Source organism: Hyla sarda, chromosome 1, assembly GCF_029499605.1.
Source record: "Hyla sarda isolate aHylSar1 chromosome 1, aHylSar1.hap1, whole genome shotgun sequence".
Taxonomy (NCBI): Eukaryota; Metazoa; Chordata; class Amphibia; order Anura; family Hylidae; genus Hyla; species Hyla sarda.
In genome coordinates, this window is record NC_079189.1 from 131830693 (window position 1) to 132984125 (window position 1153433).

General features: G+C 42.0%; 1 protein-coding gene, 1 long non-coding RNA gene and 1 pseudogene across 3 annotated transcripts; 1 reads left to right on the forward strand and 2 right to left on the reverse strand.

Moving 5' to 3' along the window:
* The first annotated feature begins 5057 nt into the window (after positions 1–5057).
* On the forward strand, positions 5058–877266 carry FSTL5 (follistatin like 5). Of its 2 annotated transcripts, none has more exons than XM_056561517.1 (15): positions 5058–5482; positions 100675–100803; positions 207485–207518; positions 367446–367694; positions 488129–488325; positions 523247–523367; positions 582129–582295; positions 655247–655367; positions 691696–691857; positions 714312–714446; positions 791618–791736; positions 808116–808265; positions 830541–830648; positions 855219–855343; positions 873904–877266. In XM_056561517.1, exons 2-15 carry the CDS (start codon positions 100681–100683, stop codon positions 874604–874606), a joined length of 2514 nt encoding a protein of 837 aa, XP_056417492.1. In that variant the 5' UTR covers positions 5058–5482; positions 100675–100680; the 3' UTR covers positions 874607–877266. The 2 variants fall into 2 exon arrangements, with proteins under 2 accessions (XP_056417492.1, XP_056417501.1); XM_056561526.1 differs by lacking the exon at positions 5058–5482 and adding an exon at positions 35379–35501.
* Positions 759288–774078, reverse strand: LOC130358372 (uncharacterized). Its single transcript, XR_008889494.1, has 4 exons — positions 773915–774078; positions 762465–762616; positions 761677–761818; positions 759288–759380 (listed from the first exon to the last, which is right to left on the reverse strand). It is a non-coding gene; the product is annotated as an uncharacterized LOC130358372 (long non-coding RNA).
* A 19799-nt stretch (positions 877267–897065) lies between the features above and the next one.
* On the reverse strand, positions 897066–897225 carry LOC130343084 (U2 spliceosomal RNA; annotated as a pseudogene).
* Positions 897226–1153433: the final 256208 nt, after the last annotated feature.

The window sequence follows — 1153433 nt, forward strand, 5'->3', positions numbered from 1 at the left end:
CCCTTTAAAGACTTACAGCAGGTGGGTGTGTTGGACTGATGTCATTGAGCCTGCCTACACTGTGATAGCAGAGCAAAAGGTCAGAAAAGGCCTTTACCCTGAGCAGCATCATTCTTTGAGGTAATCAGTTTAAGTATTATTTTTTTTTTTTATGTGGGAACACTTATTGTGTGCAGGAGCATGAAGGAGGTTCTACTGTGTGTGTGGGGCACTTGCTGTATTTGGGAGTACTGAGGGGCCAATAACTGTATGTGGCGGCACTATGGGTGCATTTAATTTTCGTGCTGACAATAAGAGGGCACATTTTTTTAAGTGGGACACTTTAGAGGCACTTCATTTGTGTGTGGACACTACAAAGACACTTACTGTATGTGGAGGAGCTAAAGGGTACTTGCTCTATGTTGGAGAACTAAAAGGGCACTTACGGAGTGAAGGGGCATTATCTGAGTGCTTACTGTGTGTAGGGGGTTTAAAGGAAAGCTGTCAGCCGGTTCACCCACTCTAAACCCAATACACTGGGTTATAGTGTGAGTGTACAGGAGTCCAAAGAGGGGTCACTTATTTAAATATGTCCAGTAGATCATGAGATATGTCTCCCAGAATATCCTCTGCTAAATTCAGTGAATTGTGTACAAGAAACTGGGCTTCATAGGCTCAATTTACATATTCATTGTCTGTGACTTGTGCTAACTGTGTATTGGGACACAAAAGGGGCACTTACTATGTAAGGAGACACTATATGGGTATTTACAAGGTACAAGTGTATTTACTGAGTGTAGGGGCACTAAGGGGGCCAGTTACTGTGTGTAAGGGCTGCACATGAGGACTTACAGTATATGGCCACTTAAGGGACATTTACTGCTTGTGGAGGGCACTAAGGAGGGGGACCTTTTGTATGTGAGGACATTGAAAAGGCACTCACTGTGTGCAGGGGCACTAAGAGAACACTGTTACCATGCTGAAGCATAACATCACTGTGGTGATGCTATTACAGTGTTATTATTTGGGGGCCCCAAAAAGGCACTATTGTTGGGTGAGGCACTATTAACATCTTGGACACTATTTTATAGATAGAAACTGTAGTTAAAAGGGAAATGGGGCCGGTATAGGATAATACTGTTAAAGGGACATCAGAATGAGAGGAAAGTAGATGAGGATACTGCTGGAGAAGAAGATTGCTAAACACATTAACATGAAAAACCGCAGAGACAAGCTTTGTCTGTAAAGAGTCATTATGGAGGGCTGGAGAAGAAAAGGTAAAGTAAACAACTCTGCTGGGGGAAAATGTCCCCTGTGAGTCAGTAGGTGAATCTGCACTGTAATCACCTATACAGAACACCTGTGTTTGTCTGGTATCTACAGACAATATCACTGTTTGGTAGTAACATTAGTTTGCATCTATTTTTATTTTATTTAGTAACAGTATGGTGGTAATGTGTTATTATTGTGTAAGACAACTATTGTATTTTGTATTGCCATCATGTGAAGTACTTGATAGGGCAACTATTGTATTCTGTATTGGCATTGGGGGTGATTTATCAAACAGTTTGAGAGAAAAAGTGGAGAGATTTTCTCACAGCAACCAATCACAGCTCAGCTTTCACTTTACCTCAGCTCGTTAGCTGAGCTATGATTGGTTGCTGTGGGGAAATCACTCCACATTTTCTCTCACACAGTTTGTTAAATCTCCCCCATTATGTGTAGTACTGGGCTAGACAACTTTTTTATTCTGTATTGGTATTATGTAACATAGTAACATAGTTCATAAGGTTGAAAAAAGACCAAAGTCCATCAAGTTCAACCATTATCCCTAATGAGTCCCTATTGAATTGATCCAGAGGAAGGCAAAAAACCATCATACTAAAGGTAAAAATTCCTTCCCGACTCCAATATGTCAGTCAGAATAAATCCCTGGATCAACGTTCTGTTACTATAAATCTAAAATCCATAACCAGTAATGTTCTTACTCTCCAAAAATGCATCCAGACCCCTTTTGAACTCTTTCACAGAGTTCCCCATGACCACCTCCTCCGGCAGATAATTCCACAATCTCACTGCTCTTAGAGTAAATAACCCCCGTCTTTGCTGGTGTAGAAACCTTCTTTCCTCTAAACGTAGAGGATGCCCCCTTGTTATAGATACAGTCCTGGGTATAAATAGATCATGGGAGAGATCTCTGTACTGTCCCCTGATATATTTATACATAGTTATTAGGTCTCCCCTAAGCCTTCTTTTTTCTAAACTAAATAACCCTAATTCTGATAATCTTTCTGGGTACTGTAGTCCTCCCATTCCCCGTATTACTCTGGTTGCCCGTCTTTGAACCCTCTCCAGCTCCACTATATATTTCTTGTACACTGCTGTCCAGTACTGTACACAGTATTCCATATGTGGTCCAACTAGTGATTTGTACAGCGGTAGAATTAAGACTCCCAAGTCCTTTTCCATGTCAGTTGTCCCAAGCGTTCTCCCATTTAATAAATTATCCCAGCCTGGGTTTTTCCTCCCCATGTGCATAACCTTACATTTATCAGTGTTGATCCTCATCTGCCACTTCCCAGCCCAAACCTCCAACCTATCCAGATCCAATTGTAACAGTGCACTGTCCTCTATAGTGTTTACTGCTTTACAGAGTTTAGTATCATCTGCATAGATTGCTACTTTACTATTCAACCCCTCTACAAGGTCATTAATGAATATATTAAATAGAGCAGGACCCAAGACGGACCCCTGTGGTACCCCACTAGTAACAGTCACCCAATCAGAATAAGTACAATTAATAACCACACTCTGTTTCCTATCACTGAGCCAGTTACTTACCCACTTACACACATTCTCCCCCAGCCCCATCCTTCTCATTTTATGCATCAACCTTTTATGTGGAACTGTATCAAATGCTTTGGAAAAATCCAGATATACGACATCCAGTGATTCACCCTGGTCCAGTCTGGAGCTCACCTACTCATAAAAGCTGATCAGGTTAGTCTGACAGGACCGATCCCTCATAAAGCCATGCTGATATGGGGTCATGCATTTATTTTTATTAAGATACTCCAGAATTGCATCCCTTAGAAAACCCTCAAACAATTTACATACAACGGAGGTCAAACTAACAGGTCTATAATTCCCGGGGTACCACATTTGCCATGTGCCAGTCCTGGGGAACAGTCCCTGTTACTATAGAGTCTCTGAATATTAAAAATAGGGGTCTGTCTATCTATCACATTACTTAATTCCTTTAGAACACGGGGGTGAATGCCGTCTGGACCTGGTGATTTGTCTCTTTTGATTTTTTGTAGGCGGCACTGTACTTCTTCCTGGGTTAGACAGACGATCTGTACTGGGGAGTTTACCTTATCTCGCTGTATTTCATCTGGCATTTCATTTTCCTCGGTGAACACAGTGGCAGTACTTGGTAAGAGAACTATTGTATTCTGTATTAGCATCATGTGTAGTACTGGGCAAGACAACTGTTTTATTCTGTATTGGCATTATGTGTAGTACTGGGTAAGTCAACTGTAGTATTTTGTATTGGAATAATGTGTAGTACTGGGTAAGACAACTGTTGTATTCTGTATTGGCATAATGTGTAGTACTGGTTAAGACAACTGTTGTATTCAGTATTGGCATAATGTGTAGTACTGGGTAAGACAACTGTTGTATTCTGTATTGGCATAATGTGTAGTACTGGGTAAGACAACTGTAGTATTCTGTATTGGCATCACATGTAGTAATGGGTAAGACAACTGTTGTATTCTGTATTGGCCTAATGTGTAGTACTGGGTAAGACAACTGTAGTATTCTGTATTGGCATCACATGTAGAATTGGGTAAGACAACTGTTGTATTCTGTATTGGCATCACGTGTAGTACTGGGTAAGACAACTGTTGTATTCTGTATTGGCATAATGTGTAGTACTGGGTAAGACAACTGTAGTATTCTGTATTGGCATTACATGTAGTATTGGGTAAGACAACTATTGTATTCTGTATTGGCATCATGTGTAGTAATGGGTAAGACAACTGTTGTATTCTGTATTGGCATAATGTGTAGTACTGGGTAAGACACTTGTTGTATTCTGTATTGGCATAATGTGTAGTAATGGGTAAGACAACTGTTGTATTCTGTATTGGCATAATGTGTAGTAATGGGTAAGACAACTGTTGTATTCTGTATTGGCATCATGTGTAGTAATGGGTAAGACAACTGTTGTATTCTGTATTGGCATCATGTGTAGTAATGGGTAAGACAACTGTTGTATTCTGTATTGGCATAATGTGTAGTACTGGGTAAGACAACTGTTGTATTCTGTATTGGCATAATGTGTAGTACTGGGTAAGACAACTGTTGTATTCTGTATTGGCATAATGTGTAGTATTGGGTAAGACACCTGTTGTATTCTGTATTGGCATAATGTGTAGTAATGGGTAAGACAACTGTTGTATTCTGTATTGGCATAATGTGTAGTAATGGGTAAGACAACTGTTGTATTCTGTATTGGCTTCATGTGTAGTAATGGGTAAGACAACTGTTGTATTCTGTATTGGCATAATGTGTAGTAATGGGTACAACAACTGTTGTATTCTGTATTGGCATAATGTGTAGTAATGGGTAAGACAACTGTTGTATTCTGTATTGGCATAATGTGTAGTACTGGGTCAGACAACTGTTGTATTCTGTATTGGCATCACGTGTAGTCATGGGTAAGACAACTGTTGTATTCTGTATTGGCATAATGTGTAGTACTGGGTCAGACAACTATTGTATTCTGTATTGGCATCACGTGTAGTCATGGGTAAGACAACTGTTGTATTCTGTATTGGCATAATGTGCAGCACTGGGTAAGACAACTGTTGTATTCTGTATTGGCATCACGTGTAGTCATGGGTAAGAACATTTTTGTATTCTGTATTGGCATAATGTGTAGTACTGGCTAAGCAACTGTTGTAGTCAGTATTGGCATCTTCTGAGGAGTAGAAATAGGACTGTGTAAGGCAACAGTTGCATTACTGCTTTGAAGGAGAGAACAGGCTTAGAGAGAGTGTGAGAGGAGCTTAGTCACCAAAAGCAGGAGCTGTGACAATCTCCAGCTCCCCCCTCATTTGTCATTGTCGCCCAGTGCTGGGAACTCACACCAGCATGTAGAGGAGTGAAGGGAGCAGATGGACTGACGTGAGCACTGGGGCGGGGAGCAGGCGTGCCGTAGCTTCACTTGTGCTGTGCTGGCTCTGTCCACTTATGTGCTGGTGCTGAACTCTGGCCCCTCGCCTGCTGCATCTCCTGCCCTGTACCCGGCCACTGCTGTCCCTCATCCATCGCCTTCTGACCACTGGGGATCTAACTCTCTCACTGCTCTGGATATCGCTGTTTGCACTTGCTGGAGCTTTCTTCCTGGTACAGAAGTCTTGGGATTTTTTTTTTGTCTCTGTTTGTGGATTAATTGGAATTACTCTGAAGATCCAGGAGAGTCCTCCCAGAGCAGGTAACCTCTCCTGGTCTTGTGTCCCTCCATTACCTGTGCACTGAGCTCTGCTCCCATAGACATCTAGGAATGATTGACATGCTGGGATGGGAGTAGTAGTTCATTGCATGTGGGTTCATTGTGGGCTCTGGGTTCAAGGAGCCTCACACTTCTTCATCCCAGACAGCTCTGTGCTGTTCACCTTCAAACTTTCTAGAAGTGAAAAGTTTCAGCTGAAATAGAACATCTCCTACAGAATGAATATGGTTTAGATGAGTGTTTCCCAACCAGGGTGCCTCCAGCTGTTGCAAAACTACAATTCCCAGCATGCCCGGACAGCCAACGGCTGTCCGAGCATGCTGGGAGTTGTAGTTTTGTAGCAGCTGGAGGCACCCTGGCTGGAAAACCTACAACTCCCAGCATGCCCACACAGCCGTTGGCTGTGTGGGCATGCTGGGAATTGTAGTTTTGCAACAGCTGGAGGCACCCTGGTTGGAAAACACTGGCTTAGAAACAGGAAGCTATGCATGTGAATGAGGCTTTAAAAGAAAACCTTCAGATGCAGCAGAGCTGAGGGATGCTTCTCTTTGGAGTTGCATTTTTCAGCATTTTGATCTAAGTAAAGAAAGGTTGACCTGCGAACCCATGAAAATAAAAGAGAGAGCAGATATTGTTATCACTGCATTGTATGAAAGGAAAAATCCAGATCTGCTACATCTATAATTCCATCTAACTACAATCCGGTTTGCATTAGCAGATAGAAAAGCTGGCTGAATGGAGTAGCAGGGACACATAGAAATGCTTTCTAAGTAACAGAATGGCTAAGAATATCACTTTAATAACTCTTCATACTGTTCCCTTGACCTTTCAAGTTGATGGTAAGGAGCATACAAGTCCATATGCGAAGCACAAATAATGACATATTAATCTTGTTTATACCCTTATGTCATTAGGCAGTGTTTCCCAACCAGGTTGCCTCCAGATGTCGCAAAACTACAACTCTCAGCATGCCCGGACAGCCTTTGGCCTTTGTTACAGTGCATCTTTTTTTTTATTATTATTATTTTTTTTATTTATTTTTTTAGTTCACACTTGTATAAAAACACCAAACAGTGTGCCATCTACTTGCCTGGCAATGAAGGATTATTAACTAAAGAAAAGAGGATCATTTTATTTATCAGAAACAGCGCCACTTTTGTCTGTTAACCCCAAAGGGTAGTGAAGCTTACCTCCATCCAAGTAAACAAGGAAGAACTGCAATACCAATTACAACCCATAGAAAGGAGTGGAGCTGTTTCTAAAAAAAAAATACTCTAATCCTACATAACACCTTTATCAATTAGTAATGCAGCTTGGGTGAAGTTGCTAAAATGAGGCGTTATGACATCATATGTGATTCTATATCTCTACATATGCTCCATCGTGTTCAGTTTGCAGAGCTCCTGTTTATCTACATATATTGGCGTTACAAAGGGATCAGTTCCCAATAGATGGCAGATCAAGGTAGTCACATGTTTAAAAACATAAATGATGGTCTCAGATGTCATGATTCCCAGATGACACTTCTATATGGCAGGAGCCTGGGATGGCTAAAGGGCTGTTCAATGGAATATGTGATAAATCCTACAAGGGAATGGTTGATCGTATGCACTGTACGCTGTCAAATACCAGTTCTATACCGGTGCGATCTGTATCACCCTGATGGAGTGAAGAGTTTGCAAGTAACTGTTGTATAACCGATCTGTAAGCATTCGGCTTGGGTGGAAGGTTGGCACAAATCGCATCGATCTAGCAGAATAGCATGCAACAGACATGACAAACTCATTTGTAAAGTGAATTACCAGTGACTGCTGCCAATGAAAATCTCAGCTCAATTCCTTGCTGTATCGGCTATATTTATATATATATATATATATATATATATATATATATATATATATATATATGTGTAATTATTGTAACAATGGGTATACTACCACACCTACTATTATTCTCAGGTAGACAGAGCACGTTGCAGGTGCTAGTTATAGTGCATTACACACACACACATAAATAAATATATATATATATATATATATATATATATATATGTAAATATATATATGTGTGTGTGTGTGTGTGTGTGTGTGTGTAATTATTGTAACTATAGGTACACCACACCTACTATTATTTTCAGGTAGACAGAGCACGTTGCAGGTGCTAGTTATAGTGCATTACACACACACATACAGCTGTTGTCGTGTTTCCTATATAGTTGCAGTCAATTGCAGTTGACAAAGCGCTTCTACTAATAATGAATGAATAGATTTGCCAGGATTGGCAGGATTATTGTACTGAGCCAAGTGAATGTCACACAGGAATGACAGCTAGTCTGTATTTCCGTGAGAGTTCTCTTTTATTTTACAGCCTCCCCGCGCACAATGCACCTGCCTTCTGTTCTCTATTAAATCACGTTCTATTGTGTTCCATGTTACAAGTCCCTTGTTCAGTCTTGTACCGTTCTTTGCTTTTTCACATACTTAATATGGATGTATGGTAACGGGTGCAAGGTGCTGTTTCTCTAAGGCATAGACCCCGGTCACGTGTCATTATATATTAAACTTAGGCTCTACTTTTTATATGTGCGTCGTCCGGCAGCGTTTTTTCACTGGCACTGTAGAAAAGGCGTCAGGGGGAAACTGATTGTAGAACGGATCCAATTCCTTTAAATAGGACAGTTCACATTCATCTGGTGTCTCAAGTTGAACGCCGGTTAGTGGAACGCGCCGCATTGGCGCCTGATATGCTCAATTAATGAGCGCTGGATCCAAAACAACTGGTGCCAACCGATGGACTTTTAACAGTTGTGGCAAGTTTAAAGGGGTTCTCCGGTGGAAAACCTTTTTTTTTTTTTTTTAAATCAATTGGTGCCCGAAAGTTAAACAGATTTGTAAATTACTTCTATTAAAAAATACTTATCCTTCCAGTACTTTTTAGCAGCTGTATGCTACAAAGGAATTTTTGTGCTTTTTGAATTTCTTTTTCGTCTTGTCCACAGTGCTTTTTGCTGACGTCTGATGCCCGTATCAGGAACTGTCCAGAGCAGGAGAAAATCTTCATAGCAAAACTATGCTACTCTGGACAGTTCCTGACACGGACAGAGGTGACAGCAGAGAGCACTGTGGACAAGACAAAAAAGAAATTCAAAAAGCAAAGAATTTCATCTGTACCATACAGCTGCTAATAAGTACTGGAAGGATAAAGATTTTTTAATAGAAATAATTTACAAATCTTTAGCCACTAGAAAGGGAGAGAGCACACCGTGCAGCTAAACATGCAGATATACGATACCGCTGGTGTATACTGGCAGCCTCCGGACCTGATAAATAACAACGCAGCACCTGTGGGGTGCACACACTAGATAAAGCATCAAACAATACAATTAAAAGAGGTAGCGTGCACTCACCGCGGGTAAGCAGCTGCAGGCCCGAGGTCCGGGATCACCACGACATAGACGGAGACGGTAAGGGGCGCTCAGAGGCTACGCCGGCTGTTTCGGACGTAGGAACGTCCTTCTTCTGGCCTGTCTATGTCGTGGTGATCCCGGACCTCGGGCCTGCAGCTGTTTACCCGCGGTGAGTGCACGCTACCTCTTTTAATTGTATAATTTACAAATCTGTTTAACTTTCTGGCACCAGCTCATTAAAAAAAAAAAAGTTTTCCACCTGAGTACCCCTTTAAACTGGGTTCATTGAGCCGGATGCGGGATATATGTGAACCCAGGTATGGAAGACGTGACACAGTGTCATTGGGTTGGACTTGATAGTTCACAGTTTAAATATATCAGTTCTGAAGTACATAGCGAGAAGAGATCAAGTCTAGGCAAACCTAAATACCAGTGTTTGCCAACCAGTATGCCTCAAGCTGTTGCAAAACTTCAACTCCCAGCATGTCCGGACAGCCCTCGGCTGTCCGGGCATGCTGGGAGTTGTAGTTTTGCAACAGCTGGGGGGCACACTGTCTTGGAAACACTGCCTTATACAGTACAGTATGTGCTGTTCTTCTTCATAGAATTAAGCGGTTAATATCACTGCTAATAGAATTCCCTGTTCGCATGCAAGACAAATAAAAAGGCAGATGGCTAGAAGAAGAGATCAGATGCTAGAATAAATGTGCTGAGAGGAGAGGTCACACCACATGGGGCAAAAGTCAAGGGAAGGAACCATGAAAGATGCATTGAAACCTGTGGATATGAATCCGCTCCTCTACTTCCCTCTCATTCCTACTACAGCTTATTACTTTGGTTGTACTGATAGTACCACAATGGGCACTATTATTGTGATAAAAAGAGAATATATAAAGACAATGTAAGGTGGAACACTCTGCTGTAAGAGATACAGTCATGGCCGTAAATGTTGGCACCCTTGACATTTTTATAGAAAATGAAGTATTTCTCACAGAAAAGGATTACATTAACACATGTTTTGCTATAGACATGTTTATTACCTTTGTGTGTATTGGAACTAAAGCAAAAAGAATGGAGGAAAAAAATCAAAAAGGACATAACGTCACACCAAACTCCAAAAATGGGCTGGACAAAATTATTGGCACCCTTTCAAAATTGTGGAAAAACAAGATTGTTTCAAGCATGTGATGCTCCTTTAAACTCACCTGGGGCAAGTAAAAGTTGTGGGCAATATAAAAATCACACCTGAAAGCAGATAAAAAGGAGAGAAGTGCACTAAGTCTTTGCATTTGCATTGTGTGTGCCACACTAAACATGGACAACAAAAAGATCTGTCTGAGGACTTCAGAACCAAAATTGTGGAAAAATATCAACAATCTAAAGGTTACAAGTCCATCTCCAGAAATCTAGATTTGCCTTTGTCCACAGTGCGCAATATTATCAAGAAGTTTGCAACCCATGGCACTGTAGCTAATCTCATGAAGTGCGAAAAAATAAGGTAACAGTCCTCAAGTGATCTAATGAGAGGGGGGGGAGAGGAGGAGGGAAATAGGGAGAGGAAGAAATCAGATAATAGAGGTGAACAAAAAAGAGAGATTAGACCATAGAGTAAAAAATATATTAATTTAATGAAGAAATTAGATAAATACAAAAATGGTAGATGTGGGCTGGAGGGGGTAACTCAGGGCCCTTGCGATACCCCTCCAAAAATGAAAAATAAAATATAATACATTAATAAATAGAATAAATTCAATATAAATAAAATAAAGAAATAAATTAAATGGGCAAAACATATACAAAAAATAAAACGTCAATTCTGAATCCCAAGATGGTGGATTTTTGTCCACCTCTATTATCTGATTCCTTCCTCTCCCTATTTCCCTTCTCCCCTCCCTCCTCATACCACCTGCCCCCCCCTCACTAGATCACATGAGGACTGTTACCTTATTTTTTCACACTTCATGTTTTTAGCCAAGCACCTTGGGTATTAAGTGCTATACAGTTAAAAGAGTAGTCTAGTGGTGAAAAACCTATCCCCTATCCTGAGGATAGGGGACGAGTTTCAGTTTGCGGGGGGTCTGACCGCTGAGGCCTCCTGCGATCTCCTGTATGGGGCACCAACAGCCCACGGGAAGGGGGCGCATTGACCACCGCACGAAGCTGCGGCTGACACGCCCCCTCAATACAACTCTATGGCAGAGCCGGAGCGCTGCCTTCGGCAATCTCCGACTCTGCCATAGAGTTGTATTGAAGGGGCGTGTCGGCCGCTGCTTCGTGCGGTGGTCAACACGCGCTATCTGGCCAGCGAGCCGGGGCCCCATACAGAGAGATCGTGGGGGACCCCAGTGGTCGGACTCCCCGCAATCTCAAACGTATCCCCTATCCTTAGGATAGGGGATAAGTTTTTTACCACTAGACTACCCCTTTAACCTTGGTAATCTAATTTTCTACTTAGTCGAGCTGCCCAATCCCCCTATAACACTACTGTAGCTAATCCCAGGGCGTGGACGGAAGAGAAAAATTGATGAAAGGTGTCAACACAGGATAGTCCGGATGGTGGATAAGCAGCCCCAAACAAATTCCAAAGATATTCAATGTGTCCTGCAGGCTCAGGGAGCATCAGTGTCAACGCGTACTATCCGTCAACATTTAAATGAAATGAAACGCTATGGCAGGAGACCCAGGAGGACCCCACTACTGACACAGATACAAAAAGAAAAGCAAGACTACATTTTGCCAAAATGAACTTGATTAGCCAAAATCCTTCTGGGAAAACATCTTGTGAACAAATGAGACCAAGATAGAGCTTTTTGGTAAAGCACATCAGTCTACTGTTTAGCGAAAACAGAATGAGGCCTACGAAGAAAAGAACACAGTACCTACAGGGAAATATGGTGGAGGTTCAATGATGATTTGTGGTTGTTTTGCTGCCTCTGGCACTGGGTGCCTTGAATGTGTGCAAGGCATCATGAAATCTGAGGATTACCAATGGATTTTGGGTCACACTGCACAGCCCAGTGTCAGGAAGCTGGGTTTGTGTCTGAGATCTTGAGTCTTCCAGCAGGATAATGACCCCAAACATACATCAAAAAGCACCCAGAAATGGATGGCAACAAAGCGCTGGATAATTCTGAAGTGTCCAGCAATGAGTCCAGATCTAAATCCCATTGAACCCCTGTGGAGAGATCTTAAAATTGCTGTTGGGAAAAGGCGCCCTTCCAATAAGATAAGCCAGGAGCAGTTTGCAAAGGAAGAGTGGTCCAACATTCCGGCTGAGAGGTGTAAGAAGCTTGATGGTTATAGGAAGCAACTGATTTCAGTTATTTTTTTCCAAAGAGTGTGCAACCAAATATTAAGTTAAGGATGCCAAAAATTTTGTCCAGCCCATTTTTGGAGTTTGGTGTGACATTATGTCCAATTTGCTTTTTTTCCTCCCTTTTTTTGTTTAGTTACAATACATACAAAGGGAATAAACATGTGTATAGCAAAACATGTGTTACTGCAATCCTTTTCTGTGAGAAATACTTAATTTTCTAGAAAAATTTCAGGGGTGGCAACATTTATGGCCATGACTCCGGGAGAAAAAAAAAATCAACTAATTTGAGTGCTGTTGCGCTTACTACCAGTTCCTCAGCTTACAACCACTTAGCTTAGAGTCTGGTATAATGCAGTGGCCCCATTTCCTGCACATAGAGCACTGTCTCTAGAAGTTTTTCTTGTACAGGCATCAGGGCTGCAGAAGTTTTTTTTTTTTTTTTTTTTCAAATCTCTTTTATTAGAGTTTTAACAATTAGAATAACAAACATGAGCGCATAGAGTGAATTATACAGTGCAAAACAAGAAAAGCATTAATAGACAAGTTGGGCTAAGCTCCACGCTGGCCACAAATATGTAACAGTCCCTGAGGAGGAATTAGGCATCTATTATAACGCTATAGGAAGGATTGGTGCTTTACACTTACATATGCTGAAAGAATAAAAAGCAGGGGGGAGAGGAGGAGAAAAAAGGTGGGGGGAGGGGAGGGAAAGAAGGGAAGGGGTGGCGGAGTGGAAAGGGTGCAGCAGTGGGGGAGGGGGAGACATAACACTGGGAGGGGCACATCCAAAGTAATGCATGCAGGGCAGATGGACTCCACTATTTACCTACCAGGCATGCAAAACATGCAAAAAAGATCTACATATACGGGGAACAAATGATTGTACTGTGATAATGTGCCCTATATCAGTGGCTACATGTAGTTACTATATGCAATGCCACTTTACTAGTAGAATAAGCCTCAATAATAGACTCCAAAATTGATTATGAAATAAACAAAGAAATGGAGCTACTAAACTTATTGTGAATAATAATGAATCTTTATTAAGCATAAAGTTAAAAATACATGATTAAATCATGAGGAATTCGACACAGACAGGCGGCACACCTGGGACATATATATATATATCAGGGCAAAAATAAAGTGCAGAACATGCTAGCACTGAGAGGGATGGTGTTTGTGACTGCTGGATGAATAGAACTACTACAAGCTCAAGTCTTATCAAAGAGACACAAAGCAGATGTAAAAGTGCAAGTGCAATATAACAGTAAGTTTAAGGTGAAGACTTTACAACAATGAACAATAATCAAGATGGATACATACCACAGTGCAATAGAAGTATTATAGGTCCCAGGATGCCACCACCCCTACACGTGTTTTGGTCTGCTGACCTTCGTCCGGCTCCGTTCCGTTATTTATTTACATACCAGGCAAAAACCATATAGCATGGCAATTCACAGATCAGTGCAGAAACAACATAGCTCCAATACAATGGGCAAGTGCAGGCATAAACGAAAAAATTACGTGGAAGGCCAAGAATCTAACTCAACCATACGGAAGGGGTTTTAGGGTTATACAAATACCATACTTCCATACCTACATTAGGGCGAGGGAAGGGGCAGAGTCAAGAAGGGCCAGAGGAGGGTGTTTGTGGGTTGGCTACAAAATAGGCTGAGCAAAATGTTTTCCAAGGTGCCCAGATTGTTAGGAAAGTGGTCTTATTCCTCAGCTTCCAATTTGCCACTTCCTCCATCCTACATATATGATCTACTTTGGCTACCCACGAAGTGAGCGTTGGCTGGGATTAAAAGCTTGGCCGCTGTCAGAAAAGAAGGTCACCTTTTTTGGGTCAGAAGCAAGGATTTGGTGCCCAGAGCAATATGAGAGGTGCAGAGAGAGGATTTTTTCGACACCTTTAACCTTTTGATTACATAGCCCTATTTTGGCCTTAATGATGTGGCAGTTTTTCAAATTTTTTTACCTCCTCACCTTTTAAAGTTTAGAACTCTTTCCATTTACCATCTACAGGGCATATTGGCCTTGTTTTATCTCAGACCAATTGTATTTTGCAATGGCATCACTCATTGTACCACACAATCTACAGAAAGGCCAAAAAATAATTATATATATACATATACATATATATATATATATATATATATATATATATAGTAAATTTGAGTAGCCGGATTTGCTTTGGACTTGATAAAGGGAGGAATCCCGAAAGCTTGTCTCTACAAAATGCTGTTAGTCCAATAAAAAAGGTATGACAAGATACTGCAACATTTTATGATTTGCATCTATATATATATATTTGTAGGGCGAAATTGAAAAAAAAAAAAAACACTCTACGAATACCCTGCAGTGGTTCCAATCAGGGCAATCTTGACACACCCATAAACAGTCGCCCCCCAAACCCACCGCCACCAACATTTTTGCCCTTTAAATCATGGGATCAACATAAATCATGTGATTAATACCGGGCATCGGCACAATCATCACTGACTAGCTTATAACAGCCATTTCCCACTATCTCTGAAGTGAGTACATCTCCCGCACTATTTCAGCAACTTTTCAACCTGTTGCGCCAAAATGTGCAACTTGTTTTTTATAATTTTGATGACCACAGCTTTTGTAAAAGGGCTTTGTGACAAATCGCACATGATAAATTCATGACCACTGTAAATGGTTAACCAGACTATGGCGTAGCTACACAATTTAAAAAAAAAGCTGCTAAAGCAAAAGTCGCAATAAAAAGGTCCCTAGGACAAATCGTGTGACAAATCAACACCACAAAAACAGGATGAACCCAATGAAAAATTCTACATATTTCTCTTTTTTTTTTAGAGCCATTTTACCATTTTAGAGCCAGGGGTCCCAGTACAAGTAATGGTAAGGAGGTGTCCAGGGGTCAAGTCCTGGGGGAAAAAAAGTGTGGGAACTCACCCAAGATTTCAACTCAAGGGCTGGTCCTGCTAATGGGAATGGTATTCCTGCTCTGGAAAAAGTGCTGGAACTCAGTTCCCATGTATTCCTGCAGGATTTGAGCCCTGGTGGTGTCCCATTTTTTTTCAACTAGTAGAAAGTTAGTTTTGTAGCTCTGACACATGGTTCCATAGTTTTTCCATTGTTATGTTTCTGGTTACACACCAAGTTCTAACTGATGGAAATAAACAGAATTAATATGTTCACTTCACGAGTCAATATAAATTAACTACATGAACATTTAAAATAGGTCAGATAGAAAACATTGAGGTACAGCAGAATTTCTTTATGTGCATCATAGTTGAGTAACTCGGCATTCCCCTAGGTGCCATTTGCCATTTCTCTGTACACTAATGGCAGGAAACATTATGAATTGGCTTCTGTTAGAACATTGACCCGTTGCAGCCAAGGGCAAAAACAAATAATTTTTTCAATAAATAACAAAGCCATGAGATGAAACAAGCAACATTAAAAGCAGAGCAGATAATTTTTATTGTCGCAAAGTGTGGACAAAAATGTGCACTCAACACTTTAAAGGGGTATTCCAATGTCTGGTAAAAAAAAAAAAAAAAAATGCTGTAGAATCTGTCTGCCCCAGTTTTGAATCCACCGAACATTCATGTTTTGTGCATCTGAAATCCACTTTCCTCCCATGTCAGAAACACTTATTCCTGATTGAGCAGTTGATCAGTACTACAATTCCCAGAATGTATTGCTTTCCCTCCCAAAGCAATGCTGCCAGTTCCAACGCTAACTGCTCCCCTCCCAAAGCAATGCTGCCAGTTTCCTGCCCAGAGCAGCTACTGAACATTGCTGTATAGAGCAGAACAATCTGTAGCATGTGCTGTATTTATTTGCTGTCTGCTCCTCTGCCTTTGGCAATGTTTAACACAGACAGCATGCTGCAGACAATTCTCATTCTTTCCTAAATACCCCAATAAAGATATATACAGACGATGGGGATGTGGGCTCAAGGAACTGGTCAGAGGTGATGACATCACAGGGGACTAGAGACAAGATCCAGCCAAAACTCTTTAGATAGCAAAGCATGATACATTGTCTCGGGAGAAAGTGAGAAGCCAAGAATATGCTGGGACAATACACTAAAAATAAAAAGGCTGCTGTACAGATGGTCCCCGGTGACTGCTGTTAAGCACCTCTTGTTTTCTTTCCCATCACAAAGGAAAAGACACTTAGCCAGTCACCGGCCGTAGCAGTAATACACCACAATCAGACATTGGCTGAACAGCAATTTCCTGCATGTTGAAGTAGAAAGCAGGAAAGAATCCAAGAACTTGAACTTGTCCAAGAACTGGGACATACACCTGTCAGACATTTATTACATATTCTGTGGATATACCAAAAATGTCTGAGATGGGAATACCCCATAAATTTCACAAGTTGCTGTTATCTTCAGGTGAGAAATTACTATACCAAAACATCAAAAAAACAAAAACAAAAAAAACACTAGCATAAAATCTTGTGCTCAACCTCCATTTATAGTGGTCCCTCAACATACGATGGTAATCCGTTCCAAATAGACCATCGTTTGTTGAAACCGTCGTATGTTGAGGGATCCGTGCAATGTAAAGTATAGGACAGTGGTCTACAACCTGCGGACCTCCAGATGTTGCAAAACTACAACACCCAGCATGCCAACGGCTGTCCGGGCATGCTGGGAGTTGTAGTTTTGCAACATCTGGAGGTCCGCAGGTTGAAGACCACTGGTATTGGAGGTTATACTCACGTGTCCCCGCTGCTACGGACCATCATCGTTCGTCACCACTGCCCTGGATGTCGCCGTCCATCGCTGTTGCCGCGTCCCTGGAGTGTCCCCGACACTCCGGCAAGGCTTCTGCTTCCCCGGCATCCTCGCTCTCCATCGCCGCCATCACGTCGCTACGCACGCTGCTTCTATTGGATGACTGGACGGCGTGTGCAGCGGCGTGATGACAACGATGAAGAGCGCCGACGATGCAGGAATCCCGAGGAGGACACACCGGAGCCCTGAGGACTGGTAAGTGATCGTCAGCGGATCAAACAGGTCACCGTAAACGGCTATCCGGTGGCAGCTGAAGCAGGCTGTGCTGCCGGATAGCCGTTTACGTGATGGCCCCGACATACAAAAGCATCGTATGTTGATGCTGCCTTCAACATGCGATGGCCTCTGAGAGGCCATCGTATGTTGAAATGATTGTATGTCAGGGCCATCGTAGGTCGGGGGGGTCACTGTACTTGAAAAGTAGAAGCTTTCCAGGGTTGGGACTCCTGTGATCTTGAAAACTAAAGTAACATCAGGCAAGGCAAAAATCTCTATAAAACCATATGCATTTACTTTATAAAATAATATTAACTGTGATATGTGAAACAAGCTTGCTTCTATCTATATATATATTGTTGGACTTTAGCCAAAGGCAATGACGTTTGGCTTCAGGCATCAGCAGTGGACTGAATGACACTGAGTGGGGAACGGTTACTCTATTATTAGCTGTAGTTTAGTGACACTACTTAAATCAATTTCAATTGCCTCTTTTATTCCTCATAGGTGCTTCTATGACCCCTTTCTTTGTGGTGCAAAAGATAGAAAGGATCAACTTTGTATGATGGACAGTGTCTGTTCCATGATGGGAGCAGTAGTAGGAGAGATCGCTCCTGCCGGGGAAGCTGGCGGCATTGCGCCGCAATCCCTGGCCGGCTCTATGTAAAATCCTGAGCATCACAGTATAATTTTAAAAACCTTGCCAAGAGCCGTGAATGGGGACTCGGTACCGGCCATTCTGTGCTTTTTGAATGTGTAGTGCAGAGTATCATATATACATCGCTACGGAACAGTGCAGCGCGGCATGCCGCCCGCTTCCCTGGTTAATAATTTATGATCACAAGCGAGTCTCAGAATTGAGACCCGATGCAATTAAGTCCTCAGCCCCTGTACTTCCACCCCCAACATGGAACACACTCTGTTCCATGATGGGAGTAGTAGTACAAGCAGTAATGTAGTCTTCCCAGCTGCCCGCAGACATCTGGAGCAGTGGAAACTACTACTCCTACTTCCATGAAGGGAGTAGTAGTAGACCAGCAGCACTGCAGGAGTCCCAGGTGGCTGCCGAGTAAAGTGTAAAAAAAAAAAGTACAGAACCGTTCACAGAACTGTGGTAGACTACAGTTTTGTACACGTATAAAAACTTACCCAACCAGATACCCATCTGGTTGTATAAGTTTTTGTAAGGTAGGTTAATGCATACGTTTTTCTATATGATTGCATGCGGTTTTCAAACTAAAAACGTATACTGCAACTGTATAGCAAAATTGAGGTGTGAATGCACCCTAAATAGGGAATCACTGTAATTGCATTGACCAGCAGAATAATGTTAACATGTAAGTTTTACCAATTCTATCCCACGTGTGTTTTTTACATATTACATTTTATGACATTACACAGCACAACTCATATTGCAAAACAAAAAAGCCCTGACATTTCTCTGCCGATGAAAAAATGGAAAAAGGAAAAAAAAAATTGGTTGTGTTAAGGGGTTAGTCATCTCACGTCCCTTTGTCTTTGCATTATTTTTATTTAGGAGTAAGTAATTGCAAACTAACTTTGTAAGTCTTATTTTACTGTGCTTTGCACTTTCGTGACTTTGCTGAAAATGTCAATGTCAAAGACTTCTTTAAAACCAAAGAGAAAAAAAAAATTGAATGTAAAAAATTAGGCATTGTTTTCCTTTAATATTTGTAGTGGAACACAATATTTTTTTATTTGTCAGTGTGTGTTATGTATTAGACAATAGCTCTTGTTCGGCTTCTGAATGTATTTCCTCTAGGCCATTATTGTAACACTAATATCTTGTGAAAGATATGCTTTGTTTTCTTACTTTCATATTTTGTGCTGAAATATTTTTATGACAACAAAAATAATTATTAGAATGTATCTTTAGATTTATTTTATGTATTTGAGTTATTGGGAGTTATTGCATTATTTATTCTTGTAACATTTCTAAAGGCATCAACCTTTGTTTTATTTTTTTATTTTTTTTGTAGAAAGTAAGCCTGCCTTGATACTGTGTCACCACTGACAGACTTATAGGGCTATTTCACACTGTTGGTATAAGTTATGCTGGATAAAATGAAATGAACATCTGATAAATGTTTTCAATCTCCAAAAAAGCAACAAAAAATGAAAAATGGATGCTAGCTTGATGTTACAACAGTCTGGAGGAATGAGCTGAGCCAATGTTCATGCGATTTCCATGAACTTAAAGGGGTACTCCGGTGAAAAACGTAATCCTTCCAGTATTTATCAGCTGCTCTATACTACAGAGGTAAGTCTTTTCTTTTTGGATTTCGTTTCTGTCTGACCACAGTGATCTCTGCTGACGCCTCTGTCCATGTCAGGAACTGTCCAGAGCAGGATAGGTTTGCTATGGGGATTTGCTCCTACTCTGGACACTTCCTGACATGGATAGAGGTGTCAACAGAGAGCACTCTGGTCAGACTGGAAAGAAATTCAAAAATAAAAGAACTTCCTCTGTAGTATACAGCAGCTGATGAATACTGGAAGGATTAAGATTTTTAAATAGAAGTAAGTTATAAATCTGTTTAATTTTCTGGCACCAGTTGATAGGATTTTCTTTTTCCCACCAGAGTACCCCTTTAACATGAGTTGCAGGATCATTTATGATGTTGTTGCAAAACTATACTGTGCATTGCTTAGGGGTGTATGCAATCCGATTGTTGGATATAAAAATAGTGATGTAAACCCAGCCTTACAGTTATGCATCCGATGTTGTCAAAAAGGAAATCGGATGCATAACCACAGAGAAATATTTAAGGGCCGCTTCCATTGGTGCCCATAGATGGTTATGTATTCTGCTCTGTATTTTGTTCAAGAAATTTTAGTGACAGAAGCTCCATTGCTGATTCTCCATAGTGTAATCTGTGCAGCAGAACCCCATTGACAGCAACGGGACTTTACTCCATCAGAATAGAAACAAATTTTTGAGAAAACAAACATGTTTCAGCATCTGGTTCTAATCAGTAAAAACACATTGGAGTTTATTTATCAATAATGGTCTTGGCTAGTAGATTTTTGTGGTTTGTCTAGTAGTGTTTTTTTTTTTTTGGCGGTGCTGCTCCAGATTTATCATATTGTCACAGTGACCATGATACATTTCGCGCAGATCTGCACCTAGATCATTTTATACCGCCGCTTTCAGATCACGTCTATCCTGTTTCTAAAGCTAGGATTCCATTTGTTGTTTTTTTTCCTGTGGCAGAAAAAACGCCAGTGCAATTTTTCATTTGAGTGGAAAATGCATTTTTGTCCCCGGGTGTTTTTTTTTAAATGTGTTGGGTACCAAGAAAAAAAAAAAAAGATGAAGTAGGGATGATAATTTTTTTTTTTTTAAACAAAATGTAAAATTTTAAAGTGTGTGTGTGTTTTACTTTTTTTCTCAATTTTTTTTTTAAAACTTTTTTAGGTAGTACTACTACTCCCAGCATGGAACAGACTGTTCCATGATGGGAGTAGTAGTACCTGTACTAATAGACATATCGCCCAGGGTGTCAAGAGTGCGATTGTCCTATTTATTGCAGAGATACAGAGCGGCTATATACAGCGCTCGCATCTCTGCTCTCTACTCTGGCCAGTGATGTGCATAGAACATCACTCATTCATATTTTCTGCCCAGAGTGGGGATTGGCTGGATGGTTGCAGCCAATCACCGCTCTCAGAGGGAAATATGAATGAGTGATGTTCTATTCATATCACTGGCCAGAGTATAGTGCAGAGATGCGGAGCGCAGGAGAAAGCCGCTCTGCATCTCTGCAATAGATAGGACTATCGCATCGGGTGTCAGGAGTGACACCCGCTGTGATCTGTCCTTAACTGCAGGTACTACTGCTTCCAACATGGAGCACACTCTGCTCCATGCTGGGAGCTGTAGTACCTGTATTAATAGACAGATTTCAGCGAGTAACTTCTGACACCTGTTGCAGTCTGTCCATTAATGCAGGTACTACAGCTCCCAGCATTGAGCAGAGTGTGCTCCATGTTGAAAGCAGTAGTACCTGCAATTAAGGAAAGATCACAGCGGATGTCACTCCTGACACCCGCTGTGATCCTACTGTATAATGTATAGATGCGGCCGGCTGCTCTTCTATGGTCCCCTGAACTGACGTATATATTTACACCTATTCATATTTCCTGCAGAGAGTTATGATTGGCTGGAACCATCTGGCCAATCACAGCTCTCTGTGGGAAATATGAATAGATGTATATATACGGCAGTGCAGGGGACCATAGGAGATCGGCCGGCCGCCTCTATAAATTACACAGAAGGATCGCAACGGACCCGTGGAGATCTGTCAATTAGTACAGGTACTACTACTCCTATCATGGAACAGTGAGTTCCATGATGGGAGTAGTAGTACTACCTAAAGAATGTAAAAAATAAATGTGAAAAACATACACACTACATCTTTATTATTGTCGACTACATTTCTAGTGCCCTGCCCGCACACAAAAATTGATCCCTGTTTAAAAATGTATACACATTTCATTATAAAAAAGATACATTTGTTAAATACAATTTTTTCCATCACTACTGTATCTTTTTTATAATTTTTTAATGGTACCCTACAAAATTTTATTAAAAAGGTATCTCCATCACCTCTTTGGATCGCTAAAGTCCACAAAAGAATAAAAACTGCCTGCAAAAATGCCAAAGTTAAAACCCACATGGCGGTTTTCCCCCCAAAAAACAAGTGGAATACTTGACTTACCATTCCTTTTTTGTACCTTAAAAAATATATCTGATTATATTTATACTATATTTACCCAACTGCTTTACTTATCCTTTGCACTTTTTTTTATTCTTAAACTTTTTATTTACTTAAACATTCTTATTATCTACCTTTCTCTCTCTCTCTCTCTCTCTCTCTCTCTCTCTCTCTCTCTCTCTCTCTCTCTCTCTCTCTCTCTCTTTTTCTCTTCCTCTCTTTCACTTTGGCTGATTTTCTTTATTCTTGGCAAACAGACAGGAGTGGTAATTTTTTTTTAGACCTGGTCGGGAGGTGGTCTAGAATTGATGAATTTTTGCGCCACTTTTGGAAACATTTCCGCATAAATTTGTGACCACTGCATCCGCCATTTTAAAAAATGATCTAGCAACACCAAAAGGTCAAAATCACAGATTTTAAAAATTGTAAAAATAAACGCAAAAATAACCCGCAATTTGCGCAAAATTTGCAAAAGTACTCCAAAAAAAGCAATAGAACACAATGATAGTGGAGCACAGTTTAGGTTTCATGAGTTGGGAGCTTTTTCTAGTCATCTGACTGGAGAGGAGGAGCAGGAGCAGCCAGACGAGCTAGAGGGTTATGAGGAAGGCGAGACAGAGGACCCAGACACACCGTGGCAATATTCAGTGCAGATGGAGGCAGGGAGTCCCTCCTAGTCACTTGCACAAATGGCATGATGCATGCTCACTTGCTTGCGTAGTGACCGCTGAATTGTCACCATTCGGCAGCGCGATGTCTTCTGGCTCTCTACCTTATTGGAACCTTGCTATCGGCACAAAATGGGGGCCTTTTTTTACACCCACTGAGAGGGAGGACAAACCGACCTACTGCAGAGACATCCTATGTAGTCAGTTGGCCGATGCCTATCTGCACCATATTCCATCCTCTCGCAGGTCTGACTCGGGGGGCCCTCTACACTCATCTTCCACTGCCATCGCTGCTGGGGAGGGGTGGGGTGGCAGGAGCAGTACCAGCTCCATCGGCAGCAGCTTGAGTCTACAGTCGCTGATGAGTAGCTTTCTTCACCTGCATAGTGAAGCAACTCATCAGCAGCAGGTAGACATGGAGTAGGACCTGAACCAGCAGGTGGTGGCATAACTTGACATGACCTTGCCAACACACCTTGAAGATCAGCTGGACTTCTGGGCAGCCAAACTTGATTTGTGGCCGCAACTAGCAGAGTTTTCCCTGGAAATGCTGTCCTACCCGGCCAGTAGTGTGCCATCAGAGTGGGTGTTTAGTGCATCGGGGGCCATAGTAACCCAAAGGAGAAATTGTCTGTCCACAAAAAATGTGGAGAGACTGACCTTTGTGAAGATGAATCAGGCATAGATCAGCCAGGATTTCCACCCACCAATGCTTGATGCATCAGAGTAGATGGACCATTGTGCCACACCAACACTTCACAAATATGGATAGTGCAAAACATATTTAAGGTGCTGCTCCCCAGTTACAGATATTCTTCCGCATCAGACCACAAGTAAGTATTGAGGATATGTATTAGCTAAAACTTAACATTTCTTAGGATAAAATATATGGACACCAACATTTTTTTTAAATCAAACAAAAGGAAAGGTGTGCAAAAAACACCATGTGCCACCTACAAGGTGGAAGGGAACAACATATGGTCCATTGTAACCCACAGGGTAAACACTTCCCCTGTAAGGCCCTACTCTCACATTATTAATTCCCTTCTTGGCAAGTGTTACTTGCCCTGAAAAGGGCGGCCCCACACAGGAACCTCTCCCTATTTGCACCTACAAACACTGTCATTACCTAGGAATATTTGGGTTTATTGAGGTCCGACTCTAAATATGGCACCTTGTTTCGGGAACCCCCTCTCTTTGTTCATACTAAGGGGAAGATGATTGGTGATAGACTGGTCAGAGGAGACATAGCTGTCAAAAAGAAGAATGAACAGAGGTTCTTGGCTAGTGTCAAAAAAAGAACATTTGCATGCCTTTCATGCATGCAATACAACGGGATAATAAAAGAGGAAAATATCCATCACCCCAATTATGGTCACAAATTTCCAGTGAAAGGCTATTTTAGGTGCACTAGTAAAAATGTCATATACCTACTGAACTTCCCCTGCAGGATGGTGTACATAGGGCAGACAAGCATAATGGTGACAATTAGAATTTCAGAACATAAAAGTGCCATACGCACAAAGTGCCAAAGCCCTAGATACAAAATTCTGTCCAGTGCAAGAAAACAAGTTTGGGTAAACTTCTGTAGCTAGGCTAGCTAAAATGGCAGGTGATTGAATAAGTAATGCAAGGTGGGAACAGGGAGTGTAATAAGAAGCTGTTCCTACAAAGGGAGGTATTCTGGAGTACTGAATTTGAGACATTTCAACCGTCAGGATTAAATGAATTGTGTAGTTTTAGAGCATTTTTGTTATACAAGTGAAATTTGTGAATATTTATGTGGCTTTAAAATCTGAAAACTTGTATTTGGAATGTGTCTAATTTAGTTATTCAATGAAGGTGTGTCAAGACATACAAAGGAAGATCGGTGTGAGGGATCTAGTACACATGAGTAAGGGGGTGGAACCCGAAACATCGCTCGTCAGATCCTGACTCTTTCTGATGCTTAAGGTGCTTCGCCTCTGTGAAAAATGTTTTAAGTCGTTTGTATCCTGCGCATTTTTTTTTTTAAATCTTCAACAAAAATAAAGAAGACCAGATGCTGTGAACTTCAGAGAAATGGGAGTTCCATTCTTACGTGTTTGCCAAACTTACCCCTGCTATGGCAGAATTGTTATGTGCCCTAGGATTGTGCATTGTTTGCTTGAAGATTACGGGTTTCTCCCTTTGTAGGGAAAGTTCAACCATGTAGTTTTTAATGGTAGTGCCGCAGTTTGTAACTGTTTTGCAATATTTATTAAAACTGTTTGGGTTGCTTCCATTGTAAAGGTAGTTCTGCCACAATTAATTATGGTATAGCACTTGTCTTGAAACATCCAGTTCTCCATTTGGTCAAAAAAAAAATCTACATGTCCACTTAGACCGATTAAAACTCCTCCAGCCATACAAGATTTTCTTGCTGCAACTCCATCCTGATGCTTGCCCTGTTTCAAGTTGTATATTTCACTTTAAAATGCAGCTAGACTTATTGCATATAACAAGCATGGGTCCAAAAGACAAAGTCCAGTATCAATCTCTTTAATAAAATGTCCCTGCATGTAGCTCCACAGGATTGTTGCTCCCCTTATAACCTCCAGAGCTAGCCATAGCACTTGTCATGCTGCCATAACCTCATATTCCCCTCACAGAAATAGGAGCAGGGTCTCCAACAACTTAATCCCCATTTGTCACAGCTCAGCAGACCTAACTCCCCCCTCTTCAGCAATGTGTTCTACGGGAAGCACAGCCAACTCTGCCCTCGCACCGATCCAGCTGGCTGCCTTGCACTATGTGGATGCCTCTGCTATTCCCTGATGACATGTGGGCTTCTTGTAGCGTGGCAGGCAATAACCTTCCACGTTCAGTGCAATACAGTGTAGTTCCAGCCTTTACTGCTGCGGCCGGAACCACTCCTGAGCGGAGGGGGGAGACGGAGTGGGCAGCCAGGCCCCAGTGGCACAGGGGGCAATGAGCACCTCCAGACATCTTATGCACCTGGCCCCCAACACCCCCTGGGTTCCATCCAGGCATCACACTGATCCTATCTCCACTCGGCTGCCTACATCAACCATCGAGGGCATGCCTCCCAGCAAGCATGGTGGTTGGGACCAGGGGACGGACCCTTCAGAAGCCGAGCCGGAGGTGCAGAAGCAAGAGGTACGGGAGGGGAGTCGGAGGACGGCACAGGGCGTGGCTCCCTGATGTGCGGCTACTTCAAACCGCACCGGCGTCCCGGTCCGTTATTCGCACCATTTAGCTTTTGTATTTATTTATTAAAGCCTCTCATTTAGAACATATAATGGATTAGTTTTGTAAAGAATATTAGTTGCTAAATTTTTCTGTGTTTTTAAGCTTTACTTTTTAATTTTCCTCCTTCTGTGGTCTATTTAAATACAATACTGGGCTCAATGGAGGAATTCAACATACCATCTGAACCCACTCTTTATATTATTATCCATAATATTAACTATTAGGTAACACATATTTATAAATCCGCAAAAACTCAAGACATAACCACATTATTTTTGACAAAACATTTTCAGTGTTGAATTTAAAATAGTACATGTCAGAGTAATCTTTGATCTAAAGAAGAAAGGTTAGTGCAGTCATTGATCTAATGTCAAGTAATACAATACACATTTTCTGGCAGGTGCAGACATCTGCTCTATGTAAATTGATAGCCCATAATAAATTGGAATTTCAGAACAGAGTACATTGTATAAGGATAATCTGCATCAGCTCAGTATGTTAAGAACCTTTAGCAGTGGGGATCACCAGACTCTCTATAAAGTGAATGAGCCTCTTCTTCCAGGACACTATAAAAGTGATTAATCTCCTGTTAATTACATTGATGGGACAAAATCCTAATAAAAACATAATCCTGGTGCGAGTAGCTGAAGATATATGCAAAGAGGTAACCAGTAAACACAGGCTGAGCCGATCAATGCTGCATAGTATAGTTAAAATGCTGGAGTGTTGAACAACAGTACAAGTTATTGCAAGTTATATATGTTATTAAAATAAACTAAGAAATATATATATATAGGAATTAATTTTAAAACAAACTCTGATAAAATATAATAATCAAGTGATGTGAGGTGTTAGATAAATACCACCAATTGGAATAACAGTGTGGGGTGCACAGAGCCAAGGGATCCTCAGATTAGAAGAACAGTGTGTGGTGATCTGTTTTGTACTCCAAGTGAATTTGGATGCCACATACCAAGCCCATGGCATTGAGTGTTTACTAAAACCATCAGAAGGCATTCAGGTGACATTGGGATATGAGCCACATGTTCATCTACAGGTTTTCCATTGATCTCATATGTCTTTCACAGTGCAGAGCAAAACATCAGTCCCAGATTTGTCTCAGACTCAATGAAAGGAGACCATGGGGGCAATACAATGAGAATGCCTCCATAAAGGAACATCATACTACCCCCTACACCTAGGATTATGGTGTGTGAGTGTGTTTGTGGTGGTATGGGTGGGGGGAGTGGGGGGGGGGGATAATGTATGGTAGCCGAACCTCTCTAGTCTTCATTCCAGGAACACTGACAGCTTGTGTTACATTTATTTGGTTGTGAAACTAGTGGTACTACAATTTCTCCAAAGTGTCACAGGAGGCGTTTTTGACAACATCAGACTGCATGTGGTTCGTGCTACTGTGAGCAGGCTTTGTGGCCCAAATGTTCTACCATGGCCTATAGTGTCTCCTGCAGAATTGTCTCCCATCGAACACATCTTGGATGTCATTGGTTGGCAATTGATTTTCATGCCAAAGTGCATTTATTATAGCAGATCATTCCACAGACAGCCATTAATAACCTCCGTGATAGTGTGCAAGGCATGTAAGTGCATGTACAGTATTTCTGCATGTGGCTTTCATACATGATGCAGACTAAATCGAGATGTTAAGATTACCTTATTTTTTTCTGTTTTTTTCTTTTCTTTTTTTGTTCATCATTAACATTTTGTTAATCATTTTTGTTCATCACTAAAATGTCTATTAATGCTGTAATTTCCATAATAGCAGAACTTTTTCTTCTTGGTACTGCAATTATAATGTTGATAAGTAGTAACTTTGGGTGTCATTTGTTGCTTGTGTCCTCCTAGGAAACTGTTTTTATTTTCAAGGGCCTGTTTTGAAGGCTCTGTCTGCACATGTGGCCCATCCCCAAACTGGAGATGTAGATTGTGTAATTTTGGAAAGAGCAATGTCTGCTTTATGTATGCAGTGGGTATTGCTCCCTTTGTGAGTTAGAACATTTCACTGATGGAGCTGGAAAGACAAGAGAAAAATCAGTTCCCTGCATATTTACTGCAGACAGCAAATAGTTTTAAGCAGCTTTATAACAGCTTTTGCTTTCTATTTTATAGCTAGATTATAGCTGGCTGTTACATGCATCCAAGGCATTACACTTCATTTTTTAGGCATGTTGGATGTATACATTTGGAGAACACTGCAATGCATTCTCTGTAGGTCCACATGCACCCTACACATGCCAAAAGATTATCCTTTTGACAAATGCTGAACTGTTATACAATGGCATACCTTCTTTGGAAAAGTCTGATCTGCCAGAGTGCACAGAAAAAAAATGTACACAGCAAAGTATGTTTCCAACAATGAGTGTCAATGACTGGTATACAGAGCCATATGTTAGATACATATGTTGAAGCATATATCATAGGAATACTCCCGCCATTTACCTGCAATGTGGGTGAAACATGAAGTGTGAACTGAGCCTTCACCCTTGTATACTTTATTTAATTTAGTTTGATACATTAACAAGATACATCCGTTTAGATATGTATACCACATAGTATGTTTTTTTTTCACAATGGGTGACAATGGCTGGAATACAGAGCCGAGCCATATACAGAACCATGTATACTTTATTGTATACTTATATTAAACTGTATTGGATACTATATTTATTTAATTTTGTTTGAAAAAAATAACTATTAGTTTAGATATGTATACCACATAGAATGTTTTTTCACAGTGGGTGTCAATGGATGGTATACAGAGCCATATACAGAACCATGTATACTTTATTGTTTACTTATATTAAACTGTATTGGATACTATATTTATTTAATTTTGTTTGAAAAAAATAACTATTAGTTTAGATATGTATACCACATAGTATGTTTTTTCACAGTGGGTGTCAATGGATGGTATACAGAGCCATATACAGAACCATGTATACTTTATTGTATGATAATGTGTATACTTTATTGTATACTGTATTTTATACTTTATTTCATTTTGTTTGATAAATTAACTGTTTTTTTTAGATATCATTTAAAATGTGAATGCCGTGCTTTCACCGCAGTAAGGGCATTTACAGGTAGAGCTTAATAAGAGAGATGGAATATTTACACAGGCCTCTTTTTTTTTTTTTTTTTTTTACTGAACCTAGTCTATAATATGGCCTACAGGTCTTTAGTTCCTTACAGCCCCCTCTTTCCTCTTAAAGGTGTCATCCAGGAGTATTAAAAAAAGACTGCTTTCTTATAAATACAATAGCACACCTGTCCTCAGATTGTGAGCGATATAACAACCTTGTACTAATCTGTATATATATATATATATATATATATATATATATATATATATATATAAACTCAACGTGTGTGTGTGTATGTATGCATGTATGTATGTTCCAGCATCATGTCCAAACGGCTAAAGATCTTAACGTGAAACTTGCCCCACATGTCACTAATATGTCAACAACAAACATAGGATAGGTAATTTGACCCTTACTCACCCCCATTTGCCAGGGTCAGGGTTTTTGTTTAAAGTCCCATACAACCCTATGGGAAATATATGTTACTGCATAACTTCCAAACAGCTGGAGATATTTCGATAATACTTGGTCACATGTTACTTATATGTCCACTTAAAATATAGGATAGTTAATTTAACCCATAACTACCCCCATTTGGGAGGGTCAGGGTTTTTGTTTAAAGTCCCATGCAAATCAATTGGAAATGTATGTTCCCACATAACTTCCATACGGCTGGAGATATTTCAATAATACACTTGTACACATATTACTTATATGTCAAATTAATTATTTAAATTAACCCCTATCTACCCCCTTACATAAAAGATGTTTTTTTTTCAAGTCCCATGCAAGTATATGGGACTTCCAGTACCTTACTCCACAAGCTCTGCTCTGCATCTCCTGGTGAATGTGTCAATCCGACTTGCAAACCACACCCCATCTCACAAAGACATGCCCACATTTTAAGCCCCACACCTTTTATTATTTACCCTTTTTTGTGCATCGGTCTGGCTTGCAAATCACGCCCAGTCCCACAAAGCCATGTCCTCTTCTATCTTCAGCTTACAATATCTTCATCACAAATCAGTACCACCTGAGGACAGGATATGAGGATGGGACATAAGGACTGGATATGAGGTCGGGACATGAGGTCGGGATATGAGGTCGGGATATGAGGACGGGATATGAGGATGGAATATAAGGACGGTATATGAGGTTGGGATGTGAGGTCGACATAGGAGGACAGGAAATGAGGTCGAGACAGGAGGTCGGGATATGAGGACGGGATATGAGGATGGGATAGGAGATCGAGATATGAGTTTGGGATATGAGGACAGGATATGAGGTCAAGATAGGAGGTCAGGATATGAGGACGGGATGGGAGGTCGGGATAGGAGGTCGAGATATGAGGTCGAGATATGAGGACGGGATATGAGGACAGGATATGAGGTTGAGATAGGAGGACGGGATAGAAGGTCGGGATATGAGGACGGGATATGAGGTTGAGATAGGAGGTCGGGATGTAATGACGGGATAGGAGGATGGGATATGAGGTCGAGATATGAGGATGGGATAGGAGGTCAGGATATGAGGTTGAGATATGATGACGAGATATGAGGACGGGATATGAGGTTGAGATATGAGGACAGGATATGGCGTTGGGATATGACAACAATATATGAGGATGGGATATGAAGTCAAAAGCTTACTCCTTTTTTGATTTTCCTCCTCAACAAGGACAAGGAAGGAAAAAACGGGCAATGCCGGGTTCTCAGCTAGTAATCAATAAAATGTAGCTGCAATGCAATACCACACACCAACTGAGTATAGGAGTTACATTGTATTTGAAAGAAATCAGCTATTTATTTATTTTTATTCCAGTATAAACCCTTAACAGGGGCATTTCAGGTTCACAGAATGTATGATTTGTTTCTTAAGACAGAGTAGAAATAAAAAACAAGTCATACTTTCGTACACCAGTCCCTCTACAGCTCCAGTTTTAGCTCCATCCAGTCCCACTCTGATCACTACTTGTTCCTGATTCTGAGACGGGTGTTCTAGCAGAACCTGCCAGCTTAGCCAATCACTGACTTGGGTGGTTCTCTGTTGCGAACAGTGATTGGCTAAACGGGTAGGTCTTGCTGAAATGCTGAGCTTGTAAGTAGGAACAAGCAGTGACCACCAGGGGACCAAAGAGCACTGGAATGGAAGCTGTGGGGGACCAAGGTAGGTCTGACCTTTTTTACTTTTACACTGTTAAAATTTTTATGACCCCAGAATACATCTTTTAACTAGTGCTCAATGTCCTCCACAATAATGCCGCATCGTTCAAGACTGTTATACTTGGTAATAAATGTTTTCCCCGTGAAAGTTCATCCACTTTTGAGGGGTAACATAATTAGAAATGTGGACCTATGTGCTATATCATTGATAAGCCTGCTCTTTACTATAATTACTATATATGTAATAGTTGAAGCAAATGGGTGTACATGTGTGCATCAGATGGTAAACAGATGGGTAGATGTTATCTAGGTCACAAGAGGGAGGAGATGGGCATTAGACATTAGCTTTGCTGTAGCATCCTTTCAAGAGCAAGGTTAGAAGATTAGTCATTTAAATCAGAGACATAACTAATAGGCATGTTACATTCTGTTGTGCCATGTGTATAGTTTTTTATACTAACATTTATAAATACTGGTATATGAGTGGATGGTCAGGTGTCTTCTAGCTATGAGCTGCACTCACTGTTCCAATTAACGATATGTAAGTTAAAAGCACTAAGACTGGGTTCACATCCCTTTTTTATGTTAACTGGGATAAAATAAAATAAAAGTCTTTATAGTTATTGTTTTGGAAATGCATTATGTAAACCCAGCCTTATGAATACCATAATATATAATAAATTGTTACATGACCAAATACTATGTTATGTGATCAAAAAGTATCTGATCCATTGTATAACCCTGAATCTCTGTGTTTCCTTCTTCCACAGCACACATATAAACTAAGAACATCAGAATATACATAGTGTAAAAAATAGAACAGCAATATTGTATATTTGTAACACAGAATAGTTTTATTTCTTTAAGCAAATACAATTGTTAAATAATTGAAACCTAAGTAAAGGCATGAAATGCTTTTTGAATTACGACTGCATTTTCCAATACACATGTGACATAAAAAGTGACCCTGTACAGATGCCCTGTGATGTGGTGTCAGTGTTTTGCATCACTTCTGAATAACTGCACAATGGTTTAATGTCACACATACTGGTAGGGATTCTTACATAAGGGGCTTATTACAGATCCTGTGGAATACAAGCTCCTCCAACAATACCATTTTGTTATCTCCTGTCATACATTGCATGATTATCTAGCTGTATAAGCTTAATCATTTTAACATCAGGGGGCAGATGACCGCATAGTCTCCTTAAAGGAGAACTACGGGATTGAAAAATGTATCCCCTATCCTAAGGATAGGGGCTAAGTTTCAGATCGCTGGGGGTCTGACCGCTGGGGCCCCCCTGCGATCTCCCGTACGGGGCCCCGGCTCTCTGGTTAGAGAGGGCGTGATTACCACCCCACGAAGCAGCGGCCGACACGCCCCCTCCATACACTGCTATGAGAGAGCCGGAAATTGCCGAAGGCAGCGCTTCGGCTCTCCCATAGCTGTAAATGGAGGATGAGTGTCAGAGAGCCACGGCCCCGTACAGTAGATCATGGGGGGCCCCAGCGGTTGGACCCCCCGCGATCTGAAACTTATCCCCTATCCTTAGGATAGGGGATAACATTTTCAATCCCGTAGTTCTCCTTTAAGAAGTCTGGCCTGCTTTTTTATTTCTTGGATATAGATCTGGGTCCTTGGAGTAAATTGAATGGGCTTACCAATGTAGGCAAGATTCACTGCTATTACAAACTGTGGGATTTACACATCATTTCTTTCACTGTAGTTCTGTTGTATTCCAGGGTCTCAGAAGAACTGGAACTGGAATATTATACTTTTATAATATTTTCTTGAGTTCTTGAAGAAACTTTACTACAATGGTAATGTTCTAAACCTGTAAAATGCCATTAAAGGTTTATACAACCATTGCAAGGTACAATATAGGGAGTTTTTTAGAATCAGTAAAAGATTGATTTTAGGTTATATGAAGCATTAAAGGGGAACTCGAGTGGAAAAAATGTTTCTTTAACTCCTTAAGGACCAATACAAATACCTGTACGCCCCTGAAAGACCAGGCCTGTTTTTTCAAATCGGGGATTCCAAAGCGTATTTTGGTCACTTTTTATACCATTAAAAAAATGAATAAAAAGTGATCAAAAAGTCCGAACAAAACAAAAATCATACCGATGAAAACTTCAGATCACGGCGCAAATAATGAGTCCTCATACCGCCCTGTACATGGAAAAATAAAAAAGTTATAGGGGTCAGAATATGACATTTTTAAACATATAAATTTTCCTGCATGTAGTTATGATTTTTTCCAGAAGTGCGACAAAATCAAACCTATATAAGTAGGGTATCATTTTAACTGTATGGACCTACAGAATATTGATAAGGTGTAATTTTTACCGAAATATGCACTGCGTAGAAACGGAAGCCCCCAAAAGTTACAAAATGGCGTTTTTTTTTTTATTTTGTCGCACAATGATTTTTTTTCCGTTTCGCCATGCATTTTTGGGTAAAATGACTAATGTCACTGCAAAGTAGAATTGGCGACGCAAAAAAAAAGCCATCATATGGATTTTTAGATGGAAAATTGAAAGGGTTATGATTTTTAAAAGGTAAGGAGGAAAAAACGAAAGTGCAAAAATGGAAAAACCCTGAGTCCTTAAGGGGTTAAACAGGTGGGGTCTTAGAATACCCTCAACTTTTTCCCATGCTGATTTCAAAACATCAGGTGGATAACCACATTGGAGAAGTCGAGCTTCCAACTCTGAGGCTTGTTTTGTGAAAATTTCCTGATTATTATTTATTCTTTTCAAGCAGATAAGTTGGCTGGTTGGGATGCTATTCTTCGTGTGGGTGGGATGGGACGAGGCATAATGGAGTATAGAGTTCCTGGATTTAGGTTTTCTGAACCCAGATGTGACAATGACATTATTGATAATTTCAATCCTTACATCCAGGAGCTCTAAAGTGTAATTTCCAAACACTGAAGTGAATGTCATATTCATTGTGTTGATGTCGTTAAGATATCTGATGAAGGCTGTAAATTGCTCCTCTGTCCCATCCCACACCACAAAGATGTCATCCATAAACCATAAAAAAGTTTTTATGTACTGTACATATGGATTCAAGTATGTAAAAAACGTAATTAAAATGGCTAAAAAGTTTTTAGTCAATGCATACGAAATGGGTTTGCCCATTGCTGTGGAAGGCGTTGCCTGATCTATTTATCATTGTATTGGAAGTAGTTATTGGAAAGTATGAAGGAGACAGATTCGGTGACAAATTGTATGAAATCGTACAATTTGTTGGAGCTTGCAAAGAACTCCTTTACAAAACTCTCCATGTCAATAGAGTCCAAATGTAGCCTTCTTGCCACTCAAAAATTGTCAAGTGATGAGATAAGATCTCCTGTATCTCGAACATAGGAGGGGATATGGGGTAGTAATGGGGAAACGAGCCAGGCCACGTAACTGGAGAGGAATTCCGTTGGGGAACCTATGACCGCCACAATGGCGCAGCCAGGTGGTGGACTGACCGATTTGTGAATTTTGGGTACTAGGCTTAGATGGAGATTTAGGTAACAGTCGCTCTGCGTTTTTTTCTCATATAACCTTTTTTTCCGTATATTTTCATAATAGAGATCTAAGGCTATCTATGATTTTATTTTTTATCTGACAAAGGCTGTAAATTGCTCCACTGTCCCTTCCCACACCAAGAAGATGTCATCCACAAACCGTAAAAAAGGTTGCAGCAGGGAGAGCTAATGTGGGGTATTTTTCACATCATGTGAGTCGCAAAATGAGGCCTGAGTAATTAGCACTAGACTCTTGCTACAGGCATATGAGGATAACAATAGAACACCCTGCGGTCTAAGAGTGTATAAATCACCTTCACGCAATTTTTATCAAACTATGGAATGAACAACACTCTTTAAACCTGCAACAATTAGTGTTTTCTTAGAATAGAAGCGAATATGAATTAGTGACCGCTTAATTATGTAAAATGAAATGTGAACTTAGAACCAGGATATTTCGGAAACTGCACATAAAGCATTTATGTCATCCTTGTATAAAAAACTTTCATATTTACAGTTCACTATGAAGGACATTAAACGTGATACATTTCTTAGAGACAAAAGCGATTTTGAACAACATCAAGAGTTTACATGGCATAAAATTTGCACGAGTAAGCATCAATTCAGAAAGAAACTAGTATATAAAAGGAACAATCAACAGCAGAAAAAGAAGTTTCTAAAGAAATCTGATTATTTAACCACAGAGTTAGAGCCCAGCTTGTCCGACGAAGCCTCAGGTCCAGAATCAACATTGAGAGGGGTTAATCCGGCCGGGAACCCTTTAGGTGGAGAACTCACCATGGCTGGAGGTGGAGAAGGAGAAAGCAGGTAGAGATCAGTTAAGAGAAAGACTGTAACATGAAGGCAGTAACAATGCCCAACATAGTAGTGCATTTAACAGATGTTGCTCTTAGTAATGAGTGCTTAGCGGTCCTAAATAAGGAGTTGAATATTGGCTTATGTGAACCTTTTGATTGCTGCACATTCGAAGAAGACATGTATAAGGCTATCTGCAAATTATCACTTAAAAAATATTTTACCACACTTAAAACAAATAAAGATTTCACGTTGATGCAACAAAAAGAGGGGGAAACCCAGTTAGAATCTGTCCGTTGGGGTTTAAAGAAGTGGCTGAATTTAATGAAGTGGAAGAAGATAGTATTAGAACACTGTCCACACTAGCGGCAGACAGTACACTTTCCCTTTTCATGGTGGTAATCCTTCTAGGTTTAATCTCCCCATATCCCCAGGAAGCTTTATTGACCTGTTTTGCAGAGCTGTCTGCAATGAGGTAAAGGCCTTAATATATCCCCATCCTATTTGGAATATTTCAGTTAAAGAAAAAGAAGCCTTGAAATGGCTCGCTGAGAGAGAGAGGACATAATAGTATCCAATGCAGATAAAGGGGGCTCAATTGTAGTATGGAGTAAAACTGACTATGAAAACAAAGCAATGAACCAATTAGGGAATGTCCTTGTGTATGAAAAATTAAAACAGGGCCCCACTAGTAAAATCATAGAAAGCCTTAGATCTCTATTACGAAAATATACGGAAAAAAGGTTATAACAGAAAAAACAGCAGAGCAACTGTTACCTAAATCTCCACCTAAGCCTAAGTGGTACATAGTACCCAAAATTCACAATCCAGTCAGTCCACCACCTGGCCGCACCATTGTGGCGGTCATAGGTATCCCAACGGAATTCCTCTCCAGTTACGTGGACTGGCTGGTTTCCCCATTACTACCACATATCCCCTCCTATGTTCGTGATACAGGATATCTTATCTCATAACTTGACAATTTTGAGTGGCAAGAAGGCTACATTTGGCCTCTATTGACGTGGAGAGTTTGTACACCTGCATCCCTCATGATGCGGGTGTACAGTCTCTCCAGGAGTTGCTTGCAAGCGCCAAATAAATATTATTATTTCATACAATTTGTCACCAAATCTGTCTCCTTCATACTTTCCAATAACTGCAATGGACACACCAATTTCATGCGCATTCGCTAACATTTTTGTAGCCATTTTTTTGCATAATTACGCTTTTACATCATTGAATCCTCTCAGGGGATGAGGGTGTGATCCCCCCTTGAGGTCATGAAAAATGATTGGTGTGCCTGCTCATGCAGCCTTATCCATGAGTCATCTCTTGTCCATGACTTATGGACAAGTCTGATGCTTCTGCAGGACTGGTTGGTGTTCCTGTAGGCATGGGGACCCCTAGTGGTGGGATTTTCAGGGGCCATTTTCTTTATTAAATATTCAAAAACATTTAAACAACCATATTACAAAAGATCTTTAATTTTTATCAGTAACAACATATAAAAAGTTTTTGCATCTGAAAGTACCCATATAAGAGAACTGAGTCTTCAAAGGAGACTGTCATATATTAATTTTGTATTTGAAATGGAGTTTTCTAAGTACACTAGTAACGCTATATTTTGAGTATGATTTTCCTTTTTCCCTCTATTGTTGTTTTCTTTTTTGTTGGTACTAGTGACAGCTGAGCCTAAAAATGTAACATTGTATAAGAAATAGAACAGTATATAATTTGATCTTTAATAATGTCTGGCTATGGCCACATCAACACAAATGCATACTCTGTACTATAACTGTAGTACAGTGGGTTCACTGTGTATAGGTTGTCATTATTATAAGAAATAACAAGTGTATCTAGTGCTCAAGATCTGAATACATGGCAAATATTTTATTAAGATATTAAAAGAGTATATTTGTCAACATTACACAATGCTTCCCCCAGCAGGGCCCTTGCTGGTAGGAGGCAATCTATATATATAAAACTCAACGTGTGTGTGTGGGTTTGTGTATGTATGTTCCACAAAAACTTCCAAATGGCTAAAGATATTAAAATGAAACTTGGCACACATGTTACTTATATGTCAGCAACAAACATAGGATAGGTGATTTAACCCTTACTCACCCCCCATTTGCCAGGGGATGGTGTATGTTTAAAAACCCATACAAGTCTATGGAAAATATATGTTACTGCATAACTTCGAAACGTCTGGAGATATTTCGATAATACTTGGTCACATGTTACTGATATGTCCACTTAAAATATAGGATAGTTAATTTAACCGTTAACTACCCACATTTGTGAGGGTCAGGGTATTTGTTTAAAGTCCCATGCAAATCAATGGGAAATGTATGTTCTCACATAACTTCTGTATGGCTGGAGATATTTCAATACCTGGTACACATATTACAGGTCAGGATATGAGGACGGGATGGGAGGTCGAGATAGGAGGTCAAGATAGGAGGTCAAGATAGTAGGATGGGTTGGTGGGGATAGGAGGACGGGATATGAGGACGGGATATGAGGACGGGATATGAGGACGGGAAAGGAGGTGGAGATAGGAGGTCGAGATAGGAGGTCGGGATAGGAGGTTGAGATAGGAGGTCGGGATAGGAGGCTGGGATAGGAGGTCGAGATAGGAGGAAGGGATAGGAGGTTGAGATAGGAGGTCGGGATAGGAGGTCGGCATAGGTGGTGGAGATAGGAGGACGGGATAGGGGGTTGAGATAGGAGGACGGGATAGGAGGTCGAGATAGGAGGACGGGGTAGGAGGACGGGATAGTAGGTTGAGATAAGAGGATGGGATAGAAGGACGGGATAGGAGGTCGGGATATGAGGACGGGATAGGAGGTGGAGATAGGAGGTGGAGATAGAAGGTCGGGATAGGAGGTCGAGATGGGAGGTCGGGATAGGAGGTCGGCATAGGAGGTGGAGATAGGAGGACGGGATAGGGGGTCGAGATAGGAGGACGGGATAGGAGGTCGAGATAGGAGGTCAAGATAGGAGGTCATGAAAGGAGGACGGGATAGGAGATCGGGATAGGAGGTCGGGGTATGAGGTCGAGATAGGAGCACGGGATAGGAGGACGGGATAGGAGGTCGGGATAGGAGATTGGCATAGGAGGATGGGATAGGAGGTCGGGATAGGAAGTCGGGATATGAGGACGGGATATGAGGACGGGATGTGAGGATGGGATATAAGGTCGAGATATGATGACGGGATATGAGGACGGGATAGGAGGATGGGATATAAGGTCGAGATATGATGACGGGATAGGAGGTCGGAATGTGAGGACAGGATATGGGGTTGGGATATGACAACAATATATGAGGATGGGATATGAAGTCAAAAGCTTCCTCCTTTGTTTATTTTCCTCCGCAAAAAGGATTAGGAAGGAAAAACCGGGCAACGCTGGTTACTCAGTCAATATATACAAATGGATACGATAAGATAAATGGTGTAAAATGCTGAATAATAAAAATGCTGAATGTAAAAAATAGTGAACTGGCTTAAATGTCCATCCCAATATTGCCATGTAATCAGATCTTGAGCACTAGTTACATTTGTTATTTCTATTTATTATTTTATAGACACATGCGGTTGGAGTTTTACTAGTTGCCGGGTCTACACACTGTTGTTTTAGTATAAGAGAGCCATCCCATTCTATTTTTCCTTTCTGTCAATATTATTACATTATATGTGAAGCAAGAATAATTGCATGTAATTATATAGATGTTATAATCAGGTATAACTAATTTCATTACCGCCATTAATATAACATTATCCTGGCATGCACTAAGGGTACTTTCACTCATGCCTAATGACACTATCTTTTTGCCACACATTGCCACACAGCCAGTTTCAGCTCATGGTTTACTGCAAATTTTTGCAGCTTGCAATGGATTTTATGGCTGCAAGTTTTCTACAGTTAAAGTGTGGCAAAAACTCACAGCTATTTGTTGTTTCTTAACCTAATTTATAAGTTACATTTTTTATTGTTAGTCCACTAAGGTAGGGTTAACATTGCACAGACTGTGCTTAGAATGTTCACTTTGCAGAACGTGGGTTGAAGTTAACAGCTTAGTTTTATTTCAATTGATTGAGACCAGGGTCCAGCTGAGCAGTCTGCTAAGGTCTAGTGTACAGCAGAATATTACATTTCTAAATATATTATGGCTATTAGGTAGACTTTAACTTGTTCTTTTCCTAAGGAAAATATACTATATGAGCTGCTGTTCTTCCCACCATTAGGAAACCATGGAGTCAGCTGTACAATAATGAAAATTATTACATCTATTGTGGCATCATTATATTTAAAATACATTAAAAAGGAAATGTTATACTACTAAGGGGAATTCTCTTAAATTAGTAGAAGTGGGTTAGGTGCTAATAACAGCAGTGTATTTTAGGACTGGTCTGGGTAGCAGATTTACGGTTGACATTTTGGTGGGTTATATTGTAGTTGATAACTCTGGATCATTCCTCATGCTCACCGAATTGCCTGTATAAAATGTTTAATGGTGCATTATGATTTCAATATATGTTCCTATAGGCATTTTATGGTGCCTGCTTATGATTGATTCTTTGAAAAACCTAGGTATCCTTGCTATTAAATTAAATTGAGATGACCTATAGATGTATATTAGTAAAATAGTCAGCATTTCTGTGACACAACAAACATATGTGACCATGCATAATCCTTCAAGTTGATGCCCACCTTAAACCACCTTGTTATCTTTAGGTCCCACATTGGGAGCTAATTAACATTTTAGGGAGAGCATAGACAATTACTTCATACTGTTCATAAATTAAAAACAATAGCTCCCAATCACAAAGCAGAATGGGGGAATAGCACAAGAGCATTGTCCAGAAGATTGTGCAGCCCTGTAGGACAGATGAAGTAAGTATGTAGTCTTTTGTTGTTTTATTGCACAGGAAGTCATAGGGTTAAAGGGGTATTCCAATCCTAAGACATCTTATCCACTATCCAAAGCATAGGGGATAGGATGTCTGCCGCTGAGGACCCCCACTCTCTGGCATGCAGCACCCACCTCTGGGAGCTGCACACAGTGCTGCAGCCTCGGAGTCAGCCTGGTCACGACTACAGGCCCGGAGTATCGTGATGTCACGACTCCACCGCCGTGTGACATTACGCCCCCGAAAGGCAAGTCTATGGGAGGGGGCATGACGTGACAGAGGTGGGTGCTGTATGCTAGATAGCGGGGGTCCCCAGCGGCAGGACACCCCCCCCCCCCCGATCAGACTTCTTATCCCCCATCCTTTGGATAGGGGATAAGATGCCTTATGGCCGGAGTACCCCTTTAACTCTGTGGTCTTTCAGGAAAACATATTTAATCCCTGTTTGTTCTGTAGTTCACTGCACAGGTCCCACAGCAGAGGTCTGGATGTGACCACCACTCACTTTCCTCAACTTGACTAAACTGACTTGTTCCTTCCCATCTAGACAGACCTGGGGTAGCAGGGCAGGAGGCCCTGATTGGACAAAGTGATCATGAGGTTCTCTGTGCATTCTCCTGCACAGACAAGACTAACTCTTTAATGGAAATAACAAATTACCAATACACTAAATGAGTACAACATTATGACACAGACAATATGTAAACCCAAACAGTGGGCCAGAGCAGACACAGAAAAGTGACATCTACCTTACAGGTGTGTTCTGCACCGGGACACCCCATAATGCTCTCAGTATTGTTTAATCTTTGGTTAGGTATAGCGTACTGTTTTTTTTTTTTACCATGTGTCATGTGTTATTAGTAAGGACATTATTATATATTATGGCGGTACACTAATGAGGGCCATACTCTGCCGAAACAAGTCACCTTTGGAAAAAGTCTTCATAGCCATCTGTGTCTGATGGAGAAGAAAAGGTAAAGAATAACACCTGTAAGTCACTAAATAAATCTGCACTGTAACCACTTATATGTTCCACAGAACCTGTGTAGTACCTTTATCTACCTCTCTATGGAGGAAATATTGGTTACAAAATTCTTTGCAGTAGATACAGCATACGTGGTTATGGTGTGGAAGGATTATTTTATCCTTGTACGGTGCAGTGAGTGACTGTATTTTGCAAACATATGCTGCTATATACAGTATATATAAGTTATTTGGGGCAGAGATGACATATCTTTGGGTAGAGATTACAAGTTATATGAGCGGGTATATCCAGGCTTGAGTTTTAAAAGTTGTTTTATAGCAACATTGTCCTCAGAACATGATTTAGGATTGTTAAGAGACCTCTGATAAAGCTGAAGGGACATTTACTTCCACAGTCTCCAAGTTCTTGGACATGTTGCATAGTATAACATTAACCATGAATAAGAAAACTGTCTAAACCATCACTGCTCACTGAGACATCTTAATGACATGCCACATCAAGTGCCTTGTAGTTACTTGCATAGGTGGTGGTGGTGGGAGGTGGAATTTTGGGGGTGGTTATACCATTTTCTACCTCATGAGGTGACACCAACCCTAGTAACTGTTAGTGAACCAGAACATAGGTTTCTATCCTAGGTGCATATTTTGATTAAAAAAAAAACAATTTTTATTGTTAAAACATAAGTAGTCAAGGAAGCAAGGCAATTTTTTTAGACTCTATGAGATTTGATTATACATGTGCATCAATGAATGGGTCATTAAAAAAAAGCTACTCAGCCAAGTTATGGTTTTCGAGCAGCTACTGTGGAACAGCTTCATCATAATCTCGTGTTTGTATTAAGCTGAGGTTATCTGGGTTTTAGGGGATATGCCACCTTTTGTTTAAAATTGTGCTTCTATTGATATTGAATTTTATTTGAATTTAGATATGTTATTACTTTATCTTACTATTATGCCAAAGCATAGTATTAAGTCTTGGTGATGGAAAAAAGATTAGACGTTTCTATGTAATAGGACAAGGCATTCCAAAGATAATGCAATCAGTATCTCGTGTGTCATCATGTTACAAAGAAAGACAGGTCTCAGATGTAAATTTGCTTATTAATTCTCTATGGGTTTCACTATTCTCTACAGCTTTGCTTTGTTTTCTGGAAACAGTGCTTGTTTTTGTCACCATTATGATCTGACAATAGCCAGTTTGTTTACTGTTCCTGAATTTCTCAAGGTTCTAATAAAATAGAAGCTCATATGTTATGAATAAAAACACATCCAAATTCACTACAATGGATTTCACTTCAGTATGTTTTAGTTGCTAATAAAATAACAAATCTTAATGATCAGTACCTTGATGCTGTTCATTGCACTTTAAGTCATTACTGTCATTGTTAACAAAACGTTGACATGCCACACAGACATGTCAACACTTTTCTTGGTTAGAGTCTGTGTACTAAGACCCCCACCGAGCATTAGCTATAATCCCAGTAAAGTGCATGATCATTACCGGAGACAGGCTCCATTATAATAGACTGGGATCATCAAAAAGTATGTTAGATATACTGGTGCTAAGTTACTTGTGCACTCTAACAGAGGTGGAAAACCCTCTATTCTAGTGTATGCTGCTATAGGACTAGTTGTTCCCCTATAAACCACTCATAAATAAACAATGACAAAAACGTTATATATAGCCAATAGCACAAAATGAGGGAGAGGGAGTGTATGGACAGTGGTATGGAGAGCAATCAAGCCAATCAAGCTTAGAATTCATACATTTGGATGGTCACTGGTATGTGTAAAAAGTAGCTATCCTCAATGAGGATACTGTTCCCAAATGGGGAAAATAGTACCTGATATTAATGTGTCATCAGATAAAAAGAAATGGGATCCAATGTTGTTACTGCCATTCTAAGTCCTCTGTTCAGACAATTCACTTTATGTGAGTGAAAGCCCCGTCAGGGGGCATCTCGACCAAGCAGTGCTGTTAAAAGTTGCTATCCGGTTGGTTACATCACTGTGGAAGCCTACGAGGGTCAAAATTACCCTGACATGTTTCAGAAATAAATGGTTTCCTTCATCAGGGAGATAGAAGTTCAATTCAGGTTCAAATTTAGGGAAGGAAAAATTGCTAATGGGGCCTAATTTTGACATTTCCACTTAGAGGTGTAATCACTTTTGCAAAAGTTTAGTCATTAGTGACTGTGCGTTGAGTTATTCTAAGGGGACATCAACATAAAACACTGTTATACTGGCTGTGCATTCACTACTTTACATTGATGCAGAATGTCATTTCTTCAACACGATAGACTGAGTACCAAGTCAGGGGGAGAAGCATGCGCCTGTGTGTTTCCCCCTTCAATTTCTATATATCAGAGAGGGTCTCAGCACTAAGTCCCGACCAATCTAAACTTTGAAGAATTGTTCCACCAAATAATGTATTAAACACTGGTGATGTGAAAAACCAGGACACGTTTAATTCCAGCAGTGAAGGGCAGTGAACTGGGATCATCATCACTTCTAAAGATAAGACAGCATTGATGCCTATTACTAAAGTGAGCCATGCTTTCAAGCTTCCAAAGAACTAAGGGAATGCAGCTTGCTTTAGACTTCCTGGCCTAGTTTTCCTGCTTAAAACTATTTAGTTCATATACACCTAACAGCATTTTACTTTTATTTTATATATACGGTCATAAGAAAAATAAAGTACACCCCATAAGTACGCAGTGTGCGGCCTATAGTTTGAGCACTGACAGGCTGACAACCCCCCCCCCTTCAAACTCTGTAGCTATGCTGGCAGCACCTATTGTCTTTTTTTTTTTAAACAACCTCTGGATATGACACTGATCATGTGCACTCAATTTCTTTGGTTGACTATTGCGAGGCCTGTTCTGAGTAGTACCTGTCCTGTGGAACAGCTGTATGGTATTACCCACCATGCTTAAGCTAAGTTTCAGGGTCTTGGAAATCTTCCTATGGTCATGGCGATCTTTATGTACAGCAACAATTCTTTTATTTTTTTTCAGATTTAGAGTTTTTTCAGAGTTCTTTGCCTAGAGGCGCCATGTTGAACTTTCAGTGACCTGCACTAAAGAGTGTGAGAGCAATAATTTAAAAAAAATCTGCTCCCCATTCACACCTGAGATCTTGTAACACTAACAAGTTACAAGGGTATGGTAATGGCTAGGTGGGCCTAATTTGGACATTTCCACTGGTGAACTCACTTTTGAGTGTCACGAACCGGCAGGACGGGTAGTGGATCCTCTGGACCAGAGAGGCGATGGCGTGGATTGTACTGGAGGACCAGTTCTAAGCAGTTACTGGTCTTCATTAGAGCCCGCCGCAAAGTGGGATGGATTTGCTGCAGCGGTAACTACCAGGTCGTATCCCCCAGTAACAACTCGACCTCTCTGGCAGCTGATATGGCGTGGTACACAGGGAGTAGGCAGGAGCGTAGTCGGACGTAGCAGAGGTCAGGGCAGGCAGCAAAGGTTCGAGGGTGAGTAGTGGGTAGCAACGGGTTCGGCAACAGGCGAGGCAAGATAACACTGTAGGGAAAGCTTTCTCAAGGGCACAAATATCCGGCAAGGGCAGGAAGGGGCAGGTAACATTTATTAGGAAGTGTCCAGAGGTCAGGGACCAGCACACCAATCATAGGTGCGCTGGCCCTTTAAATTTACAGAAGGCAGCGCGCGCGCCCTAGAGAGCGGGGCCGCGCGCGCCGGGAGACAGGGACAAACGGTGCAGGGAGTGGGGAGCCAGGTAGGACGGACAGGGACTCGGCGCGTGAGCAGGGTCCAGCCACCCGGCAGCCGCGTCCCTGACACAAGGGAACCGTGCCCCCGGTCAGCGCGTCTGACCGGGAGGCGCCGGGATCCCGAACAGGGAGGCCGGGGAAGCGGGCGCTCTGGTCCGGGGGAGGGGACCGGAGCGCACGCTGTGACAATACCCCCCCCTTAGGTCTCCCCCTCTTCTTGGTGCCCATAAAACTGAGGATGAGACTGCAGTCCAAGCTGTTCTCCTAAGGCTCCCAAGACCTCTCCTCAGGACCGCAGCCCTCCCAATCAACCAGAAAAAATCTTCTCCCCCGAGAGATCCTGGTCGCCAAGATCTCCTTGACGGAAAAAATATCGGAGGTACCGATAACAGGGGTGGGAGAAACAAGTTTGGGAGATAAACAGTTAAAGACAGCAGGTTTAAGAAGGGAGACATGGAAGGAGTTATGGATTCGGAGGGAGGGGGGAAGATGAGGCTGGTAAGAGACCTGATTGATCCGACTCTTGATTTTATAGGGTCCCAAGTAACGAGGGCCCAACTTGTAACTTGGGACCCTAAATCGAATGTATTTAGAGGAGAGTGAAAACTTGTCACCTGGGCGGAATACCGGAGGAGCTCTGCGTCTCTTTTCAGCTTGGAATTTCATACGAGCGGAAGCCTTGAGGAGAGCAGCATGAGTTTCACGCCAGATGGTGGAAAAGTCCAGTACAAGACAGCAGGTACAGAAGAAGGAGTGGAATACTGCAGAGGTGGAAGAGGATGACGGCCAAAAACTACAAAGAAAGGGGACTTGTTAGAAGCAGAGAATTGTTTGTAATTGTAGGAGAATTCCGCCTAGGGAAGTAGATCCACCCAATTGTCATGGCAAGAGGACACAAAGTGGTACAAATAGTCGCCCAAAATTTGGTTGACCCGTTCTACCTGGCCATTGGACTGAGGGTGGTATGAAGAAGAAAAGTCCAATTAGATCCCGAGCTGACCACAAAGAGCCTTCCAGAATTTGGAGACAAATTGTACCCCACGATCCGAGACAATATGTTTGGGTAGGCCATGGAGATGGAAGATATGTTGAAAAAATTGTTTGGCTAACATGGGTGCTAAGGGTAGACCCGGCAGAGGTACAAAGTGAGCCATTTTGGAGAAGGGATCTACCACGACCCAAATAATGGACATGCCATGGGAGGAGGGAAGATCAGTAACAAAGTCCATAGCGATGTGAGACCAGAGAACTTCAGGAACAGGTAGAGGCAAGAGGAGACCCGCTGGTTTCTGGCGAGGTGATTTATCCAGGGCACAAATCGTACAGACCTGGACGAAGTCCGAGACATCTTTCTCCAGAGAAGGCCACTAGTTCCTTTGGGAGATTCGTTGGAGAGATTTTTGTACCCCGGGATGACCGGCAAAAAGGGAAGGATGGCCCCACTTGAGAATTTGCAGCCGCTGACGTGGAGGTACATAAAATTTGCCCGGAGGGAGAAGGCGCAGGTCCACCGGAGCGACGGCAATAAGGCGTTCTGATGGGATGATATATTGGGGGATAACTTGTCGCCCACCACATCCGAAGAGCAAGACAGAGCATCTGCCCTAATGTTCTTACAAGCAGGACGGAAATGAATTTCAAAATTAAAACGGGTGAAGAACAAAGACCAACGAGCCTGATGGGGATTTAGTCTCTGGGCAGACTGGAGATAAGCCAGATTCTTGTGGTCCGTGAAGATGTTCACAGGATGTGTGGCGCCCTCGAGTAAATGTCTCCATTCCTCCAGTGCCAACTTAATGGCCAGCAGTTCTCTGTCTCCAATGGAGTAATTTCACTCCGCGGGAGAGAATGTTTTAGAAAAGAAGCCACAAGTCACTGTCTTGCCCCGGAAGACTTTTGGGTGAGGACAGCCCACCAAGGAGGCATCCACTTCGAGAGAGAAGGACTTGGTGGAATCTGGCCCAGAAAGAACGGGTGCTGTGGCAAAGGCAGCTTTCAACGACTGGAAGGCCTTTTCAACTTGGGAAGGCCAGGATTTGGGGTTAGCTCCTTTTCTAGTTAGAGCCACGATAGGGGCCACCAGAGTGGAATAATGAGGGATAAATTGCCTGTAGTAATTAGCAAAGCCCAGGAATCTTTGCATGGCTCGGAGACCAGAGGGGCGTGGCCAATCCAGAACCGCGGAAATCTTGGCTGGATCCATTTGAAGTCCTTGGGCTGAGATAATGTATCCCAGGAAAGGCAGGGAGGACCGTTCAAAAATAATTTTTTCAAGTTTGGCGTATAAGCGATTTCTCCTAAGGCGAGTGAGAACTTGTCGCACTTGGACCCGATGTTGGTCCAAATTGGGGGAAAAGATGAGGATGTCATCCAAGTATACGACCACGCAGGTATAAAGCAAGTCCCTGAAGATGTCGTTGACAAATTCCTGGAAGACGGCAGGTGCATTACAAAGGCAGAAGGGCATCACCAGATACTCAAAGTGCCCGTCCCTTGTGTTAAAGGCGGTCTTCCACTCATCTCCCTCACGGATGCGGATCAAATTATAGGCCCCTCGAAGGTCCAATTTGGTGAAGATCTTAGCCCCTCGGAGATGGTCAAATAGCTCAGAGATTAGGGGCAGAGGGTAGCGGTTCTTCATGGTAATTTTATTTAGTCCTCTGTAGTAAATGCAGGGACGGAGAGAACCGTCCTTATGGCCACGAAAAAGAAGCTGGCTCCAGAAGGGGAAGAAGACTTTCTTATGAACCCCCTCTGCAAGTTCTCACTAATATAGTCGGACATGGCAAGAGTCTCAGGAGGTGAGAGAGGATAAATTCTGCCCCAAAGTGGAGTCGAACCGGGCATCAGGTCGATCGGACAGTCATAGGGTCTGTGAGGAGGAAGGACCTCAGCTTGTTTCTTGCAAAAGACATCCGCAAAAGAATGGTATGGCTTGGGCAGACCTCCCAGGGGTCCAGTTTGCCCGGACTAGGCTTGAGACAATGGTCAAAACAGGAGGAACCCCAACGCAGGATCTCACCGGTGGTCCAATTCAGGACAGGACAATGACGTTGAAGCCACGGCATACCCAGGAGGAGTTCTGAGGAGCAGAAAGGAAGGACAAAGAACTGTAAAGTCTCTGTATGAAATATTCCAATGTCCATCTGCAGAGGCTGGGTATGGAACTGCACAGTGGTAGAGAGCCTCTCACCGTTAACTGTAGAGATGAGGAACAGCTTGGGTAGACGGATTACTGGAATGCGGTACTTGTCAACCAAGGAGGCATGAATGAAGTTGCCAGCTGAACCGGAATCCAAGAAAGCTGTAGCGGAGAAAGAAGACTTGAAAGAGATGAACAACTGCACGGGTATGGTGAGACGTGGAGAGGATGAATTCACACCTAGCAACACCTCTCCCACGTTTACTAGGTGCGAGCGTTTCCCGAACGCGGAGGACGAAGAGGACAATCTTTAAGGAAGTGCTCGGTACTGGCACAGTACAGACACAGGTTCTCGTCTCTGCGGTGGCTTCGTTCTTGCGGAGTCAGGCGTGACCAATCCACCTGCATGGCTTCCACGGCGGGAGGCCTAGTAGCGGGTTGAGGTGGACGCACAAAAACGGGAGCCAGACGAGGGTAGCGTCTAGGACGAGCTTTTTCCTTTTCAAGGAGGAGTTCCTCTTGTCTCTCGGCGAAACGTTTGTCTATCCTAGTGGCCGGCAAGATGAGGTCACTAAGGGAGGAAGGTAGGTCACGGGCAGCCAGAACGTCATTTATCTCCCTGTTGAGACCCTTCTTGAAGTTGGCACAAAGGGCTTCATTGTTCCAGTTGAGTACAGAGGCCAGGGTGTGGAACTGAATGGCATAGTCACCCACGGAAGAACCTCCTTGGGTCAAGTTAAATAAGGCAGTCTCTGCAGAGGTAACCCGGGCGGGCTCCTCAAACACATTTCGGAACTCTTGGCAGAAGTTCTGGACGGAAGAGGTGGTGGACTGCGTGGTCCCATAGTGGAGTAGCCCAGGCCAGGGCCTTCCCGGACAACAAACTGAGAAGAAAGGCTACCTTGGCTCGCTCAGAAGGAAACTGGTCGGACAGCAGCTCGAGGTGAAGAGAGCACTGCGACAGGAACCCACGGCACTGCTTCGGATCTCCGTCATATTTATCAGGCAGGGACAAACGGATCCTGGAACCGGTGGCAACTACAGGCGGAGGTGTAGCGGCAGGTGCAGACGGAGAAGCTGGCTGTTGCTGAGAAGGCAGGAGCTGCTGCATCATAGCAGTCAACTGGGCCAGCTGTTGACCCTGCTGGGCCACAATGGAGGTGAGGTCTGCTAGGCTTGGAAGGGGAACATCAGCGGGATCCATGGCCGGATCTTACTGTCCCGAACCGGCAGGATGGGTAGTGGAACCTCTGGACCAGAGAGGTGATGGCGCGGGTTGTACTGGAGGACCGGTTCTAAGCAGTTACTGGTCTTCACCAGAGCCCGCCGCAAAGCGGGATGGATTTGCTGCGGCGGTAACAACCAGGTCGTATCCCCCAGTAACAACTCGACCTCTCTGGCAGCTGATATGGCGTGGTACACAGGGAGTAGGCAGGAGCGTAGTTGGACGTAGCAGAGGTCAGGGCAGGCAGCAAAGGTTCGAGGGCGAGTAGTGGGTAGCAACGGGTTCGGCAATAGGCGAGGCAATATAACACTGTAAGGAATGCTTTCTCAGAGGCATAAGGGCACAAAGATCCGGCAAGGGCAGGAAGGGACAGGTAACATTTATTAGGAAGTGGCCAGAGGTCAGGGACCAGCAAACCAATCAAAGGTGCGCTGGCCCTTTAAATTTACAGAAGGCGGCGCGCGCCCTAGAGAGCGGGGCCGCACGCGCCGGGAGACAGGGACAGACGTCGCAGGGAGCGGGGAGCCAGGTAGGACAGACACGGACGCGGCACGTGAGCAGGGACCAGCCGCCACGGCAGCCGCGTCCCTGACACAAGGGAACCCGTGCCCCAGATCAGCGCATCTGACCGGGAGGCGCCGGGATCCCGAACAGGGTGGCCGGGGAAGCAGGCGCTCTGGTCCGGGGGAGGGGACCGGAGAGCACGTTGTGACATTGAGGCCAATGCTTAGACATTAATGTCTGCGTTATTGAGTTATTTTGAGAGAAAACAACATTAAACACTGTCATACAGACTTGACACTCACTACTTTACATTGTTGCAAAGATTAATTTCTTCAGTGTTGTCACATGAAAAGATATAATAAAATATACACACAAAAATGAGGGATATGCCCATTTATGTGAGGGCTAAAATCCTGCAGGAACTCATGGGAACGGATTTCCTGCACTTTTTCCACAGCAGGAACCCAGTTCCCATTAGCAGGAGTCCTGCAGGACCAGCCCTTAAAGGGTCACTCCGCCCCTAGACATCTTATCCCCTATCCAAAGGATAGTGGATAAGATGACTGATCATGGGGATCCCTCTGCTGGGGACCCTCACGATCTCGGCTGCAGCACCCCAGACATTTTATTTAATATGCCAGCAGCATGATGAGACCACATAGCGGTACAGTGACACGGCCTGGAGGTGGAGGCAGCATGAGGAGACCATAAAGTGGCTAAATGACACAGCCTGGAGTTGGCAGCAGCAACAGCAGACCATGTAGTGGCTGAATGACACAGCCTGGAGGTGGCAGAAGCATGAGGAGACCATATAGTGGCTGATTGACACAGCCTGGAGTTGGTGGCAGCATGAAGAGACCATATAGTTTCTGAATGACTACCTGGAGTGGGCGGCAGCATGAGGAGACCATATAGTGGCTGAATGACACAGTTTGGAGGTGGCTGCAGCATGAGGAGACCATATAGTGGCTGAATAACACAGCCTGGAGTTGGGAGAAGCATGAGGAGACCATATAGTGGCTGAATGACACAGCCTAGAGTTGGCGGCAGCATGAGGAGACAATATAGTGGCTTAATGACACAGCATGGAGGTGACCAAGGAGGAGACGATGGAGCCAGGTGTGTAACGAACAGATTTAATCCAATGCGACGCGCTTCACAGCGCTTGCGCGGTTTCCGATGCCTGATGAAACCGCGCAAGCGCGGTGAAACGCGTCACATTGGATTAAATCTGTTCGTTACACACTTGGCTCCATCGTCTGCTCCTTGTTCAGCGCCAGAATTCCTATCCTCCTCGAAGTTTGCCATACATCTCCTTACTGTTTTTAGGAAGGCTGCAGACCAGGATCATCTTATCAAACGCATACCCTGGTTGTGTGGGAGTGCACACAACCTGGCAGGGTGAGCCTTTACCTTTTCCCTCCCCTCCCACACACCTGTGATCCCGTTGATTCTCCACAAGGGAGCGCCTGTTTTTCTTTGTTTTACAGCATGGAGGTGGCAGCAGCATAAGGAGAACATATAGTGGCTGAATTACAATGCCCAGAGGTGGCAACAGCCTGACAAGACCATGCAGCCTCACAATTGAAAAGATTTAAGATATGTTTTTACATTTAAATTGAAGATTTTATATCGATGAACCTCAAAAGTTTTATTTGATGTGCCAGCAGCATGAGGAGACCTCATGGCGGTACAGTGACAGAGCCTGGAGGTGGCAGAAGCATGAGGAGAACATATAGTGGATAAATGACACAGTCTGTAGTTAGCGGCAGCATGAGGAGACCATATAGTGGCTGAATGACACAGGCTGAAGTTGGTGGCAACATGAGAAGACCGTATAGTGGCTGAATGACACAGCCTAGAGTTGGCGGCAGATTGAGGAGACCATCTAGTGCCTGAATGAAACAGCATAGAGGTGGCGGCAGTATGAGGAAACCATATAGTACCTGAATGATACAGCAAGGAGGTGGCGGCAGCATGAGGAGACCATATAGTGGCTGAATGACACAGCGTGGAGGTGAAGGCAGCATGAGGAGACCATATAGTGCCTCAATGATACAGCGTGGAGATGGCAGCAGCATGAGGAGACCATTCAGTGGCTGAATGACAAAGCGTGGAGCTGGTGGCAGCATGAGGAGACCATATAGTGGCTGAATGACCCAGCCTGGAGGAAGAAACAGCCTAACGAGACCAAAGGGCCTCACAATTGAAAAGATTATGTAAGCACCAGCAGGGTTAACAGGTGCTGACAAGGTGTTGTTTGCTAGGTTGCCGGGTTACGCCCTGTTGTCTGAGTGGCTAGCTACTGATTGACCACATGTGCATCTCTCTATATTACCAGGCATCAGTCTCTGGGAAGATGCCTGTGAAAGCGGTCATTATCCGAGTAGCTAGCAATCCCTTATTTTCTTGTATACCCAGCAACTTGACTTTTTCACAGGCCCAAACTACCTGCATCTGCTATGATGGAAGTAATGACTGCTTTAGTAGAGCAAATGCAGGGATTAACCCTTTCAGTACAATCTCTTGCTGAGAGGGTTCAGGCTCAGGAGACAGCTAATGGTCAGTCAGTGGTCTGTCCTCCAGCTGTTTCAAGTGACCCTAAAATTAATAATTAAGAGGAGTACTGTGCGAATTTTCGGAAGTGGTGCACAGCTTCGGGTTGGAATGATCCAGCCCTTAGGTGTCAGTTTAGACTAGGATTATCTGATGCTATTAAGGATTAGAACAAGCCATGACATAGCTATACTACTTGACAGACGTATGAAAGAAAGAGATCGAGAGCAGACTTTTAATTCTGTTCCTCACTCTCCTTCCTCCATGTTTTCTTCTTCTCCTGTCTCTCATGTCTCTTCCGAGGAACCCATGCAGATAGGGAAATTTTCCCCCCAGCAGAGAAAATCCTTTCGGAAGAAAGACTGGTGGAGAGAAGGGGCTTCAGGTCCAGAATTGCGCCAAACGCCAATAGCCGGGAGACGTCAGCGCCTAAATGACAATCAGGGAGGTCATTTAGGCGCACAGGTACCTTCGAAATTATCTTCAAAAATTTTGTTACCAGTGCAAATATGTTTTCAAAAAAGAAAAATATTTGGTAAAGCTTTTGTTGATTCTGGCTCCGCTGCTAATTTTGTGGATCTAAGATATATTAAGTCTCTAAATTTACCTTTGAAAAGGTTGGAGAACCCGATTCTCATTTCTGGAGTGGATAATTCACTCTTGTCAGGAGGTTGTGTCAGTTTTTCTACTCCCGAAGTGGGATTATTGGTCGGTTCTATGCATTTTGAAAAAATCACCTTTTTTGTTCTTAAAAATTTGTCTGTAAATGTGATTTTGGGTTTACCCTGGTTAAGAAATCATAACCGTGTTTTTGATTGGACCTCAGGGGAACTTATCAAGTGGGGACCTGAGTGTTCTAACAAATGCATTACCGTCTCTCTTACTACTCTCGGTGTGGGTAAGAGTATTCTACCCGAATTTATTTCAGATTTTTGTGAGGTTTTTTCTGAGGAGGTCTCCTCTGCTTTGCCCCTACACCGAGATTTGGACTGTGCTATTGAACTTTTACCTGATGCCAAATATCCTAAGGGGAGTATTTATTTATTTATTTATTTATATAGCGCCTACAGATTCCGCAGCGCTTACAATTATGGGGTACAAACAAAGACAAGTTTCAGACATAAAATTACACAATAACTATTCAAACAAGAGGTGTGGGGATATATTGAGGATATGTTGGGAATATGTTGGGGATATGTTGGGGATATGTTGAGGATATGTTGGGGATATGTTGGGGATATGTTGAGGATATGTTGGGCATATGTTGGGGATATGTTGAGGATATGTTGAGGATATGTTGAGGCCAATTAGAGACTGTTATAGGCCTGTCTGAAGAGATGTGTTTTTAGGCCACGTTTGAAACTATGGATGTTGTTGTTGAGTGTGAGGGATAGCATTCCAGAGAATCGGTGCAGCACGAGTGAAGTCTTGGAGACGGGAGTGAGAAGTTTGGATTATAGAAGATGTTAGTGTGAGATCATTACCAGATCGGAGAGAACGTGTAGGATGGTAGACAGAGGTGAGAGAGGAGATGTAGGGAGGTGCAGCATTGTGGAGAGCTTTGTGTGTGAGACTGAGGATTTTGTACTGTATTCTGGACTGAATTGGTAACCAGTGTAGTGACTGGCACAGGGAGGAGGCGTCGGTGTAGTGGCTGGAGAGGAAGATGAGTCTGGCTGCGGCATTAAGGATGGACTGGAGAGGAGAGAGTTTGGAGAAAGGAAGGCCTATTAGTAAAGAGTTACAGTAGTCAAGGCGGGAGTGAATCAAAGCAATAATGAAAGTTTTAGCAGTTTCAGTAGTGAGAAACGGGCGGATTCTTGAAATGTTTTTGAGATGCAGGTGACAAGAATGTGAAAGAGACTGAATATGGGGAGTGAAAGACAGATCAGAGTCAAGTATAACTCCAAGACAGCGAGCCTGCTGCCTGGGAGTTATGGTAGTACCACATACCGAGATGGAAATGTCAGGGTTAGGTACAGTATCAGTTGATGGAGAAAAGACAAGAAGTTCTGTTTTAGAAAGATTTAGTTTCAGATATAAAGAGGACATGATGTCTGAGACAGCAGAGAGACAGTCACTGGTATTCTGTAGGAGTGCAGGGGTGATGTTGGTGGAGGAGGTATATAGTTGGGTGTCATCAGCGTAGAGGTGGTACTGGAAACCAAATCTACTGATTGTTTTTCCAATGGGGGATGTGTAGAGTGAAAAGAGTAGAGGACCCAGGACCGATCCCTGGGGAACCCCCGACAGCAAGGGGAAAAGGAGAAGAAGTAGAGCCAGAAAACGAGATGCTAAAGAAGCGGCCAGAGAGATAGGAGGAAAACCAGGCGAGAGCAGAGTCCTTGAGACCAATGGACGAAGACTACTGAGGAGGAGTTGGTGATCCACAGTGTCAAAAGCCGCATACAGGTCCAAGAGAATCAGTAAAGAGAAATTGCCATTTGATTTGGCCGTCAGAAGATCATTAGTGACTTTGGTTAGGGCCGTTTCTGTGGAGTGAAGGGAGCGGAAACCAGACTGTAAGGGGTCAAGGAGAGAGGTCTCTGAGAGATAACGGATAAGGCAGGAGTAGACCAAGCGTCCCAGGAGTTTGGAGATAAAGGGGAGATTTGAGACGGGTCGATAGTTGGCTGCACAGGGCGGGTCCAGAGATGGTTTCTTCAATAGTGGGGTTATGATAGAGTGTTTGAAGGAGGAGGGAAAGACCCCAGAAGAGAGGGAGAGGTTAAAGATTTTAGTTAGGTGACAGCTGATAGCAGGAGAGAGAGACTGGATGAGGTGTGAAGGCATGGGGTCACTAGAGCAGGTAGTGGGGCGGGCGGAGGAGAGGAGCCTGGAAACCTCATCCTCCATTATAGGCTCAAAAACTGAGAGTGATGAAGAGGAGTCGTGGCTGGGAATTGGATCAGAACTTTTAGGGGACTGGGAGAGGATTTCATCACGAATGTCATCGATTTTAGTTTTGAAGTATTTGGCCAGGTCTTCAGCACAGAGATCAGTGGTTGGGGTCTGTACTCTAGGCCGAAGGAGAGAGTTGAACGTGTCAAAAAGGCGTTTTGGGTTGTTAGACAGAGAGGAGATGAGGGAGGTAAAATATGTTTGTTTGGCGAGATGAAGAGCGGAGTAATAGGATTTAAGCATGAATTTATAGTGCAGATAGTTTGAAGAGGTCTTAGTTTTCCTCCACAGACGTTCAGCACACCTAGAGCATCGCCTGAGAAAGTGGGTTGTTAGGGTTGTTATAATTTGTCTAGTCCCGAAAGGGAAGCTATGAAGGATTATATTCAGTCAAGTTTGCAAAAAGGTCATATTCGTCCATTTGTTTCTCCTATGGGAGCAGGCTTCTTCTTTGCAGCCAAAAAAGATGGAGGACTCAGACCTTGTATTGATTATCGAGGTCTGAACAAGATCACAGTCAAAAATCAATACCCATTACCTCTGATTCCAGACTTGTTCAATCAATTGCAGGGGGCGTGTTGGTTTACTAAACTCGACCTTTAAGGGGCTTATAATTTGATCAGAATGAAAGAGGGTGATGAAAGGAAAACTGCTTTCAATACCCCTGAGGGTCATTTTGAGTATCTGGTAATGCCCTTTGGTTTCAGTAATGCACCGGCTGTGTTTCAAAATTTGGTCAACGATATCTTTCGTGAATTTATGGGTAAATTTCTCGTAGTGTATCTTGATGATATTCTAATTTTTTTCTCGAGATTGGTCGGCTCATGTTAATCATGTGCATTCTGTTCTGCAGGTATTACGCCAAAACAAGTTGTTTGTTAAACAAGAGAAATGTGTTTTTGGTGTTAAGGAGGTTACATTTTTGGGGTACATCTTAGCTCCAGGACATTTTAAAATGGATCCTGAGAAGGTTAAGGCTGTATCTGACTGGGTGCGACCTACGTCATTAAAAGCACTACAGAGGTTTCTGGGTTTTGATAATTATTATAGGAAATTTATAAAGAATTTTTCTATTGTCGCAAAGCCCTTTGACTCGTAAAGGGGCAGATCTGGTTAACTGGTCTCAGGAAGCAGAAGCTGCTTTTGAACATCTTAAGGGATGTTTCATTTCTGCCCCAATTGTATTTCAACCAGATCAGACTAAACCCTATATAGTTGAGGTAGATGCTTCTGAAGTAGGCGCCGGAGCAGTTTTGACAAATTTGCGTCCTTGCGCTTTCTTTTCTCGAAAATTTTCCACATCAGAACAGAATTATGATGTCGGAAACCGAGAACTTTTGGATATCAAATGGGCTTTCGAGGAGTGGAGACATTTCCTTGAGGGGGCAGTTCATCAGGTCACAGTGATTACTGACCATAAAAATTTAACTTTTCTGGAATCTGCCAAACGTCTCAATCCACGTCAAGCCCGGTGGGCCTTGTTCTTTACTCGGTTCGACTTTGTTATTACTTTTCGACCGGGTACTAAGAACGTCAAGGCCGATTCCTTGTCTCGAAGTTTCAGCGCTTCCCAGCCTATAGACTCTAATCCTGAGACTATTCTTCCAGAAGGTGTGGTTATCTCTGCAGTATCTGCAGATTTAACATCTGAAATTTTGAGTAATCAAGGTTTGGTTCCTCCAGAGACTCCTAGAGGCAAAATCGTTGTACCTAGTCAGTTTCGCCTCCGTATAATTGAAGAATCTCATTGTTCTCCGTTAGCAGGTCATCCTGGTATCCATGCTACAAGGAGATTGCTTCAAAGGAAATTTTGGTGGTCAATGTGAAAGGGATGTGAAAGCTTTTGTTGCTTCTTGTGATGTGTGTGTCCGAGCTAGGACTCCTCGGATTCGTCCTGCAGGGGAGCTGTGTCCATTATCTATTCCTATGAGACCCTGGGCTCATATTTCTATGGATTTTATGACAGATCTGCCACCATCTGAGGGAAAAACTGTTTTATGGGTAGTGGTGGATAGGTTTAGCAAACAGTGTCATCTTATTCCTTTAAAAAATCTTCCTTCAGCTAAGATTCTTGCTGACTTATTTATAAGGCATGTTCTTAGGTACCATGGATTACCAGAAAATATTGTATCAGATCGAGGAGTACAATTTGTTTCTAAATTTGGGCAAGCATTTTGTAAACAATTAGGTGTTCAGTTATCTTTTCCCTCCGCTTTTCATCCGCAATCTAACGGTCAAACTGAAAGGTTGAATCAAAGTGTGGAACAATACTTGAGATGTTATGTGGCAGACAGGCAGAATGAATGGGTGTCCTTTCTGTCTCTAGCTGAGTTTGCCTTGAATAATCAAGAACATTCTTCTACCGGTATGTCACCATTGTTTTGTGTTTATGGATTTAATCCACGGTTTTCTTCCTGTACCTATACTGATAGTGATAACCCTGAGGTCAACACCACAGTTTGGGCTCAGGTTCAGAAGAACCTGGAAAACGCCCAAGTACTACAAAAGAAATCGGCCGACAAGAGGCGTACTTGCGGCATAAAATTTGGTGATAAAGTGTGGTAATCTACGAAAAATCTTCGTCTCAAGGTTCCGTCTAAGAAACTGGCATCTAAGTTCATTGGACCTTATGAGGTAATTTAAGTTATTAATCCTGTGAGTTACAGATTAAAATTACCATCTTCTTTTAAGATTCATAATGTGTTCCATTGCTCCTTGTTAAAACGTTATGTTCTTACTCAGTCTCCAGTGCCGAGTCCGCCTCCTCCGGTTGAGGTTGACAGAGAGCTTGAGTATGAGGTCGCTAGAATATTGGATAGCAGAAGGGTGCAGAATTCTGTCAAGTACTTAGTTCATTGGAAAGGTTATGGTGCGGAGGAGAGATCGTGGGTTCTGGCCTCTTCTGTCCATGCGGCCACTTTAATAAATTCCACGATTCTCACCCAGACAAACCTAGACCCAGTTTTAAGGGTCCGGTATCCCCTCTTAAAAGGGGGGGGGGGTACTGTCAGCACCAGCAGGGTTAACAGGTGCTGACAAGGTGTTGTTTGCTAGGTTGTCGGGTTACGCCCTGCTGTCTGAGTGGCTAGCTACTGATTGACCACATGTGCATCTCCCTATATTACCAGGCATCAGTCTCTGGGAAGATGCCTGTGAAAGCGGTCATTACCTGAGTAGCTAGCAATCCCTTATTTTCTTGTATACCCGGCAACTTGACTTTTGGCTTCTTATCTGACTTCTCTTTGGTTATAGCGATTCGGCACCTCTTCCCACTCCTGGCTTGACTCGGTTTGACTGACATCGACTTTATGTGTGTATGTTTAGTTTGTCTTTGTTAGTTGCTTGTTTCCCTGTTGCTCCTGACAACTGACAGGATTGTATTTTATCGTGTTGACATTCTATTCCCCTCACTTATTTAGGAAGGGATTGTCGTCCAGTTACCGGCCTATCATTTAGGATAGGCGGACAAGTAGGCAGGGATATGGGCGCGGGTGAGCTTAGCGAGCACTCCTTCCCTGCCCATACGTGACAGATTAAGGATATGTTTTAAACTTTAAATTGGAAATTTCAAATAAATGAACCTAAGGAGTTTTATTTAATGTGCCAGCAGCATGAGGAGACCATATGGCGGTACAGTGACACAACCTAGAGGTGGCGGAAGCATGAGGAGACCATATAGTGGATAAATGACAGCCTGTAGTTAGCAGCAGCATGAGGATACCATATAGTAGGTGAATGACACAGCCTGGGGTTGGCGGCAGCATGAGGAGACCATATAACTACAGAATGAGATCCTGGAGCTGGCATTAGCATGAAGAGAAGATATGTTGGCACTATGAGACAGTCTGGAGGTGGCATCAGAAGCATCAAGAGTCCTGAAAGTGACCCGATAAAATAGTGGGGCAGTGGGTGGCAATACCAGTCCCCGGTGAAGAAGGTGGGTGAAAAAAGGAGAACTTGACATCAGATGTGTGGCATCAGGTGGGTGGCAGGATCAGAATAGTAGCTTGGCAGGTTGGCAGAAGAAAATGGTATCTTATGTAAAAGTGTTAGTGTGCACAAGGAAGTATTGAGGATATGCATTACGTAAAACTTTACATTTAATAATATTCTTAGGAAAAAATATATGGATCCAAATTTTTTTTTTAAATCAAACAAAAGCAAAGGTGTGCAAAAAACACTATGTGCCACCTAAACTACCTAACTACCTAAGTATTGATGTGATGCAAAGACCTCTAAAAGGTGAAAGGGAACAATGTATGGCCCATTGTAACTGGTGGGGGTAAAAACTTGCTGTGTAAGATCCTACTCTCGCATTATTAATTCCCTTCTTGGCAAGTGTTACTCGCCCTAAAAAGTGAAGACCCACACAGGGACCTCTCTCTATTTCCACCTAAAAATCCAGTGAAATGGCAGTGTTTGTTGTGAAAATAGGAAGGTTCCTGTGTGGGGCCACCCTTTTTAGGGCAAGTAACACTTGCCAAGAAGGGAATTAATAATGCGAGAGTAGGGTCTTACAGGGGAAGTGTTTACCCCCACCGGTTACAATGGACCATACATTGTTCCCTTCAACCTTTTAGAGGTCTTTGCATCGCATCAGTACTTGGTGATGTAGGTGGCACGTGGTGTTTTTTGCACACCTTTCCTTTTGTTTGATTAAAAAAAAAAGTTGGGTACATATATTTTATCCTAAGAAAAGTTACGTTTTAGCTAATGCATATCCTCAATACCTACTTGGTCAGATGTGCAGGAATGTCTGTAACTGGGGAGCAGCATCTTAAACATGTTTAGCACTATCCATATTTACGAAGTGTTGGTGTGGCACCATGGTCAATCTACTCTGATGCATTGGTGGGTGGAAATCCTGGCTGATCCATGCCTGATTCATCTTCACAACGATCAGTTCCTGCTCCAGGTCTGCTTGCTGCTGATGAGTTGCTTCACCATGCGGGTGAAGAAAGGTACTCATCAGTGACTGTAGACTCAGGGTGCTGCTAATGGAGCTGGTACTGCTCCTGCCACCCCACCCCTCCCCAGCAGCCATGGCAGTGGAAGGTGAGCACGGAGGGCCCCCTGAGTCAAACATGTGAGAGGATGGACGATAGCACCGATAGGCATCGGCCAACTGGGGCCTGTCTCTGCAGTAGGTCAGTGTGTCCTTCCTCTTAGTCGGTGTAAAAAAGGCCCCATTTTGTGCTGGTAGCAAGGGTCCAATAAGGTGGAGAGCCAGAAGTCGTCCCACGGCCTAATGGTTACATTTCGGCGGTCACTACGCAAGCAAGTGAGCATGCATCGTGCCATTTGTGCAAGTGGCTTGGAGGTACTCCCTGCCTCCATCTTCACTGCATATTGCCACGGTGTGTCTGGGTCCTCTGTCCCGCCTTCCTCATAACCCTCTAGCTCTCCGAGCTGCTCCTCCTCTCCTTTCAGATGACTAGAAAAAGCACCCATCTCACAAAACCTAAACTGTGCTCCACTGTCCCCTCCCCCTCCTCCTCCTCCAGTTCAGCCCCCACAGGGCTCATGTGGCCGTGAGATGTAAGCTCTACATCTCCAGTGCCCTGGCCAGCAATTGTTTCCAAAACATGTTGTAGTAGATGAAGCAGTGGAATGAAGTTGTTCATCCCATAATCCTGGCGACTAACTAATAATGTGGCTTCCTCAAAGAGCTTGAGCAAACGGCAGGTGTCACGTATGAGCTGCCACTGGTTGACATTGAAGTTACACAGGGGAGTTCCCCTATCCGCTTGGATCATCAAGAAATCGGTGATGGCTTTTCTCTGTTCGTATAGTCAGTCCAACATATGAAGGGTGGAATTCCAATGTGTGCAAACATCGCAAATTAGACTATGTTGGGGGATACTGTTCTGAGGCTGCAGCTCAAGGAGGGTGTGCTTTGCGGTGTACGAGTGGCTGAAGTGCATGCAGTTTCCTTTCCTTTGTTAGGATGTCTTGCAGATGGGGGGAACACTTCAGGAAACTCTTGACAAACAGATTGAACATGTCTTCCATGCAGGGCGCATGTCTCAGGCTTCGTTGTCACAACATAGAAAAGATATTTTTCCCGTTGTCAGTCACCAAGGTTCCCGTTAACAGTTTTCGTGGAGTAAGCCATAATTCGATTTCTAGATGAATGACTTTTAGCAGTTCCTCCCCTGTGAGACTTCGTTTGCTGAGGCAAACCATGTGAAGAACAGCGTGACACTGCCGTGCCCTGCACACATGGTATGCTGGGCGGGCACTGAGACTTGAGGACACGGTGAAGGATGAAGAGTCACACAATGTCACAGGACCAACGGCCTGAGAGTGTGGAGGCAGAAGCGGCGTGATCTGTCCAAGTTGCTGTTGTGGCTGTGCAGGAACCACATTCACCCAGTGGGTCGTAAAGGACATGTATTGTCCATGATAATTACAACTCCACACATCACCGCTGCCGGGCACTTTGGTACACACCGATAGGCTCAAGGACTGGCCCACCCTCTGTTCCACAAAATTGTGCAGGGCTGGTACGGCCTTCTTTGGAAAGAAATGATGAATGGGCGTATACTGTTATCTCTTGGACATGGCTTCGCTGATGAATTGCTGGCAGAATGATTGACTCAAAGTAGGTGGAGCAGCAGCATGTGGAGCGACAGAAGATATGTTTGACACACAGCTCCCTTCGGCTAAGGTTGTGGAGCTTAGGCTGACTGAAACAGGGAGTGGTGTTCCACTGGGTGATGCAGCAGGCCGGACCACCACATTGGAGCCACTGTTCTCCCGGGCCACTTTATGGTGACACTACATATGTTGATGCAGGGCCGTTGTGTGAACATTGGGAACATGGCCAATCTTCACATTCTGCCGACACATCTTGCATGTGGCCAGGTTAACATATCCTCCAGATGCATGTTGAAAAACTGCCACACCGCCGAATAGCTGATTTTCCCACCAACAGTCCATACTGATTGACTGCTACTGCCGCCGACTCCAGGAACCCTTGTTCCACTACCTCCCGGGAAGGTAGGCTGCCACAAAGCAGGTGGTCTACCCCGGGCACGTTTGGCTCCAGACTTTCCACTTTTGCCACCATGCTGACTGCCAACCACGCTACCAGCTGCTGCCTCACGGGCAATCTGCAACTCTCTTCTCCTGATGATGATGAAGCCCCTTCTGCACCCAGCTCCCAAGTGCGATCGGCTTCATCATCATCATCAAGTTGTGTCTGCATGTCACCGATGTCCTCCTCAGATTCCGCAACAGTGTTTGCTTCAGGACCCTGAATGCTCGCAACACCACCTCCCACGCCACTCTCCTTACTTGCCCACCTAGCGGAGGAAGCTGTGGATGTCTCCACCACTTCTTGGCTGGGCAGTAGCTGCTGACTGTCCTCTAGCAGATCCTCCTCACAAAATAGTGGAGCTGAACCCACAGCATAAGATACTTCTGTGGAGACGGAACAGCATAGGACAGAGGCAATGGGAGGACAGGGACTGCTCCCGGGCAATGCCAACTGAGGTTTGTTTCTAAGGAACCCACTGACTCTTCATTCGGGGTATTAGATGTCACATGTGAGGAAGTGGATGACTGTGTTAACCAATCGATGACGGCAGATGGGTTCCTGGTCGAGACACGACCGCTAACTGGTACCGAGAGCTCAGGCCTCTTGCTGCGACTCCTGCTGCCACTCACCCCTAGTCTGCTGTGACCTCTGCCTGATGAATTTAGGCCTCTGCCACTCCTCTGTGCACGTCCTGGCACTTCTCTGCCTGACATACTTAGTGCATATATGAGGGAAGTATAATACACTCAGCTATGCTTAAAGGGGTATTCCGTGTAAAAACATTTTATCCCCTATCCAAAGGATAGGGAATAAGATGTCTGATTGTGGGGGGCCCGCTGCTGAGACCGCCCGCGATCTCCCTGCAGCACCCGCATTCTATGCGGGTGCTGAATCACCTGTTTCGGAAACCTCCGGGTTTCGGGGACTGGGGACATGTCGTCACGCCACGCCCCCCTCCATTCATGTCTATGGGAGAGGGCGTGACGTCACGTCACATCCCCAGTCCCGGAAACCCAGAGGTTTCCAAAACTGGTGATTCAGCACCCGCATAGAATGCGGGTGCTGCAGGGAGATCACGGGGGGTCTCAGCAGCGGGCCCCCCATGATCAAACATCTTATCCCCTATCCTTTGGATAGGGGATAAAATGTTTTTGCCTGGAATACCCCTTTAAAACAGTATTTGTCTACAACACCAGCAGGTGTGTACTTTTGCCTGACATTTCACGGTATCTAGGCCCTTAAGACTTTAACTGGAACAAAATGGTACACCACTTAGATGTACGTATGTGGTATGCACTTATGAGAGGAGGACAATGCACTCCAGTACGCTTAAAACAGTATTTGTCTGCAACACCAGCAGGTGTGTACTTTTGGCTTGCCTTTCACAGTATCTAGGCCTTTAAGACTTTAACAAGAACAAAATAGTACACCACTTATATGTACATATGTGGTATGCACTCATGAGGGGACGACGATGCACTCCACTACGCTTAAAACAGTATTTGTCTACAAAACCAGCAGGTGTGTACTATTGGCTGACCTTTCACAGTATCTAGGCCCTTAAGACTTTAACAGGAACAAAATGGTACACCACATAGATATACGCACATGTTACACTTAATAGTTAACAATATGCTGTTAGTGCTCTGCTCACCCTAACTGGCTGGCTACTATTAGATTTTCAGTTGTATACACCAGTGCTGGAACACACAGTCGCTGTGTACGACATCTAAAATTGCACTTTCTCTCTCAATCTCACTCCCTTCCCTATCAGTGCTTCTAGGCTGGATTTGGACTTGAGGTGAATCGCTGCTGTAAAAAAGCTTTTCTGTGCAACACACACTGCTCTCTGTCCCTCTCTGCAATAGAACGCTGATGTGACTGGGAGGTGAATCACTGCTGTGAAAATACTTTTCTGTGTAACACACACTGCTGTCTGTCCCTCTTTCTCTGCAATAAAAGTCTGAAGTGACTGGCCGCAAGATGGATCCCGATTATATAGGGCTGTGACATCACAGGGGTGGCTGGCTGCTGATAGGCTGCATGCTGCATGTGATTCTGGGTCATCCCGCCAATCCTTGTTCCCACCTTCCCAGGATTCCTTGCCCCATGTTCTTACAAGTGAATCCACCATTTTAGATGCCCTGGAGCCTGGACCGCACTAAATGGAGTTTAAGGAAGCGATTTGTGCAATTGAATCGCTCTGATATTCGCATTTGTTGCAAATCAAATTTTTCCATAAAGTCGTAACAAATTCTGGTTCGTTAGATTCGATTCGCTCATTCTGAATGGCAACCTTTCACTTTTTGTACTACTTTACTAAGAGCAAAGGGGATTCTGTTAAAGAGAGCTGTCATTTTGCCAGTAGTTTTCTGCAGGAATCATTTTTAAGCCCTTATTTAAAATTTCTGACTGAACAGATGCCAAGTAATAAGCCCTGGGCTGCAGCTAGATATTTTGAGCAATAAACTCTACTATAGAGAAGAAAACAACAACAACTGTGTAGCAAGTTAAAATAAAAGACAGTGATTATATTTTATTAATTTACTTATTTAATGTGACATGACTTTATCATTTTTTATGCTACTGAAAAATGCTGATGTGTCTAGTGGGATTTTTAACTGAAACATTTAATGTATTTTTGTGTTCTAAAGAACAATATTATCGCCAGAAACATTCTGCTATCAACATACAAAGTTACTTTATGTTGCAGAACTATATCTAAAACTAAAATATAAGTCAAAGATGAAATAATTCACAACATTTTCATTTACTGCAGTTATTATTACATTATTTCTATAGTGCCTACACCATTTTGTAGGGCCGGTCATTTAATGTGCTCCCACTAGTTTGTCTCTGGGGGTTTGCAATCTAATTTGCCTATGTAATGCAGACACACATTTTCTTAAGAAACAAATGAACATACATTTGTTTTCTCTGAGTGGCTTTTCCACCTCAATCTTATGAGTAATAACCTTTGCTGGAGATGAGGCATAGAGATGGGTTCGTTATCACACGTATGGTTATGTTGCTGTAAAATAAAGCCTTTCTGAGAGGAGGGTTTGAAAACTATTGAATTGATTATGAAAGTGGAAATTTCCTTTTCAGCACCGCTCCTTCTCCTGCTCTGGGCCCCTAATACCACATTCTCCTTAAAAAAGGGGGACCTACCCACCTTGCTCCCGACAGCCACCACGCTTTTAATTCCTGCAAACTGGTGCCAAAAGACTCCTCCCACACTAAGTTCATGGTTTGCAAAGGTTGGCTATATATGTAGGATGGAGGAATTGGTGCGTTAGGAGTTGAGGAGACACGCAACCTTCCAGAAAGTGTGGGCTCCATGGCAATCACATCGCTCCTCACTTTACAATCCCACTCATTCCACTCCTGGGGATGCTTAGACCACCTAGCTTACCATGCTTTCTTAAAACAAATTATTGGGTGGTTTATATTTCTATGCTCTCCCCCACATACTTAATTGTTTGATAACTGGCCTATGGGCCTCCCACAGCATTCTTTATTATGTAGCATTTTATTACACGTAAATTCCTCTGCACTGTATGCATGTACTAATATTTTCTTCTATGCTGCCTGGATTGTAAATAGTTGAGTTTACCCCTTTTGTGTCCACTCCCCCCCCCCCTCTGTTTCTAATCCCTTCTCCTCATATCTTTTCCCCATCTAACCTAATTTTACCTTAAACTTCTTCTCCCTTATTTTATTTTTTACTACCACCTTCGGAACAAATCTGGCCTCAATGCATCGTAATTGTGTGTAATCTTACATGCTTTCGATTTATACTTTGACATGTTGGGCCTGCGTGCCCTTAATACACTTAAGGTGCTTAATCCATAACATTGTGATATATGCCCTTTTGTCATATTTTCCTGTGCCTGTTTTCTCTGTTAAGAAAATTGGAAAATTTTATTTAAAAAAAACATAAATTTGTTTTTCAAAATTTGAGAGAAAACCCTTAACTTTAGGATAACCACAGTATGCTCTTTTTTTCTTAATCTTTTTATACTCACATTTATTGTTGCAGTCAGTGTACCAATATGTGATAATAAACTTGCCAGAGCTGTTCTAGACATTTAGTGTATTAAAGGCACATTTGATATATATAGGACCAAAAAATTATTTATTGTTGGAATGTTATTATTGGTAAACTGATTTATTTTGTTAGTTTTTACACTATTTTGGCACACAGCTATCCTTGCACCAGTTTTTCCCATGTCATGCGCCAGAATTTTTAGTAGACCAGACAAACCCTTCAGTTTGCATTTTGAAAATTACAAGGTGGATGTGTCAAAGATTTGGAGCCACAGGCTATGAAATTTATTCAATAAAATCCAAGTTTTCACCTGGAAAAAATGGTTGAAACAGCTTTCTAGCTGTTGGGCTTTCTTTGTTTAAAAGATTTACAATTGTTTATCTGTCGATATATGCTTCTGTTTAACCATTATTAAATGTTATTTTTAGTTTTATTTAATTTTTTTATAATACCATTCAAAATACTATTATTTTACAATACTTAAACACTTATGTTTAATTTAAAAGTCAAAATATCCATTTGTATGGCATTTTGTTAAAGTCATCTGCAATGGTAACAAGGCTTATAGTGCAGACTACATAAAGGGAAGATCCTAGCTAATATTAGAAACTACTGATAGGATGGACTTGAGTAATGAGGGAAACTACATAGGGGACCCTGCTAATGAAGAAAATCATGTACTAGGTGGGCATGTGTAATATGGATACTCCCTACAAGGGGGGTCTGGCTAAAGATTGCATTGAAAACTTAACATGTAAGGACAGCCTTAAAGAGTACCTGTCACTAAACTAAAATTTTAATACATAGTTTTTTTTTTAATGTAATTATAAGAGACTTTGCTATTTACTTGCTGTTAAAATTCCCAACCTTTACATGTTATTTATGTGATTGGAAACATGGCTACTATGTGGCTCTTTTCTGTTCCCTGCTGCAAGGCAAACAGTTAGTTTGGTCTCCTCCCGACCTGGCCGGAGACCAAACTCAGGAGGTGCATGCAAGCATGGCATGGCACAGCTCTCACAGGCTTCAATGACATTGCGCCTGCTGGGGAAAGCCCACTTTCTCCTGCCAGGAGCTCACACAATGTGAGCAAGGGGAAAGTATAAACACCAAAAACACAGACCATAGTGAAGCAAATGAATGCTGAATAATATTAGATCTTTATTAGTATACAAAACATATATAAAAATCACATAAAACAGAAAGGGGGTGGGTACAAAGAGTGTACAGGCAAAAAATTAAAAGAAAATTGTCAGTAAACTCCCCCCGGGGGACGCTGATTAATATGTTGCCTACCATGCCTGAATATGTCCCGCCGTTCACATTTATCTTTATTATTCTTGATATGCAAATGATATAACTGGCAAGGGCAGGGTTACAAGGCTCCATCTGTCACTGTGACATCAGCGCCGCTCATCCGCAACACCACCCGGCTAATTAATATTCATCCCCTCCCTCTTTCTTAACTTCTCCTCCCCCCCTCTGTACAGAACTCCACTGCTCCAAAGAAGATAGTGGGCGAACGGCGTGATGGATCTGGGCATGGTAGGCTGCATATTGATCAGTGTCCCCCACACTATCAGCCAGTACCTCTGGTTAGTGCGGGGGGAATTTAGGGACAGTTTTTCTTTATGAGGTAAAGATAGTCATATTTTATACATGATGATGCAGATGCATACCTGGGAATGTGTCAATGTAAGTATATAACTGGTCTACAGATGGCAACTAATGGCTTGATAAGGCCATATGCAGGGTATCTATACAAGTTTTTGCCAAAGAACTGTAGAGCAATGGCTCATATATATCCTTATTGAAAGTACAAATCACAAGCATCACATAAAGAAAAAACTGGGTATCACAGTAATCAATTACAACATTGTGATGTACATAGCAGCTACATGACCATGCACCCTATAAGGAACACATCTCACCTCTATCCCCAAATGCGTTTTCGTTAGATTGCTTTGTCAGGGGGAGGTAAAGGTATGATACAGAGCTTTTTAAAGCTCAGAATTTTTTTTTATGGCAGGAGGGGTGTTAGGAGGATTTAGGGAATATAATCTGAGTTAGTTTTATGACAGGTACTCTTTAAGTAAGCCATAAACATTAGACAAAAGATCTCCAAACCCAATGACTTTGGCGAGACTTGTTACCCCTATTTTTTGTAAAAGGGGCTCAAAAATTTTTCCTTACAGGAGATGTCAGCAGATAGAAGGATTGGGCATGTCAGATTTCTGCCCAATCCTTTTTTCTTAATGAGTTAAAACACCACCAGAAGCGTTTGACAGTCGAGGTGGGGGCCGCATCTGCAAAATATACCAGGGGTAGGCCTGCTGGAACGATCAAGTCAGGAACAATTGTTCTTTACCTTCTGAAGGGTAAGAAAATCAAACACAGTGCTGGATCTTCAAGCATTAAAGGGGTACTCCGGTGGAAAAACTATTTTTTTTTTCTTTTTTAAATCAACTGGTGGCAGGAAGTTAAACATATTTGTAAATTACTTCTATTAAAAAATCTTAATCCTTCCAGTACTTATTAGCTGCTGAATGCTACAGAGGAAATTTCTTTCTTTTTGGAACACTGATGACAGCACGAGCACAGTGCTCTCTTCTGACATCTCTGTCCATTTTAGCAACCGTGCATAGCAGATGTATGCTAAGGGCAGCATGGTGGCTTAGTGGTTAGCACTGCTGCCTTGTAGTGCTGGGGCCTTGGGTTCAAATCCCACTAAGGACAACAATAAATAAAGACTTATTATTATAATAACATCAGCAGAGAGGAGTGTGTTCGTGATGCCATCAGAGAGCATTCCAAAAAGAAAAGAATTTCCTCTGTAGTATTCAGCAGCTAATAAATACAGGAAGGATTAAGATTTTTTAATAGAAGTAATTTACAAATATGTTTAACTTTCTGGCACCAGTTGATTTAAAAAAGAAAAAAAAATGTTTTTCCACCGGAGTACCCCTTTAAGCAAGCTGTGGCCAGGGAGAAAATGTAGGAACCATTAAGGAAGATTTATCAAAACCTGTCTAAAGGAAAAGTTGACCAGTTGTCCATAGCAACCAATCAGAGGCTTCTTTTATTTTTGAAAAGGCCTCTGAGAAATAAAAAAAAGCAATTTGTTTGGTTGCTATAGGCAACTAGTCAACTTTTCATCTGGACAGGTTTTGAGAAATCTCCCCCTTTGGCTTTAGGTAAAAACATTGAGCAGCTTTACAAAGTGATCAACATCTTACTGCTGTTGATGCTGCACTGAATTTGTTATCTGTCTAGTAGCCAGGCCCCATCCACAGCCGGTAGAGTCTCGTTGTCACCATGATGTCATCTAGTGTTCCTCCTCATCCATCCCTTCAGTTATCCTTCACCCTTTCTCCAGCAGATACACTTAGGCCAGACTCCATGGACTTCTGTCAGCAAATTGGACCACTGCTAAAAAGTTTGGTAGGTGGCATCACCCTTAAGATTGTTCACCAAAAAAAAAAAAAAAACTCACATTTGTTAAAATGAATCAGGCATACTATGGTAAGGATTTTAAAACCTATTTACTTGGTGCCACTGACTAGACATGCCATTGCTGCTTTTTAATGACTAGTCCTTACATCACCTCTGCAGTTGGCATGCTACTATGACCTCCACTCGCCTACTCCTGTTGCTATTCTACCAGGCCTACACAACCCCAGATCAACCAGATGCTCCCCAAAAAGGAACAATGTTTGGTTCAGTGGTACAGTGTGTTTCTAAACAAGCTGTTAATTACAACAGGTAATTGTTACATTAATTTTGCTTTCAAAACAGCTCAAATATGCTTGAAATAACTAATATATCAACGAGAAAAAACAACAGGAGGTGCGCCCCTAGTGAGGACCGTTTAAATCAAATGAAAGAGATAACGCAAAGATGGGTTCTTACCCCTAGGTGTTGCGCTCAGAGCACAACACCTACAGTAGCGTCTATATGCAGGAAATCGAGGGAAACCGCTGCCACAAGGAACTACCCGGTGTGACGTCCGTCAGTCTGGTGGATAGCAATGGAGATAAATATGTGAGCAAGTTCCTCTCAAGAAGGCGCTGGTACCCGGAGATGAAAATAAACTCCTTTATTAGCAACGCGTTTCGATCCTGAACCGGGATCTTCCTCAGGTATATGCCTGATGAAGATCCCGGTTCGGGATCGAAACACGTTGCTAATAAAGGAGTTTATTTTCATCTCCGGGTACCAGCGCCTTCTTGAGAGGAACTTGTTCACATATTTATCTCCAAATATGCTTGAATGCACTCCTAGTTGTCATAACTGTGTTACAGTGTTATACAAAGATTATAGGGCAATTGTTTAAGTTTTGGTTCATTTCAAATGAATTCAGTTAAGCATAATTTTTGGGGAAATTCGGGGAACCGCAAGACGGAACAATACATTATTATTTTGAATAGTTTGCTCATCTTTACTGACACAAAACCCTCTATGAACCTCTATTGTACCACTAATATAAACAAAATGGCATGCTTAACTTTGCAATCAATGTATGTTACAAAAGTCACAGAGCACCATTTTTTACCCTAGCTCTTCTTTACCTATTTGTGTGCCACTACAAAAAACTATCTTGCTTAAATATACAATTAGTGATGAGCGGCAGGGGTCATATTCGAATTCGCAATATTTTACCAATATATGGTCGAATATTCGTCCTATGTTCGTGAAATTTGCATATTCGCTATGTTCATTCCTTTTTTTTCCATGCAAATTTTTTTTAATGCGCATGCATAATTATATCTTTCACCTAAAAGAAGGGAGGGATCAGTGTCATCAGGAAGTGCCGATATTGGTGAATATTTTCATATTGGCATATACAAAATATTCGCGCTCCACACCGACTCACACAGTAAATAATATTGGAGCCTTCTTTGGACCACAAGCTGGAAGCAGGGAGGGATGATCACTTTTTTTTTTTTACACAGTACACATCATTTTTGTGATGTGTACTGTGAAGAACTAAAAAACATTTATTTAACATTTACGAATATATATAGCTATATTCCAAATATTCGCGAAATCATGAAGTGCCCATATTCGCTGTAAAATTTTGCATTTCGAATATTCACGTTCAACACTATATGTATATATATATACAATTATACAATATGTTTGTAAAACTCATAAAAAAAAGTTTTGTTTCCGTTTGCACCTATTTGTGTATGGATATAAAACTGGCATGCTTCAATGTGTGCTTTAATAACTGTGCGCAAAAGTTATACAAAACCATGGTTTTCATTGCTTTTTCCCTTGAGTGAACCACAAACAATAAACTGCAGCTGCTTTGAGTACACTTCTTTGGAATATTGTAGTAGTGGAGAGCTCCTACTACTATCTAGGCTGTTTAGTACATACTGCACACACACTGCCCCTCACACAGATCTGTGCCTTATGGCTCATCTCCCTGAAATGGCCATTTCAGCTGCTTGTATAGACATTTCGGATGCCTTTGACCTACCACTATACTGCCTCCTGATTGGCTGGGATCAGTATGAGATCAAGTGAGAACCAGTGATAACTTAAAGTGGTACTCCGCCCCTAGACATCTTATCCCCTATCCAAAGAATAGGGGATAAGATGTGTGATCGAGGAGTCCTGCCGCTGGGAACCCAAACGATTTCTCCTCCAGCACCCCCTGTCATCTGCTGCATGGAGTGAAGTTCACTCAGATGTCTGATGACGGGCGATACATGGCCGGAGTATCATGACGTAACGAGGGGGGGGGGGACCTTGACATTGCGATATCTGGCTCCTGTATCGCCCGTCATCAGGCACGGAGCAAACTTCACTCTATGTAGCAGATGACAGGGGGTGTTGCAGGAGAGATCGCAGGGGTTCCCAGTGGCGGGACCCCCTCGATCAGACATCTTATCCCCTATCCTTTGGCTAGAGGATAAGATGTCTAGGGGCAGAGTACCCCTTTAAGGTTATGTGATTCTTCATCCTACTGGCAAGGTATTCTGGCCTATTCTGAGGTCATGTGTTGCTCTTTTCTTCTTTTTTCACATTGTAGCATTTTGTAAGGTTTGGCTGAAGTGAACCGCCCAAAATTTGCATTTGCGATCTAAAACTTAACTTTTTCTTAAGTTTGGGCTTCACTTGGATTTGTCATGTTTGGTTTGCTAAACTATAATTACTATTATTCAGCCCTAATTTAAAAGTTTTCACAAAATATTAAGTATAGCTTATTGTAAAAGTTGCTGCTCTCCCTTACTTGCCTAGTTTCCAAACAGGGCAGCCTATTATTTCGATTTCACAGAATACTGTAGTGCATGATGGGATATTTGTTTCAAAATACTTCAGAGACCTGTGTGATCTCAATGCTTAGCAGCTCCTATGAATTGAAACGTTAATTCTTCATGCACCTCATGCCGACTCCTGCAATTAGTACCCACAAAAATACTTCTCTATCAGTATTTCAAAGAAATTACAGACAATGTTACAGAAAAGATCGACTTGGCAATTCAGTAGAGTACAAATGTTAAGAACAAGAATATTACACTACAATGAGGCTTCTTTTCTGAAGGTGTGAAATCACAGAGCTGGTATATCTCAAATATTTCCTGGTTTTCTCTTATGTTAATTGCATTTTATGTGCTTTATATTCCCTATTAAAGGGTTATTCCAGTGGAAAACTTTCTTTTTTAATGAACTGGTGCCAGAAAGTTAAACAGATTTGTAAATTATTTCTATTTAAAAATCTTAATCCTTCCAGTACTTCTAAGCAGCTGTATGCTACAGAAGAAATTATTTTCTTTTTTAATTTATTTTTTGTCTTGTCCACAGTGCTCTCTGCTGACACTTCTGTCTGTGTCAGGAACTGTCCAGAGCAGCATAGGTTTGCTATGGGGATTTTCTCCTGCTCTGGACAGTTCCTGATACGGGCATCAGGTGTCAGAAGAGAGCACTGTGGACAAGACAAAAAATAAATTCAAATCTGTTGATTGAAATTCTGGGTCCAGTTGAAAAAAAAAATTTTTTAACCGGAGTACCCCTTCAAATATATTCCAGACAGATTAAGCATAAATGACCATGATTAATACTAATGTTACTAACTTTAACTAACTACTAACAATAACTTTTTTCAATTATAATGCTGTTTTTTAACCCCTAGAGGACACAGGGCGTACAGTTACGCCCTGGGAGCCTGGGACTTAGCGCACCAGGACATACATGTATGTCCTGCCTCCCGCTGCTGCTATGACACAGGTGCACTCGCATCATAAACCGTGGGTCTCAGATGCTATCAGCAGTCCAGGACATGCTGTTAATGGTGGACATCAGCCATCATGTAGATGTCTGCCATTAACCCCTCAGATGCCTTGATCAATATTGATCACAGCATCTGCGGCAATGCGGTTCAAATGGCTGATCTGATTGCCTTTGTCAGGCCCGCTTGGATCAGATCAGCTAATGTGGCAGACGCAGGTCTCCTTACCTGCCTTCTGCCGTCATCATGGGGTCAAACCAGAGTAGATAACACTGATCAGTGCTATGCATATGCATAGCACTGATCAGTATTAGCAATCTAATGATGGCAATAAACAGTCCCCCGTAGGGACTAAAAAGTGTAATAATTTTTTTTTTAAGGTTTTAATAAAAGTGAATAAGACTGTCTTTTCCCATTTTACAAAAAAAAAAAAAAAAAGAGTAAAAAAATGTAAATAAATCAACTTAGTATCGACACATACAGAAATGTCAGATCTATTAAAATATTATGTTAATGATACTATATGGTAAATGGTAAAAAATAAAAAAAAATACCAAAGTCCAAAAATATAGACTTTTATCACATCATACATCAGAAATAAAATAATAAAAAGCGATCAAAATGAGCCATCAAAACAAAAGATGGTACCAATGAAGTATCCAAATAAAAAGCATATTTTTAGTAGAAGATTATAAATATACATTTCCACATTTTCTTCTTCTTCACATGCGTTTAGAATAATGAACCAAATGAGACAGAGGAAACCACTTGTTGATTATTCTTTATCAAATAGCCTTTTAGGAAATATTTACCTAATGGACCATAGACTATCATAAAGATCTTTCATTTGAACTAAAAATGAGCCGTAATCTGCTGTATTGCTGCACATAAGAAAGTTCCCAATGTAACAAAGGTTTTTCCAAAACAGGCAACCCCATAAATATATTTAAATAAAAAAAATAAAATAAAAATGTAATCATATGACACATAAACTGTTCATCCATGAAGTTTCAAATGGAAATAATTGCAGCACTTTTATGACTTTAAATGAAAAAAAAAAAATTACTGCAATATGTATGGTGTAGGCAACAAACTTTATGCGTCAATATTGCCACTGTGTAAGGGTACGTTCACATGAGCGGACCCACAGCGTATTTTAGGCTGCAGTTCCACTACTGAAGGACTGCTGCATGGTGGCTTTACATGTGCCTGCAGACTCACAGCAATGAGCGAGTTGCTGCGCATGCGCGGTGTACTCGCACACATCACGGCTGCTCTCCCTGCTCCATGAGCTAGGCCGAGAGCTGTCGCGATGTGCGAGTATACTGCGCATGCGTGCTGCGACTTGTACATGTAGTGTGTTTGCTCGTAGCGGCGTATTGCCACTCTGAGCAGGCGCATGTAAAGCCACCATGCAGGGGTCCTTCAGCAACTAATCTGCAGTGTAAAATACACTGTGGGTCCACTTGTGTGAACATACCCATAGGCTGGGTTCACATATATTAGGCATCATGCATTATTTTTCTCTGGCAGTCACCAAAGGGAAACTGATGCTAGAACTGATCCCATTCATTTTAATGGGACAGTTCACAATCATCCCGCATCTCAATTATGATGCTGTATGTTGGACACACTGAGGGCATCAGATAGGAAAACACAGCTTGCTGTGTTCCCCTGTCCACAGTACAGAAACAATGGATGCCGGATGCCATACAACTGATGATAATTTGTCATCAGTTGTGGCATCAGTTGCGTCGAGATCTAGGCTGAGTTCATCTATGCTGGATGCTGGACATATGTTAACCCAGCCTAATGTAGAAGGGTAAGAAGGGGACAATAAAGGGCAAATAAGCACCAAGGGGGCACTGAACAGAAGTGCACAAAAGGAGAAGTGAGTGTCAATTGGACTGAAAAGAAAACTGAACAGAAGAACAATAAAGGATCAGTAATTGGCAAATGGGCACAGTGTTCAGTACCTTGTCAATGCCAATTTTCCATTTAATGCCTTTGTATGCCCTGTTCACACCACATTCTTGAACACGTTAATAGCTCCCATTAATTACATAGAGGCTTTGTTACATTTGACATTAACCCCAAAAGGACACAGCCCATTTTGGCTTGAGAACACAGCCAATTTTATTTTTGCATTTTTTTGAATTTTCTGTTTGTCATAACTCTTTTATATTTCCATCCACAGACCCATATGAGGGCTTTTTCTGTGCACCCAATTGTTCTTTGTAATGACATCATTTATTTTACCATAAAATGTACGGCACATTTTTTTTTTTTATTTGTGTGGGGAAATTAAAAAGAAATCCACAATTTTTGCAAATTCTGGAGAGTTTCGTGCTTTTTTATTTTCAAATTACATGTTTTTTTGTTCTGTGGGATAATATGATTAAAATTATACCCATGATTACATACTTTTCTAATATTGTACTGCTTTTAGAAAAGCTCAAACCTCTTTTTTTTTTTTTTTTTTTACAAAATAAGTATATTTAAAATTGCCTTATTTTGACCACTTTTCAAAATTTTCTGTATATGGGCTGTATGAGGGCTCATTTTTCGCGTCATGATCTGTAGTTTTTTCTTTTTGTACCACTTTTGCATATATGGGACTTTTAATCACTTCTGATGTAATGTAATGTGATATGACCAGAAAGCCGTAATTCACCATATGGGTTCTTTAACCCCTTAAGGACAGAGCCATTTTTCCCCTTAATGACCAAGCGCTTTTTTTTAAATTTGACATGTGTCTCATGTGTCTAAAGTAACAACTTTAGAATGCTTTTTTTCTGAGCAGAGCGATTCTGTGATTGTTTTTTTCGTGACATATTGTACTATATATAAGAGGTGCATTTTTGTTGACACATGAAGCATTTTTTATAAAAAAAAACTTTCTGGCATTTTTTTCCCATTATTTCTTTTATGGTGTTCACTGTGTGGTAAAAGTGATGTTATATTAATTCTGTGAGACGGTACAATTATGGCGATACCCATTTTACATAGCTTTTTATGTGCTCTTTACTAAATACTAAATATATATTTATCTTTTTTTTTACACCTTTTGGGGGCAAAATGGGAAAAATGGGCAGTTTAAATTTTTATTGGCTTAATCAAATTTTTTTTACTTTTTTTTTTTTTACATGTTTTTATGTCCCCATAGGGGACTGTTTATAGTAATCATTACATTGCAAATATTGTTTACTGCTATGCATAGGTATAATCTGCGATATTCTTCTCTGGTCTGCTAGAAGGCAGACCAGAGAAGAAGACCCAGTGGGAGCGGCTGGAGGCAGGTGAGGGGACCTCCGTCCGTTTATCTTGGCTCATACCCGCTTGTTGTGACAGAGGTGATCAGCCCCGTTGCCGCAGATGCCATGATAGCAGCCAGCTCCTGTGCTTCCCTTCATAGACAGGATGTAAATGTATGTCCTGGTGTGATAAATCTTAGGAAACCAGGGCATACATTACATTGTCGTTAAGGGGTTTATGGTGACAGAGCTTGCAGCAATATTCTTCCTGCTAAAACACGGGACACTGTGACAAATTCTGATGGACCCCATTATTAGCCAATCAGTTTATTGCCCTAGACCACAGGGATGTTGGCATTAACACCTCCACTGGGATGGACTTCCAAGGATGCTGGCATTAATCTCTTTACTGTACTTTACTATCAGCAAAACAGACATGAACTCCTTTACTGCTACAGAACATCAGGGACACATACCTTAACTCTTCATTGCTCTAGACAACCAGTGATACAGAAAGTAACCTGTTTGCTACCTTATACTACAAGAGATGCTGGTATGAACCCAATAATTGCTCTAGACCACCAGGGACACAGACAAAAAGCGTAACTGCACTAGACATTGATGGTGTTTAATACTGTTTGTCTGAATGCTATGTGCTTTATTGTTCGTTATTCAGGAGTCTGATAATTAAGCGATCTGATGTTCATGTTCTGCTCTACTATTATAAGAGCAGCCTATCGTCTGTGGGAACAAAAGACAGGGCATGTTAAATCCATCATGCTTGATCCTTCCTGTTGAGGGAGAGTCAGAAAGCCATCACATAAAATAGGACAGTTAGAGTTAGACTTTGATTGACTAGGAAGACATGTAAAGGGCTGTTTTGGTGCATTTGGGAAAGCTAGCTACAGTATTTGTAGATACATTTACTACAACGAGGGAGTTTGGTGGAACCAAGTAATAGCTAATCAAAATTGAAGTAAGTTTGTTTACCATGTGCCATGTGTTTTATTTTACTTTTCATGTCTGTCAGCATGTGGAGTGAGTTACAGCCCCATAATTCTCCAAGTATTGATTGATAAAGGTTTGAGGAGACATGGAGCCACATGGTTGTCAAGCAGAGAGGCAAAACCATAATGTGTCTTTTTCAGACTAGTGCAATTTTTGGACATTATCGTGTCATCTCAGGAGGATAGCTTCATGCAAATCTAAGACCATATTGTTAAAGTCTATTAGTTAGATATGTGTGAATGTTTGGAGATGCAGATTCAGTGACATTATAAATACATAGGAAAATAAATCCATGCTGGGATGATAAGTAATACTGAGATTTATGATAAAGCAGGAAAAAATAAATGCCTCAAACTGTTCTTCAGGCTGTTATAGCGTACAACAAAAAATTGTTCATTCAGTGTAATGTGTTCAGAAATTCCTTGCCATCTGCATGGCTTGTTGTGCAGGTACCCACTACAGATAGAACTTCTACCCTGAATATCTCTTATGAGATTCTGTAGTGTGAGCCCTTAGACAACTTGATAAATCTCCCATATCTCTTCGTAATTCTACAACATGCACAGATTGTCTGGCCAGTATTACAATTTATACCTAATTATGATGCTTTTATAACCACTACATTTGCTGCAGAGCTAAATTTGGTTGTTGTGGCTAGGTTTACATATATGAGCTGGAGAAAATGTGCCGGAGGGAAACTGATGCTAGAACTGATCCCATTCATTAATATGGGACAGTTCACATTCATCCGCAGTCTCATATTGGATGCTGGATGGTTGGACTCACCAGACTAGGACAGGGGAATGCGTTATGCTGCATTCCCCCCATCTGGTGTTCAGAAAAAATGCTACACAACTGACAACTGATGCAGGTTGTCAACAGTTGTGGCATTAGTTGCATTGAGATTTAGTCTGAGATTAGGTATGCCAGTCACCAGACATTTGTAATCCTAGCCTAAGAGTACATTCTCACATGCATATTCGGGTTTTCGGCAGCAGAATTTCTACTTGAGGATCAGTTGCAGACACATTAAAGTCAATGGGTAGCAATTGGAAATTGCCCTGCAGATAACCCTCAGTGGATTATGTACGTGCGAATGTATCCGAAAGATGAATTTGATCAACTATCCGAAAAATGAATTTGATCAACTTCATAAGTGGTTGACTCCAAAGCTTTAGCTCTGGAGATTTGCTCCATATACACACACACTCGAGGGAGAGTGTCCATAGCAACCAATCTTCAATCTTTGCTTCCTTCATAAAAAAATATATAAATAAATAAGTGCCCTGAAAAATGGAAGAAGCAATCTAATTGGTTGCTATGGGAAAACTGGTCAGCTTTTCCTCTGCTCAGCTTACCCCTAGAGCATGACAAAATTTGCCTGCCTATTGCCGATTATACATATATTACTCACATGTATTCACAGTACATACACATTCATTAGCAATAAATACCATTTGCATAAACACATTAAACATATATACATTCATACATGTTGGCCCATATTTACCTGTCTGCCTGAAACCAAAACTGTTTGGTTTTGCCCACAGCAACAAATCACAGCTCAGCTTTCATATCTTAACCCCTTAAGGACTCAGCGCATTTTGGCCTTAAAGGGTAGCTCCCACCATCCTATTTTTTTTTTTGCTAGCCCGTTACGGCACTAGCCCGTTCACTCCTTAACCCCAACCCCCCCCCCGCCCCCTCATTACACTTGCAGTTACTGCAGAGTCCGGCAGCGGGCGTGCAGGGACAGCGGCGGCAATGAGGCGGCGGCGATGTGCTGGAGGAGTGGCCTCCCAGCCGGTGGCCGGGGAGCCAGCTCGCTCCCGCCTGTCTGATTGACAGGCAGGGAGCGAGTGCAGCCTAACTGAAAAAGGACTGATTGCCACTCCAAAATCAGTCCTTTTTCAGTAGCCGGTTTTTAAATGTAAATTAAACCTTTTTAATGACAAAAAAAATAAAATAAAAGTATATTAGAGATATGTTGTAGTACATAAGTACTACAACATATCAAAAAATAAAGTTGGTGACAGTGCCCATTTAAGGACTAATTTTAACATTTTTGTTTTTTCCTCCTCGCCTTCTAAAAATTATAACTCTTTTATATTTTCATCGCCAGACTAGTATGAGGGCTTGTTTTTTGCGCGACCAGTTGTCCTTTGTAATGACGTCACTCATTATATCATAAAATGTATGGCGCAACCAAAAAACACTATTTTTGTGGGGAAATTAAAAAGAAAAATGCAATTTTGCTAATTTTGGAAGGTTTTGTTTTCACTTGGTAAAATTTACGGTAAAAATTATGTGTGTTCTTTATTCTGAGGGTCAATACAATTAAAATGATACCCATTATTACATACTTTTATATTATTGTTGTGCTTAAAAAAAATCACAAACTTTTTAACCAAATTAGTACGTTTATAATCCCTTTATTTTGATGACCTATAACTTTTACATTTTTCTGTATAAGTGCTGGTATGAGGGCTCATTTTTTGCGCCATGATTTGTACTTTTTTTATACCACATTTGCATATAAAAAACTTTTAATAAATTTTTTATAATTTTTTTTAAATAAAATGTATTAAAAAAGTAGCAATTTTGGACTTTTTCTTTTTTTACGTTCACGGCGTTCACCGTACGAGATCATTAACATTTTATTTTAATAGTTTGGACATTTACGTACGTGGCAATACCAAATATGTCTATTAAATTAATTTTTTACGCTTTTTGGGGGTAAAATAGGAAAAAACGGACGTTTTACTTTTTTATTGGGGGAGGGGATTTTTCACTTTTTTATTACTTTTAATTTTACGTTTTTTACATTTTTTTTTTTACACTTCAATAGTCCCCATAGGGGACTATTCATAGCAATACCATGATTGCTAATACTCATCTGTTCTATGTATAGGACATAGAACAGATCAGTGTTATCGGTTATCTTCTGCTCTGGTCTGCTCGATCTCAGACCAGAGGGAGCTGGACAGAGGCAGGTGAAGGGACCGGCGTTCTCAATGATCAGATCACTGCAGCAGCGCTGCGGGCGATCAGATCATTCATTGAAATCGCTTACTGCCGCAGATGCCGGGATCTGTATTGATCCCGGCATCTGAGGGGTTAATGGCGGACGCCCGTGAGATCGGCAGCCGGGATCAGCCGGCATTGCTCCGGTTATTTACAGGACATAAATGTATGTCCTGGAGCGTTAAGTACCACCGCACCAGGACGTACATTTACGTCCTGCGTCCTTAAGGGGTTAAAAAGCTCTGGTAAAATAAAAGCTGAATTGTGATTGGCTGTTATGGGGAAAACCAGACAGCAGATTGATAAATCTGAGATATTGTTGCATCCCAGCATTGGAGATGGTGCTTTAGTGAATAGAGGAGTAAACGTCTGCGCAGTCTCCCTCTCCCTCTATCTTACATCTGTTATAAGTTGTTGCATAGTTTAAACTGGTAATCCCCCGATACATCTTATCCCCTACCCAAAGGACCCCCTGGGGACCCCTACAGCACCCCAGACATCCGGTGCATGGAGCAAAGTTCGCTCCGTTCTGGATGACTGGCGATGTGGGGCGGAGGCTCTTGACGTCACAGTCATGGCCATGCCCCCTCATTGCAAGTCTATAGGAGGGGGAGTGGCGGCTGTCATGCCCCCTCCCATAGACTTGCATTGAGGGGGCATGGCCGTGATGTCACAAGCGGGGTGTGACCGTGATGTCACGATTCTCTGGTGCCCACAATTACCCAGGTTAGCCCGGGATCCCAATTATAACTAAACACAAATACCTCGTAGGCTAAAAAGCCCAAGGTACAAAATCCCTATTATTACTGACTACCTAAAACTTAATCTTTAATGTATTAAGGTAAAAATAAACCAAGGATTGTGACTTTTAAAAACGCGTGTCACTGTATAATACACTTTTTAATGGATCTACATAAATGTACTGCGGGGACCGGTCAGGTACCACCTATTATGGCTCATTATTGTATGCCAAATTCATAGTATCAGGTATATAGTGAACACACTGTTAAAATCATTACAGAGCTGCTTCCCTCTACATGTTTTGGTAAGGAAACACCATCATCAGGAGGATACAATGAGGCTTGTACTTTTTGATCAAAATGTATAACAACCTGTTAGTTTTTTAATTATGCTGAGAAGCAAGTAGATAAAAATACAAATGGTGGATATGTGGCTATGTTTCTCTTTGTGTTGTGCATTTGTAGTCTCTCCATTCTTCCATGGCCAGCACTCCACTCCACCCATTCGGCCCAAGCGTTTTTAATTAGCAGGAGACTGCATAAGGGTTTTCTCCTTCCATTCTCCCAGCCCTCTGGTAGGGAGCACATGGTAAGTGTTCACACTGGTGTGGTTCTCTGTGGTGGCCATTGTTTCTGTCATGCTTTGTCTGTGGGGTGGTGTGGCCCAAAGCCAGGGGCTTGGTCGGGCAGCAGTGGGGTTGCCTAGCCACTGGGTTGTTCCCACTGTGGGCATGGTGTCTCGGAGGTGACGGTTGACACACGCGTGACGCCAGTGTTAGGTAAGGGACCCAATCTGACTAGGTGGCCTTGACATGGCAAGTGGGCTTGTACTTTTTGATCAAAATGTATACTAACAACCTGTTAGTTTTTTAATTATGCTGAGAAGCAAATAGATCAAAATACAAATGGTGGATGTGCGGCTATGTTTCTCTTTGTGTTGTACCCTATATAGGATATAGTGACACATTTTAAAAGTCACAATCATCGGTTTATTTTTACCTTAATACATTAAAGGTTAAGTTTTAGGTAGTCAATAATTATAGGGACTTTTTACCTCAGGCCTTTTAGCCTATGAGGTAATTGTGTCTAATGATTCTCTGGTGCTGCACCAGATGCTCTAAACAAACGTTGGGTGCAGCAGGGAGATCATGGGGGTCCCCAGCGACGGGAACCCCACAATCAGACATCTGATCCCCTATCCTTTGGAAAGGGGATAAGATGTCTAGGGGTACCCCTTTAAGTTACAGCAGCTGAAAAATTCTAGCTGCTTTAACTTAAAGGGGTACTCCGCCCCTAGACATCTTATCCCTTATCCAAAGGATAGGGGATAAGATGTCAGATCGCCGCGGTCCCGCTGCTGGGGAGCCCCGGGATCCCCGCTGCGGCACTGCGCTATCATTACAGCACAGAGCGAGTTCGCTCTGTGCGTAATGACGGGTGATACAGGGGACGGAGCAGCATGACATCATGGCTCCGCCCCTCGTTACATCACGGCCCGTCCCCTTAATGCAAGTCTATGGGAGGGGGCGTGACGACCGCCACGCCCTCTCCCATAGACTTGTATTGAAAGGGGGGGCTGTGACATAACGATGCTCCGGCCCCTGTTTTGCCCATCATTACGTGCAGTGCGAACTCGCTCTGTCCTGTAATGATAGCGCAGTGCCGCAGCGGGGATCCCGGGGCTCCCCAGCAGCGGGGCCGCGGCGATCTGACATTTTATCCCCTATGCTTTGGATAGGGGATAAGATGTCTAGGGGCGGAGTACCCCTTTAAAGTTACATAAACAGGAAAGGAAGGGGAAGGCAGTATCTCCAACAATTCATGTCCATCCTCATCCCCTTTACCCTCCTTCCTAAGCCCCTCGCCACAGCTTTGCCCCAAAGTTAAGAAAATTTAGTAGTAATAATTGCAGATATAATCTTAGTATTATAAATAGTTTTTAAACGAGTCTAACAAGCATTCTTCATTGGTATTACATTGAGCCACATGCAGTGCACCACTCCATTATTCTCTCAAATTTTAGTTCTATACTTTCTTATAGTGTTGGGATGACTATACAGAGGTGGTTGGAAATAGAATTAGATCCTAAGGGTTGGGGTGATGAATGACTCAATTTAAAGCTAACTCTTATGGCATGAGCCATTGACCTTATAACCTTGTTATACTTGCAAGATGTTTTAGTAGACAGATGAAGTGAAAGTAGGAAGTGAGTGTAGTAGGAGTATTAATTCTGAAGGTACTTAAAATCTTGTGAGTAAACAATACATTATAAGATAGAATACCCGTGCTTATATATCTAAGAAATAGCTTATAAATAAAATCATACAAGGCTCCAAAATATACTATGCTTTTGCCTACATCAGGCTTATATATCTGTATGCCAGGACATATAAATATGTAAACTATACAGAATCTTAACATTCATTTTCTAAAGTGTTTAATCTTTGTTTTTTAAGGTTTTCTTCTAAGTTTGCAATAAAATCACAAAGTAAAACTTATTATTCATGGTGATATTAGGAAGTTATGTGCATGTAGATGAATGCACTCCATAAACTTTTATTTCTTAGAGGTGTTATTTATCCAGGAATCTGCTTGGGTTAGTTTTTCATTCATAAACATGAATATTTATGCAATTTTTATATAAAATTAATGTTTGATGCAAAAGTGCATGGAAATGGCCTTAGGAATTAAAGGAATTCTGTCAGCATTATACCATTCTCAGATTTGCAGATATGGGCTAATAGCTCAAAGCGAGATAAAACAAATTATAACTTTCTTTTAGCTGATGGCTGTTTGCAATGTTATAAAATTGTGTTTTTCTTTCAAGCACTGGGCTGGGCTGCAACATGCTCTTCCCACCTCCACCCCTCATACTTGGTCTATACTGAGCCTTGTACATTAATCATGTAGGGCAGGAAGGGGTGGAGGAGGAAGCATACATGCTTCAGTTCGACAACACCTCCTTGACACTTGAGCTCTGAGCGTCATATAGAGCTGACAGGGTGTTTTTTTTATGAACTATGGGGGAGATTTATCAAAACCTGTCCAGAGGAAAAGTTGTAAGTCACCCATAGCAACCAATCAGATCGCTTCTTTCATTTTTGACAAGGCCTCTGCAAAATGAAAGAATTAACCTGATTGATTGCTGTGGGCAACTCAGCAACTTTTCTTTTGGTCAGGTTTTGATAAATCTCCCCCTATGTCGTAGTTTATCTATGTACGTAGTGTCTTTTTTCAGACGGTATAATATAATAGATTTTAAGTTTCAGTTGGATGACTTTATAAACCAGTTTCAACATTTCTTCTTATCTTATTTATAAAAAATGATTAATAAAGTAAGCTCAAAAAGCTATTTTTTAATAGGATTTGTCTAAGATGGACTTAGTTTTCATTGTCCCTGGTAAATCACAGCTGAAAGAAAAAAAATCTGAGAATTAAGGTCAATACCATTAGCTAATGCTAAAGTGTTTACTGATGGAATTACTACTTATTTCCTGCTGATGGTAGGCACAGAGAAAACGGGAATGAACACAACAATTTCTTAAGAATACAGAACATGATAACATTGGTAATCCATGACAAATGAGCACAGCATTTGTGATATAATAGGTCACGTACACTGACCAGTGACTTAGAGGTCACACTAAATATTATTCACAGAGAGGTGTAACATTTGATAATTCAAGCTTTACATAAACTTTGTGAGTTATTTACCATAAATATCTTATATACCCCAGCCTGAAGAAGAGCCTTTATAACAAATGTAAGATTTCCTAGTAAACGGCAAATGTAATGGTGGTCTAGAAACTTCTATCAATTTCTCTGATTTTTAGAATTACTTATTACTTAATGTTTAGAAACTTAAAAAAATAGAAAACTAAAAGTAGTTTATGAAAAGAAAGCATTTCATAAATTTTTCCTTTCTCTTTTGATATTGCTTATGCTAGATGCACTTATTGCTTTTAACACAACCGAAGTAGACAGGTGTATATGTGTAATAAAAATGTTGTGCGTAACCCTTTTTTGAGTGTTCTCAAAGGATAGGGGATAAGATGTTTTTGCCCGGAACACCCCTTTAATAAATAAATTAAACAAGATATTGTGATATTGTGATATTGTGATTGTGTATTGCTATAACTTGTAACAACTTGCAGCAGTTTTTTTTTTTTTTTTTTTATACTGAAGGCCAGTAAGAGCATCTAACAGGAAAGAAAAGAACATCAAGAAAAGTACATTTTTGAATATCAAAGTTAGGGAGGCTATAGGCTTGAGAAGGACAGCTCATAGTGCCAGTGTCTCTAGGGTCTCTGGAGCTGGGCCTCTTTACTCTGGTCCTTTTTGTTGCTAGTCCTATGCAGGGGTCAAGTCCTGGTAAAAAAAAAGTGTAGGAACTCTTCCACATAAGGGCTGGTCCTGCAGGACACCTGCTAATGGGAACAGTGTTCCTGTTGTAGAAAAAGTGCAGGAACTCTGTACCCACATGTTCTTGCAGGACTTGAGCCCTGGTCCTATGTCTTTCTCCCAGGAGCAGGTAGTAACTGAATCATGGTAGAGCAATGAGATAGAAACAACACAACCACTTTTCTTTTCAGTATTGCAGTTTCCATCCATGGGGTGCGAAACAGGAAAACGCTTTACCCCCCAACCCACTGATTGATTTATAACTAGGCAAGGAGATGCTTTGGATGAAAAACCTTAACAGGAATAAGTGTCAACCCTAAGCTGGCTTTCCCCTTACATCCTTCCCTTCAATCCCCTGGTTGGACTTGATGGACGTATGTCTTTTTTCAACCATACTAACTATGTAACTATGTAACTATGTAAAGAGGATTCTTAGCAGGAACTGACATCATTCTAAGTTGTCCTTAGCTATCCTCCTCTGACAATCCCCAGAGATAGGCTGTTGGAGCATGCTGTAAGACATTCTCTCTGAAGGAGAGGCTGAACTAAATCTTTTCTTCCTCTCAGTAGAAAGAGGACCAGAGCAAGCTTCAGTGTGTATGAATTAACTCGAGATAAGCGAGCGGAGCCCAGCGAACCAGGTCTTGCTCAAAACTTTGAAGTAAAAGTGGCTCACTGAACATCAGAACTTTGCCAGGCTTGGCTTGTGCGAGTCAGTCAACTGCACTATGATAGGAGAAGGTATAAGGGATAGTGATGAGTGGCATTGCCCATATTCGAATCCGCGATATTTTGCGAATATATAGACCAATATTCGTCCTATATTCTCAAATTTCACGTATTTGTTATATACGCATATGTGAATATTCGCATATTCGTGTATTCGAGGAAGAAAACAGTGAGGGGGTGGGCAAATTTACTATTGGTTGCTAGGGATGTTGTTAATAACCTTTGACAAGTGTATTTGCATCATTCTAATTGGCCCACAAGTGAAAAGAAGGAATATGCAAATATTCACATATGCAAATACGCGCATATACGAATATTCACATATGCGAATATTCACATATGCGCATATGCTGAAAAAAGTGAATATTCACATTTTTGAATATATAGTGACTATATTCACAATATTTGCGAATTTGCAATATTCGCGATAAAAATTAAAAATGCGAATATTCGCGCCCAACACTAATAAGGGACACATGGGGATTTGGCACCTGAATGTATAATAGGATTAGGAAGAAACACTGAGATGATGTCAGGATACCCCAGAATACCTTGCAGCTAGTAGAAAGATCATATGACCCAAGATTAGCCAATCATTGCTTGCATCATGTGACATACAGCTCTCAGGCCAATTAGGTGACAGCATTAAGATGGGTTTAAGAGACTGATAAAACCCTATGCACTACTGTCACGATTCGGCTAGCTGGATGTGGATCCTCTGTGTCAGCGAGGGATTGGCGTGGACCGTGTCGGTGGACCGGTTCTAAGATGCTACTGGTATTCACCAGAGCCCGCCGCAAAGCGGGATGGTCTTGCTGCGGCGGTAGCAACCGGTCGTATCCACCGACAACGGCTCAACCTCGCTGACTGCTGAGAAGGCGTAGGACAGAAGGACTAGGCAGAGGCAAGGTCAGACGTAGCAGAAGGTCGGGGCAGGCGGCAAGGTTCGTAGCCAAATGGAATAGCAGAAGGTCTGGAACACAGGCTTTGGACAACACTAAACGCTTTCACTGGCACAAGGCAACAAGATCCGGCAGGGAAGTGCAGGGGAAGTGAGGTAATATAGCCAGGGAGCAGGTGGAAGCTAATTAGGCTGATTGGGCCAGGCACCAATCATTGGTGCACTGGCCCTTTAAATCTTAGAGAGCTGGCGCGCGCGCGCCCTAAGGAGCGGAGCCGCGCGTGCCAGGACATGACAGCCGAGGGCCGGGACAGGTGAGTGACTTGGGATGCGATTCGCGAGCGGGCGCGTCCCGCTATGCGAATCGCATCCCCGCCGGCAGTGTCAGTGCAGCGCTCCCGGTCAGCGGGTCTGACCGGGGCGCTGCAGAGAGAGAAATGCCGTGAGCGCTCCGGGGAGGAGCAGGGACCCGGAGCGCTCGGCGTAACAACTACATTATGACCGCCATCTTGGAGAAAAAGATGAGCAGAGAGCAAACAGTGCATAGAGGAAATCACTGCAGAACTACTGATGCCAGAAAGCCTTCATAGCAATACCTGCTAAAATACAATTACAACATTTGAATTTATGGTTGGTGCATATGCTCCCAATTTAAAGATGGCATTTTGTGTAAGGTTTTATATAATGAAGGAAGGGTGGTAGGTCAGTCTGAAACGACTTAAAGGGGTACTCCGGTGATAACCTTTTTTCTTTTAAATCAACTGGTGGCAGAAAGTTAAACATATTTGTAAATTACTTCTATAAAAAAAATCTTAATCCTTCCTGTACTTAATAACTGCTGAATACTACAGAGGAAATTCTTTTCTTTTTGGAATGCTCTCTGATGACATCACAAGCACAGTTCTCTCTGCTGACGTTATTATAATAATAATAATGCTTTATTTATTGTTGTCCCTAGAAGAATTTGAACCCAAGTCCCCAGCACTGCAAGGCAGCAGTGCTAACCACTGAGCCACCATGCTGTCCTTAGCTTACATCTTCTATGCATCTTCTATGCATCTTCTATGCATCTGCTATGCATGGTTGCTAAAATGGACAGAGATGTCAGCAGAGAGCACTGTGCTCGTGATGTCATCAGTGTTCCAAAAAGAAAGGAATTTCCTCTGTAGCATTCAGCAGCTAATAAGTACTGGAAGGATTAAGATTTTTTAATAGAAGTAATTTACAACTATGCAACATCAAAAGAGAAATGAAGATAGACGGACGACTCACCCTGGTAGCAAAATTATCTTCTTTATTCAGAGCTTGCAGCTTAAAATAACAGCAGGTTCAGGGGGGTCTGTCAGCAGGAACGCAGGGCTGTGGAGTGCAATGACCGTATCGCTTCGGACTGAAGCTTCTTCCGGCCTCCAACAGGCGTTCCACGTCCTGCTGTGATTTAAAACCAGGTATGTGGGGAAGGGGGGAGGGGCCTTCACCTAGACAAAAAATCACCTACGTGCTAACATAATGTTAAAAACATTCTTAGCAAATTTACAAAAATGGGCTAAATTCTGCCCTATCGTTGAGTCCCGCTGGTCCCAGGGCTCCGGTTCTTAGTATCCAGCGTGTTTCCATTTGTATAAGAATATTTTCTCTATCTCCTCCTTCTTTCGGGGGAGGAATGCGCTGGATACCAAAGAACTTAAGAGTTCTGGGATCATTATCATGCTCTTCTCTCATATGTTTCATTAATTTTGGAACTCCTTTCCCTGATTTTAATGAATAAATGTGTTCTCTGTATCTGGTAGACAATTGTCTTTTCGTTTTCCCGATGTAGAATTGGGCACAGGGACACATTAATCCGTACACTACATGTGTACTTTTACATGTTATGACTTCTCTGATAGTGATGTCCCTTCCTCCTAGGTTTACAAAATGCACTTTCATATTCTAAGAACAATGTGAACATTGACCACAGGCGTAATTGCCTGGGGGGAGAGAATTAGTCAGCCAATCTTTTCTTTCTTTCTGTGCGGTTCCCTTGCGTTTTTTTTTTTTTTAATGTTATCACTAATCGTGCTATTTTTTCTGAATGTTATTAAAGGTCTATTTTTGGCTACTATTTTCAGATCTTCATCTTGTTCTAATGTTTTCCAATTGTTATGTATAGCTTTAGTTATTATATTGTTTGTATGTGTATTGGCAAATGAGAAAGTAAATCTTTTATCTTCTGTATCATTCATATTAGATATTTTTTGTCTGTTGACTAATAGATCATCTCTTTTCTTTTTATTTGCTTTCTCATATGCTTGCTGTATGAGTTTTTCAGGATATCCTCTTTTTCTCAGCCTGTCTTTTAATTCTTCTGCCTGTATTTCATATTTATGTTCGTGTGTATTAATTCGTTTTAACCTAATAAATTGGCTGTACGGCAGACCCTTTTTTACATGGTGAGGGTGGTAGCTTTTAAAATGGAGTAGAGTGTTTCTTGCTATTTTCTTTCTAAAGCCTTTCACTGATATCATGTTGCTTTCAATATTTATTTCTGTGTCTAAGAATTCTAAGCTTTTATTACCATATACTGCCGTGAAAAACATATTGCAGGAATTGACATCATTTAGATATTGCACGAATTCGTGAAACTTTTCTTCTGTGTTACTCCACACTATTATGATATCGCCTACGTAACGCTTAAAAAAGCGCACGTATGGCAGGTAGGGATTGCTATCAGAAAAAATATATTGGTCTTCAAATGCAGCTAGAAAAAGGGTTGCAAATGTACAGGAAACCGCGGTCCCCATCGCGGTACCAGTACATTGTTGGTACCACTGGGAATCGTATTTAAACGTGTTGTTTGTTAATACGAAATGAAGGGCTTCACATACAAAATTTATAAAATGGTTGGTTTTACCTGTTTTTGTAAGAAAGTATCGGATAGCCTGTATACCTGTATCCAACGGGATACGGGTATACAGGCTCTCTATGTTGATACTTCCTAATGTGTCATTTGGTAGAATGTGAAAGGATTGTATGGAGGTTATCAGATGAGTGGTATCTTTTAAATATGTCCTAGTGCTAGTCAGCATGGGGCGCAATAACCAGTCGAGATATTGGGACAAATATGCAGTACTGGACCCTATGCCAGCTATGATGGGGCGGCCTGGGGGCTGGCACAGTGTTTTATGCACTTTTGGTATAATGTACCACTTGGCTGGTTTAGGGGCAATTGGGAGCAATTTTTCAGCAGTTTTTTTGCTTAAAATATTTTTGTCTACTTGAACTCTAAGAAATGTTTTCAGTGCACTAATGATTTTCAATGTGGGGTCCCCTTTTAGTTTAGCATATGTGGTGGTGTTATTTAGCTGTTTAAGAGCTTCTTTGTTATAATCTTCAGTGTACATAACTACTATTGAGCCGCCTTTATCGGCTCTCGTAATAGTTATGTCATCCCTAGATGCAATTTTTTCTATTGCTATTTTTTCTTCTGAAGAAATATTAATTTCTGCTTTTGGATATATAATGCTTTTAACTTCTTGTGTTACGACTTTTCTAAAAAGCTCGAGGGGACTCCCTGGACTGATGGGAGGGGGAAAAGATGATGGGTTGATGAATTTTGTAAACCTAGGAGGAAGGGACATCACTGTCAGAGAAGTCATAACATGTAAAAGTACACATGTAGTGTACGGTTTAATGTGTCCCTGTGCCCGATTCTACATCAGGAAAACGAAAAGGCAATTGTCTACCAGATACAGAGAACACATTTATTCATTAAAATCAGGGAAAGGAGTTCCAAAATTAATGAAACATATGAGAGAAGAGCATGATAATGATCCCAGAGCTCTTAAGTTCTTTGGTATCCAGCGCATTCCTCCCCCGAAAGAAGGAGGAGATAGAGAAAATATTCTTATACAAATGGAAACACGCTGGATACTAAGAACCGGAGCCCTGGGACCAGTGGGACTCAACGATAGGGCAGAATTTAGCCCATTTTTGTAAATTCGCTAAGAATGTTTTTAACATTATGTTAGCACGTAGGTGATTTTTTGTCTAGGTGAAGGCCCCTTCCCCACATACCTGGTTTTAAATCACAGCAGGACGTGGAACACCTGTTGGAGGCCGGAAGAAGCTTCAGTCCGAAGCGATACGGTCATTGCACTCCACAGCCCTGCGTTCCTGCTGACAGACCCCCCTGAACCTGCTGTTATTTTAAGCTGCAAGCTCTGAATAAAGAAGATAATTTTGCTACCAGGGTGAATCGTCCGTCTATCTTCATTTCTCTTTTGATGTTGCATGAAAGACTTTGCTCTTTACCAGACGTAGACGCTCCCCATAGCATCCAGTGCAGCAGGTTACATATCCCGGATAGTCCGGACAGGACAACCTGACTTACAGCCGAGTAGACAGTGCCTGGTGCTCCTCTCTTTAGTACAATTCTAATCTTGCATACCTATAGCACATTGTGGCACGTCAAATATCTCGCACAGCAATCAAGTCATATCTAACCATGCAAATGGACACTGTCCCGGATGAAGACCCGGAATTTGATATGGGGCGCAGGAACGCAGGAGCCTACTTCACGTCTTGCAACGTGCAAAGCGATTTACAATTGATCAGCACAAAATCCCTGGAACATAAAATCATGACTCTATCTGATAAAGAAATCCATATATTTTGGACTATCAACTCCTTACAAGCTTATATAGACAGTGGTCGTTCCCCCAGAGGTTTACGCATTTACAAACAACCCTCACAGTTCCAAGATAATAAAGATTTCGTTGCTGCATGGGAACAGGCACATATTCAACATTCTCTTAAGCTAACACAACTCATTCTGGAGCAGAACCATTTGGAATACCAACAAGTAAAAACCGCACTAGAAGACGCCAAGTGTGAATACGCAACTAGAGTAACTGCAGAACAACAGAATAACTTTCAAAAAAACATTAAAAGAAAACTCTCATTACAAGCCGAAGTCAAAACAAGAAAGCGGGATACATTCCTACGAGATAAGGATGACTTTCAGCATAATAAAGTCTTTAACTGGAAAAAAACAAAAATACAAACCTACTACAATAAAAAACAAAAACCCAAAGCAGGAAACAATCAAGTAAAGAAAAAATCTGACTTTTGGACTTCGAATTCAGATTCTGCACCAGAAGAACAAATAGCAGAAACAAGCAGCAATTTAAGATTGGAAACAAAAGTCCCTTTAGGAAAACCACAAGAAGACATAAAAGGAGAAGGAGGCAGAGAAAACGCACAAGCCCCGAAGAAAAGGGTGGTTACATGGCGCAAGACATAGAAGAGGAGGACAATGTAGTGAACTTAACATCAGAGACACTAGATGTCATCACTATAAGAGCCTTATTTAAAGGCCTGAATTTTGGCATTTCGGAAAACTTCCGAGAGGAAGATTTTGAAATCGATATACAGAAGGGCATTTGAAAAATTAATCTGCACAAGTTTTTCAGCAACAAACCTAATAAAAATATCACAGAAGCACTAGAGGGAGAAAAACAGTGTTGCATAGGTCCTTTGGGATTTATTCCCAACCCACAACTTACCACACAAGACATAGCAAACATACAAATCTTGAGTAATTTAGAATGTGAACAGGCACCTGTAGACAGTTTATCTAATTTAATTTTTACAGGAGGCAACCCATCATCTTTTTCCCCTCCCATCAGTCCAGGGAGTCCCCTCGAGCTTTTTAGAAAAGCTGTAACACAAGAAGTTAAAAGCATTATATATCCCAAAGCAGAAATTAATATTTCTTCAGAAGAAAAAATAGCAATAGAAAAAAATGCATCTAGGGATAACATAACTATTACGAGAGCCGATAAAGGCGGCTCAATAGTAGTTATGTACACTGAAGATTATAACAAAGAAGCTCTTAAACAGCTAAATAACACCACCACATATGCTAAACTAAAAGGGGACCCCACATTGAAAATCATTAGTGCACTGAAAACATTTCTTAGAGTTCAAGTAGACAAAAATATTTTAAGCAAAAAAACAGCAGAAAAATTGCTCCCAATTGCCCCTAAACCAGCCAAGTGGTACATTATACCAAAAGTCCATAAAACACTGTGCCAGCCCCCAGGACCCCATCATAGCGGGCATAGGGTCCAGTACTGCATATTTGTCCCAATATATCGACTGGTTATTGCGCCCCATGCTGACTAGCACTAGGACATATTTAAAAGATACCACTCATCTGATAACCTCCATACAATCCTTTCACATTCTACCAAATGACACATTAGGAAGTATCGACGTAGAGAGCCTGTATACCCGTATCCCGTTGGATACGGGTATACAGGCTATCCGAAACTTCCTTACAAAAGCAGGTAAAACCAACCATTTTATAAATTTTGTATGTGAAGCCCTTCATTTCGTATTAACAAACAACACGTTTAAATATGATTCCCAGTGGTACCAACAATGTACTGGTACCGCGATGGGGACCGCGGTTTCCTGTACATTTGCAACCCTTTTTCTAGCTGCATTTGAAGACCAATATATTTTTTCTGATAGCAATCCCTACCTGCCATACGTGCGCTTTTTTAAGCGTTACGTAGACGATATCATAATAGTGTGGAGTAACACAGAAGAAAAGTTTCACAAATTCGTGCAATATCTAAATGATGTCAATTCCTGCAATATGTTTTTCAAGGCAGTATATGGTAATAAAAGCTTAGAATTCTTAGACACAGAAATAAATATTGAAAGCAACATGATATCAGTGACAGGCTTTAGAAAGAAAATAGCAAGAAACACTCAACTCCATTTTAAAAGCTCCCACCCTCACCATGTAAAAAAGGGTCTGCCGTACAGCCAATTTATTAGGTTAGAACGAATTAATACACACGAACATAAATATGAAATACAGGCAGAAGAATTAAAAGACAGGCTGAGAAAAAGAGGATATCCTGAAAAACTCATACAGCCAGCATATGAGAAAGCAAATAAAAAGAAAAGGGATGATCTATTAGTCAACAGACAAAAAATATCTAATATGAATGATACAGAAGATAAAAGATTTACTTTCTCATTTGCCAATACACCTATAAACAATATAATAGCTAAAGCTATACATAACAATTGGAAAATATTAGAACAAGATGAATATCTGAAAATAGTAGCCAAAAATAGACCTTTAATAACATTCAGAAAAAATAGCACGATTAGTGATAACATTAAAAAAATAAAAAAACGCAAGGAAACCGCACAGAAAGACAGAAAAGATTGGCTGACTAATTCCCTCCCCCCAGGCAATTATGCCTGTGGTCAATGTTCACATTGTTCTCAGAATATGAAAGTGAATTTTGTAAACCTAGGAGGAAGGGACATCACTGTCAGAGAAGTCATAACATTTAAAAGTACACATGTAGTATACGGATTAATGTGTCCCTGTGCCCGATTCTACATCGGGAAAACGAAAAGACAATTGTCTACCAGATACAGAGAACACATTTATTCATTAAAATCAGGGAAAGGAGTTCCAAAATTAATGAAACATATGAGAGAAGAGCATGATAATGATCCCAGAGCTCTTAAGTTCTTTGGTATCCAGCGCATTCCTCCCCCGAAAGAAGGAGGAGATAGAGAAAATATTCTTATACAAATGGAAACACGCTGGATACTAAGAACCGGAGCCCTGGGACCAGCGGGACTCAACGATAGGGCAGAATTTAGCCCATTTTTGTAAATTTGCTAAGAATGTTTTTAACATTATGTTAGCACGTAGGTGATTTTTTGTCTAGGTGAAGGCCCCTCCCCCTGTCTAGGTGAAGGACGTGGAACACCTGTTGGAGGCCGGAAGAAGCTTCAGTCCGAAGCGATACGGTCGTTGCACTCCACAGCCCTGCGTTCCTGCTGACAGACCCCCCTGAACCTGCTGTTATTTTAAGCTGCAAGCTCTGAATAAAGAAGATAATTTTGCTACCAGGGTGAGTCGTCCGTCTATCTTCATTTCTCTTTTGATGTTGCATGAAAGACTTTGCTCTTTACCAGACGTAGATGCTCCCCATAGCATCCAGTGCAGCAGGTTAGATATCCCGGATAGTCCGGACAGGACAACCTGACTTACAGCCGAGTAGACAGTGCCTGGTGCTCCTCTCTTTATTACAATTCTAATTTACAACTATGTTTAACTTTCTGCCACCATTTGATTTAAAAGAAAAAAAGATTTTCACCGGAGTACCTCTTTAAGTGCCTTCATTTTTTTTTTTATGCAGGAGTCTCCTTTTAGATTGTTTTCTATGATTTTAAACTGAATACTATGCTATATCTTCTCTACTTTTCTATGCCTATTTTGGTGGTGTCCCCCCACCAGTTTGCACTTCAGCTGTCACAGGTTAGCTGAACAGAGATTTCTATTTATAAAATAGCATAAATATCATGGGAACCTCTGTCATAAGGCATCTACCAGACAACACCCAACCACAGACCCTGCAGAAATCCCAGTGGGATACTGCAATATATGCTCTGATAAAATGAAATGCTCCATTTCTGAGGTTTTCCCTATTGATCCTGTGCCTCACTTCTCCCTATGTTCTATGTACTGTTTTACAATTAGAGTCAGCTCTACCATTAGAGGCCTCACACTGGCAAGAGACTCACAGCTGCCTACCCCCCCCCCCCCTCTGATAAAGTAACATGAGTGACAAAGCATACAATGTACAGATCACAACTCAACTCCCGTACTTTATCACCGTTGCCGCTTTTCCTCGATGTCATCTCCCCGATGAGATGTCATCAAAGAGTGCGGCCTGCATTTGAAGCCCTCAGCTCATACCGAGTGCTGCACCAAAGAGAGCAACACAGGCACCAGACTGCCGATGAGAGGGCCCAAACAGCAAAGCAGAAATAAGAGATGGCAGGTAAGTAAAAGGGAGATGAATAACAGTGGGGAAAGAAAAATGGTCTAACTGGGGGAGTTACAACAAAATAATTAAATTAAGGGAGTTAGGAGAGGTCTGTTAGGGGGACAGAAGGGCAGGTATTAGGTGTCTGACCGCTGGGACCCACCACGATCTCCTGAGCTCTCTCCAGGAATGGAGCGTGTCGACCCCCACAAGAAGTGGCAGCTGACACAACCCCTCCATGCATCTCTATGGGAGAGCCCTTTTATGGTCCTGGTGTGGAGGTATTACTTTGTTTCTATACCCCGACCCTTGTAGAAAATCCTGTCTGTGCCTCTAGTGAGCAGCACTGCATGCATCACTATTCACTTACATTCGGGGTTGCAGGCGCACAATACTTTGCCTTGCTCCAGGTGCAGCCAACCCACACTATGTCGTGACATCTCGTCAGTGAGGGCCTCGAGTTTGAGTTTTGCCTAAGGCCTCACTAAGTCTAGAGCCACCTCTGTTTACAGTACAAACATATTTTCAGGGCTGGACCTCCCCACCTTACTACCAGTGTTTTGATGCAGTAATGGCCACAAAAGGCCCAATTGAAGGCAACCACATGGGCTCTTACAAAAGGTTTTTATAGGTTGACTCAAAAGTCATGTATAGGTATAAAGTGAGTACCCAAAATCATTTCCTCTGGTGATTCCAGGGCAAAGTAGTCTGACATTGACACCTGTATGCAGTTTGCTATCTCTTCTGATATTACATTTAAAAAGTAAAAAAAAAAAAGTAAAAAAATTAAATTAAAAAAAAAAAAAATAAAATATATATATATATATATATATATATATATATTGGCAGATATGCTTTACTAAAAGATTATTTGTTTGGCTACTTTATTATATGATTTGCTTGTGTTTTTTGGTACTCTTATGTAATATCTATAACACCCTATGTTATGGTAGGGTATTACAATGGTTTTAATAACAGGATAAAAACACTGGATTATTGGCATTGTTTTTTCCAGAAATCACAGTGAAACTGAACCATCTATACCTTGTTTCCTTCAACAGTAAAGTTAATGTTTAAAGTAGAAAAATACATGGCACATGATTCCTTTTATTTCTCATAAAATATTGCCATTCTAGTCATCAAAACATCTTTTGTACCAACTCTAAATATACCACCATTCTAATGTACCTATCTATCAGGTTTCTGTAAATTGTAGGTACATGCCTGTAGGGTTCTATGCTTATACTTCCGTAATGGACTCTTAGATAGAATCATCTATCAAATAATGTGTGAAGTGGTCATAGAAAATGAATTGCATTCAGTTTCTTCTGGTATTACAAGAATCAAAGTGGAAGAAGCCTACTGTAGATGAAAAAAGCCATTACTTCATAGTAGTCAATGTGATATTGTATTTTGTGCTAATAGCACACTAGAAAAACGTTAACCTGTAGATGTTTTGTAGTGGTTTCACTATACTGCCAGATATTTTTATGTATAGAATTATTTATATAATTGATTGTCATGTGTCATTGGGAATCAAAATTTTTATTATTTTAAATAAGGTTTAACCAAATAGTTTTTGAGATCTCAGATTCAGAAATAGTTCCATAAAAATACCTCTTATTTGGTCCTCATACGATCAACACAATGCAGTGATATAAAGTGTTTTATGTTTTACCATAATGAAATCCTCCTCCTATTTTCTGGTCCCCGCTGTAGACCTGTTCTTCCTTATTCCACAAACATTTCACTCCCTCCAAGACCAGGCTTGGTCCAAGGATTTCTGCCACCCTAGGCGAAAGCTAATTTTGTTGCCCCTTGACCTGCTCATTGTCATGTGATCTCCTTACTACTGGGGTGACACACTATAACAAACCTCCTCCTCATGTAATCACCTTTTTATTGGGGTGGCAGGGTTTTGCTGGAAAGGTGGATATTTCAGATGCTGGCTAACTTTATTGCTCTGGGCAGAACAGTGCCCCCATCAAGAGTACGCTCTAGGCGGCTGCCTATTTTGCCTATAGGCACAGCCGGCTCTGCCCAAGACAACAATGGGGCAGAAAGATGTGGTAGGGGAGGGGGGCAGGGGAGATATTTTATTGACTTTCACTGTTTTACTGAAAAGGGAGGCATAAACAGCAATAATATATTTTCACTTTATGTTTTAAAGAGAAGTTATCTGGTTGAACATGTGATCTACCAGCAGCTTTATTCAAAACATTCAGTATAACTTAATTTTTCTTTATTTACCCCCTTAAGGACTGGGCCAATTTTCGTTTTAGCATGTTTGTTTTTTCCTTCTCGTCCTTTAATAGCCATAACGCTATAGTTTTTCAGCTACACACCTATATGAGGGATTGTTTATTGTGGGACCAAGTGTACTTTGTAAAAACAACTTCCTTCATTCCAAAACAAAAATATTATTATTTGTGAGATGAAATTGAAATCATGGATATGGTGTTTGCCCCAGTCAGGAGCCTGCTCCATAAACCCCTAGCGACATCATGATGGATTAGATCCCCCATGGGTCACAAAGGGGTTTAATCTCTGTTAATTCTGGTTTTAGGAGTGCAGTGGATAGTCCTAATCAGAAATTGACAAATTTATATGTATACTTGCTCAAAAAATGAAGTCTGTCAATCATTGGGTGGAACCACCAACTAGATTTCAAAGCATCGAAAGGACACGGCTCATCTTGCTCTGTAACAGAATGACTTGACATTTTCTATGTACAGGTGAAACTCGAAAAATTTGAATATTGTGCAAAGTTCATTTATTTCAGTAATGCAACTTAAAAGGCGAAACTAATATATGTGAGAGACTCAATACATGCAAAGCAAGATAGTTCAAGACGTGATTTGTCATAATTGTGATAATTATGGCTTACAGCTCATGAAAACCCCAAAGCCCCCCCCCCCCCAATTGCTATGATTTGGGGAGTCATCTGCTGGTGTTGGTCCACTGTGCTTCATTAAGTCCAGGGTCAACGCATCTGTCTACCAGGAGATTTTGGAGCACGTCATGCTTCCTTTCTTTCTAAGTTGCATTAATAAAATACAATGGATTTTTGCACGATATTCTAATTTTTCAAATTTCACCAGTATAGACCTAAAATTTTGTTGTACCTGTTGTTTAGTTAAAAAATTGTAAAAATAACATAAAGATAAGCATTTGGCTTTCTTTTGAAGTATACATCCAAGGATGGTCCTGGTTACATGATATCTGCTTGAAATTTGTGGCAATTTCAGTCAAAGTCAAAGACTTGTCCAAAGACTATCGAGGTCTGGAGATCGATTTGCCAAAAGTACCATAGACTTGCACAGGTCTTCTGGAAAATACATCTCTAGATCGTGATAGTCTCAGGCAAGTCTCACACAGAAATTTTAAACATAATCCTGCCATCAGGACTATGATTGGATGTACACTTTAACCATTTATGTTTACACAGCTTATGTTCAGACCATGGCTATATGTATACTTCAATATTGATTATTGCCTTGATGGTGGTTTAATACTATGTACTTACTTTTTGCCACACTGTATTGTGTATTAGAGTGTTTTTAAAGGATTCCTGCCATTTGTCCTTTGTATGGCTCTCTTTTTTAAGGATTATGCTTTTATTTTAATATGTTGATAAGATAAAGCTGTATTTTTTTTATCACTGTATTATATGTTCCAGTACACTTTTTATCTGTATGGGTGCTATACCTGTCTATTCATAATAATAATAATTAATACAATTTTTCAACATCAAACTATTTTGCATTATTTGATGAAACATTCAATATGTATTTTTATCCCAATGTAAATTTTGACTATGCTAGCTAAGGGTGGGTGGGCGCAGTTTGTGTCCTGGCATTTTCAATTCTGTACTCTTGTTGGTTGCATATGAAGTACTCCCTTTAGGTTACTTTTCTTTGTATATGTCTGTTAGCTTTATTGTTAATTGCTCTTTTTATGTCTTATTAGAACAAGATGTCGAGCTGGCACACAACTATCTTTTGCTTGGGATTTTTTATCCTGCTAGTTCAAGGAAGAGCAGTAAAGGAGGAGTATGGAAATAAGTCCTTTCCACCATACATACGACTGAGGCACAAGGTGGGACATACATTTCTTTATGTATTATTTGTTTATTTGGTTTGTTCAATGATATGATATAATATGATTCTGAATATTAATGAAAGCCTCCAGAGAGATTCAATGTTTTCCTCTGAACATGCCATGACCTTGATCTACAGTTTGACTTGATAAATCTTACTTACATTGATGCAGTACAGGATATAGATATAAAATGTAATTTGGATGTATTCAGCTCAAAGAGAATTGTTTAAAATTTCTATAAGCTGGGTTCACATGTTGTGGCTGCTGGGCAGTGGTATGCTGTGCAGTCCCATACCGGCTGGCATTAGATAAATGGGAATATTCCTTTCAGTTACATTGATATTTGCCCTCAATCCATAATCTTTTTCAATTGCATTGATATTTGCCCTCAAGCCATAATCTTTTTAATTTATATTTGCCTTCAATTCATAATCTTTGAATGGGTATTCCAGATTAATTTGATTTTGTAAAACAGAAAAAAAAAAAAAAATCTATACTTATCTCTCTGCTCCTACACCACTGTTACGGTGTCATTCTTCTCTGCCTTACCTTAAGCTTTTGTCAGCACAAGGACCTGCTTGTTAAGCCAATCATTAGCTAAGGTGGAGCACTGCAGGAGCCACTGATTGGCTGAGTAGGCAGGTGCTTATGCTGACACTGACACAAGGCAGTGTAGCCCAGTTTGAACTGACACCATGACAGTGTCCCTGGTGCAAGGGAGGTAAGTATATGTTTTCTTCCATTTTACTGAACCCTAAGCCAGAATCTTTAATAAAAAAATTCCTCTGAAATACCCCTTTAAAGCTATGTATATAGCTTTGTGCAAGATCATTGCTTTACCTGATTTTCTCTATACTATCAGAAGTTAGGCAGTGCTTTCACTAAAGAGGATTATGTCAGTCTTGCTAGGTCTCCATTACAGCCTTAACAATGGTGGGTTCTGCTTTAGCAAATTGCCTCTCACATGGAGACAAAGCAGTAAAGCTTTCTTCCTTTTGCAAATCTTTTCTCTACATGGGGGCAAGAAGAGGGGAAAACAAATGAAAGCCTCCAGGGAAACATTTTTTTTTTATTATCTCTACTTTTTGGATTGTAATGTGAAACAGAACAAGTTCAAGGAGGAGGATGTCATGTTTTTTTCTTCTTCTTTACCTTATAGACTCCTTTAAAGTGGTGCCAGAGGCAAACTTCACTACCTTTCTGTGTATTGTAGAAGATAACTAAGCATAATGATGACAGTTTTTTTTAATTATATAATAAACCATAGAATTTCGAAAAGCATTGTAAACTGTAATACATTAGTATTGTATATACAAGCCCAAGAAACCTTTACAAAAAAGTGTATTTTTGTTTAACAAAGAAGAAAATATTTTATAAAGCAATAAATGGGTCACCGTAATATAAAGTTCTTAATTCTTTATTTATCTTGATGCCATCCAGTATGTGAAAAAAGCTCTAAAATAGCTCTAAAGGGAAGAGAAAAAAAAAACTAAATTGGAATGCATGCTTTTATGTCAGGCAGGGTAGCATGCTGAGCCATAAAATAGTTGCTTGATTACGCAGCATGGTTTTATTTTTATTTTTTTTATTATGTGTTGTGCTTTGAGGAGCTTTAATATATAAAAGTGGTCTCTCAGATAACAGCATCTCTATCAGTAGCTCAGCATACCATATGGCATTCAGTACAAATATCATAACACATTCTGACATAATGCATCAAAGCTGGGCTGCAGTTCTGCAGTGACAAAGCTAACAGAAATGATAAAAATAAAAAATAAATAAAAACATGACAATAAACATGAGCTGTACGATATATTCAAATGTTGCATCTAGACATGTTGTCACCGATGTTCATCATCATGACGATTCTAAAATACTTTTACAATTATTATTTCCTTGATCGAGAGTAGCATTTCTGCAAAGATAAACCTGGAATAACAGTTTTTATATATTTTTTTAAAATATGTCCATGTGTACACATTATAAAACTGATATATTACCACCAGATATACAGTATGCATTTACATATAGCCTGCAACAACCAGATAGGATTATCAGATGCATTATTTCATTGTATGGGTACCACAGGTATTAGTTGTTGTGGGCACACTAAACATGTCCTGAACAGTAGATTATGTCTATTGTATAAACTATGGAATATTTCATGATGCAATATTCTAACTATATAGTCTTATAGCAGTCCATTTTAGGTTACAGGAGAACAGCTAGGTTCCGTGCAGTTAGTATGTGTCAGTTGGTATTTTTGTAAATTTTCTATTGTAGTCATCATGCGTGGCTCAATAAAAACCATGAAAATGGTAACTAAATCAGTAACACAATTATGCTTCAATGTTGACTAACTTTTCAACAAACTGTACATACAGTACACTCCACACTAAAGAAATTACACTTTGCCACAATGTAAAGTAGTGAGTGCACAGCCTGTATAACCGTGTTTAATGTTACTGTCTCCTTCAAATAACACTACCCAATGTGGAGATTTCTACTTAGGGGTGTACTTACTTGTGTTGCCAAGGTAAAGACATTCATTTTGAGCGGACACAACATTAGACAATGTTCTACAGGCACTCACTACTTTACATTGGAGCAGAGTATCATTTCTTCAGTGTTATCACAGGAAAAGATGTAATAGAATATTTACAAAAAAGTGAAGCATGTACTCACTTATGTGAGATACTGTACATCTACTGTACACTGTACTTTTACGAGCAAAATGTCTCATCATTTACTTTACAGGTAATGAGGTTTACTGCAAAATGTCCATCTTCACAGACAAGAGGGACTGTTGGCTCACTAATGGATCATGTTACATACTGCCTATAGTAGTCTAATAAGAGGGGGAGTGGGAGGACTTACACGAAGAATGAGACAGAATTAAAGGGAAGCTGCTGAAATGTTCAGTATTATATCTTACCCTAGCCCTTAATTTATGGCTTAGATGTCTCAGTATTGCTCTATAATACCTTTCATAAGGAGGGTATACAGTTTTATAAAACTTAACCTTTACGGTCTATTCACACGTAGTATTCTGCACAGAGTTGATGAGCAGATTTGATGCACAGGATTTTCTGCTGCAGATTTTAAAGTAAACTGAATGACTGAACAGTAGTGTTGCTCGCGAATATTCACAATGCAAATTTTATTCGCGAATATCGCATATTCGCGAATTCGCGAATATTCGCGAATATAGCGCTATATATTCGTAATTACGTTTTATTTTTTTTTATTTTTTTTTTCACAGTACACATCACAGTGATCATCCCTCTTTGCTTCCAGCTTGTGTGGTGTAAAGAAGGCTCTAATACTACTGTGTGAGACTGGTGTGCGAATTTTCGCGCATGCGAAAATTTGCATATGCACATTTTCGCATATGTGAATTTTCGCGTATGCAAATTTTCGCATATGTTAATTTCCGCATATGTTAATTTTATATGCGAAAATAAAACGGGAATATTACGAATATGCGAATATTCGCGAATATATGACGAATATTCGTCCATATATTCGCGAATATTCGCGAATTCGAATATGGCCTATGCCACTCAACACTACTGAACAGAGCTTGAAATCTCGCGCATCAAATCTGCGCAGAATACTGTACGTGTGAATAGACCCTTAATCAGTATTAATCTAAAATTAATTACCCACATAACACAAAATAAAGGTATAGAAAGCCATAATTAATTCTGTTTCCAAACAAACAAAGCATATAGACCCAACCAAAATAGCATAACACTGGTGACAAAAACCAACACCAATTAATTGGAAAAAGGATGGATCTCACCAGCCTGATCCAATGAAGGTGTTCTGGTGTGCACATAGTCACCTTGTAACAACAAGATATATTCCCTCTGGTTAAGGGTCCAAATTGGACAATCGAGAAGTAGAAGGGAGAAGTGCAATCTTACCCTACTATGTCCTAACACACGCACTTAATGTATAGTATGCGCACCACTGTACCCCTCTGATAAAAGGATGCCACTGCAACATTTCCAGACACATTTACTTATTATCCATCCCTATCCCCTAAGGAATCTTTAAAACAGGGGAAACACATTGAGAAAGTGACAAGGTACTATAGTGAGGCTGTAGCAGTAGATCTGGGGGAGGGAGGGGGGGTGGGTCTTTTTTCAATTGAATACTCTGATATGCCCTGAGTGACCGGGGGTAGTATCTATTGAACAATCCTGCCCAACTGATGGTCATGTAATGTTCTCCTAACATTCACCAAGCCTAGACTGAGGCCACATGCTGTATAAGGTGAGCCAGCTGTTAGCATTTAGAAGTAGACACTAAAAAGTATTGTAAGATGGCTTGACAGGGCCAGGGTTCTTATGATAATAATGTTATTGAGTGGTAATTATTGGTGCCTTGCTGGATTGGGATCCTGGGTTTGTCTCCAACTAATGGCAACATCTACATGAAGTTTGTCTGTTTTCACTGTGTGTGGGTAGGTTTCCATTTGGCTTTTCTCACCCGATCTGAACACAAGCCAATCGACTAATTGTATTTTTATGAAACTGTATAAGATACACTTAGGGAAATTAGGAAGTGTGCCCTAGTAGGAACAGTACCTGATATAAGTGATATAACTAAAAGAGAAAAAACAAAACGCCTTAGAACGCAGATGTCTTTTTTGAGTCAAGAGAAAAACTGTAAGATGTATGATATTCAGCTTACCTGTTCTGTATTTATGGTAGATGCAAAGGGTCGCTTCAGAATATGTTGGTGCTATATAAGCAACACAGTGGCTCTGGATTACCATTGTAAACCCGACGGGTTTTGTCGGGTAGTCTGCCAAAATGTCGCATTGCGCTTCAAAAATGTGTTTGCACCAGATATTGCCCCAACAATTCAAAAACCCAACCAATTCTCCATTTTACTTGGGAAACCCGAAAAAGGGCGTCACTGCTGGAGAAAGGGGGCATAAAAATCCCAACATGATTACTAATGTTTCCACATATAATGTGGTGGAATTGAGCTCTGAAAAACCCCACAGTTCAGAGCAGTTGTAAAAATAAAGCAAAACCTAGGGAAACATTAGTAAGTACCGGGGGAAAAATATCTCTTGGGAAACAAAACCCACAAAGAAAACTACACCCCACTCTTAGTAAATCAGGGCTATTCTTGCTAAATAATATATTTATGTGTGGCCATTTTAATACATTATTTTAATTTGGATACATTTCAGGATATTTACAGAAAGTTATTCATTATTAATGGGGTATTCTGGCCAAAAACATCTTATCTTTGGACAGGGGATAAGATGATCGTTGTTGGGACCCTTGTGATCTCTATGCTCCTGTGCGTGGCTGCATCTCCAGTCTCGGAAACCTCTTTGTTTCCTCCCCTGCCATAGACATGGGCCATTCATGTCTATGACAGGGGCGGATCGAGAGTCTAGTCTCGGGAGGGGCACTATCAGAGTATTGTGCGGTGGTCCCGGGACAGGAGGAGCGGTGGTCGGAGCACCGAAGATGATGTGCCGCTGGTAACTTACCATGTGCGCATCCTACTCCTAGCTGCTCCGCTCTGCTCTGTTTTCATGGGTGCACGGATGCACCCCCCCCCTTGGATCCACCACTGGTCTATGGTTGTCCCCATAAACATGAATGGAGGGAGCATGGCGTGACATCATGAGGGGGCATGGCATGAGCTCATGTCTCCAGTCCCGGAAACAAAGAGGTTTTCGAGACTGGAGATGCAGCCCTGCATAGAATGGGGGTGCTGCACAGAAATCACTGGGGGTCCCAGCAGCAGGTAGCATTTTGCCAGCTAGGCTTCCGTGTTTTGGTATATTTTCCTATTCTCTACAATAGAGAGGAAATAACAGTACTACAAGTGTTATTAGTTGGTGCTGTAGAAAATGATGCCTATTTGTGGCACAGGATGACAGACAATTCAATTTAACAGTGTTACTGTCAGGCCTGGGGCAAGGATTTCTGCCACCCTAGGCGAAAGCTAATTTTGCTGCCCCTTGACCTCGCTCATTGGCCTTACTACCGGGGTTACACATTGTAACAACCTCCTCCTCATGTGATCTCCTTACTACTGGGGTGACACACTGTAACAAACCTCCTCCTCATGTAATCTTCTTACTACTGGGGTGACACACTGTAACAAACCTCCTCCTAATATAATATCCTTACTGCTGGGGTTGCACACTATAACAAACCTCCTCCTCATGTAATTGCCTTACTATTGGGGTGGCAGGGTTTTGCTGGAAAGGCGGGTGCTTTAGATGCTAGCTAACTTTATTGTTCTGGGCAGAGCGGCACCACCATCAAGCTCTAGGTGACTGCCTATAGGCAAAGGCTGCCCTGGTCACTGTCTGATATAAAAGCTTACTATTAAAATAGCCTCATAGGTAAGTTCCTAAAAGTAGAATACATTTTTCTGTTGAGTAATTTTGCAATCTGAAAATCAGCAACATTGTTCCATCTGTAGACTAGGTATGTGCCTCTGTCTATGAGGAGAGTAAACGAGAGTTATGGTGTGTCCACGTTTATCATGACACGGACTCAAGGTATGTTTATATCAAATATCATTTTTGTGATTGGTTCTAATTATTGGTACTAAAAAGATCCCTACATTTCCATATGGGAGCTTATGTCAAATGAAAAGAGCTCAAAGGATAAAGCTTATTAGATTTTCCAGAAGTGTGAAATCATAAATCATCCTTGCAAAAAAAAAAAAAAAAAGGAAAGGTACAGGAAATATTTATTTTAATATACAATGAATAAGTATGCCACTGCATGCCTAAAGCTCTAACTTAGCAACAATCTTCCAATATAATGTACACTGCTCAAAAAAATAAATAAAGGAAACACTAAGATAACACATCCTAGATCTGAATGAATGAACTAATCGTATGAAATACTTTCATCTTTACATCGTTGAATGTGCTGACAACAAAATCACACAAAAATTATCAATGGAAATCAAATTTATCAACCCATGGAGATCTGGATATGGAGTCACACTCAAAATCAAAGTGGAAAACCACACTACAGGCTGATCCAACTTTGATGTAATGTCCTTAAAACAAGTCACAATGAGGCTCCTCTAGTGTGTGTGACCTCCACATGCCCGTATGACCTCTCTACAACGCCTGGACATGTTCCTGATGAGGTGGCGGATGGTCTCCTGAGGGATGTCCTCCCAGACCTGGACTAAAGCATCCAGCTAGTCGGAGCGAGACATGATGTCCCAGATGTGCTCAATAGGACTCAGGTCTGGGGAACGGGCGTGCCAGTCCATAGCATCAATGCCTTCCTCTTGCAGAGACTGCTGACACACTCCAGCCACATGAGGTCTAGAATTGTCTTGCATTAGGAGGAACCCAGGGCCAACTGCACCAGCATATGGTCTCACAAGGGGTCTGAGGAGCTCATCTCGGTACCTAATGGCAGTCAGGCTACCTATGGCAAGCACATGGAGGGCTATGCGGCCCCCAAAAGAAATGCCACCCAAAACCATTACTGAACCACCATCAAACCGGTCATGCTGGAGGATGTTGCAGGCAGCAGAACGTTCTCCACGGTGTCTCCAGACTCTGTCATGTCTGTCATGTGCTCAGTGTGAACCTGCTTTTATCTGTGAAGAGCACAGGGCGCCAGTGGTGAATTTGTCAATCTTGGTGTTCTCTGGCCAATGCCAAACGTCCTGCACGGTGTTGGGCTGCAAGCACAACCCCCACCTGTGGACGTCGAGCCCTCATACCACCCTCATGGAGTCTGTTTCTGATCGTTTGAGTGGACACATGCACATTTGTGGCCTGCTGCAGGTCATTTTGCATTTCTCCTCCTTGCACAAAGGTGGAGGTAGCGGTCCTGCTGCTGGGTTGTTGCCCTCCTACAGCCTCCTCCATGTCTCCTGATGTACTGGCCTTTCTCCTGGTAGCGCCTCCATGCTCTAGACACTATGCTGACAGACACAGCAAACCTTCTTGCCACAGCTCGCATTGATGTGCCATCCTGGATGAGCTGCACTACCTGAGCCACTTGTGTGGGTTGTAGACTTTGCCTCATGCTACCACTAGAAAGAAAGCACCACCAGCATTCATTTGTGACCAAAACATCAGCCAGGAAGCATAGGAACTGAGAAGTGGTCTGTGGTCACCACCTGCAGAACCACTCCTTTATTGGGGATGAATTGCTAATTGCCTATAATTTCAACCTGTTGTCTGTTTCATATGCACAACAGCATGTGAAATTGATTGTCAATCAGTGTTGCTTCCTGAGTGGACAGTGCGATTTCACAGAAGTGTGATTGACTTGGAGTTACATTGTATTGTGTAAGTGTTCCCTTAATTTATTTATTTTGAGCAGTATTTTTAGAGCACATATTGTATAGTTTTTTTTTTTTTTTTTTGTGTTTTTTAATAGAGCACATTCTGTGTCACTCAATGGCTATCATAGGAATTACTGTTCATTTAAGGAACACTTGCACTGTAACCAAAGGTAATCTCTTATGGAACTAAGCAGCATAAAGATTAGTGTTACTTTTTTTAAATGGTTTCAAGGTACAAGTAGCAATTACCATGTACTTTGAACAGTAGTAGCTGTTGAAGGATATTCTAGCCTGTGGTGTCATTTGTATTTGACGTTCTTTGCTAAAATCATAACTTTGGTTTAATAGGAAGCATGCATGAGTGGCTTAATGGGAAGCTTGCGCCTTCATATCATCAACAACAAAAAAAAAACAGTATGACAACAAAGCCAGTCATTTATGATGTATGATGGATAGATATTTATGATGTATGATGGATATGCTAATGACCTATAACCTTTTAATCCTATTAGGGAGTCATACATACATAATGAACCAGTTTAAGATGCAACAAATTCAAAACACTTAATTTTAGTATGTTACTGTATAAGGTTTGCAAAACAAAAAAGACAGTAGGAAATATCTGTATATTACCATGTCTTGAAGATGATGTTAGGACAATATCTTTTTTGGTCTATTAATAGTTTTTACTAAATTCTCTCATGTTGTTGACACAGTAATACTGGTTAGTAGATATAAGGTCTTCTGTCTTCATTTTTTTTTAGATCTACTTGATAGTTAAAATGAGTTTAGATAGTCAATGAATATTTGCAAGGTGATGCACATGACATTCATTTACAACCATCTAAGGAGAAATATATAGTTCTGCTCAAAAGTTTGGATATCCTTGAAAAATATATGATTTATGTATCGTGCATTTATTATGTATTATGCATAAAAAAAGAAAAGAAAAAAAAAAGAAACATGAGTGAGCAGGAAAAACACATTTATTTTACTTCTTATGGGATTCATATTCAACTGTAGGCTACAACAGAATGACAATATTATAAAAACAAAGTCTTTGTAAAGATAGAAACCGTAAAGCTCTACTTTGGTCTTCTCACTCCAAATTATAGTGTGTTACTGTTAGAGCTGTGAGCTGTTTCAAGGTGTTGGGCATATTATAACCTGGCTTTTTGTGGCATTGGTGCAGTTAAGGCATTTTTCTGGCAACTTGACTTTTTTGTTTATGCATTGTCATATTATGATCCTTGTAACAAACACACCTTTTTTTTCCAGAGCCGCCTGTATTTCTCTTGAGGTTACCTGTGGGTTTTTCTTTGTATCCCGAACAATTATTTTGCCAGATTGTGGCCAAAACCTTTTTTGGTCTACTTGACTTTGACTTCTTAAGTGATTGAACAATACTGACTGGCATTTTCAAGACTTTGGATGTCTTTTTATATTGTTTTACATCTTCATAAAGTTCCATTACTGTGTTAGGCTAAAATTCCACTGAAGTTTTTGAGCCAAAGCTAGAAGTATATTCAAAAGGAATAGGACATATAAAGGAAGGACTCACACTTCTCCTCCCTTATGGATCCACTTCTGACTTTGGCTCAAAAACTGCAGTGGCAGGTTTCCAAAAACTGCCAGAAAAACTTAGCCTTACACAGGTCTTTTGACAGTTCTGTTCTGCTCCCCATGACTCAGTAACTACAATGCTCAACGTGTCAAGAGCTAACAAACTTATTTACAATTTATAAACAGACACTAATTGCAAATTAAAAAGGCACAGAAATGGGGCAATTGACCTCTAATTGCCATTTTACCCTTTGTGTCACCTTGTGTGTCTGTTAGGCTGGGTTCACATATGTCCGTAATCGGTCATAGGTGAAATCAGCCTAGATCTCAACACAACTGGTGCCAAAACTGATAACAAGTTGTCATCAGTTGGATGACATCCATCTTCCATTGTTTCTGCACAAGCTGCATTCCTGTGTCCGGTGCCCTCTGGTGTGTCCAACCATCTGGCATCAACATTGAGACACTGGATGATTGTGAAATGTCCCATTCAAATGAAGGGGATCAGTTCTAGCCTCGGTTTCCTTCCGGTGCACACTGGAGGGAAACTATGCCAGACACTGTATGTAAACATTTCATCATGACCATTTTGGCTATTTCTGTTATCATAATGGTTGATCAGTCATATCTTCTTAATTAATGCCTAAATTTCATATTTTTTTTTGGAGTCTGTATCAATCTTGGATGTATTGTGTTGTGAGTATCATAAACATAGGAAACTGCTGATTGGCTAAAGAGTAGGTGACAAAGAGAGAAATTCCACTTGGTAACCATTTGCAAGGTATAAGTGCACTGAGGGAATTCCTCAGAATGACATGTAAATTAGGACCAGTTACTCTCTATTGCCAGATACAAAGTCTGGCACATGCCACTACTATTGGTTGCCACAAGAATAAATAGTTTATATTACAGATTGTTTATTGTGTACACAAACTTTAAACAATTTAAACTAAATTCCCTGATGAACTCTCATAAAGGACATATAATAGAGAAATACGTTGGAAAAAGTTAAGGGTCATTACTTCTACTGAATAGGCTGAAAGGTATATTGAAAGACACCTCTAGTTTTAGAATGACTGGCTGAGTTATTAACCATTTCAACAAGACTGGAAATATATCTGCTATCACTGGAAAATTTAAGAAATTGAATTTAAAATCTGAGAATCTAAAATCTCTGCTGTTATTTCCTCCCTACCTCTGTATTACATGGTATCATAGTTGGTCAGGAAATGGCGGAATACCTTCCCCTCTTATTGTTTAATTTATGCTAGCAGGCTCCAACCTCTTCACTAAGTTCATGCATCCTACATCCAATTGCTTTTAATAACTAGAGATGAGCAAATCGAAATTGACGAACCCGAATTTGTTACGAATTTCATGAAAAATTTGATTCACAATGAATACGAATATCGCCGCGATTCTATCGTGTGAATCGTTTCATTAAACTCCATTTTACAGCGTTCCAGGCTATTGATGACCTAAGATGGCGGATCGACATGTGAGTACATGGGGCAGGGGATTATGGGAGGGCGGGAAACAGCGGCGGGAATGAAGGTAGGCGGGCTGACCTTGAACCACATGTGAGATGCAGCCTATCAGTGTTCACTGACCCCTGTGATGTCACAGCCCCAATATAATCAGCAGCCATCTTGCCTCTCTTCATTTAATCTATGCACTCAGATGGAGAGGACGGGAATGCGTGAGTGTGAATAGCTCATACCACAACGTTACACTGCAACTGCTAGTCACATCAGCATTAGGGAAAGGCAGGAGTGCAGAGTGCTGTGCTGTTACACTGAGAAGTATCATTGATAGCTAAACCTCCTATTCACGTTATTGAGCATTGCAGCAGAGAGGGGCAGATAGCTGTCAGCTGCCTCATACAGATCTCCAAGCTGCCCGAACTTTCTGAAGCATCTCATCTCCTCATTTTTCAGCCCAATTGAGTTTAATTTTATTTGCTCCACAAATCTTCTGCTGCTCAGAATTGTGTGACAGAGTGCAATTTAGGGTTTAATCCCTGGATTTTCTTTTTGTGGTGCTGCACTGTTGGGTCCTGCTGCTGTTCAGAAATAAGTCATATTAGTGTGGACTTTAGTGCCTTTTTACAATTTTTCTCCTGTTACTCTGTCTCTCTGCTAAATTCAGTGTTATACCACACGTTATACACCTGCCGGTGTATTAAAGAAAAAAAAAGTTTTTCCTGCGTACAAATACACTTAACAGTGGCCTTATGATTGCAAAGGGCCTACACACAAGCAAATAGCGTACCATATACTACCTTTTTTTCTGTCTCTGTGCTAAATTCAGTGTTATACTACACGTTATACACCTGCCGGTGTATTAAAGAAAAAAAAAAGTTTTTCCTGCGTACAAATACACTTAACAGTGGCCTTATGATTGCAAAGGGCCTACACACAAGCAAATAGCGTACCATATACTACCTATTTTTCTGTCTCTGGGCTAAATTCAGTGTTATACCACACGTTATACACCTGCCGGTGTATGAAAGAAAAAAAAAAAGTTATTCCTGCGTACAAATACGCTTAACAGTGCCCTTATCATTGCAAAGGGCCTACATACAAGCAAATAGCGTACCATATACCCCCTTTTTTTCTGTCTCTGTGCTAAATTCAGTGTTATACCACATGTTATACACCTGCCTGTGTATTAAAGAAAAAAAAAAGTTTTTCCTGCGTACAAATACGCTTAATAGTGGCCTTATCATTGCAAAGGGCCTACATACAAGCAAATAGCGTACCATATACTACCTATTTTTCTGTCTCTGTGCTAAATTCAGTGTTATACCACACGTTATACACCTGCCGGTGTATGAAAGAAAAAAAAAAGTTATTCCTGCGTACAAATACGCTTAACAGTGGCCTTATCATTGCAAAGGGTCTACATACAAGCAAATAGCATACCATATACTACCTTTTTTTCTGTCTCTGTGCTAAATTCAGTGTTATACCACACGTTATACACCTGCCGGTGTATGAAAGAAAAAAAAAAGATTTTCCTGCGTACAAATACGCTTAACAGTGCCCTTATCATTGCAAAGGGCCTACATACAAGCAAATAGCGTGCCTAATCTGGGGGACATCTATGCTGCCTAATCTGGGGGACATCTATGCTGCCTAAACTGGGTGACATCTATACTGCCTAATCTGGGGGACAACTATGCTCCTTATCTGGGGGACAACTATGCTCCTAATCTGGGGGACAACTAAACTCCTAATCTGGTGGACATCTATGCTGCCTAATCTGGGGGACAAGTATGCTCCTAATCTGGGGGACATCTATGCTGCCTACTCTGGGGGACAAGTATGCTCCTAATCTGGTGGACATCTATGCTGCCTAATCTGGGTGACATCTATGCTGCCTAATCTGGGGGACAACTATGCTCCTAATCTGGGGGACATCTATGCTGCCTTATCTGGGGGACATCTATGCTGCCTAATCTGGGGGACATCTATGCTACCTAATCTGGATGACATCTATGCTGCCTAATCTGGAGGACAACTATGCACTTTATCTGGGGGACAACTATGCTCCAAATCTGGGGGACAACTAACCTCCTAATCTGGTGGACATCTATGCTGCCTAATCTCGGGGACAAGTATGCTCCTAATATGGGGGACATCTATGCTGCCTACTCTGGGGGACAAGTATGCTGCCTAATCTGGGGGACAAGTATGCTCCTAATCTGGGGGACATCTATGCTGCCTACTCTGGGGGACAAGTATGCTCCTAATCTGGGGGACATCTATGCTGCCTAATCTGGGGGACAACTATGCTCCTTCTCTGGGGGACAACTATGCTCCTAATCTGGGGGACAACTAAGATCCTAATCTGGTGGACATTTATGCTGCCTAATCTGGGGGACAAGTATGCTCCTAATCTGGGGGACATCTATGCTGCCTACTCTGGGGGACAAGTATGCTCCTAATCTGGGGGACATCTATGCTGCCTAATCTGGGGGACAAGTATGCTCCTAATCTGGGGGACATCTATGCTGCCTACTCTGGGGGACAAGTATGCTCCTAATCTGGGGGACATCTATGCTGCTTAATCTGGGGGACAACTATGCTCCTTATCTGGGGGACAACTATGCTCCTAATCTGGGGGACATGTATGCTGCCTAATCTGGGTGAAATCTATGCTGCCTAATCTGGGGGACAACTATGCTCCTAATATGGGGAAAACTGATGCTTCTGGCCTTGGGCCTATAATTTTTTGAAGTTTAGCAGTAGTTAAATACATGCTAAATGCAAATGTAAACATTGATCTTTAAATGTAAGGGGTTATGAAAACCTCTTGGGTACTGCAAATGCATGATCCAGACTCATTCTGTGTCTTTCAGGAACTACTTGCCTCCCTGGTGCCTCTGGCCTTGAGCCTTACATTTTTGGATGTTTAGCAGCAGCTAAATACATGCTTAATGCAAATTTCAACAATGATCGTTAAATTCTCGACGCTCTGCCAAGGCCTTCTCCTACCCCGCCTGGGCTGATCCGAGGACCTCACTAAAAAACTCACTAACTAATCCAATCGCTTATAGTGACGGGCGGTGTGTATAAAGGGCAGGGACTTAATCAATGCCAGCTTATAATCCTCACTTACTGGTAATTCCTCGTTTTAAGGTTAAATAATTGCCATCCCAGATCCCTATCACGAACTGGTTTCAGCGTGAAACACGCACCTGTCCTTGAAAGATAGAGACACGCTAATCCATTCAGTGGAGCGCGGCTGCGGCCCCGGAAATCTGAGGGCATAACACACCTGGTATTGCTCGATCTCGCAATTGATCGTGCAAAGGTAGGGGGTTATTAAAGCCTCTTGGGTACTGCTGAGGCCTACTCCTGACTGCTCCTGGTGTAATGTATGGAGTAATTAAACACTCTTGGGTAGTGTTTTTTTTTTTTTTATTTACTGATAATTTTATCGGTAATAAAATAGAATTTTCCAGAATGCTAATCGTTACACAACGGAACTCTTGTTGCGTGTGATTTTTTAATGAAAATAATAAAATAAAATACTGACAGGGATTAACTCTGCTTCATTATTTTGGGCGAAAAAAGTCCTTTGGAGATCTGATCTTTTGGAGACAGATGCGCTTACACACATATTGAATTTGTTTTTGTAAAAAAAAATGTCAAACATTGTGTTGCTTATTATTTTTGAGAAGAATGGATTTGGGTGGTCCACCGTCCTGCATTATAGAGTCTTGCGAACTGTTGGATATGCGCTTGTTCTTACACAAAGGTATTTCTTTAAGGTGGGTTCCTGATGCCGCAGAGGTGTGGCCTGGGTCTCTCTAAATTTCTAATTTTTGGATAGCGGGTGCTGCCTATGAGAAATCTTTGTCAAAAATTTCATATATTGTGTTGTTTTTTGGGGGGGATTGTGAAGCCCTGGTGTGTAGTGTAATAGTGCATCAGCCAACTCCATGCTGTGCCATTCAGCCACTAAATGGTCTCCTCTTGCTGCCAACATGTCCACGCTGTGTCATTCAGCCACTATATAGTGTCCTCATGCTGCCAACACCTCCACGCTGTGCCATTCAGCCACTATATGGTGTCCTCATGCTGCCAACACCTCCACGCTGTGCCATTCAGCCACTATATGGTGTCCTCATGCTGCCAACACCTCCACGCTGTGCCATTCAGCCACTATATGGTGTCCTCATGCTGCCAACACCTCCACGCTATGTCATTCAGTCACTATATGGTCTCCTGACACTGATGCCACCACCAGGCTCTGTCATTGTGCTGCTGTGCAGCAGTGATTCTAAGAGCAATGCCGGTAATCTGCATGCTATTCTGAATAACAGTATTATTTCACTACCCCAGCACACTCCATATGCGTTTTAGGACACAGCAAAGTGTTCTATACCCCTATAGAGGCTGTATGTAGGCTAGAAATAGCCTTTTTTAACCCCTTGGGGACGGAGCCCATTATGACCCTAAGGACGGGAGCATTTTTTGCAAATCTGACCACTGTCACTTTAAGCATTAATAACTCTGGAATGCTTTTACTTATAAATTTGATTCCGAGATTGTTTTTTCGTGACATATTCTACTTTATGTTAGTGGTAAATTTTCGGCGATACTTGCATCCTTTCTAGGTGAAAAATGCAAAAATTTCATGAAAAATTTGAAAATTTAGCATTTTTCTAACTTTGAAGCTCTCTACTTATAAGGGATATGGATATTCCAAATAAATTATGTATTGATTCACATATACAATATATTTACTTTATGTTTGCATCATAAAATTGACGAGTTTTTACTTTTGGAAGACATCAGGGGGATTCAAAGTTCAGCAGCAATTTTCCAATTTTTCGCAAAATTTTCAAAATCGGAATTTTTCAGGGACCAGTTCAGGTTTGAAGTGGATTTGAAGGGTCTTCTGGTTAGAAATACCTGATAAATGACCCCATTATAAAAACTGCACCCCTCAAAGTATTCAAAATGACAATCAGTAAGTGTGTTAACCCTTTAGGTGTTTCACAGGAATAGCAGCAAAGTGAAGGAGAAAATTCAAAATCTTCATTTTTTACACTGGCATGTTCTTGTAGACCCAGTTTTTGAATTTTTACAAGGGGTAAAAGGAAAAAAATTCTCTCAAAATTTGTAACCCAATTTCTCTCGAGTAAGAAAATACCTCATATGTGTATGTCAAGTGTTCGGCGGGTGCAGTAGAGGGCTCAGAAGCGAAGGAGCAACAATGGGATTTAGGAGAGTGAGTTTTTCTGAAATGGTTTTTGGGGGGCATGTCCCATTTAGGAAGCCCCTATGGTGCCAGGACAGCAAAAAAAGCCACATCGCACACTATTATGGAAACGACACCCCTCAAGGAACGTAACAAGGGGTACGGTGAGCCTTAACACCCCACAGGTGTTTGACAACTTTTTGTTAAAGTCGGATGTGTAAATGAAAAAAAAATATTTTTCCACTAAAATGCTGGTTTTTCCCCAAATTTTACTTTTTTACAAAGGGTAATAGGAGAAAATGCCCCCCAAAATTTGTAACCCCATTTCTTCTGAGTATGGAAATACCCCATATGTGGACGTCAAGTGCACTGCGAGCGAACTACAATGCTCAGAAGAGAAGGAGCACCATTGAGCTTTTAGAGAGATAATTTGTTTGGAATGGAAGTCGGGGGCCATGTGCATTTACAAAGCCCCCCGTGGTGCCAGAACAGTGGACCCCCCACATGTGACCCCATTTTGGAAGCTACACCCCTCACGGAATGTAATAAGGGGTGCAGTGAGCATTTACACCCCACTGGCGTTTGACAGATCTTTGGAACAGTGGGCTGTGCAAACAAAAAAATTAAATTTTTCATTTTCACAGACCACTGTTCCAAAAATCTGTCAGACACCTGTGGGGCGTAAATGCTCACTGTACCCCTTATTACATTCCATGAGGGGTGTAGTTTCCAAAATGGGGTCACATGTGGGTATTTATTATTTTGCATTTATGTCAGAACCGCTGTAAAATCAGCCACCCCTGTGCAAATCACCAATTTCGGCCTCAAATGTACATGGTGCGCTCTCACTCCTGAGCCTTGTTATGCGCCCGCAGAGCATTTTACGCCCACATATGAGGTATTTCCGTACTCAGGAGAAATTGCGTTACAAATTTTGGGGGTCTTTTTTTCCTTTTACCTCTTGTGAAAATAAAAAGTAAAGGGCAACACCAGCATGTTAGTGTAAAATTTTTTTTTTTTACACTAACAGGCTGGTGTAGACCCCAACTTTTCCTTTTCATAAGGGGTAAAAGGAGAAAAAGCCCCCAAAATTTGTAGTGCAATTTCTCCCGAGTACGGAAATACCCCATATGTGGCCCTAAACTGTTTCCTTGAAATACGACAGGGCTCCAAAGTGAGAGAGCACCATGCGCATTTGAGGACTAAATTAGGGATTGCACAGGGGTGGACATAGGGGTATTCTACGCCAGTGATTACCAAATAGGGGGCCTCCAGCTGTTGCTAAACTCCCAGCATGCCTGGACAATCAGTTGCTGTCCGGAAATGCTGGGAGTTGTTGTTTTGCAACAGCTGGAGGCTCCGTTTTGGAAACACTGCTGTACAATACGTTTTTTATTTTTATTGGGGGGGACAGTGTAAGGGGGTGTATATGTAGTGTTTTACCCTTTATTAGGTGGTAGTGTAGTGTAGTGTAGTGTTTTTAGGGTACATTCACACTGGCAGGTTACGGTGAATTTCCCGCTAGGAATTTGCGCTGCGGCGAAAAATTTGCCGCAGCTCATACTTGAAGCAGGAAACTTGCTGTAAACCCGCCCGTGTGAATGTACCCTGTACGTTCACATGGGGGGGGGGCAAACCTCCAGCTGTTTCAAAACTACAACTCCCAGCATGCACGGTCTGTCAGTACATGCTGGGAGTTGTAGTTTTGCAACAGCTGGAGGCACACTGGTTGGAAAACCTTCAGTTAGGTTCTGTTACCTAACTCAGTATTTTCCAACCAGTGAGCCTCCAGCTGTTGCAAAACTACAACTCCCAGCATGCATGGTCTGTCAGTACATGCTGGGAGTTGTAGTTTTGAAACAGCTGGAGGCACACTGGTTGGAAAACCTTCAGTTAGGTACTGTTACCTAACTCAGTATTTTCCAACCAGTGTGCCTCCAGCTGTTGCAAAACTACAATTCCCAGCATGTCTGATCAGAGAAGGGCATGCTGGGAGATGTAGTTATGCAACAGCTGGAGGTACGCAACTACAACTCCCAGCATGCCGAGACAGCTGTTTGCTGTGTGGGCATGCTGGAATTTGTAGTTTTGCAACATCTGGAGTGCTACAATTTAGAGACCACTGAACAGTGATCTCCAAACTGTGGACCTCCAGATGTTGCAAAACTACAACTCCCAGCATGCCCAGACAGCAAACAGCTGTGTGGGCATGCTGGGAGTTGTAGTTTTGCAAGATCTAGAGGGCAGTATAGAGATCACTGTGCAGTGGTCTCTAAACTGCAGACCTCCAGCTGTTGCAAAACTACAAATTCCAGCATGCCCACACAGCAAACAGCTGTCTGGGCATGCTGGGAGTTGTAGTTTTGCAACATCTGGAGGGCTACAGTCTAGAGACCACTATAGTGGTCTCAGACTGTAGCCCTCTAGATGTTGCTATGCAACTACTCACCGGCTTCCGTCGCATCCGGGAGCCGTCCTCTTCTGCCGCACGCTCCGCCGCGGCCGCCGATCCCCGTCGCTCCGCTGCCTCCGGAGGGGTAAGTGGACTCCGGCGCCGCTCCTCTTCGTTTTCCCCGTTCTGCCCCGCCTATTGTGGGAGGGCAGGAAGGGGAAAACGAAAGTAAACCCCTCCGCCCCAGATCTGCTATTGGTGGTTGCGTCTAGACCACCAATAGCAGAGATAGGAGGGGTGGCACCCATGCCACCTCACTCCTATCGCTTTAGGGGGATCATGGGTGTCTTAGACACCCGCGATCCCCCTTCTATTCCGGGTCAGCGGGTCACCATAGACCCGTAATGACCCGGAATCGGCGCAAATCACAAGTGTGAATTCACTTGCGTTTTGCGCCGATCGCCGACATGGGGGGGTCTAATGACCCCCCTGGGCATTTGCACGGGGTGCCTGTTGATAGATATCAGCAGTCACCCCGGCCCGGTCCCCGCACGGCGCGCAGCGGGGGCCAAAATTCCCACGGGCGTATGGATACGCCCTACGTCCTTAAGTACCAGGACGCAAGGGCGTATGCATACGCCCTTCGTCCCCAACAGGTTAATATTGATTCGCCGCGAACAAATCGGAACAAACTTTTCAGGAAAATTCGGCGAATAGGCCGAATTGAATTTTTGAAAAGTTCGCTCATCTCTATTAATAACATTTATATCTTTTCATGTGATAGCTCTGATGACACTCTGCTACAATGTAAAGTAGTGAATTTACAGCCTGTACAACAGTGTTTAATGTTGTGTCCCCTCAAAATAACTTAACACACATTATTTAATGTCTTAATGTCTTGGCAACAAAAGTGAGTGCACCCCTAAAGTTGAATTGTCCAAATTGGACCAAAGTGACCATATTTTGTGTTGCCAACATTATTTTCCAACACTACCTTAGACCTCTTGGGCATGGAGTTCACCAAAGCTTTACAGGTTCCTCTTCTACTCCTCCCTGATGGAGCTTGTAGGTGTTAGATGCCTTACGTTCCCCCTAATTTCTGTTTTAGGATGCCCCACAGATTCTCCATAGGATTTAGGGCTGTCGATATGCATGGTAAATTAATCAACTACACTTCCTTAGCAGGCAGTGGTTGTCTTGGAGTTGTATTTGGGGTTGTTATCATTAGAGATGAGCAGATTGAATCTGACGAATCCGAATTTGTTGCGAATTTCAGGAAAAATTTGATTAGTAACGAATGCGAATATCGGTGCGATTGGATCACGCGAATTGCTTCATAAAACTACATTTAGTGTGGTCGAGGCTCCATGGGCCGGGCATCTAAAATGGTGGATCCACATGTGAGGACATGGGACAAGGAATCCTGGGAAGGCGGGAACAAGGGTGGGCGGGATGACCCTGAATCAAATGCAGCATGCAGCCTATCAACAGCCAACCACATCTATATGTTATCACAGCCCTATATAATCGGCAGCCATCTTGCGGCCACTCACATCAGCATTCTATTGCAGAGAGAGAAAGAGAGGGACAGAGAGCAGAGTGTTGCACAGAAAATCTTTTTCACAGCAGCGATTCACCTCAAGCCCAAATCCAGCCTAGAAGCACTGATAAGTAGTGTTGCTCGCGAATATTCGCAATTCGAATATTATTCGCGAATATCGCATATTCGCGAATTCGCGAATTTCGCGAATATAGCGCTATATATTCGTAATTACGAATATTTTTTTTTTTTTTTTTTTTTTTTTCTTCACAGTACACATCACAGTGATCACCCCTCTCTGCTTCCAGCTTGTGTGGTGTAAAGAAGGCTGTAATACTACTGTGTGAGACTGGCGTGCGAAAATTCGCATATACGAAAATTCGCATATGCTAATTTTCGCATATGCGAATTTCCACACATGCTAATTTTCGCATGCGCGTATTTTCGCATACGCGAAAATAAAACGAGAATATAACGAATATGCGAATATTCGCGAATATATGACGAATATTCGTCCATATATTCGCGAATATTCGCGAATTCGAATATGGCCTATGCCGCTCAACACTACTGATAAGTAAGGGAGAGAGATTAAGAGAGAAAGTGCAATTGCGGGTGTATTATAGCAGCAATTCCCCTCAAGCCCCAATCCAGCTTAGAAGCACTGATAGGAAAGAGAGAGAGATTGAGAGAGAAAGTGCAAATGTGGGTGTATTACAGCAGTGATTCACCTCAAGCCCAAATCCAGCCTAGAAGCACTGATAGGGAAGGGAGTGAGATTGAGAGAGAAAATGTAATTTTGGGTGTAGAGCACAGTGACTGTGTGCTGTAGCTCTGGTGTGTACAACAACTGAAAAGCTCATAGTAGCCAGATAGTTAGGGTGAGCAGAGCACTAAGACCATCTTGTCCTCTATTAACTGTAACCTGTGTGTACATCTAAGTGGTGTACTATTTTGTTCCTGTTGTCTTAATGGCCTAGATACTGTGAAAGGCCAAGCGAAAGTACACACCTGCTGATGTTGTAGACAAATACTGTTTTAAGCGTACTTGAGCGCATTGTAATCCCCTCATAAGTGCATACCACATACATACATCTAAGTGGTGTACCACTTTGTTCCTGTTAAAGTCTTAAGGGCATAGATACTGTGAAAGGACAGCCAAAATTACACACCTGCTGGTGTTGTAGATAAATACTGTTTTAAGCATAGTCGAGCACATTGTACTCCCCTCATAAATGCATACCACATACGTACATCTAAGTAGTGTACCATTTTGTTCCTGTTAAAGTCTTAAGGGCCTAGATACTGTAAAAGGCCAGCCAAAAGTACACACTGCTGCTGTTGTAGACAAGTACTGTTTTAACCGTAGTGGAGCGTCTTGTACTCCCCTCATATACACACTAAGTATCTCAGGCAGAGAAGTGCCAGGACATGCACAGAGGAGTGACAAATGCCTAAATTCATCAGGCAGACATCACAGCAGACTAGGGTCAAGTGGCAGCAGGAGTCACAGTGAGATGCCTGAGCTCCTGGTATCAGCTAGCAGTCGTTTTTCGACCAGTAACCCATCTGCCATCATTGATTGATTCACTCGGTCAGTCACTTAATCGCAAGTGACATCTGACACTCCCAGTCAACAGTTGGTGGGTTCCTTAGACACAACCCTCAGTTTGCATGGACCTGGAGCAGTCCCTGTCCTGCCATTGCCTCTGTCCTATGCTGTTCCCTCCCCCACAGAAGTATCTTATGCTGTGGGTTCAGCTCCACAATTAGTGAGGACGATCTACTAGAGGACAGTCAGCAGCTACTGCCCAGCCAAGAAGTGGAGGAGACATCCACTGCTTCCACCATTAGGCGGGCAAGTAGTGATGAGGAGAGTGGTGTGGTAGGTGGTGTTTCAAGCGTTCAGGCTCCTGAAGCAGACACTGTTGAGGAACCTGAGGAGAACATCAGTGACGTGCAGACACAATTCAATGATGATGAAGCCGATCGCACTTGGGAGCTTGGTGCGAAGGGGCTTTATCTTTATCAGGAGAAGAGGGTTGCAGGTTGCCCATGAGGCAGCAGCTGAGCCAGCAAGGTAGTAGCATGGTTAGCAGTCAGCATGGTGGCAGAAGTGGAAAGTCTGGAGCAAAATGTGCCCGGGGTAGACCACCTGCTTCGCGGCAGCCTACCTTCCCGGGAGGTAGGGGAACTGAGGTTCCTGGAGTTGGCGGCAGTAGAAGTCAATCAGTGCAGACTGTTGATGGGAAGATCAGTTACTCGTAATTGTGGCAATTTTTCATCAAGCACCAGGAGGAGGTTAACATGGGCACATGCAAGATGTGTTGGCATAAGGTGAAGCGTGGTCAGGGTCCCAATGTTGACACCATGGCCCAGCATCAACCAGCGTCACCATAAAGCGGCCTGGGAGAACCATGGCTCCAATGTGGTTTCCAGCCTGCTGCATCACCCAGTGGCACACCGCTCCCTGTTTCAGCCAGCCAAGGCTCAACCACTAGAGATGAGCGAACTTACAGTAAATTCGATTCATCACGAACTTCTCGGCTCGGCAGTTGATGACTTTTTCTGCATAAATTAGTTCAGCTTTCCGGTGCTCCGGTGGGCTGGAAAAGGTGGATACAGTCCTAGGAGACTCTTTCCTAGGAATGTATCCACCTTTTCCAGCCCACCGGAGCACCTGAAGGCTGAACTAATTTACGCAGGAAAAGTCATCAACTGCCGAGCCGAGAAGTTCGTGACAAATCAAATTTACTGTAAGTTCGCTCATCTCTATCAACCACCTTAGCCGAAGGGAGCTGTGTGTCATATCCATCTTCTGTCGTCCAGATGCTCCTGCTTTGAGTCAGACATTCTGTCAGCAATCCATCGGCGAAGCCATGTCTAAGAGAAAACAGTATATGCCCACTCATCCAAAGGTGCATAAGCTGAATGTGCTCCTGTCCAAGTTGCTGGTCCTGCAGTCCCTCCCTTTTCAAGTTGTGGACTCTGGACCTTTCAAAGACTTGATGGCTTGTGCCGAGCCGAGGTGGAGAGTCCCAAGCTGTCCTTTCTTTGCGAAGACGGCAGTACCTGGCCAATTTTGTGGGACAGAAGGTAGGCCAGTCCTTAAGCCAGTCAGTGTGTACCAAAGTGCACGACAACGCTGATCTGTCGAGCTGTAACTATGGTCAGGGACAATACATGTCCTTTACAGCCCACCTGGTGAATGTGGTTCCTGTGCAACCACAACAGCAACTTGGACATCATGCCGCAACCGCCTCCACGCTCTCAAGCTATTGGTCCTGTGACAGTGTGCGACTCCGCGTCCTCATCCTCCACTGTGTCCTAAGCTTCCATTGCACAGACAAATCTCAGTGCACCTCCAGCATACCATGTATGCAGGGCACGGCAATGTCTGTTCTTCACATGGCTTGCCTTGGCGAACGGAGTCAAACAGGGGAGGAACTGCTAAAAATCATTCATCAAGAAATCGAATCATGGCTTACCATGGTGACCGACAACAGGAAGAACATCTTGTCTGCGCTGCGACAAGATAGCCTTAGATATGTGCCCTGCATGTCACACGTGTTCAAATTGGTTGTCAAGCGGTTCCTGAAGTGTTCCCCCTTTTGCAAGACATCCTAACAATGTGAAGGAAACTTTGCATGCACTTCAGCCACTCTTACATTGCAAAGCACAACCTTCTTGAGCTGCAGCATCAGAACAGTATCCCCCAACATAGTCAGATTTATAACGCTGCCACACGTTGAAATTCAACCCTCCATATGTTGGACCAACTGTACGAACAGAGAAAAGCCATCACCGATTTCTTGATGATCCAAGCGGATATGGGCACTCCTCTGTGTAACTTCAGTATGAACCAGTGGCAGCTCAAACGGGACACCTGCCCCTTGCTCAGACCCTTTGAGGGTCAGTTGCCAGGATTACGGAATAAACAACATCATTCCACTACATCATTTACTACAACACGTGTTGGAAAGATGGCTGGTCAGTGCACTGGAGACATGGCGCCTACATCTCATGGCCACATGAGCCCTGTGGGGGCTGAACTGGAGGAAAAGGAGGAGGAGAGGGAGGGTCACAGGGGAGCACAGTTTAGGTTTCACAAGATGGGCGGTTTTTCTATTCATCTGACGAGAGGAGGAGCAGGAAGAGCTAGAGGAGCTAAAGGGTTATGAGGAAGGCGAGACAGAGAACCCAGACACACCGTGGCAGTATGCAGTGGAGATGGAGGCAGGGGGTTCCCCTGAGTCACTTGCACAAATGGCACAATGCACACTTGATTTCGTTGTGACCGCCAAACTGACTTCTGGCTCTCCACCTTATTGGACCCTCGCTATCGGCACAAAATGGGAGCCTTTTTTACACCCACTGAGAGGGAGCACAAACTGACCTACTACAGAGACATCCAGATGGCCTATCTGCGCCATCCTCTCACAGGTCTGACTCGGGAGGCCCTCTGCGCTCACCTTCCACTGCCATGGCTGCTGATGAGGGGTGGGGTGGCAGGAGCATTACCAACTCCATCAGCAGCAGCCTGAGTCTACAGTAGCTGATGAGTAGCTTTCTTCACCCGCATAGTGAAGAAACTCATCAGCAGCAGGTAGACCTGGAACATGGCCTGAACCAGAAGGTGGTGGCATACCTTGACAAGACCATGCCAACACACCTTAAAGATCCACTGGACTTCTGGGCAGCCAATCTTGATTTGTGGCCGTAACTGGCAGAGTTTTCCCTGGAAAAGCTGTCCTGCCTGGCCTGTACTGTGCCATCAGAGCCGTTGTTTAGTGCGGCGGAGGCCATTGTAACCCCCACGAAAAATGTGTAGAGACTGACCTTTGGGTGGATGAATCAAGCATGATTCAGTAAGGATTTCCACCCACCAATGCCTGATGCATCAGAGTAGATTGACCATGGTGCCACACTAACACTTCACAAATATGAATAGTGCAAAACATATTTAAGGTGCTGCTCCCCAGTTAAAGATATTCTTCCCCATCAGACCACAAGTAAATGTTGAGGATATGCATTAGCTAAAACATAACTTTTCTTAGGCTAAAAAATATGCACCCCAAATTTTTTTGAAATAAAAAAAAGGAAAGGTCTGCAAAAAACACCATGTGCCACCTCCACCACCAAGTATTGATGTGATGCAAATACCTCTAAAAGGTTGAAGGAAACAATGCATGGTCCATTGTAACCGGTAGGGGTAAAAACTTCCCCTGTAAGGCCCAACTCTCCATTATTTATTCCCTTCTTTGCAAGGGTTATTCGCCCTAAAAAGGGCGGCCCCACACCGGAACCTCTCCCTATTTCCACCTACAAACACTGCCATTTTCCAGGGTTTTTAGGTGGAAATAGGGAGAGTTTCCCTTTTTAGGGTGAGTAAAACTTGCCAAAAAGGGAATTAATAGGTTGAGAGTAGGGCCTTACAGGAGAATTTTTTACCCCCACCTGCTACAATGGACAATGGACAATGCATTGTTCCCTTCCACCTTTTCAAGCAAAGTGTTACTTGTCTTAAAAAGGGCGGCCCCACACAGGAACCTTTCCCTATTTCCACCTAATGGTTTAGGGGAATTATGCTGCCTATCTAATGCTGCCTATCTAATGTGGGGGAACTATGTTGCCTACCTAATGTGGGGGAACTATGCTGCCATGCTGCTTATATAATGTGGGGGAACTGTGCTGCCTACCTAATGTGGGGGAACTATGCTGCCATGCTGCCTATCTTATGTGGGGGAACTATGCTTCCATGCTGCCTATCTAATGTGGGGGAACTATGCTGCCTACCTAATGTGGGGGAACGATGCTGTTTATCTAATATGAGGGAACTATGCTGTTATCTAATGTGGGGGAACTTTGCTGCCTATCTAATGTGGGGGAAATATGCTGCCATGCTGCCTATCTAATGTGGGGAAATAGGGAGAGTTTCCCTTTTTAGGGCGAGTAAAACTTGCCAAGAAGGGAATTAATAGGTTGAGAGTAGGGCCTTACAGGGGAATTTTTTACCCCCACCTGCTACAATGGACAATGCATTGTTCCCTTCCACCTTTTCAAGGAAAGTGTTACTTGTCTTAAAAAGGGCGGCCCCACACAGGAACCTCTCCCTATTTCCACCTAAAAACGGCAGTGAAATGGCAGTGTTTGCTAGTGGAAATAGGGAGAGGTTCCTGTGTGGGGCCGCCCTTTTTAGGGCAAGTAACACTTGCCAAGAAGGGAATTAATAATGCAAAATTAAGGCCTTACAGGGGAAGTTTTTACCCCCACCTGTTACAATGAACCATGCATTGTTCCCTTTCACCTTTTAGAGGTCTTTGCATCACAACAATACTTGGTGGTGTAGGTGGCACGTGGTGTTTTTTGCACACCTTTCATTTTGTTTGATTTCAAAAAATTTTTGGGTACATATATTTTATCATAAGAATATTATTAAAAGTTAAGTTTCATGTAACGCATATCCTCAATACTAACTTGTGCACACTAAGACTTTTACAAAAGAGACCGTTTTCTTCTGCCTACCTGCCTCAGCTGCTGTTCTGATTCTGCCACCTACCTGATGCCACACATCTCATGCCCAGTTCTAATTTTTTCACCCACCTTTGTCACCGGGTACTGGTATTGCCATCCACTGCCGCACTATTTCACTGGGTCACTTTCAGGACTCCTGATGCTGCTGATGCCATCTCCAGGCGGTCTCATTCTACCGCCATATGTTCTCCTCATGCTGATGACACGTCCAGGCTGTCTCATTCTGCCACCATATGTTCTCCTCATGCTGATGCCAGCTCCAGGCTGTCTAATACTGCCACCATATGCTCTCCTTATGCTGCTGTCACCACTCTGTCACCGGGTCACTTTCAGGACTCCTGATGCTGCTGCTGACACCTCCAGGCTGTTTCATGCAACCACTATTTTGTCTCCGTATGCTTCTGCCAACTCCAGTCTGTGTCATTCAGCCTATATATGGTCTCTTCATGCTGCGGCCAACTCCAGGCTCTGTCATTCAGCCACTATATGGTCTCCTCATGTTGCCGCCAACTCCAGGCTGTGTCATTCAGCCACTATATGGTCTGCTCTTGCTGCCTACACCTTATTGCTCTGTCATTCAATCACTATATGGTTTCCTAATGCTGCCGCCAACTCCACACTGTGTCATTCAGCCACTATATGGTCTCCTCATACTGATGTCACCTCTGCTCTGATATAGCACTGTGGCCACTTTAAGACAGTGACAATGCATTGTTCCCTTCCACCTTTTCAAGTAAAGTGTTACTTGTCTTAAAAACGGTGGCCCCACACAGGAACCTCTCCCTATTTCCACCTAAAAACCCTGGGAAATGGCAGTGTTTGCTAGCGGAAATAGGGAGAGGTTCCTGTGTGGGGCTGCCCTTTTTAGGGCAAGTAACACTTGCCAAGAAGGGAATCAATAATGCAAAATGAAGGCCTTACAGGGGAAGTTTTTACCCCTGCATTGTTCCCTTTCACCTTTTAGAGGTCTTTGCATAACAACAATATTTGGTGGTGTAGGTGGCACATGGTGTACACTCAATGTCAAATTCTTTAATAGCCAAAATAAGAGCCACCATGTTGTTTCTGTTTTTCCCTCCCTAAATCCTATTTCTCTCTTTGATTCAACACCTGCTATTATACATTCACATCCATAGTTATCATCACAATCCGTGAGGATCTCTATTTTAAACTACAGTCACAGCATTCATTCCATTAATATTGTTGCTCTAAGTAAACCCACTTTGCCATCTCTAAATACATCTTAACAGTACACCTGTTGAAGCTCTAGTTCCTCCTTTAATGTGGAAGCAATTCTCCCCAACAGTGGCAAAACAAGATAAATCTGATCTACCAGTTTAAAGAGCTGGTGAGTTGGGCTGATAGAACACACAATAAATATGTTTAAATATGGTCACCATGGAAAGCTTTAAGACAGAGCACTTCCCTCCTCCAGATACTGATTGGTTTATTTTGGCCCCACTTTTTCAGTCTCCACCTCCTGTTGAGTTACTTCAATTTCATGATTGTTAACAAGGTTACTTTTCTAGACATTTAACCCCTTACCAAGCAGGACATAAATGTACATCCTGGTACTTAACACATCAGGACATACATTTACGTCCTGTACATGACCACGAACATCGGAGCGATACTCGGGTGATGTTAGCGTGGATCGCATTGATGTCCACCATTAATACCTCAGATGCGCTGATCAATACAGATCACGGCATCTGCAGGAGTGCGGTCACTAAAATTGATGATCGGATCACCTGCAGCACTGCCGCAGGGATCCGATAATCCATAATGGTGGATGGATGTCCCCTCACCTGCCTCGTCCATCTCCCAGCGTCTCCTTCTGTGGTCTGAGATCGAGCAGACCAGAGCAGAAGATCGCCGATAATACTGATCAGTGCTATGCCCTCTGCATAGCACTGAACTGCATTAGCAATCAATTCATTGCTATAAATAGTCCCCTATAGGGACTATTAAAGTGTAAAAATAAAAGTAAAAAAAAGTAAAAAATAAAAGTAAAAAAAATTGAAAAATCCCCTCCCCCAATAAAAATTTTAATTGTCCCTTTTCCCCCATTTCCCCCCCCCCCAAAAAAAAAGTGTAAAAAATATTTTTTTAATAAACATATTTGGTATCGCCACGTGCATAAATAGAACTATTAAAATATAATGTTGATGATCCCATACGGGCTGTTTTTTTTATAACATTTTATTTCCCCAAAAAATGTATTAAAAAAATTATTAAATTTTATATATGCAAATGTGGTATCAATAAAAAGTACAGATCACAGGGCAAAAAATTAGCCCTCATACCATCGTTTATATGGAAAAATAAAATTATAGGTCAGCAAAATAGAGGGATTTTAAACTCACTATTTTTTTTTTTAATCTAACGATTTTTTTTAAAAGCGGTACAATAATAGAAAAGTATGTAATCATGGGTATCATTTTAATCGTATTGACCCATAGAATATCTATTTTACCGTAAAGTGTACAGTATGAAAGCGAAACCTTCCAAAATGTGCAAAATTTTTGTTTTCTTATCAATTTCCCCAAACAAATAGTATTTTTTTGGTTGTGCATTACATTTTATGGTCAAATTTGTGATGTCATTACTAAGGACAACTGGCCGTGCAAAAAACAAGCCCTCATATTAGTCTGTGGATGAAAATATAAAAGAGTTATGATTTTTAGAAGGCGAGGAAGAAAGGCGAGGCCCAAATGGGCTGAGTCCTTAACCTCTTAAGGACCCATGACATATGCGTACGTCATGAGTCCCGGTCCTGCGATATAACGCGGGGTCACACGGTGACCCCGCATCATATCGCGGCGGGCCCGGCGTCATAGTGAAGCCGGGACCCGCCTCTAATAGTGCACGGCACTATTAACCCTTTAGCCGCGCGCTCAAAGCTGAGCCGCACGGCTAAAAATCTTATTTTAGGTGAAAAGTCAGCACAACAGAAGCCTTCCTTTTCCAATTATACAAAATGTTAAGTTGTCATTTTCTACTTTTCATTGCCCTCTTTATATAATGACCATGATGATGTCATATGCTAGTTGCTATGATGATACAGTTATAACATTTCAATAGTAAAAAGATAATTGATTAAATAAAGGAGACATGTCCTTCCACTCTCTTTATAAGTGAATTTGCTGATGGTTTCCAGATATTAACTAGATATTTGGCACTGTAAAGAGTGAGCATTACCATAACTAAAATGAATAAAGCTAAAATACTGAAGATGTTGCATTTCCACATAACCACACCGAAAAAGGTAGAGGTAATTTTAAAAGACTGAGAGTGAGTCAACTGCCCCTTGCTCTGTAATGTGTCATACAAAGTAATCACATAGCCAATATGGTGTTTCAGAGCAAAAGATTTTACTAACACTTTGAACCTCTTCATAAATGAACTCGTAAAGTCTTGAAAGCAAAGATTTTAAATATTTTTATCTTTTACCATTACCACTGAATTTATTAATGTCTTGCGTATTGCTTTTTATCCTCTGGGAAAAGAGTAATCTGAGATTTTATGCGTGACGTTTTTCAGTATAAATACTTTAAAATTGCATGTCTACTTTAAAATTGTTATTAATGAAATGAAAAAGCTTTAACATTTCCATTTCGGCTATATTAGTACACTATTCATGACTACTTATTTGCTGATTTTTTTTTCTAAGGCTAGGATTCCATTTGTTTATTTTTTCCTGTGTTTTTTTTTCACAGAAAAAAACAAAAACACCAGAAAAATCGCCAGTGCAATTTCCTGCACCCGAAGTTTTTTCTGGTGTTTTTGTATTTGAGTGGAAATTGCATTTTTGGCCCCTTTGGCGTATTTTGGCCCCTTTGGCATATGGGTACCAAAAAAAGAAATTAATAAATAAAAAAGGATGCAGTGGTTATGGGAAAAAATGTATTTTACAAAATACTACTCCCAGCATGGGACTGACTGTTCCATGATGGGAGTAGTAGTACCTGTGCTACTAGACAGATCTCCCTGGGTGTCACTCCTGACACCCGATTTTTATCATCCATAATATAGCAGAGATGCGGAGCGGCTCTATACAGCACTCGTATCTCTGCTCTGTACTCCATATAGAAATATAAATATGAATAATAATTCACATCACTCATTCATATTTTCCACCCAGAGTGGTGATTGGCCAGATGGTGGCAGCCAATCCTCGCTCTCAGAGGGAAATATGAATGAGTGATGTTCTATTCATATCACTGGCCGGCCGGAGTATAGTGCAGAGATGCGGAGCGCAGGAGAAAGCCGCTCCGCAACTCTGCGATTGATAGGATGATCGCATTGGGTGTCAGGATTGACACCTGCCGCTATCTGTCCTTAACTGCAGGTACTACTACTCCCAACATCAAGCACACTCTGCTCCATGCTGGGAGATGTAGTACCTGCATTAATAGACAGATCGCAGCGAGTGTAACTTCTGACACCTGTTGCGTTCTGTCTAATAATGCAGGTACTACAGCTCCCAGCATTAAGCAGAGTGTGCTCTGTGTTGGGAGCAGTAGTACCTGCAGTTGAGGAAAGATCACATCGGATGTCTCCCACAGATCTGGCCAATCACAGCTCTCTGCGGGAAATATGAATAGGCATATATATATATATATATATATATATATATATATGGCAGTGCAGGGGAGGGCAGTGCATAGAAGAGCAGCTGGCCACATCCATATATTTTACAGAAGGATCGCAACAGACCCAGGGTGATCTGTCAATTAGTACAGGTACAGGTGTGTTCCATGCTGGGAGTAATAGTACTACCTAAAAAATGAAAAAAATTAAGAATAGTAAGTGAAAAACACACACACACACACACACTACATTTTTATTATTGTTGGCTACATTTTTAGTGCCCTGCCCACACACATAAATGTATCTCTGTTTAAAAATTAATAAATACGTAGTTATAATAAAGATACATTACGTTAAATACAATTTTTTCCATCACTACTGTAGCTTTTTTTTTTTCGTACCCTACAAAATGTTATTAGAAAAGGTAGCGCCATCACTTTTTTGGATTGTTAAAGTCCAAAAAAATTTATAAAAACCGCTACAAAAACGCCAAAGTTAAAACCCATAAGGCATTTTTCTTGGCAATTTTTTAGACTTCTATGGGAGAAAAACGCCACAATTTCAGGGGAAAAAAAGGCCATAGGCTCAACATGCTGTGATTTTGCAAAACTGCCAAGGAGCTGAAAAAGAGTGAAAAAACGCTGAAAGGATGAAGAAAACGCCAAACTGAAAAACGCTAAATGGAAAAAGAGTTTTGCTGCAGAATTGGCATTTTTCTTGGGGTTCCCCCCCCCCCCCCCAAAAAAAAAAAATGTTGGTGACCCTTTTTAGATGTGCATACCACCAATAGCACTTATCCAGTATCCAGTATCAGCATTATAAATGTGTGCTGCTACCATCTGTGTTTTTTTCATCACCCCCACGTCATTCCCTTCTTCCTTCCTTCAACCTGGGCCACTTCATCACCCCCTTTGCCACTTAATTTGTCCCCTTGGAAAAACATTTGTTATGCTAAATAATATATTGGAAATTAACAAAACATATATTCAAATAATAACCTAAAAGGGAGGAGTAGATAACCCCAGTAGAAACACAAATCTTAAACCACTCCATTGAGTTACCTTAGACTTGATTCTCACAAACACAGTATTTTAGTAAGTATGTTGGTCCATATTTTTAGCTAAGTACCAGAAAAAAAATGATAATGGGAAGATTTTTAGCTTTTTCTATTTATTGCCGTTTATGCTTGCTAGCTTAATCTGCTGTTGAAATCCCTGCTGCCTAAAGAGTACCTGTCACCAAATAAACTTTTAACTCAGGCTATGTTTCCTAACTACTCCTAACACCCCTCCCACCCTAAAATAATTTTTAGAGTTTTAAAAAGCTCTGTATCTTACCTTTATTCTTGCTCACATAGTGCAATTTCACAGCAGGAGAAATTGGACGTTTGCAAGCAGTCATTACATCACTGAAGCCTGCTGGGGGACAACTCCTGCCCCCACATCTTTGCAGCGCTGTAATGAATAGAAGACCTCAGGCTCTGTGCAGCTTTCATTAAGGCTCTGTGTAGCTTTCAGTCTGTGCCGCTTTCAGTCAGGCTCTGTGCAGCATTCAGTGAGGCTTGGCAGTTTTCAGTCTGTGCAGCTCTCAATTAAGCTTAGTGCAGCGAGAAGCACTTCCTGAGTTTGGTCTCCTGGCCAGGAGACCAAACTCACTGTATTAATTGCAGCAGGGACCAGAACAGCGCCACCTAGCGGTCGATTTTTCTATTACATTTTAAACATATTTATGTTGATAATTTTAAAAGCAAGTAAATGGGAAAGTGTCTGCTAATTACACAAAGAAAATCTATATTAAAAGCTTTATTTGGTGACAGGTTCTCTTTAAGAATTAGCAGAGATTTTACACTGCTGGAACATTTTTTGACCAGCACGGTCTTGATAAATGCCCCGCCCTCTATGTGTAAACATACATCTTGATACCATCCTCAGTTGGATGGAACTGTGGAAATAATTTTAAACAATACATGCAGAAGAGGATAAGTATGGCACTAGAAACATAAAAGAATGACACCAGGGTATGGAGATATCCACTGAGCATACCCATTTCAACAGGCTATAAAACAATGTCAATTTTGCTTCCTATATCTATTTATATAAATTATATCCACTGACCCTAAAGGAACCAAAAGGCTTTCCAAGAACTGGTAAAAAGGAGATAGAGGGAAGGAGGCAAGTTGCGAAGGCACATTTTACCATGGATAGTATGAACCCTGAAATATCAGGTTTCTTTTATAGAGCTCTGGTGGGGAAAGTCAATAAGGGAAACATTTCACTTCATAACCATACTTTAAACATGACATCTTGCCAATAGTTGTAGAAATGTTGGTATCATTTATATGTGACACTTGTAGGTCCATTTTAACCCCTTAACGATGCAGGACGTAAATGTACATCCTGGTGGGGTGGTACTTAATGCACCAGGATGTACATTTACGTCCTGTACATGACCGCAAGCACCTCCCCGGTATGGCCAGGGACTTGCAATCATGCTTATGTCCACCATTAACCCCTCAGATGCCATGATCAATACATAATGGTGAATGGAGGTCCCCTCAACTGCCTCCCTCCATCTCCTGGGGTCTTGTGCTCTGGTCAGAGATTGAGCAGACCAGAGCAGAAGATCACCGATAACTCTGATCAGTGCTATGCCCTATGCATAGCACTGAACAGTATTAGCAATTAAGTGATTGCTATAAATAGTCTCCTATGGGGACAAAAAGTGTAAAAAAAAGTGAAAAAAGTAAAAAAAAAATATCAAAACCTCATATCCCCGTTTATATGGAAAAATGAAAAAGTTATAGGTGGTCAAAACAGAGGGATATTAAACATATTAATTTGGTTTAAAAGTTTGAGATTTTTTTAAAGCGGTACAATAATGGAAAAGTATGTAATCATGAGTATCATTTTAATTGTATTGACCCTCAAAATAAAGAAAACATGTAGTTTTTACCGTAAATTGTATTTCGTGAAAATGGTTGCACCATACATTTTATGGTAAAATGAGTGGTCATTACAAAGGGCAACTGGTCATGCAAAGAACAAGCCCTCATACTCATATGTGGATACAAATTTAAAAGAGTTATGAATTTTTAGAAGGCACGGAGGAAAAAATGAAAAATAAAATTGGAGTCCTTAAAGGGGTACTTCTGTGGGAAACTTTTTTTTTTAAATCAACTGGTGCCAGAAAGTTAAACAGATTTGTAAATTACTTCTATTAAACAATATTAATCTTTCCAGTGCTTTTTAGGGTCTGCATACTACAGAGGAAATGGTTTTATTTTTGGAACACAGAGCTCTCTGCTGACATCATGACCACAGTGCTCTCTGCTGACATCTCTGTCCATTTTAGGAACTGTCCAGAGCAGCATATGTTTGCTATGGGGATTTTCTCCTACTCTGGACAGTTCCTAAAATGAACATAGATGTCAGCAGAGAGCACTGTGGTCATGATGTCAGCAGAGAGCTTTGTGTTCCAAAAAGAAAACAATTTCCTCTGTAGTATTCAGCAGCTAATAAGTACTGGAAAGATTAAGATTTTTTAATAGAAGTAATTTACAAATCTGTTTAACTTTCTGGCACCAGTTAATTTAAATAAAAGTTTTCCACGGGAGTACCCCTTTAAGGCCAAAATGGGCTGAGTCCTTAAGGGGTTAAGGAGGTGGTCTTTAAGCATCAAAACTCTTTTAAGACCAAAGAAATTATGTACTTCTTCCTTGGTAACATTGTTGATTTTTGTCAATAATTCATTTTTCTTGTTAGTTTTTAGAAAATGAAAGTCTTTTTACATCAAAGAATTTTTTAGAGCCTAGTATTTGTCTGGTAAAGAATGGCTGATAAAGTTGCTGAAAAATGTATGTGAAATGTATTTGTGAGTACTGTATTTATCGGGGTATACCACGCACCGGCCTATAACACGCAGCCTCATTTTACCAAGGATATTTGGGTAAAAAAAGTTTTTTACCCAAATATCCATGGTAAAATGAGGGTGCGTGTGTGCGTGTGTATACCCCGATACACCCCCAGGAAAGGCAGGGGGAGAGAGGCCGTCGCTGCCCGCTTAACTCCCCCTGCCTTTCCTGGGGTCTAGAGCCCTGCTGCCGGCCCTTCTCTCCCCCTGGTTATCGGCGCCGCTGCCCGTTCTGTCCCCCTGACTATCTGTGCCGGCGCCCCATTGCCGGCGCCGATAGCCAGGGGGAGAGAAGCGGCGCCGACAGCCAGGGGGAGAGAAGGGGCAGCGGCACCCATTGCCGGCGCCGCTGCCCCGTTGCCTCCCCCCATCCCCGGTGGCATAATTACCTGGGTCGGGTCCGCGCTGCTGCAGGCCTCCGGTGTGCGTCCCCTTCGCCGTTGCTATGCACGGCGCGGCGCATGACGTCATGCGCCGCGCCGTGCAGCGCATAGCAACGATGCAGGGGACGCACGCCAGAGGCCTGCAGCAGCGCGGACCCGACCCCGGCATCAGGTAATTATGCCACCGGGGATGGGGGGAGGCAACGGGGCAGCGGCGCCGGCAATGGGTGCCGCTGCCCCTTCTCTCCCCCTGGCTGTCGGCGCCGCTTCTCTCCCCCTGGCTATCGGCGCCGGCAATGGGGCGCCGGCACCGATAGTCAGGGGGACAGAACGGGCAGCGGCGCCGATAACCAGGGGGAGAGAAGGGCCGGCAGCAGGGCTATAGACCCCAGGAAAGGCAGGGGGAGAAAAGCGGACAGCGACGGCCTCTCTCCCCCTGCCTTTCCTGGGGGTGTATCGGCGTATAACACGCACATAGACTTTAGGCTAAAAATATTAGCCTAAAGAGTGTTTGTTATACGCCGATAAATACGGTAATTTATTTGCATTGTTTCAATTTCTGTTTGTATTTTAACTACATTTAGTTTCTAGAAACATTAACAAAGAAGTCATTTACAATTGGGGTTTGGTATTTGTGAGTAGGGTACTGAAATATGTGACACAAACATTTGTGAGACAAAAGACTTTTGTAACTGAAAAACATTTCATGCATTTAGTGGTTATTCAGATGTATAACATGGATTAACAAATTGCAAGGGACTTTCTACATAAAAGAAAAAAGTTTATTAGCATGTAAGGCTTTTTACTACAGTATATGAAGGACAGCATTTGGAAATGTGTTGTGCGTGTTTAAAAAGGATTTGTCAGGTCCTGATCTGAGGGCAGCATAGGATAAAGAGCTTAGAATATCTGGCTTTCTATATTTGATTCAGTATTTTCATGTAAAAAAAAAAGTATTTAAATGATGCCAAGACTCAAAGAGAATGCTATGAGTCCTATCCCCCCACCCACACACAGTGTTTGTATAAAGGGAACATTTTAAAGCTACCAGGCTTTCTCTGTGAGTTCTCTATGAGCTGTCAGAATTTCTCCGAGCTTTGCCAGCATTTAAACAGCTTTTCTGAAAAAATACTGAATCAAATTATCGAAAATTATAGAAACATGAGAACATTATGTAAATTTTTGATTATACTAATTTAACAAAACAATCATTTAATGGGTATTGTCCTATGAAGACATCCCTTGCTCATATGGACTCTGGGGAGTTTGAATCTTGTGAGTGCATGGTAGCATGAATACATGGTAGCAGAAAGTTAACTTTTTTTTAAAGTAGTATAGTAACAGACAAACTTGTAAGGAGGGCTATTGTTTTAATCGCATTGACCCACAGAATAAAGATAACTTGACAGTTTTATAATAAAGTGTACTGGTTGACCTCGTTAAGATGCAGGGTGTACCTGTACGCCCTGCACCCGCTCCCCTGCTATGGCACGGGGTGACGGGCTGACCTCGCCTCATAGCCGGGTGGTCCCGCTTCTATCGACATCTGGGACCCATGTCTAATGCTGGACATTACTAATTGCGGTGATGCCCAGCATTAACCCCTTAGACGCAGTGATCAAAGTTGATCGCCATGTCCAAAAGTAAAAAAAAAAAAAAAGCATTCCTGGCAACTCAGTCGGGCTGATCAGGATCACCACGGTGAAACCCCGATGTCCCAATCAGCTTACAGGATGACGGGAGGGCCTTACCTGCCTCCTCGCCATCCAATCTTCTCTGCGATGTTCCAGCCTGGCTCAGCATTGTACAGTGTATTCACTCAGAAGATTGTATATAATAGTTCCCTATGAGGACTATAAAATAGTGTAAAAAAAAAGTAGATTTTTTTTTAAATAAATGACAATTAACCCCTTAAGTTTAAATCACCCCCTTTTCCCAAATTCCATATAAAAAAATGTGTAAACATATTAAAAATAAACACATGAGGTATCGCCATGTGTGTAAATGTCCAACCTATAAAAGTAAAACATTAATTAAACTGCACGGTCAATGGCGTATACGTAAAAAAAATTCCAAAGTTCTAAATTGCGTAACTTGTGTACCCTAAAAAAATGAATAAAAAGCCATCAAAAAGTCCCATCAAAGCAAAATTGGTACCAATTAAAACTACAGACCATGGCGCAAAAGATGAGCCCTCATATAGCCCCATATGCTGGAAAATTTATAGGGGTCAGAAGATGACAATTTTAAACATACACATTTTGGTGCATGTTGTTATAATTTTTTTTAAGTCACCCTGGCCATGAGGTCTCTATCCCTCTGTCCTCCGGCGGGCCTGGGATTCGCATCACGGGATGCGCCCGCATGCAAATCTTGGGCCGTCACTCACCTCCTCCTTCTTCTGTCTCCTCCATGTTCTCACACCGCTGGTGCGTGCGTCCCCACCTCCTAGGGTACACCATAGCTTTGAGATTTACAGGGCCAATGCGCCCTTTATTAGTATTTGCCCCTGTCCCTTCTCTATAAGCATGTGCACTTCCATCTACCTCTTGCCGGATCTTTGTGTGCCCAGTGCCATAGTGAAAGTGTTTATTGTGTCTTGCCTTACCATGTTCCTGACCTACTTGCTCCATGACCTGACCTTGCTCCTGTGCCGCCTGCCTACTGACCTCTTACTATGTCCCTGTTCTCGCTGCTGTGCTGCCTGCCCTGACATTCTGCTATCCTGACTATGAGTTGCCATATCCCTCCTGTACCACGTTTTCTCCTCAGCAGCCTGTGTGGACAAGTCATGTCGGGGTAGTGATCTGGGTGCCGCCTGCCGCAGCAAGTCCATCCTGCTTTGCGGTGGGCTCTGGTGAACACCAGCAGCACCTTAGACTCTACTCCCTGACATGGCCCAAGCCACCATTCACACAGGCTCAGCAGAGGAAAAAAACTAAACTGCAAAAACAGAAAAGCCCTGAGTCCTGAAAGGGTTAAAGACTAAATCCCCCCTCCCCCCATCACTTATTTACGTGGCTGTAAAAATGAGACAGTATTTTTTTTTACATATTGTGTGCACAGAAAAAACACTTTCCCATAAACTTACATAGGCCATATTAATGTTAAAAACGTAGATATGATCTTCTGGCAGTATTTTTACAAATGAAATATGCCTGAAAAAACACTGTGAACCTAACCTAAAGATGAAGTAGTAAAGCAATGTTTTTTAAATAACATGTAGTAATACTTGAAACTTAGGCAACAGCCTTTGTGAGCTAATGACATACTGTATATAGGAATCATTTGGGTATGGTTCCAATCTCAGCCAATCATGAAAAATGCTTCATATCTGGCACATGGGCAAATTAACTAATCAAAATCTAAACAAAAAAGGTATACACAAAAAATGTGTGTTATTTTCCAGCTTAATAAAACATATTACAAGAAAATAAGCTTTAGTTTCTGTCATTAATACTGTAATCTATGAGAACAACAAGACACACATATTGAAAAGTTGTGATGTATCCCTGTGAATCTTACAGTTTCCCCAGTAATAAAACATTTGTATGCTTACTAGAGAGGCAACGGATGTGGGATGTCTGCTGTACATCACAAGTTCTTAGAATATTTAGCTACATGAGACTGAATTCAATTTGCCGGTAACCTTCTGCTATCAAATATATAGGGTCTCACTGAAGAGAAATGTTTGTTGCTTTGTACCCTTGTATTTTGTAATGCTTGAGGCAGATTATTGATGCTATAAAATATCTAACTGTGAATTACATTGCCTCAGGGAGCTTATGCCTCAAGGTTGTTAGGTGATCATAAAATTACTTTCTTTTAATTTTGCTACAAATAGGGTAATATCCTCCAATTTAATTTTCTGTAATGGCTACATAAAACAAGTCTGTCTTTTTTTTAATCAGAAAGTCTGGCCTTCTTAGCTATTGAAAATTGTTATATATCCCAGCTTTATATAGTTATCTGGTCATTTGAAGACACATTTGAATAATTCTGCCATAATTTGAATACTGAGTTTATTGTACTGTAAAATTGTTTTGAATCCCAACTGACTTAGCTTTAACAGAATACAATCAAATGCTAATAGAGTACTGCAATAATTTTAGATCTGAGGAATACATATGTACTATCTGTCTACCTATCTACCTATCTATTTATCTATCTACCTACCTACCTACCTACCTATGATCTCATACTTATCATACATTACTTATCATTTTATCCACAAAGAATTCCAAGGAAGTAATTGAATAATCATAGACAGCCACAATTGTGAAGGTTAATGATACTTCAGCTATAAATTAAATGAGTTAAGAATCATAAGGACACTGAAGATTACAAATGGACATATGTGTAAAGAACAATTACCAGTACTAAAATATAGTTTTCCCATCTTGACATTTATGGCATATATCCACAATAAATGCCATAAATGTCTGTTAGATGTGTCTGTTTATATTTGACCGCTGAGCATATTTTTAGAAGTCTTATTCTTAAGTCAATTATTACAGTCTTTTTTCTATTGGACCTAAGGAAGGCACAAGGTCCTGCTGAAATGCATTGTCTTATTGTTCTACATAAATAAAACTGTTTGTCCTGCCCATTGTTTGTGACCGTTTATCTATCAGCCAATCAGCAGCGCCACCAAGACCCTTTTATTTCCTCCATTTTGAATATTGTCCAGATTGTAAGAGAGAAGATTCTCTGGTTAGAATAAAAAAGTTTTGCAGAATTTTTTTTTTTTTCAACTTTAAGCATCATGTCTGCAGAGAAAAGACACTGTTCATCACTTGCCCAATAACCATTTTACAGTAAAATATGGAACAAACATCTAATTCAAAATGCTCTGGAACTTTAAAGTCTGTGATGAAAGTTCACCTTCCAAAAAGACAATGCACTCCATGCCAAGACAGCACATAATAGCTACATGACAACTTTGTAAATGTTCTTGAGAAGCCCAACCAGAGCCCTGACTTGAACCCAATCGAAGATGTTTGGGGAGACCTGTAAAGCGCTTCTACCAACATTTCACATCCAGCCTAACATAGCTTGAGAATTGAATAGAAACTCCCCAAATCAAGATGTGCAAACCTTGTGGCATCATACCCAAGAAGACTGGAGGCTCTAATGGTGTTTTAATTATGGACTGAATACTTATGCCAATTAAATATTTTATTGGCATGAAACTTATCCCCTATCCTTAGGATAGGGGATACGGTTTTCACCATTGGATGTCTCCTTTAATGAAGATATGAGATTGTAACATAATAGGGGTAGGCAGTCTGAGGGTATTTCAAGGGGTATACAGACTTATTGTTTTGCTAATGTTCTCTTTAAGGGTTAATAGGTGTACTTTCCTGCTACAATGTAAAAGACACTACTCTGACACATCTGATCATTGTAGCCAACACTTTAAGACCATTGGGTTTAACCCCTTAAGGACCAAGCGTTTTTCTGTTTTTGCACTTTCGTATTTTCCTCCTTACATTTGAAAAATCTTAACACTTTCAATTTTGCACCTAAAAATTCATAAGAGGGCTTATTTTTTGCACCACCAATTCTACTTTGTTATGACATCAGACATTTTACCCAAAAATCTACAGTGAAACGGGAAAAAAAATCATTGTGCGTCAAAATCGAAGAACGAACTACATGCAGGAAAATGTATACGTTTAAAATTGTCCTCTTCTGACCCCTATAACTTTTTATTTATTTTGCGTATGGGGTGGTAAGAGGGCTAATTTTTGCAACGTGATCTGAAGTTTTAATTGTTACCATTTTTGTTTCGATCTGACTTTTTGATCACTTTTTATTAATTTTTTTATGGTATAAAAAGTGACCAAAAATACGCTATTTTGGACTTTGGAATTTTTTGGCGCATACGACATTGACTATGCGGTTTAATTAACAATATATTTTTTAGTTCAGACATTTATACCACAAATGTTTATTTTTATTATGTTTATATATTTTTTATATGGAATTTGGGAAAAGGGGGGGGATTTAAACTTCTACTTAGGAAGGGGTTAATGTGTGTGTGTATTTAAATGTTTTTTTTTTTGTTTTTTTTTTACACTTTTAGTCCCCTTAGAGCACTTTTAGGAGGAATCATTTGATTTCTCATACAGATCAATCCACCCCACTGGACCACCAGGGATGGGAGAAAGGCACCTTTAGACGCTGCTGTCAGCTTTGACAGCAACGATCTAAAGGGTTGATTAACACCGGCCCCCAGCTACAGGAATCAGCCGCCATACCACCTTAACGGCACATGGACGAGTATACACGTCCATGGTCGTTAAGGTGTTAAAAGATAAAATGGATTTGAGTTTTTTCATCTTATATCATTTGGTGTGTATTGTGGTTTACAATTGATACTGATATTTTTGTGTTTTTGCATACCATGCAATTGTTTTACAATTGGTATTGCTTTAATAAGGTATCTGTCACTAAATGTCTACCTTTAACCCCTTAAGGACTCAGCCCATTTGGGCCTTAAAGGGGTACTCCGCCCCTAGACATCTTATCCCCTATCCAAAGGATAGGGGATAAGATATCAGATCGCCGTGGTCCCGCTGCTGGGGACCCCCGGGATCGCCGCTGCGGCCCTGCGCTATCATTGCTGCACAGAGCGAGTTCACTCTGTGCGTAATGACGGGCGATACAGGGGACGGAGCAGTGTGACGTCATGGTTCTGCCCCTCGTGACATCACGGCCCGCCCCCTTAATGCAAGTCTATGGCAGGGGCGTAATGACTGCCACGCCCCCTCCCATAGACTCGTATTGAGGAGGTGGGCCGTCACGAGGGGCGGAGCCGTGATGTAACAATGCTCCGGCCCCTGTATTGCCCGTCATTACGTGCAGAGTGAACTTGCTCTGTGTAGTAATGACAGTGGGGTGCCGCAGCGGCGATTTGGGGGTCACCAGCAGCGGGACCACGGCGATCTGACATCTTATGCCCTATCCTTTGGATAGGGGATAAGATGTCTAGGGGCGGAGTACCCCTTTAAGGACTCAGAAAATTTTATTTTAACGTTTTCGTTTTTTCCTCCTCGCCTTCAAAAAATCATAACTCTTTTATATTTTCATCCACAGACTAATATGAGGGCTTGTTTTTTGTGTGACCAGTTGTCCGTTGTAATGCCATCACTCACTTTACCATAAAATGTATGGCGCAACCAAAAAAAAATACTATTTGTGTGGGGAAATTAAAAAGAAAACCACAATTTAGCAAATTTTCGAAGGTTACATTTTTACGCAGTACAATTTACATAAAAAATGACGTGTTCGTTATTCTTTGGGTCAATACAATTAAAATGAAACCCATGATAACATACTTTTCTATTACTGTTGCACTTAAAAAAATCGCAAACTTTTTTTTACCAAATTAGTACATTTAAAATCCCCCTAATTTGAAGACCTATAACTTTTTCATTTTTCCATACAAGCAGCGATATGAGGGCTCATTTTTTGTGCCATGATCTGTACTTTTTATAAAAAAGCAGCTATTTTAGCCTCTTTTTTTTTTTAACGTTCACGCCGTTCACTGTACGATATCATTAACATTTTATTTTAATACTTCAGATATTTATGCACTCGGCAATACCAAATATGTATATAAAATAGTTTTTTTTACACTTTTTGTCATTTTTTTTATTATTCACTTATTCACTTTTATTAAAAACATTTTTTAGTCCTGACAGGGGAATATTTATTGCAATCTTTGAATCTTTTTGATCAGTGCTGAGCATAGGTATAGCACTGATCAGTATTATCAGCTACTTCTCTGGTCTGTTAGAATGCAGACCAGAGAAGAACACTGTATCAGATGGCTAGGCAAAGGTAAAAGAAGCTTTGGTTCCTAAAACCCCCGTAATCACACAGCGGGTACTTCCCAACTCCCCACCCCTGAGCCCCGCTGATACTTCAGATGCTGTGGCTGGCATTGATCACAACATCTGAATGGTTAATGGCGGGCATCAGCAGGATCACTGTTGTCTGCCATTATGAGTGAATCCCTGGCTGATAGCAGCTAGAGCTTACATGCTATTAAATACCACAGTTCTAGTTTATTGCAAAAATATCTCCCTTGTGTCATATTGACACCCATAAGGGAGTGCAGAAAAAATCCTGTCATCAACAGGGGAACTCAATAATATTATTAAACACCATAGAAAAAAAGAGTTCAAACAGCACCTATATAAAAAGTATATACATCTTTAATAAACACATATTCAATTAAAACATGTATCATGCAGCAATGAAGAAGTAACAAGGATGGGTATCTAATACAACAAAAGGGGCAATAGGTTGCTCAGAAAAATATATTATTGTAACCGCTCATGGTCCAACGAAAAAATTTATAACATGAATAAACATGCAGAATCTCAAGTACAACAAAGGTATTTCCTTTATAATATACATACATTGAATATGAGCTTATGTCAGTATAGTATATCTATGGGGATAACCATTAGTTATTCCCACCCAGAGCTCAAAGTATATTTAACCATAAAGTACAAATGCATCACATATATAAGATAGGCATTGGGTAAATGCAGACATAGTCCATACGGAAGAAAATGAGCGATCACATCAGCATACTGAAATAACCTTACCCATGTGGGAGAGCAGCCACCGCCCCGACCCCTACGATCGTTTCAGTTTCCCTTTCTCAAGAGGCACTCTATGCTATGCACTCCATGCTATGTAGCAAGCGTTGCTCCTGCACTCTCTTCATAGCCGCACCCTAATTGTATGGCACTGTGTGCGAAGTTACTTGCTGCAGCGCCACATAGTGCATGTCCTTAAAGGGATACTCCATTAGAAACATCTTATCCCCTATCCAAAATATAGGGGATAAGATGTATGATCGCGGGGATCCTGCCGCTGGGGACCCCCACTATCTCTGGGCCGGCAGCAACGGCATCTGGAAAGCGGAAGCTTATATCTTGTGACATAGCCTTCATGTCTCCTCCCATAGATGTAAATGGAGGGGGCATGCCTCACCAGTCATCGGCATGGAGCAGAGTTCGCTTCATGCACCAAATTACAGGGGTTCTGGGCCAGAGATCTAACATCTTATCCCCCTATTCTTTGGATAGGGGATAAGATGTTTCCAGCTGAGTACACCTTTAAGGGGTTAAAGGTACTACATAGAGCATATTTATCCCTATTAAAATTAAACAAGACTTATGAATTTGTAGGGCTATGGAATTTAGGGGGCAGTAGTGCATAAGTTGTAAAAGTATAGATTGTTAATATTGATGATTTATTATTTTCTATGTGTAAGAAGATGTGATTTATAACTCTTATTTTTTCTTTTTTCTTTTACACACGTTTTTGCAGTAATACCTGGCAGCGGCCAGGGTTTGATTAGCACAGAGTTGAAAAATAATGATTTATGCTTGGTAGATTTATAGATAAAGTTAATCTTATTATGTGTAGTGAAAGAACTGAGACCATTAGACAGGATAAAAGGAAACAATTTAAAAAGATTCGTAGTCCTTGGTTTATTTTTTTAGACAGCTCTTCATTGACAAGCATAATTCAAATTCAAAGTCATTTTGTTTTTTATTTATAGAACGTAAAAGGGTCTTTTTGTACAAGAGCCTTGATTTGTTATTGCATTTGTTTTGTTCTATTTATTTTTTGCTTGAGTTTATATGTGTGATATGAAATGTGGTACTTATTTGGAGAAGTTGTAGTGTATTTATAAATCAATACATTTTAAAATGATACTGATATATTTTCTACCAAAAAATTTAAATTGTGTTTAAATTTGAACAAAAGAAACCAAATACAGTGATGTAGCAGTGGCAAGATGTGCCATTTTACTTTGAAAGTGATATTTAGATTACAGGATAGGACACTAAACTGAATCATGGTCCTGAGTAAAGGAAATCTTAACAACTATTTTACCTATTTTTGACAGGGAAGAGTTATCTAATTTAGGCTCTTGGCAATTCATATACGGAATTAGATCAAACTGGGCTAAATTTGTTCTGTAAGTTTTTTATTGGGGAAAAAAATGGCATAAGCATTTTTATTGTGATAGTAGATGCTTGTAAAAACATCACCACCCTTATAAATTTTAATATAATATATATATACAGTGACTCCCCGACCTACGATGGCCCCGACATACGATCATTTCATCATACGATGACCTCTCAGAGGCCATCGCATGTTGAAGGCAGCATCAACATATGATGCTTTTGTATGTTGGGGCCATCGCATAAACGGCTATCCGGCAGCACAGACTGCTTCAGCTGCCACCGGATAGCCGTTTACGGTGCCCCGTGTGGTCCGCTGACAATCACTTACCTGTCCTCGGGGCTTCGGCGCGTCCTCTTCGGGATCCCCTCCATCGTCATCATCACGCCGCAGCGCACACCGTCCTGTCATCCAATAGGAGCGGCATGCGTAGCGATGTGATGGCGGCGCCGGAGAGCGAGGAAACCGGGGAAGCAGAGGCCTTGCCGGAGTGTCGGTGACACCCCAGGGATGCGGTGACAGCGATGGAGGACGACATCCAGGGCAGTGGTGATGAGCGGTGACGTTCCGTAGCAGCGGGGACACGTGAGTATAACCTCCAATACCAGTGGTCTTCAACCTGCGGACCTCCAGATGTTACAAAACTACAACTCCCAGCATGCCCGGAAAGCCGTTTGCTGTCTGGGCATGCTAGGTGTTGTAGTTTTGCAACATCTGGAGGTCCGCAGGTTGTAGACCACTGTCCTATACTTTACATTGCACGGATCCCTCAACATACGATGGTTTCAACAAACGATGGTCCATTTGGAACGGATTACCATCGTATGTTGAGGGACCACTGTATATTTATCTTAAAATATTTTCAAATTATACTGAACTTGAATAGGCAGACAACCACTACTTAAATAAAGACAAAGTCTTGTGAGCACTATAATATATTCAGTTAGCTTTTGTAATTGTTATTTCTAGAACATTTTATTGTTTGTGTTGCTGACAGTAATAATAAAGGCATTATACACATCAGGCACCTCTTTCGAAAGCCTTGGATTTCATTTCTGACTAATATTAAAGCTTGACTTTATTTCTTTTAAGCAGGTGATTGTGGTTTATTTTCTTCCTCAGGGCCTCTACTATATCTTTATAGCTTCCAATAGTATGTCATTGACAAATATCCAACAAACAGTAGCTAGATTCATCTGAAAGTGTCTGAAACTATGTGGTTTATTTTCTTCTTAAATCTCCCTCTTACCTTAAAGCAAACTCTGTATCATCCTCAAATATCTGTTAACGCTCTCAGTGGGGAGATTTACCAAAGGTTGATATTGCTGTTGACAAGTATTTGTGACATTAAAGTGGATTTAAATCAAAGATTGCATTTTCAAGTGTGATCTTTCCTTAATGCCGCATCCTTCACTTTTGGCAAGGTTGTAGAGTCTTGTTAAAAAATATTGACAAACTCGCCACTAGGTACTGAAATGAATGCTAAGTGGCTAATTACATATTCATTGTCACTACATTTATCTTAAAGATCATTAAATGGTATTTTAATGAGAAAATCTGAACTCATTAGACGGCATTTTCTGGGTATTTATCACTTGAAGGGCAATGGCGCACATTTTGTTTTTCGGACTAAATTGAATAGCAGTACAAGGACAATATTATCTTGACCCTTAAATATGTGAAATTTTTTTAGTATAACCTTTACTCGAGGGATGCTGCTTAGTCACTTTTATCAGACATAATCACGTGAGACTAAATTGGATCTATAAAATCTATTTTCCATGCTGTGATTTTTTTTTTTTTATTGAATCTTTTTCACATGTAAATATGGAAATAAAATCTATTGAAATAGTTTGGAAAAAAAATTATTTGTGAATAAAAACTGCTGTTCACTTTACCATGTTGAAACTGCAGTGCCCCGCCATGTTCTCAGACAGTATTCTGGTCCCATTTTTACCCACAAAAAAGAAAAAAAAATTGTAGCCATTTTTTGCTTAAAACATGGTTATTTTTTCTGAAATACTGGCTGTTATACACTGCTCAAAAAAATAAAGGGAACACTTAAACAATACAATGTAACTCCAAGTCAATCACACTTCTGTGAAATCACACTGTCCAGTCAGGAAGCAACACTGACTGACAATCAATTTCACATGCTTTTGTGCAGATGGAACAGACAACAGGTGGAAATTATAGGCAATTAGCAAGACACCCCCAATAAAGGAGTGGTTCTGCACGTGGTGACCACAGACCACTTCTCAGTTCATGTGCTTCCTGGCTGATGTTTTGGTCACTTTTGAATGCTGGTGGTGCATTCAGTCTAGTGGTAGCATGAGACAGAGTCTACAACCCACACTAGTGGCTCAGGTAGTGCAGCTCATCCAGGATGACACATCAATGCGAGCTGTGGCAAGAAGGTTTGCTGTGTCTGTCAGTGTAGTGTCCAGAGCATGGAGGCGCTACCAGGAGAAAGGCCAATACATCAGGAGACGTGGAGGAGGCCGTAGGGGGGCAACAACCCAGCAGCAGGACAGCTACCTCCCCCTTTAGGCAAGGAGGAGCAGGAGGAGCACTGCCAGAGCCCTGCAAAATTACCTCCAGCACGCCACAAATGTGCATGTGTCCACTCAAATGGTCAGAGAAAGTCTCAATGAGGGTGGTATGAAGGCCCGACATCCACAGCTGACAGCCCAACACCATGCAGAGCATTTTGCATTTGCCAGAGAACTCCGAGGTTGGCAAATTCACCACTGGCGCCCTGTGCTCTCCACAGATGAAAGCAGGTCCACACTGAGCATATGTGACAGACGTGACAGAGTCTGGAGATGCTGTGGAGAATGTTCTGCTGCCTGCAACATCTTCCAGCATGACCAGTTTGGCGGTGGATCAGTATTGGTGTAGGGTGGCATTTCCTTGAGGGGCTGCACAGCCCTCCATGTGCTTGACAGAGGTAGCCTGACTGCCATTAGGTACAAAGATGAGATCCTCAGACCCCTTATGAGACCATATGCTGATGCGGTTGGCCCTGGGTTCCTCCTAATGCAAGACAATGCTAGACCTCATGTGGCTGGAGTTTGTCAGGAAGGCATTGATGCTACTGACTGGCCCGCCTGTTCTCCAAACCTGAATCTGATTGAGCACATCTGGGACATCATGTCTAGCTCCATCCACAAACGTCACGTTGCACCACAGACTGTCCAGGAGTTGGTGGATGCTTTAGTCCAGGTCTGGGAGGACATCCCTCAGGAGACCATCTGCTACCTCATCAGGAGCATGCCCAGGTGTTGTAGGGAGGTCATACGGGCACGTGGAGGCCACACACACTACTGAGCCTCATTTTGACTTGTTTTAAGGACATTACATCAAAGTTGGATCAGCTTGTAGTGTGGTTTTCCACTTTGCTTTTGAGTGTGACTCCATATCCAGACCTCAATGGGTTGATAAATTTGATTTCCATTGATAATTTATGTGTGACTTTGTTGTCAGCACATTCAACTATGTAAAGATGAAAGTATTTCATACGATTAGTTCATTCATTCATTCAGATCTAGGATCTTAGTGTTCTCTTTATTTTTTTGAGCAGTGTATATTACAATGGACGTATAATACAAAGTGATCCCAACAGTTTTTTCTCAAGTATTTCACCCAAATTTAGTTGCATGTTTTGTGCGCCTTAATTTGCAAACAAGAAAAAAAAAAATCCGACCAATTCTCCATTTTACACAGAAACCCTGAAAAAGGTGTATAGCCAAAAAAGACATTTTCAAAAAAAAACAACATAGTTAGCACATTTTCCCACATGAAATGTGGTGGATTTAAGTTGTGGAAAACCTGACAGCTCAGAGCAGTTGTAAAAAGAGCAAAATTTATGAAAAAGTCCAAACCATAGGGACCCATTTGTAAATACTGTGGAAAAACCCACAAAGAAAACTACACTCCACTCTTAGTAAATTAGGACCAATGTGTGTATTACCAGTGTTTTATTTTTCATTTAGTTTCATTGAACTCATTGGTAATAATTGGTAAAATGGCTGTTTTGATAAAAATAAAAAAAGATTAGGAAAAATTATGTGTAAACAGACTCTGGCTTAAGTTCAAGTGCAAACAATCAGATGCAGTGGTCACAAAATCATTGAGGCAGTACGCATTGAGGCAGTAATTGCTGCAAAAGGGGCCAAACCAAGTACTGAGTATGGATGCATGCTTATACTTTTCGGAGGTCCGATATTGTGCTATGTACAATCCGTGTTTTCTTGATTGCATGTAATATTCAAATTTTCCGATATTTGGTTTTTTTATGAGCTGTGAACTATAATCATCACAGTTTTGACAAATCCCGGCTTAAACTATCTTGCTTTGCATGTAATGAGTCTCTCTCATATATTAGTTTCACCTTCTAAGTTGCATTTCTGAAATAAATTAACTTTTGCACAATATTCAAATTTTTCAAGTATCCCCTGTATAGATGCCTGTATATACTGGATGCCTCACAATTAATAAGCGCTGCTCAGTAGTGCAGAGTTAACTCTTTCCTTGCTGGGCTGGCTCATAGTGCACAGCCCAGCAAGGGGTTACAGTAATGCAGCGATGTACACACATCGCTGTTTTACTGTTTATGATGTATATCTACTGCTCAACATCAGCTATGCAGGCAAAGCTCAGCGCCGCTAAGAGTAGGGACTCTCTTTAGTATAGTGATGGGAGTCCTGTCTCCTGTATTATAGTGCTTTACTATACTACTTACCTTCTTAAACTCAATGGGCTGTGTGCCTTGCATCCAACCAACGGAGTGGTACTCTGAAGGCAGTGAAAAACTGCTACAGGGTACAAAATCAGCTGTTTCCACACACCAGCAAAAAAGAAAAGGTACAGTCCTCAAATACTCTCCAGCTGGGATATATAGTGGTTAAGAGGAGGGGGAGGAGCCAGAGAGACAAGAAAGAGTGAAATAAGATAGTTCTAGAGTGAAATAAGATTAGATTGAGATTAAAAATTGAGTGTCTTTATTAAGATATACATATTATAAAACAAATGAATGTCTGCTGTGTTTAAGCCCCCTATATGGACAAAAAAAAGTTGTAAAAAGTTTTAGTAAATGTGAATAAGCCCCTCCCCTAATTAAAGTTTTAATTACCCCCATTTTCCATTTTTAAAATAAAATAATGTAATCCAAAATAAATATAAACATATGTGGTATCACCACGTGCGTAAAAGTCTGAACTGTTGAAATAAAGATCATTTAAACTGCACAGTTGATGGTGTACACGTAAAAAAATATCAAAGTCACTTCATATACCATACATTTTTTTTATAAAAAGCGATCAAAAAGTCCCATCAAAACGAAAATGGTACTGATAAAAACTAAAGACCATGGCACTAAAAATAAGCCCCTATGAATAAAAAGTTATAGGGGTCAGAAAATTACAATTTAAAATTTTGGTGCATGTAGTTATAATTTTTTTAAAGTTGTAAAATAAAATAAGACCTACATAAATTGGGTATTCTTGTAATCGTATGGACCTACAGAATAAAAAGTGCTCTGCGTAGAAACAGAAGCCCTCAAATTGTGCTGCCAATTGTTTTATAAAATAAGTAATTTAATTACAAAGTACAATTGGTGACGCAGAAAACAAGCCCTTATATGGATCTGTAGGTGCAAAATTAAAAGTGTTATGATTTTTAGAAGAGGAGGAGGAAATTATTTAAGTGCAAAAAAGACATTTCACCTGGTCCTTAAAGGGGTACTCTACCCCTAGACAGCTTATACTCTATACAAAAGAGAGGGCATAAGATGTCTGAGCGCAGGGGTCCTGCTGGTGACCCCCACGATCTCCACAGACATCCGGTGCATGGAGCAAACTATGCTCCATGCCGGATGACTGGCGATGCGGGGAGGAGGTTCATGACATCACACCCCCTCCCATAGACTTGCATTGAGGGGGCGTGGCCGTGATGTTACGAGCCTCCGGTACTGAACCCGACGCTCTAAACAAACACCAGGTGCAGCACGGAGATTGCGGGGGTCCCAGTGGCAGGTCCCCCGCAATCAGTCATTTTATCCCCTGTCCTTTGGATAGGAGATAAGATGTCTAGGGGCGGAGTACCCTTCAGGGGTTTAAATAATAATAGTAATAATATATGTTACAACTTAGATGCTGCCATATAGTCTCTATGGTGAGTGATATGCCCTCTTATTGTATTAGAAAATGAATCATATAGTCTCTATGGTGAGTGCTATGCCCTCCTGTTGTATTAGAAAAGGAATCAAAAATCTGAAATATTTTACAGTTCAAGTGGTTTCCAAAGCTGTTCCTGTTGAAAAATGCATGCACTTTTGTGCCTACAATGTAACTTAACCTCTCCAGGACGCAGGGCATATACATACACCATGCATCCTGAGTCCTTAAGGACATAGGGTGTATGGGTACGCCCGTGGGAATTCCGGTCCCCGCCGCTAGCCCATCGGGGAACGGACCGGGATGCCTGCTGAAATCATTCGGCCCCCCATTTCGGCCATCACCGGAAATCGCCGGTCAATTCAGATCGGCGATTTTCGATGATTCTAAGTCATGCGGGTCTCTGGTGACCTGGTGACTGGGAAAATAAGGGGGATCGGGGGTGTCCAAGACCCCCCCATTCCCCTGAAGGGATAGGAGTGAGGTGGCAGGGGTGCCACCCCTCCTATCCCTGCTATGGGTCGGTCAGAAGCGGCTAACTAATAGCAGATCAGGGCGGAGGGGTTAAATTTTGGTTCCCCCGTTCTGTCCACCGACGGTAATCCAGGCAGAAGGGGGGAACTGTAGCGTGACCGGCAGCGGTGTAGGTCCCTTACGGCGGCAATGACGTATGGCTCCCTGGTGCAGCTCCTCGTACAGACTACGGAAGGCGGTGAGTAGTTGCCTAGCAACATCTGGAGGGCTACAATTTGGAGACAGTGGTCTCTAAACTGTAGCCCTCCAGATGTTGCAAAACTACAACTCCCAGCATGCCCAGACAGCCGTTTGGGCATGCTGGTATTTGTAGTTTTGCAAGATTTAGAGGGGAACAGTTTGAAGACAACTGTGCAATGGTCTCTAAACTGTGGCCCACTAGATCTTGCAAAACTACAACTCCCAGCATGCCCACACAGCAGTTTGCTATCTGGGAATTCTGGGATTTGTAGTTTTGCTAAATCTGGAGGGCCACAGTTTGGAGATCACTGTGCGCTGGTTTCTAAACCGTGGCCCTCTAAATCTTGCAAAACTTCAACTCCCAGCATGCACGAACAGCAAACGGCTGTCTCGACATGCTGGGAGTTGTAGTTGTGTACCTCCAGCTGTTGCATAACTTCATCTTCCAGCATGCCCTTTGGCAATCAGTACAGGGAGTTGTAGTTTTGCAACAGCTGGAGGCACACTGGTTGGAACATACTGAGTCAGGTAACAGAACCTAACTGAAGGTTTTCCAACCAGTGTGCCTCCAGCTGTTGCAAAACTGCAACTCCCAGAGGTTTGTCCCCCATGTGAATGTACAGGGTACATTCACACAGGCGGGTTTACAGTGAGCTTCCTGCTTCATGTTTGAGCTGTGACATGTTTCTGCCGCGGCGCAAACTCCTAGCGGGAAACTCACCGTAAGCCTGTGTGAATCTACTCTGAAAACACTACACTACACCAACAGATAGTAAAGGGTAAAATACTACATGTACACCCCCTTACACTGTCCCCCCCCCAATAAAAAAAAAAAATTATCATGTGGCAGTGTTTCCAAAACGGAGCCTCCAGCTGTTGAAAAACAACAACTCCCAGCATTTCCAGACAGCCACTGACTGTCCAGGCATGTTGGGAGTTTAGCAACAGCTGGAGGCACCCTTTTTGGGAATCACTGGCATAGACTACCCCTATTTCCACCCCTATGCAATACCTAATTTAGTCCTCAAATGCACAGGGCGCTCTCTTAGTTCGGAGCCCTGTCGTATTTCAAGGAAAGAGTTTAGGGCCACGTATGGGGTATTGCCGTACTCGGGAGCAATTGTGTTACAAAGGAAAAGTTGGGGTCTACACCAGCCTGCTAGTGTAAAAAAAGTACTAAAATTTACACTAACATGCTGGTGTTGCCCAATACTTTTTATTTTCACAAGAGGTAAAAGGAAAAAAAGACCCCCAAAATTTGGAAACACTCCATGTGTGGACGTAAAATGCCCACTGACGCAAAACAAGGCTCAGGAGTGAGAGTGCACTATGTACATTTGAGGCCTAAATTGGTGATTTGCACAGAAGTGGCTGATTTTACAGCGGTTCCGACATAAACGCAAAAAAATAAATACCCACATGTGACCCCATTTTGGAAACTACATGGAATATGCAAAAAAAGAAAAACACAAATGGACACCTTTCTTGTCTATGTATCATCTTATATAATCATGATCCTACAATATAATGGTCACTCCCTCAATTATAACACCAAAAAAGAAAGAGAACTGGAGTGTATATACCATATAAAATCAAAATGCCTTTATTAGTACAATTAATATAAAATATACTGCATATGGAAGAGATGAACAATAATACAAATCCTGGACTGCTGCCGAGGTACAATATTGTCATATGTCATGTGGTCTGACGCACTGATACCATAAATTAAATAATATACAAAAATGATCACAATAAATCACAAATAACAGCACTAGACTAAAAAGTCATAAATATACATGTAGCAGAGAAAATGCTAATCTAGTACTGATGTCAGAGACTCTAAAGTGCAACCTGCATACCCAGGCCTGTTGCTACAGGACAGGCAAACCAAGCAATTGTTGGGGCCCTGAGCTGGCCCGGGGCCCTGAGCAGAGTCGGTGCTTTCCTGTCCTGCAGTGACGTGGCAATTCCCCCATCACTATTAAGGACATCCCTGTGTCCCGAAAGATGTTTTTGGGACACAGGGATGCCCCCGTTAACTCTCTGCGGCCCCGCGTTAAGTTTAAAAATGCAGAGGCCGCCGGGAGATAGCGCACGCCGGGACGTCACTGACGTCCCATGCGTGCCCCCATAGCAACGCAGGCGCAGAAGACCAGAGCATTGAGGAGGAGGAGTAAGACGCGCGCTGGCCAGCTTGGTAAGTGACCAGCGGGACGTCATCTTCGGTGTTCCGATCACCGCTTCTCCGGTCCCAGGAACTAATGCTATGGCCGGACCGGAGGAGCGGTGGTTGGAGCACTGAAGGGGGGCAGTACACAGACATATAGCCTCCAGCCATACACTGTATAGGGCTGGAGGCTGTTTGTCTGTGGGGAACACTGCCAGCCTAATGTGGGGGAACACTGCCAGCCTAATGGGGGGGAACACTGCCAGCCTAATGTGGGGGAAACACTGTCTACCTAATGTAGGGGAAACACTGCCTACCTAATTTGGGGAAAACACTGCATACCTAATGTGGGGAAAACACTGCTTACCTAATGTGGGGAAAACACTGCTGCACCTAATGTGGGGGGAACACTGCTGCACCTAATGTGAGGGGAACACTGCTGCACCTAATGTGGGGGGAACACTGCTGCACCTAATGTGGGGGGGACTCTCCTGCACCTAATGTGGGGGCCTCGTATCGACGTTCACTTACGTCGCGTTCCCAGAATTTAAGGGCCGGCATTACTATGTCTTGACGATGGCCCTAGAGCGTGACGTGCGTGAACATCAAGGGGGGGCATCCATGTTTATTTTGCTTGGGGCCCCCAAATTCCTTTAATTGGCCCTGTGCATACCACTAATAAGTAATGAGTCCTGCTGCCTCAAGCCTGTCTGAAATGTGCAAAAAAGCAATATGTAAACAAAATAGAAAAGGTGTCTATTGCCTTGAAGTGTATCAATGGCAAAAATGCCTAATGTTTACCCATTTTCAGTCAGCGTACCAAGGCTTCCCAACGCTGTTTCGTACCTCTCTTTCTCAAGGGGCCGCTGTCTACTCTTTGTTATTAAAGGGGTATTCCTGGCAAAAACTCTTATTACTTCAAACTCAACTTTATTACTTCTATTAAAAAATCTTAATCCTTCCAATAGTTATTAGCTTCTGAAGTTGAGTTGCTGTTTTCTGTCTAACTGCTTTCTGATTACTCACGTCCCGGAAGCTGTCCAGCTCCTATGGGGATATTTTCCCATCATGCAAGGGATATTCTCCCATCATGCACAGCTCCCGGGACGTGACATCATCATTAAGCAGTTAGACAGAAAACTAAAACTTCAGAAGCTAATAACTATTGGAAGGATTAAGATTTTTTAATAGAAGTAATTTACAAATCTTTTGAACTTTCCAGATCCAGTTGATATATAAAAAAAGTTTTTGCCCGGAATACCCCTTTAAGGTGGAGTTTTTATATCCGGTAACCTGGAAATTGCTGTCACGGGATTGCTGTCACGGGATTGGCACAGGTGCGGAGTCGAGTTCCACTCTACACTGCCCCACTGCCTTTTATCACCTGTACATGATAACTTTGCAAATTGGTGGTTTGGTATGGGGCTATGCATTATGCTTAGTATATTGATTTATAATATATCCATCATTGTACTTTTTTTGCATGATAATTCTTTTTTCCTTATGATATTCGTTTGCTAAGGGTTCTGCTGCGGACAAGATTCTCTTTCTACTAATTCTTCAACATATTTACCTAAGTCTGTGATTGCGACTAGTGCGCATGCGCGGAGTCTTCTTTCTTGTGGTCCTGCCCTAGCCACCGATCGCCTGGATGGTGCATGCTCGGTTGTCAGCCCGAGCCTGTGCTCTCCGGAGCGTGCAACAGAAGTAGGGCAGTGTGGAATGGAACTCGACTCCTCGCCTGCGCCAATAGGGTCATGATCCCATGAAAGCAATTACCGGGTTACCGGATATAAAAACTCCTTAATAGCAAAGAGTAGACGGTACGAAACAGCGTTGGGGAGCTGAGGTATGCTGAGTGAATATGGGTAAACATTAGGCACTTTTACCATTAATACACCTCACGGCACTAGACACCTTTTCTATTTTGTTTACATGTTGCTTTTTTGCACATTAGAGACAAGCTTGAGGCAGCAGGACTCATTGCTTATTAGTGGTATGGAGATTGCACTTTAGAGTCTCTGACATCGGTACTATATTAGCCTTTTCTCTGCTACATGTATATTTATGACTTTTTAGTCTAGTGCTGTTATTTGTGATTTATTGTAATAATTTTTGTATATTATTTCATTTATGGTATCTGTGCGTCAGGCCACATGACATATGACAATATTGTACCTCGGCAGCAGTCCAGGATTTGCATTATTGTTCTTCTCTTCCATATGCAGTGTATTTTATATTAATTGTACTAATAAAGACATTTTGATTTTATCTGGTATATACACTCAAGTTCTCTTTCTCTTTTAGTGTTATACCCCTCATGGAATGTAACAAGGGGTATAGTGAACCTTAACACCCCACATGTGTTTGACAAATTTTCGTTAAAGTTAGATGGTAAAATGAAAAAAAATATTTTTTTTTACTAAAATGCTGGTGTTACCCTAAATTTTTCATTTTCACAAGGGAGAATAGGAAAAAAGCCCCCCAAAATTTGTAACCTCATTTCTTCTGAGTAAGAACATACCCCATATGTGGATGTAAAGTGCTCTGCGGGTGCACTACAATGCTCAGAAGAGAAGGAGCACCATTGGGCTTTTGAAGAGAAAATGTGTCCGGAATTGAAGGCCACATTTGTTTACAAAGCCCCCATAGTGCCAGAACAATGGACCCCACATGTGACCCCATTTTGGAAACCATACCCCTCACGTAATGTAATAAGGGGTGCATTGAGCATTTATGCCCCACAGGTGTCTGACAGATTTTTGGAGCAGTGGTCCATGAAAATTAAAAATTTAATTTTTCATTTGCACAGTCACCTGTTCCAAAGATCTATCAAATGCCAGTGGGGTGTAAATGCTCACTTTACATCCACATATGGGGTATTTCCATACTCAGAAGAAATGGGGTTACAAATTTTGGGGGGGAATGTAAAAAATGTAAAATTTGGGGAAAAACCTGCATTTTAGTGAAAATGTTTTTTTTTCATTTACACATCCAACGTTAATGAAAAGTCATCAAACACTTGTAGGGTGTTAAGGCTCACTGTACCACTTCTTATGTTCCTTGAGGGGTGTAGTTTCCAAAATAGTATGTCATGTGTTTTTTTTTTTTTTTTTTTGCTTTTCTGGCACCATAGGGGCTTCCCACATGTGACATGCCCCCCAAAAACCATTTCAGCTAAATTTGCTTTCCAAAAGCCAAATGTGACTCCTTCTCTTCTGAGCATTGTAGTTCACCCGCAGTGCACTTGATGTCCACACATGGGGTATTTCCATACTCAGAAGATATGGGGTTACAAGTTTTGGTGGACATTTTATCCTATTACCCCTTGTAAAAATGTTACATTTGGGGAAAAAAATGCATTTTTGTGAAAAAATTATAAAACTTGATTTACACATCCAACTTTAACACTTTACATACACATATGAGATATTTCCTTACTCAAGAAAAATTGGGTTACAAACTTTAGGGTGAATTCTCTCATTTTACCCCTTGTAAAAATTCAAAAACTGGGTCTACAAGAACATGCGAGTGTAAAAAATGAAGATTTTGAATTTTCTCCTTCACTTTGCTGCTATTCCTGTGAAACACCTAAAGGGTTAACACACTTTCTGAATATCATTTTGAATACTTTGAGAGGTGCAGATTTTGTCATGCGGTCATTTATGGGGTATTTCTAATATGAAGGCCCCTCAAATCCACTTCAAAACTGAACTGGTCCCTTAAAAAATTCAGATTTTGAAAATTTTGTTAAAAATTGGAAAATTGCTGCTGAACTTTGAAGCCCTCTGATGTCTTCCAAAAGTAAAAACATGTCAACTTTATGATGCCAACATAAAGTAGACATATTTTACATATGAATCAATATATAATTTATGTGGGATGTCCATTTTCCTTACAAGCAGAGAGTTTTAAAGTTAAAAAAAATCAAAATTTTCAAATTTTTCATAAAATTTTGGAATTTTTCACCAATAAATGATGCAAGTATCGACGAAAATTTACCACTAACATAAAGCAGAATATGTCACGAAAAAAAATCTCAGAATCAGAATAAAAAGTAAAAGCATCCTAGAGTTATTGCTTTTAGTGACTGTGGTCAGATGTGCAAAAAAGGACTGCGTCCTTAAGGTGAAAATGACTGTTTCCTTGAGGGGTTAAAGGATGAAGCAGAGCAGCTGGTTGATTCAATGTATCTGAATGTCTCCTTAGTGAGCACTGTGTGCTCTAACCATGTGCTGTGGAAAAAATCCAACTGCTGTGCAGTGATAGATACACAAGTTGAGCTTTGTTCCTCCTGGAAAAGAGGAATGATGCAAGTACAAATGCAAGATGCGATGTCAGGGAATCGTGAAGATATCCGTGTCTATTGGAGAGTGCACTCTGATCAGGAAAAAAGGAACTCAGTTTGAATTGTAGCCAGGAGTTGAGAGCGTAGATGATAGGATGGTATTGTTCTCTTTACAAATTGTACCCCATCTTGATGTCACTACTTGGGGGGATAAGGGCGATGATAAGAGCGTGCTCTCCTATATATGCAGATATCTTCACAATACCCTGACACCGCTCGCTGTCACACACTCACTGTAAGAGAGGGTTTGCCCTAGTGACAGCTGCCTTAAAAAGGCTGGAAGGGCTGCAGAAATCAGGAAGGACTGCATCAGACTTAGATCGGGTGAGCGGGACACAGTCCCCCTGTTCTTTCCATAGGACACTGAGACCCACACCGGGCATAGCCCTTTAACTTCTGCACAACATTCACCTAGTACTTCCATTATTCCTTTTTTCCAGGAGGAGCAGAGCTCATCTCGTGTATCTATTAATGCACAGCAGTTGCATTTTATTTCCCCACAGGACATGGTTAGCGCACACAGTGCTCACTAAGGCCATGTTCACATGACAGAATGTCCGCATCGAGAATCTCTGTGCAAATATTCCGGACACTTCAGGGCTCTGGCATAATCTGCCAGCGCTAGGACTGGACAGGAATGTGCCGTCTCATAGACTGCTATGCATTCCGTGTGGACTCTGCACAAAGAATGAACGTGTTTATTCTGTGTGCAGACACAGAAAATGGAATTTCTGCCATGGAAAAATCTGGCATGGAAATTCCAATATGTGCACAGAGCAGCAGAATCGCATTGAATTCATGGGATGCTGCTGCAGCAGACTCTCTGTGCCGGACTTCAATTTGGAATTCAGCACTGAAATTCTGCTATGTGAATATGGCCTAAGGAGACATTCAACTACATTGAAGCAACCAGCTGCTCTGCTTCATTAATAAGGCTAGGTTTCCACATAGGTTTTTTCTGGTGTTTTTGGAAAACTGTTACTGCAATTTTTGAGCCAAAGTCAAGGCCTAACTATCTAATCTTATTTCACTCTAGAACTGTCTTATCCTATTTCACTATATCTTCTCTTTCTGCCTCTTATTTATGACTTATCATAAAACCTTTGACTTATGAGAAATTAAGATTGGTCGGGGTTCAGGTGCTGAGACAGGATCAGAGGCTCTCTGTTCCCATACAGCTCTAGTAGGTTGTGCTCAGTTGTCCTCATGGAAGGAGGGGAGTATGGATTACAATTCTTACTATGAGCTCTGTGGCTCTTCATCTTCATCAGATGTAATCTCCATCACCACAAACAGATTGACAAACCTGGGTCTTTCCAAATGTATTTTCTGATCTTAAAGGGGTTCTCCGCCCCTAGACATCTTATCCCATAGACTTGCATTGAGTGGACGGGGCGTGATGTCACCCGGGGGCAGAGTCGTGAAGTCACGATCTCCTGTCACCGTGGTCGTGAGGCATTAGGATGAGAGCCCTCAGCGCTGCCAGAAACCGCAACAGGTGGGTGCTGCCGCCGAGATCCCGGGGGTCCCCAGCGGCGGGACCCCCGCGATCTGACATCTTATTCCCTATCCTTTCGATAGGGGATAAGATGTCTAGGGGCGGAGCTTTAAGCAAATGGGTACAATTTATTTCCCTTTACCTCCTTTTTTTTAGCTTCCTTTTGATAAATATTTTTAACAATACCAGGAGTGGGTCTAAAACACACACACACACAAAAAAAAAACCTTTAGATTATAGTTTTTCTCTGTGTCAGTTCCACTTATGGTTTTGATAAAAATACGGAAAAAATATGGGAACATAGTCTTAAGTAGTTAATTTTATATGTAAGCTATATGTAAGTTTTCTTCTGGCCATAGACAAGAACGATCAACAAGTAAATGTTATGCCAGTACTCTTGTGTAATACATATTCCTATTGTACTATCTGTTTATAGAACTCTGATAAACTGAAATAGTTTAAAGGCAAAGGGGAAGATTTATCAAAACCTGTCCAGAGGAAAAGTTGCTGAGTTGCCCATAGCAACCAATCAGATCGCTTCTTTCATTTTTTAGAGGCCTTTTAAAATATGAAAGAAGCAATCCAGTTGCTATGGGCAACTCAGAAACTTTTCCTCTGGACAGATTTTGATAAATCTCCCCAATAGTTAAAAGAAGAGTCATTCTTTATATCCTAAACAAGTATCTTATCAAAGGAGAATACATACTCAACACCAAAAAATAAAATCCGAGGCTGTCCAAGTGTACACAACTTACTGGCAACTGGTGCCAAAAAGATAACCAGATTTGTAAATTACTTCTATTAAAAAATATCAATCCTTCCTGTACTTATCAGCTGCTTTATGCTCAACAGGAAGTTCTTTTCTTTTTGAATTTCCTTTCTGTTTGACCACAGTGCTCTCTGCTGACATCTCTGTCCATATTAGCAACTGTCCACAGTAGGAGCAAATTTCCAAAGGAACCTATCCGGACAGTTCCTAAAAGGGACAGAGGTGTCAGCAGAGAGCACTGTGGTCAGACAGAAAGGAAATTCAAAAAGAAAAGAACTTCCTGTGGTACATAAAGCAGCTGATAAGTACTGGAAGGATTTAGATTTTTTAACAGAAATAATTTGCAAATCTGTTTAACTTTCTGGCACAAGTTGATTTAAAAAAAAATATTTTCCAGGGGAGTACCCCTTTAAGGAGAACCCTTTTAACCCCTTAAGGACCAAGCCCATTTTGACCTTAAGGATCAGGCTGTTTATTTTTGTGTTTTTAGATTTTTCCCCTTCGCCTACTAAAATTCATAACTCTTTTATATTTCCATCTACAGACCCATGTAAGGGCTTGTTTTTGCGTGACCAATTGTACTTTGTAGTGACCCCTCTCATTTTACCATAAAATGTATGGCACACCCACAAAATTATTTTTTAGGGAGGAAATTTAAATGAAAACTACAATACTTCGGTAAAAATAACTTTTTTTTTAATTCTGTGGGTCAATATGATTAAAAAGATTCCCATGGCTAGATACTTTTCTATTATACCATTTAAAAAAAATCTCGAACTTTTTGTACAAAATCAGAATGTTTAAAATTGCTCTATTTTGACCACCTAAAACTTTTTCATTTTTCCGTATATGGTACTTTTTTTTATCAATACCACATTTGCATATATGACATTTTTAAATCTCTTTTTATAAAAAATTTTGGGAATAAAATGTGACAAAAAATCTGCAATTTTGGATCTTTTTTATTTGTTACGTTTACACAGTTCACCGTACAGGATCATTAACATTGTATTTTGATAGTTCGGACATTTACACACACAGCGATACCAAATATGTTTATCAATACCGAACACAACATGGCGGAGGCCGAGGTACACAGCAAGCCACTGGAAGAAAAAGGGACCAGCTTCCAGATCTTCACAAAAGGTAAGAAAAAACATATATACAAAATCACAACCCACATTAAAAAAAAACATATTTATAGACACATAACACACAAACATGATAACAAAAAACAGTATAAACAAGGGAGAACCCCTTTAAAATAAACAGAATGGGCTGCACGTTTCGGAGGTTTGACAACCTTCTTCAGGTCCATAAACATCTTTGGTATTTTTCATGCACACTAAATAAGTTATTTTGTAAATGAAAATCAGAAGATGTAATGTGTCACCTTCACTATATTGCCAGCAGTAAGATGTGTGTGCATGAAAAATGCTAAAGATGTTAATGGACCTGAAGAAAGTTGTCATACCTCCGAAATATGTAGCCCATCCTGTTTATTTTTAATAATTCTTTCATCGTAATGTGGTGTCGGTGAGAAGACTTATCTTTTTATATGAAAAAGATGTTCACTTAACGTTCTATATAAAGTTCATAGGAAGACCTTGTAAATATGTTTAAATGCTTTCATTGTACAGTATAATAAAACAAAAGATTTGTCAAAATATATTTGCATCACCAGGGGACATGTCAGTGCTAATTCTTTTGCTGAAGGTTAATTCTTTCTTGAAAAATGGTATCTCTGCCCTTGCTGGTATTTTTCCTTTGTATAGATTGGTCAAAGGCTCCTGTACATTATTTTTTAATTTTTTTAATTTTTTTTGACTTTTATTGTAATGTTTCAGAAAGACTACATCCATAACACATTCTTTTGATGGTGATATGTAGGTCTCTTTGAAACGTTATCCTTAAGCTGTTGGAATATTGCAGTTTTGTCAATAACGCCATACCAACAAAGAGTGAAGTTCACAGGTGTTACAGAAAATAATGACTACATTTGTGCACTATGATTACGCACTTATGATAAAATGATAAGCCTGAACAGGGATTCTAAAGATCACATGTCTGCTCTTTATATCTGTGTCAGGTGTAGTGTTGACATGTAGACCTTGCAGTCATTTGAGTCAAAATACAGCAGTATCTACTTCCTACCTGGCTTGAATAATGGCAGTCTGTGTGTTTATTTGAAGATGTCTGTATATTCTAACATCAGAATCTAAAAATTAAAGATTGAGTGACCATAAATTGTCTTAAAATCAGTGCAGGAAGCAAATATGTATTTTTTTTTCGGGGGGAGGGGGGGGTTTGGGCATGACTACAACTCCCCTTTACTTCTGGAGTTTTCAAATTGTCATGGCTTTTAACAAAATTGTGCAAAGAACACATTAAAAATTGAAAGCAATTATACTCACCCGTCTGCTCACTCCTAGGTTAAAGGCATCTCCACTGTGAAGTGGAAGCACCATTGTCTTCCCTGTACACTGAGCATGTGACATTTTAGGCCTCTGTAGTCACATTTATCATCGTTGCTTTGGTAAGCGAGTTCTGTAGGCATTTTTTTCTTGCTTTTGGTTTTGCTTTAGTGTGACATATTTATTATACTATCATGGTGTGCTAAAAAATATGGCTTACATAAGCAAAAACTAATAAATCGCTTTTGAATACCATTTTTTTTGCACACATAAGCAAAAACCAATAAATGACTTCAGAACACAAATTTGGAGCTTTGAAAAAAATGTGTGGTTTAACCCCTTAATGACGCAGGACGAATATTTACGTCCTGCGCCAGCTCCCGCCATATGAAGCGGGATTGCGCCGCGATCCCGCATCATATCGCGTCGGTCCCGGCGCTCATCAACGGCCGGGACCCGCGGCTAACACCGATCGCGGCAATGTGTGGTATAAACCCTTTAGAAGCGGCGGTCAAAGCTGACCGCTGCTTCTAAAGTGAAAGTGAAAGTGACCCAGCTGTTCGGGACCGCCGCTTCGGAACTGAATTTTTCGTCCTTCCAAACTGCACCTCTGAAGTCCTCCTCGGTCTGCCATGGCTCCAGCATCATTCTCCCACCCTTGACTGGACCACCGGGGAGATCAAGAATTGGGGCCCTGCTTGCCGCAAGAAATACGTCTAACGTCTGCTCCCAGTCCTGTCTGTCGGGCCTCAGTGTCTCCTCCTGTTCCTGGTCTCCCCAAGGCCTATCAGGACTGTGCAGTGCCTCCTCATAGCCCCCATCCTGGTGACACTCTGCCCCGTGACAAGCTTCACCCTCTGCCCCCCTCCCCATTCCCACTTCTTCCGGATTACCGGCCGCTGATGTAGCTACCCAGGACTTTTTTTGTTCCGGAAGGAAACTCAAGAGACGCCCCCTATGTTCTCTTCTCAGTTAAAGGGACAAGGAGTCAAAGAGAGGGGGAGACCTAAGGGGGGGGGGGGGGTACTGTTACACCGAGCGCTCCGGGTCCCTGCTCCTCCCCGGAGCGCTCGCGGCGTTCTCCCTTCTGCAGCGCCCCGGTCAGACCCGCTGACCGGGAGCGCTGCACTGACATTCGCGATGGGGATGCGATTCGCATAGCGGGACGCGCCCGCTCGCGAATCGCATCCCAATCCACTTACCCGTCCCGGTCCCCGGCTGTCATGTTCTGGCGCGCGCGGCTCTGCTCTCTAGGGCGCGCGCGCGCCAGCGCTCTAAGATTTAAAGGACCAGTGCACCAGTGATTGGTGCCTGGCCCAATCAGTCTAATTAGCTTCCACCTGCTCCCTGTGTATATTACCTCACTTCCCCTGCACTTCCTTGCCGGATCTTGTTGCCTTGTGCCAGAGAAAGCGTTAGTGTTGTCCAAAGCCTATGTTCCAGATCTTCTGCTATCCACATTGACTACGAATCTTGCCGCCTGCCCCGTCCTTCTGCTACGTCTGACCTTGCCTCTGTCTAGTCCTTCTGTCCCACGTCTTCTCAGCAGTCAGCGAGGTTGAGCCGTTGCCAGTGGATACGACCTGGTTGCTACCGCCGCAGCAAGACCATCCCGCTTTGCGGCGGGCTCTGGTGAAAACCAGTAGCAACCCTAGAACCGGTCCACTGACACGGTCCACGCCAATCCCTCGCTGACACAGTGGATCCACATCCAGCTAGCCGAATCATAACAGTATACATTTTCCTGCATGTAGTTATGATTTTTTCCAGAAGTGCGACAAAATCAAACCTATATAAGTAGGGTATCATTTTAACCATATGGACCTATAGAATAATGATAAGGGGAAATTTTTACCAAAATATGCACTGCGTAGAAACGGAAGCCCCCAAAAGTTACAAAATGGCGTTTTTTCTTCGATTTTGTCGCACAATTATTATTTTTTCTGTTTCGCCGTGCATTTTTGGGTAAAATGACTAATGTCACTGCAAAGTAGAATTGGCGACGCAAAAAATAAGCCATAATATGGATTTTTAGGTGGAAAATTGAAAAGGTTATGATTTTTAAAAGGTAAGGAGGAAAAAACGAAAGTGCAAAAACGGAAAAACCCTCCTTAAGGGGTTAATGTTAATAAAATGGTTAATGAGGACTTTGGGAGAGTGTTTTTTGGAATAATTTTTTTTTTTGAAATGTGTTGTTTTTTTATTTACTTGACAGGCTTAGCAGTGGAAGCTGTATTATAGACAGAGTCCATTACTAAGCTGAGGCTTAGCGCTAACCCCCAATTATTACCCAGGTACCCACCGCCACAGGGGTGCCGGGAGGAGCCTTTACCAACAGGCCTGGAACATCAAATATGGCGCTCCTGGGCCTAGGTGGTAACAGGCTGGTGTTATTCAGGCTGGGAAGGGCCAGTAACAATGGTCCTCGCCCACCCTGGTAACATCAGGCTGTTGCTGCTTGGTTGGTATTTGGCTAAAAATAAAAATAGGGGGAATCTTCTCTTTTTTTTGCATAAATAATTAATTATTTAAAAAAAACCATAGGGTCCCCGGTATTTTTTTTTCCAGCCAAATACCAACCAAGCAGCAACAGCCTTACGTTACCAGGGTGGGCGAGGACCATTGTTACTGGCTCTTCCCAGCCTAAATAACGCCAGCTCTTCCCGGAACCCCTGTTGCGGTGGGTACCAGGGTAATAATTGGAGGTTAGCGCTAGCTGTGTTGGGGTCTAACACTAAGCCCAGGCTTAGTAATGGATTCCGTCTATTAGATAGCTTCCACTACTTAGCCTGTCAAGTAAATAAAATAAAAAAAACACAACATGTTTCAAAAAAAATTATTCCAAAAACACTCCCCCACAAGCCCTCATTAACCATTTTATTAACACTAAACAAATTTTAAAAAACACTGGTCATCGAAGCAGTCCACCGAATCCGAAGTAGTCCACAGGATACACGGATCTGAAATGATAAAAAAAGAAAAAGAAAAATAGACTTATACATTTATTGTCACCCGTCCACGCATGACTACAACTCCCAGCATGTCCTTACAGTAAGGATATGCTGGGAGTTGTAGGGGGGGGGGTAACAATCTCCCACACCCCATTACTAGAACTCCCAGCATATCCTTACTGTAAGGGCATGCTGGGAGTTTTAGGGGGCGGATGAAAAGCCTGACAAGCCTGTCACCTGCCGCACAACTACAACTCCCAGCATGCCCTTACAGTAAGGATATGCTGGGAGTTGTAGTCATGTGGTGAGGGAGATTGTTACTCCCCCCTACAACTCCCAGCAGGGGGGGGGGAGTAATTACACTAAACTCCGCGGTGCTGTAGTAATGAGTCTGGGCTGACTTAATACTGCAGCCGCCCGGGACTCCCGCAGCCGGGCAGGGAGATGTGCAGAAGCCATTCCTGCCATCTCTCGGCGTGTACCGCAGTGCTGAGGGATGACAGGGATGGCACCGACACATCTCTCTGCCCGGCTGTGGGAGTCCCGGGCGGCTGCAGAGTTACATCAGCCCGGGCTCCTTACCAGTCGCTGCAGAGATGATAGTTGATGGAGCCCGGGTGGCTGAAGTGAGGCTAGCCCGGGCTACTTACCAAGGCGCCGCAGGATATATGAGAAGCCCTAATGTAATTTTATCCCTAATGTAATATCAAATTTCCCGTGATTGGTTGCTCGGTCCTAGCCAATCACAGGACCCAGCGGGAAATATGAAATTACATTAGGGGAAATAGAAACTCTGCGGCGCCGAGGTATGTTAAAAGGAGCCCGGGCTGAAATCACTCTGCAGCCGCCTGGGTTCCTCCGATTCTATCCCCGCTACCCTAATATAATGATAGGGATGGGGACACTGCATTACATAACCCCCACCCCCCTTGTCTTCCACCTGCCCGCGCCACACATTGTCCGCCCGCTACAATACTACAACTCCCAGCATGCCCATACGGTGAGGGCATGCTGGGAGTTGTAGTCTTGCAACAGGTAGCAGACAGATGGGAGATGTGCGGTGCAGGAGACAAGGGGGGATGTCATTATGTTAGGGTAGCAGGGTTAGAATCAGACAGAGCCCGGGCGGCTGCAGAGTGATGTACAGTTGTAATATAAAATTTGCTCTCAAAAGCCGTCTTGTACGCCAGCTCTGGGCTGGCTTACATTTATGCAGTTTTTGAGGGCTTGCAACTTTTTTCTGCGCAGTTGCGACTGTCGCAGTTAATAAATACCAGACTACCCGTAGTCCATTTTAAAGTTTTTACTACGTAGTTACGCTTTGGAAAACTTGCTTTTCTCGCTTTCCAGTCAAAATGTTGCACGAAAAATTTGTGCGCCATTTTTAGTTAAAAAAATGTAAGTAAATCGCTTGATAAATGTCTGTCATGGACTTTCATGTGACTACTTAGGCCCATGATTGACTGCAGTGTCTCATGCAGAGTATATGGGGACATTATCAGTGTATTTCTGTCAGGAACTCCACAGTGGTGATGGCACTAATTTTGGAATGAGTGGAAGGGCAAGTTTATATTTTTTCTACCCATTTGTCCTCCCTCTTCCTGCCCGAATGGACAGAAAACTCCTTCAACTTACAAATAATTCTTCTTTACCTAGAGTAAAAACAGCAGCCAATGTTGCATAAGCATCATTAACTCTTTTGAACGTTTCCGCATCTGAATGCCAGAGCTTCCCAGAGAATTTATTTTTATTTTTTATGAGGTCTAATCTTTACAGCAGCTTTTGCATTAGAATGGTTTTAAAAGCATTTAATTTCATACTTCACATGGAAACATCAAAGATAAATAACAATTCTTACCTAGAAACATTTTAATTGGCTCAAGGCTCCCCTAGGTTAGCATCATTTTGAAGAGCAACTGTACTTTGTCTTATGTAGTTATGCTATATCTGTTATGGCAACATTATACTTATGTTATTACGTTTGGAACTGGTTTATTATTATTATTTTTTTGTAGTCCAAAAATATGTTTTCGTTTAACCCCTAAAGTGCATACAAAGTACATGTACATCTCTGTGCCATAGTACATAGCGCACAATGATGTATATGTATGCTGTGATCAGAACAAGCCAGCTGCTGGTATCAGCAGCTGAGACCTCATGGATAATAGTGGACCACAATGAGCATGCTGATGTCCTCCATTAACCTTTAAGAAGCTGTGATCAATACTAATCACAGCATCTAAATTATCTGCAATGCTTGGGGGACTCAATGTACCCCAATCAGCATGATTATGGGGGTCTAATAAGTAAAGATCCATGTTGCTCTACCGGGATCTATCTGTATGGTCTGCCTTCTGGCAGACTAAACAAAGGAATCACAGATAATATTAAAGGAAAACTGTCAGATATTTTCTCCCGCACTGTCCACACTACTGGTGGATAGTGCAGGAGACGCTGATTAAAACGAGCCCTATTTTACCCGGATCTGCCCGGCAGTTCGCCCGCAATTGTAGTTTTAATCTATTTGTATATCTTGCTGTAACTGGCACGGGCGGGGCTTCTGCAGGTTAACTGGCACTGACGTCAGCACCGCTTATGAATATTCATCCCCCCTCCCTCCAGTTAGGAGCGGCGAAGAGAGGGAGAACTGGAGGGAGGGGGGATGATTATTCATAAGTGGAGCTGATGTCAGTGCCAGTTAACCTGCAGAAGCCCTGCCCATGCCAGTTACAGCAAGATATATATGTAGATTAAAACTACAATTGCGGGCAAATGGCCGGGGCGGAATCCGGGCAAGGTAGGGCTCGTTTTAATCAGCGTCTCCAGCACTATCCACCAGTAGTGTGGATAGTGAGGGAGAAAATATCTGACAGTTTTCCTTTAATCAGTGCTATGCCAATGCATAGCACTAAACAGTAATATAAATCATTAGATTGCTATTGCCATTAGACAGCCCTTCCCCAATAAAAATTGAGTTAACTATTTTTTTTTCATTTTAGTCATAAAAAAGATAATTAAACAAACATATTTGGAATCGACATGTGTATGAATGTTCAAACTATTAAACTACAATGTTAATGATCCTGTATGAGGAATGATGTAAATGTAAAAAAAAAAAAAAAAAAAAAACACCAAAATCCCATATTGGTTAATTTTTTGTCTTAAATACAGTGACTGTCACATCCCTTCTGAGAAGTCTATTTAGAAAGCTACTAGTCATTCTGGATTGAATGAACCCTTCGAGTGGGTGAGAAACACTGTGTTGGTGAAAAAATCCTAAAAAACAAACACACAAAAAACACATAGGTGAATTGGCCATGGTTCTTTTATCCGTTTGGGGCAAAATTCTGATGTAATCTCATGACAGGTTTTGACAGCTCTAAAACATGCCCATGAACTGTGTACCGATCTGCCAGTATGTAAATACATAATTAAGGTTTCTGTAATTTTTTTCTTTTAGTTTCGAAAATCACCATAGTGTTATTAAAAGTATAGGTTTAATTTTAGAAAAAAATATATTAATAATAATAATATAGCTTGAACAGAGCTTCCCTCCCCCACCATAACATAACCAGTTTTCTTGGACACTTTCTTTTTTAGAGAAGATATCTTAGAAATAGAAATGTCTTAGAGTTATTTTAATTGTCACCCAATGTATTCTTGTGGTACACAAGTTCAAAAGAAAGAAGAAAACAAAGTGACTTACCTCTAAGGTAAAGTTAATAAACAGAAAACATAGAAAGAGAAAATGGAATTGAAAATCTAAGGAAGAGCAAGGAACTGTTCATTTCTAATCTAAAAGTAGTTCCAGAATGTAATTAAGTAAAGTACAATAGAAAAAACATAGATTTCTAAGGACAGCATGAGAAATATAATTGGTACAACAATATAACAAAAACAGAACAAATTATTCTAGCTCTATATAAAATAGGAACCAGGAATGAAGCAACAATTACTATAATAAGGCAGGTGGAATGAATAATTTTTTTCTATTGTCTTTTTTCTTTTATTTGTTTTTTTATTTTTTGTATTCACAGTGTTTTGGGAGGTTGTCTGGTAATTAGAAAAACTATAAGGTTGAACATAGTCTCCAGAACATTATTTTATCTAATAACAATGTGGAAAAAATTTTTAATTAATCAATGGATTAAACTTAAAGGTGTTTTCTGAGACTTTAGTATGAATGGTCCATATTGATAGGCCAACAATATCATGGGGTGGGAGGGTGTGATCAGCTTATTGTAGGGGCTGCAGTTTATTGTAGGGGTTGTGGGCCACAGCTAGGTACAGATTCACACATTCTGTAATGGTTGTGCATAATATTGGGGCTCTTTGCAGCTCAGTGCCTTTTAAACTAATAGGATTGAGCTACCAAGTACCAAGCCCATTCACTGCAAAATGTTTACCAATCTCAGATCCATACATTTTGTTGTGCCTGTGCCTGATACTGCAGCTCCCTGTGGTTCATGACATGTAGATGAATTGGACTGAGCTTCAGTACCAGGCCTAGCCACTACAAAACATATAAGGCTGTTCCTGACAAACAATAAGAAGACATCAGCACTTGTCTGAGTGCTACAGTCTCATCAATTTTCCAAGTTTCATTGGATGCCATATTTTTGAGCTATGGTTCTTTAGAAGCATTTTTAAATGGGTTATCTAGCATTAACAAAGCTTATTTCCTCAAAAGTCTGTACCACATTGGTTTGCAGGTCATGTGTAGTTTTGAAGCTCTGTTCTATTGAAGTTAATGAAGCCAAGTTGTAATACCATATGTAACTAAAAAACAGGAGTGGTGGTTTGTTTGGGGAAAAAAAAAAAGTTTTTTCTATTATTGCATAAGCTTTTTAAGGATACAAAGAAAGAGAATGGTGCGCACCTCGTGCAGGTAAACCAAGGTATAATAGTGTATAAAAATAGATAGGTGGGCCAGCAGGATGGTCCCTTACCTTTAGGTGTTATGCTTAGAGCATAACACCTACAGTAGCTTTGGGATTTAGAGAAGGATCGCAGCATCCAGGTTCCTCTGGGCTCTGAGTAGCGGAGTCCAGTACATCAATGGAAGGGCAGAGCCGGTAATCCGGTCACGGAAAAGTTGGAACATCTGAAGGAGCGCAGACCTCTTCCAACTACTGACACCAACTGCGCATGCTCAGTTGGTGTCAGTAGTTGGAAGAGGTCTGCACTCCTTCAGATGTTCCAACTTTTCCGTGATCGGATTATCCGCTCTGCCCTTCCATTAGCTTTTTAAGGGGATACTCTCATGGAACAACATATAGAGAGACTCTGAGTACTTTAAAGGGGTACTCCCATGGAAAACATAAAGTTAAACAGATTTGTAAATTACTTCTATTAAAAAAATCTTAATCATTCCAGTACTTTTTAGGGACTGTATACTACAGAGGAAATGCTTTTCTTTTTAGATTTCTCGTATGTCATGACCACAGTGCTCTCTGCTGACCTCTGCTGTCCATTTTAGGAACTGTCAAGAGCAGGCGAAAATCCCCATAGCAAACATATGCTGCACTGGACAGTTCCTAAAATGGACAGCAGAGGTCAGCAGAGAGCACTGTGGTCGTGACAGAAGAGAAATCCAAAAAGAAAAGCATTTCCTCTGTAGTATACAGCCCCTAAAAAGTACTGGAATGATTAAGAATTTTTTAATAGAAATACAGTATTTATCGGGGTATAACACGCACCGGCCTATAACACGCACCCTCATTTTTCCAAGGAAATTTTGGTAAAAAAGTTATTTTTACCAAAATATCCCTGGAAAATGAGGGTGCGTGTGTGCGCAGGTGTACCTCGATAAACTGTTTCTGGTGGCTTCTGCAGTTCAATGATTTAATGAAAGCACTTTAAATCATTGATGTGCAGTGGCTTCTGTGGGGCCAGAGTGCCGCTGCTCTATTTCCTCCCTGTCCCCGGTTTTATAGTTAAATATCCCGCCGCCACCACGGCACAATTCCCTCCCCGTCCTCGGTTTTATAGTTAAATATCCCACCGCCACGGCACAATTCCCACCCCATCCCCATTTTATAGTTAAAAGAGGCATGGACTCAAGGGACAGGGACATAATACTACCCCTTTATAAAGCATTGGTACGGCCTCACCTGGAATATGCTGTTCAGTTTTGGTCGCCTGTACATAAAAGGGACACTGTGGAGCTGGAAAGGGTGCAGAGACGCGCGACTAAACTAATATGGGGCATGGAACATCTTAGCTATGAGGAGCGATTAAAGGAGTTACAATTGTTTAGTCTTGAGAAGAGACGTTTAAGGGGGGATATGATAAACGTATATAAGTATATTAATGGCCCATACAAAAAATATGGAGAAAAACTGTTCCAGGTTAAACCCCCCCAAAGGACGAGGGGGCACTCCCTCCTTCTGGAGAAGAAAAAGTTTAGTCTCAAGGGGCGACACGCCTTCTTTACCATGAGAACTGTGAACTTATGGAACAGTCTACCTCAGGAACTGGTCACAGCAGGAAAAATTAACAGCTTTAAAACAGGATTAGATACATTCCTGGAACAAAATAACATTAATGCTTATGAAGAAATATAAAATCCCATCCTTTCCCCAATATCGCGCCACACCCCTACCCTTTAATTCCCTGGTTGAACTTGATGGACATATGTCTTTTTTCGACCGTACTAACTATGTAACTATGTAACTATATATCCCGCCGCCGCCACTGCCCAATTCCCTCAACGTCCCCGGTTTTATAGTTACATGTGCCCTGGGGACTGCGGTCCTTCATTCTCCGGCGGTCTCCTGATCTGTCACTGTGCGCCACGCACTGACTGACGAGTGAAGTCGTGTTGAGGACATCACTCGTCATTACGCAGCGCACAGAGACAGATCAGGAGACCGCCAGAGCATGAAAGACCGCAGTCCCCAGGGCACATGTAACTATAAAACCGGGGACGGTGAGGGAATAGGGCAGTGGCGGCGGCGGGATATTTAACTACAAAATGGGGACGAGGAGGGAATTGGGCAATGGCGGCGGCGGGATATTTAACTATAAAACCGTGGACGGGGAGGGAATTGGGCTCTGTGCACCGGGAACAAGCAGGGCTCTGTGCATTGAGGCTCTGTGACATGCTATGGGCTCACACATGAAGATTATTGGCAATCCTGGAGCCTGCACAGAGCCATCACTTCCTGTGTTTGGACTCCTCATATAGACACAAATGCAATAGCTGCAGAGACAGCATTTTTTCACCCAAAATATCCACATTTTCTAACCAAAGTATATTACAAATATACATATAATGGTATTATCTACATTATATAAAACATTTTGGTTGATGACAGGTACACTTTAAGTCCTGTTGGGGGATAAGGGAGATCTCTTTCTTAGTGAACCAGCTGATAACAGCTAGGTCTAGCTTCCCTTTAGGTCCTAGTTGCTTATAAAAGATGAACTGAGATGAGAAGTCAGTGGAAGTAATGACAGTGGGAGCTCTTGGCAGTCAATGCCTTTCTGACTGGAGGAGTAAGTGAATATTTAGTGGGCATAAAGCACAGCCTAGTTGGTCCAGTAGTAAAAAAATAATAATAATAATAAATAAAGACTATTGTACGGTACCTTTGTGAAGACGATTTCGAGGATAAAGCTCTTGAGAGCAGCATCTTGGAGAAAGAGAGACTGTCACTTGCTATATGGTTACGATAAAAACAAGCAATCTCCAGGTAGCAGAGCGGGATCAATGGAAGCGCTGAGACCAGATAAGAAGTTAAAAGGATTTATTTCCCATAATGCAACGCGTTTCACGGTCACCCGCTTCCTCAGGCCTGAGGAAGCGGGTGACCATGAAACGCGTTGCATTATGGGAAATAAATCATTTTAACTTCTTATCTGGTCTCAGCGCTTCCATTGATCCCGCTCTGCTACCTGGAGATTGCTTGTTTTTATTGTGATTCTATTTCAGCGGGTCGAAGCTGCAGAGACCCTTTGATGATACGCCCTGTTCCATTGTTGTACTTGGTTGGAGTACAACTTCATGTGGTAAGCGCAATTCACACTTAGCGTTACCAACTCACCTTTGGTGTTACACTACGGAGCGCATCCGTTTGTGCTTTTTTTTATTTCAGTTTGCTATATGGTTGGACATGTGATATACATGTCCAGCCATGTGAAGTAACACAGTTCTTGGAGAAACACCTGTGAAGAGAACAGTGACTTAAAACAGGTTACATGCAGTTGTAAAATGCTATACTTTAGTTAACGATTTATTACAAAACCGTACAGCAGTAACATTAAGGTTCTGTACCTCATCTATAATTTCTACCCATCAAGATTAGTGTGTATGTGAAGAGGTTTAGGGGAAGGTGATCTATTTGGACTATTTTGGTCAGCAAATCAAAGAATGTTTCAAGAGAAATACCTTATGTTACAACAGGACAAGACACAGCTTAGGCTTTTCTACCACGTGTTACTATAACAGCTCAAATTTTTTTTCTGCTACTAATAGTCCATATTTTGAAGACAATTTTATATACATATTTTTTTAAATCTACTTTAATTGTCATTGGAGCAATTAACCTATTGCTATTAGGTATGTGATAGGGCTAGATATGTTCCGTCTTTGAATCACCATTCCAGTGGCCACTTATAGGACCTATGGAGTCAGCAAAACTGCCACTACATTTATTCTATACACATCTCTCATTATTATTATTATTATTAATAAAAATATTACTATAATTTTTTACAATTGAGAGCTGTGTATAACTATTCAGAAAAGACAAATTGGTAACATTTGCTTCTATCATCTCTCCTGGGTCCCCAACAGTCTCTGACAGCTGAGAATATGATATTTTATTGCCCAGTTGCTCTGGGAACCACCTTAAATCTACACTGTAAATATACAATGGCATAGGTTGCTTTTGAAAATGGAATTTATTTACAAAACAAACGAGTTGTGAAGGGAAAGGCAATATACTATAAAAGGTGTACGATTCTGGTGGTACCTAAGCTGCTTATTTATGATTAATTTAGTCATTGGAATTATTAATAGCTCATATGTTATGACTTCATGAAATACAGAGATCAAAACACTTTATGTGTGTCTATTCTGTACAATACCTTAGAGATGTCACAACAATAAAATGTCATATGGGTTTCATACACAGAGCATGTAAAAAAAAAAAAGACTCAATATAAACTAAGGACCCCCAGCTACTTTATTAGAGGCCCTAGTAATACTCTATACAAAATGGTGCTGAAATACAGCCGTGTTCACAAGTCTGAGAAGGTTAGAACTGTTTTAAGCTTTCATTTAGTTAATGGTAATGGCTAAATATAAAACAAAAGCAAAATATGTATTAATGTAGAAATATCTAGCTATCTATCATTATATATAAACGTGAAGATTTATCAATACCAAGCTGGTCGAGTATGCTGAAACTTAAAAGTCTTTTAAGAAGTCTAGAAAAAGGAATATATAATATAATGTTTTACTTTAAATACAGTCAGTTTTAGTTGGCAAGCTCTGTCATACTTATAAATTGTACTTGCTGTGACCAGCTCAGGATCACATCCCATCCAGTGGCAGCAAGATATGGGGCCCACTGCTTCCACCTGCCCACAGCCGCCCTCTCCTTTGCCTGCCCATAATCCCAGACAATGAAACATCCTGCAGGCATAGGTGCTGCTGGTACAGACGTGCATACCGTTCGCAGGCACATCTGTAACTAAACTGCCCTGCCATCAGGTGGAGCCTCGGCCACCGATAGCAATGGAGCTGCTTGCTCTGGCTGCTCCCTAAGACCCCCCCTTCCTACCCTGCAGGGGGCTTAACTCTGGCCACCCAGGACCCAAGTGCAGTGAGTTGGGGAAGGGACACTGCTGCTTTAAGAGCAGCAGACGTCCTTGCGCAGGCACGCCTGCCCCGGCTGCTCTGTTCCGAGGAGGAGAAGAACCTGGAGCGACTCTCACCTCTACAGCCTGCTGACCAAGCCTCCTCCACAAGGTACGAGAAAGAGGAAGGAAGGGAGGGGGAGGCAAAAAGTGTAAAGGAGGATGACTAACGGGGGAGGGGGAGTCAGAATAGTGTAAAGGAGCATGACTGAAGATGGGTGCAAAGGAAAAGGGGGCTGAAGGCGCAGAAAAGGGTTAAGGAGCATGACTGAAGGGGGGTGCGGAAGAGAAGGGGGCTGGGGGGGGGTCAGAAAAGTGTGAAGGAGCATGACTGAAGGGGAGGTCAGAAAAGTGTGAAGAAGCATGACCAAAGGGGGGTGAGAAGGAGAAGGGGGTTGGGGGGGCAGAAAAGTGTTAAGGAGGATTACTGGGAAGGCAGAGGAGTCTGATGGGACCTGGGATCTGAATGAGGAGAGGAAAGATGGGTCTGAAAGAGAACTAAAGCATCTGGGGGCACTTAGGTCTCATTCACCATGGGGACATTCTGTTGGCAGAAATATGCTTGCAGCAGAATCTCATTGTTTTCAATAGGATTCTGCTGCTCTGTGTATAGTGCGGAATCGCTGCAGCGGAATGGACATCTGCCCAAAGAAGGAACATTGTTCATTCTTTGAGCTGATTTCCACCGAACTGCTTTGCCATCTATTAGACGGCGCACATTTGTGCGGTTTTACCACCATTGACTTTGGCGGCATCTGCTGTAAGCGGACATTCAGCTGGCTCAATGTCTGCAGTGTGGATGAACCTTTAGAGGTCTGAAAGAGGGCAGGGGTAAGATTTTGCCAAACAGAAGAAACTGTGTGTGGCAAGGTTATATTCAGTGGGTACAGTATCTGGCATGGTTATAATGGTTATTGTCTTTATACTGAGTATCAGGAAACAGTGATGTTCAGGCATCAGACTCTACAGAGAGAAGATGCAGCTCCAAGAAGTTTTGGTGTCTGGACAAAATTAAGAAGAAAAGAAAAGGAACAACAACAGAGAAGACGTCTCATGTCAGTCTTTACATCATTGTGCATTCTGCCCGACTATCCTATCAGAGCTGGAGTCACTTGTAAATTCTAAAGGGTTATGATGAGTGAAACTGTCCCCCAATCTGTGGCTCTCCACCTGTTATAAAACTACAAGTCCCATCATGCCTGAAGCTCTGCAGACATGATGGGAGTTCTAGCTTTGCAACAACTAGAGAGGCATTTCAACCTAGGGGATTTTAGACTATGCAGCCCATTTTACTTTGGTGGGCGTCCGACTGCTGGGACCCCCACAAAAAAAAAAAAAAAAAAATAGGCTGCCTTGTCTAATATGCCTGAGCCTATTTTTGGTCCCAGTCCGGCCCTGGTGACGCCCCACCAGAGAGGAGCGTGGCTCAATCTAGTCCTCTTCATCTCTGTCTGCACTCTGCACGCGCGACTTCTGCCATCCAGCCTGGCACTTTTTAAGCAACAAAGGGTAAGTGGTGCCAGCCAACCAAAGTCAAAGGATGAAGGTTTAAGATGCAGGAAGGTTTTATTTTGGGCCAGCTGCAGGGCAATGTATCAGGGCATGTTGGGCATGGTAGTTAGTAACTGCAACTCCCAGCATTCCTTGATTCAGCCTATGGCTCTGCAGCTGAACCAAAACTATGACTCCCAGCATGTTGTACTATATAAAAGTATAGTGTAGGTTATGGTGCCACATGCTGGGAGTTGCAGTTTTGGGTCAGCTGCAGAGCCATAGGCTATGTCAAGGAATGCTGGGTGTTGCAGTTACTAACTACAACACCCAGCATGCCCTGATACAGACTATAGCTTCCAATACCACTTTAACCTCCACAGAGGATAATAGGCGCTGCCAGTAAGGTGATCTATAAGTGGTGATACATTTTATTAAAACATTCTACTCGTTGCAAAACCAGATCTGTTTCTTCTTCAAGGCATGACAAAAATCACTTAATGCTAAGAATAAATACCCGCAATTCCATTCACATGACCGGAAGTGACATCAACAATTCACACATTTTACAAAATATAACAAAAAGGATATAAAAAAGACATTCAAAAACATTGGGAATATAATTATAATATTAGATCAAACAGTAGTCCTTTCTATAACCTCATTAAGCGCTTCTGAGGTTATAGAACAGACTACTGTTTGATCTTATATTGTACATATATTCCCAATGTTTTTGGATGTCTCTTTTATATCCTTTTTTATATATTTTGTAAAATGTGTGAATTGTTGATGTCACTTCCGGTCATGTGATTGGAATTGTGGGTATTTATTCTGAGCATTAACTGATTTTTGTCATGCCTGAAGAAGAAACCGGTCCGGTTTCGCAACGCGTAGCATGTTTTACTAAAATAAGTTTTATTATCACTTCTGGATCACCTTACTGGCAGCGCCTATTATCCTCCGTGGAGGTTTGAGTGGTATTGGAATCTATTATTCATGCTTGGGAGCGTGAGGAGGAATGTGCAGCAGCCTTAAATGACTAAGTGCATATACCTGTTGTGCCGGTATTTGCACAACCGTTTTAGGTGAGTTGATCCTTCGCTCACATATTTTTCGCTGAAAGTGTCACACTAGGGAGCAATTTTGTCTTTTGTATTTTACTGATACAGCCTATGACTCTGCAGCTGACCCTATCCAAAATTACAACTCCCAGCATTTTGCACCATAACCTATACTGTGCTACTACAAAGTGCAACATGCTGGGAGTTGGGGTTTTGGTTTGGGTTAGCTGCAGAGCCATAGGCTCTATCAGGGCATGCTGGGATTTATAGCTAGTGAAAAAATAGTTAATAAAATATTTTAAAATAAGTTAATAGATGTGAATAAGCCCATTTCCTCATATAAGTTTATATAACACCCTTTTTAACATTTTTAAATAAAAATAATGTAAACAAAAATAAACATTAGTATCGCTGCATGTGGAAATGTCCAAACTATTAAAATATAATGTTAACTAAACTGTGCAGTGAATGACGTAAATGTAAAAAAATACCAAAGTCCAGAATTGCTGATTTTTGGTCACTTGTATATGAGAAAAAAAATAAAAAGCGATCAAAAAGTTCCATCAAAACAAAACTTATACCAATAAAAACTACAGATCATAGTGCAAAATATGAGCCTTACTGAAAAATCTAAAAGTTATAGGGGGTCAGGATAGGGCAATCTTTAAGGAGAATGTCCAGTGCTAAATAAATGTCTGATCACGGGGGGGGGGGGGGGGGGTCCGACTGCTGGAAGCCCCCCATGATCTCCCGTACGGGGCCCCGACTTGGCCAGGCTGAGCTGCTGTGTGAGATGTTTCGCACACAGCAGGTCAGCTGGTACAAACATACAAAAACACAATTTTTTTTTTTTTTAAAGTAGTATAATTATAGTATATAAACATGGGTATCATTTCAATCATATTAACCCATGGAATAAGTAAAACAAGGCAGTTGTACCATAAAATGAACTGCGTAAAAATTACACCCCCTAAAAGTTGCAAAATTGCAGTCTTCTTTTTAATTTCCCCACACAAATAAAAAAAATTTTGATTGAGCCATACACTTTTTGATAAAATGAAAGGTGTCATTACAAAGTACTATTGGTCAGGCAAAAAAAAACAAGCCCTCAAATGGGTATGTGAATAAACTTTTTTTTTGCCTCTTAGAACATGAGGAGGAAAAAACCCAAATGCAAAAATGAAATTGGCTGTGTCCTTAAGTCCAAAATGGGCTGTGTCCTTAAAGGGGTATTCCAGGAATTTTTTTTTTATTTGACTATGCCTCAGGGGCTGTAAAGTTAGTGTATTTCTTAATATAGTGTCTGTACCTGTGTGTGATGGTGGTCTCACAATTCTTCAGTGATTTTTACCCCAATGTTAATATTTAACAGCATACAAAATTATTGTTGTCTCAGATGTTTCCCAGGTTGCAATGCGGCCGAGACCTGACTCACTAGTCAGCTGATGACAGGTAGCCTGTCTGCTTCAATGGGTGGAGCAATTGCTTGGTGGGAGAGAGATCAATCTGCAAATAATGCAACAGCTGTAGCCACCCTGATTGAAAACCACAGGTCTTTTGAATGGATGCAGCTAATTTATGTTTCAATGGGTGGTGTGGCTGATGTGTGGGAGGGAGGAAAATGGAATTATGGGATTTGTAGTAAAAAAAAAAGAAAACTGAAACAGGAAATACCAGTTTTCAAAAAGCTAGCCATAGTATTATGGTAATCTCACAGCATAGCTATTTAGGCCCAAGACAACTGCCAGGTGCATACTAAAATCACCTTATTGTGGATAACCCCTTTAAGGGGTTAAATGTAAGTTTATTTTTCTATATTTTCTTACTTGTATTGTACTTGTATCTTACTTGTACTGTAAATTGTCATCTTGAAGAGGCAACATGTATTTCTGCCAACCACTTTGATGTTAAAAATAAAGAAAAATACAAAAAAAGAACTGGGATTTTACCATATAGTAGTTAACAATCATATCATATTCACAAAAGTTCAGATCACAGCACCAAAACAGGAGACTCAGGTTCTTAAATAGGACTGCTGTTTATTTAGCTCCCCATAGTGCAACGTTTCAGTAGAGAACTGCCTTTATCTAGCATAAATTATAAAGGGACATACTTCTAGGTAACAGTGCAATCATATTTGTTAACAAACAGGTGTATACAATAATTATTAACAAGTGGACACCACCCTAGTGGTATCTCATTAGTCTTATCTAGAGATGGGTGAATTTTTTTACATTCGATTTGGCCGATTCGCCAAATTTTCCTAAAAAAATTTGGTATAATCTGAATATATTTGCAGCGAATCGCTATTAAAAACGTCTACAAAAAGCTTTTACACTTACTGCCCCCTATTAGCTTTAACCAGGAAAAAAAAACATAGAACTGCTGCATGCGTATATTGTTTTTTTTTACAGTAAAACACCCCAGTACGTTTGCAGCAGAAAAAAACGTACTCTCTCTCTCTCTCTGAACTGTCCCTGCCTGCACTATGGTTGCTTGCAATCTTTGTATGGGGAGTGCTTCCTGTGATGATCTCAATTGGCAGACTATGAATCGACTTCTAAATTCTCCCTGCTTACCTGCCTTCAGTGATGCGGGCTTGAGGTCAATAGATTTCCCCTGTGCTGATCTGTATTGTCAGTAACGCTGATTAGTGAACACTCAGTGTCTGCTCTCTCTCTAGCTAGAACGAATATGGGCTTGAGGTTAATGGATTCACCGCTGTAAAGATCTGTGTTGTCAGTAACAGTGATTAGTGCGCACAAGCAGTCTCTGCTCTCTCAGCAAAACGGGAAATGCCCATCTTTGGCAATGGCTGCTGAATATATAGGGCTGTGACATCACAGGGCTGGTTGGCTGCTGATGAGAGGCTGCATGATAGGCTGCATGTGATTAAGGGTGATCCCGCTTACCTGCCTTCCCGTCTTCCCAGCTTTCCTTTCCCCATGTCCTCACACATTTATTTGCCATTTTAGGCCCTGGCCCGCACAAAATGTAGTAAATAAACGATTTGTTACCACGAAGCACAAGGAAATTTGGATTCATTCAGAATCAACATTTTCTTGAAATTAGGAACAACTTCAACTTTATTAGCTTTGATTCACCCATTTCTAGTCTTTACAATAACTATGGCAATCTATGTATACATTCATAATCAGTGTAATCAGTAATCAGTGATAGCTATCACGCCCCCTCCCGTCGGCTTGCATTGAGGGGCGGAGCGTGATGTCACACGGGGGCGGAGGCATGACTTCACATGCCGCCGGCCCTGTAGTCGCCCCTAATCAGACCCAGAGCGAACACGCTCCGGGGACTGATTACAAACGGGGTGCCGCATGCATGATCGCGGGCATCCCCAGCTGCGGGACTCCCGCGATCAGGCATCTTATCCTCTATCCTTTGGATAGGGGATAAGATGTCTAAGCACTGGAGAACCCCTTTAATAAAAAAAAAAACATTTTGCAAATTTTTTTTTTCACGCAGTGCACTTCATAGTAAAACTTTGTTATTCATGATCTACTCTTCGGGTCTACAACCATAGGAGAACCCATGATGGCGGCAGGAGACCTCTGTCTGCCATCTTGGCTAATCTGATCCCCGCGATCTTGCTGCAGATGCCGTGATCAAAATCTGAGGTGTAAATGGCAGACATCAGCACGATCACTGATGTCTGCCATTACCAGCGGGTCCTTTTCTGCCGAAAGAAGCCACAACTTGTTTGTATTGATGGCATATCCACTGGATTGGCCGTAAATTTGTGATCACTGGTGGTCTGAAACCCAGAAGGACAATGATTAGCTGTTTCCATGAGCCAAGGCACCTGCATGTACAAAAGAGTCTTAAAATGGTACTCCAGCCCTACAAATGTTATGCCCTATCCTTTGGATAAAGGATAAGATGTCTAAGGGCGGGGGTCTGATCCTCACAATCAAACATCTTATCCCCTATCTTTTGGGGGGCAGAGCACCCCTGCATATGTTGGTACCTCAGTTTTGGGAAACAGCTTATTGTCAGTGAACAGCCTATTTAAGAAGTTACTTATAGAACAGCTAATGCTATGATTCCCCTGTAGATATAGTGGGGGGGACACTTAAATGGCACTTATTGTCTTTTCTGCAATTGAGAAAGGGGGAACTTACCCCAGAAACGCGTTTTGCATGTCCATATCTCATTTTATTTAACAATGAATGGGATTTTATCTATAAGACTGAACCTTCATTCCGATCTCCACAAGGCAGCGCCACTGCATACAATCTTTTTTTTTTTGCACCAATCTCAAGTCTTCTGCCGGTCTCATACCGAGTACCCGGCTGGATCCTGCAGGCTGCAGCCCGAGATCATCTGACCCCACACGGAGGGGTGATATGCACGTATCAAGCCATACCCCAGGTGAGTACCACTAATATTGGGGTTGTGAATCAGGATTATCCCACTGAATTACGCGAGGCGCTATCCTCTCCTTTTTCTTCTTCTCCTCTTTATATTAAATTGGCACTGTCAGATACAAAAAGTTTTGATAAGTTGTAAAACATGCAAAACCAATAGGTTTTGCAATTGCTTTCATTAGAAAATTTTCAGTATTTCATACTAAAAAATACAGTCAAACAACTGCCCCCCCCCCCCCGCCTGCTTGGACACATACTAGTCCTGCTGTGTCCATGCGTCATTACCTATGTCATGGACACACTTCCTTGATTGACAGCTGTGAGTGCAGGGCTCACAGCTGGAGGAAAAATCCTCCCACTGTCAGCTTGTGTCCCGCTACTGTCAGTGAGTACAATCTGGGAGTTGTAGTTTTGCTAATGATAGGGGAGATGTAAGCAGACAGCATACTGAGGGAGGGGGCGGAGACCTGCACAGTGAGGCCATGCCCCCTCCCTTTGAGAGGAATTCAGACTAGTGAACTGAATTAAAAGTGTAATAAAAAAAAAAAATAAAGGTGCTGAGTGATATATTTAAAAAAAAAAAAATTGTTGGATCTGACGGGTACGCTTTAACATCAAGGTTTTACTTATAGTGTAACATTCTAGACCAACAGTTAATGTTTGACTTTCCATCCTTATACTCTTAGAATCAAACAATGCTTTTAGCAAAAACCAATCAAGCATGAATCACAAGAATAATAAAAAAAAGTTTGCTAGGTTCACTTTGACTGGTTATTTTTGTTTTGATTTGAATAACATGTTTTGAACAAGTATATAACCTTGTCATTTTCTATATGCAGCACAAACCAACAAGAGTTATTTTTGATAGTCAGAAATGTAAACATCATGTATTGTACATCAGGTGTTTTCCTACCTTAGAGTTCATACCTTATATTTCATGTTATTGATCTATAATAATTCAAAAAGAATTCAGTATAATAATGAATAATACATATTTATGTGGTCTTGAATGACTGCATCTTCTTTCTGTTATACAGCCTTTGTGTGACTTTGAGACAGGGGAAGTATTTACTCATCGAGATCTACATAATTCTTTTTACCACGAGGGCAGTGTATAAATAATACAAAGTTAATTAAAATCAGTACTCCATATCTTCCATGATCGCCATTAATATACCTGAGCATAAATCATAGTGCATGAGATATAATCTAAATGAGTTGTAAAATGCACAAAGGCAGAACAAGCAGCTTTTGACTTTCATATAATAAAGCATTTCATTTTGCATGGAAAATACTTTTTTAGATGTATAATTTAACTTTTAACCATGTATAATTTTGTGTTAATACAAAGTGAGCAATAACTATTATTAATGCTGTACTGCATTGTATTCCAGCACTAGACATCCTCAAATTAGTGTAAACGGATATCATATGTCCCTATTAAATAAACTAGGACCATAATATTGAACATTCAGTGGGCAATAAGTGGACATCTGGATAAACATATTTTATTACACCCCAATAGTTATCATTTGCATTCATGAAAGACCCCTCCTCCAAATAGTAGTCTTTTCATGTACAGTGCATGTATTTAATCTGCACAAGTAGCAATTAACATAGTTATAAACACAAAACTCAACAACTTTTTCCTCCAAGCAGCAACCTTCTCATGTACCGTATATACTCGAGTATAAGCCGACCCGAATATAAGCCGAGGCCCCTAATTTCACCCCAAAAACCCAGGAAAAGTTATTGACTTGACTATAAGCCTAGGGTGGTAAATACATCATCCCCCCTGTCATCATCCAGACCCCTGTCATTAACACCCTCATCATCCCCCTTTCATCATCCACCCTTCATCATCCCCGCCTGTCATCATCCCCCCTTCATCATTACCCTGTCATCATCCCCCCTTCATCATTACCCTGTCATCCTGCCCCCTTTATCACCCCCCCTTCATCATCATCCCCCTGTCATCATCCCCCTGTCAACATCCCCCTGTCATCATCCCACACCCCCCTTCATCATCAGCCCCTGTGCATGATCCCACACCCCACCCCCCTTCATCATCACCGCCTGTCATCATTACCCTGTCATCATCCCACACCACCCCCTTCATCATCACCGCTTGTCAATGTCTGATTTAACAGTGGTCTTCAACCTGCGGACCTCCAGATGTTTCAAAACTACAACTCCCAGCAAGCCCGGACAGCCATCGGCTGTCCGGGCATGCTGAGAGTTATAATTTTGAAACATCTGGAGGTCCGCAGGTTGAAAACCACTGCCCTTGCCTTCGTCATCATCCAGACCCCCTCCCCCCTTTAGTTTTGTACTCACCTCCACTCGGCGGGATGTTAGGGTGAGCTGGTCCAGGCCATCTGTGCTGCAGGGACCGTCCGGTGGGGAGGGATAGTCGTTCCGGGCTGTCCATCTTCACCGGGGGGGCCTCTTCTCCGCACTTCGTGGCCGGCCCCGGAATGATGACGTTGCCTTGACGACGACGCACAGGGTCTGGATAATGACGAAGGCCCGGGCAGTGGTCTTCAACCTGCGGACCTCCAGATGTTTCAAAACTACAACTCTCAGCATGCCCAGACAGCCGATGGCTGTCCGGGCTTGCTGGGAGTTGTAGTTTTGAAACATCTGGAGGTCCGCTGGTTGAAGACCACTGAGGGCGGAGAGTTCATTGAGTATAAGCCGAGGGGGGTGTTTTCAGCACGAAAAATTGTGCTGAAAAACTCGGCTTATACTCGAGTACATACGGTACATGTATCTGCTCAAGCATCAGTGAAAAAACACAAAGGCTTTCCCACCAAGGCTAATCGCTTTTGGACGATCACAGGGCCCTTGCTGAGAGGAAGTATTTTGCCCTGTGCCTAATGCCTATCAGTCGTGCCATGTATGTGGCATGTATGCTAGAGATACAGGTACGTTTTTTCTTGGTAATTATCTTTACTGTGGGAATTCTGCAGCAGCCTTGAAAGGCTCTCATGGCACCAGAGGCCACAGCACCCTGGCTAGGAATCACTTCTCTAAAGTGTAATGTGGCTTCCTGACAGAGGTTGAGTATGTGGATTTCAACCACCTGACCCTTTTGTTCTCACAGAGATAAGCTACAACCAGAGTTGTCTGGTAGGGGCTTCCCCCCCCCCCTCCTCCTTATTGAGAACATATGAATATGTAGCTGTGGTAAATGTTCATGTGTATGGGGAGATTTGGAGAAGAATATAGGAATACACCCAATTAATTAATGTGGAGAGTAATATCAACCATCAATTTATTTAAACATTATACAGGACCATTTTCTTGTGAGAGGACAGAAACATTGATGTTATGTGAGCCAATAAATCCTTTTTTCTTCACCACATTGGGAGTGCTGTGCCATTGTGTTTGCTTATACTAAATGGACGCTGGGATGCTGACACCATACGTGGATAACCATAAGTAGTGCTGCAAGATCTTTTGTGAAATACATTGTATATATATATATATATATATATATATATATATATATATATGCTATCACATTGCTTTTTCAAGTTTGGTAATTCATCTGGTTAAAATGAGCATTTATCTAGCCCAAATCCACACACCATGTAATCTGTCTGATGTCTATGAACTACAGAAACATTGGGTTGCGGGTCAGAAGTCATTGTCTGTTTGTTATCTTGCATTTTAATTAACTAATCTTGATAAAGGGAGTAATTTCTCTTGATTTTATATACAGTACTAGTAGCTAACAGAACATGTAACAATGTGATAATTTTCCTTTAAACCCTGTTGTGATACTTTCTTTATGAAAACAGTCAGAAAGGACCCTGATGCCTTCTGAGTTCACAGTTAAACGTATACATTTCCTGCCATTAAAACACTCTAAAAACCTTTTAAAGGACAGATTAATTATTGGTTTTGTGACAGGTGTTTTACCGTAATGGTTCCTAACGGTCACTGAAAACATGTGCATATTTTTGCCCTAGAGAGAAAATACCTGAAAAAATGTGCTATTTTCTAAAGCATTATGTTATGGATAAATGGCAGTGTTCAAACTAAACATGAAAATTAGGTACAGGGGGAATGGGCTGCCTTGTAGAGATAGTGCAAAGACAAAGCTGTTACTTCAGACAAAATTATCCAGTCACTACCTGGTCAATGTTGGTAAAGCCTAGAATACAAAGCAAGTTATGTTGTAAGTTGGGGAATGAATATGCCCCAGCATTATAGAGAACAGTATTAAAACATTAAAAAACATTAAAGGGGGGAGTTGGATTTAAAATGTTAAAATTATTTGAATAATTTCACTACCAGTCTTTAGTATTCCATGCCACCCCATTCAATCTTACCTTCTTCACTCACAGAGCTCTGGTTCCTGCTATGGACGGCTTAGAATTTGGTAACATTAAATGCCTGCTTATCCAATAAGTGGCTGCAGCATTGTTCATCTTGGCTACTGATTGGCTGGTAATGCATGTGACATCATATCCCCAAAACTGGAAGCATCGAACAATGCTGAGAGAAGCTCCATTATATTGGTGCCGATGCAGATGCGAGGAAGGTGGGAGTGTTTGTTTTTTTCGCCTCCTCCCTCACTTGTTTTTAAAAAGACGATAATCAACAGAATGCCCCTTAAAGGGGTACTCCACCCCTAGACATCTTATCCCCTATCCAAAGGATAGGGGAAAAGATGTCTGATCGCGGGGGTCCCGCCGCTGAGGACCCCCGCAATATAGAAAGCGGCATCCCCCTGCTTCTGCTCCGGAAGCGCTGGAGGGTCTGGGTCCCGACCACCGGAATGGAAGTCCGTAATGTCACGACTCTGCTCCCGTGTGACGTCACGCCTCGTCCCCTCCCCTCAATGCAAGTCTATGGGAGGGGGCGTGATGGCCATCACGCCCCCTCCCATAGACTTGCATTGAGAGGATGGGGCGTGACATTACACGGGGGCAGAGTCATGACATCACGGACTTCCGTTCCGGTGGTCGGGATCCAGACCCTCCAGCGCTTCCGGAGCAGAAACAGGTGGGTGCCGCATGCTATATTGTGTACCTTTAAAGGTAGTGTCAAACATGCTGTATTTTGCTGCTGCATATTTCCCTATCCATTAAAACCAGCTGCCAAAAATATGTAGCAAAATGCAGCATGTGCGACCCTATTTTTAATGTTATTATGCTATAAGAAATCATCTAAACCTCTTTTAAATCATCAATGACCAACTCCTGATGTATTCTATTTCACATGTTCATAACAAGTAAAGAAGTTTTGTTACCTTTGAAGATTAAACCGTATTCTTTCCAGTATCTCCCTGTCTTTGGATAAGGTTTTACATGGAACAGATTTTCACTATATTTTTTTGTACTGCTCATTTCTGTACAAGTTAATCATGTTCCCCCCTTCAAATCCCTATTTTCAAGACTAAATAGATTATTTTAATCTTTCCCATAACTAAGATCCCACAATGCATTATCTCTTCTTTATACATTTTCTATTATTAGGGACATGCTTTTTATTAACTATTGGAAAAATTAAACTACATATCCAGATGAGACTGCTTTAATTATTTGTAAAGTGATATTGTTAATGTTATGCTCCTGTCCTGTAAGACTATTTTTAATCAGATATTTTTTATACATTTTTTAACATTTACATACACAAAAACACAATCCCCATTTCCCATCCTCCATCCCACCCCGGCTCCCCAACAACACCCCCACCCCACAACAGAACAGTCCCAAGTGCATCAAAAGTCCAAGTCAAAATGTACCGTCCTACAAAGTGATCAGAAGTTCGACAGAAAAAAGTCAGAAGTATCACCCAAACAAAATGGTCTAAGGAGATTATATTATATATAAAGGTGTAAGGATATTTTATATATACATATATATATATATATATATATATATATATATATATATATATTAGCATCAAGTCAAAGAGTTAGGGCAGAAGTACCCACAGCATGTAAAGCAACAACAGCCAATATGGAAAGCATTAGACACAAAGAAAGAGATACAGACATGGAAAAGAAACAGGAAAGATGTTTGTGAAACTGGAGATATCCCCGTCAGGCCCCAAACAATACAGGGGAAAGGAGAAGCCTCTTTTCATACATGCATATGTCCTACTGGTCTTAGAAGTAGCTGCTTGACATTCCATACTGTTATAAAGCCTATGAAGGAGATTCATCAAAACTTGAGCAGAGGAAAAGTAGACCAGTTGCCTATAGCAACCAATCACATTGAAAACGACACTGAAAGATGAAAATAATCCATCTGATTGGTTGCTCTGGACAACTGGTCAACTTTTCCTCAACACAGGTTTTGATGAATCTCCCCCTATGATCTCATGTGGCTTTATCAATATTTCCAACTAGGATATGTGGTGTATGCAGATTATTAGGACCCAGATAAGTATTGTTGCAGAAATACTTTTCGAACCTCCTTTTCCAAGGAGGAGCCATCACATTCAAGGTGCTCAAGATAGTATAAGAGTGAATCGATTCAGTAAAAATTACACTGAGCAGCTTGGAGGTAATGGGTGATTTGTCTGCATCTAAGCTTACATTCTTACTACATTAGCCAGGATGGGTGCTCTCCAGCCAGTCTAGTAAAAGTTTACTGCCACTTACTGTACTGTATGAATCCAGAACAAGTCTAAACCAATCCTAAGAGCTATGTTCACTGAATCAGACCCAAAATTTCTCTTGAGAAAATCCCTAATTTATGCATATCTTTCATGGTAAATCCCACATTATTAGTAAAAAGTTAAATAATGATAAATTAGTTGAATTATTCAATAAGTTGAGTTACATGTTCTAAACTACATGTCCTTCATGTACGTTTTTTGATGCATTATCCATGGAAATAATGTTGCATATTGTGTTCACTTGATTTTTTAGGCATTTGTTAAAGGTGTACTCCAGGGAAGTACATAAAAATATATAAAGCTCCAAAGCCACCACACTTGAATATGTTTCCTGTAAACCTGTAAACCATCCTGCCTGATATGCATGGCTCCTGTAGCCCCATTTGTCTTGTATACCTTCTTGATGATCTTTGCCATCCTTTCCGTCCCGTGCCTACATCTCGCAGTAATCATTTCAGCTCTATTCTGCCAGCCATCTCCCTCTCTGTGAAAATCCTCCACCCTGCTGCTCTGAACAGCAAATAGAGGTTCACTGTCTGATTGGCTGAGGCTGCACAAACCTTCTAGTTCTCAGTACTTAAGAGGGCATGATTTATCAATCCAGGGCAGAAACCACATGGTCTGTGTCGCTCAGGAGGCTGGAGGCTTCTTTCAGAGAGGGATTTGGACAGAGACATAGTGGATGGCTTGGTGATGTCATTCCCTGCATGTAAATGACAACCAAAGAGGCAGCATATCACTACAATGCTTTGGAATAATAAGTATTCCAAAGCTTAAAAAAAAGTTTTAAAAATATATATTTAAAAAACAGTGTTAAAAAAAATAAAAGTATAAAAAAGAGTAAAAAAAAATAAAAGAAAAAATATATAAAAAAGAAATAAAATAAATAATTATAATAAAAATTAAAATACACAATGGGTAGGATCACACGGTGCACATCCACAGCACAATACATGCTGCAGATGCCCAACTGGCAATCACAATAGTGAGCTCCCTGCTGCGGCTGGGTAGCTCTGTGTGTCCACTCATAGCGGTGGATTTCCCACTGGCAGTCACAAGCGGACACACTGAGCTACCCAGCCGCAGCAGTGTGCTCACTCTTGTGACATCCGCGGTGTGAAATATGCTGCGGATGCGCTCTGTGTGACCCTACCCTTATTATTATTTTTTTTTATAAAGGCCCAATTCATACTGCATTTCTGCAGTATGTTAGAGGTATCCGTCAGCATCACGTCAAAAAGTGATGCCGATGTATACTGTAGCAGCCCCATTCATTTCCAAATGAGACTGCTACAGAATACACTGGCATTCATTTTCTGACATGACGCCAGTGGACACCTCTAACATACTGCAGAAATGCAGTATGAATTGGAACAACCCCCACACCCCCACCCCAACAAAATAAACAAATCAGTTTTTTCATGATTTTTTTCTTTCTTTATAATGCCCAATGATGGATATATTCACCCTGAGCGGGTACTTATTAACACAACATGACAAATATATCCATCAGGAACTTCAACTGTCACAGACAGCCGCGCATCACTGCTAGTCGACCAAGGAGCGATCAGAATGGTCCCTGGTCCATCTAATACATATTTCTTTCTATAGCAAAAATCTTGTGGCCCACATGGGGTAACTTGTAGGGGTGCGGAATTGTTCTGCCAGATCCGATCCTTTGCAGGCATGGAGTGGGGTCTATAATTCATATAATGATGTCCTGAAAACCAAAGGGAGCTCCTCTCCTTTTGGGTCCTACCAGGCAGTCATGCAACCAAATATGGCCTAAGTGGCGGTACTGCGGATGAGTTGGGGTACTGGGATGAGCAGCATAATAAAATATGGGGTGTATTTCCTGCATATCAGAAGCTATGTACCAAAATGATGTCCCTCAAATAAAGCATTTGTGAAAAAAAGCAAATTTTTTATTTTTTCCACTGACTTTGAAATAATTCCAGCCACACAATACTCACTACTACCCTAGGTAAATACTTTAGGGGGTTTAGTTTAAACAATTGCATCACTTCTAGGGGTACGGTATTGTTCTGACAGCTAAAATGGTTTGCAAGATGAAGTGCAACCTATAATTTGTATAATGATATCCTGTAAGCGAAATTGCACTTCTCTCCTTTTGGGTCCCACCATGCGGCCATGCAACCAAATATGGCCTAAGCAGGGGTACTCCCTAACATGAGACAAGCAATGCAATAAAATTTGGAGTGCATTCCATTCATTTCAGAAGCTATTTAAAAAAAATATGTATCCCACAAATGATGCATAAAAGTGAATTTAAATATTTTAAACTGACTTGATGCCTAATACCATCAACATAAAAAGGCCTAAAAGAACACACGTCTATCCCAAGTGAAAAAAATATGTCCCACAAATGATGCATTTGTGAAAAAAAAGCAAATTGAACAATTTTAACACTGACTTTGTAATGACAACCGCCAAAAAACTATGGTGTTAAAATACTCACTATCCTTCCTAGTGAATACCTTGTGGTGTCTAGTTTTTAAAATGGGGTCATTTGGGGGGGGGGGGGGGGGGTTGTTCCTATGTTCTACCACCTCTAAATCTCTGCAAACCTTGCATAGTACATAAAAAAAAATTAGATGTACTTCAAGTAAGATTGCAAGTTAAATTGTTAGGCTTCTAACTCACTTAAAATGTTCATTTAAAAAAATAAATGCTATTAAAATAAAATATCCATCTGAAAGTATAAGTTTCATAAGCTATTTGCTCAGTAAGTATAAATATATGCAACCTATTAGTGTTAAAATAGCAAAACATCTTTTTTTTTATTTCATGATTTTATGCATTGTAAAAAAAATAAACTACAAATGATATCAGCTTACTTTTACTATGTACATGAAGTACAACTTGTGACAAAAAAAATGGCAGAATTATTATGATTGGCAAAATGTTACAAGAGTTATTCTCTAATAAAGTCATGCATTCCTGATTTAAAAAAACAGGCCTGGTCTTTAACCCCTTAAGGATCACGGGTTTTTGTGTTTTTGCACTTTCGTTTTTTCCTCATCACCATCTAAAAATAATAACGCTTTCAATTTTGCACCTAGAGACTCAAATGAGAGCTTATTTTTTGTGCCACCAATTGTACTTTGTAATGACATCAATCATTTCACCACAAAATTTACAGCGAAGACACAAAAAAATATTTGTTGGTCAAAAATTGGAAAAAAAAACACCATTTTGTAGTTTTGGGGGCTTCCGATTCTACGCAGTGTACTTTTCGGTAAAGATGACACCATATATTTATTCTGTAGGTCCATACGGTTACAATGATTCCCAATTTATATAGTGTTTTCTTTATTTTACTACTTAAACATTTTTTTTAACTACATGCACCAAAACTAGTATGTTTAAAATTGTGATCTTCTGACATAACTTTATTTTTCCGTATACGGGTTGGTATGAGGGCTAATTTTTTGTGCCATGATCTGAAGTTTTCATTGGTACCATGATTGCTTTGATCTGAATTTTTGATAATCTTTCATACATTTTTTTATGGGAAAAGGGGGGTGATTCCAACTTTAATTTATTCACTTTAAAGTTTAAACTTTTTTTTTAGCCCCATAGGGCACTATTACTTACCATCTTTTGATTGCATACTCTGTTCAATGCTATGCAATAGCATAGCATTAATCAGTGTAATCTGCGCTCGATTGCTCAAGCCTGGATCTCAGGCTTGATGCAATCAAATGCCGATCGGAAAGTGTGGAGCACAGTAAGGCACCTACCACTGTCCTCCCAGCTGTTCAGGACACCACAATTTCACCGTGGTGGTCCCGAACAGCTCCGCTGAGCTAACCAGCAGTGTATTCTCCCATTTTAGATGCCAAGGTCTAAAGGGTTAATACCGGACCTCAGCCCGATCAGCAATATCTGGTATTAGCCACGGGTCCTGGTTGCTTACAGCAACCGGGACCCAGCAGATATGAAGCTCACTCAACTTCTGAGCACGCTTAACATTACGGGAGCCGGCCATGGACGTAAATATACATCTGTGGTCGTTAAGGGGCGTACAGACTTAATTGTCTTGGCCCTTAAGGGGTTAAAACAAACTTAAGTGGAAAAAAAACCTTACTTTTTAATGTGGCAGCTGATATTCACTTACTATGACATATTATGTTTTAACTAACTGAGCATTTGTGTAAAAATAATTACAAATAACCAATATTTAAAAGATATGGCTCAAAATGAAAGCTTACCACAGAACCCTGTTATTTTAGTTCAGTTAAGCCGCAGCAAAGAGCAATGTTACCATAAGACACATGCTAAAATGTGTCTGAATTATGGTATGCCAAAATGGCCTAAATCATACATAGCACATGCATTACAACATTACAAACCAACAATGTTCTTGCTTGTTGTTTGGCTTTTTAAATTAGTCTTTCTTCCTAAAAATAAAAACACAAAATTCTTTTGAGCTATAGATTTTTATGAATTGTTGGTATTACAAAACACAATGATATTTGTTCAATTTCATAATGTTAAGTTTCAAATAGAAATCAACTAAATGGAAAATCAAAGGTTTACCAGTGCTTGATAGGGTATGAGCTTCCCAAGGACAAATGCTTTCATTGTAAATCAGGGTCAACCAATACAAGCAATATTGTAACGGAAGATACAAGATAAGTTAATCTTCCTAAGAAAACATGCCAAAAGCAATAAAGAGTACTTTGATTTATACTAGCAATTTTGTTATAATTTATAGAAAAGACAAAATTAGAACTTGCTTGTGTCAGCTATTCCCAGCCTCTGTGCTAATAGGGCCAGATGGACTCAAATCTTGCTAGGCTGCTTAAATCCCTTAGGATCTATTTAAAACCTGCCGCACACAAGTCTTATTGTAAAAGAATCAGGTTCCCATGCTACAAAATAAGCATTTTTGGCTTATGAAAGCCATTGATGGCCAGCAGTGTAAAATCATTTTACTGTACTTGACAGCATTATTACTTTATGATCACTGCTAGTACTGAAAGACCATTTAAAAAGTCTGGTTCTTCTGCTTTGGTTGAACTTCAACAAAAAGTTTAAAAAACTTCGGTCCTCGCCATACTTTACATAATATTACTTTTATAGATTCCTACACAGCAAGTGTAACTGCAATGGGTTTCCCAGGCAGATGCAGAAAGTTTTTGGGTTATTGTGTGCCAAAATCGGTGCACCTTCTGCTTATGCTTTGGAAACCCTGTGGCAGTTAACAGACACAATGCTGGAGAGGAAAGTTAGGTATAGTTTTTAAGTGTTTTTTTTTATAATATTTTTTTTTTACTTTATTTTTCTTCTACATAAGGATCTGACTACTTTACATTGAGAACCCAAGCTGAAGAAACAAGATTTTTTCCCCTCTTTTTTACTTATTAACCCCTTGACAACAATGGAAGTAAATGTATGTCCTGATGCACTGGTACATCACACACCAGGACATACATTTATGTCCTGTACATGACCCGAGCACCAGAGTGATGCTCACGTAATCCAGGCAGGTCCCGGTTGCTGTCAGAAACCGGGGACCTGAGAGTAATGGCGGACATCAGGGATCGTGCTGAATTCTGCCATTAACTCCTCCAATTCTGTGATCAATACAGATCACGGCATCTGCCACAGTGTGGCGATTTTAACGGCTGATCTGATCGCCATTGCCGGAGGACCCCCAAGATAGCAGCCGAAGGTCCCATCACCTGTCTCTGCCGCTCTCCCAGCATCTTCTGCTTTGATCTGCCTTCCAGCAGACCAGAGCAGAAGATCGCTGATAATACTGATCAGTGCTATGCCTATGCATAGAACTGAAGAGTATTGGCAATCTAATGATTGCTATAGATTGTCCTCTATGGGAACATAGAGAGTTAAAAAAAATTTGGAAGAATCCCCTCCAAATAAAAATTTCAACCACCCCTTTTCCCTGTTTTACCCATAGAAAATAATAATTATTAAACTTATTTGGTATCGCTGCGTGCGTAAATGTTCGACCTATCAAAATAGCATGTTAATTATCCCATATGGTAAACAGCATTATTGTAAAAAAAAAAGTCCATTATTGCAGCTTTTTGGTCACATCACATCCCCCCCCCCCAAAAAAAAAGTCACATACGCAAAAGTGATACAAAAAAATAAATAAATTACTGGCCATGGAGTAAAAAAAAAAAAACGATCCCTCATACATCCCCGTATACAAACATTTTTAAAAGTTAAAAGTGGTAAAAAATATAAAGATTTTAAACATACTTATTTAGCAAAAAAAAAAAAAAAAGTTTGAGATTTTTTAAAAGCAGTACAATAATAGAAAAGGATGTAACCATGGGTATCATTTTAATCGTATTGACCTACAGAATAATGAAAACATATAATTTTGACCGTAAAGTTTATAGTGTGAAAACAAAACCCTCCAAGATTTGCTAAATTGCGTTTTTGTTTAAATTTCCTCATACAAATAATATATTTTGGGGTTTGCTGTACATTTTATGATAAAATTTGTGATGCTATTACAAAGTGCAATTGGTTGTGGAAAAAACAAGCCTTCTTATAGGTTTGTGGATGGAAAAATAAAAAGTTGTGGATTTTAGAAGGTGAGGAGGAAAAAATTAATTAGCAAAAATGAAATTGGCCTGTCCTTAAAGGGGTATTCCACTGGAAAACATTTTTTTTTAATCAACTTGTGCCACAAAGTTAAACAGATTTGTAAATTACTTCTATTAAAAAATCTTAATCCTTTCAGTCCATTTAGTCCATTTAGGAACTGTCCAGAGCAGGATAGATTTTCTATGGGGATTTGCTCCTACTCTGGACAGTTTCTAAAATGGACAGAGATGTCAGCAGAGAGCACTGTGGTCAGACAGAAAGGAAATTCAAAAAGAAAAGAAATTCCTCTGGAACCAGTAGTGGCCAGTAAAATGGCTTCCACTATTTAACCAAAAATATCTTTTAGGGCATCAAGAATGCCTGAAACACACTACTTTTGTCCTGTTTCCTGATTTTATGCATCTTGCACTTTATTGAATAAATACAGAATTTGTTTTAAAGAGCAACTCTTTCTGCGCTGGACAATCTATTTATTATTTTAAGCCAAAAGTACCATATTTATCGGGGTATACCACGCACCGGCCTATAACACGCACCCTCATTTTACCAAGGATATTTGGGTAAAAAAAGTTTTTTACCCAAATATCCATGATAAAATGAGGGTGCGTGTGTGCGCGTGTATACCCCGATATACCCCCAGGAAAGGCAGGGGGAGAGATGCCGTCGCTGCCCGCTTCTCTCCCCCTGCCTTTCCTGGGGTCTAGAGCGCTGCTGTCGGCCTTTTTCACCCCCGATAGCCAGGGAGAGAGAAGCGACGCCGACAGCCAGGGGGAGAGAAGGGGCAGCGGCACCCATTGCCGGCGGCGCTGCCCCGTTGCCTCCCCCCATCCCCGGTGGCATAATTACCTGAGTCGGGTCCGCGCTGCTCCAGGCCTCCGTCGTGCGTCCCCAGCGTCGTTGCTATGCACGGCGCGCCGCGCCGTTCAGCGCATAGCAATTAATCATATAAGCCTTTTATGGCCAAGTCTGTACCATTTCTTCTTGATGGTACCCAGACCCATCTTTTTTAATTTTAACAGGGAGGATACGTGACTTTATTTGAACTCAATACAGGTTCACTGGGTTCTTTTGCTCAACAGTGATAACTGCTTTAACAAAAAAAAAAGAATGAAAGATAGTGTTCAAAATTGTAGAGTTTAGGAAAGCCAGAAGAAATTGACATACTACACATGCTGATTGATGATATGCTGTTGTTCCCAAATGGTTTTCTTGTGGGCAGTCATGTCTTACATTTGGTAAAAGGACCTAATATATGAAGTAGCTGTTATATAGATTTATCAAGCATTATAAAAAATCTTAGAACAAATTGTATGTTAAATAATTATATATTACCTGTGAAAAGTTGAGAACCTCTTACACTATTATTAGATAGTAGAAAAGCAGACACACAAACAATATATCAGTTAAGAAAAAACAGAACTATTTTAAAAGAGAATTGAGACTGTTTTCCCTGTGGTGGGAGTTACTTGTTTGTAGATGAACAAGAAATTCCCTCCAGGGTCACCAGCTGGCAGATAAGAGATGAAACACAAGGTGCAGGGATTACAAAGCAGCCAATAACAAATATCAATTCCCTGTTACAAAGGAAGTTGTGCGGTTAATGTATGTCAAATAATTCTCAAATAAGTCAATTTTGTTATAAATCTTAGTAAGCACCAACATTTCGTGTTTTGAGGCTTGTTTTAATGTCCAAAACATGACTGGATGCAAAGAAAGATAACATTTTGGGAAGAAATATTTGCTGTTAACTGCTTCCCCAGCACTTATCAAGCTAATAGACTTGGTTATCATCATATGATCACTATGATTAACCATGTCAATGCTGATCATGCAGCTGACAAAAAGAGCGTTTTTCCTTGTCATTTCCCATCATTGTGGTTTCCAGCTCTAATGGTTTTATATGTACTAGAGAAACCCATGCACTCAAACTGGCGTCAACATTGACATGAAGTTATATATTTATTAGTATACATCAAAATGGAGCTGGTAGTTAGTGTAATACAGAATCCATGATACTAATATTAACTATGTTGAACATTTTAGATAAAAAGAAACAGAAATAGGGGATATAAATACTAAATCTAAAAATTGGGCAAGGTAGGCATTAAGGGGTAAACTTAAAAAATATATATATAAAAAACAACAACATATAAGACCAAGTGAAAAACTCTGCTCACGTGTGCACTTTTTTTTTTTCTTACTTATTCCTGCTTCTGGCGACATTTTGTTTGGCCACTAAATTCCTGCTTAGCCAACCAATGGCTGAGACAGGTCAACTCTGTTACCAGTGATTGCCTCAGCAGGTATTTCTTACCTGAACAAAACATCATAAGAAGTATGTTTATTTAGAAACTCAACCAATAGGACATAGATATTTTAAAATATAACTTTTACTTGATTCTTGTAAAAAAAAAAAAAAAAAAACAACATCAACAATGAAGTGTATAATAAATTATCAAGTGAATAAAACATAGACATACATATCCTCAGCAGTTCTCTGAATCCGATATTTCTTGTAAGATGAGAACTTGATATCAGCCTGTTGGCTTGTTGTAGGGAGGGAAAAATGGTACAGGTGAGTGCCCTAAAGAATTATCCTAGATAAACGTGCCCTAACTAATATAAGTGTGGATATGGGAAGGGTATAAGCAAACCACAGTCAAATGAACATCAAAGTTGTAATGACATGTATAAATTTCTCATACTTAATCCTACACGTTTCTCCCATCTCATATAAATGGGTTCATCAAGGTTGAAGGAAAAATTAGGAACAAGAAACAGATAATATTTTACAATGTGCTGAAGAAAAGATAGTAGAAAATGATAGAAAGATAACTAATATAGTTGTTAACGGTCACCGTCACAGTGTCAAGTCAGTCTCCAATAGTCCTGGAACAATAAGTATGGTGGGGGAGTCTATTGTTCATATACAGATGAGTGTAAGAAATACGTAATATAATATTGGCAATATGAAGTACAACCCAGTCAAGGCTCAAATGCTTTATTATACGATGGTTAACACATATATATCAAGGTTGATGAATATATCACAATGATGACAACCTTTTATAATGGAAGCCAAATGGCTATGAGCTGTTCAATCAAGGTTGAAGATGGTTCTGGAGCTACTGTATAGATAACTACCCCACCAATAGGAGTCTTCAAAAAATCAATGGATGTACACATTGCCATATGACAAAATTTGGACCATGATGAAGTAAAGTTGCCTCTAAGAGGCCCCGGATAGCAGGAGAAACTAAAAGAGATGTGTGCCAGTGCAATCTGATAGGAATTGCAGCCCTCCTTAGAAAACCGGGTGATATAGCAGATGAATACCCGGTCATGGATATGGGCAAATGCTGACATTGCAGGTCAGGAGCCGGTCACCACTAGCATCTACCTAAAACTATAGATGTATTGCTAGTATCCTGGTATTTTACCAGCTATCACCACAGTTCAGTACCCCTGTAATTTGTAATAGTTTTTTCCCAGTAGATTTGAACCACTCTCCCAGAATTCCTCTATACTGTGTTTTTGCCCTCAGTTTTCATACAGCCATACTATAGTACATGCAGGAGTGTATCTGTTACATTGGCTTTTTACTTTCTATAATTGGCTCTCCAGCTGTGAGTTTTCTAGATAGAATAAAGTTTGTCTTCTGAATAGCATTTGAGCAGTATGATCTAGAAAACAAATTGCATTCTATCCAGAGCAAAGAGTTATCATAGCAAGTAAAAGTCCTGTGTAACACATACGCTGGCAAATAACAGCACATATAGATAAGTGTAGCTATGCAAGAAGCAGTCTGGACACAATAAAGCAAGAAGTGAAATACATGAATTCATAGATATACTGTAGCTTGAAGGTAAGATACTGAGATGATTCACTGACTATTTTAGAAGACAGAAGCAGCCTGTAATAAGCATTGCTCCACCCCTGCTTCCTGAAGACAATCTTTGTATCTCTTTGGAAAAAAAACTAAGCCAAAAATTAGGCATTGACCAGCAAATTCAGTGGAAGTGAGACCATTAGTGCCTAAAATTTAAAGGGCTACTCCAACTGGTGGCAGAAATTTAAAAAGATTTATTTGAAAATATTAATCCTTCCAGTACTTTTCTTTTTAAAAACTTGAAGTTATTTTCTGTCTGACCACAGTGCTCTCTACTGACACCTCTGTTCATGTCAAGAACGGTCCAGAGCAGGAACAAATCCCCATTGCAAACCTATACTGCTCTGGCCAGTTCCTGACATAGACTGAGGTGTCAGCAGAGAGCACTGTGGCTAGACAGAAAATAAATTAAAATAGAAAACAACTTCCTCTGTAGTATAGAGCAGCCAATAGGTACTGGAAAAAGTAAAATGTTTAAATAGAAGTAATTTACAAATCTGTTTAACTTTCTGTCTCCAGTTGATAAAAAAAAAAAAAAAATGTTTTACACTGGAGTACCGCATTAAGACATATTTTTAAGGAGTTGAAAATACTTCTGTTATCTATAGTTTTATTATTATTAGTTTTATTATTGTTATTATTATTTATTTTTTTTAACTATGAACCTGTAATAATGGCATGACAAGGAAGCATTTTCAACCACTGGAGTCTAAATATAAAAGCTTGACATTTAATGACATCCAGCTAAGTTGTAGAAAAGCGTATTAGAGAATTGCATAACATTTTATTATACAATGAATATGCTTTATTTGCTGTCAACAGTAAAGCCATCAAAATTCTGCTTTCTAAAATAATACCAAGTTTGATAATCTCTTCAGCTAGTATTTTGTATTACCTTGAAAAAAAAGAGAAAAAAAAAGCTGAATTGCTGGTAAATCTGCCCTAGGGACAAATACTATAGTTAAATGAAAATACATTATTAGACAAAACAATATATTAATATCTCTATATTCTGTCAGTAAACCACACTCAAAGCATTTGTTAAAAAAAAAAAAACATATTTAAACTTGTATTTTTGTTTACATCAGAGACATCCGAAAGAAAATAAACAGATGATTTACTGTGACAATTCCCTTTAAAATCCCAGACACTGTTATCACACAGGAACTTAATCTTCTTTGTTCATAGCTAAATTTATCCAAAGCATCAACTATAATCTGTCCTCATAAACTTGACCTGACTTTACAGTTATTTGTTGAGTAATTTTTTCATCTGGTCATCGAACAGATTATATATTTCCTTTGAAATAAAGAATAACAGAGATTATACTGATGAATAAAAATGCTAAATTCTTTCAAAAGCTAACACTATAATTATCCTGAAGACGTTTCATCAAGTAATTAATTTGGGTGACACTCTCATTTTAGCTGATGTTCAGGTGGAACTGAAGAAGGAATCTGATAATCACATTTCTAAGGTGGCATAATGGCAGAGCACTGGAATAATAGAAAGCGTTGTATTTGGAACACATATTTATTCATATAAGAAACTTCCAGGTAGCTCCATATGTGAATCCAACACATTATCAACATCAATTAGAATAAAAAATAGCTTTTAATTGAGATATACTAAAATTAATATATAAACACAGTACGCATATAGAGCACAAAACATAAGGAGGGTAGAGGTAACAGGTGAAACCCTAATAAATTCCCTACCTAAATAGATTCCTAACAACTAAGTGAAGGACAAGGGTTAGGGGGGCAATTACAATATGTACAATTGGTACAAAAATATATCAACCTCTCTGGCCAACGCGTTTCTCTCCCAGGTTGAGGGGAGTTCATCAGGGATGAGAGGATAATATTCACAATTCAATTAGTGCACAACAAATGCAAAATCATATACAAAAGATGTAAAAACCAATAATGACAATAAATAGATGATAATACATAGGTCCGGGTCCGTCAGTAATAAGTACCTGTCATATATGTGAGTCTGTTAGTGTCTGGTCAAATACATACACATACATTATCATAGCAGAAGGATGGCATTTAGAATATTACTATGCAATGTTAGTAAAGTAATAATAGATTGACTCCAGAGAGAGAAGATGATGTTCTGTTCAAGATACACGCAGATACACTGTGAACAAAAAATGTAATGACAAGTCTGTCAGTATTGGGGTGGCACTACATTAAAGGGGTCTTTTATTTATAAAATATGATACTAACAAAGGACTTACCCCCTATGTAGGATGATGGTATTCAATTAAGACCACCAACAGAACACTCTGTTCCTGATATTAATTTCAATTTAACAGACTCCTATGAAATAAATATAATATAATTCACTAACCCCCTCTGGTATTCAAGAAAAACCAAATATATGGTAAAAGGTTATATCATAAAAATGCGTTCCACCCGGGTAAATGCTTCCGGTTGGGAACTTTGTAGGTGGATACGGGTGGAACGCAATAAGCGCTCCACTCGCGTGTCACCTCCGATACCTTACTGCCGGCAGGGGAGATAGTACGTAATGCCGGAAGCGGAAATACAAGTGGAACGCAATATGCGCTCCACTCGCTGTAAGGCGCAAGCGAAAATTCAGGTGGAACGCATGCATGCGTTCCACCTGCGGACACAGATAGCAAATGCCATTCAGAAGAGGGAAAGAGGAAGGGGCATAGGTGAACTCTGGTGGTACATGGGTCAATATCCCACCCTAGTGTACCAAAAAATAATAGTGAGCATAAATTGATGATAGAAAAAACTATTATACATTTTTTTAAATACAGAAGTACTCGGTACTTAGAAAGGCTGACTTGCCAGACCTATAAATTTAAATGATAATTACATAATTAGAGTGACATGACCATGATATACAGACAGTAATGTTGAAAACTTAAATCAAGTTTGGTACCATAAACTTATATAAAAGAAGCAAAAGATAGAGATTCATTTAAACCTGTAGGAGCAGTGGTGCAAAGTCTGTAAGTCCATCTAGCTTCCTTCTGTAATAGAAGTTTGTCCAAAGTACCACCTCTCAAATCTGGCTTGTGGACCTCAATCATTTGAAAAGAGATGTTCAGTGGTGAATCTGCATGATAACGGAGCATGTGGTTAGCGAGTGTTTTGTCCCTTTTATTTTTTATATCTCCCACATGCTCCAAAATGCGTCTTCTCAATTCTCTGAACGTTTTGCCTACGTATCCTTTTAAACATGGACATGTGGCCAGATAAATGACATTATATGTCTTGCAATTAGCATAATCTCTATTTGTGAATTCATAATTGTCCACATATCTCTTAAATTTTTTTGAGACATTTATGAACTTGCAGGCCTTACATGTACCACATTTATATGTGCCAACTAGTTTCGTGTCTAACCAGGTCCCTGGTTGTTTTGGTGGTACATAGTGACTGTGTACGAGCATATCGCCTATATTCTTGGCTCTCCTGTATGTAATAACCGCCTTTTCTTCTATTATTGATCCAATTATGGGGTCAGATTTAAGTATTGGCCAAAAATTCGAAATCATGTCTGATAGATCTTTTGCAAAAGATTTATCAGACATCATTTCGAATTTTTGGCCAATACTTAAATCTGATATATAGAAAACATTTTTGCCTTTTTTTTTTGTTTATGAGGAAGTGTTCCATTCTTTTGTAAAATGAAAATGGTAGAAAATAGGCTCTTTTATTATAGTTTGTAAACTGGTCTGAAGAAGAACAATATATGTAAGAGTCTGGGTTTACACACCTTAAAATTAAAAGCAAAATATGAACCCAACTTTAGACATTTTTGTATCAGTTGGTACTGCATATTATACCATGATGCATTTTGTGTGTAAGAATGTGCTTGCTTTAGTTACAAACATTAAGTTTTAGGGATTCTTTTCGACAATTTTTTCAGTTTATCACAAGGTTGCTAAATATTATTATATACTAGGTAAATTATTAATTAGGACATTTACTTTCTTCAGATGATCTACTTTAAAAAAAAACAAAAAAACATTCAGACTCTAATTTACTTATGCAAACCTGACTGCTTTTCTCAGGCTGTGCAGAAAAATGTGGTGCAGTGTGCTACAATTTGGCGTATTGTGCCACAAATTGTGTCTGCGCCAGAAAATATAGCCCACTATACTATACTGAACCCCCCCCCCCTCCCTGAAAACCAAAGAGGAGCAAAGTAGGAGAGGAAGAAAGGTTGCCACTGAACAGGCTTTGAAGTAGGGACTGGAATTGGTAACCAAATAGGGGTCTAATTTATGAGCAGTAGGGCCTACTGCTATATGGTGGCTGTAAGGGGTGGGGCCTACTGCTATTAATGGGCTATATGGGGGCTTCCTGCTATATGGGGCCAACTGTTACATGGGGCCAACTGTTACATGGGGGCCTACTGTTATATGGGCAGTACTACATATGAATAAATGCTACTATCTAAATGTATTTCTTAATTGTTAAGCAAGTTTAATCGACCCATGGGACACAGCATTGAATGTTGCATAGTTCATAGAATAAGTAGACAGTATATAACAAAGGGATTGTGGAGCATCTAAAATCTGATGGATTGAAAAATGAGAAACAAAATGGGTTTACTTTAGGAAAATCATGTCAAACTAGCCTAATTGATGTTCCTGATGTTCTTGGAGGGATACGCCAAATGACAAATGACTAGAAGAATGTTCAGAACTCTGGCAACTGACATTTAATGTGGATAAGTGCAAAATAATGCATATTGGGCGCAAAAACCCGAATAGAATAGAGTATAGAATATTTAATTAAGTCCTAACTTTAGTATCTGAGGAAAGGAATTTAGGGGGTCATTATTTCTTAAGACTCAAAGGTAGGCAGAAAATGGCATAGAGCAGAAGGAAATGCGAACATAATGCTTGGGGTGTATAGGGAAAGCTCTTAGCAATAGAAAGATGGAAGTGCTCCTGCCCGCTGTACAGAGCACTGGTGAGACCTCACTTGGAGTATTGTGCATAGTACTGGGGGTACTGTAACTCAGAAGGATATAAATACATTGGAGATAGTTTAGAGAAGAGCTTCTAAGCTGGTTAATGGATTGCAGAATAAAACTTAACAGGAAAGGTCAAAGGACCTTAACATGTAAAGCTTTGAAAAAAGATGAGACAGAGGGGATATGATAGAAACTTTTAAATAATAAACACTGTAAAGACGGAGAGTTTATTTAAAAGGAAAAAAAACTACCTCAAGAGGACATAGTTTTAACTTAGAGGGGCAGAAGTGGTGGCTGAAAATACAGTGAAGGAGTTTAGACATGCATGGGATAGGCATAAGGCGCTCTCTCTTATATAACAAAGAGCCAGGAACTAGTCATAGTATTTAGAATATTGGGCAGACTAGATGCGCCAAATGGTTCTTATTTGCTGACACATTCTATGTTTCTATGGATATAGCAAACATAAAATAACAGAATGCTCATTATACCCCATTGGCCCCAAAAATACTGCAGTAAATATAAAGGTATGTTTACTCATGGCAGATTTTTTGTAGAGATGAATAGAAACTTCTTAAGTATGCATATAAATATACCCTCACACTGTGCATTCATTTTTTCCAGAATATTCATTTAACTGTTTTACTTTTTGATAAATTCATTTATTATTCTAGATGTATGACCATCATATAACATGTTATTGATCATAAACCATATGGTAATGATAAACTGCACATTACATTTTGTCACATGTCTAATTCTTATCTGTATTTTTATTTACAGCAAGACAGAAATCATGAAGTCACAAGGAATAAAGGTAAGTTTCTTATACTTTAAAATCTTCTTTGCTAGGTGTGTAAGTGTAAACATAGGAAGACAAATCTGCCAATTTAGGAACATAAACTAGTTCACATGTCTGTCTTTGCAATGGAAACAATTTTGCATTGTACTTCACAGTTTTGAATGTTGGTTAAGTAACTGAGCTTTAGGCATTGTGCCCAGAAAACACTCAATTCAATTCAGTTCCACAGTAGGAAAACTGGTCTTTTATTACTATTGACATACGTGCAATAAAGAGAAACAACTGTTATAAATGACTACAATTTGTTTAAAAATATACCTTGAAGACACATGTAACTTGTCTTGATCTTAACCCATATGTTTTTTTTGCTTGATAGCGCTATGTTAGGGTATTGGTACCAATTTGAAATACTTTCTGATGGTTTTCTTTTGCATTTTTGGAAGATCAATTAAGAAAAAACATAAATGATATATATATATATATATATATATATATATATATATATATATATATATATATATGTGTGTGTGTGTGTGTGTGTGTGTGTGTGTGTGTAATGTCCCAGTACAGGATATACTCCTGTACAGTACTTAGGCCCTGTCAGGTTGAGTCCTTCTTTGTCCTAGGGCCTCTCCTGCAGTGTCTCCCCCAGTATTGAAGCTAGTGTTACTGTGTATTGTTAGTATATTGTTATGTACTATGTGTATAAAGTACAAAGGGCCTTTGGAGATATCACATGTTCTGTTCACATGATGTGTTATGTTACCCAGAGAGCACCAGTTGACCACCTAACCTGCAGCTTGACCTACGTGCTTCTTGCTCAGCCCCCCTTTATAAGAGTGGGAGACATTATAATCTCTCTCTTACACCATCACTCCTCCTGAGGAACAGCAAAGCACAGACATCACAGACCCTGTGTCCAGTTCACCTGGAGGCCATAAAGCCTGCACACCAGCCACATTATCAGTAAGTCAACTCATCTATGTCTGCTGTCTCAGAGTGGCTGTTTTGAAGTCTGACCCAAAAGTACTGCAGGTCCCAGCAAGCTGCAAGGCGATTTCCGTGTTACTGGTCAACTTTCTGGGATTCTAGCCTAGCTGTAAAGACTTTAACAACTGTCTAACCTCAGTAATGCTACCCTTAACCCTTACCGGGTCTTGGACTATTATTGCCCTGCCTAACCTTGGGATAGCGGTGCTAACGTTCAGGTGGTTACAGGAAAAACCACCCCCACTCGTCACGAACATTAGGGGTTAATAACACCTTGCCCCTGGACTATACCATCTGCCCCATCCATCTCCACCCTTCACACCCCATGGTCACACCACAATTTTGGCATCACCATATATATATATATATATATATATATATATATATATATATATATATATAGTTTGGTTTGTTATGTTTGGTTTGTTTTATGTTTTCTATCCAAAAAGAGAAAATATATTATGTAATTTTATATAATTTTCTGGAGGACCAGGCTATTTTTTATTTTTGCACTTTTATTTTTACCTCCTCACCTTTTAAAAATCATAATGCTTTCAATTTTCCACCTACAGACCCATATGAGGCCATGTTTTTTTGCGCTACCAACATTACTATGTAATGACATCAATCATTTCACCACAAAATCACACTGACCTAAAGTATCAAGATTACATGTTAGTTTGACTGTACAGTGAATTACATATAAAAGAAAACTCCACAAATCAACAAAATAGCCTTTTTTTTTCAATTTCACGGCAGAAATATATATATTTTTTTACCATTATGGAGCATATGTTATGGAAAAATGTACGAACACATTACAAAGTATGATTGGCCTAAAAAAAAAATAAGCCCTTATATGGGTGTGTAGATGAAAAAATAAAAGAGTTATGGCTATTAAAGGGTGAGGAGGAAAAAATGAAAGTGCAACAAAAAAAAATTGGCCTGGTCCTTAAGGGGATAAAAAAAAAATCTGGCAAAAAATAAACTGGCCTGGCACTCATTGTGGAGTGCATGCTGCACACGGCACGTGCTCCATTCATTTCAATGGGAGCATCGAAAAGACCTAAGTGTAGCACTCGGCATCATCGGCGCTCTCACTGAAATGAATGGAGGGTGTGCCGCCTACTAGTAGAGGCCACGCTCTCCTCTCTCCTCAAGAGTGTCGGGGTCCCATCTCACAGATCGTGAGGAGTCCAGCCGCTTGGAATAGGGGATAAGTTTACTTTATACCGCTTCTCCTTTATAGTATTATATATATATATATATATATATATATATATATATATATATATGTAATCATTACATAAATGCAATAAGTGTGTGTAGTTTATGTGAGGGACCTAAATATATATATGCAAGTAAGATGTGCACTTTTTCCACCAGTACTTTGAAAATCCACCTTTGTATCTATCCTTCAGACCCATTGGAAAAAAGTATTTTGAAATATTTGCTCTTTACAATGAGAGGACTGACAAACAAAAATTGTTTTGAATGGAATTGATCTGCAAGATGTAGGTCTTTCAAGATGCATTTTTATAGTATGTTGTATTTCAAGATCTAAAATATACCACATAAAACATACTTTGCTGTTGCAAAACTCTACTGTCCACAAAACTTTTAATGCCTAAATGAAGATGAAGCATAATAGATCTGCAAACCTGAGCTCCACTCCATGCCAAGTTTTTTCTAAACCTTATGTACATTGTTATTATATTATATAATGTTTGGCTTGTTTCAGACATACCTTATTCAGAGACTTTTTGAAATTAGGTCAACTTTTGTCTTGGTTAGTGTTTATACATTGCATCTGTCTTGATGGTTGCCACACAAGAGCTTTAACAAATTCACCAACATGTAGTTATAAAAGTTAACGGTATAAAAAAAATGAATGACTGGACAAAGGGAGCTCTGTTCTCCTTATAGAACAGAGGAAATCCATAGTATGAGATTACATTGATATGCAGACACTCCGTCACTAAGTTTATGCACTGTTTGTCTTTCTGTCTCACTCAATGATTGTTAATAGAGACAAGCGAATTTTTTAAATTAGCCGATTAGCCAAATTTTCAGAAAAAATTTGGCTCGGTCAAAATTTATACACGGCAAATCTCTATTAAAATGGCTATTTCTGGCCTACAGAGAGTTTTAGTAGGGGTGTAGAACATTTTGCCTTGCTATAACATGCATAGGGTGTGTGCTGGGTTAGTGAAATAATAGTTATTCAGTATGACAGATTAGAGGCGTCGCTATTTGAATCACTGTCGCAGAGAAGCACAATGACAGAGCCTGGAGGTGGCAACAGTAAGAGGAGACCATATAGTGGCTGAATGACACAGCATGGAGGTGGCGTCAGCATGAGGAGACCATATAGTGCCTGAATGACACAGCGTGGAGGTGGTGGCAGCCTGAGGAGACCATATAGTGGCTGAATGACACAACGTGGAGATGGCAGCAACATGAGGAGACCATATAGTGCCTGAATGAAACAGCGTGGAGGTGGCTGCAGCATGAGGAGACAATATAGTTTTATTGTTTTATATATTTTTTTAACATTTAAATTGAAGATTTCAAATAGCAGAACCTAAAAAGTTTTAGTTAATGTCCCAGCAGCATGAGGAGGCCACATGGCGGTACAGTGACACAGCTTGGAGGTGGCGGAAACATGAGGATACCATATAGTGGCTAAATGACAAAGCCTGGAGTTGGCGGCAGCATGAGGAGACCATAAAGTGGCCGAATGACACAGCCTGGAGTTGGCGGCAGCATGTGGAGACCATATAGTGGATGAATGACAAAGCCTGGAGTTGGCGGCAGCAAGAGGAGACCATATAGTGGCTGAATGACCCAGCCTGGAGGTGGCAACTGCCTGACAAGACCATAGGGCCTAAAAATTTTAAAGATTAAAGAAATTTTTTTACATTTAAATTGAAGATGAACCTAAAAAGTTTTAGTTAATGTGCCAGCAGCATGAGGAGACCACATGGCGGTACAGTGACACAGCCTGGAGGTGGCGGAAACATGAGGGTACCATAGAGTGGCTGAATGACAATGCCCGGAGTTGGTGGCAGCATGAGGAGACCATAAAGTGACTGAATGACACAGCCTGGAGTTGGCGGCAGCGTAAGGAGACCATATAGAGGCTGAATGACACAGCCTTTAGTTGGGGGCAGCAAGAGGAGATCATATAGTGGCTGAATGAAACAGCCTGGAGTTGCGGCAGCCATAGGAGACCAGATAGTGACTGCATGACACAGCCTGGAGTTGGCGGCAGCATAACGAGACCAAATAGTGGTTGAATGACACAGCATGGAGTTGATGGCAGCATTTGGAGACCATATAGTGGCTGAATGACACAGCCTGGAGTTGATGGCAGCATGAGGAGACCATGTAGTGGCTGCTTGACACAGCCTGGAATTGGCGGCAGCATGAGTAGACCATATAATGGATGAATGACAAAGCCTGGAGTTGGTGGCAGCATGAGGAGACTATATAGTGGATAAATGACACAGCCTGCAGTTGGCGGCAGCATGTGGAGATCATATAGTGGCTGAATTACCCAGCCTGGAGGTGGCAAAAGCCTGACAAGACCATAGGGCCTAAAAATTTAAAGATTAAAGATATTTTTTAACATTTAAATTGAAGATTTCAAATAGATGAACCTAAAAAGTTTTAGTTAATGTGCCAGCAGCATGAGGAGACCACATGGCATTACAGTGACACAGCCTGGAGGTGGCGGAAACATGAGGATACCATATGGTGGCTGAATGACAAAGCCCGGAGTTGGCGGCAGCATGAGGAGACCATAAAGTGACTGAATGACACAGCCTGGAGTTGGCGGCAGCGTAAGGAGACCATATAGTGGCTGAATGACATAGCCTGGAGTTGGCGGCAGCAAGAGGAGACCATGTAGTGCTTTAATGACACAGCCTGGAGTTGATGGCAGCATGAGGAGACCATGTAGTGGCTGCTTGACACAGCCTGGAGTTGGCGGCAGCATGAGGAGACCATATAGTGGCTGAATGACACAGCCTGCAGTTAGCGGCAGCATGTGGAGACCATATAGTGGCTGAATTACCCAGCCTGGAGGTGGCAACAGCCTGACAAGACCATAGGGCCTAAAAATGTAAAAGATTAAAGATATTTTTTAACATTTAAATTGAAGATTTCAAATAAATGAACCTAAAAAGTTTTAGTTAATTGCCAGCAGCATGAGGAGACCACATGGCATTACAGTGACACAGCCTGGAGGTGGCGGAAACATGAGGATACCATATAGTGGCTGAATGACAAAGCCCAGAGTTGGCGTCAGCATGAGGAGACCATAAAGTAACTGAATGACACAGCCTGGAGTTGGCGGCAGTGTAAGGAGACCATATAGTGGCTGAATGACACAGCCTGGAGTTGGCGGCAGCAAGAGGAGATCATATAGTGGCTGAATGACACAGCCTGGAGTTGGCAGCAGCATGAGGAGACCATATAGTGGCTGAATAACACAGCCTGGAGTTGATGGCAGCATGAGGAAACCATGTAGTGGCTGCTTGACACAGCCTGGAGTTGGCAGCAGCATCAGGAGACCATATAGTGGATGAATGACAAAGCCTGGAGTTGGCGGCAGCATGAGGACACTACATAGTGTCTGAATGACACAGCCTGGAGTTAATGGTGGCATGAGGAGACCATTTAGTGGCTGAATGAAACAGCCTGGAGTTGATGGCAGCATGAGGAGACCATATAGTGGCGGTTTGACACAGACTGGAGTTGGCGGCAGCATGAGGAGACCATCTAGTGGCTGAATGACACAGCCTGGATGAGGCAGAAGCATGAGGAGAACATATGGTGGCAGAATGAGACAGCCTGGACCTGGCATCAGCATGAGGAGAACATATGGGGGCAGTATGAGACAGCCTGGAGCTGGCAGCAGCATGAGGAGAACATATGGTGGCAGAATGAAACAGCCTAGTGGTGGCATCAGCATGAGGAGAACATATGGTGGCAGTATGAGACAGCCTGGAGCTGGCAGCAGCATGAGGAGAACATATGGTGAGAGAATGAGACAGCCTGGAGCTGGCAATAGCAGGAGGAGAACATATGTTGGCAGAATGGGACAGCCTGGAGGTGGCATCAGCAGCATCACAAGTCCTGAAAGTGACCTGGTGACATAGTGGGGCGGTGGGTGGCAATACCAGTACCCGGTGACAAAGGCAGGTGAAAAAAGGAAAACTTGGCATCCGATGTGGGGCAACAGGCGGGGGGGCAGGTTCAGAATAGTATCTGAGGCAGGTAGGCAAAATAAAACGGTCTCTTATGTAAAAGCGTTAGTGTGAAGTACATTTTGAGGATATGCATTACGTAAAACTTAACTTTTAATAATATTCTTAGTATAAAATATATGTACCCAACTATTTTTTGGAAATCAAACAAAAGGAAAGGTTTGCAAAAACCTCATGTGCCACCTACACCACCAAGTATTGATGTGATGCAAAGACCTCTAAAAGGTGGAAGGGAATAACATAAGGTAAAAACTTCCACCGTCTTATTAATTCTCATTATTAATTCTCTTCTTGGCAAGTGTTACGCGCCCTAAAAATTGCATCCCCACACAGGAACCTCTCCCTATTTCCACCTAAAAACTCTGTGAAATGGCAGTGTTTGTAGGTGGAATTAGGGAGAGATTCCTGTGTTGGGCCGTCCTTTTTAGGGTGATTAACACTTGCCAAGAAGGGAATTAATAATGCAAGAGTAGGGTCTCACAGGGGAAGTTTTTACCCTCACTGGTTACAATGGACCATACTTTGTTCCCTTCCACCTTTTAGAGGTCTTTGCAGTTTTAGTTTGAGTCCAATTAAGTTAAGTTTTAGCTAATGCATGTCCTCAATACTTACTTGTGGTCTGATGCGGATGAATGTCTGTAACTGGGGAGCAGCATCTTAAATATGTTTTGCACTATCCATATTTGTGAAGTGTTGGTGTGACACAATGGTCAATCTACTTGGTGGGTGGAAATCATGGCTGACCCATGCCTGATTCATCTTCACAAAGGTCAGTCTCTCCACTTTTTTTGTGGACAGACAAGTTCTCATTGGTGTACTATGGCCCCCGCCACACTAAACACCTGCTCTGATGGCACACTACTGGCTGGGCAGGACAGCTTTTTTAGGGCAAACTCTGCTAGTTGCAGCCACAAATCAAGTTTGGCTGCCCAGAAGTCCAGCGGATCCTCAAGGTGTGTTGGCATGGTCATGTCAAGGTATGCCCTCACCTGCAGGTTCAGGTCCTGCTCCAGGTCTACCTGCTGCTGATGAGTTGCTTCGCTATGCGGGTGAAGAAAGCTACTCATCAGCGACTGTAAACTCAGGCTGCTGCTGATAGATTTGGTACTGCTCCTACCACCCCACCCCTCCCCAACAGCCCTGGCAGTGATAGGTGAGCACAGAGGGCCCCCCGAGTCAGACCTGCGAGAGGATGGGCGATGAAGCAGATACGTAGGATGTCTCTTTAGTTGGACAGTTTGTCCTCCATCTCAGTGAGTGTAAAAAAGGCTGCCATTTTGTACTGGTCCAATAAGGTGGAGAGCTAGAGCCTGCTACCGAATGCGGACAATTCGGCGGTCACTACGCAAGCAATTGAGCATGGATTGTGCCATTTGGGAAAGTGACTCGGAGTGACTCCCTTCCTCCATCTCCACTGCATACTGCCATGGTGTGTCTGGGTCCTTTGTCTCGCCTTCCTCATAACCCTCTAGCTTCTCTGGCTGCAACTACTCCTTCTCTCCTGTCAGATGACTTGAAAAACAGCCCATTTAGCGAAACCTAAACTGTGCCCCAATGTGCTCCTCTCCTTCCTCCTCCAGTTCAGCCTCCACAGGGCTCACGTGGCTGTATGATATAGGCGCCACATCTCCATTGCCCTGACCAGAAATCGTTTCAAACACTCGTCGTAGTAAATGAAGCAGTGGAATGACGTTGTTCATCCCGTAATCCTGGTGACTGACTAATAATGTGGCTTCCTCAAAGGGCCTGAGCAAACGGCAGGTGTCACATATGAGCTGCCGCTGGTGACATTTACATTACACAGGGGAGTCCCCGTATCCGTTTGGATCATCAAGAAATCGGTGATGGCTTTTCTCTGTTCGTATATAGTCAGTCCAACAAATGGAGGGTGGAATTCCAATGTGTGGAAACGCTGCAAATAATGTTGAGGGATACTGTTCTGAAGCTGCAGCTCAAGGAGGTTGTGCTTTGCGGTGTACAAGTGGCTGAAATGCATGCAAAGTTTCCTTCCCATTGTTTGGATTTCTTGCTTCAGGCTTCCTTGTCGCAGCGCAGACAATATGTTCTTCCTGTTGTCGGTCACCATGGTTCCCATTTTCAGTATTCATGGAGCAAGCCATGTTTCGAATTCTTGATGAATGACTTTTAGCAGTTCCTCTCCTGTGTGATTCCGTTTGCCAAGGCAAAATATGTGAAAAACAAGGGGACACCACCGTGCCCTGAGAACATGGTATGCTGGAGGGGCACTGGGACTTGTACATGCAGTGGAGGCTGAGGAGACGGTGGAGGATGAGTCACAAACTGTCAAAGGACCAAAGGCCTGAGAGCGTGGAGGCGGAAGTAGGTAGACTTGTCCAAGTTGGTGTTGTGGTTGTGCAGGAACCACATTCACCCAGTGGGCCATAAAGGACATTTATTGTCCCTGACCATAGTTACAGCTCCAGACATTGGCACTGCTGTACACTTTGGTACAAACCGACAAGCTCAAGGACTGTTCCAGCTTCTGTTCCGTAAAATTTTGCAGGGCTGGTACTGCCTTCTTCGCAAAGAAATGACGGCTTAGGACTCTCTACCTCGGCTCAGCACAAGCCATCAGTTCTCAAAAAGGTGCAGAGTCCACCACTTAAAAAGGGAGGGGCTTCAGCACCAGCAACTTGGACAGGAGCACATTCAGCTTCTGCACCGTTGGATGTGTGGGCACATACTGTTGTCTCTTGGACATAGCTTTGCCAATGGATTGCTGGCAGAATGACTGACTCAAAGTTGGAGGAGCAGGAGCATCTGGAGCGACAGAAGAGGGGTATGACACACAGCTCCCTCCAGCTGAGGTTGTGGAGCCTTGGCTGGCTGAAACAGGAAGCAGCATGCCAATGTGTGATGCAGCAGGCTGGACCATCACATCGGTGCCATGGTTCTCCTAGGCCGCTTTATGGGGATGTTGCATATGTTGATGCAGAGCCGTGGTGCCAACATTGGGACCCTGGCCACCCTTCATCTTCTGCTGACACATCTTGCATGTTTGGCTACAGACGTTCCGCTTCTGCTACCATGCTGACTGCCAACCATGCCACCACCTTGCTGGCTCAGCTGCTCCCTCACGGGCAACCTGCAACCCTCTTCTCCTGATGACGATGAATCCTCTTCTGCACCCGGCTCCCAAATGTGATTGGCTTCATCATCATCGAGTTGTGTCCGCACGTCACTGATGTCCTCCTCATGTTCCTCAACAGTATCTGCTTCAGGAGCCTTAACGCTCGCAACACCACCTCACACGCCACTGATTCGTCACAAACTTCTCGGCTCGGCAGTTGATGACTTTTCCTGCATAAATTAGTTCAGCTTTCAGGGGCTCCGGTGGGCTAGAAAAGGTGGATACAGTCCTAGGAGACTCTTTCCTAGGAATGTATACACCTTTTCCAGCCCACTGGAGCACCTGAAGGCTGAACTAATTTACGCAGGATAAGTCATCAACTGCCGAGCCGAGAAGTTCGAGACAAATCGAATTTACTGTAAGTTCGCTCATCTCTATCTATAACACATGTGGAGCCGCCATCTTCGATGCCCTGGAGCCTGGACTGCTCTTAATGGAGTTTAATGAAGCGATTTGTGCGATCGAATCGTGGCAATATTCGCATTCGTTGCGAAGCAAATTTTTCCTGAAATTCGTAACAAATTTGGATTCGTCAGATTCGATTCGCTCATTCCTATTTTTATGTAAAACAAGTCTCTTGAGTGTTTTGATAGCATGTTGAGTAGAGAAGAGTAAGACAACAAACATGATCTTGCTAAGAACTTTGGGTAACATCGGCTCGCTGAACTTCCGAACATTAACAGTCTGAACTTCTGAACATTGCCAGGCAGGTTGCCATCCGTGTCACCTGTCATGCTGTGTACAGTTGGTGCACCACAAATCCCAGCCAGCAGTGAACAAGCCCATGTAAGATATCACACTACAAGCAGAACAAAGCATTTATCAGTGGGCTGACCTCAGACAGTGACCTCCTGTCACCTGCGGGACTGTGTCCAGTTGGTGCACTTCAAATCCCAGCCAATAGGGAACAAACTCATAAAAGCTATCACATTACAATGAGGGAACACATCATAGCTATCTAAGGACAAGTCATGTGTATTTTCTGGGTTTAATCAAACATATAGTATTTCTGCAAAGAAAGACTATATGTAGAGTCAGCTCACCACTTGTAAAGTCCAGTATAGACACATCGGGAACATGTGCAGGGAAGCACGAAGCAGTGTGATCGAGCCGTTTCTCGGAGAGGAGATTCCAAACAAAAAAATATTGTGTTCCAGCTCCCCTAAAAAAGTAAACTTTAATCTATCTCTTTAAAATCCATTTTGCCAAAACAAACTCATGGATTTTAAAAAGGTAGATTCAAGTTTACTTTTTTAGGGGAGCTGGAACACAATATTTTTTATGTAGTATTTCTACCTGGGTTGAAAGTTAAGGTGAAATAGCCATCCAAGGAAAAGTTATGTGTATTTTCTAAGTTTAATCGAACATACATTATTTCTATTTGGCTTTAAAACTACTACACATTTAAAAGTGTTGAAAGTGAATGTGGTATAGCCGTCTATGGACAGGTTACATTTATTTTCTGGAATTAATCGAACATGCAGTATTTGTACCTGGGTTTAACATAATTATGCATTTCAAAGTATTGCGAAATAATGCAGCATAGACAGCATAACAAGTTATGTGTATTTTCCTGGTTTAATAAAATATACAGTATTTTTACCTGGGTATAACATAACTGTACAATAAAAATATTGAGGGTAAATGTTGACTAGCAGTTTCTCCGCTACTTGGTGAGTGCCAAATCACTCAAAATCTCTTAAAGAAATGGTTGGTAGAGAAAGAGGTATAGGAAAGAGCACCACTGCCATGTCTTCTGCTTAAGTTGGAGGCTCTGGCCAAGCATAGCACTAATGTAACTGATAGTGGTAGGCATGTAAGGGTTATTGTAAGGCATCATGGTGGATATGCTGTGGAGTAGCAAAGAATAGACCTCTTTCTTTAAGAGAAAATGACAACTAGAACACCCACACTAAACCCAATATACTGGATTATAGTGCAGTGAATAGCTTTAAAAGGAAGGATTTATTGGTGAAGTATATCCTGAGTTCTGGCCATTTATATTTCTGTAGCTATTTTGCAGCTTTGTGCAATGTAGGCAGGAAGCCGACTCAATGGGCTTCCCTGCTCCCACCGTATTGACTCCACAGCCTGTCTCTATCATGAATATGCATATTTGTTTATTTACCTGCTGATGGGGGTGAGTACAGGCACCACTGCCCTTTGGCTGTAGCGAGACAGTGGCTCAATGAGCAGAGCATTCAGCCCCATTGGCAGGCTCTCATGTCCTAGTGACGTGAAAGGGGAGAGGGCAAGTAGGCAGGTTGGGCAATGAATGTTAAAGAGGCATGGGAGCTTGCTAAGCCTGCTCCCCGACTCCATTGCGGTAAATATTTTTAGTGATGCTTACTGTTACCAGTCTTTTACAGCAACATGAGCTCAAGACACTCTGGAGGAGATTTATCAAAACCTGTGAAGAGGAAAAGTTGACCAGTTGCCCATAGCAACTAATCAGATACTAAATAAAGGTATCTAAAGAATATAAAAAGCATTCTGGATGGTTGCTATGGGCAGCTGAATCACTCTTTCTCTACACAGGTTTTGTTAAATCTTGTCCTCTATCACAGTACACACTGTGTTTGTCTATTTGTCTCACCCAATTCTTGTTTAATCACCCAGTTTTGATGAATCAATCCTCATTAAGAGCATCTGGTGCTTACTCAAAGCATTCCCCTAAAAACTACAGGTCAGCCAACCCTCCCTGTACATGATAAATCCAGTGCAACTATAAATAACCATAGGAGAAAACATATGCACATTAAAATTGATTATTGCATTAAACTATTGACTGTTATTAAAATTCATTATTAATAGTCTCAATTATATACATGTAAATATAAAACCATTATATGCTGTGCTATGCTACCCACTATATACAACACATGTATAACTAACAAGAAAGTATGCTGCACTGCATATTATGACAATACATACTATACTGGTAAAAAAAAAAAAATATACAGCATAATTTGCTTAAAGTAAACCAATGTAATGTGTTAGTCACAATTAGGGATGAGCAAATCGAATCTGACAAATCCAAATTTGTTATGAATTTCAGGAAAAAATTGAATCACAACAAATGCAAATATCAACGCTTCATTGAACTCCATTTAGTGTGGTCCAGGGCATCTAAAATGGCAGATCCACATGTGAGGACATGGGGCAAGGAATCCTGGGAAGGTGGGAACAAGGATAGGAGGAGTGACCCTGAATCAAATGCAGCATGCAGCCTATCAGCAGCCAGTCACCCATGTGATGTCACAGCCCTATATAATCGGCATCCATATTGCGGCCAGTCACTTCAGCCTTTCATTGCAGAGAGATAGATAGGATAGACAGAGCTGTGCGTTGGCCAGAAAAGTTTTTTTACAACAGTGATTCACCTCCTAGTCACATCAGCATTCTGTTGCACAGAAAAGCATTCTTACTGCAGCTTTCTATTACAGAGATGAACAGAGAGCAGTGTGCTGCACAGAACAGCAGCAATTCAGCTCAAGCACACATCCTGCCTAGAAGCACTGATAGGGAAGGGAGTGAGATTAAGAGAGAAATTAGAGTGGAATTTTGGGTGTAGTACACAGCGACTGTGTGCTGCAGAACTGGTGTGTACTGCTGTAATGTACTATTTTGTTCCTGTTTAAGTCTCAAGGGCCTAGATACTGTGAAAGGCCAGGCAAAAGTAATCACCGGCTGGTGTAGTACACAAATACTTTTTTAAGCATACTGGAGTGCATTGTCCTCCCCTCATAAGTGCAAACCACATATGTACTTATAAGTGGTGTACTATTTTGTTCATGTTAAAGTCTCAAGGGCCTAGATACTGTGAAAGTCCAGGCAAAAGTACACACCGGCTGGTGTTGTACATAAATACTTTTTTAAGCATACTGTAGTACATTGTCCTCCCCTCATAAGTGCATACCACATATGTACACCTAAGTGTTGTACCATTTTGTTCCTGTTAAGGTATTAAGGGCCTAGTTTCTGTGAAAGGCCAGCCAAAAGTACACACCTGCCCAAAAGTACACACCTGCTGGTGTTATAGGCAAATAATGTTTAAAGCGTACTGGAGTGCATTGAATTCCCCTCATAAGTGCATACCACATACGTACATCTAAGTGTTGTACCATTTTGTTCCTGTTAAAGTCTTAAGGGCCTAGTTACTGTTAAAGGCCAGCCAAAGTACACACCTGCTGTTGTTCTAGACAAATACTGTTTTAAAGGGGTTCTCCAGTGCTTAGACATCTTATCCCCTATCCAAAGGATAGGGGATAAGATGCCTGATCGTGGGGGTCCCGCCGCTGGGGACCCCTGTGATCTTGCACGCGGCTGTCACACCCCCTCCCATAGGCGTGCATTGAGGGGCGGAGTGTGACGTCACACGGAGGCAGAGGCGTGACGTCACATGCCGTCGGCCCTGTGGTCGCCGGTAATCACAAACGGGGTGCCGCGTGCAAGATCACGGGGGTCCCCAGCGGCGACCAGGCATCTTATCCCCTATCCTTTGGATAGGGGATAAGATGTCTAAGCACCGGAGAACCCCTTTAAGCATAGTGGAGCGTCTTGTACTCCCCTCATATACACACTAAGTATGTCAGGCAGAGAAGTGCCAGGATGTGCACAGAGGAGTGGCAGAGGCCTAAATTCATCAGGCGCAGGCAGAGGTCATAGCAGACTAGGGGCGAGTGGCAGCAGGAGTCGCAGCGAGAGGCCTGAGCTCCTGGTATCAGCTAGCGGTCGTGTCTCGACCAGCAACCCATCTACTGTCATTGACTGGCTAACTCAGTCATCCGCTTCATCATAAGTGACATCTGACACCCCCAGTCAACAGTCGGTGGGTTCCTCAGAATCAACGATCAGTTGGCATGGCCAGGAGCAGTCCCTGAAACACACACTGTTGAGGAACCTGAGGAGGACATCAGTGACGTGCTGACACAACTCGATGAGGATGAAGCCGATTGCACTTGGGAGCCAGGTGGAGAAGGGGCACGGTTGTCCGTGAGGCAGCAGTTGAGCCAGCAAGGTGGTTGCATGGTTGTCAGTCAGCATGGTGACAGCAGTGGGAAGTCTGGAGCCAAACGTGTCAATTGTAGACCACCGGCTTTGCGGCAGCCTACCTGCACTGGAGTCGGCGGCAGTAGCAATCAGTCAGTGTGGACTGTTAGGGGGAAAATCAGTTACTCTACAGTGTGGCAGTTTTTCATGAAGTATCCGGAGGATGTTAACATGGCCACAATAAAAAAATATATCTTTAATCTTTTAAATTGTGAGGTTCTTTTGTCTGGTCAGGCTGCCGCCACCTCCAGGCTGTGTCATTCTGTCACCATATGGTCTAAATTGCTGCTGCCACCTCCAGGCTTGGTCATTCTGCCACATTTTGGTCTCCTCATGCTTCTGCCACCTCCAGGCTGTGTCATTTTGTGGCCATGTGGTCTCCTCATGCAGCTGGGACATTACCTAAACATTTTAATGCAGCACTAGATGCCATAAATCTTCAATTACAATTTGTAAATCCATACTTTAATCTTAGGAAATGTGAGGCCCTATGGTCTCATCATGCTGCTGGGGCATTACCTAAAAAATGTTATGGTACCACTAGCTACCATAAATCTTCAATTAAAATTTGAAAATGTATCTTTTATTCTTAGGAGTTGTGAGGCCGTATGGTCTCATCATGCTGCTGGGACATTACCTAAAAAAAATTATGGTTGCACTAGCTACCATAAATCTTCAATAAAAATTAGAAAATTTATTTTTTAATCTTAGGAATTGTTGGGCCCTATGGTCTCATCATGCTTCTGGGACATTATCTAAAAATATTTCACGGTAGCACTGGCTACCATGAATCTAAAATTAAAATTTGAAATTTTATCTTTTAATCTTAGGAATTGTGAGGCTCTCCATGCTGTGTCATTGTGCCATTATATGGTCTCCATATCTGGTTGGCACCTTCGATTAAACTTTTAAAATGTTCATGTATCTAAAATCTTCAATTAACATTTTACAAAATATCTTTAATCTTTTCTATTGTAAGGTCTTGTCGTGCTGCTGCCACCTCTAGGCTCTGTCATTGTGCCGCCATTTGACTCCTTGTTAGATTGGGTTTTGTGGTCATAGAGCATTAGTTCAAAGTAAACACTGGGACATTAAACGTGGGAATCTAATATAAATCTTAAATCTTTAAAAAAAATCGATGTAATCTTTTCAAGACTGAGGTCCTATGGTTGTCGACATCATATATGTCCTGTGGAATTACCACAAGAATCCAATGAAACAGGTTGGAGCGACAACAATGAACCATAACTGATTAAATGAAGCATTCACACTTTCACAATCAGGGGACACTGAGAGGCAGGGGCTGGAACAGGTGGTATCTTGCCTGGTGGAGGACCGCCAGCTCGATACTCACCAGAATGGGTGCTCAAAAAATGTAAATAAATTCAAATTAAATGAAATAAAAGTTACATAAAAATGTATTTATTCTCCTCAATTTTGACACCATATGGTCTCCTTGCTGCCACATCCAGACGCTCTGCGGCAGTGATTCTAATAGCGAATAACAGTATTATTTCACTAACACAACACATTCCACATGTGTGTTAGGACAAGGCAAAGTGTTCTACACCCCTATTGAGGCTATATGGTCTCCTCATGCTTCCGCCAACCCCAGGCTGTGTAATTCAGCCACTATGTGGTCTCTTCATGCTGCCGCCACCTCCACGCTGTGTCATTCAGCCACTATATGTTCTCATCATGCTTCCGCCAACTCCAGGCTGTGTCATTCAGCCATTATGTGGTCTCTTCATGCTGCCATCAACTCCAGACTGTGTCATTCAGCCACTATATGGTCTCCTCATACTGATGCCACCTTCAGGCTCTGTCATTGTACCACTTTGCGACAGTGATTCTAATAGCGACGCTTCTGATCTGCATGTCATACTGAATAACAGTATTATTTCACTATCCCAGCACACACCCTATGCTTGTTACAGCAAGGCAAAGTGTTCTACACCCCTATTGAGGCTCTCTGTAGGCCAGAATTAACCGTTTTTAATAGCGATTTGCAGCAAATAAATTTGAACCAAACAAAATTGTCTCATATCTAGTCACAATAAAGGTTCAAATCCTATTACTGCTCTCAACTTAAAGTGAGAATCGAGAAAAAGAAATGACTATCAACTTTGAATTAGGGACATTTAATGTGGCCATAGACCATGAGTTTAATGTGGTTAATAATAATTTGAGGGCACCCTTCTGTACTCCCTGATGGTGATAAAAACAAAGGGGACAGGGAATCAAATAGAATTACAGGTTCAGCTCTCAAGAAGCTTAGAAACAATACTCATTAAATGATACATAAAGGGACAATAGTAGTAGTTTTGATACTGGCTTACATTAAAAATTATAATATCATCTAGGATGATAGTGTAATTTATCAGAATGTAAAATTGGACCCTACTAAAGAGTATCAGAAAAAACTTGATTAACTCTTTATACTCTTATCTAAAGGGGTTGTACGAGAGTCATGAGTAGTAAATTATTAAGTATTTCTGGGATTTTATAGGTTGTCAAAGATCCACAAAGACATTTTCCCTTCTGCACTACCGACCTCCAAACCTTGGTTAAAGTCACTCCTATTTGTTTAAGGGAAAACAAAACAATTGTTGGGCATATTTGAACAATTGAAATAGAGGTGGGATTTACAAGCATTAAAAAGCTCTAAGGCAGAATTTATGGAATTTGTGAAATATCTCTACACTCATCTGCAATGAGGTTGTTCTCCCCTTGCTTATCTGTGCAAAAAGAAATACTACAGAAAGAGAAGTGATCTGACACACAAGTTTATTTTAAGAGACTGCTATGTAAATGAAGCCTTTTAAGTGTTCTAGTAGCATGTTATGATATTGTGATTAACTGGTTTCATGAGAAATTAGTGTCCCTAACTAAATGAAAGTGAAGTAAACCTCTGTAGTTTCTCAATTATCCTTTGTGTGAACCTATTCAGTTTTACCATAAAAGTCTAGTTCACCAATGGCAACCAGTGGCAACTGAATTTGCAAAATGGCAATTATGTAGTAAAATGCAGTATATCCATTTTTATTGCTACTATCTATTTATGGTCTTTCCAAAGTTAGTATAACTAACTTTGGAAATACCTTAAATAGATGAATATAAGGAGCAAAGGAGTATCTCCAAGTTGACTAAATATTGGTAGCGAGAAAACACTTACCGGTAATACCTTTTGTTGTACATTTATTTCCTCCCAGAGTGTAAGCTCTTGTGAGCAAGGCCTTCATTTCTCTTGCTTGACTTGGTTTGTAGTGTTTTACTATATAATGTCTGTTTATATTTGTGTCCTCTTAATTTGAAAGCCCAACTGAACTTGGTGCTTTATTAATAAATAAATAAATAAATAATAATAATTATTATTATTATTATTGCTGCATAAAAATTGGTAAACTAGCAACAGAATGTATTCAATTTGAATAGCATCAATAAAAGATGTTCATTTTGTCAAACATCCTATTTCAACAACACAACAAGAAACAGCAGTAATTTTTACAGATTACAGAATAACAAAAAAAAAAAAAAGAAAAAAAACTATTATCAAACCTTCGTCTGATGCCTTAACTTCTGTTTTGCTTATATGTGGCCAGTTTTATGCTTTGGGTGGAAATCCTCTTTAAGCTTTCTCAAGCAAAGATACTGTGAAACGCATTATTAACATAGTGAGCGGTACAATGTGCTTTCCACAAATAGCTAATTACAAGCATTATTCCTTCTTTGGTTTTAGGCTAATACATTTAGAGTATTATTTAGTCTGTGATTGGTAATTTAGAAAAAGAGAATTCATTATTCACATGTTGCACCAGGCAGCTATGCTGACAGCATGCAAAAAATGTTATTTTGTAAGAAAAAAAAGATGGTCTTGAGGAGGGAACAGATGCATTCCATTGTAACAAAGAGGTCATTCAGAGCTTTACAAGAGCTTTAGTGAAACAAATCAAACTTTCTGGCAGACTTAACAGTATGCCTTAACTAAGAGTGTAAGGATGCAAATGTACCCTTAAGGTGTGAAACTTTTTTTTAGCTGCCTGTTTAATATTGTTTACGTTTTACAATTACATATTTTTCTATTCTTTTATATTTGATGTGTACTCTTATAGTTGTAAATACACATGTGGTCTTCAAAACACAAAAATATAAACCCCAGAACAAAACAGCACCATTGGGCAAGATAATAAACAGGGCGTCCTGCTGCTGAACCCTCCAGCAATTTGATGTATTCAGTATTGAGCCCAGCAGAAAGTGTTCAATTGCTTCTAAAAGGAACACTATAGGCTAAACTGATAAACTGTGTTATGCCAAGTACTGAGCTGGAGGGCACAGTGCATGGCATACGGATATAGAGAACAATAAACAGTGAATCTCTTTTTCCATGCACCACTCTGTTTAGATTGAGGCTTCCAACAGTGCGTTGGTTATACTCGAATTTCTCTAAAGTTGAAAAGGTGTGTGTATATAATTATATGGGATAGATGTCTGATGAAGAACTAGACTTCTACAAAGTATGTACATTGGTTTGATTCCTGGGATACCCAGGAAAGATCTAATTGTATGATAGCACCTAAAACACCCCCATTCCCTTTTGGCAGGATTGGTATTGTATTCGATTCTCACATTGTTGACACCTCAATCTCCCCTTCTGATTTCTGTCTTTAACCTCCTCCCTCGGCCTCTTGCAGCTTACTAACTCATCTATGCACAAGGATTCATATTACTGGACCTTATGTTCTCTAGACTCTGTCTGTCTCGAATTTCACAAGCTCTTCTTCACAGCACTCTAAACACAACCTTCTCTATTAAAAACTTCCAGCCTCTCCTCGACATTCCAACCTCATTTACTTACATAAATATATGTGCCATAAATACCTAACAACTCATCAACTCATAGGCACTTTACAGTCTTCATTGTCCCTAATCTCTTCTGTCTCTTGTCCCACTCTGGTAGCCAAACATTACCCCAACACCCTCAAGACTACCCTGGAGGAAGCAGCATCCCTTACAAAATGAACCTCTGGACACAGATAACACAAAGCCTGTCACACACAAATAACTCACTTTCATCAGCGGTGCTCTCGGTGTGCTCAAGATGCAAACTAACATGTCAGAAAGGTTTCTCCATGATAAAGGAATGATCAGTACCTATTAATCTGACCTTCACTTTGAAAAAAAAAATGTTTCCCTACCTCCCAGTCCCCTAGTAGTACTGATCCCACACTCACTCTGTTTTGAGCCAGTAACTGAAGAAGTCTCCAAAATCCTCTCTTCCTCTCTCCCCACTACCTGCATTAGTGACCATATCCCCTCACACCTTGTCCAGTCTCCCTCCCCTGCTGTCATGAGTCAGTAAAATAAAATGTGTAACCTCTGCCTTTCCTATGGTACATTTCCCTCCTCCTTCAAATATTCTGTCATAACCCAATTACTAATAAAATCTTCTCTGAACCTGTCCTGTGCAGCCAACTATTGACCCGTCTCTAATCTCCCCTTTATCTCCAAACTCCTGAAGCCTTGGCCTATACCAGCCTCGTCCATTATCTAACTGGGACCTCACTCATTGACCTGTTACAGTCTGGATACTGCATTCTAAACTTCATAGAAACTATCCAAACAAAAGTATATTATAATCTCTTGACTCTTAAATCTATAGGCAATTTCTCTGTCATGATTCTTTTGGATATATTTACTGCATTTGATACTGTAGATGACCAACTCCCCCTTAGTAGTATCCATTCCCTTGATTTTAAGGACCCTGCTCTCTCATGGTTTTCTTCTTACCTTATCCCTATATCTGAAGCTAAATCTTTCTAAAACCGAACATGTGGTGTTTCCTCCATTAACTAACCTACCTAGACTAGATACCTCCATCTCAGTGCATGGTTGTACCGTAACCCCAGCAGGTCCACTGTCTTGGAGTTATGCTAGATGCAGATCTATCTTTTGTTCACTATATTCAGTCCCCTTCATGGTCTTGTCACCTGCACCTCAAAAAAAAACATATCCAGAAACTGACCTTTTTTTTTTTTTTTACCATTGAAACAGCAAAAACTCTTGTTCTTTACTCAGAAAACTGTTATGCATTTCTGCTATAGGCGAGGTAAAAACAGAATTAATATAATCACCTAATTCAGTTTCTAAATTGGTGATAATATTCCTGCTGCCACTATTCAGAGTTAGCAAAGGAAGCAAATAAGCTTCTTGTCCCATTGAACTGTGTTTGAATATAACATCTGTCTATGTGGAGGATTTCCTGGGGCCCGTTTTCTTTTAAATAATAGCACACTAAGGAACTCATTGTTTCAATGTCTTCAATAACCTTTTCCTACTACAGAATATTTTTAGATTTTTTTTTATATATGTTCCTACATACTATATAATTAACACAACTTTGTGGCAGACAGAATGTATTTTACTCATCAGATATAAATAAATCAAAGATAGAATTAAATTACTTCATGAAGTTTTAATTGAAAACAGTAAATAAAGGTAGTGTGTGCCACATCTTAGAGCAGTGTTACTGAGGAAACTACTTAACAAGCTGAGCAATGTTAGCAATGTCAAGTATAGTTTGATTACAACCGTGGATGTTACATAGACTGTGCAAAGTATGTATCAAGAATAGCAACAAAAGATGTGAGCAAAAATATGAAACCTAGAACTAAGAATATGCTCATAACTAATGATACATTTCTTTTGGGAAAACCACTTTAAACCATATACAGTGGTTCCCCGACATACGATGGCCCTGACATACAATCATTTCAACATACGATGGCCTCTCTCCTCCTAGATAATTTTGTGGTATGGTATTATGTAGGTATTGTGGACCAGGTCTGAAAGGGATGATATGTAGCTTATTCCGCTACAAACCTGACATTGGTGGTTTTTAATGTTTTTAACCCCTTAATTACCAAGCCCATTTTCACCTTAAGGACCAGGCCAATTTTATTTTTGCGTTTTCGTTTTTTCCTCCTCGCCTTCTAAAATCCATAACTCTTTTATATTTTCATCTACAGACCCATATAAGGGCTTGTTTTTTGCGTGACCAATTTTACTTTGTAATGAAACCTCTCATTTTACCATAAAATGTACGGCGAACCAAAAAAAAACAATTTTTAGGGAGAAAATTTTAATGAAAACCAAAATTTTGCACATTTTGGAGGGGTTCGTTTTCACACTGTACAATTTACGGTAGAAATAATGTGTTCTTTATTCTGTGGGTCAATACAATTAAAATGATACCCATGGCTAGATACTTTTATATTTTTGTACCGCTTAAAAAAAACCTAAAACTTTTGGTGCAAAATCAGTAATCTAAAATTGCCCTAATTTGACCACCTATAACTTTTAAATTTTTCTGTATATAGGGCAGTATGAGGGCTCATTTTTTGCGCTGTCATCTGTACTTTTTTTAAATACCACATTTGCATATATAAAACTTTTAGATAATTTTTTATAATTTTTTTAATAAAATGCGACAAAAAAGCAGCATTTTTGAATATTTTTTTATTTTTTACGTTTACGCCATTCACCGTACGGGATCATTAACATTATATTTTGATAGTTCAGACATTTACACATGCGGCGATGCCAAATATGTTTATTAAAAAATAAAATGTTACGCTTTTTGGGGATAAAATGGGAAAACGGACAATTTCATTTTTATTGGGGGAGGGGATTTTTCACTTTTTTTACTTTTTATTTTTACATTTTTCAACTTTTTTTTTTTACACTTTTTATGTCCCCATAGGGGACTATCTATAGCAATCCTTTGATTGCTAATACTGTGCAGTGCTATGCATAGGACACAGCACTGCTCAGTATTATCGGTGATCTTCTGGTCTGGTCTGCTCGATCTCAGACCAGAGCAGAAGACCCCTGGAGACGGCTGGAGCCAGGTGAGGGGACCTCTGGCCGCCATTACAGATAATCGGATCACTGCGATCGCGGATGTCGGCCATTACGGGTGGGTCCCTGGCTGCTGCTAGCAGCCGGAACCTGCCGTGTATGATGCCGTGTATGATGCTTGCGGTCATAAAAAAGGCCGTAAATGTACGTCCTGGTGGGGGAAGTCCCGCCAAACCAGGACGTATATTTACGTCCGCGGTCGTTAAGGGGTTAACAGTGTTTAACCTTTGTGATATTATATAATAAAAATTACATTTTCTAAATAGTGGCTTTGCACGTATTATTTCTTACAGTTTTCTTGTTTTGGTTATGTTAATTTTTTTGCAAGGTTGCTGTCCTCTGCCAATTGTATTTCAGGTGTGGTGCCCAAACATTTTGATTTAGTTGAGCATTGGTTAGTACTGGTGTCTACAAAAGAAAAATTAGTTTGCATTTTGCCATTATCATTGTCTATATAGTGATCAACCCAAGGAAATAAAGCAGCTGTTGTTCTTTAATCTGCACATTCCTAGCTGCTTCTTGGTAGATATTGAATAGCAGTAACAATTATAAAAAGTGTAACATTGACAATATCTTGTTTTTATCCTTTTTACAATTATTATTAGGACACAATATTCTATTCTATATACAAATTGCTGATTAGCGTAACTATTTTGTCTCAGTAAAGAGCTTTTTTATGTGAATCCACAACATTAGTTTGGTTGTATTGAATGCTAGATGAATCCTTTTAACAGTAGCTACAGGGCTGGAATTGTAATAAGTCTACGCATAAAATCGTTTTTGCATGTTCATCTCCACCCCCCTTTTACCAGCAAGCATTTCAAGGCTGTATACATGCGGCTAAGTGGAAAGCATGTTGATGTGCAGTAACTCATGCATACAGGATCGAATGTAAAGAGGGCTGCACACAGAGCAGAGAATCAGTACTTTGCAGCTCTCAAACCTACTGAAAATGATTATAATTCATAAAGAACACAAGACAAGCAGCACTCTACATGTTTATATACATAGCAACTAGAACATCTCCAGTGATGGTACTGCAGGCTGTGAATTTAATCCATCACCAGAGTTGATACTTTGCGGTTGATTATGACAACCATTGTGCATATAACAGTAAGCAAACATGTTAAATTTCAGATTATTTATAAAAGTCATACTTAAATGGTTCTCAAAGTGACTTTCTAGAATAAATAGTTGTGCGTACATGAGGAATAATGAGCAGATCAACCTTGCACATTTGTTTCGAAAGGATTTGGCCTCACACTTAGACCGGGTTCACATGTCTGCACGGAAAATCTCTGTGCGGACCGTCTGTAGACTGCGGGCGCTGGCATGGCATGCTAGGACTGCATGGGAATGTGCCGTTTCATAGACGGCAATGCATTCTGTGCAGAATCTGCAGAAAGAATTGACATGTTCATGGACAGGAGAAATGGTATTTCCTCACCAGAAACATCTGTGGTATAGTAATTCCAAGCAAATTAGACATGTACATACGCTCTATACACTCTGCCACTCAAGATTAGTGAACACCTTGTAAAGTAAACACTATAGGAGTACAGATACTGTATATACTGAGGGATAGTAGCTAACCACAGGGAATACAATAATGGTCTCCCATGAAATCCAAATACTCCAAATAGACTAGATAGGTAACCCTGTAAAACTTAAGCTTTGCAGGGTTCTCTATCTAGTCTATTTGGAGTATTATACACAATCACTATCAATATGTACAACTTTTTTGTTTGTCTGTGCAGTGCACTAGTGCACGCCAGTTGGTCAGTGTATATATGCAACTTTAAGCTATGTGGAGCACCCTTTTATTTAGCCCGGCGCAGCTGCCTGCACCCAGTGTCCTGGTCGGAGGGGCCATTGTGCAATACTGTGTAACTGTTGTAAAAGTAGCACATTAAAAATCAATGTGTAAACTGTGCACCTAGGAAATTACATCCATAACATGCCAACAAAACTTCCACTGGATTCTCTGGCATAGAAAACCATGAAAGCAGTTAAAGGCCTATCATAAATGCAGTGCACACTGTGGGCCACGACATTGCCGATATATAGACCGATATGGACCTTGATAAATAATCCTAAAATATATCTACAGAGTTTACCCACTAGGAACAAACTAGTAAAGACTCTTTGGTGAAGCATTTCAGGACTGCTTTTCTTTACATAAGGTTAAAGGCATAAATTATCTTAACACCTAATGTTCCTCACATAAGTCTTGCTACCCTACAGCTGCAAAGGGGTATCTCCCTCCTCACATGAGTTGTTGCGCTACTTTTTACAAGAGACTGTGCTAACAAAAGTTTTTGAAGCCTATTGGGTTATTTTTTTTAACCTTTATCTGGCTGTGTCATTGCATAGCTAACATCAGGGGCACCCTACTACCAACCACCAGGCACGCTATCTATGGTGTGGCCCAAGAGACAGAGAATACTATCACCATCAGTGCACCTCCTGTCACCAACCATAGAAAGACTACTAGGACCATGGCTCCTACTTTTTGCAACTGTCACAACCCCATTGGTGACTGCAAGACCTTCAACTCCCAGCTGGCCCCAAAGTCACCACACATACACACACAATCACAGGTTTCACGCATCTGTATATGAAGGTACAGTTATACCAGTTCTCCCTAGTCCATGGTGCAAGAGAGGGTACAAAATAGAATATTCAAAACTGAATCTGTCTTTTATTTTTTTTTTATGAGTCACATTTTCAAAATAATTTGTCTAGTGTACGCCACATGCGCCAATTGTTTTTAAAGGGGGAGTGTCCTACGAAAAGAGATATGCAGGGGGAAACCTATAAAGTAATGCAGAGTAAGAGTAGACTGTAGTACACTGTTAAAAATCTGCCACAATATATATCACCCTTTACTACCTTACTATATCCCCGATTCTAGCTAAAAGAGGCACTTGAGAAGTGGAAGCTCCATTACAAATTTTGCAAGAACGCCCAGCAATTTCGGGTCAGTTCCAACTGAATCAGTCTAGCAAATAGGGCTTGATGCTGATTTTCATTTCCAGTGCAAGCCCTGAAATTCATGCTAATTTGTTTCACTTGCTTATTAACAAGAATGTAGAAAAAAAAAAAAACGCTTTTACTTAGAATCTGCTTACATTTTGAATATACTTTGAAGTATACAAAATAGAACTTGTGCAGCTGGATCCAGCAGAGTCCTGCAGACATAATTGTACACTGTTACTACGACTGTCATTTATTGGAAGATAGCAAGGTAGATATGTGGGTGTGAGTGTAAGACTTGGAGATGTTAAGTTAAAGATGTTAAACTTCTGTGTAGGTTATTTTCAGCCATTTATTCAACATTAGGATGTTGATATTTTGGGGGTTTCTTTGGATGTTTTTTTTTTTTTTTCTATAAATCAAAGAAACATTTGTTTTTGTATAAATGATAGAAGTGGTGCTGAATTTTAAATACCCTTGATAATAGGAATAACAATGATGGTTCTAAGCTACTGTTAAGATAAATAAAAAAGCATGTTCTAACCTGTAATCCAAAATATAATAGGAGCTTTTAACTGATGGTACTAAACAGCTAATAGAAACAGGCCACATGAGAATTCACATCATAAAGAAAAAGACTTCAGGCTGTCAGTCGATGAATTTAAATCACATATATTTTATTATAACACCATTAAAGTGCAGAGTGTGACACATAGATATTGTAGCCAACAATGACCATTTCACCTGAGAACCCACATTGTCAAGAACCATAATGGGATAATGGGACCCGCAGAATATGCTTTTGTTCAGTATTCAGAAACCTCTACTTAATGACATATATAGACCAATAAGGGCGCTGGTACTCAACTTATTCTATAGCTCTTGCACAGTGCTAGCAGTTCACTGTAATATATAAAGATAAGACCAGTGCACAATGTGATCATCATTTTTCCATGTTTTATACAGTACTAAAGAAAGAGATCTTACTGCAACATTATAATAATACTATGTGACTATCTTCCCATGGACTTTAGCTTTTAAAAGTACTGGATTATTTACTTGTATAAAATGATATAAGGAGTCTGGGCTACAGTGCATGAACAAATACTCCACCGTCATACTGTCCTAAGACTGAACATGTTTTATGATCAGGAGCAACCTTGTAGCCTGTATTTCATTATGCATTTTGCTGTACCTTTCACTGTCGGAAGACTAATGTTTCTGTCACATGAGTTTTTAATCTTGCTGTCTATGGAAATCAGATGTTCACTCTATGATGACCCTTAATAACTACCCAAGAACTCCCAATGCTGCTGTATAGCACAAAGTACATTGCTCCAGCAATTCTCACAGTCAGACAACTAATTGCCTTATACCATTTCATACTAGCCGAGCTCCTGGAAGCGATAACAGGAACTATTTTTCACAACTTCACAGATACTTCTTGATAACAGGAAATGTTCTCTATCAACTAGATAGAATCATGCTCTTTGATTCCCATGAGAAATATAATTTATTAGCGAATCAGGGATTTCTGAGAGATTAGAAGTAGTTTTACCATGCAGTCACTAGTGACATATGGGGGCATTTATCATTGTCTTTAGAGCTGTTTTTGTGTGTAGATTTGTCTCTATTTAGGTGCAGCGCTGCGCCTCAGGCAATTTTTTGTGCCTTTTCGATTTACACCTTTTTTTTTTAGAAAGAGCATACAGGCCAGATGTTAAGGGTTAGTCTTGTGCAGTGGTAATGAATTTATCAACTGCGACTTTCGCAAAAAAGTTGCAAATCCCTCCCAATAAGGCGCAATTCTACACCAGCCCTGAACTAGTGTAGCTTTTTCGTGTATGTGAAGAGTTAAATTTCCGAAAATGTGTATCCTCCACAAAATTTATCACATGCCCTGCGACCGATTAATAAATTTCGGTCATGCAAAAAAAACACACACAAAAAAAAAGAACTATAAAATGAACTAAATCACACACATCTTAGTAAATGCCCCCCCCCCCTTGTTCTCAGCATTTTTGTAAAATGGACCTGTTGAATAAACTATAAGAGTAAGCAACAGTGTTAGGTTAGTCATAATATAATATATTATGTGTTTAATTGCACAAACATTTAAGAGTATTGAAGTTCAGCTCATGCAGGAGTCTTTATCAAGCACACTAAAACAAGTACACAGGTGAGTATATATAGCTAAAAGAGTTCTCTACCAATCACATGTTAGAACCACCCCTATCAACATCACATTAATGACAAGTGTCCTCACAAGTTATTAAAGGAGTACTCCAGTACTTCAAAACAAATCCCCTGGAAAACATACATAAACATTATATGATATTCTTTACAGCGCTCCCAAAATACCTTATTATGTGTCCTGACCTCCCTTAGAACTATACAATCAGTTCTTTAAACCTACAGAATGACCATCTACAACTGTGCTTGCGCCAGCATCCTCTGGGGAGTGCAGAACATGTGTCCAGCCTTAAATCTCACAAGCGTTGCCATTACCTAAAGGCCGCCGTCAAATGAAATCAACCTCAGCCTTTAAAGGGGTATTCTAGTGTAAAACCATGTTTTTTTAAATCAACTGGTGCCAGAAAGTTAAACAGATTTGTAAATGACTTCTATTTAAAAATCTTAATCCTTCCAGTATTTATCAGTTGCTGTATAATACAGAGGACATTCCTTTTTTTTTTTTTTTTCTCTTCTGTCTAACCACAGTGCTCTCTGCTGAAACCTCTATTCATGTCAGGAACTCTCCAGAGTAGGAGTTAATCCAGATAGTAAACCTCTCCTGCTCCGGACAGTTCCTGACATGAACAAAGGTGTCAGCAGAGAGCACTGTGGACAGACAAAACAGAAATTCAAAAATATAATAATTTCCTCTGTAGTATACAGAAGCTAATAAGTACTGGAAGGATTAAGATATTTAAATAGAAGTAATTTACAAATCTGTTTAACTTTCTGGCACCAGTTGATTTAAAAAAAAAAAATTCCACCGGAGTTCCCCTTTAAGCCAGTCTGTCAGTCTGTTCAGGAGATTGGGGTAAGAAAAAACTTCTTTTTTGATTTTTTACACAAAACATCCTGTCTGATAGTCTTTTAGAGAAGTGGCTATGCTTATCTGATAAGTAAAATCTGAATGTAATAGTGCAGTGGCAAGGTAATAAATGGGTATTCTCAACTAACGTGGGAGCATGCTCAATTCTTGTGGAGGCTGCAGTTATGTCTATCTTTTGAGCTGGAGGTAATCTTTAGTCCTAGTGGGCCAATCGCTACAATGGGAAATGGATAATCTTTAGACATGTGAATGTACCGGTATTTTATCTAGATTTTGGAAACATATCTAATTGAGACCAATATATGGAGGGTGGAATTTGACCACTAACTCATAGACTACCAGTAGGTAGCCCAAAAATACCCTTTCTTCCCATATATCAAAGAAGTGTGAAATTAAAAGTGCAATCTTTATCATGTTAGGTTCGCACTTAACAGTAGTGTTTTAAAATATGGAGCACCCTATCGTCCTACTTGTATATATATATATATATATATATATATGTATATATATATATATATATATATAGATAGATAGATAGATAGATAGATTGACCATCCGGTCTAATGGAATGAATACACGCTGACGCGAAGACGAGGTGCCTGCAGAACACCAGCATTCATCGCTATGTAGGACAAGGGAACTCAAAATTAAAAACTTAACATGGCCCCCCTCGACATGTTTCACTGCCTCAGCAGCGTTATCAAGAGGTAAGTGGTGCCCGCTTACCTCTTGATAACGCTGCTGAGGCAGTGAAACATGTCGAGGGGGGCCATGTTAAGTTTTTAATTTTGAGTTCCCTTGTCCTACATAGCGATGAATGCTGGTGTTCTGCAGGCACCTCGTCTTCGCTTCAGCGTGTATTCATTCCATTAGACCGGATGGTCAATCTATCTATATATATATATATATATATATATATATATATATATATATATATATACAAGTAGGACGATAGGGTGCTCCATATTTTAAAACACTACTGTTAAGTGCGAACCTAACATAATAAAGATTGCACTTTTAATTTCACACTTCTTTGATACATGGGAAGAAAGGGTATTTTTGGGCTACCTACTGGTAGTCTATGAGTTATTTATCTAGATTTTGGGTGCTGCTTAACAGCTCAATTTGTAATAATCCTGAAAGTAAAAGACTGGACCTGGTTGACGGTGAAGGGGGTGATCATATGGGGTCCTTAAAGGGGTACTTCGCAGCAAACATCTTATCCCCTATCCAAAGGACTCCGTGCCGGCAGTGGTGGCCTCAGGAACAAGGAAGCTTGCAGCTTACACGTTCGTGATATCACGCCCCTCCATTCATGTCAATGGGAGGAGGCGTGACTGCTATGACGTAGCCATCACGCCTCCTCCCATAGAAGTGAATGGAGGGGGCGTGGCATCTGCATCATCAGTCATCAGGCACAGAGCGGAGTTAGCTCCATGCGCCGAATGACGGGGTGCCGTGTCGGGGGTCACAGGGGTCCCCAGCAGCAGAACACCTGCGATCTAACATCTTTTCCCCTATCCTTTAGATAGGGGTTAAGATGTTTGCAGCGGAGTACCCCTTTAAGAGTGGGGTTCAGATAAGCAAAACTATCTCCTAGCTATGTTTAACCCCTTAAGGACCAGGCCATTTTACACCTTAGGACCAGAGCGTTTTTTGAACATCTGACCACTGTCACTTTAAGCATTAATAACTCTAAGACGCTTTTACCTATCATTCTGATTCCAAGATTGTTTTTTCGTGACATATTCTACTTTATGTTATTGGTAAAATTTTGTCGATACTTGCATCGTTTCTTAGTGAAAAATTCCAAAATTTGCTGAAAAAATTGAAAATTTTGCATTTTTCTAACTTTGAAGCTCTCTGCTTGTAAGGAAAATGGATATTCCAAATAAAAAAAAAATTATTCACAAATACAATATGTCTACTTTATGTTTGCATCATAAAATTGACGTGTTTTTACTTTTGGAAGACACTAGAGGGCTTCAAAGTTAAGCAGCAATTTTCCAATTTTTCACAAAATTTTCAAACTCACTATTTTTCAGGGACCAGTTCAGGTTTGAAGTGGATTTGCAGGGTCTTCATATTAGAAATACCCCACAAATGACCCCATTATAAAAACTGCACCCCCAAAGTATTCAAAATGACATTCAGTCAGCGTTTTAACCCTTTAGGTGTTTCACAGGAATAGCAGCAAAGTGAAGGAGAAAATTCACAATCTTCATTTTTTACACTCGCATGTTCTTGTAGACCCAATTTTTACATTTTTACAAGGGGTAAAAGGAGAAAATTTATACTTATATTTGTAGCCCAATTTCTCTCGAGTAAGCACATACCTCATATGTCCATGAAAAGTGTTCGGCGGGCGCAGTAGAGGGCTCAGAAGCGAAGGAGCGACAAGGGGATTTTGGAGAGTATGTTTTTCTGAAATGGTTTTTGGGGGGCATGTTGCATTTAGGAAGCCCCTATGGTACCAGAACAGCAAAAAATCCCCCACATGGCATACCATTTTGGAAACTAGACCCCTTGGGGAACGTCACAAGGGGTAAAGTGAACCTTAATACCCCACAGGTGTTTCACGACTTTTGCATATGTAAAAAAATATATATATTTTTTCACTAAAATGTGTGTTTCCCCCCAAATTTCACATTTTTGCAAGGGTTAATAGCAGAAAATACCCCCCAAAATTTGTAACCCCATCTCTTCTGAGTATGAAGGTACCCCATAAGTGGACCTGAAGAGCACTACGGGCGAACTACAATGCTCAGAAGAGAAGGAGTCATATTTGGCTTTTGGAGAGCAAATTTTGGTCGGGGGGCATGTCGCATTTAGGAAGCCCCTATGGTGCCACAACAGCAAAAAACCCTCACATGGCATACCATTTTGGAAACTAGACCCCTTGAGGAACGTAACAAGGAATAAAGTGAGCCTTAATACCCCACAGGGGTTTTACGACTTTTGCATATGTAAAAAAAATATATATATTTTTTCACTAAAATGTGTGTTTCCCCCCAAATTTCACATTTTTGCAAGGGTTAATAGCAGAAAATACCCCCCAAAATTTGTAACCCCATCTCTTCTGAGTATGAAGGTACGCCATAAGTGGACCTGAAGTGCACTACGGGCAAACTACAATGCTCAGAAGAGAAGGAGTCATATTTGGCTTTTGGAGAGCAAATTTTGCTCGGGGGGCATGTCGCATTTAGGAAGCCCCTATGGTGCCAGGACCGCAAAATAACCCCCACATGACATACCATTTTGGAAACTAGACCCTTGAGGAACGTAACAAGGGGTACAGTGAGCATTTACCCCCCACTGGTGTCTGTCAGAACTTTGGAACAGTGGGCTGTACAAATTTTTTTTATTTGCACAGCCCATTGTTCCAAAGATCTGTCAGACACCAGTGGGGTGTAAATTCTCACTGCACCCCTCATTACATTCCGTGAGGGGTGTAGTTTCCGAAATGGGTTCACATGTGTTTTTTTTTTTTTTTGCGTTTGTCAAAACCGCTGTAACAATCAGCCACCCCTGTGCAAATCACCTCAAATGTACATGGTGCACTCTCTCTTCTGGGCCTTGTTGTGCGCCCCCAGAGAACTTTGCGCCCACGTATGGGGTATCTCCGTAGTCAGGAGAAATTGCATTACAAATTTTGGGGGGAGTTTTTCCCTTTTACCTCTTGTCAAAATGAAAAGTATAGGGCAACACCAGCGTGTTAGTGTAAAAAATTTATTTTTTTACACTAACATGCTGTTGTAGACCCCAATTTCACCTTTTCATAAGGGGTTAAAGGAGAAAAAGCCCCCCAAAATTTGTAACACAATTTCTCCCGAGTACGGCGATACCCCATATGTCGCCCTAAACTGTTGCCTTGAAATACGACAGGGCTCCGAAGTGAGAGCGCCATGCGCATTTGAGGCCTAAATTAGGGATTTGCATAGGGGTGGACATAGGGGTATTCTACGCCAGTGATTCCCAAACAGGGTGCCTCCAGCTATTGCAAAACTCCCAGCATGCTTGGACAGTCAACGGCTGTCCGGCAATACTGGAAGTTGTTGTTTTGCAACAGCTGGAGGCTCCATTTTGGAAACAGTGGCATACCGGACGTTTTTCATTTTTATTGGGGAGGGGAGGGGGGCTGTGTAGGGGTATGTGTATATGTAGTGTTTTTTACTTTTTATTTTATTTTGTGTTAGTGTAGTGTTTTTAGGGTACAGTCACATGGGCGGGGGGTTACAGCGAGTTCCCGCTGCGAGTTTGAGCTGCCGCTCAAAATTTGCTGCATCGCAAACTTGCAGCCTGATACTCACTGTAAGCCCCCTGCCCATGTGAATGTACCCTGTACATTCACAGGGGGGGACCTCCAGCTGTTACAAAACTACAACTCCCAGCATGCACAGTTTATCAGTGCATGCTGGTAGTTATAGTTTTGCAACAGCTGGAGGCACACGGTTGGGAAACACTGAGTTAGGAAACAGACAATGTTTCCCAACCAGTGTGCCTCCTGTTGTTGCAAAACCACAACTCCCAGCATTCTCAGGCATGCTGGGAGTAGCAGTTCGGCAACACCTTTAGAGCCAGATGTTGCCGAACTACAACTCCCAGCATGCTGGGAGTTGTAGTTTTGCAACATCTGGAGGACTAGTTTGCAGACCACTAATACAGTGGTTCCCAATCTGTGCCATTCCAGATGTTGCAAAACTACAACTCCCAGTATGCCAAAACTGTCCAGGCATGCTGGGAGTTGTAGTTCTGCAACATCTGAAGGGCCAGATGTTACAGAACTACAACTCCCAGCATGCCTGGACAGTAAGGGCATGCTGAGGATGTGTAGTTTTGCAACATCTGAGCAACATCTGAGTAGTTTTGCAACATCTGAGCAACATCTGAGCATTTGAGGCCTAAATTAGGGATTTGCATAGGGGTGGACATAGGGGTATTCTACGCCAGTGATTCCCAAACAGGGTGCCTCCAGCTGTTGCAAAACTCCCAGCATGCTTGGACAGTCAACGGCTGTCCGGCAATACTGGAAGTTGTTGTTTTGCAACAGCTGGAGGCTCCATTTTGGAAACAGTGGCATACCGGACGTTTTTCATTTTTATTGGGGAGGGGAGGGGGGCTGTGTAAGAGTATGTGTATATGTAGTGTTTTTTACTTTTTATTTTATTTTGTGTTAGTGTAGTGTTTTTAGGGTACAGTCACATGGGCGGGGGGTTACAGCGAGTTCCCGCTGCGAGTTTGAGCTGCCGCGCAAAATTTGCTGCATCGCAAACTTGCAGCCTGATACTCACTGTAAGCCCCCTGCCCATGTGAATGTACCCTGTACATTCACAGGGGGGGGGGACCTCCAGCTGTTACAAAACTACAACTCCCAGCATGCACAGTTTATCAGTGCATGCTGGTAGTTATAGTTTTGCAACAGCTGGAGGCACACGGTTGGGAAACACTGAGTTAGGAAACAGACAATGTTTCCCAACCAGTGTGCCTCCTGTTGTTGCAAAACCACAACTCCCAGCATGCTCAGGCATGCTGGGAGTAGTAGTTCGGCAACACCTTTAGAGCCAGATGTTGCCGAACTACTGGGAGTTGTAGTTTTGCAACATCTGGAGGACTAGTTTGCAGACCACTAATACAGTGGTTCCCAATCTGTGCCATTCCAGATGTTGCAAAACTACAACTCCCAGTATGCCAAAACTGTCCAGGCATGCTGGGAGTTGTAGTTCTGCAACATCTGAAGGGCCAGATGTTACAGAACTACAACTCCCAGCATGCCTGGACAGTAAGGGCATGCTGAGGATGTGTAGTTTTGCAACATCTGGAAGGGCACAGTGGTCTCCAAACTGTGGACCTCCAGATGTTGCAAAACTGCAATTCCCAGCATGCCCAGACGCCAAGGGCTGTCTGGGCATGCTGGGAGTTGTAGTATACACGGTCCCATTACAGCAATGCATGTCGCTTTACGGCGACGTGCATTGCTGTAAAGGGCCCGACCGCGGCTGAAGATCAACTCACCTGTCGCCGCTGCCGCAGTCTGGATCCGGGTCTTCAGGGACGAGGTAAGTACCGGGGCTGGTCCCCAGCACTCCCCCGTCGCCCGCTGCGTCCTCTGGTCTTCCTCCCGTCCTCTCCGGACTTCCAGGGGCCGGGCAGGATGGGAGGAAGGAACCGCCCCCCCTCCTGCGATTGGTCGGTTAGTAAACCGACGGATCGCAGGGGATCGGAGGAGGTGGCAGGCTTGCCACCTCGCTCCGATACTCCAGCATGGTCCTGGCTGTCTGTGACAGCCGGGATCATGCGAAATTACCGGGCGGTCGGGTCCCAGAGACCCGATCAGCCCGGTATCGCCGCAGATCGCAAGGGCGATTTCATACATGGCCCCCCTCGGCGTTTGCCCTGGATGCCTGCTGAAAGATTTCAGCAGGCATCCAGTTCCGATCTCTGCCCGGGGCGCGGCAGAGACCGGAGAAACACCAGGACGTTCTCTAACGTCCTTGGGCATTAAAGCCCAGGTAGTGAGGACGTTAGAGAACGTCCTATGTCCTTAACAGGTTAAATAATAATTGAAAATAGCAACAATTAGGCATGATCTGGCAGTAAACAGTAGTTGCCCAACAGCAGATAGAAACTGACATACAGATTTGTTCCTGAGTGAAGTAACACATTCCAAGAATCACTAAAGTGCAGTTATTTTTCCCAAATTTACCATTTTTACATAGGGTAATGGGAGAAAATTCCCCACAAAATGTTTAACCCCATCTCTTCTGATTATGGAAATAACCCATGTTAGGACATAAAATGCTCTGCGGGCGAACTACAATGCTCAGAAGGGAAGGAGTCACATTTGGCTTTTGGAAAGCAAATTTTGCTGAAATGGTTTTTGGGGGGCATGTCACATTTAGGAAGCCCCTATGGTGCAAGAACAGCAAAAACAAAAAACACATGGCCTACTATTTTGGAAACTACACCCCTAAAGGAACGTAGCAAAGGGTACAGTGAATCTTAACACCCCACAGCTGTTTGAACACTTTTTGTTAAAGTCGAATGTGTAAATGAAAAAAAGAAATGTATCCCTATAATGCTGTATTTTTCCCAAATTTTACATTTTTACAAGGGATAATAGGCGAAAATGCTCCCTAATACTATGGAAATACCCCATGTGTGGACGTCAAGTGCTCTGCTGGCGCACTACAATGTTCAGAAGAGAAGGACTGCCATTGGGCTTTTGGAGACAGAATTTGTTTGGAATGGAAGTCAGGGGCCATGTGCCCCCCCCACCCCCTGGTGCCAGAACAGTGAACCCCCCACATGTGACCCCATTCTAGAAACTACACACCTCACAGAATTTAATAAGGGGTGCAGTGAGCATTTACACCCCACTGGGGTTTGACAGATCTTTGGAACTGTGCGCTGTGCAAATAAAAAAATTACATTTTTCATTTTCATGGACCACTGATCCAAAAATTTGTCAGACACCTGTGGTTTAAATAATTTTTATTGAATTTTTTGGGAGAAATTTACAACAAAGGAAAGATTGGCCAAAGAAAACAACGTGGCCAATGAACAATACAAAAACTTCACATAAGTAGTTTAAAGTATTTTATAGTCATACCTATAACTCTGCAGCAAAGAATAGGATTTTTCATGACTAGATCTCGTCACAGGAAGACTCACCGGAAATATGTGCAAAGTGTGACAACCAGTAATCATAAGTAGTAATAGGTAGTTAGAGTAGCACCATTTAATAATATAGGATGAACATAATTTAATGGAATGGATCCAAGAACAGCATGAAATCTGGTCCGGTCCCTGCCCGGCGCGCGGCGGGGACCGAAATTCCCATGGGCGTACAGGTACGCCCTTGGTCCTTAGGTACCAGAGAGCAAAGTCATACCTGTACGCCCTTGGTCCTTAAGGGGTTAAGGACCCAGGGTTTTTCCGTTTTTGCATTTTTGCTTTTTCCTCCTTACCTTTAAAAAATCATAACTTTCAATTTTGCACCTAAAAATTCATATGATGGTTTATTTTTTGCGCCACCAATTCTACTTTGTAATGATGTCAGTCATTTTACCCAAAAATATACGGTGAAATGGATAAAAAATCATTGTGAGACAAAATAGAAGAAAAAAACAACACTATTTTGTAACTTTTGGGGGCTTCCGTCTCTACACAGTATATTTTTCGGTAAAAATGATTCCTCTTTATTCAGTAGGTCCATATGATTAAAATGATACCCTACTTATATAGGTTTGATTTTGTTGTACTTCTGGGAAAAAATCATAACTACATGCAGGAAAATGTATAGGTTTAAAAAAGTCATATTCTGACCCCTATAACTTTTTTATTTTTCCGCGTATGGGGCGGTATGAGGGCGGTATTCTCATAGGAAACCATTGATCAATGATTCTGCCGCTTTACTACTCATGCCTGGATTTCAGGCACTGAGCAATCATTTGGCAATAGGACACCAGGAGGCAAGGTAAAGGACCTTCCTGCTGTCTTACAGCTGTTCGGGATGCCGCAATTTTGCCGTGGACATCCCGAACAGACCCCTGAGCAAAACAGCAACAATTTACTTTCACTTTAGACGCAGCATTCAACTTTGAACACTGCATCTAAAGGGTTAATAGGAGGTGGTAGGCAGGTAAATGCATGGCAGGATGTTACTGATCTGACTATTTTCACTTTATTACTAATATTGGTATCTATCTATCCATACTCTGTTTACATATTTAATTGTCTTATAGCCATATTGTATTGAGACCCTGTACCAGTTAAACTGTTGTCACCATTTTTATGAGGACAGTTTCCCTGTACTCCATGCTTCCTTGCCTGTTATATCTCCTCCACTTAGCTACAGTTGTTCTTGTGGTGCCTTGTTTTTATTTCCTTCTGATTTTTAAATATATGTTAAATAAAATATAACCTTTTACACTAATGGTTCTTTTCTTGTTAGTGTATATAGGATTAATAGCACACAGCACCACGATTGTTACACTGAGCGCTCCGGGTCCCCGCTCCTCCCCGGAGCGCTCGCTTCACTCTCGCTACTGCAGCGCTCCGGTCAGATCCTCTGACCCGGTGCGCTGCGATACCGTCTCCAGCCGGGATGCGATTCGCGATGCGGGTGGCGCCCGCTCGCGATGCGCACCCCGGCTTCCGTACCTGACTCGCTCTCTGTCTGTCCTGTCCCGGCGCGTGCGGCCCCGCTCCCTAGGGCGCGCGCGCGCCGGGTCTCTGCGATTTAAAGGGCCACTGCGCCGCTGATTGGCGCAGTGGTTCTAATTAGTGTGTTCACCTGTGCACTCCCTATTTATACTTCACTTCCCCTGCACTCCCTCGCCGGATCTTGTTGCCATTGTGCCAGTGAAAGCGTTTCCTTGTGTGTTCCTAGCCTGTGTTCCAGACCTCCTGCCGTTGCCCCTGACTACGATCCTTGCTGCCTGCCCCGACCTTCTGCTACGTCCGACCTTGCTTCTGCCTACTCCCTTGTACCGCGCCTATCTTCAGCAGTCAGAGAGGTTGAGCCGTTGCTAGTGGATACGACCTGGTCACTACCGCCGCAGCAAGACCATCCCGCTTTGCGGCGGGCTCTGGTGAAAACCAGTAGTGACTTAGAACCGATCCACTAGCACGGTCCACGCCAATCCCTCTCTGGCACAGAGGATCCACCTCCTGCCAGCCGGCATCGTGACAGTAGATCCGGCCATGGATCCCGCTGAAGTTCCTCTGCCAGTTGTCGCCGACCTCACCACGGTGGTCGCCCAGCAGTCACAACAGATAGCGCAACAAGGCCACCAGCTGTCTCAACTGACCGTGATGCTACAGCAGCTACTACCTCAGCTTCAGCAATCATCTCCTCCGCCAGCTCCTGCACCTCCTCCGCAGCGAGTGGCCGCTTCAGGCCTACGACTATCCTTGCCGGATAAATTTGATGGGGACTCTAAATTTTGCCGTGGCTTTATTTCTCAATGTTCCCTGCACTTGGAGATGATGTCGGACCAGTTTCCTACTGAAAGGTCTAAGGTGGCTTTCGTAGTCAGCCTTCTGTCTGGAAAAGCTCTGTCATGGGCTACACCGCTCTGGGACCGCAATGACCCCGTCACTGCCTCTGTACACTCCTTCTTCTCGGAAATTCGAAGTGTCTTTGAGGAACCTGCCCGAACCTCTTCTGCTGAGACTGCCCTGTTGAACCTGGTCCAGGGTAATTCTTCCGTTGGCAAGTACGCCGTACAATTCCGTACTCTTGCTTCAGAACTATCCTGGAATAATGAGGCCCTCTGCGCGACCTTTAAAAAAGGCCTATCCAGCAACATTAAAGATGTTCTGGCCGCACGAGAAATCCCTGCTAACCTACATGAACTCATTCATCTAGCCACTCGCATTGACATGCGTTTTTCCAAAAGGCGTCAGGAGCTCCGCCAGGATATGGACTTTGTTCGCACGAGGCGTTTTTTCTCCCCGGCTCCTCTCTCCTCTGGTCCCCTGCAATCCGTTCCTGTGCCTCCCGCCGTGGAGGCTATGCAGGTCGACCGGTCTCGCCTGACACCTCAAGAGAGGACACGACGCCGCATGGAGAATCTCTGCCTGTACTGTGCCGGTACCGAACACTTCCTGAAGGATTGTCCTATCCGTCCTCCCCGCCTGGAAAGACGTACGCTGACCCCGCACAAAGGTGAGACAGTCCTTGATGTCAACTCTGCTTCTCCACGCCTTACTGTGCCTGTGCGGGTATCTGCCTCTACCTTCTCCTTCTCTACTATGGCCTTCTTGGATTCCGGATCTGCAGGAAATTTTATTTTGGCCTCTCTCATCAACAGGTTCAACATCCCGGTGACCAGTCTCGCCAGACCTCTTTACATCAATTGTGTTAACAATGAAAGATTGGACTGTACCATACGTTTCCGCACGGAGCCCCTCCTAATGTGCATCGGACCTCATCATGAGAAAATTGAGTTTTTGGTCCTCCCCAATTGCACTTCCGAAATTCTCCTTGGATTACCCTGGCTTCAACACCACTCCCCAACCTTGGATTGGTCCACTGGGGAGATCAAGAGTTGGGGTCCCTCTTGTTCCAAGGACTGCCTTAAACCGGTTCCCAGTACTTCTTGCCGTGACCCTGTGGTTCCCCCTGTAACCGGTCTCCCTAAGGCCTATATGGACTTTGCGGATGTTTTTTGCAAAAAACAAGCTGAGACTTTACCTCCTCACAGGCCTTATGACTGTCCTATTGACCTTCTCCCGGGCACTACTCCACCCCGGGGCAGAATTTATCCTCTCTCTGTCCCAGAGACTCTTGCTATGTCTGAGTATATCCAGGAAAATTTAAAAAAGGGCTTTATCCGCAAATCCTCCTCTCCTGCCGGAGCCGGATTTTTCTTTGTGTCCAAAAAAGATGGCTCCCTACGTCCTTGCATTGACTACCGCGGTCTTAATAAAATCACTGTAAAAAAACGCTACCCCCTACCTCTCATCTCTGAACTCTTTGATCGCCTCCAAGGTGCCCACATCTTTACCAAACTGGACTTAAGAGGTGCCTATAATCTCATCCGCATCAGAGAGGGGGATGAATGGAAAACGGCATTTAACACTAGAGATGGACACTTTGAGTATCTGGTCATGCCCTTTGGCCTGTGCAACGCCCCTGCCGTCTTCCAAGACTTTGTTAATGAAATTTTTCGTGATCTCTTATATTCCTGTGTTGTTGTATATCTGGACGATATCTTGATTTTTTCTGCCAACCTAGAAGAACACCGCCAGCATGTCCGCATGGTTCTTCAGAGACTTCGTGACAATCAACTTTATGCCAAAATGGAGAAATGTCTGTTTGAATGTCAATCTCTTCCTTTCCTAGGATACTTGGTCTCTGGCCAGGGACTACAAATGGATCCAGACAAACTCTCGGCCGTCTTAGATTGGCCACGCCCCTCCGGACTCCGTGCTATCCAACGTTTTTTGGGGTTCGCCAATTATTACAGACAATTTATACCACATTTTTCCACCATTGTGGCTCCTATCGTGGCTTTAACCAAAAAGAATGCCAATCCTAAGTCATGGCCTCCTCAAGCGGAAGACGCCTTTAAACAGCTCAAGTCTGCCTTTTCTTCGGCTCCCGTGCTCTCCAGACCTGACCCATCTAAACCCTTCCTATTGGAGGTTGATGCCTCCTCTGTAGGAGCTGGAGCGGTCCTTCTACAAAAAAATTCTTCCGGGCATGCTGTTACTTGTGGTTTTTTTTCTAGGACCTTCTCTCCAGCTGAGAGGAACTACTCCATCGGGGACCGAGAGCTTCTAGCCATTAAATTAGCACTTGAGGAATGGAGGCATCTGTTGGAGGGATCAAGATTTCCAGTTATTATTTACACCGATCACAAGAACCTCTCCTATCTCCAGTCTGCCCAACGGCTGAATCCTCGCCAGGCCAGGTGGTCTCTGTTCTTTGCCCGATTTAATTTTGAAATTCACTTTCGGCCTGCCGATAAGAACATTAGGGCCGATGCTCTCTCTCGTTCCTCGGATGCCTCGGAAGTAGAACTCTCTCCGCAACACATCATTCCTCCTGACTGCCTGATCTCCACTTCTCCAGCCTCCATCAGGCAAACTCCTCCAGGGAAGACCTTCGTTTCTCCACGCCAACGCCTCGGAATCCTCAAATGGGGTCACTCCTCCCATCTCGCAGGTCATGCGGGTATCAAGAAATCCGTGCAACTCATCTCTCGTTTCTATTGGTGGCCGACTCTGGAGACGGATGTTGTGGATTTTGTGCGAGCCTGCACTGTCTGTGCCCGGGATAAGACTCCTCGCCAGAAGCCCGCTGGCCTTCTTCATCCTTTGCCTGTCCCCGAGCAGCCTTGGTCTCTGATTGGTATGGACTTTATTACAGACTTACCCCCATCCCGTGGCAACACTGTTGTTTGGGTGGTCGTTGATCGATTCTCCAAGATTGCACATTTCATCCCTCTTCCTGGTCTTCCTTCAGCGCCTCAGTTGGCAAAAAATTTTTTGTACACATTTTTCGTCTTCACGGGTTGCCCACGCAGATCGTCTCGGATAGAGGCGTCCAATTCGTGTCAAAATTCTGGAGGGCTCTCTGTAAACAACTCAAGATTAAATTAAACTTTTCCTCTGCATATCATCCTCAATCCAATGGGCAAGTGGAAAGAATTAACCAGGTCCTGGGTGATTATTTACGCCATTTTGTTTCCTCCCGCCAGGATGACTGGGCAGATCTTCTACCATTGGCCGAATTCTCGTATAACTTCAGAGTCTCTGAATCTTCCTCCAAATCTCCATTTTTCGTGGTGTACGGCCGTCACCCTCTTCCCCCCCTCCCTACTCCCTTGCCCTCTGGTTTGCCCGCTGTGGATGAAATATCTCGTGATCTTTCCACCATATGGAAAGAGACCCAAAATTCTCTGTTACAGGCTTCATCACGCATGAAGAAGTTTGCTGATAGGAAAAGAAGAGCTCCCCCCATTTTTTCTCCTGGAGACAAGGTATGGCTCTCCGCTAAATATGTCCGCTTCCGTGTCCCTAGCTACAAATTGGGACCACGCTATCTTGGTCCTTTCAAAATTTTGTGCCAGATTAATCCTGTCTCTTACAAACTTCTTCTTCCTCCTTCTCTTCGTATTCCTAATGCCTTTCACGTTTCTCTTCTTAAACCACTCATCATCAACCGTTTCTCTCCCAAACTTGTTTCTCCCACTCCTGTTTCCGGCTCCTCGGACATCTTCTCCGTAAAAGAGATACTAGCCTCCAAGAAGGTCAGAGGGAAAACCTTTTTTCTGTTCGATTGGGAGGGTTGTGGTCCTGAAGAGAGATCCTGGGAACCTGAGGACAATATCCTAGACAAAAGTCTGCTCCTCAGGTTCTCAGGCTCTAAGAAGAGGGGGAGACCCAAGGGGGGGGGGTACTGTTACACCGAGCGCTCCGGGTCCCCGCTCCTCCCCGGAGCGCTCGCTTCACTCTCGCTACTGCAGCGCTCTAGTCAGATCCTCTGACCCGGTGCGCTGCGATACCGTCTCCAGCCGGGATGCGATTCGCGATGCGGGTGGCGCCCGCTCGCGATGCGCACCCCGGCTTCCGTACCTGACTCGCTCTCCGTCTGTCCTGTCCCGGCGCGCGCGGCCCCGCTCCCTAGGGCGCGCGCGCGCCGGGTCTCTGCGATTTAAAGGGCCACTGCGCCGCTGATTGGCGCAGTGGTTCTAATTAGTGTGTTCACCTGTGCACTCCCTATTTATACTTCACTTCCCCTGCACTCCCTCGCCGGATCTTGTTGCCATTGTGCCAGTGAAAGCGTTTCCTTGTGTGTTCCTAGCCTGTGTTCCAGACCTCCTGCCGTTGCCCCTGACTACGATCCTTGCTGCCTGCCCCGACCTTCTGCTACGTCCGACCTTGCTTCTGCCTACTCCCTTGTACCGCGCCTATCTTCAGCAGTCAGAGAGGTTGAGCCGTTGCTAGTGGATACGACCTGGTCACTACCGCCGCAGCAAGACCATCCCGCTTTGCGGCGGGCTCTGGTGAAAACCAGTAGTGACTTAGAACCGGTCCACTAGCACGGTCCACGCCAATCCCTCTCTGGCACAGAGGATCCACCTCCTGCCAGCCGGCATCGTGACAACGATCAGTGCGGCGCACTATTAGCCACGGGTCCCGGCTGTTGCTTGAGGCCGGCACGCCGTGGCTCTGCGTTATAGAACGGAAGCGGACTCAGGACGTACATTTACATCATTAGTCCTTATAGGTTAATCCTTCCTGTACTTATTAGCTGCTGAATACTACAAAGGAAATTGTTTTCTTTTTGGAACACCATGCTTTCTGCTGACATTACGAGCACAGTGCTCTCTGAGGACATCTCTGTCTATTTTAGGAACTGTCCAGAGCAGCATATGTTTGCTATGTGGATTTTCTCCTACTCTGGACAGTTCTTAAAATGGACAGAGATGTCAGAAGAGAGCACTGTGCTTGTGATGTCAGCAGAGAGCTCTGTGTTCCAAAATGAAAATAATTTCCTCTGTAGTATTCAGCAGCTAAGAAGTACTAGAAGGATTACATTTTTTGAATAGAAGTAATTTACAAATCTATTTAACTTCTTGGCACCAGTTGATTTAAAAGAAATTTTCCTGCATGTAGTTATGATTTTTTCCAGAAGTTCGACAAAATCAAACCTATATAAGTAGGGTATCATTTTAACCGTATGGACCTACAGAATAATGATAAGGTGTAATTTTTACCGAAATATGCACTGCGTAGAAACGGAAGCCCCCAAAAGTTACAAAATGGCGTTTTTTTTCGATTTTGTCGCACAATTATTTTTTTTCCGTTTTGCCGTGCATTTTTGGGTAAAATAACTAATGTCACTGCAAAGTAGAATTGGCGACACAAAAAATAAGCCATAATATGGATTTTTAGGTGGAAAATTGAAAGGTTTATGATTTTTAAAAGGTAAGGAGGAAAAAACGAAAGTGCAAAAACGGAAAAACCCTGAGTCCTTAAGGGGTTAACCACTTAGGGACCACAGGCGCACAGTTACGCCCTGACACCCTGGTACTTAATGACCAAGGGCATACCTGTATGCCCGTGGGAATTCCACATATGGGGTACTCATAAGAACTCAGAAGAAATGGGGTTAGAAATTTTAGGAGGCTTTTTCTCCTATTACACCTTGTGAAAATGAAAAATGTAGGGTAACACTAGCATTTTAATGAAAAAAAATCACATTTTTCATGTTTAAAGTTAGTGGAAATTTGTCAAACACCTGTGGGGTGTTAAGACTCACTGTACCCCTTGTTACGTTCCATGAGGGGTGTAGTTTCCAAATAGTATGCCATGTGGTTTTGTTTTTTCGCTGTTCTGGCACCATAGGGGCTTCCTACATGCGACATGCCCCCCAGAAACCATTTCAGCAAAATTTTCTTTCCAAAAGCCAGATGTGACTCCTTCTCTTCAGAGCATTGTAGTGTGCCAGCACATGGGGTATTTCCATACTCAGTAGAGAGGGGGTTACAAATTTTGGGGGCATTTTCGCCTATAACCCCTTGTAAAAATGTAAAATTTGAGGAAAAACCATAATTTTTGTGAAAAAAAAATTCATTTACACATCCAACATTAACAAAAACCCATCAAACACCTGTGGGGTGTTAAGGCTCACTGGACCCCTTGTTACATTCCTTGAGGGGTGTAGTTTCCAAAATAGTTTGCCATGCTGTTTTTTTTTTTTTTTTTGCTGTTTTGGCACCATAGGAGCTTCCTAAATGTTACATGCCCCCCAAAAACCATTTCAGAAAAACTAACTCTCCAACTTCCTTTCTCAGGCCCTCTATTACAACCACAGAGCACTTTACGTTCACATATGAGGTATTTCCATACTTGAGTGAAATTGGGTTACACATTTTGTGGGGCTTTTTCTCCTTTTACCCCTAACAAACTTTTTGAATGTCATTTTGTATATTTTGAGGGGTGCAGTTTTCATAATGGGGTAATTCATGGGGTATTTCTAATATAAAGGCCCCTCAAATCCACTTCAAAACTAAACTGGTCCCTGAAATCTTGGAATTTTTTACCAAGAAATTATGCAAGTATTGATGAGAGTATTTAATGCTTAAAGTGACAGTGGTCAGATGTGCAAAAAATGCTCTGGTCCTTAAGGAGAAAATGGGCTTGATCCTTAAGGAGTTAAAGGGATACTCCACCCCTAGACAACTTCTCCCCTATCCAAAGGATAGGGAATAAGATGTTTGATCGGGGGGGTCCCTCCACTGGGGACCCCCACGATCTCTCTGATGCAAGCAGCCAAGATTGCAGGGGTCCCCAGTGGCGGGACCCCCGCAATCAGACATCTTTTCCCTTATCCTTTGGATAGGGGATAAGATGTGTAGGAGCAGAGTACCCCTTTGAACCCTAAAAACCACAGTCAATAGTGACCACAGAATCTAAGCACTAGATTTTAGGTGGCAGTTCCCCTTTCTCCTCCAATTGTGGGCTGCTGAGCAGGTGAAATGGCAAATAGGGACCTAGTGAAAACAGGGTTAACTAATACAGTGCTGGGATTGCAGGACACTCCATTTTGAGTCAGTGTCACCAAATTCATTGAACAGCTCAAGCCTTTTATTTTTTTCCAAGGTAACATGTGCTTAAAATTTGTGTTAGATGATCAGTCTAAAAGTTTCAAAACAAATCCCTGCCCAATTTTTGGATTGCCAACTTTTTCAACTTTTAGGGGACCTCAACTTTGTGTTTTTTGCCACATTTTTGGGATAGGCACACATGCAAATACATTTTCCTCTTAACTTTTTTGCAAAGAATTCCATGATCAACTAAAATTCTAAAACTTCTGTCAAGCATGAAATGCAAAGTATTGATTGCTAGATTGTTAATTACAATATATGTCACATAGAATATTGATCCATTTAATTTTACGCTTACCTTAACATCTGGATGGGAAATGATTTTTTGCTTACAAATCAATTTTAGACATGCAATTCTTGATTGCTCCAGGACTTTGTCAGCTTTTCTGATTAAATTAGCAATCCCCTGTTTATATGTCAATTTTTTTCTATTTAAATGGGATATACTTAATGTATAAGACAGTTGATTAATTTTTGATATCCAATGCAATACTGGGAATATTATTAGTAAGTAAAAATGTGGAGGCAGAAAAAAAAAAAAGAATTGCATCTACTGTGGAATCTCCCCAATTCCTGTTTTACTTAACTTCATGAAGTATTCTGCATCAGTGACAATCCTGGAAACTCTGTAGCAGGCCATTTTGAAGGGCAAGTATAATGGATGCCATAGTGTTGTATAATATGATTTCAACCTTGTGATTCTAGAAATTTATATATATATATATATATATATATATATATATATATATATATATATATCGGACTCAAATACTTAGTATGCCAGTGCTTACATTTAACCTTAGGTTTTTCCAGTACTCATTGCCATTTTTTGCATCACACTTACTGAATATTTGGTTTTTATAATGATAGTGAGAACTGATTAAAATCATTTTATGATGCTGCTAAAAAAAACAACATAAATTGCTTAATAATTTAGGCTGTCTAGAGGTCAATATAATTAAAGTGCATTGTTGCTAGTCATTCTATTAATGACAATACTCTGAATTGGTGCATGAATGACTAGGTTATTTAAATAGTACCGTTAAAATAAAAAAAAATAAAAAATTGTCTATCAAGTTTAAAAAATAAGGGAGAAGATGGATGAATAAAAGCCGTCATGCCTCATCCCATATACTTACATTGAGAGGGCAAAGCGTGATGTCACGAGGGGCGGAGCATGATAACATGAGGGGGCTCGCCAACGTTCTGAACTGAACATTCCAAACGCTGGGTAGTGGAGTACTTAAAGAGTGTTTAGTCAGGTAGGACTCTGTGGGTGGCAGTCCATCTGCAAAGTGTTGTTCTTTATCTTTTTATATTCCTTTTACCATTTATTTTCAAATATACATTATTTTTTCCAGGAATTAAAATAATTAACTACTTTCTGACTAAAACATAGTGATGATCATTTCTAAAACAAAAAAATACATAATAGTTAAGAACTGGAGAATTTAGGAGTGTGTGTTATTCAGTTTGACATGCAGATTAGAGGTGTCACTATTACAATAAGTGTCACAGAGCCTGGAGGTGGCATCAATATGAGGAGACCATATAGCGAATGACACAGCGTGGAGGTGGCGGCAGCATGAGGAGACCATATAGTTCCTGAATAACACAGCATGGAGGTGCGGCAGTATTAGGAGACCATATAGTGGCTTAATGACACAGCCTGGAGGTGGCGGAAGCATGAGTAGACAATATAGTGGCTCAATGACACAGCCTAGAGGTGTAGGGAAGCATGAGGAGACCATAATCTGGCAGAATGACACAGCCTGGAGTTGGTTGCAGCAAGAGGAGACCATATAGTGGCTGAACGACACAGCCTGGAGTTGGCTTCAGCAAGAAGAGACCATATAGTAGCTGAATGACACAGCATGGAGGTAGCGGCAGCATGAGGAAACCATATAGTGGCTGAATGACCCAGCCTGGAGGTGGCAACAGCCTGACGAGACCATAGGGCCTCACAATTGAAAAGATTAAAGATTTTTTTTAACATTTAAATTGAAGATTTCAAATAGATGAACCTAAAAAGTTTTATTTAATGTGCAAGCAGCATGTGGAGACCACATGGCGGAAGGGGTGACACAGCCTGGAGTTGGCATCAGCATGAGAAGAACATATGGTGGCTGAATGAGACAGCCTGGAGGTGGCATCAGCATGAGGAGAACATTTGGTGGCAGTATGAGAAAGCCTGGAGCTGACATCAACATGAGGAGAACATATGGTGTCAGAATGAGACAACCTGGAGCTGGCAACAGCATGAGGAGAACATATGGTGACAGAATGAGACCGCCTGGAGCTGACATCAGCAGCATCAGGAGTCCTGAAAGTGACCCGGTGACAGAGTGGGGTGGTGGGTGGCAATACCAGTACCCGGTGACTAAGGTGGGTGAATAAGGAACACTTGGCATCAATTGTGTGGCATCAAGCTGGTGGCAGGATCAGGTAGGCAGAAGAAATCGGTCTCTTGTAAAAGTGTTAGTGTGCAAGTATTGAGGATATGCATTACATAAAACTTAACTTTGAATAATATTCTTAAGATAAAATATATGTACCCCAAATTTTTCTTTTTATTTAACAAAAGGAAAGGTGTGCAAAAAACATCATGTGCCACCTACACCACCAAGTAATGATTTGATGCAAAGACCTCTAAAAGGTGGAAGGGTACATTGTAACCGGTGGGGGTAAAAACTTCCCCTATAAGGCCCTACTGTCGCACTTTTAAATTCCCTTCATGGACACTGTTACTCACCCTAAAAAGGGGCAGCCACGCACAGGGAACTCTCTCTATTTCCACCTAAAAACACTGCCATTTCCCAGGGTTTTTAGGTGGAAATATGGAGAGGTGCCTTTGAGGGGCTGTCCTTTATTAAGACGAGTAACACTTTCTTTGAAAAGGTGGAAGGCAACAACGTATTGTCCATTGTAGCAGGTAGGGGTAAAAACTTCCCCTGTAAGGCCCTACTCTTGCCCTAATAATTTCCTTCCTGCCAAGTGTTACTTGCCCTAAAAAGGGCGGCCCCACTCCGGTAACTCTCCCTATTTCCACTTAAAAACCCAGGGAAATGGTAGTGTTTATAGGTGTAAATAGGGAGAAGTTCCTGTGTGAGGCTGCCCTTTTTTAGGACGAGTAACATTTGCCAAGAAGGGAATTAATAATGCGAGAGTAGGACCTTACAGGAGAAGATTTTACCCCCACTGGTTACAATGGACCATACGTTGTTCCCTTCCACCTTTTAGAGGTCTTTGCATCACATCAATACTTGATGGTGTAGGTGCACATGGTGATTTTTGCACACCTTTCCTTTTCTTAGATATAGAAAAAAATTGGGGTCCATATATTCTATCCTAAGAAAAGTAAAGTTTTAGCTAATGCATATCCTCAATACTTACTAGTGATCTGATGCGGACCCCACCCCTCCCCAGCAGCCATGGCAGTGGAAGGTGAGTGCAGAGCGACCCTGAGTAAGACATGTGAGAGGATAATCAATGGCGCAGATAGGCATCGGCCAACTGACTACGTAGGATGTCTCTGTAGTAGGTCAGTTTGTCCTCCTTCTCAGTGGGTATAAAAAGACCCCCATTTTGTGCCGGTAGCGAGGGTCAAATAAGGTGGAGAGCCAGAAGTCATCTCGCTGTCGAATGGGGACAATTCAGCAGTCAGTACGCAAGCAAGTGAGCATGCATTGTGCCATTTGTGGAAGTGACTCGGAGGGACTCCCTGCCTCCATCTCAACTGCATACTGCCACGGTGTGTCTGGGTCCTCTGTCTAGATTTCCTCATCACCCGCTACCTCCTCTGGCCAGAAACTCCTGTTCCACTACCTCCCGGTAAGGTAGGCTGCCGTGAAGCAGGTGGTCTACCCCGGGCACGTTTGGCTTCAGACTTCCCACTTCTGTTGCCACGCTGACTGCCAGCCATACTACCACCTTGCTTGCTCAGCAGCTGCCTCCTGGGCAATCTGCAACCCTCTTCTCCTGATGATGATGAAGCCCCTTCTGTACCCAGCTCCCAAGTGCGATCGGCTTGATCATCTTCGAGTTGTGTCTGAATATCACTGATGTCCTCCTCAGGTTCCTGAACAGTGTCTGCTTCAGGAGCCTGAATGCTCGCAACACCACCTCCCATGCCACTCTCCTCATCTCTACTTGCTTGTCTAGTGGAGGAAGTGGCGGATTTCTACTCCTCTTCTTGGCTGGGCAGTAGCTGCTGACCGTCCTCTAGTAGATCGTCCTCACTAAATAGTGCAGCTGAAACCACAGCATACAATACTTCTGTGGGGGAGGGCACAGCATAGGGCAGAGGCAATGGGAGGACAGGGACAGCTCCAGGGCCATGCCAACTGAGGGTTGTGTCTGAGGAACACACCGACTGTTTACTGGGGGTGTCAGATGTCACTTGTGATGAAGTGGATGATTGTGTTAACCAATCCATGATGGCAGATGGGTTGCTGGTCGAGACACAACCGCTAGCTGATTCTGGGAGCTCAGGCCTCTCGCTGTCACTCCTGCTGCCACTTGCCCCTAGTCTGCTGAGACCTCTGCCTGCGCCTGATGAATTTAGGCCTCCGGAACTCCTCTGTGCACGTCCTGGCACTTCTCTGCCTGACATACTTAGTGCGTATATGCGGGGAGGACAATACGCTCCACTATGCTTAAAACAGTATTCGTCTACAACAAGAGCAAGTGTGTACTTTTGGCCGGCCTTTCACAGTAAGTAGGGCCTTAAGACTTTAACAGGAACAAAATGTTACACCACCTATGTAAGCACAGGCTACACTGGCTGGCTGCTATTAACTTTTCAGTTGTTGTACACACCAGTGCTGCAGCATACAGTCGTGTGTACTACTGTAATGTCCGTTTATTTGTTTTTGTATTTTTCTGTTTAGGTGAGTATTCACACACTATGATGTTCAGAGCAGTTTGCTATTCTTCCTAAATAGGGAATGGTTAATGCTCTGAACGAATGAGAACTCGGGTGTGTCTATTTTAAGCCAGACTTCTCCAGCATTCAGTGCTGATTATTCAGTGCAATACTAAGATGTCTGTTAGTTCACTGCCACTATGTCTGTTTGTGCAATATTCTGACTATGTCTGCTTGAGCATTTACCTTGTATTTTTCTTGTCATTTTATCTGGGTTTTTAGCCATGGTTATATAGCATGCTCCTTGTATTTTAGACTTTGTTACATTAGAAGGTTTTAGGATTGTTTGTTCATTCTGCTTTGTCTGTGTTCACACTGAGTTTGTCTTGCTAGTGTTATCCGTGCTCTGTATTTTATAATTCCTTTTTTGTGTCCTGGAGTCTATTAAGACTCATCCAGTTCTAGTCTTGTATCTTGAGAAATATCCTGTCTAGTATCCTGACCAGTGTTCCTCTCTACGTTGTAGAGTTTGGTGTTCTTGTATCAGTTTTTATGAAGTTCTGTGTTTTATATTTCTTTTTCCTACTGGGTCAGAATCCTGACCACACTGTGGAGTGTGCCCGCTGGACAGTAGCCTAATTGGTTTATATTTTTAATGGCTACTCCTTTTGTGGAGTGAGGTGTCCAGTTTGTTTGCTCTGTGTCCCAGTGTGAACAGTGTCCTATGTTTCCTTATGAGTTTGCCTGTTTATATTCTGACCTGTTAGAGTTTGTATCCTGTTTGGTATATCTGGTTGTCTAGTAGTTTTCCATTTCTGTTCTGGCTTGTGACCGACCATGTATATTATGTGTTTTTACGCCACTGCACTTTAGCGCAAGCAGGAACCAGCTCCAAATTGTCGATTCGCTAACTAGGCAGGGAGAGTGTTTTTAGGGTCAGTTTAGGGCTCACTCTCCATGTCCCCCAGTCGGACATGACAACTACACCCAACATTTCAGTCTCTCTCTCAATCTCTCTCCCTTCTCTATCAGTGCTTCTAGGCTGGATTTGGGCTTGAGGTGAATCGCTGCTGTAAAAATGCTTTTCTGTGACACACACTGCTCTCCGCCCCTCTCTCTCTCTGCAATAGAATGCTGATGTGACTGGCCGCAAGATGGCTGCCGATTATGTAGGGCTGTGACATCACAGGAGTGGCTGACTGCTGAGAGGCGGCATGCTGCATTTGATTCAGGGTAATCCCACATACCTGTATTCCTGCCTTCCCAGCGTTCCTTTCCCCATGTTGTGACATGTGGAGCCACCATCTTAGATGCCCTGGAGACTGGACCGCACTAAATGGAGTTTAATGAAGCAATTCGTGCGATCGAATCATGGCGATATTCAGACTCGTTGCAAAGCAAATTTTTCCTGAAATTCTTAACAAATTCGGATTCGTCAGATTCGATTCGCTCATCCCTAAGAAGAACCCACCAGAATCCATACCCAACTCAATATACTACTAGAGGTAGAGAAAGGGGGTAGACAGATCAAACTAAAATATTTTGGACAAAGTAAATTCTCTCTCTAGATCAAGAAGAAAATTAAATTTCTTAATAAACAGGCAAATACACTCCTCAAAAACATAAAGAGAATACTAAGATAACACCATCCTAGATCTGAATGAATGAACTAATTGTATGAAATACTTTCATCTTTACATAGTTGAATGTGCTGTCAACAAAATCACACAAAAATTATCAATAGAAATCAAATTTATCAACCCATGGAGGTCTGGATATGGAGTCACACTCAAAACCAAAATGGAAAACCACACTACCGGCTGATCCAACTTTGATATCCAGTCCTTAAAACAAGTCAAAATGAGGCTCAGTAGTGTGTGTGGCCTCCACGTGCCTGTATGACCTCTCTACAATGCCTGGGCATGCTCCTGATGAGGTGGTGGATGGTCTCCTGAGGGATGTCCTCCCAGATCTGGAAAGAAGAGTCCGCCAACTCTTGGACAGTCTGTGGTGCAACGTGGTGTTGGTGGATGGAGCAAGACATGATGTCCCAGATGTGCTCAATCGATTTCAGGTCTGGGGAACGGGCGGGCCAGTCCATAGCATCAATGCCTTCCTCTTGCAGGAACTGCTGACACACTCCAGCCACATGAGGTCTAGCATTATCTTGCATTTGAGGGTCTGAGGATCTCATCTCAGTACCTAATGACAGTCAGGCTACTTCTGGCAAGCACATGGAGGGCTGTGCAGCCCCCAAAGAAACGCCACCCCACACCATTACTAACCCACCGCCAAACTGGTCATGCTGGAGGATGTTGCAGGCAGCAGAATGTTCTCCATGTCGTCTCCAGACTATGTCATGTCTCAGTGATAACCTGCTTTCATCTTTGAAGAGCACAGGGCGCCTATGGTGAATTTGCCAATCTTGGTATACAGTGGTCTCCAAACTGTAGACCTCCAGATGTTGCAAATCTACAATTCCCAGCATGCCCAAACTGTCAGGCATGCTGGGCGTTGCAGTTCTGCAACATCTGGCCCTTCAGATGTTGCCGAACTACAATTCCCAGAATGCCTGGACAGTCTTGGCATGCTTGAAATTTTAGTTTTTCAACATCTGGAGGTCCACAGTTTGGAGACCACTGCATAGTGGTCTCCAAATGTTTCTCCTTCAGAAGTTGCATAACTACAACTCGCAGCATGTACTTCATCTGTCAGTGCATGCTGGGAGTTGTAGTTTTGCAACAGCTGTAGGCATACTTGTTGGGAAACACTGAGTTAGAGTCTGTTTCCTAACTCAAAGTTACCCAACCAGTGTACCTCCAGCTGTTGTAAAACTACAACTCCCAGCATGCACTGACAGACCGTGCATGCTGGGAATTGTAATTTTGCCACAGCTGGAGGCACACTGGTGGGAAGGCACTGAATTAGTCTGTTACCTAATTCAGTTTTTCCCACCAGTGTGCCTCCAGCTGTGGCAAAACTACAACTCCCAGCAAAAAAGACAACATTTTACAATTCAGCAGCAGCAGCAGCGCCAAAACAGCTGAAAGATGAACAATGAGGAGACTGTAGTAATACTATCTAGTTCAGAGACAATGCAAACGTACACTAGACAGTCTAAATGCCCCCAATTTACCACATCGGTTCAGGTTTATAGTTTACATTATCTGACTGAAGTTTAGACCAATAAAATACCTATTTTAGGGCAAACAAAACAGAAATGACTATTGTGCAGTACATTTTTTTAAATGACATTATTTTCAAATTCGGTGCCTTAATGCCAGAACAGGACACTGTTCTCCCCACTTCCCCGCATACCTAACTATACAGTAGAAGACCCTGTGCTTCTGAATACCATTGTACTGGATTTCTTGCTGGAGACAGGTGAAGTGGAGACAGAACAGGAAGCGTTATCTCTTATGGCATATTCTTGGCAAAAGCTGGGAGAACAATGCCCTGTTCTGGCATTTAAGAGAGAAATATAAAATGCAGTTCCATTTTTCACGAGGATGTCCCCTGTTGGTGAAAGTCATGCCCCTTTTCTGAAATGTCACATCCTCTTGGCCGGCAGGGAACCTTCTCCTTTTAATCTTAGTGGACAATGTGTCACAGTTAAAGCCAGTATTTTAGTGCAGCAACGATAGTAAATGTGAGCCAATGAGATGGATGAATGATGTTTTTATAATTAGTTTTTATAAAGTTTTTAGAAATCAGTTTTTATTAAGTATTTATAATTAGTTTTTATTTCCAGAGTACATGGAAGGAACTATTATCAAGGGAATTCATGCATTTTAAGTAAACTTTATTTCCGTTTATATAAGACTTCATGTTTGTGTAGCATTATGAGGCTTTGATTACATAACATTACATCCATCGTGTAATAGAACCTAGCAAATAGTGACAGGTATTACTGACTACTAATGGGTTTATCAGGTTTTCATATTTAATGTAGAGGAAAGTAAAGCATGGAAGGCTAGACAAGATGCCCAAAATGGGCACTTGAGCTGACTCTGCAGACAGAACTTTAGATTTTTCATACTGTACCATAATTTCTGTTTATGGCTTCCATTTATACTGTACTATAATGAAATGGCATGTGCTAGACCCAATGATTTTTATTGTGATCCATAACTTCATACTAGGTTAAAACATGTGAAACACAGGTTAAAATAATGAAGGATTGAATCCTAGGCTGCTCAGATCTGATAATTTTCTCATTAGTGACACAGTTCATTTGTACTCATATTAAACACGTTAATTATCTCTGACAGGGAACACAAGCTTACCTTTTAACAAGGGTATTTTCCACAAAAGCAAAATGAAAACAACTAAATGTACATGAATAAAGACATTGTAAGGTTTTTATTCCTAAAACTAATTTGCCAACCTGTAGAATCATAATCATATTACCAAATTGTTTAATAAGGTGTTTTCATGGAGATTTATAATTACCTCTCACTTCTCGGAGATATTAAAGAATGACATAATTCATGTAAAAAATACATAATATTCTCCTAGTGAATAGTATTCTTTCTTTTACTTCTTATACTGGGCCAGCAAGGAATACAATGGTCCCTCAACTTATGATGGTAATCCGTTCCAAACGGACCATCGTTTGTTGAAACCCTTGTATGTTGAAGGATCCGTGCAATGTAAAGTACAGGACAGTGGTCTACAACCTGCAGACCTCCAGATGTTGCAAAACCAACGGCTGTCCGGGCATGCTGGGTGTTGTAGTTTTGCAACATCTGGAGGTCGGCAAGTTGTAGACCACTGTTAGAGGAAGTTGGTTGTACTCACCTGTCCCCGCCGCTCCGGACCGTCACCGCTCGCCACCGCTGCCTGGGATGTCGCTGTCCATCGCTGCTGCCGGGTCCCCGAGGTGTCCGCGACGTTCCAGCAAGGCCTCTGCTTCCCCGGCATCCATGCTCTCCGTCGCCGCAATCACGTCGCTACGCACGAGGCTCCTATTGGATGATGGGACGGCGTGCGCAGCGACGTGATGACGTCGATGGAGAGCACCGACGATGCAGAGGATCCCGAAGAGAATGCGCCGGAGCCTCGAGGACAGGTGAGTGACGGGGCACCATAAACGGCTATCCGGCGGCAGCTGAAGCAGTCAGCGTTGCCGGATAGCCGTTTATGTGATGGCCCCGACATAAAAAAGCATCGTATGTTGATACTGCCTTCAACATGCGATGGCCTCTGAAAGGCCATCGCATGTTGAAATTATCGTATATCGGGGCCATCGTAGGTCGAGGGGTCACTGTACATTCCTGTTATGGCTTCAGTTCTCATTGTTGCACATTCTGACAGTTCATATTGACTTCTAATGGATTTATCAGGGTACCAGTATTTCACGCAAAAACAGCTTCACTTTTTAGTTTTTGAACTTTGGTTCTTGTTTGAGATTTTTTTTGAGATTGCAAAAATGAACAAATAAAGAAAAAAAAACATAAAGACAATGGCTTCTGCTATGTTTATCATTTACTTGTAGTAAAGGGATAAATTGTAGATATGGGTGACTTTAATATGCCTGAAAAAAAAAATAAATGAAGATAAATTTATATCCGAAAATCTCTTTGTTACAAAACAAATTGCACATGTCAAGTTTGAGGAGGCAAGTTAAGGAGATAGGTATCAGAAGGAGGATATCTTTGTGTAGAATCTTCCACAGTGTGAACTTAAAGGGGTATTCCAGGCAAAAACTTTTTTTTATATATCAACTGGCTCCGGAAAGTTAAACAGATTTGTAAATTACTTCTATTAAAAAATCTTAATCCTTTCAATAGTTATTAGCTTCTGAAGTTGAGTTGCTGTTTTCTGTCTAACTGCTTTCTGATGACTCACATCCCGGGAGCTGTCCAGCTCCTATGGGGATATTTTCCCATCATGCAAGGGATATTCTCCCATCATGCACAGCTCCCGGGACGTGACATCATCATTGAGCAGTTAGACAGAAAACTTCAGAAGTTAATAACTATTGGAAGGATTAAGATTTTTTAATAGAAGTAATTTACAAATCTGTTTAACTTTCCGGAGCCAGTTGATATATAAAAAATAGTTTTTGCCTGGAATACCCCTTTAATAAATGGTGATTCAGCTTTGAAATAGAATACAGGTTGTAAATTAATAATAGTACAAAAAAGTTAGGCAATAGCTTTACAACAATTGTCTACTATTTAATGCACAACAGACTAGTTATAAGTGTAAACTGTAAAATGGTGTCCAAAAGTGAACATGCTTTCAGTGCATACTTCCAAGGTTTTCTTCTGTTCTTTACAGAAATACGTCTACTAGACCTGATTGATATTGGCAGGGCTGTAGCATCAGTCCACATTGTTCTTTTAAGTGAACAAGAATCATGTCCTAGAAATCCAATGTATTCCCTGGAAATTCTAAGGTGAAAAGCTCTTAATAGAAGGCTGTCTGCTTTCCTTACCAAGAATTGGATTTGACTTACATTGTTTAACAGTGAAAGATAAGCTTAATACTTGGAAATGGCATTTGTTAATTTAGTTCATTGAGTTTTGGAGGTAAGAGGAAACATATTACAGCTAAATGTCTCCCATAATGATTAAACCATAATATGATTTATGAAGCTATTTATGACAAAGCGGCTATCGGAAGAAAAGGATTACACACAACCATAAGGGTAGTTCTACCAATGTTAGCTTTCCATTACTTCTTCTGAATAGATTTAAGAAACTGCAGAATTTGTTTACTTTTCAATGATTTATGGACAGGGCTTTCAAAAGAATATATTACAATGCACAGTAAAAAATATCTTATAAAACAGGATGTTTATGTAAGAGGTGATATGCTATGTGCTACGTGAAGCATCCTCATGATGCAGAATAGTTCTGCTATAAGGGCTATAGAATTGAGGGAACAATATATCATTCTATCTGTCTCTTTATAAAGACTGTGTAATACTTGGAGGAGGAAAATGAATTTTGATCATTCTTTTATACAGTATGTAATTTTTTCATATACTGATGTTTCTGGCTCTGAGACAAGTTGTTCGTAGTGGGTTCCACTTCTGGACAGCGCTACAAAAAAGATTGAAAACTGATGTCTAGTTCAACACTGGACAACTGCATAATAGTTCTGTACACTGAACTCTTCCTGAGCCAAACATTTTGATTTCAGCAATAGGGGTAGGTATAGGAGTTCCCACTGGGCCTCTGTTTTCTGAGCATGAGCTGGTCGGAAAATTGCAGTAAGAGGACAAGCCATTCAAACTACAGAAACATTTAAAGGAAATATGTCACCAGTGTTACCTGCACTAACCTGTCGGTACCAACAGATGGTGCAGGTGACACTACTGACACCAGGGAGTCGGGGGCTCAATCTAGTCACTAAGTGACAATGGGTGCATGCACAAGCGAAAGAAAGCAACAATAGTCAGTGTAGCTATTTTTCAGTGTGCTGCTATTTTTCAGTTTTGCTTTTTTCTACTAGACTAATGACAATGGTACTCACTTTGTTCCGTTCCGTGGCTGGGATCTCCAGTAATCTTGGCCGTTAGCACCAGCTCCGGGCACCCAACTTGAGGCACGGCGGAGCTTAGTGACGTCACCGCTGCTGCTCCCTGCTGGGTCCCGCTGCTAGAGAACAGCAGAGTTGATGTCACTAAGCTCCGCCATGGAATGGGACAAGGTGAGTACCGTTGTCATCAGTGTCACTTGCACTATCTGTCGGTTAGCGCAGGTAACAAAGGTTGACAGATTTCCTTTAAGGACATTCATTCTCCTGCTCTGAACTGTTCCTGAAATGGAGAGAGGCGGCAACAGAAAGAACCATGTCAGACTGGAAAGAAGTACAAAACTTCCCTTCAGGGGCAGAGAGCAGCTTATAAGTACTGACTTTCTTTTCATTTTTATATAAGTAATTTACAAATCTTTATAATAATTTTTTGCCACCAGTTGAGTTTTTTTTCTTTTTTGAGGTCCTCTTCAATAACCAAACTCAAAATCAGTACTGTGATTTACAGCTGATGTTGTTTAATAGTTAATTTTTTTCTTTATTTAATTATTTTTTTAAATTTATTTATTTACTTATATATTTATTGAAAGCTGCTCTGGTCCTTATTCTTTGTATTGATACATAATATGGCACTTGTAAAAGGATTTGAAGCCCAGCGCTGTAGTTTAACCCCGTAAGGACCAAGCCCATCAGTGCACCTTAAGGACCAGAGTATTTTTTGCATATCTGACCACTGTCAATTTAAGCATTAACAACTCTGGGATGTTTTTACTTATAATTTTGATTCTGATATTATTTTTTCATGACATATTCTACTTTAACATAGTGGTAATTTTTTGTCGATACTTGGATCATTTCTTGGTGAAAATTTTGAAAATGTTGCATTTTTCTAACTTTGAAGCTCTCTGCTTGTAAGGAAAATAGACATACCAAATAAATTATATATTGGTTCACATATACAATATGTCTACTTTATGTTGACATGTTTTTACTTTTGGAAGACATTAGACGGCTTCAAAATTCAGCAGCAATTATCCAATTTTTCACAACATTTTCAAAATCAGAATTTTTCAGGGACCAGTTCAGTTTTGAAGTGGATTTGAGGGGCCTTCATGTTAGAAATACCCCATAATTGAGCCATTATAAAAACTGCACCCCTCAAAGTATACAAAATGTAACCCTTTAGCAGCAAAGTGAAGGAGAAAATTCAAAATTTCAATTTTTACACTAACATGTTCTTTTTGAATTTTTACAAGGAGTAAAAGGAGAAATTCCCCCAAAATGTGTAACCCAATTTCTCTTGAGTAAGGAAATACCTCATATGTGAACATAAAGTGTTCTGCGGGCGCAGGAGAGGGCTCAGAAGGGAAGGATTGACAATAGGATTTTGGAGAGTGAATTTTGCTGAAATGGTTTTTGGGGGGCATGTCACATTTAGGAAAACCCTATGGTGCCATAACAGCAAAAAACAAAAACAAAACACATGATGTACTATTTTGGAAACTACATCCCTTATGGCACATAACAGGGGGTACAGTGAGCCTTTACACCCCACGGGTGTTTGACGACTTTTCGGTAAAGTCGGATGTATAAATTTTTTTCCCCACTAAAATGCAGTTTTTCCCCCCAAATTTACCATTGTTATAAAGGGTAATAAGAGAAATTGCCCCCCATAAGTTGTAACTCCATTTCTTCTGTGTATGGAAATACCCCATGTGTGGATGTAAAGTGCTCTGCGGGTGCACTACAATGCTCAGAAGAGAAGGAGCCACATTTGGCTTTTTGAAAGGAAATTTTGCTGAAATGGTTTTTGGGGGGCATGTCACATTTAGGAAGCCCCTAAGGTTCCATAACAGCAAAAAAAAAAAAAAAAGGCATACTATTTTGGAAACTACACCCCTCAAGGCATGTAACAAGGGGTATAGTGAGCCTCAATACCCCACAGGTGTTTGACGACTTCATTAAAGTCGGATGTGTAAATGAAAATAATTTTTTCCCCTAAAATGCTTTCCCAACCCCCCCCCCCCAAATTTACAATTTTTACAAGAGGTAATAGGAGAAAATGCCCCACAAAATTTGTAACTCCATTTCTTCTGAGTGTGGAAATATCCCATATTTTGATGTAAAGTGCTCTGTGGGCGAACTACAATGCTCAGAAGAGAAGGAGCGCCATTGGGACAGGGGCGGAGCGGATGCTGTTAGGGACACCCCCACAGCAGGAGTCCTGTTATAACAGCTACCCTGCATTGCACCCAGCCCCACATATTACGTTCCCAAAATGTCTAAAATAACAGTATATTTCTATAGCAGTATATATATATATATATATATATATATATATATTGCTACAGAAATATATTGTTATTTAAGACATCTTGGGAAAGTAATATGTGGGGTGTATGTAATGCAGGGCAGCTCTTATAACCCTAGGGGTAGATGTTATTGACCCCTTCATGAAACATTTATATATATATATATATATATATATATATATATATATATATAACCAACAGATGACTTTGCCTTTTCTTCTCCATCCAGCCCAGAACACCATGAATGGGTGTATTCATGTATTCAAATCCGCAGTGCATCTGATGTGTGTGAATACACCAATGTCTTCTAGCCACCCCCTGGTTTTGGCAAAATTTTGTGGCTGAGCTGCACTGTGCACCCTAGGCATGTGGGGCTTAGCAACACAGAGGGTGGTTTGGCTTTTTGTGAAAGGGACGTGGTCATCTCTGTGCACCAAATTTAGGGGAAATCTACTCTAGCTCTAACATGGAAAAGATTTATGAGGCCGCTGAAGGTTAAACAGATTTGTAAATTACTTCTATTAAAAAATCTTAACCCTTCCAGTACTTATCAGTTGCTGTATGTTCCAGAGGAAGTTCTTTTTTTTATTTCCTTTCTGTCGGATCACAGTGCTCTCTGCTTACACCACTGTCCATTTAAGGAACTGTCCAGAGCAGGATAGGTTTGCTATGGGTATTTGCTCCTACTCTAAACAGTTCCTGACATGGACAGAGGTGTCAGCAGAGAACCCTGTGGTCAGACAGAAAGGAAATTCAAAAACTAAAGAACTTCCTCTGGAACATATAGCAGCTGATAACTACTGGAAGTGTTAAGATCCAGTTGATTTAAAGATTTTTTTTCCAGTGGAGTAGCCCTTTAAATGCAGTGTGTGTGAAACATCGGTCTTAGTATATTCCCCCCATAAAGTTCATGTATGTTTTCTGCCATAAAGAAAAACATAGGAAATAGGTGCTGAATCATAATAATATAGCATGCAAGCCTGAAAACAGACATATGTCAATCTAGTGCAGACTGTTATCCTGTAGTGTAGATCCAAAGGAAAACAAGCAAACAACAGGTAGGTAGAAGCTAAGTTTCCTCCATCTTAGGGAAGAAAATCCTGATTTCAAATAAGAAAATCAGAATAAATCCCTAGATCAACATCCCATCTCCATTTATCTAGTACCTGTATTCTAACTAGTAACTATATGTAATTATATCTAGTAACTGTGTGTAACTATATATAAACAGTGTATATATATATATGTGTATATATATATATATATATATATATATCATTATTATATAACTAGCTGAGTACCCGACGTTGCCCAGTTTTTCCTTCCTAATCCTTGTTGGGGTGGAAAATAAACAAAGGATGAAGCTGTTGACCTCATATCCCGTCATCATATATTGTTGTCCCAACCCCATATCCCATCCTCATATCTCAACCTCATATCCCGTTCTCATATCCCGACCTCATATCCCGTCCTCATATCTCAACCTCATATCCTGACCTCCTATTCCGTCCTCATATTGCAACCTCATATCCTGCCCTCCTATCCCATCCTCATATCCCGTCCTCCTATCTCAACCTCATATCTTGTCCTCATATTCTATACTCATATCCCAACCTCATATCTCAACCTACTATCCTGACCTCATATCCTCACCTCCTATCCCATCCTCCTATCTCGACCTCATATCCCATCCTCATATCCTGACCTCATACCCCATCCTCATATCTTGACCTCCTATCCTGACCTCCTATCCCAATCTCCTATCCCGTCTTCATATTCCGTCCTCAGATCTCAACCTCATATCCCATCCTCATATCCTGTCCTCATATCCCAACTTCCTATCTCGACCTCCTTTCCAGTCTTCCTATCTGGACCTCATATCCTGTCCTCACATCCCGTCTTCACATCCCGTCCTCAAATCCCGACCTTATGTTCCATCCTCATATCCTGTCCTCAGGTGGGACTGATTTGTGATGAAGATATTGTAAGCTGATAATAGAAGGGGATGTGGCTTTGTGGGACTGGGCGTGATTTGCAAGCCAGACCGATGCACAAAAACGGTAGATAATAAAAGGGGTGGGGCTTGACATGTGGGCATGTCTTTGTGAGATGGGGTGTGGCTTGCAAGCCGGATTGACACATTCACCAGGAGATGCAGAGCGGAGCTTGGAGTAAGGTTCTGGAAGTCCCATATGCTTGCATGGCACTTGAAACAAAAACCCATCTGTTATATAAGGGTGTAGGTAAGGGTTAATTTAACTTAATCATATATTTTTATTTGACATATGAGTGATATGTTTACCAGGTATTATTGAACTATCTCCAGCCGTACAGAAGTTATGTGGGAACATACATTTCCCATTGATTTGCATGGGACTTTAAACAAAAACCCTGACCCTCACAAATGGGGGTAGTTAAGGGTTAAATAAACTATCCTATATTTTAAGTGAACATATAAGTAACATGTGTGCCAAGTTTCATGTTACTATCTTTAGCCGTTTGGACGTGATGCTGGAACATACACACATATATACACACACACACATTGAGTTTTATATATATACTAGCTGAGTACCCATCATTGCCCTGTTTTTCCTTCCTAATCCTTGTTGGGGAGAAAAATAAACAAAGGACTTTTGACTTCATATCCCGTCCTTATATGTTGTTGTCATATCCCAACCCCATATCCCGTCCTCATATCCCATCCTCATATCCCGTCCTCATATCCCATCCTCATATCCCAACCACCTATCCTGTCCTCCTATCCCGTCCTCCCATCCCGTCCTCCTATTTCGACCTCCTATCTTGACCTCCTATCTTGACCTCCGACCTCGACCTCCTATCCCGTCCTCCTATCCCGTCCTCCTATCTCGACCTCCTATCTCGACCTTCTATCCTGACCTCCTTTCCCATCCTCCTATCTTGACCTCCTATCTCAACCTCCTATCCCGACCTCTTATATCCCATCCTCCTATCCCGACCTCCTATCTCAACCTCCTATCCTGACGTCCTATCCTGACCTCCTATCCCGACCTCCTATCCTGACCTCCTATCCGTCCTCATATCTCGTCCTCCTATCTCGACCTCCTATCCCGACCTCCTATTCTGACCTCCTATCCTGACCTCATATCCTGACCCATAATATGTGCACCAGGTATTGAAATATCTCCAGCTGCACAGAAGTTATGTGGGAACATACATTTCCCATTGATTTGCATGGGTCTTTAAACAAAAAACCCCAGCCCTCACAAATGGGGGTAGTTAAGGGTTAAATAAACTATCCCATATTTTAAGTGGACATATAAGTGACATGTGACCAGGTATTATCGAAATATCTCCAGCCGTTTGGAAGTTATGCAGTAACATATATTTCCCATAGACTTGAATGGGACTTTAAACAAAAACCCCAACCCTGGCAAATGGGGAGAGTAAGGGTTAAATCACCTATCCTATGTTTGTTGTTGACATATAAGTAACGTGTGTGCCAAGTTTCATGGTTATATCTTTAGCCAGTTGGACGTGATGCTGGAACATACACACATACATACATACATACATACATACACATTGAGTTTTATATATACATATATATATATATATATATATAGAGAGAGAGAGAGAGAGAGAGAGAGAGAGAGAGAGAGAGAGAGAGAGAGAGAGAGAGAGAGAGAGAGAGAGAGAGAGAGAGATTTATTATATAGTTATTTTACTAACTAACCTTTACTGTAACACTGATCAAGATAATGAACTGATAACATTTTTTGCTGGGGAAGAGATGTACACTTTGTTGTGATTCTCCCTGTGAATGTTTGAAGCTGCTACATTCACACACATTAAAATGCATAGAAGCGCATATACATCTATATATACACATATAAGTATACATAAACACATATGAAGTAACCATATACATTCATATACATAGACCCGATACAGTATATATAATTACACATCTATATCTTACATTTTACACGTTGTTCCTGAACAGTGACGGTATTGGGCTGTTTGGTCGATATTCAACCCATGTAATAAAGCTCTAATAGAATGGTGTTGGGGGAGCAGAGAGATCAGCTGCAGGAGAGCAGAGATATGTTTATATATAAAACTACAGCAACTGTCATGTAATTAATACAATTAACTTCTAATCTTGAATTAGATTGTAAATTCTCTTATTGTTGCAATGTGTAAATTAGTTTATAATGAATTGAAAACAAGCAGCTCTGTGCAAGTGATTCACATACTGTGTATGTGTAAAATGAGTTGGGGGCATTTCTAATTCAACAATGCACAGTGTTTTATTCAATAAACAGAAATATTAGTCTGTTCTTGAAAGCTAATTAATTTCCATGGCAACCTTTATCCTTCTGATGCATTTAACATTAATGTGAAGCATAATTATTAAATTGTTCTGATGTTTTATTTCTTTTGAAAAACAAGGTTACAAAGTAATTTCCTTGTATTGTAAACAAAAAAAAAGCCATGTGTGGGTTGTACTTGACCCACTAGAAACACTTAAAGGGGTACTCCGCCCCTAGACATCTTATTCCCTATCCAAAGGTTAGGGATAAGATGTCAGATCACAGGGGTCCCGCCACTGGGGACCCGTGCGATCTCCCTGCTGCACCCAACGTTTGTTTAGAGCATTGGGTACAGCCCTGGAGGCTCTTGACGTCACAACCGTGCCACGCTCATGACGTCATGGCCACGCCCCTCCATGCAAGTCTATGGGACAGGGTGTGACAGCTGTCATGCCCCCTCCCATAGACTTGCATGGTCGTGTCGTCACGAGCGAGGCATGGCCGTGATGTCACAAGCTTCCTCCCTGCATCACCAGTCATCCAGCATGGATCTAATTTTGCTTCGTGCATCGGGTGTCTGGGGGTGCTGCAGCAGAGATCGCAGGGGTCCCCAGCGGCGGGACCCCCACGATCAGACATCTTATTGCCTAGCCTTTGGATAGAAGATAAGATATCTAGAGTACCCCTTTAACGGATGACTCTTGAAATTAATCTTTTCTCTGGGTCTACTTCAGCATCATGTTATGGAGTTGTATTGGTAGCAGATAGAGCTGGCAAAATACATTTTGAACAGATCACCATATTTCTCACTTAATATTTTTTGAAATTTTCATAAACCAACACCATTGTTATGTCTTGCAACAATTAGGTTAGAGGTGTCTTGTTTGACCCATTGGCAAGGAAAACTTTCTGTAGGCCATCATTTTGGACAAGGGACTGGATTGCTTTTTATTTATATTTTAGGTGTTGCCTTGGCTTTCCATGCCTTTTGTACCTCCCTCCTTTCTTACCTTTCTTCATGTCTTCAATACTTTGTCTGTGTGTCATTTCACGTTATTACACATATCTTAATTTCTGAGTTGTATGAATTAGATAACTTAGTTTCTGACCAACATCTGGTGAAAATTTCCTGTCAATTGCACAATTAGAAATATACTTAACCTCTTAAGAACCATGGACGTGTATACACGTCCAATGGCCCTAAACCGGGTATGAGGCGGGCTCTTGACTCGAGCCAGCTTCATACTGGCCGGTAAAGTAAACCAATATAAACCTGCATCGGCAAATTTCAGCTATTTACAACACAGACACTGGGTGAAATTTACTAAGCTTAAAGGGGTACTACCGTGGAAACCTTTTTTTTTTTTTTTTTTAAATCAACTGGTGCCAGAATGTTAAACAGATTTGAAAATCATATAACACGCTTAACATGCTTCGTCAGGCCAGACGAAGCATGTTAAGCATGTGAAACGGTCCCCTTGCCAGACAGCTGCACCCCTTGTACGTCTTTTCTCTCCCCATGTATGTGAGTATTAATAAAGAAGAAATTGCCTGAAAACCAGCTCCAGTGAGTCGCCGACTTCTTTCTTTTTCATTGCCATATGACCATTGCTATACGTCAAGTCAGAGCACCACTAAGGTTTCATGGAAGCAGGTCACCTAGCTATCCCTTAATCCGCTAGAGTCCCATACATACTTCACAGACTGAGCAGTGCCGATCTTACCTGTTTTCTTTACCTGTTTAGATTTGTAAATCACTTCTATTAAAAAATCTTAATCCTTCCAGTACTTTTTAGGGGCTGTATACTAAAGAGAAATACAAAAAAGAAATGCATTTCCTGTGATGTCCTGACCACAGTGCCCTCTGCTGACCTCTGCTGTCCATTTTAGGAACTGGAGAAAATCCCCATAGCAAACATATGCTTCTCTGGACAGTTCCTAAAATGGACAGCAGAGGTCAGCAGAGAGCACTGTGGTCATGACATCAGAGGAAATGCATTTATTTTTGGATTTCTCTTTAGTATACAGCCCCTAAAAAGTACTGGAAGGATTAAGATTTTTTTATGGAAGTGATTTACAAATCTGGCATCAGTGTATTTAAAAAAAAAAAAAAGTTTTCCACGGTAGTACCCCTTTAATGGGCCAAAATTCAAGTTCAGTTTGTTCCAAAAAGTGATGTACTTTACTTGCCTTGCCCCAGATGTATGTGTTATAAACTTTATGCACCTCACAAGGCAGTTTCAAAAACTTTTGTCTTATGATAACTTTCAGAACCTATTACGTATAAAAGTGCAGCACAATTTGCAGGTAGGATCTTATAGAGCAGGATGAGCTGAAAAGATTGATATAAAGTTTTATGGGAAATGTTCCAGTATAGTTTATCATTTATTCATGTTCATTCTGGGGTAAATAGTTATGTATTTGCCTATCATCTGATCACTGTTTGGTGCATATTCTTTTCTTGTAATAGAGTCCTTACAGTACTGTTAAACATACCGATAATTTGCCAAATTATATATATATATATATATATATATATATATATATATATATATATATAACATAACAAGAGCTGCAAGCAATGATTTGTACAATGTTCACATAGTACAAAGCAGATCTACATCATCTACTTCTTACCATTGTTCAGCATCAGCATGGTCAATCTAGCAGCTAAAAATAGCTGCACTGGAAAAAGTCAATGGGTGGGCATGTGAACTTAAAGAAAGCCGTGCATATGTCTTTGAGAGGGAAAACATAATAACTATATTAATAGAAATAGAAGAGACAGCACTAGAATTTCATTTGTTTATTTTCTCATTAGGATTTCTTATATCTAACCAGTTGATTACACGATGGGGATGATGGTAACGAGCTCTCACTGGAGATTGATTACCAATTAATTATTGCAGCTTGATGTTTCTTTCACATGAATAGCTTGATGTGATTACAACCTTTCCTCTAAACATTGTTCTGTATTTCTAAAGCTTTGCCAGAAAAAAGAATGTAATTTTCCCAGTAAAAAAAAAAAAAGAAAAACGTGTAAATCTAAGAATTTTAGACTACTTGAGAACTTAAAGTAATTTTTTTTTATGTAATCATCTTCTAAAAATAATACTCATAAAAAATAGATACAGGAATAGATATAGAAGCATGCTGCAAGCACAATGTAGCCCCACAGTGTTGAAGCAACATGAAAGCTGAGAAGTCCAATATGAATGCTGTCTGCATTGTAGAATGTAGGTACCCATGGAGAAGGATGCAGTACTTGAATAAATCCTGGCACTCAGGGTTCTTGATGCACATTTTTAAGTTTAATTGAAGCATATCACAGCACATACTTAAAGGGGTACTCCGCCCTTAGCATCTTATCCGTTATCCAAAGGATAGGGGATGAAATGTCAGATCGCGGGGGTCCCGCCGCTGGGGACCCCCAGGATCTCTGCTGCAGCGCCCTGCTATCATTACTGCACAGAGCAAACTCGCCCCCTCTCATAGACTTGTCTTGCGGGGGTGGGCCATGACATCACGAGGGGCGAAGCCATGATGTCATGATGCTCCGGCCCTGTATCGCCGGTCATTACACACACAGCGAGTTTGCTCTATGCAGTAATGATAGCGGGGCGCTGCAGCTGCGGGACCCCACGCGATCTGACATCTTATCCCCTATCCTTTGGATAGGAGATAAGATGCTAGGGGCGGAATACCCCTTTAACGCAACACGTGTTACAGCGCAATGGCCTTTTTCAGCTGCAGTTTAAAAAGGCCATTGTGCCGGAACCTGTGCTGTGTTTAGTATGTGCTGGGATATGCTACAGTTAAATGTAAAAACTTGCATAAAAACATTGAGTGCCCGGATTTGTTAAACTTTAAGGCTGTGTCCACATTACTTTTCTGTCCTAATTTCAGAGTATGCGCATACAGTTTATTGATACTTAGTCTTCTCTTTCTACTCACCTCACAATAGATAAGCAAATAAACTTTGCTGTACAAACATATGTAATGTACCTGGAATTATCTATTAAGCCAAAGTCAAACATCCAATCTCCGAAGACCAGTCAGTCTATCCCATGTAAATACAGCTGACCTACGTCAAAATGTAATAGAACTGATATTCTATTAAACTCAAGAAGCCAAGACAGAATATCAACTGTGCTGTCCTCCTATAAATAAATTATATCACAAACTGACCTTTTTCATATGCCACATTCATTTTTAAGCCATTGAAACAATTTAAAGGTTAACAGAATCATGCATGCTAATAAGATATAGAGCAGACATATTGGGTATTAATGTCAATTCTCTGTCTCCTCATTGAATTCTATATTCCCATCGCATATTGTTAAACCAATCTGTTGGTTTTTCTAATTTATATTTCCTTTTTTTTTTGGTTTTTTTTTTGTTAGAAAAGTCAATATTTGCATTGAGTTGAATATTCATACATTGAAGTCTTAATTTTTTCTTAGACTTGCCTTTTGTTCTCTTCTGTGTTTGATAGTTGTTTTTACTTTTAATTATTTTATATAAATGTTCATTTATTGCCATTATGCCAATTTGCCTAATGCAAGATAATCCCATTTGGCAGGCAGTCATTGTGCAATACATTGTGTTATTAGGATGTATCTCCTCCAGAGTAACTCCATCAGAGAAACAAAGTCAGTCTAGATACTCTCTTGCTACCTTCTAGGCTCTGTTCACATCACCATCATTGTTCTAAGTTCCTTTGGGTTTTTATACCTATTTTGATATATTAACAACTAAGCATTCATCTCAAATTGAAAATTGAAAACCATAAACTTGATGTCCGTGAAGTGTCAGACTATATCTGAAATCTGAACCTAGTCCTAGCCACTTTTATACAACAGTATTTCAGTCAATATTTTGCAACAGTAATTGTAAGCCAAAACTAGTGGTGGGTCCAAAACATAGAAGAGATAGAAATCTTTCCATCACAGATTTTTTCTATATATGTTTTGGGGAAGGGGGATTTTGGAGAAGAGGAGACCGATTTGTAAAGAGTTACAGTAGTCAATACAAGAATGTATCTGAGCAATGAATGATACTGTATGAGTAGAAATAAGTGGAATCATACTGTTAATAGCTAAAGTTCTTGTCCCATTGAAAATGTGCAAACTAGAATTGAATCACATTCATGTGTAAATGTCCATTAGCTAGAGATATTCTTTGTTATCCTGGATGCTTCTTAATACATTTCTACTGAAAACACTTTATGCCATTAAAGACACATTACTTATAGCTACTGCATTCACTAGGTTCATATCAACACTAAATGGTCTATTTGGTACAATACCTTATGTACCTAACATTACAATTCATTCTGTTAACCTTGTATTAATCTACTATTAACTATGGAAGAGTTGACATTTAGAGCAGTTTTTTTTTTTTTTGTATATATATATACATATATATCATTAAAATTTTTCGTTTTTGCACTTTCATTTTTTTCCTCCTCGTCTTCTAAAAATCATAACACATTCAATTTTGCACCTGCAGACATAATAACTTCAAACAAAATCTGCAGCAAAACCCCAAAAAATTATTTGTGGGGTGAAATGAAGAAAAAAATGCTATTTTGCAACTTTTTAGGGCTTCCGTAACTTTTTTATTTTTCCATGTATTGGACCTGTATGAGGGCTCATTTTTTGCACCGTGGTCTGTAGTTTTTATCGTTATCATTTTTGTTTTGATGAGACTTTTTGATTGCTTTTCATTAATATTTGTATGGTATATGAAGTGAACAAAAATGCACAATTTTGGACTTTGGTAATTTTTTACGTGTACGCCAACGACTGTGCGGTTTAGCCAACCTTATATTTTAGTAGTTTGTACACTTACGCATGTGGCAGTATCACATATGATTTTTTTTTATTCCATTATTTTATTAAAAAAATAGGAAAAGGGGGGTGATTCAAACTTTTATTAGGTGTGCTTATTCACATTTATTCACTTATTTTTTTTTTTTTACCACTCTTTACTTTTTTTTTTTTTTTGTAGCCCCCTTGATTGCATACACTGATCAATGCTATGCCATAGCATAGCATTGATCAGTGTTATCAGTGCTCTGCTGCTTCAGCCTCCTGAGCAGGCATGGAGCAGTAGATCATCGATCGGACGATGAAGAGGCAGGTGAGGACCCTCCGATCTTCCAGTAAGCTGATTGGGACATCGCAATTCTGTCTACATGAGTGATGATGCATGCACAGTACTCTGCGCATCTCAGCTCATTACATTTGCAGGAGCTCTCACACCTGGAGTTCAGCAGATGTGTACAGCATCTGTGAAGTGTGCAGCAATGCCGCTTCTCACTAAATATAGCAAATATTCACTGAGGAACTTCAGAACTCTTTTTTATATAAAAAGTGGATGTTTATTGTGTTCTTCATGGAAAATGGAAGACATTACATAGATACATAAATCATAGTAAATGTTGACTGTCCTTAGTGTCAGTCATTGAAAGTAGTAAAGTTAAATGAACATCTGTAGTCTTGCCTCACCATCTTGGGTTTTCCCCAACTTCATTCATCCTGTTGGGATTTCTCTTGTAAAGGACCTTGTTATTTCTTCCAAAATGGTGGATCTAGCTTCTAAGAGGGCGATCTTGTTTTCTCCTTTCAAGATGACAGGCTCAGTATCAGCTCCATTCTCTTTTCCTAATGTCCTCATGTTTGAACCTATATATTATAGTCATGGGTGTGTCTATCATATATGAGGGTGTGTCTTTTATAATTGAGGGTGTGTCCATTATCTTTGAGTATTTATACATATATGGATCATTACAAGTACACTCCTCCTTCCTTGTGGGCTGGCCCAGTGTACATTAGATTATGGGTGTATCCTGATTGGTTTCTTCTTCGTGCACATATGATTTGCTCTGTAACAAATATCCCCCACACTCCATGTGTACAAAAATAGTGTTGAACTGTGTCAGTAGTTCTAAATATATATCCACCAATGTAACTGGTACATTGTATAAGCCTTATACACTCAAATCTTTTGATATTGTGCATATTTTATAATATTTTACAGAATAGTGCTCTCATGCCCTCTCTGACAAATGTTAAGTGAGCAAAATTATCCATACAGTCCATACAGTATTGTATACAAATTTGCCACTAAGTATACAGGAACTGTGAGTATGGACTTTGACAAGCGTTTCTACTCTATATAGTTGCTGTAGTACATGAAAAGAGTAGGATACCACCAATTCACTTTGGCAGTGGCCATATTAGTAGATTAGTGGTATTGAAGGGGAAACAGAGGGACTGTCAATCTCGGACCTACTCATATAGTGAAGTTCAACCATGATGTGCTTGGGAAAACCACCCCTTGTACCCTTTAAAACTGCGTCTGCTTTCTAAGAATGTTGATGTATAATAGTTGAACACTACAGCCAAGTAAGGAGTCATCAACTTTTGGTCCTGCCAAGCACTTCAGGCTTACTACCCACAGATTCTAAACAGGTTGGCATAATGCAATGATGTCATGCGTGATGGGGATTGGGAATATTACTATGAGAAGGGCATTGTGGGCACTGTTACTGTGTACAGAAATAAAGACGGGTACTGCTACTGTGAAAAGGGCATTAATCAAGCATGTTTACTGTGTATGACACAACAAAGGACTGTATTATTATTTAGACAAGGAGGTATCCTCTATGTTTAAATGGTTGTACCATCATCACAGGCAAGGATTATCTACTGTAAGAGGAGTGAGACTATGAAACTCTCTGCCACATGATTTTGTTGTGTCTGACTCAAAAAATATATCTAGGGGCCTAGATGTCTTTTTCTGAAAACACAGCAATTCATTGCAAAACCATGTCCAGTTTTTCAACACGAGTTTTGTTGCGTGGTTATCAACCACACTTCATCCGAAACACGTGATTATAGCCTAAAAGAAAAAAAAAAAGAAAATACTCCATTCTTCATTCACATTTACTGTTTGCATCTGTGTAAGAATCAAAATAGCTTGCAAGGTTTTCAGATCACTTGGTGGTAACATATATAATAGAAAAACAGTGGCAGAGAGACTATCAGGAAAAGTGCTTTCAGCTGTAAAAATACACACACCCTGTGAGCATGAAAAGTTGATAATTATGTTATTCAGCACATTTGACAAGAGGTCATTAAAAATGTTCCACATGGCTGAAGCGTATCTTTGAGGTAGCATACAGGACCAGAATTGATAGGTTTGTTCTTAACTATAGTCAGTTGACAGGCTTTTATTAAAAATATGCTTCATACGTTTCATCCTAAGCTAACTGAAAGCCTAACAAAGATATATATATATATATATATATATATATATATATATATATATATATATATATATATATATATATATACATATATATGTGTGTGTGTGTGCTTTTTTTTTTTTTTCTTTCAAAAAGCTCAGTTTTTCTTTGCAACATTTACAGTTGTTACCAGTGTATTTTGGATAATGTGCACGTCTTGTTGTTTATAATTTATAAAAAGTAATTTTACCTTTATTAATATTTTCTTAAGAAGGTGTTGAATGAGTGTAAACATATGTGGACCCGCTGTGCTACCTAAATGGTTTGACTTAGGACCATTTGTTTTGAATATAGAGAGCCTTGACACCCTTTAGGTTTTTACCCTTAACCTGCTCCAAATTACAGAAGCTGACCTTCTGTTGCTAGACGGTATTAGGTTGTTACCCAAAGTAGTGGTCCCGTTATGGGCCAGACAACCCTGGTGCCACGAAGCATAGAGACATTGGAGACACAGGCCCTTATTTATTAAAAGTGGAGTGTAGGTTTCTTTGTGGGTTTTAATTCTCTACAATTTATTTTCCACGGTCAGGGTTAAACTCCCTAAAATAAACAAACCTTAGTGATAAGAAGACAGGAGCAGCCATGGAAGGATCATGACCTGGGCCCTGAATGAATTCATCTCACAGCCCCCTTGCCAGGATTGTAATGCACTACAAGAGACTTTCCCCATGAACAAAGAAAAGATGAGACAAGATGACTGTTATGCTGTACATTACTTGCTTGTACATCCTTCTGCCCAGTGCTTCCTCAGCAGCATGTATGTCGGCTCTCAGTGTTCACAGACAAGAGGGAGGAGATTAGCCTCTCTCCCTTGCTCTGCCCTGCAGTTCCCTCCACAGCTCTTAAAGTGGCAGCTGTGGCCATGGATCCTGTATATTCAGGGCAGGCAGAGGGACAGCTGGCCCGTTGTGCCCCTGAGAAGAAAAGGGAGGGAAATGTGAGATGTGCCTGCATGTGGCACATTAGTAGCCCTCGTCCGACACTGCAGTCACTTCTCCTAATAGGGCAGCAGCTGATTGGACACAGCAAACCTGTCTGTGTGGTGGTCAGGGCCAGAGCAAGGCCGCCACCAACGCAGGACCTAAGGAGGTGGCCTAAATGGCTTATGGAAGAGTCGCCTATGGCCACCATGACATTGTCTTAAGTGTACACAACTGTGTGCTTCCGGTGTTCAACAATATGTTGCTTAAAGAGGACCTATGGCCTCCCCAAACATGTTGAGTTGTTTACATCATGTGATAGCTTGTGGTGGCTTGAGTGTAATGCTGTTTATAGTTCATTGATATATTGTTGTTTTTTCATCCTGTCTATCAGGAAATCACACAGAGAGGCGATACAATACAAGAATATGTGTGTAGAGGAGCCTGAGGAGCAGTAATTTACATAAGGGGACATGTGCTGTATTCTGTGCTGTTTGTGTGAGGCTTAGGGTATGTTTACATGGTGGAATGTCCGAACAGACATTTGCCAGAATATTCTGCACGGATGTTCCGCTGTGCGGTTTACAGGGTGGAATTTCCGCAGTAGATGTTTCTGCCACGGAAATCCAGCATCTGCAAAATAATAGACTTGTCAGTTTTCTTTCGCACCCTACCGCCCGCTGGATTATTCAAATGTGCGTAATGTCCACAAGTTTTTTCAGTGCGGACATTCCACACATATTACAACATGTGAACATGGCCTTAGGCAACTTGCAAGTGAACTGCGGTAGATATATATGAAGGCTCCACCCACTAGCTCAGTGTACAGCACACACCTGAGCTGGCATAGATTTCCTCTACCGTTGTAAGCCTGCTACAGTGCTAAACTATGCCCCCCCTCTCCCCCTCCACAGTTAACCCCCACCTATTTATCGTTTCGGTGGAGTTCATTAAAAATGCACAGAATTTTGAGCAAGCCACATGGTTTGTGCTAAGTTATTTTACTTATCTTCATCAGACACAGAGTTTAATACATAATATATTTCCCCCAAAGTCTTGTGGAAATGCCCAGAGTAAAATATGTAGATGAATATCCATGGCAGCTCTCAAGAAAATGTATATGTAACATATAGTTACAAACCGGAATTGTTTCTTTCCAGCTACATATGACTCAATCGTGCATGTGATGGTGTATTGCTGGGTATGCAAATTAAGCCTCACCAATACATAATGCAGGAGCCACAGTGCGGATTTAGTGCTGCATTATCGTTAGGCTATGTTCACACACCAGAATTTCTGCATGGATTTCTGCATGGAAATCCGCAAGAAAATTATCCATGAATTTATAGCTGATACACTTCAATGGGATTGCACTGTCCCATTCACACAGCACAATTTCTGCTGCAGGAATTCAATTAAAGTGAGTGTGAAATTCATTTATGAGGAATTTACTGCAAAATTTTCATGCAGAATTCAGTGCAGAAATTCTGGCGTGTGAACATGGCCTTAAAGTTTACCTGCACCTGAATGTTGCTGTGCAGTACAACTCAGTTGAGATGAACGTCCACTGGACCCCCAGTGATCATAAAGAGCTCAAATATCCTAGCAATAGGCCATTGTTTTACCAGATGGGAATAACCATTCTGATCATTGATTACATTACATGTAAACAACAGGAAAATATTAGGCATATCCAATGGACCTGACATCCAGTTTCTTCTCCGTCCTAAATAGGTATTAACACTAAATTTTGGCTATTTTGTGATAATTCCTTATGTTTTCTTTGACAGGGATGGTTCTAGTGAAGAAGGCTGGGCAAAACAAAGCAAGATCAATGGCAGAAAAAAAAAATACCAATGTCCAGAATTGATGATTTTGATCACTTTATGTTCCAGGAAAAAAATGAATAAAAAAGCAATTAAAAAAGTCTAATGAAAACAAATATGATACAAACAAAAACTACAGATCATGATACAAATGAACTCCATATAGAGAAAAAAATGGGATGGGCCGGAATAGGGCAATTCTAAACAATAAACAAAAAAAAGTAAAAAAAATAAAAGTAGTAAAATATAAAATCTACATAAATTTAAAGGGGTATTCCAGGATTTTTTTTTACTATGCTACATGCGAAACGCGTTGGCGGTGTGGTGTGGAGCTGGGGTGAGTCCTGTTTTCACTGTATGTGTCTGCTGCTACATCTCTCTCACAAAATGGTTTCTCTTACTTGCACTAATGTACTCCATTCTGCCTCTCTAGCCTCAGTCCTCTGTATATGTTTAACTATGGGAGCTGTTTTAGCCTTAAAATAATATGCTGTTTGCATTGTGGCACTTTAGACTTTATACATTTAACCCTTTGCTGGTATTTACCTCTTACTACTTTTGTATACTGTGGCACTTTATATTTTATACATTTAACCCCTTTGCTGGTATTTACCTCTTATTATTTATGTATACACCATACATGCACAGTGGTGATCTATTCTTGTAGCATTACACTTTATTCAGGCATACAGTTCACTATGTGACCAGGACCTTCACCCCAGTATACCGTTTTTTTCCATTATATTGTCCCTTTGTGTGATTCCTTATATGTACTTTTTAATGTTACTTTTCATATCAATAAACAATTCATATTTTAATCTTTTTAAATTGTTTATTGTTTGGAGGTTTTTTCTTGTGCCCTGTGCACATACTGTAGGTGTTATATTTAGTCATTTCTGATAAACCTCCACTTCTATATCTTTTGTGCTGGAGCCTACATTGGGGAAAGGGATTTTATAGGTTCATTATATGCTACAGGGGCTGTAAAGTTAGTGTAGTTCATAATACAGTGTCTGTACCTGTGTGCGATGGTTTTTATATTTATTTTTAACAGCATGCAAAATGATTGTTGTCTCTGATTTTTCCCAGCTGGCAATGCGGGCGAGACCTGACTCACTAGTTAGCTGATGACAGGGAGACTGTCTGCTTCAATGGGTAGAGGGATCGCTCGGTGGGAGAGAGATCAATCTGCAACAGCTGTAGGCATCCTGATTGAAGACCACAGGTCTTTTGTTTCAATGGGTGGGGTGGCTGATGTGTGGGAGGGAGGAAAATGGAATTATGGGATTTGTAATAAAAAAAAGAAATGTCAAACAGGAAATGCAAGTTCACAAAAAGCTAGCCACAGTTTTATGGTAATCTCACAACATAGCCATTTAGCCCCAAGACAAGTGCAGATCCTTCCTAAGCATGTCCATTACTGCCTGCCAGGTACATACTAAAATTAACTTATGGTGGATAACCCCTTTAATGATCAGGCCAATTTCAATTTTTCCCTTTTTGTCTTTTTTCTCCTTAGCTTTTAAGTGACATAACTCTTTTTTTTTTTTTTTTTTTCATCCACAAAGCCATTTGAGGGATTGTTTCACCATAAAACCATTAAAAAAAAACATTATATATATATATATATATATATATATATATATATATATACACACACATAAATACATTAAAGGGGTTATCCACCATAAGGGGATTTTAGTACGTACTTTGCAGACATTAATGGACATGCTTAGGAAAGATCTGCGCTTGTCTTGGGGCTAAATGGCTATGTCGTGAGATTATCATAATACTGTGGCTAGCTTTTTGTGAACTTGGATTTCCTGTCTGACTTTTCTTTTTTTGACTACAAATCCCACAATTCCATTTTCCTCCCTCCCACACATCAGCCACCCCACCCATTGAAACAAAAGACCTGTGGTTTTCAATCAGGGTGCCTACAGCTGTTGCAGATTGATCTCTCTCCCACCAAGCGATCCCTCCACCCATTGAAGCAGACAGGCTCCCTGTCATCAGCTGCCTAGTGAGTCAGGTCTCGGCCGCATTGCAAGCTGGGAAAAATCAGAGACAACAGTCATTTTGTATGCTGTTAAAAATTAATAGTGGGGTGAAAATCACAGAAGCATTGTGAGAAAACTGTCACACACCGGTACAGACACTATATTATGAACTATATTAGCTTTGTACCAGAGTCAAATAAAAAAAAATCCTGGAATACTCCTTTAACCCCTTAAGGACTCAGCCCATTTTGGCCTTAAGGACTCAGACAATTTAATTTTTACGTTTTCATTTTTTCCTCCTCGCCTTCTAAAAATCATAACTCTTTTATATTTTCATCCACAGACTAGTATGAGGGCTTGTTTTTTGCGCGACCAGTTGTCCTTTGTAATGACATCACTCATTATATCATAAAATGTATGGCGCAAACAAAAAACACTATTTTTGTGGGGAAATTAAAACGAAAAACGCAATTTTGCAAATTTTGGAAGGTTTTGTTTTCACGCCGTACAATTTCTGGTAAAAATGACGTGTGTTCTTTATTCTGAGGGTCAATACGATTAAAATAGTACATTTATGATCCCTTTATTTTGATGACCTCTAACTTTTTTATTTTTCCGTATAAGTGGCGGTATGGGGGCTCATTTTTTGCGCCATGATCTGTACTTTTTTTTGATACCACATTTGTACCGTATATACTCGAGTATAGGCCGAGTTTTTCAGCACGATTTTTCGTGCTGAAAACACCCCCCTCGGCTTATACTCGAGTGAACTCCCCCACCCGCAGTGGTCTTCAACCTGCGGACCTCCAGAGGTTTCAAAACTACAACTCCCAGCAAGCCCGGGCAGCCATCGGCTGTCCGGGCTTGCTGGGAGTTGTAGTTTTGAAACCTCCGGAGGTCCTCAGGTTGAAGACCACTGCGGCCTTCAACATCATCCAGCCCCCTCTCACCCCCTTTAGTTCTGAGTACTCACCTCCGCTCGGCGCTGGTCCGGTCCTGCAGGGCTGTCCGGTGAGGAGGTGGTCCGGTGGGATACTGGTTCCGGGCTGCTATCTTCACCGGGGAGGCCTCTTCTAAGCGCTTCGGGCCCGGCCTCAGAATAGTCACGTTGCCGTGACAACGACGCAGAGGTGCGTTCATTGCCAACGTAATTCTGCGTCATTGCCAAGGCAACGGCTCTATTCCGGGCCGGAAGCGCGGAGAAGAGGCGCCCCCGGTGAAGATAGCAGCCCGGACCACCTCCCCACCGGACCACCTCCTCTCCGGACAGCCCTGCAGGACCGGACCAGCGCCGAGCGGAGGTGAGTACTCAGAACTAAAGGGGGTGAGAGGGGGGCTGGATGATGTTGAAGGCCGCAGTGGTCTTCAACCTGCGGACCTCCGGAGGTTTCAAAACTACAACTCCCAGCAAGCCCGGACAGCCGATGGCTGCCCGGGCTTGCTGGGAGTTGTAGTTTTGAAACCTCTGGAGGTCCGCAGGTTGAAGACCACTGAGGGCGAATGATGAGAAGAGGATGATGAAGGGGGGGGTGTGGGGATGATGAAGGGGGGGGGGTGTGGGATGATAAGGGGATGATGAAGGGGGGATGTGTGGGATGATAAGGGGATGATGAAGGGGGGATGTGCGGGATGATAAGGGGATGATGAAGGGGGGATGTGTGGGATGATAAGGGGATGATGAAGGGGGGATGTGTGGGATGATAAGGGGATGATGAAGGGGGGATGTGTGGGATGATAAGGGGATGATGAAGGGGGGATGTGTGTGATGATGACAAGGGGATGATGATGAGGATGTTAATGACGGGTCTGGATGATGACAGGGGGGGGATGAGGTATTTCCCACCCTAGGCTTATACTCGAGTCAATAACTTTTCCTGGGATTTTGGGTTGAAATTAGGGGTCTCGGCTTATACTCGGGTCGGCTTATTCTCGAGTATATACGGTATATAAAAAACTTTTAATATATTTTTAATAATTTTTTTTTTAATAAAATGTATTAAAAAAGTAGGAATTTTGGACTTTTTTAAATTTTTTTTCGTTCACGCCTTTCACCGTACAGGATCATTAACATTTTATTTTAATAGTTTGGACATTTACGCACGCGGCGATACCAAATATGTCTATAAAAAAAGTTTTTTACGCTTTTTGGGGGTAAAATAGGAAAAAACGGACGTTTTACTTTTTTATTGGGGGAGGGGATTTTTCACTTTTTTTTTACTTTTACTTTTACATTTTTTTAAAATTTTTTTTACACTTGAATAGTCCCCATAGGGGACTATTCATAGCAATACCATGATTGCTAATACTGATCTGTTATATGTATAGGACATAGAACAGATCAGTATTATCGGTCATCTCCTGCTCTGGTCTGCTCGATCACAGACCAGAGCAGGAGACGCCGGGAGCCGGACGGAGGAAGGAGAGGGGACCTCCGTGCGGCGTTATGAATGATCGGATCCCCGCAGCAGCGCTGCGGGCGATCCGATCGTTCATTTAAATCGCGAACCGCCGCAGATGCCGGGATCTCTATTGATCCCGGCACCTGAGGGGTTAATGGCGGACGACCGCGAGATCGCGGGCGTCGGCCATTGCCGGCGGGTCCCTGGCTGCGATCAGCAGCCGGGATCAGCCGTGCATGACACGGGCATCGCTCCGATGCCCGCGGTTATGCTTAGGACGTAAATGTACGTCCTGGTGCGTTAAGTACCACCTCACCAGGACGTACATTTACGTTCTGCGTCCTTAAGGGGTTAAGGCCAACAAAGACTGCATAATTAAAAGGTTAATTAAACTTTTCTTAAATACTGCTGAAGAATTTGTTTCACAGAGCATAACACTAAGCAACAAAGATTTTGTGGGTTATTCATGCTTTGCTGTCAACACTTTATATAGAATATAAAATGGATAAATATCTATCTCAGACCCCAGAACATTGCTGATTAAATCTGTTTTATTGGGACCTCTTTTATGATCTCTAGAATAAAAAGCATCATATCCTTCAAGCTCCTATCATTGACTGTAATGATAGACACAGAGGTCTTTAAAGGGGTACTCCGGTGGAAAACATTTTTTTTTTTACTCAACTGATGTCAGAAAATTGAGCAGATTTGTAAATTACTTCTATTTAAAAATCTTAATCCTTTCAGTACTTATCAGCTGCTGTAGGCTCCACAGGGAGTTCTTTTCTTTTTGAATTTCTTTTCTGTCTGATCACAGTACCCTCTGCTTCTATGTCCATGTCAGGAACTGTCCAGAGCAGGATTGGTTTGCTATGGGGATTTGCTCCTGCTTTGGACAGTTACAGACAGAGGCGTCTGCAGAAAGCACTATAGTCTAGACAGAAAATAAATTTAAAAAGAAAAGAACTTCCTCTGTAGTATACAGCAGCTGATAAGTACTGGAAGGATTAAGATTTTTTTTATAGAAGTAATTTACAAATCTGTATTACTTTCTCGCACCAGTGTATTTTCAAAAAATTGTTTTCTAGCAGAGTACCCCTTTAATACCACTAATAAAATCTTCACATATCTTTGTGTATTCCTGCAAAAAAATTAAAATATTTTAGGCTGGAGTCACATATGAATTTTTTCTGCAGTTCTGGTGCTGATTGCTAAAGCAATGTTTGTGGATTTAAATGGATTGACAATTATAAAAGCAGATCTTTTTCTGTCCTTGAGATGAACAATTTTTTTTATCAACTGGTGCCAGAAAGTTAAACAGATTTATAAATTACTTCTGTTTAAAAATCTTAACCCTTCCAGTACTTATCAGCTGCTGTATGTTCCAGAGGAAGCTCTTTTCTTTTTGAATGTCCTTTCTGTCTGACCACAGTGCTCTCTGCTGACACCTCTGTCCATTTTAGAAACTGTCCAGAGTAGGAGCAAATCCCTATAGCAAACCTATCCTGCTCTGAACAGTTCCTGACATGGACAGCGGTGTCAGCAGAGAGCACTGTGGTCAGACAGAAAGGAAATTCAAAAGGAACTTCCTGTGGAGCATACAGCAGCTGATAAGTACTGGAAGGATTAAGATTGTTAAATAGAAGTAATTTACAAATCTAATTTACAAATACCTTTCTGGCACCAGTTGATTAAAAAAAATATGTTTTCCAAGGGACTACCCCCCCCCCCCCCCCCCCTTAAGGCACTGTGTTATGGAGATAATCATCTACAGACGACATGCCTCAGATATACAAAAGAACAGTAGGGACCAAATTCATACAAAAGTAACAAAAACATTTCATCATGCATATCTATGCTGAATTATTTTTATATCTTTAACCCCTTAAGGACTCAGCCCATTTTGGCCTTAAGGACTCAGACAATTTAATTTTTACGTTTTCATTTTTTCCTCCTCGCCTTCTAAAAATCATAACTCTTTTATATTTTCATCCATAGACTAGTATGAGGGCTTGTTTTTTGCGCGACCAGTTGTCCTTTGTAATGACATCACTCATTATATCATAAAATGTATGGCGCAACCAAAAAACACTATTTTTGTGGGGAAATTAAAACGAAAAACGCAATTTTGCAAATTTTGGAAGGTTTTGTTTTCACGCCGTACAATTTCTGGTAAAAATGACGTGTGTTCTTTATTCTGAGGGTCAATACGATTAAAATGATACCCATTATTATATACTTTTATATTATTGTTGCGCTTAAAAAAAATCACAAACTTTTTAACCAAATTAGTACGTTTATAATCCCTTTATTTTGATGACCTATAACTTTTTTATTTTTCCGTATAAGCGGCGGTATGGGGGCTCATTTTTTGCGCCATGATCTGTACTTTTTTTTGATACCACATTTGTATATAAAAAACTTTTAATACTTTTTTAATAATTTTTTTTTTAATAAAATGTATTTAAAAAGTAGGAATTTTGGACTTTTTAAATTTTTTTTCGTTCACGCCGTTCACCGTACGGGATCATTAACATTTTATTTTAATTGTTCGGACATTTACGCACGCGGCGATACCAAATATGTCTATAAAAAATGTTTTTTACGCTTTTTGGGGGTAAAATAGGAAAAAACGGACGTTTTACTTTTTTATTGGGGGAGGGGATTTTTCACTTTTTTTTTACTTTTACTTTTACATTTTTTTACATTTTTTTTTACACTTGAATAGTCCCCATAGGGGACTATTCATAGCAATACCATGATTGCTAATACTGATCTGTTCTATGTATAGGACATAGAACAGATCAGTATTATCGGTCATCTCCTGCTCTGGTCTGCTCGATCACAGACCAGAGCAGTAGACGCCGGGAGCCGCACGGAGGAAGGTGAGGGGACCTCCGTGCGGCGTTATGAATGATCGGATCCCCGCAGCAGCGCTGCGGGCGATCCGATCGTTCATTTTAATCGCGAACTGCCGCAGATGCCGGGATCTGTATTGATCCCGGCACCTGAGGGGTTAATGGCGGACGCCCGCGAGATCGCGGGCGTCGGCCATTGCCGGCGGGTCCCTGGCTGCGATCAGCAGCCGGGATCAGCCGCGCATGACACGGGCATCGCTCCGATGCCCGCGGTTATGCTTAGGACGTAAATGTACGTCCTGGTGCGTTAAGTACCACCTCACCAGGACGTACATTTACGTCCTGCGTCCTTAAGGGGTTAAATATGAAAGACATTCAGCATAAATATGCATGGTGATGTGATTAAATAGTGAATAAAGTTTTAAACCTATCTTCATATGTGTATTTTTTTTATTTTTTATTATTGGATCAAATACACCTCTGACCTAGAAATGACACTTTTTGATGAATATGGGGATGCTGATGTCTTGGTAAGAAAGAGTGCTATAAGGAAGCAGAGAGGTTTACTGACATATGTCTCAACACTCATCAATCAGTCACAGCTCAAGGACAAAGCCTTTTTAAGAGCATGTTTACTACTGATATACATAGAGACAATATTGTCATTATGGTGCCAGGACAAGCCATGTTAAACGATGGCTATATGTTCATCTGTTGTCTTCCATGTAACCCTTACTTGGAACACACTTCTTCAAAATATTCTTGCACCATATGGCATGACTTATTAGGTAGTAGCTATACAAATTGGTAGTAACATATGCGGATACTGTCTGCCAAGTTACTCTTGTTCAAAACATACTGTTAAGAGCACAGTTGTTGCTAATATATGTACAGAGATAATAATATCAATATAGTTGCTATACAAGCTGTGTGAAGTGATGGTCATATGTGCAGATACTGTCTGCCATGCAACTCTTACTTGAAGTATACCACTTAAAATTAGCAGATAATGTGTGTACAAAAGGGTAAAATGATCTGATAGATATATATGCAACTACCTAGGTACTAGAGCCTATCGGTGAGAAGATGTATGTAATATGTCTAAGTAGTACTATTAGAATTATCTGTACTGCAACCAGGAGTTCTCACTCCTAGCTCCAATGCAAAGAGTGGCATGCAGTGCACTGTCCCCATCAAAGAAATAATTTATAGGAAAAAGTGATAGTTCTGTGGATCAATGGTTGCAGCTGCTGTTAGCCATGCAACTCTTACTCAAAAACATTGGCCCAGATTTATCAATCTGTATGAGAGAAAAAGTGGAGGGATTTTCCAACAGCAGCCAATCACAGCTCATCTAAAGAGCTCTGGTAAAGTGAAAGCTGAGCTGTGATTGGTTGCTGTGGGAAAATCACTCCACTTTTTCTTTTATACAGATTGAGAAATCTGGGCCATTGCTTCTAGGAAGCGTGTTCAGTCGAGCGAAGCGTACATTGGGGTCTGGGTATGGCTTGTATACATGATACCTTCTTGGGCTTTATGTGTATATTCTTTTCATGGTCTGTGTTTGGTCATTATGCCAGATATTTTTTCTTACAGACTAATTGTTGAGTAATTTTGGTTGCACTGCACAGAGTGGGTTTATGACAGACTTTGGTGCTGGCACTTATTGTTGGAGGCAAAGGCATTGTGATTTACCTGTCCCTACCTTAGTTTAAGGAACTGGAATTTTAGGAAACTGACCTCTTGGCCCCCACACATAGAACACATACCCCTTATATGTAGTGGTACCCTTAGGACAGGTCATGATCTGACATACATCAAAATCCCAAGTGGCTATGGGAGAGGAGGTATTTACTCAGAACACATAGGGTGAGGACTGTACTATGGCTACCAGCTGTAACCCCAGTAACCACACAAATGACATTATTTATTGTTCTGGAACCAGGCTACTGGAACTTCTTGTTATGAGATGCATAGATCCAGGTGTGCTTCCCTTCTAATTTGACTGAGGTAGGCGTGGTTAACAGAACCTGGTACGGACCATCATATCTGGGTTCAAGAGTGTTCCTGATGTTTTTCTTTGTCAAGACCCAGTTGCCAGGCTTGTGGGCATGTGAGCCTTCGATGAGATCAGGATCTGGAAGGGAAACAAAGAATCAACCATGTATGCTAGACAGTTGTCTGTTAATTTCAGCAACATATGACCCATGAGACTTTCTGTGGATCCTATTGTTGATTTCCATTCAAGCAGACAGCAGTCTGTTCCTTTCCTACCCCTCCCACTTCTATCTATCCCACTGCTGCCTTCTTTGCTGCTTGATCGGCCAGTGCATTTCCTCTCACCTCAGTGGTGTTTGTTCTGGTATGTGCCTTGACCGTGATCATCGTCACCTGTTTTGGCAGTGGAACTGCAGACATTAATTCCGCTACCACTTGCGTGCATCCTGCACCATTTTTTTTCAAGCTTATGTCAAAGCCCGTAATTCAACCTCTTGGGCAGACTGATCTGGCTGTAACTGTTCCATGTGCACCACTTGGTGCTTAGACGTTACTGCAAAGCCAGAATGTTACCTGTCCTTGTCATCAACAAACCAGGAGCCATGCACGAACAGTGGGCTGGGTTTTCCAAGGGTGTATCTTGAATGGTAGGAGGTGGTCTGACTTCAGTGTCCATCAATGTGAGGAAACCATGTGGTTCCCCACCATAAAAGGATTCTGTGGAAGTCCAGAAGTCTTGTTCTTGAAGTACTTCTTCTGCAGTGAAATCAATTTTGTTTTCTCCCTCCTCCTGCTCATACTCCCCCCTTGGGAGAGGAAGAGTGCAGCTGGGTTAAGGACATGACAGCGTTGAATTTTTATGTTGTCTGGTAGCAGTAGGCTGTACCGGAGCCGTAGGTGATGGCAGCAGTGAGGTGGTTGAGTCTGCTGGAGAATGACTGAGATATCATGAGGACTAAACAACAAAACCCCAAAAGAAGGTACTAGGGTCAATCTACTAACAACAATTTTAGGGGAACCCCCCTAGGGGAACCCTTAAGCTAAGTACCCCCCAATTTAAAATGTACCTTTTATTAATCCATTTAAAATGTAAACTGTGATATACATAATTGTGTGATTCTACAAGTTGGTGTAATGACACCACCACTAACTTTAAAAACACAGTTGCCACCAGGCTCCTTGACTCCTGTGCTTGTCTTTTATAATTTTTATAAGCTCTTGAATACTACAGAGTGAGCATTGATTGATAGCTCAATCTTCTACCTATTGGGAGCCGGTGGCTACTGCTTATTAAAATCACCAGTTATTAGCCAGCCCTTCCAACGTTTCACGGGCACCCCAGCTTCGTCAGGAAAGTCTGGTGGCTAATGGCCAGCGGGCGTCTCATGCTGCCTTTTATATCATCGCGTCTGACGTTGAATGTGCCGGCCGCGGCATGTCATCCAATCAAAGGCCGGCTTCGGAGAGTTGTGCGTTTCATTATGATAGTCATTCATCCAATCACGATCTTAGTTGCTGGTCATGTGAGTAAACATGCTAGACGTCACTAAAGGGTGCCCGCATATGATTGGGTATAGTTATGACCCTAAGGTGAGGTCCGTAGCGCATGTGCCAATCTCGCGCATGTCCGTGAACTTATATATATCTTGTGGTCTTTTGCATCTTATGCGCAGGCGCCGATTCCCGCGCATGTCATTGCACTTAGAGAATATCCTTTGCCGTATATTACTGACTGCGCATGTCAGTGGACTTAGACGTACTGGCAACCTGTGTCCTCCAAGTCAACTGTTAGACTGGCTCCATCCTAGGTAAGTATCCTTTAGCTAGATAAAATTTATATTCAGTCTTGTGAAAGGGGGCACATAAGTATGTATATACATATGCCACTATTATGATGGAATACTTATTATCAAAGAAGTCAGTGATCTATAAGGGAGGGGGTGGTAACGCTGAGGTTGACTGTAATTAATTAATGCACTGTCTGGAACAGATGGTTATTGTTTATTGTTATTGTTGTTCTTCTTTTTTGGGAGATATCTCTATCCATTGGTATTATATACGGATAGGCTATTTAGGGGCAGATTGAGTGATGTTAGCTGTAGGTTTACTCATACCTGCCAATTATGCTATAGTTTATGACACTCATTGTATGCATTTTATATTAGATGTCTCCAGTGTCATATTTATATATAATTTATTTTAGTTCCTACAATATTGATGCCTTAACATTACTCCCAATGGAGTAGGTATTACTGTGTATTTCTACCCCAATCAGTTGTGTAGTTAATACAAATCATTGCGTATTACTTGTAGTAGAAAGGATATTGATATATCACTGTCCCCATCAGTGGTATAAACAATAAACTGCCTATTATGTCATCTCCGCTTACTTCCCCTAAGTAATCTATCTTGGATGGATCGTGCCGGTTTTAATATCAATTGATTTGCCATGACGTCCACATCATGTAGTCGGAAGAATATATCTAATTAAGCTCTTTAAGTATATATTGTTATTGATGTGTGTTTATGTGTGCACTTGTTGTTGTCAGAAAGGTAGATATAAAAGAAACGCCCTATCGGGTGGTGTAATTATTTTATTTATAGATCCTGATATTTATTCTAGAAACGCGTAATATGAAAATCCCTCATTCAACCCATGATGGTGCCTGCAATTAAGTCGGTAGATCCATCTTGCTTCCTCTCTCAACAGGATTCCATCAATGTCTCCTTTCCTTGGTCCCAATTTCATCTGGCGAATACCCCAAAAGGTAAGTTCTTTTAGATTGTTTTGATGTTTGTCTCTCATATGTCTCGCTACAGGTGTGTCTGTAAACGTTCTTATAGTACTCACATGTTTCCAATACGACGCCATAGTTCCTGAGTAGTTTTGCCTACGTAGATGAGTGAACATGTGCATTGAATCGCATAGATGACATTTCTTCTGGAACAATTGATGAAATCATAAATAATGTAATTTTTCCCATTTTGAGGGTCACTGAAACTTTTAGTCTTACGTGTGTATTGACACATGGTACAATTACCACAGGGACCATGTGTCAATACACACGTAAGACTAAAAGTTTCAGTGACCCTCAAAATGGGAAAAATTACATTAATTATGATTTCATCAATTGTTCCAGCAGAAATGTCATCTATGCGATTCCATGCACATGTTCACTCATCTACGTAGGCAAAACTACTCAGGAACTACGGCGTCGTATTGGTAAACATGTGAGTACTATAAGAACATTTACGGACACACCTGTAGCCAGACATATGAGAGACAAACATCAAAACAATCTAAAAGAACTTACCTTTTGGGGTATTCGCCAGATGAAATTGGAACCAAGGAAAGGAGACATTGATGGAATCCTGTTGAGAGAGGAAGCAAGATGGATCTACCGACTTAATTGCAGGCACCCTCATGGGTTAAATGAGGGATTTTCATATTACGCGTTTCTAGAATAAATATCAGGATCTATAAATAAAATAATTACACCACCCGATAGGGTGTTTCTTTTATATCTGCCTTTCTGACAACAACAAGTGCACACATAAACACACATCAATAACAATATATACTTAAAGAGCTTAATTAGATATATTCTTCCGACTACATGACATGGACGTCATGGCAAACCAATTGATACTAAGACCGGCATGATCCATCCAAGATAGATTACTTAGGGGAAGTAAGCGGAGATGACATAATAGGCAGTTTATTGGTTATACCACTGATGGGGACAGTGATGTATCAATATCCTTTCTACTACAAGTAATATGCAATGACTAGTATTAACTACACAACTGATTGGGGTAGAAATACACAGTAATACCTACTCCATTGAGAGTAATGTTAAGGCATCAATATTGTAGGAACTAAAATAAATTATATATAAATATGACACTGGAGACATCTAATATAAAATGCATACAATGAGTGTCAAAAACGATAGGATAATTGGCAGGTATGAGTAAACCTACAGCTAACATCACTCAATCTGCCCCTAAATAGCCTATCCGTATATAATACCAATGGATAGAGATATCTCCCAAAAAAGAAGAACAACAATAACAATAAACAATAACCATCTGTTCCAGACAGTGCATTAATGAATTACAGTCAACCTCAGCGTTACCACCCCCTCCCTTATATATCACTGAATTCTTTGATAATAAGTATTCCATCATAATAGTGGCATATGTATATACATACTTATGTGCCCCCTTTCACAAGACTGAATATAAATTTTATCTAGCTAAAGGATACTTACCTAGGATGGAGCCAGTCTAACAGTTGACTTGGAGGACACAGGTTTCCAGTACGTCTAAGTCCACTGACATACACAGTCAGTAATATACGGCAAAGGATATTCTCTAAGTGCAATGACATGCGCGGGAATCGGCGCCTGTGCATAAGATGCAAAAGACCACAAGATATATATAAGTTCACGGACATGCGCGAGATTGGCGCATGCGCTACGGACCTCACCTTGGGGTCATAACTATACCCAATCATATGCGGGCACCCTTTAGTGACGTCGAGCATGTTTACTCACATGACCAGCAACTAAGATCGGGATTGGATGAATGACTATCATAATGTAAAGCACAACTCTCCGAAGCCGGCCTGTTATTGGATGACATGTCGCGGCCGGCACATTCAACGTCAGACGCGATGATATAAAAGGCAGCATGAGACGCCCGCTGGCCATTAGCCACCAGACTTTCCTGACAAAGCTGGGGTGCCAGTGAAACGTTGGAAGGGCTGGCTAATAACTGGTGATTTTAATAAGCAGTAGCCACCGTCTCCCAATAGGTAGAAGATTGAGCACAGGAGTCAAGGAGCCCGGTGGCAACTGTGTTTTTAAAGTTAGTGGTGGTGTCATTACACCAACTTGTAGAATCACACAATTATGTATATCACAGTTTACATTTTAAATGGATTAATAAAAGGTACATTTTAAATTGGGGGTACTTAGCTTAAGGGTTCCCTTAGGGGGTTCCCCTAAAATTGTTGTTAGATATCCTGAGGAGCCAGAACTGTAAGAGGGTGTCCAAGCACTGTATCAGAGATGACATTCAGGAGAGAACTGGCTGCATGCACAGCTCTAACTCAAGAGGGGACCCCTCTGGCCACAGGGTCCAAACATTTGAAGTAGTATACCAAGTGCCTATTCCAGCCTCCGTGAGCTTGGGTGATGACTTCTGTGGTGTGGCTTTTCGTTCTGTAACATTGAGCCAGAATGGAAGGGCATAATTGGGGTTGTCCACTGCTGGTGCAAAGGACATGGGGGCCTTGAGTGAGTGAAAGGAGCGGACAGCAGCTGCAGTGAGTAAGAAGAGTGTTCAAGGATCCCTGAGTAGGCAATTATACAGTGATTGCATGAGGAGAGAGGCATCCTGTATCCAGTGGGAGACAAGGCCCAAGAAAGTTTGAAGCTGGTGTAGAGTCTCCAGTTCCTGAATATCCGAGATGGCCTTATGACCTTAGTCCATAAGGTGTTTGACTCCTTGGCTGATGCAGTAGCCTAGGAAAACCACTTTAGGAAAACAACGTTGTAGTTTCAGCTGGAATCTGCCAGGAAAGGCAAGAGTGAAGTGATGGTGTCGAGGAAGACTGCCTGGTCAGGAGCACAGAGTAACAGGTCATCCATGTATTGTAGAACCTCCACTTCTGGGTGTTTGGCTTGCCAAGGTTGGAGTACAGAGGCCATGGCCTTTCAGAAGGATGAAGAGCTTTTTTGAAGCCCCTTGTGGCATCACTGTCCAAGTGTATTGGCCTCCATGGCTAAAGGCAAACAGAAATTGAGAAGTAGGGAGATTGAGAAGTAGGGATTGGCTAAATCGATCACAGTGAAGATAGCCGCAGTACGAGGAATGTTTGCTAGCAGTTTTTGGCACTATTGGGTAACAGTAACCTAATTTACTGCCCGTAGGTCTTGCACCATGCAGAATTCTACAGATTTTCCTTTCTCACGCTTTTTCCAAACTGGGTACAAAGGTGTATTACATGGGGACGTTGTTGGTATGATTGCTCCACTTTCAAGTAGAGACTTGACTTGCTTAGAGATGGCCATAAGTTGTTGGAAAGAGAGGAGGTACTGTAGCTTGTGAGGTAGGACATTTGGATCTTTCAATGTCACATAGACTGGTGGTACCTTCATATGGGTAATGTCATGTGGATCGGTGGTCCACAGATGGGCTGGAACAGTTGAGATGACATGATGGAGCAACTTATCAGGCATTAGGATGATAGCGGGATCTCAGGAGGTGGCTATGAGAAGATAGGGCTCCTCTAGGTCCAGTGTTGACCTCAGGGTGACAGCCATCTTCTTGTAATTGCTTGTCAGCCTGGACTTTCTGCATGAGATCAGTACCCAGTAGGTTGAAAGGACAGGTGTGGCTGATTCCAAACTTTGGTAGAGTACTAGAGGGTAGGTGAAGCTGCAGCGATGTAACCGGGAGAGGGTGCGTAATAGAGTTTTGCTGAACAATCCACTCAAGTCCTGTATAAGGAAGCTGCATATCAGTAAGCCAGGAGGGAGGTATGGCCTGATTACGTAGAACCCTGCGGGCTGCACCAGTGTTGACCAGGAAGGGAAGTTCCCGCCCTCCCACTGTGAGTGTTACTTGTGGGGTTGGGCCGGCAGGAGGAGTTTTTAGGGCCACGCACACCGTTTCGCCTCCTGTCACTGGCTTGCTGGCTTCCTATGCTGTTGTCGAGGGAGGTATTTGTCTGTTGGACTCATCTTATGCAGCTTTGTGGGCGGCCCATAGGGGACGACTGAAGCAGTTCCTCTTTATGTGGCCAATTTTGCCACATCCATAACAGCATCAGGCTGGGAGGGGGGTGGGGGGGGGGTTATCCTCAGGACTTTCAATCATGACTGCCAGCACAGCCATCTTTTGCTTCTTAATGGATACTTCCAATCCCTTTGCTATCTGCACCATGGCTTGCATGTCTAGCATTCTCCATTCAGGGCGGTAAGAGGTCAGGGTCTTGTTGATGTCAGGACATAGACCATCAACAAATAAGCGGGCTAATAACTTCATATGATTAGGTTCGTCTAATGAGAATCCCATGTCTTTATAGTACTGTTGAAGTCTATGAGCAAATTTCTTGACTGTCTCTGCCTTTTCTTGACTCACATCCTGTAAGGATGTGGTTTGTTCAGCCAAGCACTTCCTAGCCCAGTCCTCCAGTTGTTTGACAAATTTACGCCCTGCTTCAATGGTCCTGGTGTCATATCCTCCATAAGGTTCAGTGACTTGGTCTAGGATTGTCAGAGTAGTCTCCGACTTTAGCCTGTACAATTCTTTTTATATCAGAACAGGTGCATCCATATGTCTGAAAGGCTTGAGATACTTTACGATAGAAAGGCATGGGGTGTGTTTCAGGGTCAGGCAGGGAGCTTACTATGGTGAACAACTGTGATGGGGTAAAGGACACATACTGAGGGGGACCAGTGGTACGCCCCGTTGGAACTGGGGTGGAGGTGAGATTGGAAGTAGCTAACTTATGCATTTCTTCTTTCAGGTTCCTCATTTGCTGATTAATGTCAGCCTCTAGATTGGTGATGTCATCTGCCAAGATGCTAGTCAGGACATGTTGTGCTCCAGTTGTTTCTGTTTGGGATACTTGAGGGCTCTCCAGGGCATCCCGATGTGGCAGTATTAGTGCTACAGGAGCACACCTGGACAGCTACAGACGCTGGGGTTGGTAAGATAAAAGTTCTGTCAGGATTTATTACAGGGTAGTGGGAGGTTGTAATGACGGGGGGTTTGGCCCAAGGGAGATTAAGGGACCAGCCTGGGACACTGGCTGGAGAATAGATGGTGCCATGCCAGGGACAGGGGGGGTACCCATTATAGTGAGCATCTTCTCAAATTCTTTACTACAGTCCAGCCACACACAGACCGTGTCTAATAAATCATCATTCTCTACTTTTCCTCGCTTATCTCGGAGGAGACTCTGCCACGTCACTAAATTAATTGAGTATTCCTCCCATAATTATTTCATAACACTTTTCCAACTTAGGAATTTGTTTCACATGTCTGCAACATACTGCATGGGAGTATAATATCCCTTCAGCACATTTAATTTATTACCCATTTCTCGTACTAGTTGGAGACTTCTCTCTCACCTCCCCATGTGTATTGTAATCTCTACAGCTCTTGTCTTCTCCCCATTCTGTCTTTGAATCAGACACTGGGTTGACTTCAGTACAGGAATACGAGAAGCGCCTCACACCACGGAAGTTTCAATATCACACAGGAGTAAGATTTACTGACAGAATTCTCAGAACATTAACCTGCTCTCAGACTGGGGTTCTTATTCTCGCCCCTCAAAGCTGCTCTCTGTGACCATACCTCCCACACCAGACATCAGAGTAATTGTAACAAAGCACACTATCAGAAGTAAGATTACAAATTTTCTTACCCTGATTTATGGGCTGCATTCCCAGCGTCCATTGATAGATTATCCTGCCCTCTGGTGTGCAGGGATGCTCGGTCATAGAAGACCACCTCGAGCCCCACGTTCGGCACCAACTGTTTTGGACCGCTCCTTACTAATATGTGGCAAATGTTTTACAAGTAAATTTGCTAAGGGATTTCTGTGATTTAATTGTGGATTTATTAGACAAAACCCCATTAGTCAATGAAAACAGCCTAAAACAGTAATTTTATTTATAGACAGTCTAAAATAAAATTCTAATCTCTATAGTAAATTTAAAAGTACAGGTCGCTCATTGTTTGGATAACAGTATGTCAGTGTCTATCTCTTAATATTCCTGAGTGAAAAACATAGAATACCCTCCCCTACATGTTTTCTGACAATGGTCACACCATCAGGGGTGCTGATGGTATAGATCTTTAGGGGAAATGTGTGGGTAACTAACAGCTGCTTCAGCTTTTTATTAAACAATGTTACATTGACAGGGAAAACACATTTTCAAAACCAATATTTTAACGCAGAGTTCTTTTTTTTAAAGTCTTTTTTATTTACTTTAATGATTCTGGAAGTCACATTTACTTGCAAAATCTGTGGTATTTAATGTGAGCAAAGTGCTCAAGTAAGGGTAAAATATACTGCGAGAAACATCCATCATCGTCCTGCTAACAGAGGCTTGGCCAATATTTAATCCAGTAACTGTCCTAACAAGAACATTTATAGCACTTGGGATTGCCAGCAATAAGAGTGAAAAATTGTAGAGGAGTTTGTGAAGTTTAGACATCAACAGCTCTTTGGAGAGAATATCACAACAATTTAAAATTGTTAAAATCATCTGCTTTACTACTGTTTTGACAGCGGTTGCCATAGTTCCCATTTTTAAATGAGGGTACTAAGAAAATTCAGTATAGAAACAGTTTATGAATTCTAAGTTTAGACTACAAAGTTTTCGTGAAGTGTTCTATTCCGCAATGTATGCCTGAGAACAGTGTATGGAAATACAAATATGTGAGCAGATTGTATAACACATAACAAAGAAACTGCCTTTTTTTCTGTTCTGGATTGGTGCCACTGTCTGCATTTGACATAGAGTATAAGAGCTTAGAATTCCTTATGTTATGTAACACTAAGTGTATGCGAATGCTGTACTGGCCCAATACATTTAGACGGGAAGAAGACGATTATTGCAGCCAATGTAACAGATTGTTAAATTACAAGAAGATGCATCGGTTGACTTTACTGAAGTTAAATACAGGAATGAACAAGAACGGAGTCAATGAAAGTTAAAGTTCAGACATAGTCATTACAATGTGATGAGCAGAAGAGGGAAGAGCATGTAATGTTGTGTTCTGGCGCTATAATCTCCATGTGAAGTTTTTCTCCTCTTTTTTAGACTAACAGCACTACATTGCATCATTTACATTGAATAAAGGGCTTGTTCTATCTTAACAACAAATTAAAGACATAAAGGCATTCCAGTGATCACTTGATGCTGAAGCTTTGGGTTCCATAATCACCCACTAACACCTATTATTGCACAAACTGAAGCACTCAGTGTGGTATTATACAACACCACTTCAAATCAATAGGCATCTATGTAATACATGGTAAGATTGAGCCTGTCAAACTAGGGCTAAATATATTAATTTGTTATTAACCCCTAAATTGGTTATCCAGGGACCTAATAAAAAAAAAGTTAAGTGCTCCACCTGGTGTGGAATGTGAGGAACAGAATCCTCCTGGCTTGTTTCTGGCTTGTTACAAACATATTATACCTTTATCCTGAAATCCTTATCAATATTAAAGGGCCTAACAGTCAATAGTAAAGGCTGTAATGTTACTATAGAGCAAAGGTAAACGCTCTATGGTAGACCTATTATATGAATAGGAGCAGGGCCGGTTTTAGGCTTAGCGTGGCCCTAGGCAAAATCAAAAGAGGGGCCCCAAAATTCATAATAGTGCACTAACCAGATTTGCACATTTTTGGTCACTTCAAATACCATAAAAAATATCTAAAAAGCAATTGAAAAGTCCCATCAAAACAAAAATGGTACCTATTAAAACTACAAATCACAGCGCAAAAAATAACCTCATACATCCCCATATACAGAAAAGTAAAAGAGTTATAGGGATTAGGTTGGCAGTATAGTTCCCCCCCATTAGGCTGGCAGTATAGTTCCCCCACATTAGGTTAGCAGTATAGTTCCCCCACATTAGGTTGGCAGTATAGTTCCCCCCCATTAGGTTGCAGTTCCCCCACATTAGGTAGACATTATAGTTCCCCCACATTAGGTTGGCAGTATAGTTCCCCCACATTAGGTTGCAGTTCCCCCCAATTAGGTTGGCAGTATGTTCCCCCATATTAGGTTTGCAGTATAGTTCCCCCCACATTAGGTTGGCAGTATAGTTCCCCCCACATTAGGTTGGCAGTATAGTTCCCCCACATTAGGTAGACAGTATAGTTCCCCCACATTAGGTTGGCAGTATAGTTCCCCCACATTAGGTTGGCAGTATAGTTCCCCTACATTAAGTTGGCAGTATGTTCCCCCACATTAGGTAGACAGTATAGCTTCCCCACATTAGGTTGGCAGTATAGATCCCCCACATTAGAATGGCAGTATGTTCCCCCACATTAGGTTGACAATGTGTTCCCCCACATTAGGTAGGCAGTATGTTCCCCCACATTAGGTAGGCAGTATGTTCCCCACATTGGGTTGCAGTTCTCCCCCATTAGGTTGGCAGTATGTTTCCATTAGGTAGGCAGTATAGTTTCCCCACATTAGGTGCAGTATGTTCCCCCACATTAGGCTGGCAGTATAGTTTCCCCACATTAGGTGCAGTATGTTCCCTCAAATTAGGTAGGCAGTATGTTCCCCCACATTAGGTTGCAGCCCCCCCCCCATTAGGTAGGCAGTATGTTCCCCCACATTAGGTTGCAGTTCTCCCCATTAGGTTGGCAGTATTTCCCCCCCCCCATTAGGTAGGCAGTATAGTTTCCCCACATTAGGTGCAGTATGTTCCCCCACATTAGTTTGGCAGTATAGTTCCCCACATTAGGTTGGCAGTATAGTTCCCCCACATTAGGTTGGCAGTATAGTTCCCCCCATTAGGTTGGCAGTATGCTCCCCCCACTTTAGTTTGCAGTTCCCCCCCCCCCCCCATTAGGTTGGCAGTATGTTCTCCCACATCAGGTTGGCAGTATAGTTCCCCCCCCCCATTAGGTAGGCAGTATGTTCCCCCACATTAGGTTGGAGTTCCCCCCCCCCAATTAGGTTGGCAGTATGTTCCCCCCCATTAGGTAGGCAGTATAGTTTCCCCACATTAGGTGCAGTATGTTTCCCCACATTAGGCTGGCAGTATAGTCCCCCCCCATTATGTTGGCAGTATAGTTCCCCCCCATTAGGTTGGCAGTATGTTCCCCCCGCATTAGGTTGCAGTTCCCCCCCCCCATTAGGTTGGCAGTATGTTCCCCCCACATTAGGTTGCAGTCCCCCCCTCCATTAGGTTGGCAGTCTGTTCCCCCACATCAGGTTGGCAGTATAGTTCCCCTCTTCCCCCCCCCCCCCTCCTTTTTCTATTTTTCACATTTCCTTACCTGGCTGCGCTCAGCAGGACTCAGGTAATGTGGCAGGTCTTGTGGGCTGTGGGGATAATATGACGAGTGACGTCTCCTGCCGGGTCCTCTATGCTGCGTCAGGGACGTCACTCCTCATTTCCTGCAGCCAGACACAGAACGCTTCACGACACATTTTTTTTCACTACACCGGCACTGCAGAAAATGAGGAGTGACGTCCCTGACGCCGCATAGAGGACCTGGCAGGACACGTCACTCGTCATATTATTCACACAGCCCGTAAATCCGCCATTTTAAAGTGACCGCGGCCGGGTTGCTTATCTTTAACAAGCAGCCGGCGCTGCGGACACTTTAAAACAGTTGCCCCCCCCTACTGAGCAGCCGGCAGGGGGCCCCCTGGGGGATGAGGGCCCTAGGCAATTGCCTGGGTTGCCCCCCCCTACGCCGGCCCTGGATAGGAGACTGAAATAGCCCTACCCACAACCGGCTCAATAAAACCTAAATAAAGAAAGAGGTGTTAAGACAACAAACTATTGACACCTATATACGCACTGTATGCGCACGCAAATAACCCCAAATAAAAAATTAAATAAATGAGTAAATTCATGCGAAAAAATATATTCTTATTAAATAATGATTACATCAATATATTACACACCAGGACATAATACAAATATGATAAAAAAAATAGTATAATATATATATATATATATATATATATATATATATATATATATATACACACAGTACAGACCGAATGTTTGGACGCACCTTCTCATTCAAAGAGTTTTCTTTATTTTCATGACTATGAAATTTGTAGATTCACACTGAGATCATCAAAACTATGAATTAACACATGTGGAATTATAGACATAACAAATAAGTGTGAAACAACTGAACATATGTCATATTCTAGATTCTTCAAAGTAGCCACCTTTTGCTTTGATTACTGCTTTGCACACTCTTGGTATTCTCTTGATGAGCTTCAAGAGGTAGTCACCTGAAATGGTCTTCCAACAGTCTTGAAGGAGTTCCCAGAGATGCTTAGCACTTGTTGGCCCTTTTGCCTTCATTGGGTTCAGGTCTGGTGACTGTGGAGGCCAGGTCATCTGGCGCAGCACTCCATCACTCTCCTTCTTGGTCAAATAGCCCTTACACAGCCTGGAGGTGTGTTTGGGGTCATTGTCCTGTTGAAAAATAAATGATGGTCCAACGAAATGCAAACCGGATGGAACACCATGCCGCTGCAAGATGCTGTGGTAGCCATGCTGGTTCAATATTCCTTCAATTTTGAATAAATCCCCAACAGTGTCACCAGTAAAGCACCCCCACACCATCACACCTCCTCCTCCATGCTTCATGGTGGGAACCAGGCATGTAGAGTCCATTCATTCACCTTTTCTGCATTGCACAAAGACACAGTGGTTGGAACCAAAGATCTCATGTGGTTGGAACCAAAGATCTCTGTTCTAATGTCCATTCCTTGTGTTCTTTAGCCCAAACAAGTCTCTTCTGCTTGTTGCCTGTCCTTTGCGATGGTTTCCTAGCAGATATTCTACCATGAAGGCCTGTTTCACACAGTCTCCTCTTAACAGTTGTTCTAGAGATGTGTCTGCTGCTAGAACTCTGTGTGACATTGACCTGGTCTCTAATCTGAGCTGATGTTAACCTGCGATTTCTGAGGCTGGTGACTTAGATGAATTTATCCTCCGCAGTCACCAGAGGTGACTCTTGGTCTTCCTTTCCTGGGGCGATCCACATGTGAGCCAGTTTCTTTGTAGCTCTTGATGGTTTTTGTGACTGCACTTGGGGACACTTTCCACCTAGAATATGACATATTTTCAGTTGTTTCACACTTTTTTGTTATGTCTATAATTTCACATGTGTTAATTCATAGTTTTGATGCCTTCAGTGTGAATCTACAATTTTCATAGTCATGAAAATAAAGAAAACTCTTTGAATGAGAAGGTGTCCAAACTTTTGGTCTGTACTGTATATATATATATATATATATATATATATATATATATATATGTGTATATATGTGTGTTTCAATGGATAACATCTACAAGGAGCAGGAGGGGAGTCCAAACAATTGCCGAGTAAAATAGATAGCCAAAAAGGTCTATATACACTAAATGAGATCACTGCTGCATAAAAGGGAGTGAAGTGAAGTGCAGTGGCGTGATGTAAGGAAAGGGGAAAAGTTACATAAACTGATATTCATAATTGCCTAACACGTGCAAAAATCACACTAATGAATAAAGAGGTGCTGTGTGCAAACAAGCTACAAACAATGCAACAAATGTAAGCAGCAAAGTGCCAGTGCAAGGGAATAGCAGCGGTGAGACTGGTGGGGGATAATACATTCAAGGCAGGACTTCACAGCCCAACTCCATACTTCCAACGCATTTCTCTATGGACTTTGTCAAGGAGGGCTTTGTCAAGTTTCTATGGATAACTACAAACTAAAAGATAAACAATGGGGGAGATTTATCAAAACCTGTATAGAGGAAAAGTTGCCCAGTTGCCCATAGCAATCAATCAGATCGCTTCTTTCATTTTTAACAAGGCCTCTGCAAAATGAAAGAAGCAATCTGATTGGTTGCTATGGGCAACTGGGCAACTTTTCCTCTGCACAGGTTTTAATAAATCTCCCCCAATATTCTCACATTTTTATCTCCATAGCATCTTAAAAAAGAAATGTTGCAATAGCTATTAAACTAAAAAATATATGTTATAGACTTAGAAGGATGATATTTTATGTATTTTTCATTCCTAAAAAGTTTTGTGAGCCATATTAACACATATAAAAAAAGGCTCTTTAATCATTGTAAAGGAATTCAAACCTATTTATGTTGTCCTCCTTTAATTTAGATATTTCTTGTGGCTTGGCTAATGGACCCTTAGGCTAGATCCACACTACAGAATTTTTGCCTGAAATTCCTTTTTTTGAAATTGCAGGCATAAATTCCACTTGCTAAAAAGTACATGCGAGGCAATGGGATTACCGTGCACCTGTTCACACTTCGGAATTTTTTAATCGGAATTTGCGTGCGTAATTTCAGCTTTAAAATTTCCGCATGAAGAATGAAGGTGCTCTCTCTTTAGGCGGATTTCCACCACAGAATCCCATTGACTTCAATGGGACTCACATTTTAAGACGGATTTTTTCCAAACGCGAAATGGAGGCCGATTGAAAACGGATTACAGGCGGAAATTCCGTACGGAGTTTAGTCAGAAATGTAAATTTGGTCATCCCACTGGTTCTTCCTATAAATACGCCCCTTATCCAGTTTTGAATCTTCATTTTCCTTGTTTGTCAAGGAATTGTGCTTTTTCTTGTTGCTTAGTTTTTTGCTTCCTTGCATCTTTACAAAAAATCTATTTAATATAATGTCGGATCTTCCTTCTCCGGCAATCCTTCCTGACAAAGAACCACGAATTACGCACTTGCAACCCCCTGAGATGTGTGCTTTGAACATTTTGGTTAATGTATTGCGTGGTCGCAGGCAGCGTCAAGTAACAATGTTTTATTCCTACTTATCTGTAAATTGACAGTAAGCATATTCATGTACAGCAGCCACCGGGATCAGGATCCCATTTCTACAATTACAAAAAGTATTTTTCTGTGGTCCTGATGGCGGTGGCTGATGTTCAGTGCACGGTTATTGCTAATGAAGTTGGAGCCTATGGTAGTACCGGGGACTCACGGGTGCTGATGTCTTCTGAATTTGCCCATCATGTACTGCAAAATCAAGTAACTCTGCCTACACCAAAACCACTTCCGGGTACCATGCATCTACTTCCCTATGTTTTGGTATCGGATGAGGCTTTTCCACTTATGCTGAACCTGCTGCGCCGATACTCCCAAAGGGGACTTGATGACCGGAAGCAAGTGTTCAACCAGAGGCTGAGCTGGGCACGATGCTTCGTGGAGTGTGCCTTTGGTACCATGACTGGGAAGTGGAGGATCTTGACCACTGCCATTCAGTTGGATATTAATACAGTAGACTCATTAAAGCTACATGCGTTCTCCACAACTATATTCTGGACTATGCTAGCCCCGATATAGTGGAGGACCATGTGTCATGGGGTGAGTCTGCTGGGTCATGGGGTTCTGGACGCACATCTCAACAAGCGCTAGTGGTTCGAGAAGCCTTCACTTCCTATTTCATGTCTCCCTTGGACAAATTGACAGCCTTTTGGTGATCAACAGGTTGTCCATTGGAAGATGACCCAAGAAGATGTTCATTGTTGTGCCTTTTTATGTTTTCTGTACTTTTGTTATAAATGAAGAACATCACCCTTTGTAAATTTAGTTTCATGCATTATTTTCCCTCTTATTAGTAGTTATCTCAAAATTTGATTTGGCTCAATGCCTTTAAAAATATATCATTACCATATTCTGTATTCAATGTTCTGTGTTCTGTATCTGATTGAAGGCTAGATGGAGTTTAGTTGGCAGACTCACAAAAACAAAATCTCAATAGACTAATTTAAAATGTTGTGTGTAGTAACCATGCCCCCTTGACATCATGTGTTGCAAATAGTGCAATGTAGTTGAGTTTGCCATTTACATGCCACAATATATCAATGGTCAATGCTATTAGATTATAGTCTAAGGTATTTTATGAGTGATTCCTTGATATTCACAATGTAATTTAAGTCCAAACCTGCCACCTCCATTACATTCCCATGTGGAATCACCAAAACTTGACCATGGATATGTTGTAAGCTTAATATCACAAGATAAACACCAGAGCAAGTTTGTAGATCCCATAACTCATTATGTTTTCATATAAATTAGCGGACAGACAACAATGTTTTTGAGGGTAAATTAACATTTTCAAATTAGCCTTAAAATCAGACTTTGTAAACATTTTAAAATTTAAAGTACCAATGGCTTCAAGAAATAAATTAACAACATAAATAGCTTGAGCAACAACTTACAAACAAGGCAACACGAAAATATTTTGACCAACTTATAAGATGCTCATGAAAAAAATCACATATTGTGATATGCGGTTTCTGAAGAAAATTCCTCCAAAGAATATGAGGCAGAGGAGTTGGGGGTGAATAATTCCACTGCTAGGGTATTGTGGTTTAAAGGGAGGATGGTAGAGGTAAACCCCAGAAGAGTACAGAGAAGGCTGGGGGTTGTTAGTACCCACATACAAACCCTCAGTTTGGGTGCAAATATTGTGTTCAGGTGGTGGAGCGCTGGGGGCCCTGTGTCCAGCTGTGATGTGCAGATTTTTGATCATATCCTCTAATGGAGGCAGGGCCTGGGGGAAACAAAGACTTGCGCAACAGCGTGACAGCATGCTTTAAAATGGTTTTGGCGGTCAAGGGGCACCTTGTGGTGGCGAAATGTCATTTCATACCCAAAATAAGAACTCTTATCACTGCTGTCAACCCTCCGAAGAAATGATAGAGCTTGAATTTCACCCTCAAGCTGACTATCACTTATTCGGAGGGATCTACGGCTCCTCCTAGCAGAGGGTGTTCTGGTCGTTGTTTGTGAAGAAGGGATGTTTGTGGCTTCTTCCATGTCTTCAGTCTCACCAGCAGCTCGTGTAGGTGTGCTGCTGGGGGGGGGGCTGATCAGTGCTAAGATTAGACACATCCTCCTCTCCTTCCACATGTTGGTCAAAATATTCCAACGGATTGGATGGGCCTGGTGCTTCAGATTCAAAAGGTATGTCTGAAAGTATTGGGTCAGACCTTGGCTCTTCATCTGCATCTTGTGTCCTGGATGGTGCCTGAAAGTTGCCCGACGTTCTATGACAAAGAGATTTATCATTTTCAAGTTATTTATGTTTTAACCCCTTAAGGACGCAGGACGTAAATGTACGTCCTGGTGCGGTGGTACTTAACGCACCAGGACGTACATTTACGTCCTAAGCATAACCGCGGGCATCGGAGCGATGCCCGTGTCATGCGCGGCTGATCCCGGCTGCTGATCGCAGCCAGGGACCCGCCAGCAATGGCCGACGCCCGCGATCTCGCGGGCGTCCGCCATTAACCCCTCAGGTGCCGGGATCAATACAGATCCCGGCATCTGCGGCAGTGCGCGATTTGAATGAATGATCGGATCGCCCGCAGCGCTGCTGCGGGGATCCGATCATTCATAACGCCGCACGGAGGTCCCCCCTCCTTCCTCCGTGTGGCTCCCGGCGTCTCCTGCTCTGGTCTGTGATCGAGCAGACCAGAGCAGAAGATGACCGAAAACACTGATCTGTTCTATGTCCTCTACATAGAACAGATCAGTATTAGCAATCATGGTATTGCTATGAATAGTCCCCTATGGGGACTATTCAAGTGTAAAAAAAAATGTTAAAAAATGTAAAAGTAAAAGTAAAAAAAAAGTGAAAAATCCCCTCCCCCAATAAAAAAGTAAAACGTCCGTTTTTTCCTATTTTACCCCCAAAAAGTGTCAAAATTTTTTTTTAGAGACATATTTGGTATCGCTGCGTGCGTAAATGTCCGAACTATTAAAATAAAATGTTAATGATCCCGTTCGGTTAACGGCGTGAACGAAAAAAAAAAAGTCTAAAATTCCTACTTTTTTAGTACATTTTGTTAAAAAAAATATATAAAAAATGTATTAAAAGTTTTTTATATGCAAATGTGGTATAAAAATAAGTACAGATCATGGCGCCAAAAATTTGCCCCATACCGCCGCTTATACGGAAAAATAAAAAAGTTAGGGGTCATCAAAATAAAGGGATTATAAACGTACTAATTTGGTTAAAAAATTTGTGATTTTTTTTATGCGCAACAATAATATGAAAGTATGTAATAATGGGTATCATTTTAATCGTATTGACCCTCAGAATAAAGAACACGCGTCATTTTTACCATAAATTGTACGGCGTGAAAACGAAACCTTCCAAAATTAGCAAAATTGCAAGCCAAAATTCAAAATGTACTGAGAAGTTGGTTAGGGCGTAATAATTGAAGTTAGTCCTCATAGGGTATTTTTTTTTCCTTTTGCCACCAGCTGACCCACTTTTTTCAGCTTTCTTGATTCCCTTAACAAAATAGTCGCTCGCAGATTTCCATCTTTTCTGATGTTCTTTACTATATTTAGTTGATAAAAGGAAAAAATATTTTAAAAAAAATAGTAAACCATCAAACATTTTGATAAAAAAAAAGATAACAAAACAAGATATAGGAACATACCTGCAAGCAAACTCATCCGTTCACAAAATGACTGATGATTGACTTGCAATATAAAAGGCTAAGATTAACGTACATGTGTGTGCCAATTGAAGATAAACACAAATAAAAGTATGGATCACAAAAATTATGGAAAATGCAACTATCAATAAACAAAAATGCAAAAAAAAAGTGTAGACAAGGAATTTAAAGGACAAAGGTGTATCTTACATTGATAAAGAACATTAGCATCATTTTAAAGCATGTGTCAAAAAAATGTTTTTAAGGCCAAAAAATTATATAAAATTTGCCAAAGAAAATATACTAATCTCATTCTGAATTGAAGAAGACATGTATTCAAAATTGTCAAATAAGGAAACTGCTATCTCATGCCATGTTTCTTCACATCTGGTTCAATTAAAATATTTGCCATGGCCCTTATCCCAAATACAGGGACGAGACCCTACCTACAACAAAATAGTTTATAAAAAGTACACGAAAAATAATACCATAAGAACACAATTTTACAAACAACATGTGCTTTGCAAAATGCATATCTCCTCATGGCCACACTTTGGGCATCATTTACTAAGCTTAAACCGACCAGTTTTTGTCTGGTTATTTTGTCTGAGACATGTCTGAGACATGTCTGTGTCAGTTTGCGCCAGTGTGCGACAGTGTGCACCTGAAAAATCCGACAAACCCGAAAAGGGGGCGTGGTTTGTCACAAAGGGGCGTGGTCAACCAAAGGGGCGTGGCTTCGCAACCCAACCGATTTACTATGGAATTCAAAGAAAATCCTGCTGTGGGTAAATGGCTGGAAATATTGACCTAGAAAAAGCTGGTCAGAAAATGTTCCCGACTTTTCCCAATAGTGAATAGAGAGGAATCCTGCATGTCTGAAACAACTTTTCCCACTAGTAAAAACCCGAAACTCTTAGTAAATGAGGCCCTATATATTGTTACACACTGTAGATGCTCACATTTGCAAATTGTGTGGATTTTGCAGAATGTGCTTTGCAAAATGCACATTTCCTCATGGCCACACTACACTGTACCTGCAAACACATATCCCTAGTTCATTTACATATTTTACAACATTACACCAATACAAAGTGGACTTTTGGGCCAACAAATTTTAGTTAACATAGTCATACCTCAGTGATGACCTGCCTCCTCTGTGCTTATACACATTGTGAAATAGGCTTGCCAGCTCATGTTTGCACCTCAGAATCTTCCCTCCTCAGCCAAGCAGGAAAAAGTTGACTGACCTGGTTCAGGTCATGTGAACAAATGGTCCAAAAGGGGCAGAACTTGGTTCCTTAGTATACTCTCACTGTTTTCTGCGTCAAATTTACAATTGTATTTGGGGATGGATATTCCATTCGGAATAGTGGCGGATTACTCGCGGAAATGACAAAATTCTGCATGAAGCCAAAAAACTCCTTTGGAGGCAGGAATTACTGTTCAAAATATAAACCTAGCCTTAGGGTCTATTTACAAGGCAGAATTTCCACTTGCGGAATTCTGCCTCAAATTAAAGCCGATAGGCTTCTATGGGTTCCGCACTCAAATTCACAATTCTGCAAATAGACTTTCAGAAGTGGGAATGGGAGTGTGGAATCCCATAGAAGTATATGGGCTTTAATTTAAATTCCAATTGCAAAATTCCGCTAGGGGAATTCTGCAAGCGGAAATTCAGAAGTATGAATGGGAGTGCGGAATGCCATAGAAGTCTATGGGCTTTAATTTGAGTTGGAATTCCGCAAGCTAGGTTCACACTATGGAAATATTCCATCTAGAGATTCCGAGTATGGCCAGCACTGACTGAATTAGTCGACACTAGGACGGTGCGGACATTGCCTTCCCCAATAGATGGCAATGTCTTCCACAAGTAGATTCACCTGAAGAATGAGCACCACCATTCTTCAGACAGAAATTTGACAGCAAATATTAAGGCTCACAAATTCTGCTTAAAAATTTACGAATTGTGAATTGGTGGACGGAAAACCCATTGACTCATGTACATTTTAGTAAGCTGAATTTCTGTCTACAATTTCAAAGCGGAATTGCAGGCAGAAATTCCATAGTGTGAACTTAGCCTTAGGCATTAACCAATGTTTTGCCTGCTGCACTAGGGGGCAGAGTCTAAGATGAGTCTAGCTTCCCTTGCAGTCTGAGAGTTGTTACCTGGCAGCTGGACACAGCATAGGCAAGAATATACTCCTAGGACTAAAACATAGTTTGATGGAACCAGATGTTAAAGCCAGTAGTCAGCGGAAGACAGAGGTAAAAAAAAAACAGGTGATGAATAGAGATGAGGGAATTTTTCAAAAATGTATTCAGTCGATTGGCCGAATTTTCCCCAAAATTTGTTTCGGTCCAAATTTTTTTTGACATATCACTATTAAAAACAGCTATTTCGTGCCTACAGAGAGCCTCAATAGGAGTGTAAAACATTTTGACTTGCTGTAACACACATAGGGTGTGTGCTGGATTAGTGAAATAATACTGTTATTCAGTATGACACGCAGATCAGAGGTGTCGCTATTAGAATCACTGTCACAGAGCAGCACAATGTCAGAGCCTGGATGTGGCATCAGTATGAGGAGACCATATAGTGGCTGAATGACACAGCCTGGAGTTGGCAGCAGCACAAGGAGACCGTATAGTGGCTGAATGACACAGCCTGGAGGTGGCAGCAGCATGACGAGACCACATAGTAGCTGAATGACAAAGTGTGGAGGTGGCGGCAGCATGTGGAGAACATATAGTGTCTGAATGACAAAGTGCGGAGGGGGTGGCAGCATGAGGAGAACATATCGTGACTGAATGACACAGCCTGGAGGTGGCAGCAGCATGAGGAGAACAAATGTGTTACACTCTGCACCCTGGCTGGGCATGCCGGCCGTGAGTGCATCTCCCCTCTCATGTCCCCAGCCGACGGGGCTGGGAATCACAATGCTGGACGCGCCCGCATGCAAGTCCCAGCCCATCACTCACCTTCGCCCTCTTCCTCTGTCTCTCAGCTCCAGTGTATGTGCTCCCCCCTCCGCGTGCCTGAGCTCGGAAATTTAAAGGGCCAGTATGCCCATAATCATGTACTTCACCTGTCCCTAGGTTAAAAGTTTCTGCACCTCCTACATACCTCTCTTTGTTTGTCCCAATTCCTAAGAAAAATAATGATTCTGTTTTTCTTTGCCATGTACCAGACCTTGCATTCTGTGACCTGACCGTGTTCCTTGCCACTTGACTATTGACCTACTGCTATATTCCTGACTCAGCTCCTGTGCTGCCTGCCCTGACCTCATGCTATCCTATTTCCTGTCTCATTTCTTCTGTGCCTCGCTTCACCTCAGCTGCCTGTGTGGTTGAGTCATGTCAGGGGTAGCGACCTGGGTGCCGCCTGCCGCAGCAAGACATTCCGCTTTGCGGCGGGCTCTGGTGAAAACCAGCGGCACCTTAGACTCCGCTCCCTGGCATGGCCCGCGTCATCAGCCACACAGGTCCAGCGGATTTACCACCCCTCATGTTCCAGATTACTGTGGTCCAGCGGATCTACTACCTTGCGAGTTCCAGTCAACTGCGGTGAGTCTAACAATATTGTGGCAGTATGGGACAGCTTGGAGCTGGCTTCAGAGGGAGGAGAACATATGGAGGCAGAATGAGACAGCTTAGAGCTGGCATCAGCACTAAGAGAACATATGGTGGCAGAATGAGACAGCCTGGACGTGGCATCATTAGTACGAGGAGAACATATGGTGGCAGAATGAGACAGCCTGGAGGTGGCAGCAGCATCAGGAGTCCTGAAAGTGACCATGTGACAGAATAGTGTGGTGGGTGGCAAAACCAGTACCCGGTGACGAAGGTTGGTGAAAAAAAGAGAACTTGGCATCAGGTGGGTGGCAGGATCAAAATAGTAGCTGAGGCAGGTAGGCAGGTGTCTTTTGTAAAAGTGTTAGTGTTCCCAAGTAAGTATTGAGGATATACATTACATAAAACTTTACTTTTAATAAAATGCTTAGGATAAAATATATGGACCCAAATATTTATTTTTTTAAATCAAACAAAAGGAAAGGTGTAGAAAAAACACCATGTGCCACCTACACCACCAAGTATTGATGTGATGCAAAGACCTCTAAAAGGTGGAAGGGAGCAAAGTTTGGTCCATTGTGACCGGTGGGGGTAAAAACTTTCCCTGTGAGGCCCTACTCTCGCATTATTAATTCCCTTCTTGGCAATTGTTACTCGCCCTAAAAAGGGGCGGCCCCACACAGGAACCTCCACCTATTTCCACCTACAAACACTGCCATTTCCCAGGGTTTTTAGGTGGAAATTGCTATTGGTTTCTGTGTGGGGCTGCCCTTTTTCAAAAAGGTGGAAGGGAACAACGTATTGTTTACTGTAGCAGGTGGGGGTAAAAACTTCCCCTGTAATGCCCTACTCTTGCCCTACTCTTGCCCTATTAATTCCCTTCTTGGCAAGTGTTACTCAGCCTAAAAAGGGCGGCCCCACACAGGAAACTCTCTCTATTTCCATCTAAAAACCCTGGGAAATGGCAGTATTTGTAGCGGGAAATAGGGAGAGATTCATGTGTGGGGCTGCCCTTTAGGGTGAGTAATACTTGCCAAGAAGGTAATTAATAGTGCTAGAGTAGGGCCTTACAGTTGAAGTTTTTACCCCCACCAGTTACTATGGTTCATACGTTGTTCCCTTCCACCTTTTAGAGGTATTTGCATCACAATACTAGGTGGCATATGGTGTTTTTTGCACACCTTTCCTTTTGTTTGATTTCAAAAAGATTTTGGGTGCATATATTTTATCCTAAGAAAAGTAAAGTTTTAGCTAAGGCATGTCCTCAATACTTACCAAGGATGCAGAGGAATGTCTGTAACTGGGAGCAGCACCTTCAATATGTTTAACACTATTTTTTTTAAAGTGTTGGTGTGGCACCATGGTCAATCTACTCTGATGCATCAGGCATTGGTGGGTGGTGGAAATCCTGGCTGATCCACGCCTGATTGATCTTCACAATGGTCAGTCTCTCCACATTTTTCGTTGACAGACAAGTTCTCCTTGGAGTTACTATGGCCCCGCTGCACTAAACACCGGCTCTGATGGCACACTACTGACCGGGCAGGACAGCATTTCAAGGGCAAACTCTGCTAGTTGCGGACACAAATCTTCAAGGTCTTGGTAGGGTCATGTCAAGGTATGCATCCACCTGCTGGTTCAGGTCCTGCTCCATTTCTACCTGCTGCTAATGAGTTACTTCACTTTGCAGATGAGGAAAGATACGCATCAGCGACTGTAGACTCAGGCTTCTGCTGAGGGAGCTGATACTGCTCCTGCCACCCCTCTCCAGCAGCCATGGCAGTGGAAGGTGAGCGCAGAGGGCCCCCCGAGTCAGATCTGTGAGAGGATGGACGATGGCGCAGATAGGCATCGGCTAACGGACTACGTAGGATGTCTCTGTAGTAGGTCAGTTTGTCTTCCCTCTCAGTGGGTGAAAAAAATGCCCCAATTTGTGCCAGTAGCGAGGGTCCAATCAGGTGGAGAGCTAGAAGTCATCGCGCTGCCGAATGGTGACAATTCGGTGGTCACTACGCAAGCAAGTGAGCATGCATAGTGCCCTTTGTGCAAGTGACTCGGAGGGACTCCCTGCCTCCATCCCCACTGCATACTGCCACGGTGTGTCTGGGTCCTCTGCCTCACCTTCCTCATAACCCTCTAGCTCCTCTAGCTGCTCCTGCTCCTCCTCTCCTGTCAGATGACTAGAAGAACCGCCCATCTTGAGAAACATAAACTCCACTGTGCTCCTCCTCCAGTTCAGCCCCCACAGGGTTCATGTGGCCGTGAGATGTAGGCGCCACGTCTCCAGTACCCTGATCAGCCATCGTTTCAACATGTGTTGTAGTAGATGAAGCAGTGGAATGACGTTGTTCATCCTGTAATCCTGGTGACTGACTAATAATGTTGCTTCCTCAAAGGGCCTGAGCAAACAGCAGGTGTCACGTGTGAGCTGCCCTTGGTTGAAATTGTAGTTACACAGGGTAGTCCCCCACTTGGATCATCAAGAAATCGGTGATGGCTTTTTGCTGTTCGTATGGAGGGTGGAATGCCAACGTGTGGAAATGTCGGAAATCAGGCTATTTTGGGGGATGCCGTTCTGGCGCTGCATCTCTAGGATTGTGTGGTTTGCGGTGTACGAGTGGTTAAAGCGCATGAAAAGTTTCCTTCCCATTATTAGGATGTCTTGCAAATGGGGGAACACTTTAGGAACCGCTTGACAACCAGATTGAACATGTGTGCCATGCGGGGCGCATGTCTCAGGCTTCCCTGTTGCAGCGCAGACAAGATGTTCTTCCCGTTGTCGATCACCATGGTTCCCATTTCCAGTTTTCATGGAGTAAGCCATAATTAAATTTCTTAAAGAATGACTTTGAGCAGTTCCTTCCCTGTGTGACTCTGTTTGCCAAGGCAAACCATGTGAAGAACAGTGTGACACCGCTGTGCCCTGCACACATGGTATGCTGGAGAGGCACTGAGACTTGTCCATGCAGTGAAGGCTGAGGACATGGTGGAGGATGAGGAGGCGAAGTCGCACACTGTCACAGGACCAACAGCCTGAGAGGGTAGAGGCGGAAGCGGCGTGACCTGTCCAAGTTGCTGTTGTGGCTGTGCAGGAACCACATTCATCCAGTGGGCCGTAAAGAACATTTATTGTCCCTGACTAGTTACAGCTCCACGCGTCGGCGCTGCCGCTCACTTTTGTACACACTGACAGAATCAAGGACTTCTGGTCCACAAAATTGTGCAGGGCTGGTATTGCCTTTATTCGCAAAGAAATGATGGCTTGGGACTCTCCACCTCGGCTCGGCACAAGCCATCAGTTCTCTGAAAGGTGCAGAGGGACTTGAAAAAGGGAGGGACGGCAGCACCAGCAATTTGGACAGGAGCACATTCAGCTTCTGCGCCTTTGATGAGTGGGTGCATACTGTTATCTCTTGAACATGGCTTCACCAATGGATTGCTGGCAGAATGACTGACTCGAAGTAGGAGGAGCAATAGCATCTGGAGCGACAGAAGATGGGTATGACACACAGCCGCTGAGTGATGCAGCAGGCTGGACCACCACATCGGAGCCATGGTTCTCCCAGGCCACTTTATGGTGACGCTGCATATGTTGACGCAGGGCCGTGGTACCAACATTGGAACCCTTGTCAAGCTCCACCTTCTTCTGAGACATCTTGCATGTGGCCAGGTTAACATCCTTCAGATGCTTGATGAAAAATTGCTGCACTGCTGAGTAGCTGATTTTTCCACCAACACTCGAGCGATCCCCTGTTCCTGGATCCCCTGTTCCACTACCTCCCGGGAAGGTAGGCTGCCGCGAAGCAGGTGGTCTACCCCGGGCATGTTTGGCTCCAGACTTTCCACTTCTGCCGCCATGCTGACTGCAAACCAAGCTTCCACCTTCCTGTCTCAGCTTCTGCCTCACGGGCAACCTGCAACCCTCTTATCCTGATGATGATGAAGCCCCTTCTGCACCCGGCTCCCAAGTGTGATCGGCTTGATCATCGATATGTGCCTGCACTTCATTGATGTCCTCCTCAGGTTCCTCAACAGTGTCTGCTTCAGGAGCCTGAACGCTCACAACACCACCTCCCACACTACTCTCCTCATCACTACTTGCCCGCCTGGATGTCTCCTCTACTTCCGCATAAGATACTTCTGTGGGGGAGAGAACAGCATAGGACAGAGGTAATGGGAGGACAGGGACTGCTCCTGGGCCATGCCAACTGAGGGTTGAGTCTGAAGGAACCAACCGATTGTTGACTGGGGGTTTCAGATGTCACTTGTGATGAAGTGGATGACCATGTTAACCAATCGATGAAGGCAGATGGGTTGCTGGTTGGGACACCACCGCTAGCTGATACCGGGAGCTCAGGCCTCTTGTTGTGAGTCCTGCTGCCACTCGCCCCTAGTCTGCTGCAACCTCTGCCTGATGAATTTAGGCCTCTACGTCCTGGCACTTCTCTGCCTGACATACTTAGTGCGTATATGAGGGGAGTACAATTTGCTCCACTATGCTTAAAACAGTATTTGTGTACAACACCTACAGGTGTGTACTTTTGGCTGGCCTTTCACAGTATCTAGGCACTTAATACTTTAAGAGGAACAAAATAGTACACCACTTAGATGTACGTATGTGGTATACACTTATGAGGGGATGCCAATGCGTTCTATTATGCTTAAAACAGTATTTGTCTACAACACCAGCAGTACACACCAGTGCTGCAGCACACAGTTGCTGTGTACTACACCCAAAATTGCACTTTCTCGCTCAATCTCACTCTCTTCCCTATCAGTGCTTCTAGGCTGGATTTGGGCTTGAAGTGAATCGCTGCTGTAAAAAAGTTTTTCTGTGCAACACACTGCTCTCTGTCCCTCTCTGCAACAGAATGCTTATGTGACTGGGAGGTGAATCGTTGCTGTAAAAATGCTTCTCTGTGCAACACACATTGCTCTCTGTGCCTCTCTCTGCAACAGAATGCTGATGTGATTGGGAGGGAAATCGCTGCTGTAAAAATTATTTTCTGTGCAACACACAGTGCTGTATCTCTCTCTCTCTCTCTCTCTCTCTCTCTCTCTCTCTCTCTCTCTCTCTCTCTCTCTCTCTCCTCTCTCTCCCTGCAATAAAAGGCTGAAGTGACAAGCTGCAAGATGACTGCCGATTATATAGGGCTGTCACTTCATAGGGGTCACTGGCTGCTGATAGGCTGCATGCTGCAATCAGGGTCATCCTGCATACCCTTGTTCAAGCCTTCCCAGGATTCCTTGCCCCATGTCCTCACATGTGAATATGCTATTTTAGATGTCCTGGAGCCTGGACCACACTAAATGGAGTTAAATGAGGCAATTTGCGCAATCAAATCTTTCCTGAAATTCGTAACAAATTCGGATTAGTCAGATTTGATTCGCTCATCTCTAGTAATCAACAAAATGAGCCTGCCAAACAATCTAAGGGTTAAGGATGTACTTCCAAGAGCAGAGCTAGGTAAAGGGCAATGGATATGAAGATTTAACAGACTAGAGGCACAGACACAACAAACTTGGCACTCAGGCACAAAAAAATCAATAATTGCTAGTTAAATTTTACATTATCTGGAAAGCCCATCATGGAGTAATGGCATTATATTCCTTCCCTTCATTCTCTCCTCTGGTTTCAACATTTACACTTAGTAGTAATAATAATAATAATAATAATAATAATAATAGTAATAATGTTTGTACTAACAATGGAATCTCAACTGAAACATTACGAACTCTCACTGTCCATTTATGTTTTTGCAGTTGGGCCCACAAAACAAAAGAAAAAAAAATCACAATGTTGCACGTGATAATTGCCATATGAAAACCACACCAACGTAAGAGCAATTTAGTAGGATGTCATATTAGACACCCTACAATCGTACAATTCATAATGAAACACAAAGTACTGTTACTTTGACATCTGTTTTGTTATGTTACAGGTTACCATGGTTTTGTGATGGATCTTCTGGTCTTGTTTGACAAGTGCCTTTCACATGCTTTAACAGAAATGACCTATGAACAGCGACAGTTTTTTAAGTAACACCAGTAAAAAAGCACAAACTTGAAAGGTCCAACTGAGCAGAATTATGGTGACAAAAGAGCCATCCAAATAACCATACATGTTATCTATCAAAATGTTTTCATGTTATAGAATAGAAAAGCAAATATTTTCCCAGTAAGTGGATCAGGAAAATGCTAAGAATGTGCCTCACCAGTTAACATGCCTGGGTCCTTGAAAAGATTAAAGGTAGAAAAGTAGAAGAAATAAACATTTCACCGCTTTACATGAGCAATTTTATGTGATAAATAATTTTATGGATGCATATCACTGTGTAGAGATCTGTGTTTTTTTTGTGTTTTTTTTTTTTTTTTACTTTACATTAAAGAGTCTTTCTCTGTTGATCACAAAGATCAAAAAAGTGTAATTAAATCAGCTGTGATTCAGTGTTGTAACTTAAAACATGAAAAAAATCTAAGGGAAGTGCTTCATTATTATAGAAAGTATAAATCTACCAAAGTCCTTTATTAAGTTTGCGCATATTGATTGGTTTTGTTACTATTATTATGTTTTCTTTGCTGTGGTATACTACAATAGCTGATCATTTATTTTTATATAAATTTCTCTACTTTAACTTACTGACTGTACAGTACTCTAGTACATTACTTATGTGGCATATGTACTATACTGCTGAATACCTGTTCTACATGGACAGTACAGATATCTACCTCTACTTAATGTACTGTTCTGTCTCTGCATTCTATTGAGCTACTATTTACCAGTTCTATTTATGCCCTATTGTAACAATGCTGACTGGTTGCACTCATTAGACTGCAGAACTAGGCTTCACTATTAGCAGGCGCCTTTCCTTGGTCTAAATATTGTCTCCCAGTACTCAGATATTCCCAAGACTTATAAGTGGGCAGAATAATAGAACCAATCAGCAGTCGTGCAATAAATGTATACTCACATGAAATGTCTGAAGCAACAAGAAATGTCAACTCATCATGTCAGGGGTCGATGGGAGTGGTAGTCTTGTGAGGAATAGATGGCTGCAGGATGGCACAGATAAAGTAAACACAAAAACACTCAACAAGACAACAAAGATGGAAAAGGAATAAATGACAACAATATGACTAGAAAATGTAATAGGCAGAGTTCTGCTATGCACTGTTACAGTTGAAGTGGATCCGCTGTACCTGTGTGGATGATGATGTGGGCCATACCAGGGAGCAGAGTCTAAGGACCCGCTGGTTTTCACCAGAGCCCGCCGCAAAGTGGTATGGACTTGCTGAGGCAGGCAGCACCAGGTTGCTACTCCTGATACGACTCGTCCACACAGGTGGCCGAGGTGTAACGTGGTACTGGAAGGATAAGGCAACACGTAGTCAGGACTGGTATGAGGTCTGGGCAGGCGGCACAGTAGCAAGATCAGGTCACATAGAAAGAGGGAGGAGGACAGGCGGCACAGGAGCAAGGTCATGATATGTAGCAATAGGGTAAGATACACGGCAAGGCAAGACACAAACTGAACACTTTCTCTTAGGCTGATAAGGCACAGAGATCCAGCAAGGGTCAAAAGGAAGTGCTTGTACTTATAGGTGTTAATGAGGAAGAAAAGAATAAGATAGGGGAAAGCTTAGTGTTGCAAAATTGGAATTTGCTCTGAAATTCTTTTCACATAATTCTGCTCCAGGGTCAGACGGATTGGTCTTTGAAGTTTATAAAAGTTTTAGTGATCCGCTATTGCCACACCTTTTATAGGTTTATAAGGAATCCTTGAGTAGGGTGGAGTTATCCCCAACTATGGCTGAAGCCATTATTGTATTAATTCCTAAGAAAGATAGGGAAAGCGGTGTAATGGATGATTTTAGGCCAATATCGCTCCTAAATACAGACCAGAAAATACTAGCTAAAATATGGGCTATTGCAACAAATGATTGATAAGTTAATAGGGAAGGAACAAAAAGGATTCATGCAGGGAAGAAGCATTTATAATAACATTAGAAGAGTTTTTTTGAATATGCAGATAAAGGGTGAGGGGGGTACCCGCTCCATCCTGTCCCTTGATGCTCAAAAGGCTTTTGACAGGGTGGAGTGGGGTTTCCTCTTCAAGATAGTGGTACACATGAATCTTGGAGAATATTTTTTAAAAGGATTGAGGGCCTTATATAAATCCTCTAAAGCCAAAATGAATATTAATAATATAATCTCTCAGGAGGTGGTGTTGCTGCAGAGAGGAACTAGGCAGAGCTGCCCCTTGTCACCGCTACTCTTCTCCCTCTTCATTGAACCACTGGCGCAGCTGATTAGGGGCTCCAGGCTGTTTGATGGGTTTGGTGTTGAGGAAGAGGAGGAGAAAATACTGCTTTATGCAGATGACGTGGTACTATTTGTAACAGACCCTAAAAGAAAATTATTTAGTATTATTGAGTGGATCAAGGATTTTGGTAAATATTCTGGCTTTCAGATTAACTGGAAGAAATCGGGAATAATAATGCTGTCAGGAGATAGCCAGGGTTTTCAGGGAGAGATACATGTGCTGCCAGAAAATGAGGCCCTAGATTATTTAGGAATTAAAATATCTAGAAATATAGAAGACTTTGTTCAGCTGAATATTGTTCCATTGAGACAGAAAGTAAGAAATAAAATCCAAATATGGAAAAAAAACTGCGCATGAATATGGCTGAAAGGATTTTTCTGATAAAAATGATAATTTTTCCCATGGTCTTGCAAGTGGTAAGAGCAGCACCTATATGGTTAGGGGAAAATCACTTTAATAAAATACAAAGTGAGATCAATGGTTTTTTTATGGGATGGGAAACAGACACGTATGAAACACACATTTTTGAGTCCTCCCTTGATTAGCGGAGGCTTTGGTATACCAAATATGCAATTGTATTATACAGTGGCACAAATTGAATACATGATTAACCTCTTAAGGACCCAGGACGTACGGGGACGTCCCCGCACCCTGGGCTTTAAGGACCCAGGACGTCCCCGTACGTCCTGGCGTTTTCCGGTCCGTGCCGCGCGCCGGGCAGAGATCGGAACTGGATGCCTGCTGAAATCTTTCAGCAGGCATCCAGGGCAAACGCCGAGGGGGGCCATGTAGGGAAATCGCCCTTGCGATCTGCGGCGATACCGGGCTGATCGGGTCCCGACTGCCCGGTAATTTCGCATGATCCCGGCTGTCACAGACAGCCAGGACCATGCTAACGTATAGGAGCGAGGTGGCAAGCCGGCCACCTCCTCCTATACCCTGCGATCTGTCGGTTAGTAAACCGACCAATCGCAGGGGGGGTGGTTACTTCCTCCCGTCCTGCCCAGCCCCTTGAAGTCCGGAGAGGACGGGAGTAACATCGGAGGACACGGCGGGGGACGGGGGAGTGCTGGGGACCGGCCCCGGTACTTACCTCGTCCCTGAAGACCCGGATCCCGGCGTGAAGACGGCGGCGGCGACAGGTGAGTATATCTTCAGCCGCGGTCGGGCCCTTTACAGCAATGCACGTCGCCGTAAAGCGACATGCATTGCTGTAATGAGATCCTGTAAACTACAACTCCCAGCATGTCCAGACAGCCCTTGGCGTCTGGGCATGCTGGGAGTTGCAGTTTTGCAACTTCTGGAGGTCCACAGTTTGGAGAACACTGTGCCTTCCAGATGTTACAAAACTACACATCCTCAGCATGCCCTTACTGTCCAGGCATGCTGGGAGTTGTAGTTCTGTAACATCTGGCCCTTCAGATGTTGCAGAACTACAACTCCCAGCATGCCTAGACAGTTTTGGCATACTGGGAGTTGTAGTTTTGCAACATCTGGAAGGGCACAGATTGGGAACCACTGTATTAGTGGTCTGCAAACTGTAGTCCTCCAGATGTTGCAAAACTACAACGCCAAGCATGCTGGGAGTTGTAGTTCGACAACATCTGGCTCTAAAGATGTTGCCGAACTACTACTCCCAGCATGCCTGAGAATGTTTTGGAGTTGTGGTTTTGCAACAGCTGGAGGCACACTGGTTGGGAAACATTGCCTGTTTCCTAACTCAGTGTTTCCCAACCCGTGTGCCTCCAGCTGTTGCAAAACTATAACTACCAGCATGCACTGAGACTGTGCATGCTGGGAGTTGTAGTTTTGCAACAGCTGGAGCCCCCCCCCCCCCCCTGTGAATGTACAGGGTACATTCACATGGGCAGGGGGCTTACAGTGAGTATCAGGCTGCAAGTTTGCAATGCAGCAAATTTTGCGCGGCAGCTCAAACTCGCAGCGGCTCAAACTCGCTGTAATCCCCAGCCCGTGTGACTGTACCCTAAAAACACTACACTACACTACACTAACACAAAATAAGATAAAAAGTAAAAAACACTACATATACACATACCCCTACACAGCCCCCCTCCCCTCCCCAATAAAAATGAAAAACGTCTGGTACGCCACTCTTTCCAAAATGAAGCCTCCAGCTGTTGCAAAACAACAACTCCCAGTATTGCTGGACAGCCGTTGACTGTCCAGGCATGCTGGGAGTTTTGCAACAGCTGGAGGCACCCTGTTTGGGAATCACTGACATAGAATAGCCCTATGTCCAACCCTATGCAAATCCCTAATTCAGGCCTCAAATGCACATGGCGCTCTCAATTCGGTGCCCTGTCGTATTTCAAGGCAACAGTTTAGGGCCACATATGGGGTATCTCCGTACTCGGGAGAAATTGCCTTACAAATCTTGGGGGTCTTTTTCTCCTTTCACCCCTTATGAAAAGGTGAAGTTGGGGTCTACACCAGCATGTTAGTGTAAAAAAATAAACTTTTTACACTAACATGCTGATGTTGCCCTATACTTTTCATTTTGACAAGAGGTAAAGGGAAAAAAAGCTCCCTAAAATTTGTAACGCAATTTCTCCCGACTACGGAGATACCCCATATGTGTGCGCAAAGTGCTCTGGGGGCGCACAACAAGGCCCAGAAGGGAGAGTGCGCCATGTACATTTGAGGTGATTTGCACAGGTGTGGCTGATTGTTACTGCGGTTTTGACAAACGCAAAAAAAACAAAACCCCACATGTGACCCCATTTCGGAAACTACACCCCTCACAGAATGTAATGAGGGGTGCAGTGAGAATTTACACCCCACAGGTGTCTGACAGATCTTTGGAACAGTGGGCTGTGCAAATTAAAAATTTTGTACAGCCCTCTGTTCCAAAGATATGACAGATTCCAGTGGGGGGTAAATGCTCACTGTACCCCTTGTTACGTTCCTCAAGGGGTCTAGTTTCCAAAATGGTATGCCATGTGGGGGTTATTTAGCTGTCCTGGCACCATATGGGCTTCCTAAATGCGACATGCCCCCCGAGCAAAATTTGCTTTCAAAAAGCCAAATATGACTCCTTCTCTTCTGAGCATTGTAGTTCGCCCGTAGTGCACTTCAGGTCAACTTATGGGGTACCTCCATACTCAGAAGAGATGTGGTTACAAATTTTGGGGGGTATATTCTGCTATTAACCCTTGCAAAAATTTTAAATTTAGGGGGGAAACACACCTTTTAGTAAAAAATTTTTTTTTTACCTATGCAAAAGTCATGAAACCCCTGTGGGGTATTAAGGCTCACTTTATTTCTTGTTACGTTCCTCAAGGGGACTAGTTTCCAAAATGGTATGCCATGTGTTTTTTTTTTGCTGTCCTGGCACCATAGGGGCTTCCTAAATGCGACATACCCCTGAGCAAAATTTGCTCTCAAAAAGCCAAATATGACTCCTTCTCTTCTGAGCATTGTAGTTCACCCATAGTACACTTCAGGTCAACTTATGGGGTACCGCCATACTCAGAAGAGATGGGGTTACAATGTTCGGGGGGTATTTTCTGCTATTAACCCTTGCAAAAATGTGAAATTTGGGGGGAAACACACATTTTTGTTAAATTTTATTTTTATTTTTTTACATATGCAAAAGTCGTGAAACCCCTGTGGGGTATTAAGGCTCACTTTATTCCTTGTTACGTACCTCAAGGGGTCTAGTTTCCAAAATGGTATGCCATGTGGGGGATTTTTGCTGTTCTGGCACCATAGGGGCTTCCTAAATGCAACATGCCCCCCAGAAACCATTTAAAAAAAACGTACTCTCCAAAATCCCCTTGTCGCTCCTTCGCTTCTGAGCCCTCTACTGCGCCCGTCGAACAATTTACATAGACATATGAGGTATTTCCTTACTCGAGAGAAATTGGACAACAAATATAAGTATACATTTTCTCCTTTTACCCCTTGTAAAAATTCAAAAATTGGATCTACAAGAACATGCGAGTGTAAAAAATGGAGATTGTGAATTTTCTCCTTCACTTTGCTGTTATTCCTGTGAAACACCTAAAGGGTTAAAACGCTGACTGAATGTCATTTTGAATACTTTGCGGGGTGCAGTTTTCTAATATGAAGACTCTTCAAATCCACTTCAAACCTGAACTGGTCCCTGAAAAATAGTGAGTTTGGAAATTTTGTGAAAAATTGGAAAATTGCTGCTGAACTTTGAAGCCCTCTGGTGTCTTCCAAAAGTAAAAACATGTCAATTTTATGATGCAAACATAAAGTAGACATATTGGAAATGTGAATAAAAATAAAAATTATTTGAAATATCCATTTTCCTTACAAGCAGAGAGCTTCAAAGTTAGAAAAAATGCAACATTTTCAAATTTTTCATCAAATTTTGGGATTTTTCACCAAGAAAGGATGCAAGATACCACAAAATGTTACCACTATGTTAAAGTAGAATATGTCACGAAAAAACAATCTCTAAATCAGAATGATAAGTAAAAGCATCCCAGAGTTGTTTAAAGTGACAGTGGTCAGATGTGCAAAAAATGGCCGGGTCCTAAGGTGTAAAATGGCTGGGTCCTTAAGGGGTTACGGAAAATGTTGTTTTAAAAGCTTTTTTCTCTAAACTGGGTAGCAAGGGAGATAGCACAGTGGAGTTAATTGAAGGTGCAAGATGTATGCACACTGATTCGGGAAGAATTTCCACCTTTAATATGCTTAATAAAGTATGGAGATTCACGAGATGATTACTGGGTATTAAGGAGAGTGTACACCATACACTATTGAGGGGTAATGGATATTTTCCAGAAATGTTTAAATTGAAAGAGTATGTAGATTGGGGAAAAAAGGGGGTAATTAGAGTTAAAGATTTAGTGGTAGAGAACACGCTAAAAAAGTGGAGAACACTTAAATGGGAATTTAATATAAATCAGAAGAATTATTTTTTATACTTACAAATTAAAAGCACATTTGAAAAGGAGAAAAATAATCCTAGATGGGTAATAAATAGACATGAGTTAATGGATTATATGTTTGGGCTTCGGTCCTCTTCTATAAAAGTACTGGGTAATGTATATAAGGGATTGGTTAGATCTTCTTTGAAAAAATCTCCTCCAAAAAGTAGGGATAAATGGAAGCAAGAGGTGGGTCAGATAGAGGGGGAAGAATGGAGGTAAGTATTTATTAATATTGCTCACTCATCCCTAAATATGAATCATAACTTTTCAATGATAAAATTGATACATAGGATTACGTATACACCCGGGTTCTTACACAGGATAGGAAAAAGAGTGGATTCAAAGTGCCCAAAGTGTTACATGGAAGGAGCAGATTTGTCACATATGGTGTGGGTATGCCCAAAACTGTGTTAGTTTTTGATGGAGGTATACAAAATTGTAGAGGTGAAATTGGGAATAAAGATAGCATTTGATATTAAAACTGCCATTTTAAGAATAGGATTAAGGGAGCAGGAAAAGAATAGTGCTATAATCAAGGTCTTTGGAATGGCTAGAAAAATGATTCTGAGATGGTTTGCACCTGAGGGTCCATGTTCTGTTGAGTGGCAGAAGGAAATAGAACAAATGAGACGATTTGAGGCTATCTATTACCGAGGAAAAAAAAGATGGGACGGAAAATAGAAATTGAGTGGAAGAAGTGGGGAGAGGCATCCTAGCTGGTAGTGGGTTGGGGTGGGGAATTGGGTGGGAAGGTGATTACCGGGAAAAATGTTTATATGTGTTTGTACTTTTTGTAATTTTGATATAATGAAATAAAAATGTAATTAATTAATTAATTAATAAAAAAAAGAATCTTGCTGCCAACAACATCTAATCACTAATAAACAGAGGAAGATGACATGACAGGAGTAGACTTACCATGCATAACACCTATATGTGCTGTACTACTGTTTACTAGTTCAGTATGTACTTGTATTGTACAATTTACCTGTGTACTTACTGCGCTCTACCTGTGTAACATGCATTGTAACATGCTGTCCTCAAATACCTAGGTGAGCTGCCCTTTTAGCTTATTGGCGAGAATGTTGACATTTAATTTTCACTCTCTATCCTGTGTATATTTGTTTTGTTTTATCATATTTTAGAACATGCTGTTGTTATCCTCTTTTTCAGGGCTTTGAAGATAATTGTTAATTTTTGGTCTTAAGTTATTACCGTAATAGAAATGAGCGAATTTTAGAACAATTTGATTCAGTGGATTTGCCAAATTTTTCCCCAAAATTTGTTTCAATACGAATTTATTTGCGGCAAATCGCTATTAAAAATGGCTATTTCTGGGCTACAGAGAGCCTCAATAGGGGTGTAGAACACTTTGTCTTGTCGTAACACGCATAGGGAGTGTGCTGTGTTAGTGAACTAATGCTGTTACGGGCATCACTATGAGTATCACTGCCGCAGATCGTCTGGATGTGGCAGCAGGGAGACCATATGGCTTAAAAATTGAAGAGATTAAAGAGATTTTTTTTAAGTAATCTTTATTTAATTTAATTTGAATTTATTTTACATTTTTTTAGTACCCATTCTGGTAAGCATCGAGCTGGCGGTCCGCCGCGAGGCGAGCTACTGCCTGTTCCAACCCCTGCCTCTTTGCGCCCCACCCCACCCACGACTGTCTTACTCTGTGTGGAACTGTAAATGTTTCAATTAACCAGTTATGGTTCATTACTTCTTGTGATTAATTCCAGAAGTAAAATATGACGATGACTAGAGAGGAGTGAATTTTTAAAAAATGTTATTCATCCGATTTGATTCGCTCGTCTCCATTGAGAACCTATTGGAGGGCAAGTCTGGTGCAAGCAGCCGTGATAATTCAAGCTCCAATAGTGTAACATTTTCTGCAGTGTATGAGTTGCTGCAGTGAAAAAGATCTTATTTGTATCTTAAAATTGAGCTGGCGGTCCGCCATGAGGCCAGCTACTGATTGTCCCAGCCCCTGCCTCTCAGTGCACCCCCATGCTCATGAATGAGTGTCCTCTTCAAAAGGTAGGGACTGCAGCCCCAGCAACTTGGACATGAGCACATTCAGCTTCTGCGCCATTGGATAAGTGGGTGCATAAAGCTAGAAGGGGCTGCAATGAAAATGCTCGTACTTGTATCTTAAAATCGAACTGGCGGTCCTCCGCCAGGTGAGCTGCCACCTTTTTCCAGCCCCTGCCTCTCAGCGCTCCCCTGACTATGAAAGTGCAAATGTTTCATTCAATCAGTTATGGTTCATTGTCATCGCTCCAACCTGTTTGATTGGATTCTTGTGGTAATTCTTGAAAAGATTATATCAATTTTAATTTTTTTTATTCAAATTTAAGATTTTGATTAGATTCACAAGATTAATATCTCAGGTGCTCAAAGCGTTTACTTTGAACTAAAACTGTATGACCATAAAACCCAATATAACAAGGAATCACAATGACAGATTCTAGAAGTGGCAGCAGCCCTATGAGGGCATAGGGCCTCACAATAGAGAAGATTAAAGATATTTTTGAAAATTTTAATTGACAATTTTAGATAGATTAAAATTTTAAAAGTTTAATTTAAGGTGCCAACAGCATAAGGAGCCCCTATGGTGTCACAATGGCACAACCTGGAGGTGGCAGCAGCACGAGGAGACCATAATCTGGCAGAATGACGCAGCCTGTAATTGGCAGCAGCAAGAGGAGACCATATAGTGGCAGAATGACCCAGCCTGGAGGTGGCAAAAGCCTGACAAGACCATAGGGCCTCACAATTGAAAGGATTAAAGATATTTTAGAAAATGAATTAAAGATGTAAAATAGATTAAGATTAATTTTCATTTAATGTGCCAGCAGCATGAGGAGACCACATGACCACGATGTTTCTGGGTACCCTGTTTCGTCTTCCTCATCACCCTGTTGCTCCACAGCCTGCTCCTTTTCTCCTGTCAGATGACTATAAAAAACACCCATTTTGCAAAACTTTGCCTGTGCTCTACTGTCCCCCTCCCCATCCTCCTCCAGTTCAGCCCCCACATGACTCCTGTGGCTTTGAGATGTAGGCGCCATGTCTCCAGTGCCCTGACTAGCCATTGTTTCCAACACGTCTTGTAGGAAATGAAGCAGTGGAATAATGTCGTTCATCCCGGTATCCTGGTGACTGACTAATAATGTGGCTTCCTCAAAATGCCAGATGTCATGTATTGAACTGCCACAGGTTGACATTGAAGTTACACAGGGGAGTCCCCCTATCCGCTTGGATCATCAAGAAATCTGTGATGGCATTTCTCTTTGCGTATAGTCGGTTTAACATATGGATGGTGAATTTCCAACGTGTGGAAACGTCGCAAATCAGACTATGTTGGGGGATACCCTTCTGACGCTGCAGCTCAAGGAGGGTGTGCTTTGCGCTGTACGAGTGGCTGAAGTGCATGAAAAGTTCCCTTCCCATTGTAAGAATGTCTTGAATATGGGGGTAACACTTCAGGAATCGCTTGACAACCAGACTGAACACATGTGCCATGCAGGGCACATGGCTCGGGCTTCCTTGAAGCAGCACAGACAAGATGTTCTTTCCATTGTCAGACACCATGGTTCCCATTTCCATTTTTCATGGAGTAAGCCCTGATTCAATTTCTTGATGAATTACTTTTAGCAGTTCCTCCCCTGTGTGACTCGGTTTGCCAAGGCAAACCATGTGAAGAACAGCATGACACCGCCTTGCCCTGCACACATGGTATGTTGGAGGGCATTTTAATTAAAATTATTAACTAAAATTAATTCAAATTAAAATTAATTTCTTAAAATTAAAAGTATTTATTTACATTTTTTATGTAATGGGCCAGCAGCATGGGAGACCACTTGGCGGCACAAAGACACAGCCTGGATGTGACAGGTGCATAAGGAGATAATATAGTGGCACAATGGCCAAGCCTGGTGGTGGCAGCAACAAGAGGAGACCATAGGGCCTCACAATTGAAAAGATTAACCCCTTAAGGACCAAGCCCATTTTCACCTTAAGGACCAGAGCATTTTTTTGCACATCTGACCACTGTCACTTTAAGCATTAATAACTCAGGGATGCTTTTACTTATGAATTTGATTCCAATATTGTTTTTTCATGACATATTCTACTTTAACATAGCAGTAAAATTTCGACGATACTTGCATAATTTCTTGGTGAAAAATTCCCAAATTTCATAAAAAATTAGAAAATTTAGCAATTTTCGAACTTTGAAACTCTCTGCTTGCAAGGAACATAGACATACCAAATAAATGATATACTGATTCACATATACAACATGTCTACTTTATTTTTGCATTATAAAGTTGACATGTTTTTACTTTTGGAAGACATCACATGGCTTCAAAGTTCAGCAGCAATTTTCAAATTTTTCACAAAATTTTCTAAATCTGAATTTTTCAGGGACCAGTTCAGGTTTGAAGTGGATTTGAAGGGCCTTCTTATTAGAAATTCCACACAAATGACCCCATTATAAAAACTGCACCCCTCAACGTATTCAAAATGACATTCAGTAAGTGTGTTAACCCTTTAGGTGTTTCACAGGAATAGTAGGAAAGTGAAGGAGAGAATTCAAAATCTGCATTTTTTTACACTCGCATGTTCTTGTAGACCCAGTTTTTGTATTTTTATAAGGGGTAAAAGGAGAAAAATCCCCCCAAAATTTGTAACCCAATTTCTCTCGAGTAAGGAAATACCTCATATGTGTATGTAAAGTGTTCGATCGGCGCAGTAGAGGGCTCAGAAGGGAAGGAGCGACAATGTGATTTTGGAGAGTGAATTTTTACGACTTTTCGTTAAAGTCGGATGTGTAAATGATTTTTTTTTCACTAAAATGCTGGTTTACCCCAAATTTTACATTTTTACAAGGGGTAATAGGAGAAAAAGCCCCCCAAAATTTGTTAGGTACGAAAATACCCCATATGTGGCCCTAAACTGTTGCCTTGAAATACAACAGGGCTCTGAAGTGAGAGAGCGCCATGCGCATTTGAGGACTAAATAAGGGATTTGCATAAGGACGGAACCGGATGCAAGAATGACACTTGCCTCCGATACCAAAAATACCCTATGGCAGTGTTTCCCAAACAGGGTGCCTCCAGCTGTTGCAAAACTTCCAGCATGCCTGGAAAGTCAATCGCTGTCCGGCAATACTGGGAGTTGTCTTGCAACAGCTGGAGGCTCCGTTTTCAAAACAGTGTCATACGAAAAAAAATTTATTTGGGGGGGGGGGGGGTTGTGTAGGGGTATGTGTATGTAGCGTTTTTCTTTTTATTTTGTGTAATGTTATATAGTGTGGTGTTTTTAGGGTACACTCACACGGCCGGGGTCTACAGCGAGCTTCCCGCTGGGAGTTTGAGCTGCGGCGGAAAACTTGCTGCATCTCAAACTTGTAGCAAGAAGCTCGCTGTAGACCCCGGCCGTGTGAATGTACTCTGTACATTTACATGGGGGGGCGAGGAGGGGCGCAAAACTTCAGCTGTTGCAAAACTACCACTACCAGCATGCCCTTTGGCGGTCTGTGCATGCTGGGGTTTGAAGTTATGCAACAGCTGGAGGCACACTGGTTGCAAAACACAGAGTTTGTTACTTAACTCAGTGTTTCGCAACCAGTGTGCCTCCAGCTGTTGCAAAACTACAACTCCCTGCATGTACGGTCTATCAGTGCATACTGGGAGTTGTAGTTTGCAACAGCTCGAGGCACACTTGTTACAAAACACTGTGTTAGGTAACAAATTTCACAACCAGTGTGCCTTCAGCCATTGCAAAAACTACAACTCTCAGCATGCAGTGACAACTGAGGGCATGCTGGGACTTGTAGTTATGCAACAGCTGGAGGCATACTACTAACACTCCCAGCATGCCCTTTGGCTGTCCGTGCATGCTGGGGGTTGTAGTTATGCAACAGCTGGAGGCACACTGGTTGCAAAACACTGAGTTTGTTACTTAACTCCGTGTTTCCCAAAAAGGGTGCCTCCAGCTGTTGAAAAACTACAACTCCCTGCATGCCCAGACCGCCGAAAGACATGTTGGGAGTTAGTTTTGCAATATCTGGAGGGTCACAGTTTAGTGACCGCTGTGCAGTGGTGTCCAAGCTGTAGCCCTCCAGATGTTGCAAAACTTCAACTCCAATCATGCCCAGACTGTCCAGGCATGCTTGGAGTTGTAGTTCTGCAACATCTGAAGGGCCACATGTTACAGAACTACAACTCCCAGCATGCCTGGACTGTCTGGGCGTGCTGGGAGTTGTAGTTTTGCAACATCTGTAAGAGCACAGTTTGGACACCACTGCACAGTGGTCTCCAAACTGTGGGCCTTCAGATGTTGCAAAACTACAACTCCCAGCATGGCCAGAAAGCCTTTGGCTGTCTGGGCTTGCTGGGAGTTGTAGTTTGACAACTCCTGGAACGCAGCAGTGAAGATCACTTACCGCTGATCTTCATTGCTGCGTCCACCGCTGCCTCCGCTGTCTGTCCCGATACCGCCGCGGGTCCCGACACGATCGCCGGTCCCGGGACATGATCGCTGGTCCCGGGACCATCCACCATCTTCCCCCCGCTCTGCCCCGACATCCAGGGGTGGGGCAGAGCGGGGATTTAACCTCTATCCTCCCTCCCCCTCCTGCCATTGGTCGCTAGTCCTAACGACCAATGGCAGAGGTTTAGGAGCGAGGTGGCAGCTGCCACCTCGCTCCTATCACTCAGGACGGATCGGAGAGGTCTCTGACTGCTCCGATCATCCCTATTTTCTGGGCGATCGGGTCACCAGAGACCCGATCAGCCCGGAACCCCGCAAGTCCTTGTCATTAGTCAGTGACTAACTGACTGATTAATGACAATGATCTGCAGCAGGGGACCAGTCTGATTGGTCCCCTGCTGCATAGTGTCATCAGTCAGCTGTCCAGAACAGCTGAAATGACGTTTCTATCACCATGCCAACTGACACGGTGATAGAAAATGTATTGGACGTGTATACACGTCCATTTGCGTTAAGTCACAGAAAAAATGGACGTGTATACACGTCCATTTGCGGGATGGGGTTAAACATATATTTTCAATTTTAAATTGAAGATTTTAAATAGAATACCATAAAAATGTTTTGGTAATGTCCCAGCAGTATGAGAGACCACTGAAAAGATTAAATATACATTTTCAAATGTAAATTGAAGATTTTAAATAGATTACCATAAATTTTTTTTAGGTAATGTCCCAGCAGCATGAGTAGACCATAGAACCTCACAATTGAAAAGATTAAAGATATGTTTTCAAATTGAAATTGAATATTTTAAATAGATTACCATAAAATGTTTTAGGTAATGTCCCAACAGCATGGGGAGACCATAGGGCCTCACAATTGAAAAGATTAAAGATATATTTTAAAATTTTAATTGAAGATTTTAAATAGAAATAACCATATATTTTTTTTAGGTAATGTCCCAGCAACATGAGGAGACCATAGGGCCTCACAACTGAAAAGATTAAAGATACATTTTCAAATTTAAATAGAAGATTTTAAATAGATTACCATAAAAATTTTTAGGTAGTGTCCCAGCAGCATGAGGAGACCATAGCGGCACAATCACACAGCCTGGAGGTGGCACCAGCATGAGGAGACCAAAATGTGGCAGAATGACCAAGCCTGGAGGTGTCAGCAGCAAGAGGAGACCATATGGTAACAGCATGAAATAGCCTGGAAGGGGTGGCAGCCTGACAAGACCAAAGGGCCTCACAATTGAAAAGATTAAAGATGTTTTTTTAAATTGCATGTGGCCATGTTAACAACCTCCGGATACTTGATGAAAAACTGCCACACCGCAGAGTAGCTGATTTTCCCCCCAACAGTCCACTCTGACTGACTGCTACTGCCGCAGACTCCAAGGTGCCCTGTTCCACTACCTCCTGAGTAGGTAGGCTGCCACAAAGCAGGTGGTCTACCAGGGGCACGTTTGGCTACAGACTTCCTACTGCTGCCACCATGCTGACTCCCGACCATACCACCTTGCTGGCTCAACTGCTGCCTCACGGGCAACTTGCCACCCTTTTTTCCTGATGATGGGGAAGCCCCTTCTGCACCTTGCTCCCAAGTGCGATTGTCTTCATCATCATTGAGTTGTGTCAGCACATCACTGATGTCCTCCTCAGGTTCCTCAACAGTGTGTGCTTCAGGAGCCTGAATGCTCGCAACACCACCTACCATGCCACTCTCCCCACCATTTGCCCACCTAGCGAAGGAAGTGGGGGATGTCTCCTCCACTTCTTGGCTGGGCAGTAGCTGCTGACTGTCCTCTATTAGATCGTCCTGACTAAAAAGTGGAGCTGAACCCACAGCATGGGATACTTCTATGGGGGAGGGAACAGCATAGGACAGAGGCAACTGGAGGACAGGGACTGCTCCGGGGCCATGCCAACTGATGGTTTTATCTGAGGAACCCACCAACTGTTGACTGGGGGGGTGTCAGATGTCACTTGTGATGAAGAGGATGACCGAGTTAACCATTCAATGACAGCAGATGGGTTGCTGGTCGAGACATGACCACTTGCTGATACTGGGAGATGAGGCCTCTCGCTGCGACTCCTGTTGCCACTTGCCCCTAGTCTGCTGCGATCTCTGCCTGCGCATGATGAATTTAGGCCTCTGCCACTCCTCTGTGCACATTCTGGCACTTCTCTGCCTTACATACTTAGTGCGTTTATTAGAGGAGTACAATATGCTTCACTACGCTTAAAACAGTATTTTTCTAGAACAGTAGCAGGTGTGTACCTGGCCTTTCACAGTTACTAGGCCTCTGAGACTTTAACAGGAACAAAATGGTACACCATGAAGATGTACATATGTGGTATGCACTCATGAGGGGAGTACAATGCGCTCCAGTACACTTTAAACACTATTTGTCTACAACAGCTACAGGTGTGTACTTTTGGCTGGCCTTTCACAGTAACTAGGCCCTTAAGACTTTAACAGGAACAAAATGGTACACCACTTAGATGTATGCACAGGTTACACTTAATAGAGGACAATACGCATTTAGTGCTCTGCTCACCTATCTGGCTGGCTACTATTAGCTTTTCAGTTGTTGTACACACCAGTGCTGTGTGCTATACCCAAAATTGCACTTTCTCTTTCAATCTGCCTCCCTTCCCTATCAGTGATTATAGGCTGGATTTGAGCTTGAGGTGAATCACTGCTGTAATACCCCCACAATTGCACTTTCTCTCTCAATCTCTCTCCCTTCCCTATCAGTGATTCTAGGCTGGATTTGAGCTTGAGGTGAATCGCTGCTGTAATACACCCGTAATTGCACTTTCTCTCTCAACCTTTCTCCCTTCCCTTTCAGTGCTCCTAGGCTGGATTATGGCTTGAGGTGAATCACTGCTGTAAAAAAGCTTTTCTGTGCAACACACACTGCTGTCTGTCCCTCTCTCTCTGCAATAGAAGGCTGATGTGAGTGGCCGCAAGATGGCTGCCGATTTTATTGGGCTGGGACATCACAGGGGAGGCTGACTGCTGATAGGCTGCAGGGCTGACCCTTGTTCCTGCCTTCCCAGGATTCCGTGCCCCATGTTCTCACATGTGGATCTGCCATTTTAGATGCCCTGGAGCGTGGACCGCACTAAATGGAGTTTAATGAAGCATTGCAAATCAAATTTTTCCTGAAATACGTAACTAATTCGGATTCCTCAGATTCGATTCGCTCATCCCTAGTTATTAAGTTTGGTCTTAAGTTATTAAAGTCGTCTTCTTGGAATGAAATAATCTTAAGAAGCATAGTAATTTTATACTGGTATGCAGCTCTTTGGAATTGTAATCTATAAGGCTATATATAAAATGTTTAGAACAGACTGCAGCTCTGAATATGAATTTGGTATTTCACATTTCCTATTATCCAAAATTACATAAAGAGAGGTCTGCTGTGAAGTATCATGATTATTATGTTACATAGTTGTTATGAGGCATCTTCCACTGTAAGTTAACAGAAAGCCTTTTCAATTTTGCACTATTGTACAATGCCAGTTCCTGGATCCCCACAATCATGAAAAATGATTATTTAGTAAAGCTTGTTCCCCAAGGCTATGCTGCAGCTTTTATACATGACTGCAGCTTTTGTTATGACTAAATGATACATGTCCAGTGTAATCCTTCAACATATGGCAACATTTCTATTCACTTTTTTTCGTTTGTGTCCCAGTTTTTGGTACTAATACACAATTCATATTTAGATGTGTTTAATAAATGAGTTTTTAATGCCCAAAATTGAAAATAAATAGAAACCGGGAGGCAATACAATGCATGTCCATGTTCTAAATGGCGTATAAACATATTCTAGGGCATTCTAGAAGACTATTACTGTACAGTGACATGTACCATCCATATCTTTGTAGTGTAATTTCCAAAATATAACTGTTTAGCCTGTGAAAATTCTTTTCATGTGCTTAAAAGGCCTTAGACTGACCTCCATATACCACTTGTACCGTCATTTTGCTTTTTTCGTATTATTTGAAAGCTACACCTATTTTCAGAATCTTTCCCTGAGCTACAAAGTTGGGAGACAACAGAGATTTAACTTTTGTACCTGCGGGGCATAGAGAACAAGGGTGAGTAATGACAGTCACTCATTTCATGCTCTTTTCAAGAAGAAATAGCCTTTTTTCACAGCTTTCTCCAAAGGTATCTGTAAGTTGACTACAAATTCAGTTTTTGCAACATCAAAGTGGTCTCAGCTGAATTAATAAGTATTCCTCCTAGGCAGATATGTGTTTTTTTCTTATCCTCCTACATTTTCTATTTTTCAAAACATGTTTATTCATTACATTGTCTGCGTCTTAAATACTTTTCTTCAATGATATATTCCTATAAGTTAAGAACAGAAAAGTCAAAGTATCTTTTATGCAGATGTACTCGAGAACAGAGTATCATTACTTAATGAGGCTAACAAAGAGGATAATACTGTACAGTAGGCTTACCTGTAGTCTATGGAAATGATCACTTTAGTTACTGGCTGAGCTGACACTTCTATTCTTCTCCTGTTTGTCAAGATAAGACCAGGAAGTGGAGAACAGACAGGACCCAGAGAGTGTTAGAACAGCAATGGCTTATTTAAGTTTCTGACTCGGTCACCTCATGAAAAATGTTATCCCATTAGACAACACCTTTAATTTCAACTTTGAATGTGTGGGTATATATATATATATATATATATATATATATATAAAATATAAACTTTCAAGTAATAAATAAACAGTTTTAACTCTTTTAACACCTTAGGGACTAAGGTTGTACCTGTACGCCCTGGTCTCGCTCCTCTGCTATGACGCGGGGTCACTGGTTGACCCCGCGTCATAGCCAGGTGGTCCCAGTGGCTATTAGCCACCAGAACCCGTGTCTAATGCCGGATATCACCGATTGTGGTGATGCCTGAATGAACCGCTTAGACACGGCAATCAAACTTGATCACTGTATCTAAAACGAGAGTGAAGCATTGAACAGTGTATGCAATCAGAAGATTGCATGTAATAGTCCCCTATGGGGACTAAAAGATGGTGTAAAAAAAGTTTTAAAAAAGTTAATAAATGTGATTTAACCCCTTCCCTAATAACAGTTTGAATGACCCCCCCCCCTTTTCAAAAAAAAAAAAAAAAAAAAAAAGTAAATAAAAAATAAACAATAACATATGTGGTATCCCCGTGTGCATAAATGTCTGAACTATAAAAATATAATGTTAATTAAACTGCATGGTTAATGGCGAATACGTAAAACAAATTCCAAAGTCAAAAATTGTGTATTTTTGGTCATTTTGTATACCCTACAAAAACTAATAAAATGAGATCAAAAAGTTCCATCAAAACAAAAATGGTACCGATAAAAACATCAGTTCACGGCACAAAAAAATTGCCTCCATACATTCCCATATGCGGAAAAATAAAAAGTTATCTTATAGGGGTCAGAAGATGACAATTTTTTACATACTTATTTTGATGTATGTACTTATAAGTAATAAAATAAAATAAAACCTATATAAATAAGGTGTCCTTGCAACCGTATAGACCTACAGAATAAAGGTAAGGTGTAATTTTTACCGAAAAGTTCACTGCCTAAAATCGAAAGCCCCCCAAAAGTTACAAATCTCTTTTTCTTTTTTCTTTTGCCCCACAAATAAATATATATATATATATATATATATATATATATATATATATATATTTTTTTTTTTTTTGTTTGTTTCGCTGATTTTGTGGTGAAATGATTGATGTCATAACAAATTAAAAATGGTGGTGCAAAAAAAAGCCCTCATATGGGTCTGTAGGTGTAAAATTTATAGCGTTATGATTTTTAGAAGGTGAGGAGGAAAAACGAAAGTGCAAAAATGAAAAATGGCTCGGTTCTTAAGGGGTTAAGACTCTAATGATTAGTCTATATTTGAGTTGCAAATCCACAGAAATCGACAAGTACATTCACAAGAGAAATCTGCACTTAATCTAAGGGTCCATGCACTCTATAGAATATCTCTAGGCGGATATTCCGCATGCAGCAGCTGTGCCAAAATCAATTAACGCTATGACCTGCATTATCCCCACAATGCAGTCTACATGGAATTACACAGAAGGAATGAACATGTTCACTTTGTCTGGGGAGTGCAACTTTAGAATTTTCCATTGTGGAAATTCTGTTCTGTTTGCACAGAGTAGAAGGTCCCATTGAAAACTATATATATATATATATATATATATATATATATATATATATATATATATTTGAAACCCAATGGGGGACATTTATCAATGTTTGCTCATGTATTTCTTTTTTTAGTTATTTTTTTCTTACAACTTTTTTGCTTATGTGTGACTTATTTATCAACTGCTTTCAGCCTGTTGATAAATTTCTTTCACATAAGCACTTTTTCTTTTTTTGCTTTGGTAGTGGCTTTTTCTGCTCCATGTCTGAGCTGGAGTAAATTTTGTAAGTTTTTTCTTGCTATGCGCCTTTTTTGCGACTTTCGCACTTAAATCTCTGACCACTGCAAGTAAAAAATACCTTTTTGCTTTGGTAAGCAAGATTTTTATTTTTTGCTTAGGACACTGCACAATCAAAAAGCCGCAGAAAAAAGAGAGTAGTCGCACTTGCGACTTTTTGCGACAATTTTAAGCAAAAAAAATCTACTAAATGCTTTGATAAATGTCCCCCATTGTGTGTGTATGTATGAATGTATGTATGTATATTCCAGCATAACTTCCAAACGGCTAGAGATATTTCAGTGAAAGTTTGTACACATAGGCCCAGATTCATCAAATAATGTCTATGATAGAGCTATTTTCCCACATTTATTTGAGTGGTGGGTTTGACTAGCGTGCATCTTATTTATCAAGAAGGTGCAGCAAGATGATGGATTTTGCACAGCTCTGCTGTGGTGGGAAAAGCTCTACCACATACACTTTTTCTAGACACTTGTGAGGGAGGGAAGTAGACACTTTCCAGGGTCCTGAATTTGGCCGGTTAGGTGCTTTTACTTACTTTCACAGAGCTGCCTGGATTTTTACTTGCATTTTAGACCCTACAATCAAATTTGATTGTGGTGTCTAAGGGGTTAAAGCCGGGCATCACCGTGATCGGGGATGTCTGGCATTAGAGATGGGTCCTTGTGGCAGATAGCCACCAGGAACACCCAACTATGACCCGCGCTCAGCTCCTGAGCGCGTCATAGAATAGGAGTGGGACAATGTCATCCACAAGAGGTTAAAGGTTTAATTGTGGAAATTATTTTTACGCCTACTGGTGGGTGGTGTAGCTTTTCTCCTAAAGAAGTACCTTTGCGCACAAAATTGTGACTTTTGACAAAAGTCGCAAATGATAAATACATGACCACTGCATGGTCAAAAAGAAAAAGTTCTGTGGTAGACAAAAAGGGTAAAACTGTCTATATCAAAAGGCGCATAAAAGTCTCAAAATATGCTCCTTGCACCTGAACTGCGCCTAAACATAGACAAAATCATGCTCTAAAAGCAATGATAAATCTCCCCCATATTGCGTATTTGTCACTTAAAAATAAAAGAGTTATGAGGAGTAGTGTTGAGCGGCATAGGCCATATTTGAATTTGCGATATTTCGCGAATATATGGACGAATATTCGTCATATATTTGCAAAATTTGCAAATTCCCAAATTTTTTTTTACTATGCGCCATAAAACTTGCATGCGCATTCACCATAAAATTTGCATGCGCATGCACAACATTGCGTGATAAATGAGCTAAAAGAAGGGAGGGATCAATATGTGCAAAAATTTGCATATGCAAATTTTCGGGTGCCCGCCAGTCTGACATTGGAGCCTTGTTTACACCACAAGCTGAAAGCAGGGAGGGACGATCACTGTGATATGTACTGTGAAAAAATGCGTATATTCCTAATTCGCGATAAATATTAGCATTGCGAGTATTCGCGCCCAACACTAATGAGGAGGGGAAAAAAACACAAACATTTTACTTTGAGTTAAAGTGGGTTATACCCTTAAAGGGTTACAGTTTTAAATTTTCTCTCTCTCTCTTTTTTTTATTTTTTGTAATCCCCAAAAAAGCCACAAAAAGTGTGTGTGAAGACTTAGGGAAGGTTGTAGAATATTCTGGTCTTTAAGGCATTAGATTTACAGGTATTTATTAATGGTTGGAGAATACTTTATGGAATTCCACAGAAAGGTGCAAAAATAGATACCGTATTTATCGGGGTATACCACGCACCGGCCTATAACACGCACCCTCATTTTACCAAGGATATTTGGGTAAAAAAAGTTTTTTACCCAAATATCCATGGTAAAAGGAGGGTGCGTGTGTGCGCGTGTATACCCCGATACACCCCCAGGAAAGGCAGGGGGAGAGAGGCCATCACTGCCCGCTTCTCTCCCCACTTCGCTCCCCCTGCCTTTTCTGGGGTCTAGAGCCCTGCTGCCGGCCCTTCTCTCCCCCTGGCTATCGGCGCCGCTGCCCGTTCTGTCCCCCTGACTATCGGTACCGGCGCCGATAGCCAGTTGCTGCAGGCCTCTGGCGTGCGTCCCCTGCGTCGTTGCTATGCACGGCGCGGCGCACTGACGTCATGCGCCGCTCCATGCAGCGCATAGCAATGATGAAGGGGACGCACGCCGGAGGCCTGCAGCAGCGCGGACCCGACCCAGGTAATTATGCCACCGGGGATGGGGGGAGGCAATGGGTGCCGCTGCCCCTTCTCTCCCCCTGGCTGTCGGCGCCGCTTCTCTCCCCCTGGCTATCGGTACCGATAGTCAGGGGGACAGAACAGGCAGTGGTGCCGATAGCCAGGGGGAAGAAGGGCCGGCAGCAGGGCTCTAGACCCCAGGAAAGGCAGGGGGAGAGAAGCGGGCAGCGACGGCCTCTCTCCCCCTGCCTTTCCTGGGGGTGTATCGGCGTATAACACGCACATAGACTTTAGGCTAAAAATTTTAGCCTCAAAAGTGCGTGTTATACGCCGATAAATACGGTAATAAAAATAAAAAGATGACCAACTATTGCTACAACTGTGTGTGCAAATTGCTAGACAAAATTTACGGATACTGTGAACAAGAGAGATACTCGCTTGACCTTTTTTATACATATTATGCTCTATGGATTGTAGATGAACAAGTGTATTTTATGAATTTAAAAATAAAAGTTATTTGCAATTCTGCTCTGGTACTAAAGCTTTACATGTCAATGATATGATGTTTTACTGCTGTTGGTCGGCAGTGTTTGGAATGTTGAGGTGGAAACGAAGGAAAGACTAGGGTTGACCTTAACAAACATGAGTTTAGAGAGTGATTTTAAACCTGATGTATCAGTTATGTATTACCTTATTTTCATTCTGCTGGTTATATAAGGACATTTTCCGATATAAAAAAGTTATATTTTAGTACATATAAAGAGTGAGGTGGATAGCTTGTCAATCACATGGTTGTCTCTGTTATAAAGGAGCTATAGAAATCTAATTGCAAGTTAACAACACCTGTACAATATTAAATTACAAAGAAAAGTTAAAGCTTTAAAGTGTGATAGCTTGTCCTAAGCCCTCGGTAATGTGTAATTTAAACTGTACTTTCCTTAAATTGCTCACTTTCATTCAGTGTTCTTCTTAAAAAGTTGATCAGCAATTACAGGCTTACAGATCACACATTTGCAGTGTAACTTGACGATAATGTATATATTAATGATGTGACATTTAAGGTGGTGTGAACTTATTCCATGGTTAAGCTGGAAGAACAGCTTTATAAATATATTATGTGCACTGATTGAATCCTCAGTATTTATTTTGGTAATGTGTTTCATGAAACATCTTTATCATTTATTGCAATGGGAAATACCAGTGAATAGGTAATTGATCTACATACAAAAAATGAAGGGTATAAAAATTACTAGGGATATTGTTGGGTATTAATAGATGAGAGTGATTTTGATTCCAAAAATTCCAAAAACTACCTACCTTTTATTTTTTAAATTAAAAACAGCAACATAAATGATAAATAACGTGTTAGAGTACTGTGAGAATAGCCAGGATTTTTATAACTATATGTAGACCATCCATTGGTTTAGTTAGATCCTGGGCTGTAGAAGGACAGATGGTGAACTGGCAAAATGGCCATGGGCACTTAAGCTAATTGATGGGTGTGTGGAACAAAGGATAGCCTGCCCTGTCTGAAGGAACTACTGTAATACTGGCTATGATTAAAAAAAAAAAAAAGAACAAAAAAATCAGTATCACAGTTTACTGTGTATGGGGGCTCCATAGCTGTAAACTAGTTCTTCAATGGGTATTTAAGAATAAGAACAGATAGCACTAGAAAAAAAGAGACCATGGCCCTCACTTACTATGGCAAACCCGACATGTTTTGTCGGGTTGTGCGCCAGATTCTGTTGCATTGCGCCAGAAATTCTGTCTGCGCCAGATTGTGTGCCAGAATTTGCGCCAGAATTGGAAAAACCCTGACAACTCTCCATTTTGCTAAGAAAACTGAAAAAGGGGCATGGCTCCTGGGAAAAGGGGGTGTGGTCTCTGAAAAGGGCGTGTTCCCAACATTTTCACAAAAACCCAACATATTTACTAAGGTTTCCACTTAAAATGTGGTACATTTGAGCTAAGGAAAACCCTACAGATCAAAGCATGTGTAAAAAAAGCAAAGTGTAGGGACAGTGGAAAATGTAGGGAAACCTTAGTAAATACTGTGGAAAATGAATTGTAGGGAATTAAAACCCACAAAGGAACCTACACTTCACTCTTAGTAAATAAGGGCCCTTGTCTGTTTGTCAGCAAGGAGTGCGTGCATAACTCAGCTGGGGAAGATATGACACCATGATCCACTATAGAAGGAAAACAAGCCAATTCCTGGCAGTTTTGTGTTGAGAATCCATGGGTCCTTGCTTACAAGCAGATGTCACCAAACTAAACCCAATGTACACCCATTTACGACAATGTTATTTTATTCTACAGGTCAACAAAACCACTGTTAAACCAATGCCACTCAGTGTAATGACAAATTAGATAAATAAACCCAAGACAGAAAACAATACTACAAATTATTACCAAATAGATATTTCTTTATTGAGAAGTCAGAAAACATAAAAAGAAGCAATCAGGGGCACATAACAGTGTAAGGCAGGGAAATCATAAGTAACAATCATATATGATACACCATCTAAGGACACACATACAGTATAAAGATAGCATAAGTGAAGTGCATAATGCAAATAATGACAAATCTAACTGTGCCAAACATGGAAGATCGGATAACAAAAATCTCAATATCTATCATGTAAACAAGCCTTTCTAAAGATCTCAATCCAATTGAGCATTTGTGAGATGTGCTGAAATAACACATTTCATCCATGGAGACTCCCAACTCGAAATATACAGTCAGGTCCATAAATATTGGAACATCTACACAATTCTAACATATTTGGCTCTATACACCACCACAATGGATTTGAAATGAAACTAACAAGATGTGCTTTAAAGTGTACCAGTCAGGAGATAAAAATAAATAAAAAATGCTCCAGACAGCTGCACCCTAGATAACGAACAGGAATTTATTCCGATTTTGATTTGTAAATAAAGTGTTTACATTAGATGAGAAAAATTGACTTCTTCTGTGAATATATATATATATATATATATATATATATATATATTGCCTTTCTCTGCAGTATGTTACTATGTTAACATGAGGTTAGCAGATATATGTTAAAAGGGTTGTTGAGAGGCTTCTGGGAGTGAACAATACAACAGTATGGTGCCAACCAAAGCATCAGAAGTATCAGCAACTCCTAGTGAGAAGCTGCAGTGACTCTATTCTTCCCCTACTACACTCCATTTCCAACAAACTACTCATTTGTGTTTCTTTCCATATATATATATATATATATATATATATATATATATATATATATATAATCAATACTGGATAATTAAGATTTCAATAAACAAACTCTTACAATATACAATATTTACAGGAATTGGCATATAAACTTTATAAGCTTGTATCATGTCCTTGCTTTCCTTATTTTAATATAATTTTATCTATTCAGTGAAGAGTTGCTAATTTAAGGCTTGGGTTCTAAATACAAAGCTCTCGCCATTAACCATTTAACTGTTTGGGATTGGAATAATGTTGTTACATATGGAAAATAGTCCAAATGAAACCCAATGTTCTGTTCTCTCACAAGCTTTGAACAATCCGAGCATCTGGGAAAATTAACATATTTTTCAGTTGAATATTTGCCTGAAGGTAACACCTTTAATTCCATTCTTTGATAAATGTGCTGTTTAATATTTAAATGCTTCTCTCTGCTATTGTTGTGAACTGCTCAAAGGGTGGTTTTTGCGATGTTCTAAACCAACAAATATATTAGGTTTTATTAGCTCAGAAGGTGTTTTATAAGTGGAAACAGCTGTTTTACTGTTATTTCTTTTCTTACCTATTTGCTATCTCTTCATTCTAGCATTAATTTCCGAGTGATTCTTTCAGCATATGCAGCTGCTTATCTCACTGAAAACATTTTTCTATTCTCACATGCACTTGACATATTCATAATTATGCAAAAAAAAAAAAAAGTATTTTCTGACAGGCTTCTTTATATACTGTAGTTGTCTTTAACGGTAACTGCAAAATTTTTGATCTCTTTATTTAACATAAAAGCCATTGGATTCCATTTATATAGTAAGAATACATACAGATGTGATGTGGAGTGCGGCACTCGGTAGCTATAAGAATCAACTAGATGAGAATATTAAATATTATGAAAAAGTAACAGAACATTTACAGAAATAAACTGAGAATACACCAGAGCATTTGCTGCTTAACATTAAAATGTGGTAAACAATACATCATGAATAAATGAAAAGACAAATATGTTCAGTAAATCATTGAAGATCACCGTCTTTTCACTGAGAGGCACTATAGTAAAAATGCAAGTTACCTGTTATTAGTTGGCTTTTTAATGGTAGTGATTGCATGTTTGCATTATTTGTTTGTCACACCTGTTTAGAGTCACTTTACAAATGACATCATGAATAGTGATAGTCAGCACTGAAATCTATTTATTAATCTTTATTTTGGCAGTAATCACGGTGTCTAATATAACTCAGAATACAGCTTCCCCATAGTGAAAATCTGGCAGAACCAGTAGTCTAAAATGTTTCTGACACAGAGATGACATTTGTAATTTAAAGTCAGTAAAGTGTAAGTGAATGTGGGCTCAGCTGGTAGTGGCTTTAACCATTAATCACTCAATATGGGGGGGAGGGGGGGGCAGAAGAAGAGTCCCACTGACTTCTCTGATTATGATGATCATAAAGTCCTCACTGATTATATTCTCCATTCAGACTATATAACTTCTCTGATTATTTTGAACACTGGACTGCATTATCCTGAATGATTATATTGACAATTCGGACTGACTGATTATACCGATCATACAGCTTACACTGATCTGAGTGATTATACCGATCATACAGATTACACTGATCTGAGTGATTATACTGATCATACAGATTACACTGATCTGAGTGATTATACTGATCATACAGATGACACTGATCTGAGTGATTATAGTGATCATACAGATTACATTGATCTGAGTGATTATACCGATCATTAAGATTACACTGATCTGAGTGATTATACCGATCATACAGATTACACTGATCTGAGTGATTATACTGATCATACAGATTACACTGATCTGAGTGATTATACTGATCATACAGATTACACTGATCTGAGTGATTATACCGATCATACAGATGACACTGATCTGAGTGATTATACTGATCATACAGATTACACTGATCTGAGTGATTATACTGATCATACAGATTACACTGATCTGAGTGATTATACTAATCATACAGATTACACTGATCTGAGTGATTATACTGATCATACAGATGACACTGATCTAAGTGATTATACTGATTAAACAGATTACACTGACCTAAGTGATTATGCTGATCATACAGATTATACCAATCTGAGTGATTATACCGATCATACAGATGACACTTATCTGAGTGATTATATTGATCATACAAATTACACTTATCTGAGTGATTCTACTGATCATACAGATGACACTGATCTGAGTGATTATACTGATCATGCAGATGACACTGATCTGAGTGATTATATTCATCATACAGATTACACTGACCTGAGTGATTATACTTATCATGCAGATTACACTGATCTTAGTGATTATAGTGATCATACAGATTACATTGATCTGAGTGATTATACCGATCATTAAGATTACACTGATCTGAGTGATTATACTGATCATACAGATTACACTGATCTGAGTGAATATACCGATCATAAGATTGCACTGATCTGAGTGATTAAACTGATCATACAGATTACATTATTCTGAGTCATTATAATGATCATACAGATTACACTGATCTGAGTGATTATACTGATCATACAGATGACACTGATCTGAGTGATTATACTGATCGTACAGATGACACTGATCTAAGTGATTATACTTATTATACAGATTACACTGATCTGAGTGATTATACTGATCATACAGATTACACTGATCTGAGTGAAATATACCGATCATACAGATGACACTGATCTGAGTGATTATACTGATCATACAGATGACACTGATCTGAGTGATTATACTGATCATACAGATGACACTGATCTGAGTGATTATACTGATCGTACAGATGACACTGATCTAAGTGATTATACTTATTATACAGATTACACTGATCTGAGTGATTATACTGATCATACAGATGACACTGATCTGAGTGATTATACTGATCATACAGATTACACTGATCTGAGTGATTATACTGATCGTACAGATGACACTGATCTAAGTGATTATACTTATTATACAGATTACACTGATCTGAGTGATTATACTGATCATACAGATTACGCTGATCTGAGTGATTATACTGATCATACAGATGACACTGATCTGAGTGTTTATACTGATCGTACAGATGACACTAATCTGGTGATTATACTTATCATACAGATGACACTTATCTGAGTGATTATACTGATCATACAGATTACACTGACCTCTATCGTTGCACTTCAGTGCTATGTTTGATAATCCAATGGACCTAACACGACTAAGTGCAAGGTCTAGTGAATTATACAGAATTCTCCTTTTAACCACCTCAGGTAAGAATAGATTTAAAGGGAATTTCAGGTGTCAGAAGTCACAACAAGCCAGAGGTTAAACAGAAACAAAATCCATAATACATGCCAAGGGTACAATCTGCAAAGACAGCAGTCTCAGCAAGCTAGGGATCAGGAAGAAGAAGGATTATCAAAACAAACTATCATACATCCAAGAGGGCATTTATAATGAGGAAAAGGTGTGCAAAAGAGGAAATCATTTTAAGGGCTGCTAACAAGTAACCTGCTTTGTCAACATATTGATGTGTGGGGGAATTGAGTAAAGGAAAAAAAATAGACATTTTTGTCTTGGAAGGCAAAATCAAACACCATAAGTTTTGACCTCTGCTATGGGATGCCCTTACTCCTATGTATGCCCTTGGCTGCTTACTGCTGGGCATGAGTCTATTAAAACTCTGCTTTCCTACGTTTTCTTTTTCTTAAACATTAGTTTTTATTGAGATGTTTAATTTAAACTTTTAATAATCAATGTAAGTGATCATCACCCAAGCTCATGCAGTAGTCCTGACCACTATTTCAACAACTTCTAATAAGTTTAAGAACAATTAGGGGGATATCTATCAACATCTATGTAGAGAAGTGCAGTAGTGGTGCAGTTGTCCATAGCAACCAATTAGATTTCTTATTTCATTTTTCAGAGGCATTTTTTTTTAAATTAAAGAAGTATTTTGATTGTTAATGCCTCTTCTCTGCATGCACAGCCGGCCACAGGAGGCAAGGAGTGAAATCTCTCTTCGCTGCAGAGTGAAGCTCCAGTCTGCAATATAGGAGCCTTAGCAGTGGGAGGAAGCGCTTCCTATAAAGATTAAAGACGTCGCTGTGGACTCATGGCATTTTGCCGTGGAAATTCTGCTTTCAGCAGAAATATAAGAACATTCTTATATTTCACAGAATTCCGCAGCAGAATCCCATTAAAATCAATGAGGCTTTTATTTCGGCAGATTTATGTGTTCTGAGAATTCTGCTGTACAATTCTGTAATTCTGTTCAGCAAGCTTTGTTAAATGGAATTTCTGCAGAATTGAGGAAATGCTACCTTGTGAACATACCCTAAGGCTAGGTTTCCACTGAGGTTTTTTCCCACCAGCAAAAATGTCTGGAAAAACTACCAGAAAAACTGCCACAGCTTTTTCCTGCATTTTGGCAGTTTTTCTGGCATTTTCTGGAGTTATTTCTGGCCCTGTGGCAGCTTTTTCACTGCCCTCCAGGTACCACTCTGTGGGTCGGATGCTGAGCGCCCGGTCCACAGAGTGTAAGGAGATGAGGAGTGATGTATAGCATCACTACTCACCTCATCAGGCTGTATAGTATACAGGGGTGCATAGTGTACCCGTATATACTACACAGGAGCCTGGAATCCAGACTGACAGACCTCCCTGCTTCGATAGCCCCTTTGGGCGGTATACAGAATATACAGCTATCTACAGATAGCTGTATAAAGTGTATACAGAAGACGAGGTCCGCTTACCTCCCTCGCTCCCTGTCCCTGCCAGGTCCTTGCAGCTCCTCCCCTAGTGATGACCTCATTAGGGGTGGAGCTACAGACAGGACAGGCTGGTAAGGGTGGGAGGCTCTGTTCACATTGTATGTTTTGTATAATGTGAACAGACAAGTAAAATACCACAATTTGGTGATTTGCCTAAATGGTACGTTTTGAATAATTATAACATACTTACCCTGTGTGAGGTGGTTTGAAGATCCAGTAGTTGGGTCCTATGGAAAGAGAGTAAAATATGATATAAAATAAATAAATAAATAATATAGGGTCAAAATAAAAGGAGTCAAAATATGTAGAATAATGGGCAATAATAGTGAAGAATGATGCCATGTAAAAATGGATATATGGCCCTTAATAGATTTAATAGACATACTCCACGAGATACAAGTGAATATCCAAGAATATATATATATATATATATATATATATATATATATATATATATATATATATATATGAAGGAGGTTGTCCAGCGAGGAATAGTGCCAAAATCTTCTTTATTGAATAGAAGCCAGTAAACAGGAAAAAGTGCTTTTTCCTGTTTGCTGGCTTTTATTCAATAAAGAAGATTTTGGCACTATTCCTCGCTGGACAACCTCCTTGTTTGCTACATTGCATTGTGTGCCTGCTATAGCACAGTCCGAGCGAAGGGCAACTGCACGGTGAGCAGGATATCTTTTGCTATTCTTTGTTCTACAAGAATATATATATATATATATATATATATATATATATATATATATGATTCATATCTAGTTATTCACCATCTATTATTAATGCGTTAGCTACAATAGAGGGAATTACCTGAGCAATGATATACTGTCAATGGTTTATGTTAAGTAAAACCATGGAATAGGATCAGTTAATAATAATAGTTAGTGACTTTGAAATCAAATATTGGAATATGCATAAAAAAGAAACTAGAATTAATCCTACATAATAATCCAGCGCACGGAGATCAGGAGTCACATGACTTGGTCAGATGAAAGGCAAGCCTGAATGGAAAATTGTAATTTGTACTTTTATTCAAACGCTTATTGAAACGTTGTATCATTTTTGTATTGGATGGGTGAATAAAATTTTTTTGTCTTCACTATCCTTGCCTTGTAGTGTCATCTTCCAATTTTTCTACCTTATGTACTAATAGACAGATGGCCCGTGTGTCACTTCTGACACCCGTTGTGATGTGTCAATGAATGCAGGTACTACAGTACCTGCAGTTAAGGTCAGATCACAGCTGGTGTCACTCCTGACACCTCCTGCGATCCTCTGGCATAAGCTATAGAAGCGGGCGGCAGCCACACTTGTCTGGTCCCCTTCCCGCTCTATACTCCGCTGTGATGTGAGGTTATCTTCACTTCACAGATTTGTATATGCCACTGAGAGCTGTGAGTGGCAAACACTATCTGACCAATCACAGCTTTCAGTAAGAAATATGGATCTGTGAAGTGAAGAGAACTTCACATCACAGTGGAGTATAGAGCGGGCAGGTGACCAGAAAAGTGCAGCGTGCCGCCTGCTTCTATAGCTTACACTGAGGATCACAGCAGGTGTCAGAAGTGACACCTGCTGCAATCTGTCTATTAGTACAGGTACTGCTACTCCCATCATGGAATAGTCTGTTCCATGCTGGGATTAGTAGTACTACCTAAAAAAAAAGTAAAAAAAAACACACATTTTATTAAACACATAATTAAAATGCATTACTAATAAAAAGTTTTACAAAATTAATATTAACCCCTTAAGGACCGGGGTTTTTTCCGTTTTTGCATTTTCGTTTTTTGCTCCTTGCCTTTAAAAAATCATAACTCTTTCAATTTTGCACCTAAAAATCCATATGATGGCTTATTTTTTGCGCCACCAAAAATCTACGGTGAAACGGAAAAAAAAAATCATTGTGCGACAAAATTGAAAAAAAAAACGCAGTTTTATAAGTTTTGGGGGCTTCCGTTTCTACGTAGTACACTTTTCGGTAAAAATGACACCTTATCTTTATTCTGTAGGTCCATACGATTAAAATGATCCCCTACTTATATAGGTTTGATTTTGTCGGACTTCTGGAAAAAATCATAACTACATGCAGGAAAATTAATACGTTTAAAATTGTCATCTTCTGACCCCTATAACTTTTTTATTTTTCCGTGTTTGGGGCGGTATGAGGGCTCATTTTTTGCGCCGTGATCTGAAGTTTTTAATGGTACCATTTTTGCGTTGATAGGACTTATTGATCGCTTTTTATTCATTTTTAAATGATATATTTTGGACTTTGAAATTTTTTTGCGCGCACGTCATTGACCAAGCGGTTTAATTAATGATATATTTTCATAATTCGGACATTTCAGCACACGGTGATACCACATATGTTTATTTTTATTTTTATTTACACTGTGTTTTTTTTTTTTATTGGAAAAGGGGGGTGATTCAAACTTTTAATAGGGGAGGAGTTAAATGATCTTTATTCACTTTTTTTTCCCTTTTTTTTTTTCAGTGTTATAGCTCCCATAGGGACCTATAACACTGCACACACTGATCTCCTATGCTGATCACTGGTTTCTCATAAGAAACCAGTGATCAACGATTCTGCCGCATGACTGCTCATGCCTGGATCTCAGGCACTGAGCAGTCATTTGGTGATCGGACAGCGAGGAGGCAGTTAGGGGCCCTCCTGCTGTCCTGTCAGCTGTTCGGGATGCCGCGATTAGCCGCGGCTATCCCGAACAGCCCGACTGAGCTAGCTGGCCACTTTCGGTTTCACTTTTAGCCGCGCGGCTCAGCTCTGAGCGCGCGGCTAAAGGGTTAATAGCGTGCGGCGCCGAGATCGGCGCTGCACGCTATTAGAGGCGAGTCCCGGCTTCACTATGACGCCGGGCCCGCCGCGATATGACGCGGGGTTACTGTGTAACCCCGCATTATATCAGGAGAGCAGGACCAAGGGCGTACCTGTACGCCCTTGGTCCTTAAGGGGTTAAAAAATATATTTTTTTATAATTAAAAAACATAAATTGATCCCTTTTTAAAAAATTATAAAAATTTAGTTCTAAAAAAGTAAATTTTGTTAAATACAATTTTTTCCATCACTACTGTATCTTTTTTTTTCTATGGTACCCTATGAAATTTTACAAAAAAAGGTATCTCCATCACTTTTTTGGATCGCTAAAGTGCATAAAAGGAATAAAAACCTCCTGCAAAAACGCCAAAGTTAAAAACGCCATTTTTCTTGGAGTTTTTCACTCCCATAGACTTCTATGGGAGGAAAATGCCAAGATTTTCCAGAAAAATACTCTGAATTTGAGGACGTTTTTGAAAACCAACCAAAAGAGCTGAAAAATGCCCAAAGGATTAAAAAAATGCCAAAATGAAATACGCCAAGTGGATCTGATATTTTGCAGTTCACTATTGACTTGCAGCTGGCTGCAGTGTTTTTTCACAGAAAAATACCTGTGTGGAAACCTAGCCTAAATCTGAACCATATTTGCAGCATAAATTCACATGCTGCAGAGTTGTGGTCAATCGCCCCCATGATCAAACACTTATCAGCTCTCCTGTGGATAGGGGGTGAGAACAGGGCTCAAGTACTGCAGGAACATATGAGAACAGAGTTCCTGTACTTTTTTCACAGCAAGAACACTGTTTCCATTAGCGGGAGTCGTTTCCACACATTTTTGCCAAGACTTGTACCCCTGGATAAGAACTTATGTACCGAGTTCCCCTTTAAATAATGGATGATTACATTAAAAGCGTCAAATAAATATTGGAAAGTAAATTAAATTATGAATATGTGGCGGCTTCCCTTTAAAAAAAATCCATTTAGTTTTATATTAGTGTAAATATTTTGAATGAAATCATCATCAAATTTCTGATTTATTTGGATTTATTTTTGATCATGAAATATATTTACTTTTAATTGAAACCTTATCTACAAAATGTCACATAAAATGGATCTGTGAACATATTTACCCAATCCTTTAGTACTTCTATAAAATATGGTCAATTAATATATGCCTGTTGGTCATAAAAAAACACTATTTCTGTTCTCCCTAGCAGATAGCGTGCCAGATGCTGCCTCTTGCTAAGTTAAATGAGGTCTGACATAAATTGCTATGAGACAAATCACAGCAAATCTTATATATAGATAAATTCATCCACGATCCTCAGATCATGTTTTAGCACTTTGACATATGAATGCTCTATAATTTTAGAGATACTTTTGACAGGAATTTCCCATGCTGTTGGCTGCAAGAACAAAATTAAATAACTCTTGATGAGTAAAAAATATTGTCTAGCATTAGAAAATATGCAATAAATGACCACTACGATATGACCAAAATGCCAAAATGAGAGATCAGTAAAAGATGTATCTTCACTACAAACAACAGTGGTTTTGTTTTTATACCAATAACATATTACATATAAGAGAATTAAGTTCAGGGGAGGCCACCAGGAAAAACATACGGTGGGGGCCTGCCATAAGTAAATTAGGGAATGTAGAATAAAGATATATATATATATATATATATATATATATATATATATATATATATATATATATATGCGCTACCTGAGGATTAGGGGAGATGGTGAATAAGCTGCCGATTAAATTTATATGGTTCCCTTATTACCATATACTAAGGTGTGTAAACATAAAAATAATATAAAACGGCGCTATAAAATGTGCTAGATCGAGGATAATCCGCAGAACATTGCATTATACCTGCAGCACGTTGCACATTATGATCATCTTAAAACGTACTTATCTACCTCGGAATTTCATCCTCTATTCATCCTCTATTAATACCAAGGTACCAATATTTATATACCAGCACACAGTAATTATATATTTCTTAATATTTTTTCCATCTATTTATAATATTATTATTCATTTTCAGCACATTGCACTTTCTGACTACCCACCGCTATATCCCACATCTGCCTATATCCTGTATATAATAAAACAGGTATTTCACATTTATGCTGGTATATGGTATTTTATTTCTTTATACAGTTTTTATATATACAGTTGCATTGCATTTTATCCTCGATCTAGCAAATTTTATAGCGCCGTTTTATATCATTTTTAAATTAGGGAATGTATATAATTTTTTGATATTCCACATTTAAATTTATGGTATATAAATTAAAGTATAGTAGGCTTTATTTTGTCACTATTATTTCAAAGAACTCCCTTTATTTGATAGACTATGTGATTCTTAACTTTTCTGTAAATGAATCCATTTACCAATCATAATTCTTTATCCCAGAAAAACAGCCTTAAAGTGTTGGCCACTAGGTGTCTCCACTACCTGTTCTTAAGGGAAATCCATCCGTAGTAACAGTCAAAGCAAAATGGCTTACAGGGGCAGTGCTAAGCATGGGCTCTATGCTGAAGATAAGAGAAAAAGACTGTGTACCTGCATCTGTAAGTGTCCAGAGCAGTATTTTTCAAACAGTATGTCCCCAGCATTGGCAAAACTAATACCCCCAACATGCCCGAACAACCTTTGGCTGTCCAGGCATGCTGGGAGTTGTAGTTTTGCAACAACTGTACATACACTGTTTGGAGAACACTTGTGCAGAAGATCTGCCCTGTCCATGTAACGTAAATCAAGGCCTTCCTCTCATCTCAGCAGCAGCAGTGCTTATTGTAACCCTTTCCTTGCTGCATGTTTTCCTTTCTGTTAATAGCACCTTAAAAAGAGTAATATTAACCTGTTTACCACTCACATGCCATCTATACTAGTGTACAGTATACATTCTCCGTCAGCACAGTGCCAACCAGTGCTTAGGGTGACCCCATAGTAAGACATACTGTAGATATTAATTCTAAGCCCAGGAACTAGCATGTCACAATCTTTATGGTCCATTGGTTATTTTACTAGAGGACAATTGCAGAAAACACTTCACACCAAGCATCATAACAGTAAAAAATTAACCAAATAGGTAACTATTGTTTAAGAGCAAATGAACTCTGTTTTAAAAGGGAATCTGTCAGTCAAGCTGGCTGCTACTAGCTGTATACATGGGTTGACAGATAATGAAGCAGAAACAAATTGTACTTTGTATACATTTGTTGTACTTTTCATAAGTGCAAAAACTAGCTTATTTTTTTCCAAATTAAAAATGAAAGATGTAGGATCGGGCTTCTGAAGTGCTGCAGTATTACCAACCTAGTAGCTTCCCCTCTCTTACTGCTCTGCACATGATGGATATTCAGGCCTTGGCTCACAGTGCAGAGCCCTGTGGGAAGATCACATATATACTAATGAAGTACACATGCGGTGGGCTGTGGACCGCATAAGTCTATGTTGAGCTGTAAACATGTTCTGTTGGGAAACCTTTTGTTCTCATATCATAAAGATGTTATGTTAATGTAACATTATTGCAGATTAGGTATACGTCTTCATGGTAATTGTAGTTCTTGGTAGCAGTGGCCTCTTTCAGAATTATAATGCATCCTGGCATACGGCAAAAATTGTTCAAGAATGGTTTAAAGAACATGACAAAGAGTTCAAGGTGTTTAATTGACCTCCCAATTCCCCAGGTCACACATCGGTGGGATTTGCTGGAAAAACAAGTTTACTCTATAAAGGTCGTACCTCGCAACTTACAGGACTTAAAGGATCTGCTGCTAAAGTCTTGATGCCAGATGCTACAGAACATCTTTATAGATTTAGAAGTGTCCGTGCTTCGATGGGTATAGAACTATTTTGGTAGCACAAAAAGTACCTGCACGATATTAGGCAAATAGTTTACATGGTTGACACACTTTTTTTATTTTAAGAAAACTGGATAACTGTTAATGTGTAAATAGCAACCAGTCGCACTGCAAGAATGAAATAAGTGTATGCTTAGCCCTGATTGGTTGCTGAAAAGGCCTTACTTCTGGTCAAAGTCAAGGACAGAAGCAAGGCCTTATATCTACAACTATTGTCAGTCTGGCCCACAAAAGGACCATAGGGTATTCTCATGGACCCAGATTTTGGTACCTTAACACAGCCCTGCATTACTTGTCTGTGTAAAAACAATAAAATTAACTCATGTGGTGCAGAAGGAAAGAAGATACTAAATATTACTGTTCATTACTATAGTATATGTATGCAAAGAAAACAACAAGATAAAAAAAATTGTGTTGCTGTGATCACAGTATTATAAATAAATATTAATTTACATAAAGAGGAACATTTAACAATTAACAAATATGATAAATTTACCTAAAAAAAATACTTATTGTACAGCCTATATAATAATATGCCACATCTTCAAAAGCTACGCAATTTTACCCACTTCGAGAATTCCTTGTAATCTTAGTGCCACTATTGAATGTCACATGGTGATTTGCATTCTGGTAAAGGTAATTTTTTAACCACACATTGCAGTACAATCTCATGGCTGGAAAACTAGCTCTCCCATAAATTATACGGTATTGAGGGTTAATTTGTCAACAGTGACAGAATGACAGATTTGTGACTGTAGCTCAGGGCTATAATAAATAGCCTAACAACATTTGCAGTCATGACAAAAGTCATTGAGTAGCCCCAGATTTAGACCATATACACACACAGTAATGGTAATCATCCAATTAAATATATAAGAGGGGAGCACAATTTTACACAATTTTTGTACAAAAATGTGTTACTTTTTGCCTTTCTGCAACACCTATGCTACTTTTAAAAAAAGTGGGTGATGCTTAGCAAAAGACTATGTGGCCTCCTGCAACCCAGAAGACTGATTATAACATACACCAGAAATTTACATCATTTATGGCTCAAGCTGGTGTAGATTTCTTGGTCTGGTAAATGGAGATGCGCCAATTTATTTATTTTTTCTTAATAAATCTAGTACATCTTAAGCCAGCCTTTTTTTAAAGCGTACCTGTCAGATCCCACAAAAATAAATAAATATATATATATATATATATATATATATATATATATATATATATATTATGTTACTCAGTACCTAATCGTGACCATGTACATCTATTTTTTATGCCTCTATCACCTATATTTTTTATGGAAACACCTCTTTTCATTAGCTCACAGTGTTAGAAATCCTCTCAGGGGAAGAGGGCGTGTCCCTCCTTGTGGTGTTGGGAGGTGATTGGTGTGTCTGCTCATGTAGCCTTGTCCATAAGTCATCTATTGTCTATGACTCATCTCCTGTCCATGACTCATAAACAAGCTGATGCTGCTGCAAGACTTGTTAGTGCCCCAGTAGGTATGGGGACCCCTAGTGGTGGGAGTTTCAGGGGAAAAAAGAGACAAAATGGACAGAGGATGACAGGTTTTTCTTTACTCCCTGCCTGTCACAGCATATTCCAACAGGGAAAATGGCCCAGTATAGATAATAAGTGTATTTTACAATACAATTGATCTTGACATGGCCAGGGGACAAAAGATTAATAATTATTACTATCTGAAGTACCGTTTTGAATGTCGTAAGTTGTTAGCTTAGTTTCTTCTATGTTCGTACAAATCAGTGCAGATAAAACTTCTAGGAAATATAAACAGCAATTAACATAGAATTGCAGGAATACAGTGCAGCACAATAGATGGAATGCTGTTGAAATGATTAGAAATGTGTGTTTTGGTTGCTACTTTGATGTGAGAGTCATGTTTAACTACAGTCTGAGCATATTCTGTAATAGTCATGCATAATTACTGTCAGATGATTTTTGTACCTTTCATTCTTCACAAAAAGACAACGGTGCATTAGCAGCCGGTCAGATAAGGCCGCCTTCTTTAAAATTTTCTGGCTATCAAGGTTAATTATCTGCAAATACAAAATGAGCGTAGTATTATATGTCATGTCTGTTTAACAGCAGGCTGTTAGAAAGCTATTAGGCACTAGGCTGGGTGAATATGCAACAAAGTCAAGGTGAAATACATCTTTTAATTCAATTATATTATTAAATATTGAAACAAGAAAACAATCTAACTTTTAAAAAATTACTTTGAATTTGATCTAGACTCTGTTCACACTTACCTCTTGGTTTCCACTTATAATGGAAACCATGGAGCATAGTTTTGATGCCCAATTGGCTTGATCTGTGATCAATTGACTTAAAATAGGATTCATCAGGTTCTGGTTTCTGTTGTTTTGTTGGGAAGACTAATTCTGCATGTAGTGCTATACTAGCCATCAAATTTGCTTCGACTACTGACCGAGGCTCCAAATGAAGTCGCAGACAGCAATGTGAATCTGGCTTTGGACAAGTCATCAGATTGTTAAGGCAGGGGAGTAACTATAGGAGATGTATAGGTAGGAGTGGCACTATGTGTCTGAAGAGGCCCCAAGGTCCCTCTGGCACATGATTCGATATGGACCTGTGTTATAGATTTAGCATCAGAGCCCAAAACCTACAAGTTATGCCTGTGGTGAGAAATGTTGCCTGTAAAGCAATAAAGAGGCTGCAGAGCTGCATTGAGTACATTGTCCTTTTAATCATCTTATTATCAGAAGTGCAGGAGATCAGAGCTTACCGGTCTGATATTGATAGCCTATCTTAAAGGGGTTATCCAGGAATTGAAAAACAGATAATTTCTTTCAAAGACCGCTCCCTGTCTGTCTCAAGGTTGGGTGTGGTTCTTCAGCTAAGTTCCATTAAAGTGAATGGAGCCAAGTTATAATACCACACCAAAAGTGGAGACATACAGCGAGCTGTCTTTAAAAGAAATAAGGCTTGTTTTCAAATTGTGTAAAAACCCCTTTAAAGACAGAATATCCCCTTAATGGTGTATTCACACTTACACTATTCTGCACAGATTTGATGTGCAGATTTGATGCACAGGATTTTATGCTACAGATTCTGATCTAAATGACTGAATACAGCTTCATAACCTGTGCATCAAATCTGCGCAGAATATTGTACATGTGAATAGACCCTTAAAGTCTTGGAAACAGTTTTTGCAGGGATGCTATTTTTCCCCTAATATGAGATAATTGGCTACTTCCTAGATCATAGCTATGTAGTGACAAATTAGGATAATTTTTAATGTATCTATATTTCTTACTACATCTATACACAGTTCTGGTGAACCCACATACACAGCTGTGCTGCACATACACACCACTTTGCTGTACATACATGCAACTTTGCTACACAAACTTTGCTGCACCTACTTGCATACACAGCTTTGTAACACATGCACATGCACACACACATTAATTTTAATCAAAACAAATCCTAAAACACAGTTAGTACTTATTTATTAGTCTTGTTCTTCCTAGGTCCCTCAAGGCATATGACTGCTGACATGGTTGTGACATCATCAGAGGCGGCTTTGCCATTAGGCCACTTAGGCCGCTGTGCTGCACATCTATCTTCTCTCTTGTGATTGTGGAGTTTAACCCCTTAAGGACCCAAACAATTTTCAGTGTAGGTCCCGGCCAATTTCTGCACATCTGACCATTGTCAATTTAAGCATTAATAACTCTGGGATGCTTTTACTTTTCATTCTAATTCCGAGAATGTTTTTTTGTGACATACTGTACTTTATGTTAGTGGTAAATTTTTGTCGATACTTCCATCATTTCTTGGTGAAAAATTCCAAAATTTGATGAAAAAATTGAAAATTTTGCATTTTTCTAACTTTGAAGCTCTCTGCTTGTAAGGAAAATAGACATGCCAAATAAATTATATATTGATTCAAATATACAATATGTCTACTTTATGTTTGCATCATAAAGTTGACATGTGTTTACTTTTGGAAGACATCAGAGGGCTTAAAAGTTCAGCAGCAATTTTCCACTTTTTCACAAAAAAATTTAAATCGGCTTTGAAGTGGATTTGAAGGGCCTTCACATTAAATGACCCCATTAATGACCCCATTATAAAAACTGCCCCCCTCAAAGTATTCAAAATGACATTCAGTAAGTGTGTTAACCCTTTAGGTGTTTTACAGGAATAGCAGGAAAGTGAAGGAGAAAATCCAAAATCTTCATTTTTTACATTCGCATGTTTTTGTAGACCCAGTTTATGAATATTTGCAAGGGGTTATAGGAGAAAAAGTCGCACAAAATTTGTAAAGTAATTTCTCTTGAGTAAGGAAATACCTCATATGTGTATGTCAAGTGTTCGGCGGGCGCAGTAGAGGGCTCAGAAGGGAAGGAGCAACAATGGGATTTTGGAGAGTGAATTTTGATGAAATGGTTATTGGGGGGCATGTCACATTTGGGAAGCTCCTATGGTGCCAGAACAAGAGAAAAAACCCCACATGGCAAACCATTTTGGAAACTTCACCCTTCATGGCACATAACATGGGGTCCAGTGAGCCTTAAAGGGGTATTCCAGGCCAAAATTTTTTTTTATATATCAACTGGCTCCGGAAAGTTAAACAGATTTGTAAATTACTTCTATTAAAAAATCTTAATGCTTCCAATAGTTATTAGCTTCTGAAGTTGAGTTGTTTTCTGTCTAACTGCTCTCTGATGACTCACGTCCCGTGAGCTGTGCAGTTCCTATGGGGATATTCTCCCATCATGCACAGCTCCCGGGACATGACATCATCATTGAGCAGTTAGACAGAAAACTTCAGAAGCTAATAACTATTGGAAGGATTAAGATTTTTTAATAGAAGTAATTTACAAATCTGTTTAACCTTCCGGAGCCAGTTGATATATAAAAAAAAGTTTTGGCCTGGAATACCCCTTTAACACCCCATGGATTTTCATTAAAGTCGGATGTGTAAATGAAAAAAAAAAAAAAAGATTTAACTAAAGTGCAGTTTTTTTCCCAAATGTTCAATTTTTACAAAAGATAATGTGAGAACATGCCCCCCAAAATTTGTAACCACATCTCTTCTGAGTATGGAAATACCCCATGTTATGACATAAAATGCTCTGCGGGCGAACTACAATGCTCAGAAGAGAAGGAGTCACATTTGGCTTTTGGAAAGCACAGCAAAGCAAAAAACAAGCCACATGGCATACTATTTTGGAAACTACACCCCTCAAGAAATGTAACAAGGGGTACAGTGAGCGTTAACCTCAATGGTGTTTTACAACTTTTTGTTGAAGTTGGATGTGTAAATGATAAAATATTTTTTTTCACTAAAATGCTGGTTTTTCCCCAATTTTTACATTTTTACAAGGGGTAATAGGAGAACATGACCCCCAAAATGTGTCACCCCATTTCTTCTGAGCATGGAAATACCCCATGTGTGGATGTCAAGTGCTCTGCTGGCGAACTACAATGCTCAGAAGTGAAGGAGTGCCATTGAGCTTTTGGAGAGTGAATTTGTTTGGCATGGAAGTCAGGGGCCATGTGCATTTACAAAGCCCCCCGTGGTGCCAGAACAGTGGACTCCCCACATGTAACCCCATTTTGAAACTACACCCCTCACAGAAAGTAATAATGGGTGCAGTGAGTATGTACATCCCACTGGTGTTTGACAGATCATTGGAACAGTGGGCTGTGCAAATAAAAAATTACATTTTTAATTTTCACGGACCACTGTTCCAAAAATCTGTCAAACACCTGTGGGCGTAAATGCTCACTGTACCCCTTATTACATTCATGTGGGGTGTAGTTTCCAAAATGGGATCACATGTGGGGGGGGGGGGGGGGGGGGGCATTGTTCTGGCAGTATGGGGGCTTTGTAAACACATGTGGCCTCCAATTCCGGACAAATTTTCTCATCAAAAGCCCAATTGTGCTCCTTCTCTTATGAGCATTGTAGTTTGCCTGCAGAGCACTTTACATCCACATATGGGGTATGTTCTTACTCAGAAGAAATGGGGTTACAAATTTTGGGGGGCTTTTTCCTATTTTCCATTGTGAAAATGAAAAATTTAGGGTAACACCAGCATTTTAGTGAAAAAACAATTTTTTTTCATTTTCCCATCTAACTTTAACGAAAATGTGTCAAACACCTGTGGGGTGTTAAGGCTCACTATATCTCTTCTTACATTCCGTGAGGGGTTTAGTTTCCAATATGGGGTCACATGTGGGTATTTATTTTTTTGCGTTTATGTCAGAACCGCTGTAAAATCAGCCACCCCTGTGCAAATCACCAATTTAGACCTCAAATGTACATAGTGCGCTCTCACTCCTGAGCCTTGTTGTGCGTCCACAGAGTATTTTACGCCCACATATGGGGTATTTCCGTACTCAGGAGAAATTGCATTACAAATTTTGGGGGTCTATTTATCCTTTTACCGCTTGTGAAAATAAAATGTATGGGGCAACACCAGCATGTCAGTGCAAATTTTTTTTAATTTTTTTTACACTAACAGGCTGGTGTAGCCCCCAACTTTTCCTTTTCATAAAGGGTAAATGAGAAAAAGCCCCCCAAAATTTGTATTGCAATTTCTCCTGAGCATGGAAATACCCCATATATGGGCCTAAACTGTTTCCTTGAAATACGACAGGGCTCCAAAGTGAGAGAGCGCCATGCCCATTTGAGGAATAAATTAGGCATTGCACAGGGGTGGACATAGGGGTATTCTATGCCAGTGATTCCCAAACAGGGTGCCTCCAGCTGTTGCTAAACTCCCAGAATGCCTGGACAGTCAGTGGCTGTCCTGAAATGCTGGGAGTTGTTGTTTTGCCACAGCTGGAGGCTCGGTTTTGGAAGCTCTGCCGTACAATACGTTTTTCATTTTTATTCAGGGGGACAGTGTAAGGGGGTGTATATGTAGTGTTTTACCCTTTATTATGTGTTAGTGTAGTTTAGTGTAGTGTTTTTTGGGTACATTCACACTGGCAGGTTTACAATGAGTTTCCTGCTAGGAGTTAGCGCTGTGGCGAAAAATTTGCTGCAGCTCAAACTTCAAGCAGGAAACTTACTGTAAACTCGCCCGTGTGAATGTGCCCTGTACATTCACATGGGGGGGGGGGGGGTCAAACCTCCAGCTGTTTCAAAACTACAACTCCCAGCATGCACTGACATTACTTTTGCAACAGCTGGAGGCACACTGTTTGGAAAACCTTCAGTTAGGTTCTGTTACCTAACTCAGTATTTTCCAACCAGTGTGCCTCCAGCTGTTGCAAAACTAGGCTCCCAGCATGTACTGATCGCCCAAGGGCATGCTAGGAGATGTAGTTATGCAACAGCTGGAGGTACGCAGCTACAACTCCCAGCATGCCGAGACAGCTGTTTGCTGTTGGGCATGCTGGGATTTGCAGTTTTGAAACATCTGGAGAGCTACAGTTTAGAGACCACTGCACAGTGATCTCCAAAATGTGGCACTCCAGATGTTGCAAAACTACAAATCCCAGCATGCCCAGACAGCAAACAGCTGTGTGGGCATGCTAGGAGCTGTAGTTTTGCAGGATCTGGAGGGCTACAGTTTAGAGACCACTGTATAGTGGTCTCAAACTGTAGCCCTCCAACTGTTGCAAAACTACAAATCCCAGCATGCTCAAATAGCTGTCTGGGCATGCTGCGAGTTGTAGTTTTGCAACTCACCAGCTTCTATAGGATCCAAGTAGCCTCATCGGTGTCCTCTGCTGCTGCCAATCTCCACTGGCGATCGTTGCCTCCTCTGCGGCCGATGGGTAAGTGGACTTCTGCGCCGGTCCTCCTCGGTTTCCCAGTTCTTCCCCACCTATTGTGGGTGGGCAGAATGGGGAAACCGAAACTTTACCCCCCCACCCCCGATCTGCTATAGGTCGTCGCTTCTATACGACCAAAAGCAGGGATTGGAGGGGTGGCACCCCTGCCACCTCACTCCTATCCCTTCAGGGGGATCGTGGGTGTCTTGGGCAACCACTTTCCCCCTTATTTTCCGGGTCACCAGGTCACCATAGACCCGTATGATCCTGAATTTCGCAAATCGCCAGTGTGAATTCACTGATGACCCCCCCCCCTAGGCATTTGCGCAGGGTGCCTGCTGATCGATATCAGCAGTCACCCCGGTCCCGTCCCCGCCTGGAACGTGGTGGGGACCGGAATTCCCCATGAAGTACCGGTACGTCATGGGTCCTTAAGACCCAGGGTGTCCTGACGTAGCGGTACGTCATGAGTCCTTAAGGGGTTAATATGTGGGTCACACTGTTCAGACAGTGCGCTCCCACATGAACAAACATAGATCAATAATCTATAATAGTTTTATGTTACACAGTGTGTCACGTCACCTTAAAATGAAGCATAAGAACAATTTAGATAAATTACAGCGTAATTATGGCCTAGTTATCATAGAAATCATTCCATCTCATGTTCATAATAGATTTCAGAAATTAATAAATAGAGAGTCTTTTTGGAGATTTACCTTGGGTAGGTTGTTTCCAGGCAGATTGAACGGAATGATAGAGAACACTCAATAATCTATTTATTATTCTTATATGTATTTTTACATTTATAATTTTTTAGAGATATATGAAACAAGCAATTTGGATATATCTAGTAATAATCGGAACTTTATGTATATGTCTTATTTTCATGAAATCTTATTGTCATAGTTTGAATGTATGTAATTTTCTGTAATCAGGCTAATGTATGGTTCACCCTGCTGTCGGCATTTGATAGGTTAATCCCATTAAGGGTTAACTTTAGATTTTTATGCACTTTTTCATTTCATGTAAGGGTTCAATCTGTGAAGGATTAACTTTGGACTTTATATGCACCTTGTTACTTACCTTGACATGCCTGATAAGGCAGATCTCCGCGAAACGCGTTGCATGATGGGAAAATATACTCTTTGTTTTAGAACTACTCTCAGTGCTTACTAATCCTAGCCTGCACCTGGAGGAAAAGTGTTCTGAATATACCACACATTGATTTTTTACACCTAATTGATGTTTGACATAAACAATTGCTCACAATGCTATAGATTAGATGGCTACTTGATGAAACTCTTTGCCAAACTGTATTATATAAGAAAGAATTTCACAAAGATAATGTATTGTATTGTTTTCATTCCAAGGTTACTTTGGTCCAGAGGATGGGCGTGGATCTTGTGAAAATAAGTATTGTGGTCTTGGGAGGCACTGTGTGATTAACCAACAGACTGGACAAGCAGAATGTGCGTGCATGGAGCACTGTAAACCGCATTACAAGCCAGTTTGTGGTTCAGACGGAGAATTCTATGAAAATCATTGTGAAGTACACCGAGCTGCTTGCCAGAAAAAGCAAAAGATTATCATGGTACACAATGAAGACTGTTTTTTTAAAGGTAAGATGGAAAGAAATGATATTAGGCTTTCATGTTATAATGACAAAAATTGGATACACATTGTTATACCAGAAAAACTTAAATGCAGTGAACATCTTTGCACTAATATTTTTATTTTCTATGTGATTTGTCCCAAATAGTCTTTATTAATAGTTTTGTACTATTTTGCTAAGCAATAGATTGCTAAGTGTTGATTTGCTTATTATGGGCCTTTTCTGACTGCCATGATAGGACTCTTATTACTCTTTGCCATGTCGTCTAACAGTAAAAACATTAACATTACTATAACAAACTTTTGTCATGTCGCAGGGACTTGTCAAAAGTTTTCATTGGTCAGGGTCTCAGTGCTGAGATCCCCACCACTTGTGAGATATAGACGGGTGAAATGCTTTTCTGTAGTGTACTTCATTCCTAGGTGCTCGGCCTGTCTAATTTCAGGTGACGGTTCCAGAGACTATAATCTCGCAACCTGTGGGGGTCTCAGCACTAAGACCTTCAATGATGAAAAGTTTTGGCATGTCGAACGTTTTTTTTATATTCAAAGCAATGCTTGTAGGAATTTGAACTTTTTTGTTTGAATTGGCATTACCTTATTCTCAGCCTATAACACCGCTTTATGATCTCCAATGGTTAATATTTAATTTTAATAAATGGGGGGGGGGGGGGGTCATTTTTTCTTTGGTGTTATTTTTGTGTGTGTGTGTGTGTGTTTTTTTTTTACCTTGGGGGAATGCATTTTGTTTTCAGATATTCATATTTAAACGTTTTAATTCCTGAGCCATATTTGGAAGCTTGTGGAAGTGACATAACAGTGGCTTTGTTTGGTTTGATGTATTCTTTGGTGAATGTTAGTCAATTGGTTGTAAAAGGGAAAGGGTATGGCATCATGAAGGGTAGAGGTGTGTGTAGGTGATTTATTTGGAGTAAAGCAGAAATGGCTCTGAGCAATATCTTGATATTTTTATGTTTGGAACAATTATAACACTGCTAAGTCTTTGGTCTGTTTATTTATTTTTTCTACCTTTGTTGCATCAATAAAGTTGGAAGAAATTTATAAACTAAATATTATCATTGTAAATGGGAAAATTATTGAATTTTATGGGGTACAACAACTTATTTGTTACTTTAGAAAATGTATTGGGTAAAGGGGCTTCTTTTATGAGTTGCTGATTAAATTTAGTTCAATAAGAATCCCTAGAGTTAAAGGGGTTATCCAGGAAAACACTTTTTTTTATATATCAACTGGCTCCAGAAAGTTAAACAGATTTGTAAATTACTTCTATGGTCTCTGATGACATGTGTCTCGGGAAACACCCAGTTTAGAACAAATCCCCAAGCAAACCTCTTCTAAACTGGGTGTTTCCCAAGACACGTGTCATCAGAGAGCACTTAGACAGAAAAGAACAACCTTAACTTCAGAAGCTCATAAGTACTGAAAAAATTAAGATTTTTTAATAGAAGTAATTTACAAATCTGTTTAACTTTCTGGAGTCAGTTGATATATATAAAAAAGTTTTTTCCTGGATAACCCCTTTAAATTGAAAGGGATGTAATTTTTGATATGAAAATCCACAGCAGAATCTGCAATAGCACATTACTTGTAAATTGTATTGCAAATGTTGTGTTCCTTATTATAGTCAATTGGAAAATATACAGCTTCATTCATTGACATGCAGCAGATTTAAAAAGCCACACGACAGGCCAATTTCTGTGGGGAACATTTTCACAGCCTGTGGATGACATAAATAAAGCATCATCCACTTCCCTACTATTCTATTCTGCTCTGGATTTTATCTGCACAAATCCACTGGTAAAATCAGCAGCATTTCCTTCCCAGGAGTGTTATTTTCTTTCTATTCACAATAGAGTGTTGTGCCATCTATGTTATACAGCAGTAAAGGAAATAATATAAAAGCTGTAGACAGCAAGACATGAATCCATAACAATATGCTAAGAATAAGGGATCGGGCATTGACATTGATAATCACATATTCAGAAATGAATATGGTGTTTCTATTAGGGTTAAGCTCTTAATGGATATACAGTACACATGGTAGTAATAGAGAGGCCTTTTTTTTGGTAGTCTTGCTATGTAAAATGACTTATTATCATTGTTGTTGTGAATTATGGACCAGAGAATAGACATGTGTTTATGGCATTTTCAGCGATTCCATTGACAGTTCCCTTTAGTTGCAGCCTACTGTGTTTCCAGGCGTTTGGAGATGGGATTCTGCCAACTCAATTAAGTATTAATTGAATTTAAATTTATATAAATTCCTACAACTGATTGGGTGTTATCCCTTTATCAGGTTTTTACTGTAGATGCAGTATTTAAATCTAAAGGCATGACTGGATGAAAAAGATGAGACTTTCAGTCTTTTCTTTCTACAGACATGTACACAATTGTTGGCATCCTTTCAATAAAGACAGAAAAACCCACAATGCTCCCTGAAATAACGTAAAACTATCAAACATTGTTTTTGAATTGTGGTTCAACAGAATCATTTAAAAAAATGAAAAAATAAAAATAAAGATGATGGGACTCTGAACTTATTATTATTTTTTTTTTTTTTCATTTCAAAAGGTTTTTTATTTTCCAATAAACAACAACAATGGCGGATCCCGCCATGATAAACAAAAGTGTCATATGGCAGTATAGCACAGAACAGAATAAGATACAGTGCAATACTAACAATAAGCGAGCCAACATAAGGTCACAGATATGGGTTAGCAAATCTAGAGCGTCCATACTATTCAATGGCTTCAGGATATGTCAGCACGGAGTTGAGAGCACGAAAACATAAACAAAGAATGTGCGGGCAGGCCAGTGATTATGCCTGTGAGGTAGTGCACACATCCACTCCACACATATATTGCGTTTGTGTGTCTCGGTCTAAGTCTAAGGCACAGATCCAGAGGGAGTAGAGAAAAAGTGGGACAGGGAAATTGAGGATAGAAAAGATAGAGAAACAGATCAGAAGAAGGAAAGAGAGAAGAGCAAATCTAGAGTTCTGGCTTTAAGAAAAGTAATGGGGGCTGTGAATCCAAATGTCCCAGGTCATAAGGAATGCAGAATCTCTAAAATTGGCTAGAGCATAGGTTCTTTCCATGGCACAAGTGAAATTGACATGGGCTAGAATTTCGGACAGGGAAGGGGGGACACATGTTTTCCACTTCCTAGTCAGGAGAAGTTTAGTAGACATAAATAGATGAGCCATTACTGTTCTAGCATTGCGTGGGTAGATCGACATGTCTATCAATAGGAGAGCTGTGGCCGGGAGTAGTGGTACATCAAATCCTAGTAATTTAGAGCCAATCAGTTCAACCCCCTTCCACATAGGTCTGATCACTGGACAGTCCCAGAGTATATGTCTCAGGGAGCCTACAACACCACACCCCCGCCAGCACAATTGAGAAGAGGTGGGGTAAATTCGGTGTAGCCGATCGGGTGTGAAATACCAACGGAATATCGTCTTCAAGAGAGCCTCCCGATGGTTCGTGCATTTAAACGTCTTTTTAATGAATGTGAAAGTCTCTTGCCACCGGTCAGAGGAGATGGAGATCCCCAGCTCCTGTTCCCATCTGTGCATGTAAGGGAATGCATGTACATTAGATCTATCTGCTAATATGTCATAAAAAAATGTAATGCCTTTGGTTGGGTTGTCCGAGTTTAGGTATTTCAGCATTTTGTGAGGGATTCTTATAGCAGTCAGTAGGCCAGAATTAAGTGCACTCCTGATTTGTAGGCTCTTATAGAATTCCCTATTGGATAGGTGATATTTGTGTCTGATGTGGGGGAAATGAACCGAACCTGTGTCATCTAAAATGTCAGCGATAGAAAATATGCCGGAGTCAGTCCACTTTGTAATATCGAGGTCAGGAATTAGGAGACACAGATGGCGCAGCGGAATGACCGAGGATGGGCAAGGAGTTGCATCAGGGAGGCTCCCCAAACACGACCTCCAAATTTTGTCAGATACATCTATTGCCGTGATATGTGTCTTAGTTAGCGGTGTATTAGATGCTATGGCTAGCATTCTCGACTGCAAAGAGCACTCAGGACTGAGGTGCTGTTCCAATTCTACCCAAAGTTTATCAGGGGTGCCTGCCCACCAATGTCTCATCTGATCCAAAATTGCTGCCTTATAATAGTCCTCAAAATGAGGTCTACCCAGTCCACCATGTAAAGCATGTTGAGTCATTATTCTTCTTGATACCCTCGGCTTCCTACCTTGCCAAATGAAGTTGTCAAACAGTCGGTTTAGAGAAACAAAGTAAGACTTAGGGATAGAGACAGGTAAAGTGCGGAATAGATAGAGAAGTTTGGGGAGGAGTAGCATTTTGCATGCTGCGAGTCTGCCAGACCAAGATAGAATATGTTTAGAGTAAGACATTAAAGAGGAGGAGAGCGTAGAAAGGAGAGGAAGAAAGTTCTTGCTGAAAAGATTTGAAGAAGGGGAGGTAAGTAGTATGCCCAGGTAGGAGACCGATTCCAGTTGCCAGTCTAGATTGTAGTGCTCACGAAGGGTGTGTAGAAGGCCGATCGGAATCCCCACTGGCAGTGCTTGGGATTTAGATACATTCAATTTGTAGTAAGATAGGGCACTGAACTTGTCGATTAAAGAGAATAGAGCAGTCAAAGAAGAAGAGGGGTCCGTCAAGGAAAGAAGAATGTCGTCAGCGAAAAGTGCAAGTTTATGGGTTCGGTCAGCTATAGGGATACCTCTGATGTCTGGGTTCATCCTAATCGCTTGTGCTAGAGGTTCTATGGTGATCAAGAAAATCAAGGGGGACAAAGGGCACCCCTGACGCGTGCCATTCGACAGGGTGAACCGGTTGGACAATGCACCATTAGTGAACACACTGGCAACTGGATTAGAGTACAATGCTTTAATGGCAGTGACAATATGTCCTTGAAAGCCAAAGGCTTGTAATGCTGAGAATGCATATTGCCAGTTCACCCTGTCGAATGCCTTTTCGGCATCCAACGTCAAGAAAACTGTTGGGAGCTTATGTTTCTCACAATGTTGTAAGAGCGAAATCACTTTCCTAGTATTATCCGGGGCTTGTCTCCCCAAGGTGAAACCCACTTGATCCTTATGCAGGAGTGCGGGTAACACGGGCCTGAGTCGAGCAGCCAAAATTTTAGCGTATATTTTTGCGTCACCGTTAAGAAGGGAAATCGGTCTGAAGTTGGAAGTCTGATCTGTTGGTTTACCCGGTTTGGGGATCGTCGTGATGAGTGCGTCCAACATGTCGGGGGGCAAAGATCCTGTAGTCATAGCTTTGTTAAAGACAGGGATGAGATAGGGGAGAAGAGTAGGTAAGAAGCGTCTGTAGTATTCGTTGGGGAGTCCGTCTGGGCCGGGCGCTTTACCTGTCGGGAGAGAGTTTACAGCATCGGTCACCTCCTGGGCAGAGATAGGAGAATTGAGAGAGGAAAGCAGAGAAGGGTGTAGTGTGGGGAGATTGAGGGAGGAGAGAAAGGAGTCAATCATGCTTTGCTGAGGTTGTGGACAGGTAGGGTCATTGTTTAAGTTGTAAAGGCTCTCATAGTAGTCCCTAAACGCGTTGGCAATCTCCCTGGGTGCCGAATAAGGCTTCTGGGTTTTTGGGTGTTTTAAGAATGGGATACGTTGTTTATAGAAAGCTGGTTTCAGCTTCCTTGCCAGGGGTGAACCCACTTTATTATCTTGGGAGTAAAAGTTCACTTTGGAACGGTGCATAGCCTTTTCAAAGTCACGTAGCAAGAGTCTCCGTAGGCGTAGTCGTTCCCTATTCAAGTGTTCGTTTCTATCATGGTCAAACAAATGCTTTTGGAGAGCCTCCAAGGTAGCTATCTTATTCATAGACTCCTTCAATTCCAGTTGTTTGCGCCTTTTCAGGGTGGCACCCATTTGAATGAAGGAGCCGCGAATCACTGCCTTGTGGGCTAGCCAAACGGTGGTCTCATTAACATCAGGAGTGACATTGTGGTGAAAATAGTCGAGTAGAGCATCATTAAGCATGGCGGAATGTACCGTGTGCGCAATCAGGTGTGTGTTTGCACGCCATATGAAATCACTGTGATTAGACCGCGTGTCATGTAAGGTGATTTCTACCGGAGCGTGGTCTGACCACGTCCGCTGACCGATGGCAGTCGTGGATGTTCTCTCAATGAGGGCCCTATCCACAAGTATCAGATCAATCCTGGAGTAGGAATGAAATCTTGGGGAAAAATATGTGTAATCACGCTCTGCTGCGTGGTGGAGACGCCAAATGTCAAATAAGTCGTTGTCCCTCAGGAGGCTCTCGAGATAAAAGGTTCTCCGAGTGCTAGGGGCAGATTGGTCCAAGGAGGGGAAGACAACAGAATTGAAGTCCCCGCAAAGGAGCAAGGATCCCCTTTTCAAGGGTTCAGTTTTTTTCAACACTTTCCGTAGAAAACGTCCCTGTCCAGTGTTGGGAGCATATACGTTTACAATTGTGTAATCGACATTGTCTATGGTGCAAACAACAATGATGTACCGGCTATGTGGATCAACGATTTGGAGGTGTAGAGTAACCGCTATGCGGTCGCTAAAGGCTACAATTACGCCCCTTTGCTTTTTAACAAATGTAGAGGTGAGAACAATAGGGTACTTTCTGTGGCGCAGAATTGGGGTGTTTTTGTCAGCCAAATGCGTTTCTTGCAGGCAAATCACGTCTGCTAAAGCTACGTCCACTTCTCGCCACATAAAGTTTCGTTTTTGAGGGCTGTTTAGGCCGTTAACATTGTAGGATAATATCTTTAAGCCCATCTCAGTATGCAAAAATTTAGGCAGTAGGCTAGGAAGAAAAAGAAGGAAAGAACAGAAAATAAGAAAAGAAGAGAAAGTATAGTAAATGGATCTGTGCCTTACCAGAGTTGGAGCTCACTGATCACTGGTCCGTGCTGCAGCTTATGAGTTAAAAAAAAATAAAAAATAAAAAGGGGAGGGAAAAAAGGGAGGTTAGGGTATAAAAGGATAAATTGGCAAACAGGCAGGTCACAATAAATCAATAGAAGGTAGGAGAAAAAGAAAAAAAAATTAAGAGATGATAGTATAGTTAAAATAATAAAAAGGAAGATGTGTACTTCAGAGTAGTGTGAACTAGAGAGGCTTCAGCACACTACAACCGGGAAACGTGGCAAACAGAAAAAGATCAATGAAGTAACATCACACTCTCTAGTTATGAACAATATTCTGGATACAATTCGGGGGGGAAGTAATCAGGTTGCGGTAAGTGTTTCTCCCCCCAGGGAAGAGTGATTCGGAGAGGTGCATAGATCGCGCACTTGGCATCCCCATTCCAACAAAGTCTCTAGTCCAGTTGCCACTGAGGTAAAGACATGCATTTTGTTGTGTTTGAGCACAAGAATCTTGGTCGGAAAACCCCATCTGTAGGGTATATCAAGTCTGCGGAGTTCCGAGGTCAAAGGTTGCAGGTCCCGTCTCGCCCGAAGTGTCGCAGCCAAAAGATCCACAAAGAGCTGGATATCCACATAAGGTTCAGGTAGGTATTTACGCTTCCTAGAGTACTGAAGGAGCAAGTCTTTAGTTTTAAAGAACGTGTACCGTGCTAAGACATCACGGGGTACATCTTCAGGTAGCGATTTGGGCTTAGCAACTCTGTGTGCACGGTCAATACTGTACTCAAAGGGGTCCAAATCAGGCAGGAAATGGCGGGTCAGGTCCTGTACATATTTCGCTAACTGGGAGTTTGGGATGCTTTCCGGTATACCCCGAAATTTTATATTATTTCGCCGGTTCCGATCTTCGGCATCTATTACCTTGGCCTGCAAGTCAGCTACTTTATCATCCAGGGTATTGTGCGCATCCACCATACCGTTGTGCGCTGCAGCAAATGACGCCATTTTGTTCTCAACGTGGTGTAATTTTTTACCAAGTGTGGATACTGTACCCTTTAGTGGAGCAAGGATAGAGGTAAAGTCTCTATTGATAGAGGAGCGCAGTAATGACAACATGTCCTTCAGGGAGCTTTCAGAAACAGTCTTATCAGAGACTTGGTATGCTGCAAACAGGTCCCCTTCTACTGGTTCAGCTCCTGATTCTCCCACCACACCATTCTCTCCTTCTAGTGCATCCCCCACAGTAAGCCTAGGTTTCTGCTTCACAGGACTGGTTTTAGGTGAGGAACATGCCATCACTGGGGAGTCACTAGTAACATGCTGCAAGGCCGACACATCACCCGGTTCCAGCGGGAGGGTATCATCCCCAGCTGTCGACTCACCCCACAGGTTGGCTTCCATATCCACGGGGGCCTCCCAATTCAGGGGCAGTAGACAGTCTTTTGGAGCTCTGGAGGTAAGCGAGGCATCGCTTACCTTGTCAGTGGGGGAGCCGCTGGATCTGCGGGGCTGAGGGATCAGGGATCTCTGCATTCGCGATTCACTGCGCTGCGAGGCGGGGAGGCCGGCGCCATCTTTAAGAGGCTCGTCTCTGGTCTTCCCAGCAGAGAAAAACTGTTTCAAGGAGCCGGAGTCCCCCGAGTTGTTGTATCGTTTCCTGCCCCTAGTCGCCATCTCGGTCTTGGATGTCTCAAAAGAGGAGATAATAGTCGCTGGCAGGCAATATAAGCCGTTTAGAGAGTGCTAGTGCCGGAGCTCAGCTAACACGCGGCCATTCCGTTCAGCCCCTCTGAACTTATTATTTTGTTACACAACTTTTTAAAGCAGTCACTGCAATCAAGTAATTTCTGTAACTGTAAATGAGACTTCTGCACTTGTCTCCAGGTATATTGGCCCACTCCTCATAAAATACTGCTCCAGCTGTCTCAGGTGTGAAGGTGCCTTGTCCAGACTGCACGTATCAGCTACTTCCACAGATGTTTAACCCCTTAAAGACATTGGACGTAAATGTACCCCCTGATGCGCGGATACATCACGCACCTGGACATACATTTACGTCCTGTACATGAAGGGAGCGCAGGAGTTGTTCTCTCTTCATGCACGGTGGGTCCTGGCTGCTATTGGCAGCCATGAACCAACTGGTAAAGGCAAACATCAGTGAGCACGCTGATGCACCTGGGACCCATGACCTGCGACTGAGACCAAGTTTTCTGACACAGGGCAGCACATCTTTTTACCCTTTTTTTTCACTTTGGTTTTTGTGGACATGCACCAAATTTATCATTTGGTGCTAGTTGTTAGTAATTTTGGCTCAAAATTTTGAAATCAGCTGTTCACAGCGCCTTTTACACAAAAGTTACCACCACAGAGGACAGCGTATTTTACCCTGTAGAGCAGCCATTTTGGAGTCCCTCCTGCAGTATATCAGCAAGCGACATGAGTTATTTTCTTTTGTGGGGTTTACAGCCACCATGTGAAATGGATTTTATTTTCAACTTGAGTAGTTTTTTTTTTTGGTTACTTTAGTGCAGTGGTCTTCAGCCTGCGTACCTCCAGATGTTGCAAAACTGCAGTTCCCATCATGCCCGGACAGCCGTTGGCTGTCCGGGCATGCAGGGAGTTGTAGTTTTGCAACATCTGGAGGTGCGCAGGTTGGAGACCACTGCTTTAGTGCTTACCTTTCCTGAACCTGTGTGGCCATGTCCAATGCTGGCTCAACGGAGGGTGAAGGTTCCTCAGGATAGTATTGAGCAGCCCTTTTTAATGTATTTTGACGCCTTTACATTTTCTTACATTGGTAAGTGTATTTTCCAAGTGCAACATTTCTTGGTGGTGATTTGCGCCAAAAAAAACGGAATTTGCACCAAAATTGCGCCAAAGATAGATTGGCGCAAATGATGAATTACTGACTAAAGTTGAAATCACACACAGGACCGTGTGATTTTGAGAAAGTTGTAAAAATTACAGTGAAGAAGATGCGCCAAGCTTTGGTGCAAAAAGACACTGCGCCAAAGTATTGCGCCAAAGTTACATTAAAAAACACATAAATCCTTTTATAAATACCCCCCCAGTATTCTTTGTATGCTTTATTTTTGTGTCTGTGAATATAGAGCTGATATGACTTGCCAATAAGCTCCAGTCTTCTCCTAGAACCTTACCACCTAAAAGGAAAAAAAAAGCTTTTCTGTGAAAGCGCTATTCAATCCCACCCCCCACCCCCTGCCAAATAGCAAATACCTTTCACAGTTTCTTCTCTAATATTTACATCCTCCAACTCTCTACCCCCCCCCCTTCAACAAAGGACTATTTGATACACCAGTTGTTATCCTTGTTAAAACTGCCTTAGATTGATGACCAGATGGCTGTTCCTATCACCCACTCTGTAGTTTAGGACATTATAAATAGCATCCCATCCAGGTAAGAGTCCAGGTCCTAATGGATTATCTTTATTATAAAAAACAGTTCCTCTCTCTAGCTATGTTTTACTCAGACTTGACACACGCCCCTTACATGGAAAGAGGGTAAAGACCTGCAGCAGTGTGAAAATTATGAACTGTGGAAGTATGGCTACTATAATTGCATGCATATGCCACTAAACGAGAGAAAATCAGTATTTCTCTTCTAAAGGTTGGGTCTAAAGTGCAAAAACAGGAGCAGGATGTTGGGGTTAGGAAGAGCAGCTTCCACTCCAATTACATACCACTCCTGCTCGGAGTTGGTTAGGCTTATTAAAAGCCACCGGAGAGACATCTGTGAAACCTCTGTTCTTCCTGCAGGCGCCGATGAATGACGTCAGTGGTGTCTGCACTGCGCAATGGGGACAGGGGTCACGTCTCCTCTCAGTGTAGGCTGCAGATGCATCTCACACTGAGAGAAGGCTTTCAGCTGTTTGACCCGCAGCGGCATACAGCTGAGAACAGAGTTGGCCTAGGGATCCAAGACAAGTGTCCTGGATCCCCAGAAGCAGCAATGGGCCCTTCCCCAAGCCAGGCCCTTGGACCCTGTTGAAATTGACTTGCCAATCAGTCTGCCCCTGGAGAGGTATGTACTAATTTAGGTTCTAAAGTCCTATTCAGCCATGCCCTTACTTTATACATGAAAATCTTGTATGCTATTGATACAATGCAGTGCTTTATCTTGTATCTTACAAATTGCTTAAAACATAATAAAAAATGAAATTATTAAAAAGGGGATTAATACATGTTGGCATGCTTAATAGATAGCAAAGGAGAGCAGTTATTGGCTAGCTCCATATTTTTTTTTTTTAATCTAAGATGTACTTTTTGTTTCCCCAATCAGTACAATCCAGAATCAGAAGCTAGATTTTTAACTCCAATGTTCCTTCACTGTTTTGCACTGATTTTAACTCCTTTTGGGTCCCCATCATGTGAAAATATTAATGTAGGACTTATAGGTGATTAAAATGTATTAACAAGGAAGGGGGATTTATTAGGCTTGTATGCCAATTTTCTGGCCTAATAAAGTCTTAAATTGCTGCACAAACTGTATTTATGCACAGATTTTCAGCTTATAACCTCCCAATGCCATTTTTTTTAAAGTGGGCCTTTCTTAGTGGAAGGGGTGAGGCCTTTAATGAAATTTCCCCCATAAATTGGCATGAATTATGTCAGAAATCTACTCAAGCTTATGTCTGGAGTATATTTTTAAGTTTTGTGCAAAAATATGTTAGGAGGCTTATTAGGAGGCTTGCACAAATTCCCCTCCCTTATCCTATATTATGTGTTCTAAATTCCAGGAGTGTTGTGACTTGGAGTATCATAAAAATGATGATGTGGTCTCATTGGATGGGCTTTTTTGATCATTTACTTTGACTAGTTAAAAGAGTTGGGACTGTCAGTCAGCTTGCTAAAATTAATAGGAGAAGAAAATATCATCAATAATAAATATGGGCTGAAGGCCAGAAAAGTTCATTGAATGTAGAATCAGATTATAGATAGGACAGTGAAGTTTAAGGATTGAAATTTAAGGATTTCTTGCAACTGCCTAAATCTACAAAACAGTAAATGGAGCAAACAAGCTTAATGCACCTTCATTTACTGTCAGTGTGACCATGGTAACAAATCCTAAAGGTACTGTGTTACAGAAAGGCACTTAAAGATAACAACTGGCAGTGTATAGTGAGTTTAGCTGACCACATAAACACATCACAGTTTGAGGGAAGCCACTAATTGATGAGAAACGCAAGAACAGAATCATTTTGTTTGAATTAGGGATCACTATGAAGAACGCAAAGGGCTTTGTGTTTGTGTCCCTAGCGTTAGTGTCGCCATGGAAACCACTTGTCTTTAAAGTGCTATATTATAGTTATTTCTTTGAGCCGACAAATGGTTACTAAGTTGCAAAGTTTATTGCCCCTAGTATGAAAGTTTTCTAGCGACAACAAAATAACCATCTAAGTTTTCTGTAAAAGAGTTATAAACTTAAAAACTTGTCTGCCAGAGAAAATTTTAAGCTATGGACAGCTGTAAAAACCTAATTGAAGGGAATTTGTCATCTCAAATCATACAGTGAACAGTAGGTACGATTCTTTTCAATATGTTTATTAATGATCTTGTAGAGGGATTACAAAGTAGAATTTCTATATTTGCGAATGACACTAAATTGGGTAGGGTGATCACTACAAAGGATGATAACATAATATTACAGAGGGATCTGGAGAAGCTGGAGACTTGGGCACAGACATGGCAAAATAAGTTTAATGTGGATAAATGTAAGGTGATGCATATGAGCCATAAAAACAAAATGTACAGTTAAGACATTAGGTCAAACATCTAACGGAAGGACTTGGGGGAACTGGTGGACAGTAAACTTTAGTGCCAGGCAGCGGCTTCCAAGGCTAACAAAGTCATTGGATGTATCAAGAGAGGCATAGAGATACGTGACAAGGACATAGTTTTGCCACTGTATAGATCACTAGTCAGACCACATATGGAGCATTGTGTCCAATTCTGTGCATCTGTATATAAAAAGAACACAGCCAAAATATAGAGGGTGCAGAAGAGGGCGACAAAGAAAATTAATCGTATGGGGAGGAGGGGGAATTACAGGACAAGGGCAGGTTATCAAGCTTGGGGTTATATAGTTTAGAGAATAGACATCTTAGGGGCAATCTGATTACAATGTACAAATATATGAATGGACAGTACAGAGATCATTTTGTACCTAGGCTGGTAACCATGGCAAGGGGGCATCCTCTACTTTATGTCTAGAGGAAAGAAGGTTTCACCATCATCACAGCCAGAGATTCTTTACTGTAAGAGCAGTGAAACTATGGAACTCTCTGCCACATGATGTTGTTAGGTCTGACTCAATAAACAAGTTCAAGGGGGGCCTGAATGTTTTTCAAGAGAGTTACAATTTCACAGGTTATGGATACTAGATTTAAGGGGATAGAACGCTGATCAAGGGATTTTCTGTTCGCCATATTGGGGTCAGGAAGGAATTTTTCCTTTGTCATGGGGCAATTGGCATCAGCTTCATGTTTTTTTTTTTTTTGCCTACCTCTGGATAAACACAGTAGGGTTTTAGGTTGAACTCAACGGACTATTGTTTTTTTTCCGACCTTACAAACTATGTTACTATGATTGTATGGGAAAGGATAACAAACCCAATCATACCAGTGTTTTAACTTTTCATGAACCACAACATTAAACATTTAATCTAACTTTTTCATCCATTTCAAATGTTCAGGTGCTGAGCTTCTGAAGTGTTGCAGCTTGACACAACTTCTCTTGTTCCTTTGCTGGGGGGGGGGGGGGGGGAAGGAGGAATGTCTAAATGGGGAGCCGTGCACCTCCATTTTATCCAAATGTAAAACACTGGTTGGTTTTGTTGCCCCTTCACAAATACAATTGTGTCTGCGGCTCATTGACTGATTTGAAGCTGACATTCTCAATGACATTGAGCGTAAATGTACGTCAGTGCTCAGGTCATTTTGTTTTAGAATTTTCGTTTTTTCTCCTCGCCTTATAAAAATCATAACTCTTTTATATTTTCATTCACAGACGAGTATGAGGGCTTGTTTTTTGCATGACCAGTTGTCCTTTGTAATGACATCACTCATTTTACCATAAAATGTATGGTGCAACCCAAAAAAAATACTATCTGTGTGGGGAAAATGAAAAGAAAACTGCAATTTAGCAAATTTTGGAAGGTTTCATTTTCATGCTGTACAATATACAGTAAAAATGACATGTTTTCATTATTCTGTGGGTCAATACGATTAAAATGATACCCATGGTTACATATTTTTCTATTATTGCACTGCTTTAATAAAATCTCAAACTCTTTGACCAAATTATTATGTTTAAAATCCCTCCATTTTGTTGACATTTGCGTATATAAACTTTAATCATTTACATTATATTTTGATAATTCGGACATTTACACATGCGGTGAAACCAAATATGTTTATAATTTTTTTGGGGGGTAAAATAAAAAATTGGGGGAGAGGATTTTTCAATGCGCGTAAATGTCTGAACTATAAAAAATATATCATTAATTAAACCGCATGGTCAATGGCATATGCGCCAAAAAAATTCCATAGCGAATTTTTGGTCCCTTTTTATATCATGAAAAAAATGAATAAAAAGCGATCAAAAAGACCGATCAATACAAAAATGGTACCGATAAAAACGTCAGAACACGGTACAAAAGATGAGCCCTAACACCAGCCCATGCGCAGCAAAATAAAAAAGTTATAGGGGTCAGAAAATGAGAAATTTTTACACATACATTTTCCTGCATGTAGTTATGATTTTTTTCAGAAGTACGACAAAATCAAACCTATATAAGTAGGGTATCATTTTAAATGTATAGAGCTACAGAATAAGGTGTAATTTTTACCAAAAAATGCCCAGCGTAGAAACGGAAGCCCCCCAAAGTTACAAAATTAAATTTTTTCTTCAATTTTGTCGCACAATGATTTTTTTTTCTGTTCCGCCATGGATTTTTTGGTAAAATGACTAATGTCACTGCAAAGTAAAATTGGTGGTGCAAAAAAATAAGCCAACATATGGAATTTTATGTGCAAAATTGAAAGCGTTATGATTTTTAGAAAGTGATGAGGAAAAAATGAAAATGCAAAAACTGAAAAAGTCCTTACGGGGTTAACTTAATATTTGGTTGCACACCCTTTGGAAATAATAACTTAAATCAGTCACTTCCTATAACCATCAATAAGCTTCTTACACCTCTCAGCAGAATGGTGGACAACTCTTCCTTTGCAAATTGCTCCAGTTCTCTCTTATTGGAAGGGCACCTTTTCCCAAGAGCAATTTTACCCTGTTGGGGACGGAGGGCGTATGGATACGCCCTCGTGTCCCGGTACTTAAGGACGGAGGGCGTACCTGTATGCCCTCCGCATGCCCGATCACCGCCGCTCGCCGGGCGGTGATCGGACCGGGACGACTTCTGATATCTATCAGCAAGCATCCCGTGGCAATGCCTAGTGGGGTCCTGAGCCCCCCCCCCCCCCCATGTCGGCGATCGTGGAAAATCGCAGATCATTTCAGAACTGCGATTTGCCGTGATCCGGACCAATCGGGTCACTGGTGACCCGATCGCCCGGAAAATAAGAATGATCGGAGCTGTCAGAGACAGCTCCGACCATCCTAAAGGATAGGAGTGAGGTGGCAGTGTTGCCACCCCCTCCTATCCCCTGCCATTGATCGATCAGGCTGATGACCAATGGCAGGAGGGGGGCGTGGGAGGTTAGAGTTCATTTCCCCCGTTCTGCCCACTGTCGGGGCAGAGCGAGGGGAACATGGGCGGCGAGGGGGGAACATGGCCAGCTTACCGGACCAATGGAGGCGGCGTCATCCTGGAGGAGCAGCGTCATCATCAGAGCGGCGGCCGGAAAGTGCGGCGAAGAAGGCTGCAGCGAAGATCGCGATAAGTGATCTTCTCTGTGGCCTTCTAAAATCTGCAAAACTACAACTCCCAGCATGCCCAGACAGCCAAAGGTTGTCTGGGCATGCTGGGAGTTGTAGTTTTGTAACATCTGGAGGGTCACAGTTTGGAGACCACTGTGTAGTGGTCTCTAAACTGTGGTCCTCCAGATGTTGCAAAACTACAACTCTCAGCATGCACTGACTGTCTGGGCATGCTGGGAGTTGTAGTTTTGCAACATCTGAAGTGTCATAGTTTGGAGACCACTATACGTCTCTAAACGTATGGTCTCTAAACTGTAGCCCTCCAGATGTTTCAAAAGTACAATTTCCAGCATGGCCAGACAGTCAGGGATGCTGGGCATGTAGTTCTGCAATATCTGGCCTTTCATATGTTGCAGAACTACAACTCCCAGCATGCCTGGACAGTCTGGGTATGCTTGGAGTTGTAATTTTGCAACATCTGGAGGGCTACAGTTTGGAGACCACTACTTAGCGGTCTCCAAACTGTTCTTCCCCAGTTGTTGCATAACTACAACTCCCAGCATGCCCAGACTGTCCAGGCATGCTGGGAGTTGTAGTTCTGCAATATCTGAAGGGCCAGATATTGCAGAACTTCACGCCCAGCATCCCTGACTGTCTGGCCATGCTGGGAATTGTAGTTTTGCAACAGCTGTAGGCACACTGGTTGGGAAACACTGAGCTAGAGTCTGTTTCCTAACTCAGTGCTTCCAACACATGTGCCTTCAGCTGTTGCAAAACTACAACTTCCAGAATGCACTGACAGACCGTACATGATTGGAGTTATAGTTTTGCAACAGCTGGATGCACACAGGTTGGAATCACTGAGTTAGAGTCTGTTTTCTAACTCAGTGGTTCCCCACCAGTGTGCCTACAGCTGTTGTAAAACTACAACTCCCAGCATGTACGGTCTGTCAGTGCATTCTGGGAGTTGTAGTTTTGCCACAGCTGAAGGTTTGGGGTGCCCCACCTCCCATGTGAATGTACAGGGTACATTCACACGGGCCGGGTTTACTATGGGTTTATTTCTACAAGTTTGAGCTGCGGCAAATTTTCCACCGCAGCTCAAACTCCCAGTGGAAAACTTACTTTGAACCGAACCGTTTGAATGTACCCTAAAAACACTACACTATATTACACTAACAAATAATAAAAAGTAAAACACTACATATACACCCCCTTACACGTTCCCCCAATTAAAAATGAAAAACGTCTCGTACGGCAGTGTTTCCTAAACGGAGCCTCCAGCTGTTGCAAAACTACAACTCCCGGTATTGCCGGACAGCCATAGCCTGTCCTGACAGGCTGTTTGGGAAACACTGCTGTAGGGTTTTGGTGGAGACAAGCCCCATCCTTGTATCCTGGTCTGCCCTTATTTCAAATTCCTAATTTAGGCCTCAAATGCGCATGGCGCTCTCTCACTTCAGAGTCCTGTCGTATTTCAAGTCAATAGTTTAGAGCCACATATGGGGTATTTCCATATTTGGGAGAAATTGCGTTACAAATTCTGGGGGGATTTTTCTCCTTTTACCCCTTATGAAAAGGTAAAGTTGGGGGCTACACCAGTCTGTTAGTGTAAAAAAAAAAAAGATTTTTACACTAACATGCTGGTGTTGCCCCATACTTTTCATTTTCACAAGAGGTAAAAGGAGAAAAAGACCCCCAAAATCTCTAACGCAATTTCTTCTGAGTACAGAAATACCCCATATGTGTACGTAAAATGCTCTGCGGACGAACTACATGGCTCAGGAGTGAGAGAGCACCATGTACATTTGAGGTCTAAATTGGTGATTTGCACAGGGGTGGCTGATCGTTACAGCGGTTCTGACATGAACGCAAAAAAAAGAACAACCACATGTGACCCCATGTTGTAAACTACACCCCTCATGGAATGTAACAAGGGGTATAGTGAGCCTTAACAACTCACAGGTCTTTGACAATTTTTTTTTAAAGTTGGACATGAAAATTTAAATTTAGTTTTTCCCCCTTGAAATTCTGTTGTTACCCCAAATTTTTCATTTTCACAAGGGGTAATAGGAAAAAAGCCCCAAAATTTGTAACCCCATTTCTTAAGAACATACCCCATTTCTTAAGAACATACCCCATATGTGGATGTAAAGTGCTCTGTGGACGAACTACAATGCTCAGAATAGAAGGGGCGCCATTGGGCTTTTTTAGAGAGAATTAGGCTGGAATTGAAGGCTGTGTGTTTACAAAGCCCCCATGGTGCCAGAACAGTGGACCCCCTCCACATTTGACCCCATTTTGAAAACTACACCCCTCACGGAATGTAACAAGGGGTATAGTGAGCATTTACGCCCCACAGGTGTCTGACAGATTTTTTGAACAGTCGTCCGTAAAAATTAAAAATTTAATTTTTCATTTGCACAGCCCACTGTTCCAAAGATCTGTCAAATGCCAGGGGGGTGTAAATGCTCACTGCACCCCTTATTAAATTCAATGAGGGGTGTAGTTTCCAAAATAGTATGCCATGTGTTTTTTTTTTTTCTTCTGTTCTGGCAACATAGGGGCTTCCTAAATGCAACATGCCCCCAAAAAACATTTCAGCAAAATTCGCTCTCCAAAAACCCCATGTCGCTCCTTCCCTTCTGAGCCCTCTAGTGCACCCATAGATCACTTTACATCCATATATGAGGTATTTCCTTACTCGAGAGAAATGGGGTTACAAATTTTGGGGTGAATTTTCTCCTATTTCTCCTATTTCTCCTATTTTAGTGTTAGAAATCTAATTTTTCATTTTCATGTCCCACTTTAACGAAAGTTCATCAATCACCTGTGGGGTGTTAAGGCTCCCTGTAGCCCTTGTTACATGCCTTGAGGGGTGTAGTTTCCAAAATAATATGCCATGTGTTTTTTTTTGCTGTTCCGGCACCATAGGGGCTTCCTAAATGCGACATGCCACCCAAAAACCATTTCAGCAAAATTTGTTTTCAAAAAGCCAAATGTGACTCCTTCTCTTCTGAGCATTGTAGTTCGCCTGCAGAGCATTTTATGCCCTAACATGGGGTATTTCCATACTCAGAAGAGATGGGGTTCCATTACCCTTTGTAAAAATGGTAAATTTGGGAAAAGAAACTGCACTTTAGTGAAAATTTTTTTTTTTCATTTACACATCCGACTTTAAAGAAAAGTCGTCAAACACCTGTGGGGTGTTAAGGCTCACTGGACCCCTTGTTACTTGCCTTGAGGGGTGTAGTTTCCAGAATAGTATGCCATGTGGTTTATTTTTGCTGTACTGGCACCATAGGGGCTTCCTAAATGTGACATGCCCCTCAAAAACCATTTCAGAAAAACTCACTCTCCAAAATCCCATTGTTGCTCCTTCCTTTCTGAGCCCTCTGCTGCGCCCACCGAACATTTGACATACACATATGAGATATGTCCTTACTCGAGAGAAATTGGATTACAAATTTTGGGGATCTTTTTCTCCTATTGCCCCTTGTAAAAATTCAAAAACTGGGTCTACAAGAACATGCTAGTGTAAAAAAAAAGAAGATTTTGAATTTTCTCCTTCACTTTACCGCTATTCCTGTGAAACACCTAAAGGGTTAACTTTCTGAATGTCATTTTGAATACTTAGAGTAGTGCAGTTTTTATAATGATGAAGTATTTCTAATATGAAGGCCCTTCAAATCCACTTAAAAACTGAACTGGTCCCAGAAAAATTCCGATTTTGAAAATGTGAAAAATTGGAAAATTGCTGCTGAACTGAAATTATAAAGTAGACATATTGTATTTTGTGTATCAATACATCATTTATTTGGAATGTCTGTTTTCCTTACAAGCAGAGAGCTTCAAAGTTAGAAAAATGCTAAATTTTTAATTTTTTCATCAAATTTTGGAACTTTTCACCAAGAAATGATGCAAGTATCAACACAAATTTACCACTAACATAAAGTAGAATATGTCATGAAAAAACTATCTGGGAATCAGAATGAAAAGTAAAAGCATCCCAGAGTTATTAATGCTTAAAGTGACAGTGGTCAGATGTGCAAAAAATGCTCCCGTCCTTAGGGTCATAATGGGCTTCGTCCCCAAGGGGTCAAGATCTCTCCACAGGTGTTCAATGGGATTTAGAGCTGGACTCATTGCTGGCCACTTCAGAAATCTCCAGCACTTTGTTGCCATCCATTTCTTGGTGCTTTTTGACGTATGTTTGGGGTAATTGTCCTGCTGTAAGACCCAAGATCTCGGACGCAAACCCTGCTTTCTGACACTGGGCTGTACAGTACGACCCAAAATCCATTGGTAATCTTCAGATTTCATGATGCTTTGCACACATTCAATGCACCCAGTGCCAGAGGCAGCAAGACAACCCCAAAACATCATTGAACCTCTGACATATTTCACTGTAGGCACTGTGTTCTTTTCTTTGTAGGCCTCATTCTATTTTCGGTAAACAGTAGAATGATGTGCTTTACCAAAAAGTTCTGTCTTGGTTTCCTCTGTTGACAAAATGTTTTCCCAGAAGGATTATGACTTACTCAAGTTCATTTTGGCAAAATGTAATCTTGCTTTTTTATGTCTCTGTGGGGTCCTCCTGGGTATCCTGCCATAGCGTTTCATTTAATTTAAATTATGACGGATAGTTCGCGTTGACACTGATGCTTCCAGAGCCTGCAGGACAGCTTGAATATCTTTGGAACTTTTTTGGGGCTGCATATCCACCATCCGGACTATCCTGCGTTGACACCTTTCCTTAACCTGTTAAGGATCAAAGACATACCGGTACGTCTTGAGTTCTTTCCCTTTCTTCATAGCGTCATAGCATGTCGGGCCCGGGACCCGTGGCTAATAGCGCGCAGCACTGATCTCGGTGCCTCACGCTATTAACCCTTTAGACGCGGAGTTCAAAGTTGAACGCCGGGTCTAAAGTGAAAGTAAAACAATGCCGGTTAGCTCAGGGAGCTGTTCAGGATCACCATGGCGAAATCGCGGCTTCCCGAACAGCTTACAAGACAGCCGGAGGATCCCAACCTGCCTCCATGCTGTCCGATCACTGAATGACTGCTCAGTGCCTGAGATCCAGGCATGAGCAGTCAAGCGGCAGAATCATTGATCACTGGTTTCCTATGAGAAACCAGTGATCAATGTAAAAGATCAGTGTGTGCAGTGTTATAGGTTCCTATGGGAGCTATAACACTGTAGAAAAAACAAAAAAAAGTGGATTAAGATCCTTTAACCCCTCCCCTAATAAAAGTTTGAATCACCCCCCTTTTCCCATAAAAAAAACAAAAAAAAAAAAAAAAAAAACTGTGTAAATAAAAATAAACATATGTGGTATCACCGTGTGCGGAAATGTCCGAATTATAAAAATATATAGTTAATTAAACCGCATGGTCAATGGCCTACGTGCAAAAAAATTCCAAAGTCCAAAATAGTGTATTTTTATGTCACTTTTTATATCATGATCAATAAGTCCGATCAATACAAAGATGGTACCACTAAAAACTTCAGATCACGACGCAAAAAATGAGCCCTCATATCACCCCATACACGGAAAATTAAAAAAGTTATAGGGGTCAGAAGATGACAATTTTAAGTGTATACATTTTCCTGCATATAGTTAGGATTTTTTTCAAAAGTACAACAAAATCAAACCTATATAATCGTATCCTTTTAATCTTATGGAACTACAGAATAAAGAGAATGTTTAATTTTTACCGAAAAATGTACGGCGTAGAAACAGAAGTCCGTTTTGCCGTATATTTTTGGGTAAAATGACTGATGTCATTACAAAGTAGAATTGGTGGCGCAAAAAATAAGCCATCATATGGATTTTTAGGTGCAACATTTTTTAAAGGCAAGGAGGAAAAAATGAAAGTGCAAAAACAGAAAAAACCCTGGTCCTTAAGGGGTTATTTTTTCTCTATTATCCACCCCCAGGGAGATTAGCTACAGTTTCATGGGTTGCAAATGTCTTGATAATGTTGCACACTGTGGACAAAGGCAAATCTTGATCTCTGGAGATCGACTTGTGACCTTGAGACTGTTGATATTTTTCCATAATTTTGGTTCTGAAGTCCTCAGACAGTACTCTTTCTCCTTTCTGTTGACCATGCTTAGTGTGGTACAAACAGACACACAATGCAAATACTAAGTGAACTTCTCTCCTTTTTATCTGCTTTCAGGTGGGATTTTTATATTGCCCACACTTGTTACTTGCTCCAGGTGAGTTTAAAGGAGCATCACTTCCTTGAAACAATCTTATTTTTCTACTTCTATTTTCTGATTGTAATGTCTTTATTTTAAATTAAGTACATTATTGTGATGTAATACCCCACAAGTGGCAACTGGCCAGACAGGCATAATGGGGCAAACTGATACTAAAGATAGTGTCAGGGGGTGGCGCATGCGCCCGGCTCACTTGGAAGGACGAGTTCTCTGTGAGCTCTGTGCCACCTGCCGGAATTTAGCTTCCTTAAGTGCTGTTAAATTAGCTTCAAAGCGGCGAAACCTCTCCTAATACCTTGCTGAACCTTCCGAGATGGAGAAGAGAAAGTAAGGAGGCTCCCAGCGGTCCCTTTCTCTGACGATTCGCACGATTTTCAGAACAGGACCATAAAGTCCAACATGGTGCCGACTACTTCGCTCACGCCAATCCCGCCAGCCACTGAGGAGGATGATATAGCAGACTCTGCACCGCTCCTTCCCTTACCGGCTGATCTAATACTCCTGCTGAACTATACCGCTCCATCTAACTGATGCTTAAAGCTGAGCTGGGGAAAGTGGTCGTTGACTTCACAAAGCAGGTAGGTGATCTGGGACAGAGGGTCTCTGACATTGAGAACTGATGAACTGGTGGACACCATTGAAAGCGACTGCACTACTATTGACGACCATGCTGAGCTTATGGAACTACTCAAGCTTAAAATTGAGGATTTGAAGAACAGGTTGCGCAGAGCTAACATTCACATACGAGGCCTGCCTGAAACCGTTACAGATCTCTCGGCCGCAGCCCTCGACCTGTTCTCCCACCTCCCCCCTCAAGTGGAGGTCTCGCTGTTCTGCATGGACTGCATTCATAGGGGGTTAGGTCAGCCCGAGGCACCTGACATCCCCAGGGACATTGTCCTCCGTATGCATTACCCGTAGATGAGAGACAAGATTCTGCAAGCAGCTCGGAATATCTCTCCCTTTCCAGGTCTCCCTCCATCTGTACATCTCTATGCAGACCTAGCCCCCTCCACTTTGGAATGGAGACGTAACATGAGACAGATTTCTCTCTGGCCTTGCAGAAAGCTCAAATCCGCTATAGATAGGATTTCCCCTTTAATCTACAGTTTCAAATCTGCTCACAAATGTATGTGGTACGTACACCCTCTGAAGCCATGGAGATCCTGCATCGGGGGAACATCCCATATGATGAACATGCATCTCTACTGCCCAGATCCCCTGCACTCAAACTCATGTGGCAGAGGGCTGAGATCCCCCATAAGAGACACCGCTCTCACCCTCAGAAACCAGGATAACTTGCACGCCTCCCCTGTCCTGCTGGATGTGATTCCCCTTCTTCATCTGCTAGCCACCTGGGGCTAGTAGCGCGGGGCTATACCTGTTGGGGCAGACGCCCTTTCCTTTGTTGGGACACTCAGCTTCTCTCTCCCAGTTGATGATGCTACCCATCCATGTTTTATTACGTTCTGGTTCATTATGGAACTGTGTTTTACATCTGGATATTTCGGACATTGTCCTCAGTTATAGACAGTGTTGCATGTCACCCATATTGACGCTCCCTATGGAAGTTCTACAGGATGGATTCTTTGTGCTCAAAGTGTTTATTACCAGTGACTTGCCACACCCTGCCATCTTCCTCTGGAACTCATCCCTATACTTGGTCTCCTGCACTTGATTCTCCTTTCATTTTCCCTCTTTCTCTTTTTTCCCTTGGTTTTCTTATCTGCTCCCTGGCTGGTTCTTTAGTTCTATTGGCTTCTTGGCTCCTTTACTCCTGTTTCTTTACCACTCTACTGCAGACCATAGCTGGTTTCGGCTCGCCTTCCTATCTTCCCGGCAGGTTGGATTACCATGTTTGCCCTACTCTCTTGGGTTGAGTCGGACTTCAGGGGGGTCTGGTTGTTATTGCCCTCCTGTTGTTCGTCCTCCCATGTGCTCATGTACTTTTTTTTTTTGTCTTTCTGTGTTTTCCCCTTGAGTGTGTGGTTTTTTCTCTACCCTCTTTTCATGGTCCTCTTGTATTGCTGTTTGTTTTCCCTTGCCATTTCCCCCCTACCCTTTTGCTCTATTCCATTTATCTTTTTGTGGTTACTGTCTTGTTCCATTCGCTTCCCCTTGATCTGTTACAATGTATCAAATTATTTCCTATAATGTTCAGAGACTAAATACCCCGGTAAAATGGAAAAAATCCTTCCTTGATTATCTCAAACACAGCCCTGACAGTATTGGCCTCTAGGAGACCCATTTCACTGTTACTTCCTTCCCTAAGTTTATACATGCTAAGTATTCTCGATGCTTAATGGCTTCACACTCTATTAAATCAAGAGGGGATATGACCCTATTACATGATGATTTTCCTTTTACACTTCTGTCTTCCTTTTTTGACCCTGAGGGACGCTTTTTTTTTTATTTTGGAGGGCCTCCTTTTGTCCGATTGGCGATCAGGCTGCAATTTCTCACCTATGACATTCTGCTCTGGATGGGCAATTTCAACATGGTCACCAATGGGGGTCCCTGCTCCACCCCATATACCTGGCGCCTTAATTAATCCTTATTGTGTCACCCTCACCTTCGCTCCCAGATCAAAACTACCCTTTCTGAATATTTTTCCACTAACATTTCTTCTTCTACAGATACTGGGTGGGTCTGGATGACACACAAAGCTTATGTCAGGGGGAAACTCATTGTCCTTGCCTCTAAGTTAAAAAAAAGTACCATACGAGAGCTCAGGCTACTCTTGAACATAGGTTGGCCCGGCTGGTGACTGCCCATCAATTGTCTCCCTCGCTTTACCTTCTCCAGGCTCTAAGAACTACAAAACTGCATCTTCATGCGATTCTTTCTCACCGTACCGAGAAGGCCCTGCGATAGACTCAAGCCACCTAATATAAGTGGGACAATAAGCCCGCCCATCTTCTTGCCTCTATGTTTGAACAGCGACAACGCCTTATTAGAGTCCACAGAATTAAGCTTAAACTGGGTGTGCCTACCTCTGACTCATTCAGAATCTATGAGGTCTGTCACTGCTTTTATTCTTCGCTATATAGAGCTCCTTCCTCTCTCCCTCGTCTTCTTCTATATTTGCTTACTTAAGTCCTCTTTCAATTCCTACCCTTTCCTGTTCTGATAGGGATTCCTTAATTCTCCTGTCACCGCTGAGGAGGTTGTTGATGCCATAGCTAATTTAAGATTAGGTAAGGCGCCAGGCCCAGATGGTCTGTCTGCCCTGTACTACAAAAAGTTTGAGTCGAACCTGATACCCCACATTATTTCATACTGTGATAAGTTTCTTTCTGGCTCCGCTATGCCCCCCCCCCAAATTCCTTCACGTGTCCATAGTTGTTATACCCAAGCCAAACAAGGATCCCCTTCTCTCCTCTAATTATCACCCTATCTCCCTCATTAATTTGGACTTTTTACCTACATTCTTGCCAAAGGTCTCAATGCCATTTTGCCAGGCCTTGTTCATTACGACCAGGTGGGTTTTATCCCAGGCCGACAAGCGCCCGACAATATCCGCAGTTCATTGTACATGGGGCTTCAGCTACCAACACTACACTTACACTGCCAGGTTTAGATATAGAAAAGGCCTTCGATACTGGTTCATGGCCTTATCTGTTTAGAGTTCTCCATGCCTTGCCTTTTTTGGGACCATTTGTTCAGGCCTTACATTCTTTATATTCTAATCCGGTGGCTTCTTTTAAATTACTCTCTTCTTATTCCTTACCAATCTTTGTTGGTAGGGGTACTCGGGAGGGGTGTCCTTTGTCACCTGCCTTATTGGCTTTGGCTGTGGAGCCCCTGGCGAATATCCTGATTTATCGGGGGCAACGATTGGCTCTGCGGTTCATAAGGTTAATCTATTTACTGACGACCTCCTCCTCACACTTACCAAACTGCTGGTCTCACTTCCTAATCTGTGTGCTACATTGGACCGGTTCTCTGCAGTATCGGGCTTGGTGATAAACAGAGCTAAATCCAAAGTTCTTTATTGCAACAATCCTCGGTCGGTGCGGGACTTGATCTGCCTAAATTTTTCTCTCTGTACTTCTACTTTCTTCTCTTATCTGAGTATTTCTTTACCTACTCCTCCATCGGATCTCTATAGACTGAACTATCTCATCCTTTATTAATCTATTAGAGAAGAACTCGTCAAATGGAACCTCCCACATATCTGGCTGGGACATGGGCACACCATCAAGATGATGGTATTACCCAGACCCTCTATCTGTTTCGGACGCACCCAATCCCTGTTCGGATGGTGGACCTCCGCAAACTTCAAGCAGATGTGTATTGTTTTATTTGGTGGGGCCATCCTCCTCATATCCCTATGTCTATCATGTATTATTATAAATGATAATATTTATTATTATAGATCAGCACGCCTAGCTCAACTCTTATTATGCAATGCCTCTTCGGGTTTCCCTAGATGGGTTGCTCTTGAAAATGACCTTTTAGCCCCCCATTCCATGCAATACCTTATGCGGTCTGCTATGCCTACTTCTTATGTTCCCTATTCGGCTACAATCTCTCTCTATTCTCTCCTCCTCTGGTGCTCTGTCCGCTTCAAGCTATCTCTACAATCTCCTGTGTCCCCTGTCAGACCTCTTCTTTGTAATCTTCTTTTTCCTCCTGGCCTTTGGAAATCTGAATTTTCTTGGTGGATCTCCCAACGCTTCTTTCTCCTCCACCATTTTCTTGTGGGGAAGAAATTGATCTCTCGCTCAATTTTCCTTGCTAGATATCACCCTCCCCCAGAGGAGTCCTTCTGCTTATCTCAGATTCTCTTCTTTTTTCATTCCTTAGTTTCACCTACTATGTCGGTTTATCCCACCTCCTATGAAGCTATGGCACTATACTCCCCTCTTCATCCTGGTGCCCTTTCGCTTTTATATCCTGCTTTTAATCAATCCCTCCGTGGTGTGAGCTGCCTTTCATGACTCAGTGGGAAGAGAATCTGCAGATTGACCTTCCTCTCCCCTCTTGGCATGATTGCTGTACTCATCTAAGCAGGCTTAGTTGGCAGGTTTCGTTGACAGAAACTGCCCATAAATTCTACATAGGGCCTATTATGTTCCTGCCAGAATTCATGCTATCTTTCCCTCCGTGTCTCCCAACTGTTTTCTGGGATGCGTCGAAGTTGGAAATATGCTCCACATTTGGTGGACCTTTCCACAGGTCTCCACCTTTTGGAGACAGGTCATTGACCTGCTTTCTTCTGTTACGGGAAGATCCTATACCATTGATCCAGCACTGTGCCTACTGGGCCTTAAACCTGAGATATTATCCTATGCAGTGTTCTGCTTAGTTCAATTTAGATTATTAGCTGCTCGTATTCATATTGCATCCAAATGGAGGTCGCCTGGTCTTTACTTACCAACATTAATCTCTCCTGGGAACACTATTATGCTATATGAACGTCTAAATGCAATGACACTGACAATATGACACTTTTTAGGTATGGGGTCCCTGAATCTCTTTTACTTCTGCAGCTGATATGTCTTATTATTTGTCTCTGTAGTCATTTAAAGTGCTTTTAACTTATATGGTACCCCTTCCAGTCCCTCCCTTATTGTGATGGCTTATTTCCTTACTGCAATTGATTTATGTATCCCCTCCTTCCTCTTGCCCTCCCACTTCTTCCCCCCTCCCCTCCCCTTCTCATTCCCCCCACCGGACCTTGGATTTACTCCTTTGTGTTTACTTATTTTTTTTGTTTTTTGTTTTTTTGGTTGCTCCAGTTACCTACCTGTTTTTTTATTTTGATGTTTATACTTGTACTTTATATTCTTTATATTGTACTTAGTATTTTTGTACTTATGCTACTTTAACTTGTTAATACATTTTCTCCTTTTGACACTAAAGATAGCATCTGGCGCAGCAAAGCTGAACAGGTGTATAAAGCTGAGCAGATGCTGTAAAGACAGCTTGCCAGGATGGCTACAGGAACATAGGAACAGCAGAAAGAAGGAATCAGGAACTCAGGTTCAGAAGTCAGGGTACAGGGACTTTGCTGAGGCCTCAGGCAACAGGTAGTGCAAGTCAGGGTGTGGAGGAGGATCCATTAGTGAGTGCACACTGTCTCTATAAGAATCAGCCAGTACTCCCAAACAGACCATAGGGGACAGAGCAGGACTGCAGCAGGAGTCACACCAGAGCAGCAAGACCAGGAAGCATGGCAGATACATGGCACAGAGGAAGTCGCCGAACACTGGTAAGGACCAGGACACAAAGTGGTTGCCAACCAGAAGCGTTACATTGGGGGGGGGGGGGGGGGCAGTCATCTTGCCGAATCGGTTGTTTAACCTCATTTAGCAATATGCCTTATGGCAAGCAATGTGGAAATAGACACAATGAACATCTCCAGACCCTATTGTTTGTATTGGGAGGTTTGTAAGCGTGCTCTGTGACCTCTGTAACTTCTGTGACCTCTGTGCACATGTCATTCTCTAGGGGAGGGGAGGCTGATCTCCTATTGTCTCATTTATATACTTGTGTAACCTTTTGCTGCAATTCTCTACTGATCATTTTCAGTAGCCTCCTCATTATCTAGCGGCTAAAATGAAAACTGCAAAAACTCAGAATTATTTTATAGCATAGATATTAAAAGGGTTGTGCGCAGCCCTGCCTTTCGGAGCTCCGCACGCAGCGTTCGGAAGCTCATTACTCCGAACGCTGTGTGCGGGCTTCCGTGTTCGCGGCCGCCGGGCGTGACGTCACGACTTTGGTAGAGGGGGTGAGCGTGACATCATGAGGGGGCCGGGCGTGAACAATGAAGCCCGCACACAGCGTTCGGAGTAATGAACTTCCGGACGCTGGGTGCGGAGCTCCGAAATGCAGGGCAGCGCACAACCCCTTTAAAATGAAAAACTAGAGAAAAAAACTAACTTGATTTAAACAATAGGCCATTTTCTGATTACTAATTCCCTTAAAGCTTCTAAAGAAATGTACACATTTTTATTAGGGCTGGTTCACATCACGTTTTCTCCCATACAGGAGCGCATACGGCAGTGGGGAGCTAAAACCTTGCGCTCCCGTATGCCTTCGTATGCACTCCCATATGTAATTCATTTCAATGAGCCGGCCGGAGTGAAAGGTTCGGTCCGGTCAGCTCATTTTTGCGCTGCATGTGCTTTTTTCCCGGACCTAAACTGTGGTCAACCGCGGTTTTGGGTCCGGTTGTAAAAGCGCATACGGCGCAAAATTGAGCAGACCGGACCGGAATTTTCACTCTGGCCGGCTCATTGAAATTAATTACATATGGGAGCGCATATGAAGGCATACGGAAGCGCGAGGTTTTAGCTCCCCCCTGCCGTATGCGCTCCCGTATGGGAGAAAACGTAATGTGAACCAGCCCTTTTCATTTTTTATGTTTTTATTTATATTTTATTTAAATCTGGATTAATGTATTAGTTTTTGAAATATTATCTAAAAATTATCCCTTTTTTGGGAGTTGCAACAGTACTAGAGTCTCAAAATGGTAAAGAAGAAAGATCTTTTTGTATGAAAAGCTGAAAAAATTATCATTTATTTAGGGATCATGAGTTATGTATGTCGGCATGGCAGACTGTAGCAACAGCAAGGGTAGTTGACTAGTGGTAGTTGTAGTTTCCAGTGGACAGCAGACTGAGGTGGAATTGCTGTAGTTGTAGTATCCAGTGGACAGCAGGCAATGGTGAATAAGTCAAAGTTGTGGCCAGAGGACAGCAGACAGTAGTGGGTGGATTAATAATAGTTTTAGTAGCTATCTTACAGCAAGCAATGGTGGATTAGTGGTTGCTGTAGTAGCTCATGGAAAGCAGACAGTGGTAGTTTTAGGAGCTGGCAGGCAATGGTAGATTGGTGGTAGTTGTAGTAGCCAGCGAACAGTAGGCATTGGTGGGCTGGGGGTTATTGTAGTGGCCAGTGGACAACGGGCAGTGGTGAACTGGTAGTAGTAGCCAACAGACAGTAGGCAATGGTGGACTAGTGGTAGCTGTAGCCAGCATACAGCAGGGTTGGTAGTACTATCTAATCAGTGGCATCTAGCATAGTTTTTTTTTATTCCTACTGATTCATGCCTGATTAATTTTACCAAACAGCATCAGACAGGTTTAGTTCTGGAAAGAAGAAAGTTGCAAGAGCTGCTCTTCTATTCGCTGGATCCAGCAGTCCAACATCCCCACTGAAAAGCTTGACACTGTAAGCATCCCAGTTGAAAACAATGAAATTAGTTTCCCTCGGTTGTTTTTCTACTCCACTAGCTCATCTGCTGAATGTTTTATTCTCTCACTGTACCATATGTGCAGCGTAGATTTTACTGATATTAGCAAAAGAAAATAATGATCACCGCACTGTTCCTAAGTGGACACAGTATGACATGGCATGTGTAAGTAAAATACTACATTTTTAGCTTCAGTAACATTACTCTAAATTCAATTGCAGCTGTAAGCCTTGATAAAACCCATGGGCCTATTTAAGAGAGCAAGTTAAAGTTTAATAATGACAGCTATTCAAAACTCACCAAGATAAGTGTCTAGCATTATTCAAATGATTGGCAAGACAAAATGTCTTAGATGGGTTCTAAACACATTTCTACTATCAGGAGAATAAAGAAATTTCTACTTCTATTTTTTTAAAGGATGACTTTTAAGGTTGAAAATAATGTCAGCGTTCTTCTCAGCTGTCAATCCAATAAATGTGTTAATAAAATTAGTTGTATTATCTAAGCCATTTCAGCACTAAAGAGTAATATAATTCAATAAGAAGTTAATAGAAAATGAAGTAAAGATGTTGTTGTACCAACCATAAGAAGACATTTATATGCTCATATAAGTATAAGTGTCAAAGTATAAAGTATTATATACTTTCATCAGTATCTATTTTAACCCCTTAAGGACATCAGTTATTTTTTTTTTGTACTTTCAATTTTTCCTCGTCACATTCTATTGGTCAAAACTTTATAAATGTTTCACCTACAGACCTATACAAGGGCTTCCTTTTTGTGCCATCAATTTTACTTTGTGATGTAATCATTCATTTTACAAAAAATATAAAGTGGAACAAAAAAAATTTGTGGGGCAAAATTGAAAAAAAAAATCAACTTTTGGTGGCTTTCGTTTATATGCAGTGTGATTTTTGGCACAAATGACATGTTATCTTTATTCTATAGATCCATATGATTAAAATTATACCCAACAAATATAGGTTTTGTTTTATTTTTCTACTTTAAAAAAAATTAAAAATTTTTGTACGTAAATGTTTATGTTTCATTTTTCCATTAACCCATTAAGGACCAAGGACGTACAGGTACGTCCTTGGTCCTGCTCTCGTGATATAACGCGGGGTTACATGGTAACCCCGCATCATATCACGGCGGCCCGGCGTCATAGTGAAGCCGGGACCCGCCGATAATAGCGCGCAGCGCCGATCGCGGCACCGCGCGCTATTAACCCTTTAGCCGCGCGCTCAGAGCTGAGCCGCGTGGCTAAAAGTGAAAGTAAAAGCTGCCGGTTAACTCAGTGGGCTGTTCGGGATAACCGCGGCGAAATTGAGGCATCCTGAACAGCTTATAGGACAGCGGGAGGGTCCCTACCTGCCTCCTCACTGTCCGATCACCGAATGACTGCTCAGTGCCTGAGATCCAGGCATGAGCAGTCAAGCGGCAGAATCATCGATCACTGGTTTCCTATGAGTGCTATAACACTGCAGAAAAAAAAGTGAAAAAAAAAGTGAATAAAGATCATTTAACCCCTCCCCTATTAAAAGTTTGAATCACCTCCCTTTTCCCATAAAAAAAACACAGTGTAAATAAAAATAAACATAAATGTTATCACTGCATGCGGAAATGTTCGAATTATGAAAATATATAGTTAATTAAACCGCTCGGTCAATGGCGTACGCGCAAAAAAATTCCAAAGTCCAAAATAGTGCATTTTTGGTCACTTTTTATATAATTTAAAAATGAATAAAAATGATCAATAAGTCCTATCAATGCAAAAATGGTACCGTTAAAAACTTCAGATCACGGCGCAAAAAATGAGCCCTCATACCGCCCCATACACGGAAAAATAAAAAATGTATAGGGGTCAGAAGATGACAATTTTAAACATATTAATTTTCCTGCATGTAGTTATGATTTTTTCCAGGAGTCCGACAAAATCAAACCTATATAAGTAGGGTATCATTTTAATTGTATGGACCTACAGAATAAAGATAAGGTGTCATTTTAACCGAAAAATGTACTACGTAGAAACGGAAGCCCCCAAAAATTTTGTCGCACAATGATTTTTTTTTTCCGTTTCACCGTAGATGTTTGGGCAAAATGACTGACGTCATTACAAAGTAGAATTGGTGGTGCAAAAAGTAAGAAATCAAATGGATTTTTAGGTGCAAAATTGAAAGATTTATGATTTTTTAAAGGCAAGGAGCAAAAAACAAAAATGCAAAAATAGAAAAACCCCCGGTCCTTAGGGGGTTAATGGGGCTGTAAGAGGGTCATTATTGCACCCTGTCTGTATTTATATTTTTCTTATCAAAACCCTTCTTGTTATTAACGGACTTTTTGATCTGGACTTTGTTTTTTTTTTTTTTTTTAACTTGTACACCATTGACCAAGCAGTTTAATTACCATTAAATTTTAATAGTTCGAAAATGTTTGCATGCAGTGATACCACATATGTTAATTTCTATTTTCTTTACATAATTTAATTTAAAAAAATTGGCAAAGGGGGTAATGAGTAACATTTATTAACTTTATAGCTATAGCACAGCATTAATCAGTGATATCGGCACCCCCGCGATCTCCGTGCTGCACCCGGCATTCATTTAGAGTGTCGGTTTCAGTGCCAGAGGCTTGTGACATCACAGCCGCACCCCGCTCGTGATGTCATGGCCATGCCCCCTCAATGCAAGTCTATGGGAGGGGGCATGGCGGCCGTAATCCCCCTCCCATTGACTTGCATTGAGGGGGCATGGCCATGACATCACAAGCGGGGGGGGGGGGGGGATGACCATGACGCCACAAGCCTTCACCTCGCATTGCCAGTCATCTGGCATTGAGCAAAGTTCGCTCCGTGCAGCGGATGTCTGGGGTGCCACATCCAAGATTGTGGGGTCCCCATCGGCGAGACCCCCTCTTTTGGATAGGGGATAAGATGTCTAGTGGCAGAGTACCCCTTTAAGCTAAACATAAGGTAGTGGAGAACCTTCTGAAAACCATACCTTGGGCAACTACCATTCAGCAACGTTCAGCGTGTTCACACACTGGTCACTTCTGGATTTAGAATAGTAGGTAGCTACTACTGTGTAAAGTTTTTAATGGCAGGGTCATAAAATGGACTTGTGTTGAACTGGGAACACACAAATAAAAAAAAACTAAGAGACCACGCTCTATCTATGCAGAAAATGTGTATTTCAACTTCATACTGCATCATATTCTTTATTGCTATGATAGCAATTGCAGCATATTTTGTGAACAAGTTCTAACATGTTAATTTTTAACCAACCTTTAAGAAATTGACCATTGGAGCAAATGATTGGCTCCAAAGTGATCTGCAAGTCTTGTTGTGTTCTGTCGGACCTTTGCAGCACACTACTGTTAGTGCCATTGGAGGATCCTCTAGTGCTCTGGAGAGCCAGCCTGATCCTGGCACCCACAAATCCTTGTAGTATGTGTACAGTTGTGGAGCGTTGTTCACTTGTACAATTTGACATTTCATTCAGATCTTTTATTATATCACATACATTAGTCCCTCAAGTTACAATATTAATTGTTGTAAGCAGTGAATTACTGTCTATGAAGAGAAAGTGATCTTCTTTACGTTCCTGTATAGTACACACAGTGTCCTAAGAAAGTAAAATGAAGCTGTCCCCCACATAGTGTCTAAAGGAGCAGCTAACCCTGGCACAGCTAAAGAGTAGTACAGAACATGTAATACCTCCCTGTACTGTAGGGGACGCTACCAGACAGTCCTGTCAGAAAGATGCACTTAAGTAATACAGGAGTTTTGCCAGTGAATGCCCATTCTAATTGGTCAGTTCTTGACATGATCAGTTCCAGCCATTCCCACGTTTTGCAGATCAGATTGCCTATAGTATTGTATGTTGACTATGGTCTCAAGTTACAATGATCCAGAAAAGACAATTGTATGTTGAAGATATTGTAACCTGCGGGCATTGTAAGTTGAAGGACCACTGCACAGTAATTGTATTATAAAGGATTTATGTTGTTTTTAATACATTTATAGCTATCCAGTCGCCGTTTCTAAAATACGTCTTTTAATTCAACATGTGTTACATAGTTACTTTTTTACCTTACAGACATTTTCTTCACTATCCATTGGTTGATAAGCATCATAGCCATATAAAGCATAGAATTGTCACCTTAAAGCAAGCATTGGCATTAATACCGCACACGGAAAAATGGTTGCGGTACATTGGTTTTCTGTTTCAGAGAAAACCTGATTTAATGATCCGTTATACTCATTTTAATGATAGAATTTTTCTCTTCACGTTAAACTTTCTGACAAATGTGTCTCCTTGCCAGTTCATATTTCTAGGTGTTTTGAATTATAAAAAAAATATCTTAAATCATAAACTCTAGAAATGTAGCACAACATTTTTAATAAGAATGGATTACTTTATTTACATAAAACCAAATGACACATTTGAAAGACAAATAAGAGAGTTTGCATGATCAAAGCATATATTCTAAAGAACAAAATTAATACATTTTTGGGGTTGTTTTTTGTGTTTTATTTTTACAGCATCTACTTTTTTTTTTTTTTTGTATTAAGGCACCTGTTTTCTGTCAATAGTGTTGTGTGAGGCTTTGGGATTTCCAAAGTGAGCTGTAGATTTGTATAGCTTTTTATTCAGTAATTTTTGAACAAATTACTGATTTTATTTGACACTTTTATACATTAATTTTAGGCCATCCAGTGGACTTAGTTTTCATTGCTTGATCACATACATAAAATACTACAATAAGGTTGAACTACTTTTTGTAGCAGATCCTTTAACAGTTCTTTTGCTTTTGACATACTTTATCATCTGGCAAATTAAGTGCAGTCAGATTGTAATCCACAAGGGTTTCTCAATATTTAATAAACTTATTAAGATTTACATGCCTTAAGCTGTCTGTACATGCTGGCAGTTTTGCAACAGCTGGAGGCACACTGGTTGAGAAACACTGGTTGAGAAAAAGTGTACCTGTCATTCTAGTTCATGCAGGTTTTCTACATTCTTTTTATGTGCTTAGATTCTGTATTTGGCTCACAAATCCCTGTGTTCTGCTGCTCACTGATCTGACATCCACTGCTCAGGTGAGTGAGGGCAAGCACCATGCATTTACAACCTCCCTGAGTCTGCTGTACAGTAATGGGTTTCTTCATCCAATCACTGCAGGCTTGTTGTAAGCCCCTCCTCTCTGTTTTCATGCTACAGTCTGGAAGGACCGGAGTGAGCACAGAGGAGTGCTAGTCCCTCCCTCACGTATTGCACTTGCTGCTGCAGCTGGACAAGAATATTTCTGGGTGGAATGGGGACCCCTAGTGGTCTTTTTCCATAGCTTATTATTTCTATAAAAAGGAGACATTTTTTTATGAAGTGTATTAGAAAATTTAATGTTTTGCCAAGATGTAAAACATTTAAAAAGTTTTTCAATCTGACAGTGTCCATTTAAGTGTGCACATTTCTGATGAAGGCAATCTGAAGTATGATATTTAAATTATTCCTAAGACTAAGTTTCCACTTGGTTTTTTTTCTGACAGTTTTTAGGAAATGGCCGCTGCAGTTTTTGAGCCAAAGCTAGACATGTATTCAAAAGGAATAGGACATATAAAGGAAGGACTTACACTTCTCTTCCCTTATGGATCCACTTCTGACTTTGGCTCAAAGACTACCAAAAAAAAAAAAAAAAAGAGGACAGCAGCACTCCAGTGAAGAAAAAAATCAAAGTGGTTGAACAGCAACATTTAAACTCTTGAAGGTGTTCCTGGTGGCTGGAACAGAGCCATGAGACTGTGCAGCAAGAGGCAATACTGCGGGACTCCAGGCACCAAATTCTGCATCATGTTATGTACAAAGTCTCTTATCAACAGGGCCACTGACAGTGCTGTCTCTTACCTTAAAGGAGTACTCTGGTGGAAAACAATGTTTTCAAATGAAATGGCTCCAGAAAGTTAAACAGATTTGTAAATTACTTTTATTTAAAAATCTTAACCCTTCCCGTAGTTATCAGCTGCTATATTTTCCAGAGGATATTGAGTTGTTCTATTCTGTCTGACCACAGTGCTCTCTGCTGACACCTCTGTCTGTGTTAGGAACTGTCCATAGTAGGAACACAGCAAACCTCTCCTGCTCCGGACAGTTCCTGACATGGACAGAGGTGTCAGCAGAGAGCACTGAGGTCAGGCTGAAAATAACTACACAACTTCTGCTGGAGCATGCAGCAGCTGATAAGTACTGGAAGGATTACAATTTTTATTTAGAAGCAATTAGCAAATCTGTATAACTTTCTGGCACCAGTTGATTTGAATTTTTTTTATAAAATAAATAAAAAAAATAATTATTTCTACAGCAGTACCACTTTAAAGTCTTGTGGCTCTGCTCCAGCCACTGGTAACAGTTCATGAGCAGCAATGGAGTTGTGGGCATACAGCCTGGTGTATGTAACATTACATTGTTTGACACAATTACAGCTTCTGTGTATGCCCAAGTCCTTTGTTCTCCAGCAGCTGCCTGTGTGACATGAATGGGAGATGACCCAAAGATTACAGGTCACACTGTGAATCATATACAGTGGTCCCTCAACATACGATAGTAATCCGTTCCAAACAGACCATCGTTTGAAACCATCATATGTTGAGGGATCCGTGCAATGTATAGGACAGTGGTCTACAACCTGCGGACCTCCAGATGTTGCAAAACTACAACACCCAGCATGCCCGGACAGCCAACAGTTATACACATGTGTCCCCGCCGCTCCGGACCATCACCGCTGCCCTGGATGTCGCCTTCCATCGCTGTCGCCGCGTCCATGGGGTGTCCACGACGCTCCGGCAAAGCCTCTGCTTGGCAGGAATCTTCGCTCTCCGTCGCCGCCATCACGTCGGTACGCTCCTATTGGGTGACGGGACGGCGTGCGCAGCGATGTGATGACGATGATGGAGAGAGCCGACGATGCAGGGGATCCCAAAGAGGACGTGCCGGAGCCCCGAGGACAAGTAAGTGATCGTCAGCGGACCACACGGGGCACCATAAACGGCTATCCGGTGGCAGCTGAAGCAGTCAGTGCTGCCAGATAGCCGTTTATGCGATGGCCCTGACATACAAAAGCATTGTATGTTGATGCTGCCTTCAATATGCGATGGCCTCTGAGAGATTTTTGTGATATTGCAGTGACCCCCCGACCTACGATGGCCCATCGTAGGTCGGGGGGTCACTGTAATATCACAAAAATCACAAAGTACATAAGTTAAAGGCACATATTGGCCCTGGTTTACTAAGAGTGGAGTGGAGTTTTTTGGGGGAGTTTTTTTCCCTCACATATATTTTTCCACAGTATTTACTAAGGTTTCCCTATGTTTTGTACTCTTCTCTTTTCTTCTTCCCACATGGTCTGAGCTATGGGGTTTTCCAAAGCTCAAATCCACCACATTTTCTGTAGAAGCCTTATAAAATATGTTGTGATTTTTTGAAAATGTCGGAGACACGCCCCTTTTTGTGGTCATGCACCATTTTCCTTTGGTCATGCCCCTTTTTTGAGTTTTCTTAGTAAAATGGAGAGTTGGTCAGGTTTTTGAAATTCTGGTGCAAATTCTGCCGCAGACACAATTTGTGGCGCAATGCACCAGAATTTGGCGCACAACCCAAAACAGGTCAGGTTTACAATAGTAAATCAGGGCCATTGTTTTAAGCATACATTTTTATCTTCAGAATACCCCTTTAGAGACTTAATGGGCCTCATTTACTAAGCTGAAACCGACCAGTTTGGTCAGGTTATTTTGATGCAGAGTGTATGCAACATGTCTGCGCCAGTTTACGACAGGAAAATCTGAGAAACCCAACATTGCACTATGAAAAGCTCAAAAGGGGCGTGGTCTGCCAAAAAATGGGCGTGACCGGCCTTAAAAGGGGGTGTGGTTTCACAACCCGAATTATTTACTGTTGAATTCACAGAAAATCCTGTGGATAAATGGCTGGAAATTTCCACTTAGAAAAAGCTGGTCGGAAAATTTTCCCGACTTGTAAATTTGTGATCCCAATAGTAAATAAGGTGGAATCCTGCAAGTCTGAAACAACATTTCCCACTAGTAAAAACCCAGCACTCTTAGTAAATGAGGCCCAACATGTCTGACGCATCCTTTTTCCACAGCCTTCCTTTACTTAAAGCCAATGTGTGAGACACCAGACTTCCTCCAATACTGTTTGACAAAATAATTTTGTTTTAAACACTAGTTTTCAAATTTACATTTGAAGTTGTGATAGTTTATGGTTGTCAGCATATTGGGCAGTTGGAATGAAATATTAAATGAAACATGCTATTATTGCATTACCTTACTACATAGTTAATAATATTGACGTAAGTTGTTAAACAGTGTGTGAAAATTTCCATTACTTTATGGGTGAATATGTAAACACCAGCCGAACAGTGTCAGAAAAATATTTATCATAATAATTACCTTCAATTAATAATCATACATGCATCTTGCCTTTAATAATTACAGTGCTGTTCCAAGCCATAAATCTACTTTATTCTAAAACACATGATACATTATGATCTTACGCTAGGCAAATGAGACCGGTAAGAATGAAATATTTTCTTTGAGCTCAATTTCAGCTGTAATTAGGAATATGTGTTAGCGCGCAGTATATATAGATAATGAAAAACATAATGTATGGAAGCTATAATGATCTAATAACTGGAAGCTGTGCACTACAAGAAGTCAATTGTTATAAATATGGGTCCTTTGTAAACCAGCATGTTTTAAGAATTACTTTTTATTCCATCATAAAGATATAGAAACTAAGCAAAATTCTGAAAAACAGTATTTTAAAGTGCTACTACCTCTTCAAGCAGCTGATCAGCAGGGATGCTGGAAGTCATATTCCTACAAAAATAAGATTGATATATAAAGGTCCATAAAAACTACTTTAGGGTACATTTACACGTGCATATTTTTGCTGCGGATTTGCTGAAACAGATCTGCAGCAGAAAATATGCACGTGTGAACGCACTTTTAACAATCTTTTTCTTAAACAAGGATTTTAAAATGAATGTGGGAATTCAATAAGAGTGGTGTATGTGCAAGCCTTTTTACTTTATTAATTTGTGTGGTGGAAACTATGTACCTGCACCAAATAATTACATGGTGCGGGACATGTGATAAATATGGTACTGATCACATTTATTACTTCAGTACTCCACTTTGTATGATGATCGCTCTGCGACTTTTTGATAATGCTTTCCACTGTCAGTTTCGTATGCCAAGTCAGGCTGAAGCTAAGCAAGGCTGCATCATTGAATTGGACATTGGCGGCAGGAAGCAGGTAAGGGGACCCTTTTCCACCATTTTAGCTAACGGAACCCCCAATATCACCTTGCAGGGTTTGGGGAGCTCCACTGTTCTACCGGCATGTTTCGCTTTCATTTTAGATGCCGTGATCGGCATTGATCATGGCTATGGATGAGTGACTCAAATCTGACAAATCTGAATTCGTTCTGAATTTCAGGAAAAATTTGCTTTGCAATGAATGTGAATATCGCAGAAGTGCGGTCCAGGTTCCAGGGCATCTAAGATGGTGGCTCCACATGTCAGGACATGGGGCAAGGAATGCTGGGAAGGAGGTAAGGCAGGTAGGCGAGATGACCCTGAATCACATGAAGCATGCAGCCTATCAGCAGCCAGCCACCCCTGTGATGTCACAGCCCTATATAATCAGCAGCTATCTTGCAACCAGTCACATCAGCATTCTACTGCAGAGAGAGAGAGGGACAGAGAGCAGTGTGTGTTGCACAGAAAATCATTTTAACAGCAGCGATTCACCTTAAGCCCAAATCCAGCCTGGAAGCACTGAAAGGGAAAGGAGAGAGATTGAGAGAGAAAGTTCAATTGTGGGTGTTTTACAACAGTGATTCACCTCAAGACCAAATCCAGCCTGGAAGCACTAATAGGGAAGGTAGAGAGATGAGGAGAGAGAGTGCAATTTTGGGGGTAGTACACAGTGACTGTTTGCTGGTGCACTGGTATGTACAACAACTGAAAAGCTAATAGTAGCCAGCCAGTTAGGGTGAGCAAAGCACTAAAAGCCACAATCACCTGCTATTAGTGCCTAATACTGGTTGAATAGCGGAGCGGATTGTCCTCTATTAAGTGTAACCTGTGCGTACATAGGTGGTTTTCCAATTTTTTCCTGTTAAAGTCTTAAGGGCCTAGTTACTGCTCATAATAGCATACCACGTACGTACATCAACGTGGTGTACTATTTTGTTTCTGTTATAGTCATAAGGGCCTAGTTACTGTGAAAGGCCAGCCAAAAGTACACACCTGCTGCTGTTCTAGACAAATACTGTTTTAAGCGTATTGGAGCATATTTTACTCTCCGCATATATGCACTAAGTATGTCAGGCAGAGTAGTGCCAGGATGTGCACAGAGGATTAACAGAGGCCTAAATTCATCAGGCGCAGGCAGAGATTGCAGCAGACTAGGGGCGAATGGCAGCAGGAGTCGCAACGAGAGGCCTGTGCTCCTGGTATCAGCTAGTGGTCGTGTCTTGACCAGCAACCCATCTGCTGTCATTGACTGGTTAACTCCATCATCCACTTCATCACAAGTGACATCTGACACCCCCAGTCAACAGTCAGTGGGTTCTTCAGACACAACCGTCAGTTGGCATGACCCAGGAGCAGTCACTGTCCTCAAATTGCCTCTGTCCTATGCTGTTTCCTCTACCATAGAAGTATCCTATGCTGTGGGTTCAGCTCCACTTTTTAGTCAGGACAATCTACTAGAAGACAGTCAGCAGCTAATGCCCAGCCAAGAAGTAGAGGAGACATCCCCAGCTTCCTTCGCTAGGTGGGCAAGTAGTGATGAGGAGAGTGACATGGTAGGTGGTTGTCACGATGCCGGCTGGCAGGTAGTGGATCCTCTGTGCCAGAGAGGGATTGGCGTGGACCGTGCTAGTGGACCGGTTCTAAGCCACTACTGGTTTTCACCAGAGCCCGCCGCAAAGCGGGATGGTCTTGCTGCGGCGGTAGTGACCAGGTCGTATCCACTAGCAACGGCTCACCTCTCTGGCTGCTGAAGATAGGCGCGGTACAAGGGAGTAGGCAAAAGCAAGGTCGGACGTAGCAGAAGGTCGGGGCAGGCAGCAAGGATCGTAGTCAGGGGCAACGGCAGAAGGTCTGGAAACACAGGCAAGGAACACACAAGGAACGCTTTCACTGGCACTAAGGCAACAAGATCCGGCGAGGGAGTGAAGGGGAAGTGAGGTGATATAGGGAAGTGCACAGGTGTAAACACTAATTGGAACCACTGCGCCAATCAGCGGCGCAGTGGCCCTTTAAATCGCAGAGACCCGGCGCGCGCGCGCCCTAGGGAGCGGGGCCGCGCGCGCCGGGACAGAACAGACGGAGAGCGAGTCAGGTAGGGGAGCCGGGGTGCGCATCGCGAGCGGGCGCTACCCGCATCGCGAATCGCATCCCGGCTGGCAGCGGAATCGCAGCGCCCCGGGTCAGAGGACGTGACCGGAGCGCTGCCGCGGGGAGAGTGAAGCGAGCGCTCCGGGGAGGAGCGGGGACCCGGAGCGCTCGGCGTAACAGTGGTGTTGAGAGTGTTCATGCTACTGAAGCACACACTGTTGAGGAAGCCGACTGTTGAGGAAGCACAACGATGATGATGAAGCCGATCGTGCTTGGGAGTCGCATGCAAAAGGGGCTTCATCATTATCATCATCAGGAGAAGTGGGTTGCAGTTGGCAGCAGTTGAGCCAGCAAGGTGGTAGCATGGTTGGGAGTCAGCATGGTGGCAGCAGTGGGAAGTCTGGAGCCAAACCTGCCCAGGGTAGACCACCTGCTTCGCGGCAGCCTACCTGCCAGGAAGGTAGTGGAACAGGGGTCCCTGGAGTCAGCAGCAGTAGCAGTCAGCCAGTGTGGACATTTGGGGCTAAAAACAGCTACTGTCTCGATGCCGGCTGGCAGGTAGTGGATCCTCGGTGCCAGAGAGGGATTGGCGTGGACCGTGCTAGTGGATCGGTTCTAAGTCACTACTGGTTTTCACCAGAGCCCGCCGCAAAGCGGGATGGTCTTGCTGCGGCGGTAGTGACCAGGTCGTATCCACTAGCAACGGCTCAACCTCTCTAGCTGCTGAAGATAGGCGCGGTACAAGGGAGTAGACAGAAGCAAGGTCGGACGTAGCAGAAGGTCGGGGCAGGCAGCAAGGATCGTAGTCAGGGGCAACGGCAGGAGGTCTGGAACACAGGCTAGGAACACACAAGGAAACGCTTTCACTGGCACGATGGCAACAAGATCCGGCGAGGGAGTGCAGGGGAAGTGAGGTGATATAGGGAAGTGCACAGGTGATAACACTAATTGGAACCACTGCGCCAATCAGCGGCGCAGTGGCCCTTTAAATCGCAAAGACCCGGCGCGCGCGCGCCCTAGGGAGCGGGGCCGCGCGCGCCGGGACAGGACTGATGGAGAGCGAGTCAGGTACGGGAGCCGGGGTGCGCATCGCGAGCGGGCGCTACCCGCATCGCGAATCGCATCCCGGCTGGAGGCGGTATCGCAGCGCCCCGGGTCAGTGGATCTGACCGGAGCGCTGCAGTGAGGAGAGTGTAGCGAGCGCTCCGGGGAGGAGCGGGGACCCGGAGCGCTCGGCGTAACAGTACCCCCCCCCTTGGGTCTCCCCCTCTTCTTAGGGCCTGAGAACCTGAGGAGCAGACTTTTGTCTAGGATATTGTCCTCAGGTTCCCAGGACCTCTCTTCTAGACCACAACCCTCCCAATCCACTAAGAAAAAAGTTTTCCCTCTGACCTTTTTAGATGCCAAAATCTCTTTGACGGAGAAGATATCCGAGGAGCCGGAAACAGGAGTGGGGGGAACAGATTTGGGAGAGAAACGGTTAATGATAAGTGGTTTAAGAAGAGAAACGTGAAAGGCATTAGGAATACGAAGAGAAGGAGGAAGAAGAAGTTTGTAAGAGACAGGATTAATCTGGCACAAAATTTTGAAAGGACCAAGATAGCGTGGTCCCAACTTATAGCTAGGGACACGGAAGCGGACATATTTAGCGGAGAGCCATACCTTGTCTCCAGGGGAAAAAATGGGAGGAGCTCTTCTTTTCTTATCCGCGAATTTCTTCATACGTGATGAAGCCTGTAAGAGAGAATTTTGGGTCTCTCTCCATATGATGGAAAGATCACGAGAAATTTCATCCACAGCGGGCAGACCAGAGGGCAAGGGGGTAGGGAGGGGGGGGAAGAGGGTGACGGCCGTACACCACGAAAAATGGGGATTTGGAGGAAGATTCAGAGACTCTGAAATTATACGAGAATTCGGCCCAAGGTAGAAGATCTGCCCAGTCATCCTGGCGGGAGGAAACAAAATGACGTAAATAATCACCCAAGACCTGGTTAATTCTTTCTACTTGTCCATTGGATTGAGGATGATATGCAGAAGAAAAATTTAATTTAATCTTGAGTTGTTTACAGAGAGCCCTCCAGAATTTAGACACGAATTGGACGCCTCTATCCGAGACGATCTGCGTAGGCAACCCGTGAAGACGAAAAATGTGTACAAAAAATTGTTTAGCCAACTGAGGCGCTGAAGGAAGACCAGGAAGAGGGATGAAATGTGCCATTTTGGAGAATCGATCAACGACCACCCAAATAACAGTGTTGCCGTGGGATGGGGGTAAGTCAGTAATAAAATCCATACCAATCAGAGACCAAGGCTGTTCGGGGACAGGCAGAGGATGAAGAAAACCAGCGGGCTTCTGGCGAGGAGTCTTATCCCGGGCACAGATAGTGCAGGCTCGCACAAAGTCCACCACATCTGTCTCTAGAGTCGGCCACCAATAGAAGCGAGAGATGAGTTGCACAGATTTCTTGATGCCCGCATGACCTGCGAGATGGGAGGAGTGACCCCATTTGAGGATTCCGAGGCGCTGGCGTGGAGAAACAAAGGTCTTTCCTGGAGGAGTTTGCCTGATGGAGGCTGGAGAAGTGGAAATCAGGCAGTCAGGAGGAATGATGTGTTGAGGAGAGAGTTCAACTTCAGAGGCATCTGAGGAACGAGAGAGAGCATCGGCCCTAATGTTCTTATCGGCAGGCCGAAAGTGAATTTCAAAATTAAATCGGGCAAAGAACAGAGACCACCTGGCCTGGCGAGGATTCAGCCGTTGGGCAGACTGGAGGTAGGAGAGGTTCTTGTGATCGGTGTAAATAATAACTGGAAATCTTGATCCCTCCAGCAGATGCCTCCATTCCTCAAGTGCTAATTTAATGGCTAGAAGCTCACGATCCCCGATGGAGTAGTTCCTCTCCGCCGGAGAGAAGGTCCTAGAAAAAAACCCACAAGTAACAGCATGCCCGGAAGAATTTTTTTGTAGAAGGACAGCTCCAGCTCCCACTGAGGAGGCATCAACCTCCAATAGGAAGGGTTTAGATGGGTCAGGTCTAGAGAGCACGGGAGCCGAAGAAAAGGCAGACTTGAGCCGTTTAAAGGCGTCTTCCGCTTGAGGAGGCCAAGACTTGGGATCGGCATTTTTTTTGGTTAAAGCCACAATAGGAGCCACAACGGTAGAAAAATGTGGAATAAATTGCCTGTAATAATTGGCGAACCCCAAAAAACGTTGGATGGCACGGAGTCCGGAGGGGCGTGGCCAATCTAAGACGGCAGAGAGTTTGTCTGGATCCATTTGTAGTCCCTGGCCAGAGACCAAGTATCCTAGGAAAGGAAGAGATTGGCATTCAAACAGACATTTCTCTATTTTGGCATAGAGTTGATTGTCACGAAGTCTCTGAAGAACCATACGGACATGCTGGCGGTGTTCTTCTAGATTGGCAGAAAAAATCAGGATATCGTCCAGATATACAACAACACAGGAGTATAGGAGATCACGAAAAATTTCATTAACAAAGTCTTGGAAGACGGCAGGGGCGTTGCACAGGCCAAAGGGCATGACCAGATACTCAAAGTGTCCATCTCTGGTGTTAAATGCCGTTTTCCATTCATCCCCCTCTCTGATGCGGATGAGATTATAAGCACCTCTTAAGTCCAGTTTGGTAAAAATGTGTGCACCTTGGAGGCGATCAAAGAGTTCAGAGATGAGGGGTAGGGGGTAGCGGTTCTTAACCGTGATTTTATTAAGACCACGGTAGTCAATGCAAGGACGTAGAGAGCCATCTTTTTTGGACACAAAGAAAAATCCGGCTCCGGCAGGAGAGGAGGATTTACGGATAAAGCCCTTTTTTAAATTTTCCTGGACGTATTCAGACATGGCAAGAGTCTCTGGGACGGACAGAGGATAGATTCTGCCCCGGGGTGGAGTAGTGCCCGGGAGGAGGTCGATAGGACAATCATAAGGCCTGTGAGGAGGTAGAGTCTCAGCTTGTTTTTTGCAAAAAACATCCGCAAAGTCAATATAGGCCTTAGGGAGACCGGTTACAGGAGGAACCACAGAGTCACGGCAAGGGTTACTGGGAACCGGTTTTAGGCAGTCCTTGGAACAAGAGGGCCCCCAACTCTTGATCTCCCCAGTGGACCAATCCAGGGTTGGGGAATGAAGTTGAAGCCAGGGAAGTCCAAGGAGAATTTCAGAAGTGCAATTGGGGAGGACCAAAAGTTCAATCCTCTCGTGATGAGATCCGATGCACATTAGAAGGGGCTCCGTGCGGAAACGTATGGTACAGTCCAATCTTTCATTGTTTACACAATTGATGTAGAGGGGTCTGGCGAGACTGGTCACCGGGATGTTGAACCTGTTGACGAGAGAGGCCAAAATAAAATTTCCTGCAGATCCGGAGTCCAAGAAGGCCACAGTAGAGAAGGAGAAGGCAGAGGCAGATATCCGCACAGGCACAGTAAGACGTGGAGAAGCAGAGTAGACATCAAGGACTGTCTCACCTTTGTGCGGAGTCAGCGTACGTCTTTCCAGGCGGGGAGGACGGATAGGACAATCCTTCAGGAAGTGTTCGGTACTAGCACAGTACAGGCAGAGATTCTCCATGCGGCGTCGTGTCCTCTCTTGAGGTGTCAGGCGAGACCGGTCGACCTGCATAGCCTCCACGGCGGGAGGCACAGGAACAGATTGCAGGGGACCAGAGGAGAGAGGAGCCGGGGAGAAGAAACGCCTCGTGCGAACAGAGTCCATATCCTGGCGGAGCTCCTGACGCCTTTCGGAAAAACGCATGTCAATGCGAGTGGCTAGGTGAATGAGTTCATGTAGATTAGCAGGGATTTCTCGTGCGGCCAGAACATCTTTAATGTTGCTGGATAGGCCTTTTTTAAAGGTCGCGCAGAGGGCCTCATTATTCCAGGATAATTCTGAAGCAAGAGTACGGAATTGTACGGCATACTCGCCAACGGAAGAATTACCCTGGACCAGGTTCAACAGGGCAGTCTCAGCAGAAGAGGCTCGGGCAGGTTCCTCAAAGACACTTCGAATTTCCGAGAAGAAGGAGTGTACAGAGGCAGTGACGGGGTCATTGCGGTCCCAGAGCGGTGTGGCCCATGACAGAGCTTTTCCAGACAGAAGGCTGACTACGAAAGCCACCTTAGACCTTTCAGTGGGAAACTGGTCCGACATCATCTCCAAGTGCAATGAACATTGGGAAAGAAAGCCACGGCAAAACTTAGAGTCCCCATCAAACTTATCCGGCAAGGATAGTCGTAGTCCAGAAGCGGCCACTCGCTGCGGAGGAGGTGCAGGAGCTGGCGGAGGAGATGATTGCTGAAGCTGTGGTAGTAACTGCTGTAGCATAACGGTCAGTTGAGACAGCTGTTTGCCTTGTTGCGCTATCTGTTGTGACTGCTGGGCGACCACCGTGGTGAGGTCAGCGACAACTGGCAGAGGAACTTCAGCGGGATCCATGGCCAGATCTACTGTCTCGATGCCGGCTGGCAGGTAGTGGATCCTCTGTGCCAGAGAGGGATTGGCGTGGACCGTGCTAGTGGATCGGTTCTAAGTCACTACTGGTTTTCACCAGAGCCCGCCGCAAAGCGGGATGGTCTTGCTGCGGCGGTAGTGACCAGGTCGTATCCACTAGCAACGGCTCAACCTCTCTAGCTGCTGAAGATAGGCGCGGTACAAGGGACTAGACAGAAGCAAGGTCGGACGTAGCAGAAGGTCGGGGCAGGCAGCAAGGATCGTAGTCAGGGGCAACGGCAGGAGGTCTGGAACACAGGCTAGGAACACACAAGGAAACGCTTTCACTGGCACGATGGCAACAAGATCCGGCGAGGGAGTGCAGGGGAAGTGAGGTGATATAGGGAAGTGCACAGGTGATAACACTAATTGGAACCACTGCGCCAATCAGCGGCGCAGTGGCCCTTTAAATCGCAAAGACCCGGCGCGCGCGCGCCCTAGGGAGCGGGGCCGCGCGCGCCGGGACAGGACTGATGGAGAGCGAGTCAGGTACGGGAGCCGGGGTGCGCATCGCGAGCGGGCGCTACCCGCATCGCGAATCGCATCCCGGCTGGAGGCGGTATCGCAGCGCCCCGGGTCAGTGGATGTGACCGGAGCGCTGCAGTGAGGAGAGTATAGCGAGCGCTCCGGGGAGGAGCGGGGACCCGGAGCGCTCGGCGTAACAGCTACTCTGCGGTGTGGCAGTTTTTCACCAAGTATCCGAAGGGTGTTGGCCAAATGCAATTTTAAAAATTATCTTTAATCTTTTTAATTGTGAGGCCCTTTGGTCTGCCACCTTCAGGCTTGGTCATTCAGCCACTATATGGTCTCCTTAAGCTCCTGCCACCTCCAGGTTGTGTAATTTTGCCACCATGTGATCTTCTCATACTGCTGGCACTTTACAGAAAAATGTTAAATAATGAATAATTTAAATAAAGTTTAATACATTAATTTTAATTAATTTTAAATAATAATTTTAATAAGCATACCATGTGTGCAGGGCACGCTGGTCTCAGGCTGTTCTTCACATGGTTTGACATGGCGAACGGAGTCCCACAGGGGACTCATCAAAAAAATCGAATAATAGCTTACTCTGCAAAAACTGCAAATGGTAACCATGGTGACCTAGAAAGGGAAGAACATCTTGTCTGCGCTGCTTCAAGGATGCCTGAGCCATGCGCCCTGCATGGCACACGTGTTCAAACTGTTGTTCAATTCTTGATGATCCAAGCAGATAGGGGGACTTCCCTGTGTAACTTCAATGGCAACCAGTGGCAGCTCATATGTGAAACCTGCTGTTTGCTCAGGCACCTTTGAGGAAGCCCCATTATTTGTCAGTCGCCAGGATTACGGGATGAACTACGTCATTGCACTGCTATAGATCCTACAACACGTGTTGGAAACAATGGCTGGTCAGGGCACTGAAGATGTAGTGCCTACATCTCGAGGCCACATGAGCCCTGTGGGGGCTGAACTGGAGGAGGAGGGAGAGGGGGACAGTGGAACACCGGCAAGGTTTTGCGAAATGGGTGGTTTTTATAGTTATCTGACAGGAGAGAAGAAGCAGGATGTGAAAATACAGGGTGATGAGGAAGACGAGACAGAGGACCCAGACACACCGTGGCCATGTGGTATCCTCATGCTGCTGGCAAATTAATAAAAAATATTTATGTTAATCTATTTTAAATCTTCAAATTAAATTAAAAAAAAACTTTATTCATTTTGATTATGAGGCCCTATGGTCTCCTCAGGCTGTTGTCACCTCCAGGCTGGGTCGTTCTGCCACTATATAGTCTCCTCTTGCTGCTGCCAATTCCAGGCTGTGTCATTATGCCACATTATGGCCTCCTCATGCTGCTGCCACCTCCAGGCTGTGTCATTGTGCCGCCATATGGTCTCCTCATGCTGTTGGCACCATAACTTAAGCTTTTTACGTTTTAATCCGTCTAAAATCTTCAATTTAAATATTACAAAATATTTATTATCTTTTCTATTGTGAGGCCCTATGTTCTCGTCGGTCTGCTGCCACCTCTGTCATTGTGCCTTCATGTAACTCTTTGTTATATTGGGTTTTGTGGTCATACAGTATTAGATCAAAATAAAAGCTTCGAGCACCCGGGACATTAAACTTGTGAATCTAATCAAAATCTTAAATTTAAATTTTTAAAAATCGATGTAATCTTTTTAAGACGGAGGCCCTATGGGCATCAACACCCTATATTACCTGTGGAATTACCCAAATTCATTACGAATTTCATGAAATATTCAATTCGCAATGAATGAGAAAATCGCCACGATTCTATTCGCGAATCGCTTCATTAAACTCCATTTACTGCGGTCCAAGCTCCAGGGCATCTAAAATGGCTAGTTAGGTAGTTAGGCAGCCATTTATGAAGGACAGTTATGTACATAGTTAGGTAGCCAGGTATGTAGGTAGTTAGCAAGATATGTAGGTAGATATTTAGGTAGCCAGGTATGTAGGTAGTTAGATAGCCAAGTATGTAGATAAGTAGTTAGGCATCCAGGAGCAAAGTTAGGTAGCCAGGGTGTTAGTCAAGTAGGTAGCCAGCACCCCCTCAACCCATTGGCGGATACAGAATCTAGTCTCGGGAGGGGCACTATGAAAACCCCCTATGTAGGTAATAGGTAGCCCTCCTATTAGTTTAGTAGTTTGTCCCCATATTAGCTAGGCAGGAACATAGTATATAGTCCCTCACATTCGGTGTAGGCAGCAGAGTTCCCTCACATTAGGTGTTGGCTGCAGAGTTCCCTCATACTAGGTGTTGGCAGCAGAGTTTCTCCATAGTAGGTGTAGGCAGCAGAGTTCCCCTATAGTAGGTGTAGGCAGCAGAGTTTCCCCACAGTGGGTGTAGGCAACAGAGTTCCCCCACAGTGGGTTTAGGCAGCAGAGTTACCCCACAGTGGTTGTAGGCAGCAGAGCTCCCCCTCAGTAAGTGTAGGCAGCAGAGCTCCCTCACAGTAGGTGTAGGCCGCAAAGTTAGAGTTCCCCCCAGTACATGTAGACAGAGAGTTAGAGTCCCGTCCCCCAGTACATGTAGGTAGCAGAGCTTGAGTCCCCCCGTATGTGTAGACAACAGGGTCCGAGTCCCCCCCAGTAGGTGTAGATAGCAGAGTTAGAGTCCCCCCCAGTAGGTGTAGACAGCAGCAGAGTTAGAGTCCCTCCCTCCCCAGTAGGTATAGGCAGCAGGGTCCCCCCAGTAGGTGCAGGTAGCAGAGTTAGAGTCCCCCCCCACTGCCACCTCTGTCATTGTGCTGTCATGTAACTTCTTGTTATATTGGGTTTTGGGGTCATACAGTTAGAGTCCCCCCAGTACGTGTAGACAGCAGTGTTAGAGTCCCCCCACCAGTATGTGTAGGCCGCAGAGTTCGAGTCCTCCCCCAGTATGTGTAGACAGCAGAGTTAGAGTCCCCCCCAGGACGTGTAGATAGCAGAGTTAGAGTCCCTCCAGTATGTGTAGACCGCAGTTAGAGTCCCCCCCAGTAGGTGTAGACAGAAGCAGAGTTAGAGTCCCTCCCCCCGCTCCAGTAGGTATAGGCAGCAGGGTCCCCCCCAGCAGGTGCAAATAGCAGAGTTAGAGTCCCCCCCAGTATTTGTAGACAACAGAGTTAGAGTCCCCCCCAGTACATGTAGGCAACAGAGTTAGAGTCCCGCCCAGTACGTGTATTTAACAGAGTTAGAGTCCCCCCAGTATGTGTAGACAGCAGAGTTATAGTCCCCCCTGTACGTGTAGACAGCAGAGTTAGAGTTCCCCCACAGTAGTGTAGACAGCAGAGTTGGAGTCCTCCCTTAGTATGTGTAGACAGCAAAGTTAGAGTCCCCCCAGCATGGGTAGACAGCAGCAGAGTTAGAGCCCCCCCCCCCCCCCCCCGTAGGTGAAAAAAAAAAAGTGACGCTCACCTGTATGTGTTCCACTCAGCGATCTTCTCAGCAGCAGGGGCCCACGCCTGTCTTCCTACACAGTGCAATCGCCAATGAGTGACGTCATTTCTCCTCTGTGTAGGCGCAGACACGGCACACACAGATGGGATGCCTTCTCTTGTATGTGAGTGTACAGTACATACAGGAGAAGGCAACACTGTCTGCTGGGGATCCCTGACAAGTGCCCTGGATTCTCAGTAGCGGCGGCAGCGGGCACGTTACCCGGCCGGGCCCTCAGACGATGTCCGATCGGACTGGCCGGTCAGTCCGCCCCTGGCTGCCATCAGTAACACACTGGACTTAAATTATGCAGTGCCAGATGTGTCTCCCTGCTTAAGCCAGTACATGTCCGAGCCCATCTGAACTTCGCTTAGTACATGTCCAAGCCCATCTGAAGTTCGCTAGAGAGCATTTGTATGATCCAGAAGAATATTGTGAGAATGTCCTATGGTTAGATTAAACCAAAGTAGAACTTTTTGGTAAAAACTCAACTCCTCGTGTTTAGACGAGAAATAATTCGGAGTTACATCCACAGAAAACCATACCTACTGTGAAGCGGGGGGGGGGGGGGGTGGAAACATCATGCTTTGGGGCTGTTTTTCTGCCAAGGGACCTGGAGGACTGATCTGTGTAATGGAAAGAATGAATGGGGCCATGTATCATGAGATTTTGAGTGAAAACATCCTTCCATCAGCAAGGGCATTGAAGATGAAACGTGGCTGGGTGTTTCAGCATGACAATGATCCCAAACACAACGCCCGACAACAAAGGAGTGGCTTCATAAGAAGCATTTCAAGGTCCTGGAGTGGCCTAGCCAGTCTCCAGATCTCAAACCCATAGAAAACCTTTGGAGGGAGTTGAAAGTCTGTGTTGCCCAGCGACAGCCTCAAAACCTCACTGCTCTAGAGGAGATCTGGATGGATGAATGGGTCAAAATACCAGCAACAGCGTTTGACCTCTGTCATTGCCAACAAAGGGTATATAACAAAGTATTGAGATTAAAGGGGTATTCCAGGCCAAAACTTTTTTTTTATATATATCAACTGGCTCCGGAAAGTTAAACAGATTTGTAAATTACTTCTATTAAAAAATCTTAATCCTTCCAATAGTTATTAGCTTCTGAAGTTTTCTAACTGCTCAATGATGATGTCACGTCCCGGGAGCTGTGCATGATGGGAGAATATCCCCATAGGAACTGCACAGCTCCCGGGACGTGAGTAATCAGAAAGCAGTTAGACAGAAAGAAAAACAACTCAACTTCAGAAGCTAATAACTCTTGCAAGGATTAAGATTTTTTAATCAAAGTAATTTACAAATCTGTTTAACTTTCCGGAGCCAGTTGATATATAAAAAAAAGTTTTGGCCTGGAATAACCCTTTAACTTTTGTTATTGACCAAATACTTATTTTCCACCATAATTTACAAATACATTCTTAAAAAATTAGACAATGTGATTTTATGGATTTTTTATCTCATTATGTCTCTCATAGTTGAGGTATACCTATGATGAAAATTACAGGCCTCTCTCATCTTTTTAAGTGGGAGAACCTGCACAATTGGTGGCTAACTACATACTTTTTTGGCCCACTGTAGATCTTTAACATCTGTTTTTGAAGATTTTCTGAGAGATGCTATTTTGGAGTATCTTAATGAAAATAACCTTCTAACACAGTACCAATATGGGTTTATACGGGATTGCCCCATATATAAGCATTTTAAGGTTGAACTGAAATAGGTGCAGAGTCAACAAAGATAATTATTGATATGGGTGGATTACAGGACCAAGACAGGTTATCAAGCTTGGTGTTATTTAGTTTGGAGAAGAGATGTCTATGGGGCGATTTGATCACAATGTATAAAAATATGAATGGACAGTACAGAGATCTTTCTAGTGATCTTTTTATACCTAGGCCAATAACCATGACAAGGGAGCATCCTCTACATTTAGAAGTAAGAAGGTTTCACCATCATCACAGATGGGGATTCTTTACTGTAAGAGGATTAGAGACGAGAGAATCGAAGCTGACAAACCCAAATTAATTACGAATTTCAGGAAATATTCGATTTGCAATGAATGCGAATATCGCACGAATCGCTTCATTAAACTCCACTTACTGCAGTCCAGAGCATCTAAAATGGCAGATCCACATGTCAGTACATGGGGCAAGGAACACTGGAAAGGCGGGAAGGCAAGGCGGGAAGGGAAGTAGGGGGGACAACCCTGAATCACATGCAGGATGTAGCCTATCAGCAGCCAGTCACCCCTGTGATGTCACAGCCCTGTATATTCGGCAACCATTTTACGGCTCGTCATATCATTCATTGCACTGCATAGAGATAGGACGGACATCGATGTGTGTGTGTTACACAGAAAAGCTCATTCCAGCAGCGTTTCCCATCCTAGTCACATCAGCGTTCTGGAGGACAGAGAGCAGTGTTTTTTTTCACTGAAAAGGATTTTTACTGCAGCCATTAACCTCCCACTCACTTTCTTCAGCATTGTATTACAGAGAGGAACAGACAGCTGTGTGTTGCCTCATACATTTGAACAAGCTGCCTCGACTTCATAAACCTTAGCAGAGGATGCAGGAATAATTTTTCAGCGCAATTCTTTGTTCCACAACAAATCATCTGCTGGTTATACTAGTCTGTAGATGGAATAATACCCAGCAGTCCATTTCTAATAGTCTTTGACAGAATGCAATTTTAGGTTTTGTACACTGCGTTTTTGTTCTGCAGCAATGTTGTGTACTGCTGGTGTTGTGAAACAATATGTTTTTTGAAGCATACTGTACCACATTTTTCTACCCCCATAAGTGCATAGCACATACGTACATCTAAGTAGTATACTAGTAAAAAGTAGTATTATGTACCTGTTAATCTGTCAAGGGCCTAGATACTTTAAAAGGACAGTCAAAAGGACACGCTGCTATTCTAAACAAATACTGTTTTAAGCATAGTGAAGCGTATTGTGTTCTCCTCATATACGCACTAAGAATGTCAGGCAGAGAAGTATCAGGATGTGTATAGAGTGCAGAGGCCTAAATTCATCAGGTAGAAGTCGCAGCAGACTAGGGGCGAGTGGCAGCAGGAGTCACAGCGAAGGGCCTGAGCTCCCGGTATCAGCTAGCAGTTGTGTCTAGACCAGCAAACCATCTGCTGTCATCGATTGATTCACGCAGTCAGTCACATCATCACAAGTGACATCTGACTCCCCCAGTCAATAGTTGGTGGGTTCCTCAGACACAACCCGCAGTTGGCATGGCCCGGGAGCAGTCCCTGTCCTCCCATTGCCTCTGCCCTATACTGTTCCTTCCCCTAAAGATTTATCTTATGTTGTGGGTTTAGCTCCACTATTCAGTGAGGACGATCTAATGGAGGACAGTCAGCAGCTACTGCCCAGCCAAGAAGTAGAGAAGACATCTGCCGCTTTCCCCTCTAGGCGGGAAAGTAGTGGTGATGAGGAGAGTGATGTGGGTGGCGTTGTTGCCAGGGTTCAGGGTCCTGAAGCAGACACTGTTGAGGAACCTGAGGAGGACATCAGTGACGTGCAGACACTTGTTGATGATGATGAAGCCAATCGCAATTGGGAGCCAGGTGCAGAAGGGGCTTCATCATCATCAGGAGAAGAGGGTTGCAGGTTGCCCGTGAAGCAGCAGCTGAGGCAGCAAGGTGGTAGCATGGTTGGCAGTCAGCATGGTGGCAGAAGTGGAAATTCTAGAGCCAAACGTGCCCAGGGGACACCACCTGCTTCACGGCAGCCTACTTTCCCGAGAGGTAGTGGAACAGGGGTTCCTGGAGTCGGCGGCAGTAGCAGTTAATTAGTGCGGACTGTTGGTGGGAAAATCAGCTACTAGGCGGTGTGGCAGTTTTTCATTAAGCATTCAGGAGGTTCACTTAGCCAAATGCAAGATATGTCGGCAGAAGTTGAAGCGTGGCGAGGGTCCCAATGTTGGCACCACGGCGCTACATCAACATATGCTTCGCCACCATAAAGCGTCCTGGAAGAACCGTGGCTCCGATGTAGTGGTTTAGCCTGCTGCATCACCCAGTGGCATGCCGCTCCCTCTTTAAGCTATCCAAGGCTCCTCCACCTCAGCCAAAGAGAGCTGTGTGTCATACCCGCCTTCTGTCGCTCCCAATGCTCCTTTTCCTCCTACTTTTAGTCAGCCATTCCAACAACAATCCATCAGCAAAGCCATGTCCAAGAGACAACAGTATGCGCCCACTCATCCAATGGCGCAGAAGCTGAATGTGCTCCTGTCCAAGTTGCTGGTGCTGCAGTTCCTCCCTTTTCAAGTGGTGGACTCTGCACCTTTCAGAGAACTGATGGCTTGTGCCGAGCCGAGGATGAGAGTGTCAAGCCGTCATTTCTTTGCGAAGAAGACAGTACCAGCCCTGCACAATTTTGTGGAAGAGAAGGTGGGCCAGTCCTTGAACCTGTCGGTGTGTACCAAAGTGAATGGCAGTGCCAACGTGTTGAGCTGTAACTATGGTCAGGGACAATACATGTCCTTTACGGCTCACTGGGTGAATGTGGTTCCTGCACAGCCACAACACCAACTTGGACAGGTCACGCCTCTTCCTCCTCCATGCTCTCAGGCCGTTGGTCCTGTGACAGTGTGTGACTCCACCTCCTCATCCTCCACTGTGTCCTCAGCCTCCACTGCCCAGAAAAGTCTCTGTGGCTCTTCAGCATACCATGTGTGCAGAGCACGGCGGTGTCATGCTGTTATTCACATGTTTTACCTTGGCAAAAAGAGTCACACGGGGAGGAACTGCTAAAAGTAATTTGTAAAGAAATCGAAGCATGGCTTACTCCACGAAAACTGGAAATGTGAACCATGGTGACTGACAACGGGAAGAACATCTTGCATGCGCTCCGACTGGGAGGCTGACCCATGCGCCCTGCATGGCACACGTGTTCAATCTGGTTGTGAAGCAGTTCCTGAATTTTCCCCCCATTTGCAAGACATCCTAACAATGGGAAGGAAACATTGCATGCACTTCAGCCACTCTTACACCGCAAAGCACACCCTCCTTGAGCTGCAGCATCAGAACAGTATCCCACAACATAGTCTGATTTGTGATGTTGGACATTGGAATTCCACCCTATATATGTTGGACCGACTGTACGAACAGAGATAAGCCATCATCGATTTCTTGCTGATCCAAGCGGATAGGGTTACTCCCCTGCATAACTTAAATGTGAACCAGTGGCAGCTCATACGTGACACCTGTGGTTTGCTCAGGCACTTTGAGGAAGCCACATTATTAGTAAGTCGCCACGATTACTGGATGAACAACGTCATTGCACTACTTCATTTCTTACAACACGTGTAGGAAACGTAGGCTGGTCAGGGAACTGGAGACGTGGCGCCTACATCTCATGGCCACATGAGCCCTGTGGGGGCTGAACTGGAGTAGGGGGAGGAGGTAAGGGACACAGTGGAGCACAGTTTAGGTTTCAAAAAATGGGCGTCTTTTCTAGTAATGTGACAGGAGAGGAGGAGCAGGAGCAGCCAGACGCACTAGAGGGTTATGAGGAAGGTGAGACAGAGGACCCAGACACACCGTGGCAGTATGCAGTGGAGATGGAGGCAAGGAGTCCCTCCGAGTCACTTGCACAAATGACATGATGCATGCTCACTTGCTTGCGTAGTGACAGCCGAATTGTCACTATTCGGCAGTGGGATGACTTCTGGATCTCCACCTTATTGGACCCTCGCTACCGCCACAAAATAGGGGCCTTTTTTACACCCTCTGAGAGGGAGGACAAAGGGACCTACTACAGAGGCATCCTATGTAGTCCGTTGGCCGATGCCTATCGTCGCCATTGTCAATCCTCTCGCAGGTCTGAATTGGGGGGCCCCCTGTGCTCACCCCTCACTGCCATGGCTGCTGGGGAGGGGTGGGGTGGCAGGAGAAGTACCAGCTCCATCAGCAACAGACTGAGTCTACAGTCGCTGATGAGGAGCTTTCTTCACCCGCATAGTGAAGCAACTCATCATCAGCGGGAAGACCTGGAGCAGGACATGAACCAGCAGGTGGTGGCATACCTTGACATTCCCATGCCAACACACCTTGAATATTCGCTGGACTTCTGGGTAGCAGAGTTATCCCTGGAAAAGTGTTTAGTGCTGCGGGGGCCATCGTCACTCCAAGGAGAACTCGTCTGTCCACAAAAAATGTGAAGAGACTGACCTTTGTGACGATGAATCAGGCATGGATCAGCCATGATTTCCACCCACCAATGCCTGATGCATCAGTCTAGATTGCCCATGGTGCCACAACAATATTTCACAAATATGGATAGTGCCAGATTTAAGGCACTGCTCCCCAATTACAAACATTCCTCTGCATGAGACCTTTTTTTCCCCACCTTCGTCACCGGGTAATGATATTGCCACCCACCGCACCACTCTGTCACCAGGTCACTTTCAGGACTCCTGATCCTGCTGCTGCCACGTCCAGGCTTCCTCATTCAGCCACTATATGGTCTCTTCTCATGCTTCAGTCAACTCCAGGCTGGTCTATTCAGACACTATATGGTCTCCTCATGCTTTAGCCACCTCCAGGCTGTGCCATTCAGACACTATATGGTCTCCTCATGCTTCAGCTACCTCCAGGTTGTGCCATTAAGACACTATATGGTCTCCCTATTCTACCACAAACTCCAGCCAATCATTCAGCCACTATGTGGTCTCTTCATACTGATTCCACCTACAGGCTGTCTCATTCAGCCACTATATGGTCTCTTCTCATGCTTCAGCCAGCTCCAGGCTGTGTCATTCAGCCACTATATGGTCTCCTCATACTGATGCCACCATCAGGCTCTGTCATTGTGCTACAATATGACATTGGCCCGGGGCACTAAAACTTGGGAGTTAAATTTCAATTTAAAAATCCTCAATTTCAATTTAAAAATCTTAAATTTCAATGGTATCCTCCTGCTTCTGCCAACTCCAGGCTGTGCCATTCAGACACTATATGGATTCCTCATGCTTCAGCCACCTCCAGGCTGTGCCATTCTGCCACTATATAGTCTCATCATGCTTTAGCCACCTCTAGGCTGTGCCATTCAGACACTATAGGGTCTCCTTTTGAATCAGCCACATCCAGGCTGTGTCATTCAGCCAATATATGGTTTACTGATGCTGCTGGGCCTAGGCCTAAAAATGTTTATGGTAGCACTAGCTACCATACATCTTAAATTTAAATTTCAAAATTCATCTTTTAATCTTAGGGATTGTGAAGCCCTAGTGTCTACTCATGCTGCTGCCAACTCCAGGCTGTGCCATTCAGACACTATATGGTCTCCTCATGCTTCAGCCAACTCCAGGCTGTGCCATTCAGATACTATATGGTCTCCTTATACTGCCACAAACTCCAGGCAGTCATTCAGCCACTATATGGTCTCCTCATACTGATGCCACCTCCAGGCACTTTCATTGTGCTGCCATGGGACATGTGACTCCTTGTTAGATTTGGTCCTTTGTCCCCACACCCTGGGGCCAGGGACACTATACTTAGGAGTTAAAATTTAAATTTCAAAATCCAAAATTTCAATTTAAAAATCTTAAATTTATATTTCAAAATCTTAAATGTCAATGGCCTCCTCATGCTTCTGCCAACTCCAGGCTGTGCCATTCAGACACTATATGGTCTCCTCATGCTTCAGTCAACTCCAGGCTGTGTCATTCAGCTACTATATGGTCTCCTCATGTTTCAGCCACCTCCAGGCTGTGTCATTCAGCCAATATATGGTTTACTGATGCTGCTGGGCCTGGGCCTAAAAAATTTTATGGTAGCACTAGCTAACATAAATCTTCAATTTAAATTCAATGTTACACCACCTTGCCCTACACACATAGTATGCTGGAGGGACACTGAGTCTTATCTGTGCAGTGGAGGCTGAGGACACAGTGGAGGATAAGAAGGCTGAGTCGCACAATGTCACTGGACCAACGGCCTGAAAGCATGGAGGCGGAAGCAGAGTGACCTGTCCATTTTGCTGTTTTGGCTGTGCAGGAACAACATTTACTCAGTGGGCCTTAAAGGACATGTATTGTCCCGTAGTTACAGCTCCACACGTCGGTGCTGCTGTTCACGTTCGTACACACCGACAGGCTCAAGGACTGGCCCACCTTCTGTTTCACAAAATTGTGCAGGGCTGGTACTGCATTTTTCGCAAAAAAATGAGGGCTTGGGACTCTCCACCTCGGCTCGGCTCAAGCTATCAATTCTCTGAAAGTTGAAAAGGGAGGAAGTGCAGCACCAGCAACTTGGACAGGAGCACATTCAGCTTCTGCACTGTTGGATGAGTGGGCGCATACTGCTGTCTATTGGACATGGCTTTGCCGGTGGATTGCTGTCTGAAAGACTGACTTGAAGTAGGAGCATCTGGAGCGACAGAAGAAGGGTGTGACAGACAACTCCCTTCTGCTTAGGTAGTGGAGCCTTGGCTGGCTGAAACAGGGAGCAGTGTGCCACTGGGTGATGCAGCAGGCTGGACCACCACATCAGAGCCACGGTTCTCCCAGGCCGCTTTATGGTGACGCTGCATATGTTGACCCCTGTTTTACTACCTCCTGGGAAGGTAGGCTGCTGCGAAGAAGGTGGTCTACCCCGGGCACGTTTGGCTCTAGACTTTCCACTTCTGCCACCATGCTGCCTACCAACCATACTACCACCTTGCTGGCTCAGCTGCTGCCTCCCAGGCAACCCACAACCCTCTTCTCCTGATGATGATGAAGCCCCTTCTGCACCCAGCTCCCAAGTGCGATTGGCTTCATCATCATTGAATTGTGTCTGCACGTCACGGATGTCCTCCTCGGGTTCCTCAACAGTCTCTGCTTCAGGAGCCTGAAGGCTCGCAACTCCACCTCCCACACCACTCTCCTCATTACTACTTGCCCACCTAGCAGAGGAAGTGGCAGATGTCTTCTCCACTTCTGGGCTGGGAAGTAACTGCTATTTATTCAATTCTTATTGTTATACTATTAATCTTTTCTAATTTGCTGTTCAAGATATAGGAGTCAAGTTCTTTTCCTTGTTATTAATGGGGCCGGCCCCTAGGGGAAGCATAGAGTACTCTACATTATCCTCACGATGTGTGGCGTAGTGCGCGTGCGCCGGTTTGCGGGACCCACGGCTGCGTGTGTGTGGCGTCAGGTGACCCGGTCATGTGACCGGGTCTGTGACGCGGCACCCGGAAGCTGGCGGTTATCCCGCATCCAGAGGCGCGCGCGCCGACATTTCGCCACACAGGTGAGATAAATTATAATTATATGGATCTGGCAATGTATTGGTGGATGCCTACATAAAAGGTAACCCCCACTGGATGCACACCACTCCTCGTCAAAGGCTTTCCTGCCGAAACGCCAGCGTTGGAGTGGTGTCGCTCCGATCTCCTCCTCCTCCCTACTTGTGATATTTTTTGTATGTATACCCTTGAATCTTGTATATATACCTTGTGGTGCTGCTTTTGACTTTTCTTATGGGACACTGGATAGTGCTATTTTTTACTATGTAATATTGTTGCACTTTAGTACTGTTTTGCATTATTGCACATATAGGTATCCTGTTACTTGATTTATGCATATGCACTTTATTGGGGACAGCAATACTTCATAATTGTATATTGTTAAGGGTTACTGGAGGGGCTCGGAGTGACACCTTTTTGTTTTTTGCCACTTGTGTCGTCTCCCCTTGGGGATTGTTTCCTCTCTTGTTTTTATGCAACTTAATAAAGAAATATATGATTTATATGAATTGGTGAAATGACTCCTTTTTCTCTTGTGTGTATATACATTTATTTTAAGTAATGATTGTTTCAAATACAAGGACCAGTGGTTCAAACAAAGGCTTGGGACGGCCATGGGCACGCCTATCTCGTGCTCTTTTGCACACATATACCTTGCAATCTTGGAGGCAAGGTGTGTGTTTTCCGTTAAAAACCCCTATATTAAGTTTATTAAACTTTTTTGCGCTTTGTTGACGACATTTTTGTGGTGTGGGATGGGACAGAGGCACAGTTTGGAGATTTTGTTCATTACCTAAATCATGAAAATAACATGAACATGACATTTACTTTCACTTTTGGGAATAACTCCCTCAAATTTCTGGATGTGCAAATTGACATCATAGACAATTGCATTGTCACATCAGGGTTTAGAAAACCAACATCCAGAAATTCAATTCTTCACTATGCCTCCTCCCATCCCACCCACGTAAAAAAATGGGATCCCAAAAAGTCAGTTTATCAGACTGAAGAGAATTAATAACAATGCTGAAAAATACAAGGAACAAGCAGACGCCCTGGAAGACAGACTTTTAAGAAGGGGTTATCCAGCTAAAATATTAACAGATGCCAGACAGGCGGTAGAAAAAATCCCTAGGAATACTTTAATAAAATCACGAAAAAACAAAAACAATAATGACAGGTTCACATTCACATTCAAAAACACTAACATGAACGAAACCATTAAAAAAGCGATTTGCAAACATTGGTACATAGTGCAGCAAGACGAAGATTTAAAAACCCTAACAGAATCAATTCCAATAGTTACACACTGTAAAAATATAACTATCCAAGATTTCTATAATAAAAAAAGAAAAAATATGAAATCCAAAACGAATTGGTTGACAGATTCTTGTCCATTAGGTAACTTCGCTTGCGGCTCTTGTAAACAATGCAAAAACTGTTTGAAATGTAACACAATCAAGTTAGGAGGATGTGACATCCAATTGAGGCATTTTATTTCCTGTAAGACAAGCTATGTAGTCTATTGTCTGATTTGTGCATGTGGACGATACTACGTAGGGAAAACTATTGACCCCTCTACCATAGAGTAAGGGAACACCTAAAATCAATAACTACATGTATAGGGGCACCCCATCTTATCGCCCACATACACGAACAGCACAATGGCAATCCTGATGAGATCAGATTTGCAGGAATCAAATGCATTGAAAATGCCCCCAGAGGAGCTAATAAGCACCAACAGCTCCTGAGAAGCGAAGTCAGATGGATCATCCGGACGGATGCCACTGGCCCGCTAGGACTCAATGAAAAACAGGAGTATGGAGCTTTATTATAAGAATACTGTGCTATGAATATTGGTTTCATACAAAAGGAAGTTGCTTTGAACTATGCACTAACTGTTTTGTAATGTATTAACATATTATAGTAATGAACCAATGACCTGCGGCTTACCTGCAGCGTCAGGAGTAATCACCTGTTTTAAAAGCACTCCCCTTCCTGTGACCTCACTATCCCAGTCTGACGAAGCTCTTCGGCGCCAAACGGTCCATCACCGAGAGGATACCCCCGCGTCCTTGTTCACTCCCCCCTGCTTGTCTCCTGTGGTGATAATTCTGGAATAAAGTTTCACCTGCTAAGAATATCTGGGTCGGTGTGGTGAGTTGCTCCGTTTCCCTATACCTTCTATGCATATAATTTACAAATCTGTTTAACTTTCTAGAGCCAGTTGATACATAAAAAAAAGTTGTTTTTTTTCCAGGATAACCCCTTTAAAACAGTATTTGTTCAGAACAGAAGCAGGTGTGTAATTTTGGCTGGCCTTTCACAGTAATTAGGCCCTTAAAGCATACCGTCAGATACTATATGCAAGGCAGCTATAGGAGGCACTCACCACCGAACTTCGTGATAGAAAATTTGCTTCTTTATTCTAGAAAATGCAGCCGCAGACAGGACATGTGTGGACGCAACACACTACAAACAGGTAACAGCTATTTCAAGCCCCCTTTGGGCGCTTCATCAGACCACCAAAAAGCGCCCAAAGGGGGCGTGAAATAGCTGCTTCCTGTTTGTAGTGTGTTGTGTCCACACATGTCCTGTCTGCTGCTGCATTTTCTAGAATAAAGAAGCAAATTTTCTATCACGAGTGCCTCCTATACCTGCCTTGCATATTTCCACTTGTATTGCACTTCAAGGATTGAGCACCCGTTACCGATACGTACTACCTGCCTATGAACTGTGTTTGAAAGCTGTACTTGTCCTGAAGCTGTGCCGGCTTTTCTCTCTCTTCACCTGTGATTCCGTCAGATCCAACAATTTTTTTTATATATCACTCAGTACTTAATCCTTACCATGTACATCTAATTTTTATGTGTCTAGCACCTTTATTCATTTTTTTATAACACTTTTAATTTAGCTCACTAGTCTGAATTCCTCTCAAAGGGAGGGGGTGTGGCCTTACTGTGCAGGTCTCCGCCCCCTCCCTCATTATGCTGTCTGCTCACATCTCCCCTAGCATTAGCAAAACTATAACTCCCAGCTTGTCCTCACTAACAGTAGCGGGACACAAGCTGACAGTGGGAGGATTTTTCCTCCAGCTGTGAGCCCTGCGCTCACAGCTGTCAATAAAAGAAGTGTGTCCTTGACGTATGTGATGACGCATGGACACAACAAGAATAGTATGTGTCCAAGCAGGCAGGGGCAGTTGTTTGACTGGCTTTTTCAGTATGAAATACTGAAAATTTTCTAATGAAAACTATTGCAAAACCCATTGGTTGTGCATGCATTACAACATATAAAAAGTTTTGTATCTGAGAGTGACCATTTAAGACAAGGAACAAAATGGCACACCACGTAGATGTACGTATGTGTTATGCACTACTGAGGGGAGTACAATACGCGCCACTATGCTTAAAACAGTATTTGTCTACAACACCAGCAGGTGTGTACTTTTGGCTTGCCTTTAACAGTAACTAGGCACTTAAGACTTTAACAAGAACAAAATGGTACACCACGTAGATGTACATACCTGGTATGCACTTATGAGGGGAGTACAATATGCTCCACTATGCTTAAAACAGTATTTTTCTGCAACACCAGGAGAAATGGACTTTTGGCTGGCCTTTCACAGTAACTAGGCCCTTAGGAATATAACAGGAACAAAATGGTACACCACATAGATGTACGTACATGGTATGCTCTTATGAGGGGAGTACAATAAGCTCCACTACACTTCAAACAGTATTTATCTACAACACCAGCAGGTGTGCACTTTTGGCTGGCCTTTTTCAATAACTAGGCCCTTAAGACTTTAACAGGAACAAAAGGGTAAACCACATAGATGTACATACCTGGTATGCACTTATGAGGGGAGTACAATATGCTCCACTATGCGTAAAACAGTATTTTTCTACAACACCAGGAGGACTGGACTTTTGGCTTGCCTTTCACAGTAACTATGCCCTTAGGAATATAACAGGAACAAAATGGTGCACCACGTAGATGTACGTACATGGTATGGTCTTATGAGGGGAGTACAATAAGCTCCACTACACTTCAAACTGTAGTTATCTACAACACCAGCAGGTGTGTACTTTTGGCTGGCCTTTTACAATAACTAGGCCCTTAAGACTTTAACAGGAACAAAAGGGTACACCACGTAGATGTACGTATGTGGTATGCACTTATGAGGATAGTACAATACGCTCCACTACACTTAAAACAGTATTTGTCTAGAACAGAAGCAGGTGTGTACTTTTGGCTGGCCTTTCACAGTAACTAGGCCCTTAGGAGTATAACAGGAACAAAATGGTACACCATATAGATTTACGTACATGGTATGCACTTATGAGGGGAATACAATATGCATCTGATAGACCATGAATTAGAGACATATAGAAATGTAGATCAGTGCATTCAATTCAGATTCAGGTAACAATTGACTCTATTATTATTGTTTGCTTCATTAATATTAATAAAAACAGTATTTTCTATGACATTTATCAAGCAAATTAATTGCATTGTTAAACAACGTGATCCAATTATTGTCAATTTTCAGTTCTTAAAGGGGTACTCCCGTGGAAAACTTTTTTTTTTTTAAATCAACTGGTGCCAGAAAGTTAAACAGATTTGTAAATTACTTCTATTAAAAAATTTTAATCCTTCGAGTACTTATTAGCTGCTGAATACTACAGAGGAAATGGTTTTCTTTTTGGAAGACAGAGCTCTCTGCTGACATCATGACCACAGTGCTCTCTGCTGACATCTCTGTCCATTTTAGGAACTGTCCAGAGCAAGAGAAAATCTCCATAGAAAACATATGCTGCTCGGGACAGTTCCTAAAATGGACAGAGATGTCAGCAGAGAGCTCTGTGTTCCAAAAAGAAAACCATTTCCTCTGTAGCATATAGACCCTAAAAAGTAATGGAAAGATTAAGATTTTTTTTAAATAGATGTAATTTACAAATCTGTTTAACTTTCTGGCACCAGTTGATTTAAAAAAAAAAAGTTTTCCTTTAATCGGTTGCCATCTAAGGACGAGCCGGCAACCCTTGTATGGTGCGGGCTCCTGACTCGAGCCCGCACCATACCGACCGGCCCCCAGGTGATTCCTGTAGCTGGGGGGGTCGGCATTAATACCCAACATGCGGCGATTGCTGTGGCCGGCTATTAACCCTTTAGATCGCCACTGTCAAAGTTGACAGCGGCATCTAAAGGGACATTTAAACCATCCCTGGTGGTCCAGTGGAGTGGATCGCTTCTCTGCAGCGCGAATGCGGGGGGGGCATCCACTGCTGAGGTAGCCGGAGGGCTTACCTCACGTCCTGTGCTGGCTGCTGCGCTTTGAATGATAAAGCCTGGCAGGACCAGGGTTTATCAATCGAGCGCAGAGCACACAGATCAATGTGATTCTATGAAACCACATTCATCTGTATGATGAATCTAATGATTCCTCCTAAAAGTCCCCTAATGGGACTAAAAGTGTTAAAAAAAAGTTGAATAAAAAGTAAAAAAAAAAAAAAAAAAAACGCCCATTAACCCCTTCCATATTAAAAGTTTAAAACACCCCCTTTTTCCCAAATTCCATATAAAAAAATATAACCATAATTAAAAAAACATATGAGGTATCACCGTGTGCGTAAATGTCCAAACTATAAAAATTTAACAATAATTAAACTGCACGGTCAATGGGATACACCTAAAATTATTCCAAAGTCCAATATTGGATATATTTGGTCACTTTGTATACCCTTAAAGGGGTACCACCATGCCCCCTCCCATAGACTTGTATTGATGGGGCGGGCCGTGACATCACTGCCCGTCATTATGTGCAGAGCGATCTCGCTCTGTGCAGTAATGATAGCGGGGTGCTGCAGCAGCGGTCCCCTGGGTCCCCAGCAGCGGGACCCCGGCGATCTGACATCTTATCCCCTATTCTTTGGATGGGGATAAGATGTCTAGGGGCGGAGTACCCCTTTAAATACAATTATAAAATGCTATCAAAAAGTCCCATCAAAACAAAAATTGTGCCGATAAAAACTCCAGATCACGGCACAAAAAAAAAAAGAGCCCTCATACTTCCCTGTATATAGAAAAATAGGGGTCAGAAGATGACAATTTTACACCTACAAATTTTGGTGCATGTAGTTATAATTTTTTTAAGTAGTAAAATAAAATGAAACCTATATACATTTGGTATTTTTGTAACTGTATGGACTTACAGAATAAAGATATCGTGTAATTTTTACCGAAAAGTGCACTACGGAAGCCTCTAAAATTTACAAAATTGTTTTTTTTTTTTTTTATAAATTATAGTTGTCATTATAAAGTACAATTGTTGGCGCAAAAAAAATCCCTCAAAATCTGTATGTGCAAAATTTAAAGCGTTATGATTTTTAGAGGGTGATGAGGAAAAAAATGAAAGTACAAAAACGGTAAAAAACACTGTGTCATTAAGGGGTTAAAATACATTTCAATAGAATACCTAAAAATATATTGTTTGATGTGTTTCACAGTTCTTGCCAATCATTTCCTCTGAACTGTTTACATAGTGAAGAATTGAAAGCAAACAATTGTTAATCTTATTCTCTAGTTTCTGTTTTTAGAATTCAGTTTACACTTTATTAACAGTCCGAGAAAATGAAAAACAGTGAAATGCAAAAAACGCAAGCCTTATACATATTGCATTTTATTTCAGTTCATTTCATTTCCAGCATTGTTCATTCACTTCCTGAGATTGGATTCAAAATTAAATTGCCAACAAATAATGATCTTTTATACTTTTGATTCAGTGAGATCCCTTGACATTACCAGTTTTTTTCTTATTAATAATGCCGATTGCAAGTGGGAATATGTTCTTCTTTAATAAGATGTTTTGTCATTTGTAACTCTTTTGATAGATTAATCTCCTTATTGATTTATTCTACAAGGGAAAGTAAAATAGATAATAGCAGAGTTAGTTATCTTAATTTAAAGGGGTTATCCACCATAAGGTGATTTTAGTACATACCTGTCAGACAGTAATGCACATGCTTAGGAAGGATCTGCGCTTGTCTTGGGGCTAAATGGCTATGTTGTGAGATTACCATAACACTGTGGCTAGCTTTTTGTGAACTGGTATTTTCTGTTTGAGTTTTCTTCCTTTGCCTACAAATCCCAGAATTCCATTTTCCTCCCTCCCACACATCAGCCATCCCACCCATTGAAACATAAATGAGCAGCATCCATTCAAAAGACTTGTGGTTTTCAATCTGGGTGCCTACAGCTGTTGCATTAGTTACAGATTGATCTCTCTCCCACCAAGCGATCCCTCCACCCATTGAAGCAGACAGGCTCCCTGTCATCAGCTGACTAGTGAGTCAGGTCTCGGCCACATTGCAACCTGGGAAAAATCTGAGACAACAGTCATTTTGTATGCTGTTAAAAATAAATGTTGGGGTGAAAATCATAGAAGAATTGTGAGAAAACCGTCACACACAGGTATAGACACTATATTACTAACTTTACAGCCTCTGTAGCATAGTAAAAAAAAAATCCTGGAATACCCTTTTAAAGAGGTTGTGCACTGCCCTAATTTTCGGAGCTCCGCTCTCAGCGTCCGGAAGTTCATTACTCCGAACAATGTGTGCGGGCGTCCGTGTTCGCGGCCGCCGGGCGTGACGTCACGCCCGGCCCCTCGTGACGTCTCACCTGCCCCCTCGTGACGTCGCCCCCTCACGCGGTCACGCCCCTTCCCATAGACTTTCGTTGAGGGGGTGGGCGAGACGTCACGAGGGGGCGGGCAAGACGTCGTGAGCGGCCGGGCGTGACGTCACGCCCAGCGGCCGCGAACACGGAAGCCCGCACACAGCGTTCGGAGTAATGAACTTCCAGACGCTGTGAGCGGAGCTCCGAAAGTCAGGGCAGCGCACAACCCCTTTAAATGTTAGACTTGGCTGCTACATTGCCAAGTCTAACAGTAATCAGTATGCAGTAATCGAAAGCGAGAGAGAGAGAGAGAGAGAGAGAGAGAGAGAGAGAGAGAAAAAATCAAGGAGGCCTGCTTTTTCTCCAAGATCACCATAGCATCCATGTTTTATACGGCACATACATATACCCTTGCTGCAAACCTGTGGATATGGCTTCGTAACAGTTGGTCATTAATTTAATTTTACGTTTTGTCATTTGCAAAAGTGGGCTGACCAAAACAATAGTGACTATTAACTTAATTGAATCATGAAGTGACATGTGCTGTTGGCATTATAGTTTAGTATTTTTTTTTATATTTTTTTTATATCAAGGGTATATCTTAGAAGTATACTCTAAGGATATACCTTATACCAAGGGCAGCCATAATCTGCACTTATACACATACTGTTATGTGTATATATGAAAATATACTTACCTTGCGCACTCTTTCACTGAGCGCAATCTGCTATAAGTGTCATTCTGTTACCAAGCACAATTGCATTGCTGTCAACAGGGCTAGTTAGCAAATTGGAGGACAGAGACCCCAGGACAACGATCCTCAACTTCAGCATCCCATGCTCTCTCGGCCTGGGCAAAACAAACATTTGTCTTTTGCAGATGCCTGTATTGTTTTTACTAAAACTTCACTAGCATTTGGACCTGATTATTGACCTCCTGTGTTGCTGACTCCCTGCTGATCAATGGTTTACCTTTTGTCTCCTGACTTTGTATTGTCATGACCTCCTAGCTGTTGGACCCTTGGACTGTGCCCTGATTAACCACTAGCTGTTCATTTTGCTGATACATGATCTCATGGCCATTGGGCCCATTAAATGCACCCATTAACCCCTGCTTGCTGATTCTGCTGATACTACTTATCCTCCAGGATCTGACCCTGCTAGTCGATTTTGCATATTCCATCACTTAGATGAGGAAGGCACTGTTTTTGTTGTTGTGGTCACCTTTATCAGAATGGGGACAGATTTTCTAGCTTCACATTCCTCCAGTTGTTATTACATACAGCTATTTATAGCAATTGTGTCCTTTGAATATTTCCTTTTTTTTAAATCAAATTTACCACATCTACCTGATAAAGGGTAACAGTAATATTGCCCTCATAACAGTGAAAGGTGCAGAGTCCCCATTAAAGGGACAGGCAGTGTATCCCTACAACAGTGGCATCCACAGTGTTTCCATGGCATTACCTTCCACAACTGCCTAACACAGTATCACTAAAAAGGTAAATTGTTCCCATAACTGGACAACCACTTGACTTACTGTTGGACATGGTAATTCTGTCAGTCTGCTATTCAAGCTGTTCTTCATTTAACTTGTCTATCATCATAACACTAAACTACCGTATATGACTAGTCAAACCTGATACTGTATAATTTCACATCATCTTTAAAAGAGTACATCACTTTACTAAGAAGAGATAAACAGAACCTTGATGTGTATTGGTGTGTTAAGAAGGTTAAGATAATGATTTGCAGAAAAGGAAAGCATTAAAACATCAACACAAGTTAATCATGAACTTCCCAGCAAACATACAATATTTCTTTCTTCAAATTAATCAAGTAAAAAGTACCTCATTTATTTCTCGGCTAACATTTGTGTAGAGCCAGGGGTTGATTTCACTCTTTTCACAAATGACACCTCCACAAAATCCTCGAGCCATCTGCTACCGGTCAATAAATCCTCTTTAATTTCCATTAATTCTTATTAAAAAAATCTAAGTAAATCCGCTCATCTGGCTGAGAGGAACAACAGACTCAAAGTAAGAAAGGGTAATTTATACTTTTTATGTGTCTTTCAAATATATGAATATTGTATTTTAGAAAAGCTATCCAAGAAAAGTTTTATTTCTATTCTGTTCTTTGTAAAGTAAACTTTTTCACCTTAGTCTTACTTTAACCCCTTAAGGACCAAGCCCATTTTAAACTTAAGGACCAGGCCAATTTTATTTTTGCGTTTTCGTTTTTTCCTCCTCGCCTTCTAAAATCCATAACTCTTTTATATTTCCATCTACAGACCCATATAAGGGCTTGTTTTTTGCGTAACCAATTGTACTTTGTAATGAAACTTCTCATTTTACCATATGATGTATTGCGAACCCAAAAAAAAAAATATTAGGGAGGAAATTACGCTTTTTGGGGCTAAAATGGGGAATAAAAACTATTTACATTTTTATTGGGGAAGGGGATTTTTCACTTTTTTTTTACTTTTTATTTTTCCATTTTTCTACTTTTTTTTTTTACACTTTTTATGTTCCCATAGGGGACTATTTATAGCAATCATTTGATTGCTAATACTGTTCAGTGCTATGCATAGGACATAGCACAGATCAGTATTATCGGTGATCTTCTGGTCTGGTCTGCTCAATCTCAGACCAGAGCAGAAGACCCTGGGAGATGGCCGGAGCCAGGTGAGGGGACCTCCGGCCGCCATGCTGGATGATCGGATCGCCGCGGCAGCTCTGCGGGCGATCAAATCATCCATTCAAAGTACCGCACTACCGCAAATGCCGTGATCTGTATTGATCACGGCATCTGAGTGGTTAATGGTGGACATCCGCACGATCGCGGATGTCGGCCATTACCGGCGGGTCCCCGGCTGCTGCTAGAAGCCAGAACCTGCCGTGTATGACGAGAGCACCGTTCCGATGCTTGCAGTCATACACAGGACGTAAATGTACGTCCTGGTGCGCGAAGTCCCGCCAAACCAGGATGTACATTTACATCTGTGGTCGTTAAGGGGTTAATACTTCTCATAACAACACAAGTTGATGTTACTTTTTAAACAGCATTATACAGTTTTTATATTGATATAGTCTACATAAAAATGTTAATAACTTTGTAAGTCCAAAGTAGTTGTCACGATTCGGCTTGCTGGTTGTGGATCCTCTGTGTCAGCGAGGGATTGGCGTGGACCGTGCCGGTGGACCGGTTCTAAGATGCTACAGGTATTCACCAGAGCCCGCTGCAAAGCGGGATGGTCTTGCTGCGGCGGTAGCAACCAGGTCGTATCCACTGGCAACGGCTCAACCTCGCTGACTGCTGAGAAGGCGTGGGACAAAAGGACTAGGCAGAGACAAGGTCAGACGTAGCAGAAGGTCGGGGCAGGCGGCAAGGTTCGTAGTCAATAAGGATAGCAGAAGATCTGGAAACAAATGCTTTGGACAACACCAAATGCTTTCACTGGCACAAGGCAACAAGATCCGGCAAGGAAGTGCAGGGGAAGTGAGGTAATATAGCCAGGGAGCAGGTGGAAGCTAATTAGGCTAATTGGGCCAGGCGCCAATCATTGGTGCACTGGCCCTTTAAATCTTAAAGAGCTGGCACGCGTGCACCCTAAGGAGCGGAGCCGCGCACGCCAGGACATGACAGCCGGGGGCCGGGACAGGTAAGTGACTTGGGATGCGAATCGCATCCCCGCCGGCAATGTCAGTGCAGCGCTCCCGGTCAGCGGGTCTGACTGGGGCGCTGCAGAGAGAGGAACGCCGCGAGCGCTCCTGGGAGGAGCAGGGACCCGGAGCGCTCGGCGTAACATTCCCCCCCCCTTAGGTCCCCCCCTTCTTTTGTCCGGCAATTGCTTCACATGGGACGAGGACACTGGGAGCGATTGCAAGGTTTCCTCAAAGGCAGGCAGTTCAGCAGGAGTGGGAATGGGGAGGGAGGGCAGAGGGTGAAGCTTGGCACGGGGCTGGGTGTCACCAGGACGGGGGCTATGAGGAGGCACGGCACAGTCCAAATAGGCCTTGGGGAGACTAGGCACAGGAGGAGACACTGAGGCCCGACAGACGGGACTGGGAGCAGAGGTGAGGCATCTCTTACGGCATGCAGGGCCCCAATTCTTGATCTCTCCGGTGGTCCAGTCAAGGGTGGGAGAATGATGCTGGAGCCATGGCAGACCGAGGAGGACCTCAGAAGTACAGTTGGGAAGAACGAACAATTCGATCTTTTCGTGATGGAGTCCAATGCACATTAAGAGAGGTTCTGTGCGGTAACACACAGTACAGTCCAACTTCACTCCGTTGACGGAAGAAATGTAGAGCGGCTTGACGAGACGGGTCAACGGGATGCAGAACTTATTCACCAAAGAGTCCAGAATAAAATTTCCAGAAGCACCAGAGTCAAAGCAGGCCACGGCTGAGAAGGAGGGGTTGGCAGAAGGAAAAATCCGCACGGGCACAGTGAGACGTGGAGAAGCAGATTTCGTACCAAGAGACGCCACACCCACGTGAGCTGGGTGCGTGCGTGCGTTTCCCAGACGTGGAGGGCGAATAGGGCAATCCACCAAGAAGTGTTCGGTACTGGCACAGTACAGACAAAGATTTTCTTCCCTACGGCGAGTCCTCTCTTCCTGGGTCAGGCGAGACCGATCCACTTGCATAGCCTCCTCGGCGGGAGGCACAGGCGTAGATTGCAAAGGATACTGTTGGAGAGGTGCCCAGAAATCAATGTCTTTTTCCTGGCGGAGCTCATGGTGTCTCTCAGAAAAAGGCATGTCAATGCGGGTGGCCAAATGGATAAGTTCTTGCAGGTTGGCAGGAATCTTTCGTGCGCCAGCACATCCTTGATGTTACTGGATAGGCCTTTTTTAAAGGTCGCGCAGAGAGCCTCGTTATTCCAAGATAATTCGGAAGCGAGAGTACGAGATCGGATGGCGTACTCGCCTACTGAAGAATTACCCTGGACCAGGTTCAGCAGGGCAGTCTCGGCAGAAGAAGCTCGGGCTGGTTCCTCGAAGACACTACGGACTTCAGCGAAGAAGGACTGGACTGTGGCTGTGGCAGGATCATTGCGGTCCCAGAGCGGTGTGGCCCAAGACAAGGCCTTTCCAGAAAGAAGGCTCACTACGAACGCCACCTTAGACCGTTCTGTAGGAAATAGGTCCGACAACATCTCCATATGCATGGAACATTGATACAAAAATCCACGGCAGAGTCTAGAGTCCCCATCAAATTTGTCCTGCAGGGACAAGCGGAGGCTAGGAGCGGCCAGTCGCTGCGGTGGAGGTGCAGGAGCTGGCGGAGGAGATGGTTGCTGCTGTAGCAGTGGCAGAAGTTGCTGTAACGTGGCGGTCAACTGCGACAGCTGCTGTCCTTGTTGGACAATTTGCTGCGATTGCTGAGCGACCACCGTGGTAAGGTCAGCGAGACTTGGCAGCGGCACCTCAGCGGGATCCATGGCCGGATCTACTGTCACGATTCGGCTTGCTGGTTGTGGATCCTTTGTGTCAGCAAGGGATTGTCGTGGACCGTGCCGGTGGACCGGTTCTAAGATGCTACAGGTATTCACCAGAGCCTGCCGCAAAGCGGGATGGTCTTGCTGCGGCGGTAGCAACAAGGTCTTATCCACTGGCAACGGCTCAACCTCGCTGACTGCTGAGAAGGCGTGGGACAAAAGGACTAGGCAGAGACAACGTCAGATGTAGCAGAAGGTCGGGGCAGGCGGCAAGGTTCGTAGTCAATATGGATTGCAGAAGATCTGGAAACACAGGCTTTGGACAACACTTAACGCTTAACAATGCAACAAGATCCGGCAAGGAAGTGCAGGGGAAGTGAGGTAATATAGCCAGGGAGCAGGTGGAAGCTAATTAGGCTAATTGGGCCAGGCACCAATCATTGGTGCACTGGCCCTTTAAATCTTAAAGAGATGGCGCGCGCGCGCCCTAAGGAGCGGAGCCGCGCACGCCAGGACATGACAGGTAAGTGACTTGGGATGCGATTCGCGAGCGGGCGCGTCCCGCTATGCGAATCGCATCCCGCCGGCAATGCCAGTGCAGCGCTCCCGGTCAGCGGGTCTGACCGGGGCGCTGCAGAGAGAGGAACGCCGCGAGCGCTCCGGGGAGGAGCAGGGACCCGGAGCGCTCGGCGTAACAGTAGTGCATTTCTTTAAGGAGTTAAACAGTATCAATAAACTTATCCCCATCCGCATGATAGGGGATACGTGTCTGATCACGGCGGGTCCAGCCACTGGGACCCCCCCTGCTATCTCCCAGCCTGCACCCTGCTCTCCTCATGAATAAAGGTGTGTCCAGCACGGCACAAAGCGGTGGCTGGCATGCCCCCTCAATGCATCTCTATGGGACAGCTTGAGATACAGCATTCCATTAGAGATGCATGGTGGCCAAAACTGGTCGACACACTGCATTAATTCAAAGAGCCAGGGATCCAGGTGGGTAATCACTGGGACCCCCTGCTAACAGACACTTATCCCCTATAATGTGGATAGGGGATACATTTTTTTATATCGAACTACGATGTTTGGGTATTGGTGAAATTGTAATTTGAAGGCCTATACTAAAGCTATTCATGGAAATATCAATTTTTATTAAATAAACTTTTACTTCTCTCACATAGGTCATATGCTTAATAATGACTAGTAGACTATTTGTTGAAAAAGCACAAAGAGTACCAAATACCAAAGCAGTACGTGATTGGTGCCACTGTTTTGTTGTAGCTTGTCCAAATGATAACCTAATAATTTAGGCCCGCTGGAGCAGGGCTTCTCAAACTTTTCTACTGGAGCCACAAACAACAGACTAAAGTAATGGTAGGGCCTTACCATATGTGATGGAAGTTTATGCTTAAATTAAAAATAAAGCTCAGTCTACCTTTTGTCTCCTAAACTTTTTATAACATACTAATAAGTACAAAATTAATCAATCATATTGCTAAACCAGAGAAAATTTTAGCCAATAAAAGGTGTGTGCAGCTTATAGTGACTTTTGGGAAAACTGTCTTCAGCTGCTTCTCACCAACAACTAGGGGGCCCCTCAATAGTGAGGTCTGCCTCACAGTTGGAAAAGCTTGACTGACCCTGATTGTAGTCAATAGAAAATATTTAACAAGATTGACATTTCACATTTGGATCTTATGTAAAACTATGCTGAAGTAATAAGCACCAAATGTATTGAGTTATACAACTCTTTGGACATGTGGCACATCTGTGGTTGTCTGTGTGTGTGTGTGTTAAAAATTATGCCAGCTAAGAGATGAAGTACATTTCAGCTAAATTTTAAAACAAATTGTATGATTTATCCCCCCCCCCCCACACTCAATATTTTACAGGGAACATTTTTACATTCTAAGGCCCAGTAGGGTTTTCAGCTATTGAATTGCTATAATTAGAGATGAGCGAGCTGAGCCCAGCAAACCTGGTTTCGCTCAGCAGCTCACTTTCAGACTTTGCCATGCTCGGCTTGCTTAAGCTTGGCAATAGCGGTAATAATAGCAGAGGGAATCCAAAGGAGGAAGTACTGGAAATACTGAGAGAATGTCAGGGTAGCCCAACATACCTTGCAGACAGCAGCAAGATCATATGAGTCTAGGTTATCCATTTATGTGCCATACAGCTTCTAGTCCAATCAAAAGACAGCATAGGTGTCCGTTTAAGAGGCTGATAAATATGCTTTGCATTGTGGTTGCCATCTTGGCAAGAAAAATCTAAGAGAATGATAGAGAACTGCACAGGAACTACTAATCCCAGAAAGCCTTCACAAATCCAGTAGAATTTGAAAGCAAGCTGAGCAAAGCATTGAGCAGTGCTTGGACCTCAGACAGTGACTTGTGTCAACTGCATTACTCTGTCCAGTTGGTGCTTTATAAATCCAAGACAGTGGGCTGACCTGTATTTGAACATATAAACACATTAAAAAACATTGTGAATCAAGGGAGACACTGTGGATCACTTTAATCGTCCTCTCACTGCCCTAACATTTGCCACTGCTGTTCCTTTTAGGCCTCCTGGGGGAGAGACCAGTTATATTCTTGTATTATGTCTGCTGTTGCACTTAGTTCTCTGTAACTCATGATTCTCTTTATTATCATCTTTATTAGTGTATATTGGTATCCATGCCCTGTTGTCAACTCCTTGCCTGAAAGGGCTGAATTGCCTTTGTTTGGCTTGTATTGAATATTTTGTGAAATAAAAGCTTCATGGTTTGTTCCTTAAAAGCACTGTGAACATGTAATACGCATTTTAGACAAAATTACATGTATTTTCCGGGTTTAATCAAAAATATAGCATTTGGCATATAGTTTAACGTAAATATGCATTAAAAGGGTCAAGAGTCAATGTACAGGGCGAAAACAGGGTGTTTGGGGCTGGAGGTGAGATGTCTTTCCATTAGGTGCACAGTCCATCTTTTTCATTGCTGACACCAGCATGTAGGCAGGTAGCTTTCCTTCTTTGCAGTCATGTTTGCTGTTTATCCTATGCTGTATACCCCTGCTGTATCACCTACATACTGCCATGTATATCACTCCTTTTTTTCTGTTTGTATGTTTTTGTATCTACATGTTTTTTCTTGTTTTCTCTTTTTTTATTTTAACTAATAAAGTTTGTTACAATGTGATAGTATTCAGTATCATGTGGTTTGTTTTTTTGGTGATGGTAAATTGATTTGACCACAGATAGCACAACTATAGGCCAATAACCGTTTTTGGTGATCGTTACGTCATGTCTCCAGTCTCGGAAACCCGGAAGTTTCCGACACAGCCCTGCATACAAGGCGGGTGCTGCAGTGAGATCGCGGGGGGACCCAGTGGCGGGCCCCCCGTGATCAGACATTGTATCCCCTATCCTCTGGATAGGGGATAAAAGCTTAGATCCCGAATACCCCTTTAAGATAAAACTATTTAAAATATGCTATATCTGCTGATGGATCTACATGACAAGCTATTTCTTGAACTGCTCTGTGTGCTTTGTGTGGTACTTCATTGTGGTTTTTGGAATATAAATGTGTGTATACTAGCTTTGCTAGTTCCTGAGAAGAGGGATGGCAGGGGCACCAAGCACATCAAGCTACACATCTGGTAAGACCGATTTGAATATAGACAGCATATGCTACCTTTGTAAGAGCCAAGCCGCATTAGTGGACCCAATGAAAAAATATGTTTTCCACAAAGTCTATGGCATGTTTATTACAGGGGCATCCAAGACAATTCTAAAGCACAAAATAATGCTGTCCAAGTTAATTTATGCCTATAAATCTCTCCCAATGCCTGTGCCAGAACAACATAATGGCTTTTGAATTTTTCTGCTTTCTTTCTAAAGGTTTTAGTTCCTTTTTGCTTTCCTTTTTCCAGAATGCTATAGTAAGCTGTTCCCTGCCTAGGTAGAAATGTTGTAACAAGACATGAAATTGTTTATTTCAACTGACAAGGAAAAATTAACTGTGAACTGCTCATAAACCGTTTATGGCTACATGTGCAATCTTTTTATTTAGTGTGTTAACCTCAGTGACATCATCTTTTAAAACCATTTTATTTATCTTGTGGAGGAAAGCAATTGTGTATATAAACAATAGCTGTCAAAAATATATATACATTTAAAATGCTAAAAGATAGGGATAAAAAGGGGAGACAATATTTAGAATGTTATTTGGTAAAATAAAAATAAAAAGTCCCACTAGCTCTAAGGAAACACCATTGTGCTAGGAGGTGGCAGAATTATGGGACAATAGCTTTTTAGAATAATCATAAAATTATGGGTTTATGAAAATGTGGAAATCTTTATTATTAGGTTTAGATGTTTCGGCCACATTGCAAAAAGAGCAAATACATTGTTGTACAATGATGGGTACAATAGGTCATATCGAAGAGTTCATTAATGTCACCTTTACCACAACTCAGTTTGCTAAATCTGTGTTCTGTTATTATTGTAAAGAAGAACTATCTAGAAGCAATGACAAAATAGAGGCATCTATGTTTGTGACTAGAGATGAGGAAATCATTTCTGTAAGAATTATATTTAGTCTGAATTTCACAAAAAAATTGATTTGTTAGGAACTGAACTTTTTGTGATACATTTCAGACAAGATGCATCTTAGCTTATGTCCACTCCATGTGTACCGCTGCTCAGTGTACGATAGATGAGCAGGCACTACTGCCTTCAGAAATCAAAGTTGTTAACATCAAAAGTCATCTACTATTTAACATTTAAAGTTACTACTGTATCTTTAACTCCTGTTTTAAATACAATAGTGTTAAAAGGAAAATAAAAATTGGGGAGCTTTATCAAGCTTTTTTTTTTATTTAGATTTCTCTTGTTGCCCATAACAACCAACCAGAGCTCAGCCCATTTTAGTTAAGCTGTGATTTGTTGTTATTGGCAACAAATATAATCTTACTAAAACCATTATTATTTTCTTCATACTCTGAGGATTTGTGTGCTGCAATGGCTGTTTCTTATAATTTACTTCTTTCTCTAATTTCTCTAATATATATATATATATATATATATATATATATATATATATATATATATATATACACATATACAGCAAAATTGCAGCACTCCAGATTCCAATGCAAAAAGTGTAGGATTTATTAGCCTGGCGGCATAGCGACGTTTTGGCTGCCCACTTGCCGCCTTTCTCAAGCTTGAGGAAGGCTGCAAGTGGGCAGACGAAACGTCGCTATGCCGCCAGGCTAAGAAATCCTGCACTTTTTGCATTGGAATCTGGAGTGCTGCAATTTTTTCTTTGCTGTGTATCCTTTGACCCGTTACTTGGGACAACGAGTTGCTGGCACCCACCACCTTTTTTCCTTTTTGGGTTGTGCTGCTCCACATCTACATATATATATATATATATATATATATATATATATATATATATATATATATATATATATATATATATATATATTTTATGTCTTATTATAAGACAACTTGATAAGTCTCCTCCAAAATGTTTATTTGTGAGTGGACTATGCATAACTATACTTTGCATAAAAGATGTCTAATAAAAAACAGTCCCTTCTCTTATTCACAGCAACATGTTATACATTATGTCAGAAGCTGTCACCTGTAGTTTTACCAGTTATTGTCCCTATATTGCCCCGATATCACCTCTTATTTTTATTTTGCTTTGAGAACTTCCCCAGAAATCCTCTTTGGATTGCCTTAACAGGGTTTTCCAGGTTTGTATTTTCTTCAGCCTATGAGCTCATGTTGCCAAGTTATAAATATGTTTCTATTACCTCCTTGCGCCACTTTGTTGCACAGAACCCACACCTGTAAGTGCTGTAGAGCAAGTCTTTTTATTTAAGTGAATCCCTTCCACCCTGCTATCTACCCACCCACTGCAGTATAGCCTCACTCCCCTAGAGACTATGTGACTTTTGACATATTGGCCCTGATTTACTTTTGTAAACCTGACATGTTTTTGACGAATTGTGCCAGAAATTCTGTCTGCGTCAGAATTTGCCCCAGAATTGAAAAAAAAAAAAAACCTGACTAACTCTCTATTTTACTGAGAAAACCTAGAAATGGGGCGTGATCATCTGGAAAAGTGGTCCTGGTTACCAAAAAAGGGGCGTGTTCCCGACATTTTCACAACAAAAAAAACAACATATTTCCTAAGGTTTACATAGAAAATGTAGAGGATTTGAGCTGAGCAAAACCCGACAGATCAGAGCCAGTGTAAAAAAAGGAAAATGTAGGGAAAAGTGCAAAATGTAGGGAAACATTAGTACATACCATGGAAAAATAATTGGGAATTAAAACCCACAAAGAAAACTTTACTCCACTCTTAGTAAATCAGGGCCATTGTGTGGAAAAGGTCAGAGGCAGTAAAATAAAAACACTTGCACTATTGCACTTCAAGGGGTGGGTCCAGTACATTAAAACAGGACAAAATGGTGCACGGGGGTAATAAGAGCATATTACACAGTTTTATCACTTGGCGTTATGGGCTCAAAGGCTGAAGAAAACAAAATCCTGGAAGATCCCTTTAAGATAATAGGATGTCTCTTTAGATTATCTTTATATAGTGCATTTGTAGCATGTGTATGGTGTATAGCATAGAGAGACTTGTGCTGTATGTTTTACTATCGAGCTATACATGGTAATTGTATTCATTTATTGTTTGCTTCTTCTTCACCTTTCAACTCAGTAATTTTTATCGATGCTTAGGACAATAGATTGATGATAAAGTTATTTAAATTAAATGAAAAGTATATACTTTTGTTAATGATAAAGTGGAATAATGTATTGAACGTAGTCGCTAGTACAGAACTGAATGGGTGTGACTTGGGTACGCCATAGTATATATTGGTATACTGTTCTGCAAGTATTTTGATGTACAATTTAAAAGTACCTAGCCTTACTTTGGTAAACCCCTTTAGGAACTCAAATGAAATAGTGAAGTTCTTCTCATTATTCACAATTGTTCTTTAGAGGGAAGATCAGCTGCAATAACTTTGGAGAACTTTTGTTACACTGCAATACTGACTTGTGCTATACTGCATATTGACTTGAATGGGCACTGTGTAATACTTCCAAAGGATAGGGGAAAAGATGCCTGATCGAGGGAGTCCCGCCGCTGGGGTCCCCGTGATCTTGCACGCAGCACCCCATTTGTAATCAGACCCCTCCCGTAGGCTTGCATTGAGGGGCGGAGTGTGACTTCACACGGGGCGGGGGCGTGATGTCACATGACGCCCGTCCTGTAGTCGCCGGTAATCAGTCCCGGAGCGAACACGCTCCGGGGACTGATTACAAACGGGGTGCCACGTGCAAGATCACGGGGGTCCCCAGCGGCGGGACTCCCTCGATCAGGCATCTTATCCCCTATCCTTTGGATAGGGGATAAGATGTCTAAGCATCGGAGTACCCTTTAACAAGTAGATTTTAATCAAAGCAGAGAACCCCTTTAATCTCCTGCTCGGTAATCCAGAGTTGACTCAGGGTTAATTTTCCCTGCCAGGATCGGTAACCCCGAGTCACGCTCGGTGTAGAATTGCAGAGTTCCCGGCCGGGCTGCACGATATATCGCAAAAGCAATGCGATATAGCGATGCGGCCCCGGGAAAAAACATGCGATTATCTGCTCTGGACAGCTCCCGTTGCGGGGGCCGGCCAGAGCAGGTAAAGAAAATTACTAAAAGTCAGTGTTTCCCTACCAGGGGGCCTCCAGCTGTTGCAAAACTACAACACTCAGCATGCCCGAACATCCAAAGGCTGTCCGGGCATGCTGGGAGTAGTAGTTTCACAACAGCTGGAGGCACCCTGGTAGAAACACTGAGCTAAGTGTAAAAGGAAAAAGTAGTAAAATAAAAAAACCTTTTGCTTACCTAATCCCGGTCCCTGCAGATGTCGTTCCCCTCCGTGCGCTCTGGTCCCTGCTCTCTTCACTACTCATCTTACAGGACCTTTCACTTTTCAGCCAATCACAGGCCGCAGTGGTGTAAAGCCTGTGATTGGCTGAAGGGGAAAGGGCTTGTTCTGCAGCAAATACACTAGGTTTGAAATCTGCCCGGCAAACCCAGTGTATGCTGCTGCAGGACAAGGTGACAAGGGGGGGGGGGGGGAATGTGACATAGGGGGGGATGTGACAAGGGGGGAATGTGACAAGGGGGGAATGTGACAAGGGGGGGAATGTGACAGGGGGGGGGAATGTGACAAGGGGGGGAATGTGACAGGGGGGGGATGTGACAGAGGGGGGAATGTGACAGGGGGGATGTGACAAGGGGGGATGTGACAGGGGGAGGGGAATGTAACATGAAGGGGGAGAATGTGACAAGGGGGGGAATGTGACAAGGGGGGGAATGTGACAAGGGGGGAAGAATGTGACAAGGGGGGAAGAATGTGACAAGGAGGGGGGAGAATGTGACAAGGGGGGGGAGAGAATGTGACGGGGGGATGTGAAATGGGTGGGGGGGAGATGTGAAATTCAGTGCAAAAAATTGTACCGCTTTTGTTACAAATTTCCAGACAGAATCATACCGCCAGGGAGGTTAAATACTGTTGTGACTTTATGCAGTTGTTTCTGTCATTCTCTCAGTATCTTTATAGGAAATATTTGATTGGAAATGATATTGACGTGAGTGATTTTGACAAGTACCTGATTGTAATGGCTAGGTGACTGGGTCAAATGGCAAGTCATGTGGTGTGTTATGTTGTTAGTAGCTACTAAAAGTGGTCCAGGGGCAACTAAGGAACTGGCTATAAGGCCATTAATGCAAGCCAGGGAGTGAAAGCACAGCTGCAGAATAATCGATCAGTGTGCTCATGCCAACCCCTGCCTGCCACTGTAGGTAACTGCAATGAGTATGTAAACATCTATGGTGCAATAGAAATAGGGGACCTAGTCAGATGAATCTTGTGAATGGCCAGTTGTGTGTGCATGGAGTAATGGGAAGAAGGCAAGTCAGCACAGCAGTTTGATTCGCTGTGCAGTGTTCTACTTGGAAAATGGGTCCTGTTTTTCCTTTTTTTTAATTAACATTGTTTGAACTTACAATGACTAAAGGAAATAAAATATTTCCATACATTTTCATAAATGGAAGTATACCAATGTGAAAAAAAAAATACAATAACGAGAATAAATACAGCCATTGCTATGGCACTATTCAAGTAAATTGAGAAAACATAAGATAAGAGAAAATACAATCAAAGTAACTATTGCAAGAATAGTGTAGAGAAATATGTTAACGTTGTTTAATCCAAAGAGCATGCAGAAGCAGATATACATATCAATAGTTATGTATTGTTTAGGGAATTGTAAGAAGATTCCAACCAGCACTTTCATTTTCTAGCAAAGCTAGGGTAAGAATTCAGAGTTAGGCTATGTTCACATGTCAGTGCGGAATTCCTCATGGATATTTTGCAGCAACAGAGTCCAATTGGAATTTTACTGCTCTGTTCACACGGCAGAATTTCTGCAGCAGGAACATCTGACATTGGACCTGTCTTTGCGGATTCCTCAAGGAAATGCATTGCCATCTATGAGACTGTGCATTTCTGAGCAGTCTTAATGCCGGCATATTCTGCTGGTGCGCCGCTGTCAGTGGAATGTCCGCACAGAAATGTTCCGTTCAGACACTCCATTGTGTGAACATAGCCTTATGGCTATTTTTGGCTTGATTTCATATTACTTGGAAACATCCTAACTTAAACATTATGACAGGCCAGTAGATCTCTTCATGACGAAAATATTGCCTAATGGCAGTGGCCTCAACTTCAGCAGCTGATAACTATTGAAAGGATTAAGATTTTTTAATAGAAGTAGTTTACAAATATGTTTAATTTTCTGGAGCCAGTTGATATATAAAAAAAAAAGTTTTTTTCCTGGAATATCCCTTTGAGGTGGTGCCTTGGCATTTATATTCCCAAATATCATTCCCATGGAGCATCTGTTGTTTCTTTTTAAAGTTAAAACAAGTATTTTACACTGCAGCTTCATGCAGTGTGCATGCTTAAGGCAACTTCTGCCCTATAAAATAGAGAGTTGATATAAAGAATGTGATGTATAATAATTAATATGAGAACAGCAGGACAGGAGACAACTATATTTTCCATATCACTGGACATTTTTTATTTTTTTGTTTTTCTTTTATCATTTGCTTCATCTGCAAAAACAATTTTTGCTTGGAGGAAAAAATGAGCAATTTAAGTTTTGTATAAGTTTTTCTATAAGTTAGTGATTTGTTCTAAAGTATTTTATTATTTCACTTTCTGTCATGTCAGTCATTACCAGCTTGTCTGAAAAGGCATATAATGATAAAATACAAGAATAAGAATGTATCTGGCCTTATCTTATTCCTTGTTTGAACTTGACGGACATACTGTACGTCTTTTTTCAACCAAACTATGTAACTATGTAAATACCTTTTAACCACTTGTTTCTTTCTGTCCATACACATTTTCTTTTTTTGTACATGCAGATTTGAAATCTATAAAACTCAAATTTAGTAGAACAGCCTATAGAACTCAATGACAGGGCTTTGTGGAGGCAAACCTGGGTCAAACTAGGAAGGCACATCAAAGTCCAAAACAGCAGGCAGAGGTCAAAAGTCTAGACAGAAGGATCTGGTTCAGATCATTAAAAAGCTGGAGAAACCCATGTGAGGCTAGGTATACCAATCACAGCCATCTCTGACCAGTAGAAGCCTTTTCAAATAGAGTTTGAGGGATGCTGGTGCCAAGCCTGCTTGGCTCAGTGTCCCTTGTCTCTCATTGGTCAACCTACCAGTTCCCTGCCCTGATGTCATCGGGATAATCACGAGGACCTGGAACTGGAGTCCTTGCAGTGCCACATGGATCATAGGATTGCTGCAGAATCAGGGACATGTAAGTTTGTTACAGATTATTTGTGAATCAACTGTTGTAAATTAATTCAAGTGATCGACCCTAGTTTCAAGTGACTAGCGCCAAACTATATAAATAGGATTGTCTTCAAGCTGGGGCTTTAGGGTACTTTTATATTACAGGGGAAACTCGAAAAATTTGAATATAGTGCACAAGTTCATTGTAGTTCATTAAAGTGTACTTTTATATAATGTAGATAATACCATTAAATGTATATTTATAATATACATTGATAAAAAAAAATATTTTTGGGTGAAAAAATGCTGTCCCTGCAGCTATTGCCTGTGTATCTCTGTGAGGAGACAAAATACAGGAAGTGAGGGCAGGACAAGAAGGGCTCTGTGCAGACTCCTGGCTTGTCAATTATCCTGATGTGTGAGTCCTGAGCGTGTCATAGAGCTTCACTACACAGAACCCTGCTTGTCCTAAGTGCACAGAGCCCTACTTGTCCACAATCACTTTCTGTATTTGGACTCCTCATATTGACACACATGCAATAACTGCAGGAACAAAAATTATGCAAATTGTTTAAAGCGTACCTGTCATAGTGCAAAAAAAAAGGGATATGTTACTCAGGACCCAATCTTGATCATGTGCATACAATTTTTATGTGTCTCGGACCTATATATCCAGAGATCTAAGCATTTATCTGCTGGTGAGTTACTTTTTCATTGTGCAGACTGGAGGGGGCGTGTCAGTCTGTCTCACTCACAGGAGCAAGCCTGGGCAGTCAGCCAATTAGTACTCTCTACTCTGTAACCCTTTCCTCTCTGGTTTTATGCTGTATCATGTGTCAGAGGAAGATACTTGGAGCTTGCCTGCAGTAATCAGAAGACATTATGGTGAATTCATAACAGGATAAAATTAATAAATATAAGAATAGATCTTTATAAAATTAGTGCAAGGATTTTTTGGATAAAAGTACAGCATTTTTATGAATACATGTTCTATCTGTTTTATCTTCTCCTAGTAAAGCTGGATGCTAATCAGCATAGCTATCACTATGTGTGTCATTCATCTTTCACAGACTCCTGAATATCTGATAAACTTCTTTGTCATTCAGGAGTCCGAGAAAGCTTTGACTATTTCAGCATGCTGGGAGTTGTAGTTTAGTAACAACTGAAGCTGCAATTTTTGTAAATAACTGTGTTAGAGCAGTGTTGCCTAAAGCTGTTGTAAAACTACAGCTCCCAGCATGTCCACACATCCTTTATCTGTAGTTTTTCATACACAATAGAAATCTCCTATACTGGATACTGGTATGCTTTACGGCCGGTATCCAGTATGCTGTAAAATCTAGACTAGTCTGTCTGGCTAAAAGACAGGCGACCCCTAGTGGTGGCTATTTTGAGCTTGAATTTCAGGTGTACATTGTGAAATGTCATATTATAATGAGTCCTGCAATATATGAAAAGTTTTTAACAATGACAGTGCCTATTTAACCAATGTATATTACAAATATACATATAATTATATTATCTACATTATATAACAAGTTTTTGTTGACAACAGGTACACTTTAATGCAACTTAAAAGTAAAGGAAGCTCGACATGCTTCAAAATCTCCTGGTAGACGCATGCAGTGACCCTGGACTTAGTGTTGCACAGTGGACCAACACCAGCAAATGACATGGCTCCCCAAATCATAGCAATTGGGGGGGGGGGGCTTTGAGGTTTTCATGAGCTGTAAGTCATAATCATCACAATTATGACAAATCACAGCTTGAACTATCTTGCTTTGCATGTTATAAGTCTCTCTCATATATTAGTTTCCCCTTTTAAGTTGCATTACTGAAATAAATGAATTTTGCATGATATTCAAATTTTTCGTGTTTCACCTGTAGAAAACTATTTTTGTGCCCACCTGGGCACTCTGGACAATCATTTTGGTCATTATGTATTTGTAAACAAAGCATTTACTCTATTTAGCCTTCAAATACAACAAGAGATGATCGCGTATCCACATTGTCCTTTCTTTCTGGTACCACCACTTTTAGTAATAAACACCATTTACTTTTAAATGACATAAAGCTAGTGCTCATCCATGTCACAGAAGGGGATCATTTTTATTCATTATGGCTTGCAAGCAAGGAAACAATTAGGCCCCACTGTTTAGCAACTACAAACAGGGATTTCAGTCAGCTGGCGAATAAAGTGCGTATTTCATACAGATATAAAATATTTTTAAAGGATTATTCTTTTAGAGAGGATGAAGATACATGTTAAGTTAAATTATAGCTGCATTGTATCATATTAATGGTCCTGGACAGTTTAATCTTCAAAGAATTTGCTGTTTTGCATTCAAATGTTTAATTGGACATCAGTGAATCCCTTTAGAATAAAACAGTTGTGGCAGTAATCCCACAGCACAGACTGTATTTAGAAATAACATATCCTGTCACATTCAGAGTTATCAGATCTAGTAATTCTAAAGGGTGACTGCAAATTAACAAGCAGAAACAGTTTTACACCTTTGTGCAAAAAACATGAAAGCTGCAAATTAATCCATACCGTGCAACACACTGACACCATGCCATTAAATAAAATGATGACCGCCCCAAGCAACAATAAAATTAACAGTAATAAAGAATATATACAGCAGAACACTAATTGGTAAAAGGTTACATTACTGATACTGTGCCTCCAGGAATGTGACTACATTGCCACACATTAAAGGCAGCGAAAATGTTGATGCAAACCACATTTATAACATGTGTTAGTTGGAGTCCATTAATATATAGAATCTAATCCATTGTTGTCATTAGTAGAGATGAGAGAATGGTTGAAAAATTCGATTCGCCAAGTTTCCCCCAAAAATTTGGTTCGGTCCAAATTTATTTGCTGCAAATCGCTATTAAAAATGGCTATTTCTGCGCTACAGAGTGTCAATAGGGGTATAGAACACTTTTCCTTGTTGTAACACTCATAGGGAGTGTGCTGTGTTAGTGAAATAATACGGTTATTCAGTGTGACATCGCTATTACAATCACTGTCTCAGAGTGGCACAATGACAGAGCCTGGAGGTGGCATCAGTATGAGGAGACCATATGGTGGCAGAATGACACAGCCTGGAGGTGGCGGCAACATGTGGAGATCATATAGTGGCTGAATGACACAGCCTGGAAGTGGCAACAGCCTGACGAGACCATGGAGTCTCAAAATTGAAAAGATTAAAGATATTTTTTAACATTTAAACTAAAGATTTCAAATAGATTAACTAAAAAGTTTTACTTAATATGCCAGCAGCATGAGGAGACCACGTGGTGGCACAGTGACACAGCCTGGAGGTGGAAGCAGCATGAGGAGACCATAATCTGGCAAAATGACACAGCCTGGAGTTGGCGGCAGCATGAGGAGACCATATAGTGGCTGAATGACACATCATGGAGATGGCAGCAGCATGAGGAGACCATATAGCGGCTGAAAGACACAGCCTGGAGTTGGCCGCAGCATGAGGAGACCATATAGTGGCTGAATTACACAGCCTGGAGTTAGCGGCAGCAAGAGGAGACCATATGGTGGCTGAATGAGACAGCTTGGAGCTGGCATCAGCATGAGGAGAACATATGGTGGCAGAATGAGACAGCCTGGAGCTGGCATCTGCATGATGGGAACACATGGTGGCAGAATGAGACAGCCTGGAGCTGGCATCAGCAGCATCAGGAGTCAAGAAAGTGACCCATGACAGAGTGGGGCGGTGGGTGGCAATACTAGTACCCGGTGACGAAGGTGGGTGAAAGAAAAAGAACTTGGCATCAGATGTGTGGCATCAGGTGGGTGGCAGGATCAGAATAGTAGCTGAGACAGGTAGGCAGAAGAAAATGGTCTCTTTTGTAAAAGTGTTAGTGTGCACAAGTAAGTATTGTGGATGTGCATTACGTAAAACGTAACTTTTAATAATAAGCTTAGGATAAAATATTTGGACCCCAATTTTATTTTTATCAAACAAAAGGAAAGGTGTGCAAAAAACACGATGTGCCACCTACACCATCAAGTATTGATGTGATGCAAAGACCTCTAAAAGGTGGAAGGGAACAACATATTGTCCATTGTAACCGGTGGGGGTAAAAACTTTTCCTAAAAGGCCCTACTCTCGCATTATTAATTCCTTTCTTGGCAAGTGTTGCTCTCCATAAAAAGGGAGGCCCCACACAGGAACCTCTACCTATTATCACCTACAAACAGTGCCATTTCCCAGGGTTTTTAGGTGGAAAAAGGGATTGGTAAATGCGTGGGGTATCACTTTTCTCGAAAAAGTGGAAGGGAACAACGTATTGTCCATTGTAGCAGGTGGGGGTAAAAACTTCGCCTGTAAGGCCTTATTCTCACCCTAATAATTCCCTTCTTGTCAAGTGCTACTTCACCCTAAAAAGGGCTGCCCCAAACAGGAAACTCTCTCTATTTCCACCTTAAAACCCTGGGAAATTGCAGTGTTTGTAGGGGGAAATAAGGAGAGATTCCTGTGTGGGGCTGCCCTTTTTAGGGCGAGTAACACTTGGCAAGAAGGGAATTGATAATGCAAGAGAAGGGCCTTACAGGGGAAGTTTTTACCCTCACCTGTTACAATGGACCACATGTTGTTCCCTTCCACCTTTTGCATCACATCAATACTTGGTGCAGGTGTTTTTTGCACACATTTCCTTTTCATGGATTATTGGATTTAAAAAAAAATTTAAGCACATATATTTTATCCTAAGAATATTATTAAAAGTTAAGTTTTACGTAATGCATGTCCTCAATTCTAACTTGTGGTCTGATGTGGAGGAATGTTTGTAACTGGGGAGCAGTACCTTAAACATGTTTAGCACTATCCATATTTGTAAAGTTTTGTTGTGGCACCATGGTCAATCTACACTGATGCATCAGGCATTGGTGGGTGGAAATCCTGGCTGATCCATGCCTAATTCATCTTCACAAAGGTCAGTCTCTCCACATTTTTCGTGGACAGATGAGGTCTACTTGGGGTTACTATGGCCCCTGCCACACTAATCACCTGCTCTGATGGCACACTACTGGCCGGGCAGGACAGCTTTTCCAGGGAAAACTCTGCTAGTTGTGGCCACAAATCAAGTTTGGCTGCACAGAAGTCCAGTGGATCTTCAAGGTGTGTTGGCATGGTCAGGTCAAGGTATGCCACCACCTGCTGGTTCAGGTCCTGCTCCAGGTCTACCTGCTGCTAATGAGTTGCTTCACAATGCAGGTGAAGAAAGCTACTCATCAGCTACTATAGACTCAGGATGCTGCTGATAGAGCTGGTCCTGCTCCTGCCACCCCACCCCTCCCCAGCAGCCATGGCAGTGGAAGGTGAACGCAGATGGCCCCCCGAGTCAGACTTTCGAGAGGATGGACAATGGCGCAGATAGGCTTCGACCAACTGATTACGTAGGATGTCTCTGTAGTAGGTCAGTTTGTCCTCCCTCTCAGTGGGTGTAAAAAAGGTCCCCATTTTGTGCCAGTAGCGAGGGTCCAATAAGGTGGAGATCCAGAAGTCATCCTGCTTCAGAATGGTGACAATTTGGTGGTCACTACGCAAGCAAGTAAGCATGCATCGTGCCATTTGTGCAAGTGACTCAAAGAGACTCCTTGACTCCATCTCCACTGCATACTGCCACGGTGTGTCAGGTACTCTGACTAACCTTCCTCATAACCCTCTAGCTCCTTTGGAAACACCTGCTCCTCCTCTCCTGTCAGATGACTAAAAAACGCCTACAGTCATGGCCGTAAATGTTGGCACCCCTGAAATTTTTCAATAAAATGAAGTATTTCTCACAGAAAAGATTTGCAGTAACACATGTTTTGCTATACACATGTTTATTCCCTTTGTGTGTATTGAAACTAAATCAAAGAAGGGAGGGAAAAAAGCAAATTGGACATAATGTCACACCAAACTCCAAAAATGGGCTGGACAAAATGATTGGTACCCTTTTAAATTTGTGGAGAAAGAAGATTGTTTCAAGCATGTGATGCTCCTTTAAACTCACCTGGGGCAAGTAAAAGGTGTGGGCAATATAAAAATCACCCCTGAAAGCAGATAAAAAAGAAAGAAGTTCACTTAGTCTTCGCATTGTGTGTCTGTGTGTGCCACACTATGCATTGACAACAGAAAGAGGAGAAGAGAACTGTCTGAGGACTTGAGAACCAAAATTGTGGAAAAATGTAAACAATCTGGAGGTTATAAGTCCATCTCAAGAGATCTAGATTTGCCTTTGTCCACAGTCTGCAACATTATCAAGAAGTTTGCAACCCATGGCACTGTAGCTAATCTCCCTGGGTGTGGACGGAAGAGAAAAATTTATGAAAGGTGTCAACGCAGGATACTCTGAATGGTGAATAAGCAGCCCCAAACAAGTTCCAAAGATATTCAAGCTGTCCTACAGGGATCATCAGTGTAAGAGCAAACTATCTGTCAACATTTCAATGAAATGAAACGCTATGGCAGGAGACCCAGGAGGATCCCACATCTGACACAGAGACATAAAAAAGCAAGACTACAATTTGCCAAAATAAACTTGGGTAAGCCAAAATCCTTCTGGGAAAACCTCTTGTGGACAGATGAGACAAATATAGAGCTTTTTGGTACAGCACATCATTCTACTGTTTACCAAAAATTAAATGAGACCTACAAAGAAAAGAACACAATACCTACAGTGAAATATGGTTTCAATGATGTCTTGGGGTTGTTTTGGTGCCTCTGGCACTGGGTGCCTTGAATGTGTACAACTTAATAATAGAAAAGATGACCTTTCATCAGGCGCTCGGAGATCCAAGGAAATATCACAACCAGGTCATGGAGGTGGATACGAATTCAAGCTTTATTAGTATACAACAACGCGTTTCGGGGTTAGCATACCCCTTCTTCAGATTGACAGATTTGTACAGTACAATGCAACAGAGAGCTTTTTATACACACATTGATTGAAAAGCAAAATGGTGGCAGGGTCATAGGTTCAAGATGGGAGGTACAGCAAAAACAATAGAAATGTAGAAAAACTGGAAGCTTACTATTTTACTAGCTTATATACTTGTTGTTTTTTTGTTATTTTACTAGCTTATATACTTGTGCAATCTCTATCTACTTATCTATATATGCACCTCTTATCTAGGTATTCTATATCTTTTCATGGTTTTAAATTATTTATATTTCTGCCAATATTAACCTAATTTTGTTTTAAAACATTCATGCACTATATTGATCCCTAGATACCATACAAACTGTCCCTTTAACATCTCTGTTCACATCAGACATACAGATTTCTTTCATCCAACTTATACAGAGCAGCGCTAAACCATGCGCTTGCTCTGTAACATAAGATCTGCAGGGACCCGCTCCTTAGCGACGCGTCCCTGGTAGCGTACATGCCGCATCTCCGCTCTGTTTATAAACAGAGCGGTGACATGTGGCCGTTGTTTACATACAGTGGACCCGCTCCTTAGCGACGCGTCCCTGACAACTTACACGCCGCATCTCCGCTCTGTTTGTAAACGGAGCGGTGACATGCGGCTGTTGTTTACATGCAGTGGAACGCACGACTATGTTCATAGCGAGTGCGCATCAAGCCTCCACTTAATATATGAACCGGATCTAGTAATATATCTCTCCTTTATATTATTTAATAAAGCAGACTTCTTTCTCTTAATTTGAAGTTACTACCATCTCTATGTATAGGTAAAAAGTATAAGACCTAATCTAAACATCCAGCTTCCAGTTTTTCTACATTTCTATTGTTTTTGCTGTACCTCACATCTTGAACCTATGACCCTGCCACCATTTTGCTTTTCAATCAATGTGTGTATAAAAAGCTCTCTGTTGCATTGTACTGTAAAAATCTGTCAATCTGAAGAAGGGGTATGCTAACCCCGAAACGCGTTGTTGTATACTAATAAAGCTTGAATTCGTATCCACCTCCATGACCTGGTTGTGAGATTTCCTTGGATCTCCAAGCGCCTGATGAAAGGTCATCTTTTCTATTATTAAGCATCAACAGGATCTCCGTTTGGATCCATCCTGAAGACCTATAGGCCTGCACGGATTCCTCCTTGATTACCTCAAACTGAGGTTATATGCGTATATACTATACGCTCCAGGTGAGCAGCCATCCATTAGACCCCCTATTTTGGGTTTTTTTTTGAGAAATTTTTTTTTCTTAGGGTAATGCACTAGGCGCCTCTTTGGACCTTTTTTCTTTTCTTTTGCTAACAGGTTGAATGTGTACAAGGCATCAAGAAATCTGAGGATTACCAATGGATTTTGGGTCGCACTGTACAGGCCATTGTCAGAAAGCTGCATTTGCATCTGAGATCTTGGGTCTTCCAGCAGGACAATGACCCCAAACAAAAAAGCACCTAGAAATGGATGGCAACAAAGCGCTGGAGAGTTCTAAAGTGGCCAGCAATGAGTCCAGATCTAATTCCCATTAAAAACCTGTGGAGAGATCTTAAAATTGCTGTTGGGAAAAGGTGCCCTTCCAATAAGAGAGACCAGGAGCAGTTTGCAAAGGAAGAGTGGTCCAACAATCCGGCTGAGAGGTGTAAGAAGCTTATTGAGGGTTATAGGAAGCAACCGATTTCAGTTATTTTTTCCAAAGGGTGTGCAACCAAATATTAAGTTAAGGGTGCCAATAATTTTGTCTATCCCATTTTTGGAGTTTGCTGTGACATTATGTCCAACTTGCTGTTTTTTCCTCCCTTTTTTGGTTTAGTTCCAATACACACAAAGGGAATAAATATGTATAGCAAAACATGTGTTACTGCAATCCTTTTCTGTGAGAAATTCTTCATTTTCTTGAAAAATTTCAGGGGTGCTAACATTGATGGCCATGACTGTATCTCCCGAAATGTAAACTGTGCTCTACTTTGCCCCTCCCCCTCCTCCAGTTCAGGCCCCACAGGGCTCATGTGGCCGTGAGATGTAGGCATCTCATCTACTGTGCTCTGACCAGCCCTCATTTTAACACCTGTTGTAGTAAATGAAGCAGTGGAATGACATTGTTCATCCCGTAATCCTGCTGACTAATAAGGTGGCTTCCTCAAAGGGCCTGAGCAAACGGCAGGTGTCACGTATGAGCTGCCACTGGTTGACATTGAAGTTACACAGGGGTGTCCTCCTATCAGCTTGGATCATCAAGAAAGATCGGTGATGGCTTTTCTCTGTTCGTATAGTCAGTACAACATATGGAGGGTGGAATTCCAATGTGTGGAGATGTCGCAAATCAGACTATGTTGGGGTATACACTTCTAATGCTGCAGCTCAAGGAGGGTGTGCTTTGCGGTGTACGGTGGCTGAATTGCATGCAAAGTTTCCTTTCCATTGTTAGGATGTCTTGCAAATGTGGGGAACACTTCAGGAAGCGCTTGACAACCAGATTGAACACGTGTGCCATGCAGGATGCATGTCTCAGGCTTTCTTGTCGCAGCACAGACAAGATGTTCTTCCCATTGTTGGTCACATGGTTGCCATTTCCAGTTTTCGTGGAATAAACCATGATTCGATTTCCTTATGAATTACTTTTAGCAGTTCCTCCCCTTTGTGACTCGGTTCGCCAAGGCAAACCATGTGAAGAACAGCACAACACCACTGTGCCCTGCCCACATGGTGTGCTATCTGTGCAGTGGAGGCTGAGGACATGGTGGAGGATGAGGAGGCGGTGTCGCACACAGTCACAGGACCAACGGCCTGAGAGCGTGGAGGCGGAAGCAGCATGACTCTCCTCATCACTACTTGCCTGCCTAGTGGAGGAAGCGGTGGATGTTTACTCTTCTTGGATGGGCAGTAGCTGCTAACTGTCCTCTAGTATATCGTCCTCACTAAATAGTGGAGCTGAACCCACAGCATAAGATACTTCTGTGGGGGAGGGAACAGCACAGGACAGAGGGAATTGGAGGACAGGGACTGCTCCCGGGCCATGCCAACTGAGGGTGGTGTCTGAGGAAGCCACCGACTGTTGACTGGGGGTGTCAGATGTCACTTGTGATGAAGTGGATGACTTTGTTAACCGACCAATTCTGGCAGTTTGGTTGCTGGTCGAGACACGACCGCTAGCTGACACCGGGAGCTCAGGCCTCTTGTTGCGAATCCTGCTGCCACTCACCACTAGTCTGCTGCGACCTTTGCCTGGTGAATTTAGGTCTCTGTGCACATCCCAGCACTTCTCTGCCTGACATACTTAGTGTGTATATGAGGGGAGTACACCAGCAGGTGTGTACTTTTGCTGTGCCTTTCACAGTATCTAGGGCCTTAGGAATTTAACAGGAACAAAAGGGTACACCACTTAAATGTATGTATGTGGTATACACTTATGAGGGGAGGACAATGCATTCCAGTACGCTTAAAACAGTATTTGTCTACAACATTAGCAGTTGTGTTCTTTTGGCTGGCCTTTCCCATTATCTAGGCCGTTGAAGAGTACCTGTCATCAACAAAAACTTTTAATATGTTGTTCATAATCATTCATGAAGAGATATTGTAATATATCTTCATTAAAAAATATTAATATTTATATCAGTTTTTTCATTTTATACTTTTGACCACTAGGGGTCTCTCTTCTATGCCTGCAGGCAGCTTCCTATGCTTTTCACAGTAAGTGTACAGCTTTTAGGACTAATGCTGAAAGGGCTCTGGTCCTTCCACCGGAAGTTCAGTACTCTCAGCTCAGGACTCGCTACAAGAATGCACATGCCTCTCATATAACAGCCAGTCACCTCCCCCTCCCCCCTGCCCCTCACCACACGTTATCTTATACATTGTATTATCTCACTGCACTCCCTGCTCTGTGCCCCCCCCCCCCCCGACATTCATCTTAATTACTGCCTCCTGTAATTGCTCCCACCGCCCCTGGTTCTCAGCATTGACTTTTTAGTGCAGAGAGACACAGGAGAAAGAGAGAGGCTGCCGTCCCTCCCCTGTACTTAGTCTGTGTGCACACTGCAGAGCAGTGTTTCCCAACCAGGGTGCCTCCAGCTGTTTCAAAACTACAACTCCCAGCATGCCCGGACAGCTGTTGGCTGTCTGGGCATGCTGGGAGTTGTAGTTTTGCAATAGCTGGAGGTAGCCTGGTTGGGAAACACTGCTGCAGAGGGAAAGCAGCATACAGGAAGACTGGCAGAAGCAGAGTCCCGGCCAGGCTTCATGTGACCTCATGCCTGCCGGGACCCGCCTCCTTCCACCCCTCAGAAAGACAGTGCTCCTGAGCTAATGAAGAGGGATAAAAAAAAAGGTATTTCCACAGCATTTTAAACTTCAATAAACACATGGATAGGCATAGTTAAAGTAAGGGACAGATGGGGAGGGGGATCAGGGAAAGTTTAGATGATAACAGGTACTCTTTAAGACTTCAACAGGAACAAAATGGTCCACCACTTAGATGTACGTATGTGTTATGCACCTATGGGGGAGGACAATGCGCTCCAGTATGCTTAAAACAGTATTTGTCTACAACACCAGCAGGTGTGTACTTTTGCATGGCCTTTCACAGTATCTAGGCCCTTAAGACTTTAACAGGAACAAAATGGGCACCACTTAAATGTATACACAGCTTACATTTAATAGAGGACAAAATGCTTTTAGTGCTCTGCTCGCCCGAACTGGCTATGTTAGCTTTTCAGTTGTTGTACACACCCAAAATTGCACTTTCTCTCTCAATCTCACTCCCTTCCCTTTCAGTGCTCCTAGGATGGATTTGGGCTTGAGGTGAATCACTGCTGTAAAAAAAGCTTTTCTGTGCAACAAACTGCTCTTTGTCCCTCTCTGCAATAGAACGCTGATGTAACTGGGAGGTGAATCACTGCTGTAAAAATGCTTTTCTGTGCAACACACACTGCTGTCTGTCCCTCTCTCTCTGCAACAGAACGCTGATATGACTGGCCGCAAGATGGCTGCCGATTATATAGGGCTGTGACATCACAGGGGTGGCTGGCTGCTGATAGGCTGCATGCTGCATGTGATTGAGGGTCATCCCACCGACCCTTGTTCCCGCCTTCACAGGATTCCTTGCCCCATGTCCTCACATGTGAATCCGCCATTTTAGATGCCCTGGAGCCTGGACTGCAATAAATGGAGTTAATGAAGCGAATCACGTGATTGAATCGCGGCGACATTCACATTCATTGCAAATTGAATTTTTCCTGAAATTCGTAACAAATTCGGATTCGTCAGGTTTGATTCGCTCATCCCTAATTACAATGATGGATTGCATTACACACAGGGCCTAAATTGATTGTGGTCTGTTTGTAAGCGATAAGACACCTAATTAGCTTGAATCAAACCTAATTCAGAATCTGTTTAGCATGAAAGATTGTTCAGTATTTTACGAAGATTTATGGGTCTTGTTAATAAGCATAATAGTTTTATTTTATCTCCAATACAAATTGATGATACCATTAATACTGACTCAAGAGATAAATACAAGAGCAATGTTGATGTGAAGAGCAGGTATTTAACAGTAATGTGCCTCTCCTAAATATAATGATTTGGGTTACTTGACTAATCTGTTCACTTGTCAAAATAAGTGTTTGCTCTAACAGGAGTCATATATCACATCTATGGTCAGTCTTATTAAGTCTTCAATCTGATCTGGTTTATCTGAGTTGGAAGGCATCTCCTCTAAGTTGTTTTTGTTACATATGAGATATTACTACATTTTCACTCATTTTTGACTCAATGAGCTGGAATTCATAGCACATTGAAGTACTTGCCTGAAATTCCCATCTTACACTTTGGCCTAATACCTCTGGGAATCTCATCAATTGGCAAAAGTTAGTGACAATACCTATCTACTTGAGTGTTGTTTTTCCTTCTTGTGCTCTGGAACACAGGTTTGTATCTCTTTTTTCATATGAATGGAAATGATAGAAGGAGCTCACCTGAAACACAGTCATCAGTCCTTTGAAGGAAAGTGGTTGCACAGAACTAACAAATACAGAAGAACTCAATTCTTCACATTGGTAAGGCTATGTTCAGATAATGGAATTTCTGTGCCAAATCCCACAGAAGAATTCCACACGGACAATCCGCTGCAGCAAAGTCCTATTAATTTCAGATGTTTCTGCCACGGAAATCCTTATTCCGGAGTCCATGTCTATTCTTTCTGCGGAGTCTGCACTGAAATGTATTGGCATCTATGAAACAGCACATTTCCGAGCAGTCCTGGCAGCGCTCCACTGTCAGGGGAATGTCCGCGCAGAGATTTTCCATGCGGACATTCCAATGTCTGAACTTAGCCTAAGGGTCCCAGAGGTAGGATCTGCACTCCCAGATGGTTCAGATGTAGCCATGGTTATCTTGAATGTGTTAACCCAACACAACCATGTATCATGATGGGATGCCCTAGTGCACCAGAGATCCATATAATGCCAGAAATGGAGAAGCAATGTTAAAATTACATTTGTGTAACATGTTATAGTTTGACTTCAGTAGTGCAGTACAATGTCTTAAAGGAGTTATCCAGGAATAGAAAAACAGAGCTACCTACTATTAAAAACCGCTCCCCATATGTCTCTGAAATTAGCGGTGTTTTTCTGTTCCTGGATAACCTCTTTAATGCAACATAGATCAAGATGAGGCTGCTACATCTGCATATCCAGTGGATATGCAATAATGCATAAGATGCAAATACTTCCTTGACCATGTTCACACACTTTTGGGAATATATTTAGAAGCAATTTTTCATGTTTTTTTTCCCATTGAATTTAACTCTTGACAGTTCACATTCAGTTTTTTACAGCTTTAGGGTACGTTCCCACACGGCGTATTTTGCTGCGTATTTGCTGCGTATTTGGTGCTGCATATTTTCCTACCCATTGACTTCAACAGAGAAAATAAAATACGCAGCAGCAAATACGCAGCAAATATGCCGTGTGGGAATGTACCCATAAAATGTACCTGTGCCTTATTTTAGACACAATATAGCTGCTTAATATACAAAAAACAAACTTTCATCATGCAGATTTCAAATTTTTTTACACCTTGTGGTGTATTCTTTTATGTATAAACTTATGACTTCAAAACACTTGAAAATTGCAAGCAGAGACCTGACTTAAATAACCATCCCCCCTCCAAAAATAAAAAGCCCACCTCTTATTTGCTTATATAGTGCAGCATATGCTATTGTTTCTTGTATCTACCTATTATAACTGATGATAATCATTTAAATTATTTCCTAATGCTGCCTACATTTTCCATGAATCCTCTGGATAGGGTGGAATCAAAAATGAATGACCAGGTAGTCAGGAGTTTGTCTGGCGCAGAGAGGAACCATCAGACAGCCAAGTAAAATCAATAGATTTATTAGATGCAACGCGTTTCGCTGCGCATGCGCAGCTTCATCAGGCATGACAAGGGAAGGCTGGTAACAGATATATATACCTCCATGAGTTAACCAGTGCTTTTTGAAAGAGTTGTTATATAGAATTACATATCCATGTGACAATGTATGAAAAAACATATATAAATAGATATAAATAAATATAAATAGACAAACAAAAATCACAAAAGTAGTAATAAAACAGCAATATGAAAGCACAATGCAATCCTATAAACATATATATATATATATATATATATATATATATATATATATATATATATAAAATATAATATAATTAACGCATGTGGTGTGAATATAACACCACAAGCGACTCAAGAAGTCACACCGCTTAGTCACCGGTGTGGCATTCAACAACACAAGTTGGATATTATTTCGAAAAATTTATATGATATAAAGAGTTATGTATATTAATTCAAAGGATAAATTATTATTATTTTTTTTTTTTTTTTTTAAATTGTATATCGCTGCCTTATTAAAATAAAATAAAAAGTAAATAAATGACAGTGCGGTAAACCAAATCGCAACTGACCAGAAGGAAATGTATGAACACTACTTAGAAAAAAGATGAACTAGAATAACTAGTGCGATATTGAATACAGCAACCGGCGAAAACGCAGGGTGTGAATATTCGTACAAAAATCCAAATTTACAAACAATAAATAAATAAAAAATACAAAAGTATTTATATGTAGAAAGGAAAGGAAAATAAACAGAACTTAGATAATAAAACATAAGGAATAATAAATACACAGTGGGGCGCTCCAGGGTGAACAGCACAGAGGGCACGAAGAAAAATCAAGGTATAATATTTTCGAGATTAATCCATATGAAAAAATGGGAAATTTTTAAAACCCCAAATTATCAAATTATTTAACTGTATCGATACATTCATTAAAACCTTGAGGGTGCAAAGTATGTAGTTTGTGAATCCAAAAGGATTCGCGATTGTTTAATCTTTGTATTCTATTAGGTAAATGAATGGGGATAGTTTCTAAAATAATTAATTTCAAAGTTTCTGTGTTTTTTTGATGATGAAGAGTGAAATGTCGGGACAAACTATGCAACAAAAAACCATGTTTTATGTTTCATCTGTGTTTGTTCATCCTGGAGCGCACCGTTTGTGTGGTACGGCCAACGTATTGGCGGTCGCAACCACAGGTTAATAGATAGATAGCAAAAGTGGTGTCGCAATTTAGTAAATCCTTAATTTTAAATGTTTGTTGTGTAAAAAAGGAAGAAAAAGTATCAGTTTGGATGATCCATTCACAACAAAGGCAGCGACTTTTTTTACAAGGAAAACAATATGGTTTAATAGAACAGGAATTCTGTGGTGTAAGATGTTCGGAAAATCTGCTGGGGGCTAATAAATTGCTGAGATTTTTGGAACGTCTGTAGGTGACATTAGGGACTGGGGGAATTAATTGGTTTAGAATTTTATCATTTTGAATAATGGGCCAGTTTTTAGTTAATATTTTTCTGATATTAGATGCCTCAATATTGAAATTAGTAACAAAATTATATCTAAAAGGGTTATGAGGCTGATTGGAACTGGATTTTTTGGAAATAGATGTAACCAAATCAGATTGTTTTTTATCTTTCACCTTCATATATGCCTTGGTAAGAAGCGATTTAGGATAGCCCTTTTGTATAAAGCGTTGTTTTAAAACCTCAGCTTGAGAAATAAAATCTGAATCAGAAGTACAATTTCTGCGAATTCGTAAATATTGGCCAAATGGCACCCCTCTTAGCCAGCTTGGATAATGTGCACTGTCGAACTGTAAAAAACTGTTAATATCGACAGATTTGAAAAAAGTCTTTGTGGAAATAGTGCCATCGACTGTTTTATGAATATCAAGGTCTAAAAATTGGATGGAATTTTCTGCATAATGCATAGTGAATTTTATACCCCATGTATTAGTGTTCAACTCATGTACAAAGGTCAGCTTCATGTTTGGTACCTACCCAGATCAAGAAAAGGTCGTCTATATAGCGACGAAAGAAAAAAACAGACTTAAAATGCAGGGACTGTGCCATGACGAGGGAGTCGAATCGCCCCATGAACAAATTAGCGTAACTGGGGGCGAATCGAGTCCCCATGGCACAGCCCCTGTTCTGCCGATAGATAGTATGATTGAATTCAAAAACATTATTAAGAAGAATAAATCGAATAGACTCCAGTAAAAATTCTAACTGGCTGGGGTTTAGTGAGGGGTCCTCTTGTAGAAAATGTTTAATTGCAGGAACACCTAAATCAGTGGAGATGTTAGAATAGAGGGAGCACACATCCAGGGTAGGGAAACTATAATGAGGGGGTAGGGATAGAGCATGTAGTTCAGAAATAAGTTGAGCTGAATCTCTCAAATAGGATGGTAAATGTAAAACAAAAGGTTGAAGAAATAAATCTATAAAGTGGGAAAGGTTTGCAGTAATCGAACCAATACCTGAAATAATAGGTCTACCAGGGGGATTGGTTAAACATTTATGTAATTTGGGTAGATAATAAAAAATAGGTAAATTATAATTTTTAATATTGAGAAATGTGTGCTCCCTTTTATCCAACAATTGTTTTTCTATAGCTCCACCTATAAGCAAACAATATTGTGAAAAAATATGAGGGGAAGGGTCATAAGAAAGCGGAGTGTAATATTCAAGATCTGATAAGATTCTAAGGGCTTCATTTTTATAATCAGCCCTATTCAACACAGCGACCCCCCCACCTTTATCTGCAGGGCGAACAATAATAGATTTGTTGTTCTGTATGGATTTAATTGCAATTCTCTCAGCAGAAGTTAGATTATCATTTTCCTTAAAAATAACAGATTTATCACATAAATTTGAAAAATCCTGCATGACCATATGATAAAAAGTCTCAAGATGGCTGCCACGATTGTGTAAAGGGTAAAACGAAGATTTGGGTTTTACAGGTACATGACGAGCTGGGGTCATGTCAACTGGTGTGGTAACAGAAGTTAAAGTGTTATCAATGTTTGAATTACAAACTCCCAAATTCGAAATTTGGGGCGTATTGGTAGTTTGATGATCCGATCTGTTCTGGATAAAAAAGTGACGGCTCAAAGTTAATCTACGAATAAAGTAATTTAGATCTAAGAATAACTGAAAGTCATTCGGACGTGCAGCAGGACAAAAGGAAAGCCCTTTCGCAAGTAAATTAGTTTCATTTTCGGAAAGTATATAGCTAGATAAATTAAAAAAATTTATATTTTCTTTTTTTGTTATTAATTTTTCTGTCTTTGGGATAATTGTAGAGGTGGGTTGGCGTTTTCTCTGACCTCCTCTGCAACCTCTGGGTTTTCCTTTCTTTTTATGGATTGTGTTCGATTTGATGTCTTTATGAGGGGGTAATACTGAGTGATCGTGCGTAAGCGTACATCCAAATTGGCATTGCACGCTAGAGTGGCATCTGTAGAGGGAGGGCAATTGTAAAAAGAAGATGAGGAGGTGGAGGCAGGAGTAGAACTCCCTGGGGTGTTAAACGTGTCATATTGTGAACTATCAATAAGTGTGGAACTCATGTCAGACATAGAAACCTCGTGCACCGAGAGAAGGGAGGGATCAATGGAGCAGTCGAGAGAATTACAAGGCTGCCCAACATAGAGACCCCCCACTGCCCCGGAACCCGGGTCCAACCCATGACAAGGATCCGAAAAAGTGAGTGGAGGAAGCAAAGGACAGACCATGTTAGGTGCTGGTCTGTCTAATGATAAGAGAGTATTAGTGGTAGTGTTATTAAGCACATTAGTGTTAGAATTAGCAGGGGTGATACGTGTACTGGTAGTGATTTTTTGGCTACAACTTGCATTGGTATTAGCAGTAGGCATAAAAGGTTTATTCGCTGATGATTTAGTTTCAGAAGTAATTTGATTTTCTTACTATTAGAATTTTTTGGGTTAGAATGTTGGGAATTACCACGAGCTGAATTTACTATAGTTCTGCTATGTTCAAATCTTCTGTCAGTCCCCAAGGGAGTGACAGACAATGTTTTAAGGATGGAATTAGTTGGGTTTTCCTGTTTTTTAGAGGATAAAGTGTTATTAGACATTTGTTTCTGAGGATTATATCTTGGCCATTTGTGTATTTGGCCACACATGTAATCCTGTTTGTCACGATTAAACTTATGTACTTTTTTATTTATGGTTTCTATCTCCAGTTTTTGTAATCTATTAGATAGAAGTCCTTCAAGTTTATGATATTCAGAACAACCCGAAAAGGCTGCCAGAGTATTTTTAATGGACCTAGCTTTGTCTCGATAATAGAGGACTAATGTATTTCTTTTGTCCAGGAGATGAGTGACCAGTCCCCTTGAACAATTTTCCGTAAATTCATCCCACTCTTTAGTAAAAAGAGGATCCTCAGGAAAGGAGGATTCAAAGGGTAATCTCAGACCCCTCGGGGTGAAACTATCATTAAGATATCTTTGTAAAAATAAAACATCTAAATTGTGCTGCAATTCAGACTTACAACAACTTTCATAATCATTGAAAAGAGCCGTCAATTTACTGAGATCGTCCTCTGTGAGGGCTCCTGGAACAAAGCCACCAGGTGGTGCAGGGTTAATTTTTACCGCACCTAAGAGTTGGCTGATCAGGGAGTTCCTAACATGGTCACGATCAGGAAAATACTCCATGTCAGAGCAAGGAGAGCAATAGAAATAAAAATAAAAATAAAAATAGAAATAAAAATAAAATTATTATAAACAATGAATAATAAAAAGTGGATAAAATAAAGTAAAGTAACAAGGAAAAATAGTAAATAAATAAATAAAATAAGATGGAATGAAATAAAGGAAAAGAAATTAAAACGAGTATATAAGGGAAAAAATAATAATGGGATGACAAAATAAAATAATGAGTCCTACTAATCGAAGAGTCCAGAGCGATAGGTGATCCCAGCAAGGGGTCAGTAACCACAATGGTGTAAGGAGGATCCCGTGAGAGCAGCACTTCTAGGAATGATTCTTGTGGAATCCACACCGCGGTCAGCCGATGTAAGTGAAATCTAGAGAAAGAAAGGAAGGCGCCTCATGTGCGGGATCAGTAGATCTTGCAGGTGGGGGTAGGGGACGGTGATTCCCAAGCCGCTTACCGAAGTTGGTTGTGCGCCCACACACAACAAGGTTAAGAGAAGAAGAGATATGGAAGAAGGTCCACTGCAGCCCTCCTGGGTGAGAGTAGAATCAAAAACGAATGACCAGGGAGTCAGGAGTTTGTCTGGCGCAGAGAGGAACCATCAGACAGCCATAGGGTGGGGAATTTTATCACTGCACCTATCTAATAAGGCTACTGGTTATGGAATTCAGCCAGGAGAGCTCATTAGACCCAAAAGTGGGTTACATAGTTACATAGTTAGTATGGTTGAAAAAAGACATACGTCCATCAAGTCCAACCAGGGGATTGAAGGGAAGGATGTAAGGGGATAAGGGAAAGGGATGTAGTTTTATAATTCTGCATAAGCATTAATGTTATTTTGTTCCAGGAATGTATCTAACCCTGTTTTAAAGCTGTTAATTGTTCCTGCTGTGATCAGTTCCTGAGGTAGACCGTTCCATAAATTCACAGTCCTCATGGTAAAGAAGGCGTGCCGCCCCTTTAGACTAAACCTTTTCTTCTCCAGAAAAGTCAGTTTAATACAATACAGGAATTTAGGTGCACTACTGTGGTAGATGTAAACAATGACATTGGCTAACCCTCAAAATTGATGTGAAACTTGAAACATTAGCCAGTATATCCTTATATGAAGGACATACCAGAGCCCGCACACCAACGCCAAGGTTTCTCATGTGGCACGGGACCTAACACTAACCTACATGTGCACCTGTTCCCAGGTTACCTTCAGTGGGGCTGGGCACACATACAATGGGAGGAGGGAGGCAGACTATGAGCCTGACCCAAGTTGGCTGATATGTTGCTGGCCTCACAGGTGGACCTTAATGCTGCCTTTACAGTGATTAAGGCGCATTAAATTTTAATGCACCTTGATCACTATTAAGGCAGCATTTAAGGTCCACCTGTGAGGCCAGCAACATATCAGCCAACTTGGGTGGGGCTCATAGTCTGCCTCCCTCCTCCCATTGTATGTGTGCCCAGTCACACTGAAGGTAACCTGGGAGCAGGCTGTGAGTCGAACCTAATGCTGCTGTAATTGCCCACTGGCCCCTGGTTTTGCCTATCATGCATAGGTAGGTTAGTGTTAGGTCCCGCGCCACTTGAGAAACCTTTGCATTGGTGTTCGGGCTCAGGTATGTCCTTCATATAAGGATATACTGGCTAATGTCTCAATTTTAACACCAGTTTTGAGGGTTAGCCAATGCCATTGTATACATCTACCACAGTAGTGCCCCTAAATTCCTGTATTGTATTCTAATTGTTACACATCCACACTGTTTATCTGGCGTAGGAAGCCATTGTGGCACTTGTGGTCTGCTGCAGGCATCCCTCATTGTATGCATTTTATGCTGGGAATTGCCCCTAGCAACAAACCACAAGGGCAGGATCTGCTCCCCCAGCATAAATGCACAACTGCATTTGGGGTTAAGCACCTCCTGCCATTTGAGACCACTTCTTTGTTGTTGTTTAAGTCACTTTACACAATGCACAGTTTTGTTTTCTTACTTAAAAAAGCATTTTGTAGAAATATTGCTATGAGGCAAAAGTGCTTTTACCTATAATCCCAATTGAGGTGTTTTGTGAAGATTTGAAGTCTTTAGGGTGTGTTCACATTATGTTATTACAGCTTTTTTTGCACATTTTGGCTGTACTATTCCAAAAGCTACTTAAAAAATGACACTTTTACTATAATTTGCACAACTTTTGCTGCAATTTTTAAACCATGGAGCAAAAATTCAATATGTGAACACAGAGGTGTATAACATATATATATATATATATATATATATATATATATATATATATATATATATTGATTCCCTAGAGATATAAAAGCAGGGTCCTGGAGCAGAACACTGTGATTTTCTGTAGGTCAGACTGGTGATTACATGACCCAGTTACAGTAATGAGAGGCAAATATACAACTGAGCTGTAACAAAACAGATGGCGCTATAGGATTAGTTAATGTGTGTATGATGTGGGCAAAAAAAAAACTGGAGTGCTTCTTAAAAAAGTGCATATAAAGATTCCAAAAAGACATTTTAGCTTGGAAACAACAAGTGTACGTTTAAGCCTCAAAATACATTGTGTGACCATAGCCTTAAGGTTCCCTAATACATAGATTCCATAACAATTTAATGCACATTGTACTGAAGACACTTTTTTCCTGGTTGGTCTCTTATAAGCAAATTCTAGCTATAGTCGTTATCCTACATATGTGTGTAGTTTTATGCATTGAATTCTTTGTGTGAGAATATTTTTTTCATTTGCAATAAGCATTAGTAGTAATTATCACATCTAATACATAACCTTTTCCTGTCATGACATTTATAATATGCAGAGTCTGAGTTAATAAATATTAATATTGCACAATTAAGTAGCAAAGCTTAGATTAATTTACCAAAGGCACTCATCATTTCCCATTGTTACCTTTATTAAAATACAAAAACATCTCTGTCAGCTTTTAATTATATTTTATTAGATTTTAATCTGAACAAGTTGTAGATAGAGCTCATTCTTTCTCTTAGTAATTGTTGTATGTTCTCTTCATGTCAGGCTTCTTCTAATAATTGGCTCCTTTCAAAGTACTATAATGAATACTTACCATCTGATTCCTTGCGGCCTATTGAAATCCATGTACCAGCAGCTTTTTCTGCTTTTATGTCTGCAGAATAGATCTATCTGGATAAACTGACTAATCTGAATTCATAATGTCTGTCTAGCTCATAAGTTTATCATTTAAAATAGAAAAAGAATACTTTGCTTTGCCAAGTTAATATAGTAATAAGAATCTCAGAGTTAAAACAGATTAATAATTGGAAGAGGAATAATGGATTATGTTTAAACATATAATTCAGATAATCTATATCTTAAACCGGAAAGTTGTAAAATAGAGTCTGAGTACTAAAAATGGCTGGCAATGTAAATTCAGTCAATACTTATTCAGGGCCACAAATGTTACAAAAGTAGAGGTAGGTTACCCTGTTGTTTTCCCAAGAAATCCTGCACTTCCTTTAGACATTGTAGGAGTCTTTAACTTTTGTTTAGTCGGCCCAGGACACATTTAACTATAAGCGCTTCTAACTGACGCGCCTATAGTTAAATGTTGCACTTGGGTATTTGACAGAGCAAAGAGCAGTTGGCTCCTCGACATGTCAATAACTCTTGCTCTGCCCTCCTGCCCTGTGCATGAGTGATGTTATCATAGATATAATAGCCTGGAGGAGAAGCGACAGAGGCCTTGATAAGTACTACAGGAACCCGGTGAGTTTTTCTTTTTTTTATTAGGAGTCTTGGCTACTACTACCTTATGGAGGCTACTACTAACTTAAGGGAGCTACTACTACAACTACTACCTAAAGGAGCCTACTTCTACTAACTAAAGGAGGCTACTACTAATACTAACTAAAGGGGGCTAACTCTGCGATCTAAAGAGGACTGCTGCTCTTACTACTTAAAGGGGGCTGCAACTACTACCCAAAGGGGGCTGCCACTACTGCTACCTAAAGGGGGCTACTACGAAAACTACCACCTAAAGGGGCTACTGCTATTGCTATTTATAGGGGGCTACTACTACCTAAAGTGGGCTTTTACTGCTACTACCTAAACGGGACTTCTGCTGCTACTAATAACTAAAGGGTGCTGCTACTGTTACCAGAGGGGGGCTGCTACTACTAACTAAAGGGGGGCTGCTACTACTACTACTATATGAGGGGGGCTGCTACTACTATATATGGGGCTGCACTATATATACAGGGAGCTACGTTGTACAGGGGACCCTACCTATAGGGAGTTATCCCTACTAACAGGTGGCTGCTCCTGCCTACAGGGAGTAACTGTCTACATGTGGCAAATACAGTGCTCAAAAAATAAAGGGAACACTTAAACAACACAATGTAACTCCAAGTCAATCACACTTCTGTGAAATCACACTGTCCACTCAGGATGCAACACTGATTGACAATCAATTTCACATGCTGTTGTGCAAATGGAACAGACAACAGACGGACATTATAGGCAATTAGCAAGACACTCCCAATAAAGGAGTGGTTCTGCAGGTGGTGACCACAGACCACGTCTCAGTTCCTATGCTTCCTGGTTGATTTTTTGGTCACTTTTTAAAGCGTACTGTCCAGAGCATTGAGGCGCTACCAGGAGACAGGACAGTACATCAGGAGACGTGGAGGAGGCCAACATCCCAGCAGCAGGACCGCTACCTCTGCCTTTGTGCAAGGAGGAGAAGGAGAAGCACTGCCAAAACTCCAGCAGGCCACAGATGTGCATGTGTCCACTCAAACAGTCAGAAACAGACTTTATGAGAGTAGTATGAGGGCTGATATCCACAGGTGAGGGTTGTGCTTACAGCCCAACACCATGCAGAACGTTTGGCATTTGCCAGAGAACACCAAGATTGTCAAAGTCGCCACTGGCGCCCTGTGCTTTTCACAGATGAAAGCAGGTTCACACTAAGCACATGTGACAGACGTGACAGAGTCTGGAGACACTGTGGAGAACTTTCTGCTGCCTGCAACATCCTCCAGCATGACCGGTTTGGCAATTCGTCAGTAATGGTGTCGTGTGGCATTTCTTTGGGGGGCCGCACAGCCCTTCATGTGCTTGCGAGAGGTAGCCTGATTGCCATTAGGTACAGAGATGAGATCCTCAGACCCCTTGTGAGATTATATGCTGGTGTGGTTGACCCTGGGTTCCTCTTAATGCAAGACAATGCTAGACCTCATGTGGCTGGAGTGTGTAAGCAGTTCCTGCAAGAGAAAGGAATTGATGCTATGGACTGGCCCGCCCGTTCCCCAGACCTGAATCTGATTGAGCACATCTGGGACACCATGTCTCGCTCCATCCACCAATGCCACGTTGCACCAGAGACTGTACAGGAGTTGGCGGATGCTTTAGTCCAGGTCTAGGAGGACATCCCTCAGGAGACCATCCGCCACCTCATCAGCAGCATACCCAGGTGTTGTAGGGAGACCATACGGGCACGTGGAGGCCACACACACTACTAAGCCTTATTTTGACTTGTTTTAAGGACATTACATCAAAGTTGGATCAGCCTGTAGTGTGGTTTTCCACTTTGATGTTGAGTGTGATTCCATATCCAGACCTCCATGGGTTGATAAATTTGATTTCCATTGATCATTTTTGTGTGATTTTGTTGTCAGCGCATTCAACTATGTAAAGACAAAAGTATTTTATATGATTAGTTCATTCATATCTAGGACATGTTATCTTAGTGTTCCCTTTATTTTTTTGAAAGTGTACTTACCCAGGCAACTGTGTGATGGGAAAACCACGACAAGGGACCTGTCTACCTGCTGGTGCAACCTAACTATCTGATGGTAGGCCTTCCTACTTTTCCTCAACCCATTTATCTACCCACTCTATTGTGGACTGTATGGCTCTTACTACACTAAGTTACAGTGGTACTTAGGTGGTAAACTTTTTTCTCCAAATCATTCCCATTCTGCCAGCATAAAAAAAACTCCACTTGCCTCCTATGGCACAACCAGTGCCTTTCATATTGCTACCTCAGCCACCGCTGAGATTCTCTTCCTGGTGCCTGTCGTCGACGGGTCAGATGTTAGCTCAGCTAATTGCTGGCTTCAGTTGTGATGCTCCTCAGCCAGTGATTGTCTGAACAGCTGTGTAACATAGAAAGAAAACTAGTGCTGGGGTTTAATACATCACACTGCCTTTAACCCCTTGAGGCGGAGCCCATTATGACCCTAAGGACGGGAGCATTTTTTGCAAATCTGACCTCTGTCACTTCATGCATTAATAACTCTGGAATGCTTTTACTTAAAATTTGATTCTGAGATATTTTTTTTCGTGACATATTCTACTTTATGTTAGTGTTACATTTTTGTCGATACTTGCATAATTTCTTGGTGAAAAATTGGGGAAAAAATAGAAAATTTAGCATTTTTCTAGCTTTGAAGCACCCTGCTTGTAGGGAAAGGGGAAATGTCAATTGAATTACATATAGATTCACATGTACAATATGCTAACTTTATGTTGGCATCATGAAGTCAACATGTTTTTACTTTTTGAAGACATCAGAGGGCTTCAAAGTATAGCAGCAATTTTCCAATTTTTCATGAAAATGTCAAAATCAGAATTTTTCAGGGACCAGTTGTGTTTTGAAGTGAATTTGATGGTCTTTATGTTGGAAATCCCTTATAATGGACCCCATTATGGAAACTGCACCCCTCAAAGTATTCAAAATGACATTCAAATAGTTTGTTAACCTTTTAGGTGTTTCACAGAAATAGCAGCAAAATGGAAGAGAAAAATCAACATGGTAGCCTGATTTTTTCATTTTTAAAAGGAGTATAAGGTAAAAAGGCCCCCCGAAACTTTTAATTAATTTTCTCTCAAGTAAGGAAATACCTCATATGTGGCTGTAGAGTGCTCTGTGGATGCAGAGGGCTCAGAAGGGAAGGAGCGACAATGGCATTTTGGAGAGCGAATTTTGCTGAAATGGTTTTTGGGGGGCATGTCGCATTTAGGAAGCCCCATGATGCCAGAACAGTAAAAAAAAAAAACACAAGGCACACTATTTTGGAAAATACACCTCTCATGGAACGTAACAAGGGGTAAATTGAGTCTTTATACCCCACAGGTGATTGACGAACTTTCGCTAAAGTGGGATATGAAAATGAAAAATTAGATTTTTAACACTAAAATGCTGGTGTTACCCCAAACTTTTCATTTTCACAAGGGGTAATAGGAGAAAATGCCCTCTAAAATATGTAACCCCATTTCTCTCAAGTAAGGAAATACCTCATATGTGGATGTAAAGTGCTCTGTGGGTGCACTAGAGGGCTCAGAAGGGAAGGAGCAACATTGGGCTTTTAGAGAGTGAATTTTGCTGAAATGGTTTTTGGGGGCATTTTGCATTTAGGAAGCCCCCATGATGCCAGAAAAGTAAAAAACCCACATGACACTTTATTTTGGAAACTACACCCCTCAAGGAATGTAACAATGGGTAAAGTGATCCTAAACACCCCACAGGTGATTGACAAACTTTCGTTAAAGTGGGACGTAAAAATAAAAAAAATATTTTTTTTCAATAAAATGCTGGTGTTACCCCAAATTTTTCATTTTCACAAGGGGTAATAGGAGAAAAAGCCCCCCAAAATGTGTAACCCCATATCTTCTGAGTATGGAAATACGTATGTGGATATAAAGTGCTCTGCAAGCGAACTACAATGCTCAGAAGAGAAGTAGCGTCATTGGGCTTTTGGTGAGAGAATTTGGTTGGAATAGAAGTCGAGGGCCATGTGCGTTTACAAAGCCCCCGTGGTGCCAGAACAGTGGACCCCCCCACATGTGACCCCATTTTGGAAACTACACCCCTCATGGAATGTAATAAGGGGTGCAATGAGCATTTAAAACCCACTGGTGCTTGACAGATCTTTGGAACAGTGGGCTGTGCAAATGAAAAATTTAATTTTTCATTTTTTCGGACAACTGTTCAAAAAATCTGTCAGACACCAGTGGGGTGTAAATGCTCACTGCACCTCTTGTTACTAGTGTTGAGCGGCATAGGCCATATTCGAATTCGCGAATATTCGCGAATATATGGCCGAATATTCGTCATATATTCGCGAATATTCGCATATTCGTTATATTCTCGTTTTATTTTCGCATATGTGATTATTCGCGTATGCGAAAATTAGCATATGCTAATTTTCGCATATGCGAATTTTCGCACGCCAGTCTCACACAGTAGTATTACATTCTTCTTTACACCACACAAGCTGGAAGCAGAGAGGGGTGATCACTGTGATGTGTACTGTGAAGAAAAAAATAAAAAAAAAATAAAATACGAATATTCGTAATTACGAATATATAGCGCTATATTCGCGGAATTCGCGAATATGCGATATTCGCGAATAATATTCGAATTGCGAATATTCGCGAGCAACACTACTTGTTACATTACGTGAGGGGTGTAGTTTCCAGCACCTCTGTGCAAATCACCAATTTAGGCCTCAAATGTACATGCCACACTCTCACTCCTGAGTCCTGTTGTGCATCTGCAGAACCTTTTACGTCCACATATGGGGTATTTTCGGATTCGGAGGAAATTGCGTTTCCAATTCCCAGCATCCTGGCATGCTGGGAGTTGTAGTTCAGCAACATCTGAAGGGCCAGATGGTGCAGCACTACAACGCTCAGCATGCTTGACTGTCTGGGCATGCTGGGAATTGTAGTTTTGCATCATCTGGAGGTCTACAGTTTGGAAACCACTGTATAGTGGTCTCCAAACTGTGCCCCTCCAGATGTTGCAAAGCTACAACTCCCAGCATGCCAAGACTGTCCAGGCATGCTGGGAGTTGTAGCTCAGCAACATCTGAAGGGCCAGATGTTACAGAACTACAACTCCCAGCATGCCTGGACTGTCTGGGCATGCTGAGAGTTGTAGTTTTGCAACATCTGGAATCCACAGTTTGGAGACACTTGCACAGTGGTCTCTTATTTGTGGCCCTCCAGATGTTGCATAACTACAACTCCCAGCATGTATAGACAGTCAAAGGCTGTCTGGGAATGCTGGGAGTTGTAGTTTTGTAACTTCCAGCTGGCCACAGTGAAGATCACTCACCATAGAGGGTCCTCACTGTGGCCCGCAGTGTCCTCCTCCACCGCCGCAGCTCTTCATGTGCCTGCCGCCACTGCTCCTGACCTGCCTGCTGCTGCTGCCCCTGCCGGGTAAAACCCCCATGCCCCGTTCCCCATTCCAGTACCACCCGGACTTCCATGGGTGGGCAGAGCGGGGGATCTAAACTTAAACCCCCCGCTCCCCTCCAGCCATTGGTTAGTAAGTCAGTCCAGACTGACCAATGGCAGGAGATAGGAGGAGGTGGCATTCCTGTCACCTCACTCCTATCCTTTAGGATGATCGGGGCTGTCTCTGACAACTCCGATCATCCCTATTTTCCGGGCAATCGGGTCATCAGAGACCCAATCAGCCCGGAATGGCCGCGAATCACCGATCTGGGACCCCCCTAAGTGATGTCACGGGATGCCTGCTGATAGATATCAGCAGTCATCCCAGTCCAATCACTGCCTGGCGAGCAGCGGTGATTGGAAATGCGGAGGGCGTACCCCGGTCCTTAAGTACCGGCATGCAAGGGCATATCCATACACCCTCCATCCATCCCCAACAGGTTAAATGGCCACTGTAAGATCCAGAAACTGTTTTTTCCAGAAACTTTTAAATGTTGTTACTGATGAAAATTAAAGCCCTTTTGTAATATGTTTGTTTGAAAAATGTTGAATATTTAATACATAAAACAGCACCTGAAAATCCCACAACAAGGGGTCCTCATACCTACTGGGACACTTACCTGTCCTGCAGCAGCATCAGGTTTGTCCAAGAGTCATGGACAAGAGATGACTCATGGACAAGGCTGCATGAGCAGACACACCAATCACCTCCCACCACCACAAGGGAGGAACATGCCCCCTAACATTTTTAACAATGTGAGCTAATTAAAAGCGGTATTTTTTATAATAAATATAGGTGATAGAGTCATAAAAATGTACATGGTCAGGATTAGGCACTGAGTATCATTTTTTTTTTTTTTTTTGTAGGATCTGACAGGAACACTTTAACTTTTGGTTTGTCGGGAATAAGTTGCAACCAAACTTGCTTGGCAATAACCCTCCAAACTTATGTATAACACTGCCTAATAGCTCTAAAGCCCTGTATAGCACTGCTAGGTCACCTAGAAATATAGCCATGTAGTTTAAACGGTTTTTAAGGCTCAGTTAATGTCAAAGATACAGCAATAAGCAGTAACCCATGGTAACTAACAGCTTAAAAAAAAAAAACTGCACTAGCTGATTGTGTAGGCGTTTTGACACTAAAATAACGTTTTATATAAAGTATCCCAGTTTCTTGGCAAATGCTTGCTGGTTTTAAAATGCACATATAGGTACTGGAAGACATAATTGCTTTTTTTCCAAGCATTCCCATAATTCTCCGTTTTGGCAGTTGCAACAGGTTTTGTGACTGGTAAGTGAATACGCAATAGCTCTTTCTAAATGTTCCAAAAATTATACCAATTAGGAGTTGCAAGATAATTGGTGTTCCAACATAGTGAAGAAGAAAATGCTTGTGTACGAATATTCAAAAATTTCTCAACAGGATTGGTGTGCCAAAATAGTGAAGAAGAAATAGCTTTTGCTTGAAAAGCATTAAAAAATTATCCTATTTTTTTGAGGATTATGGGTTGTGTAGGCCTGGCCGGTAGTAGTAGCGGCAGCAGCGTAGTGGACTGGTTATAATTGTAGCCAGCAGAGAACAGGCTGTGGTATACTGGTGGTTGTTGTAGTATCCAGCAGACAGCAGTGGACTAGTGATAGTTGTAGCAGCCAGGGAACAGCAGACAGTGGTAGAGTAGTGATAGTTGAAACCAGCAGACAACAGGCAGTGGTGGGCTGGTGGTTGTCGTAGTAGCTAGCAGACAGCAGGCAGTGGTGGACTACTAGTAGCTATAGCCAGTAGACAGCAGGCAGTGGTGGTTGGACTAGTCATAAATGTAGTAGGCAGCAGACAGCAGACAGTGGTGGACTGGTGGTAGTTGGTGCAGCAACTTCTAATTATAGTTGTAGCCAGCAGACAGCAGACAGTGATGGGTGAACTAGTGAAAGCTTAAGCCAATGGATAGCAGCCAGTGGTGGTTCGACTAGTGATAGTGCAGTAGCTAGCATGTAGCAGTGCTGGTGGTGGTACTAACTAATCAGTGACATCAGGAGTTTTAAATTCCTTACTGATCCATGCTCGATTCGTTTTAAAAAACATGAGTTTTTCCATGTTGCTGGAAGACAATGTTGTTCTCTTAGGGATGATGCCTTCACCTGCTGCGCTGAACACTCTTCTCATACTACACTGGAGGGTGGACAAGACAGAACACCTATTGCAAACTGAGAAAGTAGAATTTGCAATATTGTTTGTTAAAAATGTTTTAGCTTTACCTATTGTTCTTTATTAACCGATAAGACATGGTGGAGGTAATACATCATCTGACACATATTGTTAGAATATTGTCATGAAATGTGGATATTTACTTTCTTATGTTATAATTTTTTTTCCTGTTGGAAAATTATAAAAATTCAATATATAAACTGTTAAATTAAAAAAATAAAAAACTGAGGATGTTCTTGTCATTGATCTAATCTGGCTATCAAGAAGTCCATGGAGGTCTGGGCTCATGGTGTCTGTCAGAGAAGGGGGACAATTTAGGTATGCATCAACTTGATTGATCACATAGTGATGTACATTTCTTTGGTGATGATTCATGTAAGGTTGGAATACTGAATCTGTCATCATGAACACCAATGTGAAGATGCAGTTGGAAATCTTGGAGCAGGTTTGCTGCATAACTTGTCCCTATAGTAATCAAATTTAACCTCCTTCTCAGCAGCTGTTAAAAATCCCCCCCTCCCATTCTGGCTTGATACCCAGCATCTCAGAGTGTGGCTATTCAGTACTTATCTCTTTACTAAATATGCACAATGGGGGACATTTATCAAGGTATTTAGAGCCTCTTTTTTTTGGCTTACTCTGGGCGCACAAAAAGTCACACGTGTGCCTAAACACTTTTTGTATGACTTTTCTGAGTGTGGCTATTCAGTACTTATCTCTTTACTAAATATGCACAATGGGGGACATTTATCAAGGTATTTAGAGCCTCTTTTTTTTTTTTGCTTACTCTGGGCGCACAAAAAGTCACACGTGTGCCTAAACACTTTTTGTATGACTTTTCTGGGTAAGCAAAAAGTTACAAACAGCCTTAACTATGAACATATGTATGATGTTCAAAAGTAGCACAAAAAAAGTTGCAAACCCCTTACTAAAAGTCTCAAGTCTGTTCCAGGTCTGGCCTGGAGTACAAAACTCCCTTACATAAGCAGATTTGAAAAGTCGCAATAAAGTTTCACAAAGGTCTCAGTTGCGACTTTTTTGTTTTGCTTATGTGCTCCAAATTTATCAACCTCCGTGATAGTATGATAAATATGTAGCACATAAGCAAAACTAAAGCAAAACAAATAAATGCCTTCAGAACTTGCTTACCAAAGCAAACAATGATAAATTTCCCCCACTATGCCTGTTAGTAGGCAAGGCAGAAAGCATACAGCTCGCTGGGTGCAATGGCTTCGCACTCTGAATAAATTTACATGCTGTTATGCTATGAAAAATATGCAACTTGAAAATTAATGAAGAATTTACGACTGATAAGGTCTGTGAAACCCTCTATTCAATTTTATGCACTGTCGGATCCAATATATGATACAGGTGTGTGTTATTCCCTCATTATCCCAATTACAATGAGTAGATAAGAGGTCCAGAGTTAATTTCAAGTGTGCTATTTGCATTTGGAATCTGTTGCTGTCAACTCTCAAGATGAGATCCAAAGAGCTGTCACTATCAGTGAAGCAAGTCATCTTTAGGCTGAAAAAACAAAACAACCCAATCAGAGACATAGCCAAAACATTAGGCATGGCCAAAACAACATTCTTAAAAGAAGGAACACACCGGTGAACTCAGCAACACCAAAAGACCCGGAAGACCAAGGAAAACAACTGTGGAGGATGACTGAAGAATTTGTTCCCTGGTGAAGAAAACACCCTTCATAACAGGGAAGAGAAGAGTATGGAGAGGGAAAGAAACTTGATCCTAAGCATACCACCTCATCAGTGAAGCATGGTGGTGGTAGTGTCACGATGTGGGCATGCATAGCTGTCAATGAAAGGGGTTCTCTTTTATTTATTGATTATGTGACTGCTGACAAAAGCAGCAGGATTAATCCTGAAGTGTTTTGGGCAATAGTATCTGCTCATATTCAGTAAAATGCTTCAGAACAATGACCCAAGGCATACTGCAAAAGCAACCAGAGAGTTTTTAAGGGAAAGAAGTGGAATGTTATGCAGTGACCAAGTCAATCACCTGACCTGAATCCGATTTAGCATGCATTTTACTTGCTGAAGACAAAACTGAAGGGGAGATGCCCCAAGAACAAGCAGAAACTAAAGACAGTTGCATTAGAGGCCTGGCCGAGCATCACGAAGGATGAAACCCAGTCTGTAATTTACTGCAAAGGATTTCCAGCCAAGTGTTAAAAAGTGAAAGTCTGATTTATGATTATTATTCTGTCCCATAACTTTTGGTCCCTTAACAAGTGGGAGGCACATATGCAAACTGTTGTAATTCCTACACCGTTCAGCTGATTTGTAAATACCCTCAAATTAAAGCTGACAAACTGCAGTTAAAGCACATCTTGTTCATTTCATTTCAAATCCATTGTGGTGATGTATAGAGCCAAAAATGTTAGAATTGTGTTGATGTCCCAATATTTATGGACCCGACTGTATAGTGTTCCATACAGTAATAATAACCCCTTGTTTTATAGATAAGTGAGTTGGGGAAGAGTCGGTAAGTCTAAGTAGATAGGTCACTCCAACAGGTGACAGGTCCCTTCATATGGTTCCCCCATTATGACAGTGCCACGAGTAGGTAGGTGCCATCAAAAAGTAGGTCCCCATGTAGATAGCTGCCCATTGTAAGTATGTACTCCCTGTAGGAAGTAGGGGTTACTCCCTGCAGGAAGGACACATTGTAGATTGTAGCCCCAATTTATATGGTAAAAGTCCCCTGTATATAGTTGCAGCCCCCCGTATATAGCAGTAGAAGCCCCTCTTTAGGAAGTAGCAGCACCAGCAAATCCCATTAGGTCATCGTTGCAGCAGTATTAGCAGTATCTATCACACACACAAATCGTACATACTTACACACATTATACATTCACTCATCTATCATACATACACACATCATACATACATCACACATCATACATTCATCATACATTTATCATACATTATACACACTTACCACATCATACCTACATACATACGCACATCATACATACACAAATCTATCATACATACACAAATCTATCATACATACAAAAATCAATAAGGCTCCCCTGCATGCCATGTGAGTATTGTTTGCTAAATAATACGCTTGAAGACGTTACATGGTGAGTGGCCGGCTATCATCTTTCTCAAGTTACGCCAAAAAAATGGTACTAAGACTGCTTAAAAATACAAAAAAAATATGAAAATTACACTCGATTACTAAGTTAGTAGATATGGCATTCTGCAACCTGTAGTCCGCACTCCATTATACATAGGAGATCCTCTATAGAGATTGCCATTTACTGTCTCTATAAAGTATCTCCTAGTTATAATGATGTGAGGACTACAGGTCCCAGAATGCCATATCTACTTATTTGCTAATTGAGTGTAATTTTCAGTTTTTTTTTTTTTTGTTTTTAGTATTTTTTTTTTAGCAGTCTTGGTACCATTTTTTATTTGCACATTTTATATATAGTACACATTTTGTTTAGGTTGTATGATTCTAACCTTAGTTGCATCACAAGGGCCCTGTGGCTCACCAATATGGCTCACAATACATCATACATACACACACATCATACATCATACATACTTCATGCATACACACAACATATATACATCCATTTAAAATACATACACCCCCCCCCCCCATCCTTGGTCTCTTTGTGGTGGGGTGTCAGCCAGGGAAGCACAAGCAGCGCTATGCTCCTCCAGTAGTACAATGAGGAAGGGAGGGGCAGGTTGTGTAAGTAAGCGAGTTGAGCATAAGCAGTAGGACGGGTGGAAGCATGTTAGTGGAGTGCTGCCTGCCGTGCTCCACCAGCTCTGGTGATCTGTCAGTGGAGCACAAGCAGTGCTCCACAAGTATGATGAGGGGGGGTTGCTGCTAGTTGAGCGCTGCTCGCCGAGCTCCACTAGTATGATCAGGGCCGGGTCGGTGGGTTGGTGGGGGAGAGATGAATTGCTGATGCGAATCGCTCAGTGAGTGAATTAAACTTTAGTTTGCTGACAACGGCGGAAGTGAGCCTCCCTCGAAAGTGCACTATAGGCGGCGGCCTTCTTGGCCTATAGGAAGAACCATCCCTGCTGATAGGTTACCCATCTGTAGTAAACCAAATACACTGTGTATAGTGCAGGTAAACAGAAGTGAAATTAAGTATTACTTAAATTGGTCCACATGTTTTCTAGATATGGCCACTCTAGTTAAAATGCTAATTATGTTTAGTGTGCAATGGAGGCAGGAGCTGGCTTGCTGAGCTTCCCGGCCTCAATCCTGTAAGCAACACTATGCCCATCCATTTTATGCATATTCACTGTTGTGCACTAAACCTAATTAGCATTCTAGCAATTGGGGCCATATCTTAGAAAAAACATATGGGCCAATATGAAAAATACTTTTGCTCTCTGGTGCCAGCATTTAGAGTCAGATTCTCTTTTAATTCAATGTTTGACTCCTTTAAAAAGCCTTCAAACTTGACTAGAGATTTAACAAACTAAGCCAGATAATCTCCCAAAAGGTAAAATTACCCTTCTTCTCACAGCTATTTTGGGGTTGTTGCCCCTCATCAGCAGGGTTTATGAAGTTTTACAGAGATGGCCCATGTAATGGGACCAAACAGTTAAAGGAGTATTCCAGGATTTTTTTTATTTGACTATGCTACAGGGGCTGTAAAGTTTGTGTAGTTCATAATATAGTGTGACGGTTTTCTCACAATTCTTCTGTGATTTTTGCCCCAATATTTACTTTTAACAGCATACAAAATTAACGTTGTCTCAGATTTTTCCCAGGTTGCAATGCAGCCGAGACCTGACTCACTAGTCAGCTGATTACAGGGAGCCTGTGTGCTTCAATGGGTGGAGTGATCGCTTGGTGGGAGAGAGATAAAACTGCAATTAATGCAACAGCTGTAGGCAAACTGATTGAAAACCACAGGTCTTTTGAATGGATGCAGCTCATTTATGTTTCAATGGGTGGGGTGGCTGATGTGTGGGAGGGAGGGAAATGGAATTATGGGATCTGTAGTTAAAAAAAGAAAACTCAAGCAGTAAATACCAGTTCACAAAAAGGTAGCCACAGTATTATGGTAATCTCACAACATAGCCATTTAGCCCCAAGACAAGCGTAGATCCTTCCAAAGCATGTCCATTACTGTCTGCCAGGTACGTACTAAAATCACCTTATGGTGGATAACCCCTTCAATGTTTTTCTTGAGGAAAGTGCTATAAAGGCATCAAAAGGCTCCAAAAGGTGATTTCAGAGAGCTACTTTGCAAATTTTCCATTTCCATTGTGTTAGAAGGGAAACAAAGGACTCATGGATGCTGTGCAATAGTATCTCTTTATGGAAAACTAACACCACTTATCCACTCTAACAGATGATCAATGCCATCACTGGAATGCCTTGTTTGTAACCTTTCTTTGATAAGCAATCATTCGGACCATTAACATGAACACAGTTTCTAAATCCTTTTAAGCACATTTGCAGAGACTAAAAAGCAATCTGATTTTGGTGCGGACTTGCTATGAAGCAGGTTCATAAATAACCCTTGATGTCTACCCTTTTTTGTACGGAAAATGTAAATAGCTCTAGAGCTATGGTATTATATAAACACATTTCATCATCAAATAATTATCATATATTGGTGGAAAACAATGTATATATGTTTTAATGTGGATTGTGCATGTTTTTTAGGGAACAAGTGTAAAGCCACTGAATATAGCAGGATGAAGAATGCATTACTGGAGTCACAGAACCAGAGATATGTCAAAAAGGAAAATGAGAAGGAAAATATGGACCAATTTGGACTTAAAAAAGCTTTAGTTGACCAAATGTTTAAATACTTTGATGAAGATAGCAATGGATTAGTGGACACTAATGAATTATCTCAGGTAAATTGTTAATTTCTGTCATCCACATAAATATATAAAAAAATTTAACTCAAACGTTGCTTGTTATTTGAGTAGCTTAAAGGGATACTCTGGTGGATTTTTCTTTTAAAATTAACTGGTGCCAGAAAGTTAAACAGATTTATAAATTACTTTTATTTAAAAAAACTAATTCTTCCAGTACTTATCAGCTGCTGTATAATACAGAGGAATTTTTTTTTCTTTTTGAATTTCTGTTCTGTCTGTCCACAGGGCTCTTTGCTGACAGACACCTTAAAAAAATGTTAGCGGCAACTCACCATGCGATCCATATCTTCTTTTATTCGTTACAGAAGACAGTGAAGTAATACAAACATAGTTCCCCACGTGGAGGGATGAGATGCCTGAGTGCTGTGCAGAGTGAACAGGTGACAGCTGTTTCACACTGATAAGTGCTTCTACTGTGGTCTGTAGAAGCACCAATCAGTGCGAAACAGCTGTCATCTGTTCACATTGCACGACAATAGGGACGTAGGGAATTATGTTTGTATTATGTCACCTAGTACATAAGTTGGTCGGCACTTCTGTTGGGGGTTGTGCATGTTGTTGATCAGGTCCAGAAACAGTGTACATAAAGGACAGCAGAGGAAGGCTACTACCGAAATGCATCCTGTTTGATTTGAAGGATATACAATAAAGCTCCTGAATATACTTGGTGAGTGTCAGGACTTTATGTATACTATATTTCTTCACTGTCCGTTTTAATGAATACAAAAAAAAAAGATCTGGATGACATGGTGAGCTGCCGCTTACTTTTTTTCTTCAATATATGCAAAGCGACTGTGATTCATTAATAGTGAAGCACCATCAGAATAAAGTCCTCTATTGTATGTATTGGGCTACATAATAGGGAGCCGTTTAAGTGCATATTGGGAGATAAGTAGTGCCGACCGCTTCTTTGGTTTTTATGGGTATGTTCACACTACAGTGTGTGAACGGAATCTCCGCTCGCTGAATTCAGCGAGCGGAGATTCAGACTGGCAGCCAGCGGCGACGGTAGGCCCGTGCGGCACTGCACCGTCACCATTGACGGCTATGCAGTGCTCACGGACTTCCGCGCAAAGAATGTACATGTTCTTTCTTTGCGTGGAACAATTTCAGCGGCAGAATTGTCCGGCACTGAAATTCCGCAGTGTGAACGGGTCTCGCAGAGACCCATTAACACTAATGTTACGTTCACACCGCGGAATTCCGCTCGCGGATTCTGCCCATGGAATTCCGCGGGGAATTCCGTAGTGTGAACATACCCTATGTGTTATTTGCACCACAGCCAGGAATTGTTTTACTTTGTCCAGGAAAGAATCCTAACACATTTCAAAATCTTTCATCCTTCCTTTATAGTAAGCCAACAAAGACTGTCAGTCTAACTACAAAACATTATATTTAGTCAGTAAACTAAATTGAAATAACAAGACAGTTTTTGTTGGTCATCCTTGTATACTTGCCAAAGATTACTTATTCAAAAACTCCAATTTTTGGCTGCATGAACAGGTATAACAAATTCAGGAGTTACTTTTCAAAAGTTTTAATTAAACCCATAAAGCAGTTTTAATGCTTGAAGAGCTTACACAGCAGAAAGAGGATAAAATTATCATACTACAAGATAACTTGCACCCAGTGTCATATTTAATGTCAAGTGCTACATAAAATTACTTGTTAATCGGATTAATGCTGGTACATAGATTTAAAACCGACTCTTATTCCATAAAACACGTCTATTATTGAACATGTAACAACATAAACTTTAAATAGTAAATTAAGGCTTTGTTGCACCCGATTGATGATCACTTACGATATGTCATGATCTTTAGGGCTGTATAGTAATAATCAAAAAAAATTCCATTTTCATCCAGCACTAGGACAGATTCAATCTCTATTGTAAACTTTCCAACAAAATAATATGCACCATGTAAACAAGTAAACAATTGCCCTGATTTTTCAAAACGTGAGAAAAAACTGGAGAAATTCTGCCCCCAGCAACCAATCATAACCTAACCTTCATGTTACCAGGGCTGGTTAACTTATAAATTGCTGCACACAGTAATACTTTTTTTTTTTTAGCATTTACAAAATGGAAAGAGGGAGGTGATTACATTTTTTTTGGGAGAGGGTCTTATTCACATTTCGGTTGCATTCACATGCTAGTAACTTTCAGCAAGAAACCTGATTCATTTGAATGAATATGCAATCTAATGATTGCTATTAGAGATGAGCAACTAATGCGAATATTGCCGCGATTCATTAAACTCCATTTACTGCGGTCCAGGCTGTAGGGCATGTAAAATGGCGGATCCAAATGTCAGTACATGGGGCAAGGAACGCTGGGAAGGCAAAGCGCGAAGGGAAGTAGGCGGGATGACCCTGAATCACATGCGAGATGCAGCCTATCAGCAGACAGTCACCCCTGTGATGTCACAGCCCTATATATTCGGCAGCCCTTTTGCAGCTCGTCTTATCATTCATTACACTGCATACAGATAGGACGGACATCGTTGTGTGTGTGTTACACAGAAAAGCTCATTCCAGCAATGTTTCACATCCTAGTCACATCAGCATTCTGGTGGACAGAGAGCAGTGTTTTTTTCACTGAAAATGATTTTTACTGCAGCCATTAACCTCCCAGTTACTTTCTTCAGCATAGTATTACAGAGAGGGGCAGATAGCTGTGTGTTGCCTCATACATTTCAACAAGCTGCCTCAACTTCATAAACTTTAGCAGAGGAGGCAGGAATAATTTTTCAGCACAATTCGGTGTCTTTGTTCCACAACAAATCATCTGCTGGTTATACTAGTCTGTTGATGGTATAATACCCAGCAGTCCATTCCTAATAGTCTTTGACATAGTGAAATTTTGTGTTTAGTACACAGCTTTTTTTTTGCTGCAGCACTGTTCAGTACTGCTAGTGTTGTGCAAAAATATTTTTTTTTAAGCGTATTGTACCAAATTTTTCTGCCCTCATAAGTGCATACCACATACGTACATCTAAGTAGTGTACTATTTTGTACCTGTTAGTCTATCAAGGGCCTAGATACTGTGAAAGTCCATGCAAAAGTACTCACCAGCTGGTGTTTTACTAAAATATGTTTTTTAAGTGTACTGTAGTGCATTTTTATGCCCTCATAAGTGCATACCACATACCTACATCTAAGTAGTGTACTATTTTGTCCCTTTTAATCTGTCAAGGGCCTAGATATTGTGAAAGTCCAGGCTGCTGCTGTTCTCGACAAATACTGTTTTAAGCGTAGTGAAGCGTATTGTACTCCCCTCATCAGGCAGAAGCCGCAGCAGACTAGGGATGAGTGGCAGCAGGAGTCGCAGCGTGAGGCCTGAGCTCCCGGTATCATCTAGCAGTCGTGTCTCGACCAGCAACGCATCTGCCTTCATTGATTGGTTAACACGGTCATCCACTTCATCACATGTGACATCTGATACCCCCAGTCAACAGTCGGTGTCTGTCCTATGTTGTTCCCTCCCCTACAAAAGTATTTTATGCTGTGGGTTCAGCTCCACTATTCACTGAGGACGATCTAATAGAAGACAGTCAGCAGCTACTGTCCAGCCAACAAGTGGAGGAGACATCCGCCGCTTCCTCCGCTAGGCGGGCAAATAGTGATGAGGAGAGGGACGTGGGTGGCGGTGTTGCCAGGGTTCAGGTTCCTGAAGCAGACACTGTTGAGGGACCTGAGGAGGACATCAGTGACGTGCAGACACTTGTTGATATTTATGAAGCCACTATATGGTGTTCTCATGCTGCCAACACCTCCACGCTGTGTCATTCAGCCACTATATGGTCTCCTCATACTGATGCCACCTCCAGGCTCTGTCATTGTGCCGCTCTGCGGCAGTGATTCTAAAAGCAATGTCTGTAATCTGCATGTCATTCTGAATAGCAGTATTATTCCACTACCCCGGCACACTCCATATGCGTGTTAGAACAAAGCAAAGTGTTCTACACCTCTACTGAGGCTCTGTGTAGTCCAGAAATAGCCATTTTTAATATAGATTTAATATAGATTTAAAGTCCATTCATTAAAAAATGAATAAAAGGTGATCAAAAAGTCAGATCAAAACAAAAATGGTACCGATAAAAACTTCAGATCAAGGCACAATATATGAGCCCTAATACCGCCCTGTATAAAAAAGTATTTAAAAAAGTATAAAATAAGTTATAGGGGTCAGAAGAGGAGATTTTTAAACGTATACATTTTCCTGCATGTAAGTGCTAAGACGAAGGGTGTATACCCGAAACGCGTCCACGCCTCTTTTGTGAGTTGTTTGATGGCTGTTATCCCGCTTGCATGCGGTTTTATGGGATCCGAATAAAAGCTTCTACATGGTTACCACTGGCTACCTTTGCTGATTTGTTGCTGTTCCCTGGAGTACACAGCCGTGTTGGGGGTCCAGAGAGCTGACCATATCTTGTCCCTATATAAGTAGGGTACCATTTTAACCGTATTGACCTACAGAATAATGACAAGGTGTCATTTTTACCGAAATATGCACTGCGTAGAAACGGAAGCCCTCAAAATTTCCAAAATTGTGTTTTTTCTTCGATTTTTTAGCACAATGATTTTTTTTTTCCGTTTCGCCGTGGATTTTTCGGTAAAATGACTAATGTCATTGCAAAGTAGAATTGGTGACGGAAAAAAAAAGCCATAATATGGATTTTTAGGTGGAAAATTGAAAGGGTTATGAGGAAAAAACTAAAATGCAAAAACTGAAAAACCCTGCATCCTTAAGGGGTTAAAGAACAACATAAATTCAATATGTTATAGCAGTGCAAAAATTCATTGATATTTTGCAATTCTGCAGTTTTTATAATCTTTAAAGGGGTTACCCAAGATTAGAAAAACAGAGCTGGTTTATTCCGATAACAGCACCACACAGTTCCTCATGTTGTGTATTATTGCAGCACAGTTCCACTGATGAGAAAAAAGCTAAGTTGTAATACCACAAGCAAACTGAGGACAGGTGTGGTGCTGTTTTTGAAATAAAGCAGCTGTATTAAAGTACAGTAATAAACACTTATGTATTTGAAAAGTAAAAATAAATAAAAATGAATAAAAATTACCGATAAAGTTTTCTCAGTAAACAAACATGAGTTCTTTGCATTTGTCGAAACCTGCCAGGACCCTTGTAACAAGGCTGGATATTTAATATCCTTATATCCAAAAGTTTGCTCCACAATTTTCCTCCTTGGATCAGTTTCCTTGGAACACATCGTAAAATTTACTAATATATTTTATTTTACTCACAAAATTTTTTGTTCATAATTGCCAAAAAAAATAATTTTTACAAATTTGCATCCTTTCTTTTGCCGATTACTGATGAACATGTGAGCAGAAAATGAAATATGTGAGTACATTTTATGTTGTGTGAAGCCTAAAGGTATGTACTTGACTATCTTAGATATGTGCATACAACCTGGTCCCAAAATGATTCAATAATATATGCCTATAAAGCACCAGGTCTGGGGGAGGGAAGAGCCCCACGCATATTGTCATACCAGGGTGACTTCTTCAGGGATAATGAATACCGCTAGTCCAGTCTTATATATCTATAATCAAAAAGTAAATGATAACCTTCATGGATTTGTATCACATTTATAGAAACCTGTATGGTTTAACCATTTGGTAAGTAGTACCAATAGTATATTGAATAATTGGTTTAAACATAACAAAATTTGCTATAAATGTGACATGAATCCATTAAGTACCTGTTCATATGTTATTAGCAGGGTCTGTTTGCATATGTTGCCTGTTGTTTTCACTAATAAATTCCAATAAAGCCTAAATCCTTTATCCTGGGTTGGATAAAATTGGAATTTTATGGGAGCATTTCCCACGTGTAAGTCAGCATGGGATCCATGCATGGTCATATAAGAATGAAATGGCTTGGTGAGCTGGACTGTTTTTGCACATTTTGCCTGTCCAGTAATAATAGGTGCTTTATAACAACTGCTTCATTTATATAGCCACCGTAATCCACAGCACTTTACAAAGCTTGTCATCCTTACACACTGTCTCAGATGGGGCTCACAATCTAGATTCCAAAATAACCTATTAGTACGTTATGGAGTGTGAAAGGAAAAGTGAAGTACCCAGAATAAGTGGAAGCAAGTACATGTATAACTTAATATAGATATTGTTTAAGTAATACTTGCTACAAACTGTTTATTTTGTATGCGTAGACAATGCCCTGATTTACTAAGAATGCAGTGTAGTTTTCTTTGTGGGTTTTAATTCTCTACATTTTTTTCCATTGTATTTACTAAGGTTTCCCTACATTTTGCACTTTTCCCTACATTTTGCTTTTTTAAACATGCTCTGAGCTTTGAGATTTTCCTCAGCTCAAGTCCACTACATTTTCTGTGGAAACCTAAGTAAATATATTGGGGGAGATTTATCAAAACCTGTGCAGAGGAAAACTTGCCCAGTTGCCCATAGCAACCAATCAGATCGCTTCTTTCATTTTTAGGAAGGCCTGTGAAAAATGTTACAAGCGATCTGATTGGTTGCTATGGGCAATTGGACAATTTTCCCTCTGCACAGGTTTTGATGAATCTCCCCCATTGGGTTTTTGTGAAAAATTTTGGGTACACGCCCCCTTTCTTCGCCCACGCCCACTTTTCCTTGCGGCCATCCACCTTTTTGGGTTTTCTCAGTGAAATGGAGAGCTAGTCAGTTTTTTATTTTTTTTCAATTCTGGTGCAGACAGACAGAATTTATGGCGCACAACCTGACAAAACATGTCGGGTTTACAATAGTAAATCAGGGCCAATATGGTAATGTCTTATAGAAGTAAAGTATGATGTCCCATGACAGTTATAGTTCCCAAATGTGCTAAATGAAATAAAGCTTATATCAATAAAAAAATATGATGGATAATGCATCGATTGAGTTAAAAGAAGGGAGTAGCCTGATAGTACCATCTTCACAGTATCTGCATCAGCTCAAAAAACATTATTTCCACTTATATTTAATGCCTGTAATTATCAACAATTGCTTAACACAAACATGTAAAATTTTGCCTTTACATTACTAGCTGAGTACCCAGCGTTGCCCGGTTTTTCCTTCCTCATCCTTGCGGGGGAGGAAAATCAACAAAGGAGGAAGCTTTTGACTTCATATCCCAACCCCATATCCCATCCCCATATCCTGTCCTCATCTCCCGTCCTCATATCCCGACCTCATATCTCAACCTCCTATCCCATCCTCATATCCCGTCCTCATATCTCAACCTCATATCCCGATCTCCTATCCCGTCCTCATATCTCGTCTCATCCTCATATCTCGTCCGGTCCTCATATCTTGACCTCATATCTCGACCTCCTATCCCGTCCTCCTATCCCGTCCTCATATCCCGTCCTCATATGCTGTCCTCATATCTCGACCTCATATCCCGTCCTCATATCTTCACCTCATATCTCGACCTCCTATCCCGATCTCATATCCTGTCCTCATATGCCATCCTCATATCTCGACCTCATATCCCGACCTCCTATCCTGTCCTTCTATCCCGTCCTCATATTCCGTCCTCATATCTCAACCTCATATCCTGTCCTCATATCTTGACCTCATATCCCATCCTCATATCCCGCCCTCATATCTCGTCTTCATATCCCGTCCTCATATCTCATCCTCATATTCCATCATCATATCCCATTCTTCTATCCCGACCTCCTATCCCATCCTCCTATCTTGACCTCATATCCCGTCCTCATATCCTGACCTCCTATCCCGTCCTCATATCTGGACCTCATATCCTGTCCTCACATCCCAAACTCATATCCCATCCTCATATCTAGACCTCCTATCCCGACCTCCTATCCCAACCTCCTCTCTTTGTAAGATGGGGTGTGGCTTGCAAGCCAGAGTGTCACATTCACCAGGAGAGGCAGAGCGGAGTTTGTGGAGTAAGGTACTGGAAGTCTCATATGCTCACATGGGACTTGAAACAAAAGCCCATATTTTATGTAAGGGTGTAGGTAAGGGTTAATTTAACAATCATATCTTTTTATTTGACATATAAGTAATATGTGTACCAGGTATTATCGAAATATTTCCAGCCGTTTGGATGTTATGCTGTAACATATATTTCCCATAGACTTGTATGGGACTTTAAACAAAAACCATGACCCTAGCAAATAGGCGTGAGTAAGGGTAAAATTACCTATCCTGTGTTTGTTGTTGACATATAAGTAACATGTGTGCCAAGTTTCATGTTAATATCTTCAGCCATTTGGACGTGATGCTGGAACATACACACATACACACACATTGGCCCTCATTTACTAACACTTTTTGTTGGGTTTTGCGCCAGAATTCTGTCTGTGCCAGAATTTGCGCCAGAATTTGCGCCAGAATCTGGTGCACAACCCGACAAAATCAAAATCACTCAGTGATAAAAAAACAAAAAACAAAAGGGGCGTTTTTCCTGACAAAAGGGGCGTGTTCCCGACAAAAAGAGAAAAAACACTCCGAGTGTGAAGAAAACTCACAGGAAAACCTGTGAGTTTTGCTTCACAGAAAACAGACAGCTCAGAGCTGTCGGTAAATTCCTCAAAATTGAGTGAATCCTGCTACTCCCAGCATGGAACAGTGTCTGTTCAATGTTGGGGCTAGTCGTAGAGGGGCTGAGGGATTGATCGCACCGGGTCTCACTTCTGAGACCCCATCCGATCAGATGGTAGTAAGCAGGGGAGCGGGCGGCATGTTCCGATCCCCTGCAATGTACAGTAAACTTTCATTTTTAAATTCCCCACCAGTCCACCAGGAGCCCTGAATGGCCGGGACCGAGGAGCCAATCAGGGCTCCTGGCAGGGTTTTAATATAGAAGCGCTGTGGTGTGCAAAGATGTATAGAATCGCTGGGGGGTATATATCTGGCCCCTCCAGCGTTTCTATATATCTTTCCCCCTGCTGCGCTATATCAAACTTAGTGCCCGCTGTGCTTGAATAAATGTACTGCCCCCCCAGCGCTATTATATATCTATACTGACCCCCACTGCGCATATACTGACCCCCGCTGCGCATATTTATATATATATATATATATATATATATACTGCCCCCCCCCCCCCAACTGGGCATATTAATATTCATATTTTCTCCCTCCCCTGGCTGCCAATGAATGAAAACTCTATTAGCGGCAGAGCGGAAGGCTGCTGCCCGCTCACGCTGCTAAGAGTTTGTCATTCATAGTGGGCAGCAGCTGCATATCATGCTGTGGGGGTCAGACATATGGATAGATGTCTGACCCTCACATCATACATATACAAATGCCGACTCACTGCTATGAATGACAAGTAAGCTATTGGCAGCAGCAGCGCGAGCCTCCCTGCGCTGCTTTACTTGTCATTCATAGCGGTGAGCCGGCATTTGTATATGTATGATGTGAGGGTCAGACATATATCCATATGTCTGACCCCCACAGCATGATATGCAGCTGCTGCCAGCTATGAATGACAAACTCTTAGCAGCGTGAGTGGGCAGCAGCCTTCCGCTCCGCCGCTAATAGAGTTTTCATTCATTGGCAGCCAGGGGAGGGAGAAAATATGAATATTAATATGCGCAGCTGGGGGGGCAGTATATATATATATATAAATAATATGCACAGCGGGGGTCAGTATATGCGCAGCGGGGGTCAGTATAGATATATAATAGTGCTGGGGGGGCAGTACATTTATTCAAGCAAAGAGGGCACTAAGTTTGATATAGCGCAGCAGGGGGAAAGATATATAGAAACGCTGGAGGGGCCAGATATATACCCCCCCCCAGCGATTCTATACATCTTTGCCCACCACAGCGCTTCTATATTAAAACCCAGCCAGGAGCCCTGATTGGCTCCTCAGTCCCGGCCATTCAGGGCTCCTGGTGGACTGGTGGGGAATTTAAAAATGAAAGTTTACTCTACATTGCAGGGGATCAGAACATGCTCCCCTGCTTAATAACATCTGATCGGATGAGGTCACAGAAGTGAGACCCCGTGCGATCAATCCCTCAGCCCCTCTACTACTACCCCCAACATGGAACAGACCCTGTTCCATGATGGGGGAACTAGTACAAGCACTAATGTAGTCAGAATTTGCAGAGACTTTTTTCTCTCGCACAGAATACATTTTGTGCGACAGAAAAAAAAACCTGCGACAGAAAGGGAGATTGGGCGACAGATTAGCAAATAGCATCAGAAAAAAAAGGAGTAAAGGACTTGCAAAAACACAAACCAACACTCCACTCTTAGTAAATGAGGGCCATAGAGTTTTATATATATATATAAATATATCTATATATATATATAAAATTCAACGTGTGTATGTATGTATGTATGTGTGTATGTTCCAGCATCACGTCCAAACGGCTAAAGATATTAACATGAAACTTGGCACACATGTTACTTATATGTCAACAACAAACATAGGATAGGTGATTTAACCCTTACTCACCCCCATTTGCCAGGGGCAAATGTTTAAAGTCCTATACAAGTCAATGGGAAATATATATTACTGCATAACTTCCAAACGGCTGGAGATATTTCGAGAATACTTGGTCACATGTTACTGATATGTCCACTTAAAATATAGGATAGTTAATTTAACCCTTAACTACCCCCATTTGTGAGGGTTGGGGTTTTGTTTAACCCCTTAAGGCCCATTTTGGCCTTAAGGACTCAGACAATTTTAATTTTACGTTTTCATTTTTTTCTCCTCGCCTTCTTAAAATCATAACTCTTTTATATTTTCATCCACAGACTAGTATGAGGGCTTGTTTTATATCATAAAATGTATGGCGCAACCAAAAAACACTATTTTTGTGGGGAAATTAAAAAGAAAAACGCAATTTTGCTAATTTTGGAAGGTTTTGTTTTCACGCCGTACAATTTATGGTAAAAATGACGTGTGTTCTTTATTCTGAGGGTCAAAACGATTAAAATGATACCCATTATTACATATTTTTCTATTATTGTTGTGCTTAAAAAAATCACAAACTTTTTAACCAAATTAGTACGTTTATAATCCCTTTATTTTGATGACCTATAACTTTTTTATTTTTCCATATAAGCGGCGGTATGAGGGCTCATTTTTTTGCGCCATGATCTGTACTTTTTTATAATACCACATTTGCATATAAAAACTTTTAATACATTTTTATAATTTTTTTTTAAATAAAATGTATTTAAAAAGTAGCAATTTTGGACTTTTTTTTTGTTCACGCCGTTCACCGTACGGGATCATTAGCATTTTATTTTAATAATTCTGACATTTACGCATGCGGCGATACCAAATATGTCTATAAAATTTATTTTTACGCTTTTTGGGGGTAAAATTGGAAAAAACGGACGTTTTACTTTTTATTGGGGGAGGGGATTTTCCCTTTTTTTTTACTTTTACATTTTTTTCTATATTTTTTTACACTTGAATAGTCCCCATAGGGGACTATTCATAGCAATACCATGATTGCTAATACTGATCTGTTCTATGTAGAGGATATAGAACAGATCAGTGTTATCGGTGATCTTCTGCTCTGGTCTGCTTGATCTCAGACCAGAGCAGGAGATGCCGGGAGCCGGAAGGAGGAAGGTGAGGGGACCTCCATGCGGCGTTCTGAATGATCGGATCCCCGCAGCAGCGATGCGGGCGATCCGATCATTCATTGAAATCGCGCACTGCCGCAGATGCCGGGATCTGTATTGATCCCGGACCTGAGGGGTTAATGGCGGACGCCCGCGAGATCGCGGGCGTCGGCCATTGCTGGCGGGTCCCTGGCTGCGATTAGCTCCGATGCCCGCGGTTATGCACAGGACGTAAATGTACGTCCTGGTGTGTTAAGTACCACCGCACCAGGACGTACATTTACGTCCTGCGTCCTTAGGGGGTTAAATTCCCATGCAAATCAATAGGAAATGTATGTTCCCACATAACTTCTGTACGGCTGGAGATATATAAATACCTGGTCACATATTACAGGTCGGAATATGAGGACGGGATGAGAGGCCCAGATAGGAGGTCAAGATAGGAGGACGGGATGGTCGGGATATGAGGACGGGATAGGAGGTCGGGATAAGAGGACGGGATAGGAGGACCGGGATAGGAGGACCGGGATAGGAGGACGGTATAGGAGGTGCAGATAGGAGGACGCGATAGGAGGTAGAGATAGGAGGACTGGATAGGAGGTCAAGATAGGAGGATGAGATAGGAGGTCGAGATAGGAGGATGGGATAGGAGGATGGGATAGGAGGTCGAGATAGGAGGATGGGATAGGAGTTCGTGATAGGATGATGGGATAGGAGGACGGGATAGGAGGTCGTGATAGGAGGACGGGATAGGAGGATGAGAAAGGAGGACGGGAAAGGAGGACGGTATAGGAGGACGGGAAAGGAAGTCGAGATAGGAGGTCGGGGAAAGGAGGTCGAGATAGGAGGACGGGATAGGAGGACGTGATAGGAAGACGGGATAGGAGGTCGTGATAGGAGGTCGGGATAGGAGGTCGGGATATGAAGTCAAAAGCTTCCTCCTTTGTTTATTTTCCTCCCCAACAAATATTAGGAAGGAAAAACCAGGCAACTCCGGGCACTCAGCTAGTATATCTATATATATAAAACTCAACGTGTGTATGTATGTATGTATGTAAGTGTGTATGTTCCAGCATCACGTCCAAACGGCTAAAGATATTAACATGAAACTTGGCACACATGTTACTTATATGTCAACAACAAACATAGTATAGGTGATTTAACCCTTACTCACCCCCATTTGCCAGGGACTATACAAGTCAATGGGAAATATATATTACTGCATAACTTCCAAACGGCTGGAGATATTTCGATAATACTTGGTCACATGTTACTGATATGTCCACTTAAAATATAGGATAGTTAATTTAACCCTTAACTACCCCCATTTGTGAGGGTTGGGGGTTTTGTTTAAAGTCCCATGCAAATCAATGGGAAATGTATGTTCCCACATAACTTCTGTACGGCTGGAGATATTTCAATACCTGGTCACATATTACAGGTCGGAATATGAGGACGGGATGAGAGGTCAAGATAGGAGGTCAAGATAGGAGGACGGGATGGTCGGCATAGGAGGTCGAGTTAGGAGGTCGAGATATGAGGACGGGATAGGAGGTCGGGATAGGAGGACGGGATAGGAGGACCGGGATAGGAGGACCGGTATAGGAGGACTGGGATAGGAGGACGCGATAGGTGGACGCGATAGGAGGACGGGATAAGAGGACGGTATAGGAGGTCAAGATAGGAGGACAGGATAGGAGGTCGAGATAGGAGGACTGGATAGGAGGTTGAGATAGGAGGACGGGATAGGAGGTCGAGATAGGAGGACGGGATAGGAGGTCATGATAGGAGGTTGAGATATGATTACCCGGATAGGAGGATGGGAAAGGAGGATGGGAAAGGAGGACGGGATAGGAGGTCGAGATAGGAGGTTGAGATAGGAGGTCGGGGAAAGGAGGTCGAGATAGGAGGACGGGATAGGAGGATGGGATAGGAGGACGGGATAGGAGGACATGATAGGAGGACTGGATAGGAGGACGGGATATGATGACGTGATAGGAGGTCGGGATAGGAGGTCGGGATATGAAGTCAAAAGCTTCCTCCTTTGTTTATTTTCCTCCCCAACAAGGATTAGGAAGGAAAAACCGGGCAACGCCGGGTACTCAGCTAGTATATATATATATATATATATATATATATATATATATATATATTAGTCCATATGTACTTATTATTATAAATATATTAGGACCTACATTATCAACAATTACCCAAGAAGGAACCCTCTTGGAGGCCAGATTTTGCACCCTAGAAGGCCCTTATGGTTGTTTTAATCTTAACCCCTTAAGGACCAGGCCATTTTACACCTTAGGAACAGAGCGTTTTTTGCACATCTGACCACTGTCACTTTAAACATTAATAACTCTGGAATGCTTTTAGTTATCAATCTGATTCCGAGATTGTTTTTTTCGTGACATATTCTACTTTAACATAGTGGTAAAATTTTGTGGTAACTTGCATCCTTTCTTGGTGAAAAATCCCCAAATTTGATGAAAAATTTGAAAATTTTGCATTTTTCTAACTTTGAAGCTCTCTGCTTGTAAGGAAAATGGATATTCAAAATATTTTTTTATTTTATTCACATTTCCAATATGTCTACTTTATGTTTGCATCATAAAATTGACGTGTTTTTACTTTTGAAAGACACCAGAGGGCTTCAAAGTTCAGCAGCAATTTTCCAATTTTTCACAAAATTTTGAACCTCGCTTTTTTTCAGAGACCAGTTCAGGTTTGAAGTGGATTTGAAGGGTCTTCCCATTAGAAAAACCCCACAAATGACCCCATTATAAAAACTACACCCCCAAAGTATTCAAAATGACAATCAGTAAGTGTTTTAACCCTTTAGGTGTTTCACAGGAATAGCAGCAAAGTGAAGGAGAAAATTCACAATCTTTATTTTTTACACTCGCATGTTCTTGTAAACCCAATTTTTGAATTTTTACAAGGGGTAAAAGGAGAAAATGTATACTTATATTTGTAGCCCAATTTCTCTCGAGTAAGCACATACCTCATATGTCTATGTAAAGTGTTCGGCGGGCGTAGTAGAGGGCTCAGAAGCGAAGGAGTGACAAGGGGATTTTGGAGAGTACGTTTTTCAGAAATGGTTTTTGGGGGCATGTTGCATTTAGGAAGCCCCTATGGTGCCAGAACAGCAAAAATAACCCACATGGCATACCATTTTGGAAACTAGACCCCTAGGGGAATGTAACAAGGAATAAAGTGAGCCTTAATACCCCACAGGTGTTTCACGACTTTTGCATATGTAAAAAAAATATTTTTTTTTTCACTAAAATGTGTATTTCCCCCCAAATTTCTAATTTTTGCAAGGGTTAATAGCAGAAAATACCCCCCAAAATTTGTAACCCCATCTCTTCTGAGTATGAAGGTACCCCATAAGTGGACCTGAAGTGCACTATGGGCAAACTACAATGCTCAGAAGAGAAGGAGTGATATTTGACTTTTTGAGAGCAAATTTTGCTCGGGGGGCATGTCGCATTTAGGAAGCCCCTATGGTGCCAGAACAGCAAAAAAAACCACATGGCATACCATTTTGGAAACTAGACCCCTTGAGGAACGTAACAAGGAATAAAGTGAGCCTTAATACCCCACACGGGTTTCACGACTTTTGCATATGTAAAAAAAAATATTTTTTTTTCACTAAAATGTGTGTTTCCCCCCAAATTTCACATTTTAATAGCAGAAAATATCCCCCAAAATTTGTAACCCCATCTCTTCTGAGTATGGAGGTACCCCATAAGTGGACCTGAAGTGCACTACGTGCGAACTACAATGCTCAGAAGAGGAGGAGCACCATTGAGCTTTTGGAAAGAGAATTCATTTGGAATGGTAGTCAGGGGCCATGTGCATTTACAAAGCCCCCCGTGGTGCCAGAGCAGTGGACCCCCCCACATGTGACCCCATTTTGGAAACTACACCCCTCACAGAATTTAATAAGTGGTGCAGTGAGCATTTACACCCCACTGGCGTTTGACAGATCTTTGGGACAGTGGGCTGTGCAAATGGAAAATTACATTTTTCATTTTCACGGATCACTGTTCCAAAAAATTTGTCAGACACCTGTGGGGCGTAAATTCTCACTGCGCCCCTTATTACATTACATGAGGGGTGTAGTTTCCAAAATGGGGTCACATATGGGGGGGGTCCATTGTTCTGGTACCATGGGGGCTTTGTAAACACAAGTGGCCTTCAATTCCGGACAAATTTTCTCTTCAAAATCCCAATGGCGCTCCTTCTCTTCTGAGCATTGTAGTGCACCCATAGAGCACTTTACATCCACATATGGGGTATGCTCTTACTCAGAAGAAATTGGGTTACAAATTTTGGGGGGCTTTTTTTTATTTTCCCTTGTGAAAATGAAAAATTTAGGGTGACACCAGCATTTTAGTGAAAAAAAAAAAATTTTTTTTCACTTTCCCATCCAACTTTAATGAAAATTTGTCAAACACCTGTGGGGTGTTCAGGCTCACTATACCCCTTGTTACGTTCCGTGAGGGGTGTCGTTTCCAAAATGGGGTCACATGTCTATATTTATTGTTTTGTGTTTATGTCAGAACCACTGTAAAATCAGCCACCCCTGTGCAAATCGCCAATTTAGGCCTCAAATGTACATGGCGCTCTCACTCCTGAGCCTTGTTGTGCGCCCGCAGAGCATTTTACGCCCACATATGGGGTATTTCCGTACTCAGGAGAAATTGCGTTACAAATTTTGGGGGTCTTTTTTTCCTTTTACCTCCCGTGAAAATAAAAAGTAAAGGACAACACCAGCATGTTAGTGTAAAAAAATTTTTTTTTTTACACTAACAGGCTGGTGTAGACCCCAACTTTTCTTTTTCATAAGGGGTAAAAGGAAAAAAAGCCCCCAAAATTAGTAACGCAATTTCTCCTGAGTACGGAGATACCCCATATGTGGCACTAAACTGTTTCCTTGAAATACGACAGGGCTCCGAAGTGAGAGAGCGCCATGCGCATTTGAGGACTAAATTAGGGATTGCACAGGGGTGGACATAGGGGTATTCTACGCCAGTGATTCCCAAACAGGGTGCCTCCAGCTGTTGCTAAACTCCCAGCATGCCTGGACAGTCAGTGGCTGTCCGGAAATGCTGGGAGTTGTTGTTTTGCAACAGCTGGAGGCTCTGTTTTGGAAACACTGCCGTACAATACGTTTTTTATTTTTTATTAGGGGGACAGTGTAAGGGGGTGTATATGTTGTGTTTTACTCTTTATTATGTGTAAGTGTAGTGTAGTGTTTTTAGGGTACATTCACACTTGGGGGTTTACAGTGAATTTACCGCTAGGAGTTTGCGCTGCGGTGAAAAATTTGCCACAGCCCAAACTTGAAGCCGAAAACTTACTGTAAACCCGCCAGTGTGAATGTACCCTGTACGTTCACATGGGGGGGGGCAAACCTCCAGCTGTTTCAAAACTACAACTCCTAGCATGTACTGACAGACCGTGCATGCTGGGAGTTGTACTTTTGCAACAGCTGGAGGCACACTGGTTAAAAAACCTTCAGTTAGGTTCTGTTACCTAACTCAGTATTTTCCAACCAGTGTGCCTCCAGCTGTTGCAAAACTTCAACTCCCAGCATGTACTGATCGCCGAAAGGCATGCTGGGAGATGTAGTTATGCAACAGCTGGAGGGATCGCAACTACAACTCCCAGCATGAGAGACAGCTGTTTGGTGTTTAGGCTTGCTGGGAGTTGCAGTTTTGCAACATCTGTAGAGCTATAGTTTAGAGACCACTGCATAGTGGTCTCCAAACTGTGGACCTCCAGATGTTGCAAAACTACAACTCCCAGCATGCCCAGACAGCAAACTGCTGTCTGGGCATGCTGGGAGTTGTAGTTTTGCAAGATCTGGAGGTGCACAGTATAGAGATCACTGTGCAGTGGTCTCAAACTGTAGACCTCCAGCTGTTGCAAAACTGCAACTCCCAGCAAGCCTAAACAGCTCTCTGGGCATGCTGGGAGTTGTAGTTTTGCAACATCTGGAGGGTTACAGTTTAGAGACCACTATAGTGGTCTCAGACTGTAGCCCTCCAGATGTTGCTAAGTAACTCACCGGCTTCCGTTGGATCCAAGGAGCTGCATCGCGGTCCTCTTCTTCCGCCGATCGTCGCCCGCTGCCACCGCTGATCGTCGCCGCTGCCATCGCCAATGGGTAAGTGGATCTTCGGCGCCGGTCCCTGTCGGTTTCCCCGTTCTGCCCCGCCTATTGTGGGTGGGCAGGACGGGGAAACCGAAAGTAAACCCTTCCGCCCCCGATCTGCTATTGGTGGTCGCGTCTAGACCACCAATAGCAGAGATAGGAGGGGTGGCAACCCTGCCACCTCACTCCTATCGCTACAGGGGGATCGTGGGTGTCTAGGACACCCGCGATCCCCCTTCTATTCCGGGTCACCGGGTCACCATAGACCCGTATGACCCGGAAACGGCGCAAATCGCAAGTGTGAATTCACTTGCGATTTGCGCCGATCGCCGACATGGGGGGGTCTAATGACCCCCCTGGGCATTTGCGCGGGGTGCCTGCTGATAGATATCAGCAGTCACCCCGGCGTGATCCCTGCCCGGCGCGCGGCGGGGACCGAAATTCCCACGGGCGTACAGGTACGCCCTTGGTCCTTAAGTACCAGGGAGCAAAGGCATACCTGTACGCCCTTGGTCCTTAAGGGGTTAAAGTGGTACTACTGTGGAAAGCTTTTTTTTTTTTTTTTTAATCAACTGGTGCCAGAAAGTTAAACAGATTTGTAAATTACTTCTATTTAAAAATCTTATTCCTTCCAGTACTTATTAGCTGCTGAATACTACAGAGGAAATGGTTTTATTTTTGGAACAAATAGCTCTCTGCTGACATCATGACCACAGTGCTCTCTTCACATATATGTCCATTTTCAGAACTGTCCAGAGTAGGAGAAAATCCCCATAGCAAACAATTTTCCAACCTCTGATTTGCAAACAAGTTGTTCTGAAGAATATCTGTATAGTTTCTCTCCATCTAGCAGTAAAATGCCATGACTTAGTCCACTTTCTTTAACCCCTTAACGACTAAGGACGTAAATGTACGTCCTGGTGAGGTGGTACTTAACGCACCAGGACTTACATTTACGTCCTAAGCATAACTGCGGGCATCGGAGCGATGCCCGGATCATGCACGGCAGGTCTGGGCTGTTGATCGCAGCCAGGGTCCCGCCGGTAATTTCCGACATCCGCGATCCCGCGGATGTCCGCCATTAACACCTCAGATGCCGTGATCAATACAGATCACGCCTTCTGCAGCATCGCGGTCACTTAAATGGATGATCGGTTCGCCCGCAGTGCTGCTGCGGTGATCCAATCATCCAGCACGGCAGACGGATTTCCCCTCACCTGCCTCCGCTGCCTTCCGGGCGTCTTCTGCTCTGATCTGCCTTCCCACAGACCAGAGCAGAAGGTGACCGATAACGCTGATCAGTGCTACGTCCTATACACAAAACTGAACAGCATTAGCAATCGAATGATTGCTATAAATAGTCCCCTATGGGGACTATTAAAGTGTAAAAATGTAAGTAAAAAATGTAAGTAAAAAAATGTGAAAACCCCCGCCCCAATAAAAACTTAAATTGTCCCATTTTCCCTATTTCACCCCCAAAATTGTGTTAAAAAAATATGTATATACACATTTGGTATCGCCGCGTGCGTAAATATCTGAACTATTAAAATAAAATGTTAATGATAACGTACGGTGAATGGTGTGAACGTAAAAAAAAAGTTTTATATAAGCAAATATGGTATCAATAAAAAGTACAGATTACGGCGCCAAAAATTTGCCCTCATACCGCCGCTTATACAGAAAAATGAAAAAGTTATAGGTCTTCAAAATAGGGGATCTTAAAAGTACTAATTTGGTTAAAAAGTTTGTGATTTTTTTAAAGTGCAACAGTAATAGAAAAGTATGTCACCAATAGAACATGAGACACTATGAATAAAATTGCTGAAACCACCTAAGTGGAAAATTCAACATCAAACAATAGAACTTAAATCAGCGACCAGATATACTGAACACCACCTCCAAGTCATCAGGAGCTCCTTCACTTGAGGATTCTTCAAGAACTTCAGTCCCCGAGGGACCAGCTGGAGGGCTGGAAACAGGAGCAACTTCTTCGGTAGAACTGAGGGGTTCTCTTAAGACAGATGGAGGAGTGGCTTCAATGTCCGGAGTGGTCACTGGAGCAGGACTGAGGTTGGGTGTAGCGTCCAATGGTGGTTGACATGGGGCAACAGCTACTGGCAACTGACTGGTTGGTGCGACCAGTGTCTGCTGACTGGATGGAGCTGGGAACGGTATGCCCCAATACATGATAGGCTGCTGAGATGGGAACAAAGGAACGTCCATAGTGGGATGAATTACTTCTCCCGGCACATACTCTCTCACAGGCCTTGTTGGAGGTGGATTAGAAGTAGGAGGAGATTGGCCCAGCATATCTTCTTTCCGGCACACTTTTATCCTATTCCGGTGAACCACCTGTGGCTCGAACCCATCCTTTTGTATCTCATACACGTCAGTTTCAGGGTAAGGAACTGCAGTGATGGTGTATGGCTCCGTTTCCCACAGGGAGTCCAATTTATGGGTTCTATGAAATATTCTGAGCCACACTTTATCTCCAAGCTGCAAGGGCTGAGCCGAAGCATGTTGATTATAGTCTTTCTGCTGGCGCTCATGAACTTCCCCCATTTTCTTCTCTACGATATCCTTGGCTTCCTCAATTCTTCGTCGATGCTCTGACACCCAACCTTGGGAAGCCTGAGGAGAATTGTTGAAAGGTGCCTGTAGCCCAAAGGTTCGATCCTTCGGTAATTGGCCGTGTCGGCCCATCATCAAGAAAAAGGGCGTATACCCCGTAGAGCAGTGAACAGTGTTGTTGTACACTTCTAGGAGTTCTGGCAGCAGCTGAGGCCACTGTTCGTGTTTCGAGACAGAGGCTGCTCTGAGCATGTGGATGAACACTTGATAGATCCTCTCACAGAGTCCATTCCCTTGGGGATGGTAGGCTGTTGTCCGGAGCTTCTTGCAATCATGCAGCCGGAAAAGTTCCTGGAACAACTGGGCTTCAAAGGCGGTTAACCGATCCGTGAGGACCGATTCGGGACACCCCAGCGGTTTGATCCAATGCTGATAGAAGAGTTGAGCAGCAGTCTTGGCGGTAAGGTCCTTGACGGGGACCACGACCACCCACTTGGAGTAATGATCCACCATTGTTAGGGCATGACAATAGCCAGATCGAGTGGGGGCCAGCTTCACATGGTCGAAGGCAACAATTTGATTCGGTCTTTCTGTACAGATGGGATGCAAAGGGGCTCTTGCGTCCCTCCGGGTTTTTTTTATCACGTTGCACACGGAGCATTCGGCACACCATTTCTCAATGTCTTCCCGCATCCCAATCCAGTAGAATCTCCTTCTGAATATGATCTCTGTCTTATCCAATCCGGATTGGTCATGATAAGCATTCAGAACCATGGCTGCATCCCTCCTGGGAACCACAATCTGGTGTATGCAGTCTCCAGAGACTGGGTCCAGGGAATTTCGGTAGACCAACCCCTTGTGCAGGAACAGGCGGTTTCTCTGCTGCCACAGACGATTCAATTCGGAGTCTCCATGGGCCTTGCGCACCCGAGTAGGCACTTTCTTGTGGAGGCAATAGTCGAGGAGGTCCCCGATAACTCTGCTCTCATCCTGAAGTTTCTTCCAGGTAGACAGATCTTCAGAGACCTTGGGAGATTCAGGTCCGTCACCCGCCTGGGCAGTTAGAGCATTCTGGCTCACGAAACTTCGGTAGAAGGGAGGCATTTCTACATCTTCCCACACATCTTCAGCAGGAGGTGCTTCTCCCGGCGCCATACGAGAGAGTACATCCGCATTGACATTGGTTTTTCCGCTGCAGTACTTGATGTTAAAGTCATAGTTGGCCAATCGAGAGGCCCAATGCTGTTCAAGAGCTCCCAACTTAGCAGTGTTCAGATGGGCCAAGGGGTTGTTATCGGTGTAGACCGTGAAGGGAGTAGCAGCCAGATAGTCTTTAAACTTCTCAGTAATAGCCCAAACCAGGGCCAGGAGTTCCAACTTGAAGGAGCTGTAATTAGCATCATTCTTCTCAGCACCACGAAGATGCCGGCTGGCATAGGCAATCACCCTCTCCTTGCCATCTTGCACTTGAGATAAGACTGCCCCCAGACCTTCAAAGCTAGCGTCTGTGTATAAACAGAAAGGCAGGCTGTAGTCAGGATACGCCAATATGTGGGGTTCCGTGAGAAGATACTTCAGGGCTCGAAAGGCGTCCTCCTGTTCTTCGGCCCACTGGATGGGAAGCCTCCCATTATAGTTATCCCGGGAAGACTTAACCTTGAGTCCATGTCGGATAAGAACTTGGAAAACTTCTTTCAGGTGATCCAGGTGTTCCTGATATGTTCGAGAGTAGACTATGACGTCATCTAGATACAACAAAACACTCTGGAAGTTAAGGTGCCCTAAGCATCGCTCCATTAGGGGTTGGAAAGTAGCTGGTGCATTGCACAGTCCAAAGGGCATACTTTTGAACTCGAAGAGACCCATGGGAGTCACAAATGCGGTCTTCTCCCTGTCCTCTTCGGCCATTGACACCTGCCAGTAGCCGCTCGTCAGAGCCAGTGTGGAAAAGTAGGCGGCAGACCCCAATGCAGTCAAGGATTCTTCAATGCATGGGAGAGGAAAGGCATCCTTAGGAGTTATGTTGTTTAGCTTCCGGTAGTCTACGCAAAAGCGGATGTTGCCATCTTTCTTTTTCACCAAGACCAGAGGTGCAGCTCACGGACTCTGGCTTTCTTGGATGACCTCGGCCTCTTTCCTCTCCACCAGCATTTTCTTTATGGTCTGATACATCCCAGGAGCCACAGGGCGATGCCTCTCTTTAATGGGCGGTTTGTCTCCGGTGAGAATCCTATATTTGATCATGGCGGTCCTGCCAAAGACTGTGGGAAATTTACTGAAAGCTTCTTGATGTTTCTTAGCCACCTGGAGGACTCCTTCCACCTGTTCCTTGGGGGTATCTTCGTTTCCTATCTGCAGCGGGTTCCACCAAGGTTCCACAGGGCTCTGATCAGGTCCAGGTTGGACCACCTGTGACTTCGAGACTACATCTCTGACGTCCAGATGGTGTAAAGTAGCCACTGGGGTGTACTTGGGTAGCTGGACAGCCACCTGAGAGAGATTGATAAGCCTCACTGGGACCTTCCCATTCCGTACGGTTACCAGACTTCTAGCAGCTCGCACCAAGGGACAATCTTCCAGCAGAAGGGGCTCCAAGAGCGCTTGGTAATCTTGATTTTTCACCCCGGGTCGGGCACGGCACCAAATAACTGTCTCTGTCTGTGGCTGTAGACTAATGGCTCGGATATCTTGAGTCCTTACTCTACAGATTTCTCCATGATGATTCACAAACTTCTGTTCTGCTTGGAGGGTTTTGAGGTGGTGTTGGGCAGCTCGCCGGCCTGGGGGTGACAAGTGAGGGAGAGATGCATGCAGTGCGCAGACAATATCATCAAAACAGTGTCTCATAATATTCATGCCTAAAATGAAATCGGCTGCTCCCTCATCTTTAACATTTGTGACGATCACCCCTTGCCTTCCTAACACATGCTTTCCCACCTGCACCGTGGACTCCTTGTAACCATGTCTGGGTACTGGTTTCCCGTTCCCTGCAATCACTCTGAAGTCCGCTTCCTGAGGGTTACACAACCTTTCTTGGCCCCAGCGCTTATAGAAAACCGCTTGTGGGATAGTGGATACCTGAGACCCCATATCTATCAGAGCTTGTAACCGGACATCTTCAATCATCACTTGTACGTAAGGACAAGCAGCTACATACATAGACAGTCCTTTCTTATCGCTGTTTGATTCTGGACCTTCAATCTCTACTCCTGGGGTGCGGTCCTCGACCCCAGGGGACGCCCGTTTAACCCCTTAAGGACTCAGCCCATTTTGGCCTTAAGGACTCAGACAATTTAATTTTTACGTTTTCATTTTTTCCTCCTCGCCTTCTAAAAATCATAACTCTTTTATATTTTCATCCACAGACTAGTATGAGGGCTTATTTTTTGCGTGACCAGTTGTCCTTTGTAATGACATCACTCATTATATCATAAAATGTATGGCGCAACCAAAAAACACTATTTTTGTGGGGAAATTAAAACGAAAAACGCAATTTTGCTAATTTTGGAAGGTTTTGTTTTCACGCCGTACAATTTATGGTAAAAATGACATGTGTTCTTTATTCTGAGGGTCAATACGATTAAAATGATACCCATTATTATATACTTTTATATTATTGTTGCGCTTAAAAAAAATCACAAACTTTTAAACCAAATTAGTACGTTTATAATCCCTTTATTTTGATGACCTATAACTTTTTTATTTTTCCGTATAAGCGGCGGTATGGGGGCTCATTTTATGCGCCATGATCTGTACTTTTTTTTGATACCACATTTGTATATAAAAAACTTTTAATACATTTTTTATAATTTTTTTTTTAATAAAATGTATTAAAAAAGTAGGAATTTTGGACTTTTTAAAATTTTTTTCGTTCACGCCGTTCACCGTACGGGATCATTAACATTTTATTTTAATAGTTCGGACATTTACGCACGCGGCGATACCAAATATGTCTATAAAAAATGTTTTTTACGCTTTTTGGGGGTAAAATAGGAAAAAACGGACGTTTTACTTTTTTATTGGGGGAGGGGATTTTTCACTTTTTTTTTACTTTTACTTTTACATTTTTTTACATTTTTTTTTACACTTGAATAGTCCCTATAGGGGACTATTCATAGCAATACCATGATTGCTAATACTGATCTGTTCTATGTATAGGACATAGAACAGATCAGTATTATCGGTCATCTCCTGCTCTGGTCTGCTCGATCACAGACCAGAGCAGGAGACGCCGGGAGCCGCACGGAGGAAGGTGAGGGGACCTCCGTGCGGCGTTATGAATGATCGGATCCCCGCAGCAGCGCTGCGGGCGATCCGATCGTTCATTTTAATCGCGAACTCCCGCAGATGCCGGGATCTGTATTGATCCCGGCATCTGAGGGGTTAATGACGGACGCCCGCGAGATCGCGGGCGTCGGCCATTGCCGGCGGGTCCCTGGCTGCGATTAGCAGCCGGGATCAGCCGCGCATGACACGGGCATCGCTCCGATGCCCGCGGTTATGCTTAGGACGTAAATGTACGTCCTGGTGCGTTAAGTACCACCTCACCAGGACGTACATTTACGTCCTGCGTCCTTAAGGGGTTAATGCCCAGCATTGGCTCTTCCAGTGTCCATTCTTGTTACAATAGCTACAAACGGGTCTTTGGCTCCCAGGTGGTCTCACAGGAGGACCCCTAGGTGGAGTGACAGGGCGAGGGTCAGCCTTCTTAGGTGGTGGTGTTGCAGATCTGGAAGGGTTTGGTCATACTGCCATCTCTTTAAAGGCCTTGGCTAACAGTTCAATGTCCTGTTTAATGTCTTGTAAGTCGGCTGTCCAAGGACTAGGAGAAGGTGTTGGTGGGGCAGATTGAGAAGGGACAGGCGGTTGGAGCGAAGAACCCTGAAAGTCTGTAGCAGGAGCACTAATTTCTTCTGTCTGAGGTCCCGACTCTATTACTTTCACCCCTAGTCTCTTAAAGGCTGGAAAGGCCATGTCAGGATTTTGTACGGCCAGCATCCTAAGTTGGGCCTTGTCCCATAAAACGGTCCATCAGAACTCGATTGCCCTGATCGGGCGTGATGCCGTCCAACTTCTGTACTGCCTCTAATGCGCTCTGCAATGCCACTGCATATGCTCGGAGGGTCTCACCTGGATTCTGGCATCGTTCATAGAATCGGAGGCGTACCTCTGAGGGGGAGTGAGATTCAAACACTTGAGACAGTCCTTCAAAAATCTGTCCCACTGTGGCCTTATCAGCCACTGGCCATGTGCGAAGTTCTTCCAAGGCGGGTCCCTGGAGTTGTCCCAGAAGCAGTTGTACCTGCTGATGAGGGGGAAGTGCATAAAATGCAAAGAGGTTGTAGACTTTTTCTTTAAAGTCTCTTAGTGTAAAAGGATCACCATTGTAGGTGGGAAGCACAGGGTTCCCCACGAAGACAGGTGCAGCAACCGGGGCTCCCAACACATAGGGAGAGACTGAGGGTGGACTATTTGGGTCCTGTTCTGCCGGTGTTGGAGGTCTTGCCAGCATCACAGGCAGGGCGCGCCCTTGGGAGGTTGAGAGTGTTGGTGAGGGCGGCAACATTCTTCTAGCTGACGGAGGAGACCCCGTTGGCGGTGCTGCTGGAGCATCGCCCCCTTGCTGTTCAGGTGGGGACTGTGGGACTGCAGGTTCCGACATTTATATATATATATATATATATATATATATACATATATTTGTTATACTGGCCCTTTAAATAGACCTTGGATTCCTAGGTCCCAGGGAAATACGCAATTGTTCTTTAATCTGGAACTTGAGAGCGTAGATTTCAAACTTGAGAGCGGTGACCTGAAACTCAACAGCCTTTAATTGAAATTTGAGTGCGTTGATCGGCAGCTGAAGCGATTCTATGCAGGGCTTCAATTCGGTAATCTGATGTCTCAGAGTCCCGTACTGTTCCGTTGGTGCACTGTGCGCCTTTTGCCGCGCTGGGATGTCTCTCTTTGTTGGTTTCTGGCCCTAGACTCCGACAAAATGGCCACCGCGGCACCGAGGTGGGCGGGGTCTCTGGATCACGTGCGTCGGGATGTCTCGTGCTGACTTGTACCTCCACAGTACTGTTCGCCTCCCCCTTACTTTACATGCGCACTTACTCCACACAGCACCGTATGCGCAACCTCTTACTCCGGAGTATAAGTCACAGTACATTAATAAAGTTCACTTCTTAGGGGGGAGTACACTTTCACTAGTGGCAATGGTAGGCACACACCCGAATCCTATTCGTGCAATGCCAAAAAGGCTTTGTGGTAGCCCATGGGGGGTGTATGGTAGTGGTGGTATGGTAACGGTATATGAGGGGTTAATATTAACCCTGTCACTCGTGAGTCCAGGGTGAGGGCTGGTATTATTGAGGTACAGCTTCAGCCTATCGCCGCCCTTCCCAGAAACGACAGGCGTATGCAGATAATGACTGAAGGTCCACACTGGAGTTAAACTTGAACTGAAGTAAACTTTACTCTTGAACTTGCGGTACATTCAGAATACAGTAACAATCTCTGTAATACACTTGTTTAGACTTCAATGACTGACAGTTGCTGTGGACCTTGCGTCTTTTGCAGGTTAGTAGAATCAAGGTAATTGGTGCGTCGATCTGTCCGGATTTAGGGGTAGATTAGGTTCGGTAGTCCCGCAGAGTGTTTGGGGATTGATACACTCTATAACTATAATTGTTCAGCCATTGCCGCAAGGCTCAGGCCTAACTCACTGCGATTACTGCTGTACAGATCTTCTCTCATCAAGAGCACAGGAGCAACAGAACTAAAATGGCTGCCGCGTCCTTTATATGGACAGGGGGCGGAGCCTAATTTGATTAGTCCAAGATCAGCTGTCACTCACCATCACACAGGCTTCTGGGTGACCATTTGACTTCCTATACACATAATAATACCAAAACGAGGCTAGAAATACCAAAGTGAGGCCTGGAACGCATCCAGAGTGAGGCTTGGAAAGCATCACATGACCCGAAGGCCCTGCGACGCCATAGAAACAAGTAATTAACCATTTATTTACATATATTATGCTATTTACATTAATCCATGCATAAATTACTAATTACATACTAGAATAGAGGCGACTAGGGGTAGACTGACTAATAGGGATCCCTACGTCCTAGGGACTCTGGCTATGGGGACTCATAAATAAACAAGTACTGTATAGAATGTGGTACTGGGACACCACAGAACGTTGATCCAGGGATTTTTTCTGGAGTCGGGAAGGAATTTTTACCTCTAGTATGAGGTTTTTTTGCCTTCCTCTAGATCAACTCAGAAGGGACTCATTAGGGATATAGGTTGAACTTGATGGACTCTGGTCTTTTTTCAACCTCAGGAACTATGTTACTATGTCTGTCCTCCTCCTCCTCCAGACCCATCTGTCCTCCTCCAGACAACTCTGTCCTCCTCCTCCAGGCCCCTGTGTCCTTTCTCCAACAGACCCTTCTGTTCTCCTCCATCCTCCTTCTTCAGAGCCCTCTGTCCTCTTCCAGACCCCTTGTACTCCTCCATCCTCTTTCTTCAGAGCCCTCTGTCCTCCTCCAGACCCCTCTGACATCCTCTCATAAATATATCATACATACATCTATTATACATGCAAAACACATATACACACATCAAACATAAATACATACATACATAACACACACATACATATGGTACATACATCCGTCTAGCTTACACACATCATACATACATACATACACACATTCTACATACACATCATGCATATACACAGACATAATACATACAACTGCCGCCGCACCCCCACCCCCCCCATCATATAATACATACATACATACACTATATACATACATACTACATTGAAAGCCGGAAGAAGCACCTGTCAGGTGCGAAATGTCGCTCCTCACTCCCTGTCCGTCCTTGTTGTCTCCCCACTCATGCTGCCTTGATATGTAAGTTTTTATGCTGCATAAAATTTCTATCCAATACCAACGGTCCCATTGGGTTATGGGCTCAATTATAAATTTTCCAATCCCCTTCTGGGAGGAGATCCTCCCTTCCGGTGAACAATACCCTACCTGTAACCCAATTAAAATGTAACTTTTATTCTTCTTCCTTAAAAAATATATATATCTGTGATTGTGAAACTTATATATGTTTAAAACTATCAGGAGAAACAGTGTGTCTTCTAGTATAAGCCCACTAGGTGGTGCGATAGCACTGGTGTAGGAGTTGTCCTATTTCTCACTGTGCATGGTCAGTATATCCACTCTACCATCACACAGTAACTCCACACTCTTGACACATACTGTATTCCTGTCTAAAATCTTGATAAATTGCTCTAACTTTCGTTAGAAAACTAACTTCATCAGAGAGCTGCCTAATATGGCGTTCAGCGTGCAGCACTGCCTTTTATAACCCTGTATCGGAGCATCACTTCCGATGCGCCAAGTGAAGGGTTGGGATCCAATCAGGACGTGGTCAGCAATCCGTGTGTTCCGGCCGCCATTCTCGCGCATGCCCCGTCATCCTGTGATCCCGGGCATCTTCTTTTTGCTATTGCGCACGCGCATCCTCTCGCGCGTGCGCAGTGCTTTCTGTCCTGTTCTCGGTGGAACGCAAGCTCCGTCTCGTGACACGCAAGCCCCATCTCTACTCTCTATGCGCGCATGCGTCCCTGATCGATCTCTTCTCTCAGTAAGGGTATTCTATCCTTCTTAGTTTAAGCCTTCTATGACTATTCCTTATATACTTATTCTCTCTCTATATAGATACTAGGTGGTCTGAGTTTTTTAGAGTCTTTTTCCTTTTTTCCTTTATTTCTTTTCTTCTCGTTATGGATTTCTTGTGTACCATTTAGTCATTCCTAAATATTATTATAATAATTTTATAGATTTTATGTATTTTTATTACATCTCATTTGGTCATTTGTTACAATGATTTTATAGGTTTATCTCATCTGGTCATTCTTTTTAGATGTTATTGAATTCATTTTCATTTTTTAAGTTTATTATATTATATCTTATATGGCCATTCTCTTAACTGATATTATATTGATTTTTTATTGATTTTTTATCTTATTAGTCTATATTATATTTTATTAAATAACATTATTTTATCTCCTATAGATTAGCAGTCCAGGTACAAGTTTTCCAAATAAGCATCTCCCACCCATGGGTCCACATCTTCTCCTAAGGTAATTATTGTATTGTTATCTGTTTTCATGTTTGAGTACCCCAGTATCGGTTTTGTATGTGGTAGGTTTTTCCTCCAGATTTCCCTGTATCTAGGTATCTGGATTCTCCTGCATTCTCATATTTTCACAACCGGATGCTAATATTGATTGAATAGCCAAAGGGGGTCACATCCCTACAGTGGGGATATGTCATCCCCCCTATATATATCGGATCATGGTTATAACCTGTTATTTCTCATGATATTCTCAGGCCACCCTAGTGTATATTTATCTCTATATATTATCCTTTTCTTCTTCCAGTCATATCGGCTATAATAAAGGCAGTTGCCAGCACGTGAAAAGTGTTCACAGATTCACAGAGTAATCTCTATATCATTTTATTTCTCTCAATGTTTATATGTATACACAGGCATCTTCCTTTTTATTCAAGGAAGGGTGTGAAGGAAAATCCTTCATTCAATCCTCCAGGGTTTTTGCTATTGAGGCGATAAATCCATTTCGCCTCCTCTTTGAGCAGAATCTGATTTATATCTCCTTTTCTTGGGCCAATCTCATATTTCTCTAGGCCCCAAAATTTTATCTCATCCAGCTTATTACCATGTTTTGTTCTCATATGCCTCGCTATAGGGGTATCTGTCCCTGTTCTAATTGTACTAATGCGCTTGCTGATGCGTTTTCTCAGCTGCTGTATAGTTTTTCCCACATATAGTTTGGGGCATGTGCATCTTGCTACATAGATTACATTCCGGCTGCTGCAGTTTATAAACTTCCTAATATTGTTTTTTCTTCCGTCTTGTGGGTTAATAAAGATTTTGGTTTTTACCATAAACTTACAGGAGGCGCAATGCCCACAAGGGTATGATCCCTGTGGGGGGTCCGGTAACCATGTCCCCGATCTTGACTCCTCTCTTCCTTCTCTATGGTGGCTATGAACAAGCAGGTCTCGTAAATTCTTCTCTCGTCTGTAGGTGATATTTGGTCTTTCTGTTAACGTCTCATTCAAATCCGGGTCCGATTTAAGAATCCTCCACTATTTTGTCAAAATTGTCCTGACTTTCGAAGTATAGGCATCGTAAGTGCCTATGCATCTGATAGTAGGTTTTCCAGTCGGTACTCTTTTTGGTCCCAATAGGGTCGCGCGGTCACTATGTTTTACCCTATTGTAGGCCCTTCTCATGCATCTCTTAGGATACCCTCTTACGGTGAATCTCTCCATTAGATTACTACTTTCCTTCTGGAAAGTACCATCCTCAGAGCAATTGCGTTTTGCTCGTAGGTATTGACCCACTGGAATGCTTCGTTTCAGACTTTCATTTCGTTTTGTAAATTTCATGCCAATGTTATTGTTATTGAGTTCATCTACAAATTTCCCGAACAAAGGCCCATCACCATCCCAAAAAATTAAAATATCATCTATGTATCTTCCCCAAAAAAGAATGTGCTCCGTGTATTGTGAAAAAATGTCACTAAAAACAATCATGCTTTCCCACCACCCTAAAAATAAGTTAGCAAAAGACAGTGCACAAGCTGTCCCCATGGCATGAAATTTACGGCAGAGGTTGGAGGATGGAGTATACATTTTCTGGACCTGACTATCTATATAGAAAGGAACCAGCGGATCCAAACTGATATTTACAGGAAGCCAAGCTCGACCAATAGTTTTTTACATTGGGAGAGTTGGCACCCTGAAAGTCTGAAACGAAGCATTCCAGTGGGTCAATACCTACGAGCAAAATGCAATTGCTCTGAGGATGGTACTTTCCAGAAGGAAAGTAGTAATCTAATGGAGAGATTCACCGTAAGAGGGTATCCTAAGAGATGCATGAGAAGGGCCTACAATAGGGTAAAATGTAGTGACCGCGTGACCCTATTGGGACCAAAAAGAGTACCGACTGGAAAACCTACTATCAGATGCATAGGCACTTACGATGCCTATGCTTCGAAAGTCAGGACAATTTTGACAAAATACTGGAGGATTCTTAAATCGGACCCGGATTTGAATGAGACGTTAACAGAAAGACCAAGTATCACCTACAGACGAGGGAAGAATTTACGAGACCTGCTTGTTCATAGCCACCATAGAGAAGGAAGAGAGGAGTCAAGATCAGGGACATGGTTACCGGACCCCCCCCCAGGGATCATACCCTTGTGGGCATTGCGCCTCCTGTAAGTTTATGGTAGAAAACCTAAAACTTTATTAACCCACAAGACGGAAGAAAATGCGATATTAGGACGTTTATAAACTGCAGCAGCCGGAATGTAATCTATGTAGCAAGATGCACATGCCCCAAACTATATGTGGGAAAAACTATACAGGAGCTGAGAAAACGCATCAGCAAGCACATTAGTACAATTAGAACAGGGACAGATACCCCTATAGCGAGGCATATGAGAACAAAACATGGTAATAAGCTGGATGAGATAAAATTTTGGGGCCTAGAGAAATATGAGATTGCCCCAAGAAAAGGAGATATAAATCAGATTCTGCTCAAAGAGGAGGCGAAATGGATTTATCGCCTCAATAGCAAAAACCCTGGAGGATTGAATGAAGGATTTTCCTTCAGACCCTTCCTTGACTAAAAAGGAAGATGCCTGTGTATACATATAAACATTGAGAGAAATAAAATGATATAGAGATTACTCTGTGAATCTGTGAACACTTTTTCACGTGCTGGCAACTGCCTTTATTATAGCCGATATGACTGGAAGAAGAAAAGGATAATATATGGAGATAAATATACACTAGGGTGGCCTGAGAATATCATGAGAAATAACAGGTTATAACCATGATCCGATATATATAGGGGGGATGACATATCCCCACTGTAGGGATGTGACCCCCTTTGGCTATTCAATCAATATTAGCATCCGGATGTGAAAATATGAGAATGCAGGAGAATCCAGATACCTAGATACAGGGAAACCTGGAGGAAAAACCTGCCACATACAAAACCGATACTGGGGTACTCAAACATGAAAACAGATAACAATACAATAATTACCTTAGGAGAAGATGTGGACCCATGGGTGGGAGATGTTTATTTGGAAAACTTGTACCTGGACTGCTAATCTATAGGAGATAAAATAATGTTATTTAATAAAATATAATATAGACTAATAAGATAAGAAATCTATAAAAAATCAATATATCAGTTAAGAGAATGGCCATATAAGATATAATATAATAAACTTAAAAAATGAAAATGAATTCAATAACCTCTAAAAAGAATGATTAGATGAGATAAACCTATAAAATCATTGTAACAAATGACCAAAATGAGATGTAATAAAAATACATAAAATCTATAAAATTATTATAATAATATTTAGGAATGACTAAATGGTACACAAGAAATCCATAATGAGAAGAAAAGAAATAAAGGAAAAAAGGAAAAAGACTCTAAAAAACTCAGACCACCTAGTATCTATATAGAGAGAGAATAAGTATATAAGGAATAGTCATAGAAGGCTTAAACTAAGAAGGATAGAATACCCTTACTGAGAAAAGGGATCGATCAGGGACGCATGCGCGCATAGAGAGTAGAGATGGGGCTTGCGTGTCACGAGACGGAGCTTGCGTTCCACCGAGAACAGGACAGAAAGCACTGCGCACGCGCGAGAGGATGCGCGTGCGCAATAGCGAAAAGAAGATGCCCGGGATCACAGGATGACGGGGCATGCGCGAGAATGGCGGCCGGAACACACGGATTGCAAACCACGTCCTGATTGGATCCCAACCCTTCACTTGGCGCATCGGAATTTATGCGCCGATACAGGGTTATAAAAGGCAGTGCCGCACGCTGAACGCCATATTAGGCAGCTCTCTGAAGAAGTTAGTTTTCTAACGAAACGTTAGAGCAATTTATCAAGATTTTAGACAGGAATACAGTATGTGTCAAGAGTGTGGAGTTACTGTGTGATGGTAGAGTGGATATACTGACCATGCACAGTGAGAAATAGGAAAACTCCTACACCAGTACTAAAGCACCACCTATTGGGCTTATACTAGAAGACACACTGTTTCTCCTGATAGTTTTAAACATATATAAGTTTCACAATCACATATATATATATATATTTTTTAAGGAATAAGAATAAAAGATACATTTTAATTGGGTTACAGGTAGGGTGTTGTTCCCCAGAAGGGAGGATCTCCTCCCAGAAGGGGATTGGAAAATTTGCATTAAATTTCTACGCTTACTGCAAGTTCTGCTGAGTCATTTGCACTTACCTTTTGAAATGCTGAACACCACCAATTGCATATATATATATATATATATATATATATATATATATATATATATGCAGTCAAGGCACAATATACATCCATTATCCACTCCCTGAAGACGGCATAGGATCCGCTCACATACAGTATATAGCAACAGCCAGGCGTATTCTATCTCTTGCATGAGATACACAAATTCTACACACATCATACATACACCTGCTGCTTCCCCCCACATCATACAATACATATGTGATAGCCTTGGGTAGTAGGGTATATCGGGGGTAGCTGTGCGGTGACTAAAGGGTATCTTGTTAACCCTTTCTAATAGTGACACCAGGGTGAGGGCTATCCTCTGTATGCTTGTCCTACCACCACCTTTCCTAAGAGCAATAGGGAGATAGGAAATAATTAATTGTCCACAAACGGAGAGTTGCAGAAACTTGTCGGAACCTTTACTGAAGATATTAGGCAATAATGAACAGGAACAGTCCATACAACAGAGTCTATTAGAGCTTGACAAGTGGTTGGGACCTCGTGAGTCTATTGAGCTTAAGAAGGTAATTGTTGCGGTGATCCACTGGATTTAGGGGTTTAGATTCGGTCCAGTAATCACGCTAGCTTTAGCGGGATTTAGATGTTAACTCACGGTTTAGTTTTGGCTGAGTCCGGAAGGTTTTAGGCCTAGCATGTCTTTGAAAGTTGCGCAGATCCATCCTGGTAGTCCGGCATCCACGAGAGCAGCAGCCCAAAAGAGCGATAATTGGCTACAGCTCCCTTAAATGGGCAGGGGCTGGACTTAAGCTCACTGGTCCATACAACTGTCAATCTCCTGTAAAGAGAGTTATGGGTAACATGTGACCCAAGGACCTCCAAAGGTCCTCCAACATACCATAGAGGAATTAACATAGTCACATGACCGAAGGTCCTGCGACGCTAACAAGGTAAGTACTCTAATATATCTTATATTAAATATACACATTATTAAATATATACATATAAACATCCTAGCATTAGAAAATAAAGAGGCGACTAGGGGCTGTCCCACCTAGGGGCTGTCCCACATTTTCTTTCTTGCTAGTGATACATGTGTTAACAAACTATCAGTCATCCCTTTTGAGCTTTATTTAATGATTTTTTTGTTACAAATTGATTTCCATTTTTTTGGTTTTAGGTGATGAGGCAGGAAGGTTTTGGAAAGAATTTGTATGAATGTTCCTTATTTGATCTAATAAAATTTGATGATTTCAATGGTGATAAACATTTATCCCTGGATGAATTCTACCGAGCATTCCGTGAGTACATGTTATATATCATAATACTTTGTGCTTCTTAAAGTGTCATAATAGTAAAATATTAAATTGAAAGGTTCATTGTATATTAAACATGCTATGTATAGAAATGATAGCACGGCACTCACCCTTTTCCAGTTTTATTTTCGATCACAGTGCGGTACATACAAAGATCACACCAGTACAGTGGGAGCGGGGAGAGACAGGAATGTGGGCTCAGCAGAGCCCATGCAGCAACGTTTTTACCGCTAAACGTTGCTGCACGGGCTTCGCTGAGCCCACTTTCCTGTCTCTCCCTGCTCCCACTGTACTGGCGTGATCTTTGTATGTACCACACCGTGATCGAAAATAAAACTGGAAAAGGGTGAGTGCCGTGCTATCATTTCTATACATAGTATCTATATCTCTGGCTAAGCGCTGAGCACCACACACAGTAACAGTACAGGATTCCCGATTATATGCTATCAGCCTGCAATACCCAGTGCCGAACACTATCCCCTTTACAGTTCATGGTATATTAAACATGGTTGTTTTTTATCTTAATTATGTAATAGTGGAAATAAAACATATATATTTGTAACTGAACCCTTATGACAGAGGCTTTGTAGGCAGATTTTGGACTCTAGATGTCAGAAATTTGATTGTTGTGTAACAACACTTTTGAAGTAACAACAACTTTTGTATCTTTAAACGTTAAAGAGAAACTATATTCTTTTATTTTTATTCTATGTACATGACCTTGCTTTTTTTTTTTTTTAAGTGTATAACTCACTAAGAGACTGTTTTCTAATTTTTTTACATGAATGTATTTCTTGCAGACGGATATAAATGTAAAGTGTGTTGAAGAAATGTGTGCCCATCACTTGAGAAATAAAATGTCTACTTTATTAAACAAACATGACAAAAGATCAAGCAGGCTCCAAACTGCTTTATGTGTTTAAGGACAAGAACCCAAGCCGCTTAAGGACCCAGGGCGTACCTGTACGCCCTGAGTCCACTCCCTTTCTATAACGCGGGGCCACGGCATAGCGGGTTGGGCCCGGCCTCTAACAACGTCTGGGACCCGTGGCTATTAACCTTTTACATGCGGCGTTCAAAGTTGATCGCCGCGTCTAAAGTGAACGTAAACTAATGCCGGTTAGCTCAGGGGGCTGAGGTGAAATTGCGGCGTCCCGAACAGCTGTAGGAAACGAGGAGGGTCCCCTTACCTGCCTCCTGGTGTCCAATCGCCGAATGACTGCTCAGTGCCTGAGATGCAGGCATGAGAAGCCAAGCGGCAGCATCATTGTTCAATGGTTTCCTATTAGAAACCATTAATCAATGTAAAAGATCAGTGTGTGCAGTGTTATAGCCCCCTATGGGAGCTATAACATTGCAAAAAAAAGTGAGAAAAAAAAGTGAATTAAGATCATTTATCCCCTTCCCTAATAAAAGTTTGAATCACACCCCCTTTCCCATTTAAAAAAAACTGTGTAAATAAAAATAAATATATGTGGTTTTGCCACATGTGGAAATGTCCATATTATAAAAATATATTATTAATTAAACCGCACGGTCTATGGCGTACGTGCAAAAAAATTCCAAAGTCCAAAAGAGTGTATTTTTGGTCACTTTTTATATCATGAAATTTTTTTTTATAAAAAGCAATCAATTAGTACAATCAATACAAAAATAGTACTGCTAAAAATTTCAGATCACGGCACAAAAAATGAGCCCTCATACCGCACCATATGTGGAAAAATAAAACAGTAATAGGGGTCAAAAGATGACAATTTTAAACGTAGAAATTTCCCTACATGTAGTTATGATTTTTTCCAGAAGTACGACAAAATCAAACCTACATAAGTAGGGCATCATTTTAATTGTATGGACCTATAGAATAAAGAGAATGTGTCATTTTTACCGAAAAATGTACTGTGTGGAAACAGAAGCCCCGAAAAGTTACAAAATGGCGTTTTTTCTTAAATTTTGTCGAACAATGATTTGTTTTTCCGTTTCGATGTAGATTTTAGGGTAAAATGACTGATTTCATTACAAAATAGAATTGTTGGTGCAAAACATAAGCCATGATACGGATTTTTAGGTGCAAAAATATAAGAATTGTGATTTTTTAAAGGTAAGGAGTAAAAAACAAAAGGGCATGCTCTTCAAGTGCTCATGCTCTTCAAGTGCTGGGCACATGGACCGTTTGATAGGGTCGCAGCACTCATGGCCATGAGAGAATGGTGACTGTGTATGTAGCGCGATGGATTTGTTTCCAAATGTAAAGTGTGCTGTTCTTAATTTGTCAATGGGTAGCCGAAAAATGTTAGTGTACATTCTTGTAAGGAGAGTTTAAGGACATTTGTTCCAAAGTTCAATGACAACCAGGCTGAGGCAGGATATGTTAAATGAAAACGTAAAAATGAAAATTGGCTGCGTCCCCGAAGCCAAAATGAGCTGTGCTCTGAAGGGGTGAAGAGAAAATGACAAAAGAAGTTGGGCCTATTTTGTTCAACCATTTTTGCATAGAAAAAATTGCCTTTTTTTTTCTCTGTAGTTCATGTTTATGTACCATTTATACTACAACATTTTCCAGTAAAAAGATAATTGACAAAAAATTGCCATTTTTTTTTTTCAAAGAAATTGCATCAGCAGGATTGTCTAAACTAACCTGCTGGTATTGGGTAATAATGCATATGACACTAATCACATTTGTACCTTTCTTATTTTTCCACTGTTGTGCCATTTTTAAGACATTGTTAATAGTAAAAGGCAAATGAGGGTCACTGGGGGGCATTGCCTAGCCCTTAAATTCCCCTATTACTCCCACCAGCTCCAGTGAGAATATATATATATATATATATATATATATATATATATATATATATATATATATAGGCCTCCACTTCTTGCAAGTGCAAGATTTCCAAGCAGGATTTCACTACCTAACTATTGCTTGGATGCAGCATGGCTTCAGTGCTGTATTTTCTGCTAGGTTTTCCCTACACTACAGGGCTCTGACACCTAGCTATGCCAAAAACTGTAGCTGGCTCCATTCAATTGTAAGGGGCCCAAATCTAAACGAGCACTGTGTCCCCTTTATTTTTAGGATCGGTGGGAGTCAAAAAAGGTCATAAAATGATCAAATGTGCCATCAGTTTAAAAGATAGAAATATGTTTAAAGGAGAAGTATCATGGAAGAAAACTTATGCCCTATCCTTTGGATAGGGGATACGTTTTAGATTGCGAGGGTCCGAGTGCTGCCCCCCCCCCCCCCCCCGCAATCTCCTGTTTGGAGCCCCTGCTCTCCTTCACAGAGGCATGTCACGACTTCCGCCCAAAGTGGACTCATTTTCATCTTATAATAAAGCTGGATTAAGCTGTGGTGATCTACAAATGGCTTCTTTGGTATCTTTTTACCACAGTTACTTCATTTTGTTGTCTAGTGCTTAGATAGGTTCCTCAATAAAGAAAGTGAATCTGCTGACAAATAGACTATAGAGGAAAACTTGCCCAGTTGCCCATAGCAACCAATCAGATCGCATCTTTCATTTTGCAACCAATCAGATCGCTTCTTTCATAAAGTCCCGTAATTCACCCCCTTGCTGATGACACAAAGATATGTAACAGGGTTGATGTTCCTGGAGGGATCCGCCAAATGGAAAAGGATTTAGGCAAACTAGAAGAATGGTCAGAACTCTGGCAACTGAAATTTAATGTGGATAAGTGCAAGATAATGCACCTGGTGTGTAAAAACCCTCAGGCAGAATATAGATTATTTCACACAGCCCTGACCTCAGTATCTAAGGAAAGGGATTTAGGAGTAATTATTTCAGAAGACTTAAAGGTAGGAAGACAATAAGCGGTGCGGAATCTGTAGGTGCTATATAAATAAAATTATTATTAATAGAGCAGTAGGAAATGCTAGCAGAATGCTTGGATGTATAGGGAGAGGTATAAGCAGTAGAAAGAGAGAAGTGCTCATGCCGCTGTACAGAACACTGTTGAGACCTCAATTGGAGTATTGTGTGCAGTACTGGAGGCCGTATGTCCAGAAGGATATAGATACTCTAGAGAGAGTTCAGAGAAGAGTTACTAAACTAGTACATGGATTGCAGGATAAAACTTACCAGGAAAGGTTAAAGGACCTTAACATGTATAGCTTGGAAGAAAGAAGAGACAGAGGGTATATGATAGAGACTTTTAAATACATAAAAGGAATCAACACGGTAAAGGAGGAGAGCATATTTAAAAGAAGAAAAACTACCACAAGAGGACATAGTTTTAAATTAGAGGGGCAAAGGTTTATGCAGTAATATCAGGAAGTATTACTTTACTGAGAGAGTAGTGGATGCATGGAATAGCCTTCCTGCATAAGTGGTCACTGCAAATACAGTGAAGGAGTTTAAACATGCATGGGATAAGCATAAGGCGATCCTTCATATAAGATAGGGCCAGGGACTATTCATAGTATTCAGATTATTGGGCAGACTAGATGGGCCAAATGGTTCTTATCTGCCGACACATTCTATGTTTCTATGTTTCTATTTGTTAAAAATGAAAAAAGTGATCTGATTGGTTGCTATGGGCAACTGGGCAACTTTTCCTCTGAACAGGTTTTGATAAATTTCCCTCTATAGAGGGAAATTTATCAAAACCTGTCCAGAGGAAAAGTTGCCCAGTTGCCCATAGCAACCAATCAGATCACTTCTTTCCTTTTTTAAACAAACCTTCTGCAAAATGAAAGAAGCAATCTGATTGGTTGCTATGGGCAAATGGACAAGTTTTCCTCTGTACAGGTTTTGATAAATCTTCCTTGACTAACAATGTGTTTACCTTATTTGAATGTACCATTATTATATTAAAGGAAAACTGTCAGCAAGTTCACCCACACTAAACCCAAGTCGTGTAAAGTCCCGTAATTCACCCCCTTTAGATGTGCTCTGCAGGCGTGTCCCCCGCCAGCTGTCATACTTTGGGTCTAAGAGAAAGGTGCCTAACCCGTCCCCCTTAATCGCATATGCATTTTCTTCAACTCCACATTCTAGTGACGTGGAGTCACATGCCCTCTGAGCACTGCACTCTGTATGCAGAGCGTAGGCGCTAAAGATTTTACGCAGCTGTCACATCCTGATGGTATGAGAGACCCCGGGGAGCGCTCTGCACAGTGTAACTGCACATGTGCCGGGTACTCGCTACAGAAGTCAAGAGCAGTGAGGGCCTGCATCCAGCTATTGCATAACTACAACTCCCAGCGTGCACGGACAGCTGAAGGGCATGCTGGGAGTGATAGCAGTGTGACTCCAGCTGTTGCAAAACTACAACTCTCAGCATGCCCTTTGGCTGTCAATGCATGCTGAGAGTTGCAGTTTTGCAAACAGAGTTGTGAAACAGAGTTTGTGTCCTAACTCAGTATTTTGCAACCAAAGTTCCTCCAGCTGTTGCAAAAATACAACTCACAGCATTCAGTGAGAGACTGTACAATCTGGGAGTTCTAGTTTTGCGACAGCTGGAGGCACACCGGTTGCGAAACACTGAGTTAAGTAACAAACTCTCATTCTTTCGCAACCAATGTGCCTCCAGCTGTTGCATAACTACAACTCCCAGCATGTAAGGTCTGTCAGTGCATGTTGGGAGTTGCATTCATATGCGAGAGGGTTTACAGTGAGTTTTCTGCTGCAAGTTTGAAATGAGGCAAATTTTCCACCGCAGCTCTAACTCCCAGCGAGAAACTCACTGTAAACTCCCGCCAGTGTGAGTATACCCTAAAAACACTACACTACACCTACACAAAATGAGAAGTAAAACACTACATATACACACCCTTATACAGTCCCCCCCACCAATAAAAATACTTCAAGGCAACAGTTTAGTGCCACATATGGGTATTTCTGTACTCGGGAGAAATTGAGTTACACATTTTGGGGGGCTTTTTCTTCTTTTACCCTTATGAAAAGGTAAAGTTTGTGTCCACACTAGAGATAAGTGAATCGAAGCTGACAAACCCGAATTTGTTACAAATTTAATGAAATATTCGATTTGCAACGAATGCGAATATCGCCATGATTCTATTGTGCAAATCGCTTCATTAAATGCCATTTACTGCGGTCCAGGCTTCAGGGCATCTAAAATGGCGGATCCACATGTCAGTACATGAGGCAAGGAACGTCGGGAAGGCGGGATGGCAAGGCGGGAGGGGTAGTAGGTGGGATGACCCTGAATCCCATGCAGGATGCTGCCTATCAGCAACCAGTCACCCCTGTGATGTCATAGCCCTATATATTCGGCCCACCCCCCAATTTTTTTTGTTTCTTTTTAGTAGTAAAAAGACAGTGTGGTACCTAGGTGGGGTATAGGGTAGTTGGGTTGTTGCTTTACTTGAATTATAAAGGGCGCTGTTAACCCTTGTCACTTGTGACGCCAGGGTGAGGGTTAAATACTGTAATGGTGCTGGGCCTATCGCCCCCCTTCCCAAAAACGATAGGTGAATGCGTAATAAATGGATTGTCCACAACCACTGTCAACTGAACTTTTACTGACGATTTTCTGAAGCAGACAATAGCAATAACAGTCCATGAACAAAGTCTATTTGTATTTGAGTAGCGATTGACAGTTGGTTGAGATCAGGTAAACTCAATTCAGCTTTAGGAAGATTCCGTTGCATAGATCCGCTGGATTTAGGGGTTAATTAGGCCCAGTGATCTTGCGGTGAGTAGCGGGGAATTAGATATCTATAACCGCTGTAGTGAAGCCGAGGCCGCAAGGCTTTGGCCAAGTAAACGTACTTGAAAGTTGCGGAGGTCCTAACTCATTCAGTGACAGCAACCCAAGAGCGAAGAGAGCGATTAATGGCCGCAGCTCCCTTATATGGGCAGAGGTGGGCCATTTTGGATTGGTCCGAAACAACTGTCCCTCACAGTTACACGGCATAATGGGAAACACGTGACTCAAGAACCACCTAAGGTCCTTCAACATACCATAGAGTTCTGAACCGTTTCACATGACCCGCAGGTCCTGCGATGCTACAACAAGTGAGTAACACCATATATACATATATTTACATAGATAATATTTATAAATATAAAGCTACTAAGGGGTGACTAGGGGTTAATTAGGGAAGCAAACCCCGACAGTCCTAGGGTCTCTAACTTTGGGACTAATAACTAAGGCACAGTATGGAATACAGTGCCGGGACACCACAAACCCCCTTACTTAAAACAAGTCGACCCCGACGCCTGTCCCCTAAGGTAGAGGGACTAGGACAAGGAAAGAATTATAAACATTCTATATACATTCTGGCAACATGTTCTTTTAATCTGACTAGTATCCTTACTAGACAACTATGAAGGTTACTAGACATTATGAAGCTATCTAGACATTATGAAGCTCCTTAGACATTTTTATAGCTCTCAATACATTTATGAGGCTAACTAGATATTAGTACAGCTCTTTATACCTTTAGTTTCAAGCTGACTAAACATTTTGAAATTTCACCACATTTACTTTTGTTTTGCCACAATGAGTCACCTGTTATTACACAAAAGGGTATATTGGCTTGCCTGAGGCTATCTACCAATAAGGTTAGCTGCTAGGGTCTATCGGCTGTTACGCCGAGCGCTCCGGGTCCCCGCTCCTCCCCGGAGCGCTCGCTTCACTCTCCCCGCGGCAGCGCTCCGGTCACGTCCTCTGACCCGGGGCGCTGCGATTCCACTGCCAGCCGGGATGCGATTCGCGATGCGGGTAGCGCCCGCTCGCGATGCGCACCCCGGCTCCCCTACCTGACTCACTCTCCGTCTGTTCTGTCCCGGCGCGCGCGGCCCCGCTCCCTAGGGCGCGCGCGCGCCGGGTCTCTGCGATTTAAAGGGCCACTGCGCCGCTGATTGGCGCAGTGGTTCCAATTAGTGTGTTCACCTGTGCACTTCCCTATATCACCTCACTTCCCCTGCACTCCCTTGCCGGATCTTGTTGCCTTAGTGCCAGTGAAAGCGTTCCTTGTGTGTTCCTTGCCTGTGTTTCCAGACCTTCTGCCGTTGCCCCTGACTACGATCCTTGCTGCCTGCCCCGACCTTCTGCTACGTCCGACCTTGCTTTTGCCTACTCCCTTGTACCGCGCCTATCTTCAGCAGCCAGAGAGGTGAGCCGTTGCTAGTGGATACGACCTGGTCACTACCGCCGCAGCAAGACCATCCCGCTTTGCGGCGGGCTCTGGTGAAAACCAGTAGTGGCTTAGAACCGGTCCACTAGCACGGTCCACGCCAATCCCTCTCTGGCACAGAGGATCCACTACCTGCCAGCCGGCATCGTGACATCGGCTACACGCTACTTACCCCTAGAACACAACAGTATAACCTTACCTAGGTTACCTTTAGAAATACATGTTTAATTTTAAGCTCGCAAGAGCACCTACTGGCCAGGTAGAGCATCTCACACACGTAATAAAGAGAAGAGAGAAAATGAGTGTACCTAACAGTGGCAGGAATTGGATATCAATAGGCTACAATTCCTAAAGTGTTTCTTGAGTGTGAGACATATTTTAATTTTGTGTATGTACTGAAGAAGACTGAGGTAGTACATTTAAGTGAGCAATTTAAGGTAACATGTGTGCAAGTACTGCTTAATGGTTAGTCTTGATATCTTAAGGGTAGTTTTCCCTGTTATTATTATTTTTTTCTGAGACAGGTTCTAGCGATTGGCGACTGGAATGCTACTCTCGGAGGGGCCGGGAGAGTCACCTATTTAGTAACTACTAAAACACCTTTTTAGTATTTTCATACATTTATATGTACATGTATGCAAAAAATATTTACATTTTTTGTTTTTTAGTGTACACGTGCATCTAGCGGACATTTTCTGTGTACAACCTTTACCTACTTTTTTATGTACACAGACACAAAGCTATCTTTTCTGTGTACAAGAATCATATACATTTTTATTATACAAGTTTACACATTTATTAACTCTCCAACAAAGTTCAGGCGCATGCACCTAATAAGTGCAATTTTTAGCAGGAAAGTCTCATGAATATAGGGATATATACACAAACGGACGTATAAGGATCTGCAGTCCACCTACACTAGGAGTCTATGTTTCACGGCTGCCACAAATCAGCCGGGCACAAAACTTACGAATCTCCTACTGGCTAGGAGTCTCTTGACCTGATGGTCAGACACAAGCTTAATGGTAACGTTGCTGAACTTGGAACTGGAACAGTCTTAGCATAGACCTGCTAGGCACAATTTCTTGAACTTGGTTACTGGAAAACAAAAGTGGTTAGCAAAGAACACAACAGTCATTACTTTACAGTCCTTCAGAAAACATTCTTCCGTATTCTACTTGTGCTACTTGTAGACCCCCTAGCCCTTTCAACATCAGGGGCTGGCTGGGAGTTAATATAGCTCTCCCACACCACATTGGTGAGAGTAGAATGGGTAACAGTGGGATTCAGGGGTTTACAGGGGTTTACTGGTCAGGATCAAGGTTGGTGCATAAGGTTTTAGCCCCATCTCCATGCCAGGAGTGGGCCAGAGCACTTCCGTTGGTACCCTTGCAGGAGGCAAACTCTCATTGCTCCGAGAGGGCCTAGGTTCATACGTTGATACCTTGAAAACAGACAAACTCTCATTTCTCCGAGAGGGTCTAGGTACGGTCTTTGGCGCCCGCAATTTGGGCTTACTTTCTTGGTCCTGAGCAGGTCTTGGCACTTTACTGTGCAAAGAAGATGGCTGTTGTATGGGAGGCTCCTCCTCCTTTGGTACGGTGGTGGAGGCAACAGGAGCAGACCATTTCGGCCTCAGGTTGAAGGGATCCAATTCCCAATCTGTAGACGGAAAATATTTGAAGGGAAGCTGTGTTGGGGCTGTTATGCACATGCTTTGGGGCGTGCAGTTCTCTGTGTCGGGCCTTTAATTTGTCCATCAACTCAGCCAGCTCGGCTTCCTGACGGGCCCTTTCTCTTTGGTGTGAGTTGCTTCCCATGTATAGGTTATAGAACCATGTGCATATACTCGATGAGTCCCAGCTCATCCCCAAAAATCCACTGGGGCAAATCTGGTGAGCGCGGTCGTGCACTCGGCAAGCTGGACAGGGGTATTTCAGGCTCAGGGCTGGAGGAGGAAGAAAAGGCCGCCTCTGGCGGGGTACTCACTGCAGACTCCTCCGATGGGATCTCGGCCCACGAGCCCCAAGTCCTGTGGTGAGGGGACAATCTCACCGGCGATGCTACTCCAGGTGTCCCAGCGCAGTCTCCTGGAGTCATCATCATCATCGGGCAGTGGGGGAAGATGTAAGGCCCCCTCTTCGTCCAATGACAACCGCTGCAGACGGTCGGCAATATCCTGGAATAGTTGGGCTGCGACCGCCACAACTTTCCATTGCTCCTGCGCCATTTTGCTGTTCTCACCACATGGAACGCTGCTCTCGTCCATGTCTGTACTCTCCGACTCCTTGTGCAGACTGAAGAGGTCACTGTGCAGGGTGTCCTTTATACCGGGCTTCCCCAAAATGGCAGCCGGCAGGAAGGATGTCATCGGTGCAGCCCCGACTTCCTGTCCTCCCAGAAACGACTCCTCTGTTTGCAAGTTCCCTTTCGGCTGCGATACAGCAACTTGATAGCCACGCCCAGGAGCGGGACGTGGCGCGCACGGGACTTTTTCACACGCTTCTCCGGCAGCAGGTTAACTCTTCCTGTGCTGACCGGACCAGAGGATCGTAGCATGTATTCACTTCACAGTTTACACATTCTTGCTGCGCATAAATTTTCGCCTCCCCCCTTACTTTTTGTGTGGCCCCCTTGTATTGCGCACCACGCGCACCGCTCTTGTACACAACAATGTGGTTTACAGCACATGAATAAAGTCCGTTATGTTGGGGGGAGTACAATTTCATTAGTGGCAACAGCAGCAGGCACACACCCGAATCATGTTCGTCAGATGCCAAAAAGGCTTTGTGGTACCTTGGTGGGGGTATACTGTAGTTGGTGGTGTTGCTTTACTTGAATTATAAAGGGCGTTGTTAACCCTTGTCACTCGTGACGCCAGGGTAAGTGTTAAATACTGTAATGGTGCTGGGCCTATCGCCACCCTTCCCAAGAACGATAGGTGAATGCGTAATAAATGGATTGTCCACAACCACTGTCAACTGAAACTTGCAGGAACTTTTACTGAAGATTTTCTGAAGCAGACAATAGCAATAACAGTCCAAAGTCTATTTGTATTTGAGCGGCAATTGACAGTTGGTTGACATCAATTAAACTCAATTCAGCTTTAGGAAGATTCCGTTGCATAGATCCACTGGATTTAGGGGTTAATTAGGTCCAGTGATCTTGCAGTGAGTAGCGGGGAATTAGATATCTATAACCGCTGTAGTGAAGCCAAGGTTGCAAGGCTTTGGCCTAGTAAACGTTCTTGAAAGTTGCGGAGGTTCTACCTCATTCAATGACAGCAACCCAAGAGCGAAGAGAGCGATTAATGGCTGCAGCTCCCTTATATGGGCAGGGGCAGGCCATTTTGGATTGGTCTGAAACAACTGTCACTCACCATTACACGGCATTATGGGAAACCACCTAAGGTCCTTTAACATACCATAGAGTTCTGAACCGTGTCACATGACCCGCAGGTACAACAAGTGAGTAACACCATATATACATATATTTACATAGATAATATTTATAAATATAAAGCTACTAAGGGGTGACTAGGGGTTAATTAGGGAATCAAACCCCGACGGTCCTAGGGACTCTAACTTTGGGGACTAATAACTAAGGCGCAGTATGAAATACGGTGCCGGGACACCACAACAGTAAAAAGGAATTATTTTTTGACCAAAGAACATGAAGCCTGCCACCTAAGGTAGACTCTCTTGAGCAGGACCCTACATTAAGACACACTCCTTTATCTTTTCTAATCTGCTCAAGCAATCTACCCTGGCACATTTAAGAAAAAACACCTTAAAAACAAAAGGATTACTCATTTAAACCAGATTCTACACTACCTTTTTTCATGTGTCCCTTAACACATCATCTCTGCCATAGAGTTGTATTGAGGGGGCGTGTCAGCCGTCGCTTCGTGCGGTGGTCAAAACGCCCCCTTAGCACAGGCTGCCGGGGCCCCATACAGGAGTCGGACCACCCACGTTCTGAAACTTATCCCCTATACTTAGGATAGGGGATATGTTTTCCAGCACTAGATATCTCCTTTAAGGGGTTATGCAATAAAAGCTATATAGAGGGGTTTAAGTGTATGTGTTTCATATAATTGGGGTAGGCCCCTTTCTTAGTAGTTTTACTCCCATATAGTTGTAGGCCTCTCTGAGTGGGGCCTGGGCAAACATCAACAATATGGGAGAAACTATTAAAGGAGTTGTCTGAATAGGGGAAAAGTTATTTTTCACCAGACTACTCCTTTAACAGAGGGGCCAAACCAAACTATGTGGAAGCAGCAACTATGAACAGAGAAGTCTACCCAAACTATATAGGGGGCTCTGTATAGTTGTGGCAGGCCCCTCTGTTTTTGCCCCCATAGTTGTGGTACTCCCGAGCCCCTCAGAGAGGCCTACAACTATATGGGGGGAAAACTATTAGCATAGCGGGGCCTACAACAACTATATGGGCCGGGGCACAACTTGCCACTATATAGTTGTTGTATGCCCCTTTTTGCTGCTAATTGTTGCTCCCATATAGTTTATTAATCATATCTTTTCCCCAGGCAGCAGGACCCAGCTCAGCTGCCTGCCTTCGACGCTATGAAGTGCTGCTCCGCCTCTGCCCCCCCCAGCCCCAAATCACATTATATATATTTTTTTCTTTACATTTATGGCTTTAGTGCAGTAATGCTCATTTCAAAATGCTGCCACCACAGACCTTAGCGCTAACCAGCCAGCGGAGCTGCGGCGTACCTGACTTGCTCAGTCAGCAGCGCCGCAGTCTCCTCTGCTCTGCCACAGGGCTACAGTGCGGGGGCAGCTGTATCAATGCGCAGTGGCCATGCGCGAGTAAGTAATAACTCCCGCCGGCCACTGCAAATTTAAAGAGACAGCCAGCCCCAGAGGTTCCAGGAAGCACTTTCTTCAGCATTGTATTGTAGAGAGGGGCACATAGCTGTGTGTTGCCTCATACATTTCAACAAGCTGCCTCAACTTCATAAACCTTAGTAGAGGAGGCAGGAATCATTTTAGCAGAGGAAGCAGGAATAATTTTTCAGCACAATTCTGTGTTTTTATTCCACAACAAATCATCTGCTGGTTATACTAGTCTGTAGGCGGTATAACACCCAGCAGTCCATTCCTAATAGACTTTGACAAAGTGAAATGTTGTGTTTAGTACACAGCATTTTTGTGCTGCAGCATTGTTGTGTTCTGCTGGTGTTGTACAAAATAACTTTCTTTTTAAGCGTACTGTACCACATTTTTCTGCCCTCATAAGTGCATACCACATAGATACATCTAAGTAGTGTATTATTTTGTAACTGCTAATCTGTCAAGGGCCTAGATACTGTGAAAGTCCAGGCAAAAGTAATCACCAGCAGGTGTTTTACAAAAATATGTTTTTTTAAGCATACTGTAGCGCATTTTTCTGCCCTCATAAGTGCATACCACATACCTACACCTAAGTGGTGTACTATTTTGTGCCTGTTAATCTGTCAAGGGCCTACATACTGTGAAAGGACAGCCAAAATAAATCACCAGCTGGTGTTTTACTAAAACACATTTTTATAAGCATACTGTACCGCTTTTTTCTGCCCTCATAATTGCATACCACATACCTACATCTAAGTAGTGTACTATTTTGTACCTGTTAATCTGTCAAGGGCCTAGACACTGTGAAAGTCCAGGCAAAAGTAATCACCGTCTGGTGTTGTACTCAGATACTTTTTAAAAGTGTACTGTAGTGCATTTTTCTGCCCTCATAAGTGCATACCACATACCTACCTCTAAGTAGTGTACTATTTTAAACCTGTTAATCTGTCAAAGGCCTAGATACAGTGTAAGTCCAGGCAAAAGTAATCACCGGCTTGTGTTTTACTCAAATAAGTTTATTAAGCATACTGTAGCACATCTTTCTGCCCTCATAAGTGCATAAGTGTACTATTTTGTACCTGTTAATCTGTCAATGGCCTAGATACTGTGAAAGTCCAGGCAAAAGTACACACCTGCTGGCTGCTGTTTAAGGCAAATATTGTAGGAGAATCTGACGAAGAGGGGGTCTGACCCCTCAAAACACATTGTTCCTTTGCATGCTTTTGTAAAATAAATGGTTTGTTATTTTTAAGTCCGTTCCTTGACGGTTATTTCTAATAGCCCGTTCACATTAAGAGGAGAGCGCCGCTGATTGCTCTACATTTCCAGGAGATTTTCTCTTCCATACTTTAGAATCTACCAGACCGTCCTTCACCAGCTGAATACGGGACCAGTGCAGGCTGCACTTCTCAACATACCACTTATTGTGGAAACAAACGATACGTGGTGTTGTGCTCATAGTGCAACACCCAAAGGTGAGCAAACCTCCACTTATTTTCCATTGCATTTCTCTTTAAAAGGATAATTGCGCTTAGATGCACATTGGTCTTTCTGCTTTTGTATTTCAAATTGCTACATCTAAGTAGTGTACTATTTTAAACCTGTTAATATATCAAGGGCCTAGATAATGGGAAAGTCCAGGCAAAAGTACTCACCGCCTGGTGTTGTACTGAGATACTTTTTTAGGTGTACTGTAGTGCATTTTTCTGCCCTCATAAGTGCATACCACATATGTACATCTAAGAAGTGTACTATTTTGTACCTGTTAATCTGTCAAGGGCCTGTAAAAGTCCAGGCAAAAGTACACACATTCTGCTCTTTAAGACAAATACTGTTTTAAGCATAGGGAAGCGTATTGTGTAATCCCCTCATATATGCACAAAGTATGTTAGACAGAGAAGTGCCAGGACATGTACAGAGGAGTGGCAGAGGCCTAAATTCCTCGGGCAGAAGTTGCAGCAGACTAGGGGTGAAAGAGTGTCAGAAGGAGTCGCAGTGATAGGCCTGAACTCCCAATATCTGCTAGCGGTTGTGTCTTGACCAGCAACCCATCTGCCGTCATTGATTGCTTAACACGGTCATCCACTTCATCACAAGTGACATCTGATACCTCCAGTCAACAATCGGTGGGTTCCTCAGACACAAGCCTCAATTGGCATGGCCCAGGAGCAGTCCCTGTTCTCCCATTTCCTCTGTCCCATGCTATTCCCTCCCCTACAGAAGTATCTTATGCTGTGGGTTCAGCTCCACTATTCACTGAGGATGATCTAATGGAGGACAGTCAGCAGCTACTGCCCAGCCAACAAGCAGAGGATACCTCCACTAGGCGGGCAAGTAGTGATGAGAAGTGTGACGTGGGAGGCATTGTTGCCAGGGTTCAGGGTCCTGAAGCAGACAGTGTTGAGTAACCTGAGGAGGACATCAGTGTAGTCCAGACACTTGTTGATGATGATGATGAAGCCGATCGCAATTGGGAGCCGGGTGCAGAAGGGGCTTCATCATCATAAGGAGAAGAGAGTTGCAGGTTGCCCATGATGCAGCAGCTGAGCCAGCAAGGTTATGGCATGGTTGCCAGTCAGCATGGTGGCAGAAGTGGAAATTCTGGAGCCAAACGTGCCAGGAGGAGACCACCTGCTTTGCGGCAGCCTACATTCCCAGGAGGTAGTGGAACAGGAGTTCCTGGACACACTAGCAGTCAAATAGTGCGGACTGTTAGTGGGAAAATCAGCTACTTGGCAGTGTGGCAGTTTTTCATTAAGCATCCGGAGGAGGTTCACATAGCCACATGCAAGATATGTAGGCAGAAGGTGAAGCGTGGCCAGGGTCCCAATGTTGACACCACGGACCTGCGTCACAATATGCATCACCACTAGAAAGCGGCCTGGGAGTACCGTGGCTCTGAAGTAGTGGTCCAGCCTGCTGCATCCCCCAGTGGCATGCTGCTCCCTCTTTCAGCCAGCCAAGGTTCCATCACCTCAGCTGAAGGGAGCTGTGTGTCATACCCTCCTTCTGTTGATCCAGATGCTCCTGCTTTTCCTAATTTTAGTCAGCCATTCCACCAACAATCCATCAGCGAAGCCATGTCCAAGAGACAACAGTATGCACCCACTCATCCAATGGCGCAGAAGCTGAATGTGCTCTTGTCCAAGTTGCTGGTGCTGCAGTCCCTCTCTTTTCAATTGGTGGACTCTGCACCTTTCAGATACCTGATGGCTTCTGCCGAGCCGAGGTGGAGAGTACCAAGCCGTCATTTCTTTGCGAAGAAGGCAGTACCAGCCCTGCACAATTTTGTGGAAGAGAAGGTATTCCAGTCCTTGAGCCTGTTGGTGTGTACCAAAGTGCACTGCAGTGCCGACGTCTGGAGCTGTAACTATGGTCAGGGACAATGCATGTCCTTTACGGTAAATGGGATTTCTGCACAGCCACAACACCAACTTGGACAGGTCACGCCGCTTCCTCGTCCACGCTCTCAGGCAGTTGGTTCTGTGACAGTGTGCAACTCTGCCCCCTCATCCTCCACCGTTTCCTTAGCCTCCACTGCCCAGACAAGTCTCAGTGGCCCTTCTGGTTGTGAAGTAGTACCTGAAGTGTTCCCCCATTTTCAAGACATCCTAACAATGAGAAGGAAACTTTGCATGCACTTCAGCCACTTGTACACCTCAAAGCACACCCTCCTTGAGCTGCAACATCAGAACAGTATCCCCCAACATAGTCTGATTTGTGATGTTGCCAAGCATTGGAATTCCACCCTCCATATGTTATACCGACTATACGAATAGAGAAAAGCCATCACCGATTTCTTTATGATCCAAGAGGATAGGGGTACCCCCCTGTGTAACTTCAATGTGAACCAGTGACAGCTCATACTCACCTACCACAACCATGGCTGCTGATGAGGGCCTGAGTCTACAGTCGCTGATGAATAGCTTTCTTCACCCGCATAGTGAAGCAACTCATCAGCAGCAGGTACACCTGGAGCAGGACCTGAACAAGCAGGTGGTGGCATACCTTGACATGCCCATGCCAACACATCTTGAAGATCCGCTGGACTTTTGGGCAGCCAAACTTGATTTGTGGCCGCAACTGGCAGAGTTTGCCCTGGAAAAGCTGTCCTGCCCGGCCAGTAGTGTGCCATCAGAGCGGGTGTTTAGTGCGGTGGCGTCCATAGTCACCTCAAGGAGAACTCGTCTGTCCATGAAAAATGTGGAGAGACAGACCTTTGTGAAGATGAATCAAGCATGGATCAGCCAGGATTTCCAACCACCAATGCCTGATGCATGAGAGTAGATTGACCATGGTGCCACACCAACACTTCACAAATATGGATAGGGCTAAACAGATTTAAGGTGCTGCTCCCCAGTTACAAACATTCCTCGGCATCAGACCTTTTTTCACCCACCTTCATCACCGGGTACTGGTATTGCCACACACCGCACCCTCTATCACCGGGTCACTTCAGGACTCCTGATGTTGCTGCTGCCACCTCCAGGCTGTCCCATTCAGCCACTATATGGTCTCTTCACATGCTTCAGCCAACTCCAGGCTCTGTCATTCAGCCACTATATGGTCTCCTCATGCTTCAGCCACCTACAGGCTGTGCCATTCATCCAATATATGGTTTACTGATGCTTCAGCCAGCTCCAGTCTATGTAATTCAGCAACTACATGGTTTAGTGATGCTCCTGGGCCTAGGACATCACCTATACAAGTTTAGGGTAGCACTAGGTACCATACATTTTTGGGGTTTAAAAAAAAATAAATAAAAAAAGGATGCAGTAGTGATGGAAAAAAAATATTTAACTAAATTTATATTTCTTTAACAACATTTTAATTAATTTTTAATAAAGTGTGTGTGTGTGTGTGTATTTCACTTTTTTTTCTATTTTTTTTAAACATTTTTTAGGTAGTACTAATACTCCCAGCATGGAACAGACTGTTCCATGTTGGGAGCAGTAGTACCTGCAGATCACTCCTTACACCCGACGCAATCATCCTATCTTGCAGAGATGCATAGCGGCTTTCTCCTGTGCTAGCATCTCTGCTCTGTACTCCTGCCGGCCAGTGATATGAATAGAACATCACTCATTCATATTTTGCGTCCAGAGTGGGGATTGGCAAGATGGTTGCAGCCAATCACAGCTCTCAGCAGGAAATATTAATGAGTGATGTTTTATTCATATTACTGGCCGTCCGGAGTATAGTGCAGAGATGCAAGCGCAGGAGACAGCCTCTCTGCATCTCTGCAATAGATAGGATGATCGCAATCGGGTGTCAGGAGTGACACCCGCTGTGATCTGTCCTTAACTGCAGGTACTACTGCTCCCAACATGGAGCACACTCACCTGCACACTCACCTGCATTAATAGACAGATCACAGAAAGTGTCACTTCTGACACCCGCTGTGATCCTCCAGTATAATGTATAGATGTGGCCGGCTGCTCTTCTATGGTCCCCTGTACTGATGTATGTATACACCTATTAATATTTCCCAGAGAGTTGTGATTGACTGGAACCATCTGGAAAATATGAATAGGTGTATATATACGGCAGTGCAGGGGACCAGGGAAGAGCGACCGGCCACATCTATAAATTATACAATAGGATCGTAATGGGTGTCAGAAGTACAGGTACTACTACTCCCATCATGGAACAGTGTGTTCCATGAAGGGAGTAGTAGTACTACCTAAAAAATGTAAAAAATTTAATAATATTTGAAAAACAAACACACACACACACTACATTTTTACAATTGTCGGCTACATTTTTTGTTCCCTTTCTGTTCACATAAATTGATCCCTGTTTTAAAATTAATCAATATTTTATTATAAAACAGAAAAATTTTGTTAGATACAATTTTTCCATCACTACTGTATCTTTTTTTTTTAATGGTACCCTACGAAATTTTATTTAAAAAAAAGTATCTCCATCACTTTTTTGGATCGTTAAAGTCCAAAAAAGAATAAAAAAACTCCCGCAAAAACGCCAAAGTTAAAACCCACATGTAATTTTTCTTCTATGGGAGAAAAATGCCACGATTTCAGGGGAAAAAAATCCATAGGCTCAACATGCTGCGACTTTGTGAAACTGCCAAGGAGCTAAAAAAGAGTGAAAAAATACCAAAAGGATTAAAAAACACCAAACTGAAAAATACTAAGTGGAAAAAGAATTTAGCGATTTCTCATTGATTTACAGCTAACATCTAGCAGCTGCGTTTTTTCCAATGAAAAAAACGACATGAAGGCAGTTTTGGCGCTTTTTTGACAAAAACGCAAAAAAAAAAAAAAGTCGAAACTTAACCTTAGACTGTAAAGCTGCCTGTTCCTGTCTGTGAAACACATGTATTTTCCTGTGCTTTTGTTAAGCAATTGACTTCTGTTATAGACATGTTTCTGATGTTTCTGTTGTATTATTCTAGATTTTACTTATGCTGTGATCATAAATTTGTCTTTGTATAGGGTAGTTTAGTATTATTGTTGAAGCAAAAAGTATTCAAATATGTGTTTGTTATTCTTACATTTTGCACAGACTTGGTATAAATATTAAGCTTTTAAGGACTCAGGGTTTTTTAATTTTTACACTTTAGTTTTTTCCTTCTCACCCTCTAAAAAGCATACATCTCTGAAACTGTCAGTTTTACCATTAAGTGTACTACATGAATATAACACCCACCAAAAGGGGGAATACAAATTGTCGTTTACTTTTTGATTGTTTCCTAAAAATTACTTTTGGTTGTGCTGTACATTTTTTGGTATAATTAAAGGGATTATTAAGAAGCACATTTGGTTATGGAAAAACAGGCACTCAGAAGGGCCTGTAGATTAAAAAAGAAAAGAGTTATGGCTATTAGGTGAGGAGGAAAAAACCAGAACGCAATGATGACAATTGGCTGTGTCCTTAAGGGGTTAAAGCCTGCTAATAATAACATCCCATGACTTTCTATGGATAATATAAATAATTAAGTTATTTGCTTTTTATCTAAACCTTACAATGTAGCAACTACTGCTGTCTCTGATAATCTTTTGCTCTTCTTATGCCTGAGGATAACAAGGAAGACGTGACCATACAACTACACTAATGATCTCACAATAACAACCATATAAATGTAACTATTATCACTGCATATAATATGATATCATGGTATGGTGTTAAAATAAAGATACATATTGTTTTGTATAAAATTGTTTTTTATGTGGCTATAATGAGGAACATGTGACTAGGCTGAAACTTGGTTCTTTGCTTATGGGGAAACTGGGGATTTGTCCGCATGGACATCACTGAAACTTGCGGCCCTGGTTTATGTGCAGATAAAATGGTTGGTTGTTTTACAACCATCTCCCTACAGCTTGTTGTATAGAAACTGCACTCTTATGCTGAATAAACAGGGGCAAGGGATACTACAAGTAATATGAGTCAGTGTGTGTCTCCTTCACTCTGGACAGATTCCAGGGTTTCTCTCACCTGAGCTACATCTACATATGATAATAATTGTATGACTTCTTTATTTATTGAAATATAAACAAATTATTCTTCTTAGAGCCTAGTTGTACCATATACATCGTTTTCAGAAAAGAATAAGGATGGGTTCACAAAAGAGAATCTTGTAAAGTGGAATGCTAACATATACTTATACATATCTGTCCTTTTACTTTAAGAGAACAATGTCACCAACTAGTGACTAGTTTTTACCCGAATTTAAAAGTGCAGCTCTCTATACTTTTGAAACCTAGTAAATACACTTACTTGTATGGCAAATTACCTGAATGTAGTCACTAAGTGACCACATTCCAGCCAGTAAAGTCAATGGTGATGTTCTAGTACATGCAAAGATGTTAGTCTGATAGTATTCAGGACAGGTTTCTACAAATTTTATAAGAGGTTCCAGCCTCTTCATAAATGTGTTGCATCTGTTTGTGAATCACAATTTTAACGTTACATCAGCGATGAGTTGACCTAGATTTCAGCAAGTGAGGCAGTCAGACAATGGCCCTCATTTACTATTGCAAACCCAACATATTTTCTCGGGTTGTGCGTCAGATTCTGTCGCATTGCACCAGAAATTCTGTCTGCACCAGTTTTTGCGCCAGAATTTGCACCAGAATTGAAAAAAACCCGACTAACTCTCCATTTTGCTAAGAAAACCCGAAAAAGTGGCGTGGCTGCTGTGGAAAGGGGGCACGGTCTCTAAACAGGGGCGTGTTCCCAACATTTTCACACAAAAAAAAAATCACATATTTACTAAGGTTTCCACATGAAATGTGGTGAATTTGAGCTGAGGAAAACCAGACAGATCAGAGCATGTGTAAAAAAAAGCAAAGTGTAGGGAAAAGTGCAAAATGTAGGGAAACCTTAGTGAATACCGTGGAAAATAAATTTTAGGGAATTAAAACCCACAAAGAAACCTACACTCCACTCTTAGTAAATAAGGGCCAATGTCTCTCCCACTTTGCAATATAAAGCAGTGTAAGAATGATGTAATGTCCCCCCTAAAAGTCTATGCACGTAGCTTCAGCAGCTATTATAGAAGGTCTCTGTGAGGGACACTAAGCAGTGAACAACACAGGAGCAGTGCAAAATCTGTTGAATCTTGTTGCTACCGTTCAAAAAATGAACTGGTGCCAGAAAGTTAAGCAGATTTGTAAATTACTTCTATTTAAAAATCTTAATCCTTTCAGTACTTATTAGCACCTGTATGCTACAGAGGAAATTCTTTTTCTTTTTTCTTTTTCTTTTTTTTGTCTTGTCCACAGTGCTCTCTACTGACACCTCTGTCCTTTTCAGGAACTGTCCAGAGCAGCATTGGTTTGCTATGGGGATTTTCTCCTGCTCTGAACAGTTCCCGATACGGGTATCAGGTGTTAGCAGACAGCACTGTGGACAAGACAAAAAAGCTGTAGCATACAGCTGCTAATAAGTATTGGAAGGGTAAAGATTTTTTAATAGAAGTAATTTACAAATCTGTTTAACTTTCTGGCACCAGTTAATAAAAAAAAATAATTCAATCGGAGTACTCATTTAACGTTTATTTGTAACGGAGCCACTTTCATAGTATGAAAGTAGCCTTAGCCATACATGTCACCGTAGTTCAAAGTAATGTAATCCTTACCAAACGTTTTGTCAAAGTTAAGCAAACCTGCAAAACCAAACTTTTCGTTATGAGTTATGACAGCTCACTTCATTATGGCTTTAAATGTTGGCAATGTGTGTCTAGCACATCATTAGCACTAACATAATAGAGAAAAATCTCTAGTCCAATCTAAAATTGAAAGTTGCACAAAAGTGTAAGAAAACTGCAGCTACAATCTATTATGTCATAAAATCATGTCTTAAAATATTTTTTTTTGCCCTTGGACAACCCCTATATTTATGAAAAAAATTGTGGAATATGTTTTGCAATGTATTTATTATATACGAAAATAAAATCTGATTTACAAATTTTAATATGTAAAGTTTTAATTAATTGAAAATGTTAACAAGCTAGAACTAGGCAGGTGTAACATAGCCATTCGGGGGATCCTTGAACTTGAAGTATCTGTCGAGAAGAAAGCCTTTGTTAACATGTAACACACCTCAAGATGCTGCCAAAGTCTAGGAAAGGTTGTTTCCAAAGAAAACAATGGACTATTGGAAAAAAGTTACTAAAGATCTAACCCTGTTTAAGCAAATATTCAAGTAAATTGTCCATAGCATAGTATTGATCAGTGTCTATTTGTGCTCGGTTAATGAAGCCTGCAGAGCCTGGCTGGAGTATTGAGTCACAAATCGGAAGGAAAGGAGGCAGGAAAAGGCCCTCCCGCCATCCTCTCAAGTGTTCAAGATGCAGCGATTTCACTGCGGCAGTCCCGAACACCTCGCTGAGCTAACCGGCATGTGTTTTAGAAGCCACAATCCACTTTGATTGCAGCATCTAAAGGATAAATACCAGACATCGGCCCGATCAGCGATGTCCGGTATTAGCCGCGGGTCCTGGTTGCCACCAGGAGCAACCAGGAGCCACCGGGTATGAAGCGTACTCACCTCACTTCACATAACAGAAAAGTTTGAATCACGCGCCCCTTTTCCCATTTAAAAAAAGAATACGTAAACATAAATAAATATAAACATATGTAGTATCGCCACGTGCATAAATGTCCCAACTATAAAAATATAACATTAAACTGCACGGTCAATGACGTATACGTAAAAAAATTCCAAAGTCCAAAATTGCATATCTTTGGTCATTTTGTATACCATAAAAAAATTGTATAAAAAGCAATGAAAAAGTCCCATCATAACAAAAATGGTTCCAATAAAAACTTAAGATCACAGCGCAAAAAAATTAGCCCTCAAACATCCCCATATGCAGAAAATTTTTTAAACTTATAGGGGTTAGAAGATGACAATTTTAAACATACTAATTTTGGTGTATGTAATTATCATTTCTTTTAAATAGTGAAATAAAATAAAACCTAAATAAATTAGGTGTCATTTCAACCATATGGACCTACAGAATAAAGATAAGGTGTCATTTTTACCGAAAAGTGTAGAATTTGAAGTCCCCAAAAATTACTAAATAGCTTTTCTTTTTCAATTATGCACCACAAACATTTTCTGGTATTGCTGTAGATTTTGTGGCAAAATAACTGATGTCATTACAAAGTAAAAATGGTGGCAAATAAAAAAAAAAAAAAAAAAACTCATTTGGGTCTGAAGGTAGAAAATTTTAAACGTTATGATTTTTAGAGGGTGAAGAGGAAAAAACGAAAGTGCAAAAATGAAAAATGGCCCGGTCCTTAAGAGGTTAAAACCTGTCTCTTGGATTTGGCAAGAAATGGATGCCTTATGGATGGAGCTCCATATCATATGAAGGTCTGTATTCCAGTCAATTAGATAGTGAGGGGAATGTTATACAGTTGGAGAAGTCAATAATTGGTAAATAAAGGATAAAGCATATCAGAAAGTACCATAGCACTCAAAAGGAAAGTTGGGTCTGTTATGGTGTTGGAAGGATCATGAAGTCAGGAAGTATCTCAATTATTGTGCATTCCATGGTGTTACGCCGAGCGCTTTGGGTCCCTGCTCCTCCCCGGAGCGCTCGCAGCGTTCTCCCCTCTGCAGCGCCCCAGTCAGACCCGCTGACCGGGAGCGCTGCACTGTCACTGCCGGCGGGGATGCGATCCGCGTAGCGGGACGCGCCCGCCCGCGGGTCGCATCCCAATCTACTCACCTGTCCCGTTCCCCAGCTGTCACGTCCCGGCGCGTGCGGCCCCGCTCTCTAGGGCACGCCGACTCTCTGAGATTTGAAGGGTCAGTGCACCATTAATTGGTGCCTGGCCCAATCAGTGTCAATTAGCTTCCATCTGCTCCAGGCATATAAAACCCACTTCCCCTTCCTGTGCTTGCCGGATCTTGTTGCCTTAGTGCCTAGTGAAAGCGTTTTGTGTGTGCCATTACCAGTGTTTCCAGACCTTCTGCCGTTGCCCTTGACTACGAACCTTTGCCGCCTGCCCAGACCTTCTGCTACGTCTGACCTTGCCTCTGCCTAGTTCTCCTGTACCACGCCAGTCTCAGCAGTCAGTGAGGTTGGACCGTACCGGAGGACCGGTTCTAAGTTGCTACTTGTTTTCACCAGAGCCTGCCGCAAAGTGGGAGCAGTCAGTGAGGTTGAGCCGCTACTGGTGGACATGACCTGGTTGCTACCGCCGCAGCAAGACCATCCCGCTTTGCGGCGGGCTCTGGTGAAAACCAGTAGCAACTTAGATCCGTTCCCCTGATACGGCCCACGCCATCACCCCACTGACACAGAGGATCCACCACCAGTGTCCTCGCTGCATACCAGTCCGGATCCTGACACATGGCATAAGTGAACAAGGATCTATGACATCCAACAGATGTTGCAAGCACATCCATGTGTCACCACTAAGAAAGTGATGGGCCCTATCCCTTCTTGCCAAGGTCCATTAGCTAAAAGCCCCGACTCTGGATTTGATATAATGGAAAAATACAGGAATACGTTCAATCAAGAGAAACTTGTAGCTACTACTTTTAGAGTGGGTGTAGTTATACGGTGGAGCCAATCTCCAACAGGGTCTTAGGCCCTACCAAGGTAACATCTGGAGGGGTGCATGTATGAATAGGCCTCACAATAAGCAGACACAACGAATGAGGCCAGAAGCAGTTGTAGTGGTGGTGGCATGATACTGCATCTCAACTCCCACAGAAGCTGAGCTGTAGTACTCACGTACAGCTTTCTTGCCCCATAATATAATTATCCCACTTTGTACCCTTTGCATTGTTCAGATGTCTATGTTCTCATATATTGTAGTCAGTCCCCTACCCCTCCTCCCCCTTAGTCAAGCCCCCTTTTCCCCCTATAATTATACCCCCTTGTGATCTCACATTGTAGTTAGATTCCTAGGCAAGCCTCCCTTCTCCTGTGGGCCTTGGACCGCTTGGAGATAACAATTGGGGATGAGCTAATCGAATCTGACAAATCTGAATTTGTTACTAATTTCAGGTAAAATTTGATTTGCAACAAATGTGAATATCGCCAATACTCGATCGCACAAATCACTTAATTAAACTCCATTTAGTGTGGTCCAGGCTCCAGGGCATCTAAAATGGTGGATCCACATGTGAGGACATGGGGCAAGGAATCCTGGGAAGGTGGGAACAAGGGTAGGCGGGATTACCCTAATCACATACAGCATGCAGCCTATCAGCAGCTAGCCACCCCTGTGATGTCACATCCCTATGTAATCGGCAGCCATCTTGCGGCCAGTCACATCAGCCTTTTATTGTAGAGAGATAGAGAGGTACAGACAGCGCTGTGTGTTGCACAGAAAAGCATTTTTACAGCAGAGATTTACCTCCACTCACATCAGCATTCTGTTGCACATAGAAAGGGACAAAGAGCAGTATGTGTTGCACAGAAAAGCATTTTTAAAGCAGCGATTCACCTCCCGGTCACTACAGCGTTCTATTACAGAGAGGGACAGAGAGCAGTGTGTTGCACAGTGTGTTGCACAGAACAGTAGCAATTCACCTCAAGATTAGTGATGTTGCGAACATAATATTTTCCGTTCGCGAACGGCGAACGCAAATTTCCCCAAATGTTCGCAAACGTGCGAACCGGGCGAACCGCCATAAACTTCAATAGGCAGGCGAATTTTAACCCCTTAAGGACTCAGCCCATTTTGGCCTTAAGGACTCTTTAAATTTTTACGTTTTCGTTTTTTGCTCCTCGCCTTCTAAAAATCATAACTCTTTTATATTTTCATCACCAGACTAGTAAGAGGGCTTGTTTTTTGCATGACCAGTTGTCCTTTGTAATGACATCACTCATTTTATCATAAAATGTATGGCGCAACCAAAAAACACTATTTTTGTGGGGAAATTAAAAAGAAAAACGCAATTTTGCTAATTTTAGAAGGTTTCGTTTTCACGCTGTACAATTTACGGTTTAAATGACGTGTGTTCTTTATTCTGAGGGTCAATACGATTAAAATGATACCCATTATTACTTACTTTTATACTATTGTTGCGCTTAAAAAAAATCACAAACTTTTTAATCAAATTAGTACGTTTATAATCCCTTTATTTTGATGACCTATAACTTTTTTAGCTTTCCGTATAAGCAGCAATATAAGGGCTCATTTTTTGCGCCATGATCTGTACTTTTTTTTATACCACATTTGCATATAAAAACTTTTAATACATTTTTTATAATTTTTTTTAAATAAAATGTATTAAAAAAGTAAAATTTTGGACTTTTTTTTAGGTTCACACAGTTCACCGTACGGGATCATTAACATTTTATTTTAATAATTTGGACATTTACGCACGCGGCAATACCAAATATGTCTATTAAATACATTTTTTACGCTTTTTGGGGGTAAAATAGGAAAAAAAACGGACATTTTACTTTTTATTGGGGGAGGGGATTTTTCACTTTTTTTTACTTTTACTTTTACATTTTTTTACATTTTTTTTTTACACTTGAATAGTCCCCATAGGGGACTATTCATAGCAATACCATGATTGCTAATACTGATCTGTTCTATGTATAGGACATAGAACAGATCAGTGTTATCGGTCATCTTCTGCTCTGGTCTGCTCGATCTCAGACCAGAGCAGAAGACGCCGGGAGCTGGACAGAGGCAGGTGAGGGGACCTCCGTGCGGTGTTCTGAATGATCGGATCCCCGCATCAGCGCTGCGGGCGATCTGATCATTCATTGAAATCGCGTACTGCCGCAGATGCCGGGATCTGCATTGCTGGCGGGTCCCTGGCTGCGATCAGCAGCCGGGATCAGCCGCGCATGACACGGGCATCGCTCCGATGCCAGCGGTTATGCACAGGACGTAAATGTACGTCCTGGTGCGTTAAGTACCACCGCACCAGGACGTACATTTACATGAGTCCTTAAGGGGTTAAAACCCACAGGGACTCTTTCTGGCCACAATAGTGATGGAAAAGTTGTTTCAAGGGGACTAACACCTGGACTGTGGCGTGCCGGAAGGTGATCCATGGCAAAACTCCCATGGAAAATTACATAGTTGATGCAGAGTCTGGTTTTAATCCATAAAGGGCATAAATCACCTAACATTCCTAAATTGTTTGGAATAAGGAGCTTTAAAACATCAGGTATTATGTTGTATCGATCAGGTAGTGTAGGTCTCCAGGGCAAGCCCCGCTCCTCCAGCTGCTGGGACGGTGGGGCTCTCGTGCTGAGGAAGTGTCCTGGCTGCAGGACTTGCTGGAGCCTGAGTGGTGCTGACAGTTGATCCTGCCGCTGCTCCATTAACCCCCTCACTGCTGGCCTGTGCTGAGACTTCCGCTCAACATCTCCACAGCAGAGGATAGTGTCTCCCCTGGTTACGTGGTCAGCCTGGATATCTATAAGGCTTTTGATTCCGTTGAGTGGCACTATATTTGGTGCCTGATGCATATCCTTCGCTTCAGACCTGTTTTTTGGAAATGCCCCCCCCTTGCCACCGTTTGCAGGGCCATCACCCGGACCGTGTTTCGCTTCATCTGGGGCAAAATGGACAGAGTTAAACAGACTGTTATGTACACGGAGCCCAGCAAGAGTGGGAAGGGGGTCCCCAATATCCCCACTCTGCTGCGGGCTTCTTTTGCATGTGTCAGCGTGCAGAGGACTTTGATCGGAAACGCACACGTGTGAAGGAAACTGACTGCTATTATATTACAGTCAAAATTATTATTATTTTTTTTTTTAATGCAAGCTATTGTGACACCAGATAGGAGTGGTGTGTTAAGTAGTTCTATTCTTATCAGTTTAATCCCTGTTATGTGCCTTTTTTTTTGGTTTGGTTTTTGAAGCCACAGTGCAGCACCAGGGGCCAGAAAAATTAGGCATGTACACATGCGTGAAGAATTTGGTATTGTTGCAGAAAAATTTCTGTTTGTTTCCCAGGCAGAAAGTGCCCTAAAACATTGCGGCTTGAGCCCTAGTTGGTGGCGAATAAGTCACGCAAACCATGCGGCATTCAGAAGTAAAATACAGCAGCGTGTGGACAATTTTTAGCCCAAGGCAGCTCATCTCATCATCATGCCTTTTTTAGTGGAATGTATCGCCCACTGTCAGTCCCTTCGGGAATTGGTCATCCTACTTCAAATTTGGGGCACTGTGCGTGCAATTTAATGTGCCACCAGATAGGAGTGTTGTGTTAAGTAGTACTATTCCTATCAGTTTAAGCCCTATTATGTGCCTTTTTTTTTTTTGGTTTGGTTTTTGAAGCCACAGTTTAGCACCAGAGGCCAGAAAAATTTGGCATGTACACATGCCTGAAAAAATAGTTATTGTTGCAGCCGCTGCTGTAGCAATGGCCAGAAAAATTTCTGTTTGTTTCCTAGGCAGAAAGTGCCTCAAAACATTACGTCTTGAACCCTAGTTGGTGGCGGATAAGTCACACAAGTCATGTGGCATTCAGAGGTAAAATACAGCAGCATGTGGACCATTTTTAGCCCAAGGCAGCTCATCTGATCAGGCCTTGTTTAGTCAAATGTATCGCCCACTGTCAGTCCCTTCGGGATCCCTCCCTCATTCATCTTAATAAAGGTGAGGTAATCTAGACTTTTTTGACCTAGGCGACTTCTCTTCTCAGTGACAATACCTCCTGCTGCACTGAAGGTCCTTACAAATATTTGTTAACGGCAACGTGTCGGACTGTTGCAAATCAAGCGCCTCACTGGCATGTTGTTTCACCGCTGGATATCTGAGAAGTGCGCCATGTAGGAATGCCTGAAATGGCCACATACCTTCCTGGCCTGATTCAGGACATCCTGTAAGCCTGGGTACTTATGCACAAAGCGTTGTACGATCAGATTACACACATGTGCCATGCACGGCACATGTGTCAACTTGCCCAAATTCAATGCCGCCCAAATTTGTTCCATTGTCAGAAACCACTTTGCCGATCTCCAGTTGGTGCGGAGTCAGCCACTGATCCACCCGTGCGTTCAGGGTGGACAGGAGTGCTGGTGCGGTGTGACTCTCTGCTTTCAGGCAAGTAAACCCCAAGATGGCGTGACACTGTCGTACCCGGGATGTGGAATAGCACCTGGGGAGCTGAGGGGGTGCCGGTGATGTGGAGCAAGACGCAGCAGTAGAAGAGGACTCAGCTGAGGAGGTTATGGAAGAGGATGGAGTAGGAGGAGTAGAGGAGGTGTCAGCAGGCCTGCCTGCAAGTCGTGGCGGTTTCACCAACTCCTCTGCAGAGCCACGCATTCCATGCTTGGCAGCCGTCACCAGGTTTACCCAATGTGCAGTGTAGGTCAAATAACTGCCCTGACAATGCTTTGCAGACCAGGTATCAGTGGTCAGATGGACCCTTGCCCCTTCACTGTGTGCCAGACATGCCATTACCTCCATTTGCACAATCGAGTACAGGTTGGGGATTGCCTTTTGTGCAAAGAAATTTCGTCCGGGTACCTTCCACTGCGGTGTCCCAATAGCTACAAATTTATTGAATGCCTCAGACTCCACCGGCTTGTATGGTAAAAGCTGGCGGGCTAAGAGTTCAGAGAAGCCAGCTGTCAGACGCCGGGCTAGGGGGTGACTTTGTGACATTGGCTTCTTACGCTCAAACATGTCCTTGACAGACACCTGACTGTGGGCAGATGAGCAGGAACTGCTCAAGGCGAGAGACGGAGAGGCGGATGGTTGAGAGGGGGCAAGGAAGACAGCAGTGGTTGACATGGCTGAAGATGCTGGACCAGGAGGAGGATGGCGGCTTTGAGTTTGTGTGCTGCTTGTACTCATGTGTTGATCCCATAGGCGTTTGTGATGTGAGATCATGTGTCTTCGCAAAGCAGTTGTACCTAGGTGGGTGTTGGACTTCCTACGACTCAGTTTGTTTTGGCACAGGTTGCAAATGGCATCGCTGTTGTCAGAGGCAGACACACACAAAACATGCCACACTGCTGAGGTCTGCAATGACGGCATTCTGGTGATGGCAACAGCATGGGTTGATTGGCGTGCTTTCTGGCTGACCCCGGGTGCCGATGCATGCTGTCTGACTGTGCCACTAGCTCCTTGCGACGACCTCCCCCTGCTTCCAACTCGTCTCCTCCTCCTCTCTGTCTCCCCATCTGAACTTTCCCCCTGTTCTTCTTCTCTTCTAGCGGGCACCCACGTGGCATCCACGGACGCATCGTCATCATCAACCGCTTCACTTGTATCTGACAACTCAAGAAAGGAAGCAGCAGCGGGTACAACATCATCATCATACCGTACGTCCATGTGTGTAATGCTACCTGACTGAGACATATCCCTGTTATCTACATCCTCTGGCAAAAATGTTTGCGCATCACTCATTTCTTCAAACTGATATGTAAATAACTCGGATCAAGTAAAGCTGCTGTGGTGCTAGTGTTGGTGGTGGCGACAGGCGGGCGAGTGGTAACTTGAGAGGTGCCCGAAGCTAAGCCAGAGGAGAAGGATGGTGCGTCAAGGTTCCGAGCGGAAGCTGTAGAAGATTGGGTGTCCTGTGTTAGGCTGGGTTCACACTACGTTTTCTCCCATACGGGAGCGCATACGGCAGGGGGGAGCTAAAACCTCGCGCTCCCGTATGCCTTCGTATGCGCTCCTGTATGTCATTCATTTCAATGAGCCGGCCGGAGTGAAGCGTTCGGTCCGGTCGGCTCATTTTTGCGCCGTATGCGCTTTTACAACCGGACCTCAAACCGTGGTTGACCACAGTTTTAGGTCCTTTCAGTGTGTATCAATGTGCATGGCAGCGCCGCCTCCTGGAGCTGTAACTATGGTCAGGGATAATACACGTCCTTTACGGGCCACTGGGTGAATGTCGTTCCTGCAGAGATACAACCACAACTTGGACAGGTCGTGCCACTTCCGCCTCCATGCTCTCAGCTTTTGGTCCTGTGACAGTGTGCAACTCCGCCTCCTCTTCCTCCACCGTGTCCTCAGCCTCCACTGCATGGACAAGTCTCAGTGCCCCTCCAGCATAGCAGGTGTGCAGGGCACGGCAGTGTCACACTGTTCTCCACATGGCTTGCCTTGGCAAACTAGGGGGAGGAACTGCTAAAAGTAATTAATGAAGAAATTGAATCATGGCTTACTCCACGAAAACTGGAATTGGGAACCATGGTGCTTGACAACGGGAAGAACATATTGTCTGCACTGCAACAAGGAAGACTGGGAGATGTGCCCTGCATGGCACACATGTTCAATCTGGTCGTCAAGCGGTTCCTCAAATGTTCCCCCCATCTGCAAGACATCCTAAAAATGGTAAGGAAGCTTTGCATGCACTTCAGCCACTCGTACACTGCAAAACCTTGAGCTACAGCGTCAGAACTGCTTCCCACAACATAGTATGATTTGCGATGTTTCCACACGTTGGAATTCCACCCTTTTTATGTTGGACCGACTATACGAACAGAGAAAAGCCATCACTGATTTCTTGATGATCCAAGCAGATAGGGGGACTCCCCTGTCTAACTGCAATGTCAACCAGTGGCAGCTCATACGTGACACCTGCCATTTGCTTAGACCCTTTGAGGAAGCCACATTATTAGTCAGCCGCCAGGATTATGAGGTGAACAACGTAATTCCACTGCTTCATCTACTTCATCAACACGTGTTGGAAACCATGACTGATCAGGGCACTGGAAATGTGGCGCCTACATCTCAAGGCCACATGAGCCCTGTAGGGGCTGAACTGGAGGAGGGGGGAGGGGCACAGTGGAGCACAGTTTAGCAGGTTTTGCAAGATGGGCAGTTTTTCTAGTCATCTGAAAGGAGAGGAGGAGCAGGAGCAGCTACATGAGCTAAAGGGTTATGAGGAAGGTGAGACAGAGGACCCAGACACACCGTGGCAGTATGCAGTGGAGATGGAAGCAGGGAGTCCCTCCGAGTCACTTGCACAAATGCCACGATGCATGCTCACTTGCTTGTGTAGTGACCACCGAATTGTCACCATTCAGCAGCAGGATAACTTCTGGCTCTCCACCTTATTGGACCCTCGCTACCTGCACAAAATGGGGGCCTTTTTTAAATCCACTGAGAGGGAGGACAAACTGACCTAATATAGAGACATCCTACGTAGTCTGTTTACTGATGCCTATCTGCGCCATCATCCATCCTATCGCAGGTCTGACTTGGGGGCCCTATGCACTTTCCTTCCACTGCCATGGCTGCTGGGGAGGGGTGGGGTGGTAGGAGCAATACTACAGTCGCTGATGAGTAGCTTTCTTCAACTGCATAGTGAAGAAACTCACCAGCAGCAGGTAGACCTGGAGCAGGACCTGAACAAGCAGGTTGTGGCATACCTTGACATGACCATGCCAACACACCTTGAAGATCCGCTGGACTTCTGGGCAGCAAACTTGATTTGTGGCCGCAACTAGCAGAGTTTGCCCTGGAAAAGCTGTCCTTCCCAGCCAGTAGTATGCCATCAGAGCCGATGCTTAGTGCGGCGGGGGCCATAGTAACACCAAGGAGAACTTGTCTGTCCGTGAAAAATATGGAGAGACTGAAATCTGTGAAGATGACTCAGTCATGGATCAGCCAGCATTTCCACCCACCAATGTCTGATGCATCAGAGTAGATTGACCATGGTGCCACACCAACACTTCACAAATATGGATAGTGCTAAACATATTTAAGGCGCTGCTCCCCAGTTACAGACATTCCTCATGAGACCACAAGTAAATATTGAGGATATGCATTACGTAAAACTTAAATTTTAATAATATTCTTAGGATAAAATATATGTAGACAATTTTTTTTTAACCCCTTAAGGACCCAGCCATTTTATACCTTAGGACCCGGCCATTTTTTGCACATCTGACCATTGTCACTTTAAACATTAATTACTCTGGAGTGCTTTTAGTTATCATTCTGATTCCGAGATTGTTTTTTCGTGACATATACTACTTTAACATAGTGGTAAAATTTTGTGGTATCTTGCATACTTTCTTGGTGAAAAATCCCAAAATTTGATTAAAAATTAGAAAATTTAGCATTTTTCTAACTTTGAAGCTCTCTGCTTGTAAGGAAAATGGATATTCCAAATAATTTTTTTTTATTCACATATACAATATGTCCACTTTATGTTTGCATCATAAAATTTATGTGTTTTTACTTTTGGAAGACATCAGAGGGCTTCAAAGTTCAGCAGCAATTTTCCAATTTTTCACAAAATTTCCAAACTCACAATTTTTCAGGGACCAGTTCAGGTTTGAAGTGAATTTGAAGGGTCTTCATATTAGAAATACCCCACAAATGACCCCATTATAAAAACTGCACCCCCAAAGTATTCAAAATGACATGCAGTCAGCATTTTAACCCTTTAGGTGTTTCACAGGAATAGCAGCAAAGTGAAGGAGAAAATTCACAATCTCCATTTTTTACACTCGCATGTTCTTGTAGACCCAATTTTTGAATTTTTACAAGGGGTAAAAGGAGAAAATGTATACTTATATTTGTAGCCCAATTTCTCTCGAGTAAGGACATACTTCATATGTCTATGTAAAGTGTTCGGCGGGCGCAGTAGAGGGCTCAGAAGCGAAGGAGCGACAAGGGGATTTTGGAGAGTACGTTTTTTTAAAATGTTTTTTGGGGGCATGTTGCATTTAGGAAGCCCCTATGGTGCCAGAACAGCAAAAAAAACACATGGCAATTCCAATTTTTACAAGGGTTAATAGCAGAAAATACCCCCAAAAAATTGTAACCCCATCTCTTCTGAGTATGAAGGTACCCCATAAGTTGACCTGAAATGTACTATGGGTGAACTACAATGCTCAGAAGAGAAGGAGTCATATTTGGCTTTTTGAGAGCAAATTTTGCTCGGGGGCATGTCGCATTTAGGAAGCCCCTATGGTGCCAGGACAGCAAAAAAAAAAAACACATGGCATACCATTTTGGAAACTAGACCCCTTGAGGAACGTAACAAGAAATAAAGTGAGCCTTAATACCCCACAGGGGTTTCACGACTTTTGCATACGTAAAAAAAAAAAAAAATAATAATTCACTCAAAGGTGTGTTTCCCCCCCCAAATTTCACATTTTTGCAAGGGTTAATAGCAGAAAATACCCCCCCAAAATTTGTAACCCCATCTCTTCTGAGTATGGAGGTACCCCATAAGTTGACCTGAAGTGCACTACGGGCGAACTACAATGCTCAGAAGAGAAGGAGTCATATTTTGCTTTTTGAGAGCAAATTTTGCTCGGGGGGCATGTCGCATTTAGGAAGCCCCTATGGTGCCAGGACAGCAAAATAACCCCCACATGGCATACCATTTTGGAAACTAGACCCCTTGAGGAACGTAACAAGGCATAAAGTGAGCTTTTACCCCCCACTGGTGTCTGTCAGATCTTTGGAACAGTGGGCTGTACAAAATTTTTAATTTGCACAGCTCACTGTTCCAAAGATCTGTCAGACACCTGTGGGGTGTAAATTCTCACTGCATCCCTCATTACATTCCGTGAGGGGTGTAGTTTCCGAAATGGGGTCACATGTGGGGTTTTGTTTTTTCTGCGTTTGTCAAAACCGCTGTAACAATCAGCCACCCCTGTGCAAATCACCTCAAATGTACATGGCGCACTCTCTCTTCTGGGCCTTGTTGTGCGCCCCCAGAGCACTTTGCGCCCACATATGGGGTATTTCCGTAGTCGAGAGAAATTGAATTACAAATTTTGGGGGGCTTTTTCCCCCTTTACCTCTTGTCAAAATGAAAAGTATAGGGCAACACCAGCATGTTAGTGTAAAAATTTTATTTTTTTACACTAACATGCTGGTGTAGACCCCAACTTCACCTTTTCATAAGGGGTGAAAGGAGAAAAAGACCCCCAAAATTTGTTAGGCAATTTCTCCCGAGTACGGCGATACCCCCTATGTGGCCCTAAACTGTTGCCTTGAAATACGACAGGGCTCCGAAGTGAGAGCGCCATGCGCATTTGAGGCCTGAATTAGGGATTTGCATAGGGGTATTCTACGCCAGTGATTCCCAAACAGGGTTCCTCCAGCTGTTGCTAAACTCCCAGCATGCTTGGACAGTCAACGGCTGTCCGACAATACTGGGAGTTGTTGTTTTGCAACAGCTGGAGGCTCCATTTTGGAAAGAGTGGCGTACCAGACGTTTTTCCTTGTTATTGGTGAGGGGGACTGTGTAGTGTTTACTTTTTATTTTATTTTGTGTTAGTGTAGTGTAGTGTTTTTAGGGTACAGTCACACGGGTGGGGGATTACAGCGAGTTTCCCGCTGCGAGTTTGAGCTGCCGCGGAAAATTTGCTGCATTGCAAACTTGCAGCCTGATACTCACTGTAAGCCGACCGCCCATGTGAATATACCCTGTACATTCACAGGGGGGAGGGGGGGGACCTCCAGCTATTGCAAAACTACAACTACCAGCATGCACAGTCTATCAGTGCATGCTGGCAGTTATAGTTTTGCAACAGCTGGAGGCACACGGGTTGGGGAACACTGAGTTAGGAAACAGACAATGTTTCCCAACCAGTGTGCCTCCAGCTGTTGCAAAACCACAACTCCCAAACATTCTCAGGCATGCTGGGAGTAATAGTTCGGCAACATCTTTAGAGCCAGATGTTGCCGAAGTACAACTCCCAGCATGCTTGGAGTTGTAGTTTTGCAACATCTGGAGGACTACAGTTTGCAGAACCACTAATACAGTGGTTCCCAATCTGTGCCCCTCCAGATGTTGCAAAACTACAACTCCCAGTATGCCAAAACTGTCCAGGCATGCTGGGAGTTGTAGTTCTGCAACATCTGAAGGGCCAGATGTTACAGAACTACAACTCCCAGCATGCCTGGACAGTAAAGGCATGCCAAGGGCTGTCTGGGCATGCTGGGAGTTGTAGTATACAGGGTCCCAATACAGCAATGCATGTCGCTTTACGGCGACGTGCATTGCTGTAAAGGGCTCGACCGCGGCTGAAGATCCACTCACCTGTCGCCGCCGCCGTCTTCATCGCCGGGATCAGGGTCTTCAGGGACGAGGTAAGTACCGGGGCCGGGCCCCAGCACTCCCCCGTCCCCCGCTGCGTCCTCCGGTCTTCCTCCCGTCCTCTCCGGACTTCAAGGGGCCGGGCAGGGCGGGAGGAAGTAACCGCACCCCCCCTGCGATTGGTCGGTTAGTTAACCGACGGATCGCAGGGAATAGGAGGAGGTGGCAGGCTTGCCACCTCGCTCCTATTCTTTAGCATGGTCCTGGCTGTCTGTGACAGCCGAGATCATGCAAAATTACCGGGCGGTCGGGTCCCAGAGACCCGATCAGCCTGGTTTCGCCGCAGATCGCAAGGGCCCCCCTCGGCGTTTGCCCTGGATGCCTGCTGAAGCATTTCAGCAGGCATCCGGTTCCGATCTCTGCCCGGCGCGTGGCAGGGACCGGAAAACGCCAGGGCGTACGGGGACGTCCTGGGTCCTTAAAGCCCAGGGTGCGGGGACGTCCCCGTACGTCCTGGGTCCTTAAGAGGTTAAATCAAACAAAAGGAAAGGTGTACAAAAAAAAGCATGTGCCATCCACACCACCAAGTGAACAGCGTATAGTCCATTGTAACCGGTGGGGGTAAGAACTTTGAATTATTAATTCCCTTCTTGGCAAGTGTTACTCGCCCTAAAAAGGGTGGCCCGACAATTTCCCCCTACAAACACTGCCATTTTCCAGGGTATCTAAGTGGAAATAGAGAGTTTCCTGTGTAACAATTGCCAAGAAGGGAATTAATAGGGCGAGAGTAGGGCCTGAACGGGGAAGTTTTTAGCCCAACCTGCTACAGTGTACAATACGTTTCCCATTCCTTTTCGATGAAAGTCTTAAAAAGGGTGGCCACACACAGGAACCAATCCCTATTTCCACCTAAAAACCCTAGGAAATGGCAGTGTTTGCTGTAAATAGGAAGAGGTTCCTGTTTGGGGCCACCCTTTTTAGGGCGACTAACACTTGCCAAGAAGGAAAATAATAATGCGAGAGTTGGGCCTTACAGGGGAGGTTTTTACCCCCTCCGGTTATAATGGACCAAACTTTGTTCCCTTTCACCTTTTAGAGGTCTTTGCATCCATCAATACTTGGTGGTGTAGGTGGCACATGGTGTTCTTTGCACACCTTTTCTTTTGTTTGATAAAAAAAAAAAATTGGGGTCCATATATTTTATCCTAAGTATATAATTAAACGTTAAATTTCACATAATGCATATCCTCAATACATACTTGTGCACACTAACACTTTTACAAAAGAGACCATTTTCTTCTTCCTACTTGCCTCAGCTACTATTCTGATCCTGCCACCCGCCTGATGCCACACATCTGATGCCAAGTTCTCCTTTTTTTGCCCACCTTTGTCACTGAGTACTGGTATTGCCACCCACCGCACCACTCTGTCACCTGGTCTTTTTCCGGGCTCCTGATGCTGCTGCTGCCACCTCCAGGCTGTCTCACTCTTCCAACATATGTTCTCCTCATGCTGATGCAAGCTCCAAGCTGTCTCATACTGCCACCATATGTTCTCCTCATTCTGCTGCCACCTCAAGGCTGTGTCATTCAACCTCTATATGGTCTCTTCATGCTTCTGCCACCTCCAGGCTGTGTCATTCAGCAACTATATGGTCTTCCCAGGCTGCTGCCAACTCCCGATTGTGTCATTCAGCCACTACATGGTCTCCTCATGCTGCCGCCAGCTCCACGCTGTGTCATTCAGCCACTATATGGTCTCCTCATGCTGCTTCCAACTCCAGGCTATGTCATTCAGCCACTCTATGGTCTCCTCATGCTGCCGCCAACTCCCGGCTGTGTCATTCAGCCACTATATGGTCTCCTCATGCTTCCGCCAACTCCAGGCTGTATCATTCAGCCACTATATGTACTCCTTGTGCTGCCACAAACTCCAGGCTGGGCCATTTAGCCACTATATGCTGGCGCCAACTCCAGTCTGTGTCATTCAGTTACTATATGTTCTCCTCATGCTGCCGGCATCTCCAGGCTGTTTCATTAAGCTACTATATGTTCTCATGCTGCCACCACCTCCATGTTGTGACATTCAGCCACTATACGGTCTCCTCATGCTGCCACCACCTCCACTCTATGTCATTCAGCCACTATATGGTCTCCTCATACTGATGTCACCTCCAGGCTCTGTCATTGTGCAGCTCTGCAACATTGATTCTAATAGCGACCCTCTGATCTGCATGTCATACTGAATAACAGTATTATTTCACTAACCCAGCATACACCCTATGCATATTACAGCAAGCAAAGTGTTCTACACCCCAATTGAGGCTCTCTGTTTGCCAGAAATAGCCGTTTTTAGTAGCGATTCACCGCAAATAAATAATTTTGGGGGGAAAATTCGGGGAATCAGCTGAATTTAATTTTTCAAAAATTTACTAATCTCTAATAACAATCCTAATGCGGGCCAAAATTGTATGTATTGTTCTTCTATGCAAAAAAAAAAAACATGGCCAATTGATGTCAACTCTTCATGAGAAATTGTTTAAATATAAACATTTTCTGATTCCAGTATATAGGGAGTGAATTATACATTTTAACAGTAATTTAATGTTTCCATTATGACAGCTGAAAGTGATCCAAATGTAAAAACATTTAGTATATTATGTTATGTGTTGTGTACACATCTAATAGAATATGAACCCTAAATTTCTAAGAGACAGCACTTATATATTTTTGTGTAGCAGAACATAAAAAACATTTTTATAATTCACTAACTAAAAGGCTTGAAATACTAGGAAATGAAAGCAATATTTTAAAACATACTATTCTGCACTGTGTAATTCTGAAATGAAAGGTATTAGCCTTGGGTGTTCAAAAGAGTTACTCTTCATAGAAGGGAAAATCAGTTGAAGCAGTCATTTTAATATAATGTTCTATAAAGATCAGTGGTCTACAACTTGACACCTGTGAGAGAGCCAAATGTTAAAGACCAATGAGGTTGATGATGGATGATGATGATGAAGAGGGAAATACAAGGCTTGGACTATAATGGTCAAGCAGGTAGACACAATTAATGTAATATTAGTGGCATGTACTGTATTAAGAGCCTCCATCAGTGTTACTAAAGCAAGTATTTGTTACAATCCATGTATGATAAGAATTTATTATAAACTAGCTGAGTACCCGGTGTTACCCTGTTTTTCCTTCCTAGTCCTTGTTGTGGAGGAAGCTTTTGACTTCATATCCCTTCCTCATATATTGTTGTCATATCCCAACCCCATATCTCGTTCTCATATCCTGACCTCCTATCCCGACCTCCTATCCCGTCCTTCTATCCCGTCCTCCTATCCCGTCCTCCTATGTAACATGTGTGCCAAGTTTCATGTTAATATCTTCAGCCATTTGGACATGATGCTGGAACATAAACACACACACACACATTGAATATTATATATATATATATATATATATATATATATATATATATATACACCTTAATATCAATGGACTAACCCTCCACTTTACCTTTGTTGCCTTCAGTATCACTGCCCCATCCTGCAGAGTGGTATTTTTCCTGGTTGGTTCACCAGATTGCAGCTCAGCTAACTACTGGCCGCAGCAGCATCCCACTTTCGCAAGTAATTGTCTGATCACCACTGTGAGGTATTAGGTCCCTGGCCCCAGGAAAAAAAATTGGTGCTTGGGCTTTAGACATCAACCTGCCATTCAATTAGCTGAGCTGTACCCCGAGGAGTCAACCCCCGGCAACCAAGGGAGCGGCATGAGGTAAGTCTATTTTTATTTATTTTTTAATGTTGTCAGCCGATGCATTTCTGTTGTCTCTGCTGCTATCAGCAGCCAAGACTCGCAGCTAAAGCCTGACACTAGCGATCGGCCTGATGCCCGGCATTAACCCTTTAGAAGCCGTGATCAAAATGATCAAATGCAATGCCGGCAGCTCAGCCTAGCTGATCGGGATTATCGCAGGGAAATTGCAATGTCCCAATCAGCTGAGAGGACGGCGGGATGGCCCTTACCTGCCTACTTGCCGTCCGATCGGTTCTTCAAGGCTCCAGTCAGCCTCAGCAGGCTGGAGCAATGGAGCATCGATAACACTGATCAATGCTATGATATGGCAGAACATTGTTCAGTGTATGCAATCTAAGGACTGCATATAATAGTCCCCTATGAAGACTAACAAATTGTGTAAAAAAAGTAAGGATAAATAGTTAAGAGATGTGATTTAACCCCTTCCCTAATGAAAGGCTGAATCCCCCCCCCCCTTTTTCCAATAAAAAAGTATATGGAAACAAAAATAAACATAAACATATGTAGAATCGCTGCGTGCGTAAATGTCCGCACTATAAGAATATAATGTTGATTAAACCACATGGTCAATGGCGTATGGGTAAAAAAATATACTAAAGTCTAGAATTTTTGGTCACTTTGTATACCCTAAAAAAAAGTATAAAAAGTGATTTAAAAAAGTCCCATCAAAACAAAAATGGTATTTATAAAAACTACAGACCATGGCGCAAAAAAATAGCCCTCATACAAAAAAATAAGAAAGTTATAGGAGGTCAGAAGAGGACATTTTTAAACATGTTAATTTTCATACAAAAAGTTATAATTTTTTAAAAGTAGTAATATAAGTTTTTGATATTATGCTGAGAAGCAAGCAGATCAAAATTCAAATTGTGGATGTGCAGCTATGTTTATCTATTTTTGTTTTACAATTGTAGTCTGTAAATGTAATGTCTGTTTCATAGCCATCACTCAACTCCACACATTCAGCCCAGGCTTTTTTAATTAGCAGGTGACTGCATATGGGTTTCCTCCTAGCATTCTCCCAGCCCTCTAGCAGGGAGCACATGGTGGGTGTTCACTCTGGTGTGGTGCTCTGTGGTGGCCATTGTTGCTGTGATGCTTTGTCTGTGAGGTGGTGTGGCCCGGAGCTGGATGCTTGGTCGGGCAGCAGTGGGGCTGCTTGACCACTGGGCCTTTCCTCTGTGGGATTCTTGTCGCGAAGGCATTGGTCGCCACCTGGCGCTATGCCAATGCTAGGTTAGGGACCCACTCTTACTGGGTGGCCTTGACGTGGCGAGTGGGCTTGTACTTTTTGATCAAAATGTTTACTAACGACCTGTTAGTTTTTTTTAAATTATGCTGAGAAGCAAGTAGATCAAAATAGGAATTGTGTATGTGCGGCTATGTTTCTGTTTCTCTATTTTTGTTTTTATAACCTATCTATGTTGGGTATCATTTTAATCGTATGGAATAAAGATAAGGTGTCATTTTTACCGAAAAGTGCACTGCGTAGAATCGGAATATCCTAAAAGTTTTTTTTAAATTTTTATTGGTTTCAACATTTTGTGGTGAAATGATTGATGTCATTACAAAGTACAATTGGTGGCACAAAAGGCAAGACCCCATAGAGGTCTGTTGGGGGTAAATTAAAAGCGTAATTTTTTTTAGAAGGTGAAGTGGAAAAAAACAAAGTGCATAAATAAAAAAAACCTGTGTCCTTAAAGGGGTATTCCTCTGCCCTTCTTCCGGAGCTCTACTCCCCAGCGTCCGGAAGTTTATTGTTCCGAACGCTGTGTGCGGGCTTCTGTGTTCAGGGACGCCCCTTGTGACGTCACATCCACCCCCTTGCATCCCCTTCCCATAGACTTTTGTTGAGGGAGCGGTCGTGATATCAAGAGGGGTGGCCCTTAACACGAAAGCCCGCACACAGCGTTCGGAACAATAAACTTCCGGATGCTGGGGAGCGGAGCTCCGGAAGCAGAGCAGCAGAGTACCCCTTTAAGGGGTTAAAGAGCTCACTGCTTGTGGATATTGTCAGACCCACCTGTACAGGGACTGCTGCTAGGTGCAAAAACAGCCTTAGAGAAAACCATGGAACATACTGTGTCTGTTTAAACACATAACAATCTATCAAGGTGCAAAAAACATTTGGTATTTTCTCTTGCACCACGATTATTACCTCCCCCCCCCAACAGTGCCATGAAACAAAGTTGACCCTTCTAATAGTTCCCCTTAAAGGGGTACTCTGCCCCTGGCATCTTTGCCACAGTAAAGATCGATTTACTTTCACTTTCAATCCCCCCCCCCCCCGCTGTCGATTCCCTACCTGATCAGGATCCTGCAGGCTCCAGCGAAGATCCCAGGTCCCCAGGCATCTTCTCCTGCAGGTACGGCCTCCATCTTCTTCCCAGAGCCCCTCGACATCCAGAGGCGGGCAGAACGGGGGGTTGTTCTGAGTAATGGCAGGGGATAGGAGTAGATCGCAGCTTTGCGATCTCACTCCAATCCTTTAGGCTGATCGGGGCTGTTGCTGACAACTCCGATCAGCCCTATTTTCCGGGTGATCGGGTCACCAGAGACCCGATCAGCCCGGAATTGGAGAAAATCGCATGTCTGAATTGACATGCAATTTTCTCCGATCGCCGACATGGGGGGGTTTCAGGACCCCCCTGGGCGATGTGCCAGGGTGCCTGCTGAATGATTTCGGCAGGCATCCGGCTCCGGTCCCCAACCGGCTAGCGGTGGGGACCGGATTTCCCACGGGCGTATGGATACGCCCTCGGTCCTTAAGGACTCGGAATGCAGGGCGTATCCATGCACCCTGTGTCCTGAAGAGGTTAAGGTTAGGGATCCACAGCATATTTTATGATGATGGACCCAGTGTTCCTCCAGCTATGTCTGCTCATACTGGCAATCCGCCGCTACGAGCAAACACACAGTGTTCCACGAGTCGCCTCGCGCTGAGCAGTGTACACGTCACAGCTGCTCGTCGTCTAACTTAGGGTCACAGCTGCTCGTCGTCTAACTCAGGGTCGTCTAACTCGGCCGCGATTGAAGAAAATTGGAGGAAGTCCAGCAAACAAAAACTCAGCTTTATTGAATATAAAAGCAGGTAGTTCACACCAGAATATACATCATTCAGACATCTGGATGCATTTTGGTTGGGTAAACCACCCTTTATCACAGACTGTTCCTATCCCTGAATAAGGTATAAATCCACAGGGGGAGACTTCTTGTCCAGAACCACACATGTAATGATTAAAACAGCAATTAAAAACATACACGGAAAGCTCATCTAAATCCTACATTGTGCAGAAATTCAGCAACTTGCAACTTGCATATAATAGGGATTCAGTAAACATCAGTTCAAATTTTGCGGTCACATGCGGTACAAGATATGAAAACAATTATTATTGTCTATCCAAGAATGACTATATTAGTTCAACATACTGGAAACATTCAAAAGCAAAACATAAAAAATAAAAAAATAAAAATTTATGAATAAATAAATAAATACATGCACATAATCCCTTGGAAAAACTACAACAATAATGTAGAAAATGGATGTTAGCAATAATATATAATTATACAACATAAAGACACTGAAACCCACATATAAATATATTAGCATATCAGACAACGATGATGTATGCAAAACTGAAAAAGTAAAAACATTAATAATGAAATAGTAATTTTTGTCTTTGATTAAGACCTTTGGGAGCATGAGCTTTCAGCATGAATTGCCAATAGGCTTCTCTATTCAATAATTTCCTATGGCAATCGCCTCCTCTCATGCCAATGATTACCTTTTCAATGCATACGCCCTGAACGCACTGTGTTATATACTTCTCTGAAATGTACTGAAGCTCCGTTTCCATTTTGCATTTAGTGAATCCTAGATATTTCAAGTTACCTTCAGAGCACACAATGACATAGACAACATTAGTAGAATTAATTTGAAACTTTCTATTGTTAGCCATATCTGCAAAGGTATTGCCTTCCTTGACAAAATTGCATGTTTTGCATGGAGTGGAGCTGCACATAAGGAAGCCAATACAGTGCAACCATGTACAAGATGTAGATGTATTTGTTTTAACAAAATATCGCCCAGTGTGACAGCTTTTCTTCTTTTCTTCTCAAGTATTTGAGACAATATTGGGTCTTGATTTAATAGACGTAATTTACAAATGTTTACTTTCTGGTGCTAGTTGAGATATATATATATATATATATATATATATATATATATATATATATAAAAAAGCTTGAATACCCCTTTAACCCCTTAAGGACGCAGGGCATACCTGTACGCTCTGAGTCCGCTCCCTTTCTTTAATTAGCCAGGACCCATGGCTAATAGCACGCGGCACTGATCACGGTGCTGCGTGCTATTAACCATTTAGATGCGGCGTTCAAAGTTGATTGCCGCGTCTAAGGTGAAACTAAACTGCTCCCGGCTAGCTCAGTGGAAATTGTGGCGTTTCAATCTGCTGTAGGACACGAGGAGGGTCCACCTACCTTCCTCCTGGTGTCCGATCGCCGAATAACTGCTCAGTGCCTGAGGTCCAGGCATAAGCACTCAAGCGGCAGAATCATCGTTCAATTGGAAGTGACCGAATTATAAAAATATATTGTTACTTAAACTGCATGGTCAATGACGTACGTGCAAAAAAAATTCCAAAGTCCAAAATAGCGTATTTTTGGTCACTTTTTATATCATGAAAAAATGAATGAAAAGCGATCAAAAAGTCCAATCAATACAAAAATGGTACCGCTAAAAACTTTTGATCACGGTGGAAAAAATTAGCCGTCATACTGCCTCGTACACGGAAAAACTAAAAAGTTACAGGGATCAGAAAATGACAATTTTAAACACATAAATTTTCCTGCATGTAGTTATGATTTTTTTCAGAAGTACAACAGAATCAAACCTATATAAGTAGAGTATTTTAATTGCATAGACCTACAGAATAAAGGCAAGGTGTAATTTTTACCGAAAAATGTACTGCGTAGAAACAGATGCCCCCAAAAGTGACAAAATGGCGTTTTTCTTCAATTTTGTCGCACAATGATTTTTTTCTCCGTTACGCCATTGATTTTAATATGACTGATGTCATTACAAAGTTGAATTGGTGGTGCAAAAAATAAGCCATCATATGGATTTTTAGGTGCAAAATTGAAAGGGTTATGATTTTTAAAAAGGTAAGGAGGAAAAACTGAAAGTACAAAAATGGAAAAACGCTCAGGCCTTAAGGGGTTAAATTAACAGGCCTACAATTCCCGGGGTCACCTTTTGACTCCTTTTTAAATATTGGAACCACATTTGCCATGCGTCGATCGTGGAGAACAGTCCCTGTTACTATAAAGTCCCTGAATATTAAAAATAGGGGTCTGTCCATTACATTACTTAATTCCTTTAGAACACGAGGGTGAATGCCATCAGGACATGGCGATTTGTCTATTTTGATTTTTTGTAGGCGGCATTGTACTTCTTCCTGGGTTAGACAGTGACCTGTACTGGGGAGTTTACCTTATCTCGCTGTATTTCACCTGGCATTTCAATTTCCTCGGTGAATACAGTAGAAGTAATTTACAATCTGTTTAACTTTCTGGCACCAGTTGATTTAAAAATAAAAATGTTTTTCACTGGAGAACCCCTTTAAGATGAGGAAAATTGGCTTCTGTCTCAGACTGAGTTTTTGTATTACTGTGGATCAGCAGGAGAATAGGTTGTACCAGATGGATGTGTTTCTATGATCCACAATGCAGATTTGAATAGAATTTGCACTTTGAGAGATTCATAACAGGAGAAACTGTACCGTAAGCCAACAAAAGCCAAGCTCAGTCTGAGATTCTTGGCATTTTTTCATAGGGTATTTATTTTTTAGCATAAAGAACATTTTATTCAAGGAAGAAAAATCTGAAGTTAGTTATAAAGTCTATCTCTGGGAAAAAGCTGCAAATTCAGGAGTTGACTAAAGAAGAAAGCTTTCCTGTAGACAAAGTGTCACAGATAGTACTCTATTTAACTCTTAACTACCAGTTACAGATACTGGTCCTGATGGATGATAATGATGAAGAGAGAAATACAAGGCTTGGACTATAATGATCAGGCAAGTAAAAACATCTAGCGTAATGAAATGGGCTAAAGGAGCAAAGAAGACACGGCAAAGAAGCAAAGAAGACACGGCCGGAAGAAGCGTCATCTAATGTGAAATGGACGTTGCCTTGTCCCCGCACCTGCTCCACTCTCCCTCTTCCCCGCCATAGTGAGTCTAAGCTGATGTGATTTTTTTGCTCCAATGCTGGAATAAATCACAGTTACAGTCGTCTATTTGGTGAGTTGCCGTGTCTTCTTTGCTTCTTTTGCTCGTTTGACCTGTACTTAGGACCACTACCAGTGGCTACCATAGCTGAATCCATGAAGTTGCCTTAACCCTTGCAGTGCCTGGTTCCCATTTTTCTATTGGACATTACAATTAGCGTAATATTAGCGGCATGTACTGTATTAAGAACCTCCATTAGTTTTTCTATTGCAAGTATTTGTTATGATATAAATTATTATTTATGGGTACTCTGGCTTAGAATTCTTTTCTCATCCTTGCCAGGCTGCCAGAATAAATAAAATAAAAAACTGGACTAACTTCTCACTGCTTCTTCGTTGCCTTCAGTATCACTGTCCCATCCTGCAGTCTGGTCTTTTTCCTGGTCGGTTCACCTGACTGCAGCTCAGCTAACTGCTGGCCGCAGAAGTGTCCCACTTTTGCAAGTAATTGGCTGATAACAACTGTGAGGTATTAGGCCCCTGGCACCAGAAAAAAAAATTGGTGCAATATAGTACATGTTAAATATAAGTATAAACGATCAAAACAAGATCCTACATGGCTCACAACTGATGTTAAACAACAACAAAAAAACATATAAAAATACAAATCAGAGGGGTCAGCTTTAGCCTTTAAAAACTACAAGGAACTTAATAAATCTGTGAAAGTGTAATAAAAGCAGCAAGAAAGCAAAACAGATCCCAATTTCTTTTAAATATATAAATGCAAAAAAAAAAGTACAGAGCATGTAGGACCCCTGAATACTGATAATGGGGATGTGGTCATTGGGGATCAAGAGAAGGCAGAAATACTGAATGGGTTCTTTAGTTCTATATATACAAAGGAAGAGGGAGGAGCTGACGTAGGCTGGGCCAGTGCTGGTTACAAATCATGTAATGTACTGAACTGGCTTCATGTAGATATGGTCCAAGATAAATTAAATAAAGGGAATGTTATGTTATGTTATGGACTATGAATGTAAGCAAAGCTCCAGGACCAGATGTATTACACCCAAGAGTTCTAAGAGAACTAAGTTCAGTAATTTCTGTCCCCCTGATATTCTCTGTTGTCTGGCATTGTGCTACGGGACACGTGTAAGGCAAACGTGATTCCAATCTTCAAAAAGCCTCCAGGAGTGACAATCCTTCTTTATCATAAGAACTGTGAATTTATGGAACAGTCTGCCTCAGGAACTGGTCACAGCAGGAACAGTTGAAAGCTTTAAAACAGGGTTAGATGCATTCTTAGAACAAAATAACATCGATGCATATGCAGAAACATAGTAACCCCTCCCCCTCATCCTCTCATACCCCTTCCCTTCACCCCTTGGTTGAACTTTTTTCAAATCAGTATTGATTATGACATCTGGAGGGTTAACCACTTACTTTACTAACTTAGTGTACCCCATGTAAAGTTCCTTGAGGAGGGGCCCTGCTGTTCTGGCTCCATAGTAGCTCAGTAAATGCTCAAGGCCCCTGACTGTGCTCCTGCTCTTCAGAGACCTGGTGTTCACCCGCAGAGCAGTTTATGTCCTAATGTGTGGTATGTCCTTACTACAAAGAAATGTACATTTTCTCCTATTACCACTTGAGAAAATGAAAAATGTGGGGTAACCCCGACAAAAAATCTAATTTTTCCTTTTCACATCCCACTTTAATGAACATTTATCAAACACCTGTGGGGTGTTAAGGCTCACTGTACTTCTTGTTATGTTTATTGAGGGGTGTAGTTTCCAAAATAGTATGCCATGTGTTTTTTTTTTTTTCTGTTCTGGCACCATAGGGTCTTCCTACACATGTCCACACATGGGGTATTTCCATACTCAGAAGAGATAGGGTTACAAATTTTGGGGGCATTTTCTCCTATTATCCCTTGTAAAAAATATAAAATTTGAGGAAAAAAATGCATTTTTGTGAAAAAAAAATCATTTACTGATCCAACTTTGACAAAAAGTTGTCAAACACCTATGGGGTATTAAGGCTCACTGTACCCCTTGTCAGGTTCCTTAAGGGGTGTAGTTTCCAAAATAGTATGCCATGTGTTTTTTTTTCTCTGTTCTGGCACCATAGGGGCTTCCTAAATGTGACATGCCCCCCAAAAACCATTTCTGCAAAATTTGCTTTCCAAAAGCCAAATGTTACTCCTTCTCTTCTGAGCATTGTAGTGCGCCCGCAGTGCACTTGATGTCCACTTGATATTTCCATACTCAGAAGAGATGGGGTTACAAATTTTGGTGGACATTTTCTCCTTTTACCCTTTGTAAAAATGTAAAATTTGGGGAAAAATGCATTTTAGTAAAAAAAAAAATGCATTTACACATCCTATTTTAACGAAAAGTTGTGAAACACCTGTGGGGTGTTAAGGCTCACTGGACCCTTTGTTACGTTCCTTGAAGGGTGTAGTTTCCAAAATAGAATGTCTTTTTTTTTGCACCATTGGGGCTTCCTAAATGTGACATGCCCCTCAAAAACCATTTCAGAAAAACTCACTCTCCAAAATCCCATTGTCGCTCCTTCCCTTCTGAGCCCTCTACTGCGCCCACCGAACATTTTACGTACACATATGAGGTATTTCCTTACTCAAGAGAAATTGGGTTACACATTTTGGGGGGATTCATCTCCTTTTAACTCTTGTAAAAATGCAAAAACTGGGTCTACAAGAACATGCGAGTGTAAAAAATTAAGATTTTGAATTTTCTCCTTCACTTTACTGCTATTCCTGTGAAACACCTAAAGGGCTAACACACTTCCTGAATGTCATTTTGAATACTTTGAGGGATTCAGTTTTTATAATGGGGTCATTTATGGGGTATTTCTAATATGAAGGCCCTTCAAATCCACTTTAAAACTGAACTGGTCACTGAAAAATTCCAATTTCAAACATTTTGTGAAAAATTGGAAAATTGCTGCTGAACTTTGGAAACCTCTGATGTCTTCTGTAAGTAAAAACATGTAAACTTTATGATGCAAACTTAAAGTAGACATATTGTATATGTGAATCAATATATAATTTATTTGGGATGTCCATTTTCCTTATAAGCAGAGAGTTTCAAAGTGAAAGGGGTTCTCCGGTGCTTAGACATCTTATCCCCTATCCAAAGGATAGGGGATAAGATGCCTGATCGCGGGAGTCCCGCCGTTGGGGACCCCCGTGATCTTACACACAGCACCCCGTTTGTAATCAGTCCCCGGAGCGAACACGCTCTGATTACCGGCGACTGCAGGGCGGATGGTGTGTGATGTCACGCCCCTGCCCCCGTGTGATGTCACGCTCCGCCCCTCAATGCAAGTCTATGGGAGGGGGCATGACAGCTATCATGCCCCCTCCTGTAGGCTTGCATTGAGGGGCGGAGCGTGACATCACACAGGGCGGAGGCGTGACGTCACACGCCGCACGCCCTGTAGTCGCCGGTAATTCGACCCAGAGCGAACACGCTCCGGGGACTGATTACAAACGGGGTGCCGCGTGCATGATCCTGGGTATCCCCAGCAGCGGGACTCCCGTGATCATGCATCTTATCCCCTATCCTTTGGATAGGGGAAAAGATGTGTAAGCACCGGAGTACCACTTTGAAAAATTCCAAAAGTTTCACATTCTTCATAAAATTTTGGAATTTTTCACCAAGAAATGATGCAAGTATCGATGAAATTTTACCACTAACATAAAGTAGAACATGTCACGAAAAACCAATCTTGGAATCAGATTGAAAAGTAAAAGCTTGCCAGAGTTATTAATGCTTAAAGTGACAGTGGTGAGATGTGCAAAAAATGCTCGGGTCCTTAAGGTGAAAATGGTCTGGGTCCTTATGGGGTTAATAGTGGGCATCAGCTTCATCAATGATGTCCATCTTAACAGGCAGATTCCCAGCCACAGTCAGTTTCTGGGTTTTCTTCATAGTCGGAACGGGACTTGGGATGAACATGCACGTCCTGGTACACCAAGTCCCAGGCGCCCAGGGCATACCTGTACAGTGTACCTGCAAATAACAGAATAAAAAATATTGCTTATATATCATGCATATTCTCTGCATGTCTTTTTATCTGTCTTGCTTCTGTATTATGGCTGACAAATTCCCCTATTCTGATGCTCATTCTTTTTGACATCCACTGTTTAGGAAGGGGCAAGCACTAAGCCCACCCTCTCTCATGCATTCACTTCCTCCCAGGGTCTTCTGTGCTGTGCTGTGTTTCTTTTTCAAATCACTGCAGGGTGCTCTGGTACCCCTTCCTCTCTGTTTTCAGACAGGAGTCTGATAGGACAGGAGTGAGCAGGCATAGTCCTGTGGGTGACTACAAGATTTCTGAGGAGGAGGACCTGGATGGAGAGAAGGATGAGTATAAGTGATATCATCACCCCTTTGCTCTGTTCAGCATGAACTTCTGATGCTTGATCAAGGGCTCCTTGCTCCCTTGCAGCGTATCCATCATAATGCCTTACAATATCACTACTACCACCAGTCAAAGTAGTTCTCCACTTGGCCACTGCTTTTCAGTGTTCATACTTCCTTATCCTATGTGTTTGGCAGAGACTCCATCTTTTTCACAGGATTACTGATGGTTATATTTTGTATGGGAGATTGCATTACATATATATACTTTTGTATGACCCACCTTAAAGGGGTACTCCGGTGGAAAACTTTTTTTTTTTTTAAATCAACTGGTGCCAGTTACAAAGACAGATTTGTAAATTACTTCTATTTAAAATCTTAATCCTTCCAGTACTTATTAGCGGCTGTATACTACAGAGGATATTATTTTCTTTTTTGGATTTCTTTTCTGTCATGACCACAGTGCTCTCTGCTGACACCTCTGTCCATTTTAGGCACTGTCCAGAGCAGGATATGTTTGCTATGGGGATTTTCTCCTGCTCTGGAATGATTAAGATTTTATCTAAATCTAAAATCCTGAAATTTGTGATGATAAAATTTGTCAGACGATTTATTGTTTACACTATCCCAAGATAAGAACAATAAAAGGACTTTACAATTAAAACCCTTGAATTGTCTTACTAACTGATGTGTTCTTTAGAGAGCTAACATATCAAAACATCAGCATTTTATTATTTGAGATATATAATGCATAAAAGTCATATCTTGATAATCTTAAAGGTTATTGTTCTGCTGTTTCCAGTCTTTAAAATCTCTTGGCTATGAAAGCTGCAAATATGAGAATTAATATGAGTTGTCAGGAAACAGATTATTACTTAGACGGTCATGTAATATAATTTGAGTGTGTTTTTTTTTTAGGTTCAAGTAATGATGACATACTTTAAACCTGACATTTATATATTTTATATTTAAAATGCTTGAATGATTCAAAAAAATGTATTCTGAAATTTTAGTCATTCTTCACTGTCAGACACAACTCTACAGTTAAACTTGATCTTTTTGATTTCAATAAAACATTTTCATAACCAATTTTTTAAATTGCTAGTTTATTTCTTAAACTTTATTTTAGGCTAAGTTTACATGGCCATTGTCTTCCATCTAGCTTTTCTTATGTCACTGCCTCCTAAATGAACTATACTACTAACGGATGCAAACTGATGCAAAAGGATGCCATTTAGTGGCATCCTTTTGCATCCATTTTTCATCCGTTATTATGAAAAGTCAGCTGCTTACAGACTCACGCAGTTGGCAATATTACTACTCCCATCATGGAACACACTTGTTTCCATGATGGGAGTAGTAGTTCCCCAACCTCCCCTGCCGGCTGCCGGGGAGGCTACATTAGTGTTTGTACTTCTACCCCCATCATGGAACAGAGTCTTTTCCATGTTGGGGGTAGTAGTACAGGGGCTGAGACCCGATGCCATCAGAAGTTATTAAACAGGGGAGCGGGCGACATGCTCCACTCCCCTGCGATGTACAGAGTACTTTTTACTTTCATTTTTAAATTCCCCGCCGGGAGCCCTGAATGTCTGGCACCGAGGGGCCATTCAGGGCTCCCTACTGGGTTTTTAAACTTATAGTGTGCATAATAACCATATAATCATATTCCCCCCCGACTTTTTTATAATCCTTTTATTCCCCCCATGTATATATTGTTCCCACATGTATATATATATATATATATATATATATATATATATATATATATATTGCATTATAAATGATTCCCCTGCTGCTTGGTCATTTTCTAGCGCTATCACAGTGCACACCATTCCCACTGCTCATCTCTGTATATTACAGAGATGAGCAGCCGGGAATGGAGGGACCTGTCCCCCCTGTGCGCTGCTTCATTCATTCACTGCCGCCACTGGTTCTGGACATGTCCCAGCTTCTGCCTTGCTCCAAGCGCAATCAGAGCGCACAGCGGAGACATGTCAGCCTATTCCCCACTGCTCATCTCTGTTGGGTATGCTGGTGGGGCAGTGGAATAGACTAACAATGTTTAGTTGTTAGGTTGGATGTTTCAGTTACTCCAGTATGGGTGGTGGAAACCATTCTGACCAATTAAATTTTTTTTTTATTTTTGCCAGGAGGATGCGAGCTTATGTTTGTTTCTTTGTGTACATTTACTATCTCCCGCATTATACTTACTATAATATTGCCAAACTACCTGATCAGTTAAACTTCAGTCCATTGTTCCTACTTATTCTGCTGCCAGCTCTTTTCAGAAGGCTGCAACCACATTACAACCCAGACCCCAGACCTCAGCCATCTGTCTTTGTCTTTCTTCTTCGCTTTACACTAGCTGTGTAATAAATACTGTCTGTTTCAGGGTTTTCTGGCTGTCATGCTAAGCTGTACATGTTTAGAATGATTAAAGCTTCAATTATTTTTGCATTACAATTGTTTGTGTTTTTCTTCTGCTTTAGTAACCTCTTGATTTGCAGATTAATAATAATATTGTTATTAAAGTGTTTATTCACCGATGCCAAGGATGCAAAACAATCACAGCAGTTATGCATGGGATACATTGTGAATTTTGATAGGAGTTCTTTGTTTCATTGCTGTAACTTAGGCTTTCAGTTACTGAAAAGGCAGCACGCATACTTCCAAAAACACATATTATCTCTTTAGAAATGCCCTACCCTCTTTTCTGGCATTGAAAGTCTTTACTTGTTTTGGAAGCCATTCCATTACAATTCATATATATTTTGCTATACAAGCATTTTATGCTACTATGTTTAGATGATGTCCCATAGAAAAAAAAAAGTATGCAAATTTACTGTTCTCTAAGAGGCAGCGAACTCTCATATTAGCTAGAGTACCCCCCAAAAGGAAGAGTTACCTATCTCTAGACAGCTGTATTGAGGTTCTCGTCCCTCATTGGTACAGTCATGGGTAATTGTTGGCTAAAATGATACAATTCAGATTGCAAATAAATTTGAAACATGAAACAGGAAATTACACTGTTCATAGCACAGACCATTGAAAATATGTCCAGGTCATTTTTCATGTTTGTAATAAAAACACTAGAGTTTGCAAAGCACATATGGGTAAGATATGTTGCCCTCTCATTCAGCAGACCAACTGTATAAACAGTATAAGTTGGTGACACAACAGCTATTCACTCCAGAAACAAATTCCCTATCTGTACCCTATACTACTGAAGCTTTAGTTTTTCTGTTTTTGCACTTTCCTTTTTTCTTCCTTACCTTTTAAAAATCATAACCCTTTAAATTTTGCACCTAAAATCCATATTATGGCTTTTTTGTTTGCGCCACAAATTGCACTTTTTAATGACATCAGTCATTTTTCCCAAAAATCTACGGCGAAACGGAAAAGAAAAACCATTGTGCGACAAAGTTGAAGAAAAAACGCCATTTTGTAACTTTAGGGGGCTTCCGTTTCTATGCAGTACATTTTTCGATTTCGCTGTCGCGATCCCGAACTGAGCTAACCGGTATTCATTTACTTTTACTTTAGACCCTGCGGTGCCGCGCGCCATTAGCCAAAGGTCCCGGCCGTTCTTAGAGACTGGGCCTGACCCACTATTACTCGTGGCCACGGCGTGGCCCCGTATTATAGAAAGGGAGTGGGCGAAGGGCATACAGGTATTCCCTCCGTCCCCAACAGGTTAAAAATGAAGGAAGCAATCTAGTTGGTTGCTATGGGCAACAGTACCACTCTTCCTCTCCACAGGTTTTGATAAATCTTCCCCTTGATTCCTCTATCCTGGAATTTAAGTGTCTCAGAATTAACCCACTGACCTATTGGCTGCACTGTGTAAGTTAGGTAGTGTTTTAGACATGTGAATCCATTTTAATTTAATACCTATATTTTCTGTACTTTTTTTTTTTATTGGCATGAACTTGATTTCATACTCCGCCCCTATACATGTTATCCCCAATTCAAAGAATAGGGATTACATGTCTGATCGCGGGGGGTCTCCGGGCCTGAACTGCGGCGTTACAGTCACGGAAGCCTAGGGCAACGATTTTTTTTTTCTTTTTTACGCCATTCACTGTGTTGTCAAACTAAAGTGTTATCTTGATACTTTAGGTAGGCAGGATTAAAACAATTATAATAATTTGTATAGTTTGCATTATGTTTTACAAATTTAAAAAAATTCTAAACTTTAAAAAAAATATATTTTTTCAATTGACATTTTCTGACCACTCTAACTTATTTATTATATTATTACCGGGCTCTCTGAGGGTTCATTTGTACGACATAATCTGTAGTTTTTATCAGTAGCATTTTGTTATTGATCGGCCTATTTGATCGCCTATTACTTCATTCTTTCTGGGGTGTTATGTGATAAAAAATGCAATTCTAGTGTTTGGTATTTTTTTTTTTTTTTACATCTATGAGGTTCACCATATGGTATAAATAATGTTACATTTAAATAGTTCAGACAATTATGCACGTGACATGGCGATAACAAATATGTTTATTTTTATTATGTTTACATTCTTTATATGGAATTTTTTTGGCCAAATAGAATATCCTGAGTAAGGTATTGAAAGAATTATATAATTTGCTATGTAAAAAAAAATGCAGAGGGTAAAATGCCAAAGTAAAAACACTTATACTAGTAATACTATTTTTTGTGTTTTTGTGAACAACACAAAAACAACACGTTTGGAGTTAGAATTCCAAGCCTCAGGCTGTTGCTTTGAAAAATGGTTACAAATGTTTTCAATTCAGTTTATTTTTTGGGTTTGTATTGTAAAACTTTTTTTTTTATTAGGGAGGGAGACAGAAAAAAAGAAAGGGGGGAAGGGATGGGGCAACAAAGGGTTTGAAAAGTATTTAGTAGAATCCTGAGGCAGCAGGACATATAGGGAACTGCACTATGGGGACCTGAAAAGTCAATGATAGCGAGCATCCATAGTGCTTTAAAGGGGTACTCCCCTGGAAAACTTTTTTTTTTTAATCAACTGGTGCCAGAAAGTTAAACAGATTTGTAAATTACTTCTATTAAAAAATCTTAACCCTTCCAGTACTTTTAAGCAGCTGTATACTACAGAGGAAATTCTTCTATTTTTGAATTTCTTTTTTTGTCTTGTCCACCGTGCTCTCTGCTGACTCATCTGTCCGTGTCAGGAACTGTCCAGAGCAGCATAGGTTTGCAATGGGGATTTTCTCCTGCTCTGGACAGTTCCTGATACGGGCATCAGGTGTCAGCAGAGAGCACTGTGGAAAAGACAAAAAAGAAATAAAAAATATTTATTTCATCTGTAGCATACAGCTGCTAAAAAGTACTGGAAGGGTAAAGACTTTTAATAGAAGTCATTTACAAATCTGTTTAACTTTCTGGAAGCAGTTGATTAAAAAAAATAATAATAATAAATGTTTTCCACTGGAGTTCCCCTTTAAATCTACCTACTTAGAACAGATTTAATGACTTTTTTACATTCTGTACTGAGTTCCATTTATTCCATTATATCTTTGATTGCTATTGTGATAATTATAATGTTCTAGCCTAATCTAGTAGATTGCATACACATTTTGTTTTGAAAAGAGAAATTTACAAAAGGCTATAACATTGTTCTGTTATTCTTGGAATGTTTCTCTAAAACCATAGGTAAGTAAAGCTTGTGGTGAGCCCGAGCGTGCAGCTATGGATAGATTATATTATGTGATAATCCTGATTAACATGGAGAATGCAATCATTTTCTAGATTTCAGTCCCGCCCTTTCCCATTAATACTTATACCACATACTTCACAGGAATATACACTTTGCCGCTGCTACTAGAACTGGAGGTGGTGTGGGCAAAATATAATTTAGCTAAAATGAATTTGTACAGATAGAAACGTAAGAAATTTAGAAAAATAGTAATGTATATAGCCTAGATTTAATTATAACAGAAATTATGTTTTAATAGAGTCCATGGGGATCATGATTTATCTTGTCTGGTAACACATCCTGAGGCCTGCATTAAATACCATACCCACATGGCAGAATTTTTTTTTCACCCTCATGTGCCATTTTTAGGCTCAGGGGAAGTTTTCCTGAATCACAGCATGCTAAGGGTATAAAAGCAGATAACTGCCCAATGAGCAAAAGTCAACAATGTGTGAGTTGATCGGCACCCATAAGCCCCTAAAGTGGGCCAACATTTGATATTGAAGAACCTCCATACGATTGCTGGATCATTTGGGTAGCCATTTACTTTCATCATTGTCAGCAGTATTTTCCCTATTTATATGATTTTCAGGCATGTGTTATCCTGGTGCTTAGCCAATGAACAAATATGTATTGTTTTCTGGCTGACCAATTGGTTAGCGATTACACAGGCCCATTTGACACATAATGCCACATCTAATACAGCCTTAACCTTTAAAGGACTCCATCCTATGACGTGCACACAGTAGCTGAGAATGCGTTATAGAAGGATGGTCCCGGCTGCTATCAGCTGGAACCCGTGGCTAATGGCAGACATCAAAAGTCATCCCATTTTTAAAATAAAGTTATGTAAACAAAAATAAACACAAACATGTGGGGTTAACGCATGCGTAAATGACCGAACTATAAACATATAACATTATTTTAACCACGGGGCTAATGGTGTATATGGGAAAAAAATACAAAAGTCTATTATTGTGTATTTATGGTCACCACATATCATTAAAAAATGAATAAAAAGTGATCAAAATGTCTCATCAAAACTTGATTTTTTAATTCTAATATAGTCCAAAGGATATCTCTGCTGTACTAGCATGTGGCAACAAAAACCTCATAAGCCACTATGCAAATGAGGACATGGGGACAAATATTTGTACACATGTACCCTAGTTTATTCCTCATTTTCTATCTTGTTATTCTGTTTTTCTCCTTCTGCATCTATCTTAAACCATTTTACCCCAAATCTTTCATTGTTCTTCTTCTTTCTTTATCCACTTATTCATATTCAACTCTTCCTTAAAGTTAAAAGTTAAAACATTTTTCATTTTCTTTTGTTTGTTTTTGGTTGATTTTACACATGACTTTTGATTTGCACAATCAATCAAATCAATAAGTAAATCAATATTCAAATTTTCACTGTTGTTCACAGGGATTATTTTCTACTTGACAGGCAATAAATGTATAATTGATGGACATTGAATCCAAGGTGAAGAAATTATCCTTGTGTATTGTAACTTTCCATTAACGTTATTGAGAATTTTTTTATAATTTCATATATGATCTTATCTATTGCTTATAGAAGTGATGGGGGAAGAGAGTCTCTTCAAAATTTATCATCTAAGATTTCCAGCTTCTTACAATAAAACACAATTCACACCACAAAGACTAACCACATATTGATACATATAGTATGTACTTATCCAACATGGTATCGCAAAATCTTAGTCTTCATTTAAGATAGATTTGGCATGGAATGAGGAAGGGTAAGAAGGTTACAGCTGTTTGAGCCCTACACACTAGGTATCAGCCTCCCCCAGCTCCTCTCAATGCAGTTAACAAATCTTTTCCTATACAAGCAGTCATAAACTTAGTGACAGGTTCCCTTTAACATAATAGAGATTCAACAAACATTTTGTTATTATGCAGAAAGCATGGTTTGCCCTTTAAATAATGCATCTACCTGCAGGTGAAATCTGTCATGCTTAGTATAACTACGATTCTGTAGCTCTCTCAAGTGAAATGCTTTTCTTATCCTCCCAGGTGATAGTTGTCATTCACTTTAATAGAAATGTCAGGCTGACCTTTTATTTTACATAGTTAAAAACAATATTTAATTTATTGAGCATAAAACTTTTCCTTGTGTAATGAAAGATAACACCTGATTAACAATGCAACATTTGTGTCTTACTATGATTGCAGGAATTGTTCAGTTAATCCTTCCAGAAGATCAGAAACTGAGCTTCACCACAGTAACAGTTGGACAAAGTCTTGTATTGATCTGTGGGATACAAGGAAATATGAGGCCACCTATTGTTTGGAAACGTAACAATGTTATTTTGAACACATTGGATTTGGAAGACATCAATGTAAGTTGTGCATTTTATTTTTATCTGGCTTCCCTATCTGGGCACAAAAATATTGAATGTTTTTATATATTGTCTGGGGGAGAGACAAAACTTATGCAACTGATGCCAAGGAGGCTCCAAAGTAAGCCTTAGATCGATTTCAGCATACTTTTTCTATGGCATTTATGTACCTATCTTAACCGACCTAAATGAGATCTACAGACATATGTTAAGAGAGACTTAGGGCAGTATTTATCAAAGAGTGGAAAGATGAAAATGGTTTTAAATAATTAAAAATGCACAATATTTGTGCAAACTCCAGTTATGCTAAAAATATTTGCCATTATTTGCCGTTTTGCACCATGCATGTTGAATAGTTGTGTCTTTGTGCAAAGGAGATGTGGTTGTAGACAAAAAAAAAATTTCAGTATAGAAATGGCGAGTTCTAGCCTACAGGGAGCCTCAATAGGGGTGTAGAACACTTTGCCTTGCTGTAACATGCATAGGGTGTGTGCTGGGTTACTGAAATAATACTGTTATTCAATATGACACACAGATCAGAGGCATCACAATGACAGAGCCTAGAGGTGGCATCAGTATGAGGAGACCATATAGTGGCTGAATGACATAGCATAATAACGACATATAATAACTTAATGATACAGCGTGGAGTTGGCAGTAGCATATAGTGGCGGAATGACACAGCCTGGAGTTTGCGGCAGCATAAGGGGACCACATAGTGGCTTAATGACACAGCCTTGAGTTGGTGGTAGCATATAGTGGCTGAACAACAAAGCGGGGAGTTTGTGGCAGCATGAGAACATATAGTGGCTGAATGACACAGCCTGGAGGTGGTGGAAGCATGAGAGAGACCATATAGTGGCTGAATGACACAGTGTGGAGGTGGCGGCAGCATGAGGAGACCATATAGTGGCTGAATGACACAGCGTGGAGGTGGCGGCAGCATGAGGATAACATATAGCGGCTGAATGACACAGCCTGGAGTTGGCAGCAGCATATAGTGGCTAAATGACACAGCCTGGTGGTGGCGGAAGCATGAGGAGAACATATAGTGGTTGAATGACACAGCGTGAAGGTGGTGGCAGCATGAGGAGAACATATAGTGGCTGAATTACACAGCCTGGAGTTGGAGGCAGCATGAGGAGAACACATAGTGGCTGAATGACACAGCCTGGAGGTGGCGGAAGCATGAGGAGACCACATAGTGGCTGAAAGACACAGCCTGGAGTTGGCAGCAGCATATAGTGGCTGAATGACACAGCCTGGAGTTTGCGACAGCATGAGGAGAACATATAGTGGCTGAATTACACAGCCTGGAGGGGGCAGCAGCATGAGGAGAACATATGGTGGAAGTATGAGACAGCGTGGAGCTAGCATCAGCATGAGAATGAGACAGCCTGGAGCTGGCATAAGCATCAGGAGAATATATGGTGGCAGAATGAGACAGCCTGGAGGTGGCATCAGCACAAGGAGAACATATGGAGACAGAATGTGACATTTTGGAGATGGCGGCAGCAGCATCAGGAGTATTGAAAGTGACCCGGTGACAGAGTAATGCGGTGGGTGGCAATACCAGTACAGTGTGACGGAGGTTGGTGAAAAAAGGAGAACTTGGCACCAGATGTGTGGCATCAGATCAGTGGCAGGATCAGAATAGTAGCTGAGGCAGGTAGGCAGAAGGAAACGTTTTCTTTTGTAAAAGTGTTAGTGTGCACAAGTAAGTATTGAGGATATGCATTACATAAAACTTAACTTTTAATAATATGCTTAGGATTAGAGATGAGCGAAGTTACAGTGATTTGATTCGTCATGAACTTCTCGGCAGTTGCTGACTTTAGCCTGCATAAATAAGTTCAGCTTTCAGGTGCTCCAGTGGGCTGGAAAAGGGTGATACAGTCCTAGGAGAGAGTATCCTAGGACTGTATCAACCTTTTTTAGCCCACCGGAGCACCTGAAAGCTGAACTAATTTGTGCAGGCTAAAGTCAGCAACTGCCGAGCCGCGAGGTTCGTGATGAATCAAATCACTGTAACTTCGCTCATCTCTACTTAGGATAAAATATGTGGACTCAATTTTTTTTTTTAAATCAAACAAAAGGAAAGGTGTGCAAAAAACACCATGTGCCACCTACACCACCAAGTATTGATGTGATGCAAAGACCTCTAAAAGGTGGAAGGGAACAACATATGGTCCATTGTAACTTGTGGGGGTACAAACTTAGGCCCTACTCTCGCATTATTAATTCCCTTCTTGGCAAGTGTTACTCACCCTAAAAAGGATGGCACCACACAGGAAACTTTCTCTATTTCCACCTAAAAACACTGGGAAATGGCAGTGTTTGTAAGGGGCAATAGGGAGAGGTTCATGTGTGGGGCCGCCCTTTTTAGGGTGAGTAACACTTGCCAAGAAAGGAATTAATGATGCAAGAATAGGGCCTTACAGGGAAAGTTTTAACCCCTCCAGTTACAATGGATCATACGTTGTTCCCTTCCACCTTTTAGAGGTCTTTGCATCACATCAATATTTGGTGGTGTAGGTGGCACATGGTGTTTTTTGCACACCTTTCCTTTTGTTTGATAAAAAAAAAAAATTGGTTACATATATTTTATCCTTAGAATATTATTCAAAGTTAAGTTTTACGTAATGCATATCCTTAAACACTTACTTGTGGTCTGATGCGTAGAAATGTCTGTAACTGGGGAGCAGCGCCTTAAATATGTTTAGCACTATCCATATTTGTGAAGTGTTGGTGTGGCACCATGGTCAATCTATTCTGATGCATCAGGCACTGGTGGGTGGAAATCGTTGCTCATCCATACCTGATTTATCTTCAGAAAGGTCAGTCTCTCCACATTTTTTGTGGACAGACAAGTTCTTCTTGAGGTTACTATGGCCCCCCCCACACTAAACACCAATTCTGATTGAACACTACTGGTTGGGCAGGACAGCTTTTCCAGGGCAAACTCTACTAGTTGTGGCCAAAAATCTAGTTTGGCCCCCCAGAAGTCCAGCGGATCTTCAAGGTGTGTTGGCATGGTTATGTCAAGGTATGCCACCACCTGCTGGTTCAGGTCCTGTTCCAGGTCTACCTGTTGCTGATGAGTTCCTTCTCTATGCTGGGGAAGAAAGCTACTCATCAGTGACTGTAGACTCAGGCTTCTGCTGATGGACCTGGTACTGCTCCTGCCACCCCACCCCTCCCCAGCAGCCATGGCAGGTGAGCGCAGAGGACCCTCCCCGAGTAAGACCTGCGAGAGGATGGACGATGGCGCAAATAGACATTGGTCAACTGACTAAGTAGGATGTTTCTGTAGTAGGTCAGTTTGTCCTCCCTCTCAGTGGGTGTAAAAAAGGCCCCCATTTTGTGCCATTAGCGAGGGTCCAATAAGGTGGAGAGCCAGAAGTAATACCACTGCCGAACGGTGACAATTTGACGGTCAATACGCAAGCAAGTGAGCATACATGGTGCCATTTGTGCAAGTGACTAGGAAGGACTCCCTGCCTCCATCTCCGCTGCATACAGCCACGGTGTGTCTGGGTCCTCTGTCTCTCTCAAGTCAGGTATGCTTTGCGGTGTACAAGTGGCTGAATTGCATGCAGTGTCCTCCCCATTGTTAGGATGTCTTGCAGATGGGGGGGGACACTTCAGGAACCGCTTGACAACCAGATTGAACACATGCGGTATGCAGGGCATATGTCTCAGGCTTCCTTGTCACAGCGCAGACAAGATGTTTTTCCCTTTTTCGGTCACCATGCTTTCCATTTCCAGTTTTCCTGGATTAAGCCATGATTCTATTTCTTGATGAATGACTTTAGCAGTTCATCCCCTGTGTGACTCCGTTCACCAAGGCAAACCATGTGAAGAACAGTGTGACACAGCCGTGCCCTGCACACATGATATGCTGGAGGGGCACTGAGGCTTGTCCGTGCAGTGGAGGCTGAGGACACGGTGGAGGATGAGGAGGCAACATTGGGACCCTGGCCACGCCTCATCTTCTACCAACATGTCTTGCATGTGGCTATGTGAACCTCCTCCGGATGCTTGATGGAAAACTGCCACACCACCGAGTAGCTGATTTTCCCACCAACAGTCCGCACCGATTGACCCTACTACCGCCGACTCCAGGAACCCCTGTTCCACTACCTCCAGGGAAGGTAGGCTGGCGTGAAGCAGGTGGTCTATCCCAGGCACGTTTGGCTCCAGACTTTCCACTTCTGCCACCATGCTGACTGCCAACCATGCTACCACCTTGCTGGCTCAGCTGCTGTCTCACGGACAACCTGCAACCCTCTTCTCCAGATGATGATGAATCCCCTTCTGCACCCAGCTCCCAAGTACAATCGGCTTCATAATTGAGTTGTGTCTGCACGTCACTGATGTCCTCCTCAGGTTCCTCAAAAGTGTCTGCTTCAGGAGCCTGAACGCTCGCAACACCACCTCCTACGCCACTCTCCTCATCACTACTTGCCCGCCTAGCGGAGGAAGCGGCGGATGTCTCCTCCACTTCTTGGCTGGGCAGTAGCTGCTGACTGTCCTCTAGTAGATCACCCTCACTAGATAGTGGAACTGAACCCACAGTATAAGATACTTCTGTGGGGGAGCAAACAGCATAGGAGAGAGGCAATGGGAGGACAGGGACTGCTCCCAGGCATGCCAAGTGAGGGATATGTCTGAGGAACCCACCAACTGTTGACTGGGGGTGTCAGATGTTACAAGTGAATGACCGTGTTAGCCAATTGATGACGGCAGATGGGTTGCTGGTCGAGACACAACCGCTAGCTGATACCGAGAGCTCAGGCTTCTCACTGTGACTCCTGCTGCCACTCACCCCTAATCTGCTCTGTGCATGTCCTGGTACTTCTCTGCCTGACATAGTGCATGTATGAGGAGAGAACAATACGCTCCACTACACTTAAAGCAGTATTTGTCTACAACACCAGCAGGTGTGTACTTTTGGCTGGCCTTTCATAGTATCTAGGCCCTTAAGACTTTAACAGGAACAAAATAGTACACACCTTAGATGTACGTATGTGGTATGCACTTATGAGGGGAGGACAATGCGCTTCAGTACGCTTAAAACAGTATTTGTCTACAACACCAGCAGGTGTGTACTTTTGCCTAGTCTTTGACAGTATCTAGGCCCTTAAGACTTTAACAGGAAAAAAATGGTACACCACTTAGATGTACGCACAGGTTTCACGTAATAGAGGACAATATAGAACTTTTAGTTCTCTGCTCACCCTAACTGGCTGGCTACTACTGGCTTGTCAGTTGTTGTACACAACAGTGTTGCAGCACACAGTCGCTGTGTACTACACCCAAAATTGCACTTTTCCTCTCATTCTCACTCCCTTCCCTATCAGTGCTTCTAGTCTGGATTTGGGCTTGAGGTTAATCGCTGCTGTAAAACACACTGCTCTCTGTCCCTCTCTGCAACAGAACGCTGATGTGTCTGGGAGTTGAATCGCTGCTGTAAAAATGCTTTTCTGTGCAACACACACTGCTGTCTGTCCCCCTCTCTCTCTCTCTCTCTCTCTGCAATAAAAGGCTGAAGTGACTGGCTGCAAGATATAGGGCTGTGACATCACAGGGGTGGCTGGCTGCTGATAGGCTGCATCCTGCATGTGATCAACGGTCATCCCGCCTACCCCCCTTCCCACCTTCCTAGGATTCCTTGCCCCATGTCCTCATGTGTGGATCCACCTTTTTAGATGCCATAGAGCCTGGATCGCTCTGAATGGAGTTTAATGAAGCGATTCGCTTGATGGAATCGCAGCAATATTTGTATTCTCTGCAATTGATTTCCTGAAATTTGTAACAAATTTGGATTTGTCATATTCGATTTGCTCATCCCTAATGGTTACCCAAGTCAGCAAATTTAGTGCTAACTAGCAAGATAGTGGATATTTCTGCTGAAGAATACAGGCTTGCTTGATATCATACATCATGTTTCACTACAAGAAGTATCAATCTGCCTGAGGCCTAAAACTGTCTGATTTACCCATAACAACCAATCACAGCTCAACTTTCATCTCTTAAATTTCTCTGATAAAATTAAACATGAGCTGTAATTGGTTGCAATGGGAAAATACAACAGTTTCTAGTATCAGATAGATTGATAACTTTGGTCTATAGTGTAAACCTGTAGAAAGTAAAAGGTGAGAAGTGACAAAATTTGTTGACTGAAATGTGTAAGAGTACAAACATTATCCCTCCACTTATGTAAAAAAAAGCAGCATATTTCTTTTGAAAATAGTATCTATATTATATGTCATGTATATGATGTAGTACAGTGCCACCAATCACTGTCAATGTAGGTGGGCAGCAGGAATGGTAATTTACTGGCAGATAGCCAATTGGAGAAGCCTATTTTAGCCAAGGCCCATAAAGAGTCATATGTTGAATATTTTGGTGATAGAACTTTGCATTGCAGCAATGGTAAAAAGGAAGAAGGGAGGTTAATAATGGAAATGTTTGGCACTAGACTGAGAGTGTGCAGGGAAACTATATGAGGTGGAGGAGAGACCTGCTGTTGGCTTTAAGGAATTGGATGAACCTGCACTTGCACTATGAAGCCGATAAGTGGACTTGCAGCTGAGCTGAGTGACAGGCTGAGTGATGGCTGCCCTTTGGGTTGGCTGAAATTGTCACAGGATCCCATATGTTTAGAAGTGGCAGTGCAGTATATCAAGGCCCAAGTATTATCACAGAGAGCTGCACTCAATAGGACATGTGAGACACAGGTAAGCCCTATGGTAAGCAAAGATGAAAGCTTCAAGCCTTAACTCCCTAAGGACGCAGGGCCTGCACCTGCTTCCGCGATATAACGCGGTGACCCCGCATCATATCGGGTCGGTCCTGTGGCTAATGACAGCCGGGACCTGTGGCTAGTAGGGCATGTCACCGATCGCGCTGACGTGTGCTATTAACCCTTTAGATGAATCGATCAAAGTTGATCGCTGTGTCTAAAGTGAAAAAAATATGCTTCCTGGCAGCTCAGTTGGTCTAATCGGGACCTCCGTGGTTAAAACGCAGTGTCACGATCAGCTAGAACGCAGCAGGAGGGTCCCTTATCTGCCTCCTGCACGTCCGATCGGCAATTGATTGCTCCAAGCCTAGTAAAATGACTGATGTCATTACAAAGTAGAATTGCTGGCACAAAAAATAAGCCATCATATGGATTTTTAGTTGGAAAATTGAAAGGGTTATGATTTTTAAAAGGTAAGGATGAAAAAACGAAAATGCAAAAACTGAAAAATGCAGAGTTCTTAAGGGGTTAAAACTGAGCAATGACTTGTACACAGTGGAAGATAGTCTATCTTTTTGCCTGAGGAATGCCTGTATGTATACCGTACTTTATCTCTTTGAGCAAGTAAGCTAACCAAGAACATTAAGACTAAACGTACCTGTAGAGGAAAGTGGAGATAGAGATGAAACCCTCTTCTCAGGTACCAGGTGAACCTGTGACAAACTGTGGGTGGTCTAAAGTGATGAGCGGCAATGGCCATATTCGAATTTGCGATATTTCGCGAATATATAGACGAATGTTCGTCCTATAGTCACAAATTTCGCATATTCGTTATATTCACATATTCACATATGTGAATATTTGCATATTCGCATATTCACGTATTCAAGGAAGAAAACAGTGAGGGGGTGGGCAACTTTACTATTGGTTGCCAGGGATGTTGTTGATTACCTCTGTCAAGTGTATTTGCATCATTCTAATTGGCCCTCAAGTGAAAAAGATGGAATATGTGAATGTTCACATATGCGAATATGCGCATATGCGAATATTCACATATGCGAATATGCGCATATGCGAATATGCATATATGCGGGGAAAAAGTGAATATTCGTAATTTCGAATATATAGCGAATATATTAGCAATATTCGCGAATTTGCAATATTCGCAATAAAAATTTGAAATGTGAATATTCGCGCCCAACACTAATATAAATACTGAACTGTTATCAATAATAGTTTGAAGTACTGTTGTCAATTGTACCACTGTATTGTTTTTTCTGCAAGTTAAATGTCAGTGGTTCTTTCAAAGATATTAGTGTCCTACGACAAAAATATGGTCTTTTAATGTAATTCTGTTATGCAGAAAGTTAGGAGACATTTTTTGCATTTTCACAACAAAGGGTAGTTGGGAGCAATTTCATAGGTGTTGACGTTAGGACCCAAGTGAAACTTTATTCAAAATGGAGTGAAAAGTTAAAAACGTATGCGTTTTTTTCTTAAAAAATTGATGCAACCAGACATCATTTTTCAAACCATATACGGTTTTTAACCGTATACGGGTTGAATTTTGTACACACGTTTTGATACAGTTTAGTCAGGTTTTGAGGAATCGGTTTTTCATCAAAAACCTGATACGGGAACTGTATTGCAAAAACGTGGTGTGCATGCATCTTAAGTATAGTGCATATGCAAATGTAGCAACAGCTCACCCTTCCAATCTCTTACACCTGTGCCTTGACCCAGTGGCACCGCTTTCAACTTCAATTCAAATGCAATAGAAGAAAAAGATGTCTGGCAACCACGGTGTATGGTGAAAACATTTTCATCATAGTATAGTGTAGCATGTTCCCCGAATCATACCCCACGCCATGTACCAAACCAGCTAGAAGTGCTCCAATAATGAGTTAAAATATAAGCCAATATAACTCAAAGAGAAAATGTTTACTCTAACAGAGCTTTTGTTACTTTTGTGCATCATAATAGATAATTGAGCTCAGATAATCCAGTGAGTTACAACTCTTCTCTGCTAACTCTATAAATTAAATTATTTTTTAGAGGTGAATGTTTTGTAATAGTCTACATACTTCATGACATAGGAAGGAATTAACATTCTAAATACAATACAAACTATTGACTTGTACGGACACTTGGGGAGATATTTATCAAAACCTGTGTTTCCCCGAGAATAAGACACTGTCTTATATTTATTTTTCTTCAAAAAGACACAACATGACTTATTTTTAGGGGCTGTCTTATTTTTATTACGGTAAGTAAGGGCATATGGGCATATAAAATGAAGGGAATGGCTATATGAAATTAATATAGCCACATTAGCCATTATCTTCATTTGCCAATTGCCCTTATTTTTATTCCTCCTCATTCCTCATTTTTATTCCTCCTCATTCCTCACTTTTATTCCTCTTCATTCCATGCTGTACCCACCTGGCCTGCTTTCCTTCTCATGTGGATGCACCAGAGTACTGGGAGAAGGTGGCTTTAACTTCCTCCCAGTGCTGGGAAACTGCAGAGACTTGGGAGTAGCCGCCGCCTCACAGAAGTTGTGTCCCCACGCAGATCAGCTGGGACACATTGCCCTTCATTTCAGCTTCTGTCCCCACCCTGATCAGCTAAGACACGGGACCGCCGCCGCACGGAAGCCGCCACTGCAAGGACATCTCTACGGTATTCTTTGTCCCCTCTCTTCTGAGTGTGCCCTATTGAGAACTATCATATTCCTCATTTACTGATTAATAGAATATCTCCCTTGGGCAAAAGACTATCACTGATGGAGATATTTTAAGGATACAACCAGGACAACATCATCGGGTTATTATTTGCCACGATAAACAGTGGCTAAGTGTCCCATTTATTGTAGGGATACGTTGCGATTCTAACCACCTCTTTGTATCCTTATATCAATACTTCCATTGGGCCCACTGAACTTTTTCCTCTTTGCTACCTAATTACTATTATTATTTTTTTTCCAACTTGTATAAATCATCATATATACAATTTTTCTAACACCCTATCCACTTACCATTATGTTTGTGACTGTGGGTTCGGTATTTTGATACAATTAGATATGCTATGGGTGTTTCTAGTGACGGGACTCTATGTACTGAGTGCCAGAAATCACTGTTTTACTTTGTATCTTCTTTTGCTGGACCGAGTGCGGCTCGGAGCACAGGGCCACGCCCCTCCTTACTGACGTCAGACGGGGGTGTGACCGCTCTGACACGGCACAGCAAGGGAAGTGGATATTACGTCAGACGCCGCTGACACGAGTTGACAGCGCTCTGAAGCCGAACAGTTCGGCTCCCTGCTAATGCAGGTACGCGCTGCACCGCATATGTGCCGAAAAATAGAGACCGTGAGTACACCGCTGAGCGGTTTTCACCCCTATCCCTAGCCTTGCCTCCCCTATAGTAGGATCAATTGGCTGAATGGGATCTTTTTGCATTTTTTTTCCTTTTAGGTAATCTGACATGCCCATGGAAGGCTGTGAGTAAATGCATAAAATATGGGGAGGATCTTCTTTTTCAGGAACGAGTACTATGAAGTGTATATACAATATGTGTATCTTTCTTCTTCTCCTCTATAGGTTCCTGTGGTCTCGCGGCTGAAACATATATCCATCTGGCTGTTTTTTTTAATTAAGATTTAAAAAGGCATGCCTGATATCATGGGCTGCCATCCCCCTTGGATATACTATGATTGAGTAGTATTTTTCACATGTAACACCAAGTTCTTGGACTGAACATAAGTGTGTGGCTTTTTGCATTATAGCACCACACTAGTTCGGCCACTACATAAGCTTTACCCCTGATGACGTCACTATATTGTGACAGAAACGCGTTGGGCATCCTTATGTTGAGGTGTATAATTCTTGATACTATTCTTTAGAGTTATCAATGGTGAGGCTGGATTTATAGCTCCCGGATAACCATTGTTCACTAATTATATCCATGGAAGGACTGTTATAGCCTTCTTTTGAATATATTCGGCCATTTTAGACTTTGGTCTACACACTTGGTTACACTTGGTTTTGTTATTTGATTTTTTATCTATAATCAGTAAAAGCTAAGTTTTAGTTTCTCCCCTTTCTTGCCTTATTATTAGTGCAAGACCTGTCTTTTCACTAATTTCTTTGGGAGTTTTGTTCACATTATTATTTTGGTCCTTACTGCTGGACCCATTATTGTAAAAGCAGCCATTAATATTATTCTATTCTTATTAAGTGATGGCCAGTTTCGTCACTACAACACCCAACTTGGCTGACTGGCTTACTGAAGCCAAGGAGGTATTTTCAGAGAAAGCATTCACCTTGCCAAAATACACTCCATCACTAAAGGTAGCATTACGTGATCTGGTTATATATCATAAACAATATACCACTTCATTTTGGGAAATCCAAGCATTTGAAAATTATATCAAACATAATATAGTCCCTAGGGGACTTAGGATTCCCACTTTACCTACCCCTAGACTCCGTACTCCCACAGTACTTAAAAAGTGGGAAACTGAGGCCACTAATACCTCCATACGTTTCTTACAAATCTTATTAGAAGAAGAGAAAACCAATCTAGCCATAGCCGAAAATAAACTTAAAGATCAGAAAGATATAGTATTGAAATTTAAGGACGATCCTGATTTTGCAGCCAAAGAAAGTATAGCTCAAGGAAACATAGAGAGATTCCAGTACCAGCTCAAAGAACAGAAACATTCCCAATTCGTCAGGGATCTGAACGAATTCAGGGAAAACCGGGCATATTCTGTTTTAGAAAAAAACTACACTACCAGAGATACAGAAACCGAGATTTCTTCCTCGGACACTGAGGCAGGTGAAAGTGACAGACCCCCAACTAGAGGAGGTAGAGGAAGAGGTCGAAGTAACTACAGAGGTAGGAGAAATAGGGGAGCAGGCAGAAACCGAGGTGACACCAGTAGGGGTCAATATAACAACACGGAATGGGCTCCAAATACCTCCTCTGTGCCACCCTCTTCTTCTTCTTCCCCTTTTTTAGGGAACAGGGAGCCCTATCCGTTGCGACCAAAAGAGACACGACACAAATAGGATGCAATGAGAGAGGTGGCTCCCTTGAGGTCGTTAATTTATCCAAAGTGATACTTAGTGATACTCAGTTGAAGGTACTAAGTCGAGGTCTCTCCTATGTTCCAACTACTCCATTTGATGAATTTGTTTGGACAAAGGATTTACATCTATTTGTCAGGAAATTAAAATGGCAAAAATTTTTCAAACAAAAAGATAGGAGGGAAGGCCTTGAGTTAGGTATTGGAATAGGCGAATTACCTGTGATTAGAGATCTTACTTCTCTTCTTGATGACAATGAACGTCCTCGGAATGAGGGTCCTTTCACTTCTCTCAAACCAAAAAGTAAACTATTTCCACCAGTATCAGACACATCTTGTATAGATGTATTTCTTGAGCTGACACTTCAGGAGCTAAGACATCTAAAAAATGATCCCCTTCCTTCTTCCACACTGAGGCACAATATGTCCAGGGTTGAAAGAACAGCTATTAAGCAACTACAGTCCAATGAGGAGCTTATTATTAAATGTGCTGATAAGGGGGGGAACATAGTACTGATGGATCGCCAACATTATATATCGATGTGCCGTCAATTATTGGATGATAAAACCACGTATGAGATTCTCCCTAGTGACCCGACTAATCAATACAAACAGGAACTTGTGCAGTTGATTATACAGGCAAAAAATGACAAACTTCTAGGTGAGGGTGAGGTTGAATTTCTAATTCCTAAGACACCGGTTTTGGCGACATTTTATGCCTTGCCGAAAATCCACAAAGGTACCACTCCCCTGAAGGGACGCCCTATAGTATCTGGGATAGGTAGTCTGGGACAAAACCTAGGTATATATGTGGATAAAATCTTACGGGAATTTGTACTAGCACTCCCCTCCTATACCAGAGACTCCACGGATCTATTACAAAAAATTGAGGGTATCACAATAGATGACACTACAACAATGACGAGTATAGACGTTGAAGCACTGTACTCATCTATCCCTCATCATGTAGGTCTACAGGCAGTAGAGTAATTTTTGTCTTTTCGGGGTACCCATATGGTGGCACATAATCGGCTGATTCTTAAACTTTTGGAATTCATACTCACAAGGAATTATTTTCTTTTCAATGGCAAGATCTTCCACCAGCTCAGGGGGACGGCAATGGGGAGCCCTTGTGCCCCCACATATGCCAATCTCCTCCTGGGCTGGTGGGAGGCCACCATAGTTTTTGCCACTCCACGTGAAGAGTTCGGTGAGATGGCCCTTCTTTGGGCCAGATTCATCGACGATATCTTCATACTTTGGCAAGGTACCAAAGTAACCTTTGAGGCATTTGTGACATCTCTCAATTCCAACAATATCGGATTGCGTTTTACTTACGAGATTGGATCGAATCAACTGGCCTTCTTGGACATTTTGATTCGAAAAGAAACGGACGGTACTTTAGTTACATCAATACATCGTAAGCCCACTTCCACCAATAGTCTCCTGAGGTGGGAAAGCTGCCACCCGGGCCCCCTTAAAAAGGGGATCCCGAGGGGGCAGTACCTCCGCCTCAGGAGGAATTGCTCAAGGCGAGATGAATTTGTAAATGAGGCCAGGGACTTAAGGGCACGCTTCAGAGAGAGGGGATACCCCAATCATGTACTCAGCCATGCATACAAACAAGCTCTTGACACACCGAGGGAATCCCTTCTTACCCCAAAACCCCGAGAAATTGGACCAGACTGTACTAGAATTATAGCTACTTATGATCAGTGTACAGACCAGATCAGAGGGATACTTGATAAGTATTGGCCTATCCTCAAAATGGATCAAGACATTGGAATAACCATCTCTGACAGACCACTCATCACATTTAGAAGAGGACGTAACCTAGGTGATTTATTAATGCAAAGCCATCTGGGTCCCCCAAGGATAACACAGCAGACCTGGTTGGGTAATATGTCACAAATTCTTGGTAACTTCCCTTGTGGAAGATGCAAAGCCTGCCCACTTCTACAAAAAAGTAATCAGTTTTACAACCCTATAACCTCCAAATGGATGAAAGTTCGTCATTTCATTAATTGTAATTCTAAATTTATCATCTACATGGCCACATGTGAATGCGACCTAACCTATATAGGCAAAACAAAGAGAGAACTGAAGAAGCGCATTCTTGAACATCTTGGTGACATCAGACACAATCGAGACACTCCACTATCAAGACATGTCAATATGGTTCATGCAGGTAATACCAAGAATCTGAAATTTATTGGAATTGATAAGGTAATTCCTTCACCTAGAGGAGGGGACACTGATCGGCTATTGTTGCAGAGGGAGAGCCGTTGGATCCATCAGTTGAACACGGTATCCCCCTCTGGCCTCAATGAGCAACTAAATTTTGCTTGCTTCTTATAACCTGGCCTTATTCTGGTGACGGTTAGGTAGTTAGTGGAGGTTGTAGCGGACCTCCTGAGGTAGTGTCACCATCCCTAGTTAGGGCATCTGTAGGCCCAGGAGGTTCGTGAGCGGGACCGCCCTTTTTAGGGCTGACCATTCCGCCTAGGAGTAGGGCTAAGAGCTAGAATAGGGTCATATAGGTCCTTAGGCCCCGCTATCTCCACACTCATCTTCCCCTTAGGGACTCCCTCTTCACCACCCCTCACCTTAATATATATAGGGAGTCATCCCTATAGCCCTTTATCAGTGTCTCCTCCAGATGGATTTCTTTGTCCCCTCTCTTCTGAGTGTGCCCTATTGAGAACTATCATATTCCTCATTTACTGATTAATAGAATATCTCCCTTGGGCAAAAGACTATCACTGATGGAGATATTTTAAGGATACAACCAGGACAACATCATCGGGTTATTATTTGCCACGATAAACAGTGGCTAAGTGTCCCATTTATTGTAGGGATACGTTGCGATTCTAACCACCTCTTTGTATCCTTATATTAATACTTCCATTGGGCCCACTGAACTTTTTCCTCTTTGCTACCTAATTACTATTATTATTTTTTTTTCCAACTTGTATAAATCATCATATATACAATTTTTCTAACACCCTATCCACTTACCATTATGTTTGTGACTGTGGGTTCGGTATTTTGATACAATTAGATATGCTATGGGTGTTTCTAGTGACGGGACTCTATGTACTGAGTGCCAGAAATCACTGTTTTACTTTGTATCTTCTTTTGCTGGACCGAGTGCGGCTCGGAGCACAGGGCCACGCCCCTCCTTACTGACGTCAGACGGGGGTGTGACCGCTCTGACGCGGCACAGCAAGGGAAGTGGATATTACGTCAGACGCCGCTGACACGAGTTGACAGCGCTCTGAAGCCGAACAGTTCGGCTCCCTGCTAATGCAGGTACGCGCTGCACCGCATATGTGCCGAAAAATAGAGACCGTGAGTACCCCGCTGAGCGGTTTTCACCCCTATCCCTAGCCTTGCCTCCCCTATAGTAGGATCAATTGGCTGAATGGGATCTTTTTGCATTTTTTTTCCTTTTAGGTAATCTGACATGCCCATGGAAGGCTGTGAGTAAATGCATAAAATATGGGGAGGATCTTCTTTTGCAGGAACGAGTACTATGAAGTGTATATACAATATGTGTATCTTTCTTCTTCTCCTCTATAGGTTCCTGTGGTCACGCGGCTGAAACATATATCCATCTGGCTGGGTTTTTTAATTAAGATTTAAAAAGGCATGCCTGATATCATGGGCTGCCATCCCCCTTGGATATACTATGATTGAGTAGTATTTTTCACATGTAACACCAAGTTCTTGGACTGAACATAAGTGTGTGGCTTTTTGCATTATAGCACCACACTAGTTCGGCCACTACATAAGCTTTACCCCTGATGACGTCACTATATTGTGACAGAAACGCGTTGGGCATCCTTATGTTGAGGTGTATAATTCTTGATACTATTCTTTAGAGTTATCAATGGTGAGGCTGGATTTATAGCTCCCGGATAACCATTGTTCACTAATTATATCCATGGAAGGACTGTTGTAGCCTTCTTTTGAATATATTCGGCCATTTTAGACTTTGGTCTACACACTTGGTTACACTTGGTTTTGTTATTTGATTTTTTATCTATAATCAGTAAAAGCTAAGTTTTAGTTTCTCCCCTTTCTTGCCTTATTATTAGTGCAAGACCTGTCTTTTCACTAATTTCTTTGGGAGTTTTGTTCACATTATTATTTTGGTCCTTACTGCTGGACCCATTATTGTAAAAGCAGCCATTAATATTATCCCACCCTGATCAGCTAAGACACGGGACCGCCGCCGCACGGAAGCCGCCACTGCAAGGACATCTCTACGGTATGGCACCTGCCAAGATAGGGCAGATGAAGGGCTGGCCGTCTTCATTAGCTTCAATAAGCCACACCTACTACTATGGCTTATTTTCGGGGGTATGGCTAATATTGAGAGACTACATAGAACTCCTGTATGGCTTATTTTATGGGTACGTCTTATTTTCGGGAAAACACGGTAGTTGACCAGTTGTCCATAGAAACAAATCAGAGTGCTTCTTTTGTTTTTCAGAGACCTTTTTAAAAATAAAACAAGCAATCTGATTGGTTGCTGTATGCAACTGGTTAACTTTTTCCGCAGCCAGTCCTTCAGTTTCCTTTGTAGTTGTTGCCCATAGCAACCAATCAGATTGCTTTTTTTATTTTTCAAAGACCTTTTTTTAAATTAAAGAAGTGATCTGATTGGTTGCTATGGGCAACATCTACAGAGGAAACTGAAGGACTGGCCGTGGAAAAAGTTAACTGGTTGGGTAACTGCTTCCCCTTTTCCTCTTAACAGTTCTTGATAAATCTTCCCCATCATTCCTGCAGCCAGGTAAAAAATAATAATACATTGACTGAAAGGACCACAGCTGGATACAGTAGGAGATTTTAGAGATTTTGTCACAATCCCCAGTAGAGAATTTTTAAAACAAATCAGACAATCCTTTAATGAAATGTGGCTAAGGTTCACTGTCATTTTATATTATAAACAAAACATACATTGTTATAGCATTACCCTTTTATCGGATTGTACTATTCTTGTTTTAAATTTTAAAGCTGGGCTAAGTAATGTGCATTACTGGCATTTACCAGTTTTTTTGTTTTCTTTTCATGCATTTTAAAATAATTTACCATCAATGTGTTATCCAAGGCAAATTGCCTTAAATGCTACATTATGCTGCTGATTATACGTATATTTTTAAGATTTCTTTTTTATATATAACCACTTTACATGTATTTTTGTAACTAACTGCCGTAGAGAGGCCAAGTACTGTACTATTCACCTCTTTCAAAATCTTTACCAGTGATTTCTCCCTTGACGCAGCACTCCTGGCTACAGCTGCACCTCTCTTTACATAAATTATATTTGCCATTAAATACATAAAACAACTCATTTTTACAGGCATAACTCCCACTTAAATTTATAGAGCCGCCACCTGTTTTCTTTATCCCTTTTAATTATAATAATTTTGTCTTTCATCTTCTTACCTTAATTTTATGAAAATCAATAGCATAATGAAAGTGCATTCATTAACAAGGAAGCAAGCAAGAGATTCACTTAATGTAAGCAGAGATGTTCTGTAAAACAGTTTAATGTAGCCAGGAAATAATGTAAACTTCCATTTTAGAAACAGTATTAACAAAGAATATTGTGCTGGCTGGTTATAAAATTTCCATTAAAATTCCACAACAAACTACAGTATTAAGGTGGCCTTACACGTACAATCCCCCCCCCCCCATACACTTGAATGTTTAGACTAGAACACTGAGATTTCTTGCTCCAGCCCTTCTCTCCCTGACTCTCTGGTACCAGGGCAAGAAACTATGGAGCCCTAGGCAGGCCGGCAAATTGCACAGGACATGGCAGCATAACCAGGTGGAAGAAGCTTGGTTGCTTTTTTATTTAGCTAATTAAGATAGCTTGTTAAAGGGGTGTTCCGGGATTTTTTTTTATTATTTAATTATGCTACAGGGGATGTAAAGTTAGTGTAATTCATAATAAAGTGTCAGTACCTGTGTTTCATGGTGGTCTCGAAATTCTTCTGTGATACTTGCCCCAAGGTTTATTTTTAACAGCAGACAAAATGACTCAAGTCATCTCAGGTTTTCCCAGGTTGCAGTGCAGATGATCAAAGGGAGTCTGTCTTTGCTTCAATGAGTGGAGCGATCGCTGGGTGGGAGGAAGATCATTCTGTTTTTGCAAAAGCTGGAGGTACCCTGGTAAGAAAACACTGGTCTATTGCTTTGAAGAGATCCCAGGTGTGTTTCAATGGGTGTGGTGGCTGATGTGTAGGAGGGAGAAAAGTCACCTCACACTTACAAACAAGGAATGATGGGATTTGTATTTTAAGACAGCAAACTCCAACAGGAAATAGCCAGTTCACAAAAAGATAGCCACAGTGTATTGGTAATCTCACAACATAGCCATTTAGCTCCAAGACAAGCACAGATCCTTCCTAAACATGGCTATTACTGTCTTGCAGGTAAGTACTAAAATCACCTTATGGTGGATAACCCCTTTAACATAGCAAAGGTGTATATCTACTATATATCCTGATCCCATGAAGATAGCAGCAGCAACATACAGATAAAGCAGGAAGGGGGGGGGTCTCTGAGCTAGTAGGAGTGATCTTATAGGTGATGATGGTATCCTTTAGTTCACAGGAAGTCAGCTGACCAAGGACCGACTTCTTTTTGACATGTTAAGCCATGTAACTTTCTGTGGGTGATACTGGTAATCACTTGACCAAATGAGAGCAATGAAACGTATAGATGCAGCTGTGATGGAACAAAACAAATGGTGCTGTATGACTAGTGATAATGAGAGGCATTACATGGGCTAAAAAATAAAAAAAAGAGTACTTCTTTAAAGGTTTAAGGGGTTATACACCATAAGGTGATTTCTATTAGTACGTACCTGCAAGAACTGGGTATTTCCTGTTGAATTCCATTCTCTAAACTACACATCCCATAGTTCCATAGTTTGTAAGTATGAGGTCACTTTCCTCCCTCCCACACAACAGCCACCCCACTCATTGAAACACACCTGGGATCCTTTCAATGCAATACACCAGTGTTTTCTAATCAGGGTGTCTACGGCTGTTGCAAAAAGTTCTCTCCCACCCAGCGGTCGCTCCACCCATTGAAGCAGGACAAACTCCCTCTGATCACCTGACTAGTGATGTCTGGTCTCGACACACTGCAACCTGGGAAATCCCGAGACATGAGTAATTTTGTATTCTAATAAAAATAAATATTGGGACGATCATCACAGAAGAATTATGAGTCCACAGGTACAGACACCATTTTATGAACTACACTAACTTTTCTTCCTCTGTAGCTTAGTCAAATAAAAAAAATTCTGGAATACCCCTTTAACCTCCTTTTCAATAGGATTGCAAGTAGAGACTGCCAAAAGAAAGCAAATATTGAAAGCTAACTGTTTTCAGATTTTCCTATAATTATATTCACTACAGAGCAACATCTGTCTACTGTGATAAAAATACTGCTAAAAGAACATCGGTCATATGTTTCAAGGTCCATTAATCTGTGTATACCTTCAGGCTAAATGACTGTATTTGAACAGGTGCTAACATCTCTGTCAAGTGCACTTTGAAATACCATTGTTATTTCTGCAAAATTTTACAAAAAGTGTATAATACATTTACTTATATAAAGCAGAGATGCTTTACTTCAAATAATATACTGAAGCACTTAAACCTATTATTAACTTTTTAAGTAAATAGCGAAGACAAGATTCCTCTTTTGCCTCAGGCAGAGCAATAGTTAAAGCTAGGCCTGACCTTTATGTTAATCATTATAACAGATGTCAAGCCAAAATGATACATATAATAAAAAACGAATTAATCGCAGCAGTGAAATCTGTAAAACAATAAGAAATAAAACTAGTAGTATTACCCCTTACAGACAATGGACATAAATGTGCGTTCTGGTGCCCTGGTAGTTATATATGGACATATATTTATGTCCTGAGTGGCAGTCAGGTGATCTCGTCATTCTACATTCTCACTTAAAGGGGTAGTCCCGTGGAAAACTTATTAGCTGTTGTATGTACCAGAGGAAGTTCTTTTCTTTTTGAATTTAATTTCTGTCTGACCACAGTGCTCTCTGCTGCCACCTCTGTCCATGTCAGGAATTGTCCAGAGCAGGAGCAAATCCCCATAGAAAACCTCTCCTGCTCTGGACAGTTCCTGACATGGACAAAGGTGTCATCAGAGAGCACTGTGGTCAGGCAGAGAAGAAACTCAAAAAGAAAAGAACTTCCTCTATGACATACGGAAGGATTAATATTTTTAAATAGAACTAACTTACAAATCTGTTTAAAGGGGTACTCCGGTGGAAACCTTTTTTTTTTTTTTTTAAATCAACTGGTGCCAGAAAGTTAAACATATTTGTAAATAACTTCTATTAAAAAAAATCTCAATCCTTCCAGTACTGAATACTACAGAGGAAATTATTTTCTTTTTGGAACACAGTGGTCTCTGCTGAATCACGAGCACAGTGCTCTCTGCTGACATCTCTGTCCATTTTAAGAACTGAGTAGGAGAAAATCCCCAAAGCAAACATATGTTCCTTTGGACAGTTCCTAAAACGGACAGAGATGTCAGCAGAGAGCACTGTGCTTGTGATGTCAGCAGAGAGCTCTGTGTTCCAAAAATAAAATAATTTCCTCTGTAGTATTCAGCAGCTAATAAGTACTGGAAGGATTAAGATTGTTTTAATAGAAGTCATTTACAAATCTGTTCAACTTTCTGGCACCAGTTGATTTAAAGAAAAACAATTTTCCACCGAAGTACCCCTTTAGCTTTCTGGCACCAGTTGATTAAAAAAAAATAAAATAAATGGAGTACCCCTTTAAGCACCACAATGACAGTGTCCTTGCTCAAACGGCACCCTCAATCACTTTGTTTGACTGCTGGAGGGTCGCTTATCAGCTCCTTATGAGTCCTATCTCCGTTCACCTGATAATATCACAATACTGATGCCACTGAGTATTTTTATGCTATAGCATAGCATTATTCAGTTTTAGCAATCTGAATATTGCATGTTTAATTTCCCTATGGGAACATGAAAGGTGAAAATAAATATAAATAAAAAAAATACAAATATCCTCCTTCCCTAATAAAAATGTAAATGACCTCCTTTTCCCTATTAAAGCATGCGGGGCTAGTTATAATGTGATTGTTTTATTTATTTAGAACGTTTTTAAAAAAATTACAAAAATTGCACAATTTCTATGCAATTATTTAAAACATTTTCCTTAGCACATGCACAAGGAGCATAGCCTATCAAAAAGGGGCATGCTGACAGGCAAATGGGTCATACCTGCCCCTACTTGCAATATTTACAGAAGTTTACACAACCAAAACAACGTAGACTGCTGTAGTAAATATTTCAGTATGGGTGCACTGGTTTTCTGGATTTATGTAGAGGCATTCACCTTTACATAAATCAAAAGAGCCTGTGCATCAGATGGGGAACCTGTGCAGCAACAAGAGGCTTAATAACTATGTCACATAAAGTTTTTGATCCAATGTGGGGAATGGTGTAAACATTAAAAAAAAAAAAAAATAAATTGGCAATTATTTGTCACATCCCAGAAAAAATTGAATAAAAAGTGATAAAAAAAGTCATGAATTTGCAAAAATGGTACTGATAAAAACTACAGATCTCGGCGGAAAAATGCCCTCATACATCCTCATATACTGAAAAATCTTTAAAAAGAAGCATGACTGCGTGCCCCTCTACAAGAACTCTGAAACAAATCATAACTACAGTATTTGCAATCAGTTAAAAGATATAGAGGTAGGAAGAGCAGATACACTTCTGACATATACAAAGCATAAATACTATGCCAGGGCTAATAAAACACTCCCAGGTGTCACAGACCAATAAAAAATTTGGAGATACAATCAATCTATGACCCAGAATAAAAGGCTAAATTGTTCCATGATTTCAATGCCCGCCTATATAACCTTCCCTCCTCATTGCCCTCAGACCATAGGAAAGGAGACACCCAAATCCGAATCTATCTGGAGTTCTTTGGACTTCTTAAGGTTACACCCACAGAGCTCCAGATGTTTAAGGGGTTATCCAAGAATGGAAAAACATAGCTAATTTCTGTCAAAAACCATTCCCCGTCTGTCTCCAGGTTGGGTGTGGTTCTGCAGCTTAGTTCCATTGAATTGAATGGAGCCAAGTTGCAAAACCACACCCAACCTCGAGACAGACATGGAGCTGTTTATGAAATAAATTAGCTGTGTTTTTCTATTTCTGGATAACCCCTTTAAACACAAAAATTTCCATGGAAGAGCGGTTTACAGTTTTACAGAGCTCCAGTCCCCATTTCTCAGCGATTCCAGGTTCGTAACCGACTCATGCCATTGTTAGCCTAACCAATCAGTTGCTGTAGCAGGGTCCCACCTTAGACGTTGTTTAGTTGTGCAGCCAATACCACATGCCGAATGATCCCAAATAATCCTGATTTGATGCAGAGGGTGATTGCATATGGAATTGCTCATCTTCTATTTAGTAGAAAGAATCTGACAAATCTAATTATAGGTCACAAATACTTTCTGTAAAATAACATGAAGAGGAGTTTCCGATTCCCCTTCCAGAGTCATTGGAGACTGTACAGGGTAAGAGATGTTAGTTGTAGGGTCTGATTCTGATTAAAAATCAAGACAGTTCTATTTTTCTTTGTAGACACTGGGAAATTTCAAATACAAACTAAAATGAGGAGTAATAGAAAAAGTAATGAGAGATGATAGAATAAGCAGCAACCTTTTAGCCCCAGTCTAGCCCGCACATATGCGACTAAATTATAGTGAGTATACTTACTGGACGTAAAAGTAATGCAGAAATCAATCACTGCATTAGAACTTTATACTGTATGTGCAAGATAATTTTCTTAAAAAAATAATGTGGACACAATAAAACAGCTATGTGTATACATCGCTGCATTACTGTAACCCCCATCTGGGCTGAGTGCTAATCGCCAGCCCAGCAAGGAAAGAGTGTATTGACTCTGATTAGTAGCGCTGGTTAACTCTTTGTTGGGTATCCAGTATATACAGCCATCTATAGATTAAAATATTTTCATTCTCAGCAGCTATCAACCAAGCAGCAACAGCCTGATGTTACCAGGGTGGACAGGGACTATTGATATTGGCCCTCTCCAGACTTAATAATGTCAGCCTGTTACCACTTAGGCTCTGGAGTGTCAATTTTTACACTCCAGTCCTTGGAGTGTTGGTACTGGCTTTTCCTGATAAGTAATAATTTAGTTAGTGCTGGGTGTTTCTAGGGCTAACACCAAGCCCTAACTTAAGGACCCAGCCCAGAGTAATGGACTCCGTTTATGAGACAGCTTCCACCACTAAGCCTTAAAGGGTACTCTGCCACTAGGCATCTTATCCCCTATCCAAAGGGACCGCGATCTCAGCACAGCACCCAACGTTTTGAACGAATGCTGGGTGACAGTGGCAGTGGTTGTGACGGCTTAGATGCCTAGTGGCAAAGTACTTCTTTAAATTTAATTTTAAAAAACATTACATATTGAAGATTTTTATTTTTTTTTTTTACTACAAAACACTCTTTCCCATAAGCCCTCATGAACCATTTAATTGTAATAGAAAAAAAAAAGCCGGTCATCAAAGTAGTCCTAGAAATCCAATATAGTCCACAGGATACACAGATCCAAAAAGAAAAGACTAAAGCACAAAAAATGGGCTAGTACATTATGTTAGCTCTCCTCTGAGGGAGAGTACCCATAATGCAGTGTGTTCCCAAACAGGAAGACCCCAGCTGTTGCTAGACTCCAACCCCCATCATCCCCAGACAAGCTGTAACCTGTTTAAAACTTTATATCTTTCCTGGGAAGGAGACATATGATGTATATCTACTGCTCAGCATTAGCTGTGCTTGGGGCTGTATAACCATGGGCATAGCTTAGTCCCGATCTCTGCAGGGACAGCCTATACTGCACTGGAAACTGTACAGCTGCTGAGAGAAGTAATGATGCTATGCACTACTACATTGCTGAGGATGCACGTTTTTGCTTTTAAAAAAAAACCCGCTATGGTCTCAGCATTCAGCGATTTGGCAAAATGCCGGGGTCAGGGAAAAAAATGCCAAATCCAAAAATGCAAAGTTGTTTTGACTTTCTGCTAAAATCTGGTCACTCTGTTTTTCCCACAGAAAAATGCTGCATGGAAGGTTGAATATTTTTTGATTATTTTTTGCCCAAAAATACCCAGTGGAAACTTAGCCTTATGATGCCTTTCCTTACATTATTTTACTAAACGGTTTGGTTGGATACACAGGACTAGTTTGCTGTTGTGTACATGTTACAGATTACAATACAGAAAGCAGCTACAGTTTCAAGATTCCACTGATATGGCAAATATTTCAGATCACATAAAATGTAATATATGTTTTATGAGCACAGAGAGAATTGGAACCATAATAGGCATCTAGATTAAAAATGGCTCTGCCATCAATGACAGTACAGTTGTCTTTAATGAAAGACTGATGAATGTGCACGTATACTTCAGAATTGTTTGTTATCCATGAGACAGACATCATCTGCCCCCCAAAGAATAAATTAACTGGGAAGTGGTAAATGACATAGATGTTATCTTATACCTTATATCTCGTAATGAGATCTGCTGTCTCAGAGAAAACACCAGAGGCCTGATTAACCATAACTTTCTACCTGACGAAAATTAATGAGACATGTCATCATTTGGAGGAATCTTAAATTATCTTTGTAATTTTATATATAAGCAGAAGATGAAAAATGCAAATATGTATCTTGTAAGTGCGTTAGAAATGCACTGAACTCGAGCAAGCGCAAAGGTAGTTTGAGGATCACCTGAGCAGAATATCTGTATTATCTTGCTAAACTCATGTTTAAATTTAATTTAACTTTAATTTTTTTCAACAAAAAGGGCATAGGACTTAAAAAGATTCAGAGGTTTGAAGTCTGGAAGTAGATGTGTTGTAAAGACAAACATAACTTATGTATATTCTATGCCAAAGGTGTATGTTTAGTAAAGTAAAATTTTAGGGCCCTCTTTTTCACCTTTTACCACGGTTTCCCCGATTTTATTTCCCCTCTGCATTTAGGGTAGATAAAATGCCACTTGCTTTTTTTTAAGACTACTCTAAGCACAGTGAACTTCAGGAGTGTAATAGACCCGTCCCCTGCGCTTGGATGGAACATTGCTTTCTCTGACTACCCATTCACACTGTACATAGGGCATTCAGAGAGGCGTGTAGCAAACCATATTTCCAAGTAAGCTGTTGTGTAATTCTAGTTAATAAAGTAGCATGCCCATGAACCCCATTTATTAATGAATATAACCTCTATCAAAAGTCTTTCTTGTTCTGGAGGTGTACATGTTAGGCTCAGGGGTCTGATTAGGAGCTTACATTTATCCTCATATTCACTCGCAGACCCATAACAACACCCCCCCCCCCCCCCATCCTCTGGACATGATTCATGCCCCTGAAATCCCCTGAGCCAAATAGTCAACAAAATTGTAAAACCTTTATATCTTAAGAATGGGGGTAGCAAGAAATCAGGGCACCAGAGGCTACAGATTGAAATAAAAAACAACAACTCCTTTTAGGACTCTTCAAAGAGAATATGATGTCTGTTCACCTGCACTTAACCCAGTATACTGGGTTATAGTGCAGGCAAAGAGGTTTAAAATGAAGGGTAACTTACATTTTTATGTTAGGTATTTTTATAATTCGGACCATTACAAGGTCCTTCCATTGCACTCCCTCAACTCCCCTGTCTCATCAATATTCTGCCCTCTTCTTTGACTTGAAAAGAGAAAAGAGCACAGGGCCTGGCACTGATCTCTGAGGAACCCCAACAGCAAAGATTAAAGGAAAATAAGTAGTAAGTATGAATACGGACTGATGGAGTCATCAGAGAGGCAAGAAGAAAGCCAAGAAAGCAATACAGTGGTGCCTCAAGTTAAAATATTAATTGGTTCCAGGATGACCATTGTATGTTGAAACCATTGTTTGTTGAGACCATAACTCTATGGAAACCTGATAATTAGTTCTGAAGCCACCAAAATGTCATAAAAAAATAGGAAAAAGGGAGGAATAAACACAAATAAGATAACTAATCTAGATAAAGCAAGTGCTTACATATAAAAGCCGCCCTTACTTGTTGTCCAAAGGAGCAGCTAACTGTGGCATGGGTTAAGAGTACAGAACATGTAATACCTCCCTGTACTGTAGGGAGGCGCTACCAGACAGGAATCCAGTGCCTACACTTCAGTAATACAGGTGTTTTACCAGTGAATGCCCATTCTGATTGGTCAGTTCTTCCAGACATTTACATGTTTTGCAGATCTGGACTGTCTGTAGCATTGTATGTTGAGTCCGGTTTTAAGTTACAATAGTCCAGAAAAGACCATTGTATGTTTAAACTATTGTATATTGAGGCCATTGTAAGTTGAGGGTTAACTGTATTCTTGAAGCCAATAGGGTGAAGCATTCTGAGAAGAGATATTGTTAGTTGGCCTAGTATGGAACAAATATAGAACAAAGAGATTTGTTGTTCCCGAAGAATGAAAGTGCATCATTAGCCAACCACCCTCTATAATCTGTCCAGCATAACATTGCTTGTTCCATCTCGCAGCATCACAACACGAAGCTCAGTGACAGGCAGCATTTTTCAGAAGAAACAAATTGCCTGCCCGTACATATCATAGCAGATTGTTGTGTGTTAATATAACACTATGCTGTCTTTAGAGAAATAACTGTCGCAGCATCATCCAGTGTACTGTAGATAAACGGACCGGGGGATTAAAGAAAGCTTTTGCTAATCCTGTTACCCTTACAATCTTGAACCTATATTTGTGTATTTATAAACATGACCAACCTTTCCATATAGATTTAAACTTTGTAATATTGAAAAATGTACAACATGCATTGCTTAAAAGTGTTTTTTTTTTTCTTTCTGGGATTTAAAGTGTTGCTGTCATAAAAAAATACCATTGGCATGTCATGAAGACATGTCATGACTTTTCGTTGATCAGAGTTTCAGTGCTGAGACCCTCACCGATCATTATGTTGTAGCTTTATTTCCCACTCTGCACTCAGTCTGTCACTTTACAGATGATGGGCTCCATAGACTACAATGGAGCACATCTTCTGCAAAGACCACCAAACTGGGAAGTAAAGTGTGCTGTAGCTAGTGATTGGTGGGGATCTTAGCACTAAGACCTCCCCCAATGAATTTTTTTTTTTTTAAGACAGTAATGATTTAATAATTAATATTGATGGCTTATCCTCATGATGGGTCACAAATGTGAGATGGGTGGGGGTCCATGATCATTTATTGAGCTTTACGGCCTCTTTATCATTTACCACTTACAGCTTTGTGCATTGGTATTGGCTGCTCCTGATATTGCAATTCAGTACCATTCACACCTGCTGCACCAGACAAAAAGCCATGGCTTAAACAACACTTACCGTATTTTCGCCCTATAGGACGCATCGGCATATAAGACGCACCCAATTTTAAAGGTGCGAAATCTAGAAAGAAAAAGATTCTGCACCCAACAGTGATCTTCAACCTGCAGACCTCTAGATGTTGCAAAACTACAACTCCCAGCATGCCCGGACAGCCTTTGGCTGTCCGGGCATGCTAGGAGTTGTAGTTTTGCAACATCTGGAGGTCCGCAGGTTGAAGACCACTAGATAGGAGGTAATACTCACGTGTCCCTGCCACTCCGGACCCGTCATCGCTGCCCTGGATGTCGCTCCATCGCTGTCGCCGCGTCCCCGGGGTGTCCCCGACGCTCCGGACGTCTTCTACCCCGGGATCAACGCTCTCCGTCGCCATCATTGCGTCGCTACGCATGCCGCTCCTATTGGAGGACGGGACGGCGTGTGCAACGACGTGATGACGTCGAAGGAGAGCGCCGCCATGCAGGGGATCCCGGCACGGAGCAGACACCGCGGAGGCAGGTAAGGTCCCTCCCGGTGTCCTGTAAGCTGTTCAGGACACTGCGATTTCACTGCGGCGGTCCCGAACAGCCCGAATGAGCAGCCGGGTTAGTGTCACTTTCGCTTCAGACGCGGCGGTCAGCTTTGATCGCCGCATCTGAAGAGTTAATACAGGGCATCACCTCGATCGGTGATGTCCTGTATTAGCCATGGGTCCCGGCCGTTGATGGCCACAGGGACCGACCCGATAGGTGTGTATTCGCCATATAAGACGCACCAACTTTTCCCCCCCAGTTTTGGGGAAGAAAAAGTGCGTCTTATACGGCGAAAAATACGGTATTACATACAGAGCAGCAGCTCTGAGGGTGACTGTATATAATAGGACATGGACATACACTGTGAGATATGCTGTAGATTACATACTAATGTAATATAATTTGTAAAGCAGAAAAAGGCATTATTCAGTCCTGTTTCGTCTGTTCTTTTGCATGCACTATTTTTTTCTCGCTAAACTCCCATTGTTTTGACAGAATAGCCGACGGAGCTCCATATAACATTGGCGGCAATGTGAACTTAGCCTAACAAACAAGAGTCTCTTCACCTGTATGTACACGGAAGCTGAAAAGTGACCACTGATCTGTTTGGTGGATGCTACATCATTATCTTCTAGTCAGATGCATCTGTTCCCCATTACTGCACCCCATGGTATAAGTTACCTTTTCAGTAATAGCCCTACACTGGCTACTACAGACATATTTACTCTAAAATAATAGTTGAGACTAAATGGAACCTTCCTTGACCCACCATTATAAAGGGTGGAACCAATCTTGCCCATAGATCCCATCAGACATACCACATTGACACTAGAAATTGGCAAGCCCCCCAATGGTCATCTTACTCTGGAATGTATTATTCCCTACATGAACAACATGTACAGAAAGTAGAGTTTCTATTGCTTCTGCTTTGTCTTTTCCCAAGCCTAATGATTTTTGTTGAATTGGTGAGTGTTCTTTCATTTTCACACACCCCCCCCCCACCCCCTCCACTGCTCACGAGTATATGGCTATAACAGTAATGCTATCAAGTGCATCATGCAGGAATAGCCTGTATTTTTGTCATTTTTGTCATAACTCTTCTGTGATGGTATTGATAGTCTATGACAAAAATACTTCAGTGTATCAGGCATGGTGTCTAGAAGTTATTTATTTAAGTTTTAAGCTGACATCTTATAATTTAAAAAGGAGGTTTTAATAACCTGTATCTATGATATGCTGTCAGTACTGAATTAAGTTTATTGTCTGAATTGTATAATAGTTCACCGTAGTTCAAAATGACACATCTGTAAGTTTGCCAATATAAATTTACAATACACTGGTGTAAAACCCACAGAAAAGCCAAGCATTCCCTTCATTTTTGTGCGTGACACATTGCTGGAGAGCGGTGCTCTGGACAGTATAATCAATGCGTATGATTTAGGGGAAAAACTTTTAAGTCCAAAATTCTAACTAAAAAATGAGATGTGCAACTAAATCAACCTTCAGACAGAAAGAGCTGTATTTTGCTAGTCTATGGCAAGACCCTCCTCAAAGTGGAATACTTTCATCAATTCTCCATAGGATAGCATGTCAAACTACCGTGTCCACTCAGCACTGATATAACAAATTACTTCCCAAGACAATGCAATAGTTATTTGTCTGGCAAGTGATTTAGGTTCCCTTTCATTGACATCTGAAAATATTGTACATTAGTTACATTCTCTCCAAGCATCTTTACAGAAGAATGTGTTGATTTATTATGAGCAACTATGTGTATTACTATTATACCAGATACAATGTGTCCTTATCTGCGGTATATTTACACATATATATATATATATATATATATATATATATATATATATATATATATATATAGTGATCCCTCAACTTACAATGGCCTCAACATACAATAGTTTCAACATACAATCATCTTTTCTGGACCATTGTAACTTGAAACCAGACTCAACATACAATGTACAGACCGTCCAGATCTGTGAAATGTGTCAATGGCTGGAAGAACCGACCAATCAGAATGAGCATTTTACTGGTAAAACATCTGTATTACTGAAATGTATGGTCTGAATGGCTGTCTGGTAGTGCCTCCTACAGTACAGAGAGGTACTACATGTTCTGTACTCTTTACCTGTACCAGGGTCAGCTTCTCCTCTGGACACCAGGTAAGAGCGGCTCCATTTTACTTTTTTAGGACATTGCCTGTACTGTACAGGACCCTGAAGAAGCTCCTGTCCTCTACATAGACCAGTGTTTCCCAACGAGGGTACCTCCAGCTGTTGCAAAACTACATCTCCCAGCATGCCCGGACAGCCTTTGGCTGTTCGGGCATGCTGGGATTTGTAGTTTTGCAACAGCTGGAGCCACCCTGGTTGGAAAACACTGAAATAGACAGTGATTTACAGCTCCCAGCAGATCTTTCTTATTTTTTATATATAAGGATTTGCTTTATGTATATTAGTTATCTACTTATTTTTTTTAATCCTCACTTTTTCCTATTTTTGGATGACATTTTGGTGACTTCAGAACCAATTACCAGGATTCCATAGAGTTATGGTCTCAACATACAATGATCGTCCTGGAACCTATTAATATTGTAACTTGAGGGACCGCAGCATGTATATATATATATATATATATATATATATATATATATATATATATATATATGTGTGTGTGTGTGTGCATAGATCAGCTATAACATTACAACCACTGACAGATGATGTGAAAAACATTAATTATCTCCAGGCAATGGTACCTGTCAGAGTGAGGATTTACTGAGCCAAAACTTCAAAGATATGAAAAACGGGGAAATGGCGACATAGGTCATGGGCTTTCAAAGCTCATTATTGTGCATGTGGCGAGAAAACTATTCCGCCTGGTCCAACTAGAACACAGAACTACTGTCACATAAATTTCTCAAAAGTCAATGACGATAGAAAGGTGTCAGAACACATGGTACATTGGGACTTGCTGTATAGTAGGCCACATAACCACAAACAAGTCAGAATGCCTATGCGGATCCTTGTCTACTACCTACTAAATCTTCTATCTATAAATGAGCCGTATAACTGAAAGATGGAGCAATGGAATATGTGGCCTGGTCTTATGAATCCCATTTTCTTTTACATTACGTGGATGGCCAGGTGCTTGTGCATCACTAACCAGGGAAAGAGATGAACCAGGATACACTAGGATAAGGAAGGCAGTGTGGAAATTTTGAAAACACCTGACATTTATGAGTTACTTTGACATGTACCTCCTATCTAAAGGTTATTGCAGACCAAATTATTGCCTTCAGGGCAACAGCACTCCCTAAAAATGAATCCTTCCAGTACTTATCAGTTGGTATATACTAAAGAGAAAGTTGTTTCCAGTCTGACCACAGTGCTCTCTGCTGACACCTCTGTCCATGTGAGGAACTGTCCGGAGTAGAAGCAAATCCCCATGGCACACCCTGACATGAACAGTGGTGACAGCAGAGAGCACAGTGGTCAGACTGGAAAGAACTACACAACTTCCTCTGGGGCATTCAGCAGCTAATAAGTACTGGAAGGATTAAGATTTTTGAATAGAAGTGATTTACAAATCTATTTAACTTGCTGGGACCAGTTGATTTGAAAATATTTACCACTTTAAGGAACCTAATAAAGAGTTCCTTAAGAAGTTTGTCTTTTTTACAGAATGTGAGTGCCATTGTATTTGTTCATTATGGGAATATTACATAATAAAGATTTCTTGGTGTTGCCTTGATCTCCAAGTTGCCCTCATCTTAATCAAGTGAATAATTTCTAGGGATGTGTTGAAATAGCAAGGTCGACCCATAAAGGCCTCCGGCTTGGAACTTACAAGATTTAAAATATCTACTGTTATTATCTTGGTACCATATTTTCAAAGCTAATATGGAATTTACATTTCAAATGGATGGAGCTCTTTTAGTTGCATGAATGGGACGTACACAATATCAGGTAGATAGCTTTAATGTTATGGCTAATAGCTGTATAACATGCTTACAATACCACTTTCAAGGTAATTATTATGTAAATGTTGTAGTTCTTATAACTATCAATTTTCAGGGATATATTTTTTGTTTATCTATTTGTCCATAAGTATAAGATTTTTATATTCAGGTATATGTTAGTGTCTTTAAATAAGGTAAAGTATAGTCCAACCACATAGAGATTCTGGGGGAAATTTATCAATCAATGCTTTTTTAATTAATTTATTTATTTTAAAAATTAGTTATTTATAAAAACAATTAATAAATAAAAAAGAATGGAGCCCCTCTGTTTTTCACAACTTGCAAGCCTGGCATTACTATATTGAAAAGAGCTACTAAATAAATGTAGTCCGGAGTTCACCTAATTATTTGTGCAGCACACAATGAACTGTATTAAATAATAGTATTTCTGAATCAGTGTTCTAAAAAGATGTCATATTATTGATGTTTCCAATATAGTATTGATCTGCTAAATGTCAGTTTAGATTTACTACATATCTCTTAGAGACTTGCACACTACTGAGCTCTTGCTTCTTTTGCTTCTGTATTTATTCATTTAACCCAATTCAAGTGTATGTAGTCTACAAAAAATCCGAAGTTGGAACAATAAATACATTAATTATATTTCTCACAGGCTAGAAAACAATTCTATCACTGTACAAATCACTAGTCAGACCACACATGCAATACTGTGTACAGTACTGGGCACCAGTGTACAAGAAAGATAGATGGAGAGGGTTCAAAGACGGGCAACCAGAGTAATACAGGTAATAGGAGGACTACAGTACCCAGAAAGATTATCAGAAATTAGGGTTATTTAGTTAAGAAAATATGGCTTAGAGTAGAGCTTAGACCTAATAACTATGTATAAATAGATCAGGGGGCAGTACAGAGATCTCTCCCATGATCTATTTATACCCGGGACTGTATCTATAACAAGGGGGCATTCTCTATGGCTAGAGAAAAGAAGCTTTCCAGCACAGATGGGGATTCTTTACTGTAAGAGCAGTGAGACTGTGGAACTCTCTACCAGAGAAAGTGGTTATGGGGAACTTAAAAATGGATGCATTTCTGGAGACTAATAACAATACAGATTATTGATATTCCTTTTATTAGGGTCGGAACCTTTATCCAGGGATCAAGGGAAATGTTCTCCTGGTATGCTTCATGATTTTTTTCCCCCCTTCCTCTGGATCCATATAGTAGGGATACATTTGGGATATAGGTGGAGCTTGATGGAATCCGGCATTTTTCAACCTTATGTAACTCTGTTATTGTAGAAGGATCCATCAGACATTGGCCCTCATTTACTATTGCAAATCCAACATGTTTTGTCAGGTTGTGCATCAGAAATTCTGTCTGCGCCAGAATTTGCACCAGAATTTGTGCCAGAATTGAAAAAAACCCGATTAACTCTCCATTTTACTAAGAAAACCAGAAAAGTGGGTGTGACCATCTCGAAAAGGGGGCATTGTCACTGAAAAGGGGTGTGTTCCCGACATTAAAAAAAACAAAAAACAAAAAACATATTTACTAAGGTTTCCACAGAAAATGTGATGGATTTCAGCTGAGGAAAACCCTACAGATCAGAGCAGGTGTAAAAAAAGCAAAATGTTGGGAAATTGGAAAATGTAGGGAAACTTTAGTAAATACCGTGGAAAATAAATTGTAGGGAATTAAAACCCACAAAGAAACCTACACAACACTCTTAGTAAATCAGGACCATTGTTCACATGACATATCCAGCATAGCTGTTATTTCTGCTGTTTTGCTCATAACGTCGAGCAGAACAACATAAACAATTACAGCATGTGTGAACATAGTTTTGTTAATATGTGTGAGCATAGTTTTGTTACACTTTTAATTTTTATTTTAACGGCAGGAAGTTGGACCATATTGACAGTCTTTTTTAAACTACTTCTAGGCAACTGACAAAGTAACTGTCACTAAGTTATTATTTAAACATACTGAGAAAATGACAGGCCACTACCCGTTGTAGAAAAACTTACTGTGATTGACTAATATATGTGGTCATTTTCTTCTTTACTTTAAATTGTATGAAAAAAGAAAAATGAAAGAAGATTGTAGAGAAAATGACTGCATGTATACAACCTCTTTTCATCCTTTTTTCCTCTATTGCTAATACAGATGTAACAATGATACTGCTGGGTAACTGACTTGACTGAATTGACTCTGAGCTCCAGATATAATGAACTGTGACAACAACATAAGCCTTCTTTGCATTGCTATACCCTAGTGCTGACTGATATAATTGGTCGTGAGTCATTATAGTGCTCAATGACTGTGCTTGAAAAATGAAATCTATTAATATAACTTTTCCATTTTTCAAAACATTCCTAAGTCAGAACATAGGCAACAAAATCAACTTCCTTCAACTCATTTCAGGGTTGATAACATTCTGTAAATTCCTAGAGAGTTCATGAAAATAAAAAACTCTTTTTCTTTGTCCCTAAGAAATTATACCTTTTGAATTGTCAACATTTTTCCGGTAAATGCAGCTACTGTCTACAGATTAGAATTCTAAATTCCAAAGTTTTGTTGTCCAAAAGGAGAAAAAACTGGTTGACAAACATACATTATTAAAAGAATAAAAAAAAATAAAAAATGTACCAAGCAATCCAACAATCTGTCTTAAACACCTTGTGGACCTAGGGTGTACCTGTACGCCCTGGTCCCGCTCCCCTTCTATGACACGGGGTCACGGGCTGACCCCACATCATAGCAGGGTTGTCCTGGCGGCCATCAATGGCCAGGACCTGTGTCTAATGCCAGACATCACCAATAGCAATGATGCCTGGCATTAACCCTTTAGACGTGGCAATCAAAGTTGATCGCCACGTCTAAAGTGAAAGTAAACTGTTCCCGGTAGCTCAGTTGGGCTGTTTGGGACCACCACAGTGAAATTGTGGCATCCCGAATAGCTGAGAGGATGGGGGGAGGATACTTACCTGCCTCCTCTCCATCTGATCAATGATCTACTGCTCCATGCCTGCTCCGCAGCCTGAAGCAGCAGAGCACCGATAATCCTTTCCCTAATAAAAGTTTGAATCACCCTCCTATTTAAAAAATATATATATAAACAAAAATAAACATAAACATATGTGGTATCACCGCGTGCGTAAATGTCCCAACTGTAAAAATATAATGTTAATTACCGTATTTATCGGCCTATAACACGCACCCTCATTTTACCAAGGATATTTGGGTAAAAAAAGTTTTTTACCAAAATATTCTTGATAAAATGAGGGTGCGTGTGTGTGCATGCGTATACCCCGATACACCCCCAGGAAAGGCAGAGGGAGAGAAGCTGTCGCTGCCCGATTCTCTCCCCCTGCCTTTCCTGGGGTCTAGAGCCCCGCTGCCCGTTCTCTCTCCATGACTATCGGTGCCGGCGCCCCATTGCCGGCGCCGATAGCCAGTGGGAGAGAAGCGGTGCCGGCAATGGGGCAGCGGCGCCGACAGCCAAGGGGAGAGAAGGGGAAGGGGCACCCATTGCCGGCGCCACTGCCCCGTTGCCTCCCCCATCCCCGGTTGCATAATTACCTGTTGCCGGGGTCGGGTCCGCGCTGCTTCAGGCCTCCGGTGTGCGTCCCATGCATCATTGCTATGCACTGCACGGCGTGGCGCAATGACGAGTGACAGAATAAACGTAATAAAGAAATATTTTCTTTGTAGCCAATTGCAAACCAATTGCAGTTCAACTTTCATTTTTCAAAAATCTGAAATAAAAACTGAGCTTTGATTGGTTGCATATGGGCTACAAAGAGAATCTTTCTTTTAGACAATTTCATAAATCTTCCCCATTGAGATTATCTGTATATTTACACATTGCATACTCAGCATTCTGAAGAGAACCTATTAGAAATGAGCAGGCACAGTGCTCAGCTTAACCCCTTAAGAACCAAACTTTTTTCTGTTTTTGTACTTTAGTTTTTTCCTCCTTACCTTTTAAAAATCACAACCCTTTCAATTTTGCACCTAAAAATCCATATGAGGGCTTATTTTTTGCGCCACCAATTCTACTTTGTAATGACATCAGTCATTTTACCCAAAAATCTATGGCGAAACAGAAAAAAAATAATTGTGCAAAAAAACACCATTTTGTAAATTTTGGGGGCTTCCGTTTCTACGCAGTACATTTTTCAGTAAAAATTACACGTTTTATTTAGTCTGTAGGTACATACGATTAAAATGATACCCTACTTACTGTATATTGGTTTGATTTTGTCGTACTTTTGGAAAAAATCAACTACATGCACGAAAATTGTCCTCTTCTGACCCCTATAACTTTTTAATTTTTCCGCGTATGGGGTGGTATGAGGGCTAATTTGCGACATGATCTGAAGTTTTAATCGGTACCATTTTTGTTTTGATCTGACTCTTTCATCGCTATTTATTCCTTTTTTTATGATATGAAAAGTGACCAAAAATATGCTATTTTGGACTTTTGAATTTTTTTGCTTGCGCATATGCCGTTAACCATGCGGTTTAATTTACAATATATTTTTATAGTTCGTACATTTACGCACGTGACGATACAATATATGTTTATTTTTATTATGGTTATATATTTTTTATATGGAATTTGGGAAAAGGGGGGTGATTTAAATTTTTTAAGGAAGGGGTCAATGTGTGTGTTTTTAAACTTTTTTTTTTTTTACACTTTTAGTCCCCTTAGGGACTTTTAGGAGGAATCATTTGATTACTCATACAGATCAATGGGATTGAATTACATACAATCCCATTGATCTGTGCGCTCTGTGCTCGATTGATAAAGCCTGGCACTGCCAGGCTTTATCATTCTGAGCACCGGAGTCACCGCAGCAGGAGAGGTAAGCCCTCAGGCTACCTCAGTAGTGATTGCCCCCCCACGATCGCGCTGCAGGTGGGCGATCCACCCCACTGAACCACCAGGGACGGGATACAGGCACCGTTACATGCCGCTGTCAACTTTGACAGCGACGATCTAAAGGGTTAATAGTTGTCCGCGGCGATCCGACCGACTATTAACCCTTTAGATCGTCGCTGTCAAAGTCGGCTATTAATGCCGGCTCCCAGCTACAGGAATCAGCTGGGGGCCGGCCGGTATGACGCTGGCTCGAGTCGCGTTATACCCCGTTAACGGCCATTGGACGAGTATAGACGTCCATGGTCGTTAAAGGGGTACTCCGTTGGAAATTATATATTGTAAATTGCTGCTCATTCATTTTCACTAGGCTCTCCACCCCTGCCCAACCTTTTTTGATGACATAATTTAGCATCTTTCTCTTTCATGTAAAACTTCATGTAAACTGTCCATCTGATGTGAAACTACAATTACCAGTATATCCCAATGGCCATAGGCAGACTAAAAGTTGACTGATCTTCCATGTATTCTTACTTGTTCTGCTTTGGGAATCTGGGTTCTGAGGCCCTTACCAATCCCTAAAATAAAGGGGGAAACAATTGCTCGGGTGGAAAACTTTTTTTTAAATCAACTGGTGCCAGAAAGTTAAACAGATTTGTTATATTACTTCTATTAAAACATCTTAATCCTTCCAGTACTTATTAGCTGCTGAATACTACAGAGGAAATTATTTTCTTTTTGGAACACTGAGCTCTCTGCTGAAACACAAGCACAGTGCTCTCAGCTGACATCTCTGTCCATTTTAAGAACTGTCCACAGTAGGAGAAAATCCCCATAGCAAACATATGCTGCTCTGGACAGTTCCTAAAATGGACAGAGATGTCAGCAGAGAGCACTGTGTTCCAAAAAGAAAATAATTTCTTCTGTAGTATTCAGCAGCTAATAAGTACTGGAAGAATTAATATGTTTTAATAGAAGTCATTTAAAAATCTGTTTAACTTTCTGCCACCAGTTGATTTAAAAAAAAGTTTTCCACCCGAGCAATTGTTTCCCCCTTTATTTTAGTGATTGGTTAGGGCCTCAGAACCCAGATTCCCAAAGCAGAACAAGTAAGAATACATGGAAGATCAGTCTACTTTTAGTCTGCCTATGGCCATTGGGATATACTGGTAATTGTACTTTCACATCAGATGGACAGTTTACATGAAGTTTTACGTGAAAGAGAAAGATGCTAAATTATGTCATCAAAAAAGGTTGGGCAGGGGTGGAGAGCCTAGTGAAAATGAATGAGCAGCAATTTATAATATTTAAAGGAGTATTCCAGGAAAAAAACTTTTTTTTATATCAACTGGCTCCAGAAAGTTAAACAGATTTGTAAATTACTTCTATTAAAAAATATTAATCCTTCCAGTAGTTATCAGCTGCTGAATTTGAGTTGTTCTTTTCTGTCTGACAGCAGTGCTCTCTGCTGACACCTCTGCTTGTCTCAGGAACTGTCCAGGATAGGTGCAAATCCCCATAGCAAACCTCTAATGCTTCGAACAATTCCTGAGACAAGCAGAGGTGTCAGCAGAGAGCACCGTTGTCAGTAAGAAAATAACTACTTAACTTCAGAAGCTGATAGCTGCTGGAAGAATTAAGATTTTTTTAATACTAGTAATTTACAAATCTGTTTAACTCTCTGGAACCAGTATATATATATATATATATATATATATATATATATATATATATAAACTTTTTTTTCCTGGAATACTCCTTTAAGGTCCATAGACCAATAACAACACATCAGATTTACGTCTCAGGAGCTTGTAGACACAGAGGAGAAAATAAATAAAAAATATCTAGTAGTCTGTTTTCATGAAACCTTTTGATCACTTTTCTTTGCAATTCTGGATTTTTTTTTGTTAACACATTCACAGTGTGGTTTACTAATTTAATAGTTTGGACATTTCCACACATGGAGATACCAAATATGTTTATGTATATTTGTATTTACTTTGTTGTATTAGAAAAATGCGAAAAGGGGGTTATTTACATTTTTTTCATTATTTTTCAGTCTACATAGGGGACTTTTTCTTGCAATACTTTGATTTCATACACTGTTTAATACTCTGACTATGCCATAGAATTGATCAGAGTTATTGGCGCACCACTTGTACAGGCTGCTGAGGCTTTCTGCACTTTTAGAGCACAATGCTGACATCTCTGTCCATTTTAGGAACTGTCCAGAGTAAAAGGAAATCCCCATAGGAAACATATGATGTTCTGGACAGTTCCTAAAATGGACAGAGATGTCAGCAGAGAGCACTGTGCTCATGATGTCAGCAGACAGCTCAGTGTTTCAAAAAGAAAATAATTTCTGCTGTAGTATTCAGCAGCTAATAAGTACAGGAAGGATTAAGATTTTTTAATAGAATAATTTACAAATCTGTTTAACTTTCTGGCACCAGATGATTTAAAAAAAAAAATAAAAAAAAACTTTTTCACCAGAGTAGCCCTTTAATTCCCCCATAATATCTGGCATCTTTGATACTGCCCTTAAACTTTACCAACAGGTAAATCCTGTTCTAATAAAAGCAATAATGAGGATATGCAAATTCTAAACACCAATAAGAATCTCATTATCAATGTTAAACCCCAATACAAACCAGAATTTATTTTGCAGTCTTGTATATGATTTTCATTGCTTGTTTTTATTCTTTTCTAACTTTAATGAGAAGGATTACAAAATGATTAGAAATAAATTTAGTACATCATAAATTATTCAATCAGTAATCCAAAGAACGGGTTTCATAATGCTGCCCAGCTTCATTTCTCCATTAGTACGCAGTATATTACAGAATGTTGATAAATAATTTTCACACAACAATGTATTAATTAGTGTAATTTGTTCTTAATCCCAACTCGATAAAAAAACGCAACTACTGAAATAATGATATTTACTTGTGAATATTTTTGAGGGATAAAGAATGTGCATACAACTAGAAAATCTTAATTAAAATGCATCCTATCTGCTTAGCAGAGGGGAGAGGTAAGGGAATCGTGATGGAAATTCCAAATGTCTCAAGAATATTAAAAGATAATAGAAAGATGAAGGCTAAATGAGAGGTCACATACTGAGGATGTAAAGTAATGGACTAGGGGAAAATTCATATAAATCCTCCTTCATGTAAAAGATGCAGCATTGAAAAGTCTCCTAGGACAGCCTAACACATTAAGAGAAATCAAAGATAATAGATGCAGACTTATTATAGGCAGGACATCTGGAATACAAAAAGAGTTCATGCATACTCTGAAATTCTAACCACAAAATACCATGTACTCATTATGTTAAACCACAGATCTTATTATTTTTCTTAATAAAGGCAAAATGTTACTATGAAATACTAAATCTTACATCTCTTTAGGACATTGTGCCAGTTTCTGTAATCTCTACATGAACATGATAGTCCAGCAAGAATATTTTTAAAAGGGGCAGACTAGCTAAAAATTAAAAATAAAATAATAATCATAATAAGCGCTACTTACAGCTTCCTTGTGGCCGCCATTTCATCACTCCACACAAAAATTGCCTGGTCAGCCATAATGCATGGTAGATATTTTATACAGGGTGATTTAAAAAGGATGGTGTAAAATTATAGCCTCTGTATTTATAGCCGAGTGAAAATAAAACAAATTTATTAACACGAAAAAACACACCAAGCACTGATTTATCAAAATGTGTTAGAGAAAAACTGGAGAGAGTTTGCCCATAACAAGCAATCACAGCTAAGCTTTCCTATCCTAACAAGCTCTGGTATAGTGAAAGCTGAACTGTGATTGGTTGTTGTGGGCAAAATCTCTCTAGTTTTTCTCACATATTTTGATGTGCAGCCCCCACTCAATCCCTAAATAAAAGAGACCAACACAGCATAAGTGGATGAAAAGGCCACAGTGTCTTTACAATGGGTTACACATGAATATAAAAGTTGGTAATAAATAAAAATCAACATACATAACCATTTATTAAATCAGAATAACCATCTGTAAAATGACCACCCAGCATCAGCTTGGAGACTAAACCCCTACAAGCCTTGGCCCAACAGGAATCACCGCCCTCGCCCTCGTAGACACCACCATCAATTAAAAATCAAGGTTAAGAATGTCTAAACCAATTTCGAACAGATGAACCAGATCAGAATGGTATAAGCCTGGAAGGAAACCCTTCAAATCCTTGTGATGGAAGGAAAAGCCACTAAGTTCAGAAATAAATTTATCTGTACTGCGATTAATGCGTTTTTTATTACGCTCACAAAAAAGACGATTATGGGACAACCATTCTTTCTGGATACAATATCTGCAAAAATCAGAACAGTGTTAGGAAACATAAACTTGAAGCTTGTAAGATCATTCTTCTTTTCCCATATTAAAGCTAAAGTATTGACCCTGCTCACATTATTGCCTCCATATGAAGAATAAGAATGTAAGGGGGAGGCAATGATGTAGCTAGACTTTTTAACACAGAGGTCAGCTCCCTCCAATGCAATCCCATGTAACCAAATCAAAACAAAACCAGGGTGGACATAAAGTTTATATCTATTAGAGCTCCACCTACAGATATGCTGAAAGATACTTTCCTGTAAAACCCAAGGAAGTAGCCTCAGTTGCCGTGCCAATCCTTAAGGAAGGGCTAGAAATACATCAATTATCCATGCCCAAGCAACCTATACATTTCTTTAAAACTCTATAAAACTGAAACCTGGAAAGAAAAGACAAATCTTCATGCAAGAATAAAACACCATCAATAGGAGGGCGGATAGAAAGGTAAGATCTAAATTGGTACTCCACTGGAAAACTTTTTTTTTTTTTTTATCAACTGATGTCAGAAAGTTTTGTAAATTACTTCTATTTAAAAATCTTTCAGTACTTATCAGCTGCTGTATACTACAGAGGAAGTTCTTTTCTTTTTTAACTTCCTTTCTGTCTGACCACAGTGCTCTCTGCTGACACCTCTGTCCATATCTAGAACTGTCCAGAGCAGGATATGTTTGCAGTTCCTAAAATGGACATGGGTGTCAGCAGAGAGCACTGTGGTCAGACAGAAAGGAAATTCAAAAAGAAAATAACTTCCTCTGTAGTATACAGCAGCTGATAGGTACTGGAAGGGTTAAGATTTTAAATAGAAGTTATTTACAAATGTGTTTAACTTTCTGGCACCAGTTAATTATTTTTTTTTCAGTGGAGTATCCCTTTAAGTAAAGCAACAGGATAAACCGGAGAATTAGGAAAAGAGTTAAGCTTAATCAAAGAACCACAACCTCTCTGATGAGTCTTAGAAAAATGAAGAACAGTAACTCAAACATCAAGAATAGAAACTGTGTGACGTAACTTTATTTTTAGCAACTAACTCCCCAACCCTCAAAGCTGCAAAAAACATCAAAGAAAATACAGACCTAAATAAAGCAACCTCAAAAGGGGAAAAACAAACAGATTCTAAAGAGTTGAATACAGATTAATAAATCAAAACTAATAGATCTGCGTAATTCTCTACTAATGGCAGATTACCTATATCCCTTAACAACTTGAGCCACTGTAAAAAACGGCAACAGGCTATGACCACCAAAAATCTTCGAGAAAAAGGATACACCAGACAACTGTTTAGATAGGGAAGCATAAGAAATATTCCTTAAAACTAAAGAATCATAACAGCCAATGCCAACCAAACATCAGGGTCTCAAAACACAAAATTGTTTTCACTAATCCTTTGCGAAAAAAACCTTATGTGCTAGTAGATTGCTTAGGGACAAAATTACACTGAGGTGGCTTAAAATTTAGCTATAAACCAACATCTTTGGATCCCCAATGCATGTTGGAGTGCACCGCCAATTTTTGGCAGAAAATTACCAGGCCATACCCTCAAAAATACCAAAGCTACGGTATCTTCCAAAATATAAAAAATATTATTATAGCAGTATGCCAAGAACTGCGGAATATTTACAAAAGCTTGATTCGATTGTAAAAAAGAGAGAGAAGTATGTTTTGCACTCATTCTCTTTCATATTAGATTTTTTTTTATCCACTTTAGACTTTTAAACCCCTTAAGGACACAGCCATTTTGGCCTTAAGGACACAGCCAATTTTATTTTTGTGTTTTTGTTTTCTTTCTCCTCTCCTTTTATGAGCCATAACTATTTTATATTTCTATCCAAAGACCCATGTGAGGCCTTGTTTTTTGTGTTACCAAGTGTACTTTGTAACTCATTTTACCATAAAATATATTAAAAACCCAAAAAATTATTATTTGTGTATGGAAATTGAAAAGAAAACAGAAATTTTGCTAATTTGGGGGGGGGGTTTTTTTCACACTGTACACTTTACGGTAAAATTACATGTTTCCTTTATTCTGTGGGTCAATACAATTAAAACGATAGCCAAGATTATATGCTTTTCTTTTATTGTACTGTGTTTAAAAAAATCAGCTGCCGGGCAGAAAGAAATGGCATATGACGCGAGGCTGTGAAGGACCAACCTTTTCCTGTGAAGGTCCCCCTTCAGCCAGGCAGCACTTCAGCCACTTCACACCACCAGTGCTCTCCGCCTCGCGTATCAGCTAGGCCAAGAGGTCTTTGGTCGCACCAGTCTCCATAGCCGCAATGACAGTAGGGGGGAAGTACAAAAGACAGTGGCAGGAACAAGGATCCTCTGCTATTAGTGAACCGGCTGGCAAGGCAATGGTGAAGCAGAAAGCTCTCTTAATCCTGGCATCAGATACTGGCAGTTATTCCTGAAGTCCCAGCTGATTTTTCTATTTCAAACCACTGATGACTGACAGTGGGACTCAGAAACAGCTGCTATTTGTTTGAATACTGTTTCCCACACTTTCCTAGGTACCAATCATCTAATAAAAGCTGCGTGAATACAGACACTTCTGGAAAAGGTAAAACCATCTGAGGGGACATAAAAGGGGGAGAAGAGAGACCAGATAAAACATATCATATAAGTTATAACAACTACTAATGGAAAATAAGGTGTGTGTGTGGGGGGGGAAATTCTGTGTGTTCCCCCTTGTATTAAAGGGGGGGGGGGGGCGCCAGATGTCTAGGTGGTAGTTCTTTTCAGATGCAGTCAGCATAAACTTAGATATGGAGTTCACTGTTTTAGAGATGCATTGTATTGGGGGTGGGGGTGACAGATATACTGAGTCCTTCATGTAGTCCCCTCCATATAAGGGGGAACTTCTGTGACGGGAACCAGATCCCTCAACATAATAAGATTAGACCTGATCTAAACTTCTAATGCTGTAATGACTGACCTTCCCAATGAGGTGAAAGGAACAGCAGTCTGTCAGCGAATTTGTCCCCTTCCAATTGACCTTGCAAGTTCATTTAAAGTCACAGCGCTTTGGTTTGTTATCTGGTTTCTGGTCCTGAGAAGTAAACATTTAGGAACCTAATAAAAGTTATGTTTTATTTAATCTTTTGATTAGTTGATGGAAAATCGGGAGTTATAGTGGGCACCTAGTGCTTAATTGGATCCAGCCTCTGAAAAAATGAGATAGTATGTAACATTTATGGTCAAGGTAAAGAATTCTGAATGCAGCTAGTACTGGGAAGTAGCCGCTTTATACTATTAGTCTCATAGTAGCATTGGAAGATTGTGTAGAAGCTGACAGTCATCTTAGTCATGAATTGACTGTAGACTTCAAGAAAGACTGTACAGTTTACTGCAACTATTCTGCTGTGCACACCAAGCAGAAAAAAAATTCTGTCAAGCTGTTCTTCTAGAAACTATAGTGTTTATTCTGTCACCACAGTGCGCCTATGTATCAGAAAAAAACACAATAAAAAGTTGTTTATGAACATGAATCAAGCCTACAACAGTTATCACAAGGAGAACACTTCCCAACCACTGGGCCCCTTACACAGGTTCCCTTTCTTCACAACTGATCCAGCAGTACTCACTAAAATATCATTTTGTAAAAGCTTACTTGTGCGTGTCTATAAATGTCACTTTATTTTTACGAGAATGCTCTCTGTTTTTAATTTTTAAAACTTTTTTCAGCTTCACTACTCAAATTAGATAGTAATTATGCAAAGTCCACTTGTAAGCTAAATGTCATTCAATTAGAGTTTTCACGGCACATGGGATGGATACGGCAAATGCCATTTTCAAGGTTGAAATTTTATTAAAAACGCTGTTTACTTAATTTAGCATCTGGTTTGCACTGGCTTGAACACTTTGTTTATCTGTCATGTGAAATGCAGGCAAATCTGTTGACTACTGCGGTAGTTAAATACTTTTACAAGGTACTGTAGATAGGTTACGAAATACCTACCGTAAATATCTTTTTTCACTAAAATATCATTTTCAAATAGAGAGCAATACAAAAAAAAAAAATTGTGTGTGATCCCGGCTGTTTAATCAAGATTTCTGCCTGCATATAATTGAGAACACCACCACAGGTATAGTATCTACGGATAAGTCTACATCTTGCGGCAGAGGAACTTGGTGCCAGCTTGCTTGTGAATGATTGGGCTGTAATGCTTTATGATTATCTAATCAGATGCAGCTGCTTTTTCTGACACTGTTTCTGTGTTAATATGCGGCACTACATGAATTCATTTCTAAATATCACAGATGCTTATGGACCAAATGCAGCTGCTTCAAAGTTTTTAAAGAAGTTTATAGTAATATATATTCAACTGGCATGATACATACTTCAGTAAAATCTGTTTGCTTGTTTTATTTTATTTTTTTAGCAACCAACTGCTTAGTACTACAGTCTTGTGTGTGTGTGTGTGATTACAAATTACTTATGTAAAAATCATCTCCTAATATGGTGTTAATGATGATGTTGATGATTTTATGCTATATGCTAAGTAAACACTTTTTTATAATTACTTCGACTTCAACTAGTCATTTCCTGACTAAGAAGAATTTGTTTATGGCCCACTTAGTCTGGGTTCATACAAGTGTAATTCGGATGCATTTGTGGCTGTAATATGGATGCAAAAATGTGTCTGTGTTACGCTAGTATGAACCAAGCCAGTTCTGCAATCTGACTGTGATATCAACAACTGGATCTGCAGAACCAGAGATATCTGATTTAAACTTATTGGCACTGATATAGTCCAAAGAAGGAATTCTAGGGGTTATAGTTGAGGTCTTTTGGCTCCTGGAATAGGGGAGGCACTGTGGCATTGGTCCTGGATGCCCTTCCTATGATACAGCCCTGGTTGTACTGCTGTCTACCTGTAGATCTTTTATTTAAAAATATAGAACTTCACAATACAATAATTATAAATGACACATAACAATAATACAAACAACATACAATATATACAAGTAATGAGTCCATATAAATCCTTAAATGTCCATCAAGGTATTTCCTGGTCCAGCCACATTATCTCCACACACATCACTATGATACCAACCCCTCAAATGTAAACTACTAAACACTACATTATAATAATAGTAATAATGATGATAATAACAAATATAATAATCACAAAAATTATAATCCTCAATACTAATAATTAACTCCTTAGGGACTCAGCCTATTTTCACCTTAAGGACTCAGCAAATTTTCTTTTAGCATTTTCGCTTTTTCCTCCTTTCATTCTAAAAATCATAACGCTTTCAATTTTGCACCTACAGACCCATATATGGGCTTGTTTTTTGCGCCTCCAATTGTACTTTGCAATTACATCACTTATTTTAGAATATAAACTGCAGCGAAACAAAAAAAAATATTTGTGGGGTGAAATAAATAAAAAAACACCATTTTGTAAATTTTGGGGGGTTCCTGTTTCTACGCACTGCAATATTTGGTAAAAATGACACCTTATGTTTATTCTGTAGGTCCATACAGTTACATGGATACCCAATTTCTAAAGGTTTTATTTTATTTTAATACTTAAAAAAACTACATGCACCAAAATTAGTAAGTTTAAAATTGGCATTTTATGACCCCTATAACTTTTTTATTTTTCTGTGTATGGGGTGGTATGAGGACTCACCCAGTATGTTTCTAACCAACTCACCCACAGGGAGTATTTTACGCTGTGCCGAAGCTAAACACTGTGCGTTCCACATGTAGTACCTAACCACTGAGCAAACTAGGAATAAAGTGCACCGGTCCCAGCCTCTAAGGTTTTTGAATGCCCCATAGACCCATTCCGCATAGGAGAGACTGGACAGCCTAGGCCAACCTATGGAAGCGCCCACCCTGTTGTAAACCTCTGTGTTAAAGGGACAATGAAGCAGAAAATGCTCCATGTTTTCCAGCATGTCTCCACACTCCTCGCTGGGACATCCCCGGTCCTCAGAGCTTCTGCACTTCAGATTATCCCTCACACACAGTCTCCCATGGAAGCAGCACTAAGTCAAGTCCCAAAACTTCAAAGGAATCCTGATAGAATTCAAAAGCTCTTAACCAACCTCCAGATCCCGACTTGGGCAATCCATGAGCGCCAATGGCCTCTGGAAATGAGAAGACAGGACCCTCTTGTCAAGGAATTTCCTCGACAGAGTCCTAATCTCCCACATCCCCACGCCCCACCGTAACCTTCAGAACTGGGGTTGCATAAGCCGAGAGATGCCCATGTGGTGTGCGAAGATCCTTCACTTGCCCTCCTGTCTCCCATTCTTGGAAGAAAGGCCGAAACCATCCCCTACAGGAGAATATCCAAGGAGGAGCCCTCTCTTTCCAGAGGTTTGCAATATTGTTTTAAGAGAGGTATTCACTAAGAATACCATGAGGTTGACCATAAACAACTCCCTAGTCTCCTCGTATGGTAAGTAACCTCCCTCTTCACTAGGTTCAGTCTATTTTCCCATGACATTTGGAAGAACACACTGTAGACCCAGGTCCAGAGAGGTTCTGGCAACATGCATACACAGCCCAGATATAACAGCAAAGGGAGCAGGAATGTTTTGATCAGGTTAACCCTTTCTTGGAGGGTCAATGACCAACCCTTCCACCCTCTGAGCGGCGATTTTAAGCCTGCTGTCCCAGTTTTGTTTGGGGTAATCCCCTAGGCCAAATTTGATGCCAAGGACTTTTGCAGATTCCTGGGGCTCTGGAAGGGTGTACGGGAGATCAAAACTAGGATCTCCCCATCCCAGCCAGAGACTCTCACACTTATCCTGATTAATCTTGGACCCTGATGCTTCCAAGTAGCGGTCCACCTCTGACATCACCCATCGGCCTTCCTCTTGTGAGGAGACAAACACGGTGACATCATCAGCATACGCTAACACCCTCAGAGCCGAATCCGGCACCGCCAGGTCCATTCTCACCCCGCCAACAGTCCACAATCAATCCTCCTAAGGAAAGGATCAACTGCAAACATGTACAGCAACGGGCTCAAAGGACAAACCTGACGGACACCAGACCCAACCTCAAAAGAGCGGCCAATCCAACCATTCACAAGCGGGAAACTCTTTGCCCTTACATACAAGGTCTATACAAGGTCAATACAAGCCAATCAACAAACCCCCCGGCAAGCCATATCTCAGAAGAACAGACCAGAGGTACTCATGGTTAACCCAATCAAACGCTTTTGCCTGATCCAAGGACAGAAAGTACCCCTTCCAGTGGCCAGCGCTACCCTGCTCCACAGCCTCTCGGACACTGAGTGCAGCACTAAATGTACTGCGGCCGTAACAGAGCAATGCTGAGCCCCCCGAAAGGAAGTCGGGGTGCAAACTCCACCAGTCGGTTAAACAGCACTGTCCTCATTGAGAAGTGCTATGGGACGCCAATTCTCAATGAGGGACAGATCTTTACCCTTTGACAAGATGATCAGTACTGACCTCCTCATTGACTTAGGCAAAGTGCCGAGGATAGACACTCATTAAATATTTCAGTCAAGAGGGGAACTAAAGTGTCCTTAAAGGTCTTATAGAACATCTGGACTGGGTGACTTCTTGAGGGCAAGCCCATCAATCGCCATCCTCACTTCCTCTTCCCAGATCATCTCTATCAAAACATCAAGAGTGGGGTCTACTCCTGGTTCAGGGACAGCTTCAGCCAAGAAAGCTGATACCCCATCTCAATATAGAACCTTCCTTCCCAAGAGGTGTGAGTAAAAGGATCTGACGACCTCCAGGATCCCTGACCTGGACCCTTTCAAGGGACCCTTACTATCAATCAGTCCTGAGACTACTTTACTATTCATCTTGCAGTTTCTGTAAGGGTCAGGCAAGCGGTACTTTCCGTAATCCCTCTCAAAACCAAAGATGCGTGTCTGTCTTACTGGCACTTTATCAACAAGGACTTCACTCTGGAGATATCCTCTCGGCTACCTCCAGTCAAGGCAAGGTGCTCAAGTTTCTTCCTCAGGCCCTGGTACAAGCGGTACCTGTTTAGGCTTCTGAGGCCTGAGAGCTGGCGGAAGAATCTCGCAACCCTTTTTTTTTGAAGATCTCCCACCACTCTGACTTACTGCTACAAAGGCCCAGCAATGGTACCTGGCTCTGAAGAAAATCCTCAAATGACTGTCTTATCTCTGCTTCTTCCAAGAGAAACAATTTGAGCTTCCAATAGCCTCTGCCCTCTGTAACATTCAAATAAAACAAAATTAAACAGTGGTCGGAGAACTCCACCTCAACAACAGACACTGCTGAAGAGACGGCTTCCTACTTTAAATAAAACCTGTCTATTCTGAACCTACAACTACCCCTATGATAGGTGAATACCGCGTGACCTGGGGTGTGCCGGATGTGGACATCCACCAGGCGAGCCTCACTCGCTATGCTATTGAGGGCAATGCTATCATAAGTCAGCTTGTCTCTGGAACCTCCCCTGTCTTGGGGCCTCGTGACAGCATTAACGTCTCCTCCAAAGACCACATGCCGACTTGTAAAAAGATAGGGCTTGATCATCATAAAGAGACACTTCCGGTCTCACTTAGACAGTGTGCCATAGATGTTAATGAGGCAAAGTTCTTGCCCCTTCATGAGGACATCTAAAATCAGGCACCTCCCCATTTCTAACTCGATAACCCATCAGCATTCTACCGCTGCGGTAAAAAGGACCGCAACTCCACTATACGGCTCTGCCACAAGAGACCAGTAGAAGGGCCATGCCTTCACTCCCTTCTGGCTTTAAATATAGATTACATAACTGTTAACCTGGTCTCCTGCAAAAATAAAATGTCGGCATTTATACAGCTAAAAAAATCAAAGGCCGCAAATCTGACTTAATGCTGACGACATTAATGGACGCCAGCGTCAACAAAGAGGGTGCCGCCATCGAGGGTGATAAAGTTAGACAGCTTTCTTTTTCCCACTTCTCTTCTCACCCTCCACACCCTCTTAAGAGATACTGAACTGTCCATCACATCAAACAAATTTTTACTTTCCTCGTCTCCGTGACTCCAGGCCAGTCCCTTCCCCCTGATTACATAACCTTCTCAGAAGAAGGGGACTCGGCGCCCCCTGGAACCCCCACCGTCACCCTCAGAACCTCACCCTCAGCCTCCCCTTCTGAAGAAGAGGAAGAGATGTCCTTGAGGGGTTGGAATCGATTGGAAAGGCCAATCAGAGGGGAGTTAGTTTTGCCTTCCGTTGGCACCTGAACCAGGGTGGGAGAAGATCTTAAATCTCCCCTTTTTCTACTTGTACCCCACTTTCGTGTCTCCTTCTGCCATCCCTCATCATCCTCCTCTTTGCTATCTGAGGAGATGGCACCTTCCTCCTTCTGGATCCTCCTGATCTCCTTATCCAGCTCCTTATTCCTCAGGGTCTCAGCTGCAAGGTTAGCCTCTGCGACAGGATTAGAGGTCATCCCGGTAACCCGTGATTTCCCCATCACTCCAACCCTTTGGTGTTTATCAAGACATTTTAGTTGGGCTGGTTTCTTTTTCTTGCTGTTCCTCACTGACCCCTCAGTTCCCCCACCTCTGCTAGTTCCCTCCCCAGCAGATTCCGGCTCGTGATCTTCATCCGCTGGGGCTAAGACTGCATTAGCGAAAGAACGAGGTCAACGACTGAATGGGTGACCTAAGTCCCCACACAGGTGACACCTAATCTCTGCACAAGATGCGGCAAGATGGCCTAAGCCCCCACACAAGGCACATTTCTGTACCATACAGTTTGCACTGAAGTGTGTGGGATCACCACACCTGTGACAGAGCTTCGGCTAACCCCGTTTGAAAATCTGGATACGATCCCTACCGAGAAAGGCAGAGGATGGAATATGGGTAACTGTATTTCTTGAACACTTAAGTTTTACCAAAAACGTCCAGGCTCCTGACCAGATGCCAAACTCATCCCTGTTCTTCTGGGGAACTCCCATGACTTCGCCATACCGTCCTAACCAGGGGATGATGTCAACACAAGAGAGTGATTCATTACGGGTCAAAACAGTCACTCTCTTGATTTTGTTTTGACAATGCCTGCACAGCAAAGTCTCGCCAACAGGGCTCATTCTTTACCAATTCATAGTTCGACCAGGAAATCTCAAGCCTCTCCGGCCGAACAAAATTGATATAGAATTCAGGAGAACCATAGGGATGTATCAAGGCGTAGATATCAACCGCCTTGAAGCCCATCTTTAGAAAGAGCTCAACTACTTTGCCCTACCACTGAAGACGAACCACATTCCTACGGTTACTACCTGACCCGGCTGTTGGGAGGGATCACACAGTATCCCCCCCTCCTCTCGGAAGGCAGAGAGACCGTGTCTCTCTATCCAGAATGACAGATCAATTGCTCAACCCTCTACATTGATCGACCTTTCCCCCTTTTTCAGAGCTTCCAGGAGACATTGTTGCAATAAACCATCCCTAGAGTCAGGAGTCGAGGAAAGTATCCTACTTTCCCCAGCAGTGACATTTCCATAACTCCTAGGGTCTGTCACCAATTGGGGGGGGGGGGTAACCGGACTAGACCCTTTACCTACAACATGATTTTTAACAATACCCTTATACCCAGGCACAACAAAGCAAATTCCACAGAATCTTTATAAATATTCCTGTATATTAGAGGGGAATGCAGGCTGTAATACCAGTTTTTATAAACAAAACACGTTGGAACATATCTAATTTTTTCCAGCCACAGTGCCTTTAATGTCAAAATCAAATACTGTGATCTATCTATCATTTGTGTAAACAAAAAGGGTTTCTGAATTTTCATTCAATATATGCAGTAGTTCATGATCTGCAAAAGCATTTGACAATATCTTCCTGCCAGAAGTTTGAAATATTCAGTAACATCTGTACATGAGAAGGGTTTTGTCAGGGGATTTTAGAATGTTCTGTTTGACCTTGCAAGAAATGTAACACAAATATGACACCAGCCGTCATTGGTTCCAACCTGGCTTTTTACTGTGCATTGCAGATATTATTATGGTGAATTCCTCCTAGACCAAGTGATCTTGGGCTTTCTCTAACTCCTCTGCCCTCTCTTCCCCCTACCTGTTTGTTTTATCTTGAAGTCTCACTTGGGTAATGTTATCTATTCTTTCTCAGCTTGTTGCCTTTTCATGATCTAATCTTGATGTATTTCTCTTGAGATATTTAATCTTAACACACAACATAAGCAAACTATTTTTTTCTATAAACCAGAGCAATGCTGAAAACACCTCAGTTCTCTATAAGATATTACACAAATATAGCTTAATACCCTCTATACTTATAGATTTAATCATTTACACTTAAACACTCTTAACTCATTGATGATGCTTAGCAGGACATTTGTGGCTTAAATAAATATATATGTATATATATATATATATATATATATATATATATATATATATATATACACTGTTGCTGTTATATACTGCTAGGGTCTATTCACACTTACAGTATTCTGCGCAGATTTGATGCGCACGATTTTAAGTTGTGTTCAGTCATTCACTTTACATTGAAATCGGCAGCAGAAAATCCTGTGCTTTAAATCTCCACATCTGTACAGAATACTGTACGTGTGAATAGACCATTAAAGGGGTACTCCGGTGCTTAGACATCTTATCCCCTATCCAAAGGATAGGGGATAAGATGCCTGATCGCGGGAGTCCTGCCGCTGGGGACCCCCGTGATCTTGCACGCGGCACCCTGTTTGTAATCAGTCCCCGGAGCGTGTTCGCTCTGGGTCTGATTACCGGCGACCACAGGGCCGACAGCGCGTGACGTCACGCCTCCGCCTCCGTGTGACGTCACGCTCTGCCCTTCAATGCAAGCCTATGGGAGGGGGCGTGACAGCAATCATGCCCCCTTCCATAGGCTTGCATTGAGGGGCGGAGCGTGACATCACATGGGGGCGGAGGTGTGACGTCACACGCTGCCCGCCCTGTGGTCGAAGGTGATCAGACCCAGAGCGAACACGCTCCGGGGACTGATTATAAATGGGGTGCCGCGTGAAAGATCATGGGGGTCCCCAGTGGCGGGACTCCCGCGATCAGGCATCTTATCCTATATCCTTTTGATAGGGGATAAGATGTCTATGCACTGGAGTACTCCTTTAAAGGGATTATGCAAGATAAGAAAAACTAAAAGCTTTCTTTAAAATCAGCCCCACCCCTGTCCTCAGGTTGTGTGTGGTATTGCAGCTTAGTTCCATTAAAGTGAATAGAGCCAAGTTGTGATTCCACACAAAACCTTCGAAAAGGTATAATGCCTTTTTTGGAAGAAATTAGCTTCTGTGGTTTCCACATTTTTTTTTGGCTCAAAAGAATCCTAATAAACCCCTCATCGTCCTCAGATCTCACATTTTTAACACCTGTTATTTAATTGCAGATGCTGGGATGAGAGGCTTTTCATTATCTTTTACTCAGTAGTGTGAAGAAGCTCATTCATAGATATCTATTGGTGCACAAAGAAGGAATGCAGTTTTCTATAGATCCACATGGTACTTAGAGATGCTGAGAGCAACATGACACACAGAAACTACTGTAAGTAAACTGATAAACACACACATTCCACACAGAGAAGCATTAGATTGAACATATCCCAGAACAAAGCAATTGTATTCACGGTATGATATAAGACAAATTATTTTCACTTCCATGGCTGTATAATTGTGTATTTATATTGCCATATTGTATTTGTTACTAAGAAACTAATATAAATCATGTACAGTATTACTATACAGTGGAAAACTGCACGCAATTTGTGCTGTAAATATTTAATCGAAAACGTACATAAAAGCTGTATGTGATACATACATTTTATAATATATATATATATATATATATATATATATATATATATATATACATATATATATATATAATAATGGAATCACCTGTTACTCATTGTAAGAATGGGATTATCTATTGCATTAGTCATTGACTTTTAACCCCTTAAGGACCCAGCCATTTTACACCTTAGGACCCGGCCATTTTTTGCACATCTAACCACTGTCAATTTAAACATTAATAACTCTGGAATGCTTTTAGTTATCATTCTGATTCCGAGACTGTTTTTTCGTGACATATTCTACTTTAACATAATGGTAAAATTTGGTTGTAACTTGCATCCTTTCTTGGCGAAAAATCCCAACATTTTATGAAAAATTTGAACATTTTGCATTTTTCTAACTTTGAAGCTTTCTGCTTGTAAGGAAGATGGCTATTCAAAATATTTTTTTAATTCACATATACAATATGTCTACTTTATCTTTGCATCATAAAATTGACGTGTTTTTACTTTTGGAAGACATCAGAGGGTTTCAAAGTTCAGCAGCAATTTTCCAATTTTTCACAAAATTTCCAAACTCACAATTTTTCAGGGACCAGTTCAGGTTTGAAGTGGATTTGAAGGGTCTTCATCTTAGAAATACCACATAAATTACCCCATTATAAAAACTGCACCCCCCAAAGTATTCAAAATGACATTCAGTCAGCGTTTTAACTCTTTAGGTGTTTCACAGGAATAGCAGCAAAGTGAAGGAGAAAATTCACAATCTTCATTTTTTACACTCATATGTTCTTGTAGACCCAATTTTAGAGTTTTTACAAGGGCTAAAAGGAGAAAATTTATACTTATATTTGTAGCCCAATTTCTCTCGAGTAAGCACATACCTCATATGTCTATGTAAAGTGTTCGACGGGCGCAGTAGAGGGCTCAGAAGCGAAGGAGCGACAAGGGGATTTTGGAGAGTACGTTTTTCTGAAATGGTTTTTGGTGGGCATGTAAACCCCTATGGTGCCAGAACAGCAAACCCCCCCCCACATGGCATACCATTTTGGAAACTAGACCCCTTGAGGAACGTAATAAGGAATAAAGTGAGCCTTAATACCCCACATGTGTTTCACGACTTTTGCATATGTGAAAAATAAAAAATAAATTTCACAAAAATGTGTGTTTCCCCCCAAATTTCACATTTTTGCAAGGGTTAATAGCAGAAAATAGCCCCCAAAATTTGTAACCCCATCTCTTCTGAGTATGGAGGTACCCCATAAGTTGACCTGAAGTGCACTACGGGCGAACTACAATGCTCAGAAGAGAAGGAGTCATATTTGGCTTTTTGAGAGCAAATTTTGCTCGGGGGCGTGTCGCATTTAGGAAGCCCCTATGGTGCCAGGACAGCAAAAAAAAAAAAACATGGCATACCATTTTGGAAACTAGACCCCTTGATGAACGTAACAAGGGGTACAGTGAGCATTTACCCCCCACTGGTGTCTGTCAGATCTTTGGAACAGTGGGCTGTACAAGATTTTTAATTTGCATTCATTACATTCCGTGAGGGGTGTAGTTTCCAAAATGGAGTCACATGTGTTTTTTTTTTTTTTTTGCGTTTGTCAAAACCGCTGTAACAATCATCCACCCCTGTGCAAATCACCTCAATTGTACATGGTGCACTCTCCCTTCTGGGCCTTGTTGTGCACCCCCAGAGCACTTTGCGCCCACATATGGGGTATCTCCGTAGTCGAGAGAAATTGCATTAAAAATTTGGGGGGGCTTTTTTCCCCTTTTACCTCTTGTCAAAATGAAAAGTATAGGGCAACACCAGCGTGTTAGTGTAAAAATTTTTTTTTTTACACTAACATGCTGGTGTAGACCCCAACTTCACCTTTTCATAAGGGGTGAAAGGAGAAAAAGCCCTCCAAAATTTTTTAGGCAATTTCTCCCGAGTACTGCGATACCCCATATGTGGCCCTAAACTGTTGCCTTAAAATACGACAGGGCTCCAAAGTGAGAGCACCATATGCATTTGAGGCCTGAATTAGGGATTTGCCAGTGATTCCCAAACAGGATGCCTCCAGCTGTTGCTAAACTCCCAGCATGCTTGGACAGTCAACGGCTGTCCGGCAATACTGTGAGTTGTTGTTTTGCAACAGCTGGAGGCTCCATTTTGGAAACAGTGGCATACCAGCCGTTTTTCATTTTTATTGGGGAGGGGAGGGGGGCTGTGTAGGGGTATGTGTATATGTAGTTTTTTTTTACTTTTTATTTTATTTTGTGTTAGTGTAGTGTAGTGTTTTTAGGGTACAGTCACAGGGGCGGGGGATTACAGCTAGTTTCCCGCTGCGAGTTTGAGCTGCCGCGCAAAATTTGCTGCATCGCAAACTTGTAGCCTGATACTCACTGTAAGCCCCCTGCCCATGTGAATGTACCCTGTATATTCACGGGGGGGGGGGGCACCTCCAGCTGTTGCAAAACTACAACTCCCAGCATGCACAGTCTATCAGTGCATGCTGGTAGTTATAGTTTTGAAACAGCTGGAGGCACACGGGTTGGGAAACACTGAGTTAGGAAACAGACAATGTTTCCCAATCAGTGTGCCTCCAGTTGTTGCAAAACCACAACTCCCAAACATTCTCAGGCATGCTGGAAGTAGTTCGGCAACATCTTTAGAGCCGGATGTTGCCGAACTACAACTCCCAGCATGCTTGGAGTTGTAGTTTTGCAACATATGGAGGACTACAGTTTGCAGACCACTAATACAGTGGTTCCCAATCTGTGCCCTTCCAAATGTTGCAAAACTACAACTCCCAGTATGCCAAAACTGTCCAGGCATGCTGGGAGTTGTAGTTCTGCAACATCTGAAGGGCCAGATGTTACAGAACTACAACTCCCAGCATGCCTGGACAGTAAGGGCATGCTGAGGATGTGTAGTTTTGCAACATCTGGGAGGGCACAATGGTCTCCAAACTGTGGACCTCCAGATGTAGCAAAACTGCAACTCCCAGCATGACCGGACACCAAGCCCGGTATCGCGGCAGATCGCAGGGGCGATTTCCCTCGCGATTTGCAGCAGTCGCCGACATGGGGGGCAGTCATGGCCCCCATAGGTTTTTGCCCTGGATGCCTGCTGAAGCATTTCAGCAGGCATCCACTTCCAATCTCTGCCCGGGGCACGGCAGAGACTGGAGAAACACCAGGACGTAATAGTACGTCCTGGGTCCTTAAAGCCCAGGGGGCCAGGACGTTCTAGTACGTCTTGGGTCCTTAAGGGGTTAAAATGCATTTTAATCAAAACTGCTATTTTTTTTCTATATCATAGGATTTATGATTTGCAATTCTCTAAGTTGCAAAATAATTTTCCTACATATACATATAAAAACCCCTTAAGGACAAGTGCCATATATATACGGCACTGCAGCAAGCTAGTTTACACACAGCGTCATATATTTATGGCACAGCTGTACTTGATTCAGCCGACTTACCTCTAATGATCTCACTGATGCCCATAATTAACTCCCTGAACAATTCCAATCACAGCATCTGTAGGCAAAATGGAGGTGCTGGTCAGTTTTGGGGGGAGGGGGAGTTCAAAGGACATAGGCTTTGCAATTGCAGGGGTCTGATGAGTGTAAGTGGGGATCAGAGGTCTGCCGCAGGATGGTTGCTCTTGTGCAGAGTCAAGCTGTTTAAGAATACCACCGATAGTACTGATCAATGCTATGTTGTTACATAGTACTAAACATCACATTGCAATCTTATGACTGCATATAAAAGTCCCCGGTGGGGATTTAAAAAGTGTAAAATTAATAGAAAAAAAGTTTTAAAAATATATAAAACCCCTTCCCTAATCAAAAATTAAATCACTTCACTTTTCCCATTAAAAACAAACTATTAAAATAGGTTTATAATCTCACACAGTGAAAAGCAGAAACATAAAATAACACCAAAATAGCACATTTTTGATTTCATCATATTTCTGATTTTTTTTCTTTTTTTTTTAAATGGTACAGTTAAATACTACTGCTCACAGGGCAATAAATGTAACAATGGCAATACTTATTTTACTATCATTCAGAATCTGAATTATGGATGCAATGGCCAAAAAGACCATGTTAGGGTTTTTTTTTCCAATCTTTGAGAAAAATTTACATCATCACACATACTACCTGTAGCCACATACAATCATGCCCAAAAGACAAGGTGTTAAAATACATTTTCCATGAACCTCCCATCTTGGCCTTCAGACAACCACCAAATTTAATACAAAGCTATGTAACAGAAACAACACACACAGATAATGGGACCAAAGCATACAACAAAACCTTGCTGATGACAACTCTGCACAGATTAGACCATAAAGAAAATAACTGTTAACCCTCAGTTTGAAACCATTTTACCCAAATAGGTCACTACCTAAATGACCTTAAAATCTGAGAGGCAATTTTCAAAACACACAAGAAGCAAAAATTTGAAGCAAAAATTATATATTTTTTTTAATGATTACAAAAAGAGATGGCTAATCTGTGCAGGTTTGTCTCTGTCCTGTGTCTCAGCACTCTTGCTACTCTAGTGTGCCCCACTGAAGGTTTTGTGACGACATTGTCTACATTTTTCATGTGACACTGCATACAATCATTGGCATCAGTGGTCAAGTTCCATACATGCAGAAGTAGAAATAAGCAAACTTTTCAAAAGTTTGGTTTGACCGAGTTGTTGAACTCCGGGAAAAGGTTTAGTTCATATCAAACTAGTTTGGTCCAAAGCTGAACTTTCCCAATAGTCCTAAACTCACAGTCTTAAGAGACATTACACCATCATTTTTATTAGAACATTGGGAAAAAAATAGTGCAAACTACCGCCAACAGTCTTTTTATTCCATTACTGCTCACTCAATATTCCATATTGCACATTTTAAAGGTCACTATATATTGCATCAAAGAGCCGAAGTGCTAGAGAGTGCAGAAAACATTTGTACAATATTTACAACTGCTATACTTAGCAGGATTTATGCAAATAACACAAATGAGGAAAATATGTTTTTGCAAATAACACAAAGGGGGAAGATTGTTTGCAAGGCATTGTAGGCTACCCTGAGGTCATGTGATTCTTCCTCTTTATCCTTTTTGCCATGTGGCCAACGCTATTTAGATTCATTCAGCTGAAACAAATTGCCTGAGGTTTGATTCGCCCTGAAGCAAATGTTTAGCAAAGTTCAGATCAAGCTCAGGTTTAAAGGGATACTCCACCCCTAGACATCTTATCCCTTATCCAAAGGATAGGGGATAAGATGTCTGATCACGGGGGTCCCACCACTGGGGACCCCCGCATTCTACAATGCGGCACCCACCTGTAACAGCTTCCAGAACCGCTGGAGGCCCTCAGGCTAATACCATCCCGACCACGGGGACGTAAGATCGTGATGTCATGACTCCACCCCATCTGATGTCACACCCGCCCCTCAATGCAAGTCTATGGGAGGGGGCGTGAAAGTGATCAGACATCTCATCCCCTATGCTTTGGATAGGGGATAAGATGTCTAGGGGTGGAGTACCCCTTTAAGGTGTTCAGTTTACTTATCTCTATGATAAAATAACCAGTGATTTGTCTATGGTCTCTTTATACCCAGGACTGTATCTATAATGTCTTTTTCTGTAAGGAAAGAACATATCTTTTCTGTAAGAGCAGTGAAACAATGGCTTTTACTTCACGGGGTATTTTTGCCTTCCTTTGGATCAACATTGTAAGATGATAGCTGATCTGGATGCACATACAGTATATGTCTTTTTTAGCCTTACAAACTATGTTACTACAGTATATTACTAAAACTAGTTATTAAGGCAGCATGGACAAATCGGCCGATACTTGTTTAAAGAATTGTCAACATAGTTTTTCAGCCAAAACCATAAAAGAAAGGATAGCACGCATGAACAAAAGTTGAAACAAAAGTTGAAAAAGCTTTGTAAAAAGTGTGCTAAGGATTTCCAATACTATGCTATGTAGATATATTGCATTTTGCTCTTAGGCAAACATTCGACTTTATGCAACAAAGCACATACTGCAGTAGTTGACCTAGTTGAAGAATCATCTCTCCTGACCTGTCTGTTTTAGTAAATAATTGTATTGCACATGATATAACAGTCCTGGATCATCTATTTGTAGAACTCTGATTTGAGCCTTATCTCTGTTATTGCTCCTGGAAATTCATGAATAAATTGACAAGTGGGTACCAAAAGGGCAGGTCCCCATTCAGTCCTCTGCTGTCAGCATTTATTGAACAGTTTCAGAATAACTTAGAATCAACAACATAATGCTGGTTTCTAAGAAAAGATGTTTCATAATTGTTATATTTGGTACTTACAAAAATGGGAGTGCTGAGAGATCCTTTTCAAGTATTGTATCTCTACACTAGATTGCTTGTAAGCTATGTGTATGTATGTAACAAGAAGGACATGTGTTACGCCGAGCGCTCCGGGTCCCCGCTCCTCCCCGGAGCGCTCGCAGCATCCTCTCATTCGCAGCGCCCCGGTCAGACCTGCTGACCGAGTGCGCTGCAATATCACTCCCAGCAGGGATGCGATTCGCGATGCGGGAGGCGCCCGCTCGCGATGCGCATCCCGGCTCCCGTACCTGACCCGTTCCCCGTCTGTCTTGTCCCGGCGTGCGGCCCCGCTCCTTAGGGCGCGCGCGCGCCGGGTCTCTGCAATTTAAAGGGCCACTGCGCCACTGATTGGCGCAGCAGGCTTAATCAGTATGTTCACCTGTGCACTCCCTACTTATACCTCACTTCCCCTGCACTCCCTCGCCGGATCTTGTTGCCATTGTGCCAGTGAAAGCGTTTCCTTGTATGTTCCTAGCCTGTGTTCCAGACCTCCTGCTGTTGCCCCTGACTACGATCCTTGCTGCCTGCCCTGACCTTCTGCTACGTCCGACCTTGCTCTTGTCTACTCCCTTGTACCGCGCTTATCTTCAGCAGTCAGAGAGGTTGAGCTGTTGCTGGTGGATACGACCTGGTTGCTACCGCCGCTGCAAGACCATCCGGCTTTGCGGTGGGCTCTGGTGAATACCAGTAGCAACTTAGAACCGGTCCACCAACACGGTCCACGTCAATCCCTCTCTGGCACAGAGGATCCACCTCCTGCCAGCCGAATCGTGACAGTAGATCCGGCCATGGATCCCGCTGAAGTCCCACTGCCAGTTGTCGCCGACCTCACCACGGTGGTCGCCCAGCAGTCGCAACAGATAGCGCAACAAGGCAACCAGCTGTCTCAACTGACCGTGATGCTACAGCAGCTATTACCACAGCTTCAGCAACAATCTCCTCCGCCAGCTCCTGCACCTCCTCCGCAGCGAGTGGCCGCTTCCGGCCTACGATTATCCTTGCCGGATAAATTTGATGGGGACTCTAAGTTTGGCCGTGGCTTTCTTTCGCAATGTTCCCTGCACTTGGAGATGATGTCGGACCAGTTTCCTACTGAAAGGTCTAAGGTGGCTTTCGTAGTCAGCCTTCTGTCTGGGAAAGCTCTGTCATGGGCCACACCGCTCTGGGACCGCAATGACCCTGTCACTGCCTCTGTACACTCCTTCACGGAGATTCGAAGTGTCTTTGAGGAACCTGCCCGAGCCTCTTCTGCTGAGACTGCCCTGCTGAACCTGGTCCAGGGTAATTCTTCTGTTGGCGAGTACACCATCCAATTCCGTACTCTTGCCTCCGAATTATCCTGGAATAATGAGGCCCTCTGCGCGACCTTTAAAAAAGGCCTATCCAACAACATTAAAGATGTGCTGGCCGCACGAGAAATTCCTGTTAACCTGCATGAACTTATTCATCTCGCCACCCGCATTGACATGCGTTTTTCCGAAAGGCGTCAGGAGCTCCGCCAGGATATGGACTTTGTTTGCACGAGGCGGTTTCTCTCCCTGGCTCCTCCCTCCTCTGGTCCTCTGCAATCCGTTCCTGTGCCTCCCGCCGTGGAGGCTATGCAAGTTGACCGGTCTCGCTTGACACCTCAAGAGAGGACACAACGCCACATGGAGAATCTTTGCCTGTACTGTGCCGGTACCGAACACTTCTTGAGGAATTGTCCTATCCATCCTCCCCGCCTGGAAAGACGTATGCTGACTCCGCACAAAGGTGAAAAAGTTCTTGATGTGAACTCTGCTTCTCCACGCCTTACTGTGCGGGTGCGGATATCTTCTTCTACCTTCTCCTTCTCTGCTATGGCCTTCTTGGATTCCGGATCTGCAGGAAATTTTATTTTTGGCCTCTCTCATCAACACGTTCAACACCCCTCTACATCAATTCTATGAACAATGAAAGATTGGACTGTACCGTGCGTTACCGCACGGAACCTCTCCTAATGTACATCGGACCCCATCACGAAAAAATTGAATTTTTGGTCCTCTACAACTGCACTTCAGAAATTCTTCTTGGATTACCGTGGCTTCAACGCCATTCCCCAACTCTTGATTGGTCCACAGGAGAGATCAAGAACTGGGGTATTTCTTGTCACAGGGACTGTCTTAAACCGGTTTCCAGTACTCCCTGTCGTGACCCTGTGGTTCCCCCGGTATCCGGTCTTCCTAAGGCTTATATGGACTATGCTGATGTTTTTTGCAAAAAGCAAGCAGAGACTTTACCTCCTCACAGGCCTTATGATTGTCCTATTGACCTCCTCCCGGGTACTACTCCACCCCGGGGCAGAATCTATCCTCTGTCTGCTCCAGACACTCTAGCCATGTCGGAGTACATCCAGGAGAATTTAAAAAAGGGGTTTATCCGCAAGTCCTCCTCTCCTGCCGGAGCTGGATTTTTTTTTGTGTCCAAAAAAGATGGTTCCCTACGCCCTTGCATCGATTACCGCGGACTTAATAAAATCACGGTAAAAAAACGCTACCCCTTACCTGTTATCTCGGAACTCTTTGATCGCCTACAAGACGCCCACATCTTTACCAAGACTTAAGAGGTGCTTATAATCTCATCCGCATCAGGGAGGGGGACGAATGGAAGACTGCATTTAACACCAGAGATGGACACTTTAAGTATCTGGTCATGCCCTTTGGCCTGTGCAACGCCCCTGCCGTCTTCCAAGACTTTGTTAATGAAATTTTTTGTGATCTCCTATATTCCTGTGTTGTGGTTTATCTGGACGATATTCTGATTTTTTTTGCCAACTTAGAAGAACACCGCCAGCATGTCCGCATGGTTCTTCAGAGACTTCGGGACATTCAACTTTATGCCAAAATGGAGAAATGTCTCTTTGAATGTCAATCTCTTCCTTTCCTAGGATACTTGGTCTCTGGCCAGGGACTACAAATGGACCCAGATAAACTTTCTGCCATCTTAGATTGGCCACGCCCCTCCGGACTCCGTGCTATCCAAAGTTTTTTGGGGTTCGCCAATTATTACAGACAATTCATTCCACACTTCTCCACTATTGTGGCCCCTATCGTGGCTTTAACCAAGAAAAATGTCAATCCTAAGTCCTGGTCTCCCCAAGCGGAAGACGCATTTAAACATCTCAAGTCTGCCTTTTCTTCTGCTCCCGTGCTCTCCAGACCTGACCCATCTAAACCCTTTCTATTGGAGGTAGATGCCTCCTCTGTGGGAGCTGGAGCTGTCCTTCTACAAAAAAAATTCTTCCGGGCATGCTGTTACTTGTGTTTTTTTTTCTAGGACCTTCTCTCCGGCGGAGAGAAACTACTCCATTGGTGATCGAGAACTACTGGCCATTAAATTGGCGCTTGAGGAATGGAGGCACCTGCTGGAGGGATCAAAATTTCCAGTTATCATATACACTGATCACAAGAATCTCTCCTATCTCCAGTCTGCCCAACGACTGAACCCTCGCCAGGCTAGGTGGTCGTTGTTCTTTGCCCGTTTTAACTTTGAAATCCATTTTCGCCCTGCTGACAAGAACATTAGGGCCGATGCCCTCTCTCGTTCTTCTGATGCCTCTGAAGTAGAGATCTCTCCGCAACATATCATTCCTCCGGACTGTCTGATTTCCACTTCTCCAGCTTCCATCAGGCAAACTCCTCCAGGGAAGACCTTCGTTTCTCCACGCCAGCGTCTCGGGATTCTCAAATGGGGACACTCCTCCCACCTCGCAGGCCATGCGGGCATAAAAAAATCCTTGCAACTCATCTCTCGATTTTATTGGTGGCCGACTCTGGAGACTGATGTTGTTGATTTCGTGCGGGCCTGTACTGTCTGTGCCCGGGATAAGACTCCTCGCCAGAAGCCTGCTGGTCTCCTTCATCCCCTGCCTGTTCCTGAACAGCCTTGGTCACAGATTGGTATGGACTTTATTACGGACTTGCCCTCATCCCGTGGCAACACAGTTGTTTGGGTGGTCGTTGATCGATTTTCCAAGATGGCACATTTTATTCCTCTTCCTGGTCTTCCTTCAGCGCCTCAGTTGGCAAAGCAATTTTTTGTACACATTTTTCGCCTTCACGGTTTGCCCACGCATATCGTCTCGAATAGAGGCGTCCAATTCGTGTCTAAATTCTGGAGGGCCCTCTGTAAACAGCTCAAGATCAAATTAAACTTCTCTTCTTCTTATCATCCCCAATCCAATGGGCAAGTAGAAATAATTAATCAGGTCCTGGGTGACTATTTACGCCATTTTGTTTCCTCCCGCCAGGATGACTGGGCAGATCTTCTACCATGGGCCGAATTCTCATACAACTTCAGAGTCTCCGAATCTTCTGCTAAATCCCCATTTTTCGTGGTGTACGGCCGTCACCCTCTTCCTCCCCTCCCTACTCCCTTGCCCTCTGGTTTGCCCGCTGTGGATGAAGTGACTCGTGATCTTTCCACCATATGGAAAGAAACCCAAAATTCTCTTTTACAGGCTTCATCCCGGATGAAAAGATTTGCTGATAAAAAAAAAGAACTCCCCCCATTTTTGCTCCCAGAGACAAGGTATGGCTCTCCGCTAAATATGTCCGCTTTCGTGTCCCCAGTTACAAACTGGGACCACGCTATCTTGGTCCTTTCAAAATCTTGTGCCAGATTAACCCTGTCTCTTACAAACTCTTTCTTCCTCCTTCTCTCCGTATTCCCAATGCCTTCCATGTCTCTCTCCTTAAACCACTCATCCTTAACCGCTTCTCTCCCAAAGTTGTTTCTCCCACTCCTGTTTCCGGTTCATTTGACGTCTTCTCTGTGAAGGAGATTCTGGCCTCCAAGACTGTCAGAGGTAAAAAAAAATTTTTGGGTGGATTGGGAAAACTGTGGCCCAGAGGAGAGATCCTGGGAACCTGAGGACAACATTCTAGACAAAAGTCTTATCCTCAGGTTCTCAGGCTCCAAGAAGAGGGGGAGACCCAAGGGGGGGGTACTATTACGCCGAGCGCTCCGGGTCCCCGCTCCTCCCCGGAGCGCTCGCAGCATCCTCTCATTTGCAGCGCCCCGGTCAGACCTGCTGACCGGGTGCGCTGCAATATCACTCCCAGCCGGGATGCGATTCGCGATGCGGGAGGCGCCCGCTCGCGATGCGCATCCCGGCTCCCGTACCTGACCCGTTTCCCGTCTGTCTTGTCCCGGCGCGCGCGGCCCCGCTCCTTAGGGCGCACGCGCGCCCGGTCTCTGCAATTTAAAGGGCCACTGCGCCACTGATTGGCGCAGCAGGCTTAATCAGTAGGGGTGTGAATCGCCAAGAATTTGGCGATTCGATTCGAATCGCGATACCAATGTGGCGATTCGATATATGCCGATATATCGCGATACCGTCTAGGTGAGGATACATCGCAATATATCGCCCACCTGGGAGCATTCATAGATCCCAATAGACGCCGCTGTCAGCTTTGACAGCGGCGATCTAGTACTCCGGTGCTCACTTTTCTCATGTCATCCCGTCCGGGCTGCAAAATAAAATAAAACGCACTTTATCTTACCTGCCAACGAGCCCGCGGAGCTCCGGTACAGGTGTTCGGTCCCCGGGCTGTATTCTTCTTACTTCCTGTTAGTCCGGCACGTCACATGGAGCTTCAGCCTATCACCAGCGGAGGCGGGACATCGCTGCGGCCAGTGATAGGCTGAAGCTCCATGTGACGTGCCGGACTAACAGGAAGTAAGAAGAATACAGCCCGGGGACCCAACACCTGTACCGGAGCTCCGGGGGCTCGTTGGCAGGTAAGAGAAAGTGCGTTTTATTAAAAATTCCACATCCCTAAAAGAATCGATTCAAAAATATTTTGAATCGATTCTGTATCGGCAAATGAAAAATCGCGATTATCGCGAGAATCGATTTTTTCTTACATCCCTATTAATCAGTATGTTCACCTGTGCACTCCCTACTTATACCTCACTTCCCCTGCACTCCCTCGCCGGATCTTGTTGCCATTGTGCCAGTGAAAGCGTTTCCTTGTATGTTCCTAGCCTGTGTTCCAGACCTCCTGCTGTTGCCCCTGACTACGATCCTTGCTGCCTGCCCTGACCTTCTGCTACGTCCGACCTTGCTCTTGTCTACTCCCTTGTACCGCGCTTATCTTCAGCAGTCAGAGAGGTTGAGCCGTTGCTGGTGGATACGACCTGGTTGCTACCGCCGCTGCAAGACCATCCCGCTTTGCGGTGGGCTCTGGTGAATACCAGTAGCAACTTAGAACCGGTCCACCAACACGGTCCACATCAATCCCTCTCTGGCACAGAGGATCCACCTCCTGCCAGCCGAATCGTGACAACATGTTTACTCATTTATATGTTATTAGTCTGGTCTATGGTCTACAGAGCATCATTTAATAATGACAGATTTTTTGTGGTAGACTAGAGGATCAATGAACAAGCTTGTGATATTATCTTTTCAGAAAACTAGGATCATATTTTTAGAAGAGCAAAACGAGACATGAAAATTAAAAAAAGATATTACCACCACCAGGGCGAGTTTACTGAAGATAAATTTATACAATTCTCACTGAACTTAAAGTGTACCTGTCGTTTACAAAAAACTTTTGATATAATGTAGGTAAACCCATTACAGTTATGGCCGTAAATGTTGGCACCCCTAAAGTTTTCCAAGAAAAGGAAGTTTTTCTCACAGAAAAGGATTGCAGTAACACATGTTTTGCTATACACACGTTTATTAAATTAACATTATATTTTAATAGTTAGGACATTTACGCATGCGGCAATACCACATATGTTTATATTTTTTTTGTTTATATAATTTTATTTTAAAAATGGGAAAATTAATATTTATTAACTTTTTTGTTAAGCTTTATTCAATATATTTTAGTCCCCATGGGAAACTATTACTTGTAATCTTCAAATTTCATATAATGAACAATACGGCTCCAAAGGAGAACATTGATCAGTGTTATTGGTGCTCGAATGCTACAGCCTGCAATGGCTGACTGCAGCATAGGAGCACTGATCTGACAGCAGGGAAGCAGGTAAGAGACTTCCCTCCCTCCTTACAGCTGATTTGAACATCGCAATTTCCCCGTGATAGTCCGATAAATTTCCCCGATCAGCTACACCGAGCTGCCCGCAGTAGATTTTGGCAGTATATTGCGACATCTAAAGAGTTAATGTGGACATTAGCCTGATCGGCGATGTCTGGCATAAGTCATAGGTCCTGGCAGATGATAGCAGCCGGGACCAAGCGGGTATGAAATGAGCTTAGCTCCACAGCATGCTTCATACCCCTGCCATGCCGCTGCACCGTTTAAAAATTGTATTTTACATGAAGGGTTAATGGGCATCAAGTGTAATTTAACATGAATAGGGAATTAGGACTAATACTGATAACATGTTCTTGAGACTGGTTTTAGAAAGAGGACCACTTTGAAGAAATATGACACCATGGTCACCTATACTTACCTACAGGTACATGGTAATAGTGTGGTTTACACTGATCACAATTGTGTTTTAATTTTTTACCTGCAATGCACCATTAATGACATGTGAAGGAAAATAATAATATGCAGATGAGTATATTTTATGTATTGGGGGTTTTCCCTAGTCCCTAATTACACTGCTATGCCCACCTGGCAGGACCAGTAGGAATGCCCTTAATAAATATACAGGACCTTCCTCAGCAGTGACATACTTAAAGGGTACTCCCCTGGAAAAAAAAATGTTTTTAAATCACCTGGTACCAGAAAGTTAAACAGATTTGTGAATTATGGAAGAATAAATGTATGAAAAAATACTCAAACCTCAAGGTCAGTTCCAGATTTCACTGGTACATGATAAATGTCATTAATTATTTTGGAGACCATACTTCAATATTATATAAAATAGTTTTATTAAAATAATAATAAAATATTAATCATACAGTCATGGCCGAAAAAGTGGGCACCCTTAAATTTTTCAAGAAAATGAAGTCTTTCTCACAGAAAAGGATTGCAGTAACACATGTTTTGCTATACTGTTACGCCGAGCGCTCCGGGTCCCCGCTACTCCCCGGAGCGCTCACAGCGTTCTCCTGTTCGCAGCGCCCTGGTCAGACCCACTGACCAGGTGCGCTGCGATAATGTCCCTAGCCAGGATGCGATTCGCGATGCGGGACGCGCCCGCTCGCGGTGCGCATCCTGACCCGCTTACCAGACTCGCTCCCCGTCTGTGCTGTCCCGCTCCCTAGGGCACGCGCGCCAGTTCTTTGCGATTTAAAGGGCCGGTGCGCCACTGATTGGCGCATGGTTTTTAATTAGTGTGTTCACCTATGCACTTCCCTATATTACCTCACTTCCCCTGCACTTCCTTGTCGGATCTTGTTGCCATTGAGCCAGTGAAAGCGTTCCTTGTGTATCCCTAGCCAGTGTTCCAGACCTCTTGCCGTTGCCCCTGACTACGGTCCTTGCTGCCTGCCCTGACCTTCTGCTATTTCCGACCTTGCTCTTGTCTAATCCCTTGTACCGCGCCTATCTCAGCAGTCCGAGAGGTTGAGCCGTTGCCGGTGGATACGACCTGGTTGCTACCGCCGCTGCAATACCATCCCGCTTTGCGGAGGGCTCTGGTGAAAACCAGTAGCAACTTAGAACCGGTCCACCAACACGGTCCACGCCAATCCCTCTCTGACACAGAGGATCCACCTCCAGCCTGCCGAATCCTGACATATACACATGTTCATTCCCTTTGTGCGAATTGGAACTAAACCAAAAAAGGAAGGAAAAAAAAAAGCAAATTGGACATAATGGCACACCAAACTCACCTGGGGCAAGTAACAGGGGTGGGCAATATAAAAATCACACATAAAAGCAGATAAAAAGGAGAGAAGATCCCTTAGTCTTTGCATTATGTGTCTGTGTGTGCCACTCTAAGCATGGACAACAGAAAGAGAACTGTCTGAGGACTAGAGTACCAAAATTGTGGAAAAATTTCAATAATCTCAAGATTACAAGTCCATCTCCAGAGATCTAGATTTGCCATTTGTCCACAGTGCGCAACCTTTTCAAGATGTTTGCAAACCATGGCACTGTAGCTAATCTCCCTGGGCGTGGACATAAGAGAAAAATTGATGAAAGGTGTCAATTTGGATGGTGGATAAGCAGCCCCAAACAAATTCCAAAGATATTCAAGCTATCCTGCAGGCTCAGGGAGCATCAGCGTAAGAGCGAATTATCCGCCAACATTTAAATGAAATAAAATGCTATGGCAGGAGACCCAGGAGGACCCCACTGCTGACACAGAGACATAAAAAAGCAAGAATACATTTTGCCAAAATTAACTTGAGTAAGCCAAAATCCTTCTGGGAAAACTTTTGGGGACAGATGAGACCAAGATAGAGCTTTTTGGTAAAGCACATCATTCTACTGTATACCGAAAACAGAATGAGGCCTACAAAGAAAAAAACACAGTACCTACTGTGAAATATGGTGTAGGTTCAATGATGTTTTGGGGTTGTTTTGCTGCCTCTGGCACTGAGTGATTTGAATGGGTCGCCCTGTACAAGCCAGTGTCAGAAAGCTGGGTTTGTGTCCGAGATCTTGGCTCTTCCAGCAGGACAATGACCCCAAACATATGTCAAAAAGCACCCAGAAATGGATGGCAACAAAGCGCTGGATAGTTCTGCAGTGGCCAGCAATAAGTCCAATCTAAATCCCATTGAACACCTGTGGAGCGATCTTAAAATTGCTGTTGGGAAAAGGCTCCCTTCCAATAAGACCTGGAGCAGTTTGCAAAGGAAGAGTGGTCCAGCATTCCGGCTGAGAGGTGTAAGAAGCTTATTGATGGTTATAGTAAGCAACTGATTTCAGTTATTTTTTCAAAAGGGTGTGCAACCAAATGAATAGTTAAGGGTGCCAATAATTTTGTCCAGCCCATTTTTAGAGTTTGGTGTGACATTATATCCAATTTGCTTTTTTTCCTTCCTTTAGTGGTTTAGTTCCAATATACACAAAGGGAATAAACGTGTATAGCATAACATGTGTTACTGCAATTCTTCGAGAAATACTTCACACCCTTGTGGGAGGAAAACTAATAAAATACACAAAATAAAGAACAGTATTAAACATATAGATGCACTGCTATGACTATAGTTGGCATATATCACAGATCCAATTTGGAATATTAACCTATTAAGGACCCAGGGCGTACCTGTACGCCCTGACTCCACTCCCGTTCTATAACGCGGGGTCACTCGGGGCCTCTAACAACGGCGGGGACCCGTCGCTAATAGCGCACGGCACTGATCGCAGTGCCGCACGCTATTAACCCTTTAGACACGGCGTTCAAAGTTGAACACCGCGTCTGAAGTGAAAGTAAAACACTGTGTATGCAGTGTTATAGCCCCCTATGGGAGCTCTAACACTGAAAAAAAAAAAGCTAAAAAAAAAGTGAATAAAGACTCCTCCCCTAATAAAAGTTTGAATCACCCCCCTTTTCCCATTTAAAAAAAATAACAGTGTAAATAAAAATAAACATATATGGGATCGCCGCGTGCGGAAATGTCCGCATTATAAAAATATATCATTAATTAAACCGCACGGTCAATGGCGTATGCGCAAAAAAAGTGAATTTTTGATCTCTTTTTATATCATGAAAAAATTGAATTAAAAGCATTCAATAAGTCTGAGCAATACAAAAATGGTACCGCTAAAAACTTCAGATCACGCGCAAATTTTTTTCAATTTTGTCTCACAATGATTTTTTTTCCGTTTCACCATAAATTTTTGGGTAAAATGACTGACGTTAATACAAAGTAGAATTGGTGGCACAAAAAAATAATTTTTAGGTGTAAAATTGAAAGAGTTATGATTTTTTAAAGGTAAGGAGGGGGGAAAAACGAAAATACAAAAACAGAAAAAAAAAACGGGTCCTTAAGGGGTTAATGTGCCTATACTCCTCGAACGATATGTTATGCAAAGAAGTCTGCTCAGGATGATATTCAGACAGTCTTTTCCCAGAATTATAGCAGCCGCTGCAAAGCTGCATTAGCCTTATTATTACTGCCGGCAGGTATTCAAACAGACGGGGTCAGCGCACGCTGATATTGAAGCGCTTGCATGCGCTTTTACAGCTGTGGAGTCAGATGGTAAATTCCGGCAGATGCTTTCCTAGACGAGGTCAGTGCAAATTGTCACAACTTGTTAGAGGAGCGCTATCATAAGCTGTCAGAGGAGCTCTGGGATGCCCTCTTGAAGCTGGTCCAGACGGCTCAGGACCCTATAGTTACCACACGATCACTCCAGGAGTCTGCAAGCTAGGAGCTGGAAACCTCGTGGAGACAGCGTCTGACGTCAATAGTAGGCTGGGCAGGTAAATTGCTGAATATCAGGAAGCCAGGCCAGGACTGGTGAGTCACAGTTCAGACTGTAGCAGTGCTTCTTCTAAGTTATAGCTTAACTAGATGCATTTCAGGGTACTTGGAATAGATATATCATCCCTTTCTTCAGTAGTAGTGCTAGCACTACTACTGAAGAAAGATCTTTTCTGGACACAAGGATGTCCCTGTTTCCTCTTTGTGGCCCCGCATTAACTTTAAAAATGCCACCGGGAGGTAACGCAGAGCAGAGCGGAATGCAGCAGCGAGGACGCGCACATGGTAACTTACCAGCGGCACGTCATCTTCATTGCTCCAACCACCTCTCCTCCAGGACCTACTGCTATGGCCCATAGGCCATAGCAGTAGATCATGACCCCTGACCGGAGGAGCGGTGGTCAGATTACTGAAGTGGGGCAGTGCACAGACACACAGCCTCCAGCCATACACTGCATATGGCTGGAGGCTGTATGACTGTAGGGGCCACTGCCTCCCTAATGTGGGATAACTATGCTGCCAACCTAGTGTGGGGGAACTTAGCTGCCAACCTAGTGTGAGGAAACTATGCTGCCTAACTAGTGTGGGGGAACTCTGTTGTCTACCTAGTGTGGAGGAACTACACTGCCTACTGTGCGTGGGGGAACTATGCTGCCTACCTTGTGTGGGAGGGAACTATGCTGCGATCCTAGTGTGGGGGAACTCTGCTGCACACCTAATTTGAAGGAACTATGCTGCGTACTAAATGTGGGAGACTTATGCTGCGTACTTATAGGGGTACTCCACTATCTCAGCTTTTGGTACATTTTGTTCCGAACGCTGGGTAAGGGCTGCGGGGGTCGTGACGTCACAGCCACGCCCTTGTGACATCACACCACACCCCCTCAATGTAAGTCTATGGAAGGGGGCGTGTTGACCACAGCACAATACTCTGATAGTGCCCCTCCCAAGACTAGACTCTGGATCCTCCCCTGCCAGAAGGAAGGGAACAGCAATGGGGACCAGGTGAGTAGGAAAACAGCAGGGGGTATATTGCTTTTTTTCTTTTCACTGCAACCCGATGCAGTTAATAAAAAAAAATAAAAAAACATTCCTGCTAAAAAGCCCTTTTAGTAATGTAAATGGAAAAAAAGTAAAATGTAATGGTTTAGTTTTATTTGTTGAATTCAAGTGTTACTGTCCTGCAAGTTAGGTAACAGACAGTTAAAAATGCTATGAAACAAATGTAAATAATGTACTCTACTTATTACTTAGCAGGATGTGTATGATGACTCTATTTATCATTCATGATTGCAGTGAATGTCTTGCATTGCAATTAATGTGCCAAGTTGAAGAACATAATTAATGTTACGGTATTAAGATAATTACAATAACCTTGTTTTTCTACAATTATTCCTTTAGGATTTTGGAGATGACGGATCCTTATACATTACCAAGGCTACCACAACCCACATGGGGAATTACAGCTGTCATGCTGATGGCTATGATAAGCTTTATCAAACCCATATCCTCCAAGTGAATGGTAAGCAGAGAAAATGTTGTTTCAAAGATTTTTATTAAAGAATTTATAAGAAAAATTATACAAAGGGAATAGTCAATTTTTCTGATTCAAAAGAAAGGAGAAAATAAATACAGAACATCATACCTAAAAAAAGCAAGTTAAAAGATAATAAATGGTAATTTATCCAATAAGATATTATAGGAGAGAATATAAATATCCATGGTATTTCAACCGCTGTATATTAATGGTAAAGCATTAAAATTTGATAAAGATAATATGATCTCTTTAAACCTACAGAACTAACAATTTAATAATTTGCCCATAGCTTTGGTATCATTTTCTCATATAGTATATAATAATTTTTGAAAAGTATTCTAGTATTTGCAACACAGGCAGATATTGTGGTTTTACATTTTGAAGCCACATGAATTCTTGCTGCCAGATACATGTATGAAAGTGACTTTTCAGGCATCACCAAAAGCCAGATTCTGAAATATGACTTCGAGGCACTATGTACTAATAAGAAAAGACACCCAGATAAAACGTTATTGTTATTCATATATCCATAAAAATAAACAAAAACACCCCATTGTGAAAGCCAAAAGACAGCTCAGGAAAGCAATCGTGATAATCACCCTAGCTATGGGTCATTTACAATGGGATTTACAGTAGGCCCTGATGATCAAATTCAAGACATCTGCCCTGACTTCTCAGTGAAACCTTACATAGAATGCTCTGGGTGGCTTTTATTGAACCTTATTATCTTAAATTATCATAACATACTGTATTATTAAAGATTACATTGGTGATAAGACCAGCAAATATCAGGTGGGAAGTAGAATCACACAAATACTACCAATAAGCAAGATTCTTTGCAGCTTTTAGACAACAATAGCAAAATTAACCTTAACGACCACACAAGTAAATGTACGTCCTTATACGGAGGTACTTCACGCACCAGGACGTACATTTACGTCCTGTACATGACCGCGAGCATCAGAGCGTCATGCACTGCAAGTCCCGGCTGCTATCAATAATGGCGGACATCGGCAATCGCGCTAATGTTTGCCATTAACCCGTCAGATGCAGTGATCAATGCAGATCACACAACTGTGGCAATGCGATTGTTTAAATGGATGATCGGATTGCCCGCAGTGCTGCCTGGTCTAAGATCAAGCAGACCAGAGCAGAAGATTGACGATAACACTGATCAGTGCTATGCCTATGCATAGCACTGAACAGTATTAGCAATAAAATGATTGCTATAGATAGTCCCCTATGGGGACATAAAAAGTGTAACAAAAAAAAAGAGTAAAATAATGTAAAAAGAAAATTAAAAAAATTGGAAAAATCCCCTCCCCCAATAAAAATTTTAATTGTCTCTTTTTCGCATTTTCACCCAAAAAAGTGTAAAAAAAAATTAATAAACATATTTGGTGTTGTCACATGTGTAAATGTCTGAACTATCAAAATATAATGTTAATGATCCTGTACGGGGAACGGCGTAAATGTAAAAAAGAAAAAAGAATTGCAATCCAAAATTGCAGCTTTTTTGTCACATTTTATACCCCAAAAATGTAATAAAAAGTTATTTTTATGTTTCATATATGCAAATGTGGTATTAATATAAAGTAAAGATCATGACGCAAAAAAATAGCCCTCACACAGCCGCGTTTATGGGAAAATGAAAAAGTTATAGGTGGTCAAAATAGGGCAATTTTAAACATACTGATTTTGTACAAAAATGTTGATATTTTTAAAAAGCAGTACAATAATAGAAAAGTATGTAAAGATGGGTATCATTTCATCGTATTTACCCACAAAATAAAGAAAACATGTATTTTTCATTTAAATTTCCTCACTAAAAAAAATTGTTTTTTGGGTTCGCCCTACATTTTATGGTAAAATGAGAGGTGTCATTACAAAGTACAATTGTAGATAAAATAGGAGAGGCTCTTGTCGGACTAGTCACCACAAAGACCTGAGATGCCCAACTGACACCTATACCCACGGTGTAAAGAAACTATAGAAATAAATATATGGATTTGGGACTCAAGGTCATGGATATTATATATATATTTCAATAAAATAAGAGGGATACAGTAAAAAAATACAATAGATTTGCTTCTCAAATTAAAGCCAGATATTTATTATAGTAAAAATATATAGTAAAATTCCCTTGGGTATGTCACAGGACCCTTGTGACCACCCTCTGGCTACTTAAAATAAAATAATTAAAATATTATAATAATAATAGAAATGAATAAAACAATACTGCTGCTAATGGTCGAAGTGCATAGTGATATTCACAGAAAATTTAAAAATGCATTATGCGCCTTGTAGTTAGTTGAAATTAAATGTTTGTCTTAATGAGGCAGTATGGGACTTGTAGTCACCGTAGTAGTTAATCATTCATATGCATATTGTAATCCTATGGTACTGCAGATGCCGTTGTACAGGGTGGGCCATTAATATGGATACACCTTAATAAAATGGGAATGGTTGGTGATATTAACTTCCTGTTTGTGGTACATTAGTATATGTGAGGGGGGAAACTTTTCAAGATGGGTGGTGACCATGGCGGCCATTTTGAAGTTGGCCATTTTGAATCCAACTTTTGTTTTTTCAATAGGAAGAGGGTCACGTGACACATCAAACTTATTGGGAATTTCACAAGAAAAACAATGATGTGCTTGGTTTTAACATAACTTTATTCTTTCATGAGTTATTTACAAGTTTCTGACCACTTATAAAATGTGTCCAATGTGCTGCCTAATGTGTTGGATTGTCAATGCAACCCTCTTCTCTCACTCTTCACGCACTGATAGCAACACCGCAGGAGAAATGCTAGCACAGGCTTCCAGTATCCGTAGTTTCAGGTTCTGCAGAATGGGCAAAACAAAAATTGGAACAGGACCCTCAGTTTACGCAGAAGATTTTGTTCAGTGATGAGGCAAACTTTTATATGAATGGGGAAATTAACAAACAAAACCACCGCTATTGGTCTGACACTAACCCACATTGGATAGATCCCTCCAAGACTGTTGGAACACAAAAATTGATGGTATGGTCTGATATATGGGGTACAAAGATAGTGGGGCCATTGTTCATCAATGGAAACCTCAAGGCCACTGGATATGCGAAATTGCTACTTGATGATGTGTTTCCCTCTTTATGCACTGAAGCTGGCACGTTCCCTGAGTCTTTCCAGCAAGATGGTGCACCACCACATTATGGGTGTCAAGTCAGAGCATTCCTAGATGAACAGTTTCCTGGAAAGTAGATTGGTCGTCGTGGGCCAGTTGAATGGCCCCCAAGGTCTCCCGATCTGACCGCCTTAGACTTTTATCTTTGGGGTCATCTTAAGGCAATTGTCTATGCTGTGAAGATACGAGATGTGCAGCACCTGAAACTACGGATACTGGAAGCCTGTGCTAGCATTTCTCCTGTGGTGTTGCTATCAGTGTGTGAAGAGTGGGAGAAGAGGGTTGCATTGACAATCCAACACAATGGGCAGCACAATGAACACCTTTTATAACTGGTCAGAAACTTGTAAATAACTCATGAACGAATAAAGTTACGTTAAAACCAAGCACATCATTGTTTTTCTTGTGAAATTCCCAATAAGTTTGATGTGTCACATGACCCTCTTCCTATTGAAAAAACAAAAGTTGGATTCAAAATGGCCAACTTCAAAATGGCCGCCTTGGTCACCACCCATCTTGAAAGGTTTCCCCCCTCACATATACTAATGTGCCATAAATAGGAAGTTAATATCACCAACCATTCCCATTTTATTAAGGTGCATCAATATAAATGGCCCACCCTGAAGATAATTAAGTATTGCACGTAGATCCTTAATAGAATGAAATAGCTACTCACTACTCTGTATATACAGCAAGATAATTAAAGTCAAATGGTGACCTGCACCTCTCATCCCGGTAGTTTTCACAGCCCGGGAGATAGCAGGTCGCTGATCTTAGAGTTATCTGCGCAACTCACACTGGATTGTGCGGTGATAAGCCAACAGCTCTCCGCTCTGGCAGGAGATACGTGCAGAAATATTTCTACCAGCAGCTGTCCTGATGAAATCATTTTGTGAAGCAGACACAGGTGATGAGTAACGGGGATGAGTAGTTGTGATGTCCTCGTGTATCACAATATCAAAGCAGCAGTACCTGAATGAGATACTGAATGAACTGCTGATGAAAAGACCTACAGAGGTCTTGAAACGTGTTTTTACTATAATAAATATCTGGCTTTAATTTGAGATGCAATTCTATTGTATTTTATACTGTATCCCTCTCCTTATTTACTTTTATGGTAAATACCAATATTATTTTATATATATCTCCAGGACCTTGAGCTCCATATCCACAAAGTACAATTGGTCATGCAAAAAACAAGCCCTCTTATGGGTCTGTGGATGGAAATATAAAAGAGTTTAATATTTTATAAGGCGAGGAAAAAAAACGAAAACACAAAAACTAAATTGGCCTGGTCCTTAAAGGGAGCCAATCATCAGATTTTACCCTATATAATGCTTGGCAAAGCATTATATAGGGTAAAATATTTATATGGTAAACATATGAAGATATCAACTAGTCCCCGTCAGCCCCCACAAGTAGTCCCCTGGGCAGGGGAGCTCCTCTCACCTACTGCTGTTACTTTGGCTGGCAGCGAAGACCCCTCGGCTTGATTGACCGGCCGCATCATCGCTCTGCTCAATCTGTTCAGTGAGCAGAGCAATGACACGGCCCATCAATCAAGGCGAGGGGGCGTCGCTGCCGGCCGAAGTAACAACATTAGGTGAGAGGAGCTCCCCGCCCAGGGGACTACTTGCAGGACCGGCGGGGACTAGTTTATAACTTCATATCTTCATCATCCCTGGGGGCAGGAGCGTACCCGGGGATGGGGAGGATAAAGATTTTACCTAGAGAACACTTTTCCAAGTGTCATATAGGGTAAAATCTGATGATTGGTTCCCTTTAAGAGGTTAAGCCACTATCTACTTTTAAGTAAACACTTCATAACTTTCTCTATGGCATTTACCTGAAATGCTATAGTTTATCAGGGAAGTTGGAAAAAAATGAAAAAACCCAAAATACTACATTTACTGGGCTTATGCCATGATATAACTCCAAAACACACACCTTATACTGTATATGAGTTAAATACATGAAACACATAGGCAGTGCTCTCAAACAACTGTATATGTGTTGAAGTCATATACCACACAAACAATTGCTTACAGTCTGCATTTTGAGAATAGCCCAAGTTGCAGAAACCCTCAAAAACTAGCAGGGAATACACTCATTGTTAGAGCCATTGTACCATGGTTGCTACCAGATAATTTGTAGGGCTGATATTCAAAGCTTGAATATTTATCACCTAAATAAGACACTAAGGGGGAGCCAAGGTAAAGAAACAAAACAACAAAGTTAAGAACTTTGGAGACAACTTGGACTTTTCATATTATGGTGATCAGTGGATGGTGCCTCCAGATGTTTTATTATTTTGTAAGAGTGCTGCATTCTATTAAACAATTAGGAGAAAAGGATGGATAAACATTGTACAGTCTTGAATGAATTTACTTCTATAAAGTATTTCAAAGATTGTCTAATCCAAACTGACCTAGAAACTATTATTGTCAGGTCAACTTGGTCATGAATAGTAGCTCCTGATCTGGTGATGGAGCCTTAAATGGACACTGTCAGATCCAAAAACTTTTTATATGTTGTTACTGATGAAAATTAGAGAACTTTTGTAATATGGTTGTGTAAAGTTTTTTTGAATATTTAATAAAGAAAACCTGAAAATCAAACCACTCAAGTTCCTCATGCTGAATGGGACAGTCCTGCAGCAGCATCAGGCTTGTCCATGAGTCAAAGACAAGAGATGACTCATGGACAAGGCTGCATGAGCAGACACACCAATCACTTCCCACCACCACGGGACATGCCCCCTTCCCCTGTGAGGATTTCTAACACTATGAGCTAATGAAAATAGGTATTTTTATAATAAATATTGGTAATAGGGACATAATAATTGGATGCGCATGGTCAGGATTAGGTACTGAGTAACATATTATTATTATTATTTATTTGTTTATTTATTTATTTGTTGTGGGATCTCACCAGTACACTTTAAGGCCCTTTTTGTAGATAGTCCACTTAGCAAATTAAAGAGGTTGAGAATTAAAGTAATTTGGTGGAATTTATTAAACCTGTGGAGAGAAAAAAGTTGCTCAGTTGCCCATAGCAACCAATCAGATCCTTTGTTTCATTTTTCGGAGGCCTTTTCAAAAATGTAGGAAACAATCTGATTGGTTGCTATGGGCAACTGGTCAACTTTTCCTCTGAATGGGCTTTGATGAATCTTCTCCATTCTCCATCAAAAGAAATACTGAGGAAAAGAAACTGGAAGATATATTGTTATGTGAACATTTCGTAATTTGAAGTGTAAGCAGGGAAAATTTAAATAAAATAATACAAAATGAGCCTGTGTTTACAAAATATATATTTCAGCAATCCTGAAGTGACACATAAACAGTGTGTGCAGAAGTGAGAATTTAATAAGATTTTCTTAATTGAAGCATGAATTTTGAATGAAAACCTGCTAACTTTGTCACAGTAGCATTATAAATGTTGAACCTGATATCCTATGAGTTGATAGTACAGGAGAAATGTTTTTAAACCTAATATATTGCTTAAACATAAACACTGCCCACAATTACTTAAATTGTACCTATCAGATCCCTATAAAAAACAAAAAAAACTCTTATATGTTACTCAGTATCTCATCCTGATCATGAACATGTAATTTTTATGTCTCTATCATCGATATTTCACAAAAAATATCATTTTACAGATGCTCAATGTCTTTTCAATTGTCTCAAAGGGAGGAGGTGTGTCCCTCTCTTGCCTGCACTGTGATGACTCCTCTCCTCCCTCACTCTGCTGACTCACTGCTCACGGGAGCCTGGCAGCCCTGCTCTGTAACCCTTTCCTCTCTGGTTTCATGCTGTACAGACACACACACACACACACACTGATTTTTGGAGATTGCCTTTACTCTACCACCAACAACAATATGGTGAGCATATAACTTACATCTTGCTATGCCATTCATGTGTGTCATCCTTAGGCAGTTCTGTAATGCTGGGACTTTTTGCAATAGTGTTTGGATAACTTTTTTTTACAGCAGAGTTGCCTTAAGCTGTGTGCCTACAGATTTTGCAAGACTACAAATCCTAGCATGCCCAGACATCCTTTGACTGTCCAGGCATGCTTGGAATTGTAGTTTTGCTACAGCTGGAGGCACATGTTTGGTTAAACTGTGTTACAGTAGTTTTGCTGCAGGCTGTGTTCCTCCTGAAGCAATGTCAATCAGCCATCTCGTGTCCATGACCCTTGGACACACTTATGCTGCCATGGGACTCATCATTATCCAAGGAGGTATGGAGACCCCTAGTGGTGGGATAAACTATTGTTTAGCCAAGCTGTACAATATACAAAAAAAAATCATATATATATATATATATATATATATATATATATATATATGTATATATATATATATATATATATATATATATATATATATATTTATATATATATATATATATATATATATATATATATATATATATATAATAGTGCCCATTTAACATGCAAACTTCTCCTATATCTTGCAGCAGCATGGTAGCATAGTAGCATATTAAATTGAGCCTTCTGAACATTCTGGCCTTAGCAACAAAACCACAATATTTCAATATCTGGCAAAGTGGTAAAAAAACAACTTTTGCCAATAGTTATTACTGGGGTGCTTTGTTCCCCTGTCTGCGCTAGTAACTAGAAGCAACCTGGCATTTGGGCATGCATGCTTATTGCTGTGGGGAGAGGGGTATAGGCCATTGCCATGTAGAGCTGTTAATGTCTAATTATTGTTTGAATCAAGGGTCAAGTATTACAAAATTCAGGATTTTTTCTTCTAAAACCAGACTCAAGGGGACCATACTCATACACATAAGATTAATGTTATTGACCTTAACCTAGTTAGCATTTGGATGTCATTTTTTTTTTATAGTTCCCATTTTATATTTTTGGAGTGTAGTTCAGTGTATAAAGCTTATGTGACAAAAAAGAAAGGTCAGATAAAACTTGAATAATATGTCACAGATTGAACAGTTCTATTTATTTTTCATTTGTTAAAATGGTAGACTTGTGTGAGCTCACTCAAATGGTTGGGAACATCTTACTCTGTTTTCATAGAGATCATTTTAAGATGTGTTCTCTAGTATTGTCCCACTTACCGGGCCATATATTCCATTAGGCACCCAAGGGAAAGCAGCATTGAGTAAAAACAATGATAAAATCTTTTGATGTAGGTGCTGCAATATTTACCTTTACTTTTGTAGCCGACCCATTCTCATTATTTTGTGGATTTGGGATGGATACTGTATTACAGATGGTTATGGTTCCATATGTTTTATAGTGAGTCCAGTGGTCTGTTGATCTACTATGATAAAAGTGTGTTTAGGGTGTCATTAATTATTACAAATTAGGGTTTGAGTTGTTTAACCCCTTAATGACTATGGACGTGTATACTCATCTATGTGCCATTAACAAGGTATGGTGCGGGCTCCCGACTCGAGCCCGCGTCATACTGGCCAGCCTCCAGCTGATTCCTGTAGCTAGGGGCCGGCATTAATAGCCGACATGGGGCAATCGTCACGGACGGCTATTAACCCTTTAGATTGCCGCTGTCAAAGCTGACAGCAGCGATTAAAGGTGTTTTTATCCCATCCCTGATGGTCCAGTGGGGTGGATCGCCCCCCCCCCCCAAGCGCGATCCACTGCTGAAGTAGCCTGAGGACTTACCTTTTGTGTGGCAGATGATTCGGACCATACCAGGGAGCGGAGTCTAAGGTGCCGCTGGTTCTCACCAGAGCCCGCCGCAAAGCGGGATGGACTTGCTGCGGTAGGCAGCACCCAGGTCGCTACCCCTGGCACGGCTCAACCACACAGGTGGCTGAGGAGATGCGAGGCACAGGTGGGATAAGGCACCTCGTAGTCTGGATAGCAGAAGGTCAGGGCAGGCGGTACAGTAGCGTAGTCAAGACGTAGCAGGATTTCAGTAGACAGGCAGCAGAGGAGCAAGGTCAAAGTCACAAAGCAAGGGATCAGATACATGGCAAGGCAATACTGAGGAACGCTTTCTCTAAGGCACAAGGCAACAAAGATCCGGCAGGGAAGTGAGGAGGGTGGAGGAATTTGTTAATGAGCCACAGGTGAATTACACTAATGAGCGTACTGGCCCTTTAAATCTTAAAGCTCCAGTGCGCACACGCCCTAAGGGATGGGGACACGCGCGCCGGAGCAGAGAGGCAGACGCGGAAGCAGGAGAAACACTTGGAGAGTGACGGACTGGGGCTCGCATGCGGACGCGTCCCGCGATGCATGTCTCAGCCCCGTCGGCAGCAGCATGTAACCTAAAAGTTCCCTAAGTGGACTAAAAGTATTAAAAAAAAAAGTTTTAAAAAGTTTAATAAACACACACATTACCCTTTCCTTATCAAAAATTTAAATGACCCCTTTTCCCAAATTCCATATGAAAAATACATAAACATAATAAAAATAAACATATGTGGTATCGCCACCAACGTAAATGTTCGAACTAGAAAGATAAATTAATAATTAAACTGCACGGTTAATGGCGTACGCATAAAAAAATTCCAAAGTTACAAATAGCCTATTTTTGGTCACTTTTTATATCATAAAACAATTTATAAAAAGATATCAAAATCTCAAATCAAAACAAAAATGGTACTGATTAAAACTTCAGATCACGGAGCAAAATAGTCCTCATATAGCCCCGTATGCGGAAAAAATTAAACGTTATAAGGGTCAGAAGAGGACAATTTTAAATGTACAAATTTTCGTGCATGTAGTTATGTTTTTTTCCAAAAGTATGGCAAAATCAAACCTATATAAGTAGGGCATCATTTTAATCATATGGACCTACAGAAAAAAGATACAGAAAAATGTACTGCGTAGAAACGGAATCCCCCAAAAGTTACAAAATGGCATTTTTTCTTCAATTTTGTCGCACAATTATTTCTTTTCCCGTTTCGCCGTAGATTTATGGGTAAAATGACTGATGTGATTACTAGTGTTGAGCGGCATAGGCCATATTCGAATTTGCAAATATTCACGAATATATGGACGAATATTCGTCATATATTCACGAATATTCGCATATTCGTAATATTCTCCTTTTATTTTCGCATATGTGAAAATTTGCGAATACGAAAATTAACATATGCGAAAATTAACATATACAAAATTAGCATAAGGGAAAAATCGGATATGCGAAAATTAGCATATGCATATTTTCGCATATGCGAACATTCGCGCACCAGTCTCAAAAAAAAAAAAAAGGATATTCGTAATTACGAATATATAGTGCTATATTCACGAATATTCGCGAATTCGCGAATATGCGATATTCGAATATTCGCGAGCAACACTAGTGATTACAAAGCAGAAATGGTGGGGCAAAAAATAAGTCATCATATAAATGTTTTGATGCAAAATTGAAAGGGTTATGATTTTTAAGAAGGAAAAAATTAAAGTTCATAAACAGAAAAACGCTTGGTCCTTAAGGGGTTAACCTTTATTGACCTTTAAAGGTCAATAAGCAAATTTATCTAAGCTAAGTCATCCTCCATTTAACAAGCAGCAGTGCTCTGGGACCTTGAAAGTGGTGTATTGATTTGTCTGAAAGGTAACTGTATAGGGCATGACAGAGATAGGGCTGTTAAATGTGTAGGTGACTATTTTGCTGTTAGGATATTCCCATTTGTTGCCATTTCTCTTAAAGGGGTATACGAGGAAAAGAAAAAATTATATCTACTGGCTCCAGAAAGTTAAACAGATTTGTAAATTCCTTCTATTAAAACATCTTAATCCTTCCAATAATTATCAGCTGCTGAAGTTGAGTTGTTCTTTTCTGTCTGCCAACAGTGCTCTCTGCTGACAACTCTGCTTGTCTCGGGGACTGCACAGAGTAGAAGAGGTTTGTTGTGGGGATTTGCTTCTACTCTGGACAGTTCCCGAGACAGGTGTAATCAGAGAGCACTTAGACAGAAAAGAACAACTTAACTTCAGCAGCTTATAACCATTGGAAGGATTAATATTTGTTTTAATAGAAGTAATTTACAAATCTGTTTAACTTTCTGGAGTCAGTTGATATATTAAAAAAAAAGTTTTTTCCTGCATCACAGATGTGGTAAGCTGAGATACACTGAAGCAAAGAGATACATTGGTGGCCCATGGCAACAAAGTAGCACTCAGTTTGAATTTCATATTCTTATCTTGACTACTAAAAGCTATGGGAAACAAAGGAAAAGTATTTATTTTAGGGTATGTGCGTACAAGTCAATGGGCAGCAAAATCTGCAGCATCAAATCTGCAGGAAACATAAATTTGCCCTGCTAACTGCAACTACAAGCAGTATGCCTGTTGACGGCCATTTAATTGTGCTGCAAAACCCTCTGGCCACAATACAACTACTAAACTTGAACCCAGTCTAAGGGTACGTTCACATGGGCAAATTTATTTGCGGGTTTTCCGCTGTGTATTTGAAAGGGGGCGGACTCTTCTCGGCTGCCCGCAGCAGATTTTACGGTGCATAATTTCCGCTGTGGAAAATACGCCGCAAGCTCCATCGAAGTCAGTAGGGTCTGCGGCAGATATTATGCAGCGGAAAATCGTCTGCAGACAGCCAAGAAGAGCCCGCCCCCTTTCAAATACACAGCATGAAACCTGCAAATAAATCCGCCCGTGTGAACGTACCCTTAGAGTATCTTCATATAGAATTAAAATGCTGCAGATAGTGTCTGCACTGAAAGCTATAACATCACAGAGTATGCTAATTATAAAAATAATAATAATAATTAATGTGAATAAACAAAATCTGCAACATCAGCAGATTTATTGCAGTTTTAGAATTAACAGATCTTCAGCATATCAACACCAAAAATGACATGCTGTGGATTTCAAATTTTTAGGTTGTGTAGACAAGACTTCTACAAATCTACTTCACTTTCTGCTACGCTACCATAAAATGCTTTGAGTTTTTTGCACAATCCACAGAATATATTTCCTATGTGAACATAACTTTAAAGGAGTACGCCGGTGGAAAACTATTTATTTTAAATCAACTGGTGCCAGAAAGTTAAATCGTTTTGTAAATTACTCCAATTAAAAAATCTTAATCCTTCTAGTACTTGTTAGCTGCTCTTTACTACAGAGAGAGTTGTTTTCTTTTTGAATTTCTTTTCTGTCTGTCAAGGGCTGTAGCTCCCATGTGGCAAATGAGCTCAGGCGCGCTGCTGCAAGGGGGTGTGCAGTGGCCAGGGCTGGACTGCACTCTCTTGCACAGGAGCAGGGAGAGTGAAAAAGGTATCCCTGGGGAAGAAGCTGCTCTGGTGGCACGGGTTTGTGAGCCACTTCCTAAGTACTCTGGGGACCTGTTCTACCTAAGCAGTGAGCAGGAGAAGAGTGGGAGAAGAGTGGCTCCCCTGCCCAGCCACCCGCCCTTGCATTTGCTGTCCTGTCTGAGCCTCGAGAACCACAGGTACGCTGTGCTGTAGTGCTGATTTCCTGGGGCTGGTGCAGTGCAAAGAGAGCAAAGCCTTGGGGCGCCCCCTGTCCAGCCCAGAACCGAGAACTGGGGGAGTGTCTGGCCAAGCTTCTGTGCTCTCCCTGGACTTTGGAGTACACACCATAGCATAGAATGGAGTTTAAGGTGAGGGTGGGCCTTTTGGGGTGTGTGGTGTACTTGCCCTGATCCCTGCTACAATAGGTCCCAGCATGTCCCAGTGTCACTATGGGGCGCAGCATCACCTCCCTAGGGAACTACAAGTCCCAGCATCACCTCCCAGTGTCACTACAGGTCCCAGTATCCCCTTCAGCATGTATCACTACACTGTATTGGCATGCTGGGACTTGTACTGACACAGAGGTGATTCTGGGACCTGTAGTGACACAGGGAGGTAATTCTAGGACCTGTAGTGACACATACTTGGACTTTAATGACACAGGGGGTGATGCTGGAACTTGAAGTTCCATAGGGAGGTGATGCTGGGACCTGTAGTGACTCAAGGAGGTGATGACTACAGGTGCCAGCATCACCTCCCTGTGTCGCCTCGGGCACAAAATGAGCTAGCTACAGCGATCCAGGGTCATTACGGATCTATGGTGACCCGGTGACCCGGAATATAAGGGGAATCGAGGGATGCCACCCCTCCTATCCCTGCTATTGGTGGTCTAGACGCGACCACCAATAGCAGATAGGGGGCGGGGGGGTTAACTTTCTTTTTCCCTGTCCTGCCCACCCACAATAGGTGGGGCAGGATGGGGAAACAACGGGGACCGGGCGCCGAAGGTCCACTTACCCATCCGGGAGAGCGATGGAGGCTGCGGGCGACGGAGATCGACGGGTGGCGATGTCATGCGGCTGGATCGTAAGGAAGTCGGTGAGTTGCCTAGAAACATCTGGAGGGTACAGTGTGAGACCACTATACAGTGGTCTCTAACTGCAGCCCTCCAGATGTTGCAAAATTACAACTCCTAGCATGCCCAAACAGCTGTTTGCTGTCTGGGCATGCTGGGATTTGTAGTTTTGCAACAGCTGGAGGACCACAGTTTGGAGATCACTTTGCAGTGTTCTCTAAAACTGTAGCCCTCCAGATGTTGCAAAACTGCAAATCCCAGCATGCCCAAACAGCTGTCTCGGCATGCTGGGAGTTGTAGTTGTGTACCTCCAGCTATTGCATAACTACATCTCCCAGCATGCCCTTTTGGCGATCAGTACATGCTGGGAGTTGTAGTTTTGCAACAGCTGGAGGCACACTGGTTGGAAAATACTGAGTTAGGAAACAGAACCTAACTGAAGGTTTTCCAACCAGTGTGCCTCCAGCTGTTTCAAAACTACAACTCCAAGCATGCACGGTCTGTCAGTACATGCTGGGAGTTGTAGTTTTAGAGCAGCTGGAGGCTTGCCCCACCCCCCCATGTGAATGTACAGGGTACATTCACACAGGCAGGTTTACATTAAGTTTTCTGCTTCAAGTTTGGGCTGCGGCAAATTTTTCACCGCAGCGCAAACTACTAGCGGGAGACTCACCATAACACGCCTGTGCGAATGTACCCTAAAAACACTACACTAACACATAATAAAGAGTAAAACACTACATATACACTCCTTACACTGTCCCCCACAATAAAAATGAAAAAACTTATTGTATGGCAGTGTTTCCAAAACGGAGCCTCCAGCTGTTGCAAAATAACAACTCCAAGCATTTCCGGACAGCCACTGACTGTCCAGGCATGCTGGGAATTTAGCAACAGCTGGATGCACCCTGTTTGGGAATCACTGGCATAGAATACCCCTATGTACTCCCCTATGCAATCCCTAATGTAGTCCTCAAATGGTTATGGAGCTCTCTCACTTCGGAGCCCTGTCGTATTTCAAGGAAACAGTTTAGGGCCACATATGGGGTATTTCCGTACTCGGGAGAAATTGCACTACAAATTGTGGGGGGCTTTTTATCCTTTTATCCCTTATGAAAAGTAAAAGTTGGGGGCTACACCAGCTTGTTAGTGTAAACAAATTTTACATTAACATGCTGGTGTTGCCCTATACTTTTTATTTTCACAAGCGTTAAAAGGAAAAAAAGACCCCAAAATTTGTAACGCAATTTCTCCTGAGTACGGAAATACCCCATATGTGGGCGTAAAATGCTCTGCGGGTGCACAGCAAGGCTCAGGAGTGATAGTGCACCAGGTACATTTGAGGCCTAAATTGGTGATTTTCACAGAGGTGGCTGATTTTACAGCGGTTCTGACATAAACGCAAAAAAATAAATACCCACATGTGATCCCATTTTGGAAACTACGCCCCTCACGGAAAGTAACAAGGTGTATAGTAAGCCTTAACTCCCCACAGGTGTTTAATGAAAATTCTTTAAATTTGGATGGAAAAATGAAAAAAAAAAAATATTTTCACTAAAATGCTGGTGTTACCCAAAATTTTTCCTTTTCACAAGGGAAAATAGGAAAAAAGCCCCCCAAAATATGTAACCCCATTTCTTCTGAGTAAGAACATACCCCATATGTGCATGTAAAGTGCTCTGCGGGCGAACTACAATGCTCAGAAGAGAAGGAGCGCCATTGGGCTTTTGAAGAGAAAATTTGTCCGGAATTGAAGGCCATGTGTGCTTACAAAGCCCCCATAGTGCCAGAACAGTGGACCCCCCCCCCCCCCACATGTGACCCCATTTTGAAAACTACACCCCACACGTAATGTAATAAGGGGTACAGTGAGCATTTACGCCCCACAGGTGTCTGACAGATTTTTGGAACAGTGGTCCGTGAAAATGAAAATGCACCCCTTATTAAATTCTGTGAGGGGTGTAGTTTCCAAAATAAGGTCACATGTGGGGGGGTCCACTGTTCTGGCACCACAGGGGGCTTTGTAAACGCACATGGCCCCTGACTTCTATTCCAAACAATTTTTTCCCCAAAAGCTCAATGGCGCTCCTTCTCTTCTGAGCATTGTAGTGCGCCAGCAGAGCACTTGATGTACACACATGGGGTATTTCCATACTCAGAAGATATGGGGTTTCAAATTTTGGGGGGAATTTTGTCCTATTACCTCTTGTAAAGAAAAAATAATTTGAGGGAAAACTAGCATTTTAGTGGAAAAATAAAATCATTTACACATCCAACTTTCACTAAAAGTCGTCAAACACCTGTGGGGTGTTAAGGCTTACTGGACCCCTTGTTAAGTGCCTTGAGGGGTGTAGTTTCCAAAATAGTATGTCATGTGTTTTTTTTTTTTTTTTTTGCTGTCCTGGCACCATAGTGGCTTCCTAAAGGGGACATGCCCCCCAAAAACCATTTCCTTCTCTTCTGAGCATTGTAGTTTTCCAGCAAAGCATCTTACGTCCTAACATGGGGTATTTCCATACTCAGAAGAGATGGGCTTATAAATTTTGGGGGGCATTTTGTCCTATTATCCCTTGTAAAAAATTTTATTTGAGGGAAAACTAGCATTTTAGTGAAAAAATAAAAATAATTTACACATCCAACTTTAACGAAAAGTCATCAAAGAACCTGTGGGGTGTTAAGGCTCACTGGACCCCTTGTTACGAGCCTTGAGGGGTTTAGTTTCCAAAATAGTATGCCATGTGTTTTTTTTTTTTTTGCTGTTCTAACACCATAGGGGCTTCCTAAATGTGACATGCCCCCCAAAAACCATTTCAGAAAAACTCACTCTCCAAAATACCACTGTCGCTCCTTCCCTTCTGAGCCCTCTAGTGCACCCGCCGAACACTTTACATACACATATGAGGTATTTTCTTACTCGAGAGAAATTGGGTTACACATTTTAGTAAGATTACTTTCCTTTTACCCCTTGTAAAAATTCAATAACTGGGTCTACAAGAACATGCCAGTGTAAAAAATGAAGAATTTGAATTTGCAATTTGCTGCTATTCCTGTGAAACACCTAAAGGGTTAACAAACCTTTTGAATGTAATTTTGAATACTTTGAGGGGTGCAGTTTTTATAATGGGGTCATTTGTTGGGTATTTATAATATGAAAACCCTTCAAATCCACTTAAAAACAGAACTTCTATACTTTGAAGCCCTCTGATGTCTTCCAAAAGTAAAAACATGTCAACTTTATGATGGAAACATAAAGTAGACATATTGTATATGTGAATCAGCATATAATTTATTTGAAATATTCGTTTTCCTTATAAGCAGAGAGTTAAAATTTTCATCAAATTTTGTAATTTTTCACCAAGAAATTATGCAAGTATCGACAAAATTTTACCACTAACACAAAGTAGAATATGTCACGAAAAAACAATCTCGGAATCACAATGAAAGGTAAAAGCACCCCAGAGTTATAATGTTTAACCCCTTAAGGACCAGGCCATTTTACACCTTAGGACCAGAGCGTTTTTTGCACATCTGACCACTGTCCCTTTAAACATTAATAACTCTGGAATGCTTTTAGTTATCATTCTGATTCTGAGATTGTTTTTTCGTGACATATTCTACTTTAACATGGTGGTAAATTTTTGTGGTAACTTGCATCCTTTCTTGGTGAAAAATCCCAAAATTTGATGAAAAAATTGAAAATTTAGCTTTTTTCTAACTTTGAAGCTCTCTGCTTGTAAGGAAAATGGATATTCCAAATTAAAAATTTTTTTCACATTTCCAATATGTCTACTTTATGTTTGAATCATAAAATTGACGAGTTTTTACTTTTGGAAGAAACCAGAGGGCTTCAAAGTTCAGCAGCAATTTTTAAATTTTTCACAAAATTTTCAAACTCACTATTTTTCAGGGACCAGTTCAGGTTTGAAGTGGATTTGAAGGGTCTTCATATTAGAAATACCCCATAAATGACCCCATTATAAAAACTACACCCCCCAAAGTATTCAAAATGACATTCAGTAAGTGTGTTAACCCTTTAGGTGTTTCACAGGAATAGCAGCAAAGTGAAGGAGAAAATTCACAATCTTCATTTTTTACACTTGCATGTTCTTGTAGACCCAATTTTTGAATTTTTACAAGGGGTAAAAGGAGAAAATGTATACTTATATTTGTAGCCCAATTTCTCTTGAGTAAGCACATACCTCATATGTCCATGTAAAGTGTTCAGCGGGCGCAGTAGAGGGCTCAGAACCGAAGGAGTGACAACGGGATTTTGGAGAGTACGTTTTTCTGAAATGGTTTTTGGGGGGCATGTTGCATTTAGGAAGCCCCTATGGTGCCAGAACAGCAAAAAAAAAACACATGGCATACCATTTTGGAAACTAGACTCCTTGAGGAACGTAACAAGGAATAAAATGAGCCTTAATACCCCACAGGGGTTTCACGACTTTTGCATATGTAAAAAAAATATATAATTTTTTCACTAAAATGTGTGTTTCCCACCAAATTTCACATTTTTGCAAGGGTTAATAGCAGAAAATACCCCCCAAAATTTGTAACCCCATCTCTTCTGAGTATGGAGGTACCCCATAAGTTGACCTGAAGTGCACTACGGGCGAGCTACAATGCTCAGAAGAGAAGGAGTCATATTTGGCTTTTTGAGAGCAAATTTTGCTCGGGGGGCATGTCGCATTTAGGAAGCCCCTATGGTGCCAGAACAACAAAAAAAAAACACATGGCATACTATTTTGGAAACTAGACCCCTTGAGGAAAGTAACAAGGTATAAAGTGAGCCTTAATACCCCACAGGGGTTTCACAACTTTTGCATATGTAAAAAAAATATATAATTTTTTCACTAAAATGTGTGTTTCCCCCCAAATTTCACATTTTTGCAAGGGTTAATAGCAGAAAATACCCCCCAAAATTTGTAACCCCATCTCTTCTGAGTATGGAGGTACCCCAAAAGTTGACCTGAAGTGCACTACGGGCGAGCTACAATGCTCAGAAGAGAATGAGTCATATTTGGCTTTTTGAGAGCAAATTTTGCTCGGGGGGCATGTCGCATTTAGGAAGCCCCTATGGTGGCAGAACAGCAAAAAAGAACCACATGGCATACCATTTTGGAAACTAGACCCCTTGAGGAACGTAACAAGGAATAAAGTGAGCCTTAATACCCAACAGGGGTTTCACAACTTTTGCATATGTAAAATGTTTAATTTTTTTTTTCACAAAAATGTGTGTTTCCCCCCAAATTTCACATTTTTGCAAGGGTTAATAGCAGAAAATACCCCCCAAAATTTGTAACCCCATCTCTTCTGAGTATGGAGGTACCCCATAAGTTGACCTGAAGTGCACTACGGGCGAACTACAATGCTCAGAAGAGAAGGAGTCATATTTGGCTTTTTGAGAGCAAATTTTGCTCGGGGGGCATGTCACATTTAGGAAGCCCCTATGGTGCCAGGACAGCAAAAAAAAAAAAAAAAAAAAACACATGGCATACTATTTCGGAAACTACATCCCTCAAGAAACATAACAAGGGGTACAGTGAGTCTTCACACCCCACAGGTGTTTGATAAATATTCATGAAGTGGGATGTGAAAATGAAAAATTCGATTTTTTTGCACTAAAATGCTGGGGTTACACCAAATTTTTCATTTTTACAAGTGGTAAAAGGAGAAAATGTCACCGTAAGTTTGTAAATATATTTCTTTGGAGTAAGGACATACCTCAAGTCTGGGCGTAAACAGCTTGCACACTGGTCTGAGAGGAGCAGGTCGCATTCAGGGGCCTTGAGCTTCTGCGTTGCGGCCTAAGGAGCCAGAACAGTGGGACCCCCCCTCAAGGGGCATTACATGGGGTAAATAACTGGGGTACACTAAATAACTAAAATGGGGTACAGTGGGACATAAAATTATAAAACAGGTTATGGTCCCAGAATGATGACCCAGAGCATAGCCAAAACTAAAAAATATGCCCACCCCAAACCCTATGCTCTGAATCATCATTCTGGGAATGTGACGTGTGTGGCCGTCCCTAACCTGTTGCCTCAAATGCGCACCCCGCTCAGGTGGAGAGAGAGCGCTGCGCATTTGAGGCAACAAAAAAAGTCCCCGATGGTAGTGACTCAGTAACCCATGACCCAGAGAAAAAAATACCCCCAGAGGTCTCATCAGTTTTTGTTTTTTTTTAGATGAGTTTTTTTGGGCAATTTAGTGGTTTTATGGTGTTAAAATTTGGAATGTACTCTGGACATGGTACATTGGGGTCAAATTATGGAAAATTAAAATGAAAAGGGAAAATTTAGTACTCCATGGAAGTGTGATACTCCCTGAAGCAGTTTTTAATGCAGAGGCCCGGATGATCGGGGCAAGTGTCACACTGAGTGGTGGTGTCCTTCCGAATCCCCCTCCTGTTACACACTCTGCATTTTTTCTGGGATCGTCCCTTTTTTCCAGTGTGGGGGACTTCACCTGGAAAGTGTTGGCCTGGGACGATCCTGGCACCTATAACTCCAGTTCCTTGGGAAGTCCGGCCTGCTCTTTCCCGGTCGCCAAAGATCAGGACCTTTAGGACTTCTTCTTGGAACTGGAGGAATGTCCCTGTGTTGCCAGCGTACTGGGACAGTACAAAAGAGTTGTACATGGCAACCTGTACCATGTAGACCGCAACTTTTTTGTACCATACCCGTGTTTTCCGCATGGCCATGTATGGCTTGAGGACTTGATCAGAAAGATCAACTCCCCCCATATACCGATTGTAGTCCAGAATACAATCGGCTTGAGGACCGGTGTTGTGGTACCTCGCACAGGGACAGGTGAGCTGCCGTTACCATGAATAGTGGTCAGCATAAGGACATCCCTCTTATCCTTATACCTGACCAACAACAGGTTTTCATGGGTAAGGGCACGGGACTCACCCTTGGGCATAGGTGTCTGCAGAAAATGTATAGGGAGGCCTCTCTGGTTCTTCCGCATGGTCCCACAAGTGGACGTGGATCTGGCGGGATGTGAAGAGAGGGATGCTGGTATAAAAGTTGTCCAGGTACACGTGGTAACCCTTATCCAGCAAAGGGTGCACAAGCTCCCAAACGATTTTCCCGCTAACACCCAGAGTGGGGAACAATCTGGGGGTTCAATACGGGAATCTCGTCCCTCATACACTCTAAACTTGAGAGTGTACCCGGAGGTACTCTCACAAAGTTTATAGAGCTTCACGCCATACCGCGCCCGCTTCGAGGGAATATACTGGCGGAAGATGAGTCTCCCCTTAAAACTGATAAGAGACTCATCAACAGAGAGGTCCCTGAGCGGTACATAGGCCTCCAAAAATTTGGCCCCAAAGTGATCGATGACCGGCCTCACTTTGTAAAGCCGGTCATGGGTGGGATCACCTCGGGGCGGACATGCCGCATTATCTGCATAATGCAGGCATTTCCGAATCGCCTCGTACCGCCTCCGTGCCATGACCATACTGTAAAGCGGGGTCTGGTAGAAGATGTCCCCGCTCCAGTACTGTCTGACACTTGGTTTTTTGACCAGGCCCATATGCAGCACGAGGCCCCAAAATGTCCTCATCTCTGCTGCATCAATGGCGTACCATTCATTGGGCCTGGTCAAAACAGAATCAGGGTGGTGGGCGATGAACTGCCTGGCGTACAGATTCGTCTGCTCCACCATTAGATTGACAAAACTGTCACTGAAAAAATAACTGAAATAGTCAATTTCAGTGAATCCAGAATTGTCAATCCGGATTCCGGAGTCGCCAACAAACTCCGGAACCCCTGGCTGATAAGCCTCTGGGGGTCTCCAGACAGGTTCACCGGAAGGGGGCTCTGGTAAACTTGTCTGGGGGGTCGGACTCCTAGTACGAGCAGCCTCACCACTCGCACTAGTGCCGGCCACTGGGCCACTATCATGGGGGGTGCGTGGCCTCGCCTGGCGGCGTCTCCGCCGCCGTATAGGTGACTCATCATCACTACTAGATGATGAGGAGGACGATGAAGAACACAGGAATGTTGGATCTTCATCGTCCTCACTGACAGATTCGGAGTCGGAGGCAAGAAAAGCATATGCCTCAGCTGCCGAAAATGCCTGGCGAGCCATCGCATTTTTTCTACGGTGGTGGGGGGGGGTTGGTGGCGGGGGTGGCGGGTGTGTGTGTGGGGGGTAGGTGAGTATGTAGTGTGTGTGATTGGTGTAACTAACTGTATGGGGGGGGGGGAAAGCGCTGCAGCCAAAAAAAAAAAAAAAATGGCCAAATGCAGCGCCCTGAATCCCTAATAGGGCCCGGGTAACACTAAAAAAAATTGTTGCGGACCCTTTAGGTCCTATTAGAGGGTCGGGGGGGGGGGGAATGTTTTTACTTTTTTTTACACTTTTTTTTTTACTTTACTTTTTACTTTTTTTATTGGTTAACCCTACCTGTCCCTGGGGCTGTACTCTCTCCCTGCTCTAAGGGGGGTCTTCCTCTGTGAGGGGCTCCGATCTTCACAGAGGGGGGGTCCCTGGCTCCTTCTCGCAGCTCTGGCCGCTGAATGAACTGAGGGAGCAAGCAGAGCCGCGAGAAGGGGCCATTAACCCCTCCCCTGCCGGCCAATAGCAGCGATCCTGGGGGGGTGACGACATCGCCACCTCCCCATAGATACAGAGGGTCATAGGGGGTGTATCCTACACCCCCGAACACCTTGTATCTCCGGGTCAGCGGGTCACACGTGACCCGCATCACCGGAATCGCCGAAAATTTATGGTAAAAATGACATGTTTTTTATTTTCTGGGTCAATACGATTAAAATGATTCCCATGATTATACACTTTTCTATTACTGTTGCGCTTAAAAAAAATTGCAAACTTTTTAACCAAATTAGTACTATCCCCCTATTTTGAAGACCTATAACTTTTTCATTTTTCCGTATAAGCGGTGGTATGAGGGCTCATTTTTTGCACTGTGATCTGTAATTTTTATTAATGCCATATTTGCTGATACAAAACTTTTATTACTTTTTTTATTAATTTTTTGGGCATAAAATGTTATAAAAAAAAGCAGCTATTTTGGACTTTTTTTTTCACGTTCACGTCGTTCACCGTAAGGGATCATTTAGATTTTATTTTAATAGTAAGGATATTTACGCACACGGCGATACCAAATATGTATATAAAATAATATTTTTACACTTTTTGCGGGTAAAATAGGGAAAATGGGACAATTTACGTTTTTTGGGGGGGGAGGGGGTTTTTGACATTTTTTACTTTATTTTTTTTAATTTTTTACTTTTATTTTTACACTTTATAGTCCCCATAGGGGACTATTTATAGCAACCATTCGATTGCTAATCCTGTTCAGTGCTATGTATAGGACATAGCACTGATCAGGGTTATCGGTCATCTTCTGCTCTGGTCTGCGGGAAGGCAGATCAGAGCAGAAGACTCCCGGAAGACAGCGGAGGCAGGTGAGGGGACCTCCAGCTGCCGTGCTAGATGATCAGATCGCTGCGGCAGCACTGCGGGCGATCCGATCATCCTGTTAAGTGACCGCGATGCTGCAGATGCCGTGATCTGTATTGATCACGGCATCTGAGGGGTTAATGGCGGACATCTCCGGGATCACGGGTGTCTGCCATAACCGGCGGGTCCCTGGCTGCGATCCACAGCCGGGACCTGCCGCGCATGATGCCGGCATCGCTCAGATGCCCGCTGTTATGCTCAGGACGTAAATGTACGTCCTGGTGCATTAAGTACCACATCACCAGGATGTACATTTACGTCCTGCGTCGTTAAAAGGGTTAAAGGGGTACTCCGGTGGAAAACAATTTTTTTTTTTTCAAATGAACTAGTCCCAGAAAGTTAAACAGATTTGTAAATTACTTCGATTAAAAAAATCTCATTCCTTTCAGTATTTATCAATTGCTGTATGTTCCACAGAGTAGTTCTTTTCAGTCTGACCACAGTGTTTTCTGCTGACATGTCTGTCCTTGTCAGGAACTGTCCAGAATGGTTAGCTATGGGGATTTGTTCTTACCCTAGGCCATTCCTGACATGAACAGAGGTGTCAGCAGAGAGCACTGTGGTCAGACAGAATAGAACAACTCAACTTCCTCTGGAACATACAGCAGCTGATAAGTACTGGCAGGGTTAAATGGGTACTCCATTTTTTTTAATTAACTGGTGCCAGGAAGTTAAACAGATTTGTAAAGTACTTCTGTTTAAAAATCCTAACCCTTCCAGTACTTATCAGCTGCTGTATACTCCAGAGGAAGTTCTTTTCTTTTTGAATGCCCTTTCTGTCTTACCAAAGTGCTCTCTGCTGACACCTCTGTCCATTTTAGGAAATGTCCAGAGTAGGAGCAAATCACTATAGGAAACCTCTTCTGCTCTGGACAGTTCCTAAAATGGACAAAGGTGTCAGCAGAGAGGACCGTTGTCAGACAGAAAGGAAAGTCAAAAAGATAAGAATTTCCTCTGGAACATACAGTAGCTGATAAGTAATGGAAGGGTTAAGATTTTTAAATAGAAGTAATTTACAAATCTGTTAACTTTCTGGCACCAGTTCATTTGAAAAAAAAAAAAAAAAAAAAACATTTTAACCCCTTAAGGACCCAGCCATTTTACACCTTAGGACCCGGCCATTTTTTGAACATCTGACCACTGTCACTTTAAACATTAATAACTCTGGAATGCTTTTACTTATCAATCTGATTCCGAGATTGTTTTTTCGTGACATATTCTACTTTAACATAGTGGTAAAATTTTGTGGTAACTTGCATCCTTTCTTGGTGAAAAATCCCAAAATTTGATGAAAAATTTGAAAATTTAGCATTTTTCTAACTTTGAAGCTCTCTGCTTGTAAGGAAAATGGATATTCCAAATATTTATTTTATTTTATTCACAAATACAATATGTCTACTTTATGTTTGCATCATAAAATTGACGTGTTTTTACTTTTGGAAGACACCAGAGGGCTTCAAAGTTCAGCAGCAATTTTCCAATTTTTCACAAAATTTTCAAACTCACTATTTTTCAGGGACCAGTTCAGGTTTGAAGTGGATTTGAAGGGTCTTCATATTAGAAATACCCCACAAATGACCCCATTATAAAAACCGCACCCCCCAAAGTATTCAAAATGACATTCAGTCAGAGTTTTAACCCTTTAGGTTTAACCCTTTAGGAATAGCAGCAAAGTGAAGGAGAAAATTCACAATCTTCATTTTTTACACTTGCATTTTCTTGTAGACCCAATTTTTGAATTTTTACAAGGGGTAAAAGGAGAAAATGTATACTTTTATTTGTAGCCCAATTTCTCTCGAGTAAGCACATACCTCATATGTCTATGTAAAGTGTTCGGCGGGCGCAGTAGAGGGCTCAGAAGGGAAGGAGCGACAAGGGGATTTTGGAGAGTACGTTTTTCAGAAATGGTTTTTGGGGGGCATGTTGCATTTAGGAAGCCCCTATGGTGCCAGAACAGCAAAAAAAAACACATGCCATACCATTTTGGAAACTAGACCCCATGAGGAACGTAACAAGGAATTAAGTGAGCCTTAATACCCCACAGGTGTTTCACGACTTTTGCATATGTAAAAAAATAAAAATACATTTTCACTAAAATGTGTGTTTCCCCCCAAATTTCACATTTTTGCAAGGGTTAATAGCAGAAAATACCCCCCAAAATTTGTAACCCCATCTCTTCTGAGTATGGAGGTACCCCATAAGTTGGCATGAAGTGCATTACGGGCGAACTACAATGCTCAGAAGAGAAGGAGTCATATTTGGCTTTTTGAGAGCAAATTTTGCTCGGGGGCATGTCGCATTTAGGAAGCCCCTATGGTGCCAGGACAGCAAAATAACCCCCACATGGCATACCATTTTGGAAACTAGACCTCTTGAGGAACGTAACAAGGGGTACAGTGAGCATTTACCCCCCACTGGTGTCTGTCAGATCTTTGGAACAGTGGGCTGTACAAAATTTTTTATTTGCACAGCCCATTGTTCCAAAGATCTGTCAGACACCAGTGGGGTGTAAATTCTCTCTGCACCCCTCATTACATTCCGTGAGGGGTGTAGTTTCCGAAATGGGGTCACATGTGTTTTTTTTTTCTTTTTTGCGTTTGTCAAAACCGCTGTAACAATCAGCCACCCCTGTGCAAATCACCTCAAATGTACATGGCGCACTCTCCCTTCTGAGCCTTGTTGTGCGCCCCCAGAGCACTTTGCGCCCACATATGGGGTATCTCCATACTCGGGAGAAATTGCATTACAAATTTTGGGGGGCTTTTTTCCCCTTTACCTCTTGTCAAAATGAAAAGTATAGGGCAACACCAGCATGTTAGTGTAAAAAATATTTTTTTTTACACCAACATGCTGGTGTAGACCCCAACTTCCCCTTTTCATAAGGGGTGAAAAGAGAAAAATCCCCCCAAAATTTGTTAGGCAATTTCTCCCGAGTACGGCGATACCCCATATGTGACCCTAAACTGTTTCCTTGAAATACGACAGGGCTCCGAAGTGAGAGCGCCATGCGCATTTGAGGCCTGAATTAGGGATTTGCATAGGGGTGGACATAGGGGTATTCTACGCCAGTGATTCCCAAACAGGGTGCCTCCAGCTGTTGCAAAACTCCCAGCATGCTTGGACAGTCAACGGCTGTCCGGCAATACTGTGAGTTGTTGTTTTGCAACAGCTGGAGGCTCCATTTTGGAAACAGTGGCGTACCAGACGTTTTTCATTTTTATTGGGGAGGGGAGGGGGGCTGTGTAGGGGTATGTGTATATGTAGCGTTTTTTACTTTTTATTTTATTTTGTGTTAGTGTAGTGTAGTGTTTTTAGGAGACAGTCACGCGGGCGGGGGATTACAGCGAGTTTCCCGCTGCGAGTTTGAGCTGCCGCGCAAAATTTGCTGCATCGCAAACTTGCAGCCTGATACTCACTGTAAGCCCCTGCCCATGTGAATGTACCCTGTACATTCACAAGGGGGGGGGACCTCCAGCTGTTGCAAAACTACAACTCCCAGCATGCACAGTCTATCAGTGCATGCTGGCAGTTATAGTTTTGCAACAGCTGGAGGCACAAGGGTTGGGAAACACTGAGTTAGGAAACAGACAATGTTTCCCAACCAGTGTGCCTCCAGTTGTTGCAAAACCACAACTCCCAGCATGCCCAGGCAGCCGAAGGGCATATTGGGAGTAGTGGTTACATAACAGCTGGAGGAGAACAGTTTGGGGACCACTGTGTAGTGGTGTCCAAGCTGCAGCCCTCCAGATGTTGCAAAACTACAACTCCCAGTATGCCAAAACTGTCCAGGCATGCTGGGAGTTGTAGTTCTGCAACATCTGAAGGGCCAGATGTTACAGCACTACAACTCCCAGCATGCCTGGACAGTAAGGGCATGCTGAGGATGTGTAGTTTTGCAACATCTGGAAGGGCACAGTGGTCTCCAAACTGTGGACCTCCAGATGTTGCAAAACTGCAACTCCCAGCATGCCCAGACACCAAGGGCTGTCTGGGCATGCTGGGAGTTGTAGTTTACAGGGTCCTATTACAGCAATGCATGTCGCTTTACGGCGACGTGCATTGCTGTAAAGGGCCCGACCGCGGCTGAAGATCTACTCACCTGTCGCCACCGCCGCCATCTTCCTCGCCAGGATCCGGGTCTTCAGGGACGAGGTAAGTACCGGGGCCGGTCCCCAGCACTCCCCCGTCCCCCGCCGCGTCCTGCGGTCTTCCTCCCGTCCTCTCCGGACTTCAAGGGGCCGGGCAGGGCGGGAGGAAGTAACCGCCCCCCCTCCTGCGATTGGTCGGTTAACTAACCGACAGATCGCAGGGGATCGGAGGAGGTGGCCGGCTTGCCACCTCGCTCCTATACGTTAGCATGGTCCTGGCTGTCTGTGACAGCCGGGATCATGCGAAATTACCGGGCGGTCGGGTCCCAGAGACCCGATCAGCCCGGTATCGCCGCAGATCGCAAGGGCGATTTCCCTTGCGATTTGCGGCGATCGCCGACATGGGGGGCCTACATGGCCCCCCTCGGCGTTTGCCCTGGATGCCTGCTGAAGCATTTCAGCAGGCATCCGCTTCCGATCTCTGCCCGGGGCGCGGCAGAGACCGGAGAAACACCAGGACGTACTAGTACGTCCTGGGTCCTTAAAGCCCAGGGTGCCAGGACGTTCTAGTACGTCCTGGGTCCTTAAGGGGTTAAAGAAAGAAAGATAATAAAGACTTCACCTTTTCCAGTGTTTTGTGGAGGTTAGTTGTTCTTTCTGCATGCAGAGAACCCATAAGCATATTGATTAAACAGGGTCATATGCCAAGTTAAAAGCCTTGGTTGTGTCAAATAACAAACACAGCACATTAGTTTTTATACACAAAATACAATAAAAATGAAATACAGAGCAAAAGGGCAATATGTTCAGAGAATATTTAATAGCAGGTGCATGCAAATGCGGAGACCAAGCAGAAAGTATAAAAATCATCATGCCGGATAAAAACAAATGACTAAGAGTTAGAGATGAGTACATTTCCTGAAATTCATTTCCGGTCCAGCTAGATAGAAAAAAGACATAATGTATTTGCTGATAAATTGCAAATAAATCCCCTCAGTAACCAATGGTGATTGAAAACTTGAAACCTGACTTTTATTGTGATACTTATTAAAAATGGGTAAAAACTGGAACAAATAAAGAGGTTAAAATAAAATCTGACTCCTCTTATCTTTACGTGAAGATACATGATTACCTATTGCTGATCTCAATGTAATGATAGTGGAGACTTTATTAGAAACAAGCAGGATTGGCTCAATGTGATGATAGTTGAGGGGGCGGAGGTTGACGTCACACGGTGGCGGAGCCGTGACATCACAATACTCCGGCCCCGTGATCGGCAGTCATCAGACCCAGAACGAACATGCTCCGGGGGCTGATGGTAACTGGGTGCTGCGTGAAAGATCACGGGGTCCCCAGCGGCGGGACCCCCTTGATCAGGCAACTTATCCCCTATCCTTTGGATAATAAATAAATTTTTGTCACATTTTCAATAAAATGTGACAAAAATGCAGCAATATTTGACTTTTTAATTTTTTTTAACATTTATGCCTTTCACCGTACGGGATAATTAACAATATATTTTGATAGTTCAGACTTTTATGTTTTTTTTTGGGGGGGGGGTAAAATGGGTAAAACGGATGATTTACGTTTTTATTGGGGGGGCAGGGGATTTTTCAATTTTTTTAACTTTTTATTTTTACATTTTTTTACTTTTTTTTTCTGCTTTAATTGTCCCCGTAGGGGACTATTTATAGCAATCATTTGATTGCTAATACTGTTCAGTGCTATGCATAGGGCATAGCACTGATAAGTGTAATCGGTGATCTTCTGCTCTGGTCTGCTTGATCTCAGACCAGAGCAGAAGACCCCTGGAGATGGCTGGAGGCAGATAAGGGGACCTCCGGCCACCATTATGAATGATGAGATCCCCGAGGCAGCGCTGCGGGCGATCCGATCATCCATTTAAAGTACTGCACTGCCGCAGATGCCGTAATCCGTATTGATTTTGGCATCAGAGGGGTTAATGGCGGACATCTGCGTGATCACGGATGCCTGCCATAACTGGTGGGTCCGGAGCTCGCGTAAATGTACATCATGGTGTGGTAAGTACCATGGCACCATGACGTACATTTACATCCATTGTCGTTAAGGGGTTAAAGGACCCCTTCTTCCTATCATAAATGTTCATTTCACAATTTTGGTGAACTGAACTGGACTGCAAAATATTAATAAACATATATTTAACATCTACCCTGTGTTACTTTACATAGGTCTATACCCATTTGTCTGCTTGCACTTTCTTTCTGGCAACTACTTTCTTTTATCAAACCCTGTCCTAAAGGAGAATCACATAGAAGTAATTAACTGTTACCCTGTAGGCCCCACTAGACCAGACCTGTCCCAAAGCCCCAGCAAACTTTCCAAAGTTAGCTATTCCTAGTCTGCTAAGGACCTCAGGCTTCACTGCTTCATCAGTAGCACATATAGCACTATGGAATTCACCCACTGTCATGATCAGTCTTGCCTCCATGGGCACTGGTTTCCTTCAGGCAATTTCATGCACTGATTACTGCTTCCCACGAGGTCTTGCCTCAATGTTGCCACCCATCCTTTTTCCCCCATATTGTCATTTAGAACTTACACATACTGACCAGTGCATACATTTTTTATGCATACATAAGTGAGACCATTCATCACATGTTTGTAAATATTTTATTATATGTTTTCAAGTGACACAGAATTAATGTAAAGTAGAGTGTTTGTTGTCCCCTCAAAATAATTAAACACACATTCATTATTGTCTTAACCTTGGGAACAAAAGTGTCCAAATTGGGCTCAATTATCCATTTTCTTGTTCCAGTGTCATGTGACTTGTTAGTGTTGCAAGGTCTCAGATGTGAATGGGGAGCAGGTGTCAAAAATTTGGTGTCAACCCTCTCACACTCTCTTATACTATTCACATTAAGTTTAACATGGCACCTCATGGCTAGTCTATATGAAGATTGCCAAGACCCTGAAATGGAGCTGCAGCACAGTAGGGAAGACCATACAATATTTTATAAAGACAGATTCCACTCAAAACCGGCCTCAACATAGTCAATCAAAGAAGTTGAGTGCACATGCTAAGCATAATATCAAGAAATTGTCTTTGGGAAATAGACACATGAGTGCTGCCAGCATTGCTGCATAGGTTAAAGGGGTGGGGGTCAGCCTGTCAGAGTTCAGACCATATGCCACATATTAAAGGAAAATCATCTGTATGGGTGTCATCCCAGAAGGAAGCCTCTTTTAAAGAGTATGGATTAATGGAACCATGTTCTGTGGTCCGATGAGATCAAGGCAGTACAAAGACAAGTGTGTCTTGCCTACAGTCAAACATGGTGGTCGGAGTGTCATGGTCTGGGCCTGTATGAGTCCTGTTCGCCACATTTCATTGAGGGAACCATGAATGCCAGTATGTACATTGACATACTGAAGCAGAACATGATCCCCACCCCTTGGGAGACTGGTCCTCAGGGCAATATTCCAACATGATAACAACCCCAAACACACATCCAAGGTTACCACTGCCATGCTAAAATAGCTGAGGGTAAAGGCACTGGACTCACCAAGCATGTTTCCAGACCTAAACCCTATTGAGCATCTCTAGGACATTCTCAAACAGAAAGTGTGGGACCTCAAAGTCTTTTATATCCACCAACACCATGATGCCGTCATGGAGGAGTGGAAGAGGACTCTATTGGCAAGCTGTAAAGCTCTGGCGAACTCCAAGCCCAAGAGGTTTATGGAATTTCGTGAAGAATAATGGTGGCCACACATTAGGGGGAGTACTCACCCCCAATTAAGGGGTGTACTCACTTTTGTTGCCAAGATTTAGACATTAATGGCTGTATGTTAAATTATTTTGAGGGGACACAAAATTAAACACTGTTATACATGCTGCTCACTACTGCATTGTAGCAGAATGTCAATTCTACAGGGTTGTTGCATGAAAATATAAAATCAAATATTTACAAAAATATTCCCCTTCTCCCTTACAAACCTTTTGTTCCAAGACATAGTTACAAATTCCTAAACAACACATTTAGAATTAGGCTGCATGGAACAAGCATTGCTCATATCATTCAGTCAGTAGTGTTACAGAGCTGGATGTGGATCCTCTAACCTGTGTGGCTGATGACTCGGACCGTATCAGGGAGCGGAGTCTAAGGTGCTGCTGGTCTTAACCAGAGCCCGCTGAAAGGCAGGATGGGCTTGCTGTGGAAGGCGACACCCAGGTCGCTACCCCCGACAGGGCTCGACCACACAGGTAGCTGGGCAAGGTGAGGTACAGAAGGATAAGGCAGTAGCGTAGTCAAACGTAGCAGAAGGTCAAGGCAGGCGGCAAAGGTGCAAAGTCAAATAACGTAGCGGAAGGTCTGGATACACAGGTAAGTCAAACAGGCAATATGGAATGCTGAATCTCAGGCTAAGGGCACTGAAGATCTGGCAGGGAAGAGGGGGAGGTGCAGGAACTTATAGAGTGGAGACAGGTGCATGACATGATTATGGGCATTCTGGCCCTTTAAATTTTAGAGCTCCGGCTTAGCGCACCGGAGCTGTAACACAGCGGAGGCAGTAGGGGAGTGTGGTGAGTGAAGGGCTGGGATTCGCATGCGGGCACGTCCCGCAATGCGAATCCCAGTCCCGCCAGCAGCCGGGGACATAGGAACAATGCGCTCACGGCCGATGCATATGGCCAGAGCGCAGAGCATGACAAGTAGGCTGTTTACATTGAATTACTAATTGGAAAAGCAGAAGTGATTCGTTAAAAAATTAAGAAACATGCATTTGTTCTTCTCAGTATCTCAGTAGGCACACATTTTCACAACTTTCAGGCACCACTTTGGATCATTTAGCTTGATAATTTTAGAACCACACAGAAATTCAATCTCTATAAACTTTCAAAACCTTTAAATCTATATAGGTTAACAGTTTTTTTGACACAGAAATGTATTAACCTCATTAGCTGAACCCGTATCTCATTAACCATTTTTCTAATACATGTCCATTTTTCAGCTGTTCTGCTCATATTTGCTGTAATAAATGTTGACAGATGGCACAGGGCAGTTGTTCAAATGAGAGATAATATACTCAGGAACAAATTCTCAGAAACAGATACAGTAGTGGCCAATTAAATACTTTATATACAATTATACTGTTGAAAAGTGACTATAGGGCCCAAGCACATAGCACCCATAATATTTTGTAAGTCACTACTGTTCCTCCCTATGCCTCTAACTATCCCGAGACAAGCATAAGAAATATCATGGAGTGTACTAACTGTACATGCTTTATTACAGAGCTATTCTCCAGCAAATACATAGCACATGGTGTGCAGTAAAATTCAGCTAAATATTGCATACAAAAATAAAAAAAAAATCTGCCCTAAATTTGGATTAATAGGGTATTTTTGCACCGATCCCTTCCAACCCTCAGCAGTTTAATGAGACCCTAAATTGTTTATTACCAGAGGAAAAAAGTGAATTCTGGTGTCATGGTCATACAGGCCCTGGAGTTATTATGAGACATGTCTCTGATAACTATTGTAGTCTAAGCAAGCCCTGCAACTGTACATTTATTACAGAATCAGGATAGATTTTCATCCACTGGAAGTAATCAAGAGGGGTCCCTGCTGAATGACAGATAGACGCATAGGTCTTCACAATGATAAGGAATTTGTATAGAAAATAAATTTTTAGATTGTATGATTTTTTATTACACAATAAATATGTATTAGCTTAAACGGAAGTAATTATTTTAGGAGATATACAGTAGATTCCTGATTCATTCCAGTGTTTACAATTGTGGAGATTTAGTGATGTAATTGCAGCTAGACTTTGTTGTAAGATACTTAAAAAAGGGTAAATAACTGGTGCAAAATGCTGCATCATATTTTTTACATTAATGATGCAAATGTGCCAAAAAGAATAATCCACTTCTCCTAGCTAATAGGTTTCATTTTCTCACCTTGGCACAGGCGTACTAATTAAAATGTGATAACATGCACTAAAATTTGCATAATGTCATAAAGTAAGCCAATCAATGGGTGGTGTATAGGCAACATAGTCTAAGGGTAAGTCCACACAGGCAAAAAGTATCACCTGTGTATAGTATATGTGTGAGCAGTCTGGGAGGGAGGGGGTTGGTAATTCAATGTCCTGAAGTTCCTATTGACTTCAAATGGACCTTTGCAAGTGCCCAAAAAAGATGACATCACTATTTTACATTACATTTTGTAATCTTCTATTAACCCCTTAAGGACGCAGGACGTAAATGTACGTCCTGGTGCGGTGGTACTTAACGCACCAGGACGTACATTTACGTCCTGTGCATAACCGCGGGCATCGGAGCGATGCCTGTGTCATGCGCGGCTGATCCCGGTTGCTGATCGCAGCCAGGGACCCGCCGGCAATGGCCGACGCCCGCGATCTCGCGGGCGTCCGCCATCAACCCCTCAGGTGCGGGGATCAATACAGATCCCGGCATCTGCGGCAGTACGCGATTTAAATGAACGATCGGATCGCCCGTAGCGCTGCTGCGGGGATCCGAACATTCAGAACGCCGCACGGAGGTCCCCTAACCTTCCTCCTTCCGGCTCCCATCGTCTTCTGCTCTGGTCTGAGATCGAGCAGACCAGAACAGAAGATAGCCGATAACACTGATCTGTTCTATGTCCTAAACATAGAACAGATCAGTATTAGCAATCATGGTATTGCTATGAATTGTCCTCTATGGGGACTATTCAAGTGTAAAAAAAATGTAAAAAAATGTAAAAATAAAAGTTAAAAAAAAGTGAAAAATCCCCTCCCCCAATAAAAAAGTAAAACGTCCGTTTTTTCCTATTTTACCCCCAAAAAGCGTAAAAAATAAATTTTATAGACATATTTGGTATCACCGCGTGTGTAAATGTCCGAACTATTAAAATAAAATGTTAATGATCCCGTACGGTGAACGGCGTGAACGTAATTAAAAAAAAGTCCAAAATTTATACTTTTTTAATACATTTTATAAAAAAAAAATTATTAAAAATGTATTAAAAGTTTTTTATATGCAAATGTGCTATCAAAAAAAAGTACAGATCACGGCGCAAAAAATGAGCCCTCATACCGCCACTTATACGGAAAAATAAAAAAGTTAGAGGTCATCAAAATAAAGGGATTATAAACGTACTAATTTGGTTAAAAAGTTTGTGATTTTTTTTAAGCACGACAATAATATAAAAATATGTAATAATGGGTATCGTTTTAATCGTATTGACCCTCAGAATAAAAGACACACGTAATTTTTACCGTAAATTGTACAGCGTGAAAACGAAACCTTCCAAAATTAGCAAAATTGTGTTTTTCTTTTTAATTTCCCCACAAAAATAGTGTTTTTTGGTTGCGCCATACATTTTATGATATAATGAGTTATGTCATTACAAAGGACAACTGGTCACGTAAAAAACAAGCCCTCATACTAGTCTGTGGATGAAAATATAAAAGAGTTATGATTTTTAGAAGGCGAGGAGGAAAAAATGAAAACGTAAAAATTTAATTTTCTGAGTCCTTAAGGCCAAAATGGGCTGAGTCCTTAAGGGGTTAAAGTCAATGGGAACAAAAATAGAGTGATTTTCTCACAGCGGCCAATCACAGCTCAGCTTTAACTTTACCAGAGCTTGTTAGCTGAGCTGTGATTGGTTGCTGTGGAAAAATCACTCTATTTTTTCTGACACCATTTTTGGCATTGAAATCAGAGCAGTTTCTTCAACAAAAATCACATGGCTATAAACCATGTGAACATGCCCTAACATGTATGATAAAATTATGAACACCAGACTTTAGAGACTCATTAGGTTAGGTTTACTGTGTATTTTAAGGCATATTTCATTTGTAAAAGTTAGTCTGCAAAATTGCAGAGAAATTTTGTCGCATATTTTGAACATTAATGTGCTCTTTGCAAGACTATGGTAAAGTGTTTTTCTGTGCACACAGTATGTAAAAAGACGGACATATATTTTTTAAGCCATGTAAATAAATGACCTATAAAAAAATATTTACTCTGTTTTACATACTGTGTGCAAAGACAAACACTTTCCCATAGACTTACAAAGAGCTCATTAAAAATTCAAAATACAGATGCAATTTTTTTGTGATTTTACAGATGCATTTTTACATTTGGAATATGCCTGGCTGTCTACTTTAAGTTTGCAATGCCTAAGGTTCAGATAGGATTAGCAAATAGACCAAATTATCTTGCAGTTTATGGACCAAAAATTTGGTTTATCGTAACCTTTCTGATTAAAACAACAATACAGAGTTGAAGTTGTTAATAAGAAATATTACTTTCATATATGACCTACTTGCTTCTCAGTATAGACTGAGATTGAGAAAGGCAAGCAGAATCCTATTTTTCAGTATGGTTGCATTTTTTATATTACTAAACACACTATTACAATTTGAAGACGTTCATGACATTAACTAATAATAAAATGTCCTTCTATTGTGGATCAATTTACTCAATTAATAAAATAAGAGGGTATTAGTGTATTAATGCATTGTTAGCTTTTTATATTGTTACCTTTTTATATTATTCTTATTCTTATTAGTATTTTACAAAATGTTCAATTATACAAGTACATAGTCACAACAATATAGTACTCCTAACTTATCCCCCACCCCATTTCACAGTGATGGGAAGGGAGTTGTTAGCTTTACATTCATATTCTCCAGTATTTTTATTTTGTATTAGGTAAACACAATGCACTGTGTTTTAGTTTACTTTTTAAAATACTGTTTTGATTGTAAGTAGCTTTGTTTTTAATGTCATGATGTATTAAAATATAGTAAGTCCTAAAGGGGCTTTCCAGTACTTCAAAACATATCTCTTAGTCTTAGGTTAGGGGTTAAATGTCTGATCACAGGAATGTCCAATCTGTAGAAAAGGGGCTGAGCTTTTCCTGTGAATTGAAAAGTGGAGTCCACAACGCTCCACGCACTGTATATGGGAGCACCAGAGATACACAAGAGATATACTCAGACAATGCAAGGAGTGCGTGCCAACCCCACCGCTCCATGCACAAGGAAAGCTGGGGCCCCGTTCTAGAGATCAAAGGGAGTCTCAGAGGTCAGCCCTCCAGAAATCAGACACTTATCCCCTATGCTTTAGATAGTGGCACCACTTCACAATAAGATTTATACATTTGTGTTATTATTTATTTATTTATTTATGTCAAATGTATTTTAAAAATATTTCAACATAACTTATTTTATTTTTTTCTAGTTCCACCTGTCATTCGAGTCTATCCAGAAAGCCAGGCCAGAGAGCCGGGTGTTACTGCAAGTCTTAGATGCCATGCTGATGGAATCCCTCAGCCCCAACTAAGCTGGCTCAAGAATGGAATAGACATTACAACAAAATTATCCAAGCAGCTAACATTACAAGGTGTGATAGCAATATGTCCCTGTGATCATCATTTTGAAAGGGTGCTTCATGTTGTTTAAAATCCTATATTATCTTGCCGAAAACCCCAAACAAATAACACTGTACTGCTCGGCAGATGAACAAATTCTAAAAATCATTCATAAAAACACATGTTCCTGTCAAAACCTATGTTCATTCGAGGTTTTTCTTATGTATGGTTGGGTGGCAGTGGTGCCATGTGGAACATATGGCAGGCATATGGAATGTTTCATAAGCCAGGGCTGCAAATTAACATTATAGGAAATACCCACACATAAGAAAAAACATAAATAAGGACATATGTTTGTCTGAAATGTGTTGGTTTTCCTATCTTATGAAGAACTAGAACTGTCATGATAAAGTTCAAAAACCATTTATCTGTGGAGCTGGTAAGGGGTTATTTGGTGTGTCTCATATGAGAACCTTTTGCACTGGAAAGGACTGTGGTATGCTCCAAAACACAAACTAAAACAGACTATGGGCAAATGGAGGAAGAAGAGCAATGCCGATCACTTTGATTCATTGTGTTACATTTCATGGAATAAGGGTGTCTGGAGACTCAGCTTCCCTACTCCTTCTCCTTCCTGTGCTCATTAAAGTTAGAGAAACCAGAGCACAATAGCATGTATGGATATGTTTGAACTGTATGTGTAATATTAATATTTAGGTCTACAATGTGCACATATGTTTGTTTAATGTATAAGTAATGTGAATGTATATGTGAAACGTACATGTATGTGTGTATAAGAATACAGTGGGGCAAAAAAATAATTAGTCAGCCACCAATTGTGCAAGTTCTCCCACTTAAAAAGACGAGAGAGAGGCCTGTAATTTTCATCACAGGTATACCTCGACTATGAGAGACATGAGAAAAAAATCCATTAATATCCCATTGTCATATTTTTTAAGAATTTATTTGCAAATTATGGTGGGCCCATCTGAAGTTTGCTAGAGAGCATTTGGATGATCCAGAAGGGTATTGGAAGGATGTTATATGGTCAGATGAAGCCAAAGTAGAACTTTTTGGAAAAACTCAACTTGTTGTGTTTGGAGGAGTGTGTGAAAACCTTATGAAGACTTACAGAAAACGTTTGACCTCCACCATTATTTTCCCCCATAATTTTCAAATACATTCTTTAAAAATCAGACAATGTGATTTTATGGGATTTTTTTTTTCTCATTATGTGTCTCATAATTGAGGTATACCTATGATGAAAATTATAGGCCTCTCATCTTTTTAAGTGGGAGAACTTGCACAATTGGTAGCTGGCTAAATATTTTTTTGCCCCACTGTATGTGTGTGGTATATGAGTAATGTTCATGTATATTTGTGCAATTACAAATGTGTATGATTATTTGTGTGCCTGTAATAATGTGTATAATGTATGTCTGTGTAAAGAGTATATACTACTGTATATGTGTGTTTCATATAGCAGAACTAGTTTTATATATATATATATATATATATATTTATATATATATATATATATATATATATATATATATATATATATGTATGGGATACCAATACTGTGACCAACCCCCCAAAAATTGTATTTTACTGTCGATAAAAAGATTAGGGTGCCCCGATCACAGGACTCCTTACAGTTTCTTGGCCACAGGTCCTCTTTAAACGTGCATGCAGTACTTACAAGAAACAGAAAACTACTTTTTTGGGGGGGTTTATATACACAACTGTATAAGAGCTCCATATGACCACTATATTTTACTTGCCTATTATAAGACATTAAAAGTCAAGCATTAATTTATATGTACCCCCAAAATGGTTGTAACTAAAAATGGTGACACATAAAACAACAACAAAAACAGAAACATGAAATGATAAATAATAGATACCCCATTTGGCTAGGTCAATAAGAACATTTTAAAAAGTTACTATATGGCTCTGAGAATGCTGTGAAAAAAAAAAAAAAGCAAAACATAGTGACATAGTAACATAGTAACATAGTTCATACGGTTGAAAAAAGACCACAGTCCATCAAGTTCAACGTATAACCCTAATGAGTCCCTACTGAGTTGATCCAGAGGAAGGCAAAAAACCCTCATACTAGAGGTAAAAATTCCTTCCTGACTCCAAATATGGCAGTCAGAATAAATCCCTGGATTAACGTTCAGTCCCTTTAAATCTAGTATACATAACCATTAATGTTATTATTCTCAAAAATGCATCCAGACCCCTTTTAAAATCTTTAACAGAGTTCCCCATGAAAACCTCCTCTGATAGAGAATTCCACAGTCTCACTGCTCTTACAGTAAATAACCCCCGTATGTGCTGGTGTAGAAACCTTCTTTCCTCTATAAGTAGAGGATGCCCCCTTGTGATAGATACAGTCCTGGGTATAAATAGATCATGGGAGAGATCTCTGTACGGCCCCCTGATATATTTATACATCGTTATTAGGTCTCCCCTAAGCCTTCTTTTTTCTAAAGTTCGCTCTGTGCGTAATGACGGGCGATACAGGGGCCGGAGCAGCGTGACTTCATGGCTCCGCCCCTCATGACATCACGGCCCGTCCCCTTAACCCCTTAAGGACCAAGGACGTACCGGTACGTCCTTGGTCCTGCTCTTCTGATATAACGCGGGGTTACACAGTAACCCCGCGTCATATCATGGCGGGCCCGGCGTCATAGTGAAGCCGGGACCCGCCTCTAATAGCGCGCAGCGCCGATCGCGGCGCCGCGCGCTATTAACCCTTTAGCCGCGCGCTCAAAGCTGAGCCGCGCGGCTAAAAGTGAAAGTGAAAGTTCCCGGCTAGCTCAGTCGGGCTGTTCGGGATAGCCGCGGCTAATCGCGGCATCCCGAACAGCTGACAGGACAGCGGGAGGGCCCCTTCCTGCCTCCTCGCTGTCCGATCGCCGAATGACTGCTCAGTGCCTGAGATCCAGGCATGAGCAGTCATCCGGCAGAATCGTTGATCACTGGTTTCTTATGAGAAACCAGTGATCAACATAGAAGATCAGTGTGTGCAGTGTTATAGGTCCCTATGGGACCTATAACACTGCAAAAAAAAAGTGAAAAAAAAAAGTGAATAAAGATCATTTAACTCCTCCCCTATTAAAAGTTTGAATCACCCCCCTTTTCCAATAAAAAAAAAAACACAGTGTAAATAAAAATAAAAATAAACATATGTGGTATCACCGCGTGTGGAAATGTCCGAATTATAAAAATATATCGTTAATTAAACCGCTCGGTCAATGGCGTGCGCGCAAAAAAATTCCAAAGTCCAAAATAGTGCATTTTTGGTCACTTTTTATATAATTTAAAAATGAATAAAAAGTGATCAATAAGTCCTATCAATGCAAAAATGGTACCGTTAAAAACTTCAGATCACGGCGCAAAAAATGAGCGCTCATACCGCCCCATACACAGAAAAATAAAAAAGTTATAGGGGTCAGAAGATGACAATTTTAAACGTATTAATTTTCCTGCATGTAGTTATGATTTTTTCCAGAAGTCCGACAAAATCAAACCTATATAAGTAGGGTATCATTTTAATCGTATGGACCTACATAATACATATCAGGTGTAATTTTTACCGAAAAATGTACTACGTAGAAACGGAAGCCCCCAAAAGTTACAAAACAGCGTTTTTTTTTCCAATTTTGTCGCACAATGATTTTTTTTCCCGCTTCACCATAGATTTTTGGGCAAAATGACTGACGTCATTACAAAGTAGAATTGGTGGCGCAAAAAATAAGCCATCATATGGATTTTTAGGTGTAAATTTGAAAGAGTTATGATTTTTTAAAGGCAAGGAGCAAAAAACGAAAATGCAAAAACGGAAAAACCTCCGGTCCTTAAGGGGTTAATGCAAGTCTATAGCAGGGGGCGTGACGGTCGCTGAGTCCCCAGCAGCGGGACCACGACGATCTAACATCTTATCTCCTTTCCTTAGACTTGTATTAACAGGGGTGGGCCGTGACATCAGGAGGGGCGGAGCCGTGACTTAACGATGCTTCGGCCCCTGTATTGGCCGTCATTACGTGCAGAGCGATCTCGCTCTGCGCAGTAATGATAGCGGGGTGCTGCAGCAGCGATCCCAGGGGTCCCAGTGATCTGACATCTTATCCCCTATCCTTTGGATAGGGGATAAGATGTCTAGGGGCAGAGTACCCCTTTAAACTAGCAGGTCTATAATTCCCGGGGTCACCTTTTGACCCCTTTTTAAATATTGGCACCACATTTGCCATGCGCCAGTCCTGGGGAACAGTCCCTGTTACTATAGAGTCCATGAATATTAAAAATAGGGGTCAGTCTATTACATTACTTAAAGGGGTAGTCCAGTGGTGAAAAACCTATCCCCTATCCTAAGGATAGGGGATAAGTTTGAGATCGTGGGGGGGTCCGACCGCTGGGGCCCCCTGCGATCTCTCTGTAAGGGGGCCAGGCTCTCCGGCCAGATAGCGGGTGTCGACCACCGCACGAAGCGGCGGCCGACACGCCCCCTCAATACATCTCTATGGCAGTGCCGGAGATTGCCGAAGGCAGCGCTCCGGCTCTGCCATAGAGTTGTATTGAGGGGGCGTGTCCGCCGCCGCTTCGTGCAGAGGTCGACACGCCCCCTTCCAGCGGGCTGTCAGGGCTCCGTACAGGAGATCGAAGGGGGCCCCAGCGGTCGGACCCCTGCGATCTGCAACTTATCCCATATCCTTAGGATAGGGGATAAGTTGTTCACCACTGGGTTCACCACTGGATATCTCCTTTAATTCGTTTAGAACACGGGGGTGAATGTCATCTGGACCTGGTGATTTGTCTAATTTGTCTATATTGATTTTTCGTATGCGGCATTGTACTTCTTCCTGGGTTAGACAGGCGACCTGTACTGGGGAGTTTACCTCATCTCGCTGTATTTTACCTTCATTTCATTTTTCTCGGTGAATACAATGGAGAAGAATTTGTTTAATATATTTGCTTTTTCCTGATCCCCGTTTATAATTTCTTCCTCATCATTTTTTAAAGGGCCTACTCTTTCATTTTTGACCTTTTTGCTATTTATATAGTTAAAATACATTTTGGGGTTAGTTTTACTCTCTTTGGCAATGAGTCTTCCTATCTCTATTTTTGCGGCCTTTATCTGTTTTTTTTTTTTTTTTACATATTTTACATTTTTCTCTAATGCTTCTTCACTGCCATCCTGTTTTAGTCGTTTATTGCCCCCTTAACATTCTTATTCATCCATATTGATTTTCTTTTATTTCTGACCCTTTTACTCCCATAAGAATTTAAGATATTTTTAAAAGTCTCCCATTTAGTGTTTGTATTCTTGTTTTTGATGACATTATCCCATTTTATATTGTTAAGGGCTTCTCTGAGTTGATCAAACTTTGCCTTCTTAAAGTTCATTGTTTTTGTGGCCCCTCAAGAGATTCCCTTATTGAAGAGCAAGTTATAATGTATTATTTTATGATCACTATTTCCTAGGTGTCCTTCTACCTGCACATTAGTTACTCTATCAGGTCTGTTGGTTAATATTAAGTCTAGTAGGGCGCCCCTCTGGTCAGGCCCTGCACCATTTGGGACAGATAATTGTCTTTAGCTATAGTCAGAAACCTGTTTCCTTTATGAGATTCACAGGTCTAACTCTCCCAGTTGATATCAGGATAGTTAAAGTCCCCCATTATTATCACATCATTTTGATTTGCTGCCTTGCTTATTTGCCTCAGTAATTGATCTTGTGCCTCTTCCATTATGTTTGGTGGCTTATAGCAAACCCCTATCAGAATTTTTTTATTCTGATCTCCATACATTTTTACCCATAATTACTCCATGCTATCATTTCCCTCCCATATATCCTCCCGCTGTGATGCCTTCAGACTGTACTTTACAAAAAGACAAACTCCTCCCCCTTTCTGTTTTGTCTGATCCTTCCTGAATAGATTATAACCCTGTATGTTGACCGCCCAGTCACAGCTATCATCCAACCAAGTCTCTGTTATACCCACTATGTCATAATCCTCCTCAGACATTTTCATCTCCTGTTCGTCAGTTTTATTGGTCAGACTTCTGGCATTAGTCATCATGCAATTCATTGGTGTATGTTTTTTTTTTCCTATGATGCCTATCCCTATTAACTATTCTAACCCCTCCTTCCGCTCCACCCCCAGGTACATTATTAAGTCCCCCCTCTCTATCTACACTATCTTCCCCCTCTACCTTGTAAGTTCTCTCCCCCCAGTCCCTAGTTTAAACACTTCTCCACCCTTCTAGCCATCTTCTCTGCAAGCACAGCTTTTCCGATTAAGGTGCAGCCCATCCCTACGGTAAAGGTGGTATCCGACAGTGAAGTCGGCCCAGTTCTCCCTGAACCCAAACCCCTCCCTCCTGCACCAGCTTCTGAGCCACTAGTTTATCTCCCTGATCTCCCGCTGCCTCTCTGGTGTAGCTCGCGGTACAGGTAATATTTCAGAAAATATTACCTTGGGGGTCCTTGCCTTAAGCTTGCGGCCTAAGTTGCTGAAATCATCTTTAAGGACACTCCACCTACCTCTTACTTTGTCATTGGTGCCAATATGTACCATGACTGCTGGGTCCTCTCCAGCCCCACCCAGCAACCTGTCAACCCAATCCGAGATGTGATGTGCCGAATTCGAGCACCAGGAAGACAACACACTGTCCGGCGCTCCCGGTCTTTGTGACAGATCGCCCTGTCCCTATTGCGCCCCTTAGGAAGTCACCTAGAGTGACGGAACGCTTGGGGACCGAGGGTTTTTTGGAGGGACACCCGTTCTTCACGTGACAGTGTGATGTCTATTCATCTGCTCCTTTGACCGTATGATATTCACTTGATAGATATATATTGTTGTTGCAGCTGCTCTGTACTTATTTGTATTATTAGTACCGGAGTTTTGTTATGTTTTGAATCTCCCAATTATTTTTCACTTGATATCTATCAGGATTTGTACTGTAGCAGCTAGATGTACTTATTGTATTCCTGTATTGTGGGGCCATCGGTCAATAGAGAGGATATTGTTTACATTTATTGATTAGAATACAGACGGGTGTCCTTGCTTTTTGAGGGGGAATCACCAGATTAGTTCTGGGGTCCCTCTCTGTGGCTTGAGGTGGTCCAGTATTATTCATGGGCCTCCTTTTTAAATGGTTTTAACTGTGTTAGGTTGTATGTACCTTTTTGATAATAAAGTCATTTCTGTATAATTTTTGGTGTGCTATTGTTTTTGGCTTTGCTTTTTTCTACTTGTTCGCATGTCTTGTACAAAAGCATAAATAAGCACCCAGTAGTTCTATTACTGTTTGAGGTAGAGCCCACTTCTCTTGGATACAGATCGCCCTGTCTGTCCCCCTAATAATTGAGTCCCCCCCCCCCAATAATAATTACTTCATATGGACGGTCTATAGATGGTAAAACTGATAATAATTTCATCTTTAGGGTGGGCACCCAGAGCCAATTCTTCAAGTGGGCCATGGGCACCCCAATACAACACAGCCTAGCAGTTTCCTGGTGATATATTAAAAGGCAAATTTACATTTTCTTTACAAATTTTTTTTTACAGTTTACTATTCAGTACAAGAATTCATTCATTACATTTTGAACCAAATACTGTACAAGTGTACTCACATAATCCAACTAACCAGTCTTGCTCTCCTCTACAGTCACACCAAGAAAGGTTTAATCTTTGTACTTTTATCCTTTGATGTTCTAAATCTTTTTTTACCTTTTTACTTTCCCTTTTTATAGAATTTCTTAGACTAAATATTCTTCAAACATCTCTTTCAATTTATAAATCCAGTTGAAAATATATTTCCCAGCAAAGTCTTTCTTTAAATGATTTATTCCTGCACTGACTCCTCAATATGTACTTTATCTGTCCTACTTGTACTTTTATTGAATAGATTTCCACTATGTCTTTGAGATGCTGTTTTTACTATATAAATTATTTCATCATGTTGTCAATAGTTAGATATGATAGTATCTCCAAATAACCTGCATGTAATTATTTTTGCTCTTTTACAAATCCAATAGAGAAACTGAGCAATAATGTCCACCAACTATTGAATTACTGACTTATTGTGTAAATGTTTCTAAAAAGAATTAAACATGAAATGTGAAAAAGAACTGTATAATGGAAAAGACAGAGATAGGCATAAAAATAACAAAAATGTAACTGCTGACTCCTCGGTTCCTATTGCTGCCATTGCCATGTAAGGTCACACTGAGAAGCTCTTCCACTGAAACCTGCTCCATAGCTTTCCTTTCCGAGCATACTGTTCAGTCTCTTGTCCGATTGGGGTATCCCCAAATCAGTTTGCACCTCGGGCAGTTCTATGGACCACTACATTCTTCATAGCAGCCATAAGTCGCAGGATTATACCACTACATGTTGAGCGTCGGCTGCTAGTGAAGCTGTGGCGTTGACTCACATGACGACCTTGGCACATGATTTCCCTGCTGATGCCATATTTGCAGAGTGGAACATGCCCATAGAATGGGACCTGGTCCTTGTACCAGATTCTCCTCCTTGTCTACCATGGCAGGTTATCTTCAAACTTCTGGAGTGTAATGACAAATGATTAATGCTAAAAGCATGTGGACACAGGAATAAGCCTTTTGAATTGCATGGTCATCCTAGCAATGATCAGGATCCGATTAAAGTTAAGATACATCTGGAATATAAGTAGAGGACAACAAGAAGAAATCCCTGAGACATCAGTGTGATCAACACTGCATTATAAAATGCAAGTATTTTTACTCTGCCTAGCGCTCATTGTGCATTGACCAGATCCTTTTTAGGGTCATCTGAAGCGGACTGTCATACTGTTCATTCCTTGTGCCTCTGGACTTGTGAACTTTGACAAGCCTCATTGTTACTCTGTGCGTTTCCTTCTCCCAAAGTTACCTAGTTTTTTGTTGGGAGTTAGTTTTCCCATTAATTATCAGCAGGGCTGCTCCTGTAATGACTGGGTCCCTGTTTTTATATGCTACCATCTCTAGTTGCTAGAGTGTAGTGTTTGTATTTGAGAACTAATTTATATTGCTACTACTTTACTTTTATCTTTAGGTACTAGAGGTGGAGGCTGGTCATAGAATTAGTTTGTTCTTTTTCAAGGATCTATGGCAGGGCATTCTCATATTAATCCCATGCTCAAAGGGCTTGGTCTCTGCTCTATTACTTTGTTGTGGCCTTAGAGCTCCTATGCTAATCATCTAATGCAGGGATACTTTACATGATTATCACCTATCATTCCCTGGTCTCATTGTCCATTCAAGAATCTTCTGGGGAAGGACTTCTTCTTGGGATTTCGCTCTCATTTATTGCTCCTGATGACTCCTTTAAGGAGGGGGTAATGGATGGAGTTCTGCTTTTACAACCAGCACCAGGACTCTAATCCCATATTATTTTGAGAAGCAGCAAATTCAGTATTGAGGAACAGACATATCCTATATGTCAGTGATTAAGAAGTGGATGTCCGTTGAATAGTTGAATATGTACTGTAGAAGCCAGTGCTAATCTTAGAGAAGACATACTGCTGTCCATGCTGCTGACCTTCTGGTATCTATATCAGAGATGGCTAAGGTAATCTCTGACCTAAAGTATTGGAGATTTGCCAATTAACTTTCAATTTGTGGCCCAAATGCAATTGTAAATGTTTTTTTTTATTTTTTTTTTTGCTTTGTCAATAATTTGGGAAGCGTTTTAAGAAGAACCACCTTTAATCTTAACACATTGATTACTCCACACTACATGCAGCTCCTGCTCTTCAAAGTGGCAAATTGCCCATGTAACAGTTATAAAACTCAAGCAGCAGGAAGGCCAGATCAAATTATTTTTTTGGCCTCATCACCCCTTTTTTACATGATGGGTTGTTTTTTATTCAGATGGAATGTGAAGTTATCAGTAGCAGGTGCTCCTAACATCTTTTTTTACCTATTTTCCTTCTTTTCACTACTTATTTATTGGCATTGTGTCATTTATAGACCATGGGGGATATTTATCATTGTTTGCTTTGGGAAGCAAGTTCTGAAGTCATTTTATTTTTCTTTAGTTTTGCTTATGTGCTACATACAGGGGGTTGATACATTTAGAGCACATAAGCAAAACATAAAAGTCTTTTTAAATTTGCTCACGTTCAGGAGTTTTGTACTCCAGGTCAGACCTGGAGTAGACTTGCAACTTTTTTTAAGGTTTTTTTTTTAAGGGGTTTGTGACTTTTTATTTTTCTTTGCCTACATGCGACATTTGCACATCATAAATACATGACGATTGCACAGTGAAAACTGATAATTGCTTAGGTAAGGCTGTTTGCAACTTCTTGCTTACCCACCAAAGTTGCACAAAAAAGTGCTTAGTCGCACATGCATATTTTTGTGTGCCCCGAGTAAGCAAAAAAAATAATAAAAAAAGGCTCTAAATACTTTGACAAATGAATAAACAAAACTGTAGCTTTGACATGAAATACAACTGGATGTAAATATTTCACATCAAGGCTACACATTTTGGATAATAGCTAAACCTGCTGATCTAAGGTATATAGGGCCTTCAGATTGTAGTGAAAAGAATAATTAGGCATATAAAAATCCAGAATGAGACATAGACCACAACTATAGGGTAATGGGGGGACATGTATCATTATTTGTGTATGGTAGAAGCATTTTACCCCTTTTCCCGAATTCTAAATTATGTGCAGAAGCGCTAATTTTATCAATCAAGTGCAATGAGCTTCATAAATTGCGGGTAAATATAGTAATCTCCTAAATCCACTCTTTGGAAAATAGAATCAATGATTTAGAGCATCTTGCTACGTTAAGTCCAAGATGGCTTATATTTGCGCAAAAAAAACAGCTCTTGCGGCAAAATTTTTGGTGTAGAAAAAAAGTACGCAGTTAATAAATCCATGTGTACTATAGATGTCACTCCAAGGTACCCTGATTCAGCCACATCTGGAGGACATGCTCTACCAAAACGTGCGCAAAAAAATTGCACAAAAAAAAGGGCTTGCGCAAAATTTTGCGCAAAAAAATACACACAAAACAGGGGTAAAATCTTCGATACATGTCCCCCATGGAGTGTTTTATTGTCATATCTCTATCAGTTAATAAAAATAAACATATACACTTGTTTAAAGTGTCCCTGTTATTTAAATCAATAAATAAATATATTTAACAAAGGTTGCACACTTCACTGCCCTGATCCAAACAGACAGAGTAATCACATAAATAATGCACCAATAAGGTATTTTATACAATAGAACTTAACCTTTACTTCAATTATTTAAAGATAATGTAACAAAATGACAAAAAGTGTATAGTACACAAATTGAGGAATCACCATTAACAGTGAGGGGGATAGGGAAAGGGGTACATGTGAGTACCTAATCTATCAATAATAGGTTAATAATAGTAGTCAAGATAGACTAATATGGTTAGATGACGGTTAGTGAATTAGTTGTAGAGTTGGTCAGAGGATAGCAGTCTGGGTAGAGCTAGGAGTCAGTGTCAATATGTGAGTGACAATGCAGTTATAGTCTGAAATAGTATTGATATATAGCAATGAGAGAGTAAAAAGAACATGCCCCTGATACAGACAATACACATATATTTCAAATCAATGGTTGCCATTTACAATATTCATGAGATGCTAATTAGTACAACTCATATTTTGTGCTTTATACAAGATGCAATGAACGATGCCATTGAACGATGCTGTAAAGAAAAAAATAGGTGTGTAAATAACATTTATATAGGAGGAGATCTAGACTCCTAACACAATGGTAAAATGGGGATTGCCATAAGCAAGAATCCAAAGCTGTATTGAGAGGATTTACCCATGCCACAGAATGTCCATATAACTGATCACCGACCCTAAATAAGGCTCCTGAAGATGGAACATTTATATACAATAGATTAAACACCCTGCCAGGTTAATGATTGCTATTGTGGCCATAAATAGTAGGTTGCCACTTACCTACATGAAGCACAAAAGATACATAAGGATGATGGAGTAAAGCTATGATAGCAAACCAAGGAACTTCACAGCAGACATGCTCCATATGCTGGAAACAAAAGAAATATTATCATTGTGCTGGAGAAAAAAAAAAAAAGTCAAGTGTGCCTAGATATAAAAAGCCCTAAGACACTAAGGGACACTAGAAGGTTTTGATATATAAGGCAATAGATGTAGAGCAGCCCACAAAGAGCTAACACAGAATACTGCCAGTAAGATGAGTGGACAACACAGTGGGCCTATCCAAGATAATAAGGCAGTTTACATACATAGGTGCATCATACAGCCAGATAGAATATTGACCTAATGCTGACAAAGTAAAAGAAGATACTAAAGCCGGCTGCAAACAATAAAGCACAATGAACCCAAATATGCTACTGACCAAATGATTCAGATGGCCGTGGTGATACTTCCACTCCCTGAAGTAAAGGAGCGCGCCAGGGGCGGCCATACCATATGTGCAGCCGGTTCAGCTGCACAGGGGCCCTAGCGTTTGAGGGGGCCCTCTGCCCCCTCACACAACACACACTGAGCAGCAGCGCTGCACCGCTGCTGCTCACAGTCAGGGCCAGGGCCGCCATCAGGGGGGTACAACCCCTACTCCTGTAAGGGGCCCGGAGCTTCAGGGGGGCCCGCCGGCCCTGTGCTTTTTTTCTTTTTTCTTTCTTGTCAGTGAGTGACTGTGTTTGTCACTCACTGACCGCTGGGGGCCGCCACTGTGCACTGCTCATTGACTGACTACATACAGTCAGCCAATCAGTCAGACTACAGTAGCGTGCCCCGCACATACCTCCATGGCGAGCATCTGCAGGGCCCCCTTCCCTGTCTTAGGCCAGCCCCCCTCGTCGGAAACAAAAGAAGGAAAAACTTTACTGACAGCACTGCTCCTGCCAGGCTTCCTCCCGCCCCGGCGCCGCTCCAAGCTGTACACTGTATACAGAGCAGGCCGTGACCTCTGCCTTGACGACATCACTCACTGATGCCTGGCCTGTGGAGAAGATAGGACGTGACCCGTTGGACATGGTGTGTATTTCTTCTTTTGTTATTTTTTGTCCGGGGGCGGGGCGGGGGGGGGGGGGGGGTTACACCAGTGTTTACAAATCAGTGTGTCTCCAGCTGTTGCAAAACTATAATTTCCAGCATGCCTGGACAGCTAGAGACTGTCCGGGAATGCTGGGAGTTGTAGTTTTGGACCACCTGGAGAGACACTGTTTTGAAAACACTGTCTTAGTCAGTATTTTCCAACCTGGGCACTTCCAGCTGTTGCAAAACTACAACTCCCAGCATTCCCCTGACAGTCTTTAGCTGTCCAGGCATGCTGGGAGTTAGAGTTTTGCAACAGCTGGAAACACTCAGGTTTGGTAGGTAGGTCCTTAGTCGAGTGTTTCCCAACCTGGGTGCCTCCAGCTGTTGAAAAACTATAACTCCCAGCTTAAGACTGCCCGGGCATACTGGGAGTTGTAGTTTTGCAACAGCTGGAGGCATCCAGGTTGGGAAAAACTGACTACGGCAGTGTTTTCGAAACATTGTCTCTCCAACTGTTGCAAAACTACAACTCCCAGCATGCCCGGACAGTCTTAAGCTGGAAGTTATAGTTTTGCAACAGAAGGTGGCATTTTGGTGGGTAGTTGGGCCCTTAGTCCAGTGTTTCCCAACCTGAGTGCCTCCAGCTGTTGGAAAACTACAACTCCCAGCATGCCCAAACAGCCAAAGTCTGTTTGGAAAACACTGGACTAAGGGCCTACCTTCCAAATGTAACGTGGCCACCCACCTACCAACCAACCAAACATATACCTGCCTACCTACCAACCAAACATATTACCTACCTAGCAAACGCTTTTCCTGCCTACCTAACAAACGTATAACCTACCTACCTAGCGGCAAACCCTTTACTTGCCTTCCTACCAACTGAACTTACTACCTGCCTAAATAACTTGCAAACTTACTACTTGCCTACTTACTTAGAGAATGTTCTACCTACCTAATTTACTACTTGCAAACGTACTACCTGCTTACCTAGCAAACATATTACCTGGTTGGGGGGGGGGCAGGTATATTCTTTGCACAGGGGCCCTCTATTGTCTGTGTCCGCCCCTGGAGCGCTCGCCACTCCTTATGTAAGCCAGTGCTCAGCACCGGAGATGACGTCTGCACCTGGGGTTTCCTGTGAATGGAGGTGCATATGCACTTCAAAAACAAGGCGCATGATGATGCTTGGCAATGAAACATTGCAGTGTATGTCATATCCGGTCAGGTGGAGCGCAAAATGCGCTCCACTCGGACGGAAGTGAAAAAGCGTTCACTAAGGTGAGCTCGGAATGCAGAATGGCCCTCATTTACTATTGCAAACCCGACATGTTTTGTCGGGTTGTGCACCAGATTCTGTCGCATTGCGCAAGAAATTCTGTCTGCACCAGATTTTGCGCCAGAATTTGCACCAGAATTGAAAAAACCCCGACGAACGCTCCATTTTGTGAAGAAAACCTGAAAAAGGGTCGTGGCTGCAGTGAAAAGAGGTGTGGTCTCCAAAAAGGGGTGTGTTCCTGACATTTTCACAAAAACCCAACTAAGGTTTCCAAAGAAAATGTGATGGATTTCAACTAACGAAAACCCTACAGATCAGAGCATGTGTAAAAAAAAGCAAAGTGTAGGGAAAGTGGAAAATGTAGGGAAACCTTAGTAAATACTGTGGAAAATAAATTGTAGGGAATTAGAACCCACTAAGAAACCTACACTCTACTGTTAGTAAATCAGGGCCAATGTGTTCCACTAAAAGAAATGTATGCATTATAGAATATTTGCATTATGAAAATGGGCCCAAATTGAAGTGTAATAATGATGGAAACACGAGGCCACATAGCAACAACAGGATACATTGTGATAATATATATTAATCATACCCATAAAGGGAATATATTAAACTCCAATATAATAATGATGCAATGGATGGAGGATTGCCAACTCACACAATATTAATACACCAGCCATACTGGTAAGAAAAGGTATGGGGAAATCTGAGATACAAAATAAATGATAAATAATAAAGCTGCAAACATTGATGCAACTGACAGTAGTAGGTGGTGATGGACCAGGTAGGTAGACAACAAAGAGAATAATTGATATATAGGAAAATGTATAACATATGGAAAAAGCGAGTATATAGAAGAGACTATATGAAAAGGAGGACAGAGATGATAATAGATGAATGCTTTAAATGACAGTGACTCATATAGACCCGATGGAGTCACGGTCTGGAGGCGGTAAATCTACCTCGCCTCCATTTGCAACAATTGCTGGTCGATATTTCCTCCCCAAATATTTTTCTTATACTGTAAACCTCAATTGCCTGGAAACTAATAATCGTCTATCTTGACTACAAATATTAACCTTTTAGTCATGTTATGATAACTGTGATGTCATCTGAATTGTATACAATTGCTACTTCATTGCTTTATCTTATATGAGTGTATGGTAGCACCGTATGGATTCTTCTATGGTCTCTTTCTAATCCCTGATGAGCCCTTGATACTACTGGGCGAAACACGTTGGCTAAGAGAGGTCTGCCACAATTATTTGTATTCATTTATGTATATGCAATTCCCCATTTCTCAGTCCACACTTAGGGAGGGAGGTTAGGGAGGGTTATGTCCTCTAGGTAGGGACAGGATTATTGATAGATTAGGTACTCACCTGTACCCCTTTTCCCTATCCCCTTCATTGTTTATGGTGATGCCTCAATTTCTGTACTATACACTTTTTGTAATTTTGTTACATTATCATTAAAACATTTAAGTAAAGGTTAAGTTTTATTGTATAAAATACATTAAATTAATTCTTTATGTGATTAATTTGAAATTGCAATCACCAAGGGTCTTTGATATCTCCAGGTTTAGGATACCTTTACCTACCCTTTTATGTTGGTATTTTGGTTCCAAAGAGACGTAGGAATGAAGTGTACAGCCACATCCTTCTGCCTGCTTGATCTAATGATTGGTGAGGGTCTAAGTACTGAGACCCTGACTGATCATAACTTTTGACATCTCTGTAACTATGAATGTTTATAGTGGATTTTGTCTGCATGACTTCTGGATGAAAGATTGTTCAGCCAACAGCTTTTGGAGTATCCATTTTGAGGCTGCTCTTACACACAGCATAAGCTGTTTCATATAGATGGAATTTGCAACCAAACTATGTGCCAACTCTAGATTAAAAAGAAACAAACAACCAAACTAAGAAAAAAAAAAATTACTCAATTTTGTAAGCCCCTTGGGTGCACCAAGAAGTGGTTTTAGAAAAAAAAGATATTGATTGACAGGTAATTACAAGATATTTTAAAAGTCATGCAAATTGTATGCATTTAATTTATTGCTCAGCTGCTTTTCTCTTCCACGCCGATGCCTACTCCAAGATGTATTAATCTTGCAACAAATGAAACTCAAGACCTGTCATATACCAGATGTTTTATAACTAGCAGTATTGGACAGAATGACACCTACTGTATAGAGTTTCAGTGTGTTGATCTTTTTTTTCTAGTGAGTGTCTCATAAGACAAATAGGCAATTTACTTTCTAACAATATGTTACACGATGGAAAAATGCAATCAAAATATAACATGTGTACAATAAACAATGCCTTAAAATTAAAAATATAAAGAAATGTTATATATATATATATATATATATATATATATATATATATATTCAGTGTATCCCTTATATCACAACATAAAACAAAATACACACGCCTTGCTAGTACTGGTTTGAACCACCTTCATTCTTCAATCATTCTTCAAGGCATACTTTCTACTACAAGGTGTTGTAAACATGAATCCATATGGACATGATGGCATCAATAAGTTGCTGCAGATTTGTTGGCTGAACATTCATGTTGGTGTTGCACCACATTCCAAAGATAATCTATTGGATTGAGACCTGACGGAGTCTATAAAACACAGTGAACTTATTGTCACATATAGGTAAACAGTTTGAGATGATGTGCTGCTAGAAGTAGCCATCAGAACAAGGATGCATTGGTCATAATGGGGAGTACATGATCAGTAATAATACTCAGATAGGCTGTCACCTTTAAATGATGCTTAATTGGTCATATGGGCTCAAAGTGTGCCAAGAAAAAGTTCCCCACACCATTAAAGCACCAACACCAACATGATCCTGGCCCTGCCATCTAAATGTCACAATTGGGTTAAAAAATTATTATACTGAGCAATGTTTTTCCAGTTTAACTTTTTTCCAATTTTAGTGAGCCTGTGTAAATTGTAGTCTCAGTTTCCTGTTTTTAGCTGACAGGAGTGGCATCAGGTATGGTCTTTTGCTGTTGTAGCCCATCTGGTTTAAAGTTTGACCTGTTGTGTGTTTAGAAATGGTATTCTGCATAAATTGGCTGTAGCAAGTGATTATTTGAATGACTGTTGCCATTCTGTCATCTTAAACCAGTTTGCTCATTTTCCTCTGACCTTCGTCCACACGACTGCCACTAACTAAATATTTTCACTCTTTCCGATCATCCACTGTAAACCCCAGAGATGGTTGTTTGTGAAAATACATCAGCAATTTCTAAAATACTCAGACCAGCCTTACTTTTAATTCCATGTTCAAAGTCCCTTAAATACCCTTTTGTTCCCATTCTGATGTTTGGTTTGAACTTCAACAAGTTGTCATGTAATTGGCTGATTATCTATATGTACGTAGTATGCAATTTAAGAGGTGTCCCCAATAAAGTGGCCAGTGAGTGGCATCACAAGATCATTAGCTTATAATAAATAAATATGAACTTGAGACAATATACTCTGTTCAGAGAGGTATATGCTATATGTGTTCATTGCTGTTCACCTAGTGGCTGCGATGTGAATTAAAGCCGGTTGAGCATTTTACTGGTGTGGAACTGGTCAAGTCATAGGAAACAAAAGTATGGGAACTCACCCAAGATTTCCACTCAAGGGCTGCTCCCGCAGGACTCCTGCTAATGGGAACGGTGTTCCTGCTGTGGAAAAAGTGCAGGAACTTAGTTCCCATGCGTTCCTGCAGGGCTTGAGCCCTGAGTGTAACAGTATTGTATCGGTTTTCTATCTGAAAAACTATAATTCTTAACTAAATTCAAGGAAAGAATGAACTTGTATGTATGATGTATGATACAAAAAAATCTAAATCAAACCAGAAAGATTAACAATATTCTTATACTGGGAGAGCTCATTACTAAAAAAAAAGGATTTTTCTTCAAACGTATCCTGCATCATGTACAGTTTCTGCCTTTTCTCTTCTATCCAATTAATAGTAATGGCATTGGTAAAGCATTTAATCGCTTTCTCTGGAGAAAAAATAAGTTTACAAGACCTTGGTGTTTGATTTGACTTAAAAGAACTACAGTAACAATTCGACCTTCCTGAGACCTAAAGTCTTGTATTAGATTATTAGGGTGCGTAAATGAGAAATATGAAGAAAGATTTCTTTGCTATATTATAATTGTGCATTTATTCTAAAATTGCAAAAAACTGATTCATTTATTCTAGAAATGTGATGAAATTGAATCTTTCTGGAACAGATTATATTATTTACAAATTATAATGGGAATGCCCTATATTAATATGTTTTCTTTTGAGGAAAGATCTGTTCCTGTCCTCAGGTTGAGTGTGATATTACAACTTTGCTTCCTTCACTTCAATAGAACTGAGAAGAAATACCACACACAAGCTGAGGACAGAAGAGGCATCGCTCTTTGAAATGAGTTATATTTTTCCAGTCCTGGATAACTTCTTTAAGTACTTTCAACTACAGAGTAAACACTGTAAAAAAAAATGAAGCTTTGTATAAAACATTATTAAAATGTATTAGGTTTGCCTTGCCTCCAAAAAAAATGCCAAGTAACTTAGAGCACACTGTTAGTTCTGGATTATCCTGTTGACTGATAGAGCCTAGTTGATAATAGTGTATACATTGGGCCAAATTTACTAAGAGTGGAGTTCATGAAATGTATGCTGGGCTACCATTATATCATCATCAGTGTTCCTAGTATTTCCTCCATCATTCATTCAGGTGCCAAAACTACATGTGTTCTTCATCCATTCTGCTCATAAAAGTGCCAATGCCAGGTTCACACAAACCAAGCCTGACAATGTTAGAAATTGCCATAAAGATTTGAGCAAGACCGGGTTCGCCAAGCTCGGCTCACTCGTCTCTAATTGTATGTGTGGTGTTGGGATTTATCAGTCATATTCGAAAAGGAATATACAGTAGTTTGTGAAGCTAAAAAAAACAACTTTCTTTTATCCAGTGCAGCCTATTATTCCACAATGTTGATCCAACAACCCCCATGAGGTACTGTAGAAACCTTATTTTAGGAGAGAAAAATCTTTACTGTCTACAAATCTGATAATCCAAACAAAATTCCTGAATCAATAATTCCTCTTCAGACTCTAGTGACTATAACCTGTAATGTTAATACACTCAAGAAATGTATCCACACTCAATATGTAATTGAAAATAATAGGCCCATTGTGGTCTATGGGGATCTCATGGCATGTAAAACAGTAAGATAAGCAGGACCGTCTCGGCCAGTCAGTGGAATGGGAATCCACCACTGGTTCGAATCCCGGGGTGGGGCAGAGTGTTACAATGTTGTGGTTAAACTTTACTTTACTGGAAAAGCTGCTGAGTTGGCCATAGCAACCAATCAGATTGCTTCTTTCATTTTTCAGAGGCCTTTTAAAAAATGAAAGAAGCAATCTGATTGGTTGCTATGGGCAACTGCACAACTCTTTCTCTACAATGGTTTTGATGAATCTCCCCCATAGAGGGAGATTAATCAAAACCTGTCCAGAGGAAAAGTTTCTGAGTTGCCCATAGCAACCAATTAGATTGCTTCTTTCATTTTTGAAAAGGCCTCTGAACTCCTGACACTACTCCTGACACCCACTGTGATCCTTCTGTATAATGTATAGATGTGGGCGGCTGCTCTTCTATGGTCCCCTGCACTGATGTATATATACACATATTCATATATCCCACAGAGTTGTGATTGGCTGGAACCATCTGGCCAATCACAGCTCTCTGCGGAAAATATGAATAGGTGTATATATACGGCAGTGCAGGGGACCATAGAAGAGCATCCGGCCTCATCTATACATTATACAGGAGGATCGCAACGGACCTGGGTGATCTGTCATCTAGTACAGGTACTACTACTCCCATCATGGAACAGTGTGTTCTATGGTAGGAGTAGTACTACCTAAAAAAAATAAAAATAAAGAAAAAAAAGTGAAAAACACACACATTACAGACTTTTTTTTATTGTTGGCTAAATTTTTAGTACCCTGCCCGCCCACAGAAATTGATCCCTGTTTAAAAAATTATAAAAATGTTGTTATTAAAAAGACATATTCCGTTAAAGACAAATTTTTCCATCACTACAGTATCTTTTTTATTATTATTTTTTATATGGTACCCTACGAAATTTTTGTAAAAAAAGGTATCGCCATCATTTTTTTGGATCACAAAAGTCTCTATCTCCCTCTCTTTCACTTTGGCTGATGTTTATAGATTCTTGGCAAACAGACAGGAGTAGTGATTTTTTTTCGACCTGGTCAGGAGGTGGTCTAGATTTGCGGATTTTTTAAGCACCATTTGCATGAATTTTGCGACAAAATTAAAAACAAGCAGATAATAAATACGTTACCACTGCATCCGTCACTTTAAAAACTGGTCTAGCAACACCAAAAGGTCAAAATGATGGAATTTAGAAGTTGAAAAAAAAACGCAATTTGCACGAAAATGAACAAAAATTGCAGATTTAGACCAGAAATAAGAATAGAACACAATGATAAATCTCCCCAACAGTGTTTTATGTGATGAAATATCATTAGTGTTACTTATAGTGTGGATTGTTTGGCATATGTGTTGAGTGGTGGAATAGTGTTTACCCCTTATAGTCACACTTTAGTCAAATGTTTGACTAAAAATATCTATAAAAAAAGAAAAATGTGTTTCTCTTTGTATCAGTCTTGACTTACCTTTTCTCTCATCACTGAAAACACGTGCATGCTCCTGTGAGTGTGCATGTGTATGGGGAGAGTCAAGAGAGATAGCTGTTGACTAAATGACCATTCCACTCACAGCTGTCTAATGTGTTTGGTCAGTTATAGACTGTTGAAAACAGCTTTTGAGGTGATGACTAAAAATAAGCAAATCTTTAAAAAGATCCATTCTTCATTGATTTCTTAAGAAGATGAATTATGCTATGAATTGTAAGCTGGACAAATAAAGATATCCAGACAGCAAATGTTTGGTGAATGTAGTAAGGAGTAATGCAAACAGTACAAAGTATACATCATCACCCATATACATTTGTCTCAATCACACGCCCACTTAGTGTTGAGAGGCACTGAGCATATGTAAGGACATCAGCGCATAGGCACTCTGTGGTATTATGATGTTTTGCTGCCATACTCATGATGGTGGGCATAATATCTAAATTCCTGTTCTACATCTCTTAATCCTATGACTGGCTATAAAAGACCAATTTTTAAACAGTTGCTTTCTGGACAGTATAAGTGCGAACAATACAGTTAAATCCAGAGATTCACAAATGATGTCTTCTTGGAATTTGTCTCTCTTCCCCTTTCCAGTACCCTTTCACCTATTCTCCTACTCAGAGTTCTCCAACTTGTGATCATATTCCCCTTGATGTCTCACACAGAAACAGTTCTTTCGTTTTTATGCCCCACACAGTTACATTGCATCCACACGTCAATTGTTTTACCACCTCAGTCGGGATGCTGACATTTTCAGCTGCTTCACAAAGCCTTAGGCTGTTGGCATAAAGCAGCCTGCAGCCTACAAGTACAAGTGACAAGAAAGCAAACCAATGACTATTTAGTTCTACATCCATTGAGTTCATATACAGGTGAATATCTAAATTCCTGGCCAGGAGCAATTGAAGGAAAGGGGCCTAGAGGGTTTGACCCATTTCACGCCCAGCACACAGGCCCCATAACAATCAAGCAAATTCTATTGAAATGGAGACAATAAATTGTTAAATGCTGACTTTTGGCTAAACCATAAGACATTTGCCAGTTGGAAATAAGCATTCATGTGAAAATAACAATGATCTTTGCAGGATTTTAACAAGACACTTTGTTGTCTGCAGGATTTTCTGGATGTTCTTAAAATAAACACCATGAACAAGTGTATTTCCTTTTAGTTTAACTCTCTACTGATTCCTTCACCTGTCTCAGATAATAAAATATCCCATTGCACCTTGCATCTTAAACAAAAAACAAACATTATTTTATTTAAAAAAAAAGTTAAATACATGAATACGTTTTATCATTTGGAAATGTATCTGTTTGTTGTGCAACTACTCATCCATTACATTTTAATAAATAGTTATAGACTAAGAAAACTTGCACATTCACTTCTAAAATCTTTCTTTTCTTCCCCTAGCAAATGGCAGTGAAGTGCACATCAGCAATGTGCGCTATGAAGATACTGGCGCATATACATGCATTGCTAAGAATGCAGCTGGAGTAGATGAAGATATTTCTTCCCTTTTTGTGGAAGACTCAGCCAGAAAGACACGTATGTAATAAATTATAATGTTATATGTTTTACTTATTAGTTTCTTACTTGTGAAATTTTTAAAGTCAATTTTTATGACTTTATAACTAGAATGTTGGTTATTGTATTTAACTTTTATTGCAATTCCAGTTTTCATAAATAAGGTGTACAGCATATATTGAGGTTAATGTTACACCATTCCACTCCATTAACTACGATTTGAACATATATTATATTCTGTTAAGTCCAATCAAACCAGGAGAGGAAATTTAACTCATGTAATGCCCCTACATTTTGCTTTATACAGTATATTGTGTTTATAGGTTATCTCTAACTTATGTGAATTTTCAATTATGTTGGCAAACTAATGTTAAGTGTGTTTAAAATGTACTATACCATTTTATTAGTGTTGCTGTTATTAGTGTTGCTGTTATGTACATGTAGTACAGACATTGCGATCTTAGTTATAACCACAGAAAGCACAGCCAGGCACCAAATCTGACTTATGAGGGGCTTTATACATTTAAATAGAGCACAAATTGGATCTGGTAGCTGGTCGGGGAGTAAAGCAGACAGAGCCCAGGTGTGATGGATGACATGTCAAAGTTTATAGAAATTACAGTAATGTTTTAAGTATAAACAGCAATAGACTACTTAAACATGTTAAACATTCATGTAAGGCTATGTTTACACAATATATACACAAATACAATAATATACATACAATACAATCATACATACAATAATATAAAAAACAGGAATAAATATATCAAATAACGGGGTGACATCACTTGAACCTGCATTTAACAGTAATCAATGCACAGGGCATGATTGTATATTGTTCATGATGGTAAATACAGAAATAATTAATCTTTATACACACATAATCAATTGGCAGAACCTTAACCCCTTCAGGACGGAGCCCATTTTGGCCTTAAGGACCGGAGCGTTTTTTGCTCATCTGACCACTGTCACTTTAAACTTTAATAACTCTGGAATGCTTTTACTTATCATTCTGATTCCGAGACTGTTTTTTCGTGACATATTCTACTTTAACATAGTGGTAAATTTTTGTCGATACTTGCATCCTTTCTTGGTGAAAAATTCGTAAATTTGATGAAAAATTTGAAAATTTAGCATTTTTCTAACTTTGAAGCTCTCTGCTTGTAAGGAAAATGGATATTACGAATACATTTTTTTTGGTTCACATATACAATATGTCTACTTTATGTTTGCATCATAAAATTGACGTGTTTTTACTTTTGGAAGACACCAGAGGGCTTCAAAGTTCAGCAGCAATTTTCCGATTTTTCACAAAATTTTCAAACTCAGTATTTTTCAGGGACCAGTTCAGGTTTGAAGTGGATTTGAAGGGTCTTCATATTAGAAATACCCCATAAATGACCCCATTATAAAAACTACACCCCCCAAAGTATTCAAAATGACATTCAGTCAGCGTTTTAACCCTTTAGGTGTTTCACACGAATAGCAGCAAAGTGAAGGAGAAAATTCACAATCTTCATTTTTTACACTCACATGTTCTTGTAGACCCAATTTTTGAATTTTTACAAGGGGTAAAAGGACAAAATTTTTACTTGTATTTGTAGCCCAATTTCTCTCGAGTAAGCACATATCTCATATGTCTATGTAAAGTGTTCGGCGGGCGCAGTAGAGGGCTCAGAAGGGAAGGAGCGACAGGGGGATTTTGGAGAGTACGTTTTTCTGAAATGGTTTTTGGGGGTCATGTTACCTTTAGGAAGCCCTTATTGTGCCAGAACAGCAAAAAAAAAACACATGGCATACCATTTTGGAAACTAGACCCCTCGGGGAATGTAACATGGGATAAAGTGAACCTTAATACCCCACAGGTGTTTCACGACTTTTGCAAAAGTAAAAAAAAAAATTTTTACCTAAAATGCTTGTTTTCCCAAAAAATTTTTATTTTTAAAAAGGGTAATAGCAGAAAATATACGTAGTGTATACGTAGTGTTTTTTACTTTTTATTTTATTTTTTGTGTTAGTGTAGTGTAGTGTTTTTAGGGTACAGTCGCATGGGCGGGGGTTCACAGTAGTTTCTCGCTGGCAATTTGAGCTGCAGCAGAAAGTTTGCGGCAGCTCAAATTTGCAGCCAGATACTTACTGTAATCCTCCGCCCATGTGAGTGTACCCTGTACGTTCACATTGGGGGGGGACATCCAGCTGTTGCATAACTACAACTCCCAGCATGCCCGTTGGCTGTCGGTGACTGCTGAGAGTTGCAGTTTTGCAACAACTGTAGGCACACTGGTTATGTATCACTGAGTTTGTGACCTAACTCAGTGTTTCACAACCAGTGTGCCTCCAGCTGTTGCAAAACTACAACTCCCAGCATGTACGGTGCATGGTGTACGGTGACTGCTGAGAGTTGTAGTTTGCAACAGCTGGAGGCACACCGGTCGTGAAACACTGAGTTAGGTAAAAAAAAAACTGAGTTTCACAACCAGTGTGCCTTCAGCTGTTGCAAAACTACAACTCTCAGCAGTCACCGACAGCCAACGGGCATGCTGGGAGTTGTAGTTATGCAACCAGCAGATGCACCACTACAACTCCCAGCATGCACTTTAGCTGTTTGTGCAAGCTGGGAGTTGTAGTTATACAACAGCTGAAGGTACACTTTTCCATAGAAAAAATGTGCCTCCAGCTGTTGCAAAACCATAAGTCCCAGCATGCCCATAAGGGAATGCTGGGAGTTGTGGTGGTCTGCCTCCTGCTGTTGCATAACTACATCTCCCAGCATGCCCTTTTTGCATGCTGGGAGCTGTTGCTAAGCAACAGCAGGAGGCTGTCACTCACCTCCAACGATCCAGACGCTGCAGGTCAGTCCCGCCGCCGCAGCTGCTCCTGGGGCCCCGATCCCAACAGGGGCGCCGGGGATCGGGGTCCCCAGCACCCGGGGTGCACGTCCCGCACCTGCTCACGTCCTCCAGAAGAGGGGCGGAGCGGGTGCGGGAGTGACACCCGCAGCAGGCGCCCTGATTGGTCGGCCGGTAATCCGGCCAACGAATCAGGGCGATCGTGAGGTGGCACCAGTGCCACCTCACCCCTGCAGGCTCTGGCTGTTCGGGGCCGTCAGAGACGGCCCCGAACAGCCAGTAATTCCGGGTCATCGGGTCACTGGAGACCCGATTGACCCGGAATCGCCGCAGAACGCTGGGCTGAATTGTCCAGCGATCTGCGGCGATCGCCGACATGGGGGGGCATAATGACCCCCCTGGGCGATATGCCGGGATGCCTGCTGAACGATTTCACCAGGCATCCGGCTCCGGTCCCCAACCGGCTAGCGGTGGGGGCCGGAATTCCCACGGGCGTATGGATACGCCCTCGGTCCTTAAGGACTCGGGATGCAGGGCGTATCCATACGCCCTATGTCCTGAAGAGGTTAAGCAGCATAATGAAACAGAAAACCTACAATAAAGTGCTTCAAACCTGATCGCTAGCCTGTCAAAGTGCCATGTATAGGGACTCTAAAAAAACCAATGTACAATAGTAAATCAACCACACACACCTAAATGGCTAGTGCAACAAGTAATACAGGTGCCTGGATAGGGCCACTCCAATGCGCGTTTCGGCATGTATGACATTACAACATTATGGTCGTAATGTTTAATCTAATAATGTGCACAATGAAAAGGCGCTCACAATTCCAACATTGAAATTACAGTCATAGTCAGCAAAGAAGTTGTATTATAATTTATCAATTTTACTTATTTACAGCATACAATCAAAATTTTTTGAAAGGATAACTGTGCTATAGAACATTAATCAGATAGCACACACTGCAACATACTCAACAGTGCAAGCCGTGGTTTTAATGCTATCGTCCATATGCTGGTAAATCCCGCTGCATATGACTTTTATCTGCCTGCAGCAATTTCTCTCTGTCTGTCTCTCTCTCTCTCTCTCTCTCTCTCTTTCTTTCTTTCTTTCTCTCTCTCTCTCTCTTTTTCATTTTCCTCTTTCCCCCCTTTCATTCCTTCCTTCCTTCCATTTGAAGCAACTTATTTTTGCTTACATGTGACACATTTATCTTACTATCACAGGGGTGATGATACATTTGGAACACATGGCAAAAAAAACAATAAATCCCCTCAGAATACCCCTGTATGATTCCTTCTCTTGCGCAAAAAATGTCCAGCGTTTTTTAAAATGTTCTCAAGTTTTGTAAGCCAGGTCTGGGCTGGTGTAGATTTGCAACAAATTTAGGGCTTTGCGACAAACTTGCAATTTTTTAAAGAAAAGGCGCACTTCGTGAGCAACCACTGAAAAGTACACATTGCTTTAAATAATGTCAGCTCAAATTTTGCACAACAGAGACATTTTTGTGACTTTTCTACAAAAAAAAAGGCTCCAAACCTAAGAGATTCCCTATAGTCATTGTTATCTAAAGCAGTTTTCTAGCAATGTTCTGTTTTCTGATGTTTTTTTTTTCAGGTAACATAGCTCCCAAAGAAAGGTTATTCCCTTGTCAGTATTAAAGGGGTATTCCAGGATTTTTTATTTTATTTGACTATGCTACAGGGGCTGTAAAGTTAGTGTAGTTCATAAAATAGTGTCTGTACCTGTGTGTAATGATTTTCTCACAATTCTTCTGTGATTTTTACCCCAATATTTATTTTTACCAGCATACAAAATGACTATTGTCTCAGATCTTTCCCAGGTTGCAATGTGGCTGAGACCTGACTCACTAGTCACTAGTCAGGGTGGAGGGATCGCTTGGTGGGAGAGAGATCAATCTGCAACTAGTGCAACAGCTGTAGGCACCCTGATTTAAAACCACAGGTCTTTTGAATGGATGCAGCTCATTTATGTTTCAAAGGGTGGGGTGGCTGATGTGTGGGATGGAGGAAAATGGAGTTGTGAGATTTGTAGTCAAAAAATGAAAAGTCAAACAGGAAATCCCAGTTCACAAAAAGCTAGCCACAGATTTATGGTAATCTCACAATTTAGCCATTAAGCCCAAAGACAAGTGAAGATCCTTCCTAAGCAGGTCAATTACTGTCTGCCAGGTATGTACTAAAATCACCTTATGCTGGATAACCCCTTCAACATGTAACCAAGACTGAAAAAATCATCCAGGCAATAGTTGTTTTATAAATAATCTATTTGTCTTAATCAATTATACTTATAAATCCAGCAAAGTTGTCATAGGATTTTTAGTGGTTTTGTTCCCTAGTAACTGCTCATGTCTAGTAAGGTCACATGAGCCGTTTGTTTGGAAAGGTAGGTTATATAGATTATATCTTTTCTGCTGATTTAATAAAAGTCATATAGACATGACAAGTAGCTATAATTTGGAAACTGTAGGCCTGGATTTACATTTAGCTTTTTTATGGCATTGCTTCAAAAATGCTGCAGCCAGACTTTACTTTAGTATTACACTAGCTGAGTACCCGGCGTTGCCCGGTTTTTCCTTCCTAATCCTTGTTGGGGAGGAAAATAAACAAAGGAAGAAGCTTTTGACTTCATATCCCATCCTCATATATTGTTGTCATATCCCAACCCCATATCCTGTCCTCATATCCCGACCTCCTATCCCGTCACCATATCCCAACCTCATATCCCATCCTCACATCTCATCCTCATATCCCGAACTCTTATCCTATCCTCCTATCCTGTCCTCCTATCCCGACCTCCTATCCCATCCTGCTATCCCGTCCTCCTATCCCGTCCTCCTATCCCGACCTCCTATCCCGAACTCCTATCCCATCATCCTATCCCATCCTCCTATCCCGACCTCCTATCTCAACCTCCTATCCCGTCCTTCTATCCCGACCTCCTATCTTGACCTCCTATCTCGACCTCCTATCCCGTCCTCCTATCCCATCCTCCTATCTCAACCTCCTATCCCGACATCCTATCCCATCCTCCTATCTCAACCCCCTATCCCGTCCTCCTATCTCCACCTCTTATCCCGGCCTCCTATCCTGACCTCCTATCTCAACCTCCTATCCCGTCCTCCTATCCCGTTCTCCTATCCCGACCTCCTATCCCGACCTCCTATCCCGACCTCCTATCCCTGCCTCCTATCTCAACCCCCTATCCCATCCTCCTATCCCGACCTCCTATCCCGACCTCCTATCTCAACCTCCTATCCTGACCTCCTATCTTGACCTCTTATCCCGTCCTCCTATCTCCACCGCATATCCCGACCTCGTAACTCGACCTCCTATCCCGTCCTCCTATCTTGACCTCCTATCTCGACCTCCTATCTCGACCTCTCATCCCGTCCTCATATCCCGACGTGTAATATGTGTACCAGGTATTGAAATATCTCCAGCCGTACAGAAGTTGTGTGAGAACATACATTTCCCATTGATTTGCATGGGACTTTAAACAAAACCCCTGACCCTCACAAATGTGGGTAGTTAAGGGTTAAATTAAGTATCCTATATTTTAAGTGGACATATAAGTAACATATGACCAATTATTATTGAAATATCTCCAGCTGTTAGGAAGTTATGCAGTAACATATATTTCCCATAGACTTGTATAGGACTTTAAACATAAACCCTGCCCCTGGCAAATGGGGGTGAGTAAGGGTTAAATCACCTAGCCTATGTTTGTTGTTGACATATAAGTAACATGTGTGCCAAGTTTCATGTTAATATCTTTAGCCGTTTGGAAGTTTTGTGGAACATACACACACATACACACATTGAGTTTTATATATATATAGATTTCTGTTTATTTTATATTTATACACACAAGAAAAAACACACACACACACACATATATATATATATATATATATATATATATATATATATATATGTGTATATATATATATATATATATATATATATATATATATATATATATATATACACACACACACACACATACACATTTCCCCTTTACATTTAACCCATATTAAAGAAATCTTTAACATTTTATGAGAAATGGGGAAAAAACTGAAACAAAGAAAAAAAATAAAAAATTAAATTAACCATAATACATTTGACAAGACATACCGTACACACAAGGAAACACACATTAGGATAGGGATATTGCCTCCAACTGTTAGAGTTATATAATGCTTGCTTGGTCTAGCCAATCCAGCATTGCCCCAGATTTCCTAAATATAGACCATTCTGTCCATACTTTTTCAAAATCCTACATTAAATCATTGTCTATAGCTCTAAGGGGGACATGTATCATTGCATTTAGACCATTTTTCACGTCTACAAATTTTGCGCAATTGCGCTTTTTTTGCATAGAGCTGCGTTTTTTTTGGTGGACAGTTTTCTAAAGTTGTCACCAGTTTGGTCTACAGTACACCACCTAATCCAGTGGACTGGTATTTATCAATTGCGCAAAAAAAAAGTAGATGGTTTTTTTTGCGCAATTGCGCTTTTTTGCAAGAAAAGTATTCTAAACCTAAGAGTGCTAGCAAGGACTCGTAGAAAATGGCAGACGGTGGAAGATGCAGGTGGGGGATGCAGGAGCCGTCTCTCAGCACTGCAGTACTACAACTACTCCCATCATGGGACAGAATCTGTCCCATAATGGGAGTAGTTGTAGTACCGGAGCGCTGAGAGACGCACATCCCCTGTCTGCGGGACTCTATTGTGACTGTTAGGACTACTACTCCCATCATGGACAGACTCTGTCCATGATGGGAGTTGTAGTCCTGGGGCTGAAGGACAGATCGCAGCAGGTCATTCTCCAGAGACCCGCTGCGATCTGCATTTATTAACTTAAAAAGCCGGCGGTATATGCGGCTCCACTGCGCTGCCGCCGGCTCCTGTATACAGATGTCACGATTCATAATCCCCGCCTCCGGGAGAGGGGAGCTCTGATTGGTGGAAAGCTATTCACCACTATTAGCCAATCAGAGCTCCTGTCTTCTGGCGGGGATTATGAATTGTGACAGGTCTAGACAGGGGAGCGAGTGGAGCCGCTTCTACAGTATATAATTGTTATGTGTACTGTACCCCCCCCCCCAGACTAATACTGACCCCTTCTATAGTGAGCGCTGGGACCACTGTGTGATTGACAGGTCCCCAGCGCAAGTGTCTGGCCCCACTGACCTTGTTATAAATCTTTATGATACACACTGCCCGTCCTCCTCTTCATTCTTCTCATACCGGAGACGCGCGGCTTCTGTATCATAGTCTATAGACAGAGCGCCCCCTCCCGGCCTCCACACTGCACGGGGCTGGGGCCAGACAACGGCAGGGGGCGCTCTGACTATAGTGAAAGCAGAAGCCGCGCGTCTCCGGCATCAGAAGAATGAAGAGGAGGACGGGCAGTGTGTATCATAAAGATTTATAACATATAAAGGTCAGTGGGGCCGGACACTTGCGCTGGGGACCTGTCAATCACACAGCGGTCCCGGCGCTCACTATAGAAGGGGTCAGTATTAGTCTGGGGGGGGTACAGTACACATAACAATTATATACTGTAGAAGGGGTCAGTATTAGTCTGGGGGGGTACAGTACACATAACAATTATATACTGTAGAAGCGGCTCCACCTGCTCCCCTGTATAGACCTGTCACAATTCATAATCCCCACCAGAAGACAGGAGCTGTAATTGGTGTATAGTGATGAATAGCTTTCCACCAATCAGAGCTCCCCTCTCCCGGTGGCGGGGATTATGAATCGTGACATCTGTATACAGGAGGAGGGGGGAGGGGAGTGCAGCGTTGCCGCTGGCTTTTTAAGTTAATAAATGCAGATCGCAGCGGGTCTCTGGAGAATGACCTGCTGCGATCTGTCCTTTAGCCCGAGGACTACAACTCCCATCATGGACAGAGTCTATCCATGATGGGAGTAGTAGTCCTAACAGTCACAATACAGTTTCGCAGCTGGGGGATGTGTAAGAGCCATCCCTCAGCACTGCGGTACTACAACTACTCCCATCATGGGACACAAAATTTCCCATGATGGGAGTAGTAGTCCAAGGGCAGACTGACGGATCTCAGGGGTCTCACTCTTGAGACCCCTTGCAACTTCTCCGCCCCTGCCCCCTAGTGATGACATCATTAGGGGGCGGAGCTTCACAGTCCAGGCCTGAAGCCAGGGTGGTAAGTATGGCTCTGTTCTCATTATGCGTTTTGCATAATGGGAACAGAGCCTTTTTGGCAGTGTGTTCCCAAACAAGGAGACTCTAGCTGTTGTTTACCTACAGCCTCCATGATGGGAGTTGTAGTTTAGCAACAATTGGAGGCTCCCTCTTTAGGAACACACTGCATTATGTGCGCTCTACCCAGGGGAGAGCGCCAAAAATGTCATTTCAGAAGTGAATGCAGAGGACTACCTGAGATTCGGTGGAGTGTGACGATGACTAGCATTTTTTTAATGTCAATAAAAGGGTTAACGAGGGCTGTGGGGGAGTGTTTTTTTAAATCCATTTTTTATTTCATGTGTTGTGTTTTTTATAATTGAAATTTCAGGCTTAGTAGTGGAAGCCGTCTTGTAGACGGAATCTATTACTAAGCTGGGCTTAGCGTTAGCCCCGAAAACAGCTAGCGCTAACCCCCAATTATTACCCCGGTACTAACCGCCACAGGGGTGCCGGGAAGAGCCGTTACAAACAGGCCCGGAGCATCAAAAATAGCGCTCCTTGGCCTAGGCGGTAACAGGCTGGGGTTATTTAGGCTGGGGAGGGCCAGTAACAATGGTCCTCGCCCATCCTGGTAATGTCAGGCTGTTGCTGATTGGTTGGTGTCTGATTGACACTGAAAATATGGGGAAGCCTATGTGTTGTTTTTTTTTGTAATAAAAAAAAGTGTGTGGTTCCCCATATTTTCAGTGTCAGTCAGATACCAACCAATCAGCAACAGCCTGACGTTACCAGGGTGGGCGAGGACCATTGTTACTGGCTCTCCCCAACCTAAATAACCCCAGCCAGGAGCGCTATTTTTGACACTCCAGGCCTGTTGGTACTGGCTCTTCCCGGCAACCCTGTGGCGGTGGGTAACGGGGTAATAATTGGGGGTTAGCGCTAGCTGTTTTTGTGGCTAACGCTATCCCGGCATTGAAAAAAAAATGTATTTAAAAAAAAAAAAACACTCCCCACACAGCCCTCATTAAACCTTTTATTGACATTAAAAAAAAGCTGGTCATCATCGCAATACACTGAATCTGATGTAGTCCTCTCCATTCACGTATCTGAAATGAGAAAAAAAAAGGTTAGGACATCATTTGCGATCTCACCTGGTGAGTGCGCCCATACTGCAGTGTGTAACAGGGAGCCTCCAATTGTTCTTGTCTGCCTACTGTATCCTGTATATACAGTCATCTATAGATGGCTGTATATACAGGAGAGCGCACAAAGATTTAACTCAGAGCTGCAGTGTGGGTTAACTCTTTCCTTGCTGGGCTCCTGTATAGTATACATGGATACACTATGCCCCCTGTATACTATACAGTGGGCGGAGGTAAGTAGTGATGCTCTGCACCCTGTATATGTATATGCTATACATCACTCCTTACACTCCGTGGGGCGGGCGCTCTGCATCCGACCCATGGAGTAGTACCTGCAGTGAAAAAAATGCACACAGGGTACAAAAACGTTTGTTTCCGCACACCAGCAAAAATGCAAGAAAAAACACAAGGGGGGAGATTAATCAAAACCTATGTAGAGGAAGAGCGGTGCAGTTGCCCATAGCAACCTATCAGATTGCTCCTCTCATTTTTGTAAAGAAGCAATCTGATTGGTTGCCATGGGCAACTGCACTACTCTTCCTCTGTACAGTTTTTGATAAATTTCCCCCAAGAAAAATTACCAAAATGCAGGAAAAGCTGGGACCGTTTTTCAGGCGTTTTTGCTGGTGGACAAAAAAAAACCTCAGTGGAATCCTGAAAAACAATAGAACAAAAGCCGAGCGTCCAGGATACAAAACTATTCCTGTGAGGTGTAGAACAGGTCTACAAATAGAACTGTGTGGAGATTTAGACCATTGCACGAAATTTATCATGGGGCTTGCACAAGTTTGATAAATTTGGAGAAATTGCTCCAAATTTAGACCAACCAAAATGATCTACAAAAAACGTCTACCAATAACAACATTGATACATCTCCCCCTAAGTTCCTCCATTCTCTGCAGATCATCTAAGGCCTCCAGCCACATAATCCGAGTTAGTGGTATATTTAATTTCCAAGATCTGGCTATAATTTGCCTCACCGCTATTATAAAGAAGCTTAATATATTGCTTCTTATATTTTTATATGGAATTGCAGTTATTGAAATTAAAGACAGTGCTGGTGTTGGCGAGACCTGGCCAGACGGGACCAGATTGTATAGGTCTATGACCTCTAGCCACAGACTATATACACTCCCCATCCCCACCAAATATGTAACATGTCCTCTATCTTATTATTACATCGCCAACAATTCGGTGAGCTAGTTGAGTAACATTAAAGGGATACTCCGGTGAAAAACTTTTTTTTTTTAAAATAAACTGGTGCCAGAAAGTTAAACAGATTTGTAAATTACTTCTATAAAAAAATCTTAATCCTTCCTGTACTTATTACCTGCTGAATACTACAGTGGAAATTCGTTTCCGTTTGAAACACAGAGCTGTCTGCTGACATCACGAGCACAGTGCTCTCTGCTGACATCTCTGTCCATTTTAGGAACTGTCCAGAGTAAAAGGAAATCCCCATAGCAAACATATGCGGTTCTGGACAGTTCCTAAAATGGACAGAGATGTCAGCAGAGAGCACTGTAGTCATGATGTCAGCAGACAGCTCTGTGCTTCAAAAAGAAATGATATTTCCGCTGTAGTATTCAGCAGCTAATAAGTACAGGAAGGATTAAGATTTTTTAATAGAAGTAATTTACAAATCTGTTTAACTTTCTGGCACCAGTTGATTTAAAAAAAAAAAAATAGTTTTTCACCGGAGTACCCCTTTAATTAACTTTTTCTGGAGTCAGATACCATTGTGTCATTATCTTATGGTTTAATTCTTACACATTTTATATGTAAGAATGTATGCCTTCCTCCATTCATCTCCTTGAATAAGTATACCCAGGTCTCTTGACTATTTCTTCTCTTAAGGATGTATATATCCCTTATAAATTCCCTTTTTGGGTGTTTCTTTCACAATATACAATTCTTCGAAAGGTAACAAAGGGGAGTATAGTGCATTTCCTTTATTAATACAACTTCTCAACTGAAAAAAATGCACCCAATTCCTTTTAACAAATATTCCATATTTTGTCAAATCATTAAATGATTTCAGACCCGACCCCCCCCCCCCCGTACTCATAATATCTTTTATCCTAAGTTCTTCTAACTTTTTAGTGGGCGTGTGACTAATATATCCTTATTATCCAATAATAGTACCTATAATCCACATAATATAAATATAGGTCAGGAACTCCCAAACCGCCTTTCTCTTTGGGTTTTACAAGGGAGGAGAGCTTTAAGCAAGCCTTCCTGCCATTCCATATAAATGTATTAATAATTTTATTTAGTTTAAAAAAAAAAGTGGTAACATTGCCGAAGTAGTCTAGAATATCTACATCTATCTATCTATAAAACTCAATGGAGGAGATTTATCAAAGTTGTCTATTTCCCGCATCAATATAGACCAAACTACAGAGGGTTAGGCTGGTCTATTTTGCGCCTAATTTATCAAAAGGTGCAAGGCTCTTGATAAATTCTGTGCACAGACTTCAGGATCTATGATTTAGACTGTATTTAAACCTGCTCCAGTATGGTCTGACATTTCGGCGCACTTTCAGCTGATGTGACTTATCGCTGAAAAGTCGCTTTTGATAAATTCAGCACCAATGCATTTTTCTGTCTAAAATAGACTAGAATGCATCATCCTCTAAAGCAAAAGTCGCACATATTTAGACTGCGTCTTTCTGTGCGACAAATTTAGATGGGAAGAACCAGTCTAAATCCTTTCATGAATCTCCCCCAATGTGTGTATGTGTGTGTATATGTGTTACGCCTAGCGCTCCGGGTCCCCGCTCCTCCCCGGAGCGCTCACGGCGTCTTTCTCCCTGCAGCTCCCCGGTCAGTCCCGCTGACCGGGAGCGCTGCACTGTCATGGCCGTCGGGGATGCGATTCGCACAGCGGGACGCGCCCGCTCGCGAATCGCATCCCAGGTCACTTACCCGTCCCGGTCCCCTGCTGTCATGTGCTGGCGCGCGCGGCTCCGCTCTCTAGGGCGCGCGCGCGCCAGCTCTCTGAGACTTAAAGGGCCAGTGCACCAATGATTGGTGCCTGGCCCAATTAGCTTAATTGGCTTCCACCTGCTCCCTGGCTATATCTGATCTCCTCCCATGCACTCCCTTGCCGGATCTTGTTGCCTTGTGCCAGTGAAAGCGTTTAGTGTGTCCAAAGCCTGTGTTACCTGAACTTCTGCTATCCATCCTGACTACGAACCTTGCCGCCTGCCCCCGACCTTCTGCTACGTCTGACCTTGCCTCTGCCTTGTCCTTCTGTCCCACGCCTTCTCAGCAGTCAGTGAGGTTGAGCCGTTGCTAGTGGATACGACCTGGTTGCTACTGCCGCAGCAAGACCATCCCGCTTTGCGGCGGGCTCTGGTGAAAACCAGTAGCCTCTTAGAACCGGTCCACTAGCACGGTCCACGCCAATCCCTCGCTGACACAGCGGATCCACAACCCGTAAGCCGAATCGTGACAATATGTTCCAGCATCACGTCCAAACAGCTGAAGATATCAACATGAAACTTGGCACACATTAGTTATATGTTAACAACAAACATAGGATAGGTGATTTAACCCTTACTCATCCCTATTTGCCAGGGTCTGGGTTTTTGTTTAAAGTCCCATACAACTCTATGGGAAATATATGTTACTGCATAATATCCAAACGGCTGGAGATATTTCGATAATACTTGGTCACATGTTACTTATATGTTCAATTAAAATATAGGATAGTTAATTTAACCCTTAACTACTCCCATTTGTGAGGGTCAGGGTTTTTGTTTAAAGTCCCATGCAAATCAATGGGAAATGTATTTTCCCACATAACTTCCGTACGGCTGGAGATATTTCAATAATACCTGGCACACATATTACTTATATGCCACATAAAAAGATATGATAGTTAAATTAACCCTTACCTACACCCTTATATAAGAGATGGGTTTTTGTTTCAAGTCCCATGCAAGTATATGGGACTTCCAGTACCTTACTCTACAAGCTCCGCTCTGCATCTCCTGGTGTATCAATCCGGCTTGCAAGCTATACCCCATCTCACAAAGAAAGGAGGTCAGGATAGGAGGTCGAGATATGAGGATGGAATATGAGGAAAGGATATGAGGTCAAGATAGGAGGATGAGATAGGAGGTCAGGATATGAGGATGGGATAGGAGGTCAGGAAATGAGGACGGGATAGGTGGTCGGGATAGAAGGTCAAAATATGAGGTCAGGATATGAGGACGGGATATGAGGACAGGATAGGAGGTCGGGATATAAGGTCGGGATATGATGCGGTATATGAGGTTGGGATGTGAGGACAGGATATGAGGTCGAGATATGAGGACGGGATATGAGGTTGAGATATGAGGACGGAATATGAGGATGGGATAGGAGGACAGGATTGGAGGTTGGGATATGAGGTTGAGATATGAGGATGAGATATGAGGACGGCATATGAGGAGGGAATAGGAGGTCGAGATATGAAGAAGGGATAGGAGGTCGGGATATGAGGTCGAGATATGAGGTCAAGATATGAGGACGGGATATGAGGACGGGATATGAGGTCAAGATATGAGGATGGGATATGAGGTCGGGATATGAGGTCGGGATATGAGGTCGAGATATGAGGATGGGATATGAGGACGGGATATGAGGATGGGATAGGAGGTCGAGATATGAGGTTGGGATATAAGGACGGGATATAAGGTAGGGATATGAGGTTGAGATATGAGGATGGGATATGGGGACAGGATATGGGATTGGGATATGAAGTCAAAAGCTTCTTCCTTGATTTTTCTCCCCAGCAAGGATTAGGTAGGAAAAACCGGGCAACGCTGGGTACTCAGCTAGGTTATATATAAAACTCAATGTGTGTATGTTCCAGCACCACATCCAAACCGCTAAAGATATTAACATGAAACTTAATACACATGTTACTTGTATGTCAACAACAAACATAGGATAGTTAATTTAACCCTTACCCACCCCTATTTGGAGAGTCAGGGTTTTTATTTAAAGTCCCATACAAGTCTATGGGAAATATATATTACTGCATAACTTCCAAACAGCTGGAGATATTTCGATAATACTTTGTCACTTGTTACTTATATGCCCAAATAAAAATATATAATAGTTAAATTAACCCCTAACCAGCACCCATATGTGAAGGATGGGGTTTTTGTTTCAAGTCCCATGCAAGTATATAGGACTTCTAATGCCTTGCTCCACAAGCTCCGCTCTGCATGTCGTGTTGAATGTCAGTCCAGTTGGCAAGCCACACCCTCCATGCATGCCATGTCCCATCTCACAAAGACACGCCCACATTTAAACCACACCCCTTTTATTTTCAGCCAACAAAATCTTTACCACAACGAAGCCCCGCCTGATGTTGGGATATGAGGGTTAGCTATGGAGACGGGATATGAGGACGGGATATGAGGTTGGGATATGAGGAGGGCATATGAGGACAGGATATGAGGATGGGATATGAGGTCGGGATATGAGATCGGGATATGAGGATGGGATATGAGGTTGATATATGAGGTCAGGATATGGGGAGGGGATATGAGGTTAGGATATAGGGATGTAATATGAGGACGGGATATGAGGTCGGGATATGGGGACAGGATATACAAGATAACAAAATATGAGGACAAGATATGAGGTCGGAATGTGAGGAGGGGATTTGGGTCAGGATATGAGGATGGGATATGGAGTCAGGATTTAGGGACGGGATATGAGGACAAAGGCTTCCCCCTTTGTTGCTTTTCCTCCCTCACAAGATAGGTAGGAAAAACTGGGCAGCGCCAGGTACTCTAGTATATAATAAACGAGGGAGGACATCTATTTTTAGCACTATTCGATTTATCATAGGTATATAATTTAATACATATAATTTACCCAAATTCAAAGGGATCAATACTCCCAGGTAGCTGATGTGCGATTCAGTCCATTTAAGTGCATAATAATGTTCCAACTGTTCTCTATATTGTTGTGGGATATTTAAATGTATTATTTTGGATTTCTATACATTTACTTTGAAATGACTTAATTAACAAAATGTTGCAAATTCCCGAAGAATGGAAGGAAGGCTCATCTTGGGTGATGTAACAAATATTAATAAATCATCCGCAAATAAAGCTAATTTATGTTTATAAGAACCAATCTGGAACCCCAGAATTGGCTCATTAGATCTAATAGCATTTGCTAATGATTCCATTACCAAAATATATAAATATGGAGACAAAGGGCAACCTTGTCTGGTTCCGTTTTTGATAGAAAAACTATCTGAAAGTACTCCATTTACACTAACCCGAGCACTTGGCTCCTTATATGAAACCATAATCCAATTTTTCATTCTCTTCCCCATTCCTATTTCCACAAGTGTCTCCTCCAGGAAAGCCCAGTCTACCCTATCAAAAGCTTTTTCTGCATCTACCGTTATTATACCGTTATGTTGGGGTCCACTGGAGCAGAGACTATGAAATCAGGGCAGTTGTTCTAATCACATTGTCCCTGGCTTCCCTGCCCGGTATAAATCCAACTTGTTCTCTGTTTATCAACTTTTTATTTTTTAATGGTATAAAAAATTTCTAAAAATATGCTATTTTGGACTTTTTTTTACGTGTTCGCCATTAACCATGCGGTTTAATTAACAATTTATTTTTATAGTTCGAACATTTACGCATGCGGCGATACCACATATGTTTATTTTTATTTTTATTTACATCGTTGTTACGCCGAGTGCTCCGGGTCCCCGCTCCTCCCCGGAGCGCTCGCAGCGTTCTCTCATTCGCAGCGCCCCGGTCAGACCTGCTGACCGGGTGCGCTGCGATATTACTCCCAGCCGGGATGCGATTCGCGATGCGGGACGCGCCCGCTCGCGATGCGCATCTCGGCTCCCGTACCTGACCCGTTCCCCGTCTGTGTTGTCCCGGAGCGCGCGGCCCCGCTCCTTAGGGCGCGCGCGCGCCGGGTCTCTGCCATTTAAAGGGCCGCTGCGCCACTGATTGGCGCAGCAGGCCTAATCAGTATTCTCACCTGTGCACTCCCTACTTATACCTCACTTCCCCTGCACTCCCTCGCCGGATCTTGTTGCCATTGTGCCAGTAAAAGCGTTCCCTTGTGTGTTCCTAGCCTGTGTTCCAGACCTCCTGCCGTTGCCCCTGACTACGATCCTTGCCCTGTCCTTCTGCTACGTCCGACCTTGCTCTTGTCTACTCCCTTGTACCGCGCCTATCTTCAGCAGTCAGAGAGGTTGAGCCGTTGCTGGTGGATACGACCTGGTTGCTACCGCCGCTGCAAGACCATCCCGCTTTGCGGCGGGCTCTGGTAGCAACTTAGAACCGGTCCACCAGCACGGTCCACGCCAATCCCTCTCTGGCACAGAGGATCCACCTCCAGCCAGCCGAATCGTGACAGTAGATCCGGCCATGGATCCCGCTGAAGTCCCACTGCCAGTTGTCGCCGACCTCACCACGGTGGTCGCCCAGCAGTCGCAACAGATAGCGCAACAAGGTCACCAGCTGTCTCAACTGACCGTGATGCTACAGCAGCTATTACCAGAGCTCCAGCAACAATCTCCTCCGCCAGCTCCTGCACCTCCTCCGCAGCGAGTGGCCGCTTCCGGCTTACGATTATCCTTGCCGGATAAATTTGATGGGGACTCTAAGTTTTGCCGTGGCTTTCTTTCGCAATGTTCCCTGCACTTGGAGATGATGTCGGACCAGTTTCCTACTGAAAGGTCTAAGGTGGCTTTTGTAGTCAGCCTTCTGTCTGGGAAAGCTCTGTCATGGGCCACACCGCTCTGGGACCGCAATGACCCCGTCACTGCCTCTGTACACTCCTTCTTCACGGAGATCCGAAGTGTCTTTGAGGAACCTGCCCGAGCCTCTTCTGCTGAGACTGCCCTGCTGAACCTGGTCCAGGGTAATTCTTCTGTTGGCGAGTACGCCATCCAATTCCGTACTCTTGCCTCCGAATTATCCTGGAATAATGAGGCCCTCTGCGCGACCTTTAAAAAAGGCCTATCCAGCAACATTAAAGATGTGCTGGCCGCACGAGAAATTCCTGCTAACCTGCATGAACTTATTCATCTTGCCACCCGCATTGACATGCGTTTTTCCGAAAGGCGTCAGGAGCTCCGCCAGGATATGGACTTTGTTCGCACGAGGCGGTTTCTCTCCCCGGCTCCTCTCTCCTCTGGTCCTCTGCAATCCGTTCCTGTGCCTCCCGCCGTGGAGGCTATGCAATTTGACCGGTCTCGCTTGACACCTCAAGAGAGGACACAACGCCGCATGGAGAACCTATGCCTGTACTGTACCGGTACCGAACACTTCTTGAAAGATTGTCCTATCCGTCCTCCCCGCCTGGAAAGACGTATGCTGACTCCGCACAAAGATGAGACAGTTCTTGATGTCTACTCTGCTTCTCCACGCCTTACTGTGCCTGTGCGGATATCTTCCTCTACCTTCTCCTTCTCTGCTACGGCCTTCTTGGATTCCGGATCTGCAGGAAATTTTATTTTGGCCTCTCTCATCAACAGGTTCAACATCCCGGTGACCAGTCTCGCCAGACCCCTCTACATCAATTCTGTTAACAATGAAAGATTGGACTGTACCGTGCGTTACCGCACGGAACCTATCCTAATGTGCATCGGACCTCATCACGAAAAAATTGAATTTTTGGTCCTCTCCAACTGCCCTTCTGAAATTCTTCTTGGATTACCGTGGCTTCAACGCCATTCCCCAACCCTTGATTGGTCCACAGGAGAAATCAAGAACTGGGGTACTTCTTGTCACAAGGACTGTCTTAAATCGGTGCCCAGTACTCCTTGCCGTGACCCTGTGGTTCCCCCTGTATCCGGTCTTCCTAAGGCTTATATGGACTATTCTGACGTTTTTTGCAAAAAGCAAGCTGAGACTTTGCCTCCTCACAGGCCTTATGACTGTCCTATTGACCTCCTCCCGGGTACTACCCCACCCCGGGGCAGAATCTATCCTCTGTCTGCTCCAGAGACTCTTGCCATGTCGGAGTACATCCAGGAGAATTTAAAAAAGGGGTTTATCCACAAGTCCTCCTCTCCTGCCGGAGCTGGATTTTTTTTTGTGTCCAAAAAAGATGGCTCCCTACGTCCTTGTATTGATTACCGCGGACTTAATAAAATCACGGCAAAAAAACGCTACCCCTTACCTCTTATCTCGGAACTCTTTGATCGCTTACAAGGTGCCCACATCTTTACCAAACTGGACTTAAGAGGTGCTTATAATCTCATCCGCATCAGGGAGGGGGACGAATGGAAGACCGCATTTAACACCAGAGATGGACACTTTGAGTATCTGGTCATGCCCTTTGGCCTATGCAACGCCCCTGCCGTCTTCCAAGACTTTGTTAATGAAATTTTTCGTGATCTCCTATATTCCTGTGTTGTGGTTTATCTGGACGATATTCTGATTTTTTCTGCCAACTTAGAAGAACACCGCCAGCATGTCCGCATGGTTCTTCAGAGACTTCGTGACAATCAACTTTATGCCAAAATGGAGAAATGTCTCTTTGAATGTCAATCTCTTCCTTTCCTAGGATACTTGGTCTCTGGCCAGGGACTACAAATGGACCCAGATAAACTCTCTGCCGTCTTAGATTGGCCACGCCCCTCCGGACTCCGTGCTATCCAACGTATTTTGGGGTTCGCCAATTTATTACAGACAGTTTATTCCACACTTTTCCACTATTGTGGCTCCTATCGTGGCTTTAACCAAGAAAAATGCCAATCCCAAGTCCTGGTCCCCCCAAGCGGAAGACGCATTTAAACATCTCAAGTCTGCCTTTTCTTCCGCTCCCGTGCTCTCCAGACCTGACCCATCTAAACCCTTCCTATTGGAGGTAGATGCCTCCTCAGTGGGAGCTGGAGCTGTCCTTCTACAAAAAAATTCTTCCGGGCATGCTGTGACTTGTGTTTTTTTTTTCTAGGACCTTCTCCCCGGCGGAGAGAAACTATTCCATCGGGGATCGAGAACTACTGGCCATTAAATTGGCGCTTGAGGAATGGAGGCACCTGCTGGAGGGATCAAAATTTCCAGTTATCATATACACTGATCACAAGAATCTCTCCTACCTCCAGTCTGTCCAACGACTGAACCCTCACCAGGCTAGGTGGTCGTTGTTCTTTGCCCGTTTTAACTTTGAAATCCATTTTCGCCCTGCTGACAAGAACATTAGGGCCGATGCCCTCTCTCGTTCTTCTGATGCCTCTGAAGAAGAGGTCTCTCCGCAACACATCATTCCTCCGGACTGTCTGATCTCCACTTCTCCAGCTTCCATCAGGCAAACTCCTCCAGGGAAGACCTTCGTTTCTCCACGCCAGCGTCTCGGGATTCTCAAATGGGGACACTCCTCCCACCTCGCAGGCCATGTGGGCATCAAAAAATCCTTGCAACTCATCTCTCGATTTTATTGGTGGCCGACTCTGGAGACTGATGTTATTGATTTCGTGCGGGCCTGTACTGTCTGTGCCCGGGATAAGACTCCTCGCCAGAAGCCTGCTGGTCTCCTTCATCCTCTGCCTGTTCCTGAACAGCCTTGGTCACAGATTGGTATGGACTTTATTACGGACTTGCCCTCATCCCGTGGCAACACAGTTGTTTGGGTGGTCGTTGATCGATTTTCCAAGATGGCACATTTTATTCCTCTTCCTGGTCTTCCTTCGGCGCCTCAGTTGGCAAAGCAATTTTTTATACACATTTTTCGCCTTCACGGTTTGCCCACGCATATCGTCTCAGATAGAGGCGTCCAATTCGTGTCTAAATTCTGGAGGGCCCTCTGTAAACAGCTCAAGATCAAATTAAACTTCTCTTCTTCTTATCATCCCCAATCCAATGGGCAAGTAGAAAGAGTTAATCAGGTCCTGGGTGACTATTTACGGCATTTTGTTTCCTCCCGCCAGGATGACTGGGCAGATCTTCTACCATGGGCCGAATTCTCATACAACTTCAGAGTCTCCGAATCTTCTGCTAAATCCCCATTTTTCGTGGTGTACGGCCGTCACCCTCTTCCTCCCCTCCCTACTCCCTTGCCCTCTGGTTTGCCCGCTGTGGATGAAGTGACTCGTGATCTTTCCACCATATGGAAAGAGACCCAAAATTCTCTTTTACAGGATTCATCCCGGATGAAAAGATTTGCTGATAAAAAAAGAAGAACTCCCCCCATTTTTGCTCCCGGAGACAAGGTATGGCTCTCCGCTAAATATGTCCGCTTTCGTGTCCCCAGTTACAAACTGGGACCACGCTATCTTGGTCCTTTCAAAATCAAGTGCCAGATCAACCCTGTCTCTTACAAACTCCTTCTTCCTCCTTCTCTCCGTATTCCCAATGCCTTCCATGTCTCTCTCCTTAAACCACTCATCCTTAACCGCTTCTCTCCCAAAGTTGTTTCTCCCACTCCAGTTTCCGGATCTTCTGACGTCTTTTCTGTGAAGGAGATTCTAGCATCCAAAACGGTCAGAGGTAAAAAATTCTTCTTGGTCGACTGGGAGAATTGCGGCCCTGAGGAGAGATGCTGGGAACCTGAGGACAACATCCTGGACAAAAGTCTTATCCTCAGGTTCTCAGACCTGCTGACCGGGTGCGCTGCGATATTACTCCCAGCCGGGATGCGATTCGCGATGCGGGACGCGCCCGCTCGCGATGCGCATCTCGGCTCCCGTACCTGACCCGTTCCCCGTCTGTGTTGTCCCGGCGTGCGCGGCCCCGCTCCTTAGGGCGCGCGCGCGCCGGGTCTCTGCCATTTAAAGGGCCGCTGCGCCACTGATTGGCGCAGCAGGCCTAATCAGTATTCTCACCTGTGCACTCCCTACTTATACCTCACTTCCCCTGCACTCCCTCGCCGGATCTTGTTGCCATTGTGCCAGTGAAAGCGTTCCCTTGTGTGTTCCTAGCCTGTGTTCCAGACCTCCTGCCGTTGCCCCTGACTACGATCCTTGCTGCCTGCCCTGACCTTCTGCTACGTCCGACCTTGCTCTTGTCTACTCCCTTGTAACGCGCCTATCTTCAGCAGTCAGAGAGGTTGAGCCGTTGCTGGTGGATACGACCTGGTTGCTACCGCCGCTGCAAGACCATCCCGCTTTGCGGCGGGCTCTGGTGAATACCAGTAGCAACTTAGAACCGGTCCACCAGCACGGTCCACGCCAATCCCTCTCTGGCACAGAGGATCCACCTCCAGCCAGCCGAATCGTGACAATCGTTTTTTTATGAGAAAATGGGGGTGATTCTGACTTTTATTAGGGAAGAGGTTAAATCACAGTTATTTACATAGGGGGCTATAACATTGCATACACTCATCTCTTACACTGTTCACTGCCATGCAATAGCATGGCATCGATCAGTGATATCGGTGTTTGACTGCTCCTACTTGGTTCTCAGGCACAGTGCAGTTATTTGGTGACCGGACATGCAGGAGGCAGGTAGGGATCCTCTGTTACGATCCAGCTGTCATGCCCCTACCCATAGGCTTGCATTGAGGGGGCGGAGCGTGACATCACACGGGGCGGGGCCGTGATTTCACTATGCTCCGGCCCTGTGATTGCCAGTAATCAGACCCGGAGCGAACATGCTCCGGGGACTGATTGTAACTGGGTGCTGCATGCAAGATCACGGGTGTCCCCAGCGGCGAGACCCCCGCAATCAGGCATCTTATCCCCTATCCTTTGGATAGGGGATAGAATGTCTTAGTGCCGGAGTACCCCTTTAAGGTCAAAATGGACTTGGTCCTTAAGTAATAAATTATGGAAACATATGACTCCTGGAGGGGAAAATTGTCTGTGAGAAATATCTAAAGCTCTAATGTCTGAGACTCTAAAAAGAAATGAGACATTGAACATTGTGAGTTTATAAGATAATAATTGTAATCGTATGGAATCATTATCTCCCCATGAATTGATCAAATTTAAGAGTACCGTGACATCTCAAGTACATTGATACATAGGAGCAGGGGGTCTTCTACATTTAATACCTTTCAATAAGTTGCAAATTAAAGGGTGTTTTTTTTTTTTTTACGGTAAACCATGCACTGGTGCATGGTAAAGAGAGATGGCTGAACAATATACATTAATAGTATGACAGATTTACCCATATCAAAAGAATCTGAAAGGAAATTGATAATTTGAGTTATAGATGCATATATGGGATCCAAATCCCGTTGTATGCACCATTTAGACCAAATTTTCCAGGCTTATCCATAAGCTGGTCTGGTACCCGGTGCCCATGCGTCCGAGAGGTTCTGATGACCTGAGATGAACCAGGCTACTAGAAACAACTGGTCTGACAAAATCAGAGGCTGGGGATTCCCTGACAGATCTAATAGGATGGATTGATGATTGGTATGATGCAAGGAAAATATCTAGACATTCCCAGAATCTGATGGAAACAAAGATTGGGTCGGCCAAGGAGGGGTTTTATGAACAATCATTAGCTTCTGTAATTTGGTAATAGGAGAATTCTTGGAATTAATGCAAATGGTGGAAATGCATAAAGGGTCTCTGATGGCCAAAGTTGACGTAATGCATCTGTGCCCAGCGATTCTGGGTCAGAAAACCAACTGAAGAATCGTGGAAGTTGGCGATTCAGACAGGATGTGAAAAAGTCTAGATGAAGGGGACCCCATAGAGAACTGAGTTGATTGAAAACAAGAGCATCTTGTCTCCAATCGCTGTTGTTGATTAAGAAACAAGAGTTCCAGTCCACTATGGAGTTGGACAAACGTGGGAGGTATTCTGCTTTCCAAATAATAGAACATCTTAGCTATGAGGAAAGATTCAAATAATTACATTTGTTTAGTCTTGAGAAGAGACCCTTAAGGGGGATATGATCAACGTATATAGGTATATAAATGGCCCATACCAAATATATGGGGAAAAAGTGTTCCAGGTTAAATCCCCTCAAAGGACAAGGGGTGACTCCCTCCATCAGCAGAAGAAAAGGTTTAGTCTCAAGGGGTGACATGCCTTCTTTATGAATTTATGGAACAGCCTACCTCAGGAACTGGTCACAGCAGGGACAGTCGAAAGCTTCAAAACAGCAAATGCCAAATGGACAAATGCCTTTTTTCAACTATACTGACTATGTAACTATGACACCTTTCGTTTTACCATAAAAAACAGAACAAATAATTTTTAACAAAATCACTGGGGGGGGGGAAGTCATCATTGGTTTCACCCTGGTTTTGTGGGATAAATTTGTTGCAGATTACCTCAGCTGCTGTTTTGAGACTTTTCATTGCGACTTTTGCTTTAGAAGGATTTTCAAAAAGAACATAGCTAGTCATGATTTCAATTGATGTCCTGTAGTGGACATGAATTTATGATGTGCTACTTTTAAGTTTGTCGCAACTGCGCAAATTTACAGCAGTCCTGAATTGGCTTACAAAACTGGCTATGGACAGCATTATTAAAAAATTCTAATTTAGATGCATGGGCACAAAAGGAGGTATCACCATACAAAGTGGAGTACTGAAGGAAGACAAGTGCACAGCACCATTATCACATGCTCTGTACCATATAATATATTTAGTGCAGGTACACAGCTTCCAACCCACAAATTAATGTAAGACGTGCACCTACTCCACTGTTGATGAATACCCCCCCAGTATGCTTAAAATTGCCCCATTCTGCCTCATATAACTTTTAATTTTCTGTCTGCACTGTGACATTTAGTTTTTATTGTTTTCTTGTATAAATGGGAAACAGCAATTCTGTTTATTTTTCTGTTTGCATAATTTCCATTTATATTTTACAATTCTGCACATGGAAATACCAAAATGTTGTCTTTGTTTATTTATTCTTTTATTTACAATTGTTGGGGAAAATAATTGGAAAAGGGGAGAGGGCGATGTAATTTTTTTATTAACGTTGGGCTTTAATTATATTTAAAAGTAAAAAACGTTTTTTATATATATATATTTATTCTACAGCGCCCTGCTAGTAGAGTTTGCCATGGTCGAGCATGGGGGCATTCATAAGGCCACCGGCTGCCATGGAAACCAATCACAGATCTGTAGTCACATTGCTTGGACAGGTGATAGGAGTCTCTACTGTCACAAATCTTGTTAATGTTGTGACATGTATGAGGTAAATGACCAACTTCTGCATGATCGCTGACATTGGTCAGTGACTGTAAGTGCCAGCTGCTGATAACTCCTTCAACTATGAAGCCTGGTTGATCCCTTTCGACTGCCATGTTGACATTGCTCGGTCCCAACTGATCAATATTTCCTGGTGCCCCTTTTCACAGACAAGAAATTGCTGTTTTGGCAGTCACTGGCTGCAACGGTAACCAAACTTTGCCAGTGGGCGTTTCCTGTCATAACCAGGAAGCCTTGATCACTAAAGACTGGGCACTGTCAAAATGGCATGGAGTTGTCCAGCAATATAAAAACAGAGCTAATTTCTTCCAAAAACAGCACCACATGTATCCTCAGGTTTTGTGTGGTATTACAACTTGGCTCCAATCACTTTAATAGAACTGAGCTATAATACCATAAACAACTTGAGGACAGGTGTGGTGCTGTTTTTTGAAGAAAAACCTCTGTCTTTCTTATCCTGGACAACCCTTTTGAGAGTATTTCCACTGTGAAGTGTTATTTTACAAGCATTTTAAAACCCTAAATAAAAGTGTCTGAAGGGGCACTAACAAATGAAACAAGAAAACATTTAGAGAATGCATATAAACATTGTGACAACTGTTCTTTTTATTTTTGACTGGCATTTTACTTTATTTAATTAAGTGATTATGTTACGTATTGTTATTTTATAACATTCAGTAAATTTGAATAAACATAATTGGGAGAATCATACATTATAATATTGGCACACAAGGTTAGTGATCCAACTTATCTTATTACTACCATTCCATTTAGCTTAATTTGCACACGTAAACATATTTATATTGGTATTCACTGCACTCTTAAAATTGCTTTTATTTAGTATTGATTTATTTACAATCATAATGAATACATCAGCATTTTGTCCCACTAGAAATTGAAGTACAATATTTTACTGCAAGCTACTGCCATTCCACTGTATTTTATTTTACATTTAAAAAATAAACCTGTCATTTTGGCACTTAACAATGCCTTTTTCGTTAATTTCCTAGACCATAATATGCACAGATATCTAATTTTATGTCTGCGCCTCTGCTCTATATGTAAACAAAATTATTTCTACATTATGGCTTCCTGAGACACTAATGTATGCAAAGAAAATCTCTGAAATATAGTACATCTTTTTAAAGAGCTTTTACGAAGTTACAGTAGAAGTGTGTGATCAATCACATCAGTTTTATATGCAAACACCTACACATTTAGAATGGCCATGAGTATTTATGGGGAATTAGTATTGTTTCGTTTATAAACACAGCTTCTTCTAGAAGTAATATAGCAGAACGTACATTACATTAAGTAGGAAAAAATGTATCAAAGAGAAGCCTTACAAACTGGACCCTGAAGACAAAATGTTGTTACTGACCCACAAGTTAAAATGCCGTAGGACTGATTTAAGGATCACTGCTCTAAGCCCTCGCTATGTTAATATGCCATATTGACAATGCTAAAGCATTGTGCAAACAGTTGACATATAGTAAATTGTAAATCCTGGTAATTTAGTTGTCTAAAATGGGTTAGAACAATGTACAGTATTGCTTAGTTTACACAGAAAGAAGTATTCATTGTACTGTGACATACTCAAATACTTATATGGCTCAAATGTATGCTAAAAAGGGTATCCTTTTGGTATATTTTTGTCAATTAAATGTATGCTGTTAAAGCTGTATTAAAACATGTAGTTTATCTCACAAAATAGGGATACAATGAGGATATATGTTGTTGTTTTTGACTACATTTCACTTCACATAGCCGTAGGCCTAACACAAACTCTGTGGCCCACATTTACTATTGCAAACTAGACATGTTTTGTGGCGTTGTGCGCCAGATTTTGCACCAGAATTTGTGCCAGAATAAAAAAAAAAAAAAAAACAGACTAACTCTCCATTTTACTAAGAAAACCTGAAAAAGGAGTGTGACCTTCATGAAAAGGGGGCGTGGTCGCCAAAAAGTGGCGTGTTCCCAACATTTTCACAAAAACCCAATCACTAAGGCTGCATTCACACCTCGTTTTTACGTTATGGGTGCTGGATCTGGCTGGGGGAGGGGCAAATCGGGCTTTCCTGTACCCCAGCCAGACAAGCGCTGAAATCCATTTACTTTAATGAGCTGACCGGAGTCAAACGGTGACTCTGGTCTGCTCTTTTTTTACCTGTACCCGGTTTTGTGACTGGACCTAAAAACGTAGTATACTATGGTTTTTGGTCCGGTCAGGAAACCGCATATGGGTCAAAAATGAGCCCACCATTTGTCACCGTTTGACTCTGGTTGGCTCACTAAGTAAATGGATTTCAATGCTGGTCCAGGAGAGCCTGGTTTGCCCCTCTCCCAGCCAGATCTGACACTTGTAACGTAAAAACGAGGTGTGAATGCAGCCTAAGAGGTCGACAGACACGCCCCATTCAGCTCTATGTGAGAGGTGGGGATGCAGGAACATTGTTGTATAGTTTACATAATGTGCCACAAATATAAAAACATGACTACCTGCCCCTGGTGCCAAAAGTAGCAACTGATCCTACCCCAGGTAACCAGCAATACACTATTGCTTTATACTACCGAGCAGAGCTACAAGACAGTGAATCAGTGCAGGCACTTCAGTAATGCAGGCTCTTTACCAGTGAAATGTCCCCTCAGATTGTTTTGACCCTCCAGCCATTTACATGATATGGAATATATGTAGCACTGTATGTTGAGTATGGCTTCAAGTTAAAAGATATGGTAAAAAAAAACTATTGTATGCTGAAAATTTTGTAACCTGGAGACATTGTAACTTAAGCAATCAATGTAGTGTATTTTAGTACATGAACAGTTGTATTATTCATGTGCCATTTTTACTATTATCAGTCATATGATTCTTATAATTACCAGTCTATAATTATGACACATTAGGGAGGGTAAATACATAAGGGAAGGGGAATAAAATTTTGGTCAGTGAAATAGAGTTCAGGGTCAGCCCTGGTGAGTTAAGTCAGTAAGTTAAGTCGATCAGTCCGTCAGGGGCGGTCATATCTTATTTGTGGGATTACAAATTTTCTAGGGTGGTGATAGATAGTTTCGCCATGAGGACCATATCTGCAGGAAGCGTGCGTGTGAGTGGTCTCCCCAGCTCGACAGTTCCTCCATGCAACATATCTAGGATACCTTTCCTACCCACTCCTCCACTGTAGGGGGAGTGGTCTGTTTCCAATGCAGTGGGATAAGGGCCTTTGCCGCCACCAGTAGGTGAGCTATTAGGGATTTAGAATTCAGGGGCACTCAGGACTAGACAACCCCAGGAACAGTTAAAGTGGCGTCAATTTAACCTCTCTACCAGGCACCTTCCCCATGATATCCCCCACCCCTGTCCAGAAAGCCTGCAATGCCGGGCAAAGCCACCAGATGTGTGAGAGGGCCACCTCGACATCTCCAACACTCCGGCGATGCGGTTAGTCCCCAGTGATATAATAATTCCGGGGTCCTATACCACCTCGCCAACAATTTGTAATGCCCTTCTTGTAATTTTACACACCTAGAGAACCCCTGTGAGTTGTCCAGAATTGATTTTTTGTCATTGTCAGTGAGCACAACATCCAGCTCCCTCTCCCAGGAATCAAGAGATAATGGAGGGGTTTTACCTCCATCTTCCAGATAGCAAGCGCAAAATACCGAAAGTTTGGGTTTGGTTTCCACTGAAGTAGTGGCTATCATTAGCTTCTCGACCTATGGCAGGTCAGAGCCGATGACATACACCCTTAGTAATGAGGCACAGGCGCGTCTCACAAGGTAGTATTGTAAAAAATGTAGTTGTAGTGAAGGGGTTAGTTCCTGGATTACCTCCTGGAAAGGTGGGGACAAGTCTCTGCACAGGTGCTTCAGCGGTACTTGTTTGAGATGTCTCCATACCCCATCTACCTCTACAGTCTGTGGTGATAAAATGTATGGGATTAGTAAGCTGGGCATAACCGGTGACAGAATGGATTTCCCAGTGAAGCGGCCTCGTTCCGTTCTATTATATGCTTTTTTGAGGAGAAGTGTGCCCTACAGTAGGGGATTCAAAATTTGGGAGACTAGGTTCTTTGAGGGTAGCCATAACATTCTCTCTATAGGTGTGTGGGGTATTTTCAGTTGCTGGGATTCCAGAGACGTACCCTGGAGTAAGCTAGTGTCGGAGAGAATTTCTGACCACCTCTGCAGGTGTGTGACTTTGTACCATTGCTCAACATCGGGAGGTTTAAGCCACCATGTGTCCTACGTCTGAGTAGAAGTTTATACGGGAGTTGGGGTTTTTTCCCCGACCATAGGAATGTGGAGAACAGTTGTTTCCATTGAAGTAGGTGTTTTGCAGGTAGGTGTATGGGCACCAGTATAGGACAGAGGGCATGATATATGCTTGCAACAAATTTCGTCTGCCGATCCATGATAAGAAGGGCAGCCGGTAGTTTTCAATTTGCTTCTTTATCTTTAAATACATAGGGATGTAATTTACTTTAAATAGATTGGATAATGATGGGGTTAAGGCTATGCCCAAGTATGTTATGTGATCTGTAGGCCATTTGTAGGGGGAGTTACTTTGTAATGCGGAAGCTCTTGCCGTGGGCAAAGATACGTTCAAAATTTCAGATTTTGTGTAATTGACTTTAAAATTAGAAAGTGTACCATACTTGTCAAGTATCTCTTGTACCCTAGGCAGTGCGACCTCTGGGTTTGTGATGAGAATTAATAGGTCGTCCGCGAAAACTGCCGTTTTATGTTCATGTCCGTCAGGCCTGTTACCCTCCCTTCCTGTCTGAGGGCCTGTAGTAGTGTTTCCATGGCTATTAAGTACAAAGAAGGGGATAAGGGACATCCTTGTTGTGTGCCATTTCTCATTCAGAATGTAGGGGAAAGAGTTCCATTAATCCTAATGTGCGCAATCGGATTCGAGTATAATGACACGATGGCTGATATAAATGAAGGGGGAAGGCCAAATTTAGATAGTGCTAATTCGAGGTATGACCACGATACTCTGTCAAAAGCCTTCTTTGCATCTGTGTCGAGAAGGACAAGCGGCATCTGGTGGGATTGTGCGTAGTGCATAGTGTGCATTACCCTGAGGGCATTGTGTCTGCCATCCCTGCCCCTGACAAACCCTGTCTGATCTGGGTGAATGAGTCGATGTAAGTATTCTCCTAGTCGTAATGTCAGCACCTTGGCCCATATCTTTACATCCAGGTTGAGTAACGAAATGGGCCTATAACTTGAACACAGAAGGGGGTCTTCGCGCTCCTTTGGTAGGATAGTGATATAGGCCTCAAGTGCCTGGGTTGGAAAGCCCTGACCCATCAGTAATGCGTAACATCAAGTCAGGACATCACGGAATGTCTTGTAGTAAGTCAAGCTCAACCCATCAGGACCTGGGCTTTTACCGTTGGGGAAGGACAGAAGCACCCTTTGCACCTCCTCAACGGTGCAAGGTTTCAATAGGGAGGAACCCTCCTCAACAGTTAGAGTGGGCAGGTTTAGGGAATTTTAAAATGTCTGAATGGCTTGTGTTTTCTGTGTCGCTTCAGCAAAATGGTGAGGAATGTTGTACAGGGCAGTATAATATTCTGTGGCCGCCGCTATTTTCTTCGTGTCTGTGACTAGTTGGTTAGAGTCAGTTTTGATACTGGGTATAAAAGTTTTGTCTTTGCGTTTTTTAATCATTGCCGACATTAATTGTCCACCCTTGCCACCATGTTGAAACAGCTTTTGACGGAACCGCACCACTGAGTCTGCATATTTCTGGTTGAGTATATCTCTCACTTGTTCCCTGAGAGAGGTAAATTCCTGGGCAACAGTAGGGGAATGTGAGGTCCGGGAACCTCTCTCGAGCTCCGCTAATTTCTCCAACAGAGATGAAACCTTCTGGGCTCTTGCTTTTTTGATCTTAGTTGCTAGGGCTATCAAAATGCCCCTCATATAGGCTTTGTGGGTTTCCCATACCATTGGCCATGAAACGTCTGGTGTTAAATTAATATTAAAAAAAAAGCCTGTATCTGGTATGTAAGGCTAGATACGTCCTCTGTGTTCGAGAGCAGTGTGTCGTTCAGTCTCCACATCCAGTCTCGCCTAGGGAGATGGGAGAGGGAGAGAGTGACCGTGACAGGTGAGTGGTCAGATAATGTCTTAGTGTCTATTGTGGATTGGTGTACAGATGTCAAGAGGCTTTCGTGACAAATCAGGTAAATCAGGCATTGGGATGATTGGTGAGGGGCCGAGAAGAATGTGTATGAGCGGTCTCCTGGATTGTGGAGATGCCATACGTCCTTGAGACCTAATTCATGCAGTTTGTTTCTTAGAGTGCGTAGTTCAATCGGCCGGGCTGCTGATCTCCGCGTGGATGAGTCCAACTGGGGCTCCAGAGTGATATTCAAGCCTGCTTCCATAATAATAGGACCCTCCGCGAAGGCCCTCAGCCTCTCCAATGTCCCCAGCAGCCAAGAAACTTGTTTTTTATTAGGAGTGTAAAGAGAGGCAAGGGTATATGTCATAGCTCCCACCTTACCTTTTACAAATAATGCTCTTCCATCTGCCGAATCATAGGAGTCGATGAGCTGGAAGGCAACCTCTTGCTGTAGCGCAATGGATACTCCTCTTGAAGAGGAATTGGAGCTGCCACTATGGAACCAATGAGAAAAGTGGTTAGTTGGTAGCTTGGGGATCCTGCCCTTTTTAAAATGAGTTTCTTGCAGGAATAACACAGAAACTTTTTCTTTCTGTAGTAGCGAAAACACACTATGTCGTTTGCACGGCGATTTAAAGCCATTCACATTGTAAGTCATTAATTTGAGTGAGGCCATGTCTATGTATGTATCAGCGAATAGCTCCAGGTGAATGTCAGGTTAAAGTAATAGCAGACGACACGACAAAGCAAGACAAGACGGGAGGGGGGGGAGAGGTGACAAAAAAGACAAACTGTAGGGGAGACAGTAGAGGCGGGAAAGGGATGTCAGGGGATAGGAAAAGTGTCAGAAGGATAGGAACAATTTAGTACGGAGGAATGAATGTAAGATCCAGGTATGGAGGAAAAGGGAGGGAAAAGGGGGGTCAGGCGAGGGAAGAAGAGGGGAGGGAGTGGACTATTCAGTGAGGACTGGGATACAAGAGAGGAATGTGTGCAGGGCACTCTAACCAGCTGCTAGTGGGTCTCGGGGGGAGTGTTTTCGGTTAGGGCAGGCGGCTAGGATAAGAGTCAGGAGAAAGAGACTTTCCACAAAGAAAGAAAGAAGAGGGGTGTAGAAAGTAGGGTAACGGTATGATTCCTGAACCGACAGCCGGTTCAACCTAAGTTATAACCTTAAAAAACATTAATAACATAGCTTAAAGAAAACAGCCTGTAGGAAAAAATACTTGTACATAGCACCTCATTTCAGGACACATCTGATCTATAGTTAGCCCGGTCCTGGTTCGTACAGTGAATTAGTTTAGGAACATAGTAGCGCCACTTGAGTCCCGAAACATCCTTGCAACCATAGTTAGTACAACCCCATCCGACCCCTCCCAACCTCCCCCTTTAATATTAGGAATCTATACAGTTATGATATTCAAGAGCCCTCTCCCACACAATATTTCGCGTCAAGGAATATATAACTAAGCATCTGTCGTTCAAATGTATTTCATAGTGAGTCCAGGGTTCAAGACAACCTCCTAACAACAGGCACCTGTGAATGTCAGACAAGTCCTATGCCCATTAGTGTTGCTCGCGAATATTCGCAATTCGAATATTATTTGCGAATATCGCATATTCGCGAATTCGCGAATTTCGCGAATATAGCGCTATATATTCGTAATTACGAATATTCGTTTTTTTTTATTTTTTTTAGTTTTTTTTCTTCACAGTACACATCACAGTGATCATCCCTCTCTGCTTCCAGCTTGTGTGGTGTAAAGAAGGCTGTAATACTACTGTGTGAGACTGCCGTGCGAAAATTCGCATATGCGAAAATAAAACGAGGAGATAACGAATATGCGAATATTCGCGAATATATGACGAATATTCGTCCATATATTCGCGAATATTCGCGAATTCGAATATGGCCTATGCCGCTCAACACTAATGCCCATCACTGTTAATACTGCTGGTGGAATATTTCGTTGGAGGTAGCGATTAGAGATGAGCAAACTTACAGTAAATTCGATTCGTCACAAACTTCTCGGCTCGGCAGTTGATGCCTTTTCCTGCGTAAATTAGTTCAGCCTTCAGGTGCTCCGGTGGGCTGGAAAAGGTGGATACATTCCTAGGAAAGAGTCTCCTAGGACTGTATCCTCCTTTTCCAGCCCACGGGAGCACCTTAAAGCTGAACTAATTTATGTAGGAAAAGTCATCAACTGCCGAGCCGAGAAGTTCCTGACGAATCGAATTTACTGTAAGTTCGCTCATCTCTAGTAGTAATGTTTGAGCAGAGTCCACTAGTCTTCCCTAGCGGGATCCTCGTGTACTACAGCATTTACATGGAAGTTTGAATAATCACTATTGGCGTTCTGGGACTTATCTGGGATATACATTATATATCTGCAGCGGTGTGAGACCTCCCAGGGATACAGGTGAGGTGGTGGAAGGGGTATACAGCATTCAAGGGAAGGAAAATCTATAACAGCAAAGTTGGAGTGGGTGGGAGCATTTGCGGATGATGCCAGGGCAGTGGAGTACCATGTTAGAAACCATAGGGGAATAGTGTCCCATTGCGGCCAAGTCCAAGTAGCCAGGGGGAATACGTCCACCTAGATCAGGATCCATATATATGAGTATATCATGCATATGCTAATATATATATGTAAAAGGTGATGTACAGTTAAACAGTTCAAACGTCAAAATGAGAATACTTATCAGACGGATTCATCGGCAAGGCTCAGGTGGTATCGTAGTTCTTTTGTAGCTTCGCTGCTTGCCTGCGGGCTTTCGATGATTTGGGTTTCTCCGGTCTTGGTCCTTTAATCTGTTTCGGCAATGGCCGCAGGGAGTGACACATGTTCACCTGTAACCAGGACGGAATGTCGATCGGTTTGATTTCCAGCAGTGTCCATGCCTTTTCCAGCACATCTGGAGACCTGATGGTGATCCTCTATCCCCCCTTCAGAATGGAAATTCCGAAGGGGAACAGCCACATATAGGGTAAGCGCATTTCTCTTAGCTTCTGCAGCAGAGGGTTTTGAAGCCGCATTTTAGCCAGCGTGGAGGGTGCTATGTAGACTTGTGCACTAGAAAATTTTTCGTTTGGTTTTTTCGTTTTAGAAAATTTTTTCGGTTCGGTAATATTTTGGGTTTTGATTTTTGGGATACATTCGGTATTTGGGTGTTCGGTTTGATTTTTCGGATACATTCGGTATTCGGATACTTTCGGTAAATCTTTTTATTCTATTTTGGACTTTAGCAATCCTAAAAAATTATGGAGATACCTTTTTTAATAAAATTTCGTAGGGTACCATAAAAAAATAATAGTAAAAAAGATACAGTAGTGATGAAAAAATAGTATCTAACGAAATGTATCTTTTTTATTGTGAAATGTTTATTAATTTTTAAACAGGGATCAATTTATGTGAGCGGGTAAAGCACTAAAAATGTAGCCGACAATAATAAAAATGTATTGTGCGCGTGTTTTTCACTTTTTTAAAAAATTTTTTAGGTAGTACTACTACTCCCTGCATGGAACACACTCTTCCATGATGGGAGTAGTAGTTACCTGTACTAATTGACAGATCTCCGGGGTCCCTTGCGATCCTCTTGTACAATGTATAGATGCGGCGGCAGCTCTTCTATGGTCTCCTGCACTCACGTATATATACACATTCATACTTCCCGCAGAGCTGTGATTGGCCAGATGGTTCCAGCCAATCACAGCTCTCTGTGAGAAATAGGAATATGTGTGTATATATATGGCCGTGCAGGGGACCATAGGAGAGCGGCCGCCGCATCCATACAATATACAGGAGCATCACAGCGGGCGTCAGGAGTGATACCCGCAGTGATCTTTCCTTAACTACAAGTACTACTACTCCCAACATGGAATACACTCTGCTTCATGCCGGGAGCTGTAGTACTTGCATTAATAGACAGATCACAGCCGGTGTCAGAAGTTACACTCGCTGCGATATGTCTATTAATGCAGGTACCACAGCTCCCAGCATGGAGCAGAGTGTGCAGTGTGTTCTCCATGTTGGGAGTATAAGTACCTGCAGTAAGGGACAGATCCCAGCGGATGTCACTCCTCCTGACACCCGCTGCGATCGTCCTTATGTGAATGTCGGGATCAGCTGTTCTCAAGGCTACAGAGCCAGGAGAACAGCTGACGCTGAGCCATAGGTATACATCGTATATCTACTGCCCAGCAAGAAATTACAGTGAGCCTGCAATGTGTATACAGTATACACATTGCTGGCTCACTTAACCTCTTGCTGAGCTGTGCGCTATGTGCAAGCCCAGCATGGAAAGAGTTAACTTACACTTCTGGACAGTGTAGGCTAATCCTTTGGGCGGTATAAACTATATACAGCTATCTGTAGATAGCTGTATATAGTGTATACAGAAGACGAAGTCCGCTCACTTCCCTCGAGTACCGGGTAGGTCCGTGTAGCTCCGCCCCCTAGTGATGACGCTGTTGCTGTTTGGTTGGTATTGTGCTGAGAATGAAAATACGGGGAACCCTATAAGTTTTTTTTATTTTTATTTAAATAAATAAAATAAAAAATGCATAGGGTTCCCCGTATTTTCATTCTCAGCACAATACCAACCAAACAGCAACAGCCTGACGTTACCAGGGTGGGCGAGGACCATTGTTACTGGCCCTCCCCAGCCTGTTACCGCCTAGGCCCAGGAGCGCCATTTTTGACGCTCCGGGCCTGTTGGTACCGGCTCTTCCCGGCACCCCTGTGGCGGTGGGTACCGGGGTAATAATTGGGGGTTAGCGCTAGCTGTTTTTGGGGCTAGCACTAAGCCCTGACTTAGTAATGGATTCAGTCAATAAGACCAGCTTCCACTACTAAGCCTGAAAATTAATAAAAAACAAAAAAACAACACATTGTAAAAATTATTTTATTTAAAAAAACACTCCCCCACAGTCCTCGTTAACCATTTTATTAAAAGAAAAAAAAAAAAGAATCCGCCGTAATCCATCGAATCCACAGTAATCCTCTGCATACACGAATCTGAAACGAGAAGAAAAAAAACCTGACATTTTTGGCGCTGTCCGCTGGGGAGAGCACCCATGATGCAATGTCTACCCAAACAGGGAGCCACCAATTGGTGCAAAACTACAACTCCCAGCATGCCCAGACAGCCTTTGGCTGTCTGGGCATGCTGGGAGTTGTAGTTTAGCAACAGCTGGAGTCTCCCTGTCTGGGTAGACACTGCCAGAAGGGTCTGTTCACATTATACATAACGGACAATGTGAAGAGAGCTTCAGATTAACTAGCCTTGTTCCCTTGTGTAGCTCCGCCCCTAATGACGTCATCATTAGGGGGCGGAGCTACACTGACCTGCCCGGTACTCGAGGGAAATAAGCGGACTTCGTCTTCTGTATACACTATATACAGCTATCTATAGATAGCTGTATATTGTGTATACCGCCCAAAGGGTTAACCTACACTGTCCAGCAGTGTAAGTTAACTCTTTCCTTGCTGGGCTTGCGCATAGCGCACAGCTCAGCAACGGGTTAAGTGAGCCAGCAATGTGTATACTGTATACACATTGCAGGCTCACTGTAAGTTCTTGCTGGGCAGTAGATATACGATATATACCTACGGCTCAGCGTCAGCTGTTCTCCCGGCTCTGTAGCCTTGAGAACAGCTGATCCCGACAGTCACTTCAGAAGGATCGCAGCGGGTGTCAGGAGGAGTGACATCCGCTGGGATCTGTCCCTTACTGCAGGTACTAATACTCCCAACATGGAGCACACTCTGCTCCATGCTGGGAGCTGTAGTACCTGCATTAATAGACAGATCGCAGCGAGTGTAACTTCTGACACCCGCTGTGATCTGTCTATTAATGCAGGTACTACAGCTTCCAGAATGGAGCAGAGTGTACTCCATGTTGGGAGTAGTAGTACTTGTAGTAAAGGAAAGATCACTGCGGGTATCACTACTGACGCCCGCTGTGATGAGGCCCTAGTAACGCTTGGTCGGGCCTCTGTGGCGTAGGTCTCCGGAACCCCTTTGATCCGTACATTCTTTCTCCTGCTGCGATTTTCCTGGTCTTCGAGCAGTAGAAATGCTCTGTTAAGTTGATTCTCGTGGTGCTGGAGTTGGTGGGCCGCCGAGTCGCAGAAGGACACTGTGTCTGTAAGGGCTGACTCTAGGTGTTACGCTCTGGCCCCAACATGGCGGACATCTGATTTTATTTCTGCCAGTTCAGGACTGGCACAAAAGCCGACTGGATCGCTTTTGCCACAGCCTGCTGCACAGTCTTCTTCAGAAATGCCTTTGTCAAGTGCAATTTCGGGTCCTCGCTGCCTGAGTCAGCCTGGCTGCCACAGTAGGTCTAGTCCTCTGAGACTTCTTCGTGCTCGTTATCTGTGGCGGGAGCCGGCGCCATCTTGGAGGTTCTTGTCGGACTCTGCAGCGTCTTTGCTTTCAGGTATTTAGCCCCTTCTATTAAAACATCTTAATCCTACCAGTACTTATCAGCTTCTGAAGTTGAGTTGTTATTTTCTGTCTGACAACAGTGCTTTCTGCTGACACTTCTGTCTGTCTCAGGAACTGTCCAGAGAAGGATAGGTTTGCTATGGGGATTTGCTCCAACTCTGGAAAGTTTCTGAGACAGACAGAGGTGTCAGCAGAGAGCACTGTCAGACATAAAAGAACAACTCAATTTCAGCAGCTGATAAGTACTGGTAGGATTAAGATTTCTTAATAGACATAATTTACAAATCTGTTTAACTTTCTGGAGCCAGTTGATATGAAAAAAAAATTGTTATCCACTTGAATACCCCTTTAAGATTTATGCATATTCAATGGATGCATGTTGCAGCATGGAGGCAGGGGATCTTGGAAAACTGGCTCCCTCCTCCCTTGTGCAAAGGACCAGATTAGCTTACTAGCAGTCGAGGCTATAACTCTGCAACCGGACCAGCAATTTACATAAATGATATAACAGTTTACTCAGGTTTACCCACACTATGACCCTGTGTATTTGGTTTAGTGCGGGTCAACCAGCTGTCAGCTTTCCTTTAAAGGGGTCTCAGACAATTAATGGCCAAGATGAGACACGACTATGGTCAGTTATTGGCTGCGCAGGCATGTCCTGCTCCAAGCACTTGTCTCAGACTAAGGAGACATTGGGCCGGGGATCAATAGAAGATGTACTGGAGCTGCAGTAGGACCATTGGAGGACTAGGAGTAGAAAAGCATATTTTCTTTTATATCATTAGAAGGCCCCAGCACTATATCCATTTTTTTTTAAACAGATATATCCATTTCATTTTTATGTGCAGTAACTGTGAGTAGCCATGCAAGCTCAGCTGTATGTGTTCCTGACTTCTCCTGTCTTGATTTTCTGCACAATTTTGCATTTTCAGTACTATAGACAGTTGTCATGTTTTATTCATTGTGTATATTGACATTTATACAAGTGCATGTTGACACTTCGCTTAACATATAGAAACTGTATTTTAAAGAAAAAAAGCTGTATAGTAGACAAGAATATATAATAAAGTCTGAATTATAGTTTCTTTTGAAATGAAAGAAAAAGCTAATATGTTTCCCAATCAGAGAGGATAAAGGCTATGTCCATTTTTTTATTGCTCCATTGCATCGAAAATAAAATATAAGCAAATTTGCAGGTAAACTCTTACCATTTAATGTCTATAGCTTCCACAAATGTAAAGATTCCCTGACTGCTTTAAATAGATTTTAATCATTCCGCTGGGACATATTGACCTGGATAGCTTTGTAAACGTGAACACATTTGACAGTAGTTGCAGGTGCTTTAATGAAAATCTTTCTTTAGTCCTTTCCTGTCTTTTTATGGTCTGTGGCACTTTTGCCAACTTATTTCCCCTATACCTCTTCATTTCCTTTTTTCCCCATTATTGACTCTTGGAATGTGCAGAACTGCTTTCTAGACAAACGCCATCTTTCCTATTACATTATTTCAGCTCTGTTAATTTTTCAATCTCTCACCTCTGTCATTCAAAATTTTTTTCAGATTGCCATTTTTACTTTTTTTTGTATTAAGTCAAGTCAACTGTAAAATAGGAAAAACTGAAAATGCTTCTTTTTCAAACTTTATCATTAACGTTTAATCCTCTCAGATCCATCACATTGCTTTTATCATCTTTACCTGGGTTTTCTTTTGAACAGCAATACATAGTGATGGCATCACACTACTATTTTGGCCTTTTACAGGGTAAAAATACTGTAATTTATTGTAGAAAATACTAATGTTCAAAGATTTTCCTAAATTGAATTGGCAGTGCTGAGAAATAGTGCTAAAAACCTTCCCAGTGATTCTGCTTAGTCAATCCATGTGCAGCCACTAGGAACTAGCATATTGTACTATTGTACACAGATTTTTATCAATATTATTACTTTTGCTATTTTTTATTGATTATACATATGAACTAATATACTAGGAGGATAATAAAACTTGTAAACCTGGAACTATAATGGTTCTACAAGAGCGACATCAAGGCAATCTGTTCATTACATGTAGCAGAACATATGTAAATCTATGATATAGAGCACATTTTTCACCTGAATATGCTGCTCTACTGTATGTAAAATCAAATTAAACAAAAAGACAAACAAAACAATAAAGAATAAAAGAGGGATAATGTTAAAGTAGCCCCTGTAAAGTACTCAGCACTACATGATGATCTCCATTTAGAAACCAAAAAAAAAAGAAATCAGTCACTTGTATGAAAATACTCATAAATTATTAATTGACAAATCATGTCATAAAAAGTATACACGAAAGTAGAAATACATACATCAAAAAATGTGAGGACAACACCAGAAACCTGTGTACTATTGTGTAAATGCAAATAGTAACAAATAGTAACTGAGTACATGTGGTATGGTCACAAACGACGTCAATCAGATAAAAAATCTTTGTTATGTACTGGGACAGTTAATAGCACAAAACACAACTAGCACAAGATGTGCAAATAAGCCACCAAATAGTAAAATGAATAAAACAGCTACTAGTACAGTGGTCCCTGAATTTACAATGGCCTCAACATACAATGGTCTTTTCTGGACCATTGTAACTATAAACCAGACACAACATACAATGCAACAGACAGTCCAGATCTGCGAAACATGTCAATGGCTGGAAGAACTGACCAATTAGAATGGGCCTTCACTGGTAAAACACCTGTATTACTGAAGCTTATGCACTGAATAGTCTGGTAGCGCCCCCTACAGTACAGGGAGGTCTTACATGTTCTGTACTACTCTTAACCTAAGTCACAGTTAGCTGCTTCTTTGGACACCAAGTAAAGGCAGCTCCATTTTACTTTTTTGGACATTGCATATACTGTACAGGACCCTGAAGAAGCTCATGTCCTCTACACAGACAGTGATTTACAGCTCCCAGCAGATCTTTCTTACTTTTATATGTAAGGATTTGCTTTATCTGTATTAGTTATCTACTTGTTTTTCTTTAATCCTCACTTTTTCCAATTTTTGGTGACATTTTGGTGGCTTCAGAACCAATTACCAGGTTTCCATAGAATTATTGTTATATTTGTATTTACATAATGGTGTTTAAGTTTCCCGTGAGGTCGTCCCGTTTCTTGATCGATCTATCTATCCATCTTCCTTTGATCTATACATTTTATAATATGACTTTTAAATAAAGAGTTATTTTAATGGGCATTTTCATACAAAATATATGTAAGATCAGTACATTAAAGGGACCATTTGGTTTTTCTTATAAAAATGGCATGAGAAATAATGTGCTGTTTAGTTAATAGAAGAGATCAAAGATGACAGCGGACTTGGAGTTATTAATTTTCTGCTTTCCTAAAGGGAGAGCTCCCCCTCAATGTTCTCTTAGCAGTAATTGATGGTTGACTGATTATCATGCATGCAGACACATAGAAGCCTTTCAATGACTACTGAGGAGGCTGGGGTGAGGCAGGTGCACACTCTTCTTATGGATATAGTGACCCCATAATATAAGTCTTCTGTTTTCTTTGATCACTCTCAATATGTGGCACAACATTATTGACCTTTCCCTGTAATTAGGTGCAATGCGGAGATAGACTGGCTTTCATTCTTATTTACAGACTACAGGAAATGCATACAATATTGACAGCTGGGAATGAACAGTGCATTGTTAGAGCAGAATAAAGAAAAAACTGTAATGCAACAGAACATCCGGCTCAATGGTACGCAGTACTTAACCCTTAACATGCACATTTACAGTGGGGCAAAAAAGTATTTAGTCAGCCACCAATTGTGCAAGTTCTCCCACTTAAAAATATGAGAGAGGCCTGTAATTTTCATCATAGGTATACCTATGAGAGACATAATGAGAAAAAAATCCATAAAATCACATTGTCTGATTTTTAAAGAATTTATTTGCAAATTATGATGCTATATAGTAGGATTCATCACCCATAGGCTATTATGGCATCTGTCTAAGAGATGATTTTTATCATATACTATATCTGTTAAACAGATGCCATAAAGCTTGATATCTTATTTTTTTTTTTTTAAACAGATGCCATTATATGGCATCTTTCACAGGCATCCATCACCCATAGGCTATTATCACAATGATTCACCAAATACATCATGAAAAGTTATGAAAAGCACATGTATACATTAAACAGATGCCTGTTATGGATGCCATACAGTTGAATTTGTAACCCAACGATTATTATAGCATCTTCTAAGGATACATTTTGTACAGAATAGTGTAGACTCCTACGCTTTCCTTCCTCTTTAGAATTTTTTTTGCAGTAATTTATACCTGCTGGACATAGGCCAAATGGCCCAACTCCTTTTTCACTTCCATCTGGTAAAGATAACCCTATAGACACATTTAGTATGTATATTGGATGTTTTCTTGGTTTACATACTAAATGTTGATGAAAAAATTGATGTGCACAGTCTTTAATGATACCAGAAGTGAAACTTCTCTTTTTTATTATTTTATTTTGCTACTTTTCTTTACTTGGACGTCTTCTCATTGTACCTAGAAACTGTCAACAAACTGGTTTTCTTATGGTTAGGTTTCTGTTTTTGAACATGGTGTTCTCAATGGTGTCTTGTTTTTAATAGCTTGAGAGTAACTCGCTCATGACATTGACACTGTCTATAATATACTAGCATTAGGATATATTTACATGCTTAAATTGTAGATGTAGCCAACTTGATCCCTGGCCCATTTAAATACTATGCTGCAATCCTGATGTTGAGATGAGTTATTCTAATTTGTTACACAGACCTAATTTTAATATTACTTCTCATTTACTGGCCTCAACTTGATTTTTGTTGGATTAGGATATCCCAATACAATATAAGATATATATATTTATTTTTTTATTCCAGTAAAAATAATTTTCTGCTGGGTGAGCTTTAATTTATTATCACTTTTTTAATTAATTTCTTTCTGCCATTGGGTGTTTTCTTTGCTTATTACAAATAGTTTGTACAAAAAATTGCAATACTTCTGTATTGCACTGCATTATGTTTTTATGTTATCCTTTGACAAGGTATAATGGTAGGACTAAGATTGAAATAATGAAAGTCTTCATTATTACCACAACTATCATGACAACTCTTCAGTATTCCACAGGGAGTGCTGAGCTTGTCAGTGTCCCGGCTGCAGTCTGAGATTTAGGATTTCAGCATGATTCTGAAATCTATTTTTAAAAAAAATGCTTGCAGTCAGGACTGGTAGGAAGACCCCAAGTGGTCATTTTTTCAAAGTGGAAAATTAAATAGAAAGAAACATATTTTTTTAATAACATGCTATTGGAAAGTTATTCTGCATACATTAATCTATAATATATCAAACGTTTTTTTTTTTTTTATGAAAGGGACCCTTTAAAAAAAGTATAACTACATGCACCAAAATTAGTATGCTTAAATTGTCCTCTTCTGACCCCTATAACTTTTTAAAGAGGTACTCTGGTCAAAAACTTTTTTTTTCTTTCTTTTTTTAATCAACTGGTGCCAGAAAGTTAAACAGATTTGTAAATTACTTGTATTAAAAAATCATAATCCTTCAAGTACTTATTAGCTGCTGAATGCTACAGAGGAAATTATTTTCTTTTTGGAACACAGAGCTCTCTGCAGAATCATGAGCACAATGCACAATACAGCACAATACAGATGTAGTCCCCTTTTTGTGTGGATAAAAGTATATATATATATATATATATATATATATATATATATATGAAAAAATATTTGCAGCACTCAAACAATGATTAAAGTGAATAAAGTGAAGCTTTATTCCATCCAAAAAGCGATGTTTCGGCTGGCTTACCCAGCCATTATCAAGCATGGTATAGACAAGAAATGCATCATATAAATAAGGGTAACAAATTGTCACAATTTACGATAAAGTGCATCAATTTGCAGAAAAGTGCATAAATAATGTATACAAATAATTCATATCATAGTATCATGTATACAGCAATGTCCAGAGTCATAGTGCATATTCATATTTATAACAATACAGTTCTCACGCCTTCTTTACCATGAGAACTGTGAACTTATGGAACAGTCTACCTCAGGAACTGGTCACAGCAGGAAAAATTAACAGCTTTAAAACAGGATTAGATACATTCCTGGAACAAAATAACATTAATGCTTATGAAGAAATATAAAATCCCATCCCTTCCCCAATATCGCGCCACACCCCTACCCCTTAATTCCCTGGTTGAACTTGATGGACATATGTCTTTTTTCGACCGTACTAACTATGTAACTATGTAACAATATTAGGTGCCATATAAGTGTATACATGTAAAAAAAATTACATTCATGTTCAATAAGATAAAGTGCTTCAGGTGCTCGATGATAAAAAGACTACATACAGGGCGGGATGTAGAGTACACTCACCAATGAAAATCATCTTGCTAGGCAACCTATTTGGGGACCGGCGCCCCACATGTGCCGATGCATAACCCATAAGTAAGGGCTTTCAGACGGGGCCAATCATGCACAGTGACTAGTTGCTGATGTCACTAGCAGATGTCAAGTGTCTGCGCATGCGCACATTGAATGAAAAAGATGGGGGCAACCATCTTTGATAAGGGAACGCGTTCAATGTATTTGCAGGGAAAGTAAGGGCAAGAGGTGCGCAGCCTGACAAGCGTATACCGCTAAGTCGCCACAGCAGTCCCAGGGCATTCTGGTGCCCGCTCTGTCACCTGGCCACCACGGGGACCTGCGGATGACCAGGATCCAAACATCCAACACCCAGATGGGGGCCACATGGCAGTCACCCATCGAGGATCAGGAGTGCAGGACTGTACCAACGAGCTCATAAAGGGACAGTGGCTGCAATAAAGCAGAAGCCGCAATGCAACTCAGGGTTATAGTGTGAACGGTACCCAAAAGAAAAAGAAGAAGATATACTTAAATAGATTGGCCCCACTGTAGATATATTCCAGGAAAGAAAAAACATATATAAAGAATAATTGTGTGAGAGTTGGTGGTGTAGTTCTTTAGTCCGTGTTGTAATCTGCAAAAAAAAAAAAAAGAAGAAAACTTAAATTAAAAATAAAATGGAGTATGAAAGTAAAAATTATAGTCCAAAAATCAAATACATACAGGATAAACCACAAAATAGAATGCAATAAATTAGGTCAATAGATCAGGAGGAACGGAGAAATTGACATTAAGCCCATGAGGGCGTAATGTCTGTAGTTCATAAATCCATCGGGGTTCGCTGCGCCTTAGTAATGCTAAAAGCATAAAGCAAAGGTCATGTTCTGTATGGCCTTTTTCAGTGAAATGGCTGTACACAGGTAGGTCCATCCGTTTTTTTGCGGATGGCGTACCTATGCTGATTAAAGCGAGTACGAAACTCAAGGGTGTTTTTGCCTATATACAATATGTTGCAGGAGCACATAAGTGCATAAACTACAAATTTAGATGTGCATGTTAAGTTTGTATTCTTTTAAAGTGATCGGATGTTTAAAAATAGGGCCCTTTTGCATAAGATGACAGTTAATGCATGTAGAGCATGGGTAGTTCCCCTTACGTTGAGTAGATAAATGCTGTTGTGTGTCACCCTTCTTTCTAGACACATCAGATTTCACAAGTTTATCTCTAAGGTTTCTTAGTCATCGGAAAGACATAAGGGGATGGTTAGAAAACTCAGGAATGTCAGGATAACTTATTGATATGATGGACCAATGTTTACGTATAATTCTGGAGATATTATCAGACAGATTGCATAAAGTGGAGATAAAAGCTATTCTGGGGGAGGAGCCTGTGCATTATTTGATGGGTTGGTGGACTAAAGAATGTCTATCAAGTGTCAGAACCTGTGACTTGCTAGCTTGGAGCAAGTCAACAGGGTAGCCACATTTAGATAAACCATCTATCATACGATCTAAAGTCGGTTCCACATGTTGCGTTGAGCGCGCATCATTTGGCTTTTAGGTAGAGATTTCACCATAGAACGAGGGTGACAACTTTTAAAGTGTAAAATCGAGTTACTGTCAGTAGGTTTAGTGTAAAATGTAGTAGTAAGATGGTTGTTTTCAATGGTGACCAGTGTATCTAAGAACTGTACTGAATTGGTGGAATAAGAAAGAGTAAACTTGATATTAGGATCAATAGTATTAAGGAATTCAGTGAAGGACAACAGTTCCATGGCACTCCCCCGCCACACAAGGAATATGTCCTCTATGTATCTCCACCACCCCAGCACAAGGCTGAAGTGGTGGGACACATAGACAGATGCCTCCTCGAGGAAGGCCATGAAAATATTGGCATATGTGGGGGCCACAGTGGTCCCCATAGCGGTACCGGATACTTGGAGAAAAAACTGTTCATTAAATGTGAAGTAATTACAGGTAAGTACAATGTGTAATAAAGTCAAGATAAAGTCAGTTTTCTGTAATGAAAAAATGTGACAGATGGTTTCTCTAACGGCATTAATACCCCTATCATGTGGAATAGAGGTATAGAGGGTAGATACATGCAAGGAGGCAACGATAGCATAATTTAGGACTTCAAGATTTTCAATTTTCCTGAGGAAATATGAGGTGTCTAGTAAAAAGGATTTAGCTTTTAGGGTATAAGGGAGCAGAACTTGGTCAAGAAAAATAGAGATATGGCTGTTTACTGAGTCACAGCCAGACACAATAGGTCTGCCTGGTGGATCTCTCAGGCATTTATGAATTTTAGGCAGTAAGTATAATGATGGAATTTTAGGATGTGTGACTACAAGATATGCTTTGAGTGCTTTATCAATAATGCCCGCCAAAAAAGCATCTTCTACAATAGTTTTAATTTTACACTCTATCTCAAATCTCGAATCCCCATTCAGTGTTTAGTAAGTATGTATGTCCCCAAGTTGACGCATTGCCTCCTGGATGTATTTAGATCAGTCCATGACCACAACCACGCCACCCTTATCAGCGGGCTTGATGATGAGGTTGTGGTCATGGGCCAGATATGTGAGAGCTTGTTGATGAGTCAGATTAGAAAAAGCAGGTTTATTGTGAGAAGAAGATTTAAGAAATTCGATGTCCTTCGTAACCAGTTGGCAGAACGTGTCTAAAGGACTGGAATTGACAACTGGTTGGAATGAACTTGGTAGTTTCAAATTGTAATCAGAGTAAAACAATCATCAAAGTGTTCTGTTGGTATACGCTATTGTGCTTTATCATGAAACCATATCTATAAAACTGTATCAAATCTAGCTCATTATTAAACCAATTCATGTTATTTGAAGGACAGAAACTCAAACCTAATGACAATAACTCAGTCTGAATAGGTCACAAAACAATTGAGGAAATATTTACCACAGAGTGTGGATTTACTGTCTCTTGAATTGGAGTTTCCCTTGTTTGTTCTTCACTTGGCGTTAAATACGGGATCTTGTAGCTCTGGCAGTGATTACGGCCTCCCCTCCTGGTGGATTGACGTTTGGTGTATCCTGAGGGCCTAAAAAAGCATCAGGGTTAGTGGCAGCATTATCATCAGATGAAGTAGAGCGAGGATCAACATCCTGATCTCTGTTTTATTTGTTATTCCTGCGATTAGTAGGTTGTAGGTTGACACCCCCAATTGTAAACACGATTGTTTTCATAATCAGAGTATCCTGATACCATTTCTGATGCTTGATGGTTTCATGTTCAGTACGAGATTTGGTTAAAAAGGCAGTTCATTTACAAATAAATTTATCAAAGTCATCAGAGGATAAAAGAGATCTTAATTATTCTTCCAACACTCCCACTTTCATTTTTAAGCTGGCAATATCATGCTGTAAAATTTCCATGTTGAGTGTAATTAGGTCCAAAGAATACTTATAAGAGATTTGTTCATATTTGGCACGAAAGTCAAGGTCATTCATATAGAAGTTGTCATGCGGTTGTATACGCATGCCCCTAAGTATACGTTGTGACTTGAGATATTCTCCCATGGTAATAAGATGCAAGTTTAGAGATAACATGCGTTTGATATCAGATTCAAATTGTCTTTGTAAGTTGATGGTAGATGGCAGATGTAAAAAAGTGGTATCCCCCTCGAGTGAGCTCAAAATGCGGTCTACATCACTGTGAGTATATGAAAAGATGTTGGATGGACTCACGATTTCAGAAAGGAGAGGATCCATGTTGAATTCATCTGAGGGTGCACGCTTCAGGCGGACCAGTCGACAAACCAACAATTCACAGAAGCAGCACAACCAGGGTACATAGATGTAGGTGCCCGCAAACAAACAAACAGTCTTGGTCCAGGACTCTTCAGATACAAAAGAAAAAAAAATATTTTCAGCACTCAAACAATGATTAAAGTAAAAAAAAAAGTGGAGCTTTATTCCATCCAAAAAGCGATGTTTTGGCTGGCTCACCGAGCCACTATCAAGCATGGTATAGACAGGAAATGTATCATATAAATAAGGGTAACAATCATGTGTGACAAATTACAATCAAGAGCATAAATTTGCAGAAAAGTGCATAAATAATGTATACATATCATAGTATCATGTATACAGCAGTGTCCAGATTCATAGTGCATATTCATATTTATAACAATATTAGGTGCCATATAAGTGTATACATGTAAAAAAAATTACATTCATGTTCAATAGTTCAGGTGCTTGATGAAAAAAAGATTACATACAGGGCGGGACATGGAGTACACTCACCAATGAAAATCATCTTACTCAGCAACCTATTCGGGGACTGGCATCCCACGTGTGCTGGCACATAACCTGGAAGTAAGGGCTTACAGAGGGGGCCAATCACGCACAGTGACTAGTAGCTATACGCACACACACACACACTGTCTAAATCCTGTATACTGAAACCAATTTTACCACCACTAATACTAGTATACTTAGCAAGAGGATTGCAGCCAGGGACCGGTGTGGGATATCGGTCGCACCGCGGAAGCACTGGGGGTATGTAAAGGTTAATTTTTTTCATATATATAACATAGAATGGGCATACTTCTAGAAAAACAAAACCCTCCATCTCAATAATCCCTTTAAGCCCCCTGCGCTCCATATACATCACACCAAGACTACATAACACCACCATGCCATGAGTAAGTAACGCCACCATTCAGTGATTCAGATAAAAACAGCTATGGGGATACCAATATTGCCACCATACTGACAATCAGTGCTGGATAAATGAATATATTTCATCAGATCAGACAAATTCAGAGGCAGAATAATCTTCTCTGTTGGGGTCTATTCACATGTAATGTATCCTGTCCATCTTCTTTGATGCACAGGATTTGAAAATGCAGATTTGAACCTGTGTTCAACTAGTTTTCATTGAAATCTGCAGTATAAAATCTGCAGCTTCAAATTCTGTGGATCAAATATGCGTAGGATACTGTTAGTGTCATTACCCCCTCAGGAGTTTAATTTTTTTTCCCATGTTCTCACTCTACCTCAAACTACCATGATGACTAAAAAACCTCTGACTTTGCAAAAAGAAAAACTAAATAATACATTTCCACAATGCAATACAGCCATGAAATCTCTATACCAGCTGGCACTAACTTGGTAGTGCACTTAATTCTTACAGAAGCCAAGTGGGAAATGATAAGTTTTTTAATCCCACAGAAGTTAAAGCTAGGGATGAGCGAATCGAATCTGATGAATCCGAATTGGTTACGAATTTCAGGAAAAATTCCATTCGCAATGAAAGCGAATATCGGTGCGATTCAACTGCACAAATCGCTTCATTAAACTCTATTTAGTGCGGTCAAGGTTCCAGACATCTAACATATGTGGATCCAGATGTGAATAGTGATGAGCGGCATTTGCCATATTCGAATTTATAATATTTTGTGAATATATAGATGAAAATTTGTCCTATATTCGCAAATTTGTAATTTTTAATATATAGCAAATATATTCGCAAAATTCACAAATTCGCATATTTGCGATATTCGCAATAAAAATTTGAAATGCGAATATTTGCGCCCAACACTAGATGTGAGGACATGGGGCAAGGAATCCTGGGAAGGCGGGAACAAGGGTAGACGGGATGACCCTGAATCACATGCAGCATGCATCCTATCAGCAGCCAGTCACCCCTGTGATTTCATAGCCCTCTATAATCGGCAGCCATATGGCGGCCAGTCACTTCAGCCTTTCATTACAGAGAGATAGATATAGACAGCGCTGTTTGTTGGCCAGAAAAGCTTTTTTCCAGCAGCAATTCAACTCCTAGTCACTACAGCGTTCTATTACAGAGAGGGACAGAGAGCAATATGTTACATAGTGTGTTGCACAGAACAGCAGCGATTCACCTCAAGCACAAATCCTGCCAAGAAGCACTGATAGGGAAGGGAGTGAGATTTAGAGTACAATTTTGGGTGTAGTACTTAGAGACTGTGTGCTGCAGCACTGGTGTGTACTGCTGATGTTGCAAACAAATACTTTTTTAAGCATACTGGAGAACATTGTCCTACCCTCATAATTGCATACCACATACGTACATCTAAGTGGTGCACTATTTTGTTCCTGTTAAAGTCTCAAAGGCCTAGATACTGTGAAAGGCCAGGCAAAAGTACTCACCGGCTGGTGTTGTACACAAATACTTTTTTAGGTGTTTAAATGATTTTTATTGAGGTTTTTTAAGAATTTACAAACATAAGAAAACATAGGCCATTACAACTTCATGGCCCTACAAGAAGTAATACAAAAACATACCATAGAAGGGAACATAACATTTATCATATTTATGTATGGAAATATCACTCAGTGAAATAATGAAAATTATAATCAAGTTTGAACCACTATGGAATGTAGTGTATTGGTAGTCATACACAAACAAAATAAAGCATAGTAAAATGTAATCAAGAATATTGAAAGGCTATAGTATATGAATCTTTGGTATTAATAGTCATACATTATCGCTTCAAATTTTAGATTTAAGCCAGATCCGGATCCCGTGGTCCCCCTGTCTCTCAGTTCGAACAGACATAACCCAGTAAACCGTTGTGTGTCAACATGTGTAATGGGAGCATCAGTGTAATGGGAACACAGTTGTAATATGAACACAGGTGAAATAAAGGGGCAAAAACTTTTTTAAGCGTTATGGAGCATCTTGTACTCCTCTCATATACTCACTAATTATATCAGGCAGAGAAGTGCCAGGACGGGCACAGAGGAGTGGCAGAGGCCTAAATTCATCACGCAGAGGTTACAGCAGATGAGGGGCGAGTGGCAGCAGGAGTCGCAGCCAGTAGAGGCCCGGGAGCAATCTCTGTCCTCCCATTGCCTCTGTCCTATGCTGTTCACTCCCTCAAATAAGTATCTTATGGTGTGGGTTCAGCTCCACTATTTAGTGAGGACGATCTAGAGGACAGTCAGCAGCTACTGTCCAGCCAAGAAGTGGAGGAAACATCTGCCGCTTCCTCCTCTAGGCAGACAAGTAGTGATGAGGAGAGTGACGTGGGAGGTGGTGTTGCGAGCATTCAGGCTTCTAAAGCAGACACTGTTAAGGGACCTGAGGAGGACATCAGTGAAGTACAGACACAACTTGATGATGATGAAGCCGATCGCACTTGGGAGCTGGGTGAAGAAGGAGCTTCATCATCATCATCATCATCATCAGGAGAAGAGGGTTGCAGGTTGCCCATGAGGCAGCAGCTGAGCTAGCAAGGTGGTAGCATGGTTGGCAGTTAGCATGGTGGCAGAAGTGGAAAGTCTGGAGCCAACTGTGCCCGGGGTAGAGCGCCTGCTTCGTGGCAGCCTACCTTCCTGGGAGGTAGTGAAACAGGGGTTCCTGGAGTTGGTGGCAGTAGCAGTCAATCAGTGCGGACTGTTGGTGGGAAAATCAGCTACTCGGAAGTGTGGCAGTTTTTCATCAACCATCTGGAGGAGGTTATCATGGCCACATGAAAGATGTGTCGGCAGAAGGTGTGGCCAGGGTCGCAATGTTGGCACCACGGCCCTGAGTCAACATATGAAACGTCACCATAAAGCGGTGTGGGAGAACTGTGGCTCCAATGTAGTGGTCCAGCCTGCTGCATCATCCAGTAGCACACTGCTCCCTGTTTCAGCCAGCCAAGGCTCCACCACCTCAGCAAAAGGGAGCTGTGTGTCATACCCATCTTCTGTCGCTCCAGATGCTCCTGTTCCTCCTACTCCTATTCCACTAGCAATCCATCGGCGAAGCCATGTCGAAGAGAGAACAGTATGTGCCCACTCATCCAATGGCACAGAAGCTGAATGTGCTCCTGTCTAAGTTGTTGGTGCTGCAGTCCCTCCATTTTCAAGTGGTGGACTCTGAACATTTCAGAGAACTGATGGCTTGTGCCAAACCGAGGTGGAGAGTCCCAAGCCGTAATTTCTTTACGAAGAAGGCAGTACCAGCCCTGCACAATTTTGAGGAACAGAAGGTGGGCCAGTCATTGAGCCACAACAACAACTTGGAAAGGTAATGCCGCTTCTGCCTCCATGCTCTCAGGTCATTTGTCCTGTGGCAATGTGTAACTCCGCCTCCTCATCCTCTACCGTGTCCTTAGCCTCCACTGCACGGACAAGTCTCAGTGCCGCTCCAGCATGCCATGTGTGCAGGGCATAGCAGTGTCACGCTGTTCTTCACATGGTTTGCCTTGCAGAACTGAGTCACACAGGGGAGGAACTACTAAAAGTTATTTTTAAAGAAATCGAATCATGGCTTACTCCACGAAAACTGGAAATGAGAACCATTGTGAATGACAACAGAAATACAATCTTATCTGCGCTGTGACAAGGAAGCCTCTGCCAAGAGCCCTGTAAGGCACACGTGTTCAATCTGGTTGTCAAGCGGTTCCTGAAGTGTTCCCCCCATCTGCAAGACATCCTAACAATGGAAAGGAAACTTTGCATCCACTTCAGCCACTCATACACCACAAAGCACACCCTCCTTGAGCTGCAGCATCAGAATGGTATCCCCCAACATAGTCTGATTTGCGACATTTCCAAACGTTGGAATTTCCCCCTCCATATGTTGGACCGACTATACAAACAGAGAAAAGCCCTCACAGATTTTTTTGATGATCCAAGCGGATAAAGGGACTCCCCTGTGTAACTTCAATGTCAACCAGTAGCAGCTCATACGTAACACCTGCCGTTTGCTCAGGCCCGCCAGGATTACGGGATGAATGACGTCATTCAACTGCTTCATCTACTATAGCACGTGTTGGAAACAATGGCTTGTCAGGGCACAGGAGACATGGCACCTACATCTCACGGCCATATGAGCCCTGTAGGGGTCGAACTGGAGAAGTAGGAGGGGGAGGAGCACAGTGGAGCAAAGTTTAGGTTTCGCGAGATGGGTGGATTTTCTAGTCATCGGATAGGAGAGGAGGAGCAGGAGCAGCCAGAGGAGCTAGAGGGTTATGAGGAAGACAGAGGACCAGACACACCGTGGCAGTATGCAGTGGAGATGGAGGCAGGGAGTACCTCCGAGTTACTTGCAAAAATGGCACGATGCATACTCGCTTGCATGGTGACTGCTGAATTGTCACCATTCGGCAGTGGGAGGACTTCTGGCTCTCCACCTTATTGGACCCTCACTACCAGCACAAAATAGGGGCCTTTTTTTACACCCACTGAGAGGAAGGGCAAACTGACCTACTATAGAGACAACCTACACAGTCAGTTGGCCGATGCCTATCTGCGCCATAGTCAATCCACTCGCAGGTCTTACTTGAGGGTCCCTCTGCACTCACCTTCTACTGCCATGGCTGCTGGGGAGGGGTGGGGTGGCAGGAGCAGTACCAGCTCCATCAGCAGCAACCTGAGTCTACAGGCTGATGAGTAGCTTTCTTCACCCGCATAGTCAAGTAGCTCATCAGCAGCAGGTAGGCTTGGAGCAGGACCTAAACCAGCATGTGATGGCATACCCTGACATGACCATGCCAACACACCTTGAAGTTCTGCTGGGCTTCTGGGCAGCTAAACTTAATGTGTGGCTGCAACAGCAGAGTTTGCTCTGGGAAAGCTGTCCTGCCCAGCCAGTAGTGTTCCATCAGAGCGGGTGTTTAGTCCGGTGGGGGCCATAGTAACCCCATGGAGAATTCGTCAGTTCACAAAAAATTTGGAAAGACTGACCTTTGTGAAGATGAATTAAGCATGGATCAGCCAGGATTTCCACCCACCAATGCCTGATGCATCAGAGTTGATTGACCATGGTGCCACACCAACACTTCACAAATATGGATAGTGCAAAATATGTTTAAGGTGCTGTTACCCAGTTACAGACATTCCTCGCCATCAGACCACAAGTATTGAGGATATGCATTAGCTAAAACATAACTTTTCTTAGGATAAAATATATGTACTAAAAATTTTTACTCAAAAGGAAAGGTGTGCAAAAAACACCATGTGCCACCTACAAGTATTGACGTGATGCAAAGATCTCTAAAAGGTGGAAGGGAACAATGTATGGTCCATTGTAACCGCTGGGGGTAAAAACTTCCTCTGTAAGGCCCTACTCTCGCATTATTAATTCCCTTCTCCCCCAAAAAAGGGCAACCACACACAGGAATCTCTCCCTATTTCCCCCTCCAAACACTGCCATTTCCCAGTGTTTTTAGATGGAAATAGAGAGAGTTTCCTGTATTGGGCCGACCTTTTAAGGATTATTAACACTTGCCAAGAAGGGAATTAATAGGGCAAGATTAGGGCCTTATATGGGAAGTTTTTACCCCCACCTGCTACAATGAACAATACATTGTTCCCTTCCACCTTTTCGAGGAAAGTGTTACTCGTCTTAAAAAGGGCTGCCCCACACAGGAACCAATCCCTATTTCCACCTAAAAACTCTGGGAAATGGCAGTGTTTGTAGGTGGAAATAGGGAGAAGGTAATTAACCTGTTCAGGACGCAGGGCATATGCATACACCCTGCATCCCGAGTCCTTAAGGATGTATGGATACGCCCTTGGGAATTCCAGTCCCCGACGCTAGTCGGTTGGGGACCAGATCGGGATGCCTGCTGAAATCATTCAGCAGGGATCCCGGCACATCGCCGAGGGGGTTCTGAGACCCCCACCATGTCGGTGATCACAGGAAATCGCATGTCAATTTAGATATGTGATTTTCTGCTATTCCGGGCTGATCGGGTCTCTGGTGACCCGATCGCCCAGAAAATAGGGATGATCGGAGCTGTCAGTGACAGCCGCGATCATCCTAAGGGATAGGAGCGAGGTGGCAGTGCTGCAACCTCCTCCTATCCCCTGCCATTAGTAAGTACTGAGTACTGACCAATGGCAGTTGAAGACGGGGGGTTGCCATGGAAACCCCCCTGCTCTGCCCACCCCTGGATGTCAGGAAGAATGGGGGGGAGAAGATGGCGGCCGGTACCTGCAAAGAAGATGCCGTGGGGACCGCCGATCAACGGTGACATCAGCGGAGATCAGGGGCGGAGGTAGGGAGGCGACGGCGTGGAGTATCAAGGGAGGTGGCAGTAAAGCGATATTTACTGCTGCCTTCCTAGTGGTTGCCAAATTGCAACTCCCAGCATGCCCAGACAGCCAAAGTCTGTCTGGGCATGCTGGGAGTTGTAGTTTTGCAACATCTGGAGGGTCACAATTTGGAGACCACTATTACAGTGGTGCCCAAACGGTAGCCCTCCAGATGTTGCAAAACTACAACTCTCAGCATGCCTAGACTGCCCAGGCATGCTGGGAGTTGTAGTTCTGTAGCATCTGTCCCTTCAGATTTTGCAATTTTCATGAAAATTTTGAAAATTGCTGCTATACTTTGAAGCCCTCTAAAGTTTTCAAAAAGTAAAAATATGTCCATTTTATGATGCCAACATAAAGTAGACATATTGTATTTGTGAATAAATATAAAATGTATTTGGAATATCCATTTTCCTTACAAGCAGAGAGTTTCAAAGTTAGAAAAATGCAACATTTTCAAAATTTTCATGAAATTTGGGGATTTTTCACCAAGAAAGGATGCAAGTAACAACGAAAATGTACCGCTATAATAAAGTAGAATATGTCAAGAAAAAAACAGTCTTAGAATCAGAATAATCAGTAAAAGCATCTTAGAGTTATCAATGCATAAAGTGACAGTGGTCAGAATAGCAAAAAAGGGCTGCGTCCTTAACCCCTTAACGACCATGGACGTAAATGTACGTCCTGGTTTGGCGGGACTTCCCGCACCAGGACGTACATTTATGTCCTGTGTATGACCGCGAGCGACGGAAGGGTGCTCGTGTCATACACGCCAGGACCCGCCGGTAATGGCCGAAATCCGCGATCGCGCGGATGTCCGCCATTAACCCCTCAGATGCCATGATCAATACAGATCACGGCATCTGCGGCATTGCGGTACTTTGATTGGATGATCGGATCACCCGCAGCGCTGCCGCGGGGATCTGATCATCCAGCATGACAGCCGGAGGTCCCCTTACCTAGCTCCGGCTGTCTCCCGGGGTCTTCTGCTCTGGTCTGCGATCAAGCAGACCAGAGCAGAAGATCACCGATAATACTGAGCAGTGCTGTGTCCTATGCATAGCACTGCACAGTATTAGCAATCAAAGGATTGCTATAGATAGTCCCCTATGGGGACATAAAATGTGTAAAAAAAAAGTTGAAAAATGTAAAAATAAAATTAATGAGTTAATGATCCCGTACGGTGAATGGCGTAAATGTAAAACATTAAAGAAGTCCACAAATCCTGCTTTTTTGTTACATTTTATAAAAAAAGAAATTAATAAAAAATGATCTAAAAGTTTTATATATACAAATGTGGTAGCTAAAAAAAAGTACAGATGACGGCGCAAAAAATGAGCCCTCATACCACCCTATATACTGAAAAAGGAAAAAGTTATAGGTGGTCAAAATAGGGCGATTTTAGATTACTGATTTTGTACAAAATGTTTTAGATTTTTTTTAAGTGGTACAAAAATATAAAAGTATCTAGCCATGGGTATCATTTTAATCGTATTGACCCACAGAACAAAGAACACCTATCATTTTTACCGTAAAGTGTGCAGTGTGAAAACCAAAACCCTCCAAAATGTGCAAAATTTGGGTTTTCATTTAAATTTCCTCCCTAAAAAAAATATTTTTGGGTTCGCCGTACATTTTTTGATAAAATGAGAGGTTTCATTACAAAGTAAAATTGGTCACGCAAAAAACAAGCCCTTATATGGGTCTGTACATGGAAATATAAAGGAGTTATGGATTTTAGAATGCGAGGAGGAAAAAACGAAAACGCAAAAATAAAATTGGCCTGGTCTTTGAGGTGAAAATGGGCTTGGTTATTAAGGGGTTAAGGTCAAAATGAGCTGCGTCCTTAAGGGGTTAATAATGCAAGAGTAGGGCCCATCAGGGGAAGTGTTTACCCCCACCAGTTACAATGGACCATACGTTGTTCCCTTCCACCTTTTAGATGTCTTTGCATCACATCAATGCTTGGAGGTATAGGTGGAACATGGTGTTTTTTGCACACCTTTCCTTTTGTTTGATTAAAAAAAAATATATATTTTATCCTAAGCATAATATTAAAAGTTAAGTTTTACATAATGCATATCGTTAATACTTACTTGTGCACACTAACACTTTTACAAAAGAGACCGTTTTCTTCTGCCTACCTGCCTCAGCTACTATTCTGATCCTGCCACTCGCCTAATGCCACACATCTGATGCCAAGATCTCCTTTTTTCACCCACCTTGGTCACCAGGTACTGGTATTGCCACCCACCGCTCCACCCGGGTCACTTTCAGGACTCCCGATACTGCTGCTGCCACCTCCAGGCTGTCTCATTCTGCCACCATATGTTCTCCTCATGTTGCTGCCACCTCCACGCTGTGTACTTCAGCCACTATATGGTCTCCTCATGCTGCTGCAAACTCTAGGCCGTGTCATTCAGCCACTATATGCTGCTGCTACCTCCAGGCTGTGTAGTTCAGCCACTATATGGTCTCCTCATGCTGCCGCAAACTCCAGGCTGTGTTATTCAGCCACTATTTGTTCTTCTCATGCTTCCCCACTGCCACACTGTGTCATTCAGCAACTATATGGTCTCCTCATGCTGCCGCAAACTCCAGGCTGTGTCATTCAGCCACTATATGCTGCCGCCAACTCCAAGCTGTGTCATTCAGCCACTATGTGGTCTAATCATGCTGCCGCCAACTCCAGGCAGTGTCATTAAGTCAATATATGGTTTCCTCATGCTTCCGCTACCTCTAGGCTGTGTCATTCAGCCACTATATGGTCTCCTCATGCTATTGCAAACTCCAGGCTGTGTCATTCAGCCACTATATGCAGCCGCCAACTCCAGGCTGTGTCATTCAGTCACTAGATGATCTCCTCATGCTGTCGTCACCTCCACGCTGTGTCATTCAGCTACTCTACGGTATCCTCATACTGATGCAACCTCCAGGCTCTGTCATTGTGCTGCTCTGCGACAGTGATTCTAACAGCGATGCCTCTGATCAGCATGTCATACTGAATAACAGTATTATTTCACTATCCCAGCACACACCCTATGCATTTTGCAGCAAGGCAAAGTGTTTTACACCCTGTAGGGAATAGCTCACACAGTGGGGTCAGCAATGACATGATTCACACAGATAGTAGGTTTCAAACGTCCAAGAGGATGTTTATTTAAATGGTTTGAGGCACAAAGCACAGTACAAATAAAACAACAAAACCTAAGCCTGTCCAGCTCTAACTAAACATCAGGATACCTCACTATCCTACTGTGGGCCTAATTTCTGCCCCCAACAAACTCACAAAATGTCAATAGAGGAAGGTTCAGACCTGGTAGGTGGGAGCTGCAGTTCTGGCTGTGGCTGCTTCTCATCTCAGTCTCTCTAGCACTTTCACACTGTCTTTTTTTCAAAAATTTGTTCATCTCTAGTTAAAGTGCAGCAGAGTCACAAGTTAACTTTGCATTTCAGAGTGTTAAAATTTATCTCTCGAGTTCTTTTTTACATATGAGTAGGACACAGCACTGTGCATGATACTCATTTGTCTAAATATGATTTATCTTAAAATCAGCACCTCAAAAGCCAAACAGCATAATGTAATTCTACGGCACTGGAAATGGGTCCTATGGAGACGCAGTGGTAACTACTTCTTACACGGCACAGCGATATACAGCTGAAGGCATCCAGGAGAAATCTTACCGTTTGGCTTTTTAGGTGCTGATTTTAAAATAAATCATATTAAGCAAATGAATATCATGCACAGTGCTGTGTCTTAGTCATATGTTAAAGAGAACTCTAGAGGTACAACTTATTATATAACATAGGACTACAACTCCCAGTGTGGTCTCCCTGTCTGTGCCCCTCCCCATGTCTTAAAAGGATGTGGTGAGTAATTACATAGGCCACACAGTAAGACCCCACTGGGAGTTGTAGTTTATATTGTACATTTACAGTCTGGCAAGCAACGTTAACATAAGGCTCTGCTGTACTGTAGCTCATGTTGGACTATTAGACTCAGCCTGATGCAGCAGGCTGATGGGAGTAGTAGTACTAGAAGGGCTGTCAGTGTGTCCTCCCCTCTCCATAAGGACCATTTTCTTACATTTCATCACAGGCAGAAAGTGACAAGTACTTACATCCATTACTGGGTAACTTGTAAAGAGCAGAGGAAGAAGGGTTGTCATCTCCCTCTTGCACGGCAGACTCTCCTCAGCACCCCTCTCTTCTTCGTGTCTCCCCACAGATTGCACATGCTAGTCTAGACATGCAGCCCAGAGACAATGGGAAAACGCTGGTGACCTCTGAGATTCTACACAGAGGGTGCAATGAACAGATTATATCCTGCTTGCCTGTGTTGGACCTGTGATGTCATCAACTCACTCCTGCAGGTCTAAACCAGCCTGTAGCCAAAGAGCATAGGGATGTAAGTGCGGCCATGGGTCCCATAGCTGCTGCCAGTCAGGGTTGTAATCGGCCCTGCCAGTGCCTGAAAAATGACAAATCCAGCCCTGACTGTATTTTGCTAAGATTTGCACAAAATTGAGGTAAAAACGTGGCAATTTTACAGCGATTTTGAAGAAATCGTGGCAAAATACAGTGTTGTGAGTATGGATGTAAATATGTTCAGGGGGCCCTCTTTTGGATGGGGGCCCTGGGCAACTGCCCAGGTTGCCCCGCCCTAACGCCGACCATGCCTGTGTGCCCCCTCTAAAATTATCAAGCAGAGAAGTGAGCAGCATCAGAGCTCACTCCCCAGCCAGCCTGCTGACTTCCAGCGGGAGAATCTCTGCAGTGCAAGTCAAATCCGCTGCCAGGAGCCCTGACTGGTCACATGCTCTGGGCAGATTCATTCCCCGCTGGCCGGGGAGCGAGTGCTTGGTACCGTCCACTTCTCTGCTTGGTAAGTGAAGATCACAGCAAATCTCAAGAGTGAGATACACTGTGATCTGTCCCTCTGTGTTGGTACTCTTTCAGCACTATAGTAATAGAAGCACTGCAGCAGACTCCCGCAGCCGAGGGATGTGCAGGAGCCATTCCTGTTGTCCCTCAGTGCTGCGGTGAAACTACTACAACCATTATGGACCAAAGTCTGGTCCATGATGGTGGTTTTAGTAACACCACAGTGCTGAGGGATGGCAGGTATGGTTTCTGCACATCCCTCCGCTGCGGGGAGTCTGTTGCAGTGCTTGTACTACAACTCCCATGATGGGAGTTATAGTACCAGTGCAGAAGGACAACTCACATCATTCTCAGATATCATTTGCCTGTCTGGAAATTATGGGAGAAGTAGTCTAGCAAGAGCTGTTGGTACTACTACTCCCATCATGGGAGTAGTAATACCAGCACATAGGGACAGCCACCATCTGTTGCTTAACTATAACTCCCATAATTTCCAGACAGGCAAATTATATCTGGGAATGATTGGTATTGTAGTTTCAGAACAGCGAGCCTTCAGCTGTTGCTAAACTAAAACTCCCATCATTTCCAAACAACAACAAAAAACGTGGTCTCAAATGGCTGGAGGTGCTCAACACCAAATGCAGTTGTGCATTTATACTGGGGGAGCAGATCCTGCCCTTGTAGTCCAATGCTAGGGGCGATCCCCAGCATAAAAATGCATACAATGGAGGATGCCTGCAGTGGACTACAAGTGCCACAATAGAATCCTACACCAGATAAACGGTGTGGATGTGTAACAATTAGAATAATACAATACAGAAATTAGATGTGTACAATGACATTGGCTAACCCTCAACACTGATGTTAAAATTGAGACATTCGCCAGTGTATCCTTATATGAAGGACACACCAGAGCCCGCACACCAATGCCAAGGTTTCTCAAATGGCGCGGGACCTAACGCTAACCTACCTGTGCGTAATAAGCAAAAACCAGGGGCCAGTGCGCAATTACAGCAGCACTAGGCCGACATGCAGCCTGCTCCCAGTTCCCTCCAGTGTGACTGAGCACACATACAATGGGAGGAGGGAGAGACCGGCTACAAGCCCCACAAGCCTGTCTCTCCCTCCTCCCATTGTATGTGTGCTCAGTCACACTGGAGGGAACTGGGAGCAGGCTGCATGTCGGCCTAGTGCTGCTGTAGTGCTGCTGCTGCAGTTGGATGCACGTTAGGAGAATAGTGGGCTTTTTCTTCCGCTATTTGCCACCAAAAATAATGGTGCCCGATGAACCCCATTATAGTCAATGGGATCCGTCGGGACATGTTGTTGCCCCTTGTGCTCCAGTCTTGCTAATGGCCTTCAAAGACTTAAAAAAAAAAACAATGCTAGCATGGCGGCCGTTAGCGACTGAGCACAACGGCAGTGTGAAAAGGGCCTAACTATGATGTGATGGAAAAGATCTGCAGTGTAAAGCAGTTGGGGGAGGCAGGACAACAGTTTGAGCTTCTGGTGGGACAACAAGTGGATTTCAGAGTACAGTGTTTACCAACAGCATGTCTCCAGCCATTGCGATACTACAACTCTCAGCATGCCTGGACAGGCTGTCCAGGCATGCTGGGAGTTGTAGTTTTGGCACTGTTGGAGACACAGTTGGAAAACCCTATTACATGTTTACTACCACAAATAACCACAAATAGTCCTTCTGCGTCTGCACTCAACATATTACAGCAGTGGTTTCCAAACAGTGTATCTCCAGCCATGGCAAAACTATAACTCCCAGCATGCCTGGGCAGCCAATGTCCGGCGTTCTTTATAGTAGTATAACATGTAATAGTGTTTTCCAAACTGTGTCTCCAGCAGTAGCAAACTACAACTTCCAACATGTCTGGACAGCAAATGTCCGGCGTTCTTTATGGTAGTATAACATGTAATAGAGCCTTTGGCTGTCCAGGCATGCAGGAAGTTGTAGCTTTACCACTGCTGGACACACAGTTTGAAAACACTGCTGTAATATGATATAGCACAGCACGCAGCTTGCATTTCTATTGGATTCTATTATTAAGATGGGAGGGGATATGCATATGGGAGGCAGTGGGGCGTTACTTTATTATAATTTCCTCAGTATGGAGAGCAGGGGAGGGCAGCAGCTTACAGGAAGTAGGACAGGAGGATCATGGGAAATGTAGTTTTTTATCACTCTGCTTCTCCCTCCATGTTTCAAACAGAGGGATCTTTGGGAGGCCATATCAGGAGATCTGCTGAACCGATTTTGACCACACACGTCTTGCTGGATAGGTTTTTACAAGATCTATCAGTAGGTAGAGTTATTATTTGAGTATTAATGCTGCATATCTCCTTTAATGTGTGCTTTGTAAGTCTAGATTAAAGGGGTACTCCGGTGCTTAGACATCTTATCCCCTATCCAAAGGATAGGGGATAAGATGCCTGATCACGGGAGTCCCGCCGCTGGGGACCCCCGTGATCTTGCACACGGCACCCCGTTTCTAATCAGTCCCCAGAGCACGTTCGCACCGGGACTGATTACCGGTGACTACAGGGCGGGCGGCGTGTGATGTCACGCCCCCACCCCCCCACATCACGCCCCCGCCCCCACCTCCACCCCTCAATGCAAGCCTACGGGAGGGGGCGTGACAGCTATCACGCCCCCTCCCGTAGGCTTGCATTGTGGGGCGGAGCGTGACATCACACGGGGGCGGGGGAGTGACTTCACATGCCGCCCGCCCTGTAGTCGCCGGTAATCAGTCCCGGAGCGAACACGCTCCAGGGACTGATTACAAACGGGGTGTCACGTGCAAGATCACGGGGGTCCCCAGCGGCAGGACTCCCGCGATCAGGCATCTTATGCCCTATCTTTTGGATAGGGGATAAGATGTCTAAGCACCGGAGTACTCCTTTAATTGTCTGTGCACACAACCTGACATGTTTTGTTGGGTTGTGCGTTAGATTGGGCACCAGAATTTGTGCCAGAATCAAAACAAAAATCCAGTTTACAGAGAAAAGCCGAAAAAGGGGCAGGGGTCATTATTAAAAGTGGGTGTAGTGACCAAAAGGGGGCGTGTTCCCGACATTTTCACAAAAAAACAACACATTTGCTAAGGTTTCCACAAAAAATTTGGGGGATTTGAGCCATGGAAAACCCCACAGCTCAGAACATGTGGAAAAAAAGCAGAATGTAGGGAAAAGTGCAAAATGTAGGGAAACCTTAGTAAATACAGTGGGAAAAAAATTGTAGGGAATTAAAACCCCACTCCACTCTTAGTAAATCAGGGCCAATATGTGAAACTTTGGCCAAACCTTTTAAAGCTGCGTAAATTAGTGACATTACTTATTTATGCGGCTGTTTAAATGTGCCTGTATATATTACACAATAGCACTGATTTACTATTATAAACCTAACCTGTTTTGTCGGGTTGTGCGTCAGAATTTGCACCCAAAAAAAAATATAAAAAACCAGACCAACTCTCGATTTTACCAAGAAAACCCCGAAGGAGCATGATCGTCTCGAAAAGGGGAGTGGTCACAGAAAAAGGGGCATGTCCCCTACATTTTAAAAAAATGCCAACAGCTCAGAGCATGTTTAAAAGTATAGTAAATCCTATGGAAAAATACTTGTAAGGAAAAAAAAAACACAAGGAAAACTATACTCCACTCTTAGAAAATCAAGGCCATTGTGTGCATTGACAGACACAATGGGCATCATTTACTAAGAGTGGAGTGAAGTTTTCTTTGTGGGTTTTTGCTTCTGACAGGTATTTCTCCATGATATTTACTATTGTATCTTGTTCATTCTCCCTACATTTTGCTCTTTGACTTCTGCTCTGAACTGTAGGGTTTTCTAGAGCTCAAGTCCACCACATTTTTTTGGGAAACAGTAGTAAATTAGTGGGTTTTTTTGTTGTTTTTTTTTTATGTAGGTTTATTTGAAGACACACCCCTTTTTCTTGATTGCCACACCCCTTTGTAGGGTTTTCTGAATAAAGTAGAGAGTTAGCAGGGTTTTTTGGATTTTTTTGATGGAATTTCTGGCGCACAACATATACGACACAAAGAACCCTACAAAATTTACTCCAAAAAGCCTTAGTAAGTGAGGACCAATTTTTCCACAACTACAATTACAACCCAATTTGTCCACAAAACATTTTTACAAGCATATTGCACTTAAAAAATAAATTTCTGTGTAAACTTAGCCTAAGTAATACAGTTCTAATAACATCAGAATTCTAGTTTCATTGAAACTACTAATAACTAGAGAGGAGCAGAGTTACAGTGATTCGATTTGTCACAAACTTCTCGGCTCGGCAGTTGCTGACTTTAGCCTGCATAAATTAGTTCAGCTTTCTGGTGCTCTGGTGGGCTGGAAAAGGTGGATACAGTCCCAGGAGAGAGTCTTCCAGGACTGTATCCACCTTTTCCAGCCCACCAGAGCACCTGAAAGCTGAACTAATTTATGCAGGAAAAGTCAGCAACTGCCAAGCCGAGAAGTTCACGACAAATCAAATTACTGTATGTTCTCTCATCTCTACTAATAACTACTAATAAATATGAACAAAGTAAATTTTACCTTTAATTATTAATCCGATGCTATTGATAATTATTAATCCGATGCTATAAATGCTAAAGATGGTTAACACTTAATAAAAAGAAATTATCATTGTATCTTTAAAAAAAAAAAAATAATAATAATAATATATATATATATATATATATATATATATATATATATAATATACTTTTCTGATAAATATTAGATTCAAGGTACCTGCTGTTTTGTAACACTGCACTTGATAAACAAATGGTTTATTATTAGCTATAGAAGTCATAGAAAACACATTTCTATATGCATACATTGCTCCTAGAAATAACCCTATAGAGTTTTGTAGTGTTCTCTATAAATAAATTATCACCTTGATGTATCATATTGTTTCATCTCACTTGTCAAATCTTCAGCCAGCTCTGTGCTTTCAAAGACATCATTGTTTTTAAACTTCATAGTGATAATGTATGCAAAATATAGACGCAGTACTTACACATCGGTTGTATGGATGGACTCTTATTAATAGACATTGGGGGAATAAATAAAACCGTCTAAAAGAGAAATGGTCCTAGTTGCCCATGGCAACCAATAACAATACAACTTTAAATTTTAATCAGCATTATATGAAATTAAAACTGCACTGGCTGTTCATTTTAGAATATGTTTTGCTGCAAGACTATATTGGAGGATAAAAAGTGACTTCATGGGGTTCCAACTGAGCCCACTATAGTAAATAAGAAAACTGCTCTGAAGTTCATAATCATAAGTGCAGAATCCAATATTAAACAGTAAAAAACGAATGATTCTAATTATTTGAATTTAAAGGGGTACTCCGGTGAAAACCTTTTTTTCTTTTAAATCAACTGGCTCCGGAAAGTTAAACAGATTTGTAAATTAGTGCATGAGAAAACAAAGAAAAGTCGGCACTCACCGGATTTCCAATTCAGCAGATTTTATTGCACATTACTCACAGCCGTAGTACAATTCTCGGGGAGATGACGGATGGTACAAGGGGGGTACCACAGAGAGGCGACACCTGTGTTTCGCACTTAGTAGTGCTTCAACGGGCCTAACTCTTTACCGGAACGTGTCATCTTCTTATACAGGTGAGTTTAGTAATTGGACCTATCACCATCAAACACACCTTGTGACGTTAAAAGAAGGGGAGGAGGTTGCTTTGTTAAGCTTGTTCCTACTTAGATCTAGCTCATTGTTCAGACTGTTAGGACTGGTACCGTAAAAAACATTCTTAGAAGCAAACTGAGACATCAACTTTGTCATTAAGCCCTAAGACTCCCGTTGCGTCAGTGGCAATTATCCATTGTGTCTCTCTTCTAAGAAGGTTTTTGTCCGATCTTAGCCCCGGCCGTGCAGCTACTTTTTCTATTCCTGCAAACCTTAATGATTCGTGACTTCCTCCATGGGCTTCTACTACATGGGAAATAAATCTGGGAGCTCCCTTTTTGGTGCGTAGAAAGTAGAAGTGCTCTCTATTTCTTGCGCACATTTGTCTGATTGTTTTTCCCATATAGTAGAAGCCACATGGGCAAAATATGACATAGACCACGTTTTTTGTCTTACACGTAATAAGTTCGCTAACCGTATGGGTGATTTAACCTATTCTGAATGTTTGCAAGCCAAGATTATATTTACAAAAATTACAGTTTTTACATTGAAAATTCCCTATTGGTACATGACTCGTTAACCAATCTGTTTTACTCTTCTTTTCTTTATCTTTTTGTGTATTATGTGCACGTTTCAATACTTCTCCTATTGTTTTTGTTTTCCTATAGGAGATTAATGGTTTATTTCCTGCCATTTCTTTGAGGTCTTCATCTGTCTCTAGTATATACCAGTTCCTCCTAATTGCTCTCTCAATCATTTTATTTACCGGTGAATTCTGAAATGTGAACGTGAACCTATTCAAGGGCGCGTTTTTATGTTTTTTTCTGCATAATTCTTCTCTATTTTTTCAATCTGCTTTTTGTCTCCCTTTCTTAATTAGATCTACTGGGTAGTTACGTTCTATTAGTCTTCTTTCTAACTCAGTTGCCTGTTTTTGATATGTTGAATCTTGAGTGTTATTTCTTTTTAAACATAAAAACTGTCCATATGGAATACCGTTTTTAACTGCTTGTGTGTGGGAACTTTGATAGTGAAGTATCGTGTTCTTTGCGACTTCCTTCCTGTAACCTTCACTTATTAGTTTCCCTTCTTTCACTATCAATTTAATATCTAGGAATTCAAGCGTATCTCCGCCATATTGGTGTGTAAACTCCATATTATATCCCTTAGCATCATTAAGATAATCTACAAACTGATAGAATTGGTTTTTAGTTCCTGACCATATTAACAGTATATCGTCCACAAATCGAACATAAGTTCTTATGTACCAATAGGGAATTTTCAATGTAAAAACTGTAATTTTTGTAAATATAATCTTGGCTTTCAAACATTCAGAATAGGTCCAATCACCCATACGGTTAGCGAACTTATTACGTGTAAGACAAAAAACGTGGTCTATGTCATATTTTGCCCATGTGGCTTCTACTATATGGGAAAAACAATCAGACAAATGTGCGCAAGAATTAGAGAGCACTTCTACTCTCTACGCACCAAAAAGGGAGCTCCCAGATTTATTTCCCATGTAGTAGAAGCCCATGGAGGAAGTCACGAATCATTAAGGTTTGCAGGAATAGAAAAAGTAGCTGCACGGCCGGGGCTAAGATCGGACAAAAACCTTCTTAGAAGAGAGACACAATGGATAATTGCCACTGACGCAACGGGAGTCTTAGGGCTTAATGACAAAGTTAATGTCTCAGTTTGCTTCTAAGAATGTTTTTTACGGTACCAGTCCTAACAGTCTGAACAATGAGCTAGATCTAAGTAGGAACAAACTTAACAAAGCAACCTCCTCCCCTTCTTTTAACGTCACAAGGTGTGTTTGATGGTGATAGGTTCAATTACTAAACTCACCTGTATAAGAAGATGACACGTTCCGGTAAAGAGTTAGGCCCGTTGAAGTACTACTAAGTGCGAAACACAGGTGTTGCCTCTCTGTGGTACCCCCCTTGTACCATCCGTCGTCTCCCCGAGAATTGTACTACGGCTGTGAGTAATGTGCAATAAAATCTGCTGAATTGGAAATCCGGTGAGTGCCGACTTTTCTTTGTTTTCTCATGCACTGATGGTATATTCTACGTGAGTCCGAGCACCACCGTATCCTCACTCCGCTACAGCGACTTAGTGTCCACTCGCCTCCAGGTACAGAAGTTAGCAGTGCCGAACTACTCATCTATACGATTTGTAAATTACTTCTATTAAAAAATCTTAATCCTTCCTGTACTTATTAGCTGCTGAATACTACAGAGGAAATTCTTTTCTTTTCGGAATACTCTCTGATGACATCACGAGCACAGTGCTCTCTGCTGACATTATTATTATAATAAGTCTTTATTTATTTATTTATTGTTGTCCTTCGTGGGATTTGAACCCAAGGCCCCAGCACTGCAAGGCAGCAGTGCTAACCACTAATCCACCATGCTGCCCTTAGCATACATCTGCTATGTATCTGCTATGCATGGTTGCTAAAATGGACAGAGATGTCAGCAGTGAGCACTGTGCTCGTGATGTCATCAGTGTTCCAAAAAGAAAGGAATTTCCTTTGTAGCATTCAGCTGCTAATAAGTACTGGAAGGATTAAGATTTTTTAATTAGAAGTAATTTACAAATGTGTTTAACTTTCTGGCACCAGTTGATTTAAAAGAAGAAAGGGTTTCACCGGAGTACCCCTTTAACCCCTTAAGGACCAAGGACGTACCGGTACGTCCTTGGTCCTGCTCTTCTGATATAACGCGGGGTTACACAGTAACCCCGCGTCATATCATGGCGGGCCCGGCGTCATAGTGAAGCCGGGACCCGCCTCTAATAGCGCGCAGCGCCGATCGCGGCGCCGCGCGCTATTAACCCTTTAGCCGCGCGCTCAGAGCTGAGCCGCGCGGCTAAAAGTGAAAGTGAAAGTTCCCGACTAGCTCAGTCGGGCTGTTCGGGATAGCCGCGGCTAATCGCGGCATCCCGAACAGCTGACAGAACAGCGGGAGGGCCCCTTCCTGCCTCCTCGCTGTCCGATCGCCGAATGACTGCTCAGTGCCTGAGATCCAGGCATGAGCAGTCATGCGGCAGAATCGTTGATCACTGGTTTCTTATGAGAAACCAGTGATCAGCATAGGAGATCAGTGTGTGCAGTGTTATAGGTCCCTATGGGACCTATAACACTGCAAAAAAAAAGTGAAAAAAAAAGTGAATAAAGATCATTTAACTCCTCCCCTATTAAAAGTTTGAATCACCCCCCTTTTCCAATAAAAAAAAAACACAGTGTAAATAAAAATAAAAATAAACATATGTGGTATCACTGCGTGCGGAAATGTCCGAATTATAAAAATATATCATTAATGAAACCGCTCGGTCAATGGCGTGCGCGCAAAAAAATTCCAAAGTCCAAAATAGTGCATTTTTGGTCACTTTTTATATCATTTAAAAATGAATAAAAAGTGATCAATAAGTCCTTTCAATGCAAAAATGGTACCGTTAAAAACTTCAGATCACGGCGCAAAAAATGAGCCCTCATACCGCCCCATACACGGAAAAATAAAAAGTTATAGGGGTCAGAAGATGACAATTTTAAACGTATTAATTTTCCTGCATGTAGTTATGATTTTTTCCAGAAGTCCGACAAAATCAAACCTATATAAGTAGGGTATAATTTTAATTGTATGGACCTACAGAATACATATCAGGTGTAATTTTTACCGAAAAATGTACTACGTAGAAACGGAAGCCCCCAAAAGACAGCAAAACAAAACAGCGTTTTTTTTTTCAATTTTGTCGCACAATGATTTTTTTTCCCGCTTCACCATAGATTTTTGGGCAAAATGACTGATGTCATTACAAAGTAGAATTGGTGGCGCAAAAAATAAGCCATCATATGGATTTTTAGGTGTAAATTTGAAAGAGTTATGATTTTTTAAAGGCAAGGAGCAAAAAACGAAAATGCAAAAACGGAAAAACCTCTGGTCCTTAAGGGGTTAAAGATCTTTATAATTTGTGTTCAGTGTTATTTTTATGTTAGTAGGTTCCCCATTACTGTCAAATTAAATTATTTTTTTTTTACTCTTTATTATTTTGTTTCTTTTACTATTGCATAAACCTTTTTTCATATAATGAATATACCATGTACTTGAATAATATAAATGAATATACATTTCATCCATTGTTTTACATATTTATATTTTATTTATTTCTATTGTGTTTTTCCCTTTTACCATGCTGCAGTCTCGAATATATTGTGGCGCAAAGAAGGTATTCATAAAGTACTTTCTGTCTTTTGTTCTGTTTTTTTTTTTTCATCTTTTCATCTATTTACAAGTAATAAAGTATGTATTCACACCATGACCATGAACCTATGGAGAGAAAATCTATTACGGTATATGTATGTAACTTAAAGGGGTATTCCAGGAAAAAACTTTTTTTTTTTTTTTTAGATCAACTGGCTCCAGAAAGTTAAACAGATTTGTATATTACTTCTATAAAAAAAATCCAATAGTTATCAGCTGCTGAAGTTTAGTTGTTCTTTTCTGTCTGACAACAGTGCTCTTTGCTGACACCTCTATTTGTCACAGGAAATGTCCGGAGAATAAAAGGTTTGCTATGGGGATTTGCTCCTACTCTGGACAGCTCCCGAGACAGGTGTCATCAGAGAGCAGTTAGACAGAAAAGAACAACTCAACTTCAGTAGCTGATAAGTACTGGAAGGATTAAGATTTTTTAATAGAAGTAATTTACAAATTGTTTAACTTTCTGATGCCAGTTGAATATATATATATATATATATATATATATATATATATATATATATAAAGTTTTTCCTAGAATACCCCTTTAATTGTACTCCACAAAACCATGAATACTGGTAATAAGCTTGGCCTATCATTCTTGGCACTCTGGCAAACAGATAATCACAATATAGAACAAATCTTAAAAATAATGCCAAAATACACAGAAAAATCTGTTTAATAATCCACGTTAGCTTGAAAATTTCATGATTCCTTATAAGATTCCTCCTTCTATTAGTAGAGCAGGGGTAGTATAGTGCCTATCCAGTTTTGAGCTGATAGGCAGCTAACTAAGCAGCTAGGTCTATGCTGCCTACCCACTACAAACTCTTAAATGGGAATGCCAAGCAGTGATTTCTTGCAAACAATACTTCTGAGCTTAGCCATATTGTCATAGAATATTGTCATAAAAAGGATATGGACACATTTGCACTGATAGTTTTTTTATTATTAAAATTTCCAAACATTAAGCTGATACTCAGGGAAAGATCAGATAAATCCATAAAGCAGACGTTTTGTTCAACAGTGTTAGAGAAAGCAGCAAGGAGGTTGTGGGGGTTGTAAAAAGGCTCAAAAAGTATACGAGAGGGGTAGAAAAATTGAAGGCCAACTTACACTGGCTGTAGAAGGATAGTGAAGTGGATACAAGGCAGTCTGCTGGTGAGAATTTTAAAGGCTGAGTACACATGAAAGGAGAAACTAGGGCTTATACAGCAAACGGTGGAGGCTGTAAAAGCAAAACTGAGCAAAATTCTTAATAAAGACCTATGGAAATAAAGGTGTTTTTTTTACACCATAATAAGTAAAAACCAAGGATTAAAAAAAGGTTTTTATAGGTATCCACAGACTTTTAGTGGAAAATCTTCTTACTGTTGGTATTACCTACAGTGGCAATGTTACAGCTGTCAACAGGACTAAAGCCAGTAGATCTTGTCATAAAGAACAAAAGGCAGCAGCACTCACAATTAGTAAAAAAAAATTAATTTTCTTTTATTAAGACATCACCAGAACAACCGGTTAAAGCATAGGAGGGTGCGGACTAGGAATGGACAATACACTTTTTTACATCTTTCCCTGCTTCAAATGGTTGTTGTCTATTTCTAGTCCACACCTTTCTATGATGTAACCTGTTGTTCTGGTGATGTCTCAATAAAAGAAAAGTGGAATTTTGCACCATACGTGAGTGTTGCTGCTATTCTTTTGTACACTGTCCAGGTACATTAGCAGACCTCATTAGTGACCCCAAGCCCTATTTTTTTTAAGTTCTAAAGACAATAGTCCACATGCATCAATTTTGAGTGAATAGTCATTTTGATGGAATTTGGTGCAATAGTTTTTTTTTTTATTTGTTGTATTTTTAAATTGGAGAATGTGTCTTGATTTTGCAATACATTTGTAGCTTACATTTTTAAGGAGTACTAATGTTTTACAAAACGTATCCCCTATTTGCAGGCTTGGAGACATAGCTTAATTTATGGGGGAAGCTGGGGTGCTGGGCAGAACTTCAGTACTCCATTCAGACAGCCTACTACCACACTGCTTCTTGTGTTGAGCAGTAGTCAGTGTCTAAGACAACAAGCTGTCAACATGGGAAGGACATAAACAGAAAAATCAGGAAAAGGAGACAAGGTTTTTAAATGAATGGATTTGCAAAAAATATTAAACTTGACATGCCCTACAAGTTATTTATGCTACATTTATACATATGACCAAATAATTTATTTTTTTTCTCCTAAAAAATTGATTTTATGTTTGAAATATAGCCTTCTGCGAATATAAATAAAGTGCCATAAACAGGGATGTACACATAAATTTTGGAGGGCAGGGTTCAAGTAAAAATAAAGGGCACTTCACTCTTTGTATTATACCTATAATGTAACATCACTGTGTGCATTATCCCTGTACTGTAACATCCCTGTGTGCATTATCCCTGTACTGTGACATATAGTAACTGTGTATATTATCCCTGTACTGTGACATCACAGTGTGTATAATCCCTGTACTTTGACATCACTGTGTATAATCCCTGTACTGTGACATCACTGTGTATTATCCCTTTACTTTGACATCACTGTGTATTATCTCTGTACTGTGACATCACTGTGTATTATCACTGTACTGTGACATCACTGTGCGAATTATCCCTGTACTGTGACATCACTGTCTGCATTATTCCTGAACTGTGATATAACTGTGCGCATTGTCCGTGTACTGTGACATCACTGTGCAAATTATCCCTGTACTGTGACATCACTGTGCATATTTACCCTGTATTGTAAAAGGATAATATTCACAGTGACAGTACAGTACAGGGTTTATATGCATAGTGACATCACAATATGGGGTTAATAGGCACAGTGATATCACAGTACAGGCATAATACATAGTGATGTCACAGTACAGGGATAATACACACAGTAATATCACATTTAAGGCATAATACACACAGTGATGTCACAGTTAGAGATAAGTGAATTTTTTAAAATCCAATTCGGCTGATTTGCTGAATTTTCCCCCAAAATTAGTTTTGTTTAGAATTTATTTGCAGCAAATTGCTACTAAAAACGGCTATTTCTGGCCTACAGAGAGCCTCAATAGGGGTGTAGAACACTTTGCCTTGCCCTAACATGCATAGGGATCGTGCTGTGTTAGTGAAATGTTATTCAGTATGACATGCAGAATACAGGCATCGCCATTAGAATCACTGCCACAGAGCATCTGGATGTTGAAACAGGGAGACCATATGGCATTAACTGAAGAGAATAAATAGATTTTTTATGTAATTTCACTTTAATTTAATTTGAATTAATTTAAATTTTTTTGGTACCCATTCTGGTGAGCATCGACGTAGCGGTCCGCCACTAGACGAGCTACCACCTGTTCCAGCCCGTGTCTCTCAGCGCCCCCAGCGTCTAAAACTCACTGCACACATAGTGCTGCCGCCGGAAAGCCCTGTGTGAATGGTGAGCGAGGGATACGCAGCGTATTTGACGCTGCTTCTGCAGATTTTGCACAGTGTGAAATACGCTGTGTATACTCCAAGTGGGAACGTGCCCTAAATTGCATTTCGGATTCTGTAAAAACATTGAAGCTGTCTGTAAAGGGGTACTCCGGCACTAAGACATCTTATCCCCTATCCAAAGCATAGGGGATAAGATGCCTGATCGCGGGGGTCCCGCCGCTGGGGACTCCCGTGATCTTTCACGTAGCACCCCGTTACCATCAGCCCCAGTCTGATGACAGCCGGTCACGGGGCCGGAGTATTGTGATGTCACGGCTCCGCCCCCGTGTGATGTCACGCTCCACCCCCTCAATGCAAGACCATAGGCTTGCATTAAGAGGGCAGCAAAGTCCTATTGAAGTCATAGGTCTCTGAATTCTGTTCAGAATCTGTGTGTTGAGCTCAAGAAATTCTGCATAAATTCCATGCACATTCTGCAAAGAATCTACAAAATTGGCAGAAAGGAATACAAGCAGAAGCACAGAAATTCCACTGTGTGACCATAGCCTAATGGTACATGCTAGGAAAACATTGAACAGGCTTTAACTCCATGACCACTGGGTTGCCACACAGAGATACATATAGCATATGCAGCTCCCAATCGGGTATCACAAAATCATGTTTTTTTATACCAATCAGCATGTGGTACATATTTTGGGATATATTGGGCCATGAGAAAAGGTAAGGAAGGACATACCTGGATACACATTAAAATGGAATAACATTTTATTCAGTTGCCAAAAGCAACTAAATAAAGCTTGTCTAAAAAGCGTAGCATGACATCATGAACACGGGCTTCTGTGTTCATGAAAGCTGCATTGCCGGCCCGGGGGGTCCCAGCAGCCAGACCTTCCGTGATCAGACATGTTATACCCTGTCCTTTGGATAGAGGGTAACATGTCTAGGGGTGGAGTACCCCTTTAAAGCTGTGTTATCGAAATGTAGGTTTTTAAATCCATAAAACAATCAGTTAATAATTTCATACAATTGTCAATGAAGCTCTATTTATTTTATGTAATAACATTTAAGAATTATCTTCAAAACAAAACATTAAAACTGGATTTGGAGTGACCTTCTCACACTTAAAAGAGTACTCAGCTGCTCAGTATTTGGAACAAAGAGCTTGTGATGTCATAGCCCCACCCCTCATGATGTCATGCCCCCTCTCATAGATTTGCATTGAGGGGCGGGACGTGATGTCATGAGGGGGCACGGCTATGACATCACGAGCTTCCGGCTCCAGCGTTTAGAACAGTTTTTTCCAAACGCTGAGCAGTGAAGTACTCCTTTAAGCGAAATGAATGCATTTTTTTTTAATTACCAGAATGTGCTGATTATATGCTAGCAGATGCATTAGACATAAAGTAATTGAATAACAGACAGATGTAAAGTAACCTAGTATGTAGTATATACCACCCAAGGCCAAACTATATTTCTTATTGCTTGTTTTTCAGCCCCAATATTCCCTAAGCCCACGTGCCCCAACAAATGCATTCTCTCAGCATTCCTGATATAGATACCAGCATTTAAAGACATTTCCAAGGACACATGATTTATAACAGGAACCATATATACATAATTGTGCACAAGAACATTTATATTTGATAAATAACAAATAAAGAGGTCATAAAAATAGGTAATAGAGAGACTGGATAAGTAGAGGAGACAGTAGTAAGAAAACTAGAAAATACAGTGGTAAAATAAACTGTGAAATAATCTGTATATTAGTCAGACTGTATCTACAGTGGTCACTACAACATTAAATATTGTGGTCTGAGAAATATCAAATTATTTTGTCAGATAAAGAGCACATATAGAGGTTAGTTAAATAGATGCAGTTGTCAGTGTATACTGGTTGGATAATGTATTGCCGCATTCATATTGCACAGTCAGTACCCAGATAAAAATTATTGTACATTATATTCCTGTTTTGACTTCTGAAGCTTGTGGTGGCAGGGGGTGTCCAGGATGTAGCATAAAACCATTTTTCTGTATTCCCATAACAGTAATATACCATACGTTTTGATACACTGCATTTATCCTTCTGTGTTCCAATACTTTCTCCTATAATCTATTATGTTCGAATTTCTGAGTGGAATTCACTTGGAAATTCCATTTTAGCAGAATCCCATTACTGGTAATGGGATTCCACTGCATAGTGCATCTTATGGAATTTCAGCACAAGATCAGAAAGATCAGCAAGATCCATTTCAATTTCCCACCAAAATAATGATTATGGTCATTTTTTCAGGGGTATGTGCCTGACATACATTGCCATCTATGGGGACGGCAATGTACAGGTGGTCTTAGCACCAACGCATTCAGTCAACACTGGCTGCACTCAGAAATTTTTTCTGTCATAGATTGTGCAGTGTGAATAAACCTAGCCTTAATATATTTCTTGTATCAGTGCCAACACGTGTCATGTCATAGTCACCACAAGTAGTAGTCCATTTCATTCACAAAATCCTGGGGAAATGTTAAAGGGGTACTCTGGCGCTAAGACATCTTATCCCCTATCGAAAGGATAGGGGATAAGATGCCTGATTGCGGGGGTCCCGCCGCTGGGGACCCCCGTGATCTTGCAGGCAGCACCCAGTTAGAATCAGTCCCCGAAGCAAGTTCACTCCGGGTCTGATTACTGGCAATCATGGGGGCCCGAGCATTGTGATGTCACGGCCCCACCCCGTGTGACGTCACACTCTGCCCCCTGAATGCAAGCCTATGTGAGAGGGCGTGACAGCTGTCATGCCCCCCACATAGGCTTTCATTGAGGGGGCGGAGCTTTTCGACACATGGGGCGGGGCCGTGTCATCACAATGCTCCGGCCCCCATGATTGCCAGTAATCAGACCCGGAGCGAAGTGCTCCGGGGACTGATTCTAACGGGATGCTGCATGCAAGATCACTGGGGTCCCCAGCGGCAGGACCCCCGCGATCAGGCATCTTATCCTCTATCCTTTGGATAGGGGATAAGATGTCTTAGCGCTGGAGTACCCCTTTAAGGTATCATATTGTCATTGCTGGATGCATTGTGGTACTATTTCCTGTACAGACTGACAACTAATTCATGACAGCCATGAGCCTTTGTCATTGCTAGTCCAGGCTTCCTCAGTTGTGTGCAAGAAGAGAAAAGTGATGGATCTTTGGAATGTCAGCTTTTAGATTTTTATTTTTGAGTAAAACTCCATGAGTCAAGTCAAGAAGACCTTAACTTAGTTATCATGCCGAAAAAAATGAACAGTTTAATGAAAAAGTTGGTGCAGCCTTTAGTATTTTAATTCTCTGGCACAAATTCTCAAGCTTTTCTTTTATATTGATATAAAGGTTTTTAGATTTTACTATGATATTATCACACTTGATAACTAAGTAATGAAAGAGCAAAAGAAATACATATTTCAGATTCTGTGCAAAACTACTGTAGATAATTACATATTGTATGTAATCCCTATCATGTAAGATCACATTGACATTGAAGCATATTTCTTTTAAAGGTCTTGGAATTGGAAACCTATTCTATGTATTTAATGAAGATGGTATCAAAGTAATCCAACCTGTAGAATGTGAATATCAGAGACATATTAGGACCACCGAAAAGATTTTTGGAACCCAGGTAATATCAATAAATATGTGAACAAAATGAATATGATTATGTACAAATATAAAGTCATACATTTGTTATGAATAATGATAAAATAAATCTAGACCATGATGGGGGAATAAGAACAACAAAAGCACCCTGGTTGTATGAGCACAAGTAGATCTTATTTTGTGGCATATCAATTTTATTGGGAAGGCTATATGTATATATATATATATATATATATATATATATATATATGTGTGTGTGTGTGTATGTATATATATATATATATATATATATATATATATATATATATATATATAGACAAAGAATAAGTCAGCCAGCACTTTAGTTGATACCAAACTATTATATGGACCTGGCCTACAGGTGCACGCTACTAGGCTAAATGTACACCAACAGAAGAATGCAACAGCACACTGCCACCAGCACAAGGATATAGGTGAAACATGAACATTCTTCTGGTGATATATATATATATATATATATATATATATATATATATATATAATACACAGTCATGAACAATATATATATATATATATATCATGTATATATATATATATATATATATATATATATATCCATATATATATATATATATATATATATATATATATATTGTATATTATACACAGTCATGAACAATCTATTACATTAACCCCTTAAGGACCAGGCCATTTTACACCTTAAGGACCAGAGCATTTTTTGCAAATCTGACCACTGTCACTTTAAACATTAATAACTCTGGAATGCTTTTACGTATCATTCTGACTCCGAGATTGTTTTTTCGTGACATATTCTACTTTAACATAGTGGTAAAATTTTATGGTAACTTGCATCCTTTCTTGGTGAAAAATCCCCAAATTTGATGAAAAAAATTAAAATTTAGCATTTTTCTAACTTTGAAGCTCTCTGCTTGTAAGGAAAATTGATATTCAAAATAATTATTTTTTTGATTCACATATACAATATGTCTACTTTATGCTTGCATCATAAAATTTACGTGTTTTTACTTTTGGAAGACACCAGAGGGCTTCAAAGTTCAGCAGCAATTTTGACATTTTTCACAAAATTTTCAAACTCACAATTTTTCAGTGACCAGTTCAGTTTTGAAGTGGATTTGAAGGTTCTTCATCTTAGAAATGCTCCACAAATGACCCCATTATAAAAACTGCACCCCCCAAAGTATTCAAAATGACATTCAGTAAGTGTTTTAACCCTTTAGGTGTTTCACAGGAATAGCAGCAAAGTGAAGGAGAAAATTCTAAATCTTCATTTTTTACACTCGCATGTTCTTGTAGACCCAATTTTTGTAATTTTTGCAAGGGGTAAAAAGGAGACAATTTTTACTTGTATTTGAAACCCAATTTCTCTCGAGTAAGGAAATACCTCATATGTCTATGTTAATTGTTCGGCAGGCGCAGTAGAGGGCTCAGAAGGGAAGGAGCGACAAATGGTTTTTGGGGGGCATGTCACCTTTAGGAAGCCCCTATGGTGCCAGGACAGCAAAAAAAAAAAACACATGGCATACCATTTTGGAAACTAGACCCCTCGGAGAACATAACAAGGGGTAAAGTGAACCTTGATATCCCACAGGTGATTCACGACTTTTGCATATGTAAAAAAAAAAAGAATTTTTTTTTACCTAAAATGCTTGGTTTCCCAAAAATTTTACATTTTTAAAAAGGATAATAGCAGAAAATACCCCCCAAAATTTGAAGCCCAATTTCTCCCGATTCAGAAAACACCCCATATGGGGGTGAAAAGTGCTCTGCTGGCGCACTACAGGTCTCAGAAGAGAAGGAGTCACATTTGGCTTTTTGAAAGCAAATTTTGCTCTGGGGGCATGCCGCATTTAGGAAGCCCCTATAGTGCCAAGAAAGCAAAAAAAAAACACATGGCATACCATTTTGGAAGCTAGACCCCTCGGGGAACGTAACAAGGGGTAATGTGAACCTTTATACCCCACAGGTGTTTCACGACTTTTGCATATGTAAAAAAAAAAAGAATTTTTTTTACCTAAAATGCTTGGTTTCCCAAAAAGTTTACATTTTTAAAAAGGGTAATAGCAGAAAATACCCCCCCAAAATTTGTAAAACAATTTCTCCCAAGTATGGCGATACCCCATATGTGACCCTAAACTGTTGCCTTGAAATAAGACAGGGCTCCAAAGCGAAAGAGCGCCATGCGTATTTGAGGCCTAAATTAGGGATTTGCATAGGGGTGGACATAGGGATATTCTACGCCAGTGATTCCCAAACAGGGTGCCTCCAGCTGTTGTAAAACTCCCAGCATGCCTGGACAGTCAGTGGCTATCTGGCAATACTGGGAGTAGTTGTTTTGCAACAGCTGGAGGCTCCATTTTGGAAACAGTGGCGTACCAGACGTTTTTCATTTTTATTGGGGAGGTGAGGGGGGCTGTGTAGGGGTATGTGTATATGTAGTGTTTTTTACTTTTCATTTTATTTTGTAAGAGTGTAGTGTAATGTAGTGTTTTTAGGGTACAGTTGCACGGGCGGGGGTTCACAGTAGTTTCTCGCTGGCAGTTTGAGCTGCGGCAGAAAATTTGCCGCAGCTCAAACTTGCAGCCGGATACTTAGTGTAAACCTCCGCCCATGTGAGTGTACCCTGTATGTTCACATTGGGGGGGGGGGGAGAAACATCCAGGTGTTGCAAAACTACAACTCCCAGCATGTACGGTCTATCAGTGCATGCTGGGAGTTGTAGTTTTGCAACAGCTGGAGGCACACTGGTTGTGAAACACCGAGTTTGGTAACAAACTCAGTGTTTTACAACCAGTGTGCCTTCAGCTGTTGCAAAAGCTACAACTCCCAGCATGTACGGACAGCGGAAGGGCATGCTGGGACTTGTAGTTATGCAACAGCTGGAGGCATACTACTTTGGCTGGGGATTGTAGTTATGCAACAGCTGGAGACACACTGGTTTGCTACTTAACTCAGTGTTTCACAACCAGTGTGTAAAACTACAACTTTCAGCAGTCACCGACAGCCAATGGGCATGCTTGGAGTTGTAGTTATGCAACCAGCAGATGCACCACTACAACTCCCAGCATGCACTTTAGCTGATTGTTCAAGCTGGGAGTTGTAGTTATACAACAGCTGAAGGTACACTTTTCCATAGAAAAAATGTGCCTCCAGCTGTTGCAAAACTATAAGTCCCAGCATGCCCATAAGGGAATGCTGGGAGTTGTGGTGGTCTGCCTCCTGCTGTTGCATAACTACAGCTCCCAGCATGCCCTTTTTGCATGTGGGAGCTGTTGCTAAGCAATAGCAGGAGGCTTTCAATCACCTCCAACTGCTGCTCTGCTGCAGGTCAGTCCCTCGCTGCCGCCGCTCCTGGGGCCCTGATCCCAACATTGATGCCAGGGATCGGGGTCGCCAGCTCCCTGGGTCTTCTTCCCGCACCCGCTGACTGCGGGTTGCGGGAGTGACACCCGCAGCAGGTGCCCTGATTGGTCGGCCGGTATACTGCCCAACGAATCAGGGCGATCGTGAGGTGGCACCAGTGCCACCTCACCCCTGCTGGCTATGGCTGTTCGGGGCCTTCAGAGATGGCCCAGATCAGCCAGTAATTCCGGGTTACCGGGTCACTGGAGACCCGATTGACCCGGAATCCGCCGCAGATCGCTGGGCTGAATTGTCCAGCGATCTGCGGCCATCGCCGACATGGGGGGTCATCATGACCCCCCTGGGCGATATGCCGCGATGCCGGCTAGCGGCGGAGAGCCGGGAATGGACAGGACGTACTCCTACGTCCTCGGTCCTTAAGGACTCGGAAATGGGGGCATAGGAGTACGTCCATTGACCTTAAGGGGTTAAAATGGCAGACAACTCAAAGTTTTTTTAGGAGTATTTCATTTGTAAAACTGTGACCACAAATGGCGGACAAATTGTGTCTGCATTTTAAACATCAATGTGCCTCATAAATAAGTGACATATTTTGACAGATTTAGATATTCGAGTTAAAGGGTACTATCCTTCCAACAAATTTGACATATTGATAATACAAATGTATAGAAGAAATTGTATAGTATATCTTATTAGAATTTTTTTTTTACTTGATGCCCTTAGAAATCTAGGGTAAAATTAAGGGGCAGGAGAAGCAGACGGAAGGATGGGGTATATTGTAAGATGAGCTCAGGCAAAACTTACAGAGGGGAAGGTTGGTAAAAAGTGCCAGATACAAGTCATGTAATAGCCAAAAATACTGCTATTCCTCATCCTCAAAAATCCCCATGAAAGACAAGTTTGATTTAAATTGTCATGATTACATAGTAACGTCCCGAAATAAGGTTAAAGAATGTGTTATATAGAGTTATCAAAATAAAGCTGGAAAAAAAATAGAACAAACTATATTTTTTAAACACACAGTTGGTTTTGGCCTTGAGAACACAGTCAATTTTATTGTTACGCCTAGCGCTCCGGGTCCCCGCTCCTCCCCGGAGCGCTCACGGCGTCTTTCTCCCTGCAGCGCCCCGGTCGGTCCCGCTGACCGGGAGCGCTGCACTGTCATGGCCGTTGGGGATGCGATTCGCACAGCGGGACGCGCCCGCTCGCGAATCGCATCCCAGGTCACTTACCCGTCCCGGTCCCCTGCTGTCATGTGCTGGCGCGCGCGGCTCCGCTCTCTAGGGCGCGCGCGCGCCAGCTCTCTGAGACTTAAAGGGCCAGTGCACCAATGATTGGTGCCTGGCCCAATTAGCTTAATTGGCTTCCACCTGCTCCCTGTGTATATCTGACCTCCTCCCATGCACTCCCTTGCCGGATCTTGTTGCCTTGTGCCAGTGAAAGCGTTTAGTATGTCCAAAGCCTGTGTACCTGAACTTCTGCTACCCATCCTGACTACGAACCTTGCCGCCTGCCCCCGACCTTCTGCTACGTCTGACCTTGCCTCTGCCTAGTCCTTCTGTCCCACGCCTTCTCAGCAGTCAGCGAGGTAGAGCCGTTGCTAGTGGATACGACCTGGTTGCTACTGCCGCAGCAAGACCATCCCGCTTTGCGGCGGGCTCTGGTGAAAACCAGTAGCCTCTTAGAACCGGTCCACTAGCACGGTCCACGCCAATCCCTCGCTGACACAGAGGATCCACTACCTGGAAGCCGAATCGTGACATTTATTTTTGCATTTTTGCTTTTACTCCTCGCCCTTTAAAAGACATGACTCTTTTATTTTATTTTTTTTTATCTATAGAGTGATATAAGGGTTATTTTTTTAAGAATTATTGTACTTTATGAAGACAACTTCCATTGTGCCATAAAATGTATGACAAAACAAATTAAACATTTTTGTAGGGGGATTTTCGAGGGTTTCGTTTTTACGAAGTGTACTTTACGGTAACATGTTATCTTTATTGTATATGATTCATACAATACGCATGCTTATATAGCTTTTTTTTTATTATAGTACAACTTTAAAAAAAAGTCAAACTTTTTAACAAATCAGTTTTGCCCTATTCTGACCCTTGTATATTCTTTACCTTCTTTATTATTATAATTTTTTTCAATAAGGGTCCAAATGAGGGCTAATTTTTTCAGGTTGATGTGTAGTTTTTTATGAGTTTCATGTTTGCATATTTGTTCCTTTCTGATATATATAATGTAACAAAAAATTTGCAGTTTTGTCATTTGGTATGTTTTTACATTTAGACCATTACACAGGACCATTAACATTGTTACATAGTTACATAGTTACATAGTTAGTATGGTTGAAAAAAGACATACGTCCATCAAGTCCAACCAGGGAATAAATGTATTTTAATAATACAGACAATCCCGCACACTGCTATATTAAATATGTTTATTTCCTTTTTTTCCTTTTTTTTTTTAATGGGAAAAGGATAATTTAGACATTTATTATGAGAGGGGCTTTTATAAACATTTAAAAGCTTTTTTTAAATTATTTATTCTACAATTTTTAAGTCCCCATAGGAGACTATTATAAGTAATAATAAGATTGCTTTCATTGTTCAGTGCTTTTGCCATAGCTGCAGTGCTGTTAAGTACCAGGTGGCCCTTTCTAGGGGTTAAATAAGTGTAGATGTAAAATTAAAATATAAGAGAATCCCCCCCCCCCCCCAAAAAAAAAAAAAAAGTCCATAACAAAATTGCTGCATTTATTTAACAGAACAAGCAGCATGAGGCTAGGTAAAAATCTAAGTTTTTAAGTCGAATATGGAATAAAATTGATTGCAGCAAAAGAATAAGAGACCTTTTCTTACCACAATTGGCTAACAAAGGTTATAAATAATAATAAAAAAACTTTTTTATAGTCTGTGAACATGGCTTTAGAATTTTATCTTTTGGTCAGTTCTTGGTACTGTAAGTTGCCTCTTTTTTTTTTTTTTTGCGAAATTGCCTTATTTTCTGATTTGTTCCTTAGAAATCTTGTTTAACCCCTTAAGGACGCAGGACGTAAATGTACGTCCTGGTGCGGTGGTACTTAACGCACCAGGACGTACATTTACGTCCTGTGCATAACCGCGGGCATCGGAGCGATGCCCGTGTCATGCACGGCTGATCCCGGCTGCTGATCGCAGGCGTCCGCCATTAAGCCCTCAGGTGCCGGGATCAATACAGATCCCGGCATCTGCGGCAGTGCGCGATTTGAATGAATGATCGGATCGCCTGCAGCGCTGCTGCTGGGATCCGATCATTCAGAACGCTGCACGGAGGTCCCCTCTCCTTCCTCCGTCCGGCTCCCGACGTCTCCTGCTCTGGTCTGTGATCGAGCAGACCAGAGCAGAAGATCACCGAAAACACTGATCTGTTCTATGTCCTATCTATGTCCTATACATAGAACAGATCAGTATTAGCAATCATGATATTTCTATGAATAGTCCCCTATGGGGACTATTCAAGTGTAAAAAAAAATGTAAAAAAAATGTAAAAGTTAAAGTAAAAAAAAAGTGAAAAATCCCCTCCCCAAAAAAAGTCCAAAATTCCTACTTTTTTAATACATTTTATTAAAAAAAAATTATAAAAAATGTATTAAAAGTTTTTTATATGCAAATGTGGTATCAAAAAAAAGTACAGATCATGGCGCAAAAAATGAGCCCCCATACCGCCGCTTATACGGGAAAATATAAAAAGTTAGAGGTCATCAAAATAAAGGGATTATAAACGTACTAATTTGGTTAAAAAGTTTGTGATTTTTTTAAGCGCAACAATAATAGAAAAGTATGTAATAATGGGTATCATTTTAATCGTATTGACCCTCAGAATAAAGAACACATGTCATTTTTACCATAAATTGTACGGCGTGAAAACGAAACCTTCCAAAATTAGCAAAATTACGTTTTTCGTTTTAATTTCCCCACAAAAATAGTGTTTTTTGGTTGCGCCATACATTTTATGATATAATGAGTGATGTCATTACAAAGGACAACTAGTCACGCAAAAAACAAGCCCTCATAATAGTCTGTGGATGAAAATATAAAAGAGTTATGATTTTTAGAAGGCGAGGAGGAAAAAATGAAAACGTTAAAATGTAATTGTCTGAGTCCTTAAGGCCAAAATGGGCTGAGTCCTTAAGGGGTTAAAAACCTTTCATATCAAAGCTTACACACAGAGATGAATATTGATTATTGTTATTTGCTTTTATTCTTCTCAGTCTGTATGCTCTGTTGAACAATTGGTGGCACCAGTAACCTTTTAGTTGTATTACAACATTGACAACTATATTTAAGTTCAGTTGTTTTTCTTGTGTATTGAAACTCAAAGTGAACAAAGGTTCTTTAAAAAAATAAACTTGTACAAGGCCCTTGAGCTATTGGTAAAAACATGTCAAAGTTTGTAGTCAATGAAATAAATTGCATCTGAAATTAAATGACACAGATAGAGCTAGAATAAGCTAAAATTTATTTTAAAGGTTATGCTAGCAGAATGACACAATGTAGGCAGTTAGAAAACAAAAACAGTTCTATAGATTGGAAAAATGAGCAACATCCAACATGTGCCAACTTTTTCATTCTCTGAGCAAATTAAAGTTTTATTGCCCATTTTCTCAGTGTTGTGCTATATCATTTTTATTCATTTGGGAGTGCTTACAAAGCACATGATTCCTACTGGACTTCATTGACTTACTGTCAAATTACCTGGTTGGAATTATAAACAAAATTTACTGAAAACATAAGTTTTGTATGCCCAACATGAATTCTTTTCGACGGTAGTTTAAAAATGTTATTTTAAAGGAAAGCATAGTAGTGTTTAGTAGTTGTGTGTGAGTTTATGACATGTAAAATTTATATGTATTTGTAATAAATAAATGTTAAAAACAGACTGCTTCTCTACTATTTACCAGATATTTTAGGTTAAACATTCTTTCCTTGGGTGCTAATAACATTATGAGTTAATTACTAAATGGTTATTATTGTAATGCAAGCTTGCAAGCTACAACTACTAAATATGGACTGCTACTGTGCAAGGTCCATGTGTGGCTTTGCTATGTTCATAGGCTATAACATATACAGTACAATATCTTAACTCAATGCTGGCCTATACTGTACCTCAATGTGCTTTTACATGGAGAAACACAGATATTTGCATGCCAAATTATGAATATAATCTTTTATTTGAGTGTCTACTGTTTCAAAGGGTACTGCAGCCAGAATTAACTTACCCCCTATCCACTGTCTAATTAATATTTTCAGAAGTCTCATTCTTGTTATCATCAACAGGATTACAATAAAAGATGACACCTCAAAACTCTAATAATAATGTACTAAAATTGTGATAAAAATAATTACAGTCAGAAAATTGAAGCACAGCATGGTTCATTATCTGACTCTAATCAGTTAAAAATCCAGGTGGCACACTGGGGGACATATTCAAAAACTTGCTAACATCAGCTAAATGGCAGAAAGAAGAAAAGATCATGTGACCTCAGGAAATCCCTAGATGTCTCCAAACAGCTCTCCCAGCCAATCAGGAGGCAGTATGAGGGTGATGTCAAAGCCACCACCAAAGCCTATGCACAAAGCTTCAGCTGCTGTTTTAGACATAGCATGTGTTAGGTGAAGTTGTCTGTGAGGGACACACAAATCGTAATAGGACCACACATGTATTATAATTGTAATAAAGCAGCAAAGAGTGTTCTGTCAGGAAAATTCTGTTTTAGTGGAAGATGTGTGCCAGTTTAAAAAATGTTTTTTGTTTTACGCTAGTTGAGCACTTAAACCACTTAAGGACCCAGGGCGTACCTGTACCCTTTCCCGAACAGCTGGAGAACACACGGAGGGTCACTACCTTCCTCCAGTCTGTCAGATCGCCAAATGACTGCTCCGTGCCTGAGATCCAGGCATGAGCAGTCAAGCGGCAGAATCATTGATCAAAGTTATCCTATGGGATAACAATGATCAATGAAAAAGATCAGTGTGTGCAGTGTTATAACCCTCTATGAGGGCTATAACATTGCAAAAAAAAAAAAAATGAAGTTAATAAAATAAGTTAATAAAGATCATTTAACCCCTTCCCTAATAAAAGTATGAATCACACACCCCTTTTCCCATAAAAAAATTAAACAGTGTAAATAAAAATAAACATATGTGGTATCACCAGGTGCAGAAATGTCCGAATTATTAAAAAGATATTGTTAATTAAACTACACAGTCAATGGCGTACGTACAAAAAAATTTCAAAGTTGAAAATAGCGTATTTTGGTCACTTTTTATATCATGAAAAAATTCATAAAAAGCAATAAAAAAGTCCAATCAATACAAAAATGATACTGCTAAAAACTTCAGATCATGGCGCCAAAATTGAGCCCTCATACCGCCCCGTACGCGGAAAAATAAAAAGTCATAGGGGTCAGAAGATGACAATTTTAAACATATAAATTTTCCTGCATGTAGTTATGATTTTTCCAGAAGTACAACAAAATCAAACCTATATAAGTAGGGTATCTTTAAATCATATGGACCTACAGATTAAAGAGAAGGTGTCATTTTTACTGAAAAATGTGTGTAGAAACGGAAGCCCAAAATAGTGTTTTTTCTTCAATTTTGTCGCACACTGATTTTGTTTTTTCAGTTTTGCCGCAAATTTTTGGACAAAATGACTGATGTCATTACACATTAGAATTGGTGGCGCAAAAAATAAGCCATCATATACATTTTTAGGTACATAATTGAAAGAGTTATGATTTTTCAGGTAAGTCTTTTTCTAATAAGCAAAAGTGCCAACCCGGAAAAAAAACTGGTCCTTAAGGGATTAAACATACAAAACTGTGATATAGATACAAATATAAGATCATATTGTACACTGAATGAGCATATTGTAAAATCAAAGCATAGTCATAAATTGGCCTGTGAAGAATGAAGCCAGAAATAAACATCTCAAACAAAGGTGAGAGGGTGTTGATCCAGGTTGTCCACTTTGTTAGTAGAACATCTCAATCAGTGGCAATATTAACAGAACAAGTTAAAGCAACCAAACAAAATTCAGCCACTACAGACATATGAGCATAAGCAATAATAGTCTAAGCAAGAAGTAGTCTTGGGAGAACTTGTTAGGAAATGAGAGCTGAAGATGGAATCTTACATGACATTGTAATCAGTGATGGTGATACCCAAAAAGAACAATAGGTCACTTATTTTAAATTCCTTCACAGTATCCTAAGATGCCAGAAAGCTTTGGAAGAGCGTACCATTGTGTATGGTAATTATAAAGAGGCACATTTTAAAACCAATCATAGTAATGGGTGAAGAACAGTTCCCTTATGGAAGATTTTGCCATGCATTCTTTGTTAAGAAAACCTCTTTCTAATGAAGAGTAAACAGTAGTTTTAAAGCATCAATCAGATGTGATATGTTGGGAAAGGTAGTGGGTAGCCACTCACACAATATTCAAGATTTTGCTAAGGTAAGTATAGGTAGCAGGTGTGTATATTGAGATGTATTGTTGAAATTATCAACAGTAAGATGAAAAAGTACTTCATAGTGACCTAAATCTCATTTGAAGGAGCAAACCCTCAAAAGAGCAGGAATCTGTTACCAACAATTACAAATCACTGTCTAGTGCTAGATAAAAATGAAAAAGAGTATTGCACTTAGGTCAAAATTCACATCTGTGGGAGTTTCCATGAGAAGTAGGTAGTGTAAATGTGTGAATGGCTGGAGTTAATAAGTTTAAGCTGCATCTCCCTCCTTTTTCATTCCTAACATGTTTCTGGAAATCAAGTAGACCCATTAAAATATGGTTCCATGCCCCTGAGTCCTGTAACAGCTTGGCCCATTTTTGACTCACACGTTAGGATGCTAGAGAAAGGAACTTTTGGCACAGTTTCCCATATAATGTTTAATAAACCAATCATCTACAGATGTAAGAAGTAGTCAGGCACTAGTTCCTTAGCGATATTGATTCGGAATTGCAATAAGATCCAATTTGGCAGTATTGTAAAAAGTGAAAATGAGGTATACTACATTTGATCTTTAGGTTAGACATGAAACACTAGCATTTGTCTAATTCATGAGATTGTCAATAGTATTGACTCCCTCCAGGCACCACAAATGAAATGATCAATTGGCAATAAATATTTTGAGCATGCATGGTATAAGACCAGATGGCTTTTAAGTATTTTCTAAATAGTGATAGTGTCCCGAAACAATACAGAAAAGTGTATGACTGCAGACAAAGTGGAATACGAGCAGTGGAGCAATGGTATAGTTGCCAAACTGTCTCCAGCTCTGTGTAAATGGATGTGTTTTGAAATCAGATCATAATATGGCAGGCAAGGCAAGTTACACTGTACCCTTGTTTGTGAGGGGAACATAATCCCTTGATATTCCAGGATAGTACTCACATAAACTATAATAGAACAGGTCAGAAAAATTTCCTGAGACATGTACAGAGACAAAGATCAACAAGATAAACCATAGAACAGAGACTCAATAACAAACACATGTGTCAATGAGGTTGGGAAACTCTATACTGGGATGACCTGCAACTACAGAAGGTTGGAATGAAAAGGGATAAAAATAAAACCACAACCCATCTCATACTACAAAGGGTAAAAGAAGGTTAGGAAAGGAAGGGGAGAGGGAGCATTGGATAGAGGAAGAGAAAAGAGGTGTGATAAGGTAGGGATCAGGAGATAAAATAGAGCCTTAATTACACCCATAATTACCTTGTGCGGAATCTAAGAACCCTGCAGTGCCAGCTTTTATCTAGTTGCTACATAGTTTGTAATGTGAGCATGGTTGCATTTTCTTGTATGAAAAACTCAGAATTTTACATTTCATGCGCCCAGTGTAGGCAAAACAAATAAAGACTCTAAATACAATTGGCAATGCGTTATATTTGCCAAAATCATTATCCTCACCATCCCTGGGGGACGTTTGTGCCCCCAGGGATGGTAAAATTATTAAGTTGTAAAGTTCGCCTGGGCTGCCCGGCAAGTAGTCGCCTTACACTTACCAGGTCCGTTCACTGTGGCCATGGCCCTGCCCCGACGGCTTGAACGACGGCTCACGTCACCGCTCTGCTCGGTCTGCTTACGGAGCAGAGCGGTGATGCGAGCCGTCATTCAACCCGTCGGGGCAGGGACAAGGCCGTAGCGAAAGGGGCTGGTAAGTGTAAGTCCCTGCCCAAGCGAATACTTGCTGGGTTGCCCGGTGGGACTTTATAACTTAATATCTTCACTATCCCTGGAGGCACAAACATCCCCCGGGAATGGTGAGGATAATGATCTTAGCATATATAATGCATTGCTAAGTGTTTTATATGCTAAAATATGCAGATTGGTTCCCTTTAACACACCAGGACATACATTTACATGCTATACATGAAGTGAGTGCAGGAGCTGTGCTCACTTCATGTGCGGCTGCTATAAACCTGGAAATGACCGGTAAAGGCAGACATCAGCAATCATGCTGATGTCCGCCATTTACCCCTCAGTTGTTGTGATCAATACTGATCACGGCATCTGTGGCATAAGCGTTGCTGTTAGCGACTGATAGGACCTCCTTCTGCAAAATTGTGGGGATTTGAACAGTCAAGATAGCTGCCAGTAGTTTTGCTCTGGTTTGCCTTCAAGCAGACCAGAGCAATAGATTGCCAAAATCACTGATTAGTGTTATGCCTATGCATAGTACTGAACAGTAATAGCAATGTAAGAATGGGGACATAAAAAAAAGTTTTAATAATGTAAATAAGCCCCTCCTCCAATAAAAATTAATAATCACCCCTTTTCCCATTTTACATAAAAAGTTGTGAAAAAAATTAAATAAACATATTTGGTATCGCCACACGCGGAAATGTCCCAACTTTTAAAATATAATGTTAATGATCCTGAATGGTGAATGGCTTTAACGTAAAAAAAAAAAAATCTAAAATTGCGGCTTTTTGGTCACATTATATCTGTGGAAAAGGTAAAAAGAAGTGTTCCAAAGGTTACAAATACCCAAAAGTAGTAATAATAAAATGTATAGATCACAGCACAAAAAATTAGCCCTCATACAGCCCCATATACGGAAAAATGAAAAAGGGGACAGAGTAAAAAAAAAAATAAATACAGTAATAGAAAAGCAAATAAACATGGGTATCATTTTAATTGTATTGACTCACAGAATAATGAAAACATATCACTTTTACCATAAAGTGCACAGCATGAAAACTAAACCTCCAAAAGTTGCAAAGTTGTAGCTTTTCTTTTCAATTCCCACACAAAATAATATCTTTGTGTTGTGACATAAATTTTAGGGTAAAATGAAAGGTTTCATTAAAAAGTACAATTGATCATGCAAAAAACAATCCCTCATATAGGTCTGTGGACCGAAAAATAAGTTAAGCCTCTTAGAAAGCAGAGGGGGAAAAAATGAAAATGCAAAAATGAAATTGGCTTAGTCCTTAAAGGAGATCGCTGGGGGTCAGAATGCTGGGACCCCCACAATCTCCTATACGGGGCCCCAGCATTGCTGCGCTGTGCACCGGCTAATGCGCGTGTCGTCGACTTCACTGAGGTCAACTAACATGCCTCCCATACAGCTCTATGGGAGAGGTGGGATGCACGTACGCTGCATCCCGGCCTCTCCCTTAGAGATACATTCAGGGAGAGTGTCAACCACAGCATCATGTTGCGGTCGGACCCCCCGCGATCGGACACTTATCACCTATCCTGTGGATAGGGGATACGTTTATTTCACTGCAGATTTCCTTTAAGGCCAAAATGGGTTGTGTTCTTAAGTGGTTAAAATGGTGCAAAACAACTACGTCATAAGAAATAGCTTCATATGATTGCTATTTTTAAACCTTTATGGACGCAGGGTTTTTCCGTTTTCGCACTTTAGTTTTTTCCTCATCACCTTCTTAAAATCATATCACTTTCAATTTTGTTAATAGAAAAGGATAATACAGCGCTTTACAATAGGTAAGTATGGTGTAAATTGTGATGCCCAAGCTGCGATACTGGTAATGTGATTCCCGAATTTCACATAAAAAATATAAGTTTATTTAAAGAAATAGACAGTAAGCGCTAATTGGGACTTATATATATATGTGTGTCTCATACCTTGATTGACATATGTGTATGACTTGATTGACCTGCAGTTTGGATTGCTCTCAGATAAGCATTATGGGATATGCTTTGTAGAACTGAAAAAAATATGTAAAACATATAAATGAATTATTTAGACTTATCACTGAGATGATGTATTAATTAACTGACTCTTATTTAATACCTATGGAAATCTTTAGTTGGTAGATTACTGTCCGATTGGTCGGGCGTGTTCCATAACCACAACTAGAATATTTTATTTTATAGACCTGTTTAAAGATGGGAGCATTTGTGCTGTTTAAATGCCTTACGATGATACCAGCTTTGATGAAATTGTATTAATGATATGGTACCTTAGCCGAAGAGTCTTGACGTTATAAGCTGATTTTCGGTAAAATCTAGTGGTCCAGTGTGAGGATGTCCTTCTGCGGGGTGTAACTTTCAATTTTGCGCCACTAATTGTACTTTTTAATGACATCAATCATTTCACCACAAAATGTATGGCGAAACCAGAAAAAATATATTTGGGTGCAAAAAATGCAATTTTGTAACTTTTGGCTTCTGATTCTATGCAGTGGACTTTTTGGTAAAAATTTGCAGCATATCTTTATTCTGTAGGTCCAATGGTTACAAGGATACCTAATTTATATAGGTTTTCTTTTATTTTACTACTTAAAAAAATAATAATAAATGCAGCAAAATTTGTATGTGTAAAATTGTCATCTTCTGACCCCTATAACTTTTATATTTTTCCATATAAAGGGATGTATGAGGGCTCATTTTTTTTTTTTTTTGTGCCATGATCTGAAGTTTTTATCAGTACTATTTTTGTTTTGATGGGACTTTTTGATCACTTTTTATACATGTTTTAGGGTATACAAAGTGACCAAAAATACACAATTGGACTTTGGAATTGGAATTATATTCTATAAGTTAGACATTTACGCATGGGGTGATACCACATATGTTTATTTTTATTACATTAACATATCATTTAAAAGGAATTTGTCAAACTTTTAACAGGAAGGGGTTAATGGGTGTTTTTTTTTTAAAACTATTTATTCAACTTTTTTTTTACACTCGTAGTCCACTTAGGGGACTTTTAGGAGGAATCAGTAGATTCCTCATACAGATCAATGTGGTTCCATAGAACCACATTCATCTGTGTGCTCTGTGCTTGATTGATAAAGCCTGGTTCAGCCCGGCTCCATCAATCACAGAGCTGGGACAGGGACAGAAGGGACAGCTACCTCCACAGTGGATGCCCCCCCCCCACGCTATCGTGCTGCGGGGGGCATCTTCTCACTGGACCACCAAGAACTGTTTAAAGGTCACTTTCGACGCCACAGTCAGCTTTGACAGCAGCGCTCTAAAGTATTTATAGCCGGCATGTCGGCTATTAACGGCAGCCCGCAGCTACAAGAATCAGCTGGGGGCCAGGCAGTATGGCGCTCAAGGCTCGAGTCCCGGCTCATCCTTAGAAGGCAACCAGTTAAAGCTTAACTTTGATGACAGTCCTTCAGCCGGATATCTGTTTAAATATCTCAGCAACTTCATAGCCGGGACGTTCTCAAGAGAAAAGCAATCAGGATATTGATTTGCAGGATTATTATTGGAGATATAAAAGACAGCTTTTTGGCATGGTTCTTCCAGGGTATGCAAACTTTTGAGCACAACTGTATAGACAGTCATACTTATGTCACTGAAAGCTACTTGTATTGTTGTTGTGTTAGTGACAAAGGTCCACGAAATGAGTGAATGTTTTTTTTCTGTCAAGGTGATAGAGAAATATATTGGTATATAAATGAATATATATTGGATGCAGTTAATAGAAACTGCTTGTTTTGTACTAATAGGTGATTTTGCCTTTCTTTTTTTTCCAGGATGAAGTTTGTCCTAAGTTAGAAGGACATGAAACTCAAAGATGTATTTGGGCCTCTGCTGTTATAGTGAAGGATAAATTCATATATGCAGCCCAGCCTATGCTAAATAGAATTATCCTTGTTGATATCCAGGCTCAGAAAGTTGTACAGGTAAAAAATATATTTATTTATGTTGATTATGCTAATACCACAAAAAGCATAAGCAAGTACTTACTAGCGTGTAACTAAAATGGTAAATAAAGTTTAAACAGTGCCTTTGTCTATAAAATATAATAAGAAAAATATGTTATTTTGGAAAATAATTATTAATATTTTATCTCCCTATTTATAGTTTACACTGTTAGAATTTAGAAATTATGTTAACTGCATAAACTATAAAGGAAATGACCTTTTATATGTTGTCAAGACGGTTAGAAATTATTGAAATTTTTTGAAGATGTACAGTAATTGTTTTAGATAATGCCAGGATCTGCATAAGGTTAAAAATAATAATAATAATATAATTATATATATATATATATATATAATGCTTTGTGCTTCACTTATAAACAATAGTAAGCTTCTTATCATAGTTTCTAGCTTTTATAATTCTAAAAGGGAATCACAGAAACACCAACCAGCAGTGTGTGGTTGTCCTTTATCTGCTTGCCCTTTAAGGCTGGGTTCACATCAGTTGTCCGGCATAGTTTCCCTCCGGCGTGCACTGGAGGGAAACTGATGCTAGAACTGATCCCATTCATTTGAATGGGACAGTTCACAATCATCAAGCGTCCCAATTTTGATGCCAGATGGTTGGACACGCTGGAGGGCATCGGAGAGGGGAATGCAGTTTGATGCGTTCCCCTGTCTATTGTCAGGGGATGACAACTGATGCACATTCACCCTCATTTACTATTGCAAACCCGATATGTTTTCTCGGGTTGTGCGCCAGATCATGCGCCAGAATTTTCACCAGTATTGAAAAAAACCCGACCAACTCTCTATTTTACTATGGAAACCCGAAAAAGGGGCGTGTCCATTGGGAAAGGTAACAAAAAAGGGGGCGTGTTCCTGACATTTTCACAAAAACCCAACATATTTACTAGAGATGAGCGAATCGCAGCTGACGAATCAGAATTTGTAACAAATTTCATGAAAAATTTGATTCACAACGAATGCGAATATCGCCACGATTCTATTGTGTGAATCGTTTCATTAAACTCCATTTAGTGTGGTCCAGGCTCCAGGGCATCTAAAATGGCGGATTCACATGTGAGGACATAAGGCAAGGAACTCTGGGAAGGCGGGAATGAGGGTTGGCGGGATGACCCTGAGTCACATGCAGGATGCAGCCTATCAGCAGCCAGTCACCCCTGTGATGTCACAGCCCTATATAATCGGCAGCCATATTTCGGCTTGTCACTTCATCCTTTCACTGCTGAGAGATGGGACAACATTTTTACACCAATCGTATAGATGAGTAGTTCGGCACTGCTAATTTCTGAACCTGAAAGCGGGTGGACACTAAGTCGCTGTAGCGGAGTGGGGATACGGTGGTGCTCGGACTCATGTAGAATATACCATCAGTGCATGAGAAGACAAAGAAAAGTCGGCACTCACCGGGTTTCCAATTCAGCAGATTTTATTGCACGTTGCTCACAGCCGTAGTACAATTCTCGGGGAGACGACGGATGGTACAAGGGGGGTACCACAGAGAGCCTCTCTGTGGTACCCCCTTTGTACCATCCGTCGTCTCCCCAAGAATTGTACTATGGCTGTGAGCAACGTGCAATAAAATCTGCTGAATTGGAAACCCGGTGAGTGCCGACTTTTCTTTGTTTTCTCATGCACTGATTTTTACACCAATGTTTCACCTCATAGTCACATCAGCGTTCTGGTGGACAAAGAGCAGTGCATTTTTCAAACAAAATAATTTTTACTGCAGTGATTAGCCTCCCAGTCACTTTCTTCAGCATTGTATTACAGAGAGGGGCAGAGAGCTGTGTTTTGCCTCATACATTTCAACAAGCTGCCTCAACTTCATAAACCTTAGCAGAGGATGCAGGAATAATTTTTCAGCGCAATTCTGTGTCTTTGTTCCCCAACACATTATCTGCTGGTTATACTAGTCTGTAGATGGTATAATACCCAGCAGTCCATTCCTAATAGTCTTTGACAGAGTGTAATTTTGAGTTTAGTACACAGTAGCTTTTGTGTGCTCCAGCACTGTTGTGTACTGCTGGTGTGCAAAAATATGTTTTTTTTTAAGCGTACTGTAGCGCATTTTTCTGCCCTCATAAGTGCATACCACATACCTACATCTTAGTAGTGTACTATTTTGTAACTGTTAATCTGTCAAGGGCCTAGATTCTGTGAAACTCCAGGAAAAAGTAATCACCGGCTGGTGTTGTACTCAGATACATGCTTAATTTTTCTGCCATCATAAGTGCATACCACATACGTACATCTATGTAGTGTACTATTTTGTGTACTATTGTACCTCCAGCCTGTTCCATTCAGACACTATATGGTCTCCTTATGCTGCCGCCAACTCCAGCCTGTGCCATTCAGCCACTATATGGTCTCCTCATGCTACCACAAAATCCAGGCTGTGCCATTCAGCCACTATATGTTCTACTCATGCTGCCACCAACTCCAGGCTGTGCCATTCAGCCACTATATGGTCTTCTCATATTTCAGCCACCTCCAGGCTGTGCCATTCAGCCACTATATGGTCTCCTCATGCTGCCACAAACTCCAGGCAGTCATTCAGCCATTATATGGTCTCCTCATACTGATGCAACCTTCAGTCTCTGTCATTGTGCCGCCATGTGACATGTGACTCCTTGTTAGATTTGGTCCTTTGTAACCACACGCCCGGGACATTAAAACTTGAGAGTGTAATCTTAAATTGCAATTTCAAAATCTTTCATTTCAATTTTAAAATCCATCTTTTGATCTTAGGGATTGTGAAGCCCTATTGTCTATTCATGCTGCCACCAGCTCCAGGCTGTGCCATTCAGCCACTATATGGTTTACTAATGCTGCTGGGCCTGGGATATTACCTAAAAATATTTTATGATAGCACTAGCTACCGTAAATCTTCAATTTCAATTTAAAAATGTATCTTTTAATCTTAGGGATTGTGAAGCCCTATCTTCTACTCCTGCTGTCGCCAGCTCCAGGCTGTGCCATTCGGCCACTATATGGTCTCCTCATGCTTCACCACCTCTAGGCTGTGCCATTCAACCACTATATGGTCTCCTCATGCTTCAGCCAACTCCATGCTGTGCCATTCAGCCACTATATGGTCTCCTCATGCTTCAGGCAACTCCAGGCTGTGCCAATCAGACACTATATGGTTTCCTCATACTGCCACAAACTCCAGGCTGTGTCATTGTGCCACCATATGGTCTCCTTATGCTGTTGGCACCATAAATTAAATAATTTTAATATATCTAAAATCTTCAATTTTAAATTTCAAAATATCATTAATCTTCTCTATTGTGAGGCCCTATGGTCTTGTTAGGCTGATGCCACCTCCAGACTCGTTCTGCCACTATATGGTCTCCTCGTGCTGCTGCCATTTCCAGGCTGTCTTATTCTGCCAGATTATTGTCTTCTCATGCTGCTGCCACCTCTAGGCTCTGTCATTGTGCTGCCATGGGACTCCTTGTTAGATTGTGTTTCGTGGTCATACAGTATTAGTTCAAAGCAAACAATGGGACATGAAACTTGGGAATCTAATATAAATCTTAAATAAAATAAAAATTGATGTAATCTTTTCAAGGCTGAGGCCCTATGGTCATCTACGTCATATTACCTGTGAAATTTTCACAAGAATCCAATGAAACAATGAACCATATCTGATTAAATGAAACATTCGCATTTTCATAGTTAGGGGGACGCTGAGAGGTAGGGGCTGGAACAGGTGGTATCTCGCCTGGTGGTGGACCGCCAGCTCAATGCACACCTGAATGGGTACTCAAAAAATTTTAATAAATTCAAATTAACTTAAAATAAATAAAAATTACATAAAAATTTCTTTATTCTCTTCAATTTTGACACCATATGGTCTCCCTGCTGCCACATCGACGCTCTGCAGCAGTGATTCTAATAGCAATGCCTGTAATCTGCATGTCATACTGAATAACAACATTATTTCACTAACATAGCACACTCCCTATACATGTTAGGACAAGGCAAAGTGCTCTACACCTCTATTGAGGCTCTCTGTAGGCCAGAAATAGCCGTTTTTAATAGCGATTCGGCTGAATCGTATTTTTAAAAAGTTTGCTCATCTCTAATATTTACTAAGATTTTCACAGAAAATGTGGTGGATTTAGCTGAGGAAAACCCCACAGATCAGAGCATGTGTTAAAAAGAAAAAAAAAAGCAAACTGCAGTGGAAAATGTAGGGAAACCTTTGTAAATACCCAAAAAGAATCCTACACTCCGCTCTTAGTAAATCAGGGCCTTTGTCATCAGTTGCGGCATCACTTGTGTCGAGATATAGGCTGAGTTTACCTATGCTGGATGCCGGACATATGTGAATCCAGCCTTAGCTACCTGTTTATCCAGAGGAGACAGATTAATGGATAATGGCTCAAAATGTTCCACAAAAGCAATGCAAGGACAGATCGGCACTATCACTTTGGTGAGGGTCCAACTTCCAGCACCCCTGACAATCAGCAGAGTAAAAGAGCTACTGCATTCATAGAAGAGCTGCAGTCTCCTCACTTTCTATCAGACAGACTTCCACACAGTCTTGAGTGGCTGTACCTGGTATTGTAGCTCATCTCATTAAAGGAGAATGATCGCAAAAATGTACTTATCCCCTATCCACAGGATAGGGGATAAGTAGTTGATCATGGAGTATCCGACCGCTGGGGCCCCACTGCGATTTCCAGGATGGGACCCAGCGCTCAGTAAGGAGCATGTGCTGCAGATGGCACACAATCTATTCATTTCTGTGGGAGCATCAAAAAGATTTGATTACAGCACCCAGGCATCTCCAGCGCTCCCATAGAAATAAATAGAGCATTCTTGCTCCTTAGTGAGGTCGCGAGGGGTCCTGTCTTGGAAATCGCTGGGGTCCCAGTGGTCAGGCCCCCGCGATTAGCTACTTATTCCCTATCCTGTGGATAGGGGATAAGTTTACTTTTGCAAGAGTTCTCCTTAGAGGTGAAGAGGAACTAAGGAAGCCTCAGTGCTCATACAATGTTTGTGGCCTTTTCAATCAGCTTATCATTGGAGAGTGCCAGAAATTAGACACACACACAGGGGAAGATTTATCAATATGTGTCTGTGTGCAGCCACTTCACAGCCTTTATTTTTGCTGAGTTTTTGGCTTATATGCACCACATTTATAAAAGTGGCACACAGACTTTGATAAATTTTGCACAAATGCAAAATCACCTCAGAACTTGCTGTTGGATGCCACTTTTCTATGACAAGGCAGAGGTGGTATGAATTGGCTTTTTTTAAACATTTGCACATTATTTTTGCATCTTTTTAACCCCTTAAGGACGCAGGGTTTTTCAGTTTTTCCATCTTCGTTTTTTCCTCCTTACCTTTTAAAAATCATAACCCTTTCAATTTCCCACCTAAAAATCCATATTATGGCTTTTTTGCGTCACCAATACTAATTTGCAGTGACATTTTGGGGGCTTCCATTTCTACGCAGTGCATATTTGGGTAAAAATGACACCTTATCATTATTCTGTAGGTCCATACGGTTAAAATTGTACCCTGCTTATATAGGTTTTATTTTGCCATACTTCTGGAAAAAATCATAACTATATGCAGGAAAATTTATATGTTTAAAAATGACCTCTTCTGACCCCTATAATTTTTTTATTTTTCCACATACAGGGCGGTATGAGGGCTCATTCTTGCGCCATGATCTGAAGTTTTTATCAGTACCATTTTTGTTTTGATCTGACTTTTTGATCACTTTTTATAAATTTTTTAATGGTATAAAAAGTGACCAAAAATACGCTTTTTTGGACTTTGGAATTTTTTTATGTGTACGCCATTGACCGTGCGGTTTAATTAATGATAGTTCGGACATTTACGCATGTGGCAATACCACATATGTTTATTTTTATTTTTTTACACTTTTATTTTTTTTTATGGGAAAAGGGGGTGATTCAAACTTTTATTAGGGAAGGGGTTAAATTATCTTTATTAACACTTTTTTTAACTTTTTTTTGCAATGTTATAGCTCCCATAGGGACCTATAACACTGCACACACTGATCTTTCACACAGATCGCTGCCGTGTATTAACACGCCTGTGATCAGTGTTATCGGCACTTGACTGCTCCTGCCTGGATCTCAGGCACGGAGCAGTCATTCGCCGATCGGACACTGAGGAGGCAGGTAAGGGCCCTCCCGGTGTCCTGTAAGCTGTTCGAGACACCGTAATTTCACCACGGTGGTCCCAAACAGCCCGACTGAGCAGCCGGGATACTTTCCCTTCAGACGCGGCGGTCAGCTTTGATCGCCGCGTCTGAAGGGTTAATACCGTGATCAGTGATGTCCTGTATTAGCTGCGGGTCCCGGCCATTGATAGCCGCCGGGACCAACCCGATATGACGCGGGAGCCGGCGGAGGACATCCTTCGTCGTCAAGGGGTTAAAAAAGATGGAGTTAATAAATCTCATCCACTGCATAGTCAGGAATGAAGCACTGCATTCTACATTCACTTTTGTCAAAGCTGTCTAATTTAAAATTGCACAAAACTAACTGCACAAAATATCCACCAATAGAATGTCAGGAAGGTAATGATAAATCTCCCCCACTGTTCTGATATTTATGGCCTACCCTAAAAAATCCTGTTAAACCCCAATGAAGCTGAAAGACTACACTTCACTCATTGGTGGCTTTGTTTTAAACCCATTGGTGGCTTTGTTTCAAAACCCACTGTGCTTGTGTACAGGGGCTAAACTTAAAAAATTTGTATCCCTACCCAAATATACCCGAAACATCTATCTATCTACCTATCTGTTTTCATGCATTCCTCTGCAAAGTGTATGCTATAGGTTATGCAACATTTAAAAAATTAAATCTTTGTAAGTTTTTTTAGAAAAGTAAGAAGTACTGAAACCCTAGAACATTTTCTGCCCTTTTGCGGCACATTCAGACTTTATTGTAACTCAATTTTAATAGTTTATGAAGAAGTTCTCTTAATATTTTCCTAGGTATACTCTTTGAATACTTAAATTGAAGCCATTTGACCTGAAAGGTTAGCTTTGTTTTGCTTACAGCAGAAACAGGGGTCAACCAATTACAGATATTTCATTGTGGATGTCAAAAGTCTTTTCCCATCAACAGGGTCTTTGGACTATGTTTCAGCAATACTGAAAGTGATTTTAAGCCTGAAGTTATAAGACAGTAGAAATAAATTAACTTATATCAGATGCATCTGTGCTGTGCAGTGCTTTGGAAATTGCATAGTCTTGATAATGCCTGTGTTTTATTGCAAGCTGTAACAAGTTTTGAATGTAAAGATCTATCATGTTTTTTGTGGCAGGACTCAGTATAATGCATTACGTGAACATAGCATCTATATTAAATATCGTATCTATTCAGTTGCTATTGTTTTCAATTTAATACAGCGATTAGGCTCATAAATTGAGTCTGTTGATGCTTACATTGGGCTATTTTATAGTTAGTTTTTCTGTAATATTCCACAAATGAAAATAGCCTTTATAAACTGCAGAAGTCATTTCTATATTTCCATTTTATGCCATTGGACTAAAGTATGTAATTGAACTGCACTTGACAACATGTTTGCTAAAACTTTGGAAACATTTCAATTTTATGAAATTTATGGACCTATAAATACTCCTTACTTTGTTGACTAAAGTTTAGCAATGGCTATAAATGTTTTGAGATTTATTATGGCTAGTGCATAATACCATTGGAATAGAATGTACTTGAAGCAGAAATTGAGAGACACAACCATTAAACTTAAGTGAGACAATACTAAGATACTAAGATTCCAAAGCCTCATGCTCTCAGTCGCATGCATCTCTCTCACAATATGGTATGAAATGTGGAAATGTATATGATGCACTACATAGTGGACCACATAGTGTGTTGGGTGCCAGAATAGAATAAGTTCAAAAATAAAGCAATATTCATGTTACGCCTAGCGCTCCGGGTCCCCGCTCCTCCCCGGAGCGCTCACGGCGTCTTTCTCCCTGCAGCTTCCCGGTCAGTCCCGCTGACCGGGAGCGCTGCTCTGCCATGGCCGTTGGGGATGCGATTCGCACAGCGGGACGCGCCCGCTCGCGTACCCGTTCCCGTCTCCTGCGGTCATGTGCTGGCGCGCGCGGCTCCGCTCTCTAGGGCGCGCGCTCGCCAGCTCCCTGAGACTTAAAGGGCCAGTGCACCAATGATTGGTGCCTGGCCCAATTAGCTTAATTGGTTCCCACCTGTTCCCTGGCTATATCTAGTCTCCTCCCTTGCACTCCCTCGCCGGATCTTGTTGCCCTTGTGCCTAGTGAAAGCGTTTTGTGTGTTTATTCCCTGTGTACCAGAACTACTGCTATCTCCCCTGACTACGAACCTTGCCGCCTGCCCCCGACCTTCTGCTACGTCCGACTTTGCTTCTGCCTACTCCCTTGTACCTCGCCTTTCTTCAGCAGCCAGAGAGGTGAGCCGTTGCTAGTGGATACGACCTGGTCACTACCGCCGCAGCAATACCATCCCGCTTTGCGGCGGGCTCTGGTGAAAACCAGTAGTGTCTTAGAACCGGTCCACTAGCACGGCCCTCGCTATCCCTCTCTGGCACAGAGGATCCACCTCCTGCCAGCCGGCATCGTGACAGTAGATCCGGCCATGTATCCCGCTGAAGTTCCTCTGCCAGTTGTCGCTGACCTCCCTACGCTGGTCGCCCAGCAAGCTCGTCAGATCGCCCAGCAGTCGCAACAGATAGCGCAACAAGATCACCAGCTGTCGTACTTGACCACCATGACACAGCAACTCCAGTCACAACTACAGCAAGTACAGTCGCAGCTACAGCAGCAACAACCATCTCCTCCGCCAGCTCCAGCACCCCTTCCGCGGCGAGTGGCCGCTCCTAGCCTCCGCCTGTCCTTGCCGGACAAATTTAATGGGGACTCTAAATTTTGCCGTGGCTTTCTTTCGCAATGTTCCTTGCACTTGGAGATGATGTCGGATCAGTTTCCTACTGAAAGGTCTAAGGTGGCTTTCGTAGTCAGCCTTCTGTCTGGAAAAGCCCTGTCATGGGCCACACCGCTCTGGGACCGCGATGACCCCGTCACGGCCTCTGTACACTCCTTCTTCTCGGAAATTCGAAGTGTCTTTGAGGAACCTGCCCGAGCCTCTTCTGCTGAGACTGCCCTGCTGAACCTGGTCCAGGGTAATTCCTCCGTTGGCGAGTACGCCATACAATTCCGTACTCTTGCTTCTGAACTATCCTGGAATAATGAGGCTCTCTGCGCGACCTTTAAAAAAGGCCTATCCAGCAACATTAAAGATGTTCTGGCCGCACGAGAGACTCCTGCTAACCTGCATGAACTCATTCATCTAGCCACTCGCATTGACATGCGTTTTTCTGAGAGGCATCAAGAGCTCCGCCAGGAAAAAGACTTAGATCTCTGGGCACCTCTCCCACTGTCTCCACTGCAATCTGCGCCTAGGCCTCCCGCCGAGGAGGCCATGCAAGTGGATCGGTCTCGCCTGACCCTGGAAGAGAGGAATCGCCGTAAGGAAGAGAATCTTTGTCTATACTGTGCCAGTACTGAACATTTTTTGGTGGATTGCCCAATCCGTCCTCCACGTCTGGGAAACGCACGCTCGCACCCAGCTCTCGTGGGTGTGGCGTCTCTTGATGCCAAGTCGGCTTCTCCACGTCTCACGGTACCTGTTCGGATTTCCACTTCAGCCAGCTCTCCCCTCTCAGCCGTGGCCTGCCTGGACTCTGGAGCTTCTGGGAATTTTATTCGGGAATCCTTAGTGAATAAATTCCGCATTCCGGTGACCCGTCTTGTCAAGCCACTCCACGTTTCCGCGGTCAACGGAGCCAGGTTGGATTGTACCATACGCTTCCGCACGGAGCCCCTTCTAATGAGCATCGGATCTCATCACGAGAGGATTGAACTTTTGGTCCTCCCCAATTGCACCTCGGAGATTCTCCTTGGACTTCCCTGGCTTCAACTTCATTCCCCAACCCTGGATTGGTCCACTGGGGAGATCAAGAGTTGGGGGCCCTCTTGTTCCAAGGACTGTCTAAGACCGGTTCCCAGTAATCCTTGCCGTGACTCTGTGGTTCCCTCAGTATCCGGTCCCCCTAAGGTCATTAAGGACTCTGCCTGCCACAGGAAATGCCCCTCCCCCCCTCCCAGTTCCATCAGGCAAGCTTCTGTGTCCCCTCATGGCCCTCGTCCTGGTGTCACACTGCCCCGTGCCAGGTCTCGCCCTCTGCCCTCTCTCCCCATTCCCACTCCTGCGGTTCTGCCTGCCGTTGAGGAATCCCTCCATCCTTTCCCGGTGTCCTCATCCCAGGGGAGGCAGTTACCCGATAAAGAGAAGGGGAGACCTAAGGGGGGGGGTACTGTTACGCCTAGCGCTCCGGGTCCCCGCTCCTCCCCGGAGCGCTCACGGCGTCTTTCTCCCTGCAGCTTCCCGGTCAGTCCCGCTGACCGGGAGCGCTGCTCTGCCATGGCCGTTGGGGATGCGATTCGCACAGCGGGACGCGCCCGCTCGCGAATCGCATCCCAGGTCACTTACCCGTTCCCGTCTCCTGCGGTCATGTGCTGGCGCGCGCGGCTCCGCTCTCTAGGGCGCGCGCGCGCCAGCTCCCTGAGACTTAAAGGGCCAGTGCACCAATGATTGGTGCCTGGCCCAATTAGCTTAATTGGTTCCCACCTGTTCCCTGGCTATATCTAGTCTCCTCCCTTGCACTCCCTCGCCGGATCTTGTTGCCCTTGTGCCTAGTGAAAGCGTTCTGTGTGTTTATTCCCTGTGTACCAGAACTACTGCTATCTCCCCTGACTACGAACCTTGCCGCCTGCCCCCGACCTTCTGCTACGTCCGACTTTGCTTCTGCCTACTCCCTTGTACCTCGCCTTTCTTCAGCAGCCAGAGAGGTGAGCCGTTGCTAGTGGATACGACCTGGTCACTACCGCCGCAGCAAGACCATCCCGCTTTGCGGCGGGCTCTGGTGAAAACCAGTAGTGTCTTAGAACCGGTCCACTAGCACGGCCCTCGCTATCCCTCTCTGGCACAGAGGATCCACCTCCTGCCAGCCGGCATCGTGACAATTCACAAGCTTGGGCAGATTTTTAAGGGTTTTGATAAAAAAAAAAAAAAAAAAAAAAGAATAAATGAATGAATGATTGTACAAATAATATAAAATGTGCACTAGTTATATATACAGTGAGCTATGTTTTTATGCAACAATGTGCACAATTCCTGTATGACAGTATATGGAGTCTCTATGGGTTCATGCTAAGCTAAATGATACTAAGGGAAGTACGTGGGAAGTGTATTTAGGCTCATAGTATGAGTGCCATATAACAGATCCAAAGAATGTAAAGGTACATAAGCTAAAACCACTCAGACTGTCTGGTCCATAACAACCAATTACAGCTCAGTATTTATTTTACCAGACCTGATTTGTTACTATGCACAAAACAAACCGTTGTGCTTTTAGGCAGATTGATAAATCTGTCATCTAATATTTTAACTGGTTGCCGTATAAGGACGAGCCGGCTCATCCTGAGACGACAACCGTTGTATGACGCGGGCTCCCAACTGAAGCCTGTGCAATACCGGCCGGCCCCCAGCTGATTCCTGTAGCTGGGGGCTAGCGTTAATAGGCGGCATGCTATAGGGACATTTAAACTAAAAGGACATTTAAACCATCCCTGGTGGACCAGTGGGGTGTATTGCCCCCCCCCCCCCCCCACAGCCTGATTGGGGGGGTGATCGACTGCTGAGGTGTTCGGAGGGAACACAGATCAATGTGGTTTTATAAAACCACATTGATCTATATGCAGAATCTAATGATTCCTGCTAAAAGTCCCCTAAGTGGACTAAAAGTGTAAAAATAAAAAAAGTTGAATAAAAAGTAAAAAAAAAACACCCATTAGCCCCTTTCTTATTAAAAGTTTAAATCACCCCCCTTTTCCCAAATTCCATAAAAAAAATATGTACCCATAATAAAATAAAAATAAACATATGTGGTATTACTGCGTGCATAAATGTACAAACTATAAAAATATATTGTTAATTAAACCGCTTGGTCAATGGCGTACGTGCAAAAAAAATTCAAAAGTCCAAAATAGCGTATTTGTGGTCACTTTTTATATCATGAAAAAATTTATAAAAAGCAATAAAAAAGTCAGATCAATACAAAAATCATACAGCTAAAAACTTCAGATCACACAGAAAAATTAGCCCTCATACCGCCCTGTGCGCGGAAAATAAAAAAGTTATAGGGGTCAGAATATGACAATTTTAAACATATTAATTTTCGTGCATGTAGTTATGATTTTTTCCAGAAGTAAGACAAAATCAAACCTATATAAGTAGGATATCATTTTAGTTGTATGGACCTACATAATAACGAGAAGGTGTCATTTTTACCTAAAAAGGTACTGCGTAGAAACGGAAGCCCCCAAAATTTACAAAATTGAGGTTTTTTTTATTTCGCCATAGATTTTTGGGTAAAAAGACTGATGTCATTACAAAGCAGAATTGGTGGCGCAAAAAATAAGCCAGCATATAGATTTTTTGGGTGCAAAATTGAAAGGGTTATGAAAATGCAGTTCGATCTGCAGCTAAACAAATTGGAAAATATTCAGTATAACAAGTATGTTATTCATCTACACCTCATTCATTCTGGGCTTAGGAGTTCAGTGGGCGATCCTAATAAGAGATTTCCTGTATGAGTGTGAATACAAAGATGATGTTTAATCACTGATTAAGACCACTAGCCTACTCCTAAGCCCAGAACGAACAGAATAATAAGTTAATAAATTGCTAGTTAGAAAAGATATTATACATTTTCTAATGTCCCCTCTGTATCATACCTTTCGCCTTAATCACATTGTGTGAGCTCCTTTGCTGAAGAAAGGGAGCATCCCAAAGCAGTTGCAACGTCACTGAAGCCTGCGAGAGCTGTGCCTCACCATGTTGTGACAGGCCAGGAGGAGACTAAGCTAACTGTTTGACTTGCGTAGGGAGCAGAACAGAGCCACCTAGTGACATATCAAGGTTGAGAATTTTAACAGTAAGTAAATAGCAAAGTGTCCAGGGGTGGACTGACTGACCGGTCAATTCGGCCGTGGTCCAAAGGCCCAGCCTGGTAAAGGGCTCGCTGCAGCTGCTGAGGATTCAGGACACTTTTCCCGGATCCCCAGTCAGACAAGCGCTACTTTCAGGTGATGTCTTTCTCTATATATATAACCCTGCGCTGCTCCTGGCCTGTGTATCATTATCAGAGACAGAGAGCAGCGCAGGGATGAAGAGGACCTGATTGATGGCTCCGCCCCAGCACAGAAGGAGGACGGGGCCGAGAGCTGACAGGCCTCCCGGGAACACAGAGCGTCTGCTTCATGTGAGGTGAGTGATGTTCCCATGTGCTGCCTCTCTACCCCCAGAATATAACCTTGGGCTGGGTGTAAGGTAGCATCCCAGTGGGGTCACTTTCCCTCCTCCAGTGTCCACAGGTCACTAATAGGTCACATTACCAGTTTTATTTTTGAAAAATTGCACGGTTTTGCCGTGATTTTTCTAATTTGCGGTAAAACTGCGCCATTTTTGCTGTGATTTTTCAAAAAAATTGTTCTGGTAATGTGACCTGTTGGTGACCTGTGGACACTGGAGGAGGGGAAGTGGGGTACTGGGGCGACAACATGTGAACACACTGCTTGTTTATTTATCATTAAACCCTTAAGGGTACATTCACATGTACAGGATCTGTTGCATATTTTTGCTGCATATTTAGTGCAGCTGACTTTGCAACCCATTAGCTTCAATAGGTAGCAAAATCAGCTGCAGAAAATATACAGCAGATCCTGTACGTGTGAACATACCCTAAGTGCTTTTTACATGGACGGATCCGCAGCGTATTTTACGGTGCAAATCCGTTGACAATGGACCCTACAGTGCTGCCTCTATCTGTGTCTGCTTATAGCGGCAATCCACTGCTACTAGCAGACACGCTTCGGCGTGCATGTTCTCCATGCGCATGCGCAGCATACTCGCACATATCGCAGCCTCTCCTCCTGTTCCCTGAGCAAAGACGAGAGCATCCGCAATGTGTGCAATTATACTGTGCATGGGTGCGGAGAACATGCACACCAAAGCATGCCTGTTCGTAGCAGTGAATTGCAGCTATGAGCAAACACAGATGGAGGCAGCACTGTAGGGTTCTTTTTTGGCGGATCGGCACCGTAAAATACGCTGCAGAAACGTCCGTGTAAATAAGCACCAAGGACACAAGGCAGACATGTATGCACAGTGCCTGCTCCCACTCCCTCGGCTAATGCCAGACATCACAAATCAGGCTGATGTCCGAATATGGATGGGGCAGAAGTGTGGCCAGCCATATAACATAATAAAAGTTTAGTTTGATGAGAGGACCGTAAAATATTAGATAGAAAATAAAATATTTTAACTTATAATATTGCTACATACATTTACAAGAGGAAGCACCCAGAAGCTTCTATCCATGTACAGTATGCATGTTTACGCCAGAAGCAACAGAAGATGCAATAAGAGCTAACAGATGTACTAACTTAAATTCTGAAATAATAGATGAAAAAGATGGTCTGTCCTTTTAATAAACTGAAGTATGTAGAGTGGAGTTTGGAGAATTCCACTCTCTTGTTAGGATCGTGATCTGGTGCCTAGAAGGAGCTTTCCTGTCAGATGCACGGAGGGCAGTAGATGTATATTCATAAAGGTTTATTGATAATAAAAGCATGTACATTAGACAATGCGTTTTGTGAGGGGGCCCTTACTTCATCAAGTCTGAGGTGCCGTACTGTTGTAGAGCCTTAAATATTTAAAAAAATGAAGTATTCATGTCACACTCCGGCCGGAAACATACAAAGTTGTCATTCAAACATATATCTATATATATATACACACATTTACATTTTGCAGTACTCCTGCCCAAAACAATTCATGGCAATATCGCCCTACTAAAGTACTTGAAGGCACACCTTAATGTATACTTCTAATGCACACCTAAAATGTATAATGCATACCATACATACTGTGATATATAACCACCATCATGCAGAAACACATATTCCAAATGCTGCAGAATTTTGCAGCGCTGCGAGCCGCACCAGCACTCCGGCTCATAATAGAAGATACACACCATGATATTTTAACAGTACAACAGGAGCGCTTCATGCTAAAATAGCACTCCAGCCGACATAATATAATATACATCATAATCCTTATAGCCAATCCAATTAATACAACTCACTGTCAGGTGGCAGCCTTCTACTGTCCGACTCTCCTAAATCGTCCCGATGTGTCCCCCCATACTGTCCACAACCAGGGCAGCATCTGGACTGACACAGCACTTGCAACTACAGTTGCTCTAGAAGACCCAGTCCGCACTAACGCCAAGGGCATTTCATTCTATGAAATTTGCTGTCTAAAAATAATATTGGGGGGCATTTATCAACGGCTTTAGTCCATTTTTTTTCTTCTAATTTTGTCGCTAAATTGTCGCAGTTGCGCCTGCACGATTTTCCGTGCGACTTTTTGTTCTGACAGTGAGAAAAGAAAAACAATTTTCCCGCTTTTTTTTTGTCGAAAAAACGATTTTGACTTGCAGTGGTCAGAAATTTATGAAGTGCGACAGTCGCAAAAAAGTCGGAGGGCATGAAAAAACCTACTAAATTTACTCCAGCTCAGACATGGAGCAGACAAAACCAATACCAAAGTAAAAAAAAAAAAATGCTTAAGTGAAAGAAATTTATCAACAGGCTGAAACCAGTTGATAAATATGTCGCACATAAGCAAAAAAATTGTAAGAAAAAAATAACTAAAAAAAGGAATACATAAGCAAACATTGATAAATGCCCCCATTATCATCATTACTTACTAATGGTCATTTTATTGTGAATGTCCTCTCCTTGAAGTCAGCCATATGTTTGAACGACAACATTGTATGTTTCCGGCCTGAGTGTGAGGTCACTCCCCTGTGAACACCCCCACATTTTTTTTTTATATTTAACCCCTTCCCGCAAATGGACTTGTATACACGTCCATTTTTTCTGTGACTTAACGCAAATGGACGTGTATACACGTCCAATACATTTTCTATCACCATGTCCGTTGGCATGGTGATAGAAACATCATCTCAGCTGTCCTGGACAGCTGACCGATGACACTATGCAGCTGGGGACCAATCAGACTGGTCCCCTGCTGCAGATCATTGTCATTAGTCAGTCAGTTAGTGACTGACTAATGACAAGGACTTGCGGGGTTCCGGGCTGATCGGGTCTCTGGTGACCCGATCGCTCAGAAAATAACGATTATCGGTGCAGTCAGAGACCGCTCCGATCATCCTGAAGGGATAGGACCGATTGTGGCAGCTGCCACCTCGCTCCTAAACCCCTGCCATTGATCGTTAGCACTAGCGACCAATGTCAGGAGGGGGGCGGGGGGTTAAAGGTTAAATCCCCGCTCTGCCCCGCCCCTGGATGTCGGGACAGAGCGGGGGGAAGATGGCGGAGGGTCCCGGGACCAGCGATCGTGTCCCGGGACCAGCGATCGTGTCCCGGGACCAGCGATTGCAGTGGGACCCGCAGCAGTACCGGCGGAGGCAGCGGCGGACGGAGCTGTGAAGATCAGCGGTAAGTGATCTTCACTGCTGCGTTCCAGGAGTTGCCTAACTGCAACTCCCAGCAAGCCCAGACAGCCAAAGTCTGTCTGGGCATGCTGGGAGTTGTAGTTTTGCAACATCTGGAGGCCCACAGTTTGGAGACCACTGTGCAGTGGTGTCCAAACTGTGCTCTTACAGATGTTGCAAAACTACAACTCCCTGCATGCCCAGACAGTCCAGGCATGCTGGGAGTTGTAGTTCTGTAACATGTGGCCCTTCAGATTTTGCAGCACTACAACTCTCAGCATGCCTGGACAGTCTGGGCATGCTTGGAGTTGAAGTTTTGCAACATTTGGAGGGCTACAGCTTGGACACCACTGCACAGTGGTCACCAAACTGTGACCCTCCAGATGTTGCAAAACTAACTCCCAACATGTCTTTCGGCGGTCTGGGCATGCTGGGAGTTGTAGTTTTGCAACAGCTGGAGGCTCCATTTTTGGGAAACACTGAGTTAAGTAACAAACTCAGTGTTTTGCAACCAGTGTGCCTCCAGCTGTTGCATAACTACAACACCCAGCCTGCACGGACAGCCAGAGGGCATGCTGGGAGTGTTAGTAGTATGCCTCCAGCTGTTGCATAACTACAAGTCCCAGCATGCCCTCAGTTGTCACTGCATGCTGAGAGTTGTAGTTTTTGCAACGGCTGAAGGATCACTGGTTGCGAAGTTTGTTATCTAACTCAGTGTTTCACAACCGGTGTGACTCCAGCTGTTTCAAACTACAACTCCCAGCATGCACTGATAGACTGTACATGCAGGGAGTTGTAGTTCTGCAACAGCTGGAGGCACACTGGTTGCAAAACACTGAATTAAGTAACAAACTGTGTTTTGCAACCGGTGTGCCTTCAGCTGTTGCATAACTTCAACCCCCAGCATGCACGGACAGCCAAAGGGCATGCTGGTAGCGGTAGTTTTGCAACAGCTGGAGGTTTGACACCCCCCCCATGTGAATGTACAGGGTACATTCACACGGCCGGGGTCTACAGCGGACTTCATGATACAAGTTTGAGATGCAGCAAGTTTTCTGCCGCAGCTCAAACTCTCAGCGGAAAGCTCGCTGTAGACCCTGGCCGTGTGAGTGTACCCTAAAAACACTACACTACACTACATTACACAAAGTAAAAAGTAAAACACTACATATACACATACCACTACACAGCCCCCCTTCACCCCCCCCCCCCCCCAAATAAGAATAAAAAAATTCTTGTATGACACTGTTTCCAAAACGGAGAATCCAGCTGTTGCAAGACAACTCGCAGTATTGCCGGACAGCGATTGACTTTCCAGGCATGCTGGAAGTTTTGCAACAGCTGGAGGCACCCTGTTTGAGAAACCCTTCCATAGGGTATTTTTGGTATCGGAGGCAAGTGTAATTCTTGCATCCAGTTCCGTCCTCATGCAAATCCCTTATTTAGTCCTCAAATGCGCATGGCGCTCTCACTTCGGAGCCCTGTCGTATTTCAAGGAAACAGTTTAGGGCCACATATGGGGTATTTTCGTACTCAGGAGAAATTGCCTAACAAATTTTGGGGGGCTCTTCTCCTTTTACCCCTTATGAAAAGGTGAGGTTGGGGTCTGTACCAGCTGTCATTGTAAAAATGTTTTTACATTTTTTACACTAACATGCTGGGGTTGCCCCATGCTTTTTATTTTCACAAGAGGTAAAAGGAAAAAAATACCCCCAAAATTTGTAACGTAATTTCTCCTGAGTATGGAAATATCCCATATGTGGACATAAAATGCACTGCGGGTGCGCAACAAGGCTCAAGAGTGAGAGCGCCATGTACATTTGAGGTGATTTGCACAGGGGTGGCTGATCGTTACAGCGGTTCTGACATAAACACAAAAAAAAAAACACCCACATGTGACCCCATTTTGAAAACTACACCCCTCACGTAATGTAATGAGGGGTGCAGTAAGCATTTACGCCCCACAGGTGTCTGACGGATTTTTTGAACAGTTGTCTGCAAAAATGAAAAATCTAATATTTAATTTGCACAGCCCACTGTTCCAAAGATCTGTCAAAGGCCAGTGGGGTGTAAATGCTCACTGCACCCCTATTACATTCCTTGAAGGTTGTAGTTTCCGAAATAGGGTCACATGTGGGGGGGGGGTCCACTGTTCTGGCACCACGGGGGGCTTTGTAAAGCACATGACCCCCGACCTTCATTCCAAACAAATTCTCTCTTCAAACTCCCAATGGCGCTCCTTCTCTTCTGAGCAATGCAGTTTGCCCACAGAGCACTTTACATCCACATATGGTGTATTTCCATACACAGAAGAAACGGGGTTCCAAATTTTGGGGGGCATTGTCTCCTATTACCTCTTGTAAAAATGGTACGTTTGGGGAAAAAAACTGCATTTCAGTGAAATTTTTTTTTTTCATTTACACATCCGATTTTAACGAAAAGTCATAAAACACCTGTGGGATGTTAAGGCTCACTGGACCCCTTGTTACGTTCCTTGAGGGGTGTAGTTTCCAAAATAGTATGCCATGTGATGTTTTTTTGCTGTTCTGGCACCATAGGGGCTTCCTAAATGTGACATGCCCCCCAAAAACAATTTCAGAAAAATTCACTCTACAAAATCCCATAGTCGCTCCTTCCCTTCTGAGCCCTCTACTGCGCCCGCCGAACACTTGACATACACATATGAGGTATTTCCTTACTCGAGAGAAATTAGGTTACACATTTTGGGGGGATTTCTCTACTTTTACCCCTTATAAAGATTCAAAAACTGTGTCTACAAGAACATACGAGTGTAAAAAATGCAGTTTTTGAATTTTCTCCTTCACTTTGCTGCTATTCCTGTGAAATACCTAAAGGGTTAACTTCCTTACTGATTGTCATTTTGAATACTTTGAGGGGTGCAGTTTTTATAATGGGGTCATTTATGGGGTATTTCTAATAGGAAGGCCCTTCAAATCCACTTCAAAAATGAACTGGTCCCTGAAAAATTCAGATTTAGAAAATGTTGTGAAAAATTTGAAAATTGCTGCTATACTTTGAAGCCCTCTGATGTCTTCCAAAAGTAAAAACATGTCAACTTTATGATGCAAGCATAAAGTAGACATATTGTATATGTGAATCAAAATATCATTTATTTGGAATGCCTATTTTCCTTACAAGCAGAGAGCTTCAAAGTTTGAAAATTGCTAAATTTTCTAATTTTTCATGAAATTTTGGAATTTTTCACCAAGAAAGGATGCAAGTATCGACAAAATTTTACCGCTATGCTAAAGTAGAATATGTCACGAAAAAACTATCTCGGAATCAAAATTATGAGTAAAAGCATCCCAGAGTTATTAATGCTTAAAGTGACAGTGGTCAGATGTGCAAAAAACGCTCTGGTCCTTAAGGTGAAAATGGGCTTGGTCCTTAAGGGGTTAAAGCTCTACAACAGTACGGAACCTCAGACCTGGCGAAGCAAGAGACTCCTCGCGAAACACGTTGTCTAATGTACATGCTTTTATTATCAATAAACCTTTTTGGATATACATCTGCTGCCCTCCGTGCATCTGTGACAGGACAGCATCCTCTAGGCGCCAGATCACAATCCTAACAAGAGAGTGGAATACGGCACTCCACATACTTTATTGATTCACTGACATCACGGATGACCGGGAAAGGACACAAGGCTGCCACGAGGATTCTATCTGAGTGAATATACTCATATATGCGCTAAACAGTGTTGTGCCTTCAGCGCAACACTAAGAGGTGAGTGTGCAATCTCACCATTCATTGCTCCACATAAGTAACCTTAAGTTATCCCCCTTTTTTTAATTAAAATTTTACTGGAAATAACTACACTTAGAGAGCGCCTGCTCTTTTTTTCTGTTCTCTATTTTTACATATGCTCCTTTTAATGAACTGGTTGCAGGTGTCATTGTACTTTTTTACAAAGCAGAGTATAAACAACTGCTTTATTTTCACGGTGAAGAGGAACATTAGTTCAGTTGGGATACGGGAAAGGTTTGTTGAAACAGCCCAGGAGTGCTCTTATGTGTCATCAGCAATCTCAACCAGTCATTAGTGCGTTATCCCGAGGATCTATATCATTAGTTTAAATTAGCTGATCTTAATTAGCCAGCTGGTCCCTTCCTTGACAAACAAGACAAGGAATACAATGCAGAAATATAGGACACTACCTCATTAGCATCCCTATTTGTTCAGCTTTTTCTGTGGTGTGATGTATGCTGTTTAAGTTTTTCCTTGACACATTTTATTAGTTATTTTATCATTTCAACAAGATGTATGTTATAAGTTCAACAAGATAGTTAATAAATGAAATTAAAAAAAAATATTGTTTACCTCATTTGGCTTTAAAGTTAATATTAGAGAAATTAGCGAATACTTTCTCTTGGTTTTAGTATGTAAATCTTTAGAAAGTTCAATGAAACAGCATTTACGTGGATTATGATGGATTAGACAAAAAAGCTATTTTTTTTAAAACAGCTCTACGTTTGCCTAAGGGTTGTGTCTGGTATTGAAGTTCATCTCCAATCAAGTGAATACAACTGTGCTGCAATACCGCTCAGAGCCCATGGGCAAGTCCTAAACTTCTATATGAAGTGATAAATCACATTTTCTGAACATATCACATTTAAACCTATTATTTAAGAGGCTGGCATACAGTATTCTTATATGCATAAATGATAGGCAATAGCTAGTTTAATATTACCTGACTGTAAACATCACCAGATAAGATAAGTGTATGAGGTATAAGATTGAATGGCATAGTTGACAACCAATAAACATATCATGCAATATATAAATATATTCAAGTAAACATTATTAATATATATGATATGATACTATTGAGGAAAAGTCTAGATTTTGTGAGATATTGTTGGTTGAAAGAACATGAAAGTAAAGTTTTATGTAAAATGTATAATGCAATATCAAACATTAATAAACACATAAAAGCAGCGTATTTATTACACATTATACAATATATGAAGATTATGAAATAACCAAACCAAGCAAAATGCAACAACTCACTCTGAAATAACATACTTAAAATTACCTTTAAAAAGATTGACTGCTAGCGAGGAGTAAAATGGAAAGTGGTCAACAGCAATCACAACCATGAGGAACAATTTTCCAGATGTACAGTAGCAAAATTGTCTGTCTGATTAGATGAAAGATTTAGATACTAGGTGTGAAAACTTTGAAGTGTCCTTCACAAGCTGTACATGACTTTACTGGATGAGTTATAAGAAACAGAAAAAACAATAACTTGAGCTTGTTCTCTTTGTTTTGAGAAAGAAAAGGGATATTCCAAATTAGGGACTTTAAATCTCTGTTTAGCATTATAAATAAATGCTTTAGTCTTATTGAACCTAACATTATTTAGCTTTATCCCAACCAAAATAAAAAATAAGCTAGTTCTTAGAAACTTGGAGAATTTTATATATCCTAAAAAATTGCATTTAAATTTAATCTGCTCATGTATTAAGATCATTTTAAATATCATGCTAAATCTTTTATTTTCCATGAAACAAATGTTATTTATTTAATAATATATAATCTTTCTTAATTATTATTATTTATTTTTAGGCAGTAAACACAGATCCTGTTCCTGTGAAACTACATTATGATAAGTCACATGACCAAGTCTGGGTTCTCAGCTGGGGTACCATGGAAAAGTCCTCCTCAACATTACAGGTATTTTATAATATGTGTTCTATTAGGGTAGGTTTTCATAGATTTTTCTACCAGAAAACTGTCATAAATGTTGCTGCAAATCTGTCCGATAACTTACCACAAACCCTTGCAAAATATAGTGTGAAAAAGGTTGTTCGATGAACACTATCTTATATTCTATCCAAAGGGGACCTTTTAATCCGTATATAGATACACAGCAGATTTATACTCCTGTTGTGTTGAAATTCTTAGGTCTGTTTCTCTAATAAATTATGGACACTATATCTGGGGTCTATATGACATTGGGGGGTCTGTATTACATTTGGGGTGTCAACTTCTGGTTCTTTATTACATAGTGGGGGCTGAATCTGAGGTCTATATTACATTGCGGGTCTGTGTCTGGGGTCTGCATTACATTTGAGGGATCAGCTTCTGGGGTCTATATAATATCAAGGCTTTTCATCTGAGGTCTGTGTTACATTGCAGGTCTGCATCTGGTGTTTTATTGCATTGGGACATCTGTATCTGGGATTTGTATTACATTGGTCATCTTTGTATTATACTGGGGGATTTGCCTCTATGGTCTTTATAACAATGGGGTTTCTGCAGCTTGGGTCTATATTAAATTGTGTATTCGGCATCTGGGGATATATATTACATTTTGTATTCTGTATCTGAAATCTGTATTACATTGTGGGTCTGCATCTGGGTCCTGTATTACATTGCTGTGAAAGCACGGTGAGTCCACAGCAGAGTCTGCAAATGTGGCTTTCAAATAGATTTTCATTGATATACAAGTTATTAAATAATATGTATTTAATCTGCTCCCAATCCTGCAATACATCCTCACCTTTTGGTGCAGATTTGCCTATGTAAATTACCTGTGGATATGCAGATTCTTTGTGCCCTAAAGTGGGCAATGTTTGTCTTGATGCCTAGAGCAGCATAAATAGTAAATAATGTCCTGTATGCAGTAAATGTATATACAGTTTACAAGCACACTATAGCAGATTCCTTATAATTTAATATTTGCAATGACTTGGACTTTAGGACAAATTGGGCTTTTTAGGCAAAATGGAGTGGAATGTACTTTTGATATTCATCCCAGTCAGCAGGGGAGTTATACACTTTTTTACTTCTAAATACATTTTGAGATCAGAAAAACAATTCTAGAAGAAATTTTGCCTTTTCTAAATGGTTTTAATGGTTTTAACAAAAGTGAAAAAGTATTTTACAGATACAGTAATGTGAATGTTTTGTTCTTTGATAGAACATTTAAAATTGTTTTAGAAACCAGTTTTCACATTTGTAAATTTTAGTGAGAGTTCCAGCAGTTTGGATTATATCTGAGTAGCTCATGCTGATACCTAGACTGTTCTAATTTTAACAAGTTCCTGTATTTAGAATACACCTGTTTGTAGAAAATCTATTTTCCATAGTAAGTTATATTGTCTCAGCATACAGTCTCTTTTGTCACAATTATAGTACACAGGACATAGTAAGCAGACCTTGTAAATAAAGGGCTGGGTCACCCATAACAAATTACACATAACAAATTCTGATGGATAGCAGGAAATATGCTGTGTATTCTCCTATTAGCAGAGACACAGGGCTACCTGGAGGCAGCCCAGTGTGTGCAGTGAGGTTTGGAGGTGGACCTGTAGGTCACAGTCACGTCAGCAAGCCGGGCCCACCTCAAAACTTTACTCCACTCACAGGGCTGACGTGGGCAGCCTTGTGTGTCTGCTTATAGGAGAATATGCAGCATATTTCTCACTGTGCAGTGGATTTTGTGTAGCATAAAAAACTACCTATCTTGGGAACATTACCTACCTGGTGGCATGACCTAATAGGGGCCACTAACTACTCGGGGCATTACCTTCATGATACACTACCTTCCTTGGGATGCCACCTACCTGTATTTTCCATAAGCAACATCTTATTTTCTGTCCACCAACACAAAACACTCTGATAGTGCCCCCCTCTAAATTAGACTCTGGATCCACCACTGTTTGAGGCATGGTGGTCCCTTTTTAGATCTCTTAGTTGTTAGCCATTGGGCTAGAGCAGAAGGTCTTTGTTATTGTTACAGCAAGAGGGCAACGGCCTATTTTATTCCATTCCATTGGGAGTGCCTTTTTTATTCTTCAGTGGTTAACAAATGAAGTGTATAGACTGTAGTCTAGATCTGCCTGTCTGTTGTTTAACCTTGAGTAAGCAAACTAAACAGTAAGACTGAGAAATGTTGTATCAAAATTGACAGCATTATCCTAATATACTGTATAACTGGAAATAAAAGTGTATGTGATCCAATTATAGGGATGTAAACATTTCATCAGACACAGACAGACTCTAATTCAAGTTCCTTGGCCCCAATGCAAAATCTGTAACAAGGTCTTCACCTACCAAGTGCTATTTATAATACTAATATCTTGACACCTGAGTCTGGGTGTGACTCATACAAACATGGCAAATGCCAACTGCTTGGATAGTATACTGCTCTGTGGTTATAGCCGTATATTTAAAAAATGCATTACGAATACAAAAAAATCCCAACTCATTTCATATGAAAAATAACTAGCTGAATGACTCATATACCAGGTAGGCACAATAATACTATGATAATAATATGCACAATACTGGTGTCCAATGTGCCTAACCACATATGTCAGCATCCAGACCAGCAATATAAGCAAAAGCTGATGATGTGATAACCATAATAAAACAAAACATCAGATGAGCCTTGGTGCTAGTCCATACGGAGGCCAGGTCTATCCAAAGGATAGGGGATAAGATGTCTGATCACGGGGGTCCCGCAGGTTGGGACCCCCACATTCTACCATGCGGCATCCACCTGTAACGGCTTCTGGAACCGCTGGAGGCCCTGAGGCTAATACCATCCCGACCACGGGGACGTAAGATCGTGACGTCCCCTCAATGCAAGTCTATGGGAGGGGGCGTGACAAAATTCACGCCCCCTCCCATAGACTTGCATTGAGGGGGCGGATGTGACGTCATACGGGGGCGGAGTCATGACATCACAATCTTACGTCCCCATGGTCGGGATGGTATTAGCCTGAGGGCCTCCAGTGGTGCCGAAAGCCATTACAGGTGGGTGTCGCATGGTAGAATGGGGGGGGGGTCCCCAGCGGCGGAACCCCTGCGATCAGACATCTTTTCCCCTATCCTTTGGATAGGAGAAAAGATGTCTAGGGGTGGAGCACGCCTTTAAAGGGTTAACACACTTACTGAATGTCATTTTGAATACTTGTGGGGTTGCAGTTTTTATCATGGGGTCATTCATGGGGTATTTCAAATATGACGGCCCTTCAAATCCACTTCAAAACTGAACTGGTCCCTGAAAAATTCCGATTTTGAAAATTTTGTGAAAAATTGGAAAATTGCTGCTGAACTTTAAAGCCCTGTAATGTCTTCCAAAAGTAAAAACATGTCAACTTTATGATGTAAATATAAACGATTAAGGACGTTCCGTACGAAACGCATCAGACGCTTCTACCTCTGTATGTGAATCCTATCTGATGGATCAATAAAGAATACTACTTTTAATTGCATCTTGGGAGCTGGACGACTTCTTTGTTCACATTTTCGTGTTTGGCCGAGGGCGGGATCGGCACGTCCGTGCTCAGCTGATGCATGTTCCCTAATAGGTGGTGAGCGGAACCGGTGTCTTGCACAAACAAACATAAAGTAGACATATTGTATATGTGAATCAATATATAATTAATTTGGTATGTCCGTTTTCCTAACAAGCAGAGAGCTTAGAAAATTGCTAAATTTTCTAATTGTCCATGACATTTTGGAATTTCTCACCAAAAAATTATGCAAGTATTGACAAAAATTTAAAGTAGACTATATCATGAAAAAAAACAATCTCAGAATAAAATTCATAACTTAAAGCATCTCAGAGTTATTAATGCTTAAAGTGGCAGTGGTCAGATGTGGAAAAAACTCTCTGGTCCTTAAGGTGAAAATTGACTTGGTCCTTAACGGGTTAAACAAAAACCCTAACCCTCACAAATGCAGGTGGGAAAGGGTTAATTTAACTATCATATATTTGTAATTGACATATAGATGAACAAGTGTGCCACGTTTTATCGAGATATCTTTAGCCATTTGGAAGTTATGCTGAAACATAAATTTCCCATAGACCTCCATGGAACTTTAAACAAAAATCTTGACCCTCGCAAATGGGAGTGGGTTATGGTTAATTTATCTATCCTATGTTTGTAGTTTACATATAAGTAACATGTAACCAAGTATCGAAAATACACTCAGCCATTTGGAAGATATGTTGGAACATACACACACACATTGAGTTTTATATATATATATATATATATATATATATATATATATATGTATTTCACCCCTTCCCCACCTATGACGTACCCCTACGTCATGAGTCGGGTTGAGGGGAATATGACGCGGGCCCGCAGGTCTGTCTGCATCATAAACGGCAGATGCCCGCTGCTATCAGCAGCTGACATCTGCCGGTAGTGACAGACATTGAAGCTGGCTCCGATGTTCATCATTGAAATGGTGAAATGCTGTCATCAGTAGCGATCATGGCATTTAAACATTGAATGCTGGTAATCCCTGAGGTCTGGGGAACCCACGTGCAGTTCTGCGATGTAATTGCGGGCTGCAGATGGGTTGCTGGGGAAGAATGGGGACCTACCCGTCCTTCCTGGTCCTCAATGGATCGACGATTGCTTAAAGGGGTACTCGGGTGAAAAACTATTTTTTTTTAATCAACTGGTGCCAGAAAGTTAAACAGATTTGTAAATTACTTCTATTTAAAAATATTAAACCTTCCAGTACTTATCAGTAGCTGTATGCTCCACATGAAGTTATTTTCTTTTAAAATGTATTTTTTTTCTGACCACAGCGCTCTCCAGGGGAGTACCCCTTTAAGGACCAGGCCAATTTTATTTGAGCATTTTCGTTTTTTCCTCCTCACCTTCTAAAAATCATAACTCTTTTATATTTTCATCCACAGACTAGTATGGGGGCTTGTTTTTTGCGTAACCAGTTGTCTTTTGTAATGACATCACTCATTTTACCATAAAATGTATGGCGCAACCAAAAAATACAATTTGTGTGGGCAAATTTTTAAAAAACAAAAATTTTGCTAATTTTGGAAGGTTTTGTTTTCACGCCGTACAGTTTATAGTAAAAATGATATGTGTTCTTAATTATGTGGGTCAATACGATTAAAGGGATACCCATGATTACATACTTTTCTATTATTGTTGTGCTTAAAAAACATCACAAACTTTTTAACCAAATTTTTCCATATTAGCAGCAGTATGATTGCTAATTTTTGGTGCCGTGATCTATACTTTTTATTGATACCACATTTGTATATATAAAACTTTTATTAATTTATTTTATAATTTTTTTTTTAATAAAATGTGAGAAAAAAGTAGCAATTTTGGACTTTTTTTACTTTCACACTGTACGCGATCATTAACATTATATTTTAATAGTTTGGACATTTACGCACAAGGCGATACCAAATATGTATATCATTTTTTTTTTACACTTTTTGGAGGTAAAATGGGAAAAAGGATAATTTTACATTTTTATTGGGGGAGGGGATTTTTAAAATTTTGTAAACTTTTCCTTTACATTTTTTTACTTCTTTTTCTACACTTTAATAGTCCCTATAGGGGACTATTTATAGCAATCAGTGTATTGCTATACACTCCTCATCATCATCCCCACCACTCCTCGCAGCATGAACAGATGTCTGATCATGGGCTCCTTGCTTCCCCTCAGCATATCCCCACCATGGCTACCACCGCCAGTCCCACTAGTGCTAAGCTCAGTCACTGCATCCCCCTCCACCACCTCTGCAATACACTCCAAATGCTGACTGTCCTCAAACAACTTCTTGTGGCTAATACTATCTTTCTGCTCAGCACTAGTAGAAGAAAGCAAAGACAGAGCTGATGCAAACCATTTTGCTAAGATCATTTTTTTTTATTGAAAAAGATTTGGAGGTTTTTGTTATGTTTTGGGGTGATTTGGCATTCACTAAGTAGTCAATTATCAGTAATCCCGCCCAGTGCAGGATCAGTAATCAGTTCATTATTGATGCTTTTAATGCGTATTTATGTTAAATATATGTTTGAATAAATCCATAAAATACAGGAAACTTGCCCTAAAACGCATATTCCACATTCACTATTAACGCTTTTAATGCATATTTATGTGAAAATATAGATTAGTCCACTGATTTGCTCAGCATGCTTTGCATTGTAATGTGATAGTTTTCATGGGCTTGTTTTCCATTGATACTGCTGGGATATGTAGGGCACCAATTGTAAACAGCAGGAATGTGACAGTAGGTCACTGTTTGTGGTGAGCCAACTATTCAATGCTTTGCTCAGCTTGCTTTCAATTGGAGAAAGGCTTTCTGGGATCAATAGGGCACTCTTTGCTCTCTCTCAGCTTGATTTCCAAAATGGCAGCCACAGTGCAGTGCATAGGGTTTTTTCAACCTCTTAAACCCACCCCTAAAATGTCTACTCATTAGCCTATATATGTCACATAATGCAAGCAATAATTGGATAACCTTGGGTCATGTGATCTTGTTTTAGCTGCAAGGTATGCTGGGCTACCCCGAAGTTCTCTCATAGTGTTCTTAGTAATTCCTCCTTTTATTCAGGTGCCAAATAGCCATGTGTTCCTCATCCCTTCTGCTTAAAATAGTGCCAATGCCAGGATTGCGGGAAAGTTTTTGTGAGCTGAATTTACCCTAAAGCGAGACCAGGCTCACTGGGCTCAACTCACTCATCTCTACCAATAAATCTATTCTAAAAACACAGGCCATTTTTAGGATACATCTAAGGTTCTAACTAGAGATGAGCGAATCGAATCTGACAAATCTAAATTCGTTAAGAATTTCAGGAAAAAATTGATTTGCAATGAATGTGAATATCGCCACGATTTTATAGCGTGACTCGCTTCATTAAACTCCATTTAGTGCGGCCCAGGCTCCAGGGCATCTAAAATGGTGGATCCACATGTGAGGACATGGGGCAAGGAATCCTGGGAAGGCGGGAACAAGGGTAGGCGGGATGACCCTGAATCACATGCAGCATGCCAGTCACAACTGTGATGTCACAGCCCTATATAATTGGCAGCCATATTGCGGCCAGTCACTTAAGCCTTTCACTGCAGAGAGAAAGATAGGGATAGATAGCGCTGTGTGTTGCACAGAAAGCTTTTATTTCCAGCAGTGATTCACCTCCTAGCCAAGTCAGCATTCTGTTGCATAGAGAGAGGAACAGAGAGCAGTGTGTGTTTCATTCTTACTGCAGCGATTCACCTCCCAGTCACTGTCTACAGCGTTCTATTTCAGAGAGGGACAGAGAGCTGTGTGTTGCACAGTGTGTTGCACAGAACAGCAGCAATTCACCTCAAGCACAAATCCTGCCTAAAAGCACTGATAGTGAAGGGAGTGAAGCTGAGAGAGAAAGTGCAATTTTGAATGTAGTACATAGCGACTGTGTGCTGCAGCACTGGTATTTACTGCTTGTGTTGTGCACAGATACTTTTTTAAGCCGACTGTAGCATATTATATTCCATATACGCACTAAGTATGTTAGGCAGAGAGGTGCCAGGACATGCACAGAGGAGTGGCAGATGCCTAAATCCTTCAGGCAGAGGTAGCAGCAGAATAGGGGCGAGTGGCAGCAGGAGTTGCAGCGAGGGGCCTGAGCTCCCGGTATAAGCTAGCGGTCGTGTCTCGACCACCAACCCATCTGCCGTCATTGATTGGTTAAAACGGTCATCCACTTAATCACAAGTGATATCTGACACCCCCAACATCTGTCAACAGTCGGTGGGGTCCTTAGACACAACCCTCAGTTGGCATGGCCCGCGGCAGTCCCTGTCTTCCCATTGCCTAAGTCCTATGGTGTTCCCTCCCCCACAGAAGTATCTTATGCTGTGGGTTCAGCTCCTAGAGGACAGTCAGCAACTACTTCCCATCCAAGTAGTGGAGGAGACATCCGCCGCTTCCTGCACTGGGCAGGCAAATAGTGATGAGGGAGTGGCGTGGGAGGTGGTGTTGCGAGCATTCAGGCTCCTGAAGCAGACACTATTGAGGAACCTGAGGAGGACATCAGTGGTGTGCAGACACAACTCGATGATTATGATGATGATGATGATGAAGCTGATCACACTTAGGAGCTGGGTGCAGAAGGGGCTTCATCATCATCAGGAGAAGAGGGTTGCAGGTTGCCCGTGAGGAAGCAGATTAGCCAGCAAGGTGGTAGCATGGTTAGCAGTTAGCATGGTGGCAGATGTGGAAAGTCTGGAGCCAAACGTGCCCTAGGTAGACCACCTGCTTCGCGGCAGCCTACCTTCCCGGGAGGTAGTGAAACAGGGGTTCCTGGAGTCGACGGCAGTAGCAGTCAGTGCGGACTGTTGGTGGGAAAATCAGCTACTTTGTGGTGTGCCAGTTTTTCATCAAGCATCCGTAGGAGGTTAACCTGGCCACATGCAGTGTGAAGTGTGGCCAGGGTCCAAATGTTGGCACCACGGCCCTGCATCAACATATGCAGTGTCACCATAAAGCGGCCTGGGAGAATCGTGGCTCCTATGTGGTGGTCCAGCCTGTTCCCTGTTTCAGCCAGCCAAGGCTCCAACACCTCAGCTGAAGGGAGCTGTGTGTCATTCCAATATTATGTAGCTCCAGATGCTCCTGCTCCTCCTACTTTGAGTCAGTAATTCTGCCAGCAATCCATCAGCAAAGCCATGTCCAAGAGACAACAGTATGCTCCCACTCATCCAACGGCGCAGAAGCTGAATGTGCTCCTGTCCAAGTTGCTAGTGCTGCAGTCACTCCCATTTCAAGTGGTGGACTCTGCACCTTTCTGGCTTGTGCCAAGCCGAGGTAGAGAGTGTCAACATGCCTTTTCTTTGCAAAGAAGACAGTACAAGCTCTGCACAATTTTGTGGAACAGAAGGTGGGCCAGTCGGTGTGTACCAATAGTGAACGGCAGCGCCGACGTGTGAAGCTGCAACTACAGTCAGGTCTTTTACAGCCCACTGGATGAATGTGGTTCCCGCACAGCCACAACAACAGCAACTTGGACAGGTTACGCTGCTTCTGCCTCCATGCTCTAAGGCCGTTGGTCTTATGAAAGTGTGCAACGCCACCTCCTCATCCTCCACCGTGTCCTCAGCCTCCACTGCACAGACAAGTCTCAGTGCCCCTCCAGCATACCATGTGTGCAGGGCACAGAGGTGTCACGCTGTCCTTCACATGGTTTGCCTTGGCAAACAGAGTCACACAGAGGAGGAACTGCTAAAATTCATTCATCAAGAAATCGAATCATGGCTTCCCCACAAAAACTGGAAATGGGAGCCATGGTGACTGACAACAGGAAGAACATCTTGTCTGCTCTGCGACAAGGAAGCCTGAGACATGCGCCCTGCATGGCACGTGTTCCATCTGGTTGTCAAACGGTTCCTGAAGTGTTCCCTCCACAACTGCAAGGCATCCTAACAATGGGAAGGAAACTTTGCATGCACTTCAGCCACTCCTATACCGCAAAGCACACTCCTTGATCTAAAGCGTCAGAACAGCATCCCCAACATAGTCTGATTTGTGACGTTTCCACACATTTAAATTCCACCCTCCATATGTAGGTATGTAGGACCGACTATACGAACAGAGAAAAGCCATCACTGATTCCTTGATGATCCAAGCGAATAGGGGGACTCCCCTGTGTAACTTCAATGTCAACCAGTGGCAACTCATAAATGACACCTGCCGTTTGCTCAGGCCCTTTGGGGAAGTCAGTCGCCAGAATTACAGGATGAACAACGTCATTTCACCAATTCATCTACTACAACAGGTCTTGGAAATTATTACTGGTCAGGGCACTGGAGACGTGGCGTCTACATCTCACGGCCACATGAGCCCTGTGGGGGCTGAACTGGAGGAGGAGGAAGGGGAGGGGCACAGTGGAGCAAAGTTTAGGTTTTGCAAGATGGGCAGCTTTTCTAGTCATCTGACAGGAGAGGAGGAGCAGGAGCCGCTGGAAGAGCTAGAGGATTATGAGGAAGGCGAGACAAAGGACCCAGACACACCGTGTTAGTATTCAGTGGAGTTGGAGGCAGCGAGTCCCTCCGAGTCACTTGCACAAATGGCACGATGCATGCTCACTTGCTTGCGTAGTGACTGCAGAATTGTCACCATTCGTCAGCGGGATCATTTCTGGCTCTTCACCTTATTGGACCCTCGCTACCGGCACAAAAGGGGGGCCTTTTTCACACCCACTGAGATGGAGGACAAACTGACCTACTACAGAGACATCCTACGTAGTCAGTTGGCCGATGCCTATCTGCACCATCGTCCATCCTCTCGCAGGTCTGACTCGGGGGGCCCTCTGTGCTCACCTTCCACTGCCATGGATGCTGGGGAGAGAAGGGGTGGCAAGAGCAGTATCAGCTCCACCAGCAGCAGCTTGAGTCAACAGTCGCTGATGAGTAGCTTTCTTCACCCACATAGTGAGGCAACTCATCAGCAGAAGGTAGACCTGGAGCAGGACCTGAATCAGCAGTTGATGGCATAACTTGACATGACCATGCCAATACACCTTGAAGATCCGCTGGACTTCTGGGCAGCCAAACTTGATTTGTGGCCGCAACTAGCAGAGTTTGCCCTGGAAAAGCTATCCTGTCAGTAGTGTGCCATCAGAGCCAGAGTTTAGTGTGGTGGGGGCCATAGTAACCCCAAGGAGAACTCGTCTGTCCACGAAAAATTTGGTGAGACTGACCTTTGTGAAGATGAATCAGGCATGGATCAGCCAGGATTTCCACCCACCAATGCCAGATGCATCAGAGTAGATTGACCATGGTGCCACACCAACACTTCACAAATATGGATAGTGCAAACATTTTTTAAATTGCCTCTCCCCAGTTACAGACATTTCACAAGTATTAAGCATATGCATTAGCTAAAACATAACTTTTCTTAGGATAAAATATACGTACTCAATTTTTTTTTCAATCAAACAAAAGGAAAGGTGTGCAAAAAACACCATGTGCCACCTATACCACAAAGTATTAATGTGATGCAAAGACCTCTAAAAGGTGGACGGGAAAAACGTATGGTCCATTGTCACCAGTGGGGGTAAAAACTTCCCCTGTAAGGTCTTACTCTTGCATTATTTGTTCCCTTTTTTGCAAGTGTTACTCGTCCTAAAAAGGGCAGCCCCACACAGGAAACTCTCCCTATTTCCCCCTACAAACACTGCCATTTCCCAGGGTTTTTAGGTGGAAATAGAGAGAGTTTCCTGTCAGGGGCCGCCCTTTATAGGGTGAGTAACACTTGTCAAGAAGGGAATTAATAGGGCGAGAGTAGAGCCTTACAGGGGAAGTTTTTACCCCCACCTGCAACAATAGACAATATGTTGTTCCCGTGCACCTTTTCGAGGAAAGTGTTACTCGTCTTAAAAAGGGCTGCCTCAAACAGAAACCTCTCCCTATTTCCACCTATAAACCCTGGGAAATGTTAGTGTTTGTAGGTGGAAATAGGGAGAGGTTCCTGTGTGGGGCCGCCCTTTTTAGGGCGAGAAACACTTGCCAAGAAGGGAATTAATAATGCGAGAGTAGGGCCTTACAGAGGAAATGTTTACCCCCACCGGTTCCAATTGTCACGATTCGGCTGGCTGGAGGTGGATCCTCTGTGCCAGAGAGGGATTGGCGTGGACCGTGTTGGTGGACCGGTTCTAAGTTGCTACTGGTATTCACCAGAGCCCGCCGCAAAGCGGGATGGTCTTGCAGCGGCGGTAGCAACCAGGTCGTATCCACCAGCAACGGCTCAACCTCTCTGACTGCTGAAGATAAGCGCGGTACAAGGGAGTAGACAAGAGCAAGGTCGGACGTAGCAGAAGGTCAGGGCAGGCAGCAAGGATCGTAGTCAGGGGCAACGGCAGGAGGTCTGGAACACAAGCTAGGAACACACAAGGAAACGCTTTCACTGGCACAATGGCAACAAGATCCGGCGAGGGAGTGCAGGGGAAGTGAGGTTTAAGTAGGGAGTGCACAGGTGAACACACTGATTAGGCCTGCTGCGCCAGTGGCGCAATGGCCCCTTTAAATTGCAGAGACCCGGCGCGCGCGCACCCTAAGGAGCGGGGCCGCGCGCACCGGGACAAGACATACGGGGAACGGGTCAGGTACGGGAGCCAGGATGCGCATCGCGAGCGGGCGCCTCCTGCGTCGCGAATCGCATCCCGGCTGGGAGTGATATTGCAGCGCACCTGGTCAGCAGGTCCGACCAGGGCGCTGCGAATGAGAGGATGCTGCGAGCGCTCCGGGGAGGAGCGGGGACCCGGAGCGCTCGGCGTAACAGTACCCCCCCCCCCTTGGGTCTCCCCCTCTTCTTGGAGCCTGAGAACCTGAGGATAAGACTTTTGTCTAGGAAGTTGTCCTCAGGTTCCCAGGATCTCTCCTCTGGGCCACAGTTTTCCCAATCCACCCAAAAAAATCTTTTACCTCTGACAATCTTGGAGGCCAGAATCTCCTTCACAGAGAAGACGTCAGACGAACTGGAAACAGGAGTGGGAGAAACAACTTTGGGAGAGAAGTGGTTAAGGATGAGTGGTTTAAGGAGAGAGACATGGAAGGCATTGGGAATACGGAGAGAAGGAGGAAGAAGGAGTTTGTAAGAGACAGGGTTAATCTGGCACAAGATTTTGAAAGGACCAAGATAGCGTTGTCCCAGTTTGTAACTGGGGACACGAAAGTGGACATACTTAGCGGAGAGCCATACCTTGTCTCCGGGAGCAAAAATGGGGGGAGTTCTTTTTTTATCAGCAAATTTTTTCATCCGGGATGAAGCCTGTAAAAGAGAATTTTGGGTTTCTTTCCATATGGTGGAAAGATCACGAGTCACCTCATCCACAGCGGGCAAACCAGAGGGCAAGGAAGTAGGGAGGGGAGGAAGAGGGTGACGGCCGTACACCACGAAAAATGGGGATTTAGCAGAAGATTCGGAGACTCTGAAGTTGTATGAGAATTCGGCCCATGGTAGAAGATCTGCCCAGTCATCCTGGCGGGAGGAAACAAAATGCCGTAAATAGTCACCCAGGACCTGATTAATTCTTTCTACTTGCCCATTGGATTGGGGATGATAAGAAGAAGAGAAGTTTAATTTGATCTTGAGCTGTTTACAGAGGGCCCTCCAGAATTTAGACACGAATTGGACGCCTCTCTCCGAGACGATATGCGTGGGCAAACCGTGAAGGCGAAAAATGTGTACAAAAAATTGCTTTGCCAACTGAGGCGCTGAAGGAAGACCAGGAAGAGGAATAAAATGTGCCATCTTGGAAAATCGATCAACGACCACCCAAACAACTGTGTTGCCACGGGATGGGGGCAAGTCCGTAATAAAGTCCATACCAATCTGTGACCAAGGCTGTTCAGGAACAGGCAGAGGATGAAGGAGACCAGCAGGCTTCTGGCGAGGAGTCTTATCCCGGGCACAGACAGTACAGGCCCGCACGAAATCAACAACATCAGTCTCCAGAGTCGGCCACCAATAAAATCGAGAGATGAGTTGCAAAGATTTTTTGATGCCCGCATGGCCTGCGAGGTGGGAGGAGTGTCCCCATTTGAGAATCCCGAGACGCTGGCGTGGAGAAACGAAGGTTTTCCCTGGAGGAGTTTGCCTGATGGAAGCTGGAGAAGTGGAGATCAGACAGTCCGGAGGAATGATGTGTTGCGCAGAGACCTCTACTTCAGAGGCATCAGAAGAACGAGAGAGGGCATCGGCCCTAATGTTCTTGTCAGCAGGGCGAAAATGAATTTCAAAGTTAAAACGGGCAAAGAACAACGACCACTTGGCCTGGCAAGGGTTCAGTCGTTGGGCAGACTGGAGATAGGAGAGATTCTTGTGATCAGTGTATATAATAACTGGATACTTTGATCCCTCCAGCAGGTGCCTCCATTCCTCAAGCGCCAATTTAATGGCCAGTAGTTCTCGATCACCAATGGAGTAGTTTTTCTCTGCCGGAGAGAAGGTCCTAGAAAAAAAAACCCACAAGTAGCAGCATGCCTGGAAGAATTTTTTTGTAGAAGGACAGCTCCAGTTCCCACAGAGGAGGCATCTACCTCCAATAGAAAGGGTTTAGATGGGTCAGGTCTGGAGAGCACGTGAGCAGAAGAAAAGGCAGACTTGAGATGTTTAAATGCGTCTTCCGCTTGGGGAGACCAGGACTTAGGATTGGCATTTTTCTTGGTTAAAGCCACGATAGGGGCCACAATAGTGGAGAAGTGTGTAATGAATTGTCTGTAATAATTGGCGAACCCCCAAAAAATGTTGGATAGCACGGAGTCCGGAGGGGCGTGACCAATCTAACACGGCAGATAGTTTATCTGGGTCCATTTGTAGTCCCTGGCCAGAGACCAAGTATCCTAGGAAAGGAAGAGATTGACATTCAAAGAGACATTTCTCCATTTTGGCATAAAGTTGATTGTCCCGAAGTCTCTGAAGAACCATGTGGACATGCTGGCGGTGTTCTTCTAAGTTGGCAGAAAAAATCAGAATATCGTCCAGATAAACCACAACACAGGTATATAGGAGATCACGAAAAATTTAATTAACAAAGTCTTGGAAGACGGCAGGGGCGTTGCACAGGCCAAAGGGCATGACCAGATACTCAAAGTGTCCATCTCTGGTGTTAAATGCAGTCTTCCATTCGTCCCCCTCCCTGATGCGGATGAGATTATAAGCACCTCTTAAGTCCAGTTTGGTAAAGATGTGGGCGCCTTGTAGGCGATCAAAGATTTCCGAGATAAGAGGTAAGGGGTAGCGTTTTTTTACCGTGATTTTATTAAGTCCGCGGTAATCAATGCAAGGGCGTAGGGAGCCATCTTTTTTGGACACAAAAAAAAATCCAGCTCCGGCAGGAGAAGAGGACTTGCGGATAAACACCTTTTTTAAATTCTCCTGGATGTACTCCGACATGGCTTGAGTCTCTGGAGCAGACAGAGGATAGATTCTGCCCCGGGGTGGAGTAGTACCCGGGACGAGGTCAATAGGACAGTCATAAGGCCTGTGAGGAGGTAAAGTCTCTGCTTGCTTTTTGCAAAAAACATCAGCATAGTCCAGATAAGCCTTAGGAAGACCAGATACCGGGGGAACCACAGGGTCACGACTGTGAGTACTGGGAACCGGTTTAAGACAGTCCCTGTGACAAGAAGTACCCCAGTTCTTGATTTCTCCTGTGGACCAATCAAGGGTTGGGGAATGGCGTTGAAGCCATGGTAATCCAAGAAGAATTTCTGAAGTGCAGTTGGAGAGGACCAAAAATTCAATTTTTTCGTGATGGGGTCCGATGCACATTAGGAGAGGTTCCGTGCGGTAACGCATGGTACAGTCCAATCTTTCATTGTTAACAGAATTGATGTAGAGGGGTCTGGCGAGACTGGTCACCGGGATGTTGAACCTGTTGATGAGAGAGGCCAAAATAAAATTTCCTGCAGATCCGGAATCCAAGAAGGCCATAGCAGAGAAGGAGAAGGTAGAAGAAGATATCTGCACAGGCACAGTAAGGCGTGGAGAAGCAGAGTTCACATCAAGAACTGTCTCACCTTTGTGCGGAGTCAGCGTACGTCTTTCCAGGCGGGGAGGACGGATAGGACAATCCTTCAAGAAGTGTTCGGTACCGGCACAGTACAGACAAAGATTCTCCATGCGGCGTCGTGTCCTCTCTTGAGGTGTCAAGCGAGACCGGTCAACTTGCATAGCCTCCACGACGGGAGGCACAGGAACGGATTGCAGAGGACCAGAGGAGAGAGGAGCCGGGGACAGAAACCGCCTCGTGCGAACAAAGTCCATATCCTGGCGGAGCTCCTGACGCCTTTCAGAAAAACGCATGTCAATGCAAGATTGATAAGTTCATGCAGGTTAGCAGGAATTTCTCGTGCGGCCAGCACATCTTTAATGTTACTGGATAGGCCTTTTTTAAAGGTCGCGCAGAGGGCCTCGTTATTCCAGGATAATTCGGAGGCAAGAGTACGGAATTGGATGGCGTAATCGCTAACAGAAGAATTACCCTGGACCAGGTTCAGCAGGGCAGTCTCAGCAGAAGAGGCTCGGGCAGGTTCCTCAAAGACACTTCGAATCTCCATGAAGAAGGAGTGTACAGAGGCAGTGACAGGGTCATTGCGGTCCCAGAGCGGTGTGGCCCATGACAGAGCTTTCCCAGACAGAAGGCTGACTACGAAAGCCACCTTAGACCTTTCAGTAGGAAACTGGTCCGACATCATCTCCAAGTGCAGGGAACATTGCGAAAGAAAGCCACGGCAAAACTTAGAGTCCCCATCAAATTTATCCGGCAAGGATAATCGAAGGCTGGAAGCGGCCACTCGCTGCGGAGGAGGTGCAGGAGCTGGCGGAGGAGATTGTTGCTGAAGCTGTGGTAATAGCTGCTGTAGCATCACGGTCAGTTGAGACAGCTGGTGGCCTTGTTGCGCTATCTGTTGCGACTGCTGGGCGACCACCGTGGTGAGGTCGGCGACAACTGGCAGTGGGACTTCAGCGGGATCCATGGCCGGATCTACTGTCACGATTCGGCTGGCTGGAGGTGGATCCTCTGTGCCAGAGAGGGATTGGCGTGGACCGTGTTGGTGGATCGGTTCTAAGTTGCTACTGGTATTCACCAGAGCCCGCCGCAAAGCGGGATGGTCTTGTAGCAACCAGGTCGTATCCACCAGCAACGGCTCAACCTCTCTGACTGCTGAAGATAAGTGCGGTACAAGGGAGTAGACAAGAGCAAGGTCGGACATAGCAGAAGGTCAGGGCAGGCAGCAAGGATCGTAGTCAGGGGCAACGGCAGGAGGTCTGGAACACTGGCTAGGAACACACAAGGAAACGCTTTCACTGGCACAATGGCAACAAGATCCGGCGAGGGAGTGCAGGGGAAGTGAGGTATAAGTAGGGAGTGCACAGGTGAACACACTGATTAGGCCTGCTGCGCCAATCAGTGGCGCAGTGGCCCTTTAAATTGCAGAGACCCGACGCGCGCGCGCCCTAAGGGACAAGACAGACGGGGAACGGGTCAGGTACGGGAGCCGGGATGCGCATCGCGAGCGGGCGCCTCCTGCGTCGCGAATCGCATCCCGGCTGGGAGTGATATTGCAGCGCACCCGGTCAGCAGGTCTGACCGGGGCGCTGCGAATGAGAGGATGCTGCGAGCGCTCCGGGGAGGAGCGGGGACCCGGAGCGCTCGGCGTAACACCAATGGACCATACGTTGTTCCCTTCCACCTTTTAGAGGCCTTTGCATTACATCAATATTGGGTGGTGTAGGTGGCACATGGTGTTTCTTTTACATGTTTCCCTTGGTTTGATAAAAAAAATTTTTTTTTCCTAAGCATATTATTAAAAGTTATGTTTTACGTAATGCATATCCTCAATACTTACTTGTGCACACTAACACTTTAACAAAAGGGAACGTTTTCTTCTGCCTACCTGCCTCAATTACTATTCTGATCCTGCCACCCGCCTGATGCCTCACATCTGATGCCAAGTTCTTCTTTTTTCACCCACCTTCGTCACCGAACACTGGTATTGCCACCCACCGCACCACTCTATCACCGGGTAACTTTCAGGACTCCTGATGCTGCTGCTGACACCTAAAGGCTGTCTCTTACTGTCACCATATGTTCTCTCCATGCTGCCGCCACCTCTATGCTGTTTCACTCATCCACAATATGGTCTCCTCATGCTGTCGCAAACTCCAGGCATTGTCAATCAGCCACTATAAGCTGCTGCAAACTCCAGGCTGTGTCATTCAGCGTCTATATGTTCTCATCATGCTGCCGCCACCTCCAAGCTGTTTCATTCAGCCACTATATGGTCTCTGTTACGCCGAGCGCTCCGGGTCCCTGCTCCTCCCCGGAGCGCTCGCGGCGTTCTCCTCTCTGCAGCGCCCCGGTCAGACCCGCTGACCGGGAGCGCTGCACTGACATTCACGATGGGGATGCGATTCGCATAGCGGGACGCGCCCGCTCGCGAATCGCATCCCAAGCCACTTACCCGTCCCGGTCCCCGGCTGTCACGTTCTGGCGCGCGCGGCTCCGCTCCTTAGGGCGCGCGTGCCACCTCTCTAAGATTTAAAGGGCCAGTGCACCAATGAGTGGTGCCTGGCCCAATCAGTCTAATTAGCCTCCACCTGCTCCCTGTCTATTTAACCTCACTTCCCCTTCACTTCCTAGCCGGATTTTGTTACCTTGTGCCAGAGAAAGCGTTTAGTGTTGTCCAAAGCCTGTGTTCCAGATCTTCTGCCGTTGCCCCTGACTACGACCCTTGCGGCCTGCCCTGACCTTCTGCTACATCCGACCTTGCTCTTGCCTTGTCCTTTTGTACCGCGCCTATCTCAGCAGTCAGAGAGGTTGAGCCGTTGCCGGTGGATACGACCTGGTTGCTACCGCCGCTGCAAGACCATCCAGCTTTGCGGCGGGCTCTGGTGAATACCAGTAGCAACTTAGAACCGGTCCGCCGGCACGGTCCACGCCAATCCCTCTCTGACACAGAGGATCCGCCTCCAACTAGCTGAATCAAAACAGTCTCCTCATGCTGCCCCCACCTCCAGGCTGTCATTTAGCCACAATGTGGTCTCCTCAGGCTGCTGCTAACTCCAGGATGTGTCATTCAGCCACTATATGCTGCCACCAACTCCACGGTGTCTCAAAGGCACTATATGATCTCCTCATGCTTCCGCTACCTCCAGGCTGTGTCATTCAGCCACTATATGTTTTCCTCATGCTGCCGCCACCTCCACGCTGTGTCATTCAGCCACTATATGTTCTTCTCATGCTGCTGAAAACTCTAGGCTGTGTCATTCAGCCACTATATGCTGCCGCCACCTCCAGGCTATGTCACTCAGCCACTATGTGGTCTTCTCAGGCTGCTGCCAACTCCACACTGTGTCCTTCAGGCACTATATAGTCTCATCATGCTGCTGGGACATTACCTAAAAATGTTTATGGTAGCACTAGCTACCAAAAATCCTCAATGAAAATTTGAAAATGTATCTTTTGATCTTTGGAATTGTGAGGCTCTGTGGTCTCCTCATGCTGCTGCCACCTCCAGACTGCGTCATTGTGCCACATATGGTCTCCTTATGCTGTTGGCACCTTAGATTAAACATGAAAAATGTTAATGTATCTAAAATCTTCAATTAAAATTTTACAAATTATCTTTAATCTTTTCTATTGTGAGGCCCTATGGTCTCGTTGGGCTGCTGACACCTCTAGGCTCTGTCATTGTGCCGCTATGTGACTCCTTGTTAGATTGGGCTTTGTAGTCAGTATTAGTTCAAAGTAAACGCTGGGAAATTAAACTTGGGAATCTGATATAAATCATAAATAAATAAAAATTGGTTGTAATCTTTTCAAGACCGAGGCCCAATGGTCTTCAACATCATATATTACCTGTGGAATTATCACAATAATCCAATGAAACAGCTTGGAATAATAAAAATGACCCATAGCTGATTAAAAACATCCACACTTTCACAGTCGGGGGGGGGGGGGGAGGGCTGAGAGGCAGGGGCTGGAACAGGTGATATCTCGCCTGGCAGAGGACCGCCAGCTCAATGGTCACCAGAATGGGTAATTAAATTAAATTTAAATTACATAAAAATTCTCTTCATGCTCTTCCATTTTCACGCCATATGGTCTACCTGCTGCCACAGCCAGATGCTCTGTGGCAGTGATTCTAATAGCGATGCCTGTAATCTGCATGTCACACTGAACTATAGTATACTTTCACTAACACAGCACACTCTCTATGCCTGTTAGGACAAGGCAAAGTGTTCTACACCCCTATTGAGGCTACATGGTCTCCTCATGCTGCTGCCACCTCCATGCTGTGTCATTCAGCCACTATGTGTTCTCTTCATTCTGCCGCAAACTCCAGGCTGTGTCATTCAGATACTCTATGCTGCCGCCGCCTCCATGCTGTGTCATTCAGTCACTCTATGGTCTTCTCATGCTTTCGCCACCTCCAAGTTGTGTCATTCAGCCACTATATGGTCTCCTCATACTGATGCCACCTCCAGGCTCTGTCATAGTGCCACTCTGCGACAGTTATTCTAATAGCGATGCCTCTGATCTGTATGTCATACTGAATAACAGTATTATTTCACTAATCCAGCACACACCCTATGCGTGTTACAGCAAGGCAATATGTTCTACACCCCTATCGAGGCTCTCTGTAGGCAAAAAATTGCCTTTTTAATAGTGATACGCTGCAAATAAATTCGGACTGAACCAAATTTTAGGGGAAAATTCGGCAAATCGGCCAGATAGAATTTTTCAAAAATTCGCTCATCTCTAGTTCTAACAATAAAAAATATAGAAACTGTGCTGTATGTCCATCCTTGGTCATGGCACACAATTGGTTAAATGACCAAATCCAAAGGTTTTTTTTTAAGACTCCGGATCAACCTCCCTTTTTTAATTCCAAACTAATCTTTCTATACATTTTTGGAAGGAAACTAATGTTAACAAACAGGGAGAACATATGAACTCAATGTAACATGCCCTGTTTGGATTTGAACCCAAAACTCTAGAGCTGTAAGGCAACAAAGCAATTGCTAAGCCACCCTGATTCCTTTAGGCCTATGTAAGGCTGTCATAGGATAGTCGATTCAAGTAAAAGAAAAGTTTACATCAGATATTCTTTACTTAAAAGTCCTTCACTTTTATCTAACTTTAATTTTTCCACATTTCAACAGACAGATCAATAATGTACTTTCAATAGCATACTGCTAGTTCACTAGTGTTCAAGTAATAAAAATCTAATAAAAGTGCAACATAAAGAAGAACCATATTGTGAGTCACATAATAGATACTGTACAGATTTAGCAAAGCCTATTGCACCCATGGGAAACATTTACTGTGCATACTTAATGCATCAGCATGTGTAGAGTGTATTTACTATGCATTAAACATCAGCTAAACAAAGGGCTGACTTTTTCTTATTTTATTTTGTAACAAGACAATAGCTACTGGTATGTTCACACAATCAATTTGCAGTTGTTAGGTACAAATTGCAGTATTAGAATAGCAATTGTTGGAATTAAATTGTGTGAACCATACATCGCTGTACTAAAAGAGAAGGAAATGACGATTAATGTTAGAATACAGATACATAATGCTTTGTGTTCCAGCCCGTTGTAGCTTCTCAATTAAATAAAAGAAAATCAAAAAGTTAGACATTTTAAATTCTTTGTAAAGATTATTAACTAACTTATGAACATTATCATTGTATTATTTGCCATTGTCAGCAAAATTTTTAAATATTATCTTGATGTTTTGAAGGGCCATTTAACTGCCACTTGCAGTTATGCCAGTGGTATTTAAATGGTTAAGAGTCAGCAGTGGAGATTGCTTCATGATGATTATTAATGGCAGCCCCTGGCTGCTGAAAGCAGTCTGGTGCCACCTGGTATAGAGCAGTCTTGAGGCCTGAGCCCTCTTCATATACCCTTTACAGCCCAATGATGTAATTTTATGTCAGGGGTAATCAAGGAGTTAAAGCAGCCCCTTTTGTGCACTGTTATTTGAGAAAATGCCAATATTCTGCAGTTATATGAGTCTTTAGCAGTTTATGAGTCTTTTTACAATATGGATGTAGCCATGTGCTATCGCCTCTTGACTTCCTGTCTTAGGAACTGCAACTTTTTCTGATGTGCCATGTGATGTCAGTCGTGCACTGCATCACATGATACCATGTCAGAAAGTAAGTGGCTTGAGCGGCATGGTGCCATGCGCCATATATGCACCCACCTGGTCCTGGCCATCCACAAATATCTTATATTTGTATTATTCCATTAATTAGTTTGTGTGGATCTGTGCCAGGTATTTATTCTTACCTGATTGTAAAAAATGACAAAACACGCATCAGGGCAGGCATTCCCATGGCTTCCCAAAATCGAGATACATTTGGTAAGGCACTGCCACTTTTTTGTTCCCTGTTATGTAATGCACTTGCACTTTATTAAATGCTATGCCAATTGGGAATTACTGTGCAATGGCTTTACCATTACATTGCATGTGTAGTAAACATTGCTCAATTGTTGTGTAAAACTTCTAGTATACAGCACCTACCAAGTAAATACGTCTGCTTTACTATCTACTGGGTGCCTTTTCTATTAAATGGGCACTGTCAGATACAAAAACTTTGTAAAGCATGCAAAACCAATAGGTTTTGCAATTGCTTTCATTAGAAAATTTTCAGTATTTCATTTATTTCCTTGATTGACAGCTGTAAGCGCAGGGCTCACAGCTGGAGGGAATATCCTCCCACTGTCACCTTGTGTCCTGCCACTGTCAATGAGGACAAGCTGGGAGTTGTAGTTTTGCTTATGCTAGGGGAGATGTTAGCAGACAGTGGGAGGGGGCGGAGACCTGAACAGTGAGGCCATGCCCCCTCAATTTGAGAGGAATTCAGACTAGTGAGCTAAATTAAAAGTGTAATAAAAAAAATAAAGGTGCTGGACACATAAAAATTAGATGTACATGGTCAGGATTAGGTACTGAGTGATACATTAAAAAAAATGTTTTTGTTGGATCTGACAGGTATGCTTTAATGGCTTATGTCTGTCCTTATTTTATATGTTGGGATGATTTTAAGTGTATAAAATATTTATCAAGTAAGATTGTATTTTGTTTTGGTGGCCCTACATTTGAATAGTTCAGACTTTCCTGCATGCAGTCATACCAAATATGTTAATGTTTTTTTGTATAGATTTTTTTATTTACAAAATTAGAAAAAGGGATTATTTGAAATGTTATATTTGTCAATTTTTTTATACAATTTTAAGTACCCCCCAGGGTATTTTAATGCATTGAATATATTGATTGAAAATCTGCTTGTACAGTTGCCAATGGCAGGTTATAAAAGCATATTAATAATGGCAGGCACCAAAAAAGAATGGATCAGCTCCCCTTGACTTTGTTGCTGGAACTCTTAACCACCAATGATACTGTGCATACTTGTTTGAATTCTGCTCTCAGTTATTACATAATCACTAGTGTTGCTCGCGAATATTCGCAATTCGAATATTATTCGCGAATATAGCGCTATATATTCGTAATTACGAATATTTTTTTTTTTTTTTTTTTTTTCTTCACAGTACACATCACAGTGATCATCCCTCTCTGCTTCCAGCTTGTGTGGTGTAAAGAAGGCTGTAATACTACTGTGTGAGACTGGCGTGTGAAAATTCGCATATACGAAAATACGCATATTCGAAAATTAGCATATGCTAATTTTCGCATATGCGAATTTACGCGTGTGTTAATTTTGTATATGCCAATGTTCACTTATGTTAATTTTCGCATACGTGAATATTCGCATATGCGAAAATAAAACGAGAATATAACGAATATGCGAATATTCGTGAATATATGACGAATATTCGTCCATATATTCGTGAATATTCGCGAATTCGAATATGGCCTATGCCGCTCAACACTAATAATCACTCCATGTTGACTATTAGTGATGGCCCCTAAAGAAAAAATATACTTATCCTGGAACATTAACCAGTTAGATAGAGTACATGAATATTGAGGAAATCATTATGCATCAATGGAAAAATAAAAAGTTATGGCTTTTGAAATCTGCTAACTCAAAAGTGAGTATTTTCACCAAACTAAATCTTTATCACTTTCAAAAGTGCTAAAGCAGAAAAAATTGACATTGTGTTTGACATAACCCTATGTTTATGAATCCATACAATTAAGTTTATTTTTTATGGTAAACACTAGGAAAAAAAAACAATGAAAGCATAGCTTTTATGTATCCCCCTCCCAGAAAAAAAAATGAAGACATCAAAAAACAAGGCAGAAGAAAATATGTTAGAAAAAACAGGCATCTACATATCCCCAACATATCCCCAACATATCCCCAACATATCCTCAACATATCCTCAACATATCCCCAACATATCCCCAACATATCCCCAACATATCCTCAATATATCCCCACACCTCTTGTTTGAATAGTTATTGTGTAATATTATGTCTGATACTTGTCTTTGTTTGTACCCCATAATTGTAAGCGCTGCAGAATCTGTAGGCGCTATATAAATAAATAAATCAATAAATAAAATAAATAAATGAACTGAAAAAAAAATTTCAAGAAATTTGGAATGAAAAAACTATATGAAACAACTAAAATAAAAATGATTAGTCCATAAAGGTTTTTTTTTTTAGGTAGAAGGGTACCTTAAAAAAGGGGAACATGGGTACCATTGAAATAGCAGCGGCAGGAGACTAGGCACCTAAGCATGGATTGTTTTAAATTTTAAAAAAATGTAAAATGTTTTCCTAGGCCCAAAATATTCCAAACTCTGATTTTTTATGTGGAATTTGACATCGTTTTTTTTTTTAATTAAATTGTATTAAACTTCATACTAGTCAATTTTCCTATTGTGTTTTTCTAAACATTCTAAACATGTTTTTCTAAATATTCAGTGTAAGCCTGTTATTTTCTAAAGGTCATGTATTTTCTATTTGTTTTAAGGTCGTAACCCAAGCAAGTGGAAGCGTTTCACATCATACCATCCATACTCAGCCAGTCGGAAAGCATTTTGACAGAGTGGACGACTTCTTCATACCTAGCACAACATTGATTATCAATCATATCAGGTATGAAATGTTTTACACTCAACAGACATATAGAATAATGAAATCATTGCCAACACAACAGAAAGTTGACCTTAAAGGGATACTCTGGTGAAAAACATTTTTCCATCAACTGGCTCCAGAATGTTAAACAGATTTGTAAATGACTTCTATTAAACAATCTTAAACCTTCCAGTACTTATCAGTTGCTGTATGTTCCAGAGTTGTACTTTTCTGTATGACCACAGTGCTCTCTGCTTAGACCTCTTTCTGTGTCAGGAACTGTCCAGAGCAGGAACAAATCCACATAGCAAACCTATCCTGCTTCGGACAGTTCCTGACATGAACAGAAGTGTCAGCAGAGAGCACTGTGGTCAGATTGAAAAGAACTATACCACTTCTTTTGTAGTATACAGCAGCTGATTAACTGGAAGGATTAAGATTTTTAATAGAAGTAATTAAAAAATCTGTTTAACAGTTAATATGAAAAAAAAAAAGTTTTCCACCGGAGTACCACTTTAACATCTAGAAAACATTAATGGTTTTTATTCCTTGGTTATTTGAGTGATTTTAAAAGAAATATGACATTGTATACAAAGTAAAAGAAAGTGACTATGTATAAATTATGCAAACTGAAAACCTCCTGCCAAACTTTCCCATTGAACCCTGCTATGGTGTTTTACAGACAGTCCTACTCACAGATCTTGGAATAGGAAAAGGGGAGGGGTAGTAGCATTATTCCTGTTCCAGAAATTATAGTTAGTTAAATAGTAAAAACTCTACAGACTGGAAAAACTGTTAACTGTTTTCACTTCACAGTAGACAAGAACCATTAGTAAGCACACTGCTTTGATAAACATCACTTGCCAAAATATACCTCAAATGCCTTCTATTATTTTCCCATCATTTTGTATGTTCTATGTTGACTCTATCTTCTGAGACATTAAAGGGGTTCTCCGGTGCTTAAACATCTTATCCCCTATCCAAAGGATAGGGGATAAGATGCCTGATCGCGGGAGTCCCGCCACTGGGGACCCCTGGGATCATACACACGGCACCCCGTTTGTAATCAGTCCCTGCAATGCAAGCCTATGGGAGGGGGCATGATAGCTATCACGCACCCTCCCGTAGGCTTGCATTGAGGGGCGGAGCGTGACGTCACACGCTGGCGCAGGCGTGACGTCACACGCCACCCGCCCTGTAGTCGCCGGTAATCAGTCCCGGAGCGAACACGGGGTGCCGCGTGCATGATCCCGGGGACTCCCGCGATCAGGTATCTTATCCCTATCCTTTGGATAGGGGATAAGATGTTTAACTTCTTAAGGACCCAGGGTGTATGGATACGCCCTCACACCCTGTGCCTTAAGGACCCAGTGCGTATCCATACGCCCTGGCGTTTTCCGGTCCCTGCCGTGCGCTGGGCAGAGATCAGAATCGGATGCCTGCTGAAATGCTTCAGCAGGCATCCAGGGCAAACGCCGAGGGGGGCCATGTCTCTGGGACCCCACCGCCCAGATAATTTTGCATGATCCCGGCTGTCACAGACAGCCAGGACCATGCTAAAGTATAGGAGTGAGGTGGCAAGCCTGCCACCTCCTCCTCTCCGTGCGATCCGTCGGTTAGTTAACCGACCAATCGCAGGGGGAGGGGGGTTACTTCCTCCCGCCCTGCCCGGCCCCTGGAAGTCCGGAGAGGACGGGAGGAAGACCGGAGGACGCGGCGGGGGACGGGGGAGTGCTGGGGACCGCTGGGGACCGGCCCCGGTACTTACCTCGTCCCTGAAGACCCGGATCCCAGCGGCGGAGACGGCAGCGGCGACAGGTGAGTCTACAGCCGACAGGACAGGATCTTCAGCCACGGTCGGGCCCTTTACAGCAATGCACGTCGCTGTAAGGCGACATGCATTGCTGTAATGGGACCCTGTATACTACAACTCACAGCATGCCCAGACAGCCCTTGGCGTCTGGGCATGCTGGGAGTTGCAGTTTTGTAACATCTGGAGGTCCACAGTTTGGAGACCACTGTGCCCTTCCAGATGTTGCAAAACTACACATCCTCAGCATGCCCTTACTGTCCAGGCATGCTGGGAGTTGTAGTTCTGTAACATCTGGCCCTTCAGATGTTGCAGAACTACAACTCCCAGCATGCCTGGACAGATTTGGCATACTGGGAGTTGTAGTTTTGCAACATCTGGAAGGGCACAGATTGGGAACCACTGTACTAGTGGTCTGCAAACTGTAGTCCTCCAGGTGTTGCAAAACTACAACTCCAAGCATGCTGGGAGTTGTAGTTCAGCAACATCTGGCTCTAAAGATGTTGCCAAACTACTACTTCAAGCATGCCTGATAATGTTTGGGAGTAGTGGTTTTGCAACAACTGGAGGCACACTGGTTGGGAAACATTGTCTGTTTCCTAACTCAGTGTTTCCCAACCCGTGTGCCTCCAGCTGTTGCAAAACTATAACTACCAGCATGCACTGATCGACTGTGCATGCTGGGAGTTGTAGTTTTGCAACAGCTGGAGGTTCTCCCCCACCCCCCCCCCCCCTGTGAATGTACAGGGTACATTCACATGGGCAGGGGCTTACAGTAAGTATCAGGCTGCAAGTTTGAGATGCAGCAAATTTTGCGCGGCAGCTCAAACTCGCAGCGGGAAACTCGCTGTAACCCCCCGCCTGTGTGACTGTACCCTAAAAACACTACACTACACTAACACAAAATAAAATAAAAAGTAAAAAACACTACATATACACATACCCCTACACAGCCGCCCTCCCCAATATAAATGAAAAACGTCTGGTACGCCACTGTTTCCAAAATGGAGCCTCCAGCTGTTGCAAAACAACATCTCCCAGTATTGCTGGACAGCCGTTGACTGTCCAAGCATGCTGGGAGTTTTGCAACAGCTGGAGGCACCCTGTTTGGGAATCACTGGCATAGAATACCCCTATGTCCACCCCTATGCAAATCCCTAATTCAGGCCTCAAATGCACATGGCGCTCTCACTTTGGAGCCCTGTCGTATTTCAAGGCAACAGTTTAGGGCCACATATGGGGTATCGCCGTACTCGGGAGAAATTGCCTAACAAATTTTGGGGGGCTTTTTCTCCTTTCACCCCTTATGAAAAGGTGAAGTTGGGGTCTACACTAGCATGTTAGTGTAAAATTTTTTTATTTTTTACACTAACATGCATGTGTTGCCCTATACTTTTCATTTTGACAAGAGGCAAAAGGGAAAAAAGCCCTCCAAAATTTGTAATGCAATTTCTCCCGACTACGGAGATACCCCATGTGTGGGCGCAAAGTGCTCTGGGGGCGCACAACAAGGCCCAGAAGGGAGAGTGCGCCATATACATTTGAGGTGATTTGCACAGGGGTGGCTGATTGTTACAGCGGTTTTGACAAATGCAAAAAAAACAAAAAACCCACATGTGACCGCATTTCGGAAACTACATCCCTCACAGAATGTAATGAGGGGTGCAGTGAGCATTTACACCCCACTGGTGTCTGACAGATCTTTGGAACAGTGGGCTGTGCAAATTAAAAATTTCGTACAGCCCACTGTTCCAAAGATCTGACAGACACCAGTGGGGGTAAATGCTCACTGTAACCCTTGTTATATTCCTCAAGGGGTCTAGTTTCCAAAATGGTATGCCATGTGTGGGTTATTTTGCTGTACTGGCACCATAGGGGCTACCTAAATGCGACATGCCCTCGAGCAAAATTTGCTCTCAAAAAGCCAAATATGACTCCTTCTCTTCTGAGCATTGTAGTTCGCCCGTAGTGCACTTCAGGTGAACTTATGGGGTACCTCCATACTCAGAAAAGATGGGGTTTCAAATTTTGGGGGGTATTTTTTGCTATTTACCCTTGCAAAAATGTGAAATTTGGGGGGAAACACACATTTTAGTGAATTTTCTTTTTTTTTTTTTTTACGCATGCGAAAGTTGTGAAACCCCTGTGGGGTATTAAGGCTCACTTTATTCCTTGTTACGTTCCTCAAGGGGTCTAGTTTCCAAAATGGTATGCCATGTGGTTTTTTTTTTGCTCTTCTGGCACCATAGGGGCTTCCTAAATGCGACATGCCCCCCGAGCAAAATTTTCTCTCAAAAAGCCAAATATGACTCCTTCTCTTCTGAGCATTGTAGTTTGCCCGTACTGCACTTCTGGTCAACTTATGGGGTACCTCCATACTCAGAAGAGATGGGGTTACAAATTTTGGGGGGGTATTTCTGCTATTAACCCTTGCAAAAATGTGAAATTTGGGGGGGAAACATACATTTAGTGAAATTTTATTAAATTTTTTTACATATGCAAAAGTCGTGAAACACATGTGGGGTATTAAGGCTTACTTAATTCCTTGTTACGTTCCTCAAGGGGTCTTGTTTCCAAAATGGTATGGCATGTGTTTTTTTTTTTTTTGCTGTTCTGGCACCATAGGGGCTTCCTAAATGCTACATGCCCCTCAAAAACCATTTCAGAAAAACGTACTCTCCAAAATCCCCTTGTCGCTCCTTCGCTTCTGAGCCCTCTGCTGCGCCCACTGAACACTTTACATAGACATATGAGGTATGTGCTTACTCGAGAGAAATTGGGCTACAAATATTAATATTAATTTTCTCCTTTTACCTCTTGTAAAAATTCAAAAATTGGGTCTACAAGAACATGCGAGTGTAAAAAATGAAGATTGTGAATTTTCTCCTTCACTTTCCTGCTATTCCTGTGAAACACCTAAAGGGTTAAAAGGCTGACCGAATATCATTTTGAATACTTTGGGGGGTGCAGTTCTTATAATGGGGTCATTTGTGGGGTATTTCTAAGATGAAGACTCTTCAAATCCACTTCAAACCTGAAAAATAGTGAGTTTGGAAATTTTGTGAAAAATTGGAAAATTGCTGCTGAACTTTGAAGCCCTCTGGTGTCTTCCAAAAGTAAAAACTTGTCAATTTTATGATGCAAACATAAAGTAGACATATTGTATATGTGAAAAAAAAATTAAAATATTTTGAATATCCATTTTCCTTACAAGCAGAGAGCTTCAAAGTTAGAAGAATGCAAAATTTTAAAATTTTTCATAACATTTCGGGATTTTTCACCAAGAAATGAAGCAAGTTACCAAAAAATTGTACCACTATGTTAATGTAGAATATGTCACGAAAAAACAATCTCGGAATCAGAATGATAACTAAAAGCATTCCAGAGTTATTAATGTTTAAAGTGACAGTGGTCAGATGTTCAAAAATGGCCGGGTCCTGAGGTGTAAAATGGCTGGGTCCTTAATAGGTAAAGCACTGGAGAACCCATTTAATACCATGATGTAGTTCATCAACTAAGAATATCATTTTATTGATAATTTTCAGTTTTAAATACCTTATCTATCCTTTTGTATATCCCTAGTGGTAGTTTATTTTTTAGTTATGTGTAATTTTTTTTCCAAAATAGGTGTTATTGAACAATTGTCAAGAACAATATGAACATAAATAAGAATTAGTCTAGGTTCACGCGGTCGTTGTCTCCCGTCCCGCTATTCTCCCCTCTTTGCTTCTAAACGGACCATGCTAGCAAACTGATGCAAAACAATGCCATTAAGTGGCATCCTGTTGCCTCAATTTTTAATCTGTTTGTGTCCTTTTATTGTTTGTTTTTATTTTTGTCTGGTTGCTTACACCTCTTCTGAGCCTGCTCAGAAATAATAATGGATCAAAAACGGATTGGAAAGAACGGATGCAAACGGATAACATAAAGGCTCATCTGTTTGCCATGAACTTCAACGTTAATTTTCATATATCTATTATTTCCATTATTTTTGCTGGGGAAAATTTTTTGCATGCAATGTCTTTCCTCCACTAAAAATAACAGGATAGGAACCAAAAGAGTGCAAACGGGTGACAAAGGACTGTAAAAATGGTCTGAGTGTTGATGAGAAAGATCTGGGAGAGAGGTGCACGGCTGGTTCTTTGTCTATGAGGTCTGTGCGGCCCCATAGACTTACATTATGAGGCTGTTTAGGACATAGGGCATGGAGCCAGGAGAAAACATGCTCTTCTGCTCCCTATCATTCTTGCCATCCATTAGGCTAAGTTTCTACTTGGTTTTCTATCCTGCGTTTTTTGGTTTGAAAAAAATGCAAGAAAAAACGCCTGAAAAAACGTCAGGGAAATTTCTTGCATCTGGTGTTTTTTCTGGCGTTTTTTTCTGGCGTTTTTTTCTGGCATTTTTTCATTTGTGTAGAAAGGATGCAGTAGTGATGGAAAAAAAAAGTATTTTTTTATAATGACATTTTAAATAAAGTGTGTGTGTTTCACTTTTTCCTCTCTCTTTTTTGAATTTTTTAGGTAGTACTACTACTCCCAGCATGGAACACACTATTCCATGATGGGAGTAGTAGTACCTGTACTAATAGACATATCACCCGATGCGATCGTCCATAATATAGCAGAGATGCTGAGCGGATCTATACAGTGCTCACATCTCTGCACTATACTCCGGCCAGTGATGTGAATAGAACATCACTCATTCATATTTTCCAACCAGAGTGGGGATTGGCCGGATGGTTGCAGCCAATCACAGCTCTCAGCGGGAAATATGAATGAGTGATGTTCTATTCATATCAATGGCCGGAGTACAGAGCAGAGATGCGAGCGCTGTGTAGAGCTGCTCTGCATCTCTGCAATAGATAGGATGATCGCATCGGGTGTCAGGAATGATACCCGCTGTGATCTTTCCTTAACTGCAGGTACTACTCCCATCATGGAACAGAGTGTGTTCCATGCTGGGAGTAGCAGTACCACCAAAAAATAAAGAATAAAAAGATAAAAACACACACTACTTTTTATTTTTGTCAGCTACATTTTTAGTTCCCTGCCTGCCCAGTGGCTCAACATGCTGCAGCAGAATTTGTGTTTTTCTTGGCGTTTAAAAAAAAAAAAAAAAAAAAAAAGAAACAAGTAGAAACTTAGCCTTAGGGTATAAAAACTCAGACCCTGACCTTTTGATATGTCTCATGAAGGTTTTTTTTTTTTTTTAATCTTTTAAATAGCAATGCCTAATTAACCCCATAACCCCTTAATAAGGACCAAGCCCATTTTCACCTTAAGGACCAGGGAAATTTTATTTTTGCTTTTTTATTTTTTCCTCCTCGCCTTCTATAAATCGTAACTCTTATATTTTCACCCACAGACTAGTATGAGGGCTTGTTTTTTGTGCGACCAGTTGTCCTGGTTTTGCTTTCATGCTGTACAATTTACGGTAAAAATGACATGTGTTCTTTATTCTCTGGGTCAAGATAATTAAAATGATACCCATGATTACATACTTTTCTGTTATTGTTGCGCTTAAACAAAATCACAAACTTTTTAACCAAATTAGTATATTTAAAATCCCTCTACTTTGACAACCTATAACTGTAATCTTTTCATATAAGCGGCAGTATGAGGGCTCATTTTTTTTTGTGTCATGATCTGTTCTTTTTATTGATACCACATTTACATCTATAAAACTTTTATACGTTTTTTATAAAATGTTTTGAAATAAAATGTGACAGTATGGGATCATTACCATTATATTTTAATAGTTTGGACATTTACGCATGCGGCGATACCAAATATGTTTATTAATTACTTTTTTTTACACTTTTTGGGGGTAAAATGGGAAAAAGGGACATTTTACATTTTTATTTGGGGAGGAAATTAAATTTTTTTTTTTTTTTTTTTACTTTTTATACCAATCAGTTGATTGCCAATACTGTACAGTGCTATGCATAGGGCATAGCACTTATCAGTTTTATCGGCTCTCTTCTGCTCTGGTCTGCTCAATCTTAGACCAGAGCAAAAGAAGCCGGGAAGGCGGCGGAGGCAGGTAGCCCCACTGCCGCAGATGCCTTGATCCGTATTGATCTACTGCATCTGAGGGGTTAATGGCAGACATCCACGCGATTGCAAATTTCAGCCATTACCGGCGGGTCCCTGGCTGCTATCAGCAGTCGTTACCTGACACACATGACCTGAGCATCGCTCCGATGCTCGCACTCATGTACAGGACGTAAATGTACGTCCTGGTGCACAAAGTACTGCTGCACCAGGACGTACATTTACGTCATTGGTCATTACGGGGGGACCTAACAAATTATTTTTTTTTTTTTGCATTTTCCCTTAGTCCTCTTCACGATTTAAGAGCCATAACTCCTTTATATTTCCACTCACAGACCCATTTAAGGGCCTGTTTTTTTGCATGACCAATAATACTTTGTAATGACACCTTCAATTTTAACATAAAATGTACAGCACAACCAAAAATTTGGGTGGGGAAATTGAAAAGAAAACCAAACCTGAATTAATGAACGCAGTGCATAGAGAGCCTGCGCTCGGCACAGCTGACAGGTATGGCCCATAAACAAGCAGGGAAACCACAACGCTGGAATGTACGCAGTTTACTTTATGGTAAAACTGACTTGTTATCTTTATTCTGTGGGTCAATATAATTAAAATGACAACCAACCTTACATGCTATTCTATTATTGTTCTGCTTTTATTATTGTTCTGTCAACCTTTTTTAAGAAAAAATATGCCTAAAATTGCCCTATTCTGACCCCTTTAACCCCTTAAGGACACATGACGTACTGGAACGTCATGTGTCCACTCCCGATCTATAACGCGGGGCCACGGCGTGGCCCCGCGTCATAGCGGTTCGGGCCCGGCCTCTAACAACGGCCGGGACCCGTGGCTAATAGCGCGCGGCATTGATCGCTGTGCCGCGCGCTATTAACCCTTTAGACGCGGCGTTCAAAGTTGAACGCCGCGTCTAAAGTGAAACCGAAAGCATGCCGGCTAGCTCAGTGGGCTGTTCGGGATAGCCGCGGTGAAATCGCGGCATCCCGAACAGCTGACAGGACAGCGGGAGGGCCCCTACCTGCCTCCTCGCTGTCCGATCGCCGAATGACAGCTCAGTGCCTGAGATCCAGGCATGAGCAGTCATGCGGCAGAATCATCGATCACTGGTTTCTTATGAGAAACCAGTGATCAATGTAAAAGATCAGTGTGTGCAGTGTTATAGGTCCCTATGGGACCTATAACACTGCAAAAAAAAAGTGCAAAAAAAAAGTGAATAAACATCATTTAACCCCTTCCCTATTAAAAGTTTGAATCACCCCCCTTTTCCCATAAAAGAAAAAACACAGTGTAAATAAAAATAAAAATAAACATAAATGGTATCGCCGCGTGCGGAAATGTCCGAATTATAAAAATATATCGTTAATTAAACCGCACGGTCAATGGCGTGCGCGCAAAAAAATTCCAAAGTCCAAAATAGTGCATTTTTGGTCACTTTTTATATCATGAAAAAATGAATAAAAAGCGATCAATAAGTCCTATCAATGCAAAAATGGTACCGTTAAAAACTTCAGATCACGGCGCAAAAAATGAGCCCTCATACCGCCCCATACACGGAAAAATAAAAAAGTTATAGGGGTCAGAAGATGACAATTTTAAACGTATTAATTTTCCTGCATGTAGTTATGATTTTTTCCAGAAGTCCGACAAAATCAAACCTATATAAGTAGGGTATCATTTTAATCGTATGGACCTACAGAATACATATCAGGTGTCATTTTTACCGAAAAATGTACTACGTAGAAACGGAAGCCCCCAAAAGTTACAAAACAGCGTTTTTTTTTAAATTTTGTCGCACAATGATTTTTTTTCCCGCTTCACCATAGATTTTTGGGCAAAATGACTGACGTCATTACAAAGTAGAATTGGTGGCGCAAAAAATAAGCCATCATATGGATTTTTAGGTGTAAATTTGAAAGAGTTATGATTTTTTAAAGGCAAGGAGCAAAAAACGAAAATGCAAAAACGGAAAAACCTCCGGTCCTTAAGGGGTTAAAGGGATATTCCAGTGGAAAACAAATTTTTCTATTCAACTGGTGCCAGAAAGTTAATCAGGCAGCATCCTTAAGGAGTTACATTTTCTCATTTTCTTGTGCTTTAACAATTTTTTTCTGCTTTTAGCACATAAACTTTAAATACTGACCATTATTTGGTGCTAAGATATCCCAACCCTATCAGATACCTTTGTCAAAAAATAATCAATGTTATTCAATTGACCTGTCAGAGGTTTTTAACCCCTTAATGACCAAGCCCATTTTCACCTTAAGGACCATCCAATTTTATTTTTGCGTTTTCGTTTTTTCCTCCTCGCCTTCTAAAATCCATAACTCTTTTATTTTTCCATCTACAGACCCATATAAGGGCTTATTTTTTGTGTGATCAATTGTACTTTGTAATGAAATCTCTCATTTTACCATAAAATGTACGGTGAATGCAAAAAAAAAACATTTTTTAGGGAGGAAATTTAAATGAAAACCCAAATTTTGCACATTTTGGAGGGTTTTGTTTTCACACTGTACACTTAACGGAAAAAATGACGTGTTTTTTATTATGTGGGTCAATTCGATTAAAATGATACCCATGGCTAGATACTTTTATATTTTTGTACCGCTTAAAAAAATCTAACTTTTTGTACAGAATCGGTCATCTAAAAGCGCCCTATTTTGACCACCTATAACTTTTTCATTTTTCCGTATATAGGGCGGTATGAGGGCTCATTTTATGCGCCGTCATCTTTACCTTTTTAGATACCACATTTGCATATATAAAACTTTTAGATCATTTTTTATAAAAAAATTTTGAATAAAATGTGACGAAAAAACAGCATTTTTGGACTTTTTTAATTTTTTACGTTTACGCCAGTCACCGTGCGGGATCATTAACATTATATTTTGATAGTTCAGACATTTGGCGATATCAAATATGTTTATTAAAAAAAAAATGTTTACGCTTTTCATTTCTACATTTTTCAACTTTTTTTTTACACTTTTTATGTCCCCATGGGGAACTATCTATAGCAATCCTTTGATTGCTAATACTGTGCAGTGCTATGCATAGGACACAGCACTGCTCAGTATTATCAGTGATCTTCTGCTTTGGTCTGCTCGATCGCAGACCAGAGCAGAAGACCCCGGAAGATGGCCGGAGCTAGGTAAGGGGACTTCCGGCTGTCATGCTGGATGATCGGATCCCTGCGGCAGCGCTGCGGGCGATCCGATCATCCAATCAAAGTGCCGCAATGCCGCAGATGCCGTGATCTGTATTGATCACGGCATCGGAGGGTTAATGGCGGACATCCGCGGGATCTCGGATGTCGGCCATTACGGGCGGGTCCCCGGCTGCTAGCACCTGCCGTGTATGACGCGAGCAACCTTCCGATGCTCGCGGTCATACACAGGATGTAAATGTACGTCCTGGTGCGGGAAGTCCCGCCAAACCAGGACGTACATTTACGTCCGTGGTTGTTAAGGGGTTAAAGGGGTTATCCAGGAATAGAAAAACACAGGTAATTTCTTTCCAAAACCACTCACTCTCTGTCCAGGTTTGGGGTGGTATTACAACTTGGCTCCATTTACTTTAACATGTTAACGACCATGGACGTTTATACATGTCCAGGTAGGATGCATGTTCCCGCACCAAGATGAGTATACATGTCCATGGTTCTCCTGGGTGCTTCCCAGGGCACCCACGAGATCGTGGCAGGGACTTGGCTGTAACACATAGCTGGGACCCTGCCACACTGTCGAAACAGTAAACTTCGGTCCTGGCAGTTTATCACTTACAGCCGCAGTCGGAAATGACCGCGGGCTGTAAGTGTTTTGACAGAGGGAGGGAGCTCCCTATGTCATCCCTGCAGCACCCAGCAGCGCAATGGCGGTGCTGTGTGTGATCCCTGGCGCGTGGGGGCCTGCCGCACTGCCGGGACCAAAGTAAACTTAGGTCCCGGCAGTTTAACCCTTACAGCCGCGGTCGGAAGTGACCGCAAGCTGTAAGGAGTTTTGACAGAGGCACGTCCTTATATGCTGCCTGTCAGTGTAAAACTGGATGCTTTGGAATACTAAGTATTCCAAAGTATTTTTTTAAAAAGTGTAAAAAATTATATAAACTAAATAAAAGTCTAAAAGAAAAAAGTGGAAAAAAATAAGTGGAAAAAAATAAAAATACATTTATTAAATGAATATAATGAAAAATAAAAATGCACAATGTCCGGCGCACACGGATGCCCACCAGCAGTCACAATAATGAGCTCCCTGCTGCGGCTGGGTAGCTTCGTTTGTCCACTCATAGCGGCAGATTTCCTGCCGGCAGTCATGAGCGGACACACTGAGCTACCCATGTGTCCACTCTATGTGACCCTGCTCTATGTGACCCTACACTGCATCCCGGTCATACTGCGTTAACAGTATCCATCAGCATCATGTCAAAAAAGTCATGCTGAGGTATATTGTAGAAGCTCCATTTATTTCTGAATGAGACTGCTACAGTATACGTTGGCATCCCTTTTTTGACATGACAACGGACACCTATACTGCAGAAATGCAGTATGAATGGGGACTATCACCGTACCCCCCCCCCCCCAACAAAATAAACCAGCTTTTTCAAGATTTTTTTTTTTTAACGCCCAGTGATATATGGCCATGAGTGGTTGCTTATTCCCACAACATAACGGATATATCCATCAGGGACTTTAACTGTCACAGACAGCCGTACATCACTGCTAGCCGACCAGGGACCGATCAGAGCGGTGCCTGGTCCAGCCAATACACTTGTAGGGGTGAGGTATTGTTCTGAAAGCTCCAATCCTTTGCAGGCAGAGAGTGGGATCTATAATTCATATAGTGATGCCCTGAAAGACAAAGGGGGCTCCTCTCCTTCTTCGTCCTACCAGGTGGTTAGGCAACCAGATATAACCTAAGTAGGGGTACTGTCCAGCCCGGGACGAACATTGTGATAAAATATGGGGTGCATTTCCTACATTTCAAAAGCAACTTACCAAAATGATGTCCCACAAATAAAGAATTTGTTGGAAAAAAAGCTAATTGCTTTTTTTCCCCCCTGACTTTGATGTATTTCTAGCCACACAATAAGGGCTCAACATACTCACTTTTGCCCTATGTGAATACTTTAGGGGGCGTAGTTTCAAAAATGGGGTCACTTCTGTGGGTGCAGTATTGTTCTAACAGCAAGAAAGCTTTGCAAGATGAAATGCGGCCTATATTTTGTATAACGATATATTGAAAGCCAAATGGGTCCCACCATGTGGCCATGCAACCAAATATGGCCTAAGCAGGGGTATTACCGAACAGGGGCCGAACAGCGTAAAAAAATATGGGGTGCATTTTCTACTTTTCAGATGCAATGTACAAAAAAATGTTCCACAAATGATGCATTTGTGAAAAAAAAATGTTTTACATTTTTCCACTGATTTTGTAACCATTCCAGCCACACAAAAAGGAGTCAAAGTACTCACTTTTGGTCTAGGTGAATACTTTAGGGGGTGTAGTTTCCAAAATGGCGTCACTTGTGGGGGTTATGTATGGTTCTGGCAGCTAAAACCCTTTGCAGGCATGAAGTGCGGCCTATAATCCATTAGGCCTAAAATGATGCCCTGAAAGCCAAATGGCGCTCTTCTCCTTCTGGGTCCTACCACACGGCCAAGGAACCAAATATGGCCAAATTGGGGGTATTTTTAAACATGGGCCAAGCAGCTCAATAAAATATAGGGGGCATTTCATTCAATATCAGAAGCGATGTACAAAAAATATGTCCCACAAATTATGCATTTGTGAAAAAAAGCCAATTTAGAATTTTCAGGACTGACTTTGCAATAATTTCTGCCAAAAAACGATGGTGTTAAAATACACACTGTAACCCCTTGCGAATACATTGAGGGGTATAGTTTTTAAAATGGGCTGATTTTTTTTTTTTTTGAGGGGGGGGGGGGGGGGTCCTATGTTCTACCACCTTCAAATTTCTGCAAACTTTGCATAGCACATAAAAAAAAAGGTGTACTTTTCACATTTTTCAAAAGTTAGGCTTGTTAGGCCTCTAATTCATTTAACCTCTTAAGGACCCAGCCATTTTACACCTTAGGACCCGGCCATTTTTTGAACATCTGACCACTGTGACTTTAAACATTAATAACTCTGGAATGCTTTTAGTTATCATTCTGATTCCGAGATTGTTTTTTCGTGACATATTGTACTTTAACATAGTGGTAAAAAAAATTGTAACTTGCATCCTTTCTTGGTGAAAAATTTTAAAATTTTATGAAAAATTTTAAAATTTTGCATTCTTCTAACTTTGAAGCTCTCTGTTTGTAAGGAAAATGGATATTCAAAATATTTTAATTTTTTTTCACATATACAATATGTCTACTTTATGTTTGCATCATAAAATTGACAAGTTTTTACATTTGGAAGACACCAGAGGGCTTTGAAGCCCTCTGGTGTCTTCCAAAAGTAAAAACTTGTCAAAACTTCAGCAGCAATTTTCCAATTTTTCACAAAATTTCCAAACTAACTATTTTTCAGGGACCAGTTCAGGTTTGAAGTGGATTTGAAGGGTCTTCATCTTAGAAATACCCCACAAATGACCCCATTATAAAAACTGCACCCCCCAAAGTATACAAAATGATATTCGTCAGCCTTTTAACCCTTTAGGTGTTTCACAGGAATAGCAGGAAAGTGAAGGAGAAAATTCACAATCTTCATTTTTTACACTCGCCTGTTCTTGTAGACCCAATTTTTGAATTTTTACGAGGGGTAAAAGGAGAAAATGTATACTTATATTTGTAGCCCAATTTCTCTCGAGTAAGCACATACCTCATATGTCTATGTAAAGTGTTCGGTGGGCGCAGTAGAGGGCTCAGAACCGAAGGAGTGACAAGGGGATTTTGGAGAGTACGTTTTTCTGAAATGGTTTTTGGGGGGCATGTTGCATTGAGGAAGCCCCTATGGTGCCAGAACAGCAAAAAAAAAAACACATGCCATACCATTTTGGAAACAAGACCCCTTGAGGAACATAACAAGGAATAAAGTGAGCCTTAATACCCCACATGTGTTTCACGACTTTTGCATATGTAAAAAAATAAAATAAAATTTCACTAAAATGTGTGATTCCCCCCAAATTTCACATTTTTACAAGGGTTAATAGCAGAAAATATCCCCCAAAATTTGAAACCCCATCTCTTCTGAGTATGGAGGTACCCCATAAGTTGACCTGAAGTGCACTACGGGCGAACTACAATGCTCAGAAGAGAAGGAGTCATATTTGGCTTTTTGAGAGCAAATTTTGCTCGGGGGGCATGTCGCATTTAGGAAGCCCCTATGGTGCCAGGACAGCAAAATAACCCCCACATGGCATACCATTTTGGAAACTAGACCCCTTGAGGAACGTAACAAGGGGTACAGTGAGCATTTACCCCCACTGGTGTCTGTCAGATCTTTGGAACAGTGGTCTGTACAACATTTTTAATTTGCACAGCCCACTGTTTCAAAGATCTGTCAGACACCAGTGGGGGGTAAATTCTCACTGCACCCCTCATTACATTCCGTGAGGGGTGTAGTTTTCGAAATGGGGTCACATGTGGGGTTTAGTTTTTTTTGCGTTTGTCAAAACGGCTGTAACAATCAGCCACCCCTGTGCAAATCACCTCAAATGTACATGGTGCACTCTCCCTTCTGGGCCTTGTTTTGCGCCCCAGAGCACTTTGCGCCCACATATGGGGTATCGCCGTAGTCGGGAGAAATTGCATTACAAATTTTGGGGGGCTTTTTTCCCTTTTACCTCTTGTCAAAATGAAAAGTATAGGGCAACACCAGCATGTTAGTGTAAAAAATTATTTTTTTACACTAACATGCTGGTGTAGACCCCAACTTCACATTTTCATAAGGGGTGAAAGGAGAAAAATCCCCCCAAAATTTGTAAGGCAATTTCTCCCGAGTACGGCGATACCCCATATGTGGCCCTAAACTGTTGCCTTGAAATACGACAGGGCTCCAAAGAGAGAGCACCATGTGCATTTGAGGCCTAAATTAGGGATTGCATAGGGGTGGACATAGGGGTATTCTACGCCAGTGATTCCCAAACAGGGTGCCTCCAGCTGTTGCAAAACTCCCAGCATGCTTGGACATTCAACGGCTGTCCAGCAATACTGGGAGTTGTTGTTTTGCAACAGCTGGAGGCTCAATTTTGGAAACAGTGGCGTACCAGACGTTTTTCATTTTTATTGGGGAGGGGAGGGGGGCTGTGTAGGGGTATGTGTATATGTAGTGTTTTTTACTTTTTATTTTATTTTGCGTTAGTGTAGTGTAGTGTTTTTAGGGTACAGTCACACGGGCGGGGGATTACAGCGAGTTTGAGCTGCCGCGCAAAATTTGCTGCATCGCAAACTTGCAGCCTGATACTCACTGTAAGCCCCCTGTTCATGTGAATGTACCCTGTACATTCACAGGGGGGGGGGGACCTCCAGCTGTTGCAAAACTACAACTCCCAGCATGCACAGTCTATCAGTGCATGCTGGTAGTTATAGTTTTGCAACAGCTGGAGGCACACAGGTTGGGAAACACTGAGTTAGGAAACAGACAATGTTTCCCAACCAGTGTGCTTCCAGTTGTTGCAAAACCACAACTCTCAGCATTCTCAAGCATGCTGGGAGTAGTAGTTGGCAACATCTTTAGAGCCAGATGTTGCCAAACTACAACTCCCAGCATGCTTGGAGTTGTAGTTTTGCAACATCTGGAGGACTACAGTTTGCAGACCACTAATACAGTGGTTCCCAATCTGTGCCCTTCCAGATGTTGCAAAACTACAACTCCCAGTATGCCAAAACTGTCCAGGCATGCTGGGAGTTGTAGTTCTGCAACATCTGAAGGGCCAGATGTTACAGAACTACAACTCCCAGCATGCCTGGACAGTAAGGGCATGCTGAGGATGTGTAGTTTTGCAACATCTGGAAGGGCACAGTGGTCTCCAAACTGTGGACCTCCAGATGTTGCAAAACTACAACTCCCAGCATGCCCAGACGCCAAGGGCTGTCTGGGCATGCTGGGAGTTGTAGTTTACAGGGTCCCATTATAGCAATGCATGTCGCTTTACGGCGATGTGCATTGCTGTAAAGGGCCCGACCGCGGCTGAAGATCAACTCACCTGTCGCCGCTGCTGCCGCCGTCTTCATCGCAGGGATCCGGGTCTTCAGGGATGAGGTAAGTACCGGGGTCGGGCCCCAGCACTCCCCCGTCCCCCGCCACGTCATCCGGTCTTCCTCCCGTCCTCTCCGGACTTCAAGGGGCCGGGCAGGGCGGGAGGAAGTAACCGCCCCCCTCCTGCGATTGGTCGGTTAACTAACCGACAGATCGCAGGGTATAGGAGGAGGTGGCAGGCTTGCCACCTCGCTCCTATACTTCAGCATGGTCCTGGCTGTCTGTTACAGCCGGGATCATGCGAAATTACCGGGCGGTCGGGTCCCAGAGACCCGATCAGCCCGGTATCGCCGCAGATCGCAAGGGCGATTTCCCTTGCGATGCGGCCTACATGGCCCCCCTCGGCGTTTGCCCTGGATGCCTGCTGAAGGATTTCAGCAGGCATCCAGTTCCGATCTCTGCCCTGGGCGCGGCAGAGACCGGAAAATGCCAGGGCGTATGGATACGCCCTGGGTCCTTAAGGCCCAGGGTGTGAGGGCGTATCCATACACCCTGGGTCCTTAAGAGGTTAAATGTTAATTAAAAACAAAAGAAATGCTTTCAAAATAAAGTAGACATCTGAATGTATAAGTTTCATAAACTATTTGGTCAGAACGCATAAATATAATGAACCTATTAGTGTTAAAATAGCAAAAAATCATAATTTTTTTAATTTCATGATTTTTTGCATTGGAAGAAACAACTACAAATGATATCGGCTTACTTTTAAAATATACATGAAGGACAACTTGTGACAAAAAAAATTGTCAGAATTATCGTAATTGGCAAAACATTACTAGAGTTATTCTCTAATAAAGTCAGACATCCCCGATTTGAAAAAACTGGCCTGGTCTTTAAGGGGCATACAGACCTAATTGTCTTGGTCCTTAAGGGGTTAATGGAACTGAGTCTGCAGACAGATGAGGAACGGTTTTGGAAAGAAACTATCTGTGTTTTTCTATTCCTGTTTTTTTCTATATCCACTTTAATGTTCTCATTGATCAGCATTTATACAGTATTAGATAATACTTTTATGTTAGTTTTGTCACATTTTCACAAAATAATGTACAAACGTGTTATGGCAAAGTAACTGAGTAGCATACAAAGAAAACCTTTGTAAAAAAAAAGAGAAAACCCATTACCTGTAAACTGTCATTATATTGGTGGGATGAAAAACATTTAGACTCCAGGTATTAATAGTTGAGCTGCCAGCATGCTTTCCAGTACAAACCTTGTATTATTATTTACTTTTTATCAGAGAAAGACACATCTATTGGAAAAACCATTTACTGTGTGGTGTAAATATTGATGTGTACTACTAGGATATGTTGCCCAAGGCAGCTTAATTGGTCACTTAAAAGATGTGTTACACCAAGATGTATTACAAAATCATTAGTATTTAACAATAGTGACTTAGTCTGCAGTGCTTATGTTGTAAAATATATGTCATTTAGTAAGGAGTACTCTAAAAGTTTAGCATTTCAATCATGCCTCAAGCTGCCTTTTTTTTCCTTTCAGGTTTGGGTTTATCCTTCATAAAGATGAGCAAGCTCTTCTGAAAATTGATTTGGAGACAATGTCTTATATCAAGACAGTAAGCTTAAAAGACTATAATTGCATCCCTCAGTCTTTGGCCTACACTCACCTCGGTGGATATTACTTTATCCAGTGTAAGCCTGATACAACTGGAGCAATTCTTCCTCAAGTAATAGTTGACGGTGTAACTGATGCTGTTATTGGATACAACAAAGATGTGACTGGTACTCCTTATGTCTCTCCTGATGGCCACTACCTTGTCAGCATTGATGATATAAAAGGAGTCATGAGTGTACAGCTAATAACCATTCAAGGAGAAATCCAGGACTTATTTGACATTCATACCAATTTGCATATATCTGATGTGGCCTTTCAATCATCATTCATAGAAGCTCATCAATACAATGTCTATGCAAGCTCCAGTACGCAAACTGATGTACTTTTTGTAGAGCTCTCATCGGGAAAAGTGAAAATGATAAAGAGCCTTAAAGAACCAATGAAACTAGAAGAGTGGCCATGGAGCTCAAAAAATCGACTTATTATTGAGAGTGGCCTCTTTGGACAGTACTTAATGACACCTTCTAAGGAATCACTGTTTATTCTAGATGGGCGACTCAACAAATTAAACTGTGAGATTACTGAAGTTGTAAGAGGCAACACAATTGTTTGGTTTGGGGAGGCATAAAATTAGTTTACACACCTACAGTTTTTTTTTTTTTTTTGTTAATATTAAAATGATGAATTTCTTTCCACTGTTCAGCTTTTGCAAATTTAAGTATTTTAAAATAATTTTGCAGAGCCCAGGATTTTATTTTATTTTTCATATTTTCATGGGTTGAACTAAATTGTTTACTGAATAAAATTGTACAATTATATAACTTTTTATAGTTTTCATAAAATGATGTTTAAAATAACAAAAACAAAGAAAACTACGTGAAGAAAAGTGGGGAAAATAACAATGTAACTTTTTTAGTTAATGTTTATGGTTCACAAGTCAAAAGAGGCACAGCCCACCACCCCATTTGTTTGTTTTTTGTTTTATAAGAGCCACATTCTGTCCCCTCTATTTGTTTGTGCCTTGGGTGGAATATTTTATACGAAACACATAAAAATATATAAAATAACGAACTGTAAGCATTTGGGAACATGTTGTGAGAAAGAAAATACATTCATAATACGTCTTGTGAATTGTCAATTAGGCTGAAACATTTCATGTATCATACTTGTCATATTGTATCATGCCCTTTAAGTCCTGGATTATAGTTTGAAGTACTGTTGGCAACAATCATAGTCTTCAAAAAATATATTTTTCCACCATTTATGTATCAGGGACTGATTTCAGCTATAACATTGTATTTCTATTAATGAGTATAATGTGGTGAAAGAGATTATGATAGGATTTTGCTGTTGCTGTCAATATATTTTGACTGATTTACAGTACTTGTGTAGTCTATAGTGCATGGATTATTCATAAAAATATATTTTGTCTTTTTTTTTCTTAAATAATAGATTCAACAGATTTTTTTAATTAAAAATGTTATTCATTGCCTTGAAATATAATGGCATATTATATTATTTGGAATTAATGCAAAATAATACAAATTTATCACAACTAAACATATTGATGCAATTATAAACAATAATAATCCTACAATAAGGCTATTGTTCACACAGCGTTTTTCCTTGACAATTTTTGCAGCATATGATAATTTTGACATATTGAAAAAATATGGTAAATTTTTTACAACAGTTTTTTATCAGACGCATTTTTGAGTTTGTCAATATTTTTACTTATCTTACATTTTAGCTATTGTTTAAAATTTTAGGTGCTTCTTTTAACACTATTACACTTCTATGTAACACCATGCAAACACCTGACCCCCCCTCCCTTCTCCCCCGCCGACCAATTAGCCACACCTACATAAGTCAGAACTCTAGTTCCTTCTATCCTTTTTCACACACGGGGGCGGAGGGGGGGGGAATTGATTTTTGAAATTGATGATTTACAGTTGTGAAAAAAATATGGGAGCAATGAAAAAAAAGTGGTCTGCAAATAAGTAGTATTTGTCTTATTTTTACAAACGGGAAAAGTACAACAGTTTCTGAACACTTTGTGCATGGCATTTCGCTTTCCCATAGACTTGTTCAGAGCACATACATTTTTCAAAAACAGTAATGCAAATTTTCAGCAATTGTACAGACACATTTTTTATTAAAAGATGACTGAAAATACACTGTGTGGACATAGCCTAATGCTTTTATTTATTATTTAATATTTAATTCAAGATTATGAACCAATCTTTCTGCACTGCTTCAATTTCTGTTTCTAATTTTACATTTCTTTTGGATTTTTTTGTTCAAAGAAATGCAAAGATAAAATACTAACTTTGTTACTGTATTTCTCAAATTTGTATTCACACTTTTTTGGAAATATATGTATGCATATTAGCAGTTAGATTTCCCTCATTTTTTTTTCTTAAAGGAGTATGATTTAGAAAAGTATGAAGCTTTTACATATGATTCTTGTTATTTCAAGATTCACACCAGGTTTTGGCTATAATAAATGAAGAACCACCCTGCATTTGCAATTTATATCATGAATATATTTTGAGTGGAACCCCCTCTGACGTATAGTTGCCCAAATTTGAAGATGCCTTTTCTTCATGAGACAATTCTTTCAACCTTTAATTTCTGAATTTAACATAGAGGCTATGGATTACCCTTAGTTATGGGCAAAAAGCCCTGCCCTAAATCCGAAATGGCCAGTTTACCCCTGTAAGGAAGTGGAATATATAATCAATGATACTTCATGTTTTTAAAGCATAATAGTATAAGTAGTTGAGGTGAAATAATGTGGGTGTGGAGTAAAAATAAAGATTATGGTAAAAATAATGGATGGAGGCACAGTTGTATGTCAAATATAGCTATTATAGAATTAATGAACAATCTACTGGATAAGAATGTTATGGTAACTTAAACTATTTAAAAAAAATCCCGTTTTAGTTTTAACAATAACATCCTATTATGACTTATAGACACTAGGGAGTGAAATAGTGCACAGATTCAAAATGCTGTAGAATGATGAAAGTAGGTCTAAAATGTGTTTTCTAAATCTCTCCTGGACCATAGGTTCATTTGGGCTAAAATATGTGTTAGCATTATTTAATACAGAATTACTTTTCTTTTTGTTCTTAAATGTATTTCCTTTTTCTGAGACTACCATTGTGAAATAAAGCCTTGTAATCCTAGTAAAATCTGTATGAACTAGTCAGTCTCTTTTACATCTTAGTTATATAACTGTAATAAATGCTTGGAAGAGAATAAACTCTAATATTGCAAACACTGTGCAAGTTCTTAACTTTATTATTTAATATGCTAATTGAAATACCAATAATGAACCAAGAATATAACAAAATTTCCAGATTAATGAAAAAAGATATCCAAAGTCTTATCGCTTAAAGTCTCATCCTATTTATTATGTTCAAATACATTTTCCTATTGTAAAAAGTGGTGGTATATCACCAGACATCACTTCATGTTTAGCAATGATAAAAATAATTTACCTAAAGAGGTTTTTTTTCTGCAAAATAACTCTCCCATCCAGGCAACTGTAAGGCAGCAGTTTCAATTAAATAATGCTGTGTTACAGTTCCCTGCACAGTGAGTAGGCGAGAGCATTGTTTGGTAGGGAAAATTATGACATGGCTTTGTGCCTTCATTCAGCTGATTGGTTGTGTCTCAAAGGTTGGACTCCTACTGATCATTAAGTGATGTTATGTCACATTTAATGGTGGAAAAAACCTTTGATGGGTTACATGGATCAAAAACATCCCAGGTAGCTCAGTATCTCAGGAGGATGCTTTTGTCACGATGCCGGCTGGCAGGTAGTGGATCCTCTGTACCAGAGAGGGATTGGCGTGGACCGTGCTAGTGGACCGGTTCTAAGCCACTACTGGTTTTCACCAGAGCCCGCCGCAAAGCGGGATGGTCTTGCTGCGGCGGTAGTGACCAGGTCGTATCCACTAGCAACGGCTCACCTCTCTGGCTGCTGAAGATAGGCGCGGTACAAGGGAGTAGGCAGAAGCAAGGTCGGACGTAGCAGAAGGTCGGGGCAGGCAGCAAGGATCGTAGTCAGGGGCAACGGCAGAAGGTCTGGAACACAGGCTGGGAACACACAAGGAACGCTTTCACTGGCACAATGGCAACAAGATCCGGCAAGGGAGTGCAGGGGAAGTGAGGTGATATAGGGAAGTGCACAGGTGAACACACTAATTGGAACCACTGCGCCAATCAGCGGCGCAGTGGCCCTTTAAATCGCAGAGACCCGGCGCGCGCGCGCCCTAGGGAGCGGGGCCGCGCGCGCCGGGACAGAACAGACGGAGAGCGAGTCAGGTAGGGGAGCCGGGGTGCGCATCGCGAGCGGGCGCTACCCGCATCGCGAATCGCATCCCGGCTGGCAGCGGAATCGCAGCGCCCCGGGTCAGAGGACGTGACCGGAGCGCTGCAGCGGGGAGAGTGAAGCGAGCGCTCCGGGGAGGAGCGGGGACCCGGAGCGCTCGGCGTAACAGTACCCCCCCCCTTGGGTCTCCCCCTCTTCTTAGAGCCTGAGAACCTGAGGAGCAGACTTTTGTCTAGGATGTTGTCCTCAGGTTCCCAGGATCTCTCTTCAGGACCACAACCCTCCCAGTCCACTAAAAAAAAATTTTTCCCTCTGACCTTTTTGGCAGCTAAGATTTCTTTGACCGAGAAGATGTCCGAGGAGCCGGAAACAGGAGTGGGAGGAACAGATTTGGGAGAAAAACGGTTGAGGATGAGTGGTTTGAGAAGAGAGACGTGAAAGGCATTAGGGATACGAAGAGAAGGAGGAAGAAGAAGTTTATAAGAGACGGGATTAATTTGAGACAAAATTTTGAAAGGACCAAGATAGCGTGGTCCCAACTTGTAGCTAGGGACACGGAAGCGGACATATTTAGCGGAGAGCCATACCTTGTCTCCAGGGGAAAAAACGGGAGGGGCTCTTCTTTTCTTATCCGCGAACTTCTTCATGCGTGATGAAGCCTGTAAGAGAGAATTTTGGGTCTCTCTCCATATGATGGAAAGGTCACGAGAAATTTCATCCACAGCGGGCAGACCAGAGGGCAAGGGAGTAGGGAGGGGGGGAAGAGGGTGACGGCCGTACACCACGAAAAATGGGGATTTGGAGGAAGACTCAGAGACCCTGAAGTTATACGAGAATTCGGCCCATGGGAGGAGATCTGCCCAGTCATCCTGGCGGGAGGAAACAAAATGTCGCAAATAATCACCCAAGATCTGGTTAATTCTTTCTACTTGTCCATTGGACTGGGGATGATATGCAGAAGAAAAATTTAATTTAATCTTGAGTTGTTTACAGAGAGCCCTCCAGAATTTAGACACGAATTGGACGCCTCTATCCGAGACAATCTGCGTAGGCAACCCGTGAAGACGAAAAATGTGTACAAAAAATTGTTTAGCCAACTGAGGCGCAGAAGGAAGACCAGGAAGAGGGATGAAATGTGCCATTTTGGAGAATCGATCAACGACCACCCAAATAACAGTGTTGCCACGGGAAGGGGGTAAATCAGTAATAAAATCCATACCAATCAGAGACCAAGGCTGTTTGGGGACAGGCAGAGGATGAAGAAAACCAGCGGGCTTCTGGCGAGGAGTCTTATCCCGGGCACAGATAGTGCAGGCTCGCACAAAGTCCACAACATCCGTCTCCAGAGTCGGCCACCAATAGAAGCGGGAGATGAGTTGCATAGATTTCTTGATACCCGCATGACCTGCGAGATGGGAGGAGTGACCCCATTTGAGGATTCCGAGGCGTTGGCGAGGAGAAACAAAGGTCTTTCCTGGAGGAGTCTGCCTGATGGAGGCAGGAGAAGTGGAGATCAGGCAGTCAGGTGGAATGATGTGTTGCGGAGAGAGTTCAACTTCTGAGGCATCCGAGGAACGAGAAAGAGCATCGGCCCTAATGTTCTTATCGGCAGGACGAAAGTGAATCTCAAAATTAAATCGGGCAAAGAACAGAGACCACCGGGCCTGGCGAGGATTCAGCCGTTGGGCAGACTGGAGGTAGGAGAGGTTCTTGTGGTCGGTGTAGATAATAACAGGAGAACTTGATCCCTCCAGCAGATGCCTCCATTCCTCAAGTGCTAATTTAATGGCTAGAAGCTCTCGATCCCCGATGGAGTAGTTCCTCTCCGCTGGAGAGAAGGTCCTAGAGAAAAAACCACAAGTGACAGCATGCCCGGAAGAATTCTTTTGTAGAAGAACAGCTCCAGCTCCCACTGAGGAGGCATCAACCTCCAATAGGAAGGGTTTGGAAGGGTCAGGTCTGGAGAGGACGGGAGCCGAAGAAAAGGCAGACTTGAGTCGTTTAAAGGCGTCTTCTGCTTGAGGAGGCCAGGACTTGGGATCAGCATTTTTTTTGGTTAAAGCCACGATAGGAGCCACAATGGTAGAAAAATGTGGAATAAATTGCCTGTAATAATTGGCGAACCCCAAAAAGCGTTGGATAGCACGGAGTCCGGAGGGGCGTGGCCAATCTAAGACGGCAGAAAGTTTGTCTGGATCCATCTGTAGTCCCTGGCCAGAGACCAAATATCCTAGAAAAGGAAGAGATTGGCATTCAAACAGACATTTCTCAATTTTGGCATAGAGTTGGTTGTCACGAAGTCTCTGAAGAACCATACGGACATGCTGGTGTGTTCTTCTAGATTGGCAGAAAAAATTAGGATATCGTCCAGATATACAACAACACAGGAGTATAACAGATCACGAAAAATTTCATTGACAAAGTCTTGGAAGACGGCAGGGGCGTTGCACAGGCCAAAGGGCATGACCAGATACTCAAAGTGTCCATCTCTGGTGTTAAATGCCGTTTTCCACTCGTCCCCCTCTCTGATGCGGATGAGGTTATAGGCGCCTCTTAAGTCCAATTTAGTAAAGATGTGGGCACCTTGGAGGCGATCAAAGAGTTCAGAGATGAGGGGTAAGGGGTAGCGGTTCTTAACCGTGATTTTATTAAGACCGCGGTAGTCAATGCAAGGACGTAGGGAGCCATCTTTTTTGGACACAAAGAAAAATCCGGCTCCGGCAGGAGAGGAGGATTTACGGATAAAGCCCTTTTTAAGATTCTCCTGGACGTATTCGGACATGGCAAGAGTCTCTGGGGCAGAGAGAGGATAAATTCTGCCCCGGGGTGGAGTAGTGCCCGGGAGGAGGTCGATAGGGCAATCATAAGGCCTGTGAGGAGGTAGAGTCTCAGCTTGTTTTTTGCAGAAAACATCCGCGAAGTCCATATAGGCCTTAGGAAGACCGGTTACTGGAGGAACCACAGAGTTACGGCAAGGGTTACTGGGAACCGGTTTTAGACAGTTCTTGGAACAAGAGGACCCCCAACTCTTGATCTCCCCAGTGGACCAATCCAGGGTTGGGGAATGAAGTTGAAGCCAGGGAAGTCCAAGGAGAATTTCCGAGGTGCAATTGGGGAGGACCAAAAGTTCAATCCTCTCATGATGAGATCCGATGCTCATAAGAAGGGGCTCCGTGCGGAAACGTATGGTACAGTCCAATCTTTCATTATTTACACAATTGATGTAGAGGGGTCTGGCGAGACTGGTCACGGGGATGTTGAACCTGTTGACGAGAGAGGCCAAAATAAAATTTCCTGCAGATCCAGAGTCCAAGAAGGCCACTGTAGAGAAGGAGAAGGCAGAGGCAGACATCCGCACAGGCACAGTAAGACGTGGAGAAGCAGAGTAGACATCAAGGACTGTCTCACCTTTGTGCGGAGTCAGCGTACGTCTTTCCAGGCGGGGAGGACGGATAGGACAATCCCTCAGGAAGTGTTCGGTACTAGCACAGTACAGGCAGAGGTTCTCCATACGGCGTCGTGTCCTCTCTTGAGGTGTCAGGCGAGACCGGTCGACCTGCATAGCCTCCACGGCGGGAGGCACAGGAACAGATTGCAGGGGACCAGAGGAGAGAGGAGCCGAGGAGAAGAAACGCCCCGTGCGAACAGAGTCCATATCTTGGCGGAGTTCCTGACGCCTTTCGGAAAAACGCATGTCAATGCGAGTGGCTAGGTGAATAAGTTCATGTAGATTAGCAGGAATTTCTCGTGCGGCCAGAACATCTTTAATGTTGCTGGATAGGCCTTTTTTGAAGGTCGCGCAGAGGGCCTCATTATTCCAGGACAATTCTGAAGCAAGAGTACGGAATTGTACGGCATACTCGCCAACGGAAGAATTACCCTGGACCAGGTTCAACAGGGCAGTCTCAGCAGAAGAGGCTCGGGCAGGTTCCTCAAAGACACTTCGGATTTCCGAGAAGAAGGAGTGTACAGAGGCAGTGACAGGGTCATTGCGGTCCCAGAGCGGTGTGGCCCATGACAGGGCTTTTCCGGACAGAAGGCTGACTACGAAAGCCACCTTAGACCTTTCAGTGGGAAACAGGTCCGACATCATCTCCAGATGCAGGGAACATTGGGAAAGAAAGCCACGGCAAAACTTAGAGTCCCCATCAAATTTATCCGGCAAGGATAAGCGTATCCCAGGAGCGGCCACTCGCTGCGGAGGAGGTGCAGGAGCTGGCGGAGGAGATGACTGCTGAAGCTGTGGTAGTAACTGTTGTAGCATAACGGTCAGTTGAGACAGCTGTTGGCCTTGTTGCGCTATCTGTTGTGACTGCTGGGCGACCACCGTGGTGAGGTCAGCGACAACTGGCAGAGGAACTTCAGCGGGATCCATGGCCGGATCTACTGTCACGATGCCGGCTGGCAGGTAGTGGATCCTCTGTACCAGAGAGGGATTGGCGTGGACCGTGCTAGTGGACCGGTTCTAAGCCACTACTGGTTTTCACCAGAGCCCGCCGCAAAGCGGGATGGTCTTGCTGCGGCGGTAGTGACCAGGTCGTATCCACTAGCAACGGCTCACCTCTCTGGCTGCTGAAGATAGGCGCGGTACAAGGGAGTAGGCAGAAGCAAGGTCGGACGTAGCAGAAGGTCGGGGCAGGCAGCAAGGATCGTAGTCAGGGGCAACGGCAGAAGGTCTGGAACACAGGCTGGGAACACACAAGGAACGCTTTCACTGGCACAATGGCAACAAGATCCGGCAAGGGAGTGCAGGGGAAGTGAGGTGATATAGGGAAGTGCACAGGTGAACACACTAATTGGAACCACTGCGCCAATCAGCGGCGCAGTGGCCCTTTAAATCGCAGAGACCCGGCGCGCGCGCGCCCTAGGGAGCGGGGCCGCGCGCGCCGGGACAGAACAGACGGAGAGCGAGTCAGGTAGGGGAGCCGGGGTGCGCATCGCGAGCGGGCGCTACCCGCATCGCGAATCGCATCCCGGCTGGCAGCGGAATCGCAGCGCCCCGGGTCAGAGGACGTGACCGGAGCGCTGCAGCGGGGAGAGTGAAGCGAGCGCTCCGGGGAGGAGCGGGGACCCGGAGCGCTCGGCGTAACAGCTTTTTGGCAGGTTCTACTTTTATTCCCTCTTCTGCTGTCTATATTGTTTTTCACAGTATTAAGTGGAGTCTGGTTCTAGGAATTGTAGCTTGAACTAGAATAATCAACTTACAGGCACCAGACTGGAACTTAACAGGCTTGTCTTGTGCCCCCAGTGTCACAGTACTTGCTCTGATCTGTTCTGGGAGAAAGGGCACTTGAGGAAAAATTGTTTTGTCTAATGTATACACAGATCACTGACAACAATGATTTAATGAGCTAAGAAACTACATCATAAGCTTGTACAAATACCTTTAATCTCCTGAAAGGCCTAGAAATGTATTATAGATATGCAGAGTTCTTCTTTTAAGTGTATAAAGGTAAACAACAAGGAAGGAGAGTCCAGCACTTCAGTATGAAAACAGTTTACCGATGCTGGTTAAACATCTATATACAGTCCAATGTGTTTTCACATGAGACAGATCTTAATTGTATAGACTGAATTACACAATAACTGCTTTTCCTGTTAAAAAAATGGTCATTAATTGAAGGTTTCATATATTAATCCTTTAACCTCTTAAGGACCCATGACGTATGCATACGTCATGAGTCCCGGTCCTGCGATATAACGCGGGGTCACACGGTGACCCCGCATCATATCGCGGCGGGCCTGGCGTCATAGTGAAGCCGGGCCCCTCCTCTAATAGCGCGCGGCACTGATCGCTGTGCTGAGCGCTATTAACCCTTTAGCCGCGCGCTCAAAACTGAGCCGCGTGGCTAAAAACGAAAGTAAAAGTGCCCGGCTAGCTCAGGGAGCTGTTCGGGATTGCCGCGGTATAATCGCGGCATCCCGAACAGCTGTAGCACAGGAGGAGGTCTTCTTACCTTCTCCTGTGCTGTCCGATCGCCGAATGAATGCTTCAAGCCTGAGATCCAGGCTTGAGCATTCAATCGCCGAAAACCCTGATTGATCCATTCCTATGGAGATGGATCAATCAGTGTAAAAGATCAGTACATGCAATGTTATAGCCCCCTATAGGAGCTATAATATTGCATAAGAAAAGTGTAAAAAAATCATTAACCCTTTCAATTATCCCTTCCCCTAATAAAAGTTTGAATCACCCGGCATTTCCAAAAATAAAAAAAACATTATGTAAATAATAATAGAAATAAACATATGTGGTATTGCCGCGTGTGGAAATGTCCGAATTATAAAAATATACCACTTTTTAAACCGCTCGTTCAATGGCGTACGCGCAAAAAAATTCCAAAGTCCAAAATAGCGCATTTTTGATCACTTTTTATACCACAAAAAAGTGAATAAAAAGTGATCAAAAAGTCTGATCAGAACAAAAATCATACCGCTAAAAACTTCAGATGACAGCGCAAAAAATGAGTCCTCAAAGTGCCCAGAACACAGAAAAATAAAAAAGTTATAGGGGTCAAAATATTACCATTTTAAACGTATACATTTTCCTGCATGTATTCATGATTTTTTTCGGAAGTGATACAAATTCAAACCTATACAAGTAGGGTATCATTTTAACCGTATGGACCTACAGAATAAAGATAAGGTATCATTTTTGACAAAAAATGTACTGCGTAAAAACAGAAGCCCCCAAAACTTACAAAATAGTGTTTTTTCATCAATTTTGTCGCACATTGATTTTTTTTCCCATTTCACCGTAGATTTTTGGATAAAATGACTAATGTCATTACAAAGTAGAATTAGTGACGCAAAAATTAAGCCATTATATATAATTTTAGGTGAAAATTTTTAAGAGTTATGATTTTTTAAAGTTAAGGAGGAAAAATTGAAAATGAAAAAACGGAAAAAGCCCGGGTCCTTAAGGGGTTAAAGACACATCCCATCTTGGTCTTGAGGACACAACCAGTTTTAAATATACAGCAATTTTGTAACTTTTGGAGGATTACGTTTTTACACAGTACACTTTATGGTTAAAATGGTGAATGTTCTCTTTAGTCTGTGGGTCAATATGATTAAAATGATACCCAATTTATACAGCTTTTTGTTTATTGTATCTACATTTGACCCTATTCCTGTATCTGTGATGTACCTAAAATGTTTTGGTCTGCAAACCTTTTGATTCTAATGCAGGAAAAGTATAGATTAAATGACTTGATTCCCTAGCAAACTATGTTCAGTCTATTAAACTCAACCAGGCCGCTTTTTCCAACCCAGAAGAACAAGAAAAATGTGAGGAAACCTAAGGGAGGAAGTCCAAGCTAGAGAGAGCTATCTTGCACTCAAAGGAGACTTGGTGAAACACAAAAAAAAATCCTGTTATCTAATCCATGATGGTAAAATGTCCATACGGACCACACACATAAAACAATGACACGCTTCACTATCCTTAATCAATGGGATAATACATTAGACCGTAGGTTATAAATGAATAGACTTCTGAGAATGTGCAGTCCACTCACTATGCCTCATTATACTGTACACCTGTGAACAAATCATTCAACACAAAGTTAACACATTGGCCCTCATTTACTAAGAGTGGAGTGTAGGTTTCTTTGTGGGTTTTAATTCCCTACAATTTATTTTCCATGGTATTTACTAAGGTTTCCCTACGTTTTCCACTTTCCCTACACTTTGCTTTTTTTACACATGCTCTGATCTCTCTGGTTTTCCTCAGAGAGACCACGCCCCTTTTTCAGATTTTCTTAGCAAAATGGAGAGTTAGTTGTTTTTTTTTCAATTCTGACACAAATTCTGGCACAAAATAAATCTGTCTCAGACAGAATTTCTGGCACAATGCGACAGAATCTGCCGCAAAACAAACATGTCAGGTTTGCAATAATAAATGAGGGCCATTGTGTGAAAAACAGATATGCAGTAAACAGATGCAAATAATAATATTAAAGGGGTACTCCCATGGAAACCTTTTTTTTTTTTTAATCAACTGGTGCCAGAAAGTTAAACAGATTTGTAAATCACTTCCATTAAAAAATCTTAATCCTTCCAGTACTTTTTAGGGGCTGTATACTAAAGAGAAATATAAAAAAAGAAATGCATTTCCTGTGATGTCCTGACCACAGTGCTCTCTGCTGATCTCTGCTGTCCATTTTAGGAACTGTCCAGAACAGGAGAAAATCCCCATAGCAAACATATGCTGCTCTGGACAGTTCCTAAAATGGACAGCAGAGGTCAGCAGAGAGCACTGTGGTCAGGACATCACAGGAAATGCAGTTCTTTTTTGTATTTCTCTTTAGTATACAGCCCCTAAAAAGTACTGGAAGGATTAAGATTTTTTAATAGAAGTGATTTACAAAATCTGTTTAACTTTCTGGCACCAGTTGATTAAAAAAAAATAATAATAATTTCCACGGGAGTACCCCTTTAACAATAAAATGAATACTGTATATAACATTTTAGTTCTATTATTGTATTAACAGTAGGAACTCCAAATTGTATGAGCCTGTACGCTTTCCCATACCTATATTCCACATATTATGGTGATCCGGACCTATTCACAATAAGGTGACTTCCACAAACATTTTACACTACATAAGAAGTCAACTACCACACATCAATGTATGCAATAAAATATAAATCTTTTATTAGTCACCATTATAATCATGTACATAGAAAGATCAATAATGCTGTTCACAAGCAGAGAGCTTAAATGGGCAAGTGGTGTCTACAATATATTACAAAAATAACAGTATGATAACTATAAAGGTCTTCAGCAGGACACAGGACTTGTGACATATATAACACAAAGCAAAAAGTGTATTCAATTGTATAGATACGCAGTGTATCATAAAATTTATTAATCCTACAAGGAGATAGCAACCGCAACCCATATGTAAATGACAAGTGCAAAAATGGGTCATCTAGCCTGTGGTTATAAATGGGTTGCTCTGATCCCAAAGTTACACTTACCCATGGCTAAGGATGGAGACACCAACTGCTTGGCCCCGAACACATGCTTTTGTGTCTTCCTTAGGGGGTGTATGTAGTGACTCAACTAGATAAGATAACTATTTATAATTGAAAATAAAAGGAAAGACAAGAAAAAGAGGAAGAAAAGGAAAAAATGCAAAAAACAAGAAGTAAACAAAAAATGAAAACCAAATATATACATGCACATACAGAACATTACTTCACATGTACAAAATGTAATACAATTTGAAAAAAAAAAACATTATGCAGAATGAATTAAGTTTTAAGGGAACAAAAACTTAATAGAAAAACAGGACATTGTATGAAAGTTAAGTCCCTTTGGAATATGTGTTTTTAGTTTAAGTATCCCCAAAAAAACTTCCCTTGTGTAGTTTTTTTTATTTTTTTTTAAATTTTTTATCCAATTACCCCCTTTTGTGGGTCCATAAACATATTCTATAGTGTTACCTGCATAGAAACTACTGATTCCTGATGGACTTCTCTAAAGTGTTCTGATGCACCAGAGGCAGGTCTAGTGTGAACTCTGTTCATGTTCCTTGCCCCGGCAACATCTTCTGCAATGCGTAGTTTGAGTTTCTAGCATGTGTATCTAATGTAATATTTTGAGCAGGCCACGCAGATGATGCAGTATACCAAATTTGTGGACATGCATAAAATACACAATAATATTCTATGTGATTGCATTTATACACTGCTCAAAAAAATTAAGGGAACACTAAGATAACACATCCTAGATCTGAATGAATGAACTAATCGTATGAAATACTTTTGTTTTTACATAGTGGAATGTGCTGACAACAAAATCACACAAACATTTTATGGTGTAACATGGCGGTGGATGGAGCGAGACATGATGTCCCAGATGTGCTCAATCGGATTCAGGTCTGGGGAATGGGGTGGCAGTCCATAGCATCAATACCTTCCTCTTACAGGAACTGCTGACACATTCCAGCCACATGAGGTCCAGCATTGTCTTGCATTCGGAGGAACCCTGGTCCAACCTCACCAGCATATGGTCTCACAAGGGGTCTGAGGATCTCATCCCGATACCTAATGGCAGTCAGGCTACCTCTGACAAGCACATGGAGGGCTGCACGGCCACCCAAAGAAATGCCACCCCACACCATTACTGACCCACCGCCAAACCGGTCATGCTTGAAGATGTTGCAGGCAGCAGAAAGTTCTCCACGGCATCTCCAGACTCTGTCACATCTGTCACATGTGCTCAGTGTGAACCTGCTTTCATCTGTGAAGAGCACAGGGCACCAGTGGTGAACTTGCCAATCTTGGTGTTCTCTGGCAAATGCCAAATGTCCAGCATGGTGTTGGGCTGCAAGCACATTTCATGAATATATAGACGAATATTCCTCATATATTCGCGAATTTCGCGTATTCGTTATATTCGCATATTTGCGTATTCAAGGAAGAAAACAGCGAGGGGGTGGGCAACTTTACTATTCGTTGCTAGGGATGTTGTTGATAACCTCTGACAAGTGTATTTGCAGAATTCTAATTGGCCCACAAGTGAAAAGAACAAATATGCCAATATTCACATATGCAAATATTCACATATGCGCATATGCAGAAAAAAGCTAATATTCGCAATTTCAAATATATAGCGACTATATTCGCAATATTCGCTATAAAAATTTGAAATGCGAATATTAGTGCCCAACACTATTGACTTGGACTTACATTGTGTTTTACCAAGTCTCTATTAAGTGCTGGATATCTATCTGTTTAGATTCCTCCTGCAGGCTTCCTCCCATTTACCTTGCATAATGCTGTAGGTGCGGAAGTGTATTCTCTGCAGCTGGAGCGGCAGTTTCCGGGGACTGACTCCCTATCAGTGAGCTGTATTTGTTCCTTTTCCTTTCTTGTGATAAAAGAAAAAATGAGAGGGGACCCTCATTCCGTGATCCTTATTCCATTAATTCAGCATTCTCCTTTCTGGTTATCTATTCCCTAATAGAAAATAAAAAATAGGCTACAGGGATCATCAAATGTCAGACACTATTCACCTATAATAATAATAATTCTTTATATTTATATAATTCTTTATATTCTGCTGCATTGCACACTCAAATTGCTCCTTGTCCCCATTGGGGCTCACAATCTAAACTTATCAATATGTTTTTTTTTAATGTTTTTTTTTTAAGTGTGAGAGGAAACCGGAGTACCCCACAAACACGGAGAGGACATTGTATACCTTCTGCCCAACCAGGAAAGAGTTAAAGGGGTACTCCGGTGGTCAACGTGTTTTTCCATTTTTGACTTACCCTATTTGTTTTGTTTCATTTCTATTCTTGTTGTTTAGCCTACTCTATTTCCGTTCTTTGTTGTCTTTTTATCCCCCACTTTGTTTTCCTATCTTTGCTTCTATTTCCTGTTTCTTGCTGTGCTGAAAACTACAAATCCCAGCATGCCACATGCCTTGCTGGTTTGGGGCGGCTCCTTTTTTGTTTTTGTTTGTTTGTTCCACCCTTTACCCACCCTACTATTTTCCCGGGTCATCCCCCTTATACACAGCAAACTAATATAATCAGCCTTGGTTGGGATAAAAATGGCATGCACACACAATAGGGACTACAACTCCCAGCATGTGTCATTCAGGAGTCTTCAGTCTGTGGTATAACACAAGCATGCTGCTTCTGTAGTCTCCTGGGGGTTGTAGTTCACCACACCTCTGTAGGGCATACACCAGTGTTTCCCAACCAGGGTGCCTCCAGGTGTTGCAAAACTACAACTCCCAGCACGCCCTGACAGCCTTTTGGCATGCTAGGAGTTGTAGTTTTGCAACAGCTGGAGGCACACTGGTTGGGAAACACTGGGCATGACGTGTATGCTGAATAGGCTAGAATAGGGTAGAACTAGCTGAATAGGCTAGAACAGTGATTCCCAACCAGTGTACCTCCAGCTGTTGCAAATCTACAACTCCCAGCATGCCCAAAGTCTGTCAGGGCATGCAGTGAGTTGTATTTATGCAACAGCTGGAGGCACACTGGTTTGTAAACACTAGCATACACACACAACAGGGACTACAACTCCCAGCATGTGTCATTCAGGAGTCCCCCCTCCCCCTTCACATATAGGGGGAGATTTATCAAAACCTGTGCAGAGGAAAACTTGCCCAGTTGCCCATAGCAACCAATCATCTTGCTGCTTTCATTTTTATGAAGGCCTGTGAAAAATGAAAGAAGATTGGTTGCTGTGGGCAACTGGGCAAGTTTTCCTCTGTACAGGTTTTGATAAATCTCCCCCATAGAGATCATTCCCAGTATGAGATTTATTCCCCTGCAGTCCATACATCCTCCCCTTCAGATAACACACTTATCTTCTCTGTGTTTCTTCTCTGTGCAGACCTGCGTCCTTAGAATAAAGAGCAGGGGGAGGGGAGGTGAGGAGATGTGTACTCAGCTGGATGAGATGAGGGGGCGTGGCTTATTCCTCTCATGCAGAGAAAAAAAAAAACAAAAAAAAACTGTGACATCTTGTCCACAACAGACTCAGAACTCTGGACAACAGTAAAAAAAAACCCTCTGAACTACAGAACTTCCTGCCCAACAAACAGGTAAGAAAAACACACACATGCTGCCAAAACATATAACACATCTATATTGCAAAAAAACTAAACTTACAAAGAAGATGCCATATAGTCAACAATATTAACCACCGGAGTACCCCTTTAATTAATCATGATCTGCATCACCATTGAACTCTTTGGGGACACTATGAGGTGATGTCTATACATTTGTACTTGGATCGCCTGTAGGCAATCCAAAAGTTGTGGCATAAGCCTGAGCTGCCGTGTAACAAGATCACTATTATATGCTTTCTCACTGATAACAACATTTGTTTTTATGCACATATGAGCATATGGTGCAAGGTGTCTAAGTATTGGAACTTTTGGTATGTATAAAGCCTGATGGGCTGTATTTGTGTGAGGGGCGGAAGTAATTATCGCTCCCTGCACTTCCAGGTGGGGCTTATTGGGAACAGGTGGGGGCGTGTGTATATAACTTCCGCCTCTCCTACAGGGGTGGAGCACGTGTCGTTTGTGGAACCCTCCCAACCCTCCCTTATCTTATTCCTTACTGGATTGCTTACTTATTCCAATTGGATTTGCTGAGTGAGAACAGTTTTATGTTCCGTGGTCAGGGAACAGTTAACGTCTCTGGCTTTTTCAGCTTTAGCCTCTGTTGTCCAATAGCCTTTAGGGTGTGTCTATTTATGTTCAGCGCTGAATAGCTTCAGTGCATGTGATACTTCATTTGGACTTCATTAGATCTTGCTACTGCCATGCTGTTAATGGAGGCTTTGGGTGAAACTCTTCTGATTGAGCTTTTAATTAGAGATGAGTGAACTTCGTCGAATTTTCCGAAAAAGTTTGTTTAGATCTGAATTTTTTGTTGCAAATCTATATTAATAAAGGCTATTTCTAGCCTACAAACAGCCTCAATAGGGGTATAGAACACTTTTCTGTGTTCTAACACGCATATGGAGTGTGCTGGGTTAGTGAAATGAAACTGTTATTTAGAATAACATACAGATTATTCTATTGCTTTTGGAATCACTGCCGCAGAGTGGCACAATGACAGAACCTGGAGGCGGCATCAGTGTGAGGAGACTATATAGTGGCTGAATGACACAGCGTGGAGGTGTTGGCAGCATGAGGAGACCATATAGTGGCTGAATTACACAGTGTGGAGGTGTTGGCAGCATGAGGACACCATATAGTGGCTGAATGACACAGCGTGAAGGTGTTGGCAGCATGAGGAGACCATATAGTGGCTGAATGACACAGCTTGGATGAGGCTGAAGCATGAGGACACCATACAGTGGCTGAATGACACAATGTGGAGATGTTGGCAGCATGAGGAAACAATATAGACGTTAAATGACACAGTGTGGAGGTGTTGGTAGCATGAGGAGACCATATAGTGGCTGAATGACACAGTGTGGAAGTGTTGGCATAATGAGGACACCATATAGTAGCACAGCCAGGAGTTGCCAGCAGCATGAGTAGGCATTAGGCCTTCACAATCCCTATGATCAAAAGATTAATTTAGAAATTTAAACCAAAGATTTTGGATAGCTGGTGCTACCTACCATAACAAAATTTTTATTACCAGACCCAGGCACAGCAGCAGCATCAGTTAACCACATATTGCCTGAAGGACACATCCTGGAGTTGGCTGAAGCATGAGTACACACCAGGGCTTCACAATCCCCAAGAAAAAACACAAGAATTTTTTTAATTTAAAATGAAGATTTTGGATAGCTGGTGCTACCTATCATAACATTTTAATTCCCAGACCTAGGCCCAGCAGCGGCATCAGTAAACCATATATTGCCTGAATGACACAGCATGGAGTTGGCTGATGCATGAGTACACACCAGGGCTTTACAATCCCTAAGAAAAAACACAATATTTTTTGAAATTTTAGAAGACGATTTTGGAGCGGGTGCTACCTATCAAAATTTTTTAATTCCCAGACCTAGGGCCAGCAGACGCATGAGTAAATCCTATATTGCCTGAATTATACAGCCTGGAGTTGGCTGATGCATGAGTAGACACCAGGACTTCACAGTCCCTAAAAAAACAACAACAATATTTGAAATTGTTGAAGAAGATTTTTGATAGCGGGTGCTACCTATCATAAAATTTTAATTCCCAGACCCAGCAGCGGCATTAGTAAACCATATATTGCCTGAATGACACAGCCTGGAGTTGGCTGATGCATTGAGTACACACTAGGGCTTCACAATCCCTAAAAAAAAACACAACAATTTTTGAAATTTAAAAAGAAGATTTTGGCTAGCGGGTGCTACCTATCATAAAATTTTAATTCCCAGACCCAGGGCCAGCAGCGGCATCAGAAAACCATATATTGCCTGAATGACACAGCCTGGAGTAGGCTGATGCATGAGTAGACACCAGGGCTTCACAATCGCTAAAAAAAAAAAACACAAACATTTTTGAAATTTTTGAAGAAGATTTTGGATAGTGGGAGCTACCTATCATAAAATTTTAATTCCCAGACCCAGGACCAGCAGCGGCATGAGTAAACCATATATTGCCTCAATGACACAGCCTGGAGTTGGCTGATGCATTGAGTACACACCAGGGCTTCACAATCCCTAAAACAAAAACACAACAATTTTTGAAATTTTAGAAGAAGATTTTGGATAGCAGGTGCTACCTATCATAACATTTTAATTCCCAGACCCAGGGCCAGCAGCGGCATCAGTAAACCATATATTGCCTGAATGACACAGCCTGGAGTTGGCTGAAGCATGAGGAGACCATTGAAATGTGTGATTTTTTTTTTTTGAAATTTAAATCAAAGTTTGAGTGTCCCGGACCCCGGCGTGTGGGTTCTCTCTGAAATAAAATGCTGCAATTCCTGGCCACAAGATGGCTGCTGATTATATAGGGCTTCCTTGCCCATGTCCTCACATGTGGATCCACCATTTTAGATGCCCTGGAGCCTGGACTGCACTAAATGGAGTTTAATGAAGCGATTCGTGCAATCGCATCGCGGTGATGTTCGGATTCGTTGCAAAGCTAATCTTTCCTGAAATTTGTAACAAATTCGGATTCGCCAGATTTGATTCGCTCATCCCTAGTTATGGATAGTAGTTTAATAAGGACAGAACGTTTATCCAGGGATTTATTCTGATTGCCATATTTGAAGTGAGGAAGACAATTTTCCCAATGGAATAGGACAATTTGAACCAGCCTTATAAGGGTTTTTTTTTGCCTTTCTTTAGATCATCACAGTAGAGACACAAAGGATTATGAGTTTTTCTATTTATTTATTTTTTAAATTGAAGAAGAAAATTAGGTTCTTAGCACACAACTGATCAAATAGTGTGTACCATCCCACCGCAGTAAGGTGACCTCATCGGGATGGACTCTACACTAACTCTCTTTGCCTAACATTAAGCCTATAATTTCTGGGCATGTACGATGCTAAAACCACCCAGGTGTAATGGTAGGGCATATAACCAATATGTAGACAGCTACTCTCCCCACATACAATACTAAATATATATATATATATATATATATATATATATATATATATAAATATTGTCATTTGCACAGCCAAAAGAATCACTATAAATATAGATGTTCATACTACCATGACTGAAATACAAATACGAACACAAAACTTACAGCAACACACTACAAGTACTAAGATACACACACACATATATAGTATCTCACATTTACCCCTCAAACTTTTGTTGCCAAGGATTAGACATTAAACAACACTGTTTTACAGACTGTGCACTCACTAGTCTTATTTCCTCAGTGTTGTGATATGAAAAGATATATTAAAATACTTACAAAATTGTGAGACATCTACTCACTTATGCAAGAATATATATATATATATATATATATATATATATATATATATGTATATATATCTGAAAGGCTGACTTGTGAGTCGCTCACCCTGTGCACGCCCACCTCGCCACCTGTGCCGTAGACCGTCCGGTACCGCCTCCGGCTGCTCACTTGTGAAGGAAAGAACAAGGACTGGCACTAGGTTGCAGGTAAAAACTTCTTATTTCTTTATTTGAAGATTCTGCAGTACAGGGTAGAAAGGCTGACGCATTTCGCTAAAGAGCTTAATCGTAGACTGCCGTACAATCACAGAGAGCACTGCGTTAAAAACTATTTCATATTTATTATTTATAATTTGCAGGACTAAGAGCTTCCATAACAATAAATTATGTTGTAAACATGGATTTTAACCTCTATTAATTCTATGTTTTTAGAAACCGCAGTGCATGTAAATAAAGTGTGAACTGGACATACAAATTATCATGTATATGGGGAAACCAAAGGGAGGAGGGAGGGAGGAAGGGAGGGGGAAACGAGGGAGAGGGAATCGACTTGGCAAGGGGAAGAAAAAAAAGGGATTTTTTGTATTTATTATTATCTAAGCGCACACAGGAAAGGCACACATTGCGATTAGTACACAATGTTACACACTATTGCATATTATGTGAAAAGGTGTCAATATTTATGCGTAAATATTAATAGGAGGTAATAAAAAGAGACCTCTATAATGATGAACAGTTTTTTATTTTTTATTATTTATTATTATTTGTTATTAGATATTATTATTTTTATTATTATTACATCCTATTAATATTTACGCATAAATATTGACACCTTTTCACATAATATGCAATAGTGTGTAACATTGTATACTAATCGCAATGTGTGCCTTTCACGTGTCCGCTTAGATAATAAATACAAATAATCACTTTTTTTTTCTTCCCCTTGCCAAGTCGATTCCCTTTCCCTCGTTTCCCCCTCCCTTCCTTCCTCCCTCCCTCCCCTCCTCCTCCCTTTGGTTTCCCCATATACATGATAATTTGTATGTCCAGTTCACACTTCATTTACATGCACTGCAGTTTCTAAAAACATAGAATTAATAGAGGTTAAAATCCATGTTTACAACATAATTTATTGTTATGGAAGCTCTTAGTCCTGCAAATTATAAATAATAAATATGAAATAGTTTTTAGCGCAGTGCATAGTACTTGATGAGTGTGAACAGACACCACATGTAACGTTCTAAATGGATTCCAATTCCAGGTTTTATATGAATATGTTACTAACAATGACGAGGTTAGTCATGTGACTTACACCTCCGGTATTTTAAGTTGCTCTCTGTGATTGTACGGCAGTCTACGATTAAGCTCTTTAGCGAAACGCGCCAGACTTTCTACCCTGTACTTCAGAATCTTCAAATAAAGAAATAAGACGTTTTTACCTGCAACCTAGTGCCGGACCTTGTTCTTTCCTTCATATATATATATATATATATATATATATATATATATATATATAGGGGAATATGCAAAGCAGCTCATTACACAACCTTTTCAGGTAGTGTTCCCTGGTATCAGCTTAGCTCCTGTTAAGGAATATAAAAAGCTGAACGGGATATATGCCAAGCCAGACCACTCCCCAAAAGGGAAGTTTCGACCCATCTGCAGACAGCTGTTTTTTTTTATTTATTTTTATTTTGTTTTTCCGATTCACCCAAAGTGCAATAAAAAGTGCAAATGTGTTACACTAAAAAAATGTGCACAAAGGATGCGGTCTATCGCAAGCCCTTCTCCAATAGGAGAGAGGCCCCCCAACAAACCTTACCCTCCGCCTCCGGACCAGAAGGTACCTGCGAGGTTCCAGGTTCGATGTCCCTTTTCGCCGAAGCTACTAGGGGACCACAAATGCTCCCGGCATCCCCCTTGGCGTTAGCCAAGATATCTGCCCGCAGAGCCGATAACGGTAGGTATCCTGCCAAAGCAGAAGTACCCGGGGTGTTTGCAGGGAGGTGCGGAACCTAATGGCCACACACACCTCCCCTAGACCGCCAGGAGGGATACCCAGAAGGGCTACCGCATCCTGACAAATCCTGTGAACACACAACACGCAAAAAGTGACACAAAAATAAATAAATAAGTGAATGTGTGCAGATATACTGCCCGGACATCCGGCCGGATCTATAAAAATTTCTCTGATCCTAGCCAGAAGGCCGGGAATCAAGAGGTGAGTGCCACAAGGTGAAAAGATTATGGTGCCCGTGCTTCAACTCAGTGAGCCTATCCTCCCAGTGAGTTTCGGCACCTCGGGGTCACCACTCCCCGAGGGAACAAAAGTACCTTGGCTCTAGACCCTCTCAGCCTCATGGCGAGACCCGGAGGGAACAGGTCACATCAGGGCAGCCATCGAGCTGATTCCTCAGAACCAGCCCTGGAAAGCCCTGGTACACCTGCATCCTCCATGCAGCACCCATCCCCACCAGCATGAAAACTGATAAGAACAGATACTACACTTGATCTTAGCCAAAAGGCCGAGAAGCAATCTGCAGACAGCTGTTTCAGGGTTTTTGCCCCTCATCAGTACAGAGCAGGGTGATCTGGCTTGGCTGTGGTGAAAGGCCTGAGGCTTTAAAAGGGGTCAGTACTTTCCTCAGGGAGAGGACACCTCTTCAGGTGTAACGGAGATTCAGGTTAGGCCATTTAGCACTCCGCAGGCATTCTGGGTAGGGGAATATGCAAAGCAGCTCATTACACAACCTTTTCAGGTAGTGTTCCCTGGTATCAGCTTAGCTCCTGTTAAGGAATATAAAAAGCTGAACGGGATATATGCCAAGCCAGACTACTCCCCAAAAGGGAAGTTTCGACCCATCTGCAGACAGCTGTTTCGGGGTTTTTGCCCCTCGTCAGTACAGGGCAGGGTAATTTCAATTTTACTTTATAAAAAAATAAAAGTTCTATAAATCACATAAAATACCTCAATACCATACTGCGTGCCCTTATATAGGGTTGCACATAAACTTTATAGATGGGCTTTAAAATATATTTATAGGATTTAACTGAGAGATGTACTGTTTTTCTCTTAGGGTATGTTCACACTGAGGAATTGGGGTGGAAATCAAGCAGACATTTTCTTCCTCAAAATATTGTTACTTTTCCACAAGAACTCACAGAGATTTCACGCGGAATTTCCGTGGAATTGGCGCAGAATTGGCGCGGAAATTGTGTGGAATTGGCGTGGAAATCGCTTGGAATTCCGCACGGAAATGCAGGATTCATGCGGAGGAGGAGTATCAAGTATTTATATTCATAAAAAAAAATTTCACGCGGAAATTCTGCGCCAATTCCGCACCAATTCCGCACCAATTCTGCGTCAATTCCGCGTGGAAATGCTTCTGACTGAAAAAAAAAATAATAACATTGATCTCTATGGGAGAACGACGCTGATTCCGCCTGAAAGAAAGAACATGTTCTTTCTTCAAGCGGAACAGACTTCTGCTTGAGGAAATTCCTCAGTGTGAACTGAGGGGCAGAAATTCTGTACAACTCTATGGGGATTTCACTGCTGAATGATTTGGAGAGGAAAAAAGCGAGCAGATTACTCGTGGAAATTCCTCTCCAATTCCTCAGTGTGAACATACCCTTACTGTGCACACAACTTAGGTGATGTGCAGTCAATGCTTGTATTTGAGCCAACCAAGCAAATTTGTGCAGTCTTTTGCAAAGGGTGATCCTCTCAAAGAAAAGAGTTTACAGAATGCTCTTATTTTGTGTTTTTATGTGATTCATACTCCCCGGCATTCATAGCCCCCTGTGACTTACATAACACATTTCACCAGACAACCCCTTTAAGAACCCCTTAGGTACAGTGGACAACTGGTGTCTTTCAATGATAGAAAACAGTACCTGAAGAAACAAACGACATCTCACCATAAGACTACCAGCACTATGTTTAAATATTGTTGTGGGAGAATGATGTTTTGGCTTTACACCAGCGATATTAAATCATAAAGCCTGTCCTTTATAAAGAATGTAATCTTTAGATCCACAGAACATACGGTTTTGTTAATCCTTCCGACATTGACCAGGCATTGAAGGCGCAGAGGCATATAGTCCTGTCAATGTCCTTCTGGAATGTTTTTTTGAATTTCTGAATAAACTGTGGCTGTACCTTACCTTTGAAGTAATTTTGGAAGTCTGCCATTTCTGTAATATTTCGCTATAATTTTAAGCATTTTTAGCTATTTCTCCTGCAATGTCTTTGTATTACTGCCTGCTGTATTTGTTGAACCTTTGGTGGTGATACTTAATTTTTATAGAATAACTAGCTGAGTACCCGGCGTTGCCCGCTTTTTCCTTCCTCATCCTTGTTGGGGAGGAAAATCAACAAAGAAGGAAGCTTTTGAAGCTTTCTCATCCCCATATATTGTTGTCATATCCCAACCCCATATCCTGTGTCCATATCCCGTCTTCATATCTCAACCTCATATCCAGACCTCACATCCCGTCCTCATATCCTGACCTGATATCAAGTCCTCATATCCCATCCTCATATCCAGACCTCATATCCCAACCTCATATCTCAACCTCCTATCCCGTCCTCATATCCCGTCCTCATATCTCAACCTCATATCCAGACCTCCTATCCCATCCTCATATCCCGTCCTCATATCTCAACCTCATATCCCGATCTCCTATCCCAACCTCATATCCCATCCTCATATCCCGTCCTCATATCCCATCCTCATATCTTGACCTCATATCCCGTCCTCCTATCTCAACCTCATATCCCGACCTCCTATCCCAACCTCCTATCCTGTCCTCATATCCCATCCTCATATGTTGACCTTTTATCCTGTCCTCATATCCCGACCTCATATCCCGACCTCATATCTCGACCTCATATCCCTACCTCATATCTTGATCTCATATCCCGACATCCTATCCCATCCTCATATCTTGACCTCATATCTCGATCTCCTAGCCTCTCCTCACATCCCGTCCTCATATGCCATCCTCATATCTCGACCTCATATCCCGACCTCCTATCCCGTCCTCCTATCCCATTCTCATATTCCGTCCTCATATCTAAACCTCATATCTCATCCTCATATCTCGACCTCACATCCCGTCCAGTGGTGGGAGCTAATATTCGCTTTTCAAATTTTTATTGCGAATATCGCAAATTCACTATGTATTCAAAATTAGCGAATATTGCGAATATATTCGCATATGCACATATTCGCATATGTGAATATTCGTATATGTGCATATTCACATATGTGAATATTTGCATATTGCTTCTTTTCACTTGTGGGCCAATTAAAATGATGCAAATACACTTGTCAGAGGTTATCAACAAAATCCCTAGCAACCAATAGTAAAGTTGCCCACCCCTCACTGCTTTCTTCCTCGAATACGCGAATATGCGAATATTCACATCTACAAATATGCGAATATTCACATATGCGAATATAAAAATTTTACGAATATGCGAAATTCCCAAATATAGGATGAATATTCGTCTATATATTTGCGAAATATTGCGAATTTGAATATAGCCAATGCCGCTCAGCACTAATCCCGTCCTCATATCCGGACCTCATATCCCATCCTCATATCCTGACCTCCTATCCCGACCTCCTCTATTTGTGAGATGGGGTGTGGCTTGCCAGCCGGATTGACATACCAGGAGATGCAGAGCGGAGCTTATGGAGTAAGGTACTGGAAGTCCCATATACTTTCATGGGACTTGAAACAAAAACACATCTTTTATGTAAGGGTGTAGGTAAGGGTTAATTTAACTATCATATCTTTTTATTTGACATATAAGTAATATGTGTACAGGTATTATTGAAATATCTCCAGTCGTACGGAAGTTATGTGGGAACATACATTTCCCATTGATTTGCATGGGAATTTAAACGAAAACACCGACCCTCACAAATGGAGGTATTTAACCCCTTAAGGACACATGACGTTCTCATACGTCTCCATGTCCGAGTCCTTAAGGACACATGACGTATGAGAACGTCATGTGTTTTGCCGGCCCCCCGCAACCATCTGGAGCGGAGCCGGCGCCCGATGCCTGCTGAAATCGATCAGCAGGCATCGGGGCATATCGCCCAGGGGGGTCATGATGACCCCCCATGTCGGCGATCGCGGCGCATCGCTCGTCAATTCAGACGAGCGATGCGCTGCGATTCCGTTCCCCGCCGCTCGCCGGGCGGGGATCGGAGCCGGATGTCTGCTGATTTCTATCAGCAGACATCCCGGCAGTGTGCCGGAGGAGGTCCGGAGGACCTCCTATACCGGCGATCGCTGCAGGACGCCGGTAACTACTAACCGGCGTTCTGCAGCGGTTCCAGGTCATCAGGGTCACGTGTGACCCTGTGACCTGGATATAGATGGTAACTGGTGGTGTAGTATACACCACCAATCACCATCCATGCTGTACTGGGGGCTGGCATTGTGGCCACCCCCTCAGTACAGTTGTGATTGGGTGGCCAAAGTGGCCACACCAATCACATAGTAATGGGAGGGGATCTGGTGGGCTAGGAGCACGTTGCTCCGTTCTGCCCACCATTCCACAGAGATCTGGTGTGCAGGACGGAGCCCCGTGCTGCCCACCATCCCCTCAGTAAAAAAAAAGTGCCCCTTGCCCCCTTTCTGTGGCCCCTTGGCACAGAAATCCCAGGGATAGCTTTAGATTAGGTAGGGACAGGTTAGGGTTAAAAAAAATATATAGTTTTTAAATTTTTTTTTTTCGACGTACCTCAGTGGGTGTCCGTGGGTCCGTAGCACCTTTAGCTGCGTGACCCCGGCCCTGCTGGGTCGCTGCGGTCTGCCGTCAGCCTTTTTTTTTGGCGCAGATCTTTTTTTTTTTTTTTTTCACTAAGCGTGTGTGCGGACCCTCTTAGTTATAAAAGAGCGGTCCGCCACCGTTTGTGAAAGCCCACCCGCCGCTGATCAGTCCCGTAGTACTGATCAGCATTTTTTTTTGTGGTGCCGGCGCTTTTTTTCGGGTTTTCTAGCGTGTTTTTGCACCCATAGGCGGTCCGTGCCACCAGTAGCAGGCGTGTACTGTGTGGCCGTACCGTACCTGTGTGTGCGGCGTGCCTCACCGCTGTCAGTGATTTATCACTGATAAGCTTTTTTTTTGTGGTAAAGGCACCTTTTTCGGTTAACGCGGATTTTTTTTTGCACCCATAGGCGGTCCATGCCACCAGTAGCAGGCGTGTACTGTGTGGACGGACCGTACCTGTGTGTGCAGCCTGTCCCACCGCTGTCGGTGATTTATCACTGATCAGCGTTTTTTTTTTTGGTTCAGGCGGGTGCATTTTTTTCGGGGTAAAGCGTTTTTTTATTTATTTTTTCGGGTTTTTTGTGTGGGGGTCTGTGAACAAGCCACCAGCCACTGTCCTGGGCTGAGTGGCTGGACCCCCCACTGACTTCTGCGCCTCCTGCCGCCACAAGCGCTAATCAGTGCGCACACCACTGATTAGATAAACGCTTATTTTTTTGGTGCAGGGTTTTTTTTTGTGCTAGAAGTCCCCCTTTTTTTTAAAAGTCCCCTTTTTATTTTATATTTTTTTCTGTTAGGGCGGGTTAGTTTAGTTAGGTTAGGCTAGGGCGGGTTAGGGCGGGTTAGGGAGGTAGTATCGCACCACACCACACGCAGCACACACACCAATAAAGTTTCCCCCCCCACACACACACATGCCCGTATCCCCATTAGAGTAGGGAAATGGCCCGCAGAGTGTTTTCGGCGGAGGAGGCATATGACCTAATTGCCTCCGACTCTGAAAGCATCTCAGAGGACGATGAAGACCCCACCTTCCTTATTTCATCGTCCTCCTCATCATCTAGTTCAGATGATGAGCCACCAAGGCGGCGAACTCGCCGCCATGCGGTGCCGCAAACCTCCTCTGTCCTTGAGCCTGTGCCCCATGCTAGTATGAGTCCCCCTGGCGCTCATACTAGTGAAGCCCCCTTGCCAAGGTCACTGGTACCTCGTACCGGAGAACTTGACTGGGCTGAGCCAGCGGACCACGAGCCCGTGATTCCTGAGTTTGTTGGCGACTCAGGAATCAAAATTAACATCGCCGGGTTCACTGAAAAGGACTTTTTCGGTCATTTTTTCAGTGACGACTTTGTTAATTTGATGGTTACACAGACGAATCTGTACGCCCAACAGTTCGTCGCCGCTAACCCGGGCTCACTTTTAGCTAGACCCGGCGGCTGGACTCCAGTCGATGCAGCCGAAATGAGGACCTTTTGGGGCCTTGCGCTGCATATGGGTATAGTTAAAAAACCCTGTGTCAGGCAATATTGGAGTGGGGACGTCTTTTACCAGACACCCCTCTACAGTATGGCCATGACACGTTCCCGGTTCGAGGCCATTCGGAGATGTTTGCATTATGCTGATAATGCGGCATGTCCCCCCCGAACTGATCCCGCGTATGACCGCCTGTATAAAATCAGGCCGGTCATCAATCACTTCGGGGCCAGATTTTGGGAGGCCTATGTCCCGGGGCGGGAGGTCTCTATTGATGAGTCGCTCATCAGCTTCAAGGGGAGACTCAGCTTCCGGCAATACATCCCGACCAAGCGAGCGCGGTATGGCGTGAAGATGTATAAACTTTGCGAGAGTACCTCCGGGTACACTTGCAAGTTTATGGTGTATGAGGGACGAGATTCCCGCATTGAACCCCCAGATTGTTCCCCCACTCTGGGTGTTAGCGGGAAAATCGTTTGGGGCCTTTTGCACCCATTGCTAGATAAAGGTTACCACCTTTACGTGGATAACTTTTATACTAGTATCCCTCTCTTTTCATCCCTCGCCGCCAGATCCACGGTCGCTTGTGGGACAGTCCGGAAGAATCAAAGAGGCCTTCTGCCCCATCATTCCCTACATGCTCCTATCCCCCGGGGTGAGTCCCGTGCCTTTTCCCATGAGAACCTGTTGTTGGTCCGGTATAAGGACAAGAGGGATGTCCTTATGCTCACCACAATTCATGGGAATGGCAGCACCCCTGTCCCTGTGCGAGGTACCGCGGGACCGGTCCTCAAGCCCGATTGTATTCTGGACTACAATCGGTATATGGGGGGAGTTGATCTTTCTGATCAAGTCCTCAAGCCATATAATGCCATGCGGAAAACACGCGTATGGTATAAAAAGGTTGCGGTCTACATGGTACAGGTTGCCATGTACAACTCTTTTATACTGTACCAGAACGCTGGCAACACAGGGACATAACTGGAGTTCCAAGAGGTAGTTCTAAAGGCCCTCATCTATGGTGATCGCCAAAGAGCGGGTCAGAGCACCTCTGGAACTTTAAGTCCCCGGATCGTCCCCGGCCAACACTTTCCAGGTGTGATCCCCAACACTGGAAGGTCGGGACGAACCCAGAAAAGATGCAGAGTGTGTCACAGGAAGGGGAGACGGAGGGACACCACCACTCAGTGTGACACTTGCCCCGATCATCCGGGCCTCTGCATAGGCTGCTTCAGGGAGTATCACACTTCCATGGAGTACTAAATTTTCCATCCTTTGCCCTAAATTTCATTCCCCAGAATTCGGCTCCAATGTACCAGTCCAGGGTATATTACCTTCCAAATTTTATACCAAAATACCCTACCCCCAAAAAATCAAACCCAAAACCTCTTTCCCAATGCCCCTCATAATATCTTTGTCCCCCAAAAATGGGTCATGGGACACAGAGTCAACAGCATTGGAGGTTTGCAGTTGCCTCAAATGCGCAACGCTCTCTCTCTCCACCTGAGCAGGTTGCGCATTTGAGGTAACAGAATAGGGACGGCCCCACATATCCCCTTCCCAGAATGATGATTCAGAGTATAGGGTTTGGGGCGGGCATCATTTTTACTTTTGGCTGTACTCTGGGTCATCATTCTGGGAAAATAATTGGCATATCAGTTCTAAAATTGCAATTTTTTTCCCCCCCCATAGTACACTTCATCCATTCCTGGAAAATAAATGAAGGGAACACCCGTCTGTTCCAAATCTCCACTTCACCCTATACACCTTCCTTAGGGGGTGTACTGTTTGTAATAGGCTCAAATGTGGGTGTTCCTTTCTTGTATTTTCCTCTGAATGTATGTAACTGTTAGGTCCGTAACAAACATCCGCCTCAAATGTGAAGAGTTCTCGCTGAGCTCTGTCGTATTTCCAGGCGACAATTCGGAGTCACATGTTAGTTGTTCCCAGAAAAATGAAGCAGAGTATAGGTTGAAAATTGCAATTTTCAAAAGCTACCCTTCATCCATTCCTGGAAAATAAATTTAGGAAACACCTGTGCATTAAAAATGTCCTCTTTACCCCTATACCCAATCCTCAGGGTGGGTACTTTCTGTAATAGTGCCACATGTGGGTGTTTCATTTTTGTATTTTACTCGGAATGTATGTAACCGTCAGCTACTGATATGCCAAAGGTCACAAATACAAAGTGACCTCTATGACTTCTGAGCCTTGTTGTGCGCCCGTCCAGCACGTTACCCCATATGTGGATGTATTTTTATAGTCAGGGGGAAAAGCCCTCCAAAATGTGTAACCCAATTCCTCATATTACCCCTTGTGAAAATGTTAATAATTGGGTAACCCCAGCATTTTACTGTAAAAAAATCTAATTTTTCAATTTATGGCCCACTTTTCAAAAAACCTGTGAGGTGTAAGTACTCACTGTAACACTGTTACGTTCCCCAAGGGGTCTAGTTTCCAAAATGTATGCCATGTTTTTTTTTTTTTACTGTCCTGGCACCATAGGGGCTTCCGAAATGCGGCATGTCCCCAGAGCAAAATTTGTAACTCCTCTTCTGAGACCTGTAGTGCGCCAGCAGAGCACTTTTCACCCCCATATGGGGCGTTTTCTGAATCAGGAGAAATTGGGCTTCAAATTTTGGGGGGTATTTTCTGCTTTAACCCTTTGTAAAAATGTAAAATTTTTGGGAAACCAAGCTTTTTTGGTAAAATTTATTCTTTTTTTTTGCATATGCCAAAGTCGTGAAACCCCTGTGGGGTATTAAGGTTCACTTTACCCCTTGTTACGTTTCCCAAGGGGTCTAGTTTCCAAAATGGTATGCCATGTGTTTTTATTTTTTGCTGTCCTGGCACCATAGGGGCTTCCTAAAAGAGGCATGCCCCCAGAGCAAAATTTGCTTCAAAAAAGCCAAATGTGACTCCTTCTCTTTTGGGACCTGTAGTGCGCCAACAGAGCACTTTTCACCCCCATATGGGGTGTTTTCTGAATCGGGAGAAATTGGGCTTCAAATTTTGGGGGGTATTTTCTGCTTTAACCCTTTGTAAAAATGTTACATTTTTGGGAAACCAAGCATTTTTGGTAAAATGTATTCTTTTTTTCTTGCATATGCCAAAGTCGTGAAACCCTTGTGGGGCATTAAGGTTCACTTTACCCCTTGTTACGTTCCCCAAGGGGTCTAGTTTCCAAAATGGTATGCCATGTGTTTTTTTTTGCTGTTCTGGCACCATAGGGGCTTCCTAAATGAGGCATGCCCCCAGAGCAAAATTTGCTTCAAAAAAGCCAAATGTGACTCCTTCTCTTCTGGGACCTGTAGTGCGCCAGCAGAGCACTTTTCACCCCCATATGGGGTGTTTTCTGAATCGGGAGAAATTGGGCTTCAAATTTTGGGGGGTATTTTCTGCTTTAACCCTTTGTAAAAATGTAAAATTTTAGGGAAATCAAGCATTTTTGGTAAAATGTATTCTTTTTTTTTTTGCATATGCCAAAGTCGTGAAACCCCTGTGGGGTATTAAGGTTCACTTTACCCCTTGTTACGTTCCCCAAGGGGTCTAGTTTCCAAAATGGTATGCCATGTGTTTTTTTTTTTTGCTGTCCTGGCACCATAGGGGCTTCCTAAATGAGGCATGCCCCCAGAGCAAAATTTGCTTCAAAAAAGCCAAATGTGACTCCTTCTCTTCTGGGACCTGTAGTGCGCCAGCAGAGCACTTTTCACCCCCATATGGGGTGTTTTCTGAATCGGGAGAAATTGGGCTTCAAATTTTGGGGGGTATTTTCTGCTTTAACCCTTTGTAAAAATGTAAAATTTTTGGGAAACCAAGCTTTTTTGGTAAAATGTATTCTTTTTTTTTTGCATATGCCAAAGTCGTGAAACCCCTGTGGGGTATTTAGGTTCACTTTACCCCTTGTTACGTTTCCCAAGGGGTCTAGTTTCCAAAATGGTATGCCATGTGTTTTTTTTTTTTGCTGTCCTGGCACCATAGGGGCTTCCTAAAAGAGGCATGCCCCCAGAGCAAAATTTGCTTCAAAAAAGCCAAATGTGACTCCTTCTCTTCTGGGACCTGTAGTGCGCCAACAGAGCACTTTTCACCCCCATATGGGGTGTTTTCTGAATCGGGAGAAATTGGGCTTCAAATTTTGGGGGGTATTTTTTGCTTTAACCCTTTGTAAAAATGTTAAATTTTTGGGAAACCAAGCATTTTTGGTAAAATGTATTCTTTTTTTTTTGCATATGCCAAAGTCGTGAAACCCTTGTGGGGTATTAAGGTTCACTTTACCCCTTGTTACGTTCCCCAAGGGGTCTAGTTTCCAAAATGGTATGCCATGTGTTTTTTTTTGCTGTCCTGGCACCATAGGGGCTTCCTAAATGAGGCATGCCCCCAGAGCAAAATTTGCTTCAAAAAAGCCAAATGTGACTCCTTCTCTTCTGGGACCTGTAGTGCGCCAGCAGAGCACTTTTCACCCCCATATGGGGTGTTTTCTGAATCGGGAGAAATTGGGCTTCAAATTTTAGGGGGTATTTTCTGCTTTAACCTTTTGTAAAAATGTAAAATTTTTGGGAAATCAAGCATTTTTGGTAAAATGTATTCTTTTTTTTTTGCATATGCCAAAGTCGTGAAACCCCTGTGGGGTATTAAGGTTCACTTTACCCCTTGTTACGTTCCCCAAGGGGTCTAGTTTCCATAATGGTATGCCATGTGTTTTTTTTTTTTTGCTGTCCTGGCACCATAGGGGCTTCCTAAAAGAGGCATGCCCCCAGAGCAAAATTTGCTTCAAAAAAGCCAAATGTGACTCCTTCTCTTCTGGGACCTGTAGTGCGCCAGCAGAGCACTTTTCACCCCCATATGGGGTGTTTTCTGAATCGGGAGAAATTGGGCTTCAAATTTTAGGGGGTATTTTCTGCTTTAACCTTTTGTAAAAATGTAAAATTTTTGGGAAATCAAGCATTTTTGGTAAAATGTATTCTTTTTTTTTTGCATATGCCAAAGTCGTGAAACCCCTGTGGGGTATTAAGGTTCACTTTACCCCTTGTTACGTTCCCCAAGGGGTCTAGTTTCCATAATGGTATGCCATGTGTTTTTTTTTTTTTGCTGTCCTGGCACCATAGGGGCTTCCTAAAAGAGGCATGCCCCCAGAGCAAAATTTGCTTCAAAAAAGCCAAATGTAACTCCTTCTCTTCTGGGACCTGTAGTGCGCCAACAGAGCACTTTTCACCCCCATATGCGGTGTTTTCTGAATCGGGAGAAATTGGGCTTCAAATTTTGGGGGGTATTTTCTGCTTTAACCCTTTGTAAAAATGTAAAATTTTTGGGAAATCAAGCATTTTTGGTAAAATGTATTCTTTTTTTTTTTGCATATGCCAAAGTCGTGAAACCCCTGTGGGGTATTTAGGTTCACTTTACCCCTTGTTACGTTCCCCAAGGGGTCTAGTTTCCAAAATGGTATGCCATGTGTTTTTTTTTTGCTGTCCTGGCACCATAGGGGCTTCCTAAAAGAGGCATGCCCCCAGAGCAAAATTTGCTTCAAAAAAGCCAAATGTGACTCCTTCTCTTCTGGGACCTGTAGTGCGCCAGCAGAGCACTTTTCACCCCCATATGGGGTGTTTTCTGAATCGGGAGAAATTGGGCTTCAAATTTTGGTGGGTATTTTCTGCTTTAACCCTTTGTAAAAATGTAAAATTTTTGGGAAACCAAGCATTATTGGTAAAATTTATTCTTTTTTTTTTTTGCATATGCCAAAGTCGTGAAACCCCTGTGGGGTATTAGGGTTCACTTTACCCTTTATTACGTTCCCCAAGGGGTCTAGTTTCCAAAATGGTATGCCATGTGGTTTTTTTTGCTGTCCTGGCACCATAGGGGCTTTCTAAAAGAGGCATGCCCCCAGAGCAAAATTTGCTTCAAAAAAGCCAAATTAGACTCCTTCTCTTCTGGGACCTGTAGTGCGCCAACAGAGCACTTTTCACCCCCATATGGGATGTTTTCTGAATCGGGAGAAATTGGGCTTCAAATTTTGGGGGGTATTTTCTGCTTTAACCCTTTGTAAAAATGTCAAATTTTTGGGAAATCAAGCATTTTTGGTAACATTTATTCTTTTTTTTTTTGCATATGCCAAAGTCGTGAAACCCCTGTGGGGTATTAAGGTTCACTTTACCCCTTGTTACATTCCCCAAGGGGTCTAGTTTCCATAATGGTATGCCATGTGTTTTTGTTTTGCTGTCCTGGCACCATAGGGGCTTCCTAAATGAGGCATGCCCCCAGAGCAAAATTTGCTTCAAAAAAGCCAAATGTGACTCCTTCTCTTCTGGGACCTGTAGTGCGCCAGCAGAGCACTTTTCACCCACATATGGGGTGTTTTCTGAATCGGGAGAAATTGGGCTTCAAATTTTGGGGGGTATTTTTGGATTTAACCCTTTGTAAAAATGTCAAATTTTTGGGAAACCAAGCATTTTAGATATATATTTTTTTTTTTACATTTTCAAAAGTTGTGAAACCCCTGTGGGGTATTAAGGCTCACTTAATTCCTTGTTACGTTCCTCAAGGGGTCTAGTTTCCAAAATGGTATGGCATGTGGGCGGTTTTAGCTGTTCTGGCACCATAGGGGCTTCCTAAATGCAACATGCCCCCCAAAAACCATTTCAGAAAAATATACTCTCCAAAATCCCCTTGTCGCTCCTTCGCTTCTGACCCCTCTACTGCGCCCGCCGAACAATTAACATAGACATATGAGGTATGTGCTTACTCGAGAGGAATTGGGCTACAAACACAAGTAAAAATTTTCTCCTTTTACCCCTTGCAAACATAAAAAAATTGGGTCTACAAGAACATGCGAGTGTAAAAAATGAAGATTTTGAATTTTCTCCTTCACTTTGCTGCTATTCCTGTGAAACACCTAAAGGGTTAACACACTTACTGAATGTCATTTTGAATACTTTAGGGGGTGTAGTTTTTATAATGGGGCCATTTATGGTGTATTTCTAATATGAAGACCCTTCAAATCCACTTCAAACCTGAACTGGTCCCTGAAAAATATTGAGTTTGAAAATTTTGTGAAAATTTGGAAAATTGCTGCTGAACTTTGAAGCCCTCTGGTGTCTTCCAAAAGTAAAAACTCGTCAATTTTATGATGCAATCATAAAGTAGACATATTGTATATGTGAATTAAAAATAAATTTATTTTGAATATCCATTTTCCTTACAAGCAGAGAGCTTCAAAGTTAGAAAAATGCAAAATTTTCAATTTTTTCGTCAAATTTTGGGATTTTTCACCAAGAAAGGATGCAAGTTACCATAAAATTTTACCACTATGTTAAAGTAGAATATGTCACGAAAAAACAATCTCAGAATCAGAATGATAACTAAAAGCATTCCAGAGTTATTGATGTTTAAAGTGACAGTGGTCAGAATTGCAAAAAACGCTCCGGTCCTTAAGGTATAAAATGGCCTGGTCCTTAAGGGGTTAAGGGTTAAATTAGCTATCCTATATTTTAAGTGGAAATATAAATAACATGTTACCAAGTATTATCGAAATATCTCCAGCCATTTGGAAGTTATGCAGTAACATATATTTCCCATAGACTTGTATGGGACTTTAAACAAAACCCCCGACCCTGGCAAATAGGGGTGAGTAAGGGTTAAATCACCTATCCTATGTTTGTTGTTGACGTATAAGTAACATGCGTGCCAAGTTTCATGTTAATATCTTCAGCTGTTTGGACTTGATGCTGGAACATACGCCCATGCATACATACACACACACATTGAGTTTTATACATATATATATATATATATATATATATATATATATATATATATATACCGTATATATCGGCATATAACACAAATTTTTTAGGCAACATTTTTTAGCCTAAAGTCCATCTGCGTGTTATACGCCGATAAGCCGCTGCAGTTCAATTATTTAAAGCAGGCACTTTAAATAAATGAACTGCACAAGCTTTTGCAGGGCCAGAGACCTTCCCGTCGCTGCCCACTTCTCTGCCCCTGCCTATCCTGGGGTCGAGAGACCGCCGCCGCCACTGCCACATTGCCTCCCCCATCCCCGGTTTTATAATTACGGTACCTGTTCCCCGTGTCCACGCTACTTCTGGCTCCGGCGGTGTCCTGCATTGTTGCTATGCGCTGCGCAATGATGAGTGATGACTTCAACGCGACGTCACAGTCAGTGACCCGGCGCACAGTGACAGTAAAGCATGCCTCCTGAGCCAGAAGCAGCGTGGACCCCGGGAACAGGTAATTATAAAACCGGGGATGGGGGAGGTAATGGGGCAGCGGCAGTCTCTGGATAGCCAGGGGGAGAGAAGTGGTGGCAGCAGGACTCTAGACCCCAGGGATGGCAGGGGGAGAGAAGCGGGCAGCGACGGCGGTCTCTGACCCTTCTGCGGGGTCAGAAACAGTCTATCAGGGTATACACACACACACCCTCATTTTACCAAGGATATTTGGGTTAAAAAAAATTTTTACCCAAATATCCTTGGAAAAATGAGGGTGCCTGTTATAGGCCGGTGCATGGTATACCCCGATAAATACAGTATATATATATAGATTAATTTTATCAACACTAACTGTAATGATACCAGGCTGTGTCAACATAATCTTAATATGAAACATGTTTGGTCAACAGAGTAAGGCTAGGATTCCACTTGTTTTTTTTTTCTGGCAGTTTTTGGAATACTGCCACTGCAGTTTTTGAGCCAAAGTCAGAAGTGGATCCATAAGGGAGGAGAAGTGTCAGTTCTTCCTTTATATGTCCTATTCCTTTTGAATACACTTCTGGCTTTGGCTCAAAAACTGCAGTGGCAGATATTCAAAAACTGCCAGAAAAAAACCCAAGTGGAAACATAAGTGAAGTTGGCGTTGGATAGCTTTTTTTCTTAATCCATGCCTGCAAAACTATTTGCATGCGCATCATGATAGGGTTGCTGCAGAATGCTGTATAGTACACGGATGTCATTGCTAAATGTGTGGGTAAAAGAGTTGTGTCCATGTTTTCAGCAATAGTGTAAACACAACAGTGCCCCAGGATAGGAATGGGGTAAATTAAAGTTTTTTTTTTTTAATCAACTGGTGCCAGAAAGTTTAACAGATTTGTAAATTACTTTTATTAAAAATCTTAAAGGGGTACTCTGGCGCTAAGACATCTTATCCCCTATCCACAGGATAGGGGATAAGATGCCTGATCGCGAGGGTCCCGCCGCTGACAGCTGTCAGGGGGCAGAGCTATGATGTCACTATGCTCCGTCCCTGTGATTGCCAGTAATCAGACCCGGAATGAGCACACACTGGGGGCTGATTCTAACGGAGTGCGGCGTGGAAGATCACGTGGGTCCCCTGCGGCGGGACCCCCACGATCAGGCATCTTATCCCCTATCCTTTGGATAGGGGATAAGATGTCTTAGCAATGGAGTACCCCTTTAATCCTTCCTGAACTTATGAGTTGTTGTATGCTCCACATGAAGTTCTTTTCTTTTTGAATTTCCTTTCTGTCTGATCACGGTGCTCTCTGCTGACATCTTTGTCCATTTTAGGAGCTGTCCGGAGCAGAATAGGGTTGCTATGGGGATTTTCTACTACTCTGGACAGTTCCTAATATGGACAGAGATGTCAGCAGAGAGCACTGTGGTCAGGAAGAAAGGAAATTCAAAAAGAAAAGTATTTCATGTGGAGCATACAATAACTGATAAGTATAAAGCCCGCAGGGCTGTATTTGTGTGAGGGAGGAAGTAATTATCGCCTCCTGCATTTCCAGGTGGGGCTTATTGGGAACAGGTGGGGGACGTGTGTGTGCATATAACTCCCCCCTCTCCTACAGGGGCGGAGCACGTGACGTTTGTGGAAGTCCAAGGTCAGTGTCTGGTTTGAATTCTGAAAGGTAATATACGTGTGGCATGCATCAGCTGACGGTTGGCTCTGCCCGCAGCGGTGTCGGGGTCCGAGAGCAGCAGACAGGTAAGTTATTACTGCAGGTGGTGCGGGCTCGGCACCTCGCACAGCCCGGCAGCTGCCTCATGGCGGGATTCCTGGCCGCCCGCCTCCAGTACACATGCATTAAGTAAACTCACCCTGCTCTGCAAATAACAGTAACCTGCCCACCGCACATAGACAGACATATCAAGGTGTTCAGAAGCGCTGCAGTCACCAGGAGTTACACCCACGATCTGGGATTTCCGCTCTACGATGCACTCTCAGCTTTCCACTCTTCCAGCGGTTGCTATGGCACGTACCTTAGTCTCTGTACGGCTCATGCTCTCGTGGCTTGCTCTGCTTGGGAGATTGGTGCTGAGCATTCACTCTACTAGTCATGCACGCACTGTAGAATTCCGCATACCAGTTAAATTATTTGGGTCACACACTCGTATCGGTTCGGTACATACGCTCAGAGCAAAATGAATAGCAACCATACAACACACACGCCCATAACACTTGTAAGGCACGCACGTTCCCATGTACTCACTCAGCATTGTACACTGCACGCACATTCTTTAGTATTGTACAATGTATGCTTGTTTACAGTAACTGTACTACAGCAAAAAATAATAATTATAAAAAAAAAAATTACAAATAAAAAAAATTATGAAAAAAAGGAAAAAAAAAAAAATTTTAAAATAAAGATTATGAAAAATATTTTTTTATTTCTTTTTGGTTTGTTCGCATGATCATTGCATTCATGGTGTACGTACACTCATAGATTTATTCTGTTCATACACTTACAGCATTTGTGCCGCTCATAAGCTCATTGCAGTCAGGCGGTACATATGCTCTTAGTTTTCCTATTACACGTATAATAGGTACACGGTTCATACATGGTATTTAATGCAGAACATAAGGTCATAGCTTGTGCTGGTTATTTGACTGTAGTATTGTTCATACGCTCATCACTTTATGGCCATAGCTTTGTGCTGTTTATCTGCTGTTAGCATTTGTATGGTTCATACGTTCATGACATTATATCATTCACACGCTCGTAGTCCCCACTGGCAGGGGTCTCGATATTTACTCGCTCGTAGCGGTTACCATACATAACCCCTTAACAGTTTAGGTTCACACGCTTGCAGCGTAGCATTTACCTATACATAGGTAGCTTATACTGTATATATGCTCATAATAGTATACTGTTTCCCACTCTCTCACCAAAAACAAGGAGGCCAAATATGGAAAAAATGCATATACTTTATTGAAAATACAGTAAAAACTTATATTAAAAAATTACATAACAATAATAAATCGGTGGTCATACAACACACACTGCAAGAGAATGATGAAAATGTCCCGTATGAATAAACAGAATGCACAAAATACAAAAAGTCTCATCCAAAATGGTGGTGTACCACATGGGATATGTCAATATGTAAACACATAATATGTATAAGAATGAGACTATGAGGAACAGGAATCGAATACAAAGAAAGAAAGGGCAGGGTAAACAAAGAATGGAAAAAGCAAACAGATTCTGGTCATGCACCCTATCCTGGGACAGCTCACCTACCCCGAACGCGTTTTCGCTTGCCCCCTGACGAAGCGACAAGCGAAAACGCGTTCGGGGTAGGTGAGCTGTCCCAGGATAGGGTGCATGACCAGAATCTGTTTGCTTTTTCCATTCTTTGTTTACCCTGCCCTTTCTTTCTTTGTATTCGATTCCTGTTCCTCATAGTCTCATTCTTATACATATTATGTGTTTACATATTGACATATCCCATGTGGTACGCCACCATTTTGGATGAGACTTTTTGTATTTTGTGCATTCTGTTTATTCATACGGGACATTCTCATCATTCTCTTGCAGTGTGTGTTGTATGACCACCAATTTATTATTGTTATGTAATTTTTTAATATAAGTTTTTACTGTATTTTCAATAAAGTATATGAATTTTTTCCATATTTGGCCTCATTGTTTTTGGTGAGAGTATGTTATAGTGGCCTATGGTACTATTATTTAGTTAGTTCTTTGGCTAACATATGTTTCACACTCTCGTTGCTGTCTACACGCTTACAGTTGATTCTGTTCATACTCTCATTGCTTTCATGCAGTGCATACGCTTATAGTATGCGGATTATTAACACTTATTGTACGATCATGGTATCCATACGATTGAAACGTTTTGGCTTATACTGGTTATACATGCATTACTTTTATAATGTGCACACAGGTAGAGCATATTCACGTTTTGTAAACTCATGACGTGCTTATCGTCCGTACGCTCATGGTTTAATTCATAAGATTATGGTACACTACTCATACACTCATAGAAGTTATACAGTTTTATATGCCATAGCATTAATACGGTACATATACTAACAGACGATACATTCATAGCATTCATACTTGGAAAACTTGTTTATTCTGCTCACCTCATGGTGGTTGTTCTCCAACATGCTTAGTGTTTTTATAAGGTCCACAAAACCTTGACTTTCATGCTGTTCATATGTTCTTGGCATGTACGTGGTCTTACTGGTTCACACACTCAAACTTCATACTGTTCCTTTGCTAAGGGTATTTCATACTGGTTACGGCATTATACTGCCCATACTCAATTATATGGTTCATACGCTCATGGCAGTTACTTTGTTCACACGCTCATGGTTTTATTTGTCATACGCTCATGGTTCTTAAATTGGTCACACGCTCATGGCCTTCGTACACTCAGGGTTCACACACAGTGACATGCTGTCTCATGCGGTTGTGGCATGCGCTCGTAGCAGGTATATAGCATTATACTGCGTATAGTATTTATACCTCATAGAATTATACTGCATTCATTCGTAGCACTTAGGCTGCACATGCTAATAGGCGTTATACTGTACGTATACTTGTAGTAGTCATACTGCACATTCACTTAGTGTTATATTGCACATACGCTCTTAGCGTTGATACCATAATTATACTCATAGCATTATACCGCTCATAGTATCACACCACATGTACGCCCATATACATGCTCATGTCGTTTATATTGCACATATAATTGTAGCAATACACTACACACACTTGCAGCATTTATTTCTGCTTATACGATTGTAGCAGTCATTCTGCTGACACGCCGTAGCATTTATTCTGTGTACTTGTAGCTTTTATTCTGTTATGTTCAGGGTGTCCTCAGGACTGCCATATTGGGCACTGTAGGGGTCTCCTCAGGACTCCGCCATATTGGGCACTGTAGGGGTCTCCTCAGGACTCCGCCATATTGGGCACTGTAGGGGTCTCCTCAGGACTCCGCCATATCGGGCACTGTAGGGGTCTCCTCAGGACTCCGCCATATCCGTCCGCCTCATCTGGATCCCAAAACAAGTTGTTGCTGACTCATTTCAGAACAACTGATTTTTGATGTGGTGTGGAGGTAATCTGACACGTTTTAAGATCTCATATAATCTCACTATTGCATTTCACTCTGACATATTAGAAGTAAAAAAATAAATATAATAAATAAAAAAATAACAAAAATGAAATGGTTACAGGTATGATGATTTCTTTTAGACCTATCATGTCTACAGACTCGATGGTCTCATGGGAACCTGTAACGGGTACAGGCAGGTCTACAGGCATGAAGGTTCATCTGGTCACGTCTGCAGGTAAGGCACGTTGCTCACACAGGGACCTCTCATCTGCAACAGGTCATCACTCCCAAGTCCAGTTGGGTCAGTACATTGGCTAGTTAGGTTCGTCTGTCGGTACAGTTTCAATCAGGTAAGGTGGCTTCGGGAACCTTGTCAGGCGACATGACCCACATGGTCTATCATGTAGATAGGTATTTCTTGTCATTTACCTGTCAGTTTAGTTTTTGCCTCTTAAATAGCAGGGGATTGGTGCTTGTCAGACCTGCCATGAAGTTAGCCTTTTCGTGTCCATTTGAAGTAATGTCACAAGTAGGGATGGTAATAGGTATAGTTCAGTTAGTATATTTGGCAGGGTATGTTATCATTCTCAGGTTGTTTCTTTACAGATGGACATTACTACCACAGTTTCTAAGGTATGGTTACCACCTCTAGTAGTCACTAGTTGGTTGGGGCTACTCTCTCAGCACACTAGGTATAGTCTACTTCGGGTATGTGAAGATTGATGCTGGGTGTATGATGTGTTATTTCAGGAATTGCATTTATCCTATCATGGTTGCTTTTGCCCTCTATAGGCGTGCCCTCATTACGCGGTTATGGCACAACTCAGACCGTTATGCTAGGGTAAGATCTTTGTATAGGTATGTAGGATACATCTTCTGTCCCTAGTACATGGATGGAGCTTATCGTCCGTACGCTCATGGTTTAATTCATAAGATTATGGTACACTACTCATACACTCATAGAAGTTATACAGTTTTATATGCCATAGCATTAATACGGTACATATACTAACAGACGATACATTCATAGCATTCATACTTGGAAAACTTGTTTATTCTGCTCACCTCATGGTGGTTGTTCTCCAACACGCTTAGTGTTTTTATAAGGTCCACAAAACCTTGACTTTCATGCTGTTCATATGTTCTTGGCATGTACGTGGTCTTACTGGTTCACACACTCAAACTTCATACTGTTCCTTTGCTAAGGGTATTTCATACTGGTTACGGCATTATACTGCCCATACTCAATTATATGGTTCATACGCTCATGGCAGTTACTTTGTTCACACGCTCATGGTTTTATTTGTCATACGCTCACGGTTCTTAAATTGGTCACACGCTCATGGCCTTCGTACACTCAGGGTTCACACACAGTGACATGCTGTCTCATGCGGTTGTGGCATGCGCTCGTAGCAGGTATATAGCATTATACTGCGTATAGTATTTATACCTCATAGAATTATACTGCATTCATTCGTAGCACTTAGGCTGCACATGCTAATAGGCGTTATACTGTACGTATACTTGTAGTAGTCATACTGCACATTCACTTAGTGTTATATTGCACATACGCTCTTAGCGTTGATACCATAATTATACTCATAGCATTATACCGCTCATAGTATCACACCACATGTACGCCCATATACATGCTCATGTCGTTTATATTGCACATATAATTGTAGCAATACACTACACACACTTGCAGCATTTATTTCTGCTTATACGATTGTAGCAGTCATTCTGCTGACACGCCGTAGCATTTATTCTGTGTACTTGTAGCTTTTATTCTGTTATGTTCAGGGTGTCCTCAGGACTGCCATATTGGGCACTGTAGGGGTCTCCTCAGGACTCCGCCATATTGGGCACTGTAGGGGTCTCCTCAGGACTCCGCCATATTGGGCACTGTAGGGGTCTCCTCAGGACTCCGCCATATCAGGCACTGTAGGGGTCTCCTCAGGACTCCGCCATATCCGTCCGCCTCATCTGGATCCCAAAACAAGTTGTTGCTGACTCATTTCAGAACAACTGATTTTTGATGTGGTGTGGAGGTAATCTGACACGTTTTAAGATCTCATATAATCTCACTATTGCATTTCACTCTGACATATTAGAAGTAAAAAAATAAATATAATAAATAAAAAAATAACAAAAATGAAATGGTTACAGGTATGATGATTTCTTTTAGACCTATCATGTCTACAGGCTCGATGGTCTCATGGGAACCTGTGACGGGTACAGGCAGGTCTACAGGCATGAAGGTACATCTGGTCACGTCTGCAGGTAAGGCACGTTGCTCACACAGGGACCTCTCATCTGCAACAGGTCATCACTCCCAAGTCCAGTTGGGTCAGTACATTGGCTAGTTAGGTTCGTCTGTCGGTACAGTTTCAATCAGGTAAGGTGGCTTCGGGAACCTTGTCAGGCGACATGACCCACATGGTCTATCATGTAGATAGGTATTTCTTGTCATTTACCTGTCAGTTTAGTTTTTGCCTCTTAAATAGCAGGGGATTGGTGCTTGTCAGACCTGCCATGAAGTTAGCCTTTTCGTGTCCATTTGAAGTAATGTCACAAGTAGGGATGGTAATAGGTATAGTTCAGTTAGTATATTTGGCAGGGTATGTTATCATTCTCAGGTTGTTTCTTTACAGATGGACATTACTACCACAGTTTCTAAGGTATGGTTACCACCTCTAGTAGTCACTAGTTGGTTGGGGCTACTCTCTCAGCACACTAGGTATAGTCTACTTCGGGTATGTGAAGATTGATGCTGGGTGTATGATGTGTTATTTCAGGAATTGCATTTATCCTATCATGGTTGCTTTTGCCCTCTATAGGCGTGCCCTCATTACGCGGTTATGGCACAACTCAGACCGTTATGCTAGGGTAAGATCTTTGTATAGGTATGTAGGATACATCTTCTGTCCCTAATACATGGATGGAGCCTGAACACAAGTATAAAGCCCGCAGGGCTGTATTTGTGTGAGGGAGGAAGTAATTATCGCCTCCTGCATTTCCAGGTGGGGCTTATTGGGAACAGGTGGGGGACGTGTGTGTGCATATAACTCCCCCCTCTCCTACAGGGGCGGAGCACGTGACGTTTGTGGAACCCTTCCAACCCTCCCTTATTTTATTCCTTCACTATAGGGCATGCCTGTGCCCTCATTACGTAGTTATGGCACAGCTCAGACCGCTATGCTAGGGTAAGATCTTTGTATAGGTATGTAGGATACGTTTCCTGTCACTAGTACATGGATGGAGCCTGAACACAAGTACAGGAAGGATTACGACTTAACTTTCTGGCATCAGTTGATTTAAAAAAATAAAAATATTATATATATATATATATATATATGTATATATATATATATATATATATATATATATATATATATATATTGATCAGTGAATTTTTATGTGTATCAAGAAATGTGATCTTTTACAATACACGTTAAAAAGGAGGTCAAGGATAAGTCTGTGAGACTTGGGGTTTGGTATTGAAGTAGGGATACTCCCTGGAAAAAAAAAAAATATATATATATATATATATATATATATATATATATTATATATATATATATATATATATATATATTTTCCAGGGGAGTATCCCTACTTCAATACCAAACCCCAAGTCTCACAGACTTATCCTTGACCTCCTTTTTCACATGTATTGTAAAAGATCACATTTATTGATACACATAAAAATTAACTGATCAATATAACATACTCTCAGTCGAAAGTATTGATAATAGCCATCTGCAGTACGCACTGGACTGGAGTGCAGTACGCACTAACAAAATGGACTGGAAAAATAAAGATACTGCAAGATTTTGCCTTCACACCCCTGATGACGTGACAAAATATGTAGGGGAGTTAAAGGGTTAATATTTTAATCATCCGTACGCTAATCTATTTTCTTAGTGCATATTGGAGACACCTATTATATAAGTTATATCAGTGGACTGTGTCTGTGGTTTTAGCTATTTGTGGAATTAATTTTAATGCATATAAAAAAAGGTGATGTTTTACAATATATGTTAGTAGGGAGGTTCAAAGAAAATGGTTTTTACAACCCATGATCCTGGAGAGAATCAGTCTCTCAGTGTGACTCTAGGTTTGGTATAAAGGCTAGAAGTGGATATTGTGGGGAAGAGTAATATAAATCCTTACTTTATAATTCACACTTTTGTTTTAACTCTTGGATATGACTTAACCCCTTAAGGATGCAGCCCTTTTTCACCTTAAGGACTGAGCCTTTTTTCGCAATTCTGACCACCGTCACTTTACAAATTAATAACGCGAAAACGCTTTTACCGAATATTCTGTTTCTGAGATTGTTTTTTCGTGACATATTCTACTTTATTTTGGTGGTAAATTTTCGGCGTTACTTGCATCCTTTTTTGGTGAAAAATCCCAAAATTTCATGAAAATTTTGAAAATTTTGCATTTTTCTAAATTGGAAGCTCTCTAATTGTAAGGAAAATGGATATTCCAAATAAATTTAATTTTTCTTCACAAACACAATATGTCCACTTTATGTTGGCATCATAAAATGGACATACTTTTGCTTTTTGAAAAAATTAGAGGGCTTCAAAGTAAAGCAGCAATTTTCAAAAATGTCATGAAAATTGCTAAATCTGAAGGGACAGATGTTACGGAACTACAACTCCCAGCATGCCTGGGCAGTCGAGGCATGCTGAGAGTTGTAGTTTGGCAACATCTGGAGGGCTACTGTTTGGGCACCACTGTAACAGTGGTCTCCAAACTGTGACCCTCCAGATGTTGCAAAACTACAACTCCCAGCATGCCCAGACAGCCTTTGGCTCTCTGGGCATGCTGGGAGTTGCAGTTTGGCCCCCCTAGTGGTTGCCACAGTAAAGATCGATTTACTTTCACTTTCAATTCCCCCCCCACTGTCGATTCCCTACCTGATCAGGATCCTGCAGGCTCCAGCGAAGATTCCAGGTCCCCAGGCATCTTTTCCTGCAGGTACAGCCTCCATCTTCTTCCCAGAGCCCCTCGACATCCAGGGGCGGGCAGAACGGGGGGTTGCCATGGCAACCCCCTGTCCTGCGCTGCCATTGGTCAGAACTCCGTTCTGAGTAATGGCAGGGGATAGGAGTAGATCGCAGCTTTGCGATCTCACTCCAATCCTTTAGGCTGATCGGGGTTGTTGCTGACAACTCCGATCAGCCCTATTTTCACCAGAGTCACCAGAGACCCGATCAGCCCGGAATTGGAGAAAATCGCATGTCTGAATTGACATGCGATTTTCTCCGATAGCCGACATGGGGGGGTCTCAGGACCCCCCTGGGCGATGTGCCAGGGTGCCTGCTGAATGATTTCAGCAGGCATCCGGCTCCGGTCCCCAACCGGCTAGTGGTGGGGACCGGAATTCCCACGGGCGTATGGATACTCCCTGCGTCCTTAAGGACTCGGAATGCAGGGCGTATCCATACGCCCTGCGTCCTTAAGAGGTTAAAAACTGATATAAAAAATGCAGTTTTGTGGGACATCTATCTAAACACTATAATCAATGCTGAATGTAGACATAGACAGGCTCTCCCCTCCAACACCCCCCCCCCCCCCCCGTTTTGTACAGTGCTTGTCAGCTCCAATGTGACTGCTTGGACTTATTGGACAATTGTGACAGCCATGTACCTAATGAAGGCATACAATGCTGTCTAGCCAAGGTGTCTGTAGGGCATACTTCAAGCAATAATGTACTATTGTAAGTAAATAGATGTTACAACATTAATGTACAATATTAACATGTTTTATATCCCTACAACCATATTGAACTAAACATTAACATAGTTCAGGGGTTGGAAACCCTTCTCCTGGGCAATTTAAATGTCCGGGTAAAAATAGGACAGTTGAGCTTCTGCCTTTTGGCTGGTGGTTCACCTGAACAATGGGATACTGCTGCAGACAGCCATGGCTTTAGGTAGCAGACATGTCTCACACAGGCAGATCTGCTAGAAGAAAGAGACCAGTGATGTCATCAGCCAACCTGCCTCTGCTTCTACCTGCACAACGCCCACCAAAGAGGAGCAGAACAGCCAACAGGGCAGATGGAGAATGTGCTGTCAATGCTTGTAAACTGTGTGTCAGTGTGGTGGTAACTAATTCACTTCAATTGAGGGCTATATGGAGGTGTAATGCTATATAGGAACTGTATATTTATGGGGGCCTACTGCTATAAAGTTGCTGTATGAGGGCCTACTGCTATATGAGGCGATAGCTGTAGAGGTACTGTATAAGGGCTGTATCTGCATGGGGGCTTCTGCTATATGGTGGCTGTATCTGTATTGTGGCCTACTACTATATGGGGACACAGAAGGGACCTTCTACTACAGTATATGGAGTCACAAAGTAGGCACTATTACTGAGTGACAATATTGATGGAGAGTTTGCATAAAGGTTGGGATTGTGCTGGAGAAAGGAGCCTAAAATGTGTGTTCCTCAGATTCTGTGGAGATGAGTTGTGGTTGGGTTAAGTCTTCATAGAGGTTTGGGCTGGATGGAGAATAAAAGAAAGAGTGAACAATTCCGATCAAAGAAGACATCACCTGTAACCTTGATGTAACTGTATTATGTATTATGGCGGGAGTTTTGCTACTAAGGTCTGATTCTGTGGTCTGTATTATACTAGGGGATTATACTGGAATCTGTTTTATGCTTAGTATGATACTGAGATCTGATTTTGGGGTCTGTATTATGCTGGTCTGGTCCAGATTAAAATGGTTATCCGTGCTGAACAAAAACGTTAATGGCTGTTGTGGGCAATTCCATTCTTCTATGTTGTCCTTATAGTGAGGACAATGTATAGGGAAAATTAAATAAAAATAAAAAACTCATACTCTGAAAAGCCACACCTTTACAAATCCCACCCAAAATAAACTAAAATAAACAAAACCCTAATAAGGGTTTCCTATAAAGTATTTTAAAGAGGTACTACCATGGAAAACTTTTTTTTTAAATCAACTGGTGCCAGAAAGTTAAACAGATTTGTAAATCACTTCTATTAAACAATCTTAATCCTTCAATTACTTTTTAGGGGCTGTATACTATAATTATACTGTATAATTAGCATTTTTATGGCATTTTCACATACATTTGTAGTATTGTTTTATTTTTATTTTCTTACTTTTAGTATAGTACAATTCATAAAAAAGCAATCCCTTTATTTTGTTTATGGCATTTTGTTAAATTATGTCAGGGGTAGGCAAGACCACAAAAAACAACCAGCTTTTTTAAAGGGGTACTACCGTGGAAAACTTTTTATTTTAAATACACTGGTGCCAGAAAGTGAAACAGATTTGTAAATCACTTCAATTAAAAAATCTTAATCCTTCCAGTACTTTTTAGGGGCTGTATACTAAAGAGAAATCCAAAAAAGAAATGCATTTCCTATGACGTCCTGACCACAGTGCTCTCTGCTGACCTCTGCTGTCCATTTTAGGAACTGAAGAAAATCCCCATAGCAAACATATGCTTCTCTGGACAGTTACTAAAATGGACAGCAGAGGTCAGCAGAGAGCACTGTGGTCAGGACATCACAGGAAATGCATTTCTTTTTGGATTTTTCTTTAGTATACAGCCCCTAAAAAGTACTGGAAGGATTAAGATTTTTTAATTGAAGGGATTTACAAATCTGTTTCACTTTCTGGCACCAGTGTATTTAAAAAAAAAAGTTTTCCACGGTAGTACCCCTTTAATAAAGCTGGTTGTTTTTTGTGGTCTTGCCTACCCCTGACATAATTTAACAAAATGCCATAAACAAAATAAAGGGATTGCTTTTTTATGAATTGTACTATACTAAAAGTAAGAAAATAAAAATAAAACAATACTACAAATTTATCTGAAAATGCCATAAAAATGCTAATTATACAGTAAAACACAAGGCATCAAATAGTGACATCTTCAAATAGTGGCTTCACATATAGCTGACAAAATGATCTCGGGGTTTAGGGCCAAAAATGGCTCGTTCTTCAGGTGGTTAATAAAAGGCGAGTGAAAACTTAAAAAAAAAAAAAAAAAAGAATGTTCATTTATTTTTAAATTTTGCTTTAATATGGTAAACCACAATAGGACAATGTGCATTAACAAAGGAACCTGAGTTAAGACACTGTATATTTAGCAAAGTGTAAAACTAAGAAAAACAATATTCTGAATTTATATTGGATGATCTTTTAGCTAGGTTTCAGGTACAGGATCAATAGATAAAAAGATCAATACAGTTATGTTAACCTCTAAGGTGAAGGCTGTCTATAGATGGAGAACTATGAACCTTAGTGGAAAGTAACAGAACACTCAGTTATTTCTAGCACAGTGGATCCTTGTTGTTCCTGTATTCTCACTTGCTGAGATTAATGACCCCAAGGTGGAAAAGGCAGAAAGTGAAAAGAAGGAGGTCACATGGATTTTCTCAATGTAACTGGCTTTAGCATCTATATAAACAATATCCTTTCATGGGTGGGTGCCAAATACTGTCTGTGATCTTATACTCACTGAACTGTACATATCTGTGTTAAGCAACAGGGATTTATTTCAGACAAACAAGAACATTATTTTCCTGATTCATTTTGTCAGATTATTGGTAATTGTTGATCAATTCTTCTCCAGAAAAGTTATTTATATCATAATGTATCAAATATCCATGTCCTTTAATACACATTGTAATGGGATGATGTGCAATAGGATTGACAACCATGTACATCTTTATCATATTATCAGCAAGGGACATAACTACAAAAGGCTGGACCCTATAGCAAACAATGCTATGGTTACTATTGGCACAACATCTTTGGTTATTGTTTATATAGCTAGAAATCCACATTAAGATAAATAGATAGAATGGAGCACTCACCTGGTCTTATATTTCAGTTGCGATCTTCTTAATTGCATATCCCAAACAGACACATGCGGGAGAGCGGACGGGAACAGGGGGGTGGGGGAGTGTTCGGGCTATCATCAGAAACTACCTTGTGTGCCAGGCAAAGTTCCACATGAAATGTGCTAGCATTGGCAAATAAAAATGAAAATAAATAGTGTAGTCTAGCCACTCTTTGGTCCAGGGTTCAAATCCCACCAAGGATAACATCTGTATGGAGTTTTTGTGTGGTTTTCCTTCCACACTACAAAAACATACTAATAATTTGGAATAAAGATTGTAAATCCCAATCAATGGGGACAGAGACTGATTTAAGAGATGGAAAGCTTTGTACAGCACTGCAGAATATTTTGCCGCTTTATGAATCATGGAATTAATTATTATTATTGTAGCTATTATTATTATGATTATTAATAAATGCACAAATAGGGTCTTGTTCCCCTGTTAAGAATTTTGTTCACCAACCATTGGAGGTATTACCCAGACACAAAAGATAAAAGGATAGGGGCACTCAATCCAAAGTCTTTATGGGCCTGGTCTCTAGGATTGGAATGGTACCATATGTTGCTAGTGCAGTTTCTTGCCAGACAAGCAGCTTCAGCTCTCTCCTTTTTTTATGGCTGTTCCCAACTCCTGCCTGAAGTTTCAGCATGAACTCCTCCTCTCTCATAAACTTTAGGAAGAAGGAGGAGGGAGCATATTAGTGACCTCTAGTGGGTAAAGTACAAAGGTATGCTGCTGTAAGCTTCAGTGGGCAGTGGTGGCATGCTGCAGATGAAAACAATAACAGGTCCTTTTACATTTGGCTTAACCCCTTAAGGACCGGGCGTTTTACAGTTCTTGCTCTTTCGGTTTTTCCTCATTACCTTTAAAAAATCATAACTCTTTAAATTTTGGTTTGATTTTGTATTACTTCAGAAAAAAAATCATAACTACATGCAGGAAAATTTATGTTTAAAATGGTCATCTTCTGACCCCTATAACTTTTTTATTTTTCCGTGTTCAGGGCGCTATGATGGTTCATTTTTTGCGCCTTGATCTGAGGTTTTTGTCGGTACCATTTTTGCATTGATCTGACTTTTTGATCACTTTTTATTCATCTTTTCATGATATAAAAAGTGACCAAAAATACGCTATTTTGGACTTTGGAATTTTTTTGCGCGTACGCCATTGACCGTGTGGTTTAATTAGCATTATATTTTTTTAATTCGGACATTTCTGCACGCGGCGATACCACATATGTTTATTTTTGTTTTTATTTACACAGTTTTTTTTTTATTATTGGAAATGCCGGGTGATTCAAACTTTTATTAGGGGAAGGGATAATTTAAAGGGTTAATGATTTTTTTTTTTTACACTTTTCTTTTGCAATATTATAGCCCCCATAGGAGGCTATAACATTTACTGATCTTTAACACTGTTCAATGCATCTCCATAGAGATGCAATGATCAGTGTTTTCGGAGATTGATTGCTCAAGCCTGGATCTCAGGCTTGAAGCATTCAATCGGCGAACGGAATGCAGGAAGGAAGGTAAGAGACCTTCCTCCTGTAGTACAGCTGTTCGGGATGCCGCGATTATACCGCGGCGATCCCGAACAGCTCCCTGAGCTAGCCGGGCACTTTTACTTTCACTTTTAGCCGCATGGCTCAGCTTTGAGCACGCGGCTAAAGGGTTAATAACACGCGACATCGCAATTAGAGGCCGCGTGCTATTAGCGGCGGGTCCCGGCTTCACTATGACACTGGGCCCGCCGTGATATAATGCAGGGTCACCATGGGACCCCGCGTTATATCAGGGGAGCGGGACCAAGGGCGTACTCATACGTCCTTGGTCCTGAAGGGGTTAAATGGGCCTTGTCAGATACAACAACTTTTGATATGTTGTAAAGCATGCAAAACTAATAAATTTTGCATTTGCTTTCATTAGAAAATTTTCAGTATTTCATACTGAAAAAGCCAGTCAAACAACTGCCTCCCCTGCCTGCTTGGACACATACTAGTCTTGCTGTGTCCATGTGTCATCACCTATGTCATGGACACACTTCCTTGATTGACAGCTGTGAGCACAGTGCTCAGAGCTGGAGGAAATATCCTCCCACTGTCAGCTTATGTCCTGCTACTGTCAGTGAGGACAAGCTGAGAGTTGTAGTTTTGCTTATGCTAGGAGAGATGAGAGCAAACAGCATTCTGAGAGGGGGGGGGGGGGGGGAGACCTGAACAGTGAGGCCACGCCCCCTCCATTTGAGAGGAATTCAGACTAGTGAGCTTAAAAGTGTAATAAAAATATAAAAAATAAAGGAGTTAGACACCAAAATTAGATGTACATGGTCAGGAATAGGTACTGAATGATATATAAAAATAAATGTTTTTTTTGTTGGATCTGACAAGTACACTTTAACCCCTTAAGGACTCCATATGATGGCTTATTATTTGTGCCACCAATTCTACTTTGCAGTAACATTAGTCATTTTACCAAAAAATCCACGGCGAAATGGAAAAAAAAATCATTGTGCAACAAAATTGAAGAAAAAATTTCATTTTGTAACTTTTGGGGGCAACCGTTTCTACGCAGTGCATTTGTTGGTCAAAATTACACCTTATCATTATTCTTTAGGTCCATACGGTTAAAATGATACCCTACTTATGTAGGTTTGTATTTGTCGCACTTCTGAAAAAAATCATAACTACATGCAGGAAAATGTATACGTTTAAAATTGTCATCTTCTGACCCCTGCAACTTTTTAATTTTTCCGCGTACAGGCCGGTATGAGGGCTCATTCTTTTGCGCCGTGTTCTGAAGTTTTTATTGGTACCATTTTTGTGTTGATCTGACTTTTTGATCCCTTTTTATTCATTTTTTTATGATATAAAAAGTGACCAAAAATACGCTATTTTGGACTTTTTTTTTTGCACGTACGCCATTGACCGTGTGGTTTAATTAATGATATAATTATATAATTGGGACATTTACGCATGCAGCGATACCACATATGTTAATTTTTATTTTTATTTACACAGTTTTTTTTATGGGAAAAGGGGGTGATTCAAACTTTTATTAGGGAAGGGGTTAAATGACCTTTGTTAAAGGGGTACTCCAGTGCTTCACGCCCCCTCCCGTAGGCTTGCATTGAGGGGCGGAGCGTGACATCACACGGGGGCGGGGGCGTGATGTCACACGCCACCCGCCCTGTAGTCGCCGGTAATCAGACCCGTAGCGAACACGCTCCAGGGACTGATTACAAACGGGGTGCCGCGTGCAAGATCACAGGGGTCCCCAGCAGTGGGACTCCCGCGATCAGGCATCTTATCCCCTATCCTTTGGATTGGGGATAAGATGTCTAAGCACCGGAGTAACCCTTTAAATACAAACCTGTGCTGCTTGCTATGACCTGCTTGCCCTTTCTTACACCATGCAAGTACACTGCCAGCCCAAGACCTCAGAAAGTACTCAAACTTGTCACCACCTGTTTCCTTGGTGCTTAACAAGGCCAACCTCCACAAACACCAGGACTTACACATAGAGAAAAATCAAGCAAACAATTAGACAATGCCCTGAGGAATGACCTACAGTAAAACTGATTAGGTGTCATAGTGGATCAATACCTGCTGATCTTCATACCAATGCATGATCAATCACAGGCTAGGGTTCATACAACATAACAGACCACAAATTTATAGATTTTCTATTAAGTTTTACTACTTACAAAAGTAATGATTCCTATAATTATTTTATTTAATACATACTATTTTTATCGTACAAAAATGTAATAATATTTATGATTCTTTTTTAGTTATGATTATTACTTTACATTAATAAACAATGCAGTTTTCTGCATTCCAATGCATTAGTTCATTTGAATAATGCCTGACAGCACCTGTTAAGGCAAACCTTAGACACACCATAATATGCAACTACATAAGGCAGGCAGGGTTTTTTTTTTTTAGGCCTCTGGCTGCCATATACATTGATTTGCTTGGGGGAAACAGCAATGGATCAAAAATTGGGCATCTTAGGGGTTAAACAGTATAGTCCGATACTCTTTCTTGTGTCATAAATGTACATTCTATCGCCCCCAAGGTGTTAAATTTTTAGTAGAAAATATAAAATATAATTTCAATGAGTAGATTGGGAATTGTAACATTTATATGATGTCTCTTGTCCCTGTTGCTTGTTCAAGCTCGAATTATTCTTTTAAGAACACAAGACTGAAGTGATGGAAAGATCACAGAAATTCCTAGGGAGTACTATGTTTACCTAAAATTATGGAAAATAATTTAATTGAGGTGAATTTTTGATATATTCAACTATATTATAACAAGAAACATTTGACTTGCCGAAAAACCTAACTCAAAAGCTAAGAAATATATTCCAATTCTATGAACATTTCCCAAATTGTTTAAGATATTGATCTCAATATAACTATATTGATATTCAATTGCTAAGTATATAGGCCTGGAATAGCTTGTGTGCACTGATTAGTTTCTTTCACTGGCTTATCTGCCTTATACTGCAGCAGCTGAATCTCTCTGATAAGATTAATAGCAAACCTTACAAAGAGAACACTTATAGGCAAGTTCTGAAATTTAGAATATATGCATGACCATCTATAGGCAAGTTATATATAACTGGAAAAAAATTAATGCAAAGAAACCCTTAAATTTTATTTTAAGAAATGCTTAAATTTATTTTAGTAAAGTCTGCAATATCTGAATGAAGTAGTAAAATGATATCCACTTTTGAAACCGTAAAAAGAGATGGGTAAGGAATGGATTTGAAAAAAGTGTATTATTCTGTTAAAAAATCTAGTCAATCTTTTGGTTACCTGGTATCAGTTTGCACCATCTTTAATTTTGTTGCATTTTGGAGTACTTGGTTGCATGTAAACCGCGCTCTATATTATGCAAAATGTGTGCCCACTTTTTGCTAAGCACTGGCTCCTTTCCGAAAGAGTGAAAAAATGTATAAAAAATCTGTCAAACAATAGACTTTGCATACACACTTTTATTTAGCCCCCCCCCCCCGTCCCATGTTTTGAAAACAAAATACAGTATTAAGAATATTATATTAGGAATTATCTAAAGGTGTTCTCCTATGAATAAATATTATATTTCTGTAATTGAATCATCAACAAGTGGAGGTGGCAATCAGAGACATGGATGGATGTAAGTGAAGTCCCAGTAAGCTCATCAGATGCTTAGATGCACAACTGATGTAACTTGGATATTTTAGTGTATTTGTATTTTTGTATATGGATCACTTTGGTAACATATTTTAGCCAATGGATGTTGTAATGACACATGTGAAACACCTGTTGTTCAACCAATCATTGAATGCTTTGATTCATATATATATATATATATATATATATATATATATGCAAATTGTCACTTGATTTGTCATGCTTGATAAAGGCAGTTTGTTGCCGAAACATGGCACTTTGGGGAGCGAATAAATTCACACTCCATCAAGATCTGAGGGTCCAGCTTTATGGTGCTGTATCCATTACTTGTCTTGTATGCTTCTCCAGGGTGGCAATCCTGGATGATCACGTGCACAGCTGTAGAGTCCAGTGCTGTCTCTTTAACACAGTTTCTAGTTATTGCCATTGTAGAAGGGCACGGACATTTGACTTAGATGTACACAAGATGACTACTCCTGAGGATATAAGCTTATCCAGCTACGCTACCCCCCCCACCACACCTTTTTATACACGACCAGTATGTACTGAGGATCCTGAATGCAGTGCATAAAGAAGCCAACTTCCTAAGTACCTCATCCATTGATCTATTAAGACAAAAATGGGATGCAGAATCCAAGCGCCTGATCACACCTTTGCGCCTTTGATGTTATGCTACTCAATATGGAGTTTCTCCATGAAAAGGTTGAAAAAACCAAGTTGAGATGTTTGGAGGTGGAGGATCAATTAAAGACTCTGTTGACCCCATAGAACTATCAGGAGGCTAAAGAGAAACTTGTTATACATTTATTAAAACATCAACAAGAATTGGAAGAAGCCAAAAGGAATAAATGGCACCACGACCTAGATAACTATTCAAATGGTAAAATTTACATCTGGCAGACCAATCTGGAACAGGAAGGAAATCGCCGAAGACGAAGAGCTAAACCACATCATTGTCAGAAACCAAATATCCATAAAGAAGGATTTTTGTCAACTGCTCTAGATAGCGATTCATCGGATGGACCCATTTCCCACTCTCCCTCTTCCTTTCTAGCCAGGTCTCGGGACACTTCCGCAAAACCAGGCGGGGAGGCAGCAAACACAGAAGAGGCAGGCGTCTGCACTTGCAAGAAATACCAACATCGACCACTGAAGGGCCGAGGGACTTAGTGGTAAATATATCTTCAGTATCTCTGTCTTCTGCAGAACTCAATATATTACAAAAAGGGTTATCTTTTGGTCCAACAACGGACACAGATTGCTTCGAATTCATGATTGATCTGGAAGGAGTTTTCAGGCGCTTGCGCCTGAAAGGTTTCTTCCAGGAAACTCCTTTGAGTAATATTAATGCTAATGCTGATATACCTTGTACTACAGAATTGACATTGAGTGATGTAGATCTGTTTAACAGAAGTCAATTTTTGCCACTTAGAACTACAGGGTGGGCCATTTACATGGATACACCTTGATAAAATGGGAATGGTTGGTGATATTAAAAGACAGTCTCCATAGAGCTAGGGAAAAAAGCACCTTACTAAGTATCCCTCAGTGTACCTATTCCAGCAGATAATGACTCTTAAGGTAACACTGGTGTCTGTGCTTAAAGGTCAGTGCTATAACATATCACAGTCACTTGTAAAACATCACAGGCATAGAGAAAGAAAGCACAGAGCTGTGACCGTTCTGTAGCATCAGGATTCTTTATTCATTACATCCAGGTATCCATGTACAGGGGGAGAGCAGACAGTAGTGAGACTTCGGCCAAGGACCATATCACACGTTTGCTCTTCTTCAGGCCCTTATGCTTCTCCGGGGTGGCATTCCTGGATGCTCACTTGCACAGCTGTGGAGTCCAGTGCTGTCTCTTTAACACATTTTCCTATTACATTTCTGTGGTTGAGCATGTGCAGCATACAGTAAATTTAAGGGTATGCTCACACAAAGAACAAAATACAGTAAACAATAGATTGTCAGTTTTTATTACTCATCTAAACATACAGCCATAAACTGAATACTGCCACATTTTTTTTACATGAAGTTACACATGTAGAGAAATGGAGCACTTGCTACCAGGTTCCCCTGAAGATTTTGGCTCATTCCTGGGGGGTTCATGTTTTGGCATACCTTGTGACCCCTTTTTTATCTTAATGTGAGAGAACTCTATATTATTTTAGTTGACTGTGTTCACTTGTTCACATTAGGCTAGAATTCTCTTAAAATTCCACAGGAAAAATGTTGTGGCCAGATGTTAACAGAGAGTCGATAGGGAAATGCAAAACCCCAAACCCACTTTGTGTTTTTGGGTTTGGCATTTTTTCCCCTGACCCCGGCATTTTGCTGCGATCTAGCAGTTTTGCAAAATCGCAGCTTTTAAGCAAAAACACCAAAGTTTCAGCATCCCAGGAGGGAAGTAGGGATGCATTGCATCCCTACCTCCTTCTGCAACTGTACAGCTTCCACCGCATAAAAGTGCTTGCCTGGGAGCTGTCCCTTCAGAGATCAGGACTTCAGCTGTGTTGTGGCTGTACAAATGGGAGCACAGCTAATGCTGAGCAGTAGATATGTCTACTGCCCAGCAAGAATTTATAGTACTGGCTAACCCTATGGTTCTATACAGTATATACAGCCATATACAGGCTGTATATTACTGTATACAGAAGCCGTCCACGTACCCCATCCTGCTGCTCCAGCCAGTCAGTGTAGCTCTGCCCCCCGAGTGGTTGCATCATTAGGAGATGGAGCTACATCCGAGAGCCAGGAGTGGTAAGTGATAATGCTCTGTTCACATTGTACACAACCTGGGCATTAACAAGCTGGCATTATTTAAGCTGGTACTCGCCCACCCTGGTAACGTCAGGCTGTTGCTGCTTGTTTGGTATCTGGCTGAGAATGAAAAAAGGGGGGCTGTAAATTTTTTCCCCAAAAAATAAATAAATACATTAAAGCCAGGGAGGTAAGTGGACATTGGCTTCTTTATATACTAGATACAGACATCTATAGATGACTGTATTCAGCGTATAGCACATTAAAAGGACTATAAGACCAGAGAATCCCATCAATATACTGATGGGATTCCCAGCTCCTGTATAGTATACATGTGTGCATTGTGCACCCCTGCATACTACGGCCGGTGGAGGTAAGTTGTGATGCTATGCATCACTCCTAACCTCCTTATACTTCTTGAAAACTGCTACAGTGTACAAAATTGGCTGATTCTATCTATACTGCCAAAATGCAGGAAAAGGCAGTGGCAGTTTTTCTGGCGTTTTTGCTGGTGGGAAAAACCTTAGTGGAATTCTAGCCTTATTATGTAATTGATTTTACTTTTTAACCCCTTAACGACGCGGGACGTATATTTACGTCCTGCGCCGACTCCCGCGATATGAAGCGGGATCGTGCCGCGATCCCGCATCATATCGCATCGGTCCCGGCACTCATCAACGGCCGGGACCCGTGGCTAATACCACACATCGCCGATCGCGGCGATGTGCGGTATTGACCCTTTAGAAGCGGCGGTCAAAGCTGACTGCCGCTTCTAAAATGAAAGTGACCCGGCTGCTCAGTGGGGCTGTCCGGGACCGCCGCGGTGAAATCGCGGCGTCCCGAACAGCTTACAGGACACCGGGAGGGTCCTTACCTGCCTCATCGGTGTCCGATCGATGAATGACTGATCCGTGCCTGAGATCCAGGCAGGAGCAGTCAAGCGCCGATAACACTGATCACAGGCGTGTTAATACACGCCAGTGATCTGTGCAAGAGATCAGTGTGTGCAGTGTTATAGGACCTATAACACTGCAAAAAAAAGTAAAAAAAAGTGTTAATAAAGGTCATTTAACCCCTTCCCTAATAAAAGTTTGAATCACCCCCCTTTTCCCATAAAAAAAATAAAACAGTGTAAAAAAATAAAAATAAATAAACATATGTGGTATCACCGCATGCGTAAATGTCCCAACTATAAAAATATATCATTAATGAAACCGCACGGTCAATGGCGTACGCGCAAAAAAATTCCAAAGTATAAAAAAGCATATTTTTGGTCACTTTTTATACCATTAAAAAATGAATAAAAAGTGATCAAAAAGTCCGATCAAAACAAAAATCATACCGATAAAAACCGATAAAATCAGATCATGGCGCAAAAAATGAGTCCTCATACCGCCCTGTACGTGGAAAAATAAAAAAGTTATAGGGGTCAGAATATGACATTTTTAAACGTATACATTTTCCTGCATGAAGTTATGATTTTTTCCAGAAGTACGACAAAATCAAACCTATATAGGTAGGGTATCATTTTAACCGTATGGACCTACAGAATAACGATAAGGTGTAATTTTTACCGAAGTATGCACTGCGTAGAAACGGAAGCCCCCAAAATGTACAAAATTGCGTTTTTTCTTCGATTTTGTCGCACAATGATTTTTTTTTCCGTTTCGCCGTGAATTTTTGGGTAAAATGACTAATGTCACTGCAAAGTAAAATTGGTGACGCAAAAAATAAGCCATAATATGGAATTTTAGGTGGAAAATTGAAAGGGTTATGATTTTTAAAATGTAAGGAGGAAAAAACGAAAGAGCAAAAACTGAAAAACCCTGAGTCCTTAAGGGGTTAATATGTAATTGGTTTTACTTTTTAGGCTTTTCAACTTCTTCTATGTATTCTATCAATAAATATTGTTTTGATTTATTATTCCGTCTGTACATACGATCTATATAGTTGTTGTTTTCATTTGAATGTTCACCTATCCATTGATTTTCTGACTACTGTAATCACTATTATTTTTTGTCTCTTATGTCAGTTATTTATTTTCTTTTGCGTAGGAGCTATGATGTCTATTTATTTTAATCTTCTTGTTGTACTTTACTAAAACTATTAACCTGAAGGCATTATGGGGGGGGATTTATCAAAACCCGTGTAAAGGAAAAGTTGCCCAGTTGCCCATAGCAACCATTCAGATTGCTTCTTTGATTTTGCAAAGGTCTTGTTAAAAATGAAAGAAGCGAGCTGACTGTTTACTATGGGCAACTTTCCCTCTGGACAGGTTTTGATAAATCTCCCTTTATGTGTATTCAATCAAATTACTAACCATGCATTAATCTTTTTTTTTTTTTGCTTTAGTTTATCTTATGTGTGATATATTTATCATACTAACACAGGGGTTGATACATTTTTGAAAAACATAAAAACACAAAAGTTTGTGACAGTCGCACGTTGATAAATTCATGACCACTGCAAGTTCAAACTGAAAAAAGTAATTTGATTGAATACACATAAAGAGAGATTTATCAAAACCTGTCCAGAGGAAAAGTGTGGGTGTTTGAAAAACTTGCCATTTCTGCATAGTGGTCAAAAAATTTGCAAAAAAAAAAAAAAATCTCAGGTGCAATCTTTTTGTGACAAAATGTATGGCAAAGTCATGTGGCAAATGTATGGTGAAAAAAAGGCAAAATGTAATGATAAATCTTAATCTATCTCTTTTAAAATTTTACCCCAGACAATATTGCCACCCTATATGAAAGACGATGAGGAGACTTATCATTGCCTTTAGAGTATTTTTTTTTTTTTTGCTTACTCCAGGCGCACAAAATGTCTCACATGTGCCTAACCACTTTGTTATGTGAATTTTGTGTCTACACATAAAGTAGCAAACAGCTTTACCTAAGTGACTTTCAGTTTTCACTTTCTACTGGTTGCAAATGTATGATGTGCGAATGTTGCACGTAGGCATAAAAAAAAAGTTGCAAACCACTCCAAAATGTTGCAAGTCGAAGCCAGGTCAGACCCGGCTTACAAAACTGACTTTGGAAAGCAATTTTTAAAAGTCTCACAAAAAGTCTTACTTTTTTTTGTAGAAAAAGGGGGAGGAATCCTACAAAATGGTGTTCTGATATTTATTGTTTTTTGTTTATGTGCACCACATTTATCAACCTCCCTTTGATAGCATGAAAAAAATGTGTTGCACATAAGCAAAACCAATGCAAAAAAAAAAATGCCTTTGAAGCTCACTTTCCAAAGACAACAATGATAAATGTCCCCCAATATCTTTCAAAGTTTAACACCAGCTTTAGATACAAAAAAAAAAGTGAACGTGCCTTAATGGGGTACTTCAGTGGAAAACATTTTTTTAATCAAATGGTGCCAGAAAGTTAAACAGATTTGTTAATTACTTCTTAATAAAATTCTTAATCCTTCCAGTACTTATCAGCTGCTGTATGTTCCAGAAGAAGTTGTATTTATGAAGTTGTATTTATTTCTGGAGTTCTTTTCAGTCTGACCACAGCGCTTTCTGCTGACACCTCTGTCCATGTCACGGACTGTCCAGAGTAAAAGCAAATTCCTATAACAAACTGCTCTGAAAAGTCCCTGATAGGGACAGAGGTTTCAGCAGAGCACTGTGGTCAGACTGAAAAGACAGAAATATAACTCCTTAAAGAAATACAACTTCCTTTGGAGCATACCACAGATGATAAGTACTGGAAGGATTAAGATTTTTAAATAGAAGTAATTTACTAATCTGAATTACTTTCTGGCACTAGTTGAGTTGAAAAAAAAAAAAAAAAAACAATCCCACCGGAGTACCCCTTTAATTATTGTTGGTCTTTCATAGCTTATGAAGATAGAGTCTGCATCATTGAAGTAATATCTAATATTTAGCTCTCTCTCCCAGAAATTCCTTATGAGGTCACTTTGATTTATTGTCCCTATTGACTTCAATAGTTTAAAATAAGGAGCTCTCAAAGTAAATATAATTTCTTGCAAAAGAAAGAAGACAGGGCAAAAAGATTTACATATACTGCTGCAGTGCTGTAGATGAAATGGAGAATTATATGTTGGCCATTCAAATGAATAGTTAACCATGTAACACTGCCAGGAAATTTGAGGCCACACTTTACATATACTTTATAATATGAATAGCATATTCATGAAATCATATGAATTTAATTTAATAGTAACTCATTTATTTATTTGAATAAGCAGCATTGTGATCAAGCGTTCATGAAAAAAACTTGAAATGTAAGTTACTTCAAATCCATAACACACGTCACTTATTTTGCACTAAAAAAACTGTTTAGATATTTCCATATCTCCAGGGGATAGCATCTTATGCAAATATCTTCCCCAGTTCTGGGTTACATTCAGGTGGCATCTGGCATTTAAAATAAACAGTGTAAAGCAATGTCTGAGTGACCAAATGGCAATCCATTTTAGCTTTGCTTCTGATAAATGGAGAGAGTGATGACAACTTCACGGATACTTGGGAAATTTATAGCTGTGAAACAACAAAATTGAATCCATAACTGTGTTACTTTATGATGGTAAAAAACTATAAATCAACTGAACAGTAGTTTAAATTGAAAAATGCAAATCTTTAGAATCAAAAGTAAACAACTATCTAAACAGAATAACGCCATTAAAAATATTATGGCATGTAGATGTCTTACTGAATTTCTTCTTAAAATTGTTGAAACAGTACTGAAAAAACCTACATGGAAGAGCATATGAAAGGAGTTCAGTCGGGATGTCTTTAATTGCATAATTAACGGTTATTAAAATTTGATCCTTCAATTACATAAGTCAGGCACTTATCATCACCTGTTGCCTAGTAACACAGCATGATATAGTAAAATAGCAGCACAATGGGAAGAAGAATTAAAAGTTTTTGTTCTGAAAGTTTCATAAAGTATTGCAATTCCCACCGTGTCTGCGGGGAGGTGCGACCCATGGACTGGTTTGAGTGGCGTTGGGGTTGCTCTGCCCGTGGGTCGTTCCCCCTGTGGGCACTGGTGTCGCGGCGGTGGTGGTCGCTGCCCAGTGCTACGCCATTTTATGCTAGGGACGTTAGGGACCCACTCTAAATAGGTGGCCTTGACGTAGCGAGTGGGTTTTGTACTTTTTGATCAAAATGTATATACTAACAACCTGTTAGTTTTTGAAATTATGCTGAGAAGCAATTGGATCATTGTGCAAGATTGTAGATGTGCACCATGTCTGTTTTCTACTTGAGTATTACAATTCATATAGTTGGACATGAGATGTTGACAAAATATGATCAGTTTTTCAGCCAATTAACCCCTTATAGAAAACAATATTATTGTGCAAAAAGTTTTTACTAAGCCTAAAAATTATGAGCTGCTTTACCAACAGATTGGCTCAGTGGACCTAAGATGCCATACTCTAAAGCACTGTGCAACATTGACTGGAGCTCTGTGAGACCAGCAGTGGTGGGGGAGTGTAGAAGGTAAGTGTATTTTTTTCATTTTTAATCTACTATAGAAAAAAAAATCTTAACAATTGTTTTAAAGAGGTCAAAAACAATCTGAAAAAAGTTACAGGGGGGTGTAGCTTTTATTTTTTTATTTTTGCTAAAGCATGAAACATGATATACAGTGGTCCCTCAACATATGATGGTAATTCGTTCCAAATGAACGATCGTTAGTTGAAACCATCGTATATTGAGGGATCCGTGCAATGTAAAGTATAGGACAGTGGTCTCCAACCTGCGGACCTCCAGATGTTGCAAAACTACAACTTCCAGCATGCCCGGACAACCAACGGCTGTCCGGGCATGCTGGGAGTTGTAGTTTTGCAACATCTGGAAGTCTGCAGGTTGAAGACCACTGGTATAGGAGGTTATTACTCACCTGTCCCTGCCGCTCACCGCTGCCCTGGATGTCGCCCTCCATTGCTGTTGCCGCATCCCCGGACCGTCTCTGCTGCGTCTCTTCATCACATCATCACGTCGCTGCGCACGCCGCTCCTGGTGTGCTAACTCACACCAGAACTTGTTACCTTTTAACACATTATGAACTCTCAAAAACCTAAATCTACTAAATGGCGCAATTTTGTTTTTGCTAACAATCAATTTCTATAGAATTGTATGTAATGATATATGTATTCAACCTGCAGGATACTGTTACCTTGAAATAAGTGTTCTCATAATATCTTGTTTCTTGTACTTTTACAAGGTTTACAAGGCCATCCTAGCAGAGACAGAAATAAGATTCTAGACAATATATTCTATTGTAAAATTATGGTATTATTTGCAGAGGGCATGATACCTTGTTGGTAAAAATAGCCATTACACTGTTCTGTCCTAGGGCAGGGGTATAATAGCTTTGGACTGGAGTTCTAAACAATATAATCTTTGGATATGTAATTACTTGTCTAATTGAGTTGTATGAGCCAATTTCTCAGTGTTTAAGATGTAAATTGTAAGGAGATCCACTCCTAATGGCAGACAGCAAGAGTGGCCTAAATGTCCAATCATAGAAAATCATAGTAGAAAAAGAAACAGGTTTGCTGTCTCTTAAAGGGATTTTCCCCTTAGCAAAGTTGGTAAACCAAATGTGTACCAAATATCTACAATGAAGCAATAAGCAGACAACCGAAACTGCCGATGAAAAGTGTCTTTTATGGTATGGTTATTTAAGGAAAAAATGCTAACTTTTTTTTTTTTTTACACTTTTTTGCAGCTCTTGGGAACTTTTATAAGCAGTCATTAGATTGCTTATACTGGTCAATGACATGTTTTTGTACAGCTTTAATCATTTTGATCAGTGCTCTGCTTGTTCAAACTGCCTGAGGCAGACTGCATTAGTGTTACGCCGAGCGCTCCGGGTCCCCGCTCCTCCCCGGAGCGCTCGCAGCATCCTCTCATTCGCAGCGCCCCGGTCAGACCTGCTGACCGGGTGCGCTGCAATATCACTCCCAGCCGGGATGCGATTCGCGATGCGGGAGGCGCCCGCTCGCGATGCGCATCCCGGCTCCCGTACCTGACCCGTTCCCCGTCTGTCTTGTCCCGGCGCACGTGGCCCCGCTCCTTAGGGCGCGCGCGCGCCTGGTCTCTGCAATTTAAAGGGCCACTGCGCCACTGATTGACGCAGCAGGTTTAATCAGTATGTTCACCTGTGCACTCCCTACTTATACCTCACTTCCCCTGCACTCCCTCGCCGGATCTTGTTGCCATTGTGCCAGTGAAAGCGTTTCCTTGTGTGTTCCTAGCCTGTGTTCCAGACCTCCTGCCGTTGCCCCTGACTACGATCCTTGCTGCCTGCCCTGACCTTCTGCTACGTCCGACCTTGCTCTTGTCTACTCCCTTGTACCGCGCTTATCTTCAGCAGTCAGAGAGGTTGAGCCGTTGCTGGTGGATACGACCTGGTTGCTACCGCCGCTGCAAGACCATCCCGCTTTGCGGCGGGCTCTGGTGAATACCAGTAGCAACTTAGAACCGGTCCACCAACACGGTCCACGCCAATCCCTCTCTGGCACAGAGGATCCACCTCCAGCCAGCCGAATCGTGACAGTAGATCCGGCCATGGATCCCGCTGAAGTCCCACTGCCAGTTGTCGCCGACCTCACCACGGTGGTCGCCAAGCAGTCGCAACAGATAGCGCAACAAGGCCACTAGCTGTCTCAACTGACCGTGATGCTACAGCAGCTATTACCACAGCTTCAGCAACAATCTCCTCCGCCAGCTCCTGCACCTCCTCCGCAGCGAGTGGCCGCTTCCGGCCTACGATTATCCTTGCCGGATAAATTTGATGGGGACTCTAAGTTTTGCCGTGGCTTTCTTTCGCAATGTTCCCTGCACTTGGAGATGATGTCGGACCATTTTCCTACTGAAAGGTCTAAGGTGGCTTTCGTAGTCAGCCTTCTGTCTGGGAAAGCTCTGTCATGGGCCACACCGCTCTGGGACCGCAATGACCCTGTCACTGCCTCTGTACACTCCTTCTTCACGGAGATTCGAAGTGTCTTTGAGGAACCTGCCCGAGCCTCTTCTGCTGAGACTGCCCTGCTGAACCTGGTCCAGGGTAATTCTTCTGTTGGCGAGTACGCCATCCAATTCCGTACTCTTGCCTCAGAATTATCCTGGAATAATGAGGCCCTCTGCGCGACCTTTAAAAAAGGCCTATCCAGCAACATTAAAGATGTGCTGGCCGCACGAGAAATTCCTGCTAACCTGCATGAACTTATTCATCTTGCCACCCGCATTGACATGCGTTTTTCCGAAAGGCGTCAGGAGCTCCACCAGGATATGGACTTTGTTCGCACGAGGCAGTTTCTCTCCCTGGCTCCTCTCTCCTCTGGTCCTCTGCAATCCGTTCCTGTGCCTCCCGCCGTGGAGGCTATGCAAGTTGACCGGTCTCGCCTGACACCTCAAGAGAGGACACAACGCCGCATGGAGAATCTTTGAACACTTCTTGAAGGATTGTCCTATCCGTCCTCCCCGCCTGGAAAGACGAACGCTGACTCCGCACAAAGTTGAGACAGTTCTTGATGTGAACTCTGCTTCTCCACGCCTTACTGTGCCTCTGCGGATATCTTCTTCTACCTTCTCCTTCTCTGCTATGGCCTTCTTGGATTCCGGATCTGCAGGAAATTTTATTTTGGCCTCTCTCATCAACAGGTTCAACATCCCGGTGACCAGTCTCGCCAGAACCCTCTACATCAATTCTGTTAACAATGAAAGATTGGACTGTACCGTGCGTTACCGCACGGAACCTCTCCTAATGTGCATCGGACCCCATCACGAAAAAATTGAATTTTTGGTCCTCTCCAACTGTACTTCTGAAATTCTTCTTGGATTACCGTGGCTTCAACGCCATTCCCCAACCCTTGATTGGTCCACAGGAGAAATCAAGAACTGGGGTACTTCTTGTCTCAGGGACTGTCTTAAACCGGTTCCCAGTACTCCCTGTCGTGACCCTGTGGTTCCCCCGGTATCCGGTCTTCCTAAGGCTTACATGGACTATGCTGATGTTTTCTGCAAAAAGCAAGCAGAGACTTTACCTCCTCACAGGCCTTATGACTGTCCTATTGACCTCCTCCCGGGTACTACTCCACCCCGGGGCAGAATCTATCCTCTGTCTGCTCCAGAGACTCTAGCCATGTTGGAGTACATCCAGGAGAATTTAAAAAAGGGGTTTATCCACAAGTCCTCCTCTCCTGCCGGAGCTGGATTTTTTTTTGTGTCCAAAAAAGATGGCTCCCTACGCCCTTGCATTGATTACCGCGGACTTAATAAAATCACGGTAAAAAACCGATACCCCTTACCTCTTATCTCGGAACTCTTTGATCACCTACAAGGCGCCCACATCTTTACCAAACTGGACTTAAGAGGTGCTTATAATCTCATCCGCATCAGGGAGGGGGACGAATGGAAGACTGCATTTAACACCAGAGATGGACACTTTGTGTATCTGGTCATGCCCTTTGGCCTGTGCAACGCCCCTGCCGTCTTCCAAGACTTTGTTAATGAAATTTTTCGTGATCTCCTATATTCTTGTGTTGTGGTTTATCTGGACGATATTCTGATTTTTTCTGCCAACTTAGAAGAACACCGCCAGCATGTCCGCATGGTTCTTCAGAGACTTCGGGACAATCAACTTTATGCCAAAATGGAGAAATGTCTCTTTGAATGTCAATCTCTTCCTTTCCTAGGATACTTGGTCTCTGGCCAGGGACTACAAATGGACCCAGATAAACTTTCTGCCGTCTTAGATTGGCCACGCCCCTCCGGACTCCGTGCTATCCAAAGTTTTTTGGGGTTCATTCCACACTTCTCCACTATTGTGGCCCCTATCATGGCTTTAACCAAGAAAAATGCCAATCCTAAGTCCTGGTCTCCCCAAGCGGAAGACGCATTTAAACATCTCAAGTCTGCCTTTTCTTCTGCTCCCGTGCTCTCCAGACCTGACCCATCTAAACCCTTTCTATTGGAGGTAGATGCCTCCTCTGTGGGAGCTGGAGCTGTCCTTCTACAAAAAAATTCTTCCGGGCATGCTGTTACTTGTGGTTTTTTTTCTAGGACCTTCTCTCCGGCGGAGAGAAACTACTCCATTGGTGATCGAGAACTACTGGCCATTAAATTGGCGCTTGAGGAATGGAGGCACCTGCTGGAGGGACCAAAATTTCCAGTTATCATATACACTGATCACAAGAATCTCTCCTATCTCCAGTCTGCCCAACGACTGAACCCTCGCCAGGCTAGGTGGTCGTTGTTCTTTGCCCGTTTTAACTTTGAAATCCATTTTCGCCCTGCTGACAAGAACATTAGAGCCGATGCCCTCTCTCGTTCTTCTGATGCCTCTGAAGTAGAAGTCTCTCCGCAACATATCATTCCTCCTGACTGTCTGATCTCCACTTCTCCAGCCTCCATCAGGCAAACTCCTCCAGGGAAGACCTTCGTTTCTCCACACCAGCGTCTCGGGATTCTCAAATGGGGACACTCCTCCCACCTCGCAGGCCATGCGGGCATCAAAAAATCCTTGCAACTCATCTCTCGTTTTTATTGGTGGCCGACTCTGGAGACTGATGTTGTTGATTTCGTGCGGGCCTGTACTGTCTGTGCCCGGGATAAGACTCCTCGCCAGAAGCCTGCTGGTCTCCTTCATCCTCTGCCTGTTCCTGAACAGCCTTGGTCACAGATTGGTATGGACTTTATTACGGACTTGCCCTCATCCCGTGGCAACACAGTTGTTTGGATGGTCGTTGATCGATTTTCCAAGATGGCACATTTTATTCCTCTTCCTGGTCTTCCTTCAGCGCCTCAGTTGGCAAAGCAATTTTTTGTACACATTTTTCGCCTTCACGATTTGCCCACGCATATCGTCTCGGATAGAGGCGTCCAATTTGTGTCTAAATTCTGGAGGGCCCTCTGTAAACAGCTCAAGATCAAATTAAACTTCTCTTCTTCTTATCATCCCCAATCCAATGGGCAAGTAGAAAGAATTAATCAAGTCCTGGGTGACTATTTACGGCATTTTGTTTCCTCCCGCCAGGATGACTGGGCAGATCTTCTACCATGGGCCGAATTCTCATACAACTTCAGAGTCTCCGAATCTTCTGCTAAATCCCCATTTTTCGTGGTGTACGGCCGTCACCCTCTTCCTCCCCTCCCTACTCCCTTGTGACAATTAGCATATTTCATGTGGCAGGCATGGAGTCCTAGTAAAGATTAATACCGTATTTATCGGCGTATAACACGCACTTTTTAGGCTAAAATTTTTAGCCTAAAGTCTGTGTGCGTGTTATACGCCGATACACCCCCAGGAAAGGCAGGGGGAGAGAGGCCGTCGCTGCCCGCTTCTCTCCCCCTGCCTTTCCTGGGGTCTAGAGCGCTGCTGTCTGCCCTTTTCACCCCCTGGTTATCGGCACCCCTGCCCGTTCTGTCCCCCTGACTATCGGTGCCGGCGCTGATAGCCAGGGAGAGAGAAGCGTTGCCGACAGCCAGGGGGAGAGAAGGGGCAGCGGCACCCATTGCCGGCGCCGCTGCCCCGTTGCCTCCCCCCATCCCCGGTGGCATAATTACCTGAGTCGGGTCCGCGCTGCTCCAGGCCTCCGTCGTGCGTCCCCGGCGTCGTTGCTATGCGCTGAACGGCGCGGCGCATGACGTCAGAGCGCCGCACCGTGCATAGCAACGACGCTGGGGATGCACGACGGAGGCCTGGAGCAGCGCGGATCCGACTCAGGTAATTATGCCACCGGGGATGGGGGGAGGCAACGGGGCAGCGGCGCCGGCAATGGGTGCCGCTGCCCCTTCTCTCCCCCTGGCTGTCGGCGCTGCTTCTCTCTCCCTGGCTATCGGCGCCGGCACCAATAGTCAGGGGGACAGAACGGGCAGCGGCGCCGATAACCAGGGGGTGAAAAGGGCCGACAGCAGCACTCTAGACCCCAGGAAAGGCAGGGGGAGAGAAGCGGGCAGCGATGGCCTCTCTCCCCCTGCCTTTCCTGGTGGTATATCGGGGTATACACGCGCACACACGCACCCTCATTTTACCATGGATATTTGGGTAAAAAACTTTTTTTACCCAAATATCCTTGGTAAAATGAGGGTGCGTGTTATAGGCCGGTGCGTGGTATACCCCGATAAATACGGTATTTAAGCATAGGAAAGTCTGCGCAAAATAAAAATAAAAATTGTTATTCTGTATTGTACATTAGGGAACAAGGGAATATCCTGTGAAAAATTTTATTTTTAATAGCAATGAAGCTGAGATTAAAAAAAAAAAAAAATCTAATAAGAAACTTTGTACTATTCTGTGGCTGCCTGTGTGACAGTGAGCAGTTCAAGCAACTCCTGATCAAGATGTTGTCAAAAGTGGCCTTTCATCCAGTTACTAGTCACAGCAATAAATATTCTTTGTTCCCAGAAAACTAGAAAACCGTTACAGTGGGGCAAAAAAAGTATTTAGTCTGCCACCAATTTTGCATGTTCTCCCACATAAAAAGATGAGAGAGGCCTGTAATTTTCATCATAGGTATACCTCAACTATGAGAGACATGATGAGTAAAAAAAAATCCATAAAATCACATTGTCTGATTTTTAAATAATTCATATGCAAATTATGGTGGAAAACAAGTATTTGGTCACCTACAAACAAGCAAGATTTCTGGCTCACACAGACCTGTAAGTTTTTTTTAAGAGTCTCCTCTGTCCTCCACTCATTACCTGTATTAATGGCACCAGTTTGAACTTGTTATCAGTAAAAAAGACACCTATCCACAACCTCAAACAGTCACACTTCAAACTCCACTATGGACAAGACCAAAGAGCTGTCAAAGGACACCAGAAACAAAATTGTAGACCTGAACCAGGCTGGGAAGACTGCATTTGCAATAGGCAAGCACCTTGGTGTGAAGAAATCAACTGTGGGAGCAATTATAAAAAAATGGAAGACATACAAGTCCATTGATAATCTTCCTCGATCTGGGGCTCCACACAAGATCTGACCCCTTGGTGTCAAAATGATCACAAGAACGGTGATCAAAGTAACAAAGGCTACCATCAGTAACACGCTACTCAAATCATGCAGTTGCAGATGTGTCCTCCTGCTTAAGCCAGTACATATCTGGGCTCATCTGAAGTTTGCTAAAGAGCATTTGGATCCAGAAGAGTATTGGGAGAATGACAAATGATCAGATGAAACCAACGTAGAACTTTTTGGTAAAAACTCAACTCATCGTGTTTGGAGGAGAAAGAATTCTGAGTTGCATCCAAAGAACACAATACGTACTGTGAAGCATGGGGGTGGAAACATCATGCTTTGGGGCTGTTTTTCTGCTAAGGGACCAGGACGACTGATTCACATAAAGGAAAGAATGAATGGGGCCATGTATTGTTAGATTTTGAGTGAAAAACCTCATGAAACGTGACTGGGTCTTTCAGCATGACAATAATCCCAAACACTCAGCACAGGCAACGAAGGAGTGGCTTCATAAGAAGCATTTCAAGGTCCTGGAGGGGCCTAGCTAGTCTCCAGATCTCAACTCCATAGAAAACCTTTGGAGGGAGTTGAAAGTCTGTGTTGCCCAGCGACAGCCCCAAAACATCACTGCTCTAGAGGAGATCTGCATGGAGGAATGGGCCAAAATACCAGCAACAGTGTGTGAAAACCTTGTGAAGACATGCAGAAAACATTTGACCTTTGTCATTGCCAACAAAGGGTATATAACAAAGTATTGAGATAAACTTTTGTAATTGACCAAATACTTATTTTCCACCCAAATTTGCAAAGAAATTCTTTAAAATTCAGACAATGTTTCTCATTATGTCTCTCATAGTTAAGATATACCTATGACGAAAATTACAGGCCTCTCATCTTTTTAAGTGGGAGAACTTGCAAAATTGATGGCTGACGAAATACTTTTTTGCCTCACTGTATTAAATTACACTGTATAACCTAAACAAGCTATAGACATATGTAGTATGGACATGGTATTCCAGGAATAGGCTCCCCTATAAAGTATGGATGTCAAAAAAATATTTAGTTAATATGTTTATGACTTTAAAGGACTTTTTACAGACAAATACAAGTTTATTTCTCTATGAGATTCCAACTCTAAGTAAAATATCTACTAAAATTATAAGTACTATCAGTGGTACTAAAACAAAGCCATCAACAGCTTGGCGAGGTGCTGACACCCAGTACCTCTTCCAGCTGTTCAGCACATTATAAATGTTTGAGCTTTATGAGAGGTTGTTTTACACTGTCTCTGGATCTCCTATAGACATTAATAGAAGTTGTGTAAACAGTTGTGCTATTTCTGTAATTCACTGCCATCATTCTTGAGATAGGTGTAGGTGGCAAAGGTATGACATGCATCTATCAGAAGGTGTTCAGCTGAAAGTATCCCATTAAACCAATAATATTAACACTATGGCAAACATATCTTTGTAACACGTTTTATTTAGTTTGTGTAATAGTTAGGCTAATTTTGTAAATAGAATTTTTTTTTCTCCCAGCAAAATATATATATATTTTTCCATAGCGCCAGATGTTTCTTGATAATCACATCCATCTGCATTCAATAACTTATGTACCATTTTGTGTTCTTTATGTTTTATGAAATAACCTTCTATTGCAACTCACAATTCACAAAGCAGCAGTAAGGATTGTGCTATTTTTATTACTAAAATTATCTTCATTTGAAGTGCTGCATTCTCTTTTCTATCAAGAAGTTTTTATAGTTAGTAAAAAAAAAATAAACGAATGACTGATTTCACCGTGTGGTACAAATACATCCTAAATGAAAGGGTGCCAAGGCTTATAGACAGTCGAAAGCTTGGTTCACATTGTGTTAACAATGTTCATCTAACACATATGTTGGGGTACGATGTATGTGGAATCCATCATACATAAAAAAAGAAACATGAAATATTGTGTATATATATATATATATATATATATATATATATATATATATATATCTCCAATAGATCCAACTAGATGGAATGGCATGGAGGGCCGTGCTATTTTATCCAGCAAACCCTAATGCATATGTTCTGAATGAAGGCAAAAATGTCACGCTTTTGGCCTTCTTTGAATAAATGAAGATCTACGGATCTATTTAACACATAAGCAGGGACCTATCCTGATGTTTGTTTTAGGCAAAGCATGCTGGACACTGCTTAAAGGGGTTATCCACTATAAGGTGACTCTAGTACTTACCTGCCAGACAGTAATGGACATGCTTAGGAATGATCAGAGCTTGTCTTGGGACTAAATGAGGCTGGGTTCACATCACATTTAATGTAGTACGGGACTGCATATGGCTGGGGGAGCTAAAACCGGGCACTTACGAAAATGAGCTCTCAAAAATGAGCCGACCGGAGGCAGCACTTCACTCCGATCGGCTGATTGAAATACATTACATATGGGCTACATACGGAAGGGATATGGGAGCGCCCGGTTTTAGCTCCCCCCATGCTGTCCCGTATTGCATAAAATGTGATGTGAACCCAGCCTGACTGTGTGGGGAGCCCCACATAACGCTGCTGCTTTCTTTATGTGAAATGGCTATTTTCTATTAGAGTTCTCTCCCTCCCTTGTTGGTAATTGTGAGGTTACTTTTCTTTCTCCCAGACATCAGCCACCCCAACCATTGCAGCACAATGAGAAAATGATGCAACCAATTTGTATCCAATCCACAGCATTACATATTTAAAGGGGCATTCCAGAAATTATTTTTTCAGCCTTTGTGTCCATGATGCCAAGTTAAAAAACTGTGTAATATGCTTCTTGTACATCTGTGTGCTGTTTTGTCCCATTTTCATGCATGAAACCCACATCGGTAAGTGCTGTAGTGGAAGTCTTTTTATTTTGCTGTTGTCTCTGACTTTTCCCCGCATTCCATGAGGACAGAGACAATTCAGGAGTTTTATCGAAACCTGTGCAGAAAAAAAATTTGACCAGTCGCTCATAGCAACCAATCAGATAGATTTTTTGTTTTTAATACAGAAATAAAAAATCTGATATATGATTCTTTTAGAAACTACCCCACTTTTCTTGTGCTCAGGTTTTGAAATATCCCTCAATATGTTACAGGTCAAATGGTCTTCAGGGGAGCATGGCTATGCTGCAGTAAATACCTTTCACCCAGATATCCACACACCCATTGCAGCATGGGAATATTGCTGATGCCTGATTTTTTGACACCCTGCTTGATATCAGCTATAGCATTAACTGCACACAATTTTCCCATTTCTGTGGTTAAAATAATATTGCACATTAAAGGGGTACTCCGTTCCCTTGCTTTTGGAGCTCCGCTCCCCAGCGTCTGGAAGTTATTGTTCCGAACAATGTGTGTGCGGGCTTCCGTGTTCAGGGCCGCCCCTCGTGACATCACGCCCGCCCCCTCATGATGTCATGCCCATCCCCTCAACAAAAGTCTATGGGAAGGGGGCGGCCGTAGAGGGGGCGGGCGTGACATCACGAGGGGCGGCCCTGAACACGGAAGCCCGCACACACATCATTCGGAACAATAACTTTCGGACGCTCGGGAGCGGAGTGCCGAAAGCAAGGGAACGGAGTACCCCTTTAAAGGGGTTGTCTGCCTTAAACTTTTGGTCTTATCCATGTTAGGATACATTGACATGAAATAGGTGGATTGAGTGTTTGGGTAATATCTAGGGTTGGCTCTACAATGGGTCCCACTGGGTCCATTGGACCAAGGTGGCACCTTGACATTGGCGGCAAATTGCCGCCCTTAGAAGATTTGACCCCTTCACGGCGCATGGACCTAGTCCATCATGGGTTTTTCTGTTTTTGCATTTTCGTTTTTTCCTCCTTACCTTTAAAAAAACTTAACTCTTTCAATTTTGCACCTAAAAATCCATATGATGGCTTATTTTTTGCGCCACCAATTCTACTTTGTAATAACATCAGTCATTTTACCCAAAAATTTACGGTGAAATGGGAAAAAAATCCTTGTGAGACAAAATTTGAAAAAAAAAACGCCATTTTGTAAATTTTGGGGGCTTCCGTTTCTACACAGTACATTTTTCGGTAAAAATTACACCTTATCTTTATTCTGTAGGGCCATACGATTAAAATGATACCCTACTTATATAGTTTTTATTTTGTCGTACTTCTGGAAAAAATCATAACTACATGCAGGAAAATTTATACATTTAAAATTGTCATATTCTGACCCCTATAACTTTTTTATTTTTCTGTCTACGGGGCGGTATGAGGACTCATTGTTTGCACCGTGATCTGAAGTTTTTAGCGGTACCATTTTTGCATTGATAGGATTTATTGATTTTTTCATGATATAAAAAGTGACCAAAAATGCACTATTTTGGACTTTGGAATTTTTTTGCGCATATGCCATTGACCGTGCGGTTAAATTAATGATATATTTTTATAATTCAGACATTTCTGCAGGCAGCGATACCACATATGCTTATTTTTATTTACACTGTTTTTTTTTATGGGAAAAAGGGGGTGATTCAAACTTTTAATAGGGGAGGTGTTAAATGATCTTTATTCACTTTTTTTTTCACTTTTTTTCCCAGTGTTATAGCTCCCATATGGAGGCTATAACACTGCACACACTGATCTTTTACATTGATCAGTGGTTTCTCATAAGAAACCACTGATCGATGATTCATCGATCGGACAGCAAGGAGGCAGGTAGGGATCCTCCAGCTGTCTTGTAAGCTGTTCGGGATGCCACGATTTCGCAGTGGCGATCCCGAACAGCTCCCTGAGCTAACCCGCATGGTTTCACTTTCACTCTATTAAAGGTTTAATAGTGCGCGGCACCACGATCAATGCCGCGCGCTATTAGCCACGGGTCCCGGCTGTTGTTAGAGGTCGGGCCGTGGCCCCGCGTTATAGATCGGGAATGGACTCATGACATACGCTTACGTCATGGGTCCTTAAGGGGTTAAACTATTCCTGGTGGTCCAGTTTGGGGGATTTCGCCCTCCCCCCAGCAAGATCGTGTTGGGGCGGGGGGGATGGTGCAATCCACTGTAGTGGTAGATGGATGTCTCATCTCTCCTTCCTTTTTGTCCATGGCTCATCATTCGATAGAGCCTGGCTGCACCAGGATCTACCAAATTATCACAGAGCACATAGATCAATGAAGTTCTATGGAACTGCATTGATCTGTATGAGGAATCTAATGATTCCTCCTAAAAGTCCCCTAAGGGACCAATACAGTGTGGGAAAAAAAGTTTAATAAAGTTTAAAAAAACACATTAACTCCTTCCATATTAAAAGTTCAAAAGCCACCCTTTTCCCGTTTTCCATATAAAAAACATGTAAACATAACTTTCATATTCAATAATTATCCAAAGCTGTGAAACATTGAGTCAGAACTGGATACAATTTTCTAAGTTAGTATACCTTTTATGATTCTGTTTTTTTATTCTATCTATTTCTATTGATAGTATTATTTGTTACCTTTCTATGTTGTATATTTGAAAACCCAATAAAAATATTTGAAATATAATAAAAATGAACATATTAGATATTGCCACATGCATAATTGTACACATGTTTCAAATATAACATTACCAATCCCATACAGTAAATGGCAGAATTCAATTTTTTTTATCATGTCCTCCTGATTAGAGATGAGCGAATCGAAGTTGACGAACCCGGATTAGTTACGAATTTCATGAAAAATTTGATTCACAACGAATACAAATATCACCGGGATTCTATTGCGCGAATCGCTTCATTAAACTCCATTTTACAGCGTTCCAGGCTATTGGAGACCTAAGATGGCGGATCCACATGTGAGTACATGGGGCAGGGGATTATGGGAGGGCGGGAAACAGCGGCGGAAATGAAGGTAGGCGGGCTGACCCTGAATCACATGTGAGATGCAGCCTATCAGTGTTCACTGACCCCTGTGATGTCACAGCCCCTATATAATCGGCCGCCATCTTGCCTCACTTCATTTCATCTATGCACTCAGAAGAATACGGGACTGTGTGTGTGTGAATACCTCATACCACAGCGTTACACTGCAACTGCTAGTCACATCAGCATTAGGGAAAGGCAGGAGTGCAGAGTGCTGTGCTGTTACTCTGAGAAGGATCATTGATAGCTAAACCTCCTATTCACGTTATTGAGCATTGCAGCAGAGAGGGGCAGATAGCTGTCAGCTGCCTCATACAGATCTCCAAGCTGCCTGAACTTTCTGAAGCATCTTATCTCCTCATTTTTCAGCCCAATTGAGTTTATTTTTATTTGCTCCACAAATCTTCTGCTGCTCAGAATTGTGTGACAGAGTGCAATTTAGGGTTTAATCCCTGGATTTTTTTTTGTGGTGCTGCACTGTTGGGTCCTGCTGCTGTTCAGAAATAAGTCATATTAGTGTGGACTTTAGTGCCTTTTTACAATTTTTCACCTGTTACTCTGTCTCTGTGCTAAATACCACACATTATACACCTGCCGGTGTATGAAAGAAAAAAAAAGTTTTTCCTGCGTACAAATACGTGTAACAGTGCCCTTATCATTGCAAAGGGCCTACATACAAGCAAATAGCTTACCATATACCACCTTTTTTTCTGTCTATGTGCTAAATTCAGTGTTATACCACACGTTATACACCTGCCGGTGTATGAAAGAAAAGAAAAAAGTTTTTCCTGCATACAAATACGCTTAACAGTGCACTCATCATTGCAAAGGGCATACATAGAACCAAGTAGTGGACTATTTACTACCTGTTATTCTGTCTCTGTGCTAATTTCAGTGCTATTCCACACATTAGTATACACCTGCTGGTGTATTTAAAAAAAATAGAAGTGTTTTTTTCTGCGTAGAAATACGCATACCAGTGCGCTCATCATTGCAAAGGGCATACATACAACAAAGGAGTGTACTATTTAGTACCTGTTATTCTGTCTAGGGCCTATATACTTTGAAAGGACTGCCGTAAGTAATCGCCTGCTGCTGTTCTATACCCTCATAAACGCACTAAGTATGTCAGGCAGGGAAGTGCCAGGACGTGCACAGAGAAGGGGCAGAGGCCTATATACGTCAGGCAGAGTGGGCAGCAGACTTGGGGCGAGTGGCAGCAGGAGTCGCAGCAATAGGCCTGAGCTCCCGTTATCACCCAGCGGTCGTGTCGTCGACCCATCTCTCCTCCTCAATTGGTTTGCACACTCATCCCCATCATCACAAGCGACATCTGCCAACCCCATTTAAGAGTTGGTGGGTTCCTCAGACACAACCCTCAGTTGGCATGGCCCGGGAGCAGTCCCCGTAATCCCATTGCCTTTGTCCTATGCTGTTCCCTCTCCCAAAGAAGTATCTCATGCTTTGGGTTCAACTCCACTATTTAGTGAGGACGATGTAATAGAGGACAGTCAGCAGCTAATGGGCAGCCAAGAATGTGAGGAGACATGCGTCGCTTGCTCCGGAAGGCGGGCAAGTAGTGATGCGGAGAGTGACGTGGGAGGCGGTGTTTCAATTGTTCAGGGTCCTGAGGCAGACACTGTTGTGGAACACGAGAAGGACATTAGTGACGTGCACACATCTTTTGATGATGATGAAGCCGATCGCAATTGGGAGCCGGGGGCAGAAGCCGGGGCTTCATCATCATCAGGAGAAGAGATTTGCTCTTTGTCTATGAGGCAGCAAGGTGGTAGCACGGTTGGCAAACAGCGTGGTGGTGGCAGTAGTGGAAATTCAGGAGCCAAACGTGCCAGGGGGAGACCACCTGCTTCGTGGCAAGCTACCATTCAGGGAGGTACTGGAACAGGGGTTCCTGGAGACGGCGCCAATAGTAGTGAAATAGTGCGGACTGCGGGTGGGAAAATCAGCTACTCTGCGGTGTGGTTGTTCTTCATAAAGAATCCGGAGGACCTTAGCGTAGTCACATGCAAAATCTGTCGGCAGAAAGTGAAGCGTGGCCAGGGTCCCAATCTCGGCACCACGGCCTTGCGTCAACACATGATTCGCCACCATAAAGCGGCCTGGGATAACCGTGGCTCTGATGTAGTGGTCCAGCCTGCCGCATCACCCAGTGGCCATCTGCTCCCTCCGTCATCCAGCCAAGGCTCCACCACCTCAGCCGAAGGGAGCATTGTGTCAAACTCTCCTTCTTGCGCTCCTGCTTCTTCCGCTTTTTGCCAGCCATTCCGCCAACAATCGATCGGCGAAGCCATGTCCAAGAGACAACAGTATGCACCCACTCATCCAATGGCGCAGAAGTTGAATGTGCTCCTGTCCAAGTTGCTGGTGTTGCAGTCCCTCCCTTTCCAACTGGTGGACTCTACAGCTTTCAGGGAATTGATGGCTTGCGCCGAGCCGAGGTGGAATGTCCCAAGCCCTCATTTCATTGCGAAGAAGGCTGTACCAGCCCTGCATAAGTTTGTACAAGAGAAGGTGGGCCAGTCCTTGAGCCTGTCGGTGTGTTCAAGAGTGCACGGCAGCGCCGATATGTGGAGCTGTAACTACGGGCAGGGACAATACATGTCTTTTACGGACCACTGGGTAAATGTTGTTCCTGCACAGCCACAACAGCAACTTGGACAGGTCACACCACTTCCTCCTCCACACTCTCGCTCCCAGGCAGTTGGTCCTTTTACAGTGTGCGCCTCCTCCTCCTCACCCGTGTCCTCGGCCTCCACTGCACGTCCAAATCTCGGTGGCCCTTCATCGTACCACGTGTGTAGGGCACAGCGGTGTCAAGCCGTCCTTCACATGGTTTGCCTTTGCGAACGGAGTCACACAGGGGAGGAACTGCTAAAGTTCATTCGTAAAGAAATCCGAGTATGCCTTATTCCACGAAATCTGGAAATTGGTACCATGGTGACTGACAATGGGAAGAACATTGTGGCCGCGCTGCGACAAGGAAGTGTGAACCATTCGCCCTGCATGGCACACGTGTTGAATCTGGTTGTCAAGAAGTTCATCAAGTCTTCACCCCATTTGCAAGATGTCCTGACAATGGCAAGGAAACTTTGCATGCACTTCAGCCACTCGTACACCGCCAAGCACACTTTGCTTGAGCTGCAGCGTCAGAACGGTATCCCACAACATAGTCTCATTTGTAACGTTGCCACACGTTGGAATTCCACCCTCCATATGTTGGACAGACTATACGAACAAAGAAAAGCCATCATGGATTTTTTGATGATACAAGCAGATAGGAGAATTCCTCTGTGTAACTTCAATGTGAACGAGTGGCAGCTCATACGTGACACCTGCCGTTTGCTGAGGCCCTTTGAGGAAGCCACATTTTGTGTTAGTCGCTCGAATTACGCCATGAACGACGTAATTCCACTCCTACATTTACTCAAAAAAATTATTGAAAACATGGCTGGTCACGGCAATTTAGATGTTGCGCCTACATCAGAAGGCTACATGAGTCCTGTGGGGGATGAACTGGAGGAGGATGATGAGGGGCAGAGCGGAGCACAGTTTACAGTGGATGAGATGGCCGGTGTTTCTGGTCATTGCACAGGAGAGGAGGAGCAGGAGCAGCCAGAGGAGCTGGAGGGTTATTACGAGGGAGGCAAGACAGAGGACCCAGACACACCGTGGCAGTATGCAGTGGAGATGGAGGCAGCTAGTCCCAGCGAGTCACTGTCACAAATGGCACGATGCATGCTGAGTTGCTTGCGTAGTGACCCCCGAATTGTCAAAATTTGTCATCGCGATGACTTCTGGATCTCCACCTTATTAGGCCAACGCTACCGGCCCAGAATGGGGGCCTTTTTTACACCCACTGAGAGGGAGGACAAACTGACTTACTTCAGGGAGCTTCCACGTAGTCGGCCACATGGTCCATCCACTCGCAGGTCTGACTCGGGGGGCCCTCTGTGCTCACCTTCCACTGCCACGGCTGCTGGGGAGGGGTGGCAGGAGCAGTAGCGTCTCAATCAGCAGCAGCCTGAGTCTACAGTCGCTGATGAGTAGCTTCTTTCAGCCGCATAGTGAAGCTACTCATCAGCAGCAGGTGGAAATGGAGCAGGACCTGAACCAGCAGGTGGTGGCTTACCTCAACATGACCCTGCCAACAACCGTTGAAGATCTGCTGGACTTCTGGGCAGCCAAACTCGATTTATGGCTGCAACTAGCGGAGTTTGCCCTGGAAAAGCTGTCCTGCCCAGCCAGTAGTGTGCCATCAGAGCGGGTGTTTAGTGCGGCCGGGGCCATAGTCACCCCAAGGCCAACTCGTCCGTCCACTAAAAATGTGGAGAGACTGACGTTTGTCAAGATGAATCAGGGATGGATCAGCCAGGATTTCAAGCCACCAATGACAGATGGGTCTGAGTAGATTGACCATGCTCCTACAACAACATTTTCTCTATTGTGGTTGGCTATGAAACCCTCTGGGGCAGACCTGGGCATTGTACAGCTCGCTTGCCACATACGGCCCTTTGATTGGCTATGACTGGCCCGCGCTGATTGGGGGACAACTATGCTGCCTAATCTGGGGGACAACTATGCTCCTAATCTGGGGGACATATATGCTGCCTAATCTGGGTGACATCTATGCTGCCTAATCTGGGGGACAAATATGCTCCTTATCTGGGGGACAACTAAGCTCCTAATCTGGTGGACATCTACGCGGCCTAATCTGGGGGACAAGTATGCTCCTAATCTGGGGGACATCTATGCTGCCTACTCTGGGGGACAAGTACACACCTAATCTGGGGGAAATCTATGCTGCCTAATCTGGGGGACATCTATGCTGCCTAATCTGGATGACATCTATGCTGCCTAATCTGGTCGACAACTATGCTCCTTATCTGGGGGACAACTATGCTCCTAATCTGGGGGACAACTAAACTTCTAATTTGGTGGACATCTACGCGGCCTAATCTGGGGGACAAGTATGCTCCTAATCTGGGGGACATCTATGCTGCCTACTCTGGGGGACAAGTATGCTCCTAATCTGGGGGACATCTATGCTGCCTAATCTGGATGACATCTATGCTGCCTAATCTGGTCGACAACTATTCTCCTTATCTGGGGGACAACTATGCTCCTTATCTGGGGGACAACTAAACTCCTAATCTGGTGGACATCTATGCGGCCTAATCTGGGGGACAAGTATGCTACTAATCTGGGGGACATCTATGCTGCCTACTCTGGGGGACAAGTATGCTCCTAATCTGGTGGACATCTATGTTGCCTAATCTGGTTGACATCTATGCTGCCTAATCTGGGGGACAACTGTGCTCCTAATCTGGGGGACATCTATGCTGCCTAATCTGGGGGACATCTATGCTACCTAATCTGGGGGACATCTATGCTGCCTAATCTGGGGGACATCTATGCTACCTAATCTGGGGGACATCTATGCTGCCTAATCTGGATGACATCTATGCTCCAAATCAGGGGGACAACTAAAATCCTAATCTGGTGGATATCTATGCTGCCTAATCTGCGGGACAAGTATGCTCCTAATCTGGGGGACATCTATGCTGCCTACTCTGGGGGACAAGTATGCTCCTAATCTGGAGGACATCTATGCTGCCTAATCTGGGTGACATCTATGCTGCCTAATCTGGGGGACAACTATGCTCCTAATCTGGGGGACATCTATGCTGCCTAATCTGGGGGACATCTATGCTGCCTAATCTGGGGGACATCTATGCTGCCTAATCTGGATGACATCTATGCTGCCTAATCTGGGGGACAACTATGCTCCTTATCTGGGGGACAACTATGCTCCTTATCTGGGGGACAACTATGCTCCTAATCTGGGGGACATCTATGCTGCCTAATCTGGGGGACATCTATGCTGCCTAATCTGGGGGACAACTATGCTCCTTATCTGGGGGACACCTATGCTCCTAATCTGGGGGACAACTAAATTCCTAATCTGGTGGACATCTATGCTGCCTAATCTGGAGGACAAGTATGCTCCTAATCTGGGGGACATCTATGCTGCCTACTCTGGGGGACAAGTATGCTCCTAATCTGGGGGACATCTATACTGCGTAATCTGGATGACATCTATGCTGCCTAATCTGGGGGACAACTATGCTCCTAATCTGGGGGACATCTATGCTGCCTAATCTTGGGGACATCTATGCTGCCTAATCTGGATGACATCTATGATGCCTAATCTGGGGGACAACTATGCTCCTTATCTGGGGGACAGCTATGCTCCTAATCTGGGGGACAACTAAACTTCTAATCTGGTGGACATCTATGCTGCCTAATCTGCGGGACAAGTATGCTCCTAATCTGGGGGACATCTATGCTGCTTACCCTGGGGGAAAAGTATGCTCCTAATCTGGAGGACACCTATACTGCCTAATCTGGGTGACATCTATGCTGCCTAATCTGGGGGAAAACTATGCTCCTAATCTGGGGGACATCTATGCTGCCTAATCTGGGGGACATCTATGCTGCCTAATCTGGGGGACATCTATGCTGCCTAATCTGGATGACATCAATGCTGCCTAATCTGGGGGACAACTATGCTCCTTATCTGGGGACAACTATACTCCTAATCTGGGGGACAACTAAAATCCTAATCTGGTGGACATCTATGCTGCCTAATCTGGGGGACAACTATGCTCCTAATCTGGGGGACATCTATGCTGCCTAATCTGGAGGACATCTATGCTGCCTAATCTGGGTGACATCTATGCTGCCTAATCTGGGGGACATCTATGCTGCCTAATCTGGGGGACAAGTATGCTCCTAATCCGGGGGACATCTATGCTGCCTTCTCTGTTGGACAAGTATGCTCCTAAACTGGGGGACATCTATGCTGCCCAATCTGGGGGACAACTATGCTCCTTATCTGGTGGACAACTATGCTCCTAATCTGGGGGACATGTATGCTGCCCAATCTGGGGGACATCTATGCTGCCTAATCTGGGAGACAACTATGCTCCTAATATGGGGAAAACTGATGCTTCTGGCCTTGGGCCTATAATTTTTTGAAGTTTAGCAGTAGCTAAATACATGCTTAATGCAAATATCAACATTGATCTTTAAATGTAAGGGTTATGAAACCCTTTTGGGTACTGCGAATGACTGCTCCAGACTCATTCTGTGTCTTTCACAAACTACTTGCCTCCCTGGTGCCTCAGGCCTTGGGCCTATAATTTTTTGAAGTTTAGCAGTAGCTAAATACATGCTTAATGCAAATTTCAACAATGATCGTTAAATTCTCACTAACCAACTCACTAACTAATCCAATCGCTTATAGCGACGGGCGGTGTGTACAAAGGGCATGGATTTAATCAATGCCAGTTTATGACCCTCACTTACTGATAATTCCTCGTTTTAAGGTTAAATAATTGCAATCCCAGATCCCTATCACGAACTGGTTTCTATCTTTCAAGCACCTGTCCTTGAAAGATAGAGACACGCAGCCCGAGGAAACCTGCGTTATACACAGCACACTAATATAACTCAGCCCTGGTTAGGATACACTGGCATACACACACGGTACTACAACTCCCAGCATGTGTCATTCAGGAGTCTGTGGTATAACACCAGCAGCTGCCTCTGTAGTCTCCTGGGAGTTGTAGTTCACCACTCCTCTACAGGGCATACACCAGTGTTTCCTACTAGCATACACACACCTAACAGGAACTACAACTCCCAGCATACACACACACACCTAACAGGGACTACAACTTCCAGCATATATACACACACACACATAACAGGGACTACAACTCCCAGCATATATATACACACACACACATAACAGGGACTACAACTCCCAGCATACACACACCTAACATGGACTTCAACTCCCAGCATACACACACCTAACAGGGACTACAACTTCCAGCATACAGACACACACACCTAACAGGGACTACTACTCCCAGCATACACACACACCTAACAGGGACTACAACTCCCAGCATACAGACACACACACCTAACAGGGACTGCAACTCCAAGCATAAAGACACACATAACAGGGACTACAACTCCCAGCATACATGCACACACACACACACACACCTAACAGGGACTACAAATCCCAGCATACACACACCTAACAGGGACTACAAATCCCTGAAAACACACACACCTAACAGGGACTACAACTCCCAGCATACACACACGCACATATAACAGGGACTACAACTCCCAGCACACACACACACCCCCCCTAACTGGGACTACAACTCCTAGCATACATGCACACACCTAACAGGGACTACAACTCCCAGCATATACACACACACGCGCACATAAAAGGGACTACAACTCCCAGCATAGACACACACACACCTAACAGGAACTACAACTCCCAGCATACACACACACACACCTAGCTGGGAGTACATCTCCCAGCATACATACACACAAACCTAACAGGAACTACAACTCTCAGCATACACACACACCTAACAGGGACTACAACTCCCAGCATACACACTCCTAACTGGGACTACAACTCCCAGCATACATACACACACCTAACAGGGACGACAACTCCCAGCATACACACACACCTAACAGGGACTACAACTCCCAACATACACACACACACACCTAACATGGACTACAACTCCCAGCATACACACACACACACCTAACAGGGGATACAACTCCCAGCATACACACACCTAACAGGGAATACAACTCCCAGCATACATACACACAAACCTAACAGGGACTACAACTCCCAGCACACACACACACACCTAACAGGGACTACAACTCCCAGCATACACACAAACACCTAACAGGGACTACAACTCCCAGCATACACACACACATACACATAACATGGACTACAACTCCCAGCATACACACATACATACACACACACACACACACACAGGGACCCCCCTCCTCCTCACATAGAAATCCTTCCCAGTCAGAGATTTATTACCAGTCCCTGCATTGTATGAATCCCCAGTCCGTGTACAGTAAACACAGTCAGAGCTCAGGCAGGGGAGATGAGGAACAGTGCTCAGGCTTCTAGACCTGCTGTAGCCGTGCTCTTCCTCTCTCCCCCTGCTCTGGCTTTCCATGGAGATCTGGAGATAAGAGAGGGGGCGTTTACTTGTCCCCGTGGAGATCTACGTCCTCAGCTCGGGGAGATGAGGGAGGGGGCGTGTACCTTCTCTCTTCCCTTGCTCTGCCCTCCCCCACCTCTAGCTTCGGAAATCTTTGGAGAGCTGGGGGAGGAGCGGACACAAAAATTGACGGGGGCGCAAAAATCCACCTCACGCCGGCCCTCCCCTGTGCTCCACTTGTATGCGCGTTCCAGAAAGGGAGCACAGCATACAGGAAGAAGGGCGGATGCTAACCCGGCCAGGCTTCTGATGACGTTGTGCCTTCCGGGCCACGCCCACTTCCTGCCCTCTTATACTGCTCAACACTGAGCTACTGAAGATGCTATGAAAAAGGTATATACATGGGGTTTTAAACAAAAATACAGGGATAGAGATAGTTAGAGGCAGGGACAGATGGGGAGGGGGATTAGGGAAAGTTTAGTTGATGACAGGTGCTCTTTAAGAAATGACTGTCTGATAAAATAATAAAAAATTTGTAATTACCTCCAGGACTCCCTGTAGCCTCTGATATTGCGGGTGTCAGGTCTCCGCAATTCTACACATCCCAGTGCTACAGACAACATGTCATATTGCTGCTCAGCCTATAATTGGCATCCCGCTTCAGCCAATGATTGGCTGAGTGTCATTGTCATGTACTGTGCAAAAATAAAAGCTCCAGGGATAAAGATAGGTAATTACAAGCTTTTTTTTTATTTTATCAGAGAGACTGTGCACATTTCTTTCTGATTTTGCTCTAACCTTTCCCAAAAATTGTTAAAATTTTGTAATCATTTTAAAGGAGTACTATGGCCAAAATTAACTTATAAGTAGCTTATCATGTGGGATCTGATCGCTGTAGTCCCTCTGTGATTTCCTGTATTGTCTACCTCTAGATGACATGTGCTCCATTAATTTCAATGGAGAATGTGCTGTCTAGAGGTATACTCAGTGGGAACAGATACATATCTTATCTTAGGTAGAGTTGAGTGAGCTTTTCAAAAGTTTAGCTCATCAGGCTAGCTAAACATTCTGAAAAAGTTCAGTTTGTGGCAAACAGGTTCTACGTGAACCAGCAATGCAATAAGCCTTAAAACACATGTATAACACTGCATAAGATCCCTGCATAACTTTGATAGGGTCCTATGAATGTTGTTTAAGGGTAGGATCACACATGCAGTATTTTGCTGCACAATTTGCTGCTGCAGATTTTACTTCTCATTGAAGTCAATGAGGTAACAAAATCAGCTGCATATTTTGCTACCTATTGACTTCAATTAGTAAAAAAAAATATGTAGCAGCAAATATGCAGCAAAATACAATATATGTGTGACCCTACCCTTGAAATTGTTTAAAAGGCTAAATAAAAGAACACACAGTAACCCATGGTAACTAATACCTGGTTTATAAAACACACTACACTAGTGGATTTTGTATGTTTTTTAACATTAAAATTAAAGTGCAGATAGTACTTTTTTTTGTTTTTGTTCTATTAGGAGTAGATTGAAATTATTACTCTGTGACTTTGTGTCAAACTCCTATGTGGTTTATTACATTCCAAATATTCCAAATGAATACTGTTATTAAAAGGCTCCTAAAGGTCTTCAGATGAAGTTTGTGGCACTGAACAGTATGCTTAGACACAGACAGAAATGCTGTCATGTTTAGTTAGTGGAAAGGCGGCCAGGATTTACTTTGAAAGAGTAACTAAAAGTGTCCAGTTTCACATGTATCCTGTTTTGTTGGAGCAAGGTTTGTGATGTGCCAAACATATCTACCCATGGAGATGGCATTTCCTATGAGCTAGTGACCCCTGAGATTGTTCATTTGTCTGTCAACTCTATTTTAATTGTGCACATTACAAAGTCTAATGTTAGATGTGTAATAATCTTATATTAAACTACTGCTTCATGCCTAGGTTCCATTTGAGGTACCAGCCTAAATCTATAATGATGGTTGTGAATGAATCACAGCAGTGACCTCTTTAAACATGGAATATAATTCTGTGGTTTCTAAGTTTAGATGATTTTAATAATCATCTATCATATTCAGCACATAATACAAATTATGAGCCAACATTTTTCATTACATATGAAAAGCAATTACTCAGAATCCCAACCAGCATGTCAAAATTCTTTCCACTTATATTCCATCTGCTCAAAGTTCTGTGGAATCAGTGCATAAGAAATAAGGATAACACAGTTAGAGCAGTTAAAATGGTTTATCCAATTTATACGCTGTGGTTTGTGAACTATTTGCAATATATTTACAGTATGCACAGAGAATATTAGATAATAATACATTATTTTTATATTTTTGAACAAAATCCTGTTAGATGTTTGATAACTATATTAAATGTCTTCTGTTTTTGACAGCCTATTTTCGTCTGTCAGTACTGTATTACTAACTGTGTAATTGTGTAAAATTTGAATTCCAAAGAAACGGCTGTATATAATAGAAATATGGAGTCTGTATATAGTCAGAAAAAATGTCAGTACTGAGTAGGATGATATGTACATGGAAAATTACCCAAAAGACATAAAGCTTGACACAAATTGGGGGGGGGGGAGAGGGGGGATTTTTTGTGTAGGTGAACTATGTTTGTGTAGGGCAAATGTGAGCGTGTGCCATGGTTCCATTTTTATATTCTAACAGCATTGTTGGTATTACAGTATTATGCAAAAATGTAGGCACCCCTAACAATTTTCATGATTTGTATTAATAAATAATTGGGTGTTTGTTCAGCAATTTGATTTTGAGCTATCAAATATCTGAAAGACGCAGTAATTTTTCAGTAGTGAAAAGAAGTTTATTGGATGAACAGAAAATGTATAATATGCATAAAAAAGAAAATAGACAGGCTGGAGGGGAAAATACTCAATTGAAATCAAACTGTTGACTCTAAAACAGTAAAACTTATTATCAGAAAGGCAAAACTTTGTGACAGGACAGAGTATTATCTAAAACATACATCACATGAAATAATGCCTACTATTTTTAGCCTGGTTAGAGTTAATCCTTTGTAAGTAAATCACACTGAATAAGGACATGTTAAGCACTAATCACAGAGGGAACAAACTAATCTACTCCAAATCATCAATGGAAAAATTAGAACTATTTGTAGATTAAGAAGAACCTTCTCAAATGGTGGCAGCAACAGACTGAGTGAGAGCTCTTAACTGTTAGAGCAGTGAGACTATGGAACCCTCTGCCAGAGGAAGTGGTCAAGGTGAACACAATAAAGAGTTCATAAGGGGCCTGGATGCATTTCTGGAGAGCAATAACATTACAAGTTATTTATACAAAATTTATGGTGAAAGAAGGTTAATCCGGAGATTTGTACTGATGCCATATTTGGAGTGAGGAATGTATCTTTTCTCCTGGTATGTGGCAGTTGGCAGCAGCCCCATAAGGGTTTTTTGCCTTACACTGGATCCATACAGTATGGATACAGTAGGGCTATAAGTTGAAATTGATGGATTCTTTCATTTTTCAACATTATGAACTTTGTAAATAAGGACATAAAGAATGGATTGGTCAAATCTAGAATATGCACAAATGTTTTTTAAGCTAGGACAATCCAAACCCAATCTAAACTAACATTGGCACCTAACTGGTGTTTAGTTTGGGCTTTTCCTGAGAGTGTTATCCAAGTGAGACCTACTTAAAGGGGTTCTCCGGTGCTTAGACATCTTATCCCCTATCCAAAGGATAGGGGATAAGATGCCTGATCGCGGGAGTCCCGCCGCTGGGGACCCCCGGGATCTTGCATGCGGCACCCCGTTTGTAATCAGTCCCCGGAGCATGTTCGCTCCGGGTCTGATTACCGACGACCACTAGGCCAACGGTGTGTGATGTCACGCCCCCGCCCCCGTGTGATGGCACCCTCTGCCCCTCAATGCAAGCCTATGGGAGGGGGCGTGACAGCTATCATGCCCCCTCCCATAGGCTTGGATTGAGGGGAGGAGCGTGACATCACACGGGGGCGGAGGCGGGACGTCACACGCCGCCGGCCATGTTGTCGTCGGTAATCAGACTCGAACACGCTCCGGGGACTGATTACAAACGGGGTGTCGCATGTAAGATCCCGAGGGTCCCAGAGGCGGGACTCCCACGATCAGGCCTCTTATCCCCTATCCTTTGGATAGGGGATAAGATGTCTAAGCACCGGAGAACCCCTTTAAATTTTTGTTACAGGGATCTGTATTTGACTGGTGGGGAAACCGGATCACTGTCTATGGGAGTGGTCCATGTGTAGGCAACAGCTGGCTTGTGGGTTTAGAGATCCTGATGTGTAGTTCCAAGGGAGGCAAGAAAAGTGTCTTAGTACAGGCTGAGTTCAAGACTGGATAACTTAGTCAGTGGTCAGGCAATAGCTAAAGGTCGGTAACACAAGTTTAGTCTTAAGGGACAAGCTGAGGAAAAACATGGATATAAAGAAAAGTACAAAGTAGAACACAGAGATGAGGTCAGGTAACAAGCTGGGGTCAAATACAGTAATTGATTGGCAAACAAAAGAACAAGATTCTAGTAAGCTAAGAACCTAATGCGGGATGTGGTTGCTAAAAACTCCCTAACATACCTGGTATTAGACAGTGTTGGCTTTAAATATGCACGCTGGCGCTTAAAAATGCAGCACCCTGTGAACAAACCCAGAAACAAAAGCAGAAAGTGTACAACAGCATGGAGGAGCGAAGACCACACAGTTTAGGGCAAAGGTAACCCAGTAACTGTAACCTGGGAGGATGAATATGTCAGGAGCAGACTTCGAGTATTAACCCCTTCAGGACGGAGCCCATTTTGGCCTTAAGGACTGGAGCGTTTTTTGCACATCTGACCACTGTCACTTTAAACATTAATAACTCTGGAATGCTTTTAGTTATCATTCTGATTCCGAGATAGTTTTTTCGTGACATATTCTACTTTAACATAGTGGTAAATTTTTGTCGATACTTGCATCCTTTCTTGGTGAAAAATCCGTAAATTTGATGAAAAATTTGAAAATTTAGCATTTTTCTAACTTTGAAGCTTTCTGCTTGTAAGGAAAATGGATATTCCAAATATTTATTTTATTTTATTCACATATACAATATGTCTACTTTATGTTTGCATCATAAAATTTATGAGTTTTTACTTTTGGAAGACATCAGAGGACTTCAACGGTCAGCAGCAATTTTCCGATTTTTCACAAAATTTTCAAACTCACTATTTTTCAGGGACCAGTTCAGGTTTGAAGTGGATTTGAAGGGTCTTCATATTAGAAATACCCCATAAATGACCCCATTATAAAAACTACACCCCCCAAAGTATTCAAAATGACATTCAGTAAGTGTTTTAACCCTTTAGGTGTTTCACACGAATAGCAGCAAAGTGAAGGAGAAAATTCACAATCTTCATTTTTTACACTTACATGTTCTTGTAGACCCAATTTTTGAATTTTTACAAGGGGTAAAAGGACAAAATTTGTACTTGTATTTGTAGCCCAACTTCTCTCGAGTAAGCACATACCTCATATGTCTATGTAAAGTGTTCGGCGGGCGCAGTAGAGGGCTCAGAAGGGAAGGAGCGACAAGCTGATTTTGGAGAGTACGTTTTTCTGAAATGGTTTTTGGGGGGCATGTCACCTTTAGGAAGCCCTTATGGTGCCAGAATAGCAAAAAAAAAACATTTTGGAAACTAGACCCCTCGGGGAACGTAACAAGGGATAAAGTGAACCTTAATACCCCACAGGTGTTTCACGACTTTTGCAAATGTAAAAAAAAATAATAATTTTTTTTCTAAAATGCTTGGTTTCCCAAAAATTTTTAATTTTTAAAAAGGGTAATAGCAGAAAATACCCCTAAAAATTTGAAGCCCAATTTCTCCTGATTCAGAAAACACCCCATATGGGGGTGAAAAGTGCTCTGCTGGCGCACTACAGGTCTCGGAAGAGAAGGAGTCACATTTGGGTTTTTGAAAGCAAATTTTGCTCTGGGGGCATGCCGCATTTAGGAAGCCCCTATGGTGCCAGGACAGCAAAAAAAAAACCACATGGCATATCATTTTGGAAACTAGACCCCTTGGGGAACGTAACAAGGGGTTAAGTGAACCTTTATACCCCACAGGTGTTTCACGACTTTTGCATATGTAAAAAAAAAATTTTTTTTTTTTACCTAAAATGCTTGTTTTTCCAAAAATTTTACATTTTTAAAAAGGGTAAAAGCAGAAAATATCCCCCAAAATTTATAACACAATTTCTCCCGAGGACGGCGATACCCCATATGTGGCCCTAAACTATTGCCTTGAAATACGACAGGGCTCCAATGTAAGAGCGCCATGCGCATTTGAGGCCTAAATTAGGGACTTGCATAGGGGTGGACATAGGGGAATTCTACGCCAGTGATTCCCAAACAGGGTGCCTCCAGCTGTTGCAAAACTCCCAGCATGCCTGGACAGTCAACGGCTGTCCGACAATACTGGGAGTTGTTTTGCAACAGCTGGAGGCTCCGTTCTGGAAACAGTGGCGTACCAGACGTTTTTCATTTTTATTGGGAGGGGAGGGGGGCTGTATAGGGGTATGTGTATATGTAGTGTTTTTTACTTTTTATTTTATTTTTTGTGTTAGTGTAGTGTAGTGTAGTGTTTTTAGGGTACAGTTGCACGGGCGGGGGTTCACAGTAGTTTCTCGCTGGCAGTTTGAGCTGCAGCAGAAAGTTTGCGGCAGCTCAAACTTGCAGCCAGATACTTACTGTAATCCTCCGCCCATGTGAGTGTACCCTGTACGTTCACATTGGGGGGGGGGGGGGGACATCCAGCTGTTGCATAACTACAACTCCCAGCATGCCCGTTGGCTGTCGGTGACTGCTGAGAGTTGTAGTTTTGCAACAACTGTAGGCACACTGGTTATGTATCACGGAGTTTGTGACCTAACTCAGTGTTTCACAACCAGTGTGCCTCCAGCTGTTGCAAAACTACAACTCCCAGCATGTACGGTGCATGGTGTACGGTGACTGCTGAGAGTTGTAGTTTGCAACAGCTGGAGGCACACCGGTCGTGAAACACTTAGGTAAAAAAGAGTTAGGTAAAAAAAAAACTCTGAGTTTCACAACCAGTGTGCCTTCAGCTGTTGCAAAAATACAACTCTCAGCAGTCACCGACAGCCAACGGGCATGCTGGGAGTTGTAGTTATGCAACCAGCAGATGCACCACTACAACTCCCAGCATGCACTTTAGCTGTTTGTGCAAGCTGGGAGTTGTAGTTATACAACAGCTGAAGGTACACTTTTCCATAGAAAAAATGTGCCCATAAGGGAATGCTGGGAGTTGTGGTGGTCTGCCTCCTGCTGTTGCATAACTACAGCTCCCAGCATGCCCTTTTTGCATGCTGGGAGCTGTTGCTAAGCAACAGCAGGAGGCTGTCACTCACCTCCAACGATCCACGTCGGAGAGTCAGTCCCTCGTCGTCACCGCCGCCGCCGCCGCTCCTGGGGCTCCGATCCCAACAATGACGCCGGGGTCCCCAGCAACCGGGGTGCACGTCCCGCACCCGCTCACGTCCTCCACAAGAGGGGCGGAGCAGGTGCGGGAGTGACACCCGCAGCAGGCGCCCTGATTGGTCGGCCGGTAATCCGGCCGACGAATCAGGGCGATCGTGAGGTGGCACCAGTGCCACCTCACCCCTGCAGGCTCTGGCTGTTCGGGGCCGTCAGAGACGGCTCCGAACAGCCAGTAATTCCGGGTCACCGGGTCACTGGAGACCCGATTGACCTGGAATTGCCGCAGATCGCTGGACTGAATTGTCCAGCGATCTGCGGCGATCGCCGACATGGGGGGCATAATGACCCCCCCTGGGCGATATGCCGGGATGCCTGCTGGACGATTTCAGCAGGCATCTGGCTCCGGTCCCCAACCGGCTAGCGGTGGGGGCCGGAATTCCCACGGGCGCATGGATACGCCCTCGGTCCTTAAGGACTCAGGATGCAGGGCGTATCCATACGTCCTATGTCCTGAAGAGGTTAAATAGTAAGTTCCAAAAAATCTGTCCTGAAAAAAGGGACTTAGCAAGACCTTCATATGACAAAGCTAGTTGGAGCACATTACCATAATCTATATCGAACCACCAATGTGCATGATATACTAGTTGAGAGGCTAAAAAGTAATGACAAAATTAGGGGGTGACACAACCACATTGTTCTTTGGAAGCATGCAGGGTGAAAAAAAATTAATCATTGGTAGCTTTTCCAGTCAATAGAATAAACTAAGAATGCTATCTCTAAGCTGAACCTTTTTGCCTACTGGAGATGATCCACAAAGGTAAATCAAGGCTTCCATGTAATCTCTGGCCATCTATATAAAGGTCAAGGCAGCTGTCAATTGTGTAAATACTAGTGTAAATACTTCTACATGTCCACAGTGCTGCATTGTAATCCCCCTCCCTTTAGCATTTTTTTCTCAGTTGTTTCTTGCATTTCTACTTACACAGCCCCTTGCAAATCCAGCGCCTCAGCATCCCATTTTCCATCCACATGCCATCTGTAGTGGTATACTCTATTAATAATCTTGCAGGACAGGCATTTTCACCAGCACTATGACATGGCATGGCAGTAAGATGAATGATAAATAGCTGTGCATCATCGAGGGGACTCTCTGGGCCTTAATAACAACAGTGATAGCATGAAAATCATATTTTCACCCCTCTCAAGGGTTAATCTAATAAAACTATGAAATGACAAGGCAGCTTTAATGTAAGCAGATATAAGTAAAAAATAAATAGTTAATAAAACATGACTACAAATTGTGACATTGGATATTTGTACTTACTCTTTTGCTGTTGTGTACTTATATATAATTTGTACTGCTAAATAATATTCTGTTCTATGCATAACCTACAGTAAAAAGAACAATGTTTTTGCCCTTTTTATGCCATACACCTAAATCCAATCCTTGGGATACATTGTCCTTTTAAAATGTTATATCCATATGGATGCCAGTTAATTGATATCCTCCTGGTATTGTTAATATGTCTACAAAGAATTGTGCGTCTCCTTCACAATAAAGAGCATCTGTAGGGTGACACAGTAAATGTGAATCAAATATTTATAGTGGTCTCTTGTTTCATCTAATCTGGAACACAATGGATGTTAACCCTTACTTCAGCAGTAATTCTAATTCCTTTGTTAAAATAGAAAATACTATAAAAAAAAGTTTTAAGCTTGTAGACATTAAATTCTCTATAAATTTCCTTTACAGCCAACAGGAGCATATAAACACAATGAAGCAGCCAAGTTTTTATGTCCTAAAACAGTTTGCTAATAATTCATGGGGTTATCCCATTAAAATTACTAACAAATAATTGTGCAAATCCTACTCCACCATCAGCACCTATATCTAACGCAATGCTAAATTTAAAGTCAACAGGCCACTGAATGCAATTTCTTATTTGCACAAACATATTGCCAGGCTTAAAAAGGCTATCCAGTTTCTAAAAAGGTATCCCCTATCCGCAGAGCCAGGTATTTCCGGCTCTGCCATAGAGAAGCACGGAGGAGGTGTGTCGGCTTCATGACGTGGTCGACACACTCAATTCATACAAATTGCTGGGGCTCCTGGCGAGGGGTCACAGGGGGATCCAACTGCTGGGAAACCTGACACTTGCCGATAGGGGATACGTTTTTAGATACAGAACTACCCATTTAAGACTAATTGTAAGGGTGCATTCACACCACGTTTTTGCAATACAGTTCCCGTATCAGGTTTTTGATGAAAAACGGATTCCTCAAAACCTGACTAAACTGTATCAAAATGTGTGTACAAATTTTAACCCGTATACAGTTAAAAACAGTATACGGTTTGAAAACTGACATCCGGTTGCATCAGTTTTTTAAGAAAAAAACGTATACGTTTTTAACTTTTCACTCCATTTTGAATAAAGTTTTACTTCTTTGATTGATATTCCAAGAAAAAAAAACTGTGCAAAGTCAAAAACTGTATGGTAAAAACCGGATGGAACTGTATGCACATACAGTTCTGTACGGTTCCCTTTGACTCCCATGTTAAAAAAAAACGTATACAGTTTAATAAAGTTTTTCAACCGGACCTAAAACCGTGGTAGACTACAGTTTTGGGTACAGGAAAAAAACCTGACAAAACCGTACAGGATGCAAAACGGAGACAACCTGATGCATCCTTTGGCATATGGTTTTCAATGGAGAATCAATGCATACGCTTTCCTATACGGTTCCATATGGTTTTCACATAGAAAACGTATACGGGAACTGTATTGCAAAAACGTGGTGTGACTGCACCCTAAGTTAGGATCAGCCATGGGCCAAACAAAGTGCCCGAAGAGCAACTCAACAGAACAAAAAAGGAACAAATAATACATTTTCCTCATGATGTTTATTTAAATAAAAACATGAAATTATATATTATAAATATTTACATTTAAACATATATAACTCTATTAGTATGCAGCCCATTTTGGCCTTAAGGACACAACTAATTTTCACTTTAGTGTTTTTGTTCATTTTAGTGTGTTATTTTCTTTCTCTCCTAATAAAATAAGCATGCTTAAAATTTCCCTTATGGGACCCTCATTTTTCTGTTAATGGAACTGTAAGGCTCATTTTCTTTGTGCCCTGATTTGTAGTTTTTATTTGTTTGCACATGTGACTTTTTTTTTTTATCACTTTGTATTAATGTTTTTTTTCTGGAATGTGATATGAAGAAAAATCAGCAATTTTGGATTTTTTTATGTTTATGTCATTCACTGTACAGGATCATTTTCCTCATATTTTAAAAGCTCGACCATTTCCGCATGCAAGGAAGCCAATGTGCTTTTGTTGTTGTTGTTGTTGTTTTTTTTTTTTTTTTTTTACTTCTACAGTGGGAAAAGAGGGGGATTTAATTTTTCATTGGAGGAGGGACCACACATTGGGGGAATTTACATTTTAAAAACTTTACATTTTTTAAGTCCCTAAATGGGACTATTAATAGCAATCTTTTGTTTGCTATTACTGTTGAGTGCTATTCATAGGCATAATACTGATCAGTAATATCAGCGATATCTACATTTATGGTCTACCAGAAGACAGCCCATAGAAGCTTCCAGGAGCAGCCCTGGAGCAGGTGAGCGGCCATCTTGACTCATTGCATCCTCGCAATGTCGCTGAGAGCAGTCCAATTAGTCTTTCAAAGCTCCCTAATAATTCAGATGTCATGAGCAGTATTGATCACGTCATATGAAGGGTTTATGGCAGACATCACCATGATCTCTGATGTGTGCCATTAGCCACAGGACCCGGCTAGCAGCTCTCGCTTCTTAGCCAAGATAAGACTAAGGACGCAAATGTATGTCCTGGTGCTCCTCGTACCAGACAGCCAAGGCATACAGGTACGTTCTGTGTCCTCTATGGGTTAAAAAAAATCACTCGATTGATATCACAATAACAAAAAAACATTATGGAGCCACCTGGCATCAATGTGTCTGGCAAAGTGCATATCCATCTACACATAATAATGGCTTCAAAATACACAATATGATAAAAGTGTACCAATGAAAAGTACAACTTGTCCTACAAAAAATAATCCCTCATACAGCTTTGTTATTGGAAAAGTTAAATTAAAATTTCAAAACAAAGTTGGTAGCATGTACAACATACTTTACATATTTTTATAGACCTTTTTAAAAATTTACCCCTTCAGGATACAGGAATTTTTCATTTTTGCACTCTTCCTCCTCCACTTCTAATAATCATTACACTTTTAATATACCACCTATAGACCAATAAACCTTGTTTTTTTACGCAACCAATTTTACTTTGTAATGTCATCAATAATGAAACCACAAAAGCTACGGCAAAACCAAAAAAATGATTTGGGGAGAAAGATTTTCAATTTGGAGCCTTCAGTTTCTATGCAGTGCACTTTGGTAAAAATGCCACACTATCTTCATTTTGTAGGTCCATACAATTGCAATGACACCCACTTTATATAGGTTTTATTTTACTACTTTAAAAAAAAGTATAACTTTTTGTACGGAAATTAGTTCTGAATCCTATAACTTTAACATGTTTCCACATATGGGAATGTGAAAAGGCAAATTTTTTGCACCACGGTCTGTAGTTTTTGTCGGCACCATTTTTGTTTTAATGGCTCCTTTTGATCGCTTGTTATACTTTTTTATGGTATATGAAGTGACCAAAAACATGCAATTCTGGACTTTGGTATTGTTTTATGTTTATGCCATTGACCCAATGGTTTAATTAACTTTATATTTTAATAGTTTGAATATTTATGCATGTGGCGATACCACATATGTTTAATTTTGTTTATATTATTTTCTTCTAAAAATTGAAAAAAGGGGATTCAAATTTATTAGGGAAAGGGTTAATTTACATTTATTAACTTTTTTTACGTTTTTTTACACTATTTTCTTAAACAATTTTTTAGTCCCCATAGGAGACTTTTACATGCAATTTTTAGATTGCATACACTGTTAAATGCTGTAACTAAAGATGAGCGAATCGAATTGGATGAAGACAAAATAGTTCTGAACTTCATGAAAAATTTTATTCGGACCGAATCCAAACTTCGACTTGATTCGAAATAACAAATTTCTTCATTAGCGACACCCCTGCGATCATCCTGTATAGCAGGAGAAAGCCGCATGCATCTCTGCAATAAATAACACAATTGCAGCGGGTGTCAGGAGTGACACCTGCTGTGATCTGTCCTTAACTGCAGGTACTACTGCTACCAACATGGAGCACACTCTACCCGCATTAAAAGACAGATCGCAGTGGGTGTCACTTCTGACACCCGATCTGATTGTCTTGTATAATGTATAGATGCGGGTGGCCGCTCTTCTCTGGTTCCACTGTAGTATGAGTATATGCCATATATATATACCAATTTAAATATTTCCATAGGAAGCTGTGAGTGGCTGGAACCATGTGGCCAATCGCGGCACTCTGCGGGAAGTAAGAATAAGTGATGTGAATTCTATTCACATCACTGGCCGGTCGGAGTATAGTGCAGTGATGCGAGCGCAGGAGAAAGCCGCTTCATCTCTGCAATAGAAAGGACAATTGCATCGGGTGTCAGGAGTGATACCTGGGGCGATCTATTAGTACAAGTACTACAGCTTCCATCATGGAACAGTCTATTTCATGCTGGGAATAGTAGTTAGGGATGAGCGAATCGAATCTGATGAATCCGAATTTGTTACGAATTTCAGGAAAAATTTGATTCACAATGAATGCGATTATCAGCACGATTTGATTGCGCGAATCACTTCATAAAAACTCCATTTAGTGTGGTCCAGGCTCCAGAGCATCTAAAATGGTGGATGCACAAGTGAGGACATGGGGCAAGGAATCCTGGGAAGGCAGGAACAAGGATAGGCAGGATGACCCTGAATCACATGCAGCATTCAACCTATCAGCAGCCAGTCAGCCCTGTGATGTCACAGCCCTCTATAATCAGCAGCCATATTGCAGCCAGTCACTTCAGCCTTTCATTGCAGAGAGATAGATAGAGATAGAAGGCACTGTGTGTTGGCCAGAAAAGTTTTTTTCCAGCAGCGATTCACATCCTAGACACATCAGCATTCTGTTGCACAAAGGGACAGACAGCAGTGTGTGTTGCACAGAAAAGCATGCAGCGATTCACCTCCCAGTCACTACAATGTTCTATTACAGAGAGGGACAGAGAGCAGTGTGTTGCACAGTGTGTTGCAGAGAACAGCAGCGATTCAGCTCAAGCACAAATCCTGCCTAGAAGCACTGATAGGGAAGGGAGTGAGATTGAGAGAGAGTGCAATTTTGGGTGTAGTACACAGCGACTGTGTTCTGCAGCACTGGTGTGTACTGCTAGTGTTGTACAGAAATACTTTTTTAAGTGTACAGTAGCGCATTGTCCTCCCCTCATAAGTGCATGCCACATACGTACATCTAAGTGGTGTACTATTTTGTTCCTGTTAAAGTCTCAAGGGTTTAGATACTGGGAAAGGCCAGGCAAAAGTACACACATGCTGGTGTTGTACACAAATACTTTTTTAAGCGTACTTTAGCACATTGTCCTCCCCTCATAAGTGCATACCACATACGTACATCTAAGTGGTGTACCATTTTGTTCCTGTTAAAGTCTCAAGGGCCTAGATACTGTGAAAGGCCAGGCAAAAGCATGCAGACTAGGGGCAAGTGGCAGCAGGAGTTGCAGCAGGAGGCCTTAGCTACCGGTGTCGGCTAGTGGTCATGTCTCGACCATCAACCCATCTGCCATCATCGATTGGTTAACACGATCATCCACTTCCTCACAAGTGACATCTGACACCCCCAGTCAACAGTCGGTGGGTTCCTCAAACACACCCCTCAGTTGGAATGGCCCGGGAGCAGTCCCAGTCCTCCAATTGCCTCTCTCCTATGCTGTTCCCTCTCCCACCGAAGTATCTTATGCTGTGGGTTCAGCTCCACTATTTAGTGAGAACGATCTAAAGGACAGTCAGCAGCTACTGCCCAGCCAAGAAGTGGAGGAGACATCCACTGCTTCCTCTGCTAGGCGGGCAAGTAGTGATGAGGAGAGTGGTGTGTGAGGTGGTGTTGCGAGCGTTCAGGCTCCTGAAGCATATACTGTTGAGGAACCTGAGGAGGACGACATCAGTGACATGCAGACACAACCTTATGATAATGAAGCCTATCGCACTTGGGAGCCGGGTGCAGAAGGGGCTTCATCATCATCATGAGAAGAAGGGTTGCAGGTTGCCCGTGAGGCAGCAGCTGAGCCAGCAAGGTCGTAGCATGATTGGCAGTTAGCAAGGTGGCAGAAGTGGAAAGTCTGGAACAAAACATTCCCTGGGTAGACCACCTGCTTCGTAGCAGCCTACCTTCCCGGGAGGTAGTGGAACAGGGGTTCCTGGAGTCAGCGGCAGTAGCAGTCAATCAGTGTGGACTGTTGGGGGGGGAAATCTGCTTCTTGGCGGTCTGGCAATTTTTCATCAAGCATCCATAGGAGGCTAACATGGCCACATGCAAGATGTGTCGGCAGAAGGTGAAGCGTGACCAGGGTCCCAATGTTGGCACCACGGTCCTGCGTCAACATATGCAGCATCACCATAAAGCGGTGTGGTAAAATGGTGGCTCCGATGTAGTGGTGCAGCCTGCTGCATCACCCAGTGGCATGCAGCTCCCTGTTTCAGTGAGCTAAGGCTCCACCACCTCAACCGAAGGGAGCTGTGTGTCATACCCATCTTCTGTCGCTCCAGATGCTCCTGCTCCTCTTACTTCGAGTCAGTCATTCTGCCAGCTATCCATTGGCGATGTCATGTCCAAGAGACAACAGTATGCACCCACTCATCCAACAGTGAAGAAGCTGAATGTGCTCATTTCTAAGTTGCTGCAGTCCCTCCCTTTCCAAGTGGGGGACTCTGCACCATTCAGAGAACTGATGGCTTGTGCCGAGCGGAGCTGGAGAGTCCCAAGCCGTCATTTCTTTGCATGCTCACTTGCTTGCATAGTGACCGCAGAATTGTCACCATTCAGCATCGGGATGACTTCTTGCTCTCCACCTTATTGGACCCTCGCTACCGGCACAAAATGGGGGCCTTTTTCACATTCACTGAGAGGGAGGACCAACTGACCTATTACAGAGAAATCCTACGTAGTCAGTTGGCCGATGCCTATCTGAGCCATCGGCCATTCTCTCACAGGTCTGACTCGGGGGGCTCTCTCGCTCACCTTCCACTGCCATAGCTGCTGGCGAGGGGAGGGGTGGCAGGAGCAGCACCAGCTCCATCAGCAGCAGTTACAGTCGCTGATGAGTAGCTTTCTTCACCCGCATAGTGAATGAACTCATCAGCAGCAGGGAGCAGGACCTGAACCAACAGGTGGTTGCATACCTTGACATGCCCATGCCAACACACCTTGAAGATCCGCTGGACTTCTGGGCAGCCATACTTGATTTGTGGCAGCAACTAGCAGAGTTTGCCCTGGAAAAGTTGTCCTGCCAGGCTAGTAGTGTGCCATCAGAGCAGGTGTTTAGTCAGGTGGGGGCCATAGAAACCCCAAGGAGAACTCATCTGTCCATGAAAAATGTGAAGAGAGAGTGACCTTTGTGAAGATGAAACAGGCATGGATCAGCCAGGATTTCCACCTACCAATGCCTGATGCATCAGAGTAAATTGACCATGGTGTCACACCAACACTTCACAAATATGGATAGTGCAAAACATGTTTAATTATTTTTTTTTATCAACTTGTGCCAGAAATTTAAACAGATTTGTAAATTACTTCTATAAAAAATCTTAATCCTTTCAGTACTTATTAGCTGCTGAACACTACAGAGGAAATTATTTTCTTTTTGGAACACAGAGCTCTCTGTTGACATAATGACCACAGTGCTTAATGCTGACATCTCTGTCCATTTTAAGAACTGTAGGAGAAAATCCCCATAGAAAACATGCTGCTCTGGACAGTTCCTAAAATGAACAGAGCTGTCAGCAGAAATCACTGTGGTAATGATGTCAACAGAGAGCGCTGTTTTCCAAAAATAAATGAATTTCCTCTGTTGTATTCAGCAGCTAATAAGTACTAGAAGGATTAATATTTTTTTAATAGAAGTAATCTACAAATCTGTTTAACTTTCTGGCACCAGTTGATTTAAAAAAAAAGTTTTCCACCAGAATATCCCTTTAAGGTGCTGCTACCCAGTTACAGACATTCCTCGCCATCAGACCACAAGTAAGTATTGAAAATTTGCATTAGCTAAAACGTAACTTTTCTTAGTACAAAATATATGTACTCAACTTTTTTTTTTAAATCAAACAAAAGGAAAGGTGTGCAAAAAACACCATGTGCCACCTATACCACCAAGCATTGATGTGATGCAAAGACCTCTAAAAGGTGGAAGGGAACAACGTATGGTCCATTGTAATCGGTGGGGGTAAAAACTTCCTCTGTTAGGCCCTATTCTCGCATTATTATTTACCTTCTTGGCAAGTGTTACTCGCCCTAAAGAGGGCAGCCGCAAACAGGAACCTCTCCCTATTTCCACCTACAAACAATGCCATTTCCCAGGGTTTTCAGGTGGAAATGGAGAGAGTTTCCTGTGTGGGACCGCCCTATTTAGGGTGAGTAACACATGCCAAGAAGGGAATTAATCGGGTGAGAGTTGGGCCTTACAGGGGAAGTTACAATGAACGATACGTTGTTCCTTTCCACCCTTTAGAGGTCTTTGCATCACATCAATACTTGGTGGTGTAGGTGGCACATCGTGTTTTTTGTACACCTTTCCCTTTGTTTGATTTAGAAAAAAAATTGGGCCCATATATTTTATCCTAAGGATATTATTAAAAGTTAAGTTTTATGTAATGCGTATCCTCAATACTTGTGCACAGTAACACTTTTACAAAAGAAACTGTTTTCTTCTGCCTACCTGCCTCAGATACTATTCTGATCCTGCCACCCGCCTGATGCCACACATCTGATGCCATGGTCTCCTTTTTCTCACCCACCTTCGTCACCGGGTACTGGTATTGCCACCCACCGCCCCACTATGTCACAGAGTCATTTTCAGGACTCCTGATGCTGCGGCTGCCACTTGAGGCTGTCTCCTTCTGCTACCATATGTTCTCCTCATGCTGATGCCAGCTCCAGGCTGTCTCATTCTGCAACCATATGTTCTCCTCATGCTGCTGCCAACTCCAGGCTGTCATTTAGGCACAATATGGTCTCCTCATGCTGCTGCCACCTTCACTCTGTGTCATTCAGCCACTATATGTTCTCCTCATGCTGCTGCCAACTCCAGGCTGTGTAATTCAGCCACTATACGTTCTCCTCATGCTGATGTAATCTCCAGGCAGTCTCATTCAGCCACCATATGTTCTTCTCATGCTGCCGCCAACTCCAGGCTGTGTCATTAAGCCACTATATGGTCTCCTCATGCTGCTGCCAACTCCAGGCTGTGTCATTCAGCCACTATATCCTGCCGCCAACTCCAGGCTGTGTTATTCAGGTACAATACGTTCTTCTCATGCTGCTGCCACCTCCACGCTGTGTCATTCAGCCACTGCATGTTCTCCTCATGCTGCTGCCAACTCCAGGCTTTATCATTCAGCCACTATATGCTGCCTCCAACTCCATGCTTTAATTCAGGCACTATATGGTCCCCTCATGCTTCTGCCACCTCCACGCTGTGTCATTCAGCCATTATATTTTCTCCTCATGCTGCCGCAAACTCCAGGCTGTATCATTCAGCCACCTCATGCTGCCGCCAACTCCAGGGTGTGTCATTCAGCCACTATATGGTCTCCTCATACTGAGGCCACCTCCAGCCTCTGTCATTGTGCTGCTCTGCGACAGTGATTCTAATAGCGACGCCTCTGATCTGCATGTCATACTGAATAACAGAATTATTTCACTAACCCAGCACACACCCTTTGCGTGTTACAGCAAGGCAAAGTGTTTTACACCCCTATTGAAGCTCCCTTTAGGCCAGAAATAGCCATTTGTAATAGTGATTTGAAGCTAACCAAACTTTTTTTGAAAATTCAATGAATCGCCCGAATCTAATTTTTCAAAAATTTGCTCATCTCTAGTAGTAGAACTACCGAAAACAAGTTGATAATAGAGGAAAAAAAGGGAAACACACACACACACTTTATTAAAGGGGTTCTACGGTGCTTAGACATCTTATCCCCTATCCAAAGGATAGGGGATAAGATGCCTGATCGTGGGAGTCCCACTGCTGGGGACCTCCGGGATCTTGCACGCGGCACCCCGTTTGTAATCAGTCCCCGGAGCATGTTTGCTAGGAGTCTGATTACCGACGACCACAAGGCCGGCGGCGTGTGACATCACGCCTCCGCCCCCGTGTGACCTCACGCTCCGCCCTTCAATGCAAGCCTACGGGAGGGGGCGTGAACTCCTTTAAGTATAAGGATAAAGTAGTTAGCCTGGGTTTGTAGGAGGGGCTACTGACCTTTAAGAACACGCCTTGCACTCTGGTCCTCGCGCTGCGGGTTCCTCTCGTTACGTCATTACGTCATTCACGTGATCATGTCACGTCCCATCTGTGGTCAGCTGACAGAATCCAGGAAGCGGCGTCTAGGTGGGCGGTGAGTGTCCTGCGGGCTCCCGACTCTCGTGTTCGCCTGATAGTGGTAAGTATGTCACGGGAGTCGGCAGGAGAATTTCTTATGGTGGCCCGGTTATCTGGGCCTTTCAGCTTGGTCCCTGCAGCGTGGGGCTGCTGGTCTGGGTCCGGCAGTCCACGCTTCCTGGCTGCCGGACTATGAGTTGGCATGGTGGTATGGGGACTGGGCCCTGTTGGTGGGTCCGTACGGGGGGCCCCGCCGCTGGGACGGGCTTGTGGTAACGATGTGGGGGGGGGGCGGCGTGGATCAGGTCCTCGACCGGGTTCATGCCGCCTCCTTACATGCTTGGGTCCGGGGGCCCATGCAGTCAGGCTGCCGGATCATCAGTATGTGGAGCTACAATCTGTTCTAGGAATGCTGAATTTTACACTGCGGGTCATACCCCAAGGCAGAACCTTTATTTCTAGTTTGTTAGAATCCATGTCTTCCGCCACGGGGCAAAACAATGTCATCAAACTCGATCATCACGCTCTAGCCGACTTAGCGATGTGGGACTCATTCCTCTCGGAATGGAATGGCATCTCATTTTCTGTTCCTGGCGTAGACAATTCCTCGCCTTTGATTTTTTTAGATGCCTCATCCTCCATTGGGTTTGCTGCCATATGGGGTAACAGTTGGTTCGCTAATGCTTGGCCCCCCGAGGTAATGCGCCTGGCCGGTTTTTCAAGGAACTCGGCTTTATTCGAGTTATATCCCATAGTAGCAGCTGCTAGTGTGTGTGGGGGAATCTGTGGTCCAGGAAGACTGTACTATTCGTCTCTGATAACGAGGCCACAGTTAATATTTTGTTAAAAGGCAGGTCAGCATCCAGCATTATAAATTTGTTACTTAGGAAATTAGTATGGCTTTCACTAAGTTGCAACTTCCACTTCACCAGCTCTCATATTGAGAGCATTAATAACACTGCTGCCAATGCACTGTCCAGGCTTAAATTCTCACTCTTTTTCCAGATGGCACCAGGAGAAGATGCCGCAGGCCAACCGATTCTGCAATTCCGGGAATTAGTCATGGATTAGGATATTACTTGTTGACCGCCAAACAACTCATCGATTCTTCACTGTCTCCCAACACACGCAAAGTATATCACACTACATGGAACACTTTCAACAATTTCTGTCACATCCATGCGCAAGCAGATCACCTGAGCATCTCATTCCTACTCGGTTTCATAGGGTTTTGCCACTCCACCCTCCACCTGGCTCACAACACAATTAAAATACATCTGTCTGGGGTACAACATTTTATCACGCTATCACACCCGGACAGAGCCTCGCTGTTTACATCTCATGCCATCCGGGCAGCATTGAAAGGTGTGTCCAAATGCCAGGTTCTGAAAGCACCGTTAAGACAACCTTTGACAGGGCAAATGTTCAGGGAGCTGGCCGATGCTCTGGATGATTTGCCGTTTGGGCTCAGGAATAGTTTAATGTTAAAAGCTGCATTATTCCTAGGATTCTACGGCTTCTTGAGGCCGGGAGAATTCACGAGCAGCTTGGAGAAATTGGCACACTTGACGTTAGATGAACTTAGTTGGGTTAAGGATCATTATGTACTTGAGCTCAGAACCACAAAAACATCTCTCCCAGGTCAACCAGTGTTAGTCTCCTACTTTGCCACCTCTCACAAGTGGTGTCCGATAACAGTCTGCCATGCGTTGATGGTGTTCCATGCTAACACTGACAGAAATGCACCATTACTGACATTCGACGGAGCCCCATTGACCACTACTAAATTTGTCAAACACATGCAAGCTATTCTTAAATCTTTAGGTTATGACAGGTCAGTCATCTCGGGGCATTCGCTACGAATAGGTGCAGCAGCAGCTGTTTCCAGTCATGGTGTCCCCGTGCGTTATCAAGAGGTGCCTAATCCTTGTGCTGAAATGAAAGAAGCTTTTTGTTCTCTTGTCTTGTAGTCATGTCAATAAATGGTATGTTCTGATATTTGGTCTTTTGCCCTCTTATTTCTCAATCAAGGTATACCCGTACGCGGCAGTATATGGCACAACTGCCTAGCTAATAGATGGTGATGGATTAATAGGTTAGGCTCGCTATACATTGTAGCACCGAGTACAAACACAATTTTAAAATATATTATTAATAAAAAAAATAAAAAAATGAATTATAAAAAATATATTATTTTTCCTTTAAATGGCCCTTTTCTACATTTTTAATGTTGTCAGCTTTTAAAATGAAAACATTTTTTTATTAAAAAGCAGTGAACAATTTTTGTGGGCGGGGCAGGGAACTGAGAGCCCTGGCCAGCCGATATTAACATACAAAGCAGCCTGTGAAAATGAATAGAATGCTGTAATATAGTATTACAATAAAGGCTAGAATAGACAAATCCTATTCTTAGACTTGTCGCAGCTAGAAATATTGAATGCTATATATATATATATATATATATATATATATATATATATATATATATATATATTTATATACATATATATATATATATATATATATATATATATATATACAACATTCAATATTTCTAGCTGCGATGTTCTGCAGAAATAGTTTACACTGCCGTGTGCAGAAGATTGAATCAGCCTGTTGTACAGTTCTGCCGGGATGAATATATTTTGCTAACATTTTTTAATAAGGGAGTATAGTGACTAAAAGTACCACTATTAAATATACTAGGTTGATATACAAAATACACCCAAAGTCCCGCATGTATATTTTTTAGGTAGTATTACTACTCCCAGCATGGAATAGACTGTTCCATGATGGGAGCTGTAGTACCTGTACTAATAGAAAGATCACAGCAGGTGTCACTCCTGACACCCAATGGGATTGTCCTTTCTATTGCAGAGATGGAGCGGCTTTCTCCTGCGCTCGCATCTCTGCACTACACTCCGGCCGGACAGTGATGTGAATCGAATTCAAATCACTTATTCATATTTCCCGCAGAGAGCTGTGATTGGCCAGATGGTTCCAGCATATCACAGCTCTCTGTGTGAAATATGAATAATAGGTATATATACGGCATATACTCATGCTACAGTGGGACCAGAGAAGAGCGGCCGGCCACCCGCATTTATACATTATACAGGACGATCACATCAGGTTTCAGAAGTGACACCCTCTGCGATCTGTCTATTAATGCAGGTACTACAGCTCCCAGCATGGAGCAGAGTGGGCTCCATGTTGGGAGCAGTAGTACCTGCAGTTGAGGACGGATCACAGCAGGTGTCACTCCTGACACCCCATGCGATTGTCCTATCTAGATAAGAGAAAGCAGCCCGCATCTATACATTATACAGGATGATCGCAGCGGGTGTCAAGAGTGACACCCGGGTGATCTGTCTATTAGCACAGATACTACTACTCCCATCATGGAACAGTCTGTCCCATGCTGGGAATAATAGTACTACCTGAAAAATGTTAAAAAGAAAATAGAGAAAAAAAAGTGAAACACACACACACTTTATAACACATTATTAAAATACTTTACTAATAAAAATTTGCCAAGAATTTATTCGGATCAAATCTTATTTTTTTTTTTAAATTGGCGAAACGGCCGAATCAAATTTTTCTAAAAATTAGCTCATCTCTATCTGTAACATTGCACAGCTCTGAACAGTGTTATCAGCCAGTATCATTCTTTTTACATTTGAAAGTTGATTGCGGAGTTAATACTGGACTGCTGCACCATGAACTGCTTTGCTCCAAGGACGGGCAAGTAACTCAGTCCCATTCTGGAGATCACTAGGGTCAGAAAACCACGATCAGACACTTATACCCTATCTTGTGGATAGGGGATGTGTAGTTCCCCGAAGTACCCCTTTAAGGCAAAATAATTTCAAGAGTCCTCTAAAACTTATCTCTAATCCTCCTATATTCTTTGTTTAGTACATACAAGAATCATTATGTCTCTAAAGGCCCTTCTCTTTACAGGAGAACTCCAACCAATATTTACACACCAAGAGATAGAGTTCTAAAACCATCATATTGCTAAAATAATATATTTTATTCTAAACAGTAAAAATACAAATAGTAAATGTGGATTTACTTTTTACTAAAAGTGACTAATACTTTAAGAAAATGCTAGTGCAAAGAAAACAGAGAAGCTGCCCTTGTCTACATACATTAGTAATGACAAATATAACCACCTTTTATCCTGAATAGCCTACACCAATCCAAATGCCAAGATTAGCCCCTTCCTGACCTATGACATACCGACACGTCATAGGTCAGATGAGGGGAATATGGAATGGGCCTGCGGGTCGAGTCTGGGTCATAAGTGGCAGATCCCCACTGCTATCTGCAGCAGACACCTAAAGGTAATGACAGGCATCGGAGCTCGCTCAAATGTCTGTCATTTAAATGATTAAATGCTGTGATCAATAGCGATCAAAGCATTTAAACATTAAAGGGGTACTCCACTGTACACATCTTATCTCCTATCCAAAAGGTGTTAATAGGCCAAAGGTGTTAATAGGCCATTGCTTAAGGCTGCGTTAGGCAGCCCTCAGCATTTGAGTGCCAAAAACATAGATCTGTGCAAGCCATCTACTGATGGCTTATTAAAGGCCCCTAGGGAGGCCCAAATATATATATATATATATATATATTTTTTTTTTATTTTAAACCCCCCCTCCCCCAAAAAATTTTTAAAAAAAATCAAATCACCCACTTCTCCCATTTTTCAAATATAGCAGAGTGAAAAAGATAAAGAAATAAACATATGTGGTATCTCCACGTGCATAATCCTCCGAACTGTTCATTTATGACATTCCTGATCCTGCATGGTGAACTTTGTCAACACAAAAACATTCCAAATGGCAAAATTGCTGATATTTTTGACACATTAAGTCCCAGAAAAAAATGTAATAAAAAGTGATAAAAAAATCATATATAAGCAAAAGTGGTACCGTTAAAGACCCATTGAATAATGTTATCATGAATGATTTACTGTATTGTTTACTCCATAATTTTTTTTTATAATATATTATTTTATTATATTATTTTCTGGCTCCATAATACATTATATGATAAAAATAAACAGGGACAATGAAAAGTATGACTTTTCCCACAAAAAAGAAGCCTTAACCCCTACAGGACCCATGACGTAACGGTACGTCCCGACACCCTGGGTCTTAAGGACCAGGGACGTACATTTACGTCATGGGCAGTTCTAGTCCCTGCCGTGCGCCGGGCGGGGATCGGAGCGGGATGCCTGCTGAAATCAGCAGGCATCCCGTGCAAATGCCCAGGGGGGTCATCAGACCCCCCCATGTCGGCGGTGAATTCACACTTGCGATTTGCGCGATTCCGGGTCATTACGGGTCTATAGTGATCCGGTGACCCGGAATGTGAGGGGGATCGCGGGTGTCTAAGACACCCACGATCCCCCTGAAGGCATAGGAGTGAGGTAGCACGGGTGCCATCCCTCCTATCCCTGCTATTGGTGGTCTAGACGCGACTACCAATAGCAGATCGGGGGCGGGGGGGTTTACTTTAGTTTTCCCGGTCCTGCCCTCCCACAATAGGCGGGGCAGGACGGGGAAACCACGGGGATCGGCGCCGAAGATCCACTTACCGATCCGGGCGGGCGACGGAGGCTGCAGGCGACGGAGATCGGCGGGCGGCGATGACGTGCGGCTGGATCCGACGGAAGCCGGTGAGTTGCCTAGCAACATCTGGAGGGTACAGTTTGAGACCATTATACAGTGGTCTCTAACTGTAGCCCTCCAGATGTTGCAAAACTACAACTCCCAGCATGCCCAGACAGCTGTTTGGGCATGCTGGAATATGTAGTTTTCCAACAGCTGGAGGGCTACAGTTTGAGACCACTATATAGTGGTCCCTAAACTGTAGCCCTCCAGATCTTGCAAAACTACAACTCCTAGCATGCTCAAACAACTGTTTGCTGTAAGGGCATGCTGGGAATTGTAGTTTTGCAACAGCTGGAGGACCACAGTTTGGAGATCACTTTGCAGTGTTCTCTAAAACTGTAGCCCTCCAGATGCAAAACTGCAAATCCCAGCATGTCCAAACAGCAATCAGTTGTCTCGGCATGCTGGGAGTTGTAGTTGCCTACCTCCAGCTATTACATAACTACATCTCTCAGCATGCCCTTCGGCGATCAGTACATGCTGGGAGTTGTAGTTTTGCAACAGCTGGAGGCACACTGGTTAGAAAATACTGAGTTAGGTAACAGAACCTAACTGAAGGTTTTCCAACCAGTGTGCCTCCAGCTGTTGCAAAGTACAACTCCAAGCATGCACGGTCTGTCAGTACATGCTGGGAGTTGTAGCTTTGAAACAGCTGGAGGTTTGCCCCCCCATGTGAACGTACAGGGTACATTCACACGGGCAGGCTTACAGTAAGTTTCCTGCTTCAAGTTTGGGCTGCGGCAAATTTTTCGCCGCAGCTCAAACTTCTAGCGAGAAACTCACCGTAACATGCCAGTGTGAATGTACCCTAAAAACACTACACTACACTAAACTACCACATAATAAAGAGTAAAACACTACATTTACACCCCCTTACACTGCCCCCCCCCCAATAAAAATGTATGGCAGTGTTTCCAAGACGGAGCCTCTAGCTGTTGCAAAACAACAACTCCCAGCATTTCCGGACAGCCAGTGACTGTCCAGGCATGCTGGGAATTTAGCAACAGCTGGAGGCACCCTGTTTGGGAATCACTGGCATAGAATACCCCTATGTCCACCCCTGCGCAATCCCTAATTTAGTCCTCAAATGCGCATGGCGCTCTCTCACTTCGGAGCCCTGTCGTATTTCATGAAAACAGTTTAGGGCCACATATGGGGTATCTCCGGACTCGGGAGAAATTGCACTACACATTTTGGGGGGCTTTTTCTCCTTTTACCCCTTATGAAAAGGAAAAGTTGGGGGCTACACCTGCTTGTTAGTGTAAAAAAAAAAAAATGACACTAACAAGCCGGTGTTGCCCTTTACTTTTTATTTTCACAAGCGTTAAAAAGGAAAAAAAGACCCCCAAAATTTGTAACGCAATTTCTCCTGAGTATAGAAATACCCCATATGTGGGCGTAAAATGCTCTGTGGGCGCACAACAAGGCTCAGGAGTGAGAGCGCATACATGTACATTTGAGGTCTAAATTGGTGATTTGCACAGGGGTGGCTGATTTTACAGTGGTTCTGACATAAACCCCCCCAAAAAATACCCACATGTGACCCCATTTTGGAAACTACTCCCCTCATGGAATGTAATAAGGGGTACAGTGAGCATTTACGCCGCACAGGTGTCTGACAGATTTTTGGAACAGTGGTCCGTGAAAATGAAAAATTTTATTTTTCATTTGCACAACCCACTGTTCCAAAGATCTGTCAAACGCCAGTGGGGTGTAAATACTCACTGCACCCCTTATTAAATTCTGTGAGGGGTGTAGTTTCCAAAATAGGGTCACATGTGGGCGGTTCCACTGTTCTTGCACCACGGGGGCTTTGTAAACGCACATGGCCCCTGACTTCCATTCCAAACAATTTTTTCCCCAAAAGCTCAATGGCGCTCATTCTCTTCTAAGCATTGTAGTGCGCCAGAAGAGCACTTGACGTTCACACATGGGGTACCTCCATAGTCAGAAGAGATGGGGTTACAAATTTTGGGGGGTATTTTCTGCTATTAACCCTTGCAAAAATGTGAAATTTGGGGGGAAACACACATTTTAGTGAAAAAAATAAAAAAAAAATTTACATATGCAAAAGTCGTGAAACATCTGTGGGGTATTAAGGCTCACTTAATTCCTTTTTACGTTCCTCAAGGGGTCTAGTTTCCAAAATGGTATGGCATGTGTTTTTTTTTTTTTTGCTGTTCTGGTACCATAGGGGCTTCCTAAATGCAACATGCCCCCCCAAAAACTATTTCAGAAAAATGTACTCTCCAAAATCCCCTTGTCGCTCCTTCGCTTCTGAGCCCTCTACTGCGGCCGCCGAACACTTTACATAGACATATGAGGTATGTGCTTACTCAAGAGAAATTGGGCTACAAATATAAGTACACATTTTCTCCTTTTATACCTTGTAAAAATAAAAAAAATTGGGTCTACAAGAACATGCGAGTGAAAAAAATTAAGATTGTGAATTTTCTCCTTCACTTTGCTGCTATTCCTGTGAAACACCTAAAGGGTTAAAACGCTGTTTGAATGTCATTTTGAATACTTTGGGGGGTGCAGTTTTTATAATGGGGTCATTTGTGGGATATTTCTAAGATGAAGACCCTTCAAATCCACTTCAAACCTGAACTGGTCCCTGAAAAATAGTGAGTTTGAAAATTTTGTGAAAAACTGGAAAATTGCTGCTGAACTTTGAAGCCCTCTGGTGTCTTCCAAAAGTAAAAACATGTCAATTTTATGATGCAAACATAAAGTAGACATATTGTATATGTGAATCCAAATTTTTTTTATTTGGAATATCCATTTTACTTACAAGCAGAGAGCTTCAAAGTTAGAAAAATGCTAATTTTTCATCAAATTTGGGGATTTTTCACCAAGAAAGGATGCAAGTTACCATAAAATTTTACCACTATGTTAAAGTAGAATATGTCACGAAAAAACATTCTCGGAATCAGAATGATAACTAAAAGCATTCCAGAGTTATTCATGTTTAAAGTGACAGTGGTCAGATGTGCAAAAAACGCTCTGGTCCTGAGGTGTAAAATGGCCTGGTCCTTAAGGGGTTAATACAACTTTGCCAATGGAAAAATAAAAAAGTAATGGTTTTGATAACGTGAGGACAAAAAAACGCCATAATATTGTAACTTTAAAAAAGAATGCTGTTAAGAATGCCATATATGATGGAAATGCTAATTTCAGAGAGGGCACAGAGGATTCCTTTCAGACAGGAGAGAACACAGAGGAGTACTATCAGACGGGAGAGAACACAGAGGAGTGCTATCAGACAGGAGAGAGAACAGAGGAGTATTATCAGGCAGGAGAGAGAACAGAGGAGTACGATCAGACAGGAGAGGGCACAGAGGAGTGCTATCAGACAGGAGAGAGCACAGAGGAGTGCTATCAGACAAGAGAGAGCACAGAGGAGTGCTATCAGACAAGAGAGAGGACAGAGGAGTCCTATCAGACAGGAGAGGGAACAGAGGATTCCTAACAGACATGAGAGAACACAGATGAGTACTATCGGACAGGAGAGAACAGAGGAGTTCTATCAGACAGGAGAGAGCACAGAGGAGTACTATCAGACAGGACAGAGCACAGAGGAGTGCTAGCCCACCATCACTTACTTGACTTTGTCCATGCCTGTGCTTCAGCTTGGACAAAGCCATGATTTTATACGCCATGATTTCTTTAAAAAGGAAATCAAATGCTTTTAGGAAGTATATTAGAAAGTTTAAGATGTACAACATATAAAAAGTTTTTGAATCTGACAGTGCCCAGTTAGCAAAAAGAAATAAAACTTAAAGGGGTACTCTGCCCCTAAACAGCTTATCTCCTATGCAACGGATCGGGGATAAGATCTCTGATTGTGGGGGTCTGGACGCTGAGTCCCCCCCCCCACCCCGCAATCTTTTGTGCAGGACCCCAGTCATTCAGAACGCCTCAGTGCCGGTCCAGAGATCGCGGGGGGTCCCAGCATCTGGATACCTCACGATCAGACATCTTATCCCCTATCCTTTTGATAGGGAATAAGATGTCTACAGACAGAGTACTTCTTTGAAGGTTGATATATCATGCACAAAAACATGTCCCCTATCAGCAGGATAGGAGATAAGGTTTAGATCACGGGAGGTCTGACCGATGGGATCCCCTGTGATCTCCTGTCTGGGTCTATCCAGGAACGGGCGTGTCGTCCTCCGCACAAAGTGAGAGCCCATAGACATATATGGAGGGGTTGCGTTAGCCGTGGCTTCATGCTGGCGTCGTCACGCTCTATTCCTGGGGTCCTGTACAGGAGATCGCAGGGCGTTCCCAGCGGTTGGATGCCCCGCAATCTAAAACTTATTTCCTATCCTGCTGAAAGGGGATAGGTTTTTGTTCATGATAATTCTCCTGAAACTTAACAAATGTTTTCATAATGTGAATAATGAAAGGTTCAGAAAAACCAATGAGGTAAAAAAATAAAATAAAAAAATAGCAGAATGAAAAAATGCAAAAGAACAAATGAGAAAAGAAAAAGAACAATACATCAATTTGTTTCTTTACTGTAATATTTCCTTTCGTTGGAAAAACTGAAGTCCCAAAGTAGCTGAATAAAAACAACAGAAGCTCCTTTACAAAGCTTACTGAAATAACATAAACCATCAAACGTATTATACCTTAGTCTATTATCAGTACCAAATTTTAACAGAAAAGATTAATATCACAAGAATTGCTCCAAGACAGTCTAAGCTTAATAAAACAGGGAAACTTGTGAAGCAGTAGATTCTCCAAACAAATGCAACTTCTGCCCACTGGCATTTAGTGCATACATCTATTGCGGTCTGCTACTGTCAAATATTGACCAAGCAAAGGTTTATATTCTAGTGTTGTGGCCTGTGGGAAACAAGTTCCTCTGCTTAAATTTCCAAAACGATGTATAAATACATGAATTCATGTGATTCCTTGTTTAAAGCTTATTCAATAAGCAAGGGTTGTTTGTAGTTTCACCCGAAGAGGTTATTCAGGGATAGAAACACAGATAGAAACTTATTTCTTCCAAAAACAGCAACATCTTTGTCCTCAGGTTGTGTATGGCATTGCCGCTCAGTTCCACTGAGGTGAATTGAGCTAAGTTGTAATACCACACACAACCTGAGGACAGGGGTGGTGCTGTTTTAAGAATAAATTAATCTGTATTTCTATACCTGGATAACCATTTTAACATTTCCTTATATACAAGAACATGTAGACTGTGTTTTATTAAAAAAAATTGCCTTACTTATTTTCAGTTGAACTACATATAACACATGCTGACCTGATAGAAATTGTAACTTTACAGAAAGCACACAGTTATAAATGTCATATCAGACCAAAAGGCTAATTTCACTTCAGAATAACAAATAGTTTGGAATTACAAATGAAGTTGAAAAACAAAAGTGACAGAGCAAAAAAAATGTGCTTAACCTCTTAGGGACTCAGCCAATTTTCACGTTAAGTACTTTTTTGCAATTCTGACCACTCTTACTTTATGCAATAATAACTCTGAGATGCTTTAACCGTTTACTCTGATTCCAAAATTTAACACAGTGGTAAATTTTAGCATTTTTCTAACTTTGAAACTCTCTGCTTGTAAGAAAAATGGACATTCCAAATAAATAATATATAGATTCACAAATTCAATATGTCTACTTTATGGTTGCATCATGAAGTTGACATGTTTTTACTGTTTGAGGACATTAGGGGGCTTCAAAGTATAGCAGCAAGTCTGAATTTTTCAGGGACCAGTTAAGTTTGAAATGGATTTGAGGGGCCTTTCTGTGAGAAATACCTGATAAATGAGTTATTGAAAGAGCTTTATTGTCCGTTCAGTCATTACAAGTCATACAGTAAATTACAATCACACAAAGCACGACAGTACAATACACAGCAAAGGTTCCCTAAGCTATACGTCGCACATCATGCTACTCTAACACTCCGCTCAGTCCTGTTATAGAAAAGCACAAGTGATCGAACAACAAAACAATGCCATCTGTGATCGGGGTAGAGGGTGTGGGCGACTATGTGAGAGTGGGGAGGGGGCGGATCACAGGGCCAAACTGCTGGGCTGTATCTTCAAGGGGACATGGGAGAAGGAGAGGGGTCTTCACTCCTCTTCTTCCTCATCAACGGCCGGGCTGTCCAAGATGGAGTAGTCTCTAAGCAGGCTCTTGATGAACCTGCGGCAGTCCCGGACGGACATGTTCTCCCTGTTGATCACGAGGCGGTTCCTGGCAAGCCACACTGCGTCCTTAAAACAGTTCATAAGGCGCCAGGCCTCCTGGATGGCCTCCACGTCGTGGGTCCCAGGGAACAGACCGTAAAGCACCGAATGGTACGATAGGCAGCTCCTGGGTACAGAGTCTCTGAGTTCATGTTCCAGGTTGTCCAACAGACCCTGTGCAAAGGGGCACTGCCAAAACACGTGAAAAGATGTTTCCTCCATGTAGGGGCACCGGGGGCAGTACAGGGTTGTGCACAGGTTGCGGGCATACATGAACGACCTGAGAGAGAGTCCTCCCTTGACGGCCATCCACGACAAGTCCTTGTGTCCATTGGTAAGCGCTTTGAGGCCACATTAGTCCAAACTGTCTCTGCAGTGGCTGCGGGGAGTCCCGGAACCAGCTCGGTCAAGTCCTTAGCTCGGATGAGCTTGTAGATTGTCTTCGGCTTCCATAGGTCGAGTTTCAGTCCTTCCAGCTGGTGCTCCCTCACAAACCGGACAACATCCCCATAGAACCAGGGAGCATTCCAGTTGTAAGGGATGGAGCTGTCCCACTTGTCCCAGCCCAGCTGTCTCCAGAGGGGCATGAGAAACAAGCGAGACATGGACCTGCCCGCTGAGCCAGTCTTTTCGACAAGAGTCCGCTGCACGCTGACACATGCAAAGGAGGCCCTCAGCAGAGTGGGGATGTCGGGTATGCCCTTCCCACCCTTGCGGGGCTCCTTGTACATCACAGTCCTCTTGACTCTGTCCATTTTGCCCCATATGAAGCAAAACACTGTCCGGGTGATGGCCTTGCAAACGGTGGTATGGGGAGGCCAGGCCTGTGCGGTATACTGGAGCACAGGCAAAACTTCACTCCGCAGGACAAGTGCCTTGCCTTCAATCGAGAGCTTTCTGGAGCTCCACAGTCCGATCTTAAAGTTCATCTTTCCTAGTCGGTCTTGCTAAGACTTAAGGGCCGCTCCTTCCTTCCCGAACCAGACTCCAAGAATTTGAATGAAGTCCGGTTTAACAGTAAAGGGGAAGGGGGCGGAAGAAGCCAGGTGCCATTCCCCGAAGAGCATGGCCCCCGAAGCTCTGCTGAAGTAATCGCAGGTCTGGACGAGTGCAGTCACCGAACGCTGGTCAGCGCAGAAGACGGTCACGTCGTCCATGTAGAGCGAGCACTTGACCTCGTAACGATCTGGTCCTGGTGCGGTGATCCCTCTGATCTCTCCATTCTGCCGGATAGTCTCAGCGAAGAGCACTATAGCACAAACAAAAAGAAGAGGTGAAAGAGGGCAGCCTTGTCTAACCCCTGAAAGGATGGGAAAGGGGTTAGTCTTCCAGCCATTCACCAACACCGTGCTGTAAATATCAAAATACATGACGTTAACAAAAGAGCAAAACATCTTCCCCAGACCTAGCCTGCGCAAAGCCCTGCCCATGAATGCGTGGGAGACACGGTCGAACACCTTCTCCTGATCTAAGCTGACCAGGGCGGCGCGGCCACCACAGTCCTGGATGTAATGGACCGTGTCTCTCACAAGGGCAAGGTTGTCAGCAATCCTGCGACCAGGAATACCGTAGGTCTGGTCCGGATGGACGATCTGCCCGATGACAGATTTCAGCCTGTTGGCCAGCACCTTGGCGAGGATCTTGTAGTCCACGTTCAGGAGAGAGATGGGACGCCAGTTTTTCAGGTCACATCTCTCCCCCTTCCGCTTATACAAGATCGTGATCATCCCTTCCCTCAACGACGGAGGCATTCTGCCCCCCCCCCCACCATCTCCTCGTACACCTCCAACAGGTCCGGGCAGATCAGGTCACCCAGCGCTACATAGAGCTTGGCCGGGAGAACGTCACCGCCCGGGGTCCTGCCGGGCTTAAAAATTTAGCGGCAGAGAGCAGCTCCCCCACCGTCAAGGGATCGTGCATAGCCACCGCACCTGCGGGATCAACCACGTTAGTGATACCTGACAGGAACCTCTCGGCGGCTTTGGGGTCAGATGACTATGGGGCGTAGAGGTTGCTGTAGAAGTCGGAGACGACCCCCACCACCTCCTCCTTGCCCCTCCTCATGTGTCCGGTCTCATCTCGTAGCTCAGTCAGGGGCGTGTGGCAAGCATGGAGCTTCCTGAAAAAGAAAGAGTTATACTTCTCACCCTTCTCCAGGTTCTCCACCTTGGAACGAAAGACATTTCGCTTGGATTCCTCCTCAAAGTGCCTTTTCAAGCTCTTTTTGGTCTCCTCCAGCTCCTCCCTGACGTCTCAGCCACACTGGAGCAGGTCCTGCCGGGACCGTAGCTCGCACTGCAGTTTCCTGAAGTCCCACTTCTTCGCACACGCCTGTTGTCTGCCTTTTGCCTGAAAGAAACAACGGAACTCAACTTTAACATATTCCCACCAATCGCTGATGCAGTTAAACAGACATTTGACATTACGCCATACAAGGTATGCATCCCTAAGTTCCTCCATGACCTCCCTCTGCTCCAACAGGGCACAATTCAACTTCCAGGAGCCTGGGCCAGGTGGGAATCCATGGCCCAGAGTCCCCCAAAATCGAATTGCCCTGTGGTCAGAGAAGAAGCAGGGGACCATAGAGTACGACACCTTTCTGACTGCTCTCGAAGTGAAGATGAAGTCTATCCGAGAACGGAGCGAGCCATCGGGGCGGCTCCACGTGTAGTTTACGGAGCCGTTCCCGATGGACACAACAACGTCCTGCAAGGATGCCTCTGTCACCATCTCAATCAGCAGCATAGACGTCACGTCCAGGTTGGCGGATGTGCCAGAACTGCGCCCGTCCACCTCAATGGGGCAGTTGAAGTCACCACCCAACACTACTGCCCTAGTGGTGGCGAGCTCAGCCCGCAGGGCCTGGAGAACCTCCAGTCGGACATCCCTCTCAGGGGAAGCATACAAGTTGATGAGCCGCACTGGCTCACCCGCCCAGAAACTGTCTGCAACGAGAAGTCTGCCACAGACGAGCTCCCGGACGGAATCAAGTGCAAAGTTACCTCCCCTGATCAGGATGGCCACCCCCGCAGACCTACTGTCACCCCCACCAGACCAGTAGGAAGGGCTGCGAGGCCACCGCCTGGCCAGATGGTTGTAAGACCTAGAAGCAGACAAAGCACACGGGGGTACGGGGGGCAGGGGTGGGACGGGATGGGGCAGAAGGGGCAGGGGATGGGGTGGGAGGGGCAGGGGAGGCGATGGCAGAGGCGGGACGGGACGGGGCAGGGGTGGTGGCTTTCGCCTTCTTACCCTCCTTGGTTGGCTTGGCCATCCGTGCTGCTGGCTCTGGAGCTGGGGCTGGCTTCGGTGCTTTCGCTGCCACAGATGCCCATGTTCTCTCCCTCTGGGGGCAGTCCTTTTAGCTGTGGGCCGCTAATCCGCAGAGGTTGCAGGTCTTGCTCTTGGGGCAGTCCTTGGTCGTGTGACCTGTCACACGGCAAAACCTGCCGGCATCCTCCTTACAGTCCTTGCCCTCGTGGCCCATCTTGCCACATCTCCTGCAGGTCTGCGGCATGTCCGGGTAGAAGATAAGTCCTGTGGAGTTGCCCAAGGAGAATGTCGGTGGCAGGTGCTGTAGTCCATTTGGAGAAGCAAGGTTTCTGTTCAGTCTGACGACCACAGACCACTTGCAGGTCCAGTATCCTAAGGAGTTCAGGATTTGGGTGGGCTCCCTCACCACGGTGCAGAAGCGCTTCAGGAAGGTGGAGATGTCCGTGCCTGGGGTGTGTGGGTTCCGCATTGAGACCGCCACCCGCCTCTCCTCTCTTTGAATAGGGCAGTTGCCCACAAAGCGAGAGAAAGGGGATTCGGGACCTGCCGCTTTCACCGCCTCCCAGTATCTTCTACAGGTCCCAATGGTGGCAAAGGTGATGTAGAAGATTCCAGACATGAACGATGCTATTCCCAGGGTATCAGCCGTGGAGAAGCCTTGATCTGCCAGCATCTTCTTGCAGAACAGGTCGTGGGACATGTCCGGCACCCTTCCGTCCACAGGCTTGAGCTTCAAGGCAACAGTCTGCCTCATCCAGAGCTCCAGGGTTGGAGCTTCAAGGTTTGGGATTCTGCCGCCCTTCTGCCTTGCTGTGGTGGAGGTTGAAGCTTGCTGTGGTTGGGGCTGGACCTCCAGGCCTTGCCCTGCAGCCTCCTGGGTGGACTTGCTGGTTGAGGCCATGGCTTCTTCCAGCAGGCTCTTTTCCGCTTCCTTGCTTGTGGAGAGGCTTCACAAAGTCTTCTTTCCCGGGTGGGAGGAGCTATGCAGATCCGGTCCTGGTGGGAGGAGCTATGCAAATCCTTCTCCAGAGGCAGCGAGTTTCTTCAAAAAGATTCTGCGCCGCCTTCGTCGATGTTCCGTAATTCACCGCCGATTCCCTTCTTCCAGGATCTTCATCGGCTTCTTCCGGAGCTGCAGTCTTCAAGATCTTCTCCTTCTCTAGATGTTCAGAGGCAGGCAGGAGACGATCTTCAAGTGGTATGCTCTTGAGAATTGAAGTTCTAATAAGAACGAAAAGTACTGAAATCGTACTACGCAAAATCTCTACCACAATGCTGGGCAAATCACGCCTCGGTAGACCCTCATGGGCTATGATACTGCCACTGCGCAAAGAAATACCTGATAAATGACCCCATTATAGAAACTGCACTCCTCAAAATATTCAAAATGATACTCAGAAGGTCTATTAACCCTTTAGGTGTTTCACAGGAATAGCAGCAAAGTTAAGGAGAAAAGGAGAGAAATACCCCCAACATTTGTAACCCAATTTCTCTTGAGTAAGGAAACACCTCATATGTGGATGTAAAGTGCTCTGTGGGTGCACTAGAGGGCTAAAAAGGGAAGGAGCGACAATGGGATTTTGGAGAGTGAGTTTTTTTGAAACGGTTTTTGGGGGGCATGTCGCATTTAGTAAGCCCCCATGGTGCCAGAACAGAAAAAAAAAAAAAAAACACATGGCATACTATTTTGGAAACTACACCCTCAAGGAACATAAAAAGGGGTATAGTGAGCCTTAACACTCCAAAAGTGTTTGACGACTTTTCGTTAAAATCGGATGTGTAAATGGAATCCAACTTTAACAAAAATTTGTCAAACACCTGTGGGGTGTTAAGGCTAACTATACCCCTTCTTATGTTCCATGAGGGGTTTAGTTTGCATGTGGGTATTTATCTTTTTTGTGTTTATGTCAGAACCGCTTTAAAATCAGCCACCCCTGTGTAAATCACCAATTTAGGCCTCAAATGTACATAGTGCGCTCTCACTCGTGAGCCCTGTTGTGCATCCGAAGAGAATTTTACTCCCAAATAATGGGTATTTTCGTACTCAGGAGAAATTGCTTTACAAATTTTGGGGGTCCTTTTTTCCTTTTACCTCTTGTGAAAATGAAAAGTAAGGAAAAGCAACACCAGCATGTTAGTGTAAAAACATTTTTTTTTTACAATAACATGCTGGTGTGGACCCCAACTTTACATTTCCATAAGGGGAAAAAGAGAAAAAGCCCACCAAAATTTGTTAGGCAATTTCTCCTGAATACCGAAATACCTTATATGTGGCACTAAACTTTTGCCTTGAAATACGACAGGGCTCTGTCGTGCCATGCACATTTGAGACCTGAATTAGGGATTTGCATAGGGACTGACCCGGATGCAAGAATTACACTTGCCTCCGATACCAAAATTAGCCAACGGCAGTGTTTCCCAAACAGGGTGCCTCCAGCTGTTGCAAAACTCCTAGCATGCCTGGACAGTCAATGGCTGTCTGGAAATACTGGGAGATGTTCTTTTTTGCAACAGCTGGAGGCTCCGTTTTGGAAACAGTGCAGTACGAGATGTTTTTAATTTTTATTGTGGGGGGGGGGGCTATCTGTGTAGGGGTATATGCATATGTAGTGTTTTACATTTTATTTTGTGTAGTGTAGTTTTTTTTGTAGTGTAATGTAGCGGGGGTTTATAGCGAGTTTCCCGCTCAAAGATTTGCTGCATCTCAAACTTGCAGCGAGAAACTCGCTGTAAACCTCCGGCTATGTGAATGTACCCTATACATTCACATTGGGGCGGGGGGAACCTCCAGCTGTTGCAAAACGTCAACTCCCAGCATGCCTTTTGGCTGTCCGTGCATGCTGGGGGTTGTAGTTATGCATCCGCTGGAGGCACACTGGTTGCAAAACACAGAGTTTGTTACTTAAGTCAGTTTTTCTCAACCAGTGGGCTCCAGCTGTTGCAAAACTACAACTCCCAGCATATACGGTCTATCAGTGCATACTGGGAGTTGTAGTTTGCAACAGCTGTAGGCACACTGGTTGTGAAACACTGAGTTAGGTAAAAAAACAAAAACTCAGTGTTTTGCAGCCAATGTGCATTTAGCTGTTGCAAAACTACAACTCCCAGCATGTACGGTCTATCACAGTGGTGTTTTGAAACCAATGTGCCTTCAGCTGTTGCAAAGCTACAACTCTCAGCATGCACTTACAGACGAAGGGCCTGCTGGGACTTGTAGTTATGCAACCGCTGGAAGCACACTACTGTAACTTCCAGCATGCCCTTTGGCTGTCAGTGCATGCTGGGGATTGTAGTTATGCAACAGTTGGAAGCACACTTTTTCATAGAAAAAATGTGCCTCAACCTGTTGCATAACTACAACCCCCAGCATGCACAAACTACCAAAGAGTTGTAGTTGTGCCTTCTGCAGGTTGAATAACAACAACTCCCATCATGCCCTTTTGTGAATGCTGGGAGTTGTTGCTGAGCAACAGCAGGAGGCCAGCCTTACCATCTGCTTTTGCGCATGCCGGATCCTCCTGCCGCCGCTGACTCCACTTCTGGTACTTACTCCCGCCACCCGCTCTCGTCCTCCAGATAAGGGGCGGAGCGGGTGCCGTTAAGGACACCCCCACAGCAGGAGTCCTGATTCGTCAACTGGTAACTAGTGCCACCTCACTCCTGCTTCTAAAGGGTGATATGTGCCGTCTGAGACGGCACATATCAACCTTTATTTTCAGGTCACCGGGGACCCAGGGACCCGATTGACCCGGAATCGCCGCAAATCTCTGATCTGAGTTGATCAGCGATTTGCAGTGATTGCCGATATGGGGGCATTGTCATGGGATGCCTGCTGAATGATTTCAGCAGTCATCCCGGTCCGGTCCCCACCCGGCGAGTGGCAGGGACCTGAATTCCCACTGGTGTACAGGTACGTCCTGGGTCCTTAAGGATCAGGGTGCAGGGCGTATGCATACGCCCTGCGTCCCCAAGACGTGAAAGGGGTACTCCGGTGGAAAACTTTTTTTTTTTTTAAATCAACTGGTGCCAGAAGGTTAAACAGATTTGTAAATTACAAGATGATAATTGGGGCTCAGGGTAAAGGATATGCGGACACAGCTGGCTTAATTAATTACAATTTTAATATTTATTAATTTAGTAATAGTAATAATAATAGATTTATTTCAGTTAAGAGATGCAATGTGTGAATCGTGACCCACAGGGCCCTTGTGAAGCCACGGCACTCACTATAATAAGTATTGAATAATATAATAATATGTATGTTATAAAAAGCTAATAAAAATCTAATAGATAAAAGATAATGAGACCAATCACATAAAAATGATAGAATAAAAAGTTCAACAAATAAAGTTTAGCCCTCCTAGGATATTGGTAACCAATAGCAACAGTGAGATTAATAGGCATAAAAGTTTATCCAAATTCTGTTTAGTCTATTAATAGATAGCTTATTGGTTTAATACGGTCAGTATCTAGTTAAACCAGGCAAGTCCATATCCTGCAGCGCTGTTAAGAGTAGTTGTCACTTAATAACACAGTTCTAAAATGTTTGCCGGCAATTACAGTTTGTAGTAGTAGTGAATAGCAGTTGGTAGATACAATTAAGCTCACCACTCCGGAACCGATGCCTTCCAGGTTAGGGATGCTGGCGTACTTTGGGGATACTGCGATCCCTCCTGCAGACTTTACTTGATTCAGATGCGGTGTCTGTTAGTTAGAATCAGACAGACTTATCTCTCGCTGTGGGAGAGGGCACTACCGGAGACACGGCTGTCTCCTAGAGTGGCAGTGCCGAGGCTGGCAGTGGGCTCCGGGTGATGTAGATCCAGCATTTCTGCTAAGTGTGGCGGCCGCATCCTCGTGGCTCGGAGGAGCGCATTAATGGCTGGCAACTGACCGGGTATGGCACCACTGGTTGTGGGGCTCACGGAGGGCAAGTGGTCTCAATGTTCATAAAAAGGGGGCTGGACGCGTTTCAAGACTATACTCTATAGTCTTTTCTTCAGCAACAGTATTATATTGTATATCATATACGTCTCAATCATGGATTCATATATAATTAACTCCTCCTCTACCTAATTTGTCACTTCCAGTGTAAATAGACACATAGTAGTAATAAAAACATGAATGGGGATCATAGTAAATTGTATAAAGGTGTGTATAGAGCTAAAAAGCAACATAAGTTGATAGTAAACTAGGTGCATATAAATTAACTGTTAAAATAGAATATACATCATATGTATATTAGGAATTGGACAAATTACAGAAGTGATAATAATAATAAAAATGGGTATAAATAAATAAATATAAATAGAGAAATGGGACACCCACATAAAGCATGGGACACGGTGTATGATAGTGGATAGAATGATACATATAATTAAATTAGGAGAAAAAAACATGATATAAGTGTGTGTGTATATATATATATATATATATATATATATATATATATATATATTAGTTGCCACTTGATCTATAGATAAAACCTGTGCTCTAATATCATAAATAATGCAAATACATACAGTATCATGTAAAATAAAAAAATATAAGATGTTTATGCCATAAAATTATAGATATACATTACAATAAAATATGTAAAAAATTGTGGAAACTGTCTTATAATAAATAGGTAAAGCAGAAATATATAAATATGAATTAATAAAAGTACATGATGCATTAAATGAAAGTATAAGTGAATTATGTTGGAAAATGGAACCGGAGGGACATATGAAGAAATCAGCATATGGAAATCAGTGTACATATTCAGTATATAACATATTAAGTTTATTAAATATTAAATATAAAAATAAGTAATAGATATTAATTGTAAGAAAAATTAAGATTGTATAAGGTACTAGTTATAAATAAATATGTTAACATTTACAAAGGCTCAAAGTGATGAAAATGATGAAAAATGGTAAGGAACCAATGAAGGGTCCATCGTGGTGCTGATAATACAGCCAGACACATGACGGACCATCTAAAGGGACCCACCCCCCTTATCTTCTCTATTAATCTAAAAAGCCAAACAGTTCAATATAGTTATTGAGGCCCTTGGGAGCTAATGAGCCAAATTCGAAAATTTTACGGGACTCTGCCCTGGACATCTTACTGATAAAATTGCCACCTCTCCAGTCTGGTTTAATTTTCTGAAGGGCTATATATTTTAGGTTGTTAGGGTTGCCTTGGTGAAAAAGTTTAAAATGCGCCGACAAGGGATGTTTATCATTTTGCTTCTTGATATTATATCTGTGTTCTAAGATGCGTGTTTTTAAGACATAGTAATAAATATATAACTCCCTTGCTGGCTCAGTTAAAAAAATCTTTTATAATAAAACTAAAATCATTAGCAGTAGAACTAACCAAGGTTGTCCTTTTTTCAAATTAGTAACTCTACAATTCGGACATTGCCCACACCTAAAAAAGCCCTTCAAATCTACCAAAGTGGGTTCGGAATTTGTATGAGATTTGATCGGACGAACTGTCGGAGCCATTTTAATTCCTAAATTAGGCGCTCTAGTATATACAATCGGTGGTTTATCTGGAATTAACTCTCCTATCATCTTATCTTGCTGGATCAATGGCCAATATCTTCTTATGATGGTTTCAATTTTGCGATATTGAGTATTAAAAGGAATGATTAGTTTAGCAGTGTCAATGGTGGTATTGTTAATTGGCTCTGAATTTTTGTCTAAACTACATATTTTTTCTAAAGATTGTTCTATTTTGTCTGATGGGTATTGCTTATCTAAAAATTGTTAAGTGAGCCCTTTCGCTTCAATTTCAAATTGTTCATTAATAGTGCAATTACGTTTTAATCTGCAAAATTGGCTGGTTGGTACATTTGTGAGCCAGCGAGGAAGATGGCAGCTCGTATGTAGGATGAAGCCGTTTTTAGCAACAGGCTTCCTGAATGTACTGCAGATCAGACTGTCATCTTTAGCGGTAATACATTAATCTAAAAGCTCCACAGATGTTGTACTAATATTAGGCGTAAAATTGAGATTCAAATTATTAGTATTGAGTGATAAAATAAAATTGTCGAGTTCAGCTCTGGATCTTCGCCAAATAAAAAGGATGTCATCAATATATCTATGCCACGACACCAGACACGCCCCCAGCTGTGGATCAATAGTGGTGTCTTCCCAATCGGCCATAAAGAGATTGGTGTAGCTGGGGGAGAATCTCGTACCGTTGGTCTGTAAGTAAAAATCTGATTCAAAGGAAAAATAATTATGAGAAAGAATAAAAAAGGATCCCATCTAAAATAAACTGTATTTGATCAGGTAATAAATCGAATTTAGACGTAAGAATATTCTGTATGGCGGTAATTCCCTGTTGATGGTTTATAACAATGTAAAGGCAGCTAACGTCTAACCTCTCCAAGATCCACAAAGGATCCCACCTGGTTGCCTCTACAATTTGTATAATTTGGGTTGCATCTCTAAGATATGATCTTGTCTTTTTGACATAAGGCTGGAGAAACCTATCTATATATTGAGATAAGTTTGTCGTTATTGAGCCTATCCCCCATACTATCGGGCGGCCTGGAGGTCTGGTGGGGTCCTTGTGGATCTTGGGAATGGTATAGAAAACTGGAAGACGTTTAGGTGTATCTGTGATATAGTCAAATTCCTGTTTGGATAAGATACCTTGATCTTTAGCTGTCGAACAAAGTGTTTGCAATTCTTCGAAAAATTCGGATGTGGGGTCCCCTTTTAATTTAGAATAAGTATTAGCATCACTTAATTGGGTGAGACAGTGTGCAACGTAAATGGATGTGTCCATCACCACTATCCCTACCCCCTTGTCCGCAGGTCTAATGGTGATGGATAGATTCTCTTGTAATTGTTTAATGGCTGTGATTTCGCCTTACGTCAGATTATTCCACAAATTTTTTGGGTTTTTGATTTTAGTTAAATCGTTTTCTACGGCTTTTTTTGAATGATAGATGTCTGAGCCAATTTCCTGATAAGGAAAAAAGTTGGATTTGTTCTTCAAGGTAGTATGTGTATAGGATGAGCTGTTACTTAGGGGAGGGGGTATTGGATTAAAAAAAAATACTTTTTCAAACTTAATTTTCGGATATACTGTTCCAATCCGATGCATACCCCAAATTTATCTAGGGGTTGGCTGGGTGCATATTTCAGCCCTTTATTTAACCCCTTAAGGACCCAGCCATTTTACACCTTAGGACCCGGCCATTTTTTGCACATCTGACCACTGTCACTTTAAACATTAATAACTCTGGAATGCTTTTAGTTATCATTCTGATTCCGAGATTGTTTTTTCGTGACATATTCTACTTTAACATAGTGGTAACATTTTTTGGTAACTTGCATCCTTTCTTGGTGAAAAATCCCAAAATTTGATGAAAAATTTGAAAATTTAGCATTTTTCTAACTTTGAAGCTCTCTGCTTGTAAGGAAAATGGATATTCCAAATAATTTTTTTTTGATTCACATATACAATGTCCACTTTATGTTTGCATTAGTGTTGAGCGGCATAGGCCATATTTGAATTAGCGATATTTCGCGAATATATGGACGCATATTCGTCATATATTTGCTAAATTTGCATATTCGTAATATTTGTGGGGTTTTTTTTCGCATATGCGAAAATTTGCGTATGCGAAGATTAGCATATACAAAAATTTGCATAAGCGAAAGTTTTCATATGCGAAAATTTGCATATGCTAATTTTCGAATATGCGAAAATTCGCACGTCAATCTCACACAGTAGTATTAGAGCCTTCTTTAAACCACATAAGCTGGAAGCAGAGAGGGATGATCACTGTGATGTGTACTGTGAAAAAAAAAATATTCGTATCTGTGAATATATAGTGCTATATTCGCGAATTGCGCATTGCAAATATTCGCTAGCAACACTAGTTTGCATCATAAAATTGACAAGTTGTTACGCCGAGCGCTCCGGGTCCCCGCTCCTCCCCGGAGCGCTCGCTACACTCTCGCTATTGCAGCGCTCCGGTCAGATCCACTGACCCGGTGCGCTGCGATCCTGCCTCCAGCCGGGATGCGATTTGCGATGCGGGTGGCGCCCGCTCGCGATGCGCACCCCGGCTCCCGTACCTGACTCGCTCTCCGTCGGTCCTGTTCCGGCGCGCGCGGCCCCGCTCCCTAGGGCGCGCACGCGCCGGGTCTCTGCGATTTAAAGGGCCACTGCGCCACTGATTGGCGCAGTGGTTCTAATTAGTGTGTTCACCTGTGCACTCCCTATGTATACCTCACTTCCCCTGCACTCCCTCGCCGGATCTTGTTGCCATTGTGCCAGTGAAAGCGTTTCCTTGTGTGTTCCTAGCCTGTGTTCCAGACCTCCTGCCGTTGCCCCTGACTACGATCCTTGCTGCCTGCCCCGACCTTCTGCTACGTCCGACCTTGCTTCTGTCTACTCCCTTGTACCGCGCCTATCTTCAGCAGTCAGAGAGGTTGAGCCGTTGCTAGTGGATACGACCTGGTCACTACCGCCGCAGCAAGACCATCCCGCTTTGCGGCGGGCTCTGGTGAACACCAGTAGTGACTTAGAACCGGTCCACTAGCACGGTCCACGCCAATCCCTCTCTGGCACAGAGGATCCACCTTCTGCCAGCCGGCATCGTGACACAAGTCTTTACTTTTGGAAGACATCAGAGGGCTTCAAAGTTTAGCAGCAATTTTCCAATTTTTCACAAAATTTCCAAACTCACTATTTTTCAGTAACCAGTTCATTGAAGTGGATTTGAAGGGTCTTCATCTTAGAAATACCCCACAAATGACCCCATTATAAAAACTGCACCCCCCCAAAGTATTCAAAATGACATTCAGTCAGCGTTGTAACCCTTTAGGTGTTTCACAGGAATAGCAGCAAAGTGAAGGAGAAAATTCACAATCTTCATTTTTTACACTCGCATGTTCTTGTAGACCCAATTTTTGAATTTTTACAAGGGGTAAAAGGAGAAAATGTATACTTATATTTGTAGCCCAATTTCTCTCGAGTAAGCACATACCTTCGGAGAGTACGTTTTTCTGAAATGGTTTTTGGGGGGCATGTTGCATTTAGGAAGCCCCTATGGTGCCAGGACAGCAAAAAAAAGCACATGGCATACAATTTTGGAAACAAGACCCCTTGAGGAACATAACAAGGAATAAAGTGGGACTTAATACCCCACAGGGGTTTCACAACTTTTGCATACGCAAAAAAAAAAATATATAAATAAAAAAATCACTAAAATGTGTGTTTCTCCCCAAATTTCACATTTTTGCAAGGGTTAATAGCAGAAAATACCCCCCAAAATTTGTAACCCCATCTCTTCTGAGTATGGAGTTACCACATAAGTTGACCTGAAGTGCACTACGGGCGGACTACAATGCTCAGAAGAGAAGGAGTCATATTTGGCTTTTTGAGAGCAAATTTTGCTCGGGGGACATGTCGCATTTAGGAAGCCCCTTTGGTGCCAGGACAGAAAAAAATAAAACCACATGGCATACTATTTTGGAAACTAGACCCCTTGAGGAACGTAACAAGGGGTACAGTGAGCATTTACCCCCCACTGGTGTCTGTCAGATCTTTGGAACAGTGGGCTGTACAAAATTTTTAATTTGCACAGCCCACTGTTCCAAACATCTGTAAGACACCAGTGGGGTGTAAATTCTCACTGCACCCCTCATTACATTCCGTGAGGGGTATAGTTTCCGAAATGGGGTCACATGTGGTTTTTTTTTTTGCGTTTGTCAAAACAGCTGTAACAATCAGCCACCCCGGTGCAAATCACCTCAAATGTACATGGTGCACTCTCCCTTCTGGGCCTTGTTGTGCGCCCCCAGAGCACTTTGCGCCCACATATGGGGTATCTCCATAGTCGGGAGAAATTGCATTACAAATTTTGGGGGCTTTTTTCCCCTTTTACCTCTTGTCAAAATGAAAAGTATAGGGCAACACCAGCATGTTAGTGTAAAAAATTTATTTTTTTACACTAACATGCTGGTGTAGACCCCAACTTCACCTTTTCATAAGGGGTTAAAGGAGAAAAAGCCCTCCAAAATTTGTTAGGCAATTTCTCCCGAGTACGGCGATACCCCATATGTGGCCCTAAACTTTTGCCTTGAAATACAACAGGGCTCCAAAGTGAGAGCGCCATATGCGTTTGAGGCCTGAATTAGGGATTTACATAGGGGTGGACATACGGGTATTCTATGCCAGTGATTCCCAAACTGGGTGCCTCCAGCTGTTGCAAAACTCACAGTATGCTTGGACAGTCAACGGCTGTCCGGCAATACTGGGAGTCATTGTTTTGCAACAGCTGGAGGCTCCATTTTGGAAACAGTGGCGTACCAGACGTTTTTAATTTTTATTGGGGAGGGGAGGGGGGCTGTGTAGGGGTATGTGTATATGTAGTGTTTTTTACTTTTTATTTTATTTTGTGTTAGTGTAGTGTAGTGTTTTTAGGGTACAATCACACAGGCGGGGGATTAAAGCGAGTTTCCCGCTGCGAGTTTGAACTGCCGCACAAAATTTGCTGCATCGCAAACTTGCAGCCTGACACTCACTGTAAGCCCCCTGCCCATGTGAATGTACCCTGTACATTCACAGGGGGGGGGGGACCTCCAGCTGTTGCAAAACTACAACTCCCAGCATGCACAGCTGGAGGCCCACGGGTGGGGAAACAGTGGGGGAGATTTATCAAAGGATTTAGACTGGTTTTTCTTGTCTAAATTTGTCGCACAGAAAGTCGCAGTCTAAATCTGTGCGACTTTTCTGCGACTTTTGCTCTAGAGGATTTTTAGAACATGATGCATGCAAGTCTATTTTAGACTGAAATGCATTGAAAAATGCATTGGTGCTGAATTTATCAAAAGCGACTTTTCAGCGACAAGTCGCATAGGCTGAAAGTACGCCGAAATGTCAGACCATGTTGGAGCAGGTTTAAATATAGACTAAAGCATAGATCATGCAGTCTGTGCACAGAATTTATCAAGAGCTGTGCGCCATTTGATAAATTAGGTGCACAATAGACCAGACTAACCCTCTGTAGTTTGGTCTATATTGATGCGGGACATAGACAACTTTGATAAATCTCCCCCACTGAGTTAGGAAACAGACAATGTTTCCCAACCAGTATGCCTCCAGTTGTTGCAAAACCACTACTCCCAAACATTCTCAGGCATGCTGGAAGTAGTAGTTTGGCAACATCTTTAGAGCCAGATGTTGCCGAACTACAACTCTCAGCATGCTTGGAGTTGTAGTTTTGCAACATCTGGAGGACTACAGTTTGCAGACCACTAATAGAGTGGTTCCCAATCTGTGCCCTTCCAGAACTCCCAGTATGCCAAAACTGTCCAGGCATGCTGGGAGTTGCAGTTTTGCAACATCTGAAGGGCCAGATGTTACAGAACTACAACTCCCAGCATACCTGGACAGTAAGGGCATGCTGAGGATGTGTAGTTTTGCAACATCTGGAAGGGCACAGTGGTCTTCAAACTGTGGACCTCCAGATGTTGCAAAACTGCAACTCCCAGCATGCCCAGACGCCAAGGGCTGTCTGGGAAAGCTGGGAGTTGTAGTGTAAGGGGACCAGATGGAGCAGTCCAGATCGCTTTCGGCGGTCTGGACTGCTGCAAAGGTCCCGCAACACCGCCGAAGATCCACTCACCCGTTGCCGCCACCGCCGCCGTCTCCACCACCGGGATCCGGGTCTTCAGGAACGAGGTAAGTACCGGGGCCGGGCCCCAGCACTCCCCTGTTCCCCGCCGCGTCCTCCGGTCTTCCTCCCATTCTCTCCGGACTTCCAGGGGCCGGGCAGGGCGGGAGGAAGTAACCGCCCTCCCCCTGCGATTGGTCGGTTAGCTAACCGAAGAATCGCAGGGGACAGGAGGAGGTGGCAGGCTTGCCACCTCGCTCCTATACTTCAGTATAGTCCTGGCTGTCTGTGACAACCGGGATCATGCAAAATTACCGGGCAGTCGGGTCCCAGAGACCCAATCAGCCCAGTATCGCCGCAGATCGCCCCCCTCGGCATTTGCCCTGGATGCCTGCTGAAGCATTTCAGCAGGCATCCGCTTCCGATCTCTGCCCGGTGCGTGGCAGGGACCGGAAAACGCCAGGGCATAAGTTTACGTCCTGGGTCCTTAAGTCCCAGGGCGCCAGGGCATAAAATTACGCCCTGGGTCCTGAACAGGTTAATAAGCTAAATTGGTGAGAACTAAGGGGTTTTGAACTAAGATTAAATATTGCACTGTCCGGCTCTTTTATGTTTTGTTCACTTTTGTTTTGGTATGCTGATTTCTTCTATGATGTCCTCGACGAGTCCTCTTTTTCTGTTTGGTGTTGGTAATATGGATGTGTTTGTTGGTGTTTGATGAATCTTTGCCACCGTTTCCACTGTTTTGATAATTCTGCGTGGTTCTACAGTCTGTGTGGGATTTAGAGTGGATAGTTGGTCTGACAATTGGTTGATTGGGTGATAATAAGGGGTCTGGTAGTTGTGTATTGTGTTGTGTCTTGGATATCGTGGTTTGTAGGGTATATAAGGTCTCGGTTGTCTCCAATTGGAGTGTGGGGAATGTGGAGGTTGGGGACTGTGTGGGTGAGGGTAAGTAGTGTGGTAGTGATATGGAGGGTAAGATTTGTGATTGTACCGTGGTCTGTAATTTGATGGAAGTGGAAATCTTGGTTGTGATGAATTGTGTCTTAGGGTGATTCCTCCTAAAAAATGATCCTCTGTGGCTAGTGCTGAATATTTGTTTGATGTAGGTACATTATATGTGGTAACTGGTGTTGTAGTGTTGTTTTGAATATTGGTGATATTGCCCTCCGAATGTTTTTTGGCATTCCAACGTCTCTTTTTTGTTTTCTTACTAATAATTTTGTTTTCAACTGAATCTAATTTTTTGATAAGACAGTCCTGATATTTAATGAATTCGGTAGTTTTTTCAAATGAGTCAATTGTCATACATAATGTGGCAATTTTAGTATCAAACTAAGTATTTCCTGGCGTCTTTCTACCACTAGTTTGGTAGCTTCTAAAGATACCTGTTTGAAAAATGTGTCCCATATAACCGTAAATGTATCACTATTTAAATCGCCTGCTAGCGCCTTATATACTGTTAATCCTTTAGGTATATTTTTAGTGTCTATCATATGTCTCAAAGTTTTAATTTCCCATTTTTGTTTTAAATTCTTGATTAAAGAGAATTCTAATTCTCTAAATGTATCAGATACGATTTTACATGGTTGAATTGCTTCTGCTTGATTATTTAAATTATTGGTAGAGTCAGAAAATTGATAAGTGTCAACATTAGATTGTTTTTTAGCCAAATGCGTCCAAATATCCATGGCAACGGAAGAACAGAGCTCGAACTCCCGGGTATAAAAATATATATGGAATAAAAGAGAAATGGAGTGGCTCTTTGTTCAATCGTAACCAATAGCTACCCGGGCTACCCAATAAAAATGCCTATACCCAGGGTAAAAATAAATGGTACTAATTTACAAGATAATAATTGGGGCTCAGGGTAAAGGATATGCGGACACAGCTGGCTTAATTAATTACAATATTAATATTTATTAATTTATTAATAGTAATAATAAGTAAGTAATAAGTAAGAAATGCTGATTTCTTTATATGTCCCTCCGGTTCCATTTTCCAAAATAATTCACTTATACTTTCATTTAATGCATCATGTACTTTGATTAATTCATATTTATATATTTAACAGTTACCACAATTTTTTACATATTTTATTGTAATGTATATCTATAATTTTATGGCATACACATCTTATATATTTTTTATTTTATATGATACTGTATGTATTTGCATTATTTATGATATTAGATGTATCATTCTATCCACTATCATACACCTTGTCCCATGCTTTATGTGGGTGTCCCAATTCTCTATTTATATTTCTTTATTTATACCCATTTTTATTATTATTATCACTTCTGTAATTTGTCCAATTCCTAATTTACATATGATGTATATTCTATTATATCAGTTAATTTATATGCACCTAGTTTACTGTCAACTTATGTTGCTTTTTAGCTCTATACACACCTTTATACAATTTACTATGGTCCCCATTCATGTTTTTATTACTACTATGTGTCTATTTACAAGGGATGTGACGAATTAGGTAGAGGAGGAGTTAATTATATATAAATCCATGATTGAGACGTATATGATATACAATATAATACTGCTGCTGAAGAAAAGACTGAGTATAGTCTTGAAACGCGTCCAGCCCCCTTTTTATGAACATTGAGACCACTTGCCTAAGCCTTCCGTGAGCCCCACAACCAGTGGTGCCATACCCGGTCAGTTGCCAGCCATTTACGTGCTCCTCCGAGCCACGAGGACACGGCCGCCACACTTAGCAGAAACACTGGATCTACATCACCCGGAGCCCACCGCCAGCCTCGGCACTGCCACTCTAGGAGACGGCCGTGTCTCCGGTAGTGCCCTCTCCCGCAGCGAGAGATAAGTGTGTCTGATTCTAGCTGACAGACACCGCATCTGAATCCAGTAAAGTCCGCAGGAGGGATCGCAGGAGGGATTGCAGTATCCCCAAAGTACGCCAGCATCCCTAAGCTGGAAGGCATCGGTCCCGGAGTGGTGAGCTTAATTGTATCTACCAACTGCTATCCACTACTGCTACAAACTGTCTAATTGCCGGCAAACATTTTAGAACTGTGTTATTAAGTGACAACTACTCTTAACAGCGCTGCAGGATATGGACTTGCCTGATTTAACTGGATACTGACCATATTAAACCAATAAGCTATATATTAATAGACTAAACAGAATTTGGATAAACTTTTATATTAATCTCACTGTTTCTATTAGTTACCAATATCCTAGGAGAGCTAAACTTTATTCGTTGAACTTGAATAAGTTTATATTTTTTTTATTCTATCATTTTTATGTGATTGGTCTCATTATCTTTTCTCTATTAGATTTTTATTAGCTTTTTATAACATACATATTATTATATCATTCAATACTTATTATAGTGAGTGCCGTGGCTTCACAAGGGCCCTGTGGGTCACAGTTCACACATTGCGTCTCTTAACTGAAATAAATCTATTATTATTACTATTAATAAACTAATAAATATTAACATTGTAATTAATCAAGCCAGCTGTGTCTGCATATCCTTTACCCTGAGCCCCAATTATCATCTTGTAAATTAGTACCATTTATTTTGACCTTGGGTATAGGTGTTTTTTATTAGGTAGCCCGGGTAGCTATTGGTTACGATTGAACAAAGAGCCGCTCCATTTCTCTTTTATCCCATAGATTTGTAAATTATTTCTCTTAAAAAAAATCTTAGTCCTTCCAGTACTTATCAGCTCTAAAGGAAGTTCTTTTCTTTTTGAATTTCTTTTCATTCTGACCATAGTGCTCTCTGCTGACACCTCTGTCAGGAACTGTCAAGAGCAGGATAGGTTTTGTCATGACTGACTGGGGGGGGGGCAGGGATTGTGAGCCCTAAGCTTTCCCTAATAACCACTCTCCCTGCCTACTTGCCCATATACTCTAAGCAATGAATCGACAACGTGGCGTAAAAACAAATAATATACATAGTTGGTCAAAGGCCAGAAATGGAAAACTACCAGAAAAACAGATACACCAGACAGGATACAAATACTAACAGGGCAGAATATAGTGTATTTACAAACAGTTCATAAACGGCAGATGTGATAAATTGAACAAGACTAGCTATGCAACAAGAATACAGCAGAATCCAAGAGAAGCAGGGGATGGACAGAAGAACAGAAAGCTAAAACACTAAACTGATCAGGTAACATAGGACACTGTTCACACTGGACACAGATAACAAACATGAACTTCATAAAAACAGATACAAGAAAACCAAACTCTACAATGCAGAGGAACACTAGACAAGATATTTCACAAGATTCAAAACAGGATATATTCCAAGAAACAAGACAGGATAAATTCAAAACCAAACTCCACTATGTGGAGGAACAGAACAGAATGTGCGAACACATATTAAGCAGGACAGACATACGTCCTAAAAACCGACAAATAAAAGACTAAAATGTACAATAAACAAGACTATTTAACCATGGCTAAAACTCAGATAATATAACAAGATAAATACTAGGTGCATGCTCAAAAAGACTGTGAAGTGTATTGCACAAACAGACATCATAGTAGCATTATTGCACAAAATAACCAGCAGTAAGAATGCAGGAGAACTCTGGTAAAAATTGACACACCCGAGATCTCATTGGTTCTGAGCATTAACCATTCCCAATCCCAGGGAGAATAGAAAACTGCTCAGAACAAACTAGTGTGTGAATACACACCTAAACAGAAAAATACAAAAACAAAGAAACGGACATTACAGGTTTGCTATGGAGATTTTCTCCTGCACTGGACAGTTCCTGACATGGACAGAGGTGTCAGGAGAGAGCACTCTGGTCAGACAGAAAATAAATTCAAAAAGAAAAGAATTTCCTGTGGAGCACACAGCAGCTGATAAGTACAGGAAGGGTTAAGATTTTTAAATAGAAGTAATTTACAAATGTGTTTAACTTCCTGGCAACAGTTGATTAAAAAAATGTTTCCACCGGAGTGCCCTATTACCAAAAAGAATGAAAACGTAACAAAATGTTTTGTAATGTAAAAAAGCAGAATGAAAAAAAAATGCTCTTAACAAAGCTAAACTTGACGAATAGAACCAAATTGTTCCATCATGAACATGTTTACAAATGACATGCATCACTGTTTTTCTCCCTCTTATCCCTTCTCTTGGAACTGTGATTCCCATGCAACAGAGAACACACTTTCCCATAAACCCCTTTTTTTTTAATATACAGCAGAGACAAAACAGCAATATACAGTAAAACTGAACATACTTGATAGGACTGCCGAAGCCAGTCTTAGCAAAGGACAAAATTGGGCAAAACAAAGTAGGTACATGGGAAATTGGTATATTTATATTGATATACAGATATGCATCTTTCAAACATTAATATGCTTGCATATTGGAAATATGTTTAATTTCACATAGTGCATTACTTTAGATTGTGAAAAGGTAGATCACTTAGAGATGACTTACACAGAAAAAAGGAAACTGGTGCATGTTTTGTAGACAATGTTAGTGAATTGATTTAAATGCATTATTATGTTTTTCACCAAAATGTACACAGAAATCCAATAGTACACAAATCAAAACATCTAATGTGTGTATATTATACAGAATTATAAGCATTAATACATACATCATACATACATCAAGCAACACTTAATGTTCTAACTTTTCTTCTGACTTCCATAAAATAGTTTAAAACAGTTCAGAAAGAACAAAAAATAAAGTTGTTTCTATACACAAATATTTTCTTTCATAGGAAAAAGTGAAGTCTTAAAGGAGTTGAATAAAAGCAACAGAAGCTCCTTTACGAAAACTACTGAAACATCAAACTTATTATACCTTAGTCTATTATCAGTACCAAATCTTAACAGAAAAGATTAGTATCACAAGAACTACTCCAAGACAGTCTAAGCTTAATAAAACAGGGAAACTTGTAAAGCAGTAGATTCTCCAAACAAACAAATACAGCTTCTGCCCACTGTTTTTTAGTGCATACATCTATTGTGGTCTGCTACTGTCAAATATTGATCAAGCAAAGGTTTATATTGGGAAACAAGTTTCTCTGCTTACATATCTAAAACTATGTATAAATACATGAATTCATGTGACACCTCATTTATAGCACTCACCATATTTGTAGGCATCTTGCTTTATTGAATAAAAGCTGTATATCCAAGAAGATCACAGGATTTAAACTCTTCAGTTACAAAAATTCACTCCTACCTTGTTAATTGTTTGTAGTTTTACTTAACATTTTTTTTTAATACAGAAACATGTTGACTGTTTTTTTTATGTAACATTTGTCATACTATTTTTAGTTGCATTCCAAATAAGGCTGGGTCCATATATATCAGGCGTCCGGCACAGTTTATCTCCGGCATGCACCGTAGGGAAACTGATGCTAAAATTGATCCCATTCATTTGAATGGGACAGTTCACAATCATCCAGTATCTCAATTTAGACGCCAGATGGTTAGACATGCCGGAAGGCACCAGACAAGGGAACACAGCTTGCCTAATCCTTAAAGGGGAACTCCGGTGGAAAACAACTTTTTTTTTTAAATCCACTGCCAGTTGAAGAGATTTGCAAATTATGTCTATTTAAAAATATGAATCCTTCCTGTACTTATCAGTTGCTGTATGCTCTAGGGGAAGTTCTTGTTTTTTAATTTTTTTTTATGTCTGACCACAGTGCTCTCTGCTGACACCTCTGTCCATTTTAGGAACTGCCTATCCTTCTCTGGACAGTTCCTTACATGGACATAGGTGTCAGCAGAGAGCACTGTGGTCAGACAGAAAAGAAATTCAAAAAGAAAAAAGAACTTCCTCTGTAGTATACAGTAGCTGATAAGTACTGGAAAGATTAATATTTTTTAATAGAAGTAATTTACAAATCTGTTTAACTTTCTGGTATGAGTTGATTTAAAAAAAATATGTTTTCCACTGGAGTACCCCTTTAACCCCTTAACCCCTTGGGGACGGAGCCCATTTTGACCCTAGGGATGGGAGCATTTTTTGCAAATCTGACCTCTTAATTATCCATTAATAACTCTGGGATGCTTTTACTTATAAATGTGATTCCAAAACTGTTTTTTCATGACATATTCTACTTTATGTTAGTGGTAAAAAAAAATGTGATACTTGCATCATTTCTAGGTGAAAAATGCAAAAATTTGATGAAAATTTTTTTCTAACTTTGAAGCTCTCTGCTTGTAAGGAAAACAGACATTCCAAATAAATTATACATTGATTCACATATACAATATGTCTACTTTATGCTTCCATCATAAAGTTGACATGTTTTTACTTTTGGAAGACATCAGAGGGCTTCAAAGTTCAGCAGCAATTTTCTAATTTTTCACTAAATTTTCAAAATCGGAATTTTTCATCGACCAGTTCAGTTTTGAAGTGGATTTGAGGGGCCTTCATATTAGAAATACCCCATAAATGACCCCATTATAAAAACTGCACTCCTCACCATAGTCAATATGACATTCAGAAAGTTTGTTAACCCTTTAAGTGTTTCACAGGAATAGCAGCAAAGTGAAGGAGAAAATTCAAAATCTTCGTTTTTTTACACTCGCATTTTCTTGAAAACCCAATTTTTGAATTTTTACAAGGGGTAACAGGAGAAAAAGCCCCCAAAATTTGTAACCCAATTTCTCTCAAGTAAGGAATAGTGTTGCTCGCGAATATTCGCAATGCAAATTTTATTCGCGAATATCGCATACTCACGAATTAGCGAATATTCTCGGATATAGCACTATATTCGTAATTACAAATATTATTTTTTTTTTTTGTTTTTTTTCACAGCACACATCACAGTGATCACCCCTCTCTGCTTCCAGCTTGGGGGGTGTATAGAAGGCTCTAATACTACTGTCTGAGACTGGCGTGCAAATTTTCACATATGCAAATTTTTGCATATGCAAAAATAAACCGAAAATATTACAAATATGCAAATTTAGCGAATATATGATGAATATTCGTCCATATATTCGCGAAATATCGCAAATTCGAATATGGCCTATGCCGCTCAACACCAGTAAGGAAATACCTCATATGTGTATGTGAAGTGCTCGGCGAGCGCAGTAGAGGGCTCAGAAGGGAAGGAGCGACAAACGGATTTTGGAGAGTGAGTTTTTCTGAAATGGTTTTTGAGGGGCATGTCACATTTAGGAAGCCCCTATGGTGCCAGAAAAGCAAAAAAAAAAAAAAACACATGGCATACTATTTTGGAAACTACACCCCTCAAGGCACGTAACAAGCGGTCCAGTGAGCCTTAAAAACTCACAGGTGTTTGACAACTTTTCGTTAAAGTCTGATGTGTAAATGAAAAAAAAAATTTCACTAAAGTGCAGGTTTTTTTCCCACATTTGGCTGTTGGAAAGCAAATTTTGCTGAAATATTTTTTGAGGGGCATGTCACGTTTAGGAAGCCCCTATGGTGCCAGAACAGAAAAAAAAAAAACACATGGCATACTTTTTTGGAAACTACACCCCTAAAGGGAATGTAACAAGTGGTACAGTGAGCCTTAACCCCCCACAGGTGTTTGACGACTTTTCGCTAAAGTTGGATGTGTACATTTCTTTTTTTCATTAGAATGCTGGTTTTCACCCAAATTTTACATTTTTACAATTTTACAAAATTTGTAACCCTATCTCTCCTGAGTAAGGAAATACCCCATTTGTGGACGTCAGGTGCTCAGCTTGTGCACTACAATGCTCAGAAGCGGAGGAGCTCCATTTAGCTTTTAGAGAGAGAATTAGTTTGGAATGGAAGTCAGGGGCCATGTACGTTTGCAAAGCCCCCTGTGGTGCCAGAACAGTGGATCCCCCCACATGTGGCCCCATTCACACACCTCACAGAATTTAGTAAGGGGTGCAGTGTGCATTTACACCCCACTGGTGTTTGACAGATCTTTGGAACAGTGGGCTGTGCAAATGAAAATTTACATTTTTCATTTTCACGGACCACTGTGCCAAAAATCAGTCAGACACCTGTGGGGCATAAATGCTCACTGTACCCCTTATTACATTAAATGAGGGGTGTAGTTTCCAAAATGGGTCACATTTGGGGGAGGGTCCATTGTTTTGGCACCTAGGAGGCTTTGTAAACACACGTGGCCTTCAATTTTGGACACATTTTCTCTCAAAAAGCCAAATGGTCCTCCTTCTCTTCTGAGCATTGTAGTGCACCCACAGAGCACTTTACATCCACTTATGGGGTATTTTCTTACTCAGAAGAAATGGGGTTACAAATTTTGGCTGGCTTTTTTCCTATTTTCCCTTGTGAAAACGAAAAATTTAGGGTAATACCAGCTTTTTAGTGAAAAAAAAAAATTCTCTTCATTTTCTCATCCAACTTAAACAAAAATTCGTCAAACACCTGTGAGGTGTTAAGGCTCACTATACCCCTTGCTACGTTCCATGAGGGGTGTAGTTTCCAAAATGGGGTCACACGTGAGTATTTTATTTTTTTTGCATTTATGTCAGAACCGCTGTAAAATCAGCCACCCCTGTGCAAATCACCAATTTAGGCCTCAAATGTGCATAGTGCGCTCTCACTCCTGAGCCTTGTTGTGCGCCCGCAGAGCATTTTACGCCCACATATGGGGTATTTCCGTACTCAGGAGAAATTCTGTTACAAATTTTTTGCAGTCTTTTTTCCTTTTACCTCTTGTGAAAATAAAAAGTATGGGGCAACACCAGCATGTTAATGTGAAACTTTTTATTTTTTTTTACGCTAACAGGCTGGTGTAGACCCCAACTTTTCCTTTTCATAAAGGGTAAAAGGAGAAAAAGCCCCCCAACATTTCTAATGCAATTGCTCCTGAGTACGGAAATACCCCATATGTGGCCCTAAACTGTTTCCTTGAAATACCACAGGGCTCCGAAGAGAGAGCGCCATGCGCATTTGAGGACTGAATTACGGATTGCATAGGGGTGGACATAGGGGTATTCTACACCAGTGATTCCCAAACAAGGTGCCTCCAGCAGTTGCTAAACTCCCAGCATGCCTGGACAGTCAGTTAATGGGAGTTATGCAAATAGCATATCCCCATGAGCCACGCTATTTACGTAACTCTTAAAGAGTCTAACCAAATGGAGTAACCTGTGGGAAGTAGTAGGGCCAGCCATGCGGTAACTGGTCCAAGTCTGTGTGAAAGAAGAAAGTGCTGGTTTCCCACGGAAAAAAAAACTACTCCCATTTAAAAATTGTCACATTCTGCTGTGTATAGCTAAAGGATGAAAATAGGAAAAAAGACAAAGACATTTCAGTAATTGCTAGTCTGTGTTTGCTGGTGATTGTTGTTCTCTCTTTGACCCTTTGCACACTAGGAGAAGGGCAAAAATCCAGTCTAGGAAGAAAGTACAAGTGAAGTAGAAATAAAATAAATAAATAAATATAGTTAGCTGGGGTTTGCTCTGTGCTGCTTAGTTTTATAGGACCCTTTCTTTAGTGTAAAGAGTACCAAAATGGTACTGTGTCATTTGTCAGGAAACAAAAATATCTAGCTACCGTATTTATCGGCGTATAACACGCACTTTTTAGGCAAAAATTTTTAGCCTAAAGTCTATGTACGTGTTATACGCTGATACCGCCTCAGGAAAGGCAGGGGGAGAGAGGCCGTCGCTGCCCGCTTCTCTCCCCCTGCTTCTCTTCCCTACTGCCGGCCCTTCTCACCCCCTGGCTATCAGCGCCGCTGCCCGTTCTGTCCCCCTTACTATCGGTACCGGCGCCCCACTGCCGGCACCGATAGCCAGGGGGAGAGAAGGGGCAGCGGCACCCATTGCCTCCCCCCATCCCAGGTGGCATAATTACCTGAGTCGGGTCCGCGCTGCTGCAGGCCTCCGGCGTGCGTCCCCTTCGACGTTGCTATGCGCTGCACGGCGCGGCGCATGACGTCAGTGCGCCGCGCCGTGCATAGCAACGACGCAGGGGACGCACGCCGGAGGCCTGCAGCAGCGCGGACCCGACTCAGGTAATTATGCCACCGGGGATGGGGGAGGCAACGGGGCAGCGGCGCCGGCAATGGGTGCCGCTGCCCCTTCTCTCCCCCTGGCTGTCGGCGCCACTTAGTACTGATAGTCAGGGGGACAGAACGGGCAGCGGCGCCGATAGCCAGGGGCAGAGAAGGTCCGGCAGCAGGGCTCTAGACCTCAGGAAAGGCAGGGGGAGAGAAGCGGGCAGCGACGGCCTCTCTCCCCCTGCCTTTCCTGGGGATGTATCAGGGTATACACGTGCACACACGCACCCTCATTTTACCATGGATATTTGGGTAAAAAACTTTTTTTACCCAAATATCCTTGGTAAAATGAGGGTGCATGTTATAGGCCGGTGTGTGGTATACCCCGATAAATACGGTACTCAGTATTAAAAAGATTGTAACATCTTTATTAGATGAAAAACAGTTGAAAAACAAATGTTTTCAAATCAGCAGGTGCCAGAAAGTTAAACAGATTTGTAAATGACTTCTATTTAAAAATCTTAATCCTTCCGTTACTTATCAGCTGCTGTATTCTCCAGGGAAGTTGTGTAGTTCCTTATAGTCTGACCACAATATTTTCTGCTGAAACATCCGTCCATGTCAGGAACTGTCCAGAGCAGGAGAAAATCCACATACCAAACCTCTCCTGCTCTGGACAGTTTCTGTCATGAGCAGAGGTGTCAGCAGAGAGCACTGTGTTTAGACAGAAAAGAAATTCAAAAAGAAAAGAACTTTCTCTGTAGTATACAGCAGCTGATAAGTACTGGAGGCTTAAGATTTTTAAATAGTAATTTACAAATCTGTTTAATTTTCTGGCACCTGCTGAATTGAAAACATTTGTTTTTCACCGGAGTAACCATTTAACCCTTTTTTGCTCCTCAAATTCTAAGACTCATGACTTGTTTATTTTACCACTGACAACATTGTATTAGGGTTTCTTATTTGAAGGACAAGTTGTACATTTCATTGGCAAATTTTATTTTATCATATAATGTATTACAGAGCCATAAAAAAAAATATATGACCTACATCATAGGTCAGGAAGGGGTTAATCAGATGGTGGATTATAAAGGCTTAAACAGTCTCTGCCTCTAGACATAGGGGATAAGATGACTGATCGCGAGGGATCTGCCCGCTGGGACCCCTGCGATCTCTGGACCAGCACCTGGCGTTCTGAACATTTATGTTCAGAACGCCAGCTTTGGGCAGCTGTGGTTGTGATGTCACACCCCTCCATTCTTGTCTATGGGAGGGTTGTGACAGCGGGACCCCTGCTTCTTTTATTTTTCAGAGGTCTTTTCAAAAATGAAAGAAGCGATTGGATATGTTGCTATGGGCAACTAATTTTTTCCTCTACACAGGTTATGATAATTATCCCCCTAGGCCCAATATTATTTTACAGTACTGACTCATAGAAGTCTATGGAGACATGCATATAAGGCCTAAAGTTGTCCATTCAAAGTTAACACATTGACCGTCATTTACTATTGCAAGCCCGACATGTTTTGTCGGGTTGTGCGCCAGTTTCGGGCGCATTGCACCTGAAATTCTGTCTGCGCCAGAATGTGCGCCTGAAATTCTGTCTGCGCCTGAATTTGCACCTGAAATTTATTATATAAATAAAAAAAAAAAAAACAACTAACTCTCCATTTTGCTAAGAAAACCAAAAAAAGGGGCGTGTCAGTCTGGAAAAGGGGGCGTTGTGACAGAAAAGGGGCTTGTTCCCGACATTTTCACAAAATCCCAACATATTTACTAAAGTTTCCACAGAAAATGTGGTGGATTTCAGCTGAGGAAAACCCTACAGACCATATGTAAAAAAAGCAAAGTGCAGGAAAAAGTGGAAACTGTAGGGAACCTTAGTAAATACCGTGGAAAATAAATTGTAGGGAGTTAAACCCCACTAAGAAACCTACACAACACTCTTAGTAAATAAGGGACATTATTTCAGTTCACTCACACACAGACACTCATACATAAATATAGGTGAGTGTCACCTGGATTAGGAATTGCTCAAAAACCTTTCTGTCAATAAATAAATATATATATATATATATATATATATATATATATATATATATATATATATATTATCTAATCTATAATGAATCTGTTTACCTGTGAAATATTTTGATGTGTTTTGTTTTGCTAAACAAGAATAATTATCCTCTTTGCTTTTGTCCTTTGCATAAAGAATTAAGAGCTCAAGATAGCTTCTTCTTAAACTCTATTTTATTGCTCTTTCCTGTGCATAATAAAACTTTTTGATGTCCAACCATTAAATATTTATGGCAAAAGTCAAATAATAAAGCTTCTATTAGAGATTTCAGCAGGTGCTCCATCTTTGATTTTAATTGTACTATGCTTGTCAACGTACATTGTAGAGAACAGAGGTGAAATATCTCCTTCTGATCTTTCTATGTGCATAGAAGGCCTACAAGATAAATCTCCCTCAAGAAAATTCATCACATCTGCTGAAACAGAAATATTTTATGCTGTATAGAATGATTTAATGCAAGTATAAATAGAACATAAATTCTTTTGCCAGTATATTATTTTCTTCAAACATAAAATCTGTTTTCCATGCAATAAGATGCTGAGTCAGCAGGGCTAATATTCTATTTGTCACTTGGAGTCATTTCCTCTCAGTTATTGACACATCAAAAGTGCAATAGAGGTTCTTATTACCTTTTCTATTTATTGACAGCTACAAATAATTCTGTTCCATTAGATGTACCACTCAGCTTTTCATCACATTGTCTATGTTTTGACCATAGCCATGCATTTTAAAATTCTGAACATTGCTTAGTTTTGCTGTGCCACCTAAGCACAATGACTCCTCTTTAAATACTTATTATTGTAGTAGTTGACAATGGCTTAAAGGGGTACTCCGGCGCGCTTAGACATCTTATCCCCTATCCAAAGGATAGGGGATAAGATGCCTGATCGCGGGGGTCCCGCCGCTGGGGACCCCCGTGATCTTGTATGCAACACCCCAGTTAAAATCAGTCCCCGTAGCATGTTCTCTCCGGTTCTGATTACCGGCGACCACGGGGCAGGCGGCGTCTGATGTCACACATCCGCCCCCGTGTGACGTCACGCTCAGCCCCTCAATGCAAGCCTATGGGAGGGGGGGTGACAGCGAACATGCTCCGGGGGCTGATTCTAAAGGGGTGCTGTGTACAAGATCACGGGGGTCCCCAGCGGCAGGACCCCCGCGATCAGGCATCTTATCCCCTATCCTTTGGATAGGGGATAAGATGTCTAAGTGCTGGAGTACCCCTTTAAGTTTAAAATTAACTTGTGTTCAGACTATCTGGTAATTCTGGCAAACAGGTACAGAGGACAGACAATTTTCACAGTTGCACGCCTGTACGCAGAGCATGAAGCCCTGTACGTCAAACTTCTGTTATCTATACGTATACTGTACTTAAGTATATAGATAACGGAAGATTACACAATAGATGATGCTTAGAACTCAGCCTCTACTCCCTGTGAAATTAACTCTGCAGAGGTCACAGAGCATACCCTCAAATGAACAGATATATCTGGCAACACATTAACTTTAAAGTGTTCCTGTCATTTAAAAAAAAAAAAAAAACACTTTTGACATGTCACAGCAATATATTAAACATTTTTCTCAGTTTGGATCTCAGTGCTGAGGCCCCCACGGAACAGGAGAATTAGTGGGGATAAGTCTGCAGTAGTGCGCTTCACTCCCGGCTCTTAGCAATCTTTGTCTTACTGCTCTAGTATAAGTCTTGAAGCACCGAGGCAAAGATCGCTGAGAGCTGTGGAGGCTAATCCCGTTTGTCCTACTGATCGGTGCAGATCTCAGATGATAAATTTTTTTAAAATGTCTATGCAACATGTCAAAAGCAGCGATTCTTCATTTTTTGCATTTTCATTTGTTCTTTATCGCTTTTTAAAATCCATAACTCTCTCAATTTTCCATACATTTTTCATCCATAGGGCTTTTTGTTTGCAGGACTAATAGTACTTTGTCATTTTACCACAAAATGTATGGTTAAGCAAAAAAAATATATTATTTGTGGGGCAAATTGAGAATAAGTTATAGTCCCTCAATGCTCCTATAACATGTATAGAAGTCTCTTCAGTCATAATCTCACTGATGGCCTCAGAAACCTTTGCTTCTATTCTATCACCTCAAATCATTTCTATATACAACCTTGCAGCAGCAAAAGGATTCTTCCCTAAGGAGATGTTTCATGCCACCATAGTGACTCTTCCCAAACTGAATAAAACGGTGAGGGAACCCAAGGCTATAGACCCTAAGGTGCAGGTCTCTACTGGGAGACAGCCAGTATTCTTTCATCAGCAATTTTGCTTATGTGCCTTGCAGAGTCTAGTCTATTCTCTATGGGTGATTTACTCTTGATACCACATCTGTATTAGCATTGGTAGTGTTCATATAGATTGTATTTATTTATTTTGATTAATCATTCATTTATCTATTCGCACTTCTTCTCACGCAGATTTATTATATGTTCCATCATATCTCGTGTTCCCCCACCATAGTTTTAAATGTGTCCTATGTGATTGTGTTTTTAGGAGTATTTTGGAATTCTTTGATATTTTATATTTTGATAAATGTTATTTGAATATTTTCCTATGTAGGTCTGACTCGGGGATCTCTCTGCGCTCATCTTCCACTGCCATGGCTGCTGGTGAGGAGTGGGATGGGGTGGCAGGAGCAGTACCAGCTCCATCAGCAGCAGTCTGAGTCTACAGTCGCTGATGAGTAGCTTTCTTCACCCGAATAGTGAAGCAACTCATCAGCAGCAGGTAAACCTTGAGTGGGACCTGAACCAGCAGGTGATGGCATACCTTGACATGACCCTGCCAACACACTTTGAAGATCTGCTGGATCAAGTAAGTATTGTGGATAAGCATCAGCTAAAACTTAACTTTTCTTAGGATAAAATATAAGAACCACAACTTTTTTTTTATATATATATATATCTAAGAAAAGGAAAGGTGTGCAAAAAACACCATGTGCCACCTACACCACCAAGTATTAATGTGATGCAAAAACCTCTAAAAGGTGGGAGGGAACAACGTATGGTCCATTGCAACAGGTGGGGGTAAAAACTTCCCCTGTAAGGCCCTACTCTCGCACTATTAATTTCCTTCTTGGCAAGTGTTCCTCACCCTAAAAAGGGCAGCCCCACATAGGAACCGTTCCCTATTTCTACCTAAAAACACTGCCATTTCCCAGTTTTTTTTGTTGGAAATAGGCAGAGGTTCCTGTGTGGGGCCGCCCTTTTTTGGGCGTGTAACACTTGCCAAGAAGGGAGTTAATAATGCGAGAATAGGGCCTTACAGGGGAAGTTTTTACCACCTCCGGTTACAATGGACCATACGTTGTTCGAATCCACCTTTTAGAGGTCTTTGCATCACATCAATACTTGGTGGTGTAGGTGGCACATGGTGTTTTTTATGCACAAATTCTTTAATGTGGGGGCTTTTTTAGCATGGTACTCCGTCATTTACACATCTTAAGACAAGATGAAATTATGGCCAAAATATTGGTTAGAGGTTTTAGCATGGTACTCCGTCATTTACACATCTTACGACAAGATGAAATTATGGCCAAAATATTGGATAGAGGTTGTCACATTGTCCCTAAAAAAGCCCCCACATTAAAGAATCATTTATCTCCAAGTTTGGTGGAAGGATCCCGATTAAATAATACGGGTGGCTTACACAAAAAGGTTTTTTCAAGTGTGGACAAAGAGTTTGCCGCACCTGTAATTTTGTAAAAACAGTGAAGGAATTTGAAAATGTGGAGGGCAGCAAGAAATATCCAATCAACAATTATATGAATTGTAACAGCAAGAACTTAGTGTACATGATAGAGTGCATACATTGTAACTTAAAGTACATAGGTTACACTACGCGCAAATTAAAAATACGAGTGCTCGAACATTTTAATTATGTAGGGGCGTTAAACAGAAATAAATCCGCCGCATCTCTGCATTTTTAAGCAATACATAATGGCAATGTTTCTGGTTTTAGAATATATGGAATAGAACTTATAAAAACTGGTATTAGACAAGGTTGTATCAGAAATAGGCTGGAACATAGAGAAGCCTTCTGGCAATTCACCCTTGGCACTCGCGCCCCGTGTGGGATGAATGTCAGACGTGAACTGCTTTTCCATTATTAACGGTATAATGGTCATCACAATGCAATGAAAAGCCATAACACCTATTAACTAGAATAACAATGTTTTTGGTGTTGTTGGAAATATAAGCAATGTGTTGATATTTATATGGTGATGAATACAATGTTATAATATTTAAAAAAAAGAAACCTCCTTTTTAAGATTTGTATTTGTATACTAAGTCTCTGTTTGGTCGTGTGTTCTTGCGGTGCAGGCACAAAAACCCAGGACGGTGTGATTAGGTATACTTACCTCTCACCTGTGCCAGTACGATTTAAGTCCTTGCCCAATAGACCCATGACGTCACTGAGGAAGAGCGCGCATGCGCTTGAAACGCGTATGACAAGGGAGGGTGTCGGTTTTACTGTGTGAAGTTTGTATGTCGGATTCGGACCTTAATAAAGCTGCAACTTTTTACCCAAGTGCTGGATCAGCTTCTGCTTTCTTCATTGACAATTACAGCACTGAGACAAGTGCGGACCCGTGCATGGGAAGACTCAGAGGTGAGCTGTACAATACACTTACTCTGTTTATGTTTTTTATGCACACACCTTTCTTTTGTTAAATTAAAAAAAAAATTGGGTACATATATTTTATCTTGAGAAATGTATTGAAAGTTAAGTTTTACATAATACATATCCTCAATACTTACTTGTGCACATTACAAAAGAGACCATTTTCTTCTGCCTACCTGCCTTAGCTACTATTCTGATCCTGCCACCTGCCCGATACCACATATGTGATGCCAAGTTCTCCTTCTTTCACACACCTTTGTCATCGGGAACTGGTATTGCCACCCACCCCTCCACTCTGTCACCTGATAACTTTTAGGACTCCTGATGCTGCTGCTGCCACCTCTAGACTGTCTCTTTCGGCCACTATATGTTCTCCTCATGCTATTGCCAGTTCTAGGCTGTCTCATTCTGCCACCATAGGTTCTCCTCATGCTGATACCAGCTCCAGTCTGTCTCATTCTGCCACCATACGTTCTCCTCATGCTGATGCCAGTTTCAGGCTGTCTCATTCTGCCACCATATGTTCTCCTCATGCAGATGCCAGCTCCAGGCTGTCTCATTCTTCTACCATATGTTCTCCTCATGCTGATGCTAGCTCCAGGCTGTCTCATTCTGCCACCATATGTTCTCCTCATGCTGATTCCAGCTCCAGGCTATCTCATTCGGCCACCATATGTTCTCCTCATGCTGATGCCAGCTCCAGGCTATCTCATTCGGCCACCATATGTTCTCCTCATGCTGATGCCAGCTCCAATCTGTCTCATTCTGCCACCATATGTTCTCCTCATACTGATTCCAGCTCCAGGATGTCTCATTCAGCCACAATATGTTCTCCTCATGCTTATGCCAGCTCCAGGATGTCTCATTCAGCCACCATATGTTCTCCTCAAACAGATGCCAGCTCCATGCTGTCTCATTCTGCCCCCACCTCCATGCTATGTCATTCAGCCACTATATGGTCTCCTCTTGCTTCTGACAACTCAAGGCTGTGTCATTCAGCCACTTTATGGAGTCCTCATGCTTCCGTTACCTCCAGTCGGTGTCATTAAGCCACTATATGGTCTCCTCGTGCTGCCGCCACCTCCAGGCTTTGTCATTTAACCACTATATTGTCTCCTCACGCTGCCGCCACCTCTACGCTGTGTCATTCGGGAACTATATGGTCTCCTCATGCTGCCGCCACCTCCGTGCTGTGTCATTCAACCACTATATGATCTCCTCATGCTGCCGCCACCTCCAGGCTGTTTCATTCTGCTGCCATATGGTTTCCTCATACTGATGCCTTCTCCAGGCTCTGTCATTGTGCCACTCTGCGACAGTGATTCTAATAGCGACGCCTGTAATCTGCATGTCATACTGAATAACAGTATTAACTAACAAAGCACACACCCTATGAGTGTTACAACAAGGCAAAGTGTTGTGCACCCCTATTGAGGCTCTCTGTAGCCCAGAAATAGCCTAACCACATTTTTTCAGAAAATTTGGCGAATCGGCCGAATCACATTTTTCAATAAATTTGCTCATCTCTAGTGTTGACCTATATCACCAGATATTTCTCTATATCCTCTCTCTAAGCAGAGTGGATCTATCAAAATTGAGTGCTTTCCCCTTACCCCCTTTATTGCAGGATTGTACAGACATTGCTGTCTCTGTCTTTCTCTTGGCCCAGTTCTCATAATACAGCACTTGCAAAAGCTTTACCAATGTGAACAGGGTTCAAGTTACCTCTATATGTCTTATGACTTACTTAATACCAATAAGCATACAGAGCAATTGTTCTTGAGTGTACAATATCTTGCTTATGTTGCTTCTTTGGGCTATTCACTATTCTCTGATAATGTGTTATAGATACATTAATTAACTCCTTATTGATGCAGGGCACATCTGTATATCCAGCGCCTGCATTCCCGCACCCTGCGTCATAGCCTGGTTAAATAGGATGTAACCCCTTTAATAGTAAAAGTTTGAATCACCCCCCTTTTTCATTTAAGAAAACAAATATGTGAACAAAAATTTACATGGACCTACAAAATAAATATAAGGTGTCAATTTTACAGAAAAGTGCACTGCGTAGAAATGGAAGCTGCAAATAATTACAAAATGGCATTTTTTCCCCCCATATTTTCTCACAAATAACTTTTTTTGTTTCGCCATAGATTTTTGGGTGAAATGACTGATATCATTACAAATAAAAATTGGTAGTGCATAAAATAAGCCCTCATATAGGTCTGTAGGTGTAAAACTGAAAGTGTTATGATTTTTAGAATGTGAGGAGGAAAAAACTAAAGTGCAAAAACGGAAAAACCCTGAATCCTTAAGGGGTTAAACTGTTAAAATTCCAATAAAAGCTATTGGTTTAAAAATGGAGTGGATGCCATAAATGACATGTCATACAATGCATTTATCCTCTTAAGGAGTCATCCCATTTTGGCTTCCATTTTTGCATTTTCACTTTTTCCCTCTCACCCTCTAAGAGCCATAACATTTTTTAGTCTTTTCCACTACAGACCCATCTGAGAGCTTGTTTTTTGTATAATAATTTGTACTTTGTAATGACATCTTTCATTTTACCACAAAATTGACAGCAAAACAAAAAAAAAAAGGATTATTGGGGGGGGGGGGGGATTAAAGAGAAAACTGCAATAATGCAACTTTTGGGGATTTTTCTTCCTACACAGTGTACTTTATGGTGAAAAGGATACATTATCTTTTTTCAGCAGCTCGATGTGTTTAAAACGATGCCCAATTTATATAGTTTTCTAATATTACTCTACTTTAGTAAGAAGTCAAACTTTATTGAACACAATCAGTATATTTAAAATTGTTCTCTTCTGACCTATATAATGTATGTGGGAGCGCTAATTTTTTGTGTCGTGATCTGTAGTTTAAATCTGTACCATTTTTGTTTTGACTGTTTTTTTAATTGCTTTTAATGATATTTTTTATGACATGATGTAATTTAAAATCTATATTTTTTAACTTAATTTTTTTACATTTACGCAGCTCACTGTACATGATAATTAACAAAATACAGTTGTCCCCCATATGTTGAAGGCAGCATCAACATACAATGCTTCTGCATGTCGGGGCTATTATAAAAACGGCTATCCGGCAGCCGCCGGATAGCTGTTTATTGTGCGCCATGTGCCCCACTGATTTATACTTACATGTCCCCGCTGCTCTGGCCCGTCATTTCGCCACTCCTCTGCTGCCGCTGCTCTGCGCCTTCGCTCTCTGTCGCTGTCATTAAATCGCCCCATGGTCCAATAGGGGTGGCATGAGAGGCGACGTGATGACGGCGATGGAAAGCGAAGGCACAGGGCAGCAGCGATTTAGTGATACGGCATCGGAAGAGTGGCAAACCTGAGAATAATCTATGCATCCTGAATGCCTCAACATACGATGGTTTCAACAAACGAGGATTCGTTTGGAACCAATTACCATTGTATGTTGGGGGACCAAAGTATTTTAATAGATCGGACATTTCCACATGCGGCGATATGTTGATTTATTTTTCTTTTTATTCTTCTATTTTTATGGGAAAAGAGGGGAATTTTATTATGGGAAAAGAGGGGAATTTTATTTTTTATTGGGGGAGGGGCATATTCACTTTTATTGAAACCTTTTTTTTGAGTTCTTTGATCAGTGAGATCGGCGATCTACTTCTCTAGTCTACTCCACCCATTCATGGCAACAGGAGGCTTGTAAGGAGACTGTGTTGAAGAGACTTTCACTTCACCTCATAATTACAAAGTTACATACATGTAAATAGATGAGGCAGGACATCCATATCTTGTACAGATATCCCTTGTTTCTCAGCTTCTCAGTACTAAAACTAATCATTAGTGTTCATTTGATCAAAATGTATATAGCCGCTGACCACATCACGACCACCTGGGTAAAGTAGGTAGTGAAACTGTATGTAAGCAATTTTTGCTAATGAATTGAAAAAGTAGAGCTAAAATTTTTCATTGCCATAAGTTTTCAGACACTTCACCCAGTTGAAGCACCTTTTTGCAGTGATTACAGTGTCCAGTCTTCTTGGGTATGATACCACAAGGCATTGCACACCCAGATTTGGGGATTTTCTGCTATTTTCCTTTGTAGATCCTCTCAAGCTCTGTCAGGTTGAATAGGGGCCATCAGTGGAAGCCATTTTCAGGTCTCTTCTGAGATGTGCAATTTCTTTAATGTCAGTGCTCTGGCTGGGCCATTTAAGAGCATTAACACGGTTGTTTCAAAGCCACACCTGTGTTGTCTTGGCTGTGTGCTGTGTCATTGTTTTATTGGAAGGTGAACTTTCAGCCCAGTTAAAGGTCCATAGCACTCTGGATCAGGTTTTCAATCAGAATATCTTAGTACTTTGTACCATTCAGCTTTTTCTCACCCCTGACCAGTCTCCCTGTCCCAGTCACTAAAAAACTCCATCACAACTGGAAATTATCTTGTAACAAGATGTTAGTAGCAGATTTTTTACAAATGCTTGTGTGGTGACCCACGGTGATGGTGGGATCACGGGGTGTAGCGGTGTAGGTGGATGGGGCAAGGTGTTATTAACCCCTAATGTTCGTGATGCCAAAGTGGGTTATGGGTACAGGAACCACACGAACGGTATCTCCATTATTCCAATGGCTAGGCAGTGAAAGGAGAGTCCACAACCAAGTTATGGCTTAACTGAGGCTTTACTGATGGTTCTGGTCAACTGCGGCTTTCCTGACTTGTTTGTGCCTATGCAGAACTAATGGTGAATCTTCAACACCCAGGAGTCTCTCGGCCAAAGCTGGGCACATTACTTACATGTCTTGGTTGCAAAGAACTAAAACTTTCCTGACAAGTTTGTCAGGTACATTTCTTGAATGTTGCAGGAATCTGGAATCTGGAACAAGAAAAGTGTGTTACTGCACAACAGTCAGTTAGTCAGTTGCAACCAAAGTTTGGTTACATTTATTGTACACAAAGTTGCTTAAACTGCTTTCTTTCTTTCCCAGTCTCGCCTACCAGATGAGGCCACAGGTTGTGAAATGAACCTAGGGTTGCGAGACTGGGCCCCTCTCATGGGGTCAATATGGGTGTTCAATGTTACATGGTACAATTGGGAATTGGTGATGGTGGGTAGTGATGCGCGGCATTGCCCATATTCGAATTTGCGATATTTTGCAAATATATAGATGAATATTTGTCCTATATTCGCAAATTTCGCATATTCGTTATATTCGCATATGCAAATATTCACGTATTCCAGGAAGAAAACAGTGAGGGGGTGGGCAACTATACCATTGGTTGCTAGGGATGTTGTTGATAACCTCTGACAAGTATATTTGCATCATTTTAGTTGGCCCACAAGGGAAAAGAAGGAATATGCGAATATTCACATATGCGAATATGCGCATATGCGAATATTTGCATATGCGAATATGCAGAAAAAAGTGAATATTTGTCATTTTGAATATATAGTGAATATATTCGCGAATTTGCGATAAAAATTAAAAATGCGAATATTCGCGCCCAACACTAATGGTTGGGCTGACTGTAACCACCACCTGTATTGCAGCGGCTTGCGCCACAAAGGGATTACTGGTTGGTGCTGGTTCTTCTGGCCAAACTTCCGCCACTGCAGAAGTAGGCCCAGGCACTTTCGTGGGTACCCGCTGGTTAGGCCAAACCTCCTTTGCAGCTGGAGTAGGCCTGGGTACATTAGTGGTTACTTGATGGTCAGGCCAAACCTCCTCGCTCATAGGAGTAGGCCTGGGCCCATCTGTACTGGAACATTGAGGTAGGTACTTAGGATCTATCGTGGTGGATCAGGATACTCCTCCTGGACGACTGCTCCTTTGGTGTCCCAATCTTCAGAGGAGAAATAGGCAAATGGGATCTGAGTAGGATTCTTGGGTCTGGTGACATCAGCTGCCCATTCCCCTCGCAAGCTTTTCACTGGAGTGTATTCAACAATCTCCCTGCTCTTTAGAGAATGCTTTCCTGGAGGAAGATAGTCCCTCTGTACAGTTCCATGATGACAGTCCATGAGGGTGCCGAATCTCCGTACACGATCAAACTTTACTACTGTGGTGCATCGGTGCTCCAGGGGTGGCTCACCCTCTCGTGGATGCTCTAGTCTGCGAATATACAAGGCCTCTAACTGCTTAGTGTCCTGTTGCTGCTGTTGCTTTTCCTCAAAGGGCAACAGCTTAGGCCCATATCTCTGTAGCCTTTGGGCCCTCGGTTCCTCCATGACAGCGGCCACCTCTGTGTCTCTATTAGCCCTTTCGGACTGGGCCGGAGGAATGGGGGGTAGGGGCTTCTCGGGCAAGGGAAGTAGATGCTCCCGCATGTACCGGATATGACTCGGTTCATCGTCAAACAGCCACTTGGGTGTGGTGGTGACTGGGGACGTGTTGGGGCCTCTTGGGCCTTGGGTGCTAGCTCAGGGCTGAAGGTGGAGGAAGGAGTAGAGAAATCAGCTTCTGGGTACTCACATCAGACTCTCGGCCCAGGAGCCCCAGCTGCTGTGGTGGAGGTGACAATCTCATGGGCGACAGCCCTCTGGAATCTTCCGGTGTCTCACTTCCCATCATCCTCGGGTAGAGGCACCTTCAGGCAGGTGTCTTCGGCCCCAATAGACAAGTGGTGCAGACGCTCCGATACCTCTTGGAACATCTTTGCCACGGCAATCATCAGATCCTGCGGCTCCATCTTGGGACTCCTGGGGCACATAAATCGCTGTGACTCCGCCATCTTACTGTCAGCACTTCCTATAAACTGAAAAGGTCGGGCTCCGCTTCGCCTTTTATATTGGTCTCCAACAAGATGGCCTCCTGCCGGAAGGACGTCATCATCCACCCCTGGCAACAAGGGGCGGACCTTTCAGGTTCAACTTTGGGCTGGAAACTACGACATGATCTCCACGCCCTGGGGCAGGACGCTGGCTCTGAAGAGAACCTTTTTGAGCGCTTCTCGACCATCAAGTTAACCCTTGCAGGTACAACAGACATTTTGGCACGCAACATAGCCTTCAGCCTAACGTTACACATAGTCGATTTAACTCTTGCAGCTTTCTTGGCAATAGACATTACAGTATTTTTTGCCTTCCCCCTACTTTTTCAGCACCATGGTAAAGACACATTTCAATAACACAGTCCCGTATACTTTCGTGGCCACACTTTTTCGCAACTGCATGCAACTTTGGCTTAGACACACTTCAGACTGGGGGAAGGACTTGCAGGAACTTGCATATGGCACACACCCATATACTGTTAATGGGTGCCCTGACTTGACTTGGGGGTTAAGTGGTTAAGGCACACACCCGTATCCTGTTTGTGACGCTAAAGTTGTGGTGACCCATGGTGATGGCAGGACCACAGGGTGTAGGTGGATGGGGCAAGATGGTATTAACCCCAGGGGCAAGGTGTTAGTAACCCCTAATGTTTGTGATGCCAGAGTGGTTTTTGGGTACCAGAACCACACGAATGGTATCTCCGCTCTTCCAATGGATATCTAGAGAGAGGGAGGAAGGCGCCTCATGTGCGGGATCAGTAGATCTTGTGGGTGGGGGTAGGGGACGGTAATTCCCAAGCCGCTTACCAAAGTTGGTTGTGCGCCCACACACAACAAGGTAAAGAGCAGAAGAGATATAGAAGAAGGTCCACTGCAGCCCTCCTGGGTAAGAGTAAAATCAAAACCGAATGACCAGGGAGTCAGGAGTTTGTCTGGCGCAGAGAGGAACCATCAGGCAGCCAAGTAAAATCAATGGATTTATTAGATGCAACGCGTTTCGCTGCGCATGCGCAGCTTCATCAGGCATGACAAGAGAAGGCTGGTAACAGATATATATACCTCCAGGAATTAACCATTAGAGTACTTTTTGAAAGAGTTGTTACATAAAATTACATATCCTCATATGAATGTGACAATATATGAAAAATATATAAATAGATATAAATAAATATAAATAGGCAGACAAAAGTCACAAAAATAATAATGAAACAATAATGTAAAAGCACAGTGGAATCATATAAACATATGTATATAATATAATTATCGCATGTGGTGTGAATATACCACCACAAGCGACTCAAGCAATCACACCGCTTAGTCACCGGTGCGGCATTCAACAACGCAAGTTGGATATTATTTCAAAAAATATATATAATATAAAGAGATATGGACCTATAAGGTGCTATGTATGTTAATTCAAAGAATAAAAAATTGATTTGTATATCGCTGCATTGTTAAATAAAAAATAATTAATAAACAGTGCGGTAAACCAAATCGCAACTGACCAGAAGGTGATGTATGAACACTACTTAGAGGGAGTGAAGAAAAAGAACTAGAAGAACTAGTGCGGTATTGAATACAGCACCCGGCGAAAACGCAAGGTGTGAATATTCGTAAAGAGATCCAAATTTACAAACATTGAGTAAATAAATAAAAAATACAGAAGTTTCTGTATGCAGAAAGGAAGAGAAGAACAAAAAACAGGAACTTGGATAACAAAACATAAAAAATAATAATAAATAATAAATAAAAAAAATACACAGTGGGGCGCTCCAGGGTGAACAGCACAGAAGGAACAACGAAAAAAATAGATCAAGATATAGTATTTTGGAGATTAATCAATTGGAAGAAATGGAAGGTTTTTAAACCCTAATTTATCAGATTATTTAACTGTATCGATACATTCATTAAAACCTTGAGGGTGCAAAGTATGTGGTTTGTGAATCCAGAAGGATTCACGATTATTTAATCTTTGTATTCTGTTAGGTAAATGAATGGGGATAGTTTCTAGAATAATTAATTTCAAAGTTTCAGTATTTTTTTGATGATGAAGAGTGAAGTGTCGGGACAAACTATGCAACAAAAAACCATGTTTTATGTTCCATCTGTGCTTCCAATGGATAGGCAGTGAAAGGAGAGTCCACAACCAAGTTATGGTTTAACTGAGGCTTTACTGAGTCAAAACAGGTGTTATTATCTTCGCAGCTAGGCTAGAATCCCAGAGAGTCAACCAGTAACAAGGAAAGATCCCTTCAGCTTGCTGGGACTTGTAGTTATTGTAATAGACTTTAGTTCAGACTTGATCAGTGTCTTGACTTTAGTAGAGACAGCAGACATAGATGAGATGACTTACTGACAATGTGGCTGGTGTTCAGGCTTTGTCGCCTCCAGGTGTACTCAGCAGAAAGAGAGAAAATTGTAATGGCTGCCCCCTTAAATAGAGGTGGACTGAGCAAAAGCCCATTGGTCAAGCTGTGGGTCACGTGTTAACTTGGTGCCCTCTGGGTAACAACATGTGACAACATAACGTGACATTCCACAGGTCCTTCAGACATCTTGCAGGTCCTTTAGACTAGCTATACATTAATGTACTGACTATAATCCTATTACAATAAATGGCACTTATAATAACAGTAGGTGAGACACTGCAGGGGAACCCCCATGTCACTGAGGGACTCAACCTGACAGGACCTAAGGATAGTGCAGGACCATGTTCTGTACTGGGACATTACATTTGATTGGGTTGAGATCTAGGAAATTTGGAAGCCAAGTCACCATCTTGTACTGTTTCTTGTGTTCCACAAAACATTCCTGGACATTTGTGGCAGGGCTATTTTTGCTGAAAGAGGCCACTGATATTGGGAGAAAGAGCTATATATATATATATATATATATATATATATATATATATATATATATATATATATAAAGAGAGAGAGAGAGAGAGAGAGAGAGAGAGAGACAGAGAGAGGTAGAGAGAGAGAGAAAGAGAGAGAGATCAAGTGTATTATTTTATTTACATTTATTTGAATTACTGCATCTGAGAACTGAAGAACCCAATGATCTATTACTAACATATTGGGGTTGCATATTCAGTCGTTTTCAATGCTGAAATTAGCCTAATTCCTTTATATAGATGTCATTCAGTTTGAAACACTTCTATTTTGAGCATTATAATGTCATTATCAATAACATTAAAGTGCAATTATACTAGTAATCACATAATGATGTTACAACCCCAGGCTTCCGATCTTATCATTTTTTAACTTATGTTTTATTCAGTGCTAATTTTGAAATGTATGTACAATTACCATAAGACACAGTAAGTAAAATTAAAAATGCTAATTACAAAATACTTTCCTTTAGCAAGTTGAATGAAACCCATAATTCTATGTTGTATTATCTCAGTAAGGTTACTAACAACAGACAACTGAAAATCACCACAAAAATACATAAAATAATAATAACACAGCACTAAAGATGGACGACTCTGTACTTGTGCAAAAGAGCTGTAGTTTTATAGGTTCCCCATGTGCAACGTTTCAGCTTGTGTAGCTTTTGTGAAGCATGAAGCGTTGTACGTGGGAACCAATAAAATACGGAGTTGTCCATCTTTAGTGCTGTGGCCTTGATAACTTGCTGTCTGGAAACTGGAGTGGCCCTCTGGATGACCACGGGCACGATGGACTGGTCTAGATGCCTTTCTCTCTCTGTCTCTCTCTCTCTCTCTCTCTCTCTCTCTCTCTCTCTTTCTCTATCTATCTATCTATCTATCTCTATCTATCTCTCTCTATCTCTCTCTATCTCTCTCTCTCTATCTCTCTCCTCTCTATGCATATCTGGTGTGGACCGCACCAGGTGACACCCCCTGGTGGGGTGACACTCTGGCTCTGGTGTGTCCGTCCCATCCCTGTCACACACTGTGCACCTGCAGTCAGGGGCCCAGCAGTTGCACAGTGAGTGACACTAGACAGCTAAATACAGACTGGAGGTGAGCAGCATTACTCACATGTACTTCGATGCAGTGTACCTTTAGTCTGATTCCTGTATTGAGCATCAGGTCGGACAGGAGTGGATAAGTGGAAGCAGCACGGCAGCCTGGGGAGGTCAAAGGCTATAAAAGCTAGGAAGCTGCCTGTGCTGCTGTCCGTGCCCTACTCCTTTTCATCACTTCAGCTGCTCTTCTCCCAGCTGCAGACACCCCTTCACAACTGTCTCTAAATGAAGAGAGTGATATAGATGTAAGGAGACTGGCTGCATGAGGTTAGTGTATTACAGTGGTCTCCAAACTATGGACCTCCTGCTGTTGCAGACTACAACCCTCAGCATGTCTGGAAAGCCTTAGTTTTGCAAAAGCAGTAGAAAAATAAAAAAGTTTGTAAAGATGGGGATCATTTTAATTATATTGACCCAGAGAATAAAGGAAACATGTCAGTTGTACTGTAAAGTGTACTGTGATAAAACAAAAGCCTCCAAAAGTTTCAAAATTGCTCTTTTCTTTTCCATTTCCCCGCAAAATAGTATATATATATACATATATATATATATATATATATATATATATATATATATATATATTTATTTTATTTTATTTTTTATTATTATTTTTTTTTTTTTTTATTGCACTGTACATTTTAAGGTAAAATTTTGTTACAAAGAACAATTGGTCGTGCAAAAAACAAGTACATTGTCTGTGTTCTAAAAGGGTTACTCCACTGGAAAACATTTTCTTTTAAATGTACTGGTGCCAGAAAGTTAAACAGATTTGTAAATTACCTCTGTTAAAAAATGCCAATCCTTTCAGTACTTATGAGCTGCTGTATGCTCCACAGGAAGTTCTTTCTTTTTTTAATTTCCTTTCTGCCTGACCACAAGTGCTCTCTGCTGACACCTCTGTCTATGTCAGCAACTGTCCAGAGCAGAAGAGGTTTGCTATGGGGATTTACTCCTACTTTGTCAGCAGAGAGCACTTGTGGTCAGGCAGAAAGGAAATTCAAAAAGAAAATAACTTCCTGTGTATTATACATTGGAGTACTGGAAACATAGAGGTAATTTAAAAATCTGCAACACAAAAAGAAAAACACAGCCACACATCCACCATTTGTAATTTGATCTATTTGCTTCTCAGCATAACTTAAAAAACGAACAGGTTGTTAGTAAATATTTTGATCAAATAGTACAAGCCCACTCGCATCGTCAAGGCCACCTCGTTAGAGTGGGTCCCTAACTTGACACTGGCGTAGCGCCCGGCAGCGACCACTGCCTCCGAGACCCCATGACCGATGGGGGGAGCGACCCAGTGTCCAGGCAGCCCCCACTACTGCCCGACCAAGCCCCTGGCTCTGGGCCACTCCACCCCACAGACAAAGCATCACAGAAACAATGACCGCCACAGAGAACCACACCAGTATGGTGATCAAATTACAAATGGTGGATGTGCGGCTGTGTTTCTCTTTTTGTGTTGCAAATTTAAAAATCTGTTTAACTTTCTGGCACCAGTTGAATTTAACTTAAGGACCAGGCCATTTTACACCTTAAGGACCAGAGCGTTTTTTGCACATCTGACCACTGTCAATTTAAACATTAATAACTCTGGAATGCTTTTAGTTATCATTCTGATTGCGAGATAGTTTTTTCGTGACATATTCTACTTTAACTTAGTGGTAAAATTTTATGGTAACTTGCATCCTTTCTTGGTGAAAAATCCCCAAATTTGATGAAAAATATGAAAATTTAGCATTTTTCTAACTTTGAAGCTTTCTGCTTGTAAGGGAAATGGATATTCAAAAAAAAAAAAAAATTGGTTCACGTATACAATATGTCTACTTTATGTTTGCATCATAAAATTTATGAGTTTTTACTTTTGGAAGACATCAGAGGGCTTCAAAGTTCAGCAGCAATTTTGAAATTTTTCACAAACTTTTCAAACTCACTATTTTTCATGGACCAGTTCAGTTTTGAAGTGGATTTGAAGGGTCTTCATATTAGAAATACCCCATAAAAGACACCAATATAAAAACTACACCCCCCCCCCCCCAAAGTATTCAAAATGACATTCAGTAAGTGTATTAACCCTTTAGGTGTTTCACAGGAATAGCAGCAAAGTGAAGGGGAAAATTCAAATTCTTCATTTTTTAGACTCGCATGTTCTTGTAGACCCAATTTTTGCAAGGGGTAAAAAGGAGAAAATTTTTACTTGTATTTGAAACCCAATTTCTCTCCAGTAAGGACATACCTCATATGTCTATGTTAATTGTTTAGCAGGCGCAGTAGAAGGCTCAGAAGGGAAGGAGCGACAAATGGTTTTTGAGGGGCATGTCACCTTTAGGAAGCCCCTATGGTGCCAGGACAGCAAAAAAAAAACACATAGCTTACCATTTTGGAAACTAGACCCCTCGGGGAATGTAACAAGGGGTAAAGTGAACCTTAATACCCCACAGGTGATTCACGACTTTTGCATATGTAAAAAAAATAAAAAAAAAATTCCTAAAATGCTTGGTTTCCCAAAAATTTGACATTTTTAAAAAGGGTAATAGTAGAAAATACCTCCCAAAATTTGAAGCCCAATTTCTCCTGATTCAGAAAACACCCCATATGGGGGGTGAAAATTGCTCTGCTGGCGCACTACAGGTCTCAGAAGAGAAGAAGTCACATTTGTCTTTTTGAAAGCAAATTTTGCTCTGGGGGCATGCCGCATTTAGGAAGCCCCTATGGTGCCAGAACAGCAAAAAAACACATGGCATACCATTTTGGAAACTAGACCCCTCGGGGAACGTAACAAGTGGTAATGTGAACCTTAATACCCTACAGGTTTTTCGCTACTTTTGCATATGTAAAAAAAAATAAAAAATTTTTTTACCTAAAATGCTTGGTTTCCCAAAATGTTTACATTTTTAAAAAGGGTAATAGCAGAAAATATCCCCTAAATTTGAAGCCCAATTTCTCCCGATTCAGAAAACACCCCATATGGGGTGAAAAGTGCTCTGCTGGCGCACTACAGGTCTCAGAAGAGAAGGAGTCACATTTGGCTTTTTGAAAGCAAATTTTGCTCTGGGGGCATGCCGCATTTAGGAAGCCCCTATGGTGCCAGAACAAAAAAAAAACACATGGCATACCATTTTGGAAACTAGACCCCTCGGGGAATGCAACAAGGGGTAATGTGAACCTTTATACCCCACAGGTGTTTCACGACTTTTGTATATGTAAAAAAATTTGTAACACAATTTCTCCCGAGTATGGCGATACCCCATATGTGGCCCTAAACTGTTGCCTTGAAATACGACAGGGCTCCAAAGTGAGAACGCCATGCGCATTTGAGGCCTAAATTAGGGACTTGCATAGGGGTGGACATGGGGTATTCTACGCCAGTGATTCCCTAACAGGGTGCCTCCAGCTGTTGTAAAACTCCCAGCATGCCTAGACAGTCAGTGGCTATCTGGCAATACTGTGAGTAGTTGTTTTGCAACAGCTGGAGGCTCCGTTTTGGAAACAGTGGCGTACCAGACGTTTTTCATTTTTATTGGGGAGGGGGGCTTTGTAGGGGTATGTGTATATGTAGTGTTTTTTACTTTTTATTTTATTGTGTGTTAGTGTAGTGTAGTGTTTTTATGGTACAGTCGCACGGGTGGGGGTTCACAGTAGTTTCTCGCTGGCAGTTTGAGCTGCGGCAAAAAATCTGCCGCAGCTCAAACTTGGAGCCGGATACTTACTGTAAACCTCCGCCCATGTGAGTGTACCCTGTACATTCACATTGGGGGGGAGCAACTCCCAGCATGTACGGTCTATCAGTGCATGATGGGAGTTGTAGTTTTGAAACAGCTGGAGGCACACTGGTTGTGAAACACCGAGTTTGGTAACAAACTCAGTGTTTTGCAACCAGTGGGCCTTCAGCTGTTGCAAAAGCTACAACCCCCAGCATGTACGGACAGCGGAAGGGCATGCTGGGTCTTGTAGTTATGCAACAGCTGGAGGCATACTACTTTGGCTGGGGATGCTGGGGATTGTAGTTATGCCGCAGTTGGAGACACACTGGTTTGCTACTTAGCTCAGCGTGCGTTCAGCTGTTGCAAAACTACAACTCTCAGCAGTCACCGACAGCCAATGGGCATGCTGGGAGTTATAGTTATGGAACCAGCAGATGCACCACTACAACTCCCAGCATGCACTTTAGCTGATTGTGCAAGCTGAGAGTTGTAGTTATACAACAGCTGAAGGTACACTGATTACGAATATTCGTTTTTTTTTTTACAGTACACATCACAGTGATCACCCCTCTCTGCTTCCAGCTTGTGAAGTGTAAAGAAGACTTTAATACTACTGTGTAAGACTGCGAATTTTCACTTATGCAAATTTTTGTAAATGCTAATTTTTGCATATGTTAATTTTCACATACGCGAATTTTCGCATATGCGAAAATAAAATGAGAATATTACGAATATGCGAATTTAGCGAATATATGACGAATATTCGTCCATATATTCGCGAATATTCACGAATTCGAATATGGCCTATGCCGCTCAACACTAGAGAGATATGGTTCTTGTAGAGATATCATAAAACAAACTTTCATCAGAAATCTGTGAGAGCCATAGGACAAAGTAAATGTATGTTGAAATATCAAGGCACTTACACAGCAAATAGTAAAATAAAATGAAACAAAAATGAAAACAATATATATATCAGCTACAAGCAGGTAGCATGAATGGTGATCTACTTGAATATACAATTGTGCATTATGTTTACATGGATTGCGAAAATAAAAGCCATGTGTTTTCATGAGCATTGAGTGCCGAGTTCTTTTGCTATGTATCTTGGTATACCCACAGTCATAAACAAAATCTCAATTGACTTTTGATATCCGATTAATCTACTATTCATTTGATAATTGTCAACATATACCATTAAATATATTATTGCTGGGATGCCAATCACTGGTACCACCATCACTGGGATCCCAACTGATCAGTTAAATAGGGGTTTAAACCCCCAGTTTGAATATAACAATAGTGGAGTATGAGTTCTGCTGCTCTATTCAACTTTGTGGGCTGACTGTGGGACTATCCTGTGGACAGATCATAAATGGGGTCTGTCCCCTTCAACGTCAGTAGTATTTTCTCCCAATGGAACCTACAATTATCTGTCCATAGTATTCAAAGTTTTAATTCATTTATTTGATTTGACATATGGAAATCTGATTCTTTCATTGTTTTTTTTTTTAACTCTAAGTTTAGATCATAAAGGCTAATATAGACTTTATAACCAATGAATCAATAGGTTTTGGCTTGGTGCAATGAATTGTTTATTTTAAAGGAGTTTTGTCATGAGTTTTTATGGTAATAATCATAATGATCACATCAATAATACCAATGAAGCTTTTCAGAAGCAAAATGGAAAAGCAAATTTAATTTCACAGAAGGCAATGGTTACATTTAGCTATAGGGCATTATTAACAAAATGCTACATTTGTACAAAGGCAGACGCTAAATGAGTGAATTATACATTCCTCACGCTGAACATTTGCTGATAAAAAGTTCTAGGTGATCAAAATGTGTCTACAATTACATTTGAATATGCAATTTTAATTTTCACTTTTACAATAATTTTTCAACAATCATCCTGTTCGCCCACACTAAACCCAATACACTGGGTTATAGTGTGGGTGAACAGAAGACCGATACGTACCCTAGGTCCGGAGTCATGTCACACCAAAGATCCTCTTCTATCTTTGCTAAATTACATGCTGGAGGCGGGCCCCGTCAGTTGTATTTGCATATTCATCAGTGCTGGTCTAGTGCTGGTCATGTGAGCGCTCAGTTGGTGCATGCGCTCTTGTGACCAGCACTAGGATGTGGAGACCAGCATGGTGACACAGATGAATGTTCAAATACAGCTTAAAGGGGTACTCCGGTGAAAAACTTTTTTTTTAAATCAACTGGTGCCAGAAAGTTCAACAGATTTGTAAATTACTTCTATTAAGAAATCTTAATCCTTCCTGTACTTATTAGCTGCTGAATACTACAGCGGAAATTCTTTTCCGTTTGAAACACAGAGCTGTCTGCTGACATCATGAGCACAGGGCTCTCTGCTGACATCTCTGTCCATTTTAACCCCTTAAGGACCCAGCCATTTTACACCTTAGGACACGGCCATTTTTTGCACATCTGACCACCGTCACTTTAAACATTAATAACTCTGGAATGCTTTTACTTATCATTCTGATTCCAAGATTGTTTTTTTTTGTGACATATTCTACTTTAACATAGTGGTACAATTTTGTCAATACTTGCATCCTTTCTTGGGGAAAAATCCCCAAATTTGATGAAAAATTTGAAAATTTTGCATTTTTCTAACTTTGAAGCTCTCTGCTTGTAAGGAAAATGGATATTCCAAATAATTTCATTTTTTATTCACATATACAATATGTCCACTTTATGTTTGCATCATAAAATTTATGTTTTTACTTTTGGAAGACACCAGAGGGCTTCAAAGTTCAGCAGCAATTTTCCAATTTTTCACAAAATTTCCAAACTCACAATTTTTCAGGGACCAGTTCAGGTTTGAAGTGGATTTCAAGGGTCTTCATCTTAGAAAAACCCCACAAATGACCCCATTATAAAATGCACCCCCAAAGTATTCAAAATGACATTCAGTAAGTGTTTTAGGTGTTTCACAGGAATAGCAGCAAAGTGAAGGAGAAAATTCACAATCTTCATTTTTTACACTTGCATGTTCTTGTAGACCCAATTTTTGAATTTTTACAAGGGGTAAAAGGAGAAAAGTTATACTTATATTTGTAGCCCAATTTTTCTCGAGTAAGCACATACCTCATATGTCTATGTAAAGTGTTCGGCGGCACAGCAGAGGGCTCAGAAGCGAAGGAGTGACAAGGGGATTTTGGAGAGTACATTTTTCTGAAATTGTTTTTGCGGGGCATGTTGCATTTAGGAAGCCCCTATGGTGCCAGAACAGCAAAAAAAAAACACACATGGCATACCATTTTGGAAACTAGACCCCTTGAGGAACGTAACAAGGAATTAAGTGAACCTTAATACCCCACAGGGGTTTCACGACTTTTGCATACGTAAAAAAAAAAAAAATTCACTAAAATGTGTGTTTCCCCCCCAAATTTCACTTTTTTGCAAGGGTTAATAGCAGAAAATACCCCCCAAAATTTGTAACCCCATCTCTTCTGAGTATGGAGGTACCCCATAAGTTCACCTGAAGTGCACTACGGGCAAACTACAATGCTCAGAAAAGAAGGAGTCATATTTGACTTTTTGAGAGCAAATTTTGCTCGGGGGGCATGTCGCATTTAGGAATCCCCTATGGTGCCAGGACAGCAAAATAACCCCAACATGGCATACCATTTTGGAAACTAGACCCCTTGAGGAACGTAACAAGGGGTACAGTGAGCATTTACCCCCCACTGGTGTCTGTCAGATCTTTGGAACAGTGGGCTGTACGAAATTTTTTATTTGCACAGCCCACTGTTCCAAAAATCTGTCAGACACTAGTGGGGGTAAATTCTTACTGCATCCCTCATTACATTCCGTGAGGGGTGTAGTTTCCGAAATGGGGTCACATGTGGGGTTTTGTTTTTTTGCGTTTGTCAAAACCGCTGTAACAATAAGCCACCCCTGTGCAAATCACCTAAAATGTACATTGCGCACTCTCCCTTCTGGGCCTTGTTGTGCGCCCCCAGAGCACTTTGTGCCCACATATGGGGTATCTCCGTAGTCGGGAGAAATTGCATTACAAATTTTGGCAGGCTTTTTCCCTTTTACCTCTTGTCAAAATGAAAAGTATAGGGCAACACCAGCATGCTAGTGTAAAAAAATTATTTTTTTACACTAACATGCTGGTGTAGACCCCAACTTCACCTTTTCATAAGGGGTTAAAGGAGAAAAAGCCCTTCAAAATTTGTTAGGCAATTTCTCCCGAGTACGGCGATACCCCATATGTGACCCTAAACTGTTGCCTTGAAATACGACAGGGCTCCAAAGTGAGAACGCCATGCGCATTTGAGGCCTAAATTAGGGACTTGCATAGGGGTGGACATGGGGTATTCTACGCCAGTGATTCCCTAACAGGGTGCCTCCAGCTGTTGTAAAACTCCCAGCATGCCTAGACAGTCAGTGGCTATCTGGCAATACTGTGAGTAGTTGTTTTGCAACAGCTGGAGGCTCCATTTTGGAAACAGTGGCGTACCAGACGTTTTTCATTTTTATTGGGGAGGGGGGCTGTGTAGGAGTATGTGTATATGTAGTTTTTTTTACTTTTTATTTTATTTTGTGTTAGTGTAGTGTAGTGTTTTAAGGGTACAGTCACACGGGCGGGGGATTGCAGTGAGTTTCCCGCTGCGAGTTTGAGCTGCGGCACAAAAAGAGGGGGGGGGGGGGACCTCCAGCTGTTGCAAAACTACAACTCCCAGCATGCACAGTCTATCAGTGCATGCTGGTAGTTATAGTTTTGCAACAGCTGGAGGCACACGGGTTGGGAAACACTGAGTTAGGAAACAGACAATGTTTCCCAACCAGTGTGCCTCCAGTTGTTGCAAAACCACAACTCCCAAACATTCTCAGGCATGCTGGAAGTAGTAGTTCGGCAACATCTTTAGAGCCAGATGTTGCCGAACTACAACTCCCAGCATGCTTGGAGTTGTAGTTTTGCAACATCTGGAGGACTACAGTTTGCAGACCACTAATACAGTAGTTCCCAATCTGTGCCCTTCCAGATGTTGCAAAACTACAACTCCCAGTATGCCAAAACTGTCCAGACATGCTGGGAGTTGTAGTTCTGCAACATCTGAAGGGCCAGATGTTACAGAACTACAACTCCCAGCATGCCTGGACGGTAAGGGCATGCTGAGGATGTGTAGTTTTGCAACGTCTGGAAGGGCACAGTGGTCTCCAAACTGTGGACCTCCAGATGTTGCAAAACTGTAACTCCCAGCTTTACGGCAACATGCATTGCTGTAAAGGGCCCGACCGCGGCTGAAGAGGAACTCACCTGTCGCCACCGCCGTCTTCATCGCTGGGATCCGGGTCTTCAGGGACGAGGTAAGTACCGGGGGCCGGGCCCCAGCACTCCCCCGTCCCCCGCCGCATCCTCCGGTCTTCCTCCCGTCCTCTCCGGACTTCCAGGGGCCGGGCCGGGCAGGGCCGGAGGAGGTAACCGCCCCCCCGCGATTGTTCGGTTAGCTAACCAACGGATAGCAGGGGATAGGAGGAGGTGGATAGGAGGAGGGGTTTGCCACCTCGCTCCTGGCCTTCAGCATGGTCCTGGCTGTCTGTGACAACCGGGATCATGCAAAATTACTGGGTGGTCATGTCCCAGAGACCCGATCAGCCCGGTATCGCAGCAGATTGCAGGGGCGATTTCCCTGGCGATTTGCGACGATCGCCGACGTGGGGGGCCTACATGGCCCCCCTAGGCATTTGCCCTGGATGCCTGCTGAAGCATTTCAGCAGGCATCCGCTTCCGATCCCCGTCAGGGGCCGAAATTGTCCATGACGTACATGTACGTCATGGGTCCTTAAGTACCAGGTTGTCATGACGTACGCGTAAGTCAAGGGTCCTTAAGGGGTTAAGGGGCCTGCCTCCAGCTCGCAATTCAGTGAAGATAGAAGAGGATCTTTGGTGGGACATAACTTAGTGAGTGACCTCTCAACGGACTCCTGTTCATCCACACTATAACCCAGTGTATTGGGTTTAGTGTTGGGGAACAGGATTACCATTTTCCTTTAAGGGCACAGCAAATATTAGTTTTTGCATTTTTATATTTGATTGCTTTTTGAAGTGATGTGACCAAAAAACACAACTTTGGCAATTTATATTTTTGTACATTTACGCCATTCACCGCTTGGTTTCTTTACTGTTACATTTCAATAGTTCTGACATTTTTGCATGCAGTGAACAGCGCCACCATCACGGTGGTACAACCCATACTCCTGTAAGGGGCCCGGAGCTTCAGGGAGGCCCGGCTGGCCCTGTTTTTTATTTTATTTTTTGCTTGTCAGTGAGTGACTGTGTCTGTCACTCACTGACCGCCGGGGGCCTGCCACTGTGCACTTCTGCCACTGCCACTGCGCACTACATACAGTCAGTCAATCAGTCAGAATGTAGCACATACCTCCTGGGCCGGTGGCCGATGCCTCTTTAAATTATGCACCTATGACGGGGCAACCAGTCTTGCCCCGTCCCTAAACTGCTAATTACATCTGCCTATGGGTTCTTTCATGGTGGAGGTGCACATGGTGAGTGACGTCATTGCAAGCGCCGTGCCGGGACACTGACGTCCAGCACGGCGCGTGCAATGACATAACTTATAGCCCGCACCTAAGCCAGGAAGTCCTCGCAGACAGATGTAAGTAGTGCAGACCAGGTAAAAGTATGTGAATGAGTGTGTGTGTTGGGGTGGGGGCTATGCTATGCTACCTAATGTGGGGAATCTATGCTACACTACCCAATGTGGGGAATATATGCTAGACTTCCTAATGTGGGGAATATATGCTATGCTACCTAATGTGGGGAATCTATGCTACACTACTTAATGTGGGGAAACTATGCTATTCTACCTAATGTGGGGAATATATGCTATGCTACCTAATGTGGGGAATCTATGCTACACTACTTAATGTGGGGAAACTATGCTATTCTACCTAATGTGGGGAAACTATGCTACGCTACCTAACGTGGGGAATATATGCTATGCTACCTAATGTGGGGAATCAATGCTACGCTACCTAATAGGGGGAATATATGCTATGCTACCTAATGTGGGGAATATTTGCTACACTACCTAATGTGGGGAATATATGCTACGCTACCTAATGTAGGGAATATATGCTATGCTACCTAATGTGGGGAAACTATGCTACACTACCTAATGTGGGGAAACTATACTACACTACCTAATGTGGGGAATATATGCTATGCTACCTAATGTGGGGAATATATGCTACGCTACCTAATGTGGGGAAACTATGCTACGATATCTAATGTGGGGAATCTATGCTACCTAATGTGGGGAATATATGCTACAGTACCTAATGTGGGGAAACTATGCTACGCTAGCTAATGGGGGGATATATGCTATGCTACCTAATGTGGGGAATATATGCTATGCTACCTAATGTGGGGAAACTATGCTACACTACCTAATGTGGGGAAACTATACTACGCTACCTAATGTGGGGAATATGTGTTACGCTACCTAATGTGGGAAATATATGCTACGCTACCTAATGTGGGGAAACTATGCTATGATATCTAATGTGGGGAATCTATGCTACCTAATGTGGTGAATATATGCTACAGTACCTAATGTGGGGAAACTATGCTACGCTAGCTAATGTGGGGAATATATGCTACGCTACCTAATTTGGGGAAACTATACTACGCTACCTAATGTGGGGAATATATGCTACGCTACCTAATGTGGGGAAACTATGCTATGATATCTAATGTGGGGAATCTATGCTACCTAATGTGGGGAATATATGCTACAGTACCTAATGTGGGGAAACTATGCTACGCTAGCTATAGTGGGGAAATTATGCTACGCTACCTAATGTGGGGAAACTATGCTACCTAATGCGGGGGATCTTCTGCCTACCTAGTGCAGATTAATGTGAGTTGCAGTGCAATTTTATGGCAGAGTACTTTTTTTTTTGTCAGCCAGGCACATTCTTTGCTCAGGGGCCCTCTGCTGTCTGTGTCTTCCCCTGTATATGGCATCCCTCTATATGGGGGTGCCTGTCTGTCTGTGTCTTCCCCTGTATATGGCATCCCTCCATCCTGAAAGAAATCTCTCCCCCTGCCAGGCTGGTCCATCACCCCCCCCCCCCTCCCTCACTCTATTGCCTATCCGCTCACCACTTAAAAAAAATAAGAAAAAATGCAGTTCACACAGCGCTTCTTTCATCACTGCTCCTGCCCGGCAACACTGTGTGCACCTTTAAGACGCACACAGCATTCAATATGCGCCGGTGGCTGGAGTGACTGGAAGGAGGAAGCAGCTTCATCCTGTCACTCCAGCCCGGGCTTCCTGTGTGGCAACAGCTTGGCAAGAGGCTGTTTGCACAGAAAGCAGAGAGAAGAGGAGCGACAGCAGCTGCAGGGGAATGAATGAGAGGTGAGTGATTTTTTTTTGTTCATGCTGTGAGGGGCATAATATACAATGGGGGCAATGTGAGAGGGATATTATTCAAAAGTGGGCACTTTGAGGGGATAACATACGATCGGGGCAATGTGAGGGAGATATACAAATGTGGGCACTATGAGGGGATAATGTACAATGGGGCAATATGAGGGGGATAATATAGAAAGGGGAGCAATATGAGGAGGTAATATAGAAAGGGGAGTAATATGAGAAGCATAATATACAATGGGGACAAAATGAGAGGGATAATCTACAATTGGGGCAATATGAGAGGGGTAATACACAATGGATGCAAAATAAGGGGCATGATATACAATGGAGTGCAATGTGAGAGGCATAATTTACAATGGGGGCAATATGAGGGGCATAAAATACTATGGGGGCAATAAGAGGGGCATAATATGCTATGGGGGTAAAGTTTCTGGCATAATAACCTATGGGGGCAATATTTGGGCCTGCTAATCTATAGGGACAATGTTGGACCCCAATACTAAACAGCTGCACAGAGGGATCTAATACTATCTGGGGCAGCGTAATACATATAGGGGGTTTGTATAGAGTTGAGGACTTTGTGTTAGCGAGGAGTCTAAAATGTTTGTCTGGCAGATTCGGTGAAGACGAATTGGGAATGACTCCGATCAGAGATGATGCTCCTATGAGTATGTAACTATAATGACTTATATGCAGCACCTGTGTACTGTTCAAATCTACTCCAATATAGGGGTTATTGATATTTTGGATAGTGGTTTTTATTCAAAAACAATATAGCAGTGTTAGTCAGTGGTAATGGTAGTGGTCATGGTGTGGCGGAATTATATGTCCCTTGTATTGTGGTGTTATTAGTTATACTGGTCTGCGTATAGTGGCTTTTATTTCCTTACAGTATGGTGGTATTATTTGGTAACTGCGGAACTAATATGGAGTGGTGATATTATGTTATGTTTCTAAGCCTGATACTAAGATAAAATCCAGCGTGTGCCGCAGTTGGGGGGCAGACTACAAGCCGTGTAAGGGGCTCAACTCTTTCTTTTCTGCTTTTTTAAAGGGGTACTCTGATGGAAAAAAAAATTTTAAATCAACTGGTGCCAAAAAGTTAAACAGATTTGTAAATTATGTGTAGAGTAGTGGAAATAGAGCGTGCACTCCCTGGCGGTGTATTTCACTTCTTATAATGTTCAGTGGTGCATATATACACCTATTGGCTTGGTAAGGGTTAATGCAGTGGCCCTCAGAGAAATCACGCTGACACCTGCGGGGTGCATACACTAGAGTGAGGCATCATAGTATTCACAACAAAGGAGAAATAAATGTGCACTCACCGCAGGGAACGTCAGGCAGTACCGGAGTCCGGGTCTCAAGCAGCAGATTATCGAGGACGCATCACGGGGAGCGCTCAGAGGCGATGCCAACCTTTCGCACGATAGAGCGTGCTTCTTCCAGCCTCAACTTCACATCATCGCGCTGCGTATTTATCTGTGAAAAGTTGCCATGGGAACATGTAAACAATACGGGACGGTGAGTGAAAAGGGCCAAAAAAGTGAGGGCGAACTAAATAGTGAAAATGCCGGGGAAATAGATCCTGCCTGCTAAACTAGCTTTATATGTCAGTGGATACATGTCCGGCACTACTAAGATTAAAGAATGTATTTTTTATATTTTGGACGTAGCCCTTAATAAGGCTAGGTCCAAAAACAGAGATGCCCTTTTAGGGAAAAAAAAAACAAGCAGAGGTAACTCAAGAGACAGATCTGATAGAAATAATCAGGACCGATTTTCTTTTGCCTTTACTTATAGCCCGCTAGCCCAAAAAATAAAAAAAGCCATTTACAACAACTAGAATTTATTGCAGAACGACCTCCAGAGCTTCACTAAAAGACCTCCTCTGATTACGTTTAAAAAATGCAAAAATCTAAGCAATGTCTTAGTCAGTAGCTCCCTAAAAAACCCGACCCCCAGTACTAACTGGTTAACTAAGGATATGCCGAAAGGTAACTTTAAGTGTGGAGGGTGTAATTGGTGCAGCTTTTACTGTACAGACAAGCACATTAACATAGGAGGAGTAGAAGTAGTGTGTAAAGATTTTTTCCGTTGCAGGACAAAAAACGTAGTTTACGTGATCCAGTGTTGTTGCAACCGATTTTATATCGGTAGCACCACGTGAGCAGTGAACGCACATTTTCGAGCGCACGTGAACTCGATCAGGCCCTGGAAAGGTTCTCCCTGACTGATCGAGCATATACGTGAGGCCCATAATAGCGATGTTCAAACTATGCGTTTTTTTTGCTATAGAGCGCGTTCACACTGCAGCAGGTCTGGACACTAGAAAGACACTGCTCCAGAAAGAAGGGCAGTGGATCCTCAGGACTAACGCCCAGGTCAGTCTTGGGCTTAACGACAGACTCGACATGAGTGTATATCTATGATAGTTGCATGCAGATATTGATATAATCTTATAGCTTGTGATTTTGTAGTTTTGTACATTGATTTTAGTCCGCATACCGATTTTGTGTGTTTTTAATAAAGTTTTTGAAAACACGCCCCCCTGTCGTCACGTGACCAGGACAGGTGTATTTACCTGGGTCAGGTGACGACAGGGGGAGTGGTCTGAAGAAGCACCCTTTGAGCGGGCGTGAAAGCTGCTTACCCCTGTCACGGGAACCTGGCGTCCAGCTGATGTTTTAACTTGCACCTGAATAAAGATATCCTTGGCACCGTAACCGTGAGTGGACTTCGTGAGTGCTCCCCCGCACATTTCTATTCTACTAGCATTGTCTTCTCTATAGTCTTTCCTTATCTAATTCAGCTGGTACATACCGCCCGGACTTGTTCCAGCTAAATGTTCACTCTGCAGAACTTGACGCCCAGATGTCAGCGGATTCTAATCATCTATATGAAAACAATAATCATTATAATACTGCCAAACACTGTATCCTTTGAATATAATACTGGCACACACCGTACCCTCTGAATATGATACTACTACACACTGTACCCTCTGAATTTAATACCGCCACACACCGTACCCTCTGTATATAAAACCGCCACACACGGTACCCTCTGTATATAAAACCGCTAGAGATGAGCAAACTTACAGTAAAAACGATTTGTCACAAACTTCTCAGCTCGGCAGTTGATGACTTATCCTGCATAAATTAGTTCAGCCTTCAGGTGCTCCGGTGGGCTGGAAAAGGTGGATACATTCCTAGGAAAGAGTCTCCTAGGACTGTATCCACCTTTTCGAGCCCACCGGAGCACCTGAAAGCTGAACTAATTTATGCAGGAAATGTCATCAACTGCCGAGAAGTTCGTGACGAATCGAATTTACTGTAAGTTCGCTCATCTCTAAAAACCACCACACACCGTACCCTCTGTATATAAAACCGCCACACACTGTACCCTCTGTATATAAAACCGCCACACACCGTAACCTCTAAATATATTACTACAACACACTGTACCCTCCGAATATAATACTACCACATACTGTGCTCTCTGAATGTAACCTTGCCATGCACCCTCTGAATACAATACCGTAATTTATTGTGGCCCATAAAAACCATACCACCCCAAAAATTCCTTATAATATACGCTATAGCCGACATGTATAATTGTCTTTAGACTGTTTTTTGTGTCTAAAAATGGTGCAAAAAAGGCAGAAGCAGGGTTTATTTGCTCCTTTTTTACGCTTCAGTTGCAATCCACTGCTTTTGGCAATACACATGATATGGACAGGTTTTATGAACTGCGTCTTTTTGTGAAAAGTGTATGTGAAGAGAGAAATTTCAGAAAATGTGACCTGAACAAAATTTATCAAATGGTCTGCTAACTTTTAATAAATTTGGTGCTGCTACACAGAAAAATACTTCACTTACACCTACAATAACAAATGCCGGCCTATACCTCTGAAATGCAAAACACTCTGTGCCCCTCACATATAATGCACCCTGTCATATGCCCCTCACATATAATGCACCCTGTCCTGTGCCCCTCACATATAATGCCCTCTGTCCTGTGCCCCTCACATATAATGTCCTCTGTCCTGTGCCCCTCACATGTAATGCCCCATGTCCTGTGCCCCTCGCATATAATGCACCCTGAGGGGCACATGACAGGCGGGCATTATAAGTGAGGGGCACATGTCAGGGGGGCATTATATTGTGAGGAGCACAGGACATGGGGTATTATATATAAGGGGCACATGTCAGGGGGGCATTATATATAAGGGGCACATGACAGGGGGCATTATATGGGCACATGACAGGGGGGGTCCTGTCATTTGCCCCCACATATAATGCCCCCCTGCCATGTGCCCCTCATATATAATGCCCCCCTGACATGTGCCCCTTATATATAATACCCCATGTCCTGTGCCCCTCACAATATGATGCCCCCCTGACATGTACTCCTCACTTATAATGCCCCCTGTCATGTGCCCCTCACATATAATGCCCCCCTGTCATGTGCCCCTCAGGGTGCATTATATGCGGGGGGGCACAGGACATGGGGCATTATATCTGAGGGGCACAGGACAGAGGGCATTATATATAAGGGGCACATGACAGGGGGACATTATATGGGCACATGACAGGGGGGGTCCTGTCATTTGCCCCCACATATAATGCCCCCCTACCATGTGCCCCTCATATATAATGCCCCCCTGACATGTGCCCCTTACCCTTATATATAATACCCCATGTCCTGTGTCCCTCACAATATAATGCCCCCCTGACATGTGCCCTTCACTTATAATGCCCCCTGTCATGTGCCCCCACATATAATGCCCCCTGACATGTGCCCCTCACATATAATGCCTCCCCTATCATGTGCCCCTCAGGGTGCATTATATGCGAGGGGCACAGGACAGAGGGCATTATATATAAGGGGCACATTACAGGGCGGCATTATATGGGCACATGACAGGGGGGGTCCTGTCATTTGCCCCCACATATAATGCCCCTCTGCCATGTGCCCCTCATATATAATGCCCCCCCTGACATGTGCCCCTCACTTATCATTTGCTTACCCCTTCTCACACCCGTCACCTTTCTCACACGCTGCGGGCTGCGGCTGCTCCGTTTTTGAAGTGTCAGTAACAGCCGCATGGACGTGATTTCCGGGCGCCGGCGCGATGGTGTGATGTCATTGTGCCGGCCTGCCGTGGATGGCGTCACTGCGGCTGTCCCTGACACTTCAAGAATGGAGCAGCTGCAGCCCGCAACGTGTGAGAAAGGTGACGGAGTGGTGGAGCGGGACAGCTGACAGCTCCTGCTCCACCATGCTAGTCGGAGCTTATAGCTCCTTCATTATGCGGCCACTGCTGCTCTGCATACAAGGGCCTGACACTAGTATCAGGCCCTTGTATGCTAGTGTAGTGTAGTGTGCATGGGCGGCCGCCGCGGCCCGAGCGCACTGCGCCGCAGCCGCGCTGAATATATAAAAACGGGTCAGTCTGATGGTGCCTGAATTGCTCAGGCACCATCAGACTGACCCGTTTTTATATATTGCCGACCCCAGGGTGAGCGGCCCAACCGGGAATTTTCCCAGTATCCCGCTAAGCCATTCCGGCCCTGATCCTGTCCCTTCAGAGACCGGGCCACAGGGGCAATATTCCAACATTATAATGACCCCAAACATACCTCAAAGACAACCACTGTTTTGCTTAGAGTAAAGGTGATGGACTGGCCAAGCATGTATCCAGACCTAAACCCTATTGAGCATCCTCAAATGGAAGGTGGGAGAGTGCAAGGTCCCTAATATCCACCAGCCCCATGATGTCGTCATGGAGGTGTGTAAGGGGACTTTAGTGGCAACCTATGAAGCTATAGTTAACTCTGTGCTCAAGAGGCTTAAAGGAGAACTCCAGCCATAATTAACTTATCCCCTATCCTCGGCAAAAATGGAGGCCTGCTCCTTATCATAAGGTCTCTATTTATGCTGACCTGTCAGCGGCAACTTTACAAGCATGTAGAGCCCTTCAGTCGATGACCCAAGCACTACCCTTCACAAAAAATGCCTTTCTTGTCGTCTATTGATCAGAAGAGGGGACTCGCTAGATGTTGTTTGTTACCTAGAAGAAGGTCAGGTGTTATTGCTGTCTCTAAATTTGACTCCATCTTCTCCAAAAAGTGCTTTGCTCAACACATCTCACTCCCGTATGGCGAAGGACTGGTCAACCGCTTGATCTACATGGCAGTAACTTTAACTTATTAGGGTTTAGACACTGGTGGTGGTTTATATTTCTGGGATTTCGGTATGGACTATTTCCCCACTCGAGTATGCTGGCTAAAATTCTTGAGCCATGCAATGTTTTTCTTCCACAGTGCTATGTTCTTTTATTTCTTAGGTTCTCTGTTTGAGTACCTCAATGAGGAAAAGAAAAGGGATGATCCAGCACTTGGAAACATTAAAAGTATTTAAAATGGACATAAAAAGTATTTATTCGTCAGTGGTGGCGCGTATGCGCTGGGAACTCGTCTGATGTGCTTCTGGGTATTCTCACTTGAATACTTTTAATGTTCGTTCCTGAATAAATCCTGAGTTGTTTCCAAGTGCTGGATTGTCCTTCTATCTTTTGCTTATAGTATGCATTGGCTGGATGCAGGATCAAGGCACAGGACTGTTATGGTGAAGGTGAGCTGGAGTTTCCTACATTGCTCTTCAAGTTTGAGTACCTCAATGCAATGTGTGCCTGTTAATGTACCCTTAATGCATTACCTGTGCAAATAAGGGGGTGTGTGCTGGCTGGAAGCTCCACCCTCACCTTTATCTGTTATTATTGCTCTTCATTGTAGCACTGATATGTTCTTTTAATGGTTATATGCGTAGCTAGTCTTAATGTTAACAGCCTCAATGTCCCCAAAAAATGGTCACACTTTTGGAGGGAAGTACAGTCCCTAGGTTGTGATGTGATATGGGTGCAGGAGACTCATCTCCTGCCCAAAGATGCACACCAGATGAAGCATCCAACATCCAGCTTATCAAGGGACCTAAATATAAAATTTCCTACCAAAAACTGACAACATGCTTTTAAATGCATTCACAGGCCTTTCCAACCAGGAAAGTCCTTGGGGATTTTTTTCTGGGGTGAAGTACCCTCTAAGAATGGTTTTGTATGCCAACCCAATGTGGAGCACATTGGGTTGGCATACAAAACCATTCTTAGAGCGTACTTCTCCCCAGAAAAAAATCCTCAAGGACTTTCCTGGTTCTATGGATAGGTGCTGGAGAAGGTGAAGAAGGGAAGAGCATCTTATATAATATTTTATGAATTTGTCCATTGGTACAACCTCTCTGGGACTCCTGCAAGAACCTAATAGAAGATTTGTTTAAAGGTCAGCATTATTGCTGTTGTCTTTCAAGCTTGACTTCTTGGGTCATGAGGCTGTAACATGTCTCCCAGACATATTTTTCTGACTAGTTTCCTTTCGCTCCAGCTCAGGTGTAAGGTATAAACTTTTTAGTCTATCCAATACAAACTGTTAGGGTACTGAAATAATAATGGCACGTAAAGTGCATATCTCTTTATTGATACACATTGGCCCTAATTTACTATTGTAAACCCAACATGTTTTGTCGGGTTGTGCACCAGATTCTGTCGTATTGCACCCGAAATTCTGTCTGCGCCAGAATTTGCGTCAGAATGGAAAAATACCTGACTAACTCTCAATTTGACTGAGAAAACCCGAAAAAGGGGTGTGAAAGTTGGGAAAAGTGGGCCTGACTGTCAAAAAGGGCATGTGTGCCCGACATTTTAACAAAAAACCAACATATTTACTAAAGTTTCCAAAGAAAATGTGGTGGATTTCAGCTGAGGAAAACCCTACAGATCATATGCAAAAAAAGCAAAGTGCAGGAAAAAGTGCAAACTGTAGGGAAACCTTAGTAAATACCGTGTAAAATACCATGTAAAAATACCGTGTAAAATACTGTGTAAAACCCGACAGATCAGAGCATGTGTAAAAAAAAGCAAAATGTTGGGAAAAGTGCAAAATGTAGGGAAACCTTAGTAAATACTGGGAAAAATAATTGTAGGGAATTAAAACATACAAAGTAAACTACACTCCACTTTTAGTAAATCAGGGCCATTATGTATTACTTATTATATGTATAACATTAGATCTCTTTTAAAAATAGGATAAAGGGTGATTGGGGTAGGGATTTTTTTTTATATTTTTAAAATCTTTTTTTTAACTTAATTTTACATGTTTTGTGGCCTATCTAGGTGGCTTCTATAAATTAATCTATGTTATTTATGCTCAATTGCTACAACCTGCCAAAGGCAGGCTACAGCATTTACCAAGCCAAGGAAGACACTGAGGTACAAGTAAGGCCAAGGGCTTCCCCAAAAACCCATCGGCACCCTTTCTATTACTGTAAAATTATCAAATTTGCAAAAATGTTACATACATCAAAAAGTATACTTTAAAATCAGTTTTTTACAATATAAGTCAATGAAAAATTAATTCTGCTGTGTGGCATTCAGCAGTCCCCATTTTAAGCATCCTGTAACTTTTTTTTCTTTTACATTAACCCCTTAACGATAATGGACGTACATTTACGCGCCGACATGATCGCGAGCCCCGGAGCGGTGCTCGCGTCATGCCCGGCAGGTCCCGGCTGATATCAGCAGCCAGGGACCCTCCGGTAATGGCGGACATCCGCGATTGCGCGGATGTCTGCCATTAACCCCTCAAATGCCGTGATCAATACAGATCACGGCATCTGCGGCATTGAGGTAGTTTGAATGGATGATCGGATCGCCCACAGCACTGCCGCGGCGATCCGATTGTCCAGCATGGCGGCCGGAGGTCCCCTCACCTTGCTCCGTCCGTCTCCCCAGGTCCTCTGCTCTGGTCTGAGATCGAGCAAACCAGAGCAGAAGATCACCGATAATACTGAGCAGTGCTGTGTCCTATAGATAGCACTGCACAGTATTAGCAACCAACTGATTGCAATGAATAGTCCCCTATGGGGACATAAAAAGTGTAAAAAAAAGAGTAAAAAAATGTTAAATAAAAAAGTAAAAAAATGTGAAAATCCCCTCCCCCAATAAAAAGTAAAACATTTTACCCCCAAAAAAGCGTTAAAAAAATAATTAATACACATATTTGGTATCGCCGCGTGTGCGTAAAAGTATTAACTATTAAAATATTTTGTTAATTATCCCATACGGTGAACGGCGTAAACATAAAAAAATAAAAAAGTCCAAAATTGCTGCTTTTTTTGTCACATTTTATTCCAAAAAAAAAAATAATAAAAAATTAATAAAAAGTAAAACCTAAGCAAAAGTGGTACTGATAAAAACTACAGATCATGGCACAAAGAAAAGCCCTCATACCGCCCCATATAAGGAAAAATTTGAAAGTTATAGGTGGTCAAAATAGGGCAATTTCAAACATACTAATTTTGTTAAAATGGTTTGAGATTATTTTTAAGCGGTACAATTATAGAAATGCATATTACATGGGTATCATTTTAATCGTATTGACCCACAAAATAAAGAAAACATGTCATTTTTACCGGAAAGTGTACAGCGTGAAAACAAAACCTTCCAAAATTTGCTAAATTGCGGTTTTCTTTTCAATTTTCCCACATAAATAATATTTGTTTGGTTGTGCCATACATTTTATGGTAAAATAAGTGATGTAATTACAAAGTACAATTGGTGATACAAAAAACAAGCCCTCATATGGGTCTGTGGATGGAAATATAAGAGAGTTATGATTTTTAGAAGGCTAGGAGGAAAAAACGAAAATGCAAAAATAAAATTGGTCTGGTCCTTAAGGCCAAAATGGGCTTGATCCTTAAGGGGTTAAATGGAAACTAAGACGCACTGAGATATACAATAAGAAAAACAGCAGTCGGTACAAGCCACCCCAGGGTTAATTTAGTTCATACTACTTCATGACAATAAAACAGTGTGGATATTACAGGGTGAGCCATTTAAATGGATACACCTTAATAAAATGGGAATGGTTGTGATATTAACTTCCTGTTTGTGGCACATTAGTATATGTGAGGGGAAAAACTTTTCAAGATGGGTGGTGACCATGGTGGCCATTTTGAAGTCGGCCATTTTGAATCCAACTTTTGTTTTTTTAATAGGAAGAGGGTCATGTGACACATCAAACTTATTGGGAATTTCACAAGAAAAACAAGGATGTGCTTGGTTTTAACGTAACTTTATTCTTTCATGAATTATTTACAAGTTTCTGACCACTTATAAAATGTGTTCAATGTGCTGCCCATTGTGTTGGATTGTCAAGGCAACCCTCTTCTCCCACTCTTCACACACTGATAGCAACACCGCAGGAAAAATGCTAGCACAGGCTTCCAGTATGTGTAGTTTTAGGTGCTGCACATCTCGTATCTTTACAGCATAGACAATTGCCTTCAGATGTCCCCAAAGATAAAAGTCTAAGGGGGTCAGATTGGGAGACCTTGGGGGCCATTCAACTGGCCCACAATGACCAATCCACTTTCCAGGAAACTGTTCATCTAGGAATGCTCGGACCTGACACCCATAATGTGGTGGTGCACCCTCTTGCTGGAAAAACTCAGGGAACGTGCCAGCTTCAGTGCATAAAGAGGGAAACACATCATCATGTAGCAATTTCGCATATCCAGTGGCCTTGAGGTTTCCAATGATGAAGAATGGCCCCACTATCTTTGTACCCCATATACCACACCATACCATCAATTTTTGTGTTCTAACAATCTTGGAAGGATCTATCCAATGTGGGTTAGTGTCAGACCAATAGCGGTGGTTTTGTTTGTTAACTTCACCATTCACATAAAAGTTTGCCTCATCAATGAACAAAATCTTCTGTGTATACTGAGGGCCCTGTTCCAATTTTTGTTTTGCCCATTCTGCAGGACCTGAAACTACAGATACTGGAAGCCTGTGCTAGTATTTCTCCTGCGGTGTTGCTATCAGTGTGTGAAGAGTGGGAGAAGAGGGTTGCATTGACAATCCAACACAATGGGCAGCACATTGAACAAATGGTTTAAGTGGTCAGAAACTTGTAAATAACTCATGAAATAATAAAGTTACCTTAAAACCAAGCACATAATTGTTTTTCTTGTGAAATTCCCAATAAGTTTGATGTGTCACATGACCCTCTTCCTATTGAAAAAACAAAAGTTGCATTCAAAATGGCCAACTTCAAAATAGCCGCCATGGTCACCACCCATCTTGAAAAGTCTCCCCCTCACATATACTAATGTGCCATAAACAGGAAGTTAAAGGGGTACTCCGGTGAAAAACTTTTTTTTTTTTTTTTAAATCAACTGGTGCCAGAAAGTTAAACAGATTTGTAAATTACTTCTATTAAAAAATCTTAATCCTTACTGTAGTTATTAGCTGCTGAATACTACAGTGGAAATTATTATCCGTTTGAAACACAGAGCTGTCTGCTGAATCACGAGCACAGTGCTCTCTGCTGACATCTCTGTCCATTTTTAGGAACTGTCCAGGGTAAAAGGAAATCCCCATAGCAAACATATGCTGTTCTGGACAGTTCATAAAATGGACAGAGATGTCAGCAGAGAGCACTGTACTCGTGATGTCAGCAGACAGTTCTGTATTTCAAAAATAATTTTTTTCCATTGCAGTATTCAGCAGCTGATAAGTACAGGAAGGATTAAGATTTTTGAATAGAAGTAATTTACAAATCTGTTTAACTTTCTGGTACCAGTTGATTTAAAGTAAAAAAGTTTTTCACCGGAGTACCCCTTTAATATCACCAACCATTCCCATTTTATTAAGGTGTATCCATATAAATGTCCCACTCTGTTGTAGGAAATGCACATATCATTTTATAGGTGCTCAAATCCCATAGATATAACCCCAGTATGTAGGAGTTCAGGAGGCACTTACAGCTGTTTCACGCCTAATGAAGTGGTTTGGCGAAGCTTTGCATTAGGCGTGAAATAGCTGTAACCTCACCTGCTGTGTTGTTTGGCATCCTTGTGATCCAGAGAAATGATTAGCTGTTTTTGCACCTTAAATAAATACAAGATTTTCCTAAATATTCCTTGCTGAGTGCCTCCTGAACTTTTACATATAAGACGCAGTAAGAACCCACCCAGATCTCATCTTTTAAGTTGTTTTAAAAAATAAGTTAAGTATTCATACAATGCTATAAGTAAACAGTGTGGAATAAAACAAGATATTTTTATATGCAAATAATATACAAATAAGGAAAATTAACCTTTTCATTCTAATGTTTTTATTTTTATATAAATGACATTAAAACCTTTATGAGCCAGTACACTTGGCAAAATAAATTGATAAATACATTTTCAGTCAACCTATTCCTGGCATAATTTTGAGTTATCAGAATCTTTTATTGCAATATGCATAACAGATATATGTAAGAGCAGGACTGATGCCAACTTAACAGATTGAATGTAAGCTTTAAATGCCAAGGGATATTATTATAAAATATGAATATTTAAAAATTAAGTTTTATCCAATAAGTTAAACAATGGGCCTTTATAAAATGTGTAATACTTCAATCTTTCTTTGTTTTATGGCTAACATACATTTTTACGTTATAAAAAATATTTCAATATTTCACTATAAGCCAATCTGTACTGCTTTTATTTATTTAAGATTTTGCACTGTTGTTAGTAAATCCGAACAAATAAGTCAATGGTACATTGAATCCAATAATCTAAAATAGATTAAGAACATTTGTCATGAAGATGCCGGTTTCTGTGTTTTATATAATTCTTTATCTTAGAGTGACATAATAAGGTTTCTTTAAATGGGTGGTCAACGTGATTTTCCTTTTTTGACTTACCCTATTTGTTTTGTTTCATTTCTATTCTTGTTGTTTAAGCTACTCTATTTCTGTTCTTTGTTGTGTTTTTATCCCCCACTTTGTTTTCCTATCTTTGCTTCTATTTCCTGTTTCTTGCTTTGCTGAAAACTACAAATCCCAGCATGCCACATGCCTTGCTGGTTTGGGGCGGCTCCTTTTTTTTTTTTTTGTTCCGCCCCTTACCCACCCTACTATTTTCCCGGGTTGGCCCCCTTATACACAGCACACTAATATAATCAGCCCTGGTTGGGATACACACACAAAAGGGACCACAACTCCCAGCATGTGTCATTCAGGAGTCTTCAGTCTGTGGTATAACACCAGTATGCTGCCTTCACCACACCTCTGTAGGGCATACACCAGTGTTTCCCAACCAGGGTGCCTCCAGGTGTTGCAAAACTACTACTACCAGCATGCCCGGACAGCCAAAAGCTGTCCGGGCATGCTGGGAGTTGTAGTTTTGATACAGCTGAAGACACCCTGGTTGGGAAACAATGCACCTTGTTTGTAATACACTGAATAGGCTAGGCCAGTGTTTCCCCAATCAGTGTGCCTCCAGCTGTTGCAAAACTACTACTCCCAGCATGCCCAAAGTCTGTCCACGCATGCTGGGAGTTGTAGTTTTGCAACAGCTGGAGGCACACTGGTTTGTAAACACTAGCATACACACACATAACAGAGACTACAAATCCCAGCATGTGTCATTCAGGAGCCCCCCTTCACACATAGAAATCATCCCCATTCTGAGATTTATTCCCCTGCAGTCTATACATCCCCAGCCCGTGCACTTTGTTATCCTCCCCTTCAGATAACACTCTTATCTTCTCTGTCTTCTTTCAGTGCAGACCTGTGTCCTCAGAAGTATGACTTCTCTATCCCCCTGCTCTGGCTTCTTTCTCTCATGCACACCTGCGTCCTACAGGAGGGGGAGATGAGGGGGCGTGGCTTCTTTCTCTCATGCAGTTCTGAAAGAACAGAGAGAGAAAAAAAAAGCCCTGACGTGTTGTCCACATCCTAATTCCAACATGTCCGATGTTGTGGACAACAGTAAGAGATCCAACACAGAACTACAGAACTTCCTGGCCCACAAACAGGTAAGAAAAAAGACACATGCTACACAAACATATAATACATGTCATTTGCAAAAAACATGAACATTAAAAGAAGATGCAATATAGTCAAAAATCTTAACCACCGGAGTACCCCTTAAAGTAACTGAGGCTGGGTTCACACTATGTTTGTAGTGTATGGGAACCGGGCGTTTTAGGTCCGGTTAGAGAACCGTATACGGGGCAAAAATTAGCCGACCGGAGTCAGCGTTTGACTCTGGTCGGCTCATTAAAATGCATTACATACTGGCCGGGTCCAGCTGGGATATGGGAGCGCCCGGTTTTCGCTCCCCCCAGAAACTGTCCATATCAGAAACTGTCCAGAGTAAGAGCAAATTCCCATAGCAAACTTATCCTACTCTGGACAGTTCCTGACATGGATAGAGGTGTCGGCAGAGAGCACTGTGATCAGACAGAAAAGAACAACTCAACTTTTTCTAGAGCATACATCAGCTGATAAGTACTGGAGGGATTGAGATATTTAAATAGAAGTAATTTACAAATCTCAAAGTGAATGCCATAGGAGAAGGTTGAGATAGCACTGAGTAAAAACATTCCTTTAATTAAGTCATAGTTAAAAGTCCATACAAATGCAGGAAAAATGAGCACTAGAACAAAAGTGCATTAGTGCATAGTAAGAGCACCTCTGAAAGCCGACGTGTTTAAGGCCAATTGGCCCTTAGTCATGGCATACATGTTGTCTCTTTGACACACTCCTTTATACTGAATGAGCCCAATGTTTTCCTCCCACAGGGGGAGGGAAAACTGGAACCGGCCCATTATTAGACAACCAACTTTATTGCCTTGAGTGAAAAACAAACATAGCAAAAAGGTGCATACAATGTCAATAGAAACAAAGGAAAAGAAATATGTATCTATAAAGTTACAAAAAAATTCAATAATGAAGAATCAAGTTGGTTCTATTGTTCAAACCAAAAGGATGAATGCTATTGAACAAATAAATCAGGACAAGGATAAATGCTATTGAACTAATAACTCAGGACAATAAAATTGGTTGTCTAATAATGGTCCGGTTCCAGTTCTCCCTCCCCCTGTGGGAGAAGAACAAAGGAATGTGTCAAAGAGACAGCACGTATGCCATGACTAAGGGCCAATCGGCCTGAAACGCATTGGCTTTCTTCGTATTCTACAAGCAATTCTTTTAGTTTTAGAGAGCTCCCAGTTAAGATGTTCCTCCATCGTTGTTGAAACTCGTTGTTGACTTCTATCCTGTTCATACCTGACAACCCATCTTGGACCGGTTTCAAAATTTAGTCATGGAAGACCTTGTCGCCTTAAAAAGTCAGGAAACACCTGATATTAAAGATAATCTTTCCAAACAGGAAAGAAAGGCTTTTTGAATTTTTGCAACAACTCAGATCTCACAATTGGATCCAAAAGTGCATCAGTTGTGTGCATGAATACATGTCTATATATTAAACTCAGTGAAGAGTTATTATCAGATCATGACAAATAAAGGCCATTATCAACTGCTTTTATCACCCTACCAGTATGTTTCAAAAATCTCTCTCAGAGATATTAAAGGAAGGTGTTTCCAAATCTGTGATCAGTCAAAAAGAAGCCGATTATATGTATGTAGAAAAACCGGTCATCCCCATATTTCACATGCTGACAAAGCTACACAAGGACCAATTCCCATCGCCAATGCGGCCGATTGTTGCGGGAATTGGTTCCTTGAATGAACATATCTGTGAGTGGCTTTATTCTGTTCTACAGCCACTGTTAAACAAGTGTCCAAGCTATATAAAGGATACCAAACACCTTCTAAAAATTATTGATTCCTTTCAGTGGTGTGAACAGTATTCATGGCTAACATGCAACATTGAATCTCTCTATTCATGCATTCCTCACCATTTGGCATTAACAGCGCTCACAGACATTATAAACAAATTCTCTAATTATAATTTACAGATAAAGCAGTTTATTTTGGATGCCACTGCCTAAATTTTACAGCATAATTATTTTCTGATTAATGGGTTTTTTTTATTAGCAAAAAAAGGAGCATCAATGGGTGCTAAATCTTCACCTGCACTTGCTAATTTGTTTGTTTTTTGGTGGGAGAATTTTTACATTTTTTCTGATCACAATCCATACAGAGACAATGTTGTGTGGTTTGGCAGATACGTCGATGACTTTGTAATTATGTGGAAGGGGATGAATTTCTAGTAAGTACATGTATGCAGTATTTAAATGATAACCCTTGTAATTTATGTTTCACTAATAGTTGGTCTTAGTCCTGCACTCCGTTCTTGGATGTATTGCTGGTTGCCGAGTGCAACAACATTGAGTTATGTCCATTCCGTAAATCCATAGCTGGCAACACTATACTTAGAGCTGACTCATGCCATTCTAAGCACACCATAGAGGGTATTCCAGTAGGAGAACTTATCTGTGTGAAACAGAACAGGTCTGCTGAGCTAGTGTATCAGGAGAAAGCCAATTCTGTATGCACCCCTTTGAAACAACGCGGCTATCCGAATTGGATCTTAGACAAGGTCCATAAACAAGTGGACCCCCTAAGAAGATCAGCGTTATTGAAAGATAAAGAACGTAATCAGGTCAGTGATGCCATTACATTTGTTACAACTTATAGTCCTGAATTCAGAAAAATTTGAAACATTGTATCAAAACACACTTCCATGCTTCACTCCCATTCTTCTCTTAGTTCTGTGTTACAAAAAGGAGTTAGGTTTTTAACTCGCAGAGCTCCTACACTGTCCAATTTTTTAGCTCCTAGTACAGTGGCCGATCTCAACACCAAGGACACTTGGTTATCAATGAAGGGATTTTTTTTACGTTCTGAAACCTGGTGTGTGATTTGTAACTATGCAGAAAGATGTACTGCTATTGACGGCACAATTGATAAAAAAAAAAACACAAAATTCCCAATTTTATTAATTGTAACTCAAAACTAATAGTATAGAAAATTGTATGCACAGAATGTTCACTTATTTATATTGCTAGTACCAAACACTCATTAAAATAGCAAATACAAGAGCATATTCGGCAATCAGCAGGTCCCCTCACTAGCGGTATATCTAATGTTTCGAGACATTTTTTTTCTGTTCACAATGGTGATGTTTCAAAACTGAAGTTGTCTGCAATAGAAAAAATTATCCAGTATAAAGGAGTGTGTCACAGAGACAACATGTATGCCATGACTAAGGGCCAATCGTCATGAAATGCGTCGGCTTTCAGAGGTGCTCTTACTATGCACTAATGCACTTTTGTCAATAGTGCTCATTTTTCCTGCCTTTGTATGGACTTTTAACTATGACTTAATTAAAGGAATGTTTTACTTAGTGCTGGCTCCACCTTCTCCTATGGTATTCACTTTGAGCTTTGAAGTTGGCCGTGCACGTGCTGAAACAGGTGAGCTGAATCCCCACTTTACTATTTTCGTTATTTACAAATCTGTACAACTTTCTGGAACCAGTTGATTTAAAAAAATTAGATTTTCATCATAGTATCCCTTTAAGGGTTTATTCACACGTACATTATCCTGGGTATATTTGAAGCTGCAGATTTAAATGTAAACTAAATGACTGAACACAGCTTCAAATCCTGTGTAGGATACTGTACATGTAACTACACACTAAACAGAACCAATTGACATTTTCAAACCTTTGGATAGTTTTGTTTCTCCCTTACCAAATTTATAAGGTTGAATTACTTTCTCTTTGGTAACTAGAAAAATTAGAGCCAACTAGGTTAAAAAGCTCAAGAGTTCTTTCTTAATATAAAAAAAATGACTATATATACACTATTTGCAAACAACAAGCTTTGGTGTTAAGAAATAACATTGCCAGGGTGTAACTAGACCTACCTCCCCCCACCTCCTCTTATATAATGACACCACAGCAGTAGTTACCATCACTTAGCAACTGAATAGTACAGCCCTAATGTTACTGAATAAAACACATTCAATATAGATAAATATTTCTCTATATATCAGCAGGTACCAACAGTGGCTCACAGGTGACTCCTTTTTGGAGTCGTTCTCTTTCCTTTTTGTCTCCAAACCGACAAGATGATGCCTTCCAGCCTGATTCATTATCCCATTACAAGGAAAGCCCCCCTATTAGGCAGGTATATCTCATAAATCAAGTAGGCAGGTATGTCTCCCCAGCAGGCAGGTTTAGTACGCCACTAGGCAAGTGGCAAGGCAAGCCTCACTATTATTTAGGTAGGCAGGTAGTTCACCTCAGTAGGCAAGTAGTTCCCTCAATAGACAGGTAGTCTACCGTTTAGGCTGGGATCCCCAATTGCCCCCCCCCCCCCCCATTATCCAGGTAGCCCCCCAGTATTCAGGTAATCCCTCATACCTGCTAAATAAAATATTATACTTACCTCTTCTCCCTTGCAGAACAGCAGCCAGGCTATCTCCTTTAACCCCTTCTCTGGTGCAGGTGGCAATATTGCGTTGGTGTCACTGCCAGCACTAGGGAAGAAGTCAGGGCCCACTCCAAGTGTGGGCCATAGCCTGAAACAGCCAGGGCCTACACCAACAGTTTGGTGGCACTCACTGGCCTGGAACTTGGCGTGTGTCCTGGATTCACTGGCTAGTGAACTTATTATAAAGTGGGCATTTTGGATGAATTGGCGGATGGACGATTTGGTCCCTGATCGGGCCCCCCTTAGAGATGAGTCAAATACTCTGAAACAAGATCTGGTTGTTAGAGTTGGGGGGAAAGAAAGCAGCTTCCACTCTAATTGCTAAGTGTTGGTTAGGCTTCTTAGAAGCTACCTTAGAGGCCGTTAAGAAAGGCTTGTCTAACAGGGAGTTGTTCAAAGGCCTGCAACAGTGACAGGCAAGCTAAGGCCTTTAGGAGCCATGTAAAGAGATGAATTGTGTTGCTGGATGAACATTGGTGAAAATGTTTTAGGTAGCCCATCTGAGGTTGATGTTATGCTGATATGTTGATAAAATGCCATATGTATAGCTAGGGCATCTAAGTTTTCTTCGATGCCAGTTGGCCAGGATTTTTTATTTTTTTTTGTTATATACTATGTGTAAAGCAGACTACAGCTATTTTGAAATGCATCCTGTTGTGTTGGAGTAAAGTTTGTGATATGTCAACAGTCTTAACCCCCAAGATTTACCCAGAAGATTTATCATATAAATATATAAATATAACTGTATTTACTGCCAACATGTCATAAAATCATTTTAGCATTAACCTCAATATTTACACTAGAAAGAACAGAAAATTAAATTTATTCTGTACTTATACCTTTTCAAAAGAAGAAAAATAAATGTATCCTACTAATACAAAAACAGGATTCTGTAGGGAAGCTGGGTTTAGATGGTTTGGAAGAACTAACATATGATTGAACTTACAGGCTTATACTTCAGCTTAGCCCTTGTGTATGTTTATGCATCCATTTCCTCATGGAATGGATTTTCTAAAGGATATGTTTGAAATTCGAGCTAAAGCTCATGCATAGAAACTAGAGATACAAGATTTATGTTTTCTGAATCTAAATCCTGACTTACAAAAAGGAAACAAATATTATTCCTTTATTTGTTATCTCATTTAATTCCTTTTTAATCACACTGATCCAGAGGGTGTTAATAAGTTTTAAAATATATCTGTTTATATGTTTGTGTCTTATATGAAATGCTTTTAAATGTCCTTATGTGCCTTAAACTACTTAGAAAATTCCTAGCTGTATCTGTTGAAAGCAAAGCAGCTTCTTTTATCTGTATTAGTTAAAGTAAACTTTTTTTGCTTTGGCTTTTTGTGTTTTTTTTTGTTTAAAATTCAACAGTTTTAGATGATGCATTGTAACCACATATTCATCTTTTATTTCTCATAACCTGTAACCTACATACAGTAAAGGAAATCTGTCAGCTGCAATTCATGTTCAAAGTTGCAGGCACTCTTAAATTGCTGTTAGGGCAAGGAGACACATTGCACCTTTCATATATTTGTTTGTGCTTCCATAATGTAGAAAAACACTGTTATTTTCTGGAGCTGTGTTAAATAGATATTCCAACCTCTGAAGTGCTCAGAGCATGAACCTCTCCTCACTACTCTCCCTCCCATTCTTTTCTCTGCTTGATTGACAGTCATCTGGAAGGCAAGCCCTGTTTCCAAGTCTCACACCAAATATTATGCTTTGCACAGGAATAATATTTAGAAGCAGGGCTCAGCTTTCAGCTGACTGTCATACAAGCAGGGACAGGGTTGATAACGGGAACAAGGAAGCATTCCAGCCCTCAGCACTTAAGAATATCTCTTTGACACCTGGCACCAGAGAATAAAAGCATTTTTCTATGTTATGGAAACACAAAGGTACCTTGTGTCTCCTTTCTTTGACATCTATCTAACAGTGTCAGCAGATTGGAGTATTAATTGTAATTCCAATTTCTGTACTCCCTTTTTCCACTCCCCTTTTATGATGTGCACTCAGGAGCTGAGCGCGGGTCATAGCAGGTTGGTTCCCACAGCTATCTGCTGCCGGGACCTGTGGCTAATACTGGACATCACTGATCACAGTGATGCCCGGCATCAACCCCTTAGACATCATGATCAAAGTTGATTGCAGCAACTGCTGTTCAACTGTGCTGATAAGGGCCACTGCGGTGAAAAAGTGGTGTTTCGATCAGCTGAGAGGACGGTGGGAGGGCCCTTACCTGCCTCCTCACCGTTCGATCAGTAATCCAAAGCTCCAGTCAGCGATAGCAGGCTGGAGCAATGGAGCGCCAATAACACTGTTCAATGGTATGCTATGGCAAAGCATTGAACAGTGTATGCAATCTGAATATTACATGTAATAGTCCCCTATAAGAACTATAAAATAGTGTAAAAAAAATGTAGGGATAAAAAATGTTAATCAAAGGATAGGGGATTAGTTTCAAGTCGCAGGGGGGGGGGGGGGCGAACGCTGGGGCCCCCTGTGATCACCTGTATGGGGGCTCACTGGCCAGATAGCGGGTGTCGACCACCGCACAAAGTGGCGGCCGACACGTCTCCTCAATACTGCGCTATGGTAGAGCCGGAGATTGCCGAAGGCAGCGCTCCGGCTCTGCCATAGAGTTGTATTGAGGGGGCGTGTCAGCCGCTGCTTCATGCGGTGGTAAACACGCCCCCTTCCCATGGGCTTCCGGGGCCCCGTACAGCCCCATCCCAGCGGTCAGACCCTCCGCAATCTGAAACTTATCACCTATCCTAGGGATAGGGGATACGTTTTTTAGCACTGGATATCTCCTTTAACCCCTTCCCTAATAAAAGTGTTAATCACCCAATTCTATATATATATATATATATATATATATATATATATATATATATATATACAGTACAGACCAAAAGTTTGGACACACCTTCTCATTCAGAGTTTTCTTTATTTTCATGACTCTGAAAATTGTAGATTCACACTGTAGGCATCAAAACTATGAATTAACACATGTGGAATTATGTACATAACAAAAAAGTGTGAAAATATGTCATATTATAGGTTCTAACCACCTTTTGCTTTGATTACTGCTTTGCACACTCTTAAAAAACAGGAATTAGGGGGGCTCGCACTATATAAAATGTATAAATATGTTATATATATATGTATATTGAGGTGCTGTGTTGCACGTACCCTTCGTGCCAAAACAAATACAATAAAGACAATGTAGGAATGCAGACCTCTAGATATAAATATAATGTTAAATAATTAGATTAAATAGCTAGTTGTACTAAAAACAAGTTTATTAACGTAATGGTATATCAATAGATAAATCCAAGCAGGGCCCTTGCTATGGACTGCATACAATTAAAACACTCTGTATGTGAATACATAAAATAAATTACATAAAATAAATTAATGAAATAAATTAATGTGAATACATAAAATAAGTCTTGAAGGAGTTCCCAGAGATGCCTAGCACTTGTTGGCCCTTTTTACCTTCACTCTGCGGTACAGCTCACCCCAAACCATCTCGATTTGGTTCAGGTCCGGTGACTGTGAAGGCCAGGTCATCTGGCGCAGCACCCCATCACTCTCCTTCTTGGTCAAATATCTCTTACACAGCCTGGAGGTGTGTTTGGGGTCATTGTCCTATTGAAAAATAAATGATGGTCCAACTAAATGCAAACAGGATGGAATAGCATGCCGCTGCAAGATGCTGTGGTAGCCATGCTGGTTCAGTATGCCTTCAATTTTGAATAAATCCCCAACAGTGTCACCAGCAAAGCACCCCCACACCTCCTTCTCCACACCAGCACGCCAGTGAAGTGAAACCCATTTCAGGTGACTACCTCTTGAATCTCAACAAGAGAATGTCAAGAGTGTGCAAAGCAGTAATCAAAGCAAAAGGTGGCTACTTTGAAGAACCTAGAATATGACATATTTTCAGTTGTTTCACACTTTTTTGTTATGTACATAATTCCACATGTGTTAATTTATAGTTTTGATGCCTTCAACGTGAATCTACAATTTTCATAGTCATGAAAATAAAGAAAACTCTGAATGAGAAGGTGTGTCCAAACTTTTGGCCTGTACTGTATCTATCTATCTATCTATATATCTATATATATAGATTAATAGGTCAATAGCTCCTGCCGCTCCAGCTCTGTTTGGTCTAGGGGTGTTGGGATGTTGGAACACATTCAGAGTTTACTGAAATAAACCACTTCAAGCAAGATTTACAGGTGTGTGCTCCGTTCTTTCTTCTTTTCCACATATTGAAGTTTACTGCACCTGTTACACGTGAGCACCACACTGCACCTTGCTCCGTGTGTAATCCCACCGCCATGTAGACACTCTCGTTGGCTATATCCACTTACCTTCCATACCTGCAGTGCCCAGTCACCAGCCTCTCTTTGTCCAGTTGTATGTATATATATATATATATATATATATATATATATATATATATATATATGTGTGTGTGTGTGTGTGTGTGTGTGTGTGTGTGTGTGTGTAAACAAAAATAAAAATAAACATATGTGGCATCGCCACGTGGGTAAATGTCCAAACTATAAGAATATAATGTTACTTTAACTGTACAGTCAATGCCGTATACTAGAGATGAGAGAATTTTCGAAAAATTCAATTCGGACGATTCGTCAAATTTTTCGAAAAAATTTGTTTTGGTCCGAATTTATTTGCAGCGAATCGCTATTAAAAATGGCTATTTCTGTCCTACAGTGAGGCTCAATAGGGGTGTAGAACACTTTGCCTGTTATTCAGTATGACATGCAGATTACAGGCATTGCTATTAGAATTACTGCTGCAGAGTGTCTGGATGTGGCAGTTTTTTTCCTTAATTTTTATTTAATTTAATTTGAATTTATTTGAATTTTTTGATTACCCATTCTGGTGAGCATCGAGCTGGCGGGGCACCGCAAGGCGAGCTATCACCTGTTCCAGACCCTGCCTCTCAGCGCACCCCCATACTGTGAGTGTCCACTTCAAAAGGGAAAGACTGCAGTACCAGAAACTTGGACAGGAGCACATTCAGCTTCTGTGCCATTGGATAAGTGGGCGCATGAAGCGAGAAGTGGCTGCAGTGAAAAAGCTCACACTTGTATCTTAAAATTGAGCTGGCGGTCCTCCGCCAGGCCAGATACCACCTGTTTCAGCCCCTGCCTCTCAGCACCCCCCTGACTGTGAAAATGTGAATGTTTCATTTCATCAGTTATTGTTCATTGTTATCGCTATATTGATTTTTTTTAAATGTAAGATTTAATAATAAAATGTGTGATTACAAAAGACCAAATCCAACAAGGAGTCACATGTCACATGGCGGCACAATGACAGAGCCTAGAGGTGGCCGCAGCATGAGGAGACCATAACCTGGCAAAATGACAAAGCCTGAATTTGGTGGCAGCAAGAGGAGATCATGTAGTGTCTGAATGACACATCCTAGAGTTGGCGGCAGCAAGAGGAGACCTTAGGGCCTCACAACCCCTAAGATAAAAATATTAAATTCCAAATTTAAATTGAAGATTTATGGTAGCTAGTGCTACCATAAAAATGTTTAGGTAGGGGGCGGGGCTTGGGCGCGCTGGTGATGAGGGCACCGGGTTAAGAGCTGGAGCAGCAGGAGCTATTCACCTGGACGTCCAGGTCAATAGCTCCTGCCGCTCCAGCTATGTTTGGTCTAGGGGTGTCGGGATGTTGGAACACATTCAGAGTTTACTGAAATAAACCACTTCAAGCAAGATTTACAGGTGTGTGCTCCGTTCTTTCTTCTTTTCCACATATTGAAGTTTACTTCACCTGTTATACGTGAGCACCACACTGCACCTTGCTCCGTGTATAATCCCACCATCACCGCCATATAGACACACTTGTTGGCTAAATCCACTTACCTTCCATACCTGCAGTGCCCAGTCACCAGCCTCTCTTTGTCCAGTTGCATATATGTATATATGTATATATATATATATATATATATATATATATATATATATATATATATAGATAGATCTTCCACCACAAGGAAACAGCACCCAACACAAGGTCCAGGTAAAGTGCAAGCTACAGGGTCTTTATTACATCAAGAAAGACAATGCGACGTTTCGGCTAACAAGCCTTTTGTTAGCCGAAACGTCGCATTGTCTCCCTTGATGCAATAAAGACCCTGTAGCTTGCACTTTACCTGGACCTTGTGTTGGGTGCTGTTTCCTTGTGGAGGAAGATCTATGTGGATCCAGTGTGGCACACTGGGGGTTACACTGCACCACACCTGAGCAGTCCTGTGCTGGAGTTCCCATAGTGACTACTATATATATATGTAAACAAAAATAAAAATAAACATATGTGGCATCGCCACGTGGGTAAATGTCCAAACTATAAAAATATAATGTTACTTTAACCGTACAGTCGATGCCGTATACTAGAGATGAGAGAATTTTAGAAAAATTCAATTCGGACGATTCGTCGAATTTTCCGAAAAAACTTTGTTTCAGTCCGAATTTATTTGCGGCGAATCGCTATTAAAAACGGCTATTTCTGGCCTACAGTGAGGCTCAATAGGGGTATAGAACACTTTGCCTTGTCCTAACACGCATAGGGAGTGAGCTGTGTTAGTGAAATAATACTGTTATTCAGTATGACATGCAGATTACAGGCATTGCTATTAGAATTACTGCTGCAGAGTGTCTGGATGTGGCAGTTTTTTTCCTTAATTTTTATTTAATTTAATTTGAATTTTAGATTTTTTTGATTACCCATTCTGGTGAGCATCGAGCTGGCGGGGCACCGCGAGGCGAGCTACCACCTCTTTGGGGACTTGTTCTGTACTGCCATTTGATTACCATACCCGTAAGCCTGGGTTTTCTCCCTCACATATAGTCACTGACATATCTCATGTCTAGTGCCCCTTCTAAGTTCTCCCCCACTAGCATACTGATTAGGCTGGCCCTAATCCTGATACCGGCCCTTATGGCCCCCTCTCCTAGGCCCCTTGCAGCCATTCTCTTATGGTTGCCTCCTACCTCCTGCTTCCGTGTTGCTACTCTTCTCACACTAATCTTTCTCCCTTCTTCTCTTTGTAGGATACCCATCTCCTCTGTCTCAATGCCGTGCCGTCCTCCTCCATGGCAGCTAACATCAAATGGGCCTCCCTTAATGTTAAGGGATTCAACACCCCTGAAAAATGTGCCAAAAATCCTTTATTCCCTACATAAGCAGAGAGTCCAGGAATTGTCTTTGCAGGACACCCACTTCAAAAGGGGGTCATGTACCGATGGTCTCCACCAAATACTACTCGGACTGTATACATAGCATCAACTCTGAAACCAGGACGAAGGCTGTCTCATTAGCCCTCCATAAGCCCCTCCCAATCAAGATCTTATCTACTCTAATTGACCCCCATGCATGCTTTGTCTTTGCCAAATTAATTAGCTGGACAGCCCTTTCACTTGCAGTGATATACGCCCTGAACCAAGGTCAAATTCATTTCCTTCTCAGGACTCTAGACATTCTTACATCATTTGCAACTGGTCCTCCTTAGTGGGGACTTTAACCCCTTAAGGACGCAGGACGTAAATGTACGTCCTGGTGCGGTGGTACTTAACGCACCAGGACGTACATTTACGTCCTGTGCATAACCGCGGGCATCGGAGCGATGCCCGTGTCATGCGCGGCTGATCCCGGCTGCTGATCGCAGCCAGGGACCCGCCAGCAATGGCCGACACCCGCGATCTCGTGGGCGTCCGCCATTAACCCCTCAGGTGCCGGGATCAATACAGATTCTGGCATCTGTGGCAGTGCGCGATTTGAATGAATGATCGGATCGCCCGCAGCGCTGCTGCGGGGATCCGATCATTCAGAACGCCGCACGGAGGTCTCCTCACCTTCCTCCTTCCGGCTCCCGGCGTCTTCTGCTCTGGTCTGAGATCGAGCAGATCAGAGCAAAAGATCGCCGATAACACTGATCTGTTCTATGTCCTATACATAGAACAGATCAGTATTAGCAATCATGGTATTGCTATGAATAGTCCCCTATGGGGACTATTCAAGTGTAAAAAAAAATGTAAAAAAAATGTTAAAGTAAAAGTTAAAAAAGGGAAAAATCCCCTCCCCAAAAAGTAAAACGTCCGTTTTTTCCTATTTTACCCCCAAAAAGCGTAAAAATAAATTTTATAGACATATTTGGTATCGCCGCATGGTAAATGTCCGAACTATTAAAATAAAATGTTAATGATCCCGTACGGTGAACAAAAAAAAATGTAAAAAATGTATTCAAAGTATTTTATATGCAAATGTGGTATAAAAAAAAGTACAGATCATGGCGCCCCCATACCGCCGCTTATACGGAAAAATAAAAAAGATAGAGGTCATCAAAATAAAGGGATCATAAACGTACTAACTTGGTTAAAAAGTTTGTGATTTTTTTTAAGCACAACAATAATCGAAAAGTATGTAATAATGAGTATCATTGACCCTCAGAATAAAGAACACACGTCATTTTTACCATAAATTGTACGGCGTGAAAACGAAACCTTCCAAAATTAGCAAAATTGCGTTTTTCTTTTTAATTTCCCCACAAAAATAGTGTTTTTTGGTTGCGCCATACATTTTATGATATAATGAGTTATGTCATTACAATGGACAACTGGTCGCGCAAAAAACAAGCCCTCATACTAGTCTGTGGATAAAAATATAAAAAAGTTATGATTTTTAGAAGGCGAGGAGGAAAAAATGAAAACGTAAAAATTAAATTGTCTGAGTCCTTAAGGCCAAAATGGGCTGAGTCCTTAAGGGGTTAACCTGATGCTTTTCCGACAGGTGAACACATCCTCTGGTTGTTCTGGATTGTTTCACAGTAAACTCAGGGCTCTGAGAAGGAAACTTCACTCACTTCAGCTCAGCGATGTCTGGAGATCCCTACATCCGCAGGACAGGGACTACACTTTATATACTCACCCGCGCCAAATGTATAGCAGATTCGATTATATCTTCTGCCCCCAACACCTCCTCCCATCCATTTCTCACACGCATGTAGGTACCATTACTGTATCCGACCACGCCATGGTATTCTGCTTGCTGACCTTTCCCAACTTCTCCAAACCTCACTCCACGTGGAGGTTGAATGACTCCCTCCTACGTGACCCCCTATGCTTACAAGATCTTTAGGACTCCATTTCTCAGTTTCAACAGGACCATGCCTCAGACACTTCTTCACCCATGATCAAATGTGAAGCACTGAAATGTGTGCTCAGGGGTGTCCTGGTGAAACATGGCTCCAGATTGAAGAGAGAAGGGTCAGTGAAGCTGAAAGAATTTCATTCCCACTTACATGATTACTTGAAACGCTACACAAACGCTACCAACTAGATAGCATCTCATTTGCACTCGTAGTGAACTCCTAGAACACCTTTCCTCCCAGCACAGATACCACACACAACTGGCTGGGAGACTTTACTATGAGTGGGGGAACAAATCCGTGAAACTGCTCATGAGGGCCCTTAGGGACCGGAGATCTTCCCTTTTCATCCTGACTATCCAACCCCACACAAGACCTCCCTGCTCTCTTACTCCAGACATTCTGGAGGTGTTTAAGCATTATTACCACAACCTATACAATCTTCCCAGACTCTGCAACCTCTCCTCCTCTGACCCCGCAACACCCTCACTGTCCCAATATATTTCAGACACAGCCCTGCCTACTTTGCCTATTCCCACATTCAAGACCTGGAGAAGCTGTTCACGCAAGAGGAGCTGGAGTGTGCCATATTGTCTATGCCTGCTGGCAAGAGCAATGGTCCAGATGGGTACACATCTAGCTTTTACAAATTGCTTCGCCCGGAACTGTCTCTCCCTCTACTTGAAGCGTTTAATATAATTTCCTCTGAATCAACCCCTCTCCCTGATTTCCTGCAAGCATACATCACAGTTATACCGAAAAACAGCAAAGACCCCCTCCTCTGTCCCAGCTACCGTCCCATCTCCCTCATCAATTGTGATGCCGAACTTTTCACAAAATTGATTAGCACCACACATGCCATTCCTTGTTCACCCAGATCAAGTGGGCTTTATTCCCGGTCGAGAAGCCAGGGATGTTACGCCGAGCGCTCCGGGTCCCTGCTCCTCCCCGGAGCGCTCACGGCGTTCTCCTCTCTGCAGCGCCCCGGTCAGACCCGCTGACCAGGAGCGCTGCACTGACACTGCCGGCGGGGATGCGATTCACATAGCGGGACGCGCCCGCTCGCGGATCGCATCCCAATCTACTTACCTGTCCCGGTCCCCGGCTGTCACGTCCTGGCGCGCGCGGCTCCGCTCTCTAGGGCGCGCGCGCCAGCTCTCTAAGATTTAAAGGGCCAGTGCACCGCTAATTGGTGCCTGGCCCAATCAGTGTAATTAGCTCACCTGCTCCAGGCCTATATTACCTCACTTCCCCTTCCCTGCATTGCCAGATCTTGTTGCCTTGTGCCTAGTGAAAGCGTTCCTGTGATTGCCTTACCAGTGTTACCTGACCTTCTGCCGTTACCCTTGACTACAAACCTTGCCACCTGCCTTGACCTTCTGCTATGTCTGACCTCGCCTCTGTCTAGTCCTCCTGTCCCACGCCACTCTCAGCAGTCAGCGAGGTTGAGCCGTTACCGGTGGATACGATCTGGTTGCTACCGCTGCAGCAAGACCATCCCGCTTTGCGGTGGGCTCTGGTGAATACCAGTAGCAACTTAGAACCGGTCCACTGGTACGGTCCACGCCAATCCCTCGCTGACACAGAGGATCCACATCCAGCCTGCCGAAGCCTAACAGTAGATCCGGCCATGGATCCCACTGAGGTCCCGCTGCCAGTTGTCGCTGACCTTACCACGGTGATCGCCCAGCAATCTCAACAGATAGCGCAACAAGGACAACAGATTGCCCAACAAGGACAGCAGCTGTCGCAGTTGACCGCCATGCTACAGCAACTTCTGCCACAGCTATAGCAACTATCTCCTCCGCCAGCTCCTGCACCTCCTCCGCAGCGAGTGGCCGCTCCTAGCCTCCGCTTGTCTCTGCCGGACAAATTTGATGGGGACTCTAAACTTTGCCGTGGTTTCCTATCTCAATGTTCCCTACACTTGGAGATGTTGTCGGACCAATTCCCCACAGAAAGGTCTAAGGTGGCTTTCGTAGTTAGTCTTCTGTCTGGAAAGGCCTTGCCATGGGCCACACCGCTCTGGGACCGCAATGATCCTGCCACAGCCACTGTCCAGTCCTTCTTCACTGAAGTCCGTAGTGTCTTCGAGGAGCCAGCCCGGGCCTCCTCTGCCGAGTCTGCTTTGCTGAACCTAGTCCAAGGAAGTTCTTCTGTAGGCGAATACGCCATCCAGTTTCGTACCCTCGCCTCTGAGCTAGCCTGGAACAACGAGGCCCTCTGCGCGACCTTCAAGAAAGGCTTATCCAGCAACATCAAAGATATACTGGCCGCACGAGAAATTCCTGCTAACCTGTCTGAACTTATCCATTTGGCCACCCGCATCGACAAGCGTTTTTCTGAAAGACACCAGGAGCTCCGCCAGGAAAAGGACCTTGATCTCTGGGCACCTCTCTCCCGGAATCCTTTGCAATCTACCCCTGTGCCTCCCGCCGAGGAGGCTATGCAAGTGGATCGGTCTCGCCTGACCCATGAAGAGAGGTCTCGTCGCAGAGATAAACATTTATGCCTGTACTGCGCTAGTACCGAACATTTCCTAGTGGACTGCCCTATTCGTCCTCCGCGTCTGGGAAACGCACACACCCAGCTCACGTGGGAGTGGAGTCTCTTTGTGTGAAGTCTGCTTCTCCACGTCTCACTGTGCCCGTGCGGATTTCTCCTTCTGCCAACTCTTCCTTCTCAGCTGTGGTCTTCTTTGGACTGCACTGTGCGTTACCGCACAGAACCCCTGCTTATGAGCATTGGACTGCATCACGAAAAAATTGAAATTTTTGTTCTGCCCAACTGCACCTCTGAAGTCCTCGGTCTGCCATGGCTCCAACGTCATTCTCCCACCCTTGACTGGACCACCGGGGAGATCAAAAATTGGGCTCCTTCTTGTCACAAACGATGCCTCACATCTCCTCCCACTTGTCTAACTCCTGAGATTCCACCCATACCGGCCCCTCCCAAGGCTTACCAGGATATTTTCGGCAAAAAGCAAGCTGAGATTTTGCCTCCTCATAGCCCCCTTCCTGGTAACACTCTGCCCCGGGGCAAGCTTCACCCTCTGCCTCCCCTCCCCATTCCCACTTCTTCTGGATAGCCTGCCGTTGAGGAAGTTACCCAGGACTTCTCTATCATCCGGAAGGAAACTCAAGAGTCGCTCCCAATGGTTTTGTCTCGTATGAAGGGACAAACTGACAAAAAGAGGGGGAGACCTAAGGGGGGGGGTACTGTTATGCCGAGCGCTCCGGGTCCCTGTTCCTTCCCGGAGCGCTTGCGGCATTCTCCTCTCTGCAGCGCCCCGGTCAGACCCGCTGACCAGGAGCACTGCACTGACACTGCCGGCGGGGATGCGATTCGCATAGCGGGACGCGCCCGCTCGCGGATCGCATCCCAGTTTACTTACCTGTCCCGGTTCCCGGCTGTCACGTCCTGGCCGCGCGCGCACCAGCTCTCTTAGATTTAAAGGGCCAGTGCACCGCTAATTGGTGCCTGGCCCAATCAGTGTAATTAGCTCACCTGCTCAATGCCTATATTACCTCACTTCCCCTTCCCTGCATTGCCGGATCTTGTTGCCTTGTGCCTAGTGAAAGCGTTCCTGTGATTGCCTTACCAGTGTTACCCTGCCGTTACCCTTGACTACGAACCTTGCCGCCTGCCTTGACCTTCTGCTACGTCTGACCTCGCCTTTGTCTAGTTCTCCTGTCCTACGCCACTCTCAGCAGTCAGCTAGGTTGAGCCGTTACCGGTGGATACGACCTGGTTGCTACCGCCGCAGCAAGACCATCCCGCTTTGCGGCGGGCTCTGGTGAATACCAGTAGCAACTTAGAACCGGTCCACCGGTATGGTCCACGCCAATCCCTCGCTGACACAGAGGATCCACATCCAGCCTGCAGAATCCTAACAAGGGACAACACTCTTAGGACTTTCTCGACCATAAATTGCACCAAAAAAAGTTAACTCTCCCCTGATTCTTTTATCTCTTGATGCTGAAAAGGCTTTTGACCAGGTGAACTGGGAATTTATGATGGCCACTCTATCCCAAACAGGCTTGGTCAGAGGATGCTCTCTCCTGTCATGGCCCTGTACTCCCCCCCAGGCGCGTATCCGCATTAATGGCTGCTTATCGACTCCGTTTCGTATGCAAAACGGCATGAGACAAGATTGCCCACTTTCCCCCTTACTATATGCCCTATGCATGGAACATCTGGTAGCAATCTGCAATAACCCTGACATTAAAGGACACCCACTAGCCATTACAAATGCTCAGCCTATGCAGCATGACCTTCTCCTTTACTTATCCTCTCCCCTTATCTCACTCCCCTCCCTAATGGCCACCATGCTTCAATACTCCACCTACAGTAACTATAAATTCAATGTCATCAAATGTGAGGCCCTCAACGTTTCCCTTCCGCAACACCTACTACAGTCCGTCCAAGGCGCTTATCCATTTAAGTGGCAGAAACAAGCACTTTCAGGCTGTGAAGAGACAGAGGTGCTGTTTGGTAACTATAAAACCAAGTATATCTAGCAATTGTCTGAGCTAGTGATTATGTGTCTATATACAAGAGTGCGACGTATACAAGTGAGTAAGTATAAAAGTGAGGGGACTTAAAATTTAAGGCAATACTGTAAGGAGTACTGTGACTGAGCTTTTAGAGCTTTGGTGTTTTATTTATTTATTTTTTTTCTTTCCCTCTCTTTTTTTCTGTCTTGAGGGGACTGCAGGTGGAGAGTGGGTGGAGAAGTTAACTAATTAGCAGCTGATAAATTGCAGCTGTTTTCAGCCTGCCAGCCCTTGCATTGACTTCCAGGCTGTGAAGAGACAGAGGTGCAGTTTCGTAACTGTAAAACCAAGTATATCTAGCGATTGTCTGAGTTAGTGATTGTGTGTCTGTATACAAGAGTGTGATATGTACAAGTGAGTAAGTATAAAAGTGAGGGGACTTAAAAATTAAGGGACTTTAAATTCATGGAGTTTAATTGAAATATTAGATTTTAAGATTATTATTTTTTTTTTTTTACTGTTAATACTTGCAATCCCCAAATCTAGTATGGCCTCCATGTTGGAAAATGCAGTCCAGTGCACATCTTGCGCAATGTATGCAATCCTTGAACAGCAATTTGAGGGTGCATATTGTTCTGCGAGATGTGTGTGAGTTGCTCATTTGGAAGCCCAGATCCTGGATCTAGAAGAGTGACTGGCAACACTGAGAAGCATTGACAACTTGGAGAGGAGTCTCCTGCTCACTGAGCAAGTACTCTCTGGGTTAGAGGTGGGGGAGGATAGTGGGACGGAGATGCAGGACAGTCAGGCAGCTAGCTGGGTTACAGTTAGAAAACAGGGTAGAGGGAAAAGTGTCTGGGAGGCTAGTCCTGAACTGGCACACCCCAACAAGTTTGCTTGGTTGGCAGATGAGGGGAATGCCATTTCAGAGCTAGCAGTACTGCAGCACCACCAGGGTGGTGTCTGCTCCAGTAAGGAGGGAGGGAGGAGTGCAGGGCAGGCCAGACAGGTACTGGTAGTGTGGGACTCTATAATTTGGGGGACAGACAGGGCGATCTGTCACAAAGACCGGGATCGCCGTACAGTGTGTTGTCTTCCTGGCGCTCAAGATCGGCACATCACAGATCGGGTTCACAGGTTGCTGGGTGGGGCTGGAGAGGACCCAGCTGTCATGGTACATATTGGCACCAATGACAAAGTAAGAGGTAGGTGGAGTGTCTTTAAAAATGATTTCAGGGACTTAGGCTGCAAGATTAAGGCAAGGACCTCCAAGTTAATATTTTCTGAAATATTACCTATACTTCGAGCCACACCAGAGAGGCAGCAGGATATTAGGGAGGTAAATGAGTGGCTCAGAAGCTGGTGTAGGAAGGAGGGGTTTGGGTTCATGGAGAACGGGGCTGACTTCGCTGTTGGATACCAGCTCTACCGTGGGGACGGGCTGCACCTCAATGGCTAGAAGGGTGGAAGAGTGTTTAAATTAGGGACTGGCGGGAGGGGGAAGATAGTGTAGATAGAGAGGGGGGACTTAGTAATATACCTGGGGGTGGAGCGGAGGGAGGGGTTAAAATAGTTAATAGGGATAGGCTTCATAGGAAGAAAAATCATACACCATTGTATTGCATGTTGACTAATGCCAGAAGACAGTCCAATAAAACAAAGGAACTGGAGTGGTTGATGTCTGAAGAAAATTATGACATAGTGGGTATAACAGAGACTTGGTTGGACGATAGCTGTGACTGGGCGGTCAACATACAGGGATATAGTCTATTCAGGAAGGATCGGACAAAACGGAAAGGGGTAGGAGTTTGTCTTTATGTGAAATCAAGTCTGAAGGCCGCACTGCGGGAGGATATATGGGAGGGAAACGATAATGTGGAGACATTATGGGTAGAAATATATGGAGATTATAATTTTAAAAAATTCTGATAGGGGTTTGTTATAAGCCACCAAACATAATGGAAGAGGCCGAAGATCAACTACTGAAGCAAATAAACAAGGCAGCAAATCATAATGAGGTGATAATAATGGGGGACTTTAACTATCCTGATATAAACTGGGAGACTGAGACCTGTAAATCTCATGAAGGAAACAGGTTTCTGACTATAGCTAAAGACAATTATCTGTCCCAAATGGTACAGGGCCCGACCAGAGGGGGCACCCTACTAGACTTAATATTAACCAACAGATATGATAGAGTAACTGATGTGCAAGTAGAAGGACACCTAGGAAATAGTGATCATAATGTAATACATAACTTGTTCTTTAATAGGGGAATCTCTCGAGGGGCCACAAAAACAATGAACTTTAGGAAAGCAAAGTTCGATCAACTCAGAGAAGCCCTTAAAGGGGTATTCCAGGCAAAAACTTTTTTTTATATATCAACTGACTCCGGAAAGTTAAACAGATTTGTAAATTACTTCTATTAAAAAATCTTAATCCTTCCAAAAGTTATTAGCTTCTGAAGTTGAGTTGCTGTTTTCTCTCCAACTGCTTTCTGATGACTCACGTCCCGGGAGCTGTGCAGTTCCTATGGGGATATTTTCCCATCATGCACAGCTCCCGTGACGTGACATCATCATTGAGCAGTTAGACAGAAAACTTCAGAAGCTAATAACTATTGGAAGGATTAAAATTTTTTAATAGAAGTAATTTACAAATCTGTAGAGCAAAGTAGAAAGATAGTCAGCTCACCCGGCCACCGCACGGCAATATAATCCTCCAAGGATATGAAGAAAGCAAGTAGATGCCAGCGATTAAGAAACTTCACCTTTATTGGAACCACGTAAAATAATCGACATGGAGAGACTTCAGTAAGACAAACATTTAAAATTCCAGGAATCAGCGCCAAGCAAGGCGCTGATTCCTGGAATTTTAAATGTTTGTCTTACTGAAGTCTCTCCATGTCGATGATTTTACGTGGTTCCAATAAAGGTGAAGTTTCTTAATCGCTGGCATCTACTTGCTTTCTTCATAATTTACAAATCTGTTTAACTTTACGGAGCCAGTTGATATATTAAAAAAAGTTTATGCCTGGAATACCCCTTTAACAATATAAAATGGGATAATGTCCTCAAAAATATGAATACTGGCACTAAACGGGAGACTTTTAGGAATATCTTAAATTCTCACTGTAAGATGTATATACCCTATGGGAATAAAAGGGTCAGAAATAAAAGAAAACCAATATGGATGAATAAAAATGTTAAGGGGGCAATAAATGACAAAAATAAAGCATTTAAACTTCTAAAACAGGATGGCAGTGAAGAATCATTAAAAAGCTATAGAGAAAAAGTTAAAATATGTAAAATACAGATGAAAGCTGCAAAAATGGAGACAGAAAGACTCATTGCCAAAGAGAGTAAAACTAACCCCAAAATGTCCTTTAACTATATAAATAGCAAAAAGGTCAAAAAATGAAAGTGTTGGCCCTTTAAAAAAAAATGATGAGAAAGAAATTGTAAACGGGGATAAGGAAAAAGCAAATTTATTAAACAAATTCTTCTCCACTGTATTCACCGAGGAAAATGAAATGCCAGGTGAAATACAGTGTGATAAGGTAAACTCCCCAGTACAGGTCACCTGTCTAACCCAGGAAGAAGTACAGTGCCGACTAAAAATAAATCAAAATAGACAAATCACCAGGTCCAGATGGCATTCACCCCCGTGTTCTAAAGGAATTAAGTAATGTAATAGACAGACCCCTATTTTTTATATTCAGGGACTCTATAGTAATGTGGTGCCAATATTAAAAAAGGGAACAAAAGGTGACCCTGGAAATTACAGACCTGTTAGTTTAACCTCAGTTGTATGTAAATTGTTTGAGGGTTTTCTAAGAGATGCTATTTTGGAGTACATTGATAAAAATAAATGTATGACTCCATATCAGCACGGCTTTATAAGGGTTCGGTCCTGTCAAACTAACCTGATCAGCTTTTATGAGGAGGTGAGCTCCAGACTGGACCTGGGACAATCGCTGGATGTCGTATATCTGGATTTTTCCAAAGCATTTGATACGGTGCCACATAAAAGATTGGTGCATAAAATGAGAAGGAACGGGCTGGAGGAGAATGTGTGTAAGTGGGTAAGTAATAACTGGCTCAGCGATAGAAAACAGAGGGTGGTTATTGTTATGATTCGGCTAGCTGGATGTGGATCCACTGTGTCAGTGAGGGATTGGCGTGGACCGTGTCGGTGAACCGGTTCTAGGGTTGCTACTGGTTTTCACCAGAGCCTGCCGCAAAGCGGGATGGTCTTGCTGCGGCGGTAGCAACCAGGTCGTATCCACCGGCAACGGCTCAGCCTCGCTGACTGCTGAGAAGAAGGACAGAAGGACTAGACAGAGGCAAGGTCAGACGTAGCAGAAGGTCGGGGCAGGCGGCAAGGTTCGTAGTCAATGAGAATAGCAGAAGATCTGGAACACAGGCTTTGGACAACACTAAACGCTTTCTCTGGCACAAGGCAACAAGATCCGGCCAGGAAGTGCAGGGGAAGTGAGGTAATATACACAGGGAGCAGGTGGAAGCCAATAGACTGATTGGTCCAGGCACCAATCACTGGTGCACTGGCCCTTTAAATCTTAGAGAGCTGGCGCGCGCGCCCTAGAGAGCAGAGCCGCGCGCCAGAACATGACAGCTGGGGAGCGGGACGGGTAAGTGGCTTGGGATGCGATTCGCGAGCGGGTGCGTCCCGCTATGCGAATCGCATCCCCATCGTGAATGACAGTGCAGCGCTCCCGGTCAGCGGGTCTGACCAGGGCACTGCAGAAAGGAGAACGCCCGCGAGCGCTCCGGGGAGGAGCAGGGACCCGGAGCGCTCGGCGTAACAGTTATTAATGGTACGTATTCTGATTGTGTGACTGTTACTAGTGGGGTACCACAGGGGTCAGTCTTGGGTCCTGTTCTATTTAATATATTTATTATTGACCTTGTAGAGAGGTTGAATAGTAAAGTAGCAATCTTTGCAGATGATACTAAACTCTGTAAAGCAGTAACACAAAAGAGGACAATGCACTGTTACAAATGGATCTGGATAGTTTGGGGGTTTGGGCTGAGAAGTGGCAGATGAGGTTCAACACTGATAAATGTAAGGTAATGCACATGGGGAGGAAAAATCTGGGACAGGGTTATATATTAAACGGGAGCACACTTGGGACGACTGACGTGGAAAAGGACTTAGGGGTCTTAGTTAATAGTAAACTTAGCTGTAGTGACCAGTGTCGGGCACCTGCTGCCAAGGCAAATAAAATCATGGGGTGCATCAATAGGGGCATAGATGCCCACGAAAAGGAAATAATTCTACCGCTGTACAAATCACTAGTCAGACCACACAGAGAATACTGTGTACAGTACTGGGCATCAATGTACAAGAAAGATATAGTGGAGCTGGAGAGGGTTCAAAGACGGGCAACCAGAGTAATACGGGGAATGGGAGGACTACAATACCCAGAAAGATTATCAGAATTGGTGTTATTTAGTTTAGAAAAAAGAAGGCTTAGGGGAAACCTAATAACTATGTATAAATATATCAGGGGGCAGTACAGAGATCACTCCCATGATCTATTTATACCCAGGACTGTATCTATAACAAGGGGGCATCCTCATACGTTTAGAGGAAAGAAGGTTTCTACACCACCACAGACGGGGGTTCTTTACTGTAAGAGCACTGAGAGGAGGTGGTCATGGTGAACTCGGTAAAAGAGTTCAAAAGGGATCTGGATGTTTTTTTGGAGAATAATAACATCGCTGGTTATGTATACTAGATATTTAGGGACAGCATGTTGATCCAGAGATTTATTCTGACTGCCATATTTGGAATCGGGAAGGAATTTTTACCTCTAGTATGAGGTTTTTTTTTGCCTTCCCCTGGATCAACTCAGTAGGGACTCATTAGGGATAAAGTTTGAACTAGATGGACTGTTTTTTTTTTTCAACCTTACGAACTATGTTACTACGAACTATGTTGCTTAAATACTTAGGGGTTCGAGTCCCAGCTAATTTGGCTGACACCTACAAACTGAATTTTCCCCCACTCCTCCATTCCCTGAGGGCGGACTTGGCCAGATGGGAGCGCAGGGATTTCTCTTGGCTGGGAAGGGTGAATGTTCTGAAAATTAATGTGCTCCCACGTTTGCTATATTTGTTCTCCAGTGTTCCCTTTCACCTCCCCCGCACCTTTTTCTGAGAGCTGTCCGCGCTCCAGTCTGGCTTTGTCTGCGCTCTAAAACACTCCCGACTGGCTAAACATGTCCTCATTAGATGGAAGTCGAGTGGTGGATTAGCTCTACCTGACTATATGTCCTACTACCTGGCAGCTGTGATAACGAGAGTTCTTGACTGTTGTACTCGTCCTGCAGACAAGCAGTGGGTGGGTCTGGAGGGACAGGTGATAGACTCTGACCCAACGGCCTTATTCTGGAGACCCCACTCTCCTATCTCTACTACCCCAGTCTCACTGCGGCCACCGGTTCTTTTATCTGTTCATCTGGCGAGACGATATTACACATCACGTATGTCCCTCTTCCCCTCTAATGGTCCCCTAATACCCCTCTTCGACAATCCATCCTTCCTCCCAACCTCCTCCCATAGACCTTTCCTATCGCATACCAGGGACAGTAGAGAGACCTTCTGAGACCTTTTAACCCCCACTTCATTGAAATCCCTACCGGACATCTTACAGGACGTCTCCCCCTCCCCCATGAACCTCTTCCAATACAAACAATTGAGTAATTTTTACCACTCAATGAGTCATAAACTAGACCTACACCGCCAGCTCACTAAATTTGAACGCTTGTGTGTCACCACACAACCACCTTCCTGCTCGATCAGTGTTCTTTAAGCTCTCTTACTAGAAGAGGTTACCTCCAAACCATTACCCTTTAAATCTAGATGGGAAAAAGACTTTGGACACCGGATTTCTGATGACGATTGGCAGAATGCCCTCCGTAACTGCCACAGATCCTCATTCTCTTGTAAAGCGCAATTACAAGGTACTTACCAGATGGTACAGATTCCCCACTTTACTAGCCTCCTTCTATCCAGGACTCACAGATTTTTCCTGGTGCTGTTCCGCCTCTGCGGGCACCATGCTACACATCTGGCAGACCTTCCCTCTGTTAGCAAACTTCTGGTCCAGGGTCTTTGATATCATCGCCCACATTTCCTCCGTACATCTCCCGCTTACACCGGAAATTGCCCTTATATTCATCCTCCCCCTAAATGTATTGGGGAGCATTTCTCGTTTGATCACCTTCTTGCCCTTGGCCGCCAGGACGGTGATACCCCAGCTGTGAAAGTCTTCCGTGCCACCCACTATCTCGTCCTGGTTTCAGGAAGTGACTCGAATTCATAGAATGGAGGAACTGATGGCTAACTCTTCCTCTCAATTAGGGAAATACGTGTCCATCTGGTCTCCGTGGATGGCATTTCTTTCCTCTAGGGACTTTGAGACCTTGGGCTCCCCCGATTAACTCCCTTCTGTCACCCTCCACCTCCCGTGCCCCTCCTGCCAGAATGCCTGCCTCACTCCCCACCCTCCCCCACTTTTTTCCATCCCATCCGATATGTCTAATTACTACTCTCTACTGCCATGGACCAGCTGGAGGTCACGGGGGAGCGGACCCCATTGCCTGACACGGTGCGTATGAAGCCCCATCATTATCCTACCTTTCCTCTTCCCTCTCATTGGAATATCTCATAAGGACTCCTTCCCCTCTTCTTCTTCTTCCCCACGGTATTTTGTACCTCCCGTTTATTCCCCTCCTCTCTCTTTCTCTGTCCTTCCTGTCTTTCTTTTTATCTTCTTTTCTTCGGGTGCCCCTCTACCACACTCCTTAGGCCCCTGGCTCTAGCAACACAGATGTTGTGCATAATTACTTCAGTACACTACATGAGTGTTCTAGACATGCAATGTTACTGGTTCCCGGGCTGGATTTATATATATATATATATATATATATATATATATATATATATATATATATACCTATTGTTACATGTTGACACCGGTTGCCTTAATAGGATTTCTTCATATTACTCCATGATTGTTTATTGTGCTCCCTGCCAGGAGCTTTTTCACCGTGGCATTTACTGCTTTCTCAGGATTTGCATATGTCCTACTGTTTATTGTGTTGTCATTACTTAATAAAACTATACTTAAAAAAAAATTGTTTAGGTAATGTCCAGCAGCATGAGGAGACCATATAGTGGCTGAATGAAACAGCCTGGAGTTGGCGGCAGCATGAGGAGACCATAGGGCCTCACAATCCCTATTTTCTAATGAAAATTGAAGATTTATGGTAGCTAAAGCTATCATCAGGCTAGGTTTCCACTTTTTTTTTTTTTTTTTTTTTTTTCTTTCTTTTGTTTGTTTGTTTGTTTTTTGACAAAAACGCCAATAAAAACGCCAATTCTGCTGCATTGCATTTTTTTGGGTGAAAAAGCGCTGCAGCCAGATATTAGCTGCAAGTCAATAGGGAACTGCAAAATGCCATATCCACTTGGTGTTTTTCAGTTTGGCATTTTTTTTTTATCCTTTTGGAGTTTTTCAGCTATTTTTGGCTCCTTGGCAGTTTTTCAAAAATCACCTTTTGTTGATACTTTGGCGTCTTTTCAGGAAAATCTTGGCATTTTCCTCCCATAGAAGTCTATGGGAGTGAAAAGACGGCAAGAAAAACGCCATGTGGGTTTTAATTTTGGCATGTTTGCAGGCTGTTTTTATTCTTTTTTGGACTTTAGCAATCTAAAAAAGTGATGGAGATACCTTTTAAAAAAAATGTTTGTAGGGTACCATAAAAAAAAATAATAAAAAAATACAGTAGGGACGGAAAAAATTGTATTAAACGAAATGTATCTTTTTATAACAAAATTTTACTTCATTTTTAAACAGAGATCAATTTATGTGGGAGGGTAGGGCACTAAAAATTTAGCCAACAATAATAGAAATGTAGTGTGTGTGTGTGTGTGTTTTTTCCTTTTAAATTTTTTAAATTTTTTAGGTAGTACTACTACTCCCAACATGGAACAGACTGTTCCATGATGGGGGTAGTAGTACCTGTACTAATTGACAGATCACCTGGGATCCTTTGCGATCCTCCTGTATAATGTATAGATGTGGCCAGCCGCTCTTCTATGGTCCCCTGCATTGCCGTATATATACACCAATTCATATTTCCCGTAGAGAGCTGTGATTGGCCAGATGGTTCCAGCCAATACCACTCTGTGGGAAATATGAATAGGTGTATATATACGTCAGTGCAGGGGACCATAGAAGAGCGGCCGGCTGCATCTATACATTATACAGGAGGATCAGAGCAGGTGTCAGGAGAGACACCCGCAGCAATCTGGTCATATATCTACTGCCCCATAAGAACTTACAGTGAGCCTGCAATATGTATACAGTATACACATTGCTGGCTCACTTAACCAGATATAGAAACAAAATAGATAGCTGTGTATAGTGTATACAGAAGACAAAGTCTGCTTACTTCCCTCCAGTCTCGGCTGGGTCAGTGTAGCTCCACCCTCTAGTGATAACATCATTATGGGTGGAGCTTCAGACGGGAGCCAGGCTGGTAAGGGTGTGAGGCTCTGTTCACATTGTACGTTTTGTAAAATGTGAACAGACCCATCTGGCAGTGTCTTCCCAGACAGGGGGACTCCAGCTGTTGCTAAACTACAACTCCAAGCATACCCAGACTGCCAAAGGCATGCTGGGAGTTGTAGTTTTGCAAGAATTGGAGGCTCCCTGTTTGGGAAGACATTGCATTATGGGCGCTCTCCCCAGTGGAGAGAACCAAGGATGTACTAACCAATTTTTTATGTTTTTTTTTTCTTCTCATTTCAGATCCGTGTATGCAGAGGATTACAGTGGATTCGGAGGACTACTGCGGATGAACTGGATTTTTTTTTTGTTTTAATAAAATGGCTAACAAGGGCTGTGGGGGAGTGTTTTTTTTTATAAAATAATTTTTCCAATGTTTCGTGTTAATTTTTTTAATTGAATTTTCAGGCTTAGTAGTGGAAGACGTCTTATTGATGGAATCCATTACTAAGCCAGGGCTTAGCGTTAGCCCCAAAAACAGCTAGTGCTAACCCCCAATTATTACCCCGGTACCCAGCGCCACAGGGTTGCCGGGAAGAGCAGGTAGCAACAGGCCGGGAGCATCAAAAATGGCACTCCTGGACCTAGGAGGTAACAGGCTGGTGTTATTTAGGCTGGGGAGGGTCAATAACAATGGTCCTTCCCCACCCTGGTAACGTCAGGCTGTTGCTGCTTGGTTGGTAGCTGGCTAAGTATAAAAATACAGGGAACCCTATGCGTTTTTTTTTACATTTATTTATTTACTTCTTTTTTTTTAACCCCTTGAGGACCGTTTTTTCCGTTTTTGCACTTTCGTTTTTTGCTCCTTGCCTTTAAAAAATCATAACTCTTTCAATTTTGCACCTAAAAATCCATATGATTGCTTATTTTTTTCACCACCAATTCTACTTTGTAATGACGTCAAAAATCATTGTGAGACAAAATTGAAAAAAAAAACAAAACGCCGTTTTGTAACTTTTGGGGGCTTCCGTTTCCACGTAGTACATTTTTCGGTAAAAATTACACCTTATCTTTATTCTGTAGGTTCATACGATTAAAATGATACTCTACTTATATAGGTTTGATTTTGTCGTACTTCTTTAAAAAAAAATCATAACTTCATGCAGGAAAATTGATACGTTCAAAATTGTCATCTTCTGACCCCTATAACTTTTTTATTTTTCCATGTATGGGGAGGTATGAGGGCTAATTGACCGTGCGGTTTAATTAACGATATATTTTTATAATCCGGACATTTCCACATGCAGCGATACCATATATGTTTATTTTTATTTACACTGTGTTTTTTTTTTTTATGGGAAAAGGGGGGCGATTAAAACTTTTAATAGGGGAGGGGTCTTTATTCACTTTTTTTTCACTTTTTTTTTGCAGTGTTATAGGTCCCATAGGGACCTATAGCACTGCACACACTGATCTTTTACATTGATCACTGGTTTCTCATAGGAAGCCAGTGATTGATGATTCTGCCGCTTGACTGCTCATGCCTGGATCTCAGGCACTGAGCAGTCATTCGGTGATTGGACAGCGAGGAGGCAGGTAGGGACCCTCCGGCTGTCCTGTAAGCTGTTCGGGATGCCGCGCTTTCGCCGCGGCTATCCCGAACAGCCCACTGAGCTAACCGGCACTTTTTACTTTCACTTTTAGCCGCGTGGCTCAGCTTTGAGCGCGCAGCTAAAGGGTTGATAACGCGCGGCACCGTGATCAGTGCCGCGCGCTATTAGCGGTTGGTCCAGGCTTCACTATGACGCTGGGCCCGCCGTGATATGATGCAAGGTCACTGTGGGACCCCACGTTATATCACGGGAGCGGGACCAAGGACGTACTCATATGTCCTTGGTCCTTAAGAGGTTAAAAAGCAACAGCCTGACGTTACCAGGGTGGGCGAGGACCATTGTTACTGGCCCTCCCCGGCCTAAATAACACTAGCCTGTTACCACCTAGGCCAGTGGGGTGTAAATGCTCATTGCATCCCTTTTTACATTTCGTGAGGCGTGTAGTTTCCAAAATAAGGTCACATGTGGGGGGGGGTCCATTGTTCTGGCACCATGGGGGCTTTGTAAATGCACATGGCCCCCAACGTCTATTACAACCAAATTCTCTCACCAAAAGCCCAATGACGCTTCTTCTCTTCTGAGCATTGTAGTTTGCTTGCAGAGCACTTTATATCCACATATGAGGTATTTTCATACTCAGAAGAGATTGGGTTACAAATTTTGGGGGCTTTTTCTCCTATTACCCATTGTGAAAATGAAAAATTTAGGGTAACACAAGCATTTTTTTTACCTCCCACTTTAACGAAAATTTGTCAATCACTTGTGGGGTGTTAAGTCACTTTACCCCTTGTTACATTCCTTGAGGGGTGTAGTTTCCAAAATAGAGTGCTGTGTTTTTTTCTCACTGTTCTGGCATCATGTGGGCTTCCTAAATGCGACATGCCCCCCAAAAACCATGTCAGCTAAATTCGCTCTCCAAAAGACCAATGTCGCTCCTTCCCTTCTGAGCCCTCTAGTGCACCCACAGATAACTTTACATCCATATATGAGGTATTTCCTTACTCGAGAGATATGGGGTTACAAATTTTGGGTGGCATTTTCTCCTATTATTCCTTGTGAAAATGAAAGGTTTGGGGGTAACAACAGCATTTTAGTGTTAAAAATCTAATTTTTTATTTTCACGTCCCATTTTAGCGAAAATTGGTCAATCACCTGTGGGGTATAAAGACTTAATTTACCCCTTGTTACGTTCCTTGAGGGGTGTAGTTTCTAAAATAATGTGCCTTCATTTTTTTTACTGTTCTGGCATCATGGGAGCTTCCAAAATGTAACATGCCCCCAAAAACCTTTTCAGGAAAATTCATTCTCCAAAATGCCATTGTCGCTCCTTCCCTTCTGAGCACTCTAGTGCATCCACAGAGCACTTTACATCCACATAAGAAGTATTTCCTTAATTGAGAGAAAATGAATTACAAGTTTTGGGGGGCCTTTTTACCTTTTACCCCTTGTAAAAATGAAATAAAACGAGGCTACAATACCATGTTAGTGTTAAAAATCTCACTGTGACGATCCGTCTTGGGGATTAGCTCTGGGATCGTCCTTGACCACGCCACAGGATGCGTTTCTTCTCAATAAACCAGCAAACAAACGCTTATAATGCAAATCTGGCACCTTGCCAGTTTTATTAGACAGGTTGCAGGGTAAGAAATAAACAAAAAGCAGGAACAAAACAAAATCCTAGACCGTCTGGTCACTGACTAAACAGACCAGCTTGTCCTGACTAACAACCGCTGAGCTTCCCTCAGCCGGTTAAACATATGTCCCCCTGCAACCTTCTACTCACAATGTCACTCTCTTTGAGCCACTCAGCTCGGGCTGTGTACTCCTCAGCAGCCTCTGTCTCTTCCCTACAGCCCACATGCTGTCTCCTAGGAAGAGCCCCAACTATTCTGTCTCTTTTCCTTTTAAAACACACACTTTCCCTTCCTGATACCTCATTAATCAGGCCACAGGTGGAGCATTCTGCAGAGATGGCAAGGGAAATACACCATTTCCTTGCCACACAGCCACATATCCCCCCCCCCCCCCTCTGCTCAGACCACCGGGAAGGAGCACTTGTATTCAAAAGGCAGAGTCCAACTGCCTTTCCTTTTCCTTGAACAGCTACGTCCAACAGGTTTTGAGGCAATTGGCTTCCTTCATCAGTAGATTTTATCTGCACCACTTCAATGGTGCACCCTTCTTTCATTCGCACTTTCATCAGCCACCGAGCACAAGACTTTTGGTCACCTTTGACAAATTCCTTGTAAAAAGCTCCATTCATGTCACACCTTTCCAACACCAGGTTCTTCATCTTGGTCTGTGCAGTGCTCTGGACACTAGGTGCGGACAAGGCAGATGCTCTAAGCCATTGTCTTCTTCTGTCACTGGTATGACCATTGCACGAACTTTGCTGGTGGCCAACCGAGCCTGTATCACCCATTTGCAGGTCTTCTAAGTTATCCTCCACAATTTCAGGAGGCTTCCCTTTAATGCACCTGTCCATCTTCTCCTTGAGACGGACTCTTCTCCAAATTCTACTTCTGCGGACTTTCTTCCAGTGTTTTCTAATCCAGTGCCTCTCAGGGTTTCCACCACGACCCAGTCTTCTATCACAGTGACCTCTTTTTAAGGACTCTGCTTTCTTATTAGCCCTTTCTTTAGGGACACCGACTTTCACAGGCTCATTTTTAGGCTGAGAACTCTTGGCGCCTTTAGCCAGTTTTTCACCTGCACCTTCAGATGTGTCACTGACTTTACTTGCAGCTTCTGCAGTTATCTCTGGTTTAACTTCTACCTCAGAGAACTTCTCTGCCTCAGAATTTTCACCATGCAATGTCAATAGCTCTGCAGCTTCAGAGGACTTCCCATATGGTTTCACCTCAGTCTCAGCTTCAGAGGACCTTTCATATGGCTTCTTCTCATGGTCTTCAGACTCTACTGTTTCTTGCGTCCATTGTTCAGACTCCGCCTTTTTTAGAGAAAGCATCCCTGTCTCCAGTAGCTTTTGCCCCACAAGCAGTTTTTCTTCTTTTACACGGACGGCTGTGGCTTTGGCCTCAGTTTCCATCTGAGACACTTTTAACCTCTCGTTAGCCAGTTCTACTATAGCTTGGTCACAACTTTCTTTTAGGACCTTCATGTCCCCTTCCAGCTTTAAACATTTCTGCTGCTCACTCTTGAGCTTAGCAGAGTTCTTCTTCTCACTTTCCAGCAATTCTGTCAAGTTTTTGACAGTATCCTCCAGGGACAGCAGTTGTTCTCTCATCTGCTCATTGTCTTTATTCAGTTGCGCCATCTTGGACACTTTCTGCTCATAGACTTTTAGCTGAGCCTCTTGTTCAGAGAGCTGAGTACCCAGTGAATCCAAGGCAGCTGCGCGAGACTTAATATGCGTTTCGTTCTGCGCCTCCAGGCTCTGCACCTTATGAGCCATTACCACTTTCTCCTTCTCCAACTCTTCCATGGCTACCAACCTAGCCTTGTGATCACTTTGTAGAGCCAGATAGGCCCCACACAGGACATTCACTTCTTCATCCTTGAATGAGATCTGCTTGGCCAGAATCTCCAATTCTCTCTCCTTGCTGGTCATAAGACCCTGGGAGCGGGACAGTTCATCCTGCAGAGCCGCCAACTCACTTTTGTGGCGCTCCATATCTTTCTGCAGCTGAAGCGTCGCTTCCTGCTCTTTATTCAAGTCTGCAAGCATTTTTTCTTTCTCCTCTGTCAGGTGATGAACTACTTCTTCCTTTTGAGACAATTTAGCAGAAACCATCTGTAAGGTTTCTTCAAGGTTTTGGATCTGCTTCCTTTTTTTACCAAGACCAGCGCGTTTTTTCCGAGATCTCTTACTTACAGCGGTCTCCTTACTCTCGCTGCTGGACCTTGTGACATTCTCTTGTCCTCTGACAGTCACCTGTGCTTGGCCTGTCTCTTCCTTCAAGCCAACTCGTTCAGACTCTTTTCCACCTTTAGGAGTAGTCTCCCCCTTTTCAAGGGTCTTGGTCACTTGGGCTTCAGGGTAGTTCCTGGACAGTCTCTCTGGACTATCTCTCTGCTCACTGGCAGACTTCTCTTTCACTTCAACACTGTCTCTCTGCTGCCCAGCAGAAAGGTCTAGGGCTCCTGGGTCTGCAACAACATCTAGTCCAGTGGTTCGACCTTCCTGGTCACGATCCATCTCTGGTCCAGACATCACATCTCCTTCACTCAGGACTCTGTCTGTGACAGTAAGCGCAGCACCCAGCTCCACATGTACTCTCTTCAGTACTTCTGCATTATCCACAGACATCTCTGTAGCTTCTTTTCCAGTCACCTCTTCCAGATGACCACGCAACTCTAGCCCCAACTTGGGCTCATCTTCAGATGGCAGATGGAACCCATGTTCCTGTACCTGATCCGTTTCTGGTTTCACTGAAGATTTTGTTTCAGTCAGAGGCACACTTGTCACTTGAGTCGCTGGATCCTCTTGGACTTGACTCATGGTCTGGTCTTCAGCTCCCCCAGCAGTCTGGCAGACCCCTATCTGACCTACATCTAGTGACTGCTGACACTCCCCGTCCTCAGCCTCTGCTGAGTAACTCTCCACTAGTGTGTGGTGCAAGTCAAGTGTTGTTGGCCTATCAGGTGTACCTGCTCTAGTTACCCGACAGTCTTCCCATAATTGCTGAAAAAATTGAAAATCCATCCCCAGTACTACATCATACTCCAAGGAGGGCTCTATTGCAACCTTGTGATATATAGTACCATAGGGAGTAGAAATACAGACATTAACCATTTTACAACCCCAAATACCAGCCTGCATAGACACTATAGCGGGGTCTGGCTTTCTCCTGCTGGACTTTACCAGACTTATTACACATCTAGGGTCTAACAAAACCGTCATCTTTTTACCTTCTATTTCCAGCTCACACAGGTTTTCTTTTGTCCTGTCAGAGGTGGCAGCAGTACTCTTTACATCTGAACACATCAACATAAGTTTTTCAACAAAAACATTATCAGATTGCACATGTTCAAAATTTACAGGACAGTTCATAGCACTAGGACCTAACTCAGGCAAAGTGTGTTTTGTTACATTTTCTCCCAGTCCTGCATTTAACATTTTCTGTTCACCAGATTTTTTCAATCCGATCTGCACAGTGTGAACAGTCCCATCAGTCTCCATGAGGGGTTCTCCACCCTCACATGATTTTGCAACTGGACATAGGTTGGTACCACCTTGAACACTGTTCACACAGTCAACTAGGGAAACACCACCCTCCGACTCAGCCTTTTTATGCACAGTCCCATCATTTTTATGCACAGTCTCATAGTCACTAAACATGGCCCCCATAACCCCTGGAACAGTCTTACCAGAATCTCTTGCCGTCCAGTCAGTTAAGGGCTGGTGCTGGACACCTCTCACCAGCTTCTCTGCTGCAGAACATCGCTCCACTTGCTCTTTAAGTAGCTCTGCAACCTTAAACCCAGCGTCACTGTTAGGCTGCAAAGCACACTGTAGTCTTGCAACTTGGCTTACTCCCACTTTAGTCAGGATCTCTGTCTTGACTTTCTCATAGTCCCGTAATATCTTTGGATCCAGTTCACAATGAACTTTTTGGGCATCTTCTCCAATGAATCCAAACACCAAGTTTCCCCAGTGTGTCTTGGGCCATGCCTCATGTGTAGCAATCCTTTCAAACTCTGCAAAGCTTGCTTCCTCTTGCGCTGCAGCAGTCTGCAACAAAGCACTTATCAGGACATCCATCTTGCAACACTTCAAACCTTGCAAACACAGTACAGTCCTCTGCCGAAATGTCAGCCACTTGCCAACAAAATTTTCCGTTGCCCCTAGCAACGCCTTTATACACAGTCTCAAAACGTAATCTGCACTCTGCAGGTGGCCCGTCCACCTGTCTCCTTACTTGAGAAAGAGCGCCCACTCGCTTGATGCGATCTGTTGCCCTTAGCAACAACTTCACCACAGGCTCAGTCCTGCTCTTGGCAACAACTTCACTGCAACTCGACCACTGGTTGCTCCTAGCAACGTGTTTGCCCGCATCCTCCACCAAAATGTGACGATCCGTCTTGGGGATTAGCTCTGGGATCGTCCTTGACCACGCCACAGGATGCGTTTCTTCTCAATAAACCAGCAAACAAACGCTTATAATGCAAATCTGGCACCTTGCCAGTTTTATTAGACAGGTTGCAGGGTAAGAAATAAACAAAAAGCAGGAACAAAACAAAATCCTAGACCGTCTGGTCACTGACTAAACAGACCAGCTTGTCCTGACTAACAACCGCTGAGCTTCCCTCAGCCGGTTAAACATATGTCCCCCTGCAACCTTCTACTCACAATGTCACTCTCTTTGAGCCACTCAGCTCGGGCTGTGTACTCCTCAGCAGCCTCTGTCTCTTCCCTACAGCCCACATGCTGTCTCCTAGGAAGAGCCCCAACTATTCTGTCTCTTTTCCTTTTGAAACACACACTTTCCCTTCCTGATACCTCATTAATCAGGCCACAGGTGGAGCATTCTGCAGAGATGGCAAGGGAAATACACCATTTCCTTGCCACACTGCCACACTCACATATATTAATGTGCCACAAACAGGAAGTTAATATCACCAACCATTCCCATTTTATTAAGGTGTATCCATATAAATGGTCCACCATGTAGTTTAGTTTTAGAACTAGTGGCCAGAATGAAAACTGCAATATTTCAGGATGATTAGAAAATATAGATAAGATGGAAAATGTAAAAAAAAAAAAAAAAAAAAAAAAAAACACCAACAAATATGGTAAATATGAAAACCTGATTTAAACTAATTCCTGATGACACATTCCTTTAAAGCCAATAAGCTGACCTTCAAAAAGAAATATATGACATATCTGAAAAAAGTGTCCCTAAAAGTGTATGCTAATCTTTTGAGGGAATAAGTTAACAAATAAGCTCACTATGAATAAACTAGAGAAAATAAAAAGAAGTCCAAGGGTATGTTCACACGGGTATGTTCTTTAATGGGGTACTCCGGTGGAAAAAATAAATGTTTTAATCAACTGGTGCCAGAAAGTTAAACAGATTTGTAAATGACTTCTATTGAAACAAATCACCCTTCCTGTACTTTTTAGCAGCTGTATGCTACAGAGGAAATTCTTTTATTTTTTAATTTCTTTTTTGTCTTGTCTTGTTTTTGTCCTATGCTGCTCTGGACAGTTCCTGACAAGGACAGAGGTGTCAGCAGAGAGCACTGTGGACAAGACAAAAAATAAATTAAAAAAGAAAATAATTTCCTCTGTAGCATACAGTTGCTTAAAAGTACTGGAACGGTAAAGATTTTTTAATAGAAGTTATTTACAAATCTACAACTCAAATAGAGAAACATAGCCGCACATCCACCATTTGAATTTTGATCTACTTGCTTCTCAGCATAATTTAAAAACTGACAGGTTGTTAGTATACATATTGATCAAAAAATTCAAGTCCACTCTCCACGTCAAGACCACCTAGTCAGAGTAGGTAAGGCGACGACCACTGCCTCCAAGACACCATGCCCACAGAGGGAACGACCCAGTGGCCAGGCAGCCCCACTGCTGCCCGACCAAGCCCCTGGCCTTGGGCTGCACCTCCCCACAGATAAAGCATCTTAGAAACAATGGCCACTACAGAGAACGGCACCAGTGTGAACACCTACCATGTGCTCCCTACCAGAGGGCTGGGAGAATGTGATGAGGAAACCCTTATGCAGTCTCCTGCTAATTAAACGCCTGGGCCGAATGGGTGGAGTGGAGTGCTGGCCATGGAAGAAGGGAGAGACTACAAATGTACAACACAAATAGAGAAACATAGCTGCACAGCCACCATTTGTATTTTGATCAACTTGCTTCTCAGCATAATTTAAAAACTACCAGGTTGTTAGTATACATTTTAATCAAAAAGTACAAGCCAACTCTCCACGTCAAGGTCATCTAGTCAGAGTGTGTCCCTAACCTAATACTGGCGTAGCGCTAGGCAGCAACCACTGCCTCCAAGACACCATGCTCACAGGGGGAATGATCCAGTGGCCAAGCAGCCCCACTGCTGCCTGACCAAGCCCCTGGCCTTGGGCCACACCACCCCAAAGATAAAGCATCACAGAAAAAATGGCCACCACAGTGAACCACACCAGTGTGAACACCTACCATGTGCTCCCTACCAGAGGGCTGTGAGAATGTTAGGAGGAAACCATTATGCAGTCTCCTGCTAGTTAAGAACACCTGGGCGGAATGGGTGGAGTGGAGTGTTGGCCATGGAAGAAGGGAGAGACTACAAATGTACAGCACAATTAGAGAAACATAGCCACACATCCACCATTTATTAGCAGGAGACTGCATAAGTGTTTCCTCCTAGCATTCTCCCAGCCCTCTTGCAGGGAGCACTTGGTAGGTATTCACATTGGTGTGGTTGCACTGCGGCGGTCATTGTTACTGTGATGCTTTGTCTGTGGGGTGGTGTGGCCTGGAGCCAGGGGCATGGTTGGGCAGCAGTGGGGCTGCCTGGCCACTGGGTCACTCCCCCTGTGGGCATGGTGTTGTGGTGGTTGTAGCCGCCGACCGGCGCTACGCCAATGTTGGGTTAGGGACTCACTCTAAACAGGTGGCCTTGAGGTGGCGAGTGGGCTTGTACTTTTTGATCAAAATGTATACTAACAACCTGTTAGTGTTTAAATTTATGCTGAGAAGCAAGTAGATCATAATACAAATTGTGGATGTGCAGCTATGTTTCTTTTTCTCTTTGTGTTTTATCAATTACAAATCTGTTTAACTTTCTGGCACCAGTTTATAAAAAAAATAATAATAATTCTACCGGAGTACCCCTTTAAATCTGCCTGCAAAAACTGCTTCAAAAACTACCTTTGATTTTAGCACTTACAATGAAATAAACAGGAAAAAAAGGTACAAAAAACACCTGAAGTACCATGAAAACAACATCAATTAGCTTCTAAGTGGGACTGATCTGATTTTTTTTTTTTATTCTTTTTTCATTTTTGATTTTCAGCACAGTTTTTTTTTAAACCACATGCTTATTTGAGCCTTCCAATTTGAAGTCAATGGAAGCTGTCCACATCCCTTTGTTTCTGACCTACAATGCAAAGAGAATCTTAAACAGTTTAAAGGGGTATTCCAGACAAAAACGTTTTTTGATATATCAACTGGCTCCGGAAAGTTAAACAGATTTGTAAAATACTTCTATTAAAAAATCGTAATCCTTCCAATAGTTATTAGCTTCTGAAGTTTTCTGTCTAACTGCTCAATGATGATGTCACGTCGCGGGAGCTGTGCATGATGGGAGAAGATCCCTTGCATGATGGGAGAATATCCACATAGGAGCTGGACAGCTCCCTGGACGTGAGTCATCAGAAAGCAGTTAGACAGAAAACAGCAACTCAACTTCAGAAGCTAATAACTATTGGAAGGATTAAGATTTTTTAATAGAAGCAATTTACAAATCTGTTTAACTTTCCGGAGCCAGTTGATATATATAAAAAAAAGTCTTTGCCTGGAATACCCCTTTAAGATTCATTTTAAAAATCAATCTTCAGTGTTTTTAGGGAAAAATCATTGAAATCAGAAGCCAGATGCAATTTTTTCATCTTTTTTAATGCTATGTTTTAAGGTAGTTTATTTAATGAATAATAGTTACACCATAGCACTGCCAAATATGTGTGCTTGGTGAAACATGATTATGTGATAGCAAACAAATGTCTGAAAGTGGAGCATGGGTTGTTGGAGAGGCAGGCTTTTTTTTTATTTTTTACTTTTTAATGTTATTAATTTATTTCTTATTTTATTAACTTATGCTTTACATTTTAGTTTATTGATTTGTTCTTTAATTATATTTTCACAATTGTTTTCTTTGCTTTGGGGGCATGTGCTAGCAAGAAACACATAGAAAATTAGTTCCCATCTAACATGTGCTTCCCAGAGCAAACATAAATAAATAAAATGAATCCCTACTGTCCTGTATTCAAAACACGATTATATCAATCTAATGGTAAAAGTCCATTGGATCACTGTTATTAATGATCTGTAGAGACAGGCCTGAAGTTGGTGTCTTCTTTGTATACTTCCAAGCCTACTCTGCTAAAGGAAGTTCTGTAATGTGATTAAAGAGGTTGTCAAGAGGGGAAAAAACTGTTTTTAAATCAAGTTATGCCAGAAAGCTATGTAGATTTGCAAATTTTTTCTATTGTTTGTATTAAGAAATATTAAGCCTTCCAGTACTTATCTGCTGCTGTATGCTCCAGAGGACCACAGAGCTCTCTGCTGACACCTCTGACAGTGTCAGAAACTGTCAAGAACACAAGTATATCCCCATAGAAAACCTCATCTGAGGTGGCAGCAGAGAGCACTGTGGTCAGTCTGGAAAGAACTACATAACTTCCTCTGGAGCATACAGCATCTGGTATTGGAAGGCTGAAGATTTTTTTTTTATTGACATCACAGCCTTCTTTCCCAACCAGCAAAATGCTGCAGACAGAAGGAACATATTGTAGAATGTTCATGAGGAGGTTGAACTTAACTTTTTCTGTGCAGAAGACAATGAAAATAAAACTTGGAGAAAATTATGTAAATGTAAAAGATGAAGAAGGTATGCATATATGTATGTTCAACTGTCATTTTTGCTAAATGTTGTTACTGAGTTACTGTTGATAGTAAAAAAAAGTTTCTGCAAAAATAAATAAATAAATAAAAAATACAAACAGCAATGTGAAACTGCGGCAAGAATGCAATACGCAACCAAACCATTAGCAACTGTACACTAAGAAATCAATACAATCCATATCTAGGAGGGAACCTAAAATGATGCTCGGTAAATACAGTATACAGCAGCATGAAAAATCGTTGGATAACCCTTTCACATTAATTTGCTTCAGTAAACACTCTTTATTTACCTGGTGCCTTGGCTAAGAGAAATCTACCTAAATACAGTGTGCAGGCATCTGGAGTCACAGTACTTTTACTAGAAGCAAAGATTTTTAAAGCTCATTGTAAATCATATTTTAGTAGTTGATAGAGAAAACTATTTTACTTTACAGTTAACAGTTTGGCCAAATAGATCACATAATTGAATCGTAATGGCTTGAAATTGTGCAGCAAGTGAAAAGAAGATCTGACAGATAAATAAAATTGTTTGCTTTAATTTAATTTTCCAAATATGTAATATGGACTTTACATGCAATATGGGTATATCCTGTCAGCATGAAATGAAAACAGTTCTTGAACATAATTCTCTATTTTCAGTATTGCTTTTGTGATTATGTTCAATCAAGCTTTATCAAAACTGGTTTACAGTACATTGGAGAAAACTTCTAACAAACAAACAGAAGCCAAATCAAATAAAAACACAGCTTCAATAATGGAAATTGAGTTGCTCATGAGCAAATTCATTCTCATATTGGCTTCACAGTTGTTTTGTTCTTCCTATAATTTATGCTTTATGTTCTGTGATATTTTTGTATCATGAACAATATTTGAGCTACATAAAAAAGTACATTAAGCATTTTATTGAATGACTATAATAAATTCATAATACTGCTACCAGCACTAGGCACTCTTTCAAAATATGGTACAAAAGACATTTTCACATCATTTGAATCCTTTTTTATAGTTTGGAAAATGAATGACTACCATAGTACCATTTTATATGTTAAATGTTTTGCTTTACACAGAGGAGAAACACATTTTGTTCTAAATGTTCTAGGAATATATAATTGTTTTTAAGACAGCATAGTCTCTTTCAACTACACAGTTCAAAAAGCCAAAAATATATAGTATTTCAGACCATAATATCAATATATGCTGTGTCTCTTAACCTGTTAATGATGAAGGGCGTACAGGTACGCCCTTGCATCCTGGTGCTTAACCCCTTAAGGACCAAGCATTTTTCTGTTTTTACACTTTTGTTTTTTCCTCAATACCTTTTAAAAATCATAACCCTTTCAATTTTGCACCTAAAAATCCATATGAGGGCTTATTTTTTAGCCACCAATTCTACTTTGGAATGACATCAGTCATTTTACACAAACATTTATGGCGAAACGGAAAAAAAAATCATTGTGCAACAAAATTGAAGAAAAACACCATTTTGTAAATTTTGGGGGCTTCTGTTTCTAGGCAGTAAATTTTTCGGTAAAAATGACACTTTATCTTTATTCTGTAGGTCCATACGATTAAAATTATACCGTACTTATATAGGTTTGATTTCGTCGTACTTCTGGAAAAAATCATAACTACATGCAGGAAAATTTATACATTTAAAATTGTCCTTTTCTGACCCCTATAACTTTTTTTTTCCACGTACAGGGTGGTTTGAGGGCTAATTTTTGCGCCGTGATCTGAAGTTTTAATCGGTACCATTTTTATTTTGATTGGACTTCTTGATCGCTTTTTATTCCTTTTTTTATGGTATGAAAAGTGACCAAAAATACGCTATTTTGGACTTTGGAATTTTTTTGCGTGTACGCCATTGACCGTGCGGTTTAATTAATGATATGTTTTTATAGTTCAGACATTTACGCACGTGGCGATACCACATATGTTTATTTTTATTATGGTTACATATTTTTAATATGGAATTTGGGAAAAGGGGGGTGATTTAAACTTTTAATAAGGAAGGGGTTAATGTGTGTGTATTTAAACTTTTTTTTACACTTTTAGTCCCCTTAGGGGACTTTTAGGAGGAATTATTAGATTCCTCATACAGATCATTGTGGTTTCATAAAACCACAATGATCTGCGTGCTCTGCGCTCGATTGATAAACCTGGTCCTGCCAGGCTTTATCATTCAGAGCACCGGAGCCGCCGCAGCAGGAGAGGTAAGCCCTCAGGCTACCTCAGTAGTGGATCGCTCCCCCGCAATCGTGCTGCGGGGGGGGCGATACACCCCACTGGACCACCAGGGACTTAATACAGGCACCTTTAGACGCCGCTGTCAACTTTGACAGCGGCAATCTAAAGGGTTAATAGCCGGCCGCGGCGACTGCCGCATGTCGGCTATTAACGCTGGCCCCCAGCTACAGGAATCAGCTGGGGGCTGGCCGGTATGACGTGGGCTCGAGTCGGGAGCCCGCGTCATACCCCGGTAACGGCCATTGGATGAGTATAGACGTCCATGGTCGTTATCGGGTAAGGACCAAAGACATACCTGTACACCCTGAGTCCTGAAGTGGCTTTGAAGCGAGTCCAGGAGCTGTGCTTCAGAACAGTGAGTGTCGGCTCTATCAGCTGCCGGTCATTAAGCCTTTAGACACCGAGATCAATGGCGATCACAGCTTTTAAAGTAAAGCTAAATATCTCCGGCAGCTCAGAGGGGCTCATGGAAAACCCGCAACATGATCGCATAGCATTATACAGTAAATGCAATTTAATGATTGCATATCAAAGTCCCCTATGGGGACTTACAAAGTGTAAAAAAAAATAATAAAAAAAGTTTCTGAAATTATATAAAATCCTCATACCCAAATTAAAAAATTACACTTTTTTCCCATTTTACACACACACACAAAAAAAAGGAAAAACAGCATAAACATAAAAAAAATATCAAACACCAAAAATACTGATTTTTATTCACATCATATATCAGGGAAAAAAATCATAAAAAAGCAATCAAAAAGTAACATAAAAGCATAAAATGAGCCCTCATACATCCCTGTAACGGAAAAATAAAAAAGTTATAGGGGTCAGAAAAGGACAATTATATCAATTATATAAATTGGGTATTGTTTTAATCACATTGACCTACAGAATAAAGATAATGTGTAATTTTTACCATAAAAGTGCACTGTGTAAAAAACAAACCCCCCAAAAGATGCAAATTGCAGTTTTCTTATATCTGTAAATGTCATGATACATCTTATGGTAAAATTAAAGAGGCAATTACAAAGTATGATTGGTCTTGCAAATAACAAGCCCTTATATGGGTCTAGAGGTGAAAAATTTTACAGTTTTAAAATTTTAGAAGGAGAGAAGCAAAAAGGATTTTAAAAGGAGAGGAGAATGAACATAAATGCAAAAATGAAAATTGGCCTGGTCCTTAAAGGGTATCTCCCACCATCCTATTTTTTTTTCTGTCCCTGCCTATTGCCAATCTATCCCTAACCCCCTCCCTGCTTTTAATTTTTATTTTTACTATATTAAAAATAACTTTTTTTCTGCCTGGTAGTGTGCTCATTACCAGGCAGACTTCCCCGGCAGGCACCACGTCACTGATGCCTGCTGGGTCCCCCACCCAGCAGACTTCCGGCCTTAGTTTATCTACACAGGGTGCCTCCAGCTGTTTCACCACTACAACTCCCAGCTTGCCCTGACATCTATTGGCTGTCAGGGCATGTTAGTGCCATGTGGCGCTACAGCGCTAGCCCGTTCCCTCAGTCAAACCCCCTACCCGCCATACCCCGTTCCCTCCATCACTAACCCCCCGCCCGCATACCCCATTCCCTCCGTTATACTTACCGGCACTGGGCGTGCAGGGACAGCGGCGGCAGCGATGTGCGGGAGGAGTGGCCTCCCGGCCAGTGGCCGAGGAGCCAATGCGCTCGCTCCCGCCTGTCTGATTGACAAGCAGGGAGCGAGAGCAGCCTAAATGAAAAAGGACTGATTGCCAGGCCAAAATCAGTCCTTTTTCAGGTGTGACGTCACGCCAGGCTGCAGCCGGCCACTAGGAGGGAGACCCCTAGTGGCCGGTTTTCAAATGTAATTTACACCCTTATAATAAAAAAAAATAAAAAATGATGAAACTATATTAGAGATATGTTGTAGCACATATGTAATACAACATATCAAAAAAAAAAAGTTGGTGACAGTGCCCATTTAAGGTCAAAATGGGCTTTGTCCTTAAGGGGTTTAACAAGAAACCACAGGTGGCACTGATTGCTATTAATCCATTTACTGGCTGCTACACATTTTTAAGATGGTCATAAGTGGGCCATATTCCTGCCCATATATATGCCCTTTTATGGCAGGCAGGAATATGACGACACATGTCTCACATGACAGGAGCTTGGCTATAATATGACAGCCTGACTCCTACTCTAATTACCACTCTTCATTCATATATTCCTCCTATATGCCGAGGTGAATTTGTGACTGCAGCTTGTCGGAGTTTTGGGGCATTTTTCCCCTCAAAAAATTAACCCACAACCCTGACTTCACACATTCGTGACACTACGGTCCTGACATTCTCTTCCTAACAATCAGGTTTTTAGGGCCCATCAGATCCTCTCATTTTTTTCAATACCAGTCCTCTGGGACCCCTACAATTTCTACTACCTTTTTTGAGGCTTTCCTTCTTTATACTTCTTAATGTCTGGGATTGCTCTTTTTGTTGTATGCCCATATAAATGTACCCCCTGAGGATCAGAAACTTAAATTTATGTTAGACTGGGAGAATGATACCCAGTCTTTTCTATCCTTGTCTCATAGAGGGAGGGGTGTGCAGTGATGGGGAGGGGGAGTTGTCAGCTGTCACTTATGGAAACGGCTCTCAAGGTGTTACATAGAATATACTTTGTCCCCTCTAGACTCCATGAAATATACCCTGCGGTCTCACCTTTATGTTTCCGTGGTTGAAGTCAGAGGGGTACAATGTATCATGTTTGGTGGAGCCGTCCAATGGTGTCTGGGTTCTGGGTGCAAATTTTGGATCCTTGTGGCTCTTATACCCTATCATATTCCAAGAACTATAGATTTTTGTTAATTGAGTAATAAGTCAAGCAGAATGCCGTTCTGTGCATTCCGCCTTTCTCAGAATATCCTGTTGGTGCCCAGATTTAAATTGCCTCACAGTGGAAGCAGTCAGCCCTGGACTATTTGAGAGTGATTGACCGGATAAACTAGATTATGCTAAATGAAAATTTGTCTGCCATTAGGGATGATACAGTTGAACGGTTTGAAGCTGTTTGGGAGCCGTGGCTGTCTTCTCCACACTGTCCGGCAATCTGACAATTTTATCTTGTCTTGTTGGAAAAAAATCTGATGAAGTATGGAATATCTGGAAGTATTGCAATCTAGCAATGACATTCCTGGAAAACCCTTGCTGTGTTTGGGTGAGTATTGTCATGCTAAAATATGCCAGTTGGAAGCCTTTCCATGAGAAGCAGCACATGTAGCTGCAGAATGTCCTGCACCTATCACTGAGCTATTAGTATCCAGCTGTTAGTTTCCCTTGTATCACTACCAGGGGTAACTGACTTTCATGTGTGATGGCTTCCTAGATCATCACACCAGAAGTTAGGCCAGTGGGTCGCTCCACAGAAGAGGCAGAAAACCAGACCTTTGTCAGATGCTAAATAGAACCTGGATTAATGGCTTAAAGGGGTACTCCGGTGAAAACCTTTTTTCTTTTAAATCAACTGGTGGCAGAAAGTTAAACATATTTGTAAATTACTTCTATTAAAAAATCTTAATCCTTCTAGTACTTATTAGTTGCTGAATGCTACAGAGGAAATTCCTTTCTTTTTGGAACACTAATGACATCACGAGCACAGTGCTCTCTGCTGACATCTGTCCATTTTAGCAACCATGCATAGCAGATGCATAGCAGATGTATGCTAAGGGCAGCATGGTGGCTCATTGGTTAGCACTGCTGCCTTTCAGTGTTGGGGACTTGGGTTCAAATCCCACTAAGGACAACAATAAATAAAGCGTTATTATTATTATAATAACATCAGCAGAGAGAACTGTGCTCGTGATGTCATCAGAGAACATTCCAAAAAGAAAATAATTTCCTCTGTAGTATTCAGCAGCTAATAAGTACAGGAAGGATTAAGATTTTTTAATAGAAGTAATTTACAAATATGTTTAACTTTCTGCCACCAGTTGATTTAAAAGAAAAAAGGTTTTCACAGTTTCAGTCTAAAGCAGTTCATATTTATTTTTCTGGACACCACTGCAGTTGAAGATGATGATGGCTGGCAGTCAATGTAGGACAAGTAATGGGCACTGTGACACCATATTTCCTTCTGCTATATGAGTGGAAATGGTCCAGGGAGCGGCAGGGGTGTGTAATAAAGGTTTCACCTGTGTTAAGCTAGTGGACAAGGAACCTCTTGAAGCTGCTAGTGCTGATTGTCCCAGATCAAGCAATCCTCTCAACTGGGGGTCTACGTGGGCCACCTGGAGCCTGCTTGTCGTGTTTGTTTGTCCTCACATAACCACTGCTCCCAACACCTCCTAACAGTTTTGACAGAGTAGCTTGGAGGGCTGTTCTATATTTCTGTAAAATTACCATTGCACATCCTTTCAAAGTATATCAACTGAGTAAAATGTCATTGAGTGTATCATAGAGTCATGTCTAGCAGTCAACAATCTCTTACCAAAAGGTACACTACCAAAAAGTTGCCTCTGATAATGTTTTTATAGGGAAGTACCTTTATGCTCTCTTATGACAAGACCCAGTGTCTAATCAGACCATCAGACCATACCTGTAATTATTTACATATCTACCTGAAATTTAAAATCATGCTGAGTTTTGAAGCAATCTGATATTTCTATTTGGGTGCAGTATTATTTCATCAATGAGTGTTTATAGTATAAATAATGTACTGTAGCTGTGTTGCCAGTGTAGGGGACTCTTTTCCTGTCAGTGTTTCTCCCTATCCCTAATGTCACAATGTGGAACTATACAACAGCTGGTACCATGAGGTACGCCGCAACTACTGAGGGTCCGGGACACTTGTCCCAGATACCTGTCACGATTCGGCAGGCTGGATGTGGATCCTCTGTGTCAGCGAGGGGTTGGCGTGGATCGTGTCGGTGGACCGGTTCTCAGTTGCTACTGGTATTCACCAGAGCCCACCGCAAAGCGGGATGGTCTTGCTGCGGCGGTAGCAACCAGGTCGTATCCACCGGCAACGGCTCAACCTTGCTGACTGCTGAGAAGGCGTGGGACAGAAGGACTAGGCAGAGGCAAGGTCAGACATAATCAGGCTAACGATGCTTTCAGCTATGTGCTGCTGAAAGCAGCATTAGCCTCGGTATCTGGGACAAGTGTCCCGGACTCCCAATAGTTGCGGCGGCAGCGGGCCCCTTACCCAGCCGAGCCCTCAGACGAAGTCCGATCGGACAGGATGGTCAGTCCGCCCCTGATGGTTAAACATCTTAAGCAGTATTATCACATGAAAAGGGTATTTACAGAATCCATGCTTGTGGTTTCCATCTTGAGTATCTTCTGATAGTAAAGGGTATCAGAAGAGGGAACCTAACTTAATAGATTTTGCTTTCCACAAAAAGAACAGTTACCTCATGGTATAAGCTGTTGTATAGCTCCACATTTTGACATTAGGAGTAGGGACAGACACTGACAGGAAAAGAGTGGCTAACACGCACACAGCTGAAAAGTCTCCTCTCTGTTTGAGCCGCATCTGTGGCCTACACAGAGAAGAGACATGATCTCCGCTCCCACACAGCATGCTGTACAGGTGCATGCACTGTGGAGGCTGAAGAAATGGGCCAGTGGTGAAAAGGAGAAGATAGCTGCATGGGACAGGTGAGTATCACCTGAACTTTAGTTTAGTTTTTTACTTTTTATTTCAACTTGGCAGGCAGGGAGGGGAGGGACCCCACATACCTGGCACACATAACTGGCTGCCCTGACATATCTGGCTGCCCCCATGTACCTGGCCAACATAGCTGGCTGCCCCCACATAACTGGCCCACATACCTGGCTGCCCCCACATACCTTGCTGCCCCGACATACCTGGTCCACATACCTGGCTGCCCCCACATACCTGTCTGCCTCCAAATATCTGTCCCACATACCTGGCCACCTCCACATACCTGGGTGGCTAACCTGGCCCACATACCTCGTTACCTAACTACCTACTTACATACCTAGCTACCTACCTACATGCCTGGCTGCCTAATTACCTACTTACATACCTGGCTACATAGCTACCTGGATAATTACATACCTGGATACCTAAATACCTTCTATCATAACTACCTACATACCTAGATACCTTACTACCTAGCTAGCTACCTACCTACATACCTGGCTACCTAACTACCTAGCTAGCTTGCTACTTACCTACATGCATGGGTACCGACCTAGCTGGCTAGTCATCTACTAGTGTTGAGCGGCATAGGCCATATTCAAATTTGCGATATTTCACGAATATATGGATGAATATTCGTCATATATTTGCTAAATTTGCATATTCGTAATATTCAAGTTTTTTTCGCATATGCGTAAATTCGCAAATGCGTAAATTCACATATGCGAAAATTCGCATATGTGAACATTTTTGAACTTTATAGCAAGTATACCAGTGTAACTTGATAGAAGCAGCAGAAGGGAGGGATCAATATTCGCGAACATTCGCATATGCGAATATTCGCCCGGCGATCTCGCACAGTAGTATTAGAGCCTTCTTTAGACCACACAAGCTGGAAGCAGAGAGGGATGATCACTGTAATGTGTACTGTGAAAAAAAATGTGAATATTCGTCATTTCGAATATATATAGTGCTATATTCGCGAATATTCGCGAATATGCGATATTCACAAATAAAATTCGAATTGCAAATATTCGCGAGCAACACTATCATCTACCTACATATATGGCTACCTAACTACATAGTAATCTACTTACCTACCTGCCTTTTTCTGCACAGGAAACCAAGGAAAGCATTATAACAGTTCGGGGCCCATAGATGGGGAGATTGTGTAGAGGAGGGGATGGCACTGGAAACATGCAGTCTAACATATTGGTCCTGCAGATGCCAAAGAGATGAGTTTTGGCTGGAAAAAGAAGTTCGTCAAGGCAGTCTGATCCGGACAGAGAAAAGGATAACACTGGTCAGAAAAAGATGTCTATGAGTCCCTAGATGTAACTGTAATCACGTATATGAGGTATATATCCTATGTACAAATGGTATCTACCTCTATGTGGTTCTGTATATAATCATTTATATGGTGTACAGATCCTGTGTGCAGCTGGTATCTATCTCTATGTGGTCCTGTATATAATCACTTATTTGGTATGCAGAACATCCTGCATACAGCTCGTATCTACCACTATATGGGCACTGTATGCGGGAATACTGGTCTGTGTATAGTGGTTTTATTCAGTACAGTGTGATTGCATTATCCAGTTATTGTGTGTTGGTATGTATTTCCTCCTTGTATACTGGTATTATTGGTCATGGAAACTTATCTTGCCTACGTTAATATGTCATAATATATATATATATATATATATATATATATATATATATATATATATATATATAAATGTATTTACTTTGTGTGTAGGGTGGGGCTTGAAGAGGGGGTACTGGGTGGGATAGGGGCTTGACAGAGATGAGGCCAGGGAAAGAGTTTCACAGGGAACCCTTGCTTTATTTGGTCTATTTGATTTATTTGGGGCCCTGAGTGTTGTCAGTCTGTGTTGTCAGTCTGCCCCTGTTAACCATTTAACATAGCGACACACAATTTTCTCTAAGGCCAAACAATTACATTATTGCACCTACAAAAAGACAGAAACCTTTGGATATGTTCACACTATGCAGATTCATCCCAGAATTTCCTCAAGGTAATTCTATGTGGATTCAACTTTAATGTATTCCACTTTAATGAGATATGATGGATATATGGATATATTCCTATTATTATTATTATTATTATTATTAGCATTATTATTGATATTGATAGTCAATAGACAAGGGTATCTCACTACACCCTCAGTCCATCATATCTCTTCAGTCCCCTGATGAACCGTATTCTATTATTGTATATCTACACAGGGAAACACATCGGGTTAAATTTTCCCCAAGGGACAATTTGTTTACATTGTATACTGTACGTTTTTATATGATTATCTATCACTCATGTGAGTAGACATAGGGATTGCTAAGCAAAGGTGTCCTTGTAGGTAGGAGGGATCCTCTAATTAATGTCTTTAAACAAATGGGAGACTATTATGTGTTTGAGACCTCTATTAAATGTCTGTATATTGTATGGATAATTAAGACTATATTAATATACCTTATTCTACGTCTGCATATAAGTCTAGGAAGTGGTTGAGTGCAATATACCTACCTATGTATGGTTGATCCTCTTCCTTTACATTTGATGGGACTTTTTGTATTTTTAAAGGGGTGTTCCCGTGGAAAACTTTTTTTTTTTTAAATCAACTGGTGCCAGAAAGTTAAACAGATTTGTAAAGTACTTCTATTAAAAAATCTTAATCCTTCCAGTACTTTTTAGGGGCTATATACTAAAGAGGAAATGCTTATCTTTTTAGATTTCTCTGATGTCATGACCACAGTGCTCTATGCTGACCTCTGCTGTCCATTTAAGGAACTGTCCAGAGCAGCCTATGTTTGCTATGGGGATTTTCTCCTGCATTGGACAGTCCCTAAAATGGAAAACAGAGGTCAGCAGAGAGCACTGTGGTCATGACATCAGAGAAATTTAAAAATATATTTTGCCGCGATTCTATAGCACAAATCGTTTCATTTAAACTCCATTTACTGCGTTCCAGGCTCCAGGGCATCTAAAATGGCGGATCCACATATCAGTTCATGGGGCAAGGAATGCTGGGAAGGCGGGAAGGAAAGTAAGCGGGATGACCCCGAATCACATGCAGGATGCAGCCTATCAGCAGCTAGTCACCCCAGTGATGTCACAGCCCTGTATATTTGGCAACCATTTTGTGGCTTGTCATATCATTTATTACACTGCATAGAGATAGGACGGACATCGCTGTGTGTGTGTTACACAGAAAAGCTCATTCCAGCAGCATTTCACATCCTAGTCACATCAGGGTTCTGGTGGACAGAAAGCAGTGTTTTTTTTCACTGAAAATTATTTTTACTGCAGCCATTAACCTCCCAGTCACTTTCTTCAGCATTGTATTACAGAGAGGGGCAGATAGCTGTGTGTTGCCTCATGTATTTCAACAAGCTGCCTTAACTTCATAAACCTTAGCAGAGGAGGCAAGAATAATTTCAGCGCAATTCTGTGTCTTTGTTTCACAACAAATCACCTGCTAGTTATACTAGTTTGTAGACGGTATAATACCCAGCAATCCATTCCTAATAGTCTTTGACAGAGTGCAATTTTGTGTTTAATACACAGCTTTTTTGTGTGCTGCAGAACTGCTGTGTAATGCTGGTGTTGTGCAAAAATAAGTATTTTTTAAGCGTACTGTACCGCATTTTTCTGCCCTCATAAGTGCATACAACATACGGATATCTAAGTAGTGTACTATTTTGTAACTGTTAATCCGTCAAGGGCCTAGATACTGTGAAAGTCCAGGCAAAAGTAATCACCGACTGGTGTTTTGCTAAAATAAGTTTTTTTTAAGCGTACTGAAGCGCATTTTTCTGCCCTCATAAATGCATAACTGCATACCACATACGTACATCTAAGTAGTGTACTATTTTGTACCTGTTAATCTGTCACAGGCCTAGATGCTGTGAAAGTCCGGGCAAAAGTAATCATCGGCTGGTATTTTACTACAATACACTGCTCAAAAAAATAAAGGGAACACTTAAACAACACAATGTAACTCCAAGTCAATCACACTTCCGTGAAATCGCACTGTCCACTCAGGAACCAACACTGATTGATAATCAATTTCACATGCTGTTGTGCAAATGGAACAGACAATAGGTGGAAATTATAGGCAATTAGCAAGACACCCCCAATAAAGGAGTGGTTCTGCAGGTGGTGACCACAGACCACTTCTCCATTCCTATGCTTCCTGGCTAATGTTTTGATCACTTTTGGTCACTTTTAAGACGGAGTCTACAACCCACACAAGTGGCTCAGGTAGTGCAGCTCATTCAGGATAGCACATCAATGCGAGCTGTGGCAAGAAGGTCTGCTGTATCTGTCAGCGTAGTGTCCAGGGCATGGTGGCACTACCAGGAGACAGGCCAGTACATCAGGAGACGTGGATGAGGCCATAGGAGATCAACAATCTAGCAGCAGGAGGAGGAGCACTGCCAGAGCCTTGCAAAATGACCTCCAGCAGGCCACAAATATGCATGTGTCCACTCAAACGGTCAGAAACAGACTCCATGAGGGTGGTATGAGAGCCCAATGTCCACAGGTGGGGGTTATGCTTACAGCCCAACACCGTGCAGGACATTTGGCATTTGCCAAAGAAAACCAAGATTGGCAAATTCGCCACTGGTGCCCTGTGCTCTTCCCAGATGAAAGCAGGTTCACACTGAACACATGTGACAGACATGACAGAGTCTGGAGATGCCATGGAGAACGTTCTGCTGCCTGCAACATCCTCCAGCATGACCGGTTTGGTGGTGGGTCAGTAATGGTGTGGGGTGGCATTTCTTTGGGGTCGCACAGCCCTCCAAGTGCTTGCCAGAGGTAGCCTGACTGTCATTAGGTGCCGAGGTGAGATCCTCAGACCCTTGTGAGAGACCATAAGGTGGTGCGGTTGGCCCTGGGTTCCTCCTAATGCAAGACAATGCTAGACCTCATGTGGCTGGAGAGTGTCAGCAGTTCCTGCAAGAGGAAGGCATTGATTCTATGGACTGGCCCGCCCATTCCTTAGACCTAATTCCGATTGAGCACATCTGGGACATCATGTCTCGCTCCATCCACCAACGCCACATTGCACCACAGACTGTCCAGGAGTTGGCAGATGCTTTAGTCCAGGTCTGGAGGACATCTCTCAGAAGACTATCTGCCACCCCATCAGGAGCATGCCCAGGCATTGTAGGGAGGCCACACACACTACTGAGCCTTATTTTGACTTGTTTTAAGGACATTACATCAAAGTTGGATCAGCCTGTAGTGTGGTTTTCCACTTTGATTTTGAGTGTGACTCCATATCCAGATCTCCATGAGTTGATAAATTTGATTTCCATTGATCATTTTTGTGTGATTTTGTTGTCAGCACATTCAGCTATGTAAAGATGGAAGTATTTCATACGATTAGTTCATTCAGATCTAAGATGTGTTATCTTAGTGTTCCTTTTATGTTTTGTGAAGTGTATGCTGAAGTGCATTTTTCTGCCCTCATAAGTGCATGCCACATACCTACATCCAAGTAGTGTACTATTTTGTACCTGTTAATCTGTTAAGGGCCTACATCTGTCAAGGGCCTTGTGATTTTACTCAGATACTTTTTTTTGTGTACTGTAGCGCATTTTCTGCATTCATAAGTGCATACCACATACATACATCTAAGTAGTGTACTATTTTGTACCTGTTAATCTGTCAAGGGCCTACATACTGTAAAAAAACAGCCAAAAGTAATCAATGTCTGGTGTTTTACTCCAATACGTTTATTAAGCATACTGTACAGCATTTTTCTGCCCTCATAAGTGCATAACTGCATACCACATACCTACATTTCTAAGTAGTGCACTATTTTTTACCTGCTAATCTGTTGTTGGCCTACTTACTGTGAAAGTCCAGGCAAAAGTAATCACCGGCTGGTGTTTTACTAAAATAATTTTTTAAGCGTACTGTACCGTATTTGTCTGCCCTCATAAGTGCATACCTGATACCACATACCTACATCTAAGTAGTGTACCATTTTGTACCTGTTAATCTGTCAAGGGCTTGCATACTCTGATAGTCCAGGCAAAAGTACTCACCGGCTGGTGTTGTACTCAGGTACTTTTGTAGTGTACTGTAGCGCATTGTAGTGTACTGTACTGTAGTGCACTGTAGCGCATTGTAGTGTACTGTAGCGCAAGTGTACTGTAGCGCATTTTTCTGCCCTCATAATTGCATGCCGCATACCTACATACCATACCTAAGTAGTGTACCATTTTGTACCTGTTAATCTGTCAAGGGCTTACATACTCTGATAGTCCAGGCAAAAGTACTCACCGGCTGGTGTTGTATTCAGGTACTTTTGTAGTGTACTGTAGCGCATTGTAGTGTACTGTACTGTAGTGTACTGTAGCGCATTGTAGTGTACTGTAGTGCAAGTGTACTGTAGCGCGTTCTTCTGCCCTCATAATTGCATGCCACATACCTACATCTAAGTAGTGTACTATTTTGTACCTGTTAATCTGTCAAGAGCCTATATACTGTGAAAGGACAGCTTATAGTACACACCTGCAAAAGTTCTAGACAAATACTGTTTCAACCGTAGTGAAGAGTATTGTACTCCACTGATATACGCAATACATATGTCAGGTAGAGTAGTGCCAGGACGTGCATAGTGGAGTGTCAGAGGTCTAAATTCATCAGGCGCAGGAAGAGGTCACAGCAGAGTAGGGACGTGTGGCAGCTGGAGTCGAAGCGATAAGTCTGAGCTCCCGGTGTCAGCTAGCAGTCATGGCTCGACCAGCAACCCAGCAGGCATAATTGATCGGTTCACTCGGTCATCCACTTCATGCCAAGTGACATCCAACACCCCCAGTCAACAGTCGGTGGGTTCCCCAGACTCAACCCTCACTTGGCATGGCCCTCATGCTGCTGCTGCCACCTCAAGGCTCTGTCATTGTGCTGCTCTATGGTCTCCTCATGCTAATGCTACCTCCTCCAGGCTCTGTCATTGTGCCACCATATGGTCTCCTCATGCTGTTGCTGCCACCTCAAGGCTCTGTCATTGTGCTGCTCTATGGTCTCCTCATGCTAATGCTACCACCACCAGACACTGTCATTGTGCCGCCATATGGTCTCCTCATGTTGATACTACCACCTCCAGGCTCTCTAATTGTGCTGCTCTATGGTGTCCTCATGCTGATGCTACCATCTCCAGGCTTTCTCATTGTGCTGCCATGGATACTGCGTGACATAAGTAGGAAGCCTTTTTGGCTGTATTTGTGCGAGGTGGCGTGAATTCCCACCAGTAGCATTTATACTGTGCAGTCGCTCGTAGCATTCATACCGTACAGTCACTCATAGCTTTTCCATGCAATTATACTGTACAGTCACTATTAACTTTCATACCGTGCAGTCACCCATAGTTTCATACCGTACAGTTACTCATAGCTTTCGTACTGTGCAGTCTCTCACAGCTTTCATACTGTACAGTCACTTATAGCTTCATACTGTGCAGTCGCTCATAGCATTTACACCGTGCAGTCACTCATAGCATTCATACTGTGCAGTTACCCTTAGCTCTCTCACGGTGCAGTTGCTCATAGCTTACATATGGTGCAATCGCTCATAGCTTGCATACGGTGCAGTCGCTCATAGCTTTCATATGGTGCAGTCGCTCATAGCATTTACACAGTGCAGGTGCTCATAGCATTCATACTGTGCAGTTACCCTTAGCTCTCTCACGGTGCAGTTGCTCATAACATTCATATGGTGCAGTCACTCATAGCTTGCATACTGTGCAGTCGCTTATAGCTTTCATATGGTGCAGTTGCTCGTAGCATTCATACTGTGTAGTCACCCTAGCTTTCCCACGGTACAGTTGCTCATAGCCTTCATACTGTGCAGTCGCTCATAGCCTTCATACGTTGTAGTTGCTCGTAGCTTGCATACTGTGCAGTCACTCATAGCATTCACACAGTGCAGTCACTCACAGCGTTTCATACTTACAGTTACTAGTAGCATTCGTGCCGTACAGTCACTCACAACGTTTCATACTGTGCAGCCACTCTCAGCTTCATACCGTGCAGTCACTCTTAGCATTTATACCATCACAGTCACCCACATCATTCATACCGTGCAGTCATTCATAGCATTCATACCATGCAGCCGCTCATAGCATCATACCGGGCAGTCGCTCATAGCATCATACAGTCCGCTCACTCATAGCGTCATACTGCGCAGTCACTCATATCATTTATATTGTGCAGTCGCTCGGCACTCATACCGTGCAGTCACCCATACCACTATACTGTGCAGTCACCCATACCAATTATACTGTGCAGTCTCCTAGCGTTTATACCATGCAGCTACTCTCAGCACTCATACCATGCAGTCACTCATAGAATGTATTCCACACGTAGCTTCACACAACACATAAGCTCATGGCTTCCACACCACATACAACACGTGTACGGTACATATACTCATAACATTTACTGATCTACGTTATGTCAGTACTTTACAGCTCACCGCTTCATACTGCACATACGCTCAAGCATTTACACCGCGTATAAACATTCATAATATTTATCCTGCATAATAGGCGCTCTTAGTGGCACATGCAGGGCATACAGTTACAGTGTTGTATAGAGCACACATGTCATAGTGCTTCATGCAGTGGGTACAGCACGTAGTTTACAGTACACACATGTTCAGGGTCACATGCAACAAGTACAGTCACGTCATCGTATAGAATACACGCTCACAGGGTCACGTACAGTGGGTACAGCTGTGGTATGGTGTACGGTGCGTGCACTCTTGGTGTCACTTACAGTGGGTACAATTTGCTGTTGCACTCAATACACTCGCTCAATTGCACACAGTGGGTACAGTTATAGTTTCACACACAGTACACATGCTCATACTGTTACATACAGGGAGTACAGTTATAGTATTGTTACAGCTCATATGATAATAGTTTCCATGCAGTGGGTACAGTTCCATTATTGCGCACAGTACATACGCGCATCACGCCACATACTGTGAGTACAGTCATAGTGCCGAACGCTCATACCTTTGGCACCGCATCGTGCCCATCATGGTCACACCCCACTCAGGTGTGCCGCCGCATCCATACATGTGCGCATACGGGTTGCACTGAACGTACGCTCACAACTGTCGTTGTATCTAGCTCCTCACTGTGTTACCACACACTTGCTAATAGCTAGTACTGTTCATACGCATAACCTCACTCGGCATACCACACACACACTCGTAGCTTCTTACTGTACAGATATTTTCAGGTTGCACGGTACAATCACAAATAGTTACCCTGCACACATATCGGTACCGGCTATTGGTCCCTGTAGCTGACATACCACTCTCATGTTACCATAGTAACTGCTCAGTCACAGATTAAGCATCCGTATCTTGTCATACGCTCACCAGTTACGTTCTAACTTGTCCTACAGCATGCACTAAATTGTTTTCGCTGACACGTCATTCTGCACATTCATACCACGACACAAGTGGTGTACACTCACTTCCCCTGCCACGTTCTGCAGGGAGATGCGCTACTTATTTGTTGTTACTGACATGTCTTCTGAATAGCAACATCACGACACATAGGTGGTTGTTCCCCATCATACCTGCCACGTCTGCAGGGGGCAGCACTGCGTAGTTGCTGTTACTGACACTTCTTCAGAGCTTCGACATAACGTAACACAGATGGTGGGCGTAGCCCTCATATGCCATGCCCATAGGGGGTTACGCTGAGTAACTATGGTTATAGACTCCATCAGATCTTACACTTAAAAAAAAAAAAAAACATGAAGGAAAATACACACACTCTTATGTATGTACTTAACAACACGCACCCACTGATCCATGTTATTTTCACCACTCTAGTTTGCTTACCACAGTTACTCGCTTCACACACCGATGCTGCTACTGACACGCCTTCAAAGCCTCGCGCGTCCTGTCACCCACCAAGTTCCTCAGGTCGGACTCGCTTCAGTCGGGGTCCTGTTGAAGTCTGTTGTTCCTGACTCTGCTTCAGCGCAATATGACTCTATACACATAGGCAGTGGGTCAACCGTCTGGCTGACACGTCTTCAGTGGGGGCCCCTGCGTATGCTGTTCTGACTCTTCTTCAGCGCAACAGCATACACTTAATCTCATCTCACTACACCATGCATACATCATGGCAGGCACTCAGCTGCCATTCACTCCCACATTACAAAAAAAAAAAAAACATCTCCATACCATCTCCACCTGCCACACCTGCAGAGAGATTCACAGCTTAGTCAATGTTTTCCTAACACAGGTCATAGAGTTACAATTTCACGACTCATAGGTGGTTATTTCACGCATTAATCTGTCTGGTCCACTCATGTCAGCGTCACGCTAACAGCTATCACTTCCACAGACACGAGGGTTACTCAAAGACCTTTCACGCCTACAGGGACGAGGTTCGAGTCAGACTGCTTTTCAGGAGGAGCGGTTACGCAAAGACCTGTCACATCCACAGGCACGAGGGTATGTGAGACCTGTCAGTCTACAGGTACGATAGTCACGGTGAGGTCGGTCATGTCTGCGGACACAGTGGTTCTGTTGATACCTGTCTGCAAGCATGATAGTCCTTAGGCTTAAATTGTTACTAGGATCTGTTGAGTCTGCAGGCATGGTCAGGATGAGGAGGCCCGTCGTTCGCTGCAGGTCATTACTCCTGAGACCATATTCATGACGGTATGTTGGCAGGTTAGGATATTACTCACGGCACAGTCCAGTCAACTCTTCATATCACTTAAGTAACAATGGAAATTTTGCCCATTATCAGCAGGAACAGGAGGACATGTTATGCCCAACAAGCTTTATCAGTTTCCCGTTTCTGCAATTACCACAGTGAGTATGTCAATATGAACGAATCAGCTAGCACGTAGTCAGGTCCTGTCCCAGTGCCGGGCTGGACGCAGTAGGCGTCACCACCATATCTTCTCAGTGTCAGGTACTGCCTCATGTGGTCGCTAGCCGGCAGTCACAACTCTTTCAGTTTCTTGAGTCTAGCAAGAACAGGGGAAGATAGATATCACCAGTTGTGGAGTTGGTTATTATGGTCAGGAATGTTGTTATTAATTCTACTTCTTGAATTTTTGTCCTCTATAGGCGTGCCCTCATTCGCGGTTATGGGCACAAATCTACCGCCTCGTCAGTCATTCTTTTTATATAGGTGCATAGTTTTGTATGTAAGGTGCAATCTCAAGTACGGAACAACTCAAATCGCTTGGTAAGTCAATGTATGGTTTGCATAATCGTGTGTTCAGCGCTTGCCACCACGAGCCCGAATGTAAGCCCTGAGCACAAGTAGGAAGACTTTTTGGCTGTATTTGTCCGAGGGGGCGTGAATTCCCCCGCCCCCCCCCCCTCCCCGCCTCCCCGCACCTACAGGCGGGGCCATGCAGGAGGCACTGCTATTAAACGCCCCCACAACTACAGGCGGGGCGTACATGGTTTTCAGGTACCCCCCCTTATTCTATCAATTCACCACAGGGTATGCCTTCTATAGGCGTGCCCTCATACGCGGTTATGGGCACAACTCTACCGCCTCGTCAGTCATCCTTTTTATATAGGTGCATAGGTTTGTATGTAAGGTGCAATCTCAAGTAAGGAACAACTCAAACCGCTTGGTAAGTCAATGTATGGTTTGCATAGTTGTGTGTTCAGCGCTTGCCACCACGAGCTCAAATGTAAGCCCTGAGCACAATTAAGATTCTGGTCCCAAGTTTCAGAAATTCCTCTGCATTAGGGTCACTTTCAGTACTCCTGATGCTGCTGCTACCACCTCCAGGCTGTCTCATTCAGCCACTATATGGTATCCTCATTCTTCAGCCACCTCCAGGCTGTGCCATTCACCCACTATATGGACTCCTCATGCTTCAGCCAACTCTAGGCTGTGCCATTCAGCCACTATATGGTCTCTTCATGCTGCCACAAACTCCAGGCATTCATTCAGCCACAATATGGTCTCCTCATACTTCTGCCACCTCCAGGCTCTGTCATTGTGCTGCCATGAGACATGTCACTCCTTCTTAAATTTGGTCTTTTGTACCCACACGTCGGGGCCTGGGACACTAAAACTTGGGAGTTAAAATTTCAATTTCAAAATCCTGAATTTCAATTTAAAAATTTTAAATTTAAAAATCTTACATTTCAATGGTCTCCTCATGCTTCTGCCAACTCCAGGCTGTACCATTCAGACACTATATGGTCTCCTTAAGCTTCAGCCAACTCCAGGCTGTGCCATTCAGCCACTATGTGGTCTCTTTATGATTCAACCACCTCCAGGCTGTGTCATTCAGCCAATATATGGTTTACTGATGCAGCTGGGCCTGGGCCTTAACATTTTTATGGTAGCACTAGCTACAGTAAATCTTCAATTTAAATTTCAAAATTCCTCTTTTAATCTTAGGGATTGTGAAGCCGTAGTGTTTACTCATGCTGCTGCCAGCTCCACGCTGTGTCAGCAACTATATGGTCTCCTTATGCTGCCAACACCTCCAAGCTGTGTAGTTTAGCCACTATATGGTCTCCTCATGCTGCCAAAACCTCCACGCTGTGTCATTCAGTCACTATATGGTCTTCTGATGCTGCCAACACCTCCAGGCTGTGTCATTCATCCAATATATGGTTTACTGATGCTTCAGCAACCTCCAGACTGTGCCATTCATCAAATATATGGTTTTCTCATGCTTCAGCAAGCTCAAGTCTGTTTTATTCAACAACTACATGCTTTAGTGATGCTGCTGGGCCTAGGGCATTACCTATATATGTTTATGGTAGCACTAGGTACCATACATCTCAATAGAAATTTCAAAATTCATCTTTCACTCTTAAAGATTGTGAGGCCCTATTGTCTCCTCATCTGCTGCCAACTCCAGGCTGGGCCATTTGCCACTATATGGTCTCCTTATGATTCAGCCACCTCCAGGCTGTGCCATTCAGCCACTCTATGGTTTATTGATGCTGCTGGGCCTGGAACATTACCTTAAATTCCAATTCCAGGCTGTGTCATTCTGGCAAATTATGGTCTCTTCATGCTACCATCACCTCCACGCTGTGCCATTCAGCCACTATATGGTCTCTCCTCAAACTTCAGCCACCTTCAGGCTGCGCAATTCAGCCACTGTATGGTCTCCTCATGCTTCAGCCAGCTCCAGGCTGTGCCATTCAGCCAATAGAGGGTCTCCTCATGATTCAGCCACCTCCAGGCTGTGTCATTCAGCCAATATATGGTTTACTGATTCATGCTCGGCCAGGGCCTTAAAAATGTTATGGTAGCACTAGCTACCATGAATCTTTAATTTACATTTCAAAATTCATCTTTTAATCTTAGGGATTGTGAAGTTCTAGTGTCTACTCATGCTGCTGCCAGCTCCAGGCTGTGCCATTCAGCAACTATGGGGTTTACTGATGCTGCTGGGCCTGGGACATTACCTTAACCCCTTAAGGACCCGGGGGTTTTCCGTTTTTGCATTTTTGATTTTTCCTCCTTACCTTTAAAAAATCATAACTCTTTCAATCTTTCACCTAAAAATCCATATGATGGCTTATTTTTTTGCGCCACCAATTCTACTTTGTAATGACATCAGTCATTTTACCCAAAAATCTACAGCGAAACGGGAAAAAAATCAATGTGAGACAAAATTGAAAAAAAAACCCGCCATTTCGTAAATTTTTGAGGGCTTCCGTTTCTGCACAGTACATTTTTCGGTAAAAATGACACCTTATCATTATTCTGTAGGTCCATACGGTTAAAATGATACCCTACTTATATAGGTTTGATTTTGTCGTACTTCTGGAAAAAATCAAAACAACATGCAGGAAAATGTATACATTTAAAATTGTCATTTTCTGACCCCTATAACTTTTTTATTTTTCCTCATATGGGGCATTTTTTGCGCCGTGATCTGAAGTTTTTAGCGGTACCATTTTTGGATCTATAGGACTTATTGATGGACTTTGGAATTTTTGGAATTTTTTTGCGCGCACGCCATTGACCGTGCGGTTTAATTAATGATATATTTTTATAATTCGAACATTTCCGCACGCGGCGATACCACATATGTTTATTTTTATTTACACAGTTTTTTTTTTTTTATGGGAAAAGGGGGGTGATTCAAACTTTTAATAGTGAAGGGGTTAAATGATCTTTATTCACTTTTTTTTCACTTTTTTTTTTCAGTGTTATAGGTCCCATAGGGACCTATAACACTGCACACACTGATCTTTCACATTGATCACTGGTTTCTCATAAGAAACCAGTGATCGATGATTCTGCCGCTTGACTGCTCATGCCTGGATCTCAGGCACTGAGCAGTCATTCGGCGATCAGACAGCGAGGAGGCAGGTAGGGACCCTCCTGCTGTCCTGTAAGCTGTTCGGGATGCCGCGATTTCACCGCGGCTATCCCGAACAGCTCCCTGAGCTAACCGGCTAATAGGGTTAATAGCGCTCGGCAGCACGATCAATGCCGCGCGCTATTAGCCATGGGTCCCGGCCTCTAACAACCGGGCCGGGCCCGACCCGCGTTATAGATCGGGAGCGGACTCAGGGCGTGTCATCCACACTATCACCTTAATCACCTTTATTGGAGATAATCCAATAAAGGTGATTAGCTCTCCCTATACAGTGTCTTGAGTGCAAAAGATGGTGGTGTGCAGAAGTTGGACTGTGTGCAAAAAGGAGAAGCATGTGTAGAATTAGTGCATTGTACAAAAGGTGAACCGTGTGCAAAAAGTTGACCGTGTGCAAAATGTGAACCATGTGCAAAAGGTGTCTTGTGTAAAGGAGGTGGTCAGTGTGCAAAAGGTAGACCATGTGCAAAAAGGTGTATTGTGCACAGAAAGTGGACTGTGTGCAGAAAGTGTATGAAAACAGTAAATAAAAGTATTTTAACTCTGAGCTTTATGTCACTGGACAACATCAACTGAGGGGTACAAATAGTGATGTCCTAAAGTCCATCCAAGTAGGTAGGGTGACTCTAGGATCCGTCACAACACCATTTTGTAAATTATGGGGGCTCCCGTTTCTACACAGTAAATTTTTCAGTAAACATGACACCTTATCTTTATTCTGTAGGTCCATATGATTAAAATATTACCCTACTTTTGTAGGTTTGATTTTGTCGTACTTCTGGAAAAAATCAACTACATGCAGGAAAATTAATACATTTAAAATTGCCATCTTCTGACCTCTATAACTTTTTTATTTTTCCGCGTATGGGGCAGTATGAGGGCTCATTTTTTTGCATCATGATCTGAAGGTTTTAGCTGTACCATTTTTGCATTGATAGGACTTACTGATCTTTGGACTTTGGAATTTTTTGTGCGTACGCCATTGACCGTGCAGTTTAATTAACACCATATTTTTATAATTTGGACATTTCCGCACGTGGCAATACCACATGTTTATTTTTATTTACACTGTTTTTTTTTTTTAATGGGAAAAGGGGGGTGATTCAAACTTTTATTAGGTAAGGTGTTAAATGATCTTTATTCACTTTTTTCCACTTTTTTTTTTTTTTTTTTGCAATGTTATAGCTCCCATAGGGACCTATAACACTGCACACACTGATCTTTTACATTGATCACTGGTTTCTCATAGGAAACCACTGATCGATGATTCTGCCGCTTGACTGCTCATGCCTGGATCTCAGGCAGTCTCAGAAGTCATTCGGTGATCGGACAGCGAGGAGGCAGGAAGGGACCCTCCGACTGTCCTGTAAGCTGTTCGGGATGATTGTGGCGATCCCGAACAGCTCCCTGAGCTAGCCGGCATTGTTTTACTTTCACTTTAGACACTGCGTTCAACTTTGAACGCGCGTCGAAAGGGTTAATAACGTGCGGCACCGCGACCATTGTTAGAGGCCGGGCCTGAGCCGCTATGATGCGGGGCCATGCCGTGGCCTGCGTTATAGAACGGGAGCAAACTCTTGACGTACTAGTACGTCATGGGTCCTTAAGGGGTTAAAGGAGCATCACATGCTTGAAACAATCTTATTTTTCCATAATTTTGAAAGGGTGCCAATAATTTTGTCCAGCCCATTTTTGGAGTTTGGTGTGACATTATGTCCAGTTTGCTTTTTTTCCTCCCTTTTTTTGGTTTAGTTCCAATATACACAAAGGGAATAAACATCTGTATAGCAAAACATGTGTTGCTGCAATCCTTTTCTGTGAGAAATACTTAATTTTCTTGAAAAATTTCAGGGGTGCCAACATTTACGGCCATAGTCGTATACCTCTGTATGCGGAAAAATAAAAAAAGTTATAAGGATCAAAAGATGAAAATTTTAAATAAGTAGCAAAATAAAATAAAACCAACCTAAATTGAGTATCATTGTAATCGTATGGACCAACAGAATAAAGATAAGGTATAATTGTTACCAAAAAGTGCAATGTGTAGAAACGGAAACCCTAAACATTTGCAAAATGGTGTTTTTTTTTTATTTCACCCCACAAATAGGTTTTTTTGTTCGCCGCAGATTGTGTTATATAATAAGTTATGTAATAAGCAAGTACAATAAGCCCTTACATAGGTCTGTAGGTGCAAAAGGTGATTTTTAAAAGGGGAGAAAGAAAAAAACAAACTTGCAAAAACGAGTCCAAGGTGTTAGTAGTGATGAGCGGCAGGGGCCATATTCGAATTTGCGATATTTTGCGAATATATTGATGATTCTTCATCCTATGTTCGCGAAATTCGCATATTCTCTATGTTTGTTCACTATTTTTCCCATACAAAAATTTGCATGAAAGTTTGCATACAAATTTGCATGTGAAAAAGAAAAAACAAATTACTTTATTTACTTAATTCTTATATTGTTTTCTTAGACCAACTTAGTTGAGGGGTATAGAACTTTTTGACTTGGAGTTTTAAGTCAAAGATATAAATTTTTTCCAGAGTTATGGACTGGGTTAGAGCTCCAATCTAGAAATCCTGGATTCCAATGGAAGAGGTGTTGATGGGTTTACTGCTCAGGTTTCTGCTTCTGTTCCATCTCTAATCTTTATTCCTCTAACAAAATAAACTCTAAATGGAGCTGGATTGTGAATAAGTATGGGGACTGTGGATTTCAATAGCCTTTAATGCAACTAAGGGGTGTCTTGGGTAACTCCCATAAATTAATTTAGAATATTCTGTTAGAAATACATACCTTCTCTCAATCTTTAAAATCTTTATTGGATGGAAATGGTTTCCCTAAATTTACGCAAGAGATCTCTACCTCCCTTCATATAGTAGGATCCCAGGCTATTCTTCTCTCATATATTTGTGATTCTCTTATACGAGTAGGGAAATACAACTATTTTAAAAGTACACTTTTTTTTTAAGAAGAATTTAGTAGGAGACTATATCCTTGAAAGTTTATTCTCCACAGTTATTGAAATTGTGGTAAAGAGAATCGGGAAGGTCTTTTACCCCCACAGTCCTCTTAAACCCCAAAAGACGTCTAGGTGGGTAAGAATTCAAGAAAACAGTTACACGGTTAAATATTGTTTATGTCCTATTTTTCATTGGTGGGACTTATGGTGTTGTTACCCCTCCCTCTAACTCTATACCCTTACCCCTTTTGATTCTCAGATAACATAAAAAACATAGATTTCATCACTTTAACGGGGTACTCCCGTGGAAACATTTTTTTTTTTTTAAATCAACTGGTGCCAGAAAGATAAACAGATTTGTAAATCACTTCTATTAAAAAATCTTAATCCTTCCAGTACTTTTTAGGGGCTGTATACTAAAGAGAAATTCAAAAAAGAAATGCATTTCCTGTGATGTCCTGACCACAGTGCTCTCTGCTGACCTCTGCTGTCCATTTTAGGAACTGTCCAGAACAGGAGAAAATCCCCATAGCAAACATATGCTGCTCTGGACAGTTCCTAAAATGGACAGCAGAGGTCAGCAGAGAGCACTGTGGTCAGGACATCACAGGAAATGCATTTCTTTTTTGTATTTCTCTTTAGTATACAGCCCATAAAAAGTACTGGAAGGATTAAGATTTGTTAATAGAAGTGAATCACAAATCTGTTTAACTTTCTGGCACCAGTTAATTTAAAAAAAAAAAGTTTTCCATGGGAGTACCCCTTTAAAGTATTTGGACATGTGAAGACTTTATTGCATAATTGTACTGATTGTTTTGCATGTTTATGTCCATTTTCACCTGTTCTATCTTGTTAAATTTCTAAAGAGTTAGATGAAAATATTATAATAAAAAAAAGACTGGATTGGGAGCACTGGTCGTTTAGCGATTCATAACCTCTTTTAAAACATATTTCCTTTGGTATAAAAAGTTCATTAGGCAGAATTTTGTTCTGGCATTTGATATATTTACACATATAATGAGATTGCCCCTAAGGCATCTTTTTATTAAAATAAATCACTGCCATTTCTGACATCTTTTTTCATAATTCTCTTAATTAAGTTCTTTACCTTTGAGCACTCAGAGAATTCAATATGAGTTTTGTGTAAAACGCATTACATAGCATTCAAGATATGCTTGACTGTTTAGAGGTACACATAAAACTTTTAATGCATGCATTTCCTCCACACAAATTCCTACCGCTGGTTGCTAAAAGTCAGTGTGTAGTGAACTATTATCCCCAAATCCTTTTTCATGTCAATACCACCTCATTATAATTGTATATCACATTTATGCACATAAAAATTTTAATTTCTCTGCCCAATTTTCACATTTATATAAATCCTAATACCCTTTGTGTCCATTAACCTACATATTAGTATCTACAAAAATGAAAATGTGTTCTGTAAGCCAGCTACAAGGTAGAACAGTTTAAAACTGGTGAAAATGTATTTGTTTCAAACTGCTTTAATGTATTGCTAAAGAACAGTGGAATCCTTTAACTGGTTGCCGTCTAAGGATGATACATATTTTTTATTTTTATATTCTTTTTGATTCTTGAAACAAATCAAAAAAAGCATATTTACAGCCAGATTAAAACATGAATAATTAGCCATGTCAGCCATGTTTACTAAAGATTATAGCTTTCAATTCACTCCAAAACAGTTGTTTTTTCTGATTGTGACCAACGTTGTGGATAACATAGGTTTGCTGTTTTCTCTGCTGTGCTCTTAGCTTGGATTTAGACTCCACCCCATGATAATTTATATTGGCTTCTGTTGTTTGTACTTCTGTTGTGTACTAATAAATAATCCAATTAATATACGAAATCTGTCTGGTTTAAATTGCTCATATTATTTACTTGTTGTTGTTTCTTTTTTTTTTTTTTGTATGTGTTTTTTTTCTCCAAATTTTGTGTTTCTCCACCGGTTTCCTTCCACACTTTAAAAACATAAATAACAAACGTATAAAACATAGTATAATTGAATTTCCTTGACTCTGTTTAATCCCTTAAGGACAAAGGGTTTTTCCATTTTTGCATTTTAATTTTTTCCTCATCACCTTCTAAAAATCATAACGCTTTCAATTTTGCACATAAAATTCCAAATGATGGCTTATTTTTTGTGTCACCAATTCTAATTTGCATTGACTTTAGTCATTTTACCCATGGCGAAACGGGAAAAAAAAAGTATTGTGCTACAAAATTGAAGAAATAATTTCATTTGGTAACTTTTGGATGCTTCCGTTTCTACGCAGTGCATTTTTCAGTAAAAATGACACCTCAACTTTATTCTGTAGGTCCATACGGTTAAAATGATACCCTACTTATATAGGTTTGATTTTGTCGTATTTCTGAAAAAAATCATAACTACATGCAGAAAAATTTATATGTTAAAAATTATCATATTCTGATCAGTATAACTTTTTAATTTTTCGCGTACGGGCCGGTTTGAGGGCTAATTTTTTGAGACGTTTTCTGAAGTTGTTATCGGAAACATTTTTGTATTGAACATACTTTTTAATAATTTTTTCATGATATAAAAAGGGACCAAAAATACGCTATTTTGGACTTTGGAATTTATTTGTGCGTACACAATTGACCATGCCGTTTAATTAACAAAATATTTTTATAGTTCAGAAATTTCCGCACGTGGCTATACCACATATGTTTATTATTATAAACACAATTTTTTTTTTAATGGGAAAAGGGGGGTGATTCAAAATTTTATTAGGGAAGGGGTTAAATGAACTTTATTAACTTAAAAAAAAAATTTTTTTTTGCAGTGTTATAGCTCCCATAGGGGGCCATAACACTGCACACACTGATCTTTTACACTGATCCCTGCAAAGCCATAGCTTTGCATGGATCAGTGTTATAGGGGCTCGATTGCTCAAGCCTATAGCTTGTTTTTTTTTTTTTTTTCACAGTACACATCACAGTGATCATCCCTCTCTCCTTCCAGCTTGTGTGGCGTAAAGAAGGCTCTAATAGTACTATGTGAAACTGGCGTGCGAATTTTCGCATATGCGAAAATTAGCATATGCGATTTTCCGCGTATGCAAAAATAAAACGAGGATATTACGAATATGCGAATATTCGCGAATATATGACGAATATTCGTCCATATATTCGCGAATGTTCGCGAATTTGAATATGGCCTATGCTGCTCAACACTAGTCTTCACTCCTCTTCTTCCTCATCAACGGCCGGGCTGTCCAAGATGGAATAGTCTCTAAGCAGGCTCTTGATGAACCTGCAGCAGTACTGGACGGACATGTCCTACCTGTTGGTCACGAGGCGGTTCCTGGCAAGCCACACTGCGTCCTTAAAACAGTTCATAAGGCGCCAGGCCTCCTGGATGGCCTCCATGTCGTGGGTCCCAGGGAACAGACCGTAAAGCACCGAATGGTACGATAGGCAGTTCCTGGGTACAGAGTCTCTGAGTTCATGTTCCAGGGCGTCCAACAGACCCTGTGCAAAGGGGCACTGCCAAAACATGTGCAAAGATGTTTCCTCCACATAGGGGCACCAGGGGCAGTACCGGGTTGTGCACAGGTTGCGGGCATGCATGAACGACCTGAGAGAGAGTCCTCCCTTGACGGCCATCCACGACAAGTCCTTGTGTCCATTGGTAAGCCGCTTTGAGGCCACATTAGTCCAAACTGTCTCTGCAGTGGCTGCGGGGAGTCCCGAAACCAGCTCAGTCAAGTCCTTAGCTCGGATGAGCATGTAGATTTTCTTCGGCTTCCATAGGTCAGGTTTCAGTCCTTCCAGCTGGTGCTCCCTCACAAACCGGACAACATCCTCATAGAACCAGGGAGCACTCCAATTGTAAGGGATGGAGCTGTCCCACCTGCTGTCTCCAGAGGGACATAAGAAACAAGCAAGACATGGACCTGCCCGCTGAGCCAGTCTTTTCAACAAGAGTCCACTGCATGCTGACACATGCAAAGGAGGCCCTCAGCAGAGTGGGGATATCGGGTATTCCCTTCCCACCCTTGCGGGGCTCCTTGTACATCACAGTCCTCTTGACTCTGTCCATTTTGCCCCAGATGAAGCGAAACACTGTCCGGGTGACGGCCTTGCAAACGGTGGTATGGGGAGGCCAGGCCTGTGTGTTATACTGGAGCACAGGCAAAACTTCACTCCGCAGGACAAGTGCTTTGCCTTCAATAGAGAGCTTTTTGGAGCTCCACAGTCCGATCTTAGAGTTCATCTTTCCTAGTCGGTCTTGCCAAGATTTAAGGGCCGCTCCTTCCTTCCCGAACCAGACTCCAAGAATTTAAATGAAGTCCGGCTTAACAGTAAAGGGGAAGGGAGCGGAAGAAGCCAGGTGCCATTCCCCGAAGAGCATGGCTTCCGACTCCCGCAGTTGACTTTTGCCCCCGAAGCTCTGCCGAAGTCCTCGCAGGTCTGGACGAGTGCAGTCACTGAACGCTGGTCAACGCAGAAGATGGTCACTTCGTCCATGTAGAGCGAGCACTTGACCTCGTAGCGATCTGGTCCTGGTGCGGTGATCCCTCTGATCTCTCCATTCTGCCGGATAGTCTCAGCGAAGAGCTCTATAACACAAACAAAAAGAAGAGGTGAAAGAGGGCAGCCTTGTCTAACCCCTGAAAGGATGGAAAAGGGGCTAGTCTTCCAGCCGTTCACCAACACCGTGCTGTAAATATCAAAATACATGACATTAACAAAAGAGCAAAACATCTTCCCCAGACCTAGCCTGCGCAAAGCCCTGCCCATGAATGCGTGGGAGACACGGTCAAACACCTTCTCCTGATCTAGGCTGACCAGGGCGGCATGGCCACGACGGTCCTGGATGTAATGGACCGTGTCTCTCACAAGGGCAAGGCTGTAAGCAATCCTACGACCAGGAATGCCGCAGGTCTGGTCCGGATGGACGATCTGCCCGATGACAGATTTCAGCCTGTTGGCCAGCACCTTGGTGAGGATCTTGTAGTCCACGTTCAGGAGAGAGATGGGACGCCAGTTTTTCAGGTCACAGCTCGCCCCCTTCCGCTTATACAAGATCGTGATCATTCCTTCCCTCAACGACGGAGGCATTCTGCCCCCCACCACCATCTCCTCGTACACCTCCAACAGGTCCGGACAGATCAGGTCACCCAGCGCTACATAGAGCTCGGCCGGGAGACCGTCACTGCCCGGGGTCCTGCCGGGCTTAAAGGATTTAGCGGTAGAGAGCAGCTCCCCCACCGTCAAGGGATCGTCCATAGCTGCCGCACCTGCGGGATCAACCACGTTAGTGATACCTGACAGGAACCTCTCGGCGGCTTCGGGGTCAGATGACTTGGGGGCGTAGAGGTTGCTGTAGAAGTCGGAGATGACTCCCACCACCTCCTCCTTTCCCCTCCTCATGTGTCCGGTCTCATCTCGTAGCTCAGTCAGGGGCGTGTGGCCAGCATGGAGCTTCCTGAAAAAGAAAGAGTTACACTTCTCACGCTTCTCCAGGTTCTCCACCTTGGAACGAAAGATGATTCACTTGGATTCCTCCTCAAAGTGCCTTTTCAAGCTCTTTTTGGTCTCCTCCAGCTCCTCCCTGACGTCCCAGCCCCACTGGAGCAGGTCCTGCAGGGACCGCAGCTCGCGCTGCAGTTTCCTGAAGTCCCACTTCTTCGCACACGGAACTCGACTTTAACATATTCCCACCAATCGCTGATGCAGTTAAACAGACATTTGTCATTACGCCATACAAGGTACGCATCCCTAAGTTCCTCCATGACCTCCCTCTGCTTCAACAGGGCACAATTCAACTTCCAGGAGCCTGAGCCAGGTGGGAATTCATGGCCCAGAGTCCCCCGAAATCGAATGGCCCTGTGGTCAGAGAAGAAGCAGGGGACCATAGAGAACGACACCTTTCTGACTGCTCTCGAAGTGAAGATGAAGTCTATCCGAGAACGGAGCGAGCCATCGGGGCGGCTCCATGTATAGTTTACGGAGCCGTTCCCAATGGACCCAAAAACGTCCTGCAAGGATGCCTCTGTCACCATCTCAATCAGCAGCTTAGACGTCTCGTCCAGGTTGGCGGATGTGCCAAAACTGTGCCCGTCCACCTCAATGGGGCAGTTGAAGTCACCACCCAACACTACTGCCCTAGTGGTGGTGAGCTCAGCCCGCAGGGCCTGGAGAACCTCCAGTCAGACATCCCTCACAGGGGAAGCGCCCAGGAACCGTCTGCGACGAGAAGTCTGCCACAGACGAGCTCCCGGACGGAATCAAGTGCAAAGATACCTCTCCTGATCAGGATGGCCACCCCCGCAGACCTACTGTCATCCCCACTAGACCAGTAGGAAGGGCCGTGAGGCCACTGCCTGGCCAGATGGTTGTAAGACCTAGAAGCAGACAAAGCACATTCCTGCAGCATGTAAACATCACACCTCTGAGAATCTAAGAACGTAAGGACAGTCTGAAATCTAAACCTAGCTCTAATACTCCTCACATTAATGCAGAAGATGTTGAGATCAGCCATGGGAATAAAAAGAGAGGTTAGTTCAGATACTAGTTACCACTTTGGTCGGGCGGGTCCTCTTCTCTGGCGCCTGTCAGCTCCTGTGGCTTCTCATAGCGCCCTTCCAAGAACTCGTCGTTGGCTGGAGTGTCTAGGATTTTCTTGACTTTTGGGTCCTGCAGCAGCTCCTCCACAGACTGAGCTTGGACTTGCTCCGCTTGGACCTGCTCCCCTTGGGCCTGCTCCATCTCCTCCTCTCCATCTGAAGCTTGAAGGCTCTCGCAGACCTGCTCCATCTCCTCCACTTCATCTGAAGCTTGAGGGATCTCGCAGGTCTCGATAATCTTTCTCTTGTGGGACTCATCTGATTGGTTGGGGCTGTGGTTGGGGCTGGACCTCCAGGCCTGGCCTTGCCCTGCAGCCTCCTGGGTGGACTTGCTGGTTGAGGCCATGGCTTCTTCCAGCAGGCTCTATTCCGCTTTTTTGCTTGTGGAGATTCTTCGCAAAGTCTTCTTTCCCGGGTGGGAGGAGCTATGCAGATCCGGTCCCGGTGGGAGGAGCTATGCAAATCTTCTCCAGAGGCCACTAGTTTCTTCAAAAAGATTCTGGGACGTCTTTGTCTTCGCCGAAGTTCCAGAATTCACCGCCTATTCCCTTCTTCCAAGTTCTTCATCGGCTTCTTCCGGAGCTGCAGTCTTCAAGATCTTCTCCTTCTTCAGATGTTCCGAGGCAGGCAGGAAATGATCTTCAGGTGGTATGCTCTCGAGAATTGCGGTTCTAATAAGAAAGAAAAGTACCACAATGCTGGGAGTTCTTCAGATTGCCTGTTTCATGGTTTTTGCCACTCGTCAGTACAGAGCAGGGTGATCTGGCTTGGCTGGGGTAAGAGGCCTGAGAGCAGCTAAAGGGGATGAGTATTTACCTCAGGGCGAAGCTTCAGAAGGCCATTAAGCGCGCCGCGGGCATTCTGGGTAGGGGAATATACAACGCAGCTCATTATGTCACCTTTTCAGGTAATGTTCCCTGGTATCAGCTTAGCTCCTGTTAAGGAATATAAAAAGCTACCCAGAATGCCCGCGGAGTGCTTAATGGCCTTCTGAAGCCCCGTTACACCAGGAGTCGTGGCCTCGCCCTGAGGCAAATACTCTTCCCCTTTAGCTGCTCACGGCCTCTTACCCCAGCCAAGCCAGATCACCCTGCTCTGTACTGACGAGTGGCAAAAAAAACACGAAACAGCTGTCTGCAGATGGGTAGAAACTTCCCATTTGGGGAGTAGTCTGGCTTGGCATAAAATACCGATCAGCTTTTTATATTCCTTAACAGGAGCTAAGCTGATACCAGGGAACATTACCTGAAAAGGTGATGTAATGAGCAGCTTTGCATATTCCTCTATACATACACATACATTATATATATATATATATATATATATATATATATATATATATATATATATAATAATTATTCTTTTTGTTTAAACCTAACAAATTTGAAGCTCAGACTTACTTTCTAGTATGGAGAATGGGAAACTTCTTTAACCCCTTAATGACGCAGGGTTTTTCTGTTTTTGCACTTTCGTCTTTTCTCTTCACCTTCTTAGAATCATAATGCTTTCAATTTTGCACCAACAGACCCATATGATGGCTTGTTTTTTGCGCCACCAATTTTACTTCGTAATGACATCAATCATTTTACCTGAATTTTTTATTGGTACCATTTTTGTTTTGATCTGACTTTTTGATCACTTTTTATAATTTGTTTTTATGGTATAAAAAGTGACCAAAAATATACTATTTTGGATTTTTTACGAACACCCCATTTACCGTGCGGTTTAATTAACAAAAGATTTTCATAGTTCGGACATTTACGCACGCTGTGATACCATATATGTTTATATTTATTTACATGTTTTTTTTGTTAAATAGGAAAATGTGGATGATTCAAACTTTTATTTGGGAATTGGTTAAATCACATTTATGAACTCTTTTTTTTACACATTTTTTACGAGACTATAACATGCATTACACTGATTGAATATTCTGATCAATGCTATGCCATAGCATTGCATTGATCAGTGTTATTGGTAGTCGATTGCTCAAGCCTGGATCTCAGGCTTGGAGCAATCAAGCACCGTTCGGACAGCCAGGAGAAAGGTAAGAAGACTTCCGCTGTCCTCTCAGCTATTCAGGACACTGCAATTTCACAGCGGCATTTCCAAACAGACCGATGATCTAACCGGAGATACTTTTCTTCTGTTTTAGACGCTGCAATCAACTTTGATTGCAACGTCTAAAGGGTTAATACCAAACATCAGCCAGAACGGCGATGTCCGGTATTAGCCACGGGTCCCTGTTGCTGATCCGGGACCTGCCGCATATGATGTGCGCTCAGCTTCTGAGCGCTCTTCACAAAACAGGAGCCAGCCACAAGCGTAAATATATGCTCATGGTCATTAAGGGGTTAAATAAGGACTTCAGAGTTTTTTTCTCATATAATCACAAAAACATCAACTGACCAGCAGAATTCCTATCTGTTTTGTCCCAAGTCTGCAACGCCATACAATTAATTACTGCAACTGGTTCAGGTGATCCCCATTATGACAACCAGAAAATTACAGTGCTTAACTCCTTAATGTGTTAAGGACCCAGGACATACCGCTCCCGTTCTATAATGTGGGGCGACACCGTCATATCGGGTCCGGCCCGGCCTCTAATAACGGCCAAAAGCCTTGGCTAATGGCGTGCGGCACTGATCACGGTACCGCTATTAACCCTTTAGATTCTGCGTTCAAAGTTAATCGCTGTGTCTAAAATGAAACTAAAACAAAGCCGGTTAGCTCAGGGGGCTGTTCGGGATCGCCGTGGCGAAATCGAGGCACCCCGAACAGCTGAGACACAGCAGGAGGGTCCCTTTTCTTGCCTCCTCGTGTTTGATCACCGAATGACTGCTCAGTGCCTGAGATCCAGGCTTGAGAAGTCAAGCGGCAGAATCATCGATCAATGGTTTCCTATGAGAAACCATTGATCAATGTAAAATATCAGTGTTTGCAGTGTTATAGCCCCCTATGGGAGCTATAGCATTGCAAAAAAAAAAAGTGAAAAGAAAAGTGAATAAAGATCATTTAACCCTTCCCTAATAAAAGTTGTAATCACCCCCCTTTTCCCAAAAAAAAAAAAAAACTGTGTAAATAAAAATAAACATATGTGGTATCCAGAGTCCAAAATAGTGTATTTTTGGTCACTTTTTATATCATGAAAAAATGAATAAAAAGCGATCAAAAAGTCTGATCAATACAAAAATGGTACCACTAAAAACTTCAGATTGCGGCACAAAAAATTAGCCCTCATACCACCCCAGTCGCAGAAAAATAAAAAAAGTTATAGGGGTCAGAAGATGACAATTTTAAATGTATACATTTTCCGCATTTGTGAAGCCCCTATGGTGCCAGAACAGCAAAAAAAAAAAAAAAAAAAAGGGTACAGTGAGCCTTTACACCCCAAAGGTGTTTGACAAATTTCTGCTAAAGTTGGACGTGAAAATGAAAAATGTTATGTTTTTCACAAAAATGCTGGTGTTATCCCAAATTTTTCATTTTCGCAAGGGGTAATAGGAGAAAAAGCCTCCCAAAATTTGTAACCCCATTTCTTCTTAGTATGGAGATACCCCATATGTGGATGTAAAGTGCTCTGCGGGCAAATTACAATGCTCAGAAGAGAAGGAATGCCATCGAGAGAATTTGTTTTGAATGGAAGTCGGGGGCCATGTTCCTTTAAAAAGCTCCCATGGTGCCAGAACAGTGGACCCCCCCCCCAACATGTGACCCCATTTTGGAAATGACACCCATTAAAGGTGCAGTGATGGAGTGCAGTGAGAATTTACACCCCACTGGCGTTTGACAGATCTTTGGAACAGTGGGCAGTGCAAATGAAAAAAATTATTTTTCATTTTCACTGACCACTGTTTAAAAAATCTGTGAGACACTTGTGGGGTGTAAATGCTCACAGTACCCCTTATTACGTGAGGGGTGTAGTTTCCTAAATGGGGCACATGGGTGGGTCCACTGTTCTGGCACCATGGGGGATTGGTAAACACACATGGCCTTCAATTCCAGACACATTCTTTCTCCAAAAGCCTAATGGAGCTCCTTCTCTTCTGAGCATTGTAGTGCACCCGCAGAGCACTTTACATGCACATATGGGGTATGTTCTTACTCAGGAAAAATGGGGTTACAAAGTTTGGGGGGCTTTTTTCCTAGTTTCTATTGTGAAAATAAAAAATGTAGGATTACACCAGCATTTTAGTGATTTTTTTTTTTCATTTTCACATCCAACTTTAAGGAAAATTCCTCAAACACCTATGGGGTGTTAAAGCTCAATATTCCCCTTGTTACGTTCCATGAGGGGTGTAGTTTTCAAAAAGGGGTCACATGTGGTATTTATATTTTGTGTTTATGTCAGAACAGCTGTAAAAATCAGCCACCCCTCTGCAAATCATCAATGTGGGCCTCAAATGTACATACTGCGCTCTCACTCCTGAGCCCAGTTGTGTGCCTGCAGAACTTTTTATATCCACTTAATGGGCATTTGCGTTACAAATTTTAGGGGCCTTTTTTTCCTTTTACCTCTTTTGAAAATGAAAAGTATGGGGCAACACCAGCATGTTAGTGTAAAAAAAATATATATATTATAATAACATGCTGGTGTAGATTCCAACTTTTCCTTTTCATAAGGGGTAATAGGAAAAAAAGCCCCCCAAAATTTGTTAGGCAATTTCTTCCAAATACACAAGTGGCACCCATAAGTGGCACTAAACTGTTGCCTTGAAATATGACAGGGCTCCTAAGTGAGAGAGTGCCATGCGCATTTGAGGCCTAAATTAGGGATTTCCACAGGGACAGACCCGGATGCAAGAATTACACTTGCCTCTGACACCAAAATTACCCTACAGCAGTGTTTCCCAAACAGGGTGCCTCCAGCTGTTGCAAAACTCCCAGCATGCCTGGACAGTCAATGGCTGTACGGCAATACTGGGAGTTGTTGTTTTGCAACAGCTGGAGGATCCGTTTTTCATTTTTATTGGGGGGGGGTGAACTGTGTAGGGGTATGTGCATATGTAATGTTTTACCTTTTATTTTGTGTAGTGTTTTTAGGGTACATTCACATTTTAGGGTACATTCACTGTAAACCCCCGCCCTAGGGAATACACCCTGTACATTCACATGGGGGTAGGGGTGGAGGGGGGGGCAAACCTCTAGCTGTTGCAAACTACAACTCCCAGCATGCCCTTTGGCCTTCCGTGCATGCTGGAGTTGTAGTTTACAACAGCTGGAGGCACGCTGGTTGCGAAACACTGAGTTTTTCAACCAAAGCGCCATAAGCTGTTGCAAAACTACAACTCTCAGCATGCTTTGACAGCCGAAGGGCAAGCTGGGGGCTTTAGTTATGCAACAGCTAGAGGCACACTACTACAACTCTCAGCATGCCCTTTGGCTGTTCGTACATGCTGGGAGTTGCAGTTATGCTACATCTGGAGGCACACTTTTTCATAGAATAAATGTGCCTATAGCATCCACAACCCCCAGCATGCACAAACTACCAAAGGGCATGCTGGGAGTTGTAGTACTGCCTTCTGCTGTTGCATAACAACTCCCAGCATGCCCTTTTGTGCATGCTAGGAGTTGTTGCTAAGCAACAGCAGGAGGCCAGCCTTATCTCCTGCTGCTGTGCTCTATCTGCCTGCTGCCGCTGCCTCACTCCTGGGGCCCTGATCCTGACACTGATGGCGGGCATCGGGGGCCCCCACGCCAGGTACAGACTCCCTGCACCCACTCTCGCCCTCCGGAATAGGGGCGGAGTGGGTGCCGTTAGGGACACCCCCACAGCAGGAGTCCTGATTCATCGGCCGGTAACAGATGACGAATCAGGACGAATGTGAGGTGGTACCGGTGCCACCTCACTCCTCCTGCTAAAGGGTGATAGGTTGCCACAAATCGCTTATCTGAATTGATCGTCAATTTGCAGTGATCGGTCTCAGGACCCCCCCAGGGGTTTACACGGGGGGTGCCTGCTGGCAAGTGGCGTGGACCGGAATTCCAACGGGTGTACAGGTATGCCCTGAGTCCTTAAGTACAAGGAAGTCAGAACATACCCTGTCAGGGGGTTAATGTTGTACAGGAAGTGATCTGCCCTGTTTAAACTGACTTCTTGTGAACTACCGGGGAGATTTATCAAAACCTGTCCAGAGGAAGAGTTGCTGAGTTGCCCATAGCAACCAATCAGGTGTGACATACAATATAACACTGTACAATGTAAGTGTAATGTCAATTTTTCTGTATTTTGGTATTTTCTGTTTTGGGGACTGTTCAGACATGACATTTATGTCTGAACAGTTTCTGTGTTAACTTCTTTCTGGTAATGTTAGATTTAATGTTTACAGCCCTTCAGCTGCCCTGGGCTTTTAGTTACACTTGTTACTCTCGCCATGTTTCTTTATGCACCTTTGTCTGTCTGAGCACATTTCCTGAGCTTGACCATGGCTTTCTATCCTGTCAATGTTTTTGATATCTGGATTTTAGCCTGCTTTGTTTAGTACTTTGTCGGGGTTTATTATTCTTGCATATATTTAGTGTTCCTTGTTTAGACCCATGTTCAGATTGTATGAGTCCTGTTTGACCTTGTTGGATCCTTGATCTCCGAGGATAGAATCCTGTTCCGAGCTTTGTGCTATTCTGTCTATCTAGGAGTATGTTTGAGTTTATGCCTGTGTTTATTGTATTTTTATTTATGTTTCCTCCTTGGCTTGTATCCGTTCCATTGTGCCACTAGCAGGTAGACTATTTGGAGTTATTATTGCTGTCCACTCCTTTTACGGAGTGGGATATCTTTTTTTCTAGTGGGAATAGTGTTCTTGTTTTCCTAAACTGTATGTTAGTATGCTATATCTTACCCACCTAATGTCATGAATAAAGCAAGAATGAGGGCTGACAATATTCCCCATGATGGGTTACTCAGAAGCAAGCATAAGAAAAAACTAAGTAGGTGCATTTTTTCATTTCAGATTAATGCAATGAATGATAAAATCAAACAATCCATCTTTAATAACTTGTACATGTTAGAAAGAGAAGAGGATCTAAAAGGAATCATCTCTAACAAACCAATTGTCACCTATAAATGCAATAGAACCCTGCAGAATTATATTAAAAAGAAACAAAACATCAGAAAAAAATCCACCAGTGACTGGTTGAGTACCAGTAGACCCCAAGGTAATTTTTTATGTGGTTCCTGTTCGTATATACCTATAATCTTAAAAGTTACATGATAAAATTAGGGGAACATAACATAAAGGTTAACCAATTCCTTACCTGTCTATCCACACACGGTTTATTCTTTAGTTTGTGGTTTATACTACATAGGGAAGACCATTAGACCTCTCTTCCACAGAGTGAGAGAACATCTTCGTTCTCTGAAAACAGCCATTGGAGCCTCAAGATTCATATTGCATATGAATTTAATGCATGGAGGCCGTCCTGATACATTGAAGTTTGCAGCCCTGGAGAGGGTTAAGAAAGCAATCAGGTTTGGAGATAAAGATCTGCAGTTGTTACAGAAGGAAGCATTTTTGATCATGCATCTGAATGCAACTGGCCCACTCGTTCTGAACAACATTAATGAGATGAGTGTATTTTTATAACTCTTCCTTCAATTATCCTGTGTCTTTTTAGTTAGTTGTGCATTGTTTTTTAATAGGGCACCTTTTATTTTTGTGTGTATTTTTTTTTTTGTTTATCACTCACCTGGTGTAACAATTTGTTTACTTGTTACTAAGGAAACATGTCAGTTTGGGGGCTTTTTAAACCCGCCTTCTAACCTGTTATGTAGTGGGGGCCAGATGAAGCGCATGTAGCGTGAAACGGTTCCGTAGCCCAAGAATACCTCCCACCTTTGTCGTCCCCCTGCACATTTGTCTCTGTTGTCTGTAACTGGATGGTTCCAATAAATCATACAGATGAAGCAACTAATGCGGTGAGTGCACTGGTCTTTTTCTACATATTCAGATGATGCTGTTTCCTTGTCTATACTGGCTTGCACCACCACTGTTTGCGAACCAAGGAGCCACTGCCTATAGCGTTCCATGAAGGATCCTCTATACAGTGTACTGCCACACAGCAGTGCCAGGTAGTTTTCCTTCTTTGGGATGTATTATCTGCAATAGTATAACACTTTGCTGTATAATTTGCAATGCAATTTTAAATGCAATAAAAATGTACATCACAATTAGGGGAAGCTTTCTAAATTTAATATAAAATGTAACTCCTTACAATGCAGAAAATATTATTTCTCCCAGCAAGAGACTTGGCATAGTAGCCATAGGAGGGTGATGGAAATGCACTTATTATTCATCAGGTACTTTTAGATTAAATGGAAGACTTCACATTCATTCAATTATATTGTGTCATTAACCAGACCTTTTTTCTACTTATCTTTTATCTCTCTTTATCTCCCATCACCTATTTTCATTAAGTTCTTCATGGTCTCTTTTCACACTTGCAGCTATTTATCAAGTCTTTAATCTTGCCAGTTCCTAAACTGAAAAGCATAATGATACCACATATTGGATACTTTACCAATTTGATGCTTAGTCTACATTTTTCTAATTGTTCTACTGTATTAAAGATGTTGATAGACTAGTGTAAAACTACTAAGATAGATATGCGATTCGAGGTGTTGTCTCCTTATACAGAACCCTTTTCATTTGAGAGCTGTTGTGGAGATCAGATGACCATATGGCTCCAGGAAACAGTTGACATTTAGATAAAGAATTACATGGTGGCTCTTCAAATGAGTAGATGTCTATGTTATACATGTAAATCTTAATTCTGCCTGAGCAGGAGCCACTGCCTATAAATAATTTTCGCTTTTTGAAAGGGTCCTGTGTAGGGAATCCTCTCTACTTTCCTAATTAAGCATATGCACCACATATATTGGGTTAAGAGTAGAAGCACCCCTCTATTATGTTTAAATTCCCTAAAAGAACCTATGGACAGAGTTTTTCCATACAGGAAATCTGTCATCAGTGTCACCTGCACTAACCTGTCGGTACAGACAGGTAGTTTAGGTGACACTGATGGCAATCATATTTACCTGTTCCCGCTCTGTGCTCCCATTCTTTCACTATCATCCTCCGTAGATTCTATTCCAGGGCCTACTTAGAGTATGGTGAAGCTTTCTGACATCACTGCTGCTGTTTGCTAGCAGCGGGGCCCAGCAAAGAAGCAGCAGCGGTGACCTCAAAAAGCTCTGCCTATGTACTAAGTTGGCCCTGGGACAAAAGATATGGAAGAAGATAGTGGAAGAACTGGAGCATGACACATGATCAGGTAAGTATGATATCACCTGCACTACCTGTCTGGTGATACTGATGCAGATGACACTGATGACAGGTTTCCTTTAAGGACAATTGTCCAATCTATAAGTACATAAAAAATCTAATTTATTAAATCATTGATTAAAAAAAGGTGTACTCTGCAGAAAAAGATGTTATCCTCTATCTAAAGCATAGATGATAAGATGTCTGATCGCAACCAATCAGATGACATTTTTGAAAAGGCCTCTGAAAATGAAAGAAGCAATCTGGTTGGTTGCTATGGGCAACTTAGCAACTTTTCCTTTGGACAGGTTTAGACAAATGTTCCCAAATGTGATTCATTCTGAATTAATTTGTTTCAATCATGTTTAATTATTTTTTTTTTTTATATTTCAACTTAATTTCTGTTCAGTTTTTAAGATTTTGTAGCTGGAGTGAAAAGCTGATGTTTATGGAAAACAATCTGAAAAGGTGGTATGATTGAGCTGCTTTGCATGTTTGCTCTTTCCAGAATGTCCAGTGGACTACTGATGGCCTATAGGTCTTCATAAACCATTACGGGTGCTCTCCTGAAGGAGAAATCCTACCCCCTTGACCAACTTAATTCTAGCTGTAAATTGGTTGCCATGGGTAACCAATCACAGCTCAGCATTCATATCTAGCCAAATTAGGAAATCTAGGCAAATTAGACCTGTTTCTCCTTTCTTAACAATTAATCCTTTAGCTGTACACATTGGGGAAGATTTATCAAAATCTGTCCAGAGGAAAAGTTGACCAGTTGCCCATAGCAACCAATCAGATCGCTTCTTTCATTTTTCAGAGGTCTTTTCAAAAATAAAGCAATAGAAAGAAGCAATCTGATTGGTTGCTATGGGCAACTCAGCAACTTTTCCTCTGCACAGGTTTTGATAAATCTCCCCCATTGTCTTCAAATTATACTTCTATCATATATAAATAATTACAAAATTTGCAATGTGCCACTATTGTGCAGATTTTGTGTAAAAAACAGGTGTAAACATATATCAGCTGAACAGAGATGCTTGGATCAAAATTTATAAGACATTATCTTTGATATCATCATGAATGTCTCTATTTCAGTTGTAGAAACCGTACGTAAAAACAGGAATGTTAAAGCGCTATAATTATGTGCGGAATGTGCAAAATATTTGCCATCAAATGCAGATTTTCCTTCTGAGCACCTGGTAAATTATGCATTAATTGGCAATCAGCTAGGTACTGCAATGTGATTGCCAGGAAAACCATGAGCAAGATTACTCTTTATGGTTGTCTCAGGGAGTAAGCAAAGAGGCATTCAAATAGAAATGAAACATATTAGTTCTGTGAGAAAACATGCCCTACTTTATAATTACTCTTTAAGTTTACTAAAGGAGTACTATTTCATTGGAGACAAGGCTACCAAAAAAAGATTTTCACTTGTGGTTAATGCTGAAGAATATGAGAAACACAATTGAGGCAGTCAAGAATTAGTAATGAGTTTGGTCCAGTAACAAGCAACCTATTTTACATTTAAAATAAATGTAAGACCTATAGGTCACAATTCTGTCTGTTTAAGATATGTTTCAAGATATGCAATTGATGTTTTACACACTGCTCAAAAAAATTAAGGGAACACTTAAACAACACAATGTAACTCCAAGTCAATCACACTTCTGTGAAATCACACTGTCCACTCAGGAAGCAACACTGATTGACAATCAATTTCACATGCTGTTGAGCAAATGGAACAAACAACAAGTCGAAATTAAAGGCAATTAGCAAGACACCCCCAATAAAGGAGTGCTTCTGCAGGTGGTGACCACAGACCACTTCTCAGTTCCTATGCTTCCTGGCTGATGTTTTGGTCACTTTTGAATGCTAGTGGTGCTTTCACACTAGTGGTAGCATGAGAAGGAGTCTGCAACCCAAACAAGTGGCTCAGGTAGTGCAGCTCATCCAGGATGGCACATCAATGCATGCTGTGGCAAGAAGTTTTGCTGTGTCTGAAGGGGTAGTGTCCAGAGCATGGAGGCGTTACCAGGAGATAGCTCAGTACATCAGGAGACATGGAGGAGGCCGTTGGAGGGCAACAACCCAGATGCAGGACCACTACCTCCACCTTTGTGCAAAGAGGAGCAGGATGATCACTGCCAGAGCCCTGAAAAATGACCTCAAGCAGGCCACAAATGTGAATGTGTCCACTCAAACAGTCAGAAACATACTCTATAAGGGTGGTATGAGGGCCCAATGTCCACAGGTGGGGGATGTGTTTAGAGCCCAACACCATTCAGGACGTTCAGCATTTGCCAGAGAACACCAAGATTGACAAATTCACCATTGGCGCCCTGTGTGCTTCACAGATGAAAGCAGGTTTACACTGAGCACATGTGACAGACGTGACTGAGTCTGGAGACGCCATGGAGAACGTTCTTCTGCCTGCAAAATCCTCCAGCATGACTGGTTTGGTGGTGGGTCAGTAATGGTGGGGGGTGGAATTAATTTTGGGGGCCGCACAGCCCTCCATGTGCTTGCCAGAAGTAGCCTGACTGCCATTAGGTACCGAGATGAGATCCTCAGACCCCTTGTGAGACCATATGCTGGTGCGGTTGGCCCTGGTTTCCTCCTAATGCAAGACAATGCTAGACCTCATGTGGCTGAAGTGTGTCAGCAGTTCCTGCAAGAGGAAGGCATTAATGCTATGGACTGGCCCGCCCGTTCCCCAGAATTGAATCCGATTGAGCACATCTGGGACATCATGTCCCGCTCTATCCACCAACGCCACCAGGTTGCACCACCGACTGTCCAGGAGTTAGCGGATGCTTTAGTCCAGGTCTGGGAGGACATCCCTCAGGAGACCATCTGCCAACTCATCAGAACCACACCCAAGTGTTGTAGGGAGGCCATACGGGCACGTGGAGGCCACACACACTACTGAGCCTCATTTTGACTTGTTTTAAGGCCGTTACATTACAAAATTTTGGATTTTGAGTGTGACTTTCTATCCAGACCTCCATGGGTTGATACATTTTATTTCCATTGATAATTTGTGTGATTTTGTTGTCATACATTCAACTATGTAAAGATGAAAGTATTTCAAACGATTAGTTCATTCATTCAGATCTAGGATGTGCTATCTCAGTGTTCCCTTTATTATTTTGAGCAGTGTATACTTCTCTGTGATTCCATAAAAATGTTTTTCCTCTGGTGCCGAGTGTTAAAGAGGCATTCCTAAGCCCCCCAAATACAGAGGGCTGAAACACCCCCTCTCCACCTCCTATCCCTGTCCCTGCTTGATTGACAGTTAGCAGGAAGGTGAGCCCCGACTGTCAATCAAGCTGGGGCAGGGATGGACGAAGGAGCGAGATGTTCCAGCCCTCAACATTTCAGGGGGCTTGGGAATACCTCTTAAAATAATACTTTTTTTTTCCCCTGTGCAAAATATAGACATTATGGAAACACAGGTTACCATATACAGAAGTACCATGTGCCTCCTTGCACTTACAGCTATCTAACGATGTCAGCAGTTTGTAACATGAATTGAAGCAGACAGATTTCCTTTAAATGCTATTTTATCTTTATTTTATTGGTATTTCTGTATACCAGTTTTGTTCGCACATACATTATGCAATGTTTCATATCATTAAAGCCCTTCCTGAGGCAAAAGCATGCAAATGGGATAACATATCAGCATATCACTATGACAACACATGAATATCAAGTAATGTTTAGCTAAATTCAACTAATGCATATTAGTGATCCCAGGTAGGAGTGCAATATTATCAAACATTTATCTACCTATCTATCCTTCCAACCATTATGAGTCATGTATTTCCATTTTTATAAAATATTTCTATCCCTTAATTCTATCCCTTATATATCATCATTTTTGTCTATATTCCTTACCTCTACTCATTTCGCCTTTTACCACCAATTTGCTTCAGCTGTAATTCTGTCTTTAAACATTATGTACGACAAACTTGAATTCATGATGCATATTTACTGACATTAGATTTTATTTGCAATGGTTTATTTGGATGTTCATTGCACTTGCACTTTAAATGGTCACTGTCATTCAACAGGTTTTTTTATTAGTGATACAGGAATTATCATAGTGATTAGAGGGGTTTGTGTCACTTAGTTGTCAGTAGAGATGAGCAAACAAAAGTGACGTTCTGCCATATCACAGAATTTTACAAAGTTTTGCAAAGTTTGCTTTTCTCTTTTAAAAAGTTCTGACAACCCTCTATGTATTGCTTTTAGAGATGAGCAAATCGAAACTGACGAACCCAAATTCGTTATGAATTTCATAAAATATTCGATTTGCAACGAATGTGAATATCGCCATGATTCAATCACGTGAGTCGCTTCATTAAACTCCATTTCCTGAGGTCCAGGCTCCAGGTCATCTAAAATGGCGGATTCACATGTCAGTACATGGGGCAAGGAATGCTGGAAAGGCGGGAAGGCAAGGCGGGAAGGGAAGTAGGTGGGATGAGCCTGAGTCACATGCAGGATGCAGCCTATCAGCAGCAAGTCACCCCTGTGATGTCACAGCCCTATATAATCGGCAGCCATTTTGCTGCTCGTCATGTAATTCATTACACTGCATGCAGATAGAACGAACATCGCTGTGTGTGTGTGTGTGTTGCACCGAAAAGCTTATTTCAGCAGCGTTTCACATCCTAGTCACATCAGCGTTCTTGTGGATGGAGAGCATTGTTTTTTTCAATGAAAAGGATTTTTACTGAAACTGCAGACATTAACCTCCCAGTCATTTCTTCGGCCCTCATAAGTGCATAACACATACGTACATCAAGTTGTGTACTATTTTGTACCTTTTAATCTGTCAAGGGCCTACATACTGTGAAAGGACAGCCAAAACTAATCACCGGCTGGTGTTTTACTAAAATACTTTTTTTTAAGCGTACTGTACCGCATTTTTCTGCATTCATAAGTGCATACCAAATACCCACATCTAAGTAGTGTACTATTTTGTACCTGTTAATCTGTCAAGGGCCTACCTACTGTGAAAGTCCAGGTAAAAGTACACACCTGCTGCTGTTCTAGACAAATACTGTTTTAAGCGTAGTGAAGCGTATTGTACTCCCCTCATATACACACTAAGTATGTCACGCAGAGAAGTGCCAGGACGTGCACAGAGGAGTGGCAGAGGCCTAAATTCATCAGGCAGAGGTCGCAGCAGACTAGGGCAGAAGGACTCACAGCGAGAGGCCTGAGCTTCCGGTATAAGCTAGCAGTCGTGTCTCAACCAGCAACCCATCTGCCGTCATCGATTGGTTAACATGGTCATCCACTTCGTCACAAGTGACATCTGATACCCCCAGTCAACTGTTGGTGGGCTCCTCAGACACAACCCTCAGTTGGCATTGCCCGGGAGCAGTCCCTGTCCTCCTATTGCCTCTGTCCTATGCTGTTCCCTCCCCTACAGAAGTATCTTACGCTGTGGGTTCAGCTCCACTCTGTTCACTGAGGATGATCTAATAGAGGACAGTCAGAAACTACTGCCCCGCCAACAAGTTGAGGAGACATCCGCAGATTCCTCCGTTAGGCGGGCAAGTAGTGATGAGGAGAGAGAGGTGGGAGGCGGTGCTGCCAGGGTTCAGGGTCCTGAAGCAGACAATGTGGAGGAACCTGAGGAGGACATCAGCGACATGCAGACACTTGTTGATGATGATGAAGCCGATCACAATTGGGAGCCGGGTTCAGAAGGGGCTTCATCATCATCAGGATAAGAGAGCTGCAGGTTGCTTGTGAGATAGCAGCTGAGCCAGCTAGGTGGCAGCCTGGTTGGCAGTCAGCATGGTGGCAATTCTGGAGCCAAACATGCCTAGGGGAGACCACCAGGTTCGCAGCAGCCTACCTTCCCGGGAGATAGGGGAACAGGGGTTCCTGGAGACGGCGCAATGTCAATTGGTGTAGACTTTTGGTGGGAAAATCAGCTACTCGGTGGTGTGGTCGTCTTTCATCAAGCATCAAGAGGAGGTTCATATAGCCACATGAAAGAAATGTCGGCAGAAGGTGAAGCGTGGCCAGGGTCCCAATGTTGACACCACGGCCCTGCGTCAACATGTGCTTCGCCACCATAAAGCGACATAGAAGAACTGTGGCTCTAATGTAGTGGTCCATCCGCTCCCTCTTTCAGCCAGTGTCATAGACATGTGCAATTTGTTCGGCACAAATTTCTAATTTGCCGAATTTTACCATTTTCGGGCATTCGGACCGATCCGAATGCACGAAAACATATTTTGAACATTCCCGAATAGCCACGAAAATACGAATAGCAAAATAACGAATGCATTCATTATTTGCCGAATGCATGCGGTAAATAACGAATGAATTCATTATCCGTAAACGAACGTAAAGAATTCAATCTAATAGCAAAAAAAATAATAAAAAAGATACAGTAGTGATGGAAAAAATTGTATCTAACGAAATGTATCTTTTTTATTTTGAAATGTTTATTAATTTTTAAACAGGGATCAATTTATGTGAGCGGGTAAAGCACAAAAAAATTAGCCGACAATAATAAAAATGTAGTGTGTGCGTGTTTTTCACTTTTTTTAAACATTTTTTAGATAGTACTACTACTCCCAGCATGGGACACACTGTTTCATGATGGGAGTAGTAGTTACCTGTACTAATTGACAGATCGCCGGGGTCCCTTGCGATCCTCTTGTATAATGTAAAGATGCGGCGGCCGCTCTTCTATGGTCCCCTGCACTCACGTATATATATATATACATATTCATATTTCCCGCAGAGCTGTGATTGGCCAGATGGTTCCAGCCAATCACAGCTCTCTGTGAGAAATAGGAATATGTGTTTACATATGGCCGTGCAGGGGACCATAGGAGAGTGGCCACCGCATCCATACATTATACAGGAACATCACAGCGGGTGTCAGGAGTGATACCCGCAGTGATCTTTCCTTTACTACAAGTACTACTATTCCCAACATGGAGTACACTCTGCTCCATGCTGGGAACTGTAGTACCTGCATTAATAGACAGATCACAGCGGGTTTCAGAAGTTACACTCGCTGCGATATGTCTATTAATGCAGGTACTACAGCTCCCAGCATGGAGCAGAGTGTGCTCCATGTTGGGAGTATTTGTACCTGCAGTAAGGGACAGATCCCAGCAGATGTCACTCCTCCTGACACCTGCTGCGATCGTCCTTATGTGAATGTCGGGATCAGCTGTTCTCAGGGCTACAGAGCCCGGAGAATAGCTGATGCTGAGCCATAGGTATACATCGTATATCTACTGCCCAGCAAGAACTTACAGTGAGCCTGCAATGTGTATACAGTATACACATTGCTGGCTCACTTAACCCCTTGCTGAGCTGTGCGCTATGCGCAAGCCCAGCAAGGAAAGAGTTAACTTACACTGCTGGACAGTGTAGGTTTACCCTTTGGGCGGTATACACTATATACAGCTATCTATAGATAGCTGTATATAGTATATACAGAAGACGAAGTCCGCTTACTTCCCTCGAGTACCAGGCAGGTCTGGTAGCTCCGCCCCCTGGTGATGACGGCATTAGGGGCGGAGCTACAGAAGGGCACAAGGATAGTTAATCTGAAGCTCTGTTTACATTGTCCGTTTTGTATAATGTGAACCGACCCTTCTGGCAGTGTCTACCCAGACAGGGAGACTCCAGCTGTTGCTAAACTACAACTCCCAGCATGCCCAGACAGCCAAAGGCTGTCTGGGCATGCTGGGAGTTGTAGTTTTGCACCAATTGGTGGCTCCCTTTTTGGGTAGACATTGCATCATGGGTGCTCTCCCCAACGGACAGCGCCAAAAATATCATAACCAATTTTTTGTGTTTTTTTTCTTGTTTCAGATCCGTGTATGCAGAGGATTTCTGCGGATTCGATGGATTACGGCGGATTATAATTTTTTTCTTTTAATAAAATGGTTAACGAGGGCTGTGGGGGAGTGTGTTTTTAAATAAAATAATTTTTCCAATGCGTTGGCTTTTTTTTTAAATTGAATTTTCAGGCTTAGTAGTGGAAGCCGGTCTTATTGACTGAATCCATAACTAAGCCAGGGCTTAGCGCTAGCCCCCAATTATTACCCCGGTACCCACCGCCACAGGGGTGCTGGGAAGAGCAGGTACCAACAGGCCCGTAGCATCAAAAATGGTGCTCCTGGGCCTAGGCGGTAACAGGCTGGCGTTATATAGGCTGGGGAGGGCCAGTAACAATGGTCCTCGCCCACCCTGGTAACGTCAGGCTGTTGCTGTTTGGTTGGTATTGTGCTGAGAATGAAAATATGGGGAACCCTATGCGTTTTTTTTAAATTTATTTAAATAATAAAAAATAAAAAAAACGTATAGAGTTAATACACCGTAATCCATCGAATCCGCAGTAATCCTCTGCATACATGGATCTGAAACAAGAAGAAAAAAAACACAAAAAATTGGTTATGACATTTTTGGCGCTGTCCGCTGGGGAGAGCACCCATGATGCAATGTCTACCGAAACAGGGAGCCACTAATTGGTGCAAAACTACAACTCCCAGCATACCCAGACAGCATTTGGCCTTTGGCTGTCTGGGGATGCTGGGAGTTGTAGTTTAGCAACAGCTGGAGTCTCCCTGTCTGGGTAGACACTGCCAGAAGGGTCTGTTCACATTATACAAAACGTACAATGTGAACAGAGCTTCAGATTAACTAGCCTAGTTCCCTTCTGTAGCTCCTCCCCTAATGACGTCATCACTAGGGGGTGGAGCTACATGGACCTGCCCGGTACTCGAGGGAAGTAAGCGGACTTCATCTTCTGTATACACTATATACAGCTATCTATAGATAGCTGTATATATTGTATACCGCCCAAAGGGCTAACCTACACTGTCCAGCAGTGTAAGTTAACTCTTTCCTTGCTGGGCTTGCGCATAGTGCACAGCTCAGTAAGGGGTTAAGTGAGCCAGTAATGTGTATACTGTATACACATTGCAGGCTCACTGTAAGTTCTTGCTGGGCAGTAGATATACGATGTATACCTACTGCTCAGCGTCAGCTGTTCTCCGGGCTCTGTAGCCTGAGAACAGTTGATCCCGACATTCACATAAGGACGATCGCAGCGGGTGTCAGGAGGAGTGACATCCGCTGGGATCTGTCCCTTACTGCAGGTACTAATACTCCCAACATCGAGTACACTCTGCTCCATGCTGGGAGCTGTAGTACCTGCATTAATAGACATATCGCAGTGAGTGTAACTTCTGACACCCGCTGCGATCTGTCTATTAATGCAGGTACTACAGCTCCCATCATGGAGCAGAGTGTACTCCATGTTGGGAGTAGTAGTACTTGTAGTAACTCCTGACACCCGCTGTGATGCTCCTGCATAATGCATGGATGCGGCCGGCGCTCTCCTATGGTCCCCTGCACGGGGTATGATGAGAGGTGCAGGGGGGGTTATGGGGGTGATTAGAGGTGCTGGGGGGGGTAATGAGAGGTGCAGGGGGGTTATGGGGAATATGAGAGGTGCTGGGGGGGTAATGAGAGGTGCAGGAGGGGTGATGAGAGGTGCAGGGGGGGTTATGGGGGTGATGAGAGGTGCTGGGGGTAATGAGAGGTGCAGGGGGGTGATGAGGGTTATGAGAGGTGCTGGGGGGGTAATGAGAGGTGCAGGGGAGTTATGGGGTGATGAGGAGAGGAGGGGGGGTTTGGCAGGGTTTTTGGGTGTGATGAGGACACAGAGGATAAGAGGGGGTGTATATGCATATATGATGTGTATGCATGTATGTCAGTATTATATTCAGGGTACAGTCTGGGGCAGCATTATATTTAGTGGGTACAGTGTATAGCAGTATTATATTAAGGGTACAGTGTGGATCAGTATTTTCTTTAGGGTACAGTGTATATCAGTATTATATT

Excerpts from the sequence above, each read along its gene's own strand:
- FSTL5 (XM_056561517.1), top strand. The coding sequence starts at position 100,681 with ATGTCGAGCTGGCACACAACTATCTTTTGCTTGGGATTTTTTATCCTG. Across the intron at positions 523,368-582,128 it reads TGAATTCTACCGAGCATTCC|GAATTGTTCAGTTAATCCTT; the intron begins GTGAGTACATGT and ends CTATGATTGCAG. Across the intron at positions 855,344-873,903 it reads TTGATTATCAATCATATCAG|GTTTGGGTTTATCCTTCATA; the intron begins GTATGAAATGTT and ends TTTTCCTTTCAG.